Source organism: Macaca thibetana, chromosome 16, assembly GCF_024542745.1.
Source record: "Macaca thibetana thibetana isolate TM-01 chromosome 16, ASM2454274v1, whole genome shotgun sequence".
Lineage (NCBI taxonomy): Eukaryota > Metazoa > Chordata > Mammalia > Primates > Cercopithecidae > Macaca > Macaca thibetana.
In genome coordinates, this window is record NC_065593.1 from 38,519,140 (window position 1) to 39,662,039 (window position 1,142,900).

The 1,142,900-nt window shown below is 40.3% G+C and overlaps 6 protein-coding genes and 1 non-coding gene across 18 annotated transcripts; 3 read left to right on the forward strand and 4 right to left on the reverse strand.

Annotated features, from left to right (window-relative positions):
* Positions 1-9,353: 9,353 nt before the first annotated feature.
* NOG (noggin) lies at positions 9,354-10,988 on the reverse strand. The gene has a single exon (XM_050764776.1). It carries the CDS (start codon positions 10,370-10,372, stop codon positions 9,674-9,676), a length of 699 nt encoding a protein of 232 aa, XP_050620733.1. The 5' UTR covers positions 10,373-10,988; the 3' UTR covers positions 9,354-9,673.
* Positions 10,989-88,094: 77,106 nt separating this feature from the next.
* On the reverse strand, positions 88,095-624,159 carry ANKFN1 (ankyrin repeat and fibronectin type III domain containing 1). Its single transcript, XM_050764649.1, has 21 exons — positions 624,090-624,159; positions 541,947-542,203; positions 364,776-364,816; positions 268,602-268,736; positions 245,677-245,878; positions 242,546-242,756; positions 223,142-223,336; positions 221,237-221,350; positions 165,462-165,559; positions 163,005-163,095; positions 156,749-156,856; positions 148,508-148,607; positions 148,078-148,210; positions 147,486-147,602; positions 138,597-138,812; positions 127,553-127,719; positions 124,308-124,458; positions 122,574-122,742; positions 112,663-112,829; positions 105,869-106,085; positions 88,095-94,658 (listed from the first exon to the last, which is right to left on the reverse strand). The coding sequence occupies exons 1-21, from the start codon at positions 624,121-624,123 to the stop codon at positions 93,862-93,864; spliced, it is 3,720 nt and encodes a 1,239-aa protein (XP_050620606.1). The 5' UTR covers positions 624,124-624,159; the 3' UTR covers positions 88,095-93,861.
* A 96,622-nt stretch (positions 624,160-720,781) lies between these two features.
* On the reverse strand, positions 720,782-829,094 carry PCTP (phosphatidylcholine transfer protein). Of its 6 annotated transcripts, none has more exons than XM_050764771.1 (7): positions 828,853-829,094; positions 813,758-813,875; positions 810,040-810,119; positions 807,354-807,525; positions 806,415-806,482; positions 761,446-761,609; positions 720,782-720,928 (listed from the first exon to the last, which is right to left on the reverse strand). In XM_050764771.1, exons 1-6 carry the CDS (start codon positions 828,991-828,993, stop codon positions 761,529-761,531), a joined length of 660 nt encoding a protein of 219 aa, XP_050620728.1. In that variant the 5' UTR covers positions 828,994-829,094; the 3' UTR covers positions 720,782-720,928; positions 761,446-761,528. The 6 variants fall into 6 exon arrangements, with proteins under 6 accessions (XP_050620728.1, XP_050620726.1, XP_050620725.1 ...); XM_050764769.1 differs by lacking the exon at positions 720,782-720,928 and adding an exon at positions 790,919-791,001 and having other exon boundaries at positions 761,542-761,609; positions 828,621-828,967; XM_050764768.1 differs by lacking the exons at positions 720,782-720,928; positions 761,446-761,609 and adding exons at positions 771,049-773,447; positions 790,919-791,001 and having other exon boundaries at positions 828,621-828,967.
* Positions 829,095-854,797: 25,703 nt separating this feature from the next.
* On the forward strand, positions 854,798-860,712 carry TMEM100 (transmembrane protein 100). Of its 4 annotated transcripts, XM_050764797.1 has the most exons (5): positions 854,798-854,843; positions 856,040-856,133; positions 857,092-857,225; positions 857,613-857,721; positions 859,194-860,712. In XM_050764797.1, exon 5 carries the CDS (start codon positions 859,259-859,261, stop codon positions 859,661-859,663), a length of 405 nt encoding a protein of 134 aa, XP_050620754.1. In that variant the 5' UTR covers positions 854,798-854,843; positions 856,040-856,133; positions 857,092-857,225; positions 857,613-857,721; positions 859,194-859,258; the 3' UTR covers positions 859,664-860,712. The 4 variants fall into 4 exon arrangements, with proteins under 4 accessions (XP_050620754.1, XP_050620755.1, XP_050620753.1 ...); XM_050764798.1 differs by lacking the exon at positions 857,092-857,225 and having other exon boundaries at positions 857,613-857,727; XM_050764796.1 differs by lacking the exon at positions 857,092-857,225.
* Positions 860,713-1,020,203: 159,491 nt separating this feature from the next.
* Positions 1,020,204-1,043,196, forward strand: LOC126939416 (xaa-Pro dipeptidase-like). 4 transcript variants are annotated; one of them, XR_007720375.1, is made up of 3 exons: positions 1,020,214-1,020,888; positions 1,028,613-1,028,714; positions 1,042,945-1,043,027. XR_007720375.1 is itself a non-coding variant. In XM_050764773.1 (2 exons), exons 1-2 carry the CDS (start codon positions 1,020,283-1,020,285, stop codon positions 1,037,798-1,037,800), a joined length of 702 nt encoding a protein of 233 aa, XP_050620730.1. In that variant the 5' UTR covers positions 1,020,204-1,020,282; the 3' UTR covers positions 1,037,801-1,037,870. The 4 variants fall into 4 exon arrangements, 2 of the variants coding, with proteins under 2 accessions (XP_050620730.1, XP_050620731.1); XR_007720374.1 differs by lacking the exon at positions 1,042,945-1,043,027 and adding an exon at positions 1,037,705-1,037,784; XM_050764773.1 differs by lacking the exons at positions 1,028,613-1,028,714; positions 1,042,945-1,043,027 and adding an exon at positions 1,037,705-1,037,870 and having other exon boundaries at positions 1,020,204-1,020,888.
* Positions 1,026,041-1,026,151, reverse strand: LOC126939976 (U6 spliceosomal RNA). Its single transcript, XR_007720510.1, has one exon. It is a non-coding gene; the product is annotated as a U6 spliceosomal RNA (small nuclear RNA).
* A 17,341-nt stretch (positions 1,043,197-1,060,537) lies between the features above and the next one.
* Positions 1,060,538-1,060,935, forward strand: SMIM36 (small integral membrane protein 36). The gene has a single exon (XM_050764810.1). The coding sequence runs from the start codon at positions 1,060,654-1,060,656 to the stop codon at positions 1,060,933-1,060,935; it is 282 nt and encodes a 93-aa protein (XP_050620767.1). The 5' UTR covers positions 1,060,538-1,060,653.
* The last annotated feature ends 81,965 nt before the right edge of the window (positions 1,060,936-1,142,900 follow it).

Sequence of the window (1,142,900 nt, forward strand, 5' to 3'; positions counted from 1 at the left end):
TTCTCTTAGCTTGGCTTTTGGTCATTGGTTTTCCCATCCTCATGCATTCTTTGTCTTATAATTTAAAAGAACAACAACAACTGCCACCAAAAAAAAAGTAACTGGAGTTAAATTAAAAGCCTTTTGTCACCTGATAAAAGGGTAGCAATACATTCAGTTTCCATTCCAATGGAGAAGAGTGAAGCACAGGCCCTGGAATTGGGGAGACAGAAGGAAACCATCATTGGCTGGGCGGGGGCTACACGTATGGAAGACCCTGGAACATCCCAATAGCTTGATGAGATAGGTGTCATTATGCCCATTTTAGGTATGGAGAAACAGTCTCAGGAGATCAGGTGCCTTAACCGAGGTCCGCAGTTAATAGAGCCAGGATTCAAACCCAGGTGGTTCTCACTCCAAAGTCCACAGTGTTCTGTTTTGTTTTCCTCCATATTATCAAGCTCCCTCTCCGCAGAAAGGTTTTTGCCTCATGGGCAAGTTACTCTTCATGTCTCAGTTTCCTTATCTTTCAAATGATAATCCAAATTCTAGCCATGAGCTGTTGTGTGGGTTTGAAAGAGATAACAGATGTGAAAGTGGTTTGTCAACTGTAAAGCATTAGACATGAGTTAGTCATTGCTTAATTTTATTATTCCCTGGGCAGGAAAGATCAAGTTTTAACTGTCCCACAGATAAGGTAATTTCTCCCATTTTTAAAGGATTTCAGATGTGGGAGCAGGTGATTCTTCCGCCCACTCCCTGGAGTCTTTTTAGAATTTTCTCTATTAAATCATTCAGTGCTATCTAGCTTCTGATGGGGAACCTTTTCTAAGTAGTGAACTGCCTCTTACTGGGAGAGTTCTTGATTGGCTAAAAGGGTTTATCTGGCAACCCACCTCTCCCTCTCCACCTATTCAAGGAGACAGGGGGTTTCAGGTTCAGTAACCTGGGAGTTCCTATAATCCCTAGAACTGATAGTCACCTTAGGGTCTTCTGCTCTCTGTCCTGCATTTCACATGTGGGCACATTCTTAAATTCCCTCTGGAGCACTATTTAACAGCAGCTGGACTCTGAACTCTTGGTATGCTTGGAGCCCCAGATAGAACTTGGCTTATACCAGGAAGGTAATCAATTAATATTTCTTCTTTTATGCAGTGTATTCATTTATCTCTCTCTCTATATTGTCTACATGTGCCCCAAACAGCACCAGTGATCAGGGATATCATAATGAGTAAAATGGAGACAGGTGATCCATATATTGGAAGAGAGAAGTCACACAAATAGTTGTAAATTGTGCATACCAACTACAAACCATAATTCAGCATATGAAGAGAAAGCACAGAGAGCTGAGAGATCATGCTTCAGAGGGAATCCGATATGCTTCCCCTAAGACTGTGATCTGACGGACAGGGTGACATTTAGGGGTACTGGTGGCAGAGGAATTATCCCAGACTAAAGGTGGGGCATGTGCAAAGGCCCTGAAGCAGTGGGGAGCTTGGTGTGTGAGAGGACCTGAAAGGAAGGCTGAGCCCAGAGCCAGGGGAGAGAGGGCCTCAACTTGGTAAGGATCCTGGCCTTTATTCTCAAAGCAATGGGAAGCCATTGAGAGGTTTTAAGCAGGGGAGTGACAAGACCACATGTGTGTCTTAAGGTCACTCGGGCTACAGCGTGGAGAATGGATTGGAGCTGGGGTGGCCAGGGAATCAGGGAGAGTGGCTGGGATTATGAACTCAGGGAGTACTAAACCCCTTGCCTCTCCCAACAGCCCAGCAGAGTGCTAGAGTTAGAGCTGTCTGAATCTTGGCTCCACCACCAATGAGCTGTTTGATCTTGGGCGAGTCCCTTAGGCTTCCTGTTTTGCAAGATTCTGCATCTGCAAAATGGGGGGAGGTCTCCTTGCTGAACATTTTTTTTTTTTCCCTCAATTGAGTAAATTGAACACCAGTCAGGAGTCCTTTACAACACTGGGTGGGAAGACGCTGACAAAACCAACCACTATAAGGCCTGTTTTGCTTGGCAGGTGTAGACTCCCACCATCTTCCTTTTGTTGCAGAGACTTACTGGGCAGTCTGCAGATATGTGGTTGGTTTCTGGAGCTCAACCCTGACCATCGAGAAATAGCAGCTGCTGGATCTCCCAGTGCTGATGGCACCAGCTCCTCCTGCTTCCAGCATCAGGAATGAACTCTGTGACCATCTGTCCTTAACTGAACTTCTCCAAGCTTCAGTTTTCTTATCTGTAAAATGAATCTATCTGCATTTATTCCCGCAGTTAGTATCTGTTAAGTGCTGCTATGAGCCAGGCCCTGTGCTAGGCTCTGGGGATATTAGAAAAGCCTATTTCCTATCCTTGGGAGCTCTCATGCCTCATTTTACATAAAATTATGCACGTGAAAGTGCTTTTTAAATTCTAATGCTGTTTAAACCTACAACAACTATAAAGGGAGGGTTGAACTGAAAACCTGGAAACATTGCTTCTAGTGCCATTTCTGTTCCGAAGTAAATAAAACTGAGACAAGTCCATTGGCCTTGATAAGCCTTAGTTTCTGCAGTCAAATTAATGGGTAAAGAACTTTAAGGACACCCCAGCTCAAATATTGTGATTCTATCATCTTTCCCTCAAAATCTTAATCTCTTTTTAAAATTCTGTACATGGTTTCTTTTGGGGCCCCCTTTTATCTTATTTCAAAAGAATAAAAATTTGCAGTCTCCTCACTATATCTAATCTAGAAGTCCCAATTGCAAATGTCTACAATGGTCATGGTAGGTGACATAATGACTAAAGTATGCAATAGAGAGAGGTGGAGACCGTGGCAAAACAAGGAGGACATGCTCTATTCAAAGGGGGACATTTCTTCTCAGCTGCAGCAAATTATTGCTTCCTACAAAAATGCAAGCTGGATCCAACTTCTGTTTTCCTTTAGATCATCTGTCAGTTTTGTCCTTTTATCTATTCTTCCTGATTATCTGTCCTTCAGGATTAGATGCAATCTCTTATGTGGCCTTCCAGTCTGGAGTTTTACCTTTCGAATCTTTTTGTTTGTTTGTTTGTATGTTTTTACATAGTTTTAATCCAGAAAGTCTTCCCATCTCATCCTTTGCTCAATGACCTAGCATGACACCTTGTGGACCCCCAAATCAGTCCATATCTCTTTACTTGGTATTTAGTGAACGCTTACTATGTCAAGCACTATGTCAAGCTCCCCAAATAGGGACTTGAATGAATGGCCACATGAGGGTCTAGCTATCTCTTACTCTCAATGTCCTGTGTATGTGTGGGTGGGGGTTAAAGAAGGGACAGAGCTCCTGCATCTGAAATTCCTCTTCTGTGCATGGTCCATTGCAGGCCTGAAGCATCAGGGGTCTTTTAAAATCTGTTCCTCAGCCTCACACCCAGTCAGTGACCAGGTCCTTTCCAGTCTTCTGAAAAATGATCTCTGTATTTGTTGGCATTGATGCTCCTCAGGTATAGACTCTTATTTGACTCTTTTTTTTTTTTTTTTTTTTTTTTTTTTTGAGAATCTCACTCTGTCACTTAGGCTGGAGTGCAGTGGTGTGATTTTGGCTCACTGTAACCTTTGCCTACTGGGTTCAAGCAATTCTCCCATCTCAGCCTCCTGAGTAGCTGGGATTACAGGTGCACATTACCACACCCAGCTAATTTTTTTTTGTGTGTGTGTGTGTGTTTTTAGTAGAGATGGGGTTTCACCATGTTGGCCAGGCTGGTCTCAAACTCCTAACCTCAAGTGATCCACCCTCCTCGGCCTCCCAAAGTGCTGGGATGACAGGCATGAACCACCAGGTCATCTTGACTCTTCCTTGACCATAGCAAGGCCCTCCTTAACTAATCTCCTGGCAGCCAGTATTCCCATCTCCAATCTATCCAGGACACTGGCACCAAATTTAAATGGAAAATCACTGCATCGTTTCATTTGTGTGTCCTAGACATATAATATAGAACCTGGACTTCAGAAGTGCCCACCACAAGACAGATTAAAGATGGGCACCGATACTTTGCTACTCCTCCTATTGAGAGGTGATGTCTAATTTCCTTCCTCTTGAATCTGGGCTGGTCTTAGAAACTTGCTTAACTAATAGGCTAAAGTGGAAACAATGTTTTGGGACTTTTGGAGGTTATGTCACAAGAAGCACTGCACCTTCCCTTCAGGCCTCTTGGAACACTTTCTCTCAGGGCCGTGAGCTACCATGTAGGTCCAATTAGCCTGAGCCACCACCAGACTGTGGGAAAATCCAAGCCATATGGAGAAGTCCCTTGTAGATGCTCTGGCCAGTATTCCGTCTGAGCTCCTAGTTGGCAGCTGAGCGCTAGAAGCCATTTTGGAAGTGGATCCTCCAGCTCTCAGCTGACATCATGAGTATAAGAGATGAATTGTCCAGCAGAGCCCTTCCCAAATTGCTCACTCACAGAATCATGAACAAAATAAAATGGTTTTTTAAGATTATTCATTTTGGGGTAGCACGTTACATACCAATGTATGATAACCAGAACAGTGCTCAAAAATATTTACTGAGTGAATAAAGAATTCATTTTGTGGCAGTGTCCTAATGGGGTTCCTGCCCTATTTAAGAGCTCTCAATGGCTTCCTGTCACTGTTCCCTTAGTTAGCATTCAATATCCTCCATAATTTGGCTTCAACCTGCTTTTCAAATCTTATTGCTTGCTCTTCTCAGCATAGATCCATCCTATGTTAAAGTTTGTTTGAGCTATTTCCCAAACACACACATACTTTTCCAGCACCATGTCTTCGATTATATTAATATATACCGCCTTCTCCACCCTCACTTCAGTGGGTTGACATCCAGTCTGTTCTTTGAGGCTTCAGTCAAATGTCTTCTCTGGCTGTGGGCCCTCCTTTTTCCAGCCCAGGTTTATTTGATGCTTTACCTCCTCTTTTATCTCTTACCCGGTTCTTTTATTAATTTTTTTTTTTTTTGGTTAAGAGACAGAGCTTCGCTCTGTTGCCCAGACTGGAGTACAGTCGGGTCACAGCTCACCACAGCCTTGAATTCCTGGACTCAAGAGATCCTCCTGCTTCAGTCTCCTGAGTAGCTAGGACTACAGACATGTGTCACCATGCCTGGCTAGTTTTTAAACTTTTTGTAGACATGAAGTTGCCCAGGCTGATTTTGAACTCTGGCCTCAAGCAATCCTCCTGCCTTGGACTCCCAAATTGCTGAGGTTGCAGGTGTATGCCACTGCACCCAGCCACCAGTTCTTCATTTCTTATCTCCTCTATTGCATTGTAACTTCCTTGTGGAGGTGTGGGGGGAGGAAGTGGGAGGTGCTGGCACATAACAGGGTGTGCAAATATCTTTTTGTGTGGCTTACCAGTCATGAACCGCTACAGAGCTTGACTTGAGACTCACCAGCTCACAGCGTGGCATGCATTTTGTCTCCCAAGATCGGTGTTCAAGTCCTTAAAGGAAGGAAGAATATTTGGAAGAAGCATAGGCTTTGGTGGTGTCAGTTTGGATTTTGAACTGTAACCGTGTCACTCACTGTGAGGCATTGGAGGAGATGCTTAAACTCTCTGAGCTTCAGTTTCCTTATTTGTACACTAGAGGCCTTAGATCAAAATGAGTGTAAAGGCCTAACACACTGCTTGGCACATCACAAACCATTAATAAACACCTGCTAAACAGGTACAACAGAAGGATTGATCCACTTGCTGATGATTAGTTGTTACTGAGAACTCACTCCCATCAATTTAAAAAAAAAAAAAAAAAAAGCAAAGAGAAAAGAAAACAAAGAAAAAGAGAACCAAGATAAGGCTCACTAGACAGGCACCACCTAGCCAATCTCAACTCTTTTAATCTGCGTGATCTTCAGCAAGTGGCTGCTGAGGTCTTAGTCTTCTCATCGGTAAATTGAGCAGTGGGCATTGGAATCAAAGCTCCCCTCCAGCTCTGACATTCCAAGAGCATTAAAGAAAAAGGATGAATCACCCCCTTCAAAATACCAATATGGGCTGGGCCCTCCCTCTGTAGTCCCCATCGAGCACAGCTAAGAGCTCTTAATAGGCAGCCAGCTTCTTCTTGCAGCTGCCACCAAACTTCAACCCCCTTTCCCAGGGAGTCTCAGAAGCAAGACTGATAATGGACCCCTGGCCTTCTCCATCTCTGCAGAGAACTAAATCCCCTTCCCAGACTCTGGGGGCCAGAGGACCCTCCGTTGAGAGGGCTGGCTTTCCCTCTCAGTGTGGTCATTGGGCCTCAGTTTGCTCTTGTGTGCAGAGAGACAGAGAGAGTGTGTGTGTGTGGAGGCGGGGGACATTGAAAGTGGAAGGAAGGAATAAACGGGAGGCTTGCAAATAGGTGATTGATGAGTGAATTCTCAAAATCATAGTGGGAGGAATGGGTTGGTGGAAACCCTGCCGTTCTCTTCCAGGATCTGAAAAAGTTGACATGTATGTATCTGTAATAGTTATAAATCTCCACCCTGGGGAGGCGCGGACCCCCAGCAGCTGCATATATTCATAGACACAGGTGTCAGAACCGCAGAAGTCACCTAGATCAATTGTCCTCCTTACAGGAGATAGGCACTGGATGGCCGAAGAGGACAGTTTTCTTGCCTCTTTACCCAGAGCCATCTCCTTTCCGCGTTGATGCTATTATTAGTATTATCGGCATCAATAAGAATGGAGAAGTAACCGACTGTGCATTAGGCACAAGGTTCCAGGACCAGCACTTCCTTCGTTCGCTTCTGGGACTGTCTGGGTCCCGCTGGGTCCTCTCCCGCGCCCGCAGCGGCTTCGGGCCTGCTCTCTGGTTCTGTGCATCCGGTGGTCTGTCTGTCGCCGGTCACGTCTGCAGCCCGCGTCCTCCCAGCTCACACCGGCTCCCGCTCTGAAAGCCGAGAAGCTCGCCGGCTGCGGGCGGGTTTTCCAAGTGGGCAGGGGTGGGGAGGAGGGGCGCGGGCGGGCCCGCGGAGGGAGGAGGGGGCGTCGCGGAGGGGAAGACCTCGCATTGTAATCCAATGACATTGCCAACGTGGGGGTGGGGGCGCTGGCCTCGGCGCGCTCTCCGAGTTTTGGCTGCCCGCCCAGCTGGGAATAACTCTCTTCGCATAATTCGCGTGTTTACCAGGCATGAAAATTCTTGCTTTCGCCCCCCTCGTATAAGACCCCTCCTCTTCCCCACTCCCCACCACCTCCGCCCCTCGCAAGTGAAACTCTGTCTAAAAAAATATTGGCCCGGGGCACAGAAAGTTTTGCATAAATTCATAAGTGATGAATGGCTGATTTTAACGTTATTTGGGTATTTGTCAGAACTTAACAAATATACATGGGGACGGCAGTTCATAAACTTAAACATCTCAATATCCCCTTTCTTCTGGAAATAAATTACGTTTGTTTGCCCAGCTTGGAGTCTTAAGGTAGCCGACATTAGGAATATTTTAAAAGCCATCATCCATCGAGCATGTCTCCCAGGCGCCAGGAAGATTAAATGAAAGAATCATAAGATGGAGGTCTTTAACTTTTAATCCTTTTACAATGAAGCCTCAGATAGTCGCGGGGGCAGGGTGCCCTCTCTGGGGGGAATAATGCCGTTATTCCTCGGCTCTCAGTTAATGAATACCCTAACGTCTGTCCCACGGCTGACGGAGGCAGCGCCGGGGAGGGGGCTCGGCTCCGGGGCCAGGCTATTGAAATGAGGAGCCATCGAGGCTGCGTCGGGAGGAAGAAAGCGCCCGGCTGGAGGGACAGGGCGGGCGGGGCCGGGGGCATTGAGACTGCGCTGGGGACTAGGCGCAGGTTTGAAATAATTAGCATAGATTCGCCGGGACTCCGGACTTGGGGGTTAGGGGGGTGAGGGGGTGGGGTGGGAGGAACGCCGGGAGGGAGGCGCGGAGAGGTGGCAGGGAGGTGGGGAGGGAGCAAAGGAGAGCGACTTTGGAGTCCAAGATAAATAAAGGGAGCGCTGAGCAGTGTCAGGAAGCTGGCCCACGTGGAGCTGTGCGGACGGGCGCCACTGGGGACTGAGGCGGAGGGACGCATGCGAGAGTCAGGCGTCTGTCCCAAGGAGTTGGCTTTTTAAGGGGTGGGGTGGGAGTGATGTTTTGCACGTCCCTTTAAGGGGTTACGTGCCTTCTGCCCCTATCTAATCTTAAAGCGCAAAGATTCCGATTCCGATTTCTCCCTCCTCCCCACCCCTCAAGGGGAGAAAGTGCCCAGAGCACGGGCATACCCTCTTCCCAAAAGCAGATGCCAGAGGTGATTTTCACCCAGATTTCGGACCCCTCCGAAACCCTGGCCCTCAGTCTTCCTTAGGTCCCCGGGGAGAGGGGAGGCTAGTGTCAAATCTCCCTGATATCCCCAGCACCTCCCGCCGAGGGCCTGGGATTTCGGGGCTCGGACCTGCAAGATTCCGGAGGCTGTGAGCCTTGTTGATTCCAAGGGATTGCCTCAGCTCCCACCACCGCAGCTTCCGGGCATGCAAAGGGTTAACATGGGCTGGATATTGAGGTGGGGGGTACGAGGCGGGAGGGGTGGCGGGATCTGGGTGGGCGCGCTCTGATCTCCCCCCCTCCCCATTCCTCGGGGGTCAAGTTTCAGCGGCACTCCGCCCCCAGGGTAGGTGTGAAAGACACGTGTCCCCATTGTGAAGGGCCTGTCAGGCAGGACAAAGCGGCCGCCCACCCTCCCCCCGCCCCTCGCCCCAGCCTGGGGTCAGCTCCAGGGGGCCGGCTGGGTGTCGAGGTCACTACAGGCCCGAGCTTTGGTGACACAGGGGGAAAAGCTAGGAGACTAGGCGGAGGCCACGTGATGTTTTAGTGAGGGGTTAGAGAATATCGCCACCCCCGCCCTCAAAACACTAAGTCATCTCTATCATACCACAGGAGGTGAGTCCGAGGGGATGAGCCCCTTCCCCAACGGGTAGGAGGCACAGCAGCATCCCCTACCCGCCCCCTCCCACGCCCTCCCACCCCCCATCAATCACCAACACAGAAAATCAGTGTGGAGCCCAGTCGGTTTTAGTGGTTTTCTTTAATCCTGCTCTGCACTTCTTTCTCATTTACTACACGGGATATTATAAAGAATAAATAGCAGATACTCTTAATTTACAATGATTAGTCATTCCATTTGTTCTCTATATTTACAATAACTGTAAAATAACATTGAACTCTATAGCTTCTTCGAGGTCCAAGGAAAACCAAAACACTTTCCGAAGAATGGAAAATAGCTTTTAAAAAGTCCTCTACAAAAGTTCCCCCGTCTCTTTGTACTTTAAGAAAAAAATAACTTTTCCCCCCTGCTTCGCCATGCGAAGGGCACTGGAATATAAATAGCAGGTTAACATTATTAGCAACAACCAGAATAAGTCTCTCTTTTCTCTGTTCTTTTTTTTTCCTTTTGCTTACTTTTTTTTTTTAAAAATACAGTAGAAGCCGGTAACTTTTAACGTATAATACTGACCTTTTAATAAGTAAATTAAAACTGGGACCGTATATACACACACATATACATTCCTACACAGTTAAACAGTGCATTACATGAACCAGAAAGCTAGGTCTCTGTAGCTCAAAAAAAAAAAAAAAAAAAAAAAAAAAAAAAAAAAAAAAAAAGTTCATTGAAAACCCTCGCTAGAGGGTGGTGGAACTGGTTGAAGGCGGTGCAGGGGGCGTCGGTGGGGATCGATCAAGTGTCCGGGTGCGGGCAGGGGGCCCCCGAGTTCTAGCACGAGCACTTGCACTCGGAAATGATGGGGTACTGGATGGGAATCCAGCCGCAGCGCTGGCCCCCGCGCCGCTGACAGCGCCACCGCAGCACCGTGAGGTGCACGGACTTGGACGGCTTGCACACCATGCCCTCGGGCACGGAGCACGAGCGCTTACTGAAGCAGCTGCCCACCTTCACGTAGCGCGGCCAAAAGCGGCTGCCCAGGTCGTTCCACGCGTACAGCACGGGGCAGAACGTCTGCGACCACAGCCACATCTGTAACTTCCTCCGCAGCTTCTTGCTCAGGCGCTGCTTCTTGCCCTGGGCCAAGCCCTCGGAGAACTCTAGCCCTTTGATCTCGCTCGGCATGGCCCCCGACGGCCGCTGCCGCAGCAGCTGGTCCAGCTCCGCCAGGTCCTCCGCGCCCCCAGCCGCACCCCCGCCCCCGCCGGGCCGGTCCTCGGGGGGCGAGGTGGCCATGAAGCCCGGGTCGTAGTGGCCCCCGAGCAGCGAGCGCAGCAGCGTCTCGTTCAGATCCTTCTCCTTGGGGTCAAAGATAGGGTCTGGGTGTTCGATGAGGTCCACCAGGGGCAGGTTGTCGCTGGGCGCCGGGCGGATGTGGAGATAGTGCTGGCCGCCGGCCGGTGTCGCCCGCAGCCCCAGGACCACCACCAGGGCGTAGAGGGTGACCCCTAGGCTGGGGCAGCGCTCCATGCCTCCGGCGCGCGCCCGGGGCTGCTGCTTCGTCCCGCGTCCCCGGAGGAGAGCACGCCGAGCCCGCGGCGCCGCCGCGCTCCCCCGTCTCTCCGGAGGCGGCTCACCAGAGGCTGGGCAGGCGCAGGGCCGGCAGCATGAGCCGCCGGGAGAGCCCTTCGCGCAGCGCCGGCTCCCACCGGAGCGGAAGAAAGGCACACAAGTTGGCCGCAACTCCTCTCCCCGGTCTACTAGGGAAGGCGGCCGCGGCGGGGCATCCGAAATTACTCCAGGGCGACCGCGGGGCGCGGGAGGCGCCGGCTCCTCGCTGCCTTCCCGGGCCGGCGGCGGCGCAGGGCGCGTGGACGAGCCGCTCTCCCCTCCTCCTCTCTCTGCTCTTCGTCCTGCCGCTCTGTGCAAGCGCCGCTGGCTGAGCTGGTCCTAGGGGCACTTCCCTCCGCCTGCTCCGGGCTCCGCGGCCGGCTCTGCCCGGCGGACTCCAGCGGCGGCGGCGGCGGCGGCGTCCGCGCACGTTGGCACCGGTTTGTCTGTCTCGCAGGGTCCAAGCCTTTAAATTTCCTGCACTTTCAGCTCCATCACCATGGAAACCACTGACTCTCTCGGCGTTGCCCCCTCCCCCTTCTTCCCCCCAAACAACAACCCCACCCCCCACTTCTCCACCCCCGAGGAGCTGGAGCTGCAGAGGCTCCGGGGGAAGCCGCCTGAACTCGCCGCGGAGGCGGCGGCGGCGGCTTCGGCAGCGCCCAGGGCTGTGCCCCGCCGGACCCAGATGCCCCGGGAAGCCGACAGTCCGGCTGCCCGCCGGAGCTCACAGGCGGCGGCGGCGGCGGCGGCGGCGGCAGCGGCGGTGGTGGCGGCGGTGGCGCTTGGCAGGTCTCCGCGCAATTTTCTCTCTCCCCCACCACCCACCCCCCTTCTCCTCCTCCTGCAAAATGCACCGCCCCCCTCCTTTCTCCTGGAGCAATGCAACTGGGGCTCTAGGCGCCCCGCCAGGGCCAGTCCTGGGGAAAGCTCGCGGCGGCGCTGGAGCCGGGCTGGAGGGTGCAGAGCCGGTGTTGGGGGGGCGGTGCTCGAGGTGGGGGCTGGAGGGTTTCTCACTAGCTGGGTGCTTTGCACTGGGAGGGGAGCAACGGGGAAGTGCTGGGGGCTCGTTTCTCGGTGCATGCAGATTGGAGCCAGAAATTTCTCCATGTGCATGGAGCGTTTTCCCCGGGCGCGTCTCGCCTTCTTCTCTCCCGGGCTCTTGATCTAAGTCCCCTCCCCCAGCGCGCGCGCACACACACACAAACACACACACACACACACACACACACACACACAGCCCCTACCCCACCCCTCTTTGCACCAGGGAGTCCGAGAACCGCAACGTTGCGCAGCGTGATGTAATTCTTAGGAAGCACTCCTGCCTGTCTGTCCTTCGGGCCCACGAGGGGGGTCCGCTCCTCACCATCTTCCTCTTCCTTGGCCGGGTCCTGCACCCTGAGTGGCCTAGCCTCAGGGGCGCGTCTGGCTCGCCTGCGGCTCCCGTAGTCCTCCCGGCTCCGCACGGCCGCCGCTCGGCTCCCTGGGGGCGGCGCGCCCTCTGCTGGGCCGCTGCGAGCCCTGCACCTGGCGCTGGCGGGGGGCGGCCGTGCGAGGTGGGTCGGCCGCTGCCCGCTCTGCCCAGCTCAGCTTCTGTTTCTGTGTCCGTGTCACTTTGTGTGTGTCTGCGTCTGCTGACGGGTCCGTTTTGGTTCTGGCTATTTTCCCGAAGCTCTCCAGGCCCCCAGTGTGAACAAACTTACTGAGATACCTCCTCAGTCCCTTCAAATTTGACAAGAATGCGTGCAGCACCTTCTGCCTCAGGTAAATTGGTCTCTCTGGTCTCAGTGGGTGCGAGTGGGGACTAGAAACTTGAAAGGTGAGCTGACAGCAGAGGCACCTGAGTCTTGCCTGGGGTCCACCCTGATATAACTTGGACAAGTCAGTTTCCTCACTTTTCGCATTAGTGACATAACTATTAATAGGTTTCTCTTCCAGCCCCACCTTTCTGTGATTTTAAATAAACCTCCATGATGCTTTCTCTTTCAGAAGCAGTTTCTCTTTGATGGGAGATGGGTACTGAAGTGACACCTCCGGTTAATTTCCCCTTGGACGAGGAACTCAATCTAAGCTTTAAAATGCAAACTCGGTTTTCTTTGTGGTGAATGTGATTGGAATCTGGAAAAAGCTGGAGAAGAGACACTTGGAGTGGATGACTCAAGTATTTGCCCGTCTTCCACAGAGTGGGAGTTAAGAGGTCCCATTGTGACAACCTAAATCGCTCAACTTTCTTTCCCCAAAGATCTGATTTTTCCTTTAAACCTGCCCCACCCCAACTCCCAAAGTTTATCATCTAAGGAAGAAAGCACTTTGTTGCATACTACAGTCTTTCTGCAAAACCTCTATTAAAAGGGGTAGGCAGTTTCAGCTGAAAGCGTTTCCCTCGATTTTAAAGTCTAGACAACTAGAATTAGACTATCAAGGGACTGCTCAAAAGTAGATCTTGCTTTGATGGATACTGGAGATAACAACAACCCATTGGTGGTTTGAATTGGGCTGACTTAGAAATAATGTGTGATTAGGACCTGGTACAGGCGAGGGGCCTTGGCTTATGCCTGTAACACCAGCACTTTGGGAGACCAAGGCAGGCGAATCAGTTGAGGTCAGGAGTTCGAGACCAGCCTGCCCAACATCGTGAAACCCTGTCTGTACTAAAAATACAAAAAAAAAAAAAAAAAAAAAAAAAAAAAAAAAAAAAAATTAGCTGGGCATGGTGGCAGGCTCCTGTAATCCCAGCTACTCGGGAGGCTGAGGCACGAGAATCACCTGAACCTAGGAGGCAAAGGTTGCAGTGAGTTGAGATTGCACCACTGTATTCCAGCCTGAATAACAGAGTGAGACTCTGTCCTACCTCCCTGACCGCCCCTCCCCGCCAAAAAAAAAAAAAAAAAAAAAAAGAAGCTGGCACATAGTAGGCGCCTAAGCATACTTCTTTCTTTTTTATGTGCTTTATGAGGATTCAGCACTAGTTTGTTTCCTTATGAATATTACATGTTCCAGAGCAATTTTGTCACTGATGTGAATTAACAAAGAAAATTATTTAGTGGAGTTCAAGGGCTAAACTCTAGCACAGCCCTCCTGAGATGGTAGATTCTAATTAATGACATTGTATCGTGCTGGTTTCTGGTCTTTTAATCTCCTCTCCTCTCCTTCAAATCACCTATTTTTTGCTTGAAAACCAACCCAGATCCTTTATTTAGTTAGGCTGAGCAGATTTGACTGAATAGCAAAAAATGTCCCTCAGGAACCAGAAACAAATCATGCTTGAGAACAGATTGGGTGACCTGTTTATGGAGTATCTACTGGGTGAAGACCCTCAGGAAAAACACAAAGAAGAAAGAATTCATAGTCAGTCTCCATCCTGCAAGACTTTTGCAGTACAGTTAGGGGAGATATGACAGGCACAAGAAGAAAATAGTAAAAGGGCATCAGAAAATTTTAAAATTCCTATAACAGTGTGGACTAGTTTTTTCAATAATCTTTTCTTTTTGAAAATCCATGTCCCCTTTTGAGAAATATAACAATATCATGCTTTTCTTTGAATGTTGTTTAAAGTTTTAAAAATACATTATTATAACCAAAAAGAAGGCCAAGCAATTATTATATTAGCTATACTGTTTTCAAACCATATCTACTCCTCTTCAATGTGAAGTTCTGAAATGCCACATTTGGGAAGCTTGCACCCCTACCTCTGTGCCACACACGTGGGAGTAGCCCATGCACTTAGGTACTGAGTGAACCTGGGGATGCTGGTATCAGAGACTAAGCAGTACTAAGACCTTAATGGTAGAGCTGAGTTTTAGCTGAGCTTCATGAAGAAGGATGTATTTATCTGAGCATGGAGAGGAGGACATTTGAGAGATAGGATATACAACTGCATGAAGAAGGGAACCACACTTGTATGAAGGACAGTCAGAAAATCTGGAGATACGAGAGGTGGAGGAAGAAATGTCCCAGACAGGGAATCTCCATGACTTTTGGACCAGGTGGATTTAAGTTGGATTTCTGGCTGTGCCCCTCACCGGCTGTGTTACCTTTTTAACACAGTCATCTTAACCACCCCGTTTCCATTCTCTCATCTGTAAGATGGGGATGATACACACCTCTCAGAATTGTGCCATGTAAAAGAGGTAAAGGATGCTCAGCCTAGCAAGGTGTCTGGGGCAGAGCTTATATCCGGCAATGGTTTTTCAACACATGTTACTTCTTCAGAGAACCCCACTGCCCTCAATTGGCCAACCATCTCAGGTTTGAGCAGAAGAGGGTTGAAGGGGTGAGGATGCTGTTGAAATCAACTGCAACACCTTTGGACTTGCCTTCTGTCCACTCCATCTGTGCAACTTGAGGGCTGCCAGGCTTCAGGAATTTGAGGGAGGGAGGACTGTAGTTTCTTAGGAGATTCTATAGCCAACCCATTTTGATGCTTCTGTGATTCTGTTGAAGAGGGAGCTTGACAAACTGGACAAAGAGGGTTCTATTTCTTCCAAAGGAAGCTGTGGGTGGAAGATGGGCCAATGGAAGTACGGCTATCAGCTTAACTCTCGCTGTGGGTGGTGTTTGGACTTTAGTGGGGATTGGTTGGGGACTTAGGCCACAGGAGGCTGCATGGGAAGAGTCTAATGAACAACATGAATGGAGGCCCATCCGTGGGTAGCCGCACATCAGGTTTCTGTCCCTGTAAAATTCTCTGGACAAGGTAAGTGGAAGCACTCATTTAAATAGTCGCTGGGGCAACTCTAGGTCAAAGGCAAGAGGAACCTGAGAGTGCTTTTACGTATCTTATTTCTATCATGATTCTAAGAACAATTTGGCAATCTTCTTGCTTCTTTGGCCCTGGAAACACAGACGTAAGGCAACTGTGGGTGATACCTAAAGGCCATGCGACTTGAGGTCAGAAAACTTGCAATCTACCAGCTGTGTGACCTTGGGTGAGACACTCTACCTGTTACGGACCATGAGACATCGTAATGGAGAATGCAGGAGAACTGCCATCTTTTACATCTCGCGTCATCCCAGGCATTAAAAGTCTCTACCCTCTGTTTCTGACAATCTCTTGGGACCCATAAATGTAGAATCTGATGGGCTTTCTCTTAGTGAGACCCCAAAATGGCATTCTTGGACTGGACTTAACTTAGCAAAGGGAGAACAAGTCAGTCATGAGGCTTGCCACATGTCTGTCCTGACTGCCAGAAGGAGGTGACAGTAAGAGGTGGCACGGAGGTCAGAGGGTGGTGAACTTCATGTAGCCTTCTGGGTGCTGGGGAGCCTTGGCCAGTTTAGAACTCACAGTGAGGGTGCAAAGAACCCAGTTCGGCTTCACAGGGCATTATAATTGTGTGTGTGTGTCCCATTGCTGATTAGATTCTGGTAAGAAGAAACTAAAATGGGCATGCTGGGCAAAAGAGGGAAAATAGGAGAGAAAGAGGATGGAGAGAGTGGGAAATCACTCTAAAACGTGGTCTGGGGTGGGAACGTGGGCAAATAAATGTGAAATACATTTCCCAAAATAGAGACAACGTTTAAGACCAAAGGAGGAAAGGAGCTTCAGCTAGCTCGTTCCAGCCCCAACAGCCCCTTCCCTTCCTCAGTCTGGCTCCTGCTCCGCCTGTAGCCCCCTCCCCATCTGGCTCCACACTGGGGAAGGGGAGACGTCTCTGGAGTCTGGTGGCTCATTCATCTCCTGATAAACTGTTTATCTGAGTTTTAACGAGGGCGCCTCTCTCCAGCCCTGGAGACAGAAGCCTCGGCATGTTTAGCCTGCCCTGATGTGGGGGGCCTGAGGGTGGGTGGGGTGACGCCAGCAGGCATATCTTCTCCCCTTTCCTGCCCTCAGCTCTCCTGGGCTTCACATTGCATTTCCTTGGCTGAAGTCTGGGTCTAGGATGGACCCAACGTTTTCCTATGGAAAGGAAATCCTTGTACAGTCTTTTTCTCTCCAGTCACTGCTTTACACACACACACATACACACACACACACACAAAATAAAATTTAAAGACCAGTAACACTTGGTTCTGAGTTATGGACTTTTACCATATGTGACCCAGTATTTCAAAAGGGGAATGAATGGAATACTACAGATACAGTATTGCTAGTGTGGGACAAGAATCTCCAAAATGATGGGGGGGCTATGATGTGAATGGGTAACCATCGAATAGAAACTCAAACTCTAAATGCTCTAGGACTTGCTTCCCACTCTCCACCATATACTCTCATAGATTTGCACAGGCACAGTTTTCAGATACTGATGCATGCATTGAAAAGCCTACTTTCCCAGCCCCAGTACATATGTAGTTAATCAATACAAACACATGAGTGCACATGCACACACACATGCATATACACACACCACACACACTTGCTATGCCCTGCTCCCCAACAACACAGACATACACACCACAACACACACACCACACACCACACCACACACACACACAAACCACACACCACACACCTCACACACACACACACCCCACACACACCACACACCCCACACACACCACACACCCATACTTCTGCCTCTTCTATTCCCATCTGGGCTTAAAGGTTTCTGAAGGCAGTTCCCTTTAGTGACTTGCCATGGGAAATTGATACACTGCCTCCTCCTGCCAAAAACACACAAACACCCATCTCAATGTACACTCGCATTTCCCACATCCTCTCATCCCACTGCCTCAGATAGATGTGTATTGAGATAATAAGGTCTAGTCTCCCTTATCCCATCAAAGGCTGAAGATAACAAGGAGACAGAAGCTCAATGGAGTGAAAAATAAGGTGAAAAATGACCCCATTTCAGGTGGGTGGGATGAATCACGGGTTCCAGCTACTGAATCTACCTCACACAACACCTTCACATCTCTGACTTTTTTCCTAGCCCCTACTCCGTCTCCTCACCATCCAAGTCATGGTGCAGCCTTGGATATGACTTGCTGTGACCACCTACTGTCATCCATCAGTCTTTTATTCATTTAGCTCACCGCCAGGCATGTACCTCAATTATAGGCACGTTGCTCAACAAGAGATAAGATGGAGTCTCATTGCTTGAGGAGGTCACAGATGATTGAAAAAAAATAAAGATTACAATTCAGGATGTCAGCTGCCATCAAGAGGCACAGAAATGTTGGGCTGGGGGATCCGAAAAGGCTCCCTAGATTTGATGTCCAAGTTGATTTTTAAATTTCTTTTCTTTTCTTTTTGAGATAGGGTCTCATTCTGTCATCTAAGTTGGAGTGCAGTGGCATCATCTCGGCTCACTGCAGCCTCTCCCTCCCGGGTTCAGGTGATTCTCCTGCCTCAGCCTCCCACGTAGCTGGGATTACAGCCATGTCACCACGTCTGGCTAATTTTTGTATTTTTAGTAAAGATGGGGTTTCACCATGTTGGCCAGGCTGGTCTCGAACTCCTAACCTCAAGTGATCCTCCTGCCTCAGCCTCCCAAAGTGCTGGGATTACAGGTGTGAGCCACCACGCCTGGCTTGATGTCCAAGTTGAAAGACCTGAAAAATCAAGAGGTGGTTACAGAACAAATGGGTGAGGAGATGCCATGGGCTGGATAACATTTGAGGTAGTGGGGAGGAGGTGTGACATAATCCAAATTCTGGGGTGAGTTGGCAGCGCCCAGAGTTAGGGCTTGAGGAATAGAGACTGGAAGACCAGAGGCCTTGCATGGTGGACCACTGAAGGGCCTTAAGCTATTTTAAATAGGATTTGAATTTAGACTTGAGCTTAGAATATTTGAAACAAACCTTAGAAACCATCTAAATATGGTGACTATAGGTCTTAAATATTTCAAGACAGTCCCTATTAAGAAGTGAAAACAAAAATTAATTATGTGTTACAGCAAGATCGAAATCTAGGATGTTCAACTCTAGAGCCCTTGATTTTAATCTGCATGCAGGGATTATTTTACATACCAGGAAATATGTTAAAAAATGTTTGTAAGTCATTAATTGTAATGATTATCCTTAAAGAATGGGGTGATTACCCTTAAAAGTGTGTGGTGAGGAAGTGAGAGAAGCTCACTTTTTACTTTATGTAAATCTGATTTAAAAAAAGATAGCAATCAGCATTTTTGTATTTAAGGAAAAAATCAGTAAAAGATTAAAATCAGTGAATTTAGAAGAAAGAACTTGCCACAAAGTAACTATTAGGCATTAGTAAAACTGAAAACGGTGTTTAAAACTCTAAATGTTAAAAAGATTTTTGAAGCCAGCAGCAGGCTGCAGGGTAGGCACGATTCTTATTCTTAGCTGTTCTTCATTTTGTGTTGAGTTAAATGGTGCAGTGCTCACCTATGATGGTAAAGTGAGGAAGTACATTTGTGGAACTTTCATATGCATATGTGTGTGTGTGTGTGTGTGTGTGCGTGCACACATATAAGTATGTGACAGACACTGTTTCATGACACTTTGATTTCCTGTCTCAGGCATCTACAGAGAAACCAGATTGCTTTCCAAATAAAGTGAAAACCCACCGCTGGGCTGGGAAATAAAAATAAAATGAACCAAAAAACCACTCTCATGCTTGATGAAAAAAACTGTGCAGTCTGGAATGAGTTTGGTGTGGAAGCTAATGATGGGAAATAAGTCACCTAAGTTGAAGGTTTGGAGGATGAGGTCCCTCAATAAGCACCAAAGGAACTTACCCTTTGGTAAAATGGGGAGGTAGGGACAACTACCTCCCCATTTTATAGATAGAGAAATTGAGGGCCAGAGAAGTGAGGGGGTATCTCGATGCTCTGCTCTTGACTCAAGGATCATCTATGGAGGCAGAGAGAGGCTTCTTAGCTCAGAGCCGTGAGCCCAAAGCGGGCTTCCTGATGCATCTGCTGTCTTGCTCTGAATCCATGTTTGACTCTGGAGGTCATCAGTACCAGCAGGCCAGGGAGGTTTACTTGTGGGCAGTCACTTTTGGCAACCTGGTTGAGTAGAGGAGAGAGCTCGTTTCATCTTCCTCCCACTCCCCCGACCCCATCCTCATCCCCACCTCCCATAATGGAGCATGACTGTAGTAAAACAAGGCTTTTGATCAAGCTTCTCCACATCACTCTTAAGACAAACAATGTCTCTGAAACCCCCAACTGTTTTTTTATTTTTCTTATATCTAAGGTTTCATCTTAGTGTCTTTACTCAGCTTCATTTAAAAATGCCCTCAATGAAGGACAAAAAAAAAATTGCTTTTTTATTTTAATTCACAAAACATACCTACAGCAAATGAAAGGAAGGCTTCAAAGTTACATGAACAACTTCCTTAAAGTTCTAAAAGGGGTTCTTACTTTTCCTGTAACCCATGGGGCAACCGCAAACGTTTTCCAATCTGTTCTTTGGCATAATATGCTAAGATCATAAGTAAATTTATTAATTAAAATATGAATAAAAATAAATAAAGCAGTGGCTAGTCCTTCACCAGGATGGTTAGTAGGTATGCTTGTGTTTCAACACAGGATATTTTTGAGATAGGATTCATTATTCATTGGAGTTTTGGAAAAAAATTAGTTTTATAAATTGTTGGTATGCTTATAAATTTAAAGAAAAATTTTTTTTCACTCATGATAGAGAGAATGGATAAGGTTAGAGCTGGTACCCAGGCTTGGGCCTCTTTGTCGCTTCCCTACAAAATGAATCCAGTACCCTACGATTTCAGACAAATGTCTCTTTGCTCACACAAAGGCTTAACCATGTTAACTGGTTAATGTAAAGCTTGATTAAATTCGCAAAGATAATCCCTGAAATGCTGGGAGAAGGGCCCTTAAAGTGCCCGGAGGTGGTAGGGAGGAGACAGACCAGTAATGAGGCAAGGTAGTGATTCCAATCTCATTTTCCCTTTGCATTGTTTCAAAAGTGAATTACTGCAGTGGTTCAGCAGAATACATTGAGAAAAATGCAAAGCTGCTTCCCGCACCTCCTCAAGGATTGGAGTCACCTCGGATAAGGCTTTAAATATAACAAGAGGCATCATAATGATCATGCCATGGGGGTAAGAAAATCCTGGCGGATCACATTTTATAGAACTCTGCTTTTCTTTCAGATCCTAGCCCGGAAGGAGAGGCAGCTACATTTTAGACTAAATGTTTATGGTTTAAGCTTCTTCAACAGCATTAACGTTTACTTCTGAGCTAGTCCTATTGTTCCGTCTGTGATTTAAATATGCTTCTTCTAAATATTTTGACAGCAAAGCAAGTCTTGGGGGCACTTGCACTTTTTCTAGGGACTTCAAGGCTGTCATTAGCTGCAGGGTAGGGGTTTGGGGAGATCTCTGACTTGTCATTTGTGGCAGCTATTCTTCATCTCATAGGTATGGGATCCTAAATGGGATCTTTATCTCTCACCAAAGTTACCCTAAGGTCACCCCTGAGAAGTAAGGCTTGCAGATAGTACTGGCCCACCTAAGACAGACGGCTTCCTGCTGAAGTTCAGTGAAGTGCCCCCTCATTTCTCCCAAAGGCTTAGTATTCCCGAAGAAGAAACAGGCTAAAATAAACTGCTGTATAAGATGGGAATTGTAATTATTCAAAAATCTCTAAGGATTCTTCTGGTTACTCTCAAGATAAAGTTATGACATTTGATGCCATTCCCAACCTGACCACAATCTACCTTTCTCCTATTACCTTGTTCTACTCTTTGCTGTTTGCTGTATGTTTAGCTTGGAGGTCTCTACACATAGTCTGCCCTTCCTCACTGTTAGGTGTCCTGTGTGCTCACTTTCTCCCTTTTGCAAAATCACTTGCCACCCTCGACATCCTGCTTAAACATTGCTTCTTCCATTCTTGATTCTGTCTGGGAAGACAAATTGCTCCCTCCTCTCAGTCCTACACCATCTCATTCCTTCCTCTAGCTCACCCATCAGTGACTACATTCAGGCTGATGGCTGTCTTGCCTGACGGACAACGAGCTCGTTATGGGAGTTCAACTCCATATTCCCAGTGCCTGGCCTTGTGTTTACTATACAGTAGGTGCCTAGTAAATGAACGAACACCTGAACTTGTTTAATTACTTCTGGTTACTATATTGGATCCTGGTAGTGGGTAGATGGAAGCAATGGTGGTCAAAACAATGCCCATTTCTTAATTAACAACTTACGATGTTTGATCTTCTCTTATAAATCACATCCTTCTTGGTTGAGTCTGTCTATTTACAGAAAAAAGTTTAATCAGATTCCTCCTAGGTGTCTGGAAAATAAAAAGACCTGTTTGACCCAAATAGATGCTTTACAATTTAACTGGTACACACCAATGTCTTGTCTCTGTTGAACTAAAGACGGCCTGGTTGTTGTACCAACACCCTCAGCAGCCTGAATCCTCACAAATTAGCAGCTCTGTATCTTGAAGTCAGCTGATTTTGGCAGCAGAGGCAATTCAGGGCAGGGGAGAGGGTGAGAGATGGTTGGCTCTATCCCAGGAAGCTGCAGCTTGAGCTGTTGTTGGGGAGGGTGGGGGGTAGTTGAATGATCCCAGCTCATTCTGGAGAGGCAGCAGCTGCTGTGAGATGTCAGGCTAACCTCAGCTCATATCCTTGGAAAGGAAGATGGTGCAGGCTCCCACTCCCATTCTTGGGACCCCAGGACCTAGTTCTTGCTGGAAATATTTTTCTTCCCTTTCACCCCACTGCTCCCAGTCCCTGCCATCTTCTTGGAGAGGTGGACTCAGAAGCCATTTCCAAAAGGGCAGAAGAGCACTAATCTCTATGAAGACAGCTCTCCTTGGTGTCCAATTGCTCTTTGTGTAGCCAAAGAGCCTTGCTCACCATCTGGCATGGTCGGCACTCACTGGGGGTGGCTGGATCAATGGCTGGGTTCACTGTCAACACCGACTGGCTGCAATTCCCTAAACATCTTTTAGGTCCTCTAAACTGTCATTCCCCAGTCACAATTGTCCAGATAACCAGGTCAAAGGTGCACCTTTGGGTATTCTTTTCCCAGCCTGAATGACGCAGCCCAATGCAAGAGCTTCTCAGGGAGAGCTCCATGTTATTCAGGCTCTGTCCACCTGGCACAAAGGGCAATGCTTTGAAGAAGAAATGGATTAAGATATTAGATTACAGTTTCTCTAGCCAGGCTCAGGGCCTGTTCTAAATGTTCTCTCCCAAGTAGGGTGACTTGGCAGAGTGGGTCAGGCCTCCCGCCTTCCTTACTTTCCTCCACTCTCCACTGCCTTCTGGGTGGGAGGTGGAAGGGGAGAGGGGGACACTCACTCTCCATAACTTACATCAACATTCTTGTAAAAGTCAAACAGGGCTGCATTTTTTTTTTTGTCTTACTTTCGCACATGTTCTGTCCTACCTCGGGGCAGCATGAAGATGCAGGCAAAAATAGTCAGTGGATCATGGATGAGAAATGGCTGTGGAGAGGCAACAACTCAGTAAGAACATTTAATTAACGAATTAATTATTTATTTTGAGATAGGGTCTTGCTCTGTTGGCCAGGCTGGAGTGCAGTGGCATGATCATGGCTCACTGCAGCCTCAACTTCCCATGCCCAAGTGATCCTCCCATTTCAGTTTCCTGAGTAGCTGGGATTACGGGTGGCACCACCACACCAGGCTAATGTTTGAAGTTTTTTGTAGAAACGGGGTTTTGTTATGTTTCCCAGGTTGGTCTCGAACTCCTGGACTGAAGTGATCTGCCTGCTTTGGCCTCCCAAAGTGCTAGGAATACAGGTGTGAGCCATTGCACCTGGCCCAAGAATATTAATGTTAAGCACTTTCTTCTCTTTCCCCTCCACCTTACCAATTACTGAACCCTTACTATATGCTGATATAGTGCATTATATTTGTTATCTTTTTCAGTCCTGCAGACATCTCAGTTTATAATCAAGAACACTAAAGCTCAGAGAGGTCAAGTGACCTGACCAAGGTCACACAAGTAGGAAGTAACACAGCTGATGTTTAACTCTCTGCCTAACTCCAAAGTTTCTAATCTATTCCATGTGGCCTTTTCTGGTTTCATCTGGAGTTCTGCTTTTGATATTCTTCGTACAACTTATAAACGTGGAAGGTAGTGGTGGGGGTGGAAAAGGATACAAAAGTGGAATCCAATGGAACCCACAAAATAGTAGTATAAATTATTAATGAATGCAAATAGGCTTGGTAAATCTGTACATGAATTGCAATCATACACACCAACTTGGGGACAGTGCTTGCCTCTGGGGAGAGGGATAGAATGTAAAGTACTTGGTGGATACTTATGTGTATCTATACCATATTATTTCTTTTAAAAAGGAAAGAGTTCAAAGCAAACATAAAATAAATACAAATCTTTGGTGTTCAAAAACCACCATGTTATAGCACTCATACCCATTGGAATAGCTGATATCAAAAAACAGGAAGGAAAATAACAAGTGTGATGAGGATGCGGAGAGACGCAAACCCTTGTGTGCTGCTGGTGGGAATGTGAAATAATGCAGCCTCTATGGAAAACAGTATGGCACTCCCACACAAAATAAAAAATGGAAATAGCATATAAACCATCGATTCCACTGCTGGGTATATCCTTCACATAACTAAAACAGGGACTCAGATATTTATACATCTTTTTTTTCATAGCAGCAGTATTCACAATAGCTAAAAGATGGAAGTAGCTCATGTGTTCATTGATGAATGGATAAATAAAATGTGGTATATCCATACAATGAGGTATTATTCAGCCTTAACAAGAAAAGAAATTCTGATGGCCTCAACATGGGTAAATCTTGAAGACATTATGCTAAGTGAAACAAGCATAAGTCACAAAAGGACAAATATCATGTAATTCCACTTATATGAGGTGCCTAGAGTGGTCAGAGTCATAGAGATGGAAAGTAGAATGATGGTTGCCAATGGCTGGGAGGAGGGAAAATGGGGAGTTACTGTTTAATGGGTATGGGGTTTTAGTTGGTGTATTAGTCTGTTCTCATGCTGCTAATAAAGACATATCTGAGACTGGGTAATTTATGAAGGAAAGAGGTTTAATTGACTCACAGTTTCACATGGCTGGGGAGGCCTCACAATCATGGCTGAAGGTGAACAAGGAGCAAGGTCACATCTTTCATGGCAGCAGGCAAGAGAGCTTGTGCACAGGAACTTCCATTTACAAAACCATCAGATCTTGAGAGACCTATTCACTATTACAAGAACAGTACAGGAAAGACTTGCTCCCATTATTCAATTACCTCCCTCCGGGTCCCTAACACAACACATGGGAATTATGGAAGCCACAACTCAAGATGAGATTTGGGTGGGGACACAGTCACAGCATATCAGTTGGGATAATGAGAAAGTTCTGGTGATGGATGGTGGTGACGATTGCATAACAATGAGAATGTACTTAATGCCACTTAACTGTACACTTACAAATGGTTAAAATGGTGAATTTTACTTTATGTATATTTTACCACAACACAAAAATTAAATTTTTTGGTGGTGTCCATTGAGGGAGGAGCAGAACTTTGTAAAGAGTTCTCCCTCATAAGCCATCTTTCCATGGCTTGTTCCCCACCAGGAGTCCTGAAGTTAAGTGAGAGGCTCCCTTCCCTCGGGGCTCTTAACAAGCAGCTTTCTTGCCTCTGGTAGGCCAGTAGCTGTGTGCAAAACGCATTTCTCCATTCTTTTGTCGCTCAGCCAAGCCCTGGATGCTTTCAGGCTCAGAGGAAGTTCATCTGAAAATAAAAGCGGTCCTTCAAGGGTCCATTTGGACTGAAAGACTCCCTTCCTGGTAGCCTCTGAGGCTGAAGCACGACTCCAGCCAGCCCCCTGGGTATAGTAACAGCCCTGTCAGCCAAGGCAAAGCTGCCGAACCTCAGAATCCCAAATTAGCACCTGGCCCTTCAATAGGGCAACTTTGGTTTAAAGTTTAAGTGAAACCTTGACAGTCCTACTGACTTGAGGGGAGGCCCTGGCTGGCTCTCATAGGATGCCCTTTCTTCAGAGGAATGTGAAGGTGTGTACAGTGTGGTGTCTGCAAACAGTCAGTGCCTACAACTGCAATTAGGGCCTTTCAATGGAGGTGTTAGCCACATTCAAAGTCTGACCGGTCTCACCCATGAAATTCATAATGGGATAAAAGTTCCATTCCGGGACTGACAACTTCAAATGGAATTTGGTGTAATCTTTTATTTATTTACAGGGTTGTGGGAGTGGGGGATGGGGGTTATGAAAATCCCACCTCACCCTGCACTCCACCCCCCAAGCTTCCAAGGATAAAATGAGGGTTGGGATTACATTTCGAGGGAAGCAAGGCTATATTTAAATATGCTTTGGAAAGTGTGGCTCCATGTCTGAGGCAGCCCTGGGTGACAGCTTCATCCAGCCTGGCCGGGGACATTCCAAAGAATCATATTGAGACCTTGTTGCTAATTGGTTCCAATTTATCAGTTCCAATTTCTCCCGTACTAGGGCCAGCCTGAATGCTTGATAATTTCAGAGGGAAGCAACACACTGGATTTACTCCAGGAGCTCAAGAAGGAGTCCATGCTTTGCCTCCGTCTCTGGTTTTCACTGATGACGATGGCTGCTTAATTAATTCTTGAATGCCCCTTCTTTTTAACCTAAGCTTACCCAAGTAATTATTCTATTAGCTGCCTCTTGGTAGATCTTTCAGTAACTTAAGTTCCTCGTATTTACGCAAAAGCAGCGGCTTTTTGCGGTATTAAGCGAGCTGGGAGAGCCAGGGGGTGGGGGTGGGTGGCGGATTTATTTGTAATTACAGTAGGGTTCTTGCTCCCATCCCACCATTCTGCCCATTCACAGGCTCCGGCCAGGGCTGGCGCCAAGATCTCCAAGTTGCCCTGTGTTTATGTCATTGAGACGAGGACAATATTTCAGTGTGGAGCCAAGCCACAGGGATCCACTCTATAAAACCCTCACTAAAAATAGACGTTCCAACCCCTGCCCAGCCCCCCTCCCCGCCTCCGCGACTCCCCCACGCCTGCCCCCAGCACTAGCAGCACCCAGCTTCAATTCGCAGGGAGACAAGCGTGCCAAATCGGTCGAATCTGGGGGCCCGGCGAGCTCTTTTCTTCCTGAGGAGTTTTAACCCAGAATAAAAGGCGTCAATTAGCAGCCTTTAGAGCTGACAGGGCAATTAAAGTTAAATTGCAAGACAGAGGGAGAGCTGGAAGAAGGAGGAAGGAAGGGAAAGGAGAGAGAGAGTGAGAAAGAGAGAGATTTCAAATGTATTTTTGGTGACAGCTGCATTTTTGAGGAGGGAGAGCCTCTCAAACTACAACTGGCTGTTTGGATATATTTTCACTTGTGAAATGATATTTTCAGTGGACACTGATACTCCTAGTTTATTGCACTTTTCATGTTAGATCTGAGCTGCTTGGGAAAATTAAAACAAACACAAAGCAAAAGGATCTTGTCTTTACAAAGGCTCCCAACTGGCTGCATCCCAACACCCCCGTTGCTTTGCAGGGTGAGTTAGATGCAACATGAAATTGTGAGGGTAGATGTGTGGGTAGGTGACAGCGGTTGGGACAGTCAGCCTTACATCGGGTTTTGGGGCTTCCAGAACTTAGAGCTGGTGACTTGGTCATAATGCTTCTGCACAGCCCTGGGCTTTCAGTTCAGTTTCCTAGTCAGATTATAAAACTACTGGGAAATAAAACCTTTTTTGGTCTACTTCTAGGTGACTTTCTTTCACTGATGACAATGGCTGCTTAATTAATTCTTGAATGCCCATTCTTTTTAACCTAAGCTTACCCAAGTCATTATTTCATTAGTTCCCTCTTGGTAGATCTTTCAGGAACTTAATTTCCTCGTATTTACGCAAAAGCAGCGGCTTTTTGTGGTATTAAGTGAGCTGGGAGAGCCTGGGGGTGGGGGCACGACCTGGGAGGGCTTTGGTTTGGGACCTGGGAGGGCCTGCAACTTTTTAAATGCAGATCAGAATTCATAACAAGAGCAGTATTGATTTGTGATTCAGTCTTGCAACATGCCAGCTCAGGGCAATGGCGCCCATGGAGCTGTGCACAGGGCTGGACCCAAGAGAGAAATGTAACATAATCAGAGCAGGGGGTCAGCCTGGGGAAGCTAGAGCTTTGCCCACTTCCACAGCCTCCTACCCCACCACCACTCCCAGTCCCGTGGAGGAAACAGGAACCACAGTTCCTGAGAGGATGTTCCCAAAGTCATCCTTGCTTTGTCGGACCTCAAATTTCAGGCTCCCATCCTATGTCTATAGTCCTTTTTACATGACCTCCTTCACTGTTTAGGGAAACTACCATTTCTGCCCATGCATTGAATACAAGCTGGGTCCCATTATTATGTCTATTTGATGTAAGAGGAAACTGAGGCTGACAAAGATTCAGTAACTTGCTCAGTGTCACCTAGTTCGTAAGAGGTGGTGCTGGGATTGAAACTAACTCTAAATCTCAAGGCTGTGCCCCTTAGGCTGGGCACAGTGGGATTTGTAATCCCAGCAATTTGGGAGGCTGAAGTGGGAGGATTGCTGGAGCCCAGGAGTTTGAGACCAGTCTGAGCAACATGGAGAGACTCTGTCCCTACCAAAAAAAAATTAGCTGGGTGTCATGGCACACGTATGTAGTCCTAGCTACTGGGGATGCTGAAGTGGGAGGATCCCTTGAGCCCGGGAGGTCAAGGCTGCAGTGAACCATCACGGTGCCACTGCGCTCTAGCCTACACAACAAAGGGAGACTCCATCTCAAAAATAAAAAATAAAATAGTCTGTGATCCTAATCCTCACATGAATCTTCGGAGAAACCTTTTTATTATTTATTTATTTATGAGACTGAATCTTGCTCTGTCACCCAGGCTGGAGTGCAATGGCGTAATCTTGGCTCACTGCAACCTCAGCTTCCCAGGTTCAAGCGATTCTCCTGCCTCAGCCTCCCAAGTAGGTGGGTATTACAGGCGCCCGTCACCATGCCTAGCATTTTTTTTTGTATTTTTAGTGGAGATGGGGTTTCACCATTCTGGCCAAGCTGATCTCGAACTCCTGACCTCAGGTGATCCGCCCGCCTCAGCCTCCCAAAGTGCTGGAATTACAAGCATGAGCCACTGCACCCGACCTGTTATTTATTTATTTATCTTTATTTTTCAAGAAAAAAATTAATGTCAGATTAGGAGAAAGGAAGAAAACTGCATGTTGTGCAACTCATCAACTTGAAGGAAATAAAGAAGTGTAACATAAAGAAACCAGAATCAAATGCAATAATCTTCCTTTCATTGTGTTTCTTTTTTGTCATTCTTATTACTAAACGTAACTATTATACAAATGAATAATAGTAAACTTGTGGTAAGTACTAATTGCTTAATGAAGTTTGAGAGATGCATGGTTCATGATTTCAAGAAGCTTATAGCCTAGCAAAAGTAATCCCCATAATTAAAGCTAGCACTTACTGAACATTTACTATGTAATAAATGTTCAACCCATGTTAATTAATTCAAGATGAATTAAATTCTTATTTAGTCTTCAAAACAATTCTATGTAGTAGGAACTGTTATTATTCCCATTTTACTGACAAGGAAACAGAATTACAGAGTTTTAGTAACTTACCTAGTATCATAGAGGTCTATCTCAACTCTGAGACTACACTCTTACCCATAGACAGTAAAAGGAAATGAAGCAATATAGGATAATATATATCCTGATTATCTCAATACCAACCTAAATTCATGACTTTAGTTCAATGACAAACAGAGAAAACACTAGCTTGGTAGGAAAACCTTTTTAAACTAGAATCAGTGCTCACTTGGAAGCTTTGAAGCTCTTAGTAAAGTGGGAATTACTGGTCTTAGGACACTGGTGATACTTTAAAGAGAAAAGTCAACATGCCTGAAATCAGCACTTGAGAGCTGAAAGGACCTGAGAGTGATGTTTAGTGGAAAGTCTCTCCAACTGGGGATCTAGGGCTCCCGGATTTTGGAGAACCTGCTCTCAGGAGTATAATGGGATTAGATATTTGAGACATATCTGGCTCAAGCCCTGCCATTTTGACAGCTCAGGAAGGTGAGAGGCCAAAGGTCACACAGTTGGTTATGGCCGATGAAGTCTTAGCCAGGACTCTATCTTTGTCCAGGACTATTTCTGTTAACTAGCATTTTCTGACACTGGATTTATAGGTTTACTTACACAGCTTGATGGAAATCCCTTAAGGGCAGGGACTGATTCTTGGGTCTTTAATAGATATTTGGAGAGTGAATGTGTAAAAGCAATCTAGGAGTAGTTACAGGTACGTAAACACTTGATATGCTAATTACAGATCAGTGTTACTTGCACTCAGGGGTATTGATATTTGGCCACAGATCAGTCTCCTAATGTCAATTGCTTAAATCAAGTAAAATCACCTTCCTTTGTATACCCTGAGTTCTTCTCAATTCATTCTACATTCAATAATATTTTATAGAGTACCTAATATAGGCAAGGCACCATTCCAGCTTATAAACAAAATAGACTAATTCCTCACTTCCCTCCCTTATTAACTTTCTTTGTAAGATATTGACAGCCATATACACATATACTTTTAAGGAGATGGGGTCTTGCTATGTTGCATAGGTTGGTCTTGAACTCCTGGGCTCAAAACTATCCTTCTGCCTCAGCATCCCAAATAGCTGGGATTACGGGTATGCACCACCAAGCGTGGCTGATATGCCACATTGCTATTAAATGGGATTTGGTTTGGTTAGAGTTTGATAGAGAGAAATCCAGTTTATTTTTTCCAACGTGGAGACAATGACTCATCTGATGTATTTTGTTGGCTTGTCTTTTCGTATTTTCTCCTATTATGCCTAAATGAATGTTTCTTCCCTTTAAAAATTTTAAAAATCACAAAGTAATACACTAAAAAGGTAAAACAGTGCAGGAATATAAAAGTAAAAATATGAAAGTATCCCTCATCCCTCCCTTGAGTAACCAGTGTTAATGATGTTGTGTATGTTCTTCCCCAATGGTACGTATATATGACAGTCATACAATACACAATATCTACTCATATATAAAGTGGACAGCCATCCCTAGAGGGTACAGGGCTGGGGCGATTCAGTCAGTGGGGCTGGCCAGGATAATTATGCTTGATATGGTTCTGCACTTGTAGGCATTTTTATAAGCCTCTTAGGACATCATTAAGACCAGAAATTTCAAAATTAAATTTTAATGATATTCAGAAAAGAGTATTCAAAGGCAGCACCTTACAGCTCCCTCTCCTTGCCCCACTTTCCCTGAAAGCCTAGGCCCAGAACAGCCTGCACTTTATTTGAGGCCCAAGGGGTGGGTCCCAATTTGAGTTTTCCTTTTTTTCTTTTTCATCTTCCTTTTTTAAACAAAAATGTTTGATCCTATTATCGACGTTATTTTTTTTTCAACTTGCTTTATTTTTAACACATTTAACCACATGAGTATTTGTCCATAGGATTGCAAGCAGAGTAGCACACTCTTTGTAACGGTTCCATGCTCTTCCATAGCATGGAGGTATCATGATTATTTATTTATTGATTGAAACGAAAGGTCTCACATATTTATTACTGAACCCAGCCAACCAATGTGTTCATAACAGATTCACAAGAGAAAAAAATATATTCCCAATAAAACATGTCCAACTGTCTAGATAGTGACATTTTCAGCTTGATACGATAAGATGGCCATGACTTTGACACAGCATAAATGTGTGTGATATCTCATGTGCAATTCCTTATAGACTCAGCTTTCTTCTTCTCCAACGTCTCCTTTTGGAGTTGTACCTGATTTTATTACCAGTTTTCATCCAAATCCACTGGAGAACGAGATGATTCTGCTTTTGTTTCTTGGCCAGGAAATGTTTAGTCCTGAAAGTCTTGTGAGAAGACATGATGAGAAGTGGAGTCAAGCATACACCACGATGGCGGAGAAAGGAGCATGATTTTTTTTTAAAAACAGTTTTCCTAATAAGCATTTGGCTCTTTACATTTTTTTTTCTTTTTATTGTTATAATAGATAGAGCTGCAGTGGAACAGCTTTGACACATGTCTTCTGCTCACTCATGTGAGTATTTCTTTAAAATAGAGTCTTAGAAGTGAATTGTTGGATCTGAGGGTTTGCGCATTTGTAATTTTGGTACGGCCAATTTCCCTTTAAAAAGTTCCAATTTGCACACCAACCAGAAGAGTGCCCTTTACCTACCCATACTATAGTGGGCATTTTTTGCTATTCATTATGCTAACTCCAGTCGACCATATCCAGTGGAATATGATCAGTTATAGGTCCTCAAGTGAGTAAGAGTGATAAACCAAGACTGTCCTGAGAATTTACATTTGTTACGTTTCCCTTAAACAACCCTTCCCAGCAGAAGTGGAGCTGAGATAGTAATAAACAAAATAAACAAGTAAGACTTCAGAGACTCTTGGGTATTTGTCAAGTTCTGAAGCAAATGGATTACATCATCTGAACTGGTACAAAAAGACATATTCTCCTTGCTGGCCTTAATCCTGTTGAGTTCTACCTGGATTCTGTCCTTGGAGCTCTAGGAAGCCCCTGGGAGTTGGAAGGGTATGGGTCCCTTCGGTTCACAGTTCCCCAAATAGTGAGGGCTGATCCCTAAGCAAGCCTATCTTTTTCAACATAGCACATGGTGATTTTTTACCCATAAGGAGATAGTTCAAAAATGGTGCCCTTGGCCTTTGACAGGTAGCCTACTTCAGGAGAAAGGGCGCTAGAATTAGAAGGAAGTATTAGAAGACTGGCTTCCAGCTGGTCTTTGCCATTTACTAGCTGTAGCATCTGGAGCTGTAGCACCTATATTCACTACCTAGAATTCCAAGAACCTCAGGTCCCTAACCTGCTGAACAGGATTTTGTCATATAGTCTTCACACTCCATGGGGTTGCTATGAAGAGAGCATGCCTCAATGTCCCAGTGTGGTATGGGAAAGTTTTATAAAAAGGTATGTCATTTTGAAAACTGCAGATTTGATGGATCTTTGGTAGGAGGACTACTGCTTCGATACAGATACAGAGAGCAGCTTGGATAGTATTTAAGTCTATGCATAGATATTAATGGACTCTGATATCTGAGTGCTTTGGGAGAAAGGGTCTTGGATTGAGTTTCTAAACCATGTTTCTTTGGGCTTCAGATAAGCTTTTGAGAAATTTGGGGAGTAGCAAGGAGCTCTTGGGGATGCTTTTTTTTTTTAAATACTGTGAGACATTTGGAGAGAGGATGACAGAATGGTTTGTAATTGCCCAAGACGGTAAGGTTAACTTTTAGCTGTTGGGCTTGGCACATGGTAGGAGCCTAAGAAATAATGGAGTGAATGCACGAATAGTGCTCATACTGAAAACCCAATAGTGTGAGTATTCTCTTTGACCTTGAGTTGGAGATCACATGCCAGTCCCTGACATTTTGCTCACTGCTTTAATGACATGATGCTATGTTATAGCATAGCTATGTTATTAATAGCTATGTTAATACCTGGCATTGTGCTTGACTTATTGGAGGGGCTCAGTTAGTGTTTTCATTTGACTCCCTCTTCATTGCACAGTTCACATAGGTTCCCCATTCCCTTCCCCACCTTTTTTTTTTTTTTGGATATGGGATAATTATGTATCATTATTGCAGCCAGATACAATGTGTTCCAGTTTCAACTTTGCCATGTGCTTGGTTTTATGACAGTGGATAAAGTACTTAACCTAGCACTGCCTCAATTTCCCCATCTGTAGAATAGATACTAATCAATGGCTCAGGATTCTTGTGAGGTTTACATAAAATGATGGTGCAGGGTGCTACTCCCAGGTTTACAACCCAACACAGTGAGGCATTTGAGATGTTTATCCTTCACATGATTTTAGTTTTGATGACAACAACAACAACTAACATTTTGGTGTGTAATTGCTTACAAGCCCCTGTAACCACTTTAATCCCATTCTTATAAGATGTCATGAAATTATGTCTCAGAGAGGTGAGACAGCTTCTCCAATGTCCCACAACTAGAAATAGTGGAGCTATATTTCTGCACCAGGCTGAATGCCTAAGGCTAATTCAATGGTGCATTCCTGACTTGGCTCCTAGTCCAGTTTCAGAGACCCATGGGTATTTGTCAAGTTCTGAAGCAAATAGATTGCATCATCTGAGCTAGTATAGGAAGACCTATACTTCTTGCTGGCCTTACTCCTGCTGAGTTCTACCTGGATTCTGTCCTTGGAGCTCTAGGAAGCCCCAGGGGGCTGGAAGGGTATGGGTCCCCTCAGTTCACAGTTCTCAAAATAGTGAGGGCTGATCCCTGAGCAAGCCCATTTTTTTTTGAAGTCTGTGGTGGGACGTGATCTCATGGGGGAGCAGGTCCCCAGGGAAGAGTGAGGTTAAAGAAAGCCAGACTGGGAATGACCTCCGAACACTGGCCTCTCCCTCCTGACCTCCATCCATCACTGCTTCCCTCTCCCGGCGTCTCCAATCTCCTGGGGGATGGCTGTCTCCTCCTTTCTTTTCTCTTTAGCATCAGGGAGGATGACTCAAACACTGCCTAAGGGCACCAAAGGCATCCACAAATTGGTCCCAATCCCAGCTAATGAGGAAGGCAAGAGAGGAGACAGGCAGGCTGGGTCCTGTGGCTTTGGGCTGTGAGAGGAGGGGAGATGGGGGCAGCCAGCTAGGCCCTCCTCTGACCCCACACAGCCCGGAGGCCTGAGGCCCGAGGCCCCATACCCTGGGCATGCGGATCAGGCTTCTCTGAAATATCTTCTGTTCCAAACCAGTAAATAAACAGATCTGTCTCCAACCTTCCTCCCTCTTTCCATAGTCACACTTACCCACATGAGATCAAGTGGCTGTGGTGGTATAGAGAAGTTAAAAGCACATCTTTCATTCAGAGCCCAGAAGATCTTAGTTTCCATTCCAGCTTGTGGGCCCCAGCATAAGCCACTTGACGTCTCTAAGCTTCAGTCTTCTCATCTGTGGAATGGACTCGTATTATCTGTTTTGGAGAGCTGTGAAGTAGAGGCTAGTTCAGATACGTGCATTGCCTGGAACCCAGTCCTTCAGGAAGTGATGTCTTTTATTATTTTAAACAACCTCCTTTCCCTGATTCCACCTCTATCTCCCAACACACACGTTTAGGGCAGGCAACTACAGCACTGACACAAATCCCAAGACCCATTTTTCAAATCATTGCCTTTATTTTAAAATCGATCCTAATATGACTTCTTGTAATACTGGGACCCTGCCCTCCCAGGCCAAACTGCAACATCAGCATCACTGATTAAATGCTCTTAGTGTCAAATTGGCGCAGCCCGCTCCCTCGAATGACATGGGTGTGGGGGAGGGGAAATACTAGCCAAATAACGGTCAAGGTTGTTCTGAGGTCTTCCATGCTAACTCCTTTCCCCATCACTAAGTAATCTCTTCTAATTTAAGGTGGTCTCCTCGGTTGATAAACTCAGCTGACTTCCGTTTTTTTTCACGCCTGGCTTGAAGTCGGAAATTATATTGGTAAGTTTCACTACGGTGGATGTTATTAATGTGCTTAATGGGCACTCAAGGCAGTTTAAAGATCTTAGCCTTTGCACTGTGCCTTTATCCCACCCTGGGGGTAAATAATGGAGATGCTAACACAGTCTGTAAAGGGGAAAGAGCAGAGGTGGCCTGCCTGCTTCACAGGGGCAGGATGCTTTGATGGCCTGTCTGCAGGCGGGTGATGAAATCGGCTTCCCTCATTTTTATATCCCTTTCAAAAGGCCAATTCTCCCAACACAATGCACATTTCCAAGTCGTTTTTAATTTGGCATGAAAATGTCTTCTTTATCCCAGACTAGAGGCAGCGGAGTTAATGGGAAACACACATCTGGGCAGCTGTGCTCTCTCAAGTGAGGAGGTGAGCACTAGGGGCAGGAGTGTGGTGAAGGATTAAAGATAATGGCACTCAGCCCCCATCAACCTACAGTGTTTAATCCATCACACTGGAATTGTAAGTTTTCAGTGCTATCTGTGGCTCCTATGAGTGGCTGTAGATTCCTTCCTTTTCCTTCATGGAGGTGAGGTATGGGGTGGTGGGAGTGTCAGTTAACTTTTTGGTGGTCTTTAGTTCTTGATCCCAGGTAATGGGGGGCATTTTCCTTGAGTTCTCTACTAAGGGAGTCCAAACTGTTTCCTAGATGGCCCCTCCTTTGCTGTAGTCATTCCCCTTGCCTGACATGGAGAATGGCCATGAGTGCTAAGATGGGGGCATTTGGCAAGAGGATAATGAGGTAGGCTCTGAACACATCCATGCTGGGCTTTCAAGATTCTCCATAGTTTGTTTTCATTCCTTTCTCTGATGAGATTCTTGGTGTTTGAATTTAAATTTAGTGTGCATTTGTATCCAAGACGAGCAGGCAATGGCCCTGATAGACAACTTTATGTTGATAGTGGCCTTGTCCATGAATGCCCTGAGTTCTCTGCATAAACTTGCTCCATCATTATGTTGGTCTCAAGTTTTAGGCATACTTTTACCATATTTCAGTTTGTATATTATTTTTAAAAACTGTTCTTTAAGGCTGACATGGGTAGCCTAAGGAACCTTGGGGTCTATGAATTCATTGAAATTGTCTATAAAAAATGTGTGTGCTCAAGGCTTTCATCAGATTCTTAAAGGAATCTCAAAAGCTAAAATTAGGGTATCATACATCCCCATTTGCTTGAGACAGTCCAGTTTACACCAATTGTCCTGGTGTAATTGTTAATAGCAACTCTTCACTCATAAAAGTGTCTTGGTGTGGATGATAAGTTACAGTCTATCCTCATTCTTTGCAGATTCCCTATTTATGAATTTCCCATTGCTAAAATTTATTTGCAGTCCCAGAATCAACACCCACAGTGCTTTTGTGGCCATTCACTGGCCTATGTAGAGTGGCAAAAAATTGAGTTGTCTGATATGTATGTTTCAACTGAGGTCGAACTAGGTGATACTGATACTTGTTTCAGCGCTCATATTGTAAACAAGTGTTCCTTTCATGGTCTATCTATTACCAGGTTTTTTGGCATTGTCTTTTGTTGGTGATTTTGCTGTTTGAAATGGCCTTCAGACATAGTGCTGAAGTGCTGTCTAGTGTTTCTAGGCACAGGAAGATGTGATGTGCCTTGCAAAGAAAACAAAAATGTTAGATAAACTTCATTCAGGCATGAATTATAGTGTTTTTGTCCATGAGGTCAATGTTAATGAGGCAACAGTGTATTAAACAAGGTGTCCGTATTGGTCAACGTTCTCCAGAGAAATGGAACCAATAGGATAGCAAGCTAACTAGCTTGGAATTTACTCATGTATAGGAATTTACTCATGTAGTTATGAAAGCCAAGAAGTCCCGTGATCTGCTGTCTGCAAGCTAAAAACTCAGGAAGCCAGTGGTGTAATTCAGCCTGAGACTGAAGGCCTGAGAATTCCAGGGGCCAATGGTATAAGTCTGAGTCTGCCCTAAACCTGGAGAACCAGGAGTGCTGATGACCAAGGGCAAGAGAAGATGGATGTCTCAGTTCAAGCAGAGAGAGCAAATTCACCATTTTCCAAACATTTTGTTCTATTTAGGCCCTCAATGAATTCAGTGATTCTTATTCACAGTAGCGAGGGAGGTCTTCAGTACTAAGTCTACCAAGTTAAAGGCCAATCTTGATTGTGGTGATCATTTCACAGTGTACAAATACATCAAAACATCTGTATCTATCTATCTATCTATCTATCTATCTATCTATCTATCTATCTATCTATCTATCTATCTCTCTCTCTCTCTCTCTCTCTCTCTCCATCCATCCATCCATCCATCCATCCATCCATCCATCCATCCATCCTTTTAATTTGTCAATTATACTTCAATAAAGCTTGAAAATATTATACACGAACAAGCAAACAAGCTCTAATCTCTTCTGGAAGCACCCTCACAGACTCATCTAGATATAACATTTTACCAGCTATCTGGACATCCCTTAGCTCAGCCAAGTTGACACATAAAGTTAATCATCAAACGTCTACCACTCGTCAATGTGGCACCTATATGCGTCTCCTTAAACCATACTTAATCTCCAAATGAAGACAGTAACAAGGTCATAATTCCAAGATGATGCAACTGTCCTGTGTACAACTGAAGATGCGCTTATCCCTTCCACAGAAGAGGAGGTAAAGTCTTTGAGTGATGTTTATGCTTTTCTCAATACCTTGTGATTTAAATACTATGTTATAAAATTAACAAGACTTAGATACTGATATAAAGTCAATATGTCTTATGTTATATGATAAGGAAATAAGAGAGGAAAGAAAGCAAAGATGTTGGATACACACACACACACACACACACACAAATGTATTCATAACAAAATAAGGTAGAAATACTCCTGGTAATTACAGTTCTTGTTTCTGTAACTGGTCATATGACTATAGCTGGTAATTGTAACCACCTTCTTCACTACCCGTTCTGTATTTTTTTTGCCTTTAGCCAGCACTTCAGCTGGTCATAGTTTTGTACCTAGCAAGGTGGCCCAAATCTTTATTCCTAAGGGGTCTGGATCATTAGTAGTCCCATTTGGATTGGGTTTTCATTTTCTATTGACCTTTTCACAGGACATGGTAATGCTAAGAGATACCCCGAAGGATTTCCTGTATTCCTTACATTTTCTTACTTCCATTATGGAATAATAGTCCAGTTTCTCTCTGGTAGTTCCAGCCAATTACCCAAGCCAACACCATAACTACTTTTTGCCTGTTGACTCAGAGGTATGAGGAGTCCAAAGTGGCCAGGTGACAGGCAGTTTCAACTTCAAGTTCAATGGAATCACTGTTGTGTCTCCTGGTGAAAGCATTCCTGTCTCTGGAACTAAGGCCTCTAGGCCAGCAAGGCATAAAAGGTATGGGAACGGGAAGCAAAAATTTTGTTAGGTAGTGACTATGGGTAATAGTGAGTGGTGCTACTCCCATTTTCACCCCTTGATTCTTGGACTCATGAATCCTGGCTATCAATAACAGCACCATATATCAGACACTGATTCAAAGAACAGACAGCTTTCTGAAGAACATTGTTCCATTCCTGCAAAGTACTACTCTCTACCTGGTTGGCACTGTAAATGAGTCTTCAAAATGTCATTCCTTTGTTCAGTCAAGCCAACTGCTTAAGGATGGTGGGAAAGATGGTAAGACCAGTGAATTCCATGAGCCTAGGCCCATTGCCACACTTCTTTTGCTGTGAAGTAAATTCTTTGATCAGAAGCAATGCTGTGTGGAATACTATGACCATGTATAAGGCATTCAGTAAGCCCACGGATGGCAGAAGTATTGCATGCAGAGAAGAAAAAGTCATAACCAGAGTAAGTGTTTATTCCAGTAAGGACAAAAAACTGCCTGTTCAATGATGGAAGCAGTCCAGTGTAATCAACCTGATGCTGGATAGCTCGCTGATCACTCCAGGAAATAGTGCCATATCTTGGGGTTCCGTGTTAGCCTCTATTTCTGCCAGATTGGACAATCAGTGGTGGCCATAGGCAGGTCAGTCTTTATATATGGAAGTATATGTTGCTGAGCCCATGCATAACATCCATCTCTACCACCATGGCCATTTTGGTCATAAGCCTATTGGGCAATGACAGAGGTGGCTAGTATCACAGAATGGGTCATCCTATCTACTTGATTATTTAAACCCTCTTTTGCTAAGCCCATCCTTTAGTGTGCATTCATGTGGGATACAAATATCCTCATGTTTTTGCTCATTCAGAGAGGTCTCTCTACATACCTCTTCCCCCAATTTCTTCGTCACCAATTTTTCAATCATGTTTCTTCCAAGTCCCTGACTACGCAGCCAAACCATTGGCCATAGTCCATGAATTACTATATTGTTGCATGTAAGGTCATTTCTCCTTCCAAGTAATGTGCACGACCAGGTGCACTGGTAGAATTTCCCTTCACCACAGTCCTTCAGTGGTGCCCCAAAGATGGACTGTAGTGCTGCCGTATGGCCTGCACAATATGTAAACACTGCTCAAAAGCTGTCAACCAGCTGTAAACCAGGCCCAAGTCTTTTCTTCCCCAGTCAACTGACTGTAGGGAACTCCTCATGAGGCTGTAGGGTCAGCCTGGTAGAGAGACAGGAGTGTAGCAGGAGCAGCGATCATGAGCATTTGGGCAATTCCTTCATGTAAATTACTTGTTCCTTCAAGGCCTTCTCAGGCCTGATCATATATGTATTACCTCCATTTGATGGTGGAGTATTGCAGTGTATGCTCAACTTTATGATTTTGTGGATCAGCTAACATGCAGTTCCTGATGGGCAACTCAGGTTGTATGGTAACTTGGTGGCCCATGGTCAAGCACTCAGTTTCTACTAAGGCTCAGTAGCAGGTCAAGAACTATCTCTTAAAAGGTGAGTAGTAATCTGTAAATAATGGCCGAGCTTTGCTCCAAAATCCAAAATCCGAGAGGCCTGCACTTCAATTCACCAATGAGGGCTTGCTAAAGGCTCCAAACAGCATTCCTATCTGCCACTGACAGTTTTAAGCACCATTGGATCTGCTGGATCATATACCCACAAGTGTCGGAGCAGTTTGCCCAGCAGCCTGGACCTGTTGCAGGGCCTTCTCTTGTTCTGAGTTCCACTCAAAACTAGAAGCTTTTCAGGTCACTTGTAAATGGGCCAGAGTAACACATCCAAATGAGGAATATGTTGCCTCCAACATTCAAAGAGGCCCATGAGGCATGCTCTTTCTTGGCTGTAGGAGGGGCCAGATGCAACACCTTATCCTTCACTTTAAAAGGGGTATCTTGACATGCCCCACAAACTGGGCCCCAAGAAATTTCACTGAGGTGAAAGGCCCTGAAGGTTTTTTAGATTTATTTCCTAAACTCTGCTGCAAAAATTTCTTACCAATAAACTAGAGTAGTTGCTACTTCTTGCTCACTAGGTCCAATCAACATAATGTCGTCAATAAAATGGGTCAGTGTGATATCTTGTGGAAGGGAAAGGTGATCAAGATCACTGAGCATTAAGTTATGTCATAGGGCTGCAGAGCTGATACCCCTGAGATAGAACAGTGAAGGTGTAGTGCTGGCCTTTGCCAGCTGAAAGGAAACTGCTTTTGGTGGTCCTTATAGATAGGGATAGAGAGAAAAGCATTTGCCAGATCAATAACTGCATGCCAGGTAATAGCGGATGTGTTAATTTGCTCAAGGAATAAAACCACATCTGGCACAGCACCTGCAACTGAAGTCACCACTTGGTTAAGCTTACAGTAATCCACTATCTTTCTCCAAGATCTTCTGTCTTCTATACAGGCCAAATAAGAGGGTCAAATGGAGATGTGGGAATCACTATTCCTGCATCTGTCAAGTCCTTGATGTTAGTACTAATCTCTGCAGTACTTCCAAGGATGTAGTATTACTTTTGATTTATCATTTTCCTAGGTAGAAGCAGTTTTAACGGCTTCCATTTGGTCATTCCCATCATACTAGCCCTCACTGTAGAGGTCAGGGAACCAATTTGGGGATTCTGTCAGCTGCTAAGTGTGTCTATTTTCATTAAGCATCTGAAACTGTGGATATAACAACAGGATGGATTTTGGGGCCCAATGGACCACTGGACCCACTGTAAGATGAACCTGAGCTAAAACTCCATTAATCACCTGACCTCCATAAACTCCTACTCTAACTGGAGAACCACAGTGATGTTTTGGGTTTCCTGGAATCAGTGTCAGTTCAGAGCCAGTGTCTAGTAGCTCCCCAAAGATCTGATCATTTTCTTTCCCCCAATGCACAGTTACCCTGATGAAAGGCTGTGAGCCCATTGCAGGAAGTCTGGGAGTAAGATTAACAGTGTGTATGTTCAGTGGTGAACTAGGCTTTTCTTTGACGGGACTCTCCCTTCTCTTCACTCAAGAAGTTTTGTGTTTGTAAACTAGCTCAAGTCTGGGAATTGATTGAGGGGCTGTGACTCTGTTTTTATGGTTTGAGTTACACTTTGGTTCACTTGACCTAGAGCCTTTCTGCTTATATGGATCAAGTAAGAGCACAGTAGGCTTCTTATTTATTTCACTTCTAGGAACACCATGATGAACCAGCCAACACCATGGATCTGCATGAGTCAGACTATCCTGATTGTTGCATCTACTCTGCTATCCATGTTGGTAACTATGTCCATCTTGCCTTTGGCAGTTGAGTTCCACACTTGGATCCAATTATTCTGATTGCATTTAGATTTTCCAATTGAGCGGCTACAGTTCCTACTGTAAGGTCTGGTCTTAGAGAATAGTGATCATGAAGCTCTTAAAGGATGCTGGGGCTCCCCTCAGAAATTTATTTCTCAAAGTATTGGTGAAATTTATGTCTTCTGGACTCTCCTGGTGTGGGTAAGCACGTCTTAAATGACAAATCCACTCTAACATTCCAATCTCCCTAATTCTTTGGATCCTTTCCTCTATATTAAACCACAGGAGGCTGGATATTTCAATTTGCTCTTGGTAGCCCATCTTTTGATCCAGGTTTTAGCCAACCAACCAAACTATTAGAGCTCTTTCTAACTTCTTGAGCTGCAACATTAAATACACAATCACTGCTTGGTGAGTTCATATCAATAAATTCAGCTTCATCTAACTTTGTTTCTGCCACCATTATCCCACACCCTTAATACCCATTCTTGTACATGTTCCCCAGATTTCTGATTGCATAAATTAGAAAACTCTAGTACGGTTATGTGTTGCTTAATGATGGGGACATGTTCTGAGAAATGCATTGTAGGAGAGTTTGTCATTGTGTGAATACACATCATAGAGTGTATTCACACAAAAGTCTATATGGTACAGCCTATTGCTCCTAGGCTGCACAACTGTACAGCATGTTACTGTCCTGAAAACTGTAGGCAATTATAACACAATGTTAAGTACTTGTGTGTCTAAACATAGCTAAACAAAAAGTACAGTAAAATATGGTAGAAAAGGCAAAAATAGGGTGCACCTGTATAGGGCCCTTACCATAAGTAGAGCTTGCAGGAGTAGACATGGCTCTGGATGAGTCCGTGAGTGAGTGGTAAATGAACGTGAAGGCCAAGGACATTTGCTATATACTACTATGGACTTTATAAACACTGTAAACTTAGGTTACACTAAATTTATACTTTTTTCTTCAATAATAAATTAACTTTAGCTTATTATAACTTTTTTACTTTATAAACTTTTAGTTTTTTTTTTTTTAACTTTTTGACTCATTTGTAATAACTTTTTTTTTTTTTTTGAGACGGATTCTTGCTGTGTCGCTCAGGCTGGAGTGCAGGGGTGCCATCCGAGCTCACTGAAACCTCTGCCTCCTGGGATCAAGTGCCTCCTACCTCAGCCTCCCGAGTAGCTGGGATTACAGGCACCTGCCACCACGCCCAGCTAATTTTTGTCTTTTTAGTAGAGACGGGGTTTTGCCATGTTGGCCAGGCTGGTCTTGAACTCCTGACCTTAGGTGATCTACCTGCTTCGGCTTCCCAAAGTGCTGGGATTACAGGCATAAGCCACTGCGCCCAGCCTGTAATAACTCTTAACTTAAAGCACAAACATTTTACAACTGTACAAAAATAGTTCTTTGTCTCCTTATTATATAAGGTCTTTTCTATTTTTAAATATATATATTTTTTACTTTTTAAGCTTTTAAATTAAAAACTAAGACACATATACGCACATTAGTCTAGGGTCAGTATCATCAATATTGCTATCTTCCACCTCTGCATCTTGTCCCATTGGAAGGCCTTCAGGGTCAATAACACACACGGAGCTGTCATCTATGATAACAATGCCTTCTTCTGGATTACCTCCTGAAAGATCTACCTGAGGTTGTTTTACAGTTAACTATCTTTTTTTGTAAGTAGAAGGAGTACACTCTAAAATAATGATAAAATGTTTAGTATAATAAACACATAAACCAGTAACATAATTGTTTACTATCATTATCAACTATGATGTACTGTACATGATTGTTATATGCTATACTTTTATACAACTGGCAGCAGAGTAGGCTTGTTTACTCCAGCATCACCACAGACATGTGAGCAATGCATTGCTCTCTGATGTCAAAACATTAAGATAGCAACCTTAAGGTGTCACTAGGTGATAGAAATTCTTCAGCTTTATTATAATCTTATGGGACCACCATTGTATATGTGGTCTATGGTTGACCAAAATGGTGTGTGGGGCATGACTGTAGTTCCTTTGGAGTATAGCATACCTCCTCATGGCTCATACTTCATACTTTGCCTTTAGGGGCCTGCTGGGACATGAGTCAGGTTATACGTCTAGAAGAAAAGAAGGGTGATGGGGAAAGGTTCTGAGGAGAGCTAGCATCACCTTGCATGGTAGCTGCCCCAGGAGAGGTTATTACCATTTCCTAAGGTAATGCAGGATTAACCCCTCAGATAGAGATAGAAAGACTGTAGCTATTGGGAGTGGACAGACCACTTCCACTGGGGGTGAGGAAAACCCTTCCACTGGCAAAGAAGACTCATTTAGGGACTCAACGTCCCCACGTTCATCAAGGTCTTCCCACATATCCCCATTTCAACTTAAAGGACTCCATTTTTTCCCCCAGTCAATGCCATCAGTTTAACAGTGGACACCCTGTGATGCTGGGAGTTCAACTTGCATTGTGATTCAGCAAATTGCAAGATGAGATTCTGCATTTGATTTTTAGCAATTTCAGCCCTGTGGCTACAGGAGATAAGACTCTCTTTCAGGGCATACCCAGCACTTATGTCGTTTATGCAATGCTTGAGTTTTGAATTCACATCCCTAAGCTCATACTTTTCTTTCACCACTTTGCCCAGTGACATTAGGAGCAACCAACCAACATCATTATATTTCTTCATTTTCCAAGAATGTTTGAAAGTATCACATATAGAGTTACTAGCACTTTACTTCTTCTTTCGTATGTTTTAAAACTTGGCACTTATTTTATTTGAATAATATATGAGGAATCACAACTGCTTCAAAGCTTCAGGCCTTTGTAAACGAGGCCCTCCCTTGCATTCTTAATCTTGAGGAGATTAAAAGCCTCTGAGATCTTATTCTGTTTTGTAAGCTATATTATTCTCTTGGAGATAGCAGTCTTATGATCAGAAACTTGAAAGTTTGTCAGACTCCCCTTGGGATAAAGTCTTACTCAGATTCAGATAGTCAGACCCTGATGGCAATGAATTCAATTCTGTCTTGATGGTCTGACTATATAGTAGGGCTGCTTTCAATTTCTCTCTTTTTTCTTGATCGCTTTGTTCCTAAAGAGTTTACTGGTTCATTATAAAGAACACTGCAAAGGATACAGATGAAGAGATGTGTAGGGCAAGGTATAGCAGAACAGGCATGGAGCTTCCATGCCCTCCCTGGGCATGCTACCCTCCAGGAACCTCCATGTGTTCAGCTGTCTGGAAGCTCTGCACCCTGCTTCTTGTAAATAGGTGATTAGAAGTATCCCATGCAGACTTTTTTGTGTTTCTAAATAGTTCACTCCATGGATTATCAGTGCTCATTTTACTATTAGAAACATAGTCATCAGTGTCTTTAAATCCAATCATATTGGAGAGTCCATTTCAGAAGCCCTAGAACCAATTCAGAAAACTTATCCTTAAAATTTTGTTCTTCTAGAACCATTCTCAGTACCAAACAAAATCTGTATTCATCAGGGTTCTCCAAAGAAATAGAACAAATATTATGTATTGGATAATAGATATATGTTGGAATACATATATATATTATATATATATATATCCTGTCCTTCAGATAAATCCTATTCTTAATATATGTGTGCATGTGCTCATGTGTATATATACATATATATTTATTTATATTTATAGTCCTATAAAGATTTATTATAGGAATTGGATCATGCAGTTATGGAGACTGAGAAGTCCCCTGATCTGCCATCTGCAAGCCGAAGAACGAGGAAACCCAGTGGTGAGTCTGATTCAGAAGGTAGAAGGCCTGAGAATTGGGAATTGGGGGTGGAGTCTTGATCTGAGTCTAAAAGTCTGAAAATCAGGAACACCAATGGCTGACAATAGGAAAAGATGGCTGTCTCAGCTCAAGCAGAGAGAGTAAATTTGCCTTTCCTCTGCCTTTTTGTTCTATTTGAGCCCTCAACCGACTGGATGATGTCCACCCACATTGGTGAGAACAATACTCTTTACTCAGTCTACCAATTCAAATGCTAATCTCTTCCAGATATATCCTCACAGACACACCCAGAATTAATATTTTACCAGCTATATGGGCATTTCTTAGCCCAGTCAAGTTGACACATAAAATTAACCGTCATGGTGCCTTTAAACAGAAACACACATAAAACAACATTATAAATTGATGGGATGATGGAGATCTTGTGACCAGAGGCTTGCAGGAACCTAATCTTGTATTTTGCAATGATTCAGTACTTGCTAATTCAGGTGACTTTATAGAACATAAAATGTGAATTGATTGTGTTTTGTTACCCTTGTTAAAATTCTTTTTTTTTTTTTTTTATGAGACAACCAGATTGTAATCAGTCAGACTTTGTTCCAGAACACTGCTCTGCTTCATGCTAGTTGTGACACCTTGAGTGGTCACTTCCCGTGGGCAGATGTCAGATTTCTTCTCAGTAGGATAAGAAGAATGCACTTGGGGTTCCCTTTCTTTTTGCCTGAAGTTGTACAGCTTGTTATTGCCTTGGAGAAGTAGATTATCTTGTGTAAGCTTGCTCCAGGTGACAGGTAAAGTTTCCTTCTTGTATCTGGAAGAGACTAGCCTCTCTGTTGAGTCCTCCTGTGATTATGACCAGAGTGGCCACCTCCTAGGGCCTCTTGTTGGGAATACTGATAGTTGCACATCCCCTCTCTTTCATTGCCTCCCTTCTCTACCACTTCCTTCTTTCATGGACTATCCTTAAATCGAGAGAAGTTTTCAGTCCCAAGGAGCCCAACAAACAGACCTTCCACACTGGCAGCATCCTGACCTATTTTATAGGTACACATTAAAGCCTAGTAGAGAACATCTAAATGATCCAGTATAAAACAAGAAGACAAAGGAGTTGGAAGTTTCATGTACTGAGTGCCCACAAAGAGTTGGGCATTGTACTGTGTACTTCGATAAATTACTCTATTTCCCATAACAACTTTGATAGTTAGATATTATTACGTCCATTTAAAAACAGATGTGGAAACTGAAGCTAAGAGAGTTAAGAACACTCAGTAAGTAAGTAGCACTGTGAACAATTCAAACTCAAGTTTTTCTCACTCCAAATCCTATCATTTTCACTTCTTTGTGGTGTTTTCCAATAAAGCCTACTTTGGAGGAGTTTACGGGGGACCTTCAAAGTCACAGGATCTCTGACTCCCTGGGGAACTTTGAGAAAGAAAGCAGATCATCTTGTATAACGGAAACTCCAAGGGGTTCAGTAGTTTCATAGGAACCCTGGATTCCAGTGGCCCATCTTCAGACCTTGGTGGAGGAGCAATAGTGGATCTCCAAATTAGTTGTTTCCCAGACTGGCACCCATGGCCTGTGGGCTGCTGTTTGTGGAAGGTCATTCTCTTAGCTCTGCTTGCTTTTTGCTGCTTTCGAGCACCCTTTTTCAGAACAGGAGCTTGGTTGCAACACTCTCTTTTGCTTGGCCCCAGGACAATTTTTCCACTGTCACCGCCCTGTAGCCTCAGCTGGCACAGAAATTCCAAAATAAATGAACGTGTTGTAAATCGGGAGAAAATATTGTGTCCTTGTGGTGTTGATGTTGATTGCAGTTCAGCGGCTCAGGCAGCGATGACCACAGCTCAAACTGCATATTTCTTTACCCAAACACGCAGAGGGGCTGCCGAGGCCAGGAGGTCTGCAGACACCTCCATTCAGTATGCACTTCAGCTTCTTAGAGGTGCGTTGGGCTGACAAAGTGCCGTTGATCTGCAGCCACCAGCTAGGCCAGGGGCCCAGCCTGTCAAAGCCAGGCTGAGACAAGACGCACCAGTCTTCCCAATGTGGCATTTGGGAACAGAGGCCTGCCGATAACACCTTGGCAGGAGGTGCCCCCTGGAGCAGCGTGGTGCTGGCCTTGGGAATGGCCCTTGGGCTTGCATTTGATTGGGGCTGGCACAGCACAGCTGGTAGCTAACTGAGGCCCTGTGGTGAGAGGCTTCATGAGCCAAGGGTGGGGCCTGGGTTTGCTTGTCAGAGTCTGGCTGTAGGCTCTGAGGGGTCTTGAAAGTTTGACCACCCAGCATCATTTTGGTAGGGATGTGAATAAGAGAGAAACAAAATCTTCATTGAAAAGGGTTTGAGCAGGCAGAAGGAGACTGATCTGTTACATGATTCTTTCCCCCACTACTCCAAAGATTGGGACTGAATTTTCCAGGCAGCAATGGGAATTCTTGTACGGGTTACTTTCCCAGAGTGTTTTGGAGAGACATCTATTATTTTTTTTCTGTCCGGCAGCCCCCATACCCTGCTTTAAGACATTGTTCCCACTGCCCAATCATGTGACTCGGTGGTACAGCCAATCAGTCTCTCATGCTCCTGAGTGTAAGGGTGGGACATGGTCATGACCTGCCAATCACAGGACTGCATTCCGCTGGCAGGAATGGACATTTAACTGCAGCTGGACCCAGCAGAATCTTTCTCTGGAACTTTTTTCTTTTTTTGAGATAGTATCTCTGTCATTCTGTCTGGAGTGTAGTGGTGCAATGGTAGCTCACTGCAGCCTCAAACTCTTGGGTTCAAGCCGTGCTCCTATCTCAGACTCCTGAGTAGCTGAGACTACAGGTGTGCCACCACACCTGGCTAAGTTTTAAATTTTTTGTAGAGAGGGGATCGTGCTATGTTGCCCAGACTTGTCTTGAACTCCTGGCCTTAAGTAATCTGCCCATCTCGGTTTCCCAAAGTGCTATGATTACAGCTGCGAGCTACCACACCCGGCCTTTTTTTCTCTTTTTCTTAGGGACTTTGGATTTGAAAGAGAAGGTGGTGCCTTTTATGACAGAGAGCTAGGACGATATGAATTGGGGATGGCAGGTGGCCATATTTTTTACAATTTGGCGATGACCTATTTGAGGAATAGGAGAGAATAAGGCAATATGCAGAAAAAGCATCAGTACCAAGCAATGGGGAAGAAGGTGAGAGAGGGTCTTGAGGATTGTGCTTGAATTCCTGGACCAAGGCATGCCTGGAGCCAGGTTCATCCATGATTTCCCGCTTTGATGGACCAATATAGTCTCTTCATCCTTTTTCTTTAATCCTAAACTAGTCTGAGAGTTCTATCTCAAATAAAGGTCATGGCTTGTGGACCATCCTCAGGCAAATCAAAACTGTTTCTGAGGGGGAGAAGACAGAAACTGGAAAGGAATTATGGACAGTCATTTTATGAAACCCATGCATGATAAATGGTCTGTGGTCCCACCTCTATCCATTCCTATTAATTTGTTCTGCATACATACATATATTAAATGCCCACTGTGTGCTAAGCTTGTGCCAGGGATGGGGATATTAAAATGAAGAAGGTGAAATCTCTTGCCCTCAAGGATTTCACGGTCCAATTGGAAGAACAAACAAATAAACAGTCAACAATAATACATGGTGATAAAATACAGTACTAGGATTAGACTACAATGCTAGGAAGGAAGACTGGCACCCGGGGAACATGGGAAAAGACAGCTAACTCAGGAGTAAAGGGAGATCAGAGACTTCCAAAAGGAGGCAGCACCTAAACTGAGTCCTAAGGGAAAACAGCTCCTGGAGATAGAGGTGCAGATGCAGCTGGATGTTCACCAGTAGCTCACCACCCCAAGCACCTTCTGATAGGTTATTATTTCTGAGAATAATGTGGGGATGCTAGAGAGGAGCAGATGTGGTGCTATCCTGAGTTGCACTAAGTAAGTTACAACAGATTTGGTCCCTCTTGAAGTGAAAAATATCCAACACACTAATTTGGTGAAGAGAAAAGAGAGAAAAGACAAAGGAACATACAGCTATAGAATCAAATTTGGCAAACGTGTATCATGGTTTTTGTATCACCTCTGGTGAGTTCTGAAATCACTGAATGGCCAAACCCCAGGCAGCAATAACCAAGGGTCACTGGGGGCGAATGTCAGAACCATTTGCTTATATGAGAGTGGAACTAACCATACAATGAGTTTTTAAAAGTAGCTTTATTGTTTATTTTAAATGTTTATTGTTAATTTTTTTTAAATCAGAAAAAAGCTCTTAAATCACTCAAAATACGGTTACCCAGAGATTTCTACCACTAAGATTTTGCTGAGCTTCACCTAGGCGTTTTCCTAAGGATGTATTTACATAGATTATTCATACACAGAGATATATGGCTATAATTTAATAAAAGTGGGATCATACTGAGTGTCCATTTATATAATGTTTTTATTCATTGATGACATCCTGTGTTAATCTTTACATTCTGACAAATACAGAACTACACTATCATTTTTAGTGGCTGCATAATATTCCATCAAATGGAAGTATTGCACATCAATAAACCCTACTGAACTGCTGATGGACACCCAGAGGGTTCCCAAATTTTCACTCAGTTTTGATAGCAATACTGTGATAAGCCTCTCTGTAAACAAAGGGGAGTTCCTTAGGTTATGCCGCACTGGGGACCAGCACAGCATTTTTCAGAAGGTCACTTTATCCTGTGTCTCTTTGAGCATTGGAACATATTGATTCTCTGCTTGGCTTGCATGTAGAGATTCTGTTATAGGTCATGTATCTTTAAACACTAGCTTCACACGTAGCAGGAAGAGATGCTTATTCTATGAGAGGCAGTTTGGAACTGAGAGATCAAGAGATTCATCGTCTCCCACATCAAGCTCGCCTTGGACTTAGGCTTATTGGGTGAAAGTATTTCAGAGTCACACACACTACTTAAATTATTTCTCTTTTTCCCTTTTATTTATTTTTATTATTATTATTTTCAAAACTTTGAGCCTGGGTCTCACTATACTGCCCAGACTCGTCTCAAACTCCTGGGCTCAAGCGATCCTCCTGCCTCAGCCTCTTGAGTAGCTGGGATTACAGGCACATGTCACTGTGCCCAGCCTACTTCAATGATTTCTTTTCCTCTCTATGTTGCAGTCTTATATTTTTGCGTTCATATTTGTTAAATGTTCATGTAATGTAATCTTCCTTATCTGCCGCACATCATTTTGCACTTATCCAATTATCTCTTTGGTGTAAATTGCTAGAAGTGAGATTACAGGACAAAGGTCTGCATAGTTTACATGCTGATACATACTGTCCAACAACCCTCCAGAGATATCGTATCAATTTAGTGATCCCTTTTAACCAAGGGGAAACAGTTTTTATGGTCATGCTTGGTTTGGGGGTTTTTCAACATTGCTTCATTGTAGAAAGCCTTCATCTAAAAGCAATCCCTTTGGGCGTTGCTAATGAGAATAACTTGAATTGGGTGGCCCCAATGGACATTTGCATCCAAGGCCTAGGTAAATGACAGAATATCTTTGTGGAAAGGGCTCTGCCATAGATGCTGATGATGTAGAGATGAGCCGTCCCTAATCCTTGGCTTGGAGCTCTTATTCTGGGACTGGGGCTGAAAAGGGTTGGGAAGGAGACCAGAAATTGTGGTAACACATGACTGGCTGGGGAGGCACTGGGGGCTATGACTTATGACCAATCAGGAGCTATGGACGTTCACAGGACATTCAAATGTTCCTATCAGGAAATGATCTTTCCAGGTCACAATTCATGTGCTCTATGCCTTCCTCACCTGCCCTTTTGGCCACTGCCTTTGCTGTCTGTCTGCTATTTCCAGCAGTGGTTTTCACATATTTTTGATCATGCCTTTCATTGGTAAAATAGTTTTGATGAGGTACCCACAATATTTGTATATGTATTGATGTATTGGTGAATAAAATATATAACTAAAAGCTGCTGTGCAAATCAATTATGCAATTACGAAATATATTCAGAAGCAAGAAGTTTTAAAGAATGAGATAAAAATGAAATAGTGTTTTAAAAGTCTCCCTAATTGTACTAGTCAAATACATATAAGCAGCTATGCCTTTAGGGTAAGGTAAATTGTAAATGAAAGTGGATTTGTAGCCACCCATTTTTCAAATAGTATTTTATTTTATTTTATTTTATTTTATTTTATTTTATTTTATTTTAGACAGAGTCTCTCTTTTTTGTCCAGGCTGGAGTGCAGTGGTGTGATCGTGGCTCACTGCAACCTCCGCTTCCCAGGTTCAAGCAATTCTCTTGTTTCAGCCTCTGGAGTAGGTGAGACTACAGGTGTGCATCACTGTGCCTGCTAATTTTTGTATTTTTAGTGGAGACAGGTTTTGCCATGTTGGCCAAGCTGGTCTCGAACTCCTGGTCTTAAGTGATCTGCCCATGATGGCCTCCCAAAGTCCTGATATTACAGGAGTGAGCCACCATGCCCAGCCTCAAACAGTCTTAATAATTTGATTTGTTGGACAATTTTCTTATCATATATGATAATTTAGTTGATGGAGAGCTCACTAGAAGTAGGGAAAGCAGGATTGTCATTTTCCGTATTTTGTTGTCACTTGTGCTTGTGTTATCAGTGTTATCCTTCATCCATACTTTCTTTGCAAACATTCTTTTAAAAGCCATTCGTTGATTTTGCAATGAGTTTGGTTAAAATTAGGTAATGTAAAACATTAATCTACTTAATTGGCACATGTAAATTGCAATACACATAGAAATGCACTGAAGTCAGGGAAACCAGGAAGGGCATTGCTGTCAGTCATCTGTATTTTGGGAGCCCCAGTTAACCCTCAGTACACCTTGCATGCTGTTTGTGCTATGTTTCCTCTGTCATATGGACCAAGGAAGACCACAAGTGACAACTTAGACATTAAATAACGTAAAGCTCAATTCATTTTTAAGATAAAATAAATACGCATTGCAATGCTAATGTTTTCTCTCAGTTCTCGGGATTGTTGTGTGCATCCTCTGGAATGTTAAAACTAACTGTGTGGACTGTTGATTGATATGGTGAAGTAGACAAAAGGTGGCTGCAAATTCTTTGTTCCTCCTCCCATTGAGCAGTGGAATCTCATTTCCTATTTCCTGAATCTGAGCTGGTCTAAGTGACCTGCTTGGCAGAAAGAACAGGGGTGGAGGTGACATTCTGGAATTTCAAAAGCATGATCATATGAACCCTTGAAGCTTTGGATTGAACCTCTTGAGACACTCTCCGTGCGATCCCTGAGCGGCTGCATAAGAAGTTTGGTTACCCCGCCTGATACTGCAGGCTGAGCCTAGCCTTCTGGCAGTCCCAGTACAGATGTTAGAAGTGAGAGTGAAGCTGTCTTCTGTCCATCCACCCAGGTGAATTCTTTGTTGACACCGTGTGTAATGGAATAACCAGCCAGCTGTGTCCTGGACCAAATTTGTGGACCAAATTCCTGATCCACAAACACGTGAGATATAATAAAATGGTGTTGTTTAAGACACCACATTTAAAGGTGTCTATTTGAAGCTTCTATTTGAAGCAACAGACAGCCTTAACTTGTGGCTTTACCCTTCTAGCTACATGCATATGTAGTCCCTCTTGACTTTAGTGAGAACTTCCTTTCTAGGCTTATTTTTTTTTATCTCTAAATATACTTCCCAGTAGTATATTTTATTGCCATCTCTGGTAGATGACAAATTGCCATCTCTGGGAGAGAGGGCATCACAGGAAAATGCCAGATCTTTTCAGACTCACAGGGAGGTGTGATTTTTCCTGTCTTATCCATACCTAAGGTTGGATTTGATCTGTAGCCCCTTCTCTGGATCCAACTCTGCTCAGAGATTTTCAGTGCCAGGATGACATGTTTTGGCTCTGTGTCTCCACTCAAATGTCATGGGAAATTGTAATCGCTGATGTTGGAGCAGGGACCTGGTGGAAGACGATTAAATCATGGGGTGGACTTCCCCCTTGCTGTTCTCGTGATAGAGTTCTCATGGGACCTGGATATGTAAAATGTGTAACACTTCCTTCATTCTCTCTCTCTCCTGTTGCCATGTGAAGATGTGCCTGCTTCCGTTTCACCTTCCACCATGATGGTAAGTTTCCTGAGGCCTTCCCAGCCGTGCTTCCTGTACAGCCTGCAGACCTGTGAGTCAATTAAACCTCTTACCTTTCAGGGTAATTTATATCTTATCTATGTCTTTATAGCAGTGTGAGAATGGACTAATACTTCAGGACTTTTCCCCCTCCTTAGCCTACTGACCCTGTGGAAAGGTTTGTCTAAGGTCCTCAGCCAGTGGGGTAGAACCTGCATCCACTCTGGCATTTCTTACCAGTGCCGTGTCTCATGGGTCTTGCTCTTGCATTGACAGAATTCTCAGAACCTCATTTGAAACTTGACCTTCAGTGCCTCTCTGCCCAGGAGCCTAAAAGCTGTGTTCTTGTCTCCTCCCTATAGAGGCCTCCTAATACTTGAGGTAGATCTGGTTTGGGCCAAGGAAGTTTATCAGGCCAAGGTCTTTGGATTGTTTGTCCTTTTTTGAGGGAGTGGAAACTTGTCCCCTAACCTCATAAAAGAGGGACTTCTTGCCAACTCCTCCCTTACCAGGTTCCCTTTCCTCCTTACCACAAAGTCAACCTGCCTGGGCAGGCTTTACTTTCTCCCTGAAATGAAAACTAATTGAAACGTTGTATTGGTTACCTGCTGCCACAGTGATGTTGGTAGCAAGTCACTCCAAAGCTCAGTGCTTTAAACAATACACATATCTTTACTTTTTTTTTTTTTTTTTTTTTTGACAGAGTCTCTCTCTGTTGCCCGGGCTGAAGTGCAGTGGTGTGATCTTGGCTCACTGCAACTTCTGCCTCCTGGGTTCAAGAGATACTTGTGCCTCAGCCTCCTGACTAGCTGGGATTACAGGTGTTTGCCACCACACCCAGCTAACTTTCATATTTTTAGTAGAGACGGGGTTTCATCATGTTGGCCAGGCGGGTCTTGAACTCCTGGCCTCAAGGGATCTACCAGCCTTGACCTCCCAAAGTGCTGGAATTACAGTCATGAGCCACCATGCCCAGAGAACAATAAATATTTCTTATCTCTCATGAAATCGAGAGTTTGCCAAATGGTCCTTGTGGTCTCAGTTGGGGTCACTTTTGTTCTGTAGTCAGCTGTGGGTCTGGTGGGCGGCTCTGCTGTTCTTGGTTGAGCATTCTCGTATGCTTGGGAGTTGGCTAGCTATAGGCTGGTACAGGAAGCCTTGGTTGGGAAAACTACTCTCCTTATAATCCTCCAGCAGGCTCTTTCAGTTGTATCGTGAGGCTATCATCATCTCATGGTAGAAGTAGAAACATGTAAGTGTTTTTGTTTTTGTTTTTGGAGCTGTTTTCCCACATGGCCAAGGCAAGATACAGAGTAGGAGAGGACTATGAATGAAGTTACAGGGCAAAAGATAGCCATAGGGAGGCCATTAATTGACCATTAATATAATTAACCTAACAATAAGATCAACTCTATCTTCTTTCAAGTGGTTGCTGAAATGTCACCTGGAACAATATAAAGACAATCATTTGGTGGGAGCTGTAGTCATGAGAAAATGTGAATATTGGCAGATACATAGGGCTGAAGCAAGGAAAGGTGATGAAGAAATGTCCTGCTCACAATCTCTCCCTGATGGACAAGCTCCTATTAGTGCCTTCCATTGGCCAAACCCAACCTGAAGCCGGCCAGTAGAAGAGCCCAGAAGACATAGGCCAGAAAGGTCAGCCTCCCTGGTCACAGAGGATATAGATGAGGGCAGAGAGTGTATCTGGGTGTATGTATCAAGCAGGTAATTCTTTCTTTAGCCATACCACTGGGACAGAACCAATAAAACCTTCCTCCTAACTCCAAGCTCAGGAACTTTGAGATGGGCTAGTTTCAAACAAAGCCACACTCAGCAACCCCCCTTTTTCTCTTAATCCTTCTGTCCTTATATTGGCTAGGTACTCTGAGATGCAGATGCCAAGACAGGTTTAGACTTACTGGGAGGAATGACTGTAAGTAACAAAAGGAGAGGAAGCCAGAGGAGATTAGAAGAGCCATTAGACCATGATGCAGGTCTGACACCTTTGAAGGGAGAAGAGAGAGGGTTGGATACATAGAGTCTCAGACAACAATGCACTTCTAAAAAAGTTTCAGTTAGGCCAAAGGGAAGTCCTTGAACCAAAGTCCATATTAAGAGTCCCATGTTTTGCAAGAACTATATGCCCAAGTATCACTGCCATGCTTACCCTTTGACTGACAGCAGCTGTGAAATGTGTGGTCTGTACACACAGTGCTGCATTTGGAGCTCGGCAGCTGGAGCCATCAGTCAATTATGCACTTGGTAGTAGTAGATCTGAGAGGCAAATTTTCATGTCTTCTACCCTTCTTTCCTCCTTCTCTCTCTTTCTTCCTTCTTTTTTTCCTTCAGTTAATATTTTTGGAGTGCTGTTTAAGTTCAGGCTTGGTGCCAAGTACTGGTGATAAATAACAAATAAAACAAACATGATCTTTACCCTTATGGAGCTTACGTTGGTTCTTCTTTATGATTTTTTTGCTAGGGTTCTGTTGAATGATCTCAATTAAAAGCATTTTTGAGTGGAAAGAGGGAGATTTATCTAGCTCTATGCTCTTTCTCCCCATCCTTTCAACCCACAGAGCCTAGCCAACTGCTTGGTACAACATTCTGAGACCCATATTACCTAAGCCCAAATCCAGGCCATTTTTTTTTTTTTTTTTTTTTTTTTTTTTTGAGACGGAGTCTCGCTCTGTCACCCAGGCTGGAGTGCAGTGGCCGGATCTCAGCTCACTGCAAGCTCCGCCTCCCGGGTTTAGCCATTCTCCTGCCTCAGCCTCCCGAGTAGCTGGGATTACAGGCGCCCGTCACTTCGCCTGGCTAGTTTTTTGTATTTTTTAGTAGAGACGGGGTTTCACCATGTTAGCCAGGATGGTCTCGATCTCCTGACCTCGTGATCCGCCGGTCTCGGCCTCCTAAAGTGCTGGGATTACAGGCTTGAGCCACCGTGCCTGGCCCCAGGCCATTCTTATTTGTAAATTTACTTACAGCAAAAGTCATAAAAAAGTGTGAAAATTAAATCACATTTTTTCATAGTTTTAATGTTTGCCCTTCAAGAATTAGGACAAATTCATGGAACTGAACTGATTGTGGGAAATCCAGGGTATATGTTAAATGAAGCAAACAGGTTGACTTAATCAGACTTGTTTGGATGCAAACAGAGAGTCATCTAAGTTACTCATAGGTTTGTCATAAGTTAACATGTGCATGGGAACTCAGGGAAAGCTGTTTAGCTGGCCTTGGGAAGATGAAGAAGTCCAGGAGAATCTGGGCCATACAGAGACAGAAAGTGGAATTGAAGGTCATTTGGATCCTGCTGCTTCCAGGAATGTTGGTCTCAGGAGTGCATGGATCTTGACTCTGATGGTCCACCATTTTGATGACTCATCTCTTCCCCATGGCTTCTCTTCCTACTGACTGATTTCCTCAGCCTCTGTCCTTTATGTTCTTGACCTCATCTTTTATTTTGTAATTTTTGAGACAGAGTCTCACTCTGTTGCCCAGGCTGGAGTGCAGTGGAGTGATCAAGGCTCATTGCAGCCTCGACCTCCCAAGGCTCAGGTAATCATCCTGCCTCAGCCCCCCAAGTACCTGGGACTATGGGCACATGCTACGACACCTAGCTAATTTTTGTCTTTTTAGTAGATATGGGGTTTTGCCATGTTGGCCAGGCTGATCTCTAACTCCTGGACTCAAGTACCTACCTCTGCCTCCCAATATGCTGGGATTATAGGCTTGAGCTACTGTGCCTGGCCTCAACCTCATCATTTCTTTTTTTTTTTCTTTAGACTGAGTCTCGCTCTGTCACCCGGGTTGGAGTGCAATGGTGCGATCTCCGCTCACTACAACCTCCACATCCCAGGTTCAAGCTATTCTCCTGCCCCAACCTCCCGAGTAGTTGGGATTACAGGCATGTGTCATCGTGCCCAGCTAATTTTTTGTATTTTTAGTAGAGATGGGGTTTCATCATGTTGGCCGGGATGGTCTTGATCTCCTGACCTCGTGATCTGCCTGTCTCAGCCTCCCAAAGTGCTGGGATTACAGGTGTAGCCACCACACCTGGCCCATCATTTCTGACTCTCATAATTTCACTTTGTTCATGATGCATCATGGTCCCTCTGGTTTCTTTCTGTCTCATGATCTCTAGCTATCTGTTGCTAAATGCTTTACTCTCCTGGTATTTCTATTGTTCAAATACTAGACAGAAAAAATCTGATTGGCCCAGGTCTTCTTTTATGACAGTCCACCTAATTGGTGCTGGACTGAGGAACCTTGTTCAGAAGTCCGATTGTGGTTCTGATTGAACAGATTACAAAACTGAGACCCAGAGAGGTTAAATGACTTGCCACAGGTCATAGAATTAGCAAACAGCTGGCCCAGGATTCACACCTATATTCTTGACTCCATGTCTATACTGTTTCTTCTTCAGCACCCCACTTCCCTTGTCTTTCAAGGGAGACACTTATGCCTGGGTTAGATACAACTCAAAACATTCACTTCTCTGCCTTCTTTAGCCTGACACACAGGTTTCCCCAGAATCCAGGGAATGCATGTATGTGCCTCTCTTTGTCCTTTACTTATCTCAGAATCCCAGTGACCATCTAGTCCATGAGGATGATGACTGTGTGCTGTCTGCTCCCTTCTTCATGTTATGTTGGCCTCTACCACACACCTTCTTCTGGGGTAGTAAAAATAATTTTGGATGAGAAGGTGTCAGAAGGCCTGAGTTTAAGTCTTGGCTCTGCTACTAATGAGGTGGGTAACCTTGGGCCACATTTTTCTGGTGACAAATGAGAAAGATTTTTAAGTTTCTTGGAGTCTTTATAGTCCATGCCCCAAATAAAGCTTATCTCCACGTCTGAAAGCTGATTGGCTTTGGCCTAGGATCCTGAATCTCTGGTCCTTCCAGGTGGATCAGAGTTTTTTCATAGCCTGCTACTGACCACAGCCACCATGTGTAGTTGTTTGGGAAATTGGAGGAGGCTGCGTTGCCCTTAAAAATGGCTTGAACTTTGAGTAAATGCTATTTTCCATCTGATTCAGGGCTTTTCACATAGGAGGAATGTGATATATAGCTGAGTGGGAGAAAATAATTCTCCATAGTCTGAATTCATTTTCTTCAGCTGTTTCCCAAGACCATGCTTTTGATTCAGCAAAACCCCACAGCTTCACACGTATCATCCTAGTCTGTCTGGAGTCCCAGTCTGCGGATACAGAAGTCTAATCAATGGAGAGTTCATTGTCATCTCTTTCATTCATTAAAAATTGAGTGCCATGGCATAGTTCTTGGTTACTAGGCTTGGAACAGTGAGTAAAACAAATAAGACCTTTTCTTTTGGATTTTTGGATTCCAGAGGAGAGATAGCCAATAAATAAGGGATACATATGTGATTCTGACTTCTCAGATGACTCTTCTTTAGAAATCCCATGGGGAGTAAATCAAACAGTGCTAGTATCTTCTTCTTTTTTTTTTTTAAACTGCCTCTTCTTGTTACGCATAACAAATAAGATCTCATTAAGAATAATTTCTCCAAATATCCCAATGGCTTTGTCATAGTAAAATTTACTTACAACGAGACCCAGTGAATTGCAGTCCCATCTTAGGAGCTGATGCTATATTGAAGCAGACATACTCTCATGATCACCTGAGAAGCAGCAGGATACAGTCAAACATTCTTGGTTACACAGTCAGTCAGGTTTGTGTTTAAATTCCCATTTCTCCACTTATTAGCAGTGTAACTATGGGAAAGTTACTTAACCTCTCTCAGCATATATGTATCATCTATCAAATAGTTTGGGTTATCATGTGGTTTTACATGAGATAAAAAGTCAAAATACTTGGCACATAGTAGGTGTTCATTAAATGCCCATTTTCAATCTTTTCCCTAAAAGTAAATTAGTGACAAAATGGGTTCTGAACCACACAGTGGAAGAAGGAAACTGTCATAGAAATTTTTGAACTAAACTTATTGCTCCATTTATTAGATAATGTTTGCATTTATTCCCATTATCATTAAATAATTAATTACTGTTATGTGCCAAGGCTACTAGGCCTGCTAGGTTATGGGAATGAAGTGGCAAGCAGGACACAGTCTTTGTCCCTGTAGAGTTGTTTCAAAATTTTTCTTTGTCTTTGACTTCTTCCTCCCTCCCTCCTCCCCTCCACCCACCCTTCTCCCCTCCCCACTTCCTCTCCCCTCTCTCCCTCCCTCTCTTCCCTCCTCCCTCCCTCCCTCCTTCCCTCCTTCCCTCCCTCCTGTCCTTCCCTTCTTCTCTCCCTTCCTTTCTTCTTTCTTTGTGTCCACCAGTGGGCCTTTCGTGTGGGGTTATATTTTAGAAAGCATGATTAAAATGATGTTTGAAGTTACATGGCAGGTAGTAACTATAGAGATGTAGAAAATGATAGGAAAATAATGGCGAGGAGGGGCAGTTTTGCTTTCTTCACCTTTTTTTATGTATGATGAAGAGCCCATAATCAGGATACTATTACTATAGAGAGTGACTCTTACATAGAAAGGATCCAGGAAGAGTGTTTATTGTATAGGAGCATTAATTGTAACCATGTGGGCCAACAGCCTGTCATGGAAATAATCCTTTTATTTGTGTAGCTCTTTACAGCAATGGGATGTGCCATCCTGGGAGCTGACTTGTGTTACTCTCTGCAGGGATGCAGGCCAGTGACAATTTACAAGTCTATTTTCTAAGGTTGCTCTAAACAACTGGTAACTGAGGTGATGAAGGGGTAGAGGCTTTGCATAAATAGAAAAGCAAATGTATATTTGTCGGCATTGCTCTCTTCTCCTTTGCTTTTCCCTCTTTCCAAAAATAAAGTACATTGTTCCCAGGGAGTGGAATTTGCAGTGGCAGCTGTCTGCCTGGCTGATCCTTCTCAGAGAGCAGAGCTCAAGGAAGTAACTAGGGTTAACTTGAGTTTGTTCTGTCCTCCATAGACACCGGGATTGACGCTGCCAAAATAGCTGCGTTCACAGGGTGTGTCAGACTGAGCTTGAAATGCCCATTGCTTGCACATTTACAAGTGACACACAAGCTCTGTTGGTACCTGGGTCCTTGGGTTCCACACAAGTGTTCCCCATTGGAAAGCCTGCTCCAAAATGGTGCCATTTGTCAAGAGTGGCATAGCATTTCTTCTGTCCTTCTTTACTCTCTGAAAATCACCTCTCTTGCTCTGACTCAACAACTCAAATGAGGTTTGATTTTGCCTATGCTATTGTTTGTCCATCTGTTAATCTGAGAGGCTGATCAAAATTGTGAAGGAAGACATTAACTTTGTACCATGCTATAAGGCTGGCTTTAAATAAAATTTAGGATTTATAAGATAACAGCTCAGGGTTGCTGATCTAGGTTGTTTGCCCAGGAGAGGAAACCATTTATTCAGGAAAGTTCTGTGGGCAAAGTTCAGGTGCATAGTCAATGTTTCTGATTTGAATCAATTCAACCAACACTTTGTGTAGTTACTGCATCAAGACGTCTGTGTGAAACACTCTAGCCTTTCCTCAAATGGCTGCTTCGATGTTTTACATTAGTAGAGATATTATGGAGGGATAATGTGCATGTGATCCCAGGAGTGTCAATCTTAAGTGGTAGTGGGAGAAAAGATAGCATTGGCACTTGGGAAAAATTGTTCTCAGTTACATTTTGTTAGCAGGCACTAACCAAGTGTGTTAGGGGTTATGGGTAGTGACAGAACATCTGTTCACCCACCCATCCATCCATCCATCCATCTATCCCATTTAAAAAATTGACTCCCCAGCACTTTGGGAGGCCGAGGCGGGCAGATCACGAGGTGAGGAGATCGAGACCATCCTGGCTAATGCAGTGAAACCCCGTCTCTACTAAAAATACAAAAAATTAGCCAGGCGTGGTGGCGGGCACCTGTAGTCCCAGCTACTCAGGAGGCTGAGGCAGAAGAATGGCGTGAACCTGGGAGGCGGAGCTTGCAGTGAGCCAAGATCGCACCACTGCACTCCAGCCTGGGCGACAGAGTGAGACTCTGTCTCAAAAAAAAAAAAAAAAAAAAAAAAAAAAAAAAAATTGACTCTGTGCTTGCTGTTACGGTTAGTGAGAATAAAATATATCTTTACCATAATAAGGGCACTCATTGGATTATATGGTAAACCTCCCCCCTACCCCAAAGACATATATACATCTTAATCCCTGGAATCTGTGAATGTGTCCTTATTTGGAAACAAGACCTTTACATATGTAATTAAGTTAAAGATCTCAAGATAAGTCTGGATTAATTGGGTGGTCCTAAATCCAATGACAGGTGTTCCCATAAGAGACACACAGAGCAGAGACACACAGAGAAGAGACACAGAGAAAAAAGAAAAAGACCATGTGAAGATGAAGACGGAGATTGGAGTTATGCAGCCAGATGCCAAGGATGCCTGAAGCCACCAGAAGCTGGAACAGGCAAGGAAGGATTCTCTTCCAGAGCTTTTAGCAGGTCCTGCTAATCCCTTGATTTTAGACTTCTGACCTCCAGAACTGTGTGAAAATGAATTTCTGTTGTTTTAAGCCACCAAGTTTGTGGTAATTTGTTGCATTAGCTCTAGTAAACGAATACAGGGCATTAGCAAGTAATTTTATTATGGAAATCCATAGTTGGAAGCCAGCTTTTTCCGAGCTTTCACAGGCCTTTAGAATTCATTCATTCACTCCCTCTTGAGGCACACAACTCAGGGCCACTATTTGCCGGGCACTGTTCTTGGTGCTGAGAAAACAAAGACAGTAAGATACAGCTCGGCCCTCTAAGGAGCTCACAGAGGGAACCAAAGCAGTAACTTAGCCAACAGAGAAAGGCACTTAGAGGTGTGTGCTGTGGGAGCACAAAGTGGGGCTGGGCACTTCAGTATTTTTGCAGGGAGGTGATGGATAGCTTATTAAAACAGAGACACATGCTTTATGGTATGGATGTGCTCAAAACTAGGGGAAATCTGCTTTCGCAGAAAGCACTTCTGGGTTGGGTGCAGTGGCTAATGCCTATAATCCCACACTTTGGGAGGTTGAGGTAGGCAGATCATCTGAGGTCAGGAGTTCAAGACCCTCCTGGCCAACATGGTGAAACTCCATCTCTACTAAAAATATAACATTAGCCGGGCATGGTGATGAGGTGTACCTGTAATCCTAGCTACTTGGGAGGCTGAGGCAGGAGAATCACTTGAACTTAGGAGGTGGAAGTTGCAGTGAGTTGAGATCGCGCCACTACATTCCAGCCTGGGCGACAGAGAGAGACTCTGTCTCAAAAAAAAAAAAAAAAAAGCATTTCTGTGGGGTGTGAGCAATGATTTCTCTACCCTAACCTTAGGCTCACTTAATAAGGAAAGGCTGTAACTCATAATTTATGGAGGCCCATGGGGAAGAAAACAAAAGGGTCCTTTCTTGAGTAGGCTGACTATGTGTGGAGTTTATGTGTCAATCTCCCTCTGACATTGCCAGCCCTGGTTTGAAATCCTTATGAGCTGGAGATGGTAAGTGGTGGTGGAAGGGTGGGGATGAAAGGGTGTGAGAGGGTGGAATGAAGGGAGGGAAATTTGTCTGCACGGAAAAGACATCCCCATCAGGAGCTGGGCCTCAGCTAGATGTAGACTGAAATTTCCCAAAGATGCTGTTTTGTCTTGGAGACTTGTTTAAATACAGTCACTCTTTTATTCACTAATAAAACACTCATTTACCATCATAAGATAAACAAAATGGACTGTGTGAGGGGTCAAGATGGGATGGTCCTGGAAGGCAAGAAAATCATATCAGGAATGATTAGTCATATGGGGCATAAGACAAGACCTTCAGTCTGAGGAGCAATGTAAGGCCAGGCATGTTTAGCCCCAAATGTGAGTGTATAGCCAGATGTGATGATAATGAATATCGATGGTTAGAAAAGGGAGATCAGGGAGGGCCACCATGGCCAGGAAAGGCATTCTGAGGAATGAGTGACTTGAGGTGGAGAGATGGGTAGGATTTATTTATTGTTATTATTTCTTATTTTTTTTGAGACAGGATCTTGCTCTGTCACCCAGCTAGAATGCAGTGGAATGGTCATGGCTCACTGCAGCTTCTACCTCCTGGGCTCAGGTGGTCCTCCCACCTGAGTAGCTGGAACCACAGGATTGCACCACCATGTCTGGCTAATTAAATTTTTTTTTTTTTGTAGAGAGAGAGTCTTGCTATGTTGCCCATGCTGGTCTTGAACTCCTGGGCTCAAGCGATCCTCCTGCCTCGGCCTCCCAGAGTTCTGGGAGTAGAGACATGAACCACTGCACTGGTTGACATGGGTAGGATTTAGATGAGAGCAGGTGGAGGTTGATGGGCCTTCCTCCCTCCCTCCCTCCCTTCCTGGAACCCAGGGTAGGAAGAAGATAGCATGCTTAAAATGTCTACTGTCAAAAAAATTGTCATCTGGGGGAAGCAGATGAAACTTGTGTTAGCTGAAACATCAAATTCTGGTAAAAAAATCTTGGGAGACAAGACACAATATAATATTTTTTAAAGTAGAAAATATAATTTGTTGGCAGACTGTGAAGTCCTTGACTGCCTGCTTAGATGTTCAGCTATGATCCTAAAGGCAGTGAGAAGTCATTGCTGTTTCTTTTTTCTTTTTCTTTAAAAAGAATAAAATGTATTTTTTTATCCTAAAAGTAATAATCCTTATCCTGGGAAGTAGAAGGATTATGGAAAAGAAGGAAAAATAAATAACCTGTAATTTCGCCTTAAATAAATGATTACTGTCAGCATTGTTTCCTGTATATTATTTTTAAATAGTTAAAGAAATCATTTATATATATATATATATATAGTGTGTGTGTGTATATATATATATATATACTGTTTTATATCCTCTTTTTAATCTTACCATTATAACACAAGCCTTTCCTGATGTTATTTTAGTCTTTTAGCCGCATAGTTTTTAATGTCCACATCTAGGAGATGCACATTAATTTACTTAATCTTTCCCCTATGGTTGAATATTTGATTTACTAGCACTTTTTCATTATAATAAATCATGCTGGGATAATCTTCTTCCATATTTATGATTATTTCCTTTGGCTAGATCCCTAGATGGGGAATCACTGAATCAAAGGGCATGAACATCTTTAAGGTTCTTTGAACGTTCTGCCAAATTGCTTCCTTGGGGGTTGTTGAGCTTTGGAAGTACATGATGAAAGATGAGTCTCATAGCCGAGGACAGGCAGGGCCAGGCCAGAGAGAAAGAGCATTCCAAACATTCTAGCAGGAAGAGACATTCCAGAGTCACCGAAGCCGCAGTCCTGGTGGTGTGTTGTCCTGATATGAAAGCATTGCTGGTGCCCCTGCCATTTATAGAAAGCTGGCTTTGAATTCTTCCCTACAAGGACAGTAGTACTCCAGCGACAATGGTCTTCTGTTCTGCTGTTGGAGCACACCACACTGACTTCTACCACAGGGCCTTTGCATTTGCTATGTTCTCCTGGGAATACTCAGTCCTCAGATTTTGCCATGCCTCATGCTTTTGTATCATCCTCTGCCTCCAGCCACTTCTATCAAGTTGATTTTATTCATAGCACTTATTTTTCCTGACCTATAGTCAATGTTCAGTAGATATCTATAGAATGATTGAAACCATTCACTCATTCATTTAATCTATGAGTATTTTCTGAGGGCCACTTAAAAATATTCTCATTGCTCTTCAGGTAAAGAACAAAATATTTAGCATAGCCTATAGAAGGGTTTCCAGAATGAATTTCTACTCAGATTCTCCCGTTTTATTTTTATTTTTTATTTTTTTTAGACAGAGTCTCACTTTGTCGTTCAGGGTGGAGTACAGTGGTGTGATCTCGGCTCCCTACAACCTCTGCTTCCTGGGTTCAAGTGAGTCTCCTGCCTCAGCCTCCCGAGTAGCTGGGATTACAGGCACCCACCACCACACCCAGCTGATTTTTATAGTTTTAGTAGAGATGGGGTTTCACCCTGTTGGCCAGGCTGGTCTTGAACTCCTGACCTCAGATGATCTGCCCACTTTGGCCTCCCAAAGTGCTGGGATTACAGGCGTGAGCCACTGTGCCCAGCCTCTCCTGTTTTATCTTGTCTCACATCCTGCCTTAGTCTCTGTTCATCAGCTCTACTCTCTTTCTTTATATTGTTGAATGTGTCCTGCTGCTCACTGCCACACGGACTTTGCACATACTGTTCCCTCTGCCTGGAACATACTTCTTGTTTTTATCTCATTAACTTCAACTCAACTGTTATATCTCAGAGCAATGGCACTTTCTTGGAAACTTTCCTTGACCCCCAAACTAGATCAATTTCCTCTATTTCAAAATTTTTGTGGGAGTTAATTTCCAAAGATGATCCCCTATTAACCATATCTTCCAGCATTCAGGCACTTTTGTGGTTCCCCTTCCTTGAATCTATTGACTTTTTTTTTTTTTTTTTCCAATAGAATGTGACAGATGTAACACTGTGCGGTTTCTGAGACAGTCTTGAGAAGCCTTGCATCTTCCACTTGGATCTCTTAGAATGCTTGCTCTTGGGACGCCTCCCCTTCTCAGAATCCAGCCACCGTGCTGTGAGAAGCCCATGTTACATGGAGAGGCCATGGGTAGGTGCTGTGGTCAAAAGGCTCAGCTTGAGTTCCAGCCGATAGCCAGTATCAACTGACCATGATGCTGAATTTTCATGTGCCTCCACCTCCAACTGCTATCTGACTGCAACTGCATGACAGAGGCCAAGTCAGAACCACCCAGCTGAGCCCAGTCAGTCTGTAGAACCATAAGACACAAAAACACATGTTTATCTTAAACCACCTGTTTTGGGATTGTTTATTACACAGCAACGGATACCTGAAACACATTTGCAGCATTATATTCCTTAGGGTACATCACTCTACTCCTTTGTTGTGCTCATCACAGCTGTGACTGTGTGTTTCATGCCTAATTATTTAATTAATGATTCTCTAAGGATTCTCTTCTTGCTAATCTATAAGCTGTATGAGGGCAAAGACAATGCCGACCATTTATTTTGCTTTTATTTTGGGGCTTTGTTTTGGCTCATCATTGACAATTGTCACCTCATGGCCACTTAAGAAATGTTTGGAGAGTCTTTTTTTGTGTAAGTTTCAGGACAGGCAGGAATTTTCCTTCCAATAAGAAAGTTGGAAAGTCTTTATGTGTTAGAGAATATCTGACAGACAGGGCACAGCATGTGCCCAGAGCTCAGCCAGTCAGATGCTCCTACCTGGGTCTTAGAATCTGGAACCAGTGATGCAGAGAAGCAGGGAGGGCTGAGGATTCATTCACCGGTGGCCCTGGTAGCAGCATCTGGTGTCCAGTAGTGTCAGCCTCGATGCCCTAACTGACACCTCTGAGGTATAACCTTGGCTGTGCTATGGGTGCCCAAATTCCTTTAGTTCCTGCCTATCCATTTTACAAGTTGGTTCTCCAACCTTGCTGGTATCCCTTCAGAATTTCATTTATGTTTAAGTTAGCCAGAATTGCTTTTTGTTGTGTATAACTGGTGATGTTGACTAGTTACATAGTGCCCAGCATGTAAGTATTCTTAAAGCAATGAATATGAATGAGTGTCAGGGGCCAAGGTGGCTATCAGAGATTCCAGGATAAATAAACCTCTAATTCAGAGATGCCTTTTTTTTTTTTTTTTTTTTTTTTTTTAGATGGAGTCTTGCTCTGTTGCCCAGGCTGGAGTGCAGAGGTGTGATATTGGCTCACTGCAACCTCCACCTCCTGGTTCAAGCAATTCTCGTTACTCAGCCTCCTGAGTAACTGGCATTATAGGCAAGAGCCACCAAACCTGGCAAAGTTTTGTAGTTTTAGCAGAGATGGGGTTTCACCATGTTGGCCAGGTTGGTCTGGAACTCCTGGCCTCAAGTGATCCGCTGACCTCGGCCTCCCAAAGTGCTAGGATTATAGGCGTGAGCCACTGTGCCCACCCAGCCAGATATATATATATATATATATATATATATATCTATCTATCTATATCTATATAGATATCTATAACTATGCTTTACTGAATTATAGATATCTATGTAGAGTAATTAGAGGTAAGTGCTGCAAGAATGATGGGCACAAAATTATGGGAACCAACTATAACTAAGAGAGGAAGGGGGAGGGGATCGCCTGGACTTACGTCAGTGATTGTAATTAGATAACCTGTAAATATTTATTTGTTGAATAAATTGATGAATAAATAAATATGATATTGAAGTAATTAAATGAAAAGCTTTGTCAATTGTAGAGTACTACATAAATAGAAAGTATTATCCTTAGACTAACACGTTGAATTCTGTATTAGTTATGTTGCAAATATCAGAAAACTCAAGTCAAACTAGCTTAAGTAAAAAGAGAATTGATTGGCTCATATATCAGAAAAGTCCCGGAAGTATAATAATTTCAGGTGCTTGGGTATTGTTATCAATATCTTTTCAGCTTTGATCTTGTCTGCATTGGTGTTATTCTTAGGTTCTGTCTCAGCGGTGGTTCCCAGACATTCAAGATTTCCTGTCTCAGGTCCAGGCTCAGAAGACACAAACAAGAAACTACTTTTGGCTGTTCCAGCATAAAACCTTGGGTTTGCATTGATTGGACAAGATTGGCCTACTTTGGGTAATATATATGATGCCTGAATTGGCCAGATCTAGTTCATAAGCCTGAAGCTGTGTTGGAATTCAGCCCTACTGCAACTACTCACGGTTAGGGTCATGGGCACCGCATGCTGTCTACCTGGATTTGTAAATCTCGGTTCTGCCATTTAAGAGCAAATCACATATTTATCTGTAAGTTATCTGAGCCATCTCTCAAATGGGAATAATAATAGTACCTGTATCAAAGAGTTGGTATGAGGATTAAATGAGTTAATTATGCAAACTGCTCAGATCAGTGCCTGGCATGTGGTTAGAGCTTAATGTATGTTAGTTATCATTCTTAGCTATTACTGCATGGACTGAGAATAGTGAAGAGATGGTTTCCAAAGGAAATTCAGGGGACTGTTACCAGAAGACGGTACGAATGAATGCTCGAAAGGCAAAAACAACAAATGTCCTCTATACTTCTCCCCGAGTTCTAACAACCAACTACTGGAGGTGAACAGCCAATAAGCTCTTGCATGAAGCCAGCTGGGATTCACAGCTGCCTCTTGGTGTCAGTCTTATCCCCCAAGGCGAAGTTCCAAAGCACAGTCATGCCCACCTGATCAACACCCCAGCAGGGCTGAAAGTCTCTCTGGCAACCAACCCTCATTTTTCTAGGCTTCACCTTTGTGGCAGTCTTAGAAAATCCATGGCTTGGCCAGCCTGAATGCACATTAAACCGTTTCAAAATGTTGGAAGAGGAAGTCTGCATGCTTAATGTGTAATTTAGCTGAAAGAACTGGAACAACTTTCATTTTGGTATGTTCCTCATTTTGCAAATGAACGTCATTTTCATAATGGACCATAATGGCTTGCTCAGAGTTATTCTGGTCTGTCATATTAATATGGATTATGGTGCTTTAATAAGAGTTGACTTTTGAGTCTTTGGTCTGTGCATCCCATATACCAAATCATCAGCCATTATTCTTGTGAATTGATATTTATTTCTTATTTCATTACTTCCATGGGATGAGAAAGAACATGAATAATACATCAACAAGCCCCAAGCACGTCAATTGCTTGAAGTGACAAAGGACTGTTTTTTTTTTTCATTTGTTTTGACAGGGTCTCACCCTGTCGCCCAGGCTGGAGTGCAATGATCACAGCTGATTGCAGCCTTGACCTCCTGGGCTCAAGTTATCCTACCACTTCAGCCTCTTGAGTAGTTGGAACTACAATTATGCATCACACACCTGGCTAAGCTTTTAAAATTTTTTATAGGAATGAATCTCACTACGTTGGCCAGGCTGGTCTCGAACTCCTGGGCTCAAGGAATACTCCCATTTCAGCCTCCTAAAATGCTGGGATTACAGGCATGAGCCACTGCACCTGACCTAGGACTAGTTTTTAAGTCCTTCTAAAATTCCAGTTGAGGAAGAATTGTGTTCATATTGTCCAATTTTATCTGGAATCTCCATGTCTTCATCATTCTTCTTGTCTCTGGAGATAGGCTCAAGAGATGATCCAGACTTCTAATTTTGCCTAATTCAATCTGTTTCAAGATGGGGGTGCTTATACCATAAATTAACTGGGTAAGAAGGATATTCACAGTCAAGAATTCCTGGAGAGCACGTCTGGCAGAGAACTGGTTTTAAGCTAGGTTTCTGGAAAGAAAACATAAGCCCTTGAAACAATTTCTTCAATGAGTGCTGGAAAATCCACAGACTCCTCTGTGCTAAGAGTCCCACAGTATTGCTTGGAGACACCTGGGTGGTGACTGTGACAATCTACAACAACAAGGCTTCTGTGACATACTTTTTCCTTTGCCTGACATACAGCAAGATTCAAGGCTTCCTTTGTCCTCTCGGTGTAGCATTTCTTGAGTTCTAGACTCACTGTTAGAGGGTAACCATTAGCTCCTGTCTCTCCCCAGCACCCAATCTCTCCTCTTATTCTCCACTTGGAAATGCATTCCAAGTTCCATTCATCCCTTAGCTTGTCCTGTTGCTTTCCACCTCAGCCTTACCCTCCTGTAGGGCAATCATTTATTTTACATATTCTAGGCAGACTCAATATCAAATGTTACATGGCTTTGTTACAACATGTGTCCAGCTCTATATCCATTCTTAGTTTAGAACACATGATCCCATGATTTCCCCCTCATCAGCTCCATTACTGAACAGTCCTCAAATGCTGCCCCATGGAACAGTAGACAGCACACATTCAGCAGAGCCGGAGAGACTTGGATTCTCATCTCATCTAGACAAACTTGCCAGCTATGCAATTTAGGGCAGGTTATATCACCTCTCTGATCCTCAGTGTCCTCATCTGCAAAATGGTCTTAATCACATACACTGCAGGGGGATTCAGATGAAAATAAATAAAGCTGGGTGTGGTGGTGTGAGCCTGTAGTCCTGGCTACTTGGGAGGCTGAGGTGGGAGAATGGTTTGAGCCCAGGAGTTCAAGTGTAGCCTGGGCAACATAGCGAGATTTTATCTCTTAAAAAAACCCTAATTAATTAAATGAGACCATGTCAGTAACACATTTAGCATACTGTTGGGCACATAGCAGACTTGCAGTAAATATCTGCTGTTGTTATTTATGAAATCATTCAGGAAGATAGGAGGAAGATTTGCTTCATCTGTGGAGGACACTGGTTTCTATCCTTCTCCTTCTTCTCTAAACTTCCTTGGACCCTTCCCTGTCTTTTTCTTTTCCTTCCATCTTCTTCATGCTCTAGTCTCTTCCACCTTTTTCAGTCCCACCCACAACTTTGAGATGATAGAAAAAGATAGAGTTGTTTATTTTGAGAGTAAATTCAACATTGACCCTCAGAAAAAACGACCCCTGCAATACGCTCTATTACCACGTAAGCGTCACATTTAAACAAAGCCTTTTGGCCTGTACTGAAAATTACTGTCCCACTGGGAAGCATAAACTGGAGGGGCTGCCTGCATGAAGGAGGGACGCATAGCAGCTGGCAGGCCTATGTCCGCAGGAAGGAGGAGCCGAACTCTTTGCTTTATGCATTGATTTCATTTGGAAAACTGTGTTCCCCATTTTCCCTCCAAAGACAGGGAAAACAAGAGCAATCTGTTAAAATGTTGGAAGGCAGGAAAACAACAACTACCATATAATAAAATCAGTGAAATCCCCCTGCCCCCTTCAGCTAGCAGCGAGAGAATTCTGTTAGGACTGCAGAAAAGGTCCAATGATACAGTCTAAAAATGGCATGTTGTTATGACTTTGCACGAAATATCAAACAAACAAAAATGGTGGAGCAGAGGAACTTCCTTTTGCCTGGATAATAATAATGTTAATATTGGTAAAAGCAGACATTTATTGAGTACTTTTCATGTACCAGGCATTGAACTAGATGGTGACTTCACATGTGTAAACTCATTTACTCTTCACAACCAACTTGTGAGAGATGTGCTGTTTTTATCTTCATTTTCACAAATGAGGAAACTGAGGCAAAATTCAGTAATTTACCCAAAGTCACACAGTTGATGATTTGAGCCCCAGCATTCTGGTTCTAGAACCCATTCTCTTCACCCACTTCTTATACTGCCTCATTTGGTGGGAGATGCAAGTGAGTTTGCACACACTATATGTGCACACCTGCACACACTATATGTGCACACCTGCACACACCTAGCCAAGGACACTGAGCAAACATCTCTAAAACTGCATGGATCTTTCTCATAGACCTGACACTGTGTTGTCTTGGGTGAAGTATAGTCATTTGCATGCACGTCTTGTCGTCCCCTTAGAGATTGCAGAATCCTTGAGGATCTTTCCATTTTAGTGTTCTCTACAGGTCTGAGTACTGCACCTGGCTGGCATAGAGCAGGGGCTCAGTAAAGAAATGCTTGTTGAGTTGAGAACAGGTAGGTGCTAAACAAGGCAATGCTGACTCCAGGTGTGAATTAGACATTTCAGAGAAGATTTAGATCCATGAGGGACAGAGAAGCTGCAGAAAGGTATGGGGAAGAGATGGACCTTTAACATTTAGGTAGATAGATGACTGAAAAAAAAGGTGCTCATGGTGGGGAAGGCACATGGGAAAAGGATAGATACTGGAAAGAGAATGGCATGGCAGGAGCTCACAGGGAGATCTGGTCAACTACAGTGAGCACTTGAACTTGGTGCAGCTGGTGGTCAGCTGGGCTGGCCGAGAGGTTCTTGAGCTAGGACAGTACCTTGAGGAAGGCAATGCTTTCAGGATCCTAGGGAGCCAGTATAGCCCGGTAGTTAAGTGCATGAAGCCCTTGTCCAGGGCTCTTGGGTGTGAGGGACGTTATAGGGAGATATGTGTGTGTTTAAAAAATAAACAAATCACTGGTTTATTTTTTTAAACATTAATATTTTCCTGGCACTGCTGGTTCGAGTTACTTGTCTGGGTGTCCTCAACTCAGCCATTTTCCAGTTATGGGACCTTGAGCAAATCACAAGCCATACATCCCTTTGAGGCTGCTGCTGAGAGGATTAAATGAGATGATATGTGGGCAGGGCCTAACACAGTAAACAGTGCTGCCCTTATCTGTCTAAAGCTGTGAGGTCAAGGAGGGTAGTGTGTGTGGGGTGAGTCTGACGCCACGGGCAAGAAGAATAAGAATAAGAATAAGAATAAGAAGAAGAAGAAGAAGAAGAAGAAGAAGAAGAAGAAGAAGAAGAAGAAGAGGAGGAAGGAAGGAAGGAAGAAGAAGAAGAAGAAGAAGAAGAAGAAGGAGAAGGAGAAGGAGAAGGAGAAGGAGAAGGAGAAGGAGAAGGGGAAGGGGAAGGGGAAGGGGAAGGGGAAGAGGAAGAGGGGGAAGGGAAAGGGAAAGGGAAGGGGAAGGGGAGAAGAAGAATCGCTAAGTAGCAGCTTTATACTCAGGCTTCTTGTTTACACAATAGGGAGGTGAGTGGTGTTACCCTACAATTTTATAGGAGTTTGTGAATTATTTGGGCTTACATGCACTCTGTCTGGCTTCCAGGCCAATGGGCTTTCTCCCACCATATCTTGCCAATGTGGTTCAGGATATGAAGGGAGAGGGAATTTTACTGGAGGAAATATCCCTAGGCTACAAGTTGGGGGACATCAGGTAAGTGCCCTAACTTTTAGGAGGCCTCTTTTAATTCCTTCTGCCTTTTGAGAAACACACAAGCCTCCCCAATCCTACCTCCCAGAGATTCTGCCAAAGGCACCTGTTCTCTTTCCTTCTAAAGAATCGCCATCATCTGTGCATCCCCAGTAACTGAGAAGCTTTGTGTGAAACTTAGTTTTCTGTAGTTTTACATTTCACTGCCATTTCCAAACAAATTTGTAACATTGGGTTTTAAAATTTCTAGGACTAAAAGGTAACCTCCACGAAGGCAGGGCCTTTGTCCAGCTTGTTGACTGTTTTATCCTCTTCACTTAGAACAACACCTGGCACAGGGTAGAAGCACAATAAACACTTGTTGAATGAATGAACATACTTTTTCAAATGACGCATTCTCCTTGGGGATTCTGTGTATCCCTGGCACATATCCAGAAGATGACAGCTAGTATTATTAGTGTGGCAATAAACTTGCTCATTTTCCCAGCCCCAATTCTACAGCTAGACTGTTCATTCCGTACAGTCTGTGTCCTGGGGTCTTTAGAATCTTTTATATCTTATTTCTGAATTTTGTAAGGGGCACGGCACCAGCTAAGTGCTCAGTCAATGCTGAGAGATTGATTTGTTGGTGTTGGTTAAGTGCATGTGTATGTGTGCAGGTATGTGCGTGTGCAGGTGTGTGTGTGTGTGTGTGCGCGCACAGGTGGATATGGGTGTGGTTTCCATACCAGTCTGCCTTCCATGGGCTTGGAGGACGTTTGCTGAAGTTAGTCAGAATGGCTGGGACCCAGGACTCTTGGGTTCTCTTCCGATGATTCATGGGCATTCTGGGGAAGTCTATGTAGCCCTTAAACTGCAGTGAAAGCTGGTATTTAAAAAAAGAGCATGACTTCGTTCCTCGTTCCCTTTTGTACATTTTTCCACTAGCATACAGGCTCCTCCAGGAAATTTTGGATCTTTAGCCATCCTTAGAACAAGTCATTTCATTATTAGTATTTATTTTTGCTTTTTTTTTTTTTTTTTGCATTAGCTGTCTACGAATTAGGTATTTGCTTACAACATTTCATTCATTGTTTAACACTCACTTACTCTGCCCCTACTGTGTGGCAGACACTGGCTGACACTACAGAAATGAGACCCATCGCTGCCCCTGATGGGCTCCTGAGGTGGGGTGACTGATGAGGGCCTGGGAGCAGAGACCCACTAGAGAGATTGGGAGGGTGGGGCAGGCTGAGGGTCAGGGTTCAGGGACGATTTCCAGAGGCGGGAGAACTCTCTGAATGAGAGCTCACAAGGTGCCAGGAATCATGCTAAGCACGTTACAGACATTATCTCATTCACTCCTCACCACTCTATGAGGTAAGCGCTATTATCCCTGTTTTCATGTCACTTCGGATGAATTACTTCACCTCTGTAAGTCTTAGTTTCCTCATCTGTAAAATGGGATTTGTAAAACCTCGGAGAGTTATGGTTTAAAATGTACACAAGGTATTTAACATGTTAAGCTGGAGTTACTAGATGGCTCATAAATGTTACCTACTGTTATTATGATGAGTGCATGGGGCCTGCGGAAGGTGAGTGACTTGCCCAAGTTCCCCTAGAAAGTCAGGGTCAGAAGGCAGGTTTAGATTCTGTGCTCTTGGGTGCAGGCCACACCACCTTGTATGTCTGCGTGGAAGTTTAGGAAGGGTTTGGAGAGTTTGTCCTGGATGGAAAGGTGTATTACTGAAAGATTTTCAGGAGGGGGTGGCCGCCGCACACCTAATCTACTCTACTCCATGATCCCATTCATAGAAGATGTGTTAGTTATCTGGTTAACCTCTAACATGGACATGGCACCTCCTCCCTTGGCTTCTAAACACTATAGCCCTTGAGCTGACGTTTCCTCTTTCTTTGGCATTGTCCAGGAATTATCTACAGTGGAAACCATGAAGCCAGTAGAAGACTAGGGATCCTCGCCATGGAGTTTCTGGGTGGCATATAACAAAAAGAAGTCATTTTTAATGGCGGGGGGTGGGTGGAGAGGAAAAAAATAAAATAGAAATAAAAGCAATCTATTTCTGGCACTGGAGTTGTTCATTGAAATCATTTTTTATCCTCCATACAGAGTCACGACCAAGTTCTTCTTGGAGCCACCTCCCAGGGCAGTTGTAAGGAGCCCTGATAAAGATTTATGTGGTTTGTTTTCTTTCCCCAAACTTTTGAAGATCAACAGAGGAGGTAATGTTTATGGTTGGTTGGTTAACCCTATGGCTCTCTGGGGTCTCCTTCGGCGACCCCTGGGCTGTTTCTCAAGGCAGGAGGCAGCAGGCCTTGGCTGCCACATCTGGGGAACTGGCTGTTTAAAGGCCAGGGTTGGAGAGAGTTTCAGGCCCAATAGTTCTGGAGGCTTTGCTCACCACAACGGCGTCATCCCAGCCGAACGCCCCCACCTCTTCGGAATAGAACCAATTTATCCCACAGGGGAGTGAACGCTTGAAAATCAGCGTCAAGAGGAAAAAAGAGGTTGGGGGTGACGCTTATAAGGTTCGGTTAGCGAGACACGAATATATTTGGCTCTGAACTTGTTAATCCTGCTCAGGTGAAAGCAGAATTGTCCAGGGCTCTTGGGTGTGAGGGACGTTATAGGAAGATATGTATATGTTTAAAAAATAAACAAATCTCTGCTTTATTTTTTTAAACATTAATATTTTCCTGGCACTGCTGGTTAGAATTACTTGTCTGGGTGTCCTGAACTTCGTTTCTGAGACCCAGCTGAAAACCCTGGACAGCTGGAGGGAAGCAGACACCTTGGAGAACCGAAATATTTGGTATGCCTTTCAGACCTTATTAAAAAACAAATCCATTTGGTTTTTTTTCACATGTTCCTCTACATCCTAGGATAGCTACTGAGAGAACATTGGAAAAACATGTCTTTTTGGAGTTTCATTGGCCTACAGTTCAGGAAAACATAGCTCTTTGCTTCATGCAGGAAACTCTGATCTTAAAGATCCAAATCTTCCATTGCTGTTCAGGAACTCAGGAGCTAGCAGTGGGAGTCTTTAGAGTTACTCTCCTGAGTAACAGTTATAGGGGTTCCTTTGGGAACTTCCACTAAGAAGAAATGTTAGTTTACCTACCTATTGATTCATTTATTGGTATTCTTTCAGTCAACAAACTGTCCACGAGGTACTCAGTAAATTTTCAAGTCATAGCTAAGATTTTAGCTGGCCCACAGCAGTCCTATTTAGGGTAATGGGAGCAATTCTAACCTATTATGGCCAAGGAAACTGAGGCAAGGTGAGGTTGAATAACTGGGTTGCACAGCATTTATGACTCTTTTCACTACTCCAGGCTGCTTTTTCCCAGAACCTACGGTGGAACAGTTCTAAACTTGGGAGCCAGAAAGACCTGAGCTCAAATTCCGTGCCTTCTACTTACTTCAGGTAAGGCCTTGGGCAAGTTGCTTAATTTCTTCAAGCCTCAGGCCATGCATCTGTAGAATGGGGATCAAAGCAGCAATAGCAACTTTGCCAGGGTGGTGGTGACAATGAAACCAGAGGAGGTGTTCAGAGTCCTGTATAGATAGGTTCTTCATCAGAGTATGAATATTGTCATTATTAGGTTGAAGCTGTTATCTTTTGCTCTCATCCTATGGTCCCAGAGGAGTGCTGCAAGTTGACAGAAAGCCTAACTGGCTTTTTTAAGGGGTAGATCCCATCTCGGGTGCTGTGCTATCTGTGCTGGGAGTGGTGGTCTTGAGAACTGTTAGCTTTGGTTTCTCCACCAGGAGGTAGAAATACTTAACATAACACAGTGACCTAATCAGGGGCATACCAGATGCTATCATCCATAAACAGCCATTTATTCAAGTCAAGCAGGCCCCACATGCCACAGGTAAGCTGGGGAAAGAGAGATTGAATTGTTCAGTCTTGTAGGAGTGGAGGCCGAACAGAAAAGCAACACAACCCTTACTCATAACTTCCAATTGCTGAAATATTTTTAAGCAGGTTAAACAGGCTTTCCACTGGAAAGGTGTGGAAAAGACCCAAAGCAGGACAATGACAAAATTTTATTTTTTACAGAATCATCTTCCTCCTGGCTTTCTGCAAATTCTCTCATCTCAAACCATTCTGTCCCCATCCTACATTTTAGCATTTGTCACTGCTCCTGTTTCCCACCACTGAAGAAACATGGAAGGCACAAGTTAGCCTGATTCGACTCCATAAAGACACAGTCTTCCCAAATGAGCAAAATTATTCCCACTTAAAAATATACACAAAATGTTTATGAAATGAGAAGGGGGAGATTCAGAAGTTATAGGAGCTGGCAAAAAGTAAGTAGTGCCCAATGTACGTGAGAGCACCTCTGATGGTTTCCTTTGCAATTGCCATTTAAAATGTGTAGACATGTTCTTGCTCCCTCCCTGGAAGGCCCCCCACTCCCCACCCCCAGCCCCAGCTGCACATGCACACAAGAACCCACATATATATGCATGCTTGCTTTGACTGAGGAATCCAGCAAAACATGGGACTGTTCTTTATAGGCCAGGGAGCTTGTTGTTTTAGTCTGTTGTTTTCATTTCTGTGCACCTGCACCCCTTGCCTAAGACCCCCACCACATTGCCTCTGCCTTGGCCAACAACACGGAGATGTGTGTTTCTGAATAAGTCACACATTATGCAATTTGGTTTCCTCAGGAATTTGGTAGAAAAACTCTGGATCCCGGTGAATTGGGCTTAATTGCATCCTTCAGGTCCTGGGCATGTTTCACCTGCCTTAGGTTTACTCTTTGGGATTCCCCAGTCTCCATCAGTTCCCTCCATCCCTCCCTCCCCCCAGGAGCTGCATGCATGATGAAGTTGAGGTCTTTACCTTTAGCAGGGCAATGAGCTGGGTATGTGGGTGGTAAGGACAGCCTGGGCTGCCCAGCATTCCAGTGGCCAAAGGGTGGGTGGAGGGTGGGCACCAGACTCCAGGTTGATGAAGAGTTATTTCCATGTATTTGACGTCCAGCCACCATGGGATCCTGTTTACAAATGCTAAGTAACCCAGTCAATATGGTACAAATTATCAATAGCAGCAGGGGCAATGCTGACTGCTACAGCCTGGGCTTTGAAGAGATTACTGTGCTCTTGGTGCAACCCAGGGCCAACAAGGTCTTAAATCCAATTTCCGCTTGGTAGGTCTCTAAATCATGGCGGAGGTGCCATTGCAAAAACTTGCTCCATGGTGGGAGCAAGCCAGTCTGGCCCCAAATAAGATCCAGAGGAAAATCATGCCAGGGTTGCTTTGCGTTGCTATGAAGGTGACCTTACTTTCTTAACCAGAGAGAAGATTGAAGGTTAGGAAATCAATGGTGGCTGGTTGGAATATGAAGAATGAGATGAAAAATAAAGAATTTGGGTTCTAAGCTCATACTCATGCACTCAGTGTAGATATCACCTTTACAGTATCCTGAGAATTGGTGGTCCTGCTTCTGGTTGAACACAGGGATCTCACTGCTTCAGTTGTGAGTGGTACCATTTCACTTTTAGACAAAAGTTATCATTTGCAATTATTTTTTCTATTAAGGTTAAATTGGTTTCCTTCCCAGATGAATCTTTTGGTCATCGTATTACTTATCTATTGCCGAATAACAAATTACCCTACAAATTTAGCAGCTTAAAAACAACAAACATTTATTATCTTACACAGTTTCTGTGGTTCAGGAATTCAGGAGCAGCTTAGCTGGTCAGTTTTAGCTAAGAATAGCTCATGAAGTTGAAGTCAACATGTTGGATAGGACTGTAGTCGAATGAGGCTTGACTGGAAGTTGGACAATTGCTTCCAGAATGGTTTGCTCATATGGCTGTTGGCAGGAGACCTCAGTTCCTTACCAGCTGAGCCTCTCCATAGGGCTGCTTGAGTATCCTTAGGACATGGCAGCCGGCTTCCCCCAGAGAAAGTGATCCAAGAGAAAGAGCACAGAGGAATCCACGATGCTCTTCTATGATCTAGTCTTGGAAGTCACACATAATCACTTCTGCCACATTTTAGTCAATAGAAGTGTGTCACTAAGTCTAACCCACACTCAAGGGAAGGGAAATTAGGCTCCATCTTTTGAAGGGTATCAAAGAATTTGTAAACGTGTTTTTAAACTATCATAGTCAATTCTCCTAAATGATGCTACATAAAATAAATCTATTTAACGATTGTCACAATAATCCTCCAGGTATTTCACTGCAGTTATCATACCTCAACACCTCTGGCTAGACAGCTTCAATTTCTTTGACTATTCTGTGCATGACTTGGTATATATCTCTGTATTATCCTTGTATAGTGTGACAATGAAGCTAAAACATGGTATCCTGGATTGAACATAAAACTCAGACTATGAATTAAGAGTACTATGTAATTCCTAGAGCTCATTAACACATTCTAAACACAGTGCCTGGCATGTAGTAGGTATTCAACTAATGTTTGCTATTGAAAGAATGAACAAAAGAATGACTATATGAATGGATCTACTTCTGTTAAAATATCTAGAGATTGCACTAGTGGACTTTTAAAAAAAGCAGCTTTTTATACTGTGCTTAATTCGAGCTTGTTAACTAAAACACTTGAATTAATTTTTTTCCCCAATCCTTTGCCCAGCTAAGATTCTCTCATCTTGTTCTTTGATTACTTTAACCAAATACGGAAATTGTCTTTAATCTCTATTAAATGACATCTGCTGGTCAAGACCGTTTTGAATAATAGTCTATCATCTAGCATAAGCTATGTTTCTTAGATTTATATGGTCTAAAAGTGTAATCTAGGAGTTGTCTATACAAGTCATTGATCAAATATTGCTTCGTCAGGCAACCAATTTGTTTCTTCTGTGCAGGTCTGCTCTGCCACCAGGGCTCCTGATTTCCTGCCCCTCTCTCTCACTGGGCTCTGTATGCAATCAGCACTCCAAAAATGACAAACCACCCATAACTAACTTGTTCTAACTGCACTTAAATCCAAGCCATCCTCAACAGATGTGACTCGCTCCCTCAGTAAAGGCCTTTAGAGAGGGAGATTCCACTGCCTCCCACAGTTATCCATTTCCAGAGTCCAACATCTGGAGGTTAGGGAGAAAGGAGTAGGGAGGATGATGTATTGGTAGAATAATTGGGGTGGAGAGGATTTATTCTTGGCCTTTTTAGCAGGAACCAAAGTCTTTTTGGGGGTGAGTGGGTGGAGGGAGAAGTGGGAGCGGGAGGATGGTTCACAATCAAAATCTTAACATCCAGCGGAGGTGGCCATTTTAAAAACAATACAGAGAATAAAGAGGGGATGAGTCCCACACAGATGTCAGTGTCTGGGGCCAATTAAGAGAGTTCATTTGGATGAACCCAAAGATGTAAGGGGAGGAATCTGAGTTTTCTTTGCTCAAATTAGACATGGCAAAATTCTGGGCTTAGTTTATTTTCTTTTTGACTTACTTTATTATTGTTTTAAATTACAGAAATAATATATGCTTTTAAAAATAAAAAGTCAAATAATTCAGGATTGTGTAAAAATGTTAATAAATTCTCCCTTCCTTTTCCTAGCCCAGACTCTGAAGTTAACAACGTATGTTTCTTTTCATATTTATTTCTATGTATGTTTATATATATATACACACACATATATACATATATATGTACATATAACATACATATGCATATAATATAACTTAAAACAATTGCTTATAGCAGGCTGGATTACAAAAATACATTTTATTCTCCCACCTTCCTTCCTTAGCTTCTTCCTCCCAATCCATCATAGAGATCTTTCTATGTCAATGTAAATGGCCTTTAGTCATTCTGCATAACAATACTAAAGATATAGCAGAATTTGTCTAATTCTTTTGCTATTTGTGGGCACTCAGGTTGTCTCCAGTTAGTTGTGTCACAACCAGCAACTTTGCAATAAGCATGTTGTACAAATATCTGTATCTACTACTGATTTTCTCTCTATTGGATACATTTCCCAATGTATTGATTTTACCTGGTAGCAAGTTTTACATTCTTTTATGCTAGTCAATGGTATGATTGACTAGCTACTGTCTTCTCGCCCTTCTCTTTTAATTTGCTAAGTCATTATTCTGTTTTGTTACGCAGTACTTTATTTTTCAAAGTGACTATTTGGCTGAAGTAAAATCCAGGAAAATGCATCTGTTCACTGTTTAGGTGGAGGAGTGAGGTGGGTGAGTTTATTTGGACCCAGGTTTGAGATTGGTCTGTATGTGTTGATGAGTGTATGTATACATATGTGTTTGTGTGTGTTTTAAATGACTCAGCTGAAATGCAAGGACTAACCATATTAAATATCACTCCATGTTGATGGATTTTAATATTGAGGCATGGTATAGGATTTAAAGTCAGAACTGCATCTGAATTTTCCGTTTTTTTTTTTTTCTACAGAAAAAACTGGATAAAATATTTTTTTCTACAGAAAAAATATATTTGGCTATATTCTCTTAGAGTTGGTATCTTCATTAAAAAAATGGGCACAATCATACTGCCCACCTTATACATTGTGAGAATTAAGAGCAAGATTACTTTGTAAACCATATAGCCTTTCCCATGTGTTTTAAATTTATTTAATGCTAGCAAAACACTCCAGAGGAAGGTGCTGTTCTTTTCAAACAAGGCAGCCAGGAAGCAAACAAACAAACAAAAACATAAAGTTAGAAAGAGGTCACCAAGACCTTATGTTGAAGGGGTCTTCCAGAGACCCAGGAAGGCAAATTCCAGTGGCATCCAGGGACCACAGAGGGGATGGCCAGGTTGAGTGGAAGGAACCAGAGGCTAAAGAGTAAGAGTGTATTTCAAAACAGCCACACACAAAAGGCTGTTCAAACATTTTCCGCATTTGAAAGTTCTTAAATCACCTGGCTGACCAGGATTACTTTCTTTTGGAGAGCTGTCTGGTTTTGGTAATGGGTCTAAAGATGATTACTGATAGATTGAGGCTGTTTGCTGCAGTTTTGTGCTAAGGAATCGTTGTATACCTTTCAGGTGTTTTCTTCTTTCACTGAGGCAACCAGTTCATTGGTGTGGCCAGTACTGTTCTGGTTTTAAAACTGAAAGTCCAACGTCCTCAATGCTAGGCTCACTGGACAGTTGGTCATCTTATGTCTTGATCTTCATATGTGAATAATTAAAATTGTTCAAAGAAAATATGTCGTGATCATGAGAGTTGTCCTCCATCCCTCACTTCCCTAGGGGCTATTCTTGATTCTTTAATTTTGCTTTTGTAGAATATTAATGTTCTGTGAGATGAAAGAAGGAACTTTTCCATTAAAATGGAATAACAGCTATTTTTTCCAATTAACAGAAAAAAATTAAAATGACAGAATTTTCTCAATTTTAAGTCCTCTGTTCATCATATGATTTACCATATTATATTATAACATATACTATGATTATATGTTAAATAAGAATTTTATATATAGATATCATGGTATACTATAAAAGACTGTGGCTTTTAATGGGCTTTATGCTATCGAGTAAACTTTAGGGCCATTTTAGAAGAGATTACCTTGATGGAGTGTTAAATAGGAACTCTTTGAAAGACTATAAAGGACGGGGATCCTGTGTCCCAGTTTTCCCAGGTAGTCCCTGGTAAGCCAGCGTCCCAGAGTTCTGTCCAGGTAGCATCCACTCTCACTGTCAAAAATTTGATTAATAAATTTTATTTTCTCTCCCTTTATAAGGGACCTGGCAGGATGGAATAATCTTTGTTTCTGGCTAACATTTGCCAGTGACACAGCAGGCATTGGTTTGATCACTTTCTATGCATTTTGCTCATTTAACCCTTAAGACCGTAAGTAGGCACTGTCAGAGCTAAAGAACCTAAGTCCCAGAAAGGTTAAGTAACATGCCCATGTTCAAAATGCTATTAAGGGACAGAGTCAGGAGTAGAACCCATGTCTGGCAAACTCCAGAGCCTGTGTGCTTAGCTGATATACTGGTCGGAGATGTGGGACTTGAGTCCGACCTAGCCACCTGAAACCCTCAAGAATTCCAAGATGTAACCTCAAGTGGCCAGCAGGGCTTCCTCCTGGGGAAGCCGTGTTCATTGCTTAGAGAAAATGAAGTGTTTGTACTCATCTGAGTATTTCAGATAATCCGAGGGACACCTTGACCATCCCTCATGGGTAGGGCTGGCTGTTTACAGGCATGCTGAGTTTTTTTTTTTTTTTCTTTCGCAATTAGAGTATAACGAATCTGCTAAGACCTTGTCCCACAGAGCCCTGCCAGTTGGGTGTTTCGGGGTAGATAAAATGAAGAAGTAGGAGTCCAGTGGCCTGCCCTGGGGTGAGAAAAGGGCATATCTGTCTGTGCCCTAGTAGCCGGCCGCTCTCTCTGTGCCGTGGCTTGTTCTGGGACTGCCAGCTGAAGGAGGCTTGGAATTGCTTAGACCTGCCTCTGTGCCTTTAGCCGTCCGGGTAAAAACATCACCTCTCTGGAGGCCTGTGCTGGAGCACAAACCCACGTATTGTCTGGCCCCTGGCAGGCTGGTCTGTGGAGGGGACACTCTAAGAGCTCTATTTTAATCTTTTGGAGCTGGGCCAGGGTAGGAATTCAGCTGCCAGCCCCAGGCTCCCCACCCCCCTGCTCTCACCCTGCCCCCCACCCCCTTCTCCTGGTTTCATTCGCTCTGACCTCCCATCATGAGAGGTGCTGGTGTTCTTTCTTTCTCCCTTTCTCTTTTTTCAACTACCAGGGCTCTTTCATTGATTTGACCTCCCAAAGTGAGGCAGACCAGGGCTCCTCAGTGGGCTACTCGGGGCTCAGGGCTGGCATGAGGCCAACCCTTGAATCCTGAGATTTACCTCCAGATGTGTGTGCCTCTGTGCTTGTAGGGATGTGTGTATTTGTGTTGTGTGTGAGAGATCTGCGTGTATTTGTGTGTTGATGTGTGTTTTTTGTATCTCTGTGACTTTTCTTTCCATGTGAAGAAAATGTATGGATGGAAAAGTTGAGGAGAAGAGATTAGAGGCAAAGAAAAAGGGTGGCCTAAGTCCATAAACCTCCTCCTCTCCCTCTGCCATCAGTGCTTTCCCTGCCCAGAGTCGGATAATTTCAGCTGTCCCTCAACAGGGTCTTCTTATTCCCAAGTTTCTTGGGTCTGTTTTTCTGCGTAGGCCTGAGTCCTGCAGAGAGACCACGTAGTAGAATGGGCATTGGACTCCTATATTAAACTTGAATTCCAGGCTTGGCTGGTTGTGTGATGCTGGGCACGCAATTTTCCTTCCTTTGAGCCTCAGTTTCTCAGTCTGTAAAATGTGGATGATGATGCTACTGCTTTTCACAAGAAGTATAAGGTAGACGATTAAATGGTACTCAAAAGACGACCCATAAATGTTAGCTCCTTTCCTGCTTACCTATTTCTCCCAGGATCAAGTCCTAAGGCAGCAGTTGGGCCTGGCTCCTGGTCCCAGGGAGGAAGCCCTCAGCTGGTAAGGAGGGGCCATGTTCTTCCTAAAAGGGTGGGAGGGGGAAGAGGGTGTGGTCTTTCTTTCCCACTGGGAATCTCCCATCTTCTCTCACCCCCATCCTTCTGGCCTCTGCCAATGATGTGCATTTTCCCCTCTGCACCGGCCTCCCAAACTGACTCATTACCTCGACAGGGTAGCAACTTCCAAAACAAAACTCTTTCAACCAAGGAAAATATAACTATGGAGAGGAAAACATTTCAATATCAGGCCTCCTGGGACCCAGGGAAATGTACTGAATGTTTGTCAGAGAATGATCATGTCCTGACTTCACAGACTCTGCTGAGGGCAGAGGGAGAACAATGCCTGACACTTGGATCTAGCCAAGCCAAAATGGCCCAAGCAAAGTCCAAGCTGGTGCTCAAGTTGGCCCAAACTTGGAAGAGTCAGATGTGTGTCCAACATTGAGCTGTTAAACAGACCCACTGTGGGCTGATAAACATCCTTCATAAAGTGGGGCCCAGTACCCTGTTCTACACCAGTCTCTCATCTTCTCCTTGACCCCAAAGGAGATGCCCAATTCAGGCTTGCTGTCTGGCAGAGGACCAGCTTGCTTCATGCCTGGGTTCTGGGAAGTGGCTAATAGAGCACATTCCACACTTAATAATAGTGCCCCCTGGAGTTGTGCAATGCCTTGACCGTTTCTGGGACACTCCAGGGAAGTGATCTTACAGCAGTGATCAGGCAAGATCTAAGAGAACAGCTGGTGGGCGGTGCTGGTGTCAGATTAGATGCTGGGGAAGGTCCAAGGGATATTCCAGACCATATTCGCTGTGATCCCAGTGGCTGGACAGCAAGGAGAGGGGAACTGAAACAGGTGAAATTGTTTTCTGAGAGAGACAGGGGTCAGGTGAGGCAGAAGACTGACCTAAATCTTTCTGTAATGAAAGATTTCTTGTGGGGCAGGGGAATATTGGGGACACTGAGCATGGATTTCTCACAGTTACTTTCTTTCTTTATAATAGATTCAATGTCATCTACATAGCTCCCGCAACCTATGCACACCCCAAAAAACAACAACAACACAAAACGCATCCCCCAAATAGAAACATTCTGAGAATCCCTTCTTATCTCTGATAGGTAGTCAATGTGTGTGTTTTAAATTCATGGAATTTCAAAGCTGAAAAAGAGTTACACATTTTATAGACATCTTTATCTGTAAGTTCAGAGAGGAAAGACACACAAACTCTTTCGCATGAGGCCCAGGTTCTAGCTCAGAGTCAGGCCCTCTGTGACTGTAAGAAAAAGTGTCTTGGTTGCAGTCACAGAGTGCCTGACTTTGCCTTGGGGGAAAGGGTTTGTGTGCTTTGTTGTCCCATTTGGCTGCATTTGCCATTGTTATCTGTGTCTGTGTAAATGTCCCCTTGCATGTCTGGCTGTGCAGGGTGTCTTCCACAGAGACAGCTTCCAGTGGCCTTTTAATTTTTTTTTCTTTTCTCAAAGGACCTAACTCAATGGCACGTGGCACTCTAGAAAGTCAGGAGTCCTGGGCCCTAGTTTTCACTCTGCTGAGCCTCACTCTTCTTATTTGTAAAGCGGAGATATACGTTCTCGCCCTGCTAATCTCATAGGGCTACTTGTCAGGCTCAGAAAGGATGGTGCTTGTGAAAAGTATTTTCTAAACATATAGAAGATTGCAGTTATTAAAGCTTGATGAGGAAAATGGTATGTGCAAAAGCAGCCTTACTGGGCATGAGGACAAGACTTTTGCAGGTTTTCTGGGTATGCAGTGGGTGCGGCTGGGCTGAGTGATCTGCATGTCAATCCAGTGGTACCCAATCACTGGGCAAGATATCATGACACTCAGAAAACTGCTGGCCATCTGGAGGTGCATCTTGCACCGTAAGAAAGGGCAGGTTTTTTCCCAGACCCTTGGCTTCCATCAGGTGGTCCAGTGCCAGATTGGACGGTACATTCCCACCCAATCAAGGTACTCTGGAGGTGATGCGTGGGGTAAGTGGTGGAAGTTTTCAGGAAATCCTAAAGAAATACTTTCAAGGTATCCTGAGGGGATAAACTGAGCTTCATCTGAGCCATTTTAGAGAGTTGCAGGCTGGTAGGCATGTGAAAAGGTCTTCATGTCCATTCTTTACAGAGGAATTATGCAAGGTATGGGATTTAACCTGATTTTAAGTGCGCTCTCTACAATTTCTGGTGGTCATCGGTTTATCATTCATTTAACAGATATTTATGTCAGGTACTATAAAATGTGCTGGGGTGGGGTGATGGGTAACAAAGCAGCCAGTTGCTTTTCATTTAGAACATCTGGTCTAGTCTAGTATGGAACTGGTGCCTGAATTCCTGTAGTCAGTATCTAACACTAGTACTTTCTTTGGCAAAATATCTTAATGCAATGTTTGATAGGACAGGCCATTAGAAGGGGCATCATGTAAAGATGGGAATGCCACATGCTACCTGAAGAGGAAATGCATTTGCATGGTCAAAAAATCATTGCAAAGATCTAACTTGCTTGACATTATAATATCGGTAAGATAATTTCCTTATGAATGTTTTTCTCCTGTCTAGGAGTCACTTTAAATTGATAAGAAACTCTTGGTTTAAACTTGCTTACTTCCCTAAAATGATTTCTTTTTATTATAGAGAAGAAGGAGTGATTTCTCGTTGGCAGATAGAAACACTGCATATTGCTTGGCATAACTTATCAAAAGGGTTAGGCATTCTCTGAAGGCATACTTCTCACTTAGCAGGTTACATTTGAAAAGCCTCCTCTTACTCTTTACCTCATTCTCTCCCTACTCCAATACCACCCCAAGAGTGCTCATAGAAGACAGGGGATATTAGAGAAGAATGTCATCTGTTTGGTTTGAAAAAGAGGGTAAACTTTTATTTAGAGAAAGAATTAGGAAAAGAAAGTAATGGTTTGCTTAGAAAGATGACAATTTACAGAGGGAAAACAGCATATTTGGCCAGGACAACAAAACAGCCCTCTGAGACTGTCAAGAAAGCTGACCACAAACATGCCAATAAAGAGTTGAATTCGTCTGTGTGTAAAAGAATTCTGTAAAACAGTGTAAGACAAATACGTGGTCCAAAGCAGCACATTTCCCATCCTTGGGAATTCAGGGGAAACTTTGTACAGGTTCCTAGGGTGGAAGCAATCTCTTTGTAGTGTTCTCAAACACAGAAGAAATCTCAAATCTCAGCCAGCGGGAGTAGGGGTAGAAGGAGCTTCATGGATGTGGAAACAGAAAGGTTGGAGAAATTGAGATGGGACAGCGCATGCAGCAATGCACCGAAGACATTTAAACGTGCATGCAGTGGAGGAAGATGCGAGATTATGATGGCCAAGCTCCTGGGTGCAACTTGGTGAGAGTATTTGCTGTGACGATCTGCTGCTGTATTTTCAACACTTGGCAATAATCAATTATGAAAGAGAAATAACTTGAATGGTACTGATTAATCAAGAGCCAGCTGGTCAGACTTTGCTGATAATTGCCAAAGCAATGCCACAAATGATAATTCTTCCAAAGTTTCAGTGAGGAGATTTTAAAAGCTTAGGCTGAAAAATCTGTGTCTTTCCTGAGACAAGGAAAAGCATTAGGTAAGTCAAATATTAAGAATTCTATTTATTATTGAATCAACATTTTTCCACAGTTAAGACAAATGGGCTTGGAAACTGTCCCTTGAACAGCAAAAAATCTAACGAACAATCAAAAATATTTTTTGACTTCATGCTTGACTTAGATTTCAACAATATTAGGAAAGACATAAAGTATAATTAATGCTTATGAAATAAAGTCATTCCCTCTGATAGCTTAGATTTCTTCTGTCAACAATTTTTCTTGAAAATACACTTAGGCAGGTAAGAAATTACCAAAAATACAGGCCATTAGAAAAATTACCTTAATTTTCATTAATCCCTGACCTCTTATAAATTGGTAGGTTGAGGAGGCATACATTTTACCAGTGCTGTTTTTGACTGAGGGTACTGGACATTTACAATATACATTTAGATTGTTCAAATAGTTTTCAAATGTACATACAATAAAATATTTTTGTTTCAAGAGTGGAAGTCACATTTAACACATCATACATGATCATGATTCATCTGCATATTTACAGAGGTTTAAAGCACACAAAATTGTGCAGATAGCGTACTGAAGTCTAAACTTTAACACACGCTCAGTTGCATACACAGCAACAAGATACAATAAATTCTGAACAAATAACCAATAATCAGCCAGATTGCTATGTACACATTAGGAAGGAAGCAATTAAATACTGCCAAATAAGAATGTCACTTAAATTACTTTTTCTATGAAGCATCTCTCTGACACCACCACACACACACGCACACACACACACGCACACACACACGCACACACACACACGCACACACTGTTTTAAAAAATCACAAACATCAAACTGATGCTTGTGGTCACATACATGGGATACCCCGAAACATCTGATTTTCACAAGGCAAGAGGCAACACAGCAACTCAGAGTGACTTACAATAATTTGCCAGACTTGGCTTTTGAAAATCAGTCACTGGAGGGTGATTACTGTGAAAGTATATTCAGACTTTCATGTCATGGACTGCAGGAAGAGGAGCAAAGAGCCTTAACTAATAGCTTCATAACTTTTGCCACTAAGTTAAATATTGGTTTTTGCTAAAATAAAAAAAAAGTATATATCTGTAGGAGAAAGACTCTATGATAATATTTAAAACAACAACAAATCTCCTACTTCCTTTATCACAATAGAATATTTTTCACAGCCCACCTATACAATTATTAAACAAAACCAATCATCCTTTTGAATAACTGTTTTACAAGGTCATTATTAGTGGAAATAGAATAAATAATTGAAAAAACAAATATAACTGCTGTGTGCAGATGCGGTGGAAAAAGCAGAGACCAGAAATATGGCAAAATCAGTGCTTCATAAACAGTCAATGGATTTTTCTAAAAATACTTTTTGCTAATGGCAAAGTTCAACACCTCAGAAAAAGTCTGTATTAAGATCTTAGAATAAGTTTCCAAGCGGTACAACATGGTTTCAAATACACTACCCTTGTTGTTTGTAAGGCTGCATTGAAGTTTAGCTTAACAGTCATAAGCCACGTGTTTGAACATCTTATGAGAGGTGACCAGCAAAGAAAACAGTTTTTTTCCTTGCTCACCCTATTACCTATGAAGAGATACCATTGCTTTCCGAATAGCTATTTAAAAAATTTCCTTAAAGATATGACCTTGAAGAAAAAAGTCCAGGTTTGCTTCATTAAATCATCTGGAAAAATATTTAGACTTCATAAAGTGACTATGCAACAGTTCGAATTCTCAGAGAGTGTTCTTTGTTAATCTATAGCTACTTTCCCTAATTGGTATGTGATAGCTTAATAAGCACATATACCAAGAGATGCACACTCTTTGCTGTAGCTCTGCTACATACAAAGTTGAGAGAGCTGTAGAAAATGTTATCACCTTCCTAACGTGTACATTTTCAGAAGTCAGTGAATTCTGTGTCTTGTTGACATAACTAGGCAACTTAAATGCATTGCAGACATACCTAACTTAAGCTGTTAAGTTAGTTCTCCAAGAGAAAGTAAGTACATCTTGGTTGGAGGATGAAGAACCAGAGGAGACCAAGGAGGTATTTTCTGGGATGTCTCCTTGTCTAACAGAGTTATCTTCAAGGGAAGAGCTCCAAACTCACCAGGGCTCACATTTGTGTGGCAGGATAACAATGAACGAGGGGCCAGTCCTCCTTTCCACTTGTCTGGCATGATCTCCTGGCAAGGACATGGTAGGTGTTTGCCAGGTGGCTCCTGGACAAGGTTTCTTTAGGGGAGTACAACAAGGCTTCAGTCATTGCTTTTCATAAAGTGCTTTGGGATCCTTCAGGAAAGAGGACTGGCGAAATATTATTACTAACTTGCTTCAATTTTCAAACCAAATGAAACAATTTTCTCCAGTGTAATTATTGCTTCGAACATTAGTGAATGTTCTTTAAAGGGAATGACTCTCATCTTTAAGTACCTGCTTCTTAAAATACTCATTCCTTGGAGTGAATGTTTTTCATTACTGTCTCCCAGGCACCCTTTCCAATTAAGAGGATGTTTTAGCTTTGTTAAGTAGTTGCCAAACATATACATCTATGACTTGCATTTTCCAGATTGTACTCCCTCAAGAGTCTATACAGTGAGAAGAAATCAAAGATGTAGCCCAACATGCACTATGTCTGCCCGGCTGAGGAGACAGGCTCCTGCCTCTTCTAAGAGATTGTTGAGAAGATGTATGGTGAACATATGGTTACATTCTTAGATCAGATTGTGAGCTTTTTGTGGCCCAGGACTATGTTTCACACTTGATTCTTTGGATCTCAATGGGACTTAGAATCGAGACAGACATATGGGAGAACCTCAATCAAGGATTTTTGAGGATTTTCACAAACGATGAAAGCCGATCAAGCATGTTAGAAAAACCCTGGAAAAGAAGACCTGGGACAGTTTCCTTCAGAGGCTCTCATATTGGATTTAAAAACAAAACAAAACAAAACAGTGAAAGACAAAAATCCATTGTATCCAAAATTAAACAAAACAAAAACAATAAAATAAAACAAAATATCCTCAGACATTGTAAAGTCTCTGTAAGTAGGAGATCGGCCAAATGAATAAAGCACTGTGAATTAGAGAACACAGTTGTCTCTCACAAGAATGTATTAATTTAAACTGGGCTCACAAAATATTGCAAAGTGGAGGTATGGGGAAACCTACCTGAATAATAGCTAATTATGGAAGCTATAAAATACCCACTTTATTTAGGAATATTGCTAATAAAATGCATTTGCAATTGATTTAAGTATGCCCGTTAAAATGTAACATGCATTATTCTTTTTGTGGGCATGCCTTCTTTCCTCACAGAAGATGAAAAAATAACCTTATGTCCCCAATATAAAATAGCAGGTTTAAAATTAATGCTATTTTGGTCCAGTATGCCAGAAGTTACCGACCAAATGAGGGGTCCGAAGGGTGGGTCAGTTTCTGCCTCTGCTGTTTGTTGAATGCCTCCCACCTGATTCAGTTACAAACTTCCTCCTATGCCACCGGAATGATCAGGATCAGGAAATCCCTTGGATTCTTAGTTCTTCACAATCCTAGAATATCATCTCACAAACTCATTGAACAGAACAATCCATTTTATAATTAGAAATAAGTAGAAACTGAGTGCAAATGACTTTGCCATTCTTGTTATTAACTAGGAGGCATAATTTGAAATGTTTTTCCCAAATTTACTTTTTAATTAATTGAGATGTGTATTACATGAAGTTGGTATTCCCTGGCAACAAGCAGCTCTGTAATATTGGAAACTTGTTAGGTAAAGGCTGAATTTGAAATCAGAAGTAGGTAGATGATCTACAAAATAGGAGGCACCCTGTAGACAACAATCAAGAGTTAACTAGGTATGGACCAATTCCCAATGGGACGGCCTGGTATAAAGGGAATGATTCTAGTTCTGATCCTGTCTCTGAGACTAAACCAGCTCCATGACCTTGAGCAAGTCACTTAACCTCTCTGGGTCTTAACTGCCCTACCTGGAAACCCACGACTTAGATGAATTTTATGGGCCCTTCTAGTTCTAACACTCTCCCTTTCCATGCACATAGAATTCACTTAGACAAGAAAATTGCATTTTAAAATCCTCCCAGGCATGAAAAGGGAGCTGTAGTGATTCTGATCAAGATTCTTTGGGGGTTTCATTGAGTATAAAATCTCTTAAAAAAATAAAGTCTGAGCTGTGGGCTTTAGTTTTCTAATGACCATAGGCCATGGGCCAAATCTGTACCTTTGCAGCAGGGTAATTATTTATGTTTAAATCAAATGTTTTTAAAATGGAAGGGATCAGAATAACATTGTGAACAGGGGACTTTGTATGAACTCCCCTGAGGAGGAATGGTAGAACTCTGTGGACAAGGATAGGGCCATAAAGAGCAATATTTAACTGAAATGCCTGTGAAGCAGAAAAGGATCATTTAGAACGTCAGTGAAGTGAATGGGTCTTGGCTCCAGGAGATGAGGAGACTCGTGCCTTTTCTGAATATGCAGTGTGATTTGTCTAATTTGGATTCTTGTGAGAAATTCAGATAGGAGGTAATGAGACCAAAGCAAAATTTCCAGATGTTTTTTAGCACATCCTTGGAGTGAACCACTGGTAAGGGCTTCTGAGCATACTTTCTCTGATGCTAATTGGGCCAGATGATTTTGGGGCCAATTTGATGTAAGGAGAGGTAAGATGAAAGGGGAAGGCAGCCACCCTAGCCCTGGACAATCTGACTCTTGATCTATGATGTAGGGTGAGTGGATATGCCTGTGGGATTGTGAGGAGCCCATTGCTGACTGGCCATATCTGCAGGGCACTTTGTGGTTCAATGACAATTTCATCACCAAAGAATCTGGAGCTGATCCACTATGATTTTCAGAGACACAGCCCCCATGGACTTACATCGCTTAACTTAGAATTGTAAAGGAAATATATTTCTGCCCATGTCTCTCTCCCTCCCCTGTCTTATCTGTAATTTAGGCTTTCACTTTGTTTAGCCATCTCCTTGACCCCTGTAACAATCTATGGTTCATTTTCATGCCTGGATGGGAGCTGGGTATACAGGAAGGGCTACTTTCTGTCCTATTCTGTCTTTGCAAGATAGAGCTGAAAGAGAAGAATTCTCTACTTTTGTTTCTGGTGGTCTCCACATACCACTATGCGAAGAAAAAAAGGCCTGTCAAGGCCTATTTAATCAGATAAGTACTGATGGATAAACTGATAAGGTGAGCCCTGAGAACTCTGTACTTTGGAATGACCTAGTTTAGCTGACAGGGAACCAAGGTCAAGCCCACTTGACCCCAGTGCCCTGGAGACACAACCTGGTGTCTTTCCCTCAAACTCTTCTGAAGGTTTGGAATGGAGGGAGAAAGGATGCTAATCTTATTTTCATTTATGGAACTTCTCTTCATCAATCACAAACTCGTGAAAGAGCCCTAAACCAGGGGTCAGATTACAGAACCAGCTGCAGAACAGAGCATCTCTCTTTGGGCTGGCCAACTTCAGTCATAGGTGCCACCAACAGGGTGGCATGTTTGAGTCATTGCATGTTGTATTCCATGTTGACACAACAACTCCCCCATGCCCTTTCTAGGCTGAAGTGGGAATGGCACTGGCAACTCTGGCTTCCACCCCCGACTCTATCTAAAAAAGGAGGACCCTGAACTTGTAACCTTTGGATTTAAAACATTCAAAACTCTTGAAAATGAATGGGGTCACAGTGGGGCAGGATGGAGGTAAGGGTGTAGTGATGGAGGGGTGGACAGCCAGGATAGGTCTCCCTAAAGCATGCTGCTGAGTATTTCTGACACGGGAGAGGCGGTGGGGCCCTCCTGGCTCACGTCGGGGCCTGTGGGGCTGGGCAGGGTGCTGCGGCCTCCAGAAGGCGGGCTCAAGCCAGCCCATGGTTTTTCGTCCTGGGGCACCAGGGCCGCTGTGTAAGGCTCCACGTAGAGGCGGCGGACCGAAGGCCTCGCGTCCTGGAGACTGCTGTTCCGCTCCTCAGGAAGACTGGCAGCGTGGGCCAGAGTTAGGCCCCTGGGACCATCAAGGGCAGGGCCGGGCCGCTTGGCCTCCTCGGGCTCCTGGGCCAGACCACAGGCCCGGGACAGGTGCTGTGTGTAAATGCCCTCAGAGAGCGATAGCGACTGGGTCTCGCTGTGCATTCGCAACCAGCGATGATGGCGGCTGAAGCCGCCGTAGTGGGGGTGCTTGCCTGGCTTCCGTTTTCCCAGGAAGCCTAGCGGCGGCCGCGCACCTGACACAGTCTTGGCGTGGTTCTTGGGTGTGAACCCAGTGAGGGTCAGGCTATGGAGGAACTCAGCACATGAGCGATCGGGATTTGGGCCCTCGCCCTGGGGATCCTGGCCGGGCCCCAGTGGGGTTTTCACGTCGTGCACTTGTAGGACGTCGGGGGCGCTGCCGCTTAGGCCAATAAGGGTCTGCTGCGCAATGTCGTGCGATGACAGGTAGACCAGGTCCAGGTCTCGGGGGCTCAGGGCATCGCTGGAGTCATAGTCACTGTCGGTGGGGAGGAAGACTTCTGAGCAGCCTTCTTCATCAGAGCAGGGCTGTGAATCTGCGAAGCCAGAAACTGATGTTAGGAAAAATACAGTCTTAGCTGGAGCCCGCTTCACAGGCATAGGATCAGTGCATTTGACCCCACACTTAGAAGGGTCCTGTGCTTCGTTTAATGCCCTGCTGTCACCTCCTGAAATGCTTACACATTTTGAACAAGGGCCCCCACAATTTTCATTTTGCACAGGGCCCCACAAATTGTGTAGTGGGCTCTGGTCTTAGCGGGAGGAAAGGAAAGAGAGGAACTCTGACGGGTCCAGCCCAGACAGAAGTAGGGCAACCTTCCCTCATTCCCATCACACACGCTTTTATTATTAGCTGGGCAGCTGCGGAGAGGATGAAACAAGCTAGAAAGCTAAATGTTATTCATTTATTCATTCCCTATTATTTCAGAGGTGAGTTTTGCATTTGACAAAGTAGCAGGAATTTAAAAAGGTGAACGAAGAAGAGGAGACGCCAGTGGTGGCAGTTGATAAACCTGGCTTCAAATCCTAGCTGCTGTCCACCTCCATATTCTGAAGGACTACCTTACTCATTAAAAAATACAACAGTTAATTGAAGAAAAAGCCCACATTCTAACCAGGTTACAGTTAGTCTGCTGATGGTGGAAAATCAGACATGATTATCCTCGGAATATTGCAAAATTCATGGATAAAGTTTGATTTGTTTGGGAGTCAGTATCAAGGTTTCTTCTATTTTAGGGACTAGAACTGGATGGAATGCTTTTTTTTCCCTTACTATAGGAGATGATGTGCATACTTGCTCTTAATTGGCAGGGCAAGATGTCAGTTTTGCCTTTTCACTCCTGGTTGTTACCCAGTATCCATTATCCAGTATCCATTATTATTTGTTTAGTTACAAAATCTTAATTTTAATTGGGACACCAATGCACTTATGTAAAAGACCACCTTTTTTCAGCTTCCCCTGCAGCTAAGCATGGTGATATAATTAAGTTCTGACCACCGAAATGGAAATGGAAGTATAGTATGAAACTTCTGGAAGGCTACATATAGGGACCTGGCTTAGCTGGGTCATGACATTCTTTCTCTTTCCTTCCAGTTTACCTGTAACTAGATGTGTTGGATGAGGTCATGGAGCGACCTTGGAGATAGAAGCCACATGCTAGGATGGTGGGGCTGAAAAATAGAGCTTGTTGCCTGAAGACCATTAAGTCTGCATATCAACCCTACTTGTCTCCTTTTGAGCTTCTTTCACACAAGACAGAAAGTACCTTGTGTTTTTGACATTCTTATTTGGTTTTTCGGTAATATAAACCCAAACTTTATCTTAACTGTTAGAAACCTAAATATCCACCAAGAGGAGTATGGCTAAATGAACTGTGGTGCATCTGTACTATGGAATACTATCCAGCAGCTACAAAGGATGAGATCAATTTATATGTTCTTTAAATAATGGCTACCAATAAAAGGATTCCCTCTTCTGCCTTTTTGAGTTCTACTGACCTGTTCAAGGTTTTCCTCAAACAAAACCTCCATTAGGAAGCATCCCCCAACTGTTGGAGATATTTAATTACTCTTGGGGCAGAGATATTTAATTCATCCATTCATTCACAATGAAGATTCTATATTACTTGAGATCCTGCTGTAATAGAAGCACTGTACTTGGTTCTTGAGTGGAAATAAAATTAATAAGAAATTATATCTGTCTCTAGGGAGTTTACTGTTTTAATGGATGTATAAAGAAAGTATGCATCTGTGAGACTGTGGCAGAGCATAGGTTTTATAAGAGAAGTTCAGCAAATAAGTGCAGGTATGTAGGAAAGAGGGATTATATTTTATTGGGACAGGATTGATGAAATACTCTATCATTTCATTTATTTTTCTCCTTCCATTCATTCATCTCTATGTCTATATTAATTTATGTTTTCATCCACTTTAAAAAAATGACTGGAGGTAGCTTTTAATAGCAAATATGCAAAAGATAAAAGGATTAGAAACAAGAGAGGAAGAAGAAAGAGCACAAGTAGTCCTGTTTTAATATTACATGAGTTGTATAAAATGTTAAAATTGTTGGGGGCTGAGGGAAGGGTGCATGAGACTTCCTATATATTTCTTTGTAATCTTTGGGGTCTATAATTATTTCAAAAACCATTTTTAAAAACAGCATTTAATTTTTAAAAAGGTAGGGTGGAACCAGAGGAGGGTACTGAATGCTTAGATAAGGAGTTTGTACCTTATTTTGTAGCCAGTGGGTAGTCATCAAAGAATTTTGCAGAATTGACAAGATGAGAGCTATGATTTAGGATAGTAACTGGGATGTAAGATCAACTTGCTGAGGAAGAGATAGCAGGGAGGCCAGCTGGGAAGCTGTGGTCCAAGCTATATTTTCCCTCCAAAAGTTTATCTTGTTCAGGCTGTGGGGCTAAGCAAGAGCTGTGGTTGTGTGGAAGAAAATAGAAGTCCAGGAAAGTCATTCATGGAGAGATGTTTACGGAAGAGTTATTTTGTGCTAGACAGACATGGTCTCTGCTTTCAAATAGCTCAAAGAGATTGGATTAGACAGTAAGTCAGAAAACACATAAGATTAATTTTGGGTAGTGTGAAGTTCCGTGAAGACAATGAAAGTGGATTTTAACTAGACAGTGACTTAGGAGGAAGATGCTTTTGATAAGGTGGCCAGGGGAGGAAGCATCACTGTACAAAGGGGAGTCTAGGTGAGAACTCAGTGATCAAAGGAACCGGCTATATGAAAGTTTTAGGGACAAGTGTTCCAGATAACTGGGAGAAGGGAGTGTATAGGCCCCAAAGCTATTGGTAGATATCAAACTGTGATTCCTAGGAAGACAGGAAATTAAAGGAGTTAAATTTCAGCCTTGATTTGGATTGGGTGGTAGAATGGATGGTAAGTTTAATTTGGGACAGGTTGAGCTGAGGGAAAGCCAAAACGTCAAGGAGGGGATGAACTGAGAGCATGTGGGTAGCAAAGCTGAAGGAAGGTATTTGTGAGTGTAGAGAAGAAGAAACTATTGGAGAGAGAATGGTTGAATATATGAGTGGTGAGGTTGATGAGATAATAAAGAGGGGTGACCAATTGTGAGCACCAGTGCTGGCATTGGTGCTTAGTGAGAAAGAAGGAAGGACACATTGTCCTTAGAGGTAAGTGGTTAGGAAAGAAGAAACATATTTTCAGGTTAAAAGGAGAGAAATGTATAAAGGCCTGGGCTCAATAACTTTGATATTCTTTAAAAAGCCTTAGTACTTTTTCCAATCTTTAGTGGGAAAAATAGGACACTGCAAGTAACAGGATTTCAAAATTGTTGATTGTTTTTGATGATAGCAGGGGTAGGTGCCTTAGGAGTGAGGAAGAAGAGAAGATAACTGAGGATTTGAAATTGGACTTGAAATAGGACCCATCCAAAGAATTCGTAATTGACTGTAGTTGAACACCCTTCTTCGGTTATCTGATCAGTGCGTTCAGCTGTGTGCATGTACTTGTGTGTATCCACAATGGTAATAAACAATATCCGACATTTACTTAGTACTTACTGTGAGCCAGCCATAATGCTAAGAGCTCTAAGTGCTTTATTTTGTTTAACACTTACAGCAATTCTCATTTTGCCGATCAGAATACTGAAGCTTAGGCTTATCAAATTTTCCAATTTGTATTCTTGATAAGTGGTAGAATAGGCAGCCAAATGTAAATCTGTCTCACTACAAAGACTTGCTATGCTGCCATCCACCTTAGCATTTCCATGACTCTGTGTGGAAACTTCCTGAGGAGTGGCACTTAGTTCATCTAATTCACTTTTTGTGGTACACAGAGTTAAATTACTTAAACTCTTATGGCTTCTTGACATTGCTGCTACTAGAGAAACATACTAGATCTTGTATTAGTTTCCCGTGGCTGCTGGAACAAATTACCACATACTGGGTGGCTTAAAACAACAGAAATTTATTCTTTTACAGCTCTGGAAGACAGAGTTTGAAATCAAGGTGTCAGCAAGGCCACACTCCCTCTGGAGGCTCTAGGGGGAGAATACTTTCTCTTGCCTCTTCCAGTTTCTGGTGGCTGTTAGCATTTCTTGTGAACATGCCACTGCTATCTCTGTTTCTGTCTTCTCATGGCCTCTCTTCTGTGTCTGTGCCTTCTTTTCTGTCTCTCATAAGGGAACTTTTCACTGGGTGTAGGATCCACCCATATAATCCAGGATGATCTCATCACAAGATCTTTAATTACATCTGCAATGACCCTTTTTAAAATAATGTCACATTCACAGGTTATGAGCGTTCAGGCATGGACATAGTTTTTGGGGGCCAGGAGAAGACTGATAGTAAAAATTACTAGAACTAGAAGTAACCACCGTAGTATGTGACACTTTCAGTCCATAGTCAAGCACTTTGCAAAATCTGTCTGTATTTTGATCTCCCAACACACGAATAGTGAGAACGTATAGTTGGGAGGAAACTAAGGAGTATATGAAATGTGCCTTAAATGAGCTGACAGTCTAATATTTTAATGGAGTATCATATTTTAAGACCCAATCTCTCAAGGAGAGCCTGTATTGTTTCCCCCAGGTGGAGTTAACTGCTCAGTTCTTTTGCCTCTTAGAGCATTTTATTTATATCTCTGTAACTGCATTTACCAAGTTTTATTATAAATTATCCATTTTCCTATTTGTCTTTCTCATTGGACCATGAACTCTAGGGAGCATGCAATATGTATGTCTTACTCATCTCTGCTTAGTAAATATTGAGTAAGTCAGTCAACAAAGGAATGGACTAAGGAACAAATCAACCAAAGGGATGTGTAGAATCTTTTGTATTTCCCAGATCATATAGTCTGAACATGGATATATGAGTGGACTATGAGGACCTCCCAACTACACTGTGTCTTAAGCATCATTGTATTATTAACCTCTTGTGCTATAAATGGTACATAGAAGACTCTCAGTAAAGCATATTGAGTGGAATTGAAACTGAAACAAATATTGAAATCTGGGAGCATAATGAAGAGTGATATTTGACTGTCTCTTAGAAATAATACTAAAAGCAAAGCATCCTGAAAGGATCTAATTTACTTAATCTACCATAGATTCCTGAAAACAATCACCCAGATAGTTTTGCTTTATCTTTGCTGATATTTGACTGAAGAGCCAGCCCAAATATAGCAGAAAGAACAATTGTCTTAAAATTAGACAAACCTGGACTGAAGTCCTATCTTGCTACCTACTGCATATATGATCTTGAGCAAATCACTTAGCTTCTGTGAAATGGTACTATGAATAAGTACTATGAGGAGTAATTTAGTTTGTTAAAGATACTTTAAGTGGGCTGGGTACAGTGGCTTACACCTGTAATCCCAGCACTTTGGGATGCCGAGGCAGGTGGATCACTTGAGGTCAGGAGTTCGAGACCAGCCTGGCCAACATGGTGCAACCCTGTGTTTACTAAAAAAAAAAAAAATCCAAAAATTAGCCAGGTGTGGTGGTGGGCACCTGTAATCCGAGCTACTTGGGAGGCTGAGCATGAGAATCACTTGAACCTGGGAGCCAGAGGCTGCAGTGAGCCAAATTTGTGCCACTGCACTCCAGCCTGGGCAACAGAATAAATCTCTGACTCAAAAAAAAAAAAAAAAAGATACTTTAAGTGCCTTAAAAACAGAAGATATTAATATTATTGAAATTCTCTTTACCCTAAATACAGAATAACATATTAATATCATTAAAATATAAACCAGTAATCAGATATATTTCAAGGTGAGAATGTTGTTGATAATAAAGGTGAATAATAATTTCTTGTATGGTATCTTCTGCTGGTGATGATCTAGTCCAGTAGATTTCCTAACCTACATTTTAGAGTGAATTAGTGAGTGATATAACTGATTTACTGTAGCTCCCAGAACATGAGAGATAGGAGATTTCGTTTCAGGAAAGATGGGGAGATGACATTTCAGGAAAAACTATTGACTCAAAGCTTCTCTTGATTTCAAGAGAAGACCTAGTTATAACCATAGTAACCTAGGAAGGAGATGCAAAAGAGCTTGAATATTAAGTGGTAAATATTATCTCCTTGGTTCATGGACCCACACTTGGGAAACACTGCTGTAGTGGGAATCTAAATATTTGACTTGCATGGTGATTGTATTATTTATTAGAAGACTTAGTGGAACCTATTGCTTAGGGTGGGATAACCCCTCCCAGAACAGTCTGGGAAAATCTCCAGGATGCCAGCCAGGGCACTGAGGAGAGTTTCCAAGGACTTAGGCCACTGCTGCTCCCTCCCTTCCTGGAAAAGAATGCAAAGTGCAGCTTCCATCCCCAGATTCAGGCCATATGCTCCATTAACCATTGTAGGCACCTTGCCCAGTTGTTATTTTAATAAACTTGCTTATGCTCCTCCATTTCCCTGAGAGGGCCCACTGGGCAGGCCAGGACTGGTAGAGCCTTGAATTTCCCCTCTGGTTGACCCAGGAGCTGTTTGATGAAAGTTCTGCTCATAGTATTAGTGCTGGCTTAGGAAGCTTGGCTTTCTTGCCATTGTAAGGAGTGTTGTAACTCCTGGTTTCTGTGGGTCAGGCCAACAACAGCAGAGTAGAGTTGATGTGGATTTTGAGGGCGTTATGGGGAGATGACATTTCAGGAAAGAATAATTGACTTAAAGCTATTGCTTTTTTCTTAAAGGCAGGGGGCATGGCAGGACAGAAAGAAAAGAATAATAATCCATATTTGCCCCAAAATCTATCTTCACAGTTTTAATGTACCACTGTCTAATATATATATATATATACACTTCTATATATATATACACACTTCTATATATATATATACTTATATATATATATATATATAAATAAAATTTGTGCTTCAGTGAATTTATTTCCACTGTGTCTGAGTAGTCTTTAAATAATTTATAAATGAAGACTTTTACTGAATCTTTCATCAGGCCTTGGGTAGAACCTCCAGGGTTTGTTCACCTTCTGATATCCCAAGAGAAATAATACCTTCAGATTCCTGTTGATTTTTTTTGAGCTATGTATTTTCTGCCATAGTGCTCTTAACATCATCTGGAAAAAGGTTACCAAGATTTACATTTGGAAGATCAGGATAACCTTCAAATGCATCCGAAGGAAACAACACCCCCCTCCCCTCTATTGCCTCACCCATGTGTCACTAGGAGAAACAGCAGTATTGGAAAAAAAAATTGCTGCTGCCTGTGACCACTATACCCACAGAAAAGGAGTGGGAGAGAAAATACCCATGTGATGGACCAAATAATTCCACCCCCTGCCTTCAGCTGCCTTTTCTAGGAGCCAACTTTCCCCCTTGGGTCCTTGAGAGATGCTTAATTTTAATTGACTCACAAGAGTTCTACTTTGTGTTTTGAAAACCACACAGAAATGGGAAGTAAGTGAAAGAGTTCCACTCTCCATCCCCTACTCCTAACAGATATACGCAAACAAATTCAAGATACTCAACAGCCTTAAAACAGAATCTTGGGCTGGCACCAGAGGCTAGGTTTGTGATAGGCTCGATATTTCTAGTAGGCTCTGTAGAAGTTAGTGAATCCTATACACACAGAACGGAATTGTGCTGCAAACTTTGCCCTGTGGGTAACCCAGCAGGTATGTTCCTCTAAACTGCATTTCCGCCCTTTCATGAATGGCTTTTGAACAATTCAAAGTGGTCACACTTGTGAGAAGGACAGAGAATGCAGTGACAGATTTCATTGCTCTGAAATGCTTCTGCTTTTGTGAGGGGTAGGACACTGAATGTTTCTCCCCAGCTTTCAACAGCACTTCCCCTTCACTGGGTTCCATTTCTCATTTGCAGCTTTCCACATCTTTGTGTTTCATAGCTCATGGAATCTTGGCTTCCAAGAAGTAAATGGACCCAAGAGAGAGTTATATTTTAAGAAACAGAATGATGATCACTCACATTTTAAGTTAATAATAAAATCTGAATGTAATTGGCCAGATCCTCTTAGCAGGGAGTGGTGCAACCCGTCCTCAGGCCAACGTGAGAGTTTGGCACTTCTGTGGCATAGAGAAGGCCACCCTCATAGAGCCAGGGAGGAATCCACTAAGGACCCTGTGGCCAAGAGAAGATTAAACACTGGGAAGGTTCTGTGAGCTGAGAGGGCAGACAAGGGCTGCAAAGGTGGAAATAGAAATGAAGAGTTGTTTGTAGAGTTAAACAAACTGTAGGACATCGTAGCATACATAGCTTTCCTGCCTTAAAAAAATGCCCTTTCAATCCTATACTTCTCTAGCTACTACCTTCCCTCCTTCTTCCCTTTTGCAGCCAAGATTTTAAAAGAGTGAAAATTCCTGTCCTACTTCTTTACCTCTCATTTACTCCCTGATTTGCTTCTGTTCAGTTTCTATTTCTTTCCCTTCAAAAACGGCTCTCATCTAGATCACTGATGACTTCCTTGTTGAGAAAAGCAAAACAACTGAAGCTTTTCAGTTTTTGAATTTAACCTTACTCTACACATTTTGATTCTGTGACACTACTCTCTTGGTTTTTTTTTTTTTTAATCTTTCTCTGGTTGTTCCTTCTTAGTGTAATATGTCTTGATGCTTCATTCCACAGGGATCCTTCCACAGTCTCCTCTTCTTGTTCTACCTCCTCTTTCTAGGGAATCCCAAGCATTTTCCTAGCTTCAAACGTCATTCACATGTTAACGAATTCTTAAATCTATATTATTAGCCCAGTTTTCTTTCCTGAGTTCTAGACTCCATGCAGCTTGTTTTCTCCTGAATGTTTCTTTTTGTACGGAATGTTCCAAAGCCAACGCAAATTCAACATGCCCAACCACCCAAGCTTGTTTTTCCTTCTCTCTTACCTTTTTTTGGTATGTGCCATCATGATACCACGAGGCACCCAAGCCAGAAAACTTGGTGTCTCCTTCGTTAATAACTTTCTAAGTTGCCTCCTTGCTTCGATGTTTCTCCCTTATGGTCTCTTCATACAGCAACCAGATTTGATTTTAAAGAGTAATTCAGATTATATCAATCCTTGTTTAAAAGTTTCCAATGGCTTTCCATCACAAGCAGGATACAATCCAGACTTTTTCTATGACCTACAGAACCCTGCCTACTCTGGCTTCTGTCTTGCTCTCTACCCTATGTCTCACAATCCACCCTTTTGTTCACTGTGTGTCAAAGATCTTGGCCTTCTTTCTATCCCTCACCTACCTCAGGGCCTTTTGCTGTTATATTGTCTGGAATATTCCAACTCCAGATCTCTGCATTACTAGCTTCTTCTTCTGGGGTTGGTTCAAATGTCATCTTTCCAGATAGGTCTCTGCTGAGCATCACCCCAGTGAATTCAACACACTTCCTGCCTACTCCCACCCCTACTGCTGTTTTGTATTATATGCTGGAATTTTCACGACCTGAAATTATCTTGCTTGTTTATGTTTTTATTGTTTGTCCCTCTTTCTAGAATGTAAGTAAGCTCTACGGGAGCAGATACTTTGCTTTATTTATCACTGTATCCCTGTTACTTCAGAGAGAGCCTGGCACGTAGAGGGTGACCAGTAAATATATATATTTTTTTAAATAGAAAGAAAAGAATGAACAATGTTCTTAGATCCTGAGTTTCAGCCAAACTGCTTGCAATTCCCTAAACTACAAACAGTTGTATAATCTGCTTTCTCTGCCTATAATGCTCTTCTCTTTCCTGTTTTTCTGCTCAGCTCCTGCTTATCCTTCATACAAGATTCTGTTCACCTCCTCCAGGAAGCTCTCTTTGATCATAGGAGTTTAATATTTAGTGCCTCTGATAAACTTCATAGCAAGTATGCAATGATCAGGTAATTTTTTGTTAATATATCTGTTTCTCTTATCAGCCTAACTTCTGGTAGAGATATTTGATTTGTATCTCTAGGCCAGTGGCAGTCTATAAAAATGCACTCTAGAAACTCTACTTAAATATTTTGTTGAGTTATTTGGTAAGTCACAGACTCCTTTGGTAATGTAAATTAGCTGTCTCCTAAGTTCTTCCACTTGTCAAGTTTTGGCTTAACACATTGGAGTTTTTAAAATACAGGTGCAGACACAAACTTACTCAGAGAAAAGGCTCAGATTCCCAGTAAAGTTTTCTGTAATAAAAATAACATTAAATATGATATTGACAATATATTGTGTATTATATACCATGCATCTTTGATATAGATTACCTTATTCACCAGTAACTCTTCAAGGTATAGGTATTATTCTCATTTTACATACATGGAAACTGAGAGTCAGATGTAGTAATCTGTTCAAGCTCATACAGCTAGTAAAACAAACCTGGGATTTGAATCCAGGTCTCTGATTTCTAAGTGCAAGCTCTTTCTGTTACACCATGCCGCCCTCTACGGGACAAGTCCACAAATCAGGCCTATTTATTAAAAATATTATTATGAAGCTTGCAAAATTGGAGCTCTTACAAACTATAGAATCAAGAAAGATGATTTGAATTGCCATTACTTTAATTGACTAGAAAATGGCACTAGTCTTAGCATGGCTAGGCAAGAGCTTTTTATTGCCTTTACCTAGTATGCTTTCTCTCTACTTATAAGCATAGAGGTATTTTGTAGAAATTTATATTAACCCGGTCAGGTTTTTGCTGTTACACTTAATACCCAAGGGTGGAGAGGTGCCTTGCTAGTTACCTTCTCCAACTTGTTTAAAGTTCATTATATTCATGATGAGGCCAAGCTACTTACATGCACTCAGTTTCAGGATTCTAGTTTGTCCAAGGTTTCTCTTTCCCACCTTGCACTCTAGAACATTGTGCTATGTGGATGGGAAGTTTTTCCCGAACTCTCACCCAGGTTGGGGCCTGCTTCCCGCCTCATTCTTGTCAGATGCTGTTTAATAGAGGTTGGGCCTGTTCTCCTTCCTTAGTTTGTCTTGCTCAGATTCCCTTGGCTTGTGTGGCCCTCACCTGGCATCACAGTGGTTCCCATTCTGCATCTTTGAAGCCGTACCCCTGCTTTATATCCTTTTGCATCTTGTAAGTGTGAGCTAGAACTAGAATGAATCTTCCCTGCCCCCAAAAGGCATTGATCTTAGGTTACTGCTCTAGTTTCCTATTCCTCTACTGTTCCGATTTTGTTTCCTCTATGCTGTTAGACTCTGACCCCTGAGCAGTGTTTTCAACCACTTTCTGGAACCAATACCTCAGCACGAAAGTCCTTTTCAGTGGAGAGAGGACCAAAAGTCCAGGGACTAAACAACAGAACTTCAGATCTCCCGGCTTACCACTCACTGCCTTTCTTCTGTGCATCTCGGGGGATGGGGGTGGGGATGGAAGACAGTCTATATGTGATGATGATGTAGAATTGATCTTCTTTAGGTTCTGCTCATCTGAGGGATCTATCAGCTTAGTGATGGGCAAGCCAGAAACTGGTTGTTTGTATCTTGCATACTGTAGAGCATCCATGATCCATCTCATTTCCCGCCAAACTTCATCTATTTGCTTTGGAATAAAATGGTAAAAGACAGTAAGTTATCAAGTAGTGATTAAAAAAGAATACCTTTCCCTGAGAGTCCAAGATGATCCGATCCATTTTCTACAATATTGGTTTTGGGCAAGAGTAAAATATTTTTAACATAGATTTGTTAAGCCAGAAAATACCTCTTTTTTTTTTTTTTTGTAATATTTTGTGTTTTGCATATTTTTACCAGAGAGGCTCTGTCATTTAGTGAAAATAGTGGAAGACTTGGATGCTAGCTGGGATATATCACTTATTAGTGATATACTAACTCGTAGCAAGTCACTTGACCTTTCTGAGCCTTAGTTGCTTTATTTGTAAAATGTGGCCAAAACATTTTTCCTTTATATCTCCCATGGTTGCTGGGCTGATTAGTTGAAGTGATGAATTTGAAAGTGCTTTGTGATGCTGCAGGGTACATTGCTCACACATATAAAGGGTTATTATCTCTCAGATTCTAATTAAATATTCCTCATTAAGATATTGTGAAGGCATATGATAAAGCCGAATTTCAGAATATCTTAAGAAAGAAATGTAGTCGTAGTTCTTATATGTGAACTAGAAAAGCAAAGCTGTTCTGGAATATTTTTGCTAAGTAGAGATTTTTGGACCTATGTTAGTAGAAAATAATTGACTTTATATATTAAACTTACTGCATTCTTACATATAGAGTAAGGGCTTCTAAAGTTCAAAACGGCCTAAACAGTTTATTCTTAAATAATTTAAACATCCTTGCATTTTTGGAGTAGTCCATTTTAAGTTGTTCCATTTTGATTTTTGGGTTATCAAAGTCATTTTAATGATATTTTCATTATAAAGTACAATAGTAGTTTCCTTGAAGCCTATTTGCATAAAATTCACTCAGATTTTTGTGTCTCTCTATACACAGATGACAAAAATTTTCCAGATCTTGATAGACATGGGCTATGAGCTTTTTTGTTATTCCATCTCAAGGAGGGGCTGTTGGCTAAATGTATTTTTTCTTATGACCCTGGAATTTGTGGTAGGCTTTCTATTTAAATTCACTTGATGACGTGGGTAAGCCATTAACTTCTTTGGGCCCATTTACTCAACTGTAAGAAGAGGTAATTAGTCTATATGATGTCCAAGGTCCCTTCCAGCTCTGAAACTTTAGGAGTTTTGAGGAACATTTGGAAATTTGGTATTAACTAACTTCCAGATAGAAGGTGTTCATTATATGAGTCATGCAAGGTTAATCTCTCTCTCTCTGATTGTTGAAGTTTTAAAACTAAAACACTGCCCAGTGTTATATTTTATTTTCAAAATTTCTTCATAGGTCTTTAATCTGTACTTAAAACCTACTCATTAAGAATATCCACAAACCTGGTCCTCCCAACAAACACAGAGTAGGTCTGAAGTTGTGACATTCAGTCTGCCAAGTTGAGTGAAAAGCTAGCTAGAGTGAACTAGTGAATGGAAGGGTATGGTCTACAGCCGTTTTCCCTTGCTTTCTAGTTCTTGTCAGTCCTGTGGTGACAAGACTCAGCAGAGTATTCAGGGCCAGTGATGAAAGCATGATATTGAGCTTCAGGCTTTTTTAGCTTGGTCAGTTGTGCAGGAAGTTCAGCAGTAGGCAGGTCCATGAGGAGGCACTAAGCCATTTTGAAGGGAGAAATCTAAAGTCTGGGGATAAAGCCAAAGTGGGAATCCCAGATGAGACTCAGATGAATTTTCCCAATGAGATTGTTGTTCTCTCAGCTGGCTTTTACTGGCCCTACCTCATGCAGCATAAACTTGTTGAAAGTTATTTTAAAGGCAAAGCATGACTGTGGAGAGCTTTTAGAATGCCCGACAAGGACAGGGATTGTGTTTTGGTATTTTTTGCTTTCAGCTTTGCAGAGTAGGTATGCACTCAAAAAATGACTGTTTAATGAATGAATGAATGATCTAATTATTTAGATCTCTACCCGCAAAGAGAGTTATTATAAGGATTAAGTAAGATAATGTAGATGAGTGTACTTTATCAACTATATATTGTTATAAAATGTTCAATTTTTATAATGACAATCATGATTACTGTAGTGGGCTAAATATGGAACCCCTCATAATACATCCATATCCTAATCTGCAGAACCTATAAATATTATTTGATATGATACAAAGTAATTACTTTATATGGCAAAAGATACGATTAAGTTAAGGATTTTGAGAGGAGGCGTTTATCCTGGACTTTCTATGCGGATCCTAATTCTAACAATAAATGTCCTCATAAGGACATTTTTATAAGAGTGAGGCAGAGGGAGATTTGTCAGACATAAGAGAAGGAGGCAATGTGACTACAGAAAGAGAGATTGAAGTGATGTGGCCAGAAGTCAAAGAATGCCAACAGCCATCAGAAACTGAAGAGACAGAGACAAGATTCTCCTCTAGAGCCTCCGGAGGGAGTGTGGCCTTGCCAACACTTTAATTTCAAACTTCTGGTCTCCAGACCTGTGAGGGAATACATTTCTGTTATTTTAAGCCACCCAGTTTATAGGAATTTGTTACAGCAACCCTAGGAGGCTAATATAATTATTAGTAAATAATCTACCTGCTCTCTTTGGATAAGATTGTTTCAGCTTTATTGCTGAGGATGAATAGAGGGATTTAGTGTAGAATTTTTTTTAGAAGTATGTAGAAACAATATTTACTTCTTAATTTTTCTCAGTGATGTGAAGAGGTCTTAGCTGAAGGAAAACTTAAAAAACCATATGGGTATAGGGACGCCTGTGGATTGAGTTTAATGAGACTTAGCTAATTGCTCCAAAAGAAGGCCAATTTTCACCCATTTTACCTTATACTGTTGATCTAAAAGTAACTGACAACATAATCCCCCTGATTTTAAGGTCCAAATTCACCTTCTAAAGACTTGCTGACACATTTTAAAAAAGAAAGACCATGAATTCCCTAGGTCTGTTGATTAAAAAATCTGTGCCCATTTCTCACCCTGCCCCTTAAAAATTTCAGTTTTCATCTCGTAAATTATATTCCTTTCTCTGTACTCAGGCAAGATAATATTTTTATTAAAATGTAAAGGTGATTGGTTTTCTCACAGCACAGCTACAAGGTGCTTGAGGGGATGATAGATTGGCTATATTTAATGAGCTGTGTTTCTATTACAGCTTAGGAGCATTTGAAGCATTACAGTGTATAAATTATAGCCTAATTGCCCTTTAGGCTTTAGCAGCTCAAAATATGCCAAGCTCCAGGTCTTCACACTTTGACATTTCTGTTGCATGTGCTGTCTATAAAGCCTGTATGCCTTATCTATGATTTTCTACACCTCCCCTGGTCTAGCCCTCCCTCTTTCTGGCTGCACTCCTTGGCTTCTTTTCCTAACTGTATTTACATAGACTCCCTTGCTCTTTACAATGTTTGGTTTGTGTAGTGACTTCAACACTGTCTTAGATCTGGAATCATACAAATGCTGTCATGACTGGCGGTCGCCTCTGCAGGTTATGGTGTGTGGTGGGCTGAGCTGTGAACACCAATGGGTGAGTGGCTACAGCTGGTTTTCATTTTGACAGAGAGAGAGAGAGAGAGAGAGAGAGAGAGAGAGAGAGAGAGAGAGAGAGACCGAGACCACAAAGTCAACATAAAGGGAGAGATGATATTGAATTGTCTCCACTCAGTGAAATTATTCATGTTGGGAGAAGCAAGGTGGTTCACTGAAGGCTACGGGTATAGGGAAATGGTCTTGTTTCACCCCGACCAAGAAGTTATATTTTGAACCCTTTGAGAATTGGCTTTTATCCAAGTCTGCGTGTACCTGGCTGACTAGAAGGGAAGTATGTAGAGAGGGCTCTCAAGTTACCTGCTTTGGGAGACCAGAGCAGGCTAGAACTTTGAAGAATTCCCAGCCTGGCCTGCCTTTATCCAACCCACTTAATGGTGTGATATAAAAGAAAGAGAAAAAGGCAGTGGAGCCCTAGGCTACATGAAAAAGAAAGGAGCAGGGGTAGTAGTCAGGGAGTAGGAATGAGGCCAGGGAACTCTGGGAGGAGTTTGAGAACACAACGGACTGAAGAAAGTCAGCCTTCTTGTTGGAGGAACATACTGGATTCAGGGAAGCGTAAGTGGAATACGGCAGAAACAGAACCTAAGGCATGGGTAGAGAAGTGTTCCTCTAAAAATATCTCTGGGTGTTAAGTCATAAAACGTTAGAGCCAACTAGACCCACAGAAGCCATCTAGTCCAGTTCTTTCATTTTACATATGAGGAAATTGAGGCCCCAGAGATCAAATGAATTGTCCAATACTCCAGAGTTTATCAGAAGATTTGGGACTAAAAATGTATGCTCCTTGATTTCTTTTTATTTTTTGTTTGTATTTAATAGAGATGGACGCTCACCGTGTTGCCCACGCTGGTGTTGAACTTCTGGGCTCAAGAGATCCTCCCGTCTCAGCCTCCCAGCCTCCTCTGGGACCAACTTCTGATCTGTTGTTATTCTTACTATGCTCCACTCTCTCTTATAGGGGTTCAAAAATAAGCCAGTCTTTCATATTCTCCTCATGCTGCACTCTTCCTTTTCCCTCCCTTTCCCCACCATCTGTGTTCCATTTTTACTGGAAATGAAATCAATGAAGTAAATGTTTTGAATGTTTAAATTCTACATTCTCAGGCCAATGGAGAAAGTAACTTCTTGAAAGTTATTTCTCTATTCTGAGAGGTCACCTAAGATATCTCATTCACAGGATGAGGAAAGTAGGATAAACCTAAAGATTTGTCTGCTCTCCACTTTGCAAGTAAATTACAATATTTTCTTCCTGAGTGTTTCAAACACCTCGAATCTCACATATTCATATTTCAAAGAATTTCTCCTTCTTGTGAATGAATGAATGAATGAATATACAAAGTATTACACATTTACTGTGTACCAGGCATTTTGCCAAGTATTTTATATGTATTATCTCATTGAATTCTCTCAGTAATATTATGAGGTAGCCTATTATTATCATCCCTATTTTACAGATGAGGAGATTGGGACTGTTGGGACTACAAGAGATTTCTTTGCCCAAAGTTCACAGCATTTGTTCATCTTAAGTCCTCATTACATCTTGTCTGGATAGCTATAATAACTTCTTATTTGGTTTCCCTGCCTTTAGTCTTGTCCTCAAATCCTTATTTGGTGAGCATGACCAGAGTAAATGCTTACAATAAACAACCAGTATGGCTGTACCACTGTATACGGAAAGAGTATCCTTTCCATATACAAAGATTCAAGAGTATGCTCGAATCTATCCTAAACAGAATTGTGAGAGCCTGTAACTTAACTTTCTTCAAAACTTTGGGTAGCTCCCTATTGCCTACAGAATAAAGTACAGATTTCTTAATCACAGCTTTTAATAAAGCCCTTGGGATCTGCTGTCATTGCCATCTTTCATTCTTGCCTGATTTCTACCTCTCATCACTCAATGTATGTCCCAACCAATAGCTTGACTACTTACCATTCCCCAAATACTATTTTTCTGCTCTGTCTGCCTTATCTGTTTATACTTTCTCTTTGAATGCTCTACATTCTATTTCACCTTACTATAATCTAACCTATCCTTGTAGGCCAGGCTAGATATCAATTATATCCTTCACGGGAATGTTTCTGATACAAGGGAAAGTAAATTTTTACTTCCTTGTGTTGATACAGAGCTTATTTGTTTCTTTGTTTTGTTTTGGTATATCTTTTTTTGGCACCTAGCACATTTTACAAATTATGTTTACATACATTTCTAATCTACCCTGATGGATTTTAAACTCCTTAAGATCAGAAACCATGTCTAATTCAACTTTATATCTCGCATACAGTGCCTGACACCTGGTTGTTTAATAAAGGTTTATCAAATTGAACTGAATATGTATCATAGTGATATTTATCATGGGGCTATTGCTATTCTACTCATTTTGTGAATTGAGTAACTGATGGACAGAAAGATTGACAGGTTTGGCTAAGGGATTCAGAGGCAATTTCAGGCCAGATCCAAATTCTCTTGACTACTAGTCAGTACCCCTTTCACAAGACCCTAAGGTGTTACCATAGGCTTTACCAGACAAGACCATGGGAAGGGGAACACATTTTCTGATCTTAACAGCCACATATTAAAGTGTCAATTCTGTGAGAAAGAAGCCCAAAACATGAGGAATTTTAGTTCTAATTGGATCTGGGTTAACATAAACTGGTAGGTCATTTTATTTTCTTTTTCTCTGAGATATTGAGTTAATTAATACAATTTTTCTATTAGAATTGTCAATGGGCTACAAGGTAAGAATAATATTCTAGTTACTGCTTCTGGGGGGTGATTTTTCTCTCCTGTATGGAAAGCTACCACTATCTACCATGGTGACTGATAACAGTTCTTCGTAATATTGTGATTTATCTGTAACTTTTTCTTAAGACTCCGTTTGAAAATTTATCTCCCTGAGCTCCACGTTTTAACCAACTCAATAGGCTACTTAGACACAGTGTTCTTTGAATCAGCCTGGACTGCTGTCCTTTCCCAGGCTTGGCTGTCGCTTTTTCCACCCTGCCTCTTCTCCCTTCCTTTTACCCCAGAAGAAACACACAATTACCTGAATGAAATCTAAAACTTGCTGGTGTCTTTGTTTGGCAGCTGCAACCTCGCTGTCTGAGATCGCTTCCCTGAGGGACTGTTGGGTATTCAGAGAATCCAGCTCCACAACAGCAGAAAGGCGGCAATACAGACTAATAAATTTCTCTCTGTAGCTGCAAAAATGAACTGGAAAATGGACAAGCAAAATAAAACATGTTAAGATCTGGTATCAAAATAGAGAAATTCATACCTCAGAGAAAACAAGTTGAATGAAAACATGATTTATTAATCCTATCAGTGGAAAATATTAAGCCATAAATAAATTATAAATGTGCTCTTAAGGGGCCAGTTGTCTGGCTTTAGTCAGACAGTATTCCCTTTTAAGGTTTACCAACTCCTAGTAAGGTATGGGGAAGTGGGGTTGGCTAAAGCTGCAGTTATGTGGACGTTTCCCTAAAGTTGGGGCTGAGTGTGTGTGTGTGTGTGTGCGTGCACACACATATATACACACACATACTGGGAAAATAAGCTTGCTTATCACTTTAAAGAAAAAAAGCCAAGTAGCAATTTGAAACCTAGTTTTGGGTTTCACATCTGATTTCCAGTACATATCTTGCCTACTCCTTTCCAAGGCCAGAACCCCCAGAAGACAGAAGACATGCTTTTCTCAGAGTGTCTTTGGTCTGACTGCAAAACTTCCCCAAGTTATGATAGGCTTTGATCCTCTTCTGCCTCTCCCCTTCTTGGCCTCTCTGGATGGATGATAAGAGCTGTTGCTGCCTGGACAGACCATTTTTGCTTTCAGCAGACTTGGTTTTCTTCTCTCAACAGATAATGGGACAGAGACCACAGGAAAGAGTCTAGCCTTCATCTCCATCATTTCCTTTTTTTCAGGAGGAACAGAGCAGTGTAGGATTGAGCCTGGTGTAGGCAGCTTGAGATGGTCAGATTTCCTGTACTTCTCTGACCAGCTCTGATCATATACCGTAACTTCGGATTCTAGTAGGAGGAGGAAAGCACCCTGTTTCAGACTATCATAGTACTGGCTTCTTCCTGGGCATTGATGAATTTGGAGACTCATTCTTCAAGAACCTCTTTTACTCTGTTTACCTCTGACCTGTACCAGTGTGTTCCATGCTTTGGAAATAGGGCTGTTACCACTCACAAGTCTGTTGAAACATTTTTATTCTGGCTTCTTTAGCGAGGAATTCTAGGAAGAACATCTAATTACAGGTAGTAATTACAGGTAGTAATTAGATGTTGATTCCTGAGACCCAGATCTGGCCATTTAGGGAAGCTAAAACCACACTACCTCAAAATGGGGCATTGGTCATCTCTACACCTCAATGAGGAAGCCCTACTTTTCTGCATATTGAGAGAGATTTCTGTGCACCCTACAATTCCCATGTTACCACTGCCTACTACTTCCTTGCTTTCTTTTTCTCTGGGGATAAATCTTAGGTGAATGCCAGGGCAGTGTGCTCTGTCTTTCCTCCCATGGAAGTAGAAGAGAAGAATGGGGTGAGGGTGTGAGGGGTCCATCCTCACTCCAGCTATGCCTCATTTCAAGGAAGTGTTTCTCAACTTGGGAGGCCTCCGTCTTGGGCTTGATTTTTCTCTGTGGTGTCAGATCCTTCCTTCCCATCTTCTCTGCTCTGTTTAGCGCTTTGTTTGCCTGACACAGAGAACTGATTTCATATGCCCTCTCAGTAAATGACAAGCTATGGAGCTTCTCCCAAATGATCTAATTCTCATACTATTTCCCTGCTTAAAGACTTCTACAGAGCTCCCTCTGGACCTGAGGATAAAATCCAAACATCTCCCCATAAGGAAAGCTCCCTGCGATCTAGGATTTGAGTGTATTTTCAGTCACACCTTCCCTCATGCTGCCACCTTCCAGCCCTAGTTCCTCATCAGTCCTAAGCTTTGGTCAAGCTGAACTTACTACGAGTCCCTTTATACTTCCATGCTTTTAAACATGCCTTTTCCTCCTCCTCACACACCTTTCTTTACTAATACCTCCAGGTCAACTTGTGATACGTAAATGTTTTCTCCTCAGCCAGGTTTTCACTGCCATCTCCCTGCCAGGTGGAACTAGTTTCTCCCTCTTTTGTGCTCCTAGATCACTTGTTTCTAAACATTTCATGACACTATCCTACTACATTGTACTTATCTGTTTACTTGACTGCCTTGGCATTAGATTGTGATTTCTTTGAGGGCAGGAACTATGCCTCCTATTAATTTTTATGTCATTGAAACCTGGAACATTGTAGCTTGTCAATTAAGGTTTATTGACCAAATGAGTAAATGAATAAATGCATGAACGGATCTTTGAGCTTTCACCCGGAGGCTCCTCTTTTCTCCATTGTCTTTCCTTTACTGTGGGCTTGATTTTCTTGTTTGGAAAGCTGTTTCAGGTCTGTGATATTTCCTGGCAGCTCCACAGGAAGGAATCACCACGACTTTTTAGCTTACTCTTGACCCTGGTAGCTCCCTGAGCGTGTCTTTATGACTTTCAAGGAGGGATTATGTCCTGTTAGCACTTGACAGATGTCCTCTCTTGGCTGGAAGTGATGAGAGTGAAGTGTCTCATACCCTGCCTTTCTAAACCAAGTGGTAAAAAAAAAAAAAAACTGGCTTTTTTCCCCTTTCCAAAATATGACTGGAAAAATAGGGAGAGGCACCGAATAACTTCTGTAAAAGAAACACTATCAGTCTGATGTGAATTCTTACAAGCTAGGGTGTTCACAGCTTTCTCTTGTTGTGTCTCCGTGGTGGGAGCCTTGGATCAGTGGGTGGTCTCACAGCACCCACACCGTCCATGCCATGCACCACAAGTGAGTTATGAGGAGGTTTCAACTATAACGCTTCAGTTTCCCCGCTCTTGTGGTTTTTTTTTTTTTTTTTTTTTTAATCCAGACCCTTTAATGTTACTTTAACAAATGTTACTTTAACATAGTCTTTTGTGGTTTAGCAATGATACATTTGGTAGCCATAACCCAGGCAAGAAAGATAGACTGGAAGCTTCTAATTTTTAAAAATGTGAATCTCATGCATTTTATGGATAAAATGGTATAAGGCTACAATAATGTCATTAGCTGGACCACATGATTTGTTAGTAATTCACAGACTAAGACGAATTTTCTGTGGTATTTTTCTCCCTCTTTTTTCTACATAAGATAGTGGCAGACTAAAATAAGGTTGGCATCAACACTAGGAGTATAGTACAGTGGAAAGTACGTGGGCTTAGCTATCTGACAGACCTGGGTTTGAACCATACTTCTGCCACTCACCACCTGTGTGACAGTGGGCATGTGACCTCTGGGAGTCTCAGTTTTCTCATATCTAAGACAGGGATTATAATGCCTACCTAGGATTAAGTAATACAATGTATATAAAGTGCCCAGCATAGCATATGGCACATACCTGATACAAAATAAATGTTTGTCCCTCCACCACACCTTTTCACCACCCGTGAAGAATGAGGCATTTAGTGGTAGTGATTAGAATATTAAAACAGGACTGGGATTAAAATAGTCTTCCTAAGGATATCGAACTCACTAAAATCCTAATCAGTCTGGGCCATGTGATCTAGTTTGGAAGCCAAGGAGTCAACGAGATAACCTCCTGGGGTCAGTTTAGTTCAATGAGTCTTTGCCAAGGTGTCAGAAAGAACTGGGGCACAAGGTGCACCTCTAAAGATTCCTAGTAGTGAATGAGTTGACAGGTGGAATAAATCATGTAAAATAAATCATGTAAAATGGGTATTAGGAATGAAGGTTGACACTATGCCATTTCTCGCAAGCCTGTGGCCTGAATTCCATTAGGCTCACTGCTTGGATATTCCATAGGTTCCTTGAAACTCATCATTTGTCATACTGACCTCATCATCATTCCCCTGCCCCAAACCTATTTCTCCTTCCTATGGCCCATTTCAGTAGATGGTAACATTATCCGTCTAGGCACTCTTATTCAGACTCTCTGGCTCCTTCATCTTGCTCTTCAGCCACATCAAATCAATCACAAAGTTCCATCATTTTAACTCCTAAATTCCTCATCTCTCTGCTCTCTCTTCTATACCCCCACTGAGGCTGCCTTGGTTTGGGCTCATGGACCCATGAGATATGACCAGGTGGACCCGCGAGGTAGTCTCTTAATTTACCCGCGAGGTAGTCTCTTAATTTCTTAATTGTCTCATTGTATCCAATGTCAGCCTGATTTATTTGTTTTTTACTCTCCTGCAATCAGTCCTTCATGAGCTGTCAAAATCTAATAAGACCACATCATCCCTTTTCTTAAAATCTTTTCTTTGCTTCCTATTGCCTATGGGATAAAGTTGTACCCCCTTAGTGTTACATAAGTAGCCATGTATGATTTTGATCTTTTAAACTTTTAGCTTCATCTTCTGTCACTCTTCCTCAGGTGCCTTAAGCATTCATCAGAGTGAGCTACTAAGAGTGTACTTAATCAAGCTGCAGGTCTCTGAGCTTTTGTACATACTGTTCCTTCTGCTCAAAATGATTTTCCTTTTCTGCCCGCCTTTTCTTTCCCATTCTGAATGTCTGTTTATCCTTCAAGATACAGCTCAAGTATTATCTCTGCAAGGAAGAATTAGATGTCTTTCCTTTGAAACTCAACAGCCTGCCTCGTATAGCACTGCTTTCGTTTTATGAAGACTATTGGTAGGAATACCTATATCCTCTAATGGATTTTGAGCTTGTGATGGGCAGATGGTGCCTTATTAATGTCTGTGTGGTTCAGTCCCAGCACAGTACCTGGCATATAGCAGAAGCTCAGTAAATGTTTGTTGAACGAAGGATGTAGCCAAGCACAAGCCGAGCATGAAATATATAATACCAGGCCTCAAACTATTATTTTTAAAAATTCCCTAGTTTTTTTTTTGTCTTTCTAGTCCAATTGGTGTAAATCATAAAGCCAAGGAAATCAACAAAAACCAACTTTCCTTGTTATAGGCCTGCTGTCAGTTGTGAGCACCCACAAGGTCAGGGCAGGGTGACCTCCTCTGTGCAGGCTAGGCAAGTCCTCAAGAGGCCACATCACCTGATAGAGTTTCTAACGGCTCATGATGCTGCTTTTCCTTCTGTTCCTGGGAACTTTGTAAACAGTGATGCTTGTAGGCCTCCAGAGACATGCTTTATTACTGCAAAAGGGTCCTATCCTGCTCCCACACAAAGGATGGTAGAGTGTCAACCTTCAGGCTGTGGAAAGAGAAGTGGGTTTTTGGTGAATCTGCTTTGTCCCAGCTCAATCTTCCTCATCCAGGTCTCACAACATCCTCCAATAGGACAATTTCTCTTGACCCCACAAGTAATCCTATGAAGGAATAGCCTGTGGGTTTGCTGCAGTCTAGTTCTTATTCTAGGAGACAGAGAACTAAGCTCCTTTATCATTTTGTTTTTGCTAGATCTACGCAGTACTGGAATAGGCAGAGATGCAGTTTCCATAGCTGGTTGGAAAGTCATTTATGATTCACTTAGGCCACTGGCAGAAACAAGGTCAGTTTGCCAAATCTCAAATTATTTCATGGGGACAGGGATGACTTATACAAGTCAAACTGAAATATAGTGCAACCCTTTATTCTATTATAATTTACATATTCCCATAATTCACACCTTTTTAAGTTTCATTAGAATTCCCATGTGGTTATTAAAATTTTCTGAGTTCTGACTGAATTTCCAAAACATTTTCTCCTTTCTCAGAAATGCTTAGTGTATCTCTTGACCCTTTACTGTGTAACTACCTATGAATGGAATTTCCTACTTATAGAAAAAACAATGCTTAGCATCCTTCTTAGAGAGGCTTAGGTCCACTGTAGCAGGCCACTGTAGGAAGTTCCCATATAAGGTGTCACTAAATGCTTAGTGGCCAGATGCCTAATGGAGGAAGTAGTTATGATAAACTTCCTCTTGGAAAGCTCTGATTGCTTGGGGATAAGATGGAGTTTGTCATGATTCTTACTGAGACCAAGGCCCAGAAATGTTTTTGAAATTGTTGCTGGTGGTGCTCAAGTACAATAATTATTGTATTAGAGCATGTATTAATTTTCTGCTACTGGCAACGTTTCTTCTGTTACCTAAAAAAAGACTAATAGAATTGTTTATGCCCATGGAACTGAGCCCAACCAAGTGGTCTTTTCTGGAAACTTATATGGTCCTCATTAATCAGTTGGATGACCAATGATATGGCAACAAGGGAGGACTAAGAAGGTGAGAAAGTATGCCTTACTCTAGGAAAAACCATCTTAAAGTCAGGCTTTGATGTATGGCCTATTTTTCATAAATGGAAGATAGTATCTGATGCTCTCATATTGCTTCTAGCAATGAGAAGAGGTAAAACAGGTAAAAAGGACAGGCACAATTGAACTTGGCTGAATTCCTGTGTTAACCACATCTCTAGTTTTGTATTTATGTATTAATCTCTTTGTCATAGGCAATGCTACTTAAATTGTGGTCCATGGATTGGCAGCTTTAATATTACCTGAGAACTTACTAGAAATGTAAAATTTCCAGCCTCCTGCTGGGCCTACTGACTCAGCATCTCTGGAGTTGGGCTCCAAGAATTTGTATTTTAACAAACTCTCCAAGTGATTCTTATGCAGGTTAAAATTTGAGAAGCACTGTTCTAGGGCTATCATATCCCAAAGTATATGTTCTACGGATTATTAATAGGTCCCATGCAAAACATTGCTCTAATCATGGTCAAATGAATTTGGAAAATGCTGGGTTAAACAAAGTTGAGCTTTAAAAAATTTTTTAAAAATTTTTTATTTTTTAGGGGGATGACCACTGGATTTTACAGAGCTTTTCATATGTTACTCTGCCACTCAAAATCCTTCATTGGATTTCCAACATACTTAAAGTAAAATCTAAATTCCTTATCACGGCCTGTGAGGCCCTGCATGGTCTAACACCCATGACTCTCTGACCTCATCTCTTATCTTTGTTGCTTTTGCTTACTACACTCCAGATATGCTGATCTCTTAGCCAAGCACACTCTTACTCTAAGGCCTTTGCACTTACTGTTCTCATTGACTGGAAATATTAGGTCTCTGCTCAAATGTTTCTTCTTCAGAGAGGCCTTCCCAGATCACCCAGCTGTATAAAGTGCAGCTTACTTCACTTAAGTCCCTTATCCAGATTTATTTTTCTTCATGACCTTCACTTCTCTGATATTTACAATATTATGGTTTATTGATTGGTTTGTTATTTGTCTCTTCCACTAGAATGTAAGCTCTATGAGAAGTTTTTTCATTGTTGATTCTTCAGTGCCTGGAATAGTGCCTGGCACATAGTAGGTTACTCAGTGAATATTTATTGATGAATGAATGAAAAACTGAATGAAGAAAAGAAATGGATGCTAACAGACTTCACCAAATTATAGAATGGAGAATAACAATAGTGGGACAAAGGGTGGCTACTCAGGAAGAGTGTGTGAGCCTCACAGGAACAGACTAGAGAGGATATTTGCAAGGCTTGGACCTTCAGGGCCTTAGGAGTCACATGTACTCTAATGATTGATACCAAGTTGTAGACTGTTCTCACCAAAGCCATTGAGGCATGGGGGAATGAATTTCATGTATTTTTGCCTGTAATCATGGAATAACAATGACTGTTTAACACAGAATGGAATCTTGGTTAGCTCTCCAATGAAATGTTTTCTTTAATTCTTTTCTCTGTCAATTATATATCCCTGGGAAATCATTCATTTTCACGGTTTCAGCTGTTATTAATAGACACTGGACAGATTTCTGTGTTTAGTATCCAATTTCTCTCCTGCATTTCTACTGCCAGTGAAACATGTCCACTTGGATGTTGACTTAGCACCTTCAGTCTCAACATATTCAAAGCTAAAAGCATCACTTCCTTCAGCAAACTATTTTTCCCCTCTGATTTCCTTACTTCTGATAAAGGCAGCAATAGCCTCATAGTCATTGAAGCTGAAAACAATGAGATTATTCTCTAGACTTCTCTTCTCATTTAAATAGTTACCTACTTTTGGGCAACTTTTTTTTTTTTTTTTTTTAAATATCTATATTTCTTTCTTTCTTTTTTCTTCTGTTTTTGGTTCCTACCCTAACACTGGATGAATAAAATAATCTTTGAGGTTTTTGACCTCTGCTTCCCATCTATCATAAACAGATTCCCCAGCCTGATGCTGGAGATATTGCTCAATATGGCCCCACCTTGTCTGTACAGATTTATGTCCCACCTTTTCCTCACATTTCTCTGATCGAGCCAAACTGGACCACTTGTTCTCTTCCCAATTCTTTCTGAATTCTTCTGTTTTCATGTTTTTGCTCATTCTACTTGCCCTAAAAGAAAGCTTTTCTTTTTCTTTATGTTTATTAACATCCTGTTTGTTCTTCAACACCCCATATCAGATATCCTCCCCTCCATGAAGGTTTTCTCATATCTTCTTTGAGAAAATGTGCTTTCTTTCTTTCAATATTAACACTTCCAATTTCTGGCATATTCTTCCTTGTTTTACAATAATTTGTATTCTTATTTTACTCCTGCCACCATACGAAAGCCCCTTGAGGGAAGAACGTTCGTCTTACTCGCCTCTAAATCTCCACAGTGGGCACCCAATAGACACTTATGGAAATACCCTGCCCCAAACAGTGTTGTTATATTACAGACTAAAAATGCTTTTTGGCTGAAGAACTCATTAAATGGTCACATTCACATCTAAGCCTCTTGGGAGTGGTATGGCCAATGTGATTAATTGTGTGACACAGAAAAGGTGTAGAAAGGTTAAGCAATTGCCAGTGTCATACAATAGGGAAACTAGGACTCTCAAGTCCCAGTCTACAAGTCTGATTTGAGCTTCTTGTAAGAATACTCCCTCCTCTAGAAAGCCACAATTGCTGTTCATCAGCTTTTGGGCATCTGAAGTGCTTGGAGCAAGGGAAACTGAGAGGCTTAAGCAAATCATCCTTGAGGGATAAATTCAGACGCAGATGCCCAGGGCTCAAATGAGACATCAGGCAGCGGCCTTGTCTGCTTTTAAGTCTGGTGACTGGGGAGCAATCCAAAGAGGGTCTGCCTCCATTCCACCCACCCACTCACTCACCCTCCTGCAAATGGTACAATTCATTTGAACTGACTGAACTCTTGCTAATTGCCTCTTACTGGCCTGTTTCAAGATGAAGCATGGGAAGGCGACAAAGCCTCCCTATTCACAATCTCAGTGGGCAGCAGGGGTCTCTGCAAAAGTAGAGAAACTGGAGCCCAGGCTATTCATTTTTGAAAGTCAGGACAAGATCTTCCACCATTCAGAATCCCACATTAAAATCACAATATTGCATCCTGGGGGACCCTGTCCATTTCTCAAATGGTCTGTCAGAAATTTAGAGTCTATTTAATAAGTCAGTGCTACTTAAAATTATAGACTTTTTTCGCCTCCAAAGTGATACACACTCTACATTTTAATTTCATTATTATTTTTTTCTCTGGTTGGGGGTGTGGGGAGGGTGAGAGAGAAAGGGAAGAAAGGAGAGAGAAAGGAAGTGGGGAGAGAGAGGGAAGGGGAAAGAGAAAGAGAGAGAGAGAGAGAGAGAGAGAGAGAGAGAGAGAAGGGGCAGTGCTTTTCATGAAAACATCGGTTTTTATATTTATGTTTTAAGAAAGCAGAAGGGAGGCAAGAAGTCCAGCCTGATAACTGAACTTTCTGTTTAGAATTCCTTCTTCTCCATTGGGCCTTTGCTAGGTTTCAATAATTATTGCTCAGGCACATAGTCTTGGAGCTTTGCTTTTTCTCAGACTTGTACACAGTTCTAGGAAGGGTTGTTGCCAAAGCCATCATGTGATTTATTGACCCTCCACTGGGACAAGGGGGAACAGATATAACTTTGTGATTTTATTATAAGGAGGCTGGGTTAATATTTCTAGGTGAAACAAGCTACTATACCAAGTTCAAACATCTGAAGAGGGAGGTTAAGAAACCCTGAGTGTGGGGTGTAAGGATTATTCTGTCCTGGGGCTGTACAGACGTCGTCTGAGGCAGGGAGCAGGAGAAGAAAGGACACATTGTGACCCATTTCCAACACCTCCTGTGTGTAGAGGCGGAAGTTCCTTGCCTGCAGAGGGACACGCGCGGAGGAAAAATAGGAGAGTTACAACATGGCACTTACATAAACAACACCAAACTGGCATAAAACATCTAACAAAATTACACAACTTCAAGCTTGGAATTTTTATACAACATAAATATTAGGGTTCAGCCCATTTAATAATGCTATATAAAATCAAGATTTAAGGCAGTAATGTTCCACATAAACTCTGAAAACAACATTTATGCTTCTTATAAAAGCAGAAAATGATTGCATTCTGTGGGCTTTTCAAAATGATGACTATAATTACATGAAGCAACAAAAATGGATTGAATTAAAAATCCACTCGTTTCAATTTAAGCTGGTTAAGGGGGAAAAACGTAGTTTCTGGCCAAGGACTGAGAAAATTTTACAAGTATCCAAAAAAAAAAAAAAAAAAGTTGTATGCACTCTTAGGCAGTTAGGCAGCCTTCTCCCAACATGTATATGTAGCCCAAGAGTCACCAATGAAATACGAGATGCTTCAAACCTGCTAAGTCCAAGAAACACTTTAATAGTATCTACTGTCACAAGTAGAGCTCTTACTTTTTTTTTCTCCTAGTGAACACACAGCCACCCCTAGAATAATCCAGTTGCTTCCCAATTGTCTTTACGGCATCTTGTGCAATTTAGTCTTGATTAGTGTTGGCTGCTTTAGACTTAAAATCAAAAGAGCACCCCAATGGAAGGACATTCTTAGAACTCGAATTTATCCTTCTGCCTCCATGGGTTAGAGGCCAATTCATGGTTCTCTCTTGTATTTAAAAAGAGCCAGTCACTCCTATAATGGTCTCCCAGTTAACAGGCTAAACTTGGTTCACTGTGTGTGTGTGTGTGTGTGTGTGTGTGTGTGTGTGTGTGTTTTGGGGAGGGAGGCAGGATTGATGAACATAGGCCCCCCCAAAAAAATTCAATAATGCTACCTCATGTTAACCTATTGGGCAGAGCCTAACAAAGTTTTACTATTTTCCTTTATGCCAACAGTTTTTCTTGAAGTTGCTTATTAGTGGAGGTTAGATTTGTATATTTTGATTTAGATATGACAATAATTTTGACAGAAAGTTCTCTGGGAAAAAATAGCATGGCATATCCTTGGGACATTGCTGTAGATTATAGCACCGTCATCCTTCTATTCTTAGAGAAATCATTTGTACATGTGAGTACACCTTTATTTATTTGTATGTTCTCTTTGCTTTATGCTATCTTGAAGCCTTGAAGCTGAGCCTGGTTGGCTTTCAAGGTAGACTAGTCATTGATTTTTTTTTTTTTTTTTTTTTGCCAACCAGACCATAGTTCAGTGGGGTCCAGAAAATGTGGACGAGGTCCAACACAGAGGAGCTGGAGGAAAGGAGCAGAAGTGCAGCCTGTGTCTACCTGTGGGCATCAATTCAAAACGTGCATGGACATGCAAAGTGGTGTTTAAGTAAAGGAAAATTCACACACATACACACACACACACACACACACACACACACACACACCCCAGACTTAATGTTACAATGCAGTTTCCATGAGCCATAAAAAAAGAAGATAAAAATGGTAAAGTCTAGTACCTGGTGTAGAGGTATATTGATCTGCTGAAGGAGAGCTTTCACTGCCATCTGGAGCTCGTAGAAGAACAATTGCATGGGGCAGTCAGAAGTATGATCCACACTTTCCATAGATTCAGAGCCAGAAAGTTTTTGGATCCATTCCCATTCCTCTCTGTATGTTGAGTCAAGTTAAAATTAGAAATACAACAAAAGTTCAGAACACGGCTCAGAACTTTCTTAGTGTATGTATCCAGAACCTGGATAACCAATACTCGGTGGTGAAAACTCAGTGTGATTCATAAAATTTGAACGTTTTGCCACCCAAATGGAGCTTAAAATGATCTCTTGCTAATTTCAGCTTAGTGCACCTATGAAACCACATATACCTCAGAACAGCAGGCCTAATTTGTATGAATCAGTTTTCGAGATTGGGGTTCTCAAATATTTTGTAATAATTTCCTGACTGTCCTCATTTTTCTTTCTCTGCAGACCCCCTGTAAATTCTAAGATCCTACATTTTACCACAGGGGCATCTGCTGGCTAATTCTGCAGTTTAGTAACCACAGGACTCTGGTCCAAGTCAGGCAACAAACCACTTGGCACATTTCAACCCTGGCCTGTTGTAATCATGGAGGATATTTTGGTTTTTCTCCCCTTCCAAAAGTTTGAGGAGAATCACAAACAGGAACACCAGACAATTCCAATAAAAGGAACCAAGGGATGCATATCACTGCTTCTATCCTCCTTATGCACCAGTCATCTGTGTCTTTATTCTGCATACTCCATAATCCTTCTTAATGAACTTCTCCAAATGTCACACAGAAGGGAAGGGAAAAGAATGGCAGTGGGAGGAAAGCACATCTGGTTTGCCCCCAAAGACTGCTCTTCAAAAGGAGCTTGAAAAGATCAAGGTAAATGCCTCTTGGGTAACATTGTTTCCACAGGTCTTTCAGCACAAGTCTCTAAACACATTCAGTTGGCCCAGTTTCTCCTTGGAACTCTGCAGGGAGCAGCAGTAGGCTCTCAGGAGCAGGCTAGAGAGGAAAGGAAAGCCCTCCTTTCAGGGGATGGAAAGAGAGGAGGTGCTGACATAGGTTCCCACCCTAGTGAAAACTCTCCGAGGCTTTCCCCAAAGGGCTGTACCAGCCTGGGCTCCAATCTGTGGGTCAGAACACCAAATTGATTGTGGCATGAGCTTTTCATCAAAAACCACTCTCTTTTAACTAACTACCCTCTTAGAAAAGTTTCTGTTTTCAAGATATCTGTTTCATTTCAAGTCTCACACTGGACAAGACTATGGAAAATTTACCCTTTGTCCCAGTAAGAAAAAAAAAACCCTCAAAATTAAATCCTACTTCAATCTGGGCATACTGTTGGCTTCACAAATAATTGAAATCTTTGAGAACCTGCTTGGGAACTATTTTTTTTTTCTCCCATCACTGATACGGAACAAAATGAGAGTTTTGTGACTAGCATATGCACTCATAAAACCTAAAGGACAACAAGGCTAAAATAGGGTTTGTAATCAAGGTAGAAAATAAATTACCGGTAGGACTATCGTGAAACACCTACCACTAATCAGTTTCTGCTAGAAGGATGAAGGAGATGGAACTGACAGAGAAAAGGTTACTGGAATCTTTTGTACAAATGAAAACTGGATCCTTGGCAAGGGAAAATTCACTGGTATAACCACTAGGAGATGGAGTCTAAGCCTTTAAGACACAAATCTAGAAAATGGATGAGTGTAATTATTACTAAGTCAACCCACAAATGAACCATGTAACCTTTTGGGAAGGACTGAGGCGATAACGAATGTTGATTGTGGCAGTGACCACCAGATGGCAGACTTAAAATCCAGGTGTAGTTGGTAAGTGAAAGGAGAGAATATGGTAGTGAGTTCCCTCCTCCTCCTCCTCCTCCTCCTTCTCCTCCTCCTCCTCCTCCTCATTTCCTCCATTGTCATCAAGCAATACTTAAGAAACCTAGTGAGACATTAGAGTTGATAAAGTCTTGCCACTTTAGGGATCACATTTTAAACGACCAAATTAGAGTCTCCTTTGGCTAAGCAAATCCATGAGTGTAACTGGAATCTAGTTTATACTCTTTGGGAGTATCTAGTTTATGCCCTTTGAGGTCTGAAGAATTCTGGATAATTTCTTTTTTTTTTTTTTTTTCTTGCCTATTCCTTCCTTTCCTTTTTTTCTTTTCTTCTCTTTCTTTTTTTATGTTGAGCACAATTCAGTTCATTATAGCAGACTTTCAGAGGCCTGCTATGAGGGTTGTAAAGTTGAGCCAGATTACCAAGATTGGGCAACTTTCCCAAAGCTAACAGGGTAATTCACCAAATGCCAAACTGTACAGCAAGTTTCCAGAAGCTCAGGCCTTGTTACTTCTTTTCTTCCATAGAGAATTATAAGGGTTGTAGAAAACTTACAAGGTCCTCAGGCCAGACGGTTAGAGTTAGGGAGAATGAGGGTGAGGAGATATTTTAAGATAGGGGGAATCATTGGCTCTATAAAACCCATTCCTATAGGCCATATATAAAAACAGAAAACAAAAAGAACATGACTGTTTTAGATTACACAGAAAATATCCTGTAAATAGCAATGTTGAAAGAAAAGGTCAGCTGTTCAGTAACCAATTGAACATCAATGGTTGTACCATGAGTAATGCAGAGAGGAATGTGAAAGGACAGTGTCCTCTTTAATGGGCTCATGCCTTCCACCAACCATCAGGCAAACTCTCGTAATTCTAGCATTAAAACTAAACTCTGGCCGGGCACGGTGGCTCACGCCTGTAATCCCAGCACACTGCGAGGCTGAGGCGAGTGGATCACCTGAGGTCGAGAGTTCGAGACCAGCCTGACCAACATGGTGAAACCCCGTCTTTAACTAAAAATACAAAATTAGCTGGGCGTGGTGGCACACACCTGTAATCCCAGCTACTTGGGAAGCTGAGGCAGGAGAATCATTTGAATCGGGGAGGCAGAGGTTGCACTGAGCTGAGATTGCGCCATTGTACTCCAGCGTGGGTAAAAAGAGTGAAATTCCATCTCAAAAAACAAGAACAACAAAACAAAACACAACAAAACAAACAAACAAAAAAACCCAAAACTAAGCTCTGCCCTGCTCCAGTGTGGCACCTGAGGACACCTCACCGTAAAAACTGCACTGGGAAGTAACACTTCAGTTTCCTTCTGGAACATCAAGTTGGTCATTTGAGCCACTGTTTCATCACAAGGAAAATCTTAACTCCTGATCACTTACCTAGAAATGTTATTGTTTTCACGGATCTTTACGTGGCAGAGAATGTTGGGCAACTTTTGGGTAACGAGAACTTTGATTTGATCCACAGAGCTACAGAGCTTTAGGTAACCCAGATATAATCCAGGAGAGAGACGCTGATGACTCCTTTTGTGATAGGAGAGAATATCCTGTAGAGTAAAAAAAAAAAAAAAAAAAGAAAACAAGAAAACACCTTGAAGGGCAATCTCAAAACCTTTTCCTTTCTAAGGCAGGCTGGTCATGGATGAAAGGAGCTGTCACTAAGAAATTAGGTGAGAAACCTCAGGTATACCATGAATGCTGGGGAAGTGGTGGCACAGCTACTGTTACCTTCAGGGGAATTCTCCTCTTGGCCAGTAATCAGTTTTTAATATATTCTATATGCTTATTTGCCTAAGATTTCTGTGCCAGCGTAGATGTGTGAGTTGTGTTTGGGAATAGGTGGTGGTGGAGGCAGCTAATAAAGAAAAATAGAGTTGATAATTTCTGTCCTTGAAGATTTTAATGTTTAGCTGTGAGAAACAGATATTTGCAAGTGTAAAAGCTGACAGAACAGTTACGGAAGCTTTGTAATTTCTGGATTGTTAAAATGGAAAAGTCGTTTAAGTAAAACGATTTAAAACAGAATCCAAATTTTACAGTAAGTAGGCTCCTTATCTTGAAAATTAAAAAGGTACTGCCAAGAGGTTTATTGAACTTTACGTTAACATTTAAGTTGTAGCTATAATTATGCACTAATTCTGAGAATGAAGAAAGAGTGAATCAAGCACTGGTTCTTTTTTGGCTTAATTTTTAAAACTAAATTGTATGATAGCTAAAATGCTACTACTTATATTTGACTTTTAAAATGTAATGATGAAGAAGATAATGTTTATAAAAGTATTTGAAGTCTTCACATTTTTTTTCCGGGCATCTTTTACAAAATGTTGATATTCAAGTCACACTCTTATGAAATCCTTGTTCGTGTTATGTTTTGCAATCCTTAACTGGTCTACCACTTCTAGATTCTCAGTTGTCAGTGACTTTGCATGTGATTTGATTAGGTCTCTACATCATCAGCTTCACTGAATTATGTATCTTTTACAAGATTTTAAATTTTTCCCTGTAATGGATTTTCATTGAATTTGCATTCTATTGTCACATCATAATATTCCAAAAGCAGCAGAGACTGAACAAAGCTGTTGATTCAATAGTAAGTGTCAACCAAGTTAAGTACAGGGATGTTTAAATGGAATCTTATTTTTTATGTGGTCAGTTCTCCAGTGAACTATTTGGGTTGTGACTTTTGATTCTCTCTACAACTGCAGGGACTCAGATAATGAATAATTACAAGATTCAGATACCATCCCCCCATATCAGTAGGTACAACTTTTTACATTTAGGCAGTGGGGGTTGTGACACAAAGTTAGGAGTGGTGAATCAGGTAACTTAATATGGTTTGGATTTGTGTCCCCACCCAAATCTCAGGTTGAATTGGAGGAGAGGCCTGGTGGGAGGTAATCGGATCATGGGGGTGGGTTTCCCTCTTGCTGTTCTCATGATAGTGAGTTCTCACAAGATCTGATGATTTAAAAGTGTGTGGCACTTCCTGCCTCACTCTCTTTCTCCTACTCTGCCATGGTAAGATGTGCTTGCTTTCCCTTCACCTTCTGCCATGATTGTAAGTTTCCTGAAGCCTCTCAGGCATGCTTCCTGTTAAGCCTGCAGAGCTGTGATTCAATGAAACCTCTTCATAAATTATCCAGTCTCAAGTAGTTCTTTATAGCAATGTGAAAATGGACTAATACACTTATTATAGGAGAAAGTTTCCTGTAGGTTAGAGCATATCCTGGTTTTCAAAAAAACAAGGGTTAAATAACTAAGAGAGTAAAGTTCAAGTGCCTTACCACAAAAAAAATGATAAGTAAGTGAGGTGATGGATATGTTAATTAGCTTGCTTCAGTCATTCTACATTGTATACATATATCAAAACATCAGTTTGTACCCCACAAATATATTAAAATATAATTCATTAATTAAAAATAATACCAATGAAAATAAATATTTTTTTGAAAGGGTAAGGTAAAGGGAATCAACTCTACCATTAAATTCAGGGAAGGTGAGAAAACAAACATTGAAATGTCTATAGAATTCTATATGGAATGGAAAAGTATGGGATCTTCCTTGACCATCATACTCTGAAGGAGTGATCTTTCCTCTGTTGAATTAGCCATCTGCAACATCTAACAGATGTTATTATGTATTGTTTCCTCTGTCTCATCCTTTATCAAACACATATTGAGTCCCTATAATGTGTCAGGCACCATGTGAGACATTGGGGTTTCAGGTGAATATGATGTCATCCCTACTTTTGAGGAGGTCAAAAAGGACAAGTTAACAGATGATCACAATATATTGAAATCAGTTTTATAATAGAGGCAATGTTGGCATACAGCAGAAGGAGTACTTATATTTTTCTTCTTTTGTGTTATTTTCTTGAAGTGGACTGTGAAATTAATGGTAAGGCTATGTTTTTCGTTGCTTTCTGTCCTTAGTACCCAGTACTTTTCTGTACTATGAAATTATGGTAAGGCTATGTTTCTCATTGCTTTGTGTCCTCAGTATGCAGTGCTTTTCTGTATAAAATAGGTATACAACATGTGGAAAATTAGGCCAGATACCTTAAACAGACCATAAGGGAATAGTAGAAGAGGGATAGAATAAGAATGGTCACAACTGGGAGAAACATCTAATGAGCATGCACAGAAAAGCAAAATCTAAACAATTTTTTAAAAGATCACTTGGCCAAAAAAAAAAAAAAAAAAAAAAAAAAAGGCTAGAAAAAAATTTGATCTCATGATCAAGAAGGAATTCTTATTAGTACCAGGACGGATAAGGCTGAACTTTTTAATGTCTTCTACCCTGTCTCTTCAGCCTAGATCACAAGTAAGTAGTTGACTACAAAAAATTCAGCCAAGGTGGAATTTGGGAAATGAACAGTAATCAAAGGGAGAGAAATGGTTAATGAGGAAAGGAAAAATGGAAGTATTCAAATCCACTGAATTTGATGATATGCACCCTAGGGATACTTGCTAAACAAGCAGATGTGGCTACTGACTCACAGGTCATTATTTTTGAGAAGTCATGGAGAACTAGAGAAGTCCCTAAAGACCAGAAAAGGACAAATATGGCTGTCTTTGAAACAGGAAGGGGAGAAACATAGAATGACCCTAGTAATTAAAGACCGCCAACTTATTGATCTTTAGGAGAAATGAGAAAGAACCATCAAACAATCAATTTGTAGTCATCCAGGAAATCTGGAGACACTAAAGAGGAGTCAGCATGGTTCTGTGAAGAGCAAACCATACAGATTACCTTAATTTATTATAGCAATAGAACAGGATTCCAAGACCAGGGAGAAGTCTCCAGTGTAATCTGTTACACTGGATAACATGGGAAAAATAGAATCTGGACCATGTTGCTTTTACCAAGCTGAATATCTGGGTGGGAGATTTGTACATAATGGAGATGGTGAATAAATAGTAGACATATTATTGAGTGATGGTCCAGTAGGGATTGGTCCTGAGGACCCGTCTGTTCAGCTTATTTACTGACATTCTGGACAAAGAAATCAAGAATGTGTGCATCAAATTTGTGGGTCCCAAATTTGGTATGGTTTTGCCTTTCTGGAAAATAGCAATAAAGTTCTAAATGACCCTATGCATTGGAAAAATAAGCCTATGATAATTAGGGTTGAAACTTAATAAGAAAATGTGCTTGTAAAGACCTACACCCAAGATTACAAATATAGGATAGGTAAGAGTATCAGAGAAAAACATGTGGGGGTCAGAACTGACCACAAATAGAATGTGATTTAGAAGTACACTGTGGTTATATAAAAACCAACAGCATTCTGGGATAAAGTAATTCACTCTTTCATTCAATTTTTTAAAAGACTATCATTGAGCATCTACTCCGTGTTTTCTTGCCTTTATGTTGTCATTTTTCCTTCTTTAAAATGTTTTGGAGCCTGAAAAATGTGTGGGAATGGAAAGAAGCTATCTCATCCACATAATCTATGATACGTTAGAAAGGCCATCTGTTTTTTTTTTTTTTGAGATGGAGTCTCACTCTGTCTCCTAGGCTGGAGTGCAGTGGCTTGATCTTCTGCCTCCTGGGTTCAAGCGATTCTCCTGCCTCAGCTTCCCAAGTAGCTGGGATTATAGGCATGCACCACCATGCCCACCTAATTTTGGTAGTTTTGGTAAAGACGGGGTTTCACCATGTTGCCCAGGCTGGTCTTGAATTCCTGACCTCAGGTGATCTACCCGCCTCGGCCTCCCAAAATGCTGGGATTATAGGTGTGAGCCACTGCACCCAGCCTAAAAAGGCCTTCTAACACCAAATTGAATGCCTGTGGTTCTACATATTACCTGATTTGACCTCTAATCTGCTTTTATAATCTCCATTTCCACTATAGCCCTTTTGTGTTCCTTATCTCTAGTCAAAATGGATTGTTTTTTTCTTTCCCCATACATGCCCTAATCTCTGTTCCGATTGTTTGCTGTTTCACAAATTCACTCATTCTACCAACTTTTACTGAGCACTTACTATGTATCAGTCATTGTGGCTAGGATATTGATGATACTGAGATGAATAAAACACGATCCTTCCCTTCATGGAACTCACATTTCAGTGTGAGAGAATCATGTAAGCAAGTTTTTCTCACCCAGCATCATAGAGGCCATAAGAAGACTGTGGAAGGTCCATTGTGGGCCTATGGGAGGGTGAAATCCACTCTTCCAGTTTCTACTTCATTTCTTTATCGTGCTTTCAATTTAATTTAATTCTATCTATTTAATTTCTTCCTTCTTCTCTCCTTCCGTTTGTTCTTTCTCTCTCTCTCTTTTTTTCCCATCTGGTTAACTTAACTACCCTCATGGCTCAGCCAAATGCCACCTCTTCTGCAATGCCTTCCCTGATATTTTCAGGCAGAATTAATAGCTGCTTTGTCTGTGTTCCCCATAGTACACCGTTTGTACTGCGATCAGGCTCTAGTTTAATTCTGTCTTGTATTACCTTGATTTGTTTACAAAACTGTCTGTCTTCCTTTGAGACTAGGGACCTTGACTTATTCATTTGTTTTTTTCTGTAGCACCTAGAAGAGTGCCTGGCACCTAGTTGACACTGAAAAAAATATTCATTAAATGTGAAGTGAGAAGACCAGAGGAGGTGGGGTCTGGGGCCGGTCTTTCAGGAGAAAATATGCTGTCCTTGCACAGTGACTAGGAAGGGTATATCCACCTTCTCGTCATTGATCAGAGATCCTGAGAGCTTGTTAGAGTAATAAAAGGTAGTTGCTTTTTCAATAACTACAGTACTTTTATTTTGTTGGATGGAGTATGAAAGCTCAACCATCCGTGATGGTAGAGGTGACAAAATGATGGCTAGTGGTCTTTGTAGGACCAAGATTATATGGACTGCAAATAATTTAATTTTCTGAATTATTTTCTAAATTATAAAAATAAAAAGACTTTACCAAAATTTTTGACTTTCAACTTATCTTCAAAACACTGAAAAATTTCAAGTCTGGGACCACTTTCTTCCATTGTAATTAGCTGAGGCTGAATCGGAGCTGCCCTCTTTAAAGACAGAGCTGCTCTACTTTCTGTCTTTAAAGGGGACAAGATTAATGCAGTCTTAACTTACACTTGTTTCTTTTTATGTTAATTGAGCTATAATTCATATGCCATAAAATTCACCCTGTTCAAGTGTATAATTCAGTGGTTTTAGCATATTCACATGGTTGTTCAACTATCACCAGTGTCTAATGCCAGACCATTTTCATCACTTTAGAAAGAAACCACACATTCATTAGCTGTCATTCCCCTATCTCTCCCCCTGCTGTTCCTGAAACCACTAATCTACTTTCTGTCTGTATGGTTTTGCCTATTCTGGGCATAGCATATAAGTGGAATCATACAACATTTAGCATTTTGTGTCTGGCTTCTTTCACTCGGCATTACATTTTCAAGGTTCATCCATGTCATAGCATGGATCATATGTTATTCATTTTAATGGCTGAATAGTATTCCATTATATGGATATACCACATTTTGTTTGCCCATTCGTCTGTTGTTTGGCATCTAGTTTACTTCTACTGTTTGGCTATTGTGAATAATGCTTCTATGAATATTGGTGAACAAGTTTTTACATGAACCCAATTGTTTCCTAAGTCCAGCCCATTGCCTCATTTCCAGCAATCTTTCTGATTCCTGTAGGTTTTGATCCTTGTGTTTCGAGCTGCTTAGGGGTAGAAAGAGTAGGAATGTGCTGGAAAAAAAGCAGAAAAAGGAAGAAGAGGTCCTGGGCACCTAGGGTGTAAGAAGAAGAGACTGAATACCTAGAGGTGACAAGGAATGCCTAAGGAGAAGAAAAGGAAAACAGGGATGAGAAGGAACAGAAGACACACTTCACCACAGCTTCCCTACAATCACAAAGGATGCAGAGAAAAGGAGGGGGAAGGGGTGTATAGCAGCATGATGGAATGGGAAGGCCATCAGTCTAGGAGTCAGAAGTTGTGGGTTTGGTCCCTCTTTTGGCTGATAGGACCTTGACAAGGTACTTCCTTGAAATTCATGGCTTCTTATGCAAACTGGATACAAAATGACTCACTCATCCTCATTGGGTTTGCAGGAGGATCAAATGATATCATAGAAGTGACAAATGTTAGAAAGCTGAATATATAGTACACATGTGAGAGATTAAGCTTCAGGAAAAAGCTTGCATGTGAGGCTTCCAAGGACTAAAGTGATCCCTGAAGAGAATGGTCGGAGAAACTTAGCATCTGAGAGGAGCCTTTCTGTTGGAAATACTCTCATTGCCGATTAGTTTGCTCATAGGGGCTCTTGTCCACAATAACTCTTTTCCTTCCCAGGCAAGGGTGAGGAGGATTTTTTTGCTCTTTCACAGATAAATGAGAGAGGCCCAGATTTTGTTAAAGCCCTTATCTGTTCTGAAAACCCCATCGTGGATCATTAGTTTTATACAGCTTTTCCTTAGTTGTGATGGAAAGGTAGAAAACGTGATAAAATGTCCGATGAGATGATTAGGCCATTACCAGAGGTCTCCGTGGACTGGGTGTGTCTTGAGGGCAGCCTAGCATTGTTTGAGACATGAATGGTGATTATTATTAATAAAAAGTCAAGAAACAACAGATGCTGGCAAGGCTGGAGGGAAATAGGAAAGCTTTTACAGTGTTGGTGGAAATGTAAATTAGTTCAATAATGTGGCAGATGGTGTGGCGATTCCTCAAAGACCTAGAATCAGAAATACTATTTGACCCAGCAATCCCATTACTGGGCATATACCCAAAAGAATATAAATCATTTTATTATAAAGACACATGCACACATATGTTCACTGCAGCACTATTTACCATTACAAAGACATGGAATCAAGTCAAATGTCCATCAATGATAGACTGGATAAAGAAATGTGGTGCATATACACCATGGAATACTATGCAGCCATAAAAAGGAACGAGATCATGTCCTTTGCAGGGACATGGATGGAGCTGGAAGCCATTATCCTCAGCAAACTAATGCAGGAACAGAAAACCGAATACTATGTGTTTTCACTTATAAGTGGGAGCTGAACAATGAGAACACATGGGCACAGGGAGGGGAACAACCCACACTGGGGCCTGTTGGTAGGGGCAAGGAGAGGGAGAGCATCACAGCATCAGGAAAAATAGCTAATGTATGCTGGGCTTAATATCTACGTGATGGATTGATAGGTGCAGCAGATCACCATGGCACCCCTATGCAACAAACTAGCACATCCTGCACTTGTACCTGGGAACTTAAAATGAAATTAAAACAAAAATGAAAAAAAAATTTCTGAGACATAATAAAAATCACTAATATTTATTGAGCACTACTTTGTGCTACTCTTTTAATCATTTATGTACTAACTCACTTATCTTCATTAGAACCCTATGAAGTAGGTTTTTTGCAGAGGAGGAACTGTGAGGGATGAGAAGTTAAATAATGCCCTGGACACATAACCAGAAAGGGTGGAGTCGGTATCACACCCAGTCATCCTGATTTCAAAGCGGTGCACAGAATGTGATGTGATGTAGCAGAAAGAAGCCCAGGCTTCCAATGAGAAGGCCTGGTGGTCATCACTCCACTACCCCTGAGAAAAGAGAGTGGTCTGTGGCCTGTTATTGTGGGAATTGCCAGCCTGCTTTGGGTACCACCAAGACCCATCTCTCCCTTTATGTTGAATTGGTGGGGCCAACTCCTGACATAATTAAATCTTAAGTCTAGGAGGGATTGGATACCAGTCCTCTTGGTTTTATTTCCCATTTCCTCTCTAGTGTGAGACTTGTATGGGAAGGAGGGGAGAGAGAAGAAGTAGGGGGAGGAGATGGGAGAGTGGGGTGGGTGGGAATGACATCAGGTGGGAATGTGCCAGTCAGCGGGGGTAAATTTTCCACTTGGATCTATGTGGAAACCTGATCCTGCCTCTATTTTTGGTTTCCTTCTCTAACAACCTTTCACCAGATTGGAATTTTTCTGCACCTGTAACACATTTTTAATGTAATAAGTCTAGGAGAAACCAGGTATTATATCATGCTGAGGCCTGTGCTGTGTTTCTAGGAGCAAAGGTAGCCCAGACCCTAGTTTATCCCTATAGAGGATTAGTGTATTAGTCACCCTGTAAAAGCTCAATTTATTATGATTTTTTAAATGTTTCTTTTAGCACTTGCTTATAAAAGGTGAAGAGGGGAGCCTCAAATGTGTCTGTGTTCCCTGCCCCCACCTGCTTCACACAAGCCCATACTCTCTGTCAATTCCCTATGAACCCAAATTCCACAAAACTAAATCCAGAGGTATTGGCTTTGACCAATTAGCTTACCTTTGCTTCACTGGCCTTTGTCCTGGTTTGGGCCAGTGTGAGGAATGAAAAAATGAGATTATTGTACTTGCCACCCCTTGGCGGGGAATGAAAGTAACTTAGAAACTAAGTTAGCTGTTTAGGGTGACCACAAATGGCTCCTGGGACGGAAGCTCAGATTTGGGTTGTTTCTGTGCAACTGGGTCCTTCCTTCTCCCTTACTCCAGGTTGGCTCTCTGTGGATATACCACTGCTTGTATGGGGCTCAGTGTAGATGTTTCTGCCAATTTTTCTACCTAACCGAAGTGTCCTATGCAATTCATTCCTATCACTGGGTTAAAAAAAAAAAACAACAAAAACCAAGAAACAAAAACAAGGAAAGAAAGAAAAAAAGAAACAGTTTGAAGCCCACGTTCACAAAAGAATGTGTGAGGCCGAGAGAGCGTGCTGGACTCAGGAGCATACATGGGTTGGTGTCCCAATTCCACCATCCAGGCCAAGGGCTGCATGTAAGCTACCTGGATTTTGAATTTTGGTGGATATTCAGTATTCAAGTAAGTCTTTTATCCTTTATTTCATCTCCTGTCCCCCACTCACTAAAATCCTGACTTCTACCTTAGAATGTGATATAATGTAGCAGAAAGAAGCCTGCTTCCAATCCGAAGATAGGAACTGAAGCCTCAGCTCTGCCATTTTCTAGCTGTGTGCCAAGGGACAAAATCAAGTTTTGTGGAGACGCAAGGGGATATAGTTTCCGGTGTCTTTTTTAATGGAAAATGACACAAAGTCATGAATGCAAAATTGCTATGGTCCCTGAGAGGACCTGGAAAGGGCTTGTACAAGTGAAGGCTGAAGGACATCAAAGCTTCATTAGCTTCACTAAATTGCCTCTGTGTGTAGCCCTATGTCATTCAACCTCTTTGAGCTCTAGTTCTTTTCTTTTCTTTTTTCTTTTTTTCTTTTCTTTTCTTTTCTTTTTTTTCTGTCTCTCTCTCAACCTCCCTCCCTCCCTCTTTCTATTCTTTTTTCTTTTTTAGATGGAGTCTCACTCTGTCACCCAGGCTGGAGTGCAGTAGTGTGATCTTGGCTCACTGCAACCTCCGCCTCCCAGGTTCAAGCAATTCTGCCTCGGCCTCCTGAGTAGCTGGGATTACAGGCAGCTGCCATCACAACTAATTACTGTATTTCTAGTAGAGATGGGGTTTCACCATGTTGGCCAGGCTAGTCTTGAACCCCTGACCTCAGGTGACCTGCCTGCCTTGGTCTCCCAAAGTGCTAGGATTATAGGTGTGAGCCACTGGGCCTGGCCTCTAGTTATTTCATTCCTAAAATGGACTTAATCATGCCTCTCTGTCCCAAGAGAGTATTGTAAGGAATATGCAGGAGTAAATATGTGTGAGGGTGTTTTTGTACATACACATGCATGTACACACACACACAAATACACATGCACACATATATATACAATTTAGAAATGTATTATTATTACAGTTCGTTCAGATATTGGTTTATTGTTTTGATTACACTATCTAGAGTTTCCCTATCCCCTACTCAATTATTTGTCTCAATGGTTCTTTACTTTTTTTCTTTTCTTTTCTTTTCTTTTTTGAGATGGAGTCTTACTCCGTTGCCCAGGCTAGAGGGCAGTGGCATGATCTTGGCTCACTGCAACCCACCCCCCAGGTTCACGTGATTCTCCTGCCTTAGCCTCCCAAGTAGTTGAGATTATAAGCATGCACCAACATACCCAGCTTTTTTTTTTTGTATTTTTAGTAGAGATGGGGTTTCACCATGTTGGCCAGGCTGGTCTTGAACTACTGACCTCAGGTGATCCACCCACCTCGGTCCCAAAGTGTTGGGATTACAGGCATGAGCCACTGCGCCTGGCCTCAATGTTTCTTATTGGCTCATTGGCCAGGGTATGAAAATGCTTTATTGGGTGCCCACTATTTGTATTGCCGAATGAATTCCAGATCTAGAGAGTGATAAATAAAAAATAAGCTGCATTTGCAACAACATGTCTCTGGACCCTCTCCACTCCATCATTGCATATGTAAATGGCTCTTGCTATATTTCACTAGACCTTCAATAATTGTGTTTGGAACCTTAAATATACCAGGGAAGTAAGAAAAAAACTACGTACCTGGATGGTTATCAGTAAAATGTCTAATGCTGTTGGCTCCTCAGGTGTTGATAGAGACTTTCTCTGGCTTTGCAGCTTTGAGATCTGCATCCATTTGCCATTAAAAAATGAATAAAGCATCTCCACCTCCCTGATGGTAACTATGAGTATGTTTCCATGTCGATCTTTAATGGGTTCATAGTAAACTCTTCCCAAGTTGTGTGTCCCAAGTAAATTCTGGAAACAAATGGATTACTGGTAGCATAGAGGGTATTATGCTAATAAAGCAGCACAACAGCAACAGAAGACACTGTGAATAATTATCTGATTGCTGAGAAGCTGTTTGCTCTCTCTCTCTTTTTTTTTTTTGCACTTAAACATAGAATATATGGCATCATAGAAATGTACTTCACAGAAACTCAAAGAAAATGTCTTTACAAAGACATTGGTAAAGATTGCAGAGCCTGCAAAGATTACAGCAAGACGCACAAAAGTTACGTTTTTTTAAAAAAAAGCAAATTCAGTATCTGTAAATATTTCTTACCCACATAGACGCAACAGTACATAAACCTCAGTTACCAGCGCTTGAAGAGAATCCCAGATGTTTTAAAGAAAAATGTCTGATATTTAAAGTATGCTTCTGTGGAGTTCTCAAGAGATCTGCAGTAAGCTGGTATGAGGTGGGGTTGTTTAAAATGAAGAAGTGAATTGACAATGTAGCACATTGTACAGGTCCCCAAATGACTGCACATTCCCTTCAAGATACTTTCATTGGGAAATTGGCCTGGTTTGACTTATCTGTATTTCAGGGGCTTCTGTTTATTTAAAAACCTGTTAAAATTGCTTATAAACTGGGTCACCTGAGGCAGACAATACTTTTAGGAAGGTAGGAAGGGAAAGATGCCACACACTCAATGTGGAGGGGCTCAGGTTATTCCTAAAATAAACAGGAGTTTTACAAATATGCAGGCTTTGAAGATTTCTAACGTAGAACACTGGATGAATAGGATAAAATCCCCTCTTGCTTTAAATATCCATGATTTCTAAACATTATAAATCATCTTAGAGCTCCTAGCTGTTACTTTTGTGAGCTCACATAAGTGGTGGTGAGATGCCCTGTTAGCATGAATACAGAAATAGAACTGGGATTTGTAAAACTGACGAGGACAACCTAAAAATGAATGAGCCCGGAAGTCAATATCTACATCTATGAAAGCCCCACAATTTTCCCTCACAGGTAGGGACTGCGTCTGAAACCTTATCTTCTTCCTCACAAAGACCAGACTTAGGGCAAGTAAGGAATTTCATAAGTAATTTTTGACATAAAAATTCATTTAGCAAGATGATGATTTTTTTGCAATGGCCTAATCACTGAGTCATATTTTTTCTTTCCAACATTTGACTTCTAAATCATAGAGAAGTGGATGAGGCTTTGAGTCCAGCCCTGTGGGGTACTAATAAGTAGAGTGATGTTGGTAAACTGGCTAGCCAAAAAGGAAAAAAAGAAAGAAAAGAAAAGAAAAGAAAAGAAAGGCCTGATTTGTAGCATATGCCAGTTTCAGTGGTATAAATACTCTTGCTGTAGTGGGATTTCAAACTACCCAGAGTTTGACAACACGCTTTCAAAATCCCTGAATATTTAACAGTTGGCTCTCTTGGGCCAGTACAAGTTGGTTCCAGCCTACCATTGCGATTAAGACTTTACTTATATTTGGTATTGAATTTCAGGGTTGGCTACCATTTATTAACTGTTGGACTTCTGAAAAATTATTTACCCTCTCTTGTCCTGAGTATCATCATCTAAAAGTAAGAGTCTTTACAGCTCAGACAGCTGTTATGCTAATCCTTATCTCAGTGAGTGTTTGAGGGATTAAATCAAGCAACTCATGAAAAAGTAGTTTGCAAACTCTCAAGCTTGATACAATGTAGGGTGGGGGCTTTCTTTACTGCTCTAATTGGAATCCCACCCAGGCTTACATCTACTCCTTTCCAAGACCCATCCCAGATTTCAACTCCTCTGGGAAGACTTTTCCAACTCTGTAAGGTAGACTTTACCATCCCTCTTTTGTCCCTTACTGTTTCCTGTACAAAATTCCATCTTAGCATGTCTCTGGCTTTACTGCATGTATTGGCATATGAGTTCACGTTATGAATTCATAGTTGTTTCATCTCCGTGTATCTGTGTCCCTTGCACAGTGCCTGCAACATGGAAAGAACTCAGTCACTTTTTGTTGACTTAATTGACATTTTGTATTATCATTAAGAGGCTGGAAAATGTGATTCACTTTGGACCAAAGCTGATGGGTAGACATTGATTATGGTGGTCTTTTCACTTAAACAAAGTTATTATCAGTGGTTCACTATCAGCTGTAGATAGGTTTTCTAAGGGGTTGAATAAGAAAGCACTAGAAGTCTTCTTGAAATTTTTTATTAACATCAAATTAGGTTAGATAAGCTAGCTTTGGGGAGAGCCCAATTTAAAAGTAGAATATTGGCTGGGCGCGGTGGCTCAAGCCTGTAATCCCAGCACTTTGGGAGGCCGAGACGGGTGGATCACGAGGTCAGGAGATCGAGACCATCCTGGCTAACACAGTGAAACCCCGTCTCTACTAAAAAATACAAAAAAACTAGCCAGGCGAGGTGGCGGGCGCCTGTAGTCCCAGCTACTCAGGAGGCTGAGGCAGGAGAATGGCGTAAACCCAGGAGGCAGAGCTTGCAATGAGCTGAGATCCGGCCACTGCACTCCAGCCTGGGCGACAGAGCGAGACTCCGTCTCAAAAAAAAAAAAAAAAAAAGTAGAATATTACTGTGAAAATAAATTGCAACCATCTTCCATGAGGGAGAATTCAGGGTTCTTTAGGGCCTAGAGGAAAAATAGACCATGTTAATACAGGTCATAATCAAAGTTAGGTGATCTGGGGCTCCTGATGATCCTACAAGAGCCACCTGATGGCTAACAGGAATGCATCTAGGTTATAACCAGGACAAATCACAGGGCTGTCAATAAGCCCTAGGCAGAGGCACAATATTTAGAGGCCTTTATTCAGTTTGGGGTGGCACGGACATGGGAAGGTGAAGGAAGTCCAGAGTTGGGATAAGGAGGCCTGAAAAAGAAGAGCAAAATTTTGGGAAAATCTTTTTTCCCCCTTAACAAATGTAAAGAACACAGTATTCATACATTGGTACTTACCTCTTACTCACTAACACTCATTTCTAAAAGCTACGGAGGAGGAAAGTTTAGCACAACCTGCAGTGTCAGAGTTTTACTGTCTTTGGGGGATAAGTAGTTTAGACACCTTTCAATACAAGAGCAATGTACACTTCTCCCTCTTGGGGCCCTGTGTCATTTTCCTAAGAGAAGGAAGAACAATGTGGGCTCTTGGTCACTTACAGGCTTTCTCATCTTAATTTTTGTTTCCCAAATGCTAAGATACTTATCTCTCCTCCTGCCTAGGTAATTTTAATTAAGAATAGACTCCTTTTTCTTTTTTACCATAATATGAGTAATTTTTTCTCTTTAAAATTTTGCAAATTACTACACAGTAAGAAGATGAAGAACTGGAAAGAATGCAGGCTTTGGAGTTATATAAATCTGGATTTGAATCTAGAATCTGCTACTTCCTATCTGTGTAACCTTGGCACAAATGAGCCTTCCTAGGCCCTAGTGTTGTGATCTGTTAAAAGAATACCAATAATAGTACTTTCTCATTAGGTTGCAGTAAAGATTAAATGAGATTAAAGTTTGTAAAGCACTCAACACAGTGCCTGGCACCTAGTCTGTTAAATAAACGCAAGTGGTCACTTCATTATTATTTACTATTATATATTAAAGGAGCTCACTAGAGAGCAGAAACCCAGAAAACAAGGTGCAGATTGCACAGTGCTTGATATGCACTGTGATAAAGGTAGGTCTCCTGACTTGGACACAGTGACTAACCCAGTGACTATGAGTGCAGATGCGGGGGAGAAAGTTCACGACTGAGGCCTTTGTGCGCTGTGATAAAATGTCTGAGCCACAACCGGAGGAGTCTAAGTCAGAGAATGCCTTGGTCAGAATCTTTTAGATTGGCTACTCTGGCCAGAGTATGGAGAGTGGATTGGAGGGTGTTTAGATTGGTAGCAGAGGGATGACTTTGGAGGCTTTTGACCTAATTGGAGTATTCAGGCAGTAGTATACAAAACTGGAAAGGAGAGGAGAGTAAAATGAGATGCCCCAGAGGAAAATCAATAGAATTTATTTTTGGTTGATGCCAATCAAACTATGTATAATGCATTTTTACTTTCCTCAGAACACTGTTATTTTATTTTTTTATTTTATTTTATTTTATTTGTGAGACAGAGTTTCGTTCTTGTTGCCCAGGCTGGAGTGCAATGGTATGATCTCAGCTCACCACAACCTCTGCCTCCTGGGTTCAAGCGATTCTCCTGTCTCAGCCTCCTGAGTAGCAGGGATTACAGGCATGCACCACCACATCCAGTTAATTTTGTATTTTTAGTAGAGATGGAGTTTCTCCGTGTTGGTCAGGCTGGTCTTGAACTCCTGACCACAGGTGATCTTCCCGCCTTGGCCTCCCAAAGTGCTGGGATTACAAGCGTGAGCCACATTGTAAAATATTTTAAATTAGTAGAGTGATCTAACTTATTAACTATGTGTCAGTCCTCAAATTTCTTTTTCTTTCCCTTCAGAAAAGTTTCTCTGTACCTTACACCTCCCTTCCACCTCTCTTACCTCCCTCCCCAACAAAAGGTGCCTTCAGTATTTCCAGACATTTTCTTTGTAGAGACTAGTAAATAGTTTGGGCAATAGGTCCTACCAAAAAAAGGTGATGAACGCAACTTTATCATTGAACTAGGCATACGGAAACTTGGAGAGAAGGGCATGCATACAGTACTCAGGCCTTGAAGGGGGCACTGTGAAGGTGACCATTTATTGAAGACTATGAGGCTCTCTGGTCACAGTGCAGGACTGGAGAGCTATCCATCCAGGTGATAACTATGCTACAAAACATTTCTGTGATCCCTTTTCCCTTTGGCTAAAGTTTCCCTCAAGTATGAGCATTGGGGTACATGGGTTTGGATTGACAGATATGTTTATTTATCCAACCTGTACTTACTGAGTGTCTACCACATGCCGGGCATTGGGGATATAGTGGTAGCCAAGACAGACACATTCGCTGAGCTGAGGAACTCACAGTCCAAGTGGGTCACTAAACAGATAATAATACAGATAATAAACTCTAGGATTCTGATCACTTTCCTGAATGACGAATATGAGGTGCTATGAGAGTGATTCACTTAATCAAGGGATCAGAGAAAGGCTCTTTAAGGAAGTATAAAAATTAAGCTGAAACCTGGAGGATATGTAGGAATCACTAAGGCAAAGTGAGGAAAGAAGGGGATTCCAAGCAAAGGAAACAGCTTGAAAACTAGCAAAGGATACTGAGAAAGACCAGCAAGTCGGAAGAAAATCAGGAGAGTGTGAAACTGTGGAAGCCAAGGGATAAGCCAGTCTACACAAGGAGTATGGAACCAAGCATATAAAATGTTGCTTAGTGAAACTGAAGTCATTGGCAAGACTAGATCCAGGTTTTGTGGGGGCCTGAACCATACAATTTTGAGGCACTCTTTAAGACAAAGAATACAAAACTACAAAAATAAAACTAGGTATGAAAGTGACTCTTTATCTAGAATGATTAAAGAAATCTCCTCTCCAGCAAATACTAGAGTGTTTGGAATTCTGGGTCCCCTTTCCCCCTGAAATTTCTTTAGGTAGTTTGCAAGAAATGCTTCCTGACTGCAATCCAGCTTCCCTTCCGTAAAACACTGTGGGTTCCACACTCACAGGGGTCCCACGCTCATAGCTCATGCAAGTGAGGTGTCCTGAAGCTCCATTTTGGCAGCATCATCTGCCTCTGATTTCTGGTGCCCTTAAAGACCAGTTTTGTATGTATCACGGTAGCTAAAGTCAGAGAGAGGGTTGAGAACCGATAGAAAATGAAGATGTCAGTGGAGAAAGAGGATGTTGGTAACTCTTCCAAGAAGTTTGGGTGTAAGGAAGAGAATAGTTTGGTAGCTGAAGGGGCATGTGGGGCTATGGGAGGAATTTAGGGGGAGATTTAACTGGAAAGACTTGAGTATTTTAAAATAAAAATGAGAGGGAAGAGATGGGACCCAGAGCACATGTGGAGGAAGGAACTTAAGTCAGGAAATGTGAGACTTTATCTTCTGAAATAAAAAGGAAAACAAAGAAGGTTCGGTCTGTGCAAGGAGGTTTATAAATTTGGCAGAAAAAATCATTAATTTCCTTTTTTTCCTTGATGAATTATACAGTGAAATCATCACCTGAGATGTGAAGGAGAGTGTGGGTAAGGAGAAGGGATGTGGGAGAATGAAGAAGGTTTTTATTTTATTTTATTTTATTTTATTTTATTTTTTTTGAGGCAGGGTCTTACTCTGTTACCCAGGCTGGAGTGCAGTGGCACGATCTCAGCTCATTGCAAACTCTGCCTCCCAGGCTCAAGTGATCCTCCCACATCAGCCTCCTGAGTAGCCAGGACTGCAGACATGCATCACCACGTCCAGCTAATTTTTGTATTTTTGGTAGAGATGAGGTTTTGCCATGTTGCCCAGCTGGTCTGAAACTCCTAAGCTCAAGTGATCCACCTGCCAGCCTCCCAAAGTGCTGGGGAGAAGGTTTTAAAATAGTTGCTTTACAGTGTGAGAAAGCAAATTTAGTAGAGAAAGGAAATTGGACCACTAGGTAACATTACATGTGAGAATTGTAGTCATGAATTTAACATAAAACCAGTCAGCCCTTTTTTGTGATTTTTTTAATGTGGCAATGTGTAACTACTTTAGACATGTTGGATTCATCCAGGCGTGGGATTTTTCCAAATAAATAATATGAAGGGAAAATATGGAATATTTTCAAGGAAGTGATTAAGATGGGCTAAGGAATCTAAGCTGGTCAAGGAAGGAAATGACTTCAGAAGTGGGCTGATGAATTATGAAAAGGGGTGAGGTCTATAGATTTGGAAGCTGAGGAAGTCCAAAAGTATTGTAATGGGAGTAGTTGAGTAGGGTCACACTGGCCATCATTGCGTCACTCAGTGTCTGACTGCACTGACTTGTAACAGCCTGATCCTTCTCATATTGCTGATATGAGATTAAAGTTCTAAGAAACCTCCAATAAACACATAATAAAGAGCCCCCCTTGAAATTCTAAGGTTTTCCAGTCTGTGATCCAGGCATGTCTGGGCTGTATGGTAGGGTGATGGGAGGGTCCACTAAGGAGTCTGAGGCTCTTGGGAATGTATTTTATCCTAAAGAAAGAGTAGCGTGAGGTGCAGTGGCATGGGCCAACTCAAGTGGGTCAGTGATGAAAGGACGAGGCACTTTGAATTCAGCAGTCATCATGGTCTGCTCCAAGAACTGCTTCTTGAGTTGGAAGAGAAGATTACGCAATCAAGAGTGAGTTGAGGCCAGGCACAGTGACTCACGCCTGTACTCCCAGCACTTTGGGAGGCCGAGGCAGGTGGATCACCTGAGGTCAGGAGTTCAAGACCAGCCTGGCCCACATGGTAAAACCCTGTCTCTAGTAAAAATACAAAAATTAGCCGGGTGTGGTGGTGGGTGCCTATAATCCTAGCTACTCGGGAGGCTGAGGCAGGAGAATTGCTTCAACCCAGGAGGCAGAGGTTGCAGTGAGCCGAGATCACGCCATTGCACTCCAGCCTGGGCGACAGAGAGAGATTCCACCCCATCCCCCACCCAAAAAAACCCCGAGTGAGTTGAAATGAACAGCTCTGTTTGCTAAAATCTCACCGATCATACAAAGCAGCAAGCAACCTGTGTAATAGAATATATCACAGAGGAGCAAAATTTAAATTTCGGAATTAATTGTAATAGCAACAAAATATTGCAGGAAGTTGAATTGTTATGATTGTGAGGGTTCAAGAAATGACATTCGTATAATTGCAGGTGGGGGACAAAGCCATAGAATTTTTTCTTTTGTTATTATGACCCTATTTTTATGCTGTGACCTACATGGCCTGGCCAAACACAGCTTAACATAGATTCCTGATATGCATATTTCTGGGGTTGATGTAACTGCAGATTTGCAGGTAGATACCCATTACTGATAAAGGCTCAGTGATCTCTTAACGGCCCCAATCCCATGTAGCAGCTATTTTTTTTTCTGTGCTAAGATCTACAAATTCACTTAATACTAGAAAACAGTAAGACGAAAACTCAGAAAATCTTGGTTAGAATTTAATGTTACTTCTAGGAGGAGCTCTGTAACCTACAAAGATTGGGGCCTTGATCTGATGTGATTGAGAATATGGAAGGATAAATAAATTCAGGCTTAAAGATAATCTTTTAAGAGTTGCTTTCTGTTTGTTTGTTTGTTTTTATAAGTAAGCAAAAATGTCTGTGCTTTACCAAAATCATCACACCAAGAAACTGCTCAAAATATCTGCTCATCTCTTTTTTCCATCTCCATATACCCCTTAATGCATAGGACACCAGAGCAGCAGCTGTCCTTCAAGTGATCTCATTAAAGTTCTCTTATTTTGCAGGTGATGAAACTGGGGCCCAGAGAGGAGAACTGAGTTGGCTGATTAATATCAAATCTAGAACTCAAGTCTCCTTACTCTTTGTTTAATGAGTTACTCCTATACACTGTTCAAGAGAGACTCACTTGGAGGAGATTGCTAAAGGTACAGTTTTGCTACATGAAACCTGCACACCTACAGGGATGCAGCTCCAGCTGTTCAAGAAAACTTCATATTCTTAGGGGTCTGAAAGAGAAGGGAGCCCACATTTCCCTTTCTAGGTGGGACTGGTAACTGAATTATCCACGTTCAAAGTATTTTCGTTGGGGGCCTGGGTTGAAACCTGGTCCCTCACCTGTAGCTGTGCTGTTGCTGAAAGCATCTTCTGCCGAGTTTGCAGCACTGTGGATGAGGATGAGGATATTGGTGCGCTTTGTCTCAGCCACCTTATATCTTCCCACATACAAGACAGCTGCAAAAGAAGGCACACAGTCATGTCATCGTCCAAGCCAGTACATGATTTAGGTTGTGGCATCAAAGCAAAGCAGGGAGAAAGAAATCTGACCCCTGATGTTTATTCTCCAGTCCATTTTCAGACACACACGAAACAACTTTTTGATCTCTGTCCAATTGGAAAAAGATCTGAATGCTAATGAAACGGTCAGATCCACATTTTAGTCCTTGCCAAATGATCCCATAACTCAGAACAGTGGAGACACATTGTGATGGGATGCAAGCCTCTTTGCTTTGAAAATGTAGTGTACATGTTACTTTGGTGCTTTTTTTAATACGACATAGGGCATGCTAGGGCTGAAAAAGACCTTTGAGATACTTTATTTCTACTCCAAAACTTTGATAGCTGGAGACCCCTCAACTAATGTTTCAGAGATTTGTGTGCAGCAACATTGGTACAAAGTAGAGAAAAATGAAATCAGAACTTAGTATACCTTCGTGAACCACAGAAAATCTGGTGTAATAGAACTGGTGTGAGAGTCATCTATTTCAACAATTGGTACTTGGTCTTCATTGGTGACTAAGATATTGTCTTTATAATAAAATATAACGGCTATGTAGAGTCCCCTAAAAAGAAAAAGGAAAATAAAAGTATTGTCCTCAACCATCTTGGAAAAATATTTGTTTTGGATGTGATAAAAGATGAATTTAAAATATACCTAGGAACACACTCCTTCTAAGCATCACAAGTTCACTAGTTACAACTCAGAGAGAAAATTACTGTCTTGCACAAATTCTCGGGAGAAAAGTGAACTTTATTCTTTTGAACACAAAAAAGAAATTTCTACCAAGTTTCCACTCAGAACCAAAACGAGCGCATTCTTGAAAAGTTAAGATTTCCTGAAAAAACTACATAGAACCCACCGTTTTAAGGTCTTCACAAACTTGTTTGAGGAATGGAACAGGTGTTTCAGGCTCCTTGAGACTGACTGCTTGCGGCCTGTGGTTTGTAATTTTGTACTTTCTGGAATGTATTTTAAAAAATACAGTATAAATTCCACTGGGCAGATCAACACTCCCAATTCTGTCTTCCTACCTTCCTGCCTTCCCCTCCCCCATCCCTTTAGTGTCACTTATCCTCAGGTTCATGTAGGGATTCTGCTCGTTCATGCCTATAAGAAGCTCCTGTGGCCGGGCGTGGTGGCTCTCACTGGTAATCCCAGCACTTTGGGAGGCTGAGGGGGGCAGATCACGAGGTCAGGAGTTCAAGACCAGCCTGACCAACATGGTGAAACCATGTCTCTACTAAAAATACACAAATTAGCTGGGCATGGTGGCATGCGTCTGTAATCACAGCTACTCAGGAGGCTGAAGCAGGATAATCGCTTGAACCCAGGAGGCAGAGGTTGCAGTGAGCCGAGATCGCGCCAGTGCACTCCAGCCTGGGCGATAGAGTGAGACTCCGTATCAAAAAACAAAACAAAACAAAACAAAAAAAAAACCTCTTGTATCTTGAGATGCCAGTGGTTAACTCAATGAACAACTCCTCAAAAATGCTGGAGATAAGTAGTATTTATAACTGCAGAGGAGACCACCTGTGTGTTCTGTTGATACTCTTTGCTTGGAAATTTTTGATTTATTTTAAGGTAGGATAAAAAGACATGTAATCAACTCCTTTGCCCTTCTCCCTACTCCCGCAATTGCCTTCTAATATTCATACAATTCTCAATGATGCTAAAGCATTCCCTGTAAATCTACATATTCCATTAACTTTTTTCATTATAAAATTATTATAAGCACATTACAGAAAGTCTGGAGAATAGAAAAAAAAAAAGAGCAAAACCCCACCCATATCATCTCTTCACTTCTATATAACCACTGCTAGCATTCTGGAACAGTTTTTTTCTTCATTGTGTATGTTGGTTTACAAAAATGGGTATAGGGACGGGTATGATTATCATCCTCATTATTCAGAAGAAGAAACTGAGGCTGAGAAGTGAAATGAATTGCTCAAAAAGTGAGTACCTGGGAAAACAGACATTCATTAATTGGACAAATATTTATTGGGGGCACTACTATGCATCAGACTCTGCAGCTACAGTGGTAAGCAAATAATTCATTGCCTCTGTTCAGGTCTTCTGCTTATAACATGGAGCTTGCCCTAATAAAGGTAGTAGACTTCCTATACTTCCTATAACAGCCTTTGCAAATAATATTGCGCGGAGCTGGACTACATTATCACTATTGTAACTCTCATATTCTATGTAATGAAGGGAAGCTGAGGTTGTTGGCATCACCACCAGACTGCTGACAGACATGTCACTGGAGACGAGAATATGGTCCATATCACTGCTGTTAGGCATAGAAGCCTGGGCAGGTGGCCCATGACAGAGGGCCAGTGTGTCTTTGGTTATGATTACATAGGAACAGCTGACTGACACAAGCGTTCATGCCAGTTTCAAGTTTGTGTTGGTAATGGTTATTCCTTGCAGAACACAGCAAAATCATTCTTTTTTTCTGACTTGAACATGAGTTTGGCTGCTTGGAAATAATGCTGCTGGGACTTCCAGTTAAATATGCAAGAGTGAACATGTTTGTTACATACTGCCCTTTCCCTAAACCTCACTAAAAGCAGAGTAGAAATTAAGAAAAGAAGGAAACAACATAAATTTTAAAAGACAAAGTGATGGGAAAGGAGACAAAAGTAAGTAAATTTCAGTAGCTGGAAAGCAGATGGATAGAAAGATTTAAGACTTAGACAGATGAAGTCGAAGGCAGCAGTGGAGAAAGTTCAGAAGTGATCTGATTCACTCCATGGTCTCCATGGACTGCTCAAAGTGAGGGGTGAGTGTGAGCTAAACACCAGAAGAATTTGTGGAAGTCTGTTAAAAAAAATAGTTAGACTTCTTGGTCTCCTCCCTTGTTATATGACTGGACACATACCTCTTCCCCACTCTAGAAGAAAGCTAGTGGCTTGTTCTCTGGAAGTCAACAGATAAACAAACAAAAACCCCAAAGAACAACAACAGGCATCTCTGGAATGGGAGACACCAGGTAGTGTTGAAAATGGGGTGCTGATGATGGTGGTAGTGTACCCCAAATGGGCAGATTTATGCATAAGTTTTTATACATAACATTTCCCTATTGAGTTCTCAGAACACTGGTGTCCAAACTTCTACCTTCCAAGCAGGACACTGGAAGAAACTTCTGTGGAAAATTTGACCAGCCTAAGAGAACCTACCCAAAGATTCTGACATTGGGAATATCCCAATGGAAAGGTGGTACCAGGTCACCTTACAATGAATCCTGTAAGTAAAGAGCCCTATGCGTGTGCTCAGAGCTTCCCAATGGCTATTGTTTCCCTTCTCTGAAATCTGAGTATTCATTGAAGGATCACCAGGCAGTTGAGAAAAGCATCTAACATGAAATATAAAGGCCAAAAATTAGTGAACAAAAGATGAACTTACACAAAAGAAAGATTATTCTGAGAAAAGAAAATATAAAATGAAACAAAGCCTGCCATTAATATTCTGAGAAGTAAGAGAAGACTTGCATCCTTATAAACAGAGTAAGAGTCTATAAAAAGAACCAGAGGACAAAAGAGAGCACTGGCAATTAAAAACATGTTGTCAAAAGCTGAGAAACCCAATAAAAGGCTTAGCAATTAAAGCTGATGAAATATCCAAGAAAGTAAGGCAAAAGGATGTAAGGATGGAAAGCAGAAGAAAAAAAGAAAAGAAAATTAAAGGACGAATGTAGGAGAACCAAAATCTGAATAACAAGAGTTCTAGTAAGATGGAGGAGAGGAAAAGAAGGCCAAGAAATACTTAAAGAAGTAATTTAAGAAAATGTCTCACAATTAAAGGGTATAACTTTTCATGTTGAAAGGACTTTCCAGGTGCCCAGTATAACAGACAACAGATGCCTTAGTACATCACTGTGAAATTTTAGAACATTGGAGTCAAAAGAAAACTTAAAGTCTTCCAAATAGGGGAAAAAAAGGTTTCATATAGAACCTCTGGAATTAGAATGACATCAGATTTAGTCCTGAAAGCTGGAAAACAATGAAACAATACCTTCAAAATATGAAAAAAAGGATTTCAACCAAGAATTCTATACTCATCCAAAACCTTGAATAAATGTTAAGTAGAATAAATACACCTTTAGATATACAATGTCTCCAAATATTAGTTCCCAAGCCCCCTTTCAGGATGCTGCTAGGGGGAAAGCTCCACCATGCGATGCAGAAAGAAGGAACCCAATACTGGAGAGTGATAAGAAGAGTCCTCAATACCGTGGTAAAAGGCAATCCAAGGGTGACAGTTGCACACCAGGCAACCAGTGACCAGTCTAGACTGGAGCAGGACAGAGGACTCCATGAATGTTTCCTTAAGAAGAGGCAATAGAAACACGTAAAGCATCTGATTATATTGAGAGAAGACTGATCCAATTTGAGAATAGTTTGGGGATTAATTATTATAGCCATAGAGAAAAACAAGCAAATGCACAATAAATGGTTGTTAACTCAGGGAAAACAAAAAGCTATACAGGAAAGGAAAATAATCATATAATTTATCATTATAATGTAAACAGTAAATACTGATCTTACTAAAATTCAATATACATATATTTGGAGATTGAGATGATAGGAACTATGCATGCAAAGAAGGGAGGGGTAGGGTAAAAAGAGATGCATCATTACTTTCTTTAGTGAGGTAATGACTAAAACTGAAAAACATAATTAGAAATATGAGCATGTAGGCCGGGCACGGTGGCTCAAGCCTGTAATCCCAGCACTTTGGGAGGCTGAGGCGGGCGGATCACGAGGTCAGGAGATCAAGACCATCCTGGCTGACACGGTGAAACCCCGTCTCTACTAAAAAAAAAAATACAAAAAACTAGCCGGGCGAGGTGGCGGGCGCCTGTAGTCCCAGCTACTCGGGAGGCTGAGGCAGGAGAATGGCGTGAACCCGGGAGGCGGAGCCTGCAGTGAGCTGAGATCCGGCCACTGCACTCCAGCCTGGGCGGCAGAGCGAGACGAGACTCCGTCTCAAAAAAAAAAAAAAAAAAAAAAAAAAAAAAAAAAAAAGAAATATGAGCATGTTATTTAGAGATATGGGGAAAATACTAAAAAAATTAGCTAAAGGTTAAGAGGTTATCTTTGGGGAGGAAGAAAATGGAAGAAGGAAGAAATTGCTTTTAAGAAAACATTAAAACTGTTTTGTTTTACTGAAGTCATTCAATCCTTAAACAATGAATGAATGAGGTATATATAATTATTATCTGCATTTTAGAGATGAGAGAAATGAAGCACAGAGTTGTTTAGGCAGTTTGCTCAAGGTCACACAGCCAGCAAGAGTAAAAGTACAGCCCAGATTTGAACTCACGCAGTCTGGCTTCAGAGACACATTATAGTTATATATAGCTTACATAAAAATGAAGATTAAACTAAAAAAACCAGACTAAAAATAAAAAGAGAAAAATAAGAAATACTACTACCAGCTGGGAAAAGGGCACATGCAAGCATTAAATATTCTAGGTCTGGTCACATGGTAAAACTGTACTTTGGAGCCCTTGTGGTTGAATGGGGCCATGTGACCACCTCTGGCCGATGAGTTTTGGGTGTAATAACATGCAGAAAGTCTTGCCCATATGAGACCTTCAAGAGTTTTTTTCCTCTCTCCTATGGTTGCTGGCAAATATTTCCAGAGAGAGGATGATAACAACACAGAAGGACTCCCACTGATCAGTGGAAAATGCATAGCATGAGGGAGAGAGAAAGGTTTGGGGAATCATTTGGTTACTGTAACATAGTAGGGTTCACCTTGACTGACACATGGTCTAAACTAACTTTTCTCCTAAGAACCTTGCGGCTTCTCTACTGTTCTTCTCTGCTTGGTTTGGAGCTCTGGAGCAACAGTTCATTTTCTGTACTCTGAATGCAGTAGTTCCCTAGCTTGTAAGTGCATGGAGCATAGGAGTTTACTTCATTCATGTTGGCATGTCTAGCCCCTACTATGTGACCTACAAATTACATAGTAGGCAGGGTTCCAGTTAATATTGTTTTGCAGGTTGAATAATTGGATAATAATATAAATTCATCCCTATAGGATATTGCTATGATGAACATGATTGCTGTTTTAATATTGTAATTCATTATGTATGCCAGTGTACTCACCTTGTGAACAATGAAGTTAGCTTAACATCTCCCTCGAATTTTCATCCCAGTGCTAAGCATGCAGATCGGCTTTGGCCAGTTCTTTAGCCAAAATGTAGAAATTAATGTAGATGTCGGTACCTCTTATTTAGGAGTTTAGTAGGAGAAGTGATTTTTATTATTACTCCCATATTTGGAATATGTTGTATAGTTAGTGAGTCATTAGAGGGTCATTACAGTTCAGTTACCAATTACCCTTCAATTCTAGGGAATATCCATAAAGTGCTGAGGATGGACAGTGGCTCCATTCTCAATGGGAGAAAAGTAAGCCATAGTTTGCCAGGTAAAGACTGCATCAGGTGAATTTAATGCACCTAATTTACTCTTCATAGCAATCCTGCAAGATAGGTAATATTATCCTGACTTTGCTGATCAAGAGGCTGTGGATCAGAGTGGTGAAATGCTCTTCCCAGTAATGAACAGCTTGTAAGTGGTAGAATTGGAATCTGAAATAATTACTTTTTCTAATTGTAAAGTTGGTAAAAGTTTATGTCCCCAAGAAACCACTTAGTATTTCAATGTATTTGAATATTTTAAATAAAAATGTTGTAATAATAAAAAATAATGGATAATAATTTGGTAATTCTCTGTAAGCAATACATATATTATCCTTCATTTATCCTTCTGTACTTAGGGTTATGTTAAATCATCTTAGATTCATTCTTTGTGTGTGTGTGTGCGAGGTAATTTATTTTGGCATATTATAAGTCAGCATTTCCCAAAATTTGTGCTTTGGAATACCGATACTGTGAAAAAGTTTTACATGGCTAAAGAAGTTTGGAAAATGCTTGTTTAAGCAAATGTGATATGTCTCTTTATTGGAGTCTTTAATATTCTAAAGTATATTTTAAATTTCTAAGAGAAGATGTAGAATTCAACATTTCCAAAACTTACATGACAAGAGAACCTTTTTCAGCTGAGCATATTATTGGACCACTGATCTTTGGAACATACCTTGAGCACTGTTTAAGTGTCCAGAGTATATTTCATATAAAATATATTCTTCTTTGTTGGAAAGTTCTACCTCATGCCTTACTTAAATCTTTCCTGATATTGTGTGCAGATTTACATTCCTCTGGGGGAAAAGCATGTACATGACAGAAGTTGGATGGAAACTATAGAAACGATTGGGCCATCTAGGAAATCATTTTTTGATTATGAGATAGGAATCCAGTGGTAATAGGGAGAGCATGAATCCTCAGACAATATTAAAAAAACTCTCATTCTCATGAGTAGTTTCAGCTTTTCCCCTTCTGATCAAGACCAAACACACAGTGGCTTATGATTTTCCAAGAATCATCTGTCCACTTGCTTTGTTGCCTTTGCTGTCACACAGGAACCAATGGCCAGGGATGTGATGGAGAGGCAGAAGATGAGAAAGGAGCTTTGGTAACAACTGGCCTGGTTAAATGAGCCCTCAATAACCGAAAATTAAGTAGGCTTCGGTCAGTGTGGAATATACTGAAGGTCCTGGTCTGGGTAAAGACTTCTTAGAGATCTGGGAAGGGAAATCCCACTTGGGTTTCAGAGCTACTCCATGCATATTTACATATCCTAATGAACTCGTCACTAGAAGAATATTATTTTCTTGCAAACACTTGTCCTCATTTCTAGCTAGAGCCTACATTGCTGAAGGACCCTACTGTGATAGCTATGTAGTAATTGGGAACAACCTTTTACTAACGCTCAGTATGATTTCTCTATAGCAAGCTCAAACTCAGTGAGTATCTCTTAGTTTCAATTGTGGATTTTTTTTTTCTTTTAAAAAATTGTTATTTTTAGAGACAGAGTCTTGCCCTGTTGCCCAGGCTGGAGCACAGTGGCATGATCATAACTCACTGCAGCCTCGAACTCCTGGGCTCCACAATAGTGGATTTCTTACCCAGCTGTTCCAGCAGTGCCCTAAATCTACAGAGCACAATGCAGTTAGAGATCTGATGGGGGCATGGAAAATGAAAACTTTATGTAGGCTTTAATTCTCCAAATAAAACTAAGTACCTCTTCCACGAATCGTTACACAGATCAGAAATCTGACCCTGTCCCAATTGAGCAGCCCGAGTAGAAAAGAAGCTTTTAAAGCCTTCTCAGAGATTCTCTGGGTGTAGCTGGTAAAAGTCTAGGGAATATGTGCTCTACTTTCCTGTGAGCAGTGGTGCAGAGGAAGATTAAAATTCAGGAGGAGGTTACAGTTCAGTACCCAGTCCTGATGTAAGGGTGCGGGACAAAAATGAAGCGTGTCAGGAAGACTGGACTTAGAACCAGAAAAATCCAGCTTGGAGTCCTGATTCTGTCTTTTCCTGGCACTGTGACCTTGGGGAACACCACTTAGCCTCAGTGGTAATTGCCAAAATGAGGATGAACATGAGATACTGGGTGTGAGATTGCATCGTTATTATTATGCTATTATTATATAATTATCAATAATAATTATTATTAAAATAAATATTATTATTAATTATTAATAATTATTAATAATTATTATATAATTATTATAGTATTATTATAATATATTATCCTATATTATTAATAAATATGGAGGTTTATTATTATTATTGTTATTATAATTGGTTTGGTTCCTATAGGGATACTCAGGGGATTTTCCTTGGAGGCAAAATGTTTTTGGGTGAATATCCCAAAGAGCTAGCCCCACTGAGGAGTCTTGTGAAGGGACAATTCCGAGAGAAGGGAACTCACGGCAGCTGCTGTTTTTCTTGTGCTTGTTTTCAAACCGTTCGGACAGAGGGAGAGGGAAAGGAAGGGAGGGAAGGAGAGAGAAGTCTCTTCTGAAGGGTTAAAGCAAGATAGTGCTGTAAAGTGATTCCAGATGTACAAATATTAATATCTCTCTCCCTGATGAATGAGAAGGTATGACCCAGTTAGGAAACTGCTAAAATTACCGGCGCCACCGAGACCTCAGCTGATGGCCCGGCACAGATTTTTATCCTTACCCCGGCAACTGTAATGCTGATGAAGGGTTCGGACCTGCTGCAGCAGACCTTCCAAAACTTCACTCTGTCCCTTGTGTCTGGGCTCTCTGTCGTCATAGTCTTTCCAGTCTATTGAACAAAAGAAATAAACAGAGTGAAATTTTAAAGCAGGGGAGGCCTCTTCCTTGCCCTGCCTCAGGAGCCGGAGTTTTGCTCGTACTACCCACAGACTCCGCGGATGAGTATCCCGCACATGCAGAGCAAGCGGGCGATGCTAAGGATTTGGAAGCTGCCATTGTTCAGAGCTCTGTGCAAAACAGTAATTGTGGTTGGTTTCTTGTGTCGAGCAGTCTTAGGGCAAGAGAAAATGGTAATTGAAGGCCAAAAGAAAACAGGAATTTGGGAGTCCCATCTCACCTCTTCCAACCCCTTCTCCCCTTTTAGCCTTCTATATCCTAACCAGTTCCTCTGCCATCTCTCCACTGAGCACCCCAAGTCTCAACTGGATTTTCACAGTAGGAAAGAAAGGGGTGGGAATGTGCAGACTAGATGAAATCCACAGTCCCAGTGCTTTTATTGTAGGTTTCACACTTTTGGCCAAATTGACATTTCTTTCCAAGGAAAGAGCCCATGTCAGATGCCAAGAAATGGAAATCTACATTTTGCTCTAATGAATGTCTGCTTTGGTTAGCTGGCACAGCAGCCCCTGCACATACTCTGAGCCACCAACCACCCTGTCTGCTCAGTCTCTAAATATACAGTATTAGCTTACAAGGCAAATTTAAATTGCAATACCCACTGAGATTTTTCTCCCCATTCTGTTTTCATTCCGTTTAGCTATAATGATATCAAGAGTAATAACCCATATGGGACTAATGTCAAGATTGTAATTCTGCTGTCTCCAACTCTTGATTTTTTTTTTTTTCCAGCAGGTCAGTCATTTCAGAGTCCATCCCTTCTTCCTTCTATTTTCTTTCCTCCAGTTTTCCTTTCTGGAGGAAAAAACAGAAAGCAGCAACTTGATGTCCTTCTTAGTGGAGATGCTTTCGGTAAAATTGCTAGTCCTTCTTCCCCAGAAAAGCCCGTTAGTTCATGAGTGTATCTTGGGCTTAAATTCTAGTTGAACAAGTTTCAAACTCCTTCCCCCACAGATTTATTTTGAAATATGGGGTCTCTTTCATTCAGAAACTTAAGTAGATGTCATGACAGTTAAAGTCATGTAAAAGCATTCCATAGTGGTTCATCCAAGGCCCGGGCATATAGCATAGTTAGGAGGACCATGGGTTCTGAAGTCAGGTAAACACAGATGTGAATCCTGGCTCCTCCAATTCCTAGCTCAGTGTCTGCAGGCAAGTTACTTATACCAACAGGGCCTCTACTTCCTAACATGAAAAAATGAGGATAGTATCTACTTTGCAGGATACTTGTGAGGATTAAATGAGAGATATCTTAGGTATCTGGCACAATGCCTAGTACATGATAGGCATTCTGTAAATATAACTTAAAAGGAAGGGAATTCATGACGGAAACACCATTTCTTACCCTATCAGATGATTACCTATGAAGAAGGGGGCCTCAGCGATTTTCTGATCCTTCTTCCTTTCCACCCTCCCCCATGTACCTGTCTTTATTTTACTTTTCAGAAGACCGGGACTGATATAACCAATCCTGTTGTATATGACTCAGCTTTTTAGTGGCACAGCCAGGGCAATAATAACATCTCCTGACCCTCAATATATTGCTCATTTCATATACCATGGACATGATTTTTATTTTTCTATTTTCTCTTGGGAAGGAAGGTCAGAAGCTTGGTTGGCGTTTGTGTGATGTGGCTTAATTGTGGTCAATGCTGGAGACAGGGAATTGGCATAGGTACCTTTTGTAGAGTCTTTGTTCCTTGTGGTCAAGAACCATGACTTAATTTCTCTTTGCCTCAGATTTTTTCTTTGTAAAGTGAGGTTTTTCTTTTCCTTTTTTTTTCTGAGAAACAGTCTCTCTCTGTCACTCAGGCTGGGGTGCAGTGGCACAATCTTGGCTCACCACAACCTCTGCCTCCCAGGTTCAAGTGATTCTCCTGCCTCAGTCTCCCAAGTAGCTAGGACTACAGGTGTGTACCAGCAGGCCCGGCTAATTTTTGTAGCTTTAGTAGAGACAGGGTTTCACCATGTTGGCTAGGCTGGTCGCGAACTTCTGACCTCAAGTGATCCACCTGCCTTGGCTTACCAAAGTGCTAGGATTACAGGCATGAGCCACCGTGGGCCTGGCCTGTAAAGTGAGGTTTCTGTTTTTGTTTTTTCGTTTTGAGACGGAGTCTCATTCTATTGCCTAGGCTGGAGTGCAGTGGCGCAATCTCGACTCACTGCAACCTCCGCCTCCTGAGTTCAAGCGATTCTCCTGCCTCAGCCTCCCTAGTAACTGGGACCACAGGCGTGTGCCACCACGCCCGGCTAATTTTTGTATTTTTAGTAGAGACGGGGTTTCACCATGTTGTCCAGACTGCTCTTGAACTCTTACCTCACGTGATCCACCTGCCTCGGCCTCCCAAAGTGCTGGGATTACAGGAGTTTTTAAGTCTCTTTTTAGTTTGTCTGAGGTTTAAGAAAGCAAAGCACCATCTGGGGCACAGAGCAGAGTCATTAAATGTTGGTGAGGTGTTGTGAATAGAAGCATGATGGTGTTCAGTTAGGATAAGGTACGAAAGGATTTTTACTGGGAAGTTAAAAAATGTTTGAGGAAATAAACACTTGGTATCCTTTAGATCGTTTTTAGCACCCCCAGAATTGGGGCACAGTGAGAATAAACGTTGCTCTCATAGATTCCCACAGGCCATTAGGAGTTTGTTCTCTTAGTTGGATGAATGCATCTGACATGCTCATGATCAGATAAGCAAGGTTGTGTGTTTGAGTAAGACTCCTAGGTGGCTGAATTACTATGCGTCCCTCAACATGCTAATGCATTCTAAGGAGTGTGACTGCTGCCATCAATGCGAGGAGAGCTGAAATAGGCCTGTCTCTTTCAGCCCTATTACATCAGAGGCGAGCTCCATCTGATGACTTTATGATACATTAGAAAATTGCTAATGCTAAATTGCAGCCCGAGCGAGCACTGGACATAATGCCAAGGTTTTTGGAAAGAATGAGTTTTTCTCATAGATGTTTGGAAGGTTCTGACGACTACATAAAATAGGAGACTTTAGGGATGAGGGAGAAAATTGAAAATATATTAAGAAATCAGGAACCTGACAGGAATAAACTTAGCGTGGTAGGAAAAGAGCAGATTGTGCCACATAATACAGCTCACTGTTCTGGTAATGAGACACTTCAACTGCAACACAATGCCGAGCTTACATTCACTGGCGATATCGGGATTTTCCTGATCGTAACTCAGACAAGCCTGTCTGGGTCCTTTTCTCTTATTATGCACCATACCATATAACATAAGTCTATAAAAACACATTAAGGCCTTTTGTGAAAATATTAAAAAAAAGTTTTTATAGCCTACTGGAACATATTACCAAATTTCCAATTACCCTGTCATGTTAGAATACATTGTCCTCTAGTAAATATCTGAATACCGATATATGTTACATCACAATGTCATACTCTGTTTATAAATAGGAGTGTTTTTATATTGTTCCTCCCAAGCGATAGGGCATGGCTGCAACAACTATAACCACATGTTAGGATTTCAGTTCTTTGTCAGTTATCCCTACTAATCAAACGTATCATTTTAGAAAGTGGTGGCTATTTGATATGTTAATTACCAGTTAATAAGTGACTCCTCCCAGTCCTGAACAACTATTGTGGTCATTCTGGAGACAGCACCTCAAATGGGCTGTGACAGATAGTGTCTGAATGGAACGTGCAGCTTATAGAAACTGAACCTCTGAACTTTATCAGCAAATGCATCTATATGGAGATCAGAACTTGCATTTGGAGTGGGGTTCCCCACCCACCTCCTCACTTTCAGGTCAACTGAGACTAGCATTTTTGTGCATTTTCTGTCCCTCCCATAATACACACACACTACTGGCCATCCCCAACATGAGATTGGTTCCTTTTATCTTAATCTTAGAATCCCCAGTTTGTGTTTCTGGCAAATCATTGGTAAAAAGACAACTAGAAATAAATGACTAGAAATAAAAAGGTGACTAGTCCAAATAAGACCAGAATGAAGAAGTCATCAAATGCCAGGAGGGTCAGGGACCTTAGGGATCTCAGGCATCGGTGGTCCAAGGCCCTGTCTGACCTGGTGTAGTTATCTGAATCCGCCAGAGATGGTAGTCAGGCATGGATGGCTGGCTCTTAGTCTGCCCGATAGCAGGGCAGTAGTTACTGTAGCCTCGGAGACATGCCACAGCCTTGACCAATTCAGGCTGGAATCCTGGTTCAGCCATGTACCAGTGTTGTGACTTTTGGAAAGGCAACATCCCTGATCCTCAGTTCAGATGCTGGGCTCTGTGTATATATGCCTCTATGTTTATAGTTCCCTCATCAGTAAAATGAGCCTAATAATAAAAATCACCTCGAGAGGTACGTTAGGAAGATTAAATTAGTTAATCCATATGAGGTACTTAGATTAATGCCCTCCATATAATGAGTCTGATAAAAGTTCTTTCCAATGCTGATAGAGATGCAGATGATAGTGACAATGATGCTTAGTTACAAGACAGAAATAATGATGAAAGATTGCTGCAAGGATTAAGAGATACTGAATGTGAAAGCCGTTTACATACTGCCTGATTCGTGGCTGGTCTTGAGTAAATGGTTGTTATAAAAAAAAATACACAGACATATTTTAAAAAACTAAGAGACCATAATCTCATAACCCAAATGTCCACTGATAAATTTGGAGAATTATTAAGGCAATGGACACACCCTATTTAATTATATGCAAACCTACAGTTGAATGTCATGTGAAAAAAAAATCCCACATTTTGCATTTTTTTTTAAACATAAAACATAAAAGTTACACAGTAGGAGTTTTTTCTTTTTCCACACAATGAGTGTTTTCTAAAAAGACGATGTTTAGTAGTTGTAGTTACGGATATAAAGATAGATATATCATACTTTACTACTAAATTAATATTGGATATTTGTTCTCCCTACCGCACATGATGCTTCATTTTATGAGTGCATTGCTACACACCATTTTACAGACTGGTTTGTTTGCATTTCTTTCTACTTAGGGTAGAGTCCTAGATGTAGAATTACGGAGTGAAAAGAAACAGATTTTCTTAAGGCAGTTGGTACAACATGGCAAACTGTGTTCCATAAAGGATGTAGCAGTTTGTTCTGTCACAAGAAACATATGATATCACTTTTAACTCTCACATTAATAAAGTGTTTTTAAAAAATGAAAATACAATTCGGAGCACTGGGTTCATTACATAGAAAAATCTATGGTATGATATGTCTGGAGATATTTATTCTGGCTAATTAAATTTTCTGGCTAATAGAGAATGCTGAAACATACCAAACATAGATTGTTAATTTTCAAAGAATCAGAAGGCCTTTGCTGGGTTTCTCAGTCACCACTACAAATGCGATAGATAATGTTTGTGGGTTTGCAGCAGAATGCTGTTAGTAAGAAAGCTTTTCTTCTGACAGAGTGTCAGATCCATAAGATTTGTTAGATTTCATTTTCTTATCAGGTCAATATGGATGTGTGCCCTGCGGGTGAGGAAGGGAAGAGGAGAGCTACGATGAACTGTATGTACTCTGGGCTGCCACTCCCACAGTGGCATCTGATCCATCCCCACAAAAACCCTATGAACGGGTGTGGTTAGACTCGTTCTACAGACATGGAATTGAGTCTCAGAGACTTGGTTTTGTTTTTTTCTTTAGAGGCAGGGTCTCCGTCCGTCCCCCAGGCTGGAATGCAGTGATGCTATCATAACTCACTGTAGCCTCGAACTCTCTGACTCTTAGGCTCAAGAGATCTTCCTGCCTCAACCTCCCTAGTAACTGGGACTACAGGCATGAGCCACCATGCCTGGCTGTTAAACAACTTTTGAAGGCCACACAGATGATAAGAGGCATAATGAGTATCAAATTCGGCCTTTCTGTTTCCAAATTCCCTCTCCTTTTACTCCATTAAGCTGCTTCCCCAGGAGCATTTCTGCAGGGGAATCATTCATTATGTGGCCCAGATGCTGCCCTGAGAAGGTCTTATTGGTTGCAAGCAGTGGGGGAAGGGAACAGCAATGGCATCCTGAAGATGGAGTTGCAGTTGGAGTCTGTTCCCGTGCTGGAGAGAGTTCACAGCCAACACCTACTAGAAGGAGAGGCACATGCCGGTGTCGTGGTCTGAGCAGGTCCCCATCCTTTCATATTGTAAGCCGAGACTTGAACATAATACTGTTGGCCCTGCAAAGTATTGAAATGATGCATCAGGCATTTTATTTGATCATTTTTACCCTAGATTCTATGGGCATAGAGTTTAATTACTATGTTTGATTAACTCCTTCATCTCTTTGAAGCTCTGTTGCCCATACTTTAGCATTCTGGTTTTTCTTGATTATTATGTTTATATGTCACAGTAACCATATTTGAAGTTCCCTCTTAGTGTCTATGCACTTTCTTCTTTTCAAAATTTAACTATCATAATGACTTTTCCTGACCCCCCTAAAACTATATATAAATTTTTAAAAGTCACATAGTTCTACAAGGTTTACCAAATATAGCAGTTTCCACTCTCACATCATTCTCCTTATTTGCCCCTTCCTATAGGCAATAGCTATCACTTCTTTTAGTGATCAACTTGCTTTGGAAAATGAATAAGTTATAATAAACATCTTTTCAGAGTAATGCATTAAATACCTGCCTTGTTCTTTTTGTGGCTGCATACATTTCACTGGGAGCCAATATTCGGTATCATGTATTTAACCAGTCCCTGATTGGTGGACATTTAGATGGTTCCCACATTTTGTGCAGGGAAATAACTATGCTGCAATAAACATCCTTCATTCAGCTGCACACACATTTAAAAAAATTAACTATTTGATGTGATTCAATTTCAAAGCCATTCTTAAAACAATGGCTTATATTCTTTAATGGTCTTTTGTGACATTAAGAATTAAGGAATTGTTTTTGTTGGCTGATCATGTTTTAAAATCTTTTGTATAGTTTTTATATTTTATATTTCGCCTTTATATATTTTTCCAGTGAACCCAAAGGGCATTTGAGAAGCCAGCATTTGATGAAACATTGCTTGTAAAAATCGTAAAAATGATGTTTGAAGTAAAAAAAAAAAAAAAAAAGCACATCTTTATAGAGACTTTTCTAGGGATCTTAAAATATTGACTTTACTATGTTAGGAAGTCCATTTTTTAAAGTTGAAAATGGGTTTCTATGCCCCTCAAAGTTATAGAGATTGTGTAAAAGTATAAATCTACTCCTAGGCTTTTATATGATTACAATAGTGTCTGCGTTTCTATCATTAGATGGTCAAGTGGAAAAACTTAATCCCTATGGAAATTAGTTCAGATATTAGAGAAACTCTTTATGGAGAGTTTTCCATTTTTATCACCGTATCACTTTTTCTTTTAAGCAATGAAAATTCCCTAGGGTTCCTTCTGGCCCTCTTCCATCTTGTGAGCCATAGGGTTGGAATCAGTCTTCTGCTGATAGCATCTCTGGGGGCCACCCACTCAGGGGTTTGTTTGCTCTGGTAATCCACAGTTCTGGCCCCTGGTATAGATATGTGATTAGGACTAAACGTCAGGATTCCGTGGTGATTACCCAAGCATCAAAAATTCCATTAGAATAAGCAGGTTTAAACTTGAAGAAATGCAACCTGATGCATTTTTTTTTAAGGCTGGGCTTTAGGATTATACTTTGTAAGTAACTGTTTTAATCAATCAACCTTTAAGAAAACAACAACAATAAGAACAAAATTATCCCTCTACTTCCCTCATCTGAAGGTCCTAAGATATTAAATATTTGAATTGGACTGAAAAAGGTTTGATTTTACTTTTAAAATATTTTGAGAAAAAAGAATTTTATCTTTTGCATTTTAATTGCTTGAAGAAATACAGGGTTTGCTCCAGTTTGAACTGATTTACAAGGCGTTTTTATTTTTTTGCATTTCATATGCTCATATATTCATAATTCTAAGTAATTAACTTTTGAGTTTATATTAAACAAGTAAGTGCAGTTTGTTCCAGTTTTTCATTCACAATTTAAATTGGTTTAGGTTACTGAGAAACATAGCTCCACCATATATAGTTTCTTTTTTGTGAAAGCATATTTAGACAGACCTTTTTTTTTTTTTTTAATCAAGGGAAAAGGATTTCTCTCAGGAAATTATGTGACTGCAATTGATGACTGATCTCAACCGAGGCTGAGGCTGTGGGCATGAGGGTGAGATGAAGCTGTTATTTTTACCATCAGACAGGGAGTCAAAACTGGATCTCTTGGAGCCTTTGATCCACTCCCTGCTTCCCCCCAAAAGATTAGACTGTGATCCAGAAAGCAGCAACTTTCAAGGCTTGCATGAGGCCAGTCTTTTTCTGATCTTCTTAGAACACAGCAGTTTACAAAATGATTCATGCCGTCTGCTTACTCCTTTGTGAAATTCAGATTATAGATACCAGACATATCATGCTTAATGAGTGGCAGTTGTTGCCAGAGGACTGGGCGTTGGCTGTTGCTTTCAGAATAGGCATTTGCTACTAATATCCCAGCACAAATATCAGTGATAGAGAAATGGAAAGTCTACTGGGGACATTTACCATTGTAAGTCCTGTGATTGTGCATCTCAGAGTCTGCAGATTATCCATGATGATTTCTCCAGCCGAAGGAGAAAAGTCTTTGGACATACTCCATTCCACTGGAAAGAGGAGGGGGGCAGGGAGAGAGAGAAAGAGGGAGAATAAAATTCAGTCACACATCAGGAAGTACCATAGAAACTCTGGCATACAATCCCTCTCAAAAAGGGTTAAGCGTACCCTCCTTTCTTTATATTGGTGTTTCAGACACTGTTCCTTGAAATGTCAACTTAGTTTCCAAGTTCACATTTTTTTGAAAAGACGAGCAGAAAAGAATCATAAAACCTTATTAGTTTTTTGAGCCTTGATAAATATAATGTATATTGTGGTACATGTACACTTATGTGATGTTCTTAATGTCAGATGTAAGTTATATTAAATATATTGCTCATGAGGCCATTGCCATATAAACACATTGTGTGTGTGTGCGTTTGTGTGTGTATTTGTATGTGTATATGTAGATACACACACATACTCAGGCACAATACATATAACAGTTTGTTCTATGTAGTAGATAACTTATTTACTGCATTTGAGAACCAAAGGATCCACTAGGACATGACCTTCTATTTGCTCTCCAAGCCTGACATCTGCTTCACCTTTCTACTGAAAATGCTCTCTTAAGGTCTGAGTGAAGATTTTCATTCCAAATAAAGAAGCCTCCTTTCATTATCTCCACATCATTTGACACCTTCTCTTTCTGAAAACATTCTCTTCCCCTAATGCCTTATATACTGCTCCCTTCTCCTTCTTTCCTTCTCCTCCTTGATACCTTCTTCCAAGCCTTTTCACTGGAAAAGGGGTTTGTGGCTAAGGTGTTTCATGTTGTTCTCCCTTGACATCCCCAAGGTGAATGCTTATTCCTGGCTAAATCATGCAAATTCTAACACCCCATTTTACTGTGATAGCATATGCTTTCATCACATTTTCTATCAGTTGACAAAGCCATGGTCAGGAAAGATAAATTGTGCATCATCAGTAAAAAGTATCTTAAGTAATTGCTTATACCTGGTGGGATTTAAGGCAAGCACAAATGAAGCAGGGACTTAAGGGACTTAAATCCCATGAGAAGCAAGGCCTCTGTTTCTAAACTTTGTGATAAGCAATAGATCTTAAGATTTAAATGACATTCTCTACATAACACTTTAATACTTCAAAATCAAACCATCTCCAAAGCCTGCTGTGCCACTCAGAGTCACACAATTCCTCTGCTCTGGATGCTCCTGCATTCTCTCCTCTTCTTCAGAATGTTCCTGGGCATCTCGCTTGCTTTCCACACACTCTTGAAACTGCTGTCCTAAAATTCCTCATGCTTTGATCATCAGCAACAGCCTCTCCTTGGGAAATCTTGCTATGTTTGGCCTTCCTCACTTTGTGCAACCTTTTTCTCCCCTGGTTTTGGTTGCACCTGCCTTTCTACTTCTCTTACCCTTTAACTGCCTCTTTCTAGACTCTTCCTGGTTTTGCCCCTTCTCCTTCTCCCTTTGATGTGATGTTCCTTGGGAGTTTGATTGCCTGGCTCTCTTTTCACTCCACATGTTTGTACTTGGTAATGACTTTATCCACTTTTATGGCTCTAACTATGAGTCTTAAAACCATAATTCTATGTCCAGCCTCCCCCTTGAGCTCGAACTTCCTTCTGTTAATCTCTACTTGAGTGCCTCCCATTCCGAGGATCCCCTAAGTACTTTTTTTTACCAAAATATGTTTCTTCTCTTATTTCCTCAACTTTAGCTAATGGCACTGTCATGTATCCAGTCACTCAACCAAAAATCTCAGTGCATTATTGTCTTCTCCTTTCCCTCAATTCTTCAAAATCAGTTCATCACTAAACTAAGTAGTTTCTGGTTCTAAAATGTCTCCTATAAGTTGCTCTCTTCCCCTGATAGTGTGATTATCCCAAAGAATGGCTTTATGAATATGAACATCAACTCTGTAATAACTCTTTAATTGATTTTTCTGCTTGTTTCCTCATCCTTACATATAATCCTCTTAGGCTGGAGGACAGTGGCTCATGCCTATAATCCCAACAATTTGGGAGGCCAAGGCAAGAGGATCGCTTGAGTTCAGGAGTTCAAGACCAGCCTGGGCAACAAAATGAGACCCCATCTGTGCAAGATACACATATATATATAATATATATATAAAATAGCTGAGTGTGGTGGCATGCCCCTACTGTCCCAGCTACTCAGGAGGCTCAGGTGGGAGGATTGCTTAAGCCCAGGGTTTAAGGTTGCAGTGAGTTGTGACTGTACCACTGCACTCATCCTGGGCCACAGAGTGTGATGTCTCAAGAAAAAAAAAATCCTTTTACTATATCCTGAATTATAGCTGAAAAAATGAAGCTGTAATGATTATATTCCTCCACCTAGTATCTTGTCATAGTGTCCAGTTGCTTTGAAATAAGATGAAATATTAGGAAGGCATTCAAGGACCTTCTTATCTGGTCCCAACTATATATTATTTTTCTAAATTCCTGCCATTTTTCAGAAGAAAGTCTTTATTCTGTAAGTCTCTGTTACCTGATTATTTTGTGCATTTTCTGCTTCTGTGGCTTTTCCGCATCTTCCAACTTCTGCTTGGTGAAACTCTACCAATCATTGAGGACCTAGCAAAGTCATCTCTAAATTCATCAGGAATAATTAATCAAATACACCTGTTTTTCTGCTCCCTAAGTCCCTTGTTTCTGTAAAAATGAGATTTATTATAATGCATTATGTTTTTTGGTATGTATCTCTTTCTCTTGATCATGAGAAACTTGAGAACAGGAAAAGTGTCATTCATTTTTTTCCTTTCTAGTACGTGGGTCTGTGCTTGGTGCATTGAGGGTGCTTATTTAATACTTACAAATCAAATGCATGTATATGTACACACACACACACAGACAGACACACACACACACACAGACACACACACACACACACACCCCTAGATTAGTTTTTCCCAACACAAAAATAATTTTCTTTGATGTGAATCTTCTCCTTTTCTAGTTTCTTGCCCCTTGAAGCTCTCAGGTACATTATATAATCTAGTTATAATCAAATGATTAAGATTATATATTAACTCAAATCGGATCTATACCTCCTTACAAATATGTATTTGAAAACACATATTTATGTTTATATATATGTATTACATATATGTTTCCATTTTTCAAAATGTTTTATTCTACTTACGAGCTACTAACTCTTGAAGAAGCCAAGTCTCTGAAAGTCAAATTGGGGAAGGTTTGCAATCAGAGAATAATGTTACACCTAATTTAGCTATGGAAGAAAAACAGTATGCTTGAGTAAGTTATAACAAACAGAACAAAACAAAAATGAGTAACAAATTTGCAAAGAAATTTAGGAAGAGCAAAGAATATAGGAAAATTCTGGAAACAAAAATATCTTTGGTTGCTATTGAAACAGACATGATTAGTTGCTGTGGTAGAGCTGTAAGCTGAAGGTTGAGAATCGAGGGCTGTGACTCCAGACTAAGAACTCAAGAGAACTTGCCAAAAGAAGAGCAAGGGATTAGTGGGAATAATACCAGATTATTTGGCAAATGATTAATGAAAAGTTTTTCAGAGATACAGTTTTTAGAATTTCTAAAGAAAACTCAATTTATTTTTGAAACTGCTCAAGTTTTACTGAAACATGTTTTACAAAGCAAGTTTCAGGTAGAAAAGAGCATCAGGCTTCTTGCAGAACAAAACATAAACAGAAGCTGGTTGTAAGAAGATGTGGTTCTTCTTTGGGAATTAATAGAGGGTTTTAAACAGTTAAGTCTAATTAGATTTTATAACATATCTGAGTTTCAAAGGGGAAGGGGCTAGAGAAAGAGAAGACTCACATCAAAGGAAAACAATTCTCCATATTAGAATGGCCAGTCTATTCTGGGGCAACCAACAGTCTTTTTCCCTTTGTTTATTTCCTTGGGTTGGTGGACTCCTTTTGGCATGAAGCCATAGAAAGAAGAAATGAATTTCTGGGCATTTAAAGAATGAAGAAGGAAACAGAGTGAGCAGGAGTCACTTTGAGAGCGACTGGGAATTCTTTTTTTTTTTTTTTTTTTTTGAGATGGAGTTTCGCTCTTGTTGCCTAGGGTGGAGTGCAGTGGCATGACCTCAGCTCACTGCAGCCTCCAACCTCCAACCTCCGCCTCCTGGGTAGAAGCGATTCTCCTGTCTCAGCTTCCCAAGTAGCTCAGATTATGGGCATGCACCACCACACCTGGCTAACTTTTTTGTATTTAGTAGAGACGGGGTTTCACCATGTTAGTCAGGCTGGTTGCGAACTCAAACTCCTGACCTCAGGTGATCAGCCCACCTCGGCCTCCCAAAACGTTGGGATTACAAGTGTGAGCCACTGTGCCCAGCTGCAACTGGGAATTCTAAGAAGGTTAACTCAGAATGGTCTCTTTGGAAAGTTGTATGTAGGTAGTTTACAGACTTACCATTAAACCCTGAGAAAATCACATGTAAGCCGGTTCTAAAACTATAGAAAACTTATAATATTTAAGATCAAGATGAGAGAAACTGTTTCTACTTGGGTCGGAGAAGGAAAAGCAGGGCTTAATTGCACAATGGCTCTTAGCAGTTGAAAATTAGCAAGAAAGGTACTTGATAAAACCTAGGTATTCGTATTCCCTAAAATTTGGCTCTGGCTCAAACTGTGATTCATTGTATTTATATCAAATAACAATGACTATTTTAAATGGGATTCCTTGTTATTTTAATGAAAATTTAATTTTTATCTAGGTTTCAGATATGTAGAGTCATTTGGGCAGGGAAGTTCTACCTGAACACTGCCATTATCTGATGGCAGCTATGTAAATCACAGGCTGAAAGATTAAAAAGAAAAAGAGCCCCCGAAGCCTGGCCCTGTCACCCTGAGGTCTATAATGTAATGGGAAATGTCACAGAATTAGTTACAGGACTAGAAAATTCACAACTCGAAAGAGTTAGGGTACCCAAGCAGAAAACACAGTATAAAGCTCAGGGAAATTTCAAGGCTTATTATGTGGATTACATAATACACTGTGTTTTAGCCGAAAACACTCAAGTTGCAGGCCAGGTTTTGGAGAGGCGAAGACTACGCTAATGTAAAGGTATAAAGACAAAACAGTGCAGCAATGTCTAATTAATTTTTATTCAATTGATCCAAAAAAACCTCATAAAACTTGCTGTTGCACAGATTCTCCCTGAAATCTCAAATGCCTCAAAACTCAGAATTGTTTTATCCTGTTCACACATCGGGTAGAATATTCTGTAAAAGTTACATACCTTCTTAATCAAACATCACCCAAATCCTCCACTTAGCCTTCTTGGTCACTTGCCCTTAGACCCATCCATAGCTTATGCTGTTTTCTCCTGTGGTATGGCCTCTTCTTCCACAAAAACTTCTATCTCTTTATTCAAATAGTCCTGGTTCAAAGTCCTTTCCTTTTTCTAGTTTTCTCTGGCTTCCCAAGGGAATCACCCTTGCCAATTTTCCCTTAGCAATTTTAATATGTCTCACACATTGCACTTGCTTTATTGTTTTATGTTTTTTGTTTTTCAGTGATCTGTCTCCTCTGTAGTCTACAAGCTCCTTAGGGCAAGGACCATGTCTGATTAATACCACTTTCCAAAGCACCTATCATAGCACCCAGCAGAGGGTAGGTGGCTCAGGAAATGTTGGGTGAATACTTGATTCTTGACTTTGGAATGCTTAAAGTCTACAGTAGACAGGAATTTCATGCTGGTACAGAGAGCATAAGAAAACTGTCAGAATGGAGGGAAAAAAGTCAAAAGGAGAATGGCAGTTCCTTGTACTGCTCAGTTAGTGGTTGAAATGGAGATTAATTCCTGGCCTCCAGATTCCAAGCATCCTGGACTCTTCACTTGTCCATACTGCTTCTCAGAAACCAAAAAAACTAAAAGTGTATTTCCTATTCCCTATCAGCTCTTTGATGGAACCAAAACAGCATTCTTACTGGCCACATTCACCCTGGCGCCTTAGCTAATGAACGGAATTTGGCTAGACTGCCCAACCCAGCACCAGAACATTATGAAATCCTCCCCCATCTATCTAATTGTGCAGTTTCTAACCTTTCAGGCCATCCATAGCACAAGAAGAAGAGAGAGGGAGAGAAGGATGTGCCGAGAAACCCAGACTGAGATCAAATACAGTCATTTCTAGAGATGAGAAGATGTGTCTTGCGGCAGCATGAACCGGCTCAACACTTGTGGGTTTTAAATTAGGAACTGACGTGAAAACTCTGGATCTGGGAATTCTGTTTAGCTCTGGCAAAATATGAGGTCGGAGCTGCTTGCATTTTTTATTTTAAATTCCCTTGGTAGTCTTAGGAACAGGGGCATGCATTACTTTCAAACAAGAATCTTTATTGTTTGCATAGCACACAGTCATCCAGTTAATTAGAAAAACATTTTTTTCCCAAATTAAATTTCCCTAGAAAAACAATGATTTAAATTAAGGGCAAAAGCCTTTTTCGTCGTCTTCTTTTTCTTCTTCTTTTTTTTGACACTAGAAAAACCTTCTTGCATGTACTATTTCTAGAAGATTAAAAGCAAAGTTGCAATCAGAAGGCTAGATTCATTTATTTATTGGCAGGTTCTGCCATCCACAAAAATAATATGTGTTTCTCTGCATATATCGTGTACTATCCTAGTTTTGCTTATCATATGATAGATCTACATACAGATACAGGTAGGGAGCAGAGGTGTCTAAATGTTCAGGATTTTGAAAAATTCATAAGCACTACAAGTAACCAAGTAACCACAAAAGGTCTCCTCCATAGTCTGAACCATTTGCTTGTTAATTGCTCGCCTAATAGTTATTATATTATGGCTCTTGCCTAAGTTTTTTTTTTTTTAGATGGAGTCTTGCTCTGTCATGCAGGATGGAGTGCAGTGGCACAGTCTTGGCTCACTGCAACCTCTGCCTCCAGGGTTCAAGCAATTCTCCTGCCTCAGCAGAGAAATTTGCTGACCACTGGCTGAGACTTAAGAAAGTGATGGAGAAAACGTTAATAATACAGACTAAAGATTTCTGTGACTGTTACAGTTGTAAATTGCACAAAAAATTGAGAAAATATTCTTCTAATACTCAAAAACTATTATTTATTTCAACAAAGTTGCTTATGTCATTGATGAATAAGTTCTAAAACAGGTCTTTGTTGCTCTTTGTTTTACTTCCTTAAAGTAAATGAAAATATCAACCGACATTACATGGGAACTGCACCATTCCATTAACTGCAGCCATCATTTGGCTGCAGATTCAAAAGTTCAACAAAAATAAACAAAAGCATTTTGGTAGAATCAACAGGTGATAAATAATCTACAATACAGAGTATTGTGTATTTTATTATTATTTGTAAATTGTGTGCTACACATTCTATCAGTAAAATTTACAATAGACATATGCATATATATGTCTGTGTGATGATATGCATATGTATATAATTATAGGCACATATAATCTATATATATATATATAGATTTTTCTTCCCCAGGGTATCAGTTGTTAAGCATTTACCATCACATCACTGCATAAATGCTAGATGATTGCTGAGGCGGACTTTGGAAGGTGGATGTATCATGATTAGCAGGTATAATGAATGTCTGAGGCGTATAGACTGCTTGGGCATAATTTAGGTAACATCCTGATATCAGGAGTCAGGAATGAGGTACTTAAGCCCCTTTAGGATACAGGAGTGGCACAGTGAGGGATTCTGGGGCAGAAGGTCAGTTACCAAGCAGTCACCACCTGGGAGGTCTGTGCAGTGGTCAGGCTCCAGGTCTTGGGCAGTACAAGAGCCCAGGTTCCCTGCATTAGCTCTTGTCTAAGCCAGGGCTGGCCCAGAAACTAGTGAAGGACATAGCCTGCCGGGTGGGCATCTGTGGACCTGACTGAGCAATAGGACAGCAGTCATGGACTGACAAACTAAATGCTGTTCATATGGATGGCAGGACATACCAGGCCACTACTCCCAATAGCATAAAAGATTATGCGTGAACTGGACTAACCATGCTTATTACTACATTTTATCACCATGTGTAGTAATATTTTATTATACATTATTACAATATTTTATTTCATGTTATCTGGACCTTATGAATAAGCACTTTTAGGACACCGAACCAAAAGTAGGCACATAGGTCACTAACTCAGACAACCTCTTCTACTTTCTCTTCTTCCTTGAAACCCTGCCATATCCTTCAGTAAGATGTCCAGATAGATTGTCACTTGTTTAGACTAGTTTTTTAGGAGAAACTGTCATGAAAGAGGTATGAGCTTTTGAAAAACAGTAATTGATGTAACTGAACAATAGCAAGAACTCAAAACCCAGTGACAATTGGAGATCAGCAGGCTTGGGCTGCTAACCCCACCACACCTCCCTTGAAAAGAGGCAGCCTCTGACAGCGCTTCCATGGGGCAAGAGCTCTCCTGGAGATGTTTCCTGGGATTCTGACATTTTTGTTTTGTTTTGTTTGCAGCAGAGCGATACCCATGTTGCTTGCATGGAGAGAGCTCCAGCAAGCTATTTTACATTCCTAAAGGAACAGAGCAAGGAGAGCACGGGATTAGCTGTCTGATTTATACACACAAAGACCAAGGTATGTAGTCAGTTTACATTCACAGCTTTCTGAGTCCTGTTGGGCCTTCCGGAAATTAAAATCACGAGCCACGGGGGCAAAAGCAAAAACAGTTCAACTTTCTTGCCAGATGCTGAGCCTTCATTTAGAAAGGGGCGCTCTGTTTCGCTTTTCTTTTATTCACCTACCTCATCCATTGAAAATATCCCATTTTCCTCCTCATAATTTTAAGTAATGAATTAAACTCCTTGAGGACAGGATCAATGCCAGATTGATCTTTGGACATCCACTCCCACTTTATCTTGTGGAAGTACAGAATCGGTGCTCAGATTGAGTGGATTTGACTTATGTGTGGACATTGATAAGGGGAGGACAATTTTCATAGTTCCATTTGGCTCCCTGGGAGCCGCAAAATAGGGACATCTTTGCTGAGCATTTACCCTAATTTCTGAACCTTAGTTCACATTATTCCCTGCATTTACCCTGTGCCCAGGGAGGAAAAATCATTTAATGAAAATCCACCAGCTTGTTTTACAGAAAATTTCATCATTATTTCTCACAATAAATAATTTTAACATTTATCCTCACAATTCCTGAAAGATGGGCTAGGTCAGTAATTTAGTAATTCTATCCATTTAACAAGTGGCATAACTAGGAATTAAAGTTAGGTCTGCTTCAACCCAAAACTCCCTTACCATTTCTGGAAGTTCTCGATCTTTCCCCTGGCCTACAAGGCCTGGATGGTCTGGACCTTCTCCATCTACTAGTTTCAGTTCTATCATGCTTACTTGTTTTCTTTCTGTCTCTGGTGTTTAGATCCTCAAACATGCCAGACTCCTTCCTGTCTCAGGAAACTCATGCATGCTGTTCCTTTTGCTGGAAATGCTCTTTCTTCCGACTTCCAATTTCTATTTCATTATCTATTTCTTCCTTTTCCTTCAGCCATCAATGTAAGTGTGAGTTCTACACGGAAACTTTCTCTGATCCCCAAGACAACATTGGGTCCTGGTATATCCTCTCAGAGCACCAAATACTGTTCCTTTGTAACACAGTAATTATTGATTTGTGCAATTATCTACTTAATCCTGGTAAACTCCATGAGGACAGTGACTATGACAATTTTATATGGCCCTATAGACCTCAGCAGCTAGCATATGCCATAGCATGCAGAACATCACTAAATACTTTTGGAATTGATGTTAGTGTTTTTAGCAGTTGGCATTAAATTTTATTTTCCTTTATATTTTCAAGGTATACAACATGATGTTGTGATATTCATATACATAGTGAAATGATTATACAGTCAAGCTAATTAACATATTAATCTCTCACATAGTTACCTTTGTGTGTGTGTGTGTGTGTGTGTGTGTGTGCTAAGAGCATCAAAATCTACTCTCTTAGCAAATTTTTCAGTATACAATGCAGTATTACTAACTGAAGTCTACCTAACTATAACTTTTTACTGCTTGATTTACATCTCCCCATTTTCCCTCTCCCCACCCCACTGCCTCTGGTAACTGCTATTCTACCATCTTTTTCTGTTCATGACCTTTTTTTAAAAATTAAAGATTCCACATACAGGAGAAGTCATACACTACTTTTTCTGCATCTGGCTTATTTCACTTAGCATTATGCCCTCCAGGTTCATCTGTATCACAAATGACATTAGATTATTGATCAGCTAGGTTGTAGGGTTATGGAGAGGCATATGACATGATCTCTGACCTCGAGTAGCTTACAGTTTAATATCATGGTCCATTTCTTACAGATGAAAACAGGAGGACCATTATTTTCCCCCATCACAATGACTCTCCCTTCTCTTCTTGTCAAAAACCTATTCAAGTGAAAGACTTGTGATCCATCAACTTCAGGTCATTCTCTCGGGTCCTCCAGAATAATTTCAACTGTCATTCTTTCTGGCATTAATATACTCTACTTCATATTATAATGATTTATGTGAATGCATTTTCAACTCTACTAGCACACTATATTTCAAGTAGGCCTCCTATTAATTTTTTTAAAACTCCATTGCTATAATTACCCTCATCCAAGCCAGAATTGTTTCACATCCATACTCCTACAACAGTTTTATAGCTGAGCTAGTCTATCTGCCTTTATTCATACCCCCACCAATCCACTGACACCAGAACAATCTTTTCAAAGCATAAATCCTATCACAATACTTTCTAATATAGAAAGCTTGTACGGTTCTCTAATGCACCTGGAATAAAATCTAAACTCCTCAACATAGTCTACAACAGGACCTGGCAAACTGAGATCTGTGGGTCAAATCCAGCCTGCTGCCTGTTTCTGTACAGCCTGTAAGCTAAAAGTGGTTTTTATGTTGAAGAAAAAGCAAAATATTTCATAATGTGAAAATTATGCAAAATTTAAATTCAACTCATTGGCTTATGCATTGTCTCAATAGAAGGATTGAATAGTTGGCATAGAGACCATATAACCTGCAAAGCCTAAACTATTTAAGATCTGATCCTTTACAGGAAAAGTTTGCTAAGCTCTGGCCTACAAGGCGTTGTGATCTGGGTCTTGCTTGTTTCTTTGAAAGCCCGTCTTCTACCATTCTATCCATTGTGTTTCATCTGCACTTTCTGTTTCTCCAACTTAGTGAGTGGTTTCTACCGAGTCCCTTTATGCCTCTCCCCAACGCACTATCTTATTTTATTTTTTATCACTTATCAGTATCTGAAATTGTTTTGTTTCTTTATTTACTTACTTGTTAACTTAAGAAAATGTGAGATCCATGGGCTTGTCTGTTTTTATCCCACCGTATACAAGAGGATATCTACATGGCATTTAAAAAAATTGTGTTAAAGGAATATCTTATCTTCCCTGGAACTTCTTCAGTGCAGACTCTGCGTCTAACTCACTTTTGCATCCCTCACAGTGGACAACATTTGTAGAGTAATAGTTCCAAAAATAGCTATTTAATGAATAAAATGACAGTCACTTCACTTCTCTCTCCTCCTAGGACAAAATGAAAAAAAAAAAAAAAAAAAAAAAAAAAAAAAAAGCATTTGTCAGCTGGGTCCCAAGAAACCATAATGTGTGCAGCATCTTTTTCACCTCATCTACACTCTACTGGATGAGAGCACATTCTAAGAAGGGGCCATGGATCAGGTGCAGTGGCTCACGTCTATAATCCGAGCACTCTGGGAGGCTGAGGCAGGCAGATCACTTAAGGTCAGGAGTTCAAGACCAGCCTGACCAATATGGTGAAACCCCATCTCTACTGAAAATACAAAAATTAGCCAGGCATGGTGGTGGGCACCTGTAGTCTCAGCTGCTTGGGAGGCTGAGGGATGAGAATTGTTTGAACCTGGGAGGCGGAGGTTGCAGTGAGTGAAGATTGTGCCACTGCACTCCAGCCTAGGTGAAAGAATGAGACACACCATCAAAAACAAAAAACAGAAAACAAAAAAAACAACAAAGAAGAGAAAAGAAAAAGGGGCCATGAATTCCAGTATAGTCCTCAGAGAACAGTTACTATGGGGACATCAAGTGTCCTAGTGAAGGGTATTTCTAGTTGGTGCTGAGTTAGGCCAGGTGTCTTCTGATAATGGGAAAGAACCACTGGCAAAGTGTGGGGTTAGTAGTTTTTCCTAAGAAAATTGCTCCAATTATTTTAAAAATAATCACCTTTTAAAATATAGCATATAATTAATGTCACAAAAGGTGAACGGTAAAAAGAAAATCCTGAAACAAAACCACATTGGTTTATAGGAGCTAACACTTAGTCATCTTTGGAGGATGCTGGGAGACCGTCTATTAATATTTACTGGAGCCTTGTGCTTTAGTTATAAATATTTCTTTCTGTTTTTTATTTTTATTTTTATTTTATTTTTTGAGATGGAGTTTCATTCTTGTTGCCCAGGCTGGAGTGCAGTGTTGCAATCTTCTCAGCTCACTGCAACCTCTGCCTCCTGGCCTCAAGCAATTCTCCTGCCTCAGCCTTCTGAGTAGCTGGGATTACAGGTGCCTGCCACCATGCCTGGCTAATTTTTTGTATTTGTAGTAGAGATGGGGTTTCATCAGGTTGGTGAGGCTGGTCTTGAACTCCTGATCTCAGGTGATCTACCTGCTTTGGGCTCTCAAAGTGCTAGGATTACTAGCGTGAGCCACCGCACGTGGCCATAAATATTTCATTTAATCCGCCTAATGCTCTTATGTGGTAGGTAATATTCTCTTCATTTTATCGATGAGGAAATTGAGACTCAAAACTTTTAAATAACTAGCTCAGATCCACACAGCCCATCAATGCAGAAGCTGGATTCGAACCCCTGTCTGTCTCATCTGCCTCCCAAGTCCATATGGGGAGAAAATAATAAATGGATTAATAGCCATTTTGAGGTCTTTTTGGCTAGAGAAAGCTCCACTATGTAGAGCTCAGATAGTCTGTGAGATATTAGACTTTCACTGACTGAATCTAAGGCAGGGACTCCTGGTTGGCGCCTCTGTCCCCTTTCCCCAAGGGCTAGGGTTGTCTCTAATACTGTGATTTCCTTGTTACACATTTCAAGAGGGAGACAGGGTTGGGGGCAGTGACCACCAAGCAGAACAAGGGGTTGTACTGAGTCTGTGAGTCTCATGAAGGTATTCTGTATGTTCATATCAGCTACGTGTGGCAATGGTGGCCAAGATAAGTACTGAGTAAAAAAATAAATAAATAAACAGCAATGTAAACAGTCACAGAAGACTCGTGTACATTGCTGGCCCATAACTGGAGCCTGGTTCGTGTTATGCAGCCTTACTGGTGCCAAGTCTTTCTCCTCCTCCCCGTCTAATAGCCTACTCTGAGCACTCTCAGTTCTGGATAAGGTTCATATCTTTTTGTCACCTGTTTCTCTCTCCTCTGGCTAGAGACATGTAAGGCAAGGTGAGAGACAGGATGGAAGACTTGGGAACGAAACAACTCCAAAGGAGCAGCAGGTCCTCAGGACCCAAAGGAATTTGTGGGGAAATAAATAAAAAAGAGAAAACCAGACCCCCTTGGGAGGCCAGCCCCAGTCTTCTTCCCTCTGTGTCTCACTAAAAAGAATGTGCTATTTTGGGCTTTTTTCTTCTGTATTTGTTTTCACATTCTCCTGTAAATTACTCAACAAGGTGCCTTACTGATCCTGAAAAATCCAATCTTTAGATTTTCCCATCAAGTCAAGAAGTTTCCGCAGCTTCCCAGGGAAACAAAGAGCCTTGTCCTCCATTCCCAGGCTCAGCTTCTGCTTTTGGGATGATCACACTGGCTGATGTTGAGACATAAATCTCCATAAGGTCACATGGGAGTTATTTTTTGGGGGATTCTAAAATAGCCTTCAGCAGATCAAAGAAAACCCTTTATGTTATAAGCAAGATATATGTATTTTTTTTTTTTCAGATCCCTGTGAAAGGTTAAACATCTCAACATACATGGCATATCCCGGCAAGGGATATTTGAAGGACCTAGTTACTTTTCTTGGGAAAGTGCTGTAGTTATCTCTATTTTGTGTGTTGCCTTTGGTTTCCGCGTGTCTAGAAATGTGATATCTCTAAATTTTCAGCATTCACAAAACACAGTTAAAACAGTAGCTTTGACCTAAAATGCATAATGTGGAGTATTTTCCAGCTCATCTGTTTAACTGGTAGATTGACTCACGCCTGCCTTTTATTTTGGTCCATGACAGTAGCTGGCACATAGTAGGTATCCAATAAAGATATCTTAAATCAATGAACGCAGTTGTTCAATTAGTAAAGAAGATTGTCACATTGACAGCTGAAAAGGAAGAACAAGACTGCTATTTGGAAATATCCAAAAGAGGCCACTCACTATGGGCAGGAGAATATGGTTGAAAGAAAGGAACTCTTCAGATTTTGAAAAGTTTTATCTATTCTAAAGTAACCAAGGTGGGACAGGAAAGTCATTGACCAGGATTAAATCTTGGGAGTAAGGTACTTGGCCCATAGACAGGAAAGATAATTATGTGGACTTATTGGAGGGAAATATACATAACAGGTTTTAAATAAACATAATAGAAATTTTTGAATTTTGTATCTTTTGGACAAATACTAAATACCAAGCTAATTGCTGGTACATTCAGGATAAGAAATCAAATCCAACTTTAAATATAGTGCTAATTGGCTGACTGATTTATCAGACTCTAACTGACACCCTTCTAGGGACAAGGAAATGTCCTGGGGATGTAAATATGAATAAAGCCCAAATCTTATCCTACAGACAGTAACAGTACAATGGTGGGGAGTGAGGCAGTCAAGTCAATTTAAGATTATAATACAATCTGATGAGAGTAATGATAGAGGCAGGCTCAGATTAGGGTCACCCTAAACAGTCTGGCAGGGAGTGGTTAGGGATAACTCACTAGACAGGCTGGCTCCTGGCAGACTTCTGAAGGATGTATAGGAAAGAGTGGCTAAAGTCATTCCAGGCAGAGGTTGCTGTGTGTGCAAAGGCATGGAGTCATGGTGTGGTCAGGGAATTTCAAGGCAATTACAAGGAACAGGAGAAGGGGTGAGGTGAGAAGGGAGTGTGACTTTAGAGATAAGATGGGACCGGAGACAGGAGCTCAGGTTATGCTAAGAAGTATCAGCATTATTTGAAAGCATTTTGGAGCTCTTGAAAGATCAGGCCATTATATGATCAGATTTGCATTTTAGGAAAATTACTCTTGTATTTTGTAGGAGGGAAATTGGAGAGAGTTAATGCTGTAATTAAAGAGACCAGAAAGACATTGGTGCTACGATCTATGTGAGATGTGGTACCAGTTCATTGTGGACATTATCTCCACCTTTGTGAGCAGGAGGAAATTTCCTGACTTTCTGTTACCCACCAAAACCACCTTTTCCTATTCATTGAACCATCTGTGAGCCAAATTTCTATGTAAACCCAAATATTTGGCATCACAGCATCACAAGCTCTCATAGGAATGCTGAATACTGGAGTTCAGCTACTTTTTTTTTTTTTTTTTTTTTTTTTTTTTTTTTAAACTAAGAGCTATAGCAACAGTGTATACTTAAAAATTTCCAAATCAAATATCGTGGTCATATCAAAAACCATGCTCTCTCTCCAGGTGTATGTAACGGGTCTCAGCTTTACTCGAAGTTCAATTGCAAACAGTAATAAAAACATTGGCATCTCATTGCTCACTTAATATTTATGTAGCTGTCACCATCTCAATTCTACACATCTGAAACCTCAGAGTTGGTTGGAGTTGAGGTGAACTGAAATCCCCTTTGACAGTAGGTTTTTTGGGGGATGCTTTCATCCTTAAATGACTTTCAAAACAACACTCAGATAGTGGCAAGAGATCAAAGAAACACTCTGTTACCACAGGGGCTGCTGAAACTGTTATTTCCCCCCAAAAAGTTTCCCCTTTGCAGAGAATAAAGTAGATCAGCCTTATTAGGGATTAGAGCAAATACTCTGTCAGGAAAAGCAGACCCAAGTCCAGACAGATGTACATTCATACTGTTTCTTCTGCAAGGAATCCAAGAGAGGGATATGGGGGAAGAAGCAACCAAGGAAGGGGAGACTGGGGCTAACTGTCTACTTCTCACTACAAGAGTAACACCTTGAAGTTCCATAACACTTTTACTTTGAGACACCTTCTTCCACATTTTTCTCCTTTGATTTTCACAACGACCATATTATGTATTTTTCTCATTTTAGAGGTGAAGTTAAGGCTTTGCCAGACTGAGAGCACACACTGGGAATGAATGCCAGGGCCAGATTTCGAACCCAGGTCTGCCTGGGTTCAAAATCCAGTGCCTCTTTCTCACACAGTTTAATGAAACTTCAGCATGTACTCAAAAGTGAGGAAAACAGCAGTTGTAGAGAAGGAATTGTGGAGGTACACAGGTCTGTAAGTTTTCATTTTGAGTAAGTCTGAGGGGCGGTACAGTTATATGGATCAGTGCAGGCCCATGATGAAGGGTAGAGTTTTATGTCTTTAAAGGTGTTATCCCTTGGTGCACCCACCTGCTACCCTGTAGGGCTCTGGAAAAATCGATAGCATCTATTTTTAGAAGGACTATAACACCAGTTCCTTCAAGCATAAAACTCTGAGACTAAATTCACCTTTTATTTAGGTTATTTACCTTCAATTATAGCAATTACTACTTTTTAATGACACTTTCCAGTTTATAAACACCTTTATGTACTCAGGTTTCTACATATAAAGCCAATCCATTCCTGAGCATCTTTAAGATTGGTGGATGACAGGGATGTAAACATAAATAAGAAATTGTCTTTACCCTAGAATTTTCACAGCCCAGCACACAGATGGATAAAGATACAGACAATTACAATAAAAATGTGATGCTCCCTATAACAGGCACATCAGCAAAGTGCTGCTGAAGTGCCAATGACCAACAGAGTTGGGGCAGGGAGGAGGATGGGATAAGGGAAGGTAACATTTGGTCTGGGTTTTGAAGATTGAGTAGGATTTAACTCAACCTTGGGGCATTCCAGGGAGAGAGATTGAGAGCTGAAAAATTCGGGCGCAATCAAGTGAAAAAATGGATGTTCTGCAGAAGAGGAAGAAGAGGAAGGCAAGACGTAGGGGCTGAGGGATGGGTTGATATGCGGAAAGCCTTGTGTGCAATGCTGAAGGTTTATGAGCAAGGGAATGAGCTGATCAATTCCTGGTTTAGTTTGATGACCAGTGTTGGTGTAAGGAGGGGTCATTGGAGACATTTAAATTTTACAAGCTCTGCTATTCTTACTCATATTTCAAATCAGCGAGCTGCTTCTTATACTGTTTCAAGGACTTTGCCCGCTACTAGCTAGTAGGGGTAGGAATCGCCACAGCTTAGCTGTACAATCTCTGACTTCAATTCCTATTGACACCACGTGTCCGTATGATGCATGACTCCAGCCTACTTGCTTTCTGCAGTCTTTGGTCTGTAATATTTGGGGTGATCTGCTCGGCTCATTCACTGTCAACACTGCACAAATCACCTAGATTTCCCTTGAAGGATTGCCCTACATGAGAACAGTGACATTTCTACACTTTTTTTTTTGTTTTTACTTCAATTTAGTTATTAAAAGGAATCTCCTCAGAATAATTGCTGGATGGTGTTGACAAAAGTTTGAATCACATCATCTGACTGCAGTTGTGCTGACAGCAGGCCTTGGAGAACTCTGCTGCAGGGACCAATGGTTGCTTTCACCCTCCTAGGGCAGCACCAGGACTTTGGGAACCCAAACAATTATAGTTACAGACCAAACACGTGGTCTAGCAAAAGCTAGAGTCCAGCTGAGTTAAAAAGAGTTATGCAGCTTTGGCCATCTTCTTTATGAAACAGATTCCTCCATTTTTTTTAGTGGAAAATGCTAAAAAATTTTTAGCATTGGGTCAAGGGTGAAATCAAGAATTTCGGGGAGTCTTCATGGTCACCACAATAATTTATTTCAAGTTATTTTGAATGGTAAGGGTTTATCAAATGTTCATCATCCTCCTCTGAAGGCTTAAAATAAAAAGAAAAGTAATGAGGATCTTGCGCTTCAAGGTTTTGATTTTCAAAAAGCATATGCAAACATTGGACACTGATTATTTATCTAAAAATTGTAGTAGCATATTCAGAAAAGAAGTAGTTGAAACGTGTGTGCGTGTGTGTGTGCTTGCGTGTGTGTGTGTGCGTGCGCGTGTGCGTGTGTGCGTGTGCATGTGCGTGTGTGTGCGCGCGCGTGTGTGTGTGCGCGTGTGCGTGTGCGTGTGCGTGTGCGTGTGTGGTGGCAGCAGGGGTGGGGGTTTGACTAAATGCTGCCAGGACTGGAGAATGAAGAAATGAAAGTTTGTTTATTTTAGTATTTACCGTATCAAAATATCTGGTATAAAACTACAAGGTCCAATAAGGCTAGGAAAATCAATTTACAAGTAAAAGGCCAAGGAAACCCAATAAAACATTTTGTGACAGATATAAGTACCGTGTATTAGCAAGGTGCAGTGTGAACATGTTGCAAAGAAACTCACTTTTAAAATGCATAATTTATGCACAAATTATCTGACTGGTATTAGGAGACACATAGTTTTAAAATTACATTTGGATAAAATTAGTTTTTATTTTCAGAAGACTTTGGAAATATCTGATTTTTCTAAGTGTACTAATCATTTCACTCATTGAGAGGGATAAAAATACAGGTGAAAGTGGTAGATCTGACATATTTCTTTCAAAAAGAAATGTGACATCACACACGAAAAAAATATAATTGTTGCAAAAGGTTATATCCCCCCTTATTTGGTGTCCCAGAGGCATGCTAATATCAGTTCTTGATTCTCCTTTTAGATATTTTTCCATGTATATAAAGACAGAATATATTCTGATGAACCAGAGTGAAATTACGATTCCTCATGAGTAAAATGAGGCAATATTTCACTGATTGGATTGTTCAATGACATAATGATATGAAAAATCCTTGAACTTTTGGAGGGTTTGCAAATTTTAACCGATTACAGCTTCTTAACCTGGAGTCTGTGGACCTCTAGAAAAGTCTAAAGCTTGGTTTCCAAGTGTTGTAGACACAATATACAGGGTATGTATCCTCATGTATTATTATAATTTGTTTTGTTTTGTATTTTTACTAGGCAGACAAAGCCATGATGGCCAAGAGTTTCTCAAAGAGAGAGTAATCCCAAAGAGGTTTAGTATCAGCCTTTAGAGCCTAGTGCTGTTTTTTTGGTTTGTGCCCTATTCATTGAATGAGCATCAGATGAATGAGAGGAGGAAGATTGCAAGGTGTTAATAGTTGTCCTTGGGACCCTCCCACTCCCTTTTTCTAGACCTCTCTCCCTGTTCTGGCCTTCATCCATAACTGACGTACACTTCACCCAGTGCCTATGTGTTCCTCATTGAGGCATCTCATTCCTCTAACTAAACCCACTGTCTTGCACCATTGTGCCAAGCTTCCAGAACTACCTTCCAGCCTTCTTTCATTATCAAAACTCTGAACCTAGCTATCACAGAGGAAAACACTTCTAACTAAAAATTAAAGATACATCTAATGATAAACTACCTTCCCTCAAAGTGTGATTAATGGTAAGGGCATAGAGACATGCCCTGAGACCATTTTCATTTTTGTATTTTAACTAATTATTTATTTGTTTACCCCCACCCTCCACAAATATTTTCATTTTAAAAGAAGGAGTCAGCCGGGCTCACGCACTTTGTAATCCCAGCACTTTGGGAGGCTGAGGCGGGCAGATCACAAGGTCAGGAGATCAAGACCATCCTGGCTAACACGGTGAAACCCTGTCTCTATTAAAAATTACACAAAATTAGTCAGGTGTGGTGGCGGGCACCTGTAGTCCCAGCTACTCGGGAGGCTGAGGCAGGAGAATAGTGTGAACCTGGCAGGTGGAGCTTGCAGTGAGCCGAGATCGCACCACTGCACTCCAGCCTGGGCGACAGAGTGAGACTCCATCTCAAAAAAAAAAAAAAAAAAAAAAAAAAAAGGAGTCAGAAGAAGCAACATAGAATATTAATTTCTGCCACTGAGTTTCCAGGCCTTTATTTTTGCAGCACACATAACGGATTATGGGTTCTCATATATGCTGAATTCCTATCAATGTATCCAGGGTTATGCACAATTACCTGCACCCTAGGTATAATTTCAACGCTTTCATACTAAAGATAGTGTATCAGAATGCGAGTGAGTAAAAATAATATTACACAGATAACTTTGAGTTTCCCATAACATTAAAAAACAAAAGAAATAATTTCCCAACTTTGCCACTCCAACTTTAGTATCATAACCACTATTTTAACTATTTGCCATAGACCTCATAAGTAATAATCACAAGATTGGCGTGGCCCACAAGGATGCTGAGACTATTTATTAAGATAATAGAGGTGTAATTTAACTTTTTTGAATGGGAGCTGGAATGACTCTAAGTCAGCAGGTTCTCTAGTGCTCCTTAAATTATATGTATTCATTCCTTCATTTTCCATCCATCTATTCATCTATGCAGCCGCTTATTTGTTCAGTCTAGATGTTGGGGAGAGGTAGAAAGGCATATCATGCAGGGGAATAACGTGGTGCAATGGCATGAAGGCATGACTGTATATGAGATTATAAATACCAAGGTAACATGAGCTGCTCTGGGGATTTGGCCATAGACTGCAGGATAAGTGGTGGGAGATGAAGCTGGAAAGATGTGGAGAACCAGGTTATTAAAAGATTGTCTGTCTATTTAGCACTACGGACCCATGCAGTCATTGCCCCATGAAGCTGGTTATGCTTAAAGGGAATCCATATACAGAGCAAAATCAAATTATTGAATTTATATATATATATATATATATTTTTTTGAGACAGGATCTCTTTCTGTTGCTCAGGCTGGAGCACATAGCTCATTGTAACCTATAACTCCTGGGCTAAAGCTATCCTCCGTCAAGAGTAACTAGGCCTCTTGAGTAGCTAGGCTGTAGCAGTAGATACTACAGGTATGTGCCACCATGGCTGGCTATTTTTTTTTTTTTTTTTTTTTTTTGTTTTGTGGAGATGGGGTCTTGCTACGTTGCCTCAGGTGGTCTAGAAATCCTGGCCTCAACTGATTCTCCTGTCTTGACCTCCCAAAGTGTGGGGATTACAGGCATGAGCCATCATACCTGACCCAAATTTATATCTTTTTTTTTGAGATGGAGTTTCACTCTTGTTGCCCAGGCTGGAATGCAATGGCAAGATCTCGGCTCACTGCAGCCTCCACCTCCTAGGTTCAAGCAATTCTCCTGCCTCAGCCTCCCGAGTAGCTGGGATTACAGGCGCTCGCCACCACACTCGGCTAATTTTTTGTATTTTTAGTAGAGACGGGGTTTCGCCATGTTGGTCAGGCTGGTCTTGGACTCCAGACCGCAGGTGATCTGCCCGCCTCTGCCTCCCAAAGTGCTGGGATTACAGGTGTGAGCCACCACACCCAGCCCCAAATTTATATCTTAACATCATGGCCAGGGCCATGGAGAGGAGAGGCCAGTGGGCTGCTCCCATCCACTGACGGGGGGTTAGCCAACTGCCTGGAGATTCTGACCTAATGAGTTGGTTCCCATGGTCCACTCAGTTAAAAATGCAGAGATCTAAGGGCTGAGGTGTGAACCTCTGAAGCCATTAGAAGTAGCAAAGGCCTAAGAGTTCTCAGCATGTTACTCTAATCCCCCTGAGATCAGAGTTGAACCAAGCTTCTCTTGTTGAGAATGCTTAACTTCTACAAACTCAAGAAATCTCACCTCAGTCCTACAAATTGCTCAGATCCTGGGCAAGGTGCATTAACCCTTGAAGTTCCTAGCCTAGGCTTCGGACTCTCTGTGGTTTCTTGTATTTTTTTTTTTTTTTTTTTTATAACTTAGAAAGTAGTATGCTATAGGGGAAATATAATGAACTGGGAGTCAGGAGTCTTGCATTTTTGTCCTGGCTCTGCCAAATAATTTTGTGACCTTGAGAAAGTCCCTTCACCTTTCTGGGTCTCAGTTTCCTCAGTTTTAAAAGAATAAATTGGGCCAGATAATCTCTGCTTTTATTTTGTTATTAAATTCCAGACTCCTGGGGTTTTCTTTTGTTATTATCACGTATGTTTTAAAGGGCTTCTAGTGTTTTATTATTTTATTCTAGGTTTTTAAGATCTCATCACACTGCCATCTTAAGCAAAACTCTACGAAAATCAACTTATACATTTTGATTTTTATTTTACTCTTTTCATCACTCTGCATTACTCTTACTGTTTTAAAACAAAGAGGCTTCTCTTCAAATCATTTTAATCCCAGTTTAAAAAAACTATTACAGGGTTTTGATTTTTCCAGAACTGTATCAGGCAATATGAGCAAAAGATCCATGAGGCCAAATTTTTATCCTCTGATCTCAAAGAACATCAAACCAACACAAACACAACCTTCGCTTTTGTTAATTCCTCACCAAATAACAAAGAATTTATCACCACAGTGTCAAATAGTTTCAATTATTTAAATGTGGAAGAACAAAACATCAGGAAATAAAGGGAGGTCTTATTTACAAGGATGCCTCCAGAAACCATTTAATAATTATGATCAAATAAAATTTACTAAAAAATCCGGGGGAAATTTTGCCAAACAATTTCTATTGGATAGTAGAAGACTTCTCACATAAAAGTTGCAAGAAATTAGATTCCCTGCCCCTGACTAGTAAAGCAAACAAAGTATATTCTGATTCAAGAAAACACTCATGTAGAAAAGATGAAGCCTTGCAGAAGTGCTCATCCTCCTGTGTGAACAAAACTATCTTAAGACCTAACGCCTTGAAGAAACAAAAGAAGGTGGACTTCAGAGAGTTCTAGTAGGCTCCCAGTTATAACACAGGGCAAAAAAAGGAAAGTCTAGAGTGATATCAGCAACATAATGGAATAGGAAGCTCCTGCTTATCCCTGCTCCCACAGACTCAATGAATAAACACCCACATATGTATCAATTCTCTTCAGAGAAAGTGGAATCCACTTGAAAGACTGCACACTGGGTGACTGAGCAAATATCCGTAACAAAATGGGTAGAAAAAAGGCAGATGCACTCATGCGCTAACCCTACCTTGGGCACAGAGCCTTAAACTCAGGAGAAAACTCCAAATCCCAGTTTCTTCCTGAGGGGACAGGGACTTGTACCACACATATAGTACCTGACTATATAGTCCCTGCTGCAGAGCTTGACTCTTAAGTCACTCTGCTTGAGAAACAGCAGGGACAGGGCATCAACGAATTTCCAACAAACACAAAGAACAAAGGGATCTTGAATTTTTGTATTTTAAAAAACTTTTGTGGGTACATAGTACACGTATATATATTAATGGAGTATAAGAGATACCCTGATACAGGCATGCAATGTGAAATTATCATATCACAGAAAATAGGGTCTCCATTCCCTCAAGTATTTATCCTTTCTGTTACAAACAATCCAATTATACTCTTAGTTATTTTTAAATGTGAAATTAAATTATCAATGACTATAGTCACCCTGTTTGTCTATCAAATACGAGGTCTTATTCATTCCTTCTAACTATTTTTATTTTGTACCCATTAACAACCCCCACTATCCCCTGCAACCTCCCACTACCCTTCCCAGCCTCTGGTAACAATCCTTCTATTCTCTATTTCCATGAGTTTAATTGTTTTGATTTGTAGCCCCCACAAATAAGTCAGAACATGTGAAGTTTGTCTTTCTGTGCCTGACTTATTTCATGTAACCTAATGACCTCCAGCTCCATCCATGTTGTTGCAAATGACAGGATCTCCCTCTTTTTTATGGCTGCATAGTACTCCATTGTGTACATGTGCCACATTTTCTTTATCCAATCATCTGTTGACGGACACTTAGATTGCTTCCCAATCTTGGCTATTGTGAATAGTGCTGCAACAAGCATGGGAGTGCACATACCTCTTTGATATATACTGATGTTCTTTCTTTCATGTATATATCTAGCAGTGGGATTGCTGGGCTCTATGGTAGCTCTATTTTTAGATGTTTTTGAGAAATCTCCAAATTGTTCTCCATAGTGGTTGTACGAATTTGCATTCCCACCAACAGTGTACGAGGATTTCCTTTTCTCCACATCCTCACCAGCATTTGTTATTGCCTGTCTTTTGGATGAAAGCCATTTTAACTGGGGTGAGATGATATCTCATGGCAGTTTTGATTTGCATTTCTCTGATGAGCAATGATGTTGAGCGCCTTTTGATATGCCTGTTTTTCATTTGTACGCCTTCTTTTGCGAAATGCTTACTCATATCTTTTGCCCATTTTAAAATCAGATTATTAGATTTTTTTTTTTTTTCTGTAGAGTTGTTTGAGTTCCTTATATATTCTGGTTATTAATCCCTTGTCAGATGGGTAGTTTGCAAACATTTTCTCCCATTCTGTGGGTTGTCTTTTCACTTTGTTGATTGTTTCCTTTGTTTTTTAACTTGATGTAATCCCTTGAGAATTTTTGCTTTGGTTGCCTATGCTTGTGGGATATTACTTAAGAAATTTTTACCTAGATCATTGTCCTGGAGATTTTCCTCCAGTGTTATCTTGTAGTAATTTCATAGTTTAGGTCTTAGATTTAAGTCTTTAATCCATCTTGATTTGATTTGTATATGGTGAGAGATAGAGGTCTAGTTTTATTCTTCTGCATATGAATATCCAGTTTTCCCAGCACCATTTATTGAGGAGACTGTCCTTTCTCCAATGTATGTTCTTGGCTTCTTTGTCAAAAATGAGTTTGCTGTAGGTGTATGGATTTGTTTCTGGGTTATCTATTCTGTTCCATTGGTAGATGTGTCTGTTTTTATGCCAGTACCATGCTGTTTTGATTACTATAGCTCTGTAGTATAATTTGAAGTTAGGTAAAGTGATTCCTCCAGTTTTGTTCTTTTTGCTCAGGATAGCTTTGGCTATATGGGGTCTTTTGTGGTTCTATATAAATTTCAGAATTTTTTTTTCTATTTCTATGAAGAATGTCATTGGTATGCTGATAGGGATTGCATTGAATCTATAGATTGCTTTGGGTAGTATGGATATTTTAAGAATACTGATTCTTCCAACCCATGAACATGGGATATGTGTCCTCTTCAATATTGTATCCTCTGCACTTTCTTTCATCAGTGTTTTATAGCTTTCATTGTAGAGATCTTTCACTTTTTTTGGTTAATCCATAGGTATTTCATTTTATATGTGGCTATTATAAATGGGGATACTTTTTAAATTTCTTTTTCAGATTAGTCACTGATGGCATATAGAAATGCTACTGATTTTTGTATATTGATTTTTGTATCTTGCAACTTTACTGAATGTATCAGTTCTAACAGTGTTTTTTTCTGAGTGTAAAGCCTTTAGGTTTTACCAAATGTAAGATCATATCATCTGCAAACAAAGATAATCTGGCTTCTCCCTTTCCAATTTGATTGTCTTTTATTTCTTTCTCTTGTCCTAGTACTAGCTAGGACTTCCAGTACTATGCTGAATAACAGTGGGCATCCTTGTCATGTTCCAGATCTTAGAGGAAAGGCTTTCAGTTTTTCCCCATTCAGTATGATGCCAGCTGTGAGTCTGTTATATGTAGCTCTTATTATGTTGAGGTATGCTCCTTCTATACCCAATTTTTTGAGGTTTTTATTTTTCTTTTTTTGAGACAGGGTATCACTCTGTCACTGAGACCAGAGTGCAGTGGTGCGATCTTGGCTCACTGCAACCTCTGCCTCCCAAGTTCAAGTGATCTTCCCACCTCAGACCTCAGAGTAGCTGGGACCAAAGGTGCACATCACCACACCTAGCCAATTTTTTGTATATAAAGATGGTGTGTCACCATGTTGCCTAGGCTGGTGTCAGACTCCCGGACTCAAGCAGTCTGCCCATCTCGGCCTTCCAAATGCTGGGATTAAACACATGAGCCACCATGCCCAGCCTTTTGAGGATTTTTATCATGAAAAGATGTTGAATTTTATCAATGCTTTTCAGCATCAACTGAAATGATCATATGATTTTTATCGTTCATTCTGATTATATGATGTATTATATTAACTGATTTGCATATGTCAAATCAATTCTTTCTCTGTATTATCTCTCCGCATCCCTGGGATAAATCCTGCTTGGTCATGGTGAATGATCTTTTTAATGTATTGTTGAATTCGGTTTGCTAGTATTTTGCTGAGGACTTTTATACCAGTATGCATCAGAAATATTGGCCTGTAGTTTTCTCTTTTTTTGATGTGTCTTTGTCTGGTTATGGTATAAGTGTAATACTAGCCTTGTAGAATGAGTTTGGAATAGTTTGAGTATGCATTGTATTTGTTCTTTACAGATTCAATGCAATCTCTTGATTAAAGATTCAAGGTAATCAAAATAATCAAAGCAAAAATAACAAAACTGGATTTCAGAATATGTTATAAAGCTATTGTAATCAAAATCGCATAGTATTGTCATAAAAACAGACACATCAATCAATGGAACAGAATAGAAAGCCCAGAAATAAACCCATGTATTTACCATCAGTTGATTTTCGACAAAGATGCTAAGAATATACAGTCAAGAAAAGACAATCTTTTCAATAAATCTCACTGAAGCAGGGTAGAAAGGTGGTTACCAGAGGTTCGCGGAGAGGTGGTGGTGGGAGCTGGAGGTGGACAGATGGGGAAAGGGAGATGTTGATCAAAGGACACAAAGTTTCAGTGAGACTGGAAGAAAAAATTTTAGTGATCTATTGAACTGCTTGATGATCACAGTTAATTAGTAATACATTATATATTTCAAAATTGCTAAAAGAAAAGATTTTTAAAGTCCTCACCACAAAACAATAAGTTGGTCAGGTGATGGATATGTTAATTAGCTTTATTGACTTTTTCTACAATGTATACATAGATCAAATCATATTATACCCCATAATTGTAAGCAATTCTTTGTGAATTAAAAATAATAATAATAGGCCAGGCATGGTGGCTCACGCCTGTAATCCCAGCACTTTGGGAGGCCGAGGTGGGTGGATCATGAGGTCAAGAGATCGAGACCATCCTGGCCAATATGGTGAAACCTGGCCAACATGGTGAAACCCTGTCTCTACCAAAAAAATACAAAAATTAGCTGGGTGTAGTGGCACGTGCCTGTAATCCCAGTTACTTGGGAGGCTGAGGCAGCAGAATCGCTTGAACCTGGGAGGCAGAGGTTGCAGTGAGCCAAGATAGCACCACTGCACTCCAGCCTGGCGACAGAGTGAGACTCCATCTCAAAAAACAAAACAAAACAAAACAAAACAAAACTAAACCAATAATATAAAATTAAAATAAAGAAAATGAAAACTCTGTCATTTGGGGTTTTACCTCCTAAAATTGGCTTGCCTTTTCTTCTGCTTAATAGTACTCTACTTTCAGTTTTTTAAAAACATTATATATTATATTAAATAATGGTGCATCCATTTTCATGACTCTGAAAACAGAGGCACTGCTTTCCTATTTTAAGAAGGCCAGAGGAGTTAAGTAACTTGTTCAAGGTCACACAGCTAAGCAGAGGAACTGAGAACAAATTCAAATTAATGAAGAAGGTAATTGTGATTGCTTATGTTTAAAAAATGGTACCTGTTTTCCCCTTATTAAACTAATGTTTTAGAAAAAAGTTGGGCATAATAAGAGTATTATAATCATGAGGTAGCTGTCTGGGAATAATTTGGCTCAATCCGGAGGAACAAGGGTTATGAAGTCCATTTGAGTCTCCGTTAAAGAGATGCTGATTAACTTCTGTGAGGGCTCTCTTCATCACAGAACAGTCAGCTATCAGGATTCATTTTGATGGCTTTAGGAACAAACTTTTAAATAAATGAGACTAGTATGAGATGTTCTTCAACTCCAAGTCCCAGAAGTCACCTCTGGGTTGTTCTTAGGCTCTGAGGCTCCTAGCTGGTCTGCTTTCTTTTTTCACCTTCCAGGGTCTTCTTATGCTTGTTTTATGTACAATGTTAAGTGTTTTGGGTTGCATTTAGCAGGAAGAATGAGGGAAAGTACATCTGCTCCATCTTCCTGTAAGTGCAAACAGTCCCAGGATGAGATTTTAAGATTATTGAAAGCCAGCTGCTTTCTTGGAATCTCATAAGGTGGGGAAACAAATCATAAGACACAGACATAAAATTAATCTTGGCCTGGCACGGTGGTTCACGCCTGTAATCCCAGCACTTTGGGAGGCCAAGGCAAGTGGATCACCTGAGGTCAGGAGTTCGAGACCAGCCTGGCCAATATGATGAAACCCAGTCTTTACTAAAAATACAATAATTAGCCGGGCATGGTAGCAGGTGCCTTTAATCCCAGCTACTCAGGAGGCTGAGGCAGGAGAATTGCTTGAACCCGGGAGGCGGAGGTTGCAGTGACCCGAGATCGCACCATTGCACTCTAGCCTGGGCAACAAGAGCAAAACTCCATCTCAAAAAAAAAAAAAAAAAAAAAAAAAAAAAAAAATCTTAAAAGCATTTACCATTTTGTTTTCTAAGTAACATAATCTCATAGCTGCCTCCTAACTCTATCGTTTTTTAATTTTTGTGTTCAAACCCAGTCTAAAGTGAGAGGAGAAACTTCTGTTTTTACATCAATTTAATCATCCGTATAGAATCTGCAATGCTGATCTTTAAGGAGCTAGTTATCTCTGTAACCAGGAAGGATGCTTACATCACAGACTACGCCAAACTTCTCTCTCTCTTTCTTAGCCTGGCATAAATAATTTTGAAATAGGTAACAGAAATAAAATCTTTCACTAGTTCAATAATCTAACCTTAGAATCTCTGACCCTCTCCTCTCTTTTTCTGCAGTATATGTGAGTTGAATGTAGTTTTTGAGAATGAAGAATCTGATTGCTCTTTCCTCACCAGCAAGGTAATGCAGAGTGCATCCCTGGTGGGCCCACATAACAGCTTCCACCATTTTCACAGGTGTATGTATCCTAATCCACTGCTAGCAATTTATACCTATATTAATTCATAACAGGAACTCAGAGTTAACTAGAGTGCCTTAAAGAAAGAAATGGAGAAAATATGGTTAACAAACACTCACATAGGAAGATAAAATTTGTATAAACATCTTTGATAATATTCAAAGAGACACCCAGAATATTATAATGGGCCAACTGATTGATCATTATAAATAATTGAAATATTGGCTGGGTGTGGTGGCTCAAGCCTGTAATCTCAGCACTTTGGGAGGCTGAGGCGGGCAGATTGCCTGAGGTCAGGAATTCAAGATCAACCTGGCCAACATGGTGAAACCCCGTCTCTGTTAAAAACACAAAAAGTAGCCAGGCATGGTGGCCTATGCCTGTAATCCTGGCTACTCAGGAGGCTGAGGCAAGAGAATCGCTTGAATCCGGGAGGCGAAGGTTGCAGTGAGCCGAAATCATGCCACTGCACTCTAGCCTGGGTGGCAGAGGGAGACTCTGTTAAAAAAAATTTTTTTTAAATATTTAGTTATTTGTGCTTAACACAATTCTCTTCTAGAAAGTTTATATTAAAAACAGTTGTAGTAATTGGCATTATTGAAGAAAGCATCAAGAAATTTTATTGAAACTTATCTCTAAGATCATTCTAGTTTAACTTATTTCTGATACAGAAGTACGTAGCTAAAATGTCCTACAGTTACTGTAGCCAAATAGTCTTTGTGATAGTGTTCTAATCTATTTGCTAATTTATTTTTAATCCTATGGTAGTTTGGGAGTTCTGAGATGAGAGTGGTTGGATTCCCTTTAATTCAAGCCTATGATTAAGAGCCCATAATCAAATACAAATAATCTATCGATCATTAGTAAGCTCTACAGAACAATAAAAGCCTGAATGTATATTAATATTGATGGAGCTCTGATTTGATGTTATGAGCACACACTTCAGAGAACTATGTATTCTGGTTTCATCACTTACTAGTTGTTAGACTTGGGCAACTTCTTAATTTTTTTGAATCTGAGTTTCCTCATCTACAAAATGCAGTTAAGAATATATCCTACCTCATAAGATTTTTGAGAGGATTAAATGATATAATACATATAAAACATTTAGCTTGGCACCTGGTAAGAGCTCAGTAAATATTTCCTAGTATTACTGCTACTGCTCCTACGTCATTTCTCTCATAAATCAATCTAAGGGATAGCACTTTGTTCAAAATGCTCTGTATGGTAGACTGTTTTTAATCAGATACAGATTTTGTTTACTCTGGTAAAATAATTAAACCTCTTTCTGGGTTCCATGCTAACCTCCAAGTTTGAAAACAGGTACTATTAGACAGTTTTAGCTTATCAAATGTTTATTTTTGGAACCCCTGAGCTACGAAATTACCCACATTTCCTTCCCCCTTTTCCCCTCCCTATTTATACCTGGCCCCATGCCAGACACTTCTTCGGGCTAATTCCAATCAGCATCCATTACAGATCAATCTAGAAAAGATTGGTTATTTATTGTCAGGTGGATACATGAACCTTGGCAGTTTCAGAAACCAGAGCTAAAGTGATCTTATAAAGTTTTAGGTAGATCAGCATGGTACTGTGCTGGTCCCATGATGACTTTCATGGAATTACCTCTGAAATGCTATGCATTTTCCCACTCAGAACCTCACTCTAACTCTATAACTTATACCAAAGATCACACTGTACCTGCTCCTAGCCTTGTAAGTCTCACAGAAGCCCTTGGCCAAAAGCAATAAAATTTGACCTGACCTAATCCTGGAGTCACAATGGATAATGTGTGTATTTTTCATTCAATAATTTAACGTAGAAATTAACTGCATGTGTCACATATTCCCCATCTGAAAGAGAGAGAGTTTATGGTTCTAACGTTACGCAAAAATTAAGTATGTAAACACTCCTGTCATTTAAGACTCTTCTCTTTCTCAATAGCTTAAATAAGCATTATAAAAGACTCTTTTGGGGAAATGTATTATTTCATTCAGTATGGGAGCCTGCTCCATGAAATTCACCCTCCGTGGTCACAGAAATGATAGCAATGGAGATATTTTTCTTTCTCCCTGAAAGATTTGAAATAACTTGCCCATTTTGGCTTACTGTATTGTTTTCTCCTGTTTGTCAATATAGAGGGAAAAAACATTGTGGAAATTTACAGAAAACTTTGTTCTCTCTGTCCCTTCTTTCAGGCATACTTTTGAATATTTTCTATTCCTGGGTATGGGATGAAAAGAGTCTGTACCTGGCCTCCTCATTTTGACTGCCCTTATGTGATTTTAAAGACTATTCCTTTATGGTAGCCTTCTGTCAGACCTATTTTTTCCCATTGCCTTTTCCTCTCTTGCCTCACTCTGCTTCCTCTGTATCTCATTAACTTTATTTTTATTTTGATCTTTTTATTAAATTAAATGTTTTAAACAGATCTACATGGTTAAAATACCAAAAGGTATAAACAGTTATAAAGAGATAAGACTCCCTTATTCCTTATCTACCATCTTCCCAGTTATTAGATTTTCCCTCCACCATAGATATTCATTGTTCTTAGTGTCCTATACATCTTCCCAGAGTTTCTTTATGTATATTCAAGCAAATTTGAATATAGATCCTCCTCCCTCAATTTTACACAAAAGGTAGTATATTATATGTATGTTCTTTCAATTTTTTAACAATATACTTTGGAGGTCCTTCCATATACAATTCAAAATGAGATCCCACATTCTTTTTTAAAGCTGTTTTATATGTACGTGTATGATAATTTATTTAACTAGTTCCTAATTGAAAGATACTCTATATTTTACTCTTATAGACAACATTGATGCAATTTACTTTTTAAAATTCGTATAAACAACTCTTGTGCATATGTTATTTTATACATATCTAGGTGTATTTGTAGGATAAATCCCCCTAATTAGAATTACTAGGTCAAAGATTATTTGCATTTATACTGTTGATAGATATTGCCAAACTGCTCTCCATAAGGGTCATAACAATTTGTATGTCTGCCACATTATATGAAATTGACTGTTTCCTAGAACTTAATCTACAGTGTATATTAAACTTCTGAAGTTTTTGATATTCTGAAAGGTGAATAGTGATACCTCAAGTTAGTTTTAAGTTGCATTTCTTGCATAATGAGAAAGTTTGAACATCTTTTTATATGCTTAGGAGTTGTCTGTGCTTCTCTGTGAACAATCTTTCCCTCATTTTTTCATATATATTCCAAGAGCTATTTATATATTAGAAATATGGATACTACTGATGCTCTCTGGAAAGAGCCACCTCTCGGCAGGAGGCCAACCAGCATAAAAATAGAGCGTTAAACCGCCCGAGCTAAGAATCCTCATGGAGTTCATTGCATCGCCCCCCACCACCACCTCCACTGGAACAGGAGTTGGTATCCATGGCTGACAGACCCATAGATGGTTCACACCACAGGACTCTGTGCAGACAACCCCCAGTACCAGCCTGGAGCTAGGTAGACTCTCTGGGTTGCTAGACCCAGAAGAGAGACAGCAATCACTGCAGTTCTACTCACAGGAAGCCACATCCATAGGAAAAGGGGGAGAGCATTACATCAAGGTAACACCCCATGGAACAAAACAATCTGAACAACAGCCTTCAGCCCTAGACTTTCCGTCTGATAGAGCCTACCCAAATAAGAAGGAACCAGAAAACCAACCCTGGTAATATAACAAAACAAGGCTCTTCTATATCCCCCAAAATCACAGTAGTTCACCAGCAATGGGTCCAAACCAAGAAGAAATCCCTGATTTACCTGAAAAAGAGTTCATGAGGTTAGTTATTAAGCTAATCAGGGAGGCACCAGAGAAAGGTGAAGAGCAATGCAATAAAATCCAAAAGGCGATACAAGAAGTGAATGGAAAAATATTCAAGGAAATAGATAGCTTAAAGAAAAAACTATTAAAAAGGCAGGAAACTTTGGACACACTTTTAGAAATGTAAAATGCTCTGGAAAGTCACAGCAATAGAATTGAACAAGCTAAAGAAAGAAACTCGAAGCTCGAAGACAAGGTCTTCAAATTAATTCAATCTAACAAAGAAAAAAGAATAAGAAAATATGAACAAAGCCTCCAAGAAGTCTGGGATTATGACCAAAACCTAAGAATAACTGGTGTTCCTGAGGAAGAAGAGAATCCTAAATACTTGGCAAACATACTTGGGGGAATAATCAAGGAAAACTTCCCCAGCCTTGCTAGAGACCTAGACATCCAAATACAATAAGCACAAAGAACACCTGGGAAATTCATCACAAAAAGATAATCACCTAGGCACATTGTCATCAGGTTATCCAAAGTTAAGAAGAAGGAAATAATTTTTTTTTTTTGACAGAATCCTGCTCTGTCACCAGGTTGGAGTACAGTGGCACAATCTCGGCTCACTGCAACCTCTGCCTCCTGGGTTCAATTGATTCCACTGCCTCAGCCTCCCGAGTAGCTGGGACTACAGGTGTGCACCACTATGCCTGGCTAATTTTTTGTATTTTAGTAGAGACTGGGTTTCACCATGTTGGCCAGGATGGTCTCGATCTCCTGACCTTGCGATCTGCCCGCCTTGGCCTCCCAAAGTGCTGCGATTACAGGCGTGAGCCACTGTGCCCGGTTGAAGGAAAGAATCTTAAGAGCTGTGAGACAGAAGCATCAGGTAACCTAAAAAGGAAAAACTATTGGATTAGCAGCAGATTTCTCAGCAGAAACCCTACAAACCAGAAGGAATAGGGGCCCTATCTTCAGCCTTCTCAAGTAAAATAATTATCAACCAAGAGTTTTGTATCCAGCAAAACTAAGCATCATATATGAAGGAAAGATACAGTCTTTTTCAGACAAACATGCTGAGAGAATTCACCATTACTAAGCTATCACTACAGGAACTGCTAAAAGGAGCTCTAAACCTTGAAACAAATCCTGGAAACACATCAAAACAAAAGCTCTTTAAAGCATAACTCACACAGAATCTATAAAACAAAAATACAAGTTAAAAAGAAAAAGCCAAAAAATCAAAGTAAACGGGCACCAAAGAGCATGATGAATGCAACAGTACCTCACATTTCAATACTAACATTGAATGTAAATGGCCTAAATGCTCCACTTAAAAGCTACAGAATCACAGAATGGATAAGAACTCACCAACCAACTACCTGCTGCCTTCAGGAGACTCATGTAACACATAAGGTAAACTTAAAGTAAAGGAGTGGAAAAAGGTATTTCATGTAAACAGCCACCAAAAGCAAGCAGGTGTAGCTATTCTTATCTCAAAGAGGGACATTATATAATGGTAAAAGGCCTTGTCCAACAGGAAAATATCATAATCCTAAATATATATGCACCTAACACTGGAGCTCCCAAATTTATAAAACAATTACTAATAGACCTAAGAAATGAGATAGACAGCAACACAATAATAGTAGGGGACTTAAATACCCAACTGACAGCACTAGATAGGTCATCAAGACAGAAAGTCAATAAAGAAACAATTAATTTAAACTATATCTTGGAACAAATAGACTTAACAGATATATACAGAACGTTTCATCCAACCACAGAATATACATTCTATTCAACAGCGCATGGATTCTTCAAGATAGACCATATTACAGGCCATAAAGTGAGCCTCAATAAATCTAAGAAAATTGAAATAATACCAAGCAGTCTCTCGGACCACAGTGGAATAAAACTGGAAATCAGCTCCAAAAAGAGCCTTCAAAACCATGTAAATACATGGCAAATGCATGCATACTGCTCCTTTTGGGTCAAAAACAAAAGTAAGATGGAAATTAAAACATTCTTTGAACTGAACAACAATGACACAACCTACCAAAATTTCTGGGATACAGCAAAGGCAGTGCTTAGAGGAAAGTTCATAGCCCTAAATGCCTACATCAAGAAGACTAAAAGAGCATGAACTGACATTCTAAGGTCACACCTCAAGGAACTAGAGAAACAAGAACAAACCAAACCCAAACCCAGCAGAAAAAAAGAAATAATCAAGATCACAGCAGAACTAAGTGAAATTGAAACAAACAAACAAAAATACAAAAGATAAATGAAACAAAAAGCTGTTTCTTTGAAAAAATAAATAAAATTCACATAGTATTAGAGATTAACCAAGAAAAGAAGAGAGAAAATCCAAATAACCCCACTAAGAAACAAAACAGGAGATATGACAACTGACACCAGTGAAATACAAAAGATCATTCAAGGCTACTATGAACAGCTTTATGTACACAAACTAGAAAACCTAGAAGAGATGAATAAATTCCTGGAAAAATACAACCCTCCTTGCTTAAATCAGGAAGAATTAGATACCCTGAACAGACCAATAATGAGCAGCGAGATTGAAATGATAATTTAAAAATGACCACCAAAAAGTCCAAGACCACACAGATTCACAGCAGAATTCTATTAGACATTCAAAGAAGAATTGGTACCAATCCTTTTATCACTATTCCACAAGATAGAGAAAAAGGAACTCTCCCTAATTCATTCTTTGAAGCCAGCATCACTCTAATATCCAAACCAGGAAAGGACATAACCAAAAGATTGGTTACACACTACCTGATTTCAAACTATGCTATAAGGCCATAGTCATCAAAACAGTGTGGTACTGGCATAAAAATAGGTACGAAGGCCAACGGAACAGAATAGAGAACCCAGAAATAACACAAATACTTATAGGCAACCTATTTTTGACAAAGCAAGCAAAAACACAGAGTGGGGAAAGGACACCCTTTTCAACAAATGGTGCTGGGATAATTGGCTAGCCACATGTAGGAGAATGAAACTGGATCCTGGTCTCTCACCTTATAAAAAAAAATCAACTCAAGATGCATTAAAGACTTAAACCTAAGACCTAAAACTATAAAAATACTAGAAGATTACATTGGAAAAACCCTTCTAGACATTGCTTAGGCAAGGATTTCATGACAAGGAACCCAAAAGCAAATGCAATAAAAACAAAGATAAACACCTGGGACCTAATTAAACTTTTGCACGAGTTTTTTGCACAGCAAAAGGAACAGTCAGCAGAGTAAACAGACAACCCACAGAGTGAGAGAAAATCTTCACAATCTATACATCTGACAAAGGACTAATATCCAGAATCTACAACGAACTCAAACAAATCAGTAAGAAAAAAAAAATCACATCAAAAAGTGGGCTAAGGACATGAATAGACAATTCTCAGATAGACAATTCTCAAAAGATAATATACAAATGGCTAACTAACATATGAAAAAAATGTGCAACATCACTAATGATCAGGGAAATGCAAATCAAAACCACAATGCGATACCACCTTAATGCTGCAAGAATGGCCATAATCAAAAAATCAAAAAACAGTAGATGTTAGTGTGGATGCAGTATCAGGGAACATTTCTACACTGCTGATGAGAATGTAAACCAGTACAGCCACTATGGAAAACAATGTGGAGATTCCTTAAATAACTAAAAGTAGAACTATCATTGGATCCAGCAATCCCACCACTGGGTATCTACCCGGAGGAAAAGAAGTCATTATTCAAAAAAGATACTTGCACATGCACATTTACAGTACAATTCACAATTGCAAAATCATGGAACAAACACAAATGCCCATCAATCAACAAGTGGATTAAAAAACTGTGATATATATATATATATCTCACATTATGTATATTGCATTATACATTGTGTGTGTGTATGTGTGTGTGTGTGTGTATGTGTGTGTGTGTGTATGTGTGTGTGTGTATATATATATATATATATATAAAATGGAGTACTACTCAGCCATAAAAAGGAATGAATTAACAGCATTTCCAGATTTCCAGTGACCTGGATGAGATTGGAGACTATTATTCTAAGTGAAGTAACTCAGAAATGGAAAACCAAACATCATATGTTCTCACTGATAAGTGGGAGCTAAGCTATCAGGATGTAAAGGCATAAGAATGATACAATGGACTTTGGGGACTTGGGGGGAAGAGTGGGAGAGAGGCGAGGGATAAAAGACTACAAATATGGTGCTGTGTATGCTGCTCGGGTGATTGGTGCACCAAAATGTCACAAATCACTAAAGAACTTACTCACGTAACCGAATACCACCTGTACCCTACCTATACCCCAATAACTTATGGAAAAATAAAAACCCAAAGCCTAAATAAAGGGTTATGACTTGTGTGTTGAGAGATTTAAAAAAAAAAAGAAAGCGAAAAGAAATATGAGCCTATGTCCATTGTTATGAATATTTGTCTTATTTACTTTGCTCATAGTTTTTTTTTTGTTGTTGAAGTTCTCTTTTAAAAAGTGAGGTTGAGTTTTTTTCTTGATATTAAACCATGCTATGCTATAAATGCCTTTCCTTCTGTAGTTATAAAAGATTTCTCCCATGTTTTATTCTAGAACTTTTATTATTTTATTTTATATGGAAATCTCTGGTCCCTTTATAATGTACTCTGGAATGACGTGAAAATGAATACAATTTTATTTTACTTTTCAGATGGTAACCCAGTAGCCTTCTTATTGAAATTTATATCTTTTCCTCACTGGTACGTGACATTATTTTTATTTTATACAAAATTTCTGTATTTGGAGCTACTTATGAATTTTCCCTTCGAATCCACTGGTCTATTATGTACCAGCGATGGCATTGGTCTATTATGTACCAGCAATGGCATTGCTTAATTATTTTACTTTTTAGATGGTAACCCAGTAGGCTTCTTATTGAAATTTATATCTTTTCCTCACTGGTACGTGACATCATTTTTATTTTATACAAAATTTCTGTATTTGGAGCTACTTATGAATTTTCCCTTCGAATCTATTGGTCTATTATGTACCAGCAATGGCATTGCTTAATTATTTTGCCTTTATGATGTGTTAATATTATGACCTTTATATTAACCTAATAGTGATAGCATTATCTCACATTTGTATGGCACATTATAACTTACAAAGCATTATAACTTACATTATCTCATTTATTCTTCATAATATCACGTGGGGCAGCTGGGACAGTAATACTCTCCTTATCGGAAGAGATGAAATGTTTTCCAAGATCACAAAGATGTTAGGTGGCAGAGTAATGACTTGTCTCTTAGTTCTGTGTCTCTGCCAATTCATGGTTGTACCTCTCAGGGTATCTCATATAATCTCTGGGTATCTCTTCACCAGAGAGAGCTTGTTCATTTCCATAGATTAACTCTATGCTATTGAATACTAAATTTATGCAGGATCATCAGCTTTATTTAACTTTTGGATTGAGGAAGGGACTAAATAATGAAATTATGGAGTGCTATAGAAGGAGACCTGAGAGATCACAAATTAATCTAGTTGTTTTAAAGAAAAGGAAACCAAAGCTCAGAGAAGTTATGACCTTTGTACTCAAGGTCATATAGTTAGCAAGGAAGTCGGGCCAAGCCATAACTCAGACATAGTTCTTTACACTTGGTTTAGCAATAAAGAGGAGGAAAACAATGTGTTTTCTTTACTGAGACTAATTATATCCATGTTCACAGGTACTTCCAGGGCCAGAAATGAGAGGTATTAATTCAGTCATTTATTCATTTGCTCAATAATGTATTATGTACCATGTGCCAGCTACTGGGCTACTCATTGGGTTTGTAATGGTGAATTAAATAGGCATAGTCTCTGCTCTCATGGAGAATATAATCTAGAAAAAAACCAGATATTAAGCAATTAATATATAAAGATTAAATTACAAAGTGGGCAAAGGACTGTGAGAGAAACTTACATGGTTCCCTGAAAGCATACAACAGGAAGACCTAATTTAGACAGTGGAGTCTGGGAAACCCCTACTCCCACCTCCCCTGGCACTTCATGTTGTCCCATAGGCATCTCTGTGGAGACCTAAATTTCCATAGATGTTTGAAAACCACTGATCTAGTCTTATTCCCTAATGTCTTCACAGGGGAGAACTGAGGTTTAAAGAGGAGATATGACTTACTCAAAGTCACCTATGTAGTTAGGGCAGAACCAGAACTAGCACAATAGCCTCCTGACTTCAGGCTGGGTCTCTTTCCTCTACATAATTCTGTCTTAGTGAAGACCCTGGTTCTGCTACCAAAGTTTGCAATGACCTCATCCTTCCCAGGTCATGGGCTCACAGGGGATTTTGTCACTTTGGCTTAGTTTATATCACGCCATAGTTAACACACTGTATAGAACAGACAAGTCAAGATTTTGACAAACACTTGCCATTGATGTGAGGCATTTTTTAGAATATAGTTAATCTCATTTTTCTTGAGGGGTTCATCAGTCATTGTAATAAAGAGTCGCAAGAGTGGGATGGACTTTCCTAAACCAAGTGCACATTGTTAGAATGTAAAGCACTTTGTAGAACAGACTAAATCCTTCTTTTGGCAGTGGACAGTTCTTTGGCAGTGAACAGTTTAATCTCCATTCCCTTGATGAATTGTTTCTATCGATCGGTGTGGTCCTTAGCACACACGCCATCAGAAGTGGAAATGGTTGACTAGAAGATCTCCAAACCTATTTATTTAGATGTGGTGAATGTGTAGGCAGCCCATCCTGTTTAGCCTGCTCTCAGCATTCATGGATGTGCTCCCATTTAACATCTGAGGCAGTGGGATGTTAGGGGTGATGGATCTTCATCTATTTAGATGCCAATTTTTGTTAAAATGTAAGCTACTTGATCCATTTTTTTGAGTATGAGTATAAAATTAACTTTATAATTTTATAAAACTATATATAATTTTTCTAACTTTAAAAAATTTTCTTAATTTTATAGTTCTTTTCTTTGGAGGTGGGGTAGACTGGTAGAATAGGAGAGTTTGATATTATTTCCTACACTACATTTAGCTTTCCGCAACTATATGATTTGAAACAAGAAAAATCAAGATGGGGGAAGAAAGTATTGGAACTTTCCTTTAAGCTGATGGGTAGTGGAAAAGCTGGTGGGATAGTGTAGTCCTTAAGAGTAGAGACTCTGGGATCAATGATTGGGATTAAATTTGATTCTGGCATATACTAGCTGTGGGACCTTCAGCAAATTCTTCTCTTTGCCTTAGGTTCCTCATTCATTAGGAGAGGATAATAGTAGTACCTACTCCACAGGACTCTGTGAGGTTTAGAAGAAGCAATGCTTATAAAGTCCTGACCCACTTGACAAGTATTCATCATTATTTTTAGGTAGGTATAATAATATTATAATTATTATTAAATATATAATCTCAACTTTGTTATAAAATGTCAAAAAAAATACCAGAAGTTTCTTCAAGGAGTAGATTTCTTTGGGATATGAAAACAAGAATGATCTTTTCCTGCTTTTTGCAATGTTCAATACTCTCCTTCCTTCCTTCCTTCCTTCCTTCCTTCCTTCCTTCCTTCCTTCCTTCCTTCCTTCCTTCCTTCTTTCCTTCTTTCTTTCTTTCTTTCGTTTTCTTTTGACGAAGTCTCGCTCTTTTGCTCAGGATGGAGAGCAGTGGCGCGATCTCAACTCACTGCAACCTCCGCCTCCTGGGCTCAAGTGATCCTCTTTCCTCAACCTCCTGAGTAGCTGGGATTACAGACATGTGCCACCACACCCAGTTAATTTTTGTATTTTTAGTACAGACAGGGTTTCACCATGTTGGCCAGGCTGGTCTTGACCTTCTGACATGATCTGCCTGCCTCAGCCTCCCAAGTGTTGGGATTAGAGGTGTGAGCCACCGTGCCTCGCCCGTGGCCCCTTCTTAAAATGTGCTCTCAAACAGTAGGATGTAGATGAGATGAAAAAGATGCTGCACACATTATAGTTTCTGGGGACCCAGCTGACAACAAGTGTTTTTTTTTTTTTTTTCATTTTGTCCCAGGAGAGAGAAGTGATATCATTTTATTCATTCAATGGCGGTTTTTGGAACAATTACTCTACAGATGTTGGCCACTGTGAGGGATGCAAAACTGAATTAGACGTAGAGTCTGCACTGAAGAAGTTCCAGGAAAGGGAATCATGCTTCCCCCCATCTTTGTTTTCTTTTTTGAGACAGAGTCTTGCTGTGTCGCCAGGCTGAAGTGCAGTGGAGCGATTTTAGCTCACCGCAACCTTCACCTTCTGGGTTCAAGTGATTCTCGTGCCTCAGTCTCCCAAGTAGCTGGGATTACAGGCATGCATCACCACGCCTGGCTAATTTTTGTATTTTTAATAGAGATGGGGTTTCTCCGTGTTGACCGGGCTGGTCTCAAACTCCTGACCTCAAGTAATCCTCCTGCCTTGGCCTCCCAAAGTGCTGGGATTACAGTTGTGAGCCACGGCACCCGGTCTACAATGTTCTGATTATTATATTGGTTTTTCCATTGGTCCTCTAGAACAATTTGTCTTTTCACCCTGGAATTCTTTATGGACCTTCTCTGTCCCACTCTGTGTCTTTGGGAGGCTGATCCCTATGGACTGCATCACCCAGGGCCCCTGGCCCTCAGGCTGCTAGTTGGGTACAGCCAGTGCCTCCCTCTGGCTGTGGCTGTGTCTTTTCACACAACAGCATCTGATTGGTGCTCCTCTCATCCCACCTTTTACCCTACTCCCTTTCAAGTGTAGGGGTGATAACAGCGGCCCAATGTTGTTAGTCCCTAAGTGCTTTAAAATCCCTTGTCCCTTCATGAAATAAACCCTTCATTAAAATTTCTTCAAAATTCAAGATGAGCATGGCTTCTGTTTTCCGCTGGAACCCTAACTGATATAAGGAGCCTACATTATTTTTATAATTGGCAAAATTGTATTAAAACAACACAAAGGGCCACCTCCACCTTCCACCCCCCACCTCCCAAAGGGAAGTACTCTTTAGGGACTGGAGCGGCCCCTCAGCTTCCAGACTTGAGGGTGATTATTTTTGTTTCAGTTTTGAGCCTTCTCATGAAATTAGGCTTCAGGCTACAACACCTATTTCTTAGAAAAACACACTTTCTGCTGGAGAGAAATTCTAGAAAGCAGTCGCGGGCTATTGACAAACTATAATGCTGCAAAGGGATCTGGCCAAAAATGATTCAAGAGAAAAATCTCTGGGGGGAGGAGGTGACCTAGAAAGCAGCTCATCATCTGCAGTGCCAGCTGCGTGTCCAGTTGGGTAGTCACAGACAGAGCTCTGCTTGAGTCTGCATGTGCCCTGAGTGGAGACCTGCCTATGTGGCCACTGGAAACTCACCAGCCCCTGAGGCGTATGGGCTCAGCAACTGCCAGGCTCCCACGGGATAAGTGATGCCATTTGTTCAGTCCAGGGGTGGGGATTGTGGGGATGGTGGTAGCTGGGGGGCAGGGGAAACTTGGCACGTCACCGTGCACTGCTCCACTGTTAAATCTCCACTGGCAGGCTGACTTTTCCCCAGGAGGAAGTGTGGAGAGGAATCTCACAGTTGCATGGCAATAAAGAGCTGCCTGGTGGGCCTCCATCTCCGCCAAGAAGCTTCATGGCTCCAGAGTTCCGGAGGGGTGTGTGACAGGGAAGAGGGAGGAATAAACTGCTCTACTAAGTTGGTGACATAATCACCTTTGCAGAAACTTTCCAGTGGCAAGTGTGTTGAAGACAGTGAGCTTGGAGGAGCCACCATAGTGTGAGATGAAACTGAAGACAAGGGGTGGGGGTCTGAGAAGAGAGCTGTGAACCACAGTACTTACAAAAGAAAGGGATTTGAGGTGAGGCTCACTGAAAGAAGGGTGTTGGACAAAGTCAGTTAGAAAGTCTCCCCTCAACACTTTGGTCAATGACAGGCTTTATTTTCTTTACACTGCAAAGTGAATTCTTATGTTGGCGAGCTTTGTTTACACCACTAACATCCAAGCTCCATAAACAAGGGAACTGTGTTTAGTCTGTTCATTGTTGCATACTCAGAGCCTTGTGCACTACCTGGTGTATCATGAACACTTAGTATTTGTTGACTGGTAAAGGAATGGATGCCTAAATATTAGTAAATTCCTGCACTGCTTGGCTAGGAACTCCACTACTATGGCAGGAACTGTGCTGATCTTATTTACTGCTGCATCTGTGGTGACTAGAAAAATGCCTGGCACATAGTAGGAACTTCAGCAGTGCTTGTTGAATGATAGGTGAATGAATGAGTGAATGAATGAGTAAATGACATCTTAACTACATGCTCCCTGTGGGGAGAAATCATGTATAATACATCTTCACTGTGCCCACATTACCTAGCTGAAGGTTTTTTGAATAACAAACAAATAATACCTATTCCTGTGTTTTCCTTTTGCTTTTACACAGAATTTTTGCTTTCATAGTTGTTTCTCATCAAGAGTTTAGTTCAGCTCAACAACTAGCCAGGTACTGTGCACTGACAGTTAATAAGGTGTAATTTCTTTTTGCCCTCAAGTTATCCATAGAGACAGGCATGCAAATAAATGTCATGTTGTCTAATGTATTCAGTGAAAATAATGTTCGCAGGCCACTGAAGTGTTACAGAGAATGTAAGTGGCTGGTCCTGTATGGGCGGGAGGTGGGGGCCAGTGAGGGCTTTGTGAAGGCAATGCCTGCACAAAGTTTTGGAGGATGTCTAAGGGTTTATTGGGCAGAGAAAAGGTTTGGAGGAAGGAAAGAACATGTCTAAAGACTGAGTTAATGGTGAAATTTCCACTGGACTCTTTCCTGCAGTGACTTTAGGTGGGAAGAGTTTTAGGTGGATTCCTCAGAGGTATTGTATCCAAATGGCCAAAGACTCAGTTCTGTTGGTATCAGAGCCACTCAGGCCACAGGACTGAAGGTTTTGTTTAACTGTGGGCCTTACACTTAGGAGAAAGAGTCACCATACCATATGAAGGCCAATGAAAGGAACAGGGGATATTTTATAGCCTGGAACAAAATGACCTAAGGCAGGAGAAAGAGGAAGGTGATAGCAATTTCAAATATTAGAAGAGCTGCTATTCAGACTTCCTGGGTGCTCTTGGAGGTCAGAGCTAAAATCAGTGGAAAGTTATCAGAGAGCTTTTGCATATGACAGGAGCTGGCACAATGCGAGGCATATGATAGATACACAGTAAATATTAGAGAAAGTTTCAGAAATATGGTTCCTATAACTTCTGATGCTAATCCTGATTCCACAATCTGGAGCAAATGGATTGGCAGATGGTCCTGAGATTGAGAAAGCCAGATAGACCCTGAGCCTGATTATTGGCCAGACTGTAAATCATCTCAACAGTTGTTTATTTTTGGTTGGTTCTGAAATTTTTCCATACCGTGTGAAGTATTTGGAGAAGATTAGGAGTTTCTGTAGTGTGTTTGCTGTGCCCATGGTGTGTTTATTTTATCTGTGACTCAGCCCACCTGATTTTAAAATGAAGGACACAAGACAGAAAGGTTAGAAACTCCCATTCAACAATGGAAAAGCTGCCCTACTGGGAGGTGCATCCCTTGTGTGTAGAGCTATTCACTCCAAGGCTAGAGACGCCCTCTAAGGGACCTGTTGGGGTAGAGCAGAATATGGGAGATGGGGCTAAATGACTGTCTTGCCATCATGAACAGGACACTTCCTTAGGTTTTAGGTGAGTCAGAGACCAATTCATGCATTTGTTTGTTAATTCAGAGACATTTTATCACCCAGGATTTGCTGGTGGTTACTGTATAGGCCCTTGTGCAACATTGCATGGGTTCAACTCCCTGCTCAGCCCTTACTTACTAAGGGACCTTGCACAAATTTCTTAACCTCCTTGTATCTCAGTTTTCTCAACCATGAATTGACGCAATAATGCCTCCTAAAGATACGCTGTGAGAATTAAGTCAATTCATGTACATAAAGTCGTAAGAACATGGCTTGGCATGTAGGAACCACTTAGTATATATTATTATTACTCCATAAAATGTAAGCTCCATGGAGATGGGGATTTTTGTCTGTTTGTTTATGGCTACATCTCCACTGCCTAGAATATAGTCTGACACATAATAGCTGTCACTAAATTGTTAATGAATAAATATATTAATTAATTGAGTACCCATTGTATATATGGGTACATCCTATGCTAGGAATACAGGGATGAACAAAACATTCTTGCTTACATGAGACTTTTTTTTTTTTTTTTTTTTTTTTTTTTGAGACAGAGTCTCACGCTGTTGCCCAGGCTGGAGTGCAGTGGCGCGATCTCGGCTCACTGCAAGCTCCGCCTCCCGGGTTCCCGCTATTCTCCTGCCTCAGCCTCCTGACTAGCTGGGACTACAGGCGCCTGCCACCGCGCCTGGCTAATTTTTTGTATTTTTAGTAGAGACGGGGTTTCACTGTGGTCTCGATTTCCTGACCTTGTGATCCACCCGCCTCGGCCTCCCAAAGTGCTGGGATTACAGGCTTGAGCCACCGCGCCCGGCCGCTTACATGAGACTTACAGTCTGGTGGGAGGGATAGATATTAAAAACTTGACCATATGTTCTCAGCCTAGATGAACATTAGCATCACTTAGTAGCTCTTAAAAAATATGTATTCTTGGGCCTTCACCCTGCAAAGACTCAGATTTGATTGGTCTTAGAAGGGGCTCTGGCATGGATCACCAGTAATTCTAACGTTCAGCTTGGTTTGAGAATTCCTGGTCTAAATATTCTGAAGGTTCCACGAAACATTTTCCCCATGAAACATCCAGTGATGGTCAAATTAAATTCGGGAAATATTTTATTATATATAATAGATGTGAAAGACTCTAAGAAGTTCTATAATAAAGAAATCTGTTTAAACTTAAAAATATACTATATAAATAAAAAGATGCTTGCAGCTGTAAATATTACCTTGAAGAAAAGGTGGAGGGCATAATAGCACTTATGATAGGCCTGTCTATAGTAAATACTTAGAAAATGATTCTCTGAAGACATTTATGTGGCCAACGAACATATGAAAAAAAATCTCAACATGGCTGGGCATTAGAGAAATGCAAATCAAAACCACAATGAGATACCATCTCATGCCAGTTAGAATGGCAATTATTAAGAAGTCAGGAAACAACAGATGCTGGTGAGGATGTGGAGAAATACGAACACTTTTACACTGTTGGTGGGACTGTAAATTAGTTCAACCATTGTGGAAGACAGTGTGGCAATTCCTCAAGGATCTAGAACCAGAAATACTATTTGATCCAGCAATCCCATTACTGGGTATATACCCAAAAGATTATAAATCATTCTACTATAAAGATACATACATATGTATGTTTACTGTAGCACTATTTACAATAGCAAAGACTTGGAACCAACTCAAATGCCCATCAATGATAGACTGGATAAAGAAAATGTGGTACATATACACCATGGAATACTATGCAGCCATAATAAAGAATGAGATCATGTCCTTTGCAGGGACACGGATGAAGCTGGAAACCATCATTCTCAGCAAACTATCACAGGAACAGAAAACCAAACACCACTTGTTCTCACTCATAAGTGGGAGTTGAACAATTAGAACACACGGACACAGGGAGGGGAACATCACACACTGGGGTCTGTCAGGGGATGGGGGGCAAGGGGAGGGAGAGCAATAGGACAAATACGTAATGCATGTGGGACTTAAAACCTAGATGATGGGCTGATAGGTGCAGCAAACCACCATGACACACATATACCTATGTAACAAACCTGCATGTTCTGCACATGTACTCCAGAACTTAAAGTAAAATTTTCTAAAAAAATTAAAAAAAAAAAAGAAAACATTTCTCTGAAGAAATGTCTTTTAAAAGACACCTGAACAATCAGTGGGCAAGTGAGTAGGAGAGGCAGTGTACCCAGCACAGGGACCATTGTGTGCAAAGGTCCTGTTGGGGGGGAACTTATTCAAGAGCAAAAAGAAGGCCAATGCTTGTGTAACGTAGCAGGTGTGGAAAAGAAATGAAAAAGGCATGGTTTCCACCTTCAAGGAACTCGTATCTCAGGAAAAAACTCACATATTCCAAAAACTTCTTAATACTCCGTGGGTCTATAATTTTCCAAATATTATAGGAAGAAGAAGAAATCAATGTCAAGAATAATCCTTCTCCAACTGACATAAAACCTCAGTTTTATATTTGTCTCTAGCCAACTTACACAATTCTTTGAAATACCAGATATACTTCCACAAGTGTTGACTTAAGCTAATGTTAGTCTGAGGTCATGTTTACTGAGCATACAGCCTGAATAAGAAGGAGAAGTGACTTGGAACTTGAATCAAGAGGCCAAACCAACATACTTGCCTACCTACCCCTTTTCTCTCTAAATCCTTTAAAAGGTAAACAAGGTATTTTAAAATGCATCCATTAGCTAGAAAACAAGAAAGGGAGCTATACACACCCTCTTCCCTCTCCCTCATCTCCTCTTGGCAACCACTAATCTGTTCCCTATTTCTATTATCATTTTAAAAGTGTTCCATGAATGGAATTGTGTAACATGTAGACTTCTGGGATTGCCTTTTTTACTTAGTAGAATTCTCAGAAGATTCATCCAGATTGTTGTATGTATAAATAGTTTGGTTTTTTAATTGCTGAGTTGCATTCCATGGTATGGATATACCACAGTTTAACCATTCACCAATTTAAGGACATCTGGATTATTTCCAATTTGGCTACTTGGCATAAAGTTGCTGTAAACATTTGTGTACAGGTTTCTCTATAAATGTAAACTTTCATTTTTCTGGGATAAATGCCAAGTGGTAGGATGTATGGTAGTTGCATGTTTAGTTGTTTTTTCTTTTTTTCTCTTTTGTTTGTTTAAGAAATTGTCATTGTTTAAGAAATTGCCAAACAGTTTTCCAGAGGAGTTGTACCATTTTACATTCCCACAATGTATGAGCAATCTAGTTTCTCCAAACCCTTGCCAGCATTTGCTACTGTCACTATGTTTAAACTCTTTGTTACTGTGATAGGCATGTAGTGATAGTTCATTGCAGTTTTAATTTGCATTTCCCTAATGGCAATCCTAATGAGATATTACTATGTAGTGGAACAGGAGTAGAGAATATGCTGAGAGGGAAAATAGGTACTACTCTTGGGGAAATACGTAATACTCTGAAAGGAACATTTGAAAGGAAATGAGAATATGTTGATTGTAAATAATGTAGAAGAGAAAAAAGGTAATTAGAGATATGAAGAAAATACACGGGAAAGGAAATATAATCATAGTACACTGCTTGACTTTGCAACATCAAAAATGTGTACACTCATAATGTATAAACATAGTTGACAATTAAAATAGAAATATAGCTATATTGAGAGAATAAGGGAGTGCAGAGGAGTGCAATATTATGAGAGTTAAGGGCTTTTCTTTTGTAGCTATAATTGCATAGGTATTGACAAATCAAGAAACAGCTGACTGGGTGCAGTGACTCATTCCTGTAATCCCAGCACTTTGGGAGGCCAAGGTGAGTGGATCACAAGAGGTCAGAAGTTCAAGACCAGCCTGGCCAACATGGTGAAACCTCGTCTCATTAGCCGGGTGGTGGTAGCATGCACCTATAGTCTCAGCTACTCGGGAGTCTGAGGCACGAGAATCACTTGAACCCGGGAGGTAGAGGGGGCAGTGATGCAGTGAGCCAGGATCACGCCACTGTACTCCAGCCTGGGTGGCAGAATGAGACTCCGTCTAAAAAAAAAAAAAAAAAAAAAAAAAAAAAAAGCCATAGAAGCTTATTAATTAGATGTAACTGATAGAACTAAAAAAAGTTAAAAGTGGCTGACTCTGAGAAGAGAGTAGGAAGAATGAAGTAAACCACTGCCTATTTTTCATTATAAGCTTTTCAGCACAAATTAAAAAAAAATCCCCTATATCACCTGGGACAAAACGATTAAATGTGTATATGAAAAAAGACAGACTCTTAGATTGAGCATATAGATTAACTATATACCCTTTACAAGAGACAAATGCATTGCAAATGTCCTAGAAAGGAGAACAACAGGGAGAGAAAAGACAGCAGGCAATGGAAACATAGACGAAGCAATGTGAACTACAACTGAAATAGAAATCAAGTCAAACTGCATGAAGCAAGACAAATCAAGCAGCTTTTTCAGAGATCAAAGACCAAAGGGACAAATACTTTAAGGAAAAATCAGGGTTCTTAAACAATACACATACACATTCATACTTTATAACCTAAAGAGTTTACACACTCTTTTCAAATATCACATAAGGCACATATACAACTGATTCAGTAGTTAGCCACAAGTAAGAATGTTAAATTCCCAAAAGGACTGTAGTCCATATTTTTGGATTTTTAAAATATGTGCATAATAAAATTAGACATTAACAATAAAAATACACCAAATAAAATCTGGCCACTTGGAAATTTAAAGTGATTCCTTGAAAAACTCTTGGATTAACATGGAAGTGAAACAAATTACAAATTGTTTACAAATAAATGATACTTACAATACCACATTTTAAACGTTTTGGATATGGACAAAACAGTACTCAGGGGAACATTTATAGCCTTAAACCCATGGATTAGAAAACAAGAAAAATAAAGGAACAAGCAAATTAAGTTTCAAATAAAAGAAAAGCAAAACTAGTAAGGAAATAATAAAGTAAGCCCCTAGAAAGTAGCAGGAATTGGTAACATTAAAACCCAAAATTAATACAATAGAAAATAAGCAAAAAATAGGTTTTATGAATCAAAAAGCTCTCCAAACAAACCAACAAAATAGTCAAATGTTCAATAATTCTAAAAGAAAAGGCACAAAAGCACAAGCTTTTGAAATATTAAAGGGACTATAATCACAGTGATTTAAACGTTATGTTCAACAACACTGTATCAATAATCGTAATCCAGATGAAAATGATGATTTCTAGGAAAAATAGAGTAAAATCACGATATAATTTAACATATCTTTCTTAAACAAAATAAAACAAAAACACTTTTACTAAGCTGGTAAGAAAATAAGACCTCTTTAATTTGATAAAGGGTATCCACCAGAAACTTACAGTAGAAGTCATACTTAATGGTAAAATATCATATGAATTTTGCTAAAAGCAGATAAGAGAGTCAGATACCAACTCTCACAGCTACTATTCACAATATAGTGGGAACTGAATTCACATTGATGCTTGTCAAAGAACTGAGATCAGAAAAAGAAAAAAAAATTAGAAAGAGACAAATGCATCCTTCTTAAAGACAATATGCAAAAAAAAAAAACTCATGAGATGCAAGACAATCTACTGATAAAAAGCTATTAGTAAGAGATTTTAGTAAAGCAGCCAATTAATGTTTTTTTAATTAGCAATACTCTTCTATTGTCCCACAACTAAATGTCCTGAAAAGAGAGTTCATTCATAACAGCCACAAAAACTGTAAAATATAGCTAGCATGAAACTCAATAGGAAGTATAGAATATCTATGTAAAGAAAATAATTAGACTGTTCCGAATATATACAATTCAACCTGATTAGGAAGACAGCTCATGGATGAGATTCTCCCCAAATTAATTTAGGAATATGATGTAAATCCAACAAATAAGATTTTTTAAAGTGAACTTGACAGGCCAATTCTAAAATTCATTTGTAAGAGACAATGTGTGTGAATAATAAAGACATTTTGCAAAAGATTGTAATGGTGAGGAACTTGCCTTACCAGATGTTAAAATATACTGTAAAATTACGGTATACATGATAGTAACACTGGTATAGACAGATCAATGGGACAGTGTGTGAATCCACAAACAGTCCCTTCTGCTTCTAGTTAACAATACTAGAAAAATATTCTCCAGATAAAAGAGAGACACATATAAGGATTGTAACATTGTATAACAGAAAAAATTAAAATAACCAATATCCATCCATAGGAGAATGATTATACCTTTCTGTGGAATAGGAATATTATACAACTGTAAGAGAAGTCAAACACATTTACATAGATGTGTAATTTATACTGTTGAACTGTAAAAATATCACTGAGTGGAAAAAACTCCAGTTGTAGGATTAGAAAAACAATATAATATTTGTATTAGAGCACACAAACAAAACTATAAATCTTTGTACATATCCATGTGCATATATGTATCGAAAAAGAATTTGTAAGGACATACATCAAACTCACTACAGACTTTGAGGTATGAATATGATTGGAAGAAGGGCGAAGGACTTTGACCTTTTTTTTTTTTTCTCTTGAGATGGAGTCTCGCTCTGTTGCCCAGGCTGGAGTGCAATGGCACGATCTCGGCTCACTGCAAGTTCCACCTCCCAGGTTCACACAATTCTCCTGTCTCAGCCTCCCAAGTAGCTGGGATTACAGGCGCCCACCACCACACCCGGCTAATTTTTTGCATTTTTTAGTAGAGACGGGGTTTCACCGTGTTAGCCAGGATGGTCTCCATCTCCTGACCTCATGATCCGCCCACCTCGGGCTTCCAAAGTGCTGGTATTACAGGTGTGAGCCACTGCGCCCGGCCTGACTTTTATATGTATATATATTCCTATACAATATTGTTTGAGGGTTAACATTTTGTTAAATGATGAAAATGCAGAAAAGCTGTTCTTGACAATATACATTATTGGAGAAAGGTTTTGAGGTGGTTTACAAGACGGTTGGAGAATAAATTGGCCAGATCCTGACAACTCAGCAACTAGTGAATGAAAGTAGGATGAGTAAGGATGTAGAAGCCTTAGCAGCTTAGAAGAAGTGACTCTTGAGTAGTGTTGCCTTTCATTTTTCATCCTCTCATCCCCACCAGACTTGTTATTTTTCTCCATCATACATTTAGTCACTAACCCCACTTTCATGTTTTCACCCCAACACAAAAAATGTTAATCCACTAAATTTCATGTCCTCTAGACAACATTTCCTGCTCCTCCTCATTGTTCTCATCTGCAAACCTTTGGCCTCCTCCTCACCTCTCTTTCCCCAAAGAGGCTAAAGAAAGTTATAAATACTTTTGCTTTGTGGAATTGTATCACTTCAGTCTAGTAATGAAGGTAGCTACCTCATACCTATGATCAGATTAGTCCTTCAATAATTAAACATAGAAATAATTATATTCTTTAATGGAATGCATTTTTCTTGATAGGTAACTATCCACTCAACTACAAGGTGTAGGAGGAAAAAACAGAAAGGGTAAAAAGAATACATAACACAGCAATGGGCACCCACGCTCTGTAAGGTCAGGGTTTTCTCCAGTCTTGTAGAAAAGATGGTCCAAGTCATCAGGTTATGATCAAGTTCTCATTATTATTATTATAAATGATCGACCCTGAGGGTTTTAATGTCCCAATGGTAGACTCTCCTTCCTAGAAGCTGAAATGCCCTCATACACCTCCCTGGAATTTTTTGGCTGCTTCTCCTGAGAAAGAAACTGAAGGTGGTAGTTGGCAGAGATATGGGCCTGGTCTCTGCAGAAGCAGATACACTATGAGCTCCTGAAGGGCCCTGGCAGTTTCTGCAAGGAGAGATGCTTTTTACTTTAAAAAAACGTCATCAAATGACGAGCAGTTAAACAATTTGCTATTACAAGTCTTTGTAGGAAGGAACTAGGGTGGTGGTTTCTAATCTGTTAGGGAATGACGTAGGAAAAGACGCGGGCAAGGGTACCACCCAGAACCTGGGTACTGCACACAGGCAATGCAGCAACTACTGCAGCATGTTGTAATTAGCAAACCCCAATGTGTAGCCACTTCCAGGCCCGATTAAGAAAAAAAAAAAAACAAAAACAAAAAACTAGAAAATGTTACATCTTGTGGATGGAAAAGAGGTATTGTACTGCACCTCTTTCAGGATGCTTTCCTAACCATCCCCCGACCCTGCAAGGAGCAGTAAAATCACTTTTGCAAATATTTTCTGCCTCAGGCCTGCAAAGAAATGACATAATCTGCAAATGAGAGGTTCAGGCAGGTGACCCAAGGCAGTGAGGAGAAAATGTGGAACAAAGTTCTGGCTATTGTCCAAAGCATCAAAGCATCTGAAACAACTACAGGTTTTCCTCTGTCAGCCATAAAAATGGGTGAGATGAGACCAAAAGATGCAAACCTCCTTTTAATCCAAGGAGAAAACACCGAGAAACAGACAGTAGCTCTCCTAGCCCTGTTTTACTGCATTCAGGGGGAAATTCAGAAAAAATCACATGGGTCTCACTGAAAACTGTTTCCTAGATTTGATGTGGAAATTGATGCCTTTAATCTCCAAGCTGTGATGGCAGTTGGCCTGGTGCATGTCCCCATGGTGTGAAGAAAACTTCAAAAGAGATGCTCTTAAAAAGATGTCTACATATCAGCGAACTCTTATAAAACAATATGTTGACGCATTGAGTGTAAACAAATGAGAAACAGAAGGATTTAGATTTCCTTTCAAATATACCCTAGCTTAAGCATGAAGGAGGAAAACATTGAGTTGTCAAAATAGGCTTGAGGTTTTGCTGAACCCAGAAATTCTGGAGAATAGTCTGAGATGTTTTTGCCAAACCCTGAATACCGCAGGGGCAAACTTTCCCTCTAACCAATTAGATAATTGTCATTTCATTCTGTAGATTTCCCAGTTGTTTCTTCTTTTTCTTTTCTTTCTTTTTTTGCAAATAAAATGATTATCCTGTCTCAGGGTAATTTTGCTAATATTTTCATAGTTAAATAATGATTTCAACCCCTGAATTAAAAACTGCACTGCTGTCCCTGTGGATACAGTAGTCTACCAGCTGTTCTAAATAACCCTTGAGAGTGGTCGGGGTAAGGACTCAATTTATGACCTTATAAATTAACACAAGGAAACCTACTCCATAATGCAACAGACAATTCTATTTATAATGCTTAATTAATCCCCTCCAGTCTCTAACAGAACCCACTTGTGACCTTTCATTTCAACCTCACCCAAATGCAAGTCTCCTGAGATGAGAAGTGTTAATATGTGAATGCGGATAGAATTTGCCAGCATTATGGGTAAGTATTAAATTGCTGACAGTCTGGACACACTGGTTCCTGATAGCTCACTCATCAAAGTAAGAAGGAAATGTCAAGGTGGGCAGCACTGATGAAACTCTTCATCAAAATCCTGAGCTGGAGAGAGGCAGAAAGAAAAGAAAATACCCATATCTAACATTGTCTACAAACACTTGCTCTGAATTTCAGTCTTGGCAGAACAGACAACCAAGAGAAGGTATCAGAGCTGTTTCAAAGGATGGCTGTGGGGGGCCATCCTGGGTGGTTTCATTTATCTGCTGTCCTTACTACCCTAAGGCTGGTTTCTCTTAGACTGATACAGAAAATCCAGGGATAATCAATTCAATGCTGCCTTATCTAAAGTATTACAAACACAGTGGCGTTATCTGGAAAATTCTAAGTACCCAAGAAAGCTACAGGGTGTGGGCAGAGTAAAGTTTGCAGAGACATATGAAGTTCCCCCGAGGGACAGTCCTGAGAAGGAGAAAGGAAGGCATGTGCACCACTTGGACATGTTTGTGGGCAGAGAGAGCCATAGTGACCTGAATGCAAAGAAAGTCCACACTGTAGCCTGGAACCCTGGAATATGTGTGGAGAGTTTTATCAGCGTTTAGGGCTGTTCGGTGTAATTCCATACATCCTTGTGAATCCAGAAAATAGCTTTCCTTTTTTGTTTCTCGTATTCAAGAGTCAGCATAACGTGATGAATCTGGCTCTGTTGTAAGCATTTAGGCAAATTCCTTAACTTCTCATTGCCTCTGTTTTTCCATCTGCAAAGTTGGAATCATAACAATACTTGTCTCATGAGATCATTGTGAGGATTAAATAGAGTTAAAACTTTAAACGGCTTTAAATGGTGCCTGGTGCATAGTAGGTGCTATGTAAGCATTAGATGTTATCGTCACAATACTTCTGCAGTACCTTTTTCCTCTGGGCTTTCCTTTTCTTTTCCCAGTGCTGCCATCGTAGCCAGGTCAGGCTGTTATGACTTCCTCTTGAATAGGTTCATAATTCATTCCTTATTCTAAATCTGTATTTCTCTCAATAAATCATACACAGTATTACCACTCCAATCTTTCAAAAGTCTACCTCTGATCCTGTCCCTACCTTATTCAATGGTTCCGCAGAATTCATCACATAAAGTCTAAACTCCCTAGCCTTAATTTCAAGCCTCATTCCATCCTTATCTGTTGATCCTAGTTTCCTTCTTTAATCTTAACATCTTACTGCACCTTCTCATGACCCTGCGCTCATTTGGAGCCATGCTATTTTCTATTCCCTCTACTTGTTCCCTTAGTTTGCTCTACCTGTTCTGGTATGTTCTTGTTTTTATACCTGTGTTCATTGTCCTTTCCATTTGGAATTTACTTTCCCCCTAGTATCTTCCAGTCCAAAGCCTATTTATCCTTCATAGCCAGGCCTGAATGCCACCTCCACCCCAGGGGACCCTTACTGATCCCACCATTTTATCTTCCATTTGTTCTTTCCTGACCTCCAATGTCCTTTATCTGCATTTCTGAAAAACCTCAACCCTGTTACCTGGCTTTAGTTCTTCTTATTATTTTTTTTTTACCGCTATTTAGTATGTTCCATATCACAGCCCCTCAGATCCCTGGATCAAGTCTGATTCTTCAGTGTTTCCTACTCAGACCTGTCCCCAGCCCTACGCTGTGCATAGAGCAGGACCTCTGCAGACATGAATGAAACAGTAATTGAGGGGCTTGAAATGACAGCCTGGTCTTGTGGTTCTTCCTTTCTGTGACATTCTCAGTCACTTGATTGCTCCTTTACATGAGCGCCTATGGAAATATTTCAACTCCAAAAGTCAATGGGATAAACATGTTCCTATCAGCAGGAAAAACACACACAAAAAATGCACAATTGATTCTCAAATAGCAGATGCTTTTTTAAGAAGGAGTGATGAAAAAAATGCCTTGGGTCCAGTACCTTTATACCTGGTAACTACAGCTGCATTGACGCTAAGAGGTTCTTGGAAGCTGACAGTGAGTGATGTGCTGCTGGTTACCATGAGACAGACATTGGTTGGCATCTCAGGGGCTCCTGGGACAGAAGGAAAAACACAAGGATCTTAACACAGCAAATCCTTTTCAAACAACGTTCCTCCCTCTTCAAAGGATACCCTGAAATACACACTATGAAAACATTTGTTTGTAGAGCCTAATAGCTTTTGCTTTTGAACATTTTCATTAGATGTCTCAATGGCTTTTATTTGTTGCCATTGGGGTCTTATTTGAGCAATAGAACATTTTCCGAAAAGGTAAATAATACCAGTTAAGCCTTCCTAAAGCATCCTGCAAACATGATAGGAGATTGGGCTGGATCCGTGAAGAGAAGGGCAGGAAGGGATAGCAGGACCCTACATTGTCTGTGGACGCCCTTATGTTTTATAAAGTACATCGTTTCACTGGAGGCTTTTTGCAGCCCTGCTAGGTAGGAAGGGCAAGTAACGGCACCCTCACTTTTGGTGTGAGGAAACCGCAGCCCCAAGTGGCCAAATTCCTTGTTCAAGAACACAGTGAAGACAAACAGCCAGGATGACAGCCCCTGGCTTCAGATGCCTACTTCTGGGCTCTTTCCAGTATTGATAGAATTCTAACTCACCTTGCTCTCAGGCTTTCTCCTATTACAAATGAGCAGTATTTTCTGAGAAAAAAATTTATGGGTGGATGTCATGTCCACTAACCTCAGGTTTTAAAGGACTCCTGATGGCTTTTGGTATTGCTTAACACGTAGAAGGTGTTTTATAATTTAGAAAATTACAAAAATTGACATCAAGTCTGAAAATATGTCTGTTTCTAGTATTACGCTGTCCTAAATGAGGAACAATAGCAAATGCATTTATTAAAGCAAGTGCTGAATCTCTTTAAACAAACCCATGCACCCTCCAGCCTTGCTGGAGAGTGTTGATGCTGAAATCAAACTTTCATTAATGTTGCTAAGTTATTTGCTCCAAGAGAAAGGATTAGGCCTAGATTTGGTACTTAGTGTACAGTAGTACTTAAGAAAACATCACCACTGTCTTTGGTCTTTGTCTACATCACAACTAAGGTTCCTACAGCAGAGGCAGAGAATTTTCAAACTAATGAAATTTCCCTTATATTTAAAATTTCAAGCCTAATTTTTTGTTGTTGCTGTTTAGATAAGATCTCCTTCTAGAATGAGAGTTTAATATTTCACAAGTGTTTGAATTTTATATTTTGTTTTTATATCAGGAGCTACACTCAGCATTACTTTCCGGTGCTAATGAGTATTATCCAAAAAGAAGGCTTTTCTTAAACTAACAAAAAGAATTGGTAAAGAGAATGGAAGTGCAGACAAAAGCATAATTCTTGAGTTGACTGACTGTTCTTTTCGGTTGCCTGTGTTAACTGAAGTTCACTTTATAGCTCTATATAAAAAATGCAGTGGAGAGTTGAAAACAACTTAAACTTGAGCTTGAAGCAGAAACTGGACAAACAGGCAAACAAATATTTTTCCACCTCCTTATCCCAAAATATAGCCACCTAGGGCATCAGACCATCCAGGTCATTAGGCGTTAGGGCATAGTGGGTGGAAAGTGCTAGATGAGTGTGACATGGTGGAGAGAGGCCAGAGGCATGAAGCCTCATGGCTGTGATCAGAGCACCCATCAGGAGCCAGAAACTCAAGCAAGACAAAAGACCCTTTGACAGCCTCTCAGAGCCCTTGCTCCACACAGGCTGACAACGGCCATCCATGACCCTGTAGAGCTGAAAAAAAAAAAAAAAAAAAAAAAATCATTAAAAGAAGGCCTGGCTGTCTCAAACTGAAGCTCAGTCTAGTGAAACGTAGACGTTTTCTGCTTATACTCACTGGCATGCTCAAAGCCTGTTTTCATGCGTCTGTAGAGCCGATACCTCCACTCCCAAGCTTTCAGCTGTTTCTCTTTCTCTGTGTTGTCCAGAGTGAATCCTTCATTCTCCACCTGGGCAGACAGTTCACTCACCCGCTCCTGGGCTTCCTGGACCAGTGTGTTGAGGTGCATTGCTCGGCTTTCCAGGCTGACAACTAAAGGGAAAGAAATGGGATTACTTCTTTCTTGCTGGGGAAATGCTGCTTCATTGGAAGGATATATCCCAGAGTCTACTATGATTTGGAAAAAAAAAAAATGCCTGGGAAAAGTGGTATCTGTGTTTGTTATCAAGTACCTTACTATGATAAGGTCTAATTAGTGACACTTGCGATCAGATTAAGTGGTAAATTCATCACATTAATATATTCCCATTGCTCTCTGGCCCTCCTATAACACGCACTTCAATTAGCTGCTTAACTCAGCTAATTAGAATTCCACCATCAAGTACCCAAAAGGACCACTTCTCATCCAGAGAGTACACATTTGTTGCCATGACCTCCGGAAGGACAAACACGAAGGGTCAAAACTCCGTACGGCCAGGAAGACCCTAGGAAAAGTCATCCATGAGGCAAGTTGCATTCTGATGAAGTTCTGTTTTGTTTTTGGTAGAACCTGATTCAGATTTTCTGCCTTTAACACATTCTTCCCAGCTTATAGACATTTTTGTATGTGTATCTTAGAGGCATAGTTTTATTATTGTTAATCAACGTATTTATTGCTTACAAAGAGTTCCACTACTGCTGCCACAGTTGAGCTAGTGAGTTCTGATGACTGGCTGACTTGAATGTGATCAGAAATTGATCTTTGATTGTGGTATAATGGTAGGAATGATCTCCAGAGATACCAACGCTCAAAAGGATAAGTTCTATAAAGCCCCTCTTGCTGAGAGAGGTTGGAGAGCATGCTATTTCTATTTTACCCAATATGTGATAGTCTTCTTTGGTTTACATCATATTGTTTAGCCATCCTGCCCTTGTGTTCATGTCAATGAATGGCAAGGAACATTTCCCTTTCTTGTGGTGAGCAGTGAGGCTGCCTCTTATGATCTCCTCATGGCTGTTATGCACATGAGGGCCTGCCATGATGGTCACTTGGTCACTTCAGAGCCCCTTCTGGTTAACTGACAAAAGATGGCCTCAGCATGGGAATATGGTAGGGGATAACCAAGTAACCAAGTAAACCCGAATAAAGTCCTGCAGATCTGTTGCTGAAATGTGTTTGACACTCCCTGTGACCAAAACAATATTTCTCTCTGGTGGGTGGGAAAGAAATATAACTATTTCATTCTTCTAATTAAGGGGGAATATGTTGTGAAGATAACTCAAGTGAAAATTTGTTAGGTGTATTTTGAAATGGAAATTAGGTGGTTATATATTCATATTCTCTGTGTTCATAGGCATGTTTGCATTAATTACAGGAAATGAATACTAATTTATTATTGCCTCTGTGCACCATCAGTCTAAATTTATTTACAGATGAGGTCAATGAAAAATGAGTTGAGTCTTTTTTCTTTTTCTTTCTTTCTTCTTTCTTTTTAAAGTTGCTGTTTAGAACACTCAGGACTGTGTTTCGCTGCAGATTTGTCATGGTTAATGAATGTTGCTGTAGCAGTCAATCATGTACTCTAAATACTGTCACACTTTTTTTTAAAAGCCTCAGTCATGAGCCATGACAGAAAAATAAACAAATAAATATAAAGCTAAAAAACTCTTTCACTGAGCAGCTACACTATGCAGAATCCCTGGGGAAGGCTAAAGGAGGCCAGAATAAATGATAATATAAGTGCTGTGGACGTAGGGAAGCAATGATGGGGTATGAACGCAGAGGTTCTGGAGAAAAAAAATACACACACACACACGCGGGCGCACACTCCAGTGGAAAAATTGGCAATATTAGTAGCCTCAAGGTGCAATTTCCTGGAGCAGTGAGATTGACAAGTCAGTACTAAATGCTGTTAATTTAACTAACTTCAGATTAATGGTAGAGTCTGCTATGACTGAAGCCCTCAAACACAGTCTCATTATAGCCTTGCTGGGAAGGTCCTAAATATAGGCATTGACAGTTTAAAACAAATTCGTATACATTTGTGTATTTTTAGACATAGGTTAGGCGTCAGAGTTTGTGTCACAGTTTTCAGGTTGATTAATTGACCCAGTAACTGCACTCTCTACCCACTCCCCCCTCCTTCTTCCACTCCAAATTATAGAGAAAATGGGGGAATTGTCCTTGTTAAGTTATCCAGTGAGCTTTTTATTGTATGCCTGATGTTTGAATTGCATGCATGCGTCAACACTTGGGTGATAGACACATGATTTATAAAAATAAATTTTTCTAATACTATGAAATCCCCCCTATTAATTTTTATATCCACAACAGTTATTACTGGTATGAATTCCAGGTGGCATTTCAGATGGACAGCTTCTCTTGAGCTATGCTTGGCTCCTTCTGACAATTTTTCTGCTTTCCCTAGAGCCACACATTTTGTTTCTGCATTTTCCCTTTCCTTCTAGGCTTTAGATGCAATTTGCGTTATAATGGTAAAGGAATTCCACCTCTTCAAGATAATGCATTTTGCCTCTTCAGAAACTTAAAGACAGAATTTTATAGCTGGGTGAGCCCTGCAAGATTATTTAGATCCCAGTGCACCTCAAACTGGGATATCTAAACTCTAACGTAATATGGTAGTGATGGTGGGTGAAGTAGGGGGAGAAATGATCATCTCTAAAAACACAATAGGAAAGAATGTGTCTTCTTGGAGCATCTAATTTTACGTGCAGATTTTGATTAAGCATATTATTTAGAAATTAAATAGGTCTATTATGGAGAAGAATGGAAAGTGTTTTCAAAAATTGAAGATTTTGAAAAAAGGGAAACTTGGTAAAACTCTATCCCTTTTTTCCAGGTTAAGTCCACAGGTGCCCTTGAGACTATCATTTGTATCTGTTGTGAAAAGTAATTGCATGCACAAGTCAGAGAAGGACTGACTGAGCCACTGGTTTCCAACCATTTCAGCAAGCAAATCTTTATTTATTTTTTCCAGTGGATTTTTTTAATAGCCTAATAAAACACTCTCTTTTGAAAGTTTTTTTTTTGTCTACCAAACCAGCTGACTTATAAAGTGATCAGGTTTCTCCCTATTATTAACGACGTATATAACCATCAATAGAAGCAGCATCTGTTCAGAATGAGATAATCAACCTAACAAACTGGGTTAATAAATTTTAAGTAGAAGCAAGTAAATGTGACAATTATATTAGACTGTGTAGTTTATCTTGAGTAATGGTGTGATAGTTAGGCTTTTTGGAAGCTTGAAAATTGTTCTGGGAATCCCATTTCTATTTTTGCCACCCTGGAATGGGGGCATATTCTTTTCTTTTCTTTTCTTTTTTTTTTTACAATTGAGAAATCATATTAAATAAATCATTATCAATTTTTTTTATAATGTTTCAAGCCCATTCTTTGTTGATAGCCTCCACATTTACATGGTTAAGTCATTGTTGCTGTGTTTCTTACCTATGACATTATTTTTATCTCCTTTCATTTGTGGATCTTAAGATGTTGCAGAAGGTTCATTCCTGTACCCCAATACAGATTCACTTCCTTTAGCTTCCTTTTCTAGCACCAATATGCTTTAAAAAAAATGCACAAACAACAAGCAGTGACAGTGGCCAATTCCTCCAATGTCCAGATTAATAACTGTAGCATGCTAAAGAAAGGTGTGTGTAAATAGCTGGAGATGGTGTATGGTCCAGAGTCCAGCATAAAATGTATTTCCTTTCTGAGCATTCCCTCCATTCCCCTAACCCGAATACATGCATTAGAATGTAGCAAAACCCTTTGGAAACTTCCGTTAGCTAACTGCAAACTCATCTGTTGCCACAAGTGCAAAGGGGTAGGATGTGAACCAGTATATCACAAAGCTCTTTAGCCACATTCGTTGGCGACAGAACACAAAAGGAAAAAATTCCTAAGTATACACATCAGTCTGTCTCTACTTTTTATAAAACTGGAATAAAATGGAAAAGTGCCATTTTTACTAATCATAATTGAATTTTAAATGTCCTTTTGACACAAAAAGGTATATACATGACACAGTTACACAACCTGTTTTCAACTGGACGACAAGTATCAAAACCCTGGGGATGCATGGGGTAAAACAAGATTGGTCAGGAAAAGAGAATTGTTCCTATAACTGGTAATCTGACATGATGTCCTATTGGCATTAAAAAAAAAAAGGTAAATTTTCAGTCTATTCAAGTTTGTTTTCATGGTGTTTTATCCCTCTTGATAAAAAAAAAAATCAGACTTTTGTAACTTGTGTATCAGAGTCAGTGGTGTCAGAATATCTATAATGATCAGGTTCATTGTCACTAACATCTGGTGTTACAGAAGTGTAACTATTACCCTCTGGATTTGATGGCAGAATGGGGACATTTTCAACTTCCTTATTTTAAAGATGAAGAAATTGAGACCCAGGGAGATGGGATGACTTATTCAAGATCTTCATCTAAACCTTAAAGAACTCGGTGGATTTTCTCTAAACCAAATAGAACACAGATCAACCTATTATTGATATATCGCAATTTCTTGATTGTTATCTATTTGGTATGAAATTGGTGAACTCAGTTTGACTGGTTGGTTTGATTTAGAAAATAGAAAGGCTATGTCTGTTTTTATCATTCCTGCCCATCCACTTCTCTTTTTCTTGGATTCATTTCCCTTTCACTTCCACCCACAGGACACTTTTCCCTGGAGGCCATACTCCTGATCTCTTTGCAAGGTTTGGTCTTTTCTCTCATTGCAATTGGTCCCTTCTCCAGCCAAGCAGCTGTCCCTCTGAGCAGCCATGCCAGCACAATGGAGGGTCTGTGACTGTGTGGTAAGCAGTCGGCAGGGGCAAGACCAGTTGGTGGCTCCTGAAACAGGCTCTGTGCTATTGTGGTGTTTAATTATCAACAGCATTTCTACCTCCCAGTGCTTCTGAGTGGATATTTGTTATAAGACCTACCCAGCTAATTAACTACGGGATGGGGTGGGGGGTGGCGCGGGAACTTTGTGTTCAAAGAATACAATTAGAGTTACTGTTTAAATCCCGAGATAAATAATGATCAGGGATTGAAGGGATTTTCTTCACCATTAGAATCTAACCTATGGATTGCCACTTACAGTACAGTTTCTTAATTTTGCCCTTGCCTGCAATTGCTAAATTTGGGCCCGGTTGATAATTGCTTAAAGCTTGAAAATACAACGAGTGTAAAATGTAAACTAATTTTAATTTTTAAGGATTTCAGGGAACAATTTATTTGGCTTGCTTGAAAAAGACGGACATATTTATCCATTACTAATGATGTGCCATTTTTCGATTTAGTGACAGCTTTTCCATTATTATTGGTATGTTCCTCTTTTTTAATGATGACAAAATGAGGCAGTAAGACAATCATTTCATCTCAGAGTTAGAAGGAAACCTTCCAACCAACCTCAGATACCTCTCCTTAAGTACCCTTGGTCCTGTATAATTTCCTGCATGAGGAGAACTCACTGTTTACTGAGATGACCTTGTCCATTTTCATACAACTCCGAATTGGAAAGGTTCCTCATCCTGAACTGAAATTTGCTTTCCTATTACAGTCATGTGTCACTTACTGACTGGGGTATGTTCTGAGAAATGCATCGGTAGGCAATTTCATTGTTGTGCAAACATTATACAGTGTACTTACACAAACCTGGCAGGTACAGCCTACCACACATCCAGTCTATATGGTATAGCCTATTGCTTGCTCCTAAGCCACACACCTGTACAGTATGTTGCTGTACTGACTATCGTAGGCAGCTGTAAGACAGTAGTATTTGTTTATCTAAATCTATTACAACATAGAAAAAAAGTACACTAAAAATACTAAAAATATGGCATAAAGGATAAAACATGGTAGAGTTATATAGGGCATTTACCCTGAACGGTGCTTACAGGACTGGAGGTTGCGCTGGGTGAGTCAGTGAGTGAGTGGTGAGTGAATGTGAGGACGTAGGACATCACTGACACTACTGTAGACTTTATAAATACTATACAATTAAGCTACACTAAATGTAGAAAAAATTCTTTCTTCAATAATAAATTAGCATACCGTAAGTCTTTTGCTTTATAAACTTTTAAAAACTTTTTGAGTCTTTTGTAATAACAGCTTAAAACACAAACAAACAGTACCACTGTACAAAAATATTTTCTTTATATCCTTATCCTATAAGCTTTTTAAAAATTAAAAAAACAATTTTAAACCGTTTTTGTTAAAAATTAAGACTCAAACACACACACTAGCCTACACCTATGCCTAGGGTCAACATTTTCAATATCACGGTTTTCCACTTCCACATCTTATCCCACTGGAAGTTCTTAAGGGGCAGTAACACGCATGGAGCTGTCATCTTTCATGGTAACAATGCCTTCTTCTAGAGTACCTCCTGAAGAACCTGAGGCTGGTTTACAGTTCATCATTTTTTTAATAAGTAGAAGGAGTGCACTCTAAAATAAGGATAAGTATAGTAAATATATGAAACAGTAACATAGTAGTTTAGTGTCATTATCAAGTAGTGTGTCCTGTACATAATTGTATGTGCCATACTTTTATATGACTGGCAGCACACTAGGTTTGTTTAAACCAGCATCACAACGAACATGTGAATAATGCATTGCACTGTGGTGTTATGACAGCTACAACATCATTAGGCAATAGGAATTTTTTAGCTCCCTTACAATTTTATGGGACCACCTCCATATACATAGCTTAGCGTTGACTGAAATGTTATGCGCGTGTGATTGTACTTCCAAACTGCAAGCAATGCGGTAAAAGGGCTTTGGGGTCCTATAGATCAAGCACTGCCCTTACATATGGGTGATCCTAACCAGTTACTCTGCTATATTGAGCCCAGGTTTCTCATTTGCAAAACTGGCATTATAATAGCACTTGTCTTATAACTTGTAACAAACTAATGATAATCTTTACATAGAAGACTCTCTTAGTGGAGGTTTGCTTATTATTATTGCCTCCATTGATCTTATATTTTTAAAAGCACACAAAATAAATCAAAATACTTGTTTTATAAAATAACTCTATGTTCTTCCATCAAAAACCCCTCTTGCCTCAAATAAAATTTTTCCATCCTAGTTACTGTTCAGACATATATACTAGTAAGTGATAGCAATTTCAACTCTGTTATTTCAAGGCAGAAAACAAGGTCACTTAGATTTGAACCTTGCATTGTAACGAATATACTCTGGGCAGTTAATAAAATTTATTTTTGCTGATTATAAGCGACAACCTTCTAACAACTTCACCACTGACTTGTTTTAAGGTAGGAATGACAAACAAAGTAATGTAGGGGAATTCTAAAAATTAAATATTTTTAATTAGAAAACTCTTATACCAGAGAAACACAAAACTTGGTTCCAATTTACCCGTCTTAAGATTCAGGACGCAAGACTTATTTTGGCTTCACTGAGGTCTCAAGTTGTTATTACATTTTCAGATTTTCCCAGGGACATTGAGAAGTGGTTCCAAAAAGGTTTTAGAGATCTGGAGATTAAATGTTTCATTTTAATTACTGTGAAACTTTCTTCTCCTACAACTTATTACACCCAGACATGGGGATCTGAAGTGTTCTCTGCAACTTTCCAGCGGAATGTTGACTCACAAAGTCCTTATATAACTTAGATTGTAACTGGTGATTTCTTAAGAAGCCAGACCAAATGACACAGAAAGGAATTTTTGGTACTCATCAAACTCAAAGGGGAAAATGGACATCTTCTCTAAAAGCACAACATGCAAGACACTTGAGTGGATTATTTGGGAAATTCAAAGGAGATTGCCCCATGACATCACTGGAGGTTTAAGTAATGAAACAAGATAACCATGTCTTCTGCCAATATTTTCAGTGCTGTCCATAGACGTATAGTGTGAGCCACATCATTTAAAATTTTAGTCATGACAATAAAAAAGCAAAAAGAAATAGGTGAAATTAATTTTAATAATATATTTTACTTAACTCGATATAACCAAAATGCTACCATTTCAACATGTAATCAATATAAAATTTATTAATTTTATATTTTATGTTATTTTTGGTACTAAGACTTTGAAATCAATGTAATTTTATATTTAGAACACTTATTCATTTGCACTAGACACATTTCTTTTTTAAATTTTATTTTATTATAAATTGATAATAATATCATATGTATTTATGGGATACAAAGTAATGTTACGATTTGTGAATACAATGTGGAATAGTTAAATCAAGCTAACTAGACATATTCATCACCTCAAATATATATCATTTTTTTTTTGTGGTGAGAACATTTGGAATTTACTCTTTTACCAATTTTGAAATGTACAACACACTGTTATTTACTATATTCATGACACAGTGCAATAAATTTAATAAAGCCAATTATTTCTCCTAACTGAGATTTTGTACACTTTGACTATCATGTCCCCATTGTCCCTAACCCCCTGACTCTGTAACCACCGTTCCACTTTCTGCTTCTATGAGTTCAATCGTTTTAGAGTCCACGAGACTCTAAATAAATGAGAACATGAGATATTTGTCTTTCTGTGCATGGCTTATTTCACGTAGCACCATGTTCTCCAATTCCATCGATTTTGTCACAAATGACAACATTTCCTTCCTTTTTAAAGGCTGAATAGTATTCAATTATGTATATATATATATATAATATATAACATTTTAAAAATCCACTCGGCCGGGTGCGGTGGCTCAAGCCTGTAATCCCAGCACTTTGGGAGGCCGAGGCGGGCGGATCACAAGGTCAGGAGATCGAGACCACAGTGAAACCCCGTCTCTACTAAAAATACAAAAAATTAGCCGGGCGCGGTGGCGGGCGCCTGTAGTCCCAGCTACTCAGGAGGCTGAGGCAGGAGAATGGCGGGAACCCGGGAGGCGGAGCTTGCAGTGAGCCGAGATCGCGCCACTGCACTCCAGCCTGGGCAACAGCGCGAGACTCTGTCTCAAAAAAAAAAAAATAAAAAAAAAAAAAATAAAAAAATAAAAATAAAAATCCACTCGTCTGTTAATGGATACTTAGGCTGATTTCATAACTTAGCTATTGTGAATAGTGCTGCAGTGAACATGGAAGTGCAGACATCTCTTTGACAAACTGATTTCAAATCTTTTGGGTAAATACCCAGAAGTAGGATGACTAGGTCATATGGTAATTCTATGTTTAGGTTTTTGAGGAACCTCCACTCAGTTTTCATAATGGTTGTGCTAATTTACATCCCCACCAACAGCGTACAAGCGTTTCCTTTTCTCCATATCCTCACCAACACTTATCTTTCATCTTTTTGATAATAGCCAGTCTAACAGGTGTTAGATGATATCTCATTTCTCATTGTGATCTTAATTTGCATCTTCCTGAAGATTAGAGGTACTGATCACTTTTTCCCATAAATCTGTTGGTTATTTGTATGTCTTCTTTTAAGAAACCCTATTCAGGTTCCTTGCTTATTTTTACTTTTATTTTTATTTTTGAGTTGGAGTCTCACTCTGTTGCGAGGCTAGAGTGCTGTGGCACAATCTCAGCCCACTGCAACCTCTGCCTCTCATGTTCAAGCAATTCTCCTGCCTCAGCCTCCCGAGTAGCTGGGATTACAGCCGCCCGCCACCATGCCCAGTTAATTTTTGTATTTTTAGTAGAGACAGAGTTTCACCATGTTGGCCAGGATGGTCTTAGTCTCCTGACCTCATGATCTGCCCGCCTTGGCCTCCCCAAGTGCTGGGATTACAGGCGTGAGCCACTGCACCTGGCCACCTATGTTTAAATTGGTTTATTTATTTTCTTCCTGTTGAATTGAGTTCCTTACATTTTTTGGACATTAACCCCTTACTGGATGTACAGGTTGCAAATATTTTCTCCCAATACACAGGTTGCCTCTTAACACTGTTGTTTCCTTTGCTGTGAAAAAGTTTCTTAGTTTGTTTTAATCCCATTTGCCTACTTCTGCTTTTGCTATCTGTGCTTTTGGGATCATATGCAAAAAATCATTGCCTGGACTAATGTCATGTAGTTTCTCCTGTATACTTTCTTCTAGTAGTTTTACAGTTTCTGGCTTTATATTTATGTCTTTACTCCATTTTGAGTTGGTTTTTTTATATGGTATGAGATAAGGGTCCAATTTCATTCTTCTCCATGTGGATATCTAGTTTTCCCAACACCACATATTGAAGAGACTATTCTCTTTCCATTGTATGTTTTTGGTACCTTTGTTGAAAATCAATTTACCATCCATTCATGGTTTCATTTCTGGGCTCTCTATTCTGTTCCATTGGTCAATGGAAGAGATATATTTCAAATGTTTGATAGTCATATGTGGCTAGTGGATTCTGTGTTGGACAGTGTAGTTTTAGAGCATAAAATTATACAAATTTTAAAAAGTGCTTCTATTGGTAAGTGTTTTGGAATACAAACTATATAACTAACGGGTAAAATATTTAAATTCTTTACCAGGAACTCTTGGGTCATTTTATTTTGTTTTTGAAAGTTAGGTTGGCTAACAATTTTTAGAAATCATTTACAATTGGCCAGGTAGTGTGATAAATGTTTTAATGGTATTATTCCACTTAATTCTCAACAATCTTATATGGGTAATAAGGTAGCCAGCCTCCAGGAGGGCCTGCAGTGACCTATGTCTGCTTGTATTCACACCCTTGTATAGTTCTCGCCCACACTGTACCAGTGCTGTTCTGTGAGATCAGCAGAATTCTGGAGAAATGACACTATGTCACCTCTGAGGTTAGGTTATAAACGTCACTGTTGCTTCCACCTAGGCTGGTCTCTCTTTTTCTCTTTCTTAGATCATTTTCTCTGGGGGAAGCCAACTCCCATGTCATAGAGTAGCCATATGGAGAGACCCATATAGCAAGAAATGCGGGGCTCATGCCAGTAGCCACTATGAGTAAGCTCAGAAGTGGGTCCTTTAGCTCAGTGAAGCCTTAAAATGACAGCAATCTCATGGGGTCCCATGAGATGATGACTGAGCCATAACCATCCAGCTAAAGCCATTCCCAGATCTCAGACTCACATGAGACAAACATTTACTATTATTTTTGGTTGCTGTTTGGGGATAATGATTACACAGCAATATATAATAATACAAGTTAGGTACAATTATTATATCCATTTTACAAATGAAGAAATGAGGCCACAGAGAGAGTAAGGAATTTTCCCACAGCTATAAAAGGTCAGTTGTGGGATTTGAAGCCAGAACACTCTGACCTCAGAAATTTAATTTTTAGCCTTTTCTAAGGGTTTAACTTAAAAGCTGCACCCCAAACAATTCTATTGTTGTTGTGTTTATGTTAAAAATCATGGGGAAAAGTCTGCATACACTCTAAACTGATAACAATGAATACATTTGGGGTTTTGAGGGATGGGAGCCTAGATTGTGTGTGCATGTGGGGGTGAGTTGTGTGGGCTATCAAAGATACTTTTTAACTTTATCTATAATCTTTCCATTTCTGACAAGGAGAAGATATGCTATGTTGCATGTATATTTAAAAATTTTTTAAAAAGAAAAAAAAGATGACTATAAAACAACATGGATGAACCTGGAGGACATTATTCTAAGTAAAAAAAGACAGACACAGAAAGACATAATGGATGATCTCACTTAAATCTGGAATTCTAAAAAGTCAAACACATAGAAACAGAGAGTAGAATAGTGGTTGCCATGGGCTAGGGGTGGGGAAAATAGGGAGATATTGATCAAAGGGTACAAATTTCTGATTAGAAGATGAACAAGATCTGGGGATCTAATGCACAGCATGGGTGGTGATGGATCTGTGAATTAATTTGATTATGATAATCTTTATACCACATATGTATATCAACTCATCACATTGTACACCTTGAATGTATACAATCTCATCAATTAAATATTTTAAGGCAAAAAACAGAAAAATGCAACTATCAACTCAAAGAACAGGTAACAGGAACTTAGACTTTGGCCACCTGGTGTTTAAATAATTATTTGAAAACATAAAAAAGATCAATGAGCCCAACATTAAGTAAAATCATTCTCTTCGTAAGGGATAATATATTCACCCCCCTCCAAAGAAATAGGCTTGGGATTGATTCAATTAAATTCAGTTGAGTGTCTATTGTTTGCTGGGGATTCAGTAATAAATGAGAGAGGTGCTATCCTTTGGAATTTATGTTCTATTGCAGAAGAGATGAAAATAAGCAAATAAAAACATTGAGAACAATCATAAGTGCTATACACAAAATGACAAGACAGTGATGTGATGAGAAAATGTCATTTTAGACTTTGGACTTGGTGGCCAGAGAAAGCCTCTCTTGAAGATGTCACATTTAAGCTGAAATGTGAATGTTAAGAAGGATTTGGCCATGTAATGAACAAGATTAAAAGCATTCAAGCATTCCAAATAGGCGGAATAGCCAGTACGAAGGCCCTATGGTAAGATAGCCTGGCAGGTTACAGGAACAGAATGGAGGATGGTGTGGGTGAGGAGTACGCAGTATAAGATGAGTTTTGAGGAACAGATTTGTAAGTTAGGGTGAAGATCTATACCCCTATTTTAGTGAAGCAGAAAAAAATATTGAGGGCTCATTCTAGAGACCTGTCTAAGGCTTGTTCTTTACATATTCTTATTGGCTGCAAATCTTTGTCCTTTGAGGGTGGATTTGATTTCAGGAAATCTCTCTAAATAATTTGAAGCCAAGTCTGGCGAACACAGAGGGTGATGACGCTAGGCAATGCTGTTTTGGAACAAAAATCAGGTGTGACTCTCAGCAACGAGTCAGATTTTCTCATAAACTGACTCCGAGGACAATTCCAAAGTGTTCAGAGCAATGGCAGCACTGTTGGGGCAAGTGTGGGGTCTCCCAGGAGGACCATGTGGAAGGATAACATTCGCTTGGATTGTAGACTTTCTAGTGTGTTTGTTTACATAAAACCAGCCTCATTAGTTTATAGTCACACCTCTTAAGACATGGCCTGACCAGTCCCAGCACAAACACGAACCCCTTACTACTGCAGAAATGAGTGGTGCATCCTGACGAGACTGCCAAAATTGTAACATTGGTGTCTGCACCATACGCAAATGACAGCAATTCTGCAGTTGCATTTTATGAAGTAACTGGACACAACAAATTCTGAGTGACACTCTCTAGTTCCACAGGCAGCATCTGAGAGAAAGTGAGAGGGAGGCATTCACCAAGAAATTCAGAAGGAGGGGAGAGGGACTAGAGAGAAGGAGAATGTAGCTAAGGGAAAGGGCAAAAAGACTGAAACTAAGAGGTATTCCACCATTCTTACTGGTCCATATCATTAAATAGTGTAAAAATAAAAACAACTAGGGCTACATCTACAACCAAATTCTGTAACAATGTCTGGAAAACAATAACAACAGTATTAACAACAAAAGATACCGCTAAGTTTAAGTTACTGGAATACTTGAAGGTTTTTTTCCATACATTCTGTGTATATGCATGTGTGTGTGTGGGTCTGTGTCTGTCTAGGATACACATAATGAATGTATATGTGCACACTAAGACTTGACATCTGTGACTCCCAGTAGCATAAGACAGGGCTGTCACAAAGGCTAAAATTTCAACTGTAGGCTGGGCACGGTGGCTCATGCCTGTAATCCCAGCACTTTGGGAGGCCGAGGCGGGCGGATCACAAGCTCAGGAGATAGAGACCATCCTGGCCAACATGGTGAAACCCCGTCGCTACTAAAAATACAAAAACATTAGTCGGGCGTAGTGGCGGGCGCCTGTAGTCCCAGCTACTGAGGAGGCTGAGGCAGGAGAATGGCGTGAACCTGGGAGGCAGAGCTTGCGGTAAGCCGAGATCACGCCACTGCACTCTAGCCTGGGTGACAGAGTGAGACTCCTCTCAAAAAAAAAAAAAAAAAAAAAAAAAATTCAACTGTAATTTTCTGAGCATCTACTATGTACTAGGTACTAGAGTCAAAGAATGAAATAAACTCTCTGTGAGTGACCAAATTTGTACACGATAGGCAAAAGAGCTAGTTTCTTTATGATTACTATCTATGGGGCCTTAATGGCCATCTCAGAAAGGCAAGACTCCCATCGATGATTCAGCAAATTCCTCCCGGAGGCTATTGGTTTGAGGGTGGGGGCAGAATATGAGTTAGTCAGAAAAAGGGAGGGGTATATGACTGGGGGCTTTTGTATACAGAGACAACAAGTTTTTCTTTGATAGCAGTTGTTCAATTGAGCATGAGTCATAGCGACTGGGATCCTAAGTGTATGAAACAGTCCATGGCATACCAATGGGTGTCCTGTGGTTCCTCTATACATTGGCTTTCCTAGTTACAGTCCTTTCAGATTTGGTGGCTGCTTTCCTAAGCTCAGCACATCAGTCTGCAAGAAAGTACTTGGGACTGTACTTCAATAATGGCTGATTGTTTTTCTGCAAGGAAAGTATATTATTTTGTGCTGTTTGCATGAAGACAGGAGGAACAGAAAAAAGTCACTGAACAAAGATAGTGGATTCATCTAATGAGTAGGCTGGGGTTCTGCATATATTTAACTTCAGAGCAGTGTGCAAGTTTAGATGACCGCTTCTGGGATTTTTCTATGAGTAAGGAAACACACATGGTTGAGTTTCAAGCTATGCATACAAAGAACACGTCCATGTGGCTCTGGCATCAAGGGGTTAAAGATAGAAGACAGGCCTGACCAATGGTTTAGGAGTTAAGTCCCTAAACCCTCTGTGTCACTGTGATTCCTGTTAAGAAATGGAAAAAGCTACTGAGGATGTTCTGAATTGTGTGAGGATACTTAGTTGGCATAGTGAAAAGAATACTGGGCTAGTTTTCAGAAGGGAATACACAGAGAAAGAGAAGAAAGAAAATTAACCTTGTTAGAAACCCTGGCCTCTGCACTCTGCTTTGAAATATGTAACTGTCATTAGAAGAGGAGCAGATGGAGAGCCAAAGCAGGGAGGAATTGAGCATCTAACATGTAACAGTGAGCATGCCAAAGCTTTCTCACAAACACCAAGGCAGTTCATACAGATCTGGGTTTAAATCTTGACTCTACCACCCATTAACTTTGTTGTGTTGGGATAACTACTTGACCTTTAAAATTCCAATTTCTTTATTGATAAAGATGAAGAAAACAACTTCTACCTCACAAGCCAGTTGTGAAGATCAAGGGAGATGACGTAGACAAAAGCATTTTTGTAGGTGTAAAATACTCTAAGAGCTTCAGACCTCATTGTTACTTTTCCTCTCTTATATATCCTGCCTCTTTGGCTTCTGAGGAACAGTTTACGGCAGGTGTTTGCTTATCTGGTTCTGGTTGGCAGACTGGTTTTTCTCTTGGGCTTGCTCAAACTCATGTACAGAAGCATTTCTGCTTCTTTTGTACTTGATATATAAAGTGAATTAAAAATGCCTGAAAACACTATGTTTTTCTATCCTGCCTCTGTCCAACAGGACTGACACCTTAGTGCACAGAATAGAACAAAGAAATACATCATACGACTTTAGCAAACAGTAGAAAGGGAGAGGTGCAGGGGCCCAGAGGCCACAGCCCTCCACATTGGTTATGTGGAAAGGCAGTGAGTTTGTGCAGAAAGATTCCAGGTGTTGGCATCCTACAGATTTGGACTTGAGTCCTTGGCATCCCTATTCATTTGCTGGATGTGTGACCTTGGGACAGTCAGTTAACTTCTCAGAATCACAAGTTCCTATCTTTAAAATGGAGTCAATAACCTTATCCTGCAGAGTTGGTGTGAAAACCAGAGATGTCGCATGTGGAGACTTCATAGGTACACAACCAATATTGCATTGCCATTTTTACACATGTGAGTCTATATGTGGTAGTATCTCTTTGCCTTCTTAGGTAGCCAAGGTGACTTAGGTGTCATGTTTCCTGGAGATTGAAACCTGGGTTTATCTCCCATCATTTGTCCTTTACAACTTTGTGATGGTAACATGGTTATCATCCCAGAGAGAATGAGGAGGAAAACCAGGGATCTCTTGAACAAATTTGCTTTTGGTTTCACTAGATATTTAGTACTTGAGTTCTTTTATAGAGGTTTAATTATGCACAGGGGGCTTTGGGAGGTAGGGAGTCTTACTGTTTTCACAGAAAAAGCAGAGTTCTTTGTAGTGTCGCAGGTAAGTAAGTAGGACTAATGTTTCATCCAGCCCAGTGCAGGATGGCCATGGCAACATCTGGATGAATGGTCTCCTTGTTCCTGTAGAATGGGGCTCAGTCTGCGTTCTCCATGTTCAGACCCTCTGATTGTCTCTCCACCCTTCTCTCCCTGGATCTTTGGGACAGACGTTGTTGCAGAATAAATCAGAAGGCAGCAAAGATGCCATTTCAATTTCTTCCATCCTCATTTATCATCCTTCCAAATCCTACAGTTCCACTAAAAAGGGGCAGCACTTTGACTATAGAGCTCTTTTGAAGAGCTGAAATCCTACTGAACCCAAATCTTCACTGTCTCTGATATGGATGTGGTGAGCTTAGCATTTTTAAAATAAGAAAATTTCTGATACAAGGATCTGCTTCTGTACCTAGTCTTTGGGTAGTGGTGATTTATGAAATTTAGGAGCAGAGATGTGACCTCTAATTATATATTTGCTTGCTTCTCTTTCAGCCTTCTGGGTCTCACCACTTGGAAGTAAGTGAATCAGTATTAGTGAAACTAACAGTTTGATGAGTTTACTTTTTTCTTTTAGGAAACATAAAAACAGTGGCTCACAGACATTGTGGTCAATGGGTCAGAGAGTTTTCACTAAAGGGAATGTGAGTGCCTACTTCATAATGTTGCTGTGAGGATTAAAGGAGTCAATACATGGAAAGTGCTCGGAAAAGTGCCTGACACAGGGTGAGTGCTGCATGATATTATCCCATCCACTCCTGCGTGGGGTCTGCCATTGGCCCCAGTGCAGCTTTCTTCCCCAAGTACTATCAGTGCTACTTCAAAACACATCCAGAAAGAAGCCAGTCACAAAAGACCATATATTATATAATTCTGTTACATGAAATGTCTAGAACAGATAAATCTATAGAAACAGAAGTTAGGTTCATGGTTGTCAAGAACTGAGAAGAGCTGGGGAGGTTGGGGAGTGATAATAGTTAAATGGTATGATGCTTCTTTTCAGGGCGATGAAGTTCTAAAATTGACGGTGGTGATGGCTGCAAAACTCTGTGCATATACTAAAAACAATTGAATTATATACTTTAAATGGGTAAATTTTAGGTATGTGAGTTGTATCTCAATAAAGCTGTTAAAAATATATCCAGGGCCGGGCACAGTGGCTCACGTCTGTAATCCCAACACTTTGGGAGGCCAAGGCGAGTGGATTACGAGGTCAGGAGATCAAGACCATCCTGGCTAACACGGTGAAACCTCGTCTCTACTAAAAATACAAAAAATTAGCCGGGCGTGGTGGCAGGGGAGGCTGAGGCAGGAGAATGGTGTGAACCCGGGAGGCGGAGCTTGCAGTGAGCTGAGATTGTGCCACTGCAATCCAGGCTGGCGACAGAATGAGACTCCGTCTCAAAAAAAAAAAAAAAAAAAAAAAAAAAAAATATATATATATATATATATATATCTCCAGAATTCTGATACTACTCAACATCACTGTGTTGTTAGTCCAAGCATCCAGTCTGTCTCCTGGACCACTAAAATGACCTTGTAACTGGTCTTCTCAATTTCACAATTGCCTCGCCACTGTCTCTTTTCCATAGAGCACTCTAGTGATCTTCTAATGTAAATCAGAATATGTCATTTATCTTCCTAAATTGCTCCATTGCCTTCCCATCGTACTCGCCAAAATTCAAGTTGAACACTGACCATGGCCTCAGGGTCCTGCGTAATCTGGTCCCTGTGACTTCTCCCTCAGTCATCATTCTCCCTCTTGCTACTTTGCTTTGGCCCCATTGACTTTTTTTGTTCTTCCAATATGTCAGTCTTATTCCTGCCTTCCTCAGCATCTTTCTATTTGCCATTCACTCTGCTGAGACTCTGACCCCCACGTCTTCTCATAGCTCATTCCTTCATATCATCTAGAATTCAACTCAAATATTACCACATCGGAGAGGCTTTTCTTGCCCAACCCTATTTATGTATTCATTTTTTAATTGACATATTGTAACTGCCCATATTTATCGGGTACAACTTGATGTTTTCATATACATTTATGTTGTATAATCATTAAATTAGGGTATTTAGTGTATCCATCACCTCACGCATTTATCATTTCTTTGTGGTGAGAACATTCAAAAGCCTCTCTTCTAGCTGCTCTGTAATATACAATACCTAACTGTTAACCATTCCAACATCACCCTACTGTGCAGTAAACAGCAGACATTCCTCCTATCTAATTGTCAAAATTAAAAATAGAACTACCATGCAATGCAGCAATCCCACTACTGGGTATATATCCAAAGGAAATGAAATCAGTATGTTGAAGAGATATATGCATCCCCATGTTTATTATGGCACTATTCACAATAGCTAAGATGTGGAATCAACTTAAGTGTCTATCAACAGATGAATAGATCAAGAATATGCTATATAAGCCAAGCAAAGAAAGATAAACATGCCATGATCTCACTTATATGTGGAATTTTTTTAAAAGTTGATATCATAGAAGCAGAAATTACAGTGATTACCGACAGCTGAGGGGTTGGGATTGTGAGAGATTGGTCAATGGGTACCAACTCATTTCAGGGCGATGGGTTTAAAATAGTCCCTTCCCTATCAATCTCTAGCCACTCATCCATTTTATTTTTTTTCATAGCATTCATCACTATTTGAGTTTGTATTTTATCTATTTACTTGCTCATTGGAAGTCTTCCCAACAAGCATGTAATTTCTGTGAGAATAAGGATTTTTGTCTTGTTTGCTGTTACATTCCTAGCACCTAGAACAGTGTCCCGCACTCGGTGTTTATTGAATGAATGAATGAATGAAGCCACCGCATTGACTGTGGATACAAAATAGAAACACGCAAATGCTCATTCTTCTATGTATATCTCCTATTCTGTATCCTTACTTGGAGTATCTCACATAATTTAAAGCTCGTGATAAAATTCTTAGAAGTTCTTTGGGGCTTCCTTTTCACCACTCAGCATATTCTATTTAGAAAGGAACTTGATGCTTAGACCAATAAGTGCTGTCACTATTTGCATGAAAAGTCCATGAAAACATCCAAGGGCTATCAGAGTCTATGCTTAGTCAATCATTCCTGCTCTGAAAGTCAGCAATGGCTATTTTGGTGGCATAAGGCTGGAATCTGTCTTTACCAGTACATGTGTTTATTCTCAGGTTACTTACAGTGTGGACTTTCTTGGGCCCCTGTCCTCAGAAGAATCCTCGCAATGGGCACATTGTTGGTCATGATGGCAATATCCAGGGGTGTCAAGCCCTCGCTGTTAGGTGTGTTAAGGTCAAGTTCTTCTGGTGTATACTGACACAGGAGGATCTGCACAGCATCCATGTCCTGCTGTTCGACTGCCTCAAACATGGCTTCATTGCCCTGGAAATTCTAGAGAGGAGCAAAGGTAGATTAACAAAATTTCTTAAACCAGTGTGTCTTTGTAGCTTAGCTCTTTTGAAATTTAGAGACTGTTTCAGGGACTGCATGTCCACTTTTAAGTGGTATAACTACAATTTATCTCAAGGTCTCCAAAGTAAACACTCCGTTGGACTTCCCCTCCATCATTTCTAATGGATATTGAATAGATGCACTGAGAGAATACAGGATAGCCTGGCTAGGCTGTAGATAAGAGCAAACCTCAGCTTTCCCCAAACCAGTCTTCTGAAAAGTACTCCAATAGTTCATTTGGCTGGGCATGGTGCCTCACCCCTGTAATCCCAGAACTCTGGGAGGCCGAAGTGGGCAGATCACTTGAGGCGAGGAGCTTGAAACCTGCCTAGCCAACATAGCAAAACCCCATCTCTACTAAAAATACAAAAATTAGCCGAATGTGGTGTTGGGTGCCTGTAATCCCAGCTACTCCAGAGGCTGAGGCAGGAGAATCACTTGAACCCAGGAGGCAGAGATTGCAGTCAGCTGAGATTGTGCCACTGAACTCCAGTCTGGGCAACAGAGGGAGACTCCATCTCATGGAAAAAAAAAATAATTAAGAGATGTTCTATGAAGAAAATAGCATGTGGTCAAATCAATTTGATAAACATTAAATTAAACCAAGTGTACCCCATTATTTCCCTGTAGGCTTCCTCAGGGTCTTTAATAATTTTAACATGTATTTTATTGCATTTGCTTTGACTGTTCCTGGAATGGTGTTCTACAGAGCACAGTTTGAGAAATGCTGGCATATATAATGTTAAGGTAGCCGTTATGGCTAGCTTGGAATTGACAGTACACTTGCTCTGTTTTTCCTCAAACTCACTCCCTCCCTCCCCATCCCCAGCCTCTACATTGTCATCTCTTGTCTGGACCATGGCAATGACCTGCCTGCTGCTAGTCTTGGGCTCCCCCAGTTCTCACTCTATACTGATACAAGAATAATCTTCTTAAAATATACATATTACATGTTACTTCTGTATTTCCAAATATCTACTAGCTCCACGCTGCCTGCTGGCTGATAGTTTCTGAGCCCTAAGATGAGGGGTCCGAGTGTTAGTGTTCAGGGAGGGTTTCAGTGACTGGATGGCAAATTGGTTTTGGGCCTCATGGGACTAGAGCTGAATATTTATAGAATACAGTTCACTTACAGAAAAAAATCACTTAAGAAAATATGGTTCCTTTGAAAAGTTCTTTCAAAGGATTAATAGTAAACAAAAGAGAAGAACTCCAGAATTCTTTTAGGTACATATTTCTTAGCATGTGGGAGAAGACCAACACACGTATTATTTACACATCTATCTGGTGTCTTCACCAAGAGTTGCTTGGTCTTTAAAAGAGTTGAAATACCACTGGTTTTGACGTGCATAGGGATCACCTGATTAACATGTGGAAGATCTCCAGTCACCAAATGTTCAGGTGGTCAGGTTTTATTTTTAGTCTCATTAAAAATCAATTCTCCCTATCAAAGGCTGCAGGTCAGCTTTAGCTGAGTACATAACACAAAATTGAAATTTGAGGAAAATACAAAGCTATTATGCAAATGCTTGTTTTGACAATGGGGACCCAGGGAATAAAGCTATTTTGGTATGCAGTTTTCTTTGCTGCAAGACAATCTGCTGAATGGTAAAGTGTTTTATCCACAATCTGCTAAACTGAAGAGCCTCTGATGCTTAGGCCCCAATTTAACCACAGCCAAGTCCTCCAAAAAGATGAGTTTGAAATTAGAAAACATATTAGAAAACAAATGAGTTCAAAGTTAAAGTGCCACCCCATCCACAGTCATGTATTTGTTTTTGGCTCTTAGTATTCCTAATTTCTCATGTGCCATATTTACTCTCACTCTTAAGTCATTTCCTCCTCCAAGCTTTTGTTGGCAAACTTTGGCATGCTTCTATCTGGAAAGGCTAGGACTCATTTCTGTTTTAAGAGCAAACAAATGGTGCCATTACTCCCTGCAAAAATCCCCTTGCTGAGCATGTTAATATTATGCTCTCAGCTTTTACTGAGGGCCATTCTAAGAAACTATTATATGTGAATGTCTGTAACATCATCAATTCCACTATTTATGCCATTCTCTATTACATAACTCACTATGACATCTACAAGGTCCAGAAGACTGAGGAGCAGGTGAATATTCATTTCTCCTGATGGACTGAGACATTTTTAGCTATCAACAGATGGGATGCTATAACCAATTGCGTTTCTTTTTCTGCTTTGACTTTCTGGGAACTCAGAGATGAATGTAATGATAAATTTCAGGTACAGGTACTATATTTGCCTAGATTTTTTGATATATCTATTTTTATTCTTATATCCAATATTTTCTTTTCCTAGTTTTTGTGTGTGTGTGTGTGTGTGTGTGTCTGTGTTTTGTGTTTTTTTTTCTTTTTTTTACATTTTTCCTTTACTTTCCTTCCTTCCTCTTCTCTCTCTTTCTTTGTCTATCATATAAAACATGTATATTCTTTGGATTCTATTTTGAATGCCTTTGGAAAGAATGTGTGGTATACATAAGAAATCACTAATAATATTATTATTTGAATGAACACTGAACTCTCAGAAAGCCCATTTAACCTGAAACGTCATATTTGTCAAGCTGCTAGTTTTTGGGGTTTATTTATTTTTTGGTGTAGTAGTGAAATAAAAATTAAGGGAGAAGAAAAAGAAACAAAAAGAAAGGGAAACAGCTCACAATCACTCAGGCTTTGTCTAAAAACATTAATACATGCAGTTACTGCCTTACCTGACTATTCCAGCATTTATAAAATTGCAAGCATCAACTTCTGAAATAAACGTGAATCATCTTAGAATATACTTAAACCCAAACATAACTGAATAAATCAAATTGACACAAGAATAAGAATGGTTTCGTTACCACTGAGGTCTTCCTGAGACTCAGCCGATCAGTTCTTGTCCTAAAATAGGCCTCATCGAAGGAAGAGTGGCTCCCCTTCAGTTTCTCAGAGAGGTTCCTGTACAGGCGTTTGGCTGCGTTGGGAGATGAGGGAGCACTATGCTTTTTTGACTGACAGAGATGTAAATTTTGCATTTGTTGGGTCATTTTCACACAACAATTCCTAAGAAGAGGAAAGTCTGATGTTATATCTTTTACACCACAAATTATAAGTTGACATATAATTTTATCATCTCCAGTCAGTATCTGGAATCCAAATACAATATTACAGCTGGTAGGGACCTTAGAGATGATCAGACCCCACTTTTTAATGTTTTAAATGAGAAAGCTGAAACCCAGGGGAAGAAAGCAGCTTATTCATGGCCACAGAGCTAATTGGTGGCAGGAATGAAATGACAACCTCCATTTACTATATAAACATATTCATTTACATACAGACATATATATGATTGAACCTCGACTCAAGTCTTTACTTCTCTATCCCAAGTGAAGAAGCGTCTCTCTGTAACCTAGGGGGTCTGTTCAATTCCTCTTGGGTATATACAACTGGGAGTTTTCTACTTACATCCCCCTAGATGCTGGCGTCTGCTGGGTATATAAGAAAGTGTGGCTCTGTCTCAGATGGACAGACACAAGTTAACTTCTGCATAGCCCCAATCTCTTGAGGTAGCAGTTAACTTGCATCTGTCCTCTGTCCATCTGAGGTTTGGTGAACTATCCCAGTACTCAGAAGCTTGGGGAATTTGTACCCATAGGCCCATCCCTGCTCACCTCAGATACCCTGGATGGGGTCCACCAAAGCACTCACTACTGGCATTCTTCAATTAGTACTTGACTGTTGTTTCAGAAATCTCGAACGAGGTCCCCACCAATGTCACACCTGAAGTCAGTTTCCAGATCAGCCATGCCATTCAAAAGCCACCCACAATGACTTTGGGTGTTGATCTTGAAATTTTGATGCTATCAAGGCTGTGGCTTCCTGGCATGTGTATATGTATATGTATTGGATGAACAAAGGAATGAATGAAATAACTAGTCAAGGCAATTCTGTGCAAAGTGTCTCCCTGGTAGAGCCTCTGATGCACCGGGCCCAGCACTCTCTGGAGCATGTCACTGCCTTCTCACCACTTCCCCTCAAATGTTTTAAATTTAATTTTTAAAATTAGTACGTAATAAATATACACATTTTGGGGTATATGTGATAATTTAGTACATTTATATAATTTACAAAGATCAAATCAGTGTAAATTCCCATCACTTTAAATATTTAGGAGCCTAGTATATAGGAAGACTCATAGTATCAAATATTTTTGTTGTTGTAGGCATTCAATAGATAATTGAGAATGAGTGCACATACGAGAGTCTATTATATTTAATATACTAGAGCACTACCCAGAAAGTTAATTTCATCTTCATGCCTTTGAACTGGATTCCATGTCTGCTAGCACAAACTAACTTCGATTCACTTTGACTTTAAGAAATGGAGATTCATTTTCATTACATTGTTAAATGTCCTCAGGCTTTTTGTTTGTTTGTTTGTTTTCTTTTTGTTTGATTTCCAGCTTTTAAGTTCATGGCTACATGTGCAGGATATGTAGGTTCGTTACATAGGTAAATGCGTGCTATGGTGGTTTGCTGCACAGATTATCCCTTTACCTAGGTATTAAGCCCAGCATTCATTAGCTATTCTTGCTGATGCTCCCCCTCCTCCCAGCCCGCAACCTCTGACAGGACCCAGTATGTGTTGTTCCTCACCATGCGTCCATGTGTTCTCATCATTCAGCTCCCACTTAAAAGTGAGAACGTGTAATATTTGGTTTTCTGTTCCTGCATTAGTTTGCTGAGGATAATGGCTTCCAGCTTCATCCATGTCCCTACAAAGAACATATCTCATTTCTTTTTATGGCTACATAGTATTCCATGGTGTATATAAACCATATTTCTTTATGCAGCCTATCATTGATGGGCATTTGGGTTGATTCTGTGTCTTTGCTATTGTGAACAGTGCTGCAGTGAACATATGCATACATGTATCTTTATAATAGAACGGTTTGTATTCCTTTGGGTGTATACCCAGTATTGGGATTGCTGGGTCAAATGATATTTCTGCTTTAGGTATTTGAGGAATCGCCATGCTGTCTTCCACAATCGTTGAACTAATTTACACTCCCACCAACAGTGTAAAAGTGTTTTGTTTTCTCCATAATCTGGCCAGAATCTGTTGTTTTTTGACTTTTTAGTAATAGCCATTCTGACTGGTGTGAGATGGTATCTCATTGTGGATTTTATCTAATGATCAGTGATGTTGAGCTTCTTTGCATGTTTATTGGCCACATGTGTATTTTCTTTTGAGAAGAGTCTGTTCATGTCTTTTGCCCACTTTTTAATGGGGTTGTTATTTTTTCCTGTAAATTTGTTCAAGTTCCTTGTAGATGCTGGATATTAGACCTTTTCAGATGCATAGTTTGCAAATATTTTGCCCATTCTGTAGGTTGTCTGTTCACTCTGACGATAGTTTCTTTTGCTGAGGCACCTTTTAAGTTTTGTCTGCAATTTCCTTCGAGATAAAAATACTTCCTAGATCCTTTTAAGGTGGTCCTACTTAGTCAGTCTTAGTGATGTCCAGGAGGCCCTACCCAGTTTTAGCTAAATGGACATATTTACATTTGGAAGGATGATGCAATGCATTGTCTGTAATGTATATGTATGTATATGTTTTTATAAATCTTTAATAACCTTCTCAAAAGTAGAAATGGAAAGGGAGGTGATTTGGCATCTTTTTTCTTCCATCTACAAATCCTTTACCTTTGATTCAATAGCAAATAGAGGGTTTTCTCTCACTTATTTTTTTCCATTCCCACAAAAATTCCAGATTCATATGCAAGCTGGCTCACACGGGGATTGCCTTAACCTCCTTCTTTCTGCCTTCTGTCTCTAGCTTTTTCCTTCAGCATTAATGCCCCAGTTCAAGCCATCTGTTTTCTCTACATCATTATTGTTCCCCAAATAACTCTACATTCTTTTGTATCTCCCACAATGCCCAGAAGTCCAGTAAATAAATTCTTGTCTATTGATCAAATTCCAGCTACTTGCCCTCTAACTGATGACACCTACCCACATGGCCCCTTTTGTCTTTGCTCATCTCCCATCTGTTCCCTTCAGTCAACATAGGTTGACTTTCTCTGTCTCTCTGACTTCCTTCTCATCCTCCCCCAGCTGTCCCTTCCTTCCAGGCTATTCTGTAGCTGTTTCCACTCTTTTAGCTTCATCTATCATTATGTTTTCTTTTTCTACTCTATATTTAAAATCTTGTCAGATAAGATGGTGAGAAAGACAACTTTTTGTTATTCGTTATTACAAATATGCTCCTCCCAACTAATTGTACTCTTAAATTTTTACCCTTATGGAAAGAGACAAGCATTTGAGAATCAGTGTAGCTTTAGTTTTGGAATTTGGCAGACCCAGTTGGAATCTTGATATTGTTACCTACAATCTATGTGACTTTGGGAATCTTATTTAAATTCTATGAGTTTATTTCATCATTTATCAAAAGACATTTATCAAAACTCTTTTTTTCTAGAGTTGTGAAAATTAATCAACAAATGAAAGGTACCTATTCTGTTTTGTGCATAGTATCCACTCAATAAAGAGTAGAAATTATTACGTTAAGTATTTTTCTCAAAATAGAGACACCAAATATATCATAACAATTTAAATAGTTTTATTGCTTGTTTTAAATAATGTCTTGAAATTAATTTTATGTACTCAAGTAGAGACTTCCATATGTTTGTTTATAGTAACATATAATAAAACAGATATAGGAAGTAGAAACTTCAAACTATTAGAGGGAAGGGTAGAATAAAGATTAATCTAAAATAATTTAAAAATTAAAAAATAAAAAACATAATAAACAGAAAATGTAAAATGAAGTCATAAGGTTAATGTCCTAATATTATCTTTTCATAAATGATGAAATAAACTCAGGGAATTTAAATAAGGTGCCCAAAGTCACAGAGACTGTAGGTAACAATATCAGAATTTGGGCCTGCCATTCCAGAACCAAAACTATAGGTTGACTATATCTGTGCTCACAACATATTCAAAAGTTTATTTTTCCTAATAAAAGACAAAGACTCTCCGACCAGAATTCCTAAAAAGCCATTTACAAATGGTACACCTAAATAAACATTTCACATAAAGATTGAAAATAAAAAAAAAATAATATGTCAATGGGAATGGTAGAGAAAGGACCTCCAAAAGTCCCTTTCTCTATAAAAGCAAAGAGAACCATAGAAAAATGGCTAAAATTAACTTTTTCAGGATCTGAGAAGTTAACCAAAGGCTTGCAGCAATCCAGGATGTCTTTATTCAAGAAAAATGGCTGAATTTAGTAAGAACAGCAAGCTTTGTGGCATTCTAACTTGCCCTGTTCCCATATTCTCCAGGTCTGTGGCAGTCTTGGAAACCAACAGTTTACATTCATGGTAAGAGCAGTGACCTGTCCCATCAAGCTACCATTGACTTCCTTGGCAGAATTACAAAAAAACTTATTTAAATTTCATCTAGAACCAAAAAAGAGCCCATATAGCCAAGACAATCCTAAGCAAATGGAGCAAAGCTGGAGGTATCATGCTGTCTGACTTCAAACTATACTACAAGGCTACAGTAACCAAAACAGCATGGTACTGGTACCAAAACAGATATATAGAACGATGGAACAGAACAGAGACCTCAGAAATAACACCACACATTCACAACCATCTGATTTTCAACAAACCTGACAAAAACAAGCAATGTGGAAAGGATTCCCTATTTAGTAAATAGTGCTGGGGAAACTGGCCAGCCATATGCAGAAAACAAAAACTGGACCTCTTCATTACATCTTATACAAAAATTAACTCAAGATGGATTAAAGACTTAAATGTGAAACCCAAAACCATAAAACACCCTAGAAGAAAACCTAGGCAATACCATTCAGGACATAGGCATGGGAAAAGACTTCATGACTAAAACACCAAAAGCAATTGCAAAAAAAGCCAAAATTGACAAATGGGAGCTAATCAAACTAAAGAGCTTCTGCACAGTAAAAGAAACTATCATCAGAGTGAAGCGGCAACCTAGAGATTGGGGGAAAATGTTTGCAATCTGCCTCTCTGACAAAGGTCTAATGTCCAGAATCTACAAGGAACTTAAATAAATTTACAAGACTACCAGAGTTGCTACATCATTAACAAAATGCTTAATTTTCAAGAAAACTATGCGTGAACCATGCACAGAAACAAAAATTATGTCCCATACTGAGGAAATAAAGCAGTCAATAGAAATGATTCCTGCAGAATCCTAAATGCTGGACTTACTACACAAAGACTTTTAAATTAGCTATTTTAAATACATTCAAAGAACTAAACCATATCCAAAGAAACAAAGAAAATTATGAGAATGATGTCTTGCCAAATAGAAAATACAATAAAGAGATTGAAATTATGAAACAAATCAAGAACCAAATAGAGATTCTAAAATTTAAAAGCATGTTAATTGAAATGAAAAATATACTCAACAGCTGATTTGAGCAGGCAGAGGAAAGAATCAGCAAACATAAAGACAGATCAATCGAGATCATCCAGTGTGAGGAGTGAAAAAAATATGAAGAAAAGTGAATAGTGCAGAGATCCTTGTAACACTGTCAAGTGTACCAACATACAAATAAAAGGAGTCCCAGGACAAGAAGAGAGGTATAGAAACGCTATTTGAAGAAATAATGGCCAAAATATCCCCCAATTTAAGTATGCATCCACAGGCTCAATGAATATTAAGTAGAATAAACTCAAAGAGAGCCACACCTAGATACATCATAATCAAACCATTAGAAACCAAAGACATAGAGAGAATGTTAAAGATAGCAAGAGAGAAAAGACTCATCACATTCAAAGGATCCTCAAAAAGATTAACATTTTCACCAAAAATCATAGGGGCCAAAAGGAAGTGGTACGATGTAATCAAAGTGATGAACAAAAAAAGACTGTCAAGAATTTCTCTACCCAACAAAACTACACTTCAAAAATAAAGAGGAAATTAAGATACTGCCAGATAAACAAAAATTTTGATATTATACCCACTCTACAATAAACACAAACAAGACTCCTTCAGGTTGAAATGAAAGGACACTAGATAGTAATGCAAATCCACATGAAGAAAGATAAAGCATTGAGCAATGACACATATAGACTCAAAATAAAGGGATGGAGGAAAAGCTACCAAACAAATGGAAAACAGAAAAAAGCAGAAGTTGCAATCCTAGTCTCTGGCAAAACAGACTTTAAACCAACAAAGAACAACCACAACAACAACAAAAACCAAGAAGGACATTACATAATGGTAAAGGGTTCAATTCAGCAAGAAGGTCTAACTATCCCAAATATACATGCACCCAGTACAGGAGCACTCAGATTCATAAAGCAAGTTCTTAGAGACCTTCAAAGAGACTTTGACTTCCACACAGTAACAGTGGAAGACTGTAACACCCCACTGACAATATAAGACAGATCATCAAGACAGAAAATTAACAAAGATGACCTGAACTCAACACTGGAACAAACGGACCTGATAGATATCTGTAGAACTCTCCATACCAAAACAACAGAATATACATTTTTCTAATCGCCACATGGTACTTACTCTAAAATTGGTCACATGATCGGAAGTAAAACACTCCTTAGCAAATGCAGAACTGAAATCATATCAATCTCTCTTGGACCACGTTGCAATCAAATTAGAACTCAAGACTAAGAGATTCACTCAAAACCATATAATTATATGGAAATTGAATAACATGCTCCTGAAAGGCATTTGGGTAAATAATTGAATTAAGGCAGAAATCAAGAAGTTCTTTGAAACTAATGAGAACAAAAAAAACAATGTACCAGAATCTCTGGGACACAGCTCAGGCAGTGTTAAGACAGAAATTTACAGCACTTAGTGCCCCCATCGAAAAGTTAGATCTCAAGTTAACAACCTAACATCACAACAAAAAGAACTAGGGAACCAAGAACAAACAAATCCTAAAGCTAGCAGAAGACAAGAAATAACCAAAATCAGAGCTGAACTTAAGGAAGCAGAGACATGGAAAACCATTCAAAAGATCAATTAATCCAGGAGTAAGTTTTTTGAAAAAAATAATAAAATAGATAAACCATCAGCCAGAATAATAAAGAAGGAAAGAGAGAATATTCAAATAAACACAATCAGAAATGATAAGGGGGATATTACCACTGACCCCACAGAAATACAAACAACTATCAGAGAATATGATAAACACCTCTATGCACATAAACCAGAAAATCTAGAAGAAATGGATAAATTCCTGGTCACATACACTCTCCCAACACTGAACCAAGAAGAAATTGAATCATTGAAGAGGCCAATAAATGAGTTCTGAAATTGATGCAGTAATAAATAGCCTACCAACCAAAAAAAGCTCAGGGCCAGATGGAGTCACAGCTGAATTCTACCAGATGTACAAAGAAGAGTTGGTATCATTCCTACTGAAACTATTCCAAAAAATTGCAAAGGAGGGACTTTTCCCTAACTGATGCTATGAGGCCAGCATCACCCTGATACCAAAACCTGGCAGAGATACAGTAAAAAAGAAAACTTTAGGCCAATGTCCTTGATGAACATTGATGCAAAAATCCTCAACAAAATGCTGGTAAACTGAATCCACGAGCACATCAAAAAGCTTATCCACCACGATGAAGTAGGCTTCATCCTTGGGATGCAAAGTTGGTTCAACATATGCAAATCAATAAATGTGATTTATCACATAAACAGGATGAAAGAAAAAAAGCCGCATGATTATCCCAATAGATGAAAACAAGACTTGATAAAATTCAACATCTCTTCATGTTAACAACTCTCGATAAACTAGGTGCTGAAGGAACATACCTCAAAATAATAAGAGCCATGTATGACAAACCCACAGCCAACATTGTACTGAATGGGCAAAAGCTGGAAACATTCCCCTTGAAAACTGGCATAAGAAAAGGATGCCCTCTCTCACTACTCCTATTCAACATAGCACTGGAAGTTCTGGCCAAGGCAATCAGGCAAGAGAAAGAAAGAAAGGGTATTCAAATAGGAAGACAGGAAGTCAAACTATCCTATCCCTGTTTGCAGATGATATGATCTTATATCTAGAAAATCCCACAGTCTCAGCCCAAAATCTTCTTAAACTGATAAACAACTTTAGCAAAGTCTCAGGATACAAAACCAATGTGCCAAAACTACTAGCATTCCTGTATACCAACAACAGTCAAGCCAACAGCCAAAACAGAAATCTACTCCCATTCACAACTGTCACAAAAAGAATAAAATACCTAGGAATTCTGCTAACTAGGGAGGAGAAATATCTCTACAAGGAGAACTAAAACCACTGCTCAAATAAATCAGAGATGACACAAACAAATGGAAAAACATTCCATCCTCATGGATAGGAAGTATCAATATCGTGAAAATGGCCATACTGCCCAAAGCAATTTATAGATTTAATGCTATCCCTATTAAACTACCATTCACATTCTTCCCAGAACTAGCAAAAACTATTTTAAAATTCATATGGAACCAAAAAAAGAGCCCAAATAGTCAAGACAATCCTAAGCAAACAGAACAAAGCTGGAGGCAGCACGCTACCCAACTTTGAGCTATAATACAGGGTTACAGTAACCAAAACAGCGTGGTACTGGCACAAGAACAGAGACACAGACCAATGGAAAAGAATAACGAACCCAGAAATAAGACTGTGCACCTACAACTATCTGATCTTCGACAAAACTGATAAAGACAATAGGGAAAGGATTCCCTATTCAATAAATGGTGCTGGGATAACTGGCTAGACATAAGCAGAAGATTGAAACTGGAACCCTTCCTTACACCATATACAAAAATTAACTCAAGATAGATTAAGGACTTAAATGTAAATTCCAAAACTATTTAAAAAACCCTGGAAGACAACCTAGCTATGCCATTCAGGACATAGGCATGGGCAAAGATTTCATGATGAAGATGCCAAAAGCATTTGCAACAAAAGTAAAAACTGACAAGTGGGATCTAATTAAACTAAAGAGCTTCTGCACAGCAAAAGAAACTATCAGCAGAGTAAACAGACAACTTACAGTAAAAGAGAAATATTTTGCAAACTATACATCTGACAAAGGTCTAATATCCAGCATCTACAAGGAACTTAAACAAATTTACAAGAAACAAACAACCCCATAAAAAAGTGGGCAAAGGGCATGAACAGACACGTTTTCTTCAAAAGAAGACATACATGCAGCCAACAATCATATGAAAAAAGCTCATCATTACTAATCATCAGAGAAATACAAATCAAAACCACAATGAGATACCATCACACACTAGTCAGAATGGCTACTATTAAAAAGTCAAAAAATAACAGATGCTGGCAAGGTTGTGGAGGAAAAGGAACACTTATACACTGTTGGTGGGAGTGTAAATTAGTCCAGCCATTGTGGAAAACAGTGTGGTGATTCTTCAGAGATCTAAAGACAGAAATACCATTTGACTCAGCAATCCCAATGCTGTGTATATACCCAAAGAAATATAAACCATTCTTTTATAAAGACATACATGCATATGTTCATTGCAGGACTATTCACAGTAGCAAAGACATGGAATCAATCTAAATGTCCATCAATGATAGACTGAATAAGGAATATGTGGTACATATACACCATGGAATACTATGCAGCTATAAAAAGAACAAGATTATGACCTTTGCAGGGACATGGGTGGAGCTGGAGGCCACTATCCTTAGCAAACCAACACAGGAATAGAAAACCAAATGTTGCATGTTATCACTTATAAGTGAGAGCTAAATGATAAGAACACATGGACACATAGAGGGGAACAAGAGATACTGGGGCCTTTCAGAGGGTGAAGGGTAGGAAGAGGGACAGGATCAGGAAAAACAACTAATGGGTACTAGGCTGAATACCTGGGTGATGAAATAATCTGTACAACAAAACCCGATGACACAAGTTTACCTATGTAACAAACCTGCACTTGTACCCCTGAACTTAAACCAAAGTTAAAAAACAGAAAGCACTGAGAAGGAAATTATACAGACAAATATAAAATACAGTATAAATATAAAGACGGCATAAACTTATCTTTTATTTTTGTATTTTTTCTCCTTTCTGATTTAAATGACAATGAAATGGAAATGAAATCAAGAAAACAATTTAATTTACAATAGCATCAAAAAGATTAACATACTTAGAAATAAATTTAACAAAACAAGTAAAAAACTAATTTTCAGAAAATACAAAACGTCATTGAAATAAATTAAGAAAAATATAAACAAATGGAAAGACATTCTTTGTTCATGGATTAGAAGCCTTGATATTGCCCACCCAATGGGAGGCACTGACTGGAAATTGGAGAGTAAGGTAGTGGTATTTACCCCTCTTCATCTGTGGGGTATCCCTTTCAATTCAACTTATTTCCTCTGCATTACAGAAATTGCTTCCTCCTTTTGTCCCTGCAGGCTTTACCATTCCTTACTGGTTTTCACTAACTTGCCCATTCTTTTGTAAGTGCTCTTATTAATAACCTCCCCTCTGTTCTTCTGCTTGAATGCACTGTATGATTCTTGCTGGGATCTTGAATAATACATCATATAATCCCTATAACATCCATGAGAGTATCTTGAAATGGATAGCAACAGTACTCTTTGCAACTTTAAACTGAACTGAAAAAAAATACTCGTGTTAAATAAATATAAGGTGGGCAAAATAAATACAGAGTCCTTTAAAAAGACTGGACAAGGAAACTGTATCTGTTGTGTTAAATCTGGGATATCACTCTTAAGAGAGCATTCCTCATTAGCCATTTTCACTGAAAAACCCACAGGTTGAAGTCTATCATTACATTTTATTCCATTCTTTTTTTAAAATTATACTTTAAGTTCTAGGGTACGTGTGCACAATGTGCAGGTTTGTTACATAAGTATATATGCGCCATGTTGGTTTGCTGCACCCATTAACTCATCATTCACATTAAGTACGTCTCCTAATGCTATCCCTCCCCCAACCCCTCACCCCATGACAGGCCCTGGTGTGTGATGTTCCCCGCCCTGTGTCCAAGTGTTCTCATTGTTCAATTCCCATCTACGAGTGAGAACATGTGGTGTTTGGTTTTCTGTCCTTGTGATACTTTGCTGAGAATGATGGTTTCCAGCTTTATCCATGTCCCTGAACAGGACATGAATTCATGCTTTCTTATGGCTGCATAGTATTCTATGGTGTATATGTGCCACATTTTCTTAATCCAGTCTATCATTGATGGACATTTGGGTTGGTTCTGAGTTTTTGCTATTGTGAATAGTGCTGCAATAAACATACATGTGCATATGTCTTTATAGTAGCATGATTTATAATCCTTTGGGTATATACCCAGTAATGGGATTGCTGGGTCAAATGATATTTTTAGTTCTAGATCCTTGAGGAATCGCCACACTGTTTCCACAATGGTTGAACTAGTTTACACTCCCACCAACAGTGGAAAACATTCCTATTTTTCCACATCCTCTCCAGCATCTGTTGTTTTCTGATTTTTTAATGATCGCCATTCTAACTGGTGTGAGATGGTATCTCACTGTGGTTTTGATTTGCATTTCTCTGATGACCAGTGATAATAAGCATTTTTTCATGTGTCTGTTGGCTGCATAAATGTTTTCTTTTGATAAGTGTCTGTTCACATCCTTTGCCCACTTTTTGATGGTGTTGTTTGTTTTTTTCTTGTAAATTTGTTTAAGTTCTTTGTAGATTCTGGATATAAGCCCTTTGTCAGATGGGTAGATTGCAAAATTTTTCTCCCATTCTGTAGGTTGCCTGTTCACACTGATGGTAGTTTCTTTTGCTGTGCAGAAGCCCTTTAATTTAATTAGATCCCATTTGTCAATTTTGGCTTTTGTTGCCATTGCTGTTGGTGATTTAGTCATGAAGTCCTTGCCTGAGCACCCAGATTCATAAAACAAGTCCTTAGAGACCTACAAAGAGACTTAGACACCCACACAATAATGATGGGAGATTTTAACACCCCACTGTCAATATTAGACAGATCGGTGAGATAGAAGGTTAACAAGGATATCCAGGACTTAAACTCAGCTCTGCACCAAGCGGACTTAATAGACATCTACAGAACTCTCCACTCAAAATCAACAGAATATACGTTCTTCCAAGCACCACATCACACTTATTCCAAAATTGACCACATAATTGGAAGTAAAGCACTCCTCAGCAAATGTAAAAGAACAGAAATCACAACAAACTGTCTCTCAGAGCACAGTGCAATCAAATTAGAACTCAGGATTAAGAAACTCACTCAAAACCGCACAACTCTATGGAAACTAAACAACGTGCTCCTGAATGACTACTGGGTAAATAACAAAAGGAAGGCAGAAATAAAGATGTTCTTTGAAACCAATGAGAACAAAGACACAATGTACCAGAACCTCTGGGACACATTTAAACCAGTGTGTAGAGGGAAATTTATAGCACTAAATGCCCACAAGAGAACGCAGGAAAGATCTAAAATTGACACCCTAACATCACAATTAAAAGAACTAGAGAAGCAAGAGCAAACACATTCAAAAGCTAACAGAAGGCAAGAAATAAGTAAGATCAGAGCAGAATTGAAGGAGACAGAGACACAAAAAACCCTTCAAAAAAAAAATCAATGAATCCCCGAGCTGGTTTTTTGAAAAGATCGACAAAATTGATAGATCGCTAGCAAGACTAATAAAGAAGAAAAGAGAGAAGAATCAAATAGACGCAATAAAAAATGATAAAGGAGATATCACCACTGATCCCACAGAAATACAAACTACCATCAGAGAATACTATCAACACCTCTATGCAAATAAACTAGAAAATCTAGAAGAAATGGATAAATTCCTGGACACATACACCCTCCCAAGACTAAACCAGGAAGAAGTTGAATCTCTGACTAGACCAATAACAGGCTCTGAAATTGAGGCAATAATCAATAGCCTACCAATAAAAAAAAAATTCCAGGACCAGATGGATTCACAGCCGAATTCTACCAGAGGTACAAAGAGGGGCTGGTACCATTCCTTCTGAAACAATTCCAATCAATAGAAAAAGAGGGAATCCTCCCTAACTCATTTTATGATGAAGCCAGCATCATCCTGATACCAACACCTGGCAGAGACACAACAAAAAAAGAGAATTTTAGACCAATATACCTGATGAACATCGATGCAAAAATCCTCAATATAATACTGGCAAACCGAATCCAGCAGCACATCAAAAAGCTTATCCACCGCGATCAAGCTGGCTTCATCCCTGGGATGCAAGCCTGGTTCAACATACACAAATCAATAAATGTAATCCATCACATAAACAAAACCAATGACAAAAACCACATGATTATAGCAATAGATGCAGAAAAGGCCTTTGACAAAATTCAACAGCCCTTCATGCTAAAAACTCTCAATAAACTAGGTATTGATGGAACATATCTCAAAATAATAAGAGCTATTTATGACAAACCCACAGTCAATATCATACTGAATAGGCAAAAACTGGAAGCATTCCCTTTGAAAACTGGCACAAGACAGGGATGCCCTCTCTTACCACTCCTACTCAACATATTGTTGGAAGTTCTGGCCAGGGCAATCTGGCACGAGAAAGAAATAAAGCGTATTCAATTAGGAAAAGAGAAAGTTAAATTGTCCGTTTGCAGATGACATGATTGTATATTTAGAAAACCCCATCATGGCCGGGCGTGGTGGCTCACGCCTGTAATCCCAGCACTTTGGGAGGCCGAGGTGGGTGGATCACAAGGTCAGGAGATTGAGACAATGGTGAAACCCTGTCTCTACTAAAAATACAAAAAATTAGCCGGGCGCGGTAGCGGGCGCCTGTAGTCCCAGCTACTCGGGAGGCTGAGGCAGGAGAATCGCGTGAACCCGGGAGGCGGAGCTTGCAGTGAGCCGAGATAGCGCCACTGCACTCCAGCCTGGGAGACAGAGTGAGACTCCGTCTCAAAAAAAAAAAAAAAAAAAAAAAAAAAAAAAAAAAGAAAACCCCATCATCTCAGCCCAAAACCTCCTTAAGCTGATAAGAAACTTCAGCTAAGTCTCAGGATACAAAATCGATGTGCAAAAATCACAAGCATTCCTATACACAAATAATGGACAAACAGAGAGCCAAATCATGAGTGAACTCCTATTCTCAATTGCTACAAAGAGAATCAAATACCTAGGAATCCAACTTACAAGGGAAGTGAAGGACCTCTTCAAGGAGAACTACAAATCTCTGCTCAATGAAATAAAGGAGGACACAAACAAATGGAAGAACATTTCATGCTCATGGTTAGGAAGAATCAATATCGTAAAAATGGCCATACTGTCCAAGGTAATTTATAGATTCAATGCCATCCCCATCAAGCTACCAATAACTTTCTTCCCAGAATTGGAAAAAACTGCTTTAAAGTTCATATGGAACCAAAAAGAGCCTGCCTTACCAAGACAATTCTAAGCAGAAAGAACAAAGCTGCAGGCATCATGCTACCTGACTTCAAACTATACTACAAGGCTACAGTGACCAAAACAGCATGGTACTGGTATCAAAACAGAGATACAGACCAATGGAACAGAACAGAGGCCTCAGAAATAACACCACACATCTACAACCATCTGATCTTTGACAAACCTGACAAAAACAAGCAATGTGGAAAGAATTCCCTACGTAATAAATGATGTTGTAAAAGCTGGCTAGCCATATGTAGAAAGCTGAAACTGGATCCATTCCTTACACCGTACACAAACATTAATTCAAGATGGATTAAAGACTTAAATGTTAGACCTAAAACCATAAAAATCCTAGAAGAAAACCTAGGCAATCCCATTAAGGACATTTTATTCTATTCTTTATGGTGGTCTTAAGCACAGTATTAAAAGTATGACTCTCATAAGAGGTTGATTGAACTTTATGTTTCAGCTTTTTAACTTATTAACTATATGACCTTGAGCAACTTACTTAGCTTTCTTGAACCTCAATTTCCTCATAATTAATATTATTCCTCACGTTAATAGTAATAGTCATGTATTGTCCAAAAAGGGATATCAGAATTTTAAATGAGCAAATACATATACATTGTTTAGTAGCATGCTGGAAAAAATAGGTGTTCAATAAATATTAGTTATTATCTTTTAACAGGTCTTTTGAGTTATAATTAACATAAAATAAACTGCATGTTTTAAAAAGTACAATTTGATTAGCTTTGACATAAGTGTTCACTCATGAAACCATTGTCACAATCAAGATAAAGAACATATACATTATTCTCAAAAGTTTCTTTGTGTCTTTTTGTAATCTTTTCCCCACTCTCCTGATTGGTCAAAGGTGGGCTGTTCTCTACAACTTGGCTATAGGACAAGGCTTTAGGAGATATTAGCTAGGAGACTACCTTTTATGGGAACGTTAATTTCTAGTTTTACATTTTCTTTTTCTGCATGCTAATAATGTATCCTAAAATCTTTAATAAATGCCATGTTAAATGTTACAGCGTACCAAACTTTTAAGGAATGATACCAATTCGACACACAACTCTTCCAAAAATTTGGCTTCATTTTCAAGGCTAGTTCCACCCTGATACTAAAACCAGGAAAAAGGCAAGACATGAAAACAAAGGTATGGACCAATGTCTGTCATGAACATGGAGGCAAAAAATTTCAACAAAATGTTAGCAAATTAAATCCAGCAATGTATATTATAAAAAGGATAAAGCATCATGACTAGCCAGGGTTCATTCCAAGAAGGCAAGGTTAGTATAACATTTATCTACCCGTTAATGTCAACGTAATTTAATACATTAAACGAGAGGATAAGGAGGAAAAATCATATGATCATCTCTATAGATTCATAAAAAGCATTTGGGTTTAATGATCTACATTTATTCATGGTAAAAAAATTTTACAGGAATGTAAGGGGACTTCTTCAACCTGAGTAAGATAATCTTTTAAAACCTATAGCCAATATCATACTTATTGAGTAAACATTAAGCTCTTCTAAGATCAGAAACAAGGCAAAAATGTCCACTCCTACTTTTTCTACTGTATTGGGCATCCTAGCCAGTGAAGTAGGGCAAGAAAAATAAGTCAAAGACCTATATATTGGAAAGAAAGAAGTGAGATAGTCTTCATTTGCAGATGACATGAAAGTTTACATAGAATAATCTACTAAATCTATAAAAATCTACTCATGAAAAGCCTGGATGCTGAACATGACATGATATTAAATAATTAAATTAAAGAAGAGCTATATATGTATATACACAATGTGTATGTGTGCATACACACACACACACACACACACACACACACCCCTTGTTCATGGATTGGAAGAATGGGTATTGTTAAAGTGTCAGTTCTTCCAAACTGACCTATACATTCCATGCAATCTCAATCGAAATCCTAGCAGGCTTTTTATTTTAGTAGAAATTGACAAGCAGATTCTAAAATTTTTATAGAAACGGAAAGGATCTAAAATAGCCAAAATGATTTTGAAAAAGAAGAACAAAGTTGGAAGTTGTGATTTCAAAACTTCCTATGAAGCTACAGTAATTAAGACATATAGGATTGGATTAAGGATAGCCATATAGATAAAGATAATATCATAAAGATAGAAATATACATAAATGAAACAGAATAGAGAGCCTGGAAACAACCTGTACATATATGATCAATTCATTTCTGAAAAAGGTGTCAAGGTAATTCAATAGGAAAAATGATAATCTTTTCAACAAATTGTACTGAAACAATGATATATCCATACAGAACAATTTAAAAACCCTCAATCCCTATTTCACATCATATACAAAAATCAACCTAAAATAGATGATCCTAAACCTAAATGTAAAAGCTAAAACTATAAAATGTTTAGAAGAAAACATAGGAAAAAAATCATACAGTAGCCTGGAGAATGCAGATCCAAAATGAGGAGTAGCCTGTGCAGAGTGGAGCCTCCTCACATTGGCTTCACAACCACCTGTTCCCTGGGCTTTGCTGCTTACATAAACAGAGAGCCTCGATTGCCACCATCATCCTGTCTCCTAACACTACCAGCTGTCCCAGGTAGGGGGCGTGTTTTGACATGACCCCCATCATGCTGGTTGTGACAGTAGCTGCAGCAGCCCTGACCCATCAAGACCCACAGAGGCCTTAGCTTTGCTTGTGGCTACCCTAAGAGACTGAGTAACACCACTAAAATGGAGAAAATTGGACCGGTGAGACACAGGAGACTTTCAGTAGCCAGTAGATAATTTCCTCTCTATTCCTTGTTGTAGATTGTTCTGAGGGCTACCGGGAAGCCAATACATACAAAAGAACAACAAGATGTGTCTTCTTGTGAAGCAATTGCTATTTCAGTTACAGCCACCTTTGTTTTCCTTTCTTCCTTGACTCACTTCCCTTTTTTCTTCACTCTTGATGCCCTGAGGTTGTATCTCAATATCCAATGTATCATTTGCAATTGGCTTTACCTTAAGTTTTGTTTGTACATGCTAAAACAAGATATAACAATAATTCTCTGCGGAAATAGCTACTTTTAACTATATTCTCATTTTACTGAGGCCCAGAGAGGTTAGCTAACCTGTCCAAGATGTTACAGCCAGTAAATGGAGCAGCAGGATTTGAACTCTGGCTCCAAAGTCCACACTTATAACAACTCTGCTATTATTATTTCTAAGGGACCTTGATCTGGCTGCCTGTCAGCTTCATCTTCCTAGATCTTGATTCTGAAGTCAAGACTTCTTGCCATGTTGTGTGTCCTGACACCTCCAGAGTTCATGTTTCACTGGAGCTTGGTTGTGGGACTTTCTTAGCATATTTGTACTGTGACAAAAGATCTGAGCCAGTCTGGATGAGAAGCAGTCGTAAGACACAGCATATTCAAATAGGAGTTCTAACCATGTTTGACAGCTGAGTAGACAGATATAGTCAGTGAGAGGGACATTTCTGACTGGGAAAAGATTGCTCTTCTAGCTGTGATGTGAACTAGGGGACCTTAAGGCTTCAACCTGCCTGTCACTAGGCAGAAAAGGAAGTTAAACTCTTTCCATTCCCCACCTGCTGTTAACATAACAGGTATGTCTTTTAGTGTGAAAGGGCGGCCAATTCTATTACAATGATGACACAGAATGGAAGCCACCTTTCTAGTTCCTGTGCCCTTTAATGTATATATATTAAGTGACAAGTTTTGAAGTGTCAGCTGTCACTCCATGGCAAGAGGAACACTATTTTTGATGTACGAAAGCATTTGTTTATGAAGAAGAGGATAGAAAGATGATTAGTATTGATTCTATAGTTCATCAAGTACTTATGGATGATCTACTTTGTAACCTGTATCCTGTGATAGATCCAAGGGATTGAAAGTAAGTAAGACAGTATCCCACATAGGGTAACCAACTGTTTTAGTTTGTTCAGGACTGAGAGAGGGTTTCCAGGATGCAGTACTTTCAGAGCTAAAACTGGGACAGTCCTAGGGAAATTGAAATGAGCTGGTTACCCTACCTGTTCCCAAGGAGCTCATAGGCTAGAAAGGTAGTCAGTTATGCAAATGCATAGCTATGAAATAGTGTGGTATGTAAATAATACTAGCTTATATTTCTTGATATGGCTTGACTGTGTCTCCAGCCAAATTTCACCCTGAATTGTAATAATCCCCACATGTCAAGGGCAGGACTAGGTGGAGATAATTGAATCATGGGGGCGGTTTCCCCCATGCCGTTCTCATGGTAGTGAATAAATCTCATGAGATTTGATGGTTTTTTAAATGGTAGTTCCCCTGCACAAGTGCTCTTGCCTGTCGCCATGTAAGATGTGTCTTTGCTTCTCCTTTGCCTTCTGCTATGATTGTGAGCCCTCCACAGCCATGTGGAACTGTAATTCCACTAAACCTCTTTACTTCATATATTACCCAATCTTACCTTTATAAATTTCCTTAATAGCAATGTGAAAACAGACTAATACACTTCTATAACACTTTCTATGAGCCAAGTGCTATTTAGAATAATGTATGTCTTAGTCCCTTCAGGCTGCTATAACCAAATACCACAAACTGTGTGGCTTATAAACAATATACATTTATTTCTCACAGTTCTGGAGACTGGAAAGTCCAAGATCAAGGCATCCAGAAGATTTGGTGTCTGGTGAGGGCTGACTTTCTGGTTCAAAAGACAGAACTCTCTTGCTGTATCTTCACATGGTGGAAGGAACTAGTTAGCTCTCTGGGGATGCGCACTAACTTCAATGATGAGGGGTATGACCTAATACCTTCCTGAAGGCCTCAGTTCCTAATACCACCACCTTGGGGGCTAAGATTTCAACATTTGCCTTTGGGAGAAACATAAGCATTCAGTGTGTTGCAGTGTTTTTACATGTATTAACTTATTGAATCCCATCACAGCCATATGAAGGAAGGACTATTAGTATCTCCATTTTACACAGCTAGAAATTGAGGCACTACTAAAGGGTAGTAAATCTGGGATTCAAATCTAGGCAGTATGAGTCTAGATTTGAGATCTTAACCTCTAGACACTTCTCTCAAAAAACCTAAGACATAGAAGTAGCACAGAGGGGTGAGTGATGAACTTTCTGGGTGACAGGATGTGGTCATTGGATAAGAGGTGGTGAGAAAATGCGTTAGAGAAGGAGATGCCTGAGAAGGATTTTGAATGATGAATGAGGAATTAACTAGCAGAAGGGCAAAAGGGGCATTCTAGGAATAATAGTTCAGGTTAGGATATAGAGATGGGAAACATCATGGTGACATTGGTAAGTCAGTGCCAGTGAGGGTCCCCATGAAATTTTTCTGGGCTCTGACACTTACGGTGGTACATTTCATCAACCATGCCAGGACATTTGGAAAGAAGCCCAAAGAGGTAGCAGGGCCAGACCACCAAAGGACTCTTATGCCACGATAAGAATCATAGACTTTAACCTTTACCTAACAGGGCAGCACTGGAGACTTTGAAGTAAAAATTGAGATGTGCTTTTTTAGAGAATTGCTGTGGTAGCAACTAGAGGATTGCTGGAAAGGGGAGAGATGTAGGAATAGTGGCAGGGGACAACCAAGTATGAAGCTCTTAAAAAATTACCCCATGAGAGCTGGCGACTTCAACTAAAGCTTGTGGCAGTGGGGATGGAGTGGGCTGGACGGATTCAAAAGACGAAGGAAATAAAATGGACTAATTTTGTTAGTGATCGGATGAAGGGGCTAGAGAGATCAGGAAACCCAGTGATAAATTCTGTGAGCCTTATTAGCTGACTGGGTGAATGATAGGTCACCCCCCTCACACACACACACACCGTTTTTTTTTTTTTTTTTTTTTTTTTTTTTTTTTTTTTTTTTAAAGGAACATAGACAGAGAAGTGAGTTTAGAAAGGGAAAAGAGAGTGAGTCTGGTTTTCCACAGTGTGACTCTCAAAAGCCTATAGGAAATCTAGATGGTATTGTCTAATCCAGATATTCCATAAAAGAAGGGAATAACTTGCCCGAAGGGTACTTATTTTTCTGATGAAGAGTGAAATAATAATTATAAGTGAAGTTCTTAGAGACAGGTATGAAGCAAATACAAAGCAGAATAATTAATAGAATACTAATTCCACATCCTTTGGGTTACCTTTGAAGTAGAAAAAATTTAATACACTCATTTATCATAAAGTATCAGTGGCTTACTTTACTATTTCTTCTAGAAATGTTTGAATTTTATGAAAAAGACATCAATACTTAACTGAATCTCTGATGAAAGAATTTCAGGTACCCTAATACAAAGAGATGGGACAAATTTTGGGGGGTGGAAATCAGCCTTCTAGAGCTTCTCAAATCATAGTACATTTGCAGCTGCTAATTCCATACGCATGGGTACAGGAGCAATTTGAGCAGCTGAAAGTTGCCTGCCATAGTTCTATACATGGATTATAGCCATACCTGAACTACCCTCTGAAAAAAAATACTTCCATGTTTGTTTCAAAACATTGATGATCTTTAGGATCTTGGGGTCATAAGTACAGCAAGTCAGTTATCACTAATCAATATTTTAAAAAATCCTATTTATTGACATGACCTATTTATTTGAACTTGAATTTTTTTAACATCACTTCTCAGCTCCTTTCTCCTCCTCTAATTCCCTAAGTGTGATCATGCTTCCTTCAGAGTGTTCTGGATCTCTTAGATGAGGGAAGGGACATGGATTCCCCTCATCCTCACATAAACTCTCATCTGTGTATTTCTGATGAATGACCCCTGGATTAAAGTACATGAACAATGATCTTGAATACCTAATGCATCATTTAACAAAAGAATCTAAAGTAGTATCTCATGAATACATTAATTGAGCTTAGCATGTCTTCTTTGAAACAATTAAGAATAGAAGGAATGGCAGAACAGAGATCCACAGAGGCTAAGGAAATTTCCAAAAGACACATCTTTCATCTGGGAACCAGCACAAATACGCGACTATCCTGACATCTCACCAGTCCTGTAACCAGTAGGCAATTCGGTCTCCTTGCTATTAGAATGCCATCATTTATGAAATGGCCAAATCACCTGGGAGAATGACCTTGGCTCTTGTGATTGAGTGGCTTGGAGATCCTTTCCACCAGGCAAAACTTCACCCATCTCTCCAGTTTCCTAACTTTGGTTTTTATTTAGAGAAACATGCTGCTCACTGTTCTAACATCATTCATCTTTGTCAGCATCCAAGGCCACAACTTTGTCTGAACAGCCAGTGATATACTGCAGATAGAGTACACCAAAGACATTAAACTCTATATGACACTTATATGGACTCTGAGTTCACCAGAGATGGATTGATGCTGCCATAAAGCCTTGGGGTAGCCAGACAAACAAAAGACTAAGGAGACTGGTGGGGGCGGGGACGGTGGTAAGGAAAGCAATATCTTTCTACAGTCACTTTCTCTCTCTGCTGAGGTTGGCCTATATCTTATTTAGAAAATGAAGAAACCAAGTGAGTATGGGGATTTTTGGAGCCCAGTACAGAAGCAAACTCAGCCTTGATTATCAGTGGAGTTCCTGAGGACTCTGACCAGGCCAGTGATCAGCACAGGTAACTGGATACTTAGAACATCCCACTTTGAACCCAGTGCACCTCATCAACCATATATCTTTTATGAAATAAAGAAAAGACTTAAATAACATAGATGCAAAAGTAGTGGTGGATCAAGCAAGGGTTTAAACACACATCCATTGATTCCCTTGACAGATATCCTCAGTATCACAGTCATAATGTTATTTATGGGCATGCTCACCCAGGATGAACAGAGTGCCAGCATTCCACTCCGCTTGCCCAGTCTGAAAACTGGATTACAGACAGTAATATATCTGGGTTTGCATTCAGGATTATCAGCACGATGGAACTCATCTTTACCTGACCCAACAGGTGTTTTGTTAGGGACTCAGGAACCTGACTGGAAAATGATTTTACACAACAAAACAGCAATGTATCTTTCACAGCTAATGCTAATCAGTTATGCAAGCACTTAATGTGATTAAGCTTACTGCAAACAAAATGCCCAATTATCAGAAATGGGGCTTCCCTACCCCCGTCCTGTCTCTCCACAGGGACGTGTATGTACAATTGCAGACCACTGTGTGTGTGTGTGCTTGTGTGTATTCTTCATGGACCACCTGCAGCTAATTTTGGAAGATACAGATTTTTAAGTGTTATTTAAGCCACAGCAACATATACACACAATAAAAATAATCAGTGACTAAGAAAGCTCCATATTCGCATGAAGAAAAACAACAATAAATTTGACTTACCAGTTTATGCTGTTCGAGGCAGCAGAGGAACAAGTTGTTGGTAATTGTCCAGTGCTTTCATTCAATAAATCACATTGGCTTTGCTTTCTCCTGTGGCTCAGCCTCTGTGCAAAGCAAGCGAACTTCCTTCCTATTCTGTGTAAAGAATGAAATGCGAACAGGATCACTACAGGCGAGAGCCGAAGTCCATGATCACCAAGCTACTCTTAATGCAAAATAAAAGAGCAAATGATGCATAGGGAGAGAAAGGGAGATGTAAATAGCTTGGCTCAGAGGCTAGGTGTATTCTCTAGACTGCAGCCTGGGGAAGGCTTGATTCCTGTAGCTTGTGTGCATGTAGTAAAAGGATACCATGACTTCAGTGTGTGTTTAGCCTATCATATCTGTGAGGACCATTTGAAATGGCTTACAGAGACATCTAGCTTCATGGCAAACAAGACTGAATCCGAACTGACTGTCACTCAGGGGTGAGCAGAGGGGCAGTCGGTCACTACATCAACGGCAGGGAAAGAAATATTGTCTGGCATCCAAGAGCTCATCCAGCAATCTGTGAGTGCAAATGATCTACAGCCCTTCTGGGGCCAGACACCCCCTTGTTTCCACAGCCGTCTGGGACCAGAAGCACATAGGTGGCCGTCACATCCCTTTACCACAGGGCACCTGCGCAATTCCTTACAAGCCCCTAGCAGGAGCTAGGGGGCATCTTAAGAAAGCTCTAAATCCAGTCAGGGCTGCTGAAGCTGTGCTTGGGTTTTTGTCTGAGCAGGTTCAGAGAAAGCAGTCAGCAGACGTGGGACTTAGGGTAGCAAGAGGCTCAGTCTCAGGAAGACGATTCCAGTGCTGCTTCTATGCCAGCCACATATGGGTATACCCGGCTCCTTTCACAGCATTGTGCTTTACATGACTAAGGAAAGACACAAATAGATTTCCTAGAAAGCTGCATATGTAGGCATTTTTAATGGTTCTCACTGAAATAAAATGGCAAATGACCTTCACAGGCTGCTTGTTATGTTGGGGGGTGGGACTTGCCGATTGATGGCACATATGAATACTGCACACGTGCGCGTGCACACACACACACACACACACACAGCAACACATGGCCCTAGCAACAGCATTAAGAATCTTTCTAAAGCTCTGTTCTGATTCTTTTTCTACCAAATGAATGTTTAGCTGCTGTGATGACTTCAGGAGTAATTTTGGACACTTCTGCTAGGCACTGACTAGTCTGTTATCTATACCTGGAGCCAAATAAACTCTCAAATTTTGAATGAGACTGTAGCAAATCAGGAGAAAGTCTCTTGATCATAAACAAGAGGGTGGAGAGTTAATCTTTGGCCTGGCAGTTGCTTAGAATCCTGGAAATGACATCTTGTATTCCCCAAACTCTCCCCCTTTCTAAAGACATTATCTCCCCCCATAGCTCGCTTGCCCCCAACAGGTGGCTGTTCTGCAGCTCCGATCTGAGGCAGGGCTCAGTGACTCATAAAACCTGGGTGGCCAAAGGAAGAGCTTGGTTTGGCTTTTAACAATTGTCTTACTTTTTCTTTTCTTATTAAAAAGGCAAAATATCTTTTTTAAACATTTACTATCACTTTCTATCCTTGGATTTATTTGTCCATGGAAGCATTGCTATGAATAATCTAATTTAGTAATATTCATGCCCTTGAGGCTTAGAGGGCTATGTTTTTCATCAAGGATTAAGAAAGAGTCTGGCTTCTCTTGCACAGCCTAGGCCAAAATGATTGCCAGGTAAAACTCTACCCTTTCATCGAGAAACATTTTGGCTTTAACGCAGATTTACTTGAATTACATCTGCTGTGGTAAGCTAGGTGACTGAGTAACTCTACTAAGGTTAGGGGGTTGCCTCACAGGGGTAATGAGTTACACGTGCCATACAGACCTAAGAGGACAGTGCCTCTGATAATAGTAGCAACACTTTCTAGAGCAAATACTCAAGTTGAGTCAAAAAGCTCATGTTTATTGCAAAGGAAATTCATTAATTCATCCATCTATTCATTAATCTACTCTTCAGTAGACACTTAATAAGTATTTAGTAGGTTAGATTCATTGTGCTACATACTTTAACGTTACTTAGAGCCTATTGATGAAGTATAAACTCCTCGACATACCCTAGAAAAATTTCCCATATTCTGGCTCTTCTTGTCTCTCTATCCTAATTTCTTACCACCTTTCTATTTGCATTCCATGCTGTAGCTTTTTTGAATATCTCTTAGTTCCTTGGACATGCTATATTCTTTCTGAATACCAGATTATCAAATATGATGGGTGTTCTTCTGCCTGGATGCTCAGTTCCTTATGTCTGGCTAACTCCTGTACAGTCTTGGAATCTTGGCTTACACATCAACTCTCAGAGATATTTTTCTAGCCCCTAGGCTGTTAGGATCCCTGTTCTGTGGTCTGAAAGCATGACACCTTATACTCTGCCATCATTATATCCATTATATTTTATTGCTTTCATTGTTTAGCATCAGTCATCCCCATTATATTGTCAGAGTTTAAGTGCAAAGTCTCTTATTCTCTGCTGTATGTCCAGGGTTTAGCAGAGTTCGTGGCACATAGAAGGCATTCAATAAATATTTGATGTTTTGTTGAAGTGCTTAGCATGTATTTATTGAATGAATACATAAATCACCTCGAGGAATAATGGGAAATGGGGTCTCAGAATTGAAAGGAATCTTAAAGTTCCCTTGGTATGTCTAATCTTTCTTGCCAAGTGACCATCCACAGAAGGCTTGCCTTCTCCAATTAATCCTTCTGGATTAATCTCAGCCCACATTGATCACACTCTTACTTTGTCTCCCATTTTCTAGCACTTTTACAGGATGTTCTTCCTTTTTGTTCTCTGGCTGTTTCCTGGACTTCGTCTCATCTCTGCAAACTGGTACTCTGTAACTCTTAACATAAGCCTGCAATTATCTGATGCTTGATTCATTGAACATCAAACACTTGAACAGGGAGTTAAATGATCAGAGTCTTGTTTTAGGAAGATTTCTCTGGTTCTGAGGGAAGTATAAGTGAGATTAGCCAGACCTAGAGAAGACTCTAATAATGACTACAGCAAGAGATGGGATCTAAAGGCAGCTTTGCCCTTTCTTTCCTTCTACTCCTCCCCCATGACTCCACCCTCCATGTCATAATACCAGTGTTCTCATTTGGAACACTGAGAATGTTTGTTCCACACTCAGAACTTCCCCTCCACCCAATTCCACCCCCACAGTTATTTAACTTGCTTAGGGTATTTGCGAATGTGTCTCACTGATTCAATTAAAGGCTCCCTTAAAGGCAGGGATTGTGTTTTATTTTGCATCTTTCTCCTTCAGCCACTACACCTCCTGCCCTAGTAAGTGCTCAGTAAAAGTTAAGAAAGAAAATCATGTATTATATGCAGTGTATTAAATGAAGCAATGTGGTTGGGAGGGTGCATTGCTCCCATTCAAAGATGAACAGGGCATCTTTTCAAAGATAAAAGAGATATATTTAGCAAGAGATATGCAACCGATTACAATACAAGGCAGAATTAAGTAAGTGCCATAAAAAAGTATGAGCAATGTGTTAAGGGAACATAGAATTATTACTTCTTTCTGTAATGCATAGAAAAGATTTACCGAGAAGGTGGCATTTGAACTGGAACTAGAGGAATGAAGGTCTCTCTACAGGTTGAAAAGAAGAAACAGGTTTGGAGTCAAGGCATAGTGTCAAGGCATAGAGTTCCAGGGCTCTTAGGGAATGACAAGTAGTCCAGTGGTCTGGAGTGAATAATGTAGGGAAGAGCTGATAGAATTTGTCTCAAAAAGTAAGCAGGAGCTAAACTGGGGAGAGCTTGAACGCCATGTTAAAGAGTGTGGACGTTATGCCATAGGTGACAGTGATCTGAGCAGGAGAATGCCGGAACAGTTGATTAGGATCCACCTGGCCTGGCCATCGTGGATAGCGGTGAGAACCCAGAAGCAGGAAGACACTAATGATATGAAGATCCGTGAAGATGTAAATTAGGAGATGAAAGTCCTATCTTTGGAGATAGAACTTACAGGATTGTCAATAGATTAGGTGGAGGACGGGGAGGACGAGAGAGAGAGACAAGTTGAAGGTGACTTAAAGTTTTAGCCTACATGATGGCGGATGATGATGACATTAATTTATTCTAGTATATACACCTGGAGATGATTATGGCATGCAGGTTATGGTCTGTGCTCTTTTTTTCTAAGACAGAGAAAAGAACAGAAGCTGAGTCCTTGGAGTCATGTCAATGTGCCCAGACATTCATAGAATGCTTTGAAGAACCCATTTAGTACCAGGTAAAGACTTCAGTCCAGGCTGTGACAGATGAGCTGCCTCTAGCAACATTCAGGGCCATTTCCAGGGGGCATGGGTACAGGGTTTCCATTAAATGTGAGTTTGCGGCTTCCCACTGCAGTTGTTTAGCTCATTGGAAAGAACCTGGGTCTGGGAATGGGGAGTTTGAACTTGAGTCCTTGAGCTGCCCCTCACCAGCTGTGTGATCTTGGGCAAGTTACTTTTTGCCATTAGGCTTCATTAATCCCACTTGTGAAATGAGAGAGTTGGACCAGTTAAATTCAAAGGTTTCTTTTAGTATACTCTCCTCTGATTTGTGACATATGATGTTTAGAATTTCAGAATACTTACAAAATTAGGCCAAAGCCCACCAATATCAGAAGCCAGTAATGTCCACTTTCCCCTGCAAAATCCTGACCATATTTTGAGAACGTCCATATATCGCTGCAAATGCATGTCTGCCCTGTGGTTAGTTCCATGTGGTTTGTTTGTTAGACATAAATTTAAATTGATCACTTTTTGATGGCTATTTTCTAACAATTTTTCACTTTTTTTTCAGTGAAGATTTTTTTTTTTCTTAGGGAGTGCCTTTTCATCAGTAACTCAAAATTAAATTATAAGAAGTGGCTTCCCTTACTGTGGTCAGCAAAGAGCCTGGCCAGCCTTCTTCCGTTCCCTAATCTCTTGACCTTCCTTAGGGCGCGGCTACTCAATAACGGCTCCAATTCTTTTTTAAAAAATAAAATGTGCTACTTACCGAAAGCTGCTAAAAAGGAGACAAAAAAATAGGAAAAGAAAACTAACACCCCAGGGTGTATCTGAATATGCTTACTATGTGCGAAGTTGTTAGTAATGAATGTGAAACTCTTCCTCCTCCTCCCTCTCAATTTCTAATCCCCAAAGAAAAAAGAAAAGGGGTGGGGGAGTGCATTGGCTATTCAATCCAAAGCAGACTTTTTTTTTTTTTTTTTTTTTTTTTCCTCTAAAGAAAAGATGCAGACTGCTCACGGGCATGCTAGTTCTTGATTATTTTGTTTTAAGTACCAATTGACCTTTCAGACTAAAAGTAACGGTCCCAAAATATCCTGAGAAAGCCTCTTTCGGAATTTTTCTCTAAGTCTTGGAGACGAGACACATTGCATTCAAAAAGACTCTTCAAAAAGAGATGGCCCATATTCCTGGTAGTGCAATCCGATGACAGAGTGTTTATCTGAACTAATCATGTGGGATTTTCCAGTGCCACATTTATGAGAAACGGGATTCTCTTAAAGGAGGTTACAAACACTTCACTGAAAGCTTTCCAAGAACGGCTTCATCCATCCTCTCAGCAGCCTCTCACCGGGCTGTAGCACCGACGTGATAATCAGAGTCCATGCTTCTGAAAAGCCTTCTTGTCCTGGCTGCCACCCTCCTTTCAGTCATCATTAGAATTCTCAAGTTATGAATCCCCTATTGTCTGTATGAGCCCAGGATCCCCCACACCATGCCGAGGAAGGAATGTGAGCCTCCTGGGTCTGGCTCTAAGTCTCAACCTTATCCAGCAGGTCACAAAGCCCCATTTATATGTAGCTCCAACATTTTATCATAATTCTTTATCTGCTCGGCCCCATATATCCTCTAGGGCAGTCAGGAGACATTTGGTAATGAAGCCCATTTATCCTCATTTTCTCAATTGGCACACTTCAGGTTCTAATATTTATGTTCACACTGTCTTAATTTTGGATGTCAAAGATACTATACTAGACAAGTAGCATTGCCAAAGGATAATTGAACCATGTGGAAGAGTTCACCGGAGTCTGATACATGATGTGGTTTGTCATATTACCAATCACTGCATCAAAATAGTTACTTTTAATAGCTCAGTGGAAAAATAATAATAAATGCTGCCATTTATTAAATACCTTCTATGTGCCATGCAAATGGTATCACTGAATTCTCACACCCTACAAAGTAGGATCATCCACTTTTTATCGATGAGGAAACTAAGGTTTAGAGAGATTAATCAGCTTGTTTATGTGCATTTAGGGACTGAGCTGAGACTCAAACCCAGGTCTCTGCAAAGTTTGTGGTATTTCCACCTCATTCCTTTGCCAAGAAATAAGAAATAATACATAATATGTATAATAATATAATAAGAAATATAATACATTTCATTAGTTGCTTTACATTAATGTAACATAATTATTTTTCACCAAAAACATGTCCATAATTATGAAATTCGGGCTGATAAAATGCTTTGGCCGAGAAATGAGATCTGCTCTGATAAGCATTAGCACATCAGGTCAGAGTAGGAATTTGTAGCATAAATTTCACCTATCAATAGGTGGCAGTATTCACCTAAATCTCTTTAAAAGGAGCCAGCACAGGTTGCTTCTTCTTATGACCAATCCCTAGGCCATCTGTATTCTTTGATGCACTAGATTTAGTCATAATGAATAACGTGTGTAATAGGTTGGTGGCTAATTGGACCTCAATCATGCCTTTGTATAGTGATATCTGGACTGTAGTGCAGTTGTGGTAGAGGACTATTATCCACGGCAGAGATGTTGGTATCCCTCTCCATCTACAACACTCATTTTGGCCGTTCCTCTGGGGAAGTCTTTTATTGGTGCTTCAAAGCCGAAGATGATTTTTGTGTCTTGGATTACTTTAAGGATGTTATGTAGAATTCTCAAACAATTTGAAAATGAAATGGTTAATACTCTAGGATTTGATAATTCATAAACCAATGCTTGTCTAGATTAAAAAATAAAACATTTATCAGACTTCAGGGTTTCAGCTTTTTCAAAACCCTATGTGTATGTACAGCTACCCGTCAAATCATATGAATCTTCACCAGTAGGCACGGAAGCTGGAATCCATAAGGTGACTATTCAATAGACAAGTCAAAAGGGTTGATTAGTCAAAATACTGAAGGATAAACGACTACTCAATTTTAGGCAGACCCTTCCTCCTCCTCTTACTCCTTTGTCTATGTTTTTTCTTCCTCCTCTTTTTTTTGTAAAGAAAATCTTAACATTGAAATACCTGTAGTTAAAAGTCACAGATTCAGTAGCTATTTTCTACTTGCCAATGGGAGTCCACTTAGGAGAATTTAGCTTTATAAAGTCAAGAAAACAGGTAGATAAAAAGATAAAAGAATAAGCTGAAAGACTCTTTGACCTATATCTTTATGCTATCTTCTCCATTTTCATTTGAGATACTTGGGAACAGATCATTATCAATGACGACCAGCAAGCACTTAGAAATTGGATAGATGAGTAGTCTTAACTCTCAGAACTAAGAAGTTGACTCCAATAAGATTCTCAGCAGACCAGATTTTCTTAAAAGAATACAGATTGGCTGGTGGAATAAGGAAGGTGGCCCTGAAGACAGCCCATTCACCTCTCTTTTATGTTCCCAGTGGAATGAGTGTCTTTCTCCTCTCTCCTTGTAGTATTTATAACAATGTTAACACTCTCAGCACAGCCTAACTTCATTAGAGGTACTCGGGGCTCTATGTAATTCCCTTACTGGATTGAAATCCCCATGAGGGCAGGACCCGGGCCTCACTGATTTTTGAATTTTCCTTTCAGCTCTTGGATTGGGGCCCTTTGCGTGGTAGATAATTTTCAATACATATAGGTTTAATTGAGCAGAATTAAAGATTACTCAGAGGAATGCATTTTATACTTTTGCCCAGTGTAAAGAAAAAGTGCGGCATCGGTGTTGGATGCTATGCATGCTCATATTTCTAATTTCTCATCTGCTTCTTCCATTTCAGAACAGTACTGGTGATGGTAGACATATCATGCCAAAGGCCAGCACCCTCCCCCAGAAGCATTAATTATGTATTTTTACATCCTTGGCAAGGCCATCTGATTTTGTAGAAAAATGCCCTGGTGATATGAAGGTTAAATGCAGAGGCAGGCCAAAAAATAAAAATAAAATTAAAAAAAAGGCAGTTACAAGGGACATTAAGTGACCTACTGTGTCATTCCAATCACTAATATTTCCTGCCTTTGTGGTTTGGAGACTCAATCCGCACTAAAGAGCTGAACAAGGCAACGCTATTTCCTGGTGGCGGTTATCATTGTTTCCCATATTAGGACAAAGCTAAGCACAAGGGGAGACAGTGTGTATCATGTCTCACAAGGGAAGAGGAAGCATCTTCAAAAGCTTACAAAATTACATTGAACCCATTTAGGCATATCAGGACATATTGCCAAGCTGGAGAAATGAATTACCCAGCTGAATATCACAGGCATAATGAAGTTGTCAACAGCAACAGTGCAGCTGTAGATTGTCTGATTATGTGTTGACTGTGCTGGCCATTCAGGGACACACCAGGAAGGAAATTGTTGTCATATTGTCCACCACATTCCAAGCCCCATCCCAGCCATGGTGATAAACCTGATACCCTGGGGAGTACATGGAAAATAAAAATAACAACAGCAAGCCAGAAAGAAAGAGCATCCTCTTCTGATGGTCTCTTATATCTAGCATTGCTGGAGTCTCTCCCCCTCCATGACTCCAATCTGTCATCTTCTTTTAAAAAACTGACCATGACAAGGAATGCAAGTTTAGATTCTGGCCCTCCAAACAAACATTTCACAATGGGCTTTTTAGCCTTTGTTCAATTCAAAATAAGCAGGAGTTCAGCAAGAAAGCTTTAACTACGTGGGTGGTATTTACACCTTTCCTATGAGTCAAAGATGAAGGCAAGGCTGGAGTTTTCCCTTTTGCTGCAGCATCTAAAAAGGTTGATTTGCAATGTTTCTGGACAGCAACTGGAATGTTCTTGAAGATTCTTCTGGCCTTTTTTTTTTTGTTTTAAACACCTTCAGTTTTCTCCTCTAAGTGAGGGGGTCATGCTAGATGACGTTGAAAATCATTTCTAGCTCTAACATGCTATGATATCAAGAAGCCATAAAGCACTTAACACATAGAAGAACTTCTCTGCCACAAAGGAAAAAAAATGCTTTATTTCAACCCAGCTAGTCTTGGTTTGTATTGGACATATAGTCTAATATTTCAGAGTCAATATATGTGATCTCTATTTCCAGAGAGTGTGCTGAAATCTGCTTTAAATGTTATTTATCAGTTATTTATTAGTTCCTTTTTTTAAAAGGAACTAATGTAGATTTGCCTCATTCATTAATAGAATTCTATTCTCTATTCAGGTTTTCTTCAGAGAAAGCCAACAAGATGTTTCTATGAGTGGGACTGCTGCTTTTTAAATGCTTACAATATAGCACAGGAGCATTTGATCCTTTAATTACCCTAGGTGGCCCCACTCAGTGGGTGGTGATTTGGGTGAGGAATCTGGATAGCTTTAATGATCAGTCAAGCCATAGAGAAAACTCTCCTCCTTCCACCCTCATTTATTGTTCTCTCCTGAGTGCCAATCAAAATGAGTTTTTTGTTTTTTGTCAATTCTTGTAGGAATACTTCTGTTTGGCATTTGAGTCCAGGCTTAAGTTAAATTTTAGGCGCCCAAGACCAAATTCCCAGAAGGGTCCTCGCACTCTTGGTTAACTGCTAAATAAATAAATCTCTAAAGAAGCCTTCCATATTTTCCAGGTCCTTTTCTCCATTTCTTTCACAGCCGAAGTGTTCCTTAGATGATACTCGTGTGGGTGGCTTGTGACCCAGTCTCCTGCCAAATTGCTCAGCTTTCTACCACCATAAGAAATACCTCCTCCCTTTGACAAATGGAAAAGCCTCCTTGGTTTATCTCCACAACTTCATGGAATCAGATCCTTAGTATTAAAGAGAGAATTCTTTGTAATTAATCACAGTGAGAATTTGAAATACTAAGAGGAGCAAGGAAGTTAATTCTATTTGCACATTCACACATAATAATGAAGACCTATAGCTTGTAATAAGACCCAGCAATTATAAAGGCCATCTGCACTATCAGTTAAACATTGTCTGTAAATGCCACTTTACCCATTAAAATTACTCTCAGCTTAAAATAAAAACTTTGTCCCCTTTCTTCTAAAAACATCAGATGAAGTTTGCTGTACAAATGCCAGGAGCGTCTGACCTAAGGCATATGGCAGCAAAGAGGCATTTAATGAATTGGAGAAGAAAGAAGAACAGAGGAGGGGGGAAAAAAAAAAGAAAGTTGAAGAAGTTGTAGGAATACTTTTAAGAAGGCTTGACTGATTCATCTTGTTAAATTGTAGCCTCATCTCTATTATTCCCATCTCCTCTTCACAGACATTGGTGCGACCCTTTTATTTCTGGCCTAGTTCTTCCATCTTCAGACTTCCGTCCAACTTCTCTTTATTCATTTTGTCCCAGACTCTGAACTCCTATGAAATTAGATAGAGCAAGGTCTGAATGGGCTGCTGTGGCCACTTTCTAAGGAGTAGAGGAGCTTTCTAAGCTCAGAGGAGCTTTCTCAAGGACTGCATATGCCAAATACTCAATGTCATTCTTCCGCATTGTGAAACCTATTGGATGCACCTTGCAGTACAGCAAATGCATTGAATGGAATTAAAAGGTCAATGGCTTATTCACTTCCTTCACCATTTTGGAGAAAAGTACAAGATTTTGCTCAGAGAGGATTAAAAGGACAGCAACAGGCACCTTCTGTCTGTGCTGCCCTGCTAGCTAGCATATCTCCGCTCGGTTTGAAAGGGGAGTCACAATGTTTCACCCATTTGTCAGATGCTCAAACTCAGTCTGTCAAGTACAACTATCACCAAGGCTGGCTATCCATTCTTATTGTTCCATCAGTGATTTATCTTCAGCATCAAAGAAAAGTGGGAGTTTTCTATGACATTTGCAGCTTCAAAGTACATTTAATTCTTAAAGAAAAAGACAGAGAAAGAGAGAGAGCGAGAGAATGAATCATGCTACATATTCACCATCTCCTCCAGCTATTCTAGTGAGAAAATCAAGCCTCAGGAGCATTAACACTTCATTAACCAAATATTAACTTACTGCAATGTGGCATATGGACAGGAGAAATTGTGGCTATTTTAACTGATTGAATTAAAACCAAATAGGCTGAAAAGAGTTACATGTAGCCCAGTGAAACACATTTGCACCTGAACAAAAAAGGGCTTATTTTGAGCTTGGCAGCATTGAGTAGTTGACACTGAGAATACCTGCCTGAGAGGGTATCAGGTACCAAACAAGAACTCCAGAATTAGAGTGATGGTTTTGAGGACTATTAAAAAAAACATCATGTTGCTTTCAGTTAATGTAAAATCATTCACCTCTTCTTTTGTCTACATCCATACATTTTTTGACTGTGCCTTTATCTAAAATGTCCTGAGGTTCAGGATGCTGTAAAGGTTACTGATGAGGGCAGCCTAAGCTTGAGACCCATTGTAGGAAAAAGTCCAGTATACTGGAAATGAAATACCAGTTAGAGTCAGGAGATATGAGTAAAAGACTTGGGTTTGCTACTTATTCGCTGTGAATCTTTGTAGTCTTTGGCCACTTGACCTAAGTCTTAATTTTCTTATCTATAAAATGAAATTAATAGTAGTCACACAAAAGACTAGAATAGACATATTACAATAGAAGATATACAAATGGTCAATAAGCACATAAAAAGTGCTCAATATGATTAGTTCTCAGAGAATTGTAAAATAAAATTAAAATGAGATACTAGTTTACACCCACTAGGATGGCTAAAACCAAGAGTTGGTGAGGCTGTGGAGTAACTATAGTGTATTTAGGTTGCTGATTGGAGTATAAAATGGCATAACTTTGGAGAACTGTTTGACAGTCTTTTACAAAGTTAAATATACTATACCTTATGACAGCACTTCTACTTTTGGGTTCTACCCACAAGAAAGAAAAGTAAATGCTCACAGAAAGAATTACACAAGAATATAGCAGTCTCAGTTAAAACAGCCAACCTGGAAATAGCCCAAATATCATCAATAGAGTAATAGCTAAACAAATTGTGGTATGTTCATTCTACGGACTATTACTCAACAATAAAAAAGGAATAAACTACTGAGACATACAATAATGTGAATGAATCTCAGAAACATCAGATTAAGCAAAAGAAGCTAGACACAATAGAATATTTACTACACAATTACATTTCCATGATGACCAAGTACTGAAAAAACTGATCAGTAGTGACAGAAATCAAAACACTGGCTGCCTAGGTAGGACTGGGGTGGTGGGATATTTGATTGGACAGTGGCAGAAGGAAACTTTCAGGCCTGTTGGAAACATTCTGTATCTTGATTTAGGTGTTGGTTAGGAGGGTATATACAATTATTGAAACATAACTAACCAAAACACAAAATCTATTCATGGTATTGCATGCAAATTATAATTAATGAATAATGCCTGTCCTAGCTACCTCACAGAGATATTGGAAGAGCAGATGAGATTTGAAGCAAATGTAAAATGCCATGTAAATCTGAGTTGTTATCATTTGATAGATAAGATCAAACATAGACTAATCTAAGAATGGGCAGGCATATGGAGATGGGTATTTCTAAGCTGAGTGCAAGATCCCAGGATGTGGACCCAAGCGGCAGCCCAAGGACCAACAGAAAAGGACTGAGAGCCATCCTCTTTTCACCTCAAGGCTCAGATTGCTACTAGCTCATACATTGTCTTTATGAGGCTCAGAAAAAGAACCACTTCCTTCCCCTTACGGTGGCAAACTGCTTGGGGAACAGAGCCTGGCTGGGTTTCAGCATTCCCTTTACCTCCTGGACCAGGCTTGTTTGTGCCCTGAACAATTTGCACAGGTTCATATGAGGTCCTCTTTAAGGCCTTTGCGCATACTGTTCCATCTGCCTAAAACATCTGTCCCTGTTTCATGGGACTGGCTCCCTTTCATCTCTCAGGTCTTGGCTTAAATATCATTTCCTCGGAGAGGAAATATCCTTCCCTCATGTCCATTAATCTTTATTTCAGCACCCTGGTTTTTTTTTTTGTTTGTTTGTTCGTTTGTTTTGTTTTTGAGATGGATTCTCGCTCTGTCACCCAGCCTGGAGAGCAGTGACGTAATCTTGGCTCACTGCAACCTCGCCTCCCCGCTTCAAGCAATTCTCCACCTCAGCCTCCCGAATAGCTGGGATTACAGGCACCTGCCACCATGCCACCATGCCTTGTATTTTCAGTAGAGATGGGGTTTCACCATCTTGGCTAGGCTGGTCTTGAACTCCTGACCTCGTGATCCACCCGTCTTGGCCTTCCAAAGTGCTGGAATTATAGGTGTGAGCCACCGTGGCCAGCCCCCTGTTGTTTTTCTAAAAGCACCAACCATAGTTTGTAACTACTACTTGTTTGGTAATCTGCTCCCTTTTAGACTGTGAGTTGCATGGCAGCAGAGAATCCATCCCCTATTCACAATAATACCCCAAGGTGTAGCATAGTGCCCAGCACATAGTAGGGGCCCTACAAATATGTGATGAATAACAAAATCAGATGGAGGTTGGAGAGGTGTGAGGCTGGAAGCTAGTGACCTTTCCAGTAGGTGATCAGGTAGCAAAGGCTGAAAAACTGGAGACCAGCAAAGGAAGGGAGGTCGGTGGAGGACCATGGAGGGCCAGAGATCTGGCAGTTAGGGCAGCTAGGATTAGGAGAGAGGCTCCGAGAAAGTGGGAAGTACCTATGTTAGGGATTCAACTAAAGGAGTGTGAAAGGAGGTGCTGGGAGAATGGGTCAGAGTAAGATCCGCAGAAATAATGCCTAGATGCTAACCCTGAGGTCTCCTGGGATCGGCTTTCTTTTATACTCTGGGTCTAGACTACATAGGCAGCGCTGGGCCACAGACAGCATCAAATCAAAAGGTCTCTGGGAATTGGCAGCCAGACATATGTGGAAAATCAAGCACCTTCTCACAGAAAAGTATCATTTAATTTTAAGCAAACCAGAGCCAAGCTGGGAGTGGGCAGAAGCACAGAACACAGGTCTACTGTCAGGTAGGCGGAGGATGGCTTCCAGTAACCACATGGTAGCCCTCAGCATGTGGAGGGGCAGACCTACTACGGTCAGACCAACACTGGGTGGTGGGGGTGAAGGAAGATAATGTCCAATGGGAATAGAATATTTAGGAATGACTCTTGCTTTGTAGAACCAAGTTTTCGGGTGAACTATAGACCTGAAAAGGAGATTGCAAAGAGTTCTAGATTCTGTGATCAGAGAGTGATCACAAAATAACAACACTGATATCACAAAATAATGGGACTACAAGTTGAGTATCCCTTCTCTGAAATGCATGGGACCAGCAGTGTTTCAGATTTTGGATTTTTTCTTGGAGTTTAGAATATTTGCATATACATAATGAGATACCCTGGGGATGTGACCCAAGTCTGAATACAAAATTCACTTATATTTCATACACACCTAATACAAATAGCCTGAAGGTAATTTTATACAACATTTTTTGCTAATTTTGTGCATGAAGCAAAGCTTGTGTACACTGAACCAACAGAAGGCAAAAGCATCACTATCACAGCCACCCATGTGGACAATCTGTGGTTGTTTGGCATCACTGCCATTCCTGCTTCTGAATTTATATGCTACCAACAAGCAATCATGTTTATACGTTTTCACACATAAATACTTAACAGTAAAAAAAATGACATGCATTAATACAGTGAAAAGATAATGTACTCAGGGTAGGTTGTAGTGTCACATTGGCACTGAAAAGTTTTGGAGTTTGGAACATTTGGGATTTTGGATTTTTGGATTAGGTATGCTCAATCTGTACTTGATGAGTTCCTTATGCTCACCAATTCTTTTGAACCCCCCAGCAACCCTGTGATGGGAAGTAGCATTAGAAGCATCTGAATTTACAGATGAGAAAAGTGAGGCCCAAATCTCATGGCTAGAAGGTGGCAGAGCCAATACTTTGTAAAAAGAATCACCTTCACATGAACTGTGAGTAATGGATAAAATAAATGTGGTACACACACACACACACACGAGAGAGAGCAAGAGGGAGAGGGAGAGAGAGAGAGAGAGAGAGAGAGAGAGAGAGAGAGAGAGAGAGAGAGAGAGAGAGAGAGAGAGAGAAATATTATGTAGCCCTAAAAGGGGGAAATTCTATTATCTGTGACAACATGGATAAAGCTGGAGGACATTATGCTAAATGAAATAAGAAATAAACCAGGCACAAGAAGAGAAATACTTCACGATGTCACTCTAGCGTAGCATCTAAAAAAGTTGAACTCAGAAGCAGAGAGTAGAATGGTGGTTGCCAGGATCTGAGGCCAGGGGGAGGAAATGGGGAGACACTGGTCAACGGTCACAAAATTTCAGTTACACAGGTTGATTAAGTTCTGGAGATCTAATATACAGCATGGTGACTATAGTTAATAATACTGAATTGTATACTTGAAATTTGCTAATAGAGTAGATCTTCAATGTTCAGACACACACACACACACACACACACACACACACACAAAGTAACTGTGAGGTGATGGATATATCAATTAGCTTGCTAATGATAATCATTTCACAATATATATCAGAACATGGAATTGTACACCTTAACTATATACAATTTTTAATTTTCCAAAGCACAGCAGTCCCTCCTAATTTGTGGTTTTGCTTTCTGTGGTTTCAGTTACCCATGGTCCACTGCAGTCTGGAAATATTAAATGGGGAATTCCAGAAATAAACAACCATAAACTTTAAATTGTACACCATTTTGGATAGCATAATGAAATCTTGCACCACCCCAGTGTCCTGCCCAGGACACGAATCATCCCTTTGTCCAGCGTATCCATGTGGTATACACTACATGCCCCAAGTCATTGATTTCATCTGCTCCTGATCCCTAACTATTGACACCATCATGGCTCAATGATCCAGGACCATGTGAAGCAGATAATCCTCTTTATGATGTATCATCAGAAAGTCAGGAGTAGTCTAGTGCTACATCACAATGTCTGCGCTAGTCACCTCACTTCATCTCATCCTGTAGGCATTGTCTCATCTCACATCATCACAAGAAGAAAGGTGAATGGAGTGCAATAAGATATTTTGAGAGAGACAGAACACATTTACATAACCTTTACTACAGAATATTGTTAAAAGTATTCTATTTTATTATTAGTTATTTGTTGTTAATAGCTTACTGTGCCTCATTCATAAATTAAACTTTATCATAGGTATGTATGTATAAGAAAAACGTAGTGTATATAGTGTTCAGTATCATCCAGGATTTTAGGCATCTGCTGGGGGTTTTGGAATGTAGCCCCTGTGGGTGAAAGGGCACCATTGTACCAAAAGAAAGCCAAAAGAGATTTCAAAAAATTCTTCCAATCTATGAATCAAAAAAAGAGCAGAAATCTATGATATTGCTAATAGAAAAACAACAGAGAAAATCAATGAAACAGAGAAAATGTCTTTAAAAAGATAAAATTGGCACCTCTATTAACTGTTGAAGAACAAGACAGAAGATGCAATTTATCAATATTAGGAATTAAGTGGGGATGTCATTACCAATTTTACAGATATTAAAAGGATAATAAGGGACTACAATAAACAATTTTATAACTATAAATTTGATACCTGTAATGAAATGGACCACTTTCTTAAAAAACAGACCATCACAACTCACCCAATATGAAATTGATGATTTTAACTGTCTTTTAACCATTAAGGAAATTGAATTTATAATTTAGAAACATCAAAAAAAGTAATGTCTAGTCTCAGATTGTTTCACTGGAGAATTTTCTACCAAATGTTCCAAAAAGAATTAAAGAATTAACACAAATGTTATACAATCTCTTCCAATCCAAAAGAGGAGGGAATACATAATATTTTATCTTATAAACCTAATATTATCTTGGTAACAAAACTGGACAAAGACAGTGCCAAAAAAGAAAATATTCCTCACCAATGTAGATGCAAAAAAATCATTAACCAGTATTAGCAAACAGAATTGAGAAACATATAAAAAGAATAATATACCGTGACAAAGTGGTGTTTTGGTGTTTATTCAATGGATGTGAGGCTTATTCAATATTTGAACACCAATCAATGTAATTCACCATATTAACAGATAAGAGGTGCAAACTCACATAATTGTATCAATTGATGAAGAAAAAGCCTTAAACAAAATTCAACATTCATTCATTCATGATCATAACGCTCAGAAAATATCAATAGAATGAACATCCTCAGCTTGATAAAGAACATCTACCAAAAATTCAACAGCTAACGTAACAGTAAATGGTAAAAGACAATGCTTCCTCCTAAGATCAAGAATAAGTCATGCCTACTCTCATCACTCTTATGTATCATAATTTTGTGAGTTCTAGTCAGTAATAGAAAGCAAGAAAACACAATAAAAGACAGTTTATTGAAATGTTAACTAGAAAAAAAATTATTGGCTAGAAAAAAATAAAACCATTCCTAGAATTGTGCAGATGAAATGATTGTCTATAGAAAATCTGAACAAATCTACAAAAAGACCACTAGAACTAATAAATGAGTTCAGGAAGGTCACAAGATAAGAGATGAACATACAAAAATCAATTGTATGTATGTATACTGGCAATGACTACATGGATGTAATTTAGAAGTGTAATACCATTTACAATTGCTCAAAAAAATTAAAATCTTAAGTGTAAATCTAACAAAACACATACACGACTTGTATGCTGAAAACTACAAAATGCTGATGAAAAAAAATCAAAATCTTAATCAATGGAAAGACATACTGTGTTCATGGATTAGAAGATTCAACATAGGGCCGGGTGCAGTGGCTCACGCCTGTAATACCAGCACTTTGGGAGGTCAAGTCGGGTGGATCACAAGATCAGGAGATCAAGACCATCCTGGCTAACACAGTGAAACCCCATCTCTACTGAAAATACAAAAAGTTAGCCGGGTGTGGTGGTGGACGCCTGTAGTCCCAGCTACTCGGGAGGCTGAGGCAGGAGAATGGTGTGAACCCGGGAGGTGGAGCTTGCAGTGAGCCAAGATCGCGCCACTGCACTCCAGCCTGGGCGACAGAGTGAGACTCTGTGTCAAAAAAAAAAGAGAAAAAAAGAAAAAAAGAAGATTCAACATAGTAAAGGTGTCCATCCTCCCCAAGTTGGCACTACATTTAATACAATTCCTCTTAAACCCTCAGCAAGAGTTTTTTTAGATATGGAAAAGATTTTTCTAAAATATAGTTGAAAAGGCAAATGAACTAGAATAGCTAAAACAATTTTGAAAGACAAAAATAAATTGGGAGGAATAAGGTTACTCTGTTTCAAGACTTACTGTATATCTATAGGAATCAAGAATGTCTGATGTTGGCAGAGAGATAGACACATAGACTAATGAAACAGAACAGAGAACCCAGAAATTAACCCATACAAATATGCCAACTGAATTCTGACAAAGGTGCAAAAATCATCCAACATAGAAAAGACAGTATCCTAACAAGGGATGCTGGTACAAGTGAACAACCAGAGGCAAAAAAACCGAGCCAAAAAAACAACCCTCAACTTAAGCCTCACATCTCATACATGAAATTTAGTTCAAGATTAATTACAAATTTAAATATAAAATGTAAAATTATACCACTTGTAGAAAAAACATAGAAAAACATCTTCAGGATCTAGTACTGGGAAGAGTTTTAAAACGGCACCAGAAGCACATCCATAAAATTAAAAAATGACAAATTGAACTTTAACAAAATGAACTTATATTTTGTGAAAGATCTTGTTCAGCGGCTAAAAAGACAAGCTACAGAGTGAGCAAAAATATTTTCAAGGCATACATCTGACAAAGAACAAGTATCTAGAATACATAAAGATTTCTCAAAACTCAACAATATAAACCAAATATTCCAATAAGAAAATGGGCAAAAGACATGAAGAGATATTTCACTGAAGAGGATATATAGGTGGCAAAAATGAAATCAGCATTTGAAATAAACATGTGAAATTATATTCAACACCATAAGAAAAGCTGCAGAGTGAGAAAAAATATTTTCAAGCTATATGATATGGTTTGGCTGTGCCTCCACTCAAATTTCATCTTGAATTGTAGTTCCCATAATCACCATGTGTCATGGGAGGGAGCCGGCAGGAGGTAATTTAATCATGGGGGTGATTACCCTCAGGCTGTTCTCATGATAGTGAGTGAGTTCTCACAAGATCTGATGGTTTTATAAGGGGCGTTTCCCGTTTTGCTTGGCACTTCTTGGTGCTGCCATGTGAAGAAGGATGTGTTTGCTTCCCCTTCCACCATGACTGTATGTTTCCTGAGGCCTCCCAAGCCCTGCAGAACTATGAGTCAATTAAACTTCTTTCCTTTATAAATTACCTAGTCTCAGGTATGTCCTTATAGCAGCGTGACAAAGAACAAAGAACAAGTATCCAGAATATATAAAGAATTTTCAAACCTCAAGAATAAAAACCAAATATTCTAAGGAGGAAATGGCCAAAAGACATGAAGAGATATTTCACTGAAGAGGTTATATGGATGGCAAAAATGCAACAAGCATTTTAAATAAATAAGTAAAATTATACTCAACACCATTAGCCATTGAATAAGCTTGTGAAATTATATTCACTATCATTAGCTATTAGGGGAATGCAAATTAAACCACAATCACAACAAACCTATCAGAATAACTAAAATAAAAAAAAGACAATACCAAATGTTTGTGAGGTTGTGAAGAAACTGGATCACTCATACATTGAGTAAGAATGTGAAACTGGACAACCATTCTGGAAAACAGTTTGGGAGATTATTTTTTAAACTAAGCATGTAATTAACATATATTCCAGCAACTGCACTACTAGGCATTTATCCCAGAGAAATAAGGACTTTGGTTTGCACAAAAATCTGTACACAAATGTTTATAAAAGCCTTATTCATATTAGCCAAAAGCTGGAAACAACTCAGTTGTCCTTCAACAGATGAATGGTTAAAATAAACTGTTATTTACATCAATTCCACAGAATATTACCTAGCAATAAACAAGAACAAAATGTTGATATACACAACCACCTTGATGAATTATCCTGAGTGAAAAAAAGCCAACATTAAAATGTTACATACTATATTATTCCATTTATATAACATTTTTGAAATGTAAAATTATAGAAATAGAGAACAGATTAGTGGTTGTCAAGAGTTAAGGAGGGGGTAGGGACAGGAGGGAAGTGGGTGTGGTCATAAAATGGCAAGTTAAAGGATCTTTGTTGTGATGGGAATGTTCTGTTTCTTGACAATATCAATATTCTGGTTGTGGTATTGTTATCATTGGATGGAAGATGTTACCATTAGAAGAACCTGGGTAAAGAGTACATGGAATCTGGACGGGTGCGGTGGCTCACGCCTGTAATCCCAGCACTTTGGGAGGCCAAGGCAGGCGGATCATGAGGTCAGGAAATTGAGACCATCCTGGCCAACATGGTGAAACCCTGTCTCTACTAAAAATACAAATAAAATAAAATAAAATAAAATTAGCTGGGTGTGGTGGTGCACACCTGTAGTCCCAGCTACTTGGGAGGCTGAGGTAGGAGAATCGCTTAAGCCTGGGAGGTGGAGGTCACAGTGAGCCAAGATTGCGCCACTGCACTCCAGCCTGGCTGACAGAGTGAGACTCCATCTCAATAATAATAATAATAATAATAATAATAATTTTTTAAAAGTACATGGAATCTCCCTCTATTGTTTTTCTCAACAGCATGTGTGTAGAGCTACAGTTATCTCAAAATAAGAAGCTTAATTAGAAAGTTGATCCACTATGAAAATAGCCTGCTTCAATAGTCTGGTTTAACCTTCTTTAGTATGCCTCCCATTAGTGGTTCCTTGGCATAAAAGCTAAAATGAGCATTGTGGAGTGGTTCTGGTGTTACTATGGCTTTGTCAGCTTGGGTGGCAACAATTTGGTGTTGAGCAGCAGATGAATTTTGTACACACTATTTACTCCAGTGGCCTGGAGGTATGCTACCAGATTTACCACTGTTTAACCAGAATCTAGTGCAGCACTTTGCACATGCCTGTACTCCCACCCCCAACACCAACAAATCAATAGGTATTTACTGAATGTAATAATAAATAAAAGGACACTTTCATGACTCTGCTAACTGTACTGCCTCAGAGTTGGACTGTGTTGATTTTACCTCAAGTCTAATGGAATTGTCAGCTTTTAGATTCCCTCGTGATGAAGTCCAAAGGAAAGATAAAATTACTTGTCTGAAAATTTGGTATCCAACTTACTGAGAAATCAACAACACCCCTTGGTGGAAGCCAAAGGAAGTGGCCTTGTCTAGTAGACAGAGCATGAGTTACATATTATCCTATAATTATCCATCACTGAATGTGCAATAACAAATAAACAGGCAGCATACATTTCATTACAGTAGTGCCTCTAGTCACCAAAAGTTGAAATCAGTCAAACTATTTAATGGACTTTAAACCATGACAATTCTTATAATAGAATACCATGCAGTGATTTAAAGGGATCTGGTAGGTGTGTATTACTGACACAGAAAGATATTCATGAAGAATTTTAAAAAGCAAGTTCTAGAACAGTTCTTGTTTTTGTGTAAAAAATTTGTATGTAAGTCTCTTGGTTTGGTAGTTTATACATAGAAAAAATAGAAATACATACTCTGTTCTATTAACATGATTATCTTGTGGGGGTAGGATTATGAGGAACTTTTAACTCTGTTCTCTATTTCTTTAAGTTTGTATGGAATGGATTTCTATTAATATCAAGAACTTTTGTTGTAATTAGACAAATACGTTTTTCTTTTTTCTTTCTTCTTTTCTCTCTCTCTTTTATTTTTATTTTTATTTATTTATTTATTTTTTTAGAGGCAAGGTCTCACTCTGTTATCTAGGCTGGAGTGCAGTGATGTGATTATGGCTCACTGCAGCTTTAAACTCCTGGGCTCAAGCAATCCTCCCATCTCAGCCTCATGATTAACTGGGACTGCCACCATGCCTGGCTAAGTTTTTAATTTTTTGTAGAGATGAGGTCTTGCTATATTGCCCAGACTGTTCTCAAACTCCTGGTCTCAAGTGATCCTCCTGCCTCAGGCTCCCAAAGCAACGGGATTACCGGCATTTTTCTTTTAATGAAAGAGTATGGGCTTTGGAGGTTAACAGACTTGTGCTTGAATTCCAGCATTTTTGTTAACTATGTGAATTTGGACAAGTTACTTGGTCTCCCCAGTAAGTAATTTTAGGAGCCCCAGTTTCTTCATCTGTAAAATAGGGAGAATGATACTTACTATAAAGTTCTGTAGATTCAGTGAGGTAATATATGATCCAGGACCAGGCTTAAAGTAATTAATCTATAAAGTAAATTCCTGCCAAGGAATTCCTTTTTCAATTGCCAAGACTGTTGAAAAGTGGTAGATTTCTGATCATTGCACTTGCCTACAACATCTCAATCACATAAAACCTTGATATCCACCTGGCCCTGTGGACTCACTGAATTTCTAAGACAGCTACCTCCTGTCAGTTGTTTTCTATTCTCATCCAAGATCCAAAGTCAATGTCATATGCAGTCTCAGTGCCCTGGTTTGGTGTTCATGTTCTACAGACATACTTATCAATTATTCTTCATTCAGCCATTCAGGTTCAAAATTTCACCATTCTATTTCTATTATAAGCTAATTTACTGATGGAGAGAAGCCCTTTAAAGCTCTGTGTCTTCATCATTCAGTAAATCTAGCTAAATGGGGCTAGGTGTAGAAGCAACCAGGATGTTCTTTGATTGGATCTCTTATTTGCAACTTTGTTTTGGGAGACAAGTGTTCCCCTAGCTTTTGGCCCCTGGGGCAGAGAAAGACTTAGCTTGGGCCATTACACTACAGAGTTCTGATGTTGTGTAGTAAAAATGGGTTGAGATAAGCCAGCCAGATGATTTTAGAGCATTTCAGATTAAACCAAGCCATTATGGTTGATTAGTTCCAAACTATTACATGCCATACAATGTAAGACTCTGTGACCCTAAGTGTCCAGAAAGATTCAGCCCATTATGGCAGTGAGCATGTTGCCAGGAAGGAGACAAATGAAAGATGATTGCCAGCTGAGGGTAGAAGAGGTGACATGGCTAACAGCATGGAGCTGATGCAGGTCAAACAACTCCAAATATCCTCTCTTATGGCTGAGAGGTGGTACAAACACATGGGACATTTCTGCCTGCACTGTGGATATCTGGGACATTGAGAGTAAATCCCTTCAGTTACAGGAAACTCACTAACTTTGGAGGAATGCCATCTTCACCAAGCTTTGTGAGAACATTGCCTATGGCTACTAATACAAGCCTGCCAAATTCTGTGTTTTCTCTCTAGGGATGATGTGGAAAAAACAGTTACTATGTTTTGGAATTAGTGGCTACAATTCTCTTAGACTACTTGCATGCATGAGTTTCTAATGCTGAACTTCAGGATTTGACCAAGGTGGAGGGACCCAAATTCTAAGCAACATGGAACAGATCTCTCAGAATAGAAGTACAAATAGAAAGACCCTCAGGCTGGTGGGCAACCAATGAAATATCTGAGGACTCCATCACAGTACACTGCCAATGACTGACATCTGCCTAAGTGTGGAATCTATCTTCCTATCACCCTTAGGAGCAGCAGTGAAAGATGACATTTTCTCAAATGCATTGCTCCTGGAGCTTATCTGTCTGATCCATCAATACTGACCTTGAGACTTTCAGTTTGATTCATTGTCTTTAAAAAAAAACAACAACACAATTTCCTGTGTCTAAGGGAGAGAGGAAAGGCTAAAAAATATCATTATAAAGGCTCCAAAGATTTTTGGGACATCAAATTGCTCTGACAAACCATTTTTATGAGTTAAGTGTAAAGGAAACAGAAACATGCGGATTAAATTTCCCTTAAAATACACATGGGCTTAAAAATTAAGGGGGGAAAGAAGGACTTGGCAACGTGGGTTTCAGGCTTTGCCAAACCCCAACTCCTGAGAAATAACTTGAGATGCTTGACAAACCCAAAAAGCAGCTGGTTTTGCCCTGTGCCCTCATGGAGCGACATCTAGAGTCCTGTGTGATTGGAACCTCTAACTGAAATGTGCTAATTTACAAACTCATGCTCTGATTCTTCAAATTACCCTAAGCATTCCCTGTTTATAAGATTTCTCCCTAAAGGCCTAGTCTTCCTCAGGTTTTCCTTGTACCCAGGCAGAGTCAGAGATCAGCGTTATAATTCACATTTCATGGGTGAAAACACGGAGCTCCATGAGGTCTAAACTAGAGAACTGGTGGCAGGTTTCTCAAGACAGAAAATTGACCATATGCACCCCACACTTGCCTTAAGTACAGACAATCCTTGATTCATCAAGTTCTGTGGTGAATTTGCAGACAGATGACAAGTATAAACTTTTTATTGAGCATTGAGAATTCAGAGGGGTGTGTTTAAATTTAACTAATAGCATTCATTCATTCATTCATTCAGCCAACACACAAATGCTTATGGAGTTCAAATGTACTATTCAAATTGCAATGGAAATAAAAGCTGCTAGCTCTTATTTGGGTTTACCATGTGCCAGTTATTGTGCTAGCCCCTTGACATGCAGTATCTCATTTAATGCTCATTTCAACTCTCAGAGGTCTGTGCTACAACTATCTCCATTCTACAGATGAGGAGGGTGACATAGAGGAATTTGATAAATTTCCTAAGATTGGTCAGAAAGAACAGATCTGTGATTCAAAGCCCAGACTGACATTAGAGACACCTGGATGCTGCCTGCTGGAAGCTTGGGAGTCCTCTGGGAAAGCTAAGTCATATTCAAATGTAAATATAATAAAGAGGGATAAATATCCCAAAGACATTCAGAACATACAGGGATTACTTTCTGCTAAGATTGGGAAGGCTTTATGTAGGAGGCAGCTTTTGCAAAGAATTTTAAAGGATGGGTACAACCTGAATACCAGGGGAGGGGTCAGAGTCCTTCCGGATGGGGAGACCATCCAAGGATGGGGGAGAGGATATTAAAGAGAGAAGCCCAGGGAACGCTGGAAGTTACTGGAGAGATGCAGGGAGACCTCACCACATGCAGATTTGACCTAGGCAAATGCACTTGTGTACTATCAGCCACCGAAACAAAAAACAAATCCTCCAATGTAATTTAAATAGCTCAGGCAATTTCATCTGCTATTGCCCAGAAAATGAGTATAAGATAGAAGGAGTCTGTTATTTCCTCATTTGGGTTCTGACTGAGACTCTCTTGTGGTGTGAGCATCTCACAGTGCTAAAGTAATTAAAGGTGTACATTTTTGCACAACATAGCCTCTGCCACGTTGGCTGGGACTCAGAAGAAGTCTATTCCAAGACTGTTCCAGTCTACGCTGGTATCACCAAGATGGGGTAAATGTGATCATATGTGATATTGGCTGTATTTTCTGATTTTAGAACTTAACTCTCCTGTATAAATGCAGATCCACTATATCTGCTTACTTTGTAAATGAACTCTTGAAAGAAGGGTTAAGTTGTTAAAAACACTTTGAGAAGATGCAGCAAAAAACAAATAAATTCAAAGAAACTGTACATTGTGTGTGAAAATATATGTAAAAGTTAAAATTGTTACTAATGGGTGAAAATATATTATTCTCTCTCTATATATATAAAGAAATATTGTGCTTAACAAAAAAACAACTATTTGCTTGTTTCTGACAAAAAAAAAGCAAAGAGATCTTTGATGAAAATGTTGTTTGTAAATAATAGCAGGGGGCTTTAAGACTTGGGGGTGGGAAAGTCAGTAAATAAGCAGCGAAGCTGAGAAAATTCATCAAAGAAAATACAGGGAAGTTGATTTGTAAGAAAAAGAAATTGAAGAACACTGAGGATGCATGAATGGTTAAATCTTCAAGACAATCTTAATATGGTATGAGTTGACATGATACATGTGTAGCAGAAATACATAACTATTCTTTTGACTTTTTTTCTCTAAATATAAAAGCAAAATATACTCATTTTTTTAAAAAGTAGAATATACAGAAAAAAATCTCACAAAACATAAACAGGAAAAAGCAAAAATCATCCATAATTCTATAATAGAGAGAACTACTATATCTTTTGGTGCATTTTCTTCCATATGTATATGTTTTCCATTGATTTGGGCTCTATATCAATTGCTTTCAAAATTTAACACACATCAATTCACTTGGCTATTAAAACACACAATTGCTCACCCTTGGAGTCTCTGACTCAGTAGGTCCAAGGTAGGGCCTGAGCATTGGCATTTTTGCCAAGTTTCCAAGTTTCCAGATGCTGCTGCTGCTAGTCCATGGACCACACTCTGAGATCCACTGCTCTGCAAGGTTTTGGTTCTTGCTGTTTTCTCTGTATATTGCAGTAGGAGCATTTCCCCCCAAGCCATTAAAATTACATAAAAGTATATTTTCTAATGGTTGCATAATGTTTTATTACATGATTTATTAACCATCCCCCAGTGTTGAACAGTCTTTCCATACCCATTAACTGGAGGTTTCATATTTCTTTACCAAAATAATTCTAAGATGACTGAGATATACCTCTAGCCTTGAGACAGAAGCACACCTAAGGTTGTGAGGCACTAGGAGACATCTTATGGTTACTTTGCATTTTAGAGGATCAGATCACAACACTCACACCACCAATAGGAAGGCTCCTGATTAAATAATTTTAGGTGTGTGCAGCAAGGACCTCATAAGCTGAGGAAAGCTGCATGTCCCATGAGGTTGCTACCAGTGACTTCTACAATGGACTAGGTGGTTCTTTTGAAGGAGATAATCAAAATGGGTCTCAGAGACTGCTGTTTTGATGTACAACTAGCTGAAATAGTAACAATCTTGTTCCAGAAGCTGCTTGATAAACTTATGGTTCCAAAGAGACCTTGGAAGCTCTTGGTGAGCAGACCCACCACAAACAGAATCACGAGTAGATTGCTCTCGCCCTCCTGCCCTTTTCTCATCCTCAGCAATGAGCAACAGAAACAGTTAAACCGCCAGCAGCTCCCAAACAGTGGTTTCCGCCCTTAGCGACTGCCAGCCCCTGCAGGCTCACCACACACAGCCTCAGAGGTCTGGCTCTGAAGCTCCTCTCTGCCCAGACGCCGTAACAATAAGGAGAAAGGAAAACTGCGGTCACCACAGAGCTTCAGAGGCCAGTGATCCGAAGCAACCTCCACTCTTACCCCATGGCCTGTGCCTTTCTTCTCATCCATTACCTTTCCCCAAAAGTTCACAAATATCAATGACTCTCTTTCTCATTCATTGTCTCACACTCTGCCTGAAGAAAAATTCCAGAGATCCAATGAATCTACATTTCACAGGAAGTATTCTCTGGATACTCTTGTACTATTCAACATGGGTGAGCCCAGTAAAATAATAGTAACAAGGAGACCAAGTATTGCTTGATCAGTGATATTTACCAAGCATGCGATGTGTGGGTATTATCTAATTTAATCCTCATATGAGCCCTGGGAGCTCAGCACTATCAGTCTTCCCATATTACCAATATAGAAAGAGGACCGCAGAGGTTAAACTACTTGCCCAATGCCACTCGGCAGTGGACTTAAGTCTGTCTGACTCCAAAGCTCATGCTCTTCACAGCTGTTTTTGTTTGTTTGTTTGTTTTGTTTTTTATTTTGAGATGGAGTCTCACTCTGTCTCCCAGGCTGGAGTGTAGTGGTGTGATCGCAGCTCACTGCAACCTCCGACTCCTGGGTTCAAGTGATTCTCCTGCCTCAGTCTCCTGAGTAGCTGGGATTACAGGCACATGCCACCATGCGTGGCTCATTTTTGTATTTTTAGTTGAGACAGGGTTTCACCATGTTGGCCAGGCTGGTCTCAAACTCCTGACCTCAGGTAATCTGCCTGCCTTGGCTTCCCAAAGTGCTAGAATTATAGGTGTGAGCCACCTCGCCTGACCCACAGCCGTTTTAATCAGCTTCTTTTACAAAGATATCTAGTATTTAATCTTCTGTTCATCAGGCTCATTTAAACGCCAAAGGCCAAATATTTCACTTTTTTTTTGGAGAATCTTAAATGGTAGAGCTGATTCTTAATAATCTAGTTTAACTTAGTCAATAAAATGTTCTCTGATTTCTTAGACGGCTGGTTCACACCGTGCCCCTCACCTCCGTGCTCAGATCACAGGGAGCATGTGGAGGTTGGTGTAGAAGGGACTTAGAGTTATCACATCAAACAGCAAGAGGTTTCAATAAAAGCTACTACCTTAATTAAAAAAAACAAAACCCTGAATTTAAAAAATCCATAATTTGGTACATATATAGCCATAATTTTATATATTTAATACACGTGTATCCATAGTGGTTTGAATGTGCCCCCCAAAAAGTATGTGTTGGAAAATTAATCCCCAATGCAACAGTGTTAAGAGGTGGGACCTTCAGGAGAAAGTTGGCCCATGAGGGCTCCACCCCCATGAATCCTTAAAGTTCTTAACTTAGGAGTAGGTTCATTATAAAGGATGAGTTTGGCCCCCCTCTTCTCTTTCTCATTCTCTCTTTCCCCTTCCACCATGTGGTGCATTCTGTAAGATGGCCCTTGCCAGAAGCTGGCACCTTGATCTTGTACTTCCCAGTCTCTAGAGCTGTGAGAAAAAATTCCTGTTTATTATAAATTAACCAATCTGTGGTATTCTGTTATAGCAGCACAAAACTGACTAAGACAGTAACTGAACACACACACACACACACACACACACACACACACACACACACACACATGGCTTTTTAAAAAATATCATGGTAGACCCCAGATTTCTTAATGAAGAGTAGAATAGTGGTTTTCATGTGTCAACATGCATCAGAATCATCTGGAGGGGTTGTTAAAAACTGCTGGGCCCCACCCCAGAGTATCTGCTTCAAGAGTCCTGGGTGAGACCCAAGCAGCTGTTTTCCAGGTGATACTGATACAGGTATTACTGGTCTTGGCATCACCTTTGAGAATGATAGAAGTAGAGGATATACCAAGGCTTGACTCTGTGGAGAAAGGAGACTCTGTCACAATATTTTAAAGGAAATTGCCCTTCTTCCTTGAATTCACACTGCACTGCCTTTTCGCTGAAATGAGTGGTGATATAACTAGAAAGGCTGACCATCTCAAGAATTGGGCCCACTTCAAACCGAGTCTTTTGTATCATGACATGGGGTTTCCCCAAGGAAGGGTTGTAGCCCTTAACTCCCAGGGGTGGTCATTAACAGATTAAAGCCAGAGGAAACCCAGTGTTTTCCAATAGGCTGGCTTAACACAGTCTTCTCTTTGTCAATAATGGGAAAAGATATTGGCTTCTTTGTTACCTGATGTAATTTCAGAGATGGTCACAAACAAACTCAGTCATTTTCTGTAGCTGTCACAGAAATTGGACTTTCCTCCTGCTGCCAGAAAGATCATGGTCTCTTGCTAGAACGATGATTGCTTCCCAAATTTGCCCATCAAAATGCCCTGAGAAAGTTCTTCCAGGACTCAATGGCTCAGGCCTTGTTCTGTATGCATTGATTCTGGAAGTTTCTTTGTGCACAGAGTAGAGAAAGTTTAGAATTAGTATTTAGTAATATTTTCATCTAAATTAACGGGTTGAGTTCTGTGGCAGAAAGTTTCTGCTATTTCTGCCAGACTTGGGCTGTCCCTGAATGACACAAACAAGCAGGTCAGGCCCTTGTTCCAGTTTGAAATTCTTTGTGTCTTGCACTATTTTGGTAAAGTAGAATGGCATCCAAAGTGCTGTACTAGGCTACACATTCTATATTATCAAACAATCAAATTCTCAAACCTCTGCTCCCTCTGCCCAGGATGGAGAAAACCAGTCCAATTTCCAAGGCTTGCAGTCTGAGAGAGAAGCAGAGAGCTAGAAAATGTAAGTCTGTTTTCTTCTTTGATAAGCTTCCTTGGCAAAGTCCAATGACCTGAATTATGGTGTGGCCTGTGGCCTAAGAATCTTGAAGTTGGCTCCTCACTTCCCCTGCCTCTAGCCTCTCCTCAGGCAGTGGTGCCTGGCCCATAGTGCTGTGGATCTATCACTTGGTTTCCAGTGGCAATCATGCATTCTCTTCTTGATTATCGGCTACTGGAGGGAAATAGGGCCACAGATAACCCTAAACAGAGCTAAACAAGAAGCCAATTCTAGTGTTTGGCTTGAGAAGGCATTATTTGGTTTCTTTATATAGCTATTTTGTCCTTCTAGCTGATGGCAAAACAAATTTTTGTTCCCTGAGTACATAAGGTCTCATGGTGATGGAGGTGAACCAACAATTTGCTAATCAGGGAAGAAAACAAAGCCTGAAATTTAACAAAGAGATGACTGAATATGCCTCTAAAGGATTCCTCCTTTGCGGAGAGCATCTGCCAGGTGGCTAAACCACACGGTGAAAACGTTTATGCCTAGGTTATTAAGAAGGAAGCTTGTGAGGGCCTGCATTCCAGATCTGTTCCCTAGATCCCTGGAGAAGGGATAGAGGCCCTGGGACTGTAAGAAATAATTAGGGCCCAGCTCTCACCCTCAAGGAGCCCAGGGAACAACAAATGGCCTAATACTTAGTCATTCATTTAGTGAATATTTATTGAAGACTTAGTATGTGCCAGGGAGATTGTTTTGGCAATCAAATCTCAGAGTAGAAAGAATCTCTCGATTTGGGGTCAGCAATCTCCTGGGTAGCATCTGTTCTGGGCTGTCCTTGGTGGGTCATCACCTGACCTCCAACCACATCTCACCTTTGTGAGGCAGCTTATCCCGCTGTCCCACAGTCACCATCACTTAAAGGTTCACTTTGTACTGTCCTGAATCTGGGATCTGCCTTCTTATGTCTTACCCTGCACGAAACCAGTGCATATTTGCAAGAATACGTTGGAATAACTCAATAACCTTACTCACCCATCTGAAGTCTACCCTCCTCTCCCTTTAAAATGACCACAAACATGAACACACACAAAACCTGAAAAGTTGTGTTTGTTTTTGCTTCTGTGCTTAGTGGTGATGGTGGCATTTGTGTGATACAATGAATTAAAAACAAGATGGGGGAGAAGATTAGGATAAATATTTGTGTCCCTGTGCCTAACACAGTGCCTGGCATGCAGTAGATCTTCAGCAATGATTTGTCAAAATGAATAAGCAAATGAATGAATGAATGACCAGATGAATGAATAAAATATGAATTACTAACTAGACCATAAATTTTTAATGTTATGGACTTTGTCTCATATATCTTCATATACCCAGTACCTAAGACAGTACTTGGCCCATTTATAGGGGTTCAAAAATAAGTAATTTCTGAATGAATAAGTGAAGTCAGAAAATTGATAACCATTGGCATATAAGTGGGCATGAAATAAATGTTGTCTGAACAAATGAATGAATGAATATGCAAGGCAAGGAAAGATGCTTCACTCGGGATCGTTATTAGATTTCAGCTGGAAAGACATTGTAATTATAATGGGTAGGTGAACAAAGTATGACTGTTTAGTAGGGTTATGGTTGCTTTTTCAGCATGAGAAACTTTTTCCTATTGTTGACTCAGTAGCCCAGGCAGTCAGGCTTCATCCTGTGCTGTTTTCTAGCGTGCTAGTTTTTGCTAGGTGAGATGGTAGTGTTTTTTTTTTCCCCCCAAATCAAACTGCTTTGCTTAGAGATGCTATATTTGCTTGATTCACTTCCCAGTTGCTTAAGGGAATGTGGGATGTTAACTAGAAATGGTTACAGATGCTAACACAGAAGTTTTCTGGTTTGGTATTGGAGAAAAGAAAAATATGGAGGATATGAGCAACGCATACTGATGTCTGTGCCCCTGTCCTCCTAGGACCACCTGGAGACCCATCACAGACACAAGAAAAGAGTGGACATTCCATTTCTTCCAAGAGATTTCTTCTTGAATCTGGAACACTCTTGGTAGAGCAAGTTTATTTCCCCCAGGCACGGTCCTTAGCTTCTTAGAGTCACACTCTCTGAAGAGGAGATCGTATTTTTCTTTTGATCTCATCATTTCTGGCTCCTGGAAGGCAGCCCAACATGGTATAGGATTAAGAGTACTAAAATCTGATTTGACTTTCCTCCTGCAATTGTTAGATTCTTAACCTCTGAGTCAGTTTGGCTACACTCCCCAGGAGACCAAATTTTACTTTGTCCTAGCAAAAATCTGACTCAGCTTATGCCTCTTTGGAAGGCATTGTGATTTCCATGCCAGTGATGAAAAGGAAAACCAGGGAGGTACAAATGATGCCCACTATTTAGCAACAGGCATTCTCACAACCTCCTCCTTCTGAGATGCCACCTGATTGGCTCTCCTATGCTCTACTAAAATGAGGAACAAAATACTAGCAGCAGTATTTGGGGGATACGAAAGGTGCAGCTCTAAAGGTAATAAAAATTTGTCATAAACTTTAGGAGAATTACATGTAGCCTAGTGGATTAAGTACCTTCCTCTCTAAGCTAACTAATTACTGGTTCTTTGTTAAACTAGGGTCATTTGACAATTTATTTGTGAGGCAAGTATTTGGTGCTAAAAAGATACTTTAGAGAAATAAGTGAATAGGCTAGGGAAGCTCAACAGATGCCCTGAACCATGTGTCAGAAGCCATCACCCTCCCTTACTTCAGAAGGATCCCTGAAGAATTTCTGGATGGCCCACAGAAAGAGCCAGTAGCATCCTAGGTGGCTGGGCCATCTGCAGCAAAGAACTACAGGCCAAGTTCACAAGATAAGCGAAGGGTACTCAAGGCCACTGTTAGAGGCAGCTGGCCAGTGTTCAGGTCTGCCCAGCTAAATGAAACCAGGTAAATTAGCTGGGATAAATCATAATAATCATCACAATAAATAAATAATAATAAATAAATAATACCATAAGACCCCTAAATGTATGGCTATTAGACATCTGGGTATCAGAAGGTCAGTTCTGTGCAGTAGGATAGCACATGTCTATTGACATAGGCTTGACCTGGATTAATTTGCCCTACTTGGACGTTACTTGTCATCATTAAGCAGGTATCTCCCAGTCATATGAGTGTCTTCTGTTACAAGAATGAATCCACTCAAAATAGACAATCCCATATGTTTAGTCAATAATGAGTTAAAATACCATCCCAGACAAGGAATTTAGGGAGATATAAAAAAGATTCTGAAGAGACATAGTCCTAGAATCAAATACACACAGATTTTTGAAATGATCCAGTGACATTCTCCTGTGGATGTTTTGCCCCCTCAGAAATTATTGACAGCTTCCACAGGGGTCTATCTGTTCTGATCATTTGTCAGGATGGAACGGGCTGACTGATCCAGACTTTTCTTTTCAAACTAGAAATAATACATAATACTTTTAAGAGTTGAGGGGCATGGTTTTGAGATATTGCCTCTCTTTGCCTCTCTAAATTAGGATGGAAGTATTTAAATCCTCATTTATTAAGTCATTGTTCTCTAAGCATTCCAGTCCCTCATGGCTTGGAGGCTGGAGACAGGCACTCATGAAAGCTTGTCTTCATGTCGTTAATTTTCAGAGGAGGGAAGGAAATGAGATCAGACACTGTTCCAAGAGTAATTTTGATATCAGATATTCTTTCAAACATCTGCAAATCAATAAAAATTGAGGTGAGAGGGGTCACTAAGAAGCATGGTACAGTGACTGATGAAACTAGTTACCGTCTATCTGCCTAAACTGGACTGTAAATAGATAATTTAATACTTTCACTTTCAATTTCTGAGATATCCTTATTTACAGTACCAAATAGACTCAACTCTTCACTGGACTCTTAGAATATTTAGTTTGCGTGTTTCCCTAAGTAGAAAGGATGGTGGGTGAGAATGCCCTCGGGTTTGGCTGCAACTCAAATGTGCCAGTTTAACATTATTCAAAATGTTAAGAGAAGGTTAAAATCACTACATCAAGGCATACATAAATTTGATCTAAAGAGATAGGTTATACGTAGGTCCTATATCAATATTTCCTTGGGCTCTTCTGGCTTAAGAACCTATACAATTCTATTATCTTACAGTTACACACATGATATTCTTATTTCATAGCTGGAAAAAATGAGTCACAGAAAAGCAAAGAGATTCCCTACGAGTTGTTTAAGTTTCTGTTGAAATTGCTGGGTGAATGGTAAAGTTGGTGCTGTAATTCTAGAGGGTTCTTGGTCCTGCCTGAAATCCTTGTTAGAACAAGAGAGTTGAAGAGAACGAAGAGAAACAGATTGAGCAGGAGGAAGAAGGTAAAAAGGGAGCAAGGAATGGGCAGAGGAAAACAGAATTGGAGAGAAAAGGGAAAGGGGAAAATTAGAAGGGTGGAAAGGAAGAGAAAATAAAATACCCAGTCATGGCAGTGAAAGATGTAATGATCTGGGAGTTTGCATCCCAGCCCTACAACTAACTAGCAGCATGATTAGACTGTCTGAATCTCAGTTTTCTTATCTGTGAAATGGGACTAACTATATCTGCCTTGTTTTTTTCACAGGGCTTGCCAGACCACAGGAGACCAAGTATATGAAAGAGCTTTGGAAAACACAAAATGCCGTTCAACTCCTTAAGGCAGCACTATGGCAGAAACAGTTACTCCATATTAGGGATTTGGGATTTTGGTTACCCTGGAGGGTCACTTAAGACGTTTTGAACTCCCCATTGCTATTGAGTGAAGAGTGCCACACATTACAACGGGGCCAATGTGGGCTTCCTTTATAAACAGTGAGGATTCCAAAGCAATCCCGAAGGGAGGAGGGTAAGCTGCCCTGAAGCATGGGCTCCAGGCGCCAAGGGAAATGGAGCTGTCTCCCTGCTTTTGGATGCCAAGACATCAACACTTAAAGCAGCCACAGGGCAAGTTTGATTCTGAACCAGCAAAGCAGAGAAAGAACTCAATTGAGATGCCCTGCCCTGTAGGCAAGCTTCCTGCTGACGTGAATGAGAACTTCACACTGGTAAGGAGCTGAGGACTGGCTCGTAAATTTTAAGTATCCCTTGGGTTTTCTTATGAGCGAATCTGCTGTCCTTTTGGCCTTGGAAGCAGAATTAGAGGCCTTATAGTCAGGCCTAAGTGATGGGCAGAAAAAAAATGGAAAACTATTTCTGAACGCCAGCAAAATGGCTGTTTCTGAGTCTACAAAGCAACTTCTAGGACTCTAAAGTGAGGCTCTCCCCTAGCCTCATGGCATAACTCTTAGGAACTATAAACACTGATTAATTTGGCCCCTTCACTTGCCTCTCATTAACGGCAAATATCAGACTGCCTAGCCAGTAGAACATTCAAGAACATTTTCTTGAAACAATGAGAGAAAAATGCAGGGCCTTTCCATGACTCTGGTTCCACCGTCACAGAAATGGATACATACACAGTTACATTTAAATGGCATCTGAGGGTAACTTGCTGAAGGCCTCCCAATTGTGTTAACCTTGTGCTCTGCCCAGCCATCAAAGCTTGGCCCACTCAAAGATCATTATGTAGCACCCATTCCCACACTGTGTAACAAAGCAAACCTCCCTAGCCCCAGCAGCCTCTATATTCAGCCTTTTGAGCTGGAGATTTAATATTAGCCTATATCCCATTCAGTAACGTCTGTTTAGAGGAGTTTGAGAATTGGTTGCCCGTTTCAAGGTTTCACTTACAAACTTATGAAAAAGAACAATATTTTGCTATGAAAAAAAGATCTAAGATGATTGGCTTGCCGTGTGATTTGAGGATGGGTCCCACCTACACCTAGATGCAGAATATCTTTTGTTTGTCATGGCCCAAATCAGCATTTACTTCTTCAAGATCTTTTTAAGAAAACCTGGCTCTAAATGTAGTGTGTCAGCTGTTAGATCACACACCATTATCAAAATTAACTTCTTAGGTGCTGTTTGGTGGTCAGAGATGTGTTAGGCACCATCCTATGCACTTCACGAATATCATTTCATCTCATGGCAGGAACTAAACGCATGAGGTAGGTTGTATTGCCTTCATTCCAAGGATAAGAAAACTGAAAGTCAGGGAAGTGAAACTCTTTGTCCAAAGCCACAATGCTGTAGAACCAGGACTCGAAGCCAGGCTTGTCCGATCCGAAGTCTGGGCTCAGACTACAGTACTATGCTGCTTTTCCGTTCGTTGAGGTTGGTTGGTAATAGAAAGAAACCCAATGCCACATGTCACTGACTGCACTGAGTCCCAGCTCTGTGACTTTGAGTAAATTATTTACCTTTCTGTATGTCCTTTCTTACCTGTAAAATGAGAGAATAAGGCCTCCCTTATCTGCTTCACAGAGTTGTGAAAACCAAATGCAAAGATTCTTGCAACTGTAACACGCCTCACAACTACAAGGGATTAAAGTATTTCTGATTAGAGAAGCCTCACCCCCATGTCACAATATCAGGGAACTCATCCTAGAAAAATTTTGATAGAAGGAGGTAACAAGAATGGTGACCCTTTGCCTATGGTTGGCAGGGTTCTTGGAAGGGGTGGCTGATTATATTTCCCAAATATATACATATATACACATATATGTATACATACATGTGTATGTTTCTATGTGTTTATATATATATGTGTGTGTGTGTGTGCCTGTGTGTGTATATACATATATGCCATACCATATGATCATCTTACAAAAAGGAGTGTAAAGGTGGTGGTCTAATGTTCTTTGCTCTTGAATCTGGGCAGTGGGTTGCAACTTTCATGATCAATGTAATATGGTAGAAGTCATGCTATGTGACTTGAGAGTTGATTCTACATCATTTAAAGGATACAGTCTCCATCTGGCTCAGGATACCTGCCCTTGGAATACTGCCGCCATGTTGTAAGGAAGCCCCAATCACATGGAGAGGCCATGTATGGGTGTGTTCTAGGCAACAGACACAATGAGGCCCTCAGCTGACAGCCAGCATCAACCTCCAGACATGTGAGCAAATGAATTTTCAGATTATTCCAGATATTTGATATCTCCAACCTTTGAACCTTCCAGCTGAGGCCCCAGGCATCATGAAACAGAGACAAACTATCCCCAACATGTCTGAACTGAATTTCTGAATCACAGAAACTATGAGGAATAATAAATGACTATAGTTGTTTTAAGTCACTAAGTTCAGAGTGGTTTGTTATGCAGCAATAGATACCTAATGTAGGGAAACACTAAAAATAGGGTCAGATAGACTTCAGGATAACATAGTTTTCTCTAAGATTCATCCTCCCAGGGGAGCTTTCCATTCTTGATGTTTGAGATGATGCTGGGAGTAGGAGATGTTGAGTCTTGGCCAATTTGGAATTATAGACTTGAAGGATGAACCAGCTGCAGGCCACTAGAAAATAGCTAACCAAGCAGGCAGAGCAGGATACTGGATAGGGTAACTTTTCCACACTGAAATGCTTTATACATTTTTTTTTGAAAGTGAAAAGGGGTATAATTAAAATAGAGTCACTCTGGGACTCTGGGACAACAGGTATAGATGGAGATGTCCTGGGTAAAACAAAATTTGTGTTACATAGACTAGGTCAACACTGGGGAGATCAGTAGGAGGTGATCATCATCATCATCATCATCATCGTCATCATCATCATCATCATCTGACAGGCTGCCCAACCACAGCAGGGGGAAATCAGGGAAGAGGATTATTTGGAAAGGAAGAGGAATCTCTTCTATTTAGACTATTTGGGGAATTGAAGAAGAGGAGTATTGGGAGGAAATCGAGGAAGAGGACTATCCGGGCAGCGAAGTCTGTGTTTGCAACAGTTATGGAGTCACAAGTTGTGGTGAAGAAGCAGGGAGAGAGGAGCCCAGGTTTAATGACAGAAAAGCTAAGAAGGAAAACACATCAGCGTTATACTGCTCCAACACTGAGCAGTATCTTAATTGAGAGGGTGAATTTCATCTACATCCATTTTCTTTTGAGAAAAACTCCTTAACGAGAAGTGGAATAAGGAGGAAAAAAGGCATAAAGGGGTCATCTGGAGAATTTGTTATGTATGGAGAGCAGGCAGGCACATAAGGAAAGGAGCAGGCGGGCGCCTGTAGTCCCAGCTACTCAGGAGGCTGAGGCAGGAGAATGGAGTGAACCAGGGAGGTGGAGCTTGCAATGATTACGCCACTGCACTCTAGCCTGGGCGACAGAGAGAGACTCCGTTTCAAAAAAAAAAAAAAAAAAAAAAAAAAAAAAAAAAAAAAAAAAGAGAGAGAGAGAGAGAGAAAAGAAAAGGAAAGAAAAGAAAAGGAAAGAAAAGGAGTAGAAGGAAGTTCTAGAGGGAAGATATTTTTGGGCAGACTTGGGCTAGGGTGCTGGTAGCTGTAGATTCTTAAATACATAAGGATGGTATGCCACCTCCAGCCCAGTAGTTCTAGGGAATAAGTCTTTAGGAGCTTGTCCAGTGTCTGCCTCATACTCTTCAGAGACTAGGAATTTGCCTGCAAGGGAAAGACCACACACAGTCCCCAACCACACCCCTGCTGTCACCCTAAGACATTGTTGTGGTTCAATTAAAATTTTGTGAGAGAGGAACAGATTACAAGGACATTGTAGTTGTAGATTTCTCCATGAAGTGATTTACTGAAGTACTCAAAGATTCCTTTTTATCAAAAATGGTCACAGAAGAAATATGATCTTGACTTGTGCTGTATATTTTACATAGCTCATTCCAGGTAATTTGGGTCTTTCTGACATGTTTCTGACAATTATGGCAATTGTTTCTCCTCTAGGGAGTTGGGGAGAATTTTCCTGTTCTTCTTCACTCATCTCACTAAGGCTGTGCTCAATGAACTAATAAAGCTTCTCTTTAGGGCTGCCTAGGAATTTCCTGTTTGTTCCTGGACCTCTTGCACTTCTATACATCAACACTCCTAAACCCCAGTTCTTATGCCAGATTTGAATTTTCTCACCTGTTTTGTGGAGTGGACATTTTGTGCCATTGCATGGTGCAGTGGCCTTCAAATGTTTCTGACCATGACTCAGTAAATGCATATACTGCGTATGTAAAACTGAAACAAAAATTTCACAAAATGTTATTGACGTCACATAGGACCCTGCTTTGTACTCTAATGGTTTCCATCACATATTGTTTTGAGCTGTGCTTTCTTATGCCAGGTGATTCTATTAGATTAAGTGAAATTCAATCACTATAAATTGGAAATCATTAACCCTGACTGGAAACATTTTAGACTTAAGAATTGACTATGTGTTTACTTGTGAAGAAAAAGAAAAAAAAAAGGAAATATCATAGGAGTATTTTCATCTCATACTTTTAAAGACAACTTTAAAAGGTGAATTACAATTGGAAATTTTATACTTCTCAGTATCCTAGGAATGGAATTTGTAACAGTTAAGTCTGTTGCTGAAATTTTACATGCCAATTTTCCCACAGGAATTTCTCAGAGGAAATTTGAGTATGTTGTATGTATGAAAGTAGGACAGAGCCTATAGTGGGATTTCAGGAAAATCAATCTCTTCTCTCATACATGAACATGAGTGTTTGCCTGTGAGTGTGCGCACACGCACACACACACACACACACACACATTTTCCAAATCTCTATGAAACTCTTGTGAAATACCAGGATACAGAGCATTTAATTTATCAGTCAGATGTGTCTCTGAAAGTCTATTACTAGGTGAGGAAACACACAAACTATAACCTAGTTAGTCTTTTGAGTCTTTTGAAAGTGGTAAATAATATCAGATTATTTTCTATTTTTAAAGTGGCTGGGTTGTGGTGGTTAAAAAAGAATAAATAAGATTTAAAAAATTATTTCCATAGGTTTTGGGGGGAACAGGTGGTATTTGGTCACATGAGTAAGTTCTTTAGTGGTGATTTGTGAGATTTTGGTGCACCCATCACCTAAGCAGTATACACTGAACCTAATTTGTAGTCTTTTATCCCTCACTCTCCTCCCACCCTTTCCCCTGAGGTCTCCCAAGTCCATTGTATCATTCTTATGCCTTTGCATCCTCATAGCTTAGCTCCCACTTAAGAGTGAGAACACATGATGTTTGGTTTTCCATTCCTGAGCTACTTCCCTCAGAATAATATTCTCCAGTTCCATCCAGGTTGCTGTGAATGCCATTAATTCATTCCTTTTTATGGCTGAGTAGTATTCCATTATATATATATATATATATATATCTCACAGATATATATATATATATCTCACAGTTTCTTTATCCATTTGTTGACTGATGGACATTTTGGCTGGTTCCATATTTTTGCAATTGCAAATTGTGCCACTATAAACATATGTGTGCAAATATCTTTTTCATATAATGACTTCTTTTCCTCTGGGTAAACACCCAGCTGTGGGATTGCTGGATCAAATGGTAGTTCTACTTTTAGTTCTTTAAAGAATCTCCACACTGTTTTCCATAGTGGTGGTACTAGTTTACATTCCCACCAGCAGTGTATAAGTTCTCCCTTTTCACTGCATCCACACCAACATCTGTTAATTTTTTATTTTTCTCATTATGGCCATTCTTTCAGGAGTAAGGTGATACCGCATTATGGTTTTGATTTGCATTTCCCTGATCATTAGTGATGTTGAACTTTTTTTATGTTTGTTGGCATTTGTGTATCTTCTTTTGATAATTATCTATTCATGCCCTTAGCCCACTTTTTGATAGGATTGTCTGTTTTTTTCTTGCTAATTTGTTTGAGTTCCTTGTAGATTCTGGATATTAGTCCTTTGTATAGATGTATAGATTGAGAATATTTTCTCCCTCTCTGGAGATTGTCTGTTTAGTCTGCTGAGTGTTCCTTTTTCTGTGTAGAAACTCTTTAGTTTAATTAAGTTCCACCTATTTATCTTTGTTTTGGTTGCATTTACTTTCAGGTTCTTGGTCATGAAATCCTTGCCTAAGCCAATGTCTAGAAGGTTTTTCCAATGTTATCTTCTAGAATTTGTATAGTTTTGGGTCTTAGATTTAAGTCCTTGATCCATCTTGAGTTGATTTTTGTATAAGGTGGGAGATGAGAATCCAGTTTCAACCTCCTGCATGTGGCTTGCTAATTATTGCAGCACCATTTGTTGAATAGGGTGTCCTTTCTCCACTTTATGTTTTTGTTTGCTTTGATCTAGTCGTCTAATATGAGGAAACAGTTCCCTGAAGAAGTAAAAATCTCTGTAAAGAGAAAGGTGAAAAGGGGCTGGTACTTAGCTCAGGTGTTGATACTTAACCCAGGTGTTAGGTGCCTGCTAACACATCAAATATGTTACTTCATTAAAGCATTACGATGATAGTGTGAGGTCAGTATTCATTCATTGAGCCACATAATCTATGCAATATATGTGGCATCTACTTACCTATTATGTTTTAGGTCCTGGGATTAATAGTAAGCAAAGCCCTCAATGAGCTTACACTCTGTAAAGAGATTATGCTTAAATGCTTTGCAGGAGAGGCTCCTTGTGGATATATATGAATATCTAATTAGTGGATCTGAACTGAGGTTGGGGCTTCCCTGGAAAAATGACTTTGAGGACAGAGAGGGTGTGTAGAGAACACTCAAGGCTGATTACTTAGGCTGAGCAGCATCCCTGAACAATATTCAAAGCTGCTAAAGAAGCTGGTGTTGTCAGAGTAAGCCTGCCATACGCTACAAGTTTGTCCAGAATAGTCCTTTATGCTTGAAGCTGAGTATGGTTAAAAGAAGAGGGGAGAAGAGGGTTTTTCTCCTGGGTATCTGTACTTGTTGTTCAGCAGGGACACTGGTGTTGGGAGCTGTCATGCAAACAAATGCTTCTCCCTGTGCTTTACAGAAGGTGTGGTGTGTCTGTATGTGAAACATGGAGGTAGGTGCGGGTTGGGGGAGGCTTTATTCCTAGATAATTTATTAATTGAGATTTTGTTATATCACATTTAAATCAGTTTTACCCTTTAGCTTTGTAGACATATTTTCATATTATTGTATGGTTATTAATAGAATTTGGTCTATGGAATGTGATTTCTGGACATAGTCCCTAGCAAATATTTCATGATGAATATGCCAAAAGCAACTGCAGCATAAACAAAAACTGACAAACGGGACCTAAATGAACTGAAGAGCTTCTGCATAGCAAAATAAACTATCAATAGAGTAAACAGGCAACCTACAGAATCGGAAAAAATATTTGCAAACTATTCATCCAACAAAGGTCAAATGTCCAGAATCTATAAGGAACTTAAATTAACAAGCAAAAAAACAAACAACCCCATTAAAAAGTGGGCAAAGGACATGAACAGACACTTTTCAAAAGAATACACGCACATGGCCAACAAGCATATAGAAAAATGCTCAACATCACTCATCATTAGAGAAATGCAAATCAAAACCACAATGTGATACCATCTTACACCAGTCAGAATGGCTATTAATAAAAAGTCAAAAATAATAGATACTGGCAAGGCTGCTGAGAAAAGGGAACACTTACATTGCTAATGTGAATGTAAATTAGTTCACCATTGTGGAAGGTAGTTTGGAGGTTTCTCAAAGAACTTAAAACAGAACTACCATTTGACCCAGAAATCCCATTATTAGGTATATATCCAAAGGAATATAAATACTTCTACCATAAAGACACATGAACGTGTATGTTCATTGCAGCCTTACTGACAATAGCAAGCACATGGAATCAACCTAGATGACCATCAGTGGTGGACTGAATAAAGAAAATATTGTACATATACACCATGGAATTATTTGCAGCGATTAAAAGAATGAGATCATGTCCTTTGCAGCAATATGATGGAGCTGGAGGCCATTGTACTAAGTGAATTGAGGGAGGAATAGAAAACCAAATACTGCATGTTCTCACTTATAAGTGGGAGCCAAACACTGAGTACACATGGACACATGTATACTTAAGGATGGAGGGTGGGAGGAGGGAGGGGATTGAAAAACTACCTATTGGGTACCATGCTTATTACCTGGATGATGAAATAATCTATACACCAAACTCCCTTGACATGCACTTTACCTATATAACAAACCTGCACATGTACCCCTGAACCTAAAATAAAAGTTAAAAAACAAAATAAAATCATATAGGGTAGCAGTTCCTTTCCATCTGCTACCATACCTAAGGGAAAAAAAGGATGTGATTTCCAGTATGACATTTCTTATGCTTTTTTTTAAAACTTCAATTTAAAGGTATTTTGCTAAAATTGCCAAGAGTAACAATTCATAAAGTGAATGTGCCAACACTTTGTCAAAGCTTAAAGTTTAGGTACAGATAGGTACAGATCACTCCTAGTACCAGGCCTTCAAAAAATATTCCTAGTTAGAGTGGGTTAAAGGGTGCTGCGTTCATTTCTAAGTTATAAAATAAACTCATTTTGTTGGATGTAATCACTTCAAATATGCAGATGAAAACTGGAAACTCAGAGCTATATCATTGTTTAGCACCAGTTCACTACTGCCATCATCTCAAACTCATCTTTGTCTCAAGAGACTTCAAAAATTAAAACACTTTATAGTACTTATATAACACTTTATAGTTTATGAAAATGGTTTTTGAAATTTTAATTTTTGATGTACGCTTACATACGATATTTTAAGTCTGATGAGTTTTAACAAATGTTTCGATAAATGTATATACCTACGTAACTCACACCCCAATCATGATAGGAGATTTGTAGCACACCAGCGAGGTCTAGTCTATTGCACACCCTCTTCCCTCCAATACACACACACACACACACACGGCAACTGTTCTTCTGATTTTTATTATTATATAAATGCACTCATACTATATGCATACTTTGGTGTCTAGCTTCTTTCACTCAGCATGTTTTTGAAATTCATCCATGCTGTTGTTTGTATTAGTAGTTTATTGCTTTATATTACTGAGTACTAATATACTAAAATTTATTTATCCTTATATCTGTTGATAAATATTTGGGTTGCTTTCAGTGTGGGGCTATGATGAATAAGACTCCAATAAACATTCATATGCAGGTCTTTGAATGGACATATGTTTTCCTTTATCTTAGGTAAATAGTTAAGAGTAGAATTGCTGGGTTATAAGGTAGGTATATGTTTAATTTTATAATCAATTACCAAATAGTTTTCCAATGTAATGATTCCATTTTATACTCCCATGAACAATGTATGTGAATTCTAGTTGTCTACATCCTTACCAACATTTGGTATTGTATTTTTAGCCATTAAATTAGTGTGAAGGGTATTTCATTGTTATGTTAATTTGCATTTCCTTGATGTCTAATGAGTTTCAGTACTTAAAAAATGTGCTGCTAATCATTTTTATATCTTCTGTGAAGTGTTTATTCAAGTTTTTTGCCCATTTTAAAAATTGGGTTGTCTTTTTGTTGTTGAGTTTTAGTAGTTCTTTATATATTCTGAATATAAGTCCTATGTGACATGAATATATTTTTCCAGCCTGTGGCTTGCTTATTCATACATTTTTAAATGGAGTCTTTTGAATTTTTATTTAGATGAAGTACAGTTTATCCTTTTTTAATAGGTATTACTTTTTGTGTCCTGTTTGAAGTCTTTGCAAATGGTTTATCTTATATTTTCTTCTTTATAATTTTAGCTTATACATTTAGGTCTGTGATCCATATAAAATTAATTTTTGTGTATGGTATGAGGTAGGGGTTGAGATTCTTTTTTTACTTCAAATTATGATCTAGTTTTTCTAGAACCATTTATTGAAAATATTTTCTTTTCCTGATTGAATGGTTTTGGCACTTTGGCTGAAAAATCAATTAATTATTTCATAAGGGTCAAGTGTTACATTATCTGTTCTCTATTGGCCTACTCATCTGTGCTTACACTAATACTATATATCTGGATTACTGCAGTTTGATAGTCTCAAGGCCTCTGTATTAGTCCATTTTCATGCTGCTTCTAAAGACATACCAGAGACTGGGCAATTTACAAAAGAAAGAGGCTTACTGGACTTACAGTTCCACATGACTGGGGAGGCCTCACAATCATGGCAGAAGGTGAAAGGCCCATCTCACATGGTGGCAGACAAGAGAAGAGAGCTTGTGCAAGGAAACTCCCCTTTTTAAAACCATCAGATCTCATGAGACTTATTCACTATTATGAAAACAGCACGAAAAAGACCTACCCCTCATGATTCAATTACCTCCCACTGGGTCCCTCCCACAACATGTGGGAATTCAAGATGAGATTTGGGTGGGGACATAGCCAAACCATGTCAGCCTCCAACTTTGTTCTTTTTTTGCAAGATTGCTCTGACTATTCTATATCTTTGCATTTTTATAACATTGTGGAATTTATTTGTCAACTTCAACAAAAGAACTCTGTAATTTTGTATTAGCCATGGTTCTCCACAGAAACAGAACAAATAGGATATATATAGATATATCAGAGATTTATTATGGGATTGGCTCACACAATTATAGAGGCTGAGAAGTCCCATAATATGCCATCTGCAAGCTGGAGAACCAGAGAAGCTGGTGGTATAGAATTGAGTTCAAGTTCAAAGGCCTTAGAACCAGGGGATCTGACAGTGGACAAAGACTTGAGAACTGGAAGAAAGAGCAGGATCATTCTGGTGTAAGTCCTGGAGTTGGAAGGCCCAAGAACCAGCAACTCTGATGTCAGGAGGCAGGAGAATATGGTCATCCCAGTTTAAGAAGCCAATTGCCCTTCCTCTGCCCTTTTATTCTATGGGTTCTCAGTGGATTGGATGCTGCCCTCCCACATTAGTGAGGGTGGATCTTCTTCACTCAGTCTACTGATTCAATTGCTAATCTCTTCTGGAAAAAACTCACAGATACACATAGATATATATATTAACCAACTATCTGAGCATTCCTTAACCCAGTCAAATTGGCATATAAAATTAACCATCACAGATTTTCACTGGGGTTGCATTAAAACTATGAGTAAGTTTTTTACAGTTTGAGTCTCACAACAGAGATGAGGAAACTGATGCTCAGAGGATTCCATGGTCCAAGCTCAGAGGACCATGGAGCTAGAAAAGACACTGGATAAATTGTAGTTTTCTTTGGTGGTTCCCTAACTTTGTTGCACATTGGATTCAACTGGGAATCTTTAAATAAGACATATGTGGCCAGGCACGGTGGCTCATGCCTGTAATCCCAGCACTTTGGTAGGCCGAGGCGGGTGGATCACGAGGTCAGGAGTTTGAGACCAGCCTGGCCAACATGGTGAAACCCTGTCTCTACTAAAAATACAAAAAATTAGCCAAGCATGGTGGCATTCACCTGTAGTCCCAGCTACTCAGGAGGCCAAGGCAGGGAAATTGCTTGAACCTGGGAGGTGGAGGCTGCAGTGAGCTGAGATCACACCACTGTACTCCAGCCTGGGCAACAGAAAGAAACTCCATCTCAAAAAAACAAAAACAAACAAACAAACAAACAAAAAGACATATGTGGCTCCCAACCTTAAATATTCTGATTTAATTGGTTTGGCAAGCAATCTGGGCATCAGGATTTTTAAAAGCTCTCCTTTTAAAAGGTGATTCTGGTGTGCAGCAAACTTTGGGAACCAATGGTTTAGTGCTCATATTTATAATGTGAAAACTGAGGCCCAGAAATGACATGCAAGTTGCCTAAATTTTCAAAACTTACAAATAGACTCATTTTAAATGTCATATGAATATTTTGTTCAATAAATGTGTGTAGACCTTAAAAATCAACAACCACTGCAGCTTCCAACCCAAAGCTAATAGTTGTCACTTTTCTGCCAGAAGACAATGTCATCTAGCTCTTTGTGTGGCACTGAGCAAAGTTCTATATATGAATATCCTCAGGGAAGCAACAAAGAGAAAAAACAGAGAGAGGGGGAAGACTGGAAGAAAAAACATAGGCATTAGGACCAGGTGTGTTATTCTACTCCTAGATGCCAAGTCAATAGCTGTCTTTGTGTTGTCAATTTTCTAGCTATAAAAACAAAAGACTATCTGAAGAAATTCTATGAAGCCTGAAGCCTTATGCTTCTTGGGTGAAAACACAGAATATCTGATAATATTACTAATTCAATATTAGCAATTTCTATTTAAATTTCATTTAGAGAAAACTGCTTTCAGACATCACAAGAAAAAAGAACATTGCTCAGCATGCACATTTATTATTTTTCTCTGTGGGATTCCACTTCTTTCTGTTTATAAAATGGAAATTATAGGACAATAGGTGGAAAAACTGATGTTATATAATTTTTAGTTCTTTGTATTGGGTATATTAGAATTTGTAATTCCTTTTATTTTCCAGCATAAGAGTTTTTAATCTCCTCAAAGGCAGAGGCTACACTTTCTTTAGCTGGTATATTCTCATTAGCACTGTGCATGGCACACAGAGGGGTGTCAACAAATGTGGAACTGACATATCTCACTAAAGAAGAAAAACTAAAGGACATATTAAAATGCTTCCGGCAAAAGTCTCACAGCTTTTACTTTAAGAATCAGACACTGTTCATTTTGAAGCTTAAAAAAAAATCCTCACTAAACAGATCTTTCACCTTTAAGCTTCATGTTGTACATCTTTCAAAATAAATGTCATAGTTTCAAAGTTTTTATCACTTCAAGGCAGTTCAAGACAATAGAAGACTATTCTAATGTACCTGTTCAGTTCAAATGTCTGAGCTGTTCAGCTTTGTTTTTGATTATTTGTCTTTGGTCATAAGGCATCTTTCAAGATGTCTTTCCAGCTGTCTCTTGGTCATCCACTCTCAGAATTACTGTTGCCAATAAAAGATCCATTCTCTTGTTTTTTAAATAGAACTTAAAAAAAAATACTGGTGATGGGCAAGATGCATATTCAGAATCAGTCTGCATATTCCTAAAGCAATAGGAATTTTTTGAACTGGAGTTGTATGTGGGGTCTACCCTTAAGCTGTCCTGTTTGGACTGGGGTCAAATGAAGAAAGGAGACCGGCAACATTTTGAAGTTTACTTTTGGGATAGTAGAGGATAAAATGAGACTTCAAAGAGATATTTCTTTCTGTTAGTTTTATCTGCCAGATTAGAGGAGAAAATCATGATGGAATAAACATGTACTTAATACCTAATTTGGGAATTTTGGAGAACTTAGATCCAAGAGATGGCTGAGGAGGGGAGTGATTGAGGGAGGGTGTGGGGCAACAGGGAAGGAATCCTTCAGGGATCCTCTTGCCAGAACCTGAACTGTATTCCCCAGTGGTTACCTTTAAGAAGGAAGAGAGGTTGGCAAAGAGCCATTTAGATGAGTTAAGTCTTCCTTCAATGTGAGATGTAAGCTGCTTTGATCATTTTGATATTGTTGTGGATAGGTAATTCAAAGGAGCTTTTATTGGGAATTGCTTTTAACAAGTTATCAATTGATAATATAGAGCCAGTTTATCTCTTGGTATTTGCTCTATAAATGTTTACCTTCCTAAGGAAGCAAGGGATTTTCAAATGACCCTTATCAGACATTCTGACACACAGAGTGTGTATCATGTCTTGATCTTATTCGTAGAGTCATATATTAAAAAGGTCACCTGTGATGATGCCACTGACAGTGATACCATTGTCTCATTATTTGAAATACTGTAGATCATATGACTCAATATTCTCTTACATGAAAATATACCTATACTGCTAGCTTTCAGGTTTTGATAAAATCTCTCTTTGAATGTATCATTTCTGGCTAAAAATATAATTTTATGGCGATGAGCTAGATAAAACTCAAACTCTGAAGGGTTGCAAACTCAGTTCTCAAGCAGTGTAGACTACAGCTAATATGGAGTTAGCCATATTTGGGTTTGATTCTGGTCCTGACATTTATTATCATGAGACTTTGTACCATTTTTTAAATCTTTAATGACATCCTCTGTAATGGGAATACAAATACTGACTTGTCAGGTGTACTCGGAGGATGACCTGAGAAAATGTACATGAAGCATTCAAGATAGTGCCTGGCACATTGTAGGTACTCAATATGTGAGAGTGATTATTATTATTATTCTTAGCATTATTATTATTCTACTACCACAGGATAACTCTGTAGGTCAATAAATGAATAAGAAATAGTCTTAAATAAAAATAAAGAGCTCACAAGATTGATGTCCTGCAAGTCAAACATGTAGAATTTGGAACTGTACATTCCTATACTTCTCATTACCAGTTTGTCTAGGAAGTGCTTAGTTATTACTCTAGAATGAGATCAAAGTTACTTTATTAGTGTTGATTCAAATAGGTATTGTATTCTATTGAATACTGTAGGAACAATTAACAGAAGCTGGATGTACCAAACAGCTACCATCTGATAGTCATCCCCTTACATGGCAGTGGGAGCTTGGCGTGAATGGCTTCTATATTCTAGATCATTATTTTTTAGCTGAGATTTTAGGAGTTAGTGGGGGTAACCCATAAACATTACTACCATTGTGCATAGAGTACACTTTTGTTTAAGAAGCCTCCATTCCCTTACGTAAACCTCAAAATGGAATTTGTCACAATTCAAAGGAAATGCAGTGAAGCTGGGGCTCCCTCAGCAAAAAATCATCTCATTCAAAGCATTTAAATTATAGCCTATGATGAACCAAAATAGATCATGAATGAGAAAAAATCTGGGGAGAGGTAAGTTATTTAAAATAAAGGGAATGAATTTTCTGTGGGAAAAGGAATAAGAATAAATTCCCTTTCAGCTAATACCCAGAATCTACAAAGAACTTAAACAAATTTACAAGAAAAAACAACCCCATCAAAAAGTGGGCAAAGGATATGAACAGACACTTCTCAAAAGAAGACATTTATGCAGCCAACAGACGCATGAAAAAATGCTCATCATCACTGGTCATCAGAGAAATGCAAATCAAAACCACAATGAGATACCATCTCACACCAGTTAGAATGGCGATTACTAAAAAGTCAGGAAACAACAGATGCTGGAGAGGATGTGGAGAAATAGGAAGGGTTTACACTGTTGATGGGAGTGTAAATTAGTTCAACCATTGTGGAAGACAGTGTGGTGATTCCTCAAGGATCTAGAACTAGAAATACTATTTGACCCAGTGATCCTATTACTGGATATATACCCAAAGGACTATAAATCATGCTACTATAAATACATGTATGTTTATTGCAACACTATTCACAATAGCAAAGACTTGGAACCTACCCAAATGTCCATCAGTGATAGACTGGATTAAGAAAATGTGGCACATATACACCATGGAATACTATGCAGCCATAAAAAAGGATGAGTTCATGTCCTTTGCAGGGACATGGATGAAGCTGGAAACCATCATTCTCAGCAAACTATCCCAAGGACAGAAAAACAAACTCTGCGTGTTCTCACTCATAGGTGGGAATTGAACAATGAGAACACTTGGACACAGGGTGGGGAACATCACACACCAGGGCCTATCATGGGGTGGGGGACTGGGGGAGGGATAGCATTAGGAGAGGTACTTAATGTGAATGATGAGTTAACAGGTACAGCAAACCAACATGGCACATGTATACCTATGTAACAAACCTGCACATTGTGCACATGTACCCTAGAACTTTAAGTATAATTTTAAAAAAAGAATGGAATAAAATGTAATGATAGACTTCAACCTGTGGTTTTTCAGTGAAAATGGCTAATGAGGAATGCTCTCTTAAGAGTGATATCCCAAATTTAACACAACAGATACAGTTTCCTTGTCCAGTCTTTTTAAAGGACTCTGTATTTATTTTAGCCACCTTATATTTATTTAACACTTGAGTATTTTTTTTTTCAGTTCAGTTTAAAGTTGCAAAGAGTACTGTTGCTATCCATTTCAAGAAACTCTCATGGATGTTATAGGGATTATATGATGTATTATTCAAGATCCCAGCAAAAGTCATACAGTGCATTCAAGCAGAAGAACAGAGGGGAGGTTATTAATAAGAACACTTACAAAAGAATGGGCAAGTTAGTGAAAGGGACAAAAGGAGGAAGCAATTTCTGTAATGCAGAGGAAATAAGTTGAATTGAAAGGGATACCCCACAGATGAAGAGGGGTAAATACCAGCAATTCCACTTGTGGAGATACTCTCATTGAAAGCATGGTCTCATAGCAACCCATCTTCATAGCAACATTATCCACAATAATCAAAAGGTAGAAGCAACCCAATTGTCCATGGATGGATTAATGGATTAATAAAATGTGGTATATACATACACTGGAATATTATGCAGCCTTAAAAAGGAAGGAAATCTTGACACATGCTACAATGTGGATGAACCTTGGGGACCTTATGCTAACCTTGAGGATATTATCCTAAGTAAAATAAGCCAGTTACAAAAAAGACACCTATTATATAATTCCACTTACATGAGATTCCTAGAGTAGTCAAATTCATAGAGATAGAAAATAGAATTGTGGTTTCTAGGAACTGAGGGGAGAGGAAACAAGGAGTTGTTTAATGTGTATAGACTGTCAGTTTTGCAAGATGAAAATAGTTCTGGAGATAAATGGAGGTGATAGTTGTACAACCATATCAAAAGTAGACTGAACTGTACATTTGAAGTGGTTAAGAGAGTACTTTTAAAGGTATTATACCATAATAAAAAATAGAAAAGTAAATGCAACTTTTGAATTATTTAATTTTCCAGGTCATGATTAGGACAGGTGTCCTAATATTGTAACAAAACCATGTTTTCTGGGCTCATTATGATTAAAATGTTTGCAACTGTAGTCTCTCCAATAACAACAGCTACTATTTATTGGGTACCCTTTTTATATCAGATCTTGTGTTTGGTACTTTATACATTTGATATTATACAACATGCTGTTATCATGCCCATTTTGCAAAAAAGGAAACAAGCTCAGGGGGGGTAAATGCCTTGCTTAAAGGCAAATTGTCAGTGACTTTCAGGGGCAGGATGTAGGCCTTGGCTTCCCCAACTCTGGCTGCAATCTCCCTGAGTCACTCTGGTCTCTTGCAGGTGCCATGTCCCAACTTGTCTTATAGCATCAAGCCTTCTAATATTCCATGGATTTGGGTCAGAAGTTGTTCCTCTATCACCTGTTTTAGAATCCCCTGCCCTTCCTGGTCACTGTCACAGCAGCTGCCTCAATGGCCAGATGCTTGAGAGCAATGCATCGATACCACCTTATCCAAGACAGAAATGGGGTTCTTCTAGTGTCTGCTTCCTTCTGCTGCTCTAAGACCAGGAGACATTTATTTCCCTGGCTTCTTAAGCTTATGTATGATTCTGGGTTAAACAGTTGTCAAGGACAGTCATTCATTCACTCACTCATTTAAATATTGAGCTACTTCCCTGTGTCAGGTATTGCTTTAGGCACTGAAGATTCAGAGGTATCTAAGGAAGAATGGTCCCCGACCTGGAGCTTACAGTTTGGTGGGGGCCAACAGAAATAATCATATAGGCGAGGCATGGTGTCTCACACCTGTAATTCCAGCACTTTGGGAGGCTGAGGTAGGTGAACTGAGTCCAGAAGTTTGAGACCAGCCTGGGCAACATGGCAAAACCCCATCTTTACAAAACACACAAAATATTAGCTGGGTGTGGTGGTATGCCTGAAATCCCAGTTACTGGGGAGGCTGAGTTGGGAGGATCACTTGAGCCCAGAAGGCAGAGGTTACAGTGAGATAAGATCATGCCACTATGCTCCAGCCTGGGCGATGGAGCAAGACTCTGTCTCCAAAAAAAAAAAAAAAAACAAAAAAAATTATTTTACAAACAATGGCACAATTAAAATAATGTTAGGTGGTGGTGCTAAGTGCTAAGAAGAAAAACACTAAAGAGCAAGTTAGGGTAGAGGTACTACTATAGCTTGAGTGATAAGGGAAGAGGAGTGTCTGAAAAAAGAAAGCAAGCATAAGATGGAGGTAGCCATATGACTGCAGGAAAAAGAACACTACAGGCTGAGGAAACAACAAAAAGACCCTGAAACTGAAATGAACTTGACATGTTCAAGTTAGAGAACAGAAGCTCTTTCCCTGCAGTAGAGTGAATGAGAAGAATCGTAAGGGCTGAGGTTGGAGGAGTCAATGAGGTTTGGTCATGATGACTACTTTGGCCATGGTGAGGAATTTGGGTTTTATTTAAGGTACTCCAGGAAGTCATAAGCCAGGGAAAGGCATGCTCTGATTTATATCTGGGATGAAGGAGGTCAAGAGTGGATGTGGAGCCACCAACGAGGAGGGGGTTGCCGGAATCTAGAGGTAGGATGATGGTGACTAGGACAGCTTACCTTGGGAGCAGAACTGTCTTTCCCTGGGGTGACTGTCTTCTTCTGAGCCAGCAATTCTGTAGCTTTTCTCTCTTCCTGCAGCCCCGGAGGCTGGGCAGGACAGAGAAAACCCTTTCCCTCAAGTCTGCCGCCTTGTCTGTTTCTTGCTGGGCCTTGCGGTGGTCCACATGCGCCTGGTCATGGGCAAGCTGCCCTGTCTCAAGCTTCTTCAGCCTCCTCTTGTGAAGCCCCGTGACTGTGGAGCCTCGGAGACTCTGCTAACCAAAAATGTCCCTCTCAGTCTCTAAGCAGATTGGGGTGTGCCTGTCCACTAGGCTCTTTAAGTGCCCAACTTTGTTACATGTGCTCAACTCAAGCACGAACATGCCAGTAAAAACAAAATAAAACAAAACAAAAAACAAAACAAAACAACAAAAAAAACAACTTCCAATGGCTTATTAAAAGGAAAGGAAAAGATTCCAAAAGATTTTTGGACACCAGATAGCTCTTCTTAAACAGAGCTTGATGAGTTAAGTGTAAATGAATCAGAAACATGTGCGTTGGATGTCTCTTTGCAGGCACTTGGGTTTAAAAATGAAACACAAGGGTTAGGGGAATGAGGGAAAACATGGTTGAGTTTTGCAAAGACCTGAATGAGAACTTCACAGAACAGAGGGCCCCAAACATGGTGCAATTTTTCCCTACTCTAATTTATTTCATCCCCAGACTGTGAGAGCTGCTTGATGTATGTGGCATTCTGTTGCATTTTCCTTGCAGACACTATGTCCCTAGTATTCCTTGTTTCCTTGCCAAAGGCCTTGTTATGCTGTGGGTTAAAACTATGCTTCACCAAAACTATTTTGACTTAAGCATCTTAAGAAGTTCACAGACTTTTTTTCTCATGAAATCCAGGCTTTTGATGGCGAGAGCTGACTCTATCTTTTAGGCTGTGCTGCAGCCTTATGTAGTTGAGAGAGAACACTGTTTTGGCACCATTCAGAAACTTACATGAGCTCCATGCCCTTGGGCAAGTCAGTAATGATACTATCTCAAAGTCAACTTTCTCATCTGTAAAATGAGGGACAACTCCTTCATTATTTGCTTCCAGAGTTGTTTGGGAGGGCTGTGTAAATTGCAGAACACATATAAATAAAATGGACGATTACGATGAACATACGAGAAGGGTTGTAAATGACTTTAAAATGGTACAATCACCTTATCTGGAAGAGATGTCTGGTAGAGGGGACAGTGAAATGTAGTTTTCTTCTTTTATGCTGAGGAAGAGTCGGAATGAGAGAAGAGATGAAAGTCAGCATGACTTCCTGTTCATGTTACACAGCTATCATGACTTAGAACCCTAGAATTCTAGGGCTTGGATGACATTGTGTTAGACTCTTTATTTCACACTTGAGAAATCTGAGTCAAATGGGGAAATAACTGGCCCAGGTCATGTAACTACCCCCAAAAACTGCCGGGATGCCTGTACCTGAGAGAATAAGGTGCATTCTTAGCAGTGGAAATGTCACAAAGATAGGAGTCAGCTATTTGTAAAGCATTTTCTCAGCATTTTGTGTCTTTATTTATTTATCTTAAATCTCCAGGGCTTAGCGTAATTCCTGGGATGACATACACATTTAATAAAAAATTGCAGACTGAGAAAGAGGGAAGAATGTCAGATAGGAAGAAGATGAGCTGAAAATAAAGGGAAAGCATGATTTCCATCCTGGAGAAGCTTATAGTCCAGCTTACAGTCTTGTCTGTGGAAACAAGATATATATGGAAAAAAAAAAAACTTTTATTAGGCTAGCTAGCAGTTTATCAATCTTATTTATTCTTTCAAGAAACAAACTTTTGATTTTTTAGTCTTTTGTATGGGTTTTTGCATCTCAGTTTCATTCCACTCAGTTCTGATTTTGGTTATTTTCTTTCTCCTGCCAGCCCTGGGATTGGTTTGCTCTAGTTTTTTCTAGTTCGTCTAGGTATGATGTTAGGTTATTAATTTTAGATCTTTCTAACTTTTTGATATGGGTGTTTAGCACTATAAACTTTCCCCTTAAAACTGTTTTAGCTGTTATCTCAGAGATTCTGGTATGTTATATCTTTGTTATCATTAGTGTCAAAGAATTTCTTGATTTCTGCCTTAATTTCATTATTTACCCAAAAGTCATTCAGGAGCAGATTGTTTAATTTCCACGTCATTGTATGGTTTTGAGAGATTTTGGTATTGATTTCTATTTTTATTGTGCTGTGGGCCAAGAAGGTGGTTGATATAATTTCAGTTTTTTAAAAAATTAGTTGAGAATTGTTTTATGGCCAAGTGTGTGGTGAGTTTTAGAGTATGTGGCATGTGTAGATGAGAAGAATGTATATTTTGTTATTGGGTGGAGTATTCTGTACATATCTGTTAGGTTCATTTGGTGAAGTGTTGAATATACGTCCTGAACATCTTTGTTAGTTTTCATTCCATGCTCATGGACAGGAAGAATAAATATTGTTAAAGCAGCCATACTTCCTGAAATAATTTACAGATTTGGCACTCTTTCTATCAAAATACCAACATTTTTCACAGAATTAGAAAAAAAAAATTCTAAAAATGCTATGGAACCAAAAAAGAGCCCAAATAGCCAAAGCAATCCTAAGTGAAAAAAAGCCAGAGGCATCACGAGACCTGACTTCGAACTACACTAGAAGCCTACAATAACCAACACAGCATGATACTGGTACAAAAACAGACACATAGACCAATGAAATAAGTTAGAAAACCCGGAAATAAAGCTGCACACATACAACCATCTGGTCTTTCACAAAGTTGACAATAACAAACAATGGGGAAAGCACTTCTTACTCAGTAAATGGTGCTGGGATAACTGGTTAGCCATATGCAGAAGATTGAAACTGGACTCCTTCCTTTCACCATACACAAAAATCAACTCAAGATAGATTAAAAACTTAAATATAAAACCTAAAACTAACCTAGGAAATACCATTCTGAACACAGGCCCTGTGAATGATTTCATGATGAAGACTCTAAAAGCAATTGAACAAAAACTAAAATTGATGACTGGGACATAATTAAATGAATAAGCTTCTGCACAGCAAAGTAACTATCAACAGAGTAAACAGACAACTACCATAGGGAGAACGTATTTGTGACCTGTGCATCCAATGAGGTCTAATATCCATAATCTATAAGGACATTAAAAAAATTAACAAACAAAAATCAAACAACCTTATTTAAAAAATGAGCAAAGGACATGAACAGACACTTCTTACAATAAATTATGTCCTTTGCAGCAACACAGATGCAGCTGGAGGCCATTCCTAAGTGAATTAACACAGGAACAGAAAACCAAATACCATATGTTCTCACTTATAAGTGGGAGCTAAGAAGGGAGCAAGGGACACTGGTGCCTACTTGAGGGTGGGGGTGGGAGGAGGCTGAGGACTGAAAAACTACCTATTGAGTGGAGGAAAGAAGAGGCTGGATGAGTTCAGAAACTAGGATAAGGATCAATGACAACCAAGTGAAAGACTCGGCACTGAATTTCTTGGTAGCCAAGGCAGAAAAGAGGAGAGATGAATTCCTTTCCTAAATTAAAAGGAACAAAAACAAAAGCACTCCTCTAAACACTCTTGAGTTTTGTGGCTGTTAGCCACTAAACACAAGCAAAATGATTAATTGAGAGGGAAACATAATTTTTGTTTTTTTACTGATGAATCCTAAGAAAAATTGGTCACATGGTTCTTCATATAAGGGATATTGAATTACATGGTCTTTAACAGAAAATTTACAAAAGATGCAGAAACATTCTTCATATGGCTGTTTCATTTATTGACATTCAACAAAAACCAAGGACATTATGAAATTATAGCTCTTTGTAGGAATGTCTACACTGGCAAACTAAGGTCATGTAGCCTGATACACTGTTTAGAAGATCTCAATTTACACAGGGATAGATAGGCTTAAGGACTCTTAGGAGGGACACTTAACAAGTTAACCCAGTGGAAACCACCAATGTGCACACAGAAGGTTATCACCTCAGTTAATTGCTAGTGGAGAAAGGTGAGAATAGGGTTCTGAATGAAGGGTATGTATGTAGAGCGATTCTGACAGTAGAGAGAAGGAGATGGAAGGGCAGGATGGAAGGGCTCAGGTTAAAGCAGCATACAGACTCATAATGATTCAACAACAATGTGTCTGGGAGGCCACAGAATTAGATTCAAATGTAGGTAAAATTCTCACAGAGTATAAAGTGCTTGTGCAATGAGGCCTACCTTTGAGACCCCGAATAAGAAATTAAAGAGACAATAAATAGCCCAGGGTTCAAAATGATTGTATTTCCAAATGGAAGAGATCTCCAACACCCAGATAAACAGTGTTATTTATGATTCAAGCACTACTGAAAAATGTCAAGAAAATCAAATTTTAACATTTACAGCTTACAAAAGTTATCTACTCTGGTGTCCCAGAGAAGAGCCAGTAGCTAGATACTCCTCCAGGTAATAAGACTTTTTTACATGTGTCCCTCCCCTATCAGATAATATGCCCTTTGACTGGTTACTTTGCCAACAGAGTAAGCTCTTTACATCTACAGGTTCTGCATCTGTGGATTCAACCAACTGAGGATTGAAAATACTTGAAAACAAAAAGAGAGCAAAACAATAAAAACGATACAGTATAACAACAACTTATATAGCATTTACATTGCACTAGGTATTATAAGTAATCTATAGATGATTTAAAGTAAACAAGAGGGTGTGTGTATGTTACATGCAAATACTATGCCATTTTATATAAGGGATTTGAGCATCCATGGATTTTTGTATCCATGGGGGTCCTGGAATACTGAAGGCCAGCTGTACAGTCCTATACTTGGCTTCCATGCTGTGAAAGTCCTTTTCAGGCTCCCGAAATCTCTAACCACAGCCTAAAATTCTGACTTTATTAAACATTGTACATGATATGGCTTGGCTCTGTGTCCCCATTCAAATCTCATCTCAAATTGTAATTCCCACATGTCAAGGGAGGGACCTGGTGGGAAGTGATTGAATCATGGGGATGGTTTCCTCCATGCTGTTCTCAAGAGAACTGATGGTTTTAAAAGTGTTTGGCAGTTCCCCTCTTTCTTTTTCTCTCCTGATACCTTGTGAAGAAGGTGCTTGCTTCCCCTTTGCCTTCTGCCATGATGGTAAGTTTCCTGAGTCATCTCCAGCCTTGTGAAACTGGGTCAATTAAACTTTTTGTTTATAAATTACCCAGTCTCAGATAGTATAATTAGAGCAGTATGAGAATAGACTAATAGAGCACCATTTGCCCAAATCTTGGGATTGTTCTCAGAATATCTGTGGTTCTTTACATCCCACAAAACCCATGAGCCTATATCAACATATATTATTATTTTTAAATAATATTAAACTGGCATGGAAAGGGATGCGTGGAGCAGAGAGAGTTAAGAGGGATTTTCAGAGTGGCTATAATTTAGATGGGGATATCACATAAAAATGCAAAAAAGTAGATGAGGATATGGCCTGAGCTAGAGGGCTGGGGGAGGGTAATGCTGTTTATGCCAAAAAAAAAAAAAAAAAAAAAAAAAAAACCCAAAGTATTTGTTGAGGGCAAATATAGCACTAACAGGTTTCATGGGTCCCAAATAAGATGGACTATGAATCATGGAAAGGAATTTTGAGGCCATTGTTAACAGCCCAATGTAGTAGCTTACAAATGAGAAAACTGAAGCCCAAGTAGACTGCCATTTTTCTAAGGTCAGAAAGTGGCAGAGCTAATGTTAGAATTCAAACCCACAGAATCCAAGGTCAGTGCTCTATGCTCACTATGCTGAAGAGTTGTGAGTATGGAAGAGCTGTCTTGTCATCCTGAGAACTCATTGACTTTGAGGGGCCTGAAAAGCACAGGGAAGATGAGATATGTGTGGGAAATGTTCCCAAATCAATAGAAAAGGAGGGAAAGAAAGTGTATGTAGACTGCAAACTTGAAATTTCCTTCTGATGTCTTAATGAGCTCTTGAAAACCAGAGCTGCTGGAAAATATTGAGAATCCTCTAAGTTTGGGAAGTCTAACAGGCAGAGTAGGCTTGTGATGCACAAAAGTTGCCCATGTCAGCCCAGGCAGGCATGTAGCCAGCAGGTCCGGCTGTTCAATGTTCAGAAAAAGGGCAAAGAGATCGATGGAATCTTTCTGCAGAGGAAAAGAGGCTCCAGTATATGAGTAAGTTACATAGCTCAGCCTCTTCAGAGACAACACAAACCCACTGTGGTTACCTGACTTCATTATGTGGCTTTCCCACAGATTTGACCAACATTTAGCAATCCATTTCCCAGAGTTCCATGGCATCTTTCTGTCAACTTGATTGATGGGCAGCTCCTATAGGAACGTGGATCTCTATGACCATCTTCAGTGAGACTACAGTACCGTGTTACCTGTCTGGAAAGTGAGGGATGTGGGAGTCTCACACAAAACACTTCCTCTCCTCTTTTCTTTGCTCTCTTCGATTTTTTTTTTACAAAATGTAATGTCACAATGGCAGCCTCAGAGGTTAGACTTTCATTGTTACTTGGCCCCTAGAAGGGGTCTTTAAATCTAGAACTGTTGAAAGTCCTTTGGGATGGAGGTTAAGGTACAACAACAGGTATCAGAGGGACTATGACAAATGAGAATGGTGTCAAAAGAGACTGTTCAAATAAACAGTTGGATGCTTGGACGTATAGTCTGAAGACCTGAGATCTTTCTCTCTCCTCTGTTATTCTTTCCCCCCAAAACAGAAGATTAAGTTTGCTGTGAACATGAGCTGATGAAAAGAATTCAAATAGTGCTTTGAATAGGACCCCAGTCAGACCCACAGGAGAGCTACAAATTGCTTTTGGAGACACCAGTCTCCCTTTACAGAAAGTTAGCAGAAAGCCCACATATCTTCTTTCTATAAGGTACTAACTTGTAAATTAACCTTTAATGGTGTATAAATGATGTTCTGAAAGAACTGCTTATGCAGCTATATTTATGATCTAGAAAATTGCAAATATTTACAAGATTATAGGTGTTAATGGTCTGTCAAAAATGTTTGTATATTGTACATACATTAAACCCCAGTTTCAGACCACCCTGGTATAAAAGACCACCACTCTCTAGTCCCATATAGTGTTTCACTTTGAATCCATATATGCCAATCCCTATAATTAGCCTGCTCCCTAATATAGATCAAGTCCACTTTATAGGGAATTCTCTCGATAGTTTTCATTTAGTTTAAATCCAGTACCCAGGCTGCCTATGTAAACTGTTTGCTAAATGGTCCAGGATGGCCAATCGATCTTATGTCAGCAATGCCTGTGAACTTGTTCATCTTGTTTCTGAGTTGGCCCCACTGTAGAGCCTAAGTGCCCTTGTTTGATTCCTTTCCGGAAATAAAATTAAGCATATATTCATGCCTCCATGACTCGACCTCTCTGCTAATGTTTGGTCATTCGAGCACAAATGCACATGAGCTGCAGACATAATTCAGTTCCAAGAGCTGCTTAATGTTACAAAAGCATCTTAACTACGGTGCTTGACAATGGGAAAGGGCATGGACAAAGGGGGAAAATAATCTTCTTTCTCCTGTAATTGTTACTCCTTTTGTGGTTCGTCTCTCTAACTATCTTGCTGTATTACTGCTCTGTGAGGGGGTATGGCAGGAAAAAAATAAAAAAGGTCACAGGTTGTTTTGAAATGGTTCTTCCATCCTCATCTATTATCTCATTTGCACATTTTCATTAATGTCAAACTGTTTCTATGGCTGTCTCAAGACGATCGTTCCCCGGAGGCATTTGCCAGAGCTATGTCTGCTTCGTAGGAATTTATAGAGCAAACTTATTTTCAAATGCTACAAAAGAAACTGCCTTCCCACCTACTCTGATAAAAACATGCAGGAATACAGTTGCCGAAAGTCTTGACTTGAAAAGGGTAACTTTTAAATTTCCATATAAATCTCCAAATAATCCCTCCAACCCTCCTCCCCCATCTCACCCTTAAAAACAGAGCGGGGAAACAATAAAATCAATTTTCCCTTAATCCCTTTAACGAGCCTTGACGACACACACTTAATTTTCTTGAAAATAAAATGGTGTTTGGGTGGCTGCGATGGATTGAAACCATTGAAGTTACTGCAGAAGTCTTAAATGGAACAGGCCAAATGGCTTCAGACTCCAAATGAGGAGCAGGATGCCCTAGATGGAAGGAAGAGGCTGGTGACTGCCCTGAGGCATCAGAAACTCTGTGTTGGGAAGAAGGTGGTGGAACCTTCAATCCTTTCCAGCTTCTCTCTGAGATGATTCTCAGAGCTACCAAGTCTTTCAACCAACCTAGTATTTGGGAAAGCTTTGTTCAAATTATATGAGAATTCTTGGAGGGCTTAGACCTAGAGAATTCCACTGGAGCCGATCTGGAAATCTCTTCACCTTGATCTTGAAATGCCTTTCAGATCCCTTAGGCTAATGATTATCCAACTAGAATCATGGCCCTTGGAGACCCAGGCAGGGAGAAATGGTCTTCTCTGAGATATTCCCATATGTCTGTGATGGTTAATATTGAGTGTCAACTTGATTGGATTGAAGGATGCAAAGTATTGTTCCTGGGTGTGTCTGTGAGGGTGTTGCCAAAGGAGATTAACATTTGAGTCAGTGGATAGGGAGATGCGGACCCATCCTTAGTCTGGGTGGGCACCATCTAATCAGCTGCCAGTGTGGCTACAATAAAAGCAGGCAGAAAAACGTGGAAGGACTAGACTAGCTGAGTCTTCCAGCCTTCATCTTTCTCCCATGCTGGATGCTTCCTGCCCTTGAACATGGGACTCCAAGTTCTTCAGCTTTGGGACTCTTAGTTGACCACAGACTGAAGGCTGCACTGTTGGCTTGCCTACTTTTGAGGTTTTGGAACTCAGACTGGCTTCCTTGCTCCTCAGCTTGCAGATGGCCTATTGTGGTACTTCACCTTGTGGTCATGTGAGATAATACTCCTTAATAAAATCCCCTTCATATATACATCTATTCTGTTAGTTCTGTCCCTCTAGAGAACCTTAGTACAATGTCAGAAACACTCACCAGAGTTATAGAGCTACCCAGGTTCAACTGCAAAGGGGAACTAAGACATATTTTCTTTCTGTTAACTGAAATGCTAGCAACTCAATGTGTTTCATGTTGGTCTTCTTACAATGGCAGTTTTTGATTAATAAGAAAAATGTGAAAATTATTTCTCAATAACAGCATCTGGCGTGTAGACAATATTGTTCAAAATATAGTATCTGGGAGGAAAGGAAGATAACAAGGTCTGTGAAGGTGAAAAGTGGGGTGCCACTGGCTTAGGGGTGGGACTCTGCACAGGCTACTAAGCACCAGGTCACTGCTTTTTAATTTAGGTGCCAAATGAGGAAGCCAAAGAGTAAAGCAAACGCAAGATGCAGAACCCATTTAGGGACAGATTCCAATCTCTGTTCAATTTCTCTTTTATGTTTATCTAGGAGAACAAATGGCTGAACAGTCTACTGTATTTGCATGCTCTCAAAAGAGGAGTAAGTTACCTCTCTCTGTCATTTGGGAAGTAATCCTCTTTTGTGTAGGAAATGTGCATATTAAAATTAGGAAGCCACCCAGGCACTAAGCAGGTGAGACTGTTTGGACCTGGCTGTTCCCTAGTGTTGTTTAAAGGAGAGGTGGCTAGAGTAATCACCCAAACAGCCATGCTTCTACTGTGCCTGGTGAGGCTGGCAGGGCCTGGGAGGAATTCATCAATTGTTTCAAACTATTTTTTTTTGAACATTATGGGTTTGGCAAAACCCCAGACATACTTTACCAAGTACTTTTTTCCTTCATTTTTAAATCCCCTGTGTATTTCAAATGCAATCCGTATGTTACTGATTCATTTACACTTAACTCATCAAAAATGCTGGTTGGGATGAATTAGTTGATGCCCAAGGAGAAGTATGGTCTCCTTTTAAAGGAGATGTTAGAAACCTTGACCCCACCCACCCCTATTTGCCAAAGGCAGTGCAAAGTGAATCAGCACCCCTACCCTGCCCCACCACCACCACCAATTTTTAATAACATTAGAAAAGGCAATTCCAAGGAGTACTAAATTTGGGGAAATTCTTTATTCCACTCTCCCTCATTTAAAAATCTTGTGCATTTTAAGGGAAATCTAATCCATATGCCTCTGATTCATTTACACTTAAATCATTAAAATGTTGTTTTGAACAAGCCACTTGGTGAACAGAAATGAATATGAGCTTTCTTTTATTATTATTTCTTCCAGCTCTTTTCTGCAAAACAGGAAGTCACATTGGGAAAGCTGAATATCCTCCAAAAGTTTAAATTTGGTATGATAATTCTTAGGCCACCATGGTTTAGATAAATCTATTTTTGCCTATCCTTGCATGGAACCCAGTGCAGCTCTCTGCTTGGATGGCAGATGTATGCTTATAATTGCACGTAATCAGTTAAATTGCATGTGCAAGTATGTTACTTCCTTTGAGTAATTTGCAAAGTGTGTGTGTGTGTGTGTATGTGTGTGTGTGTGTGTGTGTGTGTTTGGAGGTGGGGTAGGGGAGTCATACCAACTCTTTTGGATCCTAAATATACCTGGTAGAATGGGACTGAAAAAGAAACTATATGCTGAAAACAGAAGATAATTTACTTGAAACTGTTTATATATTTGCCACAAGCATTAACAGGAAACACATTAGATATAGTTTTCATTAACTACAGAGTCATTGAACTAGTATTATCAAGCTCACCGGCAAAGTTGCAAATTTTTAGTCTCCTTTTTCTCCATCCTCTGTGATAAGAGATGCCAGTGAACTTCACTCTCTTTTTTTATCATTTTATTTCCCTTTCCTGAATCTCATAGTAGCTTATGGTATACATTCTACTGGGAACACCTCCCTACCCCAACCTTTTCATTTTACAGAGGAGGAAACAGAAGTCTAAGAGTTAGTGACAAAACAGGGACAATCCATAGAAAACTGGGCTCCTGAAGTCAGGCAGTTTCACCACTTTGCCCTAGCAGTACTTGCCAAAAATCAAATGCCTATATACAGATATATGGCACATCACATACATTAATCTCTTCCAATCCTTAAAGAAGTTCTAACGTAGGAGCCACTGCTACTCTCCTTTATCGGATGTGAAAATGGCAATTTTGAGCAATGTTACAGAGTTTGTAAGTAGAAGAGTCGGGATCTCACATGATCTCCCACAGGGGCAGCGTAGCATGGCGATTAAAAAGGAGGTCTGTGAAGAGTGTTTGAGTACTGGCTTCACCATTCAGTAGTTGATGATTTTAGGCCTGTTACTTCACCTTTCTGCATCTTTGTTCCCTCAAATATGTAGATAATGGTACCTACACGACAGAGCTGTTGTGAAGATTACACAAGATACTCCACGTCACAGTCTAGATGTAATTAATAAGCACTCAAGTCACATGGACACTCTACATCTCTAATACTTTGGAAATTTCATCAGTGCAAAGGAAAACCTCTACCATTTAATTTTAACTTTTTTTTGAAACGGAGTCTCACTCTGTCGCCCAGGCCAGAGTGCAGTGGCGCCATCTCGGCTCACTGCAAGCCTCCCGGGTTCAGGCCATTCTCCTGCCTCAGCCTCCCGAGTAGCTGGGACTCCAGGCACCCGCCACCTCACCCGGCTAATTTTTTTGTATTTTTGTAGAGATGGGGTTTTATCGTGTTAGCCAGGATGGTCTCGATCTCCTGACCTCGTGATCCGCCTGCCTCGGCCTCCCAAAGTGCTGGGATTACAGGTGTGAGCCACTGCGCCCGGCCTCTACCATTTTATTAATAAAGATGCCAGTACTAGATGCTGTGGACCAGTTAAATTGTATGTATCCTGAAGTATTGCCTCTCTACCAGCCCCTTATTCCAAATTCTGCCCCATGGTAAACAGGCTCCAGGTGCACACAGGTCTGTGGCAGAAAGCACATGGTGTCACCATCTTCCCAACATGGAACCGAGCAATAAACCCTCACACCTTATGGGAATGTGAAAGCAAAACTGAGATAATTTAGAGGAAAAAAATAGCATCATAGCAACCATTTTACAATATTGTCTTTATTTTCTTTTTTTTTTTTTTTTTTTTTTTTGGAGACGGAGTCTCGCTCTGTCACCCAGGCTGGAGTGCAGTGGCCGGATCTCACTACAAGCTCCGCCTCCCGGGCTTACGCCATTCTCCTGCCTCAGCCTCCCGAGTAGCTGGGACTAATATTGTCTTTATTTTCACATCAAGAGCCTAGTGCTGTCTTTAAAATATAATTTTTAAGCCATAGTAGGGGGCAAACATTTCTAGTTTGGATCATGAGTCATGAAAGTTCCTAAAAGTTCACCTAACAGGTAAAGCCATCTGAAGCCCATTAAAATTGTGGAATGAAGATTTCATGGCAAATAAAAATACTATATCACTTTAATAAAATCATCATGTGCAGGTGAACATGGAAAGAAAACTGAACTGAATGTGTAAGTCCTTATCCAGCTCTACTTACTCTGGCTGAAATTGTAAACCTCCAAGAGAAGAGCCTGTTAGCAGCCACGTCATCAATCTGCTGAAGAAGCTGGTGTTAGTGTCTAGATCTTTCAAATATTCTAAGTGGAGTAATGACAGTGAGGCTTCCAGGGTAGCATCTGAATAGGGACAGAGTGAGCAGCTGACAACACGCTCTTGGAAGGTGGAGGGGTTGGAGAGAGGGAAGAAGACTTCGCCAGGTAAGAAACCAACATGTTTCCCCTTTGGTTCCAAAATCCTCTCCTGGAGCTCCAAATACTACTTGAGAAAACCTATGGGAACCTGTTTTCTAGATTGAGGGTGACACACCCTTTAATAATAATTTCTTAAATTGTCCAAGGGAAACTATGGCTATCTGTTTCCACCGTGATAAACACCTGGATGAAGGCTGGCGAGAAGGAGTCCCCTGAACAGGCCCTGTGTCCTCATTTCCTCGTAGCCTGGAGGGTAGGTGACTGTGAGTATACTGGCAAGGGTTCTGAGAGGGCATCGTCCTGGGAGAGAAGCTAAGTTTGGTGTGGAGAATGTTGGAAAATGCTCCCACCACCGTATCATCTGGGTGTCTGCAGGGCCTGAGCCTGTGAGATTTCCCCTCTTTTTCCAGACGTATGAGCAAGACAGAGACTGTCAATGTTTAAGGGCCGGTGAATAACCAGTCGCATTGCACATTCACATGAATGTGGCCCTATTGTTTGCAGTTCCACCTGCAGCCAAAGGCAAGGAACAGTGAATCCTATAGATGCTTAAGGGTTCCAGGATTCTAGGATCTCTGATCATTAACCCTCCAGTGTCAGTTTTTCTTAGTAGAAAAATGACATCTGTACCCCAAGTACCACTGCATTATCATCATCGCCATCGCCACCACCATTGATACAAAAACTATTGAGTTCTTACTATGTCAGGCACCAAACCAAGGCCCTCAAACAATCATTTCTCTAATTTACTGTAACCCTTTGAAGTTGGTCCCATCACAATACTGCTATTTATAAATCAGTAACCCACAGTTAAATGAGTTAAGTGACTTGACTAAGGTCACCAGGACAGCGAGTGACAGGTCTAAGACTTGACTTCAAAGCCTGTGATGTTGCAGTTAGGCAATCTGGGACTAATATGAATGAATCAATGAATGAGTAGGCAAATAAGTATAAAGATCCATTCTGACTTGACTCCCTTTAGTGACTCTTGATAATATTAGGGGATAGTAGTATTTGGTAAGAGAGCTAGGCTTGGGTTTGAATTCCAGATGAGTCACTTTCTAGATGTGTGGCCTTAGGCTGGTAATTACCTATCTGAACTTAATTTTCTATCTGTAAAATGGAGGATATTAGCCACTCTATAGATTTGTTATAAATATTCTTGTGTATAATAGATAAAGGGCTTGTTTCATCATTGGTCCTTGATATGGGTTACATACTATTTTCTCACACTTTAAATGTTTGTTTCAATTAATCATTTCATGTGACCTAAAGCTATCATTCAGAAAAAGAAAAGTGTCGGATGGCAGTCTCATTTTCTGCCCCTCACTTCCTACAATTCTTATACCTTCAAAATGTAAGACTCTTCTTCTTCTGTTCTTTATTCCAGGTTTCACAACCCCAAATAATTCTCCACCATGAAAAAGCAAACCCTGCACATTGCAGCCTCCTTTAATAAGGACGGAGAACTAGACAATAGGCTTTTGTCTGCCATGAGGAAAATGCCTGAGTTTTGAGAGACTAAAAGAAATATTACATTGTTCTTATTCTGCAATTTGTAAATAATTATTTCCTTCCAAGCTCACAAACAAGGGATTAAAATAAAGACTTTCCCATTTCCCAATAAAATAGCTTGACTTGAGTTTTTGAAAATGTTTTCATTCATCTTTTCTAACTCCTTCGCAGCTGTTCTCAGACTAATTCTAGCACTGGTGATGTACATTGCTAGACAATGAAGGAATTCAGAATGGAAATGGCCACTCTTGGGGCAGGGTTCAGCTCATGATACATTCTTTCTTCAGGCAAAATTACTATGTCTATATTTTATTTATTTATTAAAATTAAAATAGAGATACAGTTTTGCCAGGTTGCCCAGGCTGGTCTCAAACTCCTGGTGTCAAGCAATCCTCTTGCCTCAGCCTCCCAAAGTCCTGAGATTACAGGCATGAGTCACTGTTACCAGCCCCAAATTACTATCTCTAATGAGTTTTCTCCATGGCAATTTTGCAGTTCCTACATAAATTCCTAATATTAGATTATGGAGGCTTAACAAGTAATGATAAAATATAATCACGGTACTCAAACGTTTTAAACTTGATGGTCTTGAATGTCTAACATTTAACAAGCGTGTGTAAATGCTGTGCGACATATAATAGCCCAGTGAAAAGTTGACCCATTTACAAAGCGTGATTGGGTTACAATGCCACACTGACCTTCTTGCTTTGTAAACAGGCCACATTTTCATAGGGTAACATGTAGATTAAATTTCCATTAAAAAATAACTGCTTCTAAATGTACGCCATTAATTCTGACTTTTTTGTGGGGCCAAGGAAAAGATGGAAATGCAGTATTTTCATTTTTCCAGTCTGATTCTCACAAGGAATATCCCTCCCACACTGCCTGAGTCTAAAGAAAGTAATGATTGTCTTTCGCGGGGGCAAACCTCTGTGGTTAGGGGATTGTGTTGGCAGAGAAGGATAAACCCTACTCCTAGGTGTTTGGAGCTGTGCTATGCCTCAAAATAGGGAGGAATCTGAGTAAAGCTGAGACTTACTTCTTACTGTATCCCCTCTGCATCCCAAGCCACCAATGTTCCCTCCAGTATGTCTGAGGGCCCCTGGTTCAAGGACTGTGGAGACACAACCAACAATACCATCTTCTCCAAAACACCATCAACACAGGGCTGGCATAAAAGGGAATCGTCTGAGAGTTACAAGGCCATGGTCAAGGCTGGTTTAGAATGGAGGAATTCCTTCCATGGCTACCTTTGTCCCCATCCTCAGTCCTTTCTATATGGGTTTGTTGTCTCATTGCTCACTCTCTCTCTTTTGGACCTTCTCTGACAGCAGTCATTTAAGTCTTAGTGTTAATGGATTTCAGAGGCCAGACTGGTCTGATGGCTGGAGGCAGGATGTGCAGAAAGGGGTGAAAGAGCAGGGTTTTTTGTGTCTGGGGGTTGCCATATATTTGCAGCCATGGCTATAGATTTATATTCCTCCCTTCCAGAGCACAGGTCCTTCACTCTTTCATCAGCCTCCCTCCTCACTATCCCTTCTTCCCAGGGATCTGGGGCCCATGTTCATGGTGACCTCTTTTGGCCTCTGCTCTACCTCTGTCTTGTGAAAGTTCCATCCCAGAGTGGCTGAGGTCAATGCGACCTGGATGGAGGGCTTTTTCAAAGCTCCCCTGGTGATTCTGATGTGCCCTAGGGGTTGAGAAGCTCCTCAGAAAGAGGACCCTCGTTTCCTTCCGAGAACCAGCATGAATGCTAGGGAAATTAGGCTGCTGGAAATGCCAGAGGACAGCAGATATGGAGATAGAATCAAGGGAAAGGACATACTGGGACATCCCGGCTAGGGAAAAGAAGCACAGTCATTCACAAAATCTGGTAAGCACAACTAACCACCCTTAGATAATGAAAGGTACACACAGACAAAGTCAACAGGGCAGCTTTGTTGTAACTTTCAATGTGTAAAACCGCTATGATTCATCTACACTTAGGCTCCCATTGACCATGTAGCACTAATTGTTATAACTTTAAAATTGGTAAAAACATTCACACCTTGCACCCTCTTGGCACTGTAGCGCTCCAGAATAGTATAAATTACCAATTACCTGGAACAATGGTGAGCATGGGGCAGTGGTTCAGAAATCCAATATGCTGAAGGATTGTTTTATTTGTCTTTGCTCCTCTAAGCATTTTCTGACGCATGTTCTGTTCTGGTGAAACATTAATTTTCATAAAAGACTATTGGGGTCAGCATTAGAAAAATTTCAGCAATACTGAATATTTGTTCTCCAAATTCTCAACAGAATATATGACCTTTATAACCTTGAATGTTCCATCTCATAGTCCTTATTAAAAACTAGTTTAAAGAGATAATAAATAGGACTTGCACAGAAGATATGAAGATACATATGTAAATGCCCAAAATACAATGCCTGGGCACACTCCAAAAGCCCAATCAAAGCAAATCCTTTATTATTGCTCTAGGTGATGTAAATCCTGGATATCCCTGAATAAAGCTGGGCCCTCAGTGAGCTGTACGTGTGGACTCATAACATTCTGGATTTTTTATTTTTATTTTTATTTTTGAGACAAGGTCTTACTCTGTCGCCCAGGCTGGAGTGCAGTGGGGTGATCTCGGCTTACTGCAATCTCTGCCGCCCAGGTTCAAGTGATTCTCTTGTGCTGTGGCCTCCTGAATAGCTGGGATATAGGCACATGCCACCATGCCCTGCTAATTTTTGTATTTTTAGTAGAGATGGGGTTTTACCATATTAGCCAGGTTGGTCTCAAACTCCTGACCTCAAATGATCTGTTCACCTTGGCCTCCCAAGGTGCCGGGATTATGGGCATGAGCCACCGCACCCGGCCTGGCCTCCTATCCAGATATTTTCATTGTCCTGGGCATTGTATACCCAATGGCCTTCAGAATGGCTCAGGAAACAACCTGTCAGAATTCACTGTTGAATTAATAGAAGCAATGTCTTTTCTGAGGACCTAATGGAGAAATTTCATTGAGGCTTCAGGGCGAGAACAGTTGTATTTCTTCTGAGAATCTAGACTCTTGATTTGATGCCTACCAAAATTTATGTTTTCATCCTTTCTCTGCTGCTAGGAAGTATAGCATTAATTGGTAGCCCATTTTTAGCAACTGTGTAGAATCTTTTCAGTGCATTTAGTTTACCAAAGCTACTTATTTGCTTCACTTAATTTTCCTCATTCTTCTTTCTCACTCGAGATTACATCAATTATTATTATTATTTGAAGACAAATTCTCGCTCTGTCACCCAGGTTGGATGCAGTGACACAAACATAGCTCACTGCAACCTCAAACTTCTGGGGTAAGCAATCCCCTCACCTCACCCTCTTGAGTAGCCAGGACTACAGGCATGCACCACCCTACCCAACTAATTTTTAAAAATTACTTGTAGAGATGGGGTCTCACTATGTTGCCCAGTCTAGTCTCAAACTCTTGGCCTCAAGTGATCCTCCTTTGTGGGGCTCCAAGAGTGGTGGGATTACATGTGTGAGCCACCATACCTGGTCCCTCTATTATTTTTATCTTATTATACTGTATTTTTATCTTATTATACTGTAAGTATTTCAATGATCTTATTATACTGCAATCCCCCTACCTCACTCTCCTTAGTAGCCAGGACTACAGGCATGGCATGCCCCACCCTGCCCAGCTAATTTTAAAAAATTACTTGTAGAGATGGTGTCTCACTATGTTGCCCAGTCTAGTCTCAAACTCTTGACCTAAAGTGATCCTCCCTTGTGGGACTCCCAGAGTGGTGGGATTACATGTGTGAGCCACCGTACCTGGTCCATCCATTATTATTTTGATCATATTGTACTGTAAGTATTTAAAATTTAAAAGAAAAAACATGTAAGAAGTGGGAGGAAACCAAACAAGCAAACAAATAAATGCAGCTGGACTAGAAATACATTTAAATAATTATGTTGCAGATTTTATGCCCTCATTTTCTCTGTAGTGAAAAGAGCATATTACCAAGAGTTCTAGTCTTGGTGTCATCATTGGTTAGCTGTGTAACTTGAACAAATCACTTTACTACCTCCAGGTCTTCTGTTTCTTCAGCTACAGAATGAAGAAGTGGAAATCCATGATGAAAGTTACTTTCGCTAGTCACAACCTTAGATGTATAAACGAATTTGCTTCTCTGAGCAGATATAATCAACTCACAAAGGCTCTGAATGGCAAATAGAAGCTAGCTTATCATCCTCTATTATTCTGTGGTTAAGCCGGAGTCTGTAATTCATAAAAAATTCCTGATAGTTAATTGTCTTGAGCCAACTTGGTACCTTCTAGGGAGTTTATAATCTAATAGATATCTCTAAAATTCATTCTTCTCAATATCCTAAGGAGAGCAGGCATGCAGTAAGCATTTACTAAATACATAGAAGGATGAATGAGTGGATGAATACATTCTTGAATAGCTTTTCAAAGTTAGGATTCTTTTGTAGGGTCTCAGAGATCTCTTTTTACAGAAGCTAGGAGTATTGGTGACTTTTTTTTTTTTTTTCTCTTCTTTTAACTCTCTTGATAGAACATGCATTTCCATGTTAGCTTTCAAATTTCATCTGGAGTGGGACTCAAAACAAATGAGATGAGGTCAAGTGGATGGTTGTTACCATCAAAGCAAGTAAGTAAAAATAACCACTGTGCAGTTCTGAGATAGATGGCTAATCTGGAACTTGGACAACGGGGAAAAACCTTTTGGGTAGGGAGAGATTCACATACTCTGCTAACTGCTTCACAAAAGTCTTTCCTGATCTATGTGCAATTAAGTCAAATGTTGGCTTAACTAGAATAAAACTTGCCCCAAACAGAGGCTTCATTTTTAAGAAAATCAATTACATGCACTTAAATAAGATTTCATTTATTACTTTACTCTTCGGGTCAGATATTGCGTTTTCAGAGTCTCACTCTGTTGCCCAGGCTGGCGTGCAGCTCACTGCAACCTCTGCTTCCTGGGTTCAAGTGATTCTCATCCCTCAGCCTCCCTAGTAGCTGGGATTACAGGCATGTGCCACCATGCCCAGCTAATTTTTTGTATTTTTAGTAGAGACAGAGGTTTCACCATGTTGGTCAGGCTGGTCTCGAACTCCTGGCCTCAAATGATCTGCCCTCCTTGGCCTCCCAAAGTGCTGGGTTTATGGGCATGAGCCACTGCGGTCAGCCTTCAGAAGCGCTTTATCAACGTGACAGTTGAAACATTATTTCACAGCATTGCAAAGCTGTGCATAGCTCTCATGTTAAAGGAGACCCATTAAAGAAATACTGAGTAAATACAATTTAGCTTTCTTTGGGGAAAAAAAAATTACCAATCTTTATTTTGTCGTTAACAAGGTTATATATCTGGCACTGTGGTAAGCAGTTTCAACTTGTTTCTGGAAAGAGGTGAGGTATAAATACATTCAATAAATAAAATGATGTGACAGGTTTAGCTTGCCCTCCAACTTTCCTGCATGGGAAAATTGTCCAAATTGTTAAAAAGTAATAAAGCCTCAGATAATAATCAATGATAGTTATACTATTTTAAATACATGGCCATACATAATGGTCTATTGTACTGAGAAGGGAAACCTTGGGCTGAACACCATATTTCTTAATCAATTGTTGGCTTGCTTAAGGCAATTAACTCTTGATGGTCCCCTTTTCCCATCACTTAAGAAGAGCTGGGATACGATGTATAGATCTACTTTGTGTGGCATAGATGCTTTAAGAAAAAATACTCTGTGTGCAGAAATTGGTACTGATTTACTATTTTCAATATTAATATCAAGCTCCCTGGGTGAATGATGTAATAATTATGTTTTTATTTTTGGATAGGAACATGTCAATTAAAGAAGGATAAATTCTTGGCAAGTATGCCATCACTTTCCCCTACTGTGCCTATGGCAGACATGAGTAAACAACTCTGCCCTTCTTTTTCAATAGCTGCGCTGTGACTTTAGGATCATTTGAACCACTGTTTCAGTGGATTGTAGTGCTCATGTAAGATGCAGCCTGATTTCCCATGCATTTTGAAGCGGGCAAAATGTACCAGAGGAGGGTCCATGGAATGTTTTAAGTAGGTGTATTTCAACACTAGATTCTAAATGAAGAATAAAACCGGGTTTTTTGAACTCCCAGTTTCCAAAGGAAATAGAGAAGGGAGTATTCTTGGGTTATTGTTGTCTTTTCTGCTCCATTTTTTAATGAGAACATGGGCCTCTGTTCCTACGGATATGCTGGGGGTGGGTGTATCAAGGGGCAACCAAGCAAGTTGGGCTCCAACGTCCTTACCTTTGTTTCAACCACTGTATAAATGTGTACAGTAACACCATTCCACAGAAGTTTGTTTTTGCCTTGGAAATAATGCTAACAATGGTGCAGCAGAAAATCCAGAAGCCCTGGAAACTGCCCCAGTGACTACATCTCCATTAGTGAGGTGGGACAGTTGGCTTTCTATACGGGAAAAAGTAAAATCCTCTCCTAATTTACCTCCGTATAAAAAACCAGCAGACCCACAGCACTGAACAATCTACCATTTCCCACTGATGTCTCCCCACTGATGTCTCACGACCTCCACTTTTGTTTACCAGGGTCCGCTATGGGTCCATTTCTGAGATCTCTATCCTAGTCCAGCATCCCCGGGACAATACATACTACCTTAGTGGCTGCAACTTGGTAAGTCTAGCTGACTATTCATGGCAAGTTTGCCTAATCTTTATTCTTTTTTTAAAATTGTCTTGGCTATTCTGGGACTTTTGTTCTTCCATATGGAGTTTAGAATCAGTTTGTCAAGTCCTATAAGTAATCCTGTTGGGATTTTGATTAGATTTCTTTTGAATTTACAGAGTCCTGTGCTGTCATCCAGGCTGGAGTGCCGTGGGGCAACCTTGGCTCACTGCAACCTCTGCCTCCCAGGTTCAAGCGATTCTCCTGCTTCAGCCTCCCGAGTAGCTGGGATTACAGGCGCCTGCCACCACGCCTGACTAATTTTTGTGTTTTTAGTAGAGATGGAATTTCACCATGCTGCCAGGCTGGTCTCGAACTCCTGACCTCAGGTGATCTGCCCACCTCGGCCTCCTAAAGTACTGGGATTACAGGCATAATTCAGATTTACTTTTATGTCTTTCAACAACATTCTCTTAGGAAAATCTCAAAGGTTAGGATGATCTTAGCTATAGGTAAATTACTTGCTGAATGATACCCCAAGCTATTGTAACCAAACTGTAGGTGATCTGGAATTTTTCAGCTCTATTCTATGCTGTTTCCACATAACAGCGTTCTCTTCACCACTTCCCCTGTACCCTTTGGTCCTACTCACTCCAGTAGGATTAAGTTTGGTTGCTTACAATGTGAACTTATTGGATAATGGACCTTTTTGGCTGTCTTCCCTTTTGTCACTCACTTCCCTACTCTCTTACTCATGTTTCCTGGGATCGCCTCCTAATAAACCACATGTACTTTCATCCTTCCCCCAGGATCTGCTTCTGGGGAAACCATGACAAGTGTTAAATAGATTTCCAAACCAAATGTAATAAAATCTAATTCTCAGAGCCTAGAAGCAAAACCTCCATTAATAGTAATCTCTGGGTAGAGTCATTCCTGGGCAGAGGATAGGCTTTGGGGTCTGGTAGATGCTTAAATTCCAGCTCCTCTACTCATACTGCATGGCCTCAATTCACCTCTGCCTTCCACCTACATGAAAATAGTAATATAAGCCTCATAATATTGTTCTGATCATTAAATGATGTATAAAGTCTTATACTCATGCAACAAATATTTATCCAGACATAATATACATTAGGAACATAGTTAAGTAACTAGTACAGACGGTTGTACAATAAGTGGAAACTATGGGATTGTGTATACTAATGAATTAGAAGCAGAACAAACGTTGAGGGAACTTGTGACAACAGCAATATTTGGTAGTAGAGGGACACACGTCTGCCAGAGAAGAGGTCTATTACCTCTTCTTCTCTCTGCAGGTGCATGCACCAAGCCTTCTCATACTCTGTATCACGAGGTGAGCCTCTGAGGGCAGAGGCTGGGTTCAAGTACCCAGTGTATTAACTCGATCTTGTTAAGTTCTCTAAGACTATCTGTAGGATGGTAATCATGATATCTACATAAAGGATTATGGTGAAGAGTCAATGACGTAATGGACCAAAAGGTCAGGCTCCAGTAATGTTAACTTCTCTTAATCGCCCTTCCTGAAAATCTCATGGTTGCTGACTGCTAAGTAAATTGCATCATTCTCTTCTGAAATGATAATGTGTTCCATTCAAATGTTGTTTAGATAAGTCTGACTGCAAGACACTACTCTGTCCAATTCTTCTCCAGAATTAACAGCAGTTAAATCAACATTGCTTTTTATACATTTGATATAGGCCACAAACAAGACCCTGCTAATCATTGTCTAAGAAATTTTCTAGAATGGGGCTTTGAAGAAAACATACCAAGGTCAAATTAGAAGTCTGGGGAAATGTAACAATTTTATTTAGTTTTAATAGACAATCTTAAGAAGGAGACAAGTCAGTGTGGAAGAAAGCAGGGGTTTTGGTCTCAGACTTGATTTTAATTCTAGTTCTTCCATTTTCTAGTTACATGTGATCTTGGGCAAAATGATTCCTCTTTGACCTTCAATTTCTTCTATAAAATGGAATCCTTATTTTGTGGTGTTATTAATAGGATTAAATCAGGTAATTAGGAAAAATCACTGGTATAAAATACTCATTTTAATGCTTGGCACCTAATAAATACTCAAAACAATAAATTTCTACTATGTAGCTACTTGTATAACTCTGAAGTATTTATCTTCTTTTTTTTGTTGATTTGTCTGTTTGTTTTTACCTAGGGTTGTTAGCCTAAGGCCTGAAATATCTGTGAAAAGTCTGTGGCCGGGCGCCGTGGCTCACGCCTGTAATCCCACACTTTAGGAGGCCGAGGTGGGCGGGTCATGAGGTCAGGAGATCGATGTCATCCTGGCTATTACGGTGAAACCTCATCTCTACTAAAAAAAAAAAAAAAAAAAAAAAAAAAAAAATCAGCCGGGTGTGGTGGCGGGCGCTTGTGATCCCAGCTACTCAGGAGACTGAGGCAGGAGAATGGCATGAACCCGGGAGGCAGAGCTTGCAGTGAGCCGAGATCATGCCACTGCACTCCAGCCTGGGCAACAGAGCGAGACTCCATCTCAAAAAAAAGAAAAGAAAAGTCTGTATCTTACTTCCAGTAGATGTGGTGCTCGAGTTTTAAAAGTTTAACTTTCAAATGACCTGCATTTTTGTTTATTATACATTTAAATCTCTAAATTTTCTTTTCTGTGTCAAATTCAGACTTACACCTTAGCTTATCAAAGAACCATTTCAAGTTTTCTTTATGTGGTGCTGCTTGCCAATCAGATTTCATGGCAATGCCAATGTTTTCTGCAAAGCAGCATGTATTTGTCAATTATCTGAGTAGCTTATTGTATTTCTGTTATTTTATAAAAATGAATGGAAAATGAAAAAAATGATAGGATTCTAGTAACATGCATAGATTTAAGAAGGAAACCATTCTACTTGTTGAAACCAACAGATCTTTAACTTTAGCTTGATGTTCTTTTGACATAAGCTAGTTAACTGTGTTTTCTGGTAAAGAAAAATTAAACCGAACTCTGGGATAAGTAATTGATGCTTGAAGCTTGAACATAAAAAGGAAGATGTACTCGGGAATTTTATAATGCTTTTTCCGTTTCTCCGAATAGAAATTCCCCCACAACATGTATGACTACCCTTTAACAGTCACGTACCAGATTATATCATAATTATTAGTTGTGTATTATATACATCAAAGGAAATGGCCTGTGTTTTTTAAAAGTCTAATTGAAAATGTGAAGTTTCTTTGTTTCTTTACGGAATTGTAACAACTCACATATGGCATCAGTCAAATCAAAGTTCTGATTGGCAATTTGCAATTTTGATTAATACAAATTATAACATTTATTGTTAGTTAACTATTTACTTAGTAGGCTAAGCCCTTCAAGGCATGTGCTCCACCAGGGAAAAGAATTGCAAAAGGAGTTTTTAAAGAAAATACTAAGAAAAGGCTAGAAACCAAATAGGTCCAACACACATAGCTTGAGCTGTAGCCATTAACTTTAGTTACAAAAGTGGGTCAATGGCTAATATTATGATGTATCTGTTAGAGACTTGATATCTTTGAACATATTATTTCCTTTCTTTTTTATTATCTTAATCTGAATATAGCAGATTATTTTCTTAGGAGAGGAACAGATAAAAGGTCTCGGTTCAACCCTCACTAAGCCTCTGCCCGTGATACTACACTTCATCAGAGCCAAAAGGCTGAGAAGTGATTGCCCATGATACTATGAATGAGTCAGGTTTGCTCCAAATAAGCAAATTAGGAAGAAGACCTCTGAGTATCCCAAGTTATATTTCTGATGCAGTTCGGAGTCACACTGCAACTCCTACTGATTCATCTGATTAGAGGCAGTGGGCTGTAGAACTATAGAAAGGAGCAACTTTGATTGTGAGTGCCTGTTTCTGGAAAAATAATATACGTGCATCTATAAAGAGATGCTATATTCTAATAGGCAGGACCATTTTAACTTGATTCAGGGGAAGGGGCCCATCTGCTTTTTTCTCTTTGACCTTTTGGTAGATTGATGCTACCTGTCTTTGTCTTACTTTTTAATACATTGTAACAAAGCTCTCCTATTAAAAGAATCCATAAAACAGGACTTAGTGCTATAACAAAGCTACAAAAAGCAATTACCAGCAGGGCTCCTGCAGGTCTGTGTTGAAATGTCAAAGTAGGATTCTCCAGTTTCCTTAGAAAAGTGCTTTTCCCTTGATAGTGTCTCCCAGCTTCCACTTCTGTTTCATCTTCATTTTAATGACATAATTAAAAAGCACTAGAATGTTTCTACTTTAAAACGTTATAAATGAATTTTTATCCAGATAAAACAGTATTATTTTAACTGTTTGCTATCAGTTTTAAAATGTTACTGATTAAATTTTAGAATTGCTATCAAGTCACAGCTCATGTGGGATTTAGGGTTTAAAATTAGCGTGTAGGGTAAAAATAATCAATTGTCAAAATTAGCGGTGAAATTTCATTAAATCTCCCATAAAGTACACTACAGAACCCCCTTTCAATAAGTCCAGCAGAAGTGTGGCAGGAAGGATCGCTGGTGAGAACCAGATAAAGTAGTTGTCTTCTGTTGAGGTGCCATGATGTTAGAGAACAAACAAAGGAAAAACCCTCTAAATACTAGATTCACTGTCTATTTGACGAGCTCTTGACTCTGTGAGAGTTATAAAGGGCAGGGAATGAATTACCTGAGGAACCACAGCTTCAGACCCTCCACTGATTCCTGTGCCTAGTAAAGGGTTAGTGTGTGGAAAGGCATACAACGTTTCTCACATGATTTAGCTGTTTTTATTTTCCAGAATGATACATATTTAAATTTGTCTTTTGCAGAGATAGACTATTAAATACAAAGAATTTGAAATACAAGTAGGGTTTTTTGGAGCTATAGCCAGCAAATTTCAAGGAGCTATAGACAAGTAAGCAATGTATGATTCATATAATCAATATTATTGAAAGACTCTTTTGGGAAACATATATTGAAATTAGAAAAACCTTAATTACAAAGACTAAGGAAATATGTTGAAATCTGAATGGAACAAAAAAATTGGCCATCTGAGTGATCCTTGTCTAAATTAAACGCTTCCAAACACAAAGCAGTGGCTTAAATTGTCTATTTTACTGAGGAGCAAACTGGGACGAGCTTCAGAGAGCCACAATGGAAATTCTAGGAAGCTTGGTCTCTGTACGCTCTATACCCTGCTGGTACTCTTAGTAAGTACAGCTCTAACTGCTCTGCTAAGGTCATCTGGACCCAGCAATGCTCATTCCTTGCCTGCTGGCTGTATGCAGCCTGCCTGGATTCATGAAATGACTGAGCATATAGTTTCAAGCACAAAAATCCAAAAACCATAAAGATGAATGGTAACATCACTCACTCCTTCAGCTTTCTCATACCTTGGTATTGAGAAAACCCTTCTAAGCTGAGTAATTCCGTTCTCTCCTTTGGCTGCTGGACCCTGAGAGTTGAAGATTGAGAAGTTCATGATGCAATAACTTTGAGTCATGGAGCCAGCTTCTTCTGGGCATGTGACTTTGGGTACCAGCACACAGGGAATGCTATGTCAAATCTTACTGAGGAAATATTCCCGTAGAGCTATTCTGCCCCATCTTCACTTTACCTTTTCCACTGGAATATAAGCCCCTTAAGGTAATAGGCATTGTCTGTCTTTTTTTTTATTGACTTCACCTAGCACAGTGTCTGACAAATAGTACATGTTGATACATATTTTTAAAAGTAATGTGTTTAAGTTTACAAGATGTGAATAGAGAAAGAAAGCTCATCACTTATACAGTATTTTATAGTCACCACTCCTTTTCTGCCGCATGCCACATTCTATGTATGCCACTCAGAACTTCTCTCCAAACAACACCCTGTCTCCACCTTCCTGCTTTCCTAGTGGTCACTACTAGTTCCACTCCCCACCCCTGACATGTCATGAGGGTCTGTGGCTAAACTAGGGCTAACTGGCTTCTCCACCCCAGTACAATGAAGTTTCATTTAACTAAAAATGCCTTCAAAGGCCCAGAACTACAGAACATGATAATTGCGTAGATTTCAAATTTTAATTAAAAACCTAACATTCTTGAAACACTCCTTAGTGCATTTGGAGATTAAAACTAATTCCAGATTTAAAGTGCATACGTGTGTGTGTGTGTGTGTGTGTGTGTGTGTGTGTGTATGTGTATACATAATTCTATAGATCACAAGTTAAACTGAAAACTAAGGAGATAAACAGGGGATGGCATGCAGGTGGAGGTGAAGCCCTTAGCCACCTGGGCTTCCATCTGGAATCAGAGCTAGGAAGGGCTAGAATCAGGGAGGGCTAGGAGTTTAGCACCTGTAGTTTACCACAAAGTAAAAATACTTCATATCAAGTAGACATCTGAAGATGCGCTTACTACTTGAAACCAGGAGTAATGTAGGTCTTCTCAGTTTGTCAAAGGGGCAGAAATAGGTCACTGTCCTTGAGACTATTGAGTTGTGGCCCAGGAAGGCTGGAAACACTGGCTTCACCTTACAGGCATCAACTGAGCCAAACTATCACTAGCTTGGAGGCTTGGCTCTTGGATAGTCCCAATGTCACCATGGAGCAGGGGCATAATCCCCTATTAAAGGTATGGTTGGAATGGGAGTCTTGGGTGAGGCCCTCAGTAGAGGCAACAGCAAAACCTTTAGATAAGGAGGACTAAGGAGAGTGAGATGGAGGGAGGAAGAGAAAGAGAGGAAAGTCTCAAAGAAAGTAAGATATTCATAAAATTCCCAAAGCACAAAGAAATTCAATGCTAAATAAATGTAAAAAAGAATATAATGACAACCACAACAACAAAAGAAAATTATAGACTATTCTTGCAAGTGAACATAAATGAGAAAAATTGAATGGAACATTTGCAAATTGTATAGCAATACATTTTTTAAAAAGCATTACCAAGTAGACCAAGAATGCAATAATAGTTTAATGTCAGAAAATCTATGAATATTTCACATGAAAGGATCAACAGAACAAAACCATAGCATCATCTCTATAGAGGCAGAAAAGTATTTGATAAAATTAAATACACAATCGTGGTTTTTTTTTAAATCCTAGTAAAAAAGGAATGAGAAGACTTTTTCTTAACCTAATAGAAGTCATTTAACAAAAAACATACAGCACACATTATTCCTAACTGTGAAATTTTAAATAAATTCTTATTAAAGTCTGAGACAAGTCAAGAATAGCTATCAGCATCCTGGTACTCAAAATGAATTGAAGACCCAAAGCAATGCAATAAAACCAACAAAATCAGAGGCTCAAGAATTAGAAAGCATGATACAAAATTATTCTTATTTGCAGAGTATATGATTATAGACAATCTTTGAATAATCTACAGAGATACCATTAAAAAATTAGAGAGATTAGTAGTGTTGCTGGATTTAAAATCGAACATGAAAATCAATTGTATTCCTAGATAGCAAGAATAACTATTTGTAAAAAGTATAAAGATCATTCACATTAAAACTATACTAATAAATACATCAAAAGGTATTTCATAGTTTTGTAGAGAATACTATAAAACATTTTAAAAGTTTATAAGAGATTAAATATATTATACAACATGTTATACCCATGGATGCAATAATACAGTATAACAAAGATGCCAATTCTCCTGAATATAAATTCTATATAATTTCATCAAAATTCTTATAGTGATTTTTGTGGAAATTGACAGACCAATCTTAAAAATCACACAAGAAATTAAAAGACAGAGAAGATATAGATAATACTGAAGAAAAAGATCTAGGTACAGAACCTGGTCCTATCAGCTACTAAAAATTACAGCAGTCCTACCTTACTTACAGTTTCATTTTCTGTGGTTTAAGTTACCAGTGGTCAAACATTATCCAAAAGTATTAAATGAAAAATTCCAGAAATAAACAACTGTTAATTTTAAATGATCCACCATTCTGAGTAGGGTGATGAAGTCTCACACCATTCCACTTTGTCCCAGCCTGGCGTGAATCCTCTCTCTGTCCAGCATATCCACGCTGAATATGCTACCTGCCCCTTAGTCACTTAATAGCCCTCTTGGTTATGAAACTGATTGTCATAGTATCCATGGTATTGTAGTGCTTATGTTTATAAGTAATGCTTATTTTACTTAATAATAGCCCCAAAGCACAAGACTAGTGATACTGGCATATTGTTTTAATTGTTCTGTTTTATTATTAATTATTATTAATCTCTTACTATACCTAAGTTATAAATTAAACTTTATGATAGGTATGTTTGCATAGGAAAAGACATAGTATATATACTATAGGTTTTGGTACTTTTTGCAGTTTCAACCATCCACTAGGGGTCTTGCAACTTACTACTCATGGATAAGGGGAGATTGCTATAATTTAATGCCACAGTATTTTAAGAGAATGTGCCTTTGGGTCAGAGAATGATCAATAGGCTATTTGAACAGAGTAGATTCCTTAGAAACACATCCAGACATATGGAAAGCAAGCTCATGATAGAGAAAGCATAGCAATTCCATGGGGAAATCATGGACTGTTTGTTTGTTACATCGTGTGGGGTGAGTTGATTTTCCAAAAGAAAAATATAAAGTTAGACCCCCTACTTCACAGCATACAAAATATAACTTTCTTTTTTTGTTTATTTTTTTTAGAACAGGGTCTCAGTCTGTTGGTCAAGCTAGAGTGCAGTGGCACAATCATAGCTCACTGCAAACTTGAACACTTGGGTTCAAGTGATCCTCCTGCCTCAGCCTCCAGAAAATATAACTTTCATATGGATAAAAAACACAAATGCGAAATCAAAACTTTAAAACTTACATAACAATGTACAGAAGCATATCTTTACATCATCAAAGTAGGAAATAAAAAACGTTTTAAATGAAAATCTTAAAAATATAGATTATGTTAGAATGTCAATGTCTCTATAATTAAAATGATTCTACAAAAAGTTAAAAAAAAAACACGCCAACAACAGAGTTGGAAAAGGTATTTGCATATAACATACAATAGATTACTAAATGGAAGAGATAATTAACTTATACAAAACCATAAAAATAAAATAGTAACTCATTAAAAAATAGTAAAATATGTGAATAAGCAATTCACAAAAATATGACCAAGAAACATATTAAAAGATGTTCAATTTCACTAGAAATTTGGGAATTGAAAACTGGAAAAATGACACACCATTTTACTCCCATCATATTGAAAAATATTTTTGAGGTCTGAAAATAACCCATGTTGGCAAAGATTTGGGGAAACCGAAACTTACATGACCTGCTCATACAAATGTAAACTGGCCACCCTAGGAGGGTTATTTGGCAAGATCTGGTAATATTAATGAGATATATATTTTATAATCCAATAAGTTTACATCTTGGTATCCTGGAGAAAATTCTGCCCAGGTGCATGAAGCTACAAGGATAATCATTGCAGTATTTTTTTAATAGCAAAAATTGGCAACAACCTAATTGCTCACCAATAGAATGAATGAATGAAGGAAGGAAGGAAGGAAAATAGCAATATATTCATGCAATGGAATACAATCTAGAGTTAAAATAGCGAATCATACCCACATGTCCAGTTGAATAAATCTCAAAAACATAATGTTGACTGAAAAAAATACAGAATGGCACATATGACTTGGTATCATTTATGAAAACTTAAAAATTATGACGCAATGATGGATATTGCTCACTGAGAGAAAAACAAGGATAAGCACACAGGATTGTGATTTTTTTTGGAGAATGATAGAACAGAATCAGATCAGGAAAGGGGGCATATGAAGATTTAATTATATTTAAAATAATTTATTTCTTTAAAATCTATAAAAATCTGAACCAAAAATTGATGTACTCAAATTAGTTAAATGTGAGTGACAAAACATAGGTACTCATTATATTATTTTCTCTATGTTTGAAATATTTCATAACGCTTCTTCTTCTTAATGAAAAAGCCTATGAATACTACACTAAAAATGTCAATCATTATGTTTTTCTATTCACAGCTCCCTAATATGTAAGCTGTCTTTGCCCATAGTCCTTGATGTTCCTCTGACCCTATCCTTTCCCACAACTCTGCTGGAGTCACATCTAATGGAACCAGAAGTGTTTCAATCTGAGGAATCCCATTTGTATGCTGACCAGTAGCCTGCCAAGGAAAAAAGACTTGAACCATGTGAATTTTTTTCTTTGGAGTTTAGAAATCCTTGTGGATTTCCCAAGTGGAAAGAGGAGCTAAAATGTCTAATCCTTGATGCCTGTGGCTGCCATTTTGGGACATATACAATCTGGAGAGTAAATAGTTTGGCCTTGTCAACAGAGGTAGGTGATACCATGAGGCCCCAGAGAGAAGACAGCAGCTCTGATTCCTTTTAAAAAATATGTATTTTAGTTTTTAAAAGGTTGATACATTTAAAAAGTTGTACACATTTATGGAGTGAAAGGGATATTTTGATACATGCATACAATGTTGTAATGATCACATCAGGGTAACTGGGATATCCATCACCTCAAACATTTATTTTTTATGTTGGCAACACTTCAATTGTTAGCTTGTGGCTATTTTGAACTATTGCACCACATTATTGTGAACTACCTTTCCCTACTTCACTATTGAACACTAGATCTTTTCCCTTCTATCTAACTGTAATTTTGTAGCTATTAACCAACCTCTCTCCATTTCTTATGGAGCTCTGCAGTTCAGATTAATATACGATGCAACTAAGATTTTTTTTCTATTTGTGGATTTCATTAAATATCTGTACCTTACAATCCTCTCCTCCCCATTCTCTTTAACTTGTGATTCTTGTAGTCGAAAAAATTGTTTAGAAAAGATAGAATGATGAAATCTTTGAATCATAATTAATACTAAAGATGAAAATATTTTCATGGCAAGGATGGTAGAAACTGCCTGCTGAAGACTTAGGAGATTGTCTCTGATCTTTGGCAAAAGTCTAAAACAGATTTTAAAAAAATTGTAATGAGAAAAAAAATAAACTTAATATTCACAATCATATCCCAATCTCTTCTTCCCACTTCCTATCCTCACTGCTCTCTAAAGAGGAAGGACCAGTGTTATGCTAGAGATGGTTTGTACCAGTTTGCCGGGGAGCAACTGTCAGATTTTCAAGAATTTGTAAGCTATTTGTTAAACACAATCATTGCTACAAATTAAATTATTCAAACTTAGTTAAATAACTTGCATTAAAATCAAGGGACTCATGGTATGCTGTCTGCATGAGACCCATCTCACATATAATGACACCCATAGGCTCAAAATAAAGGGATGGAGGAAATCTACCAAGCATATGGAAATTAGTAAAAAAGCAGGGTTGCTACCCTAATTTCAGACAAAACAGACTTTAAACCAACAAAGATCAAAAAGGACAAAGAAGGGCATTACAAAATAGTAAAGGGTTCAATTCAACAAGAAGGTCTAACTATCCTAAATATATATAAACTGAACACAGGAGCACCTAGATTCATAAAGCAAGTTCTTAGAGGCTTACAAAGAGACTTAGATTCCCACAAAATAATAGTGGGAAACTCCAACACTCCACTAATGGTATCTTTGAAGACAGATCATTGAGGCAGAAAATTTGCAAAAATGTTCAGGACCTGAACTCAACATTGGACCAAATGGGTCTGATAGACCTCATCAGAACTCTGTCCCCAACAACAGAATATACCTTCTCCTCATCACCACACGGCACATACTTTAAAATCGACCACACAATTAGACATAAAACAACCCTCAGCATATGCAAAAGAACTGAAATCATATCAAACATACTCTTGGACCACAGCACAGTAAAAATAGAAGTCAAGACTAAAAAAATTGCTCAAAGCCATGCAATTACATGGAAATTAAACAACATGCTCCTGTATGACTTTTGGGTAAGTAGTGAAATTAAGGCAGATACCAAGAAGTTCTTTGAAAAGTTCTTTGAAACTAATGAGAACAATGATACAACATACCAGAATCTTTGGGACATAGTTCAAGCAGCCTTCAGAGGGAAATTTATAGCACTAAACTCCCACATCAAAAAGTTAGAAAGATTTCAAATTAACAGCCTAACATCACACATGAATTAAAGAAGCAGGAGCAAGCCAACCCCAAAGCTAGCAGAAGACAAGAAATAACCAAAATCAGAGTTGAACTGAAAGAAATTGAGACACACAAAAAACCATTCCAAAAGATCCAGGAGTTAGTTTGTTATAAAAATTAATAATATATAATCTACTAGCTAGACTAATGAAGAAGAAAAGAGAGAAGATCCAAATAAACACAACTAGAAATGATGGAGGGAATGTTACCACTGACCCCACAGAAATAAAAATAACTATCGGAAACTACCATGAACACCTGTATGCACACAAACTAGAAAACCTAGAAGAGATGGATAAATTCCTGGACATATACACCCTCCCAAGACTGAACCAGGAAGAAATTGATTCCCTGAACAGACCAATAATGAGCTCCAAAATTGAATCAGTAATTAATAGCTTACCAACCAAAAAAAGGGGCAGGACTGGATGAATTCACAGCAGTATTCTACCAGATGTACAAAGAGATGTACAAAGATGTGGGTGTTTAGATCTGGTACAATTCCTACTAAAATTGTTCCAAAAAATTGAAGAGGGAACTCTTCCCTACCTCATTCTATAAGGCCAGCATCATCCTGATACTAAAACTTGGTAGAGACACAACCACAACAAAAACTTCAGGCCAATATCCTTTATGAACATTGATACAAACATCCTTAATAGAATACTTGCAAACCAAATCCAGCAGCATATTAAAAAGCTAACCCACAACAATCAAGTAGGCTTCATCGCTGGTATGCAAGGTTGGCTTGACATATGTAAATAAATAAATGATATTCATCACACAAACAGAACTAAAGACAAAAACCCCATGATTATCTCAATAGATGCAGAAAGGCTTTCAATAAAATTCAACATCAGTTCATGTTAAAAACTCTCAATGAAGGAACACAGCTCAAAATAGTAAGAGCTATCCATGACAAACCCACAGCCAACATCATACTTAAAGGGCAAAAGCTGGAAGCATTTCTCTTGAAAACTGGCACAAGTCAAGGATGCCTTCTCTCACTCCTCATATTCAACTCATTAGGTTGGTGCAAAAGTAATTGCGGTTTTTGCCATTATAGTAAATGTAAAAGCCACAATTACTTTTGCACCAGCCTAATAGTATTGGAAGTCCTGGCTAGAGCAATCAGGCAAGAGAAAGAAATAAAGGGCATCCAAATAGGAGGAGAGGAAGTCAAATTACCCCTGTTTGCAGACAACCTGATTCTGTATCTAGAAAACCCCATAGTCTTGGCCTAAAAACTCCTTCAGCTAATAAACAACTTTGGCAAAGTTTCAGGATACAAAATTATGTTCAAAAACCACTAGCATTCCTATACACCAACAACAGCCAAGCCAGGATCCAAATCAGGAATGCAATCCCATTCACAATTGCCATGAAAATAATAAAATATCTAGGAAGACAGCTAACCAGGGAGGTGAAAGATATCTACAATGAGAACTACAAAGCATTGCTCAAAGAAATCAGGGCCAGATGCAGTGGCTCACTCCTGGAATCCCAGCACTTTAGGAGGCCGGGGCAGGCGGATCACGAGGTCAGGAATTTGAGACCATCCTGGCTAACATGGTGAAACCCCACCTCTACTAAAAATACAAAAAATTAGCTGGGCATGGTGGCACGTGCCTGTAGTCCCAGCTACTCGGGAGGCTGAGGCAGAAGAATCGCTTGAACCTGGGAGGCAGAGGTTGCAGTGAGCTAAGATCAGACCACTGCACTCCAGCCTGGGCAACAGAGTGAGACTCCATCGAAAGCAGGAAAGGAAAGGAAAGGAAGAACGAAAGAATCAGAGATGACACAAATAAATGGAAAAACATTCCATGCTCATGGATCACGGATAGGAAGAATCAATATTATTAAAATGGCCATACAGACTAAAGTGATTTACAGATTCAGTGCTATTTTTATCCAACTACCAATGGCATTTTTCACAGAATTAGAAAAAATAATTTCAAAATTCCTATGGAACCAAAAAAGAGCCTGAATAGCTAAAGCAATCCTAAGCAGAAAGAACAAAGCTGGAGCCGCCACGTTACCCAACTTCAAACTATAACACAGGGCTGCAGTAACCAAAATAGCATGGTACTGGCACAAAAACAGACACATAGACCAATGGAACAGAATAAAGAGCCTAGAAGTAAGGCTGCACACCTACAACCATCTGATCTTTGACAAAGCTGACAAAAACCGTCAGTGAGGAAAGAACTCCCTGTTCAAGAAATGGTGCTGGGGTAACTGGCTAGCCATATGCAGAAGATTGAAAGTGGACCCTTTCCTTACATGTACAAAATCAACTAAAGATAGATTAAAGACTTAAATGTAAAACCCAAAACTGTAAGAACTCTGGAAGACAACCTAGGCCATACCATTGTGGACATAGGAATGGGCAAAAATGACATGATGAAGATGCCAGAAGTAATTGCAACACAAGTAAAAGTTGACAAATGGGATCTAATCAAATGTAAAAGCTTCTGCACAGCAAAAGAAACTATGAAGAATAAACAGACAATCTACAGCGTGGGAGAAAATATTTGCCACCTATGCATCTCACAAAGGTCTAATATCCAGCATCTGTAAGGAATTTAAACAAGTTTCTAAGAAACAACAACAACAAAAAAACATTAAAAAGTGGGCAAAGAACATGAACAGACACTTTTCAAAAGAAGACATACATGTGGCTGACAAGCATATGAAAAAAAGTCAAATATCACTGAACATTAGAGAAATGCAAATGAAAACAACTGTGAGATACCATCTCATACCAGTCAGAATGGCTATTAGTTAAAAGTAAAAAAAATAACAGATGCTGGCAAGGTTGCAGAGAAAAGGGTACACTTAGACACTGTTGGTGGGAGTATAAATTAATTCAACCATCATGGAAAGCAGTGTGGTGATTCCTCAAGGAGATAAAAACAGGACTACCATTCAATCCAGCAATCCCATTAATGGGTACATACCCAGAGGAATGTAAATCAGTCTACCATAAAGACACATGCATGTGAATGTTCATTGCAGCACTAGTCACAATAGTAAAGATATGGAATCAACCTAAATGCCCATGAATGACAGATTGGATAAAGAAAATGTGGTACATATATACCATGGAGTACTATGCAGCCATAAAAAAGAATGAGATGATGTCTTTTGTGGGAACATGGATGGAGCTGAAGATTATTATCCTTAGCAAACTTATGCAGGAACAGAAAACCAAATACTGCATGTTCTCACCTATTAGTAGCAGCTAAATGATGAGAACTCATGGACACAAAGAAGGGAACAACAGACACTGGGACCTACTCGAGGGTGGAGGGTGGGAGGAGGGGGAGGATCAGAAAAAGTAACTATTGGGTACTAGTCTTAGTACCTGGGTGATAAAGTAATCTGTACAACAAATTCCTGTAACATAATTTTACCTATACAACAAACCTGCACATGTACCCGTTAACCTAAAATAAAAGCTTAAAAAAAACCCAAAGGAAATAAGTGCTAAAAACTCATCACTTCTTAATTATTTTGCTGCATTTTAAATTACCTATGCTTTTTAGTTTATTTGCATGTTTTGTATCCGTATGGTATGAATACCATATAAAGGTGTGTTGCTGCACATCTTCCTAATTACACATTTAGTGACATCACGTTAACTTGAAAATGGCCATGGCAGGAGCATTTACACCACAGAAATTGGCAAATGCTACCAACCAGGTCTTGATTTATTGTTTTGTTGATCGTCTATGTTTAAGAAAGTTATGAGACTGTTACTAATGCAGATTAAACAAAAAGGAATGTTCTGTCTGTAGCTGTCATACTGTAACATGGAAATTTGAGGAAATATTCAACTGTATTCAAAACTATTATCCAGTTTAGCAAAGAAGTTGTTCACATTACTGATGAAGAGTGGACCTGTGATGTATATCTTTTCTGTTTCATTTTTGTCTCACTCATTAACATATATATATAAATATCAACAACGTTTACATGGAAACTATACTCATTCATCAATCATAAATTTTGTTACACATCTATTATATCAGTAAAAGTCATAATATATATTATACATTAGGCATATAATATATAATGTACACACACACACACACACACACAGGCAAACATACACATCTTTTCACATGCCACCTGGAAGGGCCACATAAAATTATATAGGGAATGGAGGAGTTATAGACAGAAAAGATTAGGCTAGTAATTTAGTAGTTCTGGAGAATTGGACATGATTAGGAGAGAAGAGGTAAATGAGAACAAAACAGCACATTTTGTTTTTATAAAGCAGAGAGAGAATGGCAAAATGTTTCAGTTGTTACTCAAAATGAGAAATTTGGGTTAAGAAGATCTTTAGAATATTTTGCTGTAGAATGTAACATAATTCCCCTTTGAAGGACTTCGGTAAAAATTTACATTGTTGTCACTTTTTTAGATGTTTTGAGTTTTTCATTTTCCAATGCATGTCTGAGCTTAAATGGCCCATGAAGCAGTCAGTTATATTCAGATCACACTAGCATTTTGATAATAAAATTATTAGTTGAAGTCAAGATGGGTTTAATATGAACAAGTTATACCAAAGTTATTTTTTGTTCCTCTTAGGATTGGGTGGTTCTATTAGCATATATTGAAAATAATAACAAAAGCAACAACAATACAACTATTACTACTATTAATTATTATTTTTATATTACCAGTAATTTTTCTATATTCTTTACATGAAATTTGAGCATGCATTTACATGCCTCACAAAAACATTATGAGGCAGACACAAATAATTTATTGTTACATTTTATTTGTCAGGAACAGACAAGGTGATCTAATTTGCTCCAAAGCACATAACCAGTAAAGTCTAGCAAGATTAGAATTCAGACTACCTAGCCCTTGAGGTGGCACTATTAGTTAACTCTACAATGCTACAAAATTGCCAAGCATTAGCAGTATAGTGTATTTTAAGTATTTATCTTAGTTTCTAAAGGGCACAGATATCAGTTTAAAGACAGGTTCCAGTCTGGGTGTTAGAAAGCTACTTTGTATTTGATTCCGTTGATCGAGTTAATATAAGCATTTACTGAGCATCTGGTTGTTTAAGAGAATATCACAGACATTTCAGGAGAGACAAAGATGAATAAAACATGGTTCCACCTTTGAGGAGCTTAAAATCCAGATATTCACTGTCTTTACCAATCTCTTGAATGAAGCCAAGAGGCAGATTAAACTGGCAAAGGATTTAAAATAATTCAAATTCAAAAAGCTCCGAATAGTTTCACTTATATTCTGAAATTACTAAGTGTTGCAGGGATAAATGTATTTTGCATCATATTCAAAACCAAGTGCAAAGATACATGACTGAAAATCTGTTTTTGTAGCAGCTTTTGTATCTAGAGGTTTTAGATTAACCTCAGGACTAAAGTGCTGTTCAAATTTTTGATGTGCTCTTAGTTATTGTAATACAACTAACACACCAGAATGAGCATTCCTTTTTGTTTTTGTTTTTCCTAGAAGCTCTATACTGGTCAGCCATCTCAGCAGTATTCTTTTCATTTTAGGCTGTAACATTTTAAAAGGAGCATTGAAAAATGCAACTGGGATACATGGAAAAGGATAACTAAACCAAGTCATGTGAAGAATGGCTGAAGGCATTGAGGATGTTTAGCCTGGACAAGGAAGACTCAGAGAGTATACGGGATCAGATTCCAAAATACTTGAAGGGTTGTCATGTGGGGAAGGAGTCAACTTCTGAGCTGCTCCAAAAGGTAAAACTAGCACAAATGACCCAAAGTCAGACGGAGGTTATCTCAGGTTAGCAAAAGAAAGTTTGAATGCTGAGCTATTAAAAAATGGATTACGTTACCATGTGAGATAGAGGAAGGGCTTCGAGAGAAGATGTGAGGACAACTTGGGGTGGGCTGCTGAACTGCATCACATTGAAAGCATCTTCCAAAATCAAAGTTCCATGATTTATGATTTATGATTCCATAACAGAAGTAATTCCCTAAACGTTTGTAACACACACACAGTAAAATCATATTTTCCCGAAATATGTGAAATTTGGGGGATTGTAATTAACATATGAGGAGCAATTAGAAGTACAAGAAGCAGTGATATTTAGGTCATGACAAGAGAAGAAATACGTGGCCTTTGTGCACGGAAAGCCCAAGAACAATGGGCATAGGCCCTGGGAATCCACTCCACGGGAAACAGAGGACTGTTTTGATATAAAAAAGTGAACAGAGAAAGAATACAAGGTTAACACTGGATGCAACTTTAAATCCTTCAGCACAGTGCCTAGCAGCCATAAAAAAGCAAACAGAAGTCTGCAAACCCTTTCCAGAGGCGATGAATAGAAACAGAACAAATCACTCTCGCCTAGATAAATGCTACATCCCTGTACTGCTTTGCTGACCACAGACCTCCTCTGCAAAGGGCATTAAAGCCGTCGGGAAGGGGAAGAAAAGGCACCCAGAATGAGGGCAAAAAATTCTGGTGCATAGCTCTTGAGCTAATTTACACAAAACAAGTTAATGTAATTGGCAAATGGATACTTAGAGATGGAATATTTAAAGAAAATCCCTCTACAAGAGGCCAAGGAGACAGTGAAAGAGACTGCTCTAGGCTTGTTGAATACAGGAAAAAAATGAAGAGAAAAGATTGACGTTGTAATCCAAACAGAGCTCTGTGGAGAGGCAAGAAGAATTAAGAGAACAGGTCTTTGCCCAGACGATGAAAGACCCAGCTAAAATCCTAGCCACACCATGCAATTTATTAAAAGTTGTTTCTTCCCCCGTAACCAACCAGCTTCCACTAGTCTCTAGCGTTCTTTCTGACTTATTTCATTAACATTTCCTTCTTTTTCTGGAGCAGTCAGGGCCCCAGGGAATCTTTCTTTTTCCCCACCTCACCCCCACCAATGGGGCATTGAATGAGAGCCAGGGTGTTGTCTGTGAAAAGAGAAATTGCAAAACCACAAATTGCAGAAAATGGTTACTGCCAAAAATCGAAAGGAACACACGATATCACCATGCCTCTTAAAAAGCAATTGCGCATTTTACAGGCCTCTGGATAATTCAGGTTTGTTTGGCAACTTTCTCACCCATACCACCCAGAAGATAATTCTCTTCCACCAGAGGCAGTGGTCCTAAAGAATATGAGAAGTTGAAAAGAAACAAAAGAATGTGGGCACAAGTCTTTCCAGAGCACTGACCTGGCCCAATAGTGTTCTATTTTCTTCTATTGTGTGGTATTAATTTGAAAGCCCAAAGCTTGCCACCAGAATCCCAAGGACTCCCACTAAAACAGGGAGGGTCTCCAATAATTTAATAAGATTATTGGTAATACAAAACATTTTTAGATGGTAGAATTTTTCCAAAACATTATGTTATGTGATTATCACAACAACCCTTTGAAGAGGTCAGGAAAAATGTCTTCCTTCCTCTCTCCTTCCCTAAAAAGATACTTTGAAACTGAAGGGTTAAGTAACATACTCCAAATCATACTACTGAAGGAGTGAACTGGGACTTAGCCATTAAGAGTTAGCCTTTTGATTTTTGCTCCTGAGTTCCTTCCACCGCCCAGCCTTATTCCTCTATGGGGGCATATTTTCCTGACTTGGCTGAGGCTGTCCTCCATCTGTGGGTTGGGATTTTATGTGTTGCATATACATTTGCAGGACCTTCACTTGGAAAGTCTCCTGTCATTCACTATAGATGTAAGCCTTGTCTGAATGGAACGTTGATTAGGTCGTTTTCCATTTGTATTGGTTGAATAATACAATCATCATGAGGACAAAATGTCAACTCCAGAGGGGCTGATTCCACGTAGCTGCCAAAAGGAACCCAGGTCAAGACTGCCTGGTGATTTTAATGTGTTTCTGTGACTCCGTGGGTCAGACCAACCTTTCCCCAGTTGCTCAGAGATTGCTTGGGGAGCTGGGTAGACCCATTTTGTCTGGATTGTGTATAATTCCAGTGCAATCTTCCTTCTTCTCAAAATATTTACTAATGAAACATATAGGGTCACTAAGCACCCTGTATGTTTCTAAGAAAAAAAAATACGAAAAGAAAGCAAACAATCACAAGTTGAGACCTCTAAGGTAAAATAGCCACTTTCCACCCTCTTTTTTTATTTTTATTTTTTTCAGTCTGAAAGATAAAGGGCACTTTCAACTGAAATTTTGATGAAGAGATCCTAGGGTAACACGTAGGTGTTTAAATTTACGTATAGTGACTTAAAATGCTGCCTTAAATTGCCCTTCATCAAATTTTCATGATTAATATACACCAAGTATCTTTCGGTATCTAACATTAACTCATTTAAAATACTAGTAAAACCTAAATAGGCAGTAACAGTACGGTAAAGAGCTACCAAATATGAATATGCAAGAGAGTAAACATAGGCAATTTCCCCTGAACAGCTTTCTGTGTTCAAAAGAAAGAATACAGTCAAAAGTTAACATTTGTACAAACAATACACTCATGATAGCACATGAAAAGGAGACTACTCATAAAATCTAACATGACTTTCTTGGTAAAAGCTGCTTAAAACATTCATAGCATGCAGGTGTCTTGATAATGCAATAAAGACTAAAGCAAGATAATACAGAGATTGACATTTAAAAAAATTTCAGTGAATGCGTAATATGTTGACATTAAATCTGAATGTTTTGAGGGTGAATGTCTTTTGTGCTAACGCTTGAATATTTGATGTATAGCAGTGGGATCAATTTATTCTAGAAAGCAAACAAAAAACTATCATCCAGGGAAATCAGTTAAAAACTAAGTTTTTCCTGCAGTTCAGCTGAACATATAATCTTCTCAGGGACTGAATGATTCAAAAGAGAATTTATTAGAACATGTATAAGATGTACAATTTAACTGTGCTCTTTGGTTTCTGATAGGTACTAGAATGTCTAATTAAATGCTTCAGTGACTACTGAGATGCATTCTCTGCTGGAAATTCTGTATGAATTAGAAGCTGAGAGTTGATGTAGCCTCCATGAGTTGATGTAGCCTCCATGAGGGTACATGACTCAACCATCTACCTTAGAGTTGTTGATTACTTGCTTAGTGACAAGCAACTTACACATTTTGAGGTAGCTTTGAACAGCTAGGGTCTTTATATTACAGCTAAATCTACCTCCTGCTTGTGGACATTGGATATTATTAAATTACACCAGAGACATATGAAACTTTCTTTTTTTCCTTTGTTAAAATTATTCTTACCTTCATTTCATTAAAAAAGAAAAAAAAATCACCCTAATTCCAAAGACAAAACTCAGGAACTCCCAGTTCAGATCTGCTATAATTTTATTTGGTCTTTCAGAATAGAGGGGATTTGTAATTTAGGTATAGACACTGGAAGTACTAAGAATAAAGAAACATAATACACAGGAGATTAGTTCTGGAGAGAATACTGGTTTACAGAGTGGCCATAACGCAGTACACACAGGAAGGAATTATTAAGGTTACTACCATGCTGTTAAACAAGAAACAGTCTGTGACTACATGGTGAGGAGCAAATGGAAAAAGAATAATAAATTAGTCATTTAAGAGAACTGAATATTTAAATGTTTAGTGTCACATGGTCATAATATATAAATGAACATTGCCTATTTTTTTATTCCTCACTTTTATCTAACTTTAGATGCAATATTGTCACAACCACAATTAGGCTGCATCTGCTTCCAGAATGGTTTCTGAAATGCTCCATGGTGTTATACAAATCAATAGTATGAAATGTTAGATTGGCTGTGTGTGTTGAGCCAGACTTTAAAAATGCAGCAATGTGAGATGGGAGCCTTAAAGATTAGGAGGCTTAGGAATTACAGCTGAGAAGTAGATACCATTTCAAGGAGGAAACGTACTTACATTTTGCTGCAAGTAAAATGCCTGTCTTTAAACAGTAGCCTCTGAAACAAAGAAAGAAAAAAAGTATGTTAAAAAATTATACAGCAATTAATTCAAAATGAAAAAGGAGTCACATTTGAAGCCACTGACTGAAAAAAAAAGAGAGAGAGAAGCCTAGCCTACAGAAGAATATATATTTATGGGGAGATTTTTCTTGGGGATACAGGAGGCTGTAGCCCAGAAAGAAAACATTTATGCTAGCTGCTGTATCTCATCACATGCTCTGCTCCCTGCTCCTGAATATCCTAGAATTTCAAGACTACTTGACGCTTGCTTTGTCTCCCAGGTCCAATCTTGGAGACAGAAAACATGGTAAGTCTGGCTGGCTCATTCAATGGCTTAGACGCTCATCACTCTCTTGCTTCTGGTTCACACTGACATTGTACCTTGTTCTTGTTGGCCAAGTTCTGACACATTGTTCCTTTAAATGAAACTTCTCCTAAAGATATGGTTTTCTCAATTCATACTTATTAGGATAAATGGACAGTTTTCTTTTCCAAGAAATAGAAAGCTTTTGTGGGAGATGCGAGGAGGGGGATTGAAACCAAAGCCAAGTTTCTCTTTATTCAAGATGTTGGTGAAAGGGGAGGGACAAAGAGACTGTGCCTATGCTTGGAAGGCCAATTGTGCAGGCAATTTGTTCAGTGTGGCAGCCCACCAGACAATTCAGCTTGCTTCCAAATCCATAATTTATTGAACCTATTGTGGTTATATTGAAAGGGGTACTTTTTAGTGCAGTAGGTTTAATAGGAAATGGCAGGAAAGTCCCTATGATTGATATGAACTATTTGCATTCTGAGATTCAAGTGATTCCAGATCATCTCTAAGAGTAAGCCCTCAAATTGTGGTGTCCTCAGACCTACAGAAAGATCTTTCCACACCACCCACAGTGATCTGGATAGGTCAGATTAGTTACTTCAGTGGACCAATGTTTTTCCAAGCTCTGCCATTTCTTAATAATAGTGTGATTTGGGCAAATTGGCTCAATGCTCTAAAATTGATAGAAATATTACTAGTGGCTATTTCAAAGAATTGCCATAAGGGTTAAATAAAATTATATATATAAAATAGTTAGATAAAGTCCTCCTCATGTCAATGTGCTCCAGAAGCAAGAAAATGATGAAAGTCTTAAGCCATTGAACTAGCCAACCAGACTTACCATATTTCCTCTCTCCAGCACTACCTGGTGTTATTACTGTTGTTGTTATTATTATCAGCAGACCAAGTTGTAAAACCAAATTAAGAATATATGATAAATCCATGAAATGGGAGATGGGAAGGTAGCTATGGAGGTCTCGCTTGGGTATCCATTTATGACAGTCAAAGCTGCACCCTTGTCCCAAATTCCTCTTCCAGATTGTTTTTCTCCAATTTTCATTCCTCCAACTACTCAATATCTCCAGTCAACATCCTTATTAAAAAATCCCTACCTGTTTTAGCAAGCCACCTAATTCCTCATTTACTATCTGTGAAGATGGTTAGGAGGGGGGCTTATTGATCGACAAATTGTTAAATTATTAAATTTCTGGGCCCACAAATAATACAGATAATTCCTCTTTATACAGGTAAGAGGTTGATACATTTTTATTGGACTGAATTTCTCAGACAGATTCTATAGTTTGACCCAACAAGGTCTCACATGTGTCACTAACTGGAAGAAGTTATTATTATTAGTTGTTAGTTATTATTCTATAGTTTCGGAGCCAACAAGATCTCACATGTGGCACTAACTGGAACGCTGTTCTGATCACAGCCCGACACACATTTCCTCCCACCCCCTGGCCTTCCAAACAAAAACAGTGCACTGAAAATTCTTCTGAAATTGTGTACCCTTCAGCTCCTTTGAAGAACTTGTTGCTAGGAAACAAATTTGGAACATTCTCACCTACTGAGAAAAGTTTTTACCGCTGCCTCACATAATGGGTTCTTCTTTGGCCACAAAAGTATTAACAAAGAAAATTATCTGTCTATTACTTGACAGATTCATTGGACAAGAACTCTTCATTTGGGCAACATTTTCACAGCAATATCATTGATTACTTTGAAAACTATTCAGGGATGTCTTTGAGACTACATTATGTATCTATTCAATTCAATGTTACTGATCATTTTTCTTGAGGTACAAAATAAATCAAGCAGTTAAGCATACTGTGGCAGTGTGCTTTTTCAGACCAGAGAGTTACATAAAAAGACACCTCTGCTTTTTTTAAAGCTTATTTCCACAACAGACAAAGAAAAACCTGAATTCTTAAAGGAGAAAGAGAGGCCTTCAAAGTATTAACTCCTTCACTGAATGCTTATGGAGTGCCTACTATGTGCAAGGCACTGTGCTGGGCCCTAATAACACATCCCCTCCCCTCGTGATTAACCTCTGTCTGGCTGGAGAGACAACTGGACAGTTTAGAGGGATTGCATCACAATGTAACACAAAGTTACAACAGTGGTCAGTGAAGAGGGAAGGTGAAATTGGGTAATCAATCCAGACAGAAAGGTCAAGGAAGTCTAATTTGGGGAAGCATTGAAATAGCATCTGGTAAAAAATTCATATTTAATAATAATAACAGTTACTATGGAGTGCTTAATGCATCAAGAACCTCCTAATGTACTGTGTAGTTTATTCCTCATAGTAACCCTAGGGAGATATTATTCTTACCCTACAGCAGGACATAAGAAGGCAGATGGCAAGTGTGGAGCAGACCAAGCAAGGGAACATCACTGAGTGCAAGACCCTGGGCAGGAGGAACTGGCTCATTTGAGGGACCACCATTTGTATTATTTGCATATACTTTGGCGGAGTCCATTCTCCCACCACACAAGGGTCTTTAAGAGATCATAAATGGGGATCTCCTTATGTGGATCTTAGAAGACTTTAGCTAGGGAAGCCTAGTCTCTCTGCTCCCACCTCAGGGGAGATGTGAGGTACATCCTGGCTCTGCCCTGTGCTATGCCCACCTCAGAAGATCTGCATGGCCAGCAGGTTATCCTCAGATCATGGTAGGACATGTGCCTGATTCAGTAGCAAGGTTCATACAGAACAGACTTTGCCCGAAGCCCTTGGGACACATTCTTTGGTCCCTTTGCTGAAATCCACTTTCATATGAACTGTGCTGAACACTGAGGATACATCTCTGTCTGTGATCTCTTCTAAGAACATCTTATCTTTAAACCAAGTGCTCAACTAGGGGATTCCCCATACCATTCATTGATCTCAACTTCTCACCCTGGTTCTTGTGGTTGATCCCATCATGTTGTCATCTGTAACCTACAATTGATACTCATTAGAAAATAAGATCACTTAGATTTCTGAGTGTTCTATGCTGATTAGGATATCTGGTTTGAGTTGTCAGTTATTTAAAATGTTTATGGCTTATAAAAAGTTGCATCAATGCAAGTATAATTGTATAATGTAACCTATGGAGTAAAATCTCCTATATACCTATTCCTCTTTATGATACACAATAATCTAGTTCCTATATGTTCAAGATTATGAATTTTGAGATGAGGTGGCTACTGCCCTCTTATTCTGAATTTTGAATTAATTCTATCTTATGTTAATTTTACTTATTTGCTTAATGCTATGGTAGGACTACCTATTCTCTATCCCACTTATTCTCAGGAGTATAGGTAACCACTTAAATTACCTGTGAAATTAATTTAAGAATGAAGGTTTTATTTAAGATAGAATATGCCAATTATCAGGTAATAATAATAATTTATGAATAGTGTATCTCCTCTTTGCTTTGATCAAGTGTTCTTTAAAAGCCAAGACTATGTGATGAAGGCATAGCGATGTGATGTCAAGAATTGTAGGGGTTCTGCCCATGGCCCCCACTCTGGGGACAGAAGCAATATCAGAGGGCCAGGAGTTCAAGTCTCGATTCTTCCACCAACCTCCAGTGTGACCTCTGGCCAGTTATTTAATCTCTCTAAGTCTCGAGACCTTCATCTACAAAATAGAAGTAAGAGTAGCACTGTACTTCTCCTAATATTGTTGTGTTTATTGGAGGATAATACATATAAGGCATTTGGAAGAGAACTGGCCCAATCCTAGTGCTTACTGTGTGACAGTTATGTTGTCTTCATTAAGTCCAAACTGAAAACTTATTGTACAAAGAACTGTACCACCCATTGGATTAAAATATTCTGTACTAGTTCCTTAAATGGTTATAATCGGGGGACATGACCTCTTTTTTCTCTGTGGGTTCTGATTTGACCCCACAATGAACTCAACTTCAAAAAGTGATATCAGATTGTTTTTCATGACTTCTAATAATTTTGCTCACAGTAGCTTTTTAATCCCTTGGCCTCACTCGTATTTTACTAATTTTATAAACACTGCCAATGGCTTCTCCTACGGTATTGGAATTTGCTGCTTTTTGCTTTTCCTAGCCTTGACTCTGTGCCTTTGCTGAGGCCTTGGTGAACCATTCCACTGACTTAGCATGTTTATTTATAAATGACTCCTTGTGTTTTGATTTCTTTATAACTTTTTTAACAGTTACAAATATTTTTAATTTAAATAAGCAATTTTCATTATCAAACATTTAGAAAATATTAAAAAACCCACTCAAATGAAGTAAAAGAACTCAGAACTGCACAGATTTATTTTGAAGCACACAAAGGAGTGAACGCTTTGCCCAACACCCCCATTTTCCAGAAGTAATTCTATCAACAGCACATGAGGGTATCCTTCTAAATATTTTTATGCTTATGAAAGCATGCATATATAAACCTTTATCCATACATATGTAAGTCATGAAAATTTTTACAACAAAAACAAGGTCATGCTAGATAATTTTCTATAAGTTAAGCTAGGTAATTTTCTATAATATGCTTTTATTCTCTTAATGATATTTTTGTGGACACTGATTCCAAGTCAGTATATAGAGATCTTATTCTTTTTAGTGGCTAAGTAGGAATCATTTATGGACATGTCCTAACTAATCCTATATTCACAGATATTCAGGTTGTTAGTAATTTTTTGCAATTACAGTGGGCTTGTAATGACCAAGCATTTTGAACATTTGCTTTTAGATGTGTGGTCTTATACTGTAAAGTAGTTCTTAGAATTGCAAGTACTTTATAATAGGGTAGATGCAGCTTAATATTAGATGGGTTGTGCAAATCACTCTTCAAGAAGGTTGAAACTATTCATCCTCTACCAACAAGAAGATGTGTCCTCCATATGTATTTTTCACTTAGCATGCATAATTTCCATTTCTTTGAGTTTTTCTTCTCTGTGTGCTAATCTTCCACCTGAACTTCAAGACACCTTATTCAGTTTTCAGCAATGTTTTTGAGTTTCAAGAACTCTCTTTTTCTTGGATCATTCCTTTGTAATAATTTCCCTAGTCTACCTAGGAATTTGCATTATTTTCTTTTAGTGTCCTTTTTCTTTCTTTCTTTAAGACTACCTCACAGAGAGCCACTTGTTCTGATTGTGTTGTTCTTTCCTCCTTCAAACTGCTGAGTCATCTTCAATGCCTTGTGTATTTTTTCTCCTCACTGTTACTTGTCTGCAAACATCCAGATCTTTCTAACCCATTACAGGGAAATGAGTCCTCAGCACACGTGTAGACAGACTTTTGGGGTAGTAGTGGGTCTGCAAGTTGTGAGAGGCAAAGGAGGAACATTTTCCTGGTGAACAGGCTGGTAGGCTAGGACCCCTCAACTGAGGGTGCAGGGGAGGCCTCCAAGTTCTCAGGATCCTCCAGACAAGTGCAGAGTGTGGCAAGTCTCTTTGTGTTACACAAAAAGAGTATCTTCTGGGCTACTCCCCAGCCATACATCTAAAGCAAGCAGTCCTGCTGAGAACAACCTCTAGGCCAGTGCTCCTGGGACGTGGATCACCTGGGACCTTGCTAAAAAGTAGATTCTGGTTTGGAAGGTCTCAGGTGGGGACTGGAATTCTGCATTTCTTACAAGTTTCCACATAGGGCAGTAGGCTCTATGGCGTGGGCCCCTTGGACTGAAGAGAAAAACAGCCTATGTTCCCTGTTTCCTGGGAGGCAGGCATCTTCCCAGGCTTCAGTGCCCTCACATTCCCCAGCCCTGTAAATGATGGTGTCCAAAAGCTGCCAATCACTGGCTGAATCTGCCCATCACCTCCAAAACCTGCAAGCCAGGGTGTCGGGGAATCCTTCTGCACTGCCAACAAATGTAGGCTGAGCTTTTCCCATCTACAGATAACTGTATTCAAAATCGCTTTGTCACCCCTGCAGAGAGCTGGGAAAGAGTTCCTTCAGGTAAAGTTCATCCATGTTTCCAAGCACTTCAAATTATATTTGGACTTCTGTATATCTTGATTACTACAAGAATATTTGAATTTTATTTTTAACCATTTAAAATTGTTCTTGATATAGACTTATATCTGGCTACCACTGAACTTCTTAACAAAAGTATTAATTTCTTGTACATCATATAAGCTTCTGTTTGATTCTAATGTTTATTGACATTTAATTTTCCTTATACATTTTCATAATTTGGCCACCTTTCATCTACTTCAGGCCTTTCATCAATAGGCATATATACAAGCAGATGTATAAATATGGCATATATTTATATATTTGATATAGTTTCGATGTGTACCCTGCCGAAATCTCATGTTTAAACATAATCTCCAATGATGCAGATGGAGCCTGGTGGGAGGTGACTGGATCATGGAAGTGGATTTCTCACGAATGGTTTAGTACCATCTCTTGGTACTGTCCTCATGATAGTGAGTTCTCATGAGATCTGGTCATTTAAAAGTGTGTGGCATCTTCATGCTCTCCCTCTCTCTTGCTCCTGCTCTGGCCATGTGACCTGGCTGCTTCCCCCTTCACCTACTGCCATGATTCTGAGTTTCCTTAGGTCTCTCCAGAAGCCGAGCAGATGCCAACATCATAATCCTGTGCAGCCTGCAGAACCGTGAGCCAATTAAACCTCTTTTCTTTATAAATTACCCAGTCTCAGGTATTTATTTCCTTCCTTCCCTCCTTCCTGCCTTCCTTCCTTCTTTCCTTCCTCCTTCCCTCCCTCCCTTCCTTCCTCCCTCTTCCCTTTTCCTTTCCCCTTTCCCCTTTCTCCTTTCTCCTTTCTCTTTTCCTTTCCTTTCCTCCCTTCCTCTTTCTTTCTTTCTTTTTCGATAGAGTCTCTGTCACCCAGGCTGGATTGCAGTGGTGTAATCACAGCTCACTGCAGCCTCGACCTCCCAGGTCTCAGGTGATTCTCCCACCTCAGCCTTGTGATTAGCTGGGACTACAGACACGCCCCACCACACTCAGCTAATTTTTGTATTTTTTTAAGTAAAGATGGGGCTTTGCCATCTTGCCCAGGCTGGTCTTGAACTCCTATGCTCAAGCCATCTGCCTGCCAAGTTGGCCTCCCAAAGTGCTAAAATTATAGGTGTGAGGCACCGCGCTCAGCAGGTATTTCTTTATAATAATGGGAGACTGGACTAACACAATATTTAAATGTGTTTTGTTTTTGTTCCCATTGTATTAACATAGCTTCAGGGCTAATGTTTTATTATTTTATTATCTGCATTAATTAATTCAATATTTATGAATATCTCTTTTTCCAGGTATTGTATTAAGCATGAGCGTGATCAATAAGTGATGAGCTCTACCTTTGAGGGGCTTGCATTTCATTTGGGAGTACCTTGTTGAACGCTTTCAAGCTTACACAGTTTTTCCATAGTTCATCTCATGTAATTCTCATATCACCTTCGGAAGACAGAGAATAAATTTATCAGCACATTAAGTTACTGGTAGAAACAAGAATCAGTGAGATTGAATGATCATCTCCAAATCATGCTACAAGTGATTTGAACTAGAATACAGATTTTCTGACTTCAATATTACTGCCTTTTAAGGTCATTTTGGATTTGAGCTTAATATTAAAAAGCCAAGGGTCTCCTAATACCTTTAATGAAACTGCTCTGACAGTTTGTGCTGGTTTCAGTAGCCACCATTGGGGCAGAAAATGACCCCAAATAACTCACAATTGAGTTGTGGTCTTTAGTTGTGGTCTTCTTAAAAAACAAAACACACAACAGCAGCAACAAATTCAAAACTGACTCCCAAAACAATAAAAAAGATTTCAATGCCCATGCCAGATTGAGAAGCCAGACCAAGCATCAACTCTTATCTTCAGGATAAAGACATTAAGAAATTTACTTAAACATGGCACTCTCAGAAAGCATGTCAATATCATAAATTATATTCTATCTTGAATATTAAAATATTTTATCAAAACAATGATATTGGCTGGCCATGGTGGCTCATGCCTGTAATTCCAGCACTTTGGGAGGCCAAGGTGGGTTGATCACCTGAGGTCAGGAGTTCGAGACTAGCCTGGCCAACATAGTGAACTCCAGCCTGGGTGACAGAGTGAGACTCTCTATCAAAACAAAAAACAAAAAAACAAAACAAAACCAACAACAAAAACAACAACAAAAAACACAACTACTCTTTTTGTTTTTTGAGACTGAGTCTCGCTCTGTTGCCCAGGCTGGAGTGCAGTAGCGCTATCTTGGCTCACCGCAAGCTCCACCTCCTGGATTCCCGCCATTCTCCTGCCTCAGCCTCCCGAGTAGCTGGGACTACAGGTGCCCACCACCATGCCTGGCTAATTTTTTGTATTTTTAGTAGAGTCAGGGTTTCACTGTGTTAGCCAGGATGGTCTCTATCTCCTGACCTTGTGATCCACCCGCCTCGGCCTCCCAGAGTGCTGGGATTACAGGCGTGAGCCACCGCGCCCGGCTAGGCACCTACTCTTTAACATATGTGAATTATTAATAGCAATGAACTAGATTGTCCTTTGTCCAATGTATTTATTTATCAAATATTTATCATATTTAAAATGTGTTCTAGGTATTGGATGTATAACGCTGATAAAAACATGGTGATTATTTTATTATTGAGGCATTGTAGTCAGTCTATTGTATATGATACCTATTAGAAAATGACTCTGCAATTATAGGGATGTGTGAAAAGTACTGTAATAGAGCTATGCCTGGGGTATCTATAGGAGCAAAGAAAGCTCTTCCTAAATCAGATTAAGGCAAAATTTTCCAAAAAAAGATGATAATAGGTTTGTGGAAAAAAAATAAGTTAAATGTTCAAGTAAGTTTGGGAAACATTGGATCACAGATAAATATATCTTTTTATGGCAGTCTTTTTCCAGAACTTGCAATATTCTGATATTGGGCATGAATTCCAGGGAGAGGGACTGTCACAAATTAATGTGATGAAAGTACCCTTTACTCCAAGGGTATTTGAGAGACACACATATTGAAGGATGGCTCCAGTGATACACAGACACTCTCCCAGAGCAGTGATGCTCATGTCGGAGCTGAGATTTCAAGATGATTAGGTGCTGGGCAAGAGGAAGAGGTGGAAAAGATTATTCTTTGCTGAAAACAGCATGTGTGAAGTCCCCGAGACAGGGCGTGTGCTAAAGTAACACAAAGTAGCTCAAAAAAATTAGTCTAAAGAATTACACATGGAAGAGTGAAAAGAGGTGGGACAGAGACCAGCAAGAGTTAGATCACCTCAGCCAGGTAAAGGGTTGAACATTATTCTGAAAGCCAAGAAAGGTATTTAAAAGTTGCCAAAATAGGGAAGAAGTATGAATGGATTTATACAGCATGGATTTTAGAAAGGTCAACTTGGAGAAAGGAATAGTCAGAAGGAGTTATTTAATTAACCCAGATATCCATGTTGAGGGACTGAACCAGAGGAGTAATATAGGGGAGGGAAGAGGGGAGGGAGGGAGGGGGAGAGAGAGAGAAAGAAGGGGCTAAGGAGAAACAGGTTATAGGACCAGGTGATCTATTGGATGTGGGCAGGGGATTAGGTGACACCTGGAGAATGGGGTCGGTGATATGGCTAGCCACAGAAATGATCGATATGAGAGAAGATTTTGTTGGAATCTAATGACTCACTAGGAGGTAGCATACAGGTGAAAAAGGACGAAGTTCTAAGCTATAGCTGTGGCCAAAGTAGTGTTAGACATGTTGAATTTGCGGAGCCATTGGGACATGTAACTGTTGAGATCCTAGCAAGTAAATCTATTAGAGATAATAGTGCTAGAAATCTAGAAGTCACATAATTATTCTTCAGGGAACACAGACATCATTTAAAAGTTCTATACCCAAAACCTCTTAACTGGGGAAAGACAAGTACAAATTATTTTAAAACATAGTATGGTGAAAAAAAATACTATTCAAAAGCTAAACTGACTGGCTTCCTTTGCCTTTGAAGGGGAGATGCACTTACTCATATCAGTGGGAAAATAAATTTCTATATTGGTTTCTCAACCTTAGTACTACGGGCATTTGGGGCCTGATTGATTCTGTGTTGTGGAGGCTGCTCTGTGCATTGTAGGATATTTGGCAGTGTCCATGGCCTCTACCTGCCACATGCCAGTATTATCCTCTTCGTCATTTGTGACAACAAAAATGTCACAAAACATTATCAAATGTTGCTGGAGGGGCACAATTGCTGGGCCCTTCCTCCCCAGTTAAGAACCACTGCTCTATGCATTCCGTTCAACATAATGCGGTGGAATTTTGAAGAACTCTGCTAACACTTTGGAGTCACTAAAAGGTGAAACCATGAGGAAATGGTCTTTGACTTAGCAAATGCAAAGTTGGTCTAGCCCTTGAATCAGTGGTCTAGGAGCCAAATGCTGCTACAGAAGACAGTGAGAGGAATGAAATTCCTAAAGTCAGCTAGGGGGAGTTTGTTGAGCAGTAGAGAGGTGAGACCTCTGGAGAAGGGAGGGCGGTGTGAAATTTTTGCTGGCTGGGAGGATGGAGGGAGGACCTTTAATGACAGGGATGCTTGGTATTCAATCCTCAGTTATTTACTGTTCTTTAGAGTAAGATTTCTCCCTTGTCCTAAAGTCCTGATGTGGGTGAGAGAATGTTATCTCCCAGGATTTTGCAGAGATTTTAAGTGTGGGGTTTAAGCTTATAAGCTTTGACCACACCACTGTCATCTTCTCTTTCTTTTTATATTTTCCTTTTTCTTCCTTTTATTTCACATCCTACAACAGAAGCTTTCCTTCTTTGAGCATAATTTATTTGCCTAGAATCCCCAGTAAGCTTAATTACCCCGTGGGACGCTGAATTTGAGGTGTAGGAGGCCAGAAAGGCCCTTTAGGCTGATCTGGGCAGAGTATCACCTAAAGAGTGGCATCATTAACAATGTGGGGTCCTCCACCTGAGGCTTTGCTTTACAGATGGGTAAACTGAGGCACAGAGGCGTGTGCTTTGTTTAAAAAGTAGAAATTAGGTCTTTTGGCTCCCATTTTTGTGCTTTTTCTAGCAGAGCATGTCATCTATGGAAATCACCCTTCTCTGATTAACTGATCAACATTTAGAAAGGTCTTTGATTTCTGTACTAGCCACTTCAATGTAATAACCCTGCTAGAATGAAAAAGCAGAATAAGAGCTGTTTGACTAAAGACTCTCCAATGAGGCCTTGAAGTTCCATTTGTATTCACATCTTTTCTACATGATATCATTATGATCTGACTCTGAATATTTTCAACTTTCAAACATTTCAAATTTCCAACTCCAAGTCGTCAGCTGACAATACAGACTCACAGAAATCTTTCGTGTCTCGTAGGTTACTGTCCAAATGTTATAATTAAATAATAAATTTCTAAGGATTAGTTATTCCAATATCAAAGCAGTAGTTTTTGGTAAGGAATAAAGGATCTGCTTTCAAAACTGCTGTGGATAATATGAAAGCTGATCCATGGCCAGTGTTTACCTATTCAGCTATCAATTTTAATAGAACATTTTCTTTGAGGTCACTTACAGAAGAATATTATGAAGTCTACATACATAAAAGTTGGGGGAAAAAAAGGCCACACTGAAGTTCTTTCTCACAAAAGGTAACCTCAATTGATGCTACTCTAAAACCCTTCTAACAGGAGAGTACATGGTTTGAATTCCTTATGAATTGGCGCATGAACTCAGGCAACTGTTGACTCATCTTTTTATCCTCCATGGTGTCTAGCATATTCAACACACCGTGGCTATTCAATAGAGTGTAGCGAGGTGAACGAATCTCTAGGCTTCCTCAGTCTGCCCAGCAGCCTCCCACCCACACTGCCTCTGGCACCAATACCTGTGCCCGGGACCAGGTACATAATTTGTGGGGCTCAGTGAAAAAATGGTGCCCCATATTATAAACTTATTAAGAATTTCAAGACAGTGACAGCAGAGCATTAAACTGAGCACAGAGTCCTGTGTGGCTTCACTGAGTGCAAGCCCATGGAGCTGGCCCTATCTGTACCCAACTAGTTTTACAACCTTCTGCTTCTTTCATCCACATGAATCGCACCTCCTCTGCCAAGTGAAAAACCTATGCTTGGGCTATCCTGAGCTCCTTCTTTCCTGTTTCAATCAGATACTTTCTTCTTGGGCCCATGCCCCTCCATCTTCCTGTTCTTGTCCCTTTCATTGTGTTTTCTGGACCCCTGTTCTAAGTTGAGAAAAATCACCTCTGTCTCAGCCTTCTCCATGTGTCTGCTCACCTTATTGGTAACGGGCTTTCTCACACAATAACCCTGTACGGTAGGTACTATTCTCATCCCAATTTACAGATGAGGAAACTGGGTGTGGTGAAGGGCAGACAGAGAGGTTAAATACAATGCCCAAAGTCACAGCTGATACGTGATAGATTCAGGAGCTGGACTCAGGCAGTGTGGTGCTTTCATACCTAACCACAGTGCTCTGCTGCTCCAGGGTCATCCCCAGTCAGGGCTAAAGTGTACAGCTTCCTTGTACAGAGCCCAACTTACTTGGCCACATAAGGTGACTCTATACCAGAGGCAGGAGTTTGGAGATGAGGATGATAGATAACCATAAGTGAACATAAGCATCATGCAGGAAATCCTCAGAGATATTGGAAAAGTGGGTGGATTTCCTCCAGTTATGTGGATGGGGACTTAACTTATTTAACTTGGTTATGAAAGGAAAGGGTTACTGCCCCAAAAGGCTAGAGTCCTTGGGGCACTTGGGTTATACATATCAATACACATTGCTATACATCCTTATTTTTAATAGTTGTGTATTATTTGTTTGCCCATTTTTTTTCATAGAGGACAACAACAGGAGATAATGGAAACCATTAGGAGAAATAGACTAAAATGGGCTGAATATGACAAGTGGGTTAAATATTCCAGAGGTCTAAAAGAATGAGGGCTGACTAGTAGCCTTTGGGATTAGTGATGGGACAGGTCAGAGGAAATCTTAGAGAAAGGTATTTTGCAGAGTGGAATGAGTGGAAACCAGGTTAGAGAGAATGAGGAGTAAGTGAGAGCTGCAGCTGAAGAAAGAATGAGGTGGGGAGACGCTAGCATTCTTTTTTGCTAACCATGTATGTATGAGGCATATGCATTACCTAATTTGAATCTCCAAATCACCCGTGCAATGGGGAGCATCACCCCATTTTTTAATACATGAAAGATGAAATCTCAGAGACATAACTCTCTCAGGCCACACTCCTGGCTCATCTATTTTCAAAACTTGCTTTTCTTACTCTTTGAAAAATTTTGGCTTAGAAAGCCAACAGCCCCCCTGGAAAGCTTTTCTTGATGCCCTCCACCCTCAAGTTTCACCATCCCAAACAGAGATCATCACTGTGTATCTTGGATGTACACTTATTAGTGCATATTTGGTTGTTCTAAAAGTTTTCTACTAAAAGAGCTCTACAACAGAGGTGAGTAAAGGCACATCCCCAGAGGTGTGAGGATATGCCAAAGAGACCTCCCCACATTTTTGTGAAGTCTGATGGGTCCCAGCTACTCGGGAGGGTGAGGCAGGAGAATGGCGTAAACCCGGGAGGCGGAGCTTGCAGTGAGCTGAGATCCAGCCACCGCACTCCAGCCTGGGTGACAGAGCGAGACTCCGTCTCAAAAAAAAAATAAAAATAAAAAAATAAAATAAATAAATAAATAAATAAATAAATACAGGCTAATTGTGTTTCTGCTCCCAAATACATTCTTGTTTGTGTTAATACTAAAATGTTTTAAATTAATTACCACTGAGGTCACTCAATCCATCTTTTATACTTATATTTCTGGAGTAAGAGACACACTAGTTTTAAACCTTCTTCTATACTACTGTCTTGCTTCCTGGGGCATGAGAATGCACATTTGGGATGTGTGGATATATATTAATGACAAGTCTTCAGGACTGTCCTCCCATCCTTTGCCTCCCTGGGCACAGTACGATCCCTAACATATGAAATGTTTAAGTGAACTGAAGTGAACTCAAAGGGATTTCAGCATATATTAAATAGCCATGTGCTTAGTGCTTTAAGAACAGCTTTTGGGGTAAGAGTTATGTGGACTGAAATCCCAAATTACTTCAGCCTCAATTTCCTTTGTAAACCAGAGATCATATTAGTCTTCTCCCAAGACTGTTAGACAGTTGAAATGTGTTACTCTATGGGCAGCACTTAGGATGGCACCTGGTACATAGCAAAACTTTCTTAAATCAGGGGAAAGGTGTAGATAGCTTAAATAAATGGAGAGGGAGAAATGTTTCTCCTGCCTCCTGCCTCCCTCTGTTTTCCTTGAGGTAGAGGCTTCCACACTCCCACACATGAGTGAGAGATGTGAAGTGAGAATGACTGACCCCTCTCTTCACCCTTTTACTTTCTTCTCTGTCCAGGAGGAGATCGTCTTACTAGACTGTGCGAAACCAGACATCCAGTGTGGGCCATGTTTCTATAGTGGGTTGGCTTGCTGGTTACAGCCACTGCTCTTGTGTGCACAGATACCTGGGTTCCTGTGTTGATGCTGCGAGTCAGGGGCCTGCTGTCTTGGCCAGCTTTTCTGCCTGTGACAGGATTGTTGAGTCACATTGCTCTGGTGCCAGCTCCAGGCTCTCCAATTCAGAGAAGGGCAGTTAGAAACCCTGGTTTGGCTTCTTTAGTCAAGCTTCCCAGCTGCTCTGTATTTTAAAGTTACTGGATACTCCCTGGCTATCAATAAAGTTGATACTTTGATACCACTTAGAGAAGAAGAGGGGGTGAAGGATTAGCATCTCAATCCCAATAAGTTAGTGTACTGCCTGGAAACGTTAAGAATAAATACAAAGAACTCAGATGTGAGGCTGCTGCTCTTGGTACAGCTGTTGTGAACAGTTTTAGCATGAATGGGCAATGCCAGTCTTAGTTTCTGGCTTGCTTTGGTGGCAATGGCTTGTAGTAAATGTGCTGCTGAGACCAACGTTGTGTTATTTGGACCAAGTAGCAAAAAATCCCCAGCTAAATTCCATGCAAGGTAAAGAGAACTAAAGTGAGTGGTTTAGGCCTTTTGGTACAGTGCTAGGCACTGGAACTACTAGCTCAGCTGATCCAAATTGGGTTACTTTTTTTTTTTTTTTTTTTTTGTATGGAGTTGCATAGGCTCAAGGAGGACTGCTGAAAGACTAATCTTCTCATTCATGTAACCTGCCCACAGGCCCCCGGGGCTCCCTGCCCAATGGTCTCAAACTGGATTCTTTCATAGAGCTTATTTCTTATCCTGTTGACACTATTCCAAAGGAGAGAAAGAGAGAATCCTCCCTAAATTACTGTATGAAACTGGTATCACCCTAATATCAAAACCAGGAAATAACATAGCAAAAAAAGAAAACTACAGAACAGTATCTCTGATGAACATAAATGCAAAAATCCTCAACAAAATCCTTGTTAACAGAATCCAACAGCATATCAAAATGATAATCTATCATGACCAGGCAGGTTTCATACCAGGGATGCAGGGATGGTTTCACATCTGCAAGTCAATAAATGTGATACACCACACAAACAGAATTAAAAACAAAAAGTACATGACAATCTCAATAGACACAGAAAAAGCATTTGACAAAATCCAGCATCCCTTTATGATTAAAACTCTCAGCAAAATCAGCATAGAAGGGACATACCATAAGGTAATAAAAGCCATTTATGACTAACCTACAGCCAATATTATACTGAATGGGGAAACGTTGAAAACATTCCCCCTGAGAACTGGAACAAGACAAGGATGCCCACTATTCAACGTAGTACTGGAATTCCTAGCCAGAGCAATCAGACAAGAGAAAGAAATAAAGGGCATCCAAACTGGTAATGAGGGAGTCAAACTGTCACTGTTTGCAGATGATATGATCATATACCTAGAAAATCCTAAAGACTCATCCAGAAAGCTCCTAGAACTGGTAAATGAATTCAGAAAAGTTTCAGGATACAAAATTAATGTATACATATCAGTAGCTCTGCTATACACCAAGAGCGACCAAGCTGAGAATCAAATCAATAACTTAACCCCTTTTACAATAGCTGTAAAAAAATTAAAATACTTAGGAATTTACTTAACCAAGGAGGTGAAATACCTCTACAAGGAAAACTACAAAACACTGCAGAAAGAAATCATAGATGACACAAATGGAAACACATCGCATACTCATGGATGAGTAGAATCAATATTGTGAAAATAACCATACTGCCAAAAGCAATCTACAAATTCAATGCAATTCCCATCAAAATGCTACCATCATTCTTCACAGAACTAGACAAAACAATCCTAAAATTCATATGGAACCAAAAAAGAGCCTGCATAGCCAAAGCAAGACTAAGCAAAAAGAACAAATCTGGAGACATTACATTACCTGAGTTCAAACTATAGTATAAAGTCATAGTCACCAAAATAGCATGGTATTGGTACAAAAAAATAGACATATAGACCAATGGAACAGACTTGAGAACCCAGAAATAAAGCTAAATACTTATGGTCACCTGATCTTTGACAAAACAAACAAAAACATAAAGTAGGGAAAGGATACCCTATTCAACAAATGGTGCTAGGATAATTGGCAAGCCACGTGTAGAAGAATGAAACTGGATCCTCATCTCTCACCCTATACAAAAATCAACTCAAGATGGATTAAAGACTAAAATCTAAGACCTGAAACTGTAAAAATTATAGAAGACAACATTGGAAAAACCCTTCTAGACACTGGCGTAGGCATAGACTTCATAATCAAGAACCCAAAATCAAATGCAACAAAAACAAAGACAAATAGATGGGACTTAATTAAGCTAAAAAGCTCCTGCACAACGAAAGAAATAATCAGCAGAGTAAACAGACAGCCCATAGAGTGAGATAAAATCTTTGCAATCTATACATATGACAAAGTACTAATATCCCAAATCTATAAGTGATATGGTTTGGCTCTGTGTCCCCACCCAAATCTCATCTTGAATTGTAATCCCCATAATCACCATATATCATAGGAGGGACCTGATGGGAAGTAATTGAATCAAGGGGGCGGTTTCTCCCATGCTGTTCTTGTGATGGTGAGTTCTCATGAGATCTGATGGGATTATAAGTGTCTGGCATGCCCTTGCTGGCACTCATTCTCTCTCCTGCCACCCTGTGAAGAGGTGCCTTCCACCATGATGGTAAGTTTCCTGAGTCCTCTCCAGATATGCAGAATTCTGAGTCAATTAAACCTCTTTTCTTTATAAATTACCTAATCTCAGGTATTTCTTCATAGCAGCATGAGAACGGACTAATACAACAAAGAACTCAAACAAATCAGCAAGAAAAGAACAAACAATCCTATCAAAAAGTGGGCTAAGGACACAAATTGACAATTGTCAAAGGAAGATATGCAGATGGCCAACAAACATGAAAAAAATGCTTAACATCATGAATTATCAGGGAAATGCAAATCAAAACAACAATGTGATACCACCCCACTTCTGCAAGAATGGCCATAATCAAAACATCAAAAAATAATAGATGTTGGCATGGATGTGGTGAAAAGGGAACACATTTACACATTTGTGGGAATGTAAACTAGTACAACTAGCATGGGAAACAGTGTAGAGATTCCTTAAAGAACTAAAAGTGAATAAACCATCCTGATCCAGCAATCCTTTTCCTAGGTATCTACCCAGAGGAAGTCATTATACGAAAAAGATGCTTGTACACACATGTTTATAGCAGCACCATTCACAATTGCAAAAATATAGAACCAGTTCAAATTCCTGTCAGTCAACAAGTGGATAAAGAAAATGTGATACATACATTATCTATCTGTCTGTCTGTCTGTCTATCTATCTATCTATCTATCTATCTATCTATCTATCTATCTATAATATACATACCATGGAATACTACTCAGCAATGAAAAGGAATGAAATAATGGCAGTTGTAGCAACCTGGACGGTACTGGAGACCATTATTCTAAGTTAAATAACTCAGGAATGGAAAACCAAACATTGTATGTTCTCACTCGTAAGTGGGGAGCTAAGCTATGAGGACACGAAGACATAAGAATGATACAATGAACTTTGGGCACTCAGGAGAACAGGTGGGAGGGGGATGAGGGATAAAAGACTACACATTGGGTACAGTGTACACTGCTTGGCTGATGGGTGCACCAAAATTTCAGAAATCACCACTAAAGAACTTATTCATATAACCAAACACCACCTGTTCCCCAAAAGCCTATTGAAATAATAAAAAAGTTGAGGGAGGTTCCAAGATGGCCGAATAGGAACAGCTCCAGCCTGCAGCTCCCAGTGTGAGCCACGCAGAAGGTGGCTGATTTCTGCATTTCCAACTGAAGTACCAGGTTCATCTCGCTGGGGCTTGTCAGACAGTGGGTGCAGCCCACGGAGCAGGGCAGGGCATCACCTCACCCAGGAAGCGCAAGGGGTTGGGGAATTCCCTTTCCTAGCAAAGGGAAGCTGTGACAGACGGTACTTGGAAAATTGGAACACTCCCACCCTAATACTGCACTTTTCCAACAGCCTTAGCAAACGGCACACCAGGAGATTATATCCTGAGCCTGACTCAGAGGTTCCCACGCCCATGGAGCCCCCTCACTGCTAGCACAGCAGTCTGAGATTGAACTGCAAGGCAGCAGCAAGGCTAGGGAAGGGGCATCTACCATTGATGAGGCTTGAGTAGGTAAACAAAAAGGCCAGGAAGCTCGAGCTGGGTGGAGCCCACCGCAGCTCAAGGAGGCCTGCCTGCCTCTGTAGACTCCACCTCTGAGGGCAGGGCACAACTGAACAAAAGGCAGCAGAAACTTCTGCAGACTTAAACGTCCTTATCTGACAGCTTTGAAGAGAGTAGTGGTTCTCCCACCACAGAGTTTGAGATCTGAGAACAGAGAGAACGGACAGACTGCCTCCTCAAGTGGGTCCCTAACCCCTGAGGAGCCTAACTGGGAGACACCTCCCAGTAGGGGCTTATTGACACCTCATACAGCTGGGTGCCCCTCTGAGATGAAGCTTCCAGAGGAAGGATCAGGCAGCAACATCTGCCATTCTGCACTATTTACTGTTCTACAGCCTCCACTGGTGATACCCAGGCAAACAGGGTCTGGAGTGGACCTCCAGCAAACTCCCAACAGACCTGCAGCTGAGGGCCCTGACTGTTAGAAGGAAAACAAACAAACAGAAAGGACATCCACACCAAAACCCCATCTGTATGTCACCATCATCAAAGACTAAAGGAAGATAAAACCACAAAGATGGGGAGAAACCAGAGCAGAAAAGCTGAAAATTCTAAAAATCAGAGCACCTCTTCTCCTCCAAAGGAACACAGCTCCTTACCAACAATGGAACAAAGCTGGATGGAGAATGACTTTGACAAGTTGAGAGAAGAAGGCTTCAGACAATCGGTAATAACAAACTTCTCCGAGCTAAAGGAGGATGTTCAAACCCATTGCAAAGAAGCTAAACACCTTGAAAAAAGATTAGACGAATGGCTAACTAGATTAAACAGTGTAGAGAAATCCTTAAATGACCTCATGGAGCTGAAAACCATGACACAAGAACTATGTGATGCATACACAAGCTTCAGTAGCCGATTTGATTAAGTGGAAGAAAGGGTATCAGTGATTGAAGATCAGATGAATGAAATGAAGTGAGAAGAGAAGTTTAGAGAAAAAAGAGTAAAAAGAAACAAACAAAGCCTCCAAGAAATATGGGACTACGTGAAAAGACCAAATCTATGTCTGATTGGTGTACCTGAAAGTGATGGGGAGAATGGAACTGACTTGGAAAATACTCTTCAGGATATCATACAGGAGAACTTCCCCAACCTAGCGAGGCAGGCCAACATTCAATTTCAGGAAATACAGAGAATGCCACAAAGATACTCCTTGAGAAGAGCAACTCCAAGACACATAATTGTCAGATTCACCAAAGCTGAAATGAAGGAACAAATGTTAAGGGCAGCCAGAGAGAAAGGTTGGGTTACCCACAAAGGGAAGCCCATCAGACCAACAGCAGATCTCTCAGCAGAAACTCTGCAAGCCAGAAGAGAGTAGGGGCCAATATTCAACATTCTTAAAGAAAAGAATTTTCAACCTAGAATTTCATATCTAGCCAAACAAAGCTTTATAAGTGAAGGAGAAATAAAATCCTTTACAGACAAACAAATGCTGAGAGGTTTTTTCACCACCAGGCCTGCCTTACAAGAGCTCCTAAAGGAAGCACTAAACATGAAAAGGAACAACCGGTACCAGCCACTGCAAAAACATGCCAAATTGTAAAGACCATCAATGCTAGGAAGAAACTGCATCAATTAACGAGCAAAATAACCAGCTAATATCATAATGACAGGATCAAATTCACACATAACAATATTAACCTTAAATGTAAATGGGCTAAATGCCCCAATTAAAAGACACAGACTGGCAAATTGGATAGAGTCAAGACCCATCAGTGTGCTGTATTCAGGAGACCCATCTCACGTGCAGAGACACACATATGCTCAAAATAAAGGGATGGAGGAAGATCTACCAAGCAAATGGAAAACAACAACAACAAAAAAAGCAGAGATTGCAATTCTAGTCTCTGACGAACAGACTTTAAACCAACAAAGATCAAAAGAGACAAAGAAGGCCATCACATAATGGTAAAGGGATCAATGTGATGAGAAGAGCTAACTATCCTAAATATATATGCACCCAATACAGGAGCACCCAGATTCATAAAGCAAGTCCTTAGAGACCTACAAAGAGACTTAGACTCCCACACAATAATAATGGGAGACTTTAACACCCACTGTCAACATTAGACAGATCAGTGAGACTGAAAGTTAACAAGGATATCCAGGAATTGAACTCAACTCTGTACCAAGAGGACCTAATAGACATCTACAGAACTCTCCACCCCAAATCAACAGAATATACATTCTTCTTAGCACCACATCACACTTATTCCAAAATTGACCACATAGTTGGAAGTAAAGCACTCCTCAGCAAATGTAAAAGAACAGAAATTATAACAAAACTGTCTCTCAGGCAATAGTGCAATCAAACTAGAACTCAGGATTAAGAAACTCACTGAAAGCTGTTCAACTACATGGAAACTGAACAACCTGCTCCTGAATGACTACTGGGTACACATAATGAAATGAAGGCAGAAATGAAGATGTTTTTTGAAATCAATGAGAACAAAGATACAATGTACCAGAATCTCTGGGACACATTTAAACCAGTGTGTAGAGGGAAATTTATAGCACTAAATGCCCACAAGAGAAAGTAGGAAAGATCTAAAATTGACACCCTAACATCACAATTAAAAGAACTAGGGAAGCAAGAGCAAATACATTCAAAAGCTAGCAGAAGGCAAGAAATAACTTAAGATCAGAGCAGAACTGAAGGAGGGAGAGACACAAAAAACCCTTCAAAATATCAATGAATCAGGGAGCTGGTTATTTGAAAAGATCAATAAAATTGATAGACTGCTAGCAAGATTAATAAAGAAGAAAAGAGAGAAGAATCAAATAGACGCAATAAAAAATGATAAAGGGGATATCACCACACCACTGATCCCACAGAAATACAAACTACCATCAGAGAATACTATCAACACCTCTACGCAAATAAACTAGAAAATCTAGAGGAAATGGATAAATTCCTAGACACATACACCCTCCCAAGACTAAACCAGGAAGAAGTTGAATCCCTGAATAGACCAATAACAGGTCCTGAAATTGATGCAATAATTAATAGCCTACCAACCAAAAAAAGTCCAGGACCAGATGGATTCACAGCCGAATTCTACCAGAGGTACAAAGAGGAGCTGGTGTCATTCTTTCTGAAACTATTCCAATCAATAGAAAAAGAGGGAATCCTCCCTAACTCATTTTATGAGGCCAACATCATCCTGATACCAAAGCTGGGCAGAGATACAACAAAAAAAGAGAATTTTAGACCAATATTCCTGATGAACATCGATGTAAAAATCCTCAATATAATACTGGCAAACCAAATCCAGGAGCACATCAAAAAGCTTATCCACCATGATCAAGTTGGCTTCATCCCTGGGATGCAAGGCTGGTGTTGAACGCAACGCTGATATGCAAATCAATAAATGTAATCCATCATATAAACAGAACCAAAGACAAAAACCACATGATTATCTCAATAGATGCAGAAGGCCTTTGACAAAATTTAACAGCCTTCATGCTAAAAACTCTGAATAAACTAGGTATTGATGGGATGCATCTCAAAATAGTAAGAGCTATTTATAACAAAACCACAGCCGATATACTGAATGGGCAAAAACTGGAAGCATTCCCTTTGAAAACTGGCACAATACAGGGACGACCTCTCTCACCACTCCTATTCAACATAGTGTTGGAAGCTCTGGCCAGGGCAATCAGGCATGAGAAAGAAATAAAGGGTATTCAATTAGGAAAAGATGAAATTAAATTGTCCCTGTTTGCAGATGACATGATTGTATATTTAGAAAATCCCTTCATCTCAGCCCTAAATCTCCTTAAGCTAATAAGCAACTTCAGCAAAGTCTCAGGATAAATAATCAATGTGCAAAAATCACAAGCATTCTTATACACCAGTAACGGACAAACAGAGAGCCAAATGATGAGTGAAGTCCCATTCGCAATTGCTTCAAAGAGAATAAAATACCTAGGAATCCAACTGACAAGGGATGCGAAGGAACTCTTCAAGGAGAACTACAAACCACTGCTCAACAAAATAAAAGAGGACACAAACAAATGGAAGAACATTCCATGTTCATGGATAGGAAGAATCAATATTGTGAAAGTGGCCATACTGCCCAAGGTAATTTATAGATTCAATGCCATCCCCATCAAGCTACCAATGACTTTCTTTACAGAATTGGGAAAAACTACTTAAAAGTTTATGTGGAACCAAAAAAGAGCCCACATTGCCAAGACAATCCTAAGCGAAAGAACAAAGCTGGAGGCATCACACTACCTGACTTCAAACTATACCACAAGGCTACAGTGACCAAAACAGCATGGTACTGGTACCAAAACAGAGATATAGACCAATGGGACAAAACAGAGCGCTCGGACATAATACCACACATCTACAACCATCTGATCTTTAACAAACCTGACAAAAACAAGAAATGGGGAAAGGATTCCCTATTTTAATAAATGGTGCTATGAAAACTGGCTAGCCAGATGTAGAAAGCTGAAACTGGATCCCTTCCTTACACCTTATACAAAAATTAATTCAAGATGGATTAAAGACTTAAATGTTAGACCTAAAACCATAAAAACCCTAGAAGAAAACCTAGACAATTCCATTCAGGCCATAGGTATGGGAAAGGACTTCTTGACTAAAACACCAAAAACAATGGCAACAAAAACCAAAATAGACAAATGGGATCTAATTAAACTAAAGAGCTTGTGCACAGCAAAAGAAACTACCATAAGAGTGAACAGGCAGAAAATTGTTACAATCTGCCCACCTGACAAAGGGCTAATATCCAGAATCTACAAAGAACTTGAACAAATTTACAAGAAAAAAAATCAAACAACCCCATCAAAAAGTGGGCAAGGGATATGAACAGACACTTCTCAAAAGAAGACATTTATGCAGCCAACAGACACATGAAAAAATGCTCATCATCACTGGCCATCAGAGAAATGCAAATCAAAACCACAATGAGATACCATCTCACACCAGTTAGAATGGCGATCATTAAAAAGTCAGGAAACAACAGGTGCTGGAGAGGATGTGGAGAAATAGGAATGCTTTTACAGTGTTGGTGGGAGTGTAAACTAGTTCAACCATTGTGGAAGACAGTGTGGCAATTCCTCAAGGACCTAGAACTAGAAATACCATTTGACACAGCCATCCCATTACTGGGTATATACCCAAAGGATTATAAATCATGCTGCTATAAAGACACATGCCACACTATTCACAATAGCAAAGACTTGGAACCAACCCAAATGTCCATCAATGATAGACTGGATTAAGAAAATGTGGCACATTTGGGAGGCTGAGACGGGTGGATCACGAGGTCAGGAGATCGAGACCATCCTGGCTAACACGGTGAAACCCCGTCTCTACTAAAATACACAAAAAATTAGCCGGGCGAGGTGGTGGGCGCCTGTAGTCCCAGCTACTCGGGAGGCTGAGGCAGGAGAATGGCGTAAACCCGGGAGGCGGAGCTTGCAGTGAGCTGAGATCCGGCCACTGCACTCCAGCCTGGGTGACAGAGAGAGACTCCGTCTCAAAAAAAAGAAAAAAAAAAAAAAAAAAAGAAAATGTGGCACATATACACCATGGAATACTATGCAGCCATAATAAAGGATGAGTTCCTGTCCTTTGTGGGGACATGGATGAAGCTGGAAACCATCATTCTGAGCAAACTGTCACAAGAACAGAAAATCAAACACCGCATGTTCTCACTCATAGGTGAGAATCGTACAATGAGATCACGTGGACACAGGGTGGGGAACATCACACACTGAGGCCTGTTGTGGGGTCGGGGAGGAGGGAGGGATAGCATTAGGAGATATACCTAATGTAAATGACGAGTTAACGGGTGCAGCACACCAACATGGCACACGTATACATATGTAACAAACCTGCACGTTGTGCACATGTACCCTAGAACTTAAAGTATATATATATATATAAAAGAAATAATAACAAAAGTCCCTCTCCTAAAAACAACACAACTTATTTCTTATATAAGTTATTATTTCTTAAATGCATATCTGGTTATGACCTCTGATTTAGGAGACCCTGACTCAGATAATGGTCAAAGAGAATTGGGGCCCCTGGTTTGTTATCTTCAGGCATTCAGCTAAGTAGTATATTTAAAAGGCTGTTTTCTTGACAATCTGTTTATTTCACACTAGGGTAAATCCATTCTTCCTTAACTTTCTGAGTAAGTTTACCCTAGCGCTGTTATCCTATTGATATCCAACCATCAGGGATATTGGTCTGTAGTTTTCTTTTTTTTGTTACATCCTTTCCTGGTTTTGGTATTTGGGTGATATTGGCTTCATAGAACAATTTAGAAAGGATTTCCTCTTTCTCTATCTTTTGGAATATTGTCAATAGGATAAGAGCACTAGGGTAAATTTGCTCAGAGAGTTAAGGAAGAATGGAATTGTTTAAAACACAGGCTTTGATCTTGCATTTAGAATATGAGCTATTGGAAATGAAAGAAAAATGATGGAAGATGCTTTGATGAGTGGAAGAAAAGTAGTTACTTCTTTAGGAAAAATGTTGTTATTTTAGAGACTAGGTTGGATGATATAAACCTGAAAAGTTTTAAATGCTCTTAAAGGCATACGCCTGTAGTGCTAGCTAACTCGGGAGGCCTAGGCAGGAGAATCGCTTGAACCCGGGAGGTGGAGGTTGCAGTGAGGCAAGATCGTGCCACTCCAGCCTGGTGACAGAGCGAGACTCTGTCTTAAAAAATAATAATAATAACAATAATAATAACAATAATAATAATAATAATAAAAGAGGCATCATGACTGGTGCCTAAACATCCAACAAGCAAAGAAAGAAAAGAAAGGAGACCACTGTCCCGAAAGATTGTCCAGATGCGGGGGACTAGTAGGAGACGTGCTCTTAAAGCTGCTGCATTGAGGAATAGGAGAGCCACACTGAATAGCGTGTAAAATTTGTATTGGACTATAAAGGATGACCAGGAAGATCAGAGTGAAATTGTTCAGGGATTATTTTACTAGTGCCAAGATGACACAGTTATTATAGCGGTGAGGCAGGATCAGTGGATATCGTGAGGAACTGCGTGCAGGTAATCTTCTAATGGAAGGTTCAGGGAGAATGAGATAGCCAGACTAAGGCACTGGCTTTCCCACTGGGAGATTTTTCACCTCACCCCCAGGAGACAGCTGCCAATGTCTGGAGACATGTTTTGATAATCAGGATTTTGGGGGGCAGGGAGGGGGTGAAGCTACTGCCTGCTAAAAATCCTATAATGCACACACAACAAAGAATTATCTAGTTCAAAACATCAGCAGTGCTGAGATTGAGAAACCTTGTCTAACGGCTGGGTGTGGTGGCTGATACCTATAATCCCAGCACTTTGGGAGGCCGAGGCAGGAGTTTAAGACCAGCCTGGCGTTGGTCAGGTAACATGGTGAAACCCCATCTCTACTAAAAATATTAAAAATCAGCCAGGCTTGGTGGCATGTGCCTGTAGTCTCAGCTACTCTGGAGGCTGAGGCAGGACAATCGCTTGAGCCGGGGAGGCAGAGTTTGCAGCAAGCCAAAATCGCTCCACAGCACTCCAGCCTGGGTGACAGAGAGAGTGATACTCTGTCTCAAATAGGAAAAAGAAGAAATCTTGTCTAAGGAAAGCCAGTCTGGGCTACAACTTTTGAGTCCAGATGGAGTCAGATGTCGGGCTGATGGGTACAAGTATCCTGCTTGGAGAGTTAGACGTGGACAGGATTTGCTTAAACTATGGATATTTTGGCAGCTTCTGAAGTTACTGGCTTCACATCTATTATTAAGGAAGATCTAGAAGGACAACATCTGGAATAGTATCATAAAGAAAACAAATGCATGGGGGTGAAAGCAAAGAGAAAGAGAAAGAAAAAGGAGAGAGGTGCTATGATCCAGCCAGGGTATTAGCAATACATATGGAAAAGGGAGGGAGCCAAATGAGGAAGAATATTACACTTTTACAAACAGCTGAGTTTGTTTGAAAAGAGTGGAGAATGATAAGACAAATGAAAGAGCAGAGGCCTTTGCCACTGCAATAGGAATGAAGGTGGCAGAGATAAATGTTCTGGCTATCAGTGAAGTAGCATAATTCGCTCAAGGCCTGGAGATTTAAAGACCAAGGAAAGGAAAAGCACATGGTAGAGGATGGAATGCCTACCTAAGCAAGCCAGCTGCAGCTACATCCGTAAGAGCTTCAGTTTGAAGATCTGTTGAGATAACTATGCCAGCAGAGGAGGTGCATCACTCAAAGACATGACTACAGCAGTGGTTCTCAAACACAGTGTGCATTAGGATCACCTGAAGAGCTTGTCAAAATCCAGATTGCTGGGCCCCAGCTTCAGAGTGTTTGATACAATAGGTCTGCATGCAGTTTGAGAGTCTGTATTTCTAATGAACTCCCAGGTGATGCTGATGCTACTGTTCAGGGGGCACATTTTGAGAAGCACTAGTCTTCAGAACTCCAGTGTAGGAAGCAAAGACAATAGACACTGCCTCCTGTGATTCTGCTGCAGCTGCAGAAATATAAAAAGGAGAGCAAGATTGAAACTCTGGGGAAGGCACAACCATGCACCTTGCTTAGACAGGGGCCTCTCACTCTTGGAGCACTCTGCTCTGAGAGGTAGAGGATGCTGGGCTATTGTAAAAACCTACCCTTGATTGCCGGGCGCGGTGGCTCAAGCCTGTAATCCCAGCACTTTGGGAGGCCGAGACGGGCGGATCACGAGGTCAGGAGTTCGAGACCATCCTGGCTAACACGGTGAAACCCCGTCTCTACTAAAAAATACAAAAAACTAGCCGGGCGAGGTGGCGGGCGCCTGTAGTCCCGGCTACTCGGGAGGCTGAGGCAGGAGAATGGCGTAAAAACCCGTGAGGCAGAGCTTGCAGTGAGCTGAGATCCGGCCACTGCACTCCAGCCTGGGCGACACAGCGAGACTCCGTCTCAAAAAAAAAAAAAAAAAAAAAAAACCTACCCTTGATTGAACATTGAGGAGGGGGCAACATGTAGGGCTCAAATCTGGAATGGAAATTAAAAACATTAAAATGTATAACATAGAACTGAGCCACAAGGAGACCCAGAGACACAGGCCACCATTGAAATTTCTTAATTTTGCAAGTAGAGAGGAATGTCTCAAAGTCCAGTCTCGGAGAAAGGAAACAGGATGCATGGGCCCATCGCCATCTCTTGCCAAAGGATATGGGAAGCACGGGGATAGTATTAATTTCTTCATATCGCTTGGCACAAAATTTCTATGTTCAATTATTTATGCTCCCAGGTCACAAATGCTAGAGCGGCATTCTTACAAAACTGAAACCAAAAACATTTTCTCTTTTTTCCAGATGTTTCTGGCAACCTTCTCCCCCAGATAACACTGTGATCCATAGCTGATAACCACAGTGTGGGCCTGGTACTTTCCATCCCATTGACTTCTTTGCTATTCTTTGTGCATATATTCTACCAGCAGAAAGGGGGGTTGAATAGACAGATTCAGGCCACAAACTCCATCTGTGCTTCTCAAATCTAGTAAGAGACTGCTCAACTAAACTATATACATCCATCTACTAAGGGACTATCATGTAACCATGGGCCATGGGGAGGGGAGAACTTAATGAACAGTTGTAATTACTTGGAGGAAAAGCTCATGATACAATGGAAAATAAAGCAGAAGACAATTGAATAGATAATAATATGAATTACATGAAAACACAGCAAATAAAATACTATATATAGACAAAACTATAAATGGAAATGCACTGAAATATATACTAGGGCTATTAGTAAGTGGTGGGCATTTTGTCCGAAATTTTTTATAATGAATTTAATATATAATAGGAATAATAAACTTTATCAACTTTAAGTATTTTAATGCAAGTGTTAATATTATAAAGTCATGAGGATCTTTATTTCTCAAAGACAGGAAAAGTAGAAAAATAAATTTCAAAATGGCAAGGAAAATGTGGATGGAAGCATGCTTTCAGGTGATAAAGAGACTTGTGATCTGATAAAGGATAAATGAAGAGGAAAGGGTGATTACTTCTCCTATAGGGGAGGGATTATTAACCAAGAGATTCTGTCATTTCTTGATATTTCAGGACTAGTGTAGATTTGATGCACTAGTGTAGAAAGATGTCAAGCAAAGCTGGCCTAATATTGCTAACCAATTGCAGAAGTGTGAAAGAAATTTTAACACTCTATAGATATAATGAAAATCAACAAATTTGGGAATGACTTAATGAATACCACATGGAAAAATAGAATGAATTGGCTATGAAAAAAAAATCAGAAATTTCTCCTCAAAGGGATGGCTATAGTATCACTTTTCATTATAAATGAGGAATATAAACACACTGTCAAAAATACACATTGTCAAATGAATTCAAACAAAAATATTTTAGCTTTCTGTCAGTTGAGTAGAAAAAGTTTATATTTTAATTTAAGTATCAAGAGAAAGGATTTAATGGCTTATGAGTAACTTTGCAGAGAGCAGGAGCAATAAAAATTGCAAACAGATGATATGTAAATAAATATTTGTATCAACTTTTATAAATATTTATAAGTGCTGACAACTCCCAATTATTTTGTTTTAACTGGTTCACACAGAAACTAATTTTTGACAATTATACCCAGCTAATTAATACTCCAGTAGCTCAGCTAATGTCTTTGATGTGAAGAGTGCTTTGGGGAACAAGACTGGGTAGTCACCCCTTTGTACTAGGGAGAAATAAACTTTTCATTCAGTCCTGAAATCACAGTGATTTGCAAGCCTCCTTCTGCAGCCAAGGAAATTTTGATTCAGGAGAATGGAGCCAAGAAGGGTAAATACAAAATTTTTGTTTTGTTTTGTTTGTTTGTTTGTTTTTTGAGACAGAGTCTCGCCCTGTCGCCCATGCTGGAGTGCAGTGGCGCCATCTCAGCTCACTGCAAGCTCCGCCTCCCGGGTTCACACCGTTCTCCTGCTTCAGCCTCCCGAGTAGCTGGGACTACAGGCGCACACCACCACGACCGGCTAAATTTTTTGTATTTTTAGTAGAGACAGGGTTTCACCGTGTTAGCCAGGACGGTCTCGGTCTCCTGACCTCGTGATCCGCCTGCCTCGGCCTCCCAAAGTGCTGGGATTACAGGCGTGAGCCACCACTCCTGGCCAATACAAAGTTTTTAAAACCAGGTGCTGGGATTACAGATGGGGAGGAGGTACAGGGGCAAAGCTCACAAAAAGCATTTGACATTGATTTTGAAATGTCTATATTATGACAATGGTTTCCAATCCATAATGTATGATCATAAACAGTGCCTGAGCCAGGCGCAGTGACTTGTGCCTGTAATCCTAGCACTTTGGGAGGCCGAGGCGGGCAGATCACTTGAGGTCAGCAGTTCGAGACCAACCTGGCCAACATGGCAAAATCCCAGTTCTACTAAAAATACAAAAATTAGCTGGGCATGGTGGTGGGTGCCTGTAATCCCAGCTACTCGGGAGGCTGAGACAGGAGAATCACTTGAACCTAGGAGCGGGGGATTGCAGTGAGTTGAGATCATGCCACTTCACTCCAGCCTGGGCGACAGAGCAAAACTCCATCTCAAAAATAAAAATAGGCTGGGCATGGTGGCTCACACCTGTAATCCCAGCAGTTTGGGAGGCCGAGGCGGGTAGATCACCTGAGGTTGGGAGTTCGAGATGAACCTGGCCAACATGGTGAAACCCCAGTTATACCAAAAACACAAAAACTAGCTAGGTGTGGTGGTGGGTGCCTGTAATCCCAGCTACTCAGGAGGCTGAGGCAGGAGGATCGCTTGAACCCAGGAGGCAGAGGTTGCAGTGAGCCGAGATTGTGCCACTGCACTCTAGCCTGAGCAACAGAGTGAGACTCCATGTCTAAAAAATTAATTAATTAATTAAATTTAATATAAATAAATAAACAGTACCTGATTTCCCAAGAGGGACCACTAAGATATCATTTCAGAGAAAAAGCAGGCATAGCCTGAAAGTTTGCCCATTTCTTGCCCCTCTTCCTCCCAATGTATATCCCACTATGAGCTTTCTTTGCTGGTTATATACTTTTTATTATAAAAATAGATGCCCCTGGCTAGATTATGCCTAACTTGTATTCTAAACCAATATTCAACTTTTATTGAGCCTCATAATAGTTACTTACACTCTTTGCCAACTGTTTCTGACTCTCCATCTTCTAGGTACATGGAGAGCTGACTTCCTGACTCCTTTGTACATGAATGAAATCACATGACTAGTTCTAGCCAATGAGTAAAGAGCAAACACAAATAACAGGAAGTTACTTCCTTGACAGCTCATTCATTTGCTGAGGCAAGACTCTGGAAACTCTGTTTGCCCTCTGGCATGGCAACCAGTCAGGCTCAAGATGGTGGGCATTCCCTCAGTCCCTGAGGTCATGTTTTAGGAAAATGAAGCTGAACACAGTGTGATGCGTGGCTTGGAGACGAACCATGGAGATCAAAGTCCTAGAGATCAGGAATGAATATTGAGGACCTGGACTTGGCTAGGGCAGTCAGAAAAGCACCATGAGGGGAGCATCACCTGATGATGGATGTGAATGGGCACAGGAAACAGACAGGGCAAAGGAGATGTCTTCATTATGTCCCTTATTAAAAGTGTGGGATGTGTGCACTACAATTTGAGGCACTGAGGATGAAAAGGCCTAAGATGTATGTATGTCCTGTGGACATCTTATATACTTAGGGAGACCTTCAGAATGATGAAATATTCATAAAAACAAAAAATGTCCCTGGAAACTTACAGTAGATTACCTACGTCATGGTATGAATTAAGAGAGAGAATATTCATCAAGGTCTGAAATGGCCTGTGTGTATCCAAAGTCCACGTTCATCATGTCTTTTATTTATTTTCCTTTATAATAAAAGTAGAGCATGTTACAGAAACTTTAGATACCACAGAAATCTAAAAACACAACAGTGGTAGTAACTCAAAGTTCCCTGACCCCAAAATAATAAGGGTTAACATTTTAGCCAACATTTCTCATTTGTATTTTATGTGTGTCTACATGTGTATGTATTTTTAAAAATTATAAATGCAGTTTTGATTTTTTACTTTTTACAGTTACGTGATAATGAGCATTCTTTCACATCATTATATTTTTTTCAAAATCTTTTTGAACAGTTCCATAATATTCTAATATATGGACACTCCATGGTATCTCCCCCCTATTATAATGGACAATCTACCCCTATACAAATTCATGTTCTTCCATTATAAATCACTTCATCTGAGCTGATGACATCAAGGACATCTTCTTGGAGGAGGCAGAATATTTATTGGTCCCCAAAAGATGAATAGGTGAATGGTGAAAAGGGTGTAGAGGGGGGAAATGGAACAGGTACAGCATGGGTGATGTTTGGCTTCCTTGGTTCATCATACATAGGTTAATTGGAGAGGAGAGTAGGGGCAGACTGGAGGGTTAGCAATGCTAGGATAAGAAGCTTCCTCAATATTCCACAAACGGTGGAGAACCTAAGAAGGCCCCCACAAGTGTCCTGTCTGTGCATACAAGTGTTTTAGGAAGATTATGCTGGTAACCATACAAAGGCCACCCAGACTGGAGGCATGGAGATGAGTTTGGAAAGCCCTATTCTAGGCTGGGCTGAGGAGAAAGTCTGACTCTTACTACTCATTTAGGTACTGATTCTGTAACTCTTGGATGTGATACTATTGCTGATCATATAATTTAATTTGGGTACCATGAGGGTTAACTGTTTCTTTGAGCTCACATCCATTTCCAACTCTCCCCCTGCTCTGTTGTATATCAAGTGTAATCACTTCCCAGGCTACTTTACCTTCTGGCCTCTGGAAAAGAGCTGGAAAAGATTAAAGGACTGGAGGAATGGGGAAGGACATTTCTGCCCTTTGCACTTTGCCTCCAGAAGCATCTCTGGCAGAAGCAGTTTTTCCTCTGTGCTCGGGCTCCCATGGACATATCCTCCCACCATGGTCTCAGTGTCCACTGGATGGCCCTAGTTTATTTCTTCTTCCAGTACAGGGATAGTAGTAGTTTTCTGCATTGCTAACTTGTGAGTTGCCTTATGGTCTCCTATTGAGTTTTTCAGTGGTTTTACCCCTGTGAAAATATTTTATTAAATTTTCTGTGTTAAAAATGCTAGAGTAGTCTTTCCCCACTTGTGACTGATGTGAATAAAACATTAAATCACAATGATTACAGATATATAGAGAATTAGATATACTGAATAGCTAAATTGTTTTTTTCCAAATAACATTTGATCAACCAAAGCACTCATTAGTTCTTAACTCTTGTGGCAAATCTTTGTAAAAGGTATGAACACATTTCTCTATCTCGTAAGTAATTTAATCAATAAATATTTATTAAGGATATATTATATGTCAGACACTGTGCTGCTGGATTTTTATGGGGTTTACAGTTTATAGTTTTGTAAAGAAGACAGACATTAATCAAACAATCGCATGAACAGGCATGGATACATAATGATAACAAGTGATTGTGAGGATATGGGCCACTATGACAGTGCACAATAAGGCAGTCTACTTACAGCTGAGAAAGCAGCACTCAAATAAAGGTCTGCTGGATGAGTCAGTGTTAACTTGGAAAAGAGAGAAGGAATAGTTTTCTAGGTAGAAGAACAGCGTATGTAAAGGCTTGACGGTGGGAGGAACTATGGTGGGTTTGAGGAGGAGCCTCCAGGCTAGAAAGAGAGTGCTTGAGAGGTATCCAGGACTGGGTGAGCTTCACTGAGGGCTGTTCATTTTATATTAAGAGCAATGAAAGGCAACAGTAATGGTGGGAAGGCTGCACTGTGTGTGACATGGTGGGGTGGTCATTTAGAAAGGGTCACTCTTGAGGAGGCAAAGAGATTGGATTGTGAGGGCTCCACCATTAGAAGGTGACTGCAGTGGTCCCACCCACTGGAGCTATTCTGGAGGGGTGCAAGGAGAAATCTAGCATACCACAGAAATTAATCTTTTTATGTAATGCTTCAGAATCTTCTGATGACCTTGATCATCACTATGACTATTTTTATTAAATGAGACTATAGCTATAGAGGATTGGGATGACTTCAGACTAATAGATTCCCTCTGCTTCATCAAAGAAGAATCAAGAGTAGAAATTAAGCATTGGTGACTAGAGATGTTACTCTCTATACATCTATATGCCTATCTCTTCTCAGGTAATCTGTACTTGATTATTATACTACAGTATCATGTACATATGTCAAAGCAGATTGGGATGCTGGTCTTGAAGACTGTACAGCCCAAAGGTGTCCATGTTCTACAGAGTTCCTTAAGGGGCCACTCTGAAGGGCAAGGGAGAGTTGAGTCGGGGAACCCTGGACTTGCTGCATCTTCTTTAAATAGAATTGCTCTCTTTTATCTGCATTACATATTGAGGTTCTATGTAATATTTCATTTCTAAGGACCCCACTACTAAAACAATGCTTGATAACCACACCTATTCCAATGGTCTTGTTTTACGGATGAAGCAACTAAAACCAGGAAGTTGAAGTGATTTGTGCATGGCCAAATAGCCAGTTCATGGTAGAATCAGAATTTGATGTCAGGTCTCTCGATTCCATTTCAGTGCTCATGGTTCTTTCTAATAATAAAAAGATAAAGTGATATATTCACTTATCTTCTGAATTTTAAAAAAATCCAGTTTTGAAAAGTTTAAAAACTGACTGTACTTTTCCCTTTTTCTTGGATTCTTTGGCAGTTAGTAGACTCAGTCACACCTGTTTGTTCCTCTACTTAAGCCTCAAAACATTTTACAGTTCATGTATTCCAGTAATATTCAATAAATAGTTGATGATCTGCTTGCCATCATTCATACATTTTGAAAATCCATTTAACAACCAAATGCCTAGGATACATCAGCTGCCAGTAGCTTCTGAGGATATGAAGTAGCAACTGAACATATCATTATAGCAGAATATTAACCAAATGATAATAGACAAATGTGCATAGAGATGTGTGATCCCAGAGGTGAACTTGGCTTCAGAATTAGAACTGGCACTAGGGTTGCCAGATTTACCAAAGAAAAACACAGGATTCCCAGTGAAATCTAAATTTCAGATAAACAACAAATAGCTTTTTAGTATAAATGTGTTCCAAATATTGCATGGGACACATTTATACTAAAAGCGTATTTGTTGTTTATCTGAAATTCAGATTTCACTGGGTGTCCTCAATTTTATCTGGTGACCCTGCCTGGTGCACCTGGACAGACTAGAGGATAAAGTTCCATGGGGTGAGTGTTAGAAAAGGGAGCTCTTATCCAAGACACAGAGAGATGCTGGAATGCACTAAGGGGAGTCAAATCCAAATGCCAGGAAAAGGAGGATATTTAGGGGCTGGGCTGGGGAGAGAGAAACATCAAAGTTGGGAGATCAAAATTGATTTTGTGATTTTGTATTGTTCTGGAAGTTCAGGCCAATGTAATGAGAACCAGAGCAGAAATGAAGAGCATGACCTTTGCCTATTGGAAAAGAGAAAAGAAAATCATTATTATCAGAAAATAACTTCTTAAAAATCCCCTAAGAATTGACTAAAAAATGTTGGAATAGAAAAGAGTTCAGTAGGGTCATAAAGTAAGAAATAAACATTTAAAAAGTCTGTGTCTTTTCTTTTGTAACAGCAATAACAAGCTAGAAAACATAATGGGAAAAATTGTATTTGGATTATCAACAAAAAATACAAAGCAACTGTAGGTAAACTATACAACTACGAAATGTGCAGGACTTATAGGAAAAAATTTATCAGAGACGTAAAAGGAGATGAAAAGAGGGGGGTCATGCCATATTCTCATATGAGCAGAGCAAATATTGTAAAGACATAAATTTTCTCAAAATGTATTTTTTAGCATTAATGAAATTTCAACCAAGATCTCAGTGGAATATATCCAGAGCTCCAAAATGATTCTAACATTTATGTGCAAGAACAAATTACTAAGAAGAGCTAAATAGTTATTAAGAAAAAGGATTAAAGAAGGTGGTAGCGATCCCTACCTGACATTAAAACATTCCCAATGCTACATTCCTTATATCAGAGTTGTGTTTGGGAAGGAATAGGCAGGAAGATAACAGAATGGAGTGGAGAGCCCAGAAACAGACCCAGGCGTCTGAAACATCTCCTTACACAACATGGGAGAAAATACAGATCAGCGGGGAAGGGAAGGATCACCTAAGAAAAGGCGTTATAAATTGTTGAATATCTAATTGGGAAAAAAATAGTAATTTTCACCTCATAGGAAACACTAATTTTCAGATACACCGAAGAGTGAAATGTGGAAATAAAACCAAAAAGAAGAAAATAAGGACAAATGTTTAGCTCAGGGGTCCCTAACCCCTGGGTTGCAGACTGGTACCTCTTGGTGGGTGGCCTGTTAGGAACGGGGCCGCATGGCAGGAGGTGAGCAGTGGGTGAGCAAGCAAAGTTTCATCTGTTTACAGCCACTCCCCATCACTCATTACCACCTGAGCTCTTCCTCCTTTCAGATCAGCAGCAGCATTAGATTCTCATAGGAGCGCCAACCCTGTTGTGAACTGCGCACGTGAGAGATTGAGGTCGTGCGGTGGAACAGTTTCACCCTAAAACTGTCCAGTGGTTTGTAAAAGGGTAGTTTTAGTAAAACCTATTTTTATTATTCCCATATATGAGACCTCTCCACAATTCAGGTCTTTCAACCTCTGTGCCTAGCATAATCAAATTCAGTGTTTCCCAAGTTCTATGTTTTGTTTTCTCAGTCTCTGGAAACACAGTACAACTAAGTTCCACTGTAATCATCCTGAAACTGCTTCATCTCAGATCATCAGGCATTAGACTCTCAAAAGGAATGTGCAACCTAGATCCCTCACATGCACAGTTCACATTAGGGTTGTTTTGTATTTTCTGAGACAGTCTCCTTCTGTTGCCCAGGCTGGAGTGCAGTGGCACGATCGTGGCTCTGTAGCCTCGACCTCTTGGGCTTGAGCAATCTTCCCACCTCAGCCTCCTGAGTAGCTGGAACTACAGGCACGTATCACAGGCATCCCCCACCTTCCCACGTCCCTGTGCGTGGAAAAACTGTCTTCCATGAAACTGGTCCCTGGTGCCAGAAATGTTGGGGACTGCTGGTTTAGCTGATCTTTGGATACAAATTATTTTCCACTTGGTTTAAAAGTCTTTGAAGGCAGCCATAAAAAAGCATGAGTTCGTGTCCTTTGTAGGCACATGGATGCAGCTGCAAACCATCATTCTCAGCAAACTATCGCAAGCACAGAAAACCAAATACCGCATGTTCCACTCATAGGTGGGAATTGAACAATGAGATCACTTGGACACAGGAAGGGGAACGTTACACACCGGGGCCTATTGTGGGGAGGGGGAGTGGGGAGGGATAGCATTAGGAGATACACCTAATGTAAATGACGAGTTAATGGGTGCAGCACACCAACATGGCACATGTATACATATGTAACAAACCTGCATGTTGTACACATGTACCCTAGAACTTAAAGTATAATAATAATAAAAAAAATAAATAAAAGTCTTTGAAGGATATAAATCCAGGTATTAAGAAGACATGAAGGGTTTTTAAGGGGATTTGTCCTTTTCAGAGCATTTGCTAACTGAGGAGAGAGTTCCTGCAGTCAGCAGGTTAGTTAGAAGACCACTGGAATAATCATCCAGAGACGCCAGGAGCCTTACTAAAGTTTAGCAGTGGGGAAAACGCAGAAGAAAATGAAAACTAACAGCAGCCTCCCTAGGAATTTGCTGTGTGTAGTATGTGTCTAGACACAAAGGAATACACTCGGGATACCTCTGTCCGATGGTTTGTAAAAGGGTAGTTTTTAGTAAAACCTATTTTTATTATTCCCACATACAAGACCTCCCCACAATTCAGGTCTTTTAAACTCCACGCCTAGCATAATCAAATTCAGTGTTTCCCACTTTCTATGTTTTCTTTTCTCAGTCTCTGGAAACACGATATAACTAAGTTCCACTGTAATCGATAAAATATTGTACAGTGTGTGCAGAATCAGATAGGTCTGTGTTTTTATAAATGTACATTAGAGAGGGACAGGACTGGAACAGAACAAGGCTGACTTGTTCATGGTTTTTAATATAGATACGCTGTACTAAACAGCATGATATGTCATAAAACGAAACCTAATATTCGAAAATGAGATTGCAGTCTCTACATGTTTAAATGGTTTTCCTGGGAGACAAATCTTCTTTCAGTTGAACAAACACAAAAGTGTTTTTTATGAAGTACTAGGAAATATCCAGCAGTAAAGTTGTGTCAGTGAAGTAAATACCGACACAAGTCAAATCAAGACACACTTAGACCTGCTCACATTAGGATTTCAAATTGCCAGGTTAGAAAGGGTCATTTGCATGACACAATGGGCATGACCTTTCTGATGAGCCATAACTTCTTCCCAAATCCTTAATATTCTATCAGGCACCAGAACAGCTATGGCAGCTCAAAATGAAAAAGAGCATCAGGGAATCTTCCTTCTCAGGATTTTCTGTTTTATTCGTTGTGACAGGGTCTTGCTGTGTCACCCAGGCTGGAGTGGAGTCATGCATTCATAGCTCACTGCAGCCTCAAACTCCTGGGCTCATGCAATCCTCCCACCTCAGCCTCCTGAGTAGCCAGGACTATAGGCTATATGGTGTCATGCTCTGCTAATTAAAAAAAAATTTTTTTGTAGCGACAAGGGTCTCACTATGTTTCCCTGACTGGTCTAGAATTCCTGGCTTCATACGATCTTCCTGCCTTGGTATCCCAAAGTACTAGGATTACAGATGTGAGCCACCATGCCTGGCCATTTCTCAGGATTGAAAGGCAGTTGAACCAGTCCTCCTGGCTGCAACTCTGATTAAACCTTCAATTCTCGTACTTGATTCCCTGGTAGAATTACTTGACTGAGTACATGGAGGAAACAATAATTCTTTATATCTACATGTCCCCTAAATGGTGTCATGACTTCACTTTTGTTGTTGTTGTGGTTGTTGTTTTGCCTTTTTGGAGACAGGGTTCTGTTGCCTGGGCTGGAGCACTGTGCTGCAATCGTGGATAAGTGCAGCCTCAACCTCTTGGACTCAAGTCGATCCTCCCAAGTAGCTGGGACTACAGGCACGAGCCACCACACTTGGTTAATTCTTGTATTTTTTGCAGAGATGCAGTTTTGCCATGTTGCCCAGGCTGGTCTCAAACTCCTGGTCTCAAGTGATTCTCCTGCCTCAGCCTTCCAAGGTGAGAAGGCCCATAACTTCACATTTTGAATGCTTTACTTGATATCACCTTTTTTCTTAAGTATCCCTTTTTATGTTAATAAGAAGTAGTGTTAAAATATTTGAGGGGGGAACTAATTATCCTGTAATGTGGCATATATATGTACAATCCCTGAGCATTTTTATTTTTTCTCCTTATTTTATTTTTTCTTATTTAAGCACATGGGAACATCATCAATAAAGATACACGCCCTGTTATGGAATGGAAGCTGAAAAGCTGTAGGCACACGCAGAGCGAAAAGAATAATACGCTGAGGGATACTTTTAGTTATTTGTCCTGAGTCTGGCTGCTGTCATAGACCCCTGAGAGTTTACTTGATGGGAGAAGGAAATGGACTCAGAGTTATTCTTTTTGCTTTGAGCATATAAGCACCTGCTTCCTTCTGGGTCCTGGGTTTTCCTACATAGCCAGTTGTTTAAGACTGGATGTTTGGCACCAGGCACAGGGTTAGAGACAATGACACAGAGGAAATAAGGCAATTAGAGATGGGGGCCAAGAAAGAGGAACTAGGAAGAACTGAGTTTGCCTCTGGACCCGTGATTGTGTAAAATAAAATCCTCTATAATACACTTGTCCCATATACATTTACCAAGGACTTGTCTGCAGGAGCTAGGTAGACCCTTGAAAAGGCAGAGATGAATTAAACACAGATTTTGAGAAGCATAGAGTCCAGAGAGGCAGAAGACATGATTTCTGGATGACAAGTTAGTTTTTAACATTCAAAATGGTAAATGTTCTATTTGTATTGTGTGCAAAGTGCATGGGAGCACCAAAAAAACCATCCAACTTCCTGAAAGAGCCAAAGACGATGCCGATCTAGATGGAGGAGTTTGAAGGTCAAAGGAATATTAACGTTCTTAGGGTGAACTGTTCAAATAGGTTGATCAAATATTCATTGTAATACAAAAAGGGGAGCTAAGAGATGCATCTCATGTGCCTGCTCCTGAGGTATCTTCTGTTTCTTCTCTCCCCTTTCATTCATGAAACATCTTCAGCTGTCTACATGAGTCATAGAGAACAGAGATGAATAATAGGAAGGAGGGAAAGGACAGCTCACCTATATTGTTGTTTTTTGTTTTAAATAGATTTTTATCTTTTAGAGTAGTTTTAGATTCACAGCAAAATTGATAGATGGTACAGGGATTTCCCGTATATCCTCTGCTCACACACCTGCCTAGCCTCCCTCACCAGAGTGGTACATTTGTTACAATTGATGAACTAACATTGACACATCATTATCACCGAAAGTTTACAGTTTACATTAGGGTTGACTCTCAGTATTGTATATTCTGTGGGTTTAAGACACATGTATTAATGTGTATCCAACATTATAGTATCATACAGAGTACACTACCTAAAAATCCTCTGTGCTCTGCTTAAACATCCTTCCCACCCTGCTAACCACTGGAAACCACTCATCTTTTTATTGTTTTCATAGTTCTGCCTTTTCCAGAACGTCATATAGTTGGAATCATACAATATGTCGCCTTTTTCTTACTTAGTAATAAATATTTAGGTTTCCCCGTGTCTTTTCATGACTTGTTAGCTCATTTCTTTTAGTGTTAAATAATACCCCATTGCCTGATGTACTACAGTTTTTCCATTCACAAACTAAAGGATGTCTTGGTTTCTTTCAACCTTTGGCAATTATAAATAAAGCTGCTATAAAAATCAGTGTGCAGGTTTTTGTGTGGATATAAGTTTCCAACTCCTTAGGATAAATAGCAAGGAGTGTGATTGCTGGGTACTACAGCAAAAGTATGTTCGGTTTTGTAAGAAATCACCAAACTGTCTTCCACAATGGCTTGCATTGCTGTCAGCAATGAAGAGAGTTTCTGTTGTTCCATATCCTCACGAACATTTGATGTTCTCAGCCTTCTGGATTTTGGCCATTCTAATAGGTGTATAGTGGTATATCACTGTTTTAATTAGCGTTCCCTAGTGACATATGACATGGAGTACCTCTGCAGGTGCTCACTTGCCATCTGTATATCTTCTTTGGTGAGGCATCTGTTAAGATCTTTGCCTCTTTTTAAAAATAAACTTGTATGTTTTCTTCTTTTTGGGTTTTAAGATTTCTTTATATATTTCAGATGATAATCCTTTATCAGATGTCTTTTGCAAATATTTTCTCCCAGTCCATGGCTTGTCTTTTCACTCTTTTAACAGTATCTTTTGCACAGCAGAAATTTTTAATTTTAATGAAGTCTGGCTTATCAATATTTTCTTTCATGAATTGGGCCTTTGGTGTTGTGTTTAAAAAGTCATTGTCAAATCTAAGACCATCCACATTTTTGCCTGTGTAGCTTCTGGGAGTTTTATGCTTTTTGTTTAGGTCTGTGACCCATTTTGAGTTAATTTTTGTGAAATGTGTAAGGTCTGTGTCCAGATTTTTTTTTTTTTTTTTTTTTTTGCACATGGATATCCAGTTGTCCCAGCATCCTTTGTTGAAAGGGCTGTCTTTTCTTCATTATACTGCCTTTGTTTCTTTGTCAAAGATCAGTTGACTATATTTATGTGAGCTGACTTCTGTGCTCTCTATTTTGTTCCATTGAAACCACAAGTTTTAGAATTGTATTTATGAATGATAGAGCAGAATTACAAGTTCAGACTGAAGTGTTGTTTATTCCAGCTGTGGTAGGCTGAATTATAGCCCTTGCAAAAATGTCCAAGTCCTAATCTATGAAATCTGTGAAGAGGTAACATTATATGATAAAAGGGACGTTGCAGATAGTGCTTTTGGAGCTGTTTATGAATCATGAACTGGCATTAGATCCCGCAGTTAAAGGGTTCAGTCCCACGAGACTGTATCGAACTTCAGATCCCAAAAGTCCTAGGTTGTCAGCTGCACTTCTGACCAACTGGCTATAAAGTGAGGGTCCCTGCATCCCCTTCCTCATGTTTGATACTTTGCTATAATGGCTCACAAAAAATCAGGGCAACATTTACTTACTTAGGTTTACTAGTTTATTATAAAAACACAACTCAGGAACAGCCAGATGGAAGAGACGCAAAGGGCCAGGTATAGGAAAGAGGTGTTGGGTTTTCATGTTCTCTAGAGGTGCACCACCCTCCTAGTACCCCCATGTGTTCACCAACCCAGAAGCTCTAGTTCAGGGATATTTATGGAGGCTTCACCACATAGGCATAATTGATTAACTCTGTCTCCAGTCTCTATGCTCTCCTTAGAGGATGGTGAAATGGGACTGAAAATTTTGAGCTTCTAATCAAGGTTTGGTCTTTCTGGTGACTATCCCCCATCCTGAAGCCATCTAGAAGCTCATCAAGAGTTGCCTCATTAGGGCAAAAGACACTCTTATCACCCAGGATATTCTGAAGGATTTAGGAGTTCTGTGTCAGACACCAGGTCAGGGAACAAATATTAGCACAAAAGACGATTCTAATACCCCCATCACTCAGAAAAGCATAGGTGTTTCAAGAGCTCTGTGTTAATAACTGGGAGCAAAGAACAATATGTGTATTTCATATATATAGATCTTATTTTATTTCTTATATGTAATAAGAAATACATATGCATATACATATTTAAGAAACACATACACTTATTTAATACTTATAATAATTATTATCTCTTATTATTTCATAGGCAGACTCTAGAAGCTGAAAAAGACAAGAAGAGGAACATCCTTTAAATCCCCTAGGCCTTTAAGGGAGATTCCTCTTCCTTGCCTTTTTAAAAATCAATGACATTTTGATTTTAGACTTCCGGTTCCAGAACTATGAGAATAAATTTAGGTTGTTTAAAGCCATTAAGTTTTGGGTAATTTGTTACAGAAACACTGGGAAGTTAACCCACCAGCTCTTCATCAATATAGATAGAAAAAGCGACCTCAAAGCCAGTGAGTTCTTAGGCAATATCAAAAGGCACAGTAACTTACATTAGCCCCATGCGATTTTTAACAACACCTTTAGGTAACAGGATGCCATACATTAGCTCCTCATTTTGCATATGTGTTTTAAGCAACACGCAGCTAGTCTGTGCCTGAACTGGGCTGTAGGTGATCCTTAGCACTGTGCTCTTGTCCTGGTGTAGACCATTTCTCTGATATGTAGGGAGCCAAGGGATAAGTCATTTCCTGTGCCAAATAGTTTTCTTCTACACAAAACGACCTTAGAGATTTTTGTTCCAATTCATACATTTTTGCTCTTTTGCGTCACAGTGGGCAACGTGGAATGCTCTGGCGCCAGGACGTTGTTGGAATCACTGACCAATTCTTAGTAGCTCCTTGGACGAGCCGCTTAACCCCTCTTGAACTGTAAAATGGTATCACAACACAGATCATTCTTAACTCAAGTTACTGAGGATCAAACATGATAATATATGTGAAAGGGCTTTATAAGTTCTATTACGCCATTTAGATGTGAGAAATTATTATTTTTATATGTTCAAGAAGGCTGGCACAGCCCCTCTCCCAGGTGACTAGAAAGCATATGTGATTTTTTTATTTGTTCCAATAATTTTATTCTTATTAGTACTTGTTCAGTATACTACATGGATATGCACAATGCACAAAGCATTTATTCTTCTGGCTGCAGTAACTACCTACCCCCCTCCAAACTTACCCTTGTAAAAGCAAATAAGACTTGTAAAACAAAACAAAAGTAGAAAGGGGGGAGATGGCATTATTTGTAACTGCACGCCATCAAACAAACTCACCTGTCACTTGAAACATGAGCTGCCTTTTGAGAGTGGACAGTTAATTCTTTTGACCAAACAACTGCCCAAACTAATGGATTTATTGCTTTTTCTTCTTTCTTTTTTTTTTTTTCACTTTAATTTTTAACGTGGTTTCCTAACTCTCCACTTCAGGAGGTAAATACAATTCTGGCGGAGTCCCGGTCGAATTTAGTTTATTAGGGCTTTTACTACAAGCTTTTAAGCACTTGCTGATTTTCAAAAACATATTAAAATGGCCGTGGCCAATCTCGTAGATTGGTACAAGTCCACATTTCCCAAACGACTTAATAGTCTGCAACTTGTGCCAGACAGAGAATGATTTCACCATTCTCTTTCCCACAACTTAAAGGCTGGACATTGTTTTTAACTCTGTGATGGGAGGGAGCGGTTTGCTTTGCCACGTTAGTCTCCTCCCTAGAATTCCTTCCTACAAGTTTTATAGGTCCCACTGTCCTGGAGGGCACATTAAGTCCCCAAAGAACATCTTTGTAGGCCATTTTTGGCACAACCAGCCCTGCTCTGACCCATTCTTGGACAGAGAAGCTCTTAGGGATGTTTTTCCAGACAAAGTTTGAAATTTTGGGCAGGGGGGTTATAAAGGTTATGGAGACCCTGTCCTATGGCAAAATAATTAAAACTGGGATTTATGTCTCAAACTTTTTTCCTTTTCTATTTCTCCATTTCTTTTCCAATTGCCAGTAAATTCAGCAAAAATTTATGCAGAACAAATACATGAATGGATAAATATTTGAGCTCTTCTACTACTAGGCTCTATGCTGAAAACCGGATCACAGAAGTGAACTTGCAATCTAGTGGGGGAAGTCACATCAGTACATACGTACCATATAACACCCTGGGATGACACTTGGGATTGAGTTTAGGTCGAGATTTCAAGGTGGTACAAGGTGAACTACATAGTTAACTACATGGACAGAGATTGATGAAAAACAAAGATGGTGGATTCTCCACAAAAATGACAAATACACCCATGAAATGCTATTACATGAGCACTGTGCCTGAGATTCCTGTTCTGTCGCTTACTTGAAGGTTGACATTTTATTTCCATCTGTTAGCTTGTGTGCAGCCCAGAGTACTATTCTTTGCCTGAGGACCTATGGAATATAGCACAATACTTTAATATTCTGGCGTAACAGTTGAGGGGGAGTTCTGGTTTGAGTTCTACCACAAGTGGTGAACTGACCTTGGATGTGTCACTTCATTTCTAAGATGAGACAATAGCAGAGGATGTGCCAACCTCTCAGGGTGGATCTGAGGATCAAATGAGATCATGAGAATGATGACTTATACTTAAAAAGTTTGAAAATTTTCTCAAATGACACTGAAGCATGAAGCAGTGCATATGTGTATATGCCTTGAGGAATTACAGCTACAAATATATAATGAAGTGGTTTTGAATGCCAAAATCATAGTTAATGTTTATATCATTTGCATGTAGGAAACAGGCCTACCTTGGGATAATGCGAGTTGAGATCCAGGCCATTGCAATGAAGCAAATATCACAATAAAACAAGTCACGTTGATTATTTTGTTTCCCAGTGCATATAAAAGTTGTATTCACAGTATACTGTGGTCTATTAACTGGGCAACAGCATTATGTCTAAAAAATAATGTACATGTCTTAATTTAAAATATTGTTAAAAATTGTGTACAATCAACTCTGAGTCTTCAAGTCTTAACCTTTTGGCTGGTGAAGGGTCTTGCCTCTCTGTTGCTGGCTGCTGACTGATCAGGGTGGCGGTTGCTGAAGGCTGGACTGGCTATGATAATTTCTTAAAATAAGACAACAATGAAGTTCACCCACATTGACTGACTTTTCCTTTCACAAAATATTTCTTTCTACAGAATGCTGTAGAAGGATAGCATTTTACCCACAGTAGAACTTCTTTCAAAATAAGAGTAAGTCCTCTCAAACTCTGCCACTGCTTTATCAAGTAAGCTTATGTAATCTTTCAAATCCTTTATTGTCACTTCAACAACGTTCACAGCATATTCACCAAAGAGTGGATCCCATGGCAAGAAACCACTTTCTTTGCTTATCCATATGAAGCAACTTCATATCCATTCAAGGTGTATCATGAGATCGCAGTAATTCAGTCACATCTTAAGGCTTTACTTCTAATTTTAGTTCTCTTATTATTGGTACCACATCTGCAGTTTCTTCATCCACTGAAGTGTTGAGCCTCTCAAAGTCATCCACAAAGGCTGGAATCAACTTCTTCCAAATGCTGGTTGTGTTAGTCTGTTTTTGCATTGTTATAAAGATATACCTGAGACTGGGTAATGCATAAAGAAAAGAGGTTTAATTGGCTCACAGTTCTTCAGGCTATATAGGAAGCATGGCACCAGCATCTGCCTGGCTTCTGGTGAGGCCTCAGGGAATTTTTACTAATGGCAAAATGTGAAGCAAAAGCAGGCATATCACATGGCAAGAGACGGAGCAAGAGTGAGAAAGGGGAGGTCCCAGACTCTTAACCAACCAGATCTCATGTGAACTAACTTTGAGAGAACTCACTCATTACCAAGGGATGCTAAGCCTTTCATGGGGTATCTGCCCCCATGATCCAGTCACCTCCCACTAAGCTTCACCTCCAACACTGAGGATCACATTTCCACATGAGATTTGGAGGGGACAAACATCCAAACTATATCACTGGCTAATGTTGGGTATTTTGACTTTCTCCCATCTACGATAAATGTTCTTAATGGCATCTAGAATGATGAATCCTTTCCAGAAGTTTGTCAATGTATTCTGCCAGGATCCATCATAGGAATCACTATTGATGGTAACTATAGCCTTATGAAATGTACTCCTTAAATAATAATAGTTGAAAGCCAGAATAACTCCTTGATCCATGGGTTGCAGAATGGATGCTGTGTTAGCAGGCATGAAAATGACATTAATCTCCTTTGCAGATCTCTATTAGAGCTCTTGGATGACGAGCTGCATTGTCAATGAGCAGTAATATTTTGAAAGAAATCTTTTCTTTCTGAGCAGCATGTTTCAATAGTGGGCTTAAAATATTCAGTAAACCGTATGCTGTAAACAGATGTGCTGTCATCCATGCTTTCTTATTCCATTTATAGAGTACAGGCAAAGTAGATTTAGCCTAATTCTTATGAGCCCTAGGATTCTCAGAATGATAAATGTCCACTGGCTTTGACGTTGGCCGCCAGCTGCATTGGCCTCTAACGAGAGAGTTGCCCTGTCCTTTGAAGCCAGGCATTGGCTTCTATTCTCAAGCTATAAAAGTCAGGAATGGCATCTTCTTTCAATAGAAGGCTATTTTTCCTACATTGAAAATCTGTTGTTTGGTGTAGCCACTTTCACCAATTATCTTAGTTAGATCTTCGGAATTACTTGCTGCAGCTTCTCCATCAGCACTTGCTGCCTCACTTTGCACTTTTATGTTATGAAGATGGCTTCTTTACTTAAACCTCATGAACCAACCTCTTCTAGCTTCAAACTATTCTTCTGTAGCTTTGTCACCTCTCCCATCTTTCAGAAAATTCAAAGAGTTAGGGTCTTGCTCTGGACTAGGCTTTGTTTTCAGGAAATGTTGTGTCTGGTTTGATTTTCTATCCAGACCACTAAAACCTTCTCTATATCAGCAATAAGGTTGTTTTTTTTCTTATCACTTGTGTGTTCACTGGAGTAGTACTTTTAGTTTCCTTCAAGAATTTTCCCTTTGAATTTATAACTTGGCTTACTGCTTGGCACAAGAGACTTAGCTTTTGGCCTCTCTTGGCTTTCAACATGCCTTCCTCACTAAGCTGAATCACTTCTAGCTTTTGATTTAAAGTGAGAGATGAGCGGCCCCTTCCTTTAACTTGAACACTAACAGACCAACGTAGGGTTATTAATTGGCCTATTCTCAGTATTGTGTCTCAGGAAATAGGGACATCCAAGGAACAGGAGACAGATGACAGAATGGCCCATTGGCAGAGCAGTCAGAGTATCAGTAAATGCATGCATTTATCGATTAAATTTGCTATCTTATATGGGAGCACTTTGTGGTGCCCCAAAACAATGACAATGGTAACATCAAAGATCACTGATCATAAATCACCACAACAGATAAAATAACAGCAAAAAAGTTTGAAATATTGCGAGAATTACCAACATGTGACACAGAGATACAAAGTTAGCATATTCTATTGGAAAAATGATGCCGATAGGCTCACTGCAGGGTTGTCACAAACCTTCAATTTGTAAAAAATGCAGTATCTGCAAAGCACAATAAAATGAGGCACAATTAAATGAGTATGTCTGTATACATAAGCACATAAAACATATATACACACATATATGACATATGTGTGTATATGCATTCATACATGCATATGTAATGGTCGTATATGCTAAGAAGAGAAAGAAAACAAATAGGCGACAAGCAGTGATCTGATCACCGGAAGTTGCATTTCACTGGTCTACCGCTGTAATGGATGACTGGAAATTCATCCTTGAAAGCCAGCCTGCCTGAGCTTAACTAGTAGTGCTCCCACTCATTGTCATGTCATCTTAGATTAGTCACTTCACCTTCCTAAGCCTCAGTTTCATCGTCTGTAAAACAGACACATAACAGTGCCTTCCTTGTCAGGTTGTTGCAAAGATGAAATGACACACTATTTATATAAAGTATTTTGCAAAGGATTTGGCACACGGTAAGTGCTCTATAACTAGTAGTTATTGCTATTATGAAAATGTGCACTTTCTTAAAAAAACTTTGGGGGAAATCCTCCAGTTTCAGAGATCAGAATACAAAAAGAATATTAAAAATATGTAGGAATAGCTCTAAAACTTCCCAAATAAAAAAGCATCCATGCAAGAAAAATGAAACTTCTTCACTGTGTTATGCTATAGATATATTGACATTATACAGAATTAACATTACTTTTCTAATAACAAAGAGCATCACTCATTCCCTAGACTCAAACAGCCAACTGGACTCTGGGGAAAGGCATATATTATGTTAGCAACTTGGAATAGAAACTCCCTTTGAAAGCTGCTCAATAAAGAGCCCTTAATGTACTACAAGTAAGGTAAGGCAACATGTTTTGTAGTTAATGAACCTAAAAGCTAAAGCCAATGGTGTGGCTTAGAGAACAGCACTCCTTCCTCGATGCTACAAGGTAAATTAGCATCAAGTCCTATGTCATGAAACTTTCAATAAAGAACTGATTATATAAGGCATTAAGTCTTTCTCTAATTACAGCTATAAATATAGATAATCAAGTCATTCTGAGTACTAAAATCAATTTTACTGTTTATGCTCTTTCCATTTTATATATTTAGCTGTTGACTTTTAACTTGAAGACATAAGCAGCTGGTGAAAAATATGCTTAGAATACGAATTATGCTGTCATGAGGGATACCAATATATGTTGCCTGTAGGAGAGTTAATAAGGATTGGAAACAGTATAATTGTTTTACCAATGAAAACACTATATACTGGGGGAACCTATGATTTCATTTTATAAATTAGATGCTGAATACTTTACTCTGGTGATTTTCAGTAGTGTCATCTCTATAATAAAGTTCCTTTTAACTGCTTAGTTGAATGTTATGTGGAGGCCTGAGGCTCAGATGAAGGCTTCTAGGCTGAATCTTAGGGTTTGCACATTTGGGTAATGTGAGGAGGTAAGAACGGGCTTACAGAAGAGACCCTGAGTCCCCTCACACAGCCATAAACATGGATGAGGACCACAGACACGCTGACACACCTAGCAACAGGCAGTACAAAGAATGGCAGGTCTGCTAAATTTGGCTCTATTCTACTTGTAGCTCAGAGACAGAATATGACCTTGCCTCCTAGAAAAATGTGGTCTAGTGAACTGTCAGAGTAACCACACTTCTCTCTTGGAGAAGGTCAAGTAAAGGGTGGAAAGAGAGGTCAGAAGAGTGCCCACCAATACTCCATGGTGAGAAGAGGAATGGAAGGCTACATGCATCCCCTGGATATCACTTCTTCCTCTGTGAATCTATGATTCTGTTTGTTGACTTATTTATTCACATATGAGTATTCACTCATACAAAAGTATTTATTGAACACCTTCCCTGGTTAGTCATCAAGCTATGAGATGAGCTCAATCTACTTGTTTTCATACAATAGAATGTGCAATGAATGCTTCTTGAATCAAAGTCAGCTTAAAGAAAATTGCTTCCAGATTTTGGGAAGGAAGGAAGGAATGCTTTATTAGGCTTCATATGTCTCCACTAAACACCAGGCTCTGTACTGGGTGTCTTACAAATATGATTTCATTGGTACCTCAGAGAACTCCTATGTAGGCAGACAAAGATTTAGACTGGTAAAGTGACTTGCTCGAGGTCACACAGTTTGCAAGAAGTCAAGCAGAGATTAAAATTCATGTCTCAGATGGCGTTTCTTCCTAACATTCAGCTCCTTCAGGTCTCTGTGTTTTCCCAGCCCGAGCTAGTGGCAGAAAAGCCAAAGCTCATTCTGCTGCCCTACAAATGGCACTTGTCTCAATTTTTGCCTGCTTTTTTATCCCCCCTCTGGCACTTTGAAAAAATGTGTTCCGTTCTTCAAGTTTCTGGAGCAGGAGTACTGCGTTTCAAACAGGCCAGGGATGTATCAAACAAGGCCAGGTCAACACCAAGAGAACAATGGTGACTGGCAGGAGCCTAGTCTATTGCTCCTGGTTAAGAAAACACAGGAGAGTTTGTTTTCCATGCCCTTGTGTGACTAAAAGCTTAGAAAGTGTTAACAGGGAGTCTCTCTACTTTGCCTTCTCCTTTCCTAAGCCTAGAATTTCCCTAAGTATGTTTTAAGGGACATTTGACCTGTGATCACGAAACGTGTTCAAATAGGCTTTACAACTTGGTTAAAATAAAGCTGGTATGGATTTGCAGGGGAGGGTGAATGACATCTCACCGCCCCCAAGCAGTTCTTATGATTCTCTTGGTGCCCTCAAGTCATACAATACATGAAGCAGCCTGATGCGTCAGATCGTTCTGGGGTCTCATCAGAGTTTAATCCAGGCCCAGCTCACCTAACATTTTAGGACTTTTCAACCTGGTTAAAACAAAGTTGGTATGGACTTTCAGGGGAGAGCAAATGACATCCCACTATCCCCAAAAGACTGGTAATCAATTTTAAGGGCTGGTTACATTAATACACAAGAAAAATTGGTAAATTTCTTTAGCAGTTATTATGCATTTATAACCAATTCCACTGTGACTTTCCTTAAGTGACAGTGAAATCCTAACTAAATAATGTACTTAATTGGAGAATATTGCATAGAAAATAACTTAAAAATTAATAATATAGTAAAACAAACTTCAGGATCTCACAAAAACAAACAAAACAAAACAAAAACAAAAACAAAACCCTATGTTGGCAGTTATAGTAAAATTAGGAGCTTAGGTAGTTAAAATACCAATATCATAGAAAATAATATTTTCACATCTTTATTTCTGCTGTTGCAGACATCACGTACTTCAGCCTATAAGAGGAATGTGTTTTCTCAAACAAATGTTATATTGATCTTTTATCTTGTGAGGCACATTCTGATTCCTGCAACGAAGTCCATCTGGAATGTGGGAGTCACTGATGTGTGGGCTTGAGCATCAGCCAAAGGAGGAAAATTAATTGTAAGTGGATTATGAAAAATGTTCCCTTGTAACCTCTTTCAACAGGGCAGATGGAACAGGAATCTCCAGTTTGTACTTGGCTCTTGCTTCTGAGAGGCCTATTCAAGCCCAAGGTGAGATGATTTTTCACATCACACATACGCATCATGGAAACTTGGAATTCATTCCCATGTTGGGAAACCAAAATTTCATCTGTGTTGTTGGGCAGCAGCAGAAAGGCATGCACACAGTGGCCTGAGGCTGCACCCTCTTAAACATGGACCCCGTGAAGCTTGGCAAGGTCATGCAGTTCTGGCATAGGCCTGTGGTTAGATGGGAACCCCTTGGGAAAACCAAACCGAATGGTTGAACAGAATCCATGGTGGCTCGTCAACTTTTCACTCTGCCAGTTAGGCTGGAATCATGTCATTCACCGAGAAGAAAAGAGCAGGAGGCCCTTTCACCTGGGGGCTCTGGGGAAATGCCTACCATTCTACAGTCAAAAAGGGCAAAGGTGGCTTGAGTTCCTGGTAACCCCAACCTGGCCTTCTTGGAATTACCTGGCTTGCTTGTTTTAAGTGATAATAGGATTGAGTGATATTCCTTAGGGGAATAGCAAGTGTTTCAGCCTGGACAAAAGGTATTGTGTTCTGTGAGACTCCATATTCCCAGTGATAGGGTGATTTTTTTTCTTTTACAACATGTAATCAGTCCTGAGCCAGTGACATTACAGGGAAATAGAAGATACACTGGAGTGTTCAGCTCTTTCTGGCTCTACCCTCATCTTTGTCCTTTGCTTCATATTATCTACTCTCTCCTCAAAGAAGTGTTTTCCTACATACAAGACAGGTGACCTAGTTCAAGGCTCCATTTGCACGTAAGTCTTTAAAAAGTGCTTTTAGTACCTCGGGCCAAATTCTCTTTCTCATTTAATGTCTTTTGAGGGCCAACGATGTTCAAAATAAGGGATCAAGCACAGACTTTGACATAATGACCACAAGGAATGGTGAAGACTGTCTGCTTTGCTATAAATGGAGTTCTCTTAACTCCTTGTGCGCATTGAATGGGTTCCAACCTATAACAAACACTCCAATCCCATGCATTCCCAAGTGCATATCCATCAAATCCAAACTTTAAACTTGAGTAAATATATCTGTCTTACAAAGTCCAAGGTATTTATTACAGGGATCACCCACTTCAGGAATTTAAACAATGTTCAGACCAAGGAAAAATTCCTTACCAGGGGTTTTAAACTCCATTTCCCCTCTCTCCAGCTGGCTAGCAGAGCCTGGCATGAAAGCAAGCGAAGCGATTGCCATTCTTCCCTCCTTCAGTCCCTGACTCCCTAGCCTCTTTAACCCCTCCTTGCCCAACCACATGGATTTGCATCATTTACTAAAAAACTGCATTAAGTTGGTGCCAAGCTGGCTGGAGTTCCCCAAGGGACTCACAGCAGGGTGATAAGAACCATCCTCCCCTCCCAGTACCCCGCTTCATGTCACACTCTGCAAAAATCAAATAAATAGATTTAAATTAGAAGATCATTAAAAAGGTTTTTTTTTTTTTGACTCTCTCTCTCTCTTGCTTCCCCTTCCCAGACCCCCCACTCCCAACCCCCACCCCCCTACTATCTTATAATAGGCTATTAATTCCAGCCATTTCAGACCGTCTGAAGTGTGGTGTGTAAACTGTGGCTGCATCAATCAGAGTCGTGTGTCTAGTTATTTCAAGCATTCCCTGTTGGCATAAAGAAAGGCTGGTTTGTCCTGCTCCAGCCCAAGTGCAGCTGAAATCTCCATTGATTGATAACTGAATGCATAGGGCTGGAAAGTTCTACAGCTGGGACGGCAGGAGTAAGCATATCTGAGTAGTCCAAGGAGGGAGTGGGGAATGGTGGAAATGGATGGTGACAAGGCATTTTATCCAGTGAAGGCAGGTGGGGATCTGGACTCCACCATTGCTTGCCAACTGGCCTCACTGGCTCTGACTTCATGAGCTGAGTTGCTCATTTCTGAAGATGTCTCACAAGGGCTTTGCAATGTGTGTAGGAAATTCCCCAAACAATTCCACTCACCACCTCACAGCACCAGGTATGGTGGCATCATCTTTGTGATAACACAGGGCATTTCAAGATGCCGATGTCTGTGAGTGGTAGTGTCTTCACCCCCAACCAGTTATATCTAGGTGTTTTGTTCGCTGTTATTTTTTGGTTTGTTCGTTTTACCTCTCACCTTGTAAAAACAAAACAAAACAAAAACAAACAAAGCGACAACAACTAACTGTCTGGCACCCAAAATTCCTACCCTGTCATATCATGAGTAAACTTTTCCAGACTAAAAAATGACAATTTGAAATAGGTCCTCAATCAATGGAGTACATATTTTGATATCTTACTGTGTATAAGTAAAATCCTGCAGACATCAAAGAATAATGGTGGACGGTAGTCTGGGTGTAAAAGTTAGAAAATATTTGCTTAATGCAAACATGGATATAGGTTTTCTTCCTGTATTACTCTTCATTTCAAAAGGTGGGTGGGGGTGATCAGGAAGCAGGAAAAGAAATTGTGACACAGAGAGAGATAATTAACTCCCTCCCACTGAATAAAAAAATAAATAAAGAAGGTCCACTTAAGCTTATGTATCTTATAGACTCATTTTGACCTGAGTAAAACCCATTCCCTGCCACTCCCTCTCAAATCCCCAGGGTTAAGCTTGGCTTTCAAACACTGACATTCAGTCTGGGGGAGGGGAAAGATGAAGGGAAGCATAAAGGTGGGAGGAGGGGCTCCACTAGGGAGATCAATCTTTGTTCATCCTTATTCTCTGACGTGGGAGTCAGTGAATAGATTTGAGAGTTGAGTAGGTAGGGGTCTGAGTGTCCCTGGAGACTTCGCTGGGCAAAACACAAACAGGGAGCTGTAGCTCTTGTGCTCTGTCTAATTATAGGACCCTTAGCAGGAATGAACAGCTGATCCATAGGCAGAAAACAACCATGAATCACCAAAGATGATGGTGAGAAGGGGGAGAGGCTGTCCCAAAGGCACAGAGAGACTCCAAGGAGGGGGAGTACAAGTAATTGCACCAGGTCTAGCCAGAGAACCCTCAAGCAATTCACTAAAAAGATCACCGCTTGGAAGATTTGGAAGCCAATCTCAGTCTCCGCTCCCTCCTCCAATCCAGCTGTCCCAGAATGTGGCTGCTTTGCACACTTGCTAGGGATTCCAGGTGGCATCAGCTCCAGGGTCCCCTGGCTAGGCTGCCTGAGGCTTTGCAGTGAAGAGTGTCTCTGGAGGGCTGAGTGGGCTCACAAGCCTTTGAAGGGCTGCTGGCAAAGAGAGAACCCTGCAGGCATCTGGCTCTGTGGACAGTCCAGGAAATGAAAGCAGCCTCCAGAGAATGAATGCAGTCCCTCCCCTCCCAACTGCACCACCGACAATGTCAAGCTGACCCACGGATTCTTGGAAGGCAGCAATGGCACCTGATAGCACAGCAAGTACAGGGGAACCTGGCAGATGGCATGGACCTGCCTGGCCCTAGAACTCAGCTATATCAGAGAAAGGAGGCAGGAGTCTACCCTGATGAAGAAGGAGTACTCAGGGCAGATTGTGGAGAATGTCAGCCAAGTCGTTAATATTTGGGATCAGGGGGTCTCAGAAATCTGAATTTCGACATTTTCCAGATGATACTTATTCATTCACCAAATATTTATAGAGTATCTTCTCTGTGCCAGGCACTTTTCTAGGAATTGGAGAGACAGTATAGTAGTAAGTTAAAAGGACAAAAATCTGGCTGGGTGTGGTGACTTACACCTGGGATCCCAGCATTTTGGTAGGCTAAGGTGGGAGGAACGCTTGAGGCCAGAAGTTCAAGACCGGCCTGGGCAGCATAGGGAGACCCTGTCGCTATAAAAAGAGAAAATAAAAAATAGCTAGGTATGGTGGTGTGCACTTTTAGTTTCAGAGGCTGGGGTGGGAGCATAAAAAAAAAAAGACAAAAATCCTTGTAATTTCCATTCTTGTGGGAGAGAAAGTGAAGTATATGGCAAGGTGGTACATGCTGAGTTCTATGGGGAAATATGAAGGCGTAGGAAGCACAGGCATCTGTGTAGCATAAACCAGGGTGGTAGGAAGGTTAAGGGAAGCCTCATTGACAAGGTGATACTTAAGCACATACTTGAACATGGTGGTAAAAGAAGCCATACTCATGTCTGGGGAAATACATTCTTTGCAGGGGGAACAGAAGGCAATGGGTGAAGGCAGGAATGTGTGGACAACCGCCAGGTGGCAAAGTGGCAGAGCCCAAGAGTGATGAGGAGTGACCAGAGAGGGGAGCCAGGAGCTAGCAGAGGACAGGCACGCAGACAGATCCACAGGCAAGCTGACATTTGAGGACATCATTCTAAAACTACAATTATTGGAGCTAGTTGATAAAATCCACTTCCGCAAATTTTACTTAGGGTCAGATAGAGGCCCAGGGAGTGGATGGAGAAAGCCAACCTACAAGTGTAATTGGCATTCTTGCTCTCAGCCTGCCCTCTAGGACCTTGTATCACAGTGGTGGGGACTGAAAACTAACCATACAGCATGACGTTTGCCAAGAGCTAAGTGTGCGGTGCTGACAACAGATGATACAAGTGCTCCAGGGAGGGATCTGTGTGTCCCTGTCTGCTGGCTGGTTCCAGAGGACTTCCTGAAATGGGCCTTGCCTGACCGGTAGTATCAGTTGTCAGGTAGTGTCTTTAAGACAGCATGGGACAGGGGCCAATTGAGAAAGTGCTCCCACTCCAGTACTCTCTGGATGCCCCACATGGGCTCCCCAGGCCAAACAGCTTGTTTCAGCAAATACACCCCATGCTCCTGTCTCCAATTACTTGGCAGCTCCCCTGGCTCTTAATCCTGGGCTCAGCCTCTAGACTCTGAGTTGGCACCCGCCATGTCCTGCTCTTGGGACCAATAAGAGCTCTCACTGCCACCACCTAGTACTGAGCATGGTAGCTTTCATGGCCCTGTCTTTTGTATCACACTGAGCTTGTCACCGGCTTGCTGCTTCCTAGTCCTGAATCTGCTGGATACAGTTCCTCCCAGCCTGATGTCTTGGCGTTTCACTTGATATGATAATTAAAAATCAGATAAGTGAAAGAGTGAGAAGATACTGCTTGCAATCAAGGATGCAGAAGAAGAAAGCTACAGGAATTGTTGAGGAAAAGAGGAGTAGACATACCATTTTCTCTAAAGTTAAGAGGTAAATAAAATGAATAGTGCATCACAGCCTTTCCAAAAGACGTATTCTTTCGAATTAGACAGGCATGGATTTGAAATCAAGTTCTGCTATGTCTCATCAGAGGCTAAGAGCTACTTAATCACGTTGAGATTAATTTTTCTCATTCATAAAATAAGGATAATAATGCTTACCTTTCAGAAAAGCAGAGAGTATAAAATAAACTACATTAATCATTCATGTATATAACAAAAACATGGTAAGCCTGCAATTAAACACAGACTTGTTTTTGTTTTTTGCTATTATTATTATTGTTCCTGATAACAGCAAATACCAAAGGATGCTGGGGATTAAGTTCTAGAAGATCTTGATCAAGGAGGTTAAATGTCAGTGTGATAAATAGAAAAGCCAGGACAGAGACCCTCCTTGGTTCTTTTGCTAGCCCCGCTAGCTAGTAGTTTCCTCCTTAAGACATCAGGGTATGTCTGGGTAGAGTTTGCATTTCAGTCACATGTTTCCCTGCTGTTTCTGTCTTCTCATCTGTGCCTGGCCAGTCTTAATGGGTCCGTGTGAAGACCCAGACTCAGTATATGTGACCCAGCTGTGGACAGCCTCTTGTTTCAGAGAATTGGCCTCTTCTCAGAGGGATACCAAAATGAAGAAAACTTTTCCTTGGCAGTTTCTACAAAGTGAAATGTCAGTCCCCAGCCTTTGGATTTTTTTCCCCTTCTGTTCACCCACGCTGTTTATGGAAAATGAATCATGCCACTCATTCACACAAATGGAGAGGTAGTTTGGGGATAAACAACACAACTTCCTGGAATGCCCTTGGCTGCTCATTACACTGCTGTTATCACCAATGCTGTTGACCGTTGGTTTGCAGAGAGCCTCCTGGGGTACAGAAGGTGCTGTTTAGGTCAGAGGGAAAAACACAGGCTCCTGGCCCATCCACCAGGCTAATTAATGCCAGAGGCAGAATTCCCGTGTGTACGTCGTTCCTTCCCTGCCATGAATCAAAACCACTGGCTCCAATCTCCCCAGCACTAGTCCCTCACTTCCTTCAAAAGGGAGAGTGAGTACAAAAGGCCAGGGGAGATGGAAAGAAGACAATGCTTCCTCATACTTCTGCTTTCAAATGGAGAGTTCCTAGTGAAGCCCTGAGGCCATTTCCCATCATATGCATTTCCCTGCCAGTGCTGGTTCCTGCTTCCTTCAGAGACTCTCATTGAGTTTCTAACTCCTGCAAATCTCTCTCTTGAGGATCAGCCCCTGCCACACCTGGTCCTGCGAAAGCTTTACCACGCCTGCTCTCCATTTCCTTCCAGCCCCCAAAGATAAGTTTAAAAGTTGTTCTTATTCCAGAGACTTACATCAACTTGAGAAAATAGGGATGTATGTGTGTATGGTGGTGGTAGTAAGGGCAGATAACTAGATATATAAATATGGGGTATGTGTGTGTGTATATATATATGTATATATATATATTTTTGGACAGAGTCTCACTCTGTAGCCCAAGGTAGAGTGCAGTGGTGTGATTTGGCTCACTGCAACCTCTGCCTCCCAGGTTCAAGAGATTCTCCTGCCTCAGCCTCCCAAATAGGTGAGACTACAGGCATGCGCCACGATGCCTGGCTAATTTTTGTATTTTTAGTAGAGATGGGGGTTTCACCATGTTGGCCAGGCTGGTCTTGAACCTCTGACTTCAGATGATCCACCCGCCTTGGCCTCCCAAAGTGCTGAGCCACTGCACCCGGCCTGTTAGGTTATTTTAATACATTTAATGAAGACTGGCATTAAACACATCCCTCTACTTCCTGATGATCCACTTAGCTCCAGCAGCCTGTCTGCCTCCTGCAGACTCTGTCGCTCCCGCTCTGAGTTCTTATAGGTCTTATACCTATTCCTGTATTCGTATTGGCAATTATTTGCTTAGGTGTCTGTCTTACTCTCTGGGCAGGTATCCCTGAAGGGGCAGGGAGCCTTCCTTCTTCCTCATGGAGGAAGTTCAATAGGAGGAGCTCAATAAATGTTGACTGACTGAGTGAATGGGTGCCTTCACTAATAATTTTCTTTGCCTCCCAGGTCATTTTTGGAAGATTCTTCCATATTTGTTTTTCAAGATGGAGCAAAGAAGGTGAATGAATCCTTGAGTCTTAGAACAAGAGGACACTCTCAGGACCTGAGATGGGGGCTTGCAAGGTCTTTTTTCTTTAGCATGGCTGCCACTGATCCATGTGGATTTACCAGATTGGCCTGATCAGGGCCTCTCTCTGTTAACCCAATCTCTGCAGTCTAAGCTTCTGGATAGATGATCAGATTGGCCAAAGTCAGTGAACCCACTTGATTAGGATTACAAAGAGCAGCCTTGGGGCACTTGCTCTTGCCTGCTGCCTCCCCAGCACAAGCACCTTTAGGGTTTGTCGCTGAGGCTGCCAACAGGGCAGAACAGGGTGTAGCAGCGCAGCTTGCCATGGATGTGTTACTAACATCTCTACACTAAGCCCTCGGGATGGCTTGGTACTGTCTCCTGGGATCTCTAGGAAGCCTGCTCTGCCACTCTGATCAATGCTCATCTTACTTTTCTGCTCTCCTTAAATCTGCCACTCATCCTGCTACCCTTCATCCCTTTCCTCCTCACTTGGTGTATGTACTACTTCATAAAAATATTAGAAGGCTGGGCATGGTTGCTCATGCCTATAATCCCAGCATTTTGGGAGGCTGAAGTGGGAGGATCACCTAAGGCCAAAAGTTGGAGACCAGCCTGGACAACATAGTGAGACCCTGTCTCAATAAAAACATTAAAATATTAGCTGGATATGGCAGCGTGCCTGTAGTCACAGCTACTTGGGAGGCTGAGGCAGGAGGATTGCTTGAGCCCAAGAGTTCAGGGTTATAGTGAGCTATGATTGTGCCACTGCACCCTAGACTGGGCAACTGAGTGAGATGTCTCTGAATAATAATAATAATAATAATAATAATAAACAATAATAATTTTAAATGGAATTAGAAGCTCTCAAATGGAAATTAAATTTTTCCTGCCAGGGTCACACACCTCCCTGCCTCTGCACACTTCCTCTGCGCCTTTCCTTTAGCTTCAAAGGAGAACATGCCCCTCCTTTGGTCCAGGGCCAGGCCTTCAGATGATTTCTAGATGTGCCTCTTTGATGCTCTCTAAAGACCATTGTTTTCCCTGCTTTCTCTTACATCTCCAAACTCCCCCTGCCTTCCAGATCATTCCTCACAGTATTCAAACAGGCTCGGTTCCCTCCATATTAAAACGAAAACAAAACAAAACTCCTTTGAAACCACATCTCAATAAAGGCAGTGATCTTTAGTCAAAAATTCTAGAAGCAATGGTCTAAGCCTACTCGCTCCACTTATCCATTCACTCCTCCACCTCCCTTTCCAAATAGCCTCTACCCCTCTGAAGTAACTGCTCCAATTAGGGTGATGATGGAATTCATTAGCACCTGTATGAAACCAGCATCATCATGCTAACAAGATGCCTTGTAATAGTAATGAAATATAGGCTTATCAACAAGTTGCGTGAATTCTAAAAGTGTCTGTGAAAACAAACCAACTAAACCAAAACAAAACAAGAAAAAACAAAGCTAAGAACTTACGACGTCTATCAATATTCTAGATGTGACAGTTATCCAAAATGGTAAATTAGTCTTGCAATTGATTATAACCACAAAAATACATTTCCTGTGAATTTAAAATAGCCTATGAAAAACAATTGCAAATTTCTTATTTAAATTATTTAGTGAATATTTATTGAGTAATATGTGCAAAGACTTAAGTTTGAAATGAAAAAGGAATAGCAAACACATATACAACTTGTCCCAATTCATTAGGAAAAAAAGAGGAAAAACACCAACAGTTGCTGAAGGCCTGTCCTATCTGCCTGATGAGGTTATTATGTTTCATTCTCCTAAGAGTACTACACAGTAGTCACAGTAGTCATTATTATCCTCATCAGCCTTTTCTTTTCTTTTCTTTTTTTCTGTGACAGTCTCACTCTGTCATCCACGCTGGCAGGATGATCTCGGCTCACTGCAACCTCTGCTTCATGGGTTCAAGCAATTATTGTGCCTCAGCCTCCTGAGTAGCTGGGATTACAGGCATGCACCACCATGCATGGCTAATTTTTGTATTTTTAGTAGAGACGGGGTTTCGCCATATTGGTCAGGCTAGTCTCCAATTCCTGGCCTCAAGTGATCCGCCTGCCTTTGCCTCCCAAAGTGCTGGCATTACAGGCGAGAGCCACCACACCTGCCTATTCATCAGACATTTCTAGTGGTCACTGACATCTGGTTCACTTCTCTTTCTGAGTATGTGGAAGCCTGCATTTTCCAGGCTCACTGAGGTTGGGTCTATGACTAGAAGTGACATAGGTCACTTCTGTGTTGGCCATTAATTGCTTAAGTGAGAGCCTTTACACTCTCTCTCTCCCTCTTCCCCTGCTGTAGCACTGGAAGTTTTCACATGTTCCAGATGACATAGTTGTAAGGTGGTGAAGCCTAGATCCATCAGCCTAGGTCCCTGAGTGACTACATGGTGCAGAACTTCCTGCTTGCCTGCAATGGATATGTAGTATGAGTGAGAAACTTTTGTCATGCTAAACCACTGAGATTTTGGAGTTGTTACTACACTACAGTGTAGTACATCTGAATATACACAATGAAGATATTCAGGAGTTAGGTAACTCACCCAAAGTCATCTAAGGCAGAAAAGTGGGGCAACAAACCCAGATTTAATTGGGCTCCAAAGTTTGCACTGCTTTACCACACCATGCCAGCTTTCATAATTATGTGAAGTCCTTGGCACACAATTGGAATTTAGTAAGTATTTTATCCCTTATTATTGTATCATTATTACTGATAGTAACTTAGACATTTTCAACATTTGAGCCAAGGTTTTCCATTATATATATATATATACACACACACACACACACACGTATGCACACACATATGAATGTATATATGTAACATATATGTATACATGATATATGTTTATATAGCATGTTTAACATATAATATTTATGTGTATATGTATATTCATTTAACTTCCACACTAAGCTCATGAGGTAGATCTTAGCAAATTTCTCTCTTTATGTCCATTTCTTCCTTTCTTCCTTCTGTTAAACAAGTCATTGATTTTCTAAGCTATGACAGGCACAGCACTAGGGGCTGGGTATAGAGTGATGGCTGATCCAATAATTAAAGAGATTCAATGATTTATCTCATGACAACTAATAGGAAGAACTGGACTTTGAACATAGGTTGTCTGATTTTAAATTTCAGGAGTTTATAATCTAATGGAAGGCAAAGAAAGCTACACAAATATTCAATACAGTAGTCAAAAAGCTAGAGATGGGATATAGAGTTTGTCATCAATATATGTTATAACTAAACGAAAAAATACTATGGGGATTCAGGAATGAAGGGCATGGTCACGTCCAGCTAAGTTTACTGGCAAAGGCGTCAAGGGAGAGTGGAACTCACCTGAGCTTTGTAGGGTGGGTCAGATTTTGACTGAAAACTGTGACTGAAAACATTTTAGGCCATTCCTGCGGCCTAAAATGTTCAAAATGCATTTAGAGGAACTGTTCAAAATGCTGTCGGCTGCAGTATGGGATTCACGTTAGAAATAGTAGGTGGTTAAGATGGAAAGAGACTGTAGGATTGTTGAATGTTAGAGCAGGAAGCAACTTCAGAGATCACACCATCTAGGGAGGTAAAGGGCTTTGATCTCAAAAGTTAACTGGTCTGTTGGAGGTGACTGAATGCATAATTTTGAAGCTCATTAGGGCTCAGTGAGAAAAAGCCAAAGATCAATTAATGATGAATTCCAAGGACACTATAGGAAAGTAGTGGTGCCTGAATGTCATTTATCTGGCATCTCTGATCTTGTCCAATCACTTCATTCATTTCACATTCAAGCAAACTAAAATCTAGAGAGGAAAAGCAACTCTTCAAAGCTAACTACAACCTAGACAGGGAAAGTAACTCTTCCAAGGTCACATGGTTACATTGTGGCATAACTGGAATTAGAACAAAGACCACCTGATTTCTTTTTTTGCGCATTTTTTCTTCACACTAGGCATCAGATTTTGGAAGACCTAGTGCATTTGAACTTCGGTAGGTGAGAGGAAAGCTCTGCAAGTTTTTCAGCAGGGAGATTGCATTGAAATGATGATGAGAGTATAGTGGGCAGACTGACATGTGGAAAACAGAGGCAGGGAAGGTTAGGTAAATTCCCAAGTAGAATTAGGAATCATGGACTAGGGTCTGAATTGGGGCACTAGAAGTAAAAAGGATGGATGAGTGTGATTTCAACAGAAGAGGAACAATTCTTGTTGTTAGTAACAACACTGGCACTGTAGTTCATAAACAGGATCAGATCTCTGTTCTGGAAAGTGATGTTGAAAAGAACATTTTCCTCCAGAAAACCCAGACTAATCCCATGTTTAAACAATCCTTGGATCCTGTATTCCAGGCTGAAGTTGATTGTTTCTCTGAGTGCCAAACACCCATATGAAAACTAAAAAAAAAAAAAAAAAAAAAAATGAGTCCAACATCTGAATGTTTGGTTTATATGACGCCAAGCATCCCATGCAGCTGATTCAGAGGCAACAAGAGGGTGTGTGATGCTGACTGTTGGTGTGGACATTTTATAAATTCCACTAGGACTCTGAAAAATTTGGGTATGTAGAACACGTTACCTAGACAACACTTTTTTGAATCCTTTTGGCAAATCTACTTCACTTGACAAGGAAATGAGACATAAAGCATACCCTATCTCATTTAAATAAAATCCTGCTTAGAATAGTGAGTGGCCTAGTTAATAGTGGTCGGTCTTGTGTAATATAGAATAGCAGTCTATGTAATAGCAAGTGTAATGGCATGGAACACTGACTCGATGGGTGATTCTGAAATATTTTCTGTTGTAATTGCTAAGCCATGAGCTAGATAGAGGATGGTATAGAAAGAAACAGATCCTATGTGACCTTAAAGGAATCTGCATTTGGGTTTACTCAACTTTAAAACATTTAACAGAATGAAAGGCACATAGCAATATCAATTTTCATTCCATGATACTGACACAGAGCTTAAAGTTCATAAGACAACTTGAGTGAACCCTATTTTACTGGACGAAAAGCAAATTAGGTGGGCTCTGAAACATTAACTAAGTTGTACAGTGCCACCTAACTAGCGAATGATGGGGATCAGGTTTGATGCCTTTTGGCTGTAAATCCAGTGTACTTCTCACTGCACCATAATAATGAGCATTTTATGTATATTACCATTTCTTCTTAGTAGGTTATAATTTTGGCAATCTGTACTAGATTTTATTTTCCAGTGTGGCTTGTGCAATAGTTATCACCACCAAGTATTTTTAACTGACAGAACAGATTTCTATTGAGAAACAAATTGAAGTATTATCCTGAGAAACTGACTGAACTTTATGATGTGAGGCCCCAAGAATAATCTACAGGTCACAGACAATTTTCAACTTAGAATCTGGGGGGCATTTGACTGTGTTAAAAAGACTTTGCTATTTTCAAATAAAGAGGCCTTCAGAACTTCCAGATTGTTGATTGTTGATATTAAGAAAGCTGTGTCTCTAAATTGTTCTTTTTCTCATTTAATTAATCCATTTCTTCATTCAGTCATTGATCTAGCCATTAAACATTAATCATGTGCCAGCTACTGTGCTAAGTAACTGTGTCAGCTACTGGAAAGTAAGAGGTGAGATAGACAGTTCCCACCCTCAAGCATCACAGAGTCTGGATAGAAACAAACAAACTCACAATGAATTAGGGTACAACATGAGAACCAGATCCAGTAGAGATGGGCAGTATACTATGGCATGTTGAGGAAGGGCATCTGACTGAGACCAAGGAGTAGGGAGATGGGCAGAGAAGGAATAGAAGAGGATCTGGCATCTAGGCTGAAATGCAATACATGATTAGAAGTCATCTGGGTATAGAGAAGGGTGGGATGCAATGGAGGTCTTTCTGGGCCAAGGGAGCAGCAGATCCAAAGGCACAGAAGGGTGGAAAAGCAAGGTGAGTGGAGTATGTGGCCAGAGTAGATGGGAGTAAAAGACAAAGCTGGAGATATGGATGGAAGAGAGATCATGAGAGGCCTTGGGGATCCACATTTTTACTGTTTGACTCACATGGGGGATTACTTTTTTACACCAAAGTCACACCTGCTATTGCTGATGCGGATTTACCCAAATTCCATGATTATGTGTACAAACACCAAAACACACACACCACACAAAACACATCACTCTGAGGGAAGAGTAATAAACCAAACTGTTCTGCATGTCTAGATATTTTCTCCCTTATAGATGGGAGTTGGCACCTTCACTCATGTAGCTTGTGTGCTTTTCAGATTGTCTTCTAAGTCTGATGGATTAATATTCACAGGCATTGGAAAGGAAGGAAAAGGAAGGCAAACACTATTAGGTAGAGTTAAATGGACAAGTTCCCATTGATGGGCAGGCCTCATGGCACTGCTATGCGACTTTTCACCCTACAAAGATGTCAACAGCACAAACTACCTCTTAACTTTCAGGAGTAAGCTACCTCTCAGTTCCTTGGTCAGTAGAAACCTGTTGCCAAGGGCACATCTTTCCAAGGAAACATAGGTATGGAGGTATGGAAGTCGGCATGGGTCATGGAAGAAGCCCATAGGTATGTTGTGTTGAGAAAATGTGAATCACAGAATTATAAACCAGGGTTGCTGGAAGTTTTAGGAAGCAAGCTAGATAGTCCAGGAGACAGCCAGGACTTTCTGCACCGTTACATGACTATTATTTGCTTCATGTATTGCTTGAGGCTGGACAGTGTCAAGTTTAAACAGTGGCTAGTGTCCAGATGAAAATCTGTATGCGTAGTGGAGGTAATAATGAGTCATTTCTGCTTGGCTCTGCTCTTAGAAAAATCTCTCTGAACAATGTTATAGGCAAAATTGGCATCTCGGTTAGAAAGGGTTTACCAACTTTCATTTGTTAAGGTTCAAGTATGGGTTTCAAAGAGAAAGAACGGGTTGGGGGAGAAAAACCTGTTTATTCTGATGAGCTCAACCAGCAAGTATGGAAGTTAAATAACTCTGTAGACTTTACTAAGTGATTACTCTTTTTTTTTTTGAGATGGAGTCTCACTCTTGTCATCTAGTCTAGAGTGCAGTGTGCAATCTCGGCTCACTGCAAACTCTGCCTCCTGGGTTCAAGCTATTCTCCTGCCTCAGCTTCCTAAGTAGCTGGGATTACAGGTGCCTGCCAGTATGCCCGGCTAATTTTTGTACTTTAGTAGAGACGGGGTTTCCCCATGTTGGCTAGGCTGGTCTTAAACTCCTGACCTTAGGTGATCCACCTGCCTCAGTCTCCCAAAGTGCTGGGATTACAGGCGTGAGTCACTGCACCTGACCAATTACTCCATTTTTACTAAAAGTGTTATAGATAAAATAGGTGTTTGCTAACTGATATTTCCACTCATTTGTGTTTACAACATGCGGTTACAGCCTAAATTGTGTTCCCTCACCCAAATCCATATGTTGAATTTCCACACCCCAGTACTTCAGAATTTAATTCTATTTGAAGTTAGGGTCTTTAAAGAAGTACTTAAGTTAAAAAACAAAGTCATTGAAGTGGACCCTACTCAAATATGACTGTGTCCTTATAACAAGGAGAAATGTGGACAGATATGTACAGAAGAAGGACCACACGAAGGCCCAACGACAAGATGGCCATCTATAAGCCAAAAGAAAAGCTTAAAACAGACCCTTCCCTCATAGTCCTCAGAAGAAACCAACCTTATTGACACCTTGATCTTGGGCTTCCAGCCTCCAGAACTGAGAGACAATAAGTTTCAGTTGCCGAAGCCACTCAATCTGTGGTAGTTTGTGAGGCGGCCCTAAGCAAATAAACGTAGATGCATACTTATTATGTATAGCTATTATTAAGTTTATAATGTGGACATTTTAAATTTGGTTACAGAACCCTGACTTCTTTTAGGTAGGGGAGAACTACCTATCCTTAGTTTTATGTACTCTTGGTGAGACACTAAATAAGACCCCCTGCCCTGACTACACTTGGGGATGGGGTGGACATGTGACCCAAGTGACTTTCCTGGGACTTTGACTTTGAAGTGGAACTAGGATGAAAATAACAATAGAAACTTACCAGTGAAGCTGGTAAAGCTTCTGCTCTCGCATCTGTGTTGCTGCCTGCATCCTGCATTTTGGCAAGCATGGTTGTCCAACATTCCTATAGACTCCGAGAACTGTTCCATATCTTCTACAAATTATTTTCTTTTAAGTTAGGAAAACACATTTTCTATGGCTTGTAAGCAATTATATTTCTAATTCAATTCATGAATTTTTTTTTTACTGAAATCTAAGAGAAAAGTTAATTTTTTTAATTTAAAAACTTTTTCTTGCCTAGTTCTCTTTTATTCTTCTTTACAGGGTTTATGCAATAATTCATCATTCAATAAATGTTTATTAAGCACATATGTGTCATACATTATGTTAGCTGATTTCATCAAACTAGATGTCAAAGGATGTTCTGTGTAATGTGGGGAATTATGGAAATTTAGAAATTAGTTATTTCGTAGATTAACACATTGCATTATATACAGCTTGTATAAGTTTGTATCAGCAGCTCAAGCAAATTTCATTTAAATCTAGAATTTTTAAATCAGGAAGTAATTATTGAGCACTTACGGTGTATAAGTTTCATATCAAAGTAATACAGAGTGGGATACAAAATGGAAATAATGATTATCTTTCCTGAAGGCAGTTACTAGGACCCCTTCAGATACATTTCTCAATTAGTAAATAGGAACAAGTTCTGTAGTAAATGCCAAACCTTACGAAAATGAGAAAAGTTATTCTGAATCCTGTTAACCCTATTGATACAACCACGACGGAATTTGTTGTGTTTACACTATGCTAAGCAATTTAATGCATTTAATACTTACAGCAAACCACTGAGGTGGATACCATCATAATCTTTATTTTACAGAGGAGAAAACTGAGGTTGAATGAGACTAGGAAACTCTCCAGCAACCTTTATAGTTCTTAAAGTGGCATACAAATCTCCTCTAATCCTATTTGATCTTTGGCATCACCACCATCTCAAGTATTAGAGGCCAAAAGAACCCTCTTGTTTTTTCAAAATAGTTAACAGAACAACGTCACACCCTAAGGTTCAATAGCATTAGAACCTGAACACTATGTGCCACTGTCTCCTGTCTTGTCCTGGGTTTAGAACTTTGATTTATTTGATCATTCCTTCTTCACCTCTAAGGTATCATAACTGTTTCATTTCTGAGCCTGGAGGGTGTGAGCTTTGGCAGCAGTCTCTACCAAGACTGGAATTTCAGAATAAATCAATAGGCATCTTCCACAGGATTCATTACAAAGGGATTTCATACTTATCATTACTTGGCTCCTAGACTAATTTAATGGAAGCAATTGGCAGCTCCCATCTCTTATAAAAGTTTCCATAAGACAAAACATGAGAGCTCTGTTCCATTTTTTTTTTTTCCTGGAACTCTTTATCTCTTATGAGCATCAGTAATCAAAGTGGCATTTACTAGCTTGGCAAATGAATAAACCTTTACTTTCCCACAAGTTCGGTTGTAGGCATCAAGCTCTTCTAAAGTTTCCATAGCAAACAGACTGCTGAATATTGCGGAAAATAAAGAAAAAGAAAAAAAAAAGAAAAAGAAAAAAAGAAAGAAAGGAAGAGAAAAAGAAAGCTAGCTATAAGGAAAAACTGTGTAACAAGGACCACACTGATCCTACATTAATTTCCTAGAAACTTGCAGAGTTTGTAATTTTTATCATTTACCTTTCTCTCCACCACACCAATTCCTAGGGGAGGGTTCATTTTTTATTCATTCTGAAAGTTTACCATCAATCATCCTCTTAAAGAGCTTGCCAGAAACTTGGACAGAGCCTCATAATAAAATTGCAGAGACAGAGGACTAATTGATTTCTATAAATAATGTTTAGCTGTAAAGATATGAAAGGTGGTTAGAACCACATGTATTAATCTCCCTTTTGCTCCATCTGTGTCTGCAAAAGCAGACTGTACCTTGACAAAGTACCCTGACTATTTTGCCCTGCAAACACACAGCAGGAGATTAACACCAGATGGCCCACCCTTCCCACCCTTCCCATCTCTCTGCCCTGCCCTCCTGCCCTGCCCCCACCTCTGGTCAAATCCTCTAATTACTCCTATCCCCCGCCCCCGCCCCTTTGGTTATATCCTATAATTTTAAGATGCTATTTCCATTACTATCCCTGCTGTAACAACATGCAGGAAAGTTGACCGTGCCCCATTTCTCTCTGCTCCTCCAGCTTTCTGTCTAACGAACAAAAACACAACCCAAACCCCAAATGCAAAAGCATTTAATCAGACTGCAAGACTGACGATGTTCAAGAAAAACAGTAACTACTGGTGCTAAAGTGTTATTAATGCATGTGTCTTGGAAAGCGGGAGGGTAGAAGTTAGAGTGTGTCTCCAACGGACACTCTCACGCACTACTAGCTTTAATCACATCACATAAAAACACTTAGCAGTTATTATTTGTCAACATCTTATAAAACGGGAACAAAATTATATCTGGGGAAATATACGCTGGTTGGACAAAGATAATGTTCTAAATCTCATATTTATTTCAGAGTTGCTGAAGAAATGCTCAGAACTCACAGAAGTACTATCTGCTCAGGCTAACTGTGACATGCTGAAATAAAAGGCGAATTAGAGACAGGGCAGGGGCTGTGTGATAGATGTCCAATCCTAAATTATGAAATTAGGTCATTCCAGACTCAAGTGCTGACTCATAAGGGCAGCACTGTAGCCTGTTCAGTCAATCAGCTGGTTCCAATCCCAACTAAACACAAAACAAAATGTCACACTTAACATGGAATATCATTTTCTCAATATTGATTAAATGCAGAATGATGACTTTCATTCAGGAGACAGGGAAAGTTCTCACGCTAGACAGAATTCAACAAAATTGGCCCATTTCTTTCTCTTCTTCTTCTATTTCTTCTTCCTCCTTCTCCTCCTCCTCTTCTTCTTCTTCTTTCTTCTTTTTCTTTTTTTTTTTTTTGACCTAGACCACTCCTAGATGGTGGTAAATATTTTCTATACATAAGAATGCTAGGGAATCTTGCTAATGGGGCAACACAAATGCCTAAATTGCTGTAAATAAAGCAATTCTGTATTAGTTTACTTCTGATGGCATCAAGTATTCCTGATAATTATCCTACTTGAAATATGGTAATAATTTTAAAAGCTTTCACAGATACCTTCCTTTTCTGTAGCTTTTTATATGAGGCAGATCAAAATTCCCCAAAGCTTTTATTTTAGGGGGGAAAATACATGCGGTGTTTAGCAATTTTAAGCCTCAGTAAAGTTAACCACACTTGTAAAAAATCATTTATTTTTAGCATGGGCTCCTCTGTAGCATTCCCTCCCTCTCCACATGCTGTGTCGTTGTCTGTCTTTACCCCCTTGAATCTGCTTGCTCAATTCATTTCAGCAGTTTCTTATTTTGATGGTACATTCCAAGAAAGTAGAACCTGATCTAGCTCCACTTGCTTTGTCCAAGCTCCCAGTGACTTAATGAAGGCTATTAGCACTGATAACAGGCAGCAGTGTTTTAGATTTGCTGACCTTTTCTTATAGTTTCATTTCATTTCATTTCTGCTAGGGTTGTAACCTCATCTAAGCACCAGGATGGAAGAAGGCAAATGGAAGGGAATCATTGTGGAGGCTAAGATTGCTTTTCTTCCTCCTTTTTTTTTTAAAAAAAAAAAAGGTCTTGGGATGGGAGGATGAGCCCATGTTGGAACTGGACTGTCATGCTACTTGAACTCAGTTACTGAACAACTTCTAGGAATTAGGCAAGATAACCACTGGGGTGTATGTGAGAGGAGTTGCTCAGTCTGTGGATTAGCTAGAGTGTTAGGGTACTGGGTGACTGATCCAACCCGGAGTCCATGGTGTTCAAATGGCTGAAGCATTCCCAGCAAGTGAAAATTTAGCACATCTGTTCATTAGATCAGTGGGAGGAGCCTACTGAGCCTGAAACACCATGGCAGATGGGTCTGGTGGATTATTTAGCATTCCTAAAAGCTGGGGTGTTCTCCATGTAGGCTGGCTGGAAAGTTATGAGTGCCAAGAAATACATGGCCCTATATTTATATTACCTGGAGTTGAAGAACTGTGTAACTCAGTTTCCACTGCTTAAGGCAACAAGCCTGAAATCGGGAGTGGAGTGGAACATGTACCGGTAAAGTTAAAGTTCGGATTCCACGTATCCAATCAAGTGAAGCCTCCACTGCTTTCTGACCTATAGATTTACACCTATAAATGTATCCTCAAGCACTAGATTAAAACCTTGAGGTAGGTAAGTAATCACTTGTCAAGACTGAATGCATCAGTAAGTTTAAAGGCAGTGGAGTCTGTGTACAAGAGCCTATTTAAGTGCATCAGTGGGAACTTGGAAGTCCAAACACTTGAAGCCAAGCTATGAGCTTCCTGAGTGCCAGGCAGGGAAATAGTCCCTGGTAAGAAACCATAGTCCACACATACTCCTAAAGTCTCGGGAGAGAGAGGAAGGAGGAGTCATCAGAAAGACCCATATGCATTTGAACTGTGGTCTCTGGGAATAAGCAAGCATTGTTTCCCAGTGTGCTAATGATGGTCATCCGGGGGTATAAAGTGATGAGCAGCCCTGAGGTCTGGCTGATCCCTGATAGGTGTGTCCCAGAGAGACCCACTCAGCAGTGCACATTCAAGATGTGGTCGTCAGATGAAGCTGCTGCATTGCCCATATCCTGAGCCCTCTACATTCCTCCTCACCTGTTTTAGATAGCTGTCTCTGGGGTCTGAAATAGCTAAGGGCAAGTATTTGGGATTCCCTTCTTTTCTACCCAGGTACCTATGCCCAGAGTCCCCATCCTCTCCCTTTTCTGTCCCCCGCCAGGTGACCAGTGTGTTTCTGTTGGCTCCCAGTGGCCTGAGATCTCTCACTGCAATATTCCACCAGGACAGTGCTCTGAATCCCTCTGTTTTGGAGACCTAGAGAGGCCGGCCCTTCCTATTTGGTAATATCTAAGCTAAATACAATAAAGCCATGCCAATTAAGGGAGAAGAATGGTGTAGATGGGGGGCTGGCAAACTTTTTCTGTAAAGTGTTGGCAAGTAAATATCTTGGCTTTTTTGGGTCTATGGTCTTTGTTGTAACTACTCAACCCTGCTGTCCTGGTGTGAAAACAGCCACAGATAGTATATAAATGAATGAGCATGGCTGTGTTCAAATAAAACATTATTTATAAAAACAGAGGGCAAGCTAGGATTGGCCTATGGGGCTGTAGTTTGCTAACTCTAAGCGTAGAAGAAAGAACATGAGGCAGGAACAAAGAACCTGGCCCCTAGACACAGCCCTGAACTTAACCAGCTGCAAGACTTGGCACAAGTCACCTTACTTCTTCCTTTTCCACCTCCCACATTCCCAAAGGGAGCAAGGTATAAAGAGGATAATATATGAAACCCACCATGCACCTTACATTTCCAGTGGTCTTGCTCATCTGTGGCCCATAGTGCAAAAGTTATGGGATTAGTTTGGACAACAATGCTATCATTTTAAGCAGCTGCTTTGAGATGACATATGTAATCTCTCTGCTTTCATCTTCACAACTCATTGAGGTAGATAATGCGATCCCTCTTTACGAGGTGAGGAAACAGGCTGGGCGTGGTGGCTCACACCTGCAATCCCAGCATTTTGGGAGGCCAAGGTGGGTGGACCACTTGAGGCCAGGAGTTCGAGAGCAGCCAGGCCAACATGGTGAAACCCTGTCTCTACTAAGAATACAACAACAACAAAAATTAGCCTGACGTGTTGGTGCATGCCTGTAGTCCCAACTACTTGGGAAGTTGAGACATGAGAATTGCTTGAACTCTGGAGGTGGAGGTTGCAGTGAGCCAAGATTGCACCACTGCACTCCAGCCTGGGCGACAGAGTGAGACTCTATCTCAAGGAAAAAGAAAAAAAAAAAAAAAGAGAGAGCGCGCGCGCGCGAGAGAGATGAGGAAATGGAGATCAGGGAAGTTAAATAACTTGCCCAAATTACATAATACGTCAGCCTCAAGATCAAGATTCAAATCCAGGCCTATCCAACCATATTCAAGTTTCCCAGACACCATGTGACTTCCCACATAGGCGGCTTAGTTTCCAAGCCCTTCACTGTAACTAACCACTTTACAGGTAGGGTCTCTAAAACACTGTTCTCTGCACAGTTGCTGGAGTGATCAGATATAATTATTTCTATGTAAAAATTTGTCCAATGGCTTCCCATTGGTCCCTATCATGACCTATAAGTCCCCTGTGATCTGCACTATCTCACTCCAACCTTCTGACCTCTCCTCTCTGCTTCACTCTGTTTCTGCCCCGGGCACCTTGCTTTGCCTTAAGACATGCCAAGCTGACTCCCAAATCAAGAGACTCATACTTACAGGGGTGCTCAGCCTGGAGCCCATGCTATTCTCCCAGTGTAAGCAGGGCTCATTCCTTCACTTAACTGGTGCCTCAGCTTAACTGTCACTTCTTCAAAGAGAACCTTCCTGACCACACTATCCAGAAAAAAGGAAACTTCTTGGCTTTCAGTAATTACCTGTTGATTGTTGAATAAATGAAAGACTATATTGGAATGAAGTGACAGAGTGTGTCTGGCTTAGGACCAGCTGCTTGGCACATTCCAAGGGCAGAGATTCAGACCTCTCAGCAGTGAGAAGCCTTGTCTCATGGAAGAAAGGATAGCTTGCTGGCCCATATCGGAACAAATAACGGTACTGCTTTGTGTCATTCTTCAAAAGTACCTAATATAGGAGAAGTGGCACCAAACTGGGGGAGATTAGTCTCATGACTCTGAATGTCAGAGTTACAAGGGACCTGAGGAGTCCTCTAAGGTCTAGCATTTTCCAGCTTCCAGTCTCTGAGCCACTTCTTGCTCTACCTCTTCCTGTATGTGCTATGTTACTCTTTACAGCAGCTGTTCTTGACCAGACTGGTCTCCCTCTCCCAAACCCTCCTATCCTCCAGGCTTGAGGGTGGCATGAAGCCTTTAGATAACTACTTTTGTTGGGAAAACACTGTTTTCATTTAAACTCTTTCACTTGATGGATGAAGAAACTGAGGGTTAGAGAACTGAAATAGTATGGCCCAAGTTCTGCCACTAATTAGTGCCAGCTCTGAGTCTAGAGCCTAAGTCTTCTGACCACAAGACTAGTCATTGCTCTACACTTCATGGAACAAATGGTAATAATACTCCACACTGTTCATTCAATTCAATTCTACAACCATAAATGGAGCCCCCCAAATGCACCTGACCCCCTAACTGGTTAGAATCAGGGGTAAAATATTGGAAACTGTATAGTTCCTATCCCCAAAGGGTTTACTATGAATACACAGTAAAAGGAATAAGTGTTTTTTTGTTGTTGTGGTTTGTGTGTGTGTGTGTGTGTGTGTGTGTGTGTGTGTGTAGTGGCATATTGGTTAATAGGTTAATGCAGTAACCAGTTTAAACTCAGCAAGTACTTCAAGGTACCGATCTCAGAGGTTCCATAAGTAGTTATGCTTAGGCCTCACTCTGGATGTGATTTTATAAGGAAGGAAGGAAAAAGAAAGAAAGGAAGGAAAAGACAGACAAGGAAAGGAAAACTGAGCAGTTCTCTGGCCTCCTACTTTCATGCCTTACTTGCACTTATCTCTGCTTTTCTCAAAGGTCTTAAGCTGCAGGCTCATTCTTGAGAAGCTTTTTGGTAAGGTCCTCACCTACTCTAAACTCCTAAGGGGAAGTGAAGGCGCTGAATCAGTTCCTCCTGTTAGTATCCCCTACCAGGACCTCAGCCAGGACTTCAATAATAACCTTCTGAATTATTGTAGAAACCTGTGATTAGTATTAACCAAGTCAATAACAGGCATTTCTTCCATCAACCAAAGACACATTTGAGGTCTTCTGGACCAACCTGGGTCAGTAACAGGGATTCCAATACCACCGACACAGCCCACAGGGTTCATATATGTCAATCAGTCCCTGTCCTGCCTAGCGCTGGCTCAGCTCTTCAGAGATGACCTCTTACAAAAAAAAAAAGTCCACTTCCAACTTTAAAAAAAATTTTACTTCTCCATCGTCGTGACAATAAAGTCCATAAAAAGTGTGAGAGAGAGAGAGAGAAAGGAGAGAATCCATGCAGGAGAGAGTGAGAGCACATGCACAGTCAGCAATCATGAGCAAGAGTTGGCATTAACATGGAGACAAGTAATCCCTGGTTTCCTTGCCTTTATTATAAATAAAAATGATAAAGATAAAAGAGAAAATAAGACAATAAAGTAAAAACTTGCCTCTGGGAGCCTCTCTCCTTTCATCTCCCATTTTCCCACCTCCCAAAAGACAAAGACACACATTACAGACCCAAACTACTTCGGATCAACACTTGCCTGTTTACAGAAACGAAACCAGCTTTCCCTCTGCCTGACCAGGGATGCTCACCAGCTCACGCCCGAATTCACTCGCCCACTCAACTCACATTTTCCTGCCTGTTGAATGCAAAACAATGGTCTCCAAACACCAATTACCGATATTCAGAACTGTTGTTTTCCTACCCTGGTTAGAGACGCCTCCATGAGAGACACAGGACTGAGCTCTTGAGTTGAAATAGGACCTGGGGGGTGGAGGGAAACCCCTTTGCGAATGTCCACACAGTCCCGTTGCCAAGGGAACCCTGGCTTTATCCAGGGAGACTGAGCATGGCTGCCTCTCCCACGGCTTGGCTCCAGGAGTGTCCAGATTACAGTGCAGGGTCAAGAGGAGAGGCAGGGGAAGTGCCACACAGGCTTGGTGACAAAGAAATCATTTTCAAAGAATGAAAGAAATGGTGAAAAATATCTTAGGAGGTGCCCGGTGGGGAAGGAATAAGTTTATTGATGATGCTGCGATCAGATTTGAGTTGGTCTTTGTGCCCCTGAAAGGGGTGGGATTCGAATGTATATCTGAAAGGAGACAGGGCGGGAAGGAGAGAGAGAGTGAGATGGAGAGAGGAAAGGTTGAAAGGGGTGGGTTTCAGCCTCCTTCTGCGGATGCTGAATACTAATCAGGTAAACAATTATTTAGTTAAGATGCTCAGTTGAAGCTTTGAAATGGATTATTTTGGCTACTGCATTGGTTGGAGGAGCTGTCTGGCTATTTCCTAGAAGTCTGGTGGGAACTGGAGGGGAGATGATAATATCATCTTGATAGTCAAGCAAGTTTTTATTTGGCCTGCACTTTAAGGGCTGAGGTTGGCCTTGCTTTTCAGAGTGAAATCTCTTAGGAAATGTGCCAAAGGAGGCACATTATGTGCATGCTTATTTTGAAAACACATTTGTCAAAGGAAGAGTGTGTTGAGCAGTGGTTTGGAGAGTTTGATTGGACCCTGATTCCTAACCTAGTGCCTGGCACAGTGTAGATGTTCAATAAAACATTTGCCGCCTGAATGATTGCTGAAGAAAAACTTGTTTCCAGCAACTTGCCTGTCCAGCAAGGTATCAGGATGAGTACTTTGAGGCAGTTGAGGCTCAGGGGATGTGGCTTACCTATTGACCCACAGATGAACGGGAACGAAATAAAGGACTTGAGCATAGAGCCCCATTACCCTTGATCATGATGTCTAACTGCTTTTTTAAAAAAAGAGAATTCAAGGGAACTCTCCATCTAAATGTTGCGGCTACTATACAATAGGAAAAAAATGGCAAGTAAATGAAAAGAAGTAATAACAGGTATCTCTGCAGGTGATCTGGGCTAAACATGGAGTGAGGCTATTCACACTGACAGTGATGCACTCAGAAAAATTAAACACACACACACATACACATACACACACATGCGTGCACACACACACACATATATATATTTCCCTGCAAGATGGTGAGCTTCTTATATTACTCATCTTCCAAGGCTTAGCTCTGGCATCAGTTACTCCAGGAGCTTTCCATTACTATCCCCAGCTTCAGCTTCCATAGTACTTTTTACAGTTTTTCCTCAGAATGCTTATCAAATGGATTTAGTTGTTGCTGTATGTGTATATAATCCCAGGAATAGCCCTCTACCAGAACAGACTCTCCTTGATGGAAGGCACCATGCTTCATTCATTTTCTTTAAAAAAACTCTTTAATGCTTAGTAAAATGCTTGTTACATAGGAAGTGCATGATACATATACTCAAGAATTGAACAGCAATGAGTCAATTTGTGAGTGTTTTGTTGAGTGTCAGCTACATTAAGCTCAAGGGAAGATTCAAGTAAAGGTGAAGTTATAGTATCTGCCTGCCTTCGAAAAGTTTAAAATCTATGTAAGATAAAGGTGACTTGGTCTTTAACATTACTTAGGCTTATTGCAGTAAGTGTAGCTAAGAGTAACAGAAGTAATGCTTTTATTTAATGGATAAAAACCAGCTCTCTCAGTGGTGCTGTTGGTCAGATGGTGGCTATGAAATCCCAGAAACTCAGAGTTGCAAAAAGGCCCAGTTAGGCTTTCAAGGTACATGCTTATTTCTTCTTTTCAATACCCTTGGCTTTTTCAGCCCATCTCCTCTAAAGAGACCCCATTTAAGGGCGTGTTTCGTAGTAGTAGACAGGCTGGAAATAGCCCCATCCCAGCACTTTCTCCACTTTACCATGCTGCTTATTTTATTAAAAAAAAGTCATCTAAATCCAACAAAACCTACTACCAAAGTGCACAAATTACAACTGGCACATAGCCACAAACCCAGCATTTTAGACATTCATATCATTTGGGAATATCTGGACCCAGATTTCCTTCTTATTTTCTTCAGGGGATGATGACATAGTACTCACTTTGCATGGCTGACAGTGCTAATCTTTGGAAGATTCTGACCAAAGGGAGCAGGGTCCTGTCCTCACTGCACCCTCATGATGAAAACAGCAGGTAGAGGGTGTTAGGTACCACAGTGAGTAATAGAGGACCAATGCTTTAAGGTCATGAGGAGATCACAGATGAAGACTGAGGCCCAGAGAGGTGGCTGCATACTGAGTGAGCAGAGATGGGACTACACTCTTAGCCCAGAAACGCTCAGCCACAGCTTCGCTAGTGGGCTCCCCATGTCAGGTCCCTGTCCCTCCATCCTGCCTCTCACTCTGTCCCCACAGTGAGCTCTCCAGGCTGATCATTCCACCTGCTCAGGCCACTCTGTTCACTTCCCCAGTGTCCCAAATCCTTTCCCAAATAATCAGCTAATTGTTTCATCACATTCTTTCTCTTGCATTTTCCTTTGCCAAAATCTGACTCAAGTGACAGCGATGTCACTGATATCTCCCTGAATCAGCTGGCAAGATCACTCTGCTTGGGCTAGGGAGCAAGAAGCGAGACATCATGGAATGAGAGTCTTGGCGGAAGGAGGCTAACCTGGGGTTATGTTACACTACAGTGGCAGGAAGGGACAACATTTTGGTGCCCAGCATTCATCAGAAGGTGCTGAGCATTTTGGGAAGAGAATGTGATTAGCAGAAGAATGCCTAAAGGAAGGGGAAATGAATTCGAATTCAGTCATATCTATTACTCAAGTGCATTTATAATGTCTGGGCACCAACTAGCTTCTGCTTAAACCAATACCATTACCACACATTGGGATCTCAAAGTTAAATGCCTACAGAGGCCAGCTAAGTGAGACATATGAGGGCAGTGGGTTTTGTGTCAGGTAATAAAGAGTGGTGGAGACTGTGGCAAAATAGGGACCAAATGCTACATGTAAAGGGAGTATCAGTAACCCAGCTCCAGCTGCTTACTGACATGTGGGGTTCTGACCCAGGAACTTTTTGTATTTTCCAGGGCTTTTTATATTTTTAAGAGAAGCTAGAAATGTGAAAATGTGTGAAACTTCCCAGCTTAATCATGTTGATTCCAAGTGTTAACAAACATTGTATAGGTCAAAGAAAATTACATATCAGTGGGCCACATCTAGTTTCTGGGCTGCCACTTTGTGACCTCTGCCCTATATGGAACTTTCCAGTGTATGCATAGATATCTGCAGGCAGGGGTTTGTAGCTGTTGTCAGTAATTCGGGCGAAAAAACTTAGGTAGAAACATTCTCAGGGCAACGAGAGTCATAAACAATGTCACCATGCTACTCAGCAAAAGAGAGGGTGATCTGGTGAATGGATAGAAAGAATGGAAAACAAAATAATATAATAAGATCTACACCTCCTCAGAAAGCATGGCTTTGTTCGAAGTGGTAATGGGATTGCTAAAGGCTTCCTTCCAACCTTGGGAGCTGGACAGCTCCAGAGGCAGTCTTCCCAAATCCTCCTGCAGGGCGGCTGGGCTTGTGGAGGGGTAGGGAGGGACATCGTCATGGAGAACAGGATTGCCATGCCAGGTGTGTAGACACATGTGTAGTTCAGCATAGGTTTTTCTTTTTCTCACTGGCCTCAAGCATACTTCTCCCAGCTCTTAGCCAACATAACCTCAAGGCTTCACATCTGGGGAGGGGCTGACAATGATGAAATTCCCCTTTCCAAGGAAGCTCTTTCTTTACCTGTGACCACCCGTAGAGGTACTGGCACAAGTGCATGCGGCCCAGTCATCCACAGTGGTTGCCCTGCCTCTAGCCCTCTCTGTTTAAGCATGAAGAGGAAACAATGCTGGCCTTCAAAACCCTTTTCATCTACTTTCTCACAGTGATGATACTATGACTGTACCTCCTGAGAACTGGCCTTTGGTGCCATTTCAGCTCTTCCTTTTCCTTTAGTTATGATTCAAGTCTCACCAGTTATTTTTCTACAAAGCTTACTCATCCCAAGACATCATTTTCTATTTCTACAGCCACCATCCTTTATCCACGTGCCCAAGATTTCAAATTCCTATTACTATTCATGGCCTGTGAAAAAGGGGTTTCTTGCCTCCAGTCTCTCCCCACTTGCCCCAAACACCACTTCCATCATGTCATCTCCTTCCCTATTATTTATTATCTCAAATTAAAATACACAAACATGACCTGAGAAGACTACCCTCTCCCACCCCCCACTGCCTCCATGTATAGCCTATCCAGTTACCTGCAGGCAACAGAAAGAGAATACATTTTGGAATCACACAGACCCATTTATGTCTTGACTCTGCCATTTGCTCCCTATGTGACCTGAATGAATTATATGACCTCTCTTGCCTGAAGTCACCTCATCTGAAAATTGGGAAATTAATACGTAGCTTTCATGGTTGTTGGGAGAATGACATAAGCAAATGTATGCTATCTCACTGTAAGTACTCAAAAAATAGTAGCAGTCATTAACATTACTCTCCACAAATATAGCCTTAGAGAGACAAAATAAGAGGGTGTTTACATCTGTCAGCACATGATAGAAATGTCAAAAGAATCTGAAGCAAAGTAAATAATTAATGGAAATGTGCACTTATTTGTTCTGCTATTGAGCAAAAGAAAATGTTTAAGAATTTATCAAAAGAGAAGATAAAAGTCTACTGCTACCAAGTTTTACCATTTTTTTTCCTCCTAAACATTTTAGTTGTGTCATACCTATGTTCTCCTTCAACACAGATAGGTGGTTTTGATCAAAGTCCCTGCATGTCCCCTTGTAAACAACTAGAACATGCTCAACCTTGTGCAATCTGGCCTGCAGTCACTTTCCACCTTCATACCACAATTAAGAATGGCAGAGCAGAAACATGCAAATTGTCTGAAGTCAAACAAACCCAAATGTGAATCCTGTCTCTATTAAAGTCCTAGCTGTGGGACTGCAAGCAGGGTATTCGATCTCTCCAAGCCTCAGCCTCTTTCCTGTAAAATTAGGAGAATCATCCCATTCATGTAGGGAATGCTAGATTAGTGTCACTTTGAAAGGGATTCACCTATTTTAACTATGCAATAAATGTTACCTCCCATTTTCTTTCCATTTAAGTGGTCTCCAATGTTTACAGCTGCTAAGAAATTTCCTTGATCAAGTCCTCTTAACGCTAACTGCTACTTTACTCTGCACCATCTCATCAAATGAAATTTTAAAATTTTAGAATTACAAGAAAAAAGAGTTTTTGAGTTAGACAGACTTGGTTTTGAACCTGGTTTCAACAATAACTAGCTGTGTTATCTGGATAAGTCTCAGTTTCTTTATCTGTAAGACAGGAGTAACAACAGTTCTTCCTTTAGAGAGCCTTTATGAGGATTCAATGAAATAAGGCTCAGAACAGGATCTGGCAGAGAAAAAGGATCCAACAGAGGGTAGCCACTCTTATTAAAGTGGCAAGTAGAAGAAACTGTAGCTAACAGGTTGAGATTTTTATCTTAACTTGACACAAATAGTCCATTCCCATAACCTCTCTGTTTCCATATCTGGAAACTGAAAGTCATATACCTGCTTTATATCCCAGGAATCTTGTGAAGACGAAATAACATCATGGATATGAAGATTTCTTGAAAAATGAAAAGTACAGTGATATATTTTGGCTGTGTCCCCACCCAAATCTCATCTTGAATTGTAGTTCCAATAATCCCCACATGTGAAGGGTGGGACCAGGTGGAGATAATTGAATCATGGGGGTGGTTCTCATGATAGTGAATTAGTTCTCATGAGATCTGATGGTTTTATCAGGGGCTTCCCCTTTTGATCAGTACTCACTCTATCCTGCTGCCCTGTGAAGAAGGTACCTGCTTCTCCTTTGTCTTCCACCATGATTGTAAGTTTCCTGAGGCCTCCCTAGCAATGTGAAACTGTGAGCCAATTAAACCTCTTTCCTTTATAAATTACCCAATCTCAGGCAGTTCTTTATAGCAGCATGAGAATGGACTAATATAATAAATTGGTACCCGTAGAGTGGGGTGCTTCTATAAGGATACTCGAAAATGTGGAGGCGACTTTGGAACTGGGTAACAGGCAGAGGCTGGAACAGTTTGGAAGGCTCAGAAGAAGACAGGAAGATGTGGGAAAGTTTGGAACTTCCTAGAAACTTGTTGAATGGTTGACCAAAATGCTGATAGTGGTATGGACAATGACATGTCCAGGCTGAGGTGGTCTCAGATGGAGATGAGGTACTTGTTGGGAAATGGAGTAAAGGCAACTCTTGTTATGCTTTAGCAAAGAGACTGGTGTCATTTTGTCTTTGTCCTAGAGATCTGTGGAACTTTGAACTTGAGAGAGATGTTTTAGGGTATCTGGCAGAAGAAATTTCTAAGTGGCAAAACACTCAAGAGGAAGCAGACATAAAAGTCTGGAAAATTTGCAACCTTATGATGCCATAAAAAAGAAAACCCCATTTTATGGGGGGAAAAATTCAAGCTGGCTGTAGAAATTTGCATAACTAACAAGGAGCTGAGAGTTAATCACCAAGATAATAGGGAAAATGTCTCCAGGGCATGTCAGAGACCTTCATGGCCAGGGGGTAAGAATGGTTTCCTGGCCCAGGGTCCTGCTGCTCTATACAGCCTTAGGATACAGTGCCCTGCATCCCAGCTGCTTCAGTTGCAGCCACAGCTAAAAGGGGCCAATGTGCGGCTCAGGCCATTGCTTCAGAGGGTGCAAGTCCTAAGTCTTAGCGGCTAACACATGGTGTTGGGTCTGTGGGTGCACAGAAGTCAAACATTGAGGTTTGGGAACCTCCATCTAGATTTCAGAGGATGGATGGAAATGCCTGGATGCCCAGGCAGAAGCTTGCTGCAGGGGCAGAGCCCTCATGGAGAACCTCCACTAGGGCAGAGTGGAAGAAAAATGTAGGGTTGGAGCCTCCACATACAGTCCCCACTGGGGCACGACCTAGTGGAGCTGTGAAAAGAGGGTCACTGTTCTCCAGACCCCAGAATGGTAGTTCCACTGACAGGCTGCATCATGCACCTGGAAAAACTGCAGAGACTCAACGCCAGCCATGAAAACAGCTTGTGGGGGCTCATGCCCTGCAAAGCCACAGGGTAGAGCTGTCCAAGGCCATTAGAGCTCACTTCTTGCATCAGCATAATCTGAATATGAGACATGGAGTCAAAGGGGATCATTCTGAAACTTCAAGGTTTAATGATTGCCCTACTGGATTTTGGACTTGCATGGGGCCTGCAGCCCCTTAGTTTTGAACAATTTCTCACATTTAGAATGGGTATATTTATACAATGCCTGTACCCCCATTGTATCTAGGAAGTAACAGATACAATCAAAAAAATAACAGATACAAAAAAGGCTCAGATATTGTAATTCCAATAATCCCCATTTGTCCAGGGTGGGACCAGGTGGAGGTAACTGAATCATGGGGTTGGTTTCCCTGATGCTGTTGTTGTGACAGTGAGTTAGTTCTCATGAAATCTGATGGTTCTATCAGGGGCTTCTCCCTTCGCTTGGCACTCAGTTCTGCTGCCCTGTGAAGAAAGTGCCTGCTTTTCTTTTGCCTTCTGCCATGACTGTAAGCTTCCTGAGGCCTCCCCAGCAAAACAGGTGAGTCAATTAACCCTCTTTCCTTTATAAATTACCCAATCTTGGTCAGTTCTTTATGGCAGCATAAGAATGGACTAATAGTATAGGTTTTACACATCTGCTAGCAAAAAACGTTCTATTTTTCTGATTCCCTTTATGTCTGTCTGTTGGTCTGACAGCTCATTGAAGTCAGGGAAAGATCCTTTAATTTCTTTTGTACCCATTGCATGGTTTCTAATTCCCATTGCCTGCTCAGTGCATACTCACTACTTGTTTCTCACCCATGCCTGCCTTATAGAACAAGATAAAATTAAAAACACCTACCCCTTTTGTGTGGGCAGTGTTTCTGCCAAGGCAACGATTCAGCTCCTGCCTGGTATGAGGGCCTGAGCTGCCCCAAGGAGAGGGGAAAGATTAAGCATCTATAATAAATGTTCCCTAGGCAGGGAGGGAAAAATCACCTAACACTCTTGTGGCTTTTAGAAAAAAAAGGGGAAGAGAAGGAGGAAAAAGAAAACCCTGAGCTTTAAACAAGTGGCCGGGCTGTTTGTCATCTGTAAAATGAGGCGATGGAAAGCAGGAAAGGGCAGTGGTCCCTGGGTCTGCTTCAAGGATTCGTGCCTCAGACATCTGCTCCAATGCTCTTGGGCTGTCCATCTGCAATTTCTTTTTTCTTTAACAAAAACAGAGAACCCTCACTGGGCTGAAGTTTCCCACCTGGGCTGAGTTTTCAGACCTGGCCTAGGTGGTCCCTAAGTAAATATTTTTATCCTCACTCACTCACCTCCTCCTGAGGAAAAAAACCCATCTTTTTGCTCAGTGAGAGAAGAAAGCACCCAAACCAAACAACAGATTCTTTGCAGCATTTGAACCCTCATTCTTGGGACTCCCACAAGGGCATGTGGTTTAAATCAGAGTACCCAAGCTACTTGTCTATCTTATGGACAAATCTGATTAACATGGACTCGGAGAGAAAGTTTGGATGCATGCCAAAGTACTTTAGTACCTGTGCAGACTGGTGCATGGACTCTTCCCATTACCCAATAGTTCTAGACATCCACCTGCAGGCAAAAAGTAAAGAAACAGCTTAACCTAAAGTGCAAACTATGGTGTACTCTTGATTTTTCACATGGAGCCCTTCATGATTTCGCCATAGCTGGCAGATTCAATAGAAGTCCTCCTGCTGTAGACAGAATTTCTATGGTCCTTTTGCCTCTGCATTCATTTGGTTTGGGCTGAGTAGTTTTTTTTTCAGATGCGCCTCCATTTGTGTCAGGCACTTGTGCTGGGCTGGAGGGATCCAAAGATGAACAAAAGACAACCTCTGCCCTCCGGAAGCACACTGCTCTTGTGATAAGGATAAAAATCCAGACTGATGATTATCAAGTGATCAGTTTGCTAGGGTTCCTACAGCAGATTGTCACAAACTTGGTGACTTGAAAAAGCCTACACTTACCCTCTCACAGTTCTGGGGGACAGAAGTCTGAAATCCAGGGGTCAGCAAGGTTCATTCTTTCTGGAGACTGTGCAGAAGAATCCATTCCGTGCCTCTCTCCTGGCTTCTGGTGGCTGCTGGCAGTCCTTGGGATTTGTTGGCTTGTAGCTGCATAATTCCAATCTCTGCATTTGTCTTCACTTGGCCTTCCCTTTGTGTCACATCTCCCTCTCCTTTATCTTATAAGGACACATCACTGGATTTATAGCCCATACTAAACCCAGGATGACCTCATCCAAAGACCCTTGAGTTAATTATATCTGCAAATATCTTATTTCCAAATAAGGTCACATTCATAAGGTAATGGGGCTTAGGGTTTGGATATATAGTTTGGGAGAACACAGTTCAATCTATAGCAAAGATCAAATATGATATGTACTATAAAAATAGAGGCAAACACAGGACATGATTGTAGCAGAGAAGAGGATGGTCCATTGCAGCTGACTGAGAGTCAGGAAAGGGCTCTAGAGGAGGTGACTCATAAGGGGAGTTTGGGACGACAAGCTGGAGTGTGTCCTAAGGAGGGGCTGCTTGTGTGAAAGTGAAGAGGTTTGCACGAGTCATAAAGGGGATGACTCCATCTTTGGTATTTGAGTGTTGGCAGGATCCTGGGATCCCTTCTGTGCTCAACCCTCTTCTCCACCACTGCCTTTGCTACCTGACAAGAAAGACCTCTCTGAGCTGGCTGGAATTTCAAACAGTGTAGCCTCTAGCCTACCGTGCATGAAGCCCCCCAACTTGGCCTCTCATCTAAACATAAAAACGTCCCAAACTACCCCCCAACCCCACCCCTAATTGTTCTCCTTCTCATCATTGGAATTCTTTGCAATGTCTTCCCTTTCTGAGAATCTCAGCCTGCTGTGAATACTAACTAAACATTCATTCATATTCATTGGTGAGTGTCATCTGGGTGAGTGATCAGATCCTGCCTCTGGGTGAACTGACCAAATAGAAAAAATGGTGGGAGTGGGGAATCAAAGAGAGTTTGTGTGAATGGGGTGTGTGGAGTGTGAGTAGGGTGGAAGAGAAGTTAGTTCAGATTGGAGAGGTAAACAGAAGGCAAATTATGGAGAGTCTATCATAACAAAAGTCCTACAGCAAACACAAACTGGAAAAGGTGTATTGAAGCCAAATGGCTCAAATTCACCTGTAAAACACAGGTGCTGCTGCTCGGGGACCACCCTGGTTTTTAAGAAATGAAGGCTTAAGCATTAGGAAATACAGGATAGGATGGATGAACAAACAAAAGTCTGAAGCACAGAGAGCCTTCTAGAGGTGGAGCTTCCTGTCTTTAGAGCCAGAATTTTCCAGGGTCTGAATTTCATTCTGTAAGCCTGTTTGAGGTGAGTTAACCCTTTAGGCATGTGGTGCAGATGATTAAAGTTCTTGGGCAGTGTCCTTTGAGCCCATCACTAGTTTATAAATCTTATGTGCTTGCGAAGGCATCTTTTGTTGGGCCAGAGGAATGATTTACTCTTCGTGGAGTAAACTTGGCCAATAGCTACTCTTGACATAAATGTGGAGGGACAAAACAATAAGGAGATTTTCAACTGGTCATTTCCATCCAGTTGACAAAATTATCAGAGCAGCATCGGTGTGACTTCTTTTTTGACTCCCATGAAACTGCCTAGACCATAAAGTAAGCCCGAGCTGGCCAGGTGCGGTGGCTCATGCCTGTAATCCCAGCACTTTGGGAGGCCGAGGCGGGCAGATCACGAGGTCAAGAGGTCGAAACCATCCTGGCCAACATGATGAAACCCCATCTACTAAAAATACAAAAATCAGCTGGGCGTGGTGGCGGGCACCTGTAGTCCCAGCTACTCGTGAGGCTGAGGCAGGAGAACCGCTTGAACCCGGGAGGCAGAGTTTGCAGTGATCTGAGATTGCGCCACTGCACTCCAGCCTGGGCGATAGGGCCAGACTCCATCTCCAAAATAAATAAATAAAAAGTACACTCTGGTTATGAAAAAGAGGGGGCTATCTTACACGCTGACGTGGGGTTGGAAGTGCTTTTTGATTAAGGATGTCTGAGGTTGCTTTGGTGTGAAACAGTTCATGAATTTGTGGCAATTATCCACCCCTACACTGATTGTGCTGCTTCAGCTGAGGTCACAGCATCAGGGTGAGGATTTGTGTGGAAATTCAAACTTCACTGGAACGCTGTCCTCAAAGAACTCTCCCCGCTTCACCGCCCCCCGCCCCGCCCCACACACACCCTGAGGAGTTTTTGCGAATGATCCTTTATCCTAAATACCCCACCACTCCAGGAACACTACATGGCTGATTCAGAAGGCCACATCCCATGCATTCTTGTTGTCCTTCCAAACTCATTATTTATGTGTGGCTTTGGATGGTCTTCAGAAGATTTGCTGAAGCATTCACACCACTCCAATCCAAAACTTCACTCTATTGCTAGACTATTCTTTATGTGACAGCTATGGCATCCCAGATCATTTTAGAATCAAATGTCAGGTACATACCCTTTCAAAGATAGAAAATGGAGGGAAAATCGCCAGCTGCCCCAATCTTCAACTACTTCTCCTTAAAGGCCCTATGGTATTCCATATTAGAGGCTTGGAAAATCACCACACGGCTGTCAGCAAACTGCAGGAATTGTACTGGCAAGATTGGCTTGTGGTGGCTCTGTCTACAAATTTGTGTTTCTTGTCTGCCTGCCAACACCCACTGTCCCTGATAAATGTAGCGCTCAGAGATGGCTAACAAGAGAGGTAGATTGTAGCACATACACCAAGCCCCTGGAGAAGATCAGTGAGGGGAGGTTTAGAAATAAAGCAGAGATGGTGAGATTGAGAATTGGAGAATCTGGGTGCACATCCAGAAAGCCAGGAGCAAATCAATGTTTCAGTCATTACTTGCATATCTCTGATAGGTAAGACTGATAGTAGGGACTGTGGAGATATAAAGAAACACATGATGTGACCTTTACTCTAAATGAGCCTTCAGTCTGTGTGGGTGGCTAACAGATGTCCTGTGCAGGAGTGTAAGTGACAACATAATTTAATAAATGGAGGAGATAAAGGTTATGTCTATGATATATTAATAGTGAACATAGGGGAAGACATATATTCCAATTTGGCATAGTTAGATGATTTGAGTTTGAGATGATTATAGACTTCTAAATATACATGTCCATCAAACAATTGCTTAAGTGGGACTTGAGCTTAGGAAAGTGGTCAAATTTGAGTTTATAGATAGATTTAGGAACCATTAGTGCAGAAGTAATACAACTGCTCCAAGGGATAGAAGAGCAGAGGTTAAGGACCGAACTTTGTTTCAATCCAGTTGCCAGAGGAAATGGATTAACTAATAAACAGAGAAAAGGATATGAAGAAACGTATAAAACTGAGATAGTGTAACACTGTGGAAACCAAGGGAAGATGATGCAAAAAAGTTGGTAATGTGGTCAGTAATGTGTAATGCTGCAATGAGGCTACGGAGATTGGGGAAAAAAAGTCCTATACAGCATTTAAGGGCCAGAAAAAAGACAGTGACTTCTGAGCAGCCCATATGAGTGGGGTGGTCCTTTTCTCACTTCTTCAGGCAGTTTGCCTGTTCTGTTAACATTTCCTGATATAGAATGGTTTTAACGTTTTCAACCTCCTATCACTTTCCTCTGTCTGTCAGCAGAAGAGCATAATTGGGAGGAAAATCACATAGGCTCAAATCCAAATTTGTTTTTACCTCTGCCGGTAAAAACAAATTTGGCAACCAACTGAGCAGGTCACAAGCTGAGGGCAGAACCCCTGATTCTCATGGCACAACATTTCCTCAAGCCTGTCAGTCTTTGAATGCAATTAGTCAACTGGGTGTGAATCCATTTGAGATATTTTGTTGAATGTCTGGTTGAAATTAATAAGTGCTATGTTTGGGAGTAGTCCCTTAATTTATCAGCATAGTAAATTTTAGCTCAAAGGCAAATGAAGTTAACCTGCCATGATTTGTTCTTAGTGAACAATGGTGGGTTCTTGGTGATCACTTTATTGTTTGTTTGGGTTTTTAGCCTATAGTTTAATCATCTTTTCTAGAATTTTGTCAAGGATTTTAATAATGGCATTAAAAATAAAATAAAAACATACAAATGTTTATGAACATTTAGGTTTAAGGAATTAGATATTAGTAAATTTGGATAGCTTCTGATCACTAGCCTTCTGAGAACTCTCCCATTCATTGTATCATCTGATAGTTAATAAGATTGTTAAGAGGACATATGTATATTTATTTTAGAGCTTACAACTTTCCAACGCCTAAACAGTTGAGCTCATGAGTGCCTAATTGTTCTCCCTCAATCTTGACTTGAATTCCCTTTTTATATTGTTTGTTTCATTGAGTGTAAAGATAATTCTTGCTAGAAAATAAAAAAACTAAAGAGAAGTTGAGTGTTGTGGCTGGGTGCAGTGGCTCACACTTATAATCCCAGCACTTTGGAAGGCCAAGGTGGGTGGATTGCTTGAGGTCAGGAGTTCGAGACCAGCCTGGACAACATGGTGAAACCCCGTCTCTAACAAAAATGTAAAAAATTAGCTGGATGTGGTGGTGCACATCTGTAATCCCAGCTACTGGGAAGGGTGAGGCAGGAGAATCACTTGAATGCAGGAGGCAGAGGTTGCAGTGAGCCGAAATCATGCCACTGCAATCCAGTCTGGGTAACAGAGCAAGACTCTGTCTCAAAAGAAAACAAAAGAAAAAAAAAAGTTGAGCTTTCTTCCTTCTCTCTGTTATTCAGGACAGCAGTTCAGTCTGATAGCTGTTTAAGCACCCACTCTGTATGCATGCTATGAAAGGCTTCAGTGATATGAGGATCTTACCCAAGATTTACTTCATTCTGTTTTTAGTGGTCAGCAAATAACTGGCACTAATACTGTATCTTCACATTCAAACCCATTTTCTGGATGAATTTTTTTGAGATCTAAATGCACAAACCCCCACTACGTATCCAATAGGGTTCATGAGTTGCCCGTTTCCTTTTATCTTTGGTGGGATTATTTTCAACTGAGTAATCACAGTGTTAACTCTCAGTATTCCTCAAATTTAGAAGTCCTCAGTCTCTTTAGATGTCTTCTAGATGTGGACTTGCTTCTAGCTATTCTCTGAATTTCTTGAAGCCTTAGGTAACATGTCCAGCAATCCTTACTGTATCTTTAACCTTTTGGAGAAGGTTCTGTCAAAATTCCTGTTAATTCAAGACTGTTTTGAAGGCCAATTCTAAGTCAAAGGGAAATTCATCTATGTTTTCCCTCTGTTTGCTAAATGATAAAATTGTCAATGAGGCTAATGTTTGTGAGATAGTCTAATTTTAATGGAATCAGACTTCTGGTAAACATATGTAGAGTTAAAGTCTCCTATCCTATTATCTCTGTATTTTTAAAATATACTCTGTATTAGGAAATAATTTTAAATAATTTATATTAGAAAAATATCCTTAAACATCATCTGGCTAGGTATCCTATGATATAATTCCACCAAAACAGAACTTTTGATTCTCTTTCCCTTTATTGCAATTGATAGGCTTTTTACTTTACTTCCCCTCTCCAATCTATAGGTTTTTATACTAGTATATGACTCCATTATTTACAGGTCTAAATTCTTCTGCTTTTTCTCTGCTTGATAGGCAATATCCCACGTGGTTTCTTCAGATGGGATTAAGAAAAGATTTACAAGTAAGCAAGACTTTGGCTTGCAAGACATTGGCTTGCAAGACAAGCCAATGTCAAGCAAGAAAGGCTTGAAATAGATTGGAAGTTTCTATGAGGGCTCATCAGGGCTGGCAGTAAATAAGGGAAACTTGGGCAAGGGATTTGCCTCATGAGAAACTTCTTTAGCAGTGCTAAGATTGACCCTGCTTAAGCACCCAACTTCTGATGTTTTGTAAGATTTGTGTCTTATAGAGCCAGTCCCCTAAGGGAATACATCATTTTCATTCATCCACAAACCTCCAAAGCCAGTATTCAAAGAAGGGTCACATTTTCTGCTGGGAAACTCATTCCCTTTCAATCCCCTATGATTTTCACTTTTACCCCCATTATACTTCCAAATACACCTGACCTGCTGGATTTAAAATATTCATTTTTCACATCTCTCTTCCCCAACAGATTGCAACCTTGTGGAGGGCAGAGGCTGTGTCTGCCTCATCTGTGCATTTCCACCACCCAATCCATAGTAGGTGTTTCTTGAATAAATGATCTTATTTCCTTTGTGAGCAGTTACGGTGGATCCCAGGTAAGGGTGTCTGTTTGTATGTACCAAGAGTAACCCTAGTCTTTCAGAGCAACAGAATTCCCATCTTTTGTGACTTAGCAAGGGCAAGAATTCTGGTCAGAAGTATTTGCCATTTAAATGTGTTTCTCTGGATAGGATTAATATTCCTCTTTTGGCTTTTTTATAATGGTTCATTTATTGTATATTCTAGTCATAGGCTTCACCATGCAAATAGAGAAATATCTAGAAGGTTGCATATATCTTTGAATCCTGACATGTCAACTGTTTGTCCCCTCTACTCTGTAGGTTTGGTATATAAATGACATTTACCATTGCCTAAGAACTACTAAGAACTTCTGCCCGCCCTGTGCTTCATCTTGTTATGTCAGATATAGCATCTTCCATATAATTCTGTTTTGCAGTATATTTGGCCTTTTTACCTCTCTCTGACAAAAACCCTGTTTCCACTCTTGTTGATCAGGGCAGAATTGTCTGCCAAATACATTCTTCCCAGTCTTTGTGACGTGTAGCCAGATTCTACAGATTCTAGCCAGGACATTTGTTCTGATGTCATAGGCCACAGTCTAGGAAATTAACATCTTCTCTTCAACACTGTCTCTAGCTGTTCGCTCCCTTAGCCTCCTTTCTTTTCCAAAGACATGACGTTCAGCTGGAATAGCTTAAAACATCACCTGTGTCCTGAGTGCCCATTTACAATTTTCCATACAGAACACTGGGGTCTCTGGGCACCCAACCCACCATTCGTTTCCATGGGGGGCAGTGAATGGTGAGATTCAGGGGTCTTATCTTGTATATTGCCACATACCCTCTCTACTGTGGTCTTGTGACTGACTGTCCATGCATAGGTGCCTCTGGATGGCACAGGTCAAACTCTTCCTGACATAATTTCCTCCAGGAATAATAATGGGGTTCTTTTATGTGATAGCCCCTAAAAATCTCTTTTATTGTTCTTAGAGCATGAAATGATACTTTTTATCAAAATATCTCATAGCATGCTCCACTACAATCTCTGTGGAATTTCCTCCTTTCTTCTCATTCACATAACTTTTGACATCTATTTCTATTCATAATTTTGGCATCTTTTTCTACTTGGTTGCTTACTTCCTGGATTAGTTTTTTCACTTCCTATTATGTTCATTCTCTAATAAACTAGAATGTAACAAGGTGATCCTCAAACTTTTTCTTTCATTTTTAATGGCCACTGAAGCTTGAACGTAGAGTAAACAGAACTCTTAATCAGAGGAAGACAAACACAAATAGATTCCAAAGGTCAGAAAGCTCTAATCTGTACATCACTTCCAAGCCTGAAGAACAAGAAAACATCTTGGAACGGCAGGGAACGATTGTTTTCAAGCCCCACTGACTGGAACAAAGTAATGACCTTCTCATTCATTTTCTGTTAAAAGTGCTCTGTATATTTGAGAATCTTCATGTGGCTTCTCAGCAGCTGATACTGACACATTACAAAGCCCATAATCAGCACCATGATGTTGTTAAAAGAACACCAGGTAAGGAATCTGGAGAACTGGGTTCTAATACAAATTCCTCCATTGTGTGGTTTGGGGCTATTTATTTGAATTCCAAATCTCATTTCCTGATCTATTGACTTGGGGCAGAAAATAGTCCTTATTGTTTTTCACTGGGTAGTTGTGAGGTTAACACACACACACACACACACACACACACACATTTTACAAAGTGAATAGTGCTGCACAAATACTACATTTAAATTATCATTGCAGCTTTAAGGCAGCTTGCAAACCTATAGCCCTCATAAAAAGGATAAGCTAGAATGAATAATCCTAGATTCTTTGATTTTTTGTTTGTTTGTTTGTTTATAGCAGAGGGGTATCTATAAGAGATTGAGCAGGCCACTCATCCTGTTTGAGAATTCCGCTATCTGTGAACTGGGGATGATAATAATATCTGGCCTTCTAAGTTCTGCTTTCTGGCCTGAGGCTCAACCTTTTCACCTCATGAATGACACCAGGAAGATTCAGCCTTCAGGAAAAAGAGTGCCCCTACTCAACTCTGAAATCACAACTTTACCTGAAGAGTCCATCAGGACAACACAACAGAAGAAAAAAATAATAAAACCAACATCTATACATACATGCCTTGTATATAATAGCTGATTGAGACGGAGGTAGAAAGAATTGACATTTCTTTGCACTAGGGTATTTTATACTAGGGTACAAAGTAGCTTGAAGTAGAACCTATCTTTTCAGCTTACAGCTTTCGATAGCCATGCCATCCTTAATTGGTTATTTGATTTTCTATCTACAATTCTTTATTATACTGTGAAATAATAAGAAATACACATATTGTCCCCAGTTTCTGGCATAGAGCTGCTAAAACCCTTGCAATTTCCTGAACAATAGGGATGCTAGGAGGATCTTTAGTTCTAATATTTGGTCTTCGAGCCTGGTTCTTGACACAGAGCTCCTAAATCTCTAGGAATTTCCTGGGTGATAGAAGCATCTTTTGTTCTTTTGAGGTTACTCTTGGTAGGCTCCTGGATATGGGCCGGTCACTAGAAAGATCAAGCCATGATTATAAGCTTGGAACTTTCAGCCCCAGCCCCCATTCTCCAGAGAGGGGAGAGTGGCCGGAAATGGAGTGAAAAATAAATCATGCCTACGTGATGATGCCTCCATAAATATCCCTAAACTGTGGGGTTTGGAGAGTTTCTGGTTTGGCAAATGCATCCATGTGCCAGCAGCACGGCACACCCCAATTCTATAGGGTCAGAATCTTCTGTACTTTGGGACCCTTTTCAACTTCACCCTACATATCTCTCCCACCTGTCTGTTCATCTATATTCTTTATTATATCCTTTACTAATAAACTGGTAAATGTAACTTTCCCCGAGTTCTGTGAGCCATTCTTAAACCCAAGAAGGAAGTAGTGGGAACCACGATTTACAGCCCACATACCTATATAGTACACTTGTGTAGTATAGGTAACATCCTACTACTTGCGATTGGCATCAAAAGCTGGGGTAAGTCTTACAGAACTCAGGCCTTAACCTATGGGATCTGATGCTATCTGCAGGTATGTAATGTCAGAATTGAACTGAATTGTAAGACATCCAGCTGGTGTGTGGTAGAGAACTGCTTGTTGTATGATAAAATATCCCTACACATCTGGTGTCAGAAGTATTATGTTGAGTGGTCTGTGAGAGTAGGAAAAAAAAACACTTTGGATTTATTTTTCTTATCTCTAATAGTACAGTTCAGCCAGAACTACAGATTCAATGATTGTCTACACTGACAAAGCTTGAGAATCAAAGAGAGAATGACATTAGTGGGTACAGACTCAGACACATGACATGGAAATGTAGAGTGATGGAATGTAGCCCAGAAAGCCCAAAAATCTATGAGCACACAGGAGGAGATATAGATATGTATACACACACACACACACACACACACACACACACACACACACACACACACAGAGGTATACACCTCCCAAATGGTATCAGAGCTGAGAACAAACAGGCGCTGCTATTCTATTTTTAAGGCTGTCATTTTTCAGCAGATCAGAACAAAGTAAAACACAGTAGGAGAAAAAAGCGAACTGAGGGTTCTATTGCTTTTGTTTGAAGTCATCCATGCTGAAGTTGATTTTAATTTAAATGTGGGGTTAGTTTACCTTGGGGGTCATAGTGCATGTGCAAGCTAAGACCCTCAGCAATTATCTTGCACCATGTAAAAATCAACGAACCTGTGCACTTGAGGAAAGGCTATTTGTTACTTTTTCACTAGAAATAAATTAACCAGCCAACTCAAGGATACATACACTTAATGACAGTGACAAAAACGAGTCGATACCTTCTTTACTGACTTCCCCCAGCAAATGTAACGGAGAGTTGACTTTCCTGGGTTGGTATCTAGAAAGGTAAGCCTGAATGGTTATTTTTTAAATAATCTCTCATGTGTAAACAGAATGTACTTCCCTGTTTTGTATTTGACACTTGCACCAATGTAGTGATTTTAAAGTAAACAATTTTGGACTAGAATCCTCATGACTTGCTATGGTCTGAATGTTTGTTTCCCCACAAAATTCATGTCTTAAAACCTAATCACCAAGATGATGGTATTAGGAGGTGGAGTCTGTGGGAGATGATTAGGTCAGGAGAGCTCCCCACTCATGCATAGGATTAGTGCCCTTATGAAAAAGACCCCAGAGAACTAGTTAGAGGGCTACCCTTCCACCATGTGAGGACATGACAAGAAGTCAGCAGTCTGCAACCCAGAAGAGCGCCCTCATCAGATGCTGAATCTACAGGCATCTTAATCTTGGACTTCTTAGTCTCCAGAGCTGTGGAAAATAAATTTCTGTTACTTATAAGCAACCCATTTTAGTGTATTTTGTTATGGCAGCCTGGACAGACTAAGGCATGACTTTTCCCAATGACCTACTGTGTCTGTGATTTATTGATGTATTCCAATTTGAGGAAAACCCATTAGAGACAGTCCTTGCTTCATAAAATTGAAGAATTGTGAATAAAGAAAATATTGGTAGATTGAATCTCTTATGAAAGATACTAGTTAACTCATTACAGTGGAGCCTTCACAGTTGCAAGAGGTGCCCTGAGAGCAGGTGGCCACATATGGCTATGCAGAGGAGCACTGCCCCATGCCAGGTCACACCTCTTAAACAGACCTGAGATCTCCAGAAAATGCCAAAGTTGCTTTAATGCCATGTTTCTTCATTTATCAAATGGGGAGAGTAAATGCATCCTCACTGAGCTGAGAGGATTAAAAGATACTTTCATATTAATTGAGAAAAACAAAACTGGACTGAGATGCGGGTGCTTGTTTTGCACGAAGTGATCAGCCTCTGCACATCATCTTCGTAGCTCAGAAGATTCAAATTAAAAAGAAATCATGAACTACCTATCATGAGTCACTTGCAAATAGCTACAACTATGAACAGTAAATGAAGCCATGAATTCTTACATTGAAAGGAATTCATGATTACAACTTTTAATTTGAGGGTCAATACAATTAGATTCTCAAGTTAGAGTACACCTTTGTAGATTTCAGAATAATTCTATTCCTCAGAGGAGTCTTCATATGATCAAAGATTCACCATAATGTTCTCATCTTAAATTGTTTTTAGAGACAGGGTTTTGCTACGTTGTCCAAGCTGGTCTCAAACTCCTGGGCTCAAGCAATCCTGTCTCAGTCTCCCAAAATGCTGGGGTTACAGGAATGAGCCACCACCCCTGACCATAGAATTTTCTTAATAGTGAGATTCCCACATAATTTTAAATCTCTTTAAATAACCTGACTTTGTAGAACCACACTGAGGTGAATTCTTGCTACATTCGTGCCCAGAAGGATATACTATTGATCACATCATGAGATAGTTCTGAATTCTTGGGTAATTAATGTCCTTGGAACAGGTTCAAGATTGGAGTCCACTAGAAAAGGTCAAACTCTAAATGAGTGCATTTTGTAAAAAGAGGTACATAATTAGAGTCAGAGATTATTTATTTATTTATTTTTGCCAACTGAAACAACTATGGTGGCTTCAGAGATTTCTGATTCAGTGGCCTTAAGCGTTTCATGCAAACTTTCATTTAGACAGTCCTCAGATCTCCAGGGCATCCTATATGTAGTAATGGGTTATTTCAAAAGCTGCTACTAAAAACCTACTGAATATTCTACATGTACACATATTGAGGCTATACAGATACAGTTTGTTTCAAGACATAAGAAAGAAGATAACAAATAGCATTATGGATGGTGTATTGAGAATCACTATCTTATGTTCTAGCTACATAGTGAGTCAAAATATTCAATTGCAAAGTGACAACTTCCATTTGCCCTTTATCTGCCTGGAATTTTCTGACAGTTTCTCCTACAGGTTTTTGAGTTCTTTGGTATCATATAGGTTTAGTCTTTACAGCACAAAGCTGGGTTCCTTTCAGCTGCTCCTGTCTTTGTCTCAGATGCCCCATTCAATTTAAGATATATGCCTTTTTGCTTCTGTGAAAATGTAATCTTTTAAGTGACTCACAGAATAAGAAAAAACAAATTGAGTTAGAAGCCTGACAAACACCCAGATCAGCCAGCCTCACCCAATTCAGTCCAAGGAGGTTTGACAAGTTTCTATACAAAAAAGCAGTCTTTTGGAGGCAAAACTGCTTGCCAGTGTGCACATCAACTCTGACAGAGGGCAAAACACCAGCTGCCTGAATACGCTCTCAGGCTGCATCTCCAGGAGCAAAAAGGGCTCTTCAGTTTCAGCAAAGTGAACCGTCCTCCCCCCAGCTAATCAAAACGCCCCTTGGTTGGCAGATCGAAATATCCTTCAATCCAGTAAGCCTGCATGCATGACTTTTCACAGCTAACCTCTGCCCAGGGAGAAGTCAATAAAGAAACAAAATGCAAATAAATTAGCATTCATCACTGCTGATCTAGTATAAATATTTATAAGGGAAAGATGCAGCAATTTTGAGTGATACCATGATCTGGACCCCACATAAACAGTTAAAAACAGCCATACTTGAGATATTGCACTTTGCATTTTTTTTTTTTCCATTTCACATCACCATAATCACCCAATAAATATTTAAATGGACCCATTTGCTGTAACTATAAAAGAACCGTGTAAACTTGTTGTCATCTAGACACATTAGCCGTGGTGGAGTCAATGAATTTCAACAGTCACTTAATATCGCAGCCACTAGCTACCTTAAAAACTGCCAGCGAGGGCCTGCCAGGAAGCTACTGTAACAGGCCAGATCACTGCCTCCTGAGCAAGACACGAGCTTCATTATGAATGCGAGCATTGCTGCTCTAATTAGGCCTGGGAGAGGTTTAACAACCATCCTACAGTCTTGCTGCTGACAAATATAAAAATAAAGCCTTGTTCGAATTAGCAATGTGAAGTGAGAAGGTCTAGAAGCACCAACTGTCTGAGCGGCCCTGGGACGGCTCTAATCTATAGTGAGGTTATTTTGGTTCATAAACTGCTAGTATGTTACCTGCAGGAGGTCTCCCCTGTAAAATGAATTATAGTAAGCTATATGTGATAATTAACCATGCATTAGCAAATATCTTGAAACAGGGAGGCTCTGTTTTCTCTGTATTTTGACTAATAAAAGCATGAATTTGTTCAACAAATGATCATTTAGGTTGTGGAATTCTAACCATATTGGAAGGACACAGTGAGCAATACAACATTGTGCTGGTCTAAGGGTTTCCTTACCCAAACAGGCTGCTTAATAGGCTGGCTCCATACTATGATGCTATTCACAGACCTAAAAACCACAGCGTTGAGAAGACAAATACAATATACATTTAAAATAATATGAACCTTGTGTTCTTATTTACTTTAAAATCACCCTATATGTGACAATTAAAAAAATACATGGGTAAAGTTCTATTTCAGAAAGTAACATTATGTTTTGTTTAAAATATTTAAAAAGAATTCCCATGACTTTTCAACAATTAAAAAAATATATGTATCATTGTACTTTTTTTTTTTTTTTTTTTTTTTTTTTTTTTTTTTTTTTACAGTGTGGGTTTCTAAGAACTTTCTTTAGATGGTTTCAAACATGCTCTGGAAATAAAAACTAGATCACAACATTGAATAAGACAACACTGTCTTCTGAATTACTTAATGCATCATCCAAAAGAGTACCAGGGAGTATATTGTACAGGTATCAATGACTTTGAAAGAAGTGTTTTGGGTGCTGCCTTGGGGCTGAAGAGTGGGCTGGGCTGAATAAAAAGAATCAAGGGAGGTTGATGAGAAGAAGCGTCATCTCCAATTGTCAGGGCATTCATGGAGAACAGGAGTTCAGGTGTTTTTATCATTATAGGAAGCTACATGATGCTAATTTTGTGACCAGAGCCTGCCAGCAATAGAAGGTACCAATGATGCCTTAAAATTAATAGGTTTTCCCTTGTCCTGCAAGACACCAATTGCTTCTTTATAAAAAGGAATATCTTCTCCTTTTTTCTCCTGCTCTTCTAACCTCACAGCTAAAATGCATATTTATATGGAGTATATATAAACACATGCACACATACTTACACAGATCTAAAAATAATTCAGACAGACCACGAAGGCAGCTTCAGTGTTTATTTCAAATCTGTGACCAATAGTTCTGCTTTAAATAGTCTATCCAAATCCATCAATAAGTTGAGGTTATCCCTTCTAAGCAGTTCCAAGAGTTTATATGTTTATACCCAAACTGTTTCCATGGGATATTAATAGATGTTAGCTAAAAGGGTTCTGTGGTCAGATATATATGAGAATCCCTGGATTAAGTAAAGTGACATAGGTTTCTTTACTGTAGGACTTCTCAGAGCCTTTACTACTGCCTTGGGAAATACTGCCCCAGTGCAAACATTAGATACACATAGCCAGTTCTCATTAGAAAGAGCATCTAGTTTTATAAAAAGTTTCACCAGTGATGCAGAGATGGAAAGAGATGTTGTTTCTGAAGATCTTGAAAGCTTTGTGGGACTAAAAACCAGGACATTGTTACAGACCAGAACATCCTATACTCCTATACTCAATGAGAGAACATTCAATCCTAAGTGAGACTGAAGTCTTTCTTAGTTTGGCTAAGGGGCAACACTCTTGATAATCAAAACATCCTTCAGTTGCAAGTCATTCACCCACTTCAGGATTGTAAGGAAAATCACAAAGCAAACACATTTTGTCATCTCAGCAAAGAATCCCTTCTTTCCATTGCATGTCAAGTCAAAGTATTTCTACTCGTAATCACTCAGCTTCCAGGAGGGAGGTAAAAACACACCCCCTAGCTCTATACAGTCTTTCTAGCTCTTTCTGAGCAAGAGCGCTCTTTTTTTTAACCTGTCAATGAATTGGGTGGTTACAGTGCAGACTATAAACTCCTATGAAAGCAGAAATCTTCAAGTTGAGTGAAGATCCTGGGAAGGAAACGGGAAGAGGACTGGTGCTGAAATAAAATGAATTCTGTGAAGTTTGAGGACTTGGTTTTGGTGTGTTTCATAGCAATAGTTTTGTCATTACATAGCAGGTGCAGAAGCCTGGAGAGACTCATTGAAAGGAAAACAAGCAAGGATCTTCCAGACACCAACAAACATCTTTGGAGGCTGATGGCACAGGGAATACCTCCACTACCTAGCCCCTCAGTTCTTCCTTTCTCCACAAACAAGCTTTGCTGAAAAAGTGAAGAATTTTAGTTAAGGTCTTTGAGTCGAAATGGAATTGTAATCTACAAGGGATTAGAGCTTTTTGGCACTGGTTTCAGGCTTTGGTAAAGTGATTGTGGGGGTCTGAGACTAAGTGAGAAAATAATGCATTATGAGCAGAAGATCCTAAACCATTTTTTGTCTGATAGAAAAAGCTCAGGCTGTCTGGGTGCGGTGGCTCACACCTGTAATTCCAATTTCAGCACTTTGGGAGGCCAAGGTGAGTGGAACACCTGAAGTCAGGAGTTCAAGACCAGCCTGGCCAACATGGCAAAACCATGTCTCTACTAAAAACACAAAAATTAGCTGGGCGTGGTGGCACACGCCTGTAATCTCAGCTACCCAGGAGGCTGAGGCAGGATAATAGCTTGAACCTGGGAGGTGGAGGTTGCAATGAGCGGAGACCATGCCACTGCACTCAGTCTGGGCAACAGAGCAAGACTCCATCTCAAAAAGTAAAAAAAAAAATAATTTAAAAAAAGAAAAAGCTCAGGCTTGGAATCAATCAGACAGACCTAGGTTCAAATCCCGCCTCTCCTACATACAAGGACAATATATTTAGTCATCCTGAGCCTCAATTTCCTCATCTACAAAATGATGATAACAAGATAATGTATGCAAAGTGCTCAGTGCACCGTAGGAATTGAGTAATTACTTGTTATCCCTCATTCCTGTCTAACGGTATTCAATATAAAGACTCATTCCATTATTACACTCCTGTGCTATGAGCCAATCTGGACCTAGCTTCAATGCCCCTTTTAAGAGATAGAAAAAGTTGAGTACATAATAGCTACTCTTTTTGAGCATTTATGATAGATGTGCCAAGGCATTGTGCAAAGCAATTTTTTGTGCATTTATCCCATTTAATTTTAACCATCTCCCCATGATTTAGAGCTTCTATTTCTAGTTGATGAAAAGTCAGAAAAAAAATTTAAATCTCTAGTAATGAGGCTGGTTTCTTTCACCCCATTCTGCTTTCATCAGGACCAATCTTAAAGCCTGGTGCTGTTTCTGCAGTATTTTACTTATCAAAATGGTATTATTGATTGGGCTTGGGAGCAAGTGCTAAGAGTGCCCCCTTTTGGTCCTGGAGAGCCTTACAACTTATCCGGGAGAATTAGGTGTGAAGCCTCCTCTTTGCGAGCGCATTCAGGGTTGTTTGTGTCTCCTACTGTTGTGTCCCCTGGTCGGTCTGTATGTGGCTTTTACATTCCTTAATAAAGTAATAGACTTGAAAGAATTCTGTGGCCGACGCCAGCAGCCACAGAGAACACCAAGTCTAAAGTCAGCAAAAGGTAAACATATGGAGCCATCCAAGGAATGTAGCAATAAAAATTGGAACATATGACGAAGCCTCCCCTCCCCCCTCTATTTTTCTGGGATAATTGTGTCAAGGAGGGGGAGAAAAGCATCTCCTTGCAGACAGCATGCCTTCATTGTGATCCGCTGTCGTCTGGCAGGGGGAGCCAGTCAAGCAATCTTTCAAGAAATAGTTAGCCCCCTCTTTTTTTCTCCTGAGTGTTCAATGACCAAAAATCTCTGAAATCAAATCCAAAGACAATTATTTATTTTCCAGACTTAATTTAATAGCAAAAACACCCCTGGAGGACTGAATGTGGTATTTGACTTTTATTTGGGCCACTCTGGGCATCACCAGCAGTTTTATTCTCCAAAGTGTGACTTTGCAGTGAGCTCCTTGGCCCACAGAACAGTCCAGGGGCACTGGCTGGGATCCTCGTTCCCCACACAACAGCAGCCCGGGGCAGGGCCAGAGACAGCACATAAATAATGCTTCTCAGTGCAAGTTTGACTCGGTATTTCTTCTCTGTGGCTCATAGTCTTCATTCTCATGAAGGGAAAACATGACCCCGGACTGTGCCCAGACCACCTTCCCAGCCTTGCCTGGCACCATGGTGGCCCCTGCTGGCCTGTCTGCCCCTGCTGTGTGGGGTGCATTGCTGCTTCCCTCTCTTGTCTTGCCTTTGCTCATGGCTTTACCTGCGCCTGGAGCATTTCCATCTCTACCTAGAGCATTGGTATTCAAAGTGCATGCTGTGGAGTTCCGGTGATGGATTCAAATCATAACTTTATTACCCACATGCCTGGAGAAAGTGAATTGGTCTCTCTGTGCCTTTCCTTGTGTTTCCTCATCTGTAAAATGGAAATGATCACAGAAACAACTAACTTTACAGGGCTATGATGAGGATAAAATGAGCACATGGTCTAGCCAGTGTCTGGAACACGGTAAGCACACAATACCTTTTAGTTATTATTATAATTATTAGTAATCCCACTATGGAAGTCCTACTCACCCTTCGAGAGAGATCAACCACATTTCTCTTATGAGACCTTCAGGGAGTCTCCTCCTCTGTTCCCAGCTTCCTTTTTATTAAATTGTTCTTCCACCTCTGTGGTTTTTGTTCCTTCATTATACCAACTATTAGTCTGACTTGGAATAATTTCATTCATTTAACAGCCACTTACTAAGCACATACAATGTGCAAAGCATATTGCTGGAGATAGGAGGACCAACCAGATTTGGAGCTCCCTTTAAGGAACCAAAGATACAAAGGGAAGCCACAGCTCAGGCTGCCCATAGTGAAAGGTCAAAAGTGTCAAGTGCTATGAGACACATGAAAGGAAGATGCTGTTGGGCAGGGGGGTATAGAGAAAAGAGAGGTCAATGTAAGTTGAGGTGATTAGGAAAGGCTTTATGGAAAAATGGTGTTTGCAGTAGATTCCTCAGGTTTTATGCATTTAAAGATGGGAAGAGTGGGGAAAAGAACAAAGCAGAGAGACAAGTGACTGGTTATTTGCTTTCATTATGCAACTAAAATGTTAGCCCCAGGAAGCTAGAGACCATCTCAGAAATAGTGTCACCTTGCCATTAGGCATGTCAGGAGGTCACACGGAGACCAGGAAAGAGAACCAAGGACAGCATGGGTTAAAAATATGGAGAGAAAAGGGCTGGCCCCTTGAGGGTGTGACTGGCAATGGCAAACAATCCCAAAGGCAGGCTTGTTACTCTAGAACATTCCAAGTGGTATTCTAATTCATTGGTTCCATCCAAGGGGCAGAGTGAGGGCCTGTAGTTGTGTCTAGTGGCTAGCCCAACAAAAGTAATGGGAGTCGTTCTGAGTGTCTGATTGGGACAATAGAAAGTGGGCCCAATCCTAGGTTAGGAGTTGACTGGGGTCCTGAACAAGAGGGTTAGAGTGGGTAAAGCCAGACTCCTGTCCCAGCATACACCAAACCCAGGCACCCAAGAAAACAGTGGGCTGAGTAAACCAGCAGGGATGCTGGGGCCTGTCCTGTGTCCCAGTGCCAAGGACCACGTTTGTATGCCACCACACTGAGTCTCAAAGAAGCTGCAGCTTGAATGTGCATGTGTGCTACAGTGGTATATAACAGGAGCAGTATGGATTCTGTGGCCATCACACATGGACAGAACCCACTAGCTCCATGACTGAGCAAATCATTCAGTACTCTATGCCTCAGCACTTTTATCTGTCAAATGTGGAAATTCACACACATTATATTAGGATCAAAAGAGAAAATTATGTAGACTTTAGAGTGTGGTTCACAGACCAGCAAAATGTCTGTGAATTTGTTAGAAATATAGTCTCAGCCCCCGTCCCAGACTTACTGAATCACAATCTGAATTTTAACTCGACACCCCAGGTGATTTACATGTACCTTAGAGTTTGTTAAACAAAGGACTAACTAGATTAAAAGTTGGTATACTTGCTTTGTTTTCTGCGCACCATGGACCCCTCATCTACTGGTCAGCAGGTGTGACTAATTGCCAGCCCAAATTCAGAAGAGATTCCTTCTGGGGGTTCTTACTGAACCCCTAGAGTGGGACTAAGACTACTGGGGAATGCCTCTCATAATTCGTGTAGACTTGCAGTGACTTGCACAGTCTCTCTGTCTGTCTTTGTCTCTTTCTCTGTCACACACACACAGACACACACACAATCACTCATGCACACAGGCTCACACCCATAATGTACACAAGGCCTTTAGAAAAAAACAAACTTGAGTTTGTTAATCCATGAGCAGCAAGGTCCCTCTTTACACCTAATTACTCCTAACTTCTTGACTCATTTTTTAGATTTTCAACCTAGCATACCTACTGATTTCACACTTGTGCTTTTCACTTACAATACTGATTTTAAGTGCAGTTGCTTTGATTCTCACTGGATAAAGGCCCATGTGGCTCCCCGCTATAGTAAAAATCTTCTGTGTGCTTTTGGGAGGCCTGAAAGAGGCTGAACTCTAAACCTGCCAAACACAGGTCACACAGGCCACAGAGCACTCTCCCTCACTTTCTGCTCTGGCCCACCAGATGGTTCTGGCATATTCCTACCCCTGACCTCCCTGTCATCCTCAAGCCTATCCATTAAACTCCCATTTTGTGAGGTTTCAGCCCCCGTTCCCGCTGAGATGCTCAAAGCAGGAGCTGTTCCGCATTCTCAGATTTCGCGAATGGAAGATGCAGCCACTCTGGTTGACATGGTATTGGCAGAAACAGTCAACATCATGGGCTACAGAATGCAGCTGATGGACTTAGCACTAGCTAAAATGTGTCTGACCATATATTTAGCCACTTATTGTGTGACCTTGAGCACATTACCTAACCTGTCCATGCCTCAGTTTCCCTGTGTATAAAGTAGGGGAAATAATGGTACAGGTTTCAATGAACTCTTCCAAGGAAAATGCTTAGTATAGTTCCTGGCACATAATAAGTACTCAATAAATGTTTGCTATTAATATTAGGCTCACCTTATACAAAGAGGTTACTCTCTGCCCTCCTTTTCCATTTAATAAGCAAACAGACAGCTCAGACTTGGAACAGAGTTCTGGTGAGCTCCACCCAAATGGAAGCCAAGTGGTGCCTCATAATCCCTGAAAAAACAACAGGTAACCTCCAAACTACACACCCACAAGAGCCAAGACCAATGCTTTAGTGCCCATTAGTCCCTGTCTGGCTTTCTATAGGAAATATGACCACTTTTTTTCAGTGACTAGAATTTGTGGATTAATTAGACTATTTGATTTTCTTTCTCTTTCTTTCTGATGGCCAGAGGGCCTCATTAGCACCTCCATTAGCATTTGGTCAGGGACAGAAGAAGCAGTGGTGAGTTCCAATAGTCTGAAGCAGAAGAAGGGAGTACGGGATGAATGAAGTTTTCTCTATGAGATCCTGAGCTTGAGATGTGGACAGGGATGAACAATCTATCCATTCATATATCACATGCTTATTAACACCCTGTGTATACATACTATGCTTCTAATCATTGTAGGGAGTAGAAGAAGCAAACTGCGGTTGAGAGCAAGACAAATATACATAGAAAAGCAAATCCATGATATGGAAGTTAAACAGCGACAACAAAGCAGATCTCAGGCACGTGTCCTTCCTTTTAGGTTCCTCATCTATAAAATGAAGAAAGTACGTTATTATAAATTTATAAAACTGTAATTTCAAGGTTTGAAGGAGCCGTAAAGGTCTTCTAGGCCAATATTATGTACTATTAGCTCCAATGGTTAAAACTTAGATGATATTTTACTGAGAATGTATCTCCCTATAACTTCCTCCTGTTGGTAGTATTCCTGAAAGCTGTCCAAGTCTTGGAAAGCCACTACTCAGACTGTCCAGTTCTAGGGGTAGATTCTTCCTACGCCAAGTTTCAGAATGTCAGCCTGTTAACTGGCCAGATCTGATCTTCAGCTAGTAGGTACTAGTGAATATGTGCTAGTTGTTAAAGCACCTCTGTACTAGGGTTAGATAACCACTGCCCAAACTATCACCCCGTCACCAACCCCTGCTACCCTAAAACTCCAGCACCTTCCTGAGGAATGTCTAACTTTGCCACGATCCAGAAACCAAAGGCGTCACGTCTAGTACAGCAAGGAGGCCCTCTAGGGCTCTACGTTCAACCTACAGCCAATATCCTTTCTAATGGATTCTTGTTTCTGCTGTACTGATTGCTAAAATATTTTCATATAACCCATGTTAATGACCCCTTTATTCTCTGGGTCACATGGACTAACTCTAAATATTTTTCTATAACTATGTGGAGACAACTGTCCAACCTACCAACCCTGAATATTCCCATTTTCAGATCTCTCCCCTACCCTTTTTTCTCCATCTGAACGTATTTCATTTGGTCACTGTCCCTCTTTGATGTGACATTCCTGGTGGAGGCTGAATCACACACAAGAGATCAAAGGTCCCCATATAATGAACACTTTACCTCTAGTAAAACAGCCAAAGATAATGTCATCTTTAAGAGTCTACCAGATGTAAAATTCTAAGAAATGAAAGACGGGCAAAAACAAGGCATTACATGACTAACATCCAGGACATGATTAAGCTAGCTGAGTGCTCTTAGCTCATACAATGGGAGTCATTAACACTAAGGTGCTGATTCTCTGAAAGATGTTCAACTTAAGAGAGTCTTGAGGAAGATGATTGTATGTGAATGAAACTATACAAGCAAAGGAGAGAAAGCAAGAACAACTCCAGGGCGACACTGGGATAAACACAAGTAGAACACACTGCTTGGAATAAGATTTTTTTAAAAAGAAGCAGGAAGACATTAAAAAGATGAAAGGGTAGGATGGGGACATCTGGACATTATTTATATGGAGTCACAGGGTTTTTTATCTGGGTAGTGATATGATCAAAGTGCAGTTCTGAGCAGATTAATCACTGAGTGTTGTAAGTGAGGAACTAGGAAGACTAGGATATAGGTTAAAATGTCAGGGAAATGGGAAAATTGATAAATTCAAAATCATTAAGGAATTTGAGTAATGATGACTAAATAGATGATAGTAGAGTTGGTGGTATGGGGCAAGGGTTATAGGAATCAAAATGATATTAGAGTTTTGACTAATTCTAACATTACTGGACTAGTAATAGTTCTAGTTTGTACTGGAAGAACAAATAGCATACTGCCAGGAAAAGAACACTAAAGAAATGGAGCTGATAATGGCAAGTTAACACTCAAACCTCCTGAATTCAAGGTGATGGTGCAACCATCACTGGAGGTGTCAAGAAGACAATTGAAGTTGTGAAACAGTGCATTCTAGGAAGTTCTCTATCAAGGTATATTACTCATCATATCAATTGGCATTGCGATTTTTCTCTTATTTTCATGCTTGTCCAAGGTTTGTCCAGATGAGGCTGCAGTAATCTGGTGGGCATTTTTCCTGGGTAGGAGAGTCATAAGAGTTGAATTCCACTAGGCATGGTATATTCCAAGATTGCCAAAGACCATTAGAACCACTTTAAAAGAAATCCTAAGGGTTGGATTAAACTGAGAATATCATATCCCAAGATTGCCAAAGACTATAAGAATCATTCTAAAAGGAATCAAATTCAACTCTAGGGAGAAAATATCACAGATCAATTCCAAAGGGTGATGAGAGGATGGACATAAGAGAACAGTGGAAAATGTGTCTTGTAGAAGGGCAGAATGGAGTGAGATGTAGAAATAGATCAAGTCAAGCAGTGTAAGCCCAGGACTGTGAATGGCAGGTTGATGCTGGGGAACTCCCTTTTATGGAATGATAATGACAATGATGACAACAGTAGATGATTAAAAATATGGCTGAGTAATGTAATCAAAATGGTAAAGCCATGTTGAAAAATTGAATACATGTTGATGATGGGAGAATGAAGCATCATTTGAGAATTAGGCTTAGGAACAGGAAACCAAGTTAGCTATTTGAAGCTTAGATTAATGGAAACAACATCCCTGCCAGCAATGAAAACCTAAGAAAGGATTTGACTAACACAAATCCCACAGCTGTGTGGAGCGAAATAATAAACGCTACCATTTATTGGGAGCTGTCTATGTGCCAGGTGTGATAATAATGATTTTCATATGCGATTTCTCATCATTGCAACAATCCTGAAAGCAGGATGAGGAAACTGAAGCTTAAAGCAATCAAATAACTTAATCTATACATGACAGGTCCAGGATGGAGTTTGTGTTTTTCTGCTACCCTGTGCTTAGTAAAACTTTCAACATTTGCTCAATCTATACACAAAAGGTGCAGGCAAAATTAATAAAGTATAATTGAACTTGGAACATAAATCATTACTTTCATACTTAATTCTTACCAATAGCCATAAGTACTCTTCTAGCATTTTCTATCAAAGGCAAAGTGAACCATGTTTCTTTCCCTGCTAGTTACTGCCCTATTCCAGATTCTTCTCTACCAAGCTTTTAAAAAGAGTTATAACATTTTTCTGCCTCCATTCCATCATGTTCTACTGGCCTGGTGTACTCTCCCACACTACCCTACCACATGGCTATCCAGAAGGTCACTAATAACTGCCAGGCCTCTCAATCCAAAGCGTCTTCACTCTTCTGGGCCTCTGAGTGGCATTCACAACTGTTGATGGCTCTTTTCCAGGAAACACACTTTTCTTCTGGCTTCAGGAGCATTACAAGCTCTTGTTTCTTGACTGCCTTGTCTTTCTTTAACTTGTCTTTAAATGTCAAAGTTCCTCGAGGTCTAGTCCTAGAAAGTCTTCTCACATCATTTTTTTACCCTTCCCCTAGGCAACTGTGCCCATGATTTCAGTGATCTATGGGACTCCAAAATTTATACATTGAGCAGATCTCTGTTCTAAATTCCAAACCTGTATTTCCAGCTGTTTATTATATGTCTCCCAGATCCCTAAAGATCAACATGTTCAAAAGAGAAACCATATTTTTTTCTGTCTTATACCCACCTTTCCACCTCCCCAAACCTCCATGCTCCTTAAGAAAACAGCACAACTGTCTTCCTGCCGCCCCAACTGGAAACCTTTTTGTGCATCACTTTCCATATCAAGTTAATCAAAAATGCATCTTGATTTCATTTCTTAAATATCTTTCAAATCCATAGATTACAAATTCATTAAGGACAGAGACCAAATCTCTTTTGCTTATAGCAGTCAACTTGGTAAATTACATGGTATGCCTAGCAGAGAGGGCATGCTCAATAAATATTGCGGACTGAGTAAATAGATAAATAAATGATGTAATATGTTCACTTCTTAATATCCCACTACTGTTCCTCCAGTACAAGTTATCATTATTTCTCATCTAGACTATCTATTTTAGAGGATTGCTGGGAAGATTAAATGTGTGTTAACACATGTACCATACCTGACCAGTGACTGTAATAAGTCCTTAATAAATTCTATGTATCATCATCAATAGCAGCAGTAGTAGCAGCAGCAATATTAGCAAGGGACTAATAAGGGACATAAGTAAATATCACAGATTCTAAGATATAAGTGTACCCATTTGATTTTATGACAGAGATAGTTATATGCAAATCAGGTATTACAAGAAATGTATTTGAAAGTTAAAAGAATATGTGGGAAAACGAAAACTTGCATTCATTGCTGGTGGAAAAGTAATATGTTGTGGCTATTTTTGAGAGCAGTTTAGAAAACAGTTCCTCAAAGAGTTAAATACAGAGTTACCATCTGATCTACAGATTCCCCTTGTAGATGTATACCCAGGAGAAATGAAAACATATGACCCCGCAAACTTGTGCTTGCAGGTTCACTGTAGTGTTATGCATAATAGCTAAGAAGAAGAAAAAGTACAAATGTCCATTAACTGATGAATGTATACAAAAATGTAATGTATCCATGTACTGGAGTATCATTTTACAATAAAAAGGAAGGAAATACTGAAAGACAATAATGTAAATGAACCCTGAAAACATCATACCAAATGAAAGAATCTAGTCACAAAAGACAACATTTTGTATGATTCTATTATAAGAAATGTGCAGAATAGGCAAACCTATAGAATCAGAAAGTCAGTGAGTCTGGTAGCCAGGCCTGGAGAATTGGCAGAGATGGAGAGTGACTGCTAATAGGTACTAGGCTTCTTTGTGGGGTGATGAAGATGCTCTAAAATGGATTGTGGTGATGGTTGCATAACTTTATGAATATATTAAAAACCATGGAATGGAACACTTTAAATGGGTAATTTGTATGGTTTGTAAAATATAGCTTAAAAGAAACGTTACAGAACAAGAAAACAGAAGAATCTGGGAAAATTGCCCTCCTGGGATACTATTTGTCTTTGCATATTCCTTTTCCAGTTCTCGCCTTGGCTATCTCCTGTGTAATTGGTAGATCATGAGAAAGAACAGGAAGTCTAACTTTAAAGTAAATCAACAATTGAAGCCTTCTTGAGATAAATTTCTTGCTCAGTAAAAACTTCTCTAGAAGATAATTAGATTTTGCAAATGCCCCGGTAGTGTTTTTGTGGCCCATCCCATTTGGAGGGAAAATTTAAGGGCATTTATTTAAGTACTTTTGCAGTCCAGTGATGACTACTGTGAGCTCACAATCTATCTCCTGTTTTTCATCCATTCGATAAGAATAGTCTCCTAATGATGCAACTAAAATCAGATGTCCTTTGTGATGTTACTGAGTGAAAGGCAATCACTTCATTCCTTGTTACTACAAGTATTAATAGAAAATTCAACAAATAGTCATTGAGGGCCATGTGCTCGGCCCCACTTGAGGCTCTGGGGACATGGTGATGAAAAAGACTGACAGTGGTCCAATCCTTATGGATTTAATAAAGGCATAAATTTATAATATAATACCATGGAGTGACAAGAATTATGAAGAAAAAAAATAAGGAAAATAAGGCAAGAATAGGAGCTATTTTAGATAAAGTGGTCAAGATGGACCTGTCTGAGGAGTTGGAAATTTTTTAACTTTTTATTGAAGAAGAACATATATACAGATAATTGATAACTTTTCACAGAATGAGCACATTTGTATAACTAACTCCCAGATCAAAACAATAGAATATGACCAGCATTCCAATAGGCCACCTTCATGCTCCCTGCAGTCACTATCCCCTGGAAAGGTAAACATCACATCTATCATGAGAAAGTCACATTTTAACTTAATGCAATCTTTTTTGTCTTAACTTGCTTTCTGTCTTAGCCTGTTTCTGTTGCTATAAAGGAATACCTGAGACTGGGTAATTTATAAAGAAAAGAGGTTTATTTGGCTCACGGTTCTGCAGGTTGTACAAGAAGCCCGGTGCCAACATCTGTTTCTTGTAAAGCCTTCAGGGTACTTATCTCACGGCGGAAGGTGAAGGGGAGCCAATGAGAGAGGAGGTAAAAGAGAGAAGAGGTGCTAGGCTCTTTTCAACAACCAAATTTCATGGGAACTAAGAGTGAGAAGTCACTCACTTTCTTGAGAATGACATCAAGCCAGACATGAGGGATCTGCCCCCATAATCTGAACATCTCCCATCAGGCTCCATCTGCAACATTGGGGATCAAATTTCAACATGAGACTTGGAAGAGTCAAATAAACCATATGCAAACTATACCACCTTTCATTTATCTACTGGGTTGTAAATCCTTTGAGTGTAAAAAAGTACATCCTGTTTATAATAAGGATGTACTTTTAAGTAAGGCCCTATTATGTGGAAGGCACGAAATACCACAAAGAATAAAGCATTATGCCTGAATTCAAGAGATATACAGTCTAGTTGAGGAGACATATGTAAAAACAATGAATGCAATCTAGCATTCAGTATAAATATAGATAACATTAACAAGGCTGAAAAAAGAGGATGCTCAGTTCTACCTGGAGAGGTGGCTGGGAAATGTCAGGAACGACTTTGGAGAGGTGATGTTTGAACTGAGTTATGAAAGATTTCCATTCCCCATATTGGCCACTGCAGTGCTCTATGCACAAAAAACTTAATGCATTTTTGGGAAATGGAACATTCAATGTTGTCCTCTAAAATGTAATAGCATAACTAGTAGAGAAGGTGCTAGAGAGCCTTGACTGTGCACCCTTGATTCCTGCCTTGCCATTCCCCCGTAGGACCAGGGGCTCAAGAGAACCAGAACTCTCCTGGCCAGGACTAAGAAAACTGGGAGTCCTGTGACTTCTAGCCCCAATGAAAATTCAGTCATTCAAAATTATCCTTTCTCCTGTATGCTGGAGCATTTTCTTCCCAGACATGTTAGCACAAGGTCCTTTTGCATTCAAGTGGACCAAACCAAAGGAGAGGTATATGTGAGCTGGGGAGAATGAGTCTTCAGGTGATCTCTCATTATTTTTCAATTAAATTTTATTTTAAAGTTATATAAGGAATAAACTTTTCAAACTCAACAGTCTTCCGCATGGTTATAACTGTTTTGTTTGTTTTCTGCACGGTTATAACTGTTTTGTTTGGCATGCATCCTTCCATTCACTTGTATGGATTATTAAAATATATAATTTAGTTGTGTGAGAGTGACAATTTTATATGATTGGTATATACTGGGTGCAGTGGTCTCCAACTTGCTTCTTCGGTGTGTTTTGTTTTGAAGGGAGAATTTGGCATGTTAGTTACTTACAGATCTACTTCATTCACTTTAACATCTGCTTACTATCCCATTTCATGGATAACATGCTGAAGTCCCTGCAATTGTTCATCAATACAAGCAATGTCGCAGCAGACATCCTTGACTGTGGTCCCTCAAATACAAATTGCAGTGATTCTCCAAGGTAATAACAAGAAGAGGAATGGCTGAGACAAATGGCACAACACATTTCGACTGAAATTTTAATAGAATTATATTAGTTTTCTATTGCTGCTATAATAAATTACCACAAACGTAGTGGCTTAAAACAATACAAAACCTATTATCTTGGAAGTCTGACATGGATCTCACTGCACGAAAATCAAAGTGTTGTTATGACTGCATTTATTTCTGGAGGCTTTAGGGGAGAATCTGCTTCCTTTCCTTTTCCATCTTCTGGGGGCTGTGCATACTCCTTGGCTCATGGCCCCTTCCTCCATCTTCAAAGCCAGCAATGGCAGGATGAGTCTTCAAAGCATGTTGACCTTGCTGTCATTATTTCTCCTTCTCTGACTTTGATTCATCTGCCTCCCTCTTTCACTTTTAAAGACCCTTGAGATTACATTGGCTCTCACTGGATAATACAGGAAATCTCTCTATTTTAAGATCAGCTTATTAGCAATTTTAATTCTATTTGTAAACTTAATTCCCTTTTGCCATGTGACCCAGTGTATTCAGAGGCTCTGGGGATTAAGGCATGGATATTTTTGGGGTAGGAGCATTAATCTGCCAGGAGCTGTCCAAAGTGCTTTCCAAATGTATGTATTAATTTCTCACTCCTCACACTATGTTTGAGAGTACCTATTTCCTTATACTCTCACCAGCACTTGACGTTATGCTCTAAAATATTTGCCAATCTGGATGATGAAAAATGAACCACTCCTAGCCCATTATAGGCACTCAAAAATTCTTGTTGACTGCATAAATGAAGGACTAGCGTTTTGTCTTTCCCTGATTACTAGCAAAGTTGAGCATCTTTTCACATGTGTGTTAGCCATTTGTACTTCCTGTTCTGTGAATTACCTGGTCTTCACTTCGTCCCATTTTTCTCTTGAGGTGTCATTTCTTTATTGATGTGCAAGCACTCTTAACTTGGTTATTTTTCTAAAAGCTGTCATCCAAAATCAGAAACAAGAAATAAAAAGGTGCTTTTGCAGACTCATTCTTCATTATATCTTTCTCTGTTTAACTAAAAGATGAAGAATAATTCAGAAAATATGAATATGGGCCGGGCGCGGTGGCTCACGCCTGTAATCCCAGCACTTTGGAAGGCCGAGGCGGGCGGATCACAAGGTCAGGAGATCGAGACCACGGTGAAACCCCGTCTCTACTAAAAATACAAAAAATTAGCCGGGCGCGGTTGTGGGCGCCTGTAGTCCCAGCTACTCGGGAGGCTGAGGCAGGAGAATGGCGTGAACCCGGGAGGCGGAGCTTGCAGTGAGCCGAGATCGCGCCACTGCACTCCAGCCTGGGCGACAGAGCGAGAAAAAAAAAAAAAAAAAAAAAAGAAAATATGAATATGGAGGAAACATGGACTTGCAGTTGGAGGCACAGATCCCAGTTTTGGTTCTCTTGCTTGGGTAGCTGTGTAATCTTAGGTAAAGTCACTTCTCTCTGAGTCTTGGTTTCTCATCTACACAATGAAATTTTTGTATTCCATGGCCTCTAAGATCCCCTCCTGTTCTGACAACTAATTAGTTTGCAATTAGAAGATAATTAATCATTTCCCTCTGGCTAACTGTACTCTGCTCTACAAAGGATCAATGAATTTCTCTCTAACATCTCTCCTAATCATATATCCATCTGACCTGCTCACTTGCCACTTAGTCACTGCGCAAAGACTCTATTTCTCCCTGTGGGTGTATGACTGTCTATTTGACTTATGATAATAATAGCAATAGTAGCTATTGTGTTCACTATTATTATGGCTAACAATTATAGAGCCCAACATTTATTTTCCAGGCACTGCGCCAAAGATTAGACATGCACTGTCTCATTACAACTGTCCTATGAAAATGACAACATTTCCATTTTATGGATGACAAGGTTGAGATACATGGAAGGTGTGTAACTTGTCCATGGTCCCGCAGTACACGTCCAGATATTCAATGAAAGCTTGTACAGTCTGACTCCACCAGCTTGTTTTCTACACAGCATGCAACAGGCTAAATAGGGCCCTTTCCATTCTTTTATCTTGCTAACTTTTAACATAATTAGCACTGCCTCATTAAAGAAGTCAGCTTGGGGCTCCTTTTCATTATGTATGCAGTTCTGAGCTTAAATGGTCTCATTTTCTTTCATTTTTCGGGTTCTGTACAGTTCTCAATGACTGTATTTTGCTTCATCTGAAGGTTTATTACACAAAAAAACGTAAAGATAGGGCTAGGTCCACCTCACTCCCAACCTTGGAAATGCAGCGGAAATCAGCATTGGCATGTGATTTTCTACCCACCAGGTTGGCAAAAATGAAATGATGAATAATATCTAGCGGGGTGAAGGCATGGCAAAAAGGGCACCATCACACACACCATCACACAGTGTAAATTAGCAGAGCACTTTCAGGTCACATGATAGTATCCCTGACAATATCAAAGTTTAAGTTGCATGTACAATTTAGCTCAGTCAATTGCTCTTTGGGGAATTCATCCTACAGAAATACTACGTCATATAGAAATGCTGTAGAAATACACACACACACATCAATTACATACACACATACCCACATGCATATATATGCATGTATATATACATCTGATACATATCTGTTATTGTGAAGAAACAGAAACCATCTAAACTCCAACAATAGAAGAAAAGTAAAATAAACCATGGCAATCTATAGAATGGAACACTATACAATAGTTTAAAAGAAATTAGGGTGTATCTATACATATTGGCATAGTTCTCTATAACATATGCTTAAGTGGAAAAAAGCTTGTTGCAGACCAAAATATATAGTGTGATTCTATTTAAAAGTTTAAGATAATCTAACCCCATGTGAATTTATTTTCATATATAATCTCCGTGTATGTGGTCCTGTTCATTTTTAGAAAACATTATCCAGTCAATGGTGGCTATATCTAGAGAGGGAAGGGAACAGATTTGGCTTAGATACATGGGTTAAAAAGAGAACTTCACTTTTTACTCTTTATACATCTGTTCTGCTTGGCTATTTTACAATCAAGTATTACTTTAGTAATTAAAAATCAAAAATGGGAGAAAAAAACCCAGAGGCTGGATAAAATTGATTTTAGTTGTAACCCGACTAGATCCTCACGTTATGACTCATAAACAGTAAATCAGATTAAAGTAGCAACCACAGCTAAACAGTCTTCACCATTCTGGAGGGAGGCCATCCTTTTGTAAGTCAACTCCCTCAGGAATGATATTAGAATGGTTTTAGTCATGAACAAGCTCTGGAATTATACAATGCATAACTCTTCCTGGACTGTTAAAAATGACTTCTTGCTCTAATAAAAGACTGCATCATAATAGCAATGGCCCTAAATGTCTGAATAATTTATATATCACTATGACAATTTTTTGTCAATAAAGCCTTGCATGAACAAATTTAATCTATAAGGTGAAGATAATTTCATCTGTAATTAGCCTCTTGAGAATTCTGCCATGCACTTAAGTAAAAATATATAGCCCAGGCAACATACTCTTGATTCAGACCATAGATTTCTCCCTCAGATTACCATTTCTGTCCTTGGTTCAGCAGGCTGTGCCGCTGGAATAGCAGCCATTCTGCTTGTTAAGATTTCAAGTGCTCTTCAGAGTTAATGGAGTAAACTCAATGAGTTATGTCACCACTGTTTTGCCATCCTCTTTTTTAAAAGATGTACTTTATAATTATGTTAGCTAGTTACCTAAAAACTTTAGCATTAATTATCTGACTTTTTCTTTCTGACCAATACCATCAATTTTCATTTTTACATACCCCCAAACAGGTAATTTAACAAATTTAGAACTATGGAAGATGTCAGCTAAGATGCTTATTTTGGGGGTTTGCTTGTACGTTTTATTTTTATTCTAGCATACATTTGTACCAAGGGATTTGTTCCTAGTAACCCAGCTTTACTACAGCAAATCTTTTTTTTTTTTGGCCATTTATGAGAAGTTTTGTCTTAAATATTTACTTGTATTACTTTTAGGTATGGCACGCATGGCCTCAGCAAAAAGCAGTATGATCATATTTCAAAGAGAGAAAGAGACTCACAGGCACACAAGGAGAGGCAGAGAGGTGGTGGGCAGAGAGTAAGTGGCATTTGAGCAGGTCCAATCGATGAGTGCCTGGGAAAGACGCAATGAGCAGCCCACTGATTCTCTGCAGACCAGGGTTCAGTTAACCAAGGAGAAAGTGATTACTCCTTACTGGAGGTGGAGGCGAGCACATGGGTGCGACTGGGCCCCAAGCCAGTGGGGAAGAGATTTGGATTCCCTCCAGGTTAAAGGAGGGAAGAAAATGGATTTCCATTCAAGTTTGGAAGGCCAGCTGCCAGGCTAAGGGTCACGGGGAGTGGGCCAGATGAATGAGGCCAAGAGCTACCCCTAAAACCTGAGAAAGAAGGGCAGACTTACCACCTGGGGCTCGGAAATGGCCTGTCAGTGCTCCCAGCCTTCAGGCTGTCCCCCTGGGCTCCAGCTTGAGGTTGCCCAGCCAGCTCTGTTTAGAGACTCTTCACCATGGTTCCCAACCAGGAACTGGGAGCTCTGTGCAAACACAGCTACTGTGGTGGCATGCATGCCAGGGTGAGGCACTTGGTCACTGTGTGTGCAGGTGGCATACCTTCTGCTAGGAGTGCCCTCAAGGAAGTGAAGGACCTGACATTTTAGGTTAGGACTTTTTCCCACTTTCCTTTCCTGGAAAATGTATTGTTGGGGTGAGTACATTGTTACCCGCAGCATGGTTTAAAGGAAGGATTTCAAAGCAGGTATCAGTAGACCTACAGTTTAGTCTTGGCCTTCATTCATTCATTCACTTTGCCTTCTTTCATTCACTTTCATTCATTCGTTCATTCACTTTGCCTTCATTCATTTGTTCATTCATTCATTCAATCTATATTTATCGAGCACCTACTATATTCCAGGCAAAAGGCCCCGGGGTTACAAGGTGAGCAAAAGAGAAAAAGTCATGACTGATTTGGAAACCAGTAAGGGAGACAGACACTAATCAACTAATCCCACAAGTAAATATGTAATTACAAATCGTAATGTGTGATGAAGGAAAGGCTTCAGGTCTATGAACATTTATTAGAGTGAGGGTGGAGGAGGGAATATCTAGCCTGAGAAGTCAGGAGTGCTTTTCTGAAAAGTAAACAAATTAGTAAGAATTAACGAGATAAATGGGACAGGAGCCTTCTAGACAGGAGAAATAAAAGACCCTGAGCTAGAAAAGATGGTATCTATGGTGTATTCAAAGAAGGCCCGAGTGGCTAGAACACCAGAGTAAGAAGGTTAGCTTACAAACTAAGAGGCTGGACTGCTTTTAGGCAGGGCTCAACCAGGTTCTTTGTTGATGTTGTTGTTGTTAAATAATAATAGGAATCTTCAATTGACCAACAATATTGATTAATAAGAGCACTCTTTGCAATTAAGCACCACAAATTAACCAACCTCTCCTGGCCTGTAGATAAAAGAAAGCTCTAACAAGTGAGGTGTGAATTCTATGTCCCTACAAAGGAGCTGTTGGTAGAGCCAGTTTGACCTATAGCTCCATTCTTCCCAGCCTGGCCAGCCCTGCATTGTGTTCTAATATCAATGGTTCCTAAGTAGTGAACTCTTCTTATTGTTGCCTGGCACTGTGTTAAACACATCACATGCAGTATTTCATTTAATCCTCTCAATAGCCTTAGATGGTTGTTTATTAGAACTGTTGACAGGTATTTCAGCTCTCCCCCTTCCCGATTTACAATAATATTGTACTTCCTACCTCCTTGAAGTTAGATTTGGCCAAGTGGCCAGCTTTAGTCAATCCACACTGAGGAAAAGTGAGTATGTCATTTTCATGTGGGAGCATTTCATTGCCGGTGTTCTGTTCAACCTTTCCTTTTTTTCAGCCGTTCTGATTGTTCTGCTTATGGCAGTGCATGTGTAAATCAGTGATTCTCAACCAGGGGTGATTTCTGCTTCCCATGGGACATTGGACATTTCTGCAGATAGTTTGGGTTGTCACTGCTGGGGGAAGTGGTACTACTGGCAGCTGGTCCGTAGAGGTCAGAGATGCTGCTAAACATCCTGCAATGCATAGGGCATCCCTTACAACAAAGAACTCTCTGGCCCCAAAATGTTAAGAGTGCTGAGGTGGAGAACCATTGGTCTAGGTGGAGGATCCATCCGCCGATGTCCCTGAGTAACCATAATGGGCAAATCCCTTCTGCTAACCTGCAGTGAACATAAGCTTGAATGAAAAACAAACTTTGGTTGTACTGAGCCACTGATAAATGCGAGATGCCTGTTACTCTGGCATAAGCTCATCCTGACTGATAAATACAGTGGTAGATGCAGTGACTATTCTCATTTTATAAATCAGGAATCTGAGACTCAGAGATGTCAAGTAAGTTGCCCAAGACCACACAGCTAGGCAGAGCTGAGACTGTTACCCAAATCATCTGAACTTTAAAGCCTATGTGTTAACCACTCTATTAATGATTAACCAAATATTAGTCATTCAGGATCCTATTCACAGACCTCAGAGGAAAATGGCCTTAACCAAGAGCCACTGGGAAGAAGGTGGCTTACAAAATTACTCCTATTTATCTGATACCCGTTTGCGGAAAGAATTCAGAAAGATGCTGCAAAACAGGTTCAGCTTATAAAGCAAGATAGTATCTCAACATTGTAATATTTTGCTTTTGTTCCCCATACTTCCTCGTACATATACAATAAAAAACCTTCTTCCTAGTCCTAATTCTAGTACTTTGGAGATATCCTGTTACCTCCAGAAAAATTAGCATTGTTAGTTGTTCATTTGCCAGAACTCTGGAGTTAGGGTTTGAATGTCAGTTCTGCCCTGTACTAGCTGTGTTATATTGGTTAATTTACTTAACCTCTAATTGACTTAGTTTCCTTATTTGTAAAATCATATGGAGTAGCAATAGTACTCTTCTAGTGAGGTTATCGGGGGATTTGAATATCCAATATTTGCAGTGGTTGTCACACAGTAAGTGTGTTCTAAGCATTTGTTAAACACGAAGTTTCCAGTGAAGGAATGCAAGGAGAAAAGAAGAGTCGAAAGAAGAAAAGCCCTAGTTGCCATCTAAGATGACTCAATGTGTAGGCGTGTAATGAAAGTGCTATGGGAGGCCGGGTGCGGTGGCTCATACCTGTAATCCCAGCACTTTGGGAGGCCGAGGTGGGCAGATCACAAGGTCAAGAGATTGAGACCATCCTGGCCAATGTGGTGAAATCCCGTCTCTACTAAAAATACAAAATTTAGCCGGGCACGGTGGTGTGTACCTGTAATCCCAGCCACTAGGGAGGCTGATGCAAGAGAATCACTTGAACCTGGGAGGTGGAGGTTGCAGTTAGGCTGAGATCACGCCACTGCACTCCAGCATGGGCAACAAGAGCAAGACTCCATCTCAAAACAAAAACAAAACCAAAAAAGTAGCCAGGTATGGTGGCGCATGCATATAGTCCCAGCTACTTGGGAGGCTGAGACAGGGGAATCACTTGAACCTGGGAGGTGGAGATTACAGTGAGCTGAGATCGTGCCATTGCACTCCAGCCTGGCGACAGAGCAAGACTTCGTCTCAAAAAAAAAAAAAAAAAAAAAAAAGGTGCTATGGGAATGCAGTGACAGTGAATGTATTTAAGGGTAGGAAGTTCAGAGAAAGCTAGTCAAAGGAACCACTGCTTGGGTCTTAGGGAAAGAGTAGGAGTTACCAGGTGAACACAGGGGAGGGGCCAGGTGTGAGGCTTCCAGAAGAAGGCTAATGTGGACTGAGGGAAAAGGCAAGTTTGGATAACGTGGAGCAATTCCCCCTGGATGACTGGCTTAAAGGTGTAATAAGAGAGAACACTAGCAGGCTCTTTGGGATCAGGAAAAAAATAATTTTGACTGTAGCTTAGTTTCCCAACAAGTTCCTTAAACACAGCCCCTTAAAAATAAAGAAAACACAGCTAGGCCCTAAAGCTGTGGGAGTGAATAATTGCTCTGACTTCACTCAGATATCACCTTACCTGACCTGTCCTTGTAAAATTCATTGCTATGACCCTCCAAAAACTAGCCAGATTAAACGAATAATGGTTTAGCCATTGGCCTTTTTTGGGGTACATGGATGGAGCATTCAGACAAGATCTAAAAACCACCAAGCTAGATGGGCAGAATTCCTAGTCTCCACTTACATCCTAAGTTCTTGGGCATCTTGAATCCTCCTTGAGACTTCAGGTAACTCCAGCCCAGCCAGTGCCCAGACTCCTGGGTTCTTTCAGCAACTGAACTGCCCCCTGCCATGGCTTCTGAGGTGGGAGGAAGCAAACACCCACCAAAGTTCATCTAGAAATCCAGGCACTTGATCCCTGACATCAAAGAAATGGGGCACTTTGCCCCTTGGATTATATGATTTTCTTTGGCACAAGGGTTGAGGCACATGCAAAATTGAAGCTTCCGTGATGTTTTTGGGGACAGCATGAGAGTGAAGTAGTATTTCAACTGTAAAAATCTCTCAGTGTGTCTCTCACCAGTAGATTCCTGGGAAAATGCCCACTGCTTCAGTTACCCAAGCTGGCTCCCAATAACAATCATTGTTACACAGAAACACAACCATTTCACTTTATACATTCTCAAGCGCCCTCCCTTGGATTTTCTATTTACTCCTCACCAAAATCCAGAGGGAGAAATTGGTAGGACTGAATGGCCTTCTAGAGGAGATTTTTGAGGAAAACCAAATATTATTATTCCTAAGTGAGAAGATGAGGGAAATACTTCCCAGAAAAGGTAAATACTTGCCAACATGTCATGATTAAATTATGACAGTTCTGGGATCAGAAATTGGGATTTCAGATTCCAACCCTCTATCCAAGCTGCTGAGAGAAAAGGAACCCACAGATTAATTTGGTGTTATCATCATCGGGCAGTGAAATCAATCTGTGAAGCCTACTGTTTGAGAGCCAGGTGGGATTGTGTAGCTCAGTCAGTTCTGAGGTCTCTGTTTTATCGGTAAGGGGATCTGAGGTCCGTGCTTACCTTTGTACACATGTAACATAAATTGCATTTCAGCTTATGTGCTGCTTTCACAACACTCATCTCACTTACTGTTGTCCTCATAACAACTCTAGGAAAGGGCAGAGCTGGTATCACTGGCCACGGATTTACAAAGGTACAAAAAGGATGGGTGGGGCAGAGGTTATTGGAGCCCAGGTTTTAGAAACACAGCTGGTTGGAGTCCTGGCTGTGTGACCCCGGACAAGGTGACAGAAGTCATCTGTAAAATGGAGACAATAGTATCCTCCTTGCAGGGTTGCTTTAATGAATGTATATTATAATATTTAGAAAGTCTTAACTCTATGTTGGGCTGAGAATAAATACTCAGTGGATGACAGTATTGATGTTATTATTATTAAAGTCTAAATCAAGGTTTCTCAACTTCTGCATTACTGACATTTTAGGCCAGGTCATTCTTTGCTGTAGGGGCTGTCATACACGTAATAGGACATTTAGCAGCATCCCTTGCCTTTACCTCCTGTCACCAGTAACACCACCACTGTCCTCTCACCACCCCAATTGTGACCATCAGAAATGTCTCCTGGGGAATGGGCAAAACTAGGTCTGGCTGAGAACCATTGATCTAAGACTTTCTGACTCAGTTCACTGTGATGTAACTCTCTCTCTCTCTCTGTCTCTTTCTGTTACACCCACACACCCGCACACACAGACCAAACAAACCCCCAAAACTCCAAAATTAACCGAACAAAAGCAATAAATAAACCCCAAGAAGGAAAGACAGACAGGAAGAGAAAAATGAAGAAATGGAAGGAAGGAAGAAAAGAAGAAATGGAGAGAGGGAGGGGAGGAAGTTGGGAGGGATGGAAGGAGGAAGCGAAGAAAGGAAAAGAGAGAGAGAAAGAAAAAAAGAATACAAAGGAAGGATGGAAGGCAGGGAGAGAGTGAGAGAGGGAGAGAACAATTTCATCCAAAGGCACTGAATTGTTCCAGAAAGCCGAGTATTCCACACGTGCCTTGGAGGTGTGCAGGGGTGGCTGGCAGACTCCCGTGATCGAGTGTGCATCTTTCTGGATCACTCTTTGTGTTCCACCTTGTCCTCTGCCAGTCCTCTCAGCCCACACAGATTGTGTTCCATACAGAACCAGTCACTCATCAATCCCTCCAAGTCCATGCTCCTTAACTATTGTTTCCACTGCCTGGAGAGGGTCTCCACATTCAGGGCTCCTGGTAAAAGCCTAGCCCTTCTTAAAGATCCTTCCCAGGTTCATCTTCCTCTGAGAGACCTTCTTACCCATTCCCATCCAGGCAAAGTGGCTGCATATTTCCCTCTGTACATCCATTATATGCTCTACTCTTAAACGATTTGTCATTCTCCATTAAAATTACTAATTTCCATATTTCTCTTCCCCACAAAACTGTGACATGCTTGGGAGCAAAGATCACCTCTCATTCATCTTTGATTCTCAATACCTAGCCTGGCTAAAGGAGGTTTTGCAAAGCACATCTGAATGCATGAATTTTTTAACGTAGTCATCCTGTGACCCTCTCAAGGACTCTAGAATCCTGAAACACCATTGTGCAAAGATTTACAATACTACCTGCGTCCCTCCTGACACCTCTTCTCTTTTCAAACATTACTCAAACAATTAACATCAGGAAGCAGAGCAGAAGCATAGGGCGCTGCCAAAGGGAAACATGGACAGGACAGCGCCTGCTATTTGTCTTGTATTTGTCATGCAAATCACCTGAGCCTCCATGACTACCATGGACACTGGCGCAGGGACGAGGAGAAGGACTAGCTCTGGGCACCTCCAACCAGCAGCCTCCCCAATCCTGATACCCACAGGGGACTATGCTTCTTTATTCTGAAGGTTGAAAAAAGCAGTAAGTGTGCTGAACTGTTTGTCAGAAAACCCTGATGGAACCCAGGTTCCACGACTAACTTTCTCTGTGACTTTGCTCAAGCAGCGCCCCTCTCTGGGTCTCAGCATTCTCATCTATGAAATGAGGAGCTTACCTTTGACAAGTGTTTCACAAATTGAGAGTTGTGATCCATCAAGAGGTCTCAAACCATTATTTAAAAAATGAAATAGACTAGAAAAGAAAATATTGGAATGCTTTGTGCTTTGCAAAGGCAAGTATATTTTTGAGAAATGTTGTTTCCCAGGTGAGTGAATGTGGATACAATCTACATATTAAAATGGGTTGCAGTAAAGTTTAAATGACATCAGGTCATATGATTGCTAAATTTCCTTTCAGCTCCAGTTTTTCTATTCCATGAGTGAGCCAAGAAGAAGACACAGACATCCTCAGAACCAGAACCAGAGGATATCAGTGGCTTGCTCTGCCCATAGCCCTGTTTTATATTGGAGCCACATCAGAGGATATTTATAATTGCTGGGCATGCCACAAACAGCCAATCTATTTCCTTTGCCAGGAATATCCCTCCTTTCCTCCCCATGTCACTCTGACCGCTTGTGTACCTGGTGAAGTCCCACGGATCCTTGAAGAGCCAGTTCAAATATCACTTTGTCAATTTCCCCAAGGCCCCAGACAGAATGAACTGCTGCTTCCTGGATGGGCCCTGCAACTCTGTACATAACACTCTACCAGCACTTCTTGTTTTATTTGAGGCAGCTGTTTATGTCTGCTTCCCCCTGCAGACTGGGAACTCGGGGAGCAGGATCTGTTTATTTCATTTCCTTATCATCAGCCTGAGACACAGGCTTGATTATGCTGGTTGAATGAAACTGAATTCTCTTTTCAGCAGATCCTACATCTGCTGGGCAGTTCAGGAAAAGAAATCACTTTTACCTCATGGAAGAACCACACACCCTATGGGACTTGGTGGAGCACTGTTGCCCAACTCGCTGCAAGCCCCTGGTCTATTGCTGGCAAGGAGAAGCCACTGCTCAAACTCCCCCATGATGCACGCTGCTCTCCAGTCCTCCTCCAGCAGATGTTCTCTAGAAGAAGCTCCTGTGTTCTACTTTCCTGCAGTGCCTTTGGCTTTGGCCTTTTCCAGACTTGATAACCAGAGGCTGCCACTGATGGCATCTGTGCCTTCCATCCTGCACCTTTGATCCTGCTCAGCTCAGCTCCTCTTGCTCTGCCAGGGATGCAGCCTGCAGAACTCAGGGTGTACAATTCCAGGCAAGATACATAGCATGGCAGAATGAGATTCTTTTCCATGTCACTCATTACCTGAATTGCCTCACTCTCTCCTTCAGTGCTGATTGACTTTTCAAAGGCGACTGCAGTCAGCATTTTTGCTCATTTTATAAATATCCAGATGCACACAGTCGCCAAGATCATCAAGGTAGCAGCCCTATTAAACGTCCCGCTGTGTTAACTACCAAATGGCAGATGCTCATTTACATATTTTCCTGCATACTATTTATGTAATATTTAATTATCAAACATCCATGTTTCTCAGAGCTTTGATTCCCCTACCAGACACAATTCTCTCCTAAGAACTTTAATACTTGGGTTACAATATTTTAGCGATAGGCTGGGCACAGTGGTTCATGCCTTTAATCCCAGTGCTTTGAGAAACCAAGGCAGGAGGATCACTTGAGCAAGGGTTTGAGGCCAGCCTGGGTAACAGAGTAAGACCCCATCTCTAATAATAATGATGATGATATAGGAATAGTGTTATTAACTCTGTGATTTCCAAAATCTGCCTGCATACCTAAGTCATGTAGAGAACTTGACAATACAGATTCCTGTGACTCTACTTCCTGAAAAAAAAATGGCTGGGAAGGGCTCAGGCATTTTTCAGAATCTCCCCCAATGGATTCTAATGCTTGTCCCTGTTTGAGAGCCACTGCTTCATATGACACTGTCAGGGAATGAGATGTTCCCTATTCATGAACTCCAGATAAATACCATTTACGAATTCAAGAATTTAACCATTTAACCATTTATGTAATATTGCTGTAAAATGTAATTTATTAAATTTAAACAGAATGTAGGGAACATAATTAGCCTTTATATTCATGACAAATGTCACCTTGAATCTTAAGTACTATGATGTAGTCTAGTGATGCGCTCATGTATAATTGACTGTATAGTTAAAGAGGCATTGTTTGCCCCTTCACTGAATGGCTCCAGATAAAATGACGTTAAAAGAAGGAGGATCTCCAGATTTTGGTTGTAGGGCAGGGGGGCAGTGCATTACTATCTGTTCATATGTACAAACTCTTTACAATGGGTTCTTTTTTGTACACACATAGGATGTGGCTTCACTAGTATATGGAGTTGAAACATTTCCCAAGTGTTGAAGTGGGGGGTTCCAGGGGTACTTCTTGGTGATAAATGCAATCTCTGCCCTTAAGGACAATCATTTTAAATGGCTGAAATGGGAATGGAATCTTTCAAAACTATGTTCAAATTGATATAACTAATTGCTTCTCAAACTACTATGAGGGAGCATCTCAGTTGCTTGTTTAAAACACAGGTCTTATAGCCCTACCTCTAGAGATTCTGATTCATTAGGTCCTAGGATAAGGCCCAGAATCTGCATTTTAAATAAGAGCTTCAGGTATTCTGATGCAAGGGACTGGTCAACACGTGCTTCTCAAACTATTTCTGAATGATCAGTTTTATTTTTTGCATCTCAATTTGCTGCCAAAACCTAGTCCCTCAGCTCATTCATGGAACTTAACCATACAAATTTGACTAGATCCAAACAGGTCTGTGTCCTATTCTACAAAAATTGTCTACTGATGATGTCTTGTTGTGCCAATGACAGTTTGCTTAAAAAGTTTCTAAGTACTTACTCTTGAAGACTGGCACTGGTGAACAGAGCACACTTTGACTAGTACCACCATATAACACATGCTAAGAAATACCTCATTAAAGTATGAGTTTCTGAGAAGTCCCTAACCCTAGTAATCCTAGGGGGTCCTAACAATCATGGCTTTTGACACAGATGAATATCTAATTGGTTAAAGTGTAGGTTAATGAGGAGGGAAGTTTGGCAGCATGTGATTTAGCTCGAGGAGAAGAGAATGGAATGATTCATCTGTGACATTGATTTGTTTCCTATATGGTAAAGGAGTGGGGAGGAAAGAATTGTAAGAAGACAATTGTCTTTGTCATTTCAGGTTGCTGTAATAGAATACCATACACTGGTGGATTAACAATAGACATTTATTTCTCATAGCTCTGCAGGCTGAAGAGTCTAAAATCAAGACTCTGGAAGACCTGGGGTCTGGTGAGAGCCTACTGTTCACTTCTGATTTGTAGAGGGCCATTGTCTCATTGTATCCACGTATGGCAGAAAGTGGGGGTGGGGGTGGAAGTGGATCCCAGTGTCTCCTCCTCCACTCTCATGACCTAATCTGATTACCTCCCAAAGGCCCTACATCCAAATACCATCACACTGAAGGTTAGAATTTCAGCATGTGAATTTCAAGAGGACACAGTCAGCCTGTAATAACAATGGTACAGAACCCTTGCTAAACAGTTCTGTGTTCTTAACCTAGATAGGATCCAAACCACAGGTGAAGCTCAGGGGAATCCCAAAGGACAAATTGGCTACATCCTAAATTTGGGAACTGGGACAGAATAGACTTTTTCTTTAAGATGCCCCTGAGGATGCTCAGGTCTAAGGCTTCAGCTGGAAAGCTTGGCTTGGAGAAGGGAAGGGATATCTGAAGACTACTAACCCTCTGTTACCCTACAGCCTCTTCCAATCTCTCTCACTAGGGGATTACAAAAACACTGGAATTAACTTTAGAAATAGAAGGCCAAGAGCTATCATTATAGCAACTGTTTACTATTGCTACTTAATTAATATGCCATAAAATAATCATCATGTGGTTCACTAGATGCATGTCAGGGTAGCTTTGATGACTACACTAAAACATCTCTGCTACATTTTTCATGTGTAATAAAATGATCTGTCTACAATCTGAGGGAAAATATTGTCTCCAAACACAACAGGGCTCCATAGGTTATGCTCACTGTCTCCATTTCATCAGCTATAACAATCATCAGAAAAGTTGAATGGCACAGACACCTAACCTTAAAATCCTAGGATCCCCAGCAGGCTCCTTCCACAATCTCATTTTCCATATCTGATTCATTTGTAACTCCTATAACAACTTCCTTGCAGAGAAGATGGGACAGATACAGAATACTTGAGAGTGCACAAGTTTTTTTCAGTTTCTGGTCCTGCCTTCACTGCCATTTTGCAGCAGAATTATGGCTTGAATATTAGAAAGAATAATTATTTCCAGCAAATTATTAGTGCCTGTGGGGGTTCACTTATATCTAATTTGTTCCATCTTTTCTGTGTTTGTTGCCGCTTTCTTTGTTAGTTTCATCTCTTCCTTCTGAAATCGGCATAGCCACCAAACCAGTCTCCCACTTCTGCTCATTTCCCTCATCTATCTTCCTTCCATGTACGCCCAGAAGGGTGAAGTGACAAAGTCACTCTCCAGTGAATGTCCTTCTGTGAAGTCACCTACTGGCTAGAGTCCCAGTACTTGAGCATGGTGGAATGCCTCATGACTTGGTTTTTTGTTGCCCCTCAGGCAACATTTTCCACCTGTCATCACCCTGCCCTCTGGCCATGCAGAACTATCTACTGTCTCTCAAATGAAGAACAGACTTTCCTCAATCTTGTTGGTTCTCTACCAGGAACCTTCTTCGCCTTAGATTCTGCTAGGAGAATTTCTACTCATTCTTTAAGACTGAGCTCCAATGTCTAAATTTCTGGCTTCTCCAGGATACCAAGACCTATTTGGCAAATAAGGACTGGGTTTAATCAACCTTTGTGTCCCCAGAGTGCAGGTGGCAGAAATCTAGTAAGCACTTAATCCACATGTGTTAAGCACCCTCAGAAGAATGGTAGAAGCATGATGAGTCAGAGTGGAATGAGAAGGAGAGGAAAGAGGGAAGCTTGGAATTCTAAGATAGTACCAACTCCTCCCAGTCTAAAATCAGCATTCTATTCACCTGAAATTTTTCAGATATGTTACACGAAACATCAGTGAAGGAATAAAGCCAGAAAATTAAGCATCGAAGTAACTTGTGATCTGATCCATCAATCCCTTTCTGTGTTCTTTAGAGTGAAAGCCTCAGTTGTGCCCTGTTTGGCTAACAAGATTCAGCACTTAAATAGGAACCACTTTCTCTCCCCTTAATCACTGCTTATACAGGCTCCTGGGGTAGAAAATTGGTGCACAGAAAAATAGCTTGTCACTTCTGAGTTGTGACAAAGTAAGACTATCCATCCATTACAGCTCCTGTTCTAAACCTGCTGGGCAAATCATAAAATAGTAAACAATAACTTGGCAGGTGTGGACGGGCTGAAAGGATGCAGCTCACTTTTCTCTTAACCTCAGGGCATCTGAGCTTGGCAGATGTAACCTCAAAGACATTGTGTCCTTCTGTTTCTTTTATCCAGCACTCAACACACACATACACACACACACATACACACGCATGCACGAACACACACACATACACACCCCTCTGACTTCTAGAGATTTACTCTCGGCAGCAGTAGAATAAATGTATTTATTGCTACTTTTCTGGTCATACATATGAAGGTGAGGTCTGGGTTGCAGTGAGGTGTTGAAATATAAATTATAATTTCAAAGTTTCTAAGGTTCTTTATGCAGTTAAAGGGGAAGGCTTTCATTCATTTACTCAATAAGTAATTAGAGAGCCTTCACTTTGATCCAGGTACTTTTCCAGGTTCCGGAGATACATCAGTTAATAAAACAAAGTGCCTGCCCTTACAGAGCTTACGTGATGGAGTAGGAGATAGATAATACATAAATGAACTCATAAGTATATCACATGTCAGAGTGATGAATGCTATGAAAAACACTAAATCTGGCCGGTGTAATGGGGATAGGGTGGTGAGTGTATGTATGTGTGTGCGCGTGTGTGTAGGGGGGGCTATTTTTGTATGAAAGGGTCAGAAGACATCTCCCTTCCATTCTTTTCCAGCTTCTGGCAGCTGTCAGCAATTCTTTGACTTGTGATTGCGTCACTCCCACCTCTGCCTCTGTGGTTATATTGCCTCCTCCAATCTCCTTCTGCTTCTCTCTTGTAAGGATATTGTGATGGCATTTAGAGCCCACCCAAGAATCCAGGATAAACCCCCCTTTTCAAGATCCTTAACTAAATCTTATCTTTTCTATAGAAAATAACATTCACAGATTTTGGAGATCAGACCATGGATATATTTTTGGAGGGCTACCATTCAGTCCTCTGAATGTGAGGAATAATATTACCCACATAATATTGTACAGATAGGATATCTGGGGGAGCAGTGCTTCAGACCAAGAAAACAGAACGTGCCAAGGCTCTGAACCAGCATACCTTGCCTGATAAAGGAGGGGTAAGAAAGCCAGTGTGCCTGGATTGAAGACGAGTCTGACAGAGTGTAGCTGTGAAGATCATGTAGGCCAGAAAGGACTTTTGCAGCAGTCACTGGAAGGTTCTGAGCAGAAAAGGGATATGAACTGACTGTGTTTCACCTAAGGACTCTGCTTAGATTGCAGAGAGGGACTGGGCACAAACTCTACCCTAACAGACGATTGATGCATTTTTGAAGATGTGCAGATAAGCCTAGAACAAGCTTTCAGTGGCCCTGGAGTTTGAAAAATAAAAATTCTCAAGTAAGACAGAAACAAGCATTTTGGAGGTTACAAACTGGTGGCAGGAAAGAGAGAAGGGAGGATAGGGTGGACTACAGAGACAGGTCCAGTAAGAGGAAGGCAAGCTGGAATCTAAGGCAGGGCAAAACTGGGGAATGACCAGCAGGAAATGATTTTGGTGGGCAGGGATATCTGGGTTATCTTAGCCACACAATCTTCAAAATCTTCACTTCTAAGTTCTTGCCTATATTGTCTCTTTAACTTTTATTTTAGGTTCAAGGGTACTTGTGTAGATTTGTTATATAGGTAAATTGCGCATCATAGGAGTTTGGTGTGCAGATTTTGTCACTCAGGCAATAAACACACTACCTGATAAGCAGTTTTTTGATGCTCACCCTCCTCCCACCCTCCACCCTCCAGTACACATGTATCCGTCTGTACTCAATGTTTAGCTCCCACTTATAATCGAGAATATGTGATATTTGGTTTTCTGTTCCTCCCTTAATTAACTTAGGATAATGGCCTCTGGCTCCATTTATGTTGCTGCAAAGGACATGATCTCATTCTTGTTAGTGGCTGCATAGTATTCCATGGTGTATATGTACCACATTTTATTTATCCAGTTTACTGTTGATAGATGTTTAAGTTGGTTCTTTATCTCCCCTACTGTGAATAGTGCTGCAATAAACACACATATGCATGTGTCTTTACGGCAGAATTATTTATATTTCTTTGGGTATATACCTAGTAATGGGATTGCTGGGTCAAATGAGAGTTCTGTTTTAAGTTATTTTGAGAAATTGCCACAGTTTTCCACAATGGCTGAACTAATCCACATTTCCACCAACAGTGTATAAACATTCTCTTTTCTCTGCAACCTCACCAGCATTTGTTATTTTTTGACTTTTTAATAGTAGCCATTTTGGTTGATATGAGATGGTATTTCATTGTGGTTTTGATTTGCATTTCTCTGATGGTGAGCGATGTTGAGCTTCTTTTTTTTCTATTGTTCCTCTTCCATTGTCCTAAACCTTCAGTAAAGATTTACTACCAAACGTACCACCCTTGGGTTAGAGTTCCTTTGGATAAAAGCAATTCCAACTGTTCTAAAGCACTTTGGGACTATTGCTTGGAATCGGAAACCAAAGTCAGGTAGACTTGAACTCAAATTTCATTTCTAGGACTATCTGGGGTGGGCAGAGGCAGGCAGAAGATACTGAGAAATGAAAAAATGATAGAATGGTAACTAACCTTTGTAGAGCACAGGACAATAACGTCCCGGTAATCGGTCAGGTCATTTTATATCTCTCTCTCATCAGACGACCACATCCTGGTCTCTAGTTGGTGTGGGAAGAGCTATGCCCTGTGGAAACGTAGCTCATAGCAGCTGTGGAGAAGGCCAATGTGGACCCATCATCTGTTGGGCACTTAACATGTGCCAGGCCCTGTCCATAAATTCTCTTTAGTTTAGTGCTAACAACAACCTTAGAAGTAAACTATTATTATGGCCACTTTACAGGCAAGAAAACTGAGGCCTGGGAGAATAAGGTAAAATTGTTCGAGGTCATATAAGCAATAAACAGCAGGGTTGAGATTTCCACTAGGCATCTCTGATTCCAAAGAGCCCACATTCTTTACATCAGACTAAAATCCTAGGGCTCAGTTAGGCCACTCTGTCCAAGGACTTCTTACTTCTCTGGGAATTTATTGACTTAACTAAGTCAGACATTGCACAGATCCTGCATTTTGGATTTCTGCTTCCATCGTGGACACTCCTGTGAGTCACAGACTTCTTTCAATGCCTGCCCAACCCAGTGACCTCCCCTGGCTCTCACAAGGAACTCAGCATGCTTTGCGTTCAGGGCATAAGCACTTCCCCCAGACATAAAACCTGGCTTCTTTCTCTATAGCTTTGCTAGCTCTCTAGGACACCTCATCCAAATTAAAGCATTCAGACCAGATGTAATGGCTCCTGCCTGTAGTCCCAGCACTTTGGGAGGCTGACACGGGACGATTGCTTGAGGCCAGGAGTTCAAGACCAGCCTGGGTAACATAGCAAGATCCCATCTCAACAACAACAAAACCCCACAAAAATTAGCTGGGTGTGGTGGCATGCACCTGTAGTTCCAGATACTCGGGAAGTTGAGGTAGGAGGACTGACTGAATCCAGAAATTCAAGGTTGCACTGAGCTGTCATTGTAACACTTCCCTTTAGCCTGAGACCCTGAGTAAGACCATGTATCAGAAAAAAAAAAAAAAAAAAAAAGTAAAGCATTCAACAAGCAGCTGGGTGGGTTTCCTCTGACCTTGTCCTGATGTTAGTCAGTCAAAGGGCTGAAAATAGTTACATTGCTCTTAAAAGGCCTATTTTTCCAAATCAGCAATATTCCTTATCAATACACAGTTTGGGCAAGTGTTGATGGGGGCCCTATATTTAGCATCTGTATTCTCTTGCTTGCACAGTACACGGGTCTCTCTAAATAAGCAGTTTCCACAAGTTTATACTACAGTGAGCCATTGTATAAAGATTTTAGGCTGTTTATTTGGGACTTGGAGCACCATTTAACCCTTACTGCTATTTGGAATTAACCCAAAATTCAGTTTTGAAACAGGCAGTTTAATTAGGATAGCAATGATAGCCAGCATTCACTAGTGCTAACCTCATTCTGAATACTTTACATGCACAGTCTCATTTAGTCCTCACAATAATCATATAGGAATCCATTTAATAGAAGAAACAGGCTGGGCACTGTAGCTCACGCCTGGAACCCCAAGACTTTGGGAGGCCAAGGTGGGTGAATCACGAGGTCAGGAGATTGAGACCATCCTGGCCAACATAGTGAAACCCCGTCTCTACTAAAAATACAAAAAAAAAAAAAAAAAAAAAAAAAAAAAAAAAAAAAAACAATTAGCTGGGTGTGGTGGTGTGTGCCTGTAGTCCCAGCTACTCAGGAGGCTGAGGCAGGAGAATCTCTTGAATGCGGGAGACGGAGCTTGCAGTGAGCCAAGATCATGCCACGGCACTCCAGCCTGGCAGCCTGGTGACAGAGCGAGATGCCGCCTCAAAACGAAAAAAAAAAAAAAAAAAAAAAAAAAAAGAAGAAGAAACAACTGAAACAGTATTTAAGTACAGTCATTTCTGCTACAATGCAATATATACATTCCTAAGCAATATTATCCTCCTATGCTAAAATTATGCTGAAAATCATAATTTTACTCTGCAAAACCATGAAATAAAATCCACAGGGCTTATGAGAAAATTTGGATTGCATCCGCATTAGTGTCCTATGGTTGCCATCAAAAATACCACAAAGTGCATCTCACTGTTCTGGAGGCCAGAAGTCCGAAATCAAGGCGTGGGCAAGGTTGGTTCCTTCTGAGGGCTGTAAGGTTCACTCTGTTCCATGCACCTCTCCTGTCTTCTGATGGCTTGCTGGCAATCTTTGACATTTCTTGGGATGTAGATGCATCACCCTGCTCCCTGCCTTTATGGTCACATGGTGTACTCCCTGTGTGAGTTCACAGATTCCTCCTCTGTACCTGTCTGTCAGCGTCCAAATTTCTCCCTTTATAAGGACAGAAATTACAATGGACGAGAACTTACCTGATGACTTCGCTCTAAATTCATTACTTCTGAAAAGACTTAATGTCCAAATAAGGTCACATTCTGAGCTATTGGGGATTAGGAAGACTTCAACATCCTAATGGTTGGGGAGCACAATTCAACTTATAACAGGTACCACACTCAAGAAACTTCATCAATGACACATTAAAATAAAGGTAGGGAACTCATAAAAACAATAGTATAGTTTTGGGCATATTACATAGTTAAGAAATACACAAATACTCCAATAAATATGGAACTTCACCTTGGGGCTTGATGCTTACTTGTGAAAGCAAACTTGGGAAGTGGTAGGAGGAGGATCGTCTGAAATCAGAAGGCAAGTTGTAGCACTTCTTGGATGGGTGTGGCTCATAACACATGCAGTGGACTGAGGAAGTCGTTTGAAATGTGTGCATTTTGTGTATTCCTAAATGCACATTTAGGGTGCCGTTTTTTTGCATTCACTTAGTATTCCATGAAAAGGAAATTGTGCGTAAGCAAATGGGAAGCCTGCCTGATGCTCAAAATCTCCCCTATATGCCAGTGTCTCTGGAACCATTGACATGTTCAAAACAGGCACTATAGCAGAAGGGACTTTATCTTGCCCAAGGTCACACAGCCAGAGTTGAGAAGCTGTGTTTTAAGCCCAAGTAGACTGACACCATGGCCCACATCCTGTCACTAAGCTGCTGAACTCTTGGTGCTAGAAGGAGATTAATAAAATAAACGATTTAATATCATGCCATCATGACAAGGCTTGGTCATGCTCCCTGTGGAAAGCAGAATCTCAGGATACCCCTCTCCCTCTGCCAAGGTGGCCCACCCTGATTCCTGGGACTGTGAACATCATGAGATATCATGCCTGAGATCACATTATGCTTCCTGGCATAAAGGATTTTGCAGATATGATTAAAATTATTCATTGGTTGATTATGAATTAATCAAAAGACATGCTAGCCAGGTGAACCTAATCTAATCACAGGAGCCCTTGAAGAGTAAACTGTTTTCTCTGGCTACAGGCAGAGAGAATCAAAGCATGAGAAAATTCCAAGCAACTTGGCAGGCGTTGAGTGTGGAGGTCCCCAAGGAGAGTGGTCTCTAAGAGTAGAGAACAACCCCACACCAACAGCCAACAAGGAAAAAGGGTTTTCAGTCCTATGACCACTTGAAACTGAATTCTGCCAATAAACTGAATGAGCCTGGAAGCAGATTCTTCCCCAGACCCTCCCAGACAAGACTCTAGACCACCAAAACCTTGACTTTGGCCATGTGAGATGCTGTGTAGCAAACTCACCCGACTTCTGACCCATAGAGCTGTGAGCTAATAAATGGGTGCTGTTTTAAGCTGCTAAATTTACAGCAATTTGTTGCACAGCTTAAAAAACATATTACCAACTGGGCATGGTGGCTCACGCCTGTAATCCCAGCACTTTGGGAGGCCGAGGTGGGTGGATCATGAGGTCAGGAGATCAAGACCATCCTGGCTAACACGGTGAAAACTCATCTCTACTAAAAATACAAAATATTAGCTGGGTGTGGTGGCGGGTGCCTGTAGTCCCAGCTAGTCAGGAGGCTGAGGCAGGAGAATCACGTGAACCCGGGAGGCAGAGGTTGCAGTGAGCTGAGATTGCGCCACTGCACTGCACCAGCCTGGGTGACAGAGCAAGACTCCATCTCCAAAAAAAAAAAAAAAAAAAAAAAAAATACTACCTTACTCCCTGTGTCTACACTGCGATGCAGACAAAGTAAAACAAAAGAAAGAGCAAATTCCTTACTGGTTCCTCTAGGCAGATGGGTCTCTATACAGTGCAGACCATTTCTAATTTGTACCAACCCTTTTTTCCAGCTGCCCTGGGGGTACTTGTGCAGAAAGGCTACATTGTTTTTCTTTTGTAAACATACGCTTTATGATAATCTTTCTTTTGTTTTCTTTTCTTCTTTTAGGTATCTTGTTGCAAGCTTTCAAGGTAAGAGCAATTTGGAAATGCCATCCAATTAAGTTTGTTTCCGTAAGTGACATATTTAACTTAGTTCTAGAAATTATTTTAGGTGGGGGAAATGGTCCTCTCCCTATCGCTCTCCATGTCCCCACATGAAGTTTACATAGACATTACAGGGGATTACATTTCAATTCAATTAGTTAATACATTTACCTCTGCTGCACTAGCTGGAATCACAATCCTCTCAAACAAAGTGCTGTTCTTGACCACATAGTCTCTGGCTGCTTTAGGTTGGGTCAGTCCTGAGCATCTCCCTCTTTGGTTGAAATAATTCAAATCTGGACATTATCAGCATGGAAAAATGAGCTGGCTCCCAATTTGCTTTATAAGGAAGTCAGTGCTTTGAACACAATGTTCACTTCTTTTCAGATAAAAACATTTCTTGATAAGTGGAAATATTTTCTCAACAAAGAACCTGCTGCTCCACATTTGTTAAAAAGCTGGTTCAACAATCTGTTTCTATTCCTGTGTGAAATGTTGCAGTGAAAAGAAGGTTGAGAAATGAATTCTGTGTGTGTGTAGGGGGTGTGTGTGTGTGTGTGTGTGTGTGTGTGTGTACGTGTGTGTATGTGTCATTTGTTTGGAAGAAAAATGAAGAATTTGAAAAACAAATTTTAGTCGATAAATAAATCCTATTCATTTAAAACACATATTGCAATATCAGTTGTCCAATTTTACTCAATGACCTTGTTGTATCATGCCTATGGTTTCATGTTGTTTTACAGTTTTGGTTAACGTTTCTACCATGTGTCTGTCATTATTGTTGAACCATTTGCCAACTTCTTTGCTTGGTTGGTATAGGACTTTATATCTCTCTTTCAGGTGCTACCATTCTCTACAGAATTCAGAATATTTTACTTATTTCAACAAGAATTTTTTGAGGCGCTACTACATCCTATGCTTTGGACCAGCTGCTGGGAGGAAAACAAGAATAAAGAGTGCACCAGTCTCTGCCCTGAAGATGCTCATAGTTTGTAACAATTGTTCACAAGTGTGTTTCAGAGATGGAGACACAGAATTCCTCATACTTTTTGCAAACACCACGTTGGTATTGGTATAATATATTTAAATTAAAGCAAACATCTAGCCAGGCATGGTGGCTCACACCTGTAATCCCAGCAGTTTGGGATGCCTAGGTGGGAAGATCACTTGAGCCCAGGAGTTTGAGACCAACCTAGGCAACACAGGGAGAACCAATCCGTAGAAAAAAATTAAAAAATTAGCCAGATGTGGTGGTGCATGCCTGTAGTGGCAGCTACTCAGAAGGCTGAGGTGAGAGGACCCTCTGAGCTTGGGCGTTTGAGGCTGCAGTGAGCCATGATTGCACCACTGCACTCCAGACTGGGCAACAGAGTGAGACCCTATCTGAAAAAAAAAAAGCAACACGTTACAATGTTATGATGGGCCAGATACAATTTTGTATTAGAATCTAGTATAGACAGTGTTTGTGACTACCAAAGATTAAAGAAAGAAAAGCAAAAAGGCAGGAGAACACCCTAAGCACACAGACAATTCTACACCTAATTCTCTCTGTAGATTGGGAAAGGGCCATTGCTACTTTAGGTGATCATGGTTTGGGTTCATTGTTCTATTAGGAGAAGTCAGTATGGAAGCAAATTGAATATGGTGGGTTAGAAGTCCTTACAAAGTTTACCTTTCAGGTGACAGCTCTCTTCCTGTGCTTTTCTCCTCCAAAATTTCCAGCTCTTCTCTATTGCAGAAAGGTTGGAAACTTAACGACTTACCTGCACCTGCTACTCAGTGCTCACATTCTGGCTCATACACAATACAGCTCCCCATTTCACTCCACGACATGCTCTGCCCTAGCCACTCAGAACTGCGTTCTGTCCCCATTCCCACCTAGACATGCTCAGCGTCTTTCTCCACACATTTTCCCACAACAGTTCTTCCCTCACAGCCCCATCTTTCTAAGAAACAAGTCCAACTCGAGTCCACAAATCTTTCCCTGATATCCTTCCCCTTTCAACAGTAAGCATGGATGCTTTCTTTTCTATCTTTCCCGTTCATATTGTATATACTTAGCAAAGTCTCTCTTGCCATGGCGGTAGTAGATGCCATTTTCCAGCCAATATGTGCCAAGTACAAGGTTATTATCATGCATATATTTGGATGAGAAAACAGAGTGCTCAGTGGAGATGACCCAGATGGTAAATAGCAAAGCTACAGTTCAAATACCAGGCTTTCTTTCAAAGACAGTGCTGCTTCCATTATACCCTAGAGCCTTCCTTCACTATTTTTATGGGGATATAGGCAGAGATGGTTCTTTTTCCTGTCTTTGTGCCTTATGCCTGGCAGCCACTCAAAATACATCTATTGAATTGAATTGAATTTATATTAGGTGGAGAAAAAGGTAATATCACTTTTCCTAGCTCCTACTGGCAAATCCTAAAATGATTGATACTATTCAGTATTGGAGAGCAGGTAGAAGAAAAATAATCTCTTTAATTCATTGTTAATGGGAGTGTTAATTAAAGCAGCACTTTAGAACTGTCTATTAGAAAAAAAATATGTACATGCCCTGGCATGCAATTCTGCTTTTAGAACTTTCTTCCAGAGAAATAATTAGAATCAAGTGCAAGGATATGTATATGGTGTATTTATTGCAGTATTATTTACGGTAGTAAAACCTTATGCAATCTAAGAGTTCATCAATAGGAAAATGAGTAAATACATCAGGGGATGTAGTATGATGGAGTATTATGCAGACATTAAAAAGGTTAATATAAATGTGTACGTACAAAGACAGAAAGGTATTCACAATATATCAGTGACTAGATAAAAGCAAGTTTTGACATGATAAATAGAGCACTTTCCTATTTTCCTCAAAATGAAAAAAATCCCTCACCCTTTTAAAATCCTCTCCTCCACATACATTCATACAAATGCAAACTGTTCAAATTGACAAGTGAATTTTTTTTATCAGTATAGTGGCTACAATCCAAAGACAAGAACAAATGCTAAGCAACCTACATTCTAAGGAGAGCCACTAGCAACTGGCTGTGGCCACCCTCCTCTAAGCCAAGTTAGACCAAGCCAGAATGGATTCTACTACCAATATACGTATGCCTCCTTTTTCCCTCTTCTGGGCCAAAAACAAGAGTTGCTAAAGAAGCTATTAGCCTTGTGAGGTATACAGGGGTTGAAGTGAGAGGTTATCATTCCTCTTCTCAAGGGGGAGGGGAGCACAAGGGAGGACAAAGCTTACAGAAAATCCCATCTTAAGGTTAGAAGTGTGTGCTGTAAGGAGGAATCACAGTAATTTTCCCTGGATGGATGTCAGCTAGGAGAAAGGAGAACAGGAGGAAGATAAGTGGAGGGAGTCATGCCCCCGAGGTAGCTGGGGAGGAGATGAGAGTGGAGGCTGGAGCCAGGGCCTCTGCCATACTAGGGGATGGGGAGGCAGAGAGGAACATATCAGAGAGATGTGTGGTGACTGTCACTAGCTAGAAACCAGCCAGAAGGAGTGACCGGATGCCTCGAGGGGCTTCCAATGCCTGGCAACTAACCACTCATTTCCCCACACTGAAGCCACCAACCATCTTCATGGGGCTGACAGACAGACAGCAAGATTGGTAAGTTTGTCTAACCAAAGAGAGAAATGCAGTATCACCAGTAAAGTAAGGACCTTTAAACTTTTCCACCCCTCCCTCCTCATCCCTCTAAAACTGTTTTGTGAGTAGAAAAGGGAGATGGGATATATCTTGAAGCCAGGGAGTATGTTATCCTCAAGTAGCTAGGGCCATACTTCTAGCTGGTGCTAAAAAAACGAGATGTATTTATCAGTTTACCAGACAGAGACTTTTAATAACTGAAGGTGGTTGAAAATTATAAAAGTGGACCTAGATATCATTAAAGAAGGTTCTACCTGAAGGGAAAGTAAGAGCAACATGACTTAGGTATAGATGGTTACTGGAATTAATAAAACCTCTCATGCCTATACCTAATGGATTGAGCCTCAGTAAACTGTACACACACACACACACACACACACACACACACATATAAAAGTATGTACACAGAAAATATTCTATAGTCTAGGGCAGAGGTCAGCAAACTCTTTCTGTAAAGGGCTTTGTAAGCCATACACGCTCTGTTGTGACTACTTAATGCTGACATTGCAGTGCCAAAGCAGCCATGGATAATATGCACACAAATGAGCATGGCTCATTTAATAAAGTTCCGACAAAACTTTATTTATAAAAACAGGCAGTTGTCTAGTCTTGATCAGTGGCTGTGCTTTGCCAACTTCTGTTCTAGAAGAACTAGCAGGACATCCATCACGATGTTCCGTCAAGGACTGGGAGGCGTGCTCCAACACAAATTGCAACGAAGAAGTGGGTCAACGGGAACCTTTTGAAAAAGTTTTTGGAGGCTGAGAATGGAAACGGATGTCACCATCAAGTGCAGGGGAACCAGCCGTCTGTGATTCCACTGGTGTTGAGCTAAACTGAAGGGCAAAAGCAACAGCAGGAATCTAGAGCAGAAGGTAAGGTTTTTAGAGAGTGCTGAGTACAGAGAGACACAGCCTGGATAAAGAAACCACAGTCTCCCTGAAAGGACGTAGTGGGTTCCATGTGCTTTCCAAGGTCAGGTGAGGCATCATGGTCACTGCTGTCCATGGTCACTTCCCTTCTGAGAGTGAGGAGTTCCTGTGTAGTCCACAGTGCCCTTCTGGGGCAATCCAGGTCATGTCAGTGGCCAGATTCACCCATGGCTAAGGCTTAGCCATTGCCTTGTTCCCCATGACAGGCCCAGAATGTAGTCAAAAGTAGTACAGACAAAGAATCAAACAGATCAGGGAACAGATCCTGGCTCCATCAGTGCCATCACTGTGACTCTTGGATAAATTACTTAACCTCCTGAGCTACTCTCCTCAGTAGCAGTAGTGGCAGCAGCAACAACCAACATAAATGTTTCCTATGTACCATTTTAGACACATCATTGATGGTCTTCAAAAACTTCCTGCCAGATAAATACTGTTAATAATAAATGCTAAAAAGGAGATGATACTATCCCCCTGGCAGAATTATGTTGAGAATCCAAGGTAATTCATGCTAAATTCCTACTGTGGCACTTGACCTAGTATTGGAGTTCAAGAAATGATACTTATTATTATCCTTTTTATTAATCATTTTTCAGGAGTAGTGTGAACCTGGCACTAGGCATGGAGCTAGAACAGTCATCTACTGCAGGTCTCTGTGACTCTTTAGTAAGTTTCCATAGGACAATGTGCACATTTCTCAGATAACCAATAAAAGAAGACATTGTGGGCTAGGCCAGTGTTTCTGGAAGCCAGGTCTGCTGCCCAGGATGGGATTATCCCCAGCATATGGTTCAGGTAAGAAGCCCTAGGCGAAGAATCCAGGTGAAGCCTCTGGCTAGCCTGATAAAAACCTTAAATGGGGGAAATCTGAAAATTCACTGACAAATGGGAAGAGTGGCAAGAGAAGACACTGGAAATGTGAATTTTGAAACTGTAACCCTTTTCCCAGTGGAGGCCAATCCACTTTCAAACATAACAAATTGATTTTTATTTTATTTGAGATGGAGTTTTGCTCTTGTTGCCTAGGCTGGAGTGCAATGGTGTGACCTTGGCTCAGTGCAACCTCCACTTCCTGGGTTTGAGTGATTCTCCTGCCTCTGTCCCCTAAGTAGCTGGAATTACAGGTGCCTGCTACTATAACAGGCTAACTTTTGTATATTTAGTAGAGATGGTTTCACCGTGTTGGCCAGGCTGGTCTTGAACTCCTGACCTCAAGTGATCTGCCCGCCTTGGCCTCCCCAAGTGCTGGGATTACAGGCGTGAGGCACTGCACTCGGCACAAATTGATTTTTAAAAGCTTATTTTCTCTACCATAAATTCTATATTTTATTTATTAAATTTTAAAATTTTATTTAGAATAAATTATATATTCTAATCATCTATTTAATGCTATGTTATATTTATTAAATTATATATGTTTTCCACCACCTTGTAGGTTCTTCACATTTCCTTCTTTTGCATCGTCTAACAACTAATCTTTTTTTGTGTCTTAAATTCAAACTCTGCAAAGAGAAGAATCTAATTGGTCCAATTTGTTCATCACAGCCTGCTTACAAGCTTGAGTCAGATGTTTTCTCCTGATAAACCAGCTGCCCCAAGAATGACATTGTCATGAGGTGGGGACCACGGTAACCTGAGCAGAAAGAACCATCTTGGATTGTACTCTCAGCAGGGAGCTTTGAGTTGAAACAAATGGTGTTGCTGCTTCTTGAAAGTCCTTTGTTTTCCATTTGCTTGGTAGATCTTCCTCCATCCCTTTATTTTGAGCCTATGTGTGTCTCTGCATGTGAGATGGGTCTCCTGAATACAGCAAACTGATGGGTCTTGACTCTTTATCCAATTTGCCAGTCTGTGTCTTTTAATTGGACCATTTAGTCTATTTACATTTAAGTTTAATATTGTTATGTGTGAACTTGATCCTGTCATTATGACATTAGCTGGTTAGTTTGCTCGTTACTGGGTATATACCCAAAGGATTATAAATCATGCTGCTATAAAGACACATGCACACGTATGTTTACTGCAGCACTATTCACAATAGCAAAGACTTGGAATCAACCCCAATGTCCATCAGTGACAGACTGGATTAAGAAAATGTGGCACATACACACCATGGAATACTATGCAGCCATAAAAAAGGATGAGTTTGTGTCCTTTGTAGGGACATGGATGCAGCTGGAAACCATCATTCTCAGCAAACTATCGCAAGAACAGAAAACTAAACACCGCATGTTCTCACTCATAGGTGGGAACTGAAAAATGAGATCACTTAGACACAGGAAGGGGAACATCACACACCAGGGCTTATTGTGGGGAGGGGATGGGGGGAGGGATAGCATTAGGAGATATACCTAATGTAAATGATTAGTTAATGGGTACAGCACACCAACATGGCACATGTATACATATGTAACAAACCTGCATGTTGTGCACATGTACCCTAGAACTTAAAGTATAATAATTAAAAAAATTACAAAAAAAGAAAAGAAAGTCCTTTGTGCATACACAGATGGTCATCCCACAAAAGAGGAGAAGTCAGTTGCCAGGTCGTGGGCCTGAACTTCATTGTATTCATTTCCTAAAGCTGCCATAAGAAATTATCACAAACTCAGTGGCTTAAAACAATAAAAATTTATTCTCCCTCAGTTCTGGAAGCCAGAAGTCTGAAATCGAGGTATTGGTAGGACTGTACTCTCCTTGCCTTTTCCAGTTCTGGTGTTCCCAGATATCCTTGGCTGGTGGCTACATCTCAAGTTCTGCCTCCATCTTCACATGGCCTACTCCTATGTGGTTCTCTCCTCTGCACGTCTCTGACAAGGATACTTGTCAAAGGGTTTAGGACTCACCTGGTAATCCAGGATCACCTCATCTTAGTTATGTCTGCAAAGAGCCTTTTTTCAAATAAGGTCACATTCACAGGTTCCCAGGATTAGGATGTGGACATATATACATATATATACACATATATATGTGTGTGTGTATATATATATATATATATATGTTTTGGGAGGGCAACATTTAAACAGTGAAGGCTAAGACACAACTATGAAATATTTAAATTATTTAATTTAAATATTGAAATATTTAAATTAAATATTTAACATTAGTCCAACTCCTGAACAGCCTGGCACATATTAACAAATATTTGTTGGATAAATCGAACAACTGAGTACTTTAATTTTACCAATTGGGAAACTGAGACCAGGAAAGGTGATTTACCAAGATCACATATCTAGATTATATTAACTCTTGAACTGAGCCCAGATCGTCTGCCCTGGGTCTGAGGCTCCTGACTCCACAGTAGGCCATCACCTTATTGCTGTTACATTACAAGTAAGAATAACTGAGTTTCAGAGACACTTGACCAAACTCATTAACTTGTTACGAACTGGCCTACGTCCCCAGACCCTCAGCCCAGAGCCACTTTCCTCTCATACCACAACTTGAAGGTTTTCTTCATCAAGCCTGGAAAGGAAGTTTCAGATAGTAAAATGAAGTTCCAGAAAATCCAAGGAGAAAACAAAGAATAGCATGAGGTATATTTTATCAGTACTAAAGAAGGTTGGTGACAGAATCACATTCTATTTTTCCACTTTTTCTTATAAATTCCTCAAAGATACACTGTCAACACGCAGAAAGGACCAGGCCCTTGCCCAGTGGAAAAGCTTTTGAAGCACAGCTCGATATTTTCAGATACACAGCCAGCCCACACGATAGAGGCTCAGTCACCTCAGAACTAAGAGGGCCTCTCCTGACTTCTCTGAGGTGCTGCAAAGCCAGGAGAGCAGTGTGAGAGAAAAACCAAATGTGTCTTACAGGGAAAATCAGGTCTTATTCACACAACATCCTTCATGGTTTTTATCTAAATGCAAAAGCTACAAAAGAAAAAAGAGAAGAAGGAAGTTATCCTTTCCCGGTACCCCATTCTTGGTTGCCGTGACAACATCCAACTACTGCACATCCTGTTCATCCTCTTGGTTTCCCTTGTCCCCACTCTCTGAAGTGGCCATTTGCCTTCTGGTGCCTCCCATTGGTTAAACCTAACCAAAACATGTCTCTAGAGGATGCCTATTTCTTTCTTAAATATTGAGAAAGTTCAATAGAAGTCAAGATTTCCTGCTTCTTTGGAAACATCCTCGGCTCATACCGGAGTCTGAATTCCACAGGGCTATATAAGGGGCTTGAATTTGGAGTTTGATGATCCCTCCCTCTGAGTACAGCCTCTCTAGGTTGCCCCATTGTTTCCACTTGACTGCTTCTTTCCTTCATGGTACCTGCCTGAGGGCATTTTAATTTTACTTTGAATCCTTTCTTTTTGTCAACTGGTATCCATTCAGCAGGTTTCAGCTAAGCATGTCATTTACATTGTTGTAAGATGACTACTCAAGAATAGGCAAGTGCTATTCATACCTAGCTTCACTTAAACTTTCAAAAGTGACTTCCACAAATGAAGGTCCTATCTAATCTCTCATACAAATTTGAGCTTGAACATCTATTGGATTTTCCCTCAGCCACCTTAGCTCTGCATCCCCACAACACCAGAGGTTTCTGCTGTTTGGATGCCAGTTTCTTCTGAGTACTGGACAGCTCCACTTTCATATTCTGCTTAAAGTCAGAACATGGGCATCTAAAAATATCTCAGTCATCACTGCACTGACATAATGCTTCGGTTGTTCTAAGAGCAGATACTCTGTCAAAAGAATCATTTCAAGAGCCAGTTTGGTTTAAGTTCAATAGCCACATGTGAAATGACTGTGAGCTTTCATTTTCTCTCTCTCTCTCTTTCTTTCTCTCTGGATGTAGAAGCTCTTTTTAAAAGATCTGGATATGGCAAAATAGTAGGAGGGAATGTGGAGAACAATTCTGCCTGGAATTGTAGAGCATGCTTTGACTTAGCATGTGCAAAGGCATTAGTCCCAAGCATATGTCTGACACACAAAAGGTGCTCCAAATACATTGGAGGGAAGATGGAGATAGGCTTCAGTTTCTCCATCTTGTTTTAGTAACCTTTATTGAGCACCTACAATGTGTAAAGCATTCTTCTAGGCACGGTTGAGTTTCATTGATTCACTTATTCATTTATCCATTCCCTGAATGTCCACTTGGCTTCCCTACTGTTCCATTTGCATATGTGATTTCAGTTCTCGACTGTCAGCTCAGAATCTTATCACTCACCGAAATATTCTTTAAGAGCAAAAGGCTGCTCTTATCATCAGCAGTTATCACAATACATTTGCTATCTAAATTTAACAGGAAATCTCCTGTATTTGTTCCACATGGTATACAAAAGAATCTCTGCAACCACTCAGGAAGAAAATTCTCTAGTAGCTTTGTCTGTAGGCTGGAGTGACTCACATCATCTCAAATTTACCTAAACCCTGGAGAGCTCACTGGGACAGGTGTAATGGCAACTGGTCCACTGGACCAAGTTCACTGAATGGTACCTTGCTAACATCTAGAGAGTAACTCACCAACAAGGAAGTCATTGTGTTGTTTCATCAGATTGTGATCAAGCCCGTCCACCTCCCCAAAGCATAATATTTGACAGGGACTAGGCACTCAACATACTTTTGATCCATGAATGAATGAATGAATGCACAGAGAATGAATGAACAAACAAGGCACCAGTTTTTCAAGTAAAATGGAGACCTAGAAATCCCTGGGCTTCTGTTCTAACCACTAAATCAATCACTGTCCTCTCCAACAGGAAATCTTACTCTCAATGGGCTGAATGCACAACCCTTTTCATTTTATATAATAAATTCAGAACTCTGACAAGGCTCAGTGCCTCATTTTTTTTTTTTTTGTGTGTGGTAGGGATTTGAGAAAAAAAAATACAGCAGGTTTCCTTTACCATCTGACAACAGAGCCCATGGAGATTCAAAAATATCACATCTTCCAGACAAAACTTGGAGAAACCAAAAGGACAAAAACAAAAACAAAAACAAAACAACAACAACAACAAAAAACTTGGTTTTATCACGAAGCAGCTTGGGCAGAGGAGAAATTGAACTGAGGTCTAGTTTCCATAAAGGCTTCAGCTGATTTGTATGGGAGCTTGGAAACTGGGATGTGTTACTAACTGGTAGCTAGTCAGATATGAACAGGGCAGGAGAGGGACCCCAAAACCCACCAGGAAAGTCAGGTGGCCATCAAGTGATGGTCAGGCCATTGTCACATTGCCTCTGTAAAATAATAATTGGTTGCAGCCAGCACCAGGGAAAGGCAGTTTCCTTGTAGATAGAAAAAACCTAAAACTGGTGATCAGCAGCTTCCTGATAAGATCTCAGGAGTTGGGTGCATGGGCTCACACATGCCCACTCAGAGGCAAATGGCAGAATTTAACTGGTATGTGACCTTCCAGGGGCATTCCACCAGAAAAGGGAAGAAAGCCTCAGGTAAGCATGTGTACAACTCCAGTAAAAACACACTGTGCTTGCTTACCTCCTAAGTGCTAGCAGGCAACCAAGCATGCAGGCAGCTCACCCTAAGGGAAGAATCAAGGGAAATGGAACACAAGATGCCAGAAGTAGGTCAGCATATAAAACCCTAAGTCAGGCCAGGTGCAGTGGCTCATGCCTGTAATCCCAGCACTTTGGGAGGCTGAGGCAGGCGGATAACCTGAGGTCAGGAGTTCAAGATCAGCCTTACCAACATGGTGAAGCCCCATCTCTACTAAAAATATAAAAATTACCTGGGTGTGGTGGCGGGTGCCTGTAGTCCCAGCTACTCTGGAGGCTGAGGCAGGAGAATCGCTTGAACCCTGGAGGTGGAGGTTGCAGTGAGCTAGATCACACCACTGCACTCCAGCCTGGGCAACAAAGTCAGACTCTGTCTCAAAAAAATGAAAATAATAAATAAATAAATAAATAAATAAAACCTTAAATCAAAAGGTCAAACGCCACACTTGTCCTTCAAGTCGCCAGCTTGGTCCACTTCCAAGTGTACTTTCATTCCTTTCCTTCCTGCTCTAACACTGTTTAATAAACTTTCACTCCTGTTCTAAAACTTGCCTTGGTCTCTTCTTCTGCCATATGCCTCTCAGTCGGATTCTTTCTTCTGAGGAGGCAAGAATTGAGGTTGCTGCCGACCTGCACGGATTCACCACTGGTAACAAGATGGACCTTCAGAATCATTTTAAAAGGAGGCAAGGGGCCAGGTCTTTGTATTCCACGCTCTTCCAGCATCACTAGATGTGAGTTGCCCCTCAACCCTGCAGAAGGGGCTTTAAATATGGAGGGGGCAGCCCCCTTTGACAGAGGGCAGTTTCTGGGGAGGGATTCAGTGATGAGCCATCAGCAGCTAATGGCTCAAGCATGTGGGTGAATGTGTGCCTTGTTCTTTAAAGGGCAACTAGGTGGCACACTACAAACATATACTGCATTATATGCATTTTCCAAAACACACACACTTTCTATGTCTCTATGAAAACATGAAACATGTATACATATACAAATAAGGGAAAATAGAGCATAATAGTTAAAGACACACACCCTGGAGCCAATCCTGAAAATATACTTAAGCTCTCTGGGCCTCAGTTACCACGTGGTTAACATGGTGGTGGATGGGGGTGGTGTGGTAATAATAGCATTAGTCATAGGGGTATAGGGAGGATTAAATGAGTGAATTAATACAACGTTCTGAGAATGGAGACTGACACATAGAAAAGCTTAGCAACATCCTTGTGCCACTCAACGATTACCTTGGACAAGCTTCTCTTTTATTTATACAGATGTACCTCATTCTTATTAGTAGCTGAATAATATTCCTGAATCCTGAATCTTGTGGATTAGCCATAATTTCTTTAATAATTCCCTTACTCTTGGGCATTGAAGTTGTCTCTGGTTTCTCTCAATTACAAGTCATGTAATAGCGAACAATCCTTGTACATATATTCTTACATACTTGGAAGAATGTCTATAAGATGGATACCTGACTGGTTATCAAAGGATAAGCACATTGAATACTTTGACAGGTACCATTAATTGTTCTCTGAAAAGACTGTATGGTTCTAATGTGGACTTCAACATCATGAGATGAGAGTGTCTGTCTCCCCCATTTCCATATCAACATTAAATATTAAAAATCTTTTATACTTTTGCCAGTCTGATAGGTGAAAAATGCATTTTCTTGTTTTATTTGCATTTCCATTAATCCCTGAGTAACTAATCCTTTTTTGTTTCTTTTTTCTTAGACATTCATCTCTCTGCTCCTGCCCAACTGTTCCTTTCCTCTGAGTTACCTTGTTGACATGTCTTTTAATTTATTATAAAAAGATTACCTTGCCCCTGTATGTGTCTTTCAGCCTGCTGAGTGTGTCTCTCAACTTACAGAAGCTAAATTTCCATGTGCTCAAATTGCCAATGTTTTTTACAGAATCTAGATTCAGAGTTCTGTGCATGTAGGCAGTGCAAAAAGGGAGTCACCACCTTGTCATGGTCTGATGCAAAGCTCCCTTTTATCCTCAGAACTGCAAGATTTTTTATTGTTCCCAAACCCTTTATCTGCCTAGAGCAGGAAGCTTCTTTTTCCGTCATTTCTCTTTTTCTTTTTCCAGCCCAGTCTTGATAGTCAGAGTCTTAGACAATGTCTAATCTACAATCTCATTCTCACAGTATCTTTCACATGGGTCTTTCCTCTCCTCCTCTTTCTGACTCTATTTTTTCTTTTCACTTATTTTGACTGTACCTGGCTTGTGAGGATGAATGGGGCAGGTCAGTTTCCAGGAGCGTGTGTCATCATCTGGCTGTGGTCACTTCTCTGCTAGGCCCCAGTGCTGGTATCATCCTCCGTTTGGTCCTGGCACTAATGGTGCTGGTTCTGGCTCTGACTGGTTGCTAGTGTGTGACTGGAGCCAGTAGAGTGGGGAGGCAGAATGGAAGTGTCTATGTTTTCAAAGTGTTTTCGTGCATTGGGAGTGCTTTCTGATGCTATGGAGGCATCTAAGAAGTGCATCATTCTCAAGCAGCATCTGTTTCTGCTGCCTTGTGGCATGAAGGGCCTCCTCAGGGGCAGTTACCTTTCCTTTTGACCCTTGCCACACTCCTTATGAGAAACAACTTTTGGCTCCTTTTCCACAGATAGACTTCAAGCTCTGGCAGCAGGGGTTAGAAGAATGAGGTGGCTCTATTCGTGAGCCCCACTCCTTTAAGAGCTACAAGGCACTTGGATGGAGTCTTCTGCCCTCTTGATTGCTCTAAAATGCTGGCCTTTCCCATCCCGCTGGTGTGGTGTACTTTGAAAATCCTCCTGTCTCTAAAGTGAGAGCTGTTTGCTATGTGTCCTCTGTGGGAGAGGTGGCTAGCAGAGAATTAACACCTTACCAACTGTGCTTTACTCAAGAAAATAAGTCTTCCTCCTTTTCTCCACATATATGGAGACTCAGAAAGGGTGACATTCCCACACAGCTTCTGGAGAGAACCACTGCTGAGTGATGCAAATGTTCCAGAGATACATTTTGGCTCCTTTTGTCTGTCAGCTCCACGATGCCTGCCCAGGGTATCTGTGATTCTGTGACTCTCAGAAAGAGAGGACTTATTATGAGAATAATAATAAGAGTATTCACTCATTGAGCATTTCAGGAGTTCTGCATTCAGTATAGTGGAATAATCCCCCAGCAATCTAACATGCACAAACAGCAGTTATAAACTCTGGGCAAAATATTAAAAGAGGCAATATACTCAAAGACTATGGACAGCTAACAAAGGTATATGGATTTTAGATTGGAGCTAAAACTTGGAAGGAGAGATCAACAGAGCATGAGCTCCCCCATTTTTTTTTCCTGCAATTTTGTCCTAGGGATGGTCCATAGTCATAGTATGACACAGGCTGTCTGAAAGCGTAAGAGAAGATCTACCATCTTTGTGGCCTAAGGAATTGAAGATATAACCTAAGGTGGCCACAGCTTCAAGAATGGGAAGAAGGAAGCCCAGAAAGGAAAATGACAGAGTAGGGGAGCCCTAGGTTCTATGTGTCAACTCTGGCTAAGTCTCTACCTTACTCCCAAACCACACATGCACAAAGAAGACTAAAACTAGCCCAGCTAAAATAGTTGAACTGAGATTTGAGCTGCTGCCTACCACAGGTGTCTTACTAGACAGAGTCTTACAATTTGAATTTAAACAAATTTACTGTCTGCTACAAGAAAAACAGTAACACTCTTTAGAGGAATATAACAGAATCTAGAATCTCCACAGCATACCAACACAATGACTAGAACACAATATAAAATTTCTCCATGAAATAGAGATAACAAAAACTTCTTTTTAGGAGTGGTCATGAGACTTAAACGAGATAACGTATGTAGCATAGTGTTTGCAAAGTACCTGGCATGCAGCTAATGGATGAGTCACAACCTATGTCTCCTTTGTTCTGGAGGTGATATCACAGGGAACTCCCACAAAGAGGCTGCCAAATGCAGTAAACATTCCAAGGTGGGACAGAAAGCACATCTGTCATTACCAGCACATTTAGGATCCAGAACCCTAGAAGGAGGGGAAAGGCATACATTGAAAGGAAGATCAGCACTTGAGTTACTTGTCAAAGTTGTCAATGAATTGGCCAGAGAAGGGGAGTAAAGAGTTGTTCAGAAAGTACACAAAATAAGCCAAATGTGAAAACAATAGGAGCCAGGAGGCCAGTCCAAAAAGTACCAGGAGGATGAAAAAATCACACACAGGTATGTACATGTCAGGGCTGGAATAAAGACAAGAGCAGGACCACTTATGAAAAAGTTGGTGAGGGTCAAGGATTTGAGAATTTGGGAAAGCAGGTTTAGATCAGGTCTACAAGTTGCAGCTGAATTTTCCTTGTGATGGTGGGCACATTTTGGCTATCCATGAAGGGCATCCTAGCACTGCAACCCAAGGTTCTTTATCCCTTTATTGTCTCAAGAGGAAAGCATTTCAGAGGATGAATCAAGGGTTACCATTACCCTCCATGGGTAAAATGGAAGAATACAATGGTTGACCAACACAGTAGAGAAGCCTGTCTATTCTAGATGAAGAAGTATCACCTTCCCAATTCAGGACCAAGGCCAGCATAAGGCCAAGTTTAATTTCTCTCCAATATTATCTACCTGCCTCATACAACAAAGCCATCGATAACATTTGATTTGGGTGGTCTCCTTGTCTATCTATTACTCCTACTCAGTGTTAGATCAAAGTTTTACTTCCATGTTGAAAAATAAAGAGATACTATAAGAATGTAAAATCTTAGCAAAGATTTTATTTCTACTAACTATAATATCACAACCCTAGAGATATCCCAGAAATCAAATCTATCACAAGACTAATGCAATTCTTATTTTTGGAAAGGTAGGTTGGTGACAAACAGAAGAGAAATGCTACCTGCTGATGTTTACTCAAAAATATTTTAATTTTTTTCTTGTCTTTCTGCTTTATCCACCAAATTACCTGCATATAATAATTATTAAATTGTATCAAACAGTGTGCTGGTTGCATTACAAATGTTACTTCATTTAGTCCCTATAACAATACTATAAGGTAGATGCTATTGTTATTAATCTCATTCCACAGATGGAGAAATGGAAGCTTAAAGAAAGCAAGCTGCATTTGAAGGGTACACAGTAAGTGGCAGAGTCAGGATCCAAACACAGCAATATGGATTCAGAGTTAGTGATCTTAATCATTGTTCTCTGCTATCCCATGTGGTGCCCCCATAGTAGAGGCTCACTAAGTGAGGGCAATTATAACAATAATGAGAATTATATCTTCATAACATAGTGAAGGCAATTTCATCATGCATTGTCAATGTATTAATTCAATTAGCAGTTATACCAATGTGCTGAGAGCTTGTCTAATGAAAACGTACTTCCAAAATGTGAAAAATAAATAAAATCATTTCTCTCTCCATGTACTTCTGCAATACCCATCTCTGGTATAGTAGCAGCACCTGGTGCCCTGTGGGTGTTGAACAAATGCATATTAATTTATGGCTCACACTGGTTATAGAACAAAATGATATAAATATTACTAGTAATATTACAATTGTTATGGATGAGAACTCCATATTACAGAAAAGTACTATTGAAATATTAGAGTACAGAATGGATCTTACAAGGGTTCAGACTGAATGACCTTTCCAAAATGTACCAAATTCCAAATTGTGTATCAGAGATAGGTACAAATACCAGAGCAATTAGTTCTGTTCTGTCCCTTAATGGTTCAAGAGGGTTAGTCTGTCTTTGAGGAACAGCATTTTCTGAAAAATATGTCAAGCCTCTCAGTCTTGTCGTCAAGTTTGACCAATTCAGAAATTGTACAAGGGGATGAAAAACTATCACTTGCCTATGCCTGCCATCAGTGCTTGATGTGGTCAGTCTTCAGGATCCCAGTTAACTTCTGTTTGAGAAAGCTTGCAGAACTAGGACAAAATAATTACTAATGCACAATGTACCAGGCTGCAGTGTTCCAGCCCCTCTTCCCTTTCATGTTAAATTCACTGCCTTAACTAAGTGGCCCTTTGCAAAGCCTGCCTTGTGACTAATAGGCCTTTGATCAGGTTTAGCTTCCTGACAGCTGTACATATAAATGAATGTTTATCCCAATTAAGTAATGAACATTGATTCTTTCTACCTTCTGACTGCAAAGGGGCCTCTCATCTCAAAGTACCTCCATTGTTCTTATGCCATGAATAATATTTTTCATTTGGAAGAACTCTGCTTGGGGCTGGAGCATGTGCAATTTAGGACACTTTGGAGAAAAAGAGCAGAACTTGAGGAGGTGCTGAGAACAGATTTTCTAGAATTTGTTATCATGCTCTAGTTTGGGCAAGAAAACTACAACTTTTTGAATACCTGCAATTACTGGTATGCAAGGTACTTCACATATATTGTTTCATTTTAACTCATCTTATGAGTTAAGCATCATTAGTTCCATTGTACAGAGAAGGAAAATGAAGCTAGGGGCTAAATGACCTACTCATGGTTATGTGGCTTGTCAGTGGCTAAATCACAATTCAAATAACCCAATTCCAGGTGCTACATGATTCCGCAGTTTTATTTTCCTAATACCTTGGACTCTCACTATCTTTTCCTCATACAGCAGCAATAGTACTGGGCTTGAGGTTTGGGTCTGTTTCCTGTTAGCTTTATGACCTTGAGGAAGTTCCATATCATTTTTAATCTGGACCTCTTCATCTGCAAAATCAAGATCCACCAGCACCTTCTTGCTTTACCTGACAAGGTTGTTGTGAACCTGATTTGCACATGATAACGTGCTGTACAAAATGTGGTGGGTTATTGGCATGCTTACAAACAGCCTTTGTGGCTGGCTCTGCTCCGCTCTGACTCTCCCTTTGCTGCTTCCCTTTCCTGACTCTCCTAAAGCAACACTTGGGTATGCTTTGCCAATAACAGATTTATTTTCATTATTAAGGATGATTCTGTCTTGAAGTTGGAACAGAAATGGCAATTGAATGTGCTTTCATGGGAATTTCAAATATTCCATTTTTCTGAGGGAAAGAAGAAATAGGAGCTAATGGGACAGCAATTAAATCCATAGTTTAAAAACAAATGCTACTAAGGCACAGATGACATCATGCAATAGTTGGAATTTCTCCTGTTTTCTCAGGCTGGTGGAGCAGGGGCAGCCCTATGAAATCCCTCACCAGCTGTCAGTGCCTGTTTCAGAAGCTACCACTCCCAAGCATTTCTTTGGCAAATTCCTCTCTCCAACTCAAACCTGTTGTACTGAGCTCCTAGCAGAACCCAGGAAACCATGAAGGGGTCTGGTGCTGCTTCAGCCATCAATAGCTCATGCAGTGTCAGAGGGGTCTCGCTCTATGTGGCAGTCTCCTGGATTGGAGACTCATTGATCATTCAACAGGAACCACTAACTGAGCTGTGGGTGTCCCTGCAGGTTATATCCACTGGGTCCCTCTAATGCCAGGTGAGTTGACATGCCTACAGGAGATGAAAGGAAACTGTAGCCTGTCTAATCAATCCCTCTTCTCGCATACCACTAAAATCCCTGCATATTTTATCCAGAGAGGAAGCTACTCAAGGGAAAAACTGAACAAGAGAACGATCCAGATTGAGCAAGTGATTTCCCAGGGTTCAAAAACCTCCTACCAGGGAAATAGTTTGACAGTTCCTCAAAAAGTGAAACAGAATTACCATATGACCCAGAAATTCTACTCCTAGGTATATACCCAAATGAATTGAAAACAACCTCTGAAACAAATCCTTATACACAAACTCTCAAATAACACAATCTCCAAAAGGTGGAAACTACCCAAATACTCATCAGTGGATAGACATACAATTCATGATATTTGTATACAATGATCTCATTCAGCCATAAAAGGAATGGAGTACTGATATGTGCTAGAAGTGGATAAAACTTTCAAATATTATGCTAAATGAAAGAGGTCAGACACAAAGGCTATATATTGTATGATTCTGTTCACATAAAATATCCAAAATAGGTAAATCAATAGAAACAGAAATCAAATTGGTAGTCGCCGGGGATTGAAGGGAAAACAGAATGAGGAGTAACTGCTTAATTGGTAAGAAGCTTTATTTTGGAGTGAAGAAAATGTTTCGGAACGATACATAGGTGGTGGTTGTACAACATTATGAATGTACTCAATACCACTGAATTATTAACTTTAAAGTGGCTAATTTTGTGCTCTATGAGTTATATTTTTTTAAAGAAAAACACTACTAAAAATCTGCTGCTTCCTTTGAAATGCACAAAAAATAAAGATGAACTGACAAATGAACAGACATAAATATGGAATAAAGCACTAAAAGTAACATGCTAATTGTAGAACCCAGGTGGTAGACACATGAGTATTCACTGTAAAAGTCAATGTTTCGATATGTTTGAAAATTTTCATAATAAAACGTTAGGAGGTTAAGAGAATAATAAAACCTTACTTATCTCAGCAGCCAGTTAGAAAGGAGGTACCAAAATCCTGCTTTCTAATATGGGTCTTCTGGTCTTGGTCCTGGCCAAGATACATTTGGGAATTTCTCAGGATATTCTGTGAGACTCACACACCTCCGTTACAGGCCAGTGCCTGTGCTAGGTGACTTACATTCACTGTCTCCAATTCTGAAAACACTCAAAGTGAGTTACTGAAGAGAAACCTGCTACAAGGATGAGCAACATCAGACACAAGAGTACATACGTTTCATATAAGTACATTGTATATAAAGTAGGAAAAGAGACAGACAAAATGAATTTATGCTGTTAAAAGGGAAGATAATGCTACCTTTGGGAGGCAGCATTAGAAGAGCTCATGAACGGGGGTTCTGGGAAGTTTCCTGGTATGGAGACTTATTGAACATGCAATAGGAACCGCTAACTGAGCTGTGGCAGTACTATTTTGTTTCTTGATCTAGTGTGGATTATACTTGTGCAATCAAGTGTATTTACTTTGTGGAAATCCATTGGGCTATACTATGTGTACCTTTTTATATGTACACTACATATCAATAAAAGTTAAAAAAGGAAATGAATGAAAGACAGTTAAGTAAAATTAATCAGTAAGCTAGAAGTCAATTTACTGAACAGATTAGTTAAAAAGATAAAAAGAAAGTGAAAACACAATTGATTAATATTAGGAATAAGAAGAGATATAACTACCAATACAGAGAGCTAAAATTTTACAGCAGAATACTGTATACAGATTTATCCCAATTGCCTCAAAAATCTTAATGATATGGATGCTTTTCTAAGAAAATGACTGAAACTGAGATTGCAAGGGAGCAGCAACCAATCACAGATGCCGCTGCTGCTGTCTGGAGTCTGAACAATAGTAGAATTCACAAATCCCTGGTCTCTTGCTGTGCCTGGAGGGCCCAGCAACATGCACTCAGAATGACCAATTAGTAAATGGCTAGGGGCCACTGTGAATGGTAAGTGCCTTGTTTTGCAGAAACTCCAAAACCCTGCCTATGAACGGTGGTGAAAGTCACTGTGGTTAGCGTCTAAATCCATTTCTTATGAAATTGCAAAGCACTGGGACATGTCCTTGTCTTGGTTGCCTTCCCGAGGCCAGGTGGTGACTAGATTAGACTAGGATGGCTCAAACCTATTGAACAGGTGCAAGGTTACATTGGGAGATGGATATAGTGTTTTTATTGTAATAGATATCCTTTTATATATATCTATATATAAATATATAAAAACAAGAAGCCACCTTTTGTCCACTTTACAGGCAATTGGAAGTTATTTTTGCATTAGATTGATTCTTAAAGAAAAGTGAACCCAGTTGATATGGAAAGGAAGGAATACAACAAATGTTAAGTTTGGAAAACAATCCATCAGTATCTAGGCAGAATATTATTGAGGGAGTTTTTCTTTTAGCTGGACAACCCCTGTAAACCCTAACTTTATACTCCAAGGTCAGTGAGAAACTTCAAACAGGAAGAGTCATTGCAGAGGGAAACACAAGGACCAAAGAGAACCAAAGTTTATGGGGTTAAGTAGGGGTTTAGCAACCTGAACTTTCCTAGCAAATTCAAAAAGGCAGTTTTTGCAATGAGAGCAAAACTCAGCCCAGAAATGGGTGCGAAATGAAAGAGAGAAGGGATCCTTCCTTGTAATGGTTGTGGAGGGGGAGGCTTTTGTGAGGTGTTGGTGGTGTTAGAAAGGAGTTTCTATGTCAAAAATAGAATCAGTTAGAGAGAAGCTTGTTTGTTTAAGGTCAGAGCATACTTGCAGGATGAAGGGAAGGATCAAGTCAAAAATGTTAAAAATACAAAAGAGACCGGGCACAGAGGCTCACACCTGTAATCCCAGCACTTTGGGAGGCTGAGGCAGGTAGATCATGAGGTCAGGACACATCCTGGCCAACACGGTGAAACCCTGTCTCTACTTAAAATACACAAAAACAGCTGGGCATGGTAGTGAGCACCTGTAGTCCCAGCTACTTGGGAGGCTGAGGCAGGAGAATCGCTTGAACGCCAGAGGTAGAGGTTGCAGCGAGCCGAGATTGTGAGACTGCACTCCGGCCTGGTGAGAGTGAGAGTATGTCTCAAAAAAGAAAAATACAAAAGAGAAAATGGAAATTATCAACAGAACAAGATCCTAGATTCAGGAAGATGAGACAACACGGACTCAAAAGGAAGGTTTGGCTTTGGAGAGGTGGCAGGTTAAGAGAACAATCATAAACCTCTATAGTGGGGGTACACAGTCACCCCAAAAAGGTATATTCATTTCCTAGCCCCTAGTACTCGTGAATGTGACCTTATTTGGGAACAGTCTTTAAAGATATAGTTAAAGATCTCCAGATTAGATTATTCTGAATTTAGGATGGGCCTTAAATCCAATAACTGGGGTCCTTATAACAAAAAAGAGTGGAACATTTGACACAGGCATAGAGGAGACACATAGGGGAAAGGGCCACAAAAAGAAGGCGACAGAGTCTGGAGTCACACAGCCCCATGCCCAGGAACTCCTGGAGCCACCAGAAGCTGAAGAGGCAAAGAACAATTCTCCTCTAAAGTCTTCTCCCCTAGAGGAAGGACAGTGCTTCCCGGACACCTTTGTCAGAGGCGTTTGAACCAGAGCAACTCCATCTTGAGTAAGGGTGAGGTAAAATGAGGCAGACACCTAGTGGGCTGCATTCCCAGATAGTTAAGGCATTCTAAGTCACAGGATGAGATAGGAGGTGGGCACAAGACACAGGTCATAAAGACCTTGCTGATAAAACAGGTTGTAGTAAAGAAGCTGGCAAAATCCCACCAAAACCAAGATGGGCAAGAGAGTGACCTCTGGTTATCCTCACTACTACACTCCTATCAGCACCATGACAGTTTACAAATGCCATGGCAAGGTCAGGAAGTTACTCTATATGGTCTCAAAAGGGGAGGCATGAATATTTTACCCCTAATGTAGCATATAATCAAGAAATAACCATAAAAATGACCAACCAGCAGCCCTAGGGGCTGCTCTGTCTGTGGAGTAGCCATTCTTTTGTTCCTTTACTTTCCTAGTAAACTTGATTTCACTTTACTGTATGGACTCACCCTGAATTCTTTCTTGCGGGAGATCCAAGAACCCTCTCTTCCAGACCCCTTTCCAATAACACCTTCATTTCAGGATTCTGGCCTTTAGATCATGGGAGAATGAATTTCTGTTTTCTAAACCACCCAGAATTTGTGGTAATTTCTTACGGCAGCCCCAGGAAACAAACATACCCTCCAAACTTCAGGTTAAAGATTGACCTAGTAGAGGGAGCAAACCAAGATGCACCAACATACTTCAGAGATGTGTCCTCACTCAGTGGTTTGGTTAGGAGGAATGTCCAGTTGTCGCAGTGAAACTTTGTTCCTGGAATACTCATGCCTGTGTCAACCTCTCCCTTAAATGTACTCTTCATGGTCAAGGTACAGTCTCAGGTCAGCCTTTGCTTTTCACTACTCTAACTGGCATTTCGCGCTGTACCCCAGACACTCCATTCCATCACTTCAGATACAAAGCATTAAACCCTCTGGTCTCTCTCTCCTTGCCACATAGGTTTATATGAAAAATCCAATTAAACAGGCCAGGAAAAAGTTTTATTATATATGAAACTTCTGCTCCCCAATTTTTATTCAAACAACTATATTGTTCTTCATGAGTACCCACACAAACACTTCTTTTCATGGTTGGCCTAAATTATTGCTAATTCCTTCCACTTAAGTTCAATTTCCTCAATTCCTCATGATTAATGTGCCACCAACTACAGAATAATGAGGCAGTAATAATCATTCATTTGAATCATTTTAACTCCCTTGCTGGGATTCATAGGAGGGGACATTAATTCTATATATCTAATTCATTGAGAAATTCCTATTCTAGAATCAACATACATCATGTAGGTTCCAAAGAGGGCTTTAGAAATACATATGTGATAAAGGAATACCTCATTTACTCTGTATGTATTTAATACCTACTCTTTACCAGGTATTTTGCCAGGTGTTAGAAATATGTGTATGAATGAGAGGAAGGAGTGTGACCTTCAAAGAACTCATTGTCTTTGTCTCATGTGTAGTTGGGGAAAAGCATTTCATTGAACAATGTGAATACAATATGAAAAAGATTATCCTGCAGTGTAAACGGTGCTGCTAAGGAGTCTTGAGAAGGGAGTGTTTCTGGAGAAAGAGTTTGTAGGATTGCACTGGACAGTTTCTGCTTGCCCTCTGAATCTACCACCACCTTCTTCCACCTGCTCTGTGCCCTGGGGCTGCTGAGCTCTATGGGCACTCATGCCATTTGCCTTTCAGATGGCTCAGTCAGTGGGAGAAAATGGCAAGACATGAAAAAGTGTAAGAGGGACATCTGTTTTTCTGCCACACTAGTTGAAGTCACTGGTCTACCTAGAGCACTCTTATGAGTCTGGCCATGTCCTAGCAACTCCTTCCTTCTTCCGGCTTCCAGCAGCAGCCTTAGGCTGCTTCACTGTGTCATCTCAATCTCTCTTAACACTGCCCACACTTCTGTAAATAGTTCCATCATTCAAGTCCCTTTAACCACTCACTGGAGTGTGACATCTATTTCCTGCTGGGACCCTGATGGATACTGGCGTCAAGGGATGCTTCATAGAGGGGTGATCTTTGAACTATGTCCTGATGAATGGGTAAGGTTTCACCAGATGCATAGAGGTGAGATGGGGTCTCCCAAGCTAAGGTAAAAGAAGTATGAAGGCTGGGAAGCCCAGGAGTCCACTGCACATTTGGGCAGTAATAAGGAATACTTTTCTTCACACAGAGAGGTCTGCAGGGAGTGGTGGAAAAGGAAACTGAAAAGCAGAAAGGCCTTAGATGTTAGGCTAAGGCTTTGGGGTTTTATTCTGGAAATGACAAGAAATTCCAAAGACACTGATGACATTCCAATGCCTTGCATCTCTAGATGCCCAGGTCTTTCCAGGAGAACTGTATCCGGAAATGAGAAGCTGGTGTTGATCTCTGCTCTGAATTTATGCTTTGTTGGTTTTTGCACTCTTCCCTGCATGGTAGTTAATAAAATTTACTTGCAGCTGGTAAGCTGAGTAAACCTGTTGATTTTTTTAAAAATCAAACTACTTCAAAATCTTTTCTTTCTCAGTCCCAATTTATTGGGTCTTCTACTTGTGTATTAAGGAAAAAAAGGTAAAATTCCTCTTGAGAAATGTCAGTTTCGTCTAATTGCAAAAACACTTAGCTAAATGTGACAGCCTTTCATAGATCTTTATAATCTTAGTGGTTGATCAGAGCTGAGATTCTTGGCTTAGGTGTTAGGGAAGGGGAAGGAGAGAAGCCAAACTAACACCTGGCGAAGGGTAGTTGAGGCTTCATGTATGGGAGTGAGAAAGAGAGGCCATGAGATAAAGGACGCATCAAGGAAGACAGAAAAGTTCAGAGCAGCACTGTTCAATAGACATTTAATGTGGGGGGCACCCAAGATGACCGAATAGGAACAGCTCCAGCCTCCAGCTCCCAGCATGAGCGACACAGAAGATGGGTGATTTCTGCATTTTCAACTGAGGTACTGGGTTTATCTCACTGGGGCATGTCGGACAGTTGATGCTGGTCCGAGGGTGCAGCCTGACCAGCGAGAGCTGAAGCAGGGTGAGGCGTTGCCTCACCTGGGAAGTGCAAGGGGGAAGAGAATTCCGTTTCCTAGCCAAGGGAAACTGAGACTCACAACATCTGGAAAATTGGGTAACTTCCACCCTAATACTGCACTTTACCAAGGGTCTTAGGAAATGGCACACCAGGAGATTATATCCCACGCCTGGCCCAGAGGGTCCCACGCCCATGGAGCCTCCCTCATTGCTAGCACAGCAGTCTGAGATCTAACTGCAAGGCGGCAGCTAGGCTGGTGGAGGGGCGCCTGCCATTGCTGAGGCTTAAGTAGGTAAACAAAGCTGCTGGGAAGCTCGAACTGGATGGAGCCCACCGCAGCTCAAGGTGGCCTGCCTGCCTCTGTAGACTCCACCTCTGGGGACAAGGCATAGCTAAACAAAAAGCAGCAGAAACCTCTGCAGATGTAAATGTCCCTGTCTGACAGCTTTGGAGACAGCAGTGATTCTCCCAGCACAGAGGTTGAGATCTGAGAATGGACAGACTGCCTGCTCAAGTGGGTCCCTGACCCCTGAGTAGCCTAGCTGGGAGACATCCCCCAGTAGGTGCAGACTGACATCTCACACCTCACATGGCTGGGTACACCTCTGAGATGAAGCTTCCAGAGCAAGAATCAGACAGCAACACTTACTGTTCAGCAATATTCTATCTTCTGCAGCTTCCGCTGCTGATACCCAGGCAAACAGGGTCTGGAGTGGACCTCAAGCAAACTCCAACAGACCTGCAGCTGAGGGTCCTGACTGTTAGAAGGAAAACTAACAAACAGAAAGGACACCCACACCAAAACCCCATCAGTACGTCACCATCATCAAAGACTAAAGGCAGATAAAACCACAAAGATGGGGAAAAAGCGGTGCAGAAAAGCTGGAAATTCAAAAAATCAGAGCGCATCTCCCCCTCTAAAGGAACGCAGCTCATCGCCAGCAACAGAACAAAGCTGGATGGAGAATGACTTTGACAAGTTGAGAGAAGGCTTCAGTTGATCAAATTTCTCAGAGCTAAAGGAGGAACTACGTACCCAGCACAAAGAAACTAAGAACCTTGAAAAAAGAATGGAAGAATGGATAAGTAGAATAACCAAGGCAGAAAAGTCCATAAACGAACTGATAGAGATGAGAACCATGACACGAGAACTACGTGACAAATGCACAAGCTTCAGTAACCAACTTGATCAACTGGAAGAAAGAGTATCAGTGATTGAAGATCAAATGAATGAAATGAAACGAGAAGAGAAGTGTAGAGAAAAAAGAGTAAAAAGAAATGAACAGAGCCTCCAAGAAAGATGGAATTATGTGAAAAGACCAAATCTACGTTTGACTGGTGTGCCTGAAAGTGACGGGGAGAATGGAACCAAGTTGGAAAACTCTCTGCAGGATATTATCCAGGAGAGCTTCCCCAACCTAGCAAGGCGGGCTAGCATTCAATTCAGGAAATACAGAGAACGCCACAAAGATATTCCTTGAGAAGAGCAACTCCAAGACACATAATTGTCAGATTCACCAAAGTTGAAATGAAGGAACAAATGTTAAGGGCAGCCAAAGAGAAAGGTTGGGTTACCCACAAAGGGAAGCCCATCAGACTAACAGCAGATCTCTCAGCAGAAACTCTACAAGCCAGAAGAGAGTGGGGGCCAATATTCAACATTCTTAAAGAAGTGAATTTTCAACCCAGAATTTCATATCCAGCCAAACCAAGTTTCATAAGTGAAGGAGAAATAAAGTCCTTTACAGACAAACAAATGCTGAGGGATTTCTTTACCATCAGGTCTGCCTTGCAAGAGCTCCTGAAAGAAGCACTAAATATAGAAAGGAAAAACCAGTACCAGCCACTGCAAAAACATACCAAAATATAAGACCAATGATACTATGAAGAAACTGCATCAACTAGTGTGCAAAATAACCAGATAGCATCATGATGACAGGACCAAATTCACACATAACAATACTAACCTTAAATGTAAATGGGCTAAATGCCCCAATTAAAAGACACACACTAGCAAATTGGATAGAGTCAAGATGCATTGGTGGGCTATATTCAAGAGACCCATCTATGTGTGCAAAAACACACATAGGCTCAAAACAAAGGGATGGAGGAAAATTTCCCAAGCAAATGGAAGGAAAAAAAAGCAGAGATTACAATCCTAGTCTCTGACGAAAAAGACTTTGAACCAACCAAGATCAGAAAAGACAAAGAAGGACATTACATAATGGTAAAGGGAACAATTCAACAAGAAGGGCTAACTATTTTAAATATATATGCACCTAATACAGGAGCACCCAGAGTCATAAAACAAGTTTTTAGAGACCTACAAAGAGACTTAGACTCCGACACAATAATAGTGGGAAACTTTAACATGCCACTGTCAATATTAGACAGATCGATGAGACAGAAAATTAGCAAGGATATTTAGGACTTGAACTCAGCTTTGGATCAAGTGGAACTAATGGACATCTACGGAATTCTCCACTCAAATCAACAGAATATACATTCTTCTTAGTGTTACATGGCACTTTTTCTAAAATGGACCACATAATTGGAAGTAAAACACTCCTCAGCAAATGCAAAGGAACTGAAATCATAACAAACAGTCTCTCAGGCCACATTGCAATCAAATTAGAACTCCAGATTAAGAATCTCACTCAAAACCACACAACTACATGGAAGTTGAACAACATGCTCCTAAATGAATCCTGGGTAAATAAGGAAATTAAGGCAGAAATCAAGAAGCTGTTTGAAACCAATGAGAACAAAGAGACAATGTACCAGAACCTCTGGGACATAGGTAAAGCAGCGTTAAGAGGGAAATTCACGGCAGTAAATGTTCTCATCAGAAAGCTAGAAAGATCTCAAATCAACACCCTAACATCTCTAAGAGCTAGAGAGGCAAGAGCAAACTAACCCAAAAGCTAGCAGAAGACAAGAAATAACTAAGATCAGAGCAGAACTGAAGGAGACAGAGATATGAAAACCCCTCCAAAAATCATAAATCCGGGAGCTGTTTTTTTTTTTTTTTAAAAAATCTAACAAAATAGATAGATCGCTAGCTAGACTAATAAAGAAGAAAAGAGAGAAGAATCAAATACACACAATAAAAAAAATGATAAAGGGGATATTACTACTGACCCCACAGAAATACAAACTACTGGCCGGGCGCGGTGGCTCATGCCTGTAATCCCAGCACTTTGGGAGGCCGAGGTGGGCAGATCACCTGAGGGCAGGAGTTCAAGAACAGCCTGCCGAGCATGGAGAAACACTGTCTCTACTAAAAATACAAAAAATTAGCTGGGGTGGGGGCAGGCATATGTAATTCCAGCTACTCAGGAGGCTGAGGCAGGAGAATCATTTGAACCTGGGAGGCAGAGGTTGCAGTGAGTCAATATCGTGCCACTGCACTCCAGCCTGAGTGACAAGAGCAAAACTCCATCTCAAAAAAAAAAAAAAAAAAAAAACCTACCATCAGAGAATACTATACACACCTCTATGCAAATAAACTAGAAAATCTAAAGACACGCATAAATTCCTAGACACATACACCCTACCAAGACTAAACCAGGAAGAAGCTGAATCCCTGAATAGACCAATAACAAGTTATGGAACTAAGGCAGTAATTAATAGCCTACCAACAAAAAAAGCCCAGGACTAGACAACTTCACAGCCGAATCCTTCTAGAGGTACAAAGAGGAGCTGGTACCATTCCTTCTGAAACTATTCCAAACAGTCAAAAAAGAGGGACTCCTCCCTAACTCATTTTATGATGAAGCCAGAATCATCCTGATACCAAAACCTGGAGAAGACACTACTGAAAAAGAAAACTTCAGGCCAATATCCCTGATGAACATCAATGTGAAAATCCTCAGTAAAATACTGGCAAACTGAATCCAGTAGCACATCAAAGAAATATACACCATGATCAAGTTGGCTTCATCCCTGTGATGCAAAGCTGGTTCAACATACATAAATCAAAAAACATAATCCATCACATAAACAGAACCAATGACAAAACCCACATGACTGTCTCAACAGATGTAGAAAAGGCTTTTGACAAAATTCAACATCCCTTCATGTTAAAAACACTCAATAAACTAGGTACTGATGGAAAATATCTCAAAATAATAAGAGCTATTTATGACAAACCCACAGCCACTATCATATCAAATGGGCAAAAGTTGAAAGCATTCCTTTTGAAAACCAGTACAAGGAAAGGATCCCCTGTCTCACCACTCCTATTAAACAATTAGGCAAGAGAAAGAAATAAAGCATATTGAAAAAGGAAGAGAGGAAGTCAAGTTGTCTCTGTTTGCAGATGACATGATTGTATATTTGGAAAATCTTATCATCTCAGCTCAAAAACTCCTTAAAGTGAGAAGCAACTTCAGCAAAGTCTCTGGATACAAAATCAATGTGCAAAAATCATAAGCGTTCCTTTACATCAACAATAGACAAGCAGAGAGCCAAATCATGAATAAACTCCCATTCACAATTGCTACAAAAATAATAAAATACCTAGGAATACAGCTAACAAGGAATGTGAAGGACCTCTTCAAGGAGAACTACAAACCACTTCTCAAGGAAATAAGAGAGGACACAAACAAATGGAAAAACATTCCATCCTCATGGATAGGAAGAATCAATATCGTGAAAATGGCCATACTGCCCAAAGTAATTTATAGATTCAATGCTATTCCCATCAAACTACCATTGACATTCTTCACAGAATTAGAAAAAACACGTTAAATTTCATATGAAATCAAAGAAGAACCTGTATATCCAAGACAATTATAAGCAAAAAGAACAAAGCTGGAGGCATCATGCTACCTGACATCAAACTATACTACAAGGCTACAGTAACCAAAACAGCATGGTACTGGTATCAAAATAGACAAATAGAACAATGGAACAAAATAGAGATCTCAGAAAACCACACATCTACAACCATGTGATCTTTAACAAACCTGACAAAAACAAGCAATAGGGAAAGGATCTCCTATTCAATAAATGGTGCTGGGAAAACTGGCTAGCCATATGCCAAAAACTGAAACTGGACCCCTTCCTTACACCTTATACAAAAATTAACTCAAGATGGAATAAAGACTTAAATGTAAAACCCAAAACCATAAACACCCTAGAAGAAAACCTAGGCAATACCATTCAGGACATAGGCATAGGCAAAAACTTCATGACAAAAACACCAAAAGCAATTGCACCAAAAGCCAAAATTGACAAACGGGATCTAATTAAACTAAACAGCTTCTGCACAGCAAAAGAAACGAGCATCAGAGTAAATAGGCAACCTACAGAATGGGAGAACATTTTTGCAAGCTGCCCATCTGACAAAGGTCTAATATCCAGAATTGACAAGGAACTTAAACAAATTTACAAGAAAAAAACAATCCCTCAAAAAAAGTGGACAAAGTATATGAACAGAGACTTCTCAAAGAAGACATTTACATGGCCAACAAACATATGAAAAAAAGCTCAACATCACCGATCATTAGAAAAATGCAAATCGAAACCACAATGGGATACCACCTCACGCCAGTCAGAATGGAGATTATTAAAAAGTCAAGAAACAATAGATGCTGGTGAGGCTGTGGAGAAATAGGAACTCTGTTACACTGTTGGTGGGAATGTAAATTAGTTCAACCATTGTGGAAGATAGTATGATGATTCCTCAAGGATCTAGAACCAGAAGTACCATTTGACCCAGCAATCCCATTACTGGGTATATACCCAAAGGATTATAAATCATTCTACTATAAAGACATATGCACACATATGTTTATTGCAGCACTATTTACAATAGCAAAGTCATGGAACCAACCCAAATGCCCATTAACGATAGACTGGATAAAGAAAATGTGGTACGTATACACCATGGAATACTGCACAGCCATAAAAATGAATGAGATCATGTTCTTTGCAGGGATGTGGATAAAGCTGGAAGCCATCATCTGCAGCAAACTAACACAGGAATAGAGAACCAAATACTGCATTGTTTCACTTATAAGTGTGAGTTGAACAATGAGAACACGTGGACACAAGGAGCGGAACAACACATGGCAGGGCTTGTTGGGGGAGAGGAGGAAAAGGGAGGGAACTTAAAGGATGGGTCAATAGGTGCAGCGAACCACCATGGCACAAGCATATTTATGTAACAAATCTGCATTCTGCACATGTATCCTGGAACTTAAAGTAAAAAAGAAAAGCTGGAAGGTAGCAGAGGTTGGTTCATGAGGTTTAAGGAAAGAAGCTGCCTTCGTAACATAAAAGTGCAAAGTGAAGCAGCAAGTGCTGATGTAGAAGCTGCAGAAATTTTTCCAGAAGATCTAGCTAAGATCGTTGATAAAGGTGGCGACACTAAACAACAGATCTTCCATGCAGATGAAACAGCCTTCTGTTGGAAGAAGGTAACATCTAGGACTTTCATATCTAGAGAGAAGTCAATGCCTGGCTTCAAAGTTTCAAAGGACAGACTGACTTTCTTGTTAGAGACCAATGCAGCTGGTGACTTTAAGTTGAAGCCATTGCTCATTTATCATTCCAAAAACCAGGGCCTTTAAAAATTACGCTAAATCTACTTTTTTTGTGCTACACAAATAATGTAAAATAATGCCTGAATGACAGACAGCACACCTGTGTACGGCATGGTGTACTAAATATTTTAAATCCACTCTTGAAAAGTACTGCTCAGAAAAACAGATTTGTTTCAAAATATTACTGCTCATTGACAATGCATCTAGTTACTGAAGAGCTCTGATGGGGATGAAGATGATTTCCGATGGAGATCTACAAGGAAATTAACGTCGTTTGCATGCCTACTAACATAGCACTGATTCTGCAGCCCATGGATCAAGGAGTTATTTCAACACATTTTGTGTTTTTTTGAGACAGAGTCTCACTCTGTTGCTCAGGCTGAGTGCAGTGGCACAATCTCGGCTCACTGCAACCTCCGCCTCCTGGGTTCAAGTGGTTCTTCTGCCTCAGCCTCCCAAGTAGCTGGGACTGCAGGTGTGCGGCATGAAGCCTGTCTAATTTTTGCATTTTTAGTAGAGACTGGTTTTGACCATGTTGGCCAGGCTGGTCTCGAACTTCTGACCTCAAGTGATCTGCCCACCTCTGCCTCTCAAAGTGCTGGGATTACAGGCGTGAGCCACTGTGCCCAGCCTTCAAGTCTTGCTATTTAAGAAATATACTTCTTAAGTCTATAGATGCTGTATATAATAATTCCTATGATGGAGCCTGACAAAGTAAATCAAAAGCCTTCTGGAAAGGATTCCCCATTCTAGATGCCATAAAGAACATTTGTGATTCATGGGGAAAGGTAAAGGTATCATTAACAGGAGTTTTGAAGAAGCTGATTGCATCCCTCATGGTTGACTTTGAGGGACCCAAGCCTTCAGTGGAGGAAGTAACTGTAGATGTGGTGGAAAGAACAAGAGAGCTAGAATTAGAAGTGGAACCTAAAGGTGTGACTGAATTGCTGCAATCTCATGATAAATCTTGAGTGGATGAGGAGTTGTTTCTTATGCATGAGCAAAGAAAGTGTTTACTTTAGATGGAATTTACTCCTAGTGAAGATGCTGTGAACATTGTTGAAATGACAACAAAGGATTTTGAATATTACGTAAACTTGAGTTGATAAAGCAGTAGCAGGGTTTGAGATAATTGATTCAAGTTGTGACAGAAGTTCTGCTGTGGGAAAAATGCTATTAAACAAAATATGCTACAGAGAAATATTTTGTGAAAGAAAGAGTCAATCAATTCAGCAAACTTCATTATCTTATTTTTAAAAATTGCCCATTTATCTTTTTTCGTTTTTGTTGCATTTTCTTTTGGAGTCTTCATTATAAATTCTTTGCCTAGGCAAATGTCCAGAAGAGTTTTTCCTAGATTTTCTTCTACAATTTTTATAGTTTCAGGTCTTACATTTAAGTCTTAATTCATCTTGAGTTAATTATTTACATATGGTAAGGGATAGGAGTCCAGTTTCATTCTTCTGCATATGTCTAGCCAGTTTTCCCAGCACCATTTGTTGAATAGACTGTCCTATCTCCATTGCTTATTTTTGTCAACTTCGTCAAAGATTAGTTGGTTGTAGGCACTTGGCTTTGTATTTGGGTTCTCTATTCTGCCCCATTGATCTATGTGTCTATTTTATATGAGAATCATATTGTTTTAGTCACCGCAGCCTTGCAGTATAATTTGAAGTCAGGCAATGTGATCCCTTTGCCTTTTTCTTTTTTTATTTCGCACTTAGAATTGTTTTGGCTATTCAGGGTCTTTTTCTGGTTCCATATGAACTTTAAAATTGTTTTTTCTAATTCTGTAAAAAATGACATTAGTAATTTGATAAAGATTGTGTTAATCTGTAGATTACTTTTAGCAGTATGGGACTTAATTAAAATAAAAAGATTCTACACAGCAAAAGAAAAGAATCAACAGAGTAAACAACCAACCAACAGAATGGAAGAAAATATTTGCAAATTATCCTTCTGACGAAGGACTAATATCCAGAATCTACAAGGAACTCAAACAACTCAACAAGAAAAGAGAAAAACATTAAAAACTGGGCAAAGAACATGAATAGATGTTTTTCAAAAGAGAAAATATAAGTAGTAAAAAAAAAAAAAAGAAAAAAACATGAAAAAATGCTCAACATCAATAATTGTCAGAGAAACACAAATTAAAACCACAGTGAGATATCTTATGCTAGTGAGAAAGGCTATTATTAAAAAGTCAAAAAACTATAGATGTTGATATAGATATGGAGAAAAGGGAATGCTTATACATTGTTGGTGGGAATGTAAATTATTTCAACCTCTGTGGAAAACAGTACGGAGATTTCTCAAATAACTAAAAATAGAACTACCATTCAACCCAGTAATCTTACTATTGAGTAGCTACCCAAAGAAAGACAAATCATTATATAAAAAGACACCTGTACTCATATGTTCACTGCAGCATTATTCACAACAGCAAAGTCATGAAACCTGAGTACGTGTCCATCAGTGATGGACTGGATAAAGAAAACGTGGTGTGTGTGTGTGTGTGTGTATATATGTGTGTGTGTGTGTGCATATATATGTACATATATGTGTACATATATATGTGTGTGGTATATATACGTATATATACACATATATGTATACGTATATATACCACACACACACATATATGTATATACCACACACATATATACCACATTAGGCATACACACACACAGACATAATGGAATAATACACAACCATAAAACAGAATGAAATCATGTCCTTTGCAACAACATGATTGAAGCTGGAGGCCATTATCTTAAGTTAACTAACTCAGAAACAGAAAACCAAATACCATACGTTCACACTTATAAGTGGGAGCTAAACAATGGGTACACATGGACATAAAGATGGAGATAATGAACACCACTAGGGACTCCAAAAGGGAGGAGAATTGGAGGTGGGCAAGGGTTGAAAAACTACCTATTAGATACAATGTTTACTATTTGGGTAATGGGTACACTAGAAGCCCAATCCCCACCAGTATGCAATATATCCATGTAACAAACAACCACACGTGCCCCCTGAATCAAAGAAAATAAGAGAGAGGAAAAAAAAAGAAACTGCCACAGTCACCTCAACCTTCAGCAACCACCACCCTGATCAGTCAGCAGCCATCAATGTTGAACAAAAATGTTATGACTCACTGAAAGCTCAGATGAGCATTTGTATTCTGTAGAAATTTAAGTTTTTTATTTGTATTTACTTATTTTTATTTTTATTGTTTTTGAGACAGAGTCTTTCTCTGTGACCCAGGCTGGAGTGCAGTGGTGTGATCACACCTCACTGCAGTCTTGACCTCCCAGGCTCAAGTGATCCTCCCACCTCAGCCTACTGAGTAGCTGGGACTAATTCTTGTATTAGTCTGGCTAATTTTTGTATTTTTTGTTGCCCAGACTCTTAGGCTCAAGTGATCCGCCTGCCTCAGACTCTCAAAGTGCTGGGATTACAGGTGTGAGCCACCATGCTCAGTCTGCAATTAAGTATTTTTAAATTCAGGTATATGCGTTGATTTTTTAGGTATAATGCTATTGTACATTTAATAGACTACAGAATACTTTAAATATAACTTTCATATGCACTGGAAAACCAAAAAATTCATGTAAATTTTGTTTTATTGCAATATCCACTTTATTTTGGTGGTCTGAAACCAAACTTGCAATGTCTCTGAGACATGCCTGTAATAGGCATCAGGGTCAGACTCACTAGCTCTATGACCTGGGACAAGTTGCAAAACATCTCAAAACCTGAGTTAGTTTCTTGGTGAAATAAGCGATATGGATGGTGGCTATTTTTCATGGATGTTGTGAGGATTAAATAAAAATTCATGCACATGTTTAAGTATCGTTTTCTTATCATGAATTCTTTTCCTTTGGGTACATACCCAGTAATGGGATTGCTGGATCAAATGGTAGATCTACTTTCAGCTCTTTAAGGAATCTCCATACTGTTTTCCATAGTGGCTATACTAATTTACATTCCCACCAGCAGCAGGTAAGCATTTTTCCCCACATCCACGCCAACATCTTTTTTTTTTTTTTTTCTTACTTTTTAATACAGAGTGATATAACGAACTTTAGAGACTCGGAAGGGGGAGGAAGAAGGGCGACTAGGGAGAAAAAAACTACCCGTTAGGCACAAGGGACATTACTTGGATGGCAGGTGCACTAAAATATCAGAATTCACCACTATAGAACTCAACCACTTGTACTTCAAAAGCGATTGAAATAAAAATTTTAAAATAATATTTTTTTCCTCATTAATTAAGGAAATTGATTAAAAACCAACATCAAATGCTGGTGAAGATGTGGAGAAAAGGGAACCTACATGCACTGTTCCTGGGAACGTAAATGAGGACGACCACTGTGAAGAACAGTTTGGAGTTTCCTCAAAAAACTCAAAATAGAGCTACCCTAAAATCCAGCAATCCCACTGCTGGGTATATACCCCAAAGAAAAGAAATCAGTACATTTGAGATATCTGCACTCCCATGTGTTTTGCAGCTCTGTTCACAATAGCCAAGACTTAGAAGCAACTTAAGTGTCCATCAACAGATGAATGGTAGAGAAAAATGTCATACATACACACAATGGAGGACTATTTAGCCCTGAAAGGGAATGAGATCCTGTCATTTGCAACGTCATGGAGAGAACTGAAGTTGTGGTTATGTTAAGTGGAATGAGCCAGGCACAGGAAGACAAACTTTGTATGTTCTCACTTACACTTGTGGGTGCTAAAAATTAAAACAGTTGAACTCATGGAGATAGACAGTGGAAGGCTAGTTACCAGAGGCTGGGAAGTGTAGTGAGGTGGTATGGGAGAGTGGCAAGTGGGGCTGGTTATGAGTACAAAAAGTAGTCTGCAAGTTTAAATAAGGCCAAGTATTTGATAGCACAACAGTGTGACTATAGTCAATAATGATTTAATTGTACATTTAAAAATAACTAAAAGAGCATTATTGGGTTGTTTGTAACACAAAGAATAAAGGTATGAGGTGATGGATGCCCCATTTATCCTGATGTGATTATTACAAATTTTATGCCTATATCAAAATATCTCATGTACCCCACAGATATATACACCTACTATGTGCCCACAAATATTAGTAGTAAAAAAATTTATGCTCAAAGCCCCTATAAAAAGTATCTGGTACATAGTAAATAGCATTAGTCACTATTGTGATGTTGTCATCTTTACTGTTATTATCATTATTACTAGTGCATTTTAGCTGCACAGTAGTGTTTTAATGCTCTTTTAGAACTTCTTTTTTCTTTTTTTTTGAGATGGAGTCTCGCTCTGTCGCCCAGTGCAGTGGTGTGATCTCAGCTCACTGCAAGCTCCGCCTCCCAGGTTCACGCCATTCTCTTGCCTCAGCCTCCCAAGTAACTGGGACCACTGTATTTTCAGTAGAGACGGGGTTTCACCATGTTAACCAGGATGGTCTCGATCTCCTGACCTCGTGATCCGCCCGCCTCGGCCTCCCAAAGTGGTGGGATTACAGGCGTGAGCTACCGCGCCCGGCCTCTTTTAGACTTTTGATCATTCCCTCATCCCATGTTAAATGAGTTGATGGTCCAGTGATTAAGAATGCAGACTCTGGAGCTAGACTGGGCTCAAATTGTGGTCCTACAACTTTCAAGTGGCATGAGACCCTTTTCTCTTCTGTCATGCCTTCTCATCCGCTGGCTGGCATATGTGAGACCCCATCTACTCTCCGGTATAACTTCCTTGTTTCTCATTTTTAAAAGGGAAATAATAATAGTGCACACCACTAGGGTTGTTGTGAGGTTGTTGTTGTTGTGAGGGTTGTTGTGAGGATGACATGAAACAATGTAGATAGAACACTTAAAGCATGGCCAACACACACAGCAAGCTCTAGGTAAGTGGAAGCTGTCATTATTAGGTGAGAGATGGGAATGCATGCAGTGAATAAAACCACATTTGCCCTCCTGAAGTATAATTTTGCAGAAAAGCTAGACCTTAAACCAATAATACACGAAAGATTGAGAAGTGTTATCATTTAGAAAGTCCTCCTAATGTCTTCCTTAAATACTATCGTTTAAAAGCCTCTTACCCTCTCCTTAGTGGACAAAAGCTTTATTCTTTCCCACAGGCCATGGACACACCATTTCTCCTGTCCATTCTAGATGTCCTTTCCTTCCTGAACCACTGCCCCACCACTTCCACTTGAAATCACACTCAGATCAGAGTCCAGCTTCCAGTAGTTCCCCAGTTTTATAAAGCAGTCCTTCTTCTAATAAGCCCTTGCAGACTGAAAAAATCAGTAAAGCTTCTAAAAAAAAAATCACATGTATCAAACCTGCTTCTATATGGTAGGAAAGTCTTGCTCCCAAGACAGTGCTATTTCCCACTTGTGCAGGTCAGAGTGGGCAAATGCATGCTGAGCTGCTGTGTGGCTGCCACTGGGCACCCTTGGCCTTTGCACAAATCATTATTGAATGAATAAAAGAGATTATCACTGAAGCAATTTATAAGTGAGTTACCTAGGAGGTCAGGAAAGCACAGATTAATCTCCAAATGGATAAGACACAAAGCAGGAGAAAATAAAAGAAAAGATAACTTGAAAAAATTGTCCTCACAGCAGGTAGAAACTGAAAAAGAAGTATTCTAGAAATCTGATTTGATAGGGGTTGACATTCAGAAACCCTTACGCCCTGTCTGGCTTCTATCACTAAAGCGCATGCACTTGTGAGATCATTACAGGGCAGTGGAAACCACAAGACATGTTCCTTTTTTTCCCCCTGATTACCTTTGCTAGTCTTCACCTTCCCCAAAACCCCAAACCCACTCTGCCAGACATGAGCTTCAAATCCTGCCCAAGAAATGGGCTTAGCTCTATTCTGTCTCTGTTAGGGGAGGGAAGGAAGACAGAGGCCCCAAGGCATCTGCCAGGATTGAGCTCTAGGGCTTGGAAATATTCCAGGCTGGCTTCCCCTCGTGTAAACCCTGGCTCATGATTTTCAGGTGCCCTGGTACAGGGTGGAGATCTTCTACTTTTCCTTTCTTCATCCTTTACAGGATGGAAATGAGAGGCTGCTGAGCTTGATTTCCTCATGCCTGTCATGGACAGAGTGAAGGCACCTGGGAAGCTGCAGGCCTGTCCTGGGGAGGACAAGAATGCTTGGCTCACTAGGAGTCAAAGCAAGCTTTAAAAATGAGGGCCAGTACCATTTTACAGCTCCTAATTTAGGGAGAGAAAAAAATAAAGAATCTAATGTGCATCAGGCTCTAGAAAATTGGTGTTTATCTGGACCATATTATTGATGATTTTGGAAAATAGAAACATGTTTCAGAGAAGAGTCCGGTAACAGGCATGAAAAGCCATAAAAAATTCATATTTTCTTATCTCAGTAATGTCAATGAGAATTCAACCCCCCAGGAAGTAAAAGCTCTTTGGGCACAGAAATATTCATAAATGGCATTACAATTATGAAAAAAACTATAAGCAATTATATCCAACAATGGCTAAACAGATTACAGCATATCCATATAGGGATTAATTCATTCAATCCAACCACAGTTGATAATCTGTATGAAAGTTGTACTGAAATAAGGGAAAGTATTATTAAATAATACTAGGGAATAAAGCAAAACAAATACCTATATCTAAACCATGGTTACGACTATGTCAAAAATGTATACATGGACAAAGATTGGGAGATGGCACAGGGAAAAATCAGAGGTGCTAAAGGGGTGAGATTAGAAGATCCTTTAAAAACACTGTAACGTTTCTGCGATGCGTTAATAGTAACAGGAAAAAATAAAGAGTCACAGGCATCAGATTATTCATATTGCCCCATTTTGTTGGCTTTTCCTGGGTTGCTTAAATTAGCTCTTCTCAACCTGTCTGCCAAGGCACACCACTGTGTCATGGAAGGGTCCAGATATGGTGTTGGCCCCTCGCATTGAGCCCTGTCCACTTGGACAACCACTTGAGCCCTCTTGCTACTCATTACCTGATTGGAACAGCTTTCTCCGTTTACCCCCATGTGTCATGGTGGGAGAAAGCATGGGGAGAACTGCCTCAGTGAAAGAATTTCTTGTAGAAGACAGATGGTTCCTTTCTCTCCCCAGTTCCCATCCCCTGGTTCATATTTCATTGTATGTCCCATAGCAACTTGGGAGCTGGGGCCCTGACCGTCCTGCATAATGGTATTCAGTTGTGCATCCAAGCATCCGGCTGACCACGCCATTCCTGGCCAAGTTCCAGCGCACAGTGCCTCAGACTCTTCAACCCTCATTACACAGAGCTGCTGCTCAAAGCCAGCTCTAAGGATAAGCAGAGTGCCCCTCCGTGCTCCTTCCTTCTTCCCCCTTTCCGCCTCTCTTGGAGATGAACTAGTGTGCATTTACTGCAGATTCCCAAATATCTAGACCTTCAGCACGACATGCTGAGAAACATCAAAGCCTCTAAAGAAAGAAGCAGGGCAGAGAGGGGGATCCTCTGTCTTCAGACAACTAGGATATAGGCAACTTTATGACCAGATACACTTTTGCTCAGCACAATATTAACATCAGTAACGACCATTACCCAAAGGTATACAGCACTTTCCTACGCTAAGACAACCTGATGCTCACCGCAAAAGTGTTTTACAGCAAAATCATTCTTACCTGTCTCCTTTCAACTTCAATCTATCCAGCGTTCCCAGATAGCAAATTTCAGGGCTTAATTAAAAAAAAAAAAAAAAAAAAGGAAAAGGAAAAACTTTCTCGTAGTTCAAAACAGGTGTCAATGCTGAAATACCTCGTTATTTTCCCTAGGCTGAGAGGATGGGTAAAATGCAACTCATGCTTTTCCGTGCCCAGACTGTGTTCTTTGAACACATTCAACATTGACAGTTGAGAGGTTAAACCATATTGGATTTGGTGCTGTTTACTACCAGCAACTCCAGCTGAGAAAAAGAGATACAAAAGTCACCCTCATCTTTGCAGCTAGAGGGATGTAAATACCCCTCCAGATTAAGGAGCTTGATGGCAAAGACATAGCGATCACACATCTGCAAAAGAAACTTGGGAAAGGAACCCTCTAGGGAGTTCTTTCACCTGGGAAAGCTCTTCTGGACAGTGATGTCTTTCTGCCATGCAGCCCACTTTAAAGACTGAAGAAGAAGAAGAAGGAAAAAAAAGAGAAAATATTTCCCACCTGCTGATATTTTTTTATGATCTGCAGAGAAAATGCAAGTGCGTGTGGGCACACTCCTGTACCTCCTTTGGAAGAGGAGGACAGATTTCAAATGCACTTGTTAATTGCTCCCAGCCTCAACCCACACACATATGCCCACCTCACAGCTGAGCCCCCTCCCCAGCATTCCTTTCCCAGCTGCAAAGAAATCATAAAATGCTACTCACATGCGGCAGCCTCAGCCTCCTTTTACCTCTTCCCAGCCTGTGCACGGGCTCCAGTCGCTGCTGCTGCTGCTGCTGTTGCTGCTGCTCTTCCTGTTGCAAATGAAACAAACCTTCATCGACAGAGATGGTTTTCCTCTGGGCTGCTTTGTCTGAGATTCCCCAGATGAACACCGACTCGTTTATGTCATTATCCGTGTTCGATAGCTCCCCTAACACAGGCAGGGCTTTGGGGCTGTTAGCTTCCACCGGCTGGGCTTCTGGTGAGAGAAACAACAGACCTGAAACTGACAACTGATCGCATCAAAACACTCCAGGGGATGGCAACCCAAGACTATGAAGTAACACATTAGCTAACAACGATACCATACAAAGCCATAGATCATCTGTCTACATTGGCACTGTGAGCCTAACCAAGTTGAAGAGACATTATTTATGAACTTACAGCATCCAGAATGGCACCAGGTAAAGCCATATAGGCACAGTGTCATAGAAGGATTCTGCAACCCTCAAGACATGTTCAACATTGTGGAAATCAATAAGGAGGTAATATCATTTAGTTAAAGGCTTTCAAATAGACCAGGGCTTACAGAAATTTAAGTAGACTTAGGTTTAAATGTGAGTTCTGTCACTTCTTAGCTATGTGAATTTGGGCAAAGTCCTTGCCCTCTCTGAATCTCTTTCTTCATCTGCACATTAGAGACAATAATACTTACCCCACAGGATGGTTGCAAGAAGTAAGTGAGATAGTATATATAAATAATTGCTTTCAGTGCATATCACATAGTAGGCACCCCATATGAAATATAAAGATCCACCACTCTGCAGCAGTTCACTTTGGGGACTCGTCGTCTCTTAAGGAAAGTCCTTGTATTTGTATTATAAAATACCAGGATCATTCCAATGGTCCATTTGAGCCTTAACTGCTTCCTCAGAGGAAACAGGTTATGACACTTATACATATTTGGGGCAGCCCTAAATTCCATGTCTCAAGCATGTAAGAATTCTGGGATGTCCAATTCTCAGTTGTGGGAAACAGAACCACGGATTGATCAAGTATGCTCAGTACAAAGAAGACACTGACTTCCGCTGCTTTCCCTTAGAAACAGCCTCATAAGTAGAGAATGGGGAACTACTTTCACGGAGGCTCCTTGTTTAAAAAGGCTGGGGGTTTCTCAGGACTGACCGGTTTTGACAAGGGGACCCTCAGTAGAGAAATCTGTGTTCACTTCAAAACTTAAAAGAGAGTGTGTTCAAGTGATAAAAAAAAAAAAAAAAAAAAAATACAGAGTGTTAATGCGTGAGTAGATCTCTAGGGCATTCTCATCTAACTTCTCTTTTCCCAATTGGGAATATTGATGTTCAGGGTCTGGTCTTTACTGACTTCTCTCCTGCCTCCCACTACCCCCAAAACAGAAGAAGAAAGCTTGTCCTGTACCCCAACCCTTGGAAAAATGCCTATTGCCCTGTTTCAAGGGCTTTCTACTAGTGAAGCCAACATAAAGTAGACCCAGGGTTGGCAAATAGCTTAGCCCAGTCTAATGCACTCTATCTAATCCCACAAAGCAAGTTAGATGGAAAGTATGCTTCTGTGTCCCGGACACTACTATCTCAATGGATCAGGGTGAATGAGCAAACGTTAGCAACCTCAACCAGGTAAGTTGCTGGTCAAGTCTTCTCTCACGGGGATGACATGAAGGGATATATCATCGCTCAAGGCTTTAAAAATCAATTTGTGAATTTGTAAATGAACTTAAGATACCAAGGGAAAACTGAAGAGGTAATCAGTCAACCAAGTTACACACTGGTTCCTTCTAAGAGCTTTGAGAGCCTTAATAAGGCCCCATGAACATGGAAATGCCATTTTGTGAGGAATGTATACCAAGTGCTTGTACCAGTGTCTGCTACATTGTAAGTGCTCAATAAATGCTGGTAATTAATAATAATAACCAATAAGGAGGAAGATGAAAGAATTCCTATAATTTGAGCTCATAAGTTTTATCAGGCATCACACCAGCATTTTACATATGTTGTCTTATTCAATGCTCACAACCACCATGGGAGATATTATAATTCCCATTTTGTTGGATGAGGAAATTGAGGCATAGGAACTGAAGCAATTAGAAGAGAATGTTCACAAAGTTCCATGACGACACTTGCCCAACTGCTAGCATCTGTGCCTGCAGACTCTGCCTCCTCCATTACTGTCGATGAATTGTTGCTTTCCTCATCTAAGGACACCTCCTGACTACTCAAGGACATCACTGCAGCAATATTCTTAAATCTTTATTTCCCTATCAATATTTCCTTCTCTACTGGATAATTCTCAACAGGTTTATGCTATTTGTTCTCTTCTTAAAAAAAAAAATACAAACTTCAGCTGATCCCACATTCACCTCCAGCTTCTGCCCGTTTAGATATTCCCTTCTACATCAAAAATTCTCTCAAGAATAGTCAAGATCATTGTTTACATTTCCTTTCTCTCTTGAACTTACTCTAATCTGACTTTTACTGCCACCCATCAACTGAACTGCGTTTGTGAAAGTCATTGATGACCTCCAGAATTCTACTGTCAATCCTCATCTTTTTTGGCCTAACAGCGTCATTTGACACAGGTGATCCCTCTGCTCCTTCTTGAAATGCTTTCTTCAGTTGACTCTCAGGACCCCACATTGCTCTGTTTTTCCTTCTCCCTCACCAGCTGTCCTTTCTCAGTCTCCTCTGTTGCTAGCATCTCTCTTCTAGTTACAGAAGAGTGTCAGAAAGCAGTCAAAAGCCCAAACTCTAAAGGCAGAAAGCCTACGTTGAAATCCTGGCTGCACAAGTCAGTAGGTGTATGATCTTAGGAAAGTTACTTAATCTCTTTCTCCTAGTTGTGTCATCTATCAAATAAGAATAATAAAGAGTTCTTACCTTATGGGGTTGCCGTGAAGATAGTAAATGAATTAATATATGGGAGCACTTAGAGCCTGGCACCTAGTAAACACTGCATGAACAGCAGCTATTTTGATTATCCACCTCTTAACACTGAGCACCTGAGGTCTTAGTCCTTGCATGACTGCTCTTCTCTGAGCGACCTCATCTCTCATGGCTTTAAAAATCATTTACAGGCAGATTTAAATCTACAGTCTAGCCCTCTCTGCAACAAGGTGATCCCAATGGCCTAATTAGTATTTCCTCTTAGATGTTTACTGGGTACCTCAAAATTGAGATATCAAAAACCAAACACCTGTTTTTCTCAACAAACTTGCTCCTCCCTCAGGTTTCTTCATCTCAGTTAATGACAAATCCATCTTTCCAATCGCTCAGGTCAAAAGCTTACCTTTCCCTCGACTTATCTTTCCCTCACACCCAACATGCAGTCTATCAACAAATCCTGGTGGCACTGTCTCTAAATATATTTAGAATTTGCCACCTCCCACTTTATCCATGGCTACCTACCTGGTTCAAGCCACCATGATCTCTTGCACGGATCATTTCAATAGCCTCTCACCAGTTCTGTGTGCTTCCGTCACTTCCCTCCTGCAGACTATTCTCAACACAGTGGGATCTTTTAAAACCTGGCGCGGTGGTTCACGGCTGTAATCCCAGCACTTTGGGAGGCCGAGGCGGGCGGATTGCCTGAGCTCGGGAGTTCGCGACCAGCCTGGGTAACAAGGTGAAACCCCGTCTCTAGTAAAATACAAAAAAAATTAGCCGGGCGTAGCAGCATGCACCCGTAGTCCCAGCTACATGAGAGGCTGAGGCAGGAGAACTGCTTTGAACCCGGGAGGCGGAGCTTGCAGTGAGTAGAGGCCGAGATCGCGCCACTACACTCCAGCCTGAGCAACAGAGTGAGACTCCGTCTCAAAAACAAAAACCAAAAACCAAAACAAAACCTGGGGCCAGATCATTCCGCTCCTCTGCTCAAAACTCTCCAGGAGCTTCCCACTGCACTCAGGAAACAAATGCCAGTGTCTTCATAATAGTTTCTAAGCCCCTAAAAGGTCCAGCTCTCTGCTTCCCCTCTTAAATCTCTTGAGGCTCATTCCCTATTACTCTCCCATCACTTCAGGTGCCCTAGACACACAGACTTCTTGCTGGTCTTTGAACACACCATGCTCCACTCTGACCCCTGCCCCTCCAGGGCTTGTAAGCTTGCTTTCTATCTGCCTGGAGCACTCTACTCCCATATACCTACCTGATTCATTTCTTTACCCCTTCAACCTTCTTTCCAATGTTACCTTCTCAGTGATACCTTCCCTAATCATCCTATTTAAAATTGCTTTCTTCAGCCAGGTGCGGTGGCTCACGCCTGTAATCCTAGCACTTTGGGAGGCCGAGGTGGGTGGATCAGCTGAGGTCAGGGATTTGAGACCAGCCTGGTCAACATGGTGAAAACCCGTCTCTACTAAAAATACAAAAATTAACTGGGTGTAGTGGCAAGCACTGTAATCTCATCTACTCGGAAGGCCGAGGCAGGAGAATTGCTTGAACCCGGGAGGCGGAGGTTGCAGTGAGCCGAGATCATGCCATTGCATTCCAGCCTGGGTGACAAGAGCAAAACTCCATCTCAAAATAAATAAAATAAAATAAAATAAATTGTTTTTTTCTCAGCACTCTCTCTTCTCCAACTGTATTTTTCTACATAATACTAGTCACTGAATAACATGCATTTTCTACTTATATGTGTGTTGTTTTTCTTCAAATGTCTCCCTTTATAAATATGTAAGCTTGATGAGAGTAGTTTTCTCTCTCTCTCTCTCTTTTTTAACTGCTGTCCGTCCATTGCCTAGAAAAGAGCTTGCACCAAATAGATACTCATTAAATATTTCTTTTGAACGGATGGATGGGACTAAGAGGATGAAACCTCTTGCCGGAGGCCACAGAGTTAATACATGATGGAGCTGGACTTAAACAGATCTTTCCGCTTCACAGCCCTTGTTCTTTCCAATGCACCAGTACTATCTCTACCGAAGTGTTGTGAAGACCATACTAGACTTACTAGTGCCCACCTAAACAATGTTTTAAATTCTTAGTGACTGATGGGTCTTATGCTACATTTCACTGGCTTCAGGCTGCCTGGCTCTCTGTCACTGCTTGCTAACATTTCTATCAACAAAATACTTCGTGAGCTGTGAGTGTATTTTACCAAAAGGCAGAATAGCCACTTTATTGCTTTGAATAGATTTATTGGAAGTCAGCATTCTGACTGAAATGAGAATTTTCCTTATGGTAGATGTCCTTGGCTGTCCATTCAAAGCCAACATGCTGTCTGCAAGGCCTTTTAAATGTCTTTTGTGCGGCCAGGCGCGGTGGCTCAAGCCTGTAATCCCAGCACTTTGGGAGGCCGAGATGGGTGGATCACGAGGTCAGGAGATCGAGACCATCCTGGCTAACACGGTGAAACCCCGTCTCTACTAAAAAATATAAAAAACTAGCCGGGCGAGGTGGCGGGCGCCTGTAGTCCCAGCTACTCGGGAGGCTGAGGCAGGAGAATGGCGTGAACCCGGGAGGCGGAGCTTGCAGTGAGCTGATATCTGGCCACTGCACTCCAGCCTGGGCGACAGAGCAAGACACCATCTCAAAAAAAAAAAAAAAAAAAAAAAAAAGAAAAAAAAAAGAAAAAAGTCTTTTGTGCACAAAATTATTTGACAAAAAATAAACAATACCCTGGAATAACTGAGTTTTTGAAGCATGTTTCAGGACCAGTGGTTGAGCACTATGAGGGATCAGAGACTTTGTGAGTTGTTTTCAATAATACGTGAGAAAATAAATTTGCTTTTCACTGATTACCTTTTGAATCTCTTTAGTGTCCATAGGGAAGGACATGCTGTCCTTACAGGGCAGTCTAGGAAGGACCCTCCACTGGGAGAGAACTCTGGTGAAGTTCAAAGACCTCTGGCTTAGCAGACAAAAATCCTAGGTTTCATTCCCAGTTCTATCCCTGACCATCTGGGAGGCCTTGGGGAAAGCTCTTCAATCCACTTGGCTTCTGCTTCTTTATCTATATAAAGCAAAGACTGAACTAGCTTATCTTTGTTGTCCCTTCTAGGTTTAAGTTTCTGTTAGATGACGAGTTCCATTCCCAGTTGTGAGGGTGAATGTGTGTTGTGTTACAGTGAAGTGACTGGTGACTGAGTTTAAGCCTGTAGACTACTCTGGTTCTAAGCAGACCAAACCTACCTGGTCAGTGTCAGAATGTATTCATTCATTCAGCACCTATTAGATACTTGCCACTCTGTTACATGTTAAGTATATAAACAGGAGTAAAACAGTTTGTATATTAAAGGAGTTCATAGCCCAATGTGCAATGCAGCAAAGCACATAAACAATTATAATCCTATGAGGATGAGGGAAAACAAAGGAGGGCCATTTGATTAAGTCTAGGACTTAGGGATGGCTTTTTGGAAGATGTGACCCTTAGGCTGAATCTTGAAGAATGAGAAGGAGTTGTCCTGGAGGAGAAAGGCAGGAAGGGGTAAAATGGGTGATCCAGACAAAGAAAAACATCATCTGTAAAGGTAAGAAACTGCAAGAATGGGCTCATGTTTAACCAACTGAGATTTTTGAGTAGAGTTCTGACTTTATATCTTATTTCTCCTAGTATTTTCTGTAAATTTAAAAACTCTTATCTTTGTTCATCCCAAGGATAAGAAAGGAGATTTGCATTTCAAATTCTATTCAATAGCATTGTATAAGAAAGATGGTGAAGAAATTGACCCAAAGTGATATCTGATCATTATTTTTATATTTCTTTGCTAATGTTGTCTTTGTGTCCTGCCATCTGTGTCTCCCACCCTGGCCCTCACTATTCTGCTGAATAAATTATGTACGTGTACCACAACCTGCCAGAATGTGTCAGCATTCATCAAGTAAAGATGTAACACAGCCAGATAAATCTTGCATGAGGAAATGTTTTATCCTGAGAATTAGGATGGGAGGCCCAAGGCACACACATCCTGGGCTTGAGTTCTGCCTTGGAACTCATGTTTTTCATCTATAAAATGGGAGGAAATGACAGTATTTACTTCAAAGTTTTGTGAATTAAAAGAGATAATTCATATAAAGCTATTGGCCCAATGACTGGCACAGGGGAGGAGTTTGATGACTTTTAGTTGATAAATTCTAGTATAGGCATTTTCTTAGAAATAGGCATCTGAAACTCAAAACTTATTTAGTGTTGTGTCACTTGACTCAATGCACTCCCTATATTAAACTATAAAACTTGGAATTTAATTATTAGGTTTTAGCTAGAATGCAGATATCATTGTTCAAGCAACTGTGAAAGTAATCCTATCAGACCCTAACTTGCCAATGTTCAGTTACTGGGCAGCCAGCGGCCAAGACTGAGGTACATGTTTAGCCAGGGGATCCATGAACTAAGACCAGGCTAGATTTGCCAAGGATGTTGCTCTTTTTAAGGTCAATTACAGTTTACAAACCTTTTTTTATTTGAGTTCCTGGGGCATGGATTGTCTTCAACTTTATATCTTCAGTGATTAGCACAGTGTGTGGCAATTGTAGGTGCTTTTCGAGGCTTTGCATTCATCTGCCATAATTGGTACCGCTTAGGCCTTGTAGATAATTAACTGCACATGTCCACTGTCATATTGCAGAGTTACATGGTAATTGTGCACCTATGGTGTCCAGTCACTGTTACAGAACTTGTGGGCAATGTAGCAAGATGGCATGTAGGTGCATACCAAGAACTTGGACCCTCATCCCAGATATGTATCATGGACATGAGACTCAAAAGGCAGTTTTTGCAACCATTAAGGTAACCTCAACATTGCCATGAGAAGGAAGTAAAATGATGTATGTCAAAATAATGAAATATACAATGTTTAGTAGCTATTGGTAGCTACTAACAAGGTAGGAGTTGCTGGAGCTGCCAGTCCCTACCACTTCTCAGCTTCAAGTTTCAACACGGTATCACAGCATAAGGATTCATGAGAGTAGGTGCAATACACTACCTTCAACACACTGCAGCCACGTCTGTTTGCTCACTGGAGAAAGGGTGGAGTTTGTCTCCAAAAAATATGTCCCTCAAGGATGTCTATAATATATTAACTTTGATATGTTCTTTACTTCTCTCAAAGTGGATGGTCCACTGGTTTAAAACGCTGTGATATGCCTGTAATCCCAGCATTTTGGGAGGCTGAGGCAGGAGGATCACTTGAGGCCAGGAGTTCAACACTAGCCCGAGCAGCATAGTGAGACTCGTCTCTACAAATTTTTAAAAATTATTTACTCTGAAGGGTCCTTCCTTTGTTCCCTGTGTCCCTTTTCTGTGAATGTCAACACTTTATTTTGGTGTAAACACAGGGATCTGGAAAATATATCGTATTTGGAATTTTCTTGGTTCATGAGCTAATCTGTTTGAATTTGAATACTTAAAGGGTAGTGGGGTGAATATATTCATCCTATAGTTGTATAGAACTCTAGAGCCTATTCCTCCTATATAGCTTAATTTTGTAAACTTAATGTTGAGGTTTCAGGATCCATGTAGGGAGTCCAAGAAGCTTGGCAAGTCTTTCTCAGGGTTTTCCAAGATCTGGCAGGAGCTCATATTGGGCAGGCAAAATCCCCTAGCCACTGCTCTGAGCATATTCTTCATAAGGAGCAGGGGAGACTTAATGCCACACTTTCTGAATTTCCCCAGCCCAACGTCTCCTGATACTCTTCCCAGAGAAAATATCCTTTCAGTTAATTACGACTTCTATAAGATGTGCAAGTATATGTCAAATTGCTCATTTTCATCAAGCTTAACCCAGTACTCTGCCGAACAGTTTCAGATGCTCGATACATTTCTGTGGAAAAAGTAAAAGCATGCATGAAAGAATGTTTTCATCCCTGTGATTAAATAGGGGTCATTTTCTTTCTGTCTCCCCAAGAAACAGAATGCTCTAAATAAACCAGAGGTCACTTGCTGATAGGTTTTGGGCAGGAGGGGCCATTGGCTCTCATATTTCAGGGCTGCTCTGTGGCGCCTCCGGTTTCGTCGGGATGTCACGTTTTCAGTAACAGCATTTGCTGTGCTTCTAACGAACAGCCAGTGACAAACACAGAGCCTCTGCTTCTCCCCAGGACCTGCAGAGGACAGAGAGGCCGCAGCTGGGAAAGACAGAACAAGCCCATATTTCATAACAATTACTCTGGATTATCAGGAAAGGTGGCAAGAAAAACTATTAGTAAGTTGGTAGAAAGAAGATTTATGGCTTGGAAGCCCAAAGGTGTGACAGGTTTCTCCTCTGATGAAAAATCACTTCTCTGGAGGTGAGAAAAGGGTAGGCTCCCTGTTCAGCAGATGGGAATCTGTCAAGTTAACCTCACTTTTTTGAATAATTGTTAGTCTCAGTCCAAAAACATCCCTTCGACTTCTTAGGGCAAATAATTTCTTTTTTATCCCAGGGAATATTGCAAGTTTTGCAAGGTTTAACATGGCCGCCTCCACCAAAATCCTGTCTTATTACCTATATATTTATCAGTGCTTTATTTTTTTAATTTTAATTGACAAACATTGTACATATTTATAGGGTACACAGTGATGTTGCGTACATATATAGTGATCAGATCAGGGTAATTAGCATATCTACCATCTCAAATGTTTATCATTTCTTTTTTGAGAACATTCAACAATATTCATTCTTCTAGCTATTTGAAACTATGTAATATGCTATTATTATCTATATTCATCCTATAGTTGTATAGAACTCTAGAGCTTATTCCTCCTATATAGCTTAATTTTGTAAACTTAAACAAATCTCTCCCTATTTCTCCTTTCACCCCACTACCCTTTAAGTATTCAAATTCAAACAGATTAGCTCAGGAACCAAGAAAATTTCAAATACAATATATTTTCCAGATCCCTGTGTTTACACCAAAATAAAGTGTTGACATTCACAGAAAAGGGACACAGGGAACAAAGGAAGGACCCTTCAGAGTAAATAATTTTTAAAAATTTGTAGAGACGAGTCTCACTATGCTGCTCGGGCTAGTGTTGAACTCCTGGCCTCAAGTGATCCTCCTGCCTCAGCCTCCCAAAATGCTGGGATTACAGGCATATCACAGCGTTTTAAACCAGTGGACCATCCACTTTGAGAGAAGTAAAGAACATATCAAAGTTAATATATTATAGACATCCTTGAGGGACATATTTTTTGGAGACAAACTCCACCCTTTCTCCAGTGAGCAAACAGACGTGGCTGCAGTGTGTTGAAGGTAGTGTATTGCACCTACTCTCATGAATCCTTATGCTGTGATACCGTGTTGAAACTTGAAGCTGAGAAGTGGTAGGGACTGGCAGCTCCAGCAACTCCTACCTTGTCCAATAGCTACTAAACATTGTATATTTCATTATTTTGACATACATCATTTTACTTCCTTCTCATGGCAACCTCATGAATTAGGCATTGTCTTTCATTGTGCAGATTAGAAAATTGACGCTCAGTTCCCCAAGGTGAAGTCAGCACTAGGTCTCAAGCTCTGGACTCCTTTGCTAATTCTCTTTCCATGACACCTCCTTCTGGCATTGTGCAAGATGAGAAATGCTCATCCTCACTCCTACACACATACTTCTCCTTGGAATTGACTATTTGGTATCGGTGTCCTGATGGGAACATATTATACATGATAGCAGACAGGCTGAAGCCAAAGAAGCCAACAAAGTAAGGAGCAATGGAAAGTGCCTTGGGCTATCAGCCTAGTGTGGTTTAGCTTCAAATCAGATTCCATATGCTGCTTTGATTTGAAAATAATAGCAATAATAATATTTCATTTGTGCCTCACAACCATTTGCCAAGGGGGTTTTCCCATCCTAGATTTACCTATGGCTGAGGCTAAAATAATTTTTTACTGAGGCTCTCAGTTGGCAAGAAGTTACTGATTCATAATCAAATTCAGAGTTTCTTGGCTCCAAGTCCAACACTTTTAAAATAACCTCTTAAAGCTTATATGAACAAAAATCAGGTTCATTAGATAGCCTGATAAGAAATGAGCTTATAAATTTTCCAGATCCTGCATGGAATTAATAATATGGTTAATCTGAACAACAAAAAGAACTGTATTAGGACTGACCCTTTAATGATAAAAGTGTAATGCCTCGTACATAGGAGGTACTCAAGAAATGTCTGCTAAGTAAATGAATGTATGAATAAAAGAATTGAACTATACTGGCACATTAGCATACCTTGAAAGGCTGGACAACCCAGTGACAGGATTCACTGGTGCACAACTGACCAATTCACTGAATACTAAACATCAAATATCAAGTCTTCTGAAGTCATATGAAGCATCTCCTTACAACCCATTAGGGAGGCCAGACAACTTCCCCAAATCCAAACAGTGGTGATTTGATTTCAGGAGCACACAGAAGGCCAGGAGGCAAGTGGTCTAAGCAATCATCAAAATCTTCCCTGGGTGACCCTCACTGAGAGCAGGAGGTTTAACAGACTGGCACTTTGCTCCCATGGCCCTCCAGTTCCTACAGCTGCAGCCACTTGACTTTGACCACAAACTCAGCCCCATCCAAGCCTCCTAGGTCAAACTGCTGCTGCTGAAGGCTTTTTAAGGAGATAGGACTTAGTAGTGAGCTTCCTCAGGGTCAAGACAATCTTGCTTCTGGTCCAGGGCTAACCTTGTGCTTTTATTGGGGACTTACCTCATTCTTATGCTTAATCTTTTGCCACCTTTTATTTTATTCCCTTGAATCCAAGTCTCTATTTTGATAAACTGAGAAGTATCTTATGTTCTTCAAGCCAGGCCCTGCCTTGTTCCTATCAACTCTGTAATAGCCATGACAGACCTGCTTCAGGCTGCTATTGGTAACACTCCCAAATTCTGTCTGCACAGAACAACTCTTCTCATCGCCAGCTCCCAGCCTCCCTAGAGCTATCATGCTCTAACTTCTTTCTCCTATAGCCCTCCCTTCCCCACATCTATTCAGTCAGTGGGTCTTGCTAAACACACTATTGCATTCAGCTGTCACTGCATTAATGTAGACCTATCTTATAACTCATCTGATGATTATAATAGGCATTCAAAATGTAATCTCTCCCAACAAGATGGTCTACATTGCCAGCAGAGGAATCTTCCCTGACCAATACCTATATGTATCCTCCCTATAACCCTGCTTAAAATGTTTCCATTGTTCTCTACTATGTGTAGTGTGCTTGGCAGCGTAATGGCTCCTTAAGGATGTCCTAATCCTCAGAACATAAGAACATATTAGGTTATACAGAAAAGGATAATTAAGTTTGTAGATGGAATTGAGATTTCTCATCAGCCGACTTTAAAATAGGTAGATTATCCTGGATTATCTATGTGAGCCCAGTCTAATCACAAGAGTAGAAGAGAGTAGCAGAAGATGGCTCACAGAAACGTGACTTCACAGGCATTCAACCTGTGATTAGTTGTTTTGAAGATGGACAAAGGGAACCACAAGCCAAGAAATGTGGCAGCCTCTAGAAGCAGGGGATGTCAGTTTACAGCCAGCAAGAAAACAGGGACCTCTGTCCTAGAACTGCAAGGCAGTGGATCCTGCCAACAGCCCCAGTGATCAAGGAAACAAATCCTTATCTAGAGCTCGAGTTTAGCCCCATGAGACCTGTGCTGAGCATATGACTTACAGATCAATAAGATAATAAATTCGTGTGGTTTAAATCCTACGCTTGTAGTAAATTTGTTACAGCAGAGATAGAAAACAAATACTAAGAGATAAAGATAAAGCTCTTCCCGTGGACTGCCCTGGAATATGGCCCAGGGTGGTGTCTTCAGCCCTAATCCTGGTTCTTCCTAGCTGCTGCTTCTGCTCCAAGAACACCAAACTGACTGTGACATCCCCATGATTATCTGCCAGCAACACTCTCCCTTGTCTGCTCAGCCTGGGAGATTCATCTCTGGCTCTAGAAACCTCCTAAGTACCCCACATGTCTGTCCCTCAGTCTCCCAACACCCTGGCCTTAGGACCTCTTCTTTGTGCTCCCAGAACTCCCTGAGACTGTAAGTCTCTGTCTTGCCATGTGACACTCGCTTTATCTGTTTATATGTCTACTATATGTCCCCGCCCTATCCCAATCTGTAAACTCCTTGAAAACAAGGATCTTACCCAACTCTCTGGTGCTTTAAGCATTTAGAAGAGTGCTTAGTATATAGTAAGGCCTGAATAAATGGTTTTTGAACCAAACCTTCTGGGATTCTCTGGCACTGACATTTAAAGTTAGCTCTAGAGTATGTGGTTGTATTGGGGCAGTATTGTGGGGAATTGGGAGAAGGGGGATTATACAGAGCAGGCCTCATAGTCTACTTTAGGCTGAGATTATTTGATTCTTAGGGAAATAAGAACCCCCATTCCTAGTCCATGCTTCCCAAACCAGCTTATCAGATTATTACATTGAAGCTTGGACCAAACCCTTCCTAATGATTATATAACAACTTATAGATATAGATAGATAATGTGTAGGTTTGGAGGGAGGGATATCCTTGGGTCCCCAGGTACAACACCATTTAATAGCATTCCTCAGACCCTCTAGATAGCACCTTTCCTTGCCTCATTCACAGTTCCTTCTTTTTTGTGAACTTGGGTTCTTCTGTTTACATCTCCAATGCTCATATGGGATTGTATCTAACATCTAACTTAGGATCCTTCTTTCACTGCTATACATGCAAGAACTTCCCATTCTGATAGAAAAAGTGGTTCTGAACACCTTGCTAGAGCCTTTCTACAGAGTCAGGAAAAGGCAAGAAATAAAGGTATTTCCTTCAATTCACATATTGTCAACTAAGCTGCAAACTTACATAACTTTGATCAAAGAATTCCAGTGATAGTTTTAAAATGTCCTTTGCTGATTTCCTGGGCCTGTCCTCTTTGCAGGATTCAGCCCATCTGGAAGTGTCTTGGTGTCTGGCTGTGGGGACTATGGGACAGCCAAGATGGGCCAGTGGCCATAGACAGGCAAACAGAGGAAGAACCAACCTGAACAGCCATAGCTCTAAATTTTCTCAGAGAGAAGCATGCATTTACAGATCACAAATGGTCGACTTACACATGCATCGAGTGGTTCTGTGGGGGAATGTATCTTGGCCTTCCTTGCAGGGGTCTACTTTGTCAGCTCTCAAAATGTTCAAGGGGACTGGGCATGGTGGCTCACGCCTGTAATCCCAGCACTTTGGAAGGCCGAGGTGGGTGGATATCACTTGAGGTTAGGAGTTTGAGACCAGCCTGATTAACACGGTGAAACCCCATCTTTACTAAAAATACAAAATTAGCCGGGCATGGTGGCAGGTGCCTGTAATTCCAGCTACTTGGGAGGCTGAGGCAGGAGAATCACTTGAACCTGAGAGGCAGAGGTTGCAGTGAGCTGAAATCGGGCCATTGCACTGCAGCCTGGGCGATAGAGCAAGATTCTGTCTTAAAAAAAAAAAATTTGTGGGACTACAGAGAAATGGGCAGCTCCTGCCCACATCCAGAAGGTTCAGTTTCTCGGTTCTGAAGGAACGGCTTCCCTGTGTTCCTTTCAGTGTGCTCTAGAACTCACTCCTCCCACCTCTTCAAGGTATTTGCTTCAGCAATTTCTACTCCATCTCTAGCATTGCAATTATTTTCCTCCCAACCAGATAATTTTCATCAACATATAGTAATGTTTTCCCAGAGAAAATCTTTTTGATACCATGTTTCTCTCTAGCTACTGTCCCATTTTTCTGTACCCTTTCCAGCAAACTACTCTTGAGTTATCTGTGCTTGGTGCCTCTCAATCCTCTCCTCTCATTCTCTCTTGAGCCCTTTCCAATCCTGCTTTTGTTTCCACACTTACACTGAAACAATTATTGTCAAGGTCAAACATGACAGCCAATGTCCCCTTCTTAACCTTCATTTGACCTATCAATAGCATTTTACATTATTGAATTATTTTTCTTGAACCATTTTCTTTGCTTATAGGACTGTCCTCTAACAAGCCATCCCCTACCCAGTTTCCTATGTTAATTTCTTATTTCTGTCCAACTTCTTACACAGGAGTTGTCCAGTTCACTCTTCTCTGTCCACGTCCACTCCCTTAGCACATTCATCCAATCTTAGGCTGCTAAATATGATCTGAACACTGTGGAGTATGCTCTTGACTTTAGTGTGGATCTTTCCTCTAAACTCCAAACTAATTTGTTGAATTGCCTCCTCACTATCTCCATGTGGATGTTAACACACATCCACATGGCTTAAACAAAGCCCACCTTCAAGCCTCTTCCCTCCTAAGATGTCACCATCTTGAAATTGTCATGTTCTGAATCTTGTTCTCTTTCTTTCATACATCTAACCCGACTAACCCATCATTCAAAGTTGACTCTCCCTTCAAAACATATCCAGTACTTTGCCATAATCCCACCATCCTCACCTCCTGCACATCTGCCCCAGGTCCAAGCAAGTCATCTCTTGTCGGGCTGTGAACAAGCCTCGTAATTGGGCTGTCGACTTCTGCCTTTGTCTCTACACAGCAAAGGGGAGATCTTTACAAAGGTGGTTCTGATTCTAAGCACAAAGCCAGAATGATCTTTTCAAAATGTAAGTTTCAGTTCCTGAATCACTCAAAATAAAAGCCACAGTCCTGACCATGGCTTTGAGGCTATATGGGATTTGGTCTCTGAGACCCCATCACCCACCACATTTCTGTGTCCTCATTTAACTCAGCCACGTTGACCTCCTTTCTCTTCCCAAAAAAATGAGAAGCAGGCTCCACCTCAGGGTCTGGGCACCTCCCTTCTCCTTGGCTTGGAGCACCTTGTTCTTCGTATATTCATGACTCATTCTCCTGCTCTCCAGATTTATCCTTCAAAGTTACCCACTCAGGAGACCCTCCCTTGGTCACCCTACATAAAATAGTCTTCCCTTTCCCACAGCAAAAGACCCAAATTTCTGCTTTTCTTCCCTGTAGCAAGAACAAAATATGACGGAGGGGGAAAAAAAGAAAAATACAGAGAAGGGAAGGGAGATACATCCTTATCACAAAATAACATCCAATCACAAGAGAAACAAGAAAATAAGGAGAGAAAGGAGCCAATTTCATGATGGGCTTGGGGCACATTGAGTGTAGGGGTGCAGGGAAGACTCCAAAGTGGAAACGCCCAGTGGTCAGTTATTTTACCAGGTATCTCCTGCAGAGACAATGCTTTGAATTGCTGGAGCATGAAGGAAAACTGAACAGGTAGCCTATTTTGTCAAGACTTGACTTGAAGGACATGATCACACCACCAAGGATGATGTGAATCTGGAATGCAGCCCCTTGTGATTGACATACCATCATCACAACCCCTTGTGTGTGCATAGAACTTTAGAGTTTGTAACTTGCTTGCATACATGTGGCTTTGTATGACCCTCCCCACACTGTGATTTCAATGGGACCGGCATTACACGTCCACATCACACAGGAAGGATGCTTGTCATGTAAGCCTACCAGAAGGGAAAGAGGCAGCTGGCAGCTTGCAGGATCACTATCCTCAGCAAACAACAACAACAACAAAAACCAGCATACTTTTTAAATGTAAAAAAAAAATACATAAAAAAAACCCAGAGTTTCCTGGGCCTCACCCTGCTTATTCAACTGGTAGTCTCTTGATGTATTCAGGAATCTGCATTATTCCCAGGTACTCCAGGGAATTCTTAGGCACACTAATAATTGTCCAACAACCTCCATCTTTGTTGTTTACAGTTGATATAAAGTGAACCCCCAAGTATATTTGTAAAACTCAGGCCACACAGGGTGTGAGTTATGAAACTCAGGCTACATTCAGCAGGGAGATTATCCCAACCACATAGCAGCTTTCCTGTCACGAGAATCAGATTGGCTCTAAGGTAACCTCCAGACCCTGCAGGATCCAGCAGGTCTTCCCTGGGCTCCTATCCCATGGAAGCAACGAGTACAGGGTGATACAGGAAGGCCCTGTGGAGCCCTGATGTCATAGGTGTTATCTTCATCTGCTAGGTTATTCCACAAGCCAAGCATCCATTTCTGTGAAGCCCTGGCCACCTGCTTGTCTTAGGAGTAGGTGGTAGCTACCAGGGTTGAGTGAGAAAAGAATCCCTCTTGGTCTGTTCTAAAGGCTAACCAGAATGGGGATTACCGAACTTTTTCTGTAACAGGGAAGAGAGTAAATATTTTCAGCTCCATGGGCCATCTGGTCTCTGTCACAACTACTCAGCTCTGCCACTGCAGCTCAAGAGCAACCATACATAATATCTAAATAAATGGGCATGGGTATACCTTAATAACACTTGACATACAAAAACAGGCCATGGGCTGGGCTGGGCTGGGCTGCCAGCCCTACATTGCCAACCTCTGCACTGGAGTCAAGACAGATGTCCCATCTTCTTGATTTTCTAAACTGATAAAGGTGATATGAATAATTCAAAGCAAATGAAAATATATTTTAAAAAGCCTAAAGCCAGCATTCCCCACACTCACTATATAGCTTTGGAAAACATTACACTAGTCTTGTGGCCGCAGATTTAGCTTTCTAATTATGTTTTGCTCAGGATATTAATATGGGCTTACATTCTCTGAGCAGATCCCATTCAGGACTCAGGAGGAGGCCACAAGTGAATGTGCAGAGCAAAGTGAAAAGAAAAAAAAAATAAAACAAAACTGGCCTTGGATTAAAATTAGCCACAAGTAATTGAGAAAAGACTGCCTATAACCTGCCAGTGGGAATGAGAGATGCACTGTGAGTGGCTGTGGGTTTATTAAATTTGAAAATGGCATCTCTCACCTTCATTTACTTGGTTCCCAAAGGCCCATGTTCAAGCAGGTGAAAGTCAGAAGGGCAGGGAGGTCTCTCCTGAGCCAAGGAGGATATTCTCCTGACGTGCACATTCTAAATCAGGGAAGCAGGAAATGGTGGAGAGTGTTAGCATTTGTTGATTGCCTATCACCTATGAGACATGTTGTAAGTGGCTTTATGAATAATAATAATAATAACAGCTAATATTTTTTGAGCACTTGCTCCTTACTAATTTTTTGCATAACTTATTTCATTTACACCTCCCAAGGACGCCACAGATTAAGTACTATTATTATACCCTTTTTACAAAAACTTAGATTAAATGACTTTCTCAAATTCACAGAACCATTTAAAATAGACAGTATGACTCCACAGTGCTCACTTTTAAGCAATGTTCAATTGCCCCTAAACTATCTATTTCTTACACACACAGACACACAAACCTTTCTATAAGGGAGGTGTTATTAGCTCCACTTTGCAGATGAGAATGCTGAGAATATAGGTGACATCTCCGGCTGAATACAACGTCAAAGGCAGCCCCAGATCCAGGTCTGTTTAACTGAGAGTCCATATTCTATTCACTGCCAGTTGCTACCTGGTGGCCTAGGCCGTGTCATTGACCCACCTAAACCTCCTGCCCTCTGCTGTAAAATTAAGATAACAGTGTCTGTCTTGCCTACCTTCCAGGACTGGTAGAAGGCTTAAATAATAATCCTACACTTTCAAAATCATGTACTTTAAAAATGAGACTGTACTGAGTAATTGCAGCTTATTGATTAGAGATATAAGCTTTGGAGTCTGATAAATCTCAATTCAGCTTCCGAATCTGTCACTTGCCAGCTAGGTAACTTTGGGTGAGTTCCCAAGTCTCTCTAGTTTTACATGCTTTTATCTGTAGAGTGGCTGTAATAGTACTCTCGTTCCCAGAAAGTTGTTGTAAGTATAAAATGAGATCCTGCTAGACCTTGCCACCAAGATACTCAAAGTATATAATTCCTTACTCATTTTATATTGATTAGAGAAATGGAAGAACTCAGAGGTTTTAAAACATGAGATTAAGAACTCTGGGAGTACAACTGCAATAAAAAAATTAATAACTTAGAGAAAGAGACTTTTGGCAGAGGTCATGTCCTTGCCTCCTGCTAGATGACTCCTTTCTTCTTGTTCAGATACCTCCACAGCTGTGGTCATATGAATACTTCTGCAGACACTGTGAAAATAACTCCCCTGGATCCTATTGAGTTATCTACTTCCATTAACAGAAACCTATACAGCCATAAAGACTAGGCATATAGCATTTATTGCAAGCAGGAGAGTCAGTGGGGAAGCCCAAACTTGGTTTCCCAATTCTAAAAATAAGGAAGTGGCTGCAGACCCAACTCTCTTGCCTCTGAGCCCACTGACAGCCTCTCCAAACATGCTAGAACAGATTAGGGATTTCTGTAGATGTGTGCAGGCTTTGTCAGAGTTGAAGCAATTGGCCCATCAATGACAGAGACCCTGACCTGCAGAGTGTGTTCCAAAGTCATCTTCCTGCAAGTCATTTCATTCGAAATTAGGAGCCACTCCACCCCTATAAAAACAAGATAGTGGTTTGCTTCCCAGGCCAGGCGTCACATAGTCTTAAGCTGAGGAATAGCAGCCCTAGAGTAGTAAACTCATTAGGACTGCCAGTTTCAGTCTTTGTTTCCCCAGAAAAATGCATTACATATCCCATAGCAAGACAGGCATGAAGACCCAGGGATGAGCTGAATCACCAGCTGCAGCAATATGAGCCATTCAGTACCATGCTTTGGAGAGCCAGGAAAATTAGGGGGTCAGAGAAAATGAGACAGTTTTTTTTGTAAAGCACTAAACAGATAAGAGGCACTTTTGTTATTGCTGTTGTGATGGAGATCACACAGACCACGGGTGACCAAGACTATGAAAGAGATTTTCCTCCATAACTGTGAAGGCTGCTTTCCACTCTGTGCATTTTAAGACAAAAAAAAAAGGATAATAATATTAGATATCCTTATCCTTTTGAGGACTTTGGAAAACTCTATGTAATCTCTTTTACAGAACTGCTGTTGGGAGATTAGCACTTTTCTTAAACGCTGAATGTAACTGTTAATACAATGTCCATTTTCATTGAGTACTGACTGTGTGCTAGATATTGTGATTTATATTGACTGTTGTGAGTACTTGTAACAACTCTGAAAGGTAAATATTCCCACTGTCATTTTACTGATGATGAAATTGAGACATCAAATTTGCTAACTATCCCAAGGCCATGTAACTAATAAGCGGTTGAATTGGTATTAGAGCCCAGATCATTTTGACTTCAACACTTGCCTTTTTCTACCACATTATCACTCTGTTTCCTCAGCCTTTTTCCATTAGACTTTCTTTCTATATGGGTCAGTTGGAAAAAGCCATTTGCTCTGTGCTGAATTTAGAGCCTGCTGAGTTGTGTTGAAACATGGCTCTGTCTCTTTGACTAATTATCAAGAGTCATCGTATGACCCCACACCTACTTTGCTCTGTCAAAGAGCTTGAGGAAAGGATTGCAACATGAGTGTGTTTTATGATAGTCCCTGGTGAAATTAGTGACCTTGGATAAGGTTTCAGGATAATTCTTTGGACCATTGTTCTATATCCACTTCCTTTACCAGCTGTCAAGGTAGTTCATATCATATTCTTCTTAATGGAAGGATCCATTTCCACCTCCACCTTGCTGCCACCAACACATAAGCATACATATTTTCACACTGCTTTCAAATAACTCTATATCAATTAGCTCTTTTAGTTCCCCTTATAAAGGAAGAGAAAGAAATCCAGGCAATGGAAAGTTAAAAAGATATAGTTTATAATGCAAGAGCTAAGTCACTTCTACCTCAGTCTTTGGGATGTGCTTCTCCTGGCTTTGAAAATTCACAGAAAATTTTAGTCAATCAATAAATCAATAAAATGGATGCCTCATCCCCTTCTATCCTAGACTCCTGCAGTTGCTAAAATTATTTTGCAATATGCAAAGGATAGTAGACACGTTTTTCCCTGTAAGAGCATTTGCATAACCACTTCTAGTTTATATAAGCAGTGTACCGATTTATCCAATTTTTCTTTAGAGAAAACATGTTCTGCTCAGAGCCTGGTTCTGGTCTGCTTGGAGGCACATGATATCAACTTCTCCCAGCATGATTGTCATCTTAGCCTCAGTTTGATGTAGCTCTCTGGTCCTTGTGCCTTGTGTTCTCTTGTATCATGTCTTACATTGAAATACTGTTTTTTGTTTTTTGTTTTTGGCTGTGGTTCAATTTGTTACAATTAATGAACCAACCAATACATTATTATTTACTAAAGTTCAGAGTTTATAGTAGAACTTTATGTGGTATGTTGTGTTTTATGAATTTTGACAACAGTATAATGACATGTATCCATTATTATAGTGTCATACAGAATAGTTTCACTTTCCTAAAAAATCCTCCATGCTCCACCTATTCATCTCTCCCTCCCCATACCCACCTATCCCCAGAACCTGGGCAACCAGTGATCTTTTTACTCTTTCCATAGCTTTGCCTTTTCCAGAATGTCATATGCTTGAAACTATATATTATATAGCCTTTTCAGATTAGCTTTTAAACAGTATTTTAACTTTTAAAAATCTGTGAAACTAGCTCTCAAATTCACTAGGAGTGGTCTACCAATTTGTATTAATTTGGCAAGGTCCCTAAACAAGGCAAAATCTAGAGGACTGATTTTACTGCTGCTATCAATTTCTGGGTTGCTGCAGAAATGTTTTGAAGAGTGAGGTGGTTTAGTATAAAAAGGTTGAGTCAATCATTTTCCCCAATTCCACAATCATTGACCCATTCAAAGTCTTTCATTTCTGTTTGAATTTTAAAATTTATCCATCCATCCATCCATCCATCCATCCATCCATCCATCCATCCATCCTATTACTTCCATACACTCTTATGCCACTATTCTAATATGTTGAATATGAAACTCTAAATTTTATGTACTCTTGTAAAATTCATAGCATTTTTATTGTTGTGAGCATGTTATACATTTACTTAAATGGCACTGTGTTAATAACAGCATTTTGTTTTTATGTTCTCCAACTGTTTCTGGTAAACAACCTAGATTGTTGCTTCTTCCTGCTAAACGGCATCCAGATGGATGTTTTCCATGTTGGCTTGCCCATTCCTCAGAACTCCCACTAGCAATGTGGTGATGAACAATTCAGAAACTACGTTGTTGAATATAGTAACTCTTGAACAGTCATTGCTCCTGCAGCAAAACCAATTTGAAGGAGAACCCAGTACTTTCCTTTAACAAATTCAAGGAATAGTTTCATGTCTGCAAGATCTTAAGGAAAAACATGATTATTTTACTGAGGATTTGGTGGAGAGGGAAAGATGAGAATGAACCACTTACTATCTTATCCTTATCTCCAGGTTCCCTGACAGCAACTCTACTTCAGTTTCCATGCCTTTTTTCCTGTACCCCCAACATTTATATCCCTTTTCAAAGGTAAAGTGGTTTCTCTCTCAGATCTCTTTACATTCCTCTCCCTGATCTGCAAATACAGGATCCTCTTAGGGTGATGTTTTCTTCTTAGAAAGGGTATATGTGCTGGAAGGTGGGGTTTCACATGGGATTACAGTTATCTATCATATGTAAGTATACATCTATTCAATTTTTACTTGATTTAGTCTTTATTTTAATTTAGTGCGATAATAGACACACGCTAAAATTTTTACATTTATTATGGGGGAAATTAGTGGTACCTTATACAAGATTTTCCTTTTGAACAAAAATATAGGAAATTAAGATTGTTGTAGAGCTGCAATGAGTACAGTAAGCACATAACTGAAAGCCTTCATCATAGTGTGCATCTTTCATTACTGCTTATGTTACTTTGATCACGCTTTACATGAATTAGCATAGATTCTTCTCTAATTAACCCAAAGAAGAAAATGAGATTAATTTCGTCATGTGTGTACTGTTTATAATTATTATGTAGCAAGTATCTCTATGTTCAGTGATTAGAATATGTGGTCCTATTTAATTCTCAGAATAGTCCATTGAATCTTTTAAATCCCATTTTAAACATGAGGAGCCCTAGGCCTAGAATGGTGATGCATTTTTCCTGGGGTCACAGAGGCACTCCACCAGCAGCAGGTAAACCTGCAGACTTGCCTGTCTCTTCTACAGCTTACTCATTAAATCTTTAAAGTAGAATAATCCATTCAGTATTGAAGGAAAGAGTTCCACCTCCTTTAACACTCAGTAGAATTTATAATCACCCATGCACAGATTTTGAGAGCCATAGGGTGTCTTATAAACAGCGGGATGTTATTGGCAACTGGGCAAGAAAATTCTTCCTCAGGCAATAAGTCCTCAGCATCCCCTGATGTTTAGCATTCCTCAAAGTTGCCCACCAAATACTAGTAAGAGTCTCAATTTATCTTCTCAAATATCCCCCAGAGTTCTAAACCTCACCTCTCTCACTTTCAGAGGAAGAAACTGAGGCACAGGAGGTGGATTAACTGAGTCACATGGGGTTTCAGCTCTGACTGAACTTCAGATTCACCCAGAAAGTGCTTTTTAAAATACTGATGCCTTAACAGAGTAGTTAGGAAACCAGGTGTTATAATCATTCTTTCTAGGTTCAAATATCAGTTCCACCAACTTTAGGCAAGTTGCATCATATCATATATTAAAGTGTCTCGGCTTTAAAATGCAGTTAGTAGCATTGACTTCCTGGGATTCTTGTGAGGATTGTATGAGTTAATATATGGAAAAGTAGCTGGAAAATAGTAATAGTAAATATTTATTATTATTATTATTGTTATTATTATTACTATTCCAGATTCCAAGTCTCCTTATTTGCTTACTGATATTCCTTCCACTAAGCTTTCAAAGATTTTTGGTGCTTTATCGACAAAACACAACCCTCAGGTCTGCAAATTCAGCCCTAAATCTACATGGAGGGTAAGAAGGAAGAACAAGTATGAAACGGTCTCCATAGGTGAGGAGGAAGGAGCAGAAAAGTCCTTCATGTACTGGATTATCTTGGATAGTGCCCCTCAGTGGGACAAATGATTCAGTGAACTGCTTTGAAAAAAAGAAGGGTCACTGACATCGATTCAGGTGCCTTGTGGAGGACACAGCCTAGTAGCAGGAAAAAAAATATGAACTTAAGAATCAAACCAGTCTCCAAATCTTAGTTCTGCAGCTTCTCAGCTGTGTGACCTTGGGCCTAAACTCTTTGAGTTTCACTTTCTTTGATGGAGATAAGACAACTTGCAATGCAGTATTATTGTGGGCATGAAATTAAATAATGAGTACAATGTTCTTGGTACAGAGAAAATACTCAATGGGCATTAGTTCCCTTCCTTCAAATGCTTCTCAGAAACTGTCCCTCCCTTGCTCTTAACTCTGGTTTCCCTTTTTCTGTTCACCTCCACCATCTTCCTTGACTCTCACCTTTCCGAACCACCCCAGAAACTTGAACAGAGTGGAATTAAAGCATACCATGTTAGACTCACAAATACACAAGGATTGAAGAGGTTTAGGAGACCTGTTTAATAGATTTTGAAACTCTCCTGGATACCAAGGGAGAAAAGGCAGGGAAAAAAACATTGCATAACACATTAAAGCAATTTTGCCTCAAAAAAAAAAAAAAAAAAAAAAAAAAGAGGTAGTATGCCTTTTTTGCCCCTTGTTTAGCTCAGCTAGTGTTTCCACTGTGAGTTTCCAGCTGGGCTCACTCTGCAATATTATGGGCTGTACATTGTACTCTGAAGACAATAGAAAAAAAGAATTTTGGACTTCTGCTCCAGATCCCTAAGTAAAAAGCCTGGAAGAAGCTTCCACATTGGACACTGAGCTTCGAACTGAGAGTACGCCAATGCCCACATCTCTGTGAGTATGTGTAAATGTTCAGTTGAAGGACAGCCTGAAACTGGGTCTGGTGAAGCTCAAGGTGCAATAGCAAATTGTAACATCCTGAATCTCTGTTTAGTTTCCAAAACTTTGTCTTGTAATAACCCATTTGATCCTCAAGTAGTTCTAGAAAGACAGTCTTCATGTTACAGATGGGGATACTGACACTCCCAAGAAGTTAAACTGATCTGCCCGAGGTCATAGAGAATAACCAGGTGACTTAAGATTTAAGACTCAAATCTAAGATGGTACCTTAGTCTGCTCAGGCTATATTAGTCCGGGTTCTCCAGAGAAATAGAACCAATAGGGGACACACATACACACACACACACACACACACACACACACACACACAGAATTTATCATGTGAACTGGCTCATATGATTTTGGAGACTGAGAAGTCCCTTGATATGCTGTCTACAAGCTGGAGAATCAGGAAAGCTGGTGGTACAACTCAACTTGAATCTGGAGGCCTGAGAACCAAGGGAATCCATGGTGTGACTCCCAGTTTAAGGCCAAAGCCTAAGAAGAGGTGGGGGTGGGGTGGGTGGGGCAGGCTTCTACAAGTACCAGAGTCTAAAGGCCTGAGATACTGGAGCTCTGATGCCCAAGGGCAGGAAAAGATAGATATCCCAGCTTCAGAAGGGAGAATGAATTCCCCTTTCTCCACCTTTTTGTTCTCTCTGGACCCTCAACAGACTGGATGCTGCCCACCCACATGGGTGAGGGCGGATCCTCTTTACTCAGTCCACTGATTCAAATTCCAGTCTCTTTCAGAAACACCCTCACAGACACACCCAGAAATAATGTTTTACCAGCTATATGGGTGTTCCTTCACTCAGTAAAGCTGACACATAAAATAAACCATCACAGGCTGCTATAACAAAATACATGGAGTAGCGTATAAACAACAGAAATTTATTTCTCACAGTTCTGGGGTTGGGAAGCCCCAACTCAAGATGCTGGCAGATTGGGTGTCTGATGAGGGTCTACTTCCTAATCCTTAGATGGCACCTTCTCTCTATGTCCTCATGTCGTGGCAGGGGCAAACGAGCTCCCTTGAGTCTCTTTTATAAGGGCACTAATCCCATTTGTGATGGCTCCACTCTTATGAACGATTACCTCCCAAAAGGTTTCACCTCTTAATACCTACACCTTTGGGGTTAGAATTTCAACATGTAAATTTGGGGGAGACAAACATTCAGACCACAGCAGATGGCTAGCTAATTTCCATTCTTAGTATTCCAATTTATGGCCATCTTTATAAAATAGCATGGAAAATGTGAAGTCATTACTACTCATAACTATATTCCTATTTCTCCTCTGAAAATGTGGGAGAATTATATCTCTCTGGTTCCTGAAGTCATAGCCATATAACTTGCTTTAGCAAATAAAATGTGGGCAAAGTGATATATGCCATATCCAGGCAAAAGCATTTCATTGTCACTGAAAGACTCTAGATCAGGAGTTAGAAAACTGTGGCCTGCTGGCCAAATTCAGCCCACTGCCTGTTCTGTAAATTAAATTTTGTTGGAACACGGTCATACTCATTTGTGTTTATTTATGTTCTAAAACTGTTTTCATGTACACTGGCAGAGTTGAATAGCAGTGACAGATGTCATGGCCCACAAAGTCAATAATATTTACTATCTGGATCTTTAAGCTTACCAACCCCTTTTCTAGATAGTCCTTTCCTGCCTGGTGAGCATACCTGTGGTACAGATATAAGATGATGGAGGCTTCTTCTAACTGCATTGCTTAGCTTTTGCATGGAGAACAGTTGCCTTAAAGAGTTGCTCAGACCCATCATTGACTTTGTGTAAGTGAAAGGTAGGTCTTTATTGTGTTAGGAGACTAAAATTTTGGATTTTTGTTAACATGGCATCATCTGGCTTCGCTTGACTGATACACAAGCTGAGTCAGTAAATGCCGAGGATAAAATAAAAATACGCTGATCAGAGTTTGTTGAGGTCAGGATGCCTTGAAAAAGTTGGACGCTGAGTGATGGAAATGAACATAGCAGGGGTGGATGGGTGTTCCTGCTTTTGAAACTGGCACATCCTGTGATTTTAAAATGGAGAGTTGTGGGCCAGAGATTGTGGGGAAGTTTACATTGGTGATAACTCTGCCTACCGGGTTTAAGGTCAAGGGAATTTCCAGGTTACTCACTGGTGAGAAATAGTCATGTTTCCCTAAAAAGTTCTGTAAATTAAGTTTCTGCCTAAAGACTTTGAGTGCTGATGTGTGAAAGACAAAATAGGTTCGCAGTTCTGAATTGTTCAGGTAACACTCTGAGGGAATGTTCTGTTCCTTAGGCTTAACTATTTAATCTCTTATAGTGGTTGATGTTCAATATTGAACAATAGATTAACTCTGATGTTGAGGCAAATGTATCTTTGTTGGAAGACTGACTCTTCTGCAACAGGTTTAGCTGGTTATTTGCAGGTCGCTCTTGGTCCCAGTGCAGAAAGACCAAATCGGGGCTGCACTGGGACCAAGAGCGACCTGCAAATAACCAGCTAAACCTGGTGCAGAAGAGTCAGTCTTCCAACAAAGATACATTTGCCTCAACATCAGAGTTAATCTATTGTTCAATATTGAACATCAACCACTATAAGAGATTAAATCGGGGCTGCTTCAGTGGTTTTAGAATTCTTATAAGTGAACAAAAAAGGGACACAAAGAAATAAACATCACTTTCACTTCTAAATCTGGTAAATCCCCAGACTCCAAGGAATTTCTGTCAGAATATCGGAAATGAATTTCTAAACAGTTTGAGACAAATTCAGCAATGTTCCAGGGACACGGTGAACTTAGATGGAGGAATAATTGTGATCATAATGCCTTCTGTCCTATGTTGTATGTCACATGCTTAGGCCAAAAGGGCCAAGGGTAATGTAATTTAGACTTAAGATTCTGAATGAGGGCTGACCAGTATAAGCCCTTAGCTGGGTTCAGTGACAGTAAAGAATGGGCACCATGGATCCTAGAGGCATGTGTTACTTGGTGGGTGAAACAAACACATACCCAGTATAACTCACAGGGCATCAACTTACTGGATTCATAATATTTACCTCCTCTAACACATATTTCCAGTCATTGTCCTGCCTCTGAAGTTGGTTCCATCAACTTCTGGTGTAGACAAATGCAAACTAGTTCAGAGGAGAAAGGGGATATGAGTATACCAATGGGACAAGGTTTACATGGGGCATTACAGAGAGCATGAATAAAACTGGCTCTGGCTGCATCTGAGGAAGGGTTGCTGTTGACCAGTAGAGATGGTGGTGACAGAAACCTTGGACAATATAGCTGAAGAACTCCATAGACAATCCCTCTCCCAACCTCCACTGTTTTTGTTTGTTTGTTTTGTCTTTTTTTTTTTTTTTTTTTTTTTTTTTTTTTTGAGATGGAATCTTGCTCTGACTCCCAGGCTGGATTACAGTGGCACGATCTCTGCTCACTGCAACCTCCACCTCCCAGGTTCAAGCAATTCTCCTGCCTCAGCCTCCTGAGTAGCTGGAACTATAGGTGCACACCACAACACCCGGCTAATTTTTGTATTTTTAGTACAGTCGGGGTTTCACTATGTTAGCCAGACTTGTCTCAAACTCCTGATCTCAGGTGATCCACCTGCCTTGGCCTCCCAAAGTGCTGGGATTACAGGTGTGAGACACCGTGCCCGGCCTCCACTGGTTTTTAAAAACACTACTTCTCATTTACCACTGTTCCAGAAAAAGAAATATAAAAATGCTCAATAAGCATACTCCTAAAATATAACCATTTTATCTTTGTCTTAACAACTGAAAGTAGCAAAGAACCAAGTAGCTAGCTTGTATCTTTAAAAACTTTTCTTCATTAAAAAAAATCATTAATAAACATTTCAGAAGATTTAGAGGAACAGGATTCAGCACACTACCCATGAACGCAACTGGAGACCCAAATTCTTGTCAAGAGAACAATTGGGATATCTTGTAACTACAGTGGCCTCCTTAACACTCTATTAAACCCAGTTTGCTATCAACAGAGGGCTGCTTTTCTTTTTCTGCAATTAGGGTTGTTTTCCTAATTATTTTAGCACATTACAAATATCCCGTTTGGATCAAGAGAATCTTCCACCAACTTCCTTACTATTTTATTAATCTACTTTCCTCTTCTGTGCCTAATCTAAGAATGCAAAAATAGCTCATGTGTTTGAATGCATATATCGCAAGTGTCAAAATATAACTGTTGAAGCCAAATGGGGAGCAGCTTTAGAGGACGGTGGAGTGAGGAGACCAGGGCTTCCCCCAGCACCCGCTTGTCTCACAAGGCACAAGACAACACTTGAACTGCTTTGATATGGGAGAAACACAGTTATAAGGGAGGAAGTGTGCACATTTCAGTGCATACCTAATTGTATTAAAAAATGAGAAACCAAACACACAGCAAAGGGGATGAGAATCAGGAGGAAAGATCCGGTTTCCATGACAACTGGAGAAGCACAAACATCAGCACGGTGAGAGGTCTGACCTGGAGCAGTTGTGATGAGAGCTTCACCGAAGGCCTGTCATCAGGTTTTCTCTTACCCCGTGTGCCTTTTTCAGTCATCCTCTGTCTCCCTAAAGTCTTGGGATGAATAGGGACTATGCACCTTCCTGCCTGCAGATAGGGATGGTGCTGGCTAACATCCCTTAGCTTTTACTGTTACAGAGGGAGATAGAAAATAGGAGTTTTCTTCAGATTATTTACCAACTCAAGCATCTGGATTAGAGTCCCATGCTGTCACTTCTGTGACCCTCGGCATTCCATATTTTCACCTTCCAGAGATACACACACACAACCACACACACAACCACACACACATACGTGCACACACACAGCGAGTGAGTTTCTGCTAGGGTTTTTGGTTATGTGTCTCTATGGACAGCTGCACCCAAATCCGTCACCCAACATGCACATCTTCTGATGCTCTTCATGATAATCTGATGCTTCTTCACAAGGAAGCCTTTTTAACCCTCAGCAAATTTCATCATGAAATCACTCTTGCAAAGCAGATTAATTAAATAAGCAATCCTCAACACAGGACACATATTAGAATCATGTGCAGTTTTATTTTTTCTCTAAAGTTTGGAAGGAAGGAAGGAAGGAGGAAAGGAAGGAAGGAAGGAAGGAAGGAAGGAAGGAAGGAAGGAAGGAAGGAAGGAAGGAAGGAAGGAAGGAAGAAAGAAAGAAAGAAAGAAAGAAAGAAAGAAGAAAGAAAGAAAGAAAGAAAGAGAGAGAGAAAGCTTCTCTGATGCCCAAGTCCCACCTCTAGATTTGATTTAGTGTGGCTCTTAAACATCACCATTTTTCAAAACACCCTCCCATGTTATTCTAATGTGTAACCTGAGTTGAGTATATTTTGCTAATTCATTCAGTGATGATTTACTTAGTGTCTATTGGTGGGCTGGTCTGTGGGCTGGATCTTAGAAATCTGAAGATGAATAAGGCACCAGAGTTTCCAGTCTACAAGTGGGAGATAGATGTGTAGGCAAGGAAGTGCATGGAATCTTGTGGAGGTCTTAGGCTGGTCTGTAGGAGGTAAGTGAGAATATATGAGTAACTGGGTCTGTCTGGGGTCAAGAAAACATCATGCAGGAGTAGATGATGCCAGAGATCAGTATTAAAAGATGTTTATAGATGAATGAGGGCAGAAAGATCATTCTGGATAGAGAGGGTAGTGTGACAAAAGGCACAGAGAGCATGATATGGGAACTGAAATAGTTTGATACCACTGATATGTAGGTTTGAGGGATATTTTGTAGTGAGAGATGAATATGAATTTGTGAAATATACAAGAGTTCAGAAGAAAACATATGGATTAAAGTATGAACAGAGGAAAGGATAAAAATTATCCCCACTGCAAAAAAATAAGAGATATATGGCATTAAAGGTCTAACACAAATGAAATCCTAAAAAGAAGGACAAAAGAAAATAAGGAAGAATTGATGTTTAAAGAGATAGGGGCTAATATATATGGAACTGACAAAAATACCAAGCCACAGATGTAAGTACTATGAAGCCCAAGCAGAATAAATATAAAGAAAATAAATCTAGACCTACTATAGTAAAACTATTGGAAACTAAAAACAGAAGGAAAATATTAAAAACCAGACAGAGAAAAAAAATTACCTTCAAAGGAATAAAAGTAAAATTGGCAGCTCATTCAACAGAAAACAAAAACCACAAGCTTGACAACCATGGAGCAATATGTGCCATAAGTTAAAAGAAAATAAATGCCTAAAACTGGCCATCAGCAGACCCCACTAAAAGAAATAGTAAAGTTCTCCAGAGAGAGGGGATATGATTCCAGATAGAAGAACAAAAATGCCAAAAGTAGAAAGAACAATAGAAAACACAAATACGTGAGTGAAAATTAACTGTATAAGACAATAATAACACATATTACATAATTTTAAACATACATTGAATCAAAACATATGGCAATAAAAGCATGTAAGTTGGAAAGGACTAGGGTATAAGCGCTAATATATTTAAAGTTCCTGTACTGTCTGGAAAGTAGTACTAATTTATGTTAGATATTAACAAACCAGGGATATGAGCTGTGATTTCTAAGGTAAGCTCTAAAAGAATAATAAAAAAGAGATAACATCCAAGCCAAAGAGGAGGGCAGATGAAATAAAAACGAAAAAATAGCTCCATGAGTAGTGAAAAAAGGAGAGAAGAGGGGAAAAAAGGAGATGTGGAAAATGATAACGATAAACCCAAATGTATTTATAATTACATTAACTTTGAACTAAGTTTTCCAATCAAAAGATAAATATCAGACTGAATAAAAAAATAGAGCCACTTTTATGCTGCTTACAAAAAAAGAACTTAAATATAAAGACAGAGATTGAAAATGAAAAGAAAATTTCCACTTCTATGCATTTATATAAGAAAAATGAAGACTTATATTCACAAAAAGCCTTCACAATGTCTACAAATGCTTTATTCTTAACGGATCCAAACTGGAAACAGCTCAAATATTCATCAACAAGGGAATGAACAAAGAACTTTGCATACATACCATTATACTACTTGTCAATAAAAAAGGAACAAACTAGTGATTACATGTAACAAAAAGATGAATAAATTCACAAAGTGTTAAATTAAAGAAACCAGACATAAAAGAATAGAAAAAAGTAAACATATAATAATTTTAGTAGAGGCAGCACATTCCGTAAAATTCAACACCCACCAATGAGAAACACTTTTAACAGATTAGTAATAAAGGATACATGTTTAAACTGGTAAGTGATATATATGATGACCCAGTATATACTTAATGGAGATATGACAAAAGGTTTATTTCTGAGAAGTCAAGCAAGAAAATAATGTCAACTATTTTATTTAATACTATACTGGAAGTCCTGCATAGCTAAAAAGGCAACATATTGGTGCAAAAGTAATTGTGGTTTTTGACATTGAAAATAATAGTAAATGTAATAAATGTACTAGAATCAGGGAATAACAAATTAGTCTTTTTTTGCAGATAGGCTGATTATATATGTAGAACATATGCAAGAATTTTTATTAGAATAAATTTAAAAACTTAGCAAGGTTTTTAGACACATTGTCAGTATACAAAAATGCATTGCATTTCTTTATAACAACAACAGATGGTCAGAAAAGGGCATCTAAAACATTTTATTATTTATAATAATGTTAATAAGATCAAATACTAGGAATAAATATAACAAAAGATGAGTGATAACTCTACCCCAAAACACTGTGCACTTTGGTTGACAGAAAATAAAGGAGCCAAAAATAAAGGAGGAATATACCATTTTCATGGATTGGGACATTTAGTATTGTAATGACATCAATTCTCTGCAAAGTGATCTATAGATTCAGTGCAATGTCAATTGAAATCCCAAGAAGTTATGCTGTTTGTTTTTGATAAGCTGATCCTAAAAATTTTCATGAAAATAAAAACTATCAAGAATAGCCAACACAATCTTTTCTGGTGGCAATAGATGAGGTGCCTTTAATTTTCACCTGGAAATCCAAAGGGCTAAGAATAACCAAGACAATCTTGTAGAGAAAAAGGAAGAAGGGAGAGGAGGAGAAGTAGGAAAGATTTACTATAATCAATACCAAGATTTATTGTAAAATCATAGCAATTAAAACAATGCACACTAGTGCAAGGACTTATCAATAGGCCAGTGGAGCAACATAGAGACTCCACAAATAGAACCACATAAGTCAACATTTTATTTATTTATTGTTATTTCAAGACAGACTCTCGTTCTGTCGCCCAGGCTGGAGTGTAGTGGCGTGATCTCAGCTCACTGCAACCTCCGCATCCCAGGTTCAAGCAATTCTGCCTCAATCTCCTGAGTAACTGGGATTACAGGCACCTGCTACCATGCCTGGTTAATTTTTGTATTTGGGGTTATAGGCCTGAGCCACTGCACCCAGTCAATACCTGATTTATAACAAAATTAGCCCCAGCAGAGCAGTGGGGACAAGAATCGAGTTTTCAATAAATGATGCTGTGTCAATTGGATATCCATAGGAGAAAAAGAAACTCAGCCCTTTTTTCATACTATACACAAAAATAAATTCCAGAAGAATTGTAGATCTAGCTGTGTAAAACAATAATGTTTCTGGAAGATAAAACAGAATATTTTCATGACTTTGACATAGGGTAGATTTCTAAAGATGAATATTGAACTTTGTTAAAATTATGAACTTCTAGTCATCTAAATATTTAATAAGAAAGTAAATATTTCTAAATATCCTAAATATTTCTTATTTCTAAATATCCTAAATATTTCTAATTTCTAAATAAGAAATCTAAATATTTGATTCATGTAAGTCATAAACCAGGAGAAAATATCTGCAGCACAAATAACTGACAAAGCATTTTTATCCATGATATATAATATCCACAAATCAATAAGAAAGCACGACACAATGTAAAAATGGGCAAGACATCTGAACAGGCTCTTCTCAGAAGAGAATATTCAAAAGGCAATACAAATATTTAAAAGTGCTTATCTTCAAAAGTAATCAAGAAAATGCAATTAAAACCACAAGGAGATCCTACTTCAATCTATTCATGGAGATGGAAATTAAAACCATACAATACTGCAAAAATAATCAAAAGATAAAATTCCAACAATAATGCCAAATGTTTTAAAGGATGTGGAGCAAAGGGAATTCCTGTAAACTGATGGTAATGTAAATTGGTAAAACTCCTTTGGAAAATAGTGTTACATTATCTACTAAACTAGACACACACCCTCTATGACCTAGCAATTTCACTGCTATTCCACCCAATAGAAATGTGTGACTGTATAGATTAAAGGCAAATAAAAGAATATTCATAGCAGGATTTTTCCATAATAACTAAAAATCTGGAAACAACTCCAAATATTCACAAATGTGACATATTCATAAAAAGGAATATTACACAGCTAGGAAAATGGAAAAACTATAGTTGCACAAAACAATAGGTATTATTTTAAATGAGATAATCCAGACCCAAAAGTGTACATACTGTATGCTTCTATTCATTTAACTTAACAAAAATGAAATCTAATATATGGTGTGCTATACTTTGGATGTTTGTTCCCCCAAACCTCATGTTGAAATTTGATCCCCAATGTTGGAGGTAGGGCCTAATGGGAGGTGTTTGAGTCATGGGGGAATATCCTTCATGAATGGCTTGGTGCTTTCCTCATGGTAATGAGTTCTCACTGTATTAGTTCCCAAGAGAGTGAGTAGTTTAAAGAAGCCCAGTACCACCCGCCTCCCTCTCTTGCTTCCTCTCTCACCACATGACCTGCACACATAGGCTCCCCTTTGCCTTCTACCATGAATGGAAGCAGCCTGAGGCCCTCAGCAGAAGCAGATGCTGGGGCTGTGCTTCTTGCATAGCCTGCCAAACTGTGAGCCAAATAAGCCTCTTTTCTTTATAAATTGCCCCACCTCAGGTACTCCTTTCAAGCAACACAAATGAACCAAGACTGGGTGGAGAAGCAGCATAGTGATCGGGGAAGGGTATGGAATTGGGCTATTAAAATTCTCATAAACTTCTATTTTTGACCATTTGACCAGGATGGTTGTTGCATTATTCATTCAATGTGTGAAAAGATCATTGATATGTATACTTGTGATTTGTGCACTTTCCTTATACTTAAGAATGTTTTCTAAAAGGATTTTCATTTGACTTAGAGTGTTTTCACTGACTTGAATTCTAGGATCATTACTGAAGATTTCAGTTATGATAATAGAAATCTTGGGTGAACAAAAGAAAACAATATCTACTACATTCTATGAATGTTTTTGATCTGCAGTTTTAAATTTATTTTGATTTTATCCTTATAGATAAGCTGTAAGCAAAATGATTTTATAACTTGTTTACTGGCCACACAGACTTAAGTAATGTTATAGAAAGTCAAGTTTGTAGATTTATTTGTACTTTACTCAGATATATTAAGAAATATAATGTCTTATATTTCTCTATAGCTGATATGGTCTTCTTTATGAGCCCCCATCCATTGAATTGTGGAAGAAAAAACAAAAATATAGCCTAATTTATTTAACTTAATTCAGTGCCAAAACAAAAGTCTTTTTAGATAAGTTATTGATATTTTTAGGTAATATATGCATTCTTTTACATTTCCTTTCCCTCTCCCAGATCTTCTCCTCAATAGCATCTGGGTGTCTAGAGGAGGGTATGTGGCTGATGGCAATGGATGACAGAGGTCTTAGAGTCTGTAGAGCAGACATTTGAACTTGCTGCATAGTGGCAGGGCTGGTTTGCTCCCTTCAAGTGCCACTTGTTCTACCCCTGACCATCCTGCCTTGGCCTGCTGTGAAGCCCACCTGTGGTGTGCCACAGGATCTGGTCTCACTTGCCTTGGCCTGTGAGTTTTCCCAACATGATTCAACTTCATCTTTGATATGTCTCATGTTGCACAGTCCTCCAACATTCTACCCCCTACTCTACAGCTGGCCCCTGGCTTAGGTTTTCTATCTCACCTCTCAACACCACAGACTTCATGGTAGTCTCCCAGCTCTCCACTCAGATATATTATGCATCCTCCCCTTTAAAGACAAGCAGAAGTGGATAGAAATTTGGGAGTGCTAAATATCAATCCTTCCTCTACATCTCAAATTTTGGAGTGCAGCAAAACAGCTAATTTAATGATAAAGTTCATTAAAACACAGATTGTTGGTCCCCACGTCAAGTTTCTGATTTAGTAGGACTGTAATGATGAGGCCAGTCTGTTGACTTCACTTTGAGAAACATTGCTTACATGAAACCAAGTGACCTTTGTTTAACTCACCCCCAGATTGGTGTGCCTGCAAGGTGACTTCCTTCCAAACTCCCAAGTGTTAAGTGGGGCTATGTCCTCTCTACCTCCAACTGCTCCCTGACCTTTCCCTTCTTCCCACAATCTCTTGGGTCGGAATAGGCTAGGTTTTTGTTAGAGCTGATCATTATGCTTGCTTTTTGTTTTTTATTTTTTAATCTATCTAGGGCTTCTGCAAGTATTGCTAAAGCCAGAAGAGACTGACTTTCTTCTCTTTTTTTCTCCCACATTATTCTCCCCTTCTTCCCCATTCCAGATTTGAAAGAAAGCATTAGTGGTAGATGATATTCAAGAGAGAGAGATGAGTTTCCTGATAAAGATGTAAATTAATACTCCAAAACTTTGAATATATTTTAATAATAAAAATAATTTGAGGGAATATTGAGTGTCTGTGAAAATCTTTTTCCTTTTAAGTGAACTTAAACAATATTTAAGTTTGAAAACATGAAAGAGTAAAAAGAAGACCAAACTTAGAATGAGGCAAGAGCTTATAAGAGCTCATAGAAATGTGAGAACGCAGGATCTAGCTCTATCTCTCCAGAGCCTTTACTCGGGGCTAGTAGATCAAGACCAAATCTGAATGATAGCAGGAGAGCTTCTGTTCTAGGCCAGAGCACGCTGAATGTCCAGAGAGACTTTCATCCTGTGAGGACTCTGTCCCAGCAAGGATATGCAGACCTAGGACCATTCCCAGGCAATAAGCTCGATGGGTTCATGTGCTCTGCAGTGCTTAGGAACCAGAGAAGAGGAACAGAACCCCACATCCAGAGACCTGGTCGTTGTCACCAACCAAGTGTAGAGCAAACCCCAGTCAGCTGGTGAATGATATTAGATAGACTCTGTTTGACAGTCTTATGCCCAGGAAGGGGTGGGGGCTCAGAAAATGCACAGTGTCTTGGACTCTAGAGGAAGGGATTCGGGCAGCAGCTGGGCTGTCTCACAGGGTATTGGGATGGGATCGTCCCTCTATTATGGCCAGGGGTGCAACGTGACACCACCAGCTCATTCTGACTCTTGTAATCTCTTGCAAGGGCTGAACAAATTCCAGCTCTGGGAGAGGAGCATAGCAACAGCTGCAGTGGGGCTAAGAGGAGCATGAGGATTGTCATGGGAAGTAGAAGGCCAAGACTCAAGGTCAACCCTTCACCCTCATATCCCAGGCCAGGAAGTGAAGCTCTGCTACTGAGAAATGTGGACTGGCATTCCTCCTCTATAGAGACAGCAAAGTGGCAGCTCCTCACTCCTGCTGTGGCTGTCCTCTAATGTGGTTACTAATCCCTTTCCTGTCTCTTTCATAGAGTTGCCATATGAATCCAAATGCAATGACTCAGGTGAGAGCATTATTAAGCTCCTATACAAATGTAAAGTTTGACATGCTGGGGATAACCAGGTTTATGCTCTATGCCAGCTTTAATCCTTTGGCTAAGATAAATACTTTTTTTTACAGCACTACGGCTTTTCAACTGAATCTCACATCGGCTCCTCTGTCGTGGCCTCCTACAGTCCTGCATTCAGCTTCCTCTTGAGTCAAATCCATCTCACATCATTTCCTCTTTTCAAATGAGAGAACAAGTTAATAATAGCATTTGGTTTTAGACATAGAAAGCAGCTCATATTTAGTGTTTGGAGATGGGGGGCAACACAAGTCCTTGGTTTTTCGTTTAACACTGTGTGGCTGCTCCTGTAGGGTAAGATGCTGAGTCTGGAGTGTTGGTGAGCAGGTGTGGGGAGTTACCATCTTTTAAAGCAAATGCAGCATAACCCCCTGAACTAGTGGTGCACAGGGAGAGAGAGGTATGGACATGTGAACACAGTGCCTGCTGTTTGACCTTGTCTCCAGTCTTTAAACTGGGCAGATTCTCCATTCACCATGCCACTGGAGCCATTACAATAAAAGGGCCTCTTTTTGCTATTTGCTGAACATTTTCTACATTTTATCGTCTAATTTCTGCTTCTGCTGCTCCTGCTTTTTTCTTGTTTGTGTCTCAGCTTTTGATTTTTTGGCTTGATTGCCTGTCTTATTTCCGCACACACTCTTTGAACTTGATGGCAATAGTGAATTTAGTTCTGCCACTCTTCTTCCAGCTGGTTACCTATTCCAGCTCTGGCATCTGGGACCCAGCCACGGCATGCTCCTCCTTTGCTATTGCTGCTAGAGGCCTGTCTCAGTCTCCAGCAGTGGAAATAAGTACTTCCCTATAGAATTATTCAATCTGAGGTCAAAATTAATGGACCCAAGCTATAAGATAAATACTGCCATATTATTATACATCCAGAAAGAAATGTGTCAGTGAGGGTTCCATTTATTCCTTTGCCCACTGTTTTCATCTCACCCATGTTCAACTTCGCAGCTACTCTTTGCCAACTTGGAGTCCATAGAGGGCTGTTCCCCACCTGGGTCTTCAGAGAGACTGGAGGAATTCCAGGAAATGTCCATATTCAGGATTTCAAAAATCCTGAGAGGAATTAAGTGTTTATCAAAGATAATGTTTGTCTGCTCAGGCAAATTGGAAATCAAACTCATTTGCTGTTGCTAAGGGAGATATCAGTTATTGCTGATAAGCATTTATACGGGTAACTCCTTTGGCCTTTTATATGACCTGTGGCTAAAGACATCATTGGAGAACTTCTGATCCGGTGGTCATAATGGAAGATGTGGGCAACTTGTAAATTCTACCAACAGTATTTTGGGTGACCATGTAAGAAATCCACTAAAATTATCTTTTCTTTCCAAAAAAGTACCCAAGAAGGCTCCCTAAAAGCAACAGCGTTAAATAATCAATGAATCTATCTCTAGTTTATATGTCATTCCTTTACCAATTTTAAAAAAGAGCAGATATGTAAATTCAACAGTTTTCTTACCTATGATTGCTTACTAATTTAAAAATCTGCTCATATAAAGGGTTTTATTTTAAATCACTGCCATGTTGTAGGTAAGTTTTATCAAGTCCATTCTGGAAATGACAATATTGGAGCTGCAGGTGGCAAAGTGGCTGGCTATCTCCAGTAGGCATGTAACTATTTCCTAGTAAGCATGAGACATCTTGAGCTTAAGGGCACTGTGCACTCCTACAAGTAAATCTGGGCATTTCAGAATGATTTAAAGCTCCAGTGATTTTGTTGCAGTAGCTGGAAAGATGATCATTAAATGACCTAAGCCAACAAGCAAAGTAAGTAATGAAAACACTTAGGAAACTAAGGCTTTCCAAAAGACAGAAGGCAAGTTTTTATTCTAGCATCTTCTAAACTATGCCTCAAGAGCATTAATGTCCCAAGATATGTTAGTAGATATTCCTAGGGTAAGAAGAATTCTGAAGTCAAACAAGTTTTGAAAATACTGCCTATATTTTTATTAAAGATGAATACATGAAAAGTTCTGAGCCCTTCTACAGTAAAGAAACACATTCAAATTTGTTTACCAACACTTTCCAAACTTATTTGACCACAAAATGACTTTTTGTCATACAATTACTGTTGCCAAAATGTGGAATACATGTATTCCAGCATATGGGTTGAGAACACTAATTTAGACCCAAAAAAAAGTGGAAAATTGTCTCCAGTTTACAACAAAGAACAGGGCTAGGAGAAGAAATCAGTGGCCATGGTCATTTGCTGTCACTCGGCAGTATTCTATGGCCATGTGATTTTTAAAAAGTGAGGCACTGTCTGACTCAACTCAAAGATGACTATCTCTAACTTGACATTTCTACTTTACAGTGATTTATAATCATTAGACAGGGTATAATCTCTTTAAAGAAAGCATATTGGGAGAGCTTCTGGCAGTATGGTATGGTTGTGCTTGAAGTCCCCAAGACTGCTCCTGGGTTTGGAGATTCACTAGAGGGACTCATAGGATGCAGCATAGAGTCCTCCTCACAGCTAAAACTCATTTTCTCAGCAATGAGTTATGGCAACACCTGTGAAATGTTGTATACCAGGGAATCATACTAAAGACTCAGTGGTCAAAGCTTTTATTGGGGCCTGATCACTTAGATGGCCTCCACCTATGATATGTCAAAATTTCAGAATTCTGGAAGGAAACTAGGTTTTCAACATAAACCACTTGTACTGTTACTGGCTTGTACTGTTGTAGGCACAGTGAACCACTATTACCAGTTCTGGGAATGGTGAGAAGCCTCCAGATACCAGCCAAGGGCTAACCTTGCAAACAGGCCTCTGTAAGGATGGTATTCTCAGACTTGCTATACTAACTCTTTTTTGAGTGATGATAGATGATTAAAACAACAAAATGCTGGAGGAAATGTTGAAATCTCCTTTGGATCTAAAACTATAAAAAGAAATTTACAGAGGCCAAAAATCAAGTGAAAGAAGAAACCTGGGAGGTAAAGAAGAAACAAAGCCATCTTTTGCCATGCAGGTTCTGCTGAACTTAGGAGAATGTGAGCTTCTTCTTTGACAACCTGGATTCTAGCTCCTGCCATTCCTGGCAGAGTGCCAGGGAAGCTTAGCAGGGGGAGGAGATCGAATCCAGAGCCCACTCCAGATGGACAGTGTAGTTAATAGAATACTCCTATAAAAAGTCAGTACCTATATGGACTGCAAAGGACTGCATCTTCTTTGTTAAGAAAAAGCCTGCTGAACGGAAGATAACTGTAAGGAAATGTGCTGGTTTCTACCTTAGCATTAAGTGGAAAGGAACATTTCTCTTAGAATTTTAAACCATAAGCCAGGCCTCATGCACCTTTGTGGTCCAAATGAAAGTTATTCTTGTGAGATATCTATCTGTCTGTCTGTCTGTCTGTCTATCTATCTATCTATCTATCTATCTATCTATCTATCCGTCTACCTATCTACCTAATTATATATCTGTGGGATATATATGTAGCTATTCTTGTGATATATACATAGTTTTATATGATATAATTATACATTAAATATATAATTATATAATGTATATATCATATACATATCTAGATACTATATATCATAGGTATATAAATATGTGATGTGTATATATATCATTATATAATAATGTAACCTCTGATATATATCTATGTATAATTATGTATGTTATATTATTATATATCACAGGTTATATAATTATATACCTGTGAGATATCTCACAGATACATATATATGTGTGTGTGTGTGTGTGTGTGTGTGTGTATATCACTCTCTCACAGGTATATAATTATACATAGAGTGATACACACATATCTCACATCCATCTATCTATCTATCTATCTATCTATCTATCTATCTATCTATCTATCTCTCATAGGTATATTATTATATTTAGAGCTGGTACAGTTTGATAGTGCTCCCAGGACAGGAAAGAGCTAAAAAATATATAAATTGTCTCTGGAGAAACGTGACTTTGATCTAATTCTTAAAATTAAATACCCTCAGATAAATTCCAAGAAAATGAGCAACTTACAGTCAAATATCACAAAATACACATAGAAACAAACCATCCTGTGACTATTAGGAGTACAAAAATAGCTAAATCTGATTTATAAATATTTTAGACATTGGAATTATTGGACACAGAATACAAGTTTTATGTTTAAAGGAATAAAGAAGTTTTAAATATGAATTAAAAATAAAATGATTTAACAAATGACAAAGCAAAGTTTAAAAAGAGCCAAATATAATTTAAAAAAAAACGAAAACCATGAAAATGGAAATTATAATCTTGACAGAAAATTAGACACAGCCAAATAGAAAATTAGCAAATAAAAAGTTAGACCCAAAAAATTATCTAAAATATAACATTGAGAAGCAAATCTTTGGAAAATGTGAACCTAACATTAACAGACATGGAAATAATTTAACAAATATTTAAATAATAATTCCAGAAAGAAAGGTCAGAGAGAATGGAAAGGAGGCAATGTTTCAAGAGAAAATAATGGGTCAGAATTTTCCAGAATTGTTAAAAACATAAGCTTCATATCCAGGAATCACAACACATCTCAAGCAGGATAACCTTTACAAAATGTAATAGAAAAGCAGAAAGACAAAGGAAAGGGAGGACCTATTTCAAGCAGCCATGAAATAAAAATGAAAATACAACTTATCAAAAGTTGTGGGATGCAGCAAAAGTAGTGCTTAGAGGAAAATGTATAGCTTTTAATGCATACATTTAAAAAGAATATATTTCCAATGATGAATAGAAAGGTAAAGATATTTTTTGTAAATTGTTGATGATGCAACCATTCTAGAAAAAACACCAAATTATTTTTTTCTATTTTCTCTATATTGAAAATACTGCCAAAAATGTAGGAGAGACTGTTATAGAGACATATAGAACAGGTGGTTAACACAAATATTCTGTAATCACAATATATATGGTATTGACCAGCTTTTTAAGGTTTCTAATTTGTTGTGACTTCCAAATAAATATTGAATTGCCTAGTTAATTTTGGATTCATAATTTTGCATTATTTTTCTTAAAGAGATCCTCTCTTTCTCCCTCAGTTTGTATAAACTTCAGCTTCTCCAAAGCCTGGCCTCATTCTAATACCAGTAGTGACATTAATACCTGGCCACCAGGAGATAAAACAGTCAAGCTGTATCTCAAGAAATTGGACAATGTAGAATGAATGCCTTGAATAATTTACTATAGTCTAGCATCTGACTATATTAGTTCTACAGGCTCAGACCTGATTTTGTTAGTACATCCTAAACAGATCCATCTCTCAGAGAGAGACTCACATTATCTGAGCTCATGAGACTGATGTATTAAATTATAATGGCAGTTCATTTATTTATAGGGTAAAATTACTATCATAAGGATCAGAAATATTTGAAGTACATCTGTTCAGTACATTTTCCTTCTGTAGAAAACTGCATAGGAAGCCAATAAATTTATAATGAGAAATCATTGACAGAAGGGCTAGAAATACTTGAAACTGTAGGAAGCACATGTTCTTTCCCTGAAGGTAGATCTGCCTGGAAAACCAAATTCTAATGAGAAATTTACTTGATGAGCATGAAATCAAAACAGAGAGCTAGATAAATTGCATATTTAATGATCTCAGACTAAAATTCTGTTTTGAATGTTTTTGTCAATGGGATCTGCATATTTAAGACCAGACCACTTGGGTACAAACCAATATGCCCAATTCCACTCTAGGTATCATTCTGTTAGTGGGACTGGAACTACCCCAGGTCTCAATATTGAGGATACCTCTTCCATCAACAATGTTTAGATGTGACTTTCCTTTTCTCTAAGCTTTTATGGCTGGCCCTTTTTGGACATAAATACTGTTACCTGTAAGATTATGTGAACTCTATTATGGATCTTAATATTTCATTTTCTGAAAAGCATACTGTATTTTATTTTAGACACAGAGTCACAATCTGTCACCCAGGCTGGAGTGCAGTGGCATGATCACAGCTCACCACAGCCTCCAACTCCTGGGCTCACACTATCCTCCCATCTCAGCCTCCCAAGTAGCTAAGACTACAGGTGCACATTACCATGCTCGGCTAATTTTTTAAAAGATTTTTGTAGAGACAGGGTCTCGCTATGTTGCTTAGCTGGTCTCAAACTCCTGAGCTTAAGTGATCTCCTGCCTCAGCCTCCCAAAGTTCTGGGATTACAGGTGTGAGCCACCATGCTCAGCCATACTGTATTCTTCATATATTGGGACTGTCCCCTAGCAAATGTCACTCACAACATTTTTTTAAAATTATCACAAACTCCAGAAATGGCCTAATGTATTATGACAAGGACATGACCCAGAACATTTTGGCTTACCTCTTCAATATACTATCATATAGTTAATAAGATTTAATATGTTATAAACTAGATTGACAAAAATAGAATGCTTATGTTAAATGTTGAGTGAATAAAAGGCACACTGTATATGTGTATATGTGTCTATGTATAATTGCATATACAAGACAGATACCAAATGTAAACAATTAGGTAAGCTTTAGAATTACAGTTGGTTATGGACAAGAATCAAAAAGGGTAACTTTTTATTAAGAATTTTATTTATATAGTTATAATCTTTACAGATCTAAACCATTTTCTAAAACCTTTACTTCTTTCTAGTTGATAGAAAAAAGCAGTTATCTGAATTCTAGTTGATGTAAAAGAGCAGTTGTCTGGATTTCAAAAGTAAATGGAATGTAGTCACAAATTGTCACAAGTATTTGAAAACTAGGTTTTCACTAATATCCATTCATTTGGTTATTTGTTTATTAAATAATTTTTAGTAAAGGCCTATTATGGATCCAGTGCAGATCAGACTCATATCTTATGAATGAAAGCATGGACATCCTACTAATTAAGAAAAGGGCAGATTTACCTAGTCCCAGAGGCAATCGATTGGAATAGACAGAAAATTGCCTGAAGTAGGAAAATAAGATAAAGGACTTTGAAATGTGGCCATCAAGTGGTTAAAATTCATTATTGCATCTGAAAATGTAAATTAGTTTGTTCTGGGAAGTTAGAGGTGGAATTCATGGAAAATCCAAGCTCCAAAAGCCAAAAATAAAAATTCTGACTTGGCCAGGCATGGTGGTTCACACCTGTAATCCCAGCCCTTAGGGAGGCCTAGGCGGGTGGACCATTTGAGGTCAGGAGTTCCAGACCAGCCTGGCCAACATGGTGAAACCCCATAACCCCATCTCTACTAAAAATATGAAAATTAGATGGGGGTGGTGGCGGGCACCTGTAATCGCAGGTACTCACGAAGCTGAGGCAGAAGAATCGCTTGAACCCTGGAGGCAAAGGTTGCAGTGAGCCAAGATCACGCCACTACACTCCAGCCTGGGTGACAAGAGCGAAACTCTGTCAAAAAATAAAAATAAAAAATCTAACTCAATGTAATCTCTCCAAAATTTGGCAGACCACAGTCTGCTTAAAAAGAACCAAAGCTTATGAGTGAGAACATGCGTTGTTTGGTTTTCTGTCCTTGTGTTAGTTTGCTGAGAATGATGGTTTCCAGAGTCATCCATGTCCCTGCAAAGGACGTGAACTCATTCTTTTTTATGGCTATATAGTATTCCATGGTGTATATGTGCCACATTTTCTTTATCCAGTCTATCATTGATGGGCATTGGGTTGGTTCCAAGTCTTTGGTATTGTGAACAGTGCTGCAGTAAACATACGTCTGCATGTGTCTTTATAGTAAAATGATTTATAATCCTTTGGGTATATACCCAGTAATGGGATTGCTGGGTCAAGTGGTATTTCTAGTTCTAGATCCTTGAGGAATTGCCACACTGTCTGCCACAATGGTTGAACTAATTTACCCTCCCTCCAACAGTGTAAAAGCGTTATTTCTCCACATCCTCTCCAGGAGTTGAACAACAAGAACACATGGACGCAGGGAGGGGAACATCACCCACCGGGACCTGTCAGGGGGTGGGGGGCTAGGGGAGGGACAGCATTAGGAGAAATACCTAATGTAGAAGACAGGTCGATGGTTGCAGCAAACCACCATGGCACGTGTATACCTATATAACAAACCTGCACGTTCTGCACATATACCCCAGAACTTAAAGTATAAACAACAACAAGAAAAACAACAACAACAACAAAGAACCTAAGCTAGTGAAGGGATTGACTTGTTAAAATAAACCTGTTAAATATACAATCTGCAATTTTCAATATAGGTCAGGCTTCACCAGTATTTAATGAAAAGATGTGGAGGTTTCACTCTGATAATCAGAAAAACAAATGGACTAATCCTAAAATACTACTTCCCTATACCCCCTCCCCCAGAAAATCAAATCAATCATGGATTCTATGAGTTCTGCTTCTTAAATATGCCTGGAATCTGTCTGTTTGTATTTACTCCTACAGCCACTATCTTTTACCAGGATTACTGCATCAGTTTCCTGCTTGGAGTCCCTGCCTCTGATTTTTCACCCAGTTCCTTCTCCACCTTACTATCAGTGTGAGTGTCCTAAAACACACCAGGTATTCTCCATAACCCTTAGGTTAAGTGAAACAGCAAACAGCATGATTTACCTGGTCTTTTGTGAACTGGCCCCTCCTATTTCTCCAACCTTTTTTATTTCCCTGGCTGTGTCATGCTCCCTCTTTCCTCTGAGTCTTTTCACCTGTTCTTTGCAAGCTTGGTATACTCCAGTACCCTCTTCTGTCTACAATACCTTATTTTTCTTATGGCTTGCCATCAATTATACAGTATGTTAATAATCTCTTTACTTGTCTATATCTGTACCAAGACCATAATGCTGGTTGAGACCATGGTCATCTCAGTTACCGCTGTACCCCTGATACCTCCCAGAGACTAGAAGCTCAATAAATATTTGTTGAATTAAATAATCCAATATAATATGTTTCTAGCACATTGGAAAAAAGGATACTAATTGTCTGAGCATCTATTTTCTACCATAACTTATACCAGGGATCTAGCAACATAATTTTGTTAATCCTCAATGCTACACTGTGTGATGATAATATTCACCATATACTGAACACCTGCAGAGTGCTGGGTTCTGTACTATGTGCTTTTAAAGAACGTCAGACAACAGCCTTCATTCGTCCTTTTTTTCAAAAGGCAAAATTAAGGTGCAGAAGGGTCCCTTAACAAGTATTTATACAAAGTTAACTAAAAGTACAAAGTTGTGGCTGGCATGGTGCCTCATGCCTATAATCTCAGTGCTTTGGGAGGCTGAGGCAGGAGGATTGCTTGAGCCTGGAACTTGAGGTGACAGTGAGCTATGATGGTGCCACTGCACTCCAGCCTGGGCAATAGAGTGAGACCCTGTCTCAAACAAAAATAAAAACAAAGTTACAAAGCTGAATTCTCTATTTTCATACCCCTCCCTGCATCTCAAAATTAATGTCACATCCCCACTCTTATCTTGTCTCTGCCTCCCACCCTGACTTTAAAACTGTCATGAGTCCCTTTTATAGTCTTATGCTTAGAAACCACCCTTCTGACAGATTCCTAGCCTCAGAGGCAAATTGACCTGGAAGGAACTTGGGAGACAAATTAAACCAACTCTCTCCTAATAGAGGTGATATCACTGAAGCCCAGAAGAGTAAAGTAATTTTCCCAAAGCCTCTGAGTTCCTTCTTAGCTGGTCAAATAAGGTCTTCCTACTTGCTGTTATTTCTTAGGGTATGATATGATACCCTAAGATATGATATCATTTGTCTGTGTCCCTACCCAAATCTCATCTTGAATTATGACTCTCAAAATTCCCATATGTTGTGGGGGGAGCTGGTAGGGGATAACTGAATCATGAGGGCAGTTTCCCCCATACTGTTATCTTGTAGTAAATCTCACAAGATCTGATAGGTTTATAAGGGATTTCCCCTTTCACTTGGCTCACATTCTGTCTTGTCTGCCATCATGCAAGATGTGTCTTTAGCCTTCTGCCATGATTGTGAGGCCACCCCAGCCACATGGAATTGTGAGTCCATTAAACCTCTTTTTCTTTATAAATCACCCAGTCTCAGGTATGTCTTTATCAGCAGTGTGAAAACAGACTAATACAGTAAATTGATACTGGGAGAGTGGGGGCACTGCTGTAAAGATACCCAAAAATGTGGAAGTGACTTTGGAACTGGGTAGCAAAGGTTGGAGCAGTTTGGAGGTCTCAGAAGAAGACAGGAAAATGTTTGGAACTTCCTAGAGACTTGTTGAATGGCTTTGACAAAAAGGCTGATAATGATATGAACAATGAAATCCAGGCTGAGGTGGTCTCAGATAGAGATGAGGAATCTGTTAGGAACTAGAGTAAAGATGGTTCTTGCTGTGTTTTAGCAAAGAGGCTAGCAACATTTGACCCTGCCTTAGAGATTTGTGGAACTTCGAACTTGAGGGAGATGATTTAGGGTATCTGGTGAAAGAAAGTTCTAAGCAGCAAAGCATTCAAGAGGTGACTTGGGTTCTGTTAAAAGCATTCAAGTTCAAAAGGGAAACAGAACATAAATTCTCAGTAAATGTGCAGCCTAAGGATGCGATAGAAAAGAAAAGCCCATTTTCTGAGGAGAAATTCAAGCTGGCTGCAGAAATAGGCATAACTAATGAGAAGACAAATGTGAACCACCAAGACAATGAGGAAAATGTCTACAGGGCATGTCACAGAACTTTGTGACAGCCCCTCCCTCACAGGCCCAGAGGCCTAGGAGGAAAAAGTAGTTTCATGGGCAGGGCACACACACCCCATGCTGTGTACAGCCTAGGGACTTGGTGCCGTGAGCCCCAGTCACTGTAGCCATGGCTAAAAGGGGCCAAGGTACAGCTCATGTCATGGCTTCAGAGGGTGCAAGCCCCAAGACTTGGCAGCTTCCATGTGGTGTTGAGCCTGTGGGTGCACAGAAGTCAAGTATTGAGGTTTGGGAACCTCTGCCTAGATTTTCAGGATGAATGGAAATGCCCAGATGTCCAGGCAGAAGTTTGCTGCAGGAGTGGGGCCTTTATGGAGAACTTCTACTAGGGTAGTGCAGAAGGGAAATATGGGGTTGAAGTCCCCACACAGAGTCCCCACAATGGCATTGCCTAGTGGAGTTGTGAGAAGAAGGCCACCATCCTCCAGGCCCCAGAAAGGTTGATCTACCAACAGCTTGCACCATGTGCCTGGAAAAGCTGCAGACACTCAACCTCAGTCCGTTAAAGCATCTGGGACGGAGGCTGTACCCTGCGAGCCACAGGAGCAGAGCCACAGGGTTGGGTTCCAAGACCATGGGAACCCACCTCTTGCATCAGTGTGACCTGGATGTGAGACATGAAGTCAAAGGAGATCATTTTGGAGCTTTAACATTTGGCTACCTCACTGGATTTCAGATTCACATGGGGCCTGTAGCCCCTTTGTTTTGGCCAATTTCTCCTATTTTGAATGGCTGTATTTACCCAAGGCCTGTACCCTCATTGGATCTAGGAAGTAACTAACTTGGTTTTGATTTTACAGGCTCATAGGTGGAAGGGACTTACCTCGTCTCAGGTGAGACTTTGGACTGTGGACTTTTGAGTTAATGCTGAAGTGAGTTAAAACCTTGGGGGACTGTTGGGAAGGCATGATTCATTTTGAAATGTGAGGACATGAGATTTGAGAGGGGCCATGGGCAGAATGATATGGTTTGGCTGTGTCCCCACCCAAATCTCATCTTGAAGTGTAGCTCCCATAATTCCCACATGTTGTGGGAGGGACCCAATGGGAGATAAGTGAATCATGGGGGCAGTTTCCCCTATACTGTTCTCATGATAGTGAATAAGTCTCTCAAGTTCTGATGGTTTTATAAGGGGTATCCCCTTTCACTTGGTTCTCATTCTCTCTTGCCTGCCGCCACGTAAGATGTGACTTTTGCCTTCTGCCATGATTGTGAGGCCTCCCCAGTCATGTGAAACTGCGAGTCCATTAAGCCTCTTTTTCTTTATAAGTTACCCAGTGTCAGGTATGTCTTTATCAGCAGACTGAAAATGGACTAATACAGTGTATGTTTAAAGTTTTAGCAATACCACTGGTTGCTAATATTTTTAAAATACATGGTTTTCACATTTTATTTTCATAGGATTTACATAAGAAAATTATTTAAAATGTGGATACTGAGTCCTTAGTTTGGTGGTAGGGCTCAGGAATGTGTATCTTGTAACTAGTTTCTCTGGTGATTCTGACTCAAGTGCCACAGCAACCCCACTTTGGGAAACTGTTTTAACCACTCCTCAAGTGTGGTTCTTATCAAGTTATTTTAAAATGGGTGAGCCGCTGCTTCCTCCCAGACTGTGTCTCTCCTGAAGGCAGGTGTTAGGTCTCACTGCTCTACCCCCTATTTGCTGAGACCTGGGCAAACCTTCTGGATCAGTCCCAAGTAGGGCCGGGGTCAGGTAGGTCCGCCTCCCAGGTTCATGCCATTCTCCTGCCTTAGCCTCCCAAGTAGCTGGGACTACAGGCGCCCACCACCATGCCCGGCTATGTTTTTGTATTTTTAGTAGAGACTGGGTTTTACTGTATTAGCCAGGATGGTCTCGATCTCCTGACCTCGTGATCTGCCCACCTCAGCCTCCCAAAGTGCTGGGATTACAGGCGTGAGCCACTGCACCCAGCCTCATTGCTTGTTTTTTAATGATAAAAGGAGGACTTACTAACCAAAGAAAGCAGAGCAGCAAGGAGAACCCACAGATAACCTGTGCCACAAAGGCACAGGGAGAAAAAAATGGACAGATGACCTGTTGGAAAGATGCTAAGTAAAAAAAAAAAAAAAAAAAAAAGGCTGTCTCAGAGCTTAGTATAGATCTGGTCTAGAAACACACCTATGATCAAGTTTCAGGGACCTAAACAAAGCTGGAGGAGGAAGATGAAGCTATAGGTGAGAGGCAGAAGCTTCTGAGAATGAGTGAGGAAGGCAGGCTTAGGTACTAGGCATCAAAGTTGGTCAGCAAATGAAATAAGAGTGACTGAGACCGTCGCCTATGAAAGCCATGTTGTGTGTGTGAGGGAGAGAGGAAAGGTGTCTGCATGCATTCATCTGTGCCTCCCTAGTGCTTATTGCAGGACCTGGGTCACACAGGGTTGCTGCCTTGTGTTCTGATTCCTCAGGGCAGGTGGCCCAAAGCTCTGTACACATTGGGCTGGGCCTTCTATCTAATTGTTATGTTTCATTCCTTCTTCTTTTTTTTCTTTTTTTTTTTTCTTTTGGAGATGGAGTCTCGCTCTATTGCCCAGGCTGGAGCCCAGTGGCATGATCTGGGCTCACTGCAAAGCTCCGCCTCCCAGGTTCATGCCATTCTCCTGCCTTAGCCTCCCAAGTAGCTGGGACTACAGGTGCCCGCCCCCACGCCCGGATAATATTTTGTATTTTTAGTAGAGACGGGGTTTCACCGTATTAGCCAGGATGGTCTCGATCTCCTGACCTCGTGATCCTCCTTCCTCGGCCTCCCAAAGTGCTGGGATTACAGGCATGAGCCACTGTGCCCAGCCTCATTCCTTGTTTTTTAATGATAAAAGGAGGACTTACTAACCAAAGAAAACAGAGCAGCAAGGAGAACCCACAGATAATCTGTGCCACAAAGGCATAGGGAGAAAAAAAAGGACAGATGACCCATTGGAAAGAGACTCTGTTCCTCTTCCCCTAAAAAGTGAAAGAATGGCAACTTCCTGGAGCATCGTCCTGGCAGGCTTTAGCGAGGGGCTTTACTCAGTCTCGGGATGTTTCAGGAGGAGGTCCTCGAGCAGTCTCCCTTGAGCACAACAGACAGCAGTTTGCTTCCCATAGTGCCGCTTTGCTGGTGTCCGTCACCACGCTCCATGTGGTAAGCTGTGGTGGAGGCCGTGGAGGGTGCAGCGAGGACTTCCAAGGAAAAGTGGACTATAAATAATCTGGTGACAGAAGTATCGTGCTGTCTGTCCTTTCCCTTTCCCCATCACTTCGGGAGACAGCTGGGGGAGGCTGGAGCCCTTAGAGTGGCTCCTTGGCTCTTCTGTCTGGCTCTCCTACTTGAGAGATAACAGCACAACACTAGGGAAACTCAGCTGCTTATGGTCACTGTCCTAAAACTGTTCTTTGTGGCTTCACACTGGGAACCCTCCTTATTCATGCCTGTGTTCATCACATACCTAAGATGCTCACGCAACAGGGGCTGATGCAGCAGGGTTTAGGACACATCCAGGTGCTTATGATGGCTCTGAGAGAGGTGGGAGGAGGCAGCATAAGGAAATGCAGCCTTCCTGGCCCACAGTTGCCTGCCAGTGCACTCAGGTTGACTGTGAACACCTGGAGGGTTGGGAGCCAAAGCACAATCAAATTCCAGAACCTGCATGATCAGTACTAGGTGATCAATTAATGTTGGCTGAAAACAGAAATGGTTGATATTGAAATGGCAGGATATAAAATGCATTCTGAAGCTTAAACACCACTTCAGAATTGCCAAAGTCACAAGAGCTATGCCCGACATGGTGTTAGTCTCTTTAATTGAATCATTTCATTAACTACCAGGACCTTGAGCTGAGGAAACTGAGGATTTACATAGTACTATACCGTATCCTTGCCTGTTATTAAACAGTTAATCACTAATAGATCCAGGATCAGTGCCCAAGCAGCCCTTTGCAAAGCCATCCACTCTGAAGTACTGTGCTACCCATCCCAGTTACATCTCAGCTCTATGTGGCTTCATTCTTGACTAAATAAGTACAAGTTCAAATGTCACCCCATTTTACAATGATTTTCTCATGGGGTGTCTGTTTGTATGGAGGTCAAAGTCATTTCTCTGAAGTTTCCCTGCTGAAGAAAAAGGCATTCTGAAAAATTCTTATTGGAATGATGTTTAAATCATAGATTTGATTGAGAAGCTAGAGCAAAAAACCACCAAAATGCTTAGGAGGTGGCAGGGGAGGAGGGTAGTGAAGTTTTATTAGTGCTGCAAAGGACAGCTGTCTGGGAACCTGCAACTTTTTAAAACAAGATTTAGGGACCTGTGGTGTGGGAGCAGACTTCAAGGCACATTCTCATCTTATTAGACTGATAAATAGAGTGCTACTCTTGCAGGGCAAGATATGGTCTACAGGTTACTTCTGTCAGTACGGCTCCTAAAGAATAAGTTTATCCTTCTCTATCTTTCTTTACATAAGTAAGAGAGGGGAAAAGAACAAAGATGATGTTTACTTCAAAACTCATATTAACAAAAATATCTCAATAGCAAAAGTCACCTCTTCTTCCCTTCCACCCCCTCAGCACTTCTTTCTAGTTTTTGCCGGTATGATTTTAACTCATGACAGACCAAGCTAAATCCGGCAGCAAGGTTTTCGTACACCAACTGGAATGACTTCAGAGTTGCAGGCAAATGAAGCAAACTCCCCAAAATTGCTGCCCTTGAAAAATCAGACAAACATTGTTCTTCATGTGCTGGGAAAGCTGATGAACAAAAATGAGAAAGCCTTGAAACCTGATAAAATTACTTCCCTGAACCCCTGTGACTCCTTCCCTCTGAGAAGAGAGGAGAAAGGAGGAGAAGATGTCTGACTTGCACAGCAAATGGGTCATCTATTTGTGAGCTGTGTGTGAGATTTCCTGTGGGAGGGACACTAAGTGATAATGAGAACACCTGTCCTGGTTATGCCAACACAGAACTTGTCTATCAAAACTTGCTTCATCTCCAGCTGAACTGGCGGTGTTTTCTCTCTAGAGGCAGTTGGAGTTTAGTGAAGAGAGGTGGACCAGCTTCAAGGAGGCTGGACTTGGGTTAGAGTCTTAGCATCTCTCTGTGACTTTGGTCTGATTATTTGAGACAATGAACTTCTGGAGAAGTTCAACGGACTTCTGCTGAGATATTAGATGGCTTTACTATCTTCAACTTAGCCCACAGGAATCAGGGCAGCCCTGTCTCATGTCACCTCTTAAGCTGCATCTTACATCATGTTTCCTTCTCCTGGTTCTTTATGATTCAGCCACACTGGACTTTCAGTACCTCAAACTCTGCTCATGTGACATAATGCCCTGCACATACTCTTTCCTCTTACAGAAGAATGGACATGCCACTCTCATCCCAACCCCACAACTCTGCCTGCTGAACTCTGACTCATCACCCACCTGGTGAAGCATTCATTCATCCCTGTACCAGGCTAGTTATTGGCTCTCATATACAGCATCTTAGAGCTTCATTTCCAGCATGCTCCAGATATGTAATGAAATATGTAATTTCATATTTACTTGTATAATGTAGACAACCATAACTCCATGAAGGCAGGCATGTGTTTTGACACTTAGCAAACAGTCAATAGCTAACAGTCCAGTCATTGAGTGACCTTTACTGAGCCTCAGTTTCCCCTTTTGTAAAATTGCAACAATAATACCTGTTTCACAGGATTGTGTCACAATTAAATATGTTAAAGTATACTGAAGTCTATTTAAGCACCTAACATGGTCCTGGTTTCCAGCCTCATAGCTCTAGTGAATGTGCTCCTGATAAAATCACCAAAGACCTATGGATAAGACAAATTCAAAAGTTACTTCTTTGTTTCTGTGGTAGAGACAGTAGTGCTCACCACATCCAAAATCCCATTGCATCCCTTACATTTCTTAGTTTCCTTGTAAGCAGTCAGAGTCATGTGACTAGTGCTGGTCAGTGAAATGTGTGCCAAGACATTGTGTCAGCATTGTCTCAGCAATATCTCAGCATCTCAAACTTAGCATGTCCGAGAGTAAATATATTACATTTTCTCCTATTCTCTTTTAGATGGAGGCAGTGATGCAGTCATGTGTGGTCTCCAGCCTCTTTTTTTCCATCCCAGTGGCTGGGATGGTTCAGGATCCATATGCTGTGGTTGGAAGATGGGGAAGCCTCAGTCGTTCCCAGGTCCTTGAGTAACAACATGGAGTATCAACCAGCAATGGCCATACAACACAAGTAAGAAGTAAACCTTTGTTTTCTTAAGCCAAGGGGGATTTGGAGTTAATTTGTCATTGTAGCATGTACCTAATGAATACAGACCTTATCATACTCCACTTCTGCATCATTTAGGATTCTTATCCACAACAACCTCTTTGGAATAATTTACATCTCTGGCTTCTGGAAATCCCCTCTCTCCTTATTCTCCTCCCTCTCAGACATTGTCTCAGTAGCCTTGAAAGTCTTCTCTTCATCTACCCATGTTACTTCAAGAGATTGTTCCCTAGGATTCTTTCTGTGGTTTCTATTTTCTATTGCTCTCCACACTTTCCATGAATTATTTTATAAAGGCCCATATCTGCAACAATCAAATTTATCCCAATAGGCTCTAAATGCATGTTGCCAGATCATTTCTTTCTTTTGAATAACAGGATCATATGTTTAATTACCCCTTGGACATCTGTGCCTGGGTGTTCCCATAAGCATCTCAAACTTAGCATGTCCAAGAGTAAATATATTACATTTTCTCCCAATCCCTTTTCTTCTTACAATCTTCATTAACCTAAACATCAGAGTATGTTTTTCAATACTCTGGGTGCAATTGCCAGAAATACATCACAAACTAGCACAAACAAAAAGAAATATACTGGCTTATATAATAACTAAGGTGCCTAGGAGATGGAACAGGCTCTGAGGCCTCTGGGAATCCAAATGCTGTCTCTATATCTGGACTTGTCTATGTCCAGTGCTTTCTTCTCCCTTTCTCTCTTTTCTATTTCTCAAACTCTTTTAGTCCTTTGTAACAGGGAAGTGAAAAAAGTGGGGGCAGAATACATGGCCATAGACTTTTCTAGCTTAATATTATCCCAGCTTAGTGACCTCAGAAAAAGAAGAAAGTCACTTTCTACAGGTATCTATATATAAAATATCAGGGAAGAGCCTGATCATTCCTTGGCAAATCACTGTATACAGGGCATTAGTGAACTAAGATGACTATAAATGCATCACAAGCCCTATTCTAGAGCCAGAAAGCCTTGTATGGTTGTTGATAGAGGATACAAAAGGGCCACATGGAGTGGAGAGTTATTCCAGTGGAAGGGGCACTATTTGTAGAGGGATGACAGAATATTGAGTAGACTTTTGTTTTCTCTATACTCCAGCTTAGTCTTGTACTTCTCCTTATTCACAAACCCTACATTCTGGCCATGGAAAACCCACCAGTTTTCCCAACACACCAACTTGATGTATGACTCTACTTCCTTGGATACTCTTTTATCTTTTCCTGAAACGCTGAGACCATCCCAAAAATGATTTGGAAAACTCCTACTCATCGCTCAAGACTTCCTTTGGGAAGCCTGTCCTGATTCTTGCAAGGAGAAATGATCATTGCCATCTAGCGCCCAATGTGTTTTGTTTTGTTTTGTTTTTGTACACATCAACTACGACACTTATACCATATGAGAATATTCCTTCATACAGCAATTCTTAGTACACTATTTGGGACACTTGGAGGGTAAAGTGGATCATAATCATGTTTTCAATTTCCATACCTACATGGCATTCTTGCTTGAATGGCACAATAAATATTTGTCAAATCTGAACATAATTGTGCAATAACTCACCTCTTTGAGTGCACTCATTCATCTATTCATTTGGGAAATTCTTATTTTGTTCTTCCTGTGTGCTAGGCATAGTTCTAAGTGATACACATACATAAACAGCAAGACTGATGAGATGCAGACCCTCAAGCAGCTTCTATTTTAGTAGTGGGAGACAGACAATAAATACTTAAACCAACAAATAAAAATATTTTTTCAGACAATGAGGGAGATATGAAGAAAATACAATAGAGTAATGGGGCAGAGCTTGTAAAGGCTGAGGAATACTTTAGTCATGGAATCTGAGTGATGATGCCTACTGATAATTAGGCAGCCCTGCATAGGTCTAGGGCAGAGAGTATGTATCAGGAGCAAAAGGATTGATGAGTGTGCTTAGGGAACAGAAAGAGGCCAGAGTGAATGCAACATGGTGAGCCAGGGAGAGGCTGCTGGAAGATGAGGCATGACAGGTAGGCACAGGCAAATTATGTAGCACTTTTAAGAACATTGGATCTTGCTCCACTTGCCAAAGGAAAGTGAAAAGTGAGCAATGACATGATCTGCTAAATATCACTGTAGCTGTTGTGTGGAGAATGAACTGGTGTATGTTGGAGGAATGTGAGTATAACTGGCATGACTTAAAGCAAGGTTCCTAAGAAGGGGGGCAGTGTGTGGGTTCAAGGGAAGATGATGGTATATTAGAATAGGGGTATGGCAGACAATATTGTAAGATTAGGCCAGATTTGGAGTGTCGAAAAAATATACATATATGTGTGATATGGGTTGGCTGTGTCCCCCCCCAAATCTCATCTTGAATTGTAGCTCCCACAATTCCCACATGTCATGGCAGGGACACAATGGAAGGTAATGAAATCATGGGGGTGAGTCTTCATGCTTTTCTCATAACAGTGAATAAGTGTCACAAGATGGTTTTATAAATGGGGTTCCCCTACACCCACTCTCTTTGCCTGCCACCATGTAAGACATGACTTTGCTCCTCTTTGCCTTTCATCATGATCATGAGGCCTCTGTAGCCATGTGCAACTGTGAGTCAATTAAACCTCTTCCTTTATAAATTACCCAGTTTCAGGTATATCTTTATTAGCAGCATGAGCACAGACAAATACAATGTGCTTCTCCCAGTTTCCCATCTAAGCAGATCCATGATCACTCCTTTCTCCCTATATGAACAAGCAGTAGAGGGCTTTCTTCATTCATCATTCATTCACTCAGTGGATATTTATTGAGTATACCCCAAATTCAATCTTTCAGGCTAAGAGCCAGAGAAGTGGTATTTAGCAAGATCAACTCAGCTTCTGCTATTCTATAGCTTGGAATTTTGTGGGGAAGGCAGGCATTAAACAAGCAAATATTTAGATAAATTAAGTAAATATCACTGTGATAAGTGAGTAAAAGCAGAATTAGAAGACATAAAAGAGGACAAAAAGTGATGTCAAAATGTGACCTGAAGGATGAGAAGGAAGTATGTCAGTAAAGAAGAGAAATAAGAGTAGTTGAGGTGGAGGAAATAGAACTTGCAGAAGCTTAAAGTGGGGAAGGAGAAGGTACTTGGAAGAAATGAGAAATGACTTGTACTGGGTCCTCCATCATGAGGCTGTCTGGGTAGAAAAAGATGAGGAAAGTAGAGGCCAGATTGATTGGGCCTTGTAGGTACTGATAAGGAGACAGGGAGTATTTTTTAAATTCAGAGTTTTAAATTTGTTATTTTTGCTTGACATGTGTAAATTATATATATTTATGGTATATAATATGATGTTTTGAAATATGTGTATATTGTGGAATGATTAAAGCAAGCTAATTAATATATTTGCCTCACATACATCTCATTTTTTGTGTGTGGAGAACACCCAAAATCTACTCTCTTAGTAATTTTCAAGAGTACATTACTCTTAACTTTAATTATCATATTGTACAATATATCTCTTAAGCTTATTCCTCCTGTCTCTTAAACTGATTCCTCCTGGATAACTGAGATTTTATTTCTTTTGATCAATATCTCTCCAGTCCTTTCCCCCAACCTCAGCTCTAATAACCACCATTCTACTTTCTACTTCTAGGAGTCTGAATTTTTAGATTATACATATAAGTGAGAACATGCCATATTTAATTTTCTGTGCATGGTTCATTTCACTTAACATAATGTCTTTGGGATTCATCCATATTGTCACAAATGTTAGGATTTTCTTCATTTTTAAAGGCTGAATAGTTTTACTTTGTGTATATGTACCACATTTTCTTCATTCATTGATGAACAACTTAGGTTGTTTCAATATCTTGGGTGTTGTAAATAATGTTGCAACGAACATGGAGTGCAGATATCTCTTTGACATACTGACTTCATTTCCTTTGGATATATACCCAGTAGCTGGATTGATGGGTCATATGGTAGTTCTCACTTTATTTTTTTAAGGAAGTTCCATACTGTTTTCCATAGTAACTTTACCAATTTACATTCCTGCCAATAATGTATAAAAGTTTCTTTTTCTCCACATTCTTTCTGACACTTTCCTCTTTTTGATTATAGCCACCCTAACAGGTGTGAGGTGTTACATCATTGTAGTTTTAATTTGCATTCCCTAAAGATAGTGATGTTGAGTCTTTTCTCATATGCCTGTTGGCCATCTGTATGTCTTCTTTTGAGAAATGTCTGTTCAAGTCCTTTGCCCATTTTTAATTGGGTTATTTGTTTTCTTGCTATTGATTTGTTAGAATTTCTGAGATGGAGTCTTGAGTTGTACAATGGCAAGTCATCAAGGCATTTTAATCTAGCACTGAAGAAAGCTTTTTTTTTTTTTCTTTTTTAGCATGTGTGCTGGCAGTGTCATGGAAGACCTGAGAAGACTTCTTACTCATCACTATACTCCCATCTGCACATGCAGATTGAGAAATTTAGCATGCAGCGAAACATTCATTTTTATTGCCCTCAACTCTCCCAGGGAGAAAAGGGTTTGGAACACAAATGGAGCCTATAGAGGGAAGAGTAAGATCTGGTGTGTTACAGCAAAGCACAGGCTCTGGGATCATGCAAACTTCCATATAAATCCTGCTTCATTATTTATTGAATGCAAAGTCAGGCAAGTATTCAATTTGCTTGAATCCTATTTTCCACCTCAGCATCATAGGGATGACAAATCTATCAGTTAGGAAACTTTGAACTGCAGGTCACACATACACACAAACACCCTGATTTACCTGAACTGATGCAGAAAATTTATTATATCACACTGCAGGAAGTTTTGAGGTAAGGAAAGTACTGTTGGTGAATTAGCAACTTGACATCATCATGCCCTCGGGGTTTTCTCCTCTCTATTTTCTCTCTATCCGCTTTGGTGCTTGTCAAACTCCCCTCATTGTCATAAGAAGGTAGTAGTCATTCCAGGCATCACATACAGACATAACAATGACCAGTGGAGGAAGAGGATGTGTTCTTCCTGTGGACTCTATGTCAACGAGGAAGCAACCCTTTTCCAGAGTTCCTGTGCAGTCTGCTTTTCATATCTTATCAGCTAGAATTGGCTGTGCACAGGTCGATCACTGGTAAGAGTGACTGCATCATTATAACTGGCTTAGTATCATGATGATTCACCCATAAGGCTGCAGTTTCAGCCTGCTTCACTTGCAGCATAAAACCACAAAAGAAAAATGGACAGTTCAACTAAAATTGTTAAAAATGGAGAGGAGGACAATGACTTGTTGAGTAGGCAATCCAGCAATGTCTAATAAGTTAGTGTCTATCTTCCAGGGTTATAGTCAGAATTTGTGATAATGTCTCTAATAAATGGTAACTATTATTACTATTTCTTTTTGTTTGTTTGTTTTTGATGCACGGTTTCACTCTGTCACCCAGGCTGGAGTGCGGTGGTACAATTGTGGCTCACAGCAACCTCAACCTCCAGGGCTCAAGTGATCCTCTCATCCTAGCCTCCCAAGTAGCTGGGACTACAGGTGTGTGCCACTACATCCAGATAATTTTTTTGTTTCTCTCTCTTTTTTTTTTTTTTTTTTTTTGGTAGAGACAGAGTTTTGCCATGTTGCCCACACTGGTCTTGAACCCCTGAGTTCAAGGTATGTGCCCACTTCAGTATCTAAAGTGCTGCTGGGATTACAGGCGTGAGCCACTACACCTGGCCTATTGTTATGATTTCTAACAAGTTTTTTGCAAGCCTTTTAAATCTATCTGTACAATTACAAATCTGTCTTGGTAATCATTAAAATAAATCCTCAAGGATCTCTACTGACTAGCCTAATAGGAGACGCTATTTGTAATTAAACATGATGGAGTGGAACTAATGTTTTTATAAATATGTGCAGTAAGACTTTGCCCAAATCCAGTCCATAATATTCCACTTCCTCGAGGTTAGTCTGATTTTACTCATCTTTTCATATACAGTGGCTGTTAAGCATATGAGCACCAGAGTTAGATAACTCTTATTTTAAGTCTTGCGTCTCTCATTTATTATTCATGTTAGTTACACTTTTTAAATCCTCATTTTTTTTTATATTTAACACATGGATATTATCATATTACAAAGAATGGGAAAGATAAATAACACATGTAAAAATTTGTGGAATGTAGTGTATGCTCAACAATATTAGCTCTTTTTGTTATTATCTGGCTTGTATAGTGGGCAAGAAGATAAAATGAGATAATGTATTAATAGCAATGGCACATAGTAAATTATTAATATATAGCATCTATTATGTTTTCCATAAGCCAGAACAGTAGCTGCCTTTATTAGTACCATGGAGTTTTCTTCTACATTTTGATTGGTGGAACCCTGCCACTCTAATCATGCTACACGTATTAATTTTTCAGACAAAACCCATGGTTAATGTTTCAAATTACTGACTACTCCCTTCAGGGCCTGTCATGTTACACTAAATGGTCTGGTGTGGTCATTCACCAAACTAATAATTAAATGCTGGAATTTTGCTAAAACAAGTTATAAGCAAAAGATACTAGTCTTCAGCCTATACCCAGAAATGGGTGTTTTGGAAACTATATACTTTATCCTTTTAAATATTTGACTTGTCCTTAATCCCCCCTAGCTGCTGTATTTATTGAATTCCTCAACCCTGTAAACTCTCAGGTTCACTGCACAAAGAATAGTTTCCTTGCATTTCATTCTTTAAAAAAGAAAAAATGTATCTTTCACAAGGGGTTTCAGTGGATCCTGACATAATTAATGTCATTTTGACGTAGACTGCTTTAAATTACTAAGTAGAGAGAGCCTTTGTGGTGAAGAATAACACACTAGTTGTGCCAAGAGAGAAGTAAGAGTTTAAGAATGGGTTTTTAAAGTGGAATTAAAGGAAGATGGGGTGGGGTGTTGCTGGAAGAACTAAGGTCAATAATGGCCCTCCAGTTTCAAGTCAGGAGAGAAGCTGGCACAATCAGATTTAGAAATTGAAGTTTCAGTCTCTCTTCCTCTAATTTAGTACCCGCAGACTCCCCACTCAGCCATACTAACCAGTGATGTCCCAGGAAGCAGCTGCCAATCATTGCAATCTCATTACCAGGAGCCTCCTGAGAACACCTGCCTAAAAGGCTTCATCCAATGACATACTCGAATGAGAGCACTAGAACTGATTATCAATCTCGTCTAAGTGGTTATCAAGACCAATCAACAAAATAAAAATGCAAACTATGGAATGGGTGAAAATATTTGCAAATATTCTCTATCTAATAAGGGTTTAACATCCAAAATATGCAAAGAACTTACATAAGCTAATAGCAAAAAGAAACAAACAAAACACACCAAACAGCAAATCACATGACAAAAAAATGGGCAAAGGGCTTGAATAGATATTTTTCCAAAGATATACAAATGGTGAATAGGCATATGAAAAAAAGCTCAGTATTACTATCACTAATCATTGAGAAAATGCAAATCAAAATCACAATTAGATATCACCTCACTCCTGTTATGATGGCCATTATGAAAAAGAAATAAGTACTAGCAAAAGTATGGGGAAAGCGGAACTCTTGTGCCTTGTCCCACCAACCCTACTCATGGAAGTGTAAAGTGGTACAGTCATTATGAAAAACAGAATGGAGGTTCCTTAAAAAATTAAAAATAGAACTCTGTACAATTCAATAATTCCACTTCTGGTACATCCCAAAGGAAATAAAATCAATATCTCAAAGGAATATCTGCACTCCAATGTTCAGTGAAGCATTATTCACAATACCAAAGACATGGAAACGATTTCAGAGTGCATGGATGAATGAGTGGATAAAGAAATGGTGGTACACCTATAAAATGGAATATTACTCATCTATAAGAAGGAGAAAATCCTGACATTTGTGACATGGATAAACATGGAGGACAGTAGGCTAAGTGAAATAAACTGAACCCAGAAAGACAAATGCTGCATGATCTCACTTATATGTAAATCTAAAAAAGTCAAAATAATGCAAGTAGAGAGTAAGATGGTAGTTTCCAGGGGCTGGGAGTGGCAGAAATTGGGTGATGTTGGCCAAAGGGAACAAAATTTCAGTTATAAGAGGAAAAGTTTTGGGAATTGATAAGGATTGGCTCTGTGTCCCCACCCAAATCTTATCTAAAACTGTAATCCCCATGTGTGGAGGAAGGGACCTGGTGGGAGGTGACTGGATCATGGCGGCAGTTTCCACCATGCTGTTCTCATGATAGTGAGTGATTTCTCATGAGATCTGATGTTTTTTAAAGTGTTTGGTAGTTCCTCCTTCACACTCTCTCTCTGTTCTGCTGCCTCGTGAAGAAGGTCCTGCTTCCCCTTCCCCTTTCTCCATGATTATAAGTTTCCTGAGGCCTCCCCAGTGATATGGAACTCTAAGTCAATTAAATCTCTTTCCTTTATAAATTACCCAGTCTCAGGGAAGTTTTTTTATAGTATAGCAAAAACAAACTAATACAGGAAACTGGTACTGCAGAGAGTTGGGTGCTGCCATAAAGATAATCTAAAAATGTAGAAGCAGCTTTGGAACTGGGTAATAGGCAGAGGCTGGAACAGTTTGGAGGGCTCAGAAGAAGACGGGAAGATGTGGGAAACTTTGGAACTTCTTAGAGACTTGTTGAATGGTTTTGACTAAAATGCTGATAATGATATGGACAATGAAGTCCAGGCTGAGGTGGTCTTACATGGAGATGAGGAACTTATTGGGAATTGAAGCAAAGGTCACTCTTGCTATGCTTTAGCAAAGAGACTGGTGGTATTTTGCCCCTGCCCTAGAGATCTGTGGAACTTTGAACTTGAGCGAGATGATCTGTGGAACTTATGTTTAAAATGGAAGAAAAGCATAAAAGTTTGGAAAATTTGCAGCCTGACTATGTGGTAGAAAAGAAAAACTCATTTTCTGGGGAGAAATTCAAGCTGCAGGAGGTTGCATAAGTAATGAGGAGCCAAATGTTAATAGCCAAGACAATGGGGAAAATGTCTCCAGGGCATGTCAGAGGTCTTTGTAGTAGTACCTCCCATCACAGGCCCCAAAGCCTAATAGAAAAAGATAGTTTCATGGTCCAGGCACAGGGCCCCACTGCTCTGTGCAGCCTTGGTACTTGGTGTCCCCCTGCATCCTAGTTGCTCCAGCTCCAGCCATGGCTAATAGGGTCCAAGGTACAGCTCAGTCCATTGCTTCAGAGGGTGAAAGCCCCAAGTCTTGGTGGCTTTCATGTGATGGTAAGTCTGCAGGTGTGCAGAAGACAAGAGTTGAGCTTTGGAAACCTCTGTCTAGGTTTCAGAGAATGGATGAAAATGTCTGGATGTCCAGGCAGAAGTGTGCTGCAGGGGTGGAGCCCTCATGGAGAACCTCTGCTAGGGCAGTGCAGAAGAGAAATGTGGGGTTGAAGCTGCACACAGAGTCCCCACTATGGCACTGCCTAGTGGAGCTGTGACCCTAGAGGGTCACCATCTTCCAGACCCCAGAGAGGTAGATTCCTTGACAGCTTCCACTGTGTGCCTGGAAAAGCCACAGGCACTCAACACCAGCTCATGAGAGCAGTGGGGGCTGTACCCTGTAAAACCACAGGGACTGAGCTACCCAAGGCCTTGAGAGCTCACCCTTTGTATCAGCATGCAATGGATGAGGAGCTTGTTTTGGTTAGGAGATTATTTTGGAGCTTTAAGATTTGATGACTGCAAGTTGGATTGGCATGGAATATGTAGCCCCTTTGTTTTGGCCAATTTTTCCATTTGGAATGGGAGCATTTACCCAATGCCTGTACCCCCATTGCATCTTGGAGGTAATTAACTTGCTTTTGATTTTACAAACCCATAGGTGGAAGGGACTTGCCTTGTCTTAGTCAAAACTTTGAACTGTGGACTTTTGAGTTAATGCTGGAATGAGTTAAGACTTCAGAAGAATGTTGGGAAGATGTGATTGGTTTTAAAATGTGAAACAGGCATGAGATTTTGGAGGGGCTGGGGTGGAATGATATGGTTTGAATTTGTGTACCCACCCAAATTGCATTTTGAACTGTAATCCCCACATGTCCAGGGAGGGACCTGGTGGGAGGTGATTGGATCATGGGGGTGGTTTCTGCCATGTTTTTCTCTTGATAGTGAGTTCTTATGAGATCTGATTTTTTAAAGTGTTTGGCAGTTTCTTCTTCACTCTCTTTTTCTACCACCTTGTCAATAAGGTACCTGCTTCCCCTTCTCCTTCCACCATGATTGTAAGTTTCCTGAGGCCTCTCCAGCCTTGTAGATCTATGAGTCAATTAAATCTTTTTCTTTTATAAATTACCCAGTCTCAGGAAGTAATTTACAGCAGTGTGAACATGGACTAATACAGGCATCTAATAATGTATGACATGGGTGGGGATGAGTGCATTAGTTAATTTAATTGTGGTAACCATTACACAATGAATATGTGTATCAATCATCACATTATAAGCCTCGAATATATTCAATCTTTGTCAACTAAATACTTTAAAATAAAAAAAGAAAAGAAAAATGAAAACATAATCCCGACAAAGGACCAACACTAAAAAAAATTCTGTGTAAGGGGATGATGCTGACTTTGTTATCCTAAACAAAACAAAACAGCATTCATTCCCTGGTACTGAATACATGATTGGGATTTTTGAGCAACAGGAAGGGGTGGAACTAGTCTTAGCTAAAGAACCAGCAGCATTAGTTGAAAGTCCTCTCAAGCAGAAACTTTATTTTTCCAACTTCTATATATTCTGGGATAGGGAGGTGATATGGCTTGGCTCTGCGTCCCTACCCAAATCTCACCTTGAATTTTAATAATACCCACGTGTCAAGGGCAGGACCAGGTGGAGATAACTGAATCATAGGGACAGTTTCTCCCATGCTGTTCTCCTGATAGTGAGTGAGTTCCCATGAGATCTGATGGTTTTATAAGGGGCTTCCCCCTTCACTTGGCACTCATTCTCTCTTCTGCTGCACTGTGAAGAGGTGCCTTCTGCCATGATAGTAAGTTTCCTGAGGCCTCACAGATATGCAGAACTGTGAGTCAATTAAACCTCTTTTCTTTGCAAATTGCCCAGTCTTGGGTATTTCTTCAGAGCAGCATGAGAACAAACTAATACAGCTAATACAGGAGGTAGGGTCAATATCATACTGGCTCCTCATTCCAATTTTTATACTGTTACTTCTATTATCTCTTGAAAATCCTCTATTTATTTGAGGCTCCCTCCATGCAGATATACTTTCTTTGTTGCTATCATTTATCTAGTCATTTGTAATATATTGTAAAAACAATTAGCTCCTAGTTCATGCTTCTCTGCCTCATCTGATTTTGTGCATCATTCTTGCTGATATTAACACTCCCGTGTTCCATCCAATGCCCCAGCCTTTCTGTTTTTCAGCTCTGAAGACCTCTACCACTACATTTGCAACACTCTTCCTCAATTTCCCATTCAATATTATGCTCTGGGCTTGCCATTACCAAGAAGACAACCCCTTCCAATGACTAAGTATCTCATGTTTGATCATCACTTCCTATGCTTTTAGCCCACCTTCTCAAGTTCCATATGAACAATAATTCTTCAGTCTCTTCCCGTCATACATGCCACTAATCTGACCTCTGAAGAAGCATCCTTCCTCCTAAATGGCTAATCCTTCCCTTTATTCTCTGATGCCTATCTTTTCTTGTCTCCTCAACTGTGTTCCTTTGTCCACCTCTCTTTCTCGTACCTTTTCCATCTTACATCTTTACTGGCTCATTCCCATCATTTCCTAGCAGTAGCTTCTCTCATGACTCTGGTCTCAGCTTATGTAACCCATTTGGAAAAGCCCTGCCTGATCCTCTTATTTAAATAGCCCTTCCTCTACCGTCACTCTTGATCACTCCTATGATTTTGTTTTGCTTTCTGTATAGTACTTACTACTCTATATAATTATCCTTTAATTAATTAATTGTTTGTTGCCTATTGTCTTACTCACACAATAGACTATAAATCCCATGAGAAAAACGACATTGCTTGTCTAATTCAAAGCTCCATCCCCAAGCTCGTTCCACCATGTGGAACGGTGCTGAAACTTCATGGTGCTCAATAAATATCTAATGATTAAATAAATGAATGGCATCTTCCATTCCCTCAAATAAAACACTCTTCTCTTAAATTCTCATACTTCTGTCACACTCATGCCACTTCTCTATTTCCCTTCACGGTCAATATTCCAGATGTACCACACAAAGCCACTGTTTCTATTTCTTTGCTTTCTCAACCTATACTTGACTGACTTTCCCCTCCAATTTACCATCTCCCTGGTCAGTGGCAACAATTACCTCTTGCTGCCAAACTCAATGGCCACATTCCAGTTATTTTCCTTTTACACCTTCACTTTCCTATAAGAAACAGTGTTTCAATAAGAAAATCATCTCTGCATTGGACAGTGCAGATGGAAACCATTTTCATGGGTACACAGAGTTCCATTGTACAGTCTGCTCCAGATCCCCCAGGAGCATTTAATATTCTTGTAGTTTGACTCCTTCCTCACTACACTTTTCCTTCTTTTTCTCCTTTGAAGGATTTTTCTCTTTCAATGTATCTTTAAATTTTATAACATCTCATGGCTATGTCTTAGGCTATCTTACCTATCTCTCCAAATTCTCTTTAGGTAAATGCATTTATTCCTATTATTTTAAATGTCTTCTATAAGCCTTCAGGAAGGCTTTTATATCTCCCACCTTCTCTTTTGAGTTCCAGATTCATATAACCAATGGTCTACTTGATATCTCAAATTTTACATATCTAAAAGCAAGCTCTTGATTTTCTCCCCAGCTGTGTTTCTCTCTTCAGTCTTCGTTGTCTCGATAATGGCACTACCATACACCCACGGCACATGCCAGAAACCTGCAACTGCCTGATGCCTCCCTAGATCCCAGGCCAGACCTTGCAAGTCTTGGCTCCTCCACATCTACCGTATAGTCCACTATACACACACACACACACACACACACAAACACACACACACACACACACGTATATATATTCCCCTACTATATATGCCAGTCACACACACACACATACACATACTTATTATCCCCTCCCTAGCATGAGTCATCATCTTGGTTTGCCTGGCTAAGACATGCTCACCTTACTCTTCCTTCAAATACTATCATCATGGAACAGCCAGAGTAACCAATTTCAAAAGAAAATCATATCCTGTTTTTTGCTGGTTCCTCACTGAATCTAGAATGAAATCCAAATTTATTTACATAACCTCCATTCCCTTTAAGACCCACCCCTGCCTGTATCTGCAACTTATCTCATGACCTTCTTTCCCAGAAACTCCTTTCCAGCTGAACAAAACATCTTTCTGTCCCTCAAACACACCGAGTTTTTTACTGTCATGGAGCCTCTACACATTGTCTTTACTGTCTGGGATATCCTCCCCACATTCTGTCCCTGACTCCTTTTTCCAGAGCCCTCTTCCTCAGTACAACTCTCAGACCACCTATTTTCCCTAGTTTCTCCTTTGAGTTAATATAACTAGAAACATAATAGATGACACACTGTATCATATATTTCCTATCTAAGGTGATGTCCCAATTTTTCTTTTTCAAATTAGTACATATTATAATAGTTACTTATTTACTTGTTAGGCATTGTCTGTTTCCTCTACTAGATAGTGGGTTCTGTGAGAGCAAGACTGTGTCTATTCTATTTACTAATTTATACCCAGGTCCAGCACATACTCAGGTTCTCATTAATATTTGTCAAATGAATTAACAGTGGAAATAGAAGATGTTTTTTGATGGAAGATAAATCTGGATTTGACTTCCTGCTCTAATCTTACCAGGATGATCTTGGATAAAACCGGAATACAGTTTTTTCTTTGTTTTTTTACACCATTAAATGTATTTAAAAAATAGAATTGGATACATGTTTTTAAAAACCTCTCTGAGCCCTAGCTTTTCAATCTATACAGTGTATGCTAATAATACATAGGTTGCTAGATTGTTGTGCTTGAAACATAATATGCACTCAAATGTTTTTGCATTTCCTTCACCTTCTTTTAGATGCAAAAACAAATATGAAGAGAAGGAACTGGGAAGACAAAATGGAAACGAGAAGTCAACCAGAGTCTCCCCTTTATTTTTAAATTTTTATTTATTCATTTTTTTTTGAGACAGAGTTTTGCTCTTGTTGCCCAGGCTGGAGTGTAATGGCACAATCTCAGCTTACCACAACCTCCACTTCCTGGGTTCAAGCAATTCTCCTTGCCTCAGCCTCCCAGGTAGCTGGGATTACAGGCATGCACTACCATGCCCGGCTAATTTTTGTATTTTTAGTAGAGACAGGGTTTCTCCATGTTGGTCAGGCTGGTTTTGAACTCACAACCTCAGGTGATCCGCCTGCCTCGGCTTCCCAAAGTGCTGGGATTACAGGCGTGAGCCACTGCGCCCGGCCAGGGTCTCCTCTTTAACTGACAAAAAGTCAACTTGGTCCTGGGTGTAATCAAGGTATCCTGGGAGAGGAAAATCACCAATCACCAGGATGGAAGCATTTCTCAATGAGTCTAAGTCATGGAATCATTGACTATACAGAGTTAAGTCCAGGAAAACAAAATGAGAAAAATTTTCATTCTACTTTGGTCAGATCTAGACCACAGTTGAGTCATTGGTTCTGTGTTTTACTATCAGAGTTGATGCTGGATGATTGTCTTCATCTCAAGGAACTTGGGTTTCTCCATCTGTAACATGGGAATGATGGGATCTACCTCTAAGGTATCATTATGACGGAATGAGAAGAACATTGTAGACTGCTCAGCACAGTGCCTATAAAACACTTTCAGATATGCAGGATATGTGAGTTTATTTTCCTACCCTCTCACGACTATAATGAATCTTTACAATATTCCACTGCAAGTTGGTGATAAATGCTGTGAACAGTGATAATAGGCAAACCTAGGCTCATGATTTAGAGTAATAATAATAACGCTAAAAAATAAAAAATAGATTGGGAGCAAGATGGCCGAATAGGAACAGCTCCAGTCTCCAGCTCCCAGCGAGAGTGACACAGAAGACAGGTGATTTCTGCATTTTCAACTGAGATACCAGGTTCATCTCACTAGGGAGTGCCAGACAATCGGTGCTGGTCAGCTGCTGCAGCCTGACCAGCGAGAGCTGAAGCAGGGCGAGGCATTGCCTCACCTGGGAAGTGCAAGGAGGAAGGGAATCCCTTTTCCTAGCCAGGGGAACTGAGATACACAACACCTGGAAAATCGGGTAACTCCCACCCCAATACTGCGCTTTACCAAGGGTCTTAGCAAATGGCACACCTGGCCGGAAGGGTCCCATGCCTGCGGAGCCTCCCTCATTGCTAGCACAGCAGTCTGCAATCTAAGGGCAAGGCAGCAGCCAGGCTGGGGGAAGGGCACCCGCCATTGCTGAGGTTTAAGTAGGTAAACAAAGCCGCTGGGAAGTTCAAACTGGGTGGAGCCCATAGCAGCTCAAGGAGGCCTGCCTGTCTCTGTAGACTCCACCTCTGGGGACAGGGCACAGCTAAACAAACAAAAAAAAAGCAGCAGAAACCTCTGCAGACGCAAACGACCCTGTCTGACAGCTTTGAAGAGAGCAGTGGATCTCCCAACACAGAGGTTGAGATCTGAGAACGGACAGACTGCCTGCTCAAGTGGGTCCCTGACCCCCGAGTAGCCTAACTGGGAGACATCCCCGACTAGGGGCAGACCGACACCCCACGCCTCACATGGCGGGGGTACATCCCTGAGATGAAGCTTCCAAAGCAAGAATCAGACAGGTACACTTGCTGTTCAGCAATATTCTATCTATTGCAGCCTCTGCTGCTGATACCCAGGCAAACAGGGTCTGGAGTGGACCTCAAGCAATCTCCAACAGATCTACAGCTGAGGGTCCTGACTGTTAGAAGGAAAACTAACAAGCAGGAGGGACACCCACACCAGAACCCCATCAGTATGTCACCATCATCAAAGACCAAAGGCAGATAAAACCACAAAGATGGGGAAAAAGCAGTGCAGAAAAGCTGGAAATTCAAAAAATAAGAGCGCATCTCCCCCTCCAAAGGAACGCAGCTCATCGCCAGCAACAGATCAAAGCCGGATGGAGAATGACTTTGACGAGTTGAGAGAAGAAGGCTTCAGTCCATCAAACTTCTCAGAGCTAAAGGAGGAATTACATACCAAGTGCAAAGAAACTAAAAATCTTGAAAAAAGGATGGGATAATGGATAACTAGAATAATCAATGAGAGAAGGCCATAAATGAACTGACAGAGATAAAAACCAGGACACGAGAAATACGTGACAAATGCACAAGCTTCAGTAACTGACTCGATCAACTGGAAGAAAGAGTATCAGCGATTGAGGATCAAATGAATGAAATGAAGTGAGAAGAGAAGTTTAAAGAAAAAAGAGGAAAAAGAAATGAGCAAAGACTTCAAGAAGTATGGGATTATGTGAAAAGACCAAATCTACGTCTGACTGGGGTGCCTGAAAGTGAGGAGGAAAATGTAACCAAGTTGGAAAACACTCTTCAGGATATCATCCAGGAGAACTTCCCCAACCTAGTAAGGCAGGCCAACATTCAAATTCAGGAAATACAGAGAATGCCACAAAGAGACTCCTCGAGAAGAGCAACTCCAATTATGTAATTGTCAGATTCAGCAAAGTTGAAATAAAGGAAAAACTGTTAAGGGCAGCCAGAGAGAAAGGTCGGGTTACCCACAAAGGGAAGCCCATCAGACTAACAGCAGATCTCTTGGCAGAAACTCTACAAGCCAGAAGAGAGTGGAGGCCAATATTCAACATTCTTAAAGAAAAGAATTTTCAACCCAGAATTTCATATCCAGCCAAATTAACTTTCATAAGTGAAGGAGAAATAAACTCCTTTACAGATAAGCAAATGCTTAGAGATTTTGTCACCACCAGGTCTGCCTTACAAGAGACCCTGAAGGAAGCACTAAATATGGAAAGGAACAACCGGTACCAGCCATTGCAAAAACATGCCAAAATGTAAAGACCACTGATGCTAGGAAGAAACTGCATCAACTAACGAGCAAAATAACCAGTTAATATCATAATAACAGGATCAAGTTCACACATAACAATATTAACCTTAAATGTAAATGTACTAAATGGTCCAATTAAAAGACACAGACTGGTAAACTGGATAAAGAGTCAAGACCCATCAGTGTGCTGTATTCAGGAGACCCATCTCATATGCAGAGACACACATAGGCTCAAAATAAAGGGATGGAGGAAGATCTACCAAGCAAATGGAAAACAAAAAAAGCAGGGGTTGCAATCCTAGTCTCTGATAAAACAGACTTTAAACCACCAAAGATCAAAAGAGACAAAGAAGGCCATTACATAATGGTAAAGGGATCAATTCAACAGGAAGAGCTAACTATACGAAATATGTATGCACCCAATACAGGAGCACCCAGATTCATAAAGCAAGTCCTTAGAGACTTACAAAGAGACTTAGATTCCCATACAATAATAATGGGAGACTTCAACACCCCACTGTCAACATTAGACAGATCAACGAGACAGAAAGTTAACAAGGATATCCAGGAATTGAACTCATCTCTGCACCAAGTGGACCTACTAGACATCTACAGAATTCTCCACCCCAAATCAACAGAATATACATTTTTCTCATCACCACATCACACTTATTCCAAAATTGACCACATATTTGGAAGTAAAGCACTCCTCAGCAAATGTACAAGAACAGAAATTATAACAAACTGTCTCTCAGACCACAGTGCAATCAAACTAGAACTTAGGACTAAGAAACTCAATCAAAACCGCTCAACTACATGGAAACCGAACAACGTGCTCCTGAATGACTACTGGGTACATAACGAAATGAAGGCAGAAATAAAGATGTTCTTTGAAACTAATGAGAACAATGATACAACATACCAGAATCTCTGGGACACATTTAAAGCAGTGTGTAGAGGGAAATTTATAGCATTAAATGCCCACAAGAGAAAGCTGGAAAGATCTAAAATTGACACTCTAACATCACAATTAAAAGAACTAGAGAAGCAAGAGCAAACACATGTAAAAGCTAGCAGAAGGCAAGAAATAACTAAGATCAGAGCAGAACTGAAAGAGATAGAGACACAAGAAACCCTCCAAAAAATCAATGAATCCAGGAGTTGGTTTTTTGAAAAGATCAACGACATTGATAGACTACTAGCAAGACTAATAAAGAAGAAAAGAGAGAAGAATCAAATAGATGCAATAAAAAATGATGAAGGGGATATCACCACCGATCCCACAGAAATACAAACTACCATCAGAGAATACTATCAACACCTCCACACAAATAAACTACAAAATCTAGAAGAAATAGATAATTTCCTGGACACTTACACCTTCCCATGACTAAACCAGGAAGAAGTTGAATCCCTGAATGGACCAATAGCAGGCTCTGAAATTGAGGCAATAATTAATAGCCTACCAACCAAAAATAGTCCAGGACGAGATGGATTCACAGCTGACTTCTACCAGAGGTACCAGGAGGAGCTGGTACCATTCCTTCTGAAACTATTCCAATCACTAGAAAAAGAGGGAATCCTCCCTAACTCATTTTATGAGGCCAAGCCTGGCAGAGACACAACAAAAAAAGAGAACTTTAGACCAATATCCCTGATGAACATCAATGCAAAAATCCTCAATAAAATACTGGCAAACTGAATCCAGCAGCACATCCAAAAGCTTATCCACCATGATCAAGTGGGCTTCATCCCTAGGATGCAAGGCTGGTTCAACATATGCAAATCAATAAACATAATCCAGCATATAAACAGAACCAAAGACAAAAACCACATGATTATCTCAATAGATGCAGAAAAGGCCTTTGACAAAATTCAACAGCCCTTCATGCTAAAAACTCTCAATAAATTCGGTATTGATGGAACATATCTCAAAATAATAAGAGCTATTTCTGACAAATCCACAGCCAATATCATACTGAATGGGCAAAAACTGGAAAAATTCCCTTTGAAAACTGGCACAAGACAGGGATGCCCTCTCTCACCACTCCTATTCAACATAGTGTTGGAAGTTCTGGCTAGGGCAATCAGGCAAGAGAAAGAAATCAAGGGTATTCAGTTAGGAAAAGAAGAAGTCAAATTGTCCCTGTTTGCAGATGACATGATTGTATATTTAGAAAACCCCATCATCTCAGCCCATAATCTCCTTAAGCTGATAAGCAACTTCAGCAAAGTCTCAGGATAAAAAATCAACATGCAAAAATCACAAGCATTCTTATACACCAGTAACAGACAAACAGAGAGGCAAATCATGAATGAACTTCCATTCACAATTGCTTCAAAGAGAATAAAATACCTAGGAATCCCACTTACAAGGGATGTAAAGGACCTCTTCAAGGAGAACTACAAACCACTGCTCAGTGAAATAAAAGAGGACACAAACAAATGGAAGAACATACCATGCTCATGGATAGGAAGAATCAATATCGTGAAAATGGCCATACTGCCCAAGGTTATTTATAGATTCAATGCCATCCCCATCAAGCTACCAATGAGTTTCTTCACAGAATTGGAAAATACTGCTTTAAAGTTCATATGGAACCCAAAAAGAACCTGTATTGCCAAGACAATCCTAAGTCAAAAGAACAAAGCTGGAGGCATCACGCTACCTGACTTCAAACTATACTACAAGGCTACAGTAACCAAAACAGCATGGTACTGGTACCAAAACAGAGATATAGACCAATGGAACAGAACAGAGTCCTCAGAAATAATACCACACATCTACAGCCATCTGATCTTTGACAAACCTGAGAAAAATAAGAAATGGGGAAAAGATTCCCTATTTAATAAATGGTGCTGGGAAAATTGGCTAGCCATAAGTAGAAAGCTGAAACTGGATCCTTTCCTTACTCCTTATACGAAAATTATTTCAAGATGGATTAGAGACTTAAATGTTAGACCTAATACCACAAAAACCCTAGAAGAAAACCTAGGTAATACCATTCAGGACATAGGCATGGGCAAGGACTTCATGTCTAAAACACCAAAAGCAATGGCAACAAAAGCCAAAATTGACAAATGGGATCTAATTAAACTAAAGAGCTTCTGCACAGCAAAAGAAACTGCCATCAGAGTGAACAGGCAACCTACAGAATGGGAGAAAATTTTTGCAATCTACTCATCTGACAAAGGGCTAATATCCAGAACCTACAAAGAACTCAAACAAATTTACAAGAAAAAAAAAACAAACAACCCCATCAAAAAGTGGGCAAGGGATATGAACAGACATTTCTCAAAAGAGGACAGGCATACAGCCAACAGACACATGAAAAAATGCTTGTCATCACTGGCCATCAGAGAAATGCAAATCAAAACCACAATGAGATATTATCTCACACCAGTTAGAATGGCAATCATTAAAAAGTCAGGAAACAACAAGTGCTGGAGAGGATGTGGAGAAATAGGAACACTTTTACACTGTTGGTGGGATTGTAAACTAGTTCAACCATTATGGAAAACAGTATGGCAATTCCTCAAGGATCTAGAACTAGAAGTACCATATGACCCAGCCATCCCATTACTGGGTATATACCCAAAAGATTATAAATCATGCTGCTATAAAGACACATGCACACGTATGTTCATTGCAGCACTATTCACAATAGCAAAGACTTGGGATCAACCCAAATGTCCATCAGTGACAGACTGGATTAAGAAAATGTGGCACATATACACCATGGAATACTATGCAGCCATAAAAAAGGATGAGATTGTGTCCTTTGTAGGGACATGGATGCAGCTGGAAACCATCATTCTCAGCAAACTATTGCCAAGAACAGAAAACCAAACGCCACATGTTCTCACTCATAGGTGGGAACTGAACAATGAGATAACTTGGACTCAGAAAGGGGAACATCACACACCGGGGCCTACTATGGGGAGGGGGGAGGGGGGAGGGATTGCATTGGGAGTTATACCTGATGTAAATGACGAGTTGATAGGTGCTGACGAGTTGATGGGTGCAGCACACCAACATGGCACAAGTATACATATGTCACAAACCTGCACGTTATGCACATGTACCCTAGAACTTAAAGTATAATAATAAAAAAATAAAAAATAAAAAATATTCCATTCTGTTCTCCACCCCTTTTTACTGAAGTATAAATAAAGCCTTTTTCAATTGTTACTTAACTTTCATCTTTGCAAGTTCCCAGTTAATTTCTTTTGCTAACCCAGGTTGTGTGGCCCAGTACTTTGCTTAACTCAATGAATTTGCCACCACTGCAACTGCTGATGGAAATGACCAAATTTTTGCTTGCATGCTCCAAATTTAGCAAAAGATCATGACACTTAGATATTTCTTCAGGGAGTATTAATTGTAGGGGCAAAGTGACTGCATCCTATTTAGGTTGTCTGGAAAGTCAGAGAAGGATTATAATTTATAGTTACTATGGTAGTTAATTATACCTTCAAGAATATGCTAGTTGCTGTTTTAAAAAAGGCTTTGATCATAGATGAGACCCTTGTGGGGGGATCAAAGAAAATAAGAAAGTAGAATTTGCCATCTTGAAAAATACCCGGCTACTAAGACCAAATTTCTCTATGGAGAAAAAAATCATCTCCAGTTGGTTTTTTTCAGAGTATTAAGATTTACAAGACATTCCTAATAGCGTGGGAACAATATTATAAAATGTAAACCTGTGTGTTTTCACCTTTACTCTCTATTTAACACATGGCTCTCCTTTATTCAAGGAGATGGGCATCATTTATCACATTTATGGCTTTGATTAAAGGTTTGGTCCAGATTATACCAGGACAAGACACATCTGGCAGAATATTCCATTACGGAGAACTAGTTTCCCTACAAACACTCTCATCACTGTAAAAGTCTAGGTAAAGATCAGGAGGTAAGTCAGGTGGAAGGAGAAGAGAGAGTTGTAGCTGGGTGTGGAGGGCTCTCCATTGTGCCTCATCTCTGTGGACTGAGTCCTGGGACGGGTCAATGAGGGAAGGGACTGGTGTTTGTTTTCTCACTGGGGCCTGGGAAAATCAGCAAGGTCTGGCAAAACCTAGCTAGGCCCCAAAGTCTTGTATGGCTCCCGAGTCATGTGAGAAAACATTTGAAAACTCCCCTGAGAGGGAAGCAAAGGGTACAAGGAGCCTAGAAGGCTGTAAGGAGCCAGTCAGATTGAGAATGGTGCAGTTTAGGGACAATGAGTGGAGAATATTGCAAGGCTGAACAGATACCAATGACCAGTAATCAGGTATTTATCTCCCCATCTCCCATCCCCTATCCTTTCCTGTTTTGAAAGCCTCTTAGAATTTAGATCCACCCCCCCAAAAAAGTAAATTCTTATTTAAATGAGGTTAATCCTAAAGCGCCTTTAAAAAATTATTGACTATCTTTTCTGTCACATACGGATTAAGTAGGATTCTAGAAGGATAAAGTACTTTGTTTTCTGCATACCTGAATTCATAGCTCTAAAAGTAAAGTTCAATTTCAGGTGAACCACTTATACCTACTCTGAAAAGGAAATAATTTCAAGTCCACAGTCTGAAGTTCTAACTTTCACCATATGTTTGAAAACATGGCACATCCAGAAAGCCCATTCTCATTCTCATTACCTATCCAGAGATACTTCCAAAAAGATGCACTCCTTCAGATCACATTCTATCTGATACCTCTGCTGTGGGTACCCATAATTTATAGAATTAAAAATTAGGCTGGGTGTGGTGGCTCATTCCTGTAATCCCAGCACTTTGGGAGGCTGAGGTGGGTGAACCACCTGAGGTCAGGAGTTCGAGACCAGCCTGGCCAACATGCTGAAACCCCAGCTCTAGAAAAAATACAAAAATTAGCTGGGTGTTGTGGTATGCACCTGTAGTCCCAGCTACTTGGGAGGCTAAGGCAGGAGAATCGCTTGAACCTAAGAGACGGAGGTTACTGTAAGCCAAGATCACACCACTGCACTCCAGCCTGGGCAACACAGCAAGACTCCATCTCAAAAAAAAAAAAAAAAGAGAGACTTCTTAGTATGCCATCCAGCATTCTCAAAGATCAAACTCTCTCTTACCTGTCTAAGATCACATAAAATTCCTCAGGGTAATCTAAATTAACTTCTACAAAGGAAGTACCCCTTCTTGACCTTGTAGTGTAATTTCACTTTCCTGTGTTTTTCCCATATTTTATTCCTTTAATTTGCATTGTCCCCTGAGGGCAACTCTTTAATATTTCATAGGGTGGGCTTTGGAATCTAACAGATATGGATTCAAGGCTCCAATTTGTGGTTGTCTCACTAACCAGCTAAGCAACTCTAGACAAGTTTCCTCTGATAGAAACTTAGAGTAGACTCTAATGTATGAGATGGTTTTGAATTATAAATTAGATTGTGAGTAGAAAAATAGTTAATGAATGATACCTAGCTTAAGAAAAGGGGGAGGGGGTCTATTAACACAACTAACAAGTCAAAAGAAACCTTTCTTCTAATAATTGTTTATTTACCCAGCTTGCCAGGTAGGCCATCTGCTCCCTGGTGGTAAGAACTCCTTCAAAATCTGCACTGTCTGGCATTTACTAGGCATTGAGTAAATGGGAGTGAAATGCATATTTATATGGATATTTAAAACCCAGTTTAAACTACATGAGTTTTAACATATCTGAGAATCCCGCTCTGATCCCTCAGGCAGAATTAACAGCTCCTTCTTCTGGGAGCTGCTAATGCCACTATATGCCTCTTATTTCAATTTGCCTTCTTACATGTGGATTACATGCCATTTTCCAATTTTTTATATCCCACTTATTTAAACATCTCTCAATAAAATACTAGATATATTCTTGAAATACAGCTCCTTCATCTTGTTAGCCAACCACTCTCTCCTTGAAACTCTCTCCTTAAAACTATCACTGAACTTCAAATCAGAGCCTGGGGCATGATAGGTGCTTACTTAACGCTTGCTAAGTTATGCTGAAAACCTCAAATCATCTTTCCCATTTGTAGTGAGTCAATAGCATCATGTCTGTACTTGAAGGGCAAGGTAGGGTGGGGACAGGAAGGGGGAAAATTGCTGTGTATGTATTTAGGACACTCTGTCTCCACACCCCAGCATGGCTGAGCAGGGCTATCCTTGACTCCACAGGACAGCTGGACTCAACATGAGAGGAGAGCTTTCACTTTTGATCTTCAAGATAATATTTTTAAATATAAAGCAAAAAAGAATTTGAGATAATGTGCATGCTGTCCTTTCAAACATGCCATATGGAATCTGAGGCCCTTGGGTTAAGAATTACAAGATACATTTACTAAATAAAGACAGCCAGGCTCCTGCAGAGCCAACAGGGAAGGACACAAATCATGGAACCACAGTAAAACTTATTCTAGGAAAAAAACAGCAAGAATTAACCCAGGAGTCACAGCCTCACACCCTCAGCAGGTCAAATCATACTAACTTCCACTTCCATTTCATTTCCCGCACTATCACTAAATAGTAATGGTTCCCAGATCCCCAGTGAATCAGATGTGTAGAAGATAGTATCCCTATTTGAAACAGTAGCATTCTTATTTGAATCAGCACTTGTAATTTTCAGGGCTGACCATTCACGCCTGTACAGGTAGCCAGTCAAGGTAAAGGTTTAGCAAGGTTATTCCAGGTCCTAGTGGAGGATGCTCACCACAGGCTAGATATGAAGAATTAGACGGTGAAATAAAACAAAACAAAAACAAAAACACTCAAACCCTGTATTCCATTTTGCCTGGGTGGGTCAGTGGGTCTGAGGTTGTAATCATCATGCCGGTGAGTCTTCTGTAAGTTCTTTCAGGTTCAGGCTGATTTCAGTTGCTATATCAATGCATTCTCCCCAAACTTTCCACCTATAGTCACTGCTCTGAACACCAAACCTGGTTCTCCTGCACCAGTTCTTATCTAGAACTGAGCCACCAAAACAGATTGTTTTATGACATAAACAAAAGCAATTAGGACAAGACTCTATGATGTCTGGATAATGACAACTCTCCTCCAGAATCTGTTTGTAGAGTACAATTCTCAACAACCTTCATAAGGATAATGAAATTGGAAAGCATGCTGGAAGAGAAAGCTTCAGAGTCTCACAAATCCCAAGAGACTAGAAAAGTCTATGATAAAAGATACTATGTAGATCATGTGTATGTGTTTGGGAAGAGGCATGGTTAGCTCAGACGTATCACCTTGGTTTTACATTGAAGATGACGTTGAAGTGTCTGATTCTAGGAAGATATGCAACATACAGCCTGGATATATACAAGACTCCATCACTAATCTCAAATCATCTAGCATGAATTTGTGTGAGCTCCCTGTGTATACAAGATTAGCAAGAACTCCCCTACACTTTGTCTGTTCCTCAGTTTCCCGACCACTGTAGTTGGGCATACTTTTAATGGATGGCATTGGAAAAGAAAAAACAATAAGCTTTTCACTTAAGATTGCATATCTAGTCCATAAAAATGTTAAGAGAGTAAGTGGAAAGGGGATCAAATTGCCAGGAGGGAGGAGAATGAAGGGGGAGAGAGCTATACAAAATCAGCTCATCAATCCTTTTCTCTTATTGATCTTAAGCTTTTCAAAGCTCACAGTTGGTGGATATTATTAAATGTGTGTGTGTATATATATATATATAGAGAGAGAGAGAGAGAGAGGCTGGGCACGATGGCTCACACCTGTAATCCCAGCACTTTGGGAGGCCAAGGTGGGCAGATGACCTGAGGTCAGGAGTTCGAGACCAGCCTGACCAACATGGAAAACCCTGTCTCTAACTAAAAACACAAAAAATTAGCCAGGCGTGGTGGCACATGCCTGTAATCTCAGCTACTCAGGAGGCTGAGGCAGGAGAATCACTTAAACCTGGGAAGCAGAGGTTGTGGTGAGCCACGGTCATACCCACTGTACTCCAGTCTGGGCAACAAGAGTGAAACTCCGTCTCAAAAAAAAGTATGTATATTTAATATATCTACACATCGAGAAATTTGTCCATCCATGCAAACACAAGGCTTACTGCTTTGGGGGAGGAGATTAAGGTATCTGAGAAGGAGCAAGAGACAATTCAGGAGCTAAACATTCCCCAGTAGTCTCTGACCTGTGCTGCTGGTATTTAAGTTTATTTTCATTTAGTTTCCCAGGCGCTCTAGGTATCTAAGCTCCAACAGGTGATGTGATCACAAGGAGTATTATGCAGTTTTACTTTCAACAAATTTGACCTGGGAGGGAAGCAACCAGGATTTTCAGGGTTCAGCTCACTACATGCTACTGACCAGGAGCCAGGCCCATGAGGGCAGCCAAAGAGGGAACCCAGTCACTGGGGCTGGGAAAAAAGTTTTTGATAATAAACACAACGCCATACATTGTAAGAACTCGAATAATGCTTAGATACTGTTGCATGCCTGCCCCCATTTCATTTGTAGTGTGACCATCATCTCTGTTTGCCTGGAGCAGTCTCCATGTGCACCAATTGCTCTGGCATAATTATTAACAGCAATTCTTCTTACTGTAGGAAGTATCCTGGTTTGGATAACAAATTATCTGGTCATCTATGAGTTTGGCAAATTGAAATCTGAGGCCCAAAGAAGGAAGACAAATTAGTGGCAAGAGGAATAGAAATAGGAATGGGTTATAGGTTGGTTTGTTATGGCCAACACCAACAAAAATCAAAACAAACAAACAGAATCCAACTGCCACACACTGCATTAAGACTATCTATGTCTCTGTCTACCTCTTTGGCTAGATTATAAGGTTGCATCATAGCATCATATTTCTCAATGCCAATCCCGTATCAGGTATTTGATTAATATTTGTTTGACTGTTACATTTATTAACATACTTTCATGTATATTGTCCCATCTAATTTTCCATTGACAATAACATCCATTGTAAGATGGATATTATTAAATAAAGATGAGAAAGCTGACAATCTGGGATATTAAACACTGAGAAAGTTAATAGCAAAAACCACTGAAACCCAGGTCTTCAATGTTTCTTTCCATTACATTATGCTCAGTGTTAGAAGGAGTCTAAATGTAGAGGGAATGTTTGCTTAGAGGGATGAGGCCGGAAGAGCCAAGAAAAATGTGGCAGGAGAGAAACACGGCTGTGGGCTCAGAGATTTGATTACTGGACCAACAAAATTGTTTTTTGGAGCCCTGTAGCTTCTTCCAAGATGGCTGCTCCTTTGAAGAGAGGAAGCACATCATGTGCTGCTGGCAGCGGGGCGGAAGGGGGTTTGGAGTTAGCCAGGATGCCGCGAGGGGAGAGGTTCAAAGTACAGGCTAATGAAAAACTGAATGGACCTACACAGCAGCAAGGCTTGGGGCAGACCGACAAGGGTTTCCCCCTCACAAGGGCTTCCATACGGCACATCCAGGGCTCCATTCAAGAAAGTATCAAGCCTGGCATTTTCCCGGCTGTTTACTTAAAAAAAAAAAAAAAATTAAGGCTTAGCATTTTGAAAAATGTATTTCTTGGAGACAAATATATTTTGGCCCAATTCACATCCCACTAGTACTCACCACACAAAGTTTCCAGTTCTATCCCCAGGCCACAGCACTGCTGTACCATGAAGGATGATATTTTATTTATTTAATTTGTCTTTTTGTAAAAAATAATTCCCATTTCTAGCTCCTTTAGCAACTAGTCAGTTTGTATTCTTTTGTCTCTACATTGTCCTCTTTCCTTGGACCCATGAAGTCAGTGTTACGTCTGCTTACTTCCATGAAAACTTTTTTATTTTCAGTAATGAAAAAAAAATACTACCTGGCATGGAGCTATAGATGCCCTGTGGGGCCATCGGGAGCCTCCTTGACCTCTTCCTGGTCCAGATGCCATCAGGATTCAACCTGCCATAGGCCACCCTAGGAAACAGAAGATGTACACACTTGTTCAGATGGGAGATAACTAAACATTGGAAGGACATCTTTTTCTCCTGCCTCAAAATGCTCTGTGTGGATTGTGGCTTCTCTCTCTCCTTTTCCGATTTTACCCTCCCCCCATCACCTTGAGTAAATATCTACCAATCCCATACAGAGTTATCAAAAGAAATAAAAGAAGACTTCTAATAAATTCTCACACCATGACACAAATCCCAATCTTCAACTGACATTTCTGGATCTTCCATCTATGTTAGGAGAACTAACAGCGTTTCTGTGGAATTCCTTCTGGGCAGTAGAGGGCACTTTGCCTTGTACCTGAGGAATCTGACCACAGTTAATAGAAATATATGGTGTGACTGCTGTTCCAGCAAGAGCATCTTTTGTATCAAGTGGTCCTCTTGGTTCATCGTGCTGCCTTCAGCACATACACATGTGATCAGTGGTAGCTGTTGTTGTTATTACAATGACTAGTTTTGTAATATAATCAGGAGGAGGCAAGACTCTTCTGTGTTCTCTGAGGCCTCGCCTTCTTGTTACTTTCTCCTATTCAACATGGTGCCTACCCAAGCTACACAAGGGTTTAGTTAGTTCTAGGAACATTCCTATGAGTATTGCCAGAGAGGTGCCATAGGGAAGGGATGGCATCTCACCATAGAGGGCAATGATGATTCAGGAGGGCCTCTCAGGATTATTTTGAGGGGATAGGGGATCAGTCCAAGTACAAGAACCATCATTCTCATCGCAGGCACAGGATTCAGAGTCAAACCATAATCATATTGTGCCTCACTAGGGGTGCTATGGATAAATGTGGAGGTTATGCATTGCATGGTAGTCTGTAGAAAACTATGGCCTCAGGACCCAATCTAATCTCCTGCCTATTTTTGTAAATACGGTTTTACTGATATATAGCTATGTCTATTCACCTACCTATTGTTCATGACTACCTCCCCACTACAATGGCAAAGCTAAGTAGCTGCAACAGAGATCATACAGCTCTCAAGCCTTAAAATATATATATTATTTGGCACTTTACAGAAAATACAGAAAAAGTTTGCAGACCCCAGTGCTTAGTTTTTTAACCTAGTACACGTAGTGGATGCTTAAATCATAGTTGTTGAATGGATGAATGAATTAATACATGAGTATAGACTCAGATACCAGCTCAGAACAGTCAAGTAATTAATCCTAAAGAAGTTTTAGTGAAGAAGATAAAAAGCAAAACAAAACAAACTTTGTAATGAGGAGACTTAGGTTCTAATTCCTACTGTGCCCCTGATTCGTTTGTGTGGCCTTAGATCGATCATTTCCCATCTTTATATTCCAGTTTCTTCAATTGTAAAAAAGATAACCCTAAGCCCATTTTATTGGGGCTATAATGTTGAATAAAATAAAATCACAAATGTTCAAGCATCATGTCCAGTGACTGGCACATTAATAGGAGCTCATCAAATTTTTGAAGTCAAAGCAAAGAGAAGGAGGAATCCTTTGCTTCTGAATAAAATATCTTCCCTGTCACACAGGAGTAAACAGAGTAATTCATACATTTAATTGGCAGATGTCATGGAAAAAACTTCAAGGAGCATTCTACACAAAGACTCCCAGGCTAGTTTGTGTTCAAACAAACCAGACAGCCAGCCCACAGCCGGAGCCAGGAGCCAAATATTTCAGACACCATCAGGGCTGGCTGCTTCAAGCTAGGCTGTTCCGCATGTGGCTGGAGCCAGGCCACAGGAAGTCCTTCGTGTCAGCTCTCTAGAGCCTAGCGAAGCTTCAGCATTTTCCTGTTCCTCTGTGTAGACCACTACTCAGATAAGGGAGATAGGGAGAAAGGAAGGGGGTCTCCATTTATAAAGGCAGCTGCTGTCCCAGCTGAACAAGAATGCACAGCTGTTTGGGGGCTGTCTCCAGACTAGCATGCCTTTTGTTTCCATCTTCTTCTGGGGCAGGGCTGGGGATGGGGTGGGGTGAAAGTCTATCATAATGTTTACCTTGGGGGATACTTTGCCACATCTCCGCCCAGATCTCATTTTATGGTGTGTGGAGTTTTATGGACCAATTTAACGTGGGAGAGGAGACGAGAAGGCTGATGTGTGAACTGAAGTTGAAGAGTCATAAATTCAAAGGAAAATTATTCCAGAATTATAAGCCCTACTTACCAGTGTCCAAGGGTAATAGCCACTGTTCAGGCAGGGGTTGGACTTCCAAAGTTATTTCAGGGGCCATTTGTAGGACAAGCACCCTTTCATTTCATTTGGATGGGTAAATATTTTTAAATGGGGTCTCCTAAATTGTTGGGATCCAGCCAAAGTCCCCAAATTCTGGTAGCCCTAAACATCCAAGTACTCTTTTCCCAGGACAGTTCACTTACGAAATAAAATCAGACAGAAAATGATTTACACTATATCTGCACAAAATAACAACCAGGCCTACAGTTTGGTTTGAACTTGAGACCCAAGGAGATTTCTAAAAAGTCTTTTGATTACTGGGTGTTGGATAAGATATAACAAAGCCAACTTCCAAAGTTCCCAGAGGATACAAGGCAGCAAAACAGATATTTTGATGAAACCTTGGTCATGCACATTTCTCTGTTTGTAACAATAGCCAAGGAACCTATGTGGATGTTTTTGCACGGAACTGCAGAAAAGCCAGAAAATAAAAGGGCTAGATGAAACAACTGATCCAGCCAAAGTTATACACAACAGCTTTTTCATCTTCATGTTTCTAAACAACTAGAAAAAAATACTTAAGCCCTTTTAGGATCATAATGAGGAAATAAAAGTCATTCTGAAGTCCTCTGAGCATTACCCCAACACACCCCTCCCCAGAATACCTGTTGCCTGTCACCGTGTACCGCTGGCTTTTCCAGGGTCCTTTCTTGCAGGCATCTGATTTCCGCTGATTTTTCAGCAACAGCCCCACCAGTTTCTCTAAACATAACATCTCTCAAATTTCTCACGCGAGACATATCATAATTAATATTCTCAAAAGCAGTGACAAGCCTTATCCTTTCATGTCTGCTGGTTGATGTTGGACAATGTCGGGTAGCCCTCATGCAAAATGAATAGTGGAGCTGCTGAAAATCTAGACAGCAAGAAGACTCTCTTACTGGTGTTACCATAACCTCACACCTGACTTGAAAAGCCCTCTGCCAAGGCCTTTTCTTTCCTAAATTTTTGTTATTAGATTTTCATTTAAGAACTATGAAGAGAGTATGTTACCATTACCAGAGGTGGTGGCTTATTTAGGCACACAGTTATTTAAAAAAAATTCACCATCCATCTCTACAAATTCATGCATTTTGTATCCAAAGCATAATGAAATATTCGTCTGTTTGCCAGTGTTTAAGTTACAGGTTGGAAAACATTCAAAGAGCTTGAAATTCAAGCTGACGAGATAATGAGAGGACAGGGAATGCAAGCAGCCCTGGCAGCCATTCAAAATGGATCTTCTCCATATGAGGTGTTGAGTTCCATTTATAAATGGCAGAAAGTACTATTGGACTTCACAAGATTAGAGTAGAATCTAAATAAATGCTAGTAATTGATAATGTCCCAGGCCTAAGCTTTTGTAGTTAATTCATGGTTAACCTACCTTCCTTCCTTCCTTCCTTCCTTCCTTCCTTCCTTCCTTCCTTCCTTCCTTCCTCCCTCCCTCCCTCCCTCCCTCCCTTCCCTTCCTTCCCTCCCTTCCTCCCTCCCTCCCTTCCCTTCCTTCCCTCCCTTCCTCCCTCCTTTCTCTTTCTTTTTCTTCCTTCCTTCCTTCCTTCCTTCCTTCCTTCCTTCCTTCCTTCCTTCCTTCCTTCCTTCCTTCCTCCCTTCCTTCCTTCCTTCCTTCCTTCCTTCCTCCCTTTCTTTCTTTTTTATTTCTTTTTTCTTTTTTGATGCTCTAGCATTTGGGGCCTTGATCCTAGACAGATTGCCTCTTCCAGGCTAGCTAATTCCTAGAGATAACAAAAGACTCCTCTGGGAGTGCACCTGTGTTATACAAACCAATCAATCTGGAGCTCACATTCCCAACTATCTCCTTTATCAAAATCTCACACACCAGGCCAATACTCCCTCTGTCCTAAATTACTTGAGGGCCTGGTACTAGACAACTGGGGACCAGCCTTATAGCCCAGAGCCCATTGAAATTATTCAAACTATCCAGTCCTAAACTTAACAGTGTATCTACTCTGCCTCACCCAGTCATTCCCAGGAGAACCCCAATAGGAGCTCTGGGCATGCCTTGCCCCCTGCTGCTTCTGTCTCCCAGCTGATCTAGTGCTTCCCAATGTCCTGCATGGCATGTCCTGACTTCTGTGTCCAAGGATCTGTGATTTGTGAATATAGGCTTCTTCCTTGATCACAATCATTTCTGTCTGTGTGCCTTACCATATTTGACTTAAACAAATCCCACATACATTTTTAGAGCAATTTTGTGCAGTGAATACCCAACTGAATAAAAACTGAGTAGAATGTGGAAGGAGAGGAAGTTCATTGGGTTCCCAGAGCAGTGAAGGCCAGATGGTTAGTTATAAGAAGGCATCTGTAATACAAAAGAAAAAACAAAAGAGCTGAGCTGACAGAAGTCATGCAGCATTATAGTGAATGTGGAGAAAGGGTGCAGAGGACTAGAAAGAAAGATGAGTGGAAGATGATACGTTTTCCATCATTAAAATTAAAAGCCTTCCCAATGTGAGCCATTGGGTCTTTGAATTGGGAACAATTAAAAGAAGGAGCAGGAGGAGGAGAAGAAAAAGGAGGAAGAGAAGGAATAAGAGGAGAAAAGAGGAAGTGGGGGGATTTTGGAAAAGGGGCACCATTAAAGTCTTTGCTCTCAGGCATGCCTCTGGTTTGTGGTGCTGTTTTACCACATGGTGGGAGTGCCCAGGAGGCAGAACATTGTTTCCTGGGTTACTTTTCCAAGCTTTCTGCCCAGCTCTGATGTGGTGGTCTGCTTCCAGACAATCTGATGTTTATGGTTGAACTCCACTGGCTACCGTGAAATGCTTGGTTGATTCTACATTCACCACGAGATGCCTATCTTCCCAGCACATCTGATCTTGTTGACTTCTCTAACACTTAAAGAAAGCAAACTTATCTGCAGTTTGAAAGAGATGTGTGCAGAAAAGTTCATTTGGCCCTGCATGTTCTTTGCCCATATGTGTTTTCCACTAAAGGAGACCAGTCCTGAGGCAATTTCCACAAGTACCTCCCTGTCTGTTTCTTCTGAACCAGTCATCCACAAGGACCTTTGTGGCACGTCCAATGGAGGTTCTAAGAAATAATAAAGACTTTCAAAGAAATCAGTCTACTTAACACTTTGAGTTTTTGGAACAAAAATCTCTGCCTCAGAAAAATGTGGCGGAACTTGAACCCATCATATAACAACGAAAGTCAATAAAGTCCTGCTTTTTCCATGGTTATGGGATGGTGATGAAACTTTTATAGGGAAGATATGTAACTTAATTTTTTTGTAACTGAATTTCAATTTTGAACCCAAATTCTAAAAAGGTGGCAAAAAAATCAGTCTCAGTCAATTCAGTAATTCAATCCCTATCCCCTTCCTTTCACAGAGTTTGTCTAAGTTCCTCAGAGGTTTATCCATTGCTAAGGTGATGGCCGCTGCCCATGCTAGTCTCCTTGGAGATGTCCATTTCCCTTCTGATTGTCTGTCCTGTCTACTGGGCCTTTTCCATTTGGATTCTCTCTACTACTTCTGAGTCACTTTGGGGGGAATTTTTCTGTTGCATCTAAATCACACTGTACATGGAGAAAATCTATGAGGCTTTCTCAAGTCCTGTCAGCCTAGACTCACCACACTGTGCACCTCCAGGAATATGCCTTAGCAGTGAAATGTAAGGACTCTCAACATACTGACCTGAAGTCATTCTCTTCTGCCTGCACCAGGTTTGGCCCAAGAAGCCCAGCACAGAACTCCCCCTACCCCGGGAATGGCCAGAGTCTATGTACTTGACACATCCTCCCTTACTTTTCTCCTCCCCCTTCTGAGGGCTCTATTATTTGAGGATAATAGAAGCCTGACTTCTGCTCCTCAAGTATTCTTTTAAAATCTACTCTTCACAAGCTTGGGTCCTTTCTATTTCCCTCAGTATCAAGGCTTTGGAAACTCAGAAACCAGAGGGAAAACGGTGTGTGAAACTTGTGTGTGTTGAGTGGTTGGGCGAATTAGTTCGTTGGGAAAAAGACCAAGGAGTAACAATAAACAACAATAGAAAACCCACTGGGTACTATCAGAAAACATAAAATACCTCTAGACTAAAGCTCAGCTGCCTTCAGGGACTTAGAGACCTACAGAAAGCCTTGTCAGAACAAATCTTGTTTTCTTGTTCTGAAATTTAAAACTTTTTCTTGATGCAATTTTGATTCAGAGCAAACAAGAATGAGAGGATTGAAGTTAAAATCTAGATGTATTTTCTATCAGTGTTAGACACATCGATACTTAAGTCAAGTAAGTGCTGCTAGGTGGGTTTCCCAAACCAGCTCCCTTCCCTTTCCATCATCAGTCTCTTTTTCTTTCTCCAATTCTTACACACACATCACACACACACACACACACACACACAACACTGCTCCAGGTGGCAAAGCAAACAAGGCAGATTTCCTCAGCCTGTTTTCTAGCCAGTTGATTATACAGCACACCTCTTCTGCACACTTGGTGGTAAAGGCGTGCTTTCCACTTGTGACGCAACTTTTGAGACACTTTAAATGTAAGAATTATGAAAAAGATTGGCACATTGGCTGAGGGCATTAAATTAGATGACCTCTAAGGTTGCTTTCCTACTCTTTTCATCACTCAGGTGACAGAAAATATCATTTCAGGAGAATAGACTGTAGGCAGTTCTCAATTATTCATGGGAAGCATATTAATTGTCCTGGTAGATTTTTTCCATTTTGATTAAATAAACTCAGAAAGGGCTTTTAACACTTCAGTAACCTTTTCTACCACCACCCCAAAAGTTCTGGATGCCTGGGCATCTTTTATCTGTTTATCTCCATTTATTCACCATAGAGAACAAACCCCTCACCCAACACCATTTTATTAGCGACTCTTAAGATTCTTGCTGTCACTTTATGAATTTTCTCTTTTATTTTAATAATCAGAAGTGTACAGATAAAAAACATTGAAACTACTAGTTCTATCTTTAAATGTAATTACTGTTATCAGTTGAACATACATTCTTTGAAAATTTTTTATGCTTATATAAACACATACACATGAATTACTATGTGTGTGTGTCTATGCATGTGTATAAATGGAATTGTGGAAGACAATGTCTTTTCATAAGCATACAGCCATGAGCATCAAACCTCCACTTTCTAGCTAAAAGAAGCCCCATTTTCTAAGATGGAAAGAAGAGATCTCTTTTTTACTGGTTTGAGGTTTTTGTTTGTTTTGTTCTTTACAACTGAGATGTAACATGCATACTGCAAAGTTCACAAATCTTAAGTACAATGAATGTTTACATATGTATGCAGTCATCTTCCACCACCCAGCTCAGGAAACAGATTATGTGCATCACCACCTGGAGGCCTCATTGTACCCCTTTCTGGTCAATATCTCCTAGAGGTAACCACTATCCTGGTCTCTATCACTGCAGATTAGTTTTTCTAGTTCTTAAGTTCATATAAATTAATAATATTGTATATTGTCTTTTGTGTCTGACTTCTTCCGGCATTCACATAAAATTTGTTTATGTTTTGTTGCATGATTCAATAGTTTATTCTTTTTCATTGCTGTGTGGTTTTTTGCTACATGCATATTTCACAATTTATTTATTCTCTTGTGAATATATTGAACACCTTGGCTGCTTCCATTTTTGTGATATCATGAATAAAGCTATTGAGAACATTTCATGATATATAGTTTGGTGAGTATATGGATTCCTTTCTGTGAGTATATAACCCAGAGTAGAATTGCTGGGTCATAGAATATTTGTAAGTTTAGCTAGTTGATATCACCAAAGAAAGTTCAAAAGTTGCAGAACGAATTTACATTTCCATCAGCAATGTATGAGAGTTCTGCTTGCTCTACATCCTTGTCAGCATTTGATATTGTCAGTCTTTTTATTTTTAACCACTCTGGTGGCTATAGAGTAAATTTCATTGTAGTTTTGATTTGTATTTTCTACATAAACTTTAATAACCTTTTCACATAAGTTTCTTGACCATTTGGATGTCTCATTTCTGAGTTATCAAAGGCTTTGGTCCATTTTTAATTGTTTTTCTTTTTATTTTTAATTTATAGGAACTCTTTATGTCTTCCAGATCCAAGTCCTTCATCAGATATATTGATTACAAATATTTTCTCCCAGTCTCCTTGTACTCCTTAATGATGTCTTTTGATAAGCAGAAGTTTTTAATTTTAATAAGGCCCATATTGTTAGTATTTTATTTTATGGCTAGTGTTTTTGAGTTCAGAGATTATTTAATTTTAGGGCAGCAGACTCCTCCTCCAACTCTGTGGATAGATCATGACACCTCTAAGCTGCCCATAGAATCCCATTCTCCTTTGTGTGATGCTTCTGCAGGCTGCTGTGCAGGCAGGTGTGACAATGTGCCTTAGTTCCAGACTATGAAATTAGGGCAACTCTTATGGGAGGTTTCTGTGAGAGATTATCTTGCAGAGTAGTAAAAGATTCAAGAAGAAGGCCTTGTTCTCTGCTCTCTTCAGATAGGAAAGCTGGTGTGGAGTCTGTTATTTGGAGCAGCTGCAATCATTTTATGACTGGGAGGGAAGGGCTAAGAAAATCATGAAGTTATTTACCCCACATTCGGACATCACTGGGTATGGAAATAATCCTTTAACAATTCCACCAGACTTCTTGTTGTATAGGACAAGATGCCTTTGCTATTTTAGCCATAGTTAGTCCAGAGTCTTGTATTTGCAGATTATAGCATTCTTTCAGATCAGGAACTCAGGTACACATACTCATCTTCAACTTATTTTTCTCTTAATGTATCATAGACATCATTGTAAGTTAATATATTCAATTCAGATTTACTTTTCTCTTTAAGGGTCACACAGAACTCCATTCTTGGGTGTACCATGCTTTATTTATTGTTCTTCCTATTTTTAGACATTTAGATTGTTACCATATTTCTACTATAAACAATGCTGCAATAATTTGTATAGACATGTCTGCCTAAGTACTTAGGCCTATTGATAGGAAAGATCCATTCTTAGAAATGGAATTGCTAAGTCAAAGTGTCTGCACATTTAAATTTGGATAGACATTGCCAAACTGGCTTCCAGAAATGTCATTCCCATACAGATTTTCACAAATCATATATTAGAGAACCTGTTTTCCCCACACAGATGACTGCATAGCAAGTTACTAATTTTTTAAATTTATACACATTTTATAGACCACTGAATTGTATTTCATTGTGTAAATATGGACTTAAAATTATTGATAAGTTTGATAATGTTTTCCTGTCTTGTGCTTTTCATTTGCATGTGTGAACTACCTATTCAAAACTTTTGCCCACTTCCCTATGGGGCTATTTGTCTTTCGTATTGCAGCATTTCCCATGGCGATTATTGTTCCACTTATTTTAAAGGTTGTCTGGGCAAAACTGAATCCACAAGGTGACTCTTCTCTAAACAGGTTTAAAACATGCAGTTGGGCTAATCTGAACTGGGTCTTTACCAATGTTAATTATATATGCCATAAATATTTCCCTCTTTTAACTTTGCTGTGGAGGATTTTACTATACACAAGTTTTACAAGTTTCTGTATAAACAAATCTGTCTCTCATTATGCTTCTCAGCTTAGTGGTAGTCTTTGAAAAGCCTCCTCTCTCACAAGATTTTAATAATAGTTTTCTATCTTTTCTGTCCTCCACTCATTTTGTGTGTTTTAGTCTTTTATTTAACATTTAACATGTATCTATTCAGAGCTTAGTATGTGCCAGGCTGTGAACAGTGATAAATAATACAAAAGTTCTCAACTCTCATGAGCTTTTAGTTTACTGGGAAGACAGGCAATAAGCCCTTATGCAGATACATACTATGTCAGAAAGTGATCAATTCTGTGCAATAAATAAAATAGGTAAAGGGGAAAGATGAGCTTATGTGTAGGCACCTTAGCTGGGAAGCACAGGAAATGCCTCTCAGAGGAACTGATATTTGGAGAGACCCGAATCCTTGGAAGAATCTAACTTATAATGACATTATGGGAGAGGGGCCCAGACAGAGGTGGCAGACAGTACTCAGATCTTGAAGTAGAAGTGAATTATGTTTCATGCCTGTAATTCCAGCACTTTGGGAGGCTGAGACAGCTGGATTGCCTGAGGTTAGGAGTTCTAGAACAGCCTGGCCAACATGGTGAAACCCCATGTCTACTAAAAATACAAAAATTAGCCAGGCATAGTGGCATGTGCCTGTAATCCCAGTTACTTGGGAGGCTGAGGCAGGAGAATTGCTTGAGCCTGGGAGGTGGAATTGCAGTGAGCTGAGATTGTGCCACTGTACTCCAGCCTGTGTGACAGAGCAAGAGTCTGCCGAAGAAAGAAGAAGAAGAAGAAGAAGAAGAAGAAGAAGAAGAAGAAGAGGAAGAGGAAGAGGAAGAAGAGGAAGAGGAAGAGGAGGAAGAAGAGGAAGAGGAAGAGGAAGAAGAAGAAGAGGAAGAGGAAGAGGAAGAGGAAGAAGAAGAAGAAGAAGAAGAAGAAGAAGAAGAGGAGGAGGAGGAGGAGGAGGAGGGGGATGAGGAGGGAGGAGGGAGGAGGAGGAGGAGGAGGGAGGAGGAGGAGGAGGAGGAGGAGGAGGAGAGAATTACTTATGTCCAAGAGGCAGAAAGAGTCCACAGTGGCAGGACAGCAGAGAATAAAGGGGAGGTCAACAATGGGACCAGAAAAGCCATCCATCAGCCACTTCAGTTTATAATCATTATATCAGAAAATTTTAAGCAGACTACTAATGTGAAGTGAATCATTTAAGGGGAACAGAAGACACTGGAGCCTCCTTGAGGGAGGAGTGTGAGAGAAAGGAGAGATTCAGAAAACAAAACAAAATTGAGGTATTATGCTTAGTACCTGGGTGATGAAATAATCTGTCACCAAACTTCTGAGTTTACCTATATAACAAACCTGCACATGCACTCCTGAATCTAAAATGAAAGTTTAACTATTTAAATATATATGTGTGTTGCATGTTTATAGCAACATAATTCACAATTGCAAAAATATGGAACTGTTTTCACACTGCTGATGAAGACATACCCAAGACTGGGCAATTTACAAAAGAAAGAGTTTTAACTGGACTTACAGTTCCACATGGCTGGGGAAGTCTCACAGTCATGACAGTAGGCAAGGAACAGTAAGTCCCATCTAATGTGGATAGTAGCAGGCAAAGAGAGGAGAGCTTGTGCAGGGAAACTCCCCTTTATAAACTCACCACCTATGAGCTTATAAAATCAAAAGCAAGTTAGTTACTTCCTAGATACAATGGGGGTACAGGCATTGGGTAAATACAACCATTCCAAATGGGAGAAATTGGCTAAAACAAAGGGGCTACAAGCCCCATGCATATCTGAAATCCAGCTGGGCAGTCAAATCTTAAAGCTCCAAAATAATCTCCTTTGATTCCATGTCTCAGATCTAGGTCATGCTGATCCAAGAGGTGCATTCCCATGGTCTTGGGCAGCTCTGCCCCTGTGGCTCTGCAGGGTACAGCCTCTCTCCTGGCTGCTTTCATGGGCTGGTGTTGAATATCTGCAGCTTTCCCAGGTGCTCGGTGTAAGCTGTCAGTGGAACTACCATTCTGGGGTCTGGAGGACAGTGGCCCTTTTCTCACAGCTCTCCTAGAGAGTGCCCCAGTAGGGACTCTATGTGGGGGCTCTGATCCCACATTTCCCTTCCACACTGCCCTAGAAGAGGTTCTCCATGAAGGCTCCACCCCTTTAGCAAACTTCTGCCTGAGCATCCAGGTGTTTCCGTACACCTTCTGAAATCTAGGCAGAGGTTCCCAAACCTTAATTCTTAACTTTTGTGAACTCGCAGGTTCAACATCACATGGAAGCTGCCAAGGCTTGGGGCTTGCACCCTCTGAAGCCATGGCCCAAGCTCTATGTTGGCCCCTTTCAGCCATAGCTGGAGCAGTTGAGACACAGGGCACCGAGTCCCTAGGCTATAAAAATTAAAGAAAGAGAAAAAAAACATGAAAGTGGCTTGGTGGTCAAGACAGGTTAATTTTAGAGAAAACAAACCTGAGAGGGGCATCTGGCCAGGTTAGGTCAGAGGTACACTCTCTTACAGACTAAGAGTTTCTAAGGATTCAGGGTGGGAGAGCTTATCAGAGGCCTGGACTGCTTCTGTGTCTCTTTGTTGTGCTTATCTGGGAGGGAGAGTTGTGTGTCTGTTCCCATACATCCTTCTGTAACTGCAGGCATACCCACTGAGTCTACTTTTAGCTTCCCTATCTTAGTGCACCCAAAGGGAAAGGAATGTGCTTATTAAGGCCCACTGTTTTACTGGGGTCTATTACAGTCCACTGTTTTACTGGGGCCCATTGTATGAGGGTGAAGTTTGGCAGTTTCCCAAGAGAATTTCCCCTCACCTTCCTCTGTGCCTGAGGTGTCTTATCTGTGTTCTACTGTCTGCTCTTTCTGGCTGCTTGTAGTTACAAGAGAAGTGATTTCCTTGAAATGCATGAGGCTAGAAAGGGAGCTGAAACTTAGAGTGGTGGTGTTGGTCTGAGATGATGGTGCTTCTGCTCTGCCATAGGCTGCATACACCATGGGGACCCTGGGCCAGACCCAGGAAAGCATGTTTTCCTCCTAGGCCTCCAGGCCTGTGATGGCAGAGGCTGTTGTGAAGAACTCTGACGTGCCCTGGAGACATTTTCCCCATTGTCTTGGACATTAACATTCAGCTCCTTGTTACTTATGCAAATTTTTGCAGCCAGCTTGAATTTCTTCTCAGAGAATGGGATTTTCTTTGCAATCGCATTGTCTGGCTACAAATTTTCTGAACTGTTATGCTCTGCGTCCCTTGTAAAACTGAACGCTTTTAACAGCACTCAAGTTACCTCTTGAAAGCTTTGCTGCTTAGAAATTTCTTCCACCAGCTACCCTAAATCATCTTCCTCATGATGAAAGTTCCACAAATCTCTAGGGCAGGGGCAAAATGGCACCAGTCTCATTGCTAAAATATAACAAGACTCACCTTTGCTCCAGTTCCCAAAAAGTTCTTCGTTTCTATCTGAGACCACCTCAGCCTGGACCTTATTGTTCGTATCGCTATCAGCATTTTTGTCAAAGTCATTCAACAAGTCTCTGGGAAGTTCCAAACTTTGCCACATTTTCCTGACTTCTTCTGACCCCTCCAAACTATTCCAACTTCTGCCTGTTGCCCAGTTCCAAAGTCGCTTCCACATTTTTGGGTATCTTTTCAGCAACACCCTAGTCTTCAGTGCCAATTTACTGTATTAGTCTGTTTTCATGCTGCTGCTGAAGACATACCCAAAACTGGGCAATTTACAAAAGAAAGAGGTTTAATTGGATTTACAGTTCCTCAAGCCTGGCAAAGCCTCACAATCATAGCAGAAGGTAAGGAGGAGCAAGTCCCAACTTACATGGATACCAGCAGAAAAAGAGAAAATAAATTGTGCAGAGAAACTCCCCTTTATAAACCCATCAGATCTCATGAGACTTTTTCACTACCATAAGAATAGTACAGGAAAGACCTGCCCCCATGATTCAATCACCTTCCACTGGGTTCCTACCACAACACATGGGAATTCAAATGAGATTTAGGTGAGGATACAGCCAAACAATATCACAACCCAAATGCCCATCAATCAACAAGATAACGAAATTGTGGTATATATAAATGATGGAATACTACTCAGCCATAAAGAGGAATGACTTAATGGTATTCATAGCAACCCCGATGGAATTGGAGATTATTATTCTAAGTGAAGTAATTCAGGAGTGGAAAACCAAATATTGTATGTTCTCATTCATCTGTGAGAGCTAAGCTACGAGGATGCAAAGGCACAAAAATGATACACTGGACTTTGGGGACTCGGGAAAAGGGAAGGGGTGAAGGATAAAAGACTACAAATTGGGTTCAGTGTATACTGCCCAGGTGATGGGTGCATCAAAATATCATAAATCACCATTAAAGAACTAACTCATGCAACCAAATACCACCTCTTCCCTAAAAACTTATGGAAATAAAAAATAAACAAACAAATGTGTATGTGTGTGTATCAGGACTTCCACTTCCAACTAGGATGAGGTAGGTCACAGCGGGCCAATGATTCCAATGCAGTAAGAAAAAAGTGATAAATTATTATCATCATTATTATTATTTATGTATTTTAAAATTTTACTTTAAGTTCTGGGATACATGTACAAATTGTGCAGGTTTGTTACATAGGTATACATGTGCTATGGTGATTTCCTGCACCTATCAACCCATCATCTAGGCTTTAAGCCCCACATGCATTAGGTATTTGTCCTAATGCTCTCCCTCCTCTTGGTCCCCACCCCTTAACAGGCCCTGGTGTGTGTTGTTCTCTTCCCTGTGTCCATGTGTTCTCATTGTTTAACTCCCACCTATAAGTGAGAACATGCAGTGTTTGGTTTTCTGTTCCTGTGTTAGTTTGCTGAGAATGATGGCTTCCAGTTTCATCCATGTCCCTGCAAAGGACATGAACTCATCCTTTTTTGTGGCTGCATAGTATTCCATGGTGTATATGTATCACATTTTCTTTATCCAGTCTATCATTGATGGGCATTTGGGTTGGTTCCAAGTCTTTGCTATTGTGAATAGTGCTGCAATAAACATATGTGTGCATGTGTCTTTATAGTAGAATGATTTATAATCCTTTGGGTACATACCCAGTAATGAGATTGCTGGGTGAAATGGTACTTTTGGTTCTAGATCCTTGAGCAATCACCACACTATTTTCCACAATAGTTGTGGAACAACACAGCCTCACCAGCATTTATCATTTCCTGACTTCTTAATAATCACCATTCTAACTGGCATGAGATGATATATTATTGTGGTTTTTGATTTGCATTTATCTAATGACTAGTGATGTTGAACTAGAGAAGCAAGAGCGAGAAAATTCAAAAGCTAGCAGAAGACAAGAAATAACTAAGATTGGAGCAGAACTGAAGGAGATGGAGACACAAAAAAACCCATCCAAAAAGTAATCAATTCAGGAGTTTGTTTTTAGAAAAACTTAATAAAATACAAAAGAAAAGAATCAAATAGACACAATAAAATATGCTAAAGGGGATATCACCCCTGATCCCACAGAAATACAAACTACCATCAGAGTATAAACACCTATACATAAATAAACTAGAAAATCTGGAAAAAAAATAATACATTCCTGGGCACATACACCCTCCCAAGACTAAACCAGAAAGAAGTTGAATCCCCAAATAGACCAATAACAAGTTCTGAAATTGAGGGAGTAATTAATAGCTTACCAACCAAAAAAACCCCAGGACCAGACAGATTCACAGCCGAATTCTACTAGAGGTACAAAGAGAAGCTGGTACTATTTCTTCTGAAACTATTCTGAAGAGTTGAAAAGGAGGGACTGCTCCCTAACTCATTTTATGAAGCCAGCATCATCCTGATACCAAAACCTGGCTGAGACATAACAAAAAAAGAAAATTTCAGGCCAATAACGCTGATGAACATCAATGCAAAAATTCTCAATGAAATACTGGCTAACTGAACCCAGCAGCACATCAAAAAGCTTATCCACCACCATCAAGCTGGCTTCATCCCTGGTATGCAAGACTGCTTCAACAAACACAAATCAACAAACGTAATCCATCACATAAACAGAACCAATGATAAAAATCGTATGATTGGCCGGGCGCGGTGGCTCACGCCTGTAATCCCAGCACTTTGGGAGGCTGAGGAAGGCAGATCACGAGGTCAGGAAATCGAAACCATCCTGGCTAACACGGTGAAACCCTGTCTCTACTAAAAAAAAATACAAAAAAATTTAGCCGGGTGTTTTGGCGTGTGCCTGTGGTCCCAGCTACTCGGGAGGCTAAGGCAGGAGAATGGCCTGAACCTAGGAAGTGGAGCTTGCAGTGAGCCGAGATCGCACCACTGCACTGGAGCCTGGGAGACAGTGAGACTCTGTCTCAAAAAAAAACTTCATGATTATCTCAATAGAGGCAGAAAAGGCCTTTGATAAAATTCAACATGCCTTCATGTTAAAAACTCTCAATAAAGTAGGTATTGATGAACCGTATCTCAAAATAACAAAAGCTATTTATGACAAGCCCATAGCCAATATCATACTGAATGGGCAAAAGTTGGAAACACTCCCTTTGAAAACTGGCACAAGACAAGGATGCCTTCTCTCACCACTCCTATTCGACATAGTATTGGAAGTTCTGGCCAGGGCAATCAGGCAAGAGAAGGAAATAAAGGGTATTTAAACAGTAAGAGGAAGAAGTCAAATTGTCTCTGTTTGCAGACGACATGATTGTATATTTAGAAAATCCCATTGATTAAGCTCAAAAACTCCTTAAGCTGATAAGCAACTTCAGCAAAGTCTCAGGATACAAAATCAAGGTGGAAAAAATCACAAGCATTCCTATACAACAACAATAGACAAGCAGAGAGCCAAACCATGAATGAACTCCCATTCACAATTGCTATAAAGAGAATAAAATACAAAGGAATACAACTTACAAGGGATGTGAAGGGCCTCTTCAAGGAGAACTACAAACCACTGCTCAAGGAAATAAGAGAGGACACAAACAAATGGAAAAAAAAAATTCATGCTCATGGATAGGAAGAATCAATATCGTGAAAATGACCATATTGACCAATGTAATTTGTAGATTCAATGTTATTCCTATCAAGCTACCATTCACTTTCTCCACAGAACTAGAAAAAAACTACTTTAAATTTCATACGGCACCAAAAAGAAGCCTATATAGCCAAGACAATCCTAAACAAAAAGAACGAAGCTGGAGGCATCACACTACCTTACTTCAAACTATACTACAAGACTACAGTAACCAAAACAGCATGGTACTGGTACCAAAACAGATATATCGACCAACGGAACAGAACAGAGGCCTCAGAAATAATGCCACACATCGACAACCATCTGATCTTTGACAAACCTGACAAAAACGAGCAATGAGGAAAGGATTCCTTATTTAATAAATGGTGTTGAGAAAACTGGCTAGCCATATGCAGAAAACTGAAACTGGACCCCTTCTTTACACCTTATACAAAAATTAACTCAAGATGGATTAAAGACTTAAACTTAAAAATTAAAACCATAAAAACCCTAGAAGAAAACCTAGGCAATACCATTCAGGACATAGGCATGGGCAAAGACTTCATGACTAAAACACCAAAAGCAATTGCAACAAAAGCCATAATTGACAAATGGGATCTAATTAAACTAAAGAGCTTCTGCACAGCAAGAGAAACTATCATCAGAATAAACAGGCAACCTACAGAATGGAAGAAAATGTTTTCAATCTACCCATCTGACAAAGGTCTAATATCCAGAATCTACAAGGAACTTAAACAAATTTACAAGAAAAAAACAAACAACCCCATCAAACATTTAGCAAAGGATATCAACAGACAATTCTGAAAAGAAGACATTTATGTGGCCAATAAATGTATGAAAATTATTTTTAAATCATATTTTTTTTTACAAAAGCACCAGTTTGGTGAGAAATTAAATCACATTTTAAGACATTGGAGAGATGTATAAAAAATTACTAGAGAACCTAAACGTTCATAATAGAGGATATCCCAATGACCAAAAGTCTGTCAAAAGGTTTTGTACAACAGTAATCTTCAGGGAAATGTGAATTAAGACCACAACTATATATCAGTCGCTTTGTCACTCAGGCTGGAGTGCAGTGGCATGATCTCAGCTCACTGCAACCTCCACCTCCATGGCTCAAGCAATTACCCTGCCTCAGCCTCCCAAGTAGCTGGGATTACAGGTACATGCCACCATGTCCAGCTAATTTTTTTTTGTATTTTTAGTAGAGATAGGGTTTCACCAAGTTGGCCAGACTGGTCTCGAACTCCTGACCTCAGGCAATCTGCCCACCTTGGCCTCCCAAAGTGTTGGGATTACAGGCGTGAGCCACCACACCTGGCCAGCAGTATCTATTAGAGCCAAACACGCTTACCTCAAAATAGCATTTTCCTCTTCCAGAAGCCCGAATCCTCCTGGTATCCTGGAAAGGGACAGTGGGGAGCTTTCTAGCATGTTGACAGTGCTCTATATTTTGGTTCAGGTTACATGGTGTGTATGTTTGGGTGGCGGTAAGAACAGAAGCAAGACAGATAGTTTGGAGGCTTTTGCAATAGAGATTATTGTAGCTTGGAGTAAGGTAAAATGCACACTGGAGTGGCTAATAAGCGGTACAATTAGGGATATATTTTTGTGGCAGAGCTTTCCAGTTAGATTCGAAATGGGTGGTTAGGGAAAGGGAATAAGATTTTTAAGCCATTTATAATTTGTCTTGTGTAAGTGTGAAATAAGAGTTTAATTCTTTGCTCAACCACATGTTCCAAATGTTTATTGAATAATCTATTCTTTCTTCGCTTAATACATATGAGAATATATATATTCATATGCGTATATAAAATGCATCTATTTCTGGACTTCTATTTGGTTTCTCTGATTTAATTATCTACTGCTGTTCAATATCACCTTTTAATTACTGTAGCTTCATAGTATGTTTTAAGCATTGGCAGACAACATTTTCAATTTTCTCGTTTTTCAAAGCATGGCAATTCTTATGCATTAATTCTCCTGTTGAACTATATTGACTAACATTAACTTAGCATTAACTGTATGCTAGGCAAGTAATTTATATGTATTAATGCAATTTAATCTTCCCAACAAAATAATGATATCAATACTATTATTAATATTTCCATTATACTTATGAGGAAACAGAGGCACAGAACGTTTAATAACTTGCCTAAAGATACAGAAATATGCCATTCTGAAATAGATTTGAACCTGAGTGATCTGGCTCCAGAATCCATTCTAGTACTCCATATTGACTTAGATGAGTTTGACCAATTTGTGAAGTTACCCACAATAACACTGTTGTTTGTTTAAATGGAATGTTATTTTATGGGGATCTTCTTTTGTTTTTTAAGTAAAATTTTATGATTTTTCATTATAATGGTCTTCAGGAACAGATCTCATGTGGGCAGGCTGACTTGAAGACTGTTTCAGCTGAGAGATGGAATGCCTGGACAAGCAATTTCTTTGTGACCACTCAGAAATAGGAATGGTTACCTTCTTCCTCCTCCTCTGCTTCTCTTCCTTCTCTTTCTCCTACTTACCTTTATTCTCCTCTTTTTTCTCCCTTTAACCTTTCATATCCAAACTTAGTTTTATTATTTGTTGTTTTGCAGTTCCTTTTCTTTGTCATTTTTTAGTTTGTAATTTTAGGCTTACAGAAGCGTTACAAAATAATACAAAAAGCTCCCAAATACCTTTCACCCAACTTCCTCTCACATTAGTATCTTACATAACCAATGTATAATTATGCAAACTTAGAAATTAATATTGATACAATACTATTAACTAAACTAAAAACCGTATCCAGATTAAACAATTTTTCCACTAATGTTTGTTTTGGTTTAGGATTCCACATTGCATTTAAATGTCAGGCAACCTTTGTCTCCTCCAATCATTTCCTCAGTCTCTCCTTGCTTGTCTGACCTGGATAATTCTGAAGAGCTTTGATTACTTATTATGTAGAATAACTTTAGGTTTAGGCTTACCTAAAGTTTTGCATGATTATATGAAAGCTATGCATTTGTTGGTGGAGGTTTGCCAAGACAACAAGAGACATGACATGACCTCATTTTGTCATATCAATAATTACATTATGCTGACATGTCTTATCCCTTGGTTAATATGCTTTTATCACTTGGTGCCTATTTCTCTATTCGTGATTAACAGTTTGCTGGCAGATACTTGAGACTATGAAAATATCTTGTTTCTTTTCAAATTTTGCCTACTAATTTTAGCATCCATTTGTGGACCTTGCTTGCAATAGTTATTTTGGTGTTCTAATGGTGTTTGGAGCTGAATTATTATTTTTTTTTATTTTACTTTAGTTTCTGGGATACATGTGCAGAACTGAAGGTTTGTTATATAGGTATACATGTGCCATGGTGGTTTGCTGCACCCATCAACCCGTCATCTAGGTTTTAAGCCCAGTGTGCATTAGGTATTTGTCCTAATGCTCTCTCTCCCCTTGCCCCCCACCCACCGACAGACCCCAGTGTGTGATGTTCCCCTCTCTGTGTCCATGTGTTCTCATTATTCAACTCACACTTGTGAGTGAGAACACACAGTGTTTGGTTTTCCGTTCCTGTGTTAATTTGCTGAGGATGATGGTTTCCAGCTTCGTCCACGTCCCTGTAAAGGACATGAACTCATTCTTTTTATGGCTGCATAGTATTCCATGGTGTATATGTGCCACATTTTCTTTATCCAGTCTATCATTGACAGGCATTTGGGTTGGTTCCAAGTCTTTGCTACTGCAAATAGTGCTGCAATTAAACATAAGTGTCTTTATAGTAGAATGATTTATAATCCTTTGGGTATATATCCAGTAATGGGGTGGCTGGGTCAAATGGTATTTCTGGTTCTAGATCCTTGAGGAATGGCCACACTGTCTTCCACAATGGGTGAACCAACTTACACTCCCACCAATGTTGCAAAAGCATTCCTACTTTTCCACATCCTCTCCAGCATCTGTTGTTTCCTGACTTTTTAATGATCACCATTCTTAAAAAGTTGGTTTTGATAATTGTGGTTTTGATTTGTATTTCTCTAATGACCAGTGATGATGAGCTTTTTTTCATATGTTTATTGGCCACATAAATGTCTTCTTTTGAGAAGTGTCTGTCCATATCCTTTGCCCATGTTTTGATGGAGTTGTTCTTTTCTTGTAAATTTGTTTAAGTTCCTTGTAGATTCTGGATATTAGACCTTTGTTAGATGGGTAGCTTGCAAAAATTTTCTCCCATTCGGTAGGTTGTCTGTTCACTCTGATAATAGTTTCTTTTGCTGTGCAGAAGCTCTTTAGTTTAATTAGATCCCATTTGTCAATTTTGGCTTTTGTTGCAATTGCTTTTGGTGTTTTAGTCATGAGGTCTTTGCCCATGCCTATGCCCTGAATGGTATTGCCTTGGTTTTCTTCTAGGGTTTTTATGGTTTTAATTTTTAAGTCTTTAATCCATCTTGAGTTAATTTTTGTATAAGGTGTAAAGAAGGGGTCCAATTTCAGTTTTCTGCATGTGGCTAGCCAGTTTTCCCAACACCATTTATTAAATAGGGAATCCTTTCCCCATTCCTCGTTTTTGTCAGGTTTGTTAAAGATCAGATGGTTGTCAATGTGTGGTATTATTTCTGAGGCCTCTGTTCTGTTCCATTGGTCGATATATCTGTTTTGGTCCAGTACCATGCTGTTATGGTTACTGTAGCCTTGTAGTATAGTTTGAAGTAAGTGGTGTGATGCCTTCAGCTTCATTCTTTTTGCTTAGGATTGTCTTGACTATACGGGCTCTTTTTTGGTCCGATATTAAATTTAAAGTAGTTTTTTCCAATTTTGTGAAGAAATTCAATGGTAGCTTGATGGGAATAGCATTGAATATATAAATTACTTTGGGCAATATAACTATTTTCATGATGTTGATGCTATCTATCCATGAGCATGGAATTTTTTTCCATTTGCTTGTGTCCTCTCTTATTTCCTTGAGCAGTGATTTGTAGTTCTCCTTGAAGAGGTCCTTTATGTCTCTTGTAAGATGTATTACTTGGTATTTTATTCTTTTTGTAGCAATTGTCCATGGGCGTTCTCTCATGGTTTGGCTCTCTGTTTCTCTGTTATCGGTGTATAGGAATGCTTGTGATTTTCGCACCTTGATTTTGTATCCTGAGACTTTCCTGAAGTTGCTTATCAGCCTAAGGAGTTTTTGGGCTGAGATGATGGGGTTTTCTAAATATACAATCATGTCATCTGCAAAGAGAGAAAATTTGACTTCCTCTCTTTCTATTTGAATTCCTTTATTTTTTTCTCTTGCCTGACTGCCCCAGCCAGAACTTCCAATACTATGTTGAATAGGAGTGGTGGGAGAGGGCATCCTTGTCTTGTGCCCGTTTTCAAAGGGAATGCTTCCAACATTTGCCCATTCAGTATGATATTTGCTATGAGTTTGTCATAAATAACTCTTACTATTTTGAGATGTGTTTTATCAATACCTATTTTATTGAGAGTTTTTAGCATGAAGGGGTTTTGAATTTTATCAAAGGCCATTTTTGCATTTACTGAGATAATCATATGGTTTTTGTCATTTGTTCTGTTTATGTGATGGATTATGTTTATTGATTTGCATATGTTGAACCAGCCTTGCATACCAAGTCAACTTCATAGTGGTTGTTAAGCTTTTTGGTGTGCTGCTAGATTCAGTTAGCCAGTATTTTATTGAATATTCACATCGATATTCATCAGGGATATTGGCCAGAAATTTTTTTGTTGTTGTGTCTCTGCCAGGTTTTGGTATCAGAATGATGCTGGTCTCATAAAATGATTTAGGGAGGAGTGCCTCTTTTTGTATTTTTGGAATAGTTTCAGAAGGAATGGTACCACCTCCTCTTTTTACCTCTGGTAGAATTTGGCTGTGAATCTGGCTTTTCTTGGTTGGTAGGCTATTATTGCCTCAATTGCAGAATTTGTTATTGGTCTATTCAGGGATTTGACTTCTTCCTGGTTTAATCTTGGGAGGGTGTATGTGACCAGGAATTTATCCATTTCTTCTATATTTTCTAGTCAATTTGCAGAGAGGTGTTTATATTATTCTCTGACGGTAGTTTGTATTTCTGTGGGATCAGTGGTGATATCCCCTTTATCATTTTTTATTGTGTCTATTTGATTCTTCTCTCTTTTCTTCCTTATTCATCTGGCTAACGGTCTATCTATTTTGTTAATCTTTTCAAAAAACCAGCTCCTAGATTCATCGCTTTTTTGAAGGGTTTTTCATGTCTCTATCTCCCTCAGTTCTGCTCTGATCTTAGTTATTTCTTGTCTTCTGACAGCTTTTGAATTCATTTGCTCTTGCTTCTCTAGGTTTTTTACTTTGATTTTAGGGTGTCGAATTTTTATCTTTCCCACTTTCTGATGTGGGCATTTAGTGCTATAAATTTTCCTCTTAACACTGCTTTAGCTGTGTCCCAGAGATTCTGGTACATTATCTCTTTGTTCTCATTGTTTTCAAAGAAATTATTGATTTCTGCCTTAATTTTGTTATTTACCCAATAGTCATTCAGGAGCAGGTTGTTCAGTTTCCATGTAGTTGTGCAGTTCTGAGTGAGTTTCTTAATCCTGAGTTCTAATTTGATTGCATTGTGGTCTGAGGGACTGTTATGATTTCCATTATTTTGTATTTGCTGAGGAGTGTTTTACTTCCAATTATGTGGTTGATTTTAGAATAAGTGCTATGTGGTGCTGAGAAGAATGTATATTCTGTTGATTTGGGGTGGAGAGTTCTGTAGATGTCTATTAGGTCCACTTGGTCCAAAGCTGAGTTCAAGTCCTCATTAATTTTCTGTCTCAATTATCTGTCTAATATTGACAGTATGGTGTTAAAGTCTCCCACTATTATTGTGTGGGAGTCTAAGTCTCTTTGTAGGTCTCTAACAACTTGTTTTATGAATCTGGGTGCTCCTGTATTGGGTGCATATATATACATTTAGGATAGCTAGCTCTTCTTGTTGCATTTATCCCTTTACTATTATATAATGCCCTTCTTTGTCTTTTTTGATCTTTGTTTAAAGTCTGTTTTATCAGAGACTATGATTGCAACCCCTGCTTTATTTGTTGCTTTCCATCTGCTTGGTAAATATTCCTCCATCCTTTTTTTTGGAGCCTATGTGTGTCTTTGCACATGAGATGGGTCTCCTGAATACAGCACAATGATAGGTCTTGACTCTTTATCCAATTTGCCAGTCTGTGTCTTTTAACTGGGGCATTTAGCCCATTTACATTTAAGGTTAATATTGTTGTATCTGAATTTGATCCCGTCATCCTGATGCTAGCTGGTATTTTGCACATTATTTGATGCAGCTTCTTCACAGCATCTTTAGTCTTTATATTTTGGTATGTTTTTACAGTGGCTGGTACCAGTTTTTCCTTTCCATATTCAATGCTTCTTTCAGGAGCTCTTGTAAGGTCATTCAAGTGGTAACAAAATCTCTCAGCATTTGCTTGTCTGTAAAGGATTTTATTTCTGCTTTGCTTATGAAGCTTAGTTTGGTTGGATATGAAATTCTGTGTTGAAAATTCTTTTCTTTAGGAATATTGAATATTGGCCCCCATACTCTTCTGACTTGTAGGGTTTCTTCAGAGAGATCCACTGTTAGTCTAATGGGCTTCCCTTTGTAGGTAATCTGACCTTCCTCTCCGGCTGCCCTTAACATTTTTTTTCCGTTCCAACCTTGGAGAATCTGACAATGTGTCTTGGGGTTGCTCTTCTCAAGGAGTGTCTTTGTGGTGTTCTCTGTATTTCCTGAATTTGCATGTTGGCCTGCTTGCTATGTTGGGGAAGTTCTCCTGGCTAATATCCCGAAGTGAGTCTTCCAATTTGGTTCCACTCTCCCCATCACTTTCAGGTACACCAATCAAATGTGGGTTTGGTCTTTTCACATAGTCCCACATTTCTTGGAGGCTTTGTTTGGTCCTTTTGATTCTTTTTTCTCTAATTTGTCTTCACACCTTATTTCATTAAGTTGATCTTCAATCTCTGATGTCCTTTCTTCTGCTTGGTTGACTTACCTATTGATACTTTTGTATGCTTCGTGAAGTTCTGTGCCGTGTTTTTCAGCTCCATCAGGTCATTTATGTTCTTCTCTAAACTGATTGTTCTAGTTAGCAGTTCCTATAGCCTTTTATCAAGGTTCTTAGCTTCCTTGCATTGGGTTAGAACGTGTTCCTTTAGCTCAGAGGAGTTTGTTATTATCCACTTTCTGAAGCCTACTTCTCTCAATTTGTCCATCTCATTCTCTATCCAGTTCTGCACTCTTGCTGAAGAGACATTACAATCATCTGGAGGAGAGGAGGCATTCTCATTTTTGGAATTTTCAGCATTTTTGTGCTGGTTTTTCCTCATCTTCATGGATTTATCTGTCTTTGGTCTTTGATGCTGATGACCTTTGGATTTTTGTATGGGGTTCCTTTTTGTTGACATTATTGCATTCTGTTTGTTAGTTTTTCTTGTAACAGTGAGGCCTCTCTCCTGCAGGTCTACTGGAGTTTGCTGGAGGTCCACTCCAACCCTGTTTGCCTGGGTATCACCCGCAGAGGCTGCAAAACAGAAAAGATTGCTGCCTGCTCCTTCCCCTGGAAGCTTTGTCCCAGAGGGGCACCTGCCTGATGCTAGCCAGAGCTCTCCTGTATGAGGTGTCTGTCGACCCCTGCTGGAAGGTGTCTCTCATTCAGGAGACATGGGGGTCAAGGACCCACTTGAGGAGGCAGTCTGTCCCTTAACAGAGCTGGAGCACTGTGCTGGGAAATCTGCTGCTCTCTTCAGAGCCTGCAGGCAGGAACGTTTAAGTCTGCTGAAGCTGCGCCCACAGCTGCCCCTTCCGCCAGGTGCTCTGTCCAAGGGAGATGGGAGTTTTATCTATAAGCCCCTAACTGGTACTGCTGCCTTTCTTTCAGAGATGCCCGCCCAGTGAGGAGAAATCTACAGAGGCAGTCTGGCCACAGTCGCTTTGTCATGCTGTGAAGAATTCCGCCCAGTCTGAACTTTCCAGCCTCCTTAACACTGTCAGGGAAAACCACCTACTGAAGCCTCAGTAATGGTGGACGCCCTCCCCCCATCAAGCTTGATTGTTCCAGGTTGACTTCAGACTGCTGTGCTGGCAGTGAGAATTTCAAGCCAGTGGTTCTTAGCTTGCTGGGCTCTGTGGGAGAGGGATCTGCTGAGTGAGACCACTTGGCTCCCTGGCTTCAGCCCACTTTCCAGGGTCCTGTCTTGCTGGGGTTCCAGGTGACATTGGGGTATGAAAAAAAAAAAAAAAAAAAAAAACTGCATCAGCTTGGTGTCTGCCCAAGCAGCCTCTCAGTTTTGTGCTTGAAACTCAAGGCCCTGGTCGGGTAGGCACACAAAGGGATCTCCTGGTCTGCAGGTTGTAAAAACTATGGGAAAAGTGTAGTGTCTGGGCCAGATAGCACAGTCCCTCATGGCTTCCCTTGGCTGGGGGAGGTAGGTTCCCAGACCCTTGCACTCCTCGAGTGAGGTGATGCCCCAGTCTGCTTCTGCTCACCCTCCATGGGCTATACTCACTGCCTGACTAGTCCCAATGAGATGATTCAGGTACCTCAGTTGGAAATGCAGAAATCACCCTCCTTCTGTGTTGGTCTCTATGTGAGCTGCAGACCGGAGCTGTTCCTATTCGGCCATCTTGCCAGATCTTTCCTGAAGCTGAATTATTTTGCACCAACTTCTTTGCCTGGTAAGCAGGGAAGCACAAAATCGGAGTCTCCAAAATAGTCTTGGTTGGGGTGAGGGTGCTATTATTTTCTCATTAAATGAATCTTTGATGTCATTTATATCTGTAAATTCTTTTGTTTATTTGCATTTAGCTTGAAACTTTCTTTTTTCATTTCTGAGAGTTGACTCTAAGGTGAGAATGAGAATATGAACTTGCACAGGTTGGAACCAATATAAGAATGCTTATAAAATAGTCAAATAAAGAAAAGAATAAAATAAACTACCAGATTTAGGGGCAATAGTGATTCCTCTGAAAATTATTTAAAAAATTCAAACATTCAATAAAGTTGAAAGAAGTTTACAATGAACACCCATTTCACCACCTCCTTTTGTTCTATGACATCCCTCTCTACATCCATCAATTCAACTTATTTTCTAACACATTTTAAAATAAGTTGTAGATATCCATACACTTACACCTAAATACTGCAGCATTTATATGATTAGAGATCAATATTTGTTCAGTAATTTTTATTTGGTGCACATTTAAATACACAAATATTAAGCATATATTTGTTGGATTTTGACCAATGCATATACCCAAATAACCCATATGCCTATCAAGACATATACATTGCCATCACTCCATAAATGAAACATCATTCTTCAAGCTTCTTCCCATTCAATCTCCACTCCCATTCCACAGGCAACCACCATTCTGATTTCTTTTCTGTTAAAGATAAAATTGACTGTTGGAACATTATATAAATGTAATCACAGGGTATGTACTTTCAGTATGAATCTTTTTCATTTGAGGTTTTAAAGATTTATCTATGTTTTTTCTTCCCTTCTATTTCTAAAAAGTAGTCCTTTGTATGAATATATCATAATTTATTTACTCATATACTTGGGATATTGGCCATTATGTATATAGCCACTATTGGCCTCCTTGTACAAGTATTTTTGTGTTAATATGTTTTTATTTATTTTGGGTAAATCCAAGGATTCAAATTGCTGGATCATAGTTTAGATATATGTTTGGTTTTATATGAAACTTCCAGATATTTTTCCAAAATAATAGCACCATTTAACAAATCTTACCAACAAGGTATGAGAGTTCCAGTTATTCTTTTTGTTTGTCTGTTTGAGACAGAGTTTCATTCTTGTTGTCCAGCCTGGAGTGCAAGGGTGCAATCTTGGCTCGTTGCAACCTCTGCCCCTCTGGGTTCAAGTGATTCTCCTGCCTCAGCCTCCTGAGTAACTGGGATTACAGGCATGCACCACCACGCCCGGTTAATTTTGTATTTTCAGTAGAGACGGGGATTATCCATGTTAGTCAGGCTGGTCTCGAACTCCTGACCTCAAGTGATCCGCCCCCTTCAGCCTCCCAAAGTGCTGGGATTACAGGTGTGAGCCAGTATGCCCAGCAGCATGAGAAAGATTTTTAAAAACCCTATATAACTCCTTAATATGATAGATACCACTTAATAAATAATACTTTAATGAATCCAGCTTCTTCAGTTCATGGCGTGAATGGTTAACTGCAATAAAACCAATTCCTAAATTCTTTGTGTTCCTGGGAAAATGATAATTCAGTTGAAACTTTGAAGATATTTAGTAGTCTTAACGGAATGAGGAAATCAGTGAATAACTGACAGAGGAAGGGAAGAATCTCCCAATATGTAGAAAACTTTCAGAATCAAGTCATGAGCTGAGCCAGTTAGCTTCATCCAAATCCCAGAAAACTGAGTTTCAGATAAGTTTTAGTAATATTATCATAAATACAAAATCAAGCAGGTACTGCGATGTTGATGAAAAACTGTTTGGTATAACAGATTATGAACTAGTTAATGGCGTAACTCTGTTATCATTTTCTTACCCAAGAACTTTACAATTATCATGAAAGTGAGAAGCAACAGACCACATTCTAAATAATATTGTTAGTCAAGCACCATAGAGTTTGAAATGAAAGAATAAAAACCTTTCTAGACCTAAGATTCTACCTGGGCACTGGATTTGGGGAAACAGCTTCTTCGTTGTACTACTGCAGATTTCATTTCCTTTCTCTGCCCCCGCACCTCACCCAGTGGCTCAGGGCCCACTCTCTTACCTTTGTACCTTCTATTTAATCAGAATCCTACTTTCTTGTGTATCATTTCTTTGTCAGTCTTTTAATTCTTTCCTGTTCTCTGTGGGATGGCACTGGGGCATATTTATTACTCCAAGCTAACCTCAAGGAAGGATGTCTTTGCTGCAAAATTGGTTTTTTACAAAAGTAAATTCTATGAGAGGCTGGTTATTTCTATATTCTAGCTGAAAATCGTTTTTTAAGAGCTTGGAGGCCAGGCATGGTGGCTCACGCCTGTAATCCCAGCACTTGAGGAGGCCAAGGTGGGTGGATCACCTGAGGTTGGGAGTTCGAGACCAGCCTGACCAACATGGAGAAACCCTGTCTCTACTAAAAATACAAAATTAGCAAGGTGTGGTGGCACAAGCCTGTAACCCCAGCTACCTGGGAGGCTGAGGCAGAAGAATTGCTTGAACCCGGGAGGCAGAGGTTGTGGTGAGCTGAGATCGTGCCATTGCACTCCAGCCTGGGTAACAAGAACAAAACTCCATCTCATAAAAAAAATAAAAATATAAATAAATAAATAAATAAATAAAAAGAGCTTGGAGGGTTAAGGAAAAGGCAAATAGGTGGAGAGTCATGATAAGATGACACAATCTATTCCTCCTGTCTACCTGACACTCATACCCTTTGGCCACCATCTCTCCATTCCCCTTCATCCCCATTCTCAGCCCCTGGTAACCACCATTCTGCTCTCTGCTTTTATGAGTTTGGCTTTTTTTGATTCCACATGATTGAGATCATGTGGTATTTGTCTTTTTGTGCCTGACTTATTTCACTTAGCATATTGTCCTCCAGGTTTACCCATGTTGTCGCAAATGACAGAATTTCCTTCTTTGTAAAAGTTGAATAGTATTCTATATTTTTCTTTTCTTTCTTTGTTTTTAGTGGTGTATTTCATTGTGTGTATATCATAGTTTCTTTATCCATTCATCCATTGCATACTTGGGTTAATTGCATATCTTGGCTATTGTGAATAATGCTGCAATGAACATGGGCATGCAGATATCTTTTTGACGTACTGTGTTTCATAAATACATACAATTATTGCTTGCCAGTTAGAAACATAAAAAATAATTTCTAAAAACTTACAATCCAGATAGTATAAAGAGTACTTTCTCTGGAGTTAAGATGCTTAGATTCAAGCCAAAGCTCTGCCGGTAACTGGTCTGTGACCATGGCCCAGATTTTTGGTTTTTTACTTCTTTGAGCTTCAATTTACATAGATATGCAATGAAAATAATAGTGGTAGTTACCTACCTCATATTATTATTTAATGTTTTATAGGATGAAATTATTGCTACAAATACATTAAACATTTGTGGGTGTCTTCTACATGTCATGCTCTGTTCCAAGCTCTGAAAATACACAAATGCATGAAAACACGACACATTCTGGAGTTGTTTATTGTCTAGTAGGTACTGAAATGGCCTAGCCCCGATTATAGCATTCAGTGGATATTTGATTAGAGCTATATAATTCTGAATGAGATAATTTTTGTCAGGACTTTATAAAAAAAGAAAGATAATTTGAGATCTTTTGAAAAATCAGGATCCATACATTGATCTTTCAGGGTAATTCCAAATATTTTTTTTTTCACTCTAAGTAAAGTTATTCTGATCTCAACAATTGAAAGAAAATATCTTTATTTGTGTTTTAAAATTCTCCAGAAAGCGAGTGCCAGTACTAGGCTTGCCATAACTAGTGTTGATGAGCTATTCTTTGCCTAAGAAAGCCATGCAAGCCATTTGCTCTCAGAGGATGAAGTTGGCATGTCTGGAAAATGAGTGGTCATCTGCTATCTCATTGTCCATTGCACCTCAGGATGGAAAGGTAAGATAATCTACGTTGTAGAATTCCAACACCACTGAATGTTAGAGCAGGCAGGCACCTTTATAAACACCTAGTCCACTGTCTCATTTCAAGTGTGGAAACAGGCTCACAGAGGGAACTCATTTTCCTGTACCGTGATGGTTATGATATCTTTACTGGAGGAACAGAACTCAATGACGGGAATGAAAATTAAAGGCACACCTTTTAATGTATTAGCACCACATCCCAATTAACTGAGTTTCAGCACACAGCTGAAAAAGGAGGCTTCTCTAAGCCAAAGAACAGAATGAAACTGGAAAAGAAATGCTAAATAATGTATCTTAAAGATATACTTTTTGAAATCTCTGGATATGTGTTTATTTATAAATGGCCATAGGACAGAAATTACTTCCTTACCTGATTGCTTATCCAAAATTAATCATTTTTTTTTCAAAAATCACTTTGAAGTAGCTTAAATATTTCCCCGCCTGACATTTGCCTGAGTCATCTCCAAACCCTATCCCACCGTCACAAACCCTTTCCTCTCTTCTATTTCTTTCCCTTAAGTATCTCAGTCTAGTAGGGGATGTTTTGTGAAGTAGCCAGAGAAAAGATACATTTCATATGATTCCAAGGAGTTTAGCTTGAATTATCTACCATTCATACTCCTGCCAAAAGTTATTGGTAAGAAAATTGATGTGTATAGATAAATAATGTAAGTAAGGGGCATGCTAGGCATCAATTTATCTGTTTTCTAAGCTCTATTCCTGTATCATCTTTAATATCAGGAAGCTATGTGCCTGAACTGAGGTGTTCTGTACTGAGTACCTGGTTGTTCCATCATCTATTTATGTCTTATACTTTAGGATATAAAAACCTATACATATCCCCTGCTTGCCTAACCATTGTTATTTTCTTAAAGGCTTCAAAAAATCTGTATACATACAGTACCAGAACATCCTTTCGGTGTCCTAGCTTCAAAGTTTCTAAACAGGCCAATGATCTTCATCTCCCCTCCATTTTTAAACCCCCTGTTATGGTATAGCAATCAGACATCGTCTTGGCTGCAAGTACAAAATAAAAATGAAACGCAAAAACCCTGACTTTCTATGGCTTATTATGAGGTTTAATTTTATCTTGTAATAAGCAATATGGAAGTAGATGATCTGAGCTGGTGCAGCTGTTTATCAATGACATCAAATATTGAATGTTCTTCAGCCTATATTCCACCATTCCCAGCATGCAGCATTGTCAACTCAACGTTGCCAAAATGTCATCTGCTCCTCCAGGTATCACTCCTGGATTTTAGGTAGGAATAGGGCATGCAATACTAGCTGCATCTATCCCATTAAGTCAGTAAAGGCTTTTCTAGAAATCTGAACAGACTTATGCCTCTTTGTAGCAAATATATCACATGTCTCCTTCTAGAGGCAAGGGATGCTGGGAATATTGCTTCCCCAAACAATATCAGAGTTGAGATATCCTATGATGAACCAATCAAAACTTTACATTATATCCCTTCCAGGCACCTGACCCCTGGTGTGGGGATGAGAATGACTTTATTTTAAATGCTAATCTGCCATGTAACTTCAGACTAACCCTGAGTCTGGGAGTGCCTCTAAAATGTCTAGTTGATGTATTATTCTTTATGTAGAAACACTTATTCACTGTAAGTTTCCTCCACAAGAACTCTTGATGCTGTTGCAGAAATCACAGGTGGTGACACACATAGCCACCTACATATTCTTTCCAGAGCACGTATACTTTCCCCAAGATATAAGCCATGAGCCTGAGCGTTGCAGTGTGGATCTCTGTCTTGTGGGCACCAAGACCACACTTCCGTCTGCGAGTTCTAATACCCAAAAATGACAAACTAGATTAGTTTGCCTCCTTCTTTGATTTCTCAGCTCCTTCTGCATTTGAGGGCCACTTTGTATATACGGCCCTTTCACAGAACACCTGTCGTTCCTACCTTCCCCCTCAGCGGATGATTATGCCAATAAACATCACTGAGCACCTACAACGTGCTAAGTTCTAAGGACAGAATGATCTATAATAAGACAAATGTGTGAATATGGAAGCATAGATAACCATTCTCTCCCTCACTTCTCTGACACCTTAGAGAAATGGGTGCAGGAAATAGACGACAAAAGCTCAAAATTATGGGATACATTTCCCGAGAATGGCAGAAAAACAAGAGTAACTACAGTTGCTAAAGAATAACATTCTATGTCTCCACATTAGCATTAAGTGCAATATTTGCCCTAAAAATTTTGAAAAGATTTTGATAATTTTCTATAATTCCAAGTTGCCTAAGGAATAAATTACTGGCCAGGTGCAGTGGCTTACAGCTGTAATCACAGCACTTTGGGAGGCTAAAGCAGGAGGATGGCTTGAGCCCAGGAATTCAAAATCAGCCTGGGCAACATAGTGAGACTCTCTCTCTACAAAAAATAAAATAAAAATAATAAATTATTAATTTTATTCTTGCAATTTAAACTTCATTTTTTAAATATCAAACTACCGGAATTGAGTTGCAGTTGAGTGGCTGGTATTCCATTATATGTTTTGTATATAACAGCTTCTATCATTTACTTTCGCAGTTTGTCTTTCTTATTTCAGAAACCATCATTTTATCTTCAGGTCTAAAATATTTCCTGTGGTATTGAAAACAGCGTAGGCTCTAAGCATTGTGTCTATAGCGTTCAATAATTAAAGGTACCCCGAACAAGGATATGTCGGAGTGCTAGTTACAAAATGTGTAAAATGTTCTAAATGAAGGGACCAGAAAGATTTTGTACTCCAGGGGCTGCAAAATTGTGTCAATTCAAGGGACAGGAAGATAATGTAAATGAGTTACATCATGAGAAAAGATCAACTATGGCAAACTAGAGAGCAATACCTATATAACTAACCAAACAATCACCTAAAAAGATGTTTCCAGTCAATCATAACATGGCAGATTAGGCCCGTAGATTATTGACCTCTGATTCCAAGGCTTACGATTGTGATGTGAGTTGCCTGGGGTTCCACAAAATGTAGCTGCCAGGGTCAGAGCTGTAGCCCATGTCTCCTAAGGATTCATTCAGTATGTGCTGCCCCTTACTGCTATACTTCTATTTTGTAGGTTGTCCACTTTCCCTAGAAAGGCGGAAGAATTTTGAGGACCTGTTATGTGCTCCAGACCTTTATGGAAGTTATTGCTTTTAATCTTCATTTGAGATTGTTATTAATAGCCTCCTTCTTCAGATGAGAGAACTGAGATGCATCAGTGTTAAATAACTTATCTCAGATTGACCTATCGATGTGTGGGCAGCCTAATTAGGTGTATATTTTGCATCCAGGTCTTTCTGGACTTGAAGTTTACGTTTTTTAATGGTATTACATAATCTTCATGAAATGCACCTCACCTCCAGGAAATGTAAAGTAGTTTAACTGCCTCGAAGTAGCGACTAGTAAGTAATCATTTTAGAAATGGGATCAAATGTGTGTCAAGAATGGCTATCAGTATAATAAATCCTGGTGATAATAATGAAAAAGAGACAGAGTTCATTTTATAATCATCTTTAAAAATAATTTATGCTTTTACTTTACATCCAGGAGATACACATGCAGATTTGTTACATGGGTATACCATGTGATGCTGAGGTTTGGGGTATGACTGATCCCATTACCCAGGTAGTGAGCATAGTATCCAATAATAATTCAACCCCTTTTCTCCTCCTTCCCTCCTCCTTTAGTAATCTCCAGTGTCTACTGTTTCCATCTTTATATCTATGTTTACTAAATCTTTAGCTCCCACTTATAAGTGAGAACATGCAGTATTTGCTTTTTCTTTTTTTTTTTTTTTTTTGAGAAGGAGTCTCGCTCTGTTGCCCAGGCTGGAGTGCGGTGGCGTGATCTTGGGTCACTGCGAGCTCCACCTCCCAGGTTCACACCATTCTCCTGCCTCAGCCTCCCAAGTAGCTGGGACTACAGGCGCCTACCACCGCTCCCGGCTTTTTTTTTTTTTTTTTGTATTTTTAATAGAGACAGGGTTTCACCGTGTTAGCCAGGATGGTCTCGATCTCCTGACCTTGTGATCCCCCCACTTCAGCCTCCCCAAGTGCTGGGATTACAAGCGTGAGCCACCGTGCCTTGCCAGTATTTGGTTTTCTGTTCCTGCATGAATTCACTTAGGATAATGGCCTGCAGCTGCATCCATGTTGCTGCAAAGGGTATGATTTCATTGTTATGGTTGCATAATATTCCAGTGTATATATACTACATTTTCTTTATCCAATCTTGTGTTGATAGGCACCTAGGTTGATTCCATGTCTTTCCTACTGTGAATAGTGCTGCAGTGAACATATGAGTGCATGTGTCTTTTTTGATTAGAACAATTTATTTTATTTTGGATATATACCAGTAATGGGATTTCTGAGCCAAATGGTAGTTCTAAGTTATTTGAGAAATCTCCAGACGGCTGTCCACAGTGGCTGAAGTAATTTACAATGCCACCAGCAATGTATAAGCATTTCCTTTTCTCTGTAGCCTTGCCAGCATCTGTTGCTTTTTGACTTTTTAATAATAGCCATTCTGACTGATGTGAGATGGCATCTCATTGTGGTTTTGATTTGCGTTTCTCTGATGATTAGTGACACTGAGCATTTCTTCATGTTTCTTGGCCTCTTGTATACCTTCTTTTGAGAAGCGTCTGTTCATGTATTTTGCCCACTTTTTAATAGTTTGCTTGTTGAATTGTTTAAGTTTTATAGATTCTGAATATTAGATCTTTGTCAGATGCATATATTTTCTTCCATTTTGTAGATTGTCTACTCTGTTGATAGTTTCATTTGCTGCACAGAACCTCTTTAATTAGGTCCCACTTGTTCATTTTTGTTTTTGTTGCAATTGCTTTTGAGGACTTAGTCATAAATTCTTTCCCAAGGCCTGTATCCAGAATGGTGTTTTCTAAGTTTTTCCTAGGATTCTTATAACTTGAGATCTTGCATTTAAATCTTTAATCCATCTTGAGTTAATTTTCTATGTGGGGAAAGGTAGCAGTTTCATTCTGCATATGGTTAGCCAGCTATCCCAGCACCATTTATTGAATATGGAGTCCTTTCCCCATTGCTTATTTTTGTCAACTTTGCCAAAGATCAGATGGCTGCATTGTGTGGCAGATGGCTGGTGTTGTGTGAATTTATTTCTGGATTCTCTATTCTGTTTCATTGGTCTATGTGTCTGCTTTTGTACTAGTACCATGCTGTTTTGGTTATCATAGCCTTAGAGTGTAGTTTCAAGTTGGGTTATGTGATGCCTCCAACTTTGTTCTTTTTGCTTAGAATTGCTTTGGATATTTGGGTTCTTTCTTGGTTCTATATGAATTTTAGAATAGTTTTTCCTAATTCTGTGAAATATAATGCTGGTGGTTAGATAAGAATAGCATTGAATCTGTAGATTGTTTTGGGCAGTATGGCTGTTTTAAAGATACTGATTCTTCCAATCCATGAGCATGGAATGTTCTCCCATTTGTTTGTGCCATCTCTGATTTCTTTCTACAGTGTTTTATAGTTCTGCATGTAGAGATCTTTCCCTTTCTTGGTTAGATGTATTCCTAGGCATTTTAATTTTTTATGGCTATTGTAAACAGGACTGTGTTCTTAATTTGGCTCTCAGCTTGAATGTTGTTATTATATAGAAATGCTACTGATTTTTGTACATTAATTTTGTAACATAAAACTTTACTGAAGTTGTTTATCAGTTCCAGGAGCCTTTGATTGATTCTTTAGGTGTAGAATCATATAGTCAGTAAAGATAGTTTGACTTCTTCTTTTCCTGTTTGGATGCGTTTTATTTCTTTCTCTTGTCTGATTGTTCTGGCTAGGACTTCTGAGAAAGTATTCTTGATATTGTTGCTGCTGCTGCTTTTCTTTCACATGTTCAATTATTTTCCTAGACCTGTAAGTTGCATTCCATACAGGTGATCCCTCTTTCCTGTCATGCTCTTGAAACACTACATTTGTTTTCTGGACAGCAATCTTTCTTTGTTGTTGTTCTACCTCTCTTGTCACCTCTTCTCAGTCTCCTTTTTTATGTCCATATTATCACTCAAAAGCGTGAAGTAAGCCATGGTCCAGTCCTTGTTCCTCTTGTTTTTGCCACATCTATTCAACCCCTAGATAGTATTCCCCAGCCACTCAGCTTTATTAAAATGCCATATATACAATGATAACTTTCACATTTATATTTGTAGTCCTGACCTCTTTCCTGAAGTCTGGCTGGTAGAGCTCCCCAATCTCTTATCTGAAAACGTACTGTGCAGATGTACTTTAAAATGCATTTTTTTCAGATTTTATAAATTTATATCACAAAACACCTCCATCTAGGTCTGGGGCAGCATCCAATATTCAAATACATGGATACTTCTGCAACGAGCACACCAAATTAGATGAACAATACTGAGAAATTGCCTCATGTCAATTCAAGTGATGTTTACTATCAAATGAGAAATAAAATCCACTTCTAAACTTTTTCTCTTCATCCCTATCCTGCTTTATTTTCTTACATAGCATTTACTAACTCTTGACATGTACTGTCCTGTTCATTTGCTTAAGGTCTGGCTTCCTCAAACCCAGTGTAAGCTTCATCAGAGCAGGGACTTTTGTATTGGTTCCTAGCTCTCTCCCCAGTATCTACAACAGTCCCTGACACATAGTTGGTGCTCAGTAATTATTTCATGAAGGAAAGAATGAATCCCCCAATGCAGAAAGAAATGGCCAAGAGAAACACTTCCTTTTCACCTGATTCTGCTGGCATGTGACTGAATGTTGAATTCCAACAGGTTCAATGTCACAGTTCACAAAAACTGCCCTGCTTGTCTCCTTCACTGCTTTAAGTAACTTTGAGTAACTGTTGGCCAGAACTCCAAGGACCTTTGAATATTTACTAATGATATCCCTAGGTTCATTTTAAAAATGAGTAACTTAAAACCCAGAGAGGCTACAGGACTAGTTCCTGGTTACCAGAGACCAATCTCTAGCAGAATTAAGACCAGAAATCTGGCTCAAGAGATCTTTCATCTCATTTATTTCAGACCTCCACAGATACAAAAAGTATTCATGGAATGTTGAATGGCTCTGAAATTTTAATAATCTGGCTTATTGAACTATTATAAGAAAACTGTAACGTTTTTGTCACTAACCAATGAATTTTGTTTTCACAAGAAATATGGAACTTAATTATTTTAGACTATAAAACATCCCTTCCCTTTCTTCCTAGAGTAGGGCATTTTAATCTGTAAAAGATTCAAAAGTAAATGTATATTAAAAAGAACTGAATAGTGCTGTTATATTTCAACTTAATGCATTTGTCTTCAAATGCCATTCCCAAATTATGTTAATTATTATATATCTATATATGATGTATAATTAAATATATATTTTATAAATATCAAAGTGCTGTACACATCAGACAATGCACACAATATTACATATATATGTGTGTGTGTATATATATGTATATAAAACCAGGATGCAGAATTTTCTTGCTCTCTTACTTACCAACTATATGAGTTTTTAAGTCACTTAAACATGTACCCTAGAACTTAAAGTATAATAATAAAAAAAAAAAAGTAGAATGCTAGTCAAAAAATAAATAAAGTCACTTAATTACTTTGTGTCTCACTTTTATTATGGGAGAAATAGTAATATTAACAATAACTATGGTAGTATTTGTCCTACTTATCTCAATGGTTTGTTGCAAGTTTGAAATGTAATAATATTCTTCACTTTGTACTATGAAGTGTAGTTTTCTAAATCTAATATCAACTACTAAATGTAAGTATCGCATACCAGTTAAGATCATGGACTATGAATCCAGACTGCCAGCTGGAAATTCTGGCTCTGCAATTACCAGTTCTGTGACCTGGGGCAAGTCACTTAATGTCTCTGGGGTTTATTTTCCTCATCTATAAAATAGGGATTTTAATAATAGCTACCTCTTAAGGCTGTTTGAAGTTTAAATGTATTGATGTATGTAACATGCTTAGACCAATGCCTGATACCTAGTAAATGCTAAGCATTAGTGTGACTGTAATGCAATTAAGAAACCATTATTATATTTAGCAGATATACACAGCCAGATATAGAGCTATTGTATTAATAAAAGTATTGCATTTATGTGGTTATACATAGATGTAGAAAAAGAGTCATAGCTATGTAGCCAGTGAACTCAGTAGCTCTGTTATTTTTATTGCTTCTTAATGGAGACCACAGAAGTACATGGGAAATATGAGAGTGTGGTTCCAGCAATCTACTATAGTTAAGTTCATATTGCAAATCCCTTAAGTATATCACTAACTTTCCATATTGTTAGAATTTAGTCCTTGCAAATGCAGCCACTGCTTGGGCAGGATGTAGCAGCTGCCCAACAGGTGTTGAGAAATATGAGAATTGAGGGAGAAACCATAATTCCCTGTAGGGAGCAGACTCTCTTTTAATGCTTTATTGAGAAAAAAAAAAAAAGCAAAGTAACATAAAGGAACCAGCATTGTGCCTAAAAATGAAAGTTATACTTCAGAAATGGAGGTGAAGCAAAAGATTCGCCCTCTCCTGGGAGCTGAACTTTTCAAAGTCACCTCAGACTAACAGGAAATTCACTTTGTTCTTAGCATTGCCTTGGCTAGAAAGCTTACCATCTCCCTTGACTTTAATGCAAACCATCATGACAGGAAGCTCAGCATTTGCTCTAAGTCCCTCCTGCTGTGAGTTAATGCAATGTTTGTGTTTGCTTATTTCAGACACACAGTAGAGGTGGGAGAATCCTCCTCATGATCAAAAGCATTTTTCCTTTCCTTGGAGAAAGATTATTTGATGTCTCATCCAATTCACTTGGACACTTTTCTTTGGCTATTGTGTTTTAAGATTGCACTGTAGTTGCTTAGCCAGTCATTTAACCTCTCAGAGCATTGTTCATAAAGAATATTTGATGACTGATCACATCCTTTATGGAATCTATAACATTTTAGATTATGTATGCCCAGCACTGAGCCAGATACTACTGAAAGTATAAAAGAAATACATGGCTTTCAAGGAATATAAAACTTTAATGGAGATTTATACACAAAGAACTATTTAAGAGCAAAATAAGAGAGTATACAGTAAGATGACTTGGTTAATTGCCTGTTTTCTTTGCTAGAAATCTAACTATATGTCTTGTTCTATGTTACACCCTAGGGCCTACCAGTGCAGTAGCTATATCATAGCAGGCACTCAAAGACTTGTCGAATAAACAAATGGATGTAGAGATGATGATGTAATAAACATTAATAGCTGTAACAATTATTAAATTTTGAGCTAAAATAACTCCTCCAGAAATCAAGCCTAAACAAGTAATATAAAATAAAGAAAACAATTAGCAGAGATAGTTCTAAATGCTCACCAAGACCATTTTCTCTCCTCCCCAGGTACATAGCAGGACTGTCTCTCCTAGCATCCCTTGCAGCTAGGTGAAGTCATGTGACTGCATTCTGGCCAGTGGTGTGTGTGCATAAATCTTGTACATCACTTCCGAGCAGACTCCTAAAACCTCCTTTGAAATTCTTCATGCTTTGTTTCTTTATCTGTCTGCTGAATTTTGAGGACCATCTGAAACCTTTGAAGTCCTAGAAGATGACAGAGCCACCAGATGAAAGAAGCCTGATCCCTAATTAATGTGTGGAGCTGAGTGGAGGAGAGCAAAAATGATGACCCTGGACTGTGATGTGAGTGACAAATAGAAAAAGACTTGTATTTTTTTTTTAATACATTGAAATGTTAGTCTATGCTAACCCATATGATTGTATAAGCAAAAGATATAGATAGCAGCATTATTTATAATGCAGGTTAAATATTCCTTATCCAAAATGATTGGGAGAAGAAGTGCTTTGCATATCGTTTTTTTCCAGATTTTGGAAAGTTGGCATATACAAAATGAGATAACCTGGGAATAAGACCCATGTCTAAACATGAAATTCATTTATGTTTCATGTAAACCTTACACACATAGCCTAAAGGTAATTTTTTATAATATTTTAAATAATTTAGTGCATAGACCAAATTTTGAATGTGTTTTGACTGCAACACATCACATGAGGTCAGGTGTAGAATTTTACACTTGTGACATCCTGTCAGCTCTAAAAATGTTTCAGATTTTGAAGCACTGCAAATTCTAGATTTTTGAATTAGGGTTGCTCAATCTGTAATAAAAGAGCATAAACTACCATTTAGTAAAGATAAACTACCAAAGAGAATTTTAGTAGAGTATAAATTATTCATAATGTAATCCCTTCATGAAAAGTGATGGTTGTGAACATTGTGTTGTAATATAAAAATATGCTAACATTTTGATGTAAAAATCAGACTGTTGTAGATACATTCTTATGTAATTCTTATTCATAAGCTTAAAATGCTTATAAAATTAAAACACAGGAAGTAAATACATCACAATATCAACTACAGTTGTGTTAAAACATAGATGGAGGTGGTTGTGTTTTCTATTTTTAAATTTTTTACTTTTAGCACTGCGGCACCTTTGCATTATAATTTAGAAATAGAATTTTTAAAAAGTTATTTTGGGTGAGGCACAATGGTTCATGCCTATAATCACAGCACTTTTTGAGGCTGAGGTGAGAGGATCAACTGAGGCCAGATGTTTGAGAACAGCCTGGACAACAAAGTGAGATCCCATCTCTACAATTTTTTTTAATTAGCCAGCATGGTAGCACATTCCTGTAGTCTTAGCTACTTGGGGGGTTGAGACAGGAGGTTCACTTGAGCCCAGGACTTCGAGGCTGCAGCGAGCTATGATCTTGCCACTACACCCCAGCCTGGTGACAGACACTCTGTCTATAAAAAAAATAAAATAGGTTATTTTTAAAAGCGAAGTTAATTCTCAAATGGTAACTGTACAAACCATGAGTGCTTTTCCTCCTTGGAAATGGAGGGACCCACAGAGTCCGAGAAAACCTCACGGGAAGGGTGTAACTAGCATGGGACTTAGAAGGATAAAGAGGACTGACTTAGCAGAGAGAAGCAAATCATGTTCCAGGTAAATAGAGGAGGATTACAAGGTGGAAATGAAGAGCTTGAGGACATAAAGAGATTCTGAGTCCGCCCGCAAAATTTCAAGGTATTGGACTGAGTAACCTTTTGGGGGCATTGTGAGAGTTCTTTTCTTGCCACCACATTCCAATGATCCATTATTTTTGCAAAACTGCAATTCTGTCTGCCCGTAAGTCAGGTGCTTGGGCCTGCTCTTTTGGAAGTGGAGACCTGCTTGCAGGGTTGTATTCGTCTGTTAATTGAATTCCCCTTGCAGGGTATGAGTGAAGTCAGGACCAGCAATGGTGCTATTCTCTGACTAACTTGAGATGTTGGCCTCAATCAACTCAGCAGTCTAACTGACTGGTTATCTAACTAATATATAAACTAAGTAGACCGCATAGACTGGGTAAACAGAATTTTTCGACCCAGACTCATTTCTCTAGCTCATTTTCCCTATGCACTCACTAAACCTTGAACTGGAAGCAAACATGTGACAGACTCAGAGTCTGTCTTCACAGAGCTAACAGATTTGGGAGAATGGGATGAGGATGGAAAGCTAAAGAAACACCGCTTACTGAGTATTCACTCTATGCTGTGGATAAGACTGAGGACTTTGACAAACTCCTGTCATATGCTTTTTGAAAGGGGCACTGTCATCTCTGTCCTGCAAATCAGAAAACAGGCTCAGAGAGGCTAAGTCATTTTTTGAAGGTCACACAGCAAGATGCAAGCTGCCAAGATGAAATTGAAATCTAAGTCTGTCTAAATTCATTTTCTAAGAAGTTTTGATAGAAGCCAAATATCCTCATGATATTAAAGAAAAGAGAGAGAGATGAATTATTCTGGGAGTTCAAAAGAGATTCCAAATGTAGGACTGGTAGAAGGATGGGAAACAAAGGGGTAGCAGTTTTTGTTGCTGTTATAAATAGATGGATATTTGGTGCAGAGTCTTAGTTTCAAAGCAAAGCCGTTGCTTTGTGGGTTACTTGGGGAGGGCTTAGGGGCAGCTGCCCAGCATTAGTTGGAAATGCTCAGGCCAGGCTTGAGTGTCCCTCATGCCTCCTTTCTCTATTTGCGAAGGCCGGGTATGCCTTTGAAACTCACCCTTCTAAAACCCTGTCTCTCCAGGCTTGGAAACAGGCTTGTCAGAGGCAAACAATCAAGACGTGTTTAGTCACCTCTTCACAAGCAAACATTTTAAAAGGTACGTCTAATCCATTCCAACTCCTCATAAATGACAAGAGCCTGCACATTACCATAGTTACCAAATCAGCACTCCGAGTCTCCATCCATTTCCTTGCCTGTTACAGAACACTGAACGAGAGGATGCAGCTGAGCACGTGAGGTGGAATCTCTTTCGGCTCCACTCACAGCACTGCCCCAGCCCCTAGTTGTGTTAGAATCTTAAGCCACCAATTTGCAGAGATAAAAGTGAATCTATTAATTGGCTAGGACAATGGAACTGATGTCGCATAACAGAGGGCGCAGCCACATTAATCAACCAGTAGAAGGGTCAGGAGACCTGAGGACCCACACATATTTAGACATTCATATGATCTTTCTGAAACACAGGTCTAACAGTGGGTCTCCACTGCCCCTAAATATGTACTGATTCCAATCTTCCCTACCAGATTAACTCCAAACTCCCTAGTTTGACATAAGCACTCAGCAATCAGTCCATAGCCCACCCTTTCAATCTCATCGCTCCTTCAACTGTAAGGCTTATCTCAAGTGTCCCCTCCTCCAGGAAGTCTCCCTGGTTCTATCCAATCTACTTTCTTGCACCCACTCATAACACATTTCATTTTGCTGTAGCTATCTTTTTGCTTGTTGGTCTCCCCCAGCTATGAGCAACCACAGGCAAATGGGCTGCATTGTACTCATCTTTCTTATCTTTTACAGTGATCAGCACCCAACATGGTATGTAGTAGGCACATAATAAAATTTGAGTAAATTATGACTGTGCCTTTCCTCACTGTTCATTTCAGCAACCCCGATACCCTGGACCCTTCCTAGAATATGCTCTGCATCCCATGACCTCAGTGCCATTCCTGATTCTCTTCCCTTCACCTGAAATACCTTCAGCCCACACCCCCACACTCCCCACTACACTGTTTGAAGAAACTGCAACCATCTTTTATTTACTTCACCTAAAATGCTGCTGGAAATCTGAAGCCTTCTATGACTCTCCAAGGCAGATCTGGAGGCCTCCAAAGCAGAACTTGTTCTCAATCTAGGATTCCAGTTCTTTTTCTTGGGCTCTGGTTGGCTGACTGTGTCTGTCTCATCCATAGACTGCAGGTTCCTCCAGGGCAAAAACCAGGCCTTATACATATTTCGGGTCTACATCTAAGCAGATGCTTAATACTCTATGTGGAATTAAATAATAAAGTGACCAGTAGTCACTAAAAATGATCTTCAAATCAGTCTGTCTCGCTGCAGAAATATTGCCTGAGCCTTCTCCTCTCCTAGCCCCTCACCTAGCAATGAGACCTTGTTTTGACAGCTCACTTCACTTCTCACACCTGAGCTGCAAGCTTCACGCCGTGGCTCTGGGAGGATAGGAAATGTGAATGGTGCTTTCTCCACTCAGGATAGAGGCAGGATTGGTTTTAAAGTGGTTGCCATTTGGAGCAGCAGCCTAAGATCAGTCACTACCCTTGTTCTTGCCAAGCTGTGAGCAGCGTTTTTGTTTCTGATCTGCCTGTCAGGAAAACATGCTTCTCTTTGTAGACCTGCCTTTGAGCTAAGATGATTGAAAGGGAGGTGAGGAGAAAATGAAAAAGAAAAAGTAGAGAAACTAAACAAAAAGGTAGGGAAAAATACAGTCCCCAAAACTTCAGTTTGACTGAATAAACCAAAACAGGAGTTTTAGGTTCAATCAGGCTTATTCTTTGCTACTAAACTACCATATAATCTTGGAAGAATTACTTAATCTCCCTAACCCCCCATTTCTTTATCTACAAGGGTTGGATTGAGGATTAAATGAGATAATGCATGTTTCAAATAAAAAGCACTGAAGAAGGTGCTCGGTAAGTATATATTTTTGTCATCGCCAAGTTGCCGGGAGGAATTACATCGTCGTATCATGTTATATTTATGACTTAAGTCAGCTTCCCTGGAGCATACTGAGAAGAGATTCGTGTGCCAGTAACTAAATTATAAAATGCTTCTCAGAGGAGCCTGTGAGGTACTGGGGAAGCAGGACCTGGAGGAGAAGAAGCCAAACCAGCACAGGATTTTAGGCAAAGTCTCAGATTTGGTCTTCACAAGGACACTGGAGTGTTAACTACATCTAGAGGATGCCTCAACTCTGTAGAAAGGGGCTGCGCTTCCATATCCTCTCATTCTTAGTCATCGGCTAAGGTTACCCTAAAGGGACACACACTTCAAGGGACTCTTGAAGCCTCAGGTACAGCAGCCCCAGTAACCTAAGAGTGATCTTTCCAAGAAAGCAAGAGCTACTGACCTTCAGGAGCAAAGCACACGCATGCCAACATATGGGCACCTGCAAATGGTAAGAGGGGTCTGAGGACAAATAGATGCATGCCTGTCTGTGTCCAGGATACTTTGAATGAGGCACTTTTAAAAAACAGCTTTATTGAGGTATAATTGATATATAAAAATGACACATATTTAATATATACAATTTTATGAATTTGGACATATGCAAACACCTGTAATACCATCACCATAATCAAAGTAATTTATGACAAACACACCTGCCAGCAATAACTTAAGCATGCCTTGAGAACGACCCTGTATCGCAGATGCACCTGAATATAGTTTTGAGTTCTGAGCTAAAGAATCCAGGAGAGGCCAACCCGGAGAATCATTCCTTATCTATGAGGAACAACTGAGCCCCCGACTGATCCCATGGAATGCAGGCCATATGGGGGATCAAGGCCCTTTATTTTGAGTTACGTGAAGGTTACCAGGTGGAGGTTGTAAAGGGAATGGTGTTAAGTTAAAATGCTGTATAAACTGCATGCCTTTTGCTGCCCACCCCACCACTACTGGACTATGAAGTTATCCTGTCCAGCCTGCCACCACTGAACTCTTTCTCCTGCATATAAGTCCCCAGTAAAACTCCATGTCTTGTTTGCAGTCCCTGGGTCTCTTCTTTGGCCTCTTCAGCCTGGTACCATCCCCACTGGAGTCGACAGGGTTTCAACACATCAGTAATAAATATACACATCACCTCCAACAGTTTCCTTGTGTCCTTCTGTGTTGTGGGGGGTAGGGGGGTATTTTTGTGGTAAGAACATTTAACATGAGATCTACCCTCTTACATTTTTAAGTGCACAGTGCCGTATTAACTATAGGCACTAGTTGCACAGAAGACCTCTTGAGCTTATTCATCATGTGTAACTGATATGAACAATATATACTCATTGAATAACTCCTCATTTCCCTCTCCTACTATTCCCTAGCAACCACCATTCTGTTTACTGCTTCTGTAAGTCTGACTATTTTAGATACCTTATATAAGTGGAATCAGACATTTGTCCTTCTTTGGCTGACTTATTTCACTTGGCATAATGTCTTCCAGGTCCATCCATGCTATTCCAAATGGCAGGATATCCTTTTTAAGGCTGAATAATATTCTATTGGATGTATATATCCAATGGACATTTGGATTGTTTTCATATCTTATATATTGGGAATAATGCTGCGATGAACATAGGATTGTAGATCTCTTTGAGATTCTGATTGCAGTTATTGTGGATATACACCCATAAGAGGGGTTGCTGGATCATATGGTTGTTCCTTTAATGTTTGTGAAACCTCCCTCCTGTTTTCCACAGCAGCTGCACCATTTTACATTCCCACCAATAGAGTACAAAGGTTTCAATTTCTCTGCAGTCTCACCAACATTTGCTGTCTTTTATTTTTTTGATAATAGCTATTATAGCAAATGTGAGGTAATATCTCACTGGTTTTGATTTGCATTTCCCTGATGATGACTGATGTTGATGGAGCACTTTTCTTATTATAACTGTTGGCTATTTGTATGCCTTCTTTGGAGAAAAGTCTATTCAGGTCCTTTGCCCACTTCTTACCCAGATTACTTGGAGTTTTTCTTTTTTGCCTTTGAATTATAGGAGTTCCTTACATATTTTAGAGATTAACCCCTTATCAGATTATGTTTTGCAAACATTTTCTGCCATTCCATAGGTTGCCATTTTATGCTGTTGACTGTTTCCTTTGCTGTGTTAAAAACTTTTTAGTTTGATGTAGTCCCCCTTGTCTATTTTTGTTTTTGTTACCTGTGCTTTTGATGCCATATCCAAGAAATTATTGCCAAGACCAATGTCATGAAGCTTTCCTTGATGTTTTCTTCTAGTAGTTTTATAGTTTTAGATCTTACGTTTAAGTTTTTAATCTATTTTGGGTTCATTTTTGTGTGTGGTGTAAGATTGGGGTCTAATCTCATTCTTTGGCATGTTGATAGCCAGTTCTTTCAACACCTTTTATTAACAAGACTATTATTTCTTCATTGTGTATTCTTGGCACCCTAAGCACTTTTTCCTGCATTATCCAGTTGTTCCTCACTACAACTCTGTATTAGATAATATGAGTATTATTAAGCCTATGTGGCAGGTAAGTAGACTGAGGTTCAGAAAAGTAACATGATTTTCTTAGTCACCTAGTTATCAGAGATGGAACATTTGCACCATTTTCCTGATTCTTTGGTCCTTTTGGGAAAATCCTGAGCATTCCAGGGATCTCACAATTGTTGGTAGTAACTCCACCATGAGTTCGTGAATGCTATGAAAACACCATTTGGGGTACAGATGGTTGTGCATAAGGCTTATAAAGAGATATCTTTGTTATTTTTAAGAATATAGCCTATAATCCCAACACTTTAGGAGGCCAAGGCAGGCAAAACACTTGAACCCAAGCATTTGAGACCAGCCTAGGCAACATGGTGAAGGCCTGTCTCCACAAAAAATAAATACGAAAATTAGTTGGGCATGGTGACCCGTGCCTGCAGTCCCAGCTACTCAGGAGGCAGAGGTGGGAGGACTACCTGAGCCTGTGAAGTTGAGGCTGCAGTGAGCCATGACTGTGTCACTGCACTCTAGCCTGGGTGACAAGCTGTCTTTAAAAAATGTATATGAACACTTCTGTTAATGTATGTATTAGTGTGTATGTGTCTATTAGTCTGTTCTCTCACTGCTAATAAAGATACACCTGAGACTGAATAATTTATAAAGAAAAAGAGGTTTGGTGGACTCATAGTTCCACATGGCTAGGGAAGCCTCACAGTCATGGAGGAAGGAAAAGGAGAAGCAAAGGCACATCTTACATGGCAGCAAGCAAGATAATGTGTGCAGGGGAACTGCTCTTAATAAAACCATCAGATCTCATGAGACTTATTAACTATCACGAGAACAGCACAGGAGAAACCCACCCTCATGATTCAATTACTTCCCACTGGGTCCCTCTCATGACATGTGGGGATTATGGGAGCTACGATTCAAGATGAGATTTGGGTGGGGACACAGTCAAACCATATCAGTCTACATGTGTGTGTGTTTGTGAAGTCACATCTACCAAAGAAGAAAGACCAAAAGGATGTTAATTTAAAATGTTAACCATAGGTTGAGAGGTTAGAAAGTGACCTGGAGAGGATGGCCTGTGGTACTTCTAGGGAAGAACCATCTGTCATGGCAAGTGCTAAGAGTACAGAGAAAATAGAGTGTCTCCAGGGAGCAGTGGACACCCAGTCCTCTAAGCTTCTTAGGTTTTCTGCATCATGACTTAACCCACACTGAGTAAGGCTGAGCTTCCAGGTCACCACCTCAAGAGGGAGCAGCTTTGAGATGGGCTTGTGAGAAGGGCCCTGATGTCTGCTCTTTGCCCATGATCTCAGAGCTGCTTGACCTTTTGCCACACCTATGGAATGGAGGTGGGGGATTGGCAGGTGAGGGTGACTTTTTTTTAATTCCAAGTAAATCAGTGGAGAAACAGCCAGCACAGAGTCATAGTTGAATGTCTCCATCCTTCTTTTCTCACACCCCACTCCTGCCACCTAGGTATCTATTGGAAGGAGGAACAAAAGCACATTGCTCCCAAGAAACCATAATGCTCCACTGTTGTTCTTTATTAGTTCCTTACTAGTTTCTACTGAGGAAGAAAGTTAAATGACCTCACTTAGGGCTTAGAAAGTCAAATCCAATTAAGGAGATATTCCTATATTAATCAAATAGTTCCAACACACTTTTAACTTCTTTAAAGTGCTTTCACAGCTATGATTTTATTTGTAGACAGCTCTGCAAGACTGGCCTTGAAAGAAAAAAAAGCCAGCAACAATCAGTAGTGAGAATGAAAAGAAGAAAAAATTAGCCCAAGCAAGACACTAAACTCTAGACCAGGCTTCTCAACCCATCTGCACATCAGCACCAGCTGAGGAGGCTTCCAAAGTCACCATACCCAAGCTGCAGCAAAACCACTTAAATGAGGATGAAGTGGATGAAATCCAGATGTCAATAATTGTTAAAACCCTCAGATGATTCCAATGTGAAGACAGATTTGAGAATCTCTGTGCTAAAGGGAGCTAACTAGTCAAGGCATCCACAGCTGACATTTTGTAAGAACCAGGTGATTAAACCTACCAAGAAAGGGAGATCTTGAGTTAGTCATTCACCAAATATTTATTAAGCACTTCCTAAGAAGGCACTGTGCTCCGTGCTCCAGGGACCCAAGATAAAACTCCCCAGGGTCTATGTTGTCCGTACCCACGGTCTTGGTGGGGAATAGTGGTAGATAAAAAAATAACTGAGAATAACGGTGGTCCTTTCTGAAATGGGAGATGTTGGGCAGGGGGTACAGACTTACAGTTATAAAACGAAAAAGTTCTGGAGACCTACTGCACAACATGGTGGCTGTAGTTAATAATAATTATATTAATCCATGCTCACACTGCTATAAGGAACTGCATGATATTGGGTAATTTATAAAGGAAAGAGGTTTAATTGACTCACAGTTCAGCATGACTGGGGAGGTCCTCAGGAAACTTACAATCATGGCAGACGGCAAAGGGGAAGCAAGGCACCTTTTCACAAGGTGGCAGAAAGGAAAAATTAACGCGAGAGGAACTACCAAACACTTACAAAACCATCAGATCTCGTGAGAACTCCCTCACTATTATGAGGCCAGCATGAGGGAAACCGCCCCAATGAGCCAATCACCTCCACCTGGTCTCTCTCTCAACACGTGTGGATTATGTGGATTATAATTCAAGATGAGATTTGAGTGGAGACACAAAGCCTAACCATATTAATAATGTATTGCATACTTGAAATTTGTTCTTACTATACCCACAAAAAAAGGTAACTCTGAGGTGACTGACATGTTCATTTGATTGTGGAAATCATTTCACAATGTATATCAAAACATACACCTTGAAAATATAGAATTTTTATTTGTCAATTATATCCTAATAAAGCTAAAATAAAGGGCATTGTGTGTGGTATGGTAAATCTGGTATGGGAGAGCATATCAGGAAATGAGGCTTGGGAGTATGGAGGGTATGGCAAATTCTGTTTGTGCATTTGGATCTATCAGCCATGGGGAGGGCACATGTCTGAGAGTACTGTAAGCATGGGAAACATTAGTCCTTACCTTATCCCCGAGGACCCATACTGGGAAGGTGAACACACACATACATAATCACAAACTCACAACACACACATGTTCCCACTTATTGAAATCAGCCCAAATGTAATGCCCAAACCCAACTTTCTGCAAATTCCCAGGGATATATGTACTCCATAATTACTTCTATTTACAAATGTCTCTTTCTGATAAACCTAAAATTTCTTTTTCATTTCATTCCCTTAGCTTGTGCTTTTTCTTTTGATTAGTACCAAATAGATGATGAGGATTTTTATTTTCACCAGAATCTTTCAAGCCAGCCTCTTGTAGTCTTAGTAGACTTTTTGAAAATTGGGATCATAGAAAGCACTTATTTATTTAATAAATAAATGACAAGGTCTCACTTTGTCACCCAGGCTAGAGTGCAGTGCCATAATCATAGTTCACTGTAACCTCGAACTCCTGGCCTCAAGTGATTATCCTGCATTAGCCTCCCAAAGTGCTGGTATTACAAGTGTGAGCCTTTGTGCCTGGCTGGAAAGCATTTGTATTACAGAGAAACAAAAGTTAAAATGAAAGTTTTAGACATCTTTGCTTTAAAAGTCCTTGGCCAGAAGCCAAGATGGCCAACTGGACATGGCCAGGAGGAACATCTGCCAATGAGAGACTGCCAGTCGGGAAGACTGGCACACTCCAAGCAGATCTTTGGAGGGAAGGCATTGAGAATTGATGGAGGAAAGATGTAGACCCGCGGATGAAGAGGGAGAAAGTTGGAAACCCTGCACAGGGCTGCTGAGTGCTGGGACTAATTCCTGGCTCCCAGCAACTCCTTGGGAAAGGAGTGAGTTGAATAGGCAAGGGGTAGCTGACTCTTGCCACAGACCTCTGAAATCCTAGCTGCAGGAGACCCCATGAACCCCACAGACCCTTCAGCCATCAGGGAGAGCTGCTTAGAGGGGTGACAGAGACAGGACTCCAGGCTGTACAGAGCTCAGAGGGTTTGACATGGCAACAGCTGCAGTGCAGCATGGCCAGGAATGTCCTTCCCCTAAGGCTCACCATGTTCCTCTAGGAGACTTTAGCCTTTGGGTGACTGTTGGACCTGGACAGAGAACAGTGGTCTTGCTGGTGCCAGTCTGATCTGAGTGCTCCCGGGTCTGCCAGCCTTTCCTGGGGTCCCAGCCTGGCCATGCCTGCTTGCAGCATAGCCTCAGATGCCCAGGCAGGTGCTTTCCAGGAGCTCTCATCACAGCTCCTTCACCAGAAGACCACATATAACTGTTACATAGCTCCTGGAGGCCAGTCTTTGCTGATGCACACCAGCCACCTACAGCCTCCCTGCACTGCAGCCTCCCCATGTCAGTTTGCTGGCATTCACTCACCCACACCTCCCACCTCCAGTGCTTTACTGGCATACATGCACGTGTGGACCTCACCTCCCTTCCCCTGCTGGTGCTCATGTGAACACACACCCTACTCCCCCCACCACCCTGCCTCTGCCAGTGCCATACTCCTGCCAACATTCAGACATCCCACCACACTGTTGCCACCAGCATGAATGTGAGCACAGATGCCATTTCCCTGTCCCCACTGGCACTATACTCCCATTGCAACACTGCTGCCACCACCATCAGTGTGAGCACATGCAAGAATGTCACTGTTCCACTGCTGCCAGTGTGAATGCATACACAGCGCCACTACCCCACTACTGCGAGGGGCCAGAGAACAAAACAGGGCCTAGTACCAAGCCTCCAAAGTTACTGAATACAGCTCAGGAGTGATGAACTGAGATTTGGCCCCTGAAATCTAGAAATGAAGTCAGATGACTGAATCCACCTGCTGCCACAATCAAACCCCCAAAGCACCAAAGAAGATAAAAGCAAAACCCCATCCAAAGGACAGCAGCTTCAAAGATGAAAGGAACATCAACACACACAGAGGAGAAAGAACCAGTGCAAGAACTCTGGCAACTCAAAAAGCCAGTGTCTTCTTACCTACAAACTACCACACTAGTTTCCTAGGAATAGCTCTTAACCAGGTTGAAATGGATGAAATGACAAATATAGAATTCAGAACATGGATAGGAATGAAGATTGTTGAGTTTCAGAATAAAGTTGAAACCCAATCCAAGGAATCTAAGGAATACAATAAAATGATACAGGAGCAGAAAGAGAAAATGGCCATTTTTAGAGAGAACCAAACTGAATTTATAGAACTGAAAAACTCACTACAACAATTTCATAATACAATTTCAAGTATTAAGAATAGAAAAGACTGAGGAAAGACTCTCAGAGCTCAAATACTGGGTCTCTGAATTAACTCAATTGGGAAAAAATAAAGACAAGAGAATTTAAAAGAATGAACAAAACCTCTGAGAAATACGGGAATAGGTAAAGGAACCAAATAGAGGACTCATTGCCATCTCTGAAAGAGAGGAAGAGAAAGCAAGCAACTCGGAAAACATATTTGAGGATATTGTTGAAGAAAATTACCTCAACCTCACTAAAGCATCCAACATTCAAATTCAGGAAATGTAGAGAACACCTGTGAGATACTATACAAGATGACCATCCCCAAAATACATAGTCATCAGATTCTCCAAAGTCAGCATGAAAGAAAAAATATGAAAGACAGCTAAAGAGAAGAGGGCAGGTTAACTACAAATGGAACCCAATCAGGCTAACAGCAGATGTTTCAGTAGAAACCCTACAAGCCAGAAGAGACTGGGGTCCTATATTCAGCAATCTTAAAGACATTCCAACCCCGAATTTCATATCTACCCAAACTATATTTCCTAAGTAAAGGAGAAATAAGATCCCTTTCAAACAAGTAAATTTTAAGGTAATTTGTTACCATCAGACCTGCCTTACAAGAAGTCCTTAAGGGAGTACTAAGTATAGAAATGAAAGGCCATTATTGGCCACCATGCAAACACACTTAAGTACATAGACTATAGACAGTATAAAGCAACTACACAACCAGGTCTTCATAATAACCAGCTAACAACACAGTGACAGAATCAAATTTGTGCATATCAATATTAACCTTGAGTGTAAAAGGGCTAAATACATCCAATTAAAAGGCAGAGTGGCAAGTGGGATTAAAAACAAGACCCAACTGTATGCTGTCTTCAATAGACCCATCTCACATGTAATGACACCCATAGGTAAAAATTAAAGGGATGGAGAAAAACCTACCAAGCAAACAAACAAAAAACAGAGTTTGCCATTCTAATTTTAGACAAAAAGACTTTAAGAATGATTTTTTTAAAAAAGTAAAAGAAAGAATTACATAATTTTAAAGGGTTTGATTCAATAAGAAGACTTAACTACGCTAAATATACATGAACCCAACATAGGAGTGCCCGATTCATAAAACAAATTTTGAGAGGCCTGCAAAGAAACTTAGCTAGCCACACAATAATAGTGGGCGACTTCAACACTCCACTGACAATATTAGACAGATAACAGAGGCAGAAAATGATGGCAGTGGCAGGCCATCTGGAGCAGCTGCTGCCATCATGCTGGCTGCAGTGGGGAAGTGTGAGCAATAGCAGCAGGAATAGCTGCAGGAATGGCAGTGGTGGCAGTGGGTCCCCTGTGCCCTGCATAACTAAGGCAGCCAACTGTGTGACCCCCATTCTCTCACTGCTGGGTGGAATCCTCTTCCAGTCCCAGAGCCTCTGTTGCTCTAGGCCCTGGCCCTGCATTGCTGCTTTTGCCCACTGCCACTGCAGGGAGGATGTGGGGAGGAGGCAGACAGTCCTGGAGCCCACCCCTGGGAACCCCTCACAACTTTCCACCCTGTGGATCACTGCAATGGGGCTGGGCCAAGTTGCCTGCCAGTAGGGGAGCAGTGTGGTCAGGCAGAGAGGGACTCTGAAGCAGAGATGGGCCAAGGGCAGTGCCCTGCTTGCACATGGAGTGTGGGAGCTAGGCCTGGGGCATGAAGCTGGAGCCGTGCCTCAGGGGCCTGGGACAGGAAGTGGGAGGGTTCCTGTGCCTCAGGAGGAGGCTCTGGGTGGGAGGTCTGCCCTGGGCCATATCTCTGGGGTCTGTCTCACATCAGGGTGACCGCGGAGACTGACAGTCCTGACAGCCAGGCCCAGGGCCCACAATCCACTCCCAGATGCACCCCCTGGGCAGGGCCACAAGCCAGGCGATGGGAAGCCCTGTGCCTCTCCTGAGCACCAGGGCCATGGGGGAGCTCGTGGTGATGTAACCCCTGCCCCAGACACCAGCCCAGGCCCAGCGAAGACCTGGAGCCCCCACACCAGGCTGCAAGGGGGTACAGCTGGGGTAGCACACTCCATGGAGCCAGCAGGAGCAGGGACAAGTGGGAGCCCCACCCCTTCTGAGTTGGTGCGGTGGGAGCTTCCTGAGCACAGCTGTGGCTGCCCCAGGTGCAGCTGCAGACCCAGGCATCTCTGCACTCTCGGGGCTCCTGGGAAAGCCCCTCTTACCCCCACAGGCTCAGAGGTATTACTCCCACACTGGGCCTCTTCCCACTGTCGCACCTGCTCTGATCATGGAGCAGAGTTCAGGTCAAGCACAAGCACTGTCACAGCCTGGCTGGGTGCTCATATGCTTGGGGAAGCACTGACGTGCCAGCCCCCTGCTGCCTCAATCCCCTCCAGACTTTGTGCACCAACAAGCATGGGAGGGAGGCCAAGGGGGTGCTGAGGACAGCCCAGACTGGCCTGCAGGTGTCCCTGGGCATGAACATCCTGGGTGCCATGAACAGCAACAGGAGGCAGACAGGCTTCTAGATGGAAGGGGATGGGTCCTCAGTGAAACTCCACCTTCAGGCTGGAGAGGGCCTGAAGCCTGGGGGCCAGGCTGCCAGTCCCGCAGACCAGAGGGGGAACTTGTGGTGCTTTATCCTGGGCCCACTCATGGCTACCCATGGACCACCCAGCATGCACTTTCTCCCCTCTGAGACCCCTAAAAACCCCAGGATCAGTCAGACTTGAGGAGAAGATGGAAAGATGATGGGAGAGACAACAAGATGACCTGTCTGCAGAGAGGAGCCACCCACTCTAGGGTCTCCTCTCTGCTGAGAGCTGCAGAGACAACGGAATGATCTGCCTGCAGGGAGGAGCTTCCCACTCCAGGGTCTCCTCTCTGCTAAGAGCTGAACACTTGTTGGGACACCTGGTTGTGGAAAGCAAGTACCCACTACTCACTGTGGGTCTCCTCTGACCTGTTCTATCACTCAATAAAGCTCTTCTTCATCTTGCTCACCCTCTACTTGTCTGCATACCTCATTCTTCCTGGTCACAGAACAAGAACTTCCCCAGTGCCAGCCAGGGAATCTGCTTGCAGTGCTCTTGATCCAGCCACAGCCTCAGAGAGCCAGTGCCCATACCAGCACCTGGAGCTGCCTAACCTGTGGCAGCAGCCAGCATGTCTGACTGCACAGTGGCTGGACCCCATACTCACTCACACACCCCTCGCTCCATGGCTGACTTGCAGTCTCCCTTGGAGATGTGGCATCCAGGCTGGTAGCATAAGCTGAGCACAGCCTGCCAGGCTGAGTGGGCAAAATGAACCTAGTGGGCCCAAGCAAAACTACTGTCCACAGAGGTTTCTTACCAGAAAAGATTCCATAGCCAAAACTAAGAAAGATACTTGAGACCTGAAGTCAGTACTTGACCAAGTGGACCTAACGGGTATCTACAGAACTCTCCACCCAAAAACAATAGAATGTACATCTGCACATGGCACATATTCTAAAATTGAACACACACTTGGCCACAAAATAATTCTCAGCAAAATTTATTTTTTTACAAAATAAATTATACCAACCACATTATCAGACCACGGTGCAATAAAAATAGACCTCAATACTAAGAAGATCACTCAAAAATGATACAATTACTTGGAAATTAAGCAACCTGCTCCTGAATGACTTCTGGATAAATAATGAAATTAAGGAAAATATCAAGAAATTCTTTGAAATTAATGTAAACAAACATGTAATGTACCAGAGCCTCTGGGACACAGCTAAAGCAATGTTAATAGAAAAGTTTCTAGCATTAAACACCCCCATCAAAAAGTTTTGAATATCTCAAATTAACAACCTAACATAACACCTAGAGGAACTAAAACAAACAAGAGCAAACCAACCCCACAGCTAGCAGAAGACAAGAAATAATCAAAATCAGAGCTGGACTGAATAAAATTGAGAAGCAAAAAATCATGCAAAAGATCAACAAAACTAGAAGTTTGTTATTTGAAAGAATAAAGAACAAGATTGTGAGACTGCTAAGTAGACTAATAAAGAAGAGGGAATATCCAAATACACAATCAGATATGACAAAGGGAATATTACCACTGACCCCACAGAAATTTTTAAAAACCCTCAGAGACTATTATGAACACCTCTATGCACACAAACCAGAAAACCTACAAGAAATGGACAAATTCCTAGAAACATACAACCTCCCAAGATTGAAGCAGGAAAAATATGAGACCCTGAGCACATCAATAACAAGTTCTGAAATTAAGTCAGTAATAAAAAGCATACCAAAGATACAAAGCCCAGGATCAGGTGGATGACAGTCAAATTCTACCAGATGTATAAAGAAGAGCTGGTACCATTCCTACTGAAACTCTTCCCAAAAATTGAGAAGGAAGAGCTCCTTCCTGACTCATTCTATGAGGCCAGAATCATTCTGATATCAAAACATGGTAGAGACACAATAAAAAAGAAAACTCCAGGCAAATAAAATATCCTTGATGAACAGAGATGTAAATATCCTGAACAAAACACTAGCAAACGAAAGCCAACAGCACATTAAAAAAAAGCTAACCCACCATAATCGAGTAGGCTTTATCCTTGGGATGCTATGTTGGTTCATGGCAATGTGTCAAATCAGTAAATGTGATTCATCACATAAACAGAACTAAAAACAAAAACCACATGATCTTCTCAATAGATGCAGAAAAGACTTTTGATAAAATTCAATATCCCTTCACGTTAAAAGCTCTCAACAAACTAGGCATTGAATGAACATACCTCAAAATTATAAGAGACATTACAACAAACCCACAGTCAACATCATACTGAATGAGCAAAAGTGGGAAGCATTCCCCTTAAGAACTGGAACAAAACAAGGATGCCCACTCTCACTACTCCTGTTCAACGTAGCACTGGAAGTTCTAACCAGAGCAATCAGGCAACAGAAATAAGTGAAAAGTATACAAATAGGAAGAGAAATCAAACTATCCTTGTTTGCAGATGATATGATTTTATACTTAGAAAGCCCCGTAATCTCTGCCCAAAAGCTCCTAGATCTGATAACCTCAGTAAAGTTTCAGGATATAAAATCAATGTATAAAAATCAGTAGTATTTCTATACTCTAACAATGTCCAAGCTGAGTGCCAAATTAAGAATGCAATCCCATTCACAATAGCCACAAACAACCCAAAATACCTGGAAATATAGCTAACCAGGGAGGTGAAATATCTCTACAAGGAGAACTATAAAACACTGCAGAAAGAAATCAGAGATGCCACAAATAAATGGAAAAGCATTCCATGCTCATGGATAGGAAGAATCAATATTTTTAAAATGGCCATACTACCCAAAGCAATGTATAGATTCAATGCTATTTCTATCCAACTACCAATGAAATTATTCACAGAATTAGAAAAAAATTATTCTAAAGTTCATTTGGAACCCAAAAGAGCCCAAATAGCCAAGGCAATCCTAAGCAAAAATAACAAACCTAGAGATATCACATTACTTGACATCAAACTATACTGCAAAGCTACAGTAACTATAACAGCATGGTGTTGGTACAAAAATAGACACATAGACCCATGGAACAGAACAGAGAACCCAGAAATAAAACTCCATACCTGAAACCTTCTGATATTTGACAAAGTTGACAAAAACAAGCAATGGGGAAAGGACTCCCTATTCAATAAATGGTGCTGGAATAACTGACTAGCCACATATAGAAGACTGAAACTGGATCCCTTCCTTACACCATATGTAAAAGTCAACCCCAGATGGATTAAAGATTTAAATGTAAAACCCCAAATTATAAAATATCTTGAAGAAAACCTAGGAAATAACATTCTGGATATAGGCCCTGCCAAAGGCTTCACAAAGAAGGTGCCAAAAGCAATTGCAGCAAAAACAAAAATTGATATAATGGGACCTAATTAAACTAAAGAGCTGCTGCACAGCAAAATAAATAAAAATAAATAAATAAATAAATAAATAAATAAATAAAACTATTAACAGATTAAACAGACAACCTACAGAATGGAATAAAATATTTAAAAACTATGCATCTGACAAAGGTCCAATATCCAGAATCTATAAGAAACTTAAATTAACAAGCAAAAAGCAAACAACCTCATTAAAGAGTGGGCAAAGGACATGAACAGACAGTTTTCAAAAGAAGACATACTAGTGACCAACAAGCATATGCTAAAATGCTCAGTATCACTAATTTAGAAAAATGCAAATGAAAACCACAATGAGATAACATTTCACACCAGTCAGAATGGCTATTATTAAAAAGCAAAAAAATAACAGATGCTGGCAAGGTTCTGTATACAAGGGAATGCTTATACACTGCTAATGGGAATATAAACTAGTTTAGCCATTGTGGAAAGCAGTTTGGTGATTCCTCGAAGAACTTATGACAGAAATACTGACTCAGTAATCCTATTACTGGGTATATAACTAAAGGAATATAAGTCATTCTACCGTGAAGAGATGTATGTTTATTGCAGCACTATTTGCAATAGCAAACACAAGGAATCAACCTAAATGCCCATCAGCAGTAGACTGTATAAAGAAAATGTGGTGCATATACACCACAGAATACTACGCCACTATAAGAAATATTGAAATCATGCCTTTTGCAGCAACATGGATGCAATTGGAGGCCATTATCCTAAGCGAAAAAATGCAGTAACAGAAAACCAAATACTATATGTTCTCACATATAAGCAAGAGCTGAACATTGAGTACACATGGACACAAAGAAGGGAACAGTAGAGCCTTTGGCTCACTTGAGGGTGGAAGGTGGGAGGAGGGTGAGGATTGAAAAACTACTTATCAGGCACTGTGCTTATTATCTGAATTACGAAATAATCAGTACACCAAACTCCCACAACATGCAATTTATCTATAGAACCAACCTGCACATGTACCCCTGAAACTAAAATAACAGTTAAATAAGAAAAGAAAAATAAATTGTATCTTGAATAAGACCCTGAAAAAATAAGTAGATAAAAGTCCTTAGACTGTGCCTCCATAGAAAATCACTTGCTTGTCACATTTCTGGAAAGGCTGCAGCCTCCTGCTCTGTAGCTCAACACTAGTCACTGGAACACACACACACATTTTTATGCTCCTTTCATCTTAATTCCCTAACTTAATTATGCAGAATGGTTCAGCTGTTGTGAACTCTCCACACTCTATTGGATTCTAGGTCTATTTTTTAAAATACCATTTCATTAATGTGCCTGCCCTTGGACTCACTTTTTATCAGTACAGAAGAAACGTGAGAAGCTTTGAAATTTTGATCTTTCCTGTTCTTCCATCAGCCTCTGTAACTGGAAGGAGAGAGTCTCAAGATTTATTTCCCTGCTGATAGAAATTATGCTATCCCACTCAATTAGAAGGCAGTGGTAGCTATAGTTTTTGTTTTAAATAAATGCTCTTTCAATTCCATTTAATAGCAAATACCTCATTGTCCATAGAGAGGTTAAGTGACTTGCCAGCAAGCCTAATACAACAAAGGGAAGGGAACATTCATTGAGAACCTGCTGTGTGCTAGGCATTTTGTATAGATTAATTTGTTCTATGCCACACATTACACACTTTTAAAAACTATTATTAAATGAATGAGTAAACAAAGAGGTTCAAATTACTTGCTTAGGGTTATTGATCACTATACTATAGCCACATGTTTTAAACTGTTCAGTTGTTTTCTAATTCTTCATAGGGAGGTCAAATCCAAATACGCTTTCTAGTTCACTCATTAGGCATTCAACAAAATTGCAAAGTAGTACAGAGAGTGTGTATATGCCCCACACCAATTTCCCCTATTGTTAACAGCTAACTTCACTATGCATATTTGTCCCAACCAAAGAACCAATATGGAGGCATTATTAGTAATAAAATCCACACTTTACTCAAATTCCCACAGTTCTTACCTAATGTTCCTTTTCTGTCCCAGGATCCCATTCTGGATACATTACATTTAGATGGCATGACTCCTTAGGCTCCTCTTTCTCCTCTTTGAGAAACTGTGATCGTTTCTCAAACTTTTATTGCTTTTTAATAATCTCGAGAGTTTTGAGGAATACAGATCAGGTAGTTTGTAGAATATCTTTCAACTTGAGTCTTTCTGATTTTTCTCCTATGATTATACAGCACTTTGTGGAGAAAGTCCAAAGGAGAAGCTCCATTCTCATTGTATTATATGAAGGGCATCAACACAACTTACCACTGTTGGTGTTAGTCTTGATCACTTGGCTAAGGTGGTGTTGGTCATGTTTCTCTAGTAGACTTTTGTGACCCCCTTTTCTTTCCATACTGTGTACTCTTTAAAAGTGCTAAGACGTACATTGAGATGTAGGAAATAGGAAGAAGTAACCCATGGACTTTCAAGTTACCTCAAGAGTGGAGGATACACATGAATTTGTTCTGATTGTAGAGAAAATGAAATATATTCCAGCACTCCTTCTTTTGGGGGGACATTTTGGTATGATAGAGGGATATATCTTTGGCAACAGAAATTCCCTTAAGGATGAACTCCTTGATAATTTTGAGGCTTAATCCAACATTTGTCGAGTGCCTCCCCAGTGCAAGATACTATTCTAGGTGCAGGGAGTGTGATGGGAGGAAGGATCACAAAGATTTCTAATGCTTGTATAAAGCTCCTCATTTCACAAAGGAGTAAAGATGTGTAGCTAAACTGCCATAAAAGCATGGACAGAAAGCCAGCAAGTGTTTTGGAGGCCCATGGAATAAGAGATATAATTCCAACTAAGAGAAGTAAAATGAAGAGAGGTTTCCTGGAAAAAGATGAGCTCTGACCTGGGCATCAAAAACTTAGTATGACTACATTAAAAAGGATTGGTTCAAGCTGAGGAAAGAACAGGAGCAAAGACCTAAAGGAATAAAAAATATATGAATATTCTGGAAATAGCAAGTAACCTGGAAATTCTGTGGCCCAGAATTTACCTGTGTGTGGGGATGCAAGCATTGGCGAGAATTAGGGGTGGGACATTGGTGGAGACTAGATGGATTAAGGCTTTAATGCTGTGCCAAGAATTTTAGACTATCTTCTGTAGGTCACAAGAAGCATTTCCAAATTTGGGAGTGGTTTGACTGGTGTTATCCTTTCGGGAGAGTGCTCTGAAGTATTTCTGAGGACAGTTGTTGTGATGAGGTAGAAAGGATTATCTGCAAGAGCATTTAGGAGTCCATACAATGGGATGAGTAAGTGTTGGTAGGTACCTGAGGTAATACAAAAATTAAATAAGCAGTAATTCATCTACCTGGGGGAGTTATTCCCTAAATCAATACACGGTGTGATCCATTTTAGCCCCTTCTAGATTTTCTGTAATAGGAGTCAACATAATCTCTTATCTCTCTCTCTTTTTTTATCCTTCATAACAACCTCCTGAAGTAAATATTATTCATCTGAACGTCCCAGATTGAGAAAAAAGTGAGGCTCAGAAAAGCTAAATATCTTTTGCAAGGCCACACAGTGAGCAAGTAATGGACATTGGACTTGAACTGTCATCCAGAGTGACTCAGGAATCTAACCTCTCAGGACATTCTGCATCAGAGCTGAGTTTATAGACTGGTCTCATATGTCCATGTGTGAATGATCTATTTATGGATCACCCAGAGAAAATGTGTAATATCAGGCTGACTTCACCCTACCACCCAGCACGTTCCTGGACCACCTCCCAGCTGGTGTCTACTTAGGGAACAAAAGCTCACTTCAATATTAGCCCAAGTCAAACCTAATTAGAAAGGCAAATCCACTCCCAGCCTTCCCAGTCCCAAATTGGTGGTACATGCCAAGCAGTAACTTTCCTGTGTTTTCTGCTACTTTAGTTTCTCAGTTCCAGTTTTGATTACCCTGGGTGATACTTTCTTCAAAAACTGACCCATTTTCCCATTTTGTTTCAAGGTGAAAGTCCTCTACAGATTATCAAATACTAGTTGGATATTTAACCTTGCACTGGAACTCATCAGGCAACTTTATGCATTGATTTGAAAGACATTTTGTAAAGGCATAACTTGTGCCAAGTTACAGGGGATAATGGTGACTATGGCAGGGTCTCTAGGAGATACAACCTAGAGAGTGACACATGCTTTGTATTTTAACAACTTAAAAACTTAGTTATCCCTGATTATAATTCAGGTAGACCTTCTGATGTCTACTTTATGTCGATTAAGTCTTTCCAAAGCACCTGGTATGGACTGGGGTTTCTCAGCCTTGTCACTATTGATGTCTTGTGCTTGTTAATTCTTTGTTGTGGAGATCTGTTCTGTGCACTGTGGAAAGTTTAGCATCATTCTTTGTTTCTCTCTATTAGATGACAATAGCAATCTCCCCCATTCCCCCACAAGTTATAAAACCAAAATTGTCTCCAGACATCATCAAATGTCTCCTGAGGACCCTCAGTGAGGAACCATGGTCTAGACTATGCAATATCTGTCTTTAGAAGCTATACACAATCACAGCTTCACCATTGCTATCATCTCAGTCAACTCTTATGGTGTTATTTATTAAGGTACTATGCTGAGTGTTTTCCATGCATTATCCCAACTAGTCCTCTTGATGAAAAAGTAGAATGAGTTTTACTATGATAATCTTTTCATGATTTGGAATAAACTGAAGTTTAGCAATGTTAAGAAACATGCTTAAGTCATAGCCCAGTACCAGGTAGAGCCAGAATTTATACCCAGGAGGAGACACTCTATCACCATTCTATGAGACTGCCCTTCCTATATACAACCTGTCATCTAACACGTGAAAAATTAGCAGCTAATTACTGAAAATTGACGAGGGCCAGACACACCAAGGCTAACTTTTCATATCCAATACCAAATTGAGTACTCATTAAAAAACCACAATTTTATTCCCATTTGACTCATTAGGAAACTGAGGTTCAGACAACTTAAGTGACTTTTCCCCAACATTCCAATGCTCATAAGTGGTGGAGTCTGGACTCAAACCTAAGTCTGTCTGGCTCCAGAGAAAAGAAAGTTCCCTACTTCTCATAAGTTTCACCACCCACCACCCACAGAGGACACAGCCTATAGCTCCATCCCAAGTAAACCTGCAAAATGGATTCTTTGGGCAAGAGAGACACAGTCCTGCCTTGGCCATTCTCCCCTTCACTCCTCCTCCCAGCCCCTGCTTTCCACAGCTTCCCCAGCCCATTGAAGGGTGTCCGTACTCTGTTTCAACAGCCTCCTGGGCGCTGCATACCCTATTCCAACCCAAATAAGTATGTGGGTGTCTGGTGAGTGTTTTTTCTCACTGGGAGGCCCCGCACATCAGAGTGTGGATTTTGGTTTCAAGTCTTTCCTACCTTTTGGCCAACTCTTCTCTCACCTACTGCACTGGGCAGTCCTGCCTCCCTCCCAGCTCTAACTCTTTGCCAAACCCTGACTCTGGCTAGGAAACAGAAGGCTGCATGCTACCCTCCTTGGATGTCGCCCTCTTTGGGTTCCATGAATAAGCCAACAGGAATGCTTCAAGAAAGCAAAGCCATCATTTTTCCACCAAGGGGAAAAAAATACACAACACTTTCATGGTTGTGCCCGAGTAAAAACACCCTAGGCCTCCTGCATGGTTGGTCCCTGGGCTCAAAATGTGCACCAAATAGGACTTCAGAGTGAAGTCATTCTGTCTTTCAATTCCTCTGTGTTTACCACTGGGACACTGAGGGAGTATGCCGGACCCAGATGCAGGAGCGATGTTTGACCAACAGTCATCACCCACATCAATAGGAATTTAACTCACATAAAAATGAAGAAAAAGGCCAGTAAGTAACCCATATTAGGAAGAGACAAGCCTTCCCACCACAATATCCTTGTCATTTTATTAGAAATGAGAGTCTGCATTTCCTTTCTGGACCTGTGGGCTAAGAGGTCCAGGAAATCAGCTTGTGTGGCTGTCAGCACATCTCCTAATTCTGACTGATTCTTCAGGCACAAAAACTCCCAAGGACAGCATAGAGAATCTTTGAGCACCTGAAGGAGAAGAGAGGAGTGTGTGTGCGGACAGTGGTCCTAATGGGGGACCTGGCATACTTGCAAATGCTTAAGCCGCCAACAAAGTAGAAGACGGAATATATGACCAGAGCTGGATGAAAATTTGATTGAGTACTTAAAATCGCTAAAGCATAACTGAAATACATATTATTGTAAGCTTCTTTTTTAAAAGATGAGTTAAAAACATTTGAGGACAGGGGAATATAATAGAAGAAACAGTGACTTTAAAATCAGTAGAACTGATTAGAATGCAAGATCCACCCACTGACTATAAACAGTGTCTACGGTTGAAGAAAGTAGTTGTTAAAATTTATTCAGGATAAAGGAGATTTTTAAAATTATCTATTTAATTTAAAATTGTCTTGGTAGTGTCAAATTTTATTCACTTTTAAAAGCACTGAATTATGGCATTATAAACACTTCAGTGAATCCTATCTGGTAAACCTAAGGTAACTAGGACTGTTCTCTGCAAAAGATAAAAGTGAAGCTCAGAATAACTTATTTTTTGCCCCAGGTCACACTAACAAATGGCAAATTGCAGAGTCAAGTTCAGCTCTGTCTGACCTATGCTCTTTCCCCATTGCCTGGCTCCTTCCTATATGGGGAATTGGCTATACCTTTCTGAACGGTGAGGACTCACCTTGGAGTGCTACCCCCAGTACAGCATATGAACTCAAAGCTCTTTATGCAAATGAGAATGCTAAGCATTGTTTGGATTAGCCACCCTCACTTGAGTATCCAAGTTATTTTATGCAAGCCTACAACCACCCATTTTTCATGTGATTTATAAGTAAAGAGAATTGACATTGTGCTAGAGATTAATTTTTGGTGTGTGAACTAGAATCACTGAGCTTCAATATTAGAAATAGTTTCAGTTCTTGATCGTGTCACTACCTGCTGGGTGACCATCAAAACCACTGCCGTGGAGATGGAGACCATCCTGGTTAACACGGTGAAACCTCGTCTCTACTAAAAATACAAAAAGTTAGCTGGGCATGGTGGTGGGTGCCTGTAGTCCCAGCTACTGAGGAGGCTGAGGCAGCAGAATGGCGTCAACACAGGAGACAGAGCTTGAAGTGAGCCGAGATCATGCCACTGCACTCCAGCCTGGGCGACAGAGTGAGAATCCATCTCAAAAACAAAACAAAACAACAAAACAAAACAAAACAAACAAACAAAAAAACAAAAATACCACTGCTGTGCATGGCTCCAGGAGTACTATTCCCTTTGTATCCTGTGTCCTGGAACACAAATCCAGAGAGTACCATTTGCATGGGTTACTATGGGAATGGTATCCCTTGCAAATTGTGCAATAGAGAGGGCCTAGTAACCTTGAACGAGTCGGCAAGTCCTTCTCAGTCTGAGCTTTTTCCTTGAGAGCAAGAATGGTTATGCCTACTTTTTGAGTATTAAATCAGATAAAGAGTACAAACTTCCTAGAGTAGTGTAGTCTGTCTACATGGTGCCTGACAACAGCACCTGGACCATTGCTGCTTGATGATTATAAATTTGATTTAAATGAAATTGAAATAATGTATTACTATTTGTTAATAATAAATTAGTCCAGTATATAATTCACTGTCAACTGTGGGCCCTTAAGGCCCTAGGACAAGCATATGGAGAAGAATGGCACAGGTGGAATGCTGTGGTGAGTGGCTTTGGAAGCCAAGGCACAGAATGGCCCTGTGGACAGAGAGTGAGGGTATGGCTGGTGCAGGTGGTGGGAAATACTAAGCAGGTAGTCAGGATAGGGCAGGAAGATACAATTTAAAGTTCTTCTTAAGGTCTTCACAAGAGCTTGAAAGAGAAGGAGCTTGAGGGAAAATTCTACCCTGTGCTAGTTAGTTCTTGCACTGCTATAAAGAAGTACCTGAGACTGGGTAATTTACAAAGAAAAGAGGGTTTAATTGTCTCATGGTTCTGTAGGCTGTACACGAAGCATGAGGTGGCCTCAGAAAGCTTTCAATCATGGCAGAAGGCAAAGGGGGTGCAAGCACCTCACATGCCCAGAGCAGGGGGAAGAGAGAGAGAGGAAGGTGCTACATGCTTTTAAACAACCAGATCTCTTGAGAACTTTATTATGAGAACAGCACTAGGGAGATGGTGCTAAGCCATTAGAAATTGTTCCCAAGATCCAATCACCTCCCACCAGGCCCCACTTCTAGCATTGGGGATTATATGTCAACATGGTATTTGGGTGGGGACACAGATCCAAACCATATCATACCTCATTGGACTTTTCATGAAGATGAACTCTTGTCCCATGTGGGGCTCTCAGAGTTGGGATGAGTGTCCCAGCAACATACATTCCAAAGGGCCATGTTTGACCCTACCCATTACTGAAAAACTGGTTGCTCCTTATGAAGCTGAGAAGCCAGTTATAAAACAAGGTGAGAGGTGGGATCCAGGATCAAGATGGATCTTTACAAAGGCAATGATTGGCACCTAGGGCTGGTAATTCAGGAGATGACCCTTGGGGAGGACAATCCTCTTGTGACCCACCCAGTTAGGCTGCAGCAGTAAATGGTAAAGAGGAACAAAAGCAGTTAAAATGCCTTTTGTGTCATGAGAGGAAGACAAGTGGGTTCTTCACTGAGTCATAATCAGGGGCTTCCATTAAGCAGCCCATTAACTCAGCGGTGAGGAAGCCCCGGGGGCCAAACTACAGAAACAGACACTCTTGAAGAAGTCTCTCTGAGACATAGTTCAGCCTGGTCTGTTTCAAAGCACACACCCCTGTCTTTTACTAGGTTCCTTAAAATGAGTCATGTCACTTACTTTGGCAGCTACCACTGTTACAGAATCATCTTTTATTTGAACTCCACTTGGAAGTGTACAATGGGTTTTCACATAATGGCTGAAAAAGGGCTAGAAAGAAAGCAACTTACTGCATCACTACTGTATACCGGGGACCTCACTAGAGGATTTGAGCCATTGTCCCATTTGACCCCCAAACCAAACCCTGGGTGGAGGTATCATTATGACTCTCATTTTAAAGATGCATAAACTGAGGAAAAGAGAAGTTTAATACATTGGCCTGACTCACATGGCTTTTAGGAGATAGATTCTGGATTTGAACTCAGGTCTCTTTTCATGACAGCACACTGAGTACACTGCCACCCATCTGTAGTATCATTAAATCCTTCAGCAGCTTTATGAAGTAGGGTTTATTAGCTTTGTTTTCCATTTAGAAAAGCTAAGACCCAGAGAAGTACCCCAGGTCACATGGCAAGTAAGAAGCCTAGGATTCTAATACGGGTTTTCTGGTGCCAAAAATTATGCTCCTTTCGTTATACCACAGCTGCTCTGATGTACCACAGGACACCTTGGTGTATGTGGAGCAGAGTTCCTCATGCCTGTCTTTACGAATGCGTTTGAATGCACACATGCAGAAAGGAACATGCCACACAGACACATAGAAGTAAAAAGAGACTACCAGTAAAACTGATTGCTAGACTCCACAATTCTTTGGACTCCTTTGAAATCATAGGTTAGCAGGGCCATTCCCGAAAATGAAGTAAATCTGATGACAGGAAATGTGGAGCTCTTGTCCAATGTCCTTATTTCATTCTCATGAAATGCGATGCTTTCCATGTAGGTCAGCAGCTTGTGCAACTAGCTACAGGCAGTGGAAGACAGGCTTGGGTCAGCCCCTTTGACAGTGCCAGGATCCTGGTGATAAGCTCAGCTTGCGGGGATTGCCTGATGGTGGTTTCAGTAAGAACCAGGCAGGGGAAGGGGAGATCAGTGGCCAAGACCACTCCCCAAGCCATGTCATTCTCCACATCATTACTCTTTCCAGGGCAAAGAGAGGACTGTCTGTTCTGTTCTGTAATCTCCCACTTGGGGAAGCGATTGTCTCATATTCTGTAAGTTCACACACAGGGCATCTTATTCGTTTGTTTTTTAACTTTTATTTCAAGTTCAGGGGTACATGTGCAGGATGTGTAGTTTGTTACATAGGTAAACATGTGTCACAGGGGGTTGTTGTACAGACTATTTCATCACCCAGGTGTTAAGCCTCGTACATATTAGTTATTTTTCCTAATCTTCTCCCTTGTCCCACCCTTCACCCTCTGATAGGCCCCAGTATGTGTTGTTCCCCTCTATGATGTTCTCATGCTTTAGCTCCTACTTTAAGTGACAGAAGTAGTTTAAAGTCTCTTGAGTAATCTATGCTAGAGAAAGACATGAAAGAAAACCTTTGTCAATGTAAAGGGCACTGATTTTATTATCAGAGAGACCCGAGTTCAAATCCCATCTATTTCTCCCCCTGATATTGTGTGCAAGTGTAACTTTGGGCAAACAAATATGCCTTACCCAGCTACAGTTACTTTTCTAGAAAATTGAGATACTATTTTAAAATGTATATGGTATTATAAATAATTTTTTGGAATACTATTTACAGGACAAGGCAAATAGGAGCTTAACACATTCTTCTTTCCAATTCATTTATGACAACTCTGTGAAGTAAATATTACTATCCCCATTTTTTTTTCAGATGAGGACACTGAGCTCAGACATTGTCACCATGTACACAAAGAACTAAAAAGTGACATCCCTAGGAAGTTCTTGGGCCAGAATTTAAATCAGTTTGGGAGGCCGAGGTAGGAGGATCACCTGAGGTCAGGCACTCAAGACCAGCCTGGTGAACATAGTGAAACCCTGTCTCTACTAAAAATACAAAAACTAGCTGGGCATGGTGGTGTGTACCTGTAGTCTCAGCTACTCAGTAGGCTGAGGCAGGAGAATCGCTTGAACCCAGGAGGCGGAGGTTGCAGTGAGCCGAGATCACACCACTGCACTACAGCCTTGGTAACAGAAGGAGATTCCGTCTCAAAAAACAAAACAAAACAAAACAAAACAAAAAAATATATATATATATATCAGTTCAGTTTGTCATCAATACCAGGATGTCATTCACTTTAGAGCAGGACCTCCAGGATCATCACATAGGGGTCCCTGTGCACGTGTGCTCATGGGAGATGGTGTTGGTGGCAAGGCTACTGAGGACAAAAGAAAAAGGGAACAAAATCCTGAAAGAGAAACGTATATTGGGAGTAGGCTATATATTGGGGGTAGTTCCAACATTGGCCCAGATACAGGGTTGTAGAGATTCATTTTTATTAATATTTATTTATCAGAATGACTTAAGACTAAATCTCAGTGTGAAAGACATAGGCCAAGTGCTTGGGAATGGAGAAGCAGGAGAGAGAGAAGGGTAATATTTACTAAGCATTTACTACATAACTATGCTAGGTACTGTAGATACAGTATTATATTTAATTGTATAACAATTCTATAAGGGTAATGAGGCTTCTAAATGCCTCCTCCCATTATTCGTATTTCCCTAATCCTTTTTGAAATAGAGCCTCCCCGATTTTTAGCAGACCAACTATTTATTTGGGCCTCCTTTCTGGCTTACTCTTGCCAAATGACCAAGTTTTAGCACAAAGAGTATGAACATAACTGATATGTGTAACCTTTACATAACTCTCTTAAAAGAAAATTGTTTGCCTTCCACTTTTTCTCCCTCCCCTATCCTATGAACAAGAATATAAATATGGTCTTGGTGAACCAGCTTTGATCACATGACCAAAGACCACATCCTTAGGCAGTGGATCTCAACCAGGTAGTGGTTTTGTTGCTCCAGGAGACACTGAAAGTGTTCAGAGACATTTTTTCATTGTCACAACCAGGGAGAGAGTGCTACTGGCATCTAGTAAGTAGGGACCAGGGATGCTGCTAAATATCCTACAATACACAGGGCAACATCCCTTCCTGCTCCCACTGCCCAAGGAAGAATTATTCAGCCCCATATGTGAATAATGCTGAAGTTGAGAAACTCTGTCTAAAAGACAGTTGAGCAATAAGATGGAAGGAACAGAGCCTCTTGCACTCCTAGGACTGTTAAAAGAGAGCAAAACAAATATCCATCTTGTTTGACTCATTGTTGTTTTGGTCTCTGTCATGGCAGTTTAGCTAGCTAATGCAGGGCAGTATTATCATTATTCTTCCAGCCTCAGAAAAATTAATTTTTCAAGGTCTCAATGTTAATAAATGGCACAATAAGGATTAACACCCATGTCTGTTTAAATCCAACCCATCTTCTTGTATTCTGTAATAATTCTCCCCCTCAATTGCCACGGGAGAAGAGGAAATGACAAGAAGAAAAAAATAAGGATAAACTGAGAATTCCTTGGGGACTCATTGGAAAAATACTGGTCCAAGGGAGGGAGCTTCCTAGCTTGATTTTAGCAGTTACTAAAAGTATGGTACTGGCATGAAAACAGGGACATCAGCTAACAGATTAGACTAGAAAGCCAAGAAATAGACCCATGCAACATGGTCAAGAAGGGCACCAAGAATACACAATGTAAATGAATAGTCTATTAAATAAATGGTTCTGGGGAAGCTGTATGTCTATATGCAAAATAATGAAATTGGATGCCTATCTTACACCATACACAAAAAATCAATTAAAAATAGAATAAAGCCTTAAACATAAGACCTGCAACCATGAGACTCCTAGAAAAAAAAAAGAAAAATCTCCTTGACATTGGTCTTGACAATAATTGTTTATATGACAACAAAAACATAGACAACAAAAGCAAAAATTAAAAAGTGGATTACATGAAACTAAAAATCTTCTGCATAATAAAGAAAACAATTATTAAAGTGAAAAGGCAAACAATGGAAAGGGAGAAAATATTTGCAAACCATGTATCTGATAAGGAGTTAATTTCCAAAATATGTAGGAAATTCCCACTGTTGGTGGGAATGTAAATTAGTTCAGCCACAGTGGAAAGCAGTTTGGAGATTTCTTGAAGAACTTAGAACTACCATTTGACCCAACAATCCCATTACTGGGTATTTATCCAAAAGAAAACAAATCATTCTACCAAAAAGACATGTAAACTTGTATGTACATCTTGGTACTATTCACAATTGCAAAGACACAGAATCAACCTAGGTGCCCATCAATGGTGGATTGGATAAAGAAAATGTAGTATGTATATACTATGGAGTACTAAACAGCCATAAAAAGAATGAAATCATGTTCTTTGAAGCAACATGAATGCATCTAGAGGCCATTATCCTTAGTGAGATAATGCAGGAACAGCAAACCAAATACTGTACGTTCTCATTTATAAGTGGGAGCAAGACGTTGGGTACTCATAGACATAAAGATGACAACCATACACACTGGTAACTACTAGAAAGAGAAAGAAGGGAGAGGAACAGGGATTGAAAAACTAACTATTGGGTACTATGCTCACTACTTCAGTGATGGGATCATTCATACCCAAAACCCTAGTATCATGCATTATACACATGTAACAAAACTGCGTATGTAGCCCTGATTCTTGAATAAAAGTTGAAATTATTAACAAAAAAAGCTCAATAGCAAAATCATAAGTAAATAAATAACCCAATTTAAAAATAAGCAAATGATCTGAATAGGTATTTTTTCAAGGAAGACATACAAATGGCCAAAAGTAAAAAAAAATATCAGCAAATGATCTGAATAGAAATTCAAACTCTTGTACACTATTGGTGGGAATGTAGATGGTGCAGCCACTATGACAATATTTTCTCTATCTAGTATTTTTTTACCCCACAGCAGGCAAGGGTATCTTTTCTTTGCCATTTCCTAACCTTCTGTCCCCTGTGAACCACCCTTCTACTCTGTTTCTATGATTTCAATTATTTTAGATTTCATAGAGGGATCTCCTAAAAATGTAAATTACAGCTTCTCTTACAACATAGAGGATTGAACACGCACATTTACTTCTCGACCTTTGGAAGGCCCCTTTGCAATGAAAAATTAGGTAAAAATTTATGTACCTCCATAAAAACAAAAAGAATGGGAGTAAAGTCATTAGGAATAGAATGCTTCAACACCTGTCTGCAAACTCAAAGTCAATGGAAAAATATTGACTGGTATAACAGATTAGAGGAGAAAGCTGAACCCCAGAAGAACTCCAGACAGACTCTTGACTCAGAGATACCTGATGTAACGGGGGTAGGCGGTATGGTAAACACGGGTGGGAACATGTGTACACAGACATTAACTACCTTTTTCCCTTCTCTGATCCTATGTTTACCACAAAAACAGGTTTTTATATGCTTTATGGAAAAGGTAGTTGTTTCTTACTTTTAAAAAAATTGAATAAAATGTAAAATATTGCTTCCAGTGAGAGAAGCAACATGCTCTTGTGTTCTGGCACATTATGTGTCCCTCCATGCACAGCAGGACCCACTCCTGCTACACTTAAAATGAATCCTAATAGTAAACAAGCTTCACTCCCAACTCCTGGCTCAGCTTTTCTAGTACTTACTTCTTAAACATAAATGAAAAGTCCAGGATCTATTGACCTTTGAGGAAAACTTTAGGCAAAAAGATGCAAGAATTAGCAATAAGAAGCTGGGATGCTGTAAAGTGAAATGGTAAACGTTATGGGGATATGGACTGGAAAGTTGAGAGCATATGCTATACCACCCCTTTCCAGCTGCAATTAATCAGCATCTCCCTTTCATGGTCAACATGATGGGTGGTCACTGGGAAAATGTATTGTGTTCTGATCAGCATCAGACCTGCTGTCCCTGCTGGCCACTTGGTGGACTCATACAAGGTAGAAGCTTCCATTTTCCAGTGTCTGGGCCTACTAGGTATTCAGACCTGCTGTCCCTGCTGGCCACTTGGTGGACTCATACAAGTCAGTTTTGCCATGGCCTGTGCTTATCCTGGGAGATGTAGGAAGCTGCCAGACCACACAAGATTGAGTGAGTGAAAAATGTAAGAAAATCTAGGTTAAATGTACATCAAACATGTGAGGGTAATAGAAGCATATAGACATTGATCTAAATATTTTTGGTAGAGTGCCCTGTCATTTTTTGTGTATTAATTTGCAACTGTTTATTTTCATTTTTATAATGTTTATTTGGATGCAAAGCCTTTCCCAGCAATGAGCTTAAAAGAAATAGAAATGCATATTTAATAAAATTTAAGTAATGCATTTCCATTTATCAAGAAAGTTCGTCCTAAATATGTAACATGCATAAAATGTTTGTTGACATTTATGAATCACCAATGGAGCTATAATGATGCTTATTACCACATGAAAACCAAAGACCCAGGTCTGCTGAAGAGAAGTCAGTAGTTACTTTAAGTAGACTGTATTGAATGAAAATAATCTAACACTGGATGTTACAAAAGGTGTGTGTCTATAACACTGTGTAAAGCATGAATTTTAAGGCAAACAATTTAACTTTTAAGTTCAGTTCAAATTTTCTTGTGCAAGTAGGAAAGCTAATGTGATATCTATTAAAAATATTGGCTCCATCAGCAGAAGACCTTCATGTAAAGTTAAATTATGTCAGTTTTATATCAGAGTGATGATTCAACTAAACAGAGTCAGTTAACTTAATTCCAATAACAATGCTTATTTTAGTCCAAATAATGGATGCAATGTAAAACATTTGGAAGTTCATCCTATCAAAAGTGAAAAATCTGATATTAGTAACTTGTATTAGTCTGTTCTCATGCTGCTATAAAGAACTGCCTGAGACTGAGTAATTTATAAAGGAAAGAGTTTTAATTGACTCACAGTTCCGCAGGGCTGAAGAAGCCTTGGGAAACTTACAATCATGGCAGAAGGGGAAACAAACACATCCTTATTCACATGGCAGCAGGAAGGAGAAGTGCCAAGCAAAGGGGGAAAAGCCCCTTGTAAAACCATCAGACATTGTGATAACTCACTCACTATCACGAGAACAGCATGAGAGTAACCACCCCCATGATTCAATTACCTCCTACCATATCCCTCCGATGACACGTGGGGATTATGGGAACTACAATTCAAGATGAGATACAGGTGGGGACACAGCCAAACCATATTATCAGTTAAAAGTCAGCACTGAAGATAAAATTTTCAGTTTTACGGTCATAATAGGAATACCAATTTTGGTGGAATATAGTATTATACTAAAGTTGAGAAACAGAACATGATGTACTTGGATCAGATTGGTACACACATAATACATTGTTGTGTCCAAAAAGACTGTGATTGCCTAACAATCAAATCAGAAGCTGCAGTTGTAAGAATTTACAAATAATTATATATATACATAACTGAACTGAACTAAAAAAGTTTGTAAAAGAAAGAATATTGAATACAGGAAATGCAGCAACATAGAAATGGTTTCTTTCTTTGCTTCCCATCAGCAATAATATCTCAGAAATATTTGAGCCATTGAAGAATTAATTTGTGCATCAACCTAAGTTTCTTTCAATGATGTTATACAGTTTTTTTATGAGTCTTTTAAGTTTTGTTGCATTTTATTCAAAATTAGCTGAAAACATTTAATCAAAGTATTCAACAAATAAACAATCATTCGTTGATTTTCAATTCCAGCTTTTGAAAACTTTGAGTGTATGGCAATTATTGAAAACAAACTTTGCAAGCAGGAAGTTAGTGAATTTTATGCCTAAGAAATCAAAGAAGGAATACAACAAATTAAATAGGTGCTCAAATGGTATACAACAATTAATTTTGAATTTCATTGTGTTTTATTCTGTTGATATTTGGGAGCAATCTTTTGATGGATTGAATGCATTTATATTGTATACTGAAATTATATTAAATTGAGAAGGTTTATGATTTTACAATGTCTAAATGTAGTCAAAAATTCAAAAGGATCTATATACAAAAACAACTTATTTGATGAATTTTGTCATGTAAAAATATTTGTCAAAGAAAGGTTCCTCTAAATGAGGAGGAAAAGACAGCACTGTGACAATATTAGAGTGAAATTGTTATATATTTCAGTATAAAGAAAATTAGAACTTCAAATAATTTCCATTTAGCAGAATTTGCTTCATGCTTGACACTTACCTCAGCACCCATGGACAAAACTTCAGCTTTGTTGAGGTATAATGCAGAAATTAAAATTGTATGTATTAAAGTTGTACAACATAAAGTTTAGATATATATACACATTGTAAAATGATTACCAAAGTCAAGCTAATTGCCATGTCAGGCACCTCACCTCACATCATTACCTTTTTTGTCTGTGTGGTGAGAATATTTAAGATATACTCTCTTTAGTACATTTCAAGTATACAACATGCTATTATTAACTATAGTCACCATGCTATGCATTAGGTATCCAGAACTTACTCATCTCATAACTGCAAGTTTGTACCCTTTAACCAACATCTCCCCATTTCATCATCCTCTGACACCTGTTGACCAACCTTCTACTCTGTTTCTATGAGTTCAACTGTTTTCAATTTCGCTCACAAGTAAAAAAACATTTTCTTAGTTTAAAAGACAATAGTTTATTTCCATAAGGATATCCAATTGATCTAAGCAACGTTTGATGGAAAGTCCATTCTTTTCCCAACTGAACTACAATAACATCTTTATTGTAAATGAAGTGATTGTATATGTATGAGTTTGTTTCTGGATGTTCAGTTCTGTACCATAGTTTAGTTCGTCTATTCTTCTACCAATACCACATGTCATCATTAACTGAAGATGTATCATAATTCTTTTTTTTTTTTTTGAGATGGAGTCCCACTCTGTCACCCAAGCTAGAGTGCAGTGGTGCGATCTCGGCTCAATGCAACCTCCGCCTTCCTAGTTCAAGCGAATCTCTTGCCTCAGCCTCTCCAGTAGCTGGGATGACAGGCTTGCGCCACCATGCCCTGCTAAGTTTTGTATTTTCAGTAGAGAGGGGGTTTCACCATGCTGGCCAGGCTGGTCTCGAATGCCTGACTTTAGGTGATTCCCGTGCCTTGGCCTCCCATGGTGCTGGGATTATAGGCTGAGTTACCACACACAGCCAAAGATACATAGTGACTCTTGATATGCAACCATGTAAGTCCTCCAAATTTGTTCTTCTTCAAGGTTGTTTGGATTTTATTGGTTCTTTGCATTTCCATATAAATTTTAGAATCAGTTGTTCAATGAGCCCACATGCCAAAAAAAATCTTTAGGGTTTTTATTGGGATTGCATTGAATCAATTGAATGTATGAATCAGAGTGGAAAACAAATCTTAAAATTATGAGGGTTTTTAAAAAAATATATAAGCATGATACGTCTCTACAATTACTTAAGTGTCTTTAATTTCAGCAGTTTTGTAGTTATCAGTGTGGAGGTCTTGCACACCTTTTGTTAAGTGTATTCCTTAGTATTTGGCGATTGTGATGTTAGTACATATGGTAATGTTTTAAATTTTTATTTTTTAATTGTTTGCTGGTAGGAGGTATAAATGCATTTTTTTGTTGTTTATTAAACTTGTATTCAGTGACCTTGCTAATTCACATATTAATTCGAATATTTTGTTTGTAGGTTATTTCGGATTTTCTACATACACTTTCTGATATTTATAAATTTTATTTATTCATGTATTTATTTATTTTGCTTTCTGTGTCAGCTAGGGCTTCCTGTACAACTTTAAATAGAAGTGTTAACAGAAGACATTTTGTCTGTGTCAGTAGATATTTGTATGGAAAAAAGTAAAACACTGTTTCCAAAAAATTAATTTAAGGTAGCTAATAGACCTAAATTTGTTAAGTAACCCAGTGAAGCTTCCAAAGAAAACGTAAGAAAAAATATCTTCATTATCGTGGAGAAGGCAAAAATTTCTTAAACCAAACACAGAATATTTAAAACATAAGAGAAAATATTGAAAAATTGAAATTCATTATAATATAAAACCTTTGGTCATCAAAACACACCACTAATGGAGCAAAACGGCAAACCATAGATTGGGAGAAAATATTCACAAAATAAACCCAATAATACTATAATAAAGAGAGAGAGAAAGAAAAGAGAGAGAGAGAAGGACACATTCTGATAATTTTAAAAAATAGCAAAACAAAAGTCCCTGTCTGACAGCTCTGAAGAGAGCAGTCGTTCTCCTAGCACAGTTTGAACTCTGAGAATGGACAGACCGCCTCAAGTGGGTTGCTGACCCCCGTGTAGCCTAACTGGGAGACACCTGCCAGTAGGGGCTGACTGACACCCCATATGACTGGGTGCCCCTCTGAGATGAAGCTTCCAGAGGAAGGAGCAGGCAGCAATATTTGCTGTTCTGCAGCCTCCGCTGGTGATACCCAGGCAAAGAGGGTCTGGAGTGGACCTCCAGCAAACTCCAACAGACCTGTAGCTGAGTGTCCTGAATGTTAGAAGGAAAACTAACAAACAGAAAGGAATAGCATCAATGTCAATAAAAAGGACAGTCACACCAAAACCCCATCTGTTAGTCACCATCACCAAAGACCAAAGATAGATAAAAACCACAAAGATGGAGAGAAACTAGAGGAGAAAAGCTGAAAATTGTAAAAACCAGAATGCCTCTTCTCCAAAGGATTGCAGCTCATCAGCAACGGAACAAAGCTGCATGGAGAATGACTTTGATGAGTTGACAGAAGTAGGCTTCAGAAGGTTGGTAATAACAAAGTTCTCCAAGCTAAAGAAGGATGTTTGAACCCATCACAAGGAAGCTAAAAACCTTGAAAAAAGATTAGATGAATGACTAACTAGAATAAACAGCAGAGAGAAGACCTTAAATGACCTGATGGTGCTGAAAACCACGGCACGAGAACTACATGACACATGCACAAGCTTCAGTAGCCAATTTGATCAAGTGGAAGAAAAGGTATCAGTGATTGAAGATCAAATGAATGAAATGAAGCAAGAAGAGAAGTTTAGAGAAAAAAGAGTAAAAAGAAATGAACAAAGCCTCCAAGAAAGATGGGACTATGTGAAAAGACCAAATCTATGTTTGATAGGTGTACCAGAAAGTGATGGGAAGAACAGAACCAAGTTGGAAAACACTCTTCAGGATATTATCCAGGAGAACTTCCCCAACCTAGCAAGGCAGGCCAACATTCAATTTCAGGAAATACAGAGAACGCCACAAAGATACTCCTCGCGAAGAGCAACCCAAAGACACATAATTGTCAGACTCACCAAGGTTGAAATAAAGGAAAAAATGTTAAGGGCAGCCAGAGAGAAAGGTTGGGTTACCCACAAAAGGAAGCTCATCAGACTAAGCAGATCTCTCGACAGAAACTCTGCAAGTCAGAAGAGAGTGGGGACCAATATTCAACATTCTTAAAGAAAAGAATTTTCAACCCAGAATTTCATATCCAGCCAAACTAAGCTTCCTAAGTGAAGGAGAAATAAAATCCTTTATAGACAAGCAAATGCTGAGAGATTTTGTCACCACTAGTCATGCTTTACAAGAGCTCCTGAAGGAAGCACTAAACATGGAAAGGAACAACCGGTACCAGCCACTGCAAAAACATGCCAAATTGTAAAGACCATTGATGCTAGGAAGAAACTACAACAACTAATGAGTAAAATAACCAGCTAACATCATAATGACAGGACCAAATTCACACATAACAATATTAACCTTAAATGTAAATGGGCTAAATGTGCCAATTAAAAGTCACAGACTGGCAAATTGGATAAAGAGTCAAGACACATCAGGGTGTCGTATTCAGGAGACGCATCTCACGTGCAGAGACACATTAGGCTCAAAATAAAGGGATAGAGGAAGATCTACCAAGCAAATGGAAAACAAAAAAAAGCAGGGGTTGCAATCCTAGTCTCTGATAAAACAGACTTTAAACCAACAAAGATCAAGAGACAAAGAAGGGCATTACATAATGGTAAAGGGATCAATTCAACAAGAAGAGCTAACTATCCTAAATATATGTATGCACCCAATGCAGGAGCACACAGATTCATAAGGCAAGTCCTTAGAGACCTACAAAGAGACTTAGACTCCCACTCAATAATAATGGGAGACTTTAACACCCCTCTGTTGATATTAGATAGATCGACGAGACAGAAGGTAAACAAGGATATCCAGGACTTGAACTCAGTTGTGCACCAAGTGGACCTAATAAACATCTATAGAACTCTCCACCCCAAATCAACAGAATATACATTCTTCTCAGCAGCACATCACACTTACTCTGAAACTTACCACATAGTTGGAAGTAAAGCACTCCTCAGCAAATATAAAAGAACAGAAATCACAACAAATTGTCTCTCAGACCACACTGCAATCAAATTAGAACTCAGGATTAAGAAACTCACCCAAAACCATACAACTACATGGAAACTAAACCACCTGCTCCTGAATGACTACTGGGTAAATAACGAAATGAAGGCAGAAATAAAGATGTTCTTTGAAACCAATGAGAATAAAGACACAACATATCAGAATCTCTGGGACACATTTAAAGCAGTGAGTGGGGAGAAATTTATAGCACTAAATGCCCACAAGAGAAAGCAGGAAAGACCTAAAATTGATGCCATAACATCACAATTAAAAGAACTAGAGAAGCAGGAGCAAACAAATTCAAAAGCTAGCAGAAGACAAGAAATAACTAAGATCAGAGCAGAACTGAAGGAGATAGAGACACAAAAATCCCTTAAAAAAATCAACGACTCCAGGAGCTGGTTTTTTGAAAAGATCAACAGAATAGATAGACCACTAGCAAGACTAATAAGGAAGAAAAGAGAGAAGAATCAAATAGATCCAATAAAAAATGATAAAGCAGATATCACCACCGATCCCACAGAAATACAAACTACCATCAGAGAATACTATAAATACCTCTACACAAATAAACTAGAAAATCTAGAATAAAAGGATAAATTCCTGGATAAATTCCAAGACTAAACCAGGAAGAAGGTGAATCCCTGAATAGACCAATAACAGGCTCTGAAATTGAGGAAATAATTAATAGCCTACCAACCAAAAAAAGTCCAGTACCAGACGGACTCACAGCCGAATTCTACCAGAGGTACAAGGAGGAGCTGGTACCATTCCTTCTGAAACTATTCCAATCAATAGAAAAAGAAGGAATCCTCCCTAACTCATTTTACAAGGCCAGCAACATCCTGATACCAAAGCCTGGCAGAGACATAACAAAAAAACAGAATTTTAGACCAATATCCCTGATGAACATTGATGCAAAAATCCTCAATAAAATACTGACAAACTGAATCCAGCAGCACATCAAAAAGCTTATCCACCACAATCAAGTTGGCTTCATCCCTGGGATGCAAAGCTTATTCAACATACAATCAATAAATATAATCCATCACATAAATAGAACCAATGACAAAAACAACATGATTATCTCAATAGATGCAGAAAAGGCCTTTGACAAAATTCAACAGTCCTTCATGCTAATAATTCTCAATAAACTAGGTATTGATGGGATGTATCTCAACATAATAAGAGCTATTTATGACAAACCCACAGCCACTGAATGGGCAAAAACTGGAAGCATTCCCTTTGAAAACTTGCACAAGACAGGGGTGCCCTCTCTCACCACTCCTATTCAACATAGTGTTGGAAGTTCTGGCCAGGGCAATCAGGCATGAGAAAGAAGTAAAGGGTATTCAGTTAGGAAAAGAGGAAGTCAAATTGTCATTGTTTGCAGATGGCTGGATTGTATATTTAGAAAACCCCATTGTTTCAACCCCCAATCTCCTTAAGCTGATAAGCAACTTCAGCAAAGTCTCAGGATAAAAAATCAATGTGCAAAAATCACAAGCATTCTCATACACCAGTAACAGACAAACAGAGAGCCAAATCATGAAGGGAACTCCTATTCACAGTTGCTTCAAAGAGAATAAAATACCTAGGAATCCAACTTACAAGGGATGTGAAGGACTTCTTCAAGGAGAACTACAAACCACTGCTCAATGAAATAAAAGAGGACACAAACAAATGGAAGAATATTCCATGCTCATGGATAGGAAGAATCAATATCGTGAAAATGGCCATACTGCCCAAGGTAATTTATAGATTCAATGCCATCCCCATCAGGTTACCAATGACTTTCTTCACAGAATTGGAAAAAATTATTTTAAAGTTCACATGGAACCAAAAAAGAGCCCACATAGCCAAGACAATCCTAAGCAAAAAGAACAAAGCTAGAGGCATCATGCTATCTGACTTCAAACTATACTACAAGGCTACAGTAACCAAAACAGCATGGTACTGGTACCAAAACAGATATATAGACCAATGGAACAGAACAGAGGGCTCAGAAATAACACCACATGTATACAACAGTCTGATCTTTTACAAACTTAACAAAAACAAGAAATGGAGAAGGGATTCTCTAATAAATGGTGCTGGGAAAACTGGCTAGCTATATGTAAAAAGCTGAAATTGCATCCCTTCCTTAACTCAAGATGGATTAAAGACTTAAACTTAAAAATTAAAACCATAAAAACCCTAGAAGAAAACCTAGGGAATACCATTCAGGACATAGGCATGGGCAAGAACTTCATGACTAAAACACGAAAAGCAATGGCAACAAAAGCCAAAATAGACAAATGGGATCTAATTAAATTAAAGACCTTCTGCACAGCAAAAGAAACTAACATCAGAGTGAACAGGCAACCTACAGAATGGGAGAAAATTTTTGCAATCTACCCATCTGACAAAGGGCTAATATCCAGAACCTACAAAGAACTTAAACAAATTTACAAGAAAAAAATCAAACAACCCTATCAAAAAGTGGGTAAAGGATATGAACAGATGCTTCTCAAAAGAAGACATTTATGCAGCCAACAGGCACATGAAAAAATGCTCATCATTACTGGTCATCAGAGAAATGCAAATCAAAACCACAATGAGATACCATCTCACACCAGTTAGAAAGGTGATCCTTAAAAAGTCAGGAAACAACAGGTGCTGGAGAGGATGTGGAGAAATAGGAACACTTTTACACTGTTGGTGGGACTGTAAACTAGTTCAACCATTGTGGAAGACAGTGTGGCGATTCCTCAAGGATCTAGAACTAGAAATACCATTTGACCCAGCGGTCCCATTACTGGGTATACACCCAGAGGATTATAAATCATGCTACTATAAAGACACATGCACATGTATGTTTATTGCAGCACTATTAACAATAGCAAAGACTTGGAATCAACCCAAATATCCATCAATGACAGACTGGATTAAGAAAATGTGGCACATATACACCTTGGAATACTATGCAGCCATAAAAAAGAATGAGTTCATGTCTTTTGTAGGGATATGGATGAAGCTGGAAACCATCACTCTGAGCAAACTATCGCAAGGACAGAAAACCAAACACTGCATGTTCTCACTCATAGGTGGGAATTGAACAATGAGAACACTTGGACACAGGGTGGGGAACATCACACACCAGGGCCTGTTGTGGGGTTGGGGGAAGGGGGAGGGGGGATGGACAGCATTAAGAGAAATACCTAACGTAAATGATGAGTTAATGGGTGCAGCACACCAACATGGCACTTGTATACACATGTAACAAACCTGCATGTTTTGCACATGTACCCTAGAACTTAAAGTACAATAAAAAAAATAGCAAAAAGTTTGAACAGTTACTTCTCAAAAGAGAAAATCTAATTGGCCAAAAAGTAAATGAAAGGTATTCAATGCATTAGTCACTACGAAAGTACACATTAAACTACAATGAGACATATTACCATATACCTACAGAATGGCTAAAATTTAAAAGACTAACAAATATCAAATGTTGACAGACATGTAGGGGAACTAGAACTCTGTTCATTAAGTGAACTACTCTGAAAAACGTTTTGGCAATATCTCCCAGAGTAAACAAATGCCTACCCTACCCAGAATTCCACATGTCACTAGTGGGAATGTGTATCTATAATATATATGTGAAATGACTTCCTATGTCCATCAGGAATGGTATGGCATCTATTGGGTGCCAACACTTTGCAGAGCTGAAGTAATGCCCTCCAAGATATGTTATATGCTGTAATTCATCATTCAGTATATGGTATTTTTTACCTGTAGTCAGAAAACGTAAGTCTGGAAATCAAACAATGGAAATGGGAGTGGCTCCTCTCACTGTTACCCCTAAAAATTCAATAGTAAAATTTTACAACTTTTGAACCATGCCCCAAAGAGTTAAAGAAACCAGTGACTAAGAGAAATTCTTGAGTTTACAGTATGACAGATAAAAAACAAAACGATTTGTTGAAACTCTGAAATTCCCTCAGCTTGTAAGATAACAGAACTGGCTGAAATCAGTTGGAACCAATATACCAACTGGAGTCTGCACAGAACAAGCTTACTGACATCACAGTCTGAACTTCCACCACATGTTTCATACTAATTTTCCCTGAATTTGCATGTGTAATCCATGAAATCGCGTGAAGAATAACTGTATATGACTGAGGACTTTCTAGACCGCCCCTTTTCTGTCACCAGTTCTCTACTAATTCTAGAATCCACCACCTAAATCTTTCCTAATAAAATTATTACCTAAAAGCCAGCACAGGGAGACAGATTTTAGCTGGACTCCTGTCTCGTTGGTCAACCTACGATAAAAAGCTTTTCTTTTCTCAAAAACCTAGTGTCATAGTTTTGGCTTCTAACCCATTGTGTAGTAAGCCCTTTTGCTCGGTAACACTTTGACCTCTGCTGGTTCAAAGATCTTAGTGCCTAGGAGATGTCTGTTTCCACCAGAGTATATAAAAATAGTTTTATTAAAATAGAAGCTGAGACGGCCACCTGGTCACCTTGGGTTCCTCATGCCACTAAATCGGGCAAACAATAAAGTTAGTGACTGAGGTGATTAATCCCGACTATCAAAGGGAAATTGAGTTCCTTACTCTGCAACGAGGCAAGGAATGTTGTATTTATTTTCTATTGTTGCATAACAAATTACCATAAATTTAGTGGCTAAAAACAGTACCCACTTTTATAGCTCACAGCTCTGTAGGTCAGAAGTCTGGCACTTTGTGGTTGAGCTCTCTTCCCAGGGTATCACAATGCTCAGAGAAACATCCCATAAATTGGTTCCAGATTGAGAAGGTATGATGGATAAAGCGATGCTGCCTTGGGAAAATATCAAAATGTACATACGTTTCCCTGGTTGAAAAAAATGCTTAGTGTGCAGTGGCTGTCAATTTTGTAGCAGAGAAGCTGAAAAGGTTTTGTTGTTGTTGCAATAAACGATGGTTAGATCACAAAACAGGTTGAGAGTGTGGCTGATGAAGCAGAGAGCCTTGTTAGGAAACAGGAATTATGTTTCTGCAGAATGCTCCTTGTACACAGGTTCAAAGCCTGTCTCGGCTATTTGCTTATTTTGTGATTAAAGAAAATACTGTCCCTCTCCAGACTCTAGTTTCATCGCCTAAAATAATGGCATAGTCAAACTAGGTCATTCCTCTGCCCTATTTGCATGTGACCTGCAAACTGAGAATGGTTTTTACTTTTTAAAAAATGATTTAAGGAAAAATAATATGTGACAGGAATAGGTGGTCCTGAAGTCTAAAATATTTACTTTCTGGATCTTTACAAAGAATGTTTGCCAGCATCTGAACTGGATCAGCAGTTGCCATCGTGGGCTTTTTCCTAAGGCAGAAAAACACTAGTTTATGTTAAACAAAATCTCATATGGAACCCCAGCAAAACATAAAACAAATAAGTGGAACTGCTCTGATCGAAGGGGTGAGAGGTTTTATTGGACGTGTTTCCTCAGCTTCCCTCAGTTCTCCTCACACCTAAGTCTCTCTTCAGAACCTTTGGGCTCTACAGAATGTGGGTTGAAAACATTGATTCTAGAAGGTCTCCAAGCTCTTCCAGTGTTAACATTTTGATATTGTTTTTCATACTGGCCAATGCTGCCAAGGAACACTTTGGTCTCACAAGAGCTGAAATTGGTTTAATAATATAGCCCAATAATTATTAATGTGGCACAAGGGTGTGAACAACCACAGAGCTCCAACAAAATTACAGAACTGTGAACAAAGCAATTAGATCTTTGCCCTCTTTCCCCAAGAGTTTCTATTAGCTTCCTGAAAGTGTCCATTTTACCCCTAAAATCAGTCTTGCTGAAGCTGAAACCACCCCCAGATATAGACCTGTCTGATAAAAGGGACCAGTTTGGGCTTGTCTTTTCAGTTTGAAAAGCCTGCTTTTTAAATGTAAGAAATAAGCTTATACTTAAGCTTTTCTGAAGGGTTTTAAAATGCAGAAACTAAATTTAATGGGAAATTCTTCCTGGGCTGTGTAACAATTTGCTCCTTGCCAAACCAGAGATAAATACCAGTTCCTCAGTTCATAGGGGCTTTCCTTTTTTGGTCTAAGGGGAGAAGTTGTGCAACCAGACAGTTGTACAAAGGTTCGGTTCAACTGTCTTTCTGGCATATTCTTTGTGGAATCTGCCTCCAAGGTGATGGCCTATATCTCAAAGCTTTAATCTACCCATTAAGCCAAAGACTCTTCTGTATTGAAACCTAAGAGGGAATGGGTGAAGTTGATTCTTCTTCTACATCCCTATTTCATATCCTGCAGATTCTAATGCTCTCCCAAGATGTTCACAAACTCCCAGGGGACTAATACTTTTACAGTTAGCTCTGGCTCTCACTTCCTGCCTCTACTGAACTCTATATAGGGTAGATGGTTCTCTATTTCCACCCTGGCATATGCTCAAACATAAAACTTAATTTGTATCAAAAGCCATTAAAAATTTCACCAGGATGACAGTATGAGGAGTCTCTCTCCCCTTAGCTCCCAATCAAGAGCCTGCAAAACCACTCCCCAGAGAAATATGCATAATTGATTGATACATATTTGGAAAGAGAGACAGAGACAGAGAGAAATATGTAGTATATAGATATATATTATCTATCTATTTATCTACCTGTCTATCACCAACCATTTAAAGTGTCTGAAAATTATTCTGAAGTCTTGTAGAAATAAATAAGCATTTATGCAAGAAAATCTGCTAAAACTCAGTAAGACAAGTGAGGCATTGCATTGGAGCCAATGTCCTCCCCAGAAGCCGAGCAGATGCCAGTGCCATGTTTCCTGTACAACCTGCAGAATCTTGAGCCAATCAAACCTCTTTTCTTTATATTAGGTTGGTGCAAAACTTATTGTGGTTTTTGCCATTCCTTTTAATAAAAGTACATAAGAGAGCATTAAAGTTTGAAAATTTACAACATGGCCATGTGGCGGAGAAAAAACGGTTTCTTTCTGGAGAAGAATTTGGCCAGGCACGGTGGCTCACGCCTGTAATCCCAGCACTTTGGGAGGTTGAGGCAGGTGGATAACCTGAGGTCAGCAGTTTGAGACCAGCCTGGCCAACATGGTGAAACCCCATCTCTACTAAAAATACAAAAATGAGCTGGGCACGGTGGCGGGCACCTGTAATCCCAGCTACTGGGGAGGCTGAGAATCTCTCGAACCCTGGAGGTGGAGGTTGCAGTGAGCCAAGATCATGCCATTGCACTCCAGCTGGGCAACAAGAGGGAAACTCTGTCAAAAAAAAAAAAAAAAAAATTCAAGTGGGCCATGGAACAACCACTTGCTAGAAATATTTGCATAACTAAAAGAGAGCCAAGTGCTAATAGACAAGACAATAGGGAAAAGGCCTCAAAGGTATTTCAGAGACCTTCAAGGCAGCCCCTTCCACCATGGGCTCATATGCCTAGGAGGGAAGAAGGGTTTTGTGGGCCAGGCCCAGGTCCTCACTGCCTTGCGCAGCCTCAGGACAATGCTTTCCACATCCTCTCCTCTCCAACTCCAGCCAGGGCTCAAAGGGGCCTCAGTATAGCTCAAGCTGTCACTTTAAGAGAATGCAACCCAAAAGCCTTGGCAGCTTCCATGTGATGTTAAGCCTCCTGGTGCACGGAGTGCAAAAGTAAAGGCTTGGTGGCCTCTGCCTCGATTTTAGAGGAGGTATAATAAAGCCTGGGTGCCCAGGCAGAATCCTGTTGCAAGGGAAGAGCCCCCACAGAGAACCTCCACTAGGGTAGTGTGAAGGGAAAGTGTGGGGTTGGATGTCCCACACAGAGTCTCCACTGGGGCACTACCAAGTGAAGCTGTGGGAAGGGGGCCTTTGTCCTCCAGACTCCAGAATGAAAGATCCACTGTCAGTTTGCACTCTGCATCTGGAAAAGCCAGAAGCACTAAACAACCTGTGAGAGCAGCTGCGGGGTCTGAACCCTTCAAAGCCACAGTGGCAGAATCCTCCAAGGCCTTTTGAATCCATCCCTCACAGAAGTGTGCCCTTGGTGTCGGACAAGAAGTCAAAGGAGATTGTTTTGAAGATTTACAATTTAATAACTGCCCTGCCGGGTTTTGAACTTGCATGGTACCTTTAGCCCCTTTGTTTTGGCTGATTTGTTTCCTTTGAAATGGAAATGTTTACCCAATTCCTATACTTTCATTTTATTTTGGAAGTAAATAATTTGTTTTTGATTTTATAGGCTCATAAGTAGAAGGGACTTGCCTTGTCTCAAACGAGACTTTGGACTTTTGAATTAAAGCTGGAATGAGTTAAAACTTTGGGGGACTGTTGGGAAGGCATGATTGTATTTTCCAATATGAAAAGGACATGAGATTTGAAGGAGCCAGGGATAGAATGATGTAGTTTGGATATTTGTCCCTACCCAAATCTCATGTTGAAATGTAATCCCCAATGTTAGAGGTGGAGCCTAGTGGGAGGTGTTTGGATCATGGGGATGGATTTCTCATAAATGACTTGGCCCATCCTTTTGGTGATAAGTGAGTTCTTGCTCTGAGTCCATATAAGATCTGTTCATTTAAAAGTGTGTGGATCCTCCCTACCCCTACCCTCTCTCTCTCTCTCTTTCTTCTGCTTTGCCATGGGAAATATCTGCTACCACTTCACCTTTTGCCATGAGTAAAAGCTCCCTGAGGCCTCCCCAGAAGCTGAGAAGATGCCAGTGCCGTGTTTCCTGTATGGCCTGAAGAATTGTGAGACAATTAAATCTCTTTTCTTTGTAAATTACCCATTTACAAAGCATATTTTATATAGCAATGCAAGAACTGCCTGACACAAGTATCTCATTGAGAAGGCCAGGCCACAAATTTTACTTATCCTTCTCCCAACTCCAAAATGCGGAGATTAAATTCTTGGTGAATATGCCCTAAAGGTCTGGGTTTCCCTTCCTTTTTCCACCCAGCCTTCATGGATAGGATAAAAGTTCTCCCCGAAACATGGAATGCCAATAATGCTGGGGTCCTGATCACCTTCATTCCAGCTCACTCAGAGTGCAGAAGTTTTACACTGAAAGAAGTAAGACAAGCAGACCAGAGGCTATTGCCCTTCCGAATACCTAACGTAGTTTATCAGAGATGTCTGTCCAGGGCAACAGGCAGTCCATAAGAGCAGAGAGCTCCAGATCTCTTCTCAAAGAAACTGACTGTTTGAAACAAAATGTGGGAAGTGTAAAGCTAAGCTTCAAAACAACAGCTTCTCTGAATTAAGAGAGACAAGCTAAACCATGTGCCAGCCGGTTTACTAGAGAGAACCAGAGTAAAAGACAGTTGAGAACCCTCCTGGTGTCAGAGAACATTCAAAGATGGGCACTGAAACTTACCCTTCCCCAAACTTAATTGGATCAAGCCACGGAACAATTTATGCCCCAGGACATTTTAAAAAAAAAATAATAGAGCCATCAGCCTGCAATTAGTGCAGCCTAACATGGATTTCCCTATCCTTTCAATTCTGTGAGTATCTGCTTTATGAATTTTGACACTCTATTGCTGGGTATGTACATATTGAAGATCTTTATATTTTCTTAGAGAATTGACCTGTCTATCATTACCTAGTGTTTTTCTTTATTCCTAATAATATTTCTTGCTTTGAATGCTACTTTGTTTTATATTATCAATAATATAATTACTCCCACTTTTTCATTAATGTCTGCATGCTATATCATTTTTAGCACTTTTTTTTTTAATCTTATGTTTAAGTTTCTTGTAGACAGTATAGGGTCATGTTTCTTGTCCATTGTGACAATCTCTGAAGCTTAATTTTAAAATTCAATATATTGATATTAAATGTGATATTAATATATTGAGTTAATATCTTCTATCTTGTCAGCTCTTTTCTGACTTTAATTACTTTTACATCATTATATCATTGCCTTTAGAGCATTAATGAAAACCTACTTCATATTGGGGAAGGATTTAGAAAGAAAAACTTCTATATGTACAAGAAAAACAGGAATAGTATGGAGTCCAGGTTACAGCTGTAAGAGGAGCAAAAGAAGACCACATCTATGATCCCCCAGGATACAATGCCTGCCATATTACTTTTATTAATAACTACAAAAAGCATAATTATTTTTGCACCAACTTAATATTTACTTCATTTTTTTCTTTCTGCTTCCTTATTTTTATGACTTCTCTTGGGTTAGTTGAACATCGTTTATGATTTGATTTTATCTTCTTCCTTGGCTTATCCATTTATATGAATTATAAGCCAAGACATAAGCAAGACTAGGTGGATTTATAAAGAAAAAGAGGTTTAATGGACTCACAGTTTCACGTGGCTGGGAAGGCCTCACAATCATGTCAGAAGACAAAGGAGTAGCAAAGGCGCATCTTACATGGCAGCAGGCAAGACAGCATGTGCAGGGAAACAGTTTTCATAAAGCCATCAGATCACGTGAAATTTATTCACTGTCATGAAAGAACAGCACAGAAAAAAACCTGCCCCCATGATTCAATTACCTCCCACCAGTCCCTCCCACAACACATGGGGATTATGGGAGCTACAATTCAAGATGAGATTTGGGTAGGGACACAGCCAAGCTATATCAGGCATGATACCTATGTGCACATTGAATTGAGGCAGATCACCAGAGTCCCCACATATACCAGTAAGAAGCTGGAGGCAGTGGAACAATTTCCTCTGTTTCTCAGGAAACCACAGAGGAAGGCTCTTAAACAAATCCAATGCATTCCCTTGGTTTAGAGAAGTCTAGGACAGCAGGAGAATTTCCCCTGTGTCCTCACGGTGGCAAACAAGCAGATGAGACAAAGTCTAACTTAAAGTTATCTTATGGTTTAGAATAATGTAGCAGTGACCTGCTTGACCCATGACCAAAGGATAGTCACAATTATGTCTTTCTCAGTGGATACCAGTGTAGACCTGTTAATGACATAGAACTAATGAGGTATCGCCAAACACCATTCCAATGTACCACACAAGTCCCTAGAGAGCAAATGCAACTTGAAGGAAAGGAAGTTGGGTGGGGACTGAACTGACTTGAATTTCTCTTTTGTCAAATGGTAGAATATGTACTATTAAGAGAAATTAAATTGAGTCACATAAAAATAAATTACAGTTCTTGTCAACTGACTCTGTGTACCAAGATTCTTATCTGTTAAACTTATAATGGCATTACTTCTTGCACACGACTATGTTCCAGGCATCTACCTAAGCACATTATATACATACATCCCCTGTGGCATAGATCTTAGTACCATCTGCATTTGAAGGATGGAGAGGTTGTGGCTTAATAAGGTTAAATAAGCTGCCTAAGATTTCACAGGTAGTGAGGGCAGGGCTGGAACTCAACATAAGTCTTTACAATGATGAAGCTTACATTCTTAACCACTAGAACTTAGTAACTCTACAGGGCCAGTGATAGGTTTTCTTTTCTTTACTTTCTGAGCTCTAGGGCATAATGTGTCTTTATGCCCTAGAGCTCAGAAAGTTAAAAAAAAAAAAAAAAAAAGAGGAGAAGACACCATATTGCCTTCTATAACATTTACCTAGCTTTTCTGACCTGGCTTAAAAACAAAATCATCACTTCAAATAGTATCATGTTGGATAAAATTAGTCTGAGTTACAAATATAGGTCTTTGAGGTGTTTTTAATACCAAATATCATTGACTATCATAGCTGAAAGAATTTTTTAGATAATCTAGCTTAGAGATTCTCAAAGTATGGTCCCTAGACCAGCAGCATCATCAACATGTGGGAAATGAAGAGGAATGCAACTTCTCTGGCCCAACCCCAGACCTACTAAGTCATAAATTCTGAAAGTAGAACCTATCGATCTGTGTTTTCGCAAGCCTGCCAACTTATTCTGATGCATGATAAAGTTTTAGAATCACTATTCTAGTTCAATACTAGAGACCCACTGTGCATCAAAATATGTGTCAAGAAATGAGCTTGGGAAGTTTTGCAGGAGTCAGATCAAATTAAAAGATTTGAGCTTTAACCTGTATGTAATAAGGTTGGAGGGCCTTTTAAGCAGGGAAGGCATGTTTGGAATGGTATTTTATTACTTATTATACATATTCATCTATTCACTGACCCACCAAATATTTATTGAGGGCCTGTAAGTTGTGAAGCTTTGAGCTAAGAAACTGAGCTCTTAATCGATCAGTAAAATTGGTTGGATTGATTGAGCAAGAATGAAAGAATGGGAGGCCAATTACGGGTTTATTGTAAAAGTTCACATGGATGATGACAAAAGCTTGAACAATATGGCCCTGGAGGAGTAAAATGATTAGTAGACACTTGGTACATTACATGCACTTCTCTAAGGCTTTCATTTATACCCAATTTGGTATGTGTCTTAGTCCATTCAGGCTGCTGTAACAATACATCCTGAACTAGGTAGCTTATAAACCACAGACCTTTTTTTCTAAAACCTCTGGAGGCTAAGAAGTTCAAGATCAAGGCACTGGATGGTTTGGTGTCTGTCTAAGGCCCACTTTCTGGTTCCAGAGGGAGTATTCCTGTTGCTTCTCACATGGTGGAAGGTGCTAGCTAGCCCTCTGTAGTCTCTTTTCTAAGGGCAGTAGTCCCATTTATGAGGGTTCCATCCACATAACTTAGTCACCTCCCAAAGGGACCACTTTCTAATACCATCACCTTGGAAGAGATTCCAACCTATGAATTTTGGGGTGACACAAAGGTTTGAACTATAGCAGTATGAGGAGGTGGAATAAGGCTACAATGGCCTTGAGATTACCCAACTGAGGCAATTGGGTAGAATATGGTGATATTAACTAAACTGGAAATAAGGAAAGAGGAGCACATGAAGGGGTGGGATGACCAGATACTACATGGTATGGGAGCTTCATCAGCCCAACTGCAATGGCATGACCTCTGATGGGGCCCCGTAGTGACTTGAGTCATTAGCACAGAAGGTAGTCCAAATCCATTGAAAGTATTCTTAATGAATAGAAAAAAAATCTTTACATTGAACTGAAATGCTGACTTCTTGTAGCTTCAACTCACTAGTCTTTTTTGACTAGCAACTCAGAATAAATCAAATTTGGAGAGTCCCTAAAGCTGAATTCCCAAAGTCATGACTGTAAACCAAGTGTTTATACTCTAATCCTGTTGACTTCTAGTATCATTTGCCTTCATTTCTGAGAATCTGCGATTTGGCAATGATTTGTTCACACCCTAATTGTTTCTTTTTCCATTTCGTTCTTATTGACAGTTTCAATGATTAAAAATTGGACATTTTTATGTATCAAGAAAACTTGCTGTTAACTCTAAAATCATCTCTTTTTGAAAAGTAAGTCATTATCCCCTTCTGTAGTCATCTTGTAAAATTCTCTTTTAATCAGGTGAAAATGAAAAAACATAAACAAAACCTTTATGCTCACCTTTATTGAATTGTAGGCTATTTATTCATCCTTTGGCCTCTTAACATAGATTTCTCTTAGGTGTTTTACTCACACCTAGACATCTGTGTCTTACTGTCTCAAAAAATATCATTATCACACATTTTTCTTACAAAGTAGCACAGTGCAGACCTCAAGGCTCCAGTTATCCTTCTATCCCTAGCATTTTTTACTGCATGCATCCTCCCTGGGCTAGAATAAAATCAACAGTTAAAGGTCTGCCCTTCAGATTCTCCCAGATCTATGGGTTGTTTTAGGTTTAAAGGCCAGTTTTTACTGTCTTGTTGTTGAGAGGCTACTGATAATATTGAATAGAATGCACATCTAGAAAACATCCATCTCTCAGTGCTTTTTCTGCTTTTTAAAACAAATGTTATTTTCTGATACTAAAATCAACACATATTCATAAGAAAAAAATTGCAAAATAAATAAAAGGGTACAGAAAAATATCAAGGTAACCCCAACACAAAGAAAAACAATTACTGTATTTTATTGCAATTTCTTCCTGAATTTTTTCTATGCATATATTTTTACAGTTAAGATCAGATATCTTTTCTTCTGCTTTTTAACTTTATATGGTACTGTATCTTTGCATTCAAATTAATATTTTAACTTTTTTTAAAATAGCCACGAAATGGTCGATCATATGCATATGTCAGATTCTAGCTTAACAATTCCTGAACTTCCGGTCATTTAGTTATTTTCCAGTGTTTTGGCTTTCACAAATAGTGCTGCAGCAAAAATCTTGGTGCATGAAGCTTTGTCTACATTTAGGATGGGAAAGTATAGATTTTTTTATGTCTAAAACAGAGGTGTAGAATTTCTGATCTGAAGGAAGTAAAATTTTTTAAATACAGAGAAATTAATTTTCCTTTTTTCTATACATTTTTGCTAAGTTGTGATCATACTACACATATGCAGCTTATTTGTTTTATTTTACATTGGATCAATACATTTCTTTATACTTAAAATTCCCCAAATTTTGAACATTTCATTTTTGATTACATTTTAATAACAATTTCTGTGCATAGATTTCATTGTATTTTTATTATTTCCATGAGATAAAAATAACAGGGGCAGAATATGTTAGCAAAGGGATTTGAACTTACAGTATATTGTATTCTCATTGTTCATTTTTAGTTTCCATGATCACTAAAGAAATTGGACATTTTTTATGGGTTTTTGGTGTATCCTTTCCCTTTTTGACATTACTTTTACTTTAATTAAGACATGATTTCAGAACCTACAGAACATTCACATCCTTTTTAATGGCTATGTAGTTAACCCTCTGTATGGATATGCTATAATTAATTTAACCATGCTTCCATAGGTTGACATATGTTTCTGGTTTTTGATATTTCAAGCAATGTTGAAAGGCTTTTTTTTCTGAGTAACGCTTAGCAAATATTTCCCCTTTCCAATATTAAATAATTTTTCTCCTATAGTTTCTTCCAGCATGTAGATTTAATTGCATATTTATATATTTAGAACTTATGTTGTGCATACTTAAAATAGAGCTCTAACTTTATTTTATTCCACATAGCCAAGTATTCTCACACAATTTATTGAATAATTCATCGTTTCCTTACTGTTTGTTGTGTCCATATTTGCATATACACTGGATCTTTTAACAGTCTCTCTCTTCTTATTCATTAATCTTTGTCTATTCTTTATACCTCTTTAATCACAGAAGCTTTATAGTACATTTAAAAATCTGATATAGAAAGTCTTGATGCATAAGTCTTCTGTTTCAAAATGTATTGCCTAGATCCATTAATGAATGCCAAAATTAGTAGGCAAAAGTTTAAGCAGAAATAGAGTATTCGCATAGTCTCAAAGTGTCTCACTCCCACAAATATGTAATAGCAAATTTATAGTGAAGAATCTTGACAGATAGCACTTAACCAAGTGATCAGGCTTAACATTATCAGTAATACATGTAAACATCATGTCCCTCTGATACAATGCAATGAGAAGGGCTGGGTACCTTTCCCAGGAATGCATAACCTGAATCTAATCATGAAAAAACATCAGACCAACCCCAAATCGTGCAACATTCGAAAAAATAACTGACCAGGACTCTCCAAAAGTGTCAAGGGTGCAACGGATAAGAAAAGACTGGGGAATTGTCACATAGTGGAGGAGACTAAGGGGATATGACAAAAACAGTGTGGGATCCTGAAACAGCATGAGTACATTAGCTGAAAAACTGGTGAAATCAGAGAATCTGCTCCACACCTCTCTCCTAGTTTCTAGTGGTAACCGGTAATGCTTCACGTTCCTTGGCCTGCAGAGACATCACTCCAACGTCTTCCTCCATCTTCACAAGGTGCTCTTCTTCCGGAGTGTCTGTGTGTTCTTCTCTGTTTCTTATAGGCACTTTCATTGGATTTAGGGCCCACCTTGATCTAGTGTAATCTCTTCTACAATCTTGCTTTCATTGCATCTTTAAAGATCCTATTTCCAGATAGAGTCACATTTTGAAGTTCTGAGTGGACATGTTTTTTAGTTTTTATTGGGAGGGACACTATAAAACCTATAACACAGGGGTTTTATTTCCTTAACCACAGAAGTCTCAATGCCAAGGAGACTATCTGGTGTGGGTTAAGTGTTTGCTAAATGTTGAACAAATTGAATTCCCTTTATTCAGAAATTAATTAGAGCTGAGTGGTGACTGTTCCCTTTACATGACATTCAGTCTATATCTCCTTTTAAGGCCTGCACTCATTCATGTCATCTGCTGAGCCTTATAGGTGTATAGATTTAGGACCCCTGTTCATCAGGTTTATAGCACTGCCCACTTTTTCTCCCACTGAAATGGGAAGAAAGGATGAGGGAAAGGGAAGAGGGGAGAAATGCCCTGGGGAACTCAGGAAGGGCAATGCAAACCATAACCAGCCAGGATTGGGATTCTGGTTCTGTCACTAACTTAATTTGAGTCCCAACTGACTCAGTTTCTTCATCTGTAAAGTGGGAGTATAATAGTGTCTGTCACTTTGTTGTGAGGACTAACGAAATTGATTCTCATACAGTGCATAATCAGAAAGTACAGAGCAAACTGCTGGAAAATTATTAGCCAGCATCCAAATATCTTGGTGCCCAAAGTTAACCCAACCTCCAGGAATACAATAGGAATCAAAAAGAATAGGAAACCTACAACCACGTCTTTTCAACCTTCCAGTTAGAAGAGCCAAATTATTTCTTGTTAGACTTTGAGACAATCTCACACACTCAAACCAACATTTACATTTTTATTTTTTTTTTTTTTTTTTTTTTTTTTTTTGAGACGTAGTCTCGCTTTGTCGCCCAGGCTGGAGTGCAGTGGCCGGATCTCAGCTCACTGCAAGCTCCGCCTCCCGGGTTTACGCCATTCTCCTGCCTCAGCCTCCCGAGTAGCTGGGACTACAGGCGCCCACCACCTCGCCCGGCTAGTTTTTTGTATTTTTAGTAGAGACGGGGTTTCACCATTTTAGCCAGGATGGTCTCGATCTCCTGACCTCGTGATCCGCCCGTCTCGGCCTCCCAAAGTGCTGGGATTACAGGCTTGAGCCACCGCGCCCGGCCAACATTTACATTTTTAAATGAGAACCACACCAGCCTGCTTCCTTATAATAACTTCCAGATGAGAAAGAGATTTTCTTTTTAAGCTAAACATTTAATCATATTACAATCATATTTTAATTACTCTAGGGAAAGGATAAAGAAACCAGAGAGTGAATCTCTTGGATAATGTATTTGTAGCTCCAGTTTGAAGTTTTTTCCTACTAGGTTTCCAGCGTCTCATTTTCTTTTCCCTCTTACTCTCACTTTGTCATTTATTAGCCTTAGAAGCAATTTGGTAGAGGCTGAAAGGAAGAAGAAGAGAATGATATTTAAATACCAGAACTTTCTCTTAAACAGTTTGCTAACGTTTTTCATTTGATGCTATAAAATGTATATTATTACTCTCATTTTACAAATGAATAAACTAAGACTTAAAGATAAGTTGAGAATTAGCTTGCCCAAAGTTATCCAAATGTTATGTGATGGAGCTATTTGATACAGTCAGTTTAACTTCAAAATCTGCAATATTTATTATACAACACAATGTCTAGCAGTTAAAATATAGTGTTATAAACGCAATTACACACAGAGAGACATGCATACACCACCCCCTCCACACACACAACTCAGCATGCGTTTTTGCCCCACTACTTTGGCCCATTTAAATACAACCTGTGTTATTAAAATGACTTTAACAAATTGCCCTGTATTTTAATAAAGATAAGAAATTACAGGAAAGGTTAGGAGACTTGCTAGCTTTGGTAATATTCATTTTGCAAAGAAGACAAGGCTCATTTGGGATTAGCACTTTTTCTCAAGGCAAAAGTGCTATGCCTCATGGTCCAAAAACCTTATCATATAAGCAGATTAATTTTAATTGGGCACGTTGGCTCATATTGTTATTTTTATGCAACTATGTTTTGAATCACCACTTTAAAAGCAGTCTAATTTTCTTTTCCTTAAGCTTCTTTTTCATTTTCTCCATTCTGTAAACAAATGAGCTAGTATTGAATACTTGAGGGAATCGGAAAGAATAGGAAACCTAGAACCATGCCTTTTCAGCCTTCCAATAGGAAAAAACAAATTATGTGACCAAAAATTGGCAAATAATATAGCCAAAGACTTACAAGTGATGGGATAACCATCTGTAATATATGTCTTGTGGAAAAGTCATTTACATTCATTCTCTGAGGCCTGCCAAAGATCGCAAAATAAGGGTCCTAAGTCTTACTGGGATTCAGAGTCCTTATTTATCCATATGTTTGTAGGAAATAAAAGTACACATTTAATGAAAATGTCTCTTTCCAACAATAAAGTGGGCTGCCTTGGGAAGTTTCCAAGTCCTGCCATTGAAGGTGATTGGGTCAGTTGGTTGAAAATGACCTGAAAGTGAAGCAAATACCCTTTAAAGTCATTCAAGGCCTCTCTGAGGTTTCTTCTAGTACCGAGGTTCTTCAATTCACACATCAATGGGCGTGCAGTCGTCTATGCCAGATGGTGTTCTATCACTTCACTTTCAGCATCAGCCAATTGACCCTAGTGACTTGAGCCTCTCCACTGTCAACTCTCTAGATCAGGGACCCTGCAGGCCATGGATCAAATCTAGACACCCACAAGTTTTAGTATTGCCTATCGGCTGAATTCCCAAAATTCCTTGAGAAACTTTGTCTTTCCTTGCCTTAATCAGTTGGCAAATTTAATTCTCCCTGGAGGAATAATTGGAGGGAATTACTCTTTCCTTTCAACACAGAGAGAAAGCCAGCTCAGCAATCCAATGACACTTGCTGCAGGTTAGATGAACATTTTCAAACGGTAAGAAAAATTCAAAAGAGGGATGGTATTTCATGACATGTAAAAATTATATGAAATTCAATATCTAGTATCCAGAAAGTGTTATTGGAACACTCCAACATTCATTTATTCATGTATTGCCGATGGCCACTTTTATGTTACAGCAGAAGAGTTGAATAGTTGTGACAGGTACCATATATCTGCAAAGCTGAAAATATTTGTTATCTGGGTCTTTACAAAAAATGTTTGCTGATCCCTGCTTTAAAACATAAACCTATAAAGGCAGGCATTGTGGTCTTTGCTGTCTGTCTTTGAAGCTTTACTATTCAGCACATAGTGGCTTCAATGTTGTGGTTGTTGAATGAATAAGTGAGTCAAAGATGATCGTGTTCAAAATTTATAAAAAGTAGTTAAATCTGATTATAAACAGTTTCATCTTCTAGAGAGACCACAAAAAGCTTCTATCCTTCTTTCTAAACAAGCAGAGGTACATTGTATGCAAAAAGGAGATTCAACCAGAGATAATATTGAAGTATCATGCACCTGTACAGCATAATGCCATGCTTCTATTCTGATTGGCCTGGGCTGTACCTCAGCAGTCATCAGCAATTTTGGAAATCACCCTGGACACACTACAGGTTATTATCTTAATAACTTATGACTTATTCAGACCCTGCTGAATTCCCAAAATTCCTTGAGAAACTTTGTCTTTTCTTGCCTTAATCAGTTGGCAAATTTAATTCTCCCTGGAGGAATAATTGGAGGGAATTATTCTTTCCTTTCAACACAGAGAGAAAGCCAGCTCAGCAATCCAATGACACTTGCTGCAGGTTAGATGAATGTCAACACCTCCTCCTCCCTCCACACAAAAGGAACATTAATACATGAAGTCACATTTAACAAAAATCTTGCAAACATTTTAGCAGCAACGTTTTTGGAAACCCATTTTAGAATGTTAAAGTGTGTTAAAGATGCTTACACTAATTCTCATCTCCCCTCCCAGCTTTTTTAAACTGGTAGCCACATAGTACTAATTATCCAGCTGGCGTTGTTGCAACAGAAGTTTTCCAAGTTGCCTCCCCAATTTGAAGCTGTCAGGAGAAGTCCTGAAGACTTGCATTTACTCCTACAGCTTGGTGCTCTAATTAAAGCAATAAATACGGTTCCCTTCAAGGGAGAAGTAGGCAGGGAGGAAAGATCTCTTCCAATCCATTGGTCTCACAATGTAGTTTGTAGGATTTAAATTCCAATTTACATAAGACCATGGAAGAACCTTTACACAGAGACGGCAGAAGAAAAAGGCAGCTACTGGGTAGAGGCAGAAGGGAGGCTAGCTCCAATCCCAAGGCCAGAGTAGATAGGAGATGGGATGTCCTCTGAGGGGCAAGGACAGCTGTCTCATGAGTTTTCTTATCACTCATTAGTTAGAACCAGCCTGATATGGTTTAGAATTACAGACATCTCAATGATCATTTGGGTCCCAATTAGTATATGGAATGAAGCATACAATTTTGTTTATGTGTTTGTTTGATATGTGCTTTATTTTTATTTGCAGAAGAAAAAATAGTGAGTTAAAGTTCTTGTCACATTATTGCCTGATCCTTTTAAATAATTTTAGACATGGAGAACAGTAGAAAGAAGAAGACACCTTTGTCACCTTAAATCTTCCACCAAGAAATATCCATTATTATTAGGGGACTATCATATCAAATATCATCTTTATATGCATAGAATAGTAAACGGATTCAAAAACTTATTTTAAAAAGATCATGCAGTGATTTTGCATAAAAGCATTTATTTTAACTTGATTTTCATAGAAGGGGGAAAAGCATAATGACCTTATTTCTTGTTTTCCAAAAATATCCCTCTAAGACTGATGAAAGGCTCTTTAGCAGTTGAAATCATTACGTCTTTGATTTTTTTTAGCAAATTTCTATTTTGACCCTATCAATTGACTCTATCAAAGAAAAATCTCACGACTTCTCCTACCTCTTCTAACTGCATTTTTAAATTTTTGAACTAATTTTATTATATCATTATCTTTATTATATTTTGTCACATGAGTAATCTGTTCCATAAATATTATTTGCATAATTGGCTTATATTAGTTTTAGATTTTAAAAGATTCAGCACACACCACTAATACTTTTTTACTATGGCTCCTTCAGTTCTCATTTAATTTTTTTTTTTTTTTTTTTTTTTTTTTTTTTTGCTTTATGCTTTTAAAGCAGAACTTGTCACCAAGTGCATGTGTATATTTGGAATAAGAAGGGTGTTTGGTGCTGAAATGCTTCATGTCTGAGTATATCTAATTGTTATCTTATACTTGAAATACATACTGGCTCTATTCATTATTTTTAGATACACTCCTAGAACTCTATAGAAAGCTTTCAAAATTGAGTGCTTGCCTGGGAAAGAGAAATGTCAATCTGATTTCCCTTTCCTGGCTCCTGTAGGCATTTGAGTTTGTGACACCTGACTCTGGTCCAGCTCCTTCTTTAGACAAAAAAAAAAAAAAAAAAGCTAACTAATTTTAAATACAGATTCTCACTAGAAGTATATAAAAATACTTAATCTTTGCCATTCTGATAAAGAAAGAAAATTACATGACACTGCTGCTTTAACATGCATATCTTTGATTTTTAGGATGGGTTGGATATTTTTTACTAGATTACTTGATTACTATCTATACTGGTTTTTATAAAACTTACCAGAGGTCCATCTGGTCATTCACACATAGATCATACATGTACATTAACATAATAATAATGTAACTGGATCAGTTTAATGAATCAAGTGTATGGAGGTCAGCATACCATGTTAACCTGATTAGATCATTCTGAACCCAGCCGGGATATAAAGAATAATGAAACTTTATAATGAGACTACTGCAGGGTATTCTAATAATACAATGGTTTATAAACACTTTCAGCAGTGAAATTCTGTTTTGTTTTTTTTTTTCTTTTTTATTTGAGACGGAGCCTTGCTCTGTCACCCAGCTGGAGTGCAGTGGTGTAATCTGAGCTCACCACAACCTCTGCCTCCCTGGTTCCAGTGATTCTCCTGCCTTAGCCTCCCAAGTAGCTGGGACTACAGGCGCATGCCACCATGCCCGGTTAATTTTTGTATTTTTAGTAGAGTCGGGGTGCGAAATTCTTTTTTAAAAACTCTTACACCAAAACCTAGTAAGTAAAACAGATAAGGTAGATGTGCTCTAAAGAAAATGAAATAGGGCAGGGGGAGAATATAATTCAGCCTGATTTTTCTCTTTCTGACTCTTGGGTAACTCAAAGAACCACAAGACTCTTCAACTCACAATTTGAAGATGGCATGATAATTTTATACCCTGAACCTGTTCTTTGCTCAGGACACAGAACAAGGATAGATACATCATTCAGAGCCTGTTTTCTGACCACAGGAGAATGTACCAACAAATTGAAAACAAACAGATCACCAGAAAATGTCTACTCTTTAAAAAAATAGTCAATATACTTCCAAATAATCCACATCAAAAGAGAAATAACAAAAAATGATATAAAGAATTTGAGCTAAATAATGATGAAAGTACTGCTATTAGACAATGTGAAGTAAAGCTAAAGCTATTAAATGATAAAATTTATAGGCTTAAAGTGAATATATTAGAAAATATGAAAGTATCCAATCTAAAAATGTTGAAAAAAAAACACCCTAAGAAAGTGAGGGAAAAAACCAGAAATCTTAATGTGAGCAAATTGATAAAATAGAAGACAAATTTATTAATATAAAAATTAAACAATAAAATGGTTCTTAGAACAAAACAGGCTAATAAAGTTAATGGACTCAGCTAAAAAAGCTGATCAAAAACAGAGAAGGGGAAAACCCCTTAATATCAGACATTAAAATGAGGTCATCGCCACAGATAGATGTTGCAGATATTACTAGATAATAAGAGGATATTAACAACTTTATATAGGTAAACTTCAGAATTTCAGTGAAATTGACACCTTTCTAGAAATCCCCAAAACTGAAATGAGAAGAAATAAATATTAATAATTTCATATATGTTAATTAAATTGATCTGTAATTTAAATTCTTTCTATTAAATAATCTCACAGACTAGAAGGCTTTCCCAGTGATTTCTTCCTGACATTTAAGGAAGAAGCACCACCAATTTCTCACACACTCTTCCAGAAATTAGGGGAGGAAATGTTTAGGACTGGGGAGGGGGAATAGTCTCATCTCAAGTTATCAGGTCAGCATAACTTGGTATTAAAATTTGACAAGGACATTACAAAAAAGGCAATTTAAAGGACAACAGGCTAATGAACGTAGATGCAAAAATTTTAAAACGTTAGTCTAAATATTAACAATTAGAATTCAGTGGTATATAAAAGGATAATATAACCAAATGAGAGTTTATTCCAAAAATGCAAGTCTATCAGGTGTATATTGAGACAATAATATTGTGTAACAAACTACCCTTAATCTCAATGGTTCAAAGCCATAACCATTTGTTTCACCTTAAAGTCTGTAGGTGGGCTTTTTAGTTTCTGGACTTGGCTGGCTTCTCCAAATGTCTAAAGACAGCTGAGGGGGTGTAGATTGGCTTTAAAAAAGAAAGACTGGAGAAACTATTTGGAAGTATCCACTAATGCTGAACACATGCATATCCTACAAACCAGCAATTCTACACCTAAGAAATGCATACATATGCTCTCAAAAAATCTGCAAGATTGTTCATTCATAGCTGTGTTATTTGTAATAGCTACAACATAAAAACTATCAAAATATCCATCTAGAGTAGGATTAATACATTATGGTATATTGAGAGAAGAGAATTCTATTTAACAATAAAATAGTTGCTAAAAGCAACTGCTATGGTCTAAACATTTGCATCTCTGCAAAAGTCATATGTTGTAAACCTAACCTCAGAGGTGATAATATTAGGAAGTGAGGACTTAAAAAGGTGACTAAGACAGGAAGCTTCTACCCTCATAAATAGGATTAGTGCCCTTATAAAAGAAGCCCCAGAGATCTACGTTCTCCCTTCCACCTTATGTGGACACAGCTAGAAGGTGTCATCTATGAACCAGAAATGAAGCCTCACCAGCCACTGAATATGCCAGTGCCCTGATATTGGACTCCTCAGCCTCCAGAACTGTGAGCAGTAAATTTCTGTTTCTTATAAGCCATTGAGTTTATGGCATTTTGTTATAGTAGCCTGAAAGGACTAAGATGCAACAAAACCTATTATTAAACAAACTAAACCAGACTCCCCCCCGAAAAAAGTATCACATTATTCATATTAAATGTAAAAATATGAAAACCCACTCCATGGATTTAGAAGTCAGGTTAGTGACCCTCCCACCCCCACCTGGAAAACTGTGACTGGAAGGAAATGCAAGGAAGACTTGGGACTTGTGATATCCTGTTTCTTCATCTGGGGCCAGGTTACTTGGACATGTTCAAGGTGTGAAATTTTGAGTTATGCACTGAAGTGTGCCTTTCTATGACTATGCAATGCCTCAAATTTTAAAAGGTAATTTTATGATTCAAGATATATAGAAAATACAGAATATGTAAATATAAAATATAGAAAGCATAGAAAAGTCATACAGTGAAGAAAAAAATGCCATTAGGGATTGAATGACAGATCACTGAGTGAGGTGATACACCTCACTCCTACATATAAAAATATATATCATATATTATGTATATATACTTACATATGTGCATATATATTTCTGGGTGAATATACATATTCATACATATACATACATGTATAACATATATACATACCTATGTATGTTTTACACATAACGCCATATGTAATATACATATACATATATAACATGTATATGTTAAATATTTGGGTCCAGAATATACAAAGAAAAGGTAAATACAGACAACCCTTCCCTCAGATAAACCAAAGACTTGAACAGCCCTTACAAAAGATGAGGAAATTCAAATTCCAATAAACATAATTTTTAAATATATTCAGCTTCATTCGTCACCAGAAAAATATGTATTACAACTACCAAGAGCCTATATTCCACATAAAGAATGACTATAATTAAAATTATTGTCAATATCAAAAGACAGCCTTGTTGTGGAGCAATAGGACCGTTTATGCATTGCTGGTAGAAGTAGAGATTGGTGTAAAATTTTGAAATAATGTCTAGTGCTAGGAATACTGTGTAGCACTGTGCAGACTCTAGGACCAGCAATTCCACTTGTAGCTATACGTCAAACCAAAATGTTCTGTTTGCATAAGTTCTCCAATATGTATAGGAATGTTCATAGGAAAACTATTCATATTAGCCAAGAACTGAGAAGAAAAAGTCTATTAATAGTAGAAAAAATAATCTATGGTATATCCTAATAATAAAATATAGAATTAGGAGAAGGAAAAAACTATGGCCTTACAAAAAACACAGAAACCTTTAAGTAGCATGATATTGAGGAATATAATGTATTTTGCACTATTCGATTTATTTGAAGTTCAGAAAACAGACACAACTAAGTAGTGTTGACAGTGTAGACAGATAGTGGTCAACTTTGTGGGAAGGTTTGTTGAGGGGGAGCATGATGGGGCCTCTGGGGTGCTGGCTACTTACGTGTGTTCTTAATGCTGTACACCTATGCTGTGTGCAATTTCCTGCACATGGCTTATGTTTCAACAGGTTTTTTAAAGTAAATACTTGTATAGGACAGAAAACCACCATAAGCGAAATTAAAAGACAAGCCACGAACTGAAAGATAATATTAATACATATAATATATGTTAATGTTATGCTATATTTATAACATATGTTATAATAATGCAACATATATACATGTTTTATATGTTAAAATATGTATATGTTATAAATTTATGTTTTAATTTAAATATATGTTATGTTGAATATTAACATATGTTAATGTATGTATAAGAGATAACACAGCATATAAATATATGCTGTATATAATGATATAAATATATGTTAATATTATATGTGTAATATATAACATAACTATAAATATATTTATAACATGTTATAAATATGTTATATAAGTAACATGTTTTATATAAATAACATATATGTTATACAAACTTATATGTGTGTTATATACATATGTTTATATAGATATGTTATATTTAAAATATAAATTCATATGTTAATATATTATAAACAAACCTATGACATATGAACATAACCAATAATAAAAAGACAATTATTCTTTTAAAAATGTGATAAATCTGTAAACAGTTAATTCGCAGGTGGTAATCGAAGGGACCAAAACATTAAAACGTATTACACCTCCCCAGTTATCAGGGAAATGTAAATTAATACCAAAATGGGATACTTTTTTATATTTATCAGATTTGCATCAATCTGACAATGCCAGTAAATGCTGAATGAAATGGTGGATCAATGAGAAGTTTCGTAAATTCTAGTGTCTTAGTCAGCCCAGGCTGTTATAACAAAATACCGCAGACTAGGTGACTTAAACCACAGACATTTATTTCTCACAGTTCTGGAGTCTGGGAAGTCCAAGACGAAGGTGCCAACAGATTCTGTTCTTGGTAAGGGCCCTCTTGCTGGCTTGCACACAGCTGCCATCTCTCCGTGTGCTCACATGATCTCTTCTTTGTGTTCACGCTGACAGAGAGAGCTCTCATTTCACTTCCTTTTCTTATAAGGACACTAATCCCATCATGAAGCCTCCACCCTTGTGACCTAATCTAAACCTAATTACCTCCCAATGGTCCCACCTCCAGATACTATCATACTAGGGGTTGAGGCTTCAACACATGAGTTTGAGGAGGGTACAGATATTCAGCCCATAATGGCTGGTTGGAGAATAAATTGGTACAATCACTTGCAGGAGAAGATCTACAGAGCTGTTTATTCAACAGTGTCACTCCTAGATGAATTCTCTAGAGAAATACTCAGACCTGGATAGAAGAAAACATAAAATGATATTAAATACACTAGGAATGAGTGATTAGAAATGACCAAAATATTCATCAATAGGAGAACATATAAATTAATTATTATACAGTAAAATCTCTCTAAAACACAATAAATGAGGTTCAAACATTCAGCCAGGTAAGATAAGGATTTTAGTTATGAGATGTTGCAATGCTTGGGTCCCACTATCTACGGTTTGGCAGTATCTGGTGAAGTTGTATGACCCAGCTTAAATATCAATGGGAGTGTTTCCTGGTCTTATATTTGGAATAAAATTCCAGGAGAGTGATTACAGTACCAAGACTTTTCCAGTTCTTTGTCACCCCCTTTTGTTTGAGGGTTATGTTCAATGAAATTATGCTGAAAGGGTACTGGAGACAAGAAGACATACTCTTGTCTTATTCTTCAAAGATAAATTCCATTGCACCTGAATTTCACACTTATTCCAAGATTTTAGTATATATTACTTCAACAGAATAATATATAACACGTAAAATGTATCAACTGGAGCTACCAATGTCAAAAAGGAAATATCTCAAAAATATAAAGTTGAGTGAAAAAATAAATTGCAAAACAATATGTCGAGTCTGATAAAATTTGATTCAACCCAGATTCCAAAACTTGTAGGATTATACTGTATTATATTTTTTGATATATAAGTAATATAAGTCAAAAACAATAATGTGATGACACACAGCAGCTTCAGGATTGTAGCTACCTCTGGAAGGCAGGGAGATGAGATCAAGATAGTACATACAGTGATTTTCAATTGTGGTTGTTCCATTTTACCTCTTTTAAAAAACTGGAAGCCAATATGGCAGAATATTAAGGTTTTTTGATTCAGATGGTAAATATATGTGGGTTTGTTATATCATGTCATTTAGTATGGTTAAAATATTTTGAAATTAAAAACATAGCCAGAAAAAAATAAATAAATCTATTATCTATTGCTTTGACCCAGTAAGTCCCTTCATCTTATGAAGAAAACTGAGACTCAAGGATGTATAGAGTTTTCCCACAGCCTGTATTTTATTTTCGGTCACTCTCTGAGAAGAGAGGTTTCCATTATTATTTGTGAGCCAAGTAACTAAAGTTTGGACATAATATATTGGATTATCCTCCTTTAAAAAGAAAAGAAAAGAGAAGACAGCTGAATGTAGTAGAATAAACTCTGCAGTGTGGTCGGCCTCCAGTATTGCCCGATATCATCCAATTCGACGTGCTAGCTGAGAACTTGAGTGGGTCACCTTACAGACAACCTCCATAGTCCATTTCAGCTCATCTGAAAGCTCTGTTATAGAAATATTCTAAAAAATCTTTACTCTCTGAAACTGTCTGTGAAAAGTTCTGAATTTCCCGGAGAAAGGGTCTATGTATAGCACTGATAAGATTCTCAAAGTCATTCATGCCTCAGTAATGACTAAGATGACTATGTTAAACAAATTTTCATCACTCTACACATAATCAGACTTTTAAGAAAAAATAGTATCTAAGAGCTTTTTTGGCATCAATGGCCAGAACTCCTTCCCCTTGCCCTAGTCCATTTTCATAAAATAACAATGCTTTTTCACATAAGTGATCGTTTGGATAGTAGAGAAGACTTTGGTTTCCAAATCTATTCAATCATTAGAATCACCTGAGAGCTTTTAAAATAATTTCTCTAAGAAACCTGAATCAGCAGAGTGAGAGACAGTGGTTTATATTAAAAAGCAACAACCCTCTGCTTCTGTAGCTGGGTTTTAGAATTACTAAATTAGAACATGATGCTAATCAGACCAGTTTGATCCAATAGGGTCAATGAATTTCATATGGAGAAAAAATCTCTGACCAATGGTAACAAATTCTATCTTTAAAAGCTTTTCTACCATTAAGTGCTTTTCATATAGAGGAGAAAAATAAACAGAGGACTAAGTATAAAGTAAAAGTGGGTGAATCTAAGTCATTTTCTCCTACTGAGAAGAAAACTGAGACCTATGTGCCATAGAAAGTGTGTGACAGAATCATCATCCCATAAAAAGCCCACAGGAGTTGGTTGGATCTTTGTAGATCTTTGCATAAATGCTAGGATGGGAATTAGCATGCAAAGTATAACTGCAGTTTTTAAATCTTACGCAAACTTTGTGAAACTGAAAAAGAATCTCCAAAAATGTGTAATGTCTTGTAATACAAATGTCCTAACCGAATTTAACTGATAAACTAAAAATACAGAATGTTTAAGCAAAGTATATAGCATATCATATATATGCATTTTAAGAGCAGCTACCATTTATTGTTATTCCTTACACAAAAAGCAGTTTAATAAGCTTTTAGGTGCTTGTATAAACTTTCGAAAATCAATACTCCTATGAAATAAAATCTATTAATTATCCCCTATTGTATAGATGAGAAAGCAAACTGATATATTACAGTGATATAACTTGTTTAAGATTACCAACTAATTATTATCTATGTAATTCCAGAGTAGGATTGCTTTGTGACTTTCATAAGCCCTAGGTACATTTGCTTTTGTGGGTGCCTTTCTCAATGAAAGATACTAAAGGTTACACTTTATGAACAAATTGGTATAAAAATGAGTATAATTTAGGCCACATTATATTCAATTTTGAATGGTTTTTCTGCATGATTTGACTTGATCATGAAGTCTTTCTTGTTTAAACTGTTTATGTATAAACTAATAAATATAAACTTTAGTTAATATAAACCAAAATCCACTGTAATATGTCAAATTATATTGATAATTTTTTTGAATACAAAACTAGTCTTTGTATTCCTGGAATAAACTATTCTTGGTTATGGTATACTTTTATATGGATGAATTCAATTTGCTAAAATTTTTTGAATTCTTGAATCTCTGATAATGAGAAATATTGGTCTATAGTTTTGTTTTTTTGGCATTGATCTATGTCTATGTTTGGTCTTAGTGTTAGGGTAATGTTTGGCTTATAAAATGAATTGAATCTTTCCTCTCCTTTTAATATTTGGAAGATACTGTGTAGAATTAGTGCTATTTTTAATTTCTATTTATTTATTTAATTTTGAGATAAGAGTTTCGCTCTCGTTGCCCAGGCTGGAGTGCAATGGCACGATCCGAGCTCACTGCAACCTCCACCTCCTGGGTTCAAGCGATTCTCTTGCCTCGGCTTCCTGAGTAGCTGGGATTACAGGTGCCTGCCACCATCCCCAGCTATTTTTTGTATTTTTAGTAGAGATGGGGTTCCACCATGTTGGCCAGGCTGGTTTCGAACTCCTGACCTCAGGTGATCTACCCAGCTCGGCCTCCCAAAGTGTTGGAATTACAGGCGTGAGCCACCACACCCGACCCTAGTGCTATTTTTTAAACGTTTGGTAGAATTTGTCAGCAAAACCATCTGGAGCTAGAGATTTCCTTTTCAGCCATCTAATATGTATTTATTTTAGCTACTGTATTTTTCAGCTGCAGAATTTCTATTTTGGCTCTTTTTTTAATACTTTCCAAACTTCTCTTAAGATCTTTGCCTATTCATCTACTTTTTCATCTTTTCCTATACATCCTAAAACGTTATTATAATAATATGTAACTCCTTGTCTGCTTGTTGCAACATCTAGTTAATCTGTGTTTTTGTTAAATTATTTTTTGATGAGAGATGTTATTTTCTAGCTTCTTCACATCTCATAATATTTTACTGTATTAAATTGTGCATAGAATTACAATGGAGACTGAGTATACCACTATTTTGTTTGATTTATTCCAGTAAGTATGAATTCTTTTCTATGTGTGATAGCTAAATTGAGAGAGTGATCATTTACATTTTATTACGAGATAAGTTAACTTGGGATTGGACCCCAGCATTAGAAAGTCAAATACATTTCTGGTTAGCACAATTCCCAACTTCCAGCTCTGTGGCTGTAGGCACTGATGATTCTGGGTTTGCGTCTCATTATCAGTGTTTGATCCTGAAGCCAGTAAGGGGTCGGGCCACAGTTATCACCTTTGGATTGAATGGGTTAAGGCCAGTTTCCAAACCCGAAGAATGTTTGAGAGTGAATAAGTTCTTTCTTGGTTTTGGTCCTGCCTTCACTGTCAGTTCACAGCAAAATTGTGGAGGGGGTAAGTATTAGAAAGAATAATTATTCAAGCAAACTATTAGTGCATGAGGAGTTTTTCTGAATCTAATCTGTCCCATTTGCTCTCATGATTGCCATTAGTTTCACAGGTTCCTCTGGACCTAGTAAGGGTAAAACTTTCTTCTCTCTCTGCCTGTACACAAACCCAACCAATTACCCTCCTCCCAGAAGATGCCACTAGCTACTGCTCACCTATGAGGTACTATCCCTCAGTGTGAGTTAATTATTTAAAGCTTCCTTACACACATTTTTCTTTGACAGTCTGATAGGTAATATGATGGTTAATTTTATGTGTCAACTTGACTAGGCCACAGGTTGCCCAGATAGTTGATCAAACATTATTCTGGGCCGGGCACAGTGGCTCACGCCTATAATCCCAGCACTCGGGGAGGCTGAGGAGGGTGGATCACTTGAGGTCAAGAGTTCAGGAGCAGCCTGGCCAACATGGCGAAACCCTGTCTCTACTAAGAAAATGCAAAAATTAGCTGGCTGTGGTGGCATGCACCTGTAGTCCCAGTGACTCGGGAGACTGAAGCATGAGAATTGCTCAAACCTGGGAGGTAGAGGTTGCAGTGAGCTGAAATCTCACCACTCTACTCCAGCCTGGGAGACAGAGTGAGGCTCTGTCTCAAAAAAACAAACCAAAAAAAAATTATTCTGGATATGGTTATTTGGAGATGAGATTAACGTTTGAATTGGTAGACTGAATAGTAGATTGCCCTCTGTAATATGGATAGACATCATCCAACAGGTGAAGACCTGAATAGAACAAAAAGGCTGACCCTCCCTTGAACAAGAGGGAAGTCTTCCTGCCTGACTGCTTTGAGCCAAGACATTAGTCTTTGGACTCAAACTGAAACATCACCTCTTCTTGAGTCTTTAGACTGCCAGCTTTCAGACTGGAACTTACACGATCAGCTTTCCTGGTTCTCAGGCCTTCAGACTCATACCAGAAGTGCACATTGGCTCTACCAGGTCTCCAGCTTACTGAACACAAATATTGGCCCAGAAGTCTTTACAACTGTATGAGCTAATTCCTTATTTTCTCTCTCTCTCTTTTTTCTTTTTCCATATACACTTTAATGGCTCTATTTCTCTGGAGAACCTTGACTGACAGAGGTAAGTATATGTTATATGCTGTATTTCTGGCATTTTGTTTTGTTTTGTTTACTGTGAGTGTGAAAGTCTTCTGCAATGTTCAATGTCCTAATTGGAAGCAGAAACTCCAAACTCACTTATTTTTGTGCTTAGTCCTTATTAAATAGGAAAATGTATGGAGAGGTTAAGGGTAAAAGAAAGACACTTATGTAACAAAAATAGAGAAATGATAGATAGGTGATCATATAGGGAAGGAGATTCATATTTGGTTGATGCATTAGTCTGTTTTCAAACTGCTATGAAGACGCTACCTGAGACTGGGTAATTTATACAGAAAGGAGGTTTAATTGACTCACAGTTCCGTATGGCTAAGGAGGCCTCAGGAAACTTACAATCATGGTGGAAGGCAAAGAGGAAGCAAGGCATGTCTTACATGGCAGCAGGAGAGAGAGAGAAAGAGTGAGGAAATGCCAGACTTAAAACTGTCATCTCCCCTGAGAACTCACTCACTATCAGCAGAACAACGTATAGGGGAAACGACCCCATGATCCAATCACTTCTCACCAAGTCTCTCCCTCAACACCTGGGGATTACAAGCAAGATGAAATTTGGGTGGGGCCACAGAGCCAAAACACATCAGGTGACTTGTCATGTCAAATTGAATCCCAATTAGTGATCAAAATGTTGAGAGTTTCAAAACTGCATACTTGGAAATATTTAGCAGAGAGAAGAGAATAACCAGAAAACGAGAGCTATTTTTAAATGACCATAAGACTGTCCTTACATAAGATGTTAGGTTTGTTCTTTGTTGTTCTAGAGAGCAGAACTAAGGCCAATGAGCAAAAATTTAGGGAGGCCTATTTTAGTCTCAACGAATTCATCCAATAAATGTGCTTTGAAAGGCTACTACATGACAATCCCTGTTCATGACACTTGAGATAATGTCCACTGAACAAAGAAGACAAAATTCCTGCCCTATGGAATTTACAGTCTAGCAAGGAAAATCTAAGTAATAGGAATCTAAGAACTCAATGGAAGGAAAATAACTTGTCAAGAGTGGGAAAAATGACTCTTGAGTAGCTGAGACTCCTAGTAGAATCTTGATAATTGTATAGCATATTTTGAAGGAGATTCCTAAATCAGAACAGATTTGAGTCAGGTGACCTCTGAGGTTTCTTCTCACTGTGAGATGCTCTTAATCTTTGACAATATAAACTACCTACAAAAAATATCATGGACTTCGCTATAAGCATTCTCTGAGAATTAGAGTGACTTAATTTCTTCCTTGGATGCCTAAAGAGGGGGTTTATCACTCTCAAACAGCCATTCTATGGCAGTAATTAGGTTCTTACACATCATGTGCCACACAGACACTCTGCTTGGCCACCTTCCATCTGTCCTTTATATCTTAGCTAGAAAATCACTTCCCCTTTCACTGATCCCTAATGCTAAATTAGATCCTCTTTACACTGTATTTTACCCTTTACTTTTCCTGCACAGCACTCACATCCATTTGTAATTTCACCCCCTCTATGTGTGATTATTGATGTAGCATCTATATCCCCACGAATCCTCAAGGCCCATGAGAGCAGGGACTGTACCTGTTTTCTTCTCCACTTTATGTGCAGAAGCCACCCCTGTCCCTGACACAGGACAAAGTGCAATGAATCTATATTTGGTGGTAAATGATAGGTGAATTGAGCAGGATATCTGGAGAACAGGAAATTTTCATCTTTAAGTTATCAAGAGCATTGGGTGATGGTTTCATTGTGTAAAGCCACAGAGAAAGGAAGGAGTTCCTCAGGGCTGGGCTTTTTCACAGATTCCTCTCTATTCTTATATATCTAGAACTCCGGAATGTCAGAGCTGCAGGAGACCTTAGAATTCATTTAATGCCTCGTTTGCAAAAAAGAAAAACCTGAATCTACAGAGAGGAACAGACTATGAATATGCATGAATCCATGAATACACAGGGCGCATTTCAAGAGCACTTTCTCAGAAATATTTGGGAACACACACACCACACACACACACACACACACACACACACACACACACACCCCAACCCTCTCAAACCATCCAACTTAAGTTTGAAATTCATCCTAAGCTGTTGATCCGAAAGTGGCTAAAGATGGGAGAACGGGGGGAGGGGGGGTTGCTGGGCTGGTGCGGAGCCAGGAGCCTCACGGTGGCGGGGTGGGGCGGGGGGTGGCGGCCCTCACACGCCCGGGGTCCCGGGAGTCCCAGGTGCTGAAGGAGGCCGCAGGGCCCGCCGCGCGGAGCTGAAATGCTGACAGGCCTCTGACTGCGCTGGGCACCACAGTAACTTTCCGAAACCTCCCACGGCGGGGTGGGGGAGGGGAAACCCAAAATCCCAAATATAATTTAATTTCCAGGGTAAACATTTTCCTGTGAAAATGGCCAAGGCGTTCCTCGAGGCAAGGCGGCCCTCTTCGGCAGGACCACACTGCCCCCTTGAGCATCCCGCGGAAACCCTCCGCAGAGTCGCAGAGGCCAGGGACGCAGTCCTGGGAGCCGGCGGGGAACCCGGATGGAGAGACGCTAGGGCCGGGCTGCACCACGGAGAGGGAAGAGGCTGAAGTGGCATCTCTTCTCAAGTGAGCACATAACCAAAACATTAATTATTAGGGACGTTCCGTTTATCTTAAAAGACCTGTGAGCAAAGTGCACTACTGGAAGTGGTCAAAATAAACACCTACTGGCTGAGCTGAAGGCTAAAAGGGAAACCTGCTCTAAAGCATCTTCCCTAAGATCCTGCTTCAAGGCCTAGCATGAAACGGGTCAATTTCTTCAGCATTTATTAAGTGTTTAGTGCACGTTAGAAGCTGTGCTAAATCCGTGATATATGGGGTTTTTTTTTGTTGTTGTTTTGTTTTTTTTGACATGGAGTTTTGCTCTTGTTGCCCAGGCTGGAGTGCAATGGCGCATTATTGGTTCACTGCAGCCTCCGCCTCCCGGGTTCAAGGGATTCTCCTGCCTCAGCCTCCCAAGTAGCTGGGATTACAGTATGCGCCACCAAGCCCAGCTAATTTTTTATATTTAGTAGAGACAGGGTTTCACCATGTTGGTCAGGCTGGTCTCCAACTCCTGACCTGAGGTGATCACTCGCCTCGGCCCCCCAAAGTTCTGGGATTATAGGCGTAAGCCACCGTGCCCGGCCTATATATTGTTATTTAACCTTTATAACAACCCTGTGAGGTGGAAGTTACCGTTTTCTGGATTTTACAGAGGACAAGGACAGAGACTTTGAGAGTTTCAGCAAGTTTTCCGTAACTATATCAGTAAATGGCTGAGCAGGGATTAGAGTCTAGGTCGGTGGGACTATACTGGAATGTCAGGGAGAACCTAGATAATAATTCTGCCTGTCTGCTCTGTGAATTTGGGCTGGTTACCTCCCTTTCTCCAGACCTTCTATTTCTCCTCTGTAAAATGAAGGTCCTGCATTAGACCTCAAGGGTTAAAACTCTAAGCTTCTATGAATCTATGGCATTGGCTTAACAGGTATTAGTTCAATAGATTGGCAAATCAGAAGCACTGAAAAGAGCATCAAGACGGGAAGGTTTGGACAAGCAGTAGTGTAGCAATGGAGGTCAGCTTTGCACAGGACACAGTGCTGGGGACCCAGAGCCTGGGCAAATGGAATGGAGGCATAGAGAGGAGAGCCAGGTCCAGATGTGTGTCCTATAATTGCACAGATTCCACCTGCTTTCTAATTTGGACACAGAATGGCCTTGCACAGATAGAGTTGTTAGCTGGTCCATCTGAGATCAAAGACAAACTATTCTGCCATGTTACAAGGTGATAAATTACATTTATAGTACGATGTCTATGCCGGTTGGAGTTTATATGAAGACAGTGGGGATGTAGCATTTACAAGCTGTAGAAGTAAATGGAATTGAAAAGCCATTTATCGCTTCCTCTCTCAAATATGTCTCCTGTGGGTTAGGGAGAAAGTCAGTAGGATCTCATGGTAAACTGCTGACCCTGGAAAATTGCTTCTTAAAATAATAGTTATAACTTACTGAGCTCCATCTCTGTCACTGACATTAGTGTAATGATTGCCAGAAAGTTCCCAGAGTCGTTACCTTGTGGATATTGCAATATTTGAGACCTTCAGTGCTTCAATTTAATTTCACATACACACATATACATTGAGCCACTATATATACTAAGCACTATTATTCTATTCTACAAGCTGGGGTAAGAGAGCATTTCAATTTTACTCTCAAGAAATTCTTTGTCTTTGGCATAAGAAACAAAAAGAGCAACTGTTAACATTTCAAGCTGATAAGAGCCATGAGAGAGGTTTGCCTGAGGTCTTATGGGACTCAGATCCCAATTCAGTCTGACTGAGAAAGAACGGTTAAAAGAACCATGCGGAGGAAGAGATAAATCCAGTCCGGTGGGTGAGGGCAGGAAGAATGTTCTAGACAAAGGAACGATCGTGAGCAAAGACACTGCTGCATGGAACACTACGGTTTATTCGTGGAACTGCATAAAGCTGTTCTGGCAGCAGGAAGGATGCCTGTGGGACAGTGGCACAGGATAAGTCTGGAGAGGTAGATGTGGGGCGCAGATCAAAAAGACTTCCTACTGCTTCATAAGCCATTTGAATCTTATCCTAAAGGAAGTGTGAGGCCCCTGAAGGATTTCATGCAGTGCAATCATCCTTAATATAATCAGTACACATTTTAAATGCCCTCATGGCTAAGACCTGAAAACAAACAAGATCAAGACTAGAAGAAATAAGATAATATAACATTATTATAATACAAAATATTATAAATATTATATATTATTACACATCATTAATACAACGAGCAGTTAGAATTCTTTTAGGCTGTTGACAATTTCTGGACTTTACCATTGTAAGATGGACTGGGTACATGTAACAGAATCTGTACTTGATTTTTAATGTGTTTACAGGGCCACGATAGCGTCTATGAATCAGTGCCTTGGGTTTAGAACACTCTCTTACAAACAGTAAATAATTCCATTTTATTTGTGTCTTCTCGGCTTTGGCAGGACACCATCACACTATCTGTGCTTTCCATTTTGCAGTTAGTTGGTCTTCTCTAGTTAGACACAACTGACTGCACACAACTTCTGCAGTTAGTTGTGTCTTCTATTTTGCAGTTAGTTGGTCTACAATCAGAAACAATATTCCCAGGGTTATAGACAGGAGGAGCCAGCCCTCTTCCATCTGCCGCTGCCTCTATGAAATTCCAGCATCATTTTTCTGGTTTTCATTTGGAAACAAAGACACTAAAGAGTATCTTTGAAGAGTCTGAAATCCATAAAACAGAGAGCAAAAAAACTGAAAATAGAACCGGAAAACTTATTTGTTCTTTCCCTTGAGTTCTTGTGCAGACTAGGAATTATGATGCAACTTGACTTGCTGACCATAAATTGTCCAATTTCTTCACGCCTCCAAGCTGACGCCAACCTGTCATCAAGATCTGGTCTTGATCTCTCCAGTCTGGTTCTTCACTTTTTAAACTAAAGCCTGGCTCTTTACAGTCTCTTTCTGATTAACTTAGGATCTGGCTTTTCTCAGTCAGATTTCTGCCCACTGAAGAACTGATATAACAATACCGTTTCCTGGGACTTGTGAAAATACGGCAATGGAAAAAACACATAACTTAAACCAAACAGTTCCCATTTGCTCTGAGGTTCAAGAGCCAGTCCTGGATAATATACTCCTGTACTTATTCAAGTGTAACTTCACTGTAGAATTTCCTGACCCCCTTATTTAAAATTGCAACCTGCCGCCATGCCTCATTCCGTTTGCCCCACACTAATTTTTTGTGTATCTCTTATTGTAACTTGTTTATTATAGTTATTGTTTATTGCCTATTGCTCCCCCAACCCCAAAAATACAAAGTTCACAAGGACAAAGACTTTTTCTTTTTTTATTCATTGAAGTATTTTAAGAGTATATGAAAGTACCTTGTGCATAATACATATTCAATACATGTTTTCTGAATATGGGAGGTGTACTTATATATTTTTTTCTATATACACACAGGCTTACATCTATATTTCAATAAAGAGAATTGGCTAGATAGGTAGGTAGAGGTGAAGAGGTAAGTAGGTAGGTAGGTAGATGGAGATGCTTTTGTGTTTATGTGGGAGTATAGGAAAAGATATAAGGAGAGAGAACATTGAAACAGATTCAGCCAGAGTGAGAATCACCATGTCATATCTCTAGATACAATGATTTCTGTACAAGTAATTAGCATACCCAATCTAAAAATTCCTTGTGGAATCACAGAGGAATGATCGAAATTGAGATTCTTCTAGGAAATCCAGGATAGTCTCTGTGCTCATTAGTTAGATCTCACCCAAGGTATGATGGACCCCTCCTCACTTGGAATATCCACCTGAGATCCAGAATTATAGATCCTAGAGAAGCTTCGAAACCATAGACCTTGGCATTAGAGAGGTAAAAGAGAAAACTGGAGAGCTCCTCTCAGTGGCAATACCAAGTAGTAGTGACTCAAGAAAGTTTTATCGCATCTCCATTTCCAAGTCAAACTCAGTAAAAATATAATCTGCATAAAAGCCACAGTAAGACTTCAATTAAAATATTCTGAGACACCTTCATGTTCACTCAACTCTGTCGAATCCTTCTCACCAGATGGCTACCCACAACCTCTCCTTTGTGGAAGTTCCACAACCACATTACTACTCTTCTTCTTTCCCTGCATGATCCACAGCCTATAGTGTAATCTCCAAGCCGCGAGCCCATCTAGTACCAATGTCTCAAGTGCTTCAGTAATCAGAGTACTTTGAGAGCTTTAATTCTGAAAGGATGCTACTAATGACATGGATTTCCCTCTAAAAATCTCCATGTACTATGATTTAAAGTCTTTCTATGTCTCTTTATCTTTTTCTATTTCTGTCTCTGTCTTTCACAACACACATACCCATACATATCAATTACAGTAGTCCCTACCTTGTTCTATATGGGAGATATGTTTCAAGGATCCCCAGTGAATGCCTGAAACTGCAGATAGCATTGAACCCTATTCATACAGGTTGAGTATCCCTTATCCGAAACTCTTGAGACCAGAAGTGCTTAGGATTTCAGACTTTTTTGGATTTTGGAATATTTGCACTGCTTGAACATCCCAAATCCAAAAATCCAGAATCCAAAATGCTCCAATGAATATCATGTTGGCACTCAAACAGTTTCAAATTTTAGAGCATTTCAGATTTCAGATTTTCAGATTTGGAGTTCTGATTCTTGTACTCTTGTTTCTTTTTCTATACATATATACCTATGATAAAGTTTAATTTATAAATTAGACACGGTAAGAGGTCAACATTAATAACTAATGATAAAATAGAACAATTATAACAATATGCCACAATAAAGGTTATGTGAATGTGTGCTTGCACTCTCACTCTTGCGCTCTCTCTCTAAATACCTTAATATTTTTGGATTGTAGTTGACACTGGGCAACCAAAACCATGGAAAACAAAATCATGGATGTGCACTACTCTATAGGGTATTTTTCTATGGCCTCAGTGAGCCCATCATTCATTTCTGGTGGTTATAGAAGAATTTGGAATAATCATCTACATGGATGTAAAATCCTGTTTCTGCAACTGTGGACTGGAATTATACAAGCTTTATTTTTCTTTTTCAAGTGAAGTGTACAAAGATACAGTTTATTCCATCTTCCCTCTGGGGAATCTACATATTCCTGTTGTATGTGATGAGTGTGTTGCTATGGAAATAATTATGGCTTTACATTAAGTAGCCAGAAAGCCAGCAACAAGAAAATCGGTTTTATTTACTATTCAGTCATGCATTTCCAACCCCACCCTGCCCCAGCAGACTCTATGCCCTGAAGTTTTCCAGAATTCCTTGCTACAAGAACGGTTCAGCTATGACCACTGGATGGCCACTTTTGGCAATGGTGAGTGGTGCAAAATTTTTAAAAATCTGGTTTTTTTTCTTTGCAAAAATAAAAAGATATTCATCACTCTAAACTAAATTAAGGATAGGAATATACATTCCAATGGATCTCACCTTGAAAATGTGCTTCAGTGGTTGTTTATCACCAAATCTTTGACTTCCTATGAGAACACTGCTCCTGCACCCCAGTTAGCTCCATGCTTTTCCACCCTGGGTCGTCATTAGAATCCCCTGGAGAAACTTTAAAAACCTATAGATATCTTGTCCCTATATAAACCAGGCTCCATGGGGTTGGGACCAGGCATCATAATTTTTCAAAAGTTCCCCAGGTGATTTTAATATTCAGTGCAGGGTTGAGAAACGTGGAATTAGTTGGTGGGTAGAAACCTCCCCTACCATCAAGTCGGCTTTCCATTTGACGTTCCTGCTATTTTTATGAAAGTAGTTGGAATCCTGGCCCAATAAATAGCACTTGTTGCTGACTGCTCACTGCAGCCATGGACTTTGCATACCTCATCTCAAAAAAATGTTGAGATGTTCCCCTTTTACACAAAAAGAAATTGAGGCTCAAAGGGGTTAAGCAGCAGCAGCGATGAAAAAAAAATTGTTAAGTCACTGCTGCTACTCTTTACTAGAGGATTAAAATGACATATGATAATAGAAAAAACAAAGTCAAGAGAGATACAGATTCTATCTGTGCTCTCCTATGGATGTTCAAGTGAAAGTGTATGTTTTGGTTTGGTTTGGTTTGGTTTGGTTAACCATGAGCCTCAGCTTTCCTCTTAGCAAGATGACAGAATTAGATCAAATGCCTTCCAGTTTCCCCCCAGCCTTAGCATCCTGTATGCTATGGTTGAAACTGCACAGCCCGTAGAAACAGATAGACTAGCTTTTTAATACTAGATAGGTTAAATAGCTCATTTATGAGCTCTGTAATCTCCAATAAGTACACTTCTCTGAGCTCCAGTTTTCTTTATCTTTAAAATTAAAAAATAAATCCGAGTTGTCGTCCAGATTGTAGTGAGGTCTAGGATAATGTATGTAAAGTGCTTGGTTCACATTAGATATTCAACAAAAGCACCATTTGATATGTGTTTATTCAGTCACTCTTCATTCAATAAATATCCTGGAAGGTCTTTGAGATTCTGGGCTACAATGATGAGTAAAAACCAGTGCTAAGTTTTCCCTCATGGAGCTTACAATCTGGTGAGGAAAGAGAAATTAACTGAGACAAATGCAGAATTACAACTGCAACAAGCACAAACATGAAGCTAAGAGATGCTATAGTAGGAGAATTTGACCTGGTCAAGGAAGTTAAAAAGAGGCTTCCTGAGGAAAGTGAACCTTTAACTGAGATGAGATGTAGGAATAGTGTTAATAAAACGATGAGAATAGGGCAGAGGGGACAGTAGGGATGACCTCTGTGGCAGATTTCACTGTGACTGGAGCAGAGATGAATGCGGTTGAGAGTGGTTATTGACCAGGCACTGAATGGGGCTTGCAGGCTGTCTTAAGGAATTGTGTCTGAAGCTTATGAGCAAAGAAAGTTATTACAAGATGTTAAACAGGAGGGAAATATGATTAAATTTACATTTTTTTTTGTTCTCTTTTGTTTGAGACAAGGTCTTGTTCTGTCACCCAATCTGGAGTGCAGTCGTGCAATCATAGCTCACTGCAGCCTCAATCTCCTGGGCTCAAGAGATCCTCCTGTCTCAGTCTCCAAGTAGCTGGGACTAAAGGTGTACACTATCATGCCTTGCTATTTTTTTATTTTTGTAGAGATTAGGTCTTTCTATATTTCCCAGGCTGGTCTCAAACTCCTGGCCTCAAGCGATTCTCCTAGCTATGGCCTCCTGAAGTGCTGGGATTAAAGGTGTGAGTCACAGCACTCAGCCTGCAGTTTGAAAAGAACAGTCTGGTGTGAAGATCAGACTGGTGGGGAGTCAGCAGAGTGAGGACAATGAAGTGAATGAAGAGGCAGTTATCCCCTGGGCAAGAGAGATGATGCTGCCTCTGTCAGAAGATGGTTACAGACATGGAGAGATATGATGGATTTGAGGATGTAAGGGGGATAAAATAGACAATTTTGGTAAAGGATTTGGAGTGCGAGGTGGTGAGGGAGACAAAGAGAAGGGAAGAAATAACATTCTGGATTACAAAACCAAATGAAAATTGGCGCTATTTGCCAAGACATGTGACCCAGGTTGGAAGTTTTATGGGGTAAAAGGGCATTGAAAAAGATGATGAGATAGGTTTTAGACATGTTGTGTTTTAAGTGCATCCAAATCTTCTAAGAGGCACATTTACCAAAGGCAAGTACCATTATAGGTACTCAAGAAAGGAAGTTTCCCGGTGATGATCAACATCACACAAATACAATCTAAGAGTCTTGTGCACTCATTCTTGTGTCTCCCCGATCCATTATGCACACGGAAGCCAGAATGACCTTTAACAATGCAAATCCATTTAGGTTGCTATTGTCTGAAATCTTGTTATTACCACCCACTGATTGTAGCATTGTCTAAAGTTCTTCATGTGGCTCACAAGGCTCTCCCTCATCATTGGCTGCACCTCCATCCTTGAGTGAGCTCATCTCACTTTCCTTCTACTCATTGTGTCCTCCATGTTGTCATCCTTTCATTTCTCAGATATGCCAAACTCCTTCCTATAACTACCATATCTATGATCAAACTCCACTATATCACCATACAACCTTCACATCACCAGACTGGTACTGCTACTCCTCCAAGATTCTATTTAAACACCACAGTCTCAGGGACACTTTCTCTATTCCCCACTCCACCATACACTATGTTAGATTCCCTTGATGTACATTCCCCCAGCACTCTCCTTTTCACTGCCTATCACAACAGGAAGTATAGAACATTTTGTATAATTTTGGCTTATTATTAGTCACTCTTACTAGAACAAGGGATATGTATTTATTTCTTATTGATGCAGTCTTAGCATGGAGGTGACTAAGGACAATTTCATTGGAGAAGACAATGAAGCTATAACTTTGTCTTCAATGTGTCCCAGGAAGAAACAATGGCAGGACAAAGGTATGGAATTGAAGCCAACACATATTCAAAAACATACTTAATAGTTTAGCCGTAGGCCCGGGAAGAACTTTAAGGAGAAGAATGCTGTTTTGGTGAAGAGTAGCAGTCTGTTTTGCTGAAGATAACCCAGGAAGTCTCCCAGTTCTGCAAAGAATATGCCTTAGGTGGCCACTGAAGGAAAGTGCTTCAAAGAGATAGATGAGGCAAGGATAGAGAACACCCTTCACCTCACAGTCAGACAGAAGCCCACTGACTCAACCTTGTCTTTGGAGCACTTGGTATGTTCAATGAAAAAATAATTAAAGACATAATGGTGGACTAAAGCATTCTTTTTTAGTTTCTAGTATACACAACAAGTATCAGTTGCCAAAGGTTTCAGAAAACGTTTTAGGACTACAAGTATGTAATTTATGAAATTCTATCCATTAGGTTATGTCATTCCTTATGAATTGGAAAATATTAATTATGTCATTTGATTGAATTTTTATGAGTAAACACCTTGGTTGAACTCATAAGGCACTCATTCTCCTACTTCTCCTGCAGGGTGGGAAAAAAATAAGTGAACCTACAGGGTTGAGTCATGTTATATCACAATAGGCATGTACTAGCCTATTGCAACACAGAAGAATAAAGAATCTAAGTTGAGGTTGAAGATGCACTAGACACTTCTTATTTTTGCCTTCCCAATATCAATCTCCCATTCAGCAAGTGTTTTGTGGGCACACTTGATTCAATTTAGCTGACTTCAGCCCAAAGCTCCAGGACAGGACACATGACCCAGTTGGAATCAATTTAAATAGTATATTCCCTCAGTTTTCATTAGTGGTAAATAGGCAGTCTGTGGTCTCCCAACTCCTACTGGGACATAGGAGAAAGACATACTACTAGTCACTCTGCTGGTCAGACCTCAGCCTGGCACTTCAGGTAGCCACCTTGTACCAAATAAGAGAGCCTGATGGAGGTTTGGGACAGTTATAAGGAAAGCAGACCCATGGGATAAAGGAAACATCGTCCTAGTGACAATGTCTGAGTTTTTACCACCAACTGTTCTTGAAGTGAGACTATCTCTACATTTTATATTCTAAGCTAATAAATCCTCCATATTTAAGTGTCTGTCCCTTGCAATTGGGATAATTTGAAACTGGCTATAGCAAATAGTAAAGGATATCAAAATGCAAAGAATGATGAGGCCAGAAGAAGTAATAAGTCAATAAGCCAGAAACAAAGTGGAAATCAGAAAATGAGGAAGGAAGATTTTTAAGCCAAAGACGAATGGCTGTCATGAACCAAGCTAGGAAAAGTGGGACTACAGGAGGTTAGGCTTTTGTGGTGCTTGGAGCATGGGACAGGTAGCAGTTCAACATGCATGAAAGGACTAAAGAATACTGTATTTGCTGCCGTAATGAAGTCCCATGAACTGGTGACTTGGGATGGCAGGCATTTATTGTCTCACACTTCTGGAGGCTGGAAATCTGAAATCGAGGTGCTGCTAGGTTATGTTCCCTCCGAAGTATCTAAGGGAGGATCCTTCCTTGCTTCTTCAAGCTTCTGGCAGCCCCAAACTACTTAGCTTGTGGCAGCATCACTCCAAGCTCCACCTTCAATTTCCCATGATTGTCTTCCCTTTGTGTCTCTGCATCTGTGTCCAAATTTCCCTCTTCTTATAAGGCCATAATCGTATTGGATTTAGGGCTCACCCTATTCTAGAATGACCTTATCTTAACTCATTACATCTACAATGACCCCATTCCCAGATAAGGTCACATTCTGAGGTACCTGGGGCTGGACTTCAACATATCTTTTTGAGGAACACAACTCAACCTATTACAAATATTGACTTGCCTAAACCCTTAGAACGACCACCTGGGAAATTTATTCTTTTGCATCCCTCTGCTCCCCTCCTCTTTTTCACATCCCTTCCACCATTCAACAGAACTCTTTCTAATTACTTTCTTATCCAGGATCCAGCTGTCTGTCTATCAGGTTAACTTCCCAGCCCTCCCCTATTTTCAGAAAACTCTACCTATACTCCGTCCACACCATTACATGCATGGGGATCCCAAAGGGCACGTTCCTATACCCACACACAAGTGATGGACCTCAGGTGAAAAGCTGATCCTACCTAAGCTAAAATCCCCTTCTAGGAACTTAGAATTGAGACTGGGAAAGACATGTGGGCTCTTTCCTGGTGGCTAGTTCTTTTCCACTTAGGAGTTGCAGGCTGTAGCCATTTTTTCTCATATGGACTAAGAGGCAGAGAAAGCCAGTATTGACACAGGGAGGGGAACAGCACACACTGAGGCCTTTTGGGGGTAGAGGGCAGGGAAAGGGAGAGCATCAGGAAAAACAGATAATGCATGCTGGGCTTAATACCTAGGTGATGAGTTAACAGGTGCAGCAAATCACTGTGGCGCATGTCTACCTATGTAACAACCCTGCACATCCTGCACATGTACCCCAGAACTTAAAATTTTAAAAAATAATAATTTTAAAAGGAGAGAGAACAAAACTGACTCCAAGACTCCAAAAGCAGAGTAGATACAAGAGACAAGCAGGGGTGCTGTGGGCATTGGAGGCTGTAGTTTCAGTCAGCTCCTGAGACTCAGGGGCTTCCTCCTTGTGCTTGTGTTCCATAAGATACGCCTCTTTCATTATTCTAATTCACCTACATTTTGTAAGTCAGCCTTCAGACATAAATAACTTATAAATACATTATAAATACACTGTATCAAAATCTGCTATTAAGGAAGTTTCTGATATGGTTGTACACACTGATATGTGAAGGATTTGAAGGCTCAACATGTTTTATAGTCCAGTATAATCTAGAGCTAGAAGTCTTAATCCAAAGATATGAAACTAAAGAATGGCAACAAAAGGCGGGAGGCAAGGTCTTTCAGGGGGGATGAGAATATTCCAGTTGCTTCTAAATAATATTGTGCAAAGAGAATTCAAAATTATTAAGTGGTTCTCAAACTTGAGCATGCATGAGAGTCACCTAGGAGGCTTGTAAAATACAGAGATCTAGGACCGCCTCTGAATGTATGAATTGGTAGATCTGCACACAAGGGTTTGCCTTTCTAACAATTCCCAGGGTGATTTGATGCTGTTGGTCTAGGGTACATACTTTGAAAACCACTAATTTTGAAGTCTGGCATTGGGTAAGGAAACTGTGCCAGGCGGTGCATGCGAGCACTTAAAAACTTTTCTTTGTGTGGGAGGATACTTCCCTTATTTGGACCAGCACTGTGAATAAGTTGTTCATTTTGGAAAAACCTTTAGAGAAATTCAGAGGAAGTATGTAGAAGGCACACTTTAAGTTTCCTTGCAGATTGTTCCTTCAAAAGTATAAATTTTAGAGGTTACTTGTTGTATTCAGAAAAGATGCTGGATTCAAAGCCTGAGAACTTTGCTTCTGTATTTGTACTTGCTGTGGAACATCTTTGGGTCTCAGGTTTCTTATCTCTCAAATAAAAGAATTGAATTATTTTATCTCTTAGATCACTCTTGGCTCTAATATCCTCACATCTATGATGTTGCTCAAATATTGCTCCAGAAACTCCTCTGAGTGATATTCCCTAAGCAAACACATTCAAAGACCATCTCTAACCACCCCAGTCCACACCCCTCTGAAGGACAGAGTGGCGGTGAGTGTGAAGCATGCAGTACTTTGCAGTGTTTCCAGGGAACATATCACAAAAGTTGAACCAAGAGGAAACTGCCCCAGAAGAGAAGGATGGTCTCTTTAAACTCTTAAACCATTTACACTGAATTGTGCTGAAGTTTTTGCAACCATTTAAAGCCCCCAAAGCCCTCAACTTAGCTTGGGGTGCTGATCAAAACAAATGGGATGTTGTAAATCATACTCTAATGTCCAGGGCCTAGCAGAACACAGGCAAATATTTGATATCCAGCAAAATTTTTTTAGCTCATAGAACATATTGATCAAGGGAATATTCCCTTGTGCCCAGAAGGCTCAGACAAGACACAATTTGATAGACACACGTGTAAGCCATAGCATTAGGGATTACACACAGCAGCTCTCAAAGGCCTAGGGGCATAATACATTGCATCAAGTTGGAAAACACACTCAGATTGAAGCCATAGATGCTCCTTCAACCAAGTATTCAGGCATTCTTGCCTTTGTAAGAACTGCAAGCAAAGACAGAACACCACCAATGAGTTTTCAGGTGAGAGACTTTAAAAACTGGGAGTAGAGATAAAAGGAGAGAAGAACAATTTGCTATCTGTGTTCTTCATTCCAAGTCTTCCTGGAGCAGAAATTTCTCCTCTTCTTTTCCCCCTTCAAACGTCCTGAGGCAGTTGCCATTTTGGAAGAAGGATGTATCTGGACATTAAAATAGTAAAAATAATAATAGCATGTTACTTTGTGCAATCAGCATTCTAGGTACTAAAGAATACAGATAATTGAGACACAGAGCTTCCCCTCAAGGATCTCATATCCTCACCTGAGAGTGAGCTTTCAAAATATACCTCCGACAGCATGGTGACCGAGCTGTTGCGGTGTGCAGAAAGGAGAGAAACCCAAGCTTGCTTGGGTGTTTCTGTTTTGTTGTTGTTGTTGTTTGTTTGTTTGAGACGGAGTCTCGCTCCGTCCCCCAGGTTGCAGTGCAGTGGCGCCATCTTGGCTCACTGCAAGCTCCGCCTCCCGGGTTCACGCCATTCTCCCGCCTCAGTCCCCCGAGTAGCTGGGACTACAGGCGCGCACCACCACGCCCAGCTAATTTTTTGTATTTTTAGTGGAGACGGGGTTTCACCGTGTTAGCCAGGATGATCTCGATCTCTTGACCTCGTGATCTGCCTGCCTCAGCCTCCCGAAGTGCTAGGATTAGAGGTGTGAGCCACCGCGCCTGGTTGGGTGTTTCTGTTTTGATGGCAAAATGTCTGTTTGGCCGGGCGCGGTGGCTCACGCCTGTAATCCCAGCACTTTGGGAGGCCGAGGCGGGCGGATCACGAGGTCGGGAGATTGAGACCATCCTGGCTAACACGGTGAAACCCCGTCTCTACTAAAAATACAAAAAATTAGCCGGGCGGGTGGTGGGAGCCTGTAGTCCCAGCTACTCGGGAGGCTGAGGCGGGAGAATGGCATGAACCTGGGAGGCAGAGCTTGCAGTGAGCCGGGATCCCACCACTGCACTCCAGCCTGGACGACAAAGCAAGACTCCATCTGAAAAAAAAACAAAAAAAAAAGTCTGTTTGACTAAAAGCAGTTAAAATATTCCTTTTGTGACCAAGGTGTCCCTGCCAGCTGCTGAAGAGGGACTGCTGAGATACCTGGTCTCAGGCTGAAGTTCTACATGGGTGGTGGAGGGTTTTTCCAGGAAGACAACTGTGAGCATAATGCTGATGATTTCTGTCTGAGGCTTGTGCAGTTCTTAAGGAGGACCAACCATGCATCCGCTATACTGGAATCCCCTGGAGTATTTGTTAATAACTCAGACCCTAGGGCCTCTCCTCAGACCCAGAGAATCAAAATGTCTATGAGAATGATCCTTACAAGGAAATGAAAGGCAGAAGTATCATGAACATCTTTCTTCATCAACCCCTTAGTTGCATATTCTACATCAAGAAGGCTAGATGCAAAGAGGTGATCAGGATTTGCAGCTTTCTAAAGGCTGTAGACTTTGCCTCTTCTTCACCCTTCTAAGACAATGAGAAAACAAAAGTGTATATTGCTCTCTGAAAGGTATAGGAAGAGTCAACATAAGATATAGACCCCTGGTTTATAGTTAAAGGCAGTAAGTTTGAAACACGCTAGGTAAAATAGGTTTCTTTACTGCCAGAAATTTTAGAACATTTAACAGGTTTACACGTATTGTCAATACCTAAGAGGCTGTGCATCAGTCAAATTCAGCTGCTGATAATAAAACCACTCGTATTTTAATTAGCGAGGGATTTGATACAAGGAATTGAGAGTTTATAAAATTGTTGGAACACTGGCATGCAAGCTCCATGCTGGGCCTGCAGGAATAATTTTCAGAATCACATCAGAGTACTGGCTTGCTAAGGGAACTGTTACGATCCGGAAACTGCCACAGGAATCATTCCATGACAGTTAAATAAATGTCTCCCTGCCTGCTTACCCCAGTTTCAAATTCGTGTCTTATCCAAATGCATCTGACTGGTAGCCTAATCCTATCTGGAACTCTAGTGCAAAGGAGTTTGGGAAATACAGGGTTTAGGTAGTAAACTTGATGTTGGAACAGATGTTGAGTGAGACAATCTATTGTATACACCACAGGCATGCCTGGTACACAACATTTTCTGAAGTTATTTAAGGACACAAAACCATTTTTTTTAAAGAAGCCTCTTGAAAAGCAAATGTTTCAGGGAACACCCTTTCACACATACTAACCCAGGTCTGCCTCCTCATTGGCAAGGAGGGAAGCTGATGCCCAAAGAGACTGGCTACTTGGCTGATGCTACCCAGTGAATTAGCAGCAGAACAGGGAGGGCATGGAGCCAGGTGTGACCCTCCTCAGTTGTCCAGCCTTGCTTCTTGCACTGCAAAGTGCCTTTGCTTCACTTTTAAGGAAGCTTGAACTGAACTCCTGAATTATGCAACAACAGAGTGAGCTAATAAGCTCTCCTGAACCTCCAATTAAGTAGAAGGATAATTATACCCGGGAGTTAGGAGAGCAGCTGAGACTGGGAGTATTACAGGAACTGTCAGCTACCGAGTCGCTTTTTAAACCTGGCGTTTCACCCTTGCTGCATTTGGAAGGAAAGTCGGAGGAGAAGAAAACCTCTCAGTCTCAGCCCGCTTTGGACAGCCCATATCGATTGAATGGGCTCTTCTCCTATTTGGGCAAAAGGGAAGAAGCCTGCTGCCCCTGCCCTGCAAACCTGGCAGAAGCTGGCAAGAGGGTTTTCTGTTAGGAACACATCTGCCTTTGTATTAGTTTTGACCTCATGTTTTCAGCCACCCCTCTGAAATCTAATTTTTCTCCTGCAGGACTATTATACTGCTGCCTCGCACCAGCCGGCCTTACACCAGGTTCATGTGCCCCTAGGCGTGTCTAAGCCTTCTCCCAGAAATCTGATTTCATCATGGCAACCTCCATCTCCCCTAACCCCTCAACTAAAGATTAATTTTTCTGTGTGTTTCCCTGCTCAGCACTTACAAATGTGTTTGTTTTGCACTGTCTTAATTATTCTGATTTATTAATGTCACATGTTTTTCTACAGTGTAATTGCAGTCCTCCTAAGATACCTCAGATTATTAAAAAATGAAAGCAGTTGTTCCAGTGGTGGAAGGGAAACCATCTTTCAGATTCACACAAACGATATTATTTTTCCTGTCAGAATTTGGAATTTTATCAGCCAATTTTCATTTTTAAGGTGACAGGTACAGTTTTCATGTCGCAAGCAGAAAATGATAAAGTAGTTGATCAGAACTGACAAAACCTAAAGCTCAAAGAAAAGAGAAAAATCGCTGACTAGCCAGAAAATCACACCCAAATCAACATGCTCCTAGTCCATCCACAAAAATTGCAGTGCAGTTAAAAATTGTCAGAGGTAAACAGAAAAACAAAACAGATAACAATGTGGCAGTCAGACATTCAGTCACGGCAGCAGAACTTGCTACTCTATGGTTTTCAAACCACCTCCCCCTATCCCTCAGCACAGTCAAATCTCCTGGGAGCTTGGAAAATCTCCCTGATGCCCAGGTTTTAGCTCAGACTGATTAAGTGGAGATCTCTGGGGGTGGAACCCAGACATTAGTATTTTTAAAGCTTTCCAGGGGGTTCATATTGTACAAGGTTGATTGCTCATTACAAATTCTCATCAACAGAATTCAAGTAATATAAATTCTTACATTTAATTCAACATGCTCCAGCTATTTGGTATCATAAAAACACAGACAATAGGAGACATGCCTGAAATGCTTTACAAGTATAAAACAATTTGCAAAATAAAAAAGCAATTTCACATCTCATTTAATCTTTCCATTAGCCCCATGACTCATGGCCCTTTTTTATAAATGAGAAAGCTGAAGCTCAGAAAAGCTGAATGCATTGGCTGATACCATAGAACCAAGCGTGGAAACACGAGCCACCATCTGTGGATTCTGACAACAGCACCCCAAACATAGAAAGTTTTTTTACAAGCTTGTAGAAGGTGTGTATGTATGTGAGTGTGTGTGTGTGTGTGTGTGTATTTATTATCCAAACTGTATAGATGAGGCAGCTGAGGCTCAGAGGTGGTAAAAGATTGGTCAGGATCACACAGTTTAGGCAGGGAACAATGGCTCAAGCCTATAATCCCAGCACTTTGGGAGGCCAAGGCATGTGGATCACCTGAGGTCAGGGGTTTGAGACCAGCCTGAGGTCACGAGTTTGAAACCCCATCTCTATTAAAAATGCAAAAATTAGCTGGGTGTGGCGGAATTCACCTGTAGTCCCAGCTACTCAAAAAACTGTGACAGGGGAATTGCTTGAACTGGGGAGGCAGAGATTGCAGTGAACCGAGATTGCACCATTGCCCTCCAGCCTGGGCAACAGACCGAGGCTCCACCTAAAAAAAAAACAAAAACAAAAACATGCACACACACACAGTGTATTAGACTTTAACACCTATAACTCTTCTACCAAACTGATTCACTAGGCGAAGTGTAAGTACGTCTTTTTTTTTTTCACATATTGGCCTTTGAAGCTCCTTTCTGCACCTCTTGATCATATCTTGGGCAAATCTCAACCTGTGTATCCACTCAGGTTTCATAAAGTCTGGCTTAACTATCAATCTCATCTTGAACTTAGCCCTACTGTCTCCTCTTCTCCCTCCAGTGCTAGCTTTCCCCATGGCTCTGGTCCTCAGTGATGATTATTGCAGAGGTCTGCTCTTTTGTTCCTGGGACACTTTCTCCTTCTGCATCTCTTCCATTTTTAACATGTAGGGGACTGGGAAGAAGACTTGAGGGAAAGAAGCAAGAAGCTCTTTTTCTTGACTGGCGCCATATCTCTGCACTCCCTTGACTTTTATGCCCATTGAGAAGCAGAAGTCCAAATATCGGTTTCCTTAAAGTGATTCATGCCCGCTTTGCAGAAGGCCCTGCACTGCCATGCGCTCTCATCTTGCCCCTCCCCCCCCATCTTCTGCTATTGTCTACAGCTCTTACTACTGGAGTCCCTCACCCAGAAGCCAGCCCTTTTGGGCACTGTTTTGGGTTAAATTGCTCCCCACCGTCCCCCACACAAAGACACACTGAAGTCCTAATCTCCATATGTGTGAATGACTTTACTTGGAAACAGGGTTTTTCTAGATGTCATCAAGTTAAGATGAAGTCATTAGGGTGGGTCCTAATCCAATGACTGGTGTCATAAAAAGAGGAAATTTGGAAATAGACATACAAAGAGAAGAGAATGCCATGTGAAAGCACAGAACAGAGGGAAGACAGCCATATGAAGATGAAGGCAGAGGTTGGGGTGATGCTTCCACAAGCTGGGAACGTCTGGGCAGGCAGAAACTGGAAGAGGCAGGCAAGGGTTCTCTGCTAAAGGATTCAGTGGGAACACAGCCCTGCTGATGTCTAGCCCCCGAAACTGTGAGAGAACAATTATTGTTGTTTTAAGCCACCCAGTTTGTAGTACTTTGTTACAACAGCCCTAGGAGGCTAATACAGACACTGTTCTGCCAAAATGTTCCAGTCCGACTACCTATTCCTTTCTCACATAAGAAACTTACACCTCCTTGCTTCTCCAATTAGTTACAGAAGAGTTTAGCATACCAATTTTCTGTTCCTTTGCTTCCCATCACAGAGTGCCCCTAGAAAGTTTCCTGCCTTCAAAATTTTCCAAGTGAGAAGCAGTACCAGGCACTATATTAATATACACCCTTGAACGCAAACAGCATAAAATTCAGCTCTATCAAAAACCACTCCATCGTGCTTACTTTGATGGGAGTAACAGTGGTTTTACAGGACCTGCATCCTAATAAGCTTCTTGCCAGGGAGGAATAAGCTAAGCCCCAATTCCTGCAGGTCCTCTCTCTGACTCCCAACAATTTCTACGAGTGGTTTTCTCAGCACTTCCCTTAGTTAGCCTGGACTTTCATTGAAAAAAGAAAACACCTGTAATCTTTTCCCAGAGAGGCAGAATGGAGTCAGTTCTTATCAGGAACACCGGATGCTCCTGCTAACCCTCTAACCCCTGATCCCAGTGATGTCTTCTCTAATGGGGAATGTTCCAATTTTAGAGACTGTGGTAGGTTGATAACAGCCAAACAAGTTCTGCTACCCTCTCAGTAAGTCCTGCTGGGATAAGAGTTCCAGATCTTTTTAAAATATAGGTGCTTCAGCTAATGCTGTGTAACAAGATGCCCCAACATCCAGTAGCTTAAATAATAAGTGTTAAAAAGACACCATGCCATCAGCTGGGCATTCTTGTTTCTGTGGGCCAGGCTTAACTGAATTCAGCTGAGCTTACTCATGCTTCTGTGGTCAGCTGTGGGTGGCAGGAGGCTGGCCGAACATTGAACTAGGATGTCATTGGCTGGTGGTTGGCTGGGATGTCTTGACCTCATGTCCCTCCTTATCCAGCAGGTCAAGGCTTGTTGTCACTGGGGCTGAGCAGGATCCTAAATGAGTGACAGAAGCATGCAAAGCATTTGGAGACCTAGACTCCAAAGTCGCACACGGCTACCATTTGCATGAAAGAAGTCACAGGTTAGCTCCGACTCAAGGTGCAGGGAAATAGACTTTGCCTCCTTAGTGAGACAAAGTGCAAAGTCAAATTGCAAACAGCTTGGATACAAGGAGCAATAAAGAATTCTGGCCATTTTTGTTGTTGTTGTTGTTGGCTATGTACCACAGTAGGTATCTTTTGTATCTGTTGTTGTATATTAATCAGGTTAAATTACATGAAATGCTATAACAAACAACCAACAAAAAATCTTAGTGTCTTTTTTCTTGTTCACAACCCAGTCCCATGAGGGCTTGGAGAGAGAAGGTTTGTGCCAAGTAATTTTTCAAGGCTCCTAATTGGATTCCTCCTTCTACCAACACCTCAGAATTACCCTATGAATACTCCACATGTAGCCCTCAGGTGAAAGAAGAAAGCGCATGTGAAGGATCACGTAGGATGTCTCAGAGCCCAAACCTAGAGGGGCTTACATCGTTTCCATTGGCCTGAACTTGGCTAAGATTTCATGAGCCATCTAACTGAAAAGGCATCTGAGAAGGCTCTTTGATGCCAATGAAGAAAACTGAATACGCTTTGCCTCATGTCTTTAGCTTTATGGCTGTAGCCCAAATCCCAAGGCAACAGAAATCCCAACCTGTAATGTTTTCACCCACGTCAGTGTTCTTTCCTCCACATGCCCAAGGGGACTGCTGGCGCCAGGCTTAGATCAGATCACCTTTTTTTTTTTTTTTTGGCTTATCTTTTTAATCCTTCGGAGCTGGATACTCTCATGAAGCATGGAGATTCTTCAGATGAGGGAAGGGGATGAAATTGGCACCCTAGAGTCACCATCTGTTTCTGGCAACCCTGCTCTAGATATGGATTTGCTTGTGCATCTAAAACCTGCTAATCTTTTACACTGAAATACTCCTACACCTTCCCAGCTTCTGTACCTGCTCCAGAGGAGGCTACGTGAGGATATTCTTGAACTCTGCTCTTTCATGAGCAGAGAATATTTCCCATTGTTCTGCATTCAGTGTTCTTCTCCAACATCATATCACTGTGCTTACCAAGCCACAAAAAAAAACCCCCGGATGATGAGACCAGCTACACTGGGTTCAAATTCCAGCTCTGTTACTTACACTTAACTGTGTGATCTCTGGCCAGTTACCTAACTTTTCTGATTCTTGATTTTCTCATCTTTCACACGGGAATGATGCCACTTTCTGGGACGATGGTGAGGGCAACCATGATTGTAAAGCATCTACACAAGGTAAGCACCCTATCAGACTATTTCTCATCTTCTTTCCTTCTTCCTCTTCCCCACCTCCAGTGACCCCATGAGTGCGGTGAGAATGAGGAGGAATAGGATTGGAGCTCTATTAAGTGATGTGTAGAGACAGGGTTTGGAGGCAGATGCAATGGGGAGGTGGCATATAACTTGCCTGTGAATGTTTAAATATGGATTAAGGATCCTGGAGTCATGGAGTTAAGAGAAACCTGTTTTCACTGTTGCAAGGAAGTTTTTTTTAGGAAATATTATGAGCAGAGAGGCTTAGGATTTAACACGAAGACATGCATTTTTCTCCAGTTGTGGGACCTTTTCACCATAGTACCATCCTCTGGTAATTTGGAAGTTCACCCAGATGTCACATTTGTTCCGAAACCCGCAAGTCTGTGATAGGCCCTAAGGTGATGCCTGTGTAGCAAAAAGATGACTCTACCCTCCCCTGGCAGCCAGGTGTTAAATCATCACTAGATGGCAGTAACATCTAATGCTTAATTTGGTGAATGATCAAACCATTTTACCTTTGTTTGCCTTTTGCTTCTCTGTTTCAAGCAAGCATTCACTCAACACAAAGCTGCGACAGTCTTGAGTTTTTCTCAATCCTTATTTTGAAGTTGACTTAGAGACTCACAAAATTTTAAAAGGAAAAGAATAGCCCATGTCTCAAGCTACAAACAACAAACTTCTCACTGGGCTCTCAGAGCTCCGATTAAAAGACTTCAGACATGCCCTGGACATAGAGGAAAAGATCAAGTATCTAATACCCTCCATATTGGACCAAGGGTCACAAATTTGGACAAATTATTTTTTTTCTTAAACAAGAAAAAAAAAGACATTAAAAAAATTTATGCACCTGGTGGGGATGAGCCCACTCTCCTTAGCATAAGAGCCATTTAGTTCCCCAAACAAGTTTATTTTGAACTTCACTTTTATTTTTTCTCCCAGATCCCTCTCTCTTGCTCCCAAATTCATTTGTATACTCAATGCTGTTTTTTTTCAAGGCACTATTAGACTAAAGATGAAAGAAAAAGATTGAAACATTAAAAAGGACTGGCAATGTTATAAAGTCTATACCATGCTCTGGGTGTACCAAGGAATCTGGGGCTATGGATCCCAAGATGTTCCAAGAGGGAGTTTAGTGAGGCTTTGAGTTAGTCCCAGAGAACTTCCGGGTCATTCCTGGGCCCAAAGCTTTGGTATTCTCCAAGGCTAAATTTGTTCTCCAAGGAGACTAAATATGAAACCCAGGTCCACTTATCTCTGTGTTCAGGGACCGAGTGACCATGTAAACGTCCAGCAGGCCTAATAAATGTTGATAACAAAAGCTTCTCTCCCACCATGAAGGAGTTCCAATTACAGTTTATCATTGTGTGAGACTTGACATTAGATACTTTGCATCGTTGCCTATAGTATTATCAGGCAAGCTGTAAAATGGAGCAGGAATTAGTTTGAGACATGCACTAATTAGTTTGAGACATGCACTGAGATGGAACAAGGAATAACTCTAAAGGTATGGGAGGTCAGGTAATGCCTACTGTCTTTGGGGCTGTACCTTTTTCCATCTTCATTTTAGAAATGGCTATACCAACAATTTGCATCTAGTAAGTGGCACTTACACTTAGATTGGTGGAAATTAACCAGTTTAACAGGCAGGTGTGTACACTCTCGGAGGTCTTCCTAAGCAAGAAGACCCAGGTCAGTAACTGGGTCACTGAAACTAGGATCTCCAGAATTGGGACTACTGCATTAGACAAGTTGATTGGTTGGATTAAAAATAGGACATCAAGGTTGTAGTTCTATTCTATAGGCTGAGTGAATGTAGGGGGAGAAGGTAAAAGAAGGGAGCTACCACCCAAACTTCGTCCCCTGTGTTCATGAATATCACCAGTAGACCTGAGATCTAATTGGCAGCAAGGAGTGTGGGAGTCCCTCAGACATCTGGCGCCATTAAGTCTCAAGTCTAGACAGTAGACTTAACATGAAACCAGTCTGCAATAGGGAGTCATGCAACACTATTCATCTCCATCAGAAATAGCTGAGGTGGAGCTGTGCTTGCAGCTGTGGAGCATCAGCAGAGCTAGCTGGGACCAGCTGGGGACACAGAAGCAGTGAAAGCCAGGCTGGGGCTAATGCAGCATTGAAAAAGTTGTGTCTCTTGACATGTCCAAAACAGTTGCCACATAGGAGCTCTCTTGACAATTGTCTGGATTGCAATCCACTGAAAATAACATTTCCTATCACAAGGAATTGATATACAAGATTGACATGCAGAAGTGGACACTAGGAGCCATCGTTTTGCCTTGAAGTGAAAACCCAAGACTGCTGTTTACTTCTCTGGCAGTTTCTAATGTATATATTTACTTTCAAATTTTGCTTCTTCAGTGGATAAAAAAAGATCTGCTGATGAGAAGACAGGGAGAGGAAAGGAGAGCTCTGAGGCAGAAGCTTTGCCACCATTTTAATATCAGCACTTCCCAATCGCTACTTTTTAGTCATTTGAAAAAAAATTTTTAAAGGATGAACTTAGTTGTATTTTCTTCTTAGAAATTTTAACTTTGGGCGTAGAATATTCTGTCAACGGTAAGACAACATATCCCATCTGGAATGACAGTGGAGGCCATTCTTAAATTTATCAGCAAAATAGAATAAATATTTGTAATACTAGGGTAAAAATTCTGACAAAGCATTATAGCTACTTACAGGAGAAAAAGTTTAAATTCTACCGCTCTTGGACCAACTAAGCAACTGACTTCTAAAAATTTTGATAATCATAACTTCCAAGTGACAATGGCATTTTATTCATTAGAATGCGAGCTCCAAGAGGGCAGGGAATTTTGTCCGTTTTATTCACTGCTGTCTTTCCAGTACACAGATGATAGTGAACACATGGTAAATATTGTGAATAAATGAATGAATTCAGGGCTTATGAGAAAAAACAATGAGATAAGAAACGATACCTGCACCCATTTCAGTGTTTCAACAAGGACTCAGCTTCTTTTCTCATGTCTTTATCATGTTCTTCCTCTTCCTTCTACTCAATCTATTGCAGAGTGTTTGGGTTTGCCGAAAACTGGATGAGATCTCTCTGATTCTGAGCTTCCCGCTTGGTTCTGCTCTGATTCTAAAGAATCAAATGGAAAGAGCAAAGGATGAGAGTAAGTACAGCCACAAAAATTCCTGGGGATACTTCAGGGTGCACAGAATAAGGGGGTTTGGATAGTCATCGAAGGATGCAATTCTCCTCTAGTCTCTGGATCACGAGGAATAGAATGAAAGAATATGTTCTTAAATTGTGTTATGTGAATTGATTTTTATCCTCTTTCTCAAAAACCTTGCAAGGATAACCATATGCATAATTAACCCCCCCACTGAAATATTCCAACTGACAAAGGGTACCATTGTGCCATTTCCCACAAAAGGGTAACCATGCCTGTGGCTTCTTTCAGACTTGGATTATTGTAGGCTCTCTGGTCACCTTTTGTCCAAGAAGAGAAGGCCACAGTCAAGGTACTGATTCTGCCAAACTCAGTCAAACATCCTGAAATGTGTTCCAACGTTTGGAGTTTGACAAAATCCCAGCACATTTGGCTTGGGTCCCCTTTCCCCTTAATTGCTGAGCGCAAACAGAAAATGTAATCCATCTGCTTCACAGTCATTTTCCCAAAACTCATCCAAATGTTCCTTGATGAGAACTATTTGACGTCTTTGTCTTGTGGGCTTAACACCTTCCTTCTCACGTTTTGTTTCTTCGAACTAGGAAGCAGACAGAGCCAACAGTAACAGGACTCAGTTTCAAACACAAGACATAATCTGTAAAATCACGTGCTAGGGGTGGAGGGTCAAGAGTCTCACCTCCAGAATGACAGCTGTGAGATATCTGAGGGATAATTAAGGGAGCCTCTAGAACAATGATGTCCTTAGAAGGCAGGAGAGCAGTTAACTGAGGATAGATTCCTTGCCACCTCATATCCACTGAGCCTGGGAGCCAACACCTCACCCCAGTTCCAGGGTGAGAAAGTCAGAGGCAGAAATTTCACTAACTTCTACTGTTTCGTGTTGGTCACTATTGTGAACACCCCAGCCTTGTAAACAAGGAGCTCACAAGATCCATCTAACATCCTTTTGTAAGACACTGAAACTCAAAATGAGACAAAAATGAGTTAAAGTCCTAACTAGTATGGTAATTACTAGTTTTGTGACCTTGGTCAATTTCCTTATCTCTGAACAACTCATGTTTTCCCTTTGTAAATAAAACTAAAAGTTTCCTGGCATATTTATTATGAGACTTAGGTAAGAGTATATAGTTTAGCACAGTAGCTAGCATTTAGAAAGTGCTAAATACAATAGCTATTTGTATTGTTGGTTTTTATGACAGCTTTGTTTTTTAGAACATTTTATCACACCAAAAAGAAGCTCCATATCCATTAGCATCACTCCCCATTTCTTCTTAATCCCAAGCAACTGCTAATTTACTTTTTGTATGGATTTGCCTATTCTGAACATTTCATGTACATGAAATGATATATAATCCTTTGTGAATGACTTCTTTCATTTGACATAATGTTTTCAAAGTTCCTCCATGTTGTAGCATGTATCAGTACTTCATTGCCAAATAATATTTCATTGTACAAATATACTACATTTTATTCAATCATCAGTCATTGGAAATTTGGACTATTTACATTATTTGACTATTACGAATAATGCTCCTATGGACATTTACATACAAGTTTGTGTGTTGACCTGTTTTTATTTCTTCTGTATCTATACTTAAGAGTAGAATTTCAAAGTCAAATGTTAACCTTTTGAACATTAAACCTCTGTGTTTAACGTTTTAAAAAACTGCTTTGTATTTTCCAAAGTGGCTGCACTGTTTAACATTTCCTTGTAGCAGTGTATGAGAACTCCAACTTCTTCATATCCTTGCCAACACTTGTTATTATTCATCTTTTTCATTATAGGCATCCTAATGGGTGTGAAGTGGCATCTCACTGCAGTTTTAATTTGCATGTCCCTGATTGCTAATGATGTTGAACATATTGTATGCACTTATTGGCCATTTGTATATCTTCTTTGGAGAAATGTCTATTCAGATTATTTTCCATTTTTTAATTGAGTTTTTGTCTCTTATTGTATCATGTCTTTACGTATTTTAGATACAAGCCCCCCTGTAGCCTGAATGTGTTTCCTAAAAATTCATACGTTAAAATCTAATCACCAATGTGATAGTATTAAGAGGTATGGCCTTTAGGGCTGATTAAGTTATGAGAGTAGAATCCTCATGAATGAGATTAATGACCTCATGAAAGAGGTTCGAGGGAGCTGTTCATCCCTTTGGCCCTTTCATCCCTTCCATCATGTGAGGACCTAACAACAAGGCACTATCTTGGAAGCACAGAGTAGCTCTCACCAGTCCCTAGATTTGCTAGTGCCTTGATATTGAATGTCCCAGCCTCCAGAACTATGAGAAATAGATTTCTATTACTTATAAATTACCTGCTCTGCAGTATTTTGTTATAGCAACAGGAATGCCCCTTATCAGATATACGATTTGCAGAAATTTTCTCCCATTCTGTGCATTGTCTTGTCACTTTCTTTATGGTTTCTTTTGAAGCACAAAAGTTATTAATTTTAATAAAGCTACATTTATCTATTTTGTTTATTTTGTACTTATGCGTTTTGTGCTATGTCTAAGACATTATTGGCAAATCCATAAAAAAATTTGCCCCTATGTTTTCTTCTAAGAATTTTATAGCTTTAGCTCCTACATTTAAGGTCTTTGATCTATTTTGAGTTAATTTTTATATATGGTGGCAGGGGATCTAATTTCATTATTTTGCATATGGATATCCATTTGTCTCACTTGAGAAAGCTTATTCTTCCCCCATTGAATTTTCTTGATACTCCTTCATGGAAAATCAATTTATTGTAATTGAGAGAGTTTATTTCTGGATCCTCACTTCTATCCTATTGATTTATATATCAATCCTCATGCCAGTACAACACTGTCTTAATTACTGTAGATTTATAGCAAGTTATTTGTAGTAAGTTATTATTTTAGGCAGGGTCTCACTCTGTTAGTGCAGTGGAGTGATTACAGCTCACTGAAGCCTCAACCTTCTGGACTCAAGCAATCCTACCACCTCAGCCTCCCAAGTAGCCAGGATGACAGGTGCACACCACCATGATTGGCTAATTTTTTGTTTATTTATTTTGTGGATTTGGGATTCCCTATATTTCCTAGGCTGGTCTTGAACTCCTGGACTAAAACGATCCTCCCACTCTCCTACCTCAGCCTCCCAAATTGCTACGATTACAGGCATGAGCCACTGCACCCGGCCTGTAGTAAATTTTTAAATCAGTAACTGCAAATCTTCCAATTTTGTTCTTCTTTTTCAAGACTGTTTTTCTATATGTAAAATCATATATCTTCAAACAGATAGTTTTGCTTTTTCCTTTCCAATCTTAATGTCATTTATTTCTTTTTCTTGCCTAATTACCCTGACTCAAGCCTCCCGCACAATTTTGAATAGGAGTGATAAGAGCAGACACCTTGGTCTTATTTCTGATCTTAGGGGGAAAGCTTTTAGGCTTTCACAATTAATTAAGTATGATGTTAGCTGTGGTTTGTTCATAAACACACTTTAGTAGGTTGGGGAAGTTCCCTACTATTTCTAGTTTGTTATGTGTTTTCTGTCATGAAGGGGTGTTGCTGTTGTTAAACAACAATGTCACTGTTTTCTTTTTCCCTTTTTTCCTCTCTTCTTTCTTTTTTTTTTTTTCTTTTTTTTTTTTTTTTTTGATTTCTTTCCAGAGCCTGGTAGGACACCAGGACAACATCAGGAAAGAGGAAGCCACAGGCTGCCATGCATTCACTCCCTGAAGTGCCCTATGAGCCAGCATCTGCCACCTCCTTCCTCCTGTCCACCCTTCTGACCTGGCAGTGCCCTTGCTGTTCTGGCACAAGATGCACCCCTACCACTTTGATCTGCTTCACTGGCTTACCGTCTTCTAGTTTTGGGTCTGTGGCTTCCTGTCACTCTTCTTCATGGTTCGGATCTCTCTTTTCTACCTCTTTCCAGGTGTCCTATACTGCTTTGGCAGCTACTGGTGTTTGGAAAGCTAAAGGCTATTTTTCAGACAGAAGAATTTCCTTTTCACTCCTGTACCCAATTTAATTCCACAAATATTTCATGACCACTTTTTTTTTTTCCTGCCAGTCTTTGTTCTTGTTTGATCCTGGTAATCTTCACAATAACCCTATGAAGCTGTTTTTGGTTTGACCCATTTTACAGAAGAGAAAACAGAGCCTCCACATAGCTAAGTAGTTTTTCCAAGGTTACATGCATAGTAAGTGGTAGAACCAGAATTTGTTTACAGATCTGCAAGATCTATCTGCTTAGAGCAAAAAAGAGTGATACTCACACAGTGACTAATGCTGAGATAGAACTCAGGGCACCGGGTACCATGTTGGAATAGCCAGGAGGAGCTGGAAAAGTGGTCTTGTTTAAAACCCGAGGCTGCTATTGATCTGGCCTCTGCCAACTTGTCTTACCTTATCTTTCAAAAAACACATGCCTATCCACCCAAGACATGCTGAACCATATCATGCGATCTCCATTTCTGTGGTTTTTCATGTACTGGTCCCTCCACCTCAGCCAAACTGCCTACCCCATGGAACTGTGAACTTTCAGATGCCTGGCTAACGCCTCTACCTTGGATTCATTTCTTCTTAAAAGTATTTCTGACCCGCCCCAAGCTGTGCTCCATCATATCCTGTACATACCTGTGTCATGGTACCTACCATACGTATGTCTTACTCCCTCTCCCTCTCCCCTATGACCAATCACCAATAAACCATGAGCCCCTAAAGGCAGAGTCATGGTTAGTTTTCCTCTGTAACCCCCAGGACCCAGGATAGTTCCTGGCTCATAGTGCATTCTTCGGCATGGATTCTTGAATAACTAATTGAAATCTTTGGGATGAGCTCTTGTAGACAGATACCCTCTCTGACTAGATTTAAATTTTCTTTCTGCCCAAATAGATTAAAAGGTGTGACATTTTCTTAGTCTCTTTCATACTGAGGAATCTGAATTCTAAACCAAGGAGTGCAAGCCTGTGAAATTTGAGCTTAAGACAATAAAGTTACTCTTCCACTTTGTACATGACAACTCGCAGTCACCAGTTCTCCATGAGGCAAACCTCACCAAAGATGATAATCCAAACGAGGAAACCAAGGACCTCACTTTAAATGCACAGCAATAGCACCCTCCCATTGTATTGGAAGAACTGACCTTCTTAGGTGCTTCACCACATCCAGGGATCTGCAGTCAAGGCCACCTTTAGGTTAAAAAGCACAAGATGGTCATTTCTTCAACTATTAAACAAAATAATAACTTGACTTCTGGCTCATTGCCAGCTCAGGGAAAATAAGCCAACTGCAAGAAGAGTAACTTTCTGGACTCTGTGGCAACTCTTAGAGCAAAGTTTTAGCACAGCTACTTTTTGCTTTCTCCTCCAAGAGAAAGCTGTGAGGTCAGGTCCAGGATGACAATACCCAATAACCCCCAAAAGACTCCTGGTTTTAATCCTTGCCAATTTCCCTCCAAGTCCTGGCACAACTTGGGCTGAAAACACACATGCTATTTTCATTTAAGCATGAATGCTGAACCATTGGGTATTTTTTTCCTGGGTTTTCTGTTAACTCTGTCTACAAAATGTGGTTTTAAGAAATATTACTCCTGGTCATTTATCTAACAGACCATACTGTGATCTGTAAGCTCCATCTTTCTTGCAGCTTTCACATTCTATTAAAATGGGATCTTTTACCAGGAAATTTACTCAGACGGGGGAGTTCATTTGAGGTTAAAACTGTAAAGTGGCCAATTATCTCTCAGTCATTGGTTGCATATGATCTTTACCCCAAGCTTTGGAAATAAAGACAACATTTAGCAAACGTTCTGCTCCAAAGCTAATGTTTTGGAAAGAATAACAGCATGTTGGGAATAAATTACATGGTCTTTAGTGCATTTTAGTGTTATTGCCTGTTAACACGCAGCATGGTGTGCCAACTCATAAGAGAACTCCAGTCTTCTAGGGAATCGATTTCTGATTTGTTGAGCTGATGGCGTCCGTGTTATATCATTGAACAGACGAGGAGTACAGGGGGCCATGTCTGTGGGACCTCACCTAGGGGAAGCTATGACTCATAGGCTGTCTTTTCATTCTGATACTATCCAGACCATTAACACACCATGGGTAATGGCATATGAGGTCTTTCATCTAGGACTATCCAGTTACCCACTCATGAACTATACTGATCCTAAAAGAGTCATTTAATATACCTAAATCAAGTAACTAGCCTTGCTAAAAGGCCTACTAGGTACGAGGTTTTTGGCCAGGCTCTGTAGAAGAATAGTAGGATGCTTAAAGAGAGAATTGATTCCATTTATATGAAATATCCAGAATAGACAAATTCATAGAGACAAAAATTACATTAGTGGTTTCCTAGACCTGGGAGGACAGGAGGATTGGAGAGTGTTGTCTAAAACATTTGGGATTTCTTTGGGGGTGATCATGAAAATGTTATAAATTGATTAAGATGATGGCTGCCGAACTCTGTGAATATAATAAAAGCCATTGAAGCATATACTTTAAATGGGTGAATCAAATGTGAGATATGTGAATATCTCAATAAAGCTATTAAAAAATTAAAGTAGAACCTTGTCCTCACAAAGAGAGGAAATGTTAGTAATTTAGGTAGAAAGCACTAAGGACTAGAGACAGGTACCACAAAATGCCAAGGGAAATCCAAAACTGTGTAACTTCCATTAGACTTTGTAGGATTTCCTTTCTTTGGGGATTGTTTCACTCTGTCTTTGGTTTCAAAAGATGAGAGGTCATGTTTAGGTCTTTGAGGGTAGGAGCAGAAAGATAGCTCTTAATAACTGAATAAATAAAAAATTCGTGATACGACAGCAAAAGATGTACTGGGAGCATGAACACCAGACTTGGACCTGCTGGCAGGGTCCCAATGCAAGCCAGCCTCAAACCTCTCTTGTAGCTGGTTGCAAGCAAGGTGTTTTATTTCAAGGGAAAAGGAGTCAGAGATTTTTTTTTCCTTTAGACTAACAAGAAACTGCCTGTTACTCTACCTTCTCCAGTCTAAAGACAATTTTACTGAAGAGCACCATCCCCACACCTACTCAATCTCCCACATTTCTGGGACAAAGGTATCTAGGATCAGAGCAGCCCACGAAATAAATAAGCAACAATTAGCCCTGTGGTAACTTGTAAGCCAAAATGTTACTCCATGCACAGACAACTCAGGTGTGCACTGTTGTTCAGGCCACACCTGCTGCCATAGAAATTCTTTAGGCAGAAGGATAAATTGTATTTCAGGCTTAAGTGAGCTATCTTTTAGTGGGGTAGGCTTGTTTTATTTTAAAAGATGTATTTCCACATTTACCTTCGCTGAACTCCCTCTCTACTATCTTTTTTTTTATTATTTCCCCAAATTTCCAATATTTAGCCAAAAGCAAAATTATCCAGTGTATTAACTATAAATAATTCCAAATAATGTCAAATATAATCATGCTTTTTAAACTTTTAAACTAATTTAAATATCTTAAATATTATAGTAAATTGCTTTTGTGCATAACATTGAACTTTCAAGCCGCAATGCACATAAGCATTTTGGAGAAGTTTACAAAGAGATTATTCTACTGGGCTGTGGACCTGAATTCCAGGCTTAGTTTACTCAGTAAGTGTGGGCCTCTTTTCTTCCTGAGGATCTGCCCACAATTTTGCTCTGTTCTTCGTTTCTGAGTTTCTCAAAGCTGAAACAGAGGCTGAGCTGAGGGTTCAGTAAAAAAAAGGTGGTAGAGCACGCATCAGAGAGCCCCAAACTCCACTTGCCTTCTAGAGGCGCCTATGACACCATCCTGTCTCCTGGATGACAGTTCTGCTAGTTCCACACTGGAGTACTTTGAAGCTTATGGGTCAAAGTAAACTGAGTGGTGTGGTGTCTGTTTTGCCCCTGTGAGCCCCTTTTTCCTGGGATATGTGGAGACAGCATTCCTTTCTCCAGCGTTCATCGCCACCCGCCTTCCATGACAGTGCGAGCATTGACTTTGGGAAGTTGCCAAATTTCTAGTGTGGTCCTTGAACCCTTGACCTTCCAGGCAAAGGCAATGATGCTACCAGCTGAGCGACACAGACCTATTTCCTGCGTCAATGACTAAACAGATCCAAAGGTATGTGAGGCATTTCTTTCCCCCCCGACCTTGTCCAGCCTTGGCACAGCTGCTGGCACAGCCAGAGGTGCCTGCCCCTGGGAGCAGCTGCTGAGTGTCTGCCAAGCCTCCGGAGGGCAGAGCTGTTTGTCAGCTGGTTAGTGCATTTTTTTTTTTTTTTTACCTTGGATCTCCTTACCTGAAAATAACTAGAATAAAACTCATTTTAATGAACAGTTTTGATCTTTTTTTCTTCTGTTTTTCCTCTTATCTGATCCTGTTTTCTGTTTTATTCTTAACGGGAACCATTAACACATGACAGGGTAGACAAATGTGCATGTCCCTTCATTTTCAAACCTCCTTCTTCCTCTAAAATGGATATGAATAAGCTCACACTCTAGAATGGAGATTAAAATATCAGTGTGTCAGCAAAATTAAGACAGAAAAGAAGCAACAGGCTTTGTAATCGATACATTGAATTCTCTTTTGAAACAATTTTTCTTTTTCTTTTTTTTGACACAGGGTCTTCCTTCCTCTGTCACCTAGGCTGAGGTGCAGGGACACGATCTCTCGTCACTGCAGCCTTAACTTCCCAGGCTCAAGTGACCCTCCCACCTCAGCCACCTGAGTAGCTGGAACCACAGGCATGTGCCACTATGCCCGGCTATGTTTTTAGTTTTAGTAAAGACAAGGTCTCATTGTATTGTCCAGGCTGGTCTTGAACTTCTGGGCTCAAGAGATCCTCTGGCCTCAGCCTCCGAAAGTTCTAGGATTACAGGCATGAACCACCATGCCCAGCAAGGAATATTTTTAAGGAATATGTGACAACATGGAAAAACACTCACTCTATTGTCTGATTACAGTTACGTAAGAATGGATGATGCACAAGCAAAGACTATCCTGTATTCCACAAGCCAAAAGTGGAATGTGAATATTTTCTTTATTAAACTTCTGGCCAAGCACGGTGGCTCACAGCTGTAATCCCAGCACTTTGGGAGGCCGAGGCAGGCAGACCACCTGAGATCAGGAGTTCGAGACAAGCCTGGCCAACATGGAGAAACCCTGTCTCTACTGAAAATGCAAAAATTAGCTGGACATGGTGGTGCACACCTGTAATCCCAACTACTCAGGAGACTGAAGCAGGAGAATCACTTGAACCTGGGAGGCGGAGGTTGCAGTGAGCCAAGATCGCGCCACTGCAGCACGCCAGCCTGGATAACAGAGCAAGATTCTGTCTCAAAATAAATAAATAAATAATGTACTTCTTTTAATGTCATTATAATATTGTTTAATTAGCATTTTTTTAAAATAAGAGAGGAAAGGAAAACAGTGTAGCAAATCACAAGCACACACAAAACTGCCCTGCTCATTTTTAATTTGGTGGGTTGATTACTGGATATAAAACAAAACCTCATTCTGCTATTCTTTTCTTTCTTGCTCTTCCTTTGCAAGGCACAGCTCAATCCCTTTGGTACCAAGAAGTGAGCAACTGAGTTCAGGTCTGTTCTCAACCACTCTGGGAGCAGCTCGCATTTCCAGGATTCACTGTGACTGCCCAGTTTCCTCGTGGGGAGGAGTGATAACTCACCTGACTACGGAAAGGCATATCACTGATTCTTGTTCAGAAGGGGTGATTTAGAACTTTTTCTAACTAAAGGATCCTTCTCATCTCTGAGTGACAGGGCTGTGAATTCCCAAAGCCTTGGCAAAGCACCCAAATTTTCTTTCCAGCTTACTCCCAATCCAATAAGACGGGGTGAAAAGGACTAAATGATGCAGATTTAGCCTGGACATCCTGGACTCCAAGCCAGGTGAGGCTCCATCTCAATAAGTCCATCGTCTTCCTCAGAGTCTGAGTTCAATATTCTTAAGTCAGCCTTGCAACATGGCGGTTAATGTTGAAAATGGTGACTTTGGCTGAATGGGCTCCACTGGAAACGTTGACAACCTGATAAATTTTTTCAAATTGTTGACCTCATACTTTCTCCTGGTGCTTTCTTTGAAGCTATGGGGCAGGTGAGGAATCTAATCTAATACTCCCATGCTTTCATATAGCTGTTGTAGCAAGCCTTGGCAACAAAATGTCTGGGCTTAAATCTTGGCACATCATTTGCTAACCTGCTTAACATCTCTAAGCATCATTTTCCTTCTTTGTAACATGGGGGAAATACTAGTGCCTACTACCTCTTATGGGTGTTGTGAGGGTAAAATGACGTGACACCTGTAAAGTATTCCCATAGTGCTTGGCACACAGTGCGGTCTCAATAAATGTTGGTAGTGATGTTTGTAATTATTATTATTATCATCTTTTTTGTCTTTTTTTTTTTTTTTTTCCTTTTTGTGGAGAACGGGGTCTCGCTATATTACCCAGGCAGGTCTCGAACTCCTGGGCTCAAGCTATCCTCCCGCCTCTGCCTCCCTGAGAGCTGGGATTACAGGCGTGAGCCACCGCGCCCGGCTATTATTATCATCTTTATTCTATTACCCCTCCATTCTTTACTTTATTCACCTCAAAGTGAACTAGAAGCACCTTGATATGGAGATGAGGGCAGGAAACCTGGAATCAGATCTCTTCAGTTCTACTCACTGAATGGCCTTTCACATCTGAATCTACTTCCACATCTGTAAAATACAGATCACGACGCCCACCTCAGAGCACTACCAGGAAGAGTCAATGCAATAAAATACAGGAAAATGCTTGATACATACTAAATGCTCAGTAAATAATGGTTGAACCGGGACTTAGGTTTGGGTCACTCACCCAGATTGTCCCATTTTAACTTGGGTTTCAACTAAAGGAGAAGGCATCCCACCCTCCTCTAGGTCACTTCCAGCAAAAACCAGCAGGACAAGGGAGCCAAAACATTAGCAAGCTTTTGGCAGATGCCTGACAAGGAGTGTGATCACAAGACCTCCGTGCAGAATTTTGACAACCGAATGTGCAAATTACACTTATTCAAGCTGAAATATCACCCAAGTGTGTTTTGGAACCACAGTGACCACATCCCAGCTGGACTGTGGAAGTGAAGCTGTCCAGCCAAGAGTTTTATTATTTTTATTTAAAAGTGTGAATCATCAGACAAGCAATGCTCTCCAGCCAGGTGCTGTATTGAGATTCCACGTCAATATCTACTTTTTTGGCAGTCGAGCAAAGTGAAGGTGCCAATGAGAAATTGTTCTGGGTCTGGAGAGATCTCTGGTTTAAGCAGGGTCACCTTGGGACTATCTCTTAAACGGCCTAGGACTCAGTTTCCTCATGTGTAAAATAAAATGACAATAGGAAATGCTGCATAAGTGGTTGTCAGGATTAAATGAGGTAATGTGTGAAAAGTGCTTGGAAGAGAACATAGTAAGTGCTAGATATGTGTTTGCTATAATGATAATAATTAGTGTGCTAAGGCCTTTGGGATTTTCAAAAGGCATCATGTTTTTGCATCTCTGTAATAGGTTTGTATTCTATTTGGAGGAAAGACTTTGTATGTAGCAAAGGAAATGGTGACACTGAACTGTTTGCAATATATGGCAACTGAGCGTGATTCCTATAGTCTGAGTGGCTAAGAACAATTCTCTGCGGAAGAAAACATTAGAAGTAGGCCATGCCGAAAATGTAGAAATTGAAGTAATTGATAGGGAGAGAAGGGCATTTTATGGATGGGGAATAGCTTGGGAAAACTGTCCGGCCTCCCCTGATGTCTTTAAAGAACTCTGGCAGCTTGGGTGTAACTCTGCAAAAAAAGAAAAATCCAAGATTTTAAGACTGCTTAAACTGCCTAATTTCACCTGTTCCATACATTAATTCTTGCTTTTATTCTCCTGGTTATTAAGCCACTAACTCTCATTGCCCAGCTATTGTTTTATCCTAGTGTTGCCCCGTTAGCTCAACACATAGTTCTGTCTTTAAATTTTAAACCCCAATTTCCCTCCTGACTATGGTTTCCTCCAGTGGACTCTTAGGGAAGCATCCCAACAGGTTGACACAGTCATCCAAAATCTTTTTTCCAAATACCACATCCACAGGGAGCTCCTACAAATCTCATGAACTGGATATGGGTACACAGTGAGAGGCTCTGTTATGTTTTAGGGACAACGAGTAGAACAGGTTGAGTCCTGTGATAAAGGCAGTAGAGGATAATAAAAGCACATTTCACTCACATACAATGAAAGAGCTTCCTAGAAGCATAGACAATTCAGTAGGACAGGCCCCCTACCCCTGGAGTCTCAGTAGATGGGAAAACCAGGGCTCTAGATTTTATAGGTAGGTGGATATGCAACTATGCCCAGAAACCTCCCCAGTGACTCTCATCCAAATTTTACCATTGGTTTGCTCAACCTTCCCAGTGCTTAACTACAATGACTTTGCTTGGCCAGGCACAGTGGCACAGGCCTATAATCCCAATGCTTTGGGAAGCCAAGGCAGGAGGATCACCTGAGGCCAGGAGTTTGCGACCAGCCTGGGCAACATAGTGAGACCCTGTCTCTACAAAAAATAAAGATTAGCCAACATAGTGGTGCATGCCTGTGGTCCCAGCTACTATGGAGGCTGAGGTGAGAGAATCATTTGAGCCCAGGAGTTTAATGTTGCAGTGAGTGATGATCCCACCACTGCACTCCAGTCTGGGTGAAAGAGACCCTGTCTCTTAAAAATAATGGTAATACTGACTTTGCTTCCTGCTTTGAATAATGTTATGTGTCTACCAACTATAAGGTAAATTTCTAAATGGTAACAGCTTTATTCCTTTCTGCTGTTTTGTTTTTAATGTTTTTACAGAGCTAAACTCTGTACTTGGTGTGTATAGAGAAAACACATACACAACACAACAAAAACAGTAACAACAAAGGCAAAATAAGAACATTCTGGGCCAGGCACTGTGGCTCATGCCTGTAATCCCAGCAATTTGGGAGGCCGAGGCGGGTGGGTCATGAGGTCAGGCGATCGAGACCATCCGGGCCAATATGGTGAAACCACATCTCTACTAAAAATACAAAAATTAGCTGGGCATGGTGGCACACACCTGTAATCCCAACTACTTGGGAGGCTGAGGCAGAAGAATCGCTTGAACCCAGGATGCGGAGGTTGCAGTGAGCCGAGATCGTGCCACTTCACTCCAACCTGGGAGACAGAGCGAGACTCCATCTCAAAAAAAAAAAAAAACCAACCAAACAAACAAAAAAAAACAATCTGAGAATGCTCTGATTTTGAGAAACAATCTCAAGTCATAGGTTCCATTTCTGGTTCTACAATTTACTAACTGAGATATCAATATGTTACAAAATTTTCTAAGCTTCCCTCCCTATCCACAAAATAGAGATTATGACATCTGCTTACCTTAAGGGGTATAGTAATACAGAGAAATAATACATGTGATATCATACATAAAGAAACATTTCAAATAAAGGAAAAATAACTCAATCTAAATTTATAAAGAGTTTGTGTTTTCTTTTTTTGAGAAGAGAGAAAACGAGGATAATCACTATTTTGAAGACTACAAAGGGAAAATTCTAAATATTATTTTTTCATGTCAGAATTTTATTTTATCATTTGGACACAGAGAAGAAGTAAGCTAATGAAGAGCGTTACTTCATAGCCTTTGGCCAAAAGTGTCTTTTTTACCCCAAGGTCGGAGAAGACTAGTGATGTAGAATTTAGGGTTGGCTGTGTTTTTGCTCACTTTGCATTGTGTGGTTTTTTCTTGAACACCATTGCCTCACCAGGTATTGAAGAGAAATATGTTACAGTAGTTGGCCAATATTGGATTGGCTCAAGCCCATTTTTCTTAGCTGACCTCTTAGAAACTATACATAAAATATGCTGGGCGGGGTTGAGGGGAAGGAAATTCCTTTGTTTTTTGAGGAAGTGTTAGCTTTGGCTCATTCCAGGATGGACCTTCCAGGGTTCTCAAGTTTTCCTTTCTCTTAAAGATCTTCCTTTAAGACATATTACTGCCCCTTAGTTATAGCAGGATTAAGGTCCAGTGTAATGCTGCTAAGCTTTGGACAAAGAGAAAGGAGTCCGACTTGCTGGCTAATCTGAGTGATTAGGAATAACGTGCTAACATCCAAACTCTGTGAGCTTTGGGTTGATGTGACCCTTGTTTTGCCTCATGTGCTTCTCATAATTGCAATAAAGCATAAGAAGGCCAGTGACCAGTGTGGAAATGTGAACCGCAACCTATTAAGTTCATATTATTTGCCAGACTTTTCTAGGCTTTTTGGTTAAGTTATTTGATCTTTGTAGCAAAGACAGAGCCAACATGGATGAGTTACCTCCTTTTTATGGATGAGTAAACTCATGTCAAATAATTTGCCTAAAGTCAGATGGCTGATAAGTGGTAGAGAATGCTTCTCAGAGAAAGTGAGGTTAATCCAAGTTCTGATGGAAGTGAGGCGTGTCAACCATCCTATGGACTTATAAAGGCATTTTATGCATTGCATTTGGCAATTCATAGATTAAAAGTAACTTGGCCCAGAAGACTGAAGACCTGGGTTCCAAACCTTGGTCTAATATTTATAAGCTATGTGACCCTGGACAAATCACTTCCTATATTTGAGTTGAAGCACTCTACCTCAATGCTGTTCAGACGATTAAATGATATAATATATATAAAGCTATCACAAGACTTGGGACTTAGGAGGCATTTAAATTGTAGTCACCACCATCGTTATCATCATTATTAAAAGCATCACTTTCACCAACACGGTAATTATCATTATTGCTAATATCTACTTTATTTACCCTTATAATTTTAGAGGGCTATAATAAGATAATGAATGTGAAAATGCTTTGTACCAAAATATTAAAAGCACTTAAATCTGGGGGACATTCAAATATAATTTTCAAATGTAATAGATGGAATTCAAGAGAATTACTGTGAATTCCACAGTAGCCTTGACTCAAGTTACTCTAGAGTCTTAACCCTGAAAATGCTGAAAGTTGACTTAAAGTGAAAAAGCAAACATATTTCACTATTCTTCAGATCATGGTGTTGGCACTTCTAAAGGCCAACTATATATTGATTGCTCAGTTAATTATTGACTTCATATTAAAGCTTTAACAAGAAGGTCTATCAAATATTCTACAGCACATTTCATCAAAAAGGGTGAGGTAATAGTCAGACATTTACTGTTTTATATAAGTCAATGTTCTCTTAAACCTATGAATAGGGAGAAAAATAAGGATCTAAACATTTTCTTTGTACCCAAAGGAGATGGGAAGGAGGGAAAGAGAGTCCGTGTTTAACTAAAATTGCACATACGATTCTGAGACATATGTCAGTCTTGCCAAGCCCCATGTGAAAAAGGAATAGCGACTAAGACATAGAATGCCAATGACTAGTTTCTGCCAGTAGAAATCTATGGGTTGTTTAGTTTTATAAACAATTCTGAGAACTCAGCCTTTAATGAACACAGCTGCTGCCAACTCAGTGGTTTCCAAGAAGCAGTCATGGTGATGATAAAGAAATCCTATAATCTATCGACATGGTTTTACTGCTGTAAAGGCTAGACTATCATTAATAGCTCATTTTTGAAGACTCTATTATGGCCTAACTTCTGCATCAAAGGAGAATTCTGGAAATCAGGAGGAAACTTCCACCGTCACAATCACCATCTCCCTCATTCTTCGCATGTTCTGATATACTTTGTTTTGCTATACATCTATATAAGTTTCATTTTTGACACAGGGAACATTGCATCAAATGCAGTCTGAGTCATTAGCAGATTAGCACTCATCTATGACCTGTGTGAAACTTAGCAATATCAAAAGTCAAGTCTTCTCAGGTCTCAATTGAGAAATCTCTGTCTCTTCCAAAAACATCTTTTTCACAATGAAGCTGACAACATTTTCCTGTTCTGTAATATATATGAAATGGAAGGCACAATCTTGTATAAATACTTACACAAACACAAACATTGTAATAGTGATGTCTACACTCCCATCTAAAACTCAGCAGATATTAACATGTTCCTGTCCAGTCCCGAGGTTTAACTTGGAGACTTCCTTCCTTAATTCCTCACCCTGCCCTCATTAGTTGTACAGATGTCCACTTGAAACTTGAGCGGATTCTCAAGTTATCAAGGAGGGTCATCGTCCTAGGGTAGGATGTTGTTTCCTACCTGGCAGTCTTATTCTAATCCTATATTCAGATGGTATTTTCAGAGGGTAAATTCAGTGGTAATTTTCTGGCTATGGTATACTGCTAAATGTTTAAAAACTAGCTTCCCCAACACACAGTCTTGTTTTGTACCATTCGCCAATTTCTCTGATATAAATACTCCTACCACATATACATTTAAGTCACCAACGTAACGGTACTGAACTTGGATTTGGGAAGACATGTACACAAAAGTTTCTTGCAAGCCAGTATGAACCAGTACCTCCAGCACATCACTGTCATAAGGTCCTTCTCCTGGTTTATTGCTCTGGCACTCTCTGTAGAGGATCATTCTCAAATATGAAACCCAGGGCTCCAAATTTTGAGTCTAGATCCCTTCTCTTTCTGTTTTTCTTGCTTGCCTTTCTAAAAGCTCTTACCATACTTCTATTTTCTAATAATAGGACTCTGTGGCCCATGGCCCATTTTAAACAACTTAAGGCCCTTTGGAAAATAAGAAGCACTTGGCAAGTAATTTATCTTTCTAAGGAGGTAAGGAGAACCAACCCTGTGTTAGCCTGTTTCCCTTCACTTGGAGAAGAATAAAAATGTTTTCATTTTTTAGGATGTATCCCTCTCCCCAAAAATGAGGCCAAAGAGATTTCTCTAAAGTCACACACACACACACACACACACACACACACACACACACGGGGAGAGAGAGAGAGAGAGAGAGAGAGAGAGAGAGACCATAACTGGAGTTCTCACACCCTACTTCAAAAGCAGTGCCAAATCAAACAAAATTCTCTTCCAAAAGATTTAATAGGTACAATATGAGAAACTACTCCCAGCAATGTGAAGAGAGTCAAATCTGGTGCCAAATGGATACACATTTTTAAATTGTATTGTGTAGATCTGTATTCTTACTAAATGTGTCTTTTTTCTTCTTGTTTTTTAACCTTCTGTCAGAGGTACATTAAAATCTCCTATCGTATATATGTGTGTGTGTGTGTGTGTCTACACACACACGGAATACTATGCAGCCATAAAAAGAATGACATCATCTCCTTTGCAGCAACATGGATGGCGCTGGAAGCCATTATCCTACATGAACTAACTCAGAAACAGAACATCGAATACTGAATGTTCTCACCTATAAGTGTGAAGTAAACAATGGGTACACATGGACATAAAGATGGAAAAATAGACACTGGGGACTACAAAAGGGGGGAAGGTGGAAAGGAGGACAAGGTTGAAAAATTGCCTACTGGGTACAGTGTTCATTATTGGGTAATGGGTACATTAGAAGCCCAATCCTCACCCATTATGCAATATACTCATGTAACAAAAAAACACATATATCACCTGAATCTAAAATAAAATAGTTTAAAAATAAACTAGGAAAATAATTTGAGAATGAGGAGATGTATACTTCTGTTTATCTATTGACGTAAAACAACCCATCCCCAAATTCAGTTGCTTAAAACAAAACAAAACAAGAAGTTCCCCACAATGATTCTGGGCTTGTCTATTTCACCTAGTTCTATCAATTTTTGCTTTATAAATTTAAAGTGTTCTTATTGGGTGCATACAAATGTATGGTTGTGCTACCTTTCTGGTGAATTGACCCCTTTACTGCTATAAAATGTTTTTTTAAAAAAAAAAAAAACTCCTATATTAATAATTTCACCTTACATCTATTTTGTATGATATTACTGTAGTTATGTCATCTTTCTTGTTTTTTTAAATTAAACTTTAAGTTCTAGGATACATGTGCAGAAAGTATGGTTTGTTACATAAGTATACATGTGCCATGGTGGTTTGCTGCACCCATCAACCCGTCATCTACATTAACTATTTCTCCTAATGCTATCCCTCCCCTTGTCCCCCACCCCATGACAGGCCCCAGTGTGTGATGTTCACCTCCCTATGCCCATGTGTTCTCATTGTTCAACTCCCACTTATGAGTGAGAGAATGTGGTATTTGGTTTTCTGTTCTTGTGTTAGTTTGCTGAGAATGATGGTTTCCAGCTTCATCCATGTCCCTGCAAAGGACATGAACTCATCCTTTTTATGGGTGCATAGTATTCCATGGTGTATATGTGTCACATTTTCTTTATCCAATCTATCATTTATGGGCATTTGGATTGGTTCCAAGTCTTTGCTATTGTGAATAGTGCTGCAATAAACATACATGTGCATCTTTATAGTAGAATGATTTACAATCCTTTGGGCATATACCCAGTAATGGGATTGCTGGGTTAAATGGTATTTCTGGTTCTAGATCTTTGAGGAATTGCCACACTGTCTTCCACAATGGTTGAACTAATTTACACTCCCACCAACAATGTAAAAGCATTCCCATTTCTCCACATCCCCTCCAGCATCTGCTGTTTCCTGACTTTTTAACGGTGGCCATTCTAACTGGTGTGAGACGGTTTTGATAATTGTGGGTCTGATTAGCATTTCTCTAATGACCAGTGATGATGATCTTTTTTTCATATGTTTGTTGGCTGCATAAACGTCTTCTTTTGAGAAGTGTCTGTTCATATACTTTGCTGACTTTTTGATGGGGATGTTTGCTTTTTCTTGTAAATTTGTTTAAGTTCCTTGTAGATTCTGGATGTTAGACCTTTGTCAGATGGGTAGATAGCAAAAATTTTCTCCCATTCTGTAGGTTGCCTGTTTACTCTGATGCTGGTTTCTTTTGCTCTGCAGAAGCTCTTTAGTTTAATTAGATCCCATTTGTCAATTTTGGCTTTTATTGCAGTTGCTTTTGGTGTTTTAGTCGTGAAGTCTTTGCCCATGCCTATGTCCTGAATGATGTTGCCTAGGTATTCTTCTAGGGTTTTTATGGTTTTGAGTTTTACCTTTAAGTCTTTAATCCATGTTGAGTTTTTTCTAATTCTGTGAAGAAAGTCAATGGTAGCTTGATGGGGATAGCATTACCTCTATAAATTACTTTGGGCAGTATGGTCATTTTCATAATATTGATTCTTCCTATCCATGACCATGGAATATTTTTCCATTTGCTTGTATCCTCACTTATTTCCTTGAGCCGTGGTTTGTAGTTCTCCTTGATGTGGTCCTTCAAATCCCTTGTAAGTTGTATTCCTCTGTATTTTATTCTCTTTGTAGCAATTGTGAATGGGAATTCACTCATGATTTGGTTCTCTGTCTATTATTGGTGTATAGGAATGCTTCTGATTTTTGCACATTGATTTTCTATCCTGAGACTTTGCTGAAGTTGCTTATCAGCTTAAGGAGATTTGGGGCTGAGACAATGGGGTTTGCTAAATACCCAATCATGCCATCTGCAAATAGAGATAATTTGACTTCCTGTTTGAATACTCTTTATGTCTTTCTCTTGCCTGATTGCACTAACTAGAACTTCCAATACTATGTTGAATAGGGGTGGTGAGAGACGGCATCCTTGTCTTGTGCCGGTTTTCAAAGGGATTGCTTCTGGTTTTTGCCCATTCAGTATGATATTGGCTGTGGGTTTGTCATAAATAGCTCTTATTATGTTGAGATACGCTTCATCAAAACCTCGTTTATTGAGAGTTTTTAACATGAAGGGGTGTTGAATGTTATCAAAGTATTATTCTGCATCTATTGAGATTTTCATGTGGTTTTTGTCATTCGTTCTGTTCATGTGATGGATTACGTTTATTGATTTGCATATGTTGAACCAGCCTTGCATTCCAGGGATGAAGCTGACTTGACCGTGGTGGATAAGCCTTTTGATGTGCTGCTGGATTTGGTTTGCCAGTATTTTATTGAGGATTTTCATATCTATATTCATTAGAGATATTGGCTTGAAAGTTGTTTTTTGTTGTTGTTATGTCTCTGCCAGGTTTGGTATCAGGATGATGCTGGCCTCATAAAATGAGTTAAGGAGGAGTCCCTCTTTTTGTATTGTTTGGAATAGTTTCAGAAGAAATGGTACCAGCTCCTCTTTGTACCTCTGGTAGGATTTGGCTGTGAATCCATCTGGTCCTGAGCTTTTTTTGGTTGGTAGGCTATTAATTACTGCCTCAATTTCAGAACTTGTTATTGGTCTACTCATGGATTTGACATCTTCCTGGTTTAGCCTTGGGAGGGTGTACATATCCAGGAATTTATCCATTTCTTCTATATTTTCTGGTTTATTTGTGTAGAGGTTTTTATAGTATTCTCTGATGGTAGTTTGTATTTCTGTGGGATCAGTGGTGATATCCCCTTTATCATTTTTTATTGTGTCTGTTTGATTCTTCTCTCTTTTCTTCTTATTAGTCTGGCTAGCCATCTATCTATTTTGTTAATCTTTTCAAAAAACCAGTTCCTGGATTCATTCATTTTTTTTGAAGGGTTTTTCATGTCTCTATCTCCCTTAGTTCTGCTCTGATCTTAGTTATTTCTTGTCTTCTGCTAGCTTTTGAATTTGTTTGCTCTTGCTTCTCTAGTTCTTTCAATTGTGATGTCAGGGTGTTGATTTTAAATCTTTCCCACTTTCTCCTGTGGGCATTCATTGGTATAAATTTCCCTCTAAACATTGCTTTAGCTGTGTCCCAGAGATTCTGATACATTGTGTCTTTGTTCTCATTGGTTTCAAATAACTTATTTATTTCTGTCTTAATATTGTTTTTTACCCAGTAGTCATCCAGGGGCAGGTTGTTCAGTTTCCATGTAGTTCTGTGGTTTTGAGTGAGTTTCTTAATCCTGAGTTCTAATTTGATTGCACTGTGGTCTGAGAGACTGTCATGATTTCCATTCTTTTACATTTGCTGAGGAGTGTTTTACTTCCAATTCTGTGGTCAGTTTTGGAATAAGTGCAATGTGATACTGAGAAGAATGTATATTCTGTTGATTTGGGGTGGAGAGTTTTGCAGATGTCTATTAGGTCCACTTGGTCCAGAGCTGAGTTCAAGTCCTGGATATCCTTATTAATTTTCTGTCTCATTGATATGTCTAATATTGACAGTGGGGTGTTATAGTCTCCCACTATCATTGTGTGGGAGTCTAAGTCTCTTTGCAGTTCTCTGAGAATTTGCTTTATGAATCTGGGTGCTCCTGTATTGGGTGCATATATATTTAGGATAGTTAGCTCTTCTTGTTACCTTGATCCTTTTGCCATTATGTAATGCATCAAGTGGGTCCCTGACCCCTGTGCCTCTGGACTGGGAGACACCTCCCAGCAGAGGTCAACAGATACTTCATACAGGAGAGCTCCAGCTGGCATCTGGTGGGTGCTCCTCTGGGCAAAGCTTCCAGAGGAAGGAACAGGCAGCAATCTTTGCTATTATGCAGCCTCCACTGGCGATACCCAGGCAAACAGGGTCTGGAGTGGACCTCCAGCAAACTCCAGCAGACCTGCAGCAGAGGGGCCAGACTATTAGAAGGAAAACTAACAAACAGAAAGAAATAGCATCAACATCAACAAAAAAGACGTCCACACAGAAACCCCATCGAAGGTCACCAACATCAAAGACCAAAGGTAGATAAATTCACAAAGATGAGGAAAAAACTGCACAAAAAGGCTGAACATTCCAAAACCCAGAATGCCTCTTCTCCTCCAAAGGATTACAACTCCTCACCAGCAAGGGAACAAAACTGGATGGAGAATGAGTTTGATGAATTTACAAAAGTAGGCTTCAGAAGGTGGGTAATAACAAACTCCTCGGAGCTAAAGAAGCATGTTCTAACCCAACGCAAGCAAGGTAAGAACCTTGAAAATGATTAGAGGAATTGCTAACTAGAATAACCAGTTTAGAAAAGAACTTAAATGACCTGATGGAGCTGAAAAACACAGCACAAGAACTTCATGAAGCATACACAAGTATCAATAGCTGAATCAATCAAGTGGAAGAAAGGAGATCAGAGATTGAAGATCAACTTAATGAAATAAAGTGTGAAGACCAGATTAGAGAAAAAAGAATGAAAAGGAACAAACAAAACCTCCAAGAAATATGGGACTATGTGAAAAGACCAAACCCACATTTGATTGGTGTACCTGAAAGTGAGGGGGAGAATGAAACCAAGTTGGAAAACACTCTTCAGGATATTATCCAGGAGAACTTCCCCAGCCTAGCAAGACAGGCCAACATTCAATTTCAGGAAATACAGAGAACACCACAAAGATACTCCTCAAGAAGAGCAACCCCAAGATACATAATCATCAGATTCACCAAGGTTGAAAGGAAGGAAAAAATGTTAAGGGCAGCCAGAGAGAAAGATTGGGTTACCCACAAAGGGAAGCCCATCAGACTAACAGCAAATCTCTCTGCAGAAACCCTACAAGCCAGAAGACAGGGGGAGCCAGTATTCAAGATTCTTAAAGAAATGAATTTTCAAACCAGAATTTCATATCCAGCCAAACTAAGCTTCATAAGTGAAGGGGAAATAAAATCCTTTACAGACAAGCAAATGCTGAGAGATTCTGTCACCACCAGGCCTGCTTTACAAGAGCTCCTGAAGGAAGCATTAAATGTGGAAAGGAAAAACTGGTACCAGCCACTGCAAAACAACCAAATTGTAAAGACCATCAACACTATGAAGAAACTGCATCAACTAATGTGCAAAATAACCAGCTAGCATCATAATGACAGGATCAAATTCACACATAACAATTTTAACCTTAAATGTAAATAGGCTAAAGTCCCCAATTAAAAGACACAGACTGGCAAATTGGATAGAGTCAAGACCCATCGGTGTGCTGTATTCAGGAGCCCCATCTCATGTGCAAACACACACATATGCTCAAAATAAAGGGATGGAGGAATATTTACCAAGAAAAAAAAATCAGAGGTTGCAATTGTAACCTCTGATAAAACAAACTTTAAACCAATAAGGATGAAAAAGTTATGCTATCTTTATGTACATTTTTACTTTCAACCTTTTTGCATTTAAATTATGTCTCTTTTAAGCAACATATAGTTGCGCTGCTCTTTTCATCTAAAAATCTTTGTTTGAATAGCTAACCCACTTACATTTCAAGACATATTGATATACTTAGCATTAAATCAATTTCTATGTTCTTTTTCTCTCCTCTCTAGCTGCCATTGCATTAATCCAGTATTCTTTATTGTTGCATTTCCCCACAATTAGCTTACTAATACTTTTACAAATTCTTTAATATATATCCTTGAGACTCAAACATATATTATTTATTAATATTTAACATAAATATAAATTTTTATTAATTGCAAGACAATGCAAAACATTAAAAAATTTACCCTTGCTGTCTTTTGTGCTATGATTTCCACTTTTTTAAATGACACATATATTGTAAACCTTATATAACATTACTATTGTTGTTTTATACAGTCAATACGTATTTACATTTAAGCACAAATGTAATCTTTATGTTGTTCTTCATTATTTTCTGCATTTTTCTTTTTTCATCTGAAATCATTGTTCTTCTATGCAAAGATCTTCTTTTAGTATTTTACGTACTATAACTCTGTGGCTAATAAATTCCCTCAGTTTGCATTTTCTAAATATGTCTTCATTATGCCAATATTTTTGAAGAATATTTTTCTGGGTATAGAAGTCTAGGCTGCTAGGATTTTATTCTTTCAGTATTTTGAAAATGTCATTCAATTGTCTCCTGGTTTTTATAATTTCTTATAAGTTAGCAGTAAGTTTTAGGATTCTTTCTTTAATGCTAATGTATCTTTTTTCCTTTGGTTGCCCTTAATATTTTCTTTCATTTCATCAGTAATTACTGTGATGAATTTAATGTGAGTTTCTTTGTGGTTTTTTGGAAGGATTTTTGTTTGTTTGTTTTGCTTGGTGTTTGTTACACTTTTTGAATCTGTAGCTAATGTCCTTCAGCAATTGTATAAGCTTTTCAGCCACTATCTTTTTAAATATTGCTCCTGCTATATTATCCCTCTTCATTCCTATGGGATTGCAGTTACACATAGTTTAGACATTTTTATGTTGTCCCATATATCTTAGACCCTTTTCTTTATTTTCTATTCTTCTTTTTATTATTCTATCTGTATATTTCCAACTGACATTTTTACATTCATTAAGTCTCACTTCACTTGTGTTTAATCTGTTAGGCTCATATAATGAGTTCTTAACTTCAGTTTTATTTTTCAGGTCTATGATTTCATTTGATTTTTTAATAGAGTCTGATTCCCAGCTAAAGTTTTCCATCTTTTTATTTAATATTTTGGACATACGAATCCCAGTTTTTTAAAAGTTTATGTTTTATAAATTTAATATCTGGATCTCCTACCAGTCTGGCACTCTTGTCTGCTTTTATTCTTGTTTTATTTTTGCTTTTTAATAACTAGACCTCATATCCTTGCATGCCTGGTAATTTTTTATTGAAGGCATTGTGTCAAAAAAAGTGTAGCAAAAATTTGAGTTTCTGGATAACATTTTCTTCCTCCAGAGAGGACTCAGTTTTGTTTCTCTCAGGCAGTTATACTAGAGGCAATTCTCAACACAATTCTGACTCCATCTCTTTTAGAGCTGGTCTTTATAAAGGGTGATCTATTTCCAGTTTTTCTGTAGTTATAGACAACCTTCCAAGTATCCCAGTGTGAGTCAGGACTAACATGAGGCAAGTGAGCCACCTAGGGCACATGATTTAATGAGTGAGTACCTCCTAAAATTTTGTGCCATACATGCCTCATTTGCCTCTTACCAGTATTAACCCTGGTACCAACTGAAATCCTGTGGTATTTACCAGGCATTTATCCTTGGCAGGTTCTAAATTCCACATTTTGCTTCACAGCCCCATGAAAATGTACAAGCTCTGCTTTCTCTTGGATCCTTTGCCTTCACTTATAAATTCACAAAAATCTCAAGAGGTAATACAAAGCCTTAACATTAGGTTCATATCTCTGCACCTCTCCTTTTAGCCCCTTAAGTTATCGCTTTCTTTGTAAATTCCCCATACTTTAAAGCACATTTTAAAAAATTGAGTCTAGCTTTTCCAGTTTTTCTCTGCAGGATAGCTGATCAGATGCTAGCTAGTTATCATAGTCAGGAGTGGAAATCCCTTTTGTTTTTCTGTGTGTGATAATGAAAGGTAGAGGGTCAAATTTTATGTTTTTCTCAAATTGGAAATATTCTTTCTGGAAATGTGAAGTCATCTGCATGGATCTTCCTTTTCTACTATCCATTATTTGAATGCTGGTGTTCCAGTGGACTTCTCCTTTAGTATTATTATCCCTGAACTATGAGACATGTTGCCTATATTCAGATAAATTCCAGGTTTAAATATTCATTTCAGAGCATTCTCTGGGATTCAAACTCATGCTACAAACACTATGTGGCATTTTTACACTCATTATGTGTAAAAATCATACAGAAATCATCTTTTTTATCCTCTTTACCACTATCAATTTACTTTTCCCTATCTTAATTAATTATGGTTGCTTTTCTCAAGATCTATCTTAAACTGCAAGCTTCAGAAAGTCATCCTCTATTCCATTTTAAACTACACATAATTCCTCAAGTCATATGTGCACAGGAGATCATAATCATATATAAACCTACCCCTATCATCTCTCATACATTGAGGTTGTCCTAATTAAAGACTAATGATGTCTCATCTAGACCTTCCAAATGTCCTGCTAATCCAGGGATGGCAAATGTTTAGCTATGTCTGCTGACACTTTCCCTGCTTTCCTTCTTACACTCATGGTAGGCATCATTTCTTTGCATTGAAGCCTTTCCCGATGAGTCCAGATGCGGTTTTAAAATCCTTCTCAAAACAGTACTCCAAAGAGACACTACCAGAGATAAACAAATTTACACCAACTTGTCATCTCCTCTCTTTCATCTCCACCAGATGGTAAATAGTACAGACTGTGCTACCAGAGACATATCCCTATGAGAAATCCAACCATGTAATGTCCATGTTTAAAAATTTATGAGAGTCTCTTCTTGCTTACAAAATAAAGTAATAGCTCACTAGTTGAGTGTATTATGCCTTTCACAATCCAGTTCTAATAGAAACTTTCAGATTTATTTATTTTTACTGACACAAATACTCCAATCTCTGATGGCAACACATCTATCCTATTCCTGCAATTCAAAGGTCTTTCATGCTTCCTTAATTCATACTATTACTTCTCCCAAAAATCCCCCACCTCATTCACTTTTTGTTTAACTCCTACTTACACTTATCCTTTCCTAGACGCCTCTATGCAGAATTAGTTGATCCTTTATCTCTATTACTAGAACACTTATCCTTTCCTAGACGCCTCCATGCAGAATTAGTTGATCCTTTATCTCTATTACTAGAACACTTTTTTGAACCTTTAATAGAGCATATATTTCATTAACATGTTTTAAAGTGTTCACACATATGTATAGGGATCATTCCAGGTAATAATTGTGACTTTATTCAATGCAAAATGCCTAATGGATGCTAAATTAATATTTACTAACAGAATAAACAAAGTGGGCAATCATTCTTTCTCTTTGGGAATAGTAATATTTCTATTATGATTGTTTATTTCCCTTTAGTCATTAATTCAACAAATACATTTTTAAATATCTACTATGTGTTAGTCAATGAACAACATCTATGAGAGAAATCTGCAATTTCTTGCAAGGCATCACCCCGCATTTAAAGTAACAGGAACCAAGTGAGAACCTCTTTAAGTAGCTTTTATGCAAACATTTCAATCTGTCACGCTCCCTTCCATGGGTGAAGGAACTGTAAATGAAGTATTTGGCTCTCGGAGAGTTACGGCACAATTCTTGGCTCACCTTGATAAATATTGATCTTGTATAAATTACCCAGGAAAGGCAGACGATGGTTCTCTGGGCAACACACACAACCCCCACTCCCCTTTATGCAAAGACATAAATCATTTATGAATAGAGCCCCACATGCTCTATGAATAAGTCCCTTGGATTCCAAGATGACTGATACTCAAGTATTTTTCTCATTTGAGTGCAGACCTAAATTTAAGCAAGCAGTCAGACTACATGAAGTTACAATGCCCTTTTGTTCACTGTAAGGTGAGAGATGCATAATAGGCTTTCAAGGGTAAACATCACATGTTTCAAAATAAACACCATTAAATGCGACTGCACATTTATGCCTTTAATAAAACTGATGGCAGGGGGATAGCTCTTTAGAAACATCTCATGTCATGTTCATTCAATTTTAAGTTTTGGGCACTGGTGAAAAGAGGAGGGTTAGTGTGTGTATGTGTGTGGAATTGGGGAGAATTCATTTTCTTTGACTACAGTTGAATCAAGCCTTTGGTTTCATCTGGAAAGTTGTGAATAGCACAATAAGGGGTCTGTGTGTGGTGAGGAGTCATTAAAATAAAGAACCAAAGGGCAGCAAACATTGGTTTTCTGGGATTCTTGTGGTAAGATTAATAATGAGAGTGTTTAACCTCTGGGGACTTCATCACTGAAGGGACAAGAAGGAGAATAAAAAGACAAACTGACAAATAGCTTGTGGTCTCTTGGCAGGAGCTGGAATTTGTCATTAGAGCTCACACAAAGGGTCAAAATGCAGAAACTTCTTGGGAAAAATAAAAGAATGTGACTTATGCTTTTAGGTGCCTTTATTTATGTGACTTGTTCCACCTTGAATGTTTTTGCCCTCTAATTTCAACTTTTTCACATTCTGTGCAATTCTCTGTTTCTTTTATAATTTAAATTGCATATAACCCATAATTTAAGAAATCCTATTTTAGGAATTGATGGACAGAAAATCTTTAATGAGGACTCAGAGACATATATACAAGGAGAATTCTTACAGAATTATTTACAAGGGATAAAAAACAAAAAACAAAAAAACAAACAAACAAAAAACACCGAAAGGCCCATAATAAGAGACTGGTTAAACAAATTATACAGCATTCCTACAAAGGAATGAAATGTAGCAGCTAAAAATCAGGAGGTAGATATAAATATACTCCATAGAAGGTTGTCCAAGTTGTACTGACTTAAAAAAAGAAGAAGAAGAAGAGGACTGTTGGACATTTATAGTATGATTTCATTTAAATAACATAAAACTGTCATATCACGTATATAGATAGGCTTTATGATGGTTATGTCTTGGGAATGTAATTAGAGCAAGAGGAGAATAAGCTTTCACTTCTTACATTAAATATGGTTGTATTGGTTTAGTTTATTATAATGCAAAAATGGAGGTTGGTTTTGCTCTGGCAATTGAAAATATTTTTTAAAACAAGTCATTGTCTTTCAGATCTAAGCTTAAACGTCATCTAGGAGTGAACTCTCTCATTTCTGCAATGCAGCCAACTTTTGTACCAATTTTGCAACAGTTGTTACATATTGTTGCAGTATTATGGAGAGAACACTTAACTTCCACTGTGACGGCTGGCATTCAAATTCAATTCTGCCACTTTCTGGCTGTAGAATAACTTGATAATTGATATAACTTCTAAGGCTACATTTTCCTTTCTGCAAAATGGTAGAAACAATGCTATCTCCACAGGATCCTTGGGAGTTGTAAAATGAGAGGCATCAATATACTGGTTATTTGTGTGCTTATCTTGTGCATTCTATGGTATTTTAATTTCTTTAATGGCAGCAGGGACTACCACCTTCATTAATTTATTCAATAGAGACAAGTTAAGCAACTCTCGTGTTTCAGGTACTGTGTCAAGCTTTAGGACTACAATAATGAACAAGAACGATGGCATCCATTAAGTGAAGAAATCATGTAAATAATTAGATAATCACCAAACAGTTTAGTAAGAGTTATAGTAGGAGAATCAGAAAATTCTCTCTGTAGGAAGCAGTTTTCAGTTGAGCCTCAGATGAAGAATAACCTTTATCAGGCAAAAAAGGTAGAGAAGATTTGAAGAGTGTGTTAAGTGGAGGGAAATGGGGTGAGTGAGAGTGTAGAGAATTCGGAACATTAAGTATGTTCAGCATTGTTGGAATTTAAAGTGTTAGGAAACAGGGGTGAAAATGTGAGGTCCTGCACCTCCCTAACAAGCCCCCTCATCCTCCCCAAGTGTTTCTGACTGTCCAGAATAATCAGATGAGTTCACAAATATCATAGAAGGTTAGAATTAAATGTCTTCCAGCAACTCAAACTCAGCAGACGATGAAGGATAAAACGGTCTAAGACTCATCATCTTAATATTAATCTAGACACCCACCAGACTCCAGGATATGTGAATCCACTCGGCCTTCTTCAGAGAGTCAGGACACAGGACCGAAGAGATATTCTAAAACAGGTGATCTGCAAAATGGAGGGGATGGCAGGGTGAGGTTGAAGGGCATGGCGAGATACATTTTTGTTTGTTTGGACTGGAGTATATGTTGGGGAACTAGGACATGTTGGAAACTCATCCATACCCTTGGTGCAAAGCCACTGAGCAAATCACAGCAAAGAGTCAGAGAGGGAATGTATGAGCATCCATCCCTATCGCTTAAAAATTAAGAACCTCCAGATCTATACATAAAGCTCTGACATTAAGACAAATACTTGAAATGAAAACGGGATGCTGCATTTGAGTGAGTCACATAATAGAAAGGCTAAGAATCATAAAATTTCACTGCTTACTTACATAGGCTTTTGAAGTCAGGTGACCTATCTTATTTCCTGGAGGAAGAAACTGAGGCCTAGGGATAATGAACTCTAATCACTCACCTCCCCAGGCATCCACGAATTATGTCTAAGAAGTACCTACTGGTTCCTTCTAGTCCCATACACTAGGGATAGAAAGCGGAAAAAGTTCTTTTTTCTGGCCACACAGTTCTTACCATCTAGTGGTAAGTTGTGTGAGATATTTTAAGACATAACACGGTGCAGTGAGAATATTTTGAGTAAGACCTGAAGGAAGGGATTTAGGAAGCCTTCACAGGAGGACAGAGCATTGAACTTATTCTCAAAGGAGGCACAGGGTTTGTTGCAAAAATAGAAGGAAGGAGATAACATGTCGCAGACACAGCAATTAGGACACAGACAACATAAACCTACTAAATCATGACAGGAATTGGCAATAAAGCATTTACAACTTAACAGCAATTACAGATCACTTAGGATATTAATGGTACTTTCCTAACATTAATCCCATATCTGAACAAAAAGGAAACTTGAAGGTTATAGATGAATTCATATTTTCTGACACCATATTTGCTAAACAAAAGCATCCAATAACGCATTAAGGATCTGAGTTTCTGAGAATTTTAGTTTTCAAAGAGGAAAGAAAAGAGCATAAATGGGTACTAACCACTTAATTCTGATTTCTAAGAAAGGAAATAATGGTTATGTGTGAGGTAGATAGATGGATAAAGTCATGGAAGTGGGGAAGGGTGCATTTTAAATACGCTAAGTGATTACATACATAATTTTACTTAATTTTCACAACAAAGTGTAAATATAATTACTCCATTTTAGGAATAGGAAAAATTGAGGCTCAAAGACATTAAATGACTTATCCAGAGGGAGAAAGCCAGTAGGTGCCAGATTCAAAATAAGAGTCCTAGCTCATCTCCAATGTCAGTATTCTTTTTATTATGTCACAGTTTCTTCCAGGAATCCTGGGAGAAAAAGGTGAGGGTATCCTGAAGTTCATAAAAAGCAAGTAAAACAATCCAAAGAGTTTAAAAGAAAGACATGTACCATTCCATAGCTGAGGACTATAAAAGAAATATAGCTTATGAGGGACAGGCAAATTTCCCCCCAACATTTTAGCATGAACATTTTGAAATATACAGAAAAGTTGACAGAATCATACAGTGAACACCTGGATACCCCATCACCTTAATTCAATAATGAATATTGTGCTACATTTGCTTTATCCAGATTGGTAATTTTTTCAGCAAAATTTTGACTAGCAATCATAAGCATAATAAGTCTATACATAATTATAAATATGTAAATACTGGATCATAAGTTACATGAGGTCAAAGATGATGTTTATTTATCTCTGTATAGCCAGTGCTCAACTTGGTTCCTGGCACAGAATTAGCCCTTGATAAATCTTCGTTGAGTAAATAAATAACATAATCCCCACAAGTAGAAATGGGGTTTGGCTAAAGAAGCTAATAATATGCTCTCTAATCAGTTAGTAACATAGCAGAAGATGTACCATAGATGGAAGGAACCACAATTCACCAGAGATCAATATATCAGAGGGTTGTCAGTTTGTTAAAGACAAGAATAAACTGAAGCTTGTCTTGCTGCATATTCTGATACGCATTACAAAAAGATGTAAGAGAGGTTAAAGCTGGCATGGTAAAAGTCACTAAGAACTAGTGTGAAGTCCTTCATTTTGGTAGATAAGCAATTTCACAAGTACAGAATAAGGAACCTGTTGATTGGCAGACTTTACATATATAAAATTCGGAAGAGAGGTAGAAAGGAAATTGGTTATTACAAGTCAGTAGTATAAATATGTGGTTTTAAAAAGATAAACCAGACTTAGACAGCATTGATAGAAAAATAGAGAGAGAGTACAAGCAGTAACAGTCCCACTGTGCTCTGAGTGTCCCTCTCAACTCTGAGGGCCATATTATATGACAGTGCTGTTGAGTAAATGCTACGTGTCAAGAGGAATAGAGAAAGGAATTTTAGGGGATAAAGGGTCAGAAAATTATTGCAGATTATGATCATTAAAGGAACTGGGGATGTTTAGACTGAGGAGGAAACAACAATAGAGAAAGTGATAATTATCTTTAAATATTTGAAGTGCTAACCGATTGAAAAGGCAGTGGAGATAATGGCTTCAAGATGGTAGACATACCATCTTCAAGATGACCTATATACACATATACATATGGATATAAAATAGAAATATATTCACGGCCGGGCATGGTGGCTCATGCCTGTAATCCCAGCACTTTGGGAAGCTGAGGCCAGTGGATCGCTTGAGGTCAGGAGCTCAAGGCCAGCCTGGAAAACACGGTGAAACCCAGTATCTACTAAAAATACAAAAATTAGCTGGGTGTGGTGGCGTGCACCTGTAATCCCAGCTACTCAGGAGGCTAAGGCAGGGAGAATTGCTTGAACCCAGGAGGCAAAGGTTGCAATGAGATGATTTCATGCCACCACACTCCAGCTTGGGTGGCAGAGCAAGGTTCCATCTCAAAAATACATATATATATATATATATATATATATAAAATACATGCATACATATATATTCATATTTTATATACTTAAAAATATAAAATATGACTTAATATATATTTTTAGTATATTAAATTATATAGTAAATTAAAGTATATATTAAAATATATACTTAAAATATAAAATATTTTATAAATATAATTATATAAAATATAAATATTTTATAAATATAATTATATAAAATATGTTTAAAAATATAAAATATGACTATACACACACAAATGCATGTATAAATACATTCATAAGAATTAAAACACAAGGATTGGAACCTAAGAGTTGTTAACATTTTGTGGTCCAGAAACAAGCAGAAAACGCATGAGATAAAATTGCAGAAAAAGCTATAGCTTAGGACATTGGTGGAAAGTGCAGCTGTTAAAGATGAGAAAAACAAAGAAGATGATCCATGTTCAGAGGTAGTCTAGCTCTGGGGTCTCTGATGAGAGCAGTAAGGTAGCCAGGTTAACTAACCAGTCTACCCCACACACACACACACACACACACACACACACATGCTCACACATGCAGATGCACAAGCACACACAGAATCTGCCTTGAGAGGTATTCTCTCATGAATGTGGGAGCTTGAGACAGAAAGATGGGGTAATTCCTAGGTGCGAGTGATGCAGGATCCCATCCCTGGAAGCATGGCTGATGGTGCGAGGAGCCCCACTGCTCCCACTGGAAACAGTGGAGAGGGAGCCACAGTGATAGCTCTCAGATCTGCTCTCAAATAAACAGAAAGTTAAACTTGCAATCTTAACTGCACAAAATGACCACAAAATGAAGAAACACAAAACATCCAAGAAAAACCTATTGCACAAAAGAGGCAATAAACTTGATAAACAGAACTTATACCCAAAGAGATAGAGTTAACAGAGCAATTTTAACTGGATTTGAGAAAAAGAATACACACTTTCTATATTATTTCTGAGAGTAAATCTCAGGCCAATAGATGAAAGTAACAGGCAGATGTCAGCATAGCATAAAGTGAGAACTTTTCAAATAATTATGTTCCTCCAACGATGGACTTCAACAGAGTATACACAAGCTCTACTCTTGACTCTATCACACATGGCGATTTTATTTTATTTTATTTTATTTTATTTTATTTTATTTTATTTTATTTTATTTTTGAGACAGAGTCTTGCTCTGTAGCTTAGGCTGGAGTCCAGTGGCGATCTTAGCTCACTGCAACCTCCACTACCTCCCAGGTTCAAGTTACTCTCATGCCTGGGCCTCCCAAGTAGCTGGGACTACAGGCCTGTGCCACCATGCCTGGCTAATTTTTGTATTTTTTGGTAGAGAAGGGGTTTTGCCATGTTAGCCAGTCTGGTCTTGAACTCTTGGCCTCAAGTGATCTGCCTGCCTGGGCCCCCAAAGTGCTGGGATTACAGGCATGAGCCACCGTGCCCAGCCCACATATGGCATATTAATCAAACACTCAGTGAAAGATACAGAAAGGTGCATTATCAAAGAGCAGCTTAGCTAAATTTAAAACAAAACAGCTGAGCCAATATACTAAAATTAATTAGCGTGGATACCACAGAACCAGGAAGAAATAACCTATAATTACAGAGCCTGGCACAAAGTAGCCCTATAATCAATATTTGTCAAATAAACTTAAGCATCATCAGGGCAAATGCATGTCCATCTTGTTCACCAGCAAAAGGACAGATATTTTGTTCACTGAATTTTCATTCTAATAGGGGAGATAGCTAACAAGTAAATCTATGATATAAATGTAGATAGTGGACAATTGCCATGAAAAAAACAAGATGGGTAAGGTGTGAGAGAATAACGTGTGATCATTTTGTTTGGTTTGCTTTGTGTTAGAGACTACTTTAGAGAGGAAAACATTTGAGCAAAGATCTAAATAAATGAGGCATTGCTTCAGTTATCTATCACTACATAGATCTCACTGGCTTAAAACAGTATCTATTATCTTGCAGTTTCAGTGTGTCTAGAGCCTGTACTTGGCTTAGCTAAGTCCTCTGGCTCAGCCTGTCTCACAAGGCAGCAGTCAAGATGTCTTCTGAAGCTGCAGTCATTGCCAAGCTCTATTGAGAAGGATCTTCTTCTAATCTCAATCAGGAGGTTGTTGGCAGGATTTAGTTCCTCCCAAACTGCTGAACTGAGCCTCTCAGCTCCTGGTTGGCTCTTGGCCAGCGGCCTTGTCACATTGACTTTCCATAGGGCACTCATAATTAGCAACTTGCTTCATGAGAGAAAACGAGTGAGACAATGCAGAGAGAGAAAGTGAGCAAGAATGGATGAAGGCACAGTCTTTTACAATTTAATCTTGGATGTGACATCCCATCACTCTTGCTCTACTCTATTCTTTAGAGGCAAGTCACCAGGTCCACCCCACATACAGAGGAGGGCATTACACAAAGAAGTGAATATGGAGACATGGGGATCATTGGGTGCTGTGACAGAAAACTGCCTACCATAGGCAGTGTGCTATATACAGATGTGGGGAAGAGCACTCCAGATGTTGGGGACAGTAAATGCAAAGACCACGGTATGTTTGAGGAACAGAGAAAAGGCTAGAGAGGAATAAGTCAAGGAGGAAGTGGAGCTTGAAGAGCAGGCATGGGCCCGATCCTAGGTCATATGGAAATTTTTAGGTCTCAGTAGTTTGAATTTGATTATAGGTATAAAGAAAAGACTTTGGATGCATTAGAGCAGAAGTTGTTAAACCTTTCTTTTATGAAATCATAGTGATGGTAAACAGTATATTGTATTTACTTTTTGTCTTATTTTTAATGACCTTTCCATGGGGAAGATGACAATTACATGTCAGCTGTTCCCTGTATTATGAAAAATATTTTATTTTACTGGCTCTTAATACCCCAACTCTGACAAGCTAGTGATCTCTAAGGAGATTATTTGAAATCAGATTGTTTAGAGTTTGAGCTCCTCTATGTTGTTTGGGGGAAGAATAATTCATTGATATTATTATTATAGTTATTATTATTATACTGCAATCTGTTGAGCTTGTGTCACGTCAACCCTACGCAAAAGCCAGAGAAAATAAAAAGTTGGGATAGGAAGAAATATGGTGGACGCAATCCCGACTGTGTATGTGGAGCCATCGGGGGAAGGTCTCCTACAGCCATAGATATTTAGGGAGTGGAAAGGAGGCCGTCTACTTCCTGCTGGAGAACAAACACTTAGATTGCCAATTCCTTCTCCCTAGTTATCTGGGTCAGTTAATCCCAGCACACAGCTGCCAGCTGAGCTCTTCCCTGGCCAAGCTGCTCTGCTTTGAAATTCTCCCCCAGGCCACCTCGCCCAATGATGTCAGATGGGGTGAGTGCACCGCCAGCCCTCCCCTCTCACAAGATGATGTGCAAGGGGAAACGCATGCTGTCTTTGCTCAGGAAACATCTGGTTGATCCGCTAGTCCTCAAGCGGGTCACTGGCTGTTTTATAAGTTAGTGGAACAGAATAGGATGGGAAGACATGGAGCTTCAGCGATTACTCAACCTCGCCATCAAGTTACAAACTAAAATGAGAGGTGAGGAAACGGCCTCCCTGGCAGGCGCTCTCCAGGGACTCGGCACCGTCGCTGAAGTCACATTTCCTAGCTTGTAATGGAAAACGAATGCTGTTTACAACAGCTTAAAGTAGCCGAAATGGGAACATGAGCCAAACTGTGTAGTGAAGGGCGAACTCCTACTTGGAAGCTTTCAGCAGTCCAGTAAGTATTCAACACCAGGCCTAAAATGTAGGCTTCTCATGAAGAATATCATTCACTCTCGCTTGGAAAAATGAAACACCACATTTGCTGGTAAACAGAATCCATGACCACTTAAAAGCAGATCCAGCCCCTCATAAGCTGTTTGACATATAACAAAAGTTGCTGTATGCCGTGCATGGAGTTCTAAAGTGCTGTTTTTGTCCTGATTGGTTTCTATTGACTTTTTCTCAGTTTATGAACCACTAGAGAGGAATTGGATAAAATAGATAAGAGAAAATGAATTCCGCCTACTGTCCCTCCACCCACAGCCCCCTTCCCATAGCTGTCCCTGGGGGATACAGGTTTTCTTCTTTCAGGATTCTGGCCTGCAAATGAAAAGATCTCTTCTAGCCCTGTTTTGCCGCCAGCCTCTCTCCCTTCCCCCAGTTACATCAGTAATATCATTCTGATGAGTAGACTTTTAGGGAGCTAGTATGAGCTCTCCAAAGGTGTTAAATCAGAATGAAAAAATCAAAAAAAGTTAATAAAGAACAAAACCCTGGAAAACAAAGCAATTCTAGCTTAAAAAAAAAAAAAAGTAAAAACTGATTTGTCCTCAATGTTCCCTCTTTGGTAAAAAATAGGTGGAACACAAGATTAAGAATACATGTTTTTGGACCTATCTTTCAGGCATTATTGGTCAAATTGAGATCCTGGAGCTTTGAGGTTGTTGCCCCACCATTGATTCATTTATTCCTTCAGCAGATAATTTAGAATATATTTGTGCCCTATGTATTGAGTATATAATTTGGAATAAGACAAAGTTCTATACCCTTTTGGAGCTGAAATAAATGAACAGAAAATAAATACATTTAATAGAAAGTATTACATATTATGCAGATAAGGTAATGAAATATGGAATGACTTCTGCAAAACCTCTCAGAGGAGGTGACATTTAAACAATGACTTGCATGATTTAAAGATTTCAGGCTTCTGTGGATCAGGGAGCAGGGCACTCTGGGCAGAGAGCACAACTGGTACAATGACTGATGCAAAAACAAGCTTGGCATCAGTCATTGTACCCAGAAGGAAAATTAAAAGGGTTGGAATGTGAAGGGGAATGTGGAAGCACAGGATCTAGGATCAAAGAAGCCTAGCTTTGAGTTCCCAGTCTCTCACCTAACTAGCTGAGTTACCTTAGGCACGTTATTTAGCCTCTCTGAGCCTATATTCATGATCAGTAAGTTGGAAATAGTATTTCCTATCTCACCAAAGACTAAGCTGTAAGTAAAGCATCCAAACTAGTGCCCAGCACACAATAAGAGCTTCATAATGTGAAATCTTTTTCCTTATCTGAGAACACTGGGCTCTCACCAAATATAATGTTTAATTTTATATGTCAACTTGACTAGGCTATGGGCTGTCCAGATTTTGGTAAAACATTATTCTGAGTGTGACTGTAGGGGTGTTTAAGATTAATATTTGAATTAAGTAGCCGATGGCTCTCCCTAACATAGAAGGTTCTCATCCAATCAGTTGAAAGCCTGAATCGAACAAAAAGGCTGACCCTCTTCTGAGGAAGGGGGAATGCCTCCTGCCTGACTGCTTTGAGCTGAGATACTGGTGTTTCTGGTCTTCAGACTTGAACTGAAACATCATTTATTTGAGCTTCTAGCTTGCCAGCTTTTGGACTGGAACTAAATCATGAAGTCTTCTGCGTCTCCAGCTTGCCAACTGAAGATTTTGGGACTTCTCAGCCTCCATAATTGTATGAGCCAATTCCATAATTCCACACCTATGTGCGCGCATACACACACACACACACACAAAATCAGGTGCTGTTTAACAACAGAATACATTCTGAGAAAGGTGTCAGGTGATTTGGCCATCATGCAAACATCGAAGTATATACTTACACAACCCTAGATGGTATAGCCTACTACACAAATAGGCTATATGGTGTAACCTATTTTCCTAGGCTACAAACCTGTATAACATGTTTTAATTGCCTACAGTATTCAGTACACAATGGTATATATCAGTGTATCTAAAAAAGGTACATTAAAAATATAGGATTATATTCTTATGGGACCACTGCCATATATATCGTTGAGGTTTTTAGTTGATTTTGTTTATTTGTTTTTAGTTAGTGGTATGAATTGGAATGCAGTCTGTGGTTGACCGAAACATCATGATGTGGCGCATGACACGGTATATCCTGATGGTTTTGTTTCTCTGGAGAGCCTGGACTAATACAGTGTCTATCAAAGATGATTAATAGAAGTTGCTCCAATCTGAAGCTGCTGGATTTCATGTATTCTGCACCATGATAAATTAGGTTTTTTCTAAATGCAAGGAATATCTTAGAGGGAATAGATTTACAGTAAGCCTTCAATTTTGACAGACATTTCGCAAAACTTGGGGAAGATTTCTATATAGACAAAAAGAGTAGCCTGAGGCAAAGCATGGGGCAGGAGAGCGGCAGGCGGATAGAGATGTACAATTGGGAGTAACAGCTAATAACAGCCAACACTTATGGACCACATTAAATGAAACTGGAGCAAGTCAGAGAGATTTGCTGACCACTTATTAAGTGTTTGGCACAGGCCAGGAGATCCAAAGTCTGTAGATGAGGAGGCATTTGAGCTGGTTCCTGATCTCCTGGTCTAAAGGGACACTCTCTTTGAGCTATTCATGAGTTGGTATAGGCAAAGCTGCTATTTTTTTTCACATGCTGTGGCTTAAATAAGAAAGAAGTCTATTTGTCTGTCTTGTAACAGTGCAAGGGAGGCAGGGTTATTTTGTCATCCTTAATCTTAGGCTTTCATCCTTGATTCCAAGGCATTTGTTTCCGTTCTTATCATTTCCCAGACAGGGTGAAGGGGGTAAGAACAAGCTGAGTTCATACCTTTCCCTTCTGAGATCCTGAGCTGGAAGTGGCACATATTATTTATGCTCATATATTGACCAGAATTAAATCCCATGGCCGCACTTTACTGCAGGGGTGGCTGGGTGGCTGTGCACTCAACTAAAATGCACTGACTTTGGAATCATAACATACAATAATAAAACATGTAAGCAGTATGCTACTTGAGTGACTCCAAGTTTTCTACATGTTATGCCAGGTCTATTGCTAAGCAGTGGACTACATGAATGTGGGACGGATTCTTCCATTCAGGAATTATAGCAGTCTGCAGAGGACATGGAATATGTGCACAAGTGTTTGTAATAATCAGAAAGGATGTGACCACCATCAGATGGAAGGAAAATGTAATACTTTAAGAGCTTGTAGCCAACTCATTGTCCTACAGGATCTGTTGTCTACTAATTCTAAAGTCATTGCATCCCACCTTTATGTACTCCACTGCCTGGCAATGGGCCTGGCATATCACCCAGGAAACTTAGAAAGTCACTTACATAGCGTACTGTTTAATTGTTGTTCCATTGTTATATCTTATGAAATGCAGCATCTATGATGTGTATCCAAAGAGACACACATTGGACGTGTATACACATATATAAATAGATGAGCAATGTAAATAATTTTTCTGAAGTCCTCCCATTTTGTTGGTTCTAAACTCTGCAACCTAAACAAACAATATGTTATGCTTCTGTCTTCTCAAGCAAAAAAAAAAAAAAAAAAAAGTTCTTCCTTGTAGTTAAGGATGAATATTAACAAAGGAACTTGGGGAAAGTGGACCTGCTTATACTTTTTTGCCTTTCATTTTTTTCTCTCCCACTTCTGGCCCCTTAAATGGCTCTGCTCTGATAGGCTGCATGGTGCAGATGTGTGGGAGGGTATGCTGCACCCCAACATGGGCCAGGAGAGACAGAGGGGATGTGCATAGGTGATCCCCTCCCTCCAGCCTTTTGTTTTTCAGTTAAACTTCAGAAGCTGATGTTCCACTTTGGACACTCGATTTAAGTATGGGCTACTCTGCATGCTGTCTGACAATGGAGAGGATTCAAAGTAATAGGGCTTAAAACACCTTGGGTAGCCCCACAAAACGCTACCGGAGAGGCTGTCAGAGATGCTGGGGAATCATGGAGAAAAATGAGTGGTGTTAAGCATGATACATATTTTCAGGTCACTCGTCAATCTAAAATCTTTCAAAGCTTATTGGGACTCTTGGGATAAAGTCCCAAATCCTTGTCGTTGCTCTCAAGACCCTCCATGGACTAACTGTCTACTTCTCCAGCCACATCCAAGATGCCTCTCCTTCATGTCAGCGCCCCAGTCACTCTTCACTGTCATTCTTCAGATGTGACTGACTCTCCTGCTGAGTCCTTCCTCCTTAGAGGTTTTGTGCAAACGGTTCTTCTGTCATGAACAGCTTTCTGCTGCAACCTTCACCCAGCCACAATTCCAACACGTTCTCCTCTGCTCCTCAAACTTGGTTAGTGCATTTTTTTTAACAGCACCTTTTATTTTCCTTTTCTGAGCACTTATCATCCTTCAGCAGCTTGTTCACTGAGTTTCCATTAGACCATAAATGCCTTAGGGGCAGACACCATATCTTTCTCATTCATCCCACAAACGCCATGCCTATCCCAGTGCCGACGGACTCCAGCCTCTTGAGAAATATCTGTTAAAGAACTAAATGTCTCGATGCATTTAAAGATAATTCTCTGGGCTGACTGGGTGGTGCTACTAGAAATGTGAGAACTGAATGAGGCTCTTCCTGCCTCATCTCTTGCAAGTCCAGCTAGGAAGTGGGAGGTTGGAAGGGCAGGCATTATAGATGTGGATTCTGGGTGAGGAATCTCAGCCAGGGAGTCAGGCCAGGACTCTCGCTGTGACATAGGAACATTTTCAAGGGAAGTGACCCTCTGCTGGAACTCCTCGGTTCCAAGGTGGTCATTAACTTGGAATTGTTATGCAGTGTGAATAATTTGCCTGTGGAAAAAATTTAGCACCAACAGTAGTGCTACTTTTGCCATTAAATTTCAACTGGAATCCTGACTCATCTCAGCCAGACTCAATTCAAACTGTGCCATTTCTGTAACATTAAAATAGAACCCACAGCCGCACCAGCAAAGCCCACCACTTAACAGAGAGAGGACCTTGGTACTTTCAAGGAAGGACCAATGGGAACCGGGGAAATCTAGAAATCGCCCCCCCTACCCGGCACCCAACAAAACGCTGACTTGGGGAAAAATGTGGCTTAAATCCATGGGGATTGAGCCTCTATATCTGAATGGATTTAGTCTTCCAGGTTCATGCCATTTGGTCAATCTTCTCTAAATCATTTATTCACTCATTGAGTCACCATCCGAGTGCCTACTGTATACTACCCCAAGGACCAGTAATCAAAGTGAAATAACTGCTTCTATCCACAAATGCTTATTGTCTACTTGGAAAGACAGATATGGGAAAAATAAGCAGAACAAAGTCCTAGAGGAATGACAATATAACTTACAAATTCCAAGTGATACATCCAGCTGCTGCAGAAAAACATACCCTTAGAACTCAGGTGCAAACCCCTCTAAGTTAAGGCCTAAACCATCAGTTATCCTTTTTTTTTTTTTTTTTTTTTTTTAACCTTTGGCACTTACTGTAGCTCAAGAGTTTTCAGTTTCCTGCATAACCTCAGCTCGCGAGGACTGTCCACTACTCCAAATTAGCAAGTAAAAATGCTAAGAAGTCATAACTCCATTCATTACAGCAAATGCTGTGACCTTTTAAAATAAGTACCTTACCTAGAAACTGAGCATTCTTAGTATTTTCAGAGTTCTTAGCAAATTATTTAATGTTATTTAAAGAAATGGTTTACATGACACCATTTCATGCCAATTCTGTTTCAGTGACTATAATCTCAGTGCTTTTATTTGAAAGAATCTATTCATAAGATTTCAACTTGACTTCTATTAACAGGAGGCATTCAGATGGAGTTTATCTAGAATAGATTCCAGCTACATTACTGATAACGATATTTTAATGATAATTTTATGAGGCATTCACTTACTTGTATAATTCTATCCAGATGACCATAATGAGCAGGACGTAGATAAGCAAATGTTTTAGAGGGGCTCTAAATTACGGAATAGTGCAGGTCCTACTAGAAAGAAACATTGTCTTTTTTGTTTTGCTTGGCATGAGCCTAGGAAGATGCAAACATACCTATTGCTGTTAGTGACAATGCTACCAGCAAATGCAGACCAATACTAAAAGATCTGAATTCTCCTCTCAGTTTGAGCACCTGTATTGATCCCTAACTGAGGCTACCTACACCTGACCTTGCATATAAGTAAGCCCCAAATTATATTTTATGTTCAAGTCTACAAATTAGGCTGAATATCACTTGCAGATAAAGGAGATCTAACTGATGCATTCTCACAAAAGGAAGAAGGTAGGAAGGAAGTGGTACACAGGACAAGTAAAAACCACTCTATATTTATTCATTATAGAACACACTTTTCTTTCCAGAAAGAAAACAAACAGTCTGAGGTATCCCACGTTCATAAATCCCATTCTATGGCTTTACATCCTGAATTTCTCTGTTGTTAATCAAGGTTTACTATCATTATACACAGTGATTAAAATTTTTCCCTGAGATCATCAAGGCTGTGCCTTTGACTATAGAAATACCTTACCCTACCAAAATTCAGGAGAAACCATAGAAAACTAAAAGTCTTTTTGGTGGTAGAAAAGGCAGATAACTTAGGCAGAATTCCTGAGAAAAAGATGCAGAGTCTTTAAGCCACCAGTTAAATTTTACCTGGCTGTGAACTGTTATCCCTTCTACATTTCTAAATACTCTGGAAGGAAAATTCATCTTATTGCATAGAAAGACACTTTTTCACAAGGCTATGCACAAAGCATCTTTGCTTTTGCTAGCTGCCACAGCCATCTTGATGCCTCAGTTTCCAGTAAAATTCAAAGCTTGAGAGGTACAGGCAGCCGTTCCCCAGTGACATATGGAAAAGAGAAAAAACCAGACATGGATGATGACGAAAAATGTGGTTGTCATATTATGTGTCCCCCTCAGACCTGTGATACTTCTCCAAATGGTCTGGCATCATAATAGCTACTGATCCTCCACAAGTAGGAATGAGGAACGACTTACTGGATTATCACCTCAAATCCCAGCCTAATCAGCTCCACAGGGCATAAGGCAAATGGCCACTGGCACATGTTGTCCAGTTTGGGTGCACCGAAAGTCAGCTCTGAATGGAATGCCACTTCCAGCAGCCCCTCCCAAGTTGGAACAAATCACAAGCTGCAAAAGAGCCAGCCTGCCCAAATAGTCATTATTAAATTGTGCTGTGTCCCTCTGCCCACCCATCCCCATAAAATTGCACAATGGAATGACTGTATTCCCTACTGAAGACTTCCCCTCCTAATAGTAAGCAAGCAAAGGTTTCCCTAGTCTGCCCCATATTGAATTGCAGAAGAAGGCAGCCCACCCCAAGATGTGGGGAGTAAGAAAGGAAGCAGGCGAGTGAGCTGGATGTCAGGCGAACATGCTTAGAAGGGACGTGGTAGAGTGTGTAGGCCTCCGAAGATGGAAACAGCAGGGGAAGGCTGAGCAGCGGTGGGTGGTGGCACTTCCAGAGACATCATCCCATGGATGCAATGTTCCCAATTCTCTTTCTTAGGTGTTCTTGAGGTAGTTCTGACAGGCTCTTGCCATGTCTTTCAAGAAGTTAGGAACTCCATTCTGCAAAGGAAATGAGACTGTCATTTCTGTGTCTTCACAGTGGTTACTCTTGATTCTTTGGGATGTGGCAGAAGGTAAACAATGTTGGCTTTAGGGCTAACAAAAATGAATAGGCTCCGTAACTGGATTTCAACAGAATGTTGTTGCAGATGATGACAAAAAGTAGGACCCAGGACAAAAGGAACACCAGTCAACAGGAACTTCTGTTGCAAAAAGGCCTTATATGTTAGCTTTCTCTAGGAAAAAGCAAAGACGTTTCTGAAACAGTGTTTCTTGAAAAAAGAAAACACAAGAAATGGGGTTGGGCTGGACTGTTACATTCTTCCAAAGAAATGAGAGGAAGGACTTGCCTTACTGAATTAGAAAATGGTAAGGATTGGGGATCAAGGAGTAGGATATATGATTATTTAGTTCATGTTGAGCATTGGGCAAGACTTCTCCTGAATATTGTCTTATTTACTCCCCTTCTATGCAGTAGAAGACATCTATCTTCTTTTGTAAAAAGGAAGAAATGCATGGCTTCCTTAAATACAACAAGACAGTCAGTAGCAGAGCCAGGATTCAAAATTGCATCTGTTTGACTCCAAAGTTGATGTGCTTTTTCACTCTTCCAAGGAATCTGTTGACCTCTCAAGTAGTAGATCTCATGCAAAGCAGGCTGGTGGTCCCCATAATGCCAGGCTCCTGGGCAGTCTCTAATGATACAAACTACCACTGCAGTTCCCTCCCTTATAGAAAAAAAAAAAAAAAAGGCAAAAACAACAAAAGTGGAAGCTTCCCTCAGGCTTGGACACATCTGGTTGTCTCCAAGCCAGGTCAGTCTGTCTTATTCCCCAATAAGCACAGGAATATAGGCTCCAAAGGCACTATTGCTCCTACCAGGAGCAGACTATTGTCCAGAGGTTCCAAAGAGTGATTCTGGCGGGGTCTTGGGGCACAAGCAGGGAGAAGTTGGCATTCCAAGCTGACAATTCTTTGTCTTTTGTCCCAGCCTCCGTCTTGGATGTTGGCAACCCCCAGCCCTAACCAGAGTCACTCAACCAAACTCTTCATAAAGAGCCTCATTACGCCTGAGACAATGTGTCTCTTCAGCCTGACAGCCCCAAGGGCTAAGTCAACATTTGTCAAACACACTCCCCCATCCCTCCCGCCTGCCCCGCCTCCTGGGATCTCACCTTGGCAGCCCAGTTAATGAGCCAGGACGGAATTTGGCCACCCGGGTTATCGAAGTAATACATGAAAACTAGAGAGGGAAAGAAAAGACAATTCAGAAAAAGCAAAAATACCAGAAAAAATACAGCAACAAAACTGTGCAAACTTTATATCTTCATATTCAAGCTCAGAAACTGCAGAGGGAGGCGGCATATATTTCAGATGGACTTCTCTCCACCAACGTCGCTTACGGCATACTTAAATATAGGCACTTTTGAAAACATAGCCACAGACACATTTGGCTGCTATTGATTAAATACCTGGCAAGTGCTGGACACTTGAATATAGCCTCTCGTTCAATTATTCTAGCAATCCTAAAGAGATGGTCAAATTAATCCCATTTTACAAATGATGAAACAGATACTCATGAAAATTAGGTGACATATTCAAGGTGACCATCTAACTATGGTTCAGATTTTTGCCTAGGACGCAAGGCCACACTCATTCTGGTAGAGCTGGTGGCCTCGCGCCCCACTCTCTGTCTGCAGCTTTCCTCCCTGGGGGCTGGAACTCAACCTGGGCAGGTCTTGAGTCTCTGAGTTTGTACTGAGCTGGAGCTGAGATCTCCAACACAAACCTGACAGCTTTCTTGCCTACCCTTAGGCCCAGTGTGTGCGTCCACAGGACCAGCTGGAATTGAATTTCTAAACTCTCTGGCTTACTTATAATGGTCTGGTTTCATCTGGACAATCCATGAATCTGGAGAAAACAGACTGGGTCAGAGTTAAACATCAACTTCATACTCTACTCAAGTTTGTTGGGGTGGAATGACGCCCTCTCTAGGTGCTGATCCTGGTCTGCTCTGCACCTGTGCCTGTCCTCTGACCTTTAAGGATATGCTTCATGTACTCGACATGCCCCTCCATCAGGCTGGGTGCACTGACAGGCACCATGGGTTTTACCTTTGCTCCCCTTCTTGCCGTCACTCTCGATCGCCAGGCTCTGCTTGTATTGCTTCACCCGGATCACCCCAGACCTCTCAACAAGCTGAGGCACGGAGGTGCTCTGGGCCAGGACCACGTGGATCTTCCGCCCTTCCACGTCCAGGTCTCGCCGCTGCCGGAGGTAGACATACTGCATGGCCAGTCAAGGCAAGACACCAACGCCAGCATTGTAGACAGACAGAAGGAAAGCGCCACAAGCTGGAAGCAAAGGGAGGTAATTCTGTGCCTCCCACTTGGCATTTGCTCCCTTCTACTGCTAGTTCACTTACCTGCCCTGTCTCCCTACCTGCACTGCAAGACTATGCCTCACACCACCTAGTGTTCTCATCTAAGAGCATGCATTACTTACCTGTGAGTGGTCCCTTCATACTTTTAATTATGTGAGGAAACCACTTTTCCTTTCTCCAAGAAGGCACTAGGAGGTGACAGAGGAATGGTCACTTAACAGCTGTGTGGTCCTAGGTAAGCTACTCAGCCTTGCTGAGACTCAGATTCCCTATGTAGGAAAGGGAGTAACACTGCCTTCCAGACAGGCTTGGTGAGGCCATTAGAGAAAGACCTGGGCAGAATAAGCACTCAACAGAAAATGGTGTCATTCCTTTTTGTTCTGGCCCCACCCAATGCTCTAATTACTGACCTCTATGCATAGTAAATGATCAAGCAATGTTACAACTGATGACCACAGGAAGACATGGGACCACCTGAATATTTCATAGGCAGATGCCCTCTCTGGGCTAACACTAGTTCACCAAGAATAACAAAGCCATTTCATGTCCATCAGCCTTGACAGAAGAACCCTTAAGTTTACGGCACTATTCTAGGGAGGATAATGCAAGTCTATGACGCCACAGGAATCACTACTTATCGAGCCCTTATCATGTAACATCATGCACTTGACATACAGCTTAAATTTCGATCCGTACAAAGACCCTGTGAGTTTGTATGAGTATCCCCATACTACAGATGACAAAAGTGAGGCTCGGAGAGGAAAAGAACCTTGCCAAAAATCCCACATTCCAGCCGAAGTGATGAAACCTGAATTTTTATCCCAGATCTGGCTCCAAAACCTACTTAGAATTTCATAGCTGGATGAGGCTCAGATATTTAGTTTGTTAGTTACACTTTCATACAACAGAATTTTGGGTTTCACACTCAAAGGAATCAAAAACCTAAAAGAATCAAAAAGTCACTACGCACAACACAATGACACTTACTATAACACAGCAGCCGTTTCAGCCCCCACCCACCTCAGTGTCCTTTTTTTTTTTTTGAGATAGAGTCTCACCCAGACCGGAGTGGGGTGTCGCGATCTTGGTTCACTGCAACCTCCACCTCCTGGGTTCAAGTGATCCTCCCACCTCAGCCTCCGGAATAGCTGGGATTGCAGGCGCCCACCACATCCAGCTAATTTTTTTTTTTGTATTTTTAATAGAGACGGGGTTTCTCCATGTTGGCCAGGCTGATCTCGAACTCTGACATCAAGTGATCTGCCCACTTTGGACTCCCAAAGTGTTGGGATTACAGGTGTGAGTCACCGCGTTCAGCCCCACCTCAGTGTCTTGACAGCGCCCCCTGTTGCCCCACCCTCACACTGGACAGTCTCTCTCTCCATGCTCTTATGTACTGGTGAGTAAAGTTCTTAAATGTTTCAGGAAAGAGAAGATGTTGATTTGTCTCTGGGTTCCTTTCTCCTACACCTTTTAGTTTTTCCTTTTAGCAAATATTGTTCCACTCTCTCCCCCAACTTTCTCAGCTCATGTGATAGATATCATCTGATACTCCACGGAGGAAGAATTACCTTGACATAGTGATTCAAATTTGGCAGAACACCTTTGAAGGGTTGGCAGTTATCTAATTCAGCGGCTTCCAAACTTTTTTTTGACTCCACGAGACCCTTTGCTAAAAGGATCTTACATGGAAATTGAATCTGTAAAACACCTTGCTGCTGGGATTGAAGAGGATGGTGAAGGAGACAAAATCTTACCTAGGAGTCATCCTACCTCCATCCTACCCACTTCCAAAATTCCATCCTAGCCCCCCAGCTTAGTCCTAAGGGGGCTTCTCAAAACCTTACAGTGCCAGCCAAGCCTCCCTACATTTCATCCAACTGCTTCATTTCATAAACAAGGACATTGAGAGGAAGAAGCTTACAGTCAGTGTCTAGAGCCAGCAATCAAGGAGGGATTGCTGTGGGGTCTACTGAGATGGGGGAGGCGGAGAGAGCTGGAAATGCAGGGGCCTGAGTTCCAGCACCCACTCTGCCACTAACCACCTATGTGCCCCTGGGAGCCCTTTTTTTCCCTGTAGACTGAGGGAGCTGTATCAAGCACTCTTTCTAAAAAGTTCCTTCCAGGTCCCCAATTTTGTGGCCTGACAATTTCAAGGCCTAGGAAACTTCTTAGGAAAGTAAGAGCTGCTCTCCAGTGACCATAATTACAGACACTCCATGTGGTCGGGCCCAGAAATCACACTCTGAGCTCTCCAAACACCACACAAGAAGCAACATTAGCAGATGCTGCTGCAAGAATCAGAGACAATATTATCTGTGCCTGCTGAGAAACCAGCTCTACCTCTCTGCAATAGACTGCAATAGACACAGAAACACTTAGAAGGCCAGGGAATGAGTACCTTGTGGAAAGGATACGTCTCTGTTGGACATGGGAAAAGGGTACTTCACTTCCCAGTAGACCACAGTCTGTCCATTGCATTCTTGTTCATAGAGTTCTAAAGGAGAGCAAAAGAAGTTAATGCATCTGGAAGCCGTTTTAGCTACAACTAATAAGATGACCTCTTAGGCCAAGCACAGTGGCTCATGCCTGTAATCCCAGCACTTTTTGAGGCCAAGGTAAGTGGATTGCTTAAGTCCAGGAGTTCAAGACCAGCCTGGGCAATATGGTGAAACCCCATCTCTCTCTAAAACAAAAAAAAAAGCAAAAAAATCAGCCAGGCATGGTGGTGCATGTCTGTAGTCCCAGCTACTCTAGAGGCTGAGGTAGGAGGATCATCCAAGCCTAGGAGGTCAAAGTTGCAGTGAGCCAAGCCATGACTGCACCACTGCACTCCAGCCTGGGTGACAGAATGACACCATGTCTCAAGAAAAAAAAAAAAAAAAGATAACCTCTTAGGGTATGATAAACCACTAACTCATAAGGTATAAAATTCTAGAAATAAGTCAAACCGATTAATTTGCACTGAAAACTTATTGCCTAAGAAGCCAACAAATCTTGTCCATTCTATAGCATAAATAATATTCTTGATAGAATGCAATGAAATAAAATCAGACATCAAAAAAATAGTCAGAGGTTTAAAATTCAGGATAACCACCAGATGTCACTAGAGTACCAATAGTTTTGCTTCTGAGCCCTTTAATTCCCCTTTAGGATTCCTTGACCCATTACAGCTAACCTGGAACTGAGTCACCCAGTCTAACACATTCATAGGTCGGAAATGAAGGTTCCAGAATGAGCAACGTCCTTCTTAAATAGTTAGAGATCAGCAGAACTGTGGCTTACCCCAAGTTTCTTTCTTCTCTCCCATGTTTCTTTGCACTATGCCACAGCTAGGGTGACCGAATTTCCCTAATAATCCTTTCATCTTACTATTATGTGCAAACAGCAGCCAACTCTTGGAGTGAGATAGCAAAGAAATTTAATGGCATGCACACCCTCTGTCCCCAGACTGTGCTGTGCAGTAAACTTCTTTCCACCTCCAGTTACAGAAGGAGCCCAAAGTCCTTGGAGGAGATGCTAAGGAGGGAAAATTTAGCTTTTGAAAAAAAATCTATTAGAAGCACACTGCAGATTAAGGAGCGTGCCAGCCCATTATGGTCACAGGAGGCTGATGAGAGTCCTTAAAGGAAAGGGAGAAGTGGACCTCTGTTGCTTTTACATGCTCAGCATTAATCCCGCCTTGAACATCTCAATTTTCCTTCAGGGCATCACCCTTCCCCTACTTCTCAGCTGCATGGTTTCAGCAAGACTGACTCTGCAGTAATTTCAGGGCTGGGAAAATGAGCAAGACATGGCCATGGTGACTAATTCAGGGATGGCAGATCTGTCCAGAGTCGTAGTTAGTCACTCTAGCAAGTTGAGAGCAAAAAGTGATTTAGTAAAGCTCTTGGATGGACCAGAGTGAGATTCCCAACCTCAGCACTGTTCCAGCAAAGCCTAACTGCTGCTTCCACTGGATCAGAACCCAGAGTAAAAGCTGTTGATGTTGGGGAGCAAACATCAGAGTCTCAGCAGTTGTTTGCCCTAAACTCAGATGCCTTCACTGGTCACTGAAAAATGGATCTTCCATGCTGCCTGCTTCCTCGCGTGTCTCTTTTCCAAATTGAAGCCACATGTGGGTCTTATTGGCAGAGTCTATGTCACATGACTGTATCTTGGCTGCAAGGGAGGCCTGGACAGACAGTGTCTGGCTGTTCCCTTGGATAGGTAAGCATCCCACTGCCCCCTAAATAGGAAGGGTATTTGAGAACGCTAAGTTGCCGAAAACCATGATGAATGTCCACAGAAAATAAGCACAAACTCCAAGCTGAGCTGACAAGAGCCAATCCTGGCATCTGGCTGCCATCCCTAGAAAAGTAGAATTCTCTTTCCTCTGGGGTTATTTGTATGGTTAGAATATAAACCTGGATTTTCTGGCGGACATCTTGGCCATGACATAAGAATCTGCCTAGGAATTAGGTCAACACAGAAGAAAACAGAGTCTAGAGATAGAGAAAGAAACGATCCTGATGAAATTATTTAAGTTCCCTGTTGCAGCTGTCCTCAAAGTTAGAAACACCTGGACTTTTTTTTCAGTGCCATGAACTAATAAACTCATTTTTCTCTTCTTACGCTGTCTTTAGTTGGCTTTCTGTTACTTGCCGCCAAGAGTCTTGACTAAAGGCTTTATGTGCCTTTGGCTAGTTCCATAGTTCCATTCCACTATGACCGGGTTGGCAGAGGCTACTCCAGCTCTAAGTGGCAGGAGAATTCCCTGTGTGATGTCTTTCATAACGCAACACTTACAGGGAAAAGTCTAAGACCCATAGACTGGTCACCATGCTAGGCCCTGGAGGATCTGGACCCAACAGCTGCCCTAGTTCACCTAGTAGTAGAAGAACCTACCCTAGCTCTTCGACTACTACTAGTACTAGTTCTATTAGCTAATTCTACTAGTACAACAGTACTAGCAATAGTAGTAGTAGAACTAGTACTAACAGTAGTTGAAGACCTAGGATAGGTTCTCTTACTCCAACCAACCCAACACCACCAAACTGCTGGCGGCTGTTGAACATATTGCTTCATGCTTTCCTGACTTTACTAATGCTGATCCCTGGGCCTAGAATGCCCTTCACCAGTCATCCCATCACTCTCTCACCTCCTCACATACATGTATTCTTCTCTGTTTGGAAAATTTTGATTCAACTCTCAAACCAAAACTTGGATCGCACCTCCTCCCCTTTCATGACAACGTAGACACATGCGAGGATCACACAACTTAAAAGTGACAGCAAAGGAGCCTCAAGAGCAAACTGTGGGGAGGGTCTAAGACTATGTAAGGAGCAAGTCCTAGCAATAGCAAAAGTGCATTTCAGTCCCACATTTAAAATGCTTTTGTTTCAAAATTTAATAGGAAGCACTATGTAGTAGAAGTTAACTTTATTTTTTTTCTACTGGCAAGAATAAATAAAAAGAGATTATACCTTTTTTTTTTTTTTTTTTTTGAGACAGGGTCTCCCTCTGTTGCCCATGCTGAAGTGCAGTCTTGGCTCACTGCGACCTCTGCCTCTTGGGTTCAAACAATTCTTAGTGCCTCAGCCTCTTGAGTAGCTGGGACTACAGGCATGCGCCACCATGCCCAGCTAGGTTTTGTATTTTTAGTAGAGACAGGATTTCACCATGCTGGCCAGGCTGGTCTCAAACTCCTGGCCTCAAGTTATCTGCCCGCCTCAGCCTCCCCAAGTGCTGGGATTACAAGCATGAGTCACTGCACCTGGTCAGAATAGATCTACGTTCTAATGATTTGGAAAAAAAAAAAAAAAAAAAAGTGCTGGGTGCAGTGGCTCATGTCTGTAATCCTAGCTCTTTGGGAGGCCGAGACAGGCAGATCCCCTGAGGTCAGGAGTTCAAGGCCAGCCTGACCAACGTGGAGAAACCCTGTCTCTACCAAAGATACAACAATTAGCTGGGTGTGGTGGCACATGCCTGTAATCCCAGCTACTCGGGAGGCTGAGGCAGGAGAATTGCTTGAACCCAGGAAGGGGAGGTTGCAGTGGGCTGAGATTACACCACTGCACTTCACCCTGGGCTACAAGAGTGAAACTGTGTCTCAAAAAAAAAAAAAAAAAAAAAAAAAAAGCAAGCATCACTCACCTTTAACGTACTGGTCCCATTGTTTTCTGTAGTCTAAGTCCATGTAGACGTCTGCCAGTAGAGTTGGTGAGCAGTCCTCCAGAACACCAAAGACTTTATATTCATAAAGTCCAGTCTTCTATAAAAACAGGTAGAAATGTCTATTGGTTCCCAAGTTGAGAGAAAGCTGGATTCCACATCATATGAAAAGCAGCTGATGATGGAGTTCATGCCACGCCAAACACTGACCTCCTCTGTGGTCTTGGTGACACAATGGTAAAAAAGCAGGTGCAGGCCCTACCCTCAGGGATCTTAAATTCAGGTAGGCAGCAGTGCTAGAGATAGCTATAAGTGCCATCCAGGTAATTTAAATAGGGTAAGAAGAGTTGTGTGATAAATGGTGTCTTGCAAGGGCAGGGATGGGGAGGACATCTATGTAATCAGGTGATCAGGAAAGGCCTCTATGAGAGTTAACATTTATCAGAGCATCTTGTTCCAAATGCTAGAAGAAGCCAGCCATAGGAAGATAGGAAAAGCCCGTTCCTGGTAGAAGGAAGGTCCTCAGATTGATGGGTTGGCATCTTTAAACAACCTGGGGTCTGGAGAACTCTGGATAAAAGAGAGAGTGGCAGAAGCTGAGTTTACAGAGGTTGTCAGGGCTGGACCCCAAGGACTTTGGAAACCAGGGTAAGAGGTAAAGATTTTATTCTCATTGCTATGGAAAACTAATGGATGGCTTTAAACAGAGGGATGACCAGATCTGATTCAGAATTCAGTTTAAGAATGACCCAATCAAATTAATTTTTTAAAGGTGATTCTTGCTGCTTGGTAGAAAATAGATCATAAGAGAACAAGGAGATGGATGAGAAGACCAGTGCAATAGTTCAGATAAGAGATGATGGTGATTTGAACAGGGAGGTAACAACAGTGATGGCGAGGAGTCAGTGATTTAAGGATACATTTTGGAGGTAAAGTAAAAAGGAATTGTTGATAGATCCCGGGGAAAGGGAAAGCAAAGAATCGAGGATAACTTTTATAACCCAAGTTGGGCAGATGGGAATGCCATCTTCTAAGATAGAAAAAACTTGGAGAAGAGGTGATTGGTGGGCTTTGGGTGTAATTAAGAGTTCTCTTTTGAACAAGTTGAGGTTAAGATGTTTATTAAGCATCCAAGTAAGGGTGTCACATAGGCAGCTACAGTTCTCGGGAGAGGTTAAATTTAAATAGACATGTGGCATAGTGAAACCCAACACATTGTTTTATCAATTCCAAGACAGAATCTTTCAACAACTGCTTCTTTTTGATTCTGCATAAAAGACTGAAAATGAAAAACAAAAGAAATCTGCTTCAAATCATGTAAGTTCCTTTTATCTGGAAAAAGACCTTTCTAGATTCTAAATGATAAGAGAGTTCCTTGTTTTCTTGGTAAGCCATGTGCTTGTCCATGAGGGTCCTGGCCTAGAGTTGCCCCAGCATACATTTCACTCTCTGTACAGGGGCAACTTACAATTCCTGACCCTCAGCTCTGCCTAAAGGCTCTATTATTAAAATTAAAGCAATGGCTGTTAGATTAATTTCAACACAAAGGCAAATAAACAAATGAACAAACATGAACTTTTGGATGAACTCTCGCATCCATGTGCTAAGGCCGTGTTACTGGTTAATCATGCACAAATGAAGCCCTCTCCTTAAACGCTGTGCCATGGACTAAGGGGAAGTCAAGGAATAAACATGCTGAATCTTTCTAGAGATACTGAAGCTTTAAGGGTCATCTGGGTTGGGTGGTATAACCTAGGGATAAATACATCCCGGTTTAGGAATCTTAGATGTATGTGAAAGTACCTGGCAAAAAATGAACGTAAAATTGAAATGGAATCCATAAGAATCTTCCAGCTCTAAAAGCATGTGATTTTATACCAAGAATTTCCAACCAGCAAATATCAAACTAGTCTATCTGAACCCCTTATGTGTCATGCCATGGATGCCCCAGCAGAAGGGCAGACCTCAGGGTCCAATGAGAAATGTCAGGAAGATAAACATCTTATCTCTCTTGCCCTCTCCTCTCACACACACACAAGAGAACTTAGTAAGGATTTATATATACCCACACATTTACACTTATACACACTTGTTTTCATCAATAGGCTTTAGACGGGAGACAACCAGCAATTATTCAAGAATACTGAGGCCTTGTTTCTACACATTCTAAGCAAAAATAATTCTTATGTGTTAAGATAATGACCTCCTCAACCTTTAAATAAGTTAGCATTGGACATCTGCATAAATTAAGACACACTGTTCCCTTAAACTGGTTCCCTTCTTCTCCTAAATGTAGTTACAACCCTTAGTGACTTCCATCCTGTTATATGGCACAGAAAAAAAGAACAGAAAGTTCTCGAGGAAGAGAAAAATAGAACAACCATGATTTGCGTGAATACAGAAGAATGAACTATTGTGACAACTTCCTTTAAACATTCCCTTTGAGGCAGGACTGAGCAATGCCAGAGCTCCAGAGGAACCAAATGCTCAATAACACGGCAACACCTTTCCTACTTCATTAATACAATGTTCAAGTGCTGGACAGCCTGGTCCGCATTCTCCAATCAAAGCATTTTCTCACCCATTATGTCTTTTTAAAAAGGATCTTAGCAACCACACTCATTTTTACTTCATATTTTTAAAAACAGAGTTTTTATAATTAAAAAGATTATAAAAATGACAAAAAGAATTTTTTAAAAGTGACATGTAATCCCATAATCCAAAAATATCTACTGATAATATTTGACATATTTCCTTTAAGTAAATAAATATATCTGTAAGTTATCAAATGGGAATCATATGGTATAAATAGTTTGTACTCCTATTTTTAACTAAATATTATACTGAGGTTATGAAGACTCCATACCTAACTCAATTATTCTCCAAAAAATATTTGTTTCCAAATATTTTTATGAAAAAAAATGTCCAGAATATTCATGTTTGTGTAGAATACTTGGTCCATAATTCTTTTTTTTTTTTTTTTTTTTTTACTACAAATGTTTTCTTAGGGATAAATTTTAGGTTAAGTAGATAAACATTTTAGGTCTCTTTTTACAAACCTTGCAGAATATGTGTACCAAGTGTGTACTCTCACCAGTTCCAAAGGAGCATCTCACCAGCATTGGGTGCCGTTGATTATACAAACAATTTGATATGAAAAAGCAAAACGTATTTGGCAAAGCTTTTATTGCTAGTATAATAAGATCTGATGTGTAAGATCTCTTTAAAATTAGAGATATAAATCCTTTGCAACATCGGCTTTATTTTTCCAAGCTTACTAACATTTGAATAAATGACTCCAAAGAAGTTTACTCAAGAGATTCTTGGCTTTTCCTGAAGCTCCTCCAGAAAACCACCTCTAACAGTGGCTCAATTTCCTTATCTAGACTAAAATATACTGGATACTTTTCTAATGCTCCAGTTATAAGACATTTAGTTTCCTACAATTCAAATAGTAAAAGGGTTATGTTGGTAGTAGAGAATTAGCCAGTATCATGTACAGAATACAACTGCCAGAAGAAACGTAAGACTTGATGTGGTAAACACTCCTTCTCTTTATTAAGAGAACCCCTGTGGCAATGTAAACAGCCAACAACTTCCCTGGCCTCCTCTGCAGGGAGAGGTAGCCATGTGACTTCTCCCTGTTTTAAATGTGGACATGATGGTGGGAGCTGCCGCAACTATCCTATGACCAAGAGGCAATCAACATGAGAAATCGAGTAGAAAGACTCAGAGGGTTGCTGGCATCACTGATTGCTAAACCAATGACAGCAACTCTACCAATAGGTAGAACTCTCACCTATTTATTAGGTAAGATAAACGTGCCTCTGTTTGTCATTGATTGTCCAATTTTCTATTACTTGTAGCTAAAAACAATCCTAATTGACATAGTGGTCCTTATCAGCAATGCCGAATTTTATTTGAACCCTGCCATCCTAGATTACAGTGAAGGTTAAGAAATCCCCCACCTTTTGTGTTTCATAAAGTTTACCGCAGAGATCCACTACCCTTCCCTGTATGACTTAGATAAGACTCATGGATGCCCCCATTTACCTACAACAAGGCCAGACACAGACCCTCCAAATTTCCCTTTCTTTGTCTTATAAATGATTAGCTGAGCTGCCCACCCCCACTGATCAACCAGAACAAAATGCTTGTTAACCCAACTGGCTGAACTTTTCTCCTTCCTCTAGGCCCCTGAACTTTGGCCTATCCTAAACCAGAGCCAGCATACAGTCCCTCCTGAAAACAGGCTGGGCTTAGGGCAAAGTATTCGCTGATCTGCTATCCGATCACACCATCCTTTCATCCCACATCCCCGCATACGGTTCTTTCTAACGTTCTTTGCTCGTGGTTATAAAAGAACAGCTCTGCAACCCCCAAGATGCCTGCAGAGCTTATCGGCAAAGCACTCTTCCTACTGTAATACTTCTTTCCCTAACTCCTTGAAATAACCCATTTGAACACAAGTCTCTCCTTACCAAGTCCAGATTTATTTTTAAAAATTTGACATCAAGGTAAAAAAGTAGGCTGACAGAATAGTGCTGATAAGACTTATGAATATTTATGAGAAATATAATTACACGTAAATTCATTAAAACAGTACAGAAGTACATAAATGTTGCTAAAATGCACTGTCAAGGAAAGGAAGAGATAATGGACACTTTAATGGATATTAAATTGAGGTACAACATTTGGTTTTACACAAAGGCATACAAAACCCTACATGCCATGTTATAAAATTACTGTCTCCTGTGAATTAGTAACTCAGAAAATATATATAAATGTATATCTAATATATACTATTCTATATAAATACATTATATATAGAATATATGTTACACATATTTATATGTATTTATATATAATATCAGCAGATATATATGTTTCTATATAATGCCAGTAGGTCTATATATTTTTATATATACCTGCTACAGTAGACAGAGTGAATACCTGCTGGTATTCACTACATCTTGATCCCAAGAAGAAATCAAGCAGAGGCTTCTACTTGACTGCAGATTGGATTCTGTTTCCCTTGGTGATTTATTAGCAATACTGCAAAAGTCATGTATCTTGTATTTGAAGGAGTTTTCTAATCCCTTTGACCTGCTATACAGTCTTTCAATAATACTAGTAATTGTTTTTCTAAGCATGGTCCACTTTCCAAAGTTTTATATTCATTCTCTCATGTAACAGCTAAGATAGCCCTGTGATGTAGACAGGGAAGTTGGTGTTACCTCTGTCTTTACAGAAGGAAATGATGCTTAGAGAGGCCAACTTACTTGCCTAAGTCCTACAGCTAGTAACAGGACAGACAGAAAGAAATGGTGGTGTCTTTGCACACTGGCCCCTCCTATTCCCCTACAATGTCTCCTTATTTAGCTGTATTTTCTCTGCATGTCATCCCCAAATCATTGTTCCAGACCACAAAGTAATGATAAAGATAAAGAAGACCCATCACACAGGATCTTAGAGCAGGAAGGGGTCTTAGCTCAACTGTGTAATATGAGTGACTTGCCAAGAGTCAGCTGATGACGCTGTTGGTGGCAAAGCCTGGATGAGAACCCATTCCTTCCCTAAGCCAGTACTCCTGCTCCAGGCCACCCAGAATGGACCTCCCACTGAGATGTTCCCCTGAGTCCCTAAGCCTGGTGTGTTTGCCCAACAGGCCTCCAAAGGGCCAGAAGAAGTATTTTTTTTTAGATGCTGCTTCTGAGGGGTTCAGGAAAGAACCAGGAGAAAGGTAGGTATAGGGAAAGGATGAATATCATCACTTTCAACAGATGAGGTACTTTGCCAAGTTTTTCCATACACTATTCCAAAGTGTTGTCTCATAAATCAGAAAAGCTAGTCAGAAAAGACAGTGTGGTGGTTATAACATGGGCTCAGATTCACCGTCTGGGTAGAGTCTAAACTCTCCACTACTAACCTGCAAAATGGGTCTAATAAGTTTCTACTTCATGGAATGATTATGAGGATTAAACTAGATAATCCATCTAAAGTTCTATTATGTGGTGCACATAATAAGTACTTAGTATATATTAGATATCATTCCCATTAATAAGGTAGGTTATTATTTCATTAATAAGATAGGTATGATGATCTCTTTTTTCCAGATTAAAGAACTAGGATTGAGAACTGTAATGTATATTGTCAGGAAAACCAATATCTATAGTGCACCTGCTCTAAGCCAGGCTGTGCTTAATCATGAATACTTGTAATAATCCTGTGATGTAAGCATCGTTAGCTCCAATTCATAAGTGAAGAAATGGAGGCTGGAGACGGGGGAACGCATGGTCAGGAAATCTGTTACTGTTATCACTAGTTTTTGAGATGCTATTACTCTGGCTAACTTGTCTAAACATTAAACTGGTATATGTCTTAGCAATGATGATTCAAATGCATGGAAAAAAAACAGCTGTGCAATTTATTCTCAATTATATTTATAGGGTTAAAGTATTCTGAGAAATATTATTGTCAATAGTACACTTATTTGTCCCAAGCAGAATAAACTCTGAAAGAGATACTATGCATTCACATATGAGATGTGTCAAAATGTCATAATGTTTCCAAATGACTTTTGCAAGCCCCACACAGGAGTAATCCCCTGTAGATGTCCCATCACCCAACCAGGCCTGGAGAAAGGCACCACTCATTCCCTCCAATTTATGGTGTTTATCTGAATTTACACCACTAACTACAAGGCGGTCTTGATAAATCACCTGTTCTCAAATCCTGTGAATGCACTCGTGAGCGTGCATTGAGTTCTCTTTGCCTGTCACGGAAGAGCTCATTTCCAATCCTCAGAGGGACAGGAAACCTCCCCCACCCCAATCTATTTATCTAAAAGCTGTCCAAGTCCATCCACTTTGGGGCAAGTAATAGACTCAGATGGTATGAAAAGTAAGCATTTTTCATCAAAGTAAAGCAGTTCTAATGGCAGAAGTCAAAGCTGCAGCTGCTGCTGGGAAGTATGTGCCAAGACTCTGTTACAAAGACAGACAGTTGGCTAAATCTGATTAAACATGTAAGACCTCTCTAAGAAAACGTGATAGGTCTAATCCCTAAGGGTTGCACACAGCTGGGTAAAATACTGATAGCTGATATTTACTGAGTATATACTGAATAGCAGGCACAGATCCAAGTGCTTTTACATGGATTATCCCACTTAATCCAAATAATGATACGAGGTATGGACCATCAGTAAACCCACTTTTCAGACAGGAAAACTGAGGCTTAAAGATGTTCTGCAAAATGTCCAGAAAAGGCACATTTATAGAGACAAGAACCTCCATTCAGCACTGCCCCCGATTCACCCGCTGGTTCACTCCAGATGTTGGTATGGTATTATGTCCAAGCATTCTGAATGCCTATACCCTTCCCTACAAGTCACCTCTCTTCTCAAGGGATTCCCAAGGCTGAATGAAACATTGGTGTTTTGTTTCATTAATAGCCACCTGTGTAATTGTCATACAGCAATCTGGTGAAAGACAGAGTGAGAGCATAAAGCTTGGCTTATATCTGGAGACAGAAGGGAGGCATCTTACTCCTTGCTCTCCCCTTCTTCCACCAAATCTGAACCTTGAGACCAGCATTCTCGTATGGCCTCATACCCACAGACTTATCCTAAGAGAGAAAAGCAAGGAGAGGGAAAACCTGAGGCTCTAACTTATCCATCCAGTTGCACACTCAAGGGAGACAGAAATGAAGGAGCTGGCCTTGGTCTATGGTGGGAAGTAGAATGCCACAGATGGTTGTCCTGGAGACATGGTGGCCCTGCCCACAATTAAGTTTCAGCTCCGTAAGTGACCAGGGCTCAAGAATTATCCTATCAATCACGCTGGTGATCAGAAGGGTGAGAGAAAGGAGCAGAACAGCTTTACAATCCTGAAGTAAAGTGGTTCACGATGCTAACTGGGGAAACAGAAGTAGGGAGTTCACATCTATAGAGTGACATCTGTTCTCCTGTGAGTTGAATCTGTGTTTCTCTCTAAAGGCCAAACTTTCTCTCAGCCCAGCCTGCAGTTTTTCCCATCTTGCTGGCCTTTTGAGTATTTTAGTAGGTCAAGAGCACAGGAAAGAGCAGTCCCTGGGAAAGTACTGTCTGCTCCTCACCAAACTCTTTGATTAGAAGCCCTATTCAAGGACAAAGACACAATTTAGGCTGTCCCTTCTCACAGTGCCAGGCATTTAGATTTAAAAACTTAATAAGTCAAGCCATCAGCCAGAGTTTTTCAGTCCAACATTTATTTTTTCTAAATTGAAGCTGTGAGCCTCTGAGTGCTGGTTTCACCCTCTACAGGCATGCTGCCGTGGTTAATGGCATAGTAACGAAGCCCAGAGCTCCTGCAAGGCCTGCCTGCAGATCACTGGAAGAGCTTTTCTAAGTGATCCATGACCCTTCTCCCAGGAGAACTTCTCAGCACTGCTCAGGGCACCACATTTACTCCCGAGTAGCCACTCACTTAAACATCAGGGAGAGGGAGTCCTAAGATGGATGTTGCTTTTGTTTTAAGACATTTTTTGGTCTCACTTTCACCTTTCAATTTCCATTGCATCTCATCTCTAGGGTATTCTACTGCCTCTGACTTTAGCTCTCAATGTCAGAACTGCCTCAGCACCATGCTAGATGCTCCCCATCCACCAGTGGTTCTCCAGGTGTGGTTCCTGGACCAGTAGCCTCAGCATCACTCAGCAGCTGGTTAGAAATATAATAGAAGAGTATCTATCTATACACACACATACATGAACATAGAACATATTCATTGATAAGAATGTGGGTTACATTCATTGATGAGTGTGATTAGAATATATATACACACACACATATATACATGTGTATATATTCATATATATGTGTATATATATATACACATACTGTATTTTCCACATATATATACACATATATGTGTGTGCATATCTCAGTTTCCTCATTTGCAAAACCAGGATAATACTTACCTTTCAGAGTTGTTGAGATGATTGTATGAAATATTTACAATATATATATTCTATATAGAATGTATAGAATATAGTCTATATAGAATACATAGAATATATATATTCTATATAGAATACATAGTATATACACACATGCTTGTGTGTATATACACATATGTGTGTGTATATATGTGTGTATATATATTCTCATGCACACTCAATACATGCTTGTGTGTATATACACACACATATATATGTGTGTGTGTACACATATATATCTAAATGCACACTCAATGCATGCTCAAGTTTGAGATTCTAACACACACTCAGTTTGAGAACCATTCTGCCATGTATCATTTCGTTCAATCCTCTCAACAACCCTGAAAGGTAAGTATTATCCAGGCTTTGCAAATGAGGAAACTGAGATTTCAAAATGAAAAAGTAACTGATTAATATCACCTGGCCAGTAAGTGGGGCCTGGCCCCTGGCTACTCTTTAATCTCATATCCACTCCAGTCCTGTGGGCCTCCTGGCTCCTCCTGGAAAACGAGGCAAGCTCAGCCTAGCTGAGGGACTAGCATCCAGTGTTCCCTCTATCTCAGTGGCTTAAAAGCCAGCATGCTCATGTGAATCTCCTGATAAGCTTATATATAGATATGTGTGTGCATATATACACACACACACATTCATAATACACACACACGTGTGTAAAAAATGGTTTATTATGAAAGATTTCAAACATACACAGAAGTAGAGAGGACAAAATAATTAACCCCTATGTGAAGGGGAGCCTATCAAAAGGACCACCCAAGCCTCACCGTAGACCAGTTAAACCTGAATCCCTAAGGTAGGGCTTGGTATTGTTTGTAAAGCTCTCTCAAGTGATTCCAATCTGCTTGAACTTTGAGAAACACTCTCAGATTCATTTCTCCTCCAGATATTTGCATTATTCAAATTGGCCAAATGTTACCTCCACAGGGAGCCTTTCTGGACTCCCTTATCTGAAACACATCACATCACCCCTGGCTACCCTGCCATGCCATCTCTCTATCCCTTTATCTCGCTTTATTTTCTTTATAGCATTTTCTTTAAAGCACTTTATAGTATTTCCCACTGGACATTTCATCATATACTACGGGCTTATTCTCATCAATGAATATGATCCATGTTCAAGTAGTTCATTCATTGAAGCAGCAGCACCACGTTCCTCCTTCGCCACTTATCCCCAGGGTCTGCGAAGACAGTAGCACATGGGAGGCAGTTGATGAATATCTCCCAAATGAATGAATGAATGATAGAGGAACAGAGCTGAAAGTCTCACACAGGACTATCTGACTCCAAAATCCATGCTTTTCCCACAATACCCATGGCAGCCCTGGTCTAGTTTTGCTTTAGCTGCCGGAAACAGAATGTAGTTCTTGTCTTGAAGCAAGCTGTGTATTTAGTACTGAGTTTATCATAGTAGACTGTTCATGTTAGTTACTAGTTATGAGGTCTTATGTGGCTCGCTCGACAACTCTGAATCTTATTTCCATTTGTAAAGTAAGCCCGTTCTTGCCTATCTTCCACATCTGTTTAGAAGGATAAATGAAAACTTATAGGACAGCATTTATAATTTGCAGCATCAAATAAAGTTATTATCATTACAATATGGAGAAGAAATAAGAGAGGAAGGAAACAGAGTAGGCAAAGAAAGGAGAAGTAGAGGAAAAAGATGATGGTGTTGGGCAGCATGGCTTAGAAGTAACTTTCCAGTCCAAAACTTTGTGATTTAATAGAAAAATAGAAAACAAAAAAAAATTATCAAAATTTTGTACATCAAATGTTGTACATCAAAATTGCCCACTTGTCCAAGAACGGGATTCAGAATCATTTGTGTCTACTAAATAAAGGATATAATTCTATTATTTTTATTTTAAAATACAATTTGCTACATTGAAATCTCTTTTAAGAGCCTCTACTCCTTTCAGTCTTTTAAAAACACATAACAGTAACTTTGTTACAGCATCATTTAAATCATGGTCACAATTTTCTTTTTCTCTATCCTTGTTTCAAATCCTGTTCAAGAGCCCCAAGAAGTCACATAGCTTTGGCCTTAGGTTGGCCACCTCTATGCTGACTGTGGGAAGCAAAGCAAAGGGTCATCACAACCAGCTCGTACCACACAGTAGCAAGCATGCTATGCACAATTGGGTCCTTAAAGGACCATCAGTCCAGCCGATGCCCATAACTTCAAAACGAAGCCACGAGAATCTTCAGGGGAGCAACTCTATCTTAGATCCATTTCCATAGATGGAAATCTGACCCACTGCAGATCCTCAATGAAGGCTGAATGAAGTATATAAACAAATGGTCTCTGGTCTCCTTTCTGAATACAGTACTTGTGATATTATGAGCTACATATATAAAATATATACCTATACATATATGTGTGTATATAAATATATAATTTACACATGTGTGTATACATATGTGTTGGGTGTGTGTATTGGACATAGAGTATACACACATACCCACATACATACTCCAGTACTGTACATCCAATACACACACACACACACACATATAGGTTTCTATCCACTGTTCCTGGTTCATAACTTTCATAGCCCTTGCTATAGTCTTTTGTATGTTGGTGCATTTTAGGCCTCAGGAGTTGAGCCAAGAGTTGTAAGACCTTCATCCCAGGGAGGGTCCTGCCCCATACCCTGGAAGAAGGAATGCTGCATGGAGAGGCCTGAAGAATCTGGACAGGCCTTCTTGGCTTTCCCCAATCAGTCTATTAATATGAGCTCAGACCCTTTCTGTCCAGTCACATTTCAACACTGTTGTCCATGCTTCAGTCATACCTAGCCAATGAAGTTTCCATAAAAGGCCCAAGAGGACGGGGTTCAGAGAGTTTCTGGATAGCTGAACTCAAAGAGGTTCCTGCAGAGTGACGCATCCAAGGAGGGCATGGAAGTTCCAAGACCCTTCCCCCATACCTCATCTTATGCATCTGTATCCTTTGTAATATCCTTTATAATAAACCAGTAAACGCAAGCAAGTGTTTCCCTGAGTTCTGTCAGCCTCTCTAGTAAATTAATTGAATCCAAGGAGAGGGCCATGGGATCCCCTATTTATAGCCAGTTGGTCAGAAGCACAGGTAAAACAACCTGGGGCTTTCAACTAGCATTGCAAGTGGCAGGGAAGAGGGGGTTAATCTTGTGGGACTGGGACCTCAACCTATGGGATCTGACACTATTTCCAGGTAGGTAGTGTCAACACTGAACAGGAGGACACCTAGGTGATGTCCACTGCACGACTGACTGCTTACTTGGTGTTTGGGGAGAAATCCTCAGACATTTGGTCACAGGAGTCTTCTGTGCTACTGTGTTGTCGGTGATGTTGAGATAATGAAAAAAACACAGTTTGAGTTTTATTCTCCAACACAATACTGTACCTCCAATAATGAGGACTCACCCTCCTAAAATGGTCCAACCCACATGCGGGAAGATTTATTAGAAAAAGAGCATGTGTGGCTTGGGCAAAGAGTAGGGGCTTCATGGGCAGATGGACTTGGATCTAAATCCCAGTTTCATTCACCACTTCTTAGCCATGTGCCTTGCATATGTCACTGACTTTCCCTAGACCTCAACTGCCTTGTCTTTATACAGGGAAGATGGCACAGTGGTCTGGGCTGGCTAGAGGAGAAGATGCCAGGTCTATGGACAAGTAATGGAAGAGAATGATGGAAATGTGAGTTGAGACCAAATTAGTTCAGTGTACCCACCAGGCAGCATTTGCCTTCTGTTTGGAGAGGCAATGTAGGAGCATGTTGAAGGCACAGAACTGGAGGCAGACAGCTGGGCTTGGATCCTAGCTGGAATCTTGAGCAACCAACTTAACCTTTCTATGCAATCATTTACATATAGGTAAAAAGGTGATCATCATAGCACCTTATCATAGAGTTGATGCAAGTATTGAGTAAATCAATACTTCCAAAACACTTAGCACCTGAATTATAAGAAATCACGCAATAAATGTTAGCTATTACAGTGATGATTATTACTATTTCTGCAATCAATAGGCCACTGAAAAGGTAGTGATAAGATCACTGCTTCTCAGATGTTTGATTGCACTGTAAGGTGTAGGATAGACAAGAGCAGAGAGATGGTAGGCCAAGAAACTAGTTAAGAGGTCACTGCAATTCTAAGTGAGGGGTGCTGAGTACCCAAAGTTGCAAAGATAAAGAAAAGAAAATGGGAGGAAATAAGTCAGATGCTAGATATGTCTGAGCAGTTGAATCAACAAAACTTGGCCAAAGTCTTGATGTGGCTGGTAAGAAAAATGGAATAGCAGAGAAGATAAAAGAATTTTGTCTGACTGGGTGTGGCGACTCATCCCTGTAATCCTACCACTTTGGGAGGCTGAGGGCTAAGGCAGGAGGATTGCTTGAGCCCAGAAGTTCAAGACCAACCTGGGCAACATAGCAAGGCCTCATCTCTAAAACATAAAAAATAAAAGAAAGACTTTGTCTGAAAATGTATCAATTTTCAAACTAAGGTGCCTTTTAAAGTTATACTAAGAAACTAATTCTGTCTTTTCTAGATTGTAAGCTCTTGATCATCTTGTTATACCCAATGGTCCTTGTACACAGCAAGTATTCAGAGTTTCTTGAGTGAGTAATCCATCAAGATATAACATCTGTATACAGAAAAAAAAGTAAATACGGCACTTATCCACTTGTAGTATCTGCTGTGTTCTGGATTATGAAAAGGCCAGCCGTACTAATTTGTAAGTATTCAAAGTAGCATGTTTTATAGTCCCACTAACTGGAGAGGGACGGACTGCCTCCAAAGGAAATATGTATGTATTTAGACAAGAAAATTCTTCATAATACCTATATTCTCCATTTATTTAGAGTAGGATTTCTCAACCTTGGCAATATTACAATTTGGGACTGGATAATTCTTCCCTGGGAGAGGTAGGGGGTCACTATCCTGTGCATTGTAGAGTTATCTACAGCTATCAAATTTTCACACATATCTGACAGATTGGATTTGAATCCCCTAACAACCCTGCAATGAGGCAAGCAAGGTTTTCATTCCTGTTTAACAGGTGAGCAACTTCTAAATATTGCAAACGTTTGTTTTCTGTTTTAAAAGATAAAAATACTATATTTGATGTAAACAAAAATGCAATTGCCTAAAAAGGCAACCACATGTTTGACATTCACAAGATCATGAACCCTCCAATCCCACCTCTGGTATTCATTTATCTGGGCCCTTTCAGGAGTAACTTTACCCTCGAGGCCTGTTGCTTTCACCTATGAAACTTGGTGTTTAACCAGGTGAGCATGAGGTATCCTCCTAACTCTACCACTATAATACCCTGATCCTGTATTAAGAAACTTCAATTTCACCCACATTGCCTGCAGGCGACTTTTAACCTACTTGCCATGCTGCGACTCTTACACAAAGCAACTGATGACAAGCCTTGGATGACAGGCCTCAGAGGCAATGCCTTCCACCTGGATGGCTACCTGGTTGCAAAGACTTTAACAACCAATCCCATTTCTCCTACATCTTTACTCCTTCTGCCTGAAGCTTCGGACTCAACTTACCAAGTGCAACTAGGAAGGAAGGGGCAACAACCAAAAGAAACCAGTCACTAAAATAGCAGGGCCCTTCTCGGTAACCCCCGACACTCACCACCCTGCACATCCAGTCCTTTTAAAGTTCTGTTTCTTTTCCTCCTATATCCAAGCCCCAAGATACCGTCCCTCCCCCACCCCCAGACCCCCATATGCCACGCATTGGAGAGTGAGGATCAACGTCCTTGCAGATGTGTGCACGGGCCTAGGAACCAGCTTACCCACGTTTCAACTGTTACTAACTTCTAACTAACTACATGCCCCACGGGGCCTGACCTGAGGCTGAACTCCTATGACTTTCCAACTCCCCTGGATCTGCACGCAGTCACTTGGAGGCACCGCCCCTGCGCTAGCTCCAGGGCTTGAGACAGGGTCGGGGCGGAGCTCCTCCCTGAGCTGGAGAAGACCCGCCCCTGTCCCTTCCGCGACTGCCGCGCCGCGCTCCCTGCGGGGAGGTCGACCCCGGCGCATTCTAGGCCCCGCGGTGCTCCAGCGGGTTGGCCGCTACCTGGTCCAGCAGCCGGTAGATGCTGATGCCCGAGGTCTCCACTAGAAGCTGCCAGTCGGCCCCGGCCAGAGCGGGCTGCTGGAGCTCGGCGCAGGCCTCCCGGAACTGCTCCCCCGAGAAGCTGCCCACGGCCAGCTCCATCCTTCCGCAGTCCGGGCTCCTCCGCCTGGAGGACAGGCCGCGGACACCCTTGTTGTGGGCCTCGGGGCGGGGCGACCGAGCGGCCCCAGCGTCATTGACAGGAAACTGAGGAGGAGGCGGGGCCTAGACTAGAGGAGCGGCCTGAGGGTGGGGCCCTGGAGGGGCGGGCCTAGAAAAGTGGGCGGGACTGAGCAAGGAGTGAGGAGGATAGACAAGAAGTAAAAGGAGAAAAATTGGACTTGATGTGGGGAAGGAAGGAAGAGCTAGAGAAGTGAGGAGGCTTTCAGAGGGAAGGGAAAAGGAAGAGGAAGGGAGACAGTGATGTCACCTCAAAAACACCTCCTCAGTAGCCCATCTCATACTCCCTGTTACCCCCATAATCTACAGAGCTGTTTGAGTGTCTCTCATTTACCTTTCTGAATAAAGTAAAGAAAGCCTATTTGGTAGACGTGAGAGGAGAGGTGGGCAGAGTAGAAATGCTGGAAAAATCCGAAGGGGTCAAATGCCAGAACTGTATTTCAATATAATTTCTCTTCTTTCTGCTATACATTTTAAAACATTATTCTGAGACAAGGTCCATTGGATTCACTAGAAGACTCAAGGGGTTTATGACACCAAAACAGTTTAGAAACCTAATCCATAATGGATCTACCAGGTTGTTGCCACCCTAGAGGGTAGAAACTGATCAGAAATGTGTCATACTAGGTGTCATACACCTATGATTTCTGCAACTTGCATAATTTAGCTCACTGTGCAACTCAAACTTCTTGTTTCTTTGAAGTCCCTTGGGTAATACTGTATTTCCCATCAGCAGACTGTACTACCTGACTTTGAATAAAGTAGGTCGTTTAAACATCATAACGATGTAACAGCCACATGAGTGCCAATAAACTCTGAAAACTCATGTTTCCTAATCTGTAAAATGGGTCAAGAATTGTGCTACCAGTTACAGCTGAGGAGGTGGTTGAACAAGGAATAATTTTGCACAGTGCCTGTCCAAGTAAATGTTCAATAAAAATTTCCACTTGTTTTGCATTCCTGTATTGAAATGTTTTTCTTTCCTTACTTGAAGGAAAGTTGATGGCAAACTCTTCATTTATGCGAATTTCCAGTCAGGCAAATGATCACATTTGGCAGCTTCCTTAGTTAGACACAGCAGAGATAAATAATTGCTTTTCTCAAGTCAGTCCTGGTTCTGTTTTGTTTTATAGGTGTGGAAAGAGAGATGTGAAATTTTCCTAGACTAAATGCACAAAAGTTTAGACTTGACATACTTTCCAACTGTTTTATAATGCCTTGTAAATTTTCTATGTTTTGTAAATCTATATTTTATTTAAATAGAAATTCATTGCTTGAAAAAGCAATTGTGTAAAAAAACCTATTGGCTATGAAGTATTTTCAAGTATCTTCAAGGAATACATTGTAAAGGTTTGATTTGATAAAGCTGTATTACTGTATAGCAATAGACTAATGGAGACAAGCATAACAGCACAAACAACATCATGCAAGATATAAGGCATGCAATTCAAATTGTATTTATTATATGTGTTTAAAAGTGTGTTGCCTGTTAAACTCAGGAGAAAAATAAATATACCCTTGAATATGCTGAGATTTACACTCAATTATTTTATTACAGTTAATGAAATAATAATGTTAGGAAATATTTTATGGTATCTTTAAAGTCTAAACACAGCTTGGAAAGGGATCCAAGAAGGCCTGTTCTTGAGCAATTGCCTTAATAGCCTGTTTCCTTTGTGAAAAAAAAAAAACTCTGAAAGAACTTCTGGCAAAATGGCAGCTGATGCTCCTGGCTTCAAACATGGAAATGTTGGTGAAAACGTGTTGAAAATAGTTGTAAATACATAACTTAGCTGAAAAGTGAAAAAGGGTACTTCCAGGTTTCAGAAAGGGAAGAGAGAATGAAAGTCAGCGACACCAGCTCCTGGATATTCTTAGAATGGATGACTGGTCCTCACCCCACCTCTCCATGCAATGTTTCCCCGCGGAAGAACTTCCATTAGGAAAATATGTTTGGCCTTACTCATCTGCTCAACTCCTACTCTGGAGAAGATGAGTGATTTAAATGCAGTCATGCATTGCTTAACAACAGGGATATATTCTGAGAAATGTGTCATCAGGCAATTGCATCCTAAAGCATACATCATAGAGTGCACTTACACAAACCCAGATGGTAGAGCCTACTACATATGTAGGCTATATGGTACAGCCTCTTGTTCCTGGGCTACAAACCTGTACAGCAGGTTACTGTATTGAATACTGAAGGCAATTGTAACACAATGGTATTTGTGTATCTAAACCTAATTAACATAGAAAAGTAAAATAAAAATATGGTGCTATAATTGTAAGGGACCATCACCATCTATGCAATCCAACATCGACCAAAATGTTATTATGGTATGCATGACTATAGTTGATGAGTTTGGGAGAAGGAACTACTGGTCATATCTAGATCAACCCTTCTGGCTCTTCCTTTTTGGCAACTGTCTACTTGTAGAAAATATGCATTCTCATCTGCCCTAGGTTATATAGTAGACTCAAGAGGACAGGCTCTGACACCAGAATCCTGGTTTCCTAATGATGCCTGTGCCTGGAGGGCAAGTTTGATTATAGGCAGAGTGCTATAATTCTATTGTTGCCAAAAACCCAAGCCCTGTTCTCCAAGCAGCTTTATTTGTAATAATGGTGAAATGCTGATCCATTGTCTGATTAGCATCTACCTCTTATTTGATTCAGAATGCAGGTGGGGAAGAGAAGAGCATTGACTTTGAAAAATAACTAAGTAGACCCTCCATAAATAGAAAATATAGTTATTAAAATTAAAAACTTAGAAGAAAGGTAAAAGAGTTGCCCTACCACAGTCAAGAGAGATCAGGGAATAAGAAAGTAGCTGTAGTGAGTAAATTCCCCAGGAAGCAGAACAGAGGTATAAAGAAACGGAAAACATGAAAGAGTAATTAAGAGACATGAAGGACACATTGAAAAGGCCAAACACTTCTGACTGAAGCCCCATAAGTAGAGAATAAAGAGGCCAGGGGATGGGATGGGTGGGGGAGAATACAGAAATAAAAAGGCACATATAAAAATAAAGTGGAACTAAAGTTCTAACCTACAGAAACCGGGAACAAGGGAGGGCAAGGTCAGAGTTGTGTTTAGGAGGCAGATGCAAGATATTAACTTCAGTGGTGTTTAGTTTAACTGTGCATATTAAACTTTAAGGATATGAACTCTCAAAACTCAATGATAAAAACAAAACTACCCAATAAAAATAGGTTTAAAAAATGTAAACACACACTTCACCAAAAAATATATACTAGTGGCAAATAAGAATATGAAGAGATGCTCAACAACGTCAGTCAATAGCGTCCTGTAAATTAAAATCACAATGAGGTGCCACTATGGCTATTTTAGAATAGCTAAAAATTAAAAAGACTAATCAAAGCAAGTGCTAGCAAGGATGCTGAGGAACCAGAACTCTCACACATTGCTGGTAAAAATGAAAACAGTACAAATGCTTTGAAAAACTGACAATTTTTTAAAAAGTTAAACATACACTTACCATACAATCCAATCATCATACTCCTAGGTATTCACCCAAGAGAAAAAAATAAAGCATTGTCCAAACATTGACTTGTACACAAGTGTTCATGGAAGCTTTATTTGTATTAGCCCAAAACTGGAAACAACCCAAATGACCTTTAATGGGTGAATGGATAAAACAAGTTGTGATATATTCACCAATGCAGTACAATTCAGTGTGTGTGTGTGGGGGGGGTGGGTGTGTGTGGGTGGGTGTTCCTTGCTCTGTCCATTAAAATGATCTGGTAGGCTAGAAGCATTGGCACATCATTAGCATTGAGCAGAACTGTGGCCCAGTTCTTGGCTTCTATATATCATTGTCTACTAAAAGGTTCTTGGAAAAAAGACTAATTCTAGAACTGGGGCAGGGAACTTCTAAAGTAACCCTAAAACATGTTGTGCCTGCGAATAAGGAGATGTTCAAAGGCAATTAGAGTTATGTCAAAAAGATATGGTAGTTGACTTGAAAGAGTTCCCATTCTCCAAATTTTGGGAAATTTGAGATCACAAAGAATAGTTACAGTAATGGATTATAAAATACTGAATTTATAAAGAAATCCATGTGTCCACAGTGTTACTCAATTTTTTAAAAAGTAGGGAAGAAAAATAGGGAAGGCAGAGAGGAGAAAAGCTTTTTCTTTAGAAAAGAATGCCAAAACATTCAGGTAGAAAGAGTGTCAAAATTTGAAAACTTGCATTCTTTGACCCCAATATGAATATAATTAATAGATTTAGGCAAGGATCATAAATGGATGCTGCAACCACTGGGTGGAAGGGCATGCAGATTAGACTTTTCATTTGATTGCAAAGCATCACCTGTTGATTACTTACTACTTACAGACAGGAAAGTGTAACTTTACAATGGGAAGATCTAGTGGTTGCCACCTTAACCAAGTTATCAATTGCATCACAAATAGTGGGACAACTGACATCACAGACTCCATGAGGTGATGCAATAAGTTTATAATATCATCTAAACATTTTTGCTAAAATGTCTAACTTGTAACTAATCATAAGACACCAATCGGATAAATCCAGTAAGTGGAACATTTCTCAGAATAACTAGTAAAACAAGTCAATATGAAAGAAACTATTCTAAAAGTCAAGGGAAATAACAGTTATGTGTCATGCATAAATCTTGAATCACGGATTAGGAAAAAGCCATTAAAAGGCATTTCTGGGATAATTGGGGGTATCTGTTTATGCACCACTTTTAGAAAATATTATAAAACTATTGTTAACTTTGTAGGTGTAAAAAATGTCATTGTGGTTGAGTGGAAGAATGTTCTTATTCTTGAGAAATGAATGCTGAATCATTTAGGGGTGAAGCAGCATGATACTTGCATCTTACATTCAAATGGTTCCACTGTAAAAAAGTGTGATTGATACATAGATAGAGAAGCAAAAGTGACAAAACTAAATAATTGATAAATTTAGATGAAAGGTAGACAGGCTTTTATTTTCCATTTCTTCAACTTTTCTGCATATTTGAAATTATTCAAAATAAAAATTTAGGAAAAACCCAGATATATGTATTTATAAGAGACCATAACTAAAACATAATTACACAGAAATGTGAAGTTAAAGGTATGGAAAACATATATAAGTAAATCTGAAACAAAAGAAAGCTTGTGTGACTCCTAAAATATCAGACTAAATGGACTTTAAAAGAAAAAAGTTAATAGAAGTTTCTGAGTTAATGATAAAAGGACAACTCTTCAGGTATTCGGAATGCTTAAATTTGTATGTATTCATTTTACAGCTAATCTCAAACACGTAAGGCAAAAATTATCATCAGTATAAGGAGAAATCAGCAAATTCATAATTACAGTGGAACAAAAAGACTCTTTTTTAGAAAATTGACCAAGCAGACAAAAAAACTGGTAGATAGGGAAGATTTCAGCATAAAACTCAACATGCTTGATCTAAAGGTCGTCTATAGAACCTCATACTCAATAAGTAGTACACACCTAACATCTGCAAATCCTCATAAAACATTCATTAAAACTGGCAATCTTGTAAGCCACAAGGGATGTTTTCAACAAATGCAGAAGAATCAGTACTGTTCTCCAATGACAGTGCAAGAAAGAAATAGAAGAAGAAGGAGAAAACAAACAAAAATAGCCAGTTTCTGCCCCCTATACCTTTGGAAAACAAAACAAATACAAACTTATTCCAGGAGCTAGCCCACAACTAATTCCCTGTATTAAATTCACTTCTGCTTAGATACCTAGAGAGTGTGTGTTTTCTGCACTGACCTCTCACTGATACTATACACATGGCGTAAGATATTTAATATTTAAACACCATTTCTATCTATCCAAACTGTAAATCCAATGGTATTTAAATAGAATCTGGTAAAGGGTGTTCAAGGAACTTGACACACCAATTCCAAAATTTATAAGAAAGTGTTAAATGTCAAGTGATTTGAAAACATAGAAAAGCAATTTTTAACATAAGAGGGAAAAAATAAAAATACTGTCTATAAGATATTAGGATTTACCATGAAGAAAATAATATAATATTGACCTAGGGCTAGGAAAAAATGATTTTAAAAAAACTCATGTAACAGCTTTCTATCCATAATCAAGTCTATGTACGTTTTGAAACACAGTACATAAGCAAGGATGGACAATTTTAAAACTGCTGTTGGAACAACTGGCTATCCTTATTTTTAAAATTATATTCCTGTATCACATCATACAAAAATGGAAATTTCAGATATATAAAGAACCAACTGCATAAGACAAAACGTGGAAACTTTTAAATTATAATATAGGAGTAAACCTTTATGATCTAAAAGTGAAAAAAATCTTAAAGACACAACACAGAACAAATCGTAAAAGATTAATTATTGCCTACTTTAAAAAGCAAGAGTTCCTGTTCAATTATACACTATAAATAAATTAAAATCCATCACATAGATTGGCAGAAGACATTTGTTACTCACATAGCCAACAAAGGATCAATATTGAAAATATACAATGAAATTTTAGAAATCAATAAGAACGCCCAAATAATGCAACTGAAAATATGAACAGTGAAAAAAAAAAAAAAACCCAAACAGCGTATAAACAAGGAAAAGCTGTTCTACTTACACAGTAATTGGAAAAATGCAAAATCAATTGTACCATTTCATTTACAGAAAATTGGCAGAAACTTTAAAATCTGACTTTAGGTGTTGGTGAATTTTCAGGGAAATGAAAGTTCCAGCATAAAACATTCTGGTTAAAGTGCAAATAGTAGTTTTAAAAACAACCTAACAAGACGTATTAAATGTGAGAATACACACAGTCTGATCCAGCAGTTCCACTTTTGAGTATACCTGAGAGAGCTGATAATATTGCATAAGAATGCACATTATTTCAGTGGCAAAAACTTGGAAACAACATAAATATCCACCAACTACAGAGTAAATAAATAAATAAATATGTTCATCTGATAGTTTTTGAAATAAAAAATACATATACTTGAGTATCATGGATAAATCTTGAAAACCGTTAAATGAAAAAAGCAGGTCACAGAAGGATGTACGGGATAAGAAATTTTACACTGTTTATAAACTATACATATGCCCTGAAGTGTTTAAAATGTAAATAGGAAGGATTCAGATTAACTTCAATGGTAGCTGTAATATTTTATTTCTTTAAAACATTATGAACTAAATGAGGCATAATATTAATGTATATGCTGGGTGGTGAGTTCATGAATGTTCTATTACTATCTGCCCTTTTTGGTGTTTTTGAATTATACATAATTTAAATTTAAAAATTCTAATAACAGTGTAATTTTAATGAAAAAATTAGCAGAAGAAAAACCCCATTTTGGAATGCTATTAAAAATGAATGAATAAATGTTCACAGATGTCTAACGGCACAGAGAACACAAGTGCATTACCTGTTGATAAAAATTTTTAAAGAAATTGAGATACTAAAAGTATACCGTAAGTATACAGTAGTCCCCCGTTATCCTCAGGGGATGTGTTTCAAGACCCCCTGTGGGTACCTGAAACCATGGATAGTACTGAACCCTACATACACTATGATTTTTCTTTACTGACCCCTATATACACTATGTTTTTCCCTACCTGTACATACCTATGATAAAATTTAATTCATACATTATGCACAGTAAGATATTAATAACAATAACTAATAATCAAATGGGATAATTAACTAAAATAAGGGTTACTTGAAGAAAGACACCGAATTATCATGACAATCTGATAACTGAGCTGCCTTCCTTCCAGCAGGTGAGTCACTTCATGTACACAGAGTGGATACACTGGACAAAGGAATAATTCATGTCCCAGGTGGAAGGGGGTGAGGTGGTACAAGATTTCACCATGCTGTTCAGAATGGCACACCATTTAAAACTTATGAATTCTTTTATTTCTGGAATTTTTCCATTGAATATTTTCAGACCTCAGTTGACAAGTAACTGAAACCTGGGAAAAGGAAACCATGGCTAAGGGGAGGCTACTAGATCTGTTCTTATTTACTAGTAAAAGCTATTATGCACCAAGCAATTGAGAAGTGAAGGAAATAGGTGGTATCACAGAGAAAACATTTGGGTAAGATCAGAACTTCTCACTTTCTCACAGATAATATGAGCAAAAGCGCTCTGAAAAGTGAAAGTGAACACTTGATAGGCATTTCTAAATTCTGCAGCAGAGCCAATTTTAATGTTTCAATTGCCATCCAAATCAGTTTAGTTCTAGTCTATTCAACTTGTACTATTGAATGTCTACTCCTACTGAAGTACAGTAGCACACCTGTAATCCCAGCTATTCGGGAGGCTGAGGCAGGAGAATCTCTGGAACCCGGGAGGCAGAGGTTACAGTGAGCCAACATCGTATCACTGCACTCCCACCTAGGGAACAAAGTGAGAATACGTCACACACACACACACACACACCACACACACACGAACACACACACACACACAAAAGTACTAGAGTTTTATCATGGTAGGGCAATGGAGAAGCAAAAAAAAAAAATAGTCATTTTATAAGCTTTAGAGATCACTGTTGCTGGCCTCTAAAGCTAATAAAATAACTTGCAACAGTCAGTTAATAATAGTTTAAGCCTGCCGAGTACTCATTATGGACCAGGAACTATGCTAAGTGTTTGCATTTAATCCCAACAATGCCACTGTGAAGTCAGTTCTATTATAATCTCCAGGTTGCACAGGAAGAAACTGAGGTTTAGAGAAATAACTTGTCCAAGGTCTCATGGGCAAAGGCAGAGCTGGGGTTTAGATTCAGTTCTGTGAGATTTTAGAGCCCCCTTTCTCATGTTTTGGGTGCCTATTATGGATGTCAATCTGCAGGCATGAAGCAGTGAACATAGCTTCTAACCCCATTACATTTATAAAGGTCTTCATTACCAAAAGGCTTTTTATGAACCATGATAGCCATAAATGTCATATAATGTCATGCTGAAAAATATTTCAGATATCACCTTTAATGTATTCTCTTTCTTATTTATGTATTCACTCATTTGACAATTGTGTATCATTAATAAATATTTGTCAAATGAGTGAGTACTCTAATAGATAAAAGAATACATTAAAGGCTACATCTGAAAGCTCCTTCAGTATGAATTTTTATGGTTTCATGGCCATAATGGCTTTTGTAGAGGACAAAGATGTATCAGATGCAATATCTCATCCTTAACCAGTAGTCCCTGTAAACACATGAACACAAACAACGAAATGGAGAAATCATTTTATGTACATGTTATGTGTTATCGAGTCTACCACTTTCATTTTACAGATGAGGGAATTGAGGCACAAGGACACGTTGGATAATAACTTTGTTATTCAGTTGGTCAAACCATGTTTTCATACATCCATGAAGACCGAGAGTCCACGGTATATTTAGCCTGCTAACATAAGTAAAATAAGAACATGAAAATCAGATGTTAGGAAAGATGGGTTTACAGTTTTGCCTGTTAATACAGACACTTTATGTGAAACTTACTAAATAAAATTGACAGTTCAGAACACGAGGTTTGTTTGAATCCTGGAAGGGATCAGAGAATAAAGTCATCATTCACCTTTCTTCCAGTAACGGGATTCCACAGACAAGCTGGATGTATTGTATTACGAAGTCCCTTCCGCTCCCTGATTCATCATGGCAGGAGATCCAAGTTCAACACCAGGATATTTCAGCCCGAAAGTCTAGAGTTACACTTGGGCTATGATCCCCAGACTACAGAACTGCACCCTCATACTAATCAGCATAAATATCAGTGCCTTTTTTCCTGCACCTGAAATCTTCTCTTTATAGTGGAGGTCTCAAGTTTGGATCAGAGTCCTGGCTGTCTTTCTCTGGGAAAATAGACTATGCTCTAGGTGACTTCAGCAGACTTAATATAGACCACTTCCACCAGGGAAGATAACTTATTTGGGTGCCTCCTACTTGCTTTTTCACTAAGGTTGTGTGTCCATGAGGACGAATCAGATTTGTTTGGAAGTTTGAAAACCTTACAACTATATTTTTCTGCTTTCTTCAAACCCTGTATCTGATTTGTCAACAATGAAAACATTTATACTTCCCACATGGCTGAAATCTGTTCATTTCTTTCTATCTGGACTGCCCAACCAGCTGAAGCCACTATCAATGTTGCCCTGATGATTCAGTGACCTTCTGACATCTCCCTGCTGGATCCACTCCCTACACAGAGACAGAGAGAGTTGTGTTAAAATGCTAAGGAGATCATGCCACCCCCTCCCTAAAATCCTCCCATGACATCACGGAGCATTAAATATAATTCAGACTCCTTGCCTACAAAGTCCTGTGTTCTCTTTTCAACGCCCCCCACCCCGCCACCCCCAGGCTGTTCTCTCCACTTCACCTGTCCTCCTCAGCACTTCACCCATCCTTACCCTTTGGGTATCAGCTTGAGCACTCCTTCCATACTCTCCTCCCCTAGCCCCAACCCTCCCCCAACTCTTGTTTTTTTCAGCCTTTTCTTTTCTTCTTGCGTGAAATGTATTGCATTTATTATTGGACTTGTACCCCAGTGGGGGTAGGAGGAAAACAATACAAAGTAAAAATAAATAAATAAATAAATAAATAAATATTAATTGCTTTCCAACACTAATCTCAGTAATTAGTTAAGTGTCTGTCTCCCGCATCAGAGCATAAGCTGGACAGTGAGACCTGCTACCCGACTCACCACTGCCTCCTGGGTCACTAGCACACACCTGGCACATAATAAGGATGCAAATATCTATTGGGTTAAATAATGTAAGAATTCTGGATATGTATCTAGAATATATATATATATATATGTCCATACAGAGCGAGAGAGATTTGGATCTAGAGCTAGAGATACATGTGTGTGTGTGTGTATATATATATACACACACATATTTATTTATAAATATGTGTTTCATTTATCATTTATAAATTTATTATTTATAAATGATAAGTGAATTAGTCACCAAACTTAATTCTTTTGTTAGTTCTATTAGTTTTTAAGTTGGTCTCCTGTTTTCTAAATAGACAAACTTATTAGAAAACTTATTTTGTTTTCTAAATAGACAGTAAGGGGTAAAGGAGATAACTTTACCATAGCTTTTCTAATAGCTGTGCCCATCATTTTTCTTTCCCATGCTATTAAATGAGCTGGGCCGAAACAATGGTTTTCATAATGTCTCAGCAGATGCTCCTGGTGTCTTTGTAGGAGGTAGGGTAAACTAGCAGGTACAGAGCTCTAGGCTCTCTCATCTTTGCTTTACAAATAAAAGCTAAGTTGTTGGTTTTCTGCAGACGCTGAAGAAGTGTCTAAGGGAAGCAAAAGTTTTTATTTATTTATTTTTGTAGAGATGAGGATCTCGCTGTGTTGCCTAAGCTGGTCTCAAACTTCGGGCCTCAAGCCATCCTCCCATCTTGGCTTTCCAGAGTGCTGGCATTACAGGCATTGCACCTGGCCAGAGAGGCAAAGGGTTCTACTGATGAAAACAAACTTGACGGCCGGGCGCGGTGCTCAAGCCTGTAATCCCAGCACTTTGGGAGGCCGAGGCGGGCGGATCACAAGGTCAGGAAATCGAGACCACAGTGAAACCCCGTCTCTACTAAAAATACAAAAAATTAGCCGGGCGCGGTGGCGGGCGCCTGTAGTCCCAGCTACTCAGGAGGCTGAGGCAGGAGAATGGCGGGAACCCGGGAGGCGGAGCTTGCAGTGAGCCGAGATCGCGCCACTGCACTCCAGCCTGGGCAACAGCGTGAGACTCCGTCTCAAAAAAAAAAAAAAAAAAAAAAAAAAAAGAAAACAAACTTGACAATCACTGGGCTAGAACTCCCAAGCAATGTAAACAGTAGTATTGCAGTCTTTCTTGTCGTTTTAAAAACTACCATTTAGGCCAAGCACGGTGGCTCACGCCTGTAATCCCAGCACTTTGGGAGGCCAAGGTGGGCGGATCACGAGGTTAGAAGTTTGAGACCAGCCTGGCCAACATAGTGAAACCTCATCTCTACTAAAGATACAAAAAATTAGCCGGGCGTGGTGATGCGCGCCTGTAGTCGCAGCTACTCAGGGGGCTGAGGCAGGAGAATCGTTTGAACCCAGGAGGCGGAAGTTGCAGTGAGCCGAGATCGCGCCATTGCGCTCCAGCCTGGGCAACGGGGTAAGACTCTATCTCAAGAAAAAAAAAAAAAAAAAAAAAAAAAAAACAAGAAACAAAAAAGTACCATTTATTGACTGTATAATATGTGTCAGTGGCTATGCTCAGTACTTAAAAGTATATTATTTCACTACGAACCCAGTGAATTAAGTATCAGTATTTCCACTTAACAGGTTTAAATGAAACATTTAGGTTTAAGAAGACTAAAGGACAGCTCTACAGATACACAGAAAGTAAATATTACAAATGGGATTCAAATCCAGATCCCTCTATTGCAAGGCATTTCTCATAACCACGAAGCCAAATAAGGGCATCTATTTGGGGATTTTAAAAATACTTTTTTGTGCCATGCACGGTGGCTCGGGTCTATAGTCCCAGCTATTTGGGAGGCTGAGGCAGGAGGATCACTTGAGCCCAGGAATTGGAGGTTATAATGAGTTATGCTTGTGCCAGCCTGAGTGACAGAGTGAAACCCATCTCTAAAAACATAAAATTAAATTTAAAATTAAAAAAAAAAGTTTTTTCCTTTAGCATTTTCAAGATGGACTCACTGTATTTTTCAAAAATGGCCACAACAGTATTTCTCTTCCAACAAAATCTCTTGTATGACTTTAACACTCCTCTCACGAAGAGGTAGAGCCTATGTCCCCTCACCGTAAGTTGGAGCAGTCTCTTCTGACTACATCAGAAGTGATGTTCGGTGACCTCCAAGACTTGGTCATAAAAGATGACACAGCTTCCTGTTTCCTTTGGAGCTCTCTCAGAACCCAGAGATCATGCCACTCCCTCCCTAAAACTCTCCAATGACTTGACAGTGCATTAAATACAATTCAAACTCTTTGCTTCCAAAGTCAGAACTTGGACATCATTTTAGAACCCAGAACCCAGATACCACTCCAGGAGGAAGCCCAAGCATCTTGTGAAGAGGATGCCTTGGAGAACATCCAAAGCACCTGGCCAACAGCCTGGTCTCAACAACTCTGGAGCTTGAGCTCCCTAGCTGCAGTTAACACCAACTTGCCAGCCATATCAAGGCGTCCTCTTGAAAGTAGATCCTCGCACTCACACATCCAATCCTGCTGGGCTGTTCCAGCTAACACTATCTGGAGCAGAGATGAGCTGTCACATTGTTCTTTTAAGCCACTGATATTTGGGGTGGTTTATTATGCAGGAATAGATAACTAAAATAGAAGACATCCATCCTATATGACTGTCTTTCAAAAGAAGGAACGTTAGAAATGAAGAAATGAAATTATTTTAAAAAGAAGAGAAAATCTTATTAATAGTTACTTTTAGGTTTTGAATAGATAGATCATGTATGTTAGTATACAGAAAAAAACTATTGCTAATTTTCTCTGTGTAAAATAAATATGGTAAGTTTATACTTCCTCTCACTAACATCTGCCATTTCCTGGATTTGCTTATACCTTATATATAAAAATCTGGATTAATATTGCGGTTTAAAACATGCATGTTCTCTGTAAAGAACTATATTTTTACATTTGTAAAATGTTTTTAAAGCATGACTTTATTGCTTACTTTGAGTACTGACTTGTAAACTACATATGCACTATTCATGAGTTCCTAATTTGATTTCATGTCCAAAATTCTGTAAACAGTGACTGCTTGGTATTCAGCTTTGGGGTAAATGGCTTGACTTCTATTCCCTTATAGAATACAAGAGGCTTTTAAAGTCTTGATTCTTATAGAAAGTTTTGTCTTTTATATTCAAGGATTTTGCCTGGATATACCTAGAAATGTGGGGATATTTTTTCCATTTCTTTTCAGTTAATCTTTTTAAGTATCAAATTTAAATATTTCTTTGGCTGAAAATGTTCTTCTTCTATTGTTTTCACCTTGTGTTCTTTCAGTTCCATTATATTCTCTGGAATTTCTACTTTGCATAGACTAAATCCCCCTTGGATTAGGATTGAGGCGGAGTCTCGCTCTGTCGCCCAGGCTGGAGTGCAGTGGCGCGATCTCGGCTCATTGCAAGCTCCGCCTCCCGGGTTCCCGCCATTCTCCTGCCTCAGCCTCCAGAGTAGCTGGGACTACAGGCGCCGCCACCACGCCCGGCTAATTTTTTTGTATTTTTAGTGGAGACGGGGTTTCATTGTGTTAGCCAGGATGGTCTCGATCTCCTGACCTCGTGATCCGCCCGTCTCGGCATCCCAAAGTGCTGGGATTACAGGCTTGAGCCACCGCGCCCGGCCAGGAGCCCTTATTTCTGATCTTTTTCTTATTTTTATGTATTGAGATTTTAACTTCTTCACGACTGTCAACTCTCATTTTTGGAGGTGAAAAGTCTTCTTGAATTTTATTGAGAAAAAAATTTAAATCTTTACAAAATGCTCACTATTGTGTGCACACTAAATGTGCACCTAATACTGCATATTTGGATGCAATTTAGTAGGAAAGAATAAGCCGTACAGGAAATGGAATGACGCAGAAGTATTTAACAAAAGAGTGTGTATATTGGGATTCGTGTCATTTGTAGCCCCCTAAATTAATTATTATCACTATTGGCCCTAGCTTCTATCATATATTCATGGAGAAGATGAGACATGAGAGGAAATATTTTTAAAAAGCAACAAGAAAAGCTGGAAACAGACTTAATATGTGCCCACAAAGATATTGTGGGACATCCTTGCAATGGAACACAATGTAGCCATTTCTGATGATCCATTTATTGACATGGAAAGAGTTTGCCATGGATAGTTAATACAAAAAGAGAAAATTTATACAAATTATATACAACATAATCCTATTTTTGTAAGAACAATAACGTACATATTATATAGAGAAGATAGAGTGAAGATATAAAAAATATTGGTAGCTCTGTTGAAGGTGGAGTTGACGTGATTTTTATTTTCTACTTAGGTTTATCTATATTATCTCATTTTTCACATTATAGCTAGGTTTTCCTAGTGCCACTAAAAATAGAAAAAAAGACATCATGACTCTTTAAAGCAATAATTTGTGTTTTAATGACTTTCAGGTACAGGCTGGGGAAAATTGCTTTTGCTGTTGTTCAAAACAGTTAAATTTGCTAATTTAATACGGACTTGCAGTCGGTAGTCGGTAGAGGGCGCAGAAGAGAGAAGGAAGTGAGTGGGTAAAGCTGGTGTGTAGCTGGATTGAAAGGTTTCCTAACACTTAAAGGTTATTTTTATTTCCTTTTCACTCATTTATCCAAGAACATTTCTGAAAGCTCATAGAAGCCTAATTTCAGTTTGGCTATCACATAGCGAAATGTTTGGCATTATTTTATAGGGAAAGTCAAAACATATTCTTTTAGTGGGTATAGGGAACTAAAAATAATTGAGTGTCTAGTTTATGCCAGGCACTGACATATACTTTATACACTGCAGTCTCCTATTTAAAATTTATTTTGAAAAGTTTAATCATAGGTTATAAACAGATTAACACAGCCTTGAGAAGGATTTTTTTTTCAAAGGATAGCAAATGATATATTAAGGTTAATGAGTACTATGAGTTGGCTGTGTCTCCACCCAAAGTTCATCTTGAATTGTGGTTCCCATAATCCCCACATGTCATGGGAGGAACCAGGTGGTGATAACGGAATCAAAGGGGGCAGTTTTCCCCATCCTGTTCTCATAATAGTGAGTTAGTTCTCATGAGATCTGATGGTTTTATAGGGAGCTTCCCCCTCCGGTGGGCATTCATTCTTCTCCTTGATGCTGCGTGTGAAAAAAGACATGTTTGCTTCCCCTTCTGCCATGATTGTAAGTTTCCTGAGGCCTCCCCAGTCATGCTGAACTGTGAGTCAATAAAACCTCTTTCCTTTATAAATTACCCAGTCTCAGACATGTCTTTATTAGCAGCATGAGAACAGACTAATATAATGAGCTAAAAAGGAAATATTCAAATAAGAATTTCCATGCCTCTAGGGAAAATATAGCAAAATGCACATTGAAAAATTTTTTCAAAGTGAACATACTTTACTGGATAATATAGAAAACTGACTCGATTCTGATATAGTCAACAACAATTAAGTAGATCTCATATTAAGTGTTCTTAGCACAATACAATTTTAAATAAATAAATAGATGTACCATAGTAAATGGGTATATACTCTCCCATAGCTAAATATATGCAAAAAATAAAAACTTGTTAATTACTCTAAACCTCGTGCTACTGTAAAAACAAATAGAACTCAGTGTTTTAAAAACAACATCTATCACGTCTTTCAGATGAAACATCTCCAAAGCCTATACTGAAAAGAACTTACTATTTTAAGCTTAAAAGAGGGGACCATGATATAGGAAAGACTGGAGAATAAAAGATTAGTTGTGATACACTAAAAAGATAACAGAATGATTCAGGTTGCCTTTTTGAGATGATTAGAAACGCAAAGACAATGGTAATGAGTAAGTCGCTTAACCTCTTTAGGTTTCAATATTCCCAAGTCTAAAGTGAAAGAACTAGATTAGATAATTTCCAAGTCTTCTTGCTGCACTATCAGTATATGTGTTTAGGACTTTTTGACGCGTTTGTATAGAATGGTATAGTTTTTAAGTGCTTTTGTACTCTAAGTGTTTGAGGCATGAAATGGTTAACAAGAAAGCCTGGCCAGCTGCAGCTGGTGGGGGGTGGGGGTTGATGCTGGTGCAGGGAGAAGCACAGTCCACATTTCCATGCAACAGGGGTCCTTCTTAGCTGAACACAATCTGGAAGCTAATTATTTCTGTAAAAGTAGGGACAGAGATACTGTACATAAATCAGCTTACCACAGTGCTGGGATAGCACGGAGGCAACAGTGATGGAATGGCCCAAGTACAAAAGGAAGTCATAAAATAATCAGAGAGAGAGAGAGAGAGACAAAGAGTCAGAGAGAGAGCGAGAGAGAGTGAGAGAGCGAGAGAGAGAGAGAGAGAGAGAGAGGAGAGAGAGAAACAGAGATACAGATAGACTGATAGAGACAGAGAAAGAAACACTGAGAGAGTGACAAAGCTCTTCTTGAAGGCAATAAATAATAGGAGAGGTATCCCATAGATGCAAAACCTGCTGATTTCCTATAACTGATATTAAGAGTCAGGAAGCAAGGAAGCAGCTGGCTGTCCCAGCACAGAGCAGAAAGGAACGAGGACAGAAGAGGGTGCAAAGAATGGGATTGGCAGTTCCTCAAGGACAGAAAATCATACAGCTCTGTAGTAGAGAAGGCTCGCTTATTTGGGCCTGGCTGAGTCTTTAGCAGGAGGCATAACGGATAGGGATGAGAGTGTTTGATCTTTAGGATATTCATAGTGTGTTGTACAGCATTATGTTAAAAGAATTATTTTAACAATTATGTTGGTCTCATTCCATATTGGAGGTTCAACCATTTTCAATAAGATTTCTTACATTTATAATGTTCTGCATTAATGAAATCTTCCAGCTATTGTTAAAGTGGATGATATTGTATGGGTGGCCCTCAACTTTCAATGTTATCCAGAGAAGGCAAACATGAGAGCAGCAACCTTTAGGTCATGTTACTGTAACCAGGCTTCTTCCTGCACTTTATACTTTCCCATACCTGCATAATGACCCAAATAAGCAAGGTGGACACTATTACCCTTCTTTTCCAAATAAGGGAAACTGAGGCACGGAGCTGTTAACTTATTTGTCCACAGTCACAACATTGCAAGCAGTAGAGCCAACCAAGATTGGCTAGGGCTTCTGACATCTAGTCCATCAATAAAGTTTTGCTTGAGAAATGTGTATTATATGTCTAACTATGCATTAGATGTTGTGCTTTCATGCAGGGGACACAAAGATTAATTCTGTACACTCGTTACTCTTGAGAAACTCTCAGTCTTTTAGATTAGAGAAGATAAACAAGCAAACAACTTCTTTCCATGCTATTTGTTGAGGGCTATGACACATGTAAGCACAGAGCAGTATTTTCAGCCAGGAACATTTTCCCGCCAGGGTGATTTGGCAATGTCTGAAGACATTCTTCGTTGTCACAACTGCGCAGGAGAGAAGGGGTTGCTACTGGCATGGAGTGGGTATAGGCCAGAGATGCTGCTAACCATTCTGCAATGAACAGGACAGCTCCTCACAATAAATAATTATCCAGCCTCAAATGTCAAAAGTACCCAGATTGAGAAACACTGGCATAAACATTACGGGAACATGGGGGAAGGGAACTCAAGCTGCCTAGTCTGAAAATAGAGGAGGACTTATCAGGGAAGGTTTCTAGAAGCAGGTGACGCTTAAGGTAGTCATGAAAAGATGAGTAGACAGCATCTTGAGTCTCCAAGAGTAGGAACCAACAAAGGATGACAAACATAAAATAATGTGCTGTTTGTGATTTGTAATTTGATCCAAGCTGGAGCTGAGGCTGGAAAGGAAGGGAGAGGCCAGCTCATGGGAAGACTTGTGTGTCATGCAGAGATTCGGGACCTCAGATGAGGGGGAATCATGGATGGGTTTTAAAGAGGGGTGAGGCCGGATTTGCAAACTTGATAGCTTGCTGTATTAGCATTAAGCAGAAGATCTCAAACCTCATGTGGATGCAGACAAGAAAACGCAAGTTCCTGACCTTTCAACACACACACACACACACACACACACACATACACACACACACAATCCTGATGCAATAATGTAATACGTCTGGGGTGGAGCCCAGACACCTGTATTTTTTGCAAGCACCCTGTATGATTCTGAGGCAGGTAGCACAAATCCTCCTTGGTGTACAGGACATATTTGACAGTGGTAAGATTGTAATCCTACCGAAAAGAAAACAAGAAAATTTGGAGAAGAGAGGAATATATATATATGGTGTTCTCTCTTTCTCTGCTTATGAGAACTGTGTGCTTATAAAGGAATCCACTGCATTGATGAAGTCACACAGCAGCCCAGCAGCTTCTTTCTGGATTCCGTGGGCTGGGAAGGGAGGAGCTCTAAGGAAATGCACACTCCATGTGATCAGAGCACACCCTCTTGGCAGCCTCAGGGCAGCCCAGTTGCTTCTACAAAACCAGGCAAAGTCCTGTGTCCAACAGCCTTGTTGGTCCAGCGGTACCTGCTTCCTGTTCCCAGAGAGATTCACCCTTGGGCTTTCCTATCAGTCTTCCCTAAAGTTGGCTGCTCCTGTGTCCTGTCACATAAAACTGTGAACCGAGGTCTCCCACTTACGTCATGTCAGTCACAGCAGGGTGAGGCTCCACAAGTGTGAGTTCTGGCCCCTGCTGCTTTCCTTTCAAATGCAGTTTATGGTTTATTATGGTATTGGACACCCCATGCTCCTTACTGCATTGGCTTTGGGTAAGAAAGAGTGAAAATTAGTGTGCAAACCCTGAAAACCAAAATTTCTGATCAGGGCTGAAGAAAACCTTCGTGCTGCAGTCAGTCTCTGAGCCAGAAGCCTGTGACTCTCTTCACATGGAAATAGATGAACATCCACAGTAAAAGGTCAGTGGCTTTGCTGACAGATGTTGCATCAGGGAATATTTTTTTAAAAAAGAGGCTTCCTACAGCTGTTCTGGTAGCTTGGGTAGTAGTGTTAGCTATTTCCCCAAGTTGTCTTGTCTCAGTTCTCTGATATTCTGAGCCCAGATAGGATTTTTTTTTTTAAAGAAAAGACTAATAAAGTATCTACAGATGGAATCCTGAGATCTGATAATAGGGCACTCAGAAGTTGGGTGACTTGCCCAAGCCACGAAGAGGAAAGGAGAATCAAACTCAAGTTTCCTTACTTTCAGCTAATGGCTATTTTAATTGCACAACAATATTGGAGAGTCAGAAATGTTCATTTTACTGTGGAAGCGATCCAAAACCTTATGCTATAACCTAGATTCTAGAAAAAAGATGATCAAGCCTTATCAGCGCTGTAAAAAAAAAAAAAGGTAATCCAGCCCTATCAGTGCTGTAAAGAAAGTTTTGCAAACTAAGTTTAACTTAGAAAATAAACAGCAAGAAATAAATCAGTGAAGCAAGGTTTCCCTGAGACTACTGAGTCCATCATCCTGGAAGTCATCCAAAGTTATCAACGGCAGATTCACTAACTGGGTACAAATGTACAGTTGGAATTTAAAGTAGACTCGGTGCCCCTCTGTGTGCCCTGATGGAAGAAACATCGTGTTCTCATTCTGTGGCTGTGTACTCTCGGGGGATCATTGGTTTTACCAAGTTTTTACATTGCTTTTTCAAAGACAATAATGCCTGTTTCCTGTATCGTTTATTTAAGTAAACAAGAAGGAGACAGCAAAGTTCTGTCTCCTTTACAAAACGAGACTTTAAAATTTTTATCTAAAGAAAGAGAGCAAGAGATCTGTTCTCTGCATTGTTCCATAAGATAAGTTCATAAGATAAACAGTTCTATTTTCAACTCAGTTCAGTTGGGCAAATTGTTCTGTTTCCTACTACCCACACACATCATGAATATCAAAGACTTTTTAAGAGGATAAAAATGCTCCCAAAAAGTTTGTTGAACTAGTTCTATCCTCAATTAATATACCACTACAGAGGTTCTGTGGGAAGAGGATGGCATGTTTTTTCTCTGGTGAAGCAATCATTTTAAAACCCAAGAGATTATTTGAAGGCAAGTTTACTCCTTATGAGCTACAGAAAGCATGCCATCATTTGAACACAGAAACAGTATTCCACAGGGATTAGGGAGACATGCTTTGGCATCAATCAGAATTTGGTTCTAGTCCTAGACACCATTTTCCAAATGTAATTGAATAATTATTATAATTACTATTCATTTATAAATGAATATTTATCACTATAATGATAAGGAATAATTAATGCACTTAGCACTAAATATCTGGGTACCTTAAAATAACCCATTTAAATAATTATCTAAGTTTTAAATTTACATCCGATTTCAATGTAGAGTCATTCTTTTATTTATTCATTGACTTATTTGGCAATGACTTTCTAAGCATGCAAAATTGATGATAATATCCTTGAGGAACTGACAGATGATTTCCCAACCAACATGATCATGGTAAGCCCCTCAACATAAAGGCTTGCTTCCATTGCATGAGGCCCAAAACAGGACATTTCAAAATAAATCTGTAGTGGATTTGGAATGCTATTTTTTTAAAGCATTCACTCACGGGGGCAACATAAAATTAGTTCTTAGTAAGGCAAAAGCGTTTCTCCATATGTGAAGTGGCAAGACGAGAACCTTCTATATATTCCTTCTTCATGAGTAGTACCTTAGCGTAGTGGCCACTGGAGAAAATATTTTCATCACCAGAAAACATCTAGGTAGTGCTTATTTTAAAATAATGTCTAACACTGTAAAAAAGAATTGTATAATTATGTTCTTATTTTCAAGGAATTTAAAATTGAACATATAATCAATACATTCTTTGCATATGGTCAGTAAAAATAAAGTCTCAAATTGGAATTCTTAAATTTTTTGTATTCTATGCAAAACATTAGCAATCTCACATCCTGTGCATATATATTGTATGTGTGTCAGCAATTGTGTGCATGCATATGCATGTGGAATGAAATGAATTATAAAATTATTCATAATTTTACTGGAAATTTTATTTGTGAGCCTATGACAGAATTTTTTGACAATTCAGACAATGCATCATAACTTACTAGTTAGGCAGTAATGCCAAACTTCTCCAGCATTTGCCTCTCCACCAGAGAAGTGAATAGCTATACTAACAAAATCATCACGTATTCCTCACCCCACATCTACCCCTTGTCCTGACCTATTTCTGCTCACAGCAACCTCAAGCTATTAATTACTTAGGCTTTAAAACCTTACAACTTCTCTCTCGATAAGTTTCACCACTTGAAATTCATTGCTGAGTTTTGCTGATTCTACCATTGCAGTGATTTCCTACCTGTCCACATTTCCCAATATCAGGTGCCCATTGCCTCTTACCTGGACAATCACAGAGGCATCCCAACTGGCGTCTCAACATGCTTTCCCTCTTCCCCACATTGACTTTTCCTAGGACATCCCAACACTCTACAATCAGTCTACTGTTTATAATGCGCAGAGCTGACTGTGCAATCCTGTTCAAAACCACACTGCTCTCAAAATAAAGTCCAAACTCGCCACTGAGGCGATAATCTGACCATAAACTATTTCCGGTTTTATTTTGATGGCTCTCTGCCTGCCCTGTGCTCTTCAAAATTCTGCCAAACAAGCTACTCTTTGTAGAAGACTTGTACTTTTCAAAGCTATGCTTGAATACAGGCTGTTTCTTCCACCTAGAATCATGTTCTTTCCTTTTCTATTTATGATGTCAAATGCTTGTGTGTCATGAAGATTACAACCACCACCACACCCCACCCACTACACACACACCCCTAGGCCTGAATTGATTTCATCTTCCCTGGGCCTCCCACAGCCGTTTGTTATTCCTTCTAGAAAAGGATTACCCACATTGGTGTCCCTACGACTTTCCTGTTCTGGATGGTAAACTCCATGAAAACAGAGACCATGCTTTGCCCACTGTTTTGCATCTGCTCAGCTAGAGCATTTAGCAAGTTCCTGGCACCCAAAGGAGCACAGGAAATAAAATGTTCCTGAAGGCAGAGGAATGGCCTAGGTGACTTTTGAAGTGGCCCGACTACTACGACATCTTCCATGGATTCTGTAGGTACCAGGCCTATGTCTGTCCCGGCCTCAAACCTACCCAAATCTGCTTAATGCAGCTCTATTTTAATACCCACATGGGTACAAGGCAAAATACATGGCTTAATCATTCTAGAAGCAATAGGTAACCCTTTTCAGAGCACTTTTCCCAAACTAAATCTAGTGACAGTACATCACCCTGAACCCAAGAAAATGAGACTTAAGCTAAACTTAGGAAAATGTATATACTCTAATTTTAAAAATGAATTCCTCACAACACAACATAGAAGAAGAAAGAGGTACCTAGATTTGAAACCTGGCTCTGCCACTTTCTCTATAAATAAAATACAAATAGCTGAGAGATGACTGTGTTATGGGTAGTGCATGTTAGATGCTTGTGTTAATGTGTTCCCTTCCTCTTCAAACTGAGCGTATTGTGTGGGTCAGTTCAGAAGGCAGGAGGCCAGCTTCTGGAGTTAAACCCAGAAACAGTGCTAGTCTCTGAACCTCCATTTCTTTTTTCTTTTTTTTTTTTTTTCTTCTCCATTTCTTTCTCGGCAAAATAGAGAATCAAAAAGTTATTTGTGAAAAATATCCTCCATGCTCCTCTTACCAAGCCTGCAACTTAAAACCTATGGTTTAAACTGTACTTTCAATTATTTGGAGGAGGCCAGCACTGATGAGCCCATCCTGAGCCAGTCATTTTAAGGCCAGTGCTACCTAACTTGGAGGTGGCTAATCCGGTCAGAAGGCATATTCTGCTCTGTGACTATGGAATGGAGAAAAGCTCACTGATCCTTACAGAGATACCATGGATTACCAGTTTTTAAGACACTGTACATGTTACAGGGTGATTTCCAATTTCCAGTACCGGATTGGTGTTGAAGCCTAGAAATTGTACACTGATTAGGAGTCGATTGGGTGTCACACAATGTTTATGTACATCATTTTATGACCAGGACAAGTGATATTGGTCACCAGAGCCTAGGGGGAGATTTCTCCTGTAAACAGGCATCAAAGGGCTCCATGCTATCAGGTATAGGAAGGAGTGGCAAAGGGGTGAGGTCATTGTGGTCCCTTCCCTTCTCCTCCCTGAAAAAAAAAAAAAAAAAAAAACCAGTATGGTCTGTTTCCTGCAAGTCCCAAGCATATGTGACCCAGAGCTCACTCACTAAGGGAGGGTGATCCTAGGAGTGTGCATTTGTCTTAGGAAAGAAAGTGTCAGCCCAATTTGAGGTAACTGTCGAACTTTGGGCTTCCTCATCTTTGGCCTCCAAGGAATAACGTACATAAATATAAAATGTTATGCAAAATGTACGGGGTTGTATCAGGATGACAGGAGTTTCAGTGTACATTCTGATTTTGAGACAAGAAAATTAATTCTTCTCATCTGAGGCCAGAATGGCAATTAGTTCTTGTTGAAGTGAGAGATTATTTACTCAGCTCTATTTTTTATGTTTATATGATCTTTCATAGTTACTCAGAACGAAATGGGGTAAGAGAATGGAGATTACAATGTGCATCTACAAGATGGATGCTTCCCTTTCTATATTCACATGGATCTTATGAGATTCCCATACCTAGAAATTGACCACCAATTAGTGAAATATATATTTCTATCTAAGGCACATTCATTGTTCCTTTTGGTACTATTAGATCTCTCTATTTAATGTCCTAGACCTCAAAGAAAAGTGCTTTGGAGGAGAAAAAAAGGAAAAGGGGAATAATAACATGATATCTGCTATCCAAAATGAACACAGAAGCACAGATCACTTTCCAAAATGTCCATGATTTCAGAACATAAACGCAGGCACACCCTTAAAAGAAGCATTAGAGAGGAGAAAACCTGGCCAGCTTCCCGAATCTCCCTGCATCCAATTGGACTGGGTGATGACTGAGATCAAAGGCATGTGGTGATTGGACAGAGGGCCAAGAGGAACTGGCATCCTCAAGGCTGCTGGAAATTAGCCAGCTCAAACACACCAAGCAAAAGCAAATTGGAAATAAAGACAGGCGAGTAATCAAATGCACGTGGGGGCATGCTTCACAAAATGCAAACTTTATGTGTTCCCAAAGGAGAAATTTCCAGATCTTCAACAGCATAAACTCAATGGGAAAATCAAAACATCCCCTTTTGCAACCTTAGAGCCTGAATCTTTGGCTTCCACTTTAGTGAAATGGGCAAAATGACCTCTTTGTCATAGTAGCCACCATGCTCCCCGCCCTCCTCCACTTCCAGGCCCCTTTCCCTTAAGAAACATTGTCTCTCATTTTGTTTCTTAAAAAAAAAAAAATGAAATTTTCCCAATTTGGGGGCATTCTGTCTGGAACAGCAAATGTTCCCAGCTCTGCCATTTACAATGCCTTTGGTGGAAGGTCACCTCAGAGGTGTGATTTTTCAGTATCACATAATTTCTATGGTGCCTTGACATCCTCTGATGAAGGGCACCAATAGGACCACCCCTCTGACGTTATGGAGAGGGTCCGCTCAGGCACCAAATGCAATTGTCACCACTGATCTTTATCTTCCTTGTACTCCTTTTATTACCTGCATGTCATGGTGAAAGAGGATAGTTTATGGTCCTATTCCCCTACATACACATTTTCCAACCCCATACTCCCTTAGAAATATAGAGCAAATATTACAAATTCTTTTATGCAGGTTCTGATTCGCAGAGGGAGAGCATCAGAATGAGGGCTTTGGATAGAAAAAATCTTGCAAATTGGTGCCTGAATAAAGATATAAAAAGAGAGAAGTGAAGGAAGATATTCTTTTCAAACTTGATGCCCTTTCTCTCTCTCTCTATGTGCATATATATAATACACACACACACACACGCACACACATGGATTACATTTTCATGGAGGAAAACAGAGTAAAATCCAGCAGCATTTAAGGGATTTCCTCTCATCAAATTGTCTCCGATCCCTTAATTGTGTTTAAGCCTTGCTGAGTACTTTGTTTACGGTCCCTAGTGTGGTGATTTGCATCCCCTTCTCTGGGTTGCTCTTGGCGGGGCAGGCAGCTGTCTCAGTCTAACTCGAGCTGGGAAAGGTAAGGATCTTTGCTTTGCTCTTTGAAAGATCTGGGAAGGAAATGTTGAATGCCTATGGGGGTTAGGGGCATAGATACAATTCATGCAATGGAGGCTTTGAGAAAAGTTCTCCAAACTTAAAGGAGTCTCCTAAAGCCATGTGCTTTAGAAAGAACTAGACAGATTTCCTCTTCCTTGTGAAAATAGAGGGCTTGCAGAAATAAGGCTGGTCACATTGTGGATGAAATTTTGCATTTGGGGGCAGGTGTCCCTGAAGGATGCCCAGGGGTGTTTCATACCTTATAGACACAGAGTGCAAGGAGGAATAAACATTCAGAGGCAACAGGCATAGATCACTAGGAATTCTCTTTGAATTTCAATTTGAAGAGGTAAAGTCAGTTAAAGCGTGTGTCAGTGGTTAGGATGACAGGCATCTATTCTTCTGATACAATTTCTGCTTTCTACCAAAACTTTCTACCTCTTTGAATTTAATACACAAATCATCAGTTGTCTACTCAGAGTCTAGAGATGGGTAACTGTGTATCAAGGCAGGTGCACACACCCTGCGAAGGAGCATTGGTGTGAATGAGGCACCTGAGCCTGACAAGGTTGAAGAAAGCTTTGGTATTGGAAGTGATGACAGCTTCGCCCATGCTCCCAGGGCACAGACACACTCACTGTGCCTCATTGTAGACTCAGTCAAGGGCTTACCATGAAAAAAGGTGCCATTGTCCTCTCTCTAGAAGTTCAGTTTTTGCACCTTTCGCTTTGGTAACAGGAAAGCATGTTTTCAACAGAATAAGGTGATATTCAGAGCTTCGGTGCGGTTATTGGGCTATCCTGCAGGTGAAGTGGTACTAGAAAATAGAGGGGAATTGCCCTCAAGGGCCAGAGTTTCCAGGTGAGAAGACAGCTCTGTTAAGGAGCTTCTCAAGAACCTCCATTGGACGTAGCGAGCGGCCCCCATCTCACCATCTTCCAGGGGCAACTTTGGCAAGTTCTGAAATGCCCCGGTTCTAAGTATTCCTGACCCTCAACACCAAGTGACAGCACTCCTCAGGGACGAAGGCTGTCTCTTTAGGTCTGACATTTTTGAAGTGTGAGGATCATGGCGACCAAGGTCCTCCGGGTACTTGCCATGATTCCCCCAAACCTCAGGGACTTTTCAACTTTATTTTTTATAATGACATAACCCTCTGTTTGGCTTTCATTCTAGAATAAATAACTTCCGGTCCCTCTCTTTTTGTGACAAGTCATCAGGGTATTGCTACAACGCAAAGCTGGAGAGACCGTGCTGTGGTAAAGGAGAGGTAAGATGTTGAGAACATCCAAGCCCTTTGCCAGCAATTAGAGAAGCATAACAATTTGACAGAAAGACAGAAAACAAATCTCTTCCAAGAGTTAATTTGGATTTACGGTTCACAGTATTAATTAGAAGGGGTTATTAACACATGTGCAGATGAAGAAAATGGAGGATGAAAAACTTTTAACTACAAAGTGTAGGATGAGGTCCCAGTATTTTCTCCTCAAAAAGACAATCTTGGGCTTTATGTATTTCAAGGTTTTAAAATGTTCACAGTTTGTCTGTAAGAAACGATAAACCTATAAAGCCACTTACAGGTTTATGGGGGTGGGAAATAGATGTTTAACTTTATTGTTTGAGCGTATGATGTGTCAAGCTGTATATGTTTGAATGTTTAAAATACCTTGTTCCTTAAAGTGGGCCAAGGAACAGAGGTCTTGACATAGGTAGGAGCTTGTTACAGACTTACTGAATCAGAATCTAAGTTTAACAATCTCCCCAGATGATATATGTATCTATTGAAGACTAGGGTTCAAACCAAGGGTTTCTCTGTTACTGGGTGATCTTCGTTAAATTCCTTAACCTCTCTGAGCCTGTTTCCTCATTTATGAACTAATGAGAATTAATGTTAATGTGTGACATTTCTTAATATTGTGCCATGTCCAGAGTAGGTGCTCTATAAATGGTAGCAATTATCATGATGATGATAATCTTGGCGCTGCTAAAGTTACCTCCTTGCAAGAGCAGTAAACAATCATGTTTAAATCAATGTGACTGCCTTCCCCCCTTAACCGCAAACATTTGTGCCTCCCACCCTCATTCCTAAATGAATTAACACTGAACAAGTGGGGTTTTAAGCTTCAGATGACTATCACGCACATATAAATAAAGAATAATGGGAAAACCTAGGAACATGGATTTTTGCTGGCTTAGAGACTGAATTCAGCTGCCCCATGACTTCACAGCTGTTTCTGCCGCCCTAGAGTGTCTGTCCCCTCAGCTCTGTCCCCTCAGCCGGGTCTGCAACGCTGACTCTGGGATTTTCTTATAAAAATGCCTGATGGACGGGAGGAAGATCTGGAGGTCGGCAGGGGAAAAAGTGAGTCATTCAAATTCACAAAGCAGTCCGCTTAGTAAATGCTGCAAGAGAAAGAAAAGTAAAAGCTGGCTCCTGTCTCTGGGGTATCTGTAGAAATGATTCGGACTTATCATGTCACTGAGCAAAGTTGGGGGAAGCCAAAACTCAGAATCTGCTGGCAAGGAAAAGAACGAAGGAAAAAAAAAAAAAATGTTAGGGAGGGGCAAACTGGAGGGGGAGGGAATAAAAAGAGAGGGAGGGAAAGACAAGCGTCATTTAGGAACAGAGGTAGCCTGAAAGCAGCAGGAACTCCAGGAGATTCCAAACCAGACCAGACCTTATAGTAAAGTATTTTTACATCTTTTCTTTTCCCCAGAAGAGATCCCTAACCTATTATTTTATTGACAGCCTTGCTGTTAGAGGCTCTTTCCCAGAAGTTGGACGAAGAGACTCAAGCGTTGCTGTTTCTTCCCTTCCAAGTCAAGTGGTTACTCTGGTAATGGATTGCCTCTCGGAGGTGAGTGTAAGTAATTTGGGGACAGATCTTGATTTTTAGATTAGCTCAATCTCAGCTTTGGGGTGAAGATATCTTTTTCGGACATAATCTCAAGTATCTTTTAACTGGCCTCACCAGAAGTCAGGGTGTCATTGGACAACAGTGATTAATTAGTTTGGTGATTAAAAATGACATGTGAGTAGGCAGCTCTAAGATTGAGTTCCTTGCTCAGGGAGTGATATTTTGACTTTCCAGAGCAGGGAAGAACCAGTGATGTTTGATCTGGAGTTGAATTTATTTTCAGTGGATGCTTAATATATTCAAAATATTAATCTCATTGAAACAGTCTCAAGTATCTTTCTTTAAACTTGTTCAGTAACTACAACTGCTCAACTGTGTAGCAGCTAGACGGCTTTTTGAGAATGGAAGACAGTGACTCAACCATGTCTGGGCAGCAGACACGTTTTCACTGATTTCTCATAGACAGCATTTCAACCAGATGCTTTTGATCAAAAGTCTCAAGCTTTGTCCTGAAATGTTCAGGTTCAAAATACTTAGAAAGCGTCATTGCAGCAAGTTTTATACACAAGGGCATGGAGGAAAATGAGATTTCCTGAAAACCTAGCATGCTTATTTGTTTCCGCACGTTGTAGTATACATAATATCAAAATTTTGTGTTGAGCTTAATAGAAAATTTGTGTATTGATAACTAATTACTCTAATAATTGATTTTATTTTTGCCAGGAGAAAGCACAAAATTATATCCTATGAAGGGGTTGAATTTTTTTTTTCTTATTTTTTCTCTGTCATAGCAGATTGGAAGATAGTGTTACATTTCAGATCACAAATCCCCACCTCATTGTCAATGAATTTTTTGCTGAACTGTGCACCTAAAATGGTTAATAAAAAGATCCCAGGGAGCAGGTTGCACTGTGTTTAATAGTAACACAATAAAGATTTTTTGACTGTCATTCAATGGAGAAGAACATCATTTATTGCTGGCCACTTGCCTTGACATTGATTTTGTGGGCAGTGAATAGGTGACAGTTTGGAAAGAATGCATGTTATGCCCAGCAAGATTGGTGGAGTCTGAGTTGCTGTAAGTTCTGGGATTAACGGTGTGAAATATTGTTTGTAATGTATTCTCCTCTTGAATGAAACCATTTTTGGATTAGGATTCAGGCATTTCTGTGTGTTTAGAGGAAGGAGAAGCAATAGACAAAGGAGAAAAGCTTGTAAAACATTTGTAGACCGCCAGGGTATATTAAACACTGTAAGTGCTTCCTGCTTTTTCTGTCTTCCCTTCACGTGCATCTGCTTCATCTTATTTTTTGCCTAAATGCAAAGAAAATGCAACCAATTCAAAAAAAGAGTAAAGTTGCTTTTCACATGGATCTATGCCTCCTGGAAAAGAGGTGCCTCCCCAGCTTTTTATTTCTGCTTGCAGGGTTCATTCTGATACATGTAGCTGACATCTCCTGTTATCTTCACAGCTTTCACCCTGGTGAGACTGTCCAGATCTAGTCTGCAAACCCACCTTAGAAGCACTGTTGTAAAAATGACTGAAGAGCCCATCAAGGAGATCCTGGGAGCCCCAAAGGCTCACATGGCAGCGACGATGGAGAAGAGCCCCAAGAGTGAAGTCGTGGTCACCACAGTCCCCCTGGTCAGTGAGATTCAGTTGATGGCTGCTACAGGGGGTACCGAGCTCTCCTGCTACCGCTGCATCATCCCCTTCGCTGTGGTTGTCTTCATCGCTGGCATCGTGGTCACCGCGGTGGCTTACAGCTTCAATTCCCATGGCTCCGTCATCTCCATCTTTGGCCTGGTTGTTCTGTCATCTGGACTTTTTTTACTAGCCTCCAGCGCCTTGTGCTGGAAAGTGAGACAAAGGAGCAAGAAAGCCAAGAGACGGGAGAGTCAGACAGCTCTCGTGGCAAATCAGAGAAGCTTGTTTGCTTGAGACTGAATAAGACCAAATGGGCTATTGGGCCTGGAAAACCTGCTCTGACTTTGTCACCCAATTCACCCAGAACCATGGTGGGAGAGAACAGATTTGGCATTGGAGCAGACTGGAAGAATAGGGGTGGGAGGGTGGAGGGGCTTCTCCTTTGTGAGGAATGACTCATGTCTTCTTTAACGACAAACTTAATCCTAAGGGCTATTTCTGAGACTGCAAAATCAGCTTTCTATTTACATTAAACATTTTGGGGGTCATGGGAGTGCACGGCATTAGACAGCGTTTGGTTCACCTTGTAAAGTAGCCAAGAAAAGATGAGAAAATAACAAGATAGGCCTGGCACACTAGACATTTGCCTCCAAAAGAAATAACCCACAGTCTTAAGATGTACCATAAAAATGTTCTGCCAAGGATCTAAATTACCTTGGGCTTCGCATATATCTATGAAATTCTGTGATAATTTTTTGCAATACATTGATTCACTGGCATCTGTTTTTATTTTTCACTTTTAATAACTCATCACTGGTGGTACTTTATCTTGAAGAGTAAACTAATATTTTTTTATATTTTAACATTGGACAGTTTTAGCCAGTTGTAATGATGTGTCAGAAGTAAAGAAAAACCCATTAAAGGTCTAGCTAATAGATGCTGTTGGGGGTTAAATTAATAGTAAAATAATCCAATGGAGCACTTTTGATGATTTTTATATAAAAATCAAGTGTACATTTCATTCAGAATAATAAATACTTATTGCTGCTAAAACTTCTTAAATGGTTGTTTCTGTTGTAGTTATTTCTATTGCAGTTCCAAATTGCTATATTCCCTTGTCTCATTTGCAAGTTCTCAATTATATTTCTCTCAAATGGACAGGTTCCTTCTTCTTTACTGGAGGATTTTTGTTTTTATCATATTGGTTTTTCATTACTTCTGAATAGTCTTAATTACGTTTACTGAATTCTAAAGGAGTTCTGTGCTATTATAATTAGGAAATCAATGTCTTTGGTCAGGAACTTTATAATGTGCTATTAAATGTGTATTACATTTTTGTGGAATCAGTTGTTAATTATTTGCTTAACACATACACAAGCACCAACTATATGCCAGGCATAATGTGGATTCTCAGGCTTCTTACTCAGTTAGATCTAATACAATGCAAATAAAGTTACTGCTTGAATTCTTCATTGGACATTGAGCTAGTCCACAGCTAGGACTCTACCCTATAACTCCAGCCAGAAATACAGCTCATTCATTTAGTTTAAACCATCTTAAACTAGAATAGAAAGATAGGCATGAAGGTTTCTTAAAACTTGGAAAACAAAATCAGCCTAGCATAGGACAGTCATTGAAAGTCTTTCTATCCAGGAATTTAATTAAACATGGCAGGAGCCCTTGAGCCCTTACTACTCCCTCTTGCACAGGTAGTTTTTGTAAGTGGAAACACCCTAATAATGACTTTGCAGGTCAGATGGTGTCACATACAGATCAACATTCCTCCCAACCAAATGCAAGTTTAGGGGGCTGTGCTCATTTCAATGCAAGTGACTCTGTGCCTTCACATACCTCTTCTCTGTGCAAAGATATTCAAAGCCCTTTTCCACCTCCCCCCGCCGCCACATTGCTGTATGAATAAATTACTCAGACAAGGTTCAAGATTCTCTAGTCTGATCCAAAAGGGTGTATCCAGTTTTCATGCTCATTCTAACCCCCAAACCTCCTTATGAGTTAGCCAGAATAGACTATTCACCATTCTTGCACCCGACTCTGGTTTTCCTGCTCTATGTCTGTCCAAACTTGTGTTTTTCCTAGCTCATAATGCATTGTTTCCTTGATTTTAATCTGCCCAAATCCTGCTTCTCATCAGCACTCAGCTCAAATGCTACCTCTTCCCGGAAGCCTTCCCTTTTATCTGAATGTAAATGCTCTTTTGTGAGTTCATCTTTTATTCTCTGATGGCACCTTTTATTTTCTGTCGTGTTCGTGGCCTAAGTGTTATCCTTATTCCAAAGCTCCTTAGAAGTGTGTGATAGATCCTCTTTTTACCCCTAGTGTAATACCTAACATAATGGTTTAAGCAGATTAAGTATTCAATAAGTACCTAATTAAGGTGCTAAATGAGCCAAAGAATAAAAAATCACAAAGTGAATGGTTTATCCAGAATTATAGTCCATCCTAAACTCGTTAAAGAAAAAGGTTTAGTTCTCATTTTTCCCCCAAAGAGGCCATCTCACTCTCTATTATGCCTCTACCGTAAGCAGCAGTTGGAGGTGAATATTTACTCTCTATACTTCTCTAGCCTGACCTGGCCTTCAAAATGCTTGAAAAGCAAACTCATGATTTCCGGCCACCAGGGGGCCCCATGCTGCTATTTGAGTCCCAAAAGAAACAGTTCTATGGAAAGACCTAAATTGTAATGACCAAAATGGGATCAGATCTCTCCTAGATGTGAGGAGTTGGTGGAGATTCCCCATTTATCCCACCCTTACACACTTCCCTAAGTCACTTCACAGTGGCTATCTAGGGGTTCTGTTAGTACAGGAAAGACTTGCTCCGTTTAGGGAGCTTCTAGTCACATTAAAAGGTATATACTATTACAGTGTAAGACACAGAGATAGTTCTACACACTGTGAATCCCAACTCCCACGAAGTGAATAAACCCAAATTGAGATTGCAGATTATCACAATTATATCATAACATGTCTTTATTGGGTAAGGTCTATCTTTACAAATGGTTGTATTATATACAAATTTATGCAGATGTTTAATGAATGCACATAAAATGCATGCATAAATGTATTAAAAAGATAATCTGACTCCTCCCCAGAATATCAGAAACCAGCTGTATCACCTAGTGGAATTCCCCCTAAACCCACACATCCCAGAGTGCATAGAAACAACTTTTAGCCTTTTTCTGTGCAGCTGGTCTCTGGCCCAGGTGAGAACCACAGCTGCATGGTGGCTCTGCTCTCCTCACCTTACTATCTTGGTTAATCTAGGGAATTTCGCCTAGAGAAACTGCACAAAGAGATCACGTGATAGCAAAGAAATTTGAGGCCAGAGGATGAACCCCAAAGAGATAGATCACAAACCCTCAAACCTACTTTCCACCCCCACCATCCCTAACGAGAAAGAGAGGAGAGAGACAGAGAGAGATGTTAAATAGATGATAGATATCCTGGTCTCCAGGGAAGTCTTATGGTTTTGAACTTGGAAGATCTTGATATTAAAGTGCTTGATAGCATAACAGGACTCAACTGTACCTGATACTCTTCACCACACCCTGAGGCTAGGAGCATACATGCCCACTGCACTTTACAATTGAGGAAACTATAGTTCAGAGAGGTTAAGCGACTGTTCACCTATGATCTCATAGCAGGCAAGCCCTAGCACCAGGACCAATACGTTGACCAGACATTGTAGTTGCCTCAGTGTCTTAAACCTTTGGGCTGCTATAACAAAAGTACCACAGACTGGGTGACTTATAAACAACAGAAATGTTTCTCTCTCACAGTTCTGAAGGCTGCGAAGTCCAATATCAAGGTGCCAGTATGTTCCATGTCTGGGGAAGGCCCACTCTCTGGTTCATAAGTGAAGCCTTCTTGCTGTGCCCTCGGATGGTAGAAGGGGCGAAGGAGTTCTCTGTGGCCTGTTTTACAAGGGTGGTAGTGCTATTCAAGAGAATTTCACCTTCATAACCAAATCAACTCCCAAAAGCCCCACCTCCAAATATCACATTGAAGATTAGGTTTCAACATATAAATTGGGGGATGGAAGGGAACAGATATTCAGTCTATAGCACCCAATTGTTTTTTGTTTTTTTGTTTGTTTTCTTTTTTGAGATGGAGTCTCACTCTATTGCCCAGGCTGGAGTGCAATGGTGCGATCTCGGCTCACTGCAACCTCCGCCTTCTGGGTTCAAGTGATTCTTCTACCTCAGCCTCCTGAGTAGCTGGGATTACAGGTGCCCGCCACCATGCCTAGCTAATTTTGTGTGTGTGTTTTAGTAGAGACAGGGTTTCACCATATTGGTTAGGCTGGTCCCCAACTCCTGACCTCGTGATCCACCTCCTCCACCTGCCAAAGTGCTGGGATTACAGGTGTGAGCCACCACGCCCGGCCTACAGCACCCAGTTTTATGCTTAGCCATAACCAAAATCATTTCCAGAATGTCTCTTTAGCAAAAGGAGACAATACAGGTATTACAACACCTACTTTTGAAAAACTCTTGTTAAAGTATAATTCACACAGAGAAAGTTGTACAGCTCAATGAATTTTCATAAACTTGTGGAATTAACATCCAGACAAAGATACTGAATATTGCCAGCACCCAAAAGCTCCCTTTGTATCTACTTTCCATCAGTATCTCTCCAGGCGAAACCACTATCTGGCCTCTAACACCCAGAGTTGTGTTGCCTGGTTTTTAACTTTGCATCGGTGGAATCATATCAAGTATACTATTTGTTCCTGGCTTCTTCTTGCAACATTATGTTTATGAGCTACAATCTATATTGTTGTATGTAGTTATAAATGGTTCATTCTTATTGCTGTGTAGAATTCCGTTGTATAAATATGGTATCATTTATTTATTATTTCTACTGTTGATAAACATTTGGATAGTTTCTGTTTTTTAATGACTCAAGATAGGCCAGCCTCTAACAGGGCACCACACGATCCTGGACTCCTGGTATTCACACGATTCTGTGGTCTCCTCCCACGCTGTCCCAGAGTTGGTTTGTGTAAACAATAGAATATGGCAGAAGGGATAGAAGTTGACTACTAAGACTAGATTATGAAAGATACCTTGGCATCTTGGTTTTTCTCTCTTTTGATTGCTCCCACTCTCCCTCTCTCCCTCTTTCTCTGAGGGAAGCCATCTACCATGTCCTAAGGACACCCAGGCAGCCATGGAGGGGCCCATGTGGTGATAAACTGAGGCCTCCAGCCAACAACTAGAGAACTAAAAACTGCCAGCTACTACCTGAGTGAGCGTGGAGATGGATCTTTCCCAGGGGAATCTTCCAAGGACTGTGTTCCCGGATGACAGCTTGACAGACCTCACGAGAGACCCACCCAGCCAGGGCTGCACTGTGACTTTATGGGACCTACGCACTTTTGTCTTTGTGTGCCCCTTCCTCCGTTACAACAAAAAGGAAGTATCTCACTGACTGGAAGGAGGAAATTGTACTAACAAGCATCGTGGGCCCTAGGCCTGGTGCCTGCTGTACCTAACGGGTACCTTGGCCCTGAACCCAGCTACGTTATTCCCAAATTGCTCAGCCACAGAAACTGTGAGATAATAAAGGTCTGTTGTTTTAAGTTGCTAAGTTTGGGGGTAATATGTTCTGTAGCAGTAGGTAGCTAATATTGTGCTATGAAGAAATTTCTTCTACATGATTTTTGATGTATGTATGTGCATGTTTCTGTTGAGGGTAGACCTAGGTGTGAAATTCCTGGATCAAAGGACAGTATGTGTTCAGTCTTATTGCCAGAAAGTTTTCCAAAGTAGTAGAATTAATGTGCTCCTCTGCCAGCACTCTTGAGTCTGGATGCACTACATCTTCAGCCATTTTTTAGTATTTTTCATCTTTTTTTTCATTTTAGCGATTTTTATGGGTATAACATCTGCTTTATAAGTATTGAGAAAGGAGACGTAGCACAAGAATGTGGGCTTGATAGGGCAGAGCAAGTTAGGGACAGGAGAAGGATTTGGAATGGTGAAATAGGATTTAAATTTGGACTTTGGAGGAGCAAAGCAGTGAGAGAAAAATTCTTGGGGAAGTGCTCTGGAGATCAGGAAACCAAACTAGAGACTGGAAGTTTAAGTCGTCACAGTCCCAGCTTCAGCATTTATCAAGCATTCACTATGCTCCAAAGGTCATATTCTGAGCTCCACATGAAATATCTCATTTGATCCTCACAGCTGTCCAGTGAAATAGATACCATTATTGCCTTCATTTCACAGATAAGGAAACTGAGACACAGATGAAGCCAATTAATTGAGATCACATAATGAGCACAACTTAGGGCCTGAGTTCAAATCCAGAACCCACTCACTTAGCCACGCTGCCTATCCTGCCTGGTACACAGTAAACTGTCAGTACCTGGTTCTTGAAGGAATGTCTCACGTAGAAGCTGAGCAACACAGTCTCAGGAGTCTAAGCTAAAGAGTGGGGCTAGGTGGAGTGACTCAAGCCTGTAATCCCAGCACTTTGGGAGGCTGAGGCAGGTGGATCATGAGGTCAGGAGTTCAAAACCAGCCTGGCAAACATGGTGAAACCCAGTCTGTACTAAAAATACAAGAAAATTAACCTGGCGTGATGGCGGGTGCCTGTAATCCCAGCTACTCAGGAGGCTGAGGCAGGAGAATCGCTTGAAACCAGAAGGCAGAGGTTGCAGTGAGCCGAGATCGCACCACTGCACTCCAGCCTGTATGAAAGAGCAAAAAACTCTGTCTCCGAAAAAACAAAACAAAAAAAAGAATAAGGTCAGCAACAGTTTTGAAAAACCCAGACTAAAATTAGAGATTATTATGGAATGATTTGCCATATGAAGCCAGGACTTTTTCTGACAACCTCCACCTATTTGTAGCATTTAACAAATATCAAAACACTCTCTCCTGAGTCTCATGAGGCTCTGGACCCCAGCCACATCTTCTGCCACCAAAGATATGGCTGATGCTTTCATTCTCATCCTCCTTGAGTTTCTCTTGTGGAAAATTCAAAATTCAGAATATACGCCAGCCTCAGCCTGCCACTAGAGGCACAGTGTGAAGGAAGTACATATCTGGAAACCATAACACATGTCAGGGGAAATCAAAGAAGACTTCCTGCAGGTGGTGACTTGACAAGCCCACCTTCCTGGTTAACTCCTTTATCAGGACAGATAAAGGAGTTAACCAGGTGATGGGAATCAAGGAGGAGCAATCAGGAGCATTGACAGAGGGAACACCATGAGTGAACAGCGACAGGTGACGGTGAGAGCTAGCCTTCAGCCTCTCCACCTCACTGGGTGAAAATTAAAGAATTTGTTAAGGATATCTATCAACCGCAAAATTCTGTCCAAGCAAAGGGGTTAAATAACTCCAATATCCATAGAGCTCAAACCTATAATCAGATAATCAAACGTTCAGGTTTTTTTTTTTTTTTGAGACAGAGTCTTACTCTGTCACCCAGGCTGGAGAGCAATGGTGCCATCTCGGCTCACTGCAAATCTCTGCCTCCCATGTTCAATTGATTCTCCTGCCTCAGCCTCCCAAGTAGCTGGGATTACAGGCACCTGCCACCATGCCCGGCTAATTTTTGTATTTTTAGTAGAGACGGAGTTTCTTTATGTTGGCCAGGCTGGCCTGAAATTCCTGACCTCAAGTGATCCGACCACCTCGGCCTCCCAAAGTGCTGGGATTTCAGGAGTGAACCACTGTGTCCAGCCAAATGTTCAGGTTCTTTTTTTTTTTTTTTTTTTTTTTTTTTTGAGACAGAGTCTCGCTGTGTCTCCCAGGCTGGAGTGCAGTGGCCGGATCTCGGCTCACTGCAAGCTCCGCCTCCCGGGTTCACGCCATTCTCCCGCCTCAGCCTCCCAAGTAGCTGGGACTACAGGCGCCCGCCACCACGCCCGGCTAGTTTTTTTTTTGTATTTTTAGTAGAGACGGGGTTTCACCATGTTAGCCAGGATAGTCTCGATCTCCTGACCTCGTGATCCACCCGCCTCGGCCTCCCAAAGTGCTGGGATTACAGGCTTGAGCCACCGCGCCCGGCCGTTCAGGTTCTTATATTGCAGAAGCACTTCAATCTGTAAGCACTTGGGAATCATTAATAAAAATATATTATTATAACTAAAATCTTTCTCCTCACCATCATATCAAATACTATCTTCCTAAAGACACCATAGCACTGTGGTTAAAGCACCCGGGCTTGGAATCCAGCTTTATCACTTACTACCTGTGTACCTCTGCACAAGTCAGTTTCTCTCTGCCTCAGTTTCCTCATTAACAAAATGGGAATAATGTTGGTTCATAAAAGGGTTGTAGTAACTACTAATAGAGTTAATAGATATAAAGTGCTTATGACAACGCCTGCTACTCAATACATTAGGTAGGATTACTGTCTGTCTCAAAGTTGACATATGCTTTGAGTGAATCTGTGTGACCCATAAAACTACACAAGCTACAAGAAAATCAGTTAAATAGCACATTAATAGAAAAACAGCAGCTTATGTCGTGAGCGAAATTGCAAATACTTAAGCTCATAGTAGTGTCTACAAAAAAAATAAATTGCAAATACTGAGAGAAAATTCAAATCCATGCATATATCAATTTTTTTGGCCAAAACTAAGGTTCTTTGTGTTCAGCATATCTATATCCAAATTTATATAGCTAAAAAGTAACTTTGATGCTATCAAACTACCTAATAGAGGGCCAATTAGCATTTCCCTGGTGCTTTAAGGTGGACATAGCATTTTTCACTTGCATTGCCTTGCTAATTATTTCCAGACACTCTATAAAACGTTATCCTCATTTTTTGATGTGGTAACTGAGACTTGGAGAGATTAAATGGCTTGCTCATGATGAAATAGTGCATATGTGATAGAAATGACTCACACCCAGATCTAGAGCTCTTCTGGCTGCAAATTTTTCTTTCCATTGCAATTTTGCCACTGTCTTGCTAATGCAGGCATTGTAGTTTCCCATGGAATGTCCTCCCTTGGGCCATGAAGTTAAGGATGGCTCATCAAGCCTAGAAACTAGTTGTGTCTACGGCTACATTCCTTCTGATTGTACCAGATGTGGAAAAAAAAAAAAAGTTATAGTGGTGAGTTAAAATTTGCATCAATATCTATAATAAGTGTAGAAACCATGTAGAAAATATAACATGATCATACAGTGTGGTTTTTTTTACTAACAGGCTCATGTTACTTTGAGGTTTCTGTTATTATTGTTTGGGGCTTTTGATTTTTGTTGCTGTTGGGTTTTTTTTGTTTTTGTTTTGTTTTGTTTTTTATTTTGTTTTTATTTTTGAGACGGAGTCTCACTCTGTCGCCCAGGCTGGAGTATAGTGGCGTGATCTCGGCTCACTGTAAGCTCCTCCTCCCAAGTTCATGCCATTCTCCTGCCTCAGCCTTCCAAGTAGCTGGGACCACAGGTGCCTGCCACCACCCAGGGCTAATTTTTTTGTATTTTTAGTAGAGACGGGGTTTAACCATGTTAGCCAGGATGGTCTCAATCTCCTGACCTCATGATACACCTGCCTCAGCCTCCCACAGTGCTGAGATTACAGGCCTGAGCCACCGCGCCTGGCCGTTGTTGTTGTTTTTAATAATAGAAGCTTACATCTCAACAGAACTTAAGACATGGTCTTGATTGGTGGTTTCCAAATGCCTGTCTGAGTACTGACTGCATCAGACTCATCATAGGTACTGACCCCAGAAATTCTGGTTAAGTAGGCTCAAAGTAGGATAAAAGTAATAATACTTTGAGCATAAAAGTAATGGGAGTAAAACCTACTTTCTATTGATATCCCCTTCCTTTCCAAGTTAATCACAAATTTTCATGGGCCATAGCCCATGTGTGTTCTAGTCTTGCTGCATTAGTTGTGGTACGACATTGGTAACTAAATGAATCAACGATAATAGAGACTATTCACAATCCAGCCACTCAGCAGATAGTCACATCCTTAAAATACCCTTTGCCTAAGGAATCCTGAAAAGCAGTGGGCACGGAGAAGAAAACCCAAACAAGAGGGGCTGAGAAAGCTCTCTGTGTTGTTTTAACATGGAGTGGATCATCCAGTGTTGAGCTGCAGTGGATCTGACACCCATTGCTCACAAGTTCTCAAGCGTTTTCAATGGGAAGTGTAGGCCATGTCCAAAAAAAATAGAATGACACTTTTGCTCCATCTCAGCCTCCTATCGAGAAAAGCAAACACAGATGATTTTCCATTTCAAGTTCAAATACAGAATGGATTGCTTCTTGTTTTGCTTGACTAGAGTAGTTGATGAGGGTTCAGAGACTGGCAGCCTGCCAGTCATAAATCAGTTGTGATCACATTGTGGTATGAACTCAGAAAAACAAGTAGACAAGAGTAAAGGGGTAGAGCCAGAAAAATTGTAAGTATGGAGAAGATGTGACTGTAATTATGAGTATTTCAAGTGCCCAGCACATGGATAGAGTTTATTGCCTTTCTCTACAGAGTGGCTAATTCAGAGAGAAAAGGGGTATTTGGAGACAGGGTTTGTGTTGCCACACTTCTCTGCAACTAGGCCCTATAATAAAGTGTTTGCATCAGAGGAAGGCTGACCACACATTTTAGCACTTTAACAGCTCTAACTTAATCATGGCAGGAAGCTTCTCTGCTACTCGGAGAACAAGTTGCGTCACTAGGAACATCTGACTACAGGATCTAGTGTCAATCACTTTCCCTAAGGTCATTAAAAAATACGAGGGTGTCCCCTTACAGCATAAAGGCTTTGCCCAAGTGACAATTAAGAGGAAACACATAACATGATAAATAATTGAACAGGTGGATTAAAGAAATGCCTTTCCTGTGTAAAATAAGAGGGATGATTGACAGTTGTAAATCCAGGCTCTTTGGTGCATCTCCTCCACAGTTCAAGGTTCTAACCATTTGAACTGCTCTTTTTCTTTATTTTGCCTTTCTTGGCTGTTCAAGGAATACTCTTTGGCCTCATAGAGTCAGAGAAACATTAGAGAAAGGCAACACCTCAGAAGTTCCCAAGAGCAGCTTTCAAGGGCTGCCTGCCAATGAGTGGTGTTGCAAAAAGCTGCCCAGTGAGTGGAATAATAGTCTGGACTTGGTTTGTGTAGAACAAGCTCTGCTGTGGATCAAATGGCAAGTCTGTCTGCTCATCTGATTTAATAAATGCCCTGTTTGACTTGCTGGTGCCAAAACACCTGCGAAGTACAACATGCGTGTCACCTTTTCCCCTAGGGTCTTATGTTTGGTTTAGGAGCTTGTTCTTCTCCCAGACCAACCGTATGGTATATGTCTCCAAAATCAGGACAAAGGGTGGCAATTTACTACGTCATTCATAGCAGTCCAAACAGCTTGGCTATTGATGTCCTGGGAAATATTTAACACCAGAGAGTTCTTGTATCTCCGAATTGGTAATCATTCTCCAATAGATGCTTTTCCAACAGAGGAAAAGAGAGAGAGAGAGAGAGAGAGAGAGAGAAGGAAGGAGAAAAGAGAAAAGGAGCAAACACAGCGACTTTCAGAAACAAGCCACCATCCTAGTTTCTATTTGCAGCCCAGCGGCAGTATTTGAAGTTCCCAGTGAAAATAAAACCCTTGAGCTTGGAACTCCTGCTACCATGGCATATTTTTAAATGGTTACGAAAGGAGTCTGAGCATTCAGTCTGGCAATACCCAAGGTTCTTGAGCCATCCTGTGGACAGTAACTGAGATTCATCAAAACAGGTAGAGCCCTGTTTCACCAAGCTAGGTAAAGGAAAGGCAAGGACATAAATTGAGACAATGAAGAAGGCAGAAGGGGCAGAGAACTCAACTAAGTGATTCCCATATTCCAAAACAGAAAAATTAACCACACTGCAATTTTTGGCAACAGAATTTGAAAACACAACCAATTTTTTAAAGAAAAAACTTATTAAGAAAAAATTAAGAACCTCTACTAAAGCAAGAGAGAATAGTGTAATGAACCCCAGGGAACCATCTTTGGTTTCAATAGTTCTCAACTCCCACCTACCATCAGATTATTTTGTAGCATATCCTGGACAACATGCAAAAGATGATGTACAATCAAACTTTTATAAGGTTTATGATTGGCTGTAGTTTAATTAGTGCGGTTAGATACTGTCTACAGGAGACCAATTAGGTATTTTTTAAGTATTTTTACTTTTTAAACAGTATTTTTTTCTTAAAAAAAATGTTTAAAATAATTTCCCCCGAATTTTCATAAACAAGTTTCCCCTGAATTTTCATCAGGTTCATCTCAGTTTTGTTAACCTCTTTTTGGTGGTACTCTGATGACTGGACAATGGGTTATACACCAATAAACAGCAGATCTGTAGTCTTGCAGGAGGTGGAGCTTTGGGGAAGCAAGGAGGGAGTGGAGATGTGTAATTGAGATGAGTGCTGACCCCAGGAAAGCGTGCAAAATGCAGTGTGAGATTACAGGGGGTACCAAGGAGCACAGAGATCAGAGAGCCTCTGCCGGTTACTACGGTCACTGCATGGTCTACAGCCAAGGTTTCTCTTTGATCTTCATCCTTCGGACCATATTATTAATCTCCCCAGAGAGCTGCCCTTTCCCTCCTCACACACCCAGTCCAATCCGGAATCACAAAAGGGCAAGGAAGGTTGGGAGTGAGCATCCAAATATATTAACTTCCCAGGCAGCTCTGCAGCTCTGTCTCATCTATGTAATGGGGAGAAGTGAAAGCAAAACATTACAAACACAGTGGCCATTCATTTCCAATTTTTTAATAAATACAAATACAGATTTAGCAAAGATATAAATTATAATGTTTAAGGAGTTTTTTCCTTTTAATTCCATGAAGATGAATGACAGGGTTACTCATCTGCAGCACCTAACTTCCCCAGTGCATTCAATTATATTCTCATAAATGCAAACTAAGTTATATGTATTTCAGTATTGCATACATTCAACGCAATAGATATTTTTAAGCTCATAGTATATGCAAAGCACTGTTGTAAACCCTGGGGAAAATAAAAAGTTGAGTGATAAATGGTCACTGGTCAAAGCTAGACCGTATGAATAAGAAAAGCACAAAAATAAAAAATAAAAATAAACGGTCACTGGGCTCAGGGAGTTTGCAACATAACAGTCATCATAAGGCAAATAGAAACACGGCCATAATGCAACGACGACATCTAAATCCAAGAAAAGGAAACAAACTGAGTGGCAAAAAAATGTTATCAGCAGAATGTGATGAAGATGCAAAGTGGAGAAATGTTTCTTAGAGACGAGAGTGGAGGAATGAAAGACTTCTTGGAAGAAATAGCATCTGACATGGGCCTTGAAGCTGGGACAGAATTTCAATTGGTAAAATTGGGATTGAGAGAAAGAAAGTTTCTTCAAGAAGAGGAAAGGCTAAAGAAAAAGGAAGTATATGAGAACAGGTAGAACAGGTTCAGGGAAACACATGCAGTTCATGTTAGAGAAACAGTAGGTTATCTTTAGGGCAGAGGAGGAGAATAGGACTTAGAAGACAAGTTGATTGCATCAAGGCAAATAAAATACCTCTCATGGGGTTAAATGCACAAAATCTGGAGCAAGATTTTCAAGATCCTGGCTCTGACTCTGAGCTGAGTGACCTTGGAGGAGTCACTGAGACCTTAAACCTCAAGGTCTTTGTCTACAAAATCAGGATCTGAACAGTGCCCACCTCTTGCGGTTGTTATTTCATTACCTTATCAGTGGGGCATAATGAGGTTTCCCTGCATTGTGCAGGAGAGGTAAGGCCATTGCAGCTCACGGTGTGTTAGACTGGGGTGGAATGTAGCCGCTGCAACTACCTACCCAGAGCTGAGCTGATCCCAGATGGGTCTGAAGCCCAGAACCTCTCATGATAAGGAGATTCTTCTGGAAGACCGTCTGCTAGCAGGACGGCAGAGCTGAGCCTAGATAGAAAGCATATTTGCAATTCCAGAGAGGCTCAGCCAGCAGCAGCATTTTGTGTTAATTTGCTGGAAGGGCCACCTGCAGTTAACAGCTGGAGAGGGACCCATGTTCTGAGGAGCTATGACAAAAGTTTCCAGTTTTTATTTTGTTTACCTTATAACACAGCCAGCTCTGTCTTCATTACACACCCCAGCCCCTAAGCTGAGGATGCTTTCCAGTTGAAAAGGTCTCCAATGTGGAAAGAAAAAAGGGTGGGGAGTGAGTACCTTGTGATGTGACCTGACAGCATTGGGATAGACGGGTCACCTCTCGGCTCCCTCCCCTTCCCAAGGTTTTAAATCCTTTCCTCCTGGAAGGGGTGGAGTAAGAGCTGATGCCAATTTATTGGGTCACAACTGGGTGTCTCTCCCTTCCTGAAAGACCTGGCAACATCTCTTCTACCATTGTGATTATGAAGAAAGCATTCACGAGGATAATTATCTAATCATGGAATTAGCCTTGGTTCATGTGGCAAGCATTAGAGGACTCTTAAAAATCTAATAGGAAAAAAAAAGGCCCACGTCAGGAAATAGCACTGGTAATTGCACCCTAAATGATTATTAGACATGAACACTATTAAGATCCAGGATGAATATTTATAAGCAATTATCAAACAAAATTGGCAGATATTTATCATGAACACTTACCCCATGAAAGACACTGTCAACTTCTCCTACTTGATTTCCTCCATTTAAGTCATTGCACTGTCTAGTCTAATTTTCTCGAATTGTGGTCTTAGTGACCATCTGATTCTGAATTCCTTTGAGTGCTTATTAAATATTTGGATTTCCAAGCACTACCTTAGGTCTATGATATCAGAATTTCTAGGAGATGAAACCAAAATATCGGAATTCAAAATACCTTTTACTAGGAAAATTTGAAGCATATTCCAAAACAAAGAGAAAAATACAATGGACTACCATGTATCTATTGCCTATCTTTAATAATTATCAAATTATGCCCAATCTTATTTGATTAATACCCCATCCCTGATTATTCTGTGGCAAGTCCCAGATATCATTTCATTTTTAATATTTCAGCATGTATCTCTGAATGATAAAGACTTAAAAAAACTAAAAACCATTATCATACCTTAACAAATTAACAAAATTCCCATTATATCAAATATCTAATCTGTGTTCAAATTTCCCATGTTGTCTCACAATTTTTTGCATCAAAAACCAAATAACTGTCCTGCGTTGCAACTGCTGATGTATCTCTTGCTTCTTTTGTTTGCCCCTCTGTATTAGTCATCTTCACGCTGATATAAACATACTACCTGAGACTGGGCAATTTATAAACAAAGGAGGTTGAATTGACTCACAGTTCTGCACGGCTGGGGAGGCCTCAGGAAACTTGTAATCATGGCAGAAGGCAAAGGCGAAGCAAGGACCTTCTTCAGATGGCAGCAAGAGAGAGAAGGACTGCAAGCAAGAGAAATGCCAGATGCTTATAAAACCATCAGATCTCATGAGAACTCATTCACTGTCATGAGAACAGCATGGCAAGAGCCTTCCCCATGATCCAACCACCTCCCACCTGGTCCCTCCCTGCACACGTGGGGATTATGGGGATTACAATTTGAGATGAGATTTGGATGGGGACACAGACCAAACCGTACCACCCTCCATCACTCTTTTTTCCCCCTTGCTTCTTATTTATTGCAGAAACTGGGTTGTTTGTCCCATAGAACTTTCCACAGTTTGCATTTTGCTGGTTATATCCTTGTGGTGTCATTTAACATGGCCCTTTGACCCCACGTTTCCTTTAGTTTATAAAATAATTTATTAAAAATTAACTTTGTAGTCCGCTATATATTTTATTTTATTATTTATTAAGTATATAATAGCTAATAACAATTTTCGCATTATTCATTAAGTGTAAAGTCCTCATTAGATTCAGAGTTGATGTTTTTGGCAAGAATATAGGTGGTGTGAAGTTTCAAATGCTTCCATCTGGCGGCACTATGCATCAGGTTGTCTTTTTGTAATATGAGTAGCTATTGATCATTGCTCAGTTCCACTAACTCATTGGGGAATATGGCTCTTTATTTTTAAAGCAATCTAGATTCACCTAATTTTACACATATTAAAGCTCAAGAATTCTGCTCCAGTCCTTCCATGCTGCTGGTAGAGTTATCCTATGAAAACGCAAATTATACCATCGGCCTTCAATAAACTCTTCTAATACAACAGATTAAGGCTAAGCAAGACAATCCTTTTGAATATGGAAAGACTATATCAGCCTTTCATTTAGTGTTACTTTTTCCTTCAATATGAAATAAATATTATTAATACATCATGTATGGATCAATCATAGCACTGTAAAAAATTTATAAGTAAGCATACGTATATTTCGGGGGCAGCTCAAAGCACTTTATTGATGGGATGCACAAGCAAAAAGTTTTGGCGTCTGTGGCTTAGAGGATGGGGCCCACATCCTTAAACTTGTCAGACAGGGAATCCACTTCCCCGGCTTTATCTCTCACTACCCTCCTTCCCCTCACCACATGTTGCAGTCACAGTGAACCTCAGTATTGCCATGTCCTTTCCCATCTGTGTTAAATTAACTTTAGCCTAAAACTGCCTCCTTACATATTTTAAGTTCAACTTAAAGGTTTCTCCATACACAGTGAGTAGTCACCTAACTGGATGCGTAAACAGACTGTAACCTACTCTTGTATCAATTACCAAGTTTTGGCAGTCAACTCTTCAAACTATGTTGAAATAAGACAAATAATGAGCTGTTACCAATCTGGCTGTTTATGTACCTCACTTCCGTTTTCTGTACATCATTTTCCTTTTTCTGCCATCAACCTTCTTCCACCACTTTGACTGTGTTGGAGTCTTTCTGAACCTATTCTGGTTTGGGAGGCTGATTCATGGACTGTCCTTTGCTCAGTTAACCTCTATTAAATTTAATTTGTCTAAGGTTTTTCTTTTGACTCTTCATGGCTCGTGCCCACCTTGTGCCTTCATTGCCCTTCCCTGAGTTCACTGCCGTCTCTATGGAAGCTTACCAGAAGAACTTTTGCTTCAGCACTGTAACGTGCCTAGTGCATACCCCCATCTTGGCTATTATCTTTTTGAAGTGTGACTGTTCTTTACATGTGTGCCATTCACTATACATAACATCTTCATGAGTACAGTGGCTATATCTTTTTTGTCTCCTAGCCCAAGCCCTGGTTCATAGAGTGGACTCAGAAAATGTTAGGATGATTAAGAAAGATGAAATTTGAGCTGGATATGGAAAAACATAGAAGTGAGAAGGGCAATCTAGATGCACCATTGGCGTGGAAAAATACAGTGGTGGAAACAAGAAGACATATTTCGGAATATGTAAGTTAGCATTCCTGGGGTTGAAAGCAACAGAAACCATCTCCATCTGTAAGAAGAACAATGCGAATGTATTGGAAAAACAGCAATGGCTTACAGAACCACCAGAAAGCTAAAGGACCAGGCTTAGAAGAAGTTGGAAGCAAAGGTATTTCCAAGGGCCCAGTAGCAGTAAGCACAACAGACTTGTAACCAAAAGAATGTAGCCAGATGCTACTGCTACTGCAACTGCCAGAGGGGAGAGATGGAGCATTTGACACCACCTCCCACCAAAAATAACATAGCAGGGGGATTCTCCCCAAAATAGGAAGGTATGGTGATTGAATTGTTGGATAGCCAAGAGAGAGTATACTTTACTTATACAGTAAATGAATTAGATTGACATTAGAACTAAAATTCATTTGGAGTAACAGTCAAGGATTTTCTACCCAGATTCTCACACTGAGAAAGGCTAACATTTCTATAAATTATTACTATAATGTTTATACTTATCAGAAGGTAAAATTAATTTTAAGAAGGAAAAAGAAATTGTGAAATAAAGCAGTGGAATAAGGAGAGTGCATGTTCATTTCTTTAAGGAAGACATAATTTAGACTTTTGAAAAGTGTTGAGCATATACTGAATGAATAACATTGCTCCAAAATATTTGTCAGATACAATGGCCATATTCTCTTCTTCTCACCCATATTGGCTTGACCCCTTGTGATCTGGCTGTTCAAATTGCTCCCTCATCAGTCTGTAAAGCTCTTCTGGTTACAAAATCCAGTGCCTTCCTCATTCTCTTATCTTCTCCAACGTCTTTGTAGACGTATCAAATGAAAAGATTACAAATATCTGGGAGGATAGAACCAATGGGGCTTTGAGACTGATTATTTTTGTGTGTAGGGGGGCGGGGGGAAATGAGGAAAAGGAACCAATCAAACATGGTACCCAAGTTCCTAGCTTGCACTGGGTGGATGGGATTGTATCCCATTCTTAAACAGAGGGGTACAATAGTGAAAGCGAACTGGGGCAAGGCAGGGTCAGCAAATGATCCCTTCAGTTGGAAAAGTTGATGAATGTATGCTTTATGCTCTTGAGTACATTAGAATTTCCTTAGGAGTTGCAGAGTCATGAGAATTTTTTCTTTTTTCTTTTTTTCTTGTAATCCCTCCTGTATCCAAATATTCAATTCTTTTCAAACATGCTCTCCCTCTGGTTCTGGAATTCATTCCTTCCAGTGGGTTCTTGGTCTTGCTTATTTCAAGAATGAGGCCGCGGACCCTTGCGGTGAGTGTTACAGTTCTTAAAGATGGTGTGTCCAGAGTTTGTTCCTTCAGATGCTCAGATGTGTCCTCAGTTTCTTCTTTCCAGTGGGTTCGTGGTCTCACTGACTTCAGGAATGAAGCCACAGATCTACCCAGTGAATGTTACAGTTCATAAAAGTAGTGCAGACCCAAAGAGTGAGCAGCAGCAAGATTTATTGTGAAGACCCAAAGAACAAAGCTTCCACAGTACTGAACGCACCCAAGGGGGTTTCCGCTGCTGCCTCGGTAGTCAGCTTTTATTTGGCCCCACTCACATCCTGCTGATTGGTCCATTTTACAGAGCACTGATTGGTCGATTTTGCAGAGTGCTGATTGGTCCATTTTACAGAGTGCTGATTGGTGTGTTTACAATCCTTTAGCTAGACACAGAATGCTGATTGGTGCATTTACAATCCTTTAGCTGGACACAAAAGTTCTCCAAGTCCCCACCTGACCCAGAAGCCCAGCTGGTTTGACGTCTCACCTCTGGTGTGTTTTTGGAAAAGATCTTTTGTCTCAGACTTACTCCCATCAAGAATGCCTGGACTACTCTTCTTCTTAAGATGATGCTGTTAATAAAGCAACGATCTCAATCAACAAGGAGAAACACAGAAAAGCTCTAATTCCTAAAATGCCATTCCCAAAAGTCTTTGCATTTTCCAAAGCATTGTTATAATAAAAGGGGAATTACAAAAGAGAAATCAGCCTTACAATTCTCCTCATAAGACAGCACTTACAAAGGAGAAATAAATACGACTGTTTTTGTAGAGCAAAGCAAGGGACCAAGATAATTTAAAGCCATCACAGCGGAAGCCCCTTGTGGGTATAATCTCTACTGGCTAGCTAGCCTGACACTTCTGTCCCAAGACTGGCCTTTCCTCTGAGTGATGCTTTTGGCTTTTGTATTAAACCTTTACATTGCAAATAACCTTAATCCTTTGGGATCTTTGATATGGTTTGGATTTCTGTCCGTGCCCAAATCTCATGTCAAATTGTAATCCCTAGTGTTGGTGGAGGGACCTGGTGGGAAGCCCTTCCATGGGGGTGGACTTCCCCCTTGCTATTTTTGTAAAGTAAGTGAGTTCTCATGAGATCTGGTTGTTTAAAAGTGTGTAGCACCTCCCCCTTTTCTGTCTTCCTCCTGCTCCCGCCATGTAGGACATGCCTGCTTCCCCTTTGCCTTCCGCCATGATTTTAAGTTTCCTGAGGGTTCCCCAGCATGTGTCCTGTATAGCCTGTGGAATTGTGAGCCAATTAAACCTCTTTTTATTCATAAATTACTCAGCCTCCAGTAGTTCTTTCTAGCAATGCAAGAATGGGCCAAGACAATCTTCCACTCTTCTCAGAGAGATAGGATTCATTTTCATCTCTGTTCCAATCACAACAGCATAATTACTACAACATAATAACTTACAGTAATTTTACAAAGCCTCATCTATTCCTTTTGGAATAATACCTCAGGGAGGGAAAAGGAAAATAGGGGACATGACAGGGACTTTGGCAAGGTAGTCAAGGGTGGACTTTCAGATTTCAAGAAGATCCAATAACATCCCAGGGTGGACTTTGGGACTCTGCTGTCCCTTTTGATAAATCCTTAGCAATGTGACATTCAGATATTATATTTTTTCCTAGTTTCTAAGCAAATAAATATTGCTTCAAAGGTACACACAGGTGTATGCACATACACAGATAGTCCCCTCCTTTCAAGAATAAACATCAATATTTCAAAAATGTAATATAGATTCTTATTTTAAAGTGAAACGTTTTCCTATATAAAACATAATCTTCAAATACCTTATTACCAAGAGGCAGGTATTTTACGTATGCACAGCTGAGTCAATCCCTTTGCTCATCCTTCTAAATCTTGTCCAGAGAAAGTAAGAGAGTTTATTAGCCTTAAATCCAAGTTCCCTCCCCATTTCCACCTGTGGATGGGGTGGAAGTTGTTTGGGGTGGAAGACAGTTGGTTCTCCTGGTTCATTCCTTTGCACTAATGCTACAGCATTGGGAGATATATTTAATATTTAACCATAGAGGCAACAGCAAAAGTAAGCTATTTAGATACTAGCCGGGGCCTTGGAATACATACATCTATCCTAAATAATTTCCCCCCAGATCGCTAAGATATCTGTGAAGTCTAAAACTAGCTTCCCCAGGAGCCATTCTGATTCTTGGGAACTTTCTAAGGACTTCTGAAAATGCCTACTCAGTTGGTGCCTGAGCTCATAGTAGTAGGAGGTGGTAATTATTTAGCATCCAATGAGAGCCCAAGATAAATAGATGTGGACCCTAGCCCGCAGGTTGTAGTTTTACCCAGTCACCTTTCTGACTGTCAGTTCCATTAGCAGGTTTACTACCTTAAAATCTGGGGTCGGATCCATCCTAATCTGGCATTGCTTACCCAGAATTGGAAAGAGGGCAGCTGTCATTCCCTCAGCATTGGTATTTTTTGCTGGTATCCTTCCTCTAGGTTGTCATGGTATTTTCACATCCTCTACCTCATCCTCTACCACGTCATATTATAATCTATACATTTAAATCTGCATTTCTTGCTTGCCTGGGAGCACCGGGGGGTAAGGATTTATATTTGTTTTCCCCTTATCCTCACTTTCTCCTTTCCCTCTCAGCACGAAGGAAGGCAAAGATTAGGTAGACAGTGAATGCTCTTTTGAATGGACCATAGGTGATGACTTTGGGATTGCTTTGAACTGCTCAGCATAGGGAGTGGACAAGAAGTATCTGCATGGTTATTTGCCCTATTAGCTCACAGTTTTACTTGAAAAACAGAGTCACAAGTATATTGGAGGATCAGCCACTTTTATAATCTCCAAACTCTGTTCAAATGAAATACTTTACCTCTCTAAACATAATCTGGCTCTCTAAATCTTTCTGGATTGCCAATTAAGAGTGCCAATTGTGATCTTTTTATTTTCTTTCCTCTATCTTCTGCTTCCACAATCAGATTATCAAATTACTCTGAGACTTTTCTTGCTGGAGCAGACTGAAGCCCTCACACCCCTCACCCCCATGCTCCACAATGGCACGGGTTGTTTTCCCCTTCAGTTCTCAGTTGTGGGTCATTGGTTTGGAAATAAGAGCCATGAGTTAAGCATCTTTGTTTCTTGCATAGGCCTTGGAAGCACTGAGAACCCTGGAGGTTGAGTAGGGAGTCGCTTATACCAGCTGAAACAATCACAGGATTTAGACTGGAGACAGAGGGAAAAAAAGTGAGGGAAAAAAATCCATTCTGCACCATTCAGCTGCCTCCTCATTCAGCCTAGGGTGGTGGGAGTTGGCTTAGTTTGTGAATCCAGTTAGCAGCAGCATTCCTGGAAAAGTGGCCCATTGCAGTGCTGTCTCGTGAACTTCATCCACCTGTCATGTTGAGTCTTGGAGGAGAGCCAGGACAGGCAGGAAATAATAGGCTGCAGGATACTGGTGTGTGTCAGTGGCCCCGACCCTCCCATTCCTGAACACAGATGAGCTGGAAGCCTGCGAGGCGTTGCCATTGCATGGATGGGCTTGGGAGGCCACAGAAAGACTGGCTGAGGGAGGGAGAGACACAAAAGGGATGACGGAGGTTTAACTCACGGTGGGCCCCTTTTTGGGATTGCGGAACCATCTCTACAGGGAAATGGCCTTGGCTGTTGCTCAGACACATCCCTTTGTTCTCACTGACCTAATGTTGCACACATAAGGCTGAGCCTCAGATCTAAAGGAGAATGTCTGAGTCCTTCTCACCTTCACATCCTCCCTTCCCCTGGCCTCCCTGGCCAGAGAACTGACTATAGTGACATCAACTGGCTAGAATTACATAAAACTTCCCTTTTCAACTCCCAGACCCCTGGATTATTATTATGTTTTGCTTTTAATTTCCACATGATTTCTCTTTATGCAATTCTCCCTCCTTGCCACCTCTTATCACATTTATCCTTGTCAATTTGATTTTCTCTTTCTTATTAGCAGGTTTTAAGCAACGAGGTGAAAGAAACATGAGTTCTCAAGGAGTTGTAACTATAGGCTGGTGCAAAAGTAGTTGTCTAGGAGCAGTATAAATGCCAATATGACTATAAATATGATACCTGGCAGTGCTTCTCAGTTAGAGACCCAGGGAGAGACAAGCACACACTCAAATTAGGATAATTTACCTGCACATGTACTCCCTGAATCTAAAGTAAAAGTTTAAAAGAAAAATAAATTAGGATAATTTGAGGGTAGAATAAAGGAATTATCATCAAAGGTATGAGTGAGCTTCCTCGGGGATAATAACAGAAGATGAAGATGTGCAATCACCCAGGGCTCAAAGATATGAAGAAGGAGAATGATGTGGTTTGGCTGCGTCCCTACTCAAATTTCATCTTGAATTGTAGCTCCCATAATTCCTACGTTTTGTGGGAGGGACCCAGTGGGAGACAATTGAATCATGGGGCGGTTTCCCCCGTACTGTTCTCATGGTAGCGAATAAGTCTCACGAGATCTGATGATTTTATAAGGGGTTTCCCCTTTCACGTGGCTGTCATTCTCTTGTCTGCCGCCATATAAGAGGTACCCTTCTGCCATGATTGTGAGGTCTCCCCAGCCACATGGAACTGTGAGTCAATTAAACCTTTTTTTCTTTATAAACTGCCTAGTCTTGGGTATGTCTTTATTAGCAACATGAAAACGGACTAATACAGAGAGAGTTAGGGAATCCTAACAGGAGATCAATCTGTAGAGGACCAATGTGAGAGGAGCAGTGGTCAGTGTAAAGCAACCTGCAAGGATGGAGGTGGGGAAATAAACACCTGGACCTCATTCTCTACCCTCTCTCTCACCTCCTGAGGGCATGCCCCACTGACTATACCCACCAGGAGCCAGAGGGGTTCCTGCAAGCCAAAGTCCTGGGACAGAGAAAAGGGTAGGGGTTGGGGTGAGTGGAGAGTGGAGAGAGGGTCTCAGGAGCAAGTGGAAGGCATCTGGCACATTCATACAGTTTCTGGTGCACAAATGATCAATACCACAGGCAATGTTTTTCATTTCATCTCAGTTTTGACTTTAAGTTGAACTCCTCAGGTCAGAAATATCTTCCAACTCTGGATCCCTTTTAAATTTGGGGGAACTAAAAAAAAAAGCTTAGGCCAGGCATGATGGCTCATGCCTGTAATCCCAGCACTTTGAGACGCCGAGGCGGGTGGATCACCTGAGATCAGGACTTCGTGACCAGCCTGACCAACATAAAGGAACCCCGTCTCTACTAAAAATGCAAAAAATTAGCCGGGTGTGGTGGCGCATGCCTGTAATCCTAGCTACTTGGGAGGCTGAAGCAGGAGAATCCCTTGAACCCAGGAGGCGGAGGTTGCGGCGAACAGAGATCGCACTATTGCACTACAGCCTGGGCAACAAGAGCAAAACTCCATCTCAAAAAAAAAAAAAAAAAAAAAAAAAAGCTAATTATTGAAACTTGAAGATAGTCCTTAATAGTTTTACAACAATGTTCACATCTATTCAATCATTCATCCTTGTCACTGTCATTAATAAATGACACATACATGCTAAATATAGCTTCTTAGTTAATATTGTCTTCTGATTGCCAGATTAGTCAAATTTCCACAAACATTTCTTACCAATATCTTACAAGCTCATCCTACAAAATCTACCTTTGTTTTGGTTCCTCCCATTTTTCTTCCTACTATGGTATTTATTGCTTTACTTTCTGGAGTAATTTTTTTTTCATAGTTATAGGTCTCAATATTTCTGCCATGTTAGCTACAATATACACTTTTAAAAACATTTTTTTCTAAAATATTTATAACTATATTTTGTTATTTCTAACTATACTTTGTTATTTCTAAGCACAATCTTTTTTATAACCCAAGCAGAGAAGCAGCACAGTATTAATTTACATAGGTAACCCTCTCTTGATTCACTTACTTATTCATTTAAGAATATTTATTCAGAGTGTTCTAGACACTACATAAGAACTAAAGATACAATGGTGAATAAAAATAGACCTGTTCTGTTATTTTATGGAGAAGTCGAAAAACAACAACCTGGAAAATTAATTTTTATTTCCTAGACTTTTAGAGTTGTATATTGAAATATTTAAAAGTTATATGATATAATATGATATTTAGAACTTGCTTCAAAATAATCTGGAAAGAGCAAAGGGAAGCACAGGTGAAAGACTGGCCAAGAATAATGATTAAAACTAGGTTCAAGGAAGGTCATTATACTACTGTCTTGTCTTTAATATATGTGTAAAATATTCAATAATAAAAAGTGTTTAAAAATTCATTCTTTAGAAGCAGGGTTGGCTTCAGAATTTCTATCTGGGAGTCCTTGGGGGCAGTAATCAGGTTTCTAGGGAGTGTTTGACCCTGAGTTTGCATAGCACTATCTCACAAAATTGAGAAGATAATTCTTCAAAATGAAGAATTGGTTTCAGGCATATGAAGCGGGAGGGGATTTCTAATGGAAATTATAGAGGATAAAGCAATCCCCTCTTACCACAATTTTGAAGATGGTTATAAGTAATAAGTTAGTTTGATAGAGGTGTGGTATCTAAAAAGAAACAATGATGGTATGGAATGAATCATCAGTAAAAATTATTCACACAATTCACCACAATGGCCCATCAATTGCCAAAGTGTCTCAACAAACGCTCTTCAGAGGGTAGTAGGGTTAGAAAATTTAGTTCGGTAACCACTGAGGAGATTAATTTGTGGAAATAACCTTATTTTTTATTTCCGTAAACTAGTTGGTGAGAATGTGGCTATATGTTATGTTTGTACACCTGAAATATTTCTCTTTTATTGAGAAAGCAAAAGAGAGAAAGACAGGTAGAGTGATATTATTTGTTGCCTAACATTTCAAAGCTATTGCATCTTCATTATCATCTGTCTAATATTTATATTTTTGATATTAAGAGTTATCCCTCTAATTAATGTTTGCTTATAACATATGTTCACACCTGACATTCCTGTTTTGCATTGTTTTCCTTGTATTGCTTGAATATGGCATCAAGTTTATTGTGATTTTTCAGCCCAATGCAAGGGTGTGAGATTTTAGTAAAAAAAGATAATCCAGTCCACATTACTGTCATAATTGATTTATTTGATCTTATTCCTGTTACAGTTGCTTATTTTTTTAGTTATCTTGCTGTTTACCTGGTTTTCTGCCTCATAGTACGGCATATGTTTTCATTTTCTCCTTGTTATTTCTAAGGAAACCATCTACTCTTTTTGGAATTGAGAAGTAGGTTTATACACTTTTTAATTGAATTACAACATACAATAAATAGCACAGATCTTTTATATACAGTTTGATGAATTTTACAAAGCATATATCTTAGTGCTGACTGTGTATCATTTATTCTCTTTTGTTTGTTTTTGGTAACAAGGCAATAAGTTACATCTTTCATTATCAGCAATAGAAACCAATGCTGGCCAAAAATGGAGATTTACTGGGAGGTAATTGAGGAGTCAGAGAATCAGTGGGGAAGCTGGACAAATAGGTTTAAAATATGATAGGAACTATCAATCTTCGAAATGCTGCTGGAATGAACTCCAGCCATTTCCTTAGCCTATGTCTATCCACTTAATATTTAGTCCTAAGAGACGGAGTGTGATTGCCCAAGCCTAGGTATCAGGGAGATTTTAGAAAAGATCTGGTAGAAATAGCCTCCAGGCATCCCTTAAACTCCCATACAGAAAAGAAAGGGAAAGACTTTTATATTTACAACCCCAATGAGATTATACAAAATGGCATGGGTGATTCTCCAACAGGAAATTGGAGTGCTCTCAGGAAGGGGAATGAACAGGAAGGCGACTGAATGCTGGTAAACATAAAACTGTAGGTGCCCAATATGAGATTTTAGTCTCCCGTCTTTCTTTTGCAAATCGAGGTAGACACTCTACACTCAGTTGGCCAGGCATTAGTACTTTAGTTCATTTCCCTTTCTTGGACACTAGACACTGGTTGTGTTGCGTCTGCTAGTGTACTGGAAAGAATGGAGATTTGTGACTCTATAGAAGTTGCTTAAGCCCTCTGAGCCTCATTTTTATCCCCCATAAAATTGTAACATGCTTCAAGAGTTTTTGTGAGGATTATTCGTGGTAAGATAGTACTTGGCACAGTAGTCACCCAACAAAATGTTAGTATTGCTCCTCCTCTTCTTAGGGCAACCGCTTGGGTGATTTTCACATTCATGGAGGCTTATTCACAATCTCTTTGCACAGAAAACTCTGCCAAGGCCTTGTTCTTCGTGTCGGAAATGTTTTTGCATTCTTACACCCCCTATGCAGATTATTTACTTGGCATGCATCTGGCTGTCAGCTCTTCCAGCTAAAACTGTTCTCTGTTTCTAATGAAAATGACATGGCAGGTGCATCCTCTCCTTGTCACAGTGCTACTGCTCATTTGTTGTCCAGTCCAAATTTCAGATCTGTCTGCTAAATTTACTATGCGCATTCCTCACACTATCTCTTTAAGTGACCCGTAGTCTTTCATAAAGTCAGATGATGTTGTCAGTAGCTTTGGCCTCTTTTCTCCTAAAATGCGCTCCAAATTAAGTTCAGTTTCTTCTTTCTGGAGGTTTATATCAAACTCTTTACTTCTAGAAACTGGAACTATTAAAGATATAGCCTCTAATCTTCTAAACTCAACTACTCACCAGTCAGTGGCATGTATTCATTCTGTAGCTAGGCAATAGAGCAAGACATACAAACCTTGAATATTAAGTCCTTAGAGTGATAATAGATTTTATTGTCCATTCACTGCCAGGGACTCTGTGGTTATTACAGAAATGAGTAACATATCATTTCTTTTCTCCAATAGCCTATGGTATAGTGAGATATGAGAGACATATGCAAACAGGTAAATTGTCTAAGAGTATGAGAAGTGAGAATACAGGTTCAAGTGAGATTGGTGAAGGAAGTTCAGGTGGAATCACAAAATAACTGGAGGTTAACCGGACAAAGAGTTAAGTGGAAGATGACCTAGACTGAGGGAAGATTATGTGCAAAAGTGCAATATTGAGAGAGAGCAGAGCATGGGAATTGCAAGTCATTCCATGGGTCTTGGGTACAGAGATTTAAGGTATTGGGTGAGGAAGTTGATTTTGAGACTATGGGGCAGGAGTCAGTAAACTAAGGCCTGCAGGAGGGTCCCAGTGTTTGTAAGGAAAGTTTTGTTGGAACACAGCCATACCCATCCATTTACATATTGCCTAAGCTGCTTTCTTGCTGTGACAGCAGAGTTGAGTAGCTGCCACACAGACCATTTGGCCTTCAGAGCAGAAAATACTTATTGGCTGGGCTTTTACAGAAAACATTAGTCAATCACTGCTAGAGGGATACAACACAGTCAGGTCATGATGGTCATTCAACTTTATTCTGAGGAGCAACGGGAAGGCTGACGAAGGAGTTTAAGCAAGAGAGCGATGTGGCCATCAGATTTGTGTGTTATGACAATCACTTTAGCTGCATATGCAGAATGCCATGAAGGAGGTAAGAGCAAAGGCAGAGACAGCAATTAGGACTTTATTGCAGTCATCCAGACAGGTGAAGACTGAGGCCAGAACTAGTGTATGTCCAGAATTGTGATAGAAGATACTTATGGCAGATAATAGCAAGTAGAATGTTCTTTTCTTAGAGTTTTCCTCTGCGACTTCACCTCTTCTTTTGTTCCTCTCTTCTGGGATCTTTCCCTTCCCTGTTCCCTTCCACGCTTTTTTTTTCAGTGTGATTGTTATTTTCTTTTCTTTAAACATTCTATTTGACAATACACCCCTTGTCAAGGTCAGACAAGGAGAAATTTCAGGAATCCATGGATGTGAACTTCTATAGTTGTGCCATTGCTCTTGTGGCTTAATTGTCTCTTTCCAAATCTTCACCACTGACTTATTGTTATAGAAGCCCTCAAGATCGTCCTCCTCTGTTTCCTCATCTTAGAGGATTGACTTGAGTCACTTCAACAGTTTCTGGAATCTTTCAGTATTCCTCGGCTCACCCCAAGCCCAGTGTTGCTTCTATCTCAGTGTGCACCAGCACCTTAAAATTCAAACTTTGGAAGATGGAACAAACGTCTTAATTATTTTGACTTTTGTATGATGAACCATGTTGAGAGAGAATAAATGACTTGCCCAAAGTAACAGCAAGTTAGTGCTGTTACATCATGCTTTTGCTATTTCCCTACGTCGAACAGTTCTAAACCCCTGTCTCCAGTTAGGGAACTAAAATAGTAATCACCATTTCTGCCCCGAGACACTATACAACCTGATCACTGGAAGGAAGTTTGTAAATAGCCATGTATCTGTCCCAACTACTTGACTATATACAGAGAGTTTTCTTAAGAAATTCCACTGAGTAGATCAATTGCTTCCTGACACAGAGACCTAATTGGTAGGGTCAGAAACCATCCAGAACTCAATTATGAAATAAAAGTGAGGTTAATACCCACGTCACAAGTAGGAAAATTATGGGTGATATTCTAGCTTTGAAATATAAAAGTGTTACGGAATTTTATACTTTCTTTGGGTTTTTATTTCCTAAACCTGTGCCTTGTAAATATTCACGTTCTCTAGATAAATCACTCACCTCAAAAACTGATGGTCTCATAACCTTTTGTAACCCACAAAAATGTCACACATTTATTATCATCATTTCACAGTGACTTTGATATTTCACCTCTGCTCCAAGGGTTGTACACAGGGAAGCCAGATGCTGTCATGTTTATAGCACTGAGTTTGAAGAACAGTATGAGTGTTGCTGAAAGGCTTGATCCCCTCTAGTCAGTTCCACAAGAAAGGGCTGTGGAGGACAGCAACCAGTCCTGGAAAATATCAGGACTGTCAAGGGCAGAGTGGCCGGGAGCAGGCACCTAATGCCTGGCTTGCCCTGGCCAGAGCAGCATCTGGTGGTGGTCTTCTAACGTGGCACTCTTCAACATGGCAGCTACTTGTCACCTGTGACTATTCAATTTAAACCACTTACAATTAAACAAAATTAAATGTTATTCCTTAGTTGCATTATTTATATTTCAAGTCCTCAATAACCACATGTGGCTAGTAGCTACTATATTTGAAGTGGGCAAATATAGAGCATTACTCTCATGGCAGAAAGTTCTATTTGACAGTTCTGTTATGGAGAAAGGCAGAATAGAAGAATGAAATAAACAACTCTGCAAAGACGAAAATTGGTAGCTGGACTGGTCATAGCACAATGGATGAACCAAAACATTATGACACAGCAGCTAGAAAGACATGTGAATGCTACAGGTTTTAGCCTGTTAGAGGCTGGTTGGTTTGAACAAGTTACTTAAACTCTCTTCCTGATTTTCCTTTGCTACAAAAGGTGGGTACTGATTTGTATTATTTTCCTATAGCCTTGTTGTCAGGAATTAAATGAGATCTTAATGCAAAGGGCTTAGCATGATGCCTGGCACATTGTGTGTGCTCAAAAAACAATAGTGATTGTTCTGAGGGCAAGGCCATTTCATCAAATAGCTTCTGCAGACTGAGATCTACTAGTAAGTCTAGTAGCTTGAACTTACTCCAATAATGATAGAGGAAGCCCTGCCTCAGGCCCCTACTCATCTTGGAATTTTAAAAAATGGGATGATTATCAAAGGAAGAGGTGAAAAGAAACTAACAATTGGTGAATACAGTATCAGAAAGTATTTCAGTCAGCTACAAGCAACAGAAAACATAACTAATCTGTGGTTTAAACTAGTAAAAGTTTTATTTGTTAAGGAAATTATTCTTCTGGCTTTCTGTTCCACATCTCTATTGCATGATATTCATTCTCACAGTTGAAATATGTCAGTTGTTCCTCTAGGCATCATGTTTATATCCTGGAAGGATAAAATGGGATTCAGTTTTTTTATTTAGAAAAGGCCACCTCCGTACATCTCCCTCTAATACCTCATTGACCAGAAGAACCCTGTGCCACCATAAGCCGCAAGAAAGGTAAGAGAGATTTGTTTGAGAATGAACCATGTGAAATAACCAATATTTGAGAATTTTTAACCAACAAAGAGGCAATCTGAAGTGCCTTAACCTCAGAGTTGGGCCCATTAGGGTCCTGAAGAAAATCGGGGTTCAGATGGAAAAAGAGAGAGGGAGCATAGATACTGGGCAGGCAACTAACTGTGTCTGCCATGAGCTCCCTCCTTCACTGGGCATGTGTGAGTCTCAGAACCCCCTAAAGACAATTGTTACCTCATTTCTGAAAGAATGGACAAAAATTGTTCGGTGGAAAGCTGCAGAGCTGCGAGAGAAAGCTAGACCTTTTGTCTCAAAATCCACGTACATCCTACCTTTCTTCTCAAGCAAAGCAAAACCGAAAAAGCTCCCTTTTAAACAACACAAAATTCAAAGAAAACAAGAGTTTTCATCATAACAGAGTGTGTGTTGCATAACACTGTGTAAATCAGTCACAGATGCATGGCTCTTTTATCTGAGGCATCAGTCACAACTGGGATGAAACAGATTGCACATAAGTGGAGGGGAAATACATTGGCTTGTTTTGTTAGAATAATTCAATTTCCATGCTTGCCTTCTTCTCTTGGGGGAAATGATTATTTGACTTGATGCTGAAAGGACTCAGCAAGATAAGCTTATTTAAAGGCAATATTATAAGAGAAGGTGGTATTAGGTTTTTGTTTTTGTTTGCTTTGCTTTTTTTCTGGTTGAATTTTTCTCCCAAGGGAAGAAACTTGAATGTTAAAGGCAAAAAAGAAAAAACAAGCCACAAAATGAAAAATGCCTTGCCTAAATAGCAAAAACTACTCCCTCTATATAGATTACTGAATTCCATGGTACATTTCTCAAAGGACATGTTTTTGCAGCTTTTTGACTATTATTGTTTATTGACAATTCCCAACATTTTCCCTACATCTCTTTTGACATCCCATCCTGTATTCAGCTGCCTATTGAACATCCCTTGAAGGTCTATAGACTACTCTATCTCAATGTATCTGAAACAGACGTCATGACCTTTCTCCTAAATGAGACAAAATAAAACAAAACAAAACATCTTGCTTCTCTTCCAGTGTATTTCCTCTTAGTAAATGACACTGCCAATTACCCCATTACTCGAACCCAAAGCCTGGAAATTATCCTTGACTCTTCCATTTCTTCATCCCCTTCATATCTGTGCAATCGCCAAAGCCTGTCAATACCACTTCCTAAACATTTCCCAAACTCATGCAATACATTTACAGTGTATCAGGAAGATTTTCTTCACTATAAGTACATATTCATAAAGCTTAACTAACTAAAGAAAACCACACTCACAAACTGAACCAAAGATGGCCTGGCTGGGAATGGTACCATTAGATTCCATCACTGATGCTCTGCATCAAGTAGCATCTTCACAGAGACCTCTGGAGCATGTTTATCCACAAATTCCTGGCTGACACCATACCACATTTCTGTTAACCCCGTTGCTATGAAGGAACTGAAAGTGGATGGTATAAGTGAAAGATTAAATGTACCCTAATTTCTTCAAAAGGAAACTTCCAGAGGACACTGCCTCTGTCTTGTCACTACTATATGCCCAGAATCCAGCAGGTACCTGGCACATAGTAGGCTCTCAGTTAATGCTAGAAGTTGGGGAAATGAATAAGGTGAGGAAGAATGCTCATTTTAATTCCTAATCCCTTGTTTATAATCATTTAAGTTTCTCACAAAACATCCTTCATCTTGCCAATATCTGGGACACTTTAGATTCAACCCAAGATAGAAGTAACTTGGATAATTCTAGACTTCCTAGCACCTGGACTCCAATTGTTAGTTCACCTCTCTGCTATTATAATCTGGATAATATGTCTTAGTTCTCAAAATTGAAATATTCAATAGTGTGAAAACAGGCTTTGAAATCTCTGATTTGTCATTGACTAGTTTTGTACCTTTTTGCAACTTACTTGACTCCCCTCTCTCTCAGTTATTTTATCTACAAAATGGGAAGATGCTTTGTGAGGTTGTTGAGAAGCTTCAGTGAAATAATCTGAGAGAAGCACTGAGCAGGTCTCCCAGCACAGAACTCTGTATGCCTCTGTACTGCCAAGTAGAGGAATAGTACTGACATCTTTAAAAGCTATCAGTCTTATCCAGAAAGCCTGCAAGTATCTGAAAGTCACCCCCTCCCATCCACTAATCGACCACAAAACTCTTAACATTCAATTCATTCTTCTTTTCAGGTTGCATGGCCAGGCACTTTGGAAATACCTGAATGGATGGGTTTTTGAAACTATAGTGTATTAGTCCATTTTCACAGTGTTGATAAAGACATACCTGGGACTGGGCAATTTACAAAAGAAAGAGATTTAATGGACTTACACTTCCACTCGGCTGGGGATGCCTCACAATCATGGTGGAAGGTGAAAGGCATGTCTCACATGGCAGCAGACAAAAGAAGCTTGTGCAGGGAGACTCCCATTTTTAAAACCATTGGATCTCATGACTCATTTACTATCAGGAGAACACCACAGGAAAGACCCACCTCTATAATCACCTCCCACTGGATTCCTCCCACAATGCCTGGGAATTGTGGGAGTTACAATTCAAAATGACGTTTGGGTGGAGACACAGTCAAACCATATCATCTTGCCCCTGGCCCCTCCTAAATCTTGTGTAATCACATTTCAAAACCAATCATGCCTTCTCATCAGTCACCCAAAACCTTAACTCATTTCAGCATTAACTCAAAAGTCCACAGTCCAGGGTCTCATCTGAGACAAGGCAAGTCCCTTCTGTCTGTGAGCCTATATAATCAAAAGCAAGTTAGTTACTTCCTAGATACAATGGAGATACAGGTATGGGGAAAATACAGCCTTTCCAAATGGAAGAAATTGGTCAAAACAAAGGGGCTACAGGCCCCATGCAAGTCCAAAATCCAGTGGGGCAGTCAAATCTTAAAGTTCCAAAATGATCTTCAACTCCATGTCTCACATCCTGATCATGCTGATGCAAAACATGGGTTCCCATGGTCTTGGGCAGTTCCACCCCTGTGGCTTTGCAGGGTACAGCCTCCGTCCTGGCTGCTTTCATGGTCTGGCACTGAGTGTCTGGAACTTTTACAGGCACATGGTATAAGCTGTCAGTTGATCTATCATTCTGGGATCTGGAGGACGGTGGCCCTCTTCTCACAGCTCCACTAGGCAGTGACCCAGTAGAGACTTTGTGTGGGCTTCCACCCCACATTTCCCTTCTGCATTGCCTTAGCAGAGGTTCTCCATGAGGACCTCACCTGCTCAGCAAACTTCTGCCTGGGCATCCAGGCATTTCCATACATCTTCTGAAATCTAGGAAGAGGTTCCCAAACCTCAATTCTTGACTTCCATGAACTCAACACCACATAGATGTTCTGAGGCTCAACACCACATAGAAGCTGCCAAGGCTTCAGGCTTGCACTCTCTGAAACCACAGCCTAAGCTCTACATTGGCCTCTTTCAGCCACAGCTGAAGTGACTGGGATATAGGGCTCCAAGCCCCTAGGCTGCACACAGCACAGGAACTCTTAGGCCAGTCCATGAAACCACTTTTTCCTCCTAGGCCTCCAGGCCTGTGATGGGAGGGGCTGCTGTGAAGACCTCTGACATGCCCTGGAGACATTTTCCCCATTATCTTGGATATTAACATTCAACTCATAGTTACCTATGCCAATTTCTGCAGCTGACTTGAATTTCTCCTCAGAAAATGGGATTTTCTTTTCTACCACATTGTCAGGCTGCAAATTTCCTGAACTCTTATACTCTGCTTCCCTTATAAAACTGAATGCCTTTAACAGCACCCAAGTCACCTCTTGAATGGTTTGCTGCTTAGAAACTTCTTCCACCAGAAACCCTAAACCATCTCTCTCAAGTTCAAAGTTCCAAAAATCTCTAGGGCAGAGGCAAAAATGCTGCCAGTCTCTTTGCTAAAACATAATAAGAGTCACCTTTGCTCTGGTTCCCAACAAGTTTCTCATTTCCATCTGAGACCACCTCAGCCTGGACTTTACTGACCATATTGCTATCAGCATTTTGGGCAAAGTCATTCAACAAGTCTCTAGGAAGTTCCAAAGGTTTCCACATTTTACTGTCTTCTTCTAAACTCTCCAAACTGTTCCAAGCTCTGTCTGTTACCCAGTTCCAAAGTCACTTTCACATTTTTGGATATCTTTTCAGCAGCACCCCACTCTACCGGTACCAATTTACTGTATTAGTCCATTTTCACGCTGCTGATAAAGATATACCTGAGACTGGGCGTTTTAAAAAAGAAAGAGATTTAATGGACTTACAGTTTCACATAGCTGAGGAGGCCTCTCAATCATTGCAGAAGATGAAAGGCACATCTCGCATGGTGGCAGACAAAAGAGGAGAGCTTATGCAAGGAGTCTCCCATTTTTAAAACCATGAGATCTCATGAGACTCATTAACTATCACGAGAACAGTACAGGAAAGACCCACCCCCATAATTCAATCACCTCCCTCTATGTTCCTCCCATGACACGTGGCAATTGTGGGAGTTACAATTCAAGATGAGATTTGGGTGGGGACACAGCCAAACCATATCATATGGTCACTATCAAAAGTACCCTGATGTGAACATAATAAAAGTCATCACAAGCGTTTAGATTTGTTTACTACTATATCTCTATCACTGAAGACATTTATGCATTTCATCATTAATGGACCTACCAAGGACCTTAATATACACTAGCAGTGTTGAGGCCCCAGGGAAGGTAGTGAATAAGACAGATGTGTGTTTGCTCTAAAATGAACAAGATTTAAAACCATGATATGTGCAAAGAAAAAATTAAAACAGGGATATGAAATGGTGAGTAACAAATGGAGGGGAGAAGAAGGTTCTTTTCAAAAGGTAGTGAAGAAAGGTCTCTCCAACCAGATAGTAAAGAGCTGATCATAGAATAATCTTGTGGAGTAGAGTGTGCTATGCCAAGAGAATGGTAGAGAAAAACTCTTAGAAACAATCTTCCTGTATTTGCGAAACATAAAGCAGGCCAGAGTGGCTAATGTGCAAGAAAAGAGTGATAGGACAGAAGATCTGAGAGAGAGAAGAAAATGAGGCCTAATCATGTGGAGGGAGCCCTGGAAGCCCAGAGATTTTTGACAGTTTGGATTTATTTTGAATGCACTATCAAGCCACTGTATAGTTTAAAGTGACAGGATGTGGTCAAAGACTTAATATCACTCTGTTTGCCATGTGGAGAATGAGTTTAGTGAAGGTAGGAAGTGGGTAATAATGTAAGCATGTAAACCACTTCACAGGCCATTTCAGCAGGCTGGCTGGTGATTTAAAGTGAAGTGGAATGTTGGAAATGGAAAAAATGTGAACAGGTTGAGAATATGTTTGAAGTAAAGTTGAAGGGACATGCTGGTAGATTGAATGTGAAGGGTTGAGGGAATCAAGACAATGAAGAATCAAGGGCAATGTCTGTCTCTTTAGCTTGGACCACTGGATAGTACCATTTACAGAGGTGCAGACTGAGGAAGGTTCAGATTGGAGCAGGGAGTGACAGGGAGTTCTGTTTTGACTGTATAAAACTTGACATAACTGCTAGACATCCAAGTCGACATACAAAGTCTGTAGGTGAAGCCACAATTTCAGTCCTCCAAGTTGAGAGGATGACTGGAAATATCAATGGGGGAGTCATTGGATATAAAGTGGATAGAAGCCGTGAAATGAAATGAGATCTAGGAATTGAATAGAGAGAGGGGGAGAAAGAAGGTTCTGACATGCCCAGAGGCAGATCAACATTCAGAAAGCACACAGAGAAGAAGTAGATTGCAAAAGAGACTCAAGAAAGACAGCCAGTGAAATAAGAGTTTGTGGGATCACAGAAGCCGAGGAAAGAGAGGCTTCTAAGAAGGAGGAAGAAATAAATTGAAATGAATGCTGATGAGACATTGAATAAAATAAAGACACAAAAGTGACCCCTGGTCTAAGCAACACTGAGGATTTTGACAATTCTGCATCAGTGGAGTCATGGGGACAAAAGTGGATGATGGAAATAATGGGGGTGAGGTAGATAAGACCATTAATAGAGATAAATCCCTCTTTAAGTAGTTTTGCTGTGAAATGGAAAGGAAAAATATATTTCTCTGCTGTTTTAAGATGGAAGGCACTTTCCCATATATACACTCTCCCATATGTACAGATTGCCAAGGGCTACAGAGAGAGAAAAAACTGATGAGGCAGGATGTGGGGTATTTAGGAATTCTTTATCATCTTCCCATATTTTTTTGTAAATCTAAAACTGTTCTAAGACAACAGGTTTATTTTTTTAAAACTGAGGCAGTATAAAGAGAACGTTTAGGCACAAAATCCTTGAAAGAAGTTGGTCTTCAAATCCCAAATAGAGGAAGGCTGTCAGAAAATATCATTCACTTATTAGTGAATAACTGAATGAATTTTATTACATTTTAGAGTTTATAAAACTTATATCCATTCACTCACTTGTATCATAACCTTAGGAGGAAGTTAGTATAATGCTCATCTTCTAAGATGAGGAAACTGAGGTTCCGAAAAGTAAGACTCTGGTTGAGAACAACACTTTTCATTAGCCAGAGTAATCTGGAAGACAAAGGTTTTTGAACACTTCATTTCCTTGGGAAGGATTTCAACATGTTGGTCCTGTAAGGCTTTATCCGGTCAGGCATTCCACAAATATTTATGTTGGGTCTCAGTTTCCTCTTCTGCAGGATGAAAAGATAGAAAAAAATATATTTAGGGATCCTTTGGATCTAGAATTCCCTGACTTTAAAAATTTTATTGCATAGCTGCTTGTGTTTAAAAGTGAGAATGGTTAGGAGTGTTTTCCAGGAAGAAAAACATTAAGCAGTAGAGAGGGGGATCTGAGAGCTCATCACGCCATGCCCACTGCACGTTGCTTGGAGGGACTGTTTACAGCAACATGCACTGTGTTGGAATCTTCCATGTTGCTCCATGAGGAGGTGTTGACAGCATCATCTTTGCTCTTCTGCATGTGTTCAGTGATTGTGAATAGTTGCATTAAAGGTGAGTCAGCCTCCTTTGCTGAGTCCCTAATGCTGAGAGACTAATGCTGAGTCCCTCTTCCCCGAGGAATGATATGAGGAATCAATAAAAACTCTGTCTACAAATTATAGGTCATCCTTCAGAGCCACTCACAAAATCTCTTAGTTATTCAATTACATTTTTTCAGCTCCCTATTCAATTTCTAGTCTTACAATGAGCCTGGAAATCTGAGAAATTTGGGAGCATCACCTGCCAGACGACTATTGTATTTCTAAAACATTTTAGATTGATAGCTGTCAGGTGGCAAAATTCCTTTATTAATTCAAGTCAATTTAGTAAGCTTGTATTAACAGCCCACTAACATTCTAGGCTTCATGTTCAAATTGGGAAGAGAAAGATGTATGAGATATAATCCTTTAACTTGAAAAACTCAGTCTACCAGGACAATTTGAAAGTTCATTGTTGTATGTAGGAATCATAGCAATATCAAGCCTAATGGTCTCAGTCAAGGTACCATGATGCTATTTCCCATGTTCCTCTTCCTTTTATTTGCAGCCTCCTCAAGATCTGCCCTGAGCCAAGTCAAGTTTGGCCAATGGAGAGCACAGCAAGAGATCAGAGGTTGAGTGGAATGTGGTGTCAAGATATTTATTCCCATTTCTCCCCTGCTGTAGGGTCACTGTTGGCTGGCAGCATCCTTCAGTTTCATCCTTCAGGTGGTCCTCTCCTCACAGCTCTCAGCCTCAGATCTTGGTTGACCACCCCCTCCCCTACCCCTTCAGCCTAGGAGTGAGTGGCATCTCACTGTTACTAGCCCCCAGGGTACTCTGTCATTCATTTCTTATCAATGGCATGATACTGTTGCCTATGGCTTTATAAGCAGTTCCTTTATTCAACTCCTGATTATATGACTAATTGTGCCCTGTGTTTCTCATGGTGATCATGAGTGATCTGCAACCACTTCATTTGAGTTTACTACAAACCCAATTCTTCTTTAGTAAATGCTGAAGGTCCTTAAGAATGAACCCCTTGAGGCCGGGTCAGAAATCCAAAGGTTTAAGTTCCAGTTCTGGCTTTTGCTACCTTCTGGGTCAAAAAGTTGGGCAAGTTAATTAACTTATTTAAACCTTAGTTGCCTCATCTGTAAAATGGAGGTTAAAAAATAACTATCTTATGGGTTTCTTGTAAAGATTAAATAGATAATGTATTGTAGCATCTTGTAGTTCCTGGAACAATAGTTTCTGAACATACACTAATCTCCTTCACCTTTGGAGTTTTAAAGAGAGGTTTTGAGGTCTCTGTGTAGAATTTCTGAGAGAAGGTATGATGCAGCTCCAAACCTTCTCCTACAGAGAGCCTTTTTTGATATTGAAACTGGAGTTGACTTCTTATCCCTAAATCCCTGGGCTCTTTGTTCAAATTCCTTTCATCGCATGGTTTATATTTTGCCTTATATTTCAAATATTTGCTCCCATCTTATTCCAGTTGTAAATTTTATTTTTCTTGGAAGTGCTTTATTTTTATAACAATATTATTTATTATACATAAATATATAGATAAAGATATAAATAGGTAATATATATATCAATTTTATGTTTATATAGCATACATATGTGTGTGTATATATATATATAGAGAGAGAGAGAGATGGCTATTTCCTTTCCAAATTAAAACAGCTTTAGTGATTTTTAATATAAAAGCAAAGTATATTATTATAAAAAGTAACATGATGGAAAGAAGAAAGGAGTATAAATATCACCAGAAGATAAATGTCATCACACAAAGATGACCAATGGTAATATTTAGGGGAACAATTTCACCTAAATATCTCTATGCACCTTGATACACACACACACAAACTCACTCATTCATGCAATTTTATAAAAATGAATCTTAACCATGGTGATATTCTGCCTGGCCCTATATCTTAAGTTGCTTTCAATTTGTCTATAAATATATGACAATCTCTTCAACTAATTCAAATATCTCCTTCTTTATGACATTCTGTTGTTTGAAAGAAAAAAAGAGATTCTTTTTTCTTAGCTTGTTAAAAAATTACTTTCAACACTTTCAGGCCCTTTTCACCAAAGATCATTATACATTCTATGCATGCAACAAGATATCACATGTACCCCCTTAAATATGTAAAATATTATAGGTCAATTTTAAGAAAAGCAGATTCAGTTTCCTTTTCAATCTGGAGTTCATTGAAAGTTCCATATTATATCTATAGATTGTATTACAATGTAATTGAACATCCCTGTCCCCACTAGATAATTTCTCTCAATATCTGCCCTTATCCCAATGCAAGCCTACATCCCCATATCCTCAGAGGTTGAGGCCCAAGACCTGAGAACAATGCCTGCAAAGCCCCTCCCACAGTTTTATTTATTATCTCCTTGGCCTCTCTCTGCCACTTCTCCCAGGTCCCTGCAGGTTCTGCAGGTCTATCCCACACCATACTCAGATCTGAAATTCTGTCCTCTGTCTTTTCCACAAGAAATGCATTCATAAGAATGGCATGATATTCAACCACTTTATGCAAAATATGGGAATGTCACAGGACGGTGGATCTCATTGCATGCCCATCATTCTTTGCCAACTTTTTGGCTCTCTTTCCTGCTCTGCTACTTCCCATGATGGGGTTCTTTGGAAGATGTGTTCTAAGTTCCCTCTCCTGACCTCACTCCACTGCTTCTCTCACAAGAAGCCGACTCACCAGGTTGGCTCACCTCTCCCCTACTGGAATGCAAATTAATCACATGCTTTCCATCTTCTTACAAGGTCATCATCCTTTATATAGTCCGTTTGGAGTTCTCTCCTCATAGAAGCCTCTCTCTCTTTCCTTGTCTACTAAATGCTCTTTTTGAAGCTGAAATGCTTATATGAAGTTTTGTATGAGTGCAACCCTTATTTTCGTTTTGTGCTGCTTCTTTCTTCTTGGATAGCTGTATCAGCTTTCTATTCTCCTGCCTAAAGATTTTAACCTTGTCTTTATAGATGGTACTTGCCATGCCTTTGGCCATCCCAGCGAGGGTGTGCAGATGGTTCCAGTCTATGAATATCTCACTCCTGAGCACTGTTGCTACTGTGGCTGTTGCTTCTTCTCCGTGGTGACTGAAGCTATGCTACCCCTTTCTCTCCTGATCTGCCTCTGCACAGATTGCTGCATCAGAGGCTTTTCACCATCATTCTTCATGCTTTCTATGATTGATCACAGAGTGAAGCACATTTATTTCTCACATAACCCAAGTCATGGAAACAGAATGGATTAGCATTCCTGACTTATAAATGAAGGAAAAACGTGTGACTTATATCAGTAAATTTATAACAGATGAAGGGCTCAGAAAACCCAAGTCTATCCTCCTGTCTTGTTTCCTTTGCCTGCCTTTTCCCTGCTTTTCTTCTTTCTTCCTTCAAACAAATTTTCAATTGACTTAACTCTGAGCTAGGCACTGAGGATAAAATGGCAAGCTAAATAGGCATAGAATCCACCCTCAAATGATACATTAATACAAAAAGAGATCCTTTGAAGGAAAGCAATGTGCTTTGAGAAGAGTTGACAAGGAGCTCTAATTTTGTCAAAGAAATCTCTCTGAGTTGTGGCCTAAATCAGAGTTCCTTCATCTTAGAGGTAGTGACATTTAAGGCAAAATAGTTCTCTGTTGTTGTGGACTATCCTATAGGACTGGGAGATATTTAGCAGCATGCCTGTGCTCTTCCTGCTAGATGACACTAGCACCACCACTCTATTCTGACAACCAAAAATGTCTCCAGACATTTCCAAGTATTCTCTGGGAAACAATCCAGTTCACACTCACACACACACACACACACACACACACACACACTTGAGAACAGCTAACCTAAAGTATGCATAAGTTCACAGCCATGGGTGTGTGTTGGGACAGGGGAGTGTCACACAGAAGAAGCTGCTGTACGTGCGAAGGCCCTGAGGCGAGACACAGAAGGTATCAAAGACAGAAAGAATCTAGGTTGCTGAGGGCTCAGAGCAAGCGGGAAGGGGGCAATCTGAGGCTAAGAGTAAGTGAGGACCAGTTTCCTTCCTGGGTTCTTTCTGACTTGTGATACCAAGTGAGAAAGTGATACCAGTATATCACTCACAGAGCAAATGTAATTGCTGTATTAAAATATACGGTACTAGAAAAAGTCTACGTAGAAACTTATACTTTGAATTTTTATTTTATTTGGCTAAAAAGTAGCTGCTTTATGTACATATGTTTTCTATTCCCAAAGAATTCCTACAGAGAATTTTGTAAGTACTCCACATGCCATCTTGAGATTTCACTCTGTGAGTTGCTCACTTTTGTAATTACAAGTGTAATAAGGGGTCATTGTAGGGAATTTGGAAAATACAGAATGATAATCTCTCTAATTTTGTATATTTTTGCATTCTCCTGTTTTACCAATTCTTTATATGCGAAGTATTGAAGTTATTTGTTTAAATGAACATTTTGTCCCCATGAGATCATGAGTCTCCTGAGGCTAGGAGTTGATTCTATACACATTTCTATCCCCGATGCCTAGTGTAATGGATTGTACCTCAGAGGAGCTCAACAAAGGATTTTTGAGGTGACTACATGGCTAGCTGAACAAAATGGATGTGATAGATAGAATAATAAGGAAAAAATATCTGGGATTCATGAATAGGCTTAGTTCTAGGGGGATACTAAATATTATGCAGCAATATTGAGAAAAAAAAGAAATGCCAAAAAGGAAGTCCAGTTCTACAAAGTAGAATCAGTCCCAGGGAATACAGAGGAAGATAGAAAGTGCCATGACTTGTAGGATCTCTTACATGCCCTGGGCCTCATTGGCTGCAAAAAGTATGGAGACATCTAAAAGTACAGCTGTCACAACTGGGCTTCCTAGTCAAGGTAGCAACATAAACAATGCTGACATTTAAAATGTTAACTCTAAAGATAATTTGAGTTGGAGAGGAAGATTTGGGGGACAAAGAGACCATTCAAAAGACTGAATAACATCGAAGAGAGGAAGAGAAATCAAAGTGAGAAGAGGATAGAAAATATGAAAAGGAGAAAGGAAAAAATAGTTTTGAGAGGTACTTAGGAGATGACTATTTGAATGTAAAGAATGAGGAAGAAGAAATTGATGAAAAAGGTTACGGAACTCCAAGCTTAGACAAACACATGTATTGTTTTTATCACTGTATTAGCCAATATAGGGAATACAGTACAAGATGTGGGTTTGGGATATTGGGTGAGTGTGGAATGGAGGAACTCATTATTCTCACTTTAGCATATTGAGTTTGTGGCGATTGAGAAATATTCAATTAAAGATATTGGAAATATACATGTGAAATTAAAAGGGAGATGGAAGCTAAAAGAAGGTGCTTTTCTGTGTTCATGTAGTTCTTTAAGCATAATTCCATTTATGTCTCTGCCTTTATCCCTCTGTTTGTATCCATTTCCTCACTGAACTTTAAGGTCCATAAGTCAGATACCTTTTCCTGTTCATTATCTCTCCATTACCTATCACACAAAAGTTGATCGATGAATGTTGAACTTATAAATGGTCATTGAACTTTGGGAATCATGGGATGGAAATTAGTATTTGTTAAAGCCATGCAAGGAGTGAGCCTGTTCCTAATGGCTGAGGAGAAGGCTAGGACGGGAACTACTGGAATGCTGATGTCTAAGGAAGAAGAAGGGAAGCCCACATAAAAAAGACTGGAAACCAGAGATAGGAGGAGACCCAGAAGGAAAAGGAAAAGTTCTCCAAAATTCAAAGGAAAAGAGGATTTTTAAAAGAAGTCATGATAGTGTTAGTGCGTTAGAGATCAAAGAAGATGAGGATATAGGGCACTCATTAATTTTGGCATTTGCAAATTAGGAAGTCATTAGTGACTTGAGCAAGATACTTTATTGTAAACATATTTTAGTCAATTTGAAAATATACAGATAAGGAAACACATATAACAAAAGCATACTAATCTTTCAGACATTTAAGGATGATAGGAAAGAATAAAAGTAATAGCTCTAAAGATAAATTATGCTAACAGAAGCTCTAAAAACAAACATTTTCACAGGTTGAGAGGAAGGAGCGAAACTGAAAAGCTGAAGACACAGGCAGGGAAGTCTAGAAAACAGCTGTAGATTTCTACACTATTAGGATTTATAGAAAGTATGTCACATTCCTGTTCATATCTACTACCCATTTAATATTTTTCTAGAAACCTTATTTTGGTATTTTGTTGGTTCATCCCCACCTCAATATTTGAGCTGCTATATCACAATATCCAGGGTCACTGAGATGTCTTTTAGTGTCATCTTGTTGGAAAAAGCCACAGACTTTCATGAGACTCAGGCTAACGAAAACATTTCTTAGTCTTGCCTCACCCCTTTTCTTGCTTCCTGCAGCAGTGAGAGACTCCAAGGATACACTGCCAACATAATCATCAGTTTGTGGAGCCCAGTTTCACTGTGATCACAAATAGCAGTCCATGTCATTACTTACATCACCCAGCAAAACAGCATGTCCATTGGGTTTTAGGATATTATTATTAATCTCAGTGGTTTGTGAATACCATTAGGAATAATTTTCATTACACTAGGATCAAGACTGACTTCAAATTAGACTCTGCTCCTTATGTTTCGCCATGTGTCTCTAAGTTTATTCCACAATACTTTGAAAGAACTAATTAGAGACGATTTTATACATTGCTAAACTCTCTCAGCATGTGTCTTAAGTCTGGTTTTGTAGATAATCAGCCAGATTGAAACAAAAGGATACCTGAGTGTTTCTTTTGTAATGCACGGAATAACATCAAAAGTTTACCTCATTAATGCTAGCATGATAACTATTTTTATTAACAGCTTTTAGCTCTCTTTTTCTGGTCCAGGACAAGTTAATAAGGTAAGGTCAAAACATTCTTTGGGAGTTGACCTAATTGGAAATCTTTCCTATTTCTCTCTCTTCTGGGTAATAGAGTTGTTTTCCACCAATGTTTTATTTTGTTGGCTCAAAAGTAAACAACATTAAGCTTCTTACCATTTTAATCTGTTCCAGATATTAGGTCCTATTTGAAACTAAGAGACTATTTCTTCAACAGAATAAGGTTTAGTTCATTCAGTTTCAGTTTGGAAAAAGATAATGTGTGCACTCTCTTATTTCCAGTATTTAGTGAATACACCCATTGCTTAATTTTTAAATTCTGAAGTGGAACATAACTTCTTCTGGAATAAAAACTAAAAATTGGTTTCACGATAACTTTTAGCCTATTTGGGGTGATAGGACTGGGATTTCCATGACTAGCTTGTAATATAATCTTCCTCTTTAATTTTAAATAGTTAACACAATCCAGAGCCTTTCCCTCACCTACAAATGCCACATAGGTTAGTGCAGCACAAACATATTAGAAATTAAATTCTTGAACCCACAGCTTATAGCTAGCTCTTGGTGAGCTGAAAATCTAAATATCCACTAAACCATAATCTAATCAACCTACACACTTGGTCAAATTTCAGGATAATCAGACCTGTCATTGCTGCACAAAAGGCTGCTGTTAAATGTCAATCTTTCTATCACCAACAGGAAAGTCTACTTCTATAGTGTTTACAAGTCCCACTTTGGAAAATCTGGTCCTAATCCCAGACTAACTTCCTCTGTGATAATTGCTAACATAACAGCACAACACAGCAACCTTGTTAATGGAACTCTTATTTTAGAAATCCATCAGATACCCAGCTGCCTCCCTAAAAGGGGCTTCAATTTATGCAGATGCCAAAGGTCGTGTTTCTTGGGACCCAAACTACCCCAAATGGCTTCCTTCTCCCATTGATGTGACTGATATGAACCACAAACTCAGTCCTACTCTGAGCCCAAACTCCTCACTTCCCAGTATGTGATGCACCTGAAAACCATTGAAATAATTTTGTCTGATATAACCACTGTAGAGAAACTGGATATGGGATATATAGATAATTTAGTATGGGATGAGCTAAGACAAGGTTAAACAAGTCAAGCAGATGAATGAATCCATGGTTTGCAGTAAATATAAAGAGGGAATGTGCTTCCTTTAGCACACTGTCCAAATCTCTTTCAGAGCATTAACTGGAGAGAAGGCAAAAGGAAAATTTTCAATCCCTTGTCTAGTCGTCTCATTAGACTATAAATTTATTTCTTTAATTTTTTTACTTTCAGAAACAGGATCCGGCTCTGTTGTCCAGGCTGTAGTGCAGTGGTGAAATCACAGCCCACTGTAGACCTCAATCTCCTGAGATCAAGTGATTCTCTCACCTCAGCATCCTGAGTAGCTAGGACTACAGGAGTGTACCACCACACCCACTAATTTTTTTGGATAATTTTTTTAGAGTCTCACTATGTTGCCCAGGCTGATCTCAAACTCTTGGCCTGAAGCCATCCTGCCTCCGCCTCCTGAGTAGCTGGAACTACAGGCACAAGCCACTGCTCCTGGCTAGATATGCTTTACATAGTTTATCTACTCTTAAAACAAGTAATTTAAAACAACAGAAACACGAAAATTTGTATATTAATAAAGAAGAATAGTCATGATACATCATTTAGTGAAAAACAGAGATAAAGACTAACAAAAGGTAGGGTATTTTCAAATTTTGAATAAAAACATTACTTGTATTCATCTATTTGTGTATAGTATGTCACTGGATACCTCCCACTGTGGGACTGGAGGAGGAAGACATAAGATCATTAATTTGACTTTAGAGCCTTTTATGCTTTTGAATTGTTAAAACCTGTATCTTTTACTTTTATAATTCAAATAACCAAAAATTTTTTAAAGTAAATCCCCCCAGAGAGAGATATATATATATACATATGTCTCCTTTAACAGACACAGGAAGAAGAAACTATATATGTGTGTCTATTTTAGTTTAAATAATTAGGTTTTATATATATGCATATTTATATTGAAGATCACATGGAAATGGAAACTGTTATTCAAATACTTTAATGACTTGTATGGTGGGTTAAAAACTACGAGGATCTGGAGAAATTGCAGGCAAAAATTTACAGCATTGTCTGATGAAAGAAGTGCAAAGGGCAGAACAATTGCTGAAAGAAAGAACACCTTGGAAGTATATTTATTTTATTTTTTCCCATTGGGGTATGTGCCACGAAAGGAAAACTGTATGTCTGGAAATCTGGGGTGTATAATCCAGAGAAACTTCCAAGTCAAGAATTATTTTATTTTTGGGAGACCTGTCTTGCACAGACACAGCCTATGAAGTTGAGATTCATCTAGAAAGACCCTTGTTTGTCTTTGATAGTTAAGGGTGAAGGGAGAGCATAAGAGAGATTTCTCGCTTAAGAGGCAGGAAAGGTTAGTGGAGGGGTGGTAGATAGCATGAAATATGAAGTTGAAATGCAGAGGATGATGAAACTATCTCTGCAGCAACCCGAGCCAAGCTGAGTAATGAGTGTAGGCTCATCATTACTCACCAGGACAGAGTTATAGCCTGATATTTTCACACACTGTAGTAAAGTCAGCTCTGACCATCTGGCCCAAGAAACAATGGGGAGGAGTCACAAAAGGTGTAGGGTGATGTTCCCAGAGGCCTTGTCTTTGAAGAATAAACTCTTAATGGGAAGAGTGACAGCAAAGGCAGGAAATTACTCAAATAGCAGAAAGAACAATTAAGTGTAGCTTTAGGGGGCTTCCTTGAATCTCAGGTGTTCCCAGTATCGGTTTTCCTAACAGTTAACAGTCTTGCACATACTACTGCCCAAGCGTAGTATCTACACTCACCTCGGTGTCCATTTTTTACTGGAAATTATGCACCCTGGGATATTGGCAGGACTTTACAAAGGGAGGTTCTGAATGAGAACATGTATATCTAACATTCTTCCACATTCCTGCGTTTCAAAGCAGGACAAGTATCAGAAAGTTGGAGCATTTGATAGTGTCTCATTTCTCATACTACCCCAGTGTATCAAGTCATAAAAAAATCACTTGGCCTTGTTTTTTAACTGTGAAAGAAAAAGAGTCTATTGACATAAGTCCAAGAGATTTGCGGGGCAGTCATGATTATTACAAGGCATTTAAAGGAGAAATGAGAGGCCAATTCTGTTCCATCCCAAGCATTTCTAGGCATAGTAACAAGGTGTGTTAGTTCATTATCACACTACTGTGAAGAAATACATGAGTTATAAAGAAAAGCGGTGTGATGGACTCACAGTTCTGCATGGCTGGGGAGGCCTCAGGAAACTTACAATCATGGCAGAAGGCACCTCTTCACAGGACAGCGGGAGAGAGAAGAGGTGCCTTCTGCCATGAATGTAAGTTTCCTGAGGCCTCTACAACCATTCGGAACTGTGAACCAATTAAACCTCTTTCTCTTATAAATTACCCAGTCTCAGGAATTTATTCATAGCAGTGTGAGAACAAACTAAGATGGCAAACTAGTACCACAGAGAGTGGGGTGCTGCTATAAAAATACCTGAAAATGAGGAAACGACTTTGGAATTGGGTAACAGGCAGAGGCTGGAACAGTTTGGAGGGCTCAGAAGAAGACAGGAAAATGTGGAAAAGTTTGAAACTTCCTGAAGACTTGTTGAATGGTCTTGACCAAAATCCTGATAGTGATATGAACAATGAAGTCCAAGCTGAGGTGTTCTCAGATGGAAATGAGGAACTTCTTGGGAACTGGAGCAAAGGTGACTCTTTCTATGCTTTAGCAAAGAGACTGGTGGCATTTTGCCCCTGCCCTAGAGATCTGTGAAACTTTGAACTTGAGAGAGGTGATTTACAGTATCTGGTGGAAGAAATTTCTAAGCAGCAAAGCATTCAAGAGGAAGGATAGCATAAAAGTTTGGAAAATTTGCAGCCTGATGATGCAGTAGAAAAGACAAATTGAGAAATTTAAGCCAGCTGCAGAAATTTGCATGAGTAATGAAGAGCTGAATGTTAGTCACCAAGACAATGGGGAAAATGTTTCCAGGGGCATGTCAGAGACCTTCACAGCAGCCCCTCCCATCACAGTCTCAGAGGCTTAGGAGGGAAACATGGTTTAGTGGGCCTGGTCCAGGGCCCCCTGCTCTGTGCAGCCTCATAACATGGTACCCTGTGTCCATGGTACCCAGCTGCTTCAGTTCCAGCTGTGGCTAAAAGGGGCCCAGGTACAACTCAGGCTATTGCTTCAGAGGGTGCAAACCTCTAGCCTTGGTAGCTTCCCCATGGTGTTGGTCCTGAGAGTATGCAGAAGACAAGAATTGAGGTTTGGGAACCTCCACCCAGATTTCAAAGGATGTATGGAAACACCTGGATGTCCAGCCTGTTGCAGGGGCAGAGCCCTCATGGAGAACCTCTGCTAGCGCAGTATGGAAGGAAAGTGTTGGGGTTGGAGCCCCCAGACAGAGTTCCCAATGGGGCATTGCCTAGTGGAGCTATGAGAAGAGGGCCATTGTCCTCCAGACCCCAGAATGGTAGATCCACCAACAGCTTGTACTGTGTGCCTGGAAAAGCTGCAGATGTTCAATGCCAGCAGTGAAAGCAGCCAGGAAGGGGGCCTTACCCTACAAAGCCACAGAGGCAGAGTTGCCCAAGGCTGTGGGAGCCCACCTCTTGCATCAACATGACCTAGATGTGAGATATGGAATCAAAGAAGATCATTTTGAAACTTTAAGGTTTAATGACTGCCCTGTTGGATTTTGGACTTGCCTGGGAGCTGTGGCCCCTTTGTTTTGGCCATTTTCTCCCATTTAGAATGTTTGTATTTACCCAATGCCTGTACCCCCATTGTATCTAGGAAATAACTAACTTGCTTTTGATTTTACAGGCTCATAGGTGGAAGGGACTTGCCTTGTCTCAGATTAGACTCTGGACTTGGACTTTCGGGTTAGTGCTAGAATGAGTTAAGACTTTGGGGGCATGCTGGGAGGGCATGTTTGTGTTTTGAAATGTGAGGACATGAGGTTTAGGAGGGGCCAGTGGTGGAATGATATGGTTTGGCTCTGTGTTTTCACCAAACTCTCAACTTGAATTATAAAAATCCTTATATGTCAAGGGCGGGATCAGGTGGAAATAATTGAATCATGGGATTAGATCATGGAGGCCATGCTCCCATGCTCTTCTCATGATAGCAAGTGAGTCTTCATGAGATCTGATGGTTTTATAAGAGGCTTTCTCCTCCTTGCTCTATAATTCTCTCTCATGACAGTTTGTGAAGAGGTGCCTTCTGCCATGATTGCAAGTTTCCTGAGGCCTCCTTAGCCATGTGGAACTCTAAGTCAATTAAACCTCTTTTTTTTAAAATAAATTACCCAGTCCTGGCTATTTCTTCATAGAAGCATGAGAACATGAGAATGAATACAGTAAATGATTCAATTATCTCCACCTAATCTCACCCTTGACATGTGGGGACTATTACAATTCAAGGTGAGATGTGGGTGGGGACACAGAGCCAAACCATATCACAAGGATAAGGGCTATATCTCCATCAATCTCCTCATGTAATAATTTATGAAGATTGTAATGTTTAAAGAGTTACAGAAGGGCCGGGCGCGGTGGCTCACGCCTGTAATCCCAGCACTTTGGGAGGCCGAGGTGGGCAGATCACGAGGTCAGGAGATCGACACCATCCTGGTTAACATGGTGAAACCCCGTCTCTACTAAAAAATACAAAAAAACTAGCTCGGTGAGGTGGCGGGAGCCTGTAGTCCCAGCTACTCGGGAGGCTGAGGCAGGAGAATGGCGCAAACCCGGGAGGCGGAGCTTACAGTGAGCTGAGATCCAGCCACTGCACTCTAGCCTGGGCGACAGAGCAAGACTCCATCTCAAAAAAAAAAAAGGAGTTACAGAAGTATGAACATCATAGGCGTCTGTCGCCAATGCCCTCCAGGTACCATCAATCAAAGAATTTGAAGTTGAAATACATCAGAAAGAAGAAACTAGACCAAGTCATTTTACAATTCAGTGAACAGGAGCAGCAACTGTTTTCTATCCTGATTCATTTCTTCTAAGAGCTCCTTCCTCACAATCCATTTTCTCACACAAGTCATTTTCTTTAACTTTTATTTTATTTTTCTACAAATGGGCATCAGCTCTGAGCCCCACCCCTTTCCCCACAGCTCTTGGCAGCACCTCACCACAGAAGTGGAGCAAAGACCAAGGTTATAACTGACTCCCCTCACGTAGGTCTGGCTCATATGAGGGCAATGGGAATGATCTGTTATGAACAGGGAGAAAACGAAGCCTGATGACAAGAAAACAAATCAACAAGCCAGTGATTCTTTCCCCAAATGAATTCCTGAATTAAGTTTTCCATCCCTTGACACTTCACTGGCCGTGGAACAGAAAGTCTGATACTCTTCATTTGTCTCCTCCAGAAGGAACTAAGACCAGAACCTTGGTCTAGGTGGGCAGAGTCCGTGGTAAAGATCACCCTCTTCCCTGCAGAAGGAGGGTGATCTTTGATGGGCCCCTGACCATTGCCCCGCCTTCAATAGATGACTCTACCTTTAGTTAACATTGATCTAATTCCCATAAGCCAGCTTTGGGGACTGTCAGAAGTCTTGTGGTAACACTGGAATTTATTTTCCATAAAAATTGGAGCAAGCAAGTCTTCGGAGACAGTCTGAAGATCTCATCAGATCTGGAAACTCAGTTGGCCCCCAAACAACCTAAATCCAGAGTTTATGTGAGCTTGGCACGCAAATATATTCAGAAGCTTGAATTCAGAAAGACCTTTTTTCCCCTTGTAGTATTGCCTTTAGTAAGTATTCATTTTTTAACCTCCAAACCTGCTTCTGAATTTCTAAAAGGAAGATTCCCCCAACACATACACACACACACCCACACAGAGAAGAAAGGAGGAGGTCAGCATTTTGGGGGGCCACTGGGTTGTCAATAAGAAATGGGTTACTGGGGTGGGAGCCAGAGACTGCAGCAGCTGGGAAGAAGACAAGGCGGAACCTGCAATCCATAGTCCTGGAGTCAAATCTGCTTCTCTCTCTCTGCTTGGAAATTCTGTCAAAGCCACTCATTATAAGCCTGTTCATTGATTGAAGAGGGTAACATTTATTACATGGGGATAAAAGCCTGAAGTTTTATGGTAATGCTAAAACAAAATGGATCAGAAATTAAGAAACTGGTAAGGCTCTTTGAGTCCAGCATTATTGTTTTTGCAGCTAGAACTCCGAGGTGCAGAGGGGGAAGGTGCCTACCCAAAAGCTCACAAAAGGGAAAGTACAAAAGGGAAAGTAAGGATCAGACCACAGGTTGTCTGATTTTCTCCAGGTTCCACGCCCTCCCTCTCCTTAACGCCTGCCCCAGGGAGTCTACCCAGTGGTTTCTGCCTCCATATCTCACTCTTGAAGTCTGTCCAGCTTCTCAGTGGAGAGATGAATTGTTAGCAAGATTGCTGGAAGCAATCTTCTTCTGAGCTCAGGGCTCAGACTCATGAACACCAAAGGAATGCCCTCTTCCATCTCAGTTATGAAGGACCACTGGACTCTCATCAAGAAGGTGAGATTCTAGATTAAGTGGTCTTGTAGCAGCCTCTGCCAGAGTGCAGCTCTGAGAGGATCAAAAGTAAGAGAAGAGGAGGGAGGGGAGAAAGAAAAGAAAGGAGGAGGGAGAAAAGGGTTTGGGAGGAACTAATGTTAGAAAGGGGAGAGGGAAAATTAATAAGAGGAGGTAAGAAGACAAAGTATAAAGGAGAAAAAAACAAAGGAAAGGAAGGAAAGAGAAGGGAAGTTACTAAATAAGAAGCAGAATTGAGCATTATCTTTTTGTTGTTGGTTCAGAAACTCCAAATCTGAGCATCACATAAAGTCTGCTGTGTGCTCCAAGGAGCAAAAATAGACTCTGGGTTAAATGCACCCTAGGATCCCATTTGCATCCTGAGCAATCAGGAGTCCTTGCCATTTGCATGCTGAGAAGAGGGTGGACAGGGACCCTCATTTCCTGACCTTCGACAGATCTCACTTTGGACACTGCGTAAATTTCGCTAAGGGTGCTTCCCAGTCATATTCCAAACCCACCTGAGTTTGGGCTCAGAGCAAATGTTGCAGGCATGAATTTTCTTTGGTGACTTTCCATCCAGAAACTCTACTGAGAAACCTCCAAGCCCCTTAAACTGACATATATGTTAATATCCTTTGTCCAGCCAGGAGCTGCTTCCAGCTTTTCTTTGCTAAAGTCTGTGGGTGCCTTTGAACTCCAAATAGCTTCCAGATCTTGTGGGAATGCTGTGAGTGGCAGCATTCAACCAGAAATGCCTGGGGCTGCATGAACAAAAATAGCTGCAGGGACTAAGTAGCTGCTACTTTCCCTGACTCTTAACACAGTTTGCTCTGGCTCTGGAATACACAGTGCTAGTAGGACAGAGATGCCAGTTTGAGACCCTGACCACTTCTGGAGTCTGTTACATCTGTGAACACTGGCCAGGCTCCTGGGTAGGGCCCACCGTGGATCTATTCACTTGAGAGCTTGAGAGGACCCCTGGGAAAGGACTGAGGGAGGCAGACAGATGAGCTTACCAGAAACAAAATCCCAGTGTCCAAAGGGGCCTTGGGTTTGTGAATACAGCTTTTTGTCTGTAATTTGGATGTCTTCCCTGTTAAGAGAGATTCTATGAGTAGTAAAACAAAACAAAAGTGAAAGAACTGTTTATACTGAAAACTCTGCTTTGGCAAGCCTTCAACAAACTGTAAAGCACAGGGGAGGGAGGCATTCTGCCCTCGGTGAGAACACAGATGGGCTGGTGCGTAAGCCCTGAAATTCAGGGCCAGTGTTATGTACTGCTTTGACATTTGGTGAAACCAGGAGCACCTCAAAAGGCCTAACTACACGTTCCTTTCCTCACTCTGCTCCCACAGATAATGTCCCCCAGCTGAGCAATACTCATCAAATGGACCACGTGCAGTTCCTGATTATTCCTGAATGGTGGATTTCAGATCCCTGCCAGCCCAGGAAGTTATTTAAGTAAGCCAATCATTTTCTTCCATAAGAAGCAGGGGCACCTTGCCCTTTTGTCACTGTAAAGCCTGTCTCCCATACCTTGGTCATTCACTCTGTTCTTAAGGGAAGGCACTGTGTGGTCCTGCATGGTGTGTGTTGTGGTCCTTTGACAGACTGTGAGTGTATGTAGCTAGTAAACTGTAACTATCATCTGTCCAGTGCCAGACACCTCCCAAATCCTAAGGTGGTAATTCCTCCCTCACCAACAAGGGGAATAGGAGGTGACCAAACCAAGATTTGGGGCTCTCATTATATTAGCAATGATGGTGGAGGTGTCCCATGGTGGTGGTGCCACCTGGATGCAGCAGAAGGAAGGACCAGCATCAGGAGATAGGACAAGCAGCTTTGGGAACAGCAGCACGTAACATTCCTTGTATGGAAATCAACATTCTAATGGTGAAAACTTGGGGAAGTGTGTGAGGAGGTAGTCTTCACCACTTCCTGTAAAATAGAAGACTTAACTGAAAAATTACCTAGATTCTAGCTTTATTAACTAGTTATGTGACCTTGGGAAAGTAATTTCACTTCTCTGAGCCTTGGTTTCATCTCCTATGAAATGCACCAAGCAAACTGGACTGCATGCGCATGGATGTAAAGGCTGATGTAAAAGTTCTGGTTGAGGAAATGGAAAAAACACACAAAAAAATCTGACATCTATCTCTTAAAAATCTGACATCTATCTATTCATCAATTTCTGTCTGAACCCCACTCCTAGTCATGCTTTTTTTGCTTGTTTGTTTTGTTTTTGTTTTTGTTTTTGTTTTGTTTTTGAGACAGGGTCTCACTCTGTCACCCAGGCTGGAGTGCAGTGGCACAATCTTGGTTCACTGCACCCTCTGCCTTCCTGGGCTCAGGTGATCCTCCCACCTCAACCTCCCGAGTAGCTGGGATGCTGGCATGCACCACCAAGCCCAGATAATTTTTGTATTTTTTGTGGAGACAGGGTTTTGTCATGTTGCCCAAGCTAGTCTCCACCTTTTAGGTTCAAGTAATCCACCTGCGTTAGCCTCCCAAAGCGCTGGGATTACAGGCATGAGCCACTATGCTCGGCCCCAGCCCACTTATCCCTGTTGCTACATCTCCTTCCTTCCTCATTTAGAGCCCAATGCAAGTCAGGGTTTTTGGAAAATATTTGCTAATGCAGGTGACCTCTGTGCCAAATTATAAAAGCGCGAAGTGGACAAGGGAGAAATGAAAACGTACTCTAGATAAGGTGCCTGGGTATATGGTCTAGCTTGAGTAAAAAGTCTATATTGGAAAGAAAGAAGAGATTCATTTAGACTGAGAAGAAACAATGAGTAGAGAATATATGGCTGGAAACAAAACTCTGGCAAGGATAAGCACCAGTGGATAACCTGTTTGCTGGGTGGTCTCAGGCAAGTCACTTAACCTGGATAGGTCTGAAAAAGAGACTAGAATGTGTGCATAGGGTTGGTCACCTGGCTACATTGTACCTAGGTTGTGTGGCAGTGTGCAGAGAAAGGAGTCTAACTTTCCCTGGAGAAACTTCGCTCAGAAACAGGATTGCTCCAGCAATGTGTTTTATTACCCCACGCATGTGTTACAATGTTGGGATTTCCATCTGGATGATAACCATGTTGTGTGTGAAGGACTATGATCTGCTAGCTGTGAAGCAATTGGTGGTGTCTGTTCTAGACTCAGACAGAAATGCAAGCCCTTTGGTCTCCACATCATTATTTTCTTCTCTACCTCTCTCTAGATGCCGATGATGGACCAGTTTCTCGATGGATAGAATTTGTTTCTTCAAATTCTTCTGTTTCCTTTCCGTGGTGTCTCTGGGTGTCCTGTGATGCTGATATTTCAATGATGGGCAAGTGTGTATGTTCTTTGACACAACTTGAAAGTATCTGGGTAAAGAGATCTGGTCTCACTCACACGTGGAGGCTTAATGAGATCCTGATGCTTAGATAAACCAAAGCGCAGGCCCCTGGATTCCTCTGAAAGGCCATGAATGCAACTGCCAAAGGGTGAAGCCCCTTTACCATCCTTTATCTATACACATACAACATCTCAATTAGGAGCCATCAGAAGGCAGGCAGAACCACACAATCTTCACTGATCTCGCAGAACCCACATACAGGTAGATACTTAATAAGGATCCTTGATAAAAATCACATTTTGTTTCCAAAATCTCATTTCTCAAGTTCAATCAAGCCTATGGCCAGTTAGTTCAGGTAAGCCAAGAACAGGCCTAGTGGATACAGCCAGAAGAGGCTCAGTTATATCCTTATCGGGTGCAGTAGATAGAGTGGTTAGCTGTAGGGTTGCTCTTATTTCTGGGTCCTTGGGCTGATTAGGAGCTCCAATGAATTGGTCCATATATAGTGGCAAAGGGAAGCCTGCAAAGGACATATGTAAACATTTCATGGAAATAGTTCCTTCAAACCAACAACAACAACAACAACAACAATCTGGCTGAACCACTTCTTACCTACAGAAAAATGGCATAGCATTGTTTCCTTTCTCTACATATTTTTTATGATTCTTAGGGTTCAGCGTCTGTTGTTTTGCTAAGTTTTCTAATGTGATGATTTCCATTAGGTTTACACTACAAACATAATGCAAGCTGGGATTTTCAGATCAATTCCTTTACTCTATTGTAATGTCAAAAGTTGAACACTCCTTGTGTTCCCAGATCTCTCTACATTTCCCACTTTCCTTACTGGATTCTGGGCTCTTGAAAGCATCAATTCTGTCTCTGTCTGTACCCCTGGCATCTGCTACCGTGGCTGGACCATACTCGGCTTTTAATAAGTGTTTCTTGAGAGAGTGAAGTACCAGACACCTAATGAGATCTTGATAAAGGAGACCAAAAGAAATGAATCATCAACCATCCATTTATTCACCAAATATCTAGTGGAGGATATAGTAATTTTTTAAGTCCCTGCCTTAAGACACCTTGCATTCTTGATATTTTGTTGTATATAACCAGGGGGTGGGGGGTGGAGGAGAGACAGGCTTTTTGCTGTGTAGGTATGATGCAGACATTACTTTTCCTCCACTCCAGCAAAAGTTGAAGGCTTCTTTGGAGGTAGAGGAGGAACAATAAAAAGAGTATTAACAAAGAAACCCCAAACTATTTTGGGGGAATTTGGGCTAAAAGTATGCCTTTCATCCTATCCTAAAGAGCAAATAATATAGAATGGTTTACAGAAGAAAAACATGAGCTTTGGTTTCTGTATTTAGACAGCTTCATTCTTACCCAGACTATGTCCCCTCGTTCTCTCAGGCCTCAGTTTCCATGCCTGAAAATCAGGGAAAATAACTTCTCAGACATTTTGCAGGATAGATGTGAGATTGAGGAAGAAGAGCAAAGAATATAAGCCCTTCATTAGATTTTAGGACCCAGAATAATAGATAACTCTTTCCCGAGCTCTACCTGTAAATACCCACTGTTCTAAGTCCTTTATTGCATTAAACTTCACTATGAAATTAGCAATATTACTAACTTTGAGAAAAATGGAGTGCAAGGAGGTAAATAATTTGCTCAAAGTCACCCAGCTAGGAAATAAGGAGTGGGGGGCAGAATGAGGAAGGAGGTAGCCTGGCCCTACAGACACTGGCCTTAGTGCTAGGTTGTACTTCCTCCATGGAGAGCATGTGTGCCCTTTCTTCCATGCTGCACCGATTGCTGAATATGGTAGAAGGACAAGATCTTTACAAGGTTGATCCTTAATAGACTTTCTCATCTTCCTCACATTTTAGAGCATGCTCATCTGCCATGAAACAAAGTCTGGATGGAAAGACTGGGGGCCCAAGAAGCAGCCTCTCTGACAGTTTCATTTGTCTGCCTGGGAATGTAATGGCTTGGGGGTCCTTCTACCTCTTGGACTGAAGAGCAACTGACCTCACTCCTTCCTGTCAATGATGGCATTCAACTCCAAGATCCAGAAATCAGTGCTTATGTCCCAAACACAAAAACCTGTATTACAAGGAGCTCATTGGCACTTGCCTATGCACATAATTGTAGAAAAAAATAGAAAGGCAGACCTATCCACTCACATACATAGCATGACATACAATGGTAATACAGGTGCAGAAACTTCCCAAAAGACATTGGTACATCTCTACATTGATAGATTAGTGACAGAGACAAAGGCAGAGGCAGAGACAAGATGGAGATGGAGACGGAGATAGACTAATACATAATGGGGTAAATGTCCCCTTTGCCTTTAAAGATCAAGGATAAGGATATTTATTTAGTCATAGTTCTGGAAGGTAGAGGATAAAAGCCAAATTGCTGAAAACTTGGGCTCCTTCTGACATATTCTTTTGATTCCATATCTTGGAATGCACTCTTGGCTTTTTTAGCAATCCCTCAAATTGCTTCTCTTTCTTGATGCACCCACACTGCTAGTATGTTAACAAAGGATTACAAATTCATCCTCAAGAGAGCATCAGGGTGAGGCTCAGGGAAAAAGGAACCACTTAGACCCAGATGACTAAGGCAAAAATTATGCACACACAAAGGCAGTATAAAATCCTTAAGGCAAAAGTAAAAAATAAGATAGCCAGAACAGTCCCACTGGAGACCATTGGAAATGACGTAACACATCATGAGTCCTTTCTTGCTGACCTTGATTCTGTTGGTATTATTATTATCAATACTTGGGTTTATGTCACGTTCAACTGTCAATGAGTTAGCTGCAAAATAACCGGCGTGCATTGGACTGGGGGAATACTTCAGCGTTCCTGAGATGAATTGAGAGAGTGAAGAGGAAACAATCTTTGAAGACAAGGAAGAAGCATCAAAGATAGGTAAGCCTGGAATGTCCTTAGGAAAGGGCCTTCCTAATCCTTCTGCTTTAAGAAGAATATCACATTGACACTTGGGCCTGGGAGGAAACTGAGGCCACATGAAGGAGAGGTGAGAGAGTAAAGAACTGCTGTTTTTTTTTTAACGTTACCTTCCTCTGAAGTGCTTACACATACATTGATTCAAGTTTGATTTTCATAAGCACCTGAGGTAGATCCTACCTCCATTTTTACAGATGGGAAAGTAGGCAAAATATAGGTAAAACCTATTATCTGAGATTATGCATTTGGTAAGTGCTGTATCTGGAACCCAGGCACCTCAATCCCATCCTTCTTTACGTATCCAAATTCCCCCTCTCTAGTGGAAAACTGGGGACCCACCTAGGCTGAGAGTTTCTTAGAGAGGAAGCCACCTTGTGGGAGTTCTTTACTTGAGGTCTCATGTAACACTCAGGTCAAGGGGACAGAAACAGCAGAGAATAAAGGTGGAAAGAAAGATCAGATACGGGCACCACGGCCAGTCTTTAGACCTGAGAAGGGTCAGGCAAAGAGACAGAAGCCAGGGTAAACACAGGGGCTGGAGAAGCAAACTGAGGAGTATGGGGACCATGGGTGAAGGGAAGGAAGGAGGGTGTTCTTCGGTGGATATTTGGGAAGATGTTTTGGCCAAAGTGGGCTTTCATATGACCCTCAGCATGATGTGAGGCAAGGTCATCCATTTTTAAAATTCCAGAGTTTGGTTCTTCTTGTTTGTTTTTGATAATTTACTCATTTCATTGAATTCCCACCCTTTTCAGGGTCATGCAAAGATATAAGTTCTCAGGGGTGAGGTTCCAAGGGACTTTATCACTCCACTAGCAGCTTGCCTAATAGTATGCAGGATCAGATATCGAGCAGTAACTATTCAGCTATAGATACCAGCTTCCTGTGTTTAGAAAAGGTAAGGAAATTGTTCATTCATTCTACAAATACTTGCAGAGGATGCAAAAATGGAACAGGGCCATCATGGACATTCAGATAAAATGCTGGGGGAGTTTAGAGGAGGAAGCTGGCATTTGAGCTGGGACTAAAATCCACCCTAGCTCTTGTATGTGTGTGCAAGTGCATGCTTTCAATGCCTTCTTATAGGAATGACGTTTGTACAAATCCCACTGTACTACAATTATCCAGTTACTTGTCTGCCTCTCTCGATCAAGCTGAAAACTCTTAAAGGGAAAGTACTGAAGCTTGTTCATCATTGAACCTATACTACTAGTAGTAATAGTATACATTTTTAAAATCTTTACTAAATTTTAATTGATTTTAAATTAATCATCAGACCCAGAGTTTAGAAAACCTGACTCCAATGACAAAACCCAGTCCTAGGATTTGCAATGCATAATCCTATGCTTTCTCTATGAAATGACAAGGCTTCTGATGTTCCCTCCTGAGCAGAGTCTACAGAAAATCAAGAATTTCCCACAGAATCAAAAACAGTGCCACAGACATGGGAACATTCAACAAATATTTTATCAGAACAATCAAATGATTTGACTTACAGCAAAACACAAATTAGTGTGACTTCGGAAAATATTTTCATCATATCCTGGTCATATTTTTTCATCATGTATAATCCCTAGCAAAGAAACAGAGGACAGGAAGACCATATGACATGAGGTTTCACATTAGCTTGATTTGACAAAGACGCAAATAATGCACAGACCATCTGTACATGAGAACCAGATGTCTCATTTGCATTTGGATCTTTCCAGTAGAAATGAATGTGGAGGGCTTGAGAAATGCATTAAATTTATTTTAATTGACATAGACTTAGAATGTTGAGACAAATTGTTTTCCAGGCATCAAATGCAAAGGTCAGTGTGTGCACTTGAAGGGGTATAAATAACAATGAAGAAGGGCAAGGCAGCTGAGGTCAGCACTAGAAGCATCTGGAGGATATGGGAACTACAAGGAGACAGATATTGGAGGCACAGATAAACACCCAACTTTAATTAATATTGCTGAGACCATCTCATGTACCAGTTGTTGTAAAAGCAACTTCTGCATTCATTATTTCACTTAATTATCATAACATCCATATGGAGAAACTCATGAAACCCCGTTCTGCAGATTAAAAAATGAAAAGACATAGAGACTCAAAGAGATTAAGCTGACTTGCCCATGCAGCCACAACTAGCAACTCTCTGCATCAGGAATCAAACCTATGACTTGTCGCTTACTGACCAGTGCTCTAAAGGAGACAAGGCAGTGAGGAACAGGCAGGTTCCCTGGTGTCAAAAGCGAGACAACAGATTCAGAGAGTCAGCAAGACCAGCCTAACTGGCAAGAAGCACCACGGTGGAGTTTGTTAAAAGGTCTACCTAAGAGAGTAGTCCAGGAATCACAGGTATCGAAGTCCTTGAAGCCTTTAGGTAAAACCTGAACATTGAACCCTGCCAGGGCAGAGATACCACCGTGGCTGTAAAGCGTGGACGTAGTTTTATCCTCTAGAGTCCTGGTCATTTTGGTTCAGTACAAATGGTGAGTCAGGGATTTTGAAACAGCGAAGAAGAGCCAAGCTCTAAGGAAAACTCAAATGGTCTATTTTATCCTGTTCTGTTTCCAGTTTTAGAATGAATACACTTCTGCTAGATCAGAGTTTGAGCCCCCTTGAGCAGAAAGAGTTAATCCCTTTGGAATTCGGTGGGAAGCTGGGTTGGTTAGGCTTCGGGGAAGAAAAAAAAAAACGACCAGCATTTAGCTCATTGAAACAGAGAAGGGGCCTGTGGGTCACTGTTGTTCAGCACCAAGACTAGGAAATGGTTTATTGTACAACATTCAATAAGCATTTTCTCTGAAGGAAGTGGGCTGTAAATGTGTCAAATGACAGTTATGGATTGGTCTCTGGGGAGAGGAGATGTGTTGAATTGCTTTACTTGATAAATTGACTTAGGAATTAAATACAAACTTCTACTCTGAATCACATGGACCTAGAGCAGTTCTTAATTCTATTCCAATAATGCTCTATTGAGAATGCTATTCCTTAACATTTATGTGGTTCTTCATGAATTTTCCAAGGTATGTTTATACTTATCATTCTTGAATTTCTTGTTGCTTGTGTTGAATTGAACCAAATTTGGCCTGAGAATGACTCTATACTTTGATTCCTTATTTAACACCTGCAACCTAACTTAGTACAGAAACGAACTGAAAGCCAACCGTAAGGGTATACTGTCATAACAAATAACTGAGTCTTGGCCCAACAGAGCAGCTAAGCTCCAATCAATCATTGATCAGACCTTATGCAAATAGGGCAAACATCAAGCTATAATAAATCAAGCTGTTTCTGTGCCTCACTTCCATTTTCATAAATGCTGTCCACCCATGTTGTAAAGGGGAACTCTCTGGCTCTGAGGGTTGCCCAATTTATGAATAGTTCTTTGCTCAATTAAATTCTGCTGAACTTAATTTGCCTAAAGTTTTTATTTGAATACATGGGAAAAGCAAAGCATTATTATTCCCTCTCCCTTTAAAACAAATTTTTTTAGAGATGGAGTTTGCTCCGTTGTCCAAGCTGGAGTGCAGTGGCGTGATCATAGTTCACCGTAACCTTGAATTTCTGGGTTTAAGTGATCCTCCTACCTCACCCTCACAAGTAGCTGGGACTATAGGCTTATGCCACCACGCCCCTCTCCCTTTCATTTTAGATGAAACAGCAGTGGTACAGGCCAGGCGCAGTGGCTCACACCTGTAATACGAGCACTTTGGGAGGCCAAGGAGGGTGGATCACCTGAGGTCAGGAGTTCAAGACCAGCCTGGACAACATGGTGAAACCCTGTTTCTATTAAAAATAAAAAATTAGCCAGGTGTGGTGGTGCATGCCTGTAATCCCAGTCACTCAGGAGGCTGAGGCAGGAGAATCACCTGAATCGGGGGAGGCAGAGGTTGCAGTGAGCCGAGATCATGCCACTGCACTCCAGCTTGGGCAACAGAGCGAGTCTCCATCTGCAAGAAAAAAAAAAAAAAAAAAAACAGCAGTGGTACAGATAGAAGAATGAATTATCAACATGACCAGTGTGAGGCTGCCACGGATAGTAATAATAATAAGAATAATGAATAATTTGTTGAGCACCTCATACTCAGTGCCAAGCATTGGGCTAAGCACCTGATAAATACTCTCATTTAATTGTCATCTCAAGTCTATGATATAAGTACAATTATGATCTGCTTTTGAATAAGAGAAAAAAAACTGAGGTTTACAATGGTAAACATTTACTTCTACAAAGGTTTACTCAAGGCCGCACAAGCAGGAGATGACAGAGCTGGGATTTGAGATCCTGCAGTCTAGTTTCAGACTCCTACTTCCAACCAGTGTGCTCTAGCTTCCCTTTCCCTCACTCCTCCTGCACCTATTTAGCCCCCTCTCTACTGTGTCCCACCTGGTAGTTTAGCAAGTGTCACCTGATTCCAAGAAAATTGGGTAACAAAGCTGTTGAGAATAAATGATAATGGGTGTAAAGTCCAAGACATGGGAGTTAGCCCATTGTAGATGCTCAAACAAATGCTAACCGGTATGTAAATGTATGGAAAACAATGTTACTTTTCTTAACATCAGGACTCCTTTTAGGGAGAGGATTCCAAGTCATTGGAAGGAAACTTTGATCATTGGTTTAGGGGTTAGAGGACTATGTCCAACTGGCAATTAAACAACTCTACTTCATTCTATGGAAGATGGCTCCATTTACTTTTGGGACTTTATTTGCTGAAAGGGGTATGCAAGATTTCAGTAAACTTAATTCCTTCAGATCATGGGAAGGAGACTGAGGGAAAGGAGAAGGTAAGTACCACTGGGAAGAGAGAATTTGGAGAGAAGGGAGCAGAAATATCTAAAAGGGAATTTCTATTAAATATTTTGCTGTGTCGCATGGAAAATAGACTCTGTCTTGCATCTACAAATCTACAACGTAGTCCTCAGTGCTCATTGATGATTTGTGGAAGGTATGTTCTTTCTGAAGAAGTGAAGTGTCCTCGTTTGAGGAAGGTGCAGGAAGTGAGAGGTCACAATTTTATTGCGTAAAGAGCTGGAAGGTGCCTGGTGCAAGATCAAGCATGGAGCAGGCATTGAAAAAAACCCAACTTACTCTCTCTATTGTCATTATAACCAATGGTACCTTGATTTCTAACAGAATAATAGGAGACACAACAAAAGAGCGGAAACACTGGTTCTGCTGTTCGTTAATCAATTCATTATTCAATCATAAGACTGAGGCAAATGCTGCTGCCTCTAGGGATGAGAAAGATCAAGGAGGAGATGTTGGTTCTTACTTGATGTTTGAAGCATATTGTAACTCATGATAAAACCTGAAGAACAAATTAGATCACATCTCAGCATTTACTGCTTCCCTACTTAAGCTTTGATACCTTACAACAGAGTTTGTCTGCAATTATATTTCAATTTTAAACATATATATGTATACATTATAGCATACATACATATAAGATGTGTATATGATAGCACTGAATAGTGACATGTATCCATACGTATATCTACATGCATACATACACACACACACACACACATATATGTCATCTAATGGCTGGTCAAACAGCGTGGAAGAATAAGCACCCTTACCAGTCGGTGAGAGTATTTGCTGTTGTTGCTTTTTAATCTAATCCTCATATAGTACTTATTATGAGTCAGGTATGCTTTCCGAGTATTAACCTATTTAATCCTCAAAATAACTCTATGAGGTAGATGCTATTATCCTCCCTACTTTACTCATGAGAAAACTGAAGCACAGAAAGATTAAAAATTTGCCCAAGGTTACACAGTTCGCCAATAGACAGAGGAGCCCATTGACAGGCAGTCTCTGTTCTTGAGGGATGTTCTGGGAGTGCCACCAAAATGCCAAGAAGAAGTATTAAGCAGGTTGATGAAATTCATACGTTTTTTCCCAGCCTCGAGGCATCTCCCAGGAAATGGCTGAGGAAGGAGAGGATAAAGATAGGCAGACAATTGTGGATTGAGTGAAAATCCCTTTGTAACAGCCAGCATAAACCTTCCTGTAGCCTCAGAGGAGGCACCAACAATCCAATGTACAGTAGTTAAAAGAGAAACAATTGTCAGGGGCAGGTCACGACTTCAGGGAATTTGAAGAAAAAAAAAATGAGGGCATGAAGGTGCAGGATGTCTGGAACACCAGTTCAAAGGTACTATGCTAGAATCACCTGGAACAAATGCTGATTCGGTTTTCGCCGTCATTTCCAGGAACCCATTCCCCAGACCCCAAAGGGACACATGTAATGTGCCCTTTTCAACTTGAGTGGCACAAGAAAGCGGCCAACAGGCTTTGCAGGGACATGCCCTATTCCTTCCAGCTCCAACACCCACAGCAGCAGCGAGATGGAATTCTGCATAGAGAACCCCAGTCCAGGTCACGAGGGTAACCTGTTGCCGTGTATGAAAACTACTTGTTGACAATGTCCTGAGCTCACACTGATGGACATGCTTAACCAGCACTGTCCTTCTCCAAGGATATATTTCTCCTGGGGGAACATTACATCTTTATTCTGAACAGAATGTCCTAAGTGGAGGATGAAGACAAACTAGAGCCCTCTAGCTCCAGCCTATTTGAAACTGATGCCTGTTCATTGGAACAAGAAGTCCAATTCTTTTTTCCCTGGAACCAATGATGTCTTGATTTTCCATAATTTGAACATCATTTATTATTTAATAGACACACAAGCTTATCCCTCTCCTGATTTATATGTGAAGATACTCTTGAGATCCTTTAAGGATGTGTAGAAAAGATATGTATTTTATGTGTGATCTAAGTTTGAACCCAAAAGGATATCAAAAACCGAAATGGTAGAAAAATGGCAACAACATCACTCTCTTTTGGTTAATGTATTTCTATGCTAACCAACGGAACTGAATTTGGAATAGAAACAGTGTTCAATGAAAGAGCAGATTTAGCCATCCAGTCTGCACTACTCATAAAAATATGACTCTGGAATGGGGGCCAGCGCTTTCTGGGCACCACGAAGGAGAATTGGCTGCATGACCCTGGGCTTTTCTGAATAAGTTTCCTAATATATAATATTGAAGAGAGTAATATTGGGTTAGCAGCACTATTCTAATTACTATTCTTGCAGTGTGATCCACATGCATGGCATCTTATCTGAACTTCTCTTGTGCCATAATCATTTTACTTTTATAATGATTAGTGGTTTTGTATGCATCTTCTCCTGTTTAGGCCAAAATAACCTAATAACTTAATAGTTTACAGAGGTGTTCATGCACATTAAATCAATTGATCCTCACAGCAATCCTGGTAGATAGGACAAGTAAACATTATTTCATTTTAGAAACAAGGACACGAAGCCAAAGGAGATTTCAATAATTTTCCTAAGCTGATGCAGCTAGAATGTAGTATAAGAGGACACAAGTCTGGCACTTCTGATTCATAGAAGCCAAGTCCCCAGGTCAAATACTGGCTAAATAGGAAGGGCACAGACTTTCACTAACATAGGACCATTATTTCATCCTTGATCTGTTTCCTTTTCCACGCCCACTCTCAGGGCCGAACACCATTCTTCATGCATATTAGGCTCTTCACAGATATTTGCTGAATTCTTTCACTCATCCACTCATTCATTCATTCATTCATTCATTCAATATTTATTGAATATCGATATGCCAGGCACTCTGTTAGGTGCTAAGATACTATTACAAAAACGACTGACTTGATTGTGCCTTCAAAGGAGCTTATAATGTAGTGGGAGAAAGAAAAAAGGAAGGAAGGGAGGGGTGGAGAGAGGGAAGAAAGAAGGAAGGAAGAAAGGGAGAGAGGGAGGGAGGCAGGGAGGAAGGGAGGAAGGGAGGGAGATAAACTGGTCATAAATAAATATTACTTATTTTTTAAACTGGATAAAATACAAACAGTTTGGTCTAGCCTGGGTATGTCCCCTTAGTGGTGCCCAGAAAGAACTTGGCCCCCTCGCTCAGAGTAATATTTTTATTAATGCTGCAAAGATTTCCTAAATGTGACTTGTTGCAGCGTTTCTGGATTGCTGGGGAGGAAATGTGAAGGTGTGTCCAGCGTGGCTAGAGAAGATCACGTAATGAATTGCAGTGAAATCATGGGAAGCTTGCTAGATTCGTCTTCTGTTCCTTCTCTTTGTCTAGATGAGAGAAGTGTTTATTTAGAAATGTTCTCTCTGCCCTCGACTTAGAAACAAGTCATAAATTTTACAATTCCCATAGAAACCTTCAACTTTTTGTGTTTTTTCTCTTTGCTACAAACTCATGGACACTCTCTGAAAATCAGCCCTGAATTCACACCACAGCTTCCAATGCATTTCAGTTACATAACGTTTAACAATTCTGAATCAGAATTTTTTGGCACAGTGATTTCATCCAATAGCAAGGGAAAGGAAATAACATGTTTGAGCTCCTGCCTTACAGCAGGTTCTCTACTCTCTACCGTTTTATCCTTGGTCCAGGACATAGCAATCCTCAGTAAATAAATGTTTAATGAACGTATGAATAAATGATGTTAGGGCAATAGTGTGACTCTACTTATTTTACTTAAATTACTCAAGGTACCCATTAGAAAATTACTTTCCTACATATCATGAAAATATTTGTAAAAGAATAAAATCAACATCTTCTTCATGCAGAATGTGTTTTTAAAAGTAATGAGTTTTAGTCCTTTGTTTAAAAAATCAGTCTTTTCATTTCTCAAAAGAGGACATTCATACAGCCAACAGACACATGAAAAAATGCTCATCATCACTTGCCATCAGAGAAATGCAAATCAAAACCACAATGAGATACCATTTCACACCAGTCAGAATGGCAATCATTAAAAAGTCAGGAAACAACAGGTGCTGGAGAGGATGTGGAGAAGTAGGAACACTTTTACACTGTTGGTGGGATTGTAAACTAGTTCAACCATTATGGAAAACAGTATGGCGATTCCTCAAGGATCTAGAAGTACCATATGACCCAGCCATCCCATTACTGGGTATATACCCAAAGGATTATAAATCATGCTGCTATAAAGACACATGCACACGTATGTTTATTGCGGCACTATTCACAATAGCAAAGACTTGGAATCAACCCAAATGTCCATCAGTGACAGACTGGATTAAGAAAATGTGGCACATATACACCATGGAATACTATGCAGCCATAAAAAAGGATGAGTTTGTGTCCTTTGTAGGGACATGGATGCAGCTGGAAACCATCATTCTCAGCAAACTATCGCAAGAACAGAAAACCAAACACCGCATGTTCTCACTCATAGGTGGGAACTGAACAATGAGATCACTTGGACTCGGGAAGGGGAACATCACACACCGGGGCCTATTATGGGGAGTGGGGAGGGGGGAGGGATTGCATTGGGAGTTATACCTGATGTAAAGGACGAGTTGATGGGTGCTGATGAGTTGATGGGTGCAGCACACCAACATGGCACAAGTATACATATGTAACAAACCTGCACGTTATGCACATGTACCCTAGAACTTAAAGATAGTAAAAAATAAAAATAAAAAATAATAATAAAAATCAGTGTTTTTTTAAAAAAAAAAATTGTCAGATAATAGCCACTGATAAAAATTCATTTCTTCCCAGGCATGTTCATTATGGCATATTTATAAACCTGATTGCATAACCAGTAGATAGAAAAATAGTAAAGTGTATATCTTCTAAGAATTCAGTGCTTGAGTAGCATGAATAATTTCAAAACCCAAACCATGTTACAGATAAATAACTCATGCTGTTAACACTTCTACACTGATGGCATATAAACACAGCAGTGACAATAAGCACGAAAAAAATGCAACAGTCTTGCAATCCTTTGTAATGTCATATTTCTATTTCTACTGCATCCATTTGGGAGAAAATTATATTCTTAAATAATTTTGATGAATAAAGGAAATAATGACAAACAAATACCAAAAGATGTAATTTTGTTTCTTGGCCAAGTTTGTAAGAAAAAGTTTACAGGTAGGACTTTATTTTTAAAAAGATGACTTAGTTCTGGAATTCTTATGTCTTGACTTATTCTCTCAGTTTCTTAAATATTTGGGGGGAAATCAGAAACTTCTTTCAGAGTTGGAAACCCTCTCCTTAGAAGAATGTACATCTGGACAGAATTTTTTAATTTTTTTAATTTTTAGTTTTTTGGGTACATAGTAGGTGTATCTATTACGGGGTGCATGAGGTGTTTTGGCACAGTCATGCAATGTGAAATAAGCACATCATGGAGAATAGGGTATGCATCCCCTCAGGCATTTATCCTTTGAGTTGTAAACAATCTAATTACACTCTTTAAGTTATTTTAAACTTAATTGTGCAATTAAGTTATTATTGACTATAGTCACTCTGTTATGCTAACTTGCAGATAATCTCACAGGGTTAAACCGCATTCGAGCCTTAGATGTCCAGGTTCACTCCTTTCTATAGGACAGCAACAACAAAACTAACAGGAAAGAAAGGAAGTTGCCCATGTGAACTCATGAAAACACCTAGTTTCAGCTTCAGGTTCCCACCAGCTGCTGCCATCCAACATGACCTTTCATTTTGGAGACTCCAAAAATACCTCAAGTTTCCAAATGAAAAACTTGAACAAATTATTTCCAAGAGTTCCTACAAAATATTGCTGTAGGAACTGTCTCCAAGACTGCCCCATTTGGCAAGCAGGCCTCAGCATGCCTGAGTGTGCCATGGGTGAATAATAGCGCCAGCTCTTGTTTGTTGTGTGTGTATCATATGCCAGGCACTTGCAAAAGCACTGTACCTTAAGAGGCAGGTTCTATTTGCATTTTACAGAGGAAGAAACTGAGGCTTAAAGTGTCACATGACTCGCCTGTGGTCATACAACCTGGACACTCAGATCCAAGTATTCTAACTCCCCTGGCAGCCATGAGTACAGGCTGCCTGGAGGGGTAGGGATGGGGTGCCACTTGTAGAGACTGTGAACTGAAGATGAAAGGATACCTTTGCTGAATAATGCTTGGGGATGAGGCACACAATGGTTTTTTTAAAAATGGCTTCATTGAGATATATTTCACATACCATAAAATTCATCCATTCAAAGTATATAACTCAATGGTTTTTAGTTCATTCACAAATATGAACAACTATCATGACAGTCAATGTTAGAAAATTTTCATCACCTCAAAAAAACCCTCCCTGTTCCCAGCCCTAAGAAACCATGAATCTACTTTCTGCCTCTGTAGATTTTACTATTCTGGACATCTATATGAAAAGAATTACATAATACATGTACTTTTTGTGACTGGCTTCTTTCACTTTGCATAATGTTTTCAAGGTTTATCCGAGTTGTAGCATGTATCAGTACTCTGTTCCTTTTCATAGTTGAATAATATTCCACTGTATGGATATACCACATTATGTTTATTCATGAGTCCATTGATGGATACTTGAGTCAATTCTGCCTTTTGGCTATTGTGAACAATGCTATTATAAACATTCAAGTTTATGTATGAATGTACACTTTTATTCCTCTTTAGGTATATACGTAGGATGAGAATTGCTGGGTCATATGGTAACTCCATGTTCAGTCATTTGAAGAACTGCCAGACTGCTTTCTAAAATAGCTGCACCATTTCGTATTCCCATTAGCAGTTTCTGAGGCTTCCTATTTCTCCATGAGGCATGCAATCTTTGTCATGTTGCACCTTACTTAATGACTTCCTGGGTTGGGAGGGCTATGATGCATTCCCCTCATGCCTCTTGGGTTGGAAAGTGACAATCTTTTTTTGGAGGGGATTTAATTTTTAGTTTTTGCGTGTACATGGTGGGTGTATATATTTCTGGGTTGTATGATATAGTTTAACACAGGCATTCAACACATAATAATCACATCCAGGTGAATGGGGTATGCATCACCTCAAACGTTTATCCTTTGTTTCAATGCAAATTATCCTCTATTAGTATTTAAAATGAACGAAAAGTGACAATCTTAACACTGAATTATCTCCCTTTCTCAGTCTGTCAGAACCTTAATATTGTTTTAATGGCACCTTTTGTGCTTGGTTTCCTTTTAGGTTTTTTGGTGGTGTTAAAACTCACACACAAAAAAAGTTCACATATAGACACATGCAACACACACCAATTCTTCGTTGTCAGTCACTGACACAAAGCCTGGGGCTTTGATGAGCATCCACAGATTTTGTCTGCCATCTCCAACCAGCAAATACTGTTTGAGAACCCACAAGTATAAGTGATTTGCATTCTTGTAAAACTTATGGTTCCCAAAGCATTTATTTATGCATACTCCTATTTGATCCTCTCTGACTGTCTAGTATAAAAGATTTTGACATTGGATTTGCACAGCTCAAATATAAAAGTGAAGACAACAGTCAGCACTTGCTTTTGGGGTTTTGCACTCTCTGATCTGCTTCGTTCTACTTCCTTTCTACCTGATATAAATCTTTCCCTTTTTAAAATTTTTATACTTCAGAGAAATAGTCTTTTCCAATAGGGATTCCAAAATCCAAATTGTGGACCCTTGTCAGCAGCATTGAGCTCCTAACCATACCTGAAGGGAATATTACAAGCCCCTTTGCACTGATGCCAAGCCTCAAATTTGTCTGCTTTCTGTATTCATACCGAAGTGAGCATAAAGCCATAGGCTGATGCCATGCCAGGCTGTGCTGTCGGTGAAACCCCTAAAGAAGTATACCAACAAAGATACAACAGAACAATAAAATCAGGCTTGGTCTTTTCTCCAACAATAATTTCAAAACCTCTGGGTAGCTGGTTCTCTTCTGCTTCCATTTTTTCTCCCTAACTAAAAAATGTATTTTTGCACCTACACTCTTAACGTTTTATTTTTACTGTCTTTGCCTTTTCAAATAATCTATTGTGTGTTTACATTTTTCAAATCACTTTGGTCCATTCAATAAATGTTTATTGAAGAAGAAATGTTATTTTGGTCCATTCGATCAATGTTTATGCTTTACACCTTGAGCATCCAGGGGGAACAAAATAGACACTGACCTTGTCCTCATGGAGTTTATATTCCAAGTTCTCTGGTAGATTCCATGTGCTTTAAATGCTGCTATTGCCAGGGAGGTTGTATCTATACATGTTGTGGCTGCACAAACTTATGTCTCTCTTATCTCTGTCCTTTATTTACAAACCACTTCTTTGTTGTCTGATATATGTAAAGGCTACTCCATTATGAAGACCACAAGGGGAACTTTCTCTCTTGCCCTTTGTGGTTTTAGTTTCTTTTCCTGCCCATTGAGCATAGAGATGCTAATAACACAACATCAATTTATATTCATATTTTCTCACTCAATTACATTTTGGTTTATTTATTTGTACCTTTTTTGCAAAAGGAATTTGGTAGTTTTCAAAGACAAAATAAAATATGTTTAAATCATTTCATTAGTCCGTTCTCACACTGCTATAAAGAACTACCTGAAACTGGGTGATTTATGAAGTAAAAGGTATAATCGACTCACAGTTCCGCAGGCTGTACAGGGAGCATAGCTGAGATGCTTCCAAAAACTTACCATCATGGAGGAAAGCGATGGGGAAGCAAGCACACCTTACCATGGTGGGGCAGGAGAGAGAGAGAATGAAGGGGGAAGTGCCACACACTTTCAAACAACCAGATCTCGTGAGAACTCACTATCATGAGAACAGCAAGGGGAAAATCCACCCCCATAATACAATCATCTCCCACCAAGTCCTTCTCCCAACATTGGGGATTACAATTTGACATAAGATTTGGGTAGGGACACAGAGCCAAACTGTATCAATCATTAACATCCAATAAAACACAGCAGTCAGATACTAACCCAAGGCTTAGGAAATCTGCAAATACTGATCACAGAACTTTTCTCCAAGTTCCCATTAGTATGATGACATCATCAAAAAAATTTTGCAGAAGCCCTTGAAGCACCAAATCCTTTTCCTGGTCCTAACCTTTATGGAAAGCTTTTTTTTGTTTTTCTTTTTTCTGTATTATTTCTTTCTCCCTCTCTCCTTTGGCATGCTTGATAGTTTCTCAGAAGTTCCTCAACAAAAGAGACTTTCCCTGATCTTTTGGGAACATTCCCATATTCTTCTTTAGGACCCTTCTCATTTTAATCAGTCTTTACAGCCTATGATAGACACTGCATATTTTCAGTCACATTCACTATCTAATATTTTCAGTGGAAAGAGCCACGCTTTGGGGTCATAGAGAACTGGGTTCAGTTCTAGGTCTGCTTCTGAAAATAACTGTGTCCTTGGGTAAGGCACTTCCCTTCTGAGTTGGCTTCTTTACCCATAAAATGGAGTTAATGGCATCTTGAACTTGGAGTTCCAATAGGATAATATTTGTGGCAGGCACATTAATGACCCTCACCCAAATATATCCACGTCCTAATCCCCAGAACTTGTAAATATGTTAGGTTTCATGGCAAAGGAGAATTAAAGTTGCAGATGGAATTGAGGTTGCTAATCAGTTGACCTTGACACAGAAGATTACTCTGGATTGCCTGGGTGGGCCTAATGGAATGACAAGGGTCCTTGTAAGTGGAAGAGGGATACAGAACTGTCACTGTCAGAGTGTTGCGATGTGAAAAAGTCTAGACTGACCTTTACTGGCTCTGAAAATGGAAGGAGGCCATGAAGCAATGAATACAGGTAGCCTCTAGAAACTGGAAAAGGCAAGGAAATGGATTCTGCCCTACAGCTTCCAGAAAGGAATGCATTCCTGACAACACCCTGAGTTTAGCCGAGTTGAGCCCATTTTGGATTTCTAACCTCTAGGACCATAATATTATACTTCTGTATTGTTTTGAACCACTTCATTTATGGTAATTTGTTACAGAAGCAATAGGAAACTGGTAGGCAGAATAATGCCCATGCCCCAAATGTCCACACATCAATCCCTGGAATCTGTGGATGTGTCAGCTTAGATGGCAAAAGGCACTTTGCAAATGTGACTATGCTGAGGATCTTAAGCAGGAGAAATTACTCTGTATTATTTGATGAACATATTGTTAACAGCAGGGATCCTCATAAAAGGGTCGCAGAAGGGTCAGTCAGAGAAGGAGATGCAACAATGGAAGCAGAAATCAGGGTGGTGTGGGGTCATGAGCCAAGAAACACATGCAGCTTTGAGAAGTTGGAAAAGGCAAGAGAACAGATTCCCCACTAGACTCTCCAGAAAGGAACACAGCCTCCCAACACCTTGATTTCGGCCCAGGGAGACCCATCTTGGACTTCTGACCTCCAGAACTGTATGATAATAAATTCATGTTATTTTAAGGCAGTTTATGAGTTTATAAGTTTGTGAGTTTATAAATGTTCCAGTTTATAAGTTTGTGACAATTTTTGATAATTTATTACAGTAGCAATAGGAAACAATACAACATATACTCCTCTTTCCATTTAATTATCACCCTTAACCTTCCTTATTACATCAAGCTTGTTCATCTCTTCTCCCTTAGACCGTCGAATTCTGCAATCTAAAATCTGCTCCACAAATATATACAAATATTATGTATCAATAGAAAACATTTTTTAAATAATAAAAAATAAAAATTAACAAACCAGGGCGTAAAGAAAAAAACTGTTCTGACAGCCCTCTGAAATGCACTGCTCCTTGGGAGGTCAGCAAATCCCAGGGACCCGTCTCTCCCCCCTGAAATCGAATCATGGTTTTCACATCTGGAGCTGTGGGCTCTGCTCTTAATCATGTTTATTCTTTGAGGACTCCATCTTTGTCATTCTCTTTGCTCTCTTTGTTGCCTCAGACAAGTTCTGGAAAGAAGAAAGACTCTCAGTTATCAAGATTATTTCTTGGCACAATTTTAATCCATTCTTTCTAAAGAGAATCCTTACCCTTTTTCCTCCCCACCTCCGTGGACTCTGGAATGTATGTATTAGGCAGTCTTTTGTCCTGCTTGATCTCTTTCTCCCCTCGTCACCTTGAACTTGATGGATATGTTTCAATGAATTTCTAATTTTCAGTATCTGCTCTCACAGTTCTTCACTTTCTTCTTCTGCTGTCATGCATATCTGTGTTTGTTCTTCAAAGGCATCAGCATTTCCTTTTATTCACTTGAAAGTTTCCTTTATATAGCACTCGAAAATTCCTCACTTATGATATATCAAGAAAAGAGACTATAGATTCCATGCTTTTGAGCTTCATCATTTTATATATTTATCTTTTTTCCTTTCTATTCCCAAAAGAGTTTGGTGGGATTTCATAGAATTTCTTAGCTTTTGAGAAGGTGAAATGAATTATATGATCAGAGATTACAGCAGCTTTCAAGTTATCTATCACAACCTTAATTGTTCATAAACAGTAAAAATTCTACTGGCTGACTTGTCAGCAAGCAATTACAAATCAGCACTATTTAGTCCTTTATTATTATGAGCACTTTAAAAAAGATTTCAGTGTATGTCTTTTAAAATATTTTATATGCAACTTTCTTTTCCTACTTTGACATGCTCGTGAAATTCACCTGAGCAACAATCTTTTTGCTTGCATTTAAGTTCTCTGTACCATAAATTAATTTTTCAGTTTTATATATATTTATACACCTACATTTCTATTTTAAAAATACATAACCTTAACTTTTTTCCTCTCCACATATCACCCTTTAACAAAACTTCTAAATAGCTTATATTCCAACTTGAGTACTGTTCACATTCAACAGTTTCTCACCATGAGCCATAAGCTTCTCTTTGACCAACCACTATCAGTCCAGGCATTTCATAAGCAAAAATTTCCCCCTTTACATAAATTCATGTTTCTTTCATAACAATTATTTTCAACTCTTGAAGGAATAGAGGGTCTACAGGTATTTTATAACCAAATAAATTACACTCATCAACATTTGATTATTGACCACCATCTCCGGGCAAGGCAAAGCGCTAGTGTTAGGGATAAAGTAGTAAGCAAAAAACAGCATCCCTGTCCTCAGGCAACTTACAATCTAAGTTTATATATAAAATCAAGATATACTTATTTCAGCTTGTTTTCTCATGTGTAAAGCAGGAATTGAAGATATTGAAAATAAAATGCTTACAATATAATGCTTGGTACAAACTGGATGTTCCATTAATATCTACCACAATGACAGTGATAATAAGCATTATGATCATTATGGTGAAGAAAATTACTGGTCTCTTACTTCACAGGCTATGGCTGTAGCCCCACAGCCTTTAGATTACCAGCTCCATGATGCTTTTCAGAATAGGGAAAAAAAAGCTTACACAGTTCTGCTACTGTATTGCTTCCACGAGAGCTTAAGTCCCAGGATTAGATGGGTATGGATTCAAATCCTGACTCCATCCCTGAATGTGTGATTTTAAGCAAGTTACTAATTTTCAAGCTTTATTTTCCTCATCTATAAAATGTGTATGAGAGTTTCCATCCCATGGGGTTTTTATGAAGGTTAAATATGAAAATAAATACAATGCATGCAGCAGAGTACTTGGGATCTAGTAAAGTGCTTAATAAACAATTAGTCAAAAATAAAGTTCTTAACTCTTAATTCTGGTCTTCCAGGAATCTGGGGTCTCCAGGATGGAAAATATTACCAGAAAGATCCATTAAAGAGGTGAAGGCTTTTGTTTGTTTGTTTGTTCTTCGGGAGTGTGAATTGAAAGCAATTTTAAAGCAAACAAATATTTTGGAGGGATTAATTTGGAGGCATTCTTCAGAATAAACTAGGAGTACAAGATACAAGAGAGCAGTAAGAAAGCTATTCACATATAGAGATCTAAAGGGTCTACATTGATGAGTTCAATATTCCTTTAGTCAAATTGCTTGGTTGTATATAGTATAGTATTTCAGGACATTCTTTGAGTTTCTTTTCCTGCGGTTTTCCTTCTTTTGTTTGTTTGTATTTTGAGACAGGGTCTTGCTCTCTCACCTAGGCTAGACCAGGCTAGAGTGCAGTAGTACCATCACTGCTCACTGCAGCCTCAACCTCCTGAGCACAAGTGATTCTCCCACATCAGTTCCACAAGTAACTAGGATTATAGGTGCATGCCACCATGCCCGGTTAATTTCTGTATTTTTTTGTAGAGACAGGGTTTAACCGTGTCACATAGGCTAGTCTCATGGTCTCGAACTCCTGAGCTCAAGCAATCCACGCACCTCAGCCTCGCAAAGTGCTAGGATTATAGGTCGCCACACCCGGCCTCTCATGGCTATCTTGATTCCACACCTTAACCATATAGGCAGGTCAAAACTCAGTAAAAATGAATTGTAACCTCACTTTTTTGTCATCAGTTGTCCTGGTCCTTACTTGTTCCCTCAAGTATTTTGTTCTTCTATTACTTGTGTGGTTCCTGTGCCTACGGTTATCTAATCTGTTTAACATAGACTTTGGAGCCAAGCAGTTTCCAGGGTAGAAACTGAAACCAAAGCCGAGCAAAAGACGCAACTCAATCATCAATGTCAAGAGGCCAAGCTGAGCAAGAGATCCCAGGTACCAGGAAACAGGCCAAGAATCTGAGAAACCAGACATTTATTTGTTGCTCCATGATCCATCTAACTGATGTAACAAAGAACCTATACAGCTCCATAGGCTGTATTAGGATCTGGGTGTGCAATGATCTGCAAATAGGCATGGCTTCGTGTAGCCTACACACTATGGGAGAGGTAGGCACCAATAAAATCATTGTAAAATTGCACCTAGGGTAAGTGTTACACAGGCAATACATGTCCCCCAGGGCTGTAAGAGGAGGACTTGACCTGGTCAGGGAGGTCACAAAAGATTTCCCCAAGGAAGGGATGACTGAATGGAGAAGGATCATTGACTAGTGTTGAAATACAGGACATACTAAGTGGTGTCTGGAGTAGTTTCCCAAGTCCCAGGTGCCTCTTACAGGACCTGGTGGAAGATTTGGTTAAAGGTGTGATTGGAAGTATCTAGAGCCCTTAGATGCTGTATATCTTTAAATCTGAACTCTCTTGACTTTGTCTGCTCTTCTTCCCTTAGACTTCTATTTCCTGGAATAGCAAACCAGGACTTGTACTGACTGTGGCCTTTCCAAATCTTGGTGGCTTTGAGAGGACACCAAACAAGGAACAAGGACAGGGAACCCAGCTCCATTTATCTAGATCTCACCCCAGCAGTGATCTGTCTGTCCAGATATTCCCTCTACCTGGCTTAGCCCTTGTGTGGAAGGGATTGTACACATTTGCTTTTGATCCATCTCTTATAACTCTTCCACTTATCTCACACTCCTATGTTTTCACTGTGAGACTTGGGTAAGGTCTGTACTTCACTGATATCCCTTAGGTATTGTCTCTTCTAATATTCTGTTTAGTTGTAAGCAGATCCCCTTCTCTACGACTCTACATGCTAAAGAATGAGCAGCAAACAGAGACAGAGTCTATTTGAAACACATGGGCATTGAGATGCCTGATCATCTCTCTCTGATGTGCTGTCTGGCAACAAGGCAAGAGCAGCAAGCAACCACCAGATGAAAATAGTGTTCCTTTTACTCAGGAATAAACAGAGCCTCCCTGTCTTCTCTTGTTAATGCTTACATCTGCAGCTGTCAGTGAACATCCCCCAATGCCTTGCTGAACATGAGAGGAGAGGAGCTTCTCAGGGCTTGGCTTAATCTCAGAATTTTGTTCCTCCTGCCCTTATTCCTTCACCATCAGACTATGAGTGTCCTCATTACTACCCTTCTCCCTCTTCCTAAGTTACAGCACCTGTGGCTACTCACCCTCCCCATCTCCTTACCAGGGCTCCAGCCGTCTTTTCACGTTCACTACTCACCTGTACTGATAAACCCACTTCATCCACACAGCACCCTAGAGATGGGAGAAGGGAAGATACCAACACACAGGGGTGCGACATGGCCAACCGAAGACTTTTTGGCAAGTCAGTAGTAAAGCTGGGACTAGATTGGAATGTTGGTCTTCTCAATTGTGGCTCTATGCTCTTTCTACTAAATCATGTTTGTTTTTGTTTGATTTTCAAATAGAATATTTTAGACAACAAACATATGCTGGATATGTTCCATTTTCCTGTCTGAAAAGGTTCTCTGACCCCCGCCCTGGGACTATGTGCAGCCTCCACATTTGTTCTTGTCTTTTGGCTTCCTGTTAGGTTCGGCCAATGGGAAGCCCTGGAAGGAGGCAAAAGGGTGGGAAGATAACGAGATAGGGTAGCCGTATCCCTGCTCCCTTGTTGCTGGGCCAGGGGTTTTAGTCACAGTGTTCCCCCACCCAAGGCTTCGGTTCCTGTTCAGTGTCTCTCTCCTACACCTTTCTTTGTACTCAGATAACCACTCTCTCCCCTTACCCCATCAGATCTAAGGATGATAATGGCTCCCAGCTATTGCTAGCTCTTAAATGTTTTCCTATCCCTTGTTGATTTCCTTTAACTGTTCCACCACTTTGTAAATAGTTTTTTCATTAAATTTTCCTCAATTGCCCCACTTAAGAGTGCGCTGTCTTTTCTACAACAACTAGGAGTGATACAGAGGGTTGCAAAGGAGCCTTCTGAAATTAATTCCTATCAGCCATAGGCATCTATTTCCTGAACTCCTTTGCTGTCCTCAAGTTTGCTAATGGATATATTTCACATCTTGTAAAATATGCTTACTGTGGTGGAGCTCCTGAGAGATGAGCAGTACCCATAGAATTCCATCTTTTCAACACTGACATGACCCATAGAGCCTCTCGTGGGATTTGTACCAACTTCAAGGAGAAAATACTCCCTACACACATAAAGAAACAGGATGGGCATTCATGGACAGGATCCTTACTTCAGAGTAACAGAAAATAGATGGATTACTGAAGGAAGGCCCTCCTGGACCTGTCTTTGGTAAGACTAATGTTGGTCCTGTACCTAAAATTGCACACAAGCCCTTTAGTTTTAATGATTAAGTCCCCAGTTATAAAAAATGGTACTTGCCACTGAACTGGAAGTACTTGTTTTCTGTGGTTAGCCTGAGGCCATGGAACTGCAGGGTCTCTTTCAGGGAGGTCTCCATGGTATATAATTCCAGGCCACCCCTCCTCACTGCCACAGTAAACACTCTTGAAAGGCTCTAAAGGAATGCTCCCAGTGGCCACCTGGGGATCTCTGAAAATCTGTGGGAGGCTCCTAGGCATAGTGGTTTCAGGGTCTTCACACCACCATCATCCAGGACCACATCTTACTCCTCCCCACACTGTCTGAACCACTTGAAAAGTGTCAGTGAATGTGACTCCAAGCAACAGAGGGCCCATTTAAGCAGAAAGCCTGGACAATGTCAGTTTGCCATGATCACGGCCCACTCTCTCAAAAGACTGCTTCAAGACCATCACCTGGTTTAGCCATTCTGGCTCAGATAACGCCAATGTTATTGTTATTCTCTGCAAAACTATTTTAACTTCCCCAAACTTTTCCAAATCCTCTATTTCCTTAGATCCACCTTGCAAATCTATACTCTTGGCAGGATAACTACTGTTATCCTGTTTTTACAGAGAGATGAGGAAACTGAGATCATGATTTAAGTTCTCAGAGTTAGCTGTTGGCAGGACTGGAATTAGAAATCAGATCTTCCTATGTTCCCTGCCTTCCCACTCCCTCCTTTTCACTGCATTACCTTTCATCCACGATGTTTATATGCACAGTTTATCAGTTTTCTTATTGAAAATGCTTCTAACAATATTTTAATGGTGTTCTTATTCTTGCTACTATGATATAAAATTCCAAATAAATTGTGTATTCAAAAAATTTGTATTCTTTAAGTTAAAATTTTTATTTACAACGCATTTTACCATTGCAAGTTTGAAAATACCGTGGTTAGAGTTTCAAAGTGGCCCACGAAACCCAAAGACAGTAGAAAAGGTAGTACTGGCTGTAGTAGTAGTAGTACAATCTACTTTCCTAGCCTACAGCAAGAACCTCTTCAAGTCCACAGCCCTGTTGAACTTGAAACTTCCCAGAGGGAACTGTACGTTCAGTGAGGATGAAGTGTCTCCATGTCACAATGCCAGCAGGGGGCCCCACAACAGCTTTCACGAGGACTGGTTTCTGCTAAGTCAAATATCATAAGTGGATAACCAGCCTCTGTAAGTCAGATCCAAGCTTCCTGCTTTGAAACTCTCCCACTCACAAAGCTGTGCATATCATGCGTCCTGGCACTAAATTAGCAAGGAATAAAGAAGCTTCATTGCTGTTGATTGTACTTCCCTTCTGTGATGGGGCCAAAAGGAATTACTTGTTGAGAGAGCTGGCACCTCCTCTAGAGATGCTCGTTGAGTGTAGAAGATATATGCATGAGCTGTGGGAGGGAAAGAAAGAAGGTATTTCCATTTAGCACCGGTTTTCTTTTCATTTCAGGGATGGTCACCATTAGAGAGGTGAAGTTCAGACACAAGCTCCACACACTCCTTAGTGTTCACAGCCTACATGGAATCTCAGGAGCTGGGAAGAGTCCCAAGCAATCCTCTCTCCACATCTGCACCAAAATAGGAAAACAGCTCTTCAGTATTCCTTGGTCATCAATAACGTACCCAACACTGTCCTAAGCCCTGAAATATACATAAAGGAGTTTCAGTCTGTGTTCTTGAAGAAGCAGTCTGTGTTCTTGAAGAAAGTGGTTTTGAGATGAGGCATCAGATAGAAAAATATAATAAAGGGAAAATAATTGCTATTTTTTAACCAAACCTGCCTTCCAAAGTCATTACCTGGAAATGCACTCCTCTTTGTTTTTCCTTCTGAGTGCTTCAATTGATTTGCTTGAGCAAAGGTGGACACGGATTCAAGTTGAGGGAAAGGAGAAAGGCAGAATAAACATAAGAAGGTGAAAATAAATTAGATTTCTTGGAGCTAATCCCAGAGGGAATAGGTGAGGTGGAGGCAAGAGAGTCAGGGACAGGGAGAACCGCTCCTGTGGCTGGTGCTGCACCTGGAGCACAACATGGGAGGCAACGTTGGAAGCACCTGCAGGGTGAAGTGGCTGAGATTTTTAGAACTGAGATGTCTAGTGTCCACTTCGAAATTGTTTGCATTGCTGCAGAGCAAACTGCCTCCCTTCCTCCTTCCAGTAAAATTTGCTCTGCTAAGATTGCCTTGTGTGGGTAAGGGTTTTGAAAATACGGAGGAAAAGCCTGCGTTTCCTCCTGTTTGGACTGAGGTGGTGCAGCACTGACTCTGGCACACACAGTATGGTGACAACCCATAAGCCAAGGATGCAGCCAGCTGAGCTCAGTGTGACTTCAATCCACAGAAACCCGCGAGACAACGGGGTGCGGTATGAACTCACACACAGAGTTGGAGGTTCAAGAGGATTTTCTGAGTTCTAAATGAGAAAGTAACCCTTGTTATTTATGCCTCTTTAAAAAGAAAAAAAGGTAAAATGTTGGAAGTATTTTAATAGAGATTAGGACATAATATTAGAGATTAGGACATAATATTAGAGCTTAGGACATAATATTACTATCACATAGGACCAAGAAACTAAAGCAACAAAAGAAGGGAAGTGGGGTTGAAAAGGGCTTCATAGAGCGGGGAAAATTAAAGCAGGGCTTGGAAGATGAATTTTGAGAAAAGACGGCAGGAGAAAGGAAAAAGGAAGGGTATTTTAGGTAGAGTTAAGTGCTTATGTCAGAGTATCTCTACCTTGGCACCACTGACATCTTGGGCTGAATAACTCATTGTTTAGGGAGAGGTCCTGTGCATTGTAGAATATTTAGCAGCATACCTGACCTCTATCCACCAAATTTTCAGTAGCACACTCCTGTCCAGTTGTGACAAACAAAAATGTCTCCAAACATTGCCAAACCAAATGTCCCCTGAAGAATAAAGCAAATGGCATGTTTGGGGGATAAAGGTCAATGAAGCTGAAACCCAATGTTCATAGACAATGGTGGCCAAAGATAAGGTTGGCAAATAAATTATGACCAGGCGGTGGAAGGAGACTAAATGCCTGCCATGGAATTGCCATAATTCTCTACATCCTGGCAATTCAGATGTGAATTTTAAGCAGAAATAACACAGTCCAATCTATGTTATCAAAAGATAACCAGGAGTCATATAGGTAATGACTTAGAGGGGCAGAGAGTTTAATTAGACAATTGCTACCTGTAAGAAAACAAACACATCTACCTTGCTTCTTTGTCACTTTGGTCTGCAGAATGGTCTATGACTTTCCATGACTATTACCCTAGGAACTTTCTCTTAGGCCCAGCCAAATTTGCCCAGGCTTGACTCTGCACTAGTAGCTTGTTCTGAAGGCTGAGAACACCTGTAGCTTTACCCCCCTTATTTTAGCAACCATTCTTGAAGCAGCCAGAGGCTCACACCCGGAAGCCCTTTGTTTGTTGTGTTGTTGCTAACAGAGCCTGAGGTTTAACAGGGGTTTCCAGGGTGTGTTGATTAGCTATCTGCTACCAGAGGAGCCAGGGACATAGTGTGCGCAGGGGCTGCTCAGCTTAGGAGTCCACAGTCAGAACTGGTAGTTATTTAAAGCCTCCAAAAGTAGTGTCAGTGTCACTTTGGCATGTTTTTTTTTAAAGGTGCTTTAAGGGGCCAGGAGTAATTGCTGGCTGATTCTTCCACTTTGCCTTGCTAATTTGGGATTTGGGTTGCAATTATAAACAGCTGTTGCAACATCACCAGATTCCTAAGCACAAAAGGGGGTAACAGAAAATCTGCTTTGGGCCTGTTCAAGATTTTCATAATTGAATTTTCTCCCTTGGGAATGAGACCCTATGGGTAGTAGGCTCAGAACTCCTGTCACATTTGAAGAAAATAAAATGTTCCCTGATTGTGAAGAATACTTGCGCTCAATGAATATGTACTGACTATCTACCATGGTCCAAGCTGTGAAGACAGCTTACTAAAAATCCCATGCTCTTAGAGTTTACAAAGATAGTCACCTCCAAATATGGCCCCCAAACGAGTCCATTCCTTCATTTACTCATTAAGTTATTTAATCAGTTATATGTTGAGCACATCTTCTGTGCAGGCACTGCAGTCCTAGGTCTAGAGAAGCTTATAGTCTGGATTAATAAACCTAGAGGCAAAAAAAGAGCTATTATATAAGGGAGTAATGATTATAATGGATCTGTCTCATATGTGTGGTGAATAGACAGGTCATAGAGTTGAAGTTGTTAAACTCTTCCTTGGAGTCAAGGACAGCTTTCCAACATGATTGGCTCACTGCGAGCTGAGAGCAGGTCTGTTTTTATATACCACTGGTACTTCTGGTGCTTTGCATAGTGGCTCTTACACAGTGGGCACTCAAATATCTGTTAAAGAATTGAATTAATTAGTAAGTTAGTGATAATGCTGACATTTGAAGAATCCAGGTGGTCTTGGCACCAAGAAATAGTAGACTCAATTGTAAAGTCCTTCTAAGTCATCTGGTGATCTGAATCATCTAATGGTCTAATGCCATTAGAGGGGTACCCTCAAAAATGCCAAGAAGCCTACTTTCTCTAATAAGCTCAGATCAAAGTTGAACAGCCAAGATGCTCACGAGAGTGAATGCCTTTGAAATAATGCCTTAAGGCAACAAGTTTGTCATTCTGATCTTATTATAAAGCAAAGGAACATTTTCCTTGATTATCTTGTCCTTCAGAAATGGAGCAGGAAAAACAAGCATGTAAGTCCTTGATGTTCTGGAAAATACAAAATGGAACTCAAAAGTGTCAGCAGTGTTCCCCTTGGCTTAGAACCCTCAGAATCCTCAAGGTCTCTTGCAACAAAACTCCACTCAAAGTGTAAGACACTTCACATCCTAATCCTTGTTGTGGAGAAAGCGCTAATGTAGTGAAAGCATACCGGACTGGGAATTATGAAGCTGTAGAGATTCTTGCTTTTAACCCCAGGCAAATCTCTTCTCTTTGTGCTTTAGCTTCCTTCTCTACCTTATCTCAATATCTTGGTTGCAGCGAAGTTCATCTGAAATCAGGCCAATGAATGTTTTGCAGAAGATCAAATACTTCACAAATGCAATTCAACCCAATAAAAAAAGGTTTTTTTTTTTTTTTTTTTGAGACAGGGTCTCGCTTTGTTGCTCAGGCTGGAGTACAGTGGCAAAATCATAGCTCACTGCAGCCTTGAACTCCGGGGTTTAAGGGATCCTCCCATTTTTAGGCTCCCAAGTAGCTGGGACTACAAGCATGCACCACCACACCCAGTTAATTAAAAAAAAAAAAAAAAATTAGAGACAGAGTCTTGCTATGTTGCCCAGGCTGGTATCGAACACCTGGACTCAAGAAACCCTCCCACCTTGGCCTTCCAAACTAACAAATATTTATTAAGCCCTACACTGCACTATTTAAGGAGGAACAATGGGAAGAACTAGACTCCATCTTCAGCTAGCTTACAAGCTATTTGGAAAGACACATGTGAAAATACATATCTATAATACCTGGTAGAGTTGGATAAGTCCCATAATTCTGAAAGGCCATTGAAAATCTTCAGTGAGACTGATAAGAGACTCAAGCAGATCAGATTAAAAATACTTTCTATAAGTTTCTATTGCTGCATAATAAATTACCACAAATATAGTGACTTAAACCAACAACCACTATTAATGTCACAATTTCTGTAGGTCAGAAGCCCAAGCACAACATAGCTAGCTTCTCTACTCCAGGCCTCAAAGGCTGAAATCACTGTATCACCTGGGCTGCATTCTCATCTGGATCTCACGGTCCTCTGGCTCACATGGTTGTTGGCAGAATTCAGTTGCTTCGTTCTTGCTGACTGTCGCTGGGGGTTTCTCTCAGCTCTTAGAGGCTGCTGTTACACCCTAGAGATCTCCCTCAGATCCTCACTACCTGGGCCTCTCCATCTTCAAAATCTCATATGATATCTAGACACCAATCTAAATATTGTTAGGCAGATTCTTTCTTTACACGGTTAATGTATTTTTCTGATTGTGATTATCTGAGATCTTAAGGAATTGAAATACTTCATCAAGAAATATAAAGCTATTATCTAGATGAGCTGATATCAGTGTGAGTTATTCAAATTTAATGTTATCCAGAGAGGATCACCCAACCTAGTCCAGCTTCTTCCCCATACTTTTCACATCATGCTAAACGTACAAAATGATGATACATGTAGGAGCACACTAAAGTGGTTAGATAAGGCTGCTTACAGGAGGAGGCCACTGTCTCAGGGGCTCTGTCCGCTTTCGGACCAGTCTCTTAACGACTGAGGAAGGCAGTGTGTCTACGTATCCATAGCTCATTCTACATATAAACATACCAGGTGGGAAACTCTTCTTGACTCAATAGGGAGTGCTTAATCAGCAACTGAGCATTATCAGGTGTTCTGTTAAATAACTATTTACTGAGTATTTATTATGTGTCAGCACTGAGTCTACGTGCTAGGAACACAGAGGTGAATAAAACCTGTCATCACCCTTAAATAACTCACTCTCCAATGTAAGAACATATATACTCCATTATTAGGATAGAAAACCTTATTTTATTTTTTTGGAGAAAACTAACTGGCTGATAATGGCTACCCGAAGTACTGGTCGAGAAGGATTCAACCAGTGGACAGAGCTGTGAAGCTTTCAGGTACAGGCAAGAAAATACTGTGATTACTTAACAATTTTTGCCATGTGAGGAAATAGGGAAAATAGCATAAGCACGCAAGCCACGTACCTCCCGACTCCGTTCCTTTAACTGCAGTAAATGATATTAAAAGCCCATTATAGGTTCTACTTTCAATTGTCACATTTTATTTATATAACTATACTGTGTTTTCATTATCCTCCCTAGTAATTACCATTGTGTTTAGTAATCAACACCACTGATTTACGCAAGTTACTTTCAAGTCAATCACTCTAGCACTTAAAAACAATAGCTTTGAATGGGGTTATTTCCTGGGAGAATGTTAAATGTTTCCGAGTTCAGATATCCAAGGAAAGGCGGCTCCCTGCATGTAAGGGAAGAGAATGAAAGTTTTCTGGCAGCTGGACCAAGATAAAGTGTTCAAATAAGTGCTATAGTTGGTAGGGAGTGAATGGGAGTAACTCGCTGTTTCCTGCCTGAAAGTGTACTGTTGGATGCATTCAGCTGCCTAATGCAGCATGCTTTTAATTACTGATATAAATCCTGATAGGGTCCCTCAAGGGATCAGAAATAACCTTTAGCCATTCTGTCTGCAAACAATAGCAAGGCTGCAAAGGAAAGGTAGCTGGTGCAAATGGTTGCACAGGAACTCTGTTATGTCCAATTTATTGTGTAAGCTTCACACCCCTGAGCTGGCTGCCCACACATCTGGGTTCCAATCCAAGATTTTTAACTTACAAAGACAGACTCTAAAGTCTCATGTTTCGGCAGACTAAAGGCTGAACCTAAATCCTGGAAAGGGATGAAAATAAAAGTTAGACATGATAGTGGACAGAGCTGTGATCTTATGCTGTCACTGAAGGAGAGGAAGTGGGAGAAAAAATCCACTCCTTATTTAGTGTATACTTTGTACCAAGTGCTTTAGTTCTCACTCTAAATGTAAAGGGGTCGAGCTTTTAAGTTCAGATAAATGGTTTTTGAGGACATTTTCAACATGGGCCAGGAAAGAGACATGGCATCCCTTGTCCACAGTTGTGGAATAAAAAACCCTACAAGGAAGATATCAGATGCACCATCTGAGAAGGGACGCAAGTCAGAAACAAACAGATCATATGAAATCTAGACGCCAATCTAAATATGGTTAGGCACAAAAGCCAGTTCAAGTTTGCAGATTAAAATGGCAGGGAGCCATGAAAGTTCTTGCCAGATTTTCTATCTCTCACCATCCTAAATCTGACTCCTAGAATCCCAGCCAAGGCCAGAAGTGGCCTCCCCATCTTCATGTGAGAGAAAGTCAGTAGGTATTTGGCCCTATCAGTGTAAAAACTTTTCAATGAGGCTGTAACTTTCTCAAGGGGAACGATGAAATGAATGAATACATATGCTTGTCTCACGAACAAGGTCAAACTTACTTTCCCATTGCATTTGACCTGGGGTGGTTGATATTTCCTCTATTAAAATCTTAGTAAAGATTGAATTTATTTTCTTCCTGAGGGAGTAATCCTTCAAAATAAAAACAATAACAACAAAAGACAAACCAATTTTAGAAGAGGAATGTGTGGGAAGAAGACTGTGAGAGCTATGTTTCTTTGGAGTTGATTCTCTTCGGCTTTAGCTAGGGACTCATAAAGTTGCCTTTCATCTTAAATATAAAAAAAATAGCAAGTTCACCCCATCTATCATCAGTTCCAGGGAGGCATGTGTTTACAAAAAGTTTATTAACTGGATGTAACTGGATTTTCTTGAAGAAAAGATGGTATTCTCATTTAGGAACTCTGTTCATTTATCCCCTAACTAGATAAAATCTGCAATATTAATTTTGGTAAACAGAAACTCTAACTCTACATTGGACAGGGATTCAACCTATTACCTCACCTTCGAAAATAAAATAAAAGCATCTCTTTCCTTGGCATAGAAATTTGCAAGGTACAAATGCCTTTATAACTTCCATCAAGTATAACACTCAGCATAATCCCCAAGATAGAAAGTAATTAAACTGGAGTTCATTCAGGCTAAAAAATGACTATTCAAGGTCACTTAAAGCTAGAACTTTAACTCGGTTCTTCAGACACTGCCATGGTCTAAATGTTTTGTGTTCCCCCAAAATTTACATGTTGAAATCCTAAGCCCCAATGTGATAGTATTAAGGAGTAGGGCCTTTGGGAAGTGAGGGAGTCATGAAGGCTCTGCCCTCATGACAGCCATTAGTGCAGTTATAAAAGAGGCCTGGGGGAGTTTGTCACCCCTTCCACCACTTGAGGACACAAGTAAAAGGCCCCGTCTATGAGGAAAAAGACTCTCCCCAGATACCGAATCTGCTGGTGCCTTCATCTTAGACTTCCCAGCCTCTAGAACTGTGAGCAATAGATTTCTGTTGTTTGTAAGTTACCCAGTATTTCATTATGGGAGCCCAAACAGACTAAGACAGACCCCAAGTCTGGAGCTGTTTCCACCACAGCAGAGAGATCTGCAGAAATGTCTAGCATCCCATCTTCCCTGTCCCTGGGAACACAAGCAATTAATGAAATCTATATCTTTGCCATTTGCTATTTGTGCTAAATAAAATGGAACTTGGTCCTTCCCATTGAAAATTAAGTGTGAATTGAAGAGCTGATTTCCATTTAACTGCAAGCAGAAAGAGAAAAGATTGACTTCACCTACAGCTGCAGGGATTTACAAACTATAAGGTGAGAAGGGTGAATATAGATCACGAATGTGCTGAGGGAATGGTGCTTGGAAAGATTTGTGGTGAGTAAATCCACAGAATGTGGCATCTGGCAAATGGAATACTTTTGTTCTTCAGATCCTAAGGACTTATACAAAAACCCACACAGATATTGTCAGGGGCCATTTACATACTTTCAGTTATTATAGTAATTCAGGTTCAGAACAGTCAGCCAACTTGGGTGGACACAGGCCCAGTTGGGTATCCTCTCTTACTCTTGGGCTTTGGAGGGTTAAGTCCAAATGACTTTGGAAACCACAGGCCATTGTGCCCATTCTCCTTGGAGGATGCCGGCCAAGGAGCCAGGCCTTGGACACGAAGGAAAATGGGGAGATGGAGCCAACAGCCAGCTGGGATGGGACATCCTTTGGACGTCTTCACTTGCCCCATGGCTTGCTAAGTATAGGCCCACACCTTGAAGGACTACAGGAGTTTTCCCAGAGAGCCCAAGCCTTACTGGTGGTAATAGGATTCTCAGCCTACTGGGAAGATATAGGTAAGTTATGCATTTCCCTCATCCCTGGGGTAGGTAGGGATAGTCCCAAATGATGACTTACATATCTGATCTTTTGCCTGGGGCACCCAAGAATACATTTCTTCTCCAGTGGCAACAGACCTAGGAAACAGAGCTGAGATATACATATCAAACCATCCTTTCTCATAGTTGCCAATATTACCTAGATGCTGATAACTCCACAATGTTTATCTTTAATCCAGTCCCTTTTTCAGCACTCTGGACCAAAGGTCAGCAAACTTTTTCCATAAAGGGTCACAATGTTTTAAAAATATAAAAAGCGTTCTTGAACAGGCTCTGGCACTGTTGGCCCTCAGGCCATAGCTTGCCAACCACTGCTCCAGATCTCCTCTACCCCATTCCTCATTCCTCCCTCTTCTCCCTAGCTCATCTGCTTCTACCATCTGCCACTTTTTTTTTCTTTTCCTCAATAGCAGTAAATCTTCAAATCTGAAAGCAGCATGATTTTTAGAGGCACCACATGTCATGCCAGGACACGCTAAATAAAGTTGGGTGGTCGTATTAGTCATCTGTTGCTGTGAAGCAAATTACCCAAAATTTTGTGGCTTAAAATAAGAACTAACATTTATCATTACCATCCCTGACAGTTTCTGTGGGTCAAGGATGCAGAACTAACTTAGCTGACAGTTCTGGCTCAGGGTCTCCCAGGAGACTGCTGTCAAAATATTGAGCAGGTTGACAAGCAGATCCTAAAATGTATATGGAAATGCAAACACCTAGAATAGACAAAGCAATTTGAAAAAGAAAGTTAGAGGAATTTCCCATCCTAATTTCCAAGCTTACTTTAATAAAGCTATAATTATCAGGAACAATGTGGCACTGTTCCATAAATAAATCCTTAGATTTATGACCAAATCGTTTTTGACAAGGGAGCAAGGCACTTCATTGGGAAAATGGTAGTTCAAAAATGGTGCTGACACTGTAGGGTGACTATAGTTAGCAATATTATGTTACAAAATTTCAAATAGCTAGAAGGAGGATATTGAATGTTCCCAACACAAAGAAATGGTAAATGCTTGAGATGCTGTGTATGCTAATTAACCTTATCTGATCACTACACATTATATACATCTCAACATCACTGTGTATGCCAAATATGTGCAAATATTATATGTCAATTTAAAAAATTAAAAATTAAAAACAATTTAAAGTGGTGCCAAGGAAATTGAACTTAGACCCTCATCTCAAACAATACACAAAAATTAACTCAAAATGGATCACAGATTTAAATGTAAGTGCTAAAGCAATAAAATGTTTGGGAGAAAATATTCAAGCTCTTAGGTTAAGCAAATAATTCATAGATACAACACTAAGAACATGGTCCACAAAAGAAAAAAAAAGCATATATTGGACCTCATTAAAGTTTAAAACATTGGCACTTCAAACAAACGACATCACTCAGAAAATAAAAAGATAAGCAACAGACTAAGAGAAAAGTATTTGCAAAACACTTGCCTGATAAAGGACTTGCATCAGGAATTTTCAAAGAACACTTAGAACTCAACAATAAAGACAAACAACCCAATCACAAAACAGATAAAAGATGTAAACAGATATTTCACCAAAGAAGATATATGAATAGCTAACAAGTGCATGAAAAGATGTTCAACATCATTAGTCACTAGGGAAATGCAAATTTAAACCACAGTGAGATACCATTTCACGGTCACTAAATAAGCTACAATAAGTTGGACAAATAATAATAAATGTTGGTAGCAATGTGGAGAAATAGAAACACTTATATACTGCTGGTGGGATTATAAAACGATGCAGCACCACTGTAGAAAAGTTTTGTAGTTCTTCAAGTAGTTAAACATAGTTATATTGGGAAAACATGTGCACAAAAAGACTTACGTGTGAAAATTCATAAGAGCAAAAAAGTAAAAAGCCCAAATATCAATAAAATAAAATGTGATATAGTCATATGATTGAATGCTATTCAGCAAAGAAAGAAAGGAACAAACTACTAATAAACACCACAACGTGGGTGAACCTCAAATACATTATGTTAAATGAAAGAAACAAGACGCAATTGACCACATGTTATTATCCCATTTATATGAAATGTCTAGAGAAGGCAAAATTATAGATGCAGAAAGTAAATTAGTGGTTGCTTAAGGGGAGATGCGGGAAGGGGTATTATTATAAATTGGCATGAGGAATATGACTGAAAGGATGAAATGTTCCTAAATTGATTAATTGTGATGGTTGTATCACTCAATAAAGCTACTAAAAATCACTGAATTGTAACACCTGAAATGGTTCAATTTTATAATATGTCAAATATACTCCACTGATGCTGGGACTGGGTGGGGATTTAGTCATTAGAAGTATCAACTGAGACGGAAAGATTTACTTTCAAGGTGGCTTACTCATCAGGCAGGCAAGTTGGTGCTGGTTGCTGGTGGGAGGCTTAAGTCTCTCCACACAAAAGGCTCTACAAAAGTCTGCTTGAGGCTGGGAATGGTGGCTGACTCCTGTAATCCAGCATTTTGGGAGATCTATGTGGGAGGATTGCTTGAGCCCAAGAGCTCAAGACCAGCCTGAGGAACATAGTGAGACCCCATTTCAAAAAAAATTTTTGATTTAAAATCTTTTAAATGTTGCTTGAATATCTTCGCAATAAAGCAGAGCAAACAACTCAAAAGAGAGAGTGCCAGATGTCATCTGTTATTTTAATGACCTCTCCAGAGTCAGAGCATCGCATCTGCCACATTCTACTCATTGGAAATGAGTCACCCAGTTCCACCCTAAATTCTAAGGGAGGAGACCTAAGATGCACCTTTTGAAGTGTGTCATGTCGAAGAACTTGTGCACCCATTTTAGACCCTTTTCCCCCAGTCTCCCATCAGACCACGAATTACTTATATTCATCCCACACACAAAATACACAGACTCCCTTCCAGAGCATCTAGCATTTTCATCCCATAACAGCACGCAGGTCTTAAGATTTTGTCATCTAAATTGTGTCCCAGTGCAGATGAGGCTCCCTTGGGTATGGTTCCTGAAGATCAGCTGCTCACTCAAGTACAGTTCCCCTTGATCTATACATCTGTGAACTATACAGACAAGTTTTCCCACCCCCAACACACAATAGCAGGATGATATAGGATGATCGTAATGGACTTTCCCATTCAGAAAAAGGGGTGGGGGGGAAGGAGGCTTACAGGAGTATCCATACAGAGCAATTCTAAAATTGATTAGAGCACATGTTAGCAGTTCCTTGATTAGGCTCTCGGTCTAATCCATGGTTCTTGGAGTATTTTCAAGAGCCTTTGGACTCTTGATTTCTGGCCTTCTTTTTCGTTGAAAAATAGCTCAAATTTGCAATTGACTAGTATTCTCAGGCTGTTTTCTGCTTATAGATGTTTTGGGGTTCAGATGATTTTTTTTTCATTCTATATTATCTATTCCCCTTTCAAGCTAAGCAAACAGTGTTTCTGACAATGTTATTATCTCAACAATGTTGTGGGTCTTCTATAAATTTTATTAGACTTTACTCCATTAGACAAAAGCCATACTCACAAATGTCTTCGAGATCAGTCGTTCTCTACCTTTGGCTCTGATGAAGTTCCTGAAGGGCAACAGCCTTAGAAGCACTATTGTTTGATGAAAGAGTCCTTGAACTTTTTTGGGATCTTAAAGAATTTCATAATTCCAGCCTCAGCTTCATGTTTAGATGATGTTTTCCTGGCAGTGCCCTAGATTTGATCTTGAAACCATGCCTTGATTTTAGCATTGATTTCCATTTGAAGGGCTGGTCATTTTAAAAGCCAGCAACTTCTGCCCATTTTTGCTTATCAGTCTTTCTTTCAATTTATCACTTTATAATTACATATAGTATCTCTTTTAGTAATGAGACTCATTATTCTTGTTACTATTACAATCATATTAAATTAGCTGAAAGTTCAGAGCGGAAAGCGTTATGCTAATTGAATCTGATCAGCATAAATTATGTATTAAGTTCTGACCACAGAGATTTTTCTGAATTTTATTATCTTGATATTCAAATATTAGACATTTTATAGTGCTTTAAAATTTACAAAGGCCTTCTTAAAAATCACTATCTCTTTGTTATGATAGGTGTAATTTTCTGTAGTTTTATTTATTCATTTCCTACCTCATAAGTTTTTCTTAAATTTTACTCATAGCCCTTTTCTTCATCTCCATTTTCAAGTGACCATAAATTGAAGCCATTTGAGTTCTCCTGGAAATGGATACAGGCTTTGCCAATTTCAGAGATTTCTGATTGATCAAATAACTTCCATTATGTAAAGTCAGAAGAATTTTAAACTAAGAAGAAGCAAAACCTCAAAGACCATTATAATTTCATAAATGTCTTAAATAGAAGAGATAGGGAGTGCTTTTGGTTTAAAGAAAACAAAATTAACCCATTAACATGTTTCCTTAAAGCTTTAGAAATCCAAACTCTGTTATAAGCCACATACTGAGTTTGCTGGATTCAAAATAAATCTCTTATTAAACAGACACAATAGAAATAGCCTCTTAAATTTAAATGGTGCCTGTATTAGTCCGTTCTCACACTGCTATAAAGAACTGCCCGAGACTAGGTAATTTATAAAGAAAATAGGTTTAATTGACTCACAGTTCTTCATGGCTGGGGAGGCTTCAGGAAACTTACAAACATGGTGGAAGGTAAAGGGGAAGCAAGGCATGTGTTACATGGTGGCAGGTGAGAGGGAGAGAGAGCAAAGGAGAAACTGCCAAACACTTGAAAAACCATCAAATTTCATGAGAACTCACTCACTAACACAAGAACAGCATGGGGGAAACCACCTCCATGATACAATCACCTCCCACCAGGTTACTGCCTCGATATGTGGGGATTACAATTCAAGATGAGATTTGGGTGGGGACATGAAGCCAAACCATATCAGTGCCTTAAAATTTCCCAAACACGTTTACAAACATTCAAAGCAATGTGCACATCTAAATATCTCTGGTTAGGTGTAATGGTTCACACTGTAATCCCAGCATTTTGGGAAGCCAAGGAGGCAGAAAAATCATGTGAGCCCGGGATTTGAGACTAATCTGGGCAACATAGGGAGACGCCATTTCTACAAAAACATTAAAAATTAGCTGGATGTGGTGGTACACCCTGTAGTCCTAGTTATACAGGAGGCTGAGGAAGAAGGATCTCAAGCCCAAGTGGTCAAGGATGCAGTGAGCCACGGTCATGCCACTACACTCTTGTCTGGGCAACAGAGAAAGGCCCTATCTCAAAATATAAATATCTCTGCTTCGGTGTTATATTCCCTCATTTTAAAGATAAAGAATCTGAGAATCAACCAGGCCATAGACAACTGTAAGTAGCTTGCCACAGATGCTACAATTAGGCCCACACCTTCTGACTTTTCCTCAACTCTGCTACTCAGAATTTGGTCCCAGGACCAGCAGCATGCAATCCCCAGAAGCTTGTAAGAAAGGCAGAATCTTAGGTTCCACTCCTAACCCTGAGAATCAGAATTTGCTTTTCACCACCATCCCTGAGAGATCCATGTGCACACTAAAGATTGAGAAGGTGCACTACGCCATGCTGCTCCACTGTGATTGGACTCTGGGCTGTGAAAGCTTCCTCTTCACCTTCACAGTAGGAGCCGTCTAGCCTCTCCCCTCACCAGGCACAGCCAAGAGCCTTCTTAACGTTCTTCCTTCCGTTGCCTCAGCTCCAGGAATCCTGTAATATCTCAGACCCCCGCTAATCCCACTGCCCTGACTCCTCAGCAGTTAGATCCTAACCAGATACTGGAAGTCATTCTGTGGCATAATCCCTACACGAATATGAAACTGCGGAAGAGAAAGGATACATCTCCTCAGAGCTTGGCAGATCATGAAGGAGACCAGGTCCTCATGAGTTAAAACAACTCTGAAAAATTGTTTCCCTCATTTATCTTCCTTCTTTTCCCAAGAGACTCTGGTCAGAGCCACAGAGTACCGAGTTGTATATTGCAAAGGAGAGGTGTGGGCCCTGCCTCCAGGGGTTCATTTAAAGGTAGATGCACCTTCTAGCCCAAAGATGTAGCCTGGCCATAAGACTAGTGTAACATTTTTATCACTGACTGAAATTTGAAGTGCATCTGCTGTCATGTAGGGTATTTTATGTTTGTTATCACTACGTGAAAGGTGTTATTACCTCCATCTAGCAGGTGGGAAACCTGAGGTAAAGTCATTTGCCTGAGGTCTATAGATAATGTCCACATTTAATAAAAGCCAGATCATTTTTACCTCTTAGCTCATTCTAAGGCCTGATACATACTGAACCATGTGATAAAGGATTTCCATAGTGTGTGTATGTGTGTGTGTGTGTGTGTATGTGTATACACTATGGATATATATAGATATATATATATATATATACACACACACACACACACACATATATAACTGAGAACAATACAATCTTCCCTTAAAAAGGGAACTAGGCTTGAGTTAGGTCCAGAGGTCTGGGTTGGAGTCCCAGTTCTGTGCTTTTCTACCCATGTGACCTTGAATAGACATCTTCACCAGTCTGATTATGTGCTACTTTATCTGAAAAGTAAGGAAGTCTCACTTTTACCTTTGTCTTAAGGCTGTTTTAAACCTTAAGTGAAATAGTAAGTCTGCATGTATCAATCATAGTGCCTGGAACATAAAAGACATGTATACATTAAAACCTAATCCATACATACAGTTTTGTTTTGTTTGTTTTTTGAGACAGGATCTGGCTCTGTTGGCCAGGCTGGAGTGCAGTGGCATGATCTCTGCTCACTACAACCTCTGCTTCCCAGGCTCAAGCCATCCTCCCACCTCAGCCTCCCAAGTAGCTGGGACTACAGGCATGCACCACCACACCTGGCTAATTTTTTAAAAAAATTTTGTAGAGATGCAGTTTCACCATGTTGCCCAGGCTAGTCTCGAACTCCTGAGCTCAACTGATCTGCACACCTCAGCCTCCCAAAGTGCTGGAATTATAGGTGTGAGTCACTATGCCCAGCCCATACATACAGTTTATACATTTACTGGGATACATTTTTTATTCTCTCCCATCCTCCATGCTCCAATCTTCCATCTTCCTCACCCAATTGACAGTGGCCCAAGATAACATTTTCTCTTGTATCTTAGTTTCATATTTGAAAGGTTGATGGGTTTCTCCTGGGTTCAACACCCAGGCCAGGGACAAAAATCTCTGGCCCACATGTGATGGTCCCCAGACAAGAGAGGTAACTGGATTCTCACTTCTCACAAGCGATGAACAAGTAAGAGGCAAAGTGGAGTAACAACACAGTAGTCTGAAAAGTAGGCCTCCTGGGTTGCTCTGCCATGCACCGGCCTTGTGGTCTTGGAAAGGTGCTAACAATTTTCTGTGATTGAGATGCTTTTATCTCTAAAATAGAGGAACAGTTTAATAATAATACATTCATCATAAGGTTGTTATGAGAATTAAATGAGACGCATCGCATGTAATTGCTTAGCCTAGTGACTTACACATCCAATACATTTGGGTGTGGTTTTTCTTTGGTCCCTGAATTGGAGGCAGCCAGGAGACTTAGGCTGTATGTGACTCTGCTTGTCTCTGTTTGAAATGTAAATCTGTGGGGCCCCACAGCAGACACGGCTGCTAGCTGCTTACACACTTTCCAGATTATCCCTACTAAGTATGCTTTTATCCCATAGGTCAGAAAGGAGGGACTCTTCAGCCTACTCCTTGAATCTCCTCAGGGTCATCTAGAAGGAAATTGTTTTTATCTCAAAAGAAACAGTCGACTGTTCCTCACCGGAGGAAAATATACAGGCAGATTTCTGGTTAAACGTGTCAAACTCGACATCTATTTACTTCCCTGCCCTTTCAAAACCTTAATAAAATGATGGTAATGGGGGGAAAAAGTGAAAACTCATAAAAACAAAGAGAATAGAAAAAAGGGCAATACATTTTTTTTAATGTTGACAACATCTTTGAAGATTAAAAAGGATAATTGTGTGGTTACAGATTTACTAAAGAGGACAGTGAAACCGAAGACTACTAAGAGAAAATCAAAATAAGCTAAGCTGATTTGCAGTCCAGAAAGGCTCTGGAATTTGAGATACTAGATACCTCTGAGAGCAGAGTTGGGCCATAAGACTGAAAACAGGATAGATTGACAGTCTGTATATAGGGCAGTTGGTTCCCCTCACCCTCTCCTTACTCCTAAGCAACCAGGGGAGTTCCTTCCCAAGTCAGACTAAAGATTGGAGGCTGGATCTCTGGAGCAGTGAACCACAGCAGCTCCGAACTGTGGATGTCAGGTGCAGATGGGAACAGGGTGAAGTGTCATATCGAAAACAGGACTATAAAAACGAATGTCTGCATTTTGCTTGGTAAGACTGTTAGCTCTTTTGGACTCTGTAGCTCCCAGACTGTCTCTGTCAGACAGTCTTAAGATACTTCCTAGGCAGGATGTGAATATTTCTTCTCTCTGGGCTGATCCCAGAAAAGCACCTACAGATACTAACAATCTACTACTAACAACAGACAATGATTTACGCTTCAATTATGTTAGGTAATTGAAAAATGAGGCAAACACAAAATGTTGAAGAAATCTTTAATTCTAAGAAAAGCAAAAAGTTATAGAGGAAGCTTTTTCATCTGATGAAAAAGCTGGCCCAGGCCTCATCACCCTATGATAAAGCCTAATAGTCAACATACTTGTCCTTTGCACCCAGAGTTCCTTGTCAGCATCTAAGCCAAAGAATGCCAAAAGTTCGAGGGGAATCTCTAACATAAAAAACAAATTGACAGAAAAATAATAGGAAAAAGGAGGAATTTGCATGGAGCAGAAGAAAACCAAAACTAGCAAACTGCAACCTCCATCCTCAGATAATGTGAAAAAATATTGTGTCTATATAGCAAAAACTGTTGAGTTCAGGGACAAGTTCATGAAAATACACCAATATGGTTAACTTTTTTGTTGCTGTTAAAAGTCAATTGAAGGGCCGGAAAATAAAGTTGAGAAAATCTAAAACCTAAGGAAAGTCAGACATGGAAAAATAAGAGAGAAATATTTAAAAATTGGAGGAATCAGTGCTATGGTAGATTGAAGATGGCTACGGATTTTTTGCTCTTCCTCTCATTGAGAGGTAGAGTCTAATCCCCTGCCCTTGAAATTGAGCTGGTCTTAGTGATTTGCTTGATGAATAGAATGTGGTAGACATGATATTGTGGGACTTCCACGGCCAGGTCATAGGAAGCCCTGCAATTTCTATCCAGGCCTCCTGTAATATCTAGAACCCAGACATCATGCTCTGCGAAAGTTCAAGCAGCCCCATGGAGTCTCATGTGGAAAGTACCAAGGCCCCCAATCGAGAGCCACCACCACCCTGCCAGCCCTGTGACTGACCTATCTTGGAAGCAGATACTCTATTCCCAATGGAGATGCCCCAGTGATGCCACATAAAGCAGAGAAGAAGCTATGCCAACTGAGGAGTCTCTGAATTGCAGACTTGTGAGCCAAATAAATGCTTGCTACTGTTTTAAGTTACTTAGCTTTGAGATGGTTTATATCAATAGATAACTGGAACAAGGGTCAACATTTGACTGATAAGAATTTTAGAAAGAGAAATGGGGGGAAAAAGAAAACAATAGAAGGAAGGAAACTTTCAAAATACGAATGCAAGAGAAATTCCCAGAACTAAATGTCCAGATTTAAACCAAAAGAAAAACAAAATACTGAGTGCCCAACACTAACCCAAGCTACATCATCCTAAAATTTCAGAAACTAGGCTAAAGAGAAGATCCTAAAAGTTTCCAAAGAGAAGGGAAAAGCAACGTACAAGTATTAGGAACCAAATTTTGCATAGCAGTGCTGGAAGCCAAAGGACCATGAAGCAATTCTTCAAAGCTATTGGAGAAAGTATTCTGAACCCAGAATTCTATTCCCAAACTATCGATCAAGTGTGAGGAGAGAATAAAGACATGTTTGTACATGCAAGGTCTCAAAGATGTGTTCTGCTAAAAGACAGAATAAATCAAGAATAAAAAATTCTGAGATCGAGGACACAAAGATGAGGCACCAGAGATGGGAAGGAATTCCCAGGAGGAAGATGAAGGGCAAACTCACTTTGCCTGCTGAGCAGCAAGCCCAGAGATCCGGCACTCTAGTGTGCAGAGTAGGGGACTCAGGGGCTGGAGGAGCAAGGTGAGAGGAGATGGAATCAGTAGGTTTCCCGGTGTTTTAACCTTATTGAAAGGACTTTTGCAGTTCTGACAATGATTTATGCTTCAATTATGACAGGTAATTGAAAAATGAGGCAAACACAAAACGTTAAAGAAATCTTTAATTCTAAGAAAAGCAAAAAGTTATAGAGGAAGGAAATGTAAACACTGTATTCTACAGACTCAGCTATAATAATGCTTAAGGGGTCGTGATAATTTAAATGTAGACTAACCCAAAATTGTGAAATTGGGGTGTGATCACGTTGTAAGAATGTAGGAAGAAAAGCCTGTGTGCCTGGTGTAGGGAGAGTTCTAAGTGAGCTAAACTGTGTTGTGCCCAGGTAAGAGATCATTAGCTAACATCTTAAAATGAAAAATCAAGAGAAAGCAGCCTACACATAGGATTTGCTTATAAAGCAGTGCATTTACACTTAGATCAATATGAGTCATAATAGTCTTTCTCAAGAGGATTTTTCTGGGACAGCAGGTCAGGATGAGGACGAGGCAAGTGAGATGCCCAGGGCTCAGACCTGAAGTGCACAACCCTGAAAGTGAGCATTTCCTTACGTCTTGTACCCTAGGCACCTCACTTGCCTGAACCTGGTTCCTACCCTAGGAGAGAGCACTGGATATCATAAAGCTGTTGGTAGAAAGAGCAAATTGTGGAAAAGATAAGGAAAACATAGAGGGAAGGAGGCCGAAGATTATGTACAACACCTCCTAAGGGATGGATTGAAGAAGGGTTCTTTAAGTCAAGCCTGAAGAGATGACTAGCCTTTTGCAAGACAAACAGAAAGCCATTCTAGTTTCAACAAACAAAACCAAAGAAATGAGGATATATGAACACTTGGGTATGAGGTTGGGAAAAAATGAACATAACTATAAAGGTCAAGTGCAAGCATCTAACGGAATCCTACAATGCATTACAGAGGCTAAAACGCTATGCTGCATTCTTAATACATGATTAGATTCTTTAGAAAGAATTTGCTTCGAAAGCAGAAGGAACTAATTTAAGCATACCCTGTAGTTGATTGCCTTTCCCTCCAGGTCTGAAAAACAAAATCTAGAGATTTCAATTTGTCAGCATCAGTTGACTGGTAATATTAGCCCAGAGGGGGACTTGTCTTGAGGCATTTGGCATGAAAACCATCCATCCATCCAGATAGATAGATAGATAGATAGATAGATAGATAGATAGATAGATAGATAGATAGATAGATATGGTTTGGCTGTGTCCCCACCCAAATCTCATCTTGAATTGTAGCTCCCACAATTCCCATATATAGGAGGAACCTAGTGGGAGGTAATTGAATCATGGAAGAGGGTCTTTCTTATGCTATTTTCATGATGGTGAATAAGTCTCATGATATCTGATGGTTTTATAAACGGCAGCTCCCTGCACACGATCTCTTACCTGCTGCCAGGTAAGAGGTCAAAGCTATTGGAGAAAGTATTCTGAACCCTTGTAAGGTAAGACGTGCCCTTGCTCCTCTGTCACCTTCCACCATGATTGTGAGGCCTCCCCAGTCATGTGAAACTGAGTCCATTAAACCTCCTTTTTCTTTATAAATTATACAGTCTTGGGTATGTATTTACTGGTAGCATGAGAACAGACTAATACCTATATTTTAATATATATGAGATGCTTCCACTGAGAATCGAGTTTTATGAGTTTGCACAGTGGGGCTCAGTGGACAAGGCTTGCTGAGAAGAGCTCTATCCCTTGCCATGAGGAGCACAAGCTATTAGGTGCCATGGGGCTCTCCCAGCTCCAAAGCCTGGTTCTCAAGGGTCCCTGGGAAATGGATCAGGAAGTTTAGGTAGGAGAGGCTCAGAATTTGCAATGACTGATGATATCATTGTGAAAACAAACAAACATTTAGCCCCAGATCCTCTAAAGAAATGGAAGACAATGTTTTGTTTGCCTATTGAATGGCTTAACATAATATTTTCTCAATCTCGGTCCCGTATCAATTTCTGACAGTACAATTGAGGGCTGATGCAGGACTGCATTGTCTCCAGAGCCAGCCAAGGAAATCGGGAGTTTGGTCAGTGGCTGTAAATATCCTCTTGGTATTTCACTTTGTTTACGCTGAAGTACTCTCTCAGAGGCTGCGAGGGTTCTGGGACACACTGGCACCAGGTTTTCAGTGGGAAAGATCAGCTGCTGAGATAAGGATTGGGGTCCGCCTTGAGCCTTGAGACGTGCCATGAAAAAAGATCTGATTTAGCCATTAAATCCCTAGAAAGGGTGGTGAGTATGACTCTAACAATGGGGTATTCAGAAGAACACTTGGAAGGCAGGAAAGGGATTTTCAAACATAAATGCAGCAGAGTCTTAGGGGAGTGAAGTGTCACTCCCTCTTCTTACGGGGACACTGACTGAGCTTCAGCAAGAAGACTCTTAGAAGTAGGTTCCTACTTTCATGGCCAAGTGACGGCAAAGACCAAACACTAAAGCCAGAAGACAGCAAAGTCTGCTGATGATTTGTTCCCAGGGGAAATTTAGTCCCAATCCACATGATTCATCATTGGTGGTCCTGGCTGAATTTAGGGGGAATGAACTCACTGATCCTTTTTGTTTATAACTGTCCTAACAGACTTGACTACTCCAGAAGCAAGATCCTTGACAAAAAAAAAAAAAAAAAAAAAAAAAAAGACAAAGAGAGATATCAGCACATAAAGAAGTCAATGGAAAAACACATGTGCATACACAAAAAAATATGTAGAAGGAGAAAGAACCCTGGAGGTACATTCACCAAGATCTATGCACGGCAGCAGAAGGATTCACACATATCCTTACTGGGTGGTCCACTCTAAGTCCAAGAGATACTCTGAAACTACACATGTACACACATGCACGCATGTGCACATGTACACACACACACACACACACAAACCCCAAGAACTAAAGGGATTATTCAGTATTTGCAATTCTTCAGTTTGAAATCTCTTGTTTGTATTTAGTGTGGAGTGTTTTCCCTAAAGGATATCCTGTTTGAGATTAGTATTGGCTGGTTCCTTTTAACATCCCTAAAGAAACATCCAGGGAAACTAAATAAACCCCCACCCCTCCGATAGCATGCCAAATGATTTGTTTAGAGGGGTCAGAGAGAGAGAGTTAACATGAAGCAAGACATATTCTCGTCTCCTCCTGCAGGTTCCTGGTATAACCCAGAATCCCTAACAGCTTCCCAAAATGAGAAGGAATCTCCATCTCAATATCGGTATAATCGAGGGAGGCAGTGTGGCATTGAAACTGAACCAATCTAAGACTCATTCCTGACTTAGCTACTGTTCAAGCAAATCTGTGCCTCAGTTATCTTGCAAGTAAAATGAGCATAAATGGACTTTTCAAAAGGCCATTGGGAGAAATCAAATGAGCAAAATGTATGTCACAAAAACTATAATGTCACCCTATAGTTTATAATGTACTTTAACTCACATTATTATACACATTTCTCCCATCAGCCTGAAAATATCATATTGACTTCATAGAATGAATCAACAAATGAATGAACAGCTGAAAAAATAAAATGATTAGAAATGCCATTTTTTACCACTTAACTCGGCAACAGATAGTGTATTCTTTATATGCTAAAAAATGTTGTTGTTACTTTTATCAAATTTAAAATATCACATTTCTCCATCAATATTCCTATTGCCTCTTTTTTTAACAGCAGCCCTAACACTGCATAGGAAATAGAAATTAAGAACTACAGTGACTGATTCTATGTAGACCAGTAAGTTGTACATTGCTATTTTGAAGGTTGTATCTCCTTCAAGTCTTTTTTTTTTTTTTTTTTTTTTTTTTTTTTTGACATGGAGTTTCACTCTTGTTGCCTAGGCTGGAGATAATGGTGTGATCTCAGCTCACTGCAACCTCCACCTCCTGGGTTCAAAGCGATTCTCCTGCCTCAGCCTCCTGAGTAACTGGGATTATAGGCATGTGCCACCATGCTGGCTAATTTTTTTTTTTTTTAATTTTTAGTAGAGACAGGGTTTCTCCATGTTGATCAAGTGGGTTTTGAACTCCTGACCTCAGGTGATCTGCCCACTTTGCCCTCCCAAAGTGCTAGCATTACAGGCGTGAGCCACCGCACCCGGCTTCTTAAACCTGGCTTTTCCCACTTTGCCCCAGCCATTAGCTTAGACTTTCGACAAAGTCTACCTGGATTGCAACAGAAACTTTGCTTTTTTCTCTGCCTTTGGATTTATTTATTTCTGGCACTTTCACAGGGGTAAAGCTGGACAATATGTCTCTTGTCCACCACCTCAGTCCCTTCAGCATTCCTCATAATATCTATGCTGAATCTTACTTAACAACTTTCGCTTTCCCAAATCACACTCTCTACCTCTGAGATTTTGCCTGAAATGAAAATTCAAAACCCCTTTTCACCTTTGCATGTCAGGTTTCAGGTCAGGTGTCCGCTGCCATGGGAAGCGTTTCTAATACTCCCTCTGTGTCATCCATCTCCTCCCAAATCCTAGAAGATGCCCATGCTGTGTAATCTATAATAGACTGTGGGTATCTTTTTATCATAGCATGAATTGCATGGCATTGAGATTGTATTTTTTTTTTTTTTTTTTGCAGATTTTTCCCATTTATGAGCATCTTAAGGAAGGGGATTATGTCAAACATCTTTTTACATTTTGAGACCTTGCCTAGTCCTGGCACAGTATAAGTCCAATGTATGTTTCTTCTGAATAGGCAACTACATGAAAGGACAAATCTGGCAAGGTGAAATTAGTTACCAAATAGTGACAATTTGCTTGTTTGGAGATTTTTAAGACAAGGTGAGAGACAGCTATCATTTTAGGGCACTTTGGGGTACAGATTTAGCAGAGGTTGGGGAGACTAGATGGTACCTACATCCCTTCTGGTCCTCTGCCTCTAGGCCTGAGCCTGGCAGGGGGGAATAATTTCTTAAGAAAGGGAGGACACAGAGTGAGGGGAAAGTAACTGCTGTTGGGCACGCAGCACACCCCCAGGACTGTGATGGTCTAAATATACTATTTTGTTTTTGCAATAATCATGTGAGAGGTTGGTGTTTTTAATTCCCTTTTTACAAATGAAGAAACTGAAATTTAGAGAATTTAACTAACTTTCCCAGATCACATAATTCCTAAGTGACTCAGCTGGGACCGAACCCAATTTCTCCTGGGTCCTTTATCCATGCTTCTGCAACTGGAGCTTAAGTATTCTCTTACTTTAATAGTGTTTGGATTACACAAAACAACAGGATGTGCCTAGGCACATCTTCCTGGGACGTTTTGCTTAAAAATTTTGGAGAAAATATTATATCTGTGCTCAAAAACCACAAAATTAAATACGTAATTTGTATAAATGTTTAGGATGATGGGAGACATAAACCATTTTTCAGATCTAGGGTTGGCTGCTCTGGGATGGACTTCCAGACTGCTACTTTTTATACACTCCTGCTCTGAGGCCATCAGAACCACTGCACAGAGAAGTTTTGAGATCCTCTGGAGGACAGTCAAGAAAGCAGCAGAGGATGCCAAGAGTGAAGAGGAGGTGATGACGCCATCGCCCTCCCAACTGTGGGACCTACTGCTGCAGAAGGGGCTCCTGCTGGGATACTCATGGCCCAGGGTGGAAGAACCAAACAGCAGGAGTTCATCTGGGAGCTTACCGGCGTAAGCTTGTCCAAGAAGACATTTCCAAACCCTGGGCCCAGGACATCTCCCCTTCCCAAATGAGTAGCAGACTCCAGCTCTGGGTGTGCTGTCTTGCCAAAGGGATGGAGCAAAGCCAGTGGTGTCTGGACCATTCAGAATGAGAACATTGAGAAGAAAAGTTTGAAATATCACTTTTTAAGCTGAATTCAGATGTTTAGTTAGCAAATAATCTTCTACTGGAGTTCCTCTTTCGTTAATCTTTCATTGGTCACCTCACCCTTTGAGCAGAGTCAAAAAATTATCAAGCAAATCTAGGACTTTAATTCTAAATTGATACCTAACAAGTGTATGCCATATTTATTCCACATTAAGATGCAACTATTTTTCACATTTTAACATATCTGATATTGGTATGCCTCTTAAAATCTGTGGCATGTCATATTTTAATGAGCCATTTTATTTCTTAGTGTCACATTGCATAATGATGTATCTTGTCATCAAGGGCTTCTTGGAGTCAAAATAATGTATTCGGTTTTTACCACTGGATTTCAACATAAACACTGCCCGTGTATTTAAGTTTAGTAAGTTCTAAACATTATAAACTGTTGAGACTTTTCTTCATATGAAATCTTCAAATGAAATACTATATGCAAAAGAAATAAGAGGAATTATCATGGTTGAGGCAGGAATGGAGGCCTTCCACCTAAAAGGATCCACTGAGAATCCCCTGGTCTTCCCTGAGACAATTCCATGGCGTATGTCAAAGTAAGTAGACAAGTGGATGAAGGTATACATATAAAACACAGTATAAGCATTAAAGTTAATTTTATTGCCTATTTCCATATCTGCTTCCAGTCATATGCCAGGAGTCAGAATTCTTTGTCATTAATAAAGCCTTATATAACTATTTGACCATATAGATAACAGGAAGGCATAACTTTTATATATTTTAAAAATATAAATATTTATAAAACTCTCTATGATATGTAAAGCTGTATTCAGAAAAAAATTAATGACTGTAAAAATATTAATAAATATATTAATTAAGCATTTGACACAAAGCAGCAGAAAATGAATAACTGAAAAAAGCTTAAGCAAAGTGATATATAGGTATCAATAAAAACAAAGGCAGAAATTAATTGATTATAAAACAAAAAGAGTAGAACTGATACATATACAATGTGATTCTTTGAAAGAAAACAGTAGTTAAAATAATAATAGGTAAACCACCTATTATTATTACCTAAATTAATCAAGAGAAAAAGTGTGAGAAGGAATAATAATAGAAAAACAACTATGGAGAAAGAGGAAATGAAAATAATTACGTGAAATAGCTGCAAATGTCTAAGCAACAGATTTTAAAACCTGGAAGAAATGAACTCTTTTCATGGAAAATAGAAACTGCCAAACTTGACTCAAGGAAGAGAAAAATAAACAGACCAATGGTGCAAGCTGTCAAAGAGAGTCTGGTTTTTTAAACCATGCTGGAATACACGGTTAGAAGTTTCCAAGTTATTATTTTACAGTCCTCATAATAATAACAAAAATATCAAAGATAGCGCTTAAGACCCAATCTAACTAGTGCGTATCAATGCAAAAATTATAAAGTAAGTCTTACAAAGACAATTTAGCACTGTATTGTGTAACAATATATCAAGACCCTCTGAGACTTGTTTAGAAATCTAAGAATAGTTCAATGTTAAGAAATATGTTCTTACAAGTCACCACATTAATAGGCAAAAGGGCCAAAAAGCATACACTCATTTTAATAGATATTGAAAGTCATAATGAAGTTTTCTTTAATATGAAAAAATTAGTATCTCAAACTATGCTACCTGTTTAATAGGAAACTGTTATAAAAATTCCCATTAAAGGAAAAAACAGAGTTGGAAGGGCCATTATCACCACCTTTTTGTAACATCTTTCTGGAAATATTTTCCAATGCAGTGTGACATAAAAAATAACTTAGAAGTTTAAAAAAATGAAGAAGGAAAAATGATCATTATTTACAGATAGTGTGATTTATACTTGGAAAGTTTAATAGAGGCCATTTAAAAATATTTTTTAAAAATAAGAGAATTGATTTAAGTTCTGGAGTTCTGTTGCACAGCAGGTGACTGTAGTCAACAATGATGTATTGTTTACTTCAAAATAGCTAGAGGACAGGACTTTAAATGTTCTCACCACAAAGCAATGACAAGTGTTTGAGGTAATGAATATGTTAATTACCCTGATTCGATCATTACACAATGTATATATATACTGAAATATAACTGTGTACTCCATAAATATGTACAATTATCATGTGTCAATTAAAAACAAGTAAAACATATAATAAGTCGAAGCCAAAAATAAATAAATAAGAGAACTGAGTCAATGGTTGATAACAATTTAACCAAAAAAAATAGTTAGAAAAATGTAACAAAATTTTTAATCCAATTTACAAAAGGACAATGAAAGATTAAAATACTCAGGAATATTTGCTTAAGAAATGTGAAGGAACTTGACTTTAAAGTTCATCTAAGGAACACAGAACACTTGACTATTCCTTAACTGGAAGTTCTCATGTTCAAAAGAAATGAATTTCCCTAAAGTAATTTGCAAATGCAGTGAATACAAACACATCACATAAGTGACTTATATCATGGCACAAAAATGTGGGAAAATCAGGAAGATTCTGACAAAGAAAAATATTGAAGGAGCACTAGTGAGATGTTATTTTAAAAATTATAAAGCTTCATTAATTTACACTATTTGCTGTTAGTACTGAAAAAGACAGATAACACAGAGACTCAAAAGTATGCCAAAATACACGTGGACATATAGTGAGTAATACGTATGAGTAGGGAACAAATGAGGTATTCAGGAAATAAGCCAAATATCTATCAATAGGGAACACTTAGACCGTGACATATACACATATTGTGAGGCATTAATCAGCTATTAAAAAGAGTAAGATTGGTTCATATACGGTGATATGGAAAATGTCCAAGGTCTCTGATGTAACAAAGCAAGGAAAACACAAAACCCTGTTTAGCATAACTCCATTTGGAATTTTTTTAAAGCATACATATATATGTGCAGATGCTTGCTTACACGGAAAAAATCTCTGAAAGTTAGGCAAGAAGGGGTAAATATGATTACCTCTGGGTGTTAGGACTTAAAGCAAAGGGTAAAAGCATTTTTACTTTTACTTTATGGCCTTCTCAACTATGTAAATGTTAATCATGGTCATGAATTTTTTTATTTAAGAAATTATTTTTTATAATATATGAGACCTTATTTTCTTGTGGTCTTGAGTTTCTAAGACCCAGGACATTTGTGCTTCACACATTATTTATTATTTAATTCTTATAAAAACAACACTTTATAGATGAGAAAATCGCATTTCAGAAAGGTTAAATAACCTTCTCAAGGTCACAGAGTGCCTCTGTCATGGCCAAAATTTGAATTTGAATTGAAGTCTGTCTAACTTCAAGCCACTGTAAAATACCGGACACTTGGCTCCACTTCTTCACAATTGGTATGTGCATGAGGACACCCCTAGATCTATAAAGGCAAGCACCTTTCCCTCAGTCTTCCCTGCTTATCCAGGCTCTGGCAGAGAGTAGACGCCACAAAAACTATCCACTGAGTGGTGGATAGGTGAAAGGAACAATGGATTTAATGGCTTGAATCATGGATCTCACTTATTTCATTACAACAATTAGATAAAAATCAGAAAACAAAAAATAAGTAATTATAAAGCTTTTTACCTCTATTCTATCCTTATTACTATCTTGTTTTATGGTAAAAATCGCCAGCTGTCCAGCAGGGTAGAAGCAGCTGCCTGAAGTAGAATCATCTTCCCCAGGCTGCCCGACTCCCTTGCATAAATGGAGCCACATGGCTGAGTTTTAATCGATGAAATATTGGGGGAAGTGAAAAATGCTCCTTCTTGGACTGGCTGATGGAAAATTCCTGTGCAAGTTTCCATCCTTTCCCTTCCCTTGTCTGCAGGCTGGATGCAGAGGTTTCAGCAGAAAATTCAAGGTCTCATGGCAGAACCACAAGTTGGAAGGAGCCAGGACCTCTCAATCACAGCCTGTGGAAGCAGCTGACCAGGACCTTCACATGAACGTGAAGTAAACCATTGTGAGCAGCCACTGAAATTTGAGAGCTTAACCATAACAAAGCCTAGTCTTTTCTTAAATATATAATACTGATCTCTTCCACTAAATTACAAATTTCTGGAGGACTGAACTTATGTTTTGTATCTACATCATGCCTCGTATAACACTGAACATAAAGCAGATTCTCAGCAAACATTTGCTGTAATGAAAGGATACTGAGATCTAGCAGGTAGAGATAGATGGAGCCTCTACACTGAATGGAATCAAAAAGGATTTCCATAAGAAAACAAAAATATTTTTTAAAATGTTAAACTCATCTCCCTGTTGAAAATATATTACTCCAACATACTTAGGATCATTTCTACCATGCTCCAGGCATCTTATATAAAAACAGACATCTTTAAAATATTTTTTATTAAATTTAACACTTAATAATGTGGATTATTATTTTCTTTTCATTGCACATATATAATTTTCTTTGTTATCATAAGAGGGATGATTGCTAATTAAAGGAAATTGCATATGTAGTAAAATATGCTAAGGTATAAAGAATAAAAATTGCACCCACAATGCCACCATTTAAGAGAGGTGTCCAATCTTTTTCCCTAGACCACACTGAAAGAAGAATTGCACGGCACACATAAAATACACTAACACTAGTAATAACCAATAAGCTAAAAAAAAAAAAAAAAAAAAAAAAAACAAAGACAAAAAAAAACTAATGTTTTAAGAAAGTTTACAAATTTGTCTTGGGCTGCATTCAAAACTGTCCTGGGCCACATGTGGGCCAGAGGCCGCTAGTTGGACAAGTTTGATTTAGAGGTTGCCACTGTTACCGTGAATATACGTTTCTTTAATATACATGTCATTAGCCACTGTGCATGAGCATTGTCATATATTATTAAATATTTATTCATATCATTTAATGGTCATAGAGCATTCCATTGCAAGACATATGTAATTTATTTAATCAATATCTGTTGTTGGAAATTTTTGCTGCTTCCAGATTTTTACATTCATAAGTAAAACTGATGAATAACTTGGGTACACTTTCTTACTGTTTTTGAAGGGTAAATTCCTAAAAGTAGAATGATTGGGTCAAAGATTATGAATATCATTAAGTCTCTTAACATAGGTGGCTAAAATGCCCTCCAAAAATGTTGTACCAATGCATTCCTGAGGAATATTCTTGTAAGCACATGTAATTTATAAGCACACACCTACTCAGCATATATGCCTAAAATGATTATGTCAGTGAAATATAGAACTACTCTGGCAAAGCCAGTCGAAACTAGAAGACTGTTAGAAGAAAAAAAGTGGCAGTGAGGTGCAGCTAAAATAGCCTCCCTTCAACAAATGACCAGTGTCAGGATCTCTTAGGAGGCTTGCTCACATGCCGGGCTTCCTCAGTCAGCTGTGCCATTTAGAAAGCTAAAAAGGCCAGATACTTTTTGTGTTTTTCTGCCCCCTACCTTCAAGCCAGATTCTCAAAACAGCCAGATACTCAAAACATCTTGTCCCCAGGACCCATTTCAAAAGTAAAAAATTCTATATAGTGCAAAAGCATCAAGATCTGAAGACTGTTGGGAATGCAAATCTCATCCATAAATTATGTCGATTATCACAATACAGTACTGTACGAGGGAGGGAGGGAAAGGGCAGGAGGGAGGGAGGAAAGAGGAAGGAAGGAAGGAAGGAAGGAAGGAAGGAAGGAAGGAAGGAAGGAAGGAAGGAAGGAAGGAAGGAAGGAAGGAAGGAAGGGGAAAAGGAAAAGGAAAAGAAAAGAAAAGAAAGAAAAGGAGAGAGAAAAGACAGAAAGAGAGAAAGAAAAGAAAGAGAAAGAAAGAAAGAAAGAAAGAAAGAAAGAAAGAAAGAAAGAAAGAAAGAAAGAAAGAAAGAAAGAAAAAGAAAGAAAGAGGGAAAGAAAGAAAGAGGGAAAGAAAGAGGGAAAGAAAGAAGAAAGAAAGAAAGGAAAAGGGAAGGAAGAAAGACAGAAAGTTTTGTTAAAATTTTTAACATAAGTGGCCAGACGTGGTGGCTCACGCCTGCAATCCCAGCACTTTGGGAGGCTGAGGCAAGCAGATCATGAGTTCAGGAGATCAAGACCATTTTGCCAACATGGTGAAACCCCATCTCTACTAAAAAACATACAAAAATTAGCTGGGTGTGGTGGCTCATGCCTGTAGTCCCAGCTACTTGGGAGGCTGAGGCAGGAGAATCACTTGAACCCAGGTTCAAGATCACGCCACTGCACTCCAGCCTGGCAAGAGAGCAAGACTCTGTCTCAAAAAAACAAAAAACAAAAAACAAAAAAAATTCTAACATAAGTGTAAGAGGTGGTTATACCTTGTGAGCCTTGTAAATCACTTCTAAAGCAGCTTAAGTCCCTCATTGCTTTCTTAACTGCAGCCTGTGCCTGAGGATCACAGGATGTCAGCTACCCAGCAAGTCAGGCATTGAGCAAATCAGCCAAATCTGAAAGAGAGAATGCAGCCTCCTTCAGTTAATTTGCTGGATTCAATTTTAAAGTATCAGAGCTGGAACTCCTTAGAGGCCACCAAGTCAAGCTCCTTCAGTTGGTGGAGGTTGGCCTCCTGATTAATGATCAGCCTGGGTCCAAACTGACTCAGGAACCAGAAGATGCATAGAGCAAAAGTTAAGACAGGCCAGATCTGACATCCTCAAAAAGAGTGAAGGCTCAGTCCTTCCATCTGCTCAGCTGCTTAGGAAACCACAACAGTAAACAGCTACAAATACAAGTTATGACCTAGAGTTGTCTATGCCTTAAGTCCCACAGAATAAACACAGAAGAGAACAGAGAGTCACAAGGATTAGGTCACTGGCCTCTGTGGTCCATGTGTCCCTCCCTGCTGACCACAGGGACCTGTGGAAACTGACCGTAGAATGTACTTTTTATTCTGCCCCAGTGCTAAGAAGCCAGCCCAGCCCAGGCCACTTGGACAACCTCCAATATGTGAATGGATTCATCATACTCATTCAGTTCAAGGACTAGAGTCTCAACTACGTCACCAACTTGTCTTCCCCTCCTAAGCCTGTTCTTCATCTTGGCTCTAACACTTTCATCTGTGTTTATGGAACTAAATTTATCCCTCAGGCCTGGTGTTTGACTCATGTTGTCTAGAACTGGCCTCCAAATTCTACCCTTACACCCACGCCTGAGTTAATGCCTGTCTCAAAGCACTGTCAAGAAGCCTTCCACTCAAATGGGCCTGGTCTCCAGAACAAGCCCATCATGGTTGTAGCAATAGTGAACTTCTCCCTTGGACCTAGTTAAGAGTGGGCTGGAATAGGTGATGGAAAGTAATGCAGAATACAGTGGGATATTAGGTTTAGAAAAGCAATTTGGGACCAACTTGTGAAGAGCCTTGAATGCTAAGATGTTTAATTTTACCCTAAAGACAACCAGGAGCTTTTAGAGGGTTTTGAGAAAAAAGCACCCTTGATTAGATCTGTCTGTACTTTTAAAAGACCACTCTGGAAGCAATGTGGAGAATGGATATGAGTGAGACCAGAGAAATGTCAGATCAATTCACAGGGTAGTAGAGTCACACAGGTGAATATTGCTCTAAGTCATGGCAGTGAGGATGAAGAAAAGTGAACATAGTCCCCCCAACATCCCGCAAAAAATTCATGTCTACCCAGAAACTCAGAATGTGACCCTATTTGGAAATAGGACCTTTGAAGATGAAGGATCACAAGATAATACTGTACTGGATTTATTTGTTTTGTTTGTTTGCTTGTTTTTGTTGAGACGGAGTCTCACCCCATCACCTAGGCTGGAATGCAGTGGCGTGATCTCGGCTCACTGCAACCTCCACCTCCTGGGTTCCAGTGATTCTCATGCGCCAGCCTCCCAGGTAGCTGGGATTACAGGTGTTCCCCACCACGCTTGCCTAATTTTTTTCTCTTTTGTATTTTTAGTAGAGATGGGTTTTTACCATGCTGGCCAGGCTCGTCTCCAACTCCTGACCTCGAGTGATCCTCCCACCTTGCCCTCCCAACGTGCTGGGATTACAGGCATGAGCCACCGTGCCCAGCCTCATACCAGATTTAGAATGCACTCTAAATCAAATAACTAGAGTCTTTACAAGAAGAGGAGAGGCCACAGAGACAAGAGCGAAGGCCATGTGGAGACAGACAAAGGTGTTGGGATTATGCTGCCACAAGCCAGGAACTGCCAGAAGCCCCAGAAGCTGGAGGAGGTAAGGATGAATTCTTCCCTAGGACCTTCAGAAGGAGCAGGGCCCTGATGGCACTTTGATGTCAAACGTCTAGCCTCCAAAACAGTGAGGGAAAAAATTCTGTTGCTTTAAGCCACCCAATTGGTGATATTTTCTTATGGCAGCCCTGGGAAGCCAATACAGTAGGAAAGTAGGAGAGAGAAGATTGACAGAATTGGCACAGATAATAGCTAGGAGCAGAGAGAAAAGATAAAAATAGTTGAAGAGATTTACTATATGAAAAGTATCTCCATTGAAAGTTTTACAAGATTGGTTTCATTTAATCTATAAAATAACCCTATTAGGTAGGTATCACTATTATCTTCTTATTATCTCCTTTTTCCATATGAGGTAACTGAGAAATAATTAACTCATTCAAGATTACATGACTAGTAATCCAATTCAATATTTGAGTCCATATGACTCCAAAATCTCATGTAGCGCTTCCAGATAGAAGGAGATTGGAACTTGGGTTAATATGATTGTATCAGTGAGTCATTAAAGAAGAATCATGAGATATTAAATCTGAGAAATGTTTCTAAGACATTGTTAAATGGAGGAAGCTTTGAAACAAATAGGCACTTGGGTTTGGTTTATTTAAAAAGATAGTCAAAAGCCACTGTCATTTCCCACTTACTATTCTATGTTTACTTAGGTACGATTAACAGGCTGCCTCAAGTTATTCTTCCTCATACAGAGCACACAACCTTCTCATCAAGGGTGGGCAGGTGGCCAGGGGAGCAGTGTTTGTAAATGCAATAGAAGACTATGTCCTCTCCCCCACGTAAGCCCCAGGAAGTGGCTTCCAGGAAAAAGACCTCCACCAAGCCAAGAGGAACTATTCACATCTACAAACAACCCTCTTTGCCAAAATTCTGTTCAGTTTCTTGCTGCACACATACACACAAAGATAGATAAAATGAAGCAAATAAATTATAAAAGGTTACCTTAGGGTAAGGAAAAGGAGGCCATGGATAGAAAAATTAGAGGAAAAAGGAGTTAACGGCCAGCGCGGTGGCTCACGCCTGTAATCCCAAAGGTTTGGGAGACCGAGGCGGGCGGTTCACAAGGTCAGGAGATTGAGACTATCCTGGCCAACATGGTGAAACCCTGTCTCCAGTAAAAATACAAAAAATTAGCTGGGTGTGGTGGCGGGCACCTGTAATCCTAGCTACGCAGGAGGCAGAGGCAGGAGAATCACGTAAAACAGGGAGTCGGAGGTTGCAGCGAGCTGATATCACACCACTGCACTCCAGCCTGGCGACAAAGTGAGACTCGGTCTCAGAAAAAAAAAAGAAAAAAAGGAAAAGAAAAAGGAGTTATCTGATTGTCAACACACTACCTGCATGACATACGCACACAAAAATCATGTATGCCCATTAAACGCACATATAAGAACCCCATGTATGTGCACACATGAGCACACACGGGGGCACACACACATGCACACACACACACACATACTCACACACCTGTCTTTCTTTCTCCATGACTTATGGGATTGTTGTGGGGTTTTTTGTTTCCTGATGGACTTTTCTTCTTTGAAGGATGAAACACTTCTTATCTCAGAGCTCAAACTCTGGGACAGTTGTAGTGGGAGAGTGCGAAGCATGGAGGCTCAAACTGAGTTCCTGAGAGCCTGGCAAGCGTGTCCTCAGGTTCAAAACTCAGCCTGCTGGGGTTCTCAGCTTACCTCTCTCTGGGTTGGTATATGCATTTTCTAGTAGGGATTGAGTAAAAGGCAGGTTATTTTTGAGAAGCAGGAGGAGGGAGGAGGTTGTCTCTTTCTACTAAGTGCTGACCAACAGCTGTAATTTTAATGGTAGTAACTGACAAAGCAAGAGGAGGGAGGAAATTGCCTCTTTCCACTAAGGGGTGACCAACAGCTGTAATTTTAGTGGCAGTAACTGACAGGAACAGCTTGATGGCATCATGTTTAATGGGAAGAGACCAGCTCACCTCATGCCCTGGTTGCTATGTACAGAGATCTGAGGAGTTCATAACAAAGGCTGTGAGAGTCACTGCTTAGAGTAGAAGGAAACAGGGGCTGTCCCAAAGAAGCGGGGGCTTGCTTTTGTCCAGCCCTGTTGGAATTTATGATGTCTGTAGAGTGGAGTTTATAGAGGTGACTTAGGAGGCAATGAAAGCCCCTATGAATTGCTCAGATATCTTTCACTCCAAGAAGCTTCCTAAGTAATTATTGAACTTGGGAGAACATAATTAAAGAACACATGTCTCCCGCGGCCATATTTAGACATAGTGGAAGACTTTCTGGCATTTTGAAAATAGCATCAGTTTCTATCTTATGCATTCTGGGAATTCTCTGACCCATCAGAAATTGGCCACTTCTTGGAGGAGGATGAGAAATGAGCCACACAATTTTAGATGTGAAAACCAACGGGAAAATGGGTTTCATTAGCCCTGAGGGAAAAAAAGAAGTATACATTTCAAGAATAAATATGCATAAGTTTAAGAAATAAGAAGAAATATTTTCTTTGCTTCCCACTTCATATCCGCCCTGAGAAGAGAAAATTGAGGACACATGTTGCTGAGGCCCCACAGTGGATGTAGCTGACCATAATGTTGCCAGGTCCACTGCAGAAATCAATGTTGCTAACCAAAGTGGAAGCCAAGTACCCAGGGCAGGGGGTCTGACAATCAAGTGACTCAAAGTCAAGAGCTCTGTCCCCAAGAGCCCTCTAAGTAAGAGAGGAGGCAACAAGCATTTGTTCTGTTGCAAGCAGGTATAGAGTGCTGGAGGGTGCTAATATTAATACAGATCATTTGGAACTAGAAATGTAAGGCAAAGGTCCTGATCCTCCATCCTATAGTGAGGCATACTTTCCTTTAATGTCGAATCAGAATTTTCTATCTCCTGTCTTGCTACTTTAGGAATCGCAGTCTTTTATCATGTTCCCCATCCCAGGTATTTCTGAGAATCCCTGAGTCCTGTTGGGCTGCCCCACAGGTCCATCCTGTTTGTCAGCTCAGTCAGTCATCTGAGATTGGACCAGCTTTTCGTAGACTCTTCTTACCATCTCATGATCAAACTTCTCAAGACTCATCATCCCCAAAATGGACAGTTACATCTCTTAATTACCCAAGCACAAGAAAACCACTCTGTAGTGTCTAATGTTCCTTTGTTGAAGGCATTGGGCTCTAACAGAAAGGAATTGAAACAGACAAGAAGGAAAGTAAATGCTGGATCTGAATATGGCTATTCCCAATATCCACAATGGTCACCCACACCATTCCTTCTGCTTCTTATCATGTTATAGGGGTCAGTTACTTCCCCTCATAAGACAGCTGTCAGCTACATCTCCATTTCCTGGAGCCTGGACTCCCAAATCCTCTGAGTGGTTATACATAGCCCCAAAGGAAAAACAAACAATCTCAGTGATGTTATCCTAAACACAGCAAAGATGACCTTTTAAATTAAGAGCACAGCAACATTGCATCCCATTATCCAGAACATCCCATTGCTGAATAGAAAGGCAGGCTCAGCTCTAATTTTCTGTTACAACAACAGTAACAACAGCAATAATTATAATAGTAGCTATGGTTTATTGAATTTCTACTCTATGCCAATAACAGCACTAACCACTTTTATATGTTATTTTCTAATATTTACATCGATATCAAGGTTAGGTATTCGTCCCATTTTATGCTAAGAAAACTAAGGAGAAATAAAGTAACTTGTTCAAGATCAAACTTTTGGAAAAATTAGAAATAAGATTAAAATCAAGATATTCCAAAACACTGAACCAGTATGATGGCTGACTCCTTCCTCTGAAGTACTGCAGAGGAAAAATACCTAGAAATTTGTCAAGAGAGCTGGAGTTATACTGTTTAGGACTGGTATACGAGTGAGGCTTTGCCTTTGAACAGTAGGAATAACGGCATACATTGGGAGAGTACAGTAAAATAGGAACCCTCGGTGTTTTCCTCTTGCTCTTCTCTGTTGCTGCCTTGGACAAACAATTTCTGTCCTCATCCTTATGGCTCTCAGTTCTGGTCCAGGTGTGTGAGGCAATACAAACAAAGCAGTGCAGAAGATATGTATTTGTGAGGCATTAATAAAAACAGGTGGAGACTAACTGAGCAGACTCCCCATTCCTCCCCTTCCAAACTCTCAAGATTGATTAACTTTTACAATCTCAGGATGCTACTTCCTCTGGGCAAAGAATGAGGCCTTGACCTGAGGGCCAGAAGTAACTAATTGGTTTTTCTGTACCTGGCCTTCTCCTGTGGCCATATTTAGGCATAGCGAAGACTCTGGCATTTTTAAAATAGCATCAGTTTCTATCTTATGGCCCCTGGGAATTCTCTAACCCACCAGAAACTGGCCACTTCTTGGAGGAGGATGAGAAATGAGCTACATCATTTTATTAATCGATGTGAAAACCAAAAGGAAAGCAGGTTTCATCAGCCCTGGGGGGGGAAAGAGAAACATATACTTCAGGAATAAATACATGTGAATTCAAGATATCAGCACACATTCCCCCACCTACCCTGCTCGAGGGCTTAGCTCCCTAATCTGAGCTAATTAGGGCTGTTGCAGCTTAAGGTCTACCCTTCTCTGACAAAGTAGCCAATATTTCCTGGGGAAAATGATCTCACAAGGCAAAATAAAAATACATTTGAAAAGCACAACTATTTAAAATAAAAACAACTCGCGGGTTACATATGGTGCCAAAGAAGAAACATTAGAACCGAAAGAGATGATAAAAATTATAAGAAATAATAGATATGAAAAAACCTAGTTAAAATGAAGAAAAAAATCAAATAAATAGCATGAATTAGCTAAGGAACAGATTCAAAAATGTGAAAAACCGGATTGAGGAAAATCTCCCAAAAGGACGGATAAAAAGCCAAGAAAATACAAAACACAAAAGAAAATCTAAGAAGTGGAGGGAGAGAGAAATACGACTAGAATTAATAATATGAGAATAATAGAAATCCCAGAAACAGAAAGCAATAAGAAGAAGAGAAAACATTTGAAGAAATAATGGAGATAAATTTTCCCAAATAAAAGAAAAGAAGGAAGGACACTTTACAGTAAAAGAGTCAGATAATTCCAAAGAGGAGATATAAAGAAAAACCCACATTTGATGTCTTATTTAAAGATGGGAGAATATCAAAGGCAAGGAGACAGTTACAAAAGTTTCTATAGAATAAAAAGCAGATCCTGCAATACTGATCAAGAATCAGATTAATTTCAGATGTTTCAACACCAACACTAGAAACAACCAACAACAAAATAAAGAATTTCTAGGCCGGGCGCGGTGGCTCAAGCCTGTAATCCCTGCACTTTGGGAGGCCGAGGCGGGCGGATCACGAGGCCAGGAGATCCAGACCATCCTGGCTAACACGGTGAAACCCCGTCTCTACTAAAAAATACAAAAAAACTAGCCGGGTGAGGTGGCGGGCGCCTGTAGTCCCAGCTACTCGGGAGGCTGAAGCAGGAGAATGGCGTGAACCCGCGGGGTCGGAGCTTGCAGTGAGTGGAGATCGCGCCACTGCACTCCAGCCTGGGCGACAGAGCAAGACTCTGTCTCAAAAAAAAAAAAAAAAAAAAAAAAAGAATTTCTAAAAATAGGGTAATATTTTAAAGTATTGGGGGGAAAAAAGTATTTAGAGCAAGAAGTTTATATGCAGCCAAACTGTCATTTAAGTATGAGAAGACGCTAAACATATTCTCAGGCATACAAATCCTCAGAGTGACACAAAATATTCATACTGAAATAAATTTTGTATTAAGTATTTTAATTAGAATACAGAACATTCCAGGAGATGGCACAGATTTATACAAAGTAATGACAATCAAATACCTTGGTAGATTTTGACGTTATATTAAAAAGTAGCTACAGAGTAACATCAGCAAGATGGTGGAATAGGAAGCCCAAGATCTCACTCCCCAGCAGAAACACTGACTCAACAACAACACATGCTCCAAAATGCCTTTATAAGAATGCCGGAAGCCAGTTAGGAAGTTGCCATATCCCAGGCAAACTGAAAGCCAAAAACATCTCCACTGAAACAAGTAAGAAAAGTCATTTCATGTCAACTGCATGAGACTTTCCCCAAAGCTAGCACAGATCATGATCAAAAGGAAAAGTTCAATGTATAGCTTCTCTTTGGGAAATAAAAGAGAGGAGTAGAATGCACATTCAACATTTCGGCTTTTGAAGGGAATGCCTGGACTGGTTTTTGTCTTGCCTGGCACAGAGTATTGATGGGGAAACCTACATACTTTGAATTCCTGGTAGCCTCTGAGAACAAAAGAGAGCTCCACAACATAGAAGCAGCACCAGAGAACTTGCAATACTGCAGACAGAGCCCAATATAGCTCATCAAGATAGGGAGAAAACACCAAAATCATGGCTTTTCCCATAGGAGGAAAAAAAGGAGAGAAATGTGTGTGCAACCTTCTGGCTTTTGTGGGGGGCTTCCTAAGAAATTGATTTCTGTTTCACCTGGTTCAAAGCACTGATGGAAAACTTGCGTACGTCGAAGGCCTGGGGGCCATTGAGAAGGGAGAGAGCTCAGTGGCTTGTGGAAGTGCCAGAAAACTGCAGTGCCATAAACATCCACCAGAGTGAGTAAGAGACTACAGCTCCTGAAAAAGAAACCAGCAAACCTACTAATTGAGAAACAAGCCCAGAGAAAATGCATCCCCAAGAAAGATTTGAAAGACCTCTGGAACCTCCAACCAGGCTAATCAATGAATGTCTTCTCCCATATGAAGCCAGTACTTAAAGACTGGGAGAGGTGGTTATTTTTTTTCAAATGCAAAATCACAACAAAAATTAGAAAGCACACAAACAAGCAAACATGCAATCAAAGAAACAAAAAAACTCCAGAGACTGACTCTCAAGAAATGGAAATCTATGAATTAGCCGACAAAGAATTCAAAATAATCTTCTTAAAGAAGTTTGGTGCACTACAAAAGAACACAAATAGACAACTAAACAAAGTCAGAAAAACAGTGCATGAACAAAATGAGAATATCAAAACAAGATAGAAACTATAAAAAAACAACAAAATATATTGGAACTGCAGAATACAATAACTAAATTGAAAATTTTACTAGAGGGTATCAATAGCAGACTTGATCAAACAGAAAAAAAGAATGAGAAAACTAAAAAAAAGTTCATTTAAAATTATTAAGTCAGAGGAACAAAAATAAAAATAATGAAGAAAATAAAAGTAAGCCTAAGGGACTTATTTGACACTATCAAGCTGACCAATAAATGAATTATAGAAGTCAAAAAGTGAGAAAAGAGAGAATGGAGCAGAGAATTTACCTGAAGAAATAATCACCCCAAATTTCCCAAATCTGAGGAAGAAAGTGGATGCCCGAATTCAAGAAGTTCAAAGGACTCTAACTAGGATGGACCCAAAGAGGCCCATAGGGAGATATGTCATAATAACACCTTCAAAAGCCAAAGACAAAGACAATCTGGAAAACAACAAGAGGAAAGCAACTTGTCGTTAAAAAGTGAGCTCTCATAAGGTTATCAGCAGATAACTCAGCAGAGATATTTTAAAAAAGAATGGAGTGGCATGATATAGTCAAAGCACTGAAAGAAAACAAAATTACCAAAGAATTCTACATCTGGAGAAACTGTCCTTCAAAATGAAAGAATAAGACCTTCCCAAACCAATAAATGCTGAGGGAGGTCATCACCACAACACCTACCATTATAAGAATTGCTAAATAGAGTCCTTCAAGTTGAAATAAAAGAATGCTAACACTAGCAGCACAAAAGTATATGAACATTTAAAGCTCTCTATAAAGGTAAATATATAAATAAATACAGAAACAAATTGTAATGCTGGTGTATAAATCACTTTTATACGGGTATAGAATTTAAAAGAAAGCATACAAATTAACTAGCTATAAAACTATATTAATGAATATAAAATATTAAAATATGTAATTTGTGACATCAATAACATTAATGGGTGGTAGAGAATGAAAAAGAGTAGACTTTTAAATTCTATTGAAGTTATAATCAGTTTAAAATATATCTTATAACCAGAAGATGTTTTATGTTATCTCTATGATAACCACAAGAAAATACCTATGGAATATACACAAAAGAAAATGAGAAAGAAATCAAAGCATGTCACTACAAAAAAACAATGAATCACAAAGGAAGACAGCAAGAAATAAAAGCGGAGAGAAAACTATAAGACATACCAGAAACAATAAAATGGCAATACAAGGTCTTTCTTTATCAGTAATTGCTTTAAGTGTAAATGGATTAAATTCTCCAATTATAAGACATAGAATGACTGAATAGTTTTTTGTTTAAAAAAAAAATCCAACTATATACCATCTACAAGAAACTCACTTTAGGCATAAACACATACATTGGCTTAAAGAGAAAGGATAGAAAAAAAAATTCCATGCAAATGGTAATCAAAAGAAAGCAGAAGTGGCCATATTTATATAAAAAATAGACTTTAGTCAAAAACTGTCTTACAAGAGACAAAGAATGACATTATAAAATGATAAAGAGTACATTCACCAGGAAGATGCAGCTCACAGTAGAGTACCCAAATATAAAAAGCAAACATTGACAGAATTGAAGGGATAAATGGACACTAACACAATAATAGTAGGATAATTCAATATTTCACTTTTAATAAAGGATAGATCAACCAGACAGAAGATCAACAAGGAAATAGAGGACTTGGACAAAATTATGGACCAAATGAACTTAACAGAAATATACAGAACATTCTATTCAACAGCAGCAGAATACACATTCTTCTCAAGAACACATGGAATATTATCCAAGTAGATCACATTTTGAGTCATAAAACTAGTCTTAACAAATTTAAGAAAATTGAAATCACACCAAGTATCTTTACTAACTACAATGAAATAAAACTAAAATTTAATAGCAAAAGGAAAACAGGAAAATTCATAAATATATGAAAATTAAACAACACACTCTTGAATAATCAAAGAACAAATCACAAGGGAAATTTTAAAATATCTAGAGACAAGTGACAATGAAAACACATTACACCAAAACTTATGGGATGCAGCAAATGCACTACTAAGAGGAAAGTTTATAATGTTAAACACCTATATTAAAAAAGCAGAAAGATCTCAAATCAACAACCTAACTTTATGCCTCTAGCAATGAAAAAAGAAGAAAAAATTAAACCCAAAGAAGGGAAAAAAATAGCAAACATTAGAGAATAAATAAATGAAATAGAAAAACATTAGAAAAATCAGTGAAAACAAGAATTAGTTCTTTGAAAACATCAACAATATTGGCAAATCTTTAGGGAAACTAAGAAAAAAAGAGAAAATAATAAAATAACAAAAAGGAGAAGACATTACAACTAACATGATAGAAATAATAAAGATCATAGGACTACTATGAACAATTATACAGCAACAAATAACCTAGAATAAATGTATAAATTTCTAGAAGGATGTAATCTACTAAGACTAAATAATAAAGGATTAAAAATCAGAACATACTTATAACAAGTAAGGAAATAAATCAGTAACCAAATCCTCTCAACAAAGAAAAGCCCAGGATCATAAGGTTTGATTAGATAATTCTACCAAGGATTTTAAAAATTAGCACCAATTCTTCTCTTAAAAAAAAAAAAAAAAAAGATGAGGGAACACTTCTATGAGGCATTCCATGAGGCTAGTGTTACACTGACACCAAAATGAGACATAAATACTACAAGACAAGAAAACTATAGACCAATACCCCTGATTAATGTTCATGTAAAACCCTCAATAAAATACTAACAAAGAAAATTCAACAGCACATTTAAAAATTATAACTGATAATCAAGTGGCATTTATTACTGGAATGCAAGGATGGTTCAACATATGAAAATCAATCTAATAACCACATTAATAGAATGAAAAACAAAAACCACATAATCATATCAAATTGACGCAGAAAATGTTTATGGCAAACTGCAGTACCCTTTTATGATTTTTAAAAAAGCAATTAACAAATTAGGACCAGAAGAAAAACTGAAAACTCTCCCATTACAAAAAGGAACAAGTCGAGAATGCCCATTCTCAACACTTCTAGTCAAACTAGTACTGGAAGTCCTAGCCAAAAAAAAAAAAAATTTAATCAGGCAAGAAAAGAAATGAAAAGTATACAAATAGATAATGAAGATGTAAAATTATCTGTACTCTCATAATCACAGATGACATGATCTTATATGTAGAAAACCCTATAGATTTCACAAAAGACTGTCAGAACTATTAAATAATAAGCAAATTCAGAAAAGTTTCAGGACACAAAAATCAGTTGTGTTTCTATACACTAATAATGAACAATCCAAAAAAAATTAAGAAAACAACCCATTAACAATAGCATCAACAAAAATGAAACACGTAGGAATAAACCTAAACAAGTAGGCAAAAGACTTGTACACCGAAAACGACAAAACATTGCTAAAAGAAATTCTAAGGACATAAATAAATGGAAAGACATCCACTGTACTGGATTGAAAGACTTAATATTTTTAAATGTCCATATTACTCAAAGCAATCTACATATTTAATGCAATCTCTATCAAAATTGCAATGGCATTTTTGTAGAAATAGAAAAAAAAATTCTAAAACTCCTGTGGAATCTCAAAGGACTCTGAATAGAAGAAATAATCTTGAGAATAAAAACAAGCTGAAGGCCTCACACTTCCTAACTTCAAAACATATTACAAACCTACAGTAATCAAAACGGCATGGTACTGACATAAGGGCAGACACATAGACCAAAAGAACAGATAAGAGAATTCAGAAATAACCTTCACATGCATGGTCAAATGATGTTCAGCAAAGGTGCCAAGGCTACACAATGAGAAAAGATAATCTCTTCAACAAGTGATATTGAGAAAACTGTATAACCGTGTGTATATCCTTGCCTTACACCATATATAAATACTAACTCAAAATGTATTGAAGACCTAAACATAAGACCTGAACTTACACAACTTCTAGAAGAAAACATAGAGAAAAACCTCCATGACTTTGAATTTGACAGTGGTTTCTTGGATATGACACCAAAAGTATAGATATCAAAAGCAAAAATAGTCAAATAAGACTACATCAAACTTAGAAACTTCTGTGCAGCCATGGAAATAATCAGCAGAATGAAAAGGCAACCTATGAAATAAAAGAACATATTTACAACCATATATCTGATGCAGATTGAGTATATCTTATTTGAAATGTTGAGACCAGAACTGTTTTGGATTTCAGATTTTTTGAGATTTGGGAATATTTGCATTTACATAATGACATATCTTGGGGATGGAAACCAAGTTTATATATGAAATTCATTTACATTTCATGTACACCTTATACACATAGCTGGCAGGTAATTTTATACAATATTGTTAACAATTTTGTGCATGAATCAAAATTTTGACTGCTTTTTGATAGTCACCAGTCACATAAGGTCAGGTGTGAACTTTTCCACGGTGACACTATGTCAATACTCAAAAAGTTTCAGATTTTGAAGCATTTCAGATTTTGAATTTTTGGATTAGGGATGCTTAACCTGCGATAGGTTAATAGCTGAATATATTCAAAAAACCCCTGCAACCCAACAACAACAAGAAATTCAATTAAAAAATAAGCACGGGACTTGAAAGAAGATAAACAAATGAACAAGAAGCACATGAAAAGATGTTCAACATCACCAATCATTGGAGAAATGCAAATAGAAAGCACAATACTATATCATCTCATACTTGTTAAGATGGTCACTTGTTCTGTAGTGAACAGGTCTATGCAAACCTCCCTCAAAAAGTCTGAGGAAGCTGAGAGGCTGAAGAAAGAGGCTGACATATCCAGTTTCTCTGAAAGAAACATTTAATAGGGATTTACAATGCCATATCTGTGTCTCAGGCAGTGAGACAAGATGGTGGATCCTGGCACCATCTCTTTTAAGATCCAGGGCTTATGTACCATAAAAAAAATGGTACTCATGGTTCAGAAGAGATGTGTAGGGCAACTGAAGTATGATAACATCAAGGTTGTTTTGACCTAAGAGCAGGATTTACAAGTACATGCTCTTATACAAGGAACAATAGATAAAATGAAAATCTTTGAGGCCTTCCCAAAACTGGAGCTAATCAGAAGTCAACATGGTAGATTAGCATCCAAGATGCAGTTGCTTTTGCCCCCATGTCATTATCCACAAATAAGCAAACAAAACAAACAGAAAAGAGAAAATAGCAAGTTTTGGAGAAGATATCAAGAAACTGGAATCCTTGTGCGTTATTGCTAGGAATTTAAAATGGTCACTGGGCATGGTGGCTCAAGCCAGTAATCCCAACACTTGGGAGTCTGACGCAGGTGGGTTATTTGAGCACAGGAATTCAAAACCAGCCCAGGCAACATGGCGAAACCCTGTCTCTACTAAAAATATTTAAAAATTAGCTGGGCCTGGTGGCATGTGCCTTAATCCCATCTACTCGAGAGGCTGAGGTGAGAGGATCACCTGAGCCTGGGAAATAAAGACTGCAGTAAGACATGATCATGCCTCTGCACTCCAGCCTGGGCAGCAAGAGTGAGACCCTCTCTCTAAATACATAAATAAAATGGTGAAGCCACTTTGGAAAACAGTATGGAGATTCCTCAAAAAATTAAAAATAGAATTGCCATATGATCCAGCAATGCCGCTCCTCAGTACAGATTCAAAAAAAAATTGAAAATATGATCTTGAGAGAATATTTTGCATACCCATGTTCATTATAGCATAATCACAATAGCCAAGAGTTGGAAACCACCTACAATATACATCAACAGATAAATGGATGAAGAAAATGTGGTATATACATATAATGAAATATTATTGGCCTTAAAATAGAATGAAATTCTGCCATATGCAAAAACAGAAGTGAACCTTGAGTACATCATGCTAAGTGAAATAAGCCAGTTACAAAAAGACAAATACAGCAAAATTCCTCTTATATGAGGTATCTAAAATATTCAAACTCTTAGAAACAAAAAGTTGAATGGTAATTTCCAGGGCCTGGGGGGAAGAAGAAAGGGAGAGTTGTTGTTTCATAGATACAGTGTTTCCATTTTACAAGATAAAAAAGTTCTAGAAAGCTGTTGCCCAAGATGAATACAGTTAACATTCTATACTGTACACTTTAAAATGGTTACAATATCAAATGTTATGTATTGTTGATCACAATTTTAAAAGTAGCTACAATTGACTGGGTGCGGTGGCTCACACCTCTAATCCCAGCACTTTGGGAGGCTGAGGTAGGAGGATCACTTGACATCAGGAGTTTGGGACCAGCCTGGCAGACATGGTGAAACCCTGTATCTACTAAAAATAAAAAAATACGAAAATTAGCCGGATACGGTGGTGCCATATGCCTGTAGTCCCAGCTACTCAAGAGGCTGAGGGAGGAGAATCACTTGAACCCAGGAGGCAGAGGTTGCAGTGAGCCAAGATCATACCACTGCACTCCAGCCCAGGTGACAGAGCGAGACTGTCTCGGGAAAAAAAAAAAAAAAAAAAAAAAAAAAAAAAAAAAAAAAAAGGTGTAGCTACAATCAAAGACAAAGAGAAATTACATCCATAATAACCCAGAATTAAAAGTCTAAATTAGTGATTCTCAAAGTATAGTTCCTAAACCAGCTGCATCAGAATCTAGGAATTTACTCAAAATGAAACTCCTCAGGTTCCACCCCAGACCTACTGAATCAGAAACTCAGGCGGGTTACAGCAATCAGTGATTTAACAAGCCCTCCAGGTGATTCGAATATACCTGTAACGCTTGAAACTCACTAGTCTTGGTCAGCTATTTTTAAAGTGTGGTTTGTGAGACACCTTCAAGTCATCCATGAGAGCAAAACCATTTTCATAATGCCAAAATGTTATTTGTCTTTTGGCTCTCTCTCATGAGCATGTAGTGGAGTTTTCTAGAAACTATAGAATTTATGAAATTATAAAAAATGGAATGTAATAGCATATATGAGAATCCAGCTGTTTTCTCTAAAGCAGAATTTTTTTTAATTGGTTGAAATGCAAAATAATACCACTCTTTGGGAAGATACAATTATTTTTAAATAAAAATATATTATGCTCTCATGTAGTGATTTTTTCAATGAATTAACGAATCTTTTAAATTTTCTTAGTTTTACTTTTTAATATAAGTTTTCATAGATATAACTCTCATAAACAAAATGTTTTTGGAGTTCCCAATACTTTTTAAGGGGATAAAGAGCTTCTGAGACTAAAACTTTGAACTATTTGTCTAAGTATTATCAACATAATGGAAGATGGGAAACAGTGTATATGAGAGTAAGCTAACATCTGTTATAATGGGATACAAAATAAGAAAGGATTAAAAAGAAACTTTAGTGAGATACACTGAAATTTAAAACTGATGGCAAAACAGATGCAAGTATATTAATAATTGCAACAAATGGACTATTCCAATTAAAAGGCAAAGACTGTCAGATAGGACAAACAAAAGGTACAAATCTGTGTTACTTATAAGAAACACAGAAAATACCATGCTAATATTGAAAGTACGAGAATGGGGCTGGGCGCGGTGGCTCACACCTGTAATCCCAGCACTTTGGGAGGCTGAGGCAGGCGGATCATGAGGTCAGGAGATCTAGACCACCCAGGCTAACACAGTGAAACCCCGTCTTTACTAAAACACATACACACACACACAAAAACTAGCTGGGCGTGGTGGCGGGCACCTGTAGTCCCAGCTACTCGCGAGGCTGAGGCAGGAGACTGGCGCGAACCCAGGAGGCAGAGCTTGCAGTGAACCGAGATTGCACCACTGCACTCCAGCCTGGGCAACAGAGCGAGACTGTACCCCCCCCCCCAAAAAAAAAAAAAAGAAAGAAAGAAAAGAAAAGACAAAGTACAACAATGGGAAAATACCATGCAAACAGCAAACACTAACCAAGAAAAAGGTGACATGGCTATATTCTCATCACTCTAATCAGACTTTAAGGTAAGAATAATATTAGAGATAAAAATATTTCTTAATGATAAAAGGTTCAGTTCAACAGGAAGATATGCCAATTCTTAATCTGAATACACCTAATAATTGAGCCTCGATATAAAGCAAAAAAAATGACAAGACTTGCATGCAATATCTAAAAATCTAAAATTATACTAGGAAATTTTAACACGCATTTTGCAGTAAATGGGATCACAGGCAAAAATAAATGGGTAAGAATATAAGTGATTTGAAAAATGTCATTATCAAACTTGTCCCAATTTTTATACTTGAACAATTACTCCAAAATTTTCCAAGACCCACTCATTCTTCCTGGTTTTCTTGGAAATTTAACAAATATTGCCATATGCCAGGTTACAGAAAAAGTTTTGAAAATTTCAAAGATTGTAGTAATCTAGAGTATGTTCTCTGGCTATAGTGGACTTAAGTTAGAAATATGTAATAAAATCCCTATATGTTTGGAAATTAAGCAATTAATTTCTACATAATTAATGGAGCACAGTCAAAATCACAATAGAAATTAGAAAATATTTTGAAATTGTACTAATGAAAACATGACATATCAGAATTTGTGAGATGAAGATAAGACCCTAGTGAATAGAAATGTACAACATTAAATGCACATATTAGAAAAGAAGAAAGGCTGAAAATCAATTAGCTAAGCATTAAGTTAGTTTTTAAGACTAGCAAATTAAACCCTCCCAAAATTTTTAAACACAATTTTTAAAAGAATAGAAATTAATGAACTAGAAAACAAACGAACACTAAAGAGTTTCAACAAAGCCACAGGTTGATTCACTGAAAACACTTCTTGGTAAGATTGATAAATGCTTAGCTGGGTCAATTTTTTAAAAGATTAAAAGCAACAGGAATATTAAAATGGGCATTGCTACATATCACACAGCTATAAAACAACTACAAAGAACTTTATACCAATATATTTGAAAATTTAAATAAAATGGACAATCCTAAAAAATTATATTGTGCAAGCTAGTATAAGAAGATATAGTTCCCAAAATAAATGCAAGAAAGATATAGAAAGTGTATCTTCTGGACATTGGCCTAGTCAAAGAATTTATGACTAAGACCCCAGAAGCAAATGCAACAAAAACAAAAAATAAATAAATGGGACGTGATTAAACTAAAAAGCTTCTGCACAGCAGAAGAAATAATCAAAAGAGTAAACAGACAACTCACAGAGAGGGAGAAAATATTTACAACACTATTTATCTGACAAAGGTCTAATATCTAGAATCTACAAGAATCCAAACAAATCAGCAAGAAAAAAGCAAATAATCCCATGAAAAAGTGGGAAAATGACATGAATAGACACTTCTCAAAAGAAGAAACATGCAAATGACCAACAAACATGAAAAAATGCTCAAGATCACTAATCATCAGAAAAATGCCAATTAAAACCACAATGAGATACCACTTTAACCCAGCCAGAATAGCCATTACTAAAAAGTCAAAAAACAAGAGCTCTTGGTATGGATGTGGTGAAAAGAAAATGCTTATACACTGCTGGTGGGAATGTAAGTTAGTACAGCCACTATGAAAAACAGTATGGAGATTTCTCAAAGAACTAAAAGTAGATCTACTATTTGATCCAGCAACCTCACTACTGAGTATCTACCCAAAGGAAAATAAGTCATTATATCAAAAGATACCTACACATCCATGTTTACGGCAGCACAATTCACAATTGCAAAGCTATGAAAGCAATCTAAGTGCCCGTCAACCAATGAAGGATTAAAGAAAATGTGGTATATATATACAACATGGACTACCATACAGCCATAAGAAAGAATGAAATAATGTCTTTTGCAGCAACTTGGTTGGAGCTAGAGGCCATTATTTTAAGTGAAGTAACTCAGGAATGGAAAATCGAAGACTATGTTCTGCCTTCTAAGTGGGAGCTAATCTATGGGTATGCAAAGGCATATAAAGTGGTATAATGAACATTAAATACTCCGAAGTGAGGAGAATAGGAGGGGGGTGAGAGATATAAACTTACATGTTGGGTACTGCACTCATTAAACAAGTTGAGTACTAATTAATAAATGAAGAAAAACCTTAGGCCCTGGTATCTTCACCAGTGAATTTTTCCAAACATTTAAGAAAGAAACAAAACTAGTCTTAGCTAAACTCTTGTAGAGAGTAGAAGAGAAAACAATTATAAACTCATTTTTTAAGCCAATAGAATCTCGATATAATACTAAGCTAAATGCACCAAAGATTCATGAAAAAGGAAATGTATAGGCCAGTCTCTTACTCATGCACACAGATGCAAACATCCTCAACAGAGTATTAGTAAATCCAATTCTGCAATCACCCAAAAAGAATAACCAAGTTGCATTTATTAAGGGCATACCCTGTTGTTTCATACTAAAGTTAACCAATATGATTCCACAAATTAAGAGAATAAAGAAAACCTCAGCCGGGCGTGATGACTCATGCCTGTAATTCAGCACTGTGGGAGGCTGAGGCAGGTGGATCACGAGGTCAGGAGATCGAGACCATCCTGGCTAACATGGTGAAACCCCGTCTCTACTAAAAATACAAAAAAAAAAAAAAAAAGTTAGCCAAGCATGGTGGCAGGCGCCTGTAGTCCCAGCTACTCGGGAGGCTGAGGCAGGAGAATGGCATGAACCCGGGAGACAGAGCTTGCAGTAAGCCAAGATCATGCCACTGGCACTCCAGCCTGAGCAACAGAGTGAGACTCTGTCTCAAAAAAAAAAAAAAAAAAGTAAAGAGAATAAAGAAAAACTCATATAATCACCTTAATAGATGAAAAAGATGTCATAAAACTTTTTAATATTATATAAATAATTTTTAAATCCTTAGCAAACTAAAATAGAGGGGAACTTCTTTAATCTGATAAAGGCTATCTAGAAAAATGAGAGAGGAGCATCTACCATACACGGGGATAGGAGAGAAAAATAGTTCATAATGCCAGCTATGCAGTTTGGAACCTTAAGTGGGTGGGACTTATTCTCAGTCAACACTCAGTTTTTCTAGACTCCCTTTTCATCTCATTAATTCATATCCCTTCAGAAAACTCAAGGCCACTTTGATGGAAGGTCAAGTGACCTATTTCTCTCTAGTCTTATACATACCTGACCCATGCTTCGCATATAGTCACATCATGTCTGTTAGAAACAGTAATTCAGTAGATCATAACCCTAAAACATCACTACTAAGTTTTATTATTCTTCCCTACCTGCTGTCATGGCAGTGGAATTTTTTTTTTTTTTCTTTTTTTTTTTTTGCCAGTGGGAGTTAAATCTCTCATCTGGACCACAGTGTGTTGATTTCGCTCTTCCCTGTACCCATTAAATTAACTAAGCAATAATTTCCTGACTGGGGAAGTAATCGGGATAGCTTCACTTTCCCAGGTTTCCTCCCTCCTTTTTGGCGTGTTAGGTTTGTGTTTTGCTCTTTTCCCTTCTCTCCTCTTGTCCCTCTATCTGATTTGGCTGAGGATTACTTTTACTTTTTCCCATCATTCTTTCAGCTTTATCTACTTGGAAATATCGGTTAACCAAAGTTTAAGTGAACGCAAGTCTTAGCCTATGATTCTAAAACTTTCATAAGCTAAAGTTCTATGCCCAACATTATTACATTTAAAGAAAATAACAAAAAGTTTGAAATTACAAGAGAGAGTGTAATCTTCCCATTCCTAGGCACCATAACTCTGGAAAAATACACATCTTTTGTTCCAGATTCAAAATATTAATTTCCTACAGAGCTCCCAGTTTCATAAATTCACAACTTCCTTGGGAAAATCCCCATAACACTAGAAAGCCACTTTATCCTATTTCAGTGAACTTAGTTCTTAAGGAGGCTTGCATAAAAAAAAGAAACCAAAATATTTAAGGACTGGTTTTAGCATTAATTACATAATTTATAAATTATCTTACATAATTATGAATTCTGAACAATTCTGAAGGGCCTAATCCTCTTAGACCTTAACTCTGCTAACATGTAGGTCTACTTATCTATAAAGAGAGACAACAATTTCAACATTGCTGTGGATATCTGTAGACATCTTTCAGTGGAAAGCTGAAAAGTTTTCACTATAGGAAGACATTATCATTTCTGATGATGGTCAGATCACCAGATTCCAGGGGGAGGTCAGGTAAGTGGACTTTTCTTTTTCTCTCCCTCTTACCCACTCCTTTTCTCTCTATCCCAACTCCACTAATTGAAAACGGTAATAAGTAGATACCTTGGAGCCTCTAGCCCTCTGATTACAATAAGTCCTGAAATCATCTTTACATCACTAGAAAAGAGATATTTGCCTCCTGGCAGTTTAAAGCAACAGCATCATGACAGCATCTCTCCTCTGCTTTCTTTGAGCTCTGTACAACTGGAGTCAGATTCCTTGAGGAGGAGGGGAGAGAGGACCATACAATGAGTAGACAGACCAAAGTCAGATCATAGGAAGGCAAGTTGGTGCAAATGCTTCCTCAGCCCTCTCTTCATTTCTTCTGCATTTGAAGATTTTGTTACAATTCCAGTTCCCTTTCTCTCAAATGAAAGCCTAGTGTGGAGCATAGGTTTTTCAAGATATGAGGGCAAAAGCATACTAATTAAGCCCAGCTGTTGGCCTCTGCTCTCCCTCCATGAATCTGGCCTTACATCAGAGGTCTTACGTTTGGGGAAAGGAGGGCTGGTAACTCCAAGCACAGAGGGGAAGGGAAGTTTGATTTTCATGTAAAAAGCACAGAGGGATTTTTGAAGCCATGATCCTTTGTTTAGCTGCGTTGTAATAGATAGTACAGTTGCTTTGCAGTAAAAGGATTTAGGGCTTTCCAAAGGGTTGAGAGGTCTTGGAACATGTCTCCACTGCAGGCTACAGAATCATGTTGTCAAGAAACTTGAAATAATATAAACAATGATTATAAAATCCAAATGCCACTTGGAAAGGGGATGTGGTAAGAAGAAAATGAGATAATATCAGTTAAGTACTTAGGAAGTAACAGGGACCTGTAATAGCAGCAGTAATTGTCCCTATTGTATAAATTTAATGTTTATTTTCCTATGCTGTTCTTCATCAGAGGTAACAAGTCTTGATATTTTGTTAATACTAACCCTTCCAAAGTCATCAAGATATTGTACATAACTTCTGTTACCTCATCATCCTCATGTCCTTGGCCATATTCATGAATTCATTCAACAAATAATTACTGAATACCTATTATATACCAGGCTAAGTACTAAATGCTGGAGGTTCAAAGATCTGGTCCTTGCTCTTAAAAGGCTTACAATTGAGTTAGAGAAACAGACACACGAACAACTAACTTGAACATAAAGCGGAGAGAGATAAACACACCAATAGTGAAGAGGTTAAGGTGAAGATTCTTGCAAAGCAGCGCTGGAGAGTTACAAAGTAGGCAGCCAGTTCAAACTAGGAGGGGGCAGGGAAGGGAGTTAGAAAAAAACTTGCAGGAATAGAGGAAGCTTGCGCTACCTTCCGAATTGAATGAGGACTTGGTGTCCACCAAATCAAAGAGAGAAAATTGGGTAAGAGAGTAGCCTAAACAAGGTAGGGAAAGCCACAGGACCGTGGGTCACCAAGATGTCTTAGTACAATAGCAAATCATATCTGTGCCTGGAACCAGGGAAGACGAGGAGTTCAGGCAGGAGTGGAGGAGTAGGCTGGAACCAGATCATAAAAGACCTTGTTTATGCCTTGTTGTACTCCCACCTCTTCGTGGCCAAAGGAGGCGGCCAGCCAGATACTAAGGAGCAGCTCGAGGCGTGAGATCACAAGCACATAAAGACAGAAACCCCATTATACAAGCTTCCAGAGGGGACACCAGACAGTCCAGAGATACTCCAACTCACAAGTCCAGTTCTAAAACTCAGGAACTTGGACTTTTGTTTTTGCTGCGGGGCTGGATTCAGAGAGCACACAATGCCCAGTGTTGAAAGCCCCTTTTTGGAAGGAAGAACAGTTACACATCTGGGAAAGGTTAGGGTCATACATATAAATGAGGGGAACGGAGCACATTACTCTGAGACACTCCGTCTGTGACGTCAATCACTGCTGGGTTTGGACAGAGGCTCTCTCTTGTGCAGCAGTCAGGGACCCATTAACTTTGCCCAGTGCCTGAGTGTTTATGTGGAAAATGTGAGGCCAGGAAGTTTCTCCTAATTATGATTTGGAGGTTGTCAAGCAGCTATTCTTTAGTAATTGGTTTCTGTCTTTTCTACCTTCCCAGCACCACTCAGTTGCTATTTTCTCTTTTGTTCTAGCCCTATTTCTCTCTTTCTCCTTCTCATCTGCTTACATAAAAAAAAAAAAAAAAAAATCCATTATAGACCTCGGTGATTGCCTCCACCCTTTTCCTCTCCATGGCTGCAGGCCCAGCTGGGAAGTGAATTTTCAGAGCACATAGTCACATATAACATAGTGAGTGTTTGACTATCGATTACTTTCTTTTTCAAACTTCTGGGAACAAGCCGTACTCTACACAGGCACCAGCATGGCCAGTCTCCACTGCCAAGTCATAAAGAGACAGGAAATTGGACCAGCACCATCTCTTACCCTCTCTGGTATCAATCAAATCTAAAGAAAAGGATGGCAGATGCCAAAATCTGTATGCAGGAAAGTGTTCTCAGCCCGCATTTTTCCTCCCTCTTCTTACCTCTATCCTATTCCCAACACATCCAAGGCCATGATCACCTACTCAAATAATAACTTGGAGAACTAAAAACCTGCATCTTGTAACTACCATTATTCTATGTAATTCTGGGCCAATGTGAGACACCCCAGTGCTCCACTGCCAACTCCAAGGGAAAAAATCATTAACATCCCCTTATAATAAGTGATTATCTGTATACAGATGACCCACTTTAAGAATGACTGGTGATTGGCCGGGCACAGTGGCTCACGCCTGTAATCCCAGCACTTTGGGAGGCCGAGGCAGGTGGATCACGAGGTCAGGAGTTCAAGACCATCCTGGCTAACACGGTGAAACCCCGTCTCTACTAAAAATACAAAAAACAAAAAAATTATCCAGGTGCGGTGGCGGGCCCCTGTAGTCCCAGCTACTTGGGAGGCTGAGACAAGAGAATGGTGTGAACCTGGGAGGCGGAGCTTGCAGTGAGCCAAAATCGCGCCACTGCACTCCAGCCTGGGTGACAGAGCAAGACTTCGTCTCAAAAAAAAAAAAAAAAAAGAATGACTGATGATTGACAGTGCAGTTTAAGTTCAAGTCTACTTTTATGTTTGCTCCGCTACTTTCCCCACCACCCATTGATCAGCCTCCTCCTCAGTAAGTGCTGCTGGGAAGCCTGAGAAAGGCAGAGAAGAGTAAAAACACTTGGAAAATACAAACAAAATTTAATCATGCCAGCCTCAACCAAGCATGAACTGAAAGGCAAATAAGAGAGAGAGAGAGAAATATTATTATACATATTTCAATATATATACAATATACATTCATATATACAATATACATATATAGTGTGTATATATACACATACATATACACACATACATATACACACACTATATATATGTATATATACACACTATATATGTACATTTATATCTATAGACACACACTATGTATGAGAGAGAGTAAGAGGTCTGTACAGATACTGATACAGTTTGGCTGTTTCCCACCCAAATCTCATACTCAATTGTAATCCCCATAATCCCCACATGTCAAGGGAGGGACCTGGTGGAAGGTGACTGGATCATGGGGGCACTTTCCCCCATGCTGTTCACATGATAGTGAGTGAGTTTGCATGAGATCTGGTGGTTTTATAAGGCAGTTTTCCCTGCTCTGGCTGGCTTTTCTCTCCTGCCGCCATGTGAAAAAAGTCCTTACTTCCCCTTCACCTTCCGCCATGATTGTGAGTTCCTGAGGCCTTCTCAGCCATGTGGAACTGAGTCAATTAAACCTCTTTCCTTTATAAACTACCCAGTTGCAGGTGGTATCTTTATAGAAGTATGAAAACAGACTAATACAGATATTTATTACCTCATTTTTAATTTATATTTTATTGATGTAAATGTTACATTTGATAATATACACATATCTTCAAAAAACACCTTGGTAACTTTCGGTGTGTGAACATGCATATGCGTGTGTGTGTGTGAATTAAACAAAGCTGTTTATCTACTGTTTATCTAACTATAAAGTTTCCTTCATAACCTTCTCAGTCAATACCCACCCCTGGAGGGAACCACTATGCTGACTTCTATCATCATAGATTAGTTTTGTCTGTCTTTGTCATCATATACATTGAATCATACAGTTTGTACTCCTTTTGCCATCTGGCTTCCTTTGCTCCACATAATATTTGTGAGATTTCCACTTTGTTAAATTTAACAAGATTCTTTTTCATTGCTGTGTAGTATTCCATTATATGAATACACCACAATTTATCCATTCTACTGTTCAATCACTTAATTTTGAAAATACTATTAGTTCTTTAGGACAACCTGGGCTACTCATCTTCTTCAGTCAGGTACTAACTACACTACAGTAGACTCTACATAAGTGGCTTACAACCTCAGTTACATATTGGCATCATTTGAATACATTTTTACATTACTTGTGGCTTTTAACTGTAGCTAGATGCTCACGGGGATCCAAAAACCTCTGTGAGAAGACATACTTCCCACGAATTCCTAAAATAATTCAAGGATTTATTTATTTTGATTGAGATTAGAGAATTTAAAATGTAATTATTTTATTTATATTTTATATAAATATATTTTATAGAAAATGTATTTATTTTATTTATAATTAATTTATTGAGTTATTCTGTGCTTATGTAGCATAACATAGAGATGACGATGATGACATATATTACATGTTGATGCTTCCTGTATACCAGGCACTGTGCTAAGCACCATACACTTGCATTCTCTAGGTGGCTCACTATTGAAATCCCAGTACCTTGCACTATGGCTGGCACATAGCAGGTGTTCAAAATTTACTGTGTACGCAAATTTAAGTTGATCTCCACAAAACCTTTTGAAATGAGTTTCATTCTCCTTTTAGAAGAAGAAAATTAAATGTCAGAAATTTAAAAACTTACCTGAAGATACTGAGCACAAATATGGGGAAAAGTAGGAATCAAATCCAGGTTCTAACCATTCTACTAGTGTATCCTTGCATGAGACCTAAAGATATGGCCTTTCTGGTAAGGTAGGAATAGGAGGAGAGCAGTGTTGATCCCAGATCAGAATTTGGATGACCTTGGCAGAATCTGAAAGAAATTCAGATACAAGGAAAAAGTGGGGTGCTTGTTTTCATTAACAATTGACTATTGGCAAGACACCTTGCTCACTGGAGTGGGAAGCGTGAGGATATCTATTACTTTTCAACAAGCTCTATGAGTTTGTTTTATTATCTCCACTTTATAGGTGAGGAAACTAAGGCTTCAGGACATTAAATATTATACAACACAAAGCCATGAGTTCACAACAGTTGTGTAAGCACAGTTCTAAACTAGGTCTATCTCATTTCCAAGGCCATGCTCTTTCTACTGCATCCTGCTGACAAGAAGGGAAAGTGTGGGAACTGATGGAGGTTCAGCAGGCTCTGTTGTCAGCCCAACAAAAGCACCAAAGAAGGCAGGAGGAAAATAGAAACTGAAATAATACATAAAGTTACAGCTTTTGTTTACTGAACACTTGCGATATGCTAGATAATGTACTAGAAGTTTTCATGCATTATCTAATTAACCTTCACAACAATCTCTGAGGAAGGAAGTATTTTTATTCCCACATTATAGATGAGTCACTGAGAGTTAGAGAGGTCAAATCACTTACACAATCACTGTTACTAAACAGCCAAGCCAAGATTAGAAGTCAACCATTTGGCACCCAATTGCACACTCTTAACCCCTATGCTACCTGGACTCTTGAGGCAGAGATTGGAGAAAAGTAGCCATGTGGGTAGAAGCAAAGTACCAGGAGAAGTTCTAGGAAGCTGTAATATACCAGATCTAAGAGAGCTCTAGGTCCAAGGCCAATCCATGGCATGGAGGTTAAATCTGTAGACCTGTGGTCATAACCTAAAGGTGACAGGTGGACCTAGGGACCAAGCAGTTTATTTCCAGGGATCAAGATGGTTGAAAATGAAACACAAACAGTATGAATACATTTTCAAGAATAGATAATGACCTTAAAAGTTGCAATTAGGCGAGGTTCGAGCTCCCTGGTTCTCCCAAACAAGAGAAAATCAGGAATAAGTTAAAGAATGTTTTAAGCTTAAACCAATTTATTGATTGCTGTGAGATGCTGAACTGAGGACACTCCTTTACGCCACCTAGTAGAAGTGGTGAGATAACCTTGTGTTGGTCACCTGCGCTTCCCAGACTTAACAATTTGCATTTTAAAATGTCAACCTTACCTCAGCTAGACTATCTACTAAGACATGTATATTCGTAATAGGCAACCTTAAGTAGCTACATTCCAGACACTTCCTGGGGTTTGTAATCTTGAAGTAGTAGTCTTGTGGAGTACTCTGCTGCCAAATACCTACCAAAAACGCATCAGAGCAAAACAAAATTTGAGAATTATTTTTAGAAATAAAAACAGATTCTTTAATCTGATTATTAAAATAACACATTTAAGTGCATGCATACAATCCTTGTGTCAGCTGGGGTCTCCTGTATTTTAAGATTAAAAACAGATTGTGTGAACCCCTTATCTTTGCCTTGAGGTAAAATCCATTATTTTCCCCATGATTTTAATGAAATACTACAAGGCTTACATGCTTGTAATCACCAAGGGCTCTGTCGTCTGGCTTTCTCTGAATCTTGGTTCTTTACTGTGCCTTACTCTAATTCCAGTCTGGTGTTGACCTAAATGCAAAAATCAGTTACATTCTTCTTGTACAAGTTCTTGGTGTGTGAAACAGACTGTAATAAATGGACATGGTAGCAATGCAAATAACTGAAATCCACCACATCACTCAGTCATGCTCATTTCTCCTTTCTCTTGCTTCCACTCTTTTCTCTACTCTTCTTCCACTCTCAAATTCCTTTGCATTTCCAATGCACAGTGAGTTAGTTGTCTTTTGTGTGATTTTGTATCTTGCTAATCCAAGTCCTCGAAGCCACACCTTCTTCTCCTAGCAGCTTATAAAGGTATTTTATGAAAGAAATACACTTTTTTAAAGATGAAATCTAATGCCTGCCAGTATGATTTTTTTAACCTCACTTTTAGAGCTATGCATTGTTAATCTCCAAGAAAGGAATCACATGTGGCTATTTGCAAATATTTGAACTTTTGTTTCCTTAGAGCATCCTTCAGGCCTAATGATGTACCGTGGAAAACACTGGAAAATGCTGGATGAATCCCATTAGTAAATAAAACAAAAAATCATAAAAAGAAACAGTTTTTTAACAGTGGTATCCTATTCTCATGACCAATCCCTTAGACAAAAGGAAATTTGCTCACACTCAGTAGCACAGCCAAGTGACAAAAGCATTGAGAAAAATCAAAGGCACTATTACCTCTCTAAAAGTAAAATACTTAGAAAGGAAACATTTTTCTAAGCCATATACAATGAGTATGACCTAGGTAAAATATCCTTTTCTTACTGGCTGTGATCTACTCAGTCTTAAAATTCTGGGAAGGTGATTTTCTTAATGAAGTCATCATAGAATTCTCTGCTTCAGGAAGGTTAAGTGCTATAATTTCTTACCTCTACACTCCTGTTGTGTGTTACTCATACAGCTAGCAGGGCCCTTAATGAATTGCGGTATTGTTCATTATCTGTTCCTCCTCTGCCCTCCTAACTAGGTGGAGAGTAACCTGATGTCAGGGAATGTGGTTCTGCACTTCTCAATTGACATGAATGAAAATTATTATTTGGATTGTCCAGTTAAATGAAAGTATAGAAGCTACTTTTACAGGCTGGGCACAGTGGTTCACGCCTGTAATCCCAGCACTTTGGGAGGCTGAGGCAGGTGGATCACCTGAAGTTAGGAGTTCAAGACCACTCTGGACAACATGGTGAAACCCCATCTCTACTAAAAATACAAAAAATAAAGTAAAATAAAAGAGCCAGGTGTGGTGGCACACGCCTATAGTCCCATCTACTCTCGAGGCTGAGGCAGCAGAATCGCTTGAACCCGGGAGGCGGAGATTGCAGTGAGCCGAGATCATGCCACTGCACTCCAGCCTGGGTGACAGCAAGACTCTGAGAAAGAAAGAGAGAAAGGGAGAAAGGGAGGAAGGGAGGGAGGGAGGGAGGGAGGGAGGGAGGGAGGGAGGGAGGGAGGGAGGGAGGGAAGGAAGGAAGGAAGGAAGGAAGGAAGGAAGGAAGGAAGGAAGGAAGGAAGGAAGGAAGGAAGGAATTTTACAATAAGTAAAACATTTTTTTAAACTTTCAGTTGCCTAGAAATCTCCACATCTTTTCAGTTTTCCATAAACTTTCAGTAAGCTTTTTTGAGGAATCAAAAAATTCAGCAATTAACTTTTTCAGCTTAGAAATGACATGATAAAGTCCAAGTGGAAATAAAAAAGAAAAATTGGAACTTTCAAACGTTCAACTATAAGCCAAAAGAAATATATTTAGCAACAGATCAAATAAAAACAAGAGCAAGAGGAAGAGGTTGGAAATGCTAAATTATACGATTTTTAATTACCTCAAGGATTAATTTTGCTAAATGCATACAGACATCATACAGTATAAATTTAGTAAACTAATAGGAGAAATTGAACAGAGATTTTGAATAGAGGAATACTAATAATTAATGTAAAACACATATAACCAACAGCATCTATTTTTTCATTGTTTGGAGAAGATAAATTATTTTCAGACTTCCAGAAAACGTTTGGATTACACAAACTAAAATATTTTAAAATAAAGAAAAAATTATGAAACAATAGTTAAAAGAACACACGAATGGAGTGTTAAGATTATGTAAAGGATTTACTATAAAAATTAGTAGTAGTTATATATGAAGAATTAAACACAAGCTCCAAGTCAGTAAAATGTCCATATTAATAAGGGAAAAAATGAAATACCCACAGCATAAATGACAAAAATAAAATCATTTACTTAAAATACGTGGAGAAATCTCAGCTCTCTACATTTACTGGAGATGCAAATCAAATTTGTAAAAAGCTATCACTAATTTGCAGTCAGAACTTTCAAAATTGGTGCATGGAGCAGTGAAATGACAGTTTCACAGTCATAATAATATGTCACAATAAACAGTTTAATGTGGCTGTTGTACAGAGGGCAGAGTGGCGGAAATGGGACTAATACTTTCTGTTTTTCCTCTCTTCCTAAGTTTCCTGGCTGACATCTTACTACATCATCATGTAGGTTGAACTGGATTGTGAAGCCCTTAGATGCCATTGGAAGCGATTTAGATTTCACTTTCTAAGGCAATGCGAGTCCATTCGGAGATTGTGAACTGGAAGAATATCATGATCAAAACTGTGTGGCTGGTGAATAGAGACAAATCTGATGTCTGGGGTTATACTATCGAGATTCAGTAAATGCTAATTCTATACTTACTTATTGAGTGCCTAATATGTGCAAAACTTCATACTGAGGAATAAGCCTAAAGAAAATAGATGAAGTCCCAATCCTTATGAATCTTTTTGTCCAGTGGGGTCATTACTGTAGTCCATAGAAAAGATTAATTAAATCAGATGAGAAACCCAAGAATCAAATAATACTTGGCCTAACCATAGTGCCAGTGATTATTTTGTGCAATCCTCTCACACTTACAGAAAATAAAAATGCAGCTAAGAAAGAATCACAGTTCTAACTTGAGTTTAGCGGCTGCATATTTGGATATGGGCTATAATTTCAGATAATCTCAGATTTGGGAATCTGTGATTCAGAAATCTAAGCATGAACCTTAAAGAAAGTATTCCTATGAATTATAGTTGCTCAGTGGTATTTATCTTATCAAAATTTCTCATCAGTGGGGAATAACACGCAAGATGCAACAAAGAGCATTTTCGAAAAGGCACCCAATGGTGCTATCTTTTTACCTTAAAATTACCTAACGATAAAGGCTGGGCATGGTGGCTCACACCTGTAATCCCAGCACTTTGGGAGGCCAAGGCAGGTGGATCACTTGAGGCCAGGAGTTCAAAACCAGCCTGGCCAACATGGTGAAATCCTGTGTCTACTAAAAATACAAAAATTGGCCAGGTGTGGCCAATTACTGGTGTGCACCTGTAATTCCAGCTATTTGGGAAGCTGAGGCAGGAGAATCACTTGAACCTGGAGGCAGAGGTTGCAGTGAGCCAAGATCGCACCACTGCACTTCAGCCTGGGCAACAGAGCAAGACTCTGTCTCAAAAAAGAGAGAGAGAGAGAAGTGTAGATATGGATATAACTAGACTTTTTATTTGCATGGTAACATGATGATTGTAGAAGGCTATGCACAGAGAGGCTGCGTCAGCCAGGAAGCTAAGAGAGAAAATACAGAAAGAGCATTGGAACATCAATAATATGTAGCACTGTAACAAACTGTCAACTGCATACAAGTGAGTATCAGCAAAAGTATACCTGAGGTCTGAAAGTTCCATGTGAATTTTAAATTGTGTTCACTTCAATGATAATACATCACTGAACTTAATCTAAAAACATTCTGCGTGTTCTAGATGACCACTTGATAACAGAGTTTTCCCATGCAATTTCGGGGCCCTTGCATTTGTGATGCTAATTGCATTAGTACTAAGTGAAATCCAAATGACCCCACAGAGCACTTTTTAATTGAAGGTTTACAGTTGTGCAGAGAAAGGAATTGAAAGAACTGAAACACCACATAGAAGAACATCACATAGATATCTTAAATGCAAAACTCCTGTCAGTAGTCTGTTAAGGTTGTGAGTGGATGCTATGATATCCACTTCTCAGTATAAGTAAGAGTAATAGATTCACATGAAGAAATGTCATTCAGCTTTTTGGGCTGTAACGCCTATAATAATTACTAAAAACAATTAAAGGTTGAGTGCAGTGGCTCACGCCTATAATCCCAACATTTTGGGAGGTCAAGGCAGACCAATTGCTTGAGGTCAGGAGTTTGATACCAGCCTGGCCAATATGGCAAAGCCCCATCTCTACTAAAATTACAAAAATTAGCAGGGTATGGTGGCACATGCCTGTAATCCCAACTACATTAAGAGGCTGAGGCATGAGAATTGCTTGAACCCAGGAGGCAGAGATTATGGTGAGCCGAGATTGCACCACTGTGCTCCAGCCTGGGTGATAGTGAGACTCTGTCTCAAACAAACAAGAAATTATAAATATTTATTTTTATATTTAACCCAGTTAGAAGTTTCTTCTGGATATATATAATACATATATATATAAATTATGTATACATATAAATTATATATATAAAATAAACCAGGAACACACACACATATATAGTTATATATATATAATTACATATATATATAATTTCTTTACTTCAATAGCTTTTGGGCTACAAGTGGCTTTTGGTCACGTGGATGAATTGTATAGTGGTGAAGTCAGATTTTAGTGCACTGGTCACCAAGTAGTATACATTGTACCCAATACGTGATTTTTTTACCCCTCAGCCCCTCTCACCCTCCCCACTTCTGAGTATCCAACGTCCATTATACCTCTCTGTATGCCTTTGTGTTCCCATAGCTTAGCTCCTACTTAGAAGTCAGAATATATGATATTTGGTTTTCCAGTTCTGAGTTACTTCACTTAGAATGATAGCCTCCAACTCCATCCAAGTTGCTGCAAAACACATTATTTTGTTCATTTTTTCTGGCTGAGTAGTATTCCATGGTGTATATATAACACATTTTCATTATCCACTTATCAATGGTCCCTTAGATTGATTCCTTCATTTTGAATTGTGCTGCCATAAATATATACATGCAGCTGTCTTTTCAATATCACTACTTCTTTTCCTTTGGGTAGATACCCAGTAGTAGCATTGCTGGTTTGAATGGTAGATTTACTTTTAGTTCTTTGAGAACTCTCCATAATGTTTTTCATAGAGGGCTGTACTAATGATGGCGCCTGCAGTCCATCTGGAGCAGCCGCTGCCATTACGCTGGCTGCAACAGCGAAGCTCAGCCAGGGCTGCACACTCCGTGAAGCTGGCAACAAGTGGGAACCCCAACACTTCCGAGCTGATGGGGAGGGAATTCCCCAGGTGCAGCCACAACAGCCCAAGTCGTGGCTGCAGACTCAGGCCTCCCACTCCACAGAGCAGGAAGGGGCCCCACCCCCTTGGGCATAGCTGCAGCCGCCCAACCCAGGCTGCACAGCCAAGCATCTCAGCACTCTCAGGGGCACAGGAAGGGCTCCCCTAAGAGGAGGAGAATCTCTTGAACCTGGAGGCGGAGGTTGCGGTGAGCCGAGATTGCACCATTGCACTCCAGCCTGGGCAACAAAGGCGAAATTTCGTCTCAAAAAAAGAAAAAAAATTGAAGTGGGGACTATTATTATTCCTATTTTACAGATGATGAAACTGAAGTCTTCAAGGAGATTGTATAATTTGACTATGTTTACACAGCTACCACATAGAAAATCTGGGATGCTATGCAGTCTGACTAACAGCTTTCATTTTCAACCGCATGTGATACTGTGATTACTGCTAGGAAAGAAATAATGTTAATTTCTTGGAGTTACAGTTCAGGGAACTATAACAGTGGGCCCTGACACAGTATGGTGTGGGGAGAGGGTCCAAGAAGGCTTTTTCTGAGGAAATGAGGTTTCAGCAGAGAAATGAAGGGGAAAAAAGGAGTTAACTAGGCAAGTGGAAGTTGGCAGAGCTTTGTATGTAGAGGAAACAGCAGGCAGGGCAGGCCTGGGTTGGAAAGCAGCAGGATGCTCTTGAAGAAGTGAAAGTTCATTTCATGGGCTGTTGTTCACTTTATGGTGGCAAGGCTGGAAGTGATGATGCCTGTGTGTGTCATGGGGAGAGAAATGAACTGATGTGGGTCAGTGCATTTCTGCTCTGACTGTACCCAGGGGCCCATCACTACAGTGGTGGCCTTATTTTTTCTATTAAGTCTCTTTCAGTGTGAGTTCAAGATCACTAGCATATTATCCCTTTCTCAGTCCTGTGTCTGCCTTCTCATTAGTCTTTGGATGAAGATGAAACTCCTTAAAATCCCTCTGAGTGCTGTGTGGGCTGGCGGCTTCTGGTTCTCTGCTGTCCTTTTAACCCTGCTTCCTCCTGCTCTCTGTGCTCCCAGCTTCTCACTACGCTGATTTTTTTTCCATCTTTTATGCTCCTTCTGTCTCCTTTTGACTGAGTGATTGTCCTTTCCCTCTTTGCTTGTTCAAGTATTCAAAAATTATTTTCTAGCACCTGCAATGTGTTGGGCACTGTTGTAGGCACTGGAGTTACAACTAAAATTCAAGACATGCATGGAGGAGTTGGGTTGGGAAGGGCAGACAGAAAAAAAAGAGGCAGTAAACAAGAAGAAATAACAGCTCATGATGACATCATGCAGATAATTAAAGTCAAAAGATCTGATGGAGAGAAACTAGGCGTAGGTTGGACGGGTGGTTAGGGAAGACCTTTCTAAAGATGTAATATTTAAGCTTGAGATCTGGATAATGAAAGGCGATAGACAGGCAAAAGTAACAAGGAAAAATATGTCAGAAAGAGAGAACTACAAGCTCAAAGGCCATAAGCTGGGAATAAGCATGGAATGTTTGAAGAACTGAAAGAAGGATTGTGCGACCAGAGTATAGTTAGGGGTGCGGCTCAGGGTGGGAGTGGAAATGGTAACAGTTGAGTCAGAAGGTACGAATGTCGGATGTCATAGGGCTGTGTGAGTCAGTGGGAGGAGTTTAGGTTTTATTCGGGTTACCACTGGAGGGATTTTAGAAGAGCGACAGCATGGAATTTACCTTTTAGATGAGATTTACCTTTTGGCTGCAGAGTGGAGAATGAACTCTTGATGGAAAGACTGAAATAGTTCACAAGAGAGAGGGGATGTTGATGTCTTGGCCCTGAGTAGTGGTGGGAAAGTGGTGGATTTTTCATACTATAAGGGAAGAGCAGGCAGTGTTAACTGATCAACTGCTTTGGCGTAGGGGGAGTGAGGGAAACAGAAAAATCGGAAAGAATTCCTAAACCTTTGTTTTGATCAATTGGAGGGATGGTGGTGCCACTTACTAAAACAGAAAAGCTATGAGAAGAGTTGATGTTTGGTGTGAGCAGGACTGAGAATCCTGCTTTGGACATGCCAATGTGAGATGCCTGTGAGGGATCCAAGTGAACTCTCAGGTCTGAATTTTTGAGGAGAGGAAGGACTAAATGTGTACGTGTGAGAGAAATCGGCACATACATGGTGCTCAAAGACATGGAGAGATGTGTGGATAGGGAAGAAAAGAGGGCCCATCTGGTTCACTGCTGCTCAACATTCCCCAGTGTCTCCCCCTCTGGTGTCTCCTTCCTCACTGCTTACATAAATCCCTGTTGTAAACACTCATAACCATTGTGTACCCTCCTTCACAGTTCTTGACACAGTTGAAATATGCATGTATTTGTGCAATCGGTAATGCAGTGATGTGACTAGGTGACAGATCCTTAAGTGTAGAGACTCTGTCTGCTTTTGTTCATCATGTGAAGAAAGATCACCCAAAACTTAGAAATAAGGAAAAAAGGATGACTGTGTGTTCTTTCCATGTCATAGAGCATTGGGTAATAAGCCTGTCCATGGGTCAACTGGTTTTCATTTGACGTACTTTTTACTTTAATAAAGGACCAGACTCTGTGAAGTTAGGGCTGAACTTGTAGGAAACTGATAATATATAAATGACTTTTGTCTAGTAGAGAGAATTATTACCCCCAAAGTTACAGTTTTACTATACTGTAGAAATTGACTGCTTTTTTAATCCAATTTAGAAATCTTATTCCAGCATTTTTTGTTGTTGTTAAACTGCCTCTCTTCTTCTCTCTCTCTCTCCTTTTCTACATATACATACATATTCATATGTGTATGTATATCATATATTTATTTTTATCCTGTATCTTTCTTTGAATCGGCTTATCTTGATGAATCCCTCATAAATGACTCAAATACAACTTTGACATGTGCTCACTATGTTTTTCATGAGAATTATGGTTTTTTGCTTTTTTTTTTTTTTTTTTTGAGATGGAGTCTCGCTCTGTCGCCCAGGCTGTGATCTTGGCTCACTGCAAGCTCCGCCTCCCGGGTTCACGCCACTCTCCTGCCTCAGCCTCCCGAGTAGCTGGGACTACAGGCGCCGGTCACCACGCCCAACTAATTTTTTGTATTTTTAATAGAGATGGGGTTTCACTGAGAGCTATGTTTTTAACATTTTGAAAATTGTACACTGACAGGCATTCACATGGTCTCCCAGCACTTTACACAGTAAAGCCCCTGATGCAGTCTACACTCAATACGTATTTGCTAAATGAAAGAATAAACTGGCCTAGGACCTAATGAATATAACTAAGGTTTATGAGGCTAACTCTTATCTCTGCTAAGTGTTTGGAAAAATATATGGTAATCAGGCTCTGAGAACGGGCCCACGCAGGTCACCCTTCAAGTACCTCTGCAATGTCTAACTCATCCAAGAGTGATTATCCTTGTCAAGGCAACAGTCTTCAGGGGGCACTGCTTAGCTTAGCAACAGAATCTTCAATATAATTTTTTTATAGTACCTATTGCAAACAAGTGACCTGGGTATGGATTTGATCTGGGACTCCTTAAAGATCACAAAATTATTAGTTAAGAATGACTTAATCCATAATATGGGAGAAATAACATTCCCTTTACTAAGTTGTTAACCTAAGCATAAATCTATACATATGATATAAAAGAAATATATAGTGTTCCAGTATTAAATTTCATTTCCTCTTTATTAAGAAATTAGTGAAATCTTATTCAGGTGTAGCTCAGGGCAAAACCTCTGTCTTGGTATGTCCTAGAGTCTCTTTTTTTCTCCCCTCTTTCCTTTTCCCTCTCATGTCTCTCACCTTGTTCATGTTTTAAATATTCTCCCCTCTTTCCTTTTCCCTCTCATCTCTTTCACCTTGTTCATGTTTTGAATAGTCCATTGATCCCATTCTTTGTTTTAATTATTGATCCCTATATTACTTGTCTTAATATATATGTATCCATATATTACTTATTGTCTTAAAACATGGATCCATTTATCACTATTACTTTTTTTTCTTTTTCTGAGACTGAGTCTCACTCTGTTGCCCAGGCTGGAGCACTATCTCGGCTCACTGCAACCTCTGCCTCCTGGGTTCAAGCAATTCTCTGCCTCAGCCTCCTGAGTAGCTGGGATTACAAGTGCCCACCACCACACCCGGCTAATTTTTGTATTTTTAGTAGAGACAGGTTTCACCATCCTGGTCAGGCTGGTCTTGAACTCCTGACCTTGTGATCCACCCGCCTCAGCCTCCCAAAGTGGTGGGATTACAAGCGTGAGCCACCGCGCCTGGCCACTATTACTTTATTCTATCAGTGGCTTTATACAAAATGCAGAATATTATTTATCTATGTGCAGCTGCTAAAAGTGCTGAATTTAAGTGTATCAACACCATTTCTGTAGTTTCAACTACTATGCTCTTGCTAAAAGTCTGAAATTCTAGAGGAAGAGTTCACCTTCAAAGCACTCAGCAGAACACAAGCTGTGGCTGTTGCTTCTCTCTCTCTCTCTCTCTTTTTAAACAACTGGAAGAACTACCTCCTCTCATTTTCTTTTTGTATTCACTGCTTGCTTCTACTTATCATTCGTAAATCACTTCAGAAACAACGTGTCCTAGTGCTGCCTCTCTGCTAAACCTCCTCCTCCTCTTGCCCTTCTCTGTTCTGTACTGTAGAACAAGAGGTTGTTGGTTACCTCCATGGCTTTTATTGAGAGAGAGAGAGTGACATTCAGGATGAGTTCGGCATGAAAATCCATCTCTCACTGCTTAAAGATGTAAACTCTTACAGAAAATTCATTTTCTATACCTTCTAGTGATAGCAGTTCAGGGACTTGCTATTTAATCATCTATGCCCATGTGGGATGCCCTTAGTCATGGTCATTCATTTACTTGTGTGGGAGCCTTTTGCATTTGTCTCAGCATCTTTGGCTGTTTTACCAGCTCATTCACCTCTGTGCATCTGAAGCAGTATGTCATATATTTCTGGATGATACAGCATAAGGGCATGGACAAGAGGATAGTTGCCTAGAGAGGAAGAATTAATAAACTGGGTTGTAAATGAAGATGGTATAAGAAGGAATGTTGGTGCAGAAGAATGAGGAGCATTTAAAAAAATTATAGTCTAGGCAAAGATGCAAGGACAACATGTCTTTATTCTTCATGGTTTAACAAATATGGATTGACCACTTCCTACATGTTTGGCATTTGTTCAAGGTAATGGGGAATAAAGATCAATAATGTACCATTCTAGGCAAATTCATAGGGAAAGAAAGTAGATTAGAAATTACCAGGGTATTGGGGAAGAAGGGAATAGGGAATTATTGCTTAATGGTTACAGAGTTTTTGTTCGGGGTCATGAAAAAGTTTGGAAATAGATAGCAAGGTGGTTGCACAATATTTTAAATGGAATTAATGTCACAGAATTGTACACTTAAAATGAACAAATGACAGATTTTATTATATATAATCACAATTTATACAGAGTAATAATGCTATATGCACAAAACCACTGAATTATGCAAATGAGCGATTTATAGGATATGTGAATTATGCTGTAATTAAAGTTGTAAAAATTAAGACACTATTTTTGCTTTACAAGAGTTCAAGTCTAATGGAGAAAATCAATCTATACACAAAGTATAGGTATTACTAAAGGACAAGGTATCAAAAACTGATAGTTAAGAGAACATATAGAGAGTCACATTGTTCCAGTTTAATCCCTTCTCTGTGTCACTAACCCTATAACCTTGAACAATTCACTTACTATCTTTGAACCTCACCTTGCTTACCAATAAAATGGGTCCAATATTAGTGTATACTTCATAGAGCTATTGTTATAATTCAGTGACATAATTTGTGTATGTACATGAAACATAGTAGAAATGTAGTATATTTTAGATAAAATGTTGATAAATGCAGTTATAGTGAATATGCATTTCAAAGCTAAAAGTATTGCATAGATAGATTCATACATGTTATTCATATGCACTATGCATTTGAAGGGGAGAGCTTCGAAATGATTATTGGTTCAAATGACAGTCATCGGTATGTAGTGCCAGTCATTATATCATTGATGAGTAATTTTGATATAGAAAAATTAAAATAATATTCTCATCATTTCTCAAAATTCAGTAACAAATAGTCTCCTATAAAGAGGGGAAAAAAGTTTCACAGACACTAGTGTAAATCACTAGTGTTGGTTTACAGTATTTTATTTTTATCATAAGGTTTCTTAAATATCTACAAATATGAAACAAGTATAAGCTCTTTATACTTATACAACAATATAACATACTCGAATTTATATAAAATCAATATGTCAAACTCTACTTATCTGATAAAGTTCAAATCAGAAGCATTAATTTAATGTGATGGGTAATATTGTTTCACTGATATTAAACTACCAATCTTAAAGTTAAGAGTGGAAAAGTAAATGTTATGTTTTATATTTTAATTGTGGCATTGGTTCTCTTGTATTTGAGCATGATGGGCCATAGGATTAATCACCATTACATCATTCACCAACTTTCTGTTTCAAAAATATACTAGCTTTTCTCTTCTGGACATTGGCCTAGGCAAAGAATTTATGACTAAGACCTCAAAAGCAAATGCAACAAACTCAAAAGTAAATAAGTGGGACCTAATTAAACTAAAAAGCTTCTGCACAGCAAAAGAAATAATCAAAAGAGTAAACAGACAACTCGTGGAGAGGGAGAAAATACTTACAAACTATGTATCTGACAAAGGTCTAATATCCAGCATCTACAAGGAACTCAAACAAATCAGCAAGAAAAATAATAATAATAATAATCCCATCAAAAAGTGGGCAAATGGCATGAATAGACACTTCTCAAAAGAAGATACATACAAATGACAAACAAACATGAAAAAAATGCTCATCAGGGAAATGCAAATTAAAACCACAATATGCCACCACCTTATCCCAGCCAGAACAGCCATTATTAAAAAGTCAAAAACCAAGAGATCTTGGCATGGATATAGTGAAAAGGGAATGCTTATGCACTGCTGGTGGGAATGTAAATTACTATTGTGAGGTCTTTGGGGTGTCACTTTTCTGGCTAGAAACCTGTGGCCCGCGACGCCTTTGCCCGAGTTTTACTCAGGCCTGCTGGGCTTCTTCCTCTGTTTTGGCCTGGCAGGCTGCACTCAGCTCATGCTACCAGCCTGGATCCCACACCTCCATGGGAGACTGAGAGTCAGGCATGGAGCAGCGACGGGTGTGTGAGCGAGCCTGGGGTCCAGTCACTGTATAGTCAGACATGTCTGCTGCTGCCACAGGGAGGGCAGCTCCAGGTGCCAGCATGGGCACTGGCTCTCTGTGAGGCTGTGGCTGGACCAGGCACACCGCAAGCAGCTTCCCCAGCTGGCACCGGGGAATGCAGTGGCGCCTGGAAGCTTGGAGATGCCAGGAACTGCCGGGCCCCAAAGAGGGAGTCACAGCCCTGACTCAGGGAGCTCCCAGGTCTGGGCTCCCTGAAGGGCTGCAGCTCTTCTCTCCTTCTCTTCACCCACAACGTGGTGAGCAAGGGGCATGTTTCAGCCATGTTTGTGTTACAGCTCTTTTAGTCTCGCCATTTGGTGGGTCCTGAGTTCTTGTCTCGCAACCAGGAAAAATGAGGTATGCAAACATGTGAAAGGTGAGCAAGACGCAGAGAAGCTTTACTGAGCAATAGAATAGCTCAGAGAAGACCCACAGTGGGCAGCTCCTCTCTGTAGTCAGGATGTCCTGACAAGAGTTCAGCTCCTAGCAGAGACAGTAGCTCCTCTCTGCAGGCAGTTCATCCCAACAAGTGTTCAGTGTTTTCCTATTTTTAGTAGAGACTGGGTTTCTCCCTGTTGGTCAGGCTGGTCTCGAACTCCTAACTTCAGACGATCCGCCCGCCTCAGCCTCCCAAAGTGCTGGGATTACAGGCACAAGCCACCACACCTGGCTACCCGGCTACTTCAACTTTAAGAATATTAAATAACACACGCAAAATGCTTAGCACAATCCCTACCATGCAGTTACGTGTTCAGTAAATGTTAGCTACCATTGTCATTATATTATGATTTGTAATGATATATTCATCCATTTGACTAAGTAATGATGCCTCTCACTTCCACCAGACTGGAGTCTCCATTAGGGAAGGAACAATGAGGGCTTACTCCAGCGGGATAGAGTGCCTGGCTCAAGTAAGAGCTCAATTAATATTAGTTGAATGAACAGATTTACAGCCTCTTCTTGAATGCAAAACTAATTGCCATGTAATATTCCTTTGCTGGGCTGTATCTAGCAACACCGGAGTCTGGCATTGCAAGATGCATATTGCCGTTGTGACTTAAGATTACGATTGTCTAAGTCTGTTCCGGCTGCTATAAAATTACAAGAAATTTAGAAGGCCGGGTACGGTGGCTCATGCCTGTAATCCCAGCACTTTGGGAAATTGAACCAGGAGGATTGCTTGAAGCCAAGAGTTGGAGACCAGCCTAGGCAACAAACAAGATGCCATGTCTACAAAAAATGTTTGAAAAATTAACCAGATGTGGTGGTATGCACCAGGAGCATGGTATGCGCCAGCTTACTCAGGAGGCTGAGGAGGGAGGATTGCTTGAGTCCCAGAGTTTGGAGGCTGCAGTGAGCTATAATAACACCACTGCATTCCAGCCTGGGTGACAGACAGAGATCCTATCTATAAAAAATAATAAGTAAATAAAGAAAATTTAGAAAATATTTCTAACAAGCATTACTATGAAAGAAGATTTGGTGCTGGAATAGATGTATTCATTCAAATTAATTTTATTGAGTATCTAATATGTTCAGTATGCCTAGGAAGAATACTAGGCACTGGGGATGCAGCAAGAAATCAAACGTATCAAAACCCCTAACCTAACAGAGTTTTAATTCTAGTGGATAAGACTCTTGTATAATTGTTTCTTAAGTGTTCAATACATAGATTTCTTTGTACTCCTGCTTTTCCTTTTAATTTGCAGTCATCTGAACATCTTTGTAAGTCTAAATGAAGCCATTTGTAAATCAATCTATGTGTCCTTCTTCTCCTGTTAGCCCGCAGGTCAAGTCTTCAGTTCTTTCCACAGCCCCCACAGCACCCAGCTCATTACTTAGCGCCCTCAGCACTCACATGCAATCTGAACTCAAACAATACGCTGCGCGTGCTCCATGACAAAATAAAAAGACAGCTCATGTTCCACCAAGTTGGATCTAGGACTAGGAAATCTAGAGGCCATTTGGATCAAGTGAGGAAACCCTGTGGAGGAACTAGTCTCCAGGAAACATGGGAAATTTACATTACTACCCCTTCTTATTCTTTTTTTTTTTTTTTTTTTTTTTTTTTTTTTTTTTTTTTTTTTGAGACAGGGTCTCAGTCTGTCTCTCAGGCTTAAGTGCAGTGGCGCAATCATGATCACCGCAGCCTCAACTTCCCAGGTTCAAGCGATCCTCTGACCTCAGCCTCCCAAGTAACTGGGACTACACATGTGTGTCACCACCTCCAGCCCCTTCTTATTCTTTTAACCTCCTCAGCAGGGCTCTCATTGAAGTGACAGATGTCCATCTTTGCCTTTGCATAGCTGTCTCTGCTTTGGAATTGCCCCTAGGTTTGCTCTTAGTCGTTGATGAGGACTCTGGGTGAGAACAAAGCCCTATTTTTTTCAGGTCCATGGATCTCTCAGCTTGAAGTCAAGGTCTCACTTTCTTCTTACAGACCTGCCCCTTCCCCTTTCCAGCTGGCGAAGAAGCAGGCTGCTCCTGCCAGGTTTCAGAAACTATGGTCATTTGATGGTGCAAGAAGTCAGACTGTTTTGCTACAAGTGGCAGAAAGCTCTGGGGATCCTGCCTGGGGGGAGCTCGGCCAAAACACTGGGTTAGGAGGGGGTGGGAGGGGTAATCCGTTTGGTCCCACGTCAAATCCCACCACTGACTCCTTTGAACAAGGGCTATGGAATGAGGCCCTCTCCCAGCGAGCTGTATGAAATTGGAGACTCCACTTACCTTCTGCCTGTTAAAATTAGACAAGCCCACCACACAGCAAGAGAATAAGTGGCAAGCGTGTGGACAGCTCTTTCTGAGCTGGATGATTTAGTGAAGCAGCTGTGGGGGACACAGGACAGGGGATTTGGAAGAAGGACCCACTGGGCTGAGGGAGGACTGTTCACCCCGTATTTGTAAGGCTGGTAAGAGCAATATTGGTTGGGAGGTGGAGGGAGGAGAGTTTGCTGTTTCCAAGGCTTTGAGCTCTTTGCCATGGAGTCAGTGGGGAGCCTTTGAAGACAGGTTCCCCCACCCTATTTCCCACTCGGGGCTTGGGGAGGGACTTAAGTTAATACAGTGATCTGGGAACAGCCAAAATCCAGTTGCTATTTGGCTCTGCACTGCCAGGGAAATGTGAGCTGTCTGTTTCTCATTACTTTGCTCTTATCACATCAGGCTGTTCTTGTGGGGAAGCAGTTTCATTTCCAAGAAACCTGTTTTGATTCTCCTCCCTTGAAGTCCTCCAGGCTCTTGCCTCCTCCCTCTTCCCACCCCTCCTTCATCATCTCACCCCTTACTCCATCTGCTAGTGACCCAATTTCTTCCCCATCTAGGAACTAAGCTACTACCTGCCCCCCGCTAACACTAGACCTAGAAAATAAAAAGATTAAAGTTTGGTCAGTGACCGCAGCAGATGGCAAAATATAACTCCTCTTCCTTTGTGTTTCTAGGTTATTACTTTCTTGTTTATAGTGTTAAAGGGACTGTGAACCTCAGCCCATTTTGTGGTCATAAATCAGCAACTTGGAGAAAGTACCTGGTATGTTTGCAGGTGGGAGACTCCTTGTAAAAAAACACCTGGTGGCCCAGTCTGAAAGGCAGGACAAAGTAAATCCTGTGGATAAGTCCAGCCACCATGCTCCAACACCATCTCCTTTGGGACACAAATGGGTATGGACAGTTAAGTCCTCTATTGTTGTACATGCTCCATGAGGACCTGGGGATGTTCTCAGCCAGCAAGGACCAGCTGGATGGCTGCTTCTTGCTCAAGCATCCCTCAGTGAGACCTCGGGAAACCCCAAGTGCCTCTCTCCAAGTTCTGGTCACACGCATTTGCCTTTATTCTTACTTCCTTCTTTCTGTCTCCTTCACATTTTATCTATCCCTGCCTTTCTTCTATCCCCACCTTGTTAAAAAAAAAAAAAATAGAAAGAATGAATAAGACCTACTATCTGATAGCACAATAGGGTGACTATAGTCAATAATAACAACCGTACCTTTTAAAATAAAGAGTGTAATTGGATTGTTTGCAACTCAAAGGATAAATGCTTGAGGGGATGGATACCCCATTCTCCATGATGTGCTTTTTTCACATTACATGCCTGCATCAAAACATCTCGTGTACCCCATAAATATATACACCTACTATGTATCCACAAATTTTTTAATGAAAATATCTTCCCTATCTTTTCCTAGAGTTTCACTCATGACTGTCATTGAAGGGTTTACTGAGTCCCACGTCACCCAGGGTCCACTGAGATCTCCCTGCTCTTCAGCTTTAGGGAAGATCACCTCAATTCCACTCACGCTTATGCCCTGCCCTGTGAAGATCCAAAGTCCTCCTCAAGTTGTCTGTGAATTCTTCAAGAGGTAGATCCTTTTGGTCTACTCTGACTCTCAACTACTATTTCCACTGGGCTAACCAACTGTGTAGCTCATTGATTCTGTGCCTGCTATGCTATTTCTTTCTGTGCCAGAATCACCAAGGATAAGAACCTGACACCTCCCTCAGTTTAAAAAACAACTCTCACCAGGCCCATGCATGTGAGTAGATGAAGAGGTTCACATTAGAGAATCTCACACAACTTCAATTGCATATAGATACATCCCTTTTTGTGAAATGGTCCAACCACACTTGCAGATTTTTCATAGACTCCATGGCCCCAGGAGCCCCAGCCTCACCCATTTCTCTGCCCACTCTTCCTCCTTCCATCTCTCTTCTTCAACAGCTCATTTGTGGAAAAGCCTTTGTGATGACAAAAGGACCACCCATTTTTACAGGTCTATCTTCCTTAGAAGGCTGTTGTAAATTTTATTTTTTTTAATTGTGAATTGACAAATTATAGTTGTATACATTTATTGGGTACAATTTTACTTTAATTATTTCTTTTTTTTTGAGACAGAGTTTTGCTCTTTTTTTTTTTTTTTTTTTTTTTTTTTGAGACAGAATCTCACTCTGTCGCCCAGTCTGGAGTGCAGTGGTGTGATCCCAGCTCACTGCAACTTCCACCTCCCGAGTTCAAGCAATTCTCCTGACTCAGCCTCCCGAGTAGCTGGGATTACAGGCGTTCACCACCATGCACAGCTAATTTTGTATTTTTAGTAGAGATGGGTTTTCACCATACTGGCCACGCTGGTATTGAACTCCTGACCTCTGGTAATCTGCCCACCTCAGCCTTCCAAAGTGCTGGGATTACAGGCATGAGTCATCGCACCTGGCCTTTTTTACTTTAATTTTTAATTATAAAATATTTCAGGCATTTAGAAAACTACACTGGTATATTTTAAGATTTAACAGATTTAAATAAGATATAACGGATGCTAAAATGCTGCTATTTTTGCTTCAGGTGTCGCTCTCTTCCCCACCCCCACTACCTCTCCTCCTGCAAAATAAAATGCTTTTCATACAGCTAAAGCCTGGAACCGATCCCTTTCCTTTCCTCTCACCCCCTTTAGGATTAACCAGTATCCAAAAGTTGTTGCGTCATTCTCATGCATGTTTTTGTACTTTCATTATATATGAATGTTTCCATAAACAACATATAGTATTGTTGGGGGTATTTTTAAATATTTCCTTAAATGGTGTATCGTAGTCAATGCTGAGAATGAGCTTTATGAGTAAGAACAACATTATCTTATTCTCGTTTCTATTTCTTACAATCTCAGTCAGTGGCCCAACATCTTGTAGGTACCCAATAAATATCTTCTGAATAAATTGCATTACAAAATAGCCTCCAAATCATCAATAATAATAAAGCCTGTCAAGTTAAGTAGTGACCCAAGATACGTGGTCATCTACACACTTTTTAATTTTTGGCCTAAGAAATTTCAATAACTATGAATAACTGTTCCAACATAGGTACATTCTTCCTGAGATTAAACAGGGGCTTTATAAATGCCTCACTAAGGAGCCTTCTATCACCAAGGCACAATGTGTCTCCCTTTACATGACCCTAATTCAAGGAGATCCCCCGAGACTGAAGTTCTTAGCCCATGTCCTCCTATTCCCCAAACTGCTGACTTCATGGATGAGTACAGCCTCTCCTCTTCTCCTACCCCGAGTTCATCCCCTCAAATGCCAGGAAGACTACTTGATGTTACTATCTCTGGAGCAGCCAAGGACACCAGCAGTCATTCAGTAATGGGTAGGGCTCACATCCCTATGGCATTATTTATTCATCCAGACTGTGAAGAAGCAGAATCCTTCAGACTCTTGGCTGCAACTCCCTGTGAGACAGAAACCTCACTCAAGGCAATGGGGCTGGGAGCTGCTCTAACCTCTCATTACTCTGACCTTCAGTAGAGAAACCATATAATTTATCTTCTAAACGCTTATAACTTGGGAGTAAAGATGGTGCCATTAATAATTATGCCAGGTTAATAGACATAAAGACCGCTTTCGGCAAACCAGGATGTATGGTCATCCTAAATCAGCAATCCTGTGTAAAGCCAAGCACAGTATCCCTTCTTATAAGGTGCCTCAAGTGATATACTATCCAGAGCCTCAGGAAAAATTCCCTCAGTCCCTTTTCCAGGATACATCTAATGATGGATGAGTCCATTCTCTTACAGCAGCATGTGAAGACCTAATCTTAATATTGTTAAGTATGGGGAGAAGAGATGGCTTTTTAGCAAAGAGTAATTAAACTCACTTTCCATTTCTTTTTTCTTTCTCCACTAGGATGAAATTAGAGCCTAGTCTTCCCTCCTAGTCCTCTGAAAGTTTGCAGAGAAATGACAACATATATCAGACATGTATAAATCAGAGGAGGAAAAAAAATAAGACCAGTGGATCAAAACTGTGGCTCTGAAGCAGAGTTTATTTGGCATCAACAGTAATGTTTACTGGGTGACCATATGGTTTTATGAATAAGAGCTTTAGCATTAGATAAATTTGTGTTTGAGTTTCAGCTTCACCAGTAATCTTCATAAGACAGACAAGTTACTACTCTAAATAACTTGTTTAACTAGACTGCGAGAGTGGTATTATTCCCACCCCCATTTTACAGATAAACTGATAACTTAGTTTACAGATAGACCTATCTATAAAATGAGGGTGGGAATAAGATCAATCTCACAGTCTAGTTAGAAATCTTTCAGTGAGATAATAAATTTAAAGCCCCAAGGACAGTGCCTGGCACATTTTAGGTGCTGGGCAAATATTAGCTATAATGATTACTCATACTATTTAAATCTGCATTGTATTTTTTTTTCAGCATTTTCTCTACTTCCACACATATTCTCTCTGTCCCATCAAACTGGCCATTTAACTTTTCCAAAAACTGCCTTGCATTTGCCACCTCTTCATTTTTGTTCCTGCCCTGCCTCTTACCTGGAACACTTGCCTCTTTCCTCTCTATTCTTATCCTTTTGGTTCAGTATAGCCCCATCTTACCCCTTTTTCACAGCCTACTTCAACTGCCACATCCTCCATGCAGTCTTCTGAAAGGTGAATTCTCCATCCCTGAATTCGTTGTTTTCTTATCACTTTCCACTATGCATTATAGGAAATTAGTACTTTTCTAGTACCCTGCAAATTTGGCGAGGACATATACCATGCCTGATTAAGATTTCTCTTCCCTACGGTGTTTATCATATTACCTTGAAAAATGTGCTCAAGGAATATCTCCTGACCATAGTAGAGCTTAGAACATAGCAGTTAACAGCTGGAGTCAGACAGACCTGAGGCTCAATCATAACTTCTTTTTTTTGAAACAGAGTCTTGCCCTGTCGCCCAGGCTGGAGTACAATGGCTCGATCTCGGCTCACTGCAACTTCCACCTCCCGAGTTCAAGCGATACTCCTGCCTCAGCCTCCTGAGTACCTGAAATTACAGGCGTGCACCACCACGTCAGGCTAATTTTTTGTATCTTTAGTAAAGATGGGGTTTCACTATGTTAGCCAGGCTGGTCTTGAACTCTTGACCTTGTGATCCACCCTCCTCGGCATCCCTAAGTGCCAATCATAACTCCTAATTGCATAATGTAAAGCAAATATTTAACATCTTCAAATCTTGATGCTCCCCTCTACAAAATGGGCACATGGCTACACAAGTAGGGTTGAGGACCCTGGGTTTACACTTGAGCAACCAGTGAATATTCATGAGATCATAGCCTTCTGCTGCATTTATTAGCTTAGTCACTGTTATCGTGAAGTTTCATTATCGTCAGTAATACCCTTTCAGAATGATGCATACCTATTCCCAAAGTGCTTTTAGATCTTTTATTTTGTTGTTCAAGTCAGTTCCAATAAATGCCAGAGACTTGCGTAACAAAGACCTCTCCTACATCTTTCACTCGGGGCCAAATCTGACATCTCACAAGCTCCCCATTACAACAACTGCAGAATTCATGTGTTTTCATATTTTTCACCATGAGCACTATGACCATTAATCTCACCCATTGTGTCAGCTGTTCAACTCAAGAACACATAGAGATTTTCTCTTATCTGTCACAATACATACAAAAACTGAAGCCTGATCTTAGCCATTCACAAATATCTCCCTTCTGGATCCACATTATGAATAATTTCTTTTGTGACCGATTGGTTCATTTCTTCGCCCCTCACTGCTGGTTCCCATGCATAACTTACTCATTCCTGCCTCTGAGCTGTGTAACAGGCCATCCATCCACCTTTTTTTTTTATTTTTTTTTTTGAGACGGAGTCTCGCTCTGCCACCCAGGCTGGAGTGCAGTGGCCGGATCTCAGCTCACTGCAAGCTCCGCCTCCCGGGTTTACGCCATTCTCCTACCTCAGCCTCCCGAGTAGCTGGGACTACAGGCGACCGCCACCTCGCCCGGCTAGTTTTTTTTTTTTTTTTTTTTTTTTTTTTTGAGACGGAGTCTTGCTCTGTCGCCCGGGCTGGAGTGCAGTAGCCGGATCTCAGCTCACTGCAAGCTCCGCCCCCCGGGTTTACGCCATTCTCCTGCCTCAGCCTCCCGAGTAGCTGGGACTACAGGCGCCCGCCGCCTCGCCCGGCTAGTTTTTTGTATTTTTTAGTAGAGACGGGGTTTCACCGTGTTACCACCCAAATTTAACAGTGTGCTGTAGTGATTGAGGATGGGCTCTAGAGCTTAACAGAACCAGATTCCACTACTGGCTGCATCGTTGATAGACTGGAAATGTTGGAAAATGCACTTACCCTTTCTGAGCTTTAATTTTCTCCACTGTCAAATGTAACTGGGTAGGAGTGACTTCAGACTTCACGTGACGCCGGTGCCAGGCGAACATGGCGGCGGCCACTGGACCGTTGTTTTGGCTGGGGAAGGAAACCCTGAAGGTGCCTGCCACTGGTGCTCTTTGCCTTGAACCGGCAGCGCCTCTGTGCGCGGCTGCGGAAGAACCCTGCTGTGCAGGCCGCCTCAGTGGTGATGCGGCCGGGAGGCACCTACACCGGGTCCTCTTTCGCCAGGAGTCCTTCTTTCACTGGGTGTTCGGTGTCACCGAGCCAGGCTGCTACGGCGTCATCGACGCTGACACTGGGAAGTCGGCCCTGTTTGTGCCCAGGCTTCCTGCCAGCCATGCCACCTGGATGGGAAAGATCCATTCCAAGGAGCACTTCAAGGAGAAGTATGCCGTGGACGACGTCCAGGACGCAGATGAGATTGCCAGTGTCCTGACGTCACAGAAGCCCTCTGTCCTCCTCACTTTGCATGGCGTCAACACGGACAGCAGCAGCGTCTGCAGGGAGGCCTCCTTCGAGGGCATCAGCAAGTTCAAAGTCAGCAACACCATTCTTCACCCAGAGATCGTTGAGTGCCAAGTGTTTAAGACGGACATGGAGCTGGAGGTTCTGCTCTACACCAATAAAATCTCCAGTGAGGCCCACCGTGAGGTAATAATGAAGGCTGTAAAAGTGGGAATGAAAGAATATGATTTGGAAAGGAAATTTAAATATCCAGAATAATAGAAAGTATAATGAACCCGAAGTCCCCATCAGGTTTTTGTGTTAGTTTTGTTTGCTAGAGCATTTTAAAGCCAAACTCCAGATATCATGTCATGGCACCTGTAAATACTCCAGTAGGTATCTCAGTTGATGAGAACTTTTTTTTTGTTTTTCCATAACCACCATGCCAATATCACATCTATTATCACAAATGAACCGTAACTCCTTAATGTCATGGATATCTAGTTCATATTGATCCTAAACTCTTTTTAGCATTGGTTTGTTCAAGTCGGGATCCACACAGAGTCCATACATTGCACTTGGCTGCTGTTGGAAGCAGGATGTCGTGAAGCTGAGCTCTGGGGAGATCTCACCCCTGTCTACAAACTGTTCGACCTTCCCTCCACCCCTATCCCAAGACCCTAGATTGGCCTTGCTGCCACCTCCTGTGTGGACCAGGGTGGCTCTTGGAGAGATGAGCTCGAAGCCAGAGGCCACAGCCCAGTGCGCCAGGAAGCTGTCAGCCAGGAGCAGCCACCTGCAGGAGTACGACTGAAAGCTGAGTGGCATCCGGTCAGCGTGTATGCCTGCTGTGCTCATGCTGTGCACCTGCCGTGCGCGCCCACCTGCGGCTCTGGCCACAGGACATATAGAGGGGAAACAGTGATGGCCGCAGAAGCCATCTGATCTGTGGGCCCCTGAGAGCTTAGAGCAGGGGGGTAGGGATGAGGACTGAGATAGCAAAAACGAGAGATGGAGTCTGTTCCTGTGGGGACCGAGTGGGGAGAGAGGGGTCACGCCCTCTGAAGATGGTGGGAAGATGGGTCTCTGGGGAAAGTGTCACATCATAACGTGTCCCTGGCCAGATTTGAGGAGGGCGCCCCCGATTGCCGGTGCCCAGGCTGAACGAAGCCCCTGGGACATCTGCAGCCAGAGAGACGTACTAACACTTCTGCCTCCTCGAGCTCCCTCTCCAGGGCAGGATCACTCTGTGATGCAGTTTTGTTGTGGTCCTTGCCCTGGAGAGCCTGGAGGCGCCTTCTTGGGGACCACGTCTCATTTATCTGCGCGCTGTCTGACCCACCGTGGGTGTCAGGAAACGTGTGAGTGGATGCGATAGATGGATGGGAAAAAAGAAGAAAAGGTTTTAAGCTATTTTTCTGCCATCTTTTGTGCCACTGGGGACTTGAGAATTCTTTTCTTAACTAGTCGGGGAATAAAAATCTCTTCTAAAACTAGGAAAAAAAAAAAAAAAAGAGCGACTTCTGGTGACTTCTGATAATCTGGCAAGCTTAGCTAATGTGGAAAGGCTGTCCCTCCATATGATAAACATAGAAACACTAGAGAAAATACAACAAAAAGAAAAAATTAAATATGTAACCAAACTCATGAATAATAAAAGCAGCCAGGCACAGTGGCTCACATCTGTAATCCTAGCACTTTGGGAGGCTGAGGCAGGCAGATGGGTTGAACCTATGAGTTTGAGACCAGCCTGCTCAACATGGTCAGACCCCATCTTTTGCAGTGAGCTGAGATCTGGCCACTGCACTCCAGCCTGGGCGACAGAGCGAGACTCCGTCTCCAAAAAAATAAATAAATAAATAAATACAAAAAATATTAAAAAAAAAAAAAAATAGCCAGGTATGGTGGTATGTGTGTGTGTAGTCCCAACTACTTGTGAGGCAGAGGTGGGAGGATCACCTGAGCCTGGGGAGGTCAAGGCTGCAGTGAGCCATGATCACACCACTGCACTCCAGCCTGAGCAACAGAGTGAGACCTTGTCTCAAAAAATAACAGTAATAACAATAGTAAAAGAAAATTCTCGGCCGGGCACGGTGGCTCAAGCCTGTAATCCCAGCACTTTGGGAGGCCGAGACGGGTGGATCACGAGGTCAGGAGATCGAGACCATCCTGGCTAACACGGTGAAATCCCATCTCTACTAAAAAATACAAAAAACTAGCCGGGCGAGGTGGCGGGCGCCTATAGTCCCAGCTACTCAGGAGGCTGAGGCAGGAGAATGGAGTGAACCCAGGAGGCAGAGCTTGCAGTGAGCTGAGATCCGGCCACTGCACTCCAGCCTGAGCGACAGAGCCAGACTCTATCTCAAAAAAAAAAAGAAAAAGAAAAAGAAAAAGAAAATTCTCAGGTCCCTGGAATAGAGCAGGAAATCAAAGTCAGGGTAGGGAACAGCAGACAAAGCCTAAGAACTCCCACAAGGATTAGAAACTGGCAAAAACTGTAGGGACAGGAGGCGTTCCTATACTTCAGGTTCCTACAAGACAAGGTGCTGAACTTGAATCCCTACTAAAAGCTAGTGATGACAAATGCCATCAGACCATAAAATTGGACTCGAAATACTCCTCTGTTGGCCTGGATACACAGTAAGAAAGCTACCCATCAGGTGTCATGGCTAAAAGTTTAGACTCATAAGAAATCATTGGCCTTAAATTGACACACTCCAACTGGTGGCACACTTGAAGCCAAGAAATTATCACAGAAAAAAGATCCAGAATTGGTAAAAATCCACTGAGATTTAGAAGAAGGAAACTCAAATCATCCTATAAAGAAGAAGATATGTCTCAAGTCATGGAGACTCAACTTTCGCTAAGAATGAGTTTACTACAGAAAATAATTTTGAACCACATGAGTTAATAATCCACATAAAAGAAAATCAGAAGATGTAACAAATAATAGGAATTTGCAATAGAAAATGGCAAATAAATCAGTATAAAAATGTTAAATAAATGTTTTTATATTTAAAGAGAGAAGCAGCATAAACACAATGCATTATTAAAATATTTTAAATTATTGTTTTAATTTTTTTAAGAATTAAAAACTTTTTTTAACCAAACAGAAATCTTGATAATGAACACATAGTCACTGAAATAAGTGCACACAAACCTTCATATTTAATGGTTGGGCCAAAAACAGATTATTCATAGCTGAGGAAATAATTAATGATTTAGAAAATGGAGCTGATGAAGATGTTAGAATGCATTATATGTGGCAATAAAATGGAAAATACAAAAGTTAAGGCCTGCATGGTGGTTCATGCCTGTAATCCTATCACTTTGGGAGGCCAAGGCAGGAGGATTGCTTGAGTTCAGGAGGTTGAGACCAGCCTGAGCAACATAACAAGATCCCATCTCTACAACAAAATTTTAAAAATTAGCCGGGCATGATGGCACATGCCTATAGTCCCAGCTACTCAGGAGACTGAGGTGGGAGGATCTCTTGAGATACCTGGGATACCAAGGCTGCAGTGAGTTGTGATCATGCCACTACACTCCAACCTGGATGATGGAGCAAGACCTTGCCTAAGAAAGAAGAAAGAAAGAAAGAAAGAAAGAAAGAAAGAAAGAAAGAAAGAAAGAAAAAAAAAAAAACAGAAAAAAGAGTTAAGAGAACTGAAGTAGAGAGAGAGACAGGCCCAAATGGGTCTAAAAGAAATTGTAGGAGAACACGGAAAGTGAGGGGAAAAGCAATATTGAAATAGAAATTGAATAATAACTTTTTCAGAACTTAAGAATGACTTAAATTCTCACATTAAAAGATTATTCCTAGCACTGAAAAGAACAACAAAATTCTCCTACATATGCTATAGGGAAGTAACAAAATATGAAATGCAAAGAGAAAATATCCATATCACCTAGAGAAAGGATATTACTCAAAAAGAGTGACCATTACATCAAAAAGTCTCCCCATTCGTTATCATAGATACCAGAAAACAATGGAACAATTTCTGCAAAGAGTTAAGGAAAAATATTTGGCCATCTATATTTGTACACTCAACTAAATTCTCATGAAAAAAAAGAGGGCAAAGTAAATATATCTTCAGGCAAAAAAAAAAATACAAAACTGAGTTTCTAAGTCCTCACTTAAACTGCTTCTAAAGAATATAGTTCAGCTAAAAGAACCCAAAACCTAGATGTAAAGAGGTGGATTAAAGAAGCAAGGAAAAGAAAAATATTGGCAAACATGAGTAAAGTTAAGTATTGGTATTTAAAAAATAATATTGACCAATGTTGGTGGAGGTGATGAAAAACAGTTCAAACTAAGGAACCAAAACTTGGAAATAAAGATGGAATGAAGCTAAGAATCTTTTACTGTTTAAAAAGAGATTAAAGACATTGATTTATTTTAGACTTTGCAATGTATATATGTTAAAGTGTAAAGGCAATTACTAAAAGAATAGAAATAGAATGTAAAATTTCTACAGAGAAGCAAAAAACGAAATAAGTAAAATGCGATTAATCATATAGATGGAAGAAACGGAGGAAGAAAAAAGGGAAGGGGAGAAGGCAAAGAAATAGAAAACACAAGGTAAAATGATTTTTTAAAGCAGCACAAATATACCTCAATAAATGTTAATAAACATAACTTTCCTCTGAAAAGACAAACTGTTAGATTGTACTGCTTTCTATCCCAATAGATGCTGTTTACAAAGGACATGCCTGAAAATAAGGACACAGAAAGATTTAAAATGAAGGGATTAAAACATTGTATATCACATAAATATTATTCCAATGGTTTTCTTCATGGCATTAACAGGCTAGTTCTAAAATTCACATAGAAGAATAAGGGAACAAGAAGAAACATGAATATTGTGAAGATAAACTGGAGAAGGATTTGCCTGACTAAGTATCAAGACTTATTTTAAATCACAATAGTTAAAACACTGTCATATTGGCATGGCAATAGACAAATGAACCAATATCCAAACTACACACATATGGAGATTTGGCAGTGTTACTAATCAGTGGGAAAAGGAAAGACTAGTCAGTCAATGGTGTGGGACACTTGGCTATCCATTTGGAAGTTAATAAAAGTGGGTACATCCTTGTATCAAGCCATATGCAAAAAAAATGAATTCCATATGAATTAAAAACATTAATCTGAAAAGCAAACTTTCTAAACATTTAGAAAAGATTCTAAATTAGGGGAAAATATCTTCATGACATTAGGAGAGGAAGACATAAAAAATCAAAACCCACAAAGAAAAAGTTTTTGAACAGAATATGCCTAAAAATATTAAAATAAAGAAAAGGTTTGATATATTTGACTAATGACAAAAAGAAAATGTTAGAATGACAAAATAAAACATAGAGATAACATTTCATGAATTTGCGTGTCATCCTTGCACAGACAGGAGCCATGCTAATCTTCTCTGTATCATTCTAATTTTAGTATATGTGCTGCCAAAGTGAGCACAAAACATAAAGTTAACACAGGAGAGACCAGAAAAAGATGTTTGCAATGTGTATGACAAATAATAGGTTAGTATCCAAACTATGTAAATAACCAAGACATTTGTTTGAGTGCAGAGTCTCAATTCACAAGGAAGGAATATGAAGCGGTCTACCTAACACCCAATAAGGAAGCAGTTGGTAAGGCATATAAGAAGGATGCAAAACTGGTAATGGAGTATCTCGCCATTTGTGATGAATGTTACATTACAGAAATTGAGATGCTGTTGAATGAGAAAGGGGAATTTACAATTGAAACTGAAGGGAAAACATGTCAGTTAACAAAAGACGTGGCCAAACATGATGAGATTCCAGAAAACACTCTATGTGGAAGAAGTTATTCTAAATGTAACTGAACCCTCCTTCAGCCTGAGCAGGATCATGAACATATATTCCATGTAAGAGAAGGAGATGAACAGAGAACATTCTTCAGTTTCCCTGCTGTAGTCACTCTATTCAAATGTTATGCCCTCTCACTGAGCCAAAACCAGGAGTTCGTGCCATTTGTCAAGGAATTACTGGAAGCCCTGACCAGGCACAGGTTGTCTCACAAAGTAGATGATTCCTCTGGGTCAATTGGAAGATGCTATGCCAGGACTGATGAGATTGGTGTGGCTTTCAGTGTCACCATTGACTTTAACACAATGAACAAGGCCCCCCACACTGCAACTCTGAGAAACTGAGATGCAATGTGGCAGATAACAGCAGAGGTCTCTGAGCTGCCTAGTGTAGTCCGAGAGCTGACCAGTGGCAGCATCATATGGGCCAATGTGGAGGCCAGGTATCCTCTCTTTGAAGAGCGATGATACAGGAGGTAGAAAGAAATTATTTAGGCAGATTTAGGTAGAAAGAAATTATTTAGGCAGATAGTGAGGGCAAACAAGTCCTCAGCAGAGCTTCTCTTCAAACAATAAGCAGCCCAAAAAATCATTTCTTTTCCTACAAAGAGCAGCCTGAAAAATCAAGCTGCAAATATAGATAAGCAAGCTGGAAGCTTGCACAGGGGAATGCCAGCAGCTGTACCAATAGAAAAGGGCTACGTGGGGGACAGGCGCATGCACCATGGAAGCTCCATCTTCCCTTTTTTGTTAACACGTGTACAGTAAGAAAGAAATGGGCAATATGGCACAGCTCAGACAGAGAACTCACTTGCATAATAAATATTGAGGTGCGGGGTGGCCAGAGATTCGTGCCCTATGCAAATAACACACCTGGTCCTAACCGGTTTTTTGCACCCTATGTAAATCAGACACCACCTCCCCATCAGCTCATCTATAAAACCCTTTGCATTTTGCTGTGGACCAGCAACTTATTTTTTCGGATCCCTCTCTGTAGCAGAGAGCTATTCTCTATCTTTTCCCAATTAAATTTCCGCTCTTAACCTCACTCATTGTGTGTCCGCATCCTTGATCTCCATGGCTGTGAGACAACAAACCTCAAGTATTACCCCAAACAATGAGGCCACTTCAACAAGAGACTGGTAAAAAAAGAGACAATCAAGGAATAAGGACAATTTTTGGTGATGTGCATTAATTAAATAAATAATGCTTATCACATCCACTTTATAAAAGAGAACAGCATTGTGATTATTCCCAGTAACTGTATTCTATCTTCAGTGGCTTCAGATTTTTATCCCCACAATTAAAATTGAAGGAATTCTGAAAAAAAAAAAAGAATCTTAACCTTGGGGATTAATATTTCAACATACGAATTTGGAGGGGGACAAAAACATTCTATCTATTACAGGGTCTAAAAGCACAATTGCCCACTTAATCTCTAATTGATGGAGTAATGTTAATATTTAATATGCAGTTTACTTGTTAAATGCAGTTCCAAGCACTTTACATGTTTGGATTATGGCACTCTCGTATACTGGATTCTTTCCTTCAGCTCATACAAACACCTTCTAGTATCTCTCATTAAAAACAATAGCACACCCCTTTTGAACTCTCATAACCCTCCTGATGCTGCTCCATTTCTCTGTACTTTTTCATTTGTTTAAGGGTTTTCTACAAACATTATGTCCACTTACTCATTTTCCACTTACTCTTTACTCACTACAATCTGAGTTTCACCTCCAGTACCACACAGCAATTACTCTTGTCTAGGTCACCTGTAATCTCCATGTTACCAAATCCTATGAGCACATTTCTGCCCTCATTTCAGTTGATTCCATAGTAGCACTACACATAGTCAATCACTCCTACCGTTTTGGAATTCCCTCCTATATTGACTTCTGTGACACTCTTCAGTCTTGGTTTTCATTGTATACCTTTGCCTACTCCTTGCCTGTCTCCTTTACTCCTCTTCTACCCAATCTTTAAATGTTGGCACTTCTCAAACCCCAGTGGCAGAACTCCTTTCTCTATACTCGTTCTCTTGATGTAACCCAGTCGTTCTCAACAGGGTGTGATTTTTCCCCCTAGAGGACATTTGCCAATGACGAAAGATATTTTTTATCATGACAACTGGGAGTATGTCACTGGCATCTAAAGGACAGAGGCTGGAGACACTGCTAAACATTGATGGTGAGTATACAATCCTAAATCCAATATATTGTAATATATTGTATAACTCAGCCTCTCGAGTAGCTGGGCTTACAAGCACACACCACCATGGCCAGCTAATTTTTGTATTTTTAGTAGAGATGGGGTTTTGCCATGTTGGCCCGTCTGGTCTCAGACTCCTGGCCTCAAAGTCATCTGCCGATCTCAGCCTCCCAAAGGGCTGGGATTACAGGTGTGAGCCCAGGCCACCATGCATGGCCTGAAACTTGAGTTTTATCACAAAAATAGAACAACAAGAGTTTTACATATAACCAAGATGGAGTAACAGGTGATTGGATTTACTCTTTGACTAAACAACCAAGAAAATAAACATGTAACAGTGGTTTTCAAGCAGCAGACATCAGGCACTATAGGACAGAGATACTTGAAACTCAGAGAAACAAACAAGGTAATCACTGTTGCCCTAGCAACACTGCAGGGGTGTAGAACCCACACAGAGCCCAGCCGTCACCCTGAATTGAAGAGAGAGAACTGGGTGTCTGAGAAGGCAAAGGTGGCTAGAATTTGCAAGACAGGTGCCTGGAGAGAAATTATATGCACAGAGAAAAAGATTGAACTCCAGAAATATTCAAAAGGTCCCCCTCAAATGTTCAACTGAGTATTGACCAGTGCATGCATATGAGAAAACTGTATGAGACTATGGAAGGAACATCCAGAAAAGAGCACAAGTAGCCACTGCCAGGGCTTACAACTCCAAGAATAGTCTGTGTTCTCACCAGGCAGAGTAGAACACCTTGTAATTCATAGTCCATTAGGTGGAGCATTCAGAAACGTATTGCCTCAGTAAAGGGAAAATTTAGCTCAGGACCAAAGGCCACTCTAGTCCTACCTTAAAATGCTTAAAAGCAAACCTCAAAAAGACCAAACTACTTGCTAATAATGCAACTGTGTTCCAAAACCAGGTAAAGATATTTATTATAATATAAAAATATAAGATATAAGATATAGAATATAAATATAACCAGCACCCAACAATTACACAATGTCTGGGATCCAATCAAAAATTACCAGGCGTGCAAAGAAGCAAGAAAAAAATAGCCTATGCTAAGGACAAAAATTAAACCATCATTCTCAGCAAACTGTCACAAGAACGAAAAACCAAACACCACATGTTCTCACTCATAAGTGGGAATTGAACAATAAGAACACATGGACACAGGGAAGGGAACATCACACACTGGGGCCTGTCAGTGGGTGGGGGGCTAGGGGAGGGATAGCATTAGGAGAAATACCTAATGTAGGTGATGGATTGATAGATGCAGCAAACCACCTTGGCACATGTATACCTATGTAACAAAACTGCACATTCTGCACATGTATCCCAGAACTTTAAGTGTAATAAAAAAAAGAAAAAGAATTAATCAATAGAAACAGACTCAGAAAAGACAAAGATAATAAAATTAGTATAAAAAGATATTAGAATAACAATTATTAATGATATTCCATATATTCAAGATGGTAGGTATAAGACTAATCATGTTTTGTAGATATATAAAAAATATTTTCCAAAAGACCCAAATTAATCTTCTAGAGACGAAAATGACAATTTCTGAGATTAAAAATGTACTATATGGAATTAATAACAGATTACACATTGCAAAAGGAAATACTAGTAAGCTGTGAGATACAACAATAGCAACTCTCCAAAATGAAGTACACACACACACACACACACACACACACGTGCGCATGCACGACAGACAAAAAATAAACAGAGCATTAGCAAGTTGTGGGACAACTTCAAGAGGCCTAATAAAATGTAATTGGAATCTCTGAAGAAGAGAGGGAGGAATAAATAGGAAAAAAAATCTGAAGGAAAAAAGTGCAATTTTTTCCCAAATGTAATGAACACTACACACCCACAGATTTAAGAAGTTCAATGAATCCAAAGCACAAGAAATATAAAGAAAAGTAAACCATAAAACATCATAAACATGAGACTTAAAACCAGTGACAGAAATTTTTCTTTTTTTTTTTTTTTTGAGACAGAGTCTAGTTCTGTCACCCAGGCTGGAGGGCAGTGGCGTGATCTTGGCTCACTGCAACCTCCACCTCCCTGGTTCGAGTGATTCTCCTGGTTCAGCCTCCCGAGTAGCTGGGATTACAGGTGCCTGCCACCATGCCCAGTTAATTTTTGTATTTTAGTAGAGACGGGGTTTCACTGTGTTGGCCAGGCTGGTCTCGAACTCCTGACCTCATGATCTACCCACCTCGGCCTCCCAAAGTGCTGCAATTACAAGCATGAGCCACTGCACCCAGCAGTGATAAAAAAAATCTTAAAAACCCCCAGAGAGAAAAAGACATGTTATATACAAAGTAATATAAATAATAATAGCTGACTCCTGTTCAGTAACATTGCAAGCTAGAACACCGTGGAACAACATCTTTAGAATACTGAAAGAAGAAAACCTTCACAACTTAAATTTCTACCATTCACAAAAATGTATAATAAAGACTTTTCCAGACTTACAAAAGAGGCCTGGCACAGTGGCTCACACCTGTAATCCCAGCACTTTGGGAGGCTGAGGCAGGTGGATCACCTGAGGTCAGGAGTTTGAGACTAGCCTGGCCAACATGGTGAAACCTTGTCTCTACCAAAAAATTACAAAAATTAGCTGGGCATGGTGGCGCACACCTGTAATCCCAGCTACTCAGGAGGCTAAGGCAGGAGAATCGCTCGAAACCAAGAGGCAGAGGTTATAGTGAACCGAGATCCCATCATTGCACTTCAGCCTGGGCAACAAGATAAAAGATAAGGCAAGGAGGAATAGAAATATACTGTTGTAATAACACGAAAGAAGACACAAAATAGGAATAAAAAAAGATAATACAAATACAAAATAAACAGCAAGATGGCATGTTTAAACTGAAGCATAACAATCATTAATCATCAATTACTAAATATAATTCATGTAAGCACCTCAATTAAAGATAAGAGATCATCAAATTAGAAAAACAAAAGACAATTTTATGTATATACATATGTCTAAATTTGTCAAATTGTACACTTTATATTCTTGGTTTATCATATGTCCATTATAGCTTAATAAAGATTTTAAAACAAATAAATAATCTAGTGTTTGGTAGCAGAATAGGGTGATTATAGTTAACAATAATGTATTGTATATTTCAAAATAACTAAAATAGTAGAATCAAAATGTTCCTAACACAAATAATAAATGCTTGACGTGATGGATATTCCGATTACCCCAACTTGATTATTACACATTGTATGCTTGTATCAAAATATCACATGTAGCCCTATAAATATGTACAATTATTACATATCCATAATAATTACAAATAACTACAAACAATATTTTTAAATGTATAAAATTATATTTAAAATTTAAAAATAAATTAAAAATAAAAATTAAATAGAATAACATAAAGGAACAGTAGACAAGAGAAAAGGGCTGAGAATAAAAAATGTGATAGGGAAGGTCTTCACTGAGGGACTCACTATTGAAAGCTGTAGACCAAAAGTCAATCACATCATTCATGAATTCAAGGTGACTGTCAGGAATCTGTTGAAGACAAAGTAACCACATGTTTTCTAAATTAAGCCAAGTCACAGGAAGCCATAAATGTTTTCAAAGGCACTTTTCCAACAAGTTATTCATTAAAAGGATGTTGAAAGATGATTCAAGTGTTTGGTGCAAAATCTCACCTCAAAGAGGAATATTTTCAAGAGTCTGTCTTCCTAAGAATTTGTATCTAACAGGAGAGCTCCTGTTAGATATGAATCATTAAATTCATCTTATTTTTGACCTTTGGAATGAGACTAAATTAATCTGCTCCCTCTCCCACTTATAGCCCTTCAAATATTTTAGATCATATTATCCGTTCTCCAGGCTGTCTGTGGTAAAATTAACGATTCCCCGTGGGACCTGCTTCCAGAAATTGTCACCATCCTAAACGCCTTTGTTTGGATATACTTCTGCTGAAAATCTCCCTTTTAAAAATAGAGTACTATGCTCAGAATGAGCACAAAATTCTAGGTGTGGTCTGATCTTTTAAAACTTAAATTATATACTTATACATTGCAACCTATAAACACATTTGTTTTCTTAATAACATGGGCAAAATATGTGTCACATATATCCTTTAAACTCTCAGCTTGTTTTCATGTGAACAGCTAACCATGATAGGAGTCTTCATCCTATCTTTTATAATCAGCATTTTGAACCTCAGTGCAATATTTTATATTTGGTGAGATTATGTGCTTTCTCATATGTGCAGGTTTACTTCACATCTTTTTATTTTAATTGTTTGCATTTTTGTTGTTTGTTTTTTGTTGTCTTTGAGACAGAGTCTCGCTCTGTTGCCGAGGCTGGAGTGCAATGGCGCGGTCTCGGCTCACTACAACCTCCGTCTCCTGGGTTCAAGCGATTCTCCTGCCTCAGCCTCCCAAGTAGCTGGGATTACAGGCGCCTGCCACCACGCCTGGCTAATTTTTTGTGTTTTTAGTAGAGATGGGGTTTCACCATGTTGGCCAGGCTGGTCTTGAACTCCAGACCTCGTGACCTGCCTGCCTCAGCCTCCCAAAGTGCTGGGATTATACTTTCAATGTATTATCTATTTCTACTAATTTTGCATCTTTTTTTTACTATGACTTGCAAGAAAGAAGAGAAATTAGAAAGAATTCTAATAAGAAAAGCAAGTTAAGCAGCCAGGTACAATATTTCTCTCAATAGCTATTTGATATTACAATGTGGAGGAAACATTAGAGATTAGCCTGCCAGAACAAATCATTGAAATCAAAAATAAAAGAACTGAGTCAAGTAGTCAGCACATTAGGATCAAGTCCTGATTCCCTTAAAGAATAAATACGGTGGAAGAACATACCTATTTATCTCTCTTTCCATCAATCTTCCAAAAAGGATGAAAATAAAAGAATTAAATTGATATAAATTAAAATTATATAAATACACAGGAATAAAAAGAATGGTAGCGATGACAATAGTATATAAAAGATGTCAGCAAAATATTGGAACTTCAAAAGAATGATTCAGTAGTAATTGGCTTAATAGATTTCATAGAAATCTAGGTTATAGAAGAGAAAGCCAAGAAGATCCAAGCAACTCATTTCATAGAACCTCAGAGAGACTCAGAATATTGTGTCACTAGCTGTCTCAAAACATCAAGATGAAGGGTGGGATTTCAGGATTATATAAGAAGGAGTTATACTCCCAACTTCCTCCACCATTCAGCAAACTGGTTACCTATCCCTTCTTCAGTCTAGCAAAAAAAAAACACACACACACACACACACACAGGAAGTTTGTCCTTTGGAGAATAACCAATCAGCTCTCTTCTTCCACTTGGTTTCTCAAATCGGTAGCCAGGCTTGTAACACCTAGTCAGGAAATTGGAGAGTTCCTATATGTGGAAACTGAGAGGCTCAGGAGTTTTGAGAATTCCCCCAACAAATTAGCTAGGTCCATTCCTAGTCTCTCTAAAATGAAGTCAACAAGCCCTAGCCCACCCATAGAGATTCAGGTTTTCTTGGAGGAGAGAAGTTTAAGAAATAACTCAAGAAAAAATGCCCTGGCACTGAAAGATAGAGATCTATAGATTATATGGAACCTGCCCAAATGCCCATCAATCAATGAGTGGATAAAGAAAATGTGATATATACACACGCCATAGAATACTACTCAGCCACAAAAAGGAACAAAATAATGGCATTTGCAGTAACCTGGATGGAATTGGAGACCATTGATTCTAAGTGAAATATCTCAGGAATGGAAAACCAAACATTGTATGTTCTCACTCAGAAGTGGGAGCTAAGTTATGAGGATGCAAAGATATAGGAATAATGCAATGGACTTTGGGGATTTGGGGAGAAAGAGTGGAAGAAGGGGTGAGGCATAAAAGACTATACATTGAGTACAGTGTACACTGCTTGGGTGATGGGTGCACCAAATCTCAGAAATCACCACTATTCATGCAACCAAACACAACTTGTTCCCCAAAAACCTATTGAAATAGAAAAGAGAGAGATATCTACAGATTAAAATGTTGCACTGAGTATCCAGCATAATGAATTTTTTAAAAACCCACATTAACACACATCATTGTGAAAATTCAAATTCAGGGGAAAAATAGTATATATAAAATATTGTGAATAATATTAATATTAGCATTCTATACAGGAACCCTTGAAGCTTAAAGACAAAGAAGTAATGTCTTCAAGATTCAGAGAAATAATCAGTTTCCACATAGAATTCTCTACACAAGCACATATGCATGTACCCACATGCTATTAATCACATAAGAGGGTAGAATAAAAATGTTTTCAGATATGTGAAATACTGTCTCAAGAAATTTAATGGTCAAGCACCCCTCTTAACAAGTGCCTGGAAAATATACTCTACAAAATGAGAAAGTAGCCCAAGACAGAAGATCCAGGAAATAGAGGATCTCACACAGGAAGGGGAAGAAATTCCAGTATGAAGTTAGGGAAGTCGCAGGATGTTCACTGGTCATCAAGCCTAGAGACCTGTCAAGATTGGTACAAGAGAATAGAAAGTTCCAACAGGGCTGATTCCATTTAAAAAAAAAAAAAAGAACTGATAGATTATCTGAAATGTTTGATTGTGCTGAAAAAAGATACTCAACTAGTGGAATATAGAATGAATTAGTGAATTAGTGACAGAAATATGGGAAAAAGGGTTAATCAAAAATTTAGGCAATGATTAATGCTGGGAAAAACAAAAAGTTGTTCAAAAGAGAAACATGTAATTGTGTATTTCTTTGATTTAAAATATACATTTTAATTAAAAACAAATATATTCATCAAGGAGCAGAATCTGCCCAGTAATTCCATTCCTTTTCTTTCTTTTAAATGCTCAATCATTATTTTCTTATTTTAGATATTATTTCATCCATTGATGATGGAAAAAAAGAATTTAGGTCCATGTATACTAGCTGAGCATGGTGGTGTACGCCTGTAGTCCCAGTTACTTGGGAGGCTGAGGCAGAAGGATCTCTTGAGCCCGCTGCAGCGAGCTATGATTGCACCACTGCACGCCAGCCTGAATGAGAGTAAGACCCTGGCTCAAAAAACCAAAACGAAACAAAAATTTAGATCCACATATACTGAAGTCCCTTACTTACACACATACACATACTTCTGCTAACCCCATCTTCCTGATATTATAATTTTTGGATAAGCAAAAATTCATCATTCACAATATTATGACTATGCAAATACTGTCACAGCTGTAGCTCAGGGAGTTGGGAAACTGTGTACAGAAAGTCAATCAATAAAATAATATCTACAATTGAAAAAAATTAATACTTTTTTAGCACATTTAGAAATATGGGGGTAAAATTCAGAAGAGTCAGCTAAGAGTTGAAAGTTTATGTTTCTAAGGAACATGACTCAATGTTAGGGAGCAGGACCCCTGTAGTCCTATTTTTTTTTTTTTTTACAATATGATTCTGTTGTTCTTTGATAATAATTTTAATTATTTTTTAATTATAATCACCGACGATCTTACTTAACATTATAATAAAAGCTCTTTTTTATTGTTTAGAAACTTGTTCTTGAAATTAAAAATATTCATTTGAGAATCAAATAGTTTATTCTGTAGAATTGAAACAGCAAATTAATGTTACATATATTTAAAAATCAGATAAATTACAATCCAGAAATTCAGAACTCCAACCCCAGACCATTTGGCCAAGGAAGGTTGGCACATTACACTTACTTTTTTTTTTCATTTTCCTGTTTATCGTCATGCTTCATTTCCCAAATTATTTGGAATTCAGAATGCATATTGGAATGTAGCATCTTTGGATCAGTAAAATCTCCTTAGTCATATTTCCTCTGTTCGTTATAAACAATGAAAAGAGAAAGATTGAAAGAGTACTGTGCACATATAAATCCATGAGCCAGTTTTTAACTTCTAATCTAAAGCCCAGTTCTTCTTTGAGTCTTTCTTCATGGAGTGGGGAAAACAAGGATAAAAGGCATTTCAGATAATGTATTTTTATAGTTGCAACACACAAAATTATAATATGGAAATTTGTCCTTACAGATATCTGAACAATTTGTAGTGAAGAACAGATTTGCTCCAAACTAAAATGCTATTTGTTTGCTGTTTTTTCTTCTATAATTAAGAAAATGTAAACCCTGTCCTCTGTCAAAATAGTAGTTAGAAAACTTTTTTCTTTATTACTTACTCATCTATGCTGCTGAGTATGGCTACAGGTAAGTTGAATTAGCCAGAGAATTGTACAAAGAATTTATACTAAGTGCCTGAAAAAAAATTATACTGAATAAGTAAAGTCCAGATGTTAGAACAAAAAAACAAAACCAATTTAAAAACTAGTGAAAATAGGCCGGGTGCAGAGGCTCATGGGCACAGTGGCTCATCCCAGTACTTTGGGAGGCCAAGGCAGATGAATCACTTGAGGCCAGGAATTTGAAACCAGCCTGGCCAACATGGCAAAACTGTCTTTCTACAAAAAATACAAAAATTAGCCAGGCATGGTGGTGCATGCCTGTAGTCCCAGCTACTTGGGAGGCTGAGGCAGAGAATCACTTGAACCCAGGAGGCAGAGGTTGCAGTGAGCTGAGATGGTGCCGCTGCGCTCCAGCCTGGGTGACAGAGTGAGACTCTGTCTCAAACAACAACAACAACAAAACTAGTGAAAATATAACTACCTAGCAGTACTATCCTACGTTTTGTGAATCCTAGTTTTTATAGTAGGACATAATAAAAGACTGGAATCTAGGATTTTAGTCCTGAATCTGCAACTCATGTGTCATTTGACAACAAGGCTAGTCACTTCTCCTCTCTCTGCTTCATTTTCCATCTGTAAAATGAGGGGATCAGACCAGATGATCCATCAAGTTTCTTTCAGGTCATAGGAGAATACAAAATTTACATTAAGAACATAAGAAGAAATTTCTCTTTCTCTTTTTGTGCATCCCCTAGATTGATTTCTATAATTATATGGAAGCATGTGAAAACCCTACTCTTTCCAAGGATCTGACCAACAATTACCGCAGGAAATGTGGTCACCTAATTTAACTCTTAAACATCATCAGCAAGACTAATAGCTTGGATGCATCCCAATTATTCCCAGAAATCAATGGTGTGGTATCAAGAATAATCGAAAACACTTCCACTTAGCTTTGGGATTCATTATATTTTTTGGTTTACTGTAGATTCCAATTAACATTTTGGTTTATTCAGGCTGATTTTAAAATATGTTGTCTTAATTACATACTCAAACCAGCTAGTCTACAAATATGCCTCATTAGATAAAAGAGATAATATCCTTGAATTTGACATAGTCCTTAAATTTCTAAGGACTGGTTTACACTGAGACCTAGTTACGTGGTCATATGGTTTAGCTGTGTCCCCACCCAAATCTCATCTTGAATTATAGCTCCCATAATCCCCACATATTGTGGGAGGGACCTTGTAGGAGGTAATTGAATCATGGGGGTGGATTTTCCTGTGCTGTTCTCGTGATAGTGAATAAGTCTCAGGACATCTGATGGTTTCATAAAGCGGAGTTCCCCTGCACAAGCTCCCTTGCCTGCCGCCCTGTAAGACGCCTGTAGTCCCAGCTACTTGGGAGGCCATTGCTCCTCCTTTGCCTTCTGCCATGATTGTGAAACCTCCCCAGCCATGTTGAACTGTGAGTCCATTAAATATCTTCTTCTTTATAAATTACACAGTCTTGGGTATTTCCTCATAGCAGTATGAAAATGGACTAATACACATGGTAATAGCAGAGAACTCTGTGGTGTCTGCCCAGCTCATAATTCCTTCTCCTCTAAGAACAGCTCTCCATTCTAGCCCATGGGTGACAGGAAGGGTACCCTAGAAGCCATGTTTTAGTCACATAACACCATTGCCTAGAACTCAGCTAACTGGACAATGACTGAGCACCAGAACCAAACTGAGCCAATCAGAGCCCCTTCTTGGGAATTTACAGTTGTGACTGAAAGCAAAATCTCAATGAGAGTTCTCTTATACAGACACTATATTAACTTGAGAACTGGGGCTCAGCCATTGTCTTAGGAGTAGATGAGTAATAGAGATAGATTTGCAAAGACATTTGAAGGGAGAAATGGAGGACAAAATAAAGCAAGCCTGTTTTCTGGGCTCTTCATGGCTCTCCATCTCTAGTCCCTTTTGAGTCATAGCTCCATCTCTGCTGCTGGCTTCCAGAATATATTCATATCTTCTTTCATTACCTTAAATTCTCCCTTCCTGCTTAGACTAATTAAAATGGATTTCTATTATTATCAACAACAAAAAATTCCTGCTAAATAGACTTTTTTTGTAACTGAATTGAAAACTATAATGGGGATATCTTTTTAATTGATTTTTTTTGCATTAACTTGCAGCTTAACTATACAGAGAAGTGGCTTGGCACCAGAGACTTCAGATAACTAAAACATGATTCATATTGAGGAAATTTTATCTTATTTTCTACATCAGTCTCTAGTCTATAAAGCTTAAGTTTTATTTTATAATGAGAATGATGCACTGAATTTATGAGGTTAAATGGAGGGTCACAGCAGTAGGACTTTTTATTGTAATGTACGACTGCATTCCTGAATCAGGCACAGGTTAATACATAATAATTAATTATTCTCTGGAAACAATGGCAAAGCATTCCTAGCAACAGACAAATCAAAGAGCTACTGGAGTATTATGGCTGCCATTTGTTAATTACTCCCAGATAGCTGCAAAACACACACCGTCTTCAGCAAAAACTGAAACTCCAAACCCCTTAGAGAAAATAAGGGGATCAGGTGCTACAATGCAAAGAGCACCAACATGGGTGTCCGCTGATGTGAATCCAAGTCTTTGCAACTATCTTCACTTCTGTGAATTTTAGCTTCTTCATCTCATTTGAAAGAGAGAAAATTCAGCATGAGATCCAAAGACCAAAAGTAGCTCAGTAGACCATGCACTAAGTCCTTCTTTTTCTGAACACGTTGTTAAACATTTTATGCCCCCATTTCCTCAACTGTATAAGGGAAATGCTACTTGTACCTACTTCATAGGGTTGTCGTGGGGTAGTTAGTGCATAGTAAGTGCTTGGGAGAGTATCTAGCACATAGGAGCTCTCAATTAATGACAGCTATATTGGTTTTTTACTTTTTTATTATTCCTGAGGATTTTTTTAAACAAGCTATAACCAGTTATGAGCGTCTCATTGGTATATTTACTTTGACCACTGCCAACTATATATTTCATGTAGCTTGTTAAATTTATAACTGTCCTCAAAGCTAAATATATGTAATGATAGTATTTTAAGACATTTAAGTTAAATTCCACTAAAAGTAAATCACTAAACTGGGGTGACATAAAGCATGAGTGAATAAGGAAGAATGGGTCTGAAGAAAGCCTGCCGATAGCATCTGACTCATTTATGAATCGTGGTCAAATTTTATGCTACAAGAATAGCTTACCATGTTGCCTTTACATTTCTGGATTTCATACCATGAGGGTCAACTGCTGAAAATGTATACACAAAAGAAAAAGAAAACAAAAAACATATATATTCTATTTGTTTGAGTTCTAATGTTGCTTTCAGGTCAGACATTCTGGATTTTCATGGTTTTGGCTTCAGAAAATTCTAAGTCTAGAAAGCAGTTGTTTCTATGGGTGTCCCAAAGAAGAAAACTGCTATATGAAACAAGAGCAAACTGTGGTCTCGTCTGCACATTTGCAGAGTAGCGTCAGATCTGTGGAGATGCCGTTCGCTGAAAAAGTAACATTCATTGTGTTGGACCTCACCTATGTGACCCTTTCCACGGCACAGTCTGGAAGGACATGGAAAATTAAAAGAGAAGTTAAGCACTGCACGATTCAGTGAGAAGAACTTTGAATCTCAGTGAGCAACCCAGGCAAGACAATAGGAAGAGAATGGAGATAAGGAGAAGGTATGAGCTACAAGAAGGAAGGTCAGCCCTCCGCCGAACCAGCAAGATATTCCCTGTGGTGAAGAATGGCTGATGACTTTCAGCACAAAGGTATCTAATGTTCAGTTTCGAGTTGCTGTCTACATGATGCTATGCCATCATCCCTCCATTACTGCAAAGCTTCAGTAAAAGAGAAAAAGAAAGTTAACAGAGAAATGTGGAGCAATATTTAGGAAGTATAATGGAGCATAAAGACATGTAAACTCTACAAAACTACACAGGTGAGACTTTTCAATAGCAATATCTTATTTCAATTTTAAAATTCAGGCTCAGACTAGAAAGTGAGGGTACTTAGGGTCACCCACACAACTGACACTTGGGTGACATATGTATTCCTACACAATGGAGAAATACCTCTTCCACATGATGGCAAATATCCCTGTGAATGTTATCTCCTTATCTTTCACTTTATCTTACCATTGTTCGGTTTGTTTAACTCCTACTTGGGGCCTATTCTGTACTATTGTGTCCTCCTCACTTATTATGGTTACATTCCACTTCTTAAACAATTATGTCTACTACAGCTCCATGTTTATGTAAAAAAGTGACTGTGTACTGATGTTTAGTCACAATAAAAGTAGCCCACACAAAGTAAAAGAGAGTTGGATTCCAAAGGAAAAACACAATTTAAGACTTGTTCTCTTTGACATTTATTTCTTTCAGTACGTCAGCCAATACATAAAAACATGCTCACTTTATCAAGGCCAAAGGTTAGATACCAAGAGCTTCATTGATTCCACAAATATTTATTGTTCATCAGTCCTGTGACTGACACTACTAGGGAGCAGGGCCACAGTAGGAATAATAAATGGTCACAGTGTAGTTAGGGAAAGAGAAATGAAAACAAAACTGGAAGCTGGTGTATACACTAGGCTAAGACAATATAAGGAGGTTATCAAAGCCTCTGGCATGGGAAGATACAAAAACTCCAAAAGAAGGTGACAACTGGAGCAAGTTTTGAAGAATCCATGAGGGTTCACCAAGCCAACAGGAGGGCAAGGGCATGAACTTACAAGTAGCAGCCACATTATTGAGGGAAGCTTGGGCATGTGGGGAGGTCAATGGAAAAGGGAAAGGCAGGCAGCATTGGGGTTATAGAGATGTTTGCATGCCTGAGATGTTTGGCCTTTAATAACCATGGAGAGCCACTAAAAGTTGATAATGATAGGAATGCTTAAGAAGATATCTTGCTTCAGAAGGATGGCTTGGAAGGAGATAGAAGTGGAATCCGAAAGTCCACAAAATCTACAACTTTTGTCATGACTATGGGGAAGAGAAGGGAAATTAAATCATTATTATTAGGTAGGTTCAAATAGGAAATTATTTCCCTGTGCCTGGCTGCCTGAATCTAATGGTTGAACTTGCCCTAGAGAAGAGGGTCAAAAAAAACCTGTCACTTATTTCTTCCTCCTTCCCCCCAGACAATTCCCAAATGAGAATTTCTACATCCAAGCAATTCCTTCTGCTTTCCTGCATTTTTATTTATTTATTTATTTATTTATTTTTGAGGCAGAGTCTAGCTCTGTCACCCAGGCTGGAGTGCAGTGGCGCGATCTCAGCTCACTGCAACCTCCGCCTCCTGGGTTCAAGTGATTCTCCTGCCTCAGCCTCCTGAGTAGCTGGGATTACAAGCACCCGCCACCACACCTAGCTCATTTTTGTATTTTTAGTAGAGACGGGGTTTCACTGTGCCGGCCAGGCTGGTCTCAAAGTCCTGACCTTGTGATCCGCCTGCCTTGGACTCCCAAAGTTCTGGGATTACAAGCGTGAGCCACCGTGCCCAGCCTTTCCTGCATTTTTAACTGCCTTTGGGGCAGTCTGTATTAATTAGCTTTATAATCTCTTAGATTCCCGTCCCAGTTGCAAAAAGGGAAACCTTCTGCCTCCACTAATATTTCAATTGCCAAAGGAGGACCGTAGGGTGTAGTGTGTAAATGGCAGAGAGGAGGGTGAAGTCCACATCGTTCTGAGTTCCTAGAGCAGCACCAACTATTTTCACATCCCTGGGCTGGATTGATTTGTAATCCTCCTCTCTCCTACCGCCTGACCTTTTAGCACCTCAGTCAATCTCTGGAAGCCAAGTTGGGTTCCTATCCTGGCTACGTACAATCCATTCCAAATGACCTTTTGCCAAATCCCCGTGGAGTTTAGAGATCCTTCTGGGGATTTATGAAGCTTTTTTGTTTTTAGATCAAACTTTCTCTTTTATTTCTCTTTCCTCACTAGGATTTTGGAGGAGAACTCAGCTTTCAGTTTGATGATGAAATATTAGTTAAACACATCAACTCCAAAGGGATCTCTTTGCGTCTTCTATGAATAATGACGGAAACAGTCTCAGTTGATCAGCAAGATGGCTGAGGATGCACTCACCTAAATGAGCAACGAAGATTTATGTGCTACAGCTGAGCTGTATTTGCATGGGCTAACTTACTGAGAAGTTAGGTTTCAATATTATATAAAATGTCTTTGTTTTGTTTCTTTGTTTGTTGTTTGTTCGTTTTTCAGACAGGGTCTGGGTCCATCACCCAGGCTGGAGTGCAGTGGTGCCATCACAGCTCACCACAGACTCAACCTCTGGGCTCAAGTGATCCTCCCTCCTCAGCCTCCCAGGTAGGCTTGTGCCACCACATCTGGATACTTCTGTATTTTTCGTATAGGACGGGTTTCACCATGTCACCCAAGCTGTTCTTGAACTCCTAGACTCAAGTGATCCACCCATCTCAGCTTCCCAAAGTGTTGGGATTACAGGCATGAGCCAATGCTCCCAGCCTGGATATATAGTACGAAATATTTTTCATGGTAAATTAATTATGAGTTGTTGGGCAAAATCCTCCTGCTTCTTTGTAAAACTAGCATTTTTTAACCATATTCTGAACATCTAAAAGTTCTACTTTACACAAGTTTAAATAGTTAGTGCTAGACAGACCCAGAACAAACATCTGAAGGAATCCCCTGAAAATATGAGTTCACTAAAACCCAAAGAGGTTAAGTGACTTACCCAACATCACACAGGCAGTTTGTGGCAGAGCTTCAATTCTACCCAGATTTCCTGGTTCTTCATCCAAAGCTCTTTAGCTACTTTTCTTTATATGCAAATTGCATTTTCTTTCATCTTAGCAGAAAGAGTAAAAACAATTACGTTATAGGTTTAAGACTTCCCTGAGGCTGGTGCAGTGGCTCACGCCTGCAATTCCAGCACTTTGGGAGGCCGAGACGGTCAGATCATCTGAGGTTAGGAGTTTGAGACCAGCCTGGCCAACATGGTGAGACCTCCTGACTCTACTAAAAATACAAAAATTAGCCAGATGTGGTGGTGGGCATCTGTAATCCCAGCTACTTAGGAGCCTGAGGCAGGATTGCTTGAACCCGGAAGGCAGACTACAGTGAGCCGAGATCATGCCACTGCACTCCAGCTTGGACGACAAAAGCAAGACTCCATCTCAAAAAAAAAAAAAAAAAAAAAAAGACTTCCGTGAATAGCTGTGCTTGGTGGTGTGTGCCCATAATCCAAGCGACTTGGGAGGCTGACGCTGGAGGGTCACTGGAGACCAGGAGCTTGAAGCTGCAGTGAGCTATAATCACACCACTGCACTCAGGCCAGGGTGACAGAGCAAGTCCCTATCTTTAAAAATATATATTATATAAATTGAAAAAAAAAGAACTTCCTTGAATAATCCCACCCACCTGTGATGTTATCCTGGTTAGTAAATAATCGTGAGCGATGGTATTGATTTATGTGTTCACATAGGCAACGAGCACTTGTCAGGCATTTATTATTGTGCCTCGCATGAGGCTAGGCAGTCGGAGAACAATGAGATAACACAATCTAGATTTTTAAGGACTTCATAGTGCAAACAGTAAGACACACTAAAATAATGGGTAAGATGTGCTCTAATCCTGGCATGTGAAAAGTTCTGGAATATAGAGGAGAGAAGGCTGAAAAGTGACGGGTGCAACCTAAGACTCTGGCCAGTGACTAGCAGTTTTCCAGAGGAGGAAGAAAGGGAAAGGCATTTCAGGAAAAGGCCAGCATGAACACGCACATGAAGCTGCATGCAGGTGCAGAAAAAGGGGTAGCTGTTACTCTTCTGGGGCTAAGTAGGCAGACCCTGGTTTCTGCCACCCCTGCTAAGTTTAATGCTTTCTGAGGACAGATACAAGGTGTTCAAACCTAAGTTGATAGTTCCCTTCTCCCCTGATCTATTGAGTGGCAGCCTATTTTTTCTGACTGTAAAATGGACTACAAGAGACAATTCCTGCTCAGAGGGTGCCCTCTCTCGGTAAGCGTGCACATGCAGTGTTTCTCTCCAAGAAGGAAAAAGATACTTCAAATTGCCTATAGTGTCACCCTCATGCAAACCTATAAAGAAAAACAGTTTCCCTGACAGGTCACTTTAGTTGACAAGAAGAGTAAAGGTGAGGGAAAGAGCCATAGACTGAGTAAAACTGGATCCCACAGGCCTAGCAACCTGATCATAAAATCAGTGGATTGCACCAAATGTTCTTAGTCCCTCCTTTCTCTGATGTACCCTGACTTCTAGAAGCTACGGCTCACTAGATCTTGGCTAAATTTAAAATTCTCGCTACTTAAACCATATTCTGAGAAGTTAAGGACTGTGAAGAAACCAGAGAATCCCCACCAGGAGAGAAATATTGTTTCTGGCTGTGGGCAGCTTTCATCTCTGAATGTTCCGTAGCAGCCAGAGATAATTGGTCCAAATAACTTTTCCTTTCTCTTTTTCTCACATTCTAGCAGTAAAAATCCTTTTTGAAGATGGTCAATAACATGAGGACATAGAGCAGAATCACATTCTGTTCCTACAAAACACCCCCACCACCATTTTAAACTACAAATCTGCCAAACAAAAGATCATCCAAAAGATACTTTTTGAGTGCATTGCAGAACTGGGAGGGTATCTTCTTCTGAAGTGATTTCATTTTTCAGGCTTGCAATAATAAAATGATCTTAAGAGTGCTGAGGGCCAACAGCTGAGGGGAGTAGAGTCACCGTTGAGCCCTGAGGCTTGGTGGTATCCTGGGACTTGGAAATTCCCCACAGATAATTCCAGCAAATGCATTATTATAGGGGAAAACAGTTTCTGGAAGTGGGGAAGGAGACTGAGAGTGTGGGGAGGGGAGAGAAATGAGCCAGAGGCAAACTGTGTGTGGTCATGTGGGAAAAAATTAGCTTATTTTTTCAGTTGTTGCCCAAAGAATGTCACTGGTGATATAAAGAAGTGGAAAATGAGAAAACTCCATGATCATCCAAAAGCCATTATTGTCCATTTCCTGCTCCTGATGGGAAGGAAAATTGGACCATAAATCTTAGACTTACACATGGTCGTGGTCTCTTAATGCCCTCTGCTGGCAGGGAGGCAGACTGCAGCTGCCTGCCCTGTGTTACTGTGGTCAAACTGCATAGTACCTCTAGGCTTCATTTCCCTCATCTGTAAAATGGGGATAATAATAGTATTTCTTGGCCGGGCGCGGTGGCTCACACCTGTAATCCCAGCACTTTGGGAGGCCGAAACGGGTGGATCACCTGAGCTCAGGAGTTCAAGACCAGCCTGGCCAACATCGTGAAACACCATCTCTACTGAAAATGAAAAAAAAAAAAAAAAAGAAAAGAAAAGAAAAGAAATAGCTGCATGTGGTGGCACACACCTGTAATCCCAGGTACTTGGGAGGCTGAGGTAAGAGTATCGCTTGAACCCGGGAGGCGGAGGTTGCAGTGAGCCGAGATGGCACCACTGCACTCCAGCCTGGAGGACAGAATGAGACTCCATCTCAAATAATAATAATAATAATTAATAATAATAATAGCATTTCTCTTACAGAAATGTTGTAAAGATTAAAGGAGCTAACACATATAATTCGTTCAAAATGGTGCTAGCTATAAATTAGAATGGCCTTGTTGGCCACATTTATTTCCTTCCTCTATCTCCACTGTTTTTTGTTTGTTTTCCTAAGTCAAAACAAATCAATTACAGCTCTGTAACGGTGTGGTGGCTCACTCCTGTAATCCACAGCACTTTGGAAAGTCGAGGCGGGTGGATCGCTTGGGCTCAGAAGTTCGAGACCACTCTGGCCAACATGGTGAAACCCCAACTCTACTAAAAATACAAAAATTAGCAGGGCATGGTGGTGTATGCCTGTAATCCCATCTACTCAGGAGGCAGAGGCTGGAGAATCCTTGAACCCAGGAGGCAGAGGTTGCAGTGAGCTGAGATCGTGCCGCTGCACTCCAACCTGGGTGACAGAGTGAAACCCTGTCTTAAAAAAAAAATCAATAAATTTCTGTTACACTTTCATTATGTACAAAGTATCATATATAGTAGATATTTTGTCCCTATCCTCAGTGAATTAAATCTATTTTGAAGACATTACACAAAACTGGTGAAAAGTTAAGTCTTAGGAAGATTTGTATAGAATATTGAGTCATCAAAATAATTTTAAGAGAAGTATATTATTCTAAATTAGTTGTACTTACAATGAAATTTTCAGAGGAGAAGGGTAGTGTAAAATTTTATGGGGGAGGTAGGATTTGGACTTGGTATTAAAGATGGATTTCAGGTAAGGATGAGCAAAGAAGGCATAAGAAACTAGAACAGCAATCAATCAATCAATTAATCAATCAATCAATGAGGCAAGGTAATGGGAAGGAGAGTTTAGGAAAAGTGGAGAGACAAAGGATGACACAGTTTTTCTAAATATATGTGAATAATGAAAAATAAAGCTGAAAAGTAGGTTGGTGCTAACAGAAGGCTGAGCTAAGAACTAGCACATCTAAATGTTACAGAAAAAAAGCCTTCTGTAGACAGGGGAACATAGATAAAAGGAGGTACAGTATAGAAGTCACAAGTGCAGGTTCCATTGCCACAGACTAGATTCAAGCCTTGGCTCTGCCTCATAAAAACATACGACCTTGGGCAACTTCCTCAACCTATCTGTGCCTCAGTTTTCTCATCTGTAAAATGGGGTGATAAATTTCCATAGAGTTGCTCGGAGGATTGGATGGCTCAGTGCGTGTAAACCAGTTCAAAGAGAACTTAGCACATAGCAAGCTCTCAGTCCATGTGAATTGTAATGATGACAATGTAATGATAGTCTGCCTCTTAGGTGATCCTCCACTAATCCAGTATTGAAGTCAATCCTAGCTTTATACAACTGCTACTAGTAATAGGGCACCTTTTTCTCTAGCTTTATACAATTGCTAGTAGGGATAGAATACCATTTTCTCTTAGTAATAATGGACTTCCTGAAACCATTGGACCCTTAGAAACTTTTAGTGAGCTAGAGAAATGCAAACCAAAACCACAGTGAGATACCATCTCAGACCAGTCAGAATGGTTACTACTAAAAAGTCAAAAAATAACAGATGCTGGCAAGGTTGCAGAGAAAAGAGAATGCTTATACACTGTTGATGGGAGTGTAAATTAGATCACCTATTGTGGAAAGCAGTGTGGTGATTCCTCAGAGAGCTAAAAAACAAATACCATTCAAGCCAGCAATCTCATTACTGAGTATAAAACCAAAGGAATAGAAATCATTCTACCATAAAGACACACACTGTGTATGATCATTGCAACATTATTCAAAATGGCAAAGACAGGAATCACCCTAATGTCCATCAACGACAGATTAGGTAAAGAAAATGTGGTCCATATACACCACAGAATAGTGTACAGCCATAAAAAAGAATGAGATCATATCTTTTTCAGGAACATGGATGGGGCCGGAGGTCATTATCCTTAGTAAACTAATGCAGAAACAGAAAACCAAATATTGCATGTTCTCACTTATAAGTGGGAGCTGAATGATGAGAATTTATGGACACAAAGGGGAACAACAGACACTGGGGCCGACTTGAAGGTGGAGAGTGGGAGGAGGGAGAGGAACAGAAAAAATAACTATTAGGTACTAGGGTTAGTACCTGGGTGACAAAATAATCTGTACAACAAACTCCTATAACATGAGTCTGCCTACGTAACAAACTGCGCATGTACCCCTGAACCTAAAATAAACCTTAAAAAAAAAAGAAAAAGAAAAACTCTCTTTGGAGGTTAGATATTAATATGTTATACTCAAAACTTGAAACAACTTTTCTGAAAAAAGAAACTTTTAATGAGCTTATGTTTTCCATTCGGCTTCATATAAATAGAGCCAGGCACTTTGAAAGCCCAACTCAAAATATTGCTTTTCCCTAAAGCTGGATGTATTAGTCGGCCAAGACTGCCATAACAAAATACCAGGTATTAGGTGGCCTAAACAGCAGAAACCTATTTTCTCACAGCTCTGGAGGCTCTGGAAAGTCCAAGATCAAGATGTCTGCAGGTCTGGTTTCTTCTGAGGCCTCCGTCCTTGGCTTGTCTACAGCTGCTTCCTTGCTTTGTCCTCACATGTTTTTTTCTTTTCTGTGTTTTTTTTTTTTTTTTTTTTTTTTTTTTTTTTTTTTTGCTTTTTTGAGATGGAGTCTCACTCTGTCGCCCAGGTTGGAGTGCAATGGCACAATCTCGGCTCACTGCAACCTCCGCCTCCTGGGTTCAAGCAATTCTCCTGCCTCAGCCTCCCAAGTATCTGGGACTACAGGTATGTGCCACCAAGCCCAACTAATTTTTATATTTTTAGTAGAGACAGGGTTTCACCATGTTGGCCAGGATGATCTCAATGTCCTGACATCGTGATCTGCCCACCTCAGCCTCCCAAAGTACTGGGATTACAGGTGTGAGCCACCACGCCTGGCCCCTCACATGGTGTTTTTGCTGTGCATGCACATCCCTGCTGTCTCCCTGTGTGGTCTAATTTCCTCCTCTTCAAAGGACAACACCTTAATGGCCTCTTGTTAATTAATCACCTCTTTAAAGATCCTCCCTCCAAATGCAGTCACACTCTGAGGTCCTAGGGGTTAGGGGTTCAATATATGAATTCTGGAGAACACAATTCAGCCCAGAATGTTAGATTAGGACCTCTTTCCTCATTATAATATTTCTCTAATCCCCTGTCAAGATCGTTTTTATTACTGTTATCTCCAAATATTGGAAGAGATATGTTTGTGAATGGTTTATTCATCTATTCATTCCCCAAATATATATTCAATGCTTACAATGTGCCTTCCATGCTCTGGGCCCGTGTACAGGGATACAATGAATAAAACAAGCTCCCCGCCCTCATGGAACTTACTTTCTAGTGGGGAGAGTCATATCACAAACAAAATGCATGACAACACTAAGAATATGTCAGATTGGGATGAGTGCCATAGAAAATAAGCAGAATAAAGGAGTGGCCTAGGGAGGGAGGTGATGTGGCTTGGCTGTGTCCCCACCCAAATCTCACCTTGAATTGTAATAATCCCCACATGTCAAGGGTGGGGCCAGGTGGAGATAATTGAATCACAGGGGCAGTTTGCCCCATACTGTTTTCATGGTACTGATTAAGCCTCACGAGATCTGATGGTTTTATAAATGGGAGTTCCCTTGCACAAACTCTCTTGCCTGCCCGTATGCAAGATGTGAATTTGCTCCCCATTCACCTTCTGCCATGATTGTGAGTCCTCCTCAGCCACGTGGAACTGTAAGTCCATTAAACCTCTTTTCTTTGTAAGTTACCCAGTCTCAGGTGTGTCTTTATTAGCAATGTGAGAACAGACTAATACAGGAGGTTTTTCTTTTACAAGGAATGGTTATGGAAAGCCATAAAAGTCATAGTTGAGCAATGATCTGAAGGAAGCAGGGAACCAGCTATGCAGATAATTGGAGAGAGAACATCTCATGTAGACAGAACAGCAAGTACTACGATCCTGATATGGTAGTGGCTTGGAGTGTCTGAAAAACACCGAAGTGGCTAGAGTAGAACAGGTGAGGGAGAAAGTATTTGAAAATGAGAGGACAGGGGTAGGTTAGCCAGCTTGTGCAGTGCCTTACTGCCCTTGTAAGAATGCTGGCTTTTGATGGAGTGAAATGGGGAATTATTAGAAGGTTTTGAGCAAAGGAATAACATGGTTTGACGTGTGTTAAAAGGCTCGCTCAGGTTATCGTGTTGAAAATAGACTAGGTGAGGGGCGGTGGGGAAATCTAAGCAGGTATGCTAGTTGCATTTGTCAAGTCAGGAGGTAACAGTGAGTTGGCAAAAAAAAAAAAAAAAAAAAAAAAAAAGTCAAAGTGGTGAAGATGGTAAAAGAAGTTTTCATTCCCAATATATTTTAAATGTAGAGCCCCCAGGATTTTCTGCTATTCCATATGGTGCTCATACCTCCCTCTCCGGGTTGCTTTCGGCATCCTGACAATTAACACTGTCAAAGTTTTAGTTGCATCTAAGCATTCTCTACATCTTGGAGCCAAGGATACATCTAAAATCCACGCGTGTCCTCCCAAGTCCGATCTACACATCAAATAAATGAACACTAACATTATATAAATCCTACATAGGAAACTAGAGAGAGATAAAGTAGACATCTTTATTCATCTATACCCTAATCACAGGTTATAAAAAGTCCAAAGCCAAAAGGAATGCAGAATGCCTCCAGATGGTATGATATTCAGATAAGGAAATACAGAATGTCATCATGGGTGTGAAACATTTCTAACCAGAAAAGGGAACAAGAGCAGCAGAAAGGAAAGCAGACCAGGGAAGTGATCACATTTGTTATCCCTAAAACAGGGTAGCTAGCATGGTACAATTATTTTTTGTAAGGGTTCTTGTCAATACTTTCAAAAGCAAGCTACAAAACTCTCCTCTCTAATTGCTGAAGTTAAGAGGAATTGGTGTCATTTTTGTTTTTCTTATTTAAGATAAATAAATTAGCCTAGCTCCACTCATCTTTTCCTTCCTTGATTTTCTTTCCTACATTCTGAGATGTTAGTTCACGATATATATATTTTAGATGAAGTCTTGCTCTGTCACAAGACTCCAGTCAGGCTGGAGTGCAGTGGCACAATCTCAGCTCACTGCAGCCTCCCACTCCTGGGTTCAAGAGATTCTCCTGCCTCAGCCTACCAAGTGGCTAAGACCACAGGCGTGCACCACCATGCCTGGCTAATTTTTGTGTTTTTAGTAGAGACAGTGTTTCACCATATTCTCCAGGATGGTCTTGGACCTCAGGTGATCCACCCGCCTTGGCCTTCCAAAATGGTGGGATTACAGGTGTGAGCCACAGCACCTGCTGGTCAAGATAATTTTTATTAAGTAAAAGTTATTATTACTACTATTGCAGTGGCTTCCCTCTTATCCAACACCTTGTTTTTGGTCCAGTAGTACTGATTTCGGACTTCTGGCCTCTAGAATCATGAGAGAATAAACTGCCACTGTTTTAAGCCACAAAGTTTGTTAGAGCAACTGCAAAAATGTAATATACCCACATACTTCAGGACCTACAATTTAAGTAGGTGATTTACAACCCTGAACAGCTGCTTCTAAACATTTTTTCACCTTTCTCCATCAAAATCATGAGCTGGCTTGGCGTCAGACTTACTCGCCAAATGCCTCTTCTTTTCACAATCGTCTAGGAACCTCCTGACCAGCATTGTCTCACCAAGGACTTGAGCACTTAGCTCACCTCATTCTCTTCCCTCTTACGCTTTTGCCCTTCTTGACAATTTCAGCAACGCTCTGACCCTGCAGATTTTTTATTATCTCAACTCCAAAGATATGCCCTTCTGCTATACACTCTCATGGTCTTCCCTACATCTTGTCATTGCAAATAATTTCAGAATCTCAATTCCCGTCATACTCCTCTTCAAGCACCACTGCCAGTCCTCCCAGTGTGCCAGCTCTTCTTCTCGCTCCAACTGTCTTTTGACCATACAGGGACCACAGTTGCAGTCAATCCACCATTGATCACAATTTCCCGCCACATTCCACCCACATACCACATGCCTTCATATCCCTCCTTACCCAATGTACAGGTTTTGGTGTAGTATCAGAACTATTTCCTTCCTAACACCCTCTTGCCACAACCTTCTGTTTTGTTCACTGACTAACCTCCAATCTGCTTAACCAAACTATCTGCCTACTTTGAACCAATATCTCACTTTCAATTCATGAAAACCCATGTCAAAGGGGAATTCAACACTGCCCAGCACTCCTACCCTACTTCTCTAGGATATTTGTCTTTCTTTTTGCCAAAGTAACTATTTCAAAAATTCTCCTCTTTTAAAATACACAGTACATTTCCTCCACTCAAATTCTGCTAATGATCTTAACTCTTTCCCAGGTGAGAAGAAAAGAAAAAAACCTCCAATAGCAGATGAAACAAACCTCATATTCTCACCACCAAAGCTATTTTAAACCTACTTATTTTTCCTCTCTCTTGATAAATGGAAGCATTGTCCTTGCCTCTAGTTGGGACCCACCTTTCCATGTTTCCTCTGGATTTCATCTCTGTTCAAGGAACTTTTCCTTTTCTCTCTCGTATTATCATTTCCTCTCTCATACAACTTTTCCTTTTCTCTCTCATATTATCAATTGCCCTTTCACAACTCACAACCCATGGGCTCACATGATGCTTTAATATCACTCATCTAAAACAAAAACAAAACAACTTTATTTCACTGTCACCCTGCTTTCCAGCTATTGCCCATTTCTCTTCAATATTTCACAACCAAACTCTTCAAAATTATTTTTACTCGTGGTCTACTTTTTTACCTTCTTTTCTCCACCTATTTTTAGGGGTTTTCTTTCTCATCCCACCCTATGAAAACCCCTTCTGATTTTAGCAAAATCTCAAAACTAACAGTCAACTGTCTATTCTCATGTTACTTGATCGATCACTCAGCAGCTTTCAACCTAGTTGGTCACTGCCTTTGTTGAACCCAGTGCTATAGTTTGAATAGTGTTCCCCAAGGTCATGTGTTGGTAACTTAATCCCCAATTCAACAGTGTTGAGAAGTGGAAACTTTAAGAGGCAATTTGACCATGAGGGCTCTGTCTTTATGAATGGATTAAGGCTTTTATTGTGGGAGTGGGTTAGTTATCAAGAGAGCAGACTCTTGATGAAATGACAAATTAAGCCCTCTTCACGCCGCCCTGCTCTGCTCTCATGTTCTCTCTTGCCCTTCCACCTTCTACCATGGGATGACACAGCAACAAGGCCTTTACCAGATGCTGGCCCCTCAATCTTGGACTTCCCATTTTCCAGAACTATGAGCCAAGTTACCAGTCTCAAGTATTCTGTTATAGCAGCACAAAACAGACTAAGACTCACACTTTCCCCTGGATTTCCATGACACTATGTTCTTCTGGTTTTCCTCTTATCTCTCTGTTCGCTCCTCTTTATTATTTGTTGATTTCTTCTTCTCTGTTTAACATCCAGATGTTGGGATACTGTACGCCCTGTCTTTATCCCTCTTCTCTTCCCAGTGTACACCTCCTTTTAATGTCATCTCATTCAGTTCCGTGACTGTAAATACTACCTATATATTGATAACTCTAAAATCTATATCTGCAACACTAACTTTTCCACTAAGATCTGAATTCACATATTCAGCTTTCTTCTCAGCATCTCAACTTTAATCCTAAGGATTAACTCTTGATACTCCTACCTCGTTTACTTTTCCTCAGTCATCCACATCACTAAATGATATCTCCATATACCCGAGTTTTTCACTCTGTGACCTTGGTAGTAAGAACCATGGAGTCTTTTCAATCAGACATCTCTCAACTTCTTGTTGCTGTTGTTGTTGTTGTTGTTGTTTTTGAGACAGAGTCTCACTCTGTCGCCCAGGCTGGAGTACAGTGGCGCGATCTTGGCTCACTGCAAAACCTCCACCTCCCAGGTTCAAGCGATTCTCCTGCCTCAGCCTCCTGAGCTGGGACTCCCTCAACTGGGGCTGCAGGCATGCACCACCATGCCTAGCTAAGTTTTTTGTATTCTTAGTAGAGATAGGGTTTGACCATGTTGACCAGGCTGGTCTCGAACTCCTGACCTCAAGTGATCAACCCACCTTGGCCTCCCAAAGTGCTGGGATTACAGGCATGAGCCACTGTGCCAGGCCCATCTCTCACCTTTTTCATCTCAATCCCATTTCAGAGACGTAGAAACTCTATTATTTTCCCTGCACTTAGTATGCCTTCAATAATAATGTAGCCCTGGTTTACCTAATTAGCTACCTTTTCAGACATTGTTCTCTACTATTCCAGCATATTGCCGTCAGTGTTATATATGGCATGAGACTTCTCCAGGAACCTGGTAGTCTTTGAAGATATACTGTATAATCAAAGCCCAAGCCTTTCTGCCTTGGAGTGTCCATCTAGGTGATTCCATAGTCTTCCTCCTAAGAGATGGTATAGGTAGTGTTGGGGAGAAGGGTCTTCTTAGGGATATACTAACATGTACGCTCTTGTCACCTTCCTCTTGGAATTCCTTTTTCAAATCTTCCTTAAGAATAGGAAGACTGGCCAGTCACAGTGGCTCACACTTGTAATCCCAGCACTTTGGGAGGCCAAGGGAGGTGCATCACCTGAGGTCAGGAGTCTGAGACCAGCCTGGCCAACATGGCGAAACCCTGTTTCTACTAAAAACAGGAAAAATTAGCCAGGCATGGTAGCAAGCACCTGTAATCCTAGCTACTTGAGAGGCTGAAGCAGGAGAATTGCTCGAACCCAGGAGGCGGAGGTTGCAGTGAGCCAAGATCATGTCATTGAACTCCAGCCTAGAAAACAGAGTGAGACTCTGCCTCAAAAAAAAAAAAAAAAAAAAATAGGAAGACTGTTCACATTCCTCACTTTCCCTTTCCTATATTTTGGCCTGTTATATAAACTTTATGCTTTTGGTCTCTTGATACACAAAGCCAATATTTTGTAATTCTAAAAATGGCCTTTGCTTTCCCCACAATGCCTGGCTCAAAGTCTATGGACTTTGTTATAAGTGTACAGAATTCTACAAAGGACCTCAAGAATGATGAACTTGACTCTTCTAGGCTGTATCTCTCCTGAGAGTCAATACCCTTGGAAAAATCTTGGATGATGAAGGAGAAGAGAAATTGGTTCAAATAAGTCTTGGGAAGGAGAGAGAGAAGCAATACCATAGCGTCTTAAAAATGTTATTCCCAGCTACGTTGTTTTTCATTGTTTTGTAGGTTTTTATTTCTCTTTTTTTCTGTGTCTTCTGAGGAATTTTACTGGGAAGATATAAAAGGCTACATCAGGGGCTTCCAGCCAAGTGCTATTTTAAACCAAAGGTCTCTATTTTTTATAGAAGTACATTTTACATACAGTAATTTTCTTTCATCCCATGCATTTTCTTCATGGAGCCATACCTGAGAAGAAAGGGCCAGGAACCAAGCTCAGGTCTACAAGGGGCAAGCACCAAAATAAAATAGAAGAGGATCTAAAAGGGCTTGGTATATACCTCATGGTTTACTCCAAGCCACATCTGGTTTTATCCACACATTAGATAGGTGGTATGTTAGTTTCCTAGGACTGCTACACCAAAATGCCACAAAATGAATGACTGAATATAATGGAATTTATCCTCTCACACTTGTGAAGACTGAAAGTCTGGAATCAAGGTGTCAGCAGGGTTGTTTACTTCTGGAGGCTCTGAGGGAGGGTCTGTCCCAGGACTGTCTTCCAGTTTCTGGTGGTGGCCTGCAGTCCTTAGCATTCCATGGCGTGCAGGATGCCTCGCTCCTATCTCTCTCTCTCTTTCCATAGCATCTCCTCCCTGTGTGTCTCTGTGCCCTCACATGGCCTGCTTACCAGTCATTGGATTCAGGGCTCACCCTTCTCCAGTAAAATCTCACCCTTAACTAATTATATCTGCCAAGACCCTATTTCCAAATAAGGCCACATTCTGAGATTCCAGGGGGATGAATTTGAGGGGAGACATTATTTGACCCAGTATAGATGGAAGGAAAGACTTTGAAGTTGTGACAAAATATGGCAGTATTTCTCCAGAGGCTCCCAGGTGAGGCTCCCAAGTGAGCCACCCACTTGACTACAAGTAGGAGGCTGAGAAGGTGATCGGTTGAAAGTTAGGTTATGTCCTCTTAGCACAAATTTGAAGGACAAGTGGACTTTTGAAAATCTAGATGGCTAGCATTTGGTTTTATTTATTATTGCCTTGCTCACTTCTCTATCATCTACAGCATCTTTCCCTCTTTCACTTTCCATTCTATCTAGTCAATAGTTCCAGCGGAAAAAAAAAAAAAAAAAAAAAAAAAACCACCACTAGACTAGAATTCAAGAATATTGCCTTAATGTCTTGCTTCTGTCATTTGCTATCTGTTTGGACATGAGAAAGTCACGTCCCTGTGCCTGAATGTCCTCAAATGTGAAATAATCAAACTCCCAATGATTTTTTAAGTAAGTTTATGACATTTTTGCCTCTGAAGTTGACACTTCAATAAGACACTAAGACTTTTGGAATACCGTATTTTATCAAGGAAGCAAGGCACTCTGAAATGCCAGAGATAAATTTTCATCCAGAATAGTTGATATACAAAAATATGTTTATGTTTTAAGTAATAAACTCTACTTACCTGAAAATGTATTTATATGGGACACATATTTTTCTGGTATTATCAAGTAATATTCCAGGCCAGCCATCAAAATGGACTACACTGGAAATAAATACGTAAACAATTGAAGACCCATGGAATACCTGTCCAATGGGTCTCGAATGCTCTATAGAATAAGTTATGCATGTACATGTTTTATTCATATTTTATGCAGTAGAAAAGAGAGATGAGAGGGTGAGAGGGAAAAAGGGAATGAGAATAAGCTCATTAGAATTCCACTGCCTCTTTAAGCTTCAATTTTCTCGTTTTAAAAAATGGGGTTGATAATTCCTTTTTTCCTCTGGGCTCTACATTGGTTATATAGTGTGGTTTCAGTATCACATTTTCAAGCTCTAAAGTGCTTAGTACCTTGTTAGCAGATGGTAAGTGCACAATTCATATTTGTAATAAACGAAGGAATTCGTATTCCCAGACAACCTCAAGGGGTTCTTCTGAAATGCAGCTTGTTATTTTTTTACCTGTGTCACCCTGTCACGCTGATTAGTAACAGCCGTCCCAGTTTGCCTATTGCCAAGTTTTTTCTTTATTTAGCAGCCCCTGCTTTGGCCACTAGATGGCACAAGAGGAAAGTTCCTTAAAGACAGCAAAAGAAGGAAACACGGGTGAGGTTAGCCCCAATATGAATAAAGGAGCCATCCGGGTTAATTAAGTAAAACAAGCACCCAGCATTTCACCCAAGACACTGCAAGGAAGTGAAGCCTTCATGAGACTGGACTTCAAATGAACTTTGAGCACTGGTGGAAACAGAAACAAAAAACTCTCTGCTAACAGAAATAAGATACCGGAACCAAAGACAATAACCTTGAACAAAACATTCTGGGACACCATGGATATCAGCAGAATGGGGGCAATCTAAGAAGAGAGGCCAGACCAGATCACACACCATGATTAAGGATTATCACCATTGCACAGAGAAACCTAGATCTGATATGAAAACTCCACTCAATAGAGCAGATCTGCTGCATATATTTCAGTTTAATTTAATGTGGACTAAACTGTATGCAGTTCTCATTTCAGAGTCAATTTTAACCCATCCTTGTGTCATCTATTTAAAGTCACCAAATAACTCCCCTAAATATTGTTACATGGAGGCACCTGGGCTATCCAGACTCAGTTTACTATAGAAGTCACGAATCTAGAGTCCCGAGTGGGCAAAAGAAAGTAGGCATCTGGTGCATAATGCTGCCTTTTAAAGCCTCGCTTCTGTCTGGTGCATTGCACGTGACTTACAGATGCAACAGACAACTCTACTTGCTGTGTGATTCTGCGCTTACCAAGAAACTTTCCAATTATAAATGGACTTTTCCTGTAGATCTGCCTTCAGGAAGAAAAAGCTATGTCCTTGCAAGCACAAAATTAATTCTCTGAATCTGTTGGGCTCAAAACCTTGGACAGTGTTGAATTCTGCATTGAATGCCCCTCGGGGTAGCTCTTCACAGATCACCAAGGCCCTGGTGACCGCATATTGGCCCATTTTCTTCGCATCCTTTTTTTCTACTTTTATAGCCATGATTCTCCATCCTGGTAAGAGATCAAACTTATCCATGAAGATTTTTATTAATACAGATCCCCAGACTCTAGCCCCAAAGATTCTAACTCAGTAGATCTAGGGTTGATCCACGTATCTGTAATCATAAGAGACCCAGTAGATTCCAATAAGGCTGACCCTAACTCTATGGTGTTTCAGCATCATGCGTCTTCTGGAGTATAATTCCATAAGTTAGTCCAGGAACATAGAATCATGGAAGACATTATTTGGAAAAAGGTCTCCAGATGCACAAGAACCCCATACTACAACATCTTCAAACCCTCAGGTTCCCATGGAAGCTCTGTATAAAGGAGCCTGACAGGAAGCCACTAGCCCATTGAAGCTTAACACTAAGAAACCAGCAGACCTTTGGGAGCTTCAGCTTTCAACTAGGAGTATCCAAAAAAGTCCTATTCGCTATTGGAGAAAAGGCTACTGATGCCCTATCTGGTCAAAAATACTTATCTGAGACCAAGACCAAACACGTAATCTGTGGGTCCCAGTGCAAAGTTTAAAAGTTAAGAATTTCAAGATGGCAACAGCAGAGCATTAAACCAAGTGTGAGCTCTTTCTGAGCATGGAACGTTGTGCAGCTGCACAGGCACATGCCCATGAAGTAGCCCTACGCAGGACTATTGGGACAGGGCTAAAACTGAGGCAGGACAGTGATTTGTACATCAAGGAATAACTGTAATTGGTATCTGATCTTCTTCTCAATCTGCTTGTTTTTCTGCAAAACAAGGCCTTGAGGGAGCCTTGGGGAATCTCTTTAAAATGCAAATTCAATAGTGTCATTCCCCTGCACAAAAGCAGCATTGCATCCCATTGCTCTAGGATCATATCTAAAGTCCTGAGTATGGCCCACAAGTGCCTGTGCCTTCTGGCCCCGGCCTACCTCTCCAACCTTGTGCTCCCATTCTCTTTATGCTCCAGTCACACTGCCCTTGTTTCAGTGCTTGCAATTTTCCATGTTCCTTTCTGCTCGGGTCTTCACATATGCAGTTCTTTGTGGCTAGAAGAATCTTCCCTGTCTCTTCTCACTTAGCTAAATTCTACTTATCCTTCAGGTCATAGGTTAAATGTCGCTTCTGCGTGGAAGCTTTTTTGACCCACACTGGGACATGCTGTCCTCTTACCCTCTATTTGTCCCTTATAAACTGATTTCCACTGTTCTTAAATGGCGAATTGTGCAATTATCTGTTTAAAGGCTATGTTTCCTGCTAGACTACCTGCTTCTCCGTCTTGTCACCGCCATATCCCCTTTGCTTAGTGAAGTGTCTGAAACACAGGAAGTAAGTACTCAAAAAGTAGCTTTAAATTAACTAATGAGAAATATGGCAACAAATGAAGAAAGGGTGGAAATATCAGGCACCAGTATCTTCTTCTTGTTGAAGAATCACATCTACTTCCAAAGCCTACTGACCTGATCTTCCAAATCACTCCATACGTGGCACTAAACATGCCTTATACAAAGACAACACAATTGTCCCGGACAGTCCAGTTTTTTAGCTGTCATCTTGGAGTGCTTATTAGCAGTACTTACTTTTGCTCACCAAACTGCCTGTGTGGGTGCTGAATTATGTGAATGCTCTACTTATATACCATGATCCAGTAACTCATGAGCCGTCTCTCTCTCTCTCTCTCTTTCTCTCTCTGTAGGTGAACTCATGAGAGACAGCTTCTGTGTTTTGGTGGCTGTGGTATTAACAGCAAGCTTAAGATATTAAACCGAGCAGCTTTAATCCTCGAGGTCTCCTGGAGCAGTAGGGATTAATGTATTTTTACTCCAGAGCCAATGTAGCTATTCCGATGCTCTAAGGTCTGCTCTCTGCAATGCCCAAACTGACCCCAGTTGCCTTTCTCTAGACCCGCTTCTTCGCCTTGGGAGAAGTGATGGAATTCTACCTGGAGATCGACCCTGTCACCTTGAACCTGATCATCCTAGTTGCGAGCTACGTCATCTTGCTCCTGGTCTTCCTCATCTCCTGCGTGCTATACGACTGCCGAGGCAAGGATCCCAGTAAGGAGTACGCGCCCGAGGCCACACTTGAGGCCCAGCCCTCCATCCGGTTGGTGGTGATGCAGCCAAGTGCCCCTGGGCCCCACTGGCCAAAGGGGCCTGGACTTTCTTTGGGGGATCCTGCTCCACTAGGGAAGAAAAGCACCATGGTATGAGGCTGGCTAAAGGACACTGGGGAGAGACCACTAGACTTCCCATAGAGACAAACTGCTCCCTATCGTGGCTCCAATTCTCTCGGTACATGTGTCCCGCTTGGGAAAGAAGGTGAGAGTTCTGTCTTACTTGCTGTTTTCTCATCGCTTTCTTTGTGACAAAAGCAACTGTTTAAGGTAAGAAGCCCAAAGTGGTCTTTAGTCAAATTCTTCAAATGCAAAATGTCAGCAATACTATAGTATAATGGAGTTGGTTACTGATACATTTCTGATGTTGCTGTCCTTGCAACTCACAGGAGAGACTGACTTTTGAGAAAGGATGCAATAGAGTGTGGGGGTGTGTGTGTGAGTGTGTGTGCATGTCTGTGTGTGTATGATGAGGAATGAGACTAACTCCAGTCAAGCCTATTCTTTGCAAATTCTTTCTTTTCAAGGCAACCACTTTTTTGTTGTTGTTTTTCTTTTCTTTAAGAGACAGAGTCTTGCTCTGTTGCCTGTGCTTGAGTGCAGCAGCATGATCATAGCTCACTGAAGCCTTGAACTGGGCTCAAGCAACCTTCCCGCTTCTGCCTCCCATGTAGCTGGGACTATAGTGTCATGCCACCATGCCAGGCTTTTTTTTTTTTTTTTTTTTTTTTTTTTTGTAAAGATGGTATTTCACTATGTTGCCCAGGCTGGTATTGAATTCCTGGCCTCAAGCAATCCTCCTGCCTCAGCCTCACAAAATGCTGGGATTATAGATGTGAGCCACTGCACCCAGTCAAGGCAACCCCACTGAACTTGTTCAGACTTCAGAACATTATTATTTCTGTAGCTACCAGCTCTTCACATTCTATTCCCAATTCTGAGACAGAATAAGGAATACATACAACTAAAGCAACAAAGCTTGGAGCCTGGATTCAAATCCCGCCTCTTCTACTGGCTAGCTGTGTGGCCATGGTTAAGCTGAGTCACCTCTTTATGCCTCAGGGATAGTGATTGGACAGCGAAGGTTTGGGGCTATTTAAATGAGTTAATTCACCAAAAGCACTTGAGACAGTTCTTGACACACAGGGTTAGCTGTGATGATGATCACCGATAATATTTCCTTCCATATGCCTCATCAAAAAGTTTAGTCTCCAATCCTCAAAGCCGGCCTGATCCAATACAAAGTTATTGAAAACTCATTGAAATAATTCTCAGGTCCCACAGCTCGGTGTATCTGTCCCCAGAACACTACCTGCTCTCTCTTCACTCTCATTGTTGATGTTGAATTGTATGTTTTTCCCCTGTTCATTAGTCTATTTCCAAAATTTTTGAATTATTATCTCCATTTTGTGTATTTTTATTAACCCTCCCTTCCCTGAGCTCAGAGAGACTTATGTGCTTACTTCGAGATTTACTAAACCCCTTCTTTCCATCAGGACCTATGTGGAAGTGAAGAGAAAAGTGTCATGACCCTGCCATCTGATCTTTGCTGCCCAACAGAAGGAAGCAGGTTCAGGCATGACTTAGACAATGAAAGATAAGAAAGCTTTGCAGATCCTCTGCTAGAAGTCTGCATAGGGTGCAGGAGTCCGCAGAGACGTGAGTGTCTGACACACAGAAGATACTCAAGAAATATTGGAATAATGTTGAATGGCCAATTTCATCTTAGACTCAGGTACCAAAGATAAGATGATTTGTCTTAAAAGATAAATAGTCATTTTTCCAGAAGAACAAAAGTATGTTGGAATCTTGAAGGGTAGGACAGGAGATGGCTTTTTAGACAGAAGAAATAACAAAAACAAAGCTTAAAAGCAAAAAAATTATAGAGTCCATTGATTGTGAAGGTCTGATGGTGTCCAACATGTGAAGAAAACATGAGAAATTCAATTTCTGTTCCTCCTGTAGAAAACTGAAGAGGAGGGCCTGGCCAGCCTGCCCTGCCAGCTTTGACAATGAGCAATGTTTTGCCTTTGGATTGTTAAGTATCTGTAACAAACGTGAAGATAATCCCAGTTACTTGGTTTTCAGGTTTTGATGTTTATTTTTAATTTAATTTGTTTCTTATTTTATCAGAACATTCTATTTTCTCTTAAATACATGATTTGAAAACTATATTGAAAACCATTCAGAGGATATTTATTTCTTTTATGAGCAAGAAGCCATCTTCACTTTTTTGTTTTTGTTTTTGTTTTTTTCTGAGACGGAGTCTTGTTCTTGCTCTTATTGCCCAGGCTGAAGTGCAATGGCACAATCTCGGCTCACTGCAACCTCTGCCTCCCGGATTCAAGCAATTCTCCTGCCTCAGCCTCCCGAGTAGCTGGGATTACAGGCATCTGCCACCACACATGGCTAATTTTTATATTTTTAGTAGACACAGGGTTTCACCACATTGACCAGGCTGGTCTCGAACTCCTGACTTCAGGCCTGCCTCGGCCTCCCAAAGTGCTGGGTTTAACAGGCGTGAGCCACGGTGCTCGGCCACCATCTTCACTTTTATAATGAAAATATAAACTGAAAGAGGAAACACCATAAATTCACAGGCAGCTTCTAAGAACCTACCCTTTATATATTATATACTTATATTTCCATGAAAGGGAAAGAAATAAGGTTAGTTCAGATGAAGCTCACATTAAGAAACGGGCAGGTTCTCATATATATATATTCCTATGAATATATATATGAAATATGTATATATTTTATGGGAATATATAGACAGAATACACATATTGAACGTATATATTTCATGGGACTATATATAAACACCCATAAAATATATATATTATACATTCAATATATATTAAATTTCTCATTATATATATTCAGTGATCTATTCACTGATTTTATATCCAACCAGTGAATATATAATTATTATGTATATAATTATATATAATATATGTATGTAATTATATACCTATAATCATATACATATAATTATATACAATATTATATATCATATATAATATGTATAATGTATATATAATTTTATATTATGTACATATATAATATATATATAATATACATACATATATTGTATATAATTATATATTATATATAATGTATAATAATATATGATATATATTATATATTATATAATATAATATATTATGTTATCTAATTATGTATTATATTATATATTATATATGTAATTATGTATTATATAATTATATATAATTATGTATTATATATAATGATATTATATATGATTACATATAATATGTAATTATATATTATATTTAATGATAAGATATAATATATGATATGTAATTACATACTATATATAATATGATTATATATAATATATATATTAATTACATATTATATGTAATTATATATTATATAATATATTGTATATTATTATATACATTATATATTATACTATATATTATTATATAGTATATAAAAGTATGTACATAATAATTTATGCATAGTTACATATAATTATTATATAATCAGCAAATATGTGATCAGTGAATATATATAATGAGATATATATAATATATAAGACATATATTTGTCTATATATTTGTTAGACAAAATATATGTGTCTATATATATTTTGTTAGACAAAATATATATGTGTCTATATATATTTTGTTAGACAAAATATATATGTGTCTATATATAGATAAAATATATATGTGGAGAAAAAAATTAGTGCACCACAAGAAAGTAATGAACATAATAATAATGAATTCAGCTTTTTCCGAGAGAGAAATATAAAATGTTCAATGCATCTAATATTGAAGTTAAGAATATAAAATATTCTTCTCTCTTGGATTCCTATTAAAAATAAAATTTTCAAAATTCTTTAAAGAATATGAAGTAAACATTCATTTAAAAGTATTTCACTTATGTTTCAATTCCACATTGGATCCAACTAAAGAGGAAAGATTAACAGAGATGGGGGACAGAAAAATAAATTATAAGAGAAAGAAAGAGAAGGAGAACAAAAACCGAATAATAACAATCCTAGTAACAACAACAACAAATAAGGTGAACAGAAATAAAGTCAGGGAAGAGAAAAAGAAGAGGAAAAAAGGGGAAAAAACTAAAAATACTCTAAAGTAAGTGTTGGAATAGATGGCATTGAGTAATTCCAAGCCTCTGGTTCATTTGATTTGTAATCCATTCAACTTGTTCTTCAAGAAGGAAGCAACTTCTCTGTATTTAAAACAATCTTTTCAGTATAAAATGAAGTTTTAGAATCTTGTAAGGACTACAACTAAGAATTTTACAGACCAGGAGCAGTGACTCATGCCTGTAATCTCAACACTATGGAAAGCTGAGGCAAGAGGATCACTTGAGCCCAAGAGTTTGAGACCAGCCTGGGCAACATAGCAAGTGCCCATCTCTATAAGAAGTGAAAGAATTAGCTGAGTGTGGTGGCTGGCACCTGTAGTCCCAGCTACTCAGCAGGATAAGGCAGAAAGACGGCTTGAGCCAAGGAATTTGAGGCTGCAGTGAGCCATGATCACATTACTCCCTACCCTCCAGCCTGGGTAACAGAGCAAGGCCCTGTCTCTAAAAAAAATAAAAAATAAATAAATAAATACCAGCAAGGAAATAAACCCAGAAGAAACTGTGATTTCTTCCCAAGAATATTTGACCTCAGAGGTAAGAGAAAGAAAGAAGAAAACAAACAAACCAAAATAAAAACAGGAACTGAGGTCCTATTATCACCTTTTTCCTATTTGCCCCCACCACTTACCTTTCTACAGCATGATCTCCTTACTTGCTTTTATTTTAAACCTTCATCAATTGTGTCTTATTTTAAAATATAGCTTTATCTCTTAATGGAATTATAAGTTGTACAACTGCAAGGTTCTACCTAATGTTTTAATATTTTGGTAATAAGACCTGGTGGAACGGCTTGCCAGCTAGAACCAAGAGGTTTATGTGACATTCAAATACTGCCTTATTTTTCTTTCCTTATGGAATTAGGACTCCCTTTTCCCAGTATATTTTAATTCACTACTCTTCTATCATGCACATTTGTATTAAAGCAAATGTAGTGTTTTGGCTTAATTTGAATGATAGCTTTGGGAAGGACCCAAACCAAACACTTTCAAGGCAAGGAAAGGGAGGGAGATAAATGGGGATTTATCAAGAATTCGCTACATGCCAGATACCTTTTATTCATGATATCATTTAATCCTCATGCTCCCCTATGAGATAGTCACATCTAAAACTAGTTCAAGGATTAAGAAGTGGAGGCTCATAGAACAGCTCGAGTTTGCATAAGGCCACGCAGTTTACCCATGTAAGAAGCAGGATTTGAACTCAATTCCAGATGTGTCACCTCCTACCACCTGTTTTTTCACAGCTATTAAAGAGCAAGAGTAAACCCATGGTTGTTCCACCAACTCCATCTCTCTCCTCTGCTAGAATTGGATGCCTAGGAAGTTGCTCCATAATCATCTGTTTCATCCAAAGGACTTTCAGATTTTCTCCTCTGAGTAAGATGTCACATCAGAAGAAAAATAAATTATTGTAATTTGGCTGGAACATCTCCTGATATTCCAGAATGTCTTCAGGACAGAGTTGGACTAAGTCTGAACTTTATACTGGAAAAGCCTCACTCAATTTCCCCTCTGTCACTATCTGCTGTTTAGCATTTTGTGGTTTTTGTTAATTAGTTTGTTTTTTCTTTTCTTTTCTTCCTTTTTCTTTTTTTTTGATGGGAGTCTCACTGTGTCACCCAGGCTAGAGTGCAATGGCCTGATCTCGGCTCACTGCAACCTCTGCCTCCCAGGTTCAAGTGATTATCCTGCCTCAGTCTCCCCATTAACTGGGATTACAAGTGCATGCCACCATGCAGGCTAATTTTTTGTGTTTTTAGTAGTGACGGGGTTTTGTCATGTTGACCAGGCTGATCTTGAACTCCTGACCTCAAGTGATCCACCCGCCTCGGCCTCCCAAAGTGCTGGGATTACAGGTGTGAGCCACCATGCCCGACCTGTTTAACATTTTGTGCATCAATTAACTTCCTGAGCCTTTTTCCTCAACTAAAAAAATCATATGTACCTTGAGCCCAGGAGTCTGAAACAAGGCTAGGCAACATAGCAAGACCTCATCTCTTAAAAAAAAAAAAAAAAAAGAATATAATCTTAAGATGGACAAAGTTCAGAATCACACACTAAAGTATCTGGCATATAGTGATATTTCAAAAAAATGAAAGCCACTACCAGCAAATAAGATGAAAATAAGTAGAAGACTTCATGACCTGCTGGCTAGAGATGGCTCAGGACATTTGTGGGGGTGTTAAGGGGAAGGGGAGTGAAAGGTTAGACAGCTGTCACGTGCCGTAGAAATTTAGAAAGAAAAGGTAGTGTCTGTTACGGGTTGAATTTCGTCCCCTCAGAATTCATATGTTGAAGTCCTTAGCCACTGTACCTCAGGATGTAATCTTATTTTGCAATAGTGTCATTACCGGTATAATTAGTTAAGGTGAGGTCACACTGGAGTATGGTGGGCCCCTAATCCAATAGGACTGTGTCCTTATAAAAAGGAGAATTTTGGACACAGACATGCATACATATGAAGAATGGAGTTACACAATCACAAGCCAAGGAACTACCAGAATGTAGAAGACAGGCTTGGAATACATCCTTCCCCAGTACCTTCAAAAGGAACATGGCCTGGCCGATGCCTTGACCTCAGACTTTTAACCTCCAAAAGTGTGAGGCAATAAATTTCCATTATTTAAGCCACTTGGTTTGCAGTACGTTGTTAGGACAGCCCTAACAAACTAATTCAGTATCTAAAATGAATGTTTAGGATGTGCGACGAGTTGTTTAACAGGTCAAAGCTTTTTAGGGTCAGTTACATGATTCTATTGGATGTGACACTACGCTGAGTTCGAGTCTGGGGGAGAAACTAAAAGGCCAAACTTGATAGAGGTTGCCTAGGAAGTAGATGCTGTAAAAGCAGAGTAACCATTTATTGTGGGGGTTTTGTTTTGTTTTGTTTTGTTGTGTGTTTGTTTTAGAGACAGGGTTTCACTAGGTTGGCCAGGTTGGTCTTGAACTCCTAGGTTCAAGCAATCCTCCTGCCTCAGCCTCCCAAGCAGCTGGAATTATAGGCACACACCACCATGTTGTGTTTTTAAAGAGGGTAGGCTGGGCACGGTGGTTCACACCTGTAATCCCAGCACTTTGGGAGGCCAAGGCGGGCAGATCACCTGAGGTCGGGAGTTCCAGAATAGCCTGACCAACATGGAGAAACCCCATCTCCACTAAAAATACAAATAATTAGCCGGGTGTGGTGGCGCATGCTTGTAATTTCAGCTAGTCAGGGGGCTAAAGCAGGAGAATCGCTTGAACCCAGGATGCAGAGGTTGTGGTGAGCCGAGATCACGCCATTGCACTCCAGCCTGGGCAACAAGAGCTAGACTACATCTCAAATAAATAAGAGGGTAGAATACAGGAGAAAAAAATTCTTGGTAGAAAAATGTGCTTGTGGTTTTGCCAGATGGAATGTAAGGTATAATTGAGAGGAATAGAGGCAAGAAACTCTCTGTTCCATAGAGGAGGACTAGGGACAAATCACAAAGACAGGATATTATGGGGTTCAAGCACAAAACTATTTGAGTGAAACAAAGACAGTTTGGAATTATCCCTAAAGTATCCAAGTCTCTTCCGATACCCCATATGCACTTCAGAAGCCACTCAATGAGTGCCAGGCACCTCATTTAATCGTCCTGAAGATTTGTAAGAGGAGGAACTATTATTTTTATTTTAGAAACAAGGCAGTTTCAGACTGTCATGCGAACACCTTTAGGTTGAAAGGGTGGGATTAGCAGAATCCAGGGATCCTGACTTTCAGTCCTGAGTTTACACTATAACTTTATAGCTGCCCAGAATCCATACAGAGCCACAGGATGATTCAGCAAGGTGGGTACAGAAAAGTCACACTTTCGAGATCTGTCTCTCCCTGCCATCACTTTCGGGGAGTGCAAAATAACATAATCTCTTTGATTAGAACAATTCTGAGAACTAGAGGGCAGACACAGACAAGTATTGCCCAAGAGTAGCAAGAACAGTCTCTTTCTCATTACGCCATCTTCCCTGAAAACACTAGTGACTGAGATACAGAAAGTATGAGATCATTTATTATCTACCTCTGTTGCACAGTTACTTTGACTTTGACTTTCTTGGGCTGCCAGTGTTCCAGATAAGGGTTTTGTAACACCAGGATTAAGAAAGATTTTAGCTATTTCACATCCTCCCAAGATAGTAGGAAGTTGTCTGCGCATGGTTTTTTTTTTCTCAAGGCTTCTCTGTACTCAGCCATTATTTAATTAAACACCAGCCATATGCTGGGATCTGCTGGTTCTCTGCTTGACGCATTGCCAGCCTGGTGGCCTCAACTGCAATTTGAAGTTGACAGGCATACAATACAAAGCTCAGGAGACACTAGGAAGAAAAGGACTTGACTTGGAGGAAACAGGAAGACCCGGGGAGAGAAAAGTGTGCTGCTCCAAGGGAGGACTTAAAATTGCCCAAGCATGGCTCAGTGGAAACGTGGCGGTGGAATTTGGAATCTGGATTGTTTGTCAGAATTGATAAAGACATTCTCATACGGAAATGTATCTGTGAAAAGCTGTCTGCCACTGGGGCAGGGAGAAAAATGAATAGTATAGAATTTTGGAGACAAAAATGTATATGCAGTAGTCATTATACACATAATCAGGAGGAAACCAGAAGATCCAGGGGCCAAAGGGGAATGATTGGTTTCTTAAATGGCAGCAAGACTGGATTTGACAACTCTCACCATCAAGAATGTTTCTCTGTATTTAACCTACATCTCTTCTGCTCTTAGACTTTATATTCATTTTCTCTTTCTTATCCATTATTGGTCTTTTCGGAAAAAAAAAAAAAAACTGAGACAGGGTCTTGCTCTTATAGCCCAGGCTGGAAAGCAGTGGTGCAATCGTAATTCCCGGCAGCCTTGAACTTCTGGGATCAAGTGACCCTCCCGAGTAGCTGGGACTAGAGGTGCTCACCACCACCCCCTCATAATTTCCTTCGTAAAAAAAAAAAAAAAAAAAAAAAAAAATTATAGAGACGGGGTTCTCACTGTGTTGCCCAGGCTGGTCTCAAACTCCTGTCCTCAACCGATCCTTACCTAGGCCACCCAAAGTGCTGGGATTACAGGCATGAGCCACCACACTCAGTCCATTATTGGTTTTATAAAGAAGCACTGTTTACATAGAAATTTTTATGAGTGTGTCTCGTGAAAGAATCCAATCAGATTAGATCACCAAGTGTAATAAGTTATGGTTATAGCAGTGGTTCAAATCCATGGGTCTGTAGCATGCTGGTGAATCACCATCAGCCATCAGGTGTGTTATAAATAGTTTGTTTCTAATAATAAATTACCCAAGTTTGTGAATGATTTACCTATTATACAGAGGGTGAGTTGAAGGTCATTTCCATCATAATGTTATTCTCAGTTCTGTGTACTCCAATTTTGTTGCTTGTATAACATAGATGCAGGTGGAGGTCCAGTTAAGAACTGGATATACCTACAGACCACTCATCTATTTGACAAATATTTGTAAAGCACCTACTTTGTGCAGATGTTATGCCTGGCCTGAAGGATACAATCAATGCACACAACAGACATGAGTTTTGTCTTTGTAAAGCTTAGCAAGTGGCAGGAAAAAACTATACCAAGCACTTTGCATACATTGCCTGAATTTTCACTGTAACCCTGAGAGGTAACGTCATTTTCCCAACTTCATATATTTTAGGCAACTGGAACTCTGAAGCTCATTCTCTAAACCAGTGGCTTTCGAATGCCTTTGATCATGCATGCCTGTCAGTGAAGATAATTTTAGTACTCATGTGTGTGTATGCATGTGTGTGTGTTCAAACAAAATATACAAAAGTACATATTTGTATATACTTATCTATACTTACATTTGTATATACTTATATACTTTTAATTTTAGTACTCGTGTGTGTGTGTGTGCATGTGTGTGTGTTCAAACAAAATATACAAAAGTATACATTTGTATATACTTATATATTACATATACACATATGCATATTCTTATAACTTATATGTACATTATTTGAATCTTCTTGTACCCCTCACTTTGAAGACCGGCTCTGCACCACTCCACCATATCACCTTGGAGTTTGTCTATGTGTAATGGGAGTAATCCACCTCCAATCTTACACATCTAACCCCAGGTTTTGGTCTAGATGGGTAGGGATGGGAATTTTGCCAAGAACTTGATCCAGGAAGTTTTTTAAAAAAATTTAAAAACAGTGCATTTCAAATTTGGTTTTTGTATTGCTAAGGATGCTTTGCAGAATTCCTCGTTGAGTTTTTTAATACACAAAGGAAAGCTCTTCTGTTAGTTTGTAAATCCGAGTCATTTCTCCTGTGTTCTTTTTCCTGGCTGGATCTTAAGCACCTCAAAAAAAGAGTGCGTGTCTCATACATCTATTTCAACTCCCCGCAGCACCCAATAAACGACTGAACATGTCAGGAATTCTGCATGCTTTGGGGATGACTTTGTTTCTCATGGGAAAAAGGAGAGAGGCTTTTTACAATCCACTGTAGCATAAAAATACTACCCTATGGAAAGAAACTGTTCCTAGACACAGTAGAGAACAAGCTGGGCTGTTTCGATGTGCCCAGGCATAGAGGGCTGGGAAAGCGCAGCAGGTAGTCTTGGGATGAATGAGGCTACGGAGAGAAAGCCAGGATTCACACTTAATTCCACAGGCACAGGGAAGGTGAGGGTTGAGAAAGTGAATCAACAGATGAGTCCTTCTGTCTCTCTGCCCACTTTAGCTCCAAATTACCCAAGCTGCTTCTTTTTCTTTTCTTTTCTTTTTTTTTTTTTTTTTTTTGATGAGAGAGAGAGACCTCTGCTGCCCAGGCTGGAGTGCAGTGGTGCGATCTTGGGTCACTGCAGCCTTGACCTCCCAGGCTCAAGAGATCCTCCCACCTCAGCCTCCTAAGTAGCTGGGACTACAGGCATGCACCACCACACCTGGCTAATTTTTGTACTTTTTGTAGAGACAGGGTTTCACTATGTTGCCCAGGCTGGCCTCAAACTCCTGAACTCAAGCAATCTTCCTGCCTTGGCTTCCCAAAGTGCTAGGATTACAGGCTTGAGCCACCACGTCCAGCCCAAATTTCTTTTCCTCAGTGGAGGTGCCTCTACTGAACTACCAGGAAAATAGCTGCAACCCTTGACTTGATACTACCAACAGCTCTCTATCAGTTGACCCTGTGCTTGATTCTCATCCATATTCCTGATTCTACAGACTACACCTTGGAGCAGCAGCCTGGGGTTATGGGGTTCTAATTCTTAGCCCAGACACTAACTTCCTAGGAGGCACTAGCCTCACCTGCACAAAAGGAGGAGTGGAGTTCATTAACAACCTGCCAAGGATCTTTTGGCTATGGCATATTTGACCCTGCCTCTTTCTTTGTTCCTGATCTTTCCTCATTTCCAACCTGGCCTCCCTGAATGAGGAAACTAGTGACAGGAGGATTTGTCCTGAAAAACTGCCCGCGGCTACAGCAGTGTTGTTGATCAGGGAGCTGCAGCAGGAAGCTTAACAGGGGGCTGAGGCCTTTCCTTTCACAGGATATACGCACACACCCCATTTGCTAACATGTTTTCCATCTGACATTTCAAGTAACTGTCCCCGCGTTGGTGCTTCTACAAGTCAAGGTCTGTTCTGCACTCTTTAGAAAGAACGTAAACCATGACAAATGGTCTCAGTTCAGGCATATGGTGATGCATTGACTTCCTAGTTGCTAGCATGTATTAACAAACTTATTGTCCCCAAATGTAAAAAATAATGAATTTGCCACCGTGCATGGAACTTTGACAATGTAAAACATATTAGATGTATTGGATCTTCAGGGACCATCCTTAATTTTTAGTAGAACATTGCCTTTTATTTCCTTATTTCTAAGTGAATTTCAATTGCATTGCCCCTAAAACCTTTTTATAAGATGTTTGCAGTAGTTAGGAATTAATGTGTGTGTTTTTTTCTTTTTTCTTTTTTTTTAAGTGGGTGTATTCGTTAGAAATTGTGCTCAGCTATGACTAACAGCTACAGTGGTTGAAATATCAAGGGGAGGCCGGGCGCAGTGGCTGGTGCCGGTAATCCCAGCACTTTGGGAGGCTCAAGAGGGCAGATCATGAGAAAGAACGTATGAGGTCAAGAGACGGCGACCATCCTGGCCAACATGGTGAAACCCCGTCTCTACTAAAATATCATTAAAAAAATTGGCCGGGCGTGGTAGCGAGCACCTGTAGTCCCAGCTACTCAGGAGGCTGAGGCAGGGGAATTGCTTGAACCCGCTAGGCGGCGGTTGCAGTGAGCGGAGATCGTGCCATTGCACTCCAGCCTGGTGACAGAGCAAGAATCCGTCGCAAAAAGGAAGGGAGGAAGGGAGGAAAAAGAAAGAAGAAAGAAAGATCAAGAGGAGTTTGCTGTCTTTCTTTCGTTTTTTCTTTTTTTTTATTTTGTTTTTTGTTTTTTGCTGTTTTTTTTTGTTTGTTTGTTTGTTTGTTTTGAGACGGAGTCTCGCTCTGTCGCCCAGGCTGGAGTGCAGTGGCGCCATCTCGGCTCACTGCAAGCTCCGCCTCCCAGGTTCACGCCATTCTCCTGCCTCAGCCTCCCGAGTAGCGGGGGCTACAGGCGCCCACCACCACGCCGGACTAATTTTGTGTGTTTTCACTTGAGATGAAGTTTCACCGTGTTAGCCAGGATGGTCTCCATCTGCTGACCTCGTGATCCGCCCGTCTCGCCCTCCTGAAGTGCTGGGATTACAGGCGTGCACCACTGCGCCCAGCCGAATTTGCTCTCTCTTTCACTCTGATGTTGAAGGAAAGTGGCTGAGCCAGTTGCAGCGGCTCCAACATGCCCCTAATATTGCAGGCACCTTTATTTCTGCTCTATCAGCTCTACTTAATCTTTGAGGTTGTCTTCTCGTTAAAGGTTAGCCGCTGCAGTTCCAAACCTTACATCTGAGTCAGAGGCCAGGAGGGAAGAAGGAGGGCATAGGCAAACAGGCACAAGCCCATTTAGCTAGCTGAGAGGCCCACCCAGCAATGCGTGCTTATATTTCGTTAGCTAGAACTTAATTAAATGTCTACTTCTATCTACAAGGAAGACTGGAAGGTACAGATTTTTGTTACATTGACATTTCCAACAAAATCAGGGTTCCAGTAAAAAGAAAGAGGGAGAGAATGCATTTGGGGTAGATAGCTGCCCTAGTGCGGTTGTTTCTCTTTCTAAAATTAATACATATTTGTTAAGGCAAACTTGAAAACTGGAGCAAAGGAAAAGAAAGAGAAGATAATGGGCCGGGCGCGGTGGCTCAAGCCTGTAATCCCAGCACTTTGGGAGGCCGAGGCGGGCGGATCACGAGGTCAGGAGATCGAGACCATCCTGGCGAACATGGTGAAACCCTGTCTCTACTAAAAAATACAAAAAAACTAGCCGGGCGAGGTGGCGGGCGCCTGTGGTCCCAACTACTCGGGAGGCTGAGGCAGGAGAATGGCGTAAGCCCGGGAGGCGGAGCTTGCAGTGAGCCGAGATCACGCCACTCACTGCACTCCAGCCTGAGCGACAGAGCGAGACTCCGTCTCAAAAAAAAAAAAAAAAGAAAAAAGAAAGAGAAGATAATGATGATATTAATTCCTCAAAGTGATCTCTAGTAGCATTTAGTGTAATTATTTGCTTATTTTTTATTAATATTTGAAGATTTTTTCTGACTGCACTTTTTTTTTTTTTTGGTGAGGGGACAGAGTCTTGCTCTGTCACCTAGACTAAAGAGCAATGGTACAATCATGGCTCACTGCAGCCTCAACCCCCCAGGCTCAAGTAATCCTCCCACTTTGGTCTCCCCAGTAGCTGAAACTACAGCACCACCACATCAGGCTAATTTTTTGTAGAGATGGGGTCTTACTATGTTGCCCAGGCTCATCTTAAACTCCTGGGCTCAAGAGGTCCTCCTGTCTCAGCCTTCCAAAGTGCTGAGATTACAGGTGGGAGCCCAGCACCCAGCCTGATTGTATTTTTCTGATTCTAAAAGTAATGCCCATTCACTTGGGAAACTTTGAGAAAATACAGCAAAGTATAGAGAAAAAAATAGAAATCACCCATAATCCCATTACCCATATTATACTATACCATTTTGTTGTATTTTCTGCTGTTCTAAGTATATATTTTACATACTTAATGATCATAGCATATGTACAAGTTGACACCTTTTTCTCACTTTCTAAATAAAATAAGTAAATTTACATATGACCCTACTTCGAGCATTCCTGGGTCCTCATAACAGCATTTCGAATCTCAGTTGCAAATCTGTTTGGAAAGTGCTTGAAGTAGGAAAGAACAAATAGCATGGACTGATTTTCCCCTGCACTGTTTCTGGGAGACCATACGGCAGATTTGGCTCACTTCTCACTCTCACTCTGAGACCATATCATATGCTCTCCTTTCTTTATTTTTCTATCTCAAAAAATGTCAAGTGTACAAACCAAGAGTTAAAATTATTCTTGAGAGAACATGAGCTGTCAGGCCCATTCTTACCGTATGGCTCACAAAAGTGGGTTTTGCTCTGGCTTATAAATTCATAAGATGTCAAAGCTAGAAAAAGCCCCCATGGCTGTCAGTCCAAACCACTAATGTAACAGCAAAAAGAAACAGAAAGGAAAAGCACCCTGCTCAGCATACCACCTGGCAGAATCAGTGCCAGAACCCAGGACCTCAAGTGCCTTTCTAGTGATTTTCCACTCTACTTTAGATGCTTTTGATGATGCAACTAACTGGTAAACTTCAAAGGTGTTATGACTCCCACAAAAATACTCATCAATGGCCAAGCGCGGTGGCTCACATCTGTAATCCCAACACTTTGGGAGGTCGAGGCGGGCAGATCACGAGGTCAGGAGATCGAGACCATCCTGGCTAACATGGTGAAACCCCGTCTCTACTAAAAAAAAAAAAAAAAATGTAGCCAGGCATGGTGGCAGGCGCCCGTAGTCCCAGCTACTTGGGAGGCTGAGGCAGGAGAATGGTGTGAACCCAGGAGGCGGAGGTTGCAGTGAGCTGAGATCGCGCCACTGCACTTCAGCCTGGGTGACAAAGCGAGACTCAATCTCAAAAAAAAGAGAAAAAAAAATACTCAGTAATAAGATTCCCCAAGATCCCCCCAACCCAACTGCAGCCAGTTGCTAATGGTATTAACTAAAGCCTAGAGATTTATAATGCCCGAAGTAGGTTGTCTCCAATTAGCAGTTTCATTTAATACACTTGGGTTTTTGGTGAAAACATACACTCTAGAGAAAACAACTTTTTCCATTCAGTGTTCACTTGCTATGAGCTCAGACTTTTGCTAAGAGCCATAGGATTGCTAAGAGCTATAGATGTGCAAAATTTATAGTGTGGTTGGGAAGATGAGGGAGACACATGAACCAATATGGTGTATTCATACAGTGGAATGCCGTGCACCTGCAAATGACGTAATCTGCATGAACTGCCACGAAGAGATGGCCATGACATATTGTTACAAGAAAAATGCGGGTTGTAGAGGAGTGATCTCTGCTCACTGCAACCTCCATCTCCCGGGTTCAAGCGATTCTCCTGCCTCAGCCTCTTGAGTAACTGGAATGACAAACATGCACCACCACATTCAGGTAATTTTTGTATTTTTAGTAGAGACGGGGTTTCACTACATTGGCCGGGCTGGTCTCAAACTCCTGACTGCAAGTAATCTGCCTGCCTCAGCCTCCCAAGCCTCAGCCTCCCAAAGCGCTGGGATTACAGGCATGAGTCACCGTGCCCGGCCTTACAGTTCTGTGTTTGGAATATAGTTATGTGCTGCAGTTTCCCCACTGTATATGTTGAATAACCATGGTATCTACCACAGACTTGTGACAATTAAATCAGTTGTTCTGAATAAAATGCTTGGATATTTGCCAGACCCATACTAAGTGCTCATTAAACATTAGCCATGATGATGATGATGATGATGATGATGATGGAGGAAAATGAGTACTCTCATACTGCTACCAGGTGTACACATTCATACAAGTTATAGGGCCATTTAATCAGATATATATGTGTAAAGCCTTTAAAATTTGAAGATATTTGACCCAGCAGGTCCACTTTCAAAAATTTCCCCTATGGAAAAAAATTTAAGAAGTGTATACAAAGATGAATAAAGAGAAAAACCTTGGCAACAAGCTAAATGTTCAAAACTGAAAATAGTTTAATAACATATGGTGCATCTTTACAATGGAATAGTATGTCCTCACTGTAGCAACAAATATACTGACATTGTAATAGGCTAATAATCATATAATATTAAGCGAGAAAAGCTCACTTCTGAACAACATACACAATATGATCCCATGACAGTACAAAAAGTATAATGTACATATGTATGTCTAGAAGCACATGTCCTAAAATTGCATGCACAGTATTAAACCCTGGGAAATTGTAAAAATTTTCTTCTTTATGCTTGGGTATAATTTCCAATTTTTCTACAATGAATCTCTGTTCGTTGTGTAAGTGTTTGAAAGAAAGGCAAAGGGACTTTGGGAGAGCATTTCATGATGTAGCCTCCACGCTAACAGACTGCAATCAGGATGCCTCTGCCTGGAGCCAGAGCAAATGCAAGTGCTTCCAGCCTGCAAGGATCAAGTGGGTACATTTTTCCAGTCTCTACTGCAGAATCAGCAGACATGGGACTAGTGTCCTGGCCTGACTCAGGAGACTGACTTTGGGATGTTGGCTGAAGGCCAAAAAAGTAAATAGTAAGGAAAACTAGGCAATGTCATTGCCATCAGCCAACCTAAGAAAGCTTTAATTTTCCAAGAACTGAAGGTTCAATTTCCAAAGATCAAGGGGAGACAAAGACAGCTACTCACCTCGCCTCTTACTGGGGTTTTCAGAAGTTTCCAGCAGCTTCCCATCAGACTCAGCTAGCAGCCTTGTTTGAGGCTGGTCTAGAAACCCCACTCTGTGTAGACTCCTTTTGGCCATTTGCCACGGAACAGCAAAGACTGTCAGCACTCCTCCAAGTAGGCAGCTGCAAGGGGTCTCAGCCTTGCATCTCCTAATTTCTCAAGGAAGAAAGGAACTGGAATTTTACTTAAGCCACGCTCTCTTTTCTATGATGTTTTCCTAGGCTCCCCAAGGGTGTGTGATATTGCTGGAAGGAAGAAAGAAAAGCCCGAGTGAGCTGAACTTCCCATTTACTCACAAGGACTGACCCGGGCATCCCTCAGTTCCTACAAAGGCCCCCACCCATGTATTCAAGCTTCATTTGTTGCTATCCTCCCCCATCTCACTCTGTTCTGGTGTTTCTTGAGTATTCTGTTTCTTACATAACCCTCCCCTTTTTCAGCCTCTGGAATTTTTGCTGGCAACTTCAGAGATCAGCCAATGTGCCTTCTCAGGGTAGTCTCTCCTGATCTCTTGCCTTCTCCACCACTCCGGATTAGGAAACCCTGTTCTGTGACCCCATAGAACCCTGTCCTACACTCCATAGGGACACCTTTTTATTTATTTATTTTTTATTATACTTTAAGTTCTAGGGTACATGTGTACAACATGCAGGTTTGTTACATAGGTATACATGTGCCATGTTGGTTTGCTACATCCATTAATTCATCATTTATATTAGGTACTTCTCCTAATGCTATCCCCTCCCTGCCCCCCACCCCATGACAGGCCCCAGGGTGTGATGTTCCCGGCCCTGTGTCCAAGTGTTCTCATTGTTCAGTTCCCACCTGTGAGTGAGAACATGCGGTGTTTGGTTTTCTGTTCCATATGGACACTTTTCCACTATGCTAGAATCTTTTGTTCCTGGTCTCTCTTCCCAACCCTAGTGTAAGCAACTCGCAGCCAGAGGCCATGCCTTATTCTCCTTTGTATTCTCAGTGCCCAGCACATGGTATGTGCTCAACACATGTTTGTCTAATAATTAAATAAATGAGTTCATTCATCCATCAATTGATCTTTAAATTGGTTGCAAATTATCTTCTTTTTAAGAAAATGCAAACAATTCTGGGAATTTTGAGGGAGCTGATATTAGTTATTCTCGTTTCAGTGTGAATTCATTTGTCTGATTCCATTGCTTTCCTTTCATGTTAAAGTAAGGAACAGGGAATCGAAATTTGACTTGGAGATGAAATTCTTAGAATGGAGAACGGTAGTTCACTTTGGATAGAATATAGGGTAGGGTATGAATGATGCAGGCTTATGGGTAGTGAAACACCAGCCCTGTTTCTAAAAATGTGACAAGTTACATCAAAATCTCCTGAGTGCTTATTAAAAATGCAACATCCAAGGCCCCAACCCAAACCCACACTACCTAGAATCTAGTGAAATGGGCATGTGGAGCTTCATTCATCGTCAGCCAGTTCTGATCAGAGGAATTAGAAAGGCCTAAAGTTACTAGACATTTAGGGTCATGAGGAGAGATGCAGATGGAGGTAGGAGCACACAGAGATGGAGAGAGGAACATGCCAAAGTAAACCTCATATGTTCTGAAATTTTGCCTAAGATTCCCCATAAAAGAAAGCTCTTTCTGGGCGGGGCGCCATGGCTCACGCCTGTAATCCTAACACTTTGGGAGGCTGAGGTGGGCGGATCATGAGGTCAAGAGATTGGGACCATCCTGACCAACATGGTGAAACTGCGTCTCTACTAAAAATACAAAAAATAAATTAGTTGTGTGTGGTGGTGTGGGCCTGTACTTTCAGCTGTTCAGGAGGCTAAGGCAGGAGGATCACTCAAACCCAGTAGGCAGAGGTTGCATTGAGCCAAGATCGCACCATTGCACTCCAGCCTGGGCAATAGAGCAATAATCCATCTCAAAAAAAAAAAGAAAGCTCTTTCTTTCTTTTCTTCATCTCAATTCATTGTTTTATATCACATAGGAATTAATACTACTGTATTCCTGGAAATTAACATTAAGCATAAAATAGTAGAATGGATAAGAATACATATGGATGCTAGAGATATACTGCCTAGTTCAAACTCTAGCTTCTAAACTCACTTGACATGTAATCTTGGGTGGCTAATTTTTCAGTGCCTCCGTTTCCTCATATGTAAGATGGGAATGATAACAGTAGATACCTGCCTTCCAGGGCTTATGGAATTAAATTAACTACAACATATAAAGTACTTAGAACTTCATTAGCAAGTACAATGTATATTAGATATTAACATTACTCTATAAACTATAAATAGGCACATAGTTGTGTTCTTAGACCCAACAACCACAGACTATGCTTGTTTTTAAGAAATGTTTTTTTTCTGCTGGACACAGTAGCTCACACCTGTAATCCTAGCATTTTGAGAGGCCAAGGTGGGAGGAACAATTAAACCCAGGAGTTCAACTCCATCCAGGGCAACATCGGGAGACTTTGTCTGTACGGGGGAAAAAAAAAAAATCAGCAGGGTGTGGTGGAACACACCTGTGGTCCCAGCTACTTAGGAGGCTGAAGTGGGAGGATTGCTTGAGTCTGGAAGGTTGAGGCTGCAGTAAGCTGTGATCACACCATTGCATTCTAGCCTGAGCAACAGAGCTAGAAGACCCTGTTGTAAAACAAAAGAGAAAAACTATATTTCTTTTCGGATTTAGTTTTTTATTTTGATTATGAACATTTTCAGATATACTAAGACGTAGAGAAAATGATAGACAGCCTCCATAAAATTATCACCAGTAATTATCAAGATTTTGCCATATTAGCCTAATCTATCCTTTAATAAAATATTTTAAAGAAAATCAGATATATCATGTCATTTTACCCCTCTATATTTCATTATGCATCTCTAAAAATATGGATAGTTTCTCACATTACCTTAACGTTCTTACAGTATCTGTGACATACGGATTCCTTGGTATCAGTTAAACCCAGTCAATGGCAGCATATTTCCCTAATAGTTGAAATCAGAATCCAAACCAGGTCCATCGTCACATTTGGTCCTAATATTTCTTAACTCTCCTTTAATCTAGAACAGTCTTTCTTGCCTCATGCCGTTGACTTCTTGCAGAAGCCAGGTCACTCGTCTTTTAGAATGTACCACATACCTACAGTGACCACTCCTCAAGTTTTGCATGAGACAGCCCCAGTTTATACCTTTTGTCCCAGTACAATTATGCGTAACACTCCTCTACTCTTAGTTGCCTACCCATTGGGAGTTTGTTGATTTGTTTTACTGTCTGCTTTAATTTGTTCTATCTGCCGTATTTCCTATACATTGACATTAGCGAAAGGCCTGATGCAGCCTCATCTTTTTTTATAAGAATTCTTCCTAGATGGTTCTGTTTGCTGCAAATATCCTTGTGCTGGGAGGTTTATAATGTGTGACTGTCCCACTTTAGTGATACTCAAATTGATGAATGAATTCAGGGAATATCAGCATGATCGAGCCATTGTAAAGTTCTTCATCTACCTTTCATCTCATGGTTTCATTCCTTGTTGATAATTGTTTGAATCAATTATTACATTAGATGTTAGAAAACAGTTCTAGCTCTATCAGTCCTTCCATATTTATTGACTGGAATTTTTTGTAAAGAACTTTCCCTTCTCAGGGCTTGGTTACCCTGCAGTACAATGTATACAGGAAGGGCACAATCAATGCTTAACTCTTTCCTTTTAATGGTCAATTTTCAGAATGGGAAGTTGAAACCTTAGTTACTTCAAGAGGTGTCCAATTTATTAATTTTTTGAGGTTTTTTTGTTGTTTGTTTTTTGCTATGGTGATTTTTTTCTGTTTAAAAAATTTTGTATCATAAATTCATGGGTTCTTACATGTAAGCTTAAATACATTTATAAAATAAATTATCCTCATAAATTAGGAGCAGTCTATATTAGTCAGGTTTCCCTGGAGAAACAAGGCTAACAGAATGTGCAGAGAGAGAGAGAAAGAAAAAGAGAGAGATTTATTTTAAGCAATTAGTTGACACAGGCCAAGCACAGTGGCTCATGCCTGTAATTCCAGCACTTTGGGAGGCCGAGGCAGGCAGATCACTTGAGGTAAGGAGTTTAAGACCAACCAGCCTGGCCAACATGGTGAAACCCATCTCTACTAAAAATACAAAAGTTAGTGGGTGTGGAGGTGCACGCACATAATCCCAGCTATTCGGGAGGCTGAGGTTTGAGAATCACTGGAATCCAGAGGCAGAGGTTGCAGTCAGCCGAGATTGTGCCACTGTACTCCAGCCTGAGCGACCGAGCAAGACTCCGTCTCAAAAAAAGAAATTAGTTCACACAATTGTGGGGGCTGGCATTTCTGAAATTTGTGGGGCAGGCAGGCAGACTAGAAACCCAGAGGAGAGTTATTGTTGCAGCTCAAGTCCGAAGGCAGTCTGGTCCTCAGTTCTCGTCTCTTAAGCTTTTCAGCTGACTAGAGGAGGCCCACCCACACGGTGGAGGGTCATCTGCTTTACTATTCTACTGAATTAAATGTTAATCTCATTTCAAAAGTACCTTCCTAGCAACATCTAGACTTGTTTGACCAAATATCTGGGTACTGTGGCCTAGCTAAGTTGATGCATAAAATAAACTATTACACTGTCTCTATATTTTAAAATAACAATAGCATCTCAGGGTAGAAAATGCAAAAAGTGGTAGAATCAATGCTTACTGTGAGTGTTCATATGTGGGAGAGAGAACTCAGGCCAAACCAAACAGGAAACATTTGAATTTGTAATTTCTGGATGTTCTACTGGTTTTCACGCTAGACAGAACTGACCAAAAATGCCTCTGGTTCTGCTGCTTCCCATGTAACCTTGAGGAACTCACATTAGTTTAATGAGCCTCAGAACCTTCATCTAAAAAGCAATGATAATAGCATCTATTTGGCCTGCCATTTGACAGCCAAGAGTTTGTGCACATTTTGAAATCACTGTATGTTACACAAATATATTATTAGACTACTTTTGTTAAGACCCAGTGAACCAGAGTGTCAAACAAATGTGCTTTGAAGCTATAGTGGTAAGTGTAATGCTGCATTACAATGTTCAATGACTTTCTCTCTGTTTGACAGAGGCCTTTACTCTCAGGTCTCACATTTTAAGAAAAAGAAAAGTTGTTATTCTCCTAAGGGAAAAAGAGTAAGAGCACTAATTTTCCATATGAATGCCTCTATCAGTAAGTACATGTTTTCCCTGTAGTCCCTAATTCTCTATGTCAGCAATGTAACAATGACAAATGCAAAGGATAAATAAAGGTAGTTATCAATGTAGTAATAACAAATATGAAGGCTGTCTCTTTGTTATCCATTCAACAAACACTTATAAAACACCCATTAAATGTGAAAGACTATGCCAGGTGCTATTGAAGACACAGAAATGAATCAAACCCAGATTCTGTCCTCAAGCAAACTACAGGTTATTGAGAGGAAGAAACCGTAATTAAAAAGGAGAAATCTGTAAGATTTCAATTGAAAAGTACAATGAGAGAGCTCAGTAACAGCCTATGGAAGTCTGGAGAAGGAGAGATGAGTTTCAATTGTAGGTTCCAGACAAGTTCTTGGACAAGGTGGCACTGAAGCTAGACTAAAGAATAGGAATAGATTTGGACCTGTGAGATAGGCAAGGTCGGGCAGATGAAAGGTGGGTGGGGGGGGATGTTGCAGATGTGGTGGGAGTATAAGATAATTGAAGGGTCTAAGAAGTAGGAAAGAAGTATGGACATGTGCTATGTGTGGCAATCAATGAATTCTTTCCTTTACCTCTAACTTCTTTCTCTGCAATTTTAGAAAGGATCTTAGGATTCATCTAATACTAGGATGGCAAAAAGTCTTCCTCTGTCTAGCTCATCAACTTCAATTGATGGGTAACAGAAGGTCACAGCTGGTTGGTCAGCTCAATGGAGAGAGTTATTGTCCTATACCACTTCATAAATTAAAGTTTTATTAAAATAATGATGCTTGGCTGGACACGGTGTAATCCCAGCACTTTGGGAGGTCGATGCAGGAGAATCGCTTGAGTCTATGGGTTTGAGACAAGCCTGGGCAACATAGTGGGACCTCATTTCTACAAAAAAAAAAAAAAATAAACAAAATTAGCTGGGCATAGTGGCATAAACCTGTAGTCTCAGCTAGTTGGGAGGCTGAGGTGGGAGAATCACATGAGCCCAGGAGGTTGAGGCTGCAGTGAGCCGAGGCTGCAGTGAGCCAAGACTTGCCGCTGCACTCCAGCCTGGGCTACAGAGTGAGACCTTGTCTCAAAATAATAATAATCATTATTATGGTGCTTTCCAACTTTAAAACTTTATGATTCCCAGAAACCAAATCTTGTTTGGAAGTTTTGAACATTTTAGATATAAATTTTTCTTAGCTAGAATACTTACACCCATGCTTCCTAAACATAAAATACAGAACTTAATCTAGCTTTCTTGATGATTCAGATTTGTCATGATCGAAAACAGAAGGGATTGTACTGTGCAATATCACAGCATTGCCAAGATCCATGGAGGCACAAGGGATTATTTACTCTTAAATTTAGTGGCTCCAAAGTTCTCTCTACTTGGTTTATACAATTTTTAAATTTTTCTTCTGCCTGGTTATTGGGCATTTAGCTCTCAGATTTTGGTGCTTTCAGTATATCTACCTATTTTGCCCACTTTTGTTCTGTCTGTTTGCTGTTCCTATTCTGTTTGAAGCTTGGAAGTTACATAATGAAGTTCTGTTAGAATTACACATAAAATAAGAGTAAATAAGCTCTGAGTATGAGTCTAAGAGGATTGCCTACATGTAAAGTATCTTAGTGCCATCTGGTCTGGCTGTTTAATTAAAAGGGGGTGTGTGTGTTTGTGTGTGTGTGTGTGTGTGTGTGTCTGTGTGTCTGTGAGAGAGAGAGAGAGATAGAGGGAGACAGAGAGAAAGAGACAGAAAGAGAGAGACAGAGAAAGAGAATAAAGAGAATGTATGTATGTATGTGCACATAAATGTATTTTTCCCTTCTGGTTTTTTACTATGACGGTAAGATACCTAAATGCAAGATAAGTAAAATGTGACAGTTTATAATATGCCTAGAAAAACTGAGAAGCATAGAAAAATCTAAGATAACAAGAAATTTTGTCCCACTGCATACAAGAGATAATCATGGTTGCCCCTGCTGTTGTACAGACCCTGTGATGATCATGAGGCAATGCAAAGAGCACCCATTATCTCTGAGAAACAGCAGCTACATGATTAGGCCAAGCTCCTGTGGGGAAACTGAAAGAAAATGATTATTAGACTTGAGGTTTCTTGATCCCAAACCAGACTTCCTTCAACTTCTATGAAATTCTGCTCATACGATAATTATTATTAGACATCAAAAGAAATCCTGTACTTCTGCTCTACACTGAAGGAGCGTGTATCCAAGGGATGTGGGTTTGGAGTAAGTCAGTGCATCCCCCCAAAAAATCAACCAATGAGTGGCTGAACAGAATCACCTGGTGAGCTTGTTTAAAATATGGATGCTTGGATCCCATTTTCTAGAGTCTGTTTAGCAGCCTGGAGATTGAAACCAGAAGTTTGGGAGGGGTTTTCATCCTTAAATACTTAAGCATTCAACTCCATCATAACTATAGTACCATTTTCACACCCAGGTTTGACTTGAGAGAAACTCAAATTGTCCTTGTGCTTGCAAACATTTAGTATTCAGGCCTGGGGCTTTAGGTAATCAAAAGGTCATTGCTTTTTTTTTTTTTTTTTCCAGAACATTCCTTTTTTTCTGCCTCTGCCTTTCCTGTCCAGCTCTCTATGTACTTCTCAGCCCCTTCACCCATGCCTGTGCCAAAATAACGGGCCATCTAGGCATGCTTGACATCCCAACCAATTTCTTCCTGTTCTACCTCTGCTCCCGGTGCTGAACTGGAAGTGGTGGCAGGGTTACTATAGGACATCCTAAGAACCTGGCCCTGCTTCACAGATGAGATGGGGTTCGGGGAGTAGGGTGAGGCTTTCTGCAGATGTTTCTGAAGAAAAGGTCAAGTGGTCAAAAATAATGTTCACAGTAAAAACTGTGACAGGGTCCCAGCTAGGAAGTAAAAGTGTTCTCCGGGGTTGAAGGGACATCTACCATCTTCTGCCACAGCAGCAACAGGGGTTCTGACTGAGAGTAGACACAAGGCCAACTGTTTTGGCTCATATCACCTCACTTAATACTCACAACAGCTCTAAGATGAAAATATTATTGTCCTTACTTTATATATAATAAAACTAAGGCTGAGAAGTAATTTAGTCAAGCTTATACAATAAGAAAGAGACAACGCTGGGTTCAAAATCATCACAACAGATGCAAAGTCTGAGTCGCAGCCACTGGGCTATATTAGCACACAATCAGATTTATTTATTTATTTATTTAATTTTTTGAGACGGAGTCTCACTCTGTTGCCCAGGCTGGAGTGCAGCGGTGCAATCTCAGCTCACTGAAACTTCCACCTAGTGGTTCAAGCAATTCTCCTGCCTCAGCCTCCCAAGTAGCTGGGATTACAGGCATGCACCACCATACCCAGCTACTTTTTCTGTTTTTAGTAGAGACAGGGTTTCTCCACGTTGGCCAGGCTGGTCTCAAACTCCTGACCTCAGGTAATCTGCCTGCCTCAGCTTCCCAAAGTGCTAGCATTATAGGCGTGAGCCACCACACCCGGTCACACAACTAGATTTAGATACATATTCAGGTGTTATAAGAATCCTGATACCTGTCAGTGGTCCTAAGCAACGCTATGGAGGATACATTCCATTCCTATACTTTGAGGTCATTGTAGCAATACTGAATCCTGTGGGAGCAGGAGCTAGAAGCTTTGAGTGCACCGAAAGGCTGAGAATTCCTCTGTCCTTGGCAGTCAGTGTCAGGATCTGCAGCTGACTCAATGCCTGGGAGAAACGTGTGGTTTACGCTATCCCGTTGGGAACGCACACAGCCCTCTCCATCAGAAAGATGGAGCACTATAGCGATCACAAGAAACCACAGGAAAGCAGCTTTCCCATGGGTCTGCAGGACTTTGGGATCCCTGCTGCTGCAGAAGGATTTCATTGTCCTTTCCCAGATTCAAAATTAGACACCAATATGACAGACCTAGGTATAAATAGCATCTTCACCAATGAATATTTAACCCAGTGGGTTTTCTTAACTCTCAAGGTGGCTGAGGAGCTCCACAAAGGTGTCTTAAGAGACACTGCAAAGAAACAAGGTAAGTGCAATACGTCTGAGTTTTCCCAACCAATCCCATTTCAACCAGAACAGGGCTGCTGAAATGTGTTTTATATGTTGGGCTTCCTTGTAAGCTTCTGTTTGAAGGAAGGATTCCATGTGAAGAACCATGTCTGTAAATGACTGTTTCTATCCTCTTGAATTTGACTACTGTTATTCCTAAACCCTACCGGATGGATGGAGATCTAAGACTAAATAAAATAAGGAATAGGCCAGGTGTGGTGGCTCACGCCTGCACTTCCAGCCCTCTAGGAAGTCGAGGCAGGCAGATCATTTGAGCCCAGGAGTTCAAAACCAGCCTGCGCAACATGGCAAGATCCTGTCTCTACTAAAAATACAAAAATTAGCTGGGTATTATGGCACCTATAGTCCCAGCTACTCGGGAGGTTAAGGCAGAAGGATCACTTGAGCCTAGGAGGTCAAGGCTACCATGAGCCAAGATCACACCACTGAACTCCAGCCTGGGCAACAGAGTGAGACCTTGTCTCAAAAACAAAAAACAAAACAAAACAAAACAAAAACAAGGAATAACCTCCCCACAACATAAAAACAGGTACCTTTTTTTTTTGGGGGGGGGGACAAGGTCTCCCAGGTTGGAGTGCAATGGTGCAGTCTCAGCTCACTGCAACCTCAACCTCTGAGATTTAAGTGGTTCTCTCAACTCAGCCTCCCTACAGGCGCATACCATCACATCCAGCTAATTTTTGTATTTTTTTGTAGAGACAGGATTTCACCATGTTGTCCATGCTGGCAGAGCCTCATCTCCTTTTGTTTAGGCTGAAAATGTAAACTATTCACTTTCCCAGCTTCCTTGGTAACTAGGACATGGGAATATGTCCCATTTCTCCAAAAGTCTTCTGGGAAGAGCTTTTCTCTCTATATAAAAAAAAAAAAAAAAGTAAGAGGTCCATGAAAATGCCCCTTTTCTTCACTTGCCAGGCCCTTAGAAAACATTATCCCTTTTTATCCTCATAGCAACCCTATGAGGTGATTAATAATATCATTCCAGCCAGGCGTGTGGCTCACGCCTGTAATCCCAGCACTTTGGGAGGGCGGATCTCGAGGTCAGGAGATCGAGACCATCCTGGTTAACACGGTGAAACCTGTCTCTACTAAAAATACAAAAAATTAGCCGGGCATGGTGGCGGGCGCCTGTAGTCCCAGCTGCTCGGGAGGCTGAGGCAGGAGAATGGCGTGAACCCGGGAGGCAGAGCTTGCAGTGAGCAGGGATAGCGCCACTGCACTCCAGCCTGGGTGACAGAGCGAGACTCTGTCTCAAAAAAAAAAAAAAAAAAAAAAAATCATTCCGAGTTTAAAAGTGGAGAAACTGAGGCTTAGAAAAGTGAATAACTTGACCAAGATCCTATCTAATAAATGGTAGGGTCAAGATTTGAACCCAGATCTGTGTGACTCCTATTATGGGTTGAATTGTGTCCCCCTAAAAAGGTATGTTGAGGTCTTAGTCCCCAGTACACAGAATGGGACCTCATCCAGAAATAGGATCTCTACAGAGGTAATCAAGTTAAAATGGGGTCATTAGAGTGGGCCCTAATCTAACATGACCAGCCTAATTATAAAAAGGGGGAAATTTTGCACAGAGAGAGACACACGTAGAAGACGGTCGAAGGCATGTAGGGAGAAGACAGTCATGTGTCTGGACTGATGCATCTCTAAGCCAGGGAACCCAAGAATTGAATGCAAACACTGGAAGCCAGAGAAGGCAAGGAAAGATTCTCTTCCCATAGAGCCATCAGAAAGCATGGCTCTGCCATCACCTTCATTTCAGACTTCTAGCCTCCAGAACTATGAAACAATACATTTCTGTTGTTTGAAGCCACCTATTTTTTGTTTGTTCTTTTGTTTTTTTCCTTTGACAGAGTCTAGCTCCATCGCCCAAGCTGGAGTGCAATGGTATAATCACAGCTTACTGCAGCCTCAGCTGCCTGGGCTCAAGCAATCCTCCTGCCTCAGCCTCCCAAGTAGTTAGAACTACAGGTGAGCCACTGCATGTGGTCCCATTTTTTGGTACTTAGTTATGGCAGCCTAGGGAACTAAAACAACTCCTAAACCATTAAAGAGGTTATTATTAGAATGCCTCCCTGAAAATGTGCAAATTTAGGTATGTTTGCCTGAGAATGGTACTGAAGTAGCAGAAACAATCCTAAAAAATAGTGACTGTCTTGGCCGGGCATGGTGGCTCACGCCTGTAATCCCAACACTTTGGGAGGCAGAGATCAGTGGATCACTTAAGGTCAGGAGTTCAAGACCAGCCTGGCCAACATGGTGAAGCCCCGTCTCTACTAAAAATACAAAAATTAGCCAGGTGTGGTGGCACATGCCTGCAGTCACCTACTCAGGAGGCTGAGGTGGGAGAATTATTTGAACCTGGGAGGTGGAGGTTGCAGTGAGCCGATTTCATGCCACTGCACTCCAACCTGGGTGACAAAGCGAGACTCTGTCAAAAAAAAAAAAAAAAAATAGTAACCATCTTCATGAATGTACAAAGGCAGAGCCAAGCAAATCTGTATTGGCCTGTTATGTATGTCCCATGTGAAGAGACCACCAAACAGGCTTGGTGTGAGCAATAAAGCTTTTTAATCACGTAGGTGCAGGCAGACTGAGTCCAAAAAAGGAGTCAGCAAAGGGAGAAGGAGTGGGGCAGTTTTATAGGATTTGGGTAGGTAGTGGAAAATTACAGTTAAAGGGGGTTTTTCTCTTGTGGGCAGGGGCGGCGGTCACAAGGTGCTCGGTGGGGAGCTCCTGAGACTCATTATCCAGAAGAAGGAATGTCACAAGGTCAATTGATCAGTTAGGGTGCAGCAGGAACAAATCACATGGTGGAATGCCATCAGTTAAGGCAGGAACCAGTCATTTTCAATTCTTTTGTGACTCTTCACTTGCTTCAGGCCATCTGGATGTATACATGCAGGTCACAGGGGATATGATGGCTTAGCTTGGGCTCAGAGGCCTGACATTCCTATCTTCTTATATTAATAAGAAAAACAAAACAAAATAGTGGTGAAATGTTGGGGTGGCAAAAATTTTGGGGGGTGGAATGGAAAGATAATGGGTGATGTTTCTCAGGGCTGCTTCAAGCAGGATTAGGGGCAGCATTGAACCTACAGTGGGAGAGATTAAGCTGAAGAAAGATTTGGGGGTAAGGGGTGATATTATGGGGTTGTTAGAAGAAGCATTTGTCATATAGAATGATTGGTGATGGTCTGGATGTGGTTTGTACGAATCGAGAAACTAAACCAAAGACACAAGGTCCAAATAAGAGAAGGAGAAAAACAGGTATTAAAAAAGGACTAAGAATTGGGAGGACCCAGGATATCCAATTAGAGAGTGCCCAAGGGGGTTCAGTGTAATTATTTGCTTGGTTGGTGAGTTTTGGGGCTCTATCTTTGAGTTTTTTATGTTGTCATACACCAGGCCCGATTAGGTAAAAACAACAATCTACATTTAAAAATATACAGAGTCCTATTTTTTCAGCAGTAAGTCGAGGCCTCAGCAGTTCTGGAGGAAAGAGAAATGCAAAGCCAGCGATTGTTTGTTAAAGAAGGATTAGAAACAGCTAGGAGAGAGTGAAAGAGACTGATAGTGTGGTGGAGATAGCTGGGGAGAGGTAGAGGGTGGCATAAGAACAGGAATGAGAATAAGAGTAAGTATAAAAGTTAATAATAGGACTTCATCAGGGTGAAAGTATTAGAGGGTGCCTTGCCAGCAAAGATCATCTATCCACTCCAAGAGGGAATCAAGAGTGGCGGTCTAGGGATAGTACCAGGAGATATCCGCTACGAAGGTTTGGAGAAAAAGTGTAAACCAGCAGTATAAATAGGGGCAGGGCATTTATGAGTAGTTAAGAATGGTGAATAGGAGGATGACAAGACAGAAGATAGTAGGGATGAAAAGTTTTTAGGGCATAGTCCAAGTAGTGGGGATGACTGCAGTACCAGTACTGCTGCTGCCTGTCCTCTTAAACACTGTGGTGGGTCCAAAACTAGCTGTCACCAAGAATCTATATACAGGAACTGATCTGAGTGCCCTGACTTACAGGTTACCCTGTGCCATACCTTTGAGACAAGGGACCTGTCCAGGCTTCCTTCTGATGGCCAACCCATCTCTAATGCTGGCCAGTCTTTCTCACACAAAGTTCTAAGTTTTCCTGGTGTCATAGTAACTCCATAGTCTCCCCTAAATCCCTTTTTGAAAATTTTCAACATAGTTCCTAGTGGGGTGGGTTTACTTTGTGCCTGACCCATGTTTCCACAAGACAAAACACCACACTTACACCACACGCACACCACAAAACAAAGAACGGGTAAAAAGGGCACACATGCATTGTTTCAGTTTACACCAAACCAGAGTCAGAACCAAAATCAGAGAAAATCCAAGAAATCCAAGAAATCCAAGCCAGGTCAAAACCAAAACCAAAGTATCAAGCAATCCAAGTCAAGTCAAAAACAAAAAAAAACCAAAGTGTCGGTATGGGCATGCTGTGGGTGATCAGGCCATGCTTCCACTCAAATGGAGTAGGCAAGTTCTAAAGACTAGTCTTACCAAGTTTCAGATGTCCAGACTCCAAGTGCCAGTTCCTTCCCGGTGTTCAGCCACTGCGTTTATCCTCCACAGGGGCCTGCCACGCGCTGCTCTGGCAAGGTGTTCCACCGGGGCAGGGCAATTGCCTAGCCGAGAGTGCTCTGAGGATCTGCATCACTCAAGCTGGCCAGAGTCCCCACAGGGATGCTCCACAGGGCAGGCCTAAGCCACCTAAGGGGTTGCCTTGACCATCCGTTAATCACCTCACTTCCCGGTGAGGGAACCAAGAAATGTAGCAGGACAAGCTGCCAACAAAACCCTTCAGACACCGAGTTAAAGAAGGAAGGGTTTTATTTGGCTGGGAGCTTCGGCAAGACTCACGTCTCCAACAACCAAGCTCCCCAAGTGAGCAATTCCTGTCCCATTTAAGGGCTCACAACTCTAAGGGGGTCCACATGAGAGGGTGGTGATCGATTGAGCAAGCAGGGGGTACATGACTTGGGGCTGCATGCACCACTAATTAGAATGGAACAGAACAGGACAGGGATCTTCACAGGGCTTTTCTTATGCAAATAACCAGTTAGGTCAAGGGTTGATCTTTAACTACCAGGCCCAGGGTGTGGCACTGGGCTGTCTGCTTGTGGATTTCATTTCTGCCTTTTAGTTTTTACTTCTTCTTTCTTTGGAGGCAGAAATTGGGCATAAGACAATATGAGGGGTGTTCTCCTCCCTTATCTGGAACAAGGTTGGGGCCAAGCAAGAAAGTGCATCCGTATAAAAGTACAAATGGACTATACCCTGTAGCTTCTTGAGGGCAGGCTCTAATTCTGAGAAGGGCAAGTGATAAAAGTACTGTCCAGTCCTTTTTAAGTTGGAGGGTGAGTTTGGTGAGGTGTGTTTTAAAACACCATTAGTCCTTTCTACCTTCCCTGAAGATGGAGGATGGTAGTGGGTATGACGTTTCCACCGACTACCAAGAGCCTGAGAAACTGCTTAGGTGATTTGACTAATGAAGCATTAGTCAAATGGACCATTGTCAGATTGAATAGAAGTAGGGAAGCCAAATCAGGGAATTACGGCTGTTGAAAGGGAATAAATGACTGCAGTAGCCTTTTTGGAGCTAGCAGGAAAGGCCTCAACCCATCTGGTGAAGGTGTCGATCCAAACCAGGAGATCTTTAAATTTACGGACACAGGGCATATGAGGAAAGTCAATCTGCCAATCTTGTGTTGGAGTAAATCCACAAGCCTGATGCATAGGAAAAGGAGGCCTGAGAAAACCTTGGGGGCTGGTGGCATGGCAGACAGAGCATTGAGAGGTGATGGTCTTAAGGATGGATTTCCATGAAGAGAAGGAGATGAGGGGCTGCAGGTGAGCCAGAGGCTTGTATCCCACATGGAAGTGGTCATGAAGGGAAGAAAGAATGGACTGAGCTTGCGAGGCAGGAAGAGTGAATTTTCCATGGTCTGAGAACCACTTGCCCTGAATTGGAAAAGACAGGTAGAGCAGGTTTTCAGAAGAAGAGTAGGTGGGAGTGACAGAGGAGAAAGAAAAATACTGGCCTTCTGGAGTCGGGGCTGGAATATTAGCGGGCATGGAGACATTGGCTATTTATTTTGCTGTCCTGTTGGCATAGGCATTTTCTTTTTTTTTCTTTTTTTTTTTTTTTTTTTTTTTTTTGAGACAGGGTCTTGCTCTGTCTCCCAGGCTGGAGTACAGTGGCCGATCTCGGCTCACTGCAACCTCTGCATCCCGGGTTCAAGCAATTCTCCTGCCTCAGCAGGAGTAGCTGGGACAGGCATCTGCCACCATGCCTGGCTAATTTTTGTATTTTTAATAGATTCAGGGTTTCACCATATTGGCCAGGTTGGTCTCGAACTCCTGACCTTGTAATCTGCCCGCGTCGGCCTCCCAAAGTGCTGGGATTACAGGCATGAGCCACTGCGCCCGGCCAGCATAGGCATTTTCTTTTGTGATAAGATCAGTAGGTTTCTGGTGTCATTTACAATGAATGACTCCAGCCTTGGCTGACAGGAGAGCAGCCTTAAGGAGGGCCTTTATTATGAAGGCATTGATAATGGAAGAGCCTTGTGTGGTAAGGAAGCCTCTTTCAGCCCAGATGACAGCATGGTTATGGAGGATGTGGAAAGCATATCTGGAGTCAGTATAAATGTTAATGTGCATTCCTTTAGCAATAGAGAGCGCACAAGTTAAAGCAATCAGTTTGGCTTGTTGGGAAGTGGTGGAGGGAGGAAGTGCAGCAGCTTCGATAATGGAGGTGTGGGACGTGACAGCGTATCCAGCTTTAGCTGGTGAAAATTGATTGGGTTTAGAAGAACTGCCATCAATAAACCAAGTGTGGTCTGGGTTTGGAAATGGAAGAATAGAAATATAAGGAAAGGGGAAGATGCTATGCGTATTAGGGAAATACAGTCATGCAGTTCAGGAGTTGTGTTGGGTGCTCAGTGAGAAGCTGGGTTGAAATTGGGCCTATGGGTAAGAGTTACTGTTGGAGTTTCAACAAAAAGTGAATAGAGCTGGAGGAGTCGAGGGGCAGACAACAAATGTGACAGGTGTGAGGAAGATATTAATGCTTGAAAGTTGTGAGAACTGTAGAGGGTAAGTAGAGCAGAGTCTGTGATTTTGAAGGCCTCTAGAAGTATTAAAGAGGTGGCTGCCACCGCATGCAGACATAGAGGCCAGTCCAGAACTGTCAGGTCAAGTTGTTTTGATAGAAAGGCAACAGGTCATGGGCCTGGCCCCTGTGTGAGGACTCCAGCAGCAGAGCCTTGTATTTCAGCTGTGTGTAAGGAAAAAGGTTGGGACGAGTCGGGGAGTGCTAGTGTAGGAGCTGTCTACAGGGCCTTTTTGAAAAAGCGAAAGGATGAATGGGGAAAAGACTTAGGGTCTACGGGATCAGTTAAGTTATGCTTTGTGAGCTTGTAAAGTGGTTTGGTTAGGATAGCAAAGCCTGGTATCCAGAGTCAGAAATATCCAACAATGCCTAGGAAGGAAAGGAGTTGCTGTTTGGTGGTGGGGTTTGGGGTCTGAGAGATTAATTGAACATGGTCTGCAGGAAGGGCACGTATATGTTGATGGAGGATTATACCAAGATAGGTAACGCTAGGGGAAGAAATTTGTGCCTTGGAGGGGGATACTCGGTACCCCTTTGAGAAGAGATGAGGAAGAAGCAGGATAGTGTCCTGCTGGGAAGATTGGTAAGAGGGGTGGCAAAGAAGAAGATTATCAAAATATTGAATAAGGTGGGAGGCAGACAGTCGAAAAGAAAACAGACCATGAGAAAGGGCCCAGTCAAAGTAGTGTGGGCTGTCCCTGAAGCCTTGGGGCAGAACAGTCCAGGTGAGTTGTTGGGATTGGTTGGTATCAGGGTCAGTCCAAGTAAAGGCAAAAAGAGGCTGGGAGGAGGGATGTAAGGGGATAGTAAAGAAGGCGTCTTTGAGGTTGATAACAGAATAGTGAGTTGTGGGAGGGGGTATTGAAGATAGGAGGGTATACGGGTTTGGCACTATAGGATGGATGGGAAGGACGATTTGATTAATAAGGTGAAGATCCTGAACCAACCTGTAAGACTTGTCCAGTTTCTGGACAGTTAGGTTAGGGGAGTTGTAAGGAGAATTTGCAGGCTTTAAGAAGCCATGTTGTAACAGGCGGGTGATAATAGGCTTTAACCCTTTTAAAGCCTACTGTGGGATGGGATATTGGTGTTGAGCAGGGTAAGGGTGATTAGATTTTTATGGGATGATAAGGGGTGCATGATCAGTCACCAACGAGGGAGTAGAGGTATCCCATACATGTGAATTAAGGTAGGGAGACACAAGGGGAGGATGCAAAGTAGGCTTTGAACTGGGGAAAAGGGCGGCAATGTGGTGTGGCTGTAGCCCAGGAATAGTCAGGGAAGCAGATAATTTAGTTAAAATGTCTCGACCTAATAAGGGAGCTGGGCAGGTGGGGATAACTAAAAAGGAGCGCATAAAAGATGTTGTCTAAGTTGGCACCAGAGTTGGGGAGTTTTAAGAGGTTTAGAAGCCTGGTTGTTAATACCCACAACAGTTATGGAGGCAAGGGAAACAGGTCCTTGAAAAGAAGGTAATGTGGAGTGGGTAGCCTCCACATCGATTAAGAAGGGGACGGACTTACCCTCCCACTATAAGAGTTACCCGAAGTTCGGCATCTGTGATGGTCCAGGGGGCTTCCGAGGTGATGGGGCAGCGTCAGTCTTCAGCCACTAAGATGAGAAGATCTGGGAAGCAGTCAGAGAACCTTGGACCAGAGTTCCAGGGGCTCTGGGAGTGGCTGCCGGGCGAGATGGACAGTCCGATTTCCAGTGGGGACCTGCACAGATGGGACATGGCTTAGGAGGAATCCCAGGCTGCGGGCATTCCTTGGCCCAGTGGCCAGATTTCCAGCACTTGAAGCAAGATCCTGGGGGAGGCGGTCCTGGAGGAATGCCTGGCCGCTGCAGTTTAGGCTCTTTGAAGTTCTTGTGTGCTGGAGTTGTGGTTGGGGTTTCTCTCACAGTGGAGGCAAGCAATTGCAGATCAAAAATACGTTGTCGCTTGGCTGTCTCTTCTCTATTATAGTACACCTTGAAGGCGAGGTTAATTAAGTCCTGTGGTGGGGTTTGAGAGCTGGAATCTAATTTTTGGAGCTTTTTCTAATGTCGGGAGTGGACTAGGTAATAAAATTCATATTGAGAATAAGACGGCCTTCTGGCCCCTCTGGGTCTAGGGTGGTAACGCGTCTAAGGGTTGTTGCCAAATGGGCCATGAACTGGGCTGGGTTTTTATATTTGATGAAAAAGAGCCTAAACGCTAACTGATTTGGAAGAGGTTGAACAAAGAAAAAGGAGCATTAACCTTGACTATGCCTTCAGCTCCAGCCACCTCTGTAAGAGGGAATTGTTGGGCAAGTGGGAAAGAGATAGTCATGGAATGAAACTGTAAGCCAAACCGGGTGTGAGGGGGGGAGGTGATAGAAGGATTATAGGGTGGGGGAGCAGAGGCTGAGGAAGAATTGGACCTAGTGAGGAGCAGCCTAGGGAAGAGGGGAGAAGTCAGATGGGTCCGTAGAAAAGGAGGATTCAAAGGACTCAGAGCTTGGGGTGGAGACTGAAGGAACAGATAGGAGAGAAAGAAGAAAGGTTTGGGACGAGTGGCATTGGGAGAAGAGACTAGGGAGGGACTGATGTGTAAAGAATGCCTGGATGTCAGGCACCTCAGACCATTTGCCCGTTTTACGACAAAAATTATCTCGATCTTGTAGGATGGACAAATCAAAAGTGCCATTCTCTGGCCACTTGGAACTCTTGCCAAGTTTGTATTGGGGCCAAGCAGTATTACAGAAGAAAATAAGACATTTAGGTTTTAGGTCAGCTGTTAGTCAAAGGGGTTTTAGGTTTTTAAGAACACAGGCTAAGGGAGAAGAAGGGGGAACGGAGGGCGGAAGGTTGCCCATAGTGAAGGAGGTAAGTTTGAAGAGAAACGTAGAGACATGGAGAAGGGGGTGGGTGAGCAGCCCCAGGCTGTAATGTGGGTGAGCATCCAAAGCAGGTGTCCCCGCAATTGACTTGCCACCAAGGGAATATGGGTGAATGACCAAGGCAGGCGTCCCCGCAGTGATCAGACACCAGTGAAATGTGGGTGAGTGATCAAGGCAGGCGTCCCTGCTATGATCAGACACCAAGGGAAGTCTGTCTTCTCAAATCTGTGACCGATGTCGGAGTTTTTGAGTTGATGGATAAAATGTGTCTCCTTTGTCTCTACTAGAGAGGAAAAAAGAACTGGAACTGGAAGGACAGGGAGATTGAAGGGTAGCAAGAGAGGCTGGAGAAGAGAGTGAAGAGACTGCTTACCCGATTTGAAATCCGTGAGATGTTCCTTGGGCTGGTCTGAGGACCTGAGGTCGTAGGTGGATCTCCTCACGGAGTGAGAGCAAGCACAGGGGACCGGTCTCCCGAAGGAGTCCCTCTGTCCCAGGTTTTTGGCACCAAATGTTACGCGCATCCGTGTGAAGAAGCTTTGTGTGAGCTATAAAGCTTTTTAATCACCTGGGTGTAGGTGGACTGAGTCCAAAAAAGGAGTCAGCAAAGGGAGATAGGGGTGGGGCAGTTTTATAGAATTTGGGTAGCTGGTGGAAAATTACAGTTAAAGGGGATTTTTCTCTTGTTGGCAGGGGTGGGGGTTGCAAGGTGCTCAGTGGGGAGCTCCTGAGACTCACTGTCCAGGAGAAGGAATGTCACAAGACCAATTGATCAGTTAGAGTGGAACAGGAACAAATCACAATCACAATGGTGGAATGTCATCAGTTAAGGCAGGAACTGACTATTTTCACTTCTTTTGTGGTTCTTCAGTTGCTTCAGGCCATCTGGATGTATACGTGGAGGTCACAGGGGATGTGATGGCTTAGCTTGGGCTCAGAGGCCTGACACGGCCGAGCAGGAAAACCAGGTTGCAGTAGAGACAATCACAGACTCAACCTGCATTTATCAAACTAAAAATTTGGTCGAAGGTGCTTCCTATGTAAGGCTCCAACACCCTTTGAGGTTGGTGTCTCTGTTTTCATTCTATAGGTGATGGAACTGACTGGCCCTAAATCCCTACAGCTAATAAAAAGAAGCCTTTGAGTCTATAGCTCCTAACAAAGCCCACTGCTCTTTCTGCCTGCTGTGACTTACTCTCAAGGGAAACCATCCTCAGGGACATTTCATGGCCTCTGGATGTGGTCAGACATTAGAGCAAACGCTGTGTAAGTATAATATTTGCCTCATCCTTTGTGTTTCTATTTGGATGGAGCAGGTTTTGGTTTTATTGTTGTTGCTGTTGTTTTTTTTCTTTCTTCAGACTTAATTGGTGAGTGTAACGAATTACAGTTCCTCTGTGTCTTGTCTCAGAACACCCAACTGCATCTCCCTGAGGGCCTCATTTCCCCCTTCTGTTACTGTGCATTCCACTGCAGCAGAGCTAATAATTGCAACTAATTAACTTAAGAATTGCCTTGAGATAAGAACAAAAGCACTTACACGGAGGAAGTCAGCAGGTTGGACTTATGCAAAAGAACTTGCTCCTTAAGAGGAAACTCTGAACTTTGGCTTCCAGCCCTTGGCACCTGTGATACCACCAAGTCCATGATCAGTGGCTTTTCAGTTAAGCAGACCCAGGGTGCTTCCTCTACAGCTGAGAGAATCACTTCAGTGAAAGCTCCACCTCCTGCCCACTCCCTGGGCCTGGAAAGGAACAGGAACGTTGTGGATCATCACCACCCACGGTGTGATGAAGAGGAGCTCCAAAATGAAGAAAACGGATGACAACTCAAGCTACAGGTTCTGTGCTTGAGAACTCCAAGAGGGAAGAAATACGATGTCTGGACTTGTCTTTATTCATCATTTAGCTCAACTTTTCAGAATGTGATTATTTGTAACTTCTTTTGTCCTACATTTATCATGGATCCCTGCTTGGTAACCTGCAAACTCCCATGCCTAGCATCTAAAGCTCTCCACATACTTGCCATAACTTCTCATTCAAACCAGACTCCAGCCGCTCCCAAACTTGAAGCCTCTCTTCTAACCAAATTACTCCAAAATATGTGTGGCACTTTCTTTTTTTTTTTTTTTTTTTTTTTTTTTGAGACCGAGTCTCGATCTTGTTGCCCAGGCTGGAGTACAGTAGTGCAATCTCGGCTCACTGCAACCTCCGCCTTCCAGGTTCAAGCGATTCTCTTACCTCAGCCTCCCTAGTAGCTGGGATTATAGGCATGTGCCACCATACCTGGTTAATTTTTTGTTTGTTTGCTTTTTGTATTTTTAGTAGAGACGGGGTTTTACCATGTTAGTCAGGCTGGTCTTGAACTCCCGACCTCAGGTGATCCACCCACTTCGGCCTCCCAAAGTGCTGAGATTACAGGCATGGTGAGACACCATGCCCTGCCAGCACTTTCTTATCTTCCTGTCTCCTGGCTCAAAGCACTTCCCTACTGGAATCCCAACATAACAAAATGAAGGTGAAAGGACACCCATCCTGCAGTCCAGTGGATCTAAATCACCTATGCAGAGACTGGCTTCATCAAAACCATCTAAGGACCTTATTAGAGACCCTGAGCTCTACTGCTAGATGGTTCTCTTGCATAGCCAATTTTGGGAACCCGTGATAGCCCAAACTCATTTGGCCAGTGCAGAACTCTCCTATATACCATTCTGATACACAGAAACCAGTCTCTGCTTGAACATTCACTGTGGCCTGGAAATCACCACCTGATGAAAGAACTGAATTCCATTTTTAAACAAAGTTAATTGTCAAAAATTTATGCCATGTGTTGAGGCAATGTCATCTTCTCTGCATATCCCACTATTTGACCTAATTCTGTCATATGCATCTACCCACCATAAGCACAATAACTCCTCCAACAGCAATTGTTCAAATATCTAAAGATAGACATAATATCCCATACACCCCATACCCCAACTCCTAAGTCTTCAAATCGTCTGGCTAAACAACTCTAATTCCTCCAAATGTAAATGATAATTGATTACCATGATCATAGTCTTGGCATAATCCATGAAATAGATACTACTACTATTTCCATTATATAGACAAGTAAACTGAGGCTGTGAGAGGTTAAGTAACTTCCCCAAGGTGACATAGTAAGTGTCAGAACTTGGACCGAAATAAGTCTGTCTGATTCCAAAATGATGTTAGTGCACTTTGCTGTGCTGTCCCTAATTTGTTCATTTTGTCTGAACAATCTCCAATTTTAATATTGCTCATTCAATGTCATACTCAGAATAGAACAGATTGTTTGTGAACTCGTCTGCCCAGCACAGAGCACAGAGTTCTCTTGCTGCCCACTCTACACTTCTATTCGTGTAGCCCAAGGTGATCTTGGTATTTCCTGGCAGCTCCATCACACGGTTGACTGATATCAATTAAAATGCTTCAATTTATTTTCACGTGAACTGCTATAAAGTCAGGTATTATTTCCATTTTATCAATTGCCTATTGTTTGCAAATCCAAGAATTATGGACTAAAGACACTGGAATGGATACAATGTTAGATAAGGCACACCTGCTCTCAAAGGAGCAAATGAAAGAAAAGGGAGGAAAAGATTGAGTGGAAAAGATGAGGGAACTGGTTCCCATCTTTATCAATAGCATTTGTATAACTGTCAGGTGGGGAGAGCTTAGGGAGGCCCAATCCTTTTTCAACTCTGTGATAATTGTTACTTTGTGACTATGTAATCCCTATAACTAGAACCTGAACAGAAGAACAGAGCAGATGCTTAAAGCTACCATTCTATGTTTCTTATCCTGTGCCTTTTATACCTGAGTTGAAGACTTTCCTTCCATGTGTACTGAGTTGTATCTTATGTATTTATCTTGTGAGCCTTGGCCCATCTTTCCAAACTCTAGAAGTTTTTTTTGTTTTGTTTTGTTTTAATTTTCTTTTTTAACCTGATTCTGCCATACAATATCTTGGTCAACAGTACCAGATCTGAACTTCCTACAAATGGAATTAACATGCCCTCTGTGTTCCAGATGAAAGCATTGAATGGGAACTGACCCTAGACAAGTAGCAGTGCAATAGATATAAGCTCAGTTCAGGAAAGGCCTAGGTGGAGGTTGTTCATTAACTCTCCAGCACATGGCACAGGGCTCCACGTGGAATCAATACCATATTGAGCCTTGTATAAATCAATTAATTAAGTTCCTTTTCCAGTTTCAAACCATAGAATAGTAGAATATCCTAGCTGGACAGGACCTTAAAAGTCATTTAACATCCTCTTTTTTTGTTTTGTTTTGCTTCATTTTTTTGTTTCATTTTTTGAGACAGGGCCTTGCTCCGTCACCCAGGCTGGAGTGCAGTAGCACGATCTCAGATCACTGCAACCTCTGCCTCCTGGGTTCAAGCGATTCTCATGCCTCAGCCTCTCGAGTAGCTGGACTTATGCAAAAGTATATTCTACCATGCCACCACACCAAGCTAATTTCTGTATGTTTAGTAGAGTCCGGGGTTTGCTATGTTGACCAGGCTACTCTTGAATTCCTGGCCTCAAGTGATCGCCCTGACTTAGCCTCCCAAGGTGCTGAGATTACAGGCACCCGGCCTTCAACATCCTCTTTTCTTATAGTCAGAAAATGAAACCCCAAAAGGGGCAACCAATGACCTCAAGTACCTTCTTTGGGGAAAAAAAACACAGATCAATTACCCAGGCTTCCTGTTTTCGAATGCAGAGCACTTTCCGCCACACCAAGCCACAGACTTGCTAATCAACACTCTCCTATTATTATTTGTCTACCCTTTAACTGTACTACAGTGGTCCCCTCTTATTCTCAGTACAGTATAATAAGAGATCACATTTACATAACTTTTATTACAGCATATTGTTATATTATTATTATTTAGAAACAGAGTCTCACTCTTGTCACCCAGGCAGGAATGCAGTGGCAAAGTCATAACTCACTGCAGCCTCAAACTCCTGGGCTCCAGCAATCCTCTTGCCTCAGCCAAGTAACTGAGTTAAAGGCTTGTGCCACCATGGCTGACAATTTTTTTTTCTTTTTTTAGAGATGGGTTCTCACTCTGTTGCCCAGGTTGGCTTTGAATTCCTAGGCTCAAGCAATCTTCCCACCGCAGCCTCCCAAAGTGCTGGGGTTACAGGTGTGAGCCACCGTGTCTGGCCTTATTATTAATTATTGTTGTTAGTCTCTTACTGTGCCTAATTTATAAATTAAGCTTTATCATTGACATTACAGGAAAAATAATAGTATATATTGAGTTCAGAACTACGTAAAGTTTAACGTATCCACTGGGGGTCTTAGAACATATCCCTGAGGATAAGGGATGGGGGGCAGTTACTGTATTAATATATAGCCTGGAGGATCATGTGGAACTCCAATTAGAAAAGAAAAATACCGCCGGGCGCGGTGGCTCACGCCTGTAATCCCAGCGCGGAGCTTGCAGTGAGCCGAGATAGCGCCACTGCACCCCAGCCTGGGCAACAGCGAGACTCTGTCTCAAAAAAAAAAAAAAAAAGAAAAGGAAAAATACCTTTTCCTTCTGACTCAGAGGTCAAATGTTCTTCGGTAAATGCAGATAAATCCCCAGCTTAGATATTAAATTTATGATCATGTGGGAAAGGCCTCTTTAACAGAGTTATCCAGCTTTTGGGGGGGTTGGGAAGAGTCTTCTTTGATTGGTCAGACATAGTAATTGGCCTTCAAAGGACCTCTCCACACCTGAGGCTCATAACTCCACAGGCCTGAGTATTCTGTCTCTGGGCCTGACCTATTACAGATTGTGCATTCTAACCCACAGTAAATATTAAAGTGTTATGAATTGTTGAACACCTATTAAGTGCCAGTCCCTTAAAAAACTAAAGTATGGGAGGCTGAGGCAGGAGAATTGCTTGAACCCGGAAGGCAGAGGTTGCAGTGAGCCGAGATCGCACCACTGCACTCCAGCCTGGCCACAGAGTGAGAATCCAGCCTAGCCACAGAGCGAGACTCCGTCTCAAAAAAAACCCTAACTTATGGTTTTAGTTCTTTATTTCAAATCCTCATGACAACCCTGCATGCCAGATTTTTAAAAATTTGTATTTACTTATTTTTACTTACTTAGAGACGTAATCTCACTCTGTTGCCCAGGATGGAGCGCAGTGGTTCTATCATAGCTCACTGCAACTTCAAACTCCTTGGCTCAAATGATCCTCCCATATCAGTCTCCTGAGTTGCTAAGACTACAGGCACATGTCATCTGGCTAACTTTTTAAATTTTTGTAGCGATGAGGTCTTGCTACGTTGCTAAGACTGGTTTTGAATTCCTGGCCTCAAATGATCCTCCTGCCTTGGCCTCCCAAAGGGCTGAGGTTACAGGCATGAGCCACCATGCCCCGCACATGGAAGCTTTTATTAGCCCATTTTTCAGATGAGGAAATGAAAAGCCAGAGGTTAATTAACTTAATATTTATATTAAGTTTATATACTTCTTAGTAAGTATTGATAATTAAGTATTAATTAACTTAATACTTATATTAACTTAATACTTTTAAGTATTAACTGGAGAAGTCAATATTCAAACCCAAGTCTATCCATCTAAATCCAAGATGTAATCCAAGGCCATACACTTTCCACAACATCAAACTGCTTGCCCTAAAATCTGTCCAAAATTATTTCAAGCTAGACCTTAACTATCCCCCTAACAAGTTACCCAGAAAAATATGAATTTGCCTATCACCATATCTACAATCTTTCCCATTTGCTACTCCAGACCAATGTCTCAGAGGATCCCTAATGTAACCTACATTTGCAGCCTTCTTCCACAAGAATTCTCTGCCCTGAATTGTTCTATTGACTAACCACATTACAGAATCAAAAACAGGATGATTTCAAGGAGACATTTAACTCATTTAACTCATTCAATACCACCACTGGTGGGATTCTGTACTTTTTGGTTATTGTTTTGCTTTTTTGCCTCATTAAAGAAATGAAGATCATAAAAATGAATTGTTTTTCTGGATATTCGTAGAAATGTGTTCGCTTTCTGTGTTTAAATGGACGGTACAATTTATACATAAATAAAGAATTTACTTATGTTTTTTCTTTGTTTTTGTATTCGTTTTTGTTTCTCTGAGACAGGATTTCACTCTGTTGTCCAGGCTGGAGTGCAGTGGCATGATCACAGCTCACTACAGCTTGGAACTCCTGGACAGAAGCAAGCCTCCTGCTTCTCTGTAATCAGTTCTCTTCCCCAGCACAGTCCGTGGCAATCACTAATCTGATTTCTGTTCCTATAGTTTCACCTTTTCCAGAATGTCCTGTAAATGGCATTGTACCAGTACGTAGCCTCTTGAGTATGGCTTTTCCATTTAGTATTATGCATTGAGATTCATCCATGTTGTTGCATGGATAATCATTTCTTTTTAGCAAGGATATTTTCAGAGTGTATAAGCCAGAGAAAAGAGAGAAGGAAGAAGAATAGGACAATGCTTTGGGGGAGTAAGGTGATGTTGAGTCAAGAATCAGGTGTTTGGAAAATTGAACGCACTCAAAATATGTTTCAAATAATTATTTTAGATTTTTTTCCCAAAATCTAGTGTACACAAATCTCTCCCTTCTACCTCTCCTGGGCCTTGAGTTAGAGTTGAGATAATTATACTTCTCAGTTCCCAATATCTTATTACCTTCAGTCTGGGCAAAGCCACACTCCTGCTTAATTTTATTATGTTTCTTAATTTATTCTCTACACAAGTACAAATCTCCTTCTCCCAGAGTCTCTCTTTAGCTCATGTGTTCACTATATGTGCTTAGGTGCACATGGATTCTTAAATCCTACATAGTGCTAATTCGTGTATTTATGTGTTTTAAATTTACATAAATGGTATTGTGGCATCAAGCTTGTGCTGTTTTGTTTTCATTCAGCATTATAGTCTTATTTTTGTTTTTTGTTTTTATTTATTTATTTATTTATTTATTTATTTTTTGAGACAGAGTCTCACCCAGGCTGAGTGCAGTGGCACAATCTCGGGTCACTGCATCCTCTGCCACCCAGGTTCAAGCAATTCTCCTGCCTCAGCCTCCCGAGTAGCTGGGATTATAGGCACCTGCCACCGTGCCTGGCTAATTTTTGTAGTTTTAGTAGAGACAGGGTTTCACCAACTTGGCCAGGCTGGTCTTGAACTCCTGACCTCATGATCCACCTGCCTCGGCCTCCCAAAGTGCTGGGGTTACAGGTGTGAGCCACCATGCCCGGCCAGCATTATGTTTTTAAGATCTATCCATGATGAGTTAACAATGTATAGGACTTTGAAAACCGTAAAGACCTCTACAAATGTTACTACTACTACTAGTGATAATAATAAATAGTAACAATTTGTTCAATAAATTTATTTATTTATTTATTTATTTATTTATTTATGAGAGACAGGGTTTCACTCTGTTGCCCAGGCTGAGTTCAGTGGTGCCATAATAGCTTGTTACAGCTACCAACTCCTAGGCACAATCCCCCTGCCTCAGCCTCCGAAGTCACTGGGATTATAGACACATGCCACCATGCCTGGCTTTTTATTTTTACTTTTTGTAGAGACAGAGTCTTGCCACACTGCCAAGGCTGGTCTCGAATTCCTGGGCTCAAGCGCTCCTCCTGCCTTGGCCTCCCAAAGTGCTCAGATTACAGTTGTGAGTGACCATGCCCAGTCAAGAAATCATTTTTAGCATCTATTCTAGGCATGCTGCTAAACCTTTGGGGGGTTTCATTTAGAGGACACAGTTCCTTATGAAGGAATACAGTAAACAAATAATTACATAATCAATTGTATAAATATGATAGCGGTAAGTCTAAAATTGTAAAGAACCCAACGGTATGAGGATTTCTAACAGTAGACCTACCCTCACCTTGAGACTCAGGGACAACTTCCCCGAGGCAAGGATAGTTATGCCAACTTTTGTCCCTTAAATTCAAACTCATAAAAGACCCATATACGCCACATGTATTGGACATATACCAAATGGGTTTTGCCATATTTTCAGAAGGATAAGTTTGAACAACAACAAAAAATCTAGGACCTAACTGCAGAAAATTTGACCCAGTGACTCTCTGGAGAGATGACTCAAACCCAGGTCATCTAGAGATGACTTACAGCAACACAGAACATTCAAAACCAAATTCATCAAGGGTATGAGTCAACTTCTCACTCTGAAATGGGAATCCCCCTCTCAGGGCGTGCGATGGGGGTGGGGTTCGCATCTTCACTGCACCCCTGCTCAAACCTCTAGGGGAGCATACATACCGACAGGCTGTGGGGCTCCGACCCCACGGCAGTGTCTAGGGATTAATGTTAGTAGTATCTAGGGGTGAATGTCGACAGCTCCCGAGGCCCCAGTGGGCGTGCCTTACAGGGTGCTCTCAGTTTGCCATCTACAGGCCGCTTGAGTTAACCAGCTCAATTAGACCCTCTTCCTTATCACAAGGACAGAGGGATTTCTGTACCCCAGGGTTTCTTGCCTTGGGGTACTGGAAGAATCAAATCACACGTGGGCTTGGAGAATGAGTGTAAAATTTTATTGAGTGAAGTAGCTCTCAGCCGATGGAGGATCCAGAAGGGAGGTAGTCCTCCCCTGCAGTGGGGCCTCCAGCAGCCCAGCTCTCCTCCCACTGCCCCAGCCAGACTGCCCTGGACAAACTCCATTGCCTGCGGGCATGCTCTTCTGCCGGCCTGCTCTTCTCAAGGGTGAACTGCTTGTGTCTTCTTCAGCCGCTTATGTCTGCTTCAGCGGATATGCTCTTTCCGATGTGTGACCTCCTGTCTGGCTGCCCGCTAGGGTGTGTGTGGGGGAGGGTGGGGAACTGTTGTTATAGGCACAGGATGGGGCGTGGCAGGCCAGTGTGGTGTCGGGAAATGCAACATTTGGGCAGGAAATATCTGTCCTCACCTAGGTCCGTGGGGTGGAGCCCTAACCAGGGACCACGCCCTCCTCTACCCAGCACTTCCATTCCCCTGTTTCCTATTATTTAAAGGGACCAGGGTCTTCCTTTCCCGGCACTCCCATATTAATTCCACGCAAGTGGAAGTCATCGACAGCTATGCCAGCATTGTCAGAAGGAATATTAATTAAACTGCTGTCGCTGCACATTGTGATTGGGGGCCTGTTTGTTTGCTTGAATGGCGGAACAATTGGAAAAAGTGAGTAATGGAACGTCCAGATAGCGGATCATGTTTTACTGCTGAACTGCACCAAATAATTGGTTCAAAAGAGAGGAAAAAAATCCAGGTTCACAATACAGAATTTATACCCCCAAACTAAGTAGAATATATTGCATTACTCTCCCTTTAATGTAAAGTAGGAAGGAGAAACAAAAGAGAAAAGACACAATCTAAAAGCAGGGAGCACATACTCACGTGAAGATGTTCAGCTAGCAGACAAATCCCAATTCTGTACCTCCACTAATCTCAAGAACAGGCATCATCCTTTGGATTAATGATATAGTCAAGTATTTTTCCCTATAGTGAGATAGCCAGATAAAGATCTCGAGAGCTGTCAATATTTTTTTTTTTTTAAATAATTAAAAAAGGCCGGCACGGTGGCTCACGCCTGTAATCCCAGCACTTTGGGAGGCTGAGGCGGGTGGATCGCCTGAGTTCAGGAGTTTGAAACCAGACTGGCCAACATAGTGGAACCCCGTCTCTACTAAAAATACAAAAATTAGCTGGGTATGGTGGTGGGCGCTTGTAATCCCAGCTACTTGGGAGGCTGAGGCAGGAGAATGGCTTGAACCTGGGAGGCGGAGGTTGCAGTGAGCCAAGATTGTGCCACTGCACTCCAGCCTGGGCAACAAGAGCAAAACTCCGTCTCAAAAAAAAAAAATTAAAAAAAATTTTTTTTAAAGATCTTGAGAGCTGTCAATTTTTGTTTGTTTGTTTGTTTGAGACGGAATTTCACTCGTGTCACCCAGGCTTGAGAGGAATAGTGAGATCTCAGCTCACTGCAACCTCTGCCTCCCAGGTTCAAGCAATTATCCTGCCTCAGCCTCCTGAGTATCTGAGACTATGAGTGTGCACCACCACGCTCAGCTAATTTTTTTTTTGTATTTTTAGTAGAGACGAGGTTTCACCATATTGGCCAGAATGGGCTCAGTCTCCTGACCTCGTGATCCACCCATCTCAGCCTCCCAAAGTGCTGGGAACACAGGCATGAGCCACCACACCTGGCCCATTTATGTATTTTCTAATAAGGCAGATTTATTTGAAAACTGCCTGGTTTATCCTTTTATTCTTTCCCAATCTACTCTTATGACCATGAATTAATTTCACAAAAATCTGTGTCCTCATGTTTGAGGAATAACATTACATTATGACTGCTTACCCATTCACAATCCTCTCACACAGGAAATCTGAAACCACAAACTGCTATGTAGGATTTATCAAAATGCTGGATGTTTAATGGTGCCTAAAAGACTAAAGGGCATGGCTGATTTTGAATGTACTTTGAAAGCCTCTCAATTTGCCTTTTTAATGTGTTCACATGAGTGGAGATTTAACACTAAGGGTAACCTAAAAGTAATGAAACTTATAGTTAAGTCTCAAGAGTAAACCCACATAATTATTTTTAGTATTCACCTTCCTGTTTAAATATGATTCACAGTGAAAAATATTTATTGAATCTTCCTGCTATATTCAGGAGAAACACAAACACAGACTTAAACAGCCAAATTCTTAATCTTGGGCCCTTAAACAGATGGTTTAACAACCACATTGTCCTTGAATACCCATATCTCTAAATTTATTTGGGGAAAATTAGGGCTCAAGGCTTTCAATCAGATTCTCAAAGGCATCTGTGGCTTTAAGAAATTTAAGGATCACTGTCCTAGTTGTGCAATAAGTCATATGTAAGAATTGATGGTTTGTCTACTGTGGGAAAAAAGTTGGAATGATAAATTGTTAAAGGTCAATTGGTACTTAAAAATCATCTAATCTGGGCTGGGCGCAGTGACTCACGCCTGTAATCCCAGCACTTTGGGAGGTCGAGGCGGGTGGATCACAAGGTCAGGAGATCAAGATCATCCTGGCTAACACAGTGAAACCCCATCTCTACTAAAAATACAAAAAATTAGCTGGGCATGGTGGCAGCTGCCTGTAGTCCCAGGTACTCAGGAGGCTGAGGCAGGAGAATGTCGAGAACCCGGGAGGCAGAGCTTGCAGTGAGCCGAGATCTCGCCACTGCACTCCAGCTCTGGGTGACAGAGCGAGACTCCGTCTCAAAAAAAAAAAAAAAAAAAAAGAAAAAAAAAATCATCTAATCTGAATTAGCCTTCTTTGCTTTACAGATGAGAAAACTGAGGCAGAGGAGGGAAAGGTGACTTGTCCCTAGTACAGGAGACAATTAAGAATGGGCCATAGCCCTCAATCTGGAACTAACTATGGATGTGATTTGCATAGGGAAATTTAACTGCCATAAAACAATTATAGGAGAAGAAGGGAAAGAGTCCATTTGCTTGGGAGTAACAAGAAAAGACCTGATGAGGGATACGGCCTTTGAAACAGTCTCAAACGATCCTTTTTTTTTTTTTTTTTTTTTTTTTTTTTTGAGACAGTTTCACTCTTGTTGCCCAGGCTGGAGTGCAATGGTGCGGTCTTGGCTCACTGCAACCTCTGCCTCCTGGGGTTAAGTGATTCTCCTACCTCAGCCTCCCAAGTAGCTGGGATTACAGGTGCATGCCACCAAGCCCATTTAATTTTTGTATTTTTAGTAGAAATGGGGTTTCACCATGTTAGCCAGGCTGGTCTCAAACTGCTGACCTCAAATGATCCATGCACCTCAGCTTCCCAAAGTGCTGGGATTACAGGCATGAGCCACCGCCCCTGGCTTTTTTTTTTTGAGACAATTTCGTTCTTGTTGCCCAGGCTGGAGTGCAGTGGCATGATCACAGCTCACTGCAGCCCGAACCTCCCGAATTCAAGCAATCCTCCCACTTCAGCCTTCTTGGAGTTGCTGAAGCCACAGGCATGCTCCGCCATGACTGGCTAATTTTTTTGGTTTTTCATAGAGACGAGGTCTCACTATGTTGCCCAGGCTGGTCCCAAACTCCTGGGCTCAATTGATCCTCCCACCTTGGCCTCCCAAGGTGCTGGGATTATAGGCATGAGCCACTGCACCTGGTGTCAAATGATATTAATAGATTTTAAGAGATTACAGAAGGCTAAGGTGACAGTGGATGGAACATGAGTGTCATCTAGGGAGAATAAGCATAAAGTTAAGAATGTATGAATCCTGTTTGAATAAAAGTGTGGGGAGGGGGCGAGGGTGGGGGTGGTGGGAGAGGAATAGAAGGAGATGAGATGAGGCCAGGAAGATAGGTGGCAGTCCTGTTGTGAAAGGCATTGGAGACCAGATGAGGATTTATACTCTATGCACAACATAAGTTAAAGAATCCACAAACTACCATGTATTCCCTATCATATTGCCAAAGACTTCTTCAAATGCTTGCACTTACTCAGCATTGGCAAACGCTCATAAACACTGCTGGTGGGACTGTAAATTGGTACAACCTCTCCAGAGGGCAATTTGGGAATCAGTATCAAAATGCTTTGAAAAGGGCATAGCTTTTGACTGAGCAATTTCTCTTCCAGGAATTTATTCTAAGTATATGATAATGAATGTGCGCGTATATTTTTCTCTAAGAGAATCCATTGCAGTGTTTGTTCTAGTAATGAATAATGCAAAATTGCCTAATGCCCACGCATAGGGAATACATTAAATTATGGGATCTCTTCATGATGAAAAAAAATATGGTAATTAAATCTCATATTGTAGAACAGTAGTCACTGGCATGGGAAAATATTTATGATGCATCATGAAGATTTTAAGTTTATTTTGATTATTTTACCTTCTGTATTATGTTTTCCTCAAATAAGAAGCCAGAGGTTTTAAACTTGCCTGTGCAAGTTTATCTTGCTTTGTTTCACTAAACATGTATCACAAGCATAGAAAGCCCATCACACACTTGTAGTGAAATAAAGCAAGTTTCAAAGCAGTAAGTATACTATCATCATTAATGGAAAAAGTCATGTAAATACATGTGTATAGACTCAAAGGATACTCATCAAAATGTTAATCAGTGGTTATCCCCAGTTGTTAAATTAATACTAAAAATTTTTACTTTCTGTTTTTCTATGTTTTCTAGGTCTTAAAAAATAATGTGTGATCCTTTTAAAAGCAAAACAATACAGGTATTTGTTTTGTGAGGGTTTTTATAAGGGTAATCCCTACAGCTTTTTTATTTTTTAGCGAGGAGGTAAATCCAGCCAGGATGATTTCTGACCTCAGCGGTTCTTTATCTTTTGTAATGCACATCAAAATGCCACAGGACACTTTCCTTTCTCAGTTTTTCCTATCTTATTTTGAAAGCTTGTTTTGTCTGAGATAATTTATTTGGGGGCTTCATTTATCTCTTAACGCTTCCTCCTTTTTAATAAACATCTTTCTAAACCCACTTGTTAAATATGAATATTCCAAAGACTCACACCAAACACCTACTTAAAACCAACTTCCCAGGAAAGTTACTTCTGGTTTTGTCAACAGTTCCATCGCTGCTCAGCTGACACTGATGCAGCTAATGACCCTTCTGCTGGAGAGAAGAGGAAGTGGGCTTGGCTCTAACTTGCCCTGATCCCCTTCTAGCTTGACATTTCTATGCACAGAGAACTAATGGAGTCAGACCAGACTGCAAATTCCCATGATGCCATGCAGGTAGATATTTCCTAGAGCATCAGAGAGTTCTGCTACTAATCCTGAAAAGGGGAAAACACTAAGTTATTTCAGACAATGCCCAATGACGATCTATCCCACTGCCCTACTTAGTCTTGACCCAACTACTCTAAATATCTGTTTTACTGTTAAAACCTGGGAATCACCCATTAATAGCACAACTAATAAATAAATTGTGGTATATTCCTACCTGCAGGGGTGGGAGGAAACAGCAGGGGCCTCTGGGGGATCTGGTAATGTTCTGATTCTTGTTCTCAGTGCTAGTTATAAAGGTGTGTTCAACTTCTAAGAATCCATTCTGTGTACACCAATGACATGTGCACGTTTTGGCGTATATGATATACTTTAGTACAAAGTTTAAAAATAAGCTATTATTTTAAAAAACATCGTTTTTTAAATAATAAACGTTATTTATTTTGGAGATCGTTATTATTCTGGAGATCGTTACTGCCATTCCCAGAACAAGGATCCTGGTATATTTTATTTGGATCAGTGCTGAACTTACCAAGAAACCTATAGGATGATTTCTATGGTTTGCAGGCCTTTAAAAGTGAAAGGAAGGCAGAAGAGTAGAAAACTGGAGTGATCTAAATTTTTTAAAACCTAACTGCATGGGTTTACTATTTATTTACTTACTTATTTATTTATTGAGACAAGGTCTTTCTCTGTCACCCAGGCTAGGGTGCAGCAGCATGATCATAGCTCACTGCAGCCTCAAACTCCTGGACTCAAGCCATCCTCCTGCATCAGCCTTCCAAGTGACTTGGGACTACAGGTGTCTACCACCAGGCCTGGCTAATTTAAAAATTCTATTGTGTATGGGGGATAGGGTGTCATTATGTTGTCCAGGCTGGCCTTGAACTCCTGGGCTCCAGTGACCTTTTCCACCTCAGCCTCCCTAAGTGCTGGGATTACAGGCATGAGCCAACCACACCCAGCCCATGGTCTCATATTCTAAGGAACTGCCCAGGTGGTGTACTTCAGAGAAAAGGATGTGGTAAGAGCATCCAAACACAGCCACCTATTCCCAGCCCTCCCCATGGAGACTTGGATCACTGAGCATCTTACTTCCCTCTCTATCAAAGGGTTTTTTTCTTTTTAAACTTAATGAGTGATGACCTAAGGGCCTTTGTTCTCAGTGGAGTTACATGTCTAAGGAAGGACACAATTTGCACAGGAGGAGAGTACCAAAATATACAGCAACAACTGATGGCATTATTTTTTCTATTAGAAAGCAAAGTCAAACATGTATAGGTCACTCTCAGGTCACCCAGAGACAGGATGTGAGCTGAGTGATGACAAAGCCCATTTTCTGGAATGGGACGGCCACTGTGTGAGCAGAGCACGTGGAGGCAGCAGAGCTGGATCTTTCTGTGCGCTGTACACAGCAAGCTCTTGGTTTGTCCAGACTCACGGTCAGACTCCCATTGAGAAGCTGAGAACTTGCTCCACTCTAAGTCACCTCCAGACAGAATTTGAAATCCATGGCCGAGATCATAATCCTCCACCTCTCCAGCCCTATGAGTTTTCCTCCCCTATCACTATCACTACCCCAGCTCTGTTAGCGACTTCACCCTGCTGTTTCTATACATGAAACTGTGTGTACGCACACACGCTGCTGCCTGGAGTCAACCGGATATTTTCAAATGAGCTGCTGGTTTAACTGGATGCAGCTGTTACCAGTTTCTACACCAGGAGTTCTCTTAATTGTTCTGGAGAACATCTATATTCGGAAACATTTACACAAATTCCTGAAAAATAGGATGTATGGTCAAATATACTTGAATTTATTAAAACAATATTTGGGTCAAATATGCTGGACTTATTAAAAGTGTTTTCCTTTTTTTTTTTTTTTGGAGAGATTGAGTCTCACGCTGTCACCCAGGCTGGAAGTGGCCCAATCATGGCTTACTGCAGCCTCAAACTCCTGGGCTCAAGTGATCCTCCCTCCTCAGCCTCCCAAGTTGCTGAGGGCACCCACCACCATGCTTGTCTAATTTTTAAAATCTTTTTATATTTTGTAGCAACAAAGTCTCACTATGCTGCCCAGACTGGTCTCAAACTCCTGGCCTCAAGTGGTCCTCCCACCTTGGCCTCCCAAAATGCTAGGATTACAGGCGTGAGCCACTGCATACAGTCTAAAGTTTTCTTTAGAATTTTTCAGAGGCTTTGATATGCATTGCTCAGGAGGAAAGAAAAAAATCTTAAATCTTCTGTGCAGAAAATATGTAGTAAATTCCTTAGGCAGCCCAGTTTAAGAAAACTGGTAAATTCATTCATTCAACAGATATTTATTAAGTATCTACAGTGTCAGACACTGTGCCAGGTACAAAGAGGGTATATCTTTCTCAAGGACTTTTCACAGCATTTTTAATCTAGTGGCAAGAGAAGACAACAAATAAACAAGACTGTTTCAGCCTGTGATAAGAAACATAAGGAGGAAATAGCCACTTCAAAGCCTCTGTGGGGAGCTATGTGAGCTGAAACTTGAAGATAAAACATAAGTCAGCCACAGGAAGAGCCACGGGGAAAGTATTCCAGGCAGACAAGAGCAAGTGCAAAGACACAAAGACAAGAAAGACCTTGGCCTGCTTCAAGGACAACCCAAGGTCAGCCCAGCTGGAGGTACTGAAGGAGGGTGATGGATGGAGACACTGGTAGAAAATGAGGTTGGGGAAGGTGCCAGTATTGGATCACGTAGGGTCCTGTTATGCCACCAACTGGAATTGGGGTCTTAGTCTACGGATGATAAGAAGCCACTACGGGCCAGGTGCAGTGGCTCACGCCTGTAATCCCAGCACTTTGGGAGGCTGAAGAGGGCGAATTACGAGGTCAGGAGTTCGAGACCAGCCTGACCAACATGGTGAAACCCTGCCTCTACTAAAAATACAAAAATTAGCCAGGCGTGGTGGCACACACCTGCAATTCCAGCTACTCAAGAGGCTGAGGCAGGAATATCACTTGAACCCAGGAGGCGGAAGTTGCAGTGAGCCAAGATCACACCACTGCACTCCAGCCTGGGTGACAGAGCGAGACTCTGTCTCAAAAAAAAAAAAAAAAAAAAAAAAAGCCACTAGGGATCTTTAAGCAGAGAGTTGCTGGCAAAGGAGATAGAAAGAAGCGGGCAGATTAGAGAGGTATTCTTGGAGGTAAAGTTGGTGGACTCTCCAGTGTTACTGTGTAAACTCACAGGTGCCTAAACCTGTTGTCTACACTCTGCCAGTATTGCCCTGTGCTGTGAGCCTCTGTCTCCTAACTCAGCTGCAAGTTCCCTCTCTCTAGGCTGTAAGCAGAAAGCAAGGAGTACTACCTGGGTATTGTACCCGGGTTCCACGTGTGGGCTCACACTCAGCAACTGTGTAAGTGTGGGCAAGTCGCTTCACGTCTCTGAGCCTCCACCATGTTTCCTGTGAAATGAAACCAAAGGAGACTAAGTGATCTACTCGCAACACTGTAAGATCCATGTTCTATGCTTCTGATGGCAGCAGAACTAGATAGAGAGAAAAGAATTAGGAATTTGCCCCACACCCCTTGAGGGAAAGCAACGAAGAAATGTAAAAGGCCAAAGATTAGATATGCTGTTAGTTTTCACTTGACTGCTGTAACAATGTACCACACAATGAGTGTCTTAAAACAACAGAATTTTTTTTTCTTTCACATTCTAGAAGGCAGGAGTATGAAATTAAGGTGTCAGAGGGGCTGTACTCCCTCCAAAGGCTGCAAGAGAAAATCTATTGCTTGCCTCTTCTACCTTTTGGTGGTTCCAGGAGTTCCCTTGGCTTGTGGCCACATCACTGAAATCTTAACCTTCCTGGTCACACTGCTGCCTCCTCTTCTCTCTCAAAACTTCTCCTGCCTCTCTTCATACTTGTGATTGCATTTAGGGTCCATCTGGGTACTCCAGGATAAACTCCTACTGTCAACATGTAACTTAATCATATCTTATGTCATATAAAGTCATGTTCAATATTTTACCACATAAAATAATAGTCACAGTTTCTGGAGATAAGGACATGGGCATACCTTTTGGGGGGATCGTCCTTCAGTCCATTGCATCTATCAGTGATCACCCCACCCCAAATAAACCCTCATACTATTTTCAGGTATCCAGTTTTCTTTTTTCCAGGGTCCCCATTCCATGACTTTTGTTTCTTTCATTTCTCCTTCATAGTGCTCAATATTGGGCTTTGCACACAGTAGGTGTTTACTCAATGAGTGCAGCTCCCAACAGAAACTTCCAGAAACCCTTTAGTAAGAGTCTCCTGGGCCAGGCTCAGTGCCTCACTCCTGTAATCCCAGCATTTTGGGAGACCAAAGCGGGCAGGTAACTTGATGTCAGGAGTTCCAGACCAGCCTAGCCAACATGGCAAAACCGCCTCTCTACTAAAAACACAAAAAATGAGCTGGCCATGGCAGCATGATTCTGTAGTCCCAGCTACTTGGGAGGCCGAAGCACGAGAATCACTTGAACCAGGGAGGTCAGTTTTCAGTGAGCGTAGATCGTGCCACTGCACTCCAGCCTGGGCGTCAGAGCAAGACTCTGTCTCAAAATAATAAAAATAATTTTAAAAAAGAGTATCCTATCCATTTCCCTTAAAACTCGAAGTTTGGAAAATCAACTTTAAACCAGTTGATCTGTAAAGCACAAAAGAACATACTTAGCTAGATGTAAAGTGATCAATATTTTAGTCCCTACTCTAAACCAACCTGTTTATGACCCCGGATAGACAGGTCCTTCCAGCTGTCTAGACATTTGCTTTCTAAAGAGAGGGACTTAGTACAGTTGGCTTGCCCAGTAGCCCTTATACCACTTACATTACACAAGAATTCAAGATAAAATATGTTCTTTCTCAGGATCCTTTGAAATACATTATTTCTTTTAAGTTACAGAAGAAAAACACGACCTTTTGCCCTGTCCTACTACATATTGGGGTGAAGTAGTTGCCCTAGAAGAAGAAAAGGATGAAGTGAGGTAAAACATCTTCACTTCCCAGTCCTGATGGCCCAGATCTGAACACCTCGGGCTTTTGCAATAAGGAGGGTCAAGTTTCAAAGATCGCTATCTCTGCAGTAAGCACTATTACTGTTTTGGAAAAAGTTAACAGATCCTTCAGCTAACAAACATTCTTAGGCTTAGCAACATATAACCAACTGGATGTCTGTTTCTGTCTTCTACCCTCATCCAGCCCATCTCTCCCACTTCCCCCTCCCAACCCCCGACCATATCCTCTGGAAAACTGCCTCCCGTAAATAATTTGAAGAGCCAAGCATTAATTAGAGAAATTATAACAGATAAATCAAAAGAGGCACAGAAATAGGAAAAGAATTATCCTGTCCTTTTCATCACACTCCCTTACTTGGGCCTTAAAGGAAATATAAGAACTTTTGGCCAGTCATGGTGGCTCAAGCCTGTAATCCCAGCACTTTGGGAGGCCGATGCGGGTGGATCATGAGGTCAGGAGATTGAGACCATCTGGCTAACATGGTGAAACCCCATCTCTACTAAAAATACCAAAAAAATTAGCCAGTCATGGTGGCGGGTGCCTGTAGTCCCAGCTACTTAGGAGGCTGAGGCAGGAGAATGGCATGAACTCAGGAGGCAGAGCTTGCAGTGAGCCGAGATTGTGCCACAGCACTCCAGCCTGGGCAACAGAGCAAGACTCCATCTCAAAACTAAATTAAATAAATAAGTAAATAAATAAATAAATAGCTTTTATGCCAGGGAGAAAAGAACATAGCATTAACTGAGCACCTACTATCTTATCCTCACAACAATCTGTGAAATAGATATTACATCCCCTTTACCAGCTATGAACACAATAGCCAAAAGGTGGAAACAACTGAAATGTCCACTGACAGATGAATGGATAAAGAAAATGTGGTATAGACATACAATGAAAGATTATTCAGCCTTAGAAAGGAATGAAATTCTGATACATGCTCCAACATGGGTGAACCTTAAGACATTATGCTAAGTGAAATGAACCACGTACAAAAGGAGAAATATACGATTCTACTTCCATGAGGTACCTAGAACAGGCAAGTTCATAGAGAAAGAAAGTAGAGTGGTGATTACCAGGGGCCATGCAGAGGGGAATGGAAGGTATCATTCAATGGGCACAGAGTTTCTGCTTGGGATGATGAACGAGTTCTGGAAATGGATCGTGATGATGGTTCTACAACATTGCGAATGTTCTTAATGCTACTGAACTGTACACTTAAAAATGGTTAAAATGATAAATTTTATGCTATGTATATTTTACTATAATAAAATAAAAGGATATGGAAACTGAGAGACTGATTGTCTAAAGCCTCATAGCCACTATTAGGGGAAGCCAAGGTTTGAGCCCATCTGTGTGACATGTAATAAATTATCATATGGGGGAAAAATTAGTAGTGATAATACTGACCTCCAGACAAAGCAAAAACCTCCTCTGAAGAAACCTTAGCTTCTCATGTCTACGCTGAGCTAATTTCCTGACCTGAGGTTGTTTTTCAGATGACAACTGGATGGGTGGAAAGAATGTTAACACATCACTCATTGAATATTATCCAATCACATCCTCGTAAGTCCCTTCTGTAGATGACCTTATCTGCTGTTTTATCCTGTGGATCTACCTCTGTTTGAACTCTGAGAATAATTAAAGAACTAAAAGAAAAATAAATAAGGCTCCGGAAGCTTACAAATAACAGCAATAATGAGAGTAAATAGAGTGATTCCCTTCAGCCAGTGTCATGGAATTTTCCAGGTCTCTAGACTGTAGTGCGTAAGCTCATCATCCTTGTCTCCTATTCCTAGGTACTTGGCACAATACCTGGCCCATATCCATATTTGGCAATGTTTTAATGAATTGAATTACAATTTGAAACTTTAACCCCAAACCTGATAGGAGAGACACTCTTTCTTTCCAGTCTAGGTACTGAATAATCTGGTCTCCAACAGAAATCACTGATCTGAGATTTTCTTGTGCTTATTGTTTCCCTGTCTACCACCATTGCGTACAGAGACTAACTCTCCTTTTTCTTACCATGTCCTGGGCATCTTTATCAAAAGACCACTTAAGAAAGTTTAAGTACTGCATCCTTTCTTGGTAATAATAACAGCTAATGTTTACAGAGTGTGTGCTAGTGCCAGACAGGGCTGTAAGACATTATATTAGCAACTCATTTAATCTCCACAACTCTGTGAGATAGGCAGTAATATTCTTCTCACTTCAATGATGAAGAAACTGAAAAGCTTGCCCTGGATCGGACAGTAGTGGAAGCGAGCTGTCACTCCTAGTCACTTTGCCATGCTACTCAAAATATTCCATTATATAATGGATATTTCTCAAGGAGAGAACATGGAACCATGTCAAGAGCAATTCTTTTTTTTTTTTTTTGAGACAGAGTCTCATTCTGTTGCCCAGGCTAGAGTCCAGTGGTGAAATCTTGGCTTACTGCAACTTCTGCCTTCTGAGTTCAAGCAATTCTCCTGCTTCAGCCTCCTAAGTAGCTGGAATTACAGGTGCACACCATCATGCCTGGCTACTTTTTGTATTTTTTAGTACAGATGAGGTTTTGCCGTGTTGGCCGGGCTGATCTCAAACTCCTGACCTCAGGTGATCCGCCTGCCTCTGCCTCCCAACCAGCTGGGATTACAGGCATGAGCCACCATGCCCGGGGGCCCCAAGACCAATTCTTGACAAGCTTGCAGTGAATTACTTCACTTCCAAGAAATGCCATAAACAGACCTGATGCAAGCTTATAATCAAAACCCCCACCTGAATTCTAGATTATTTAGTGTTTTCTTGGTCCACACAATTCAAGCCTTCCCTTTCTTACTTCTTAAATATTCATTAATGCAGTTACCGCCATTGATGAAATTCCACCTTTTAGGGAATTGTACAATAATAAAATGACGTCATTCCTGCCAGAATATAACTCAGTTTTTGATTGAGGGGTCAGTTCATTTTGTTTTGATGGTAGGAAGGGGAAGTAGTCAAGTGGTCTGAGTATATCTAGACATTCGTTCAGTCCTCTGCAATTAATGACTGTGGGGCCTAAGAGACATAATTTTTACCTCTCTGGGCCCTTCTCTTGTGAAATTAAGAGTTTCACAAAATTATAAGATCTTTTCCAACTTAGACTTGCTGTAACCAGCACTCAAAATAATCGGTTTCACAACCAATCTGTTCTATTTTATTCAATTATGAATTTTTTAAAGAAAGTCTCTCAGGGCTGGGCATATCACTTTCTTTCTAAAGTTTTATATGGTTTTACTTTAAAAGTATCCCCTGTAGCTGCTCCCTGGCTTCCTTCTACCCTAGGAGTCTGTTCATCTGGTAACCAAGTGCTGAGACCCCTTGTGATCTGAGGCAGGAGGTTCAGGGTTGGAGCAGGGGGACATTTGGGGAGACTTTAAAGGGTGAGTTGTCCCTCAGGCCAGAAATGGTCAGGACTGGCATGCTAAGTTCAAGTCTCAACCTTCACTTCCTGAATTTCATTTTGCACCCAGAGTAGGAAATACACTCTGTAAATCTTCAACTACCTACATGTTAGCGAAAGTGAGATTGGTGAGGGAGGTGCACACGAACTCTGCTTAAATCTGTTCAGCCTCCAAAATCATACCCAACAAAGAGTCTCTCCATCCCAAGATTAGCAAGAGTGACCAGGCCAACACCTCTCCGTGGTTAAGAGGCAGGAGAATAGGGTCTGGAGGTGGGGAACTTAAGGCCAATTCATGTGGAATGAAGGAAAAACACCAAGGTTTAGGGGCAGGGAATCTGAGGCCGATTTGCGCTGACTTTCTAAAAGAGAAAACACCCAGGTCTGGGGGCAGGGAGTCTAAAGTCAGTTGGCGCTGACTTCCCAAAGCTGGATCAAAAGGAAAACACCTGGGTCTGGGGACAGGGACCCTAAGGCTAATTAATGCAAACTTCGTAAAGCTAAACCAAAAGGTAAAACCCCATCTCCCCAAGCCCCAGTAGCGAAGGGTTAAAGGTTACTCTCCCTACAGCCCTCCTTCTTCCATCACATCTCAGATGGAAAGGGAGAGTGCCTCGGATTGGGCCCAGGCCAAGCAGGGACAATCCCTTCATCTGCACAGGGCACCAATTCACCTCAGCCTTTAATTAGCCATGGACCAAATCCTTCATCCAGATAAGGGGTAATGGATAAGAACCTCAAAAGGCACAGTTAAAACCCAGAAAACTTTGTAACCAGGCCCTTGAGCTGCTTGCTCCGGCCCACCCCTACCCTGTGGAGTGCTGTCTCACTTTAATAAATTCCTGTTTTTGCTGCTTCATTCCTGTGTCTCCTTCATTACTTTGCTTGTGCATTTTGTCCAATTCTTTGTTCAAAACGTCAAGAACCTGGACAACGTACACTCAAGGCCCTCCTTCTGGTAACAGAGTTGACATGGATTCTAACCCTCTACCAGAATCGTTGAAAGTGAGCCCTTGGTTTGATTTCCACAAGTTCCGGGCAGGCCTGGATTACCCTACATAGGTGGAAGTTTGCCTGGAGGCAAATTGCGGTGCAGGCGACCCGCAGACCTGGGTAATAAGCCCAGTTGCAGAGCAGAAGGCTGCACTCCCATCTGCCTGGCCACCCTCTGCCCGTCCTCAGCATTTTCTCACTAAAGAAAAGGTTTTTAGCAAAAGTAACTGCATTGTGATTGATTTTTCATCTTTATTTTACAGACAAACTAACCCAAAATAAAACACTAAAAAGTATTCCCGACGGAAGCATCTCCAACCTCTTTTAGAGGGGATTTAAAGTTGCCAGTATTGTTTGTTGTCACTGTAAGTTTTTAAAATATATACAGTATACATGTCAACTTCCAGATGTAGCACTAAAACCAGAGCCCTCTGGTGCAGAGGGAGTCCCTGAGCAACCCCCATCCAGAAGAGCAGCTGTGGGAAATGGGGACCTGGCCATTGCCAAGCTTGGATGGGGATGTGGAAAAGCCTCCTTGTACCAGCGTGATAGCGCAAGGCTTGCTCAGAGGCTGGCCCCCTCCTGTATACCCATCCTCCACCCAGGACATCCTGCACTGATTATTTCTAAATCAGGACCAAAGGCAACAAAGTGTAAACTCTACATTCCATTCCTTATGTAAGAAAGCCCTGTGAAAGTTTCCCTCTTGGCAAGAGAGAAAGTGGAGGAGGGTTCAGGAGTTGTCAGACTCCTTAAGGACTGCACATTTTAAAGGATAATTCTCCCATCTTCAATTTTCCCATGGGAAGAGCCTTCAAAAAGAGACTGATTAGGGCCATGCATCATGTCCCAATGCATCATGATCTGTGACAAAGCAATTCTGTTTTAAATAAGGTTGGGGAGTAATGCACATTAATCTCTCTCTTGCAGAGTCACGCTGTGTGTTAGCATGCTAAGGGTTCTGAGAAAAACTATTGTAAAGCAACCTGCTTATGTTTATCGCAAGATTTCCAAAAGCCTTTTGACAGTCTTTTTTCTCTCTTTTATGTAACACCTATTAACATCTGTTCTGAGAAATACACCTTGGGAAATGCTGGTGTAATGGAACATCAGAAAACCTTTGAAGTCGGAAAACCAAGGTTGGAATCACCGCTTGATCCCTTACGTGCTGTGGGGCCTTAGGAAATTGTCTTAACCTCCCTGAGTCTCTGTTTTGTCATCTTCAGAATTAAGTTAATAACTCCAAACTCACAAGGCTACTGTGAGGATGAAATAAGCAAGCTTATTGCTTGACATCTGATAAATGGTAACTTGTGATTAACAAAAGTGACACCTTATGGAGTGGAGGTTGTAAGGCACTTCCCAGATCCTGCTGCTGGAATAAAGGAAGGATTTGTTTCCCAAGCTGCTGGGAATGCCGCACAGGAAGACAGCCCTCAGCTCTCAGTCCTCTTCAGGAATTGTCTTGGCTAAAGAGAGCTAATCTGGGCCAAAGGCAAGTCCCATCTTTAGGGCAGCTGTGGAAAGGGCAGAGGTTACAAAGGTCTGGCTCCCTCACCCTATTTGGGGACAAGTCTGAGAGTTAGGCCAGCTTCAGAACTTCCCATGGCATTGGCTACAGTCTCTCTTGAGACGACCGCAGCCTATCTTCTTCTCCCAGTCCTATATCCTTTCTCTTTCTTTGTCCTTTCTTGCTCTTCCATTCCCCTCTACAGGTGTTAATCCAAGAGCACTCCCGGATAAACTTCCTGCAAATAAGTTTCCTGGAGACCTAGCTGATACCACATTGATTCTAATAGCCCACCTTCCATTCAGACTTTGAATGGCAGGAAAGAAAGGTGTGCAAAGCTCAAAGGGCCTCAGAGAGACCCAGATTTATGCATTTAAGCATATACGAGTTCCATATAGAGAAATGCATCACCACGGCTACTCTGGGCCACTGCCTATGGGGTAGCCCTGCTCTGCAAGGAGCAGCTTTTTTAAAAAAAAATTAAGTTAAAATTAAAAAAAGAAATGCATCACGCTTGAGCCCAGGAGTTTGAGTCTGCAGTGAGCTATGATCACACCAACTGCACTCCAGCCTGCGTGACAGAGCAAGACTGTCTAAGAAAAAAAAAAAGGAAAGAAATGCATTGCGTACCAGGATACCAGGAAAACATCCTCTCCATCAGTGATCGGTTTCCTCAGTGAAACAGAGTACTGATTTATTCCTCAAAGTGTGGCTCATCAGCATCACCTGAGAAGCTTGAAAATTGTGAGGCTTCCCAGGCCCTTGCAGAGACTATCTCAGGAGTAGGTCTCCAATAATACCGGAAATAAACATTGGTAACAAAATCTCCAAATGATGTTGATACAGGTTATCTTTGGACCACCGTGGAGAATCAGTGCTGCAGACTTCTTCTGTAAAGGATCAGATAGTACGTAAGACTGGCGGGCCATATAGTCTCTGTCATAACTATTCAACTCTGGTTGTGGCATGAAAGCAGCCACAGGCAATATGTTCGATGAATGAGAGTGGCTGTGTTCTGACAAAACTTTATTTACAGAAAAGGCAGCTGGCCGGATTTGGCCATAGGCCATGCTTTGCTACCTTCTGCCCTAGACCTTTGCTATTCAAGCCTTGGTGCTAGGACCATCAGTATCATCTGGGACCATGCTAGAAATGCCAAATCTCAGGCCCAGTCCGCAAACTACTGGATAGAACCTGTCAGTAACAAGACAAGTAACAAGATCCTCCGGTGATTTCCAGTACATTTGAGTTTGAGAAACAATGCTATGTGGTGTCCATTGGGGCAAGAGCACAGATTAAAATGCCATGAGCTGGTTAGCTTCTCTCTGTTCTGTGATTACAGAGGAAAGATCAGAACCTAGGCTGAGCCAGTTCTTGCAAAAATGTGACACACAAAGCAGGTTGGCTTCATGTACCCATTTACTAGGAAAACAGTAAGTTCTAACTTTCTAACTGGGACCCTGTGGATAATTAATGTGATAGACACACAATTTTTAAAAAATGCAATCAAGGCCGGGCACAATGGTTCACGCCTGTAATCCCAGCACTTTGGAAGGCTGAGGCAGGCAGATCACTTGAGGTCAGGAGTTCGAGACCAGCCTGGCCAACATGGTGAAACTCTGTCTCTACTAAAAATACAAAAATTAGCCAGGCATGTTGGCAGGCACCTGTAATCTCAGCTACTGCGGAGGCTGAGGCAGGAGAATCACTTGATTCTGGGAGGCAGAAGTTGCAGTGAGCTGAGATCACGCCACTGCACCCCAGCCTGGGGGACAGAGTGAGACTCCGTCACAAAACAAAACAAAACAAAACAAAACAAAAAATGCAATCAAGCTGAAATATAGGGAGAGAAAAGAAAGAAAACGTATTTTTGAGGGAAAGTAAGAGTGGAGGAGATAATCTGGTTGCCAGGCACTAGAGCTCATCTTCCTGAATCATGCCATCCTGTTTTTCCAGTAGAGACATCACAATATTGCATTAGTCAAGTGATTCTGCAACATCATTTAAATGACATAAGGTGTCTGCTTGTGTCTGAGCATGATTCTGACGGTGGACTTGTGCCAGCCCGTCTGTTCCTCAGAGATTATATCCAGAATTAATTATATTAGAAACTCAAAAACAGCAGGCTTACTTTGGCACGATGACCCTAGCAATGGATATAAAAGGATTGTGCGCCAGAAGAACTCGCCTCTTAAGGGACACCACCAGCAAAAGGGCAGATACATCTCGTCCTCCCCTCTGCCCATGCACTAAGGAAAGCCCAGAGATGCTTTCTTTGCTGGATCTAGCCATTCCATTCTCTAGAGCAGTGGTCAGCAAACTTTTTCTGTAAAAGACCAGATAGTATATGTAGGAAGGCAAAATTTTATTTCTGCCTTTTTAGGATCCCTGGCTGAGCCTGAGAATTAAAGTGACATGGAATAGATTAACAGAAGAAAAATATACACATTTAATACAAGTTGTGGTTGACACAGGAGTTTTTCTAAGAAAATAGGAGGGTCGTGGCCCGGCGCGGTGGCTCACGCCTGTAATCCCAGCACTTTGGGAGGCTGAGACGGGCGGATCACGAGGTCAGCAGATCGAGACCATCCTGGCTAACACGGTGAAACCCCATCTCTACTAAAAATACAAAAAATTAGCCGGGCGTGGTGGCGGGCGCCTGTAGTCCCAGCCACTCCGGAGGCTGAGGCAGGAGAATGGCGTGAACCCGGGAGGCGGAGCTTGCAGTGAGCGGAGATCGCGCCACTGCACTCCAGCCTGGGCTACAGAGCGAGACTCTGTCTCAAAAAAAAAAAAAAAAAGAAAGAAAGAAAGAAAATAGGAGGGTCATATTAGGTTGAACAGAGAGAGGCAGTTGTGGAAAAGTAACTAAATTATGTGGCAGAGGCTAAAGGAAGATAAGAATTAGTTTAACAAGGTCTGTTTGCAAAGAATTCTCTCAGCTATGACTCTCCACCAAAGAATGGTCTTTTTCTCCTGGTACAGGGAGGGCATTTTTCACGTGGGAGTCTTTATCTCCTGTTTTCTGAAAGAAAGGGGGAAAATTACAACGCGCTTCTTGTATCTCATGTTTCTCAAGTGCCTTCAGCTAGAAGTGTCATGTCAAAGTGGCATATTTTCGGGTGGTATATTCTGCCCCCCTTCATAAATATTTTAGGCTCTGTCAGCTATAAGGTCTCTGTTACAACTACTCACCTCTGCCATTCTAGTGGAAAAGCAGCCATAGACAATTTGTAAAGGAATGGATGTGGCTGCGTTCGATAAAACTTTGTTTGCAAAAGCAAACAGTGAGCTGGATTTGGCCTGTGGATTTTAGTTTGCTGCCTCCTGCTCTAGAGTCTGGTCTAGACTACTGCCTTTCAAACATTAATATGCATAGGAATTAATAAGGTATCATGTTAAATGTAGACTTTGATTCAATAGATGGGATCTGAGATTCTATATCTTTAGCAAGTACTCACATGTTACTAATGATGAGTATCCAAGGACCATACTTTGAACAGCAAGGCTTGAATTAAGACTAGTAGTTCTCAATCCTGAATGCACCCTAGAATCATCTGAAGAGCTTTAAAAATACCAGTGCCTGGTTTTCACTCCTTCCCTGCCACACTCCACTGATTTCTCTCTTTTTTTTTTTTTTTTGACACGGAGTCTCGCTCTGTTGCCCCGGCTGGAGTGCAGTGGCGCAATCTTGGCTCACTGCAAGGTCCACCTCCTGGGTTCACACCATTCTCCTGCCTCAGTCTCCCAAGTAGCTGGGACTACAGGCACCTGCCATTATGCCCGGCTAATTTTTTGTTATTTTTAGTAGAGACGGGGTTTCACCATGTTAGCCAGGATGCTCTTGAACTCCTGACCTCGTTATCTGCCCACCTTGGCCTCCCAAAGTGCTGGGATTATAGGCATGAGCTACTACACTCAGCCCATTATGATTTCTTTATTTTGTAGTGTGGCATGAGCATCAGGATTTTTGTTGTTGTTGTTGTTATACCTTCAGTTCTAGGGTACATGTGCATAATGTGCAGGTTTGTTACATAGGTATATATGTGCCATGTTGGTTTGCTGCACCCATCAACTCATCTTTACATTAGGTATTTCTCCTAACGCTATCCCTGTCCCAGCCCCCCACCTCCGACAGGCCCCAGTGTGTGATGTTCCCCGCCCTGTGTCCAAGTGTTCTCATTGTTCAACTCCCACTTATGAGTGAGAACACGTGCTGTTTGGTTTTCGTTCCTCGTGATAGTTTGCTGAGAATGATGGTTTCCAGCTTCATCCATGTCCCTGCAAAGGATATGAATTCCTTTTTTTATGGCTGCGTAGCATTCAATGGTGTATATGTGCCACATTTTCTTAATCCAGCCTATCATTGATGGATATTTGGGTTGGTTCCAAGTCTTTGCTATTGTGAATAGTGCCACAATAAACATACGTGTGTGTGTGTCTTTATAGTAGCATGATTTACAATCCTTTGGGTATATACCCAGTAATGGGATTGCTGGATCAAATGGTATTTCTAGTTCTAGATCCCTGAGGAATTGCCACACTGTCTTCCACAATGGTTGAACTAATTTACACTCCCACCAACAGTGTAAAAGCGGTCCTATTTCTCCATATCCTCTCCAGCATCTGTTGTTTCCTGACTTTTTAATGATCGCCATTCTAACTGGCATGAGATGGGATCTCATTGTGGTTTTGATTTGCATTTCTCTGGAGCATCAGGAATTTTTTTTTTTTTTTTTTTGAGATGGAGTCTCGCTCTGTCACCCAGGCTGGAGTGCAGTGGTGTGATCTTGGCTCACTGCAAGCTCCACCTCCTGGGTTCACACCATTCTCCTGCCTCAGCCTCCCGAGTAGCTGGGACTACAGGTGCCTGCCACCACGCCCGGCTAATTTTTTGTATTTTTAGTAGAGACAGGTTTTCACCGTGGTCTTGATCTCCTGACCTCGTGATTCACCCGCCTCGGCCTCCCAAAATGCTGGGATTACAGGCATGAGCCACCGCGCCCAGCCTGGAGCATCAGGATTTTTAAAAGCTCCCTAGGTAATCCTGATATGCAACTGAAATTAAGAATATTGCCCAGCATGTGAATGAAAGATTTAAGGGTTTGTTTGATAAGTCTTAAATTCACTGCTCAGATTTATAAAATGGAACACTTGATCAGAATGAAGTTATCCTTTGGGGAAAGGAAATCTTTCTACCCAAGAGGAATGGCACTTGGATAGAAAGTAACCAGGTCTCTGAATTAGCCAAACAGGATTAGATTTAAAGCCCAAGTGGATGAATAAGCTGTATAGAAGGGAGCAGCCCCTTCCTCTGAGATTGAGGCAAGAAGAGCAACACACGATTTTGTTAGGGGCTAGAAGCTGGGGCATTCATGTCAACTGTTTTGTAGAGGAAGAGATATTCAGCCAGCAAACACTTTCTGAGCACTTAGCATGTCCCAGGGGAGGTCACCTGCTGAGCATGGGAAATGAAAGTGGAGTGAAAGACTTGAAGAGAATTGTAAAAATTTAGAACAGGTTCTGTGAACACTAGGAGAACATGCAGAGCAGGGGACAAATGGATTTCCCAGTGCTGTTGTCGGCCAGCTGCAGTTAGAAACATTTTTCTGCTGAATAAAAGGAAGAATTTGCTGACAGTAAAAACTGTCCTGAGTTGTCACGGGCTTCCCTCGGAAATGGGGAACTTCCAGTGGCTGGATCTTAACCATAGGTGAGATCAGCACTTTTCATCCGGAAAACCTGTGTACCAAGAATAGCCGAGCGGGGTGTTACTAGTAATTTTGGCTAATAATGATACCAACCTATGCAAATGCATAACTTTTAAAATGCACTCTAGAATACAATCAAGGCTGAGCCTGTGATAGCATCCATCTTAATTACTTGTAGTATTGATTCACTTGGAGTGGAAGATAAAAGGTGTGGTGCAAGCTTAGCTGCCAGGAATTGTACAGAACCCACAAACTATCTGAACTCATCAGCAGAGGTAATATATCTCATATGTGAATGTTACCCACTGAGTGTTGGGAAATGGAAAAATGGGCTGAGAACTGTTGAGACAGATGACAACGTGGTCGTGGGAGATCTAAGAATTGAATGGAGACCTAAGAATTGAACGTGGAATGGGGATGTTGACTTGAACAGTTATAGTTCTTCCTACTCTGATATTCTGTGATTCTAAGAAAACACCTGTGTGTCTGAATCTTCCTTGGGTTTGAAAGTAAAAGCTTCACACAAGAAGGGAATGAATCACTACATAAATTATTCAGCGCTTGAAGGCCCTCAGAGAATTACTTTCTGTTCTTTGATTGAGGCAGGGATTTTCTCCTAGATCCTTAGTCTGAATAAAGGCTGAGTTTTGGATCTCTCGGGTCCAGAAAAAAATGTTATAGATAATTAGGCCATCATTATCTAGGCCTCCTCCATCTTGGATCATTATGACTATAAAAGCATTACCTTGTGCATAGCTTGCAATACATTCTTTTCCCTACTTACAGTCCAAAATTGCTGGTTGAGATAGATAAGGTGTTGTTGCAAAGGGACTTCACAGCTAGTGGGAAACAGTATGACATAACAGTATGCCTGGGGCCAGATACCAGTTTTACTATGTTCCAGGTGGTTACCTTAGCCAGGTTACTTTCTGCTCAGTGCCAGCCTCATCACTGGTAAAATGAGAATAATAAAGTATCAGAGGGTTACTATGAAGACATAATACACATCGAGTGCTTTGAATAGCACCTGGCAGGTATAAAGTAGGTAAGTATTCCAGCTACCTTACTTACATAATTCCTACCTTCTAGGAGCTGGAAGAAAGATACACTTAGATGGACATACTTTTTCAACCCATGCAGCCAACAAAATAAGATCATAAAACCAAAACAAAATTAGACAGTAGGTATTTCATTACCTCATTTTTTTTTTTTTTTTTTTTTTTGAGACAGTCTCACTCTGTCACCTAGGCTGGAGTACAGTGGCGCGATCTTGGCTCACTGCAAGCTCCGCCTCCTGGGTTCACACCATTCTCCTGCCTCTGCCTCTGGAGTAGCTGGGACTACAGGTTCCCACTACCACGCTCGGTTAATTTTTTTTTTGTATTTTTAGTAGAGACAGGGTTTCACCATGTTAGTCAGGATGGTCTCGATCTCCTGACCTCGTTATCTGCCTGCCTCGGCCTTCCAGAGTACTGGGATTACAGGCACAAGCCACCACGACCCGCCCTACCTCCTTTCATAGGTTCTCCTTGTTTAAAAAATTAGGCACCAACTCTTTAGCTTGGTATCAGAATCCTTCATGACAATGCCAATGTTTCAACATACATAATACACTCTTCCCCATTAAGTCAATAACCTACACTTGAACAAAATCAGACCATTTGCTGTGTTCCCAGCGGGCATGATATGTCCCCACCTCTGAAAGCTTACTCACAGTATTCACCCAATCTGTATGCAATATATTTTTCACTCATCTTTGCTGGTTAATATCTTCTCATCCTTTACCATCTAAGCCAAGTGACTTTCTCGATGAAGACTTTCTTTAAACCCCCAGTAGACAAAATGTGTCTATCCCTCTCTGTGGTGCCTTAACACTTTATATACTTGATACTTTCATTACCATACTTTTCATACACTTCCTCGGTGTAGAGTTATTTTGTAAATTCCTCCAGATTTTAAGTGACTTGAAAGATAATTTTTTCCTTATTCATCTTTATTTCTCATCCTGTGACTGGCTCCCACCATCACTGCCCTCACAATATGCACAGTGCAGGCCATGCTGCCTTATAAATATAGGCATTTGATAAATGTGGGCTGGTTATGGGACTCTCTGGGACGTAAGAAAGCACTTAATTGGAATGAAGATTGGGAAGAGTTCCCTATCCAGCCTAAGTGGGGCAAGAAAGAGCAGATGCTGTAACCCGGGGGCTTTGAGCACTTATTAAAATTAGATATTTAAAGTCTGAGAACAAATTCTAGCACATACTGAGTATTAGGCATATTTTAGATGCTAGCCACCCCCTCTTCTAGAAGATCTGCCCCCTACCCACAGCCCCTGACAAAGTGGTGAATGAATCATCTGTCTTTGTTCTACTGTAGTCCCCACTCCATCTTGAGTCAAAGCCTACCTACCCTACAGCCTCATGAGACAAGATGAGCTCAGCCACAGGCTCTGTCCACTGAGATTTCAAGTTAGGACTTAAAAATACTCAACTAGGAGCTATAAACTCTAAAATTATTGCAATACTAACAACAACAAGGACAGCTGTATTTATTGAGTATATGCTATGTGCCAGTCACTGTGTGGCACATAGTACATGCTCAATGTACTTAAGGACAATATCTTTACTCCTCACAACACTCTGAAGGTGAGGCTGTTATTACCCCCATTTTATTTTATTTTTACTATTATTATTTTTTGAGACAGAGTGTTGTTCTGTTGCCCAGGTTGGAATGTAGTGGCGCCATCTTGGCTCACTGCAACCTCTGCCTCCTAGGTTAAAGCGATTGTCCTGCCTCAGACTCCCATGTAGCAGGAACTACAGATGGGTGCCACCACACCCGGTTAGGTTTTGTATTTTCAGTAGAGACAGGGTTTTACCATTTTGTCCAGTCTCGTCTTGAACTCCTGACCTCAAGTGATCCGCCTGCCTCAGCCTCCCAAAGTGTTGGAATAACAGGTGTGAGCCACTGTGCCTGGTCACCCCCATTTTACAGATGAGAAAACTGGAACATAGAGAAGAGAAGTTTTAAATCGAGAATTAAACTCCAGCAACCTGTCTCCAGAGTCTATGCTCTTAACTACTGTACTAAAATGTGTTTCCCCGGGGCAGGGCAAGTCAAGGTGAAATGTCTCAAAGACTCAAAGATGGGGCACAGACAAGCCAATGAGTAAGCAAAGGAAGACATAAAAACAACTATGGGGGAGGAGCAAAGGGAGAAACATACGTGAAAGATTACACAGTCCCGAGGCAGCCACAGAAAGACACAGGACAACCCCATTTCCCCATAGCTATAAAATTCCTGTGGCTTGGCAATATTACATTTCCTGCCTTAGGATTTTGTAACCCTCACTGCTTATGATAGACTGACCTTTGCACTAGCTAAATAAGTGGAGCATAAAAAGAACCTGGTGTACATTGTTAAAAGCCTGTCTCTCCATGTTCAGTGTGGACTCAGAAGTCACACTCACTGCTCGGTCCTCAAGTCAGGCCAGCTCCCACTTTGCAAATCATGAGTGAGAAGACCTTACTGGAGCTCCAGCTCTGCTATGCTATTAAAACTGAGAAACCTTGAACTGGTCCTTAATGTGTTTGGACCTCAGCAGCTTCATTTATAAAATGAGTGTCAGGGGAGGGAAGAACCAATAACAAAACATTAGACCTGCCATCTGCCTCCAGCCAAAAGTTGTGACTGAGGCTCAGCTAAGAGTAAGCCGAAAAGCCATGCAAATGCAGAACTTTTTTTTTTTTTTTTAAGCTTAGCATTCCTTAGGGCTTGTGTGTAAACCATGACTGTTATCAGTGGTGCTAGGCCAATCAGTAAAGAAAAAAGTAATGCTACCTATCACGCTGGCATTTCCCTCTCTCACATCTCTGTTTACAAAGTTACAGGTATTGCCAGAAAATACCCACATTCCTTTGTTCTCACTAATGAGTCAACTCTGGAAGCACCAGCCCCTTTATCAGTAAGACAGATCTACCTTTTCCAAGTCTCTGTTTACTCATCAACAGAAACATTCTCCTGGGCTGTTCTCCATAGTCTTGGCTCACAGTCTTCCTGCGTCTTTGTGCTTCACCAGACTTTACCTTTTCTGCCCACTTGGACCTAGATGGCCTCCCGCCCCCAACAATAAGGGCTATGATTCCTGCCAGCGAGTCTCTTGTTTGTTTTGGGGAGAAGCTTACTTGGCAACAAAGAGATGGGACAGATAGTGATTAGCTTGAGTGCCCAGACAGTGTGATTCACTGATACAGTTAAATTTACAAGACACAGAGATGTTACATTTAATTGAATTTTGTCGTAGATTTATTTTGTTAAATAAAATTCACAGGAGGTCATTGGTTTGGACTGAGCTCCCCCTGCACTAGATCCAACAGGCCAGGCCAAAATGGAGTCACTCATGCTGATGTCACTACCATGCCGAAACTGAGTTGTTCATCTGACCTACCAAGAAATCAACAGAGATAATAGCAAAATTCCCAAACAGGCCAGTTTTAGGAATCTTTCTCTGCCTTAACCTTTACAAGAAAGGTAACTTTGAAAACCAATCTACTCTTTGTTCTCTGTTGGGGCTTTCCTCAGCCCTTGCCGATAAGCTAACCTTCCCTGCTCAGCTCATAGGAACACTCATTCAATTTTATGGAATGAGGTGTTGCCCAACTCTAGAATGGCAAACAAAAGCCAATTCAGATCTTTAAATTTGTTGTAATTTTGCCTTTTGCCAGTTTGTAAATGAACTCTGCCGCCCTCATAAATATTGGGTTGTCCCCACCTTCAGAAAGGTCTTATGTCTCATCAAAACCATAATATCACTAAATCATAGTCTTCCTGTCTTGTAACTCATGCAGACATGACCACAATTTCCCACAAATAAATGATATTTGAAGCTTATTTTATTAGATTATGGAATGGGAAGGACCCCGGCAAGTTAAAATCCCTGAGGTAAGATTGCCAGATAAAATACACAATGCTGAGTATATATATGTGTGTATATATATATTTTTTTCTTTTATATATATATTTTTTTCTTTTTTCTTTTTTTTTTCTTTGCTATATTATCTAGGCGGGAATGCAGTGGCATGAATACAGCTCACTGCAGCCTCGACCTCCTGGACTCAAGTGCTCCTCCTGCCTCAGCTTACCGAGTAACTGAGACTACAGGCCTGGGCCACCATGCCTGGCTAATTTCTTTTCTTCTCTTTTCTTTTTTCTTTTCTTTTTGTAAAGACGAGGTCCTGCCATGTTGCCCAGGCTAGTCTTGAACTCCTGGGCTCAAGCAGTCCTCCTGCCTCAGCCTCCCAAAGTGCTGGGATTACTGGCATGAGCTACCACATCCAGCCCTGAGTTAAATTTGAACTCTAGATAAATAATGAATAAACAACCAATATTGCATGGGGCAGAATTATACTAAAAAATTATTTGCTGATAACTGAAATTCAAACTTAAAGGGAATCCTGTATTTTTATTTGCTAAATCTGACAACCCTACCCAGAAGTCCAATTCTGACTCTTACAACAGATAAGAGTTGTAAATTTAAATTCTGTCATCCTCAGAATCCTCTATAAAATGAAAAGTCTGAATAAGATGAATCCTAAGTTTTCTTGCAGTTCAATAATTATGTAATTCTGTGACTCAAGTACTGATGAACTACAAATGTGACACTGGGCAAGTTAATTCCTTGGTGGATCTATTTCCTCCTCTTCAAAATAAGGATGATAAAGCCAATGTCACAATTATTAGATGAATGGACCTGGCTCATGACTTGTCTTAGACGGACAAAGCTGGATATTAGTTAAAGAGGTGAAAATAGGTTTTATTCAACTACTGACAGTAAGGAAAGAGTTGGGCTGCCTTCTGATTTGTGCAAAGGTAACTAGGCATTTTAAAGGGAAAATAAGGGAGGAGGGAGCGTGAGCAACTGCAGCTCAGGCAGAATCAGGGAAAATGAAAAATGACCAAGGGTTGGTCAGGGTAAATGTGATTAGGCTGGCAGCATCTGCTAGCTGGCAGGTACAGAAGTCAGGATTCTACCCTCCCACAGAGACTGAGACTCCCAGGCCCTATTCTTCCTGATTATATATTAAAGGAATAGTTTTCAGGTCCTTGAGAAAGATACTCCTGAGTTGTAGGAGATACATATACATCTCAAAACAACAGAGAAAGGACTTAGAATTGTAAGCCACTTTGATTTCATGTGCTAGGAAAGGGAAGTCAGGGGCCTATTGTCAGGTGTTGACGAGAACAAACAGCAAATGCTTCTGACAGCCTTGAGATTTTCCTGACAGGAACTCAAAAAGGCGCAGGGTTTTCTGAACGATGCTGCCTTCCATGCTAGAAACCATGCTACCATCGGTCAAGTCTTAGTGCAGGACTGAGCAGTTCTTATGAGCCAATAGTTCTTTGCAGTTCTCATCTTCAAAAGTGCATGGCATAGTAACTTGTGCTTAATAATTAATCGTTTGTTTATTCATTCAAAATACTATAAAATCCCTCATGATCAAGCTGTATCTTAGGAACTTTTTTTTTTTTTTTTTTTTTTTGCAACGGAGTCTTGGCTCTGTTGCCCGGGTTGGAGTGCAGTCACATGATCTCAGCTCACTACAAGCTCCACCTCCCATTCTCCTGCGTCAGCCTTCCCAGTAGCTGGGACTACAGGCACCCGCCACCACGCCCGGCTAATTTTTTGTGTTTTTAGTAAAGACAAAGTTTCACTGTGTTAGCCAGGATGGTCTCAATCTGCTGACCTCGTGATCTGCCTGCCTCGGCTTCCCAAAGTGCTGGGATTACAGGCATGAGCCACCGCGCCCAGCCGAGTTTGCTCTCTTTCTTTCACTCTGATGTTGAAGGAAAGGCTGAGCTAGATGCAGCGGCTCCAACATGCCCCCAATATTGCAGGCACATTTCTGCTCTATCAGCTTTACTTCATCTTTGCGGTTGTCTTCTCATTAAAGGTTGGCCACTGCAGTTCCACATGATCCTCCTGCCTCAGCCTCTGAAGTAGCTGAGATCACAGGTGTGTGCCACCATGCCTGGCTATTTTTTAAATTTTTAGTAGAGATGAGGTCTCACTATGTTGCTCAGGCTGGTCTGGAACTCCTAGGCTCAAGTGATCCTCTTGGTTTGGCCTCCCAGAGTGCTGGGATTTCAGGTGTGAGCTACTATGCCCCACCATTTGCTTAAAATATTATGAATCTTTGCAAATTGCTGGTAAGCAATGATGGTGCTGCAGATTAAAATGAATCTTATTTCTTCATTAAGGCATCTCTTAAGACTTGTCATTGTCACCATTTTTGTTGACACGAAGTTGGTGACCTATGGACTCAAAGTACACGTCTTTATTCTAGAATTTGTATGTTAGCTTTCAGCTTGCCCTCCCTTCATTTGGTCCAAAATAAAAAGATCCCTCAGTTTCTGAATAGGTGAAGGTACTACACTGATTTAATTATATCTGTATTGCAGCAAATCTGAGCTGGATCTGGGGAAGAGTGTGTGTCCTATTTTTGTTTCTCTTTACTCATTAGATTTCTATTTTTAAATGGTGCTAAATTGTGAATTTAATGCAATGCACACAGAAGCAGTCATGGCTGGAATTTTATCCCTCCTTGGCTCTAAAGAGTTTTCACAGATTTAGGCTTTGTATGAAGAACTTCTTGGCCAGGCGTGGTGGCTCACGCCTGTAACCCCAGCACTTTGGGAGGCCAAGATGGGCAGATCACGAGGTCAGGAGATCAAGACCATCCTGGCTAACATGATGCAACCCCATCTCTACTAAAAACACAAAAAAAATTAGCTGGGCGTGGTGGCAGGCGCCTGTAGTCCCAACTACTTGGGAGGGTGAGGCAGGAGAACAGCGTGAACCCGGGAGGCGAAGCTTGCATTGAGCTGAGATCGAGCCACTGTACTCCAGCCTGGGTGACAGAGTGAGACTCTGTCTAAAAATATACATATAGAAAGAAAGAGAGAGACAGAAAGAAAGAAAGAAAGAAAGAAAGAAAGAAAGAAAGAAAGAAAGAAAGAAAGAAAGAAAAAAGAAAGAAAGAAAGAAAGAAAGAGAAAAGAAAACAAAAGAAAGAAATAACTTCTTCATCTTTCTCAGATTATCCTCTTTTTTTCCACTCCATTGATGTTGCCTTGGTTCTGGCCTTCATTACTGCTTGCCTGGATGATTATACTCTTGGTTTTTTTGTTTTATTTTGTTTTTTGTTTGTTTGTTTTATTTTGAGATGGAGTTTTCACTCTTGTTACTCAGGCTGGAGTGCAGTGGTGCAATCTCGGCTCTCTGCAACCTTGCCTCCCAGATTCAAGCAATTCTTCCGCCTCAGTCTCCCTAGTAGCTGCGATTACAGACATGGGCCACCACACCTGGTTAATTTTTTTGTATTTTCAGTAGAGACGGGGTTTCACCAGGTTGGCCAGGCTGGTCTGGAACTCTTGACCACAGGTGATCCACCTGCCTCAGTCTCCCAAAGTGCTGGGATTATAGGCGTGAGCCACCGTGCCCAGCCTATACTCTTGTTTTAAAATGATTACTCTACTTCCAGCATCCCTCACAGTATTTGTTAGGCTAAACTGTGTATAACAAAAGCCCCAAGTAAGAGTGGTATAAACGAGATAGAGATTTATTCTTCTTACAGACCTTCTGGAGGTGGAGGATTTCTCCCACTGGCATGGGGAAGAAATGCTGGATAGAAACATGCGGTTGTTTGGGAGAAAGAGATATGGCAGCTGCCATATGACAGAACTAGAGAGATACAGAGATGTTTAAGAGTTATGTGCAATGCATTTCCCTTCTCCATATTCACAAGAAACTTTAGTAACAATTGACATTACTTGTCTGTGCTTTTATAGCCACAGTCCCCAACCTTTTTGGCACCAGGGACAGAACTGGTTTTGTAGAAGACAATTTTTCCACAGACCGGGAGGCGGGGATGGTTTCAGGATAAAACTGTTCTACCTCAGATCATCAGGCATTAGATTCTCATAAGGAGTGGGCAACCTAGGCCTTTTGCATGTTCAGTTCACAATAGAGTTTGTGCTCCTGTGAGACTCTAATGTCCTCGTGTGTGCAGTTCACAATGAGGTTCATGCTCCTATGAGAATCTAATACCACCGCTGATCTGACAGGAGGCAGAGCTTAGGCGGTAATGCTTACTCGCCCACAGCTCACTCTCTGTTGTACAGCCTGATCCCTAACAGGCCACGGACTGGTACCGGTCTGCAGCCCGGCGGTTGGGGACCCTTGTTTTAGAGACTCATTTAAATATGTGATTCTTTCAGAATCATTAAGGCAGGTGCTAGGACTTGCCCAAGGAGGCTCAGCTGTATTTAGATTGCAAATGAGTGATGATGTCTACCTGGACCCTCTACAGCACCTGGTGAGGTTTCAGAGCAACATCTTTCAGTGTGTGCGAGTTTAGAAATCGTCATGGGCATTTCCACCAACATACTCTGCTTTTCTCACTTCAAGAGAAATTACATTTCATCTTTACCACCACCTCTTATTTACCATGAACACATAGAATAACTGAGACCACACAAAGACACTAAGAATCTCAAATCTTTTCTGTTCACAGTTGACTTTGGCAGAATGAAAGAACTCACAGGCTAACTATTCCCACTGGCTTCTTACTGCCCTTACCTAAGAAAGAAAGAAACATCAAGATAAGTGGCTAAGTGAGCCCAAATAAGGGGCATCTACATTGTGTTAAATATGATTCTTTATTCTCTGTGGCCAAATCAAAAGCACAGACATGAGTTTCACACAGACCAATAGGAAAGTCCCTACCTAATGTGTCTTGTGGCCTCTGCACCACGTTGTGAGAACCACTGCCATCAATTTTTGCTTTATGTTGGTCTTTTGATGTCTTCCTTGCATTCATTGGCATTCCCATCCTTATTCTTATCACCTCTCAAACCTCTGTTTGAAGAAAGTGCTGAGGCAATCCTGACCCTCAGTCCTAAGCAGAATATGTCATGAGGCAGTCAGTGTCTTACATTCAAATGCTCTTTTTTGAGGGAAAACAGCCACAACAGCCAACAGAATGTCATTTATTGATTGTGCAATGAGAATAGAACACTGCTTCATGCAGTGAGGAATGACATGTGCAATGAGAATAGAACACTGCTTCATGCAGTGAGGAATGACACATAGTCATCTACTGTGACAAGGCACGGGTGGAAAAAGCCTTGAGCTTGGAGTCAGAAAACCTGGGCTCAAATCTTGACTTTTTCACTAATACACATTTATATTATTTGCAAAACCTCTCTAAGCTTTCACTTCTTCATCTATAAAACAGACACGATATTATCTATCTCACAGGATAGTTTTAAGGATAAAATGAGATAATCACTGCAAAATTTCTAGAACCATGTTAGGCATTCAAAAATTTAATCTGCGGGGGGTGCGGGGCAAGGGGAGGGAGAATATTAGGACAAATACCTAATGCATGTGGGGCTTAAAACCTAGATGATGGGTTGATGGGTGCAGCAAATCACCATGACACATGTATATCTATGTAACAAACCTGCATGTTCTACACCTGTGTCCCAGAACTTAAAGTTAAAAAAAAGAAAGTTAATCTGTGCAAACATAGTACATCCTCCTTCCATGTAGTCCAGTTGCTAAAAGAAGTAGCTTTCAAATAAATACAACCAAAGAGCCACAAATAATTTTTAAAAAGGACCCGAAACTACTTCTTGGAAAATATGAGAGTATCCAACTCATATTGTTAGTAACACTTTTCCCAACCCCTTTCCTATTCTTCTTCTTCTTATGTCTCACAATCCTGTGAATCCTCTTATTTTGCTAAATCCCAACCCACCTCTCAAAACATCTTGACCAATATCTCCCAGAGTATGGAATTTTTTTCTTATTCATCTTTATCTGGGTGATAAATATAGTCCATCTACCTAAGTCCTTCGCTTTTTCTGTAGATCTTTTTTTCTTCCCATTGCTTTATCCAGTTGTTTTTATCAAGCAAGTCTAGGAATAGGGCATGATAGACCAAGCACTACTCAAAGGTCAGTGATTGTGGGCAGAAAACCAAGTAGGAAAAGACAGCATTCTTCTTCTTGGAAAAGAAGGAAAGACTGGGAGCATCTTCATTTTAAAACTTGCTTTATTCAGTCATATTTGTAAATAAAAAACAGCAACAACAACAACAACAAACAGATTGAAAGCCAGTTACAGAACACAGGATGAGATTGGAAGTTCAGTCAAGCCTTCCGGAGGTGTCTGGAGTAAAAGTTTGGAGAAAAGCTGCTGCTTTCGGATTGGATGATCGGAGCTAGGGGCGCAGGTTCCAGGTGCTTCCTTGTATGAACGGCATCCTCTCCAGGAACTCTGTATCCCTTCATGAGCAGAGCAGGTGTTTGCTCTCCTAAAAGTTTCCTCTGGCATCTGTTCTATTGCACCTGGAGTTAGCTCTATCACAAATTCCTTCTTATAGGCACAGGCGATGCCCATGCAAATATACATCTGCAGTTTTGCAGAAAGAAGAACTATAATTCCGAGCTCAACAAAAATGTCACATCCTGCTAATGCAAAACATTTTCCATTGTCTTCAGCTCTCACAACACTAATCTGTAAATCAAACTGAGTACCTCTTTGCTGCAATCACACTTGGGATTGCTCCTCAGAAACAGATTCACTAAACACCTCACTAAAAAAAATGTGGCAGGTGTTTACGTGATTCATTTAAAGCTGTTTCTTGCATTTTATTTTTATCTCTTGTGGCTTGCTTTTACCTTGAGGGGGTAGGTTTCAGGAAAGGTGAGGTTAATTTAAAATTGTGATCAGATTTGTTTAAGTCGCCGTTAGTTGATAGTCCAGCATTTCTGTGGAAGAGATATCACTGTAGGTCAATGTGTTTTTATTTCATCTGATTTAATCTGACTTTCATCTCATTCATTTCTTTTCCTTGGGTAAATATCATTGTCATTGTTGTTTCCAAACCTAGGTAGCCTCTCAAAAGTTTTCCTCATACCAACCACTTCTCTTCCTTGTTCAAGCTATTCTCCCAGTGGGAAAGGTTGTGCTAAGTGATACCCAGCCAGCATCTCAATCAAAATCCATCTGCAGACTTCCTTCTTTCTGGCACCCCTTCCTCATTATGCTCGTCATACTCAGTTCACTTCTTATCTCTGCACACTCCTACGTCACTAATAAGATGTGATCTAGGCCAAGTGCAGTGGCTCAAGCCTGTAATCCCAGCACTGTGGGAGGCAGAGGTGGGTGGATCACGAGGTCAGGAGATCGAGACCATCCTAGCTAACACAGTGAAATCCTGTCTCTACTAAAAATACAAAAAAAAATTAGCCAGGCATGGTGCCGGGCGCCTGTAGTCCAAGCTACTCTGGAGGCTGGAGAACAGCATGAACCTGGGAGGCGGAGCTTGCAGTGAGCCAAGATCGGGCCACTGCACTCCAGCCTGGGTGACAGGGCCAGCCCAGACTCCATCTCAAAAAAAAAACAAAAAACAAACAAAAAAAACCACAAAGATGTGATCTGGCATCTGTTGGCTCATTGTGCTGTTGTTGTTTTCAGTTATTTTTTAATTAAGTTCATTAACTAACTGTTTATTGGGGACCTACTGCGTGTGAGTTTCTGTTAAAAGTCTCCAGGAAATACAAACATGAATAAGACAATCTCTGTGCTCCAGATATTTTTATTTCGACCTTTTTACAGAAAGTAAAATTTTTCAAAATCTTTTAACAGCTTTATTAAGATAGAATTCCTATGCCATACAATGTACCCACTTAAAGTGTACGGTTCAATGGCTTTTATATATTCACAGAATTATACTTCCATTATCACAATTTGAGAACATTTTCATTAGACCCCAAAGACCATTACACCTCTTAGCCATCACTTCTCAATCCCCTCCCATTCCCCTGCCCTAGGCAACCACTAATCTATTTTAAAGATTTGCCTATTCTGGGACATATTAATGGAATTTTGTATGAATGGAATTGTACAATCTGCAGTTCTTTTTGACTGGTTTCTTTCATTTAACATAATGTTTTCAAGGTTCATCCATGTTGTAACATGTATCAGCACTGCCTGCCTCCCTGCCTTTCTGTCTGCCTGCCTTCCTTCCTTGCTGCCTTCCTTCCTTCCTTCCTTCCTTCTTTCCTTCCTTCCTTCCTTCCTGCCTGCCTGCCTGCCTGCCTTTTTAATTTTTTTTGACAGGATCTCACTCTGCGGCCCAGTTTCAAGTCATCCTCCCACCTCAACCTCCCAAGTAACTGGGACTACAGGTGCCTGCCACAACACCTGGCTAATTTTGTTGTTGTTGTTGTTAGAGATGGACTCTTGCTTGGGTGCTCAGGCTAGTTTCAATCTCCAGGCTTCAAGCGATCCTCCCACCTAGATCTCCCAAAGTGCTGAGATTACAGGCGCAAACCACCGTGCCTGGCCCCCTTTTAAAAAAAAAAAACCAAAAGACTATTTTTTTCCAGAGAAGTTTTAGGATCACTCAAAAATTGAGAGTAAAGTACAGGGATTTCCCATACATACATAGCCTCTCCCGTTATCAACATCCCCCAACAGTGTGGTACATCTGTTACAATTGAGCTTCCTTGTTTTTTTTTTTTTTTTTTTTTTAACCCTTCTTATGTTATTTCACAAGGCTATTTTTCATCTATCTTTATTAGCTGTCTCCTTTGTTACCTTCACCTCTCGCACTGATGGCTTAGCCCAGTGGCCCAACATAGCTGATAAGAAGTAGACTTACTTCCAGGCTCATTTTCAGGCTCATTTTCCTGATTTAGTGTTGAGGGTACGGGTGGACTAAGTTTTGTTTTGTTTGTTTTGTTTTAGAGAAGTGTATTGCTTTAAAACAGGGAGAGACAGTCCCGCTACTGAAAGGAGCTGGGTCTTTAATGTTAGAGAAAGGTAGGTAGGAGCCTTAGTTTTTGCCTTTGGCAAGTTTATTGACCACTGTGAGCCTCAGCCTCATCTGTTAAATGAGCTGGATAATGCCCATCCAGAGGAGTTCTTGGGAAGATTAATGCAGTAAGCATGGAAAGCACCTCTCTGGAAGGTTCAAGGAAAGGGAACTGGAATTATGGGTGACAGAATTCCCCGGCTTTCCAATGCATCACTGTAGGACGACTTAGCACTCCTAGCAGGCTGGCCTCATGCCCCTCCAGAGTCTCTAGCTTGTGGGCTGGGGGCCGGATATGGACAGGATATCTGGAAGGGAACACATTTAACTTCCATGGGTGATCCTGGAAAGGCTCGGCAAATCACGCATTCAGTGTGTGTGTGTGTGTGTGTGTGTGTGTGTGTGTGTGTGTGTCAAAGTCTCACTCCATCACCCAGGCTGGAAC

Coding starts and splice junctions, on each gene's coding strand:
- ANKFN1 (XM_050764649.1), bottom strand. CDS start 624,123: ATGGCCCCACAGGGCATCTATAGCTCCATGCCAG. Junction 364,817..541,946: donor GGAGGCTGAGGCTGCCGCAT/GTGAGTAGCATT, acceptor TCTTTGTTTCAG/AGGCTACTGTTTAAAGACAG. Junction 223,337..242,545: donor GGCCCAAGAAAGTCCACACT/GTAAGTAACCTG, acceptor CTTTCCCTTTAG/TTGTCAGCCTGGAAAGCCGA.
- SMIM36 (XM_050764810.1), top strand. CDS start 1,060,654: ATGGAATTCTACCTGGAGATCGACCCTGTCACCTTGAACCTGATCATC.
- NOG (XM_050764776.1), bottom strand. CDS start 10,372: ATGGAGCGCTGCCCCAGCCTAGGGGTCACCCTCTACGCCCTGGTGGTG.
- TMEM100 (XM_050764797.1), top strand. CDS start 859,259: ATGACTGAAGAGCCCATCAAGGAGATCCTGGGAGCCCCAAAGGCTCAC.
- LOC126939416 (XM_050764773.1), top strand. CDS start 1,020,283: ATGGCGGCGGCCACTGGACCGTTGTTTTGGCTGGGGAAGGAAACCCTG. Junction 1,020,889..1,037,704: donor CCAGTGAGGCCCACCGTGAG/GTAATAATGAAG, acceptor TGCATCCCCTAG/ATTGATTTCTATAATTATAT.
- PCTP (XM_050764767.1), bottom strand. CDS start 828,815: ATGCGCCGGGGTCGACCTCCCCGCAGGGAGCGCGGCGCGGCAGTCGCG. Junction 810,120..813,757: donor ATGGGACCAGTACGTTAAAG/GTGAGTGATGCT, acceptor GCTCTCCTTTAG/AACTCTATGAACAAGAATGC. Junction 805,240..806,414: donor TCATTAACTGGGCTGCCAAG/GTGAGATCCCAG, acceptor TTTCCTTTGCAG/AATGGAGTTCCTAACTTCTT.